General features: G+C 37.2%; 21 protein-coding genes, 1 long non-coding RNA gene and 1 other non-coding gene across 41 annotated transcripts; 13 read left to right on the forward strand and 10 right to left on the reverse strand.

Moving 5' to 3' along the window:
- Window positions 1-1,171: 1,171 nt before the first annotated feature.
- On the forward strand, window positions 1,172-18,175 carry LOC131429541 (homogentisate 1,2-dioxygenase). The gene is made up of 4 exons (XM_058593730.1): window positions 1,172-1,328; window positions 8,725-9,181; window positions 9,245-9,778; window positions 17,383-18,175. Exons 1-4 carry the CDS (start codon window positions 1,314-1,316, stop codon window positions 17,685-17,687), a joined length of 1,311 nt encoding a protein of 436 aa, XP_058449713.1. The 5' UTR covers window positions 1,172-1,313; the 3' UTR covers window positions 17,688-18,175.
- Window positions 17,752-40,775, reverse strand: LOC131429540 (zinc finger-containing ubiquitin peptidase 1-like). 4 transcript variants are annotated; one of them, XM_058593725.1, is made up of 6 exons: window positions 40,261-40,775; window positions 39,970-40,043; window positions 25,927-27,639; window positions 25,510-25,858; window positions 25,176-25,387; window positions 17,752-19,861 (listed from the first exon to the last, which is right to left on the reverse strand). In XM_058593725.1, exons 2-6 carry the CDS (start codon window positions 40,033-40,035, stop codon window positions 19,817-19,819), a joined length of 2,385 nt encoding a protein of 794 aa, XP_058449708.1. In that variant the 5' UTR covers window positions 40,036-40,043; window positions 40,261-40,775; the 3' UTR covers window positions 17,752-19,816. The 4 variants fall into 4 exon arrangements, with proteins under 4 accessions (XP_058449708.1, XP_058449710.1, XP_058449709.1 ...); XM_058593727.1 differs by lacking the exon at window positions 39,970-40,043 and having other exon boundaries at window positions 40,261-40,774; XM_058593726.1 differs by lacking the exons at window positions 39,970-40,043; window positions 40,261-40,775 and adding an exon at window positions 36,707-36,736.
- Window positions 40,776-44,499: 3,724 nt separating this feature from the next.
- Window positions 44,500-46,504, forward strand: LOC131429542 (glutaryl-CoA dehydrogenase, mitochondrial). 2 transcript variants are annotated; one of them, XM_058593732.1, is made up of 7 exons: window positions 44,559-44,675; window positions 44,743-44,766; window positions 44,881-44,959; window positions 45,030-45,164; window positions 45,225-46,041; window positions 46,109-46,269; window positions 46,332-46,504. In XM_058593732.1, the coding sequence occupies exons 5-7, from the start codon at window positions 45,242-45,244 to the stop codon at window positions 46,394-46,396; spliced, it is 1,026 nt and encodes a 341-aa protein (XP_058449715.1). In that variant the 5' UTR covers window positions 44,559-44,675; window positions 44,743-44,766; window positions 44,881-44,959; window positions 45,030-45,164; window positions 45,225-45,241; the 3' UTR covers window positions 46,397-46,504. The 2 variants fall into 2 exon arrangements, with proteins under 2 accessions (XP_058449714.1, XP_058449715.1); XM_058593731.1 differs by lacking the exon at window positions 44,881-44,959 and having other exon boundaries at window positions 44,500-44,675.
- A 104-nt stretch (window positions 46,505-46,608) lies between these two features.
- Window positions 46,609-50,069, reverse strand: LOC131429543 (ribosome-releasing factor 2, mitochondrial). The gene is made up of 4 exons (XM_058593733.1): window positions 48,892-50,069; window positions 48,372-48,827; window positions 47,951-48,317; window positions 46,609-47,897 (listed from the first exon to the last, which is right to left on the reverse strand). Exons 1-4 carry the CDS (start codon window positions 49,025-49,027, stop codon window positions 46,646-46,648), a joined length of 2,211 nt encoding a protein of 736 aa, XP_058449716.1. The 5' UTR covers window positions 49,028-50,069; the 3' UTR covers window positions 46,609-46,645.
- Window positions 50,070-57,844: 7,775 nt separating this feature from the next.
- Window positions 57,845-60,734, forward strand: LOC131429546 (FUN14 domain-containing protein 2). Of its 4 annotated transcripts, none has more exons than XM_058593736.1 (4): window positions 57,845-58,047; window positions 58,543-58,690; window positions 58,766-58,961; window positions 59,787-60,734. In XM_058593736.1, exons 2-4 carry the CDS (start codon window positions 58,545-58,547, stop codon window positions 59,967-59,969), a joined length of 525 nt encoding a protein of 174 aa, XP_058449719.1. In that variant the 5' UTR covers window positions 57,845-58,047; window positions 58,543-58,544; the 3' UTR covers window positions 59,970-60,734. The 4 variants fall into 4 exon arrangements, with proteins under 4 accessions (XP_058449719.1, XP_058449723.1, XP_058449721.1 ...); XM_058593740.1 differs by lacking the exon at window positions 59,787-60,734 and adding an exon at window positions 59,147-59,560; XM_058593738.1 differs by lacking the exon at window positions 57,845-58,047 and adding an exon at window positions 58,108-58,187.
- On the reverse strand, window positions 60,725-62,932 carry LOC131429545 (L-xylulose reductase). The gene is made up of 4 exons (XM_058593735.1): window positions 61,746-62,932; window positions 61,560-61,671; window positions 61,251-61,503; window positions 60,725-61,185 (listed from the first exon to the last, which is right to left on the reverse strand). Exons 2-4 carry the CDS (start codon window positions 61,609-61,611, stop codon window positions 60,762-60,764), a joined length of 729 nt encoding a protein of 242 aa, XP_058449718.1. The 5' UTR covers window positions 61,612-61,671; window positions 61,746-62,932; the 3' UTR covers window positions 60,725-60,761.
- Window positions 62,933-68,505: 5,573 nt separating this feature from the next.
- LOC131429547 (uncharacterized) lies at window positions 68,506-69,717 on the forward strand. Its single transcript, XM_058593741.1, has 3 exons — window positions 68,506-68,775; window positions 68,835-69,488; window positions 69,545-69,717. Exons 1-2 carry the CDS (start codon window positions 68,625-68,627, stop codon window positions 69,458-69,460), a joined length of 777 nt encoding a protein of 258 aa, XP_058449724.1. The 5' UTR covers window positions 68,506-68,624; the 3' UTR covers window positions 69,461-69,488; window positions 69,545-69,717.
- Window positions 69,718-69,843: 126 nt separating this feature from the next.
- Window positions 69,844-71,253, reverse strand: LOC131429548 (transcription factor A, mitochondrial). Its single transcript, XM_058593742.1, has 2 exons — window positions 71,074-71,253; window positions 69,844-71,012 (listed from the first exon to the last, which is right to left on the reverse strand). The coding sequence occupies exons 1-2, from the start codon at window positions 71,121-71,123 to the stop codon at window positions 70,307-70,309; spliced, it is 756 nt and encodes a 251-aa protein (XP_058449725.1). The 5' UTR covers window positions 71,124-71,253; the 3' UTR covers window positions 69,844-70,306.
- Window positions 71,254-81,039: 9,786 nt separating this feature from the next.
- On the forward strand, window positions 81,040-233,444 carry LOC131429549 (histone demethylase UTY). Of its 2 annotated transcripts, XM_058593743.1 has the most exons (13): window positions 81,040-81,251; window positions 81,487-81,553; window positions 81,609-82,023; window positions 82,085-82,193; window positions 202,716-202,891; window positions 218,519-218,873; window positions 218,935-219,529; window positions 226,040-226,574; window positions 226,834-227,645; window positions 227,842-228,398; window positions 228,481-228,690; window positions 228,880-229,006; window positions 229,293-233,444. In XM_058593743.1, the coding sequence occupies exons 1-13, from the start codon at window positions 81,190-81,192 to the stop codon at window positions 229,719-229,721; spliced, it is 4,449 nt and encodes a 1,482-aa protein (XP_058449726.1). In that variant the 5' UTR covers window positions 81,040-81,189; the 3' UTR covers window positions 229,722-233,444. The 2 variants fall into 2 exon arrangements, with proteins under 2 accessions (XP_058449726.1, XP_058449727.1); XM_058593744.1 differs by lacking the exons at window positions 81,040-81,251; window positions 81,487-81,553; window positions 81,609-82,023; window positions 82,085-82,193 and adding an exon at window positions 132,892-134,076.
- A 20,292-nt stretch (window positions 233,445-253,736) lies between these two features.
- Window positions 253,737-254,799, reverse strand: LOC131432953 (astacin-like). Its single transcript, XM_058599608.1, has 3 exons — window positions 254,682-254,799; window positions 254,438-254,617; window positions 253,737-254,376 (listed from the first exon to the last, which is right to left on the reverse strand). The coding sequence occupies exons 1-3, from the start codon at window positions 254,776-254,778 to the stop codon at window positions 253,820-253,822; spliced, it is 834 nt and encodes a 277-aa protein (XP_058455591.1). The 5' UTR covers window positions 254,779-254,799; the 3' UTR covers window positions 253,737-253,819.
- An 8,082-nt stretch (window positions 254,800-262,881) lies between these two features.
- LOC131429188 (ionotropic receptor 21a) lies at window positions 262,882-272,544 on the forward strand. Its single transcript, XM_058593237.1, has 5 exons — window positions 262,882-263,960; window positions 264,023-264,184; window positions 264,242-264,483; window positions 264,543-264,876; window positions 271,557-272,544. Exons 1-5 carry the CDS (start codon window positions 262,882-262,884, stop codon window positions 272,542-272,544), a joined length of 2,805 nt encoding a protein of 934 aa, XP_058449220.1.
- Window positions 272,545-277,092: 4,548 nt separating this feature from the next.
- On the reverse strand, window positions 277,093-769,142 carry LOC131429552 (mucin-2). Its single transcript, XM_058593748.1, has 14 exons — window positions 768,031-769,142; window positions 305,221-305,774; window positions 304,952-305,157; window positions 302,448-304,811; window positions 301,930-302,099; window positions 295,117-295,325; window positions 295,007-295,053; window positions 294,594-294,791; window positions 290,084-293,704; window positions 280,280-280,402; window positions 279,804-280,223; window positions 279,440-279,732; window positions 279,037-279,380; window positions 277,093-278,963 (listed from the first exon to the last, which is right to left on the reverse strand). Exons 1-14 carry the CDS (start codon window positions 768,089-768,091, stop codon window positions 278,793-278,795), a joined length of 8,781 nt encoding a protein of 2,926 aa, XP_058449731.1. The 5' UTR covers window positions 768,092-769,142; the 3' UTR covers window positions 277,093-278,792.
- On the forward strand, window positions 591,337-592,554 carry LOC131429551 (lipase 3-like). The gene is made up of 2 exons (XM_058593747.1): window positions 591,337-591,420; window positions 591,478-592,554. Exons 1-2 carry the CDS (start codon window positions 591,337-591,339, stop codon window positions 592,552-592,554), a joined length of 1,161 nt encoding a protein of 386 aa, XP_058449730.1.
- A 105,341-nt stretch (window positions 769,143-874,483) lies between the features above and the next one.
- On the reverse strand, window positions 874,484-875,099 carry LOC131432957 (uncharacterized). The gene is made up of 3 exons (XR_009230000.1): window positions 875,050-875,099; window positions 874,667-874,986; window positions 874,484-874,605 (listed from the first exon to the last, which is right to left on the reverse strand). It is a non-coding gene; the product is annotated as an uncharacterized LOC131432957 (long non-coding RNA).
- A 47,251-nt stretch (window positions 875,100-922,350) lies between these two features.
- On the forward strand, window positions 922,351-930,240 carry LOC131429558 (zinc finger protein 574-like). Of its 2 annotated transcripts, XM_058593762.1 has the most exons (5): window positions 922,351-922,647; window positions 922,703-922,853; window positions 928,160-929,035; window positions 929,092-929,931; window positions 929,985-930,240. In XM_058593762.1, exons 2-5 carry the CDS (start codon window positions 922,719-922,721, stop codon window positions 930,165-930,167), a joined length of 2,034 nt encoding a protein of 677 aa, XP_058449745.1. In that variant the 5' UTR covers window positions 922,351-922,647; window positions 922,703-922,718; the 3' UTR covers window positions 930,168-930,240. The 2 variants fall into 2 exon arrangements, with proteins under 2 accessions (XP_058449745.1, XP_058449744.1); XM_058593761.1 differs by having other exon boundaries at window positions 922,351-922,853.
- Window positions 930,241-933,636: 3,396 nt separating this feature from the next.
- LOC131429559 (nicotinate phosphoribosyltransferase) lies at window positions 933,637-971,131 on the forward strand. Of its 5 annotated transcripts, none has more exons than XM_058593763.1 (11): window positions 933,637-934,150; window positions 946,737-946,907; window positions 946,971-947,097; window positions 947,178-947,261; window positions 947,333-947,460; window positions 958,084-958,224; window positions 958,297-958,468; window positions 962,605-963,168; window positions 968,741-969,006; window positions 969,068-969,477; window positions 969,544-971,131. In XM_058593763.1, exons 1-11 carry the CDS (start codon window positions 934,042-934,044, stop codon window positions 969,619-969,621), a joined length of 2,250 nt encoding a protein of 749 aa, XP_058449746.1. In that variant the 5' UTR covers window positions 933,637-934,041; the 3' UTR covers window positions 969,622-971,131. The 5 variants fall into 5 exon arrangements, with proteins under 5 accessions (XP_058449746.1, XP_058449748.1, XP_058449747.1 ...); XM_058593765.1 differs by having other exon boundaries at window positions 962,848-963,168; XM_058593764.1 differs by having other exon boundaries at window positions 958,297-958,453.
- A 2,163-nt stretch (window positions 971,132-973,294) lies between these two features.
- Window positions 973,295-1,044,495, forward strand: LOC131429560 (actin-binding protein WASF3). 6 transcript variants are annotated; one of them, XM_058593769.1, is made up of 6 exons: window positions 973,295-973,472; window positions 974,226-974,999; window positions 1,029,622-1,030,243; window positions 1,030,310-1,031,383; window positions 1,043,542-1,043,782; window positions 1,043,846-1,044,495. In XM_058593769.1, the coding sequence occupies exons 3-6, from the start codon at window positions 1,029,863-1,029,865 to the stop codon at window positions 1,044,025-1,044,027; spliced, it is 1,878 nt and encodes a 625-aa protein (XP_058449752.1). In that variant the 5' UTR covers window positions 973,295-973,472; window positions 974,226-974,999; window positions 1,029,622-1,029,862; the 3' UTR covers window positions 1,044,028-1,044,495. The 6 variants fall into 6 exon arrangements, with proteins under 6 accessions (XP_058449752.1, XP_058449754.1, XP_058449753.1 ...); XM_058593771.1 differs by having other exon boundaries at window positions 974,303-974,999; XM_058593770.1 differs by having other exon boundaries at window positions 974,338-974,999.
- A 9,291-nt stretch (window positions 1,044,496-1,053,786) lies between these two features.
- Trnai-aau (transfer RNA isoleucine (anticodon AAU)) lies at window positions 1,053,787-1,053,860 on the forward strand. Its single transcript has one exon. It is a non-coding gene; the product is annotated as a tRNA-Ile (tRNA).
- Window positions 1,053,861-1,063,709: 9,849 nt separating this feature from the next.
- Window positions 1,063,710-1,082,873, forward strand: LOC131429561 (low density lipoprotein receptor adapter protein 1-A-like). The gene is made up of 4 exons (XM_058593775.1): window positions 1,063,710-1,064,553; window positions 1,081,762-1,081,950; window positions 1,082,019-1,082,572; window positions 1,082,642-1,082,873. Exons 1-4 carry the CDS (start codon window positions 1,064,508-1,064,510, stop codon window positions 1,082,729-1,082,731), a joined length of 879 nt encoding a protein of 292 aa, XP_058449758.1. The 5' UTR covers window positions 1,063,710-1,064,507; the 3' UTR covers window positions 1,082,732-1,082,873.
- A 5,376-nt stretch (window positions 1,082,874-1,088,249) lies between these two features.
- On the reverse strand, window positions 1,088,250-1,089,449 carry LOC131432962 (YEATS domain-containing protein 4). The gene is made up of 3 exons (XM_058599618.1): window positions 1,089,269-1,089,449; window positions 1,088,700-1,089,180; window positions 1,088,250-1,088,634 (listed from the first exon to the last, which is right to left on the reverse strand). The coding sequence occupies exons 1-3, from the start codon at window positions 1,089,314-1,089,316 to the stop codon at window positions 1,088,471-1,088,473; spliced, it is 693 nt and encodes a 230-aa protein (XP_058455601.1). The 5' UTR covers window positions 1,089,317-1,089,449; the 3' UTR covers window positions 1,088,250-1,088,470.
- Window positions 1,089,450-1,097,611: 8,162 nt separating this feature from the next.
- LOC131429563 (5-methylcytosine rRNA methyltransferase NSUN4) lies at window positions 1,097,612-1,099,532 on the forward strand. The gene is made up of 3 exons (XM_058593776.1): window positions 1,097,612-1,097,930; window positions 1,097,994-1,099,261; window positions 1,099,322-1,099,532. Exons 1-3 carry the CDS (start codon window positions 1,097,868-1,097,870, stop codon window positions 1,099,464-1,099,466), a joined length of 1,476 nt encoding a protein of 491 aa, XP_058449759.1. The 5' UTR covers window positions 1,097,612-1,097,867; the 3' UTR covers window positions 1,099,467-1,099,532.
- On the reverse strand, window positions 1,099,467-1,100,757 carry LOC131429564 (general transcription factor IIH subunit 3). The gene is made up of 6 exons (XM_058593777.1): window positions 1,100,680-1,100,757; window positions 1,100,438-1,100,618; window positions 1,100,183-1,100,378; window positions 1,099,883-1,100,128; window positions 1,099,655-1,099,827; window positions 1,099,467-1,099,591 (listed from the first exon to the last, which is right to left on the reverse strand). Exons 1-6 carry the CDS (start codon window positions 1,100,684-1,100,686, stop codon window positions 1,099,528-1,099,530), a joined length of 867 nt encoding a protein of 288 aa, XP_058449760.1. The 5' UTR covers window positions 1,100,687-1,100,757; the 3' UTR covers window positions 1,099,467-1,099,527.
- A 4,370-nt stretch (window positions 1,100,758-1,105,127) lies between these two features.
- LOC131429565 (sialin) lies at window positions 1,105,128-1,134,846 on the reverse strand. Its single transcript, XM_058593778.1, has 4 exons — window positions 1,134,533-1,134,846; window positions 1,112,291-1,112,496; window positions 1,106,246-1,107,319; window positions 1,105,128-1,106,184 (listed from the first exon to the last, which is right to left on the reverse strand). The coding sequence occupies exons 1-4, from the start codon at window positions 1,134,573-1,134,575 to the stop codon at window positions 1,105,972-1,105,974; spliced, it is 1,536 nt and encodes a 511-aa protein (XP_058449761.1). The 5' UTR covers window positions 1,134,576-1,134,846; the 3' UTR covers window positions 1,105,128-1,105,971.
- Window positions 1,134,847-1,153,433: the final 18,587 nt, after the last annotated feature.

Below are 1,153,433 nucleotides of genomic sequence, written 5' to 3' on the forward strand. Positions count from 1 at the left end.
AACAGATGCAGGTTCTTGGAGCCTAAATGACACCGAAACATTATTGTTGAATATACCAAACCCAGTAGCCTCTTCAATTCGTGATCCGTCCGTGTAAAATATTCTCTCAGAGTCAATATGCCTGAACTTACTTGTAAATATTTTTGGGATTTTCAACGAGCGTAGTTGTTCCGGGATTCCGCGCACTTCGCGCTTCATGGATTTGTCGAAAAATAAGGTTGAGTCAGGGACATTTAGGAGGCTGACACGGATAGGAATATATCTTGAAGGGTTGATTTCCTTTGACATATGGTTAAAATATACTGTCATGAATCTTGTTTGAGATTTAAACTCAACTAGCCTTTTGAAGTTATTAATAACCAGGGGATTCAGTTGAAGAATTCTTAATACAGTAGCAAAATACAGTTCTGTACTATTTGCTAAAAGAGCTACAAATTACATCGGTCTGGAATTCAAACTTCCGATAGTCGCAATTTGTTGATCCTCGTTGAATTGATACCTATATATCGGTATAATATTTTGAATGACTGAAAATTTATTAAGATTTCCCCAAGCTCTGGAGGGATGGCTAATTCTGCACCTTGTTTTTGTACTAACTTTTTCATCAAGCTCAAAATTAGGTTTGAAGTGTGAATAATTTCAACATTGCCAAATAACACACCCTAGAATCACAGAGACAAACATTGATCTTAGCTCGAAAACAACGTTATTTATCAATTCAGTATTTACATATGATAATAATTCGAGTTTTATGACTACCTTGTTTGTGTACTTGTAAATACTTCGAAACATGTTTGCTGAGAGACCGGCCCCTCTTGTCTAGATTTATATACGCATATAGATGAGTCCCCGACATCGAACACCTGTTCGTGTGTCTGAAGTCAGTCTCGTTACTAGTTTGGACTGTTATCCAAAGCATACCCTTATCATATGCCGGCTATTTGAGTTCTCGGAATCTCACATCTGTCACAGTGCCATCGTACATCGATTCCAGTATTCCTCCCACATGGGACGACCATGCGATTTTAATGCACATATGCGTTCTCCCTTAGTAACGGACACCAGACTCTGTTGTTCTGATCAACAACAACAGGAATCCGGTTTGATCACTTTTTTGGCGGCCACAGCGATGATGACGATGACAGTCCTACCGGATTAGCACCGGCCTGCATTCGGTTGATTAGTGTTGCGCCTGTCCAAGACAAGATCAGTAACGTTCTAGCGATCAAACTGAGAACAGTTCGGAATTCGGAAAGATTGTGACTAATTCTTCGGTAATCAATTGTCTGTGGCTATCACAGTGATAAGAAAGGATGCCGGAGTATAAGGTGAGTAACTATGAGAAGTGCCATTTTTTAACACTTTGAGCGTGAAGCTCAAAGTTGCCGGAATGCCGAACGAACAGTTTTATAATTGAAGTATTAGAAGTGGATAAAAATTTATATTTTTCTGGTGCTTAGCACTGTTGAAAATTTAGTCAATGTTACATTCAATATGAGATTTTCTTAATAAATTGCCAAAAGTTTCCAGAACCAGGATCGCATATTTAAGAAAGTTTTGTCTGATGTGACAAAAGACGCATCATTTTGTGTGCAAGGAACAATGGTGCAAGTTATTTCCCAAGAATATTGTGGTAAAGTCCGATATTCTCTTTGTTTGATTCTTCGTAGCTTAAGACGGAATATTCCAATACAGTGGTGACCAGGTAACTTTATTTTGTGAGAAATTGTGTTCAAAATTCTTAGTTTGTGTATGCTATGAAACACAATATAACTTGGGTCATATTAACGATAAGGTCAAGGAACATGGTCAGCACATTAATCAGTAAACCAGTAAAACATCCGAGCCAGCATGACTTTAATTCCGTCATAATTTAGAGTTATTAGCTCTAATCTGCACATTCTCCGTTTGGTGAATTTTCAATGGTGCTGCCATTCCACTCAGCCAAAACAATGCGCATCGCCTCTTGTCAGTTACATACACATAAAGAAATATATTTCTTCAAATTTAGAATTGCAATCTGTAGTGTAGACTAGTAACATGAAAATCAAAGAAACTTATGCGCTTTTAGTCGCAGCTTGACACTTTATATTGAAGCCGGAAAATTAATTGAGAAATTATTTCATATCTGAATTGTTCTCGGAACCAGATTTAAGCCAACCTGGAAATACAAATGCGAAGAAAAAGCCTAAGGAAAAGCCAATTTCATAAATTCATAAAACATCGAAATCTAGTGCCATCACGGAAAACATACTTTTTCTTATTTTCTAAGCCGCAGAGAGTCGTCTTAAATTTTTTTTCCAGATAACACTATATTTTGACGTTTTGTGCATTTCTAAGACGAAAAAAGCAAACCGGATAACTTTGAAAATTCGAATTATAAAATTCACGTTATTAAAAATTCACCTAAAAACAACCGCATAACTTTGAAAATTATATGACACTCGAATAAAATAAATACGATTTCACGGATTCATAAATAAGATCTCATGGATAGTTTTTACTAATGGTATTAAACTGAGTTGGCATTTGCGAAAAATTGAAAACTGAATACATTCCCTGTCATGTTTTTCTTCGATTGTATTTTTAAAATGTGGATGAGGTTCAAACTGGACGAACAAAATCTTACTACTGATGTACCCTATTTTTTTATTACTCGGGATATACGTGCCGGGCAAGACAAGTTTCTGTTTTTTTTAATCCGAGTAATTTCGAGGAATAATGCAAAAAATTCGTTTGGAATCGGATTTCTTTTATTTTGCATGATTTCGTATAATAACAGATTTCTTACGCGGTTTTCTCTTTCATTAGTTATTGTTTTTTCCAATCCGAGGAATTTAGAGGAATCCTGAAAATAAATTCGTTTGAAATCGGATTTGTTTTATTTTGCACGATTTCTTAAAATAACAGATTTCTTATGCGGTTTATTCCTTCACTGTTTGATTACCAATGCTTGATATCATGAAGTATCAAAGTAATAAATTTTGTTGCAGTGACTTGAATGTAACAAAAACTGTGGATGATTTATCTGCAATAAGAATAAGCTGAGGCAACGACATATGTCAAAATGTGTGTCTAAGGATTCCATTCAATTGGGTTGTTTTCACTGCACTAGCAGTTCTGCTAACTAAAGGACGAACACGACATTATTACCATACGTCGAAGAAGACCTCCAATAAATGTCAGGACAGAAATTTTACACCGGGAAAGATAAGTTCAGAGTGGATGATCGTTTCGAGAGAATTAAAATTGTTGTAATTCGCAGCGAAACAGCTAACATAACAGGTTACGTATATCTGCACCTGTGGAAAGAGAAATGAAATTATCGTCCCAATCTGTGGCGAAATTTTCAATACATGCATCTTACCTCGTCTTTGGCCGTTACTTTTTTGTGCTGCATAGTGGGAAACCTACAATTGGTCGAATTCGGCTTCATGCCACAATTCTGAAAGTGTGCTGGAATGTTATGAGACTGATGTTCCCAAGGCCATAAATCAATGGTACATTTTTTAATTACGACTAACGGGAACCTATTGGGCCATGATGAAACGTGAACTCAAGAAGATTACGAAGAAAAGAACGAATGCAAGTGAACGGCAAATAATTCATTCTAACTGAGTTTATTACATATATAAAATGGCCCTGCAAATCCCTGAGTTTTATCCGATAAGTTTACTGTAAAGAAATTCAAAGAATTGGGGTTTCATGTTTTCATAGTTTTTGAGCGGACAAATTAATCCAAATTGACGCTTGGTAACTGAACGCAATATAAGCAATAATGTATAAAACAAATCGATCCTCGGCAAAGTTTTCCAAATATTTTTTATTTATAAAAAAGGTAATAACCCAACTAATTAAAAGTTCGGACAAAAAGGATTTATTTGACTTAAGCAGCTTACGGAGTTCATGATTAGTATTCTAAACAGCCCGTTTGTTAAATATTTATCCACATTTTGAAGTTCGCACGACGCAACCGAACAAACTTCTAATCAACTTCTAGAATACATCGCTTAGCTTCTATACTGCGAGAAAGTTCATACCGAACACGTTTTGTACTTTCAAATTGCCAAAAGTACAACGTGTACACTCTTAGAAAAAATGAAACTTACATTTGACATAAATTAAAGCATGCCGTAATTTCTTGGGTGATGACAAAGTATTACATCTTTTAATATGTGAAAAGAAATATTGTTAATGATATATTTAATTTTTAGTTGCTTTGAGATGTAAATTGAAGTAAATTGCGACGCTTCTTTAATGTGCATCTATTGAGACCTAAATTTACACGATTGTTTCTAAGTGTGTATTCTTAAGCTCACGCGTAGCGAGCTCTGTACATCTCAGCTGTCAAAAAATAACCACGGGTTTTCTTAAGCAGCTAGAAACTTCCGCGCGTACTTTCAAGTAACAAGAAGTGCATGTTTTCAGTTAATATAGAACTTTGGTTTGTTTTGTTTAAAATATACTATAGCTATACAGCAAAAAATATTAAACTCACATGTGACGCAGATCAACATAAGTTGCAAACTATAAACACGTAATTCGTACATAACTGGATGTTAAAGGAATGATTCAAATATGATACAAAAAAAAATTACAAGATTCAACACATGGAAACAGATACCAGAATGTAAGAACAATGTCAATAGAATCAACTGTAAAAATTAGTTATTTTTGGCGTGAATACGTCTTACTTTACTATGGAGCGCCTTTCCAAAATTCACCCTGTGGAAGAATATTTCGAAATGTTCTAAACGTTACAACATAATTCTTTCTTCATGCCATCAGAAATATGATCAGCAATTTATGATTTAATTTTCAGTGGTGTGAGATAGTCAGAAATAACTCAAAAACTTAGTTTTCTCAAACATTTTAGAACAATAAGGAAACATCACGCTTGCCCACCTTTTTCGCACTTGGACGATGGTTTTGAGGCAGTCTCAGTTGCTCTCAATCAGCAGCAGAAAATACAGACCTGCGTGGTGTAAAGCCTCATTCGGAGTGGATTCTGGAACTGAATAATTAAACTAAATTTTTAGACTTAAATCAGAACCTGGAATTCCAAACTTTAAATTAAGTTAGGAATTCCAGGTTCTCATTTCAGTCTGAAAAATGCTTAGAATTTAGTTTCAGAAATCAGTTCCATAGTTTAGTTTCAGATTACAGATTCAAAAGTTTCTAGATTCTGGAACAAATTTTTCCAACAAAATTTCAGATCTGAACTCCGAGTCAGTGTTTTGGAACACACTCAAAATAATAATCATATTATAGTTACGTGAAAAGTTATGTGAATATTTTCCACCCTACTTTTCACGTAGGTTTTAATGGACTGGCATTTAAAAGCTGTTTAATGCATAATCCAGTAAAAGTTACGTGTTTCATAGGTAAAATGTAATGTATTGTTCATATCACATTTACCTATCAGTTCATATCAAATTTGGATACCAGGGAATTACTATTTTATATATTGGTTGAAGTCATAAGGGAGATTTCAGATTTTTATACAAATCTATGAAATGAAAATGCCATGAAATATAAAACATTTATTTCAGAAAATTATCATATAATTCCAATGGCTTATAAAGCAACTAATAACGTCGTGGTATCTCAAATCGACAAGCCTTCAGAAATCGTTTTTGTTGTCACTGCCATCCAACCGAAGCCGAAGTCGAGATCCAAGAACTGACACAACACTATATCGATGCAGGTTGAAGTCGCATTACATGGTTCCAGTGTCTCTAGCTTCATACCGACGGCCTGTTTGAAGCATTCGGCAGGAGCGGGTAAACTTCCGGACTCACGCAGGCACTCGGTCCAGTTGAACACATGGAAACTTTCAAACTGAATAGTCCGGTCGATGGAGTAAAAAATTATAATTAAATAACTTTTCTGGCAAATATTTACACTACTTACACTTCGAGGGCCACTGCTCGCAATTTTCAAATCGATTTTTTCACACTGGAAATTCACGTAGATTGTTTGACGTTTGGTCAATTCACGTAAACCTTATGTGATGACTCTATACGTTTTAGGGGATGTTCATATAACATTCATTTTCGTCACGTAAAATATTCAATTTGACATTTGAAACCATTTTACGTGATATTTCAAGTGAATCGAACGTGAATTTTTATTTGAGTGCAGGCTTCTGAATCATAATTTATTTTTTGAACTCATAGAATTAAGTTTCATTTCCAAAGTGCATGTTCAGAATTCATATCCTGCATCCTGGAACTGAATCCCTAATTTGGATTCTGAAAGGAGATTGAATTTAGGATCTGAGTTCAGATCCTAAATTCAGTTCGGAATTCAAGCTCAGAATTCAGTTCAAGAATTAAATTTGGACCTGGATACTATCATTTTATTTATTTATTTATTTACTTGGAGCAGGGAAAATCCCGATGGAGATGAAATTTAGCAATCTCTCTCTCCAGCAGGCATATCATTTGTATCATTTGATACATTTAGGCCTAACACTACAATTAAAACTAACAGTTAAAACTAAATTTTTAACACTATAACTAGTTGACACCAAGCATAACAGTATTAGTACTCTTACTTAGAAGGTGAGAGAGAGGAGAAAATTGATTAGGTAAATTGGAAATAAGGGTTGGTGGAGGGGGTGCTAAACGAGCGAAAACGAACGACGGGGTTGGAATCAGCATGTAGATCTAATTAGTTAACAAAATGATGGTGGAAGACAGAAAAAAACGACGAGGTTAGAATCGGCATGTAGATCTAATTAGTGATAAAAATGGATGGTGGAAGACAGAAAAAAGAGGAAATAACGACCAGGTTAATTTAGGCGAGCGAATCTAGTTAGTTTCAAATGAAGATGTAGGAGAGACGGAATGGGGGTTGAATGAAAATAAAATATTAACGGTTCCAGACAAATCCTAATCTGACAGGTGACTATGAAACAATCGTTTAATCATGTTTCGAGATAAATGAAAGTCGAAGACATTGGAACAGTTGTTGAAAAGTATACTATAGAGTAGATACTGAAACTGAGTTAAGATCATGAAATTCTACAAACAAAAAATCATGGAAACAATTCTTGATCTGGATTTCGAACCTGAACTTTGCAACTGAATTTGAAACCAGTCCCAGGTTTCGAATTAAGTTCTTGAATTCAGTTTCAGTTTCTGCATGTTTAAAATTTAGGCCCTGATATAAGATAATTAAAAGGCGAATCACTATTTTTACCTGGAGCTGTTAGCGGAATATATTCAATAGTTGCACTATTTATGTACCATTTAATTCCACTATTTCAACCGATACACTGAAGGAGGATGTGAATAACATTCCGAAATACGCGTATTTCGTATTGTAACGTTTGTTATGCTTCATTAAAGTATAGTGACTTTGTGAAAGTGTAATAACGTGACAGTGAAATAGTGGAATTAAATGGTACAGAAATGGTGAATACTAGTAGCACTCAAATATTCTCAAGATAGTTTCTAGAAGGAACTATTCGAACACTAAATAAGTCGTACTTTAGTATAGATGCAATTATAATTGTGGGAGCATGCAATTATAATTGTGGGAGTATATTATTATTCGGAAACGTGTAGAAGCATGTCTATTTTATTAGTATTCACGTCCTCCAGTTATGTCTCTGACATAACCCACCTGCCTTTTTAACGCAGGAATATGTCGGTATCAGATAACGTAAATTCATACGATTAACCCAGTTTCCACCCTAAAGACTGTCAAACCGTTTGTTTAAAATCAGTTTCAAACCTAGTTTCAACGTCATTGAATTGAAATTCAAGTCAGTAAGAATCATGTTTGCTCACATCCCCGTTTGCAAAGTGCGAACCTAACTCGGTCGCTCAAAGAGAGTTTGTCTACACGGAGCAAAAAAGTTCTCTTTTTGCACAAACATACCAACTATCAAAAGAGCGAACGAACGGCTCTGGAGAATTAGTTCTTTCAACAGAACTCTGCAGTACTGAACGGTTCTTCAAAATGAACTGTTTTGCTCATCTCTAATCTGAATACCAATGCACACGCCAAGTGCCGGCAAGTGCGAATAGACCTTAAGGCCCAGTTTCGTGACAGGTGTTTGTTTGATGAAACAATTTTGGATCAGTTTTAGTTTCATCTAGCGAAAATGACATAAGTGTGTAGGTAAATATGAGTTATGAAAACCTATATGGATGGAAGCCTTGACGTGTGAACAAATAAGAATGTATGTTTATCATATCCCATGTTTACATTACAAAATTCGCATTCAGAATAAATCCTATTCCAAGCAAACGGAGTTGTTTGGTAAACTTTAAGAAATTTATTGCCTAGTACCCAGTGCTGTCAACTGTTTTTTCCAAAAATCAGGATTTGGCGGAAAAATATATCTGTACAATATCTTTCTCGAAAAATCAAACATCGATTTTGTGCGGAAACTGATTTTGCTACAAAAAAAAAAGAAAAAAAAAGGTCGCTCGACCTGGTTTACCCCTATGGAATCCAACACAAAAACTGAAAATCGGTATTTATTTGTATGAAAAATGAAATATCGGTATTTTGAGAGAGCATATCTGTATTCCTGTTTCGAGTCCAAAAATCGGTACCGAGAAATCGATTCTCCATCCATCACCTTCAAATCTTGTAACCATACAGAAAAAGAGAGATTGATAATGACGAGAATGAGTCACTTGATTAGCTTGATTATTGTCACTTGATTAGCTAGATAGTTCATATTTTCCTCATTCCTTGCAACAGTACCTTTCCGGATTCGGTTCCCACTTTTCTTCGGAGGACCCTCGCTGCCCCAACTCTCTTCCCGAAGGCCAAAATTCACCCCAAAAATGTGCCTATGGGCTCTACGCTGAACAACTTTCCGGCAGTGCATTTACTGCTCCCCGAATCGAGAACACTCGCAGTTGGCTGTACAGGATTCGTCCATCGGTCATCCATCAACCTTTCGAAAGCTACAATGTGGCTCCATTTCTCACTGGAAACTGGGATGAACAGCATCCTAACCCAAATCAAATGCGTTGGAATCCGTTTGATGTTCCTGCAGACACCAACGAGAAAGTGGATTTCGTAGCGGGACTGCATACCGTTTGTGGTGCTGGAGATGTTCGTAGTCGACACGGTCTGGCGATCCACATGTTTTTATGCAACACGTCAATGCAGGACTCAGCATTCTACAACAGTGATGGAGACATGTTGATTGGTAATTATTTGGCAAAGTCATACATTGTTGCCATGTTCAAGAACAAAATGTTTTTTTTTTCAGTTCCTCAGAAAGGACCACTAGACATAACCACTGAGTTTGGAAAGCTATTCATTCAACCGAACGAAATTTGTGTCATTCCACAAGGAATTCGATTTAACGTATCTGTGGAAGGCCCAACGCGGGGCTACATCTTGGAAGTTTACGATGGACACTTCAAGTTGCCTGATCTGGGTCCAATTGGAGCAAACGGACTTGCCAATCAGCGAGACTTCCTCTCACCGACAGCTTGGTATGAAGATCGTGCCGTCAGTGGATTCAAGATAGTATCCAAATACCAAGGAGCTTTGTTTGTGGCCACTCAAAACCATTCGCCGTTTGATGTAGTAGCGTGGCATGGCAATTACGTACCGTACAAATATGATCTAGCCAAGTTTATGGTCATCAACTCGGTTAGTTTTGATCACTGCGATCCGAGCATTTTCACTGTGCTGACTTGTCCCAGTACTCGTTACGGAACAGCGATTGCCGATTTTGTCATTTTTCCACCCAGATGGTCCGTCCAGGAACATACATTCAGACCACCGTACTATCATCGTGAGTATGCTTGTCAATATGATACAATCAGTGTTGGAAAAATATCAAGTAATCAAATGTCATCGCTCAAAGAAAAAGTAAGATTTTCAACATCGATCATCACTATCCATAAATTCAACGACAATTATAGTCACTCGAAGAGAGTATGGGCAAAATCTCTTTCCTATCAAATTCACTATAGAGATGTTCCATAAACGCACACGTGATTACTTTACTACTATGGGGCGCCTTTCCAAAATGTGCCCTCAACAAAAATGGGTAGAACTCAATCGCGAATATCTCTGTTTAACGCAGCAACATAATGTTTTCTCTATATTATCGGAATAATATGGTCAGCAATTTTTGATAAAATTTTTAGTAGTTTGAGATATACACAACTAACTCAAAATTGAAGTTTTGTAAAATGTTTGTATGAACGAACATTAAGGTGAAATTCAGTGCCAAAATAAGGCGCGCAAAGTTCCAACTACATGAATTGAACAAACCGGAATATTTTTAGTGGTTGAGGTACAATGGGCTTACAACATGTTTTGTTTTCGCTAGTAGAACAAACACTAACTACGTACGCTTGTAAACGTTTAATTAAGGCGACCAATTGAGACATTCAATTTAAATAAAAATGCTCTTAGAATTAATTTTCTCTTCTATTGCGAAATTGTTCGTTCTTTGTTACACATTAAAATCTTTGGTATTATGACAGTACATGACCATTATTGTTCTATTGTATCATTTTATAAAAGAACTGAATAATATTCAACCAAGATCTTTTTTATATGGAATTACAACTGGCTTGTAAGATGTCCACTGAAAATGTAGTTTGTGAAGTGCATATCATATCAATATATAAGTGAATAACACTTTACCATTTCCCATAAAGTTTTGAAGAAATTATAGAGACTTTTTGCCCACGCTTGGCGAGTACTTACCTTACCTAACACAGACCCTGTCAGCTTGGAGCGAAGTCAATCTTCAGTTCAGCAACGCCATCGCACGGCATCACATTCAACATATCATGTCAATTGTATGGGTGCGCAACCCTGCTATTTTGGCGCGCACGAATTTGACATTTTTCTCCCCTACTTCTATGTATAAGATTCGATGCGGGCTCACCTGGGGGCGACATGCTCGCAAAAAAGGATGTTGCCAATGATTTGTTCGGGAAATGTGAGAGCTGGATATCTTGTTAATATGATGTCTTTGCCTAACAGCTATAGGCCTGGGGTGTCCTTTGCTGTATCAAGCATACGTCTCCACATAACTCGGTCCATGGCTGCTCGTCGCCAGCCACTCAAGGCACGGAAGCTTCTGAGATCACCCTCCACTTGATCGATCCACCTTGCTCGCTGCGCTCCTCTTCTTCTTGTGTCAGTCGGATTAATTTCAAGAACCATTTTCACTGGGCTGTCGTCCGACATCCTTATGACATGCCCAGCCCATCGTAAACGTCCGATTTTAGCTGTCCGTACGATAGGTGGTTCTCCTAGCAGCTGTTGCAATTCGTGATTCATATGCCGTCTCCACGTTCCGTCTTCCATCTGCACTCCGCCATAGATGGTCCTCAGTACCTTCCTTTCGAAAACACTGAGGGCGCGTTGGTCCTCTGCCAACATAGTCCAGGTCTCGTGGCCATAGAGAACAACCGGTCTAATGAGCGTTTTGTAGATGGTCAATTTCGTGCGGTGGCGTACTTTTCTCGATCGGAGGGTTTTTCTGAGTCCAAAGTACGCACGATTCCCTGCCAAAATACGTCTATGAATTTCTCTGCTGGTGTCATTATCGGCGGTCACCAGTGAGCCCAAATACACGAACTCGTCAACCACCTCGATATCGTCACAGTCTATCAATATTCGTGGTGGAAGGCGTAGTGTTTCTTCTCTAGAGCCTCTTCCTCTCATGTATTTTGTTTTCGACGTATTTATGGCCAGTCCGATACGCCTAGCTTCAACTTTCAGTCCGATGTAGGTTTCCGTCATCTTTTCAAGGTTACGTGTCACAATATCAATATCATCAGCGAAGCCAAAAAGTTGTACGAACTTTCGGAAGATCGTGCCACTCGTGTCGATCCTCGATCTTCGAATCACACCTTCCAGGGCAATATTGAACAAGATACAAGAAAGTCCATCACCTTGACGTAGCCCTCTCCGAGATTCGAAGGGACTCGAGAGCGTCCCAGATACTCGAACGTAGCACATCACTCTATCCATCGTTACTTTAACCAATCGCGTCAGTTTATCCGGGAAACCGTATACGCTTGGCGAGTGGATATCAATAATTCTTAAGTTCGGTTATTCTTTCAAATCGATATACAAGTTGTATTTTTTAGACGGGCTTGAAAAGTAAGTTATTGAAATTAATGTTATAGTAATTCTCAGCTTAAATCTAGAAATCCTAGTTCACTAAAACGTTGCAAGTGACACATTGAAAGTTTTCAAAATTCAGATAACCAATCAACTAGTACGTGCAATCATCGATATTCGGATGTCAGTTTTATTCGTATTAACGTCATTCAGTTATATTTCTAAGATTACCCTCTCGCCTTCTTAGCTTGTCACATCTGTCATTGATATTCTATCAAATTTTAAGCTTAAAATCTGGACATTTGTAAAAGTTATGTCTGCAATTTTGAGTTTGTGAATGATGATGAGAGAAGCGGTAGGCCATCGACATCGAAAACCGACGAAAACATCAACAAAATCAAAGAATGGATGACCGTAGACCGCAAATTGACTTTTAGAGATACGTCAGAGTATCGTGTATCTTGCACCATGATAACGCACCGTCACACAGTAGTGCCATCGTTATCCGTGAACATTTGACTAAAAACGAACCGAATACCATTCAGAAACCAACGAATTCACCTGATTTGGCTCCCTGCGACTGTTTCCTATTCGGTCCACTCAAAAAACCGTTTAACATACGTTTCATCCAAAGGCTCAAAGAATATTTACATCATTTGAAATATCTCTGATTAGTCTGAGTTAAAACAAACCTTAAATGCGCAAAGAGCACAATCTAGGTTATTTCTATACAATCATGGGGAATTGGAGAGTTTATATCGGGAAAAGAGTGATTAATTTTTGTTTTGAAACTTTTCATCAATTTAATGTTTCATCTTGGGTACTACAATTTGCTCTTCGTTCCTCATAAAGAAAGATTTTAGAATCACTATGACTTTTGAACGGAGATACCGTTCGAATCAGTTCGTCGAGATCGCAGAATTTCTGTGTGATTAACAGTTTTGGGTGCTCGCTATTCTCGGAGATGGCACAACAAATTTTTACAATGAAAATGATTCAAATGCAAGGTCTGACATGCGTGAATTAAAAAAAAATATGTACCAGCTTTTCTAGGAACTGGCCAAGCCAATTTTCACAAACTCAGATTCAAACAAAAGGTCTTAAAATCCCATAGAAAATTGAAGAGTTTTTTATTAGATTTTCTTCCGGTTCCGGAATTGCAGGGTAATTAGTGCAAAAATTCCAAATGCAAGTTTCTTTTCTTAAGTGACCATGCAAAGATGAGCGAATGCTTTGAAATTTGTTGGAAAGGTCTCTAGTTTACTGATGCAATTAGTTGAAGATCAAATGATCTCATTTATGTTCTGCCGGTCATCAATTCCCAATTCAGGAAGCCGACTTTTGGTTCCGTGTTTAAAAATTCAAACCTCCTTTTATGCCCCGTTTACACTTCTGCTGGCTGCCAGCATGCTGGTGTCAGTGTACTGCCCTCTTAGGAAAAAAACGTTCAACGGTGGTCCTTCGTTGATCTAATACTTTGGATCATTGGACCACAGTTGAACGTTTTTTCCTAAAAGGGCAGTACACTGACACCAGCATGCTGGCAGCCAGCAGAAGTGTAAACGGGGCATTAAAGTGACGAATCAAAAGACATAAAAGCCATTCTACAAGGTCTAAAATTCTAAATTTTGTTAGTTTATGGCCAATCGTATAGATTTTGGGCATATCGGGGTCCAGTTTCCGACTCCGGAAGTACCGAAAATAGTGATCATATGTTCCAATACGAAACTCACTTCGACATTTCATGAATGACTAAACCGATTTTCATAAACTTAGATTTAGATGAAAGGTCTTAAAGTTCTGTAGGTGGCTGCTAAATTGTATCCGGTTCCGGTATTTTGTTAAAGTGTTAAAATTCAAACCATCGTTTAAAGTGAGGATGCAATTGCATTTCATTGATTTTTCATATTAACAATAACGAGAAACACATCATTACATTACTAAGTGTAATAAAACAGGTTTTCAGCTAAACTTAACTTACAGGGTAAAGTAAATCTTTTTGCTAGTAAGATCCAGTGTCAAAGCTCTGGGAGTTTTACACGATGAACAGTAGACATTCAAATAACACATCCACTACATTTTTTGTTAAGTTCTTAAATATAAGAGATTCCTAATGTACGGCTCTGAAATATTGTTCTGTGGCTCGGAATCCTCGATGTGAATCTTTGTGATCGTTTTGTTTTTCAACGATTATCTTGGATCATCAATCTCTAACTACCGAACTACTAAAGTCGCGAGATATTAATTGTTCTTATCATATTCACAAAATATTAGAAATTATCACTAACACAATGTCTCTAATGAATGCCATGAACCAAACGAAAGCTACTTAATTTGGTCTGGTTTTTAATAAATAATAAAATATTAAATAGTGGATTGAAAAAAAAGGCGGCTGGTTAATGTCAGAGACATAACTGGAGGACGTGAAAACCAATAAAACTGACATGCTTCTTACACATTTCCGAATATCAATGTGAATTTTGCAACTTTTACTGCTTCGCTTCCAGAATTATAATTGCATCTATACGAAGTATGACTTACTGACGGCAAACACATTCTACCCCACAGATAACACAGAACAAATGAGTGGAAAACAATACAACAAACAATGGTATAATTAGAGTTAAAATAGTTCCATGGGAATATTTGAGTACTACTAATATTCGTCATTCGTTTATCTACACCAGAACCTGAATTCTGGACATTCAGGACCTGGAACTGAATTCGGAATTTTGGACTGGCTTCGAGTTTAGTTGTAGGTTCAGGTTCGAAATCCAGATCAAGAATTCATTCAATTTTTTTTTGTGGAATCCAAATTTAATTCTTCAAAATAATATTATTGTTCAGGAACCAGTTCCAAAATACTGGCTCGGAGTTCGGATCTGAAATTTTGTTCCAGAATCTAGATCTAAAATTCATATCTTCAATATTGTTCAAGAACACTAAAATCCAACAATATCTTCAATATTGTTGAATTCAACTGAAGTTTAATTACTAAATCACAACTTTTTAAACGAATTACGATATTCCGAATAATGTCAAGAAACCAGTTCCAAAAATCTAGAATTAAAATACAATTCCAGAGTTTTAGTTTAATCTTTTGAATCTGTATTCTGCAACTAATTTCTAAACCTTATATTAAGTTCGGAATTCCAGGTTCTGATTTCAGTCAAAAATGCAGTTCCAAAATCCAATCCAAATGAGGTTTTACACCAAGGAGGTCTGTTTTTGCTACTTGGTTTCGCTGATGATATTGATGTTATAGCACGCAACTTTGAGAAGATGGAAGATACGTACATCGGACTAAAAGCTGAGGCCAAGCGGATCGGACTAGACATCAATATGTCAAAGACAAAGTACATGAAAGGCAGGGGCTCGAGAGAAGATAATGGCAGCCACCCATCACGAGTTCTGATTGGTGGTGATGAAATCGAAATGGTCGCCGACTTCGTGTACTTAGGCTCACTGGTGACTGCCGATAATGACACTAGCAGAGAAATTCAGAGACGTATATTGTCAGGAAATCGTGCTTACTTTGGACTGCGCAGGACGCTTCGATCGAGCAAAATTCGCCGCCGTACGAAGTTAACTATATACAAAACGCTGATTAGGCCGGTTATCCTCTACGGGCACGAGTCCTGGACAATGCTTGCGGAGGATCAACGCGCAATAGGTGTTTTTGAACGGAAGGTGTTGCGAACCATCTTCGGCGGAGTGCGGATGGAAGACGGTACGTGGAGAAGGCGAATGAACCATGAACTGCACCAGTTGCTGGGAGGACCAACCCTCGTCCAAACGGCCAAGGTCGGGCGGTTACGGTGGGCCGGGCATGTTGTTAGAATGTCGGAGAACAACCCGGTTAAAATGATCCTCGACAATGATCCGACCGGTATAAGAAGAAGAGGCGCACAGCGGGCAAGATGGATCGATCAAATTCAGGACGACCTGCGGACCCTTCGCAGCTACCGAGGCTGGCGGCGAACAGCAATGAACCGAGTTGAATGGAGACGCCTCCTGTATACAGCAGAGACCCGCGTGGTCTACGACTGAAAGAGTAAGAGTAAGGTCTGTTTTTGCTGCTGCTCGTTGAAGGCGATCGAGACTACACTGAGGTCTCTTTTTACGCGAAGGATACGTACCGTGTAAAAAATTCTTTCAAATAGTACCGGGAGAGGTACTATCGGTGATGAAGGCACAATATAAATAGAAATATTTGGTGCATTTCGTCCAAAATATACCTTCGTTTCAGTTTTTAGAGGATTGTTATTGATCATATAATTATTTGTATATATTGTATTGTAAGCTGCAATAAACAGCTTCATTTGTCGATGGCTTTCTTTCAGCCTACCTGTATTCGATTCCCAACCCCGCACACAAGGTCAAAAGGTTTTTCTGGCCCGAAGTGGTGAAGGACTTTAAGATTTAAAATCTGTTTAACTTTAAGATTTAAAATCGAAGATAAAAAGATAACTTCATTTGTTTCCATTCCTCCATCGTTTTTAAGATAATGGATGACCTGTTGGTATTTGTATGATATTTGAGATATTTGTACGATTTGTTGAGAGTATCATAAGCGTATTTGATAGTGTTTCCAATGTTTAATAAGTTTTGGAGGTATTCATACTTACTTTTCTAAATTAGCGTTCTACTCCATATTCACGTGTTCGTCGAATCTTAAAGATCACTAATTTTTGTTGGCATGTTTTTAATATTTCACATTTCGAAGATATAACAAAATGGATTTGATTTGCTGATGGCAAGAGATTTTCGAAAGACTCCAACTAATAATAAAATTTTGATGCTCGAGTTTATCGATTAACGATATGCTTTGGAAAAAATACTACTGTATTATCCCACCGTATGATATATCATACGTTCAAATGTTAACATTTTTTTTATTGTTCAACATATATTTTTGGAATTTCATTTCTGAAATAACTAATTTGAATCTTTGGCAATGGTTTGTCAAAAGATGGAAGTACCTATTATCAAAAGATGGAAAGTAAACATGCATTAAAATATAGGAAGTTTTGCGTATGATATATCATACGCTAGGACATAATGGATTAAGAAAACTAAATTTCTGAGTTGTTTCTGGTTATTTAACACTGTTGAAAATTCAATCATAAATTTCTGATCATATATCTGATGGCATGGAGAAAGAGTTATGTTGTAGCGTTTAGTGCAACTCGAGATATTCAGGATTAAGTTCTACCCATTCTTCCACAAAAAAGGCGCCCCATAGTAAAGTAAGACCTTCCAATAAGGGCATGTGAGTAATAAGAATTTTTCACGTATTCCCCACAGGCAACTGCATGAGCGAATTCATGGGTCTAATCTTGGGTCGGTACGAGGCGAAGGAGGGCGGCTTTCTACCGGGCGGGGCCTCGCTACATTCCATGATGACCCCACACGGACCGGATCGGCAGTGTTTCGAAGGAGCATCGAGTGCCGTTCTGAAACCGGAACGTATTGCGGATGGAACCCAGGCGTTCATGTTTGAATCGTCCCTCAGTATGGCCGTTACCAAGTGGGGCGAAGAAACGTGCCAAAAGCTGGACGCGAAGTACTACGAGTGCTGGCAATCGCTCGAAAAAAAGTTCAAGATCTAATCGGATGGGGCATTTCGGACGAAACTAAGAATACATCAGGGCCATGAATTCATAAGGACATAAATGGAATGAAATTGTTTGTCTCACTTTTATTCGTTTCTTTTGAAGCAATTTTATAAAATTTATTTTCACGGTATATCTTCTCTAGATTCGCTTTAATACTTAAAGAACTTAATTTTGTTGCATTTTACTCCTGCTTTTTTAACTTTATATTTTACGTTAAGAATACACATTCGCGGTTCGCATGCTTTTTTCGTATGTTAAGTATTCATTCAACATATCAAGAACGGTTTATTTATAATAATCCATAGTATTTTCTAATCATTTTGTTTGTTTTTTTTTCTAGTTAAGTTTAATGTCGTCATCAATATGGTGTTTATAATCACACTTTCTTAAGGTTCTGATTCTTCGTTATTATATTATACTATATCAACCATATTACACCTAGAAGTAATTTGTGAGAAAATAAAGCCTTTGTTCCGTGCTTAGTCACTTGTTTACTTTGGTTATTGAGTATGTGTCGTGTTCTAAAAACTCAAAGCGCTCGTTCTTGGGAAGGATAAGTTAACATTCGATTTGCTTGCAGTTTAGTGTATTGTGAGGTGTATGCGCGTTTTTTTGCGTGTGCACTTTGCAGTGTCCAAATTCGTCTATGTAATATACAAATTACTGCCGTAGTTCATTTAGCTATGCAATTCACATACTGTCCCGTATGCATCGTTATTTTTTTTTTACTTTTGTAAGGTATCACGTATTTTTCTCGTTTCTGGTTCCTTCTGCCAGAGTATATGAATCCGTTTCAAATGTTTATAGAAAAATAAAGAGACTCCATCTTCCTGTCAAATATACACGTACTATCAGTACGTTCACTAATTTGTAGCTATGTTTGTTAGATGTGCTTGGCTGAGTGTCACGTAGTAAGCGAACATTTAAAGTAATTCACTCAAATATAAAGACTTCCATTACAATCCTGTACAATGCTATCTAGAATGGACGATCTAGTTATCAAAGCATCGCTTATGTTTTTATTTGTGAATATTTTCCCAGATATTAGAAAATAGTCCTAAAATATTCGAAACAAAATCTGACAATTGAATTAGATTCTAAAATGGTTTCAATTCTGAACATGAACCATGAAAGGCATTTAAAGTTTTCCATAGATTATGATACAGTTAGAGCATCACAAATCCACAATAAAATAATCAGCTATCATTTTCATATCAAGCAAATATGATGCGATGACTTCCTAATTAATGGTTGAGAAATTACATTACGCGCCTATAAAATTCAGTATACCTAATAATCCTCAATTCTTTTTTAGATTTCGCAGTGCTTAGGGAAAAAACCATTAACAGATCCACGAATCTTTGCACAATATTTCAATAACAAATTTGAAGCTTCCGTCTAACAAATACGATTGCTTGCCGAAACTAAAACAACACTGTTATATGAGCAATCATGAAAACGAGTATTCAAAAAAAATGTGTACTTTAGTTTTGTGCCTACGTCTAGTAATTAAAGCTATGAAATCTTGTACTAATCATTCGACTCGAACGACCAGCTAAAGCGAGATTCTAAAACTAGAAAACACATGGAGATTGTTTCCGATAACATTCAATATCTCATAGAATTATTGGCAATAATACCTATAACGAAGGCAAGCATGTTGTCTTTTAGTTTGTATTTTTCTTTTTTTGATTCAACATTGATTTGCAATCGACGTTCAGTGCTGAGCAAGGTATGTTAGTGAGCGGGAACTCAATCGTCTAGAATGTCCGAAATCTATGGAATTGACTGACGGTTTGTAGCGAGCAGCAACAGAACAGCCAACGATCTAGGGATGTTCGTTCAAGACCTCGACTGCTTTACCATTTATTTACTGTAGGGTGGATTATTGCAATATTTGTTTAGAATTAGACTAATTGAGTTCGGTGTTTGAGTGTTCTTTGGGTGATAGTGGCAATTAAAAGTTTACTTATGTGTGTTTCACGCACTGGCTTCCAAAACTTCTATTTTTTACTGTCGGTCTTCTAAGTTGGGAAAATTTTGTCTAGACTAGATAAAATTAAACACATTATTATTTATACTTGCAAAACACGTACGAATAACAGTTCGACGGTTACAGCATGTCAACGGTCTGGTGGTATTCTATGTGATCTCAAAACTTTACTCGCCTGTAAATATATGAATGAAGAATGCAATTATTATTTTTTATTAGATAGATACACATCTTTCTATCCTTCCATCAAGCTGATATCAGATTAAGACACCATTACAATTACATTTAACTCTTTTCAACTCTCTTGTGTTTACGTCACATGAATTTAAAACAACAAAACAATCAATCGGCTTCAAACAAAATGTCAAGTTCCGCATCGGAATGTAGGAGTCTGCCAGTGTTGAGAAAAATTAAAATTTCTTAAATCGTAACTGAAATTTTTTACAAATGATCTCCAGGCAAAAATTTAACGATCAGTAAACTCACTACAGAAAAGTTTAGTACTGTTTTTTTTTTTTGGCAAACACGATTCTCACTGAAACTAATCTCACATGACAAAAAATCAGTTTTGAAAAGTTCACTAGCAAACATTCTCCTAGATGATATTTTAGAAAAAAGCTCACATATTGAATATATCTGATATTATTCTCGAACAGAATATTTTTGGGAAATGAATTTTCATAGCCGTTATTATCTTATATCGCCCTTTGCAGAATACATGATGAATAAATTTGTCAATGAACAAAAACTAAACCACAGATAACAGATATACAGGTTCACATATTAACTGTGTGTAAAATTTGCTCAATCAGCGTGGCGAACACTTGCAGATGTCACCACGATCGCCACAAGGGGCCACCACGATTTGGGACCCGCTTTCGCATCAGCCACGATTGTGGGAACAACATTCACTTTAAAAAAATGGTTAAAATGACAAGTTTGTTTTGGTTTTATTCGTTTTTTCGAATTTTCGTGTGATTTATTAATAAAAAACAATCTCAAAGCATGTTGTGCAACTGATTAAAAAATATTAACAAATTTAGCTTGAATGTCATAAGCAAAAGTAACAGGAGTGCAAGATATCGCTAAACCCATTCAAACGCTGCGCATGCTGTGTGTTCGAGACATACACAATGCTGCACTCCTGTTATTTCTGTAACCCAAATTCATGCTAAATAGCATTTTATTGAGTTTAATCTAAATAGTGCAATGTAATCAACCAGTGGAAATTAAAACAGCATTTTGACGCTATAATCACTATTTGGAATATTGTTGTTCATATTGACCACCCTTCGTACATCGAAAATATCGCAGTCATTATATCTCAGTTACGGTTCAGTTCCGATTTTGTTCAGTCGATTTTTTTTTGATGAAAATATTATAATTAAATCTTGCACGAATCACTTCGGTGTCGTACTGAAGCGTAGTGGAAATTCAGCATCATAATATCATCGGAGACTCTTCTCCTTTTCGGTTATCTTTTTAGCGATATTTCTGTGAGTGAAAAATCAAATTTCGCTGATACAAAAAATCACTTGTGAACTTCGAGGTTCAGAGTTTTTTGTATGCTTGTTTCATGAATGGAAATCTTTGATGTGATTTTTTCAGTCACTGAGTTTTGAAAATCTCTTGAACTGATTTTGTCACAACGTTGTATTAGGTTTTCAAACCCTTTCCGAAACTCGAAAGAATAATTATGTTACGAAAATCTTATCTATGAATATGACGAATTTCGCGCCATCTCTCAGAAATGTTGGCAGCACCCTCTCTGATTTGAATGAAAATTTCTGGACATGTGGACATTGTGTCAAAAAGTCACTTTGCACGCATCATTTTTCAAAAATTTATCCAGTTATTTGAAAAATGCTAAACAATTTTAACCAATTTTTTTTCGAACAGCTTTTATCCAAAATTTTAATATCACAAACTATGTCTTGTCCAAACTGAGTTTTTTTTATAGTGTCTTTTTATTAAAATCTAAATTCAACTGGAAGTTATAACGATCCAAGATTCCAATGAATCTCAATTTGAGAGAAAAGTACCCTGTTGCTAGATGCACGATAGTTGCAGAAAGTATCAGTATTGACTTCAAATTTTTAAAATCGATTTTTTTCCATGTAAATTATTCGATTGGTAATTTATTTAGTATTTTCATTCGAAAATTAGACTTATTTTAAGGCCATCACCAGCACAACATTTTTTTGCAGGATTTGTCATTTTTGTACTCGAATTATTTGCAAAAAAAGGTAGAAATGTCTACACACTTAAAACCATTTCTTGAGCTCGGCATAATAAAATGCCGAAACTGATCAGCAACACGTAAATTTGCTGATTGCTCAGTAATCAATACGCATGTTTCTGAGCTTCGTTAAATGCATTCACTGATATTTCGGTAAAATGCTTCACTTTGCTGAAATTTGGCATAATTGCTTGCTGAATTTATCAGTAAACTACAGATATGCCGACATCAGCAGAGACGTTTGCCGAGATTTCGGAATATGCGCTAGCTGTTTCCGAGATTCAGCACGACAGCTGTCATTTATTGCCGCGTTACATTTTCGCTTCGCATTGTGCGATTATTTTCTAAGAAAATTCTCGAGTGAAAAAATGGATAATCTTCGAAGAAGCGTAGAACCACTTGCAAGTAAAAATATTGAATAAATATAGTGACATGTTTCGCTTTATAAAAAGCGACTTTATCAGAGCACTCGCGATTATAAGGGAAAAACACCCAACACGGGGCTCAAAGCGTTCTCGAGACAAAACTTTGAAGGGTATGCGAAAAAATAACCCAATGCATGGAATAATTCAATAGATCAAAGTAAGTTTATTTTTTGAACAATACCGTATATGCATCATTAAATATTGAACATTTTTGTAAGCCAAAAATCAATATATATTTTTATTTTCATATTTCCAGCTCGACTCGAGGTGGCCGCATCTGGAAACGCCGCTTTTTATTTATGCTACATGTTTTCAGGTAGGCTTTAAGCACTACTGGCAACAAATTTGTAAGCCTCCTTTAAGTTGTAATAAAATGAATTTTTTATCCTGAATGGCGTGTTTATAATGTTGAGAAAATACAAACAAAATTAATTGACTAGATTTTTAATTACTGATGATTCGGTAATTTATTTTTTTCATTTTTTCGTTTTATTGGATTGCCGAATATTCAGTGAACGTTTCACTGAGCAAACAGTAAATCTTATGCTGACGATTTCGGCAATATTTGACGTTTGTCAAATTTTAGGATGCCGAGACGCTCAGTAATTTTATTTTTGCCGAGATGATTGCTGATTACTCGGCTGTGCGAATCTCGGCATTTTTTTGCCGAGACTCAGCTAAAAAATTTAAGTGTGTAGTCATTTTCAAAAGATAGTCTAAAAAAAATTTGAGAAATAAAGCGAAGTGGCTTTTTGTGATAAAGTTTATATGCTGTCAACTCCTAATGATATTTTGCGCGAAACTCGTCTATTCGAATATTACACTGAAAAACAAATCGGTTTTCAAAATTTAAACTCAATTTAGGTAAGTTATTATTTTCCTTAGGAAAAAAGTTGATGATAATGACTTTCAGTTAAGTATAGTTTCCAATGTAAAAGACTGTAAAAAAATGTTTTTTTTTTTTAATTTTAAAAGTCAATTTTTTTCAGTGTAAGAATCGATATGGACGTTTTTTGTATTTTGCAAAATTTGATTTTATGAAAATCAATAGTATAATACTTTTTTGTAGGATTTGTTATTATTCGTCAACTATTTGAATAAAAATTATAAAAGTTTAACCCTACTCTAAAAGACAGTCTACATCAATTTTGAAAAAAAAAAAACAAAGTATGCAATGTGACATTTTGAGACAAAATCTACATGTCCATAAAGTTTCATTCATATGATTTAGCGCGAAATTCGTCATATTTAAATCTATTGCAAAATTAAAAAATTTCAACATAGCTGCTATAATCCACGTTACTAAGGCATCAACTTATTCCATGAATTTGTTTCTTTTAAATTACTGTCATTGAAGTGTTATAACGTGTTCTCCTCGAGATACTCGAAAGTAATCCCGAGAAAATTGTTAGCAAGAGTTTTCAGAGTTTCGACTGATATCTGAAAATAAAATTTTCTAATTTTCCTTGATTTGGCTGATCGTTCTGAAAAACATTATTTTTGAGAGAAAAAATCTCAAAATTTCCTAAGTGTCAGTGAGTTGATCTGAAAAACAAAAATCGGAATAAAGGACTATTCACACATATCCGGTCCGGTTCAGTGACGGCACGACACCGTGCACGGATACTGATATTATTCCATTCGTTTTCTATGCGCGCATTCACACCTATCCGACACCGTGCCGTTTCAGTGCAGCTCGCCGTCAGTGTAGCGTCCGTCCGACAAACTCAAATTCGTCGTCACCGATATTTTTTTATTTTCACTGAAGTCGATATGTAACTGCATTTGCTGTGCCGGAACGGAAACAGCACGGAAACAGAACGGAAGGGTTCCGACAAAAAAAGAACACTGACGGCTCACTGATGGTACTTTCAATGAACCGTCACGGAACTGAAATGTGTGAATAGTCCTTAAAAAGACAATCACAATTCGACCGTCCCACGACAAAAGGGCCTAACTGAAAATGACAATTTCTCTTTGTTTACTTTTTCTTTCACGATTTACCGAACTGATTTTATATTTGACACTTTACTTTACGCAAAACTTTTAAGGTAAAGCTACAAGCTTTCGATTTATATTAAAAACTTTAGAGAATTTGCAACAATGGCGCCGTAATAATCAAAAGAGAAAGTAAATAAGGAGAGGCTCTCATTTGCAGTTAGGCCCTTTTGTCGTGGGACTATCGAATTTCTTTACTTGACATTTGACAGGTTTTAATGTAAATTTGTATTGAATGCGAAATGTCGATACGACTATCTAACTGCTATAGCTTCATTGAACCCAAACTATGACGAGGTTAGTAAGGAAAAAATAACTGGAATGTCACGCTGACATATCCTCCAACACTTTCTTTTATTTACGTTCCAGCCCTTCTGACTCACTCCCTCGTTGTCTTTTAATTGACACAAGATTTCTTCAGTCGCTCTCGACCTTTCATGAGTAATATTCGAGCATCTCCAGTTCGTTCGTTGTAGAAGAACAATAGGCATTACTAAAATATCCATTGGCATTTCCACATATCATTCTTTGCACTGTAAGCAACTTAGTGTACTTATTTGATAGCTAGTTTATCCACAAGTAATCTTATCATATCATACAAGAAGCAAAAAACGTAAAAAATTCTTTTGTTTATTAATTGATCGTTAATAAATAAATAAATAAAACCAAAAGAAGACATATATCGGTGATTTTTCGTAATGCTCTCAACACACATTTGGCACATTGTCAAATCATCAATACCGTAAATTGAAACTAGAACTGATTCAAAACGAAGACGGAAACTTTTTTCATTGTCTAAATAATTCAATGCCAATCATAGAACCTACCTGGTATTGCTCTTCCGTTTCGATTAGTCCTTTAACTGCTACCACTTGGTATTGAGGAGCTCTCATGGAAGCAGAATTTTTCCGTATTAATCGGAGCGAATCCTGGGAGGATCCAAGGGCAGCGACCTGTCGCGGCCCATGGCTGGGATCTAATACAAGCAACGAAAGCCCAGATGTACGTTGCTCAATTCCTATGATTGTTCTCGAATGTCCTAAAAGATACGTTAGCAAAGCATTAACATACAAAAAAAATATTTGTGAATATAGTATTTGGGAATGAGGAATAGTATCCCGTTTCCGACGTTCCCTCCGAAACAAATTCAAAATCAATCACCTTGATGCTGCAGATACAGTGGAGGGGTGTGTATTCTTGGCTCTTCGAAGTAACGTAATACCCAATTGAACAGCTCCGGGTGGCGACCATCGGACGACGTTGGACGGTGAAAGTCCACCAGTTCACACCGGATTCTCAGCCACGACAGAACTGTCACAATTTCCGTAGCACCAATCCATTTTCGCGTGTTATGCAATTTGCAACCAAGCTGTTCCGAACCTTGAACGTCGAATCCTTGAGCCCAAGCTGCTTCCACCATTCGCTGCAGTCGTGATATACTTGGCATAGCTGTGCGTGCTGGACCATGAGATCCCCAAGCGGAATATAACGCTTCATTATATGCGGTATTCTATTGAGGCGAAACAAAAACATCACATTTAACATCAACTAAATGTTCACTAGCGTGAGGACAAATACCTGCAGTAATGACGAAAGCATCATCTGAAGATTTCGGTATCCACAGCCCCAGCCTTTGTCACCATAACTGGATGCATAATGGTCAACACTTGAACAGACGAACGTTTTGAGCACATTTGGCGACGAAGATGATAGTGCAAGAACTCTCGGTGAGACAGTCTTTGTGCAAGATGAACCATCATCGACACCGTGCGATTCTGCAGCCCGCAATCCAACCTGCCGTTCATAGTAATCCGCTACGCTCATCTCACCGGCATATACAGCACGTTGCATTGCTGCTGCCGATTGCTCCCGGAAGTTGCCTTGGTCATCCATGCCGTACTGTGCGCGGAGCATTTCGAATTCACGTTGCTCTCTCAATTTCTGAGCTTGCTTTTCCAAATCTGGTTCTTTTGTGATTGGATTCTGAGGACTCTTACTAAAGTGCTTCTCAATGTGTAACTCCATCTCGGCTGTTTTCATATTATCGAAAGAAATACCACATACAGGACAAAGACTCCCAGTGAGACTACCATTAACAGTTGCGGCCGCAGGCGTACCTCCGTTTTGGCGATCAGCTTTTGCAGGACTCAATATATCACGATGTTCTATGTTGACGTGCAGTTCCAGATCCGAACCAGACTCAAACGTTCTCGCACAAATTGGACACTGTAGTGCACTAAGAGTATCTACATGGGAATGACCACTGGCTCCATTGTTTATGCTGGGACTTAGTGGATCAAAGTGCGATCGATTAATATGCTCTTCAAGAATATTTGGATTATCTGTTGTGTACGGACATAATAAACACTGCAGCGGGCTTGGTTTTATGTTAACGGTTGCAACTGGTTTGTGAGATTTGAGCTTCAGTCCCAGCTGAGATCGTAGAGGCGATCCTTGACCACCAGCCCCAGTGCCATTGCTGCTAGTAGTAGCACTACCACTGGTACAACCTGCTCCACCTCCATTAATTATCACTTCCTTACTTCCATTCAAAATATCACAGCTTTTGTTGTTGCTTGTACTGGTTACAGTTACCTCTGGATGTTGATTATTCAGCAAAGACTGCTGCGGCTGTTGATTCATCTTATTTGCATTGTTGGACATTTGGTTGATGCTGCTACTACTAGCACTCATGCTACCATTGCAGATTCCATTTAGTTGGCTACCGATACTTGATTTACTACTGATGCTCGTGGCCGAAGTGCTCATCGAAGAACTAATTTTGCTATTGCTAACGTTGATTCCATTGATACCGTTGTGTTGAAGCACTGTTGAATTTATTATCGACGTACCACTGGTGATTAGGGAGCCGTTGCTGATACCGGGTTTGATACTGGAACTGGACACTGGTGTAAGAAGTTCAGATGTTATTGAAGGAGATAAACCACGGCAGTCGGAAATAGAATCGGAGTCACCATCGATACTAGGAGTTTGATCATCGATGAAACTCATCAGTTCATTCTCGGGCGTTAGATAATCCAAATGAGCTTGATTTACATGCAGCAAAAGTTCGGCAGCCGGCACTCCACACAGTCCACAAAACGGGCATTGGGCACTGCCCTCCACATGGCATTGACGTGTATGTTCTCGCATTGCATCATCGGACAAACTGGACATACCACAGATCTCACAAGAATGCTCCTGTGACAGAATTCCATTTGCCGCAGCCGACGAAGTGGTTGCCGATGGATCTTTGTCACTATCCTTGCCGATTCCATGGTGTGACATTTTCTACAAAGAACAAATAAATCGAAAATTATTTAATTATTAGTGGAACTGTCTGTCAAGGATCAGCATTACAGGGACATACTTTTTGGGTTAATCAATAAAATCAAATGCATATCACTCTCATACAACCAGTACGTGTGCACCTTATTATTGGTAGGCTCTTCGAAAGGCATGCTGTGAAGGAATAGCGCGAGAGAGAGAGAGAGAGAGAGAGAGAGAGAGTGAATATGAACCACGAAACGTGCTCTCATCCCGCTACAAAACAAATTGCAAGAGTGACTCAGGTACTATTAAAGGAAAGTAAAGAAAGAAGATATTTTAAATTTTTCTTTTTCATTGCTAAATCTTGGAACTTTTTCTTGAGAGTGCAAAGCAACGTTGTCAGGTCGTTTTTCCAAAAACCTGTATCCGGCGCAAAAAATTATCGGTATCATATCGGTATCCGAATCTCTGCTACATAAGTACCAGGAAAATTTTACTGGAGCTCAGTTCAGTGAGCAAAAAAAGGTCCTACGACAACCTTTTCTCATGCCTATTCCAACTAAAACAAAAAATCGGTATTTATCTGTATGATCAGCGAATTATCAGTATTTTTGGAGAACACATCTGTATTGCGGTATAGAGGTCAAAATCGGTATAAATACCGAGGAATCGGTATACCTGGTAACGTTGGTGCAAAGGTTGTATTTCCATACAACAAGGATTGCGGTGCGCTAGGTTCGTAATTCCATTACTTCATAGTCAGTATTATTGTCAAAAGTGTCGTTGGGAGGGATTTTCGTCTTCTTTTTTATACACACTTAAAACCATTTCTTGAGCTCGGCATAATAAAATGCCGAAACTGATCAGCAACACGTAAATTTGCTGATTGCTCAGTAATCAATACGTATATTTCTGAACTTCGTTAAATGCATTCACTGATATTTTGGTAAAATGCTTCAATTTTCCGAAATTTGGCATAATTGCTTTCTGAATTTATCAGTAAACAACAGATATGCCGACATCAGCAGAGACGTTTGCCGAGATTTCGGAATATGCGCTAGCTGTTGCCGAGATTTCGGAATATGCGCTAGCTGTTGCCGAGATTCAGCACGACAGCTGTTATTTATTGCCGCGTTACATTTTCGCTTCGCATTGCGCGATTATTTTCTAATGAAATTCTCTAGTGAAAAAATGGATAATCTTCGAAGAAGCGTGGAACCACATGCAAGTAAAAATATTGAATAAATATAGTGACATGTTCCGCTTTACAAAAAGCGACTTTATCAGAGCACTCGCGATTATAAGGGAAAACACCCAACACGGGGCTCAAAGCGTCCTCGAAACAAAACTTTGGGGGATATGCGAAAAAATAACGCAATGCATGGAATAATTCAATAGATCAAAGTAAGTTTATTTGAACAATATCGTATATGCATCATTAAATATTGAAAATTTTTGTAAGCCGAAAATCAATATATATATATATATATATATATATATATATATATATATATATATATATATATATATATATATATATATATATATATATATATATATATATATATATATTTATTTATTTTTATTTTCATATTTCCAGCTCGACTCAAGGTGGTCGCATCCGGAAACGCCGATGTTGGTAGTGATGTCTGAGGAATTTGGCGAAGGAGACTGCTCATTAGTTTGGAGAGATGTAATAATTCCCGCATAGGACCGGAAATACTGTCAGCATTTAAAACTCTTTGCACGGTTTTTACAGTATTCGGTATCAAATGCGAGCCTTCCGACAAACTTCTTAATTTATTTTTTATGCTACATGTTTTCAGGTAGAGGCTTTAAGCACTACTAGCAACAAATTTGTAAGCCTCGTTTAAGTGTTAATAAAATGAATTTTTGATCCTGAACGGTGTGTTTATAATGTTGAGAAATTACAAACAAAATTAATTGACTAGATTTTTAATTACTGATGATTCGATAATTTATTTTTTCATTTTTTCGTTTTATTGGATTGCCGAATATTCAGTAAACGTTTCACGGAGCAAACAGAAAATCTTATGCTGACGATTTCGCAATATTTGACGTTTGTCAAATTTGAGGGTACCGAGATGCTCAGTAATTTTATTTTTGCCGAGATGATTGCTGATTACTCGGCTGTGCGAATCTCGGCATTTCTTTGCCGAGACTCAGCTAAAAAACTTAAGTGTGTAGTCGAAGTATTTCAGACCACCTAACAAACTTTATGGATTCAATCGATGTTAAGTAATGCATGTTGCATCAATTTGAAGCTAATCACAATCAATTACCTATTGCGGAAGGGTTTTTCAAACATATTACAACAGCCAAATTAACAGCCAAATTAAAATCAACCCTAAAGTGGGCCAAAATACCTCTTTTACCCTATACTATAGTGTTTTATAGTATTAAAGTCGATTGTTTCACTGGAGTTAAGGATCGGTGTATAAGAGGCAGTGGCGTATCTAGAGGGGGGCGAAGGGGGGAGCTCGCCCCGGGCGCAACGTTTGTGTGGGGGCGGCAAATTAATCCTTGGGACCTATTTTTTTTGCTCACCCAAGTAATCTTTCCGGAGATGGAATTCAGTTTTGTTTTTTTTTTGCTCACTAAACTCATGTAAATCTCTTATTTGCCCCGGGTGTCAAATTTCCTCAGTACGCTACTGATAAGAGGTTATAGTTTAAGATTAGTAAATACCCTTGGCATCTTAGAGCTTAAGCAGTGTGCCTTAATATTATATTATATTATTGAATAAAAAAAAAAGAGGTTATAGTGTTCTTATGTCGTTTTCGTTTTTAAATTGCACTACACCGGTGCTAAGACAAGACCTGACAACTGGGGGGGTTGCTTTTGTTCCAAAATGGACCAGTTTCTGATTGGCTGATTTTGATGTTGCTACCCGCACATTATGAAAAGAAACAATTTTTGTACTCTGAGCAAAATACCATAGTAACCGCAGCCTGTTTTCCATTGTCATTTCAACTATACGCTTAAATAGTAGCAACAATCATGATATATGACTTTTCACCATATGTATTGTATAAATTACTAGACAACAAAGACTACGACTTGACTAAACTATTTGTATTTATGACTTTTCTGGCATGGTCATCCTGACAATGGTAGTCATCTCAAATATAAGAACAAATAGTTAAAATCACAATTTATAGTAAGGTGAAATTGCTCTCGAGCCTTGATATATATGAGGAGCTAAATAGTTATTGCTACCATGTAAATATGTTCACAGTATAATAATGTTACCATAAATAGATACATGGTTTAAAAGAAATTATGAAGTTTGAAAACACTTTTCATATAGTCCATATCAACAGAATGTATGTAGTAAGCACATTATCGTATAGTGTTTTTTAACCGACTATGTTTTTCATTTGTGCTGGCAAATTGTCAATAAACGAATGTACTTTGTTATTGTCACATAAAGTTACAATACAGCAGACAATTTCGTAACACATCAGTGGTTGATTTGAAAAAAATGTATATTGTGACATATATTGTGCAATTTGGAAGGTCTTGCAGGTGAGTAAATTTTGTAGCCTTACTAGTTTCCGTCGTTGAAATTAAATTTTTCAACAATTTTACCGGTAACGGCTGTTTTCTAGTGAAATCGACGTCCTGTATAATTTTTATTATTCGTTATCGGTCGCTGTAGAAACAACATCAAGCGATTGATGAAAACGACGAACATCATCCAATTCCCGGATTCAAATCGCTCGAATCCGACGAAAAAAATAACAATATATGGCAGGTGGGTATCGAGGTTTGCATCTGGACTTGGCTATTAATTTCTTCCATGCTGCCAATTCCTGCTTCAGGAAAAACTCCACCGGACAGAGCCTTGGATCCACTGCTGCTATCAAGCAATGCTAATCAATATTTCACCAAGTATATTATCATTTGATTTGAAGCGAAAATAAAATTGAGTTTAATGAAATTATTTTGTTGTTCTTGTTCTAGAATTCAAATTCATAAAACTTTTTAACATTAGCTCATGTTTTGCTGATCTTCAGCATTGTTGAATCAACCACTGCCTTTAGTTTCGAAATAACTAGAAGTGAAATGTCAAAAATACCATGACTCTGGTTATAGCGAAAACTACAATGTAAATAAAGATTCGGTCATGGTTAGCCTAACCATCTCAATTGTATTAGTTATTCGTACAATATACTGTTCAATATTACTATTCTAGAGCCGATACCATTTATAGTAAACATGAACTTGACTATTGTTGAAATCATCTGATTTAATAGTCGGCTGAAAACCACTATACTCGCATGGTCACGTTGGCCCTCTATATAGGGTAAGGGCTCCCTATTTCATCTCATTTGTAAGGACGTCGCCTTCAAACCCCGATTTAGCCACTAAAATCACTATAACTATTTCATATTACTGCTTCATTCGCCTTGCTCCACATTGAGATTTGATTCACATTTCTTGGAAATTAAAATAATGTTCATAAAACAGCAAAAAACTCTTATGAAATGTTCATTACTCTGCTCCTAATTCCATCTCAATGGATTTTTATCCATCCTATCGTTGATCCTTTATTCATCCTATAAATTAGCAATGGCGACAGCAATCAAAACATAATATTCCACTATTACACTCTCAGGTTCAAAATGTCAGAATTCTTCTTAAAAACGGCCTAATGCAAACTATGAGACACAACACACAATATTTTCAAAACCAGATTGAAATCATTTCAAAATTTTCGGTTGTTTCCGTTACCTTTCGCTTTGAATTTAAAACTTTACTGTAAAGTTAATTTGGTGAACCAAACCAAAATGTAATTGTTACTATTTATTCATTAGCCCTTCTTAAAACAAAGTGTAGAGCCAGAGATGCCATTTATACAGATTTATTTGTATTGTATAGATTTTTGTGTTCGCATACTGATTTAAATCAAAGTGCTGATTTTATACAGATTTCCTAAATTTAATACAGATTTGTACAGGGAAGTGAGAAGTAAAAAATTAGACTTTTCTCTCTAAGTATCTATTAGTATTTGATTGCAGTGATTCTTTAAAAGCTTATTAATCAACAGACAAATCACATGTTAAAGTGGAAATCTTTTATGTAGGTAATTGATTATGAACACTGACAAACATTTATATTAAAATTTTGAACCAATTTGAATTGATATATATATATATATATATATATATATATATATATATATATATATATATATATATATATATATATATATATATATATATATATATATATATATATATTGTTATTGTATATATCAACTCGTTGAATATTCTCGTGAGCGGGGCAATGACTTACGGAAATATAAAGAACTATCTGTTAACATCATTTCATTAGTGAAAACAGATAGAGCAGATATCGACCTTCTATTCAACGGAATACATATTTTCTATGAAAATATCTGGCATCTCTGTGCACAGCCGATGAAACACACACACTTTACAGCGTTATGTTGACGTATAGCGGAATGAAACCAGTGCTACTATATTTGCCACAATGGTTATTTCATTAGTATTTAACACGCTCTTTCTGGTAATATTCGAAGCAAAAACAGTTTTATTGAAGTATTAATATCAATAATATAATTAAACTAATGTCACGGATACCAAAAACATACTTTTTGATAATAATTTGAAGAAGATAGACAATTTATTTTTTGTAACATTTTGAGATAACTTGGCAACTTTGCGAAACAAAATGAGATGAAAACAAAGTGCAATCAAGTGAACTCAGTGAAAAACTTTCATCTCATATTTTTAAAGACTTTTATTGTTTGTCGGGTAGTTTTTGAAGTTTTAAATCGTTAATTAAACAAGTGGCAAGTGAACATTACTAATTATGAAGTCATCCAGCATTCAATGGTAGTGTAATTGTGCGAAAAAGTGATCATGTTTTGAGACGAATCGATTAGTAGATAATCAGAAACATGACGAACTGTAAATCTTGAGACGAAAATGTGTCCTAAATTGAAAAGTGAGTTTATTTTCAATGAAAAAAAACCATAAACGAAGAACTTAAAACCAATTCTTTCAATAGAAAAGTGTGACAATAGCTTTTATAATCATTTTAAAACATTTCACAGTTTGGTTCAGGTAGGTTGTAAAATATTATTCATGTTCAAAGTAATGAGGTGAAGGTATGAGATGGAAATAGGAGCTCAGATGAAATAGGGAGCCGTTACCCTAGTAACTGTTACCATTATATTTTTCTGAGTGTAGGGTACGCGAGCAATGATGCCAAATATAAAGAAAATCAGAAAACAAGTTTATTGAAATGTATAATTTTAGCTCATCAATGTAAATGAAAATTTTCAAAGAATGAACTTTTTTTCAATCTCATTTGTAATAAATGTTAATTAAAATCTGCATCAAGCCGCTTTTTTTTTCGGTGAATTAAAGTGTAACAAAAAAAGATTTTTTTAAATTAGTGTAAACTCGAAAGTGTGTTTAGTTTTACGAGAAGAATGAACTGTTGTGTTGCACACTGTGGTCGCACTAAGCATTTTTATCCAATCTTGACTTTTTCCGGTTTCCAAAAGATCCGGTAATACGTCAACAATGGATTCGATTTTGCGTCCAACGTGAGATATTGCTTGTTTTGTCATCAAAGCTCAATTAATTGTTTTTAAGGATTCATATATAATAAAAAAATGCATTCACCAAAATATTTTTCATGTTTATTTCAAATCCAAAAGCGAGTCTAAAAATTTAAATTTAATTAATATTTTTTTCTTAGCATATAAAGGGTGATTTTTTAAGAGCTTGAGAACTTTTTTAAACAATAAAACGCATAAAATTTGCAAAATCTCATCGGTTCTTTATTTTAAACGTTAGATTGGTACATGACATTTACTTTTTGAAGATAATTTCATTTAAATGTTGACCGCGGCTGCGTCTTAGGTGGTCCATTCGGAAAATCCGCTTTTTTATCGACAAATTTTGTTCAGCGATGAGGCTCATTTCTGGTTGAATGGCTACGTAAATAAGCAAAATTGCCGCATTTGGAGTGAAGAGCAACCAGAAGCCGTTCAAGAACTGCCCATGCATCCCGAAAAATGCACTGTTTGGTGTGGTTTGTACGCTGGTGGAATCATTGGACCGTATTTTTTCAAAGATGCTGTTGGACGCAACGTTACAGTGAATGGCGATCGCTATCGTTCGATGCTAACAAACTTTTTGTTGCCAAAAATGGAAGAACTGAACTTGGTTGACATGTGGTTTCAACAAGATGGCGCTACATGCCACACAGCTCGCGATTCTATGGCCATTTTGAGGGAAAACTTCGGAGAACAATTCATCTCAAGAAATGGACCGGTAAGTTGGCCACCAAGATCATGCGATTTGACGCCTTTAGACTATTTTTTGTGGGGCTACGTCAAGTCTAAAGTCTACAGAAATAAGCCAGTAACTATTCCAGCTTTGGAAGACAACATTTCCGAAGAAATTCGGGCTATTCCGGCCGAAATGCTCGAAAAAGTTGCCCAAATTTGGACTTTCCGAATGGACCACCTAAGACGCAGCCGCGGTCAACATTTAAATGAAATTATCTTCAAAAAGTAAATGTCATGTACCAATCTAACGTTTAAAATAAAGAACCGATGAGATTTTGCAAATTTTATGCGTTTTATTGTTTAGAAAAGTTCTCAAGCTCTTAAAAAATCACCCTTTAGTTATTGAAAAATCTGTAAATATGGCTACACTGTAGCCGATACGTTGGTGTTTATTCCACAGGGCGAAAATGACGAGAAGGATGGTTTGGAAGGAAGAATAAGAAGCCAGTTGTCAGGTCTTGTCTTAGCACCGGTGTAGGTAAGGTTGCCCTGAAACCGTTCGTTTTTGCCAATTGCACTACACCAGTGCTACACTTTTTCTGCACCGATACCACTGGTGTAGCACTCATCAAAAGTTTGGTATAGCTCTGTGCAATGGAATCATTTATTGTAGTCAATGGTATCTGTTTATGTTTTCGTCATTTTTGTTCGTTTATTCATGCCTACGTGCAGAACCCATCGTTGTTTTTATATAGGATTTTTGTACCAACTGTTTCATTAGTAGATATTATTTTGCGAATTACTCGATTTCCAACCAACAAAGTGATGAAATCGATTACTAGATTTTCGCTTCGGTTTCAAAAAGCCGTAGAAAAAAATTAAAGGGTTGTATGCAAGACACGACCGAGCACAATTACATTAAAAATGAAATAAAGCTAAGGTTCCCATAGTCAATACAACAATAAAACTGACAGTAGAATTCTTTCAGGACAATTGATTCTATTCTATTTTGAGCCTTCCACAATTTTTTTACATTGTGAGGAATTTGAAAAATTTCCTTTAAATAAAAGTTACTTATGATGATTTCAAAGTTACTTAAAAGATCAATTTTGGATACGAACAACCTCAAGATATAAACCCGAACAAATGAAACGATTTTATATCATAATAACAATTTTCAAGAATAAGAATGTACAAGCTGATCAATTTTATAAACAGCGATTCAAGAGAAGATTTTATATATTTTGACCGAAAAATATTGAATCAGTTACCGTGAACCAATAAACTTAGTAATAGTGTAATTTTATTGATCATACGTTAAAAAGCATCGATAATCTTCGGAAAGAGCAAGATTAGACCAAAATATTATGTATTATAAGACTAAATCAATTTCTAGCTATTCAATTATTGTTTGGTTGAATAATAGGGTATGAGGACTTATACTGAGAGAAAGTTTCAATATTGTATGCTTGAAATTGCCACATTTAATGAAAAAGAAGTATCTATGATTATCATCATAACATAACTTTATACTTAATCCATTTGCGCGCCACCGTTTTGTTCGTATGTAACCGGAGATTTTAGTTTGCACACGGCCCGTTTACGTTTATTAAAAAAATTTCAAGCATACAATATTGAAACTTTCAAATCAATTAATACAAGCACCTCAAATTAGGTCCGCCGATAATTCTAAATTGGCCTGCTAGTTACCGGAAAATCAAAATAAATAGCTAACTGGTATTTGGCAATTTTCTTAAACAATAACGATAACGATAAAAGAAATGGTTTACTTACAATCCATTTTAGCATTATTCTCGCTCAGTTAACCATCCCAACAGTTTCAATATTACAGTATATGTACTTTACGTTGAATACACTCTGATTCACAAATGCAGTCGAACCATTTGTAGTAATATTCTGTTACCATTTGTAGCAAAATGCTGCTCAAAAATATTTGAGCCTGCTCATCTAACCGTTTTATCGACAGTGTCAAAAGGGATAGAAAGGGTTTGCGTTGCCCTTGTTTTATTCACTCAACGTTGATTTCAACTTTACACACTAAGATTTTATTCCTTTGTTCGGTAATATTTTGACGAAAACTTCCGTTAATCAATTGAACTAACAGATATTTTGATATATGAATTTTATGGATCTATAACATTTCCCCGAAAACCATTCTCCAGAACATAAAAAACCGAAGCATTTTCCCCAAATTTATTGCCCAGAAAGTACTAATCTCCAGAAATACAAACTCTAGAAAGTAAGAAAATCCAGAAAAAAAATCCCAGAATGTACAAAAGTCCAGAAAACCATACACTCGAAGGCATTAGTCGCTAAAATAGTATTATTGGTATAATATCGTTTGGCATGATGGTTATTTAGCATAACAGATCAACATGCTGCTTAATAGAATTTGTTCTAATTTACTGCGATTTTGAAAGGTCTAATATGGCTACGCCTCATCGTTTTTAATGACCTGCTGTCTGACCTCGCTGCCGCTCGTTCGGACTTAACTGAGGGATAGCCCCTAGCTTTAGGTAATCCGGGCAAACGCACGCAACTACACAGAGGTGATTTCTGCGGGGGCGCTGCCCCCCGCAGTAGCCGGCGCTTCCGACGGCGCACTCGCGGCCTTCGGCCGTCTTGACCTGAATCATCTATGACGAACAAAATTTTGTGTAAGCTTTAAATAAAATAATTATATAAAATGGTAGTGTGCTATTTACTACCCTTTATCACTAGACCGAATTAACGACGAAAGGTTAGCAGCATGCTACTATAAACTATATGCAGAAACAAATACCCAATTTAAAAAAGCTATGTTTGAATTGAAATAAATATAGCTAAATGATTTCATACCCGTTATATAATTTGATTATTTTTTATCAAACTCGTTATTTTAAGAACCCTCTTTTTCAGACTAACGAAGTTTGAAATAAGCATAGTTGCCTTGGAAATTACAGTTAATGAGTATTCACGAATTTTCGCGAAAATTATATTCGTCGGACTGGTTCATTCTAGTCAGGCGCGTACCCAGAAAAAAATTTCGGGGTGTGTTTTCATAATATTGGGGAGACCGGGGCTAAATCGGACACTTTTTAGAAATTGAAAAAAAAACATCCATTAAAACTGGGTTTTTATCGAAATCATTTCTACCGCGTTATCTCCAAGCGCGTTTACAAAGTCAATCTATGAATTGAAATATTAGCAGGTTGATAAGATATTTAAGCTGTCCAGTTTAACAACGTGTCCGGTCTAACCCCTGTATCCCCTAATAATTTCTTAAGTTTCGGAAAGGGGGTTTAAACTCTTCCCCCATGCATACGCGCCTGATTTTAGTATATGCTTTTCTGGTAAAAGAACTGTTCCTATGTTGTTTCTGTATTATTTTCCATTATGGGGAAACAGTTTCTAGGTATTTGCTTCGTCAGGGAGATGGTATTCTGGGGAATGGTACATTCTGTTGTATGTCTTTCTACTAATTGATACCTTCGTGACTATGATTTTCTGGAGAATGGTACATTCTGGGGAAAATACTTCGTTGCTTACTTTTCTGGAAAATGGTTTTCGAGAGATTGTCGTACAGCCAATTTTATTTTACAAAAAATTATGCAAATTTTCACCGGACGATTCTCAGTAAGTGTCTTTTTATTAACCAAAGGAAAAAAAATTGAAGGGCTGGTCGAATGAATTGAGGTGCAGGTTCACAAGTTCTTAAAACATTAGAACTAGCTTTTTGTTTACCTATAGGCAAGAACAATATTCGTATCACTTGTCAACTTGCTACCAACACATTTCGTTCCAGGATAATTTCTAGTGAACTCAACGGATTGTACAGAAGGCACTCAAAGCCCTATGATAGATCACAATGTATTGCTGCTATATTTAATAGTATGATATGTTCCATAGAAGATAGAGCTAATCTAAATGTGGATAAAAATAATCTAGATGGGCTGACACGAAATGAAACTTTTGAATTCGCTCATTTATTACAGTTGGTGGTTGGAGCATTATTTAATAAAGCCATATAAAACTATACTACAACAATAATAGCTGTAGAGAAATTCATGACAGATGGTTCAGCAGAAGTTCTTCATAATGTTTTTAATCACCTGCAATTTTTTGTTACTACAGCATATTATAAAACCATACACTATGGCCCTTATTACCGGTGTCACTACACGGTGAAAACCAAGTGAAGTGACTGTGACCCTTATTATGAGTATCACTTCACGGTGGAAATCAAGTAAAGTGAATGTAGGTCCTTATTACGGAAGTCGCTTTAAAGGCAAAAGTATTTACTTGGATGAACTTGATGCCATTATGAACATCACGCCACCAACATTTTGTTGAAAAAAATATTTTTTTCCACCATACTGATCACTTCACGATGCGTGATACTGGTAATAGGTAAATTCAAGTGAAATGACATGTAAGTGAAGTAAATGTAAAAGTGGACGTGAGAACGGTAATAAGGGCCTATATTGCAATAACGAATCATATCATCTGCTTACAATACTTGGTAGATGAACAAGTTGTTTATCGATGAATCAAACACGTACCATAACAAATGAGATAACATATGAAGACAAACACGAGAAAAGGTCCTAAGTGCAAATGACAGTTTCTCCTTGTTTACTTTCTCTTTTGAGTATTACGGTCCGATCAGCAATCTTTCCATTTAACACTTCACATAGGATAATAGCAAAAACTATCAACTTTCGTTATGCACTGTAGAATTTGTTGGAAATTACTGGAATTTGACGTCATAATTGAAACAGCAAGTAAACCAAGAGAAATTGTCATTTGCCCTTTGGACCTTTTCTAATGTTCATCGAGATATATCTGCAGTCGTTCGAACACGTCAGACAAATATGCCATCAAGTAGCAAAGCAACCTCTCTACATAAACGAACGTACATGTGCGCGAGAGTGAAAGGAAAATCATCACTAAATATCACTTTGCTGAGAAACTTCAAAATCATATTGATTTATGCTGGTTTAACTGCGGAGATTTAGAAATCACAGTCCGATAGAAAAGTACACTAATATAATTACGACGGTGCACATTAAAGTTGCTCTATTATTCAGAAATAGTATGATCCACTTGGTGTCATGATTCATCTGTCATCCTACAAAAAAATTCCAGTTAAGATACTCCATTTACAATTTAAAAGAACTTGGAGTAAAATTTTGGCAGCAAAATCATTTTAGTCGCGCGAGATAAATAATGTTTGAATAGTCAATCTATTATAAATGCACAAACCAATTGATTGAAAGACTAATTAGGGGTACGACGAAAATGTTTCGTGCGAGTTTTACGAAAATTGAAAAGTCAATAATTCTTACCAGTAGGTTGCAAGATATTATATTGAAATAAACAGTACTTCAGCTCCACCAATCACGAATAATCCAGTTCATCAAGTAACTGTATTATGTTAGAATATTAAGCCGCTAGGAACCTTTATTATTACTATTGCTACTTTTTCCTACTGCCAATTTTTAATCACTAGTATCCTCGAAGGACCAGTTCAAGGAACTCTTCTTATGACACAACACACATGCTCAACTCTATAGATTGATCTCTTCACAGTATCACTGTCATATATCTCTCTTCCTCAATACTTTTATATTTGGATTGCCAAACGAACCATTGCCAAATAAATCCGTGCATTATTTTCGTGTATTCTAATTGTGTACATTGTTCACACTATACAATTTTATTGGTAATGCACCATCATGCCAAATATAGCCAATTTGAAGGTGCAGATAGGATACCCTTTTTCCTTATATTCACTTTGCTTTTCGAACCGCGGAGCGAAAATAACAAACAAGTATCTCTTCTCTTGCAACACGCGAACCTATTTAACAGCTATTCTAGTGAAGGGAAAAAAAGCCGCGATGGGAAGTATGATTAGACCTCGCTATGTTCCTCTCGACAGAAATGCTCGTACCCATACCTATACCATTACGTTTATGCTCACCCGTATTGGTAAACTTTGCAACGTCCTACTCGAAACACAAATTATTATGAATGAATGGATCCGGACAGCTGCTGTTAACAAGTGTTATGCTAAGAGAAACGTCAAATCTTATGTAATTTTACGGTTCTCACGAGTTGCGTGAGTACCATGCGGCACAATCGCAACAGTAGTTCACTGTTTGCGTGCCCTATCGGTGTATTTTGTTTGATGGCATGATTTTAAAGTTTGATAAAAAAATAGACTAAATTTTATTTTTCCTACATATTCTATCCTATTATATTCTGAGAGACGAACAACTATGTTAAAAATTGATACAATTAAATAATAGTTAATGATATTACCTATATTACTAGAATAAAAATAAGAAAGTTTTGGCATTGAATTCCTTTTGGGGAATTTGGCCTTTCTGATTCAACAGACTTCGCAGCCGATTCTTAGGTTATAGGTAAGATCAGCGTCCTATGCTTAGAACTGTCAACCCGGGACATCAACTAACCTACAAATTAAAATAGATTAGGGATCAGTTTCGAAGATTTCTTACATTTTTGCCTTCTTTTTGATTCCAACTGCTCTAATTAATCAACTTTTGATAAAAGAACACAAATTTTCCCTTTTTCTGGGATCTATATAAGTGCAATAAAACGAGCTAACGAAGTAATCTTAACTCTTTTGGTTCAGCTTGAAGATAAACATGCGCTGAAGATTCGGTGGAAATTTGAGCAGGAACAATCAAATAGTTTTCGAAATATCACGGTAGAGGTTTAAAAACACTAAAACTACAAGAACTACACAACTACAAAATCATCACCAATTTTTGTTTTGAAAATTTGTGAAATTGTGGTTGTATGAAAAGACTTTATTAACCCTTAACGTACATTTCTCAAAAAACTCCGGTAGCGTACAATTGGGGTTAGATTAAATCCACACGACTTTGATCGCGTATGACTTTGTTTTTCTGATCCGATTTTTGAATCCTTTCACCCATCTATTTTTTACTTGTTTTAGACATGATTCACAGAGAAATAAAAAAAAAAATTGTAATATGACACACCAGAGAACCGCTTCAAATGGTGGTAGAAAAATAAAAACTCAATTCCCCCACGCCCAAACTTTTTCAGAGGACCTAAAAATTCTAGGATTTAAAGTGTTTCTTATTCTTCATACTCAAATCATCCCTTGGGAATTCTCTCGGCGGCTTTCATCCGGATCTGACTTCCGATTCAGGAACTACAAAATCAGGGGCGACAAGTTCCGAAAATATTGGGAGCAGGAAAGAGATTTTTTATTTATGGGAACGCAGTGAAAACATTAAGCTGCATGATTCATAAACAGGAATTTTATGTAGAAAAAAGTACATGCGGTACATTTAGCATTTCTCCGACCATATTTCTCATTCTAACGTGCGTCTACCTGTTCAAATGTATGAGAAACAGGCGAGTCAATTCGTATTAATAAAACTCGAAAATTTTAGTAAATTAGTTAGAAAATATAAAAGATTAAGGAGCTGGGATTACAGAAAAAAGTGTTATATCTTGCAATATCTCTACCAATTTTCCAATAGGTGAGGGTGGTCCTAGCATACCACTGTGGGCTAAATCGCCACTCTTGCGTTTCTCAGAGATGGCGTGGGTTACAGGTGAAACCTGTTTTAATCTACCTAGTGGTGTAATGATGCCTTTCTCATGTATAATATTGTGGTATTCTATTCAAAATTTTTCTCTTCGATTTTTGAAAGAAACCAAGAGATTGTTTGTGCATAACATACTGAATAAAACAGTGCTTTGATTGCGTAGGTCATTCTTAAGAAAACGAAGTGGATTCACTATTATATGCACTTCCGGCACCGGAACCCGAGAACCGGTATAATAAAAGTCGGTTCGTGCGGCCACCAACTAACATAACATACAAACTCTACCATTATGCACTCTAAATTACGATTTAAATGTTTGTTGCATCCGAAAATATGCAATACATTTTGATAGGACCATAAGACCTTTCAATTGGCCCTAAGATTGGGAATAACGGTTTAGAGTCCAGTTTAGACATTTTTTTACGTTTTTTGTTTCGCCGGTTTAAGTGACGGTGTACAATATTGATCACACTTTACCCTAAAACTCCGGACCCGGATGTCGGATCCGGATGAAATTCAGGAATTTCGTATATGACCGGAAGACTTCATTTAAATCTAAGTTTGTGGAAATCGGTCAAACCATCGCTGAGAAAAGTGAGTGAAATCCATTTTGGTATAATGACCACTATTTCCGGTACTTCTGGAACCGGATACCGGGAACCAGGATAGCCGGAATCGGTTTGTTTAGTTGCCTACTGATAATGACTATCGATTTGTGTAGTTTTGAGACCAGTTTAGACATTTTGTTTACGTTTTTTGTTTCGCCGGTTTAAGCGACGGTGTACAATATTGAACATACTTTACCCTATAACTCCGGAACCGGAAGTCCGGTCTAATTTTCACTAGTCGATTTTCAAGTGATTGCTTAACCTTTCTATATGAGAAAGGCAAAAACATTCGAAATTCTGTAACCAAATAAAATATAATTACCAATAATTTCCATCCCGTTGAACGACCACAATTAGGTTAAAGTCCGGGTTAAAAAAATAAATATAGAAAAAAGATTGCGTGGGTGTTAGCTCTACAATTTTGTACAAGATGGGTTGGTAGCCATGAACGTAACCTAATCGAACAATTATCATAAGGGTTTCTGTTTGTAAATATTTCGGATACTCTATAACACTAGGTGCGCTTGTTTTTGCAGATTTCTGGTATATACGATTTCTAATTCAGACTTGTGTAACAGCATGAAAAGTGTAAATAATCGTAGTGGTCCTAAGTCGCCATTTTACGGGTGGTACTTAATCGTCTCCTTTTTTTCTCTTTCAAATGTGACACCTTCAGAAAAGTGCCTAACGACCGACAGTATGAGCAAAACACTATACATAGAAAATAAAGAAACAAACTGCTACCTACCTAAACTAACAAGGTATTAAATCTTTGTTCAGTAAAGAATACATGCCCTCCTATAATCAGCTTGTACGTATACACGAGAAATAAGCAGTGTACTACCTTCCGACGTGGAACTTGACTTTCTGTTTGGACCAAGCCAATTCGTAGTGTATAGAATAATTGCACAGCGAGTACTACGATCGTATTGATTCTAAGAATCCTTTCCGATCCGGAACATAGTGACTTTTAAGAGCCTTACCTCCTGAACCATCGACAGGTGCTAACTTGTATACACACACAATTTGCTCAATTTTCCATTAAAATACATCCTAAAGTAAGAGAGAGTATGAAAATCCAAGAGAGCATCTCAGCAAAGACATCATATTAACAAGATATCCAGCTCTCAGATTTCCCGAACAAATCATTGGCAACATCCTTTTTTGCGAGCATGTCGCCCTCAGGTGAGTCCGCATCGAATCTCATACATAGAAGTAGGGGAGAGAAATGTCAAATTCGTGCGCGCCAAAGTAGCAGGGCTGTGCACCCATACAATTGACATAACATGTTGAATGAGACGCCGTGCGATGGCGTTGCTGAACTGAAGATTGAGATCGCTCCAAGCTGACAGGGTCTGATCTCAGCTAACCGGCTCAGTGTGTAACGGAGAGTGAAACAGTAAAGTTGTTTTACTGTGATGTGATTAATTAATAGATTAGATACGCAAATTAAGTAACTCTCCAAAACAATGGCTCTAAGAATCATAGCAAATAAACTCACTAGTCTTAAAGGATTTGGGAAACTAGTCAATGTTCAACGCGGTAAGTTTAACTACACTTTTATCAAATTCAATGATGATGGTTAACGTTGTTTTAATACCACCCACAGGCTTAGCTTCTGCCAATCAGAACCGTAAGTAAATTATGAATTAATACGTGCGAGCCCCCTAGCAAACCGCGCATGATCGTATCCCAACGACTCTACATCTAGCCGTAACTTATCTCTTGCTCTCATGATGATTTTCAGCACAACAACCTTAGCTCATGATAAGATAGTGTCCTTCAGTTGACGACTAGCAAAAAGAATGCTCAAATAGCGAAATAAGGTGTTCCTATTGGCTGTTACGGGAGCATGGTGAAATGTTGAACATGAAATTTTGTTTCTTGTTATTTTAGCTACTTTCAACTGGGAAGACCCATTAAACTTGGAATCCCAACTCCAAGACGATGAGATTGCCATCAGGGATTCGTTCAGGCTGTACTGCGAAGATACACTTCTATCGCGTGTGATCGAGGCTAATCGAGACGAAGGTTGGTTAGATTTTTTTCCTATTTTTCGTACGCTACTATACAAAATATGAATTATTTCAGTGTTCCACAAAGAGATTATGAAAGAACTGGGTTCGTTTGGAGTTCTTGGCTGTACAATCAAGGGATACGGGTGTGCTGGCGTGAATAATGTGGCCTATGGTCTACTAACTCGCGAGGTAGAACGTGTGGACTCCGGTTATCGATCAGCTTTCAGCGTGCAAAGTTCGCTCTGCATGGGTGCTATTTACGACTACGGAAGTGACGCACAGAAACAAAAATACCTTCCCAAAATGGCCAAAGGGGAATTGATCGGATGCTTTGGATTGACGGAACCGAATCACGGCAGTGATCCATCATCTATGGAAACTAAGGCCGTACATGATTCGAAGACTAAAACCTACGTGCTGTCAGGCAGTAAAACGTGGATAACAAACTCTCCAATTGCGGATGTGCTTATCGTTTGGGGCAAAACCGAGGACGGAAAAGTTCGAGGATTTATTATCGATCGTTCGGAAAGTTCTCACGGACTAGACACGCCAAAAATTCAGGGTAAATTTTCATTGCGGGCATCCGACACTGGAATGATCCTGATGGATGAGGTTCGCATTCCGGAGGAGAACATCTTGCCGAATGTGTCCGGCATGCGGGGGCCATTCGGTTGTCTGAACAATGCTCGCTACGGGATTGCTTGGGGTGCACTTGGTGCAGCAGAATCGTGCTTGAAAGTGGCCAGATCCTACACACTGGATAGAAAACAGTTCAAGCGCCCACTGGCCGCCAATCAGCTGATGCAGAAAAAAATGGCAGATATGTTAACGGAGATTTCGCTAGGCTTGGCCTCGTGTCTCCACTTGGGACGCCTGAAAGATCGGAAGTTGTAAGTACATATTGCATAACTAAGCGAAGAGATGCAAAATTCGAAAAGGGGACACATTTTTTCGCAGACACACGACCGAGATGATTTCGATGCTCAAAAGGAACAACGCCGGAAAAGCGCTCGAGATAGCTCGTGTTGCCAGGGACATGCTTGGTGGAAATGGCATTTCCGATGAGTACCACATTATCAGACACGTTATGAACTTGGAAGCGGTGAACACGTATGAAGGTATCGAAAAGTTAATAGGAAACATCATTCTTATTTAATTTCATCATTGTCATTTCTTTCAGGAACACACGATATTCACGCTTTGATTCTGGGTCGTGCTATTACTGGCATCCAAGCATTTTCGTAAAATCTGTAACTAGATCATTTTAACCAGTTGCATTTATAAAACTGAAATGAACGAATCCATTCGAATGGAACGACCTATTTTGAATAGAAATAACTAATTATTGTAAAAGCTGTGAGCGTTTTCCAATAGCATGCACCGTAATATTTTGAAACCATCCCATGAAAAAATACCACAATGGCCTTCTCTATGTTTCTATTTTTTTCACACATCAATTTAACATTACTCCAACAACTACTTCAACAGCACCGTTTATTCTAAGCCATGCGCTCGCCGCACGGCACTTGCTTCGTCCATTTCGTTAAGTAACACATATCCGTTGGGTTCCATAGCCACACTGGCGGTACCGGAGCTGATGCACCTCACCTCACTCGAATAATCTTCCAATTCAGCTAATGGGGCATTCGCCCGCAGCACCTTGTGAAAGTGTCCTCGTGAGGTTACGTCCAGTATCGTGCAACGTCTTCGGTTCAAATCCGTTTGAATAGCACTCAGATGTTCGGATGGCATTGCAATCTCCAGCAACATAATTGGTTCCATCAAGCGACATTTCGCCGTTGCAAGAACATGTCGTACACACTGCGCAGAGGCAGCCATTATGAACGTATCCGCGGTTCCTTTCCCAATAGTCAAATGGTGCAAGGTGATGGCAACATCCATCAGTTGTCCTCCCAATTTGGGACCGCGTTCTAGGGCGGCAAGAGCACCTTTTTTTACGAAAGCTATTTGTTTTGGACGTATCATTTTCAGGTTTTCTTGTGCCTCTGAAGAGTTATCTAGCCGAAATCTTTCGCTGTATTTGTCGCCGTGAATCGTTAATTCCATTCGAACCAACTGACGATGTCCTGCGATTTCCTTCTCGGCCGTCCAAGTTCCGCAACATGGTTCTTCCAATGCTTCTTTGTAAGCTATCTGCAATGGTCCCAAATCAACATCGATTTTATACTCTGAAAAAATTCTTGACTTGATAATGTCCAAATGAAGTTTGCCCATGCCACCCAAGACGGTCTGCATGGTCGTTTCATCATAGGAAACACGCAAACTGGGATCTTCACGTTGGATTTCCTTCAAAGCATGATCCAAAGCGACTTGATAGGCAGACGACGGAGGTTCGATAGAACAAAAGTATACCGCATCCGGAACGACAGTTTGAAGAGACAGTTTGTTAACGAGGATCTCATCGTCACTTTCGTCTGAGCTAGCATTGTTAATACTAAGTTTCTTCAGTGCATTTCTCAAAACAGAAACATTCGATACTACTAGATCTCCGGTTACTGTGGACTTTAGACCCGCACATAAGCCTATATTGCCTGCGGCAATCGACGATATTTCTCTGTATTCGTCAGCCCAAGGGGAGTACATTCTTTGAACGGTTTCGGCCGTTCCTTTTGCAGTAACAATTTTCGATCCCTTTTTAAGAGTTCCTCTAAAAACCCGTATCAAACTCAACGCGCCACGTTGTTTATCGTGAGTTACCTTAAAAACTTTTCCCACGAAATCTGTCCTGAAATTTTGTTAATCTAAAATATTCCTCCAAAGACAACATAATATACTAACCCAAAACAGTTATAAATATCATTCCGTTCATTTGGAGCTGGCAGATATTTGAGAACAGCATCCATAAGAAGCTGTATACCAATGTTTTTGTAAGCAGATCCTACAAGAACAGGTACCACCTGCTGTTTCAGAGTGCATCTCCGAATTGCTTGCAGTACCAATTCCGTTTTGATATTCTCCATGCTTTCTGCGTCTATGATCGCTTGCGCCAAATCATCATCTTTGCCGGATAGAACATCAATCACTTCGAATAAGTTTTTGCGGACGTCCAGTGTTTGCGTTTCAGACAGAGGAACTCTTGTATATTTTCGTCCATTAGATGGTTTATCCCAAACTACTTGGGTTCCAGATAAGATGTCAATCACTCCTGAAAACAAACAACATTAGAAGCGACAATATCTAAGGACTATTTTTATTTTACCAGAAAGTTTCCCATGTTCGAAAACAGGTAACTGCAACAGAACAGGTACTATCCCAAGTTTCTTCTGTAAATCCTGTAAACAGTTATCCAGGTCCGCGTTGTCCTTGTCCATCTTATTGATGAAAACTATCCGAGGAAGTTTGTGTCGGTCGGCTTGACTCCAAACGGTAACAGTTTGCGCTTCCACTCCTGCGGATCCATCCAGGATGACTACAGTACCATCGACGGCTGCTAATGATTGTTCAACTTCCATCGTAAAATCTATATGACCAGGTGTATCTAGCAGATTGATACGATAATCGCGCCAGTCGAAACTAACTGCCGCACTACAAATCGTTATACCACGCTCGCGTTCTTGTACTAGAAAGTCCGTCACAGTATTGCCATGATGTACTTCTCCAAGGATGTTGGTTTTGCCGGAATAAAACAGCATCCGTTCGGTGGTGGTTGTTTTGCCTGATGTAAATGAAAAATAAAATTTAGATTATCACAAGCTGTGAGCTGTAACTCGTACACTTACCACCATCGATGTGAGCCAATATGCCAATGTTTCGAATGTGAGTTTCCAGCAGGGCACTGTTATGATTCCATCGAACTTGAGACACATACCGAAGAATTCGTTTTATTCCGACTGTTGCTGACCTATTGCACAACATTATTGGTATAATTTAAACTAATATAAGATATTTTTTTTTTGTACGTTTCATTGTGGACTAAGACCATGGTTGGTCCATCTCGTCCTTCTTGTGTTTTGATTTTGTCTTGTTATTCGGGTGTTTATTTTTGTTTGGTCGTCTAGATTTCTACTTTCGTTTCAATCAGAAATCTTGCGATGCTTTTTATTTCAGTTTCGTTTTCGCTTTTGAATATTTCTTTTAGAGGTTTTTGTATTTCGAGTGCCTTGTATTTTGATCTTATTGTGGTCCATTTGGCGCACCAATATAGGATGTGTTCTAGGTTTTCCTCTTTTTGACATGTGTCGCAGGAGGTGTCTGTTATCCATCCCCAGCTGCCTTGTCTATCCTTTGTCATACAGTGGTTCGAGCGTACTCTGTTTAAAATTATCTTCTCTTGGGTAGTGAGTTTCATGTTTTTGCTCCAGATTTTCTCTCCCGGTTCTTTCATGAATTCGAAGTGTTGTTTTCCTTTGGTTGCTGAGATTTCTTTATATTTATTTTTCCATTTTTCGCGGTTTACTCGTTTTGCCAAGATTATTGTATCTTCTATTGTTAGTGTTTCAAAATTATGCTGTAACTCTTTTGTTGCTTCCACCGCTAATTTATCAACTGCTTCGTTCCATTTTAAACCCATGTGACTTGGCACCCATTGGATTCTTATTTTGTTGTTCCTTTCTACCGCTTGATTAATTTGTTTATTTATTTCCGTTATAATGTGGTTTGTTTTTATGTGTTCTTTATTCTTCAGCATTTGACATGCGCTTCTTGAGTCCGTTACTATGACTGTTTCTGCGTAGTCATTCATTTGACTGATTTCCATTGCTGTTCTAATTGCTATAAGTTCCGCGTTTGAAATGCTTATGTTTGGGTTAATTTTCATTGCAACGTGTTTTCCGGTATTTGTATCTAGGGCGGCTATTGCTGTGCCTACTTTGTTTTTTGCTGCGTCTGTGTATATCTTTTTGCTGTTTGCGTATCGTGTGTTCATTACCTCTGCTACTGCTTGTCGCCACGTTGGTGCGTTGACGTTAGTCTTTTTGCTGTTTATTTCTGGTATCGTGTCCAATATTATGTTGTTTTTCCATGCTCTGATTATTTCTGTTTGCCCATCCGTTCGGTTTTCTAGTTGCTTTAAAATGTCTTCATGCTCTATCGCAAGTTGTGTGATGTATGTGCCGTTATCTTTCTTATTACTTATGGCGTGTTCCAGGAATTTCCTGTTTGGGTTTTTGCTGTGTTGTAATTTGATGATTTCTTTTAGGGTGAGCCATTCAGCTCTTTCGGCCATTGGTGTGAGTCCGCTGTCCGCTAACATGACGTTCACTGGGGTGCTTTTGATGTATCTCATGGCAATTCTTGTGTATGCGTTTAGTGCAGTTTCTAGTTTTCTTTTGTGGGATTGCGCTGCTGTTCCGTAGATTTGTGCTCCATATTCGAGTTTGGATCTGACCATAGCGTTCCCAATTTTTATCAATGTTTCGGGGTCGGAGGGGCTTGTTTTGCATGCTATCAGTTTTAGCATGTTTATGTTTTTTTCTGCGTTAGTTCTGATCCTTTCAATGTGCCTTCTGTGGGATAGATTTCTGTCGATTGTGTAACCTAGGTGTTTATGTATATTCTGTAGTTCAATTTTTTCCCCTTTTATTTTCAGCTCTATTCTTTCATCTGGGAGACGGCTAAAGTTTATCGCGGCACATTTTGCTGGGTTGATATGCAGGCCTTTGTTGTTCATTTTGTTAGTAAGTTTTTCCAGGAATCGGTTCGCTCTTCCTATAACCTCGAATCCTTCTCCGGTAACCAACACCGTGAAATCGTCTGCGTATTGCATCAGTATCACTCCTGCTTCTTTTATGTGGTGTAGGTCTGCCGTGAACAGATTGAAAAGGAGTGGCGATAGCGGGCATCCTTGAGGAATTCCTTTGTTTGTTACCACTTGCACTGGTGTTTCTGATGCCTTTATCACTATTTTCCTTTCTTTTAAGTACTCGAATATCCACCTTCTCGTGTCTTCTGGGATTTTCATGTCTTGGAGTGCGTCTATTAGCTTTTGGCCGTCTACCTCGTCGAATGCTTTGTTTATGTCCAGGAAAATGGCTACGCACGATTGCTTGTTTGCTTTAGCTTCCTTAACAGTATTTACAATATAATTGACGTTGCTTATTGCTGAATAGTGCTTTCTAAATCCGAACGATAGTTCCGGCTAGAGGTTTTGTTCTTCGGCATAATTGTACAAACGCTCCTTCACCCATGTGTTGATTATTTTTAGAAATGCATTCATTAGTACGATACCTCTCTTCGAGTCTATGTCGTCCGGGTTTTTGTTTGGTTTTTGTATTAGAATCAGTTTACTTGTTCTCCACTTTTTTGGTATTTGTTTGGTTATCCATACTTTGTTCAGTTGGCTGCATACCACAGACTAACAGACATGACAGTATGAGTAAATTCTTATAAAAATAATTTTTCGTGATGCACTAGTTCCACCTATATTGTACTGCGCGAACTATTTACTATCAGTACACCCCTGGTGTTATGTAAAAGTTTTTTTACTAGTTGGTTTCCCCTCGTTTGTCAACACCGATCAGCTGCTTGCAGGGATGCCAGATTTCATCAAAATATTTGAAAATAAATCGTCACAATAAATTATTGGATTACGCTGATAATATATTTAACTTTTTCGCGATGTTGGAAGGTAACCATTTATTTGACTCAACGTTGTTCATCTAGACTATTTTTTATTGTGTTGGTAGTTTTCACCCGAAATTAAGTGGCGGCAGATCAGAAGCAAGTAAATATTGTAGCAAAACGGGTTCGATTTTGTATTGCGTTGGAGGATGAGAAGTAGGCACAATTATGTATATAGTTTTGGCAATATGTAATAAATCTGTATCCTGCATGAAATTCGCATGGACATATACAAATCAATACATTACATATAATTCTGTATGAATGGCAACTCTGTTGGTAAATGAAAAAATAAACACAGTCTAGATGACAAACAGGATATTTTTGATAGGGTAACGTGGCGCCATCATGACACATGTGAGTACTGTCCCAAATAAAGGAATATTCGAAATGACCGTTAAAATGGTTGAAGAATCTAATTTGAGTGTCCTGTCTGTTAGTCTGTGTGCATACTTCGCCTAAAATGTCCAGTCTCAAGTTTTTTAGGATTTTGTACGAAATGTTATCTATTCCGGGGGACGAATGATCTTTTTTATTTTTCAATATTTTCCAGAATTCTTCGAAATTTATTATATCCTGTTCGCCGTCGTTGGCTGACTGGGTTTTAGATGGGTTGAAATACAATTCTTTTGATTTTTTTTGGTAATATTTTTCGATGAACTTTTCTGCTACGTTTTGAATCGGGTGGTGGTCCGCTCCACGTTGTTTTCCATCTAAAGCTGCGTTTACTCCTCGTATAATACTCCATAATTGCGTGGGAGGTGTTTGTTCATTTATTTTTTCCTTAAGATCTCTTTCGTAGTTTCGTTTTTCTCTTCTTACTGTCCTTTTAAATAATGCTCTGGTTTTCTGTAGCTCTATCTGTGCTTTAAGTGATTTGTGTTTGTTGAAGTATTTTAGTTTTTCTCGTTTCGCATTGTATAGTTGTTGTATCTCATCGTTCCACCATTTTTTTAAGAAATTTGTTTTTTTATTCGCAATTATATAACTAGCTTCTTTAATTTTTTCTTCGAATACTTCCTGCATTTCTTCTGGGTTATATAGGAATTGTGGCTGTATGCTGTTTAGTCCGTCGATCGCTTTTTTAGTATTCACCTTTTCCGTTTTCCTTTCGAGAATTGTTGTTTTTGTTTCAATTTCCATTACGATGCACATGTGCACGCTACCGAATTCTTCTTCCTTTACCTTCCATTCAATTTTCGAGGCGAGTCTCCTGGTCGCGAAGGATAAATCGATTGCTGTAGGTGCACTGTTTATTCGCGGGATTGTTGTCGGGTGACCATCGTTCAGTAGGATTAATTTTGAGTTTTCTAGTTCATTTGCTATCGTTTTTCCTCTTTCACAGGAACGCGAGAACTCGTCCCACAAGGGGTGCCTGGCGTTAAAGTCACCTGTGAGTATGATTTCTCCTCTTGTGTTTTCCATTTCCTTGAATAACGTTTTAATTTTTTCCACCGTTTGCTTTGTGTGTCTGCTGTCTGGGGGCACATATACTGACAGGATAGTGAAATTGTGTTCTAAGTTTTTTGTTTTTATAGCTATCGTTTCCAGTGGGTTTAAATTATCTATCTTGACTTCTTCATAAGTTATGTTTTCTTCGATAAGTAGGCCTACTCCTCCAAAGCCCTCTTCTCTGCATTTCATCAAGAATTTGTATCCTTTTATTGTGTATTTTTCTTTTGGTTTGATCCATGTTTCTTGAATGCTGGCTACTGTGATTTTTTCTCTATGTAGAAACAGGAGGAGCTCTTCCCTCGTTTCTACTGGTCTTATTGACTGAATATTGTGCTGTAGAATTCTAATTTTCTGGTTCGTCATTATAATTGTTGTTCTCTTCTTCTGTTATAAAAATTTTTTCTTCGTTTGTAGCCATATAGTTTATCATTTCTGTGATTATATCTCCAAGCGCAGTACTGGTTTTAATTATTATTTCTTCATAGCTAATTTCTGTTTGATTGTTGTATATTTCTTCTTTGATAGCTTCTTGCAATTGCTTAAGTTTTCCGATTAAACTTACATTTTTCCAAAAAGTCCTTATTTCTCTCCTCATGTTTTCAATATCGTTATATTTGTGATTTTCTGTTGCTGTCGTCTTATTTGTTTTGTGTTCGTTCTTTCCTTGTTCTCCTTCATTAAAATCTTTTCCATCTCTTTTTTCTCTTCTATACGTTCTTCGTTGTTCTTGTTTGTGTTTCCCATGGTTTCTCGTTTCGGTGTATCTGGACCCAGCTTCTGATCTTACCTCATCGTCCAGTTTGGGAAATTCTTCCTCGTAATTTTCGAGTAATTGAAATCTGTTTTGACGGAAGCAATTTTTGGCCTCGTAGTATGTGAGTTTGTCTTGCTGCATTTTATTTGTTATCTGTATTTGTTTTCGTTTTTCTGGGCACTCTGTACTATTAGCTGTGTGATTCCCTTGACAATTAATGCATTTTATGTGACATTGTTTCTGTTCGTTTGTATCGTGGCTCTCTCCACATGAGTTGCATTTTTTCGTTCGTTTGCAATTGCTTGTTTTGTGTCCGTAGCCCCAGCAGTTTTGACATTGCTTGATCGGGAATAAATAGAGTTCTACTCGGAATCTGCAACCATACATCGCTACGTTCTCTGCCATCTTTTTACCGTTGAACGTCAGTTTTACATTTTTTGTTTTTGTTAATTTCTGTTCTTTATCCATTTTTTGCAATCTTTCTACTTTTGTGATTTGTATTTCCGATTTCAGGTGTTCCATTATCTCCGCGTCTTCATATTTCAGTGGAACGCCTTTGATTATGCCGATGGTTTGTTTTAAATTTATTGGTACGAAGCATTTCAGGTTGTATTCCTGCAGAGGTGTTGTTATTAACTTGCACGCTTCTTGCACCGTCTCAAACTTAACTTTATAACGAAATTTCCCAATCCGTTGTATTTCTAGGAATTTTATATTTTTTGTGTTGAGGCATTTTCCAACATCTATAGGATGTTGCTGCGTTGGTTGTTCTAAATTGACGGGCTCTAGATAGACGGTATCATCCGTCCAGCTTAGCGGAGTTTCTTTAGCAGTATTTTTCTTCGTTGTTGCCGTACTGTCTCCTGTTTGATTAGTTTGCATGATTTTTTTCTTAGTATTTAGGTTTGCTACCGTTTTTTGGTATTGTTTCCTTGTCTGGATTTGTGATGTCTTGTTCATTGTTTTATTTTCCATTTGATCGCGTATTTTAAGCCTATATTTTCGTTCTACAAAAACATGCACCGTAGCTCCTGCTCGGTTTACTTTTTGCCAGCTTGTTTTAATGGAATTCCTTGTTTTGCTTACAAAAGCCTTACACGCATATGGAGAATCGCTTTTACACGTGGAAAATGCGATGTTCAGATTTTTGTCCGGACAATTTCTATTTTGCGCTGCAGTAATCTCCGCGACTAATCACTTATATATGAAAATCAGAAAAACTAATATTTATCGACACTTTTCTATTCGGAAAATTTTACGCAGGTCCTAAAACTTTTTGCATGAATTTAATTTTCCGTAGATCCGCAAGCGCTTCAACGTCATTCGTGTGATATAACTTTTTGCCTCCTGCTAACTTTGCTTATTCAACAGAACACAATGTAGTTATTTATTTTCTATTTCAGGCTAATAATATAGAATCATTCATCTAATGAAATTAATAATGATATAAGATATTTTCGGTAATACGAGAGAAACTAGCTGATACGATCATACCGATGTCGGTAAACACTTCAATGTGCAGAATCCATCATATATACATACGAACAGAGATACCAGGTCATTTTTTCAAAAATCTGTGGTCAAATCCAAAACCAGTCTGTGAAAATCTGTGACCGTTTTCCGCACCCCGATAGCAGTTCAAAATCAAGTTTGGTGAGCAACACAAAAAACCCATTTTCCGTCCCCATTTCTGCTGATCGAATTCAATTTAGTGAGCAAAAAAAAAAAAAAAAGGTCTCACAACCAACACGCTGTAACTGTTTGGTGCTCAACTGTACTCGATTGCCAAAATCTGTGAAAATCAGTGATTTATTCAAGAATCTGTGAAACACAGATTAATCTGTGAACCTGACTGACATCCCTGGCATACGAATAATGCAGAAAAGGCACACGTTACACGGTGAAAATAAAGTATCCATTTGCGTGTTTTATTAAACCCATTAAGCTCATTTGATGAGTACATTTTTTTTCTCAATAATGGAAGAAAAAATTGGTGGTCTGTTATCCAATTGTAAATGGGGGAACGAACTGGAAAAGGCAAAAAACTACCCAATATTATTACATTTTACTATGGATTTAACAGCAAGTGGGGTTGGAACTGGATTAGTTTTGGCTTTAAACGAAAACGGCATTAAAAAGATTCTTGAGTAAAACGTAATGCACTTGCACACTTATCACCGACTCTCGAGCTCGGTATAACGAAATGCATTTATGTTTGGATGCTTTGCTTAGTCATCAATTTCTGCAATTACTTACAGTGATCAAATTTAGCGTTGCCGAGATTCTCAGTAATTATTCATTCTAACCGATTACCGAGCAGCCAGCGGTCGGATTTTTCTTTGAACAGCATCCATATCAAGATTTTAAACATCTCAAATTGAGAAAATTTTCGGTGAGCATTAGAAAAAGGTTCAAGTGCAAATGACACTTTCTTTTTTTCTATCTCTTTCAATTATTACGACAAATTCCAGTTATTTCTAATACATTTTACAATGTATATCAATGTCGCGGGCACCGGATGGTCAGAATCGTCTCAGTGATATCTGTGCCGAAATGAGATGAAAAATTAAGTAAACAAAGAGAAGCTGTCATTTGCACTTAGGTCGTTTGGAAAATTCTATACTAAAATGTTGAAACTCGTGTTGAAGTATTGTACTTTCTGACAGCGACAAAATGCCGCAAAGATAGCAAAACTGTCATTCGTATCGTTTCAACCTCTGAGACCACAAGCCAGAAACATATATGTGGATCCTTTAATGAACAACTCTTATGCCAGAGAAAACTACCTGTTAAAAGTATAATTGACCTAATTCCACCAGACAATTTATTTTTCTACTCGCTCTAATGCTAAAAATGTTATGAATTCCAACACACCAGAGCAAAGGGGTTAAAACTAACTCTCTGGTATGAATGGAGGTTCCGGAAGCAAACGCTTTTTGTTGTGGTGGCGTCAACAATATGTTAAGCTACGTTCATACCATTTCGATGCGCACAGTATATGACTATGAAAACGAATGTATGTCTGAAATTGAAAATCCTAAATTTTCCAATCCGAAACAGAGGAATCAAAACTCACATAATATTTTTGTATTTATGCATGAAAACAACGAAATATTTATGATAGGCAAAAAAAAAATTATGATCAAATGAAGACAAAGTTTACGTTCTTTGTACTTTTTTTTACATTTTCGGCTCCTAAACAAAGTTGTTACAGAAAATGATCTCTTGTTTTGCTGAGTTTGAGCTTAAAATATTTTTGTATCTAGAAAATGACCGCTCGACATTTGTCGACGTCAGCGGTGCAAATTTGAATGCGTCTACTTCATTTGATAAAAGACTTTTACCTAATTCATCTTGCTCTGTTATTTTCCCCGTGCTCGAAATGTTTAAAATTTTTTTGATTTTTGATACCTTATTACGAGCTACAACTGAATCTAATTTTCGTTTGAATTCTGGCCGTTCATGCAATGATTCAATCGTTTCACCTACAGTTTCATAATGTATGAAATGATCAATTCTCGGTTAATTTTTCGAAAAGGCGTATAAGCAAGTGACAGTTTCTCTTTGTTTACTTTCTCTTCTATTAATTACCAAGTGGTTTTCAGGTTTATCACTTAACAGCTCTTTGCATGAAATGATACCCGAAACTTTCGACTTTCAAACAGAATAGTGATATTAAAGAAAATCTTTTTAATCACGGATAAAGTGGCGGAATATTTATTTTCCGCCAAAAACTGCCAAAACATTCAAATATTTCCATTTTTAATAAATATTTTGGGTTGCCTTGATTTTAGTTATTTTCATAAAGCATAAAAATGTTTAATTTCATGTTTCCGTGCATAATGAGAGAAAAAATGAGAATAACTTTATGCTGGTGTGCGACATTAGAAAAAAAAGAGAGAGCCCGAGAAGAAACATCGTTGGATTGGAGCAAATTATCTGTCATCGCGTAGAAAGAAAATCTGAATCACTGAAAAGCATAATTTTCGAACGAAGTCCAAATTCTTACGTAGCATTGTGGCAATCGATTTAGAAAACTTTAAATTCTGGAAGTGCAAACGCAGCTCTACTAGAGGCAGGCGTTTTAAAATTCCCGGTTTGAAAACAGGTAAGTAAATTGCGTCTTTATACACGAGTTAAGCTGACATTTTGTTGCGCTTCCCTCATGATTTAGATGTGAAAATTCATCGATCATGTGAATCTGTGCAGGTAGGATGTAGCTTCGATTCACAGAACGTTCATTCGATGGTAATTTTTTTTTTGTAATAGCTTTCTGGTATTTCACAATAGTTCGATACGGAAAAATATCATTCCGGAAAACTAGTTATGTAATTTATGTATCCAATAATTGCATTTGAGTAAAGGAAAACAAAATGCAACATTTTAGAAGTTTTTTTTAAGTATGAAAATAATCATGAGTTCAGAAGCTTTTTCATATTGTGGCTGATAAATTTAAAGATGACTAAAGCTATACTGAATTTCTTTCATGACCTTGAACTTTTAGAACATACACAATTGGCAATATCACTCGACAATTGTCTTTATCACTTATCCCATTGAAGTTGCGAGTGTCAGTCATAAAACTTTCCCTTTGCTACTTTAGGTATGAGCGATAGGAAAATCAAGAAGAACGAAACAAATAAAGAAATCATTAACATGGGAGATGCAGCTGGAATTTTGGACCGCTTCGTTGGTGACGTTAGCAAGGGGTCGGCCACTAAACAAATTCTTATCGGTGCTGGAAGCGGATGGTAAAGTTGAACAATATCCTGTTTTACCTAGCTACTGGAGACTAGCAACAAGGAATTTTTTCTATCATTTTACAGGGCAACCGGATATATCACGATGAAAGTGGGCAAAGTAGCTGCGGTGGCAGTTGGAGGTGGAATCATTCTTCTGCAAATAGCTAACCAGCAAGGGTACATTCAAATCGATTGGAACAAAATCCACAAAAAGGTAGACAAAGTCACAGATAAGGTTGAGGAAGCTGTTACTGGCCAAGGACCGAGTTGGGCTGACAAGGTAAGCGCCACCGTTCATCCTGTAGTTGTGAAATGATAGGAAAACAACCATTCAATCGATCCATGGTTTCACAACTGCTTCTGAACCGTAATGTTCGGAACATCGTAGCTTGCGCTTACGTATCTGAAGCATTCCTTGCACAAAGCACTCTCCTCCAATGCTTAGCGTGTGTTTCCTTCTTACAGGTGATACAAGTCGCTAAAGAAAATACCTATCTAGCCACCGGTTTTCTTGGTGGTTTCCTGATTGGTATGGCTTCTTCCTAAATCTCAAGAACAATCCCGACAACACGAACATGAAGAGGGCGAGCGAAGTAATCAACTCCAAGATAGTTATAACAAACGTTTCAAGATTGTATATAGCCACTAATTAAAAATAATGTGAAATATTGACAACTATTCACAATGCCAATGATACAATTTGTTTAGCCCAGAGAAATTCATGGAAGTGTTTTGATGCACTTGCATTGATAGTCATGTCTCAAAATTTGTGAATTATACTACAATTTGACCTTGATCAAATTGCATATTATTTTAGTTCATTGCATTCTAACTAACTCTGAATAAAAGCGAATCATATATGCTATAAGTAACATATAATTGCGTATTTTTTATAATTTTGTTTCACTTCCATTCCCCGATTAATTGAAGAGCTTCCGTAGAAGAGTGCCTTGTAGAAATTCTCCTGGAGTCAACGTTTCCAGAATAATTTTATTAACTCAGAAAGCAGTCTATATTACATTATCGATAGGCTGGACTATTGTAACGATCCTCTAATTTACAGTACAACTGAGCGAATTAATTTCAATCGATATCATTTTTACAGGCCGAGCGCTTCGTTGACCGGAAAATAAATCAAGCAGAGGATGTGCTGAAGAAAAAGGGCAAAAAGGCACATAAATGGTACACCAATCTAATCGGCGATGATACCGGGTGCAAACTGAATGATCTGCATATATTTTTGTGTGCCTTTGCGGCGGGGGTAGCCATTGGCGTAGGAACGGCCTAGATTTTTTTTAAGACCGTGCAGATAAGATGTTGGCAGTAGAACTTCGGAAAGGCTACCATCTGAACCATAAAATCGAACGAACAATATATTGCCAGCGAAAATCCACCAACTAATAGTAACACTGCTTTTCGTCAACCTAACGAAAATCTGGTAGTCTACGAATGTTCATGTTTTACCATATGAAGTTATCTTATACAAGCCTATGCCTGCTGTGAACGATCAAGTAGGGAACATTAAAAGATGTGAGTTCATTTAAAATTTGCATTGAACTTCCGTTAGCTTTGAATGCCCAACATAAACTATTCGCTGTGATTGTATGAACAGGATTTGAGTTTGCAATAAGTTTCTCCGTTGTGTAAGAAATACTTTACTGAATCTGAAATCGCCTAAGTCATGCATACTCAATTGTATTTATATTATTGTTAAGTAGGAACCACACGATCGTCAAAAGCACAATCATTAAACCAGCAACATTTTCAGACCCCTTGTTTTGAATCGCCGGTACGACACTGGTCTTCATTTATATGTACTTATCAAACCAAATAAGAATTTCATGAAAATTCACATAAATATGCAAAAGTTTTCCCTACATTATTAGGAGAACAGTTAACAAATACAGTCACCATAAGAATTTATGTTTCATCTTTCGAAAACTACGTTGTAATGCTACTTTTAAGACGAATTCAACTTCTAAGTTTCTTGTCTCGTAATCGATTTGTAATAGTTTGAACATCATGAAATATAAAATCAACGGATTTAATAAAACATGTTTTTATTATCAACATCTGAACATCAGTTACCCGCAAGATATCCGCCTTCCACGGGCAAACAGTGCCCATTGATATATCGAGATTTATCACTCAGCAAGTATACGATTGGTTCAACTACATCTTGAACTTCACCGAAACGAGCGAGAGGTATTTTTGCGATCAGCGGGTCGGCTTTGGCTGGATCACTCCAGTTCTCGCGTCCCATCCTGTTCAGGATAACGGTAGGATTGACACTGTTGACTCGAATTTTCTTCGGCCCTAGCTCGCAAGCTAAGCTTTTAGTCATTGCATCCATTGCTGCCTTGGTCATGGAATAAACCGAATGTCCTTGGAATGCCTTGATGCTAGCCAGTGACGATAGATTTACGATGCTGGCACCCGATGGCATCTTTGGGATGAGCAGTTGACACACGTGGAAGGCCGCTTTTATATTGATGTTGAATGTTCTGGAATGGTAACCAAAAACATGTAATCCAGTACCGTATTCAAAGTAACGTTGTTTTCAACCTACGTGTCAAATTCCTGCTCAGTTAGCTCCTCGTATGGTTTAATAATAGCTATACCTGCATTGTTAACCAGCCCATCAACTCTATCAATTGCTTTCAAAGCCTCAGTAGTTGCATTCCAATCGCTTAGATCGACTTGAATAATTTCAATCGAAGGACATTCCGATTTTAGTGCTTCTAATGGACCGAGTGATCGTGAAACTGCTATCACCTGGGCATTCATGTTCACTAGTGTTTTACATAGTTCATTACCAATTCCTGTAACATATGATAGAAGCACAAATCAACAAAACATGTCCGGAAAAATTAATTACCTTGTCCAGCGCCGGTCACTACTATTTTCTTGTCCCTCAATGATAAATCCATTTTAGGTTCAACGAAATTTAATTCTACTAGATTTTTTAAAGTTTGTATTGACGGACTTAGCTGACGAAAAGAAGTAGAGAAAAAAATTGTATTCAAATTGTTTCTGGCAATCTTATCAGTAGCTATAAACAAACCTCTACAAAAATACATTAATCCACCACAAACGCAATAAAGTAAATTGCATATTAGTGAGAGATGAATTCATAATCGCATATAAGACCTACATCCAAATAAATGTGTATTTTCTTATCATGAGCTATTGAGACCTTTCAGATACGGTTCCAGAGCCAGAACAAAAAAGTAATTTACATTCTTAGGAAAACAGTTATTGCTGCAATGCGAAACACAAAAGCAGCTTTCTCCTGTGTCGTTCTGAATCTGCGTTTCTGTTTTCATATTGTAAAAGGCCTGAATTGCAGGAGTTTCTCTTTTCCTATTTTCAGTTACAAGAACTTTTTTTTTACTAAACTATCATTTGGTTCACCAAAGTGTTTTCAAGTATTTTTAATTTTTCAAGGCAATGTGTTCGCTTATTCTGATGACTAGAGATGGGCAATTCGCTCCTGAGCTGTTCCAGTGAATCGAATCATTGAAGTGAGCTGACAGCTCACAGCTCTTTTCAAAAGAACCGCAGCTCACTAGCTCACTCATTAGGTTTTGCACGATGACCACTTTAATTAGGTTTTGCACGAACATGACATAACCTCACAAAAATGAACAGAATGAACTTTTTTTGACAGTCGACGTGTACTTGTTTACAGTTTAAAAGTTCATCAGAAGTTCATCGTTCGAATGTAAAAATTGCAAGTCGCCTCACACTCAACAGATTTATACATATATCGCTCCTTGATGCTGGAATCACATACAGGGCAATCTTTTTAGTTATTTTCACTGTGGAATACGTTTTTAACAGGCACTTTTTCGTCATTTTTTCAATTTTTAACTTGCAGTCGCAAAACAAAACAAGTACACGGCAACTGTCAAAGATGAACTTGATTCATCGGCAGTTCATTTGTGTCGTCATCGTGCAAAACCTAATTAGGTTTTGCACGAACATGACATAACCTCACAAAAATGAACAGAATGAACTTTTTTTTGACAGTCGACGTGTACTTGTTTACAGTTTAAAAGTTCATCAGAAGTTCTTCGTTCAAATGTAAAAATTGCAAGTCGCCTCACACTCAACAGATTCATACATATATCGCTCCTTGATGCTGGAAACACATACAGGGCAATCTTTTTAGTTATTTTCACTGTGGAATACGTTTTTAACAGGCACTTTTTCGTCATTTTTTCAATGTTTGCAGTCGCAAAACAAAACAAGTACACGGCAACTGTCAAAGATGAACTTGATTCATCGGCAGTTCATTTGTGTCGTCATCGTGCAAAACCTAATAAACTACCAATGAACTGCCGATGAATCAAGTTCACCTTTTGACAGCTATCAGTGGTTTGTTTACATATTTATTAACACGAATTAACAACAAATTAGAATGAACGCAATGAACACATAAACAAACCACTGATAGCTGTCAAAATTGATTCATTTTGTTAACTTTTGTGAGGTTATGCCATGTTCGTGCAAAACCTAATGATTCAATTTCGATCATACATATGAAAGAAAACCGGTGCATGAAAAAAAAACGGTGCACAAAATGAACCTTAAGTTCAAACTACACACTTAATTTTTTTAGCTGAGTCTCGGCAAAAAAATGCCGAGATTCGCACAGCCGAGTAATCAGCAATCATCTCGGCAAAACTAAAATTACTGAGCGTCTCGGCACCCTCAAATTTGACAAACGTCAAATATTGCCGAAATCGTCAGCATACGATTTACTGCTTGCTCCGTGAAACGTTCACTGAATATTCGGCAATCCAATAAAACGAAAAAATGAAAAAAAATAAATTACCGAATCATCAGTAATTAAAAATCTAGTGAATTAATTTTGTTTGAAATTTCTCAACATTATAAACACGCCATTCAGGATCAAAAATTCATTTTATTGACACTTAAAGGAGGCTCACAAATTTGTTGCCAGTAGTGCTTGAAGCCTCTACCTGAAAACATGTAGCATTAAAAAAACGGCGTTTCCGGATGCGGCCACCTTGAGTCGAACTGGAAATATGAAAATAAAAATAAATTTATATATATATATATATATATATATATATATATATATATATATATATATATATATATATATTGATTTTTGGCTTACAAAAATGTTCAATATTTAATGATGCATATACGGTATTGTTCAAAAAATAAACTTACTTTGATCCATTGAATTATTCCATGCATTGGGATATTTTATCGCATATCCCCCAAAGTTTTGTCTCGAGGACGCTTTGAGCCCCGTGTTGGGTGTTTTCCCTTATAATCGCGAGTACTCTGATAAAGTCGCTTTTTATAAAGCGAAACATGTCACTATATTTATTCAATATTTTTACTTGCAAGTGGTTCCACGCTTCTTCGAAGATTATCCATTTTTTCACTCGAGAATTTCATCAGAAAATAATCGCGCAATGCGAAGCGAAAATGTAACGCGGCAATAAATGACAGCTGTCGTGCTGAATCTCGGCCACAGCTAGCGCATATTCCGAAATCTCGGCAAATGTCTCTGCTGATGTCGGTATATCTGTTGTTTACTGATAAATTCAGCAAGCAATTATGCCAAATTTCGGCAAAGTGAAGCATTTTACCGAAATATCAGTGAATGCATTTAACGAAGTTCAGAAAACTGCGTATTGATTACTGAGCAATCAGCAAATTTACATGTTGCTGATCAGTTTCGGCATTTTATTATGCCGAGCTCAAGAAATGGTTTTAAGTGTGTAAAAGAGCTGATGAGCTGATACATCGAATCGATTCACTTTGGTGAGCTGATCGGTTCGGAGCTGTTCACCAAAATGAGCTGTTTTGCACGCCTCTACTGATGACTAGGGATGTCGGAAATTTCGAATTACTCCATTATTTAATAATCGAGTATATTTTTTAAACTAATCGATTGAAATTTATTCGATTATCTGGGATATTAGTCGATTACTCGATTATTTATTCGATTATCACTATGGGATTTTTTTGATTATTCGATTAGCTCAATAATCGAATATTAGTTTTAAGTTAATCGATTAAATATTACTCGATTATCTGGGTTATTAATCGATTACTCGATTAATCGATCGATATTACGACATCCCTACTCATGACGTAATTCGTTGGCGGTGCTTTCATTGAATGTGTTTTGCTGAGTTATTGTTTGTAGTTTTCATTATTTCATACGTCTCTTTCACTAATTTAAATTAAATTATGAATTTAGTTTGCTAATGCATAATGTAAGCCGACTAGAATAGCACATATATCTGTTTAAATGCTTTGTTTACCGCTTGTGCGACCAATTAGGGATCACTACACTGCACAACCTGTCAAATGAAAGGAATTAACTTCACTCGTATTCAATTATCTATTAGATTATCAATTTATTCGATGAAATGGTACCGAATATAAAATAATGCTCAAATTAACTCAAAGCTGTTTGCGCTAGCCGGTCAATGACAGCCAAACAATCTTTTCATATCGCATTACCGTAGCCAGTACGTGGTGATCTGCACTCGAGCACTTTGCTTGGGCACCGAAATAACGTGTATTTGCACACATCTCATATACATACACAGATTCAAGAAGATAAGGAATCACTTCGCTCTGCTCTGAGATCTGTTGTTCTCTGTCACGTTTGGCTCTGAGAGAACTTGTATGCCAACCTTGAAAAATTGAAAAAGGCCTATGCTCATGGCAATTGAAAACAAATTTATGTCTCAGCTTCAACGTCGAAGCGATTTTATTGATGAACGACGAACTCTTCGATGATACGAAATAAGTATAACAAAAAATTTCCTTCCAAAAGTATATCGATATTTCATTGTATTGAAAAACACATACGAATATCCGTTTTTCATTCATTAGTTTTCATTCACAACGAACTGTTACATCTGATTTCATACAACATAAGCAGGGCATAACCTGAAAATTTCGTCATGAGTTGCCACTAGATATTTTTAAGTTAGTTTTAGTGGTTGGGTGTTCACTGTGATTGGTAGGTATGGGCATAAATCAAATAAACATAGATTTCCCAGTGTAATAGTAATGTAGGTGAGCAACCCGTGACACCAAAAGAGCCGTCTGGTGGAGAATGGGTGGATAAATGCTCCTAAAATGCATGCATAAAGTTGCCTGCGCATTTAACACAACCACAGTAGCTAATGGAAAAAAGTACACCCGTTTCTCACTAGAGGTGCTGTTAGTGTCACCGTACAGTGGTAAATCTATGTTTGTTTGATTTATGGTATGGGGGAGATGATCAGGACAATATACGCTCAAAATTTACATCGGAACCGCTATGAAGAGAGTAACTACAGAACATTTCATTGTGAAACAAATCAAGGATTACTAAACTGAAGCGATAATTATTTGTAAGAATCAGTTCATTCGAAAATAAAGCTTCAAAGAAGCTAACTATCGTCTTCATTTATCATTATCATAGCACGTGAGATTAGGCCCAATTGGCCGTCAATTAAAATTACTCCATATAACATATCTCTCTCGGTAACCGGTTGTTTAGAGGTTGAGGAAAAACTATAAGTATAAAAACCAACATTTTGCTAGAAATTTTTCGAAGCATTTCGACTATTTTAAATCAGAATAAATTGTCATTTCCATTTTTGTAGATTGTTCCTCATAAAATAATTGTCCTTCACTCAAAAAAAAAATCACAAAATTACGCGAAAAGTCTTGCATTTAATGGTCCCCGAATGCCAGTATTTGTTAAAAAAATTCGACATTATAATGATTGTTTATTGTCACTCTCAAAGTGACGTTCATAAATGAGTGCGTTCAATACCATTATCCGTGTTGCTAGTTGCGATTTTTGACAACTCGACATGATATAGTACATGATATCCCGGATATCATACCAAAATGGCGATACGCGTTGACATCAAATTGTATGGGATATCATGTGATATCGCACATGATATCATCGGATATCAAGTATATCCGTATATCACTTGATATCAGCTGAGAAAAGTGAGTTCGTTCCATTTTAGACTACTATTTCCGGTGCCGGGGACTGGTATAGTCGGAATGGATTCGTTTGGCCATCAACTGGTAAGTACAATCAATTGGAACTGATTTGAGCACAGATTTGAACCGACGACACGACCAGGCACTCTGAAGGAAATTCGGCTTGAAACATGTTCGTAAACGATTTGCTATCAGTTACCATAAATTGAGGGATCCCTCGCTATTGACAAAAACAATCTTTTCGAGCAACACTGTTTAGTTGCTACGAACAAGTTTCCAAGGAGTCCCAATATAAATAAACAAAGAGTTTATCTCCAGAAGTTTGCTACAGGTGGGACAAAGGTCGGGTTCAGGTTTCCCGTATCTAGTGCAGCAATCAATCTAAAAAATTCAAATTGACTCGGTCGGTTAAGGGACGATACGGTTAGATTTCGCGTGAAGAATATATCGCTGTTTTGCCTGAACCATCGATCCATTCTGGTTCCGGGAACAAAAATCGATCACTCTTGAGGAACGAAAACATACTCCGTTGCACTGCTGATATCGAGGGAACCGGAACCTGAACGATTATCACGAGCAAACTAGAGTGCCTATAACCAGAGTGACGACGTCTCATCCGTAATGTTGGCAACAAATCAAAACATTTTATCCGAAATGTTGGCAGTTTTGTTAGATGTCCATTGTATTTGACAGGTCGTTTGCTCGTTTGGAACAAAGCTGTCATTCCAAACGAACAGCTGTCGTCACCCTGGTTATAGGCACTCTAGAGCAAACTATATCACTATCCTCTGCTTTGGTACTCCATACGGAGATATTTGATACGCCTAACAAAACAGCGCTCATAGACATCCAAAGTAAAAACATCGATGCTAATTTGTCAGCAAAATGTGGTCTATGCACTACAAGAGAATACATAGCTCCAATTTTCATTTTATATTTCAAACTAATGCATTCAAAAGCAATCGTTTATGTATATATGAAATAAAATGTGGAGCTGAATCGATTACGGACACTTTATTTAATATGAACGTATTATGGAATGAATGGGGTAAAATTACAAAATTTTTACAATTACAAATTACAATACAAAATTAGGTTACAAAAATCAAGTAGCTTTCAGGTATTCTGGGATAATATCAATAGTTTGTGGTTTTACACCCCAGGCTATTCTCCAGTCGCCAGGTTCTCTCCATTCAACGTAGAGAAGATCTGAGTTTTTTAAGTTTCAGTTTGCAGCACAACTTGGTAGATTGTACTTGTTGTTCAGCTTTCGAACGGGTAACCTGAAAATAAATTACTATTCTAAAAAGCTGTCATTAATGCATATTTTATAAATACCTTACCTAGAAATGATAGTCATTTTTTCGGCTAGCACAAAAACATGTCAGTACCGTTTTAGATTTGTTTTTTATTTTTCAACCAGAACAACATTGGTAACTATGGTTCTGTTATTCGAAATAAACAATTTTTGTCCCTTGTTGCTAGTTTCAATATTTTTTCAAGCGATTTAGTTTTGACATTACCAGTTACTGAGGGGTAGTTAAATTTTCGATACAGTTTTAATAGACGAGTGGCAGGTCGTGTCGTCGTTTGAACCATATTCCATGTTTTGCATCAATGTTTGAAATTTTCATTTTGTTTTACTCAATGCTTCAAATTATAAACACGAACTATTTCGCGAACGATTTTAATTTTTGGTTAGAATTTGACATTTCGGTAGTTATTTTTTTATCGTATTTATTTTTAAATTGAGTTCATTACTTAAAACGAGTTATAGCGAATCAGCGTGTAGGGCTGAATTGTGTTGTCAAAAGGTTAAAAATAGTCCGACGAGATTGACTTGCAAATAATTTTTCAGAAAATAAAAACATTAATCGTTATCTAATTGCATATAAATTCAAATTGACAAAGCTTTCTCTGAATTATTGTCTAAATGGACGCTGTCGTTTTGGACCCTGAGAGGTCATCTCCCCCGATAGAGACACTTGCTGCACGACGGGAAGCTAGGAGGAAACGAATTTTGGAAAATTCGAACAATCGTCTGTCCAAAATCACAGGAAGGGAACACAACGAACCAGTCACTGGCAAGCCTAATATTTCAGGAAAGTGAACAGATTTTTTCATCATTTATTCTTGCTTCCAGATGATCGTACAGTGAAACCACCGGAGGTGATTTATCCCGATCCAGAAGATGAACGAGATGTGTATCAGCGACCACATTTTCCACCAGACGCTGGTTTACCATTAGCCAATGGTGATATATTTTCGCTCCTGAGTACTTTACAACAAGCACAATCGAATGGAGGAATATCCGGTGTCGACACGGCTTATTCCGGTGGACCAACGAATGATGTACCAGCAGTTCCAGAAAGTAGATTCTTGACGTTTTTGCGTACAAAAATTCATATAGCTTTAATGGGAATTGCTGTTTATTTAATGTTTGCTACTGATCAACGATATCTGATTGGAGGGAACGTTTTCATTTTGCTGTTGAGCTGGGAACTGGTGGAAGTGTTCCTGTTGAAATCGCACGAACCAAAATCATCCTTCTTGGATATAGTGCTGCTCCTTGGAGGAATATCAAATAAATATTCCCGAATTATGATGAAAATCGCACAAACCGTAAACAAAGTACTAAAAGATGTTGCGTTTTTCATATTTTTCTTTGTGCTAACACATCTGGTGTGGAGTAGAATGGTGCTAGGGATCGAGTTTAACTATGTTTTAGGATATGATCGATTAGAATCGGACCGGGAACTGGCATCGTAGGGAGCTCTTTCGCAAAAATTGCGATAAGGTGAGTTAAACATGATTTCCGGTTTAGTCTTTTATTCTAATAATTTCAAATACAAGACCACAACTTGGTAAGTGTTCTCGGATCCTGTTCAAGGGCGCCTTTTGGACCCAATGTGCATGCTGTAACACTTACGAGCGAAACCAACCAACAAGATTAGATATAATTTGTTGCGTAAAAAATAAGTTGTGTCTATTAGCGATAAATAAGTATGCATTTTTAAAAGCCATAATTGTAGCTTTAACTCTACTCAAATGTGAAATCCGAATCATCCAAACAAATCAATCCAAAAATTTCCGGATTCTGTTGTACCTACCAGATTATGCTTTTCGAAAATATGTTCTTATTGCGTTTCAAATTACATTAAGATTTATTTTATATTTATTCGAAATTGATCTTTAAATGGATACAAAATCATTACACCAGACATTTGCAAATTACGGTTGATTTCTCGGACATGAAATGCAAATAACTATCTGGGGTTTCTAAAAATATAACCATGAAACAAGCCAAATCAAAACCATGTCCTTGCGCTGAGACCAGCGTCAGAACTTAAAAATCGACTTTAACTTGTGAACAATGCCTTTCTTTGTTTGCTTTTCAATTGTATGACTCGTAAGGTGTGATTCCTTTACCGTTTCTTGACTATTCTTTGTGTTGTGGTTTTCTATCACTATTGTCGGTTCGCACGTGCCCCTATCCAGTGGTTCCTTAGAGAGGCTCTTGTTGCCTTCTATCGGGTTTAGTGTAGTGGTTTGTCGTGAATATGGCATCGGTGAGGACACACTGTCGATTACATCTGGATTGGGACACCCGAGTTCCTATTTGCTGTTATTCGATTTATTGGTTCCTTTCTTTGGTGGTATTATAATACTTTTGCGACGGACCACATCCATGTTGTCTTGTGACATCATCTTCTCCTCCCATTTCGACAAATCGTCATGGAATTTTACAAGTGCATCAGCAGCGCGCTGATTGTAGGGCTGTTTTTCCGCTTCACTTAGTTTACCCCAAACTTCTGCCATTTTTTTAATGTGTGTTTTATTTTCCTCCCTACTCATACTGGTCGTTTTATGTTCGGCACAATATAACAGGTAACCATTAAGAGGACGTTTTGGTCTTCCAAGTTCCTTCACTCGCTTGCGATGTTCACGTTTATCTTTATCTTCTTGTTTCTGCAACCGCGCTTGTCGAATTTCGTCCTTTTGTTGATCTGTAAGTTGATTCAAATATTTGGCATTTTTCATAAGCCAAACTTCCTGTTCTTTCTTATATGCCTCCGTGAGCTTAGATTTGGAAGCAGCGTCCAGCACCTGCCACTGGGCGGCTGCCATTTTAGAAATTTCTGCTGGAGTGGCATTGGGATGTTTGGCCAATAAAGAAGGACGAACACTCTGGGCGAATCTTATGAAAGTATTCAACGGACGTTTCGGTTTTTCCGTTTGGGTTGATGCAGCTCCAGCTGGATCATAAAAATGATGTGAAGTTTTGAATCCGCAGTTCAGTTGGTAAGCTGTAAAAATTGGTCTATAATATGCACATCGTTAATCAAAAGTTATGTTTCTCAATTATAGATGCATCGATTTACCTATGACCGACAATATTAAAAGACCGTACCAAATTGATAATTTGCATCATTAAAACGATCTATATTTGTAACAAACACGCGAAATAGGTTCAGATGTTTACGAAAAAAGGCTGGCGTTTGAATGTTCAATAATTCAACATTTTGTCGATGTCGACTTCTGCACGTTCAGTATGAGATACACAAAGATTTGAGTAAAAGATTGTAGGGTACACTGAAACAATACCCCACATTATCAGATCCGAATGAATTCCGAATCGATGAGAAATTTTTATCCGAAATTCCATGTGGAAATCATTAGGTTTTTTACCGTCACTGCTAACCTCAATCGGATGAACACATTTTGACAGTTCAGCTGTACTGTTTGTAAACAGAAATTTCTTTTGTTTGTTTATTGACAAATTGGATCAGACCATTTACGGTCCGTATCGCCTAAATAAAGTTTTAAAACATTTGTTCACGATTGAATACGGTTCGTTTTTGATATTTATTAAATAAAAGTGACTAGTTGCAAAGTGTAAAGATGATTTTTTTTCGATGTGCTCTTCGATTTTTGTTTAAGCCTGTTTGTAAACAGTACCGCTGAACTGTCAAGGATGAATACTTGTTCATTTGTGTTGTCACGATAAAAAACCTAATTATGAATTCCGAATTAATTCCATCTCCAGTGCAATAACCGATTTCGAGTGAATTTCGCCTCAAACCGGTTGGTTCGGAAATCAATCGGAATTGAGTGAGAAGATGCGGATTGAATTCTCAATTCGATTCTTCCCCGATTGTGCACGTTTTCGTGCTAGTTTTCAGTTTATCCCTAAATAAATAATGTATATAACTGAATATATAAATTTTAATCTTCAATTTTTTTGGATATACAGAACTACTAAATAACCAGTCGTTCTTAGAATTTCAGCATAAACTGTTGAAATTCACTGAAAATTAACAAAAAGGTCCACCTTAGTCAGTATCATCTATTCTTTCAGCTGGAGTGTAATGAAATGGCGTAAGTTGCCTAACTTTTACACTAACACATTCATAACATGAGCACAATATCAATGACATTTATAGTTTTTTTGACGACAAGTTGTTCATTTAGGGGTTTTGGTGCCGCATGGGCAAAGATAAACACAAGGTGGAATAGTCTATGATTTTTCATATACCATTTCTATAGGACCCCTCGATGAAATCGGTTCACCGACGACACGACCTGCCACTCGTCTATCGAAACTGTATCGCAAATTGAACTACCCCTCAGTAACTGGTAATGTAAAAATGAAATCGCTGGAAAAACTATTGAAACTGGCAACACAAGATTATGATTTATTGATTTTGAATAACAGTTATATCACCTTGGTTACTGCATATTGAAGACTTGAGAAATGTAAACAAATACTAACTACCTCGAAGAGATTAGTTGCAAGTTCTCCAGTTTCATCACCTGTTAGAGCCGTAGATCGATCAGTTTAATCAGATAGAGGCTTTCTTGAGCGCTGGTTGAGGCTCGAACATGCGAAAAATGTCTTTTGAACCCAGCGCAATCAGATTGCCGTATGTGGCCAAGATTTATTGTATTGGATAGTTTCAATGTACTGTCGGTATCAGGTTACGTTTTAACGACTTAGATTTATCAAGACTATCTGCTTTGTGAATAAGTTTTTAAAATGTGGTGAAGTTTGAAGTCGTCTGTCCAATAATCATAATTTAGTACACATAAATTATAAAGCGAAGTAAAATCGGTATATCAATACTATTCTACGAAATGCTAAGAAAATCGAATCAAAATCACGTTAAGGTTTGGCTTTATTTTTTAATTCTTTCCAGAGAAGCACGTCATCGGTACAAATACAGAATTTATATTTGTTCTTTTCTAATGACTAATGACTGAAGTAAAACGATTTCAATTGTTCGCCAAATCATTATTCATTCACCACTTCTTTATTTGTTCCAAATCGTTCATACTATTTTCTTTTTTCAGTTAAAATATTTTTTCTACCGCCAATAGCATTCTTCGTCGATTTATTGCCCTTAAATTGTGTATTTCTTCAGAATAATTAATGAGTTTTTATTAAATTTTGCGCTGATGAAACAAAATTTAAATTTATAGAACTTCTTCAAATGGTTTGTTTATTTATTGTGGGACTCCTAGGTAACTACCCAAGTAACCATATGCATTATATCACTGCACATTTACAACTCTATTTTTACATTGTTAATGTATAATTACACTAATCCTACATACTTTAAAGCAATGTGCATTAAATTTGTATTCAAAACGTAACTGAGCATTATTTATTATATTACCTTCCGTCGTGCTATATATCGACATTCAAAGCTATATTTTGGAGCAACGAAACTTTAATAATAACTATAAGAGAAATAATCTTATAAGAGTCTAATAATCGCCCTTTCCAGCTTTATAACAGCATTGTAAAAACATTTGTAACTCCGTTACATTTAATCAAATTTTACGCGAATTTTTAAAGTTGAATTAATGTGAAGTTATAATGCGTCGTGGTTACTTGGGTAGTTAGTAGCAACTTAAACAGTGTTGCTCAAGAACATTATTTTTATCATTATCAAGGGGTCGCAATATTTCTGGTAACTGACGGTAAATCCGACGACACGACCTGCCACTCGCCTATCAAAACTGTATCGCAAATTTAACTACCCCTCAGTAACTCGAAATGTCAAAACTAAATTGTACGAAAAATTATTCAAACTGGCAACAAAGGCAAAAATTGTTGATTTAGAATAACAGTTACCTTAGTTACTGTGTGGGTGCAAACGAGTTTATAATAACTAATGTATAGTATGCCATGACAAATTGCGGTAGACATCATTGCACCAGGTCAAGCGAGCTGTAACAGAATTGCTTTGGACATTTCACCACGAACAACCTTACAGGTAAGAAGTGTACCGCTCTGGGTGATTCCGTTTCCGATTAATAGTTATAAAATGCACAATGGCGATCCTGCCAGGAGTTGCAATTCAAATAGCATAGTTATTCAAAACGGAAACGGAATCACCTAAAGCAACAGAAAATTATTCAAATATTTGGCACAAAGGTTTTCATTTTCAAATGAAAAAAAAAGAAGCGTCGGTGGAGATTACGTAACGTTGAAAATAACTGGAACAAGCGGATCATTATGGTCGCGCATCATAAGCGGACCAGGAAGGTCGCGCATCATAAGCGGACCAGGAAGGTCGCGCATCATAATCGGACCAAGAAGGTCGCGCATCAAAGCGGACCAGGAAGGTCGCGCATCATAAGCGGACCAGGAAGGTCGCGCATCATAAGCGGACCAAGAAGGTCGCGCATCATAAGCGGACCAGGAAGGTCGCGCATCATAAACGGACCAAGAAGGTCGCGCATCAAAGCGGACCAGGAAGGTCGCGCATCAAAGCGGACCAAGAAGGTCGCGCATTAAAATACATTTAAAAAAATGTTGACGATTTTTTTTAATTGAAAAAGGTGGATTCATAAAATCGCGCATCACATAGCGGATCTGGAAGGTCGCGCAAATATTTAAATATAAACGAGCGAACCGAAAACGTCGCGCATAAACGGAGCAAGCAACGTGGCCGTGCAAATGAAAAAAAAAAGAAAATTAATGAGCGGATTTTCAATAATCGCGCATCGTAAAGCGGATCGTTAGATCGCGTACATTTCAGTTATAAGTTATCTCACGCATATATTTTTGTGTATAATTCCAGACCACAAAAAGGCGTTAAACTAAAGTAATATGGCAAACGACGGAAAATATGTCCGATTGGGCAACTCAAAATACATACCAATATTCGGCTACAATCGTACTATCTGGTACGCAGATTTTCTCGTTCAATTGTGAAACGAAAATGGCCGAAGAGAAAATGAAATGAATGAAAAAGCGGATCACTATGGTCGCGCATTATAAGCGGACCAGGAAGGTCGCGCAATTTTAATAAAAATGGCGGATTCTCGAAATCGCGCATCACAGAGCGGACCAGGAAGGTCGCGCAAATATTTAAATTTAAATAAGCGGACCGGAAACGTCGCGCACAAAAGGAAGCAGGCAACGTGGCCGTGCAAATAAAAAAAAGCGGATTTGAATAATCGTGCATTGCAAAGCGGATTTTGAGATCGCGCACATTTGCTTCGTAAGTAATCTTACGCGCATATTTTTGCGTGCAATTCCAGACCACAAAAAAAAGTGTTAAAAGCAAGATATATGGAGAATAACGGAAAATATGTCCGATGGGTCAGCGGTACGAGCAATGCAGAGAATCAGACGACATTTGACGCATCTGTTGATCAGACTGACGAGGAGTCAACGATTTCAGTAACGCCGTGCAATTTGAGCATGTTATGCTTCAGGTAGTGAAATCGAACTCGAAAACATGTTGACAATGATTTAGAAAATGTACAAACAAATAATGTAGGAGTTTCGCTTCGCCATCATGATACACCACACACAAAAAAAAATTGTATTTTACAGGTGTACTCATAAAGACCTGGAAAATTTCATTTGTAATGGCTTAATTTTTTTTTCCATAAGTACGTTTATTTAATAGGCAATATGCTTAAGTTTTTCTTCGCCGTGGCATCCACAATATATAGTACTTTAAACGTAATACATTTCGAATATCATATTAGTATGTTTTTATCAAGCGATTTACTATTACTGGGACATTGGATAGTCTACCTTGGGTACGCAAGAAATTTATTAGTTGAGATCTGACATCACGATACTCCACGCATGTCCAAACGACATGATCAATATCGCGATAACCTTCGCCATAAGCACAATGATTAGTCTAGGAAAGTCCAATTCGAAGGAGATGTGTAGTGATTGGACATGAGTCTGGATATCACACGAATGAAGTCCCTACTCACATTCAGTCCCCTGAACCATGCCTTTGTCGATATTTTAGGAATAATTGAGTGCATCCACCGACCCAGATAATCTATATCCCAAGAAGCTTGCTGGCAAGTGTTCTTTGGCGGGACGCGCTATATAATTCGTTGAAAGCAATTGGTCTCTCATGAGTTTCACCCTCAAAAGCACCACGTTTGGACAAACTCTTTCATTGCCTAGAATGAAACAATAAACCGGGAGCCAAAACTAAAGTAATTTGATAATTATTATTCAATATGTCGTTCAGACACTGTTTTATTTTGCCCAAGAAAAATGATTCATTTTTGCCAGCAGCGTTTGAGCGAATGGCTTCAATTGCACTCAGACTATCTGTGAAAAGAAAATAATGGTTTGGAGATAATGTGACGATTACACTCAAACTATAATGAACTGCTGCTAACTCTGCTATATAAACAGATGCAGGTTCTTGAAGCCTAAATGAGGCCGAAACATTATTGTTGAACATACCAAACCCTGTCGCTTTTTCAATTCGCGATCCGTCCGTGTAAAACATTTTCTCAGAGTCAATAGGACTGAACTTACTTGAACATATTTTTGGGATTTCCATCGAGCGTAAGTGTTCCGGAATTCCACGCTGCATGGATGTGTCGAAAAATTAAGTTGAGTCAGTGACATTTAGGAGGCTGTGACGGATAGGAATATATCTTGAAGAGTCGATTTCCTGTAACATATGGATAAAATATACTGTCATGAATCTTGTTTGAGATTGAAACTCAACTAGCCTTTCGAAGTTATTAATAACTAAGGGATTCAGTACCTCACATGCTATTAGCAGTCGCGATGAAAGCTCCTAAAAACGATCTTTCAATGGAAGAACTCCTGCCAGAACTTCAAGACTCATTGTATGTGTCGAATGCATCCAGCCTAAGGCAATTCGCAAACAACGGTACTGAATTCGCTCAAGTTTGATAATATGAGAGTTTGCAGGGGAACGAAAACAAACGCATCCATATTCCATCACTGAAAGTATCGTTGTTTGATACAATTTTATTAGATCTTGCGGATGAGCACCCCACCAAAATCCTGTTTTTTTTTTCGAAGAAAATTTACTTTTTGTTGGCATTTTGTTATCAGATACCTAATGTGTCCTCCCAACGTGCATTTGGAATCAAACCACACTCCGAGGTATTTGAAAGTCAAAACCTGTTGGATCATTCTTCCCATCATATGAAGCTGAAGCTGCGCGGGATCATGCTTTTTTGAAAATACGACCAGCTCCGTTTTTTCCGCAGAGAATTCGATACCCAGATGAACAGCCCAAACGGACAAGTGATCTAAGGTATCTTGCAATGGTTTTTGCAGTTGTCTTAGTGTACATGGGGTTAGCTGTCAATGTCATTTACGTAACAATTATAGAGGAGCGGACAGAAGCAAAATCAAATATCCATCTGTTCGAGTATTCCTCACTCTCATGTCCTACGTAACGATTCCTCATTCGACTGGTCGTATTGACAAACCTTCGACAAAATGTCTCCAATAGCTGCATTTCTTGGCTCGAAGTATGTTCTTGTACTTGGTTTCTAAAACAAGAATTTTTCAAAGTTCTGAAGAGTTCCTCATCCTCGTTTTAAAAACGTTTTGAAAGCATTTTTTTTCGCGTGTTTAGCACCTGAGCACTCTTTGTCCCACCAAGGGCTTGGAGGCCTTCTGTTAGACGATGGACCAAGAAATCGTTTGGTTTGGGCTTGTTCTGCGGCCTCCAAATAATGGCTTAATATTTTACTAGTTTGATTGTAGTGCATGAATTTTACTAGTTTGATTGTAGTGTGCATTCGGCTAGCGGGTTAGACTGTATGAATACAGATGTGTTCTTCTGTTGCTCAGTCGATCAATGGACGTACTTTGTAATCCGATTATTCTCAGTTCAAGTCACAGCGGTCGCAATCATAACCTTCTTTTTATTTCAATGAATTTCATGTCATGGAATTTTAGCTATAATATTGAATGTTCTTGCACGTAAAATTGCTCCATTTATGTGCATTTGATAAAATATAAAATCACAGGATTTTTTCGAAGTGTGCAGTGTTAATTCTACATCGTGGATCCGAGCGATATACCACTCGATACACCCAGGGATGCCAAAGGTTAAAAAAAAATCTGTGCATTGCGAAAAATCTGAAAACTTGAGTGAAACTGTATGATTACACTGAAACGTTATTCCTTCTCTGACATAAGTTCTCGTATATCGACCTATAAGATTATTTTATTTGTTTTTATTTTGATTTATTAGAAGTAAAGCTAAGAGAACTAGTATTACATTTTTTTTTGAGAAGAGGGTGGATGTGTGGGTGCAAACGAGTTTATAATAACTAATGTATAGTATGCCATGACAAATTGCGGTAGACATCATTGCACCAGGTCAAGCGAGCTGTAACAGAATTGCTTTGGACATTTCACCACGAACAACCTTACAGGTAAGAAGTGTACCGCTCTGGGTGATTCCGTTTCCGATTAATAGTTATAAAATGCACAGTTACCACTGTTATTTTGTTGGTAAATAAAAATAGTCAAATCAAAGCGTGACTGTGTTTACTAGAAAAATGACTTCGTCAGAAAAGTTTCAGGTAAGGTATTTCTAAAATATACGCATACGAGAGATTTTTCAAATCCTTTATTTTGCAGGATGCTCGTTGCAAAGCCGAGCAACAAGTATCTGCCAAGCTGAGCTGCAAGTTCCTAGTATTATTACAAGAAATTGAGCTTTGTTTACGATGTGGAACTATTAACTTATGGGGTAGTTCATGAGCGCAGTTTGGAAACAGGACCATACGACAGCTTGCGGTCAGAAAGCAGGTAATTTTCTAGTATATTGTTTCAATAATACGAGATTGATACAGAACCGAATAATTTGGTGTGTTTTGCCTAGCATTCAAAATTTATATACATGCAATTATATTTCAGGAAATAGTGATCAGGATCGCATCCAGATGGAGCAGAATTAGGACTGTTTGATAGATAGTAAAATTATGTAGATAGTAAGGTAGTAAAATGTTCCAGAAAGCGAACTGGAAATGCCATCACCAATTCAGCAGCATTCAAGAACTAATAATGATTTTAGGCAAATGACATCGAGTCGGATTCGGATCTCGTCGGAGCGGTAGGAAATTATTCATGTGATCAATGTTGTATAAAAAAAAGCATCCCTAATGAAATCAGTTCAACATTTTATTTCTTGTAGTAATTAAAATCCGAGTTAAAATCATTAGGTTATCATTAACTTTTCAGTGCATTAGTCAAAAGATATGACGCGAACGTTGGTTTGTCAGGTGTATCGAAAATGAGTGTGATAATCCAGAGGACAGTGATAGACAAAACGTCCTTAGCATATCGATAGTAAAATGTGATTAGGGCATATCACACGATAGGCCCTTGCGAATGTTACAAAACATAATGCTCATTGCTCGGCTCTACAACCTCGGACGTCGATAGAAGTTCAATCTAATTGTGCGCAATATGCTTGAATTTCATGTTTAAAACTTGAGTAATGAGCATTATTTTTCGTAACTTTCGAAAGGGCATATCGCATACATAACTATTTTTATTTTCAACGTTTTATCCCTTCAGCTCATCAGTTGAAGTTTATGTTGAACTGGAAACGATTTCGGTAATAACTGACGCTTGTCAACGACCAACAAAATATAATCACTTGCTGTGTGGGGTGTAATTGATTTTCACACTACCCTCTTAGAAAAAAAAAGTTCAACGGTGGTCCTACGTTGTTCCAATACGTTGGATCGTTGGTCCAATGATCGTCCAATCAATCGTTCAACAGGAGGCCAAAACGGGACCTTCGTGTACCGATTTTGAAACAGACCGTTTTACTTGCCGTTTAACCGAATGCCAATTTTTCGTTCAACAAATCCGGCAGACAGAGTTCCATTGTTGAGCCATTTTTAATATGAGGAGTTGGAGCCCCGTTGGATTAGTTTTACTGGAGAATTTCCGAAGTTTTTTCCACTTTTTTTTTCAAACTAACACTACATACCTGTACAATACTCGGGTAATTTTTCAAAAGGCGTATAAGCAAGTGACAGTTTCTCTTTAATCACTATCTCTTTCGATTATTGTGATGTGATTAAAAAGATTTTCTTTGATATCACTATTCTATTTGAAAGTTGAAAGTTTCGGGTATCATTTTATGCAAAGAGTTGAGTGATAAACGTGGAAACCGCTTGGTAATTAATAGAAGAGAAAGTAAACCAAGAGAAACTGTCACTTGCTTATACGCCCTTTGAAAAATTATCTGAGAATATTTCTACTTCACGTGAAATAACAACACACTTTCTTTATATAAGAAGGTGACATATAATTTTCACTAGAGATGGGCAAAACAGTTCTTTTCAAAGAACCGTTCAGTCATGCAGAGTTCTATTAAAAGAACTAGTTCTCCAGAGCCGTTCGTTCATTCTTTTCATAGCTGGATTGTTTCTTGAGCAGAAAAAGGTCCTTCAAATTAGAACTGAGGTTTCGTGATGAAGCTTCCTTATTAGAGAACTACCGTTCTCTAAAAAGGTTGAGCGAGCAAAAAAAGGTCCTACAACTTAAAACTGAAGAACTACCATTCTCGAAAAATGAACTATTGCTCATTCATTCTTTAAAAAGAACTAGTTCTTTTGAACCGTTCGCGAACGAATTGCCCATCTCTAATTTTCACACTATTTTTGCAACAACAGAAAAAACAACAACAAACTGTTCCAGCTGAACGATTATTTCGTGCAGTATGTCGTTCAACAATCGCACAACGACCAACAAAATATAATCGCTTGCTGAGTGGGTAACATGCATAAAGAGAGACAGGGGGAACCCCGATATTGGTGCATTTTACTCAAAATCAGTTAATGTTTTGGCTCCGTGTGTTATAGAACCCACTAATGAGTAAGTTAAATTTACGGTAACAACCGATAGCAGCTCGGAATCGGTTATCAACTTTCAATACAATTTCTATTAGAAACCAGATAGAGTTCGCAGTAGAATTTCGGGTGGCTTGATTGGATTCTCGCGTCAGGGAATGGTATGATCGGTGCATGTGTTTGTATTGTAGTGTGACAGTTATTCACTTCAGTTTATCGAGTGTTTTCTTATAACACGTATTGGGATTTATTCGTGATTATTTGGGAAAATCTGTCTCAAATAGTTATTTTCGCGTTCGGTCGAACGAATAATGTTTTAACTTTGGACTCGAAGTGCGTGAATTTTTCGGAAAGTCATGATTCTGGATGAGATAAATATTTCTACTCAAGAATTACAAGCGCTGGCACTGCTTGACAGGTTCGTTCGGCCATTATTTTTGTCCATTCATTTGTTTGCTCCTACGCTCTTGGTGTCGGCATCGTATCAAATATACAGCAAACAAGCCGGATACGAAATAAGTTGTGTTGATGTTTTAAAAATACCAGGCTTTAGTTTCGGCTGTTTTATGTTTTACATTGACAATTTTTCTTATATTGAGTTCTAAAATATTCGATAAACTATAGTAAAAAGTCAAAATAATATATAATTTCAGTCGTCAATATGGATTTTTGCGACTATCGGCTCCGGAAAACGAGAAAAAGAAGGTTTTGGTCTTGAAGGTAACCGATAGTTTCGTATATTTATTCAGTTTCTAATAGATTCTTTATGTTCCAGGCGGTCAAATATCTGGAGCGTATGCTAATTCAGGCTCAGAACCAGAAAGAACAAAGTTCAAGCGTGGATACCAATGGTAACGATGCCGAGCAGCCAATAAATTCATCTCAGTTAGATCCCTCCGGAGAGGTCACTATTAAATCCGAGGGGAATATATCTACTGACGACGTAAAAGTGGATGAAAACCTACCGACGGACATAATGTCTGATGTCGAAATGAAAGATTTACCGGGTCAGGTTAAAACCGAGTGCAGTGCAGAGACGGCGAATAACCACGTCACTAATCCGGGCGATTCGGCGAAAGCTGCCAGAAAGAATCTTCCGGAAGATGCACCGGTTAAAGCTATCAATATTGATCCGAAAACATACTGTAAATTGGGACATTTTCACCTGTTGCTGGAAGACTATGAAAAAGGTAGAACGAGATGTTTCAGTTGCGTTGATGTTGATCAAAAATATTTTAAAATTTATTTCAGCGCTCTCTGCCTATCAGAAGTTTTATTCGTTGAAAAGTGATAACTGGAGGGATCCGGCCTTTCTGTACGGGTTGGGACTGGTATACTTTCACTACAACGCATTCCGATGGTGAGTGAATTGGTTATAATTTCTTTTCAGTTGGTTTACGAAATGTCATTTGAAAACCATCAAATTCAGTATTCGCATTTGTATGGTTGCTCTCAAATCTGCCTTCTCAATAGTTTTCCGGTCAATATTATAATATGCAATTCAAAGTTAGGGTTCTGAATTTCGGTATAGTGTTTGCCGGTTAAATTTTTCTAAACAGTTTCATAGTTCACACTTTTCTTTATTTGTGTATCTGATCTGATAAGTTAATTTGTAGTCAGTAATAAAGGAAGTTGTTAATAGCTTCCTATGAGAAACTGGACGCAATCAGGAGAATTAAGATTATGAGTGCTTAACACAAGATAGTAGTCATTCAGCGGTTTTGGTACCTTGTGGGTGTCCAGTTTGTTGAAATGTGTAAATGACAAAGTTCAAATTTTTACGTTACTGTTTAGCAGTTTATGATTAACCGCGACTAAAACTGACAATGCACTGAAGAACCAAATTGACAATGCACTGAAGAGCCTGAAACGAAACGAAATGAAAATGGATATTTTACAATAAAAAAAATGTTATTGTTAGACTATGCATTGAGCCGCCAACCCGGGAATTTGATTGTAAATCGTTGCAATTTTTGCGAATCGATTGCGGAATGTTATGTTTGCTAGAGCACATCATTGTTTATCAGAATAAATATTTACTGCATTTCTACAAAATCCGTTTCGCGGAACTTCACACAAATCTTTACTTTTGTTGCGGTGTGTCCACACGGTAAATTTTTCTTACACCAAGCCTAAAATAAAGCTGTAGGTAAACCGGGCAAAACAAGTCATTTATTTATTTATTTATTTACAATCAATCAACAGACACAATTTGGTCCTAATGATAATTCCTAATAATATTCAGAAAATTTGTACGTATTCTGCTTCGTGACACATTAAAATCATACCCAGATGAAACGCGTATAGGAAGTCGAAGAAAAGCACTGTTGCGGAGAGCTCTGGGTCGCACATTTATATTAATTTCGTTGAGCAAAACGGGACAGTCAATCCTACCGTTGAATATATCTGCTATTATCAAAGCGCGTGATAATTCTCGTCGCACTTGTAATGTGTCGAGACCCATTAATAACCCGCGACTTTCATAACTAGGTAGTTGATGAGGATCGGTCCACGGCAATCGGCGAAGAGCGAAGCGAACAAATCTGCGCTGTATTCCCTCAATTCTATGAGCACCGTTTAGGTAGCATGGGTTCCAAACTGCCGAGCAATATTCGAGAGTTGAACGAACAAGCGAGCAGTAAAGCGATTTTAGACAGTGTATGTCTGTAAAGTGCTTAGTTATTCTCATTAAGAATCCTAAGCTACGGGAAGCTTTAGCTACAATGTAACTGATGTGATGCTTGAATGTAAGTTGTTCATCGAGATGGACGCCAAGATCCTTAACGCTAGTAGATCTTCCAATCAAGGATCCATCCAGAAAGTATTCGACATGCAATGGCATTTTTCTCCTCGTGAACGTAATGGCCGAGCACTTGTCTGGATTTACAATCATACGGTTAACTTTACACCAATCTGCGAAGATTAACAATTACCGCTGGAGAAAGGCTGCGTCTTCTAAGTTGCGGATGATGTGATAGATCTTGACATCATAGCAAACGATAAGCGAGGACCTTCCAAGGCAAAATTGACATCATTGAAGTACAGTAAAAATATTAACGGTCCTAGATGACTTCCCTGTGGTATTCCGGATGATGCGAGGAACTCTCCGGAAGTATGATCGTCAATTTTAACTGCTAAACGACGATTCCTAAGATACGACTGCAACCAACGAAGAATGTTTGAACTGAATCCAAGTCTGTCCAACTTAGCAACCGTGATGTCGTGGTTGATTATATCGAAAGCGGAGGAAAGATCTGTGTAGATAACGTCCGTTTGTAAACCGTTAGACATTGCATCAAACACATAAGACAAAAACGATAGTAAGTTTGTGGTTGTTGAGCGGTTAGGCATGAAACCGTGTTGAGTATCGACGATATATTGCTTGCAGTGATTAAAAATTGGTGTCAGTATAACCTTTTCGAACAGCTTCGGTATAGCGCTAAGGGAAGTGATACCGCGGTAGTTGTTTATATCCTTTTTATTGCCTTTCTTGTGGACTGGGAACATGAAGGAAGCTTTCCATAAATTGGAGAAAACTTCTGTAGCGAGAGACATTCGAAACAATTTGCAGAGGGGAGCGATTACTCCACGCAAGCACTTTTTAAGAATAACTGCCGGTATTCCATCAGGGCCTGGATAATTTGAGGCTTTCATTCCTACAATTGCCGTCCGTATTGAGTCTTCGTCAATATTGATGCAGTTCAATGAGTTATTAGACAGGGGAACGTTAAGTGCTGCGGCAGCAATTTGCTGCTGAGTCAGGATTTCATTTGAAAAAACCCTAGAAAACTTTTCCGCAAACATCTGGCAGATTTCCTGTGTGCACGAACCAGTACGATCTCCAAAGCTCATTGACGAGGGTAACCCGAATTCTTTCATTTGCTCTTTCACATGTTTCCAGAAATACCTTGGATTTGACTTCAGTTTTCGTTGTACGTTGTTCAAGTAGTTGGCATGGCAGCGCTTAACGGTTTTCTTGTACAACTGATTTATCTGCACGTAGTGATTACGCAGGGAAAATCCTCCATGTTTAGAATACCTCTTTAGAGCGGCTCTTTTGGTCGTTTTCAGATGTCTCACTTCCGCAGTCAGCCATGGTGGATGCCGGGTCTGCCGTCTCGATCGTTTCGGTACATAGTAGTCGATTGCGTAGCTCATGACATTAGAAAACGTCTGCAGAGCAGCATTGACATCATCGTTGTCGAGAACTTCATCCCAGTCGATTTGCGTAAAGAAGTCGGTCATATTGGTGTAGTCGGTTCTACTAAAATTACAGCAGATGATGTCCGTTGGAATGCAGGCGTTTTGTAAGTGATTCGAATCGAGCACGATATGTAATGGAGGATGATGACGAACAGAATTCACCAGAGGGAACGGTGAAGCACTAATCTTTGGTGCAACATCTTCTCTACTTGAAAAGCAAAGATCCAACATCCGGTTATTTTCATTAACGACAGGATTCGACTGTCGAAGAAGGTTGAGGTTGTAGTCGTCGAGCATGGTTGTAATGCCAATGTGGAAAGTGGAGAGCGCCGGATCAGGAAAGAAGAAGCCACCGGAACTTGTCTGCCATTTTATGCTGGAAAAGTTGAAGTCTCCCACAACCAAGATTTCATCTACGGGTAGTACATGAGTGGAAGTAATTTCTTGCAATGACTGTATGTGTGCATCGATTAGCGGTAGATCGCGGCATCGGTCCGGAGGAAGATATATCACACAAAGGTAGAGGGAAAAATTGACCAGTTTCAAACGCACCCAAACCTGCTCGACGCATTTACCAGATGCGGTTTCGATCATTTGCGCCTTCAAACGACGATGCACTGCGATAAGCACCCCGCCTCCAATAGTTTTTGAGTTATTTAAGGGGCTGCGATCGGTACGGAAGACTTCGTAGTTGGATCCAAAACCTTGAACGGATAGCGTACAATCACTGAGCCACGTCTCCGCAAGAGCGATGATGTCGAAACAATCATCCGAGCAAGCCAGCAAATAGTCGTTGATGTACATGTTCATGCCTCCGAAGTTCTGGTAGTACAAGTGCAGCGGTTGATTAGATTGATCGTGCGATGGATAACTGCAAACGACGGGAAGTGAATCAACGCCTGAATCGTGTGAGGCTGAATTGTACTTGCCGTCTAGGATGGTTTGGAAGACCCCTTCCGCGTTCCCACTCACAGGGCCGGGACGACTGATGACCGCTGGCTGCAATAGCTCGACTGTGGGGAACGTATCAGGGGCTTCCATGGTGCGAACATCTGTGCATCCCGGTATCCGATTCAGAGCGAGAGGAGGACATCTATAAGTGCGAGAGAGATCAGCACTTGGAAAGGACGGAATATGCATATACTTGCCGAGATGAGACGTTTCGAAGACTCTTTCACCACACCCACGCACAGGACCAGGACGACTGGAGAACGCTGGCTGCTGTGGCACGACTGTGGCGGGGGGTTCGAGAGCTTCCAAAATATCAACTTCAGTGCGTCCCGGTGTGGTTCCATTGTACTCTCATAACGTTTGTCAGGGCGGTGTTCTCATCAAACGGAGCGGGCTGGGTGTTACTTCGTCTACATTCATAACGGTGCTGCATTCATTTTCGTCGGGAATCGGTGGAGAAATATCGATTGGAGGATACCAGATGTTCTGCTTTTTGTTGTCCCCTAGACGTATGTGATTTCTGCAGGAGGGGATTCTACCTCCCAGCATTGGCCTGTGCTCTTGAAATTAGATTGTAAACGACGTACGCAGCTTTAAGCCGTTTCTCTGGTCACAGGTCTTCGGTAACATTCAACCGTCTCACACAGAATCATCTATTGTTATCTAGAAAAAATGGTTCTTTCGGCAAAATAACTAACTCCAATTGTAATTTTGCTTTATCACAAGGGAACATGTTTTACTCGGAAAAACTGTAAGAATTTGATTTGTAGATTTTTCCACTCATTGGTCGACACCCTGGAAAACCTTATGCCTGTTACTTTGCGACAGACACAACAAGCATTAGCCGGAGAAGGAGACGTTGCTTGAGAAGATTTCTTAGTTTGATAACTAATTGAGAAAATTAAAGGTCGTTGAAATACTGACGATGACGATGTATCAGTCTACAGAATCTAATAATATTAGCTTAGAAATTCACACTTGAACTTAGAAGAGCACTTTTGAAATTTTGCGGACAGGGGACAAAGAAATCGAGGAATTTTATGATAATATAATTTCCTTCAACCTTTGTTGCTTGTATAGAATTTCAATTATAGAGTAATTCCAGAAAAGAAAAGGCGATAATCTAAGGATCGACTAACTTTGATTTAGATGAAAATTTGCTCTTTTTTTTAGTATGACAAATCATTTGTTTTGCACGGATGAAAAAAAAACAATTTGACCCAAGAAAATTTAAAAAAGGGGGTATCTCGTGTTACAACGATTGGTAATGGTTTCGAAGAAGTTATAAAAAATCGATTGAGACTCAGTGAATTGTTCTTTCAAGAACCTTCAAATAATTCCCAAAGAACATAATTTAGCAGTAATCCAAACCCAATAGCCCAAGTAACAATTTTTGCTACTCTAGCTTAATTATGACTAGATTGCAACCAGAAATTTCAGTGACTGTTACTAACATCTAACCACTTGCGTGACTCAAAAAGTGCAGTTTCTACTAGTTTCTAAGTCGGCTAAGAATAAGTTGTCGTTACGTTGTAATGTCGTACTGAAATAACCTATCTTTCCATAACATGAAAAAACTTGTTTTCAAGTAAAATAGTTGAAACATTGAATGAATCCAGAATGCTATCAACAATAAAAAGGCAGTATTTAAATTATAAACTTGATACAAGGTACAAATTTCACAACGATTTGAAACTGTCGAGCGGAATTCAATTTTAATAAACTGTTTTGTATGCACCTTTAATCAAAATCTGTTTATGAAGATATGGAAAATAAACAATGGTATAACTCTATGTTCAGAATATTCAAAATTTATCCAAGTAGAGTTATTATTATATATTATTTTTATCGTGTTTATGACAGTGCATAGAACAAAAATGACTATTCTGCCTTTCATTATTTTTGCCAAAAAGTAGTTTTGAAAAAAGTAATATCATGGTTTTATTTCGCCATATACAAGCCAACAAAAGTCTTTTAGCTCGCATTTTTGTCATCATTACGTTGGAAAAACCTAGCGGTAGCTATCTGAAATGAATTCAGAAATTGTATGTTATAATCTTGTAATATTAATGTTACTGCTATATCAATTCACAGTAACGTTTTACATATACGCTTACGTGTTTATAAAGGTTCTAGTAGCTAAAAGCATAGTTGTGATTAAAGATATGTTAGAATCAAGTAACGATAACTTACAAATGATAGTTAGCTCAATGTTTATGTTATAAAGAAACACTGCTGTCACCTTATTTCAACCAGTATAACATAAAAAAATAAAATCGTGCGCTTGTTCCAACATAGTTTGGACTTAGTCGTATCAGAACTAGTTGCGCAAGTAGCAATCCAAGTAGCTTCCGCTGTTCCTGCCGCTCTAGCACATCCTTCGTGTAGTGACATGATTCCAAATCTGGCAAGAATATCATCGGACTGTCGTGAACCTTCGGGAGAGAGAGAAGCCGCTTTTTGAGACACTCTTCCAAATACACCTGTCCATTCATGGTACTCGCGGTTACGAAAGGTGTTTCTGCAAGTACAAATTGCTTGCTAAACTAAAAACTTTTTGGCGAGCTTCGACATCTTTTATGTCGGGAACATCGTCCCTTATCCTTGGCAGTCACAAACAGGTTTTCTGAAGCGGCGTGGTTTCGTTAACTTCTGGTCCTACAACTTCCGGGTAATATATTGAATTGGTCACTGAGAAGTTTAGAATGGTTCTGTAACAACAATTCATATTGCTTTTTTTTCAAAGATATTTTTTTTTTATTCAGGCCTATTTGCGTACAAGCTTTACGTGGCCGATTGAACCGATTTTTTAAATAATTTTTTTTTGAGTTGGATCTCGTTGTCACTTTTTTTCTAGGGGGAGAGGAGCTTCCATTTCCCTCCTGCGAGGATTGAGGGGCACTTCGTTCGTGGTTTGTCTCGTCATTCATTTCCGTCTTCTTTTCGTTGCTAGTTGCTGTAGATGCACCTTGTTGTACATTGGTTGCAATTGCTGGTTGGTTGGAGGGTAAGTTGTTAACTGCAGCTGGTGTACTTTGTTCTATAGAGGATACTGATGGTTTTGTTGAAGGGGATGCTTCATTGCCCAAGTAACAATTTTTGTTATGGTAGCTTATTTATGACTAGTTTGCAACCAGAAGTTTGAGTTATCGTTACTAACATCTAACCACTTGCGTGACTCGAAAAGCGCAGTTTCTACTAGTTTCTATGTTGGTTAAAAATAAGTTGTCGTTACGTTATAATACCATACTGAAATAACTTATTTTCAAGTAAACTAGTTGAAACTTTGTTGCCATCGACATTATAAACATTGATTGAATCCATAATGTTTTCCTATCAACAATAAAAAGACAGTATAGTACTTGAAATTACAAATTTGATACAAGGTACAAATTTCACAACGATTTTAAAACTGTCGTGCGGAATTAAATTTTAAATCACTGTTTTTTATTCGCCTTCAATCAACATCTGTTTATGAACATATGACAATAAACAACGAGAAATACTTATATTCAGAATGCTCAAAACTTATCCAAGTAGAGTGAATTTTCATTATTTTGAATTCATATATCATGATAATTGTAATATCATAATCGATGTTTAATCCCTATATCGTTTTCTTCGAGTTTATAATAGTGCATAGAACAAAAAGGACTGTTCTGCCTTTCATTATTTTCGTCAAAAAGTAGTTTTGAAAAAAGTAGCATCGTGGGTTTATTTATGTTTTATACACTTCTTGCGACTCCATAGTGTGATCGCCATATTCAAGCCAACAAAAGTTTTTTTGTTTGCATTTTCGTTATCATAACGTTAGGAAAACCTACCGATAACTATCTAAATCAATGCAGAAATTGTATGTTATAATCTTGTAATATCTATGTTATTGCTACATCAATCCACCGTTACAATTTACATATACGCTTACATATTTATAAAGGTTTCTCAACCGTTTTTCAACTAGTAGCTAAAACCAAAGCTGTGATGAAAGATATGTTAGAATCAAGTAACAATAACTTACAAATGATAGCTAGTTCAGTGTTTATGTTATAAGGAAACACTGCTGTCGCCTTGTTTTAACCAGTATAACATAAAAACATGTTCGTGCTCTTGTTGCAACACAGTTGGGTTAAGTGGTATCAAAACTAGTTACGAGTTGCTACTATTGAAGTCAAATAAACTTATTTTCAACTAGTAGCTAGAAGCGTAGTTGTTATTAAAGATATGTTTGGATTAAGTAACGATAGCTTATAATTTATAATTAATTCAATATGACAAAAAGATGTGATGATTTGAAACCTAAATAACTGTTTCGCAACCAGTTATGTTATGAAGAAATATTATTGTCACCTTGTTTTTACCAGTATAACATAAATAAACATATTTGTGCTCTTGTTGCAACATAGTTTGGACTTAGTCGCATCAAAACTAGTTGCGGATTGCTACTTGGGTGTTGTTGGCGGCTGTCACAGGTGTACTGGGGTTGCTCGGGGTTGGTGTGAAGGAAGCCCCGTTGTCCTTTGGTGTAGTTGTCTCCTTGTCCAGTTTATCACATGGCTTACCGTAGTGAATAGTTTTATGGCAATATTGACATGTGGCCATCTGATTGTCATAGGTAACAAGTGATTTGCACGGAATTCTTGTATCTTGACCGAAAATCACATAAGAAGGTATAGGCCTCCTCAAGTGTATGCGTAATAAACGTACACCATTTAGAATACCGGGGAAAAAAATCTTCCACTTTTCTTTTTCGATAGAGAGAATCTCTCCGTATTGGGACATAGTTTTGCGAATATAAGAATCGGTGACGCTTGAGTGATGATCAGTGAAGACTTTTATAGCACTATCATCCATATATACTGGAATGTTGTACTTAATGTTTTCGTGCTCCACATAGTGCACATTGTTATTGTCTTTTGCGAATTGAATTGCATCCAACTCTTTATAGAACTGGATATAAACAACATTATCGGTCTTATTGCATTGAAGTAAATGCACACGTTTAATGTCAAGATGCATTTGCCTCTTAAGCAAACCTTCAAGTTCTCGTATCGAAGGTCGAATTTTGCACTGCCTGAAGTCAACAACAATTGTATTCTTCCGTGTCGGCGGTAGCTTTCGTTCGTTTGGTTCACTCATTTCGAGGTCGTTCTATTGTTCACTACACAATATTGTACTTGGTTTCTTCTGTCCCGAACGTAAGCGGTTTTGTTTTATCGACTGACTTGGATGAGATGTAAAACCGAACTGTGTTCATATTGTTTGTTGATGGTTCAGAAATCCGAAGACGTTTGTGACACTCAGATCTAAGACGATAATGGAAACATGCACTGGACTGAAGCTCACAGCACGGCTTATCGGTCAGACCGAAAACAAAATATATGAAATGAGGCGATTCTAAATAAGAAACATTACGCGTCCTGCCATCAGTATTGATGGTTGACGAGGATACGAGGGTATTTAGGAGGTAAAAAGTTCAACGAATAGTCCTGACTAATAAGGCCTACTCTTTATCTGCATCATGCTCCAGGTTTGGTTTCTTTCGATCGGTTTACTATTCTTTTACCGGGAAAAAGTTTTAATTCAGTTGAATTTACTCTTCGACATAAATACGGGTGAAATTTTTATTCGGAATTTATAAATTGCCACATAATATGTGTATGAATAGGTTTGTGTCATTTCGTAACAGTTACGCCATCTTGATTTTTATTCCAGTGTTTTGCCTTTCTCATATAGAAAGGCTATGCAATCACTGTGAAAATCGACTTTTTAACCGAGGCCCGGAGGGCCGAATGTCATATATCATTCGACTCAGCTCGACGAACTGAGCAAATGTCTGTGTGTGTGTGTGTGTGTGTCCGTCCGTCCGTGTGTGTGTGTGTATGTAACAAAAATATGCACTCACTTTTCTCAGAGATGGCCAAACCGATTTTCACAAACAAAGATTCAAATGAAAGGTCTCATAGTCCCATAGCCTGCTATTGAATTTCATTCCGATCCGACTTCCGGTTCCGGAGATTTAGGATGATATGTACCAAAAAAGTGAAAAAAATATGCACTCACTTTTGTCAGAGATGGCTGAACCGATTTTCACAAACTAAGATTCAAATAAACGGTATTATGGTCCCATAGATTGCTATTGAATTTCGTTTAAATGTGACTTCCGGTTCCGGAGTTATATGGTAATATGTAAAAATTTGAGAAAAAGTTTACACTCAATTATCTCTGGAACAACTCAACCGATTTTCGCAAACTTAGATTCAAATGAAAGGTCTTATAATATCCTAAAAATTTGTGGAACATTTTATCTGGATCCGACTTCCGGTTCCGGAACTAAAGCGTGATAAGTGGAAAATTACCAATTTTATTAGTATTTTTCCACGAACGTTGGTTAAAAACAGGTTCAAATCCCATAAAACTGTCTGATAAATTCTTCTAGTTTGCAGAGCTTGTTAGTTTGTGGGCATAAAAACTTAATTCGGCACTACTGGTCCCCTCTTTTCCTGTTCCGAGAGCACCGACAGTGGAGAAGAAAAACTCCTAAAACTAAATTCACTTCGATTTCTCTGCGATGCTTGAACCGATTTTCACAAATCTTGATTTGAATTAAAGTTCATACTGTCTTTAAACCTACTGTGAAATTTCATCTGGATCCGACTTCCGGTTCCGCAGTTACAGGGCGATGAGTGTCAAAGTTTTCAAATCGCCATATAGAGTGACAATATGTACAACACCAAAAGAAGAAGAAAACACAAAACGAACAAGGCGTGCTTGTTCTATTTCGTACACGTTGTGTAGTGATGTCAATAATAATAATAACAATCCTACTACATGTTTCATGCTGCTGATTCATGCTGTTTAGCACGCAGTAGTAACAGAAACGCAGGTTCGTTTCGTTAGATTTAGTTTAATTGGTTTAAACGAAATAGAGCTATATTTGTTGGTAGCAAACGAACCAACTTCGGCTATTCCGTTCATCTGAATCCGGTTTCGAGAGAATTGGAAATAGTGATTAGAAACTGCAAAAAGGATCTCACTCACTTTTCTTGGAGATGGCCGAATAGATTTTCACAAACTTATAGGTTCAAAAGAAAAGTCTTACAGTTTCATACGGAATTCCTTAATTTGTTGTGGATACTACTTTCGGTTCCGGAACTACAGGTTAAACAGGATTTATAGAGTTTGTGAGATTAGATCCGAACAAATTATCCTATTCCTATTCAATAAACAGTTGTTTTTGCGAATTTCACGGTTATATTTATGATGTAATGAGTAATATGAGAAAGGCATCATTACACCACTAGGTGGATTAAAATAGGTTTTTTTTCTAAATATGTGTTGAAAAACTAAAGTTTGCATTAAAAAAAATGGACTTTTTTCGGATGGTGATGAAAAAAAGTCTCTTCGTTTTATTTATCAATTCCTCCTCAGTTTTCGCGACAAAATTGTTGGAGTTGATCTTGCCTTTCAGATTGGGTCAGAAATTTTTGACGTTACTTTCATACAGTTTCAGAATCAGAATGTGTCATTTTGCTGAAAAATAATGTTTTTCTACTAAAATGTTGAAAAATAATGTTTTTCTTCGAAAATGTTGAATTTTGTGGCGAATCAAGTGTTTACGCGGGGAGTTCTCATCATTTCAATATGAAGAAAATAGCTGTCGAAAGTCATCGTATTTTAGTGAAAGAGTATGGTGAGCATGCTTTTAGCTGAGCGAACCATTCGGAAGTGGTTTGCCCGAATTAAAAGTGACAATTTTGATTTGGAATCCGAAGAACGAACCGGTGCGCCACCAAAAATTGAAGATGAATTGAAGGAATCACTTGTACAAGACCGGTCACCAACGCAAGAAGAACATGCAAAATCTCACGGAGTTACTCGGCAGCCGTTTGCCAACGTTAAAAAGACCTGAGATTGATACGATTGGTAGGCAATTGGGTGCCGTATGAATTAAACCCAAGGGACGTTGTACTCCGTTTAATAACTGCTTTAACGGTACAATAGAAAAGGTTTTTTCAAACGAATTGTTACTGGTAATGAATAGTAGATCCGTTATGACATTCCAAAATGTCGGATAATGTGTGGATGCTCGTGGTACATGCATCATAATCGCTCAAACTTTAGAAAATTTTTCCGAGGCCCGGAGGGCCGAATGACATATACCAATCGATTCAGCTCGACGAACTGAGCAAATGTCCGTGTGTGTGTATGTGTGTGTGTCTGTATGTGTGTTGTCAACTAAGAGGTCGAGATCTCAGAGATGGCTGGACCGATTTCGATCAAACTAGTCGCAAATGAAAGGTCTCCCCGTCACCCAAAACGCTATTGAATAGTTTTGAGATCGGATGTTTACTTTTTGAGTTATACGAAGTTTTATGTCAAAATTTTCAGTTTTTTGACAGTATCTGTCACAATTGACCTTGAAAACAGAATATGTTTTCAGACTTAGATTCCGCACGGTAATACCTATCCAACAAGCCATAGATTGTTAAAATCCGTCCATTTTTAACGAAGATATCGAAATTTTTGTGTAAACGACTTTTCCCCATATTCCAGCAGTAGGAGTTTTGACCGCTGTATGACAAAGAAATGCTTGGGAGCAACGGAAAACACGATTTTTTATACTGTTACATACAATTGTTTCAAAGTACTAAAAAGACTGTGTACAGCATCCTTTTTCATGACATTTAGCTTCGGACCGATTTTAGCACGGCTCGTTTTTGGCAACATAATCGTTCGAATATGACATATATAAACCAGATGATGGCAGAATTTTTTTTTCAATTATATTGTTTTAAACTGCTTACAGCAATAAATGCTGGAAGAACATAACATCCATATACCATTCGAATCAGTTCGTCGAGACCAGCAAATGCGTGTGAGACAAATAATTTCACTCAATTTTCTCGGAAAATTTCTTTTCTACAAATTCATATTCATACGAAAAGTCGTATGCTCCCAAACAAAGTTCCTGAATTATGTTTGGTTCTGACCTCTGGTTCCGGAACTACAGGATGATATGTGAAACGAAATCAAAATTGTGCAACTCATTCTTCTCGTAGATGGCTGAACCGATGTAAGATTTAAATGAAAAGTTTCAAGATTCTATAAAACATTTGCTCTTCAGTCAGATCCAACTTCCGGTTTCGCAGATACAAGGAGATTGGTATAAAAATGTCTATTCCACATAAATTAATCAGGTTTATCGTGTTAGCAGATTTGGATAGTCGATAAAAAATTAACTTTTTTCGGTTTTAGTGGTTCAATTTTCGATTCAGAAGGCACCTAAAAATTTAATTCGTGCAATGATTTCTCAAAGATGTCTTCACTGATTTTCAAATATTTTGAAACAAATGTAAACTATACAGCTACTCAGGTGAATTTATCTGACTTCGGCCATATCGATTTTAGAATTCCGGTTCCAGTATAAAATCGTTTCCCAAAGCTCAATCGTTTTCTCAAAAAAGCCTAATCGAATTTCAGAAACAAAAATTCAAATTAAAATAAACTTATATACAAAATTAATTAATTTTATACATACATACAAAAAATGATTAATTTTATCCAGTTATGACTTCCGGTTCTCGAATTACATGATGATAAATTTTTTAAATTCAAACCGATATAGAAGATGACAATCCCGAAAAGCTTCAAAGTTGGACTCAAAAATATTGCAATTTATTCGTCATATGGCCATACGAATCGGTTTGGGTTATGCTGGTTCCTGAACACCGGCTCTGGAAGTACCTTAAATTACCGTAAACTCTAAAGAGGAACTTACATATCATGGCATGTTTAATCGATTATCACACTTTTAGATTCAAATTCGATCCGATTTGCAGTTCCGACATTACAGAGTAATGAGTGATTAAAATCTCAAACTGTCGCTTAAAACGACGGTCATTAAAATAATGTCATGAAAACTTAAACACCAAAGAATATTCATGCAAAAAGCACATGTGGATTGATAAAAAAAACCTATTTTAATCCACCTAGTGGTGTAATGATGCCTTTCTCATATTACTTATTACATCATGAATATAACCGTGAAATTCGCAAGAACAACTGTTTATTGAATAGGAATAGGATAATTTGTTCGGATCTAATCTCACAAACTCTATAAATCCTGTTTTACCTGTAGTTCCTGAACCGAAAGTAGTATCCACAACAAATTAAGGAATTCCATATGAAACTGTAAGACCTTTTGAACCTATAAGTTTGTGAAAATCTTTAGAGGATGTCGGAGCGTCTGTACTCCATGTTAGGAGCGGCTTCAAACAGCGTCTGTTCTGGTATCCAGCGGCTGAGTATGAAATGCTGTATCCCGTCCAGCTAAATCCAAGGTGACAACCCCACCAACGGGATCGTTCTAGTGCTAGTTGGGACGTTAAACAGAGCAAGCACGATGATCCTCCGGCGAGACAGGGGGTTGGCGCAGGTCTAATAAGCCGCCCGTAAAACACATATTACGAATGATACAGGAGAGAATATGACCCGGAACAATCGGCATAGACCCAAGCAACGAAAAAAGGACTACGATTGGAAACTTGGAACATGGAACTGCAAGTCGCCAGGTTTCGCAGGCTGCGACAGGATAATATACGACGAACTAAATCCTCGCAGCTTCGACGTCGTAGCGCTGCAGGAGCTTTGTTGGATGGGACAGAAGGTGTGGAAAAGCGGACATCGAGCGGCTACCTTCTACCAAAGCTGTGGCACAACGAACGAGCTGGGAACTGGCTTTATAGTGCTGGGCAAGATGCGTCAGCGAGTGATTGGGTGGCAGCCGATCAACGCTAGGATGTGTAAGTTGAGAATTAAAGGCCGTTTTTTCAATTACAGCATCATCAACGTGCACTGCCCACATGAAGGGAGACCCGAGGACGAGAAAGAAGCGTTCTACGTGCAGCTGGAACAAGCCTATGACGGCTGCCCACGCAGAGACGTAAACATTGTCATCGGGGACATGAATGCCCAGGTAGGAAGGGAGGCAATGTACCGACCGGTAATCGGGCCGAACAGCCTGCATGCCGCATCGAATAACAACGGCCAACGGTGTGTCAACTTTGCGGCCTCCCGAGGAATGGTAGTCAGAAGCACCTTCTTTCCCCGCAAGGATATCCACAAAGCCACCTGGAGATCACCTGACCAACAGACCGAAAACCAAATCGACCACGTTTTGATCGACGGAAAATTTTTCTCGGACATCAACAATGTTCGCACCTACCGCAGTGCGAATATAGATTCGGACCACTACTTGGTTGCTGTATGCATGCGCTCAAAACTTTCGACGGTGGCTACCCAACGTCGAAACCGAACGTCGCGGTTTAACATCGCGCGGCTCCGGGATACTGGAGTAGCCCAAGATTACGCGCAGCAGTTGGCAGTGGCACTACCAACGGAAGAGCAGCTTGGTGCAGCTACTCTTGAAGATGGCTGGAGAGACATCCGTTCTGCCATAGGTAGCACTGCATCAGCAATGCTAGGTACGGCGGCTCCGAACGTGAGGAACGACTGGTTCGACGACGAATGTGAACAGTTAGTGGCCGAGAAGAATGCAGCTTGGGCGAGCAAGCTGCAACACCGTACGAGAGCAAACGAGGAGCGATACAGACAGGCGCGGAACAGACTAAACTCGGTATCCCGTAGTAAAAAGCGCCAGCAGGAAGACCGAGATCGCGAAGCGATGGAACAGCTGTTCCGTGCTAATGACACAAGGAAGTTCTACGAGAAGGTGAACCGTTCGCGCAGAGGCCATGTGCCACAGGCCGATATGTGCAAGGACACCAACGGGGATCTTCTCACGAACGACTGTGAGGTGATCGAGAGGTGGCGGCAGTATTTCGACGAGCACCTCAATGGCGATGTGGCGGAATACGAAAGTAGCGGCGCGGTAACGAACTTGGGAACGCGTGCGGAGGACGATAGACTGCCGGCCCCAGACCTCCAAGAAGTGGAGGAGGTGGTAAGCTGGTTGAAAAATAATAAGGCCGCTGGCGTTGACCAACTACCAAGCGAGCTACTAAAACACGGTGGTAATGCACTAGTGAAAGCACTGCACTGGGTCGTTACCAAGATCTGGGAGGACGAGATTTTACCGGAGGAATGGATGGAAGGAATCGTGTGTCCCATCTACAAAAAGGGCGATAAGCTGGATTGCTGCAATTACCGCGCGATAACTCTGCTGAACGCCGCCTACAAGGTACTCTCCCAAATCTTATGCCGTCGACTTTCACCGATTGCAAACGAATTCGTGGGACAATATCAGGCAGGATTTATGGGCGAACGCGCTACCACGGACCAAGTGTTCGCCATCCGCCAGGTGTTGCAAAAGTGCCGCGAATACAATGTGCCCACACATCACTTATTCATCGATTTCAAATCAGCCTACGACACAATCGATCGAGAACAGCTATGGAAAATCATGCACGACTACGGATTCCCGGACAAACTGATACGATTGGTCAAGGCTACGATGGATCGAGTGATGTGCGTTGTTCGAGTATCGGGGATAAACTCGAGTCCCTTCGAAACTCACAGAGGGCTACGGCAAGGTGATGGCCTTTCGTGTCTGCTATTCAACATTGCTTTGGAGGGTGTGATAAGAAGAGCGAGGATAGACACGAGTGGCACGATTTTCAGAAAGTCCGTCAGCTACTTGGTTTCGCTGATGATATTGATATTATAGCACGCAACTTTGAGAAGATGGAAGATACGTACATCGGACTAAAAGCTGAGGCCAAGCGGATCAGACTAGACATCAATGTGTCAAAGACAAAGTACATGAAAGGCAGGGGCTCGAGAGAAGATAACGTCAGCCACCCATTACGAGTTCTGATTGGTGGTGATGAAATCGAAATGGTCGACCAGTTCGTGTACTTGGGCTCACTGGTGACTGCCGATAATGACACCAGCAGAGAAATTCAGAGACGCATATTGTCAGGAAATCGTGCTTACTTTGGACTGCGCAGGACGCTTCGATCGAGCAAAATTCGCCGTCGTACGAAGTTAACTATCTACAAAACGCTGATTAGACCGGTTATCCTCTACGGGCACGAGTCCTGGACAATGCTTGCGGAGGATCAACGCGCACTAGGTGTTTTTGAACGGAAGGTGTTGCGAACCATCTTCGGCGGAGTGCGGATGGAAGACGGTACGTGGAGAAGGCGAATGAACCATGAACTGCACCAGTTGCTGGGAGGACCAACCCTCGTCCAAACGGCCAAGGTCGGGCGGTTACGGTGGGCCGGGCATATTGTTAGAATGTCGGAGAACAACCCGGTTAAAATGATCCTCGACAATGATCCGACCGGTATAAGAAGAAGAGGCGCACAGCGAGTAAGATGGATCGATCAAATTGAGGACGACCTGCGGACCCTTCGCAGCTACCGAGGCTGGCGGCGAACAGCAATGAACCGAGTTGAATGGAGACGCCTCCTGTATACAGCAGAGACCCGCGTGGTCTACGACTGAAAGAGTAAGTGAGTAAGAGTTGTGAAAATCTATTCGACCATCTCCAAGAAAAGTGAGTGAGACCCTTTTTGCAGTTTCTAATCACTATTTCCAATTCTCCCGAAACCGGATTCAGATGAACGGAATAGCCGAAGTTGGTTCGTTTGCTACCAACAAATATGACCTACAAATTGGAACAGTTTTGAACGTAGTTAAACTTATACTTACTATCTCATGCTCTATTTCGTTTAAACCAATTAAACTAAATCTAACGAAACGAACCTGCGTTTCTGTTACTACTGCGTGCTAAACAGCATGAATCAGCAGCATGAAACATGTAGTAGGATTGTTATTATTATTATTGACATCACTACACAACGTGTACGAAATAGAACAAAGCACGCCTTGTTCGTTTTGTGTTTTCTTCTTCTTTCGGTGTTGTACATATTGTCACTCTATATGGCGATTTGAAAACTTTGACACTCATCGCCCTGTAGCTGCGGAACCGGAAGTCGGATCCGAATGAAATTTCACAGTAGGTTTAAAGACAGTATGAACTTTAATTCAAGATTTGTGAAAATCGGTTCAAGCATCGCAGAGAAATCGAAGTGAATTTAGTTTTAGGAGTTTTTCTTCTCCACTTTCGGTGCTCTCGGAACAGGAAAAGAGGGGACCAGTAGTGCCGAATTAAGTTTTCATGCCCACAAACTAACAAGCTCTGCAAACCAGAAGAATTTATCAGACAGTTTTATGGGATTTGTACCTGTTTTTAACCATCGTTCGTGGAAAAATACTAATAAAATTGGTAATTTTCCACTTATCACGCTTTAGTTCCGGAACCGGAAGTCGGATCTAGATAAAATGTTCCACAAATTTTTAGGGACCTTTCATTTGAATCTAAGTTTGCGAAAATCGGTTGAGTTGTTCCAGAGATAATTGAGTGTAAACTTTTTCTCAAATTTTCACATATTACCATATAACTCCGGAACCGTAAGTCACATTCAAACGAAATTCAATAGCAAGCTATGGGATCATAATACCTTTTATTTGAATCTTAGTTTGTGAAAATCGGTTCAGCCATCTCTGAAAAAAGTGAGTGCATATTTTTTTCACTTTTTGGTACACATCATCCTATATCTCCGGAACCGGAAGTCGGATCGGAATGAAATTCAATAGCAGGCTATGGGACTATGAGACCTTTCATTTGAATCTTTGTTTGTGAAAATCGGTTTGGCCATCTCTGAGAAAAGGGAGTGCATATTTTTGTTACATACACACACATACACACACACACACACGGACGGCCACACACACACACAGACATTTGCTCAGTTCGTCGAGCTGAGTCGAAAGGTATATGACATTCGGCCGTCCGGGCCTCGGTTAAAAAGTCGATTTTCACAGTGATTGCATAGCCTTTCTATATGAGAAAGGCAAAAAGGTATCATCTCACTGCTAGGTGGATTAAACACGTTTTTTATATTAATTTAGCAAACTAAACTTATAATTCCGTTAAATGTTTCTTAGTTAGACGCACATGAAAAATGTTCCGATGATCCATACAAAAGATCCATTTATCAGAGTAGCTTTCCGTCACAGAGTTAACCCCTCTCGAAATAATTAACGACAGAAAAAACTGTCGTGAGTGATGTGCGATGATATTTAAATAAACTGAAGTTTACACAAAAGTGGACAAAGAAACTCCATTACACGTTGTCAAAGCGGACACGAAAGCTAATCGAAAGTGATGCCCACTGTTCGGGTTATTGCTTTCTTGGGCGCTCACCAAGTGCATTGGCATTGTGAGCAAAGGCGGTGGACCCACAATTTGTCGGCATCCACCTGCACACTTACGTTATGTCTGATGTCGGCGTTGGCTATTTTGTTTGTTTTTATATCTCCGAGTGATTCACCACGCATTAACCCTCGTAGCATAGTGGAACGGATGTATACAAAATCGAACTAAACATGCTGATTTTATTTTTGATTGTGTTACTATAATTGTGTTCAATAATTTTTAGTACATGTTTTTGGTATCTGAATATACCAAAACTCAATTTTTGACTTTGTACAATGAAGTAAAACATTTACCGCATGAAGAATATATCAAATTGGGGAATAAGAAATCTATTATGTTAACGTGAACTTCAAAACATTAATTTATACCAACATCCCCTGGACAATCCATCAAGCCCAGTCCACAGGATCACTGGATGCCCCATTCGACAACGTAACAAATAAAATTGTCCTAGTTTTAAGTAACTAGATGACCTCGGCATCAGGGTGTGCTTTATATACGAATAAATAAAAAAAAAGACTTCAATTAAAATGTTTCGTATCGTCTGGTTTGAGTCAAATCTGCACATTTTTGTTCTATAATTTGTTGCCATTTTGAAGGTAGCTCCATAAAGCCTGTTCGATTTTATATCGGTCTCTAGTGCTTAGTAGATGAAAACTCGATGCATAATGTTTAATAATGTCCAAATATCAAGCATATATTTATTCAGATTGATGCAAATGATTTGGAATTTATTTGAGGGGTGTTAGTTCCGTAAACCGTTAGGTGGCGTTAGCAGTTGAATATAAACGGCTAGTGTACTAACGAGTCGAAGACAAAACGGTAAAAATATATATAAAACAGCTTTGTAATATGTTTAATGTGACAATGTCGGGAGAAAGTAAACGAAGAACGATGCAGACAGACGCGGAGTAGACTTAATTCGATATCTCGTGAAAGAGCGTCAGCAAGATCATCTTGATGCTCGACCAAAATGGTTAAAGCCGGGGTAAAATAAATTAAATCATCTTGATGCAACAGATGATGTATCTGCTGTATCGCGTTAGAAATACAAATTTTTGTAGGTTGCCGAAAGTCACTTTGCTGAAAGCTATTTCACTGATTGTTCCGACCGAAATAGAAAACTTTTTTATAGCAGACGTGGTAACGCACAGCTCAAAACTGCAATATATTTGTCGTTAATTATTGCTTTATGATAATGAATTTACCTGGTTTACATTTAGTAATCTTCTCCGATTTTTAATTCTCGATTCCTTCATCTACTATCCTTTCATAAATGTTATAATTAGTTCAATTTCACAATTCTTGCAATGCTTACTTACAAATTGAATAATTTTATGTTTCCAAACTCAAATCTTATAATTTCATCAACTTATTTCCGAAATCTATAAACCACGTTATTAGCTCATAAATTACTTTCTTCTTCCTTCTCTTACGTTCACACCGATAAGTAGCGAGCAGCGTTGCCATTCAGTTCCTGTCAACTCGATTTTCGCCAGGGATTGCGGACGTTTCCAGTGGTGTTGACACTGATAAACGGTTCGCTGAAAAGCTCATCACCAAAAGCCACTTTGTCGAAAGGATAATTTTATCGAATCATACAATCATTATCACATGACTACTATTCAGCATGCTGAGTATTATTCGTGTGAGTTGTATGAATGCGAAAACGGTACTTCGTATCATCTGTTATGTAACTGTCCCGCATTGACACATTTACGTATCCTAGTTTTTGGTTCTCCATACTTGGTTGAATCAGTGTTTGGGGAGCTGAAATTGAAGGATATTCTATCGTCTTTCAAACAACGTGGTAAGGAGCTATAGACAGAGGGATTCATCGTTATTCCTGGAGTGAAGGAATACTTTATGGATTGACCTTTAGCAGATTGCTTGGCATCCCTTATAGAGTACCGAATTTACTTTAGCTCATAAATATTGCGATTCTTTCGACATTCTACCGGGATTGCAAAATACTGTCGCTTTTGTAAAATCTCACAATCTTTCGGGGTTTGATGTTGTTATCAAATTTCCATTTTGGCACATGCATATCGATCACAATACTTTCGGGGTGCAGAGCGATTTGTTTCTGTTTGTTTTGTGCTGTTTTCCCATATCATACACTATGCAATTTCTTAACATCTTACTTTTATCATTCCCTTTTCATCAGGAAAATTATAAAAAGATGTGACAATGCACGAATTTCCAAATAACCGTGGGAACTTGCCAATTGAGCCAAATTGTTCTGATTCCTGATGATGCGGTCAGATTCCCCATATTTCCCATATTTAGCCCCTAGTGACTATTTCTGTTCTACGATTTAAAAATGAAGCTTGCTGGAAGGAAATTTGCCACGAACAATGAGGTCATGGCAGAGACTGAAGCGTTTTTAGAGGCTGCGAAGAACTCGTGGTATAAAGGTGAAATGGAAATGTTGATCACTGTTGGAACAATTGTACTGCTCTTCAAAGAGAATACATTGATTGGTACATATACATAACTGAATGCCTACAAAAGTGTCTATTCTAAGGTCACACAATGGACATACGCATTTCTGGCTGGTTGAAGCCTCGTGCCATTACTCTAGAGATATGTTTGGGTGGTACAAGGCTATTGGAACTGTAAGACCTAAGCAATTACCGCGCAATCACATTGCTCAACGCCGCCTACAAGGTACTCTCCCAAATCCTTTGCCGTCGTCTATCACCAATAGCTAAGGAATTCGTAGGGCCTACTGGGATTTACTGGAGCCCGCGCCACTACGGATCACATATTCGCGATAAGACAAGTACTCCAGAAGTGTCGTGAATACAACGTACCCACGCATCACCTATTCATTGACTTCAAAGCGGCATACGACACAATCGATCGAAAACAGCTATGGCAGATAATGCACGAATACGGTTTCCCGGATTAACTGACGCGATTGGTCAAAGCAACGATGGATAGAGTGATGTGCTATGTCCGAGTATCTGGGACGCTCTCGAGTCCCTTCGAATCTCGGAGAGGGCTACGTCAAGGTGATGGACTTTCTTGTATCTTGTTCAATATTGCCCTGAAAGCAGTGATTCGAAGAGCGAGGATCGACACGAGTGGCACGATCTTCCGAAAGTCCGTACAACTTTTTGGCTTCGCTGACGATATTGATATTGTGACACGTAAGCTTGAGAAGAGGACGGAAACCTACATCGGACTGAAAGCTGAAGCTAGGCGTATCGGACTGCCCATAAATGCGTCGAAAACAAAATACATGAGAGGAAGCGGCTCTAGAGAAGAAACACTACGCCTCCCACCACGAATATTGATAGACGGTGACGATATCGAGGTGGTTGACGAGTTCGTGTATTTGGGCTCACTGGTGACCGCCGATAATGAAACCAACAGAGAAATTCATAGACGTATTTTGGTAGGAAATCGTGCGTACTTTGGACTCAGAAAAACCCTCCGATCGAGAAAAGTACGCAACCGCACGAAATTGACCATCTACAAAACGCTCATTAGACCGGTTGTTCTCTATGGCCACGAGACCTGGACTATGCTGGCAGAGGACCAACGCGCTCTCAGTGTTTTCGAAAGAAAGGTACTGAGGACCATCTATGGCGAAGTGCATATGGAAGACGGAACGTGGAGACGGCGTATGAATCACGAATTGCAACAGCTACTAGGAGAACCACCCATCGTACGGACAGCTAAAATCGGACGTCTACGATGGGCTGGGCATGTCATAAGGATGTCGGACGACAGCCCAGCGAAAATGGTTCTTGAATCTAATCCGACTGGTACAAGAAGAAGAGGAGCGCAGCGAGCAAGGTGGATCGATCAACTGGAGGGTGATCTCAGAAGCATCCGTGCCTTGAGTGGCTGGCGACGAGCAGCCATGGACCGAGTTTTGTGGAGACGTATGCTTGATACAGCAAAGGACACCCCAGGCCTATAGCTGTTAGGTGTGTGTGTAAGACCTTTCATTTGAACGTTGAAGCTGGCGAAAATCGAATAAGCGGTCCCTTAGAAAAGTGAGTTCACTTTTTAAGTTCATTTTGCACATTTTACTCCATAAGTCCGGAACCGAAGTCGGATCTATATGAAATTCAATAGCAAGCTATAAAGACTATAAGGTTTTTTATTTGAATCTGAATGGAAAAAAAATCGGATAATCGATTTCTGAGAAAATCGAGTGCACTTTTTTCATTTTTTGTTGCATATTTTTCCTCGTTACTCTCGAATCAGAAGTTCGATCCGGGTAAAATTGAATAGTAATCTATGGGCCAAGAGACCTTTCATTGAAATCTAAGTTTATAAAAATCGGTCCAGTCATCTTCGAGAAAATCGAGTGCATATTTTTGTTACATACCCACAACTATACACACACACATTTTACATACTTGACAAACTGAGTCGAATGGTATATGACACTCGATCCTCCAAGCCTTGGTTCAAAAATCGGTTTTCGTAGTGATTGCATAGCCTTTCTATATAAGGAAGGCAAAAAATGGATTTTAACGCAAAAAATGTAGGGTAACGGCTCCATTAGTCATCTCAGCATCTCAGCTAACGTTAAGATAAAAATAGGTGCACTCGCTTCCGGTTTTCTGATGGAGCTGATGCAAAGTTATTGTACCCGTTTGAACACAATTCGTTGATTCAATGTCGTGTAATCGGCGGCTCTACTAATGAGATGACTATTGGTAGATCTCATGAGTACAGTTAAGAGGAAAGTTTGTGTATTGTGGTATTGGTATGGTATTGAAATTCAATAAAATGAATATGGAAAAAGTGAAATAAAAACGTGCTTAATCCACCCAGCAGTGAAATGATACCTTTTTTTTATCAATCCGCATGTGTTTTTTTGCATGAATATTCTTCGGTGTTTCAGTTTTCATAACATTATTTTAATGACCGTCGTTTTAAGCGGCAATTTGAGATTTTAATCACTCATTACTCGAAACTGCAAATGGGATCGAATTTGAATCTAAAAGTGTGACAATCGATTTAACATTCCATAATATGTCGAAGTAAGTTCCACTTTAGAGTTTACGGTAATTTAAGGTACTCCCAGAGCCGGTATTCAGGTACCAGCATAATCCAAACCGATTCGTATGGCCATATGACGAATAAATTGCAATAGTTTTGAGTCCAACCTTAAAAGTTTTTCGGGATTGTCATCTTCTATATCGGTTTGAATTTTAAAAATTCATCATCCTGTAATTCCAGAATCGGAAGTCAAAATTAATGATTTAATTAATTTTGTATGGGACTATAAGTTTATTTTAATTTGAATTTTTGTTTCTGAAATTAGATTTGGCCTTTTTAAGAAAACGATTGAGCTTTGAGAAACGATTCGAAGTCAGTTAAATCCACCTCAGGAGCTGTATAGTTTACATTTGATTCAAACTGTTTGAAAATCAGTGTGGACATCTTTGAGAAATTGTAGTGCGAATTAAAATTTTGGGTATCCGAATACTGAATACTGCTAAAAGTGAAATAAGTTTATTTGGTTATCGACCATTCAAATCTATGAACCCGATAAACCTGATAAATTTTTGTGAAATGGACATTTTTATACTAATCACCCTGTATCCCCTAAAGCGGGAGTTGGATCTGACTGAAAAGCAATATGTTTTATAGGATCTTTTCATTTGAATCTTAGATCGGTTCAGCCATCTACGAGAAAAAAGAATTGCATTATTTTAATTTCGTTTCACATATCATCCTGTAGTTCCGGAACGAGAAGTCGGATTCAAACGTAATTCAGGAACCTTGTTTGGGAGCATACGAATTTTCATATGAATCTGAGTATATGAAAAACGGTTGAGTCACCTCCGAGTAAATTGAGTGAAATTATTTGTCACACACGCATTTGCTGATCTCGCTCGACGAACTGATTCGAATGGTATATGGGTGTTATGTTCTCCCAGCATTTATTGCTGTAAGTAGTTTAAATCAATATAATTATCGAAATGCTTCCAACTCGAAAATGCTGCCATCATCTGATTTACATATGCCATATTCGAATGATTATGTTGCCAAAAACGAACCGTGCTAAAATCGGTCCGAGGCAAAATTTCATGAAAAAAGATGCTGTGCACAGTCTTTTTGGTACTTAGAAACTTAGAATTGTATAAAAAATCGTGTTCCACGTTGCTCCGAAACATAACTTTGTCATTCAGCGCTCAAAACTCTTACTACTGGAATAAGACGAAAAATCGCTTACACAAAAATATCGATATCTTCGTTAAAAAAAGACGGATTTTAACAATCTATGGCTTGTTGGATAGCTATTACCGTGCAGAATCTAAGATTGGAAACATATTCTGTTTTTAAGGTCAAATGTGACAGATAGTGAGCTGAGCTGAGCTGAGCTGAAGTAGATCGCCCGCAGTTGCACTTCGTGATTGACCGAATGAGTGGAAATGTACAATGAACCAAAACAATGAAGCTTGGGAGAAGCAAATCATTTTCACTGTACATACCCACTCACTCCTAACTTTTATTAAATGATCAATAACGACGCTGGCTACGACCAAAGGCAGTGCTACTGAGGGAAAGGAAGGAATGTTAGTCCGATACTCGTTGTTTCTAGAGACCGCGGGTACCACTGTATCTCCACGAGTATCACGGGATAGGAGATTTGTTAGTAGGGAGGTAAAGAGATCCGGATATGTTTTGGTAAACAATATGATCTCAACAAAATCTGATTTTCGCTACTCAGGAGAAATATAATAAATAAGAAAAATATAAAATATCTCCAAGGAACGATCTCACCAGTATCCCTTTTCTCCTGCTCACTCTGCTGTCAGCAACGCGAGATGAAACACGACCACTGAAAGAATACAATAAAAACACTCGCGAATGGGTCAGCTGCAGACCAACTCTAGACCTTCAATCTGAATGACACGATCGACTTGTAAACTTTCACATATTTCATAGAAATCCGACAACACCGACAATGACATGCAGACGGCGCTTCGATCGGTTAACAGGTTAACATCGTTGAGTTTTCGGGCGGTAAATTCTCAGTTTCCGCCGCTTGAGCAAATTTAGTTTCGCGGATCAATATTATTCAATAAATATCACTCTCACTACTAAACACATACTTGTAACACCTTGCACTACTATTGAAATTGAAATTATACTTTTTTGAGAGCAGCACCAGGACACCGCATCGCACTCCCAGTGATGCCAACTCTCCTCTCAAGGTCAAGTGTGACAGATACTATTAAAAACTGAAAATTTCTACATAAAACTTCGTATAACTCCAAAAGTAAACGTCCGATCTCAAAACCATTCAAAAGCGTTCTGGGTGACGGGGAGACCTTTCATTTGCTACTAGTTTGATCAAAATCGGTTCAGCCATCTCTGAGATTTCGACCTCTTTGTTGACAACACACATACAGACACACACACATACACACACGGACATTTGCTTAGTTCGTCGAGCTGAAACGATTGGTATATGACATTCGGCCCTCCGGGCCTCGGAAAATTTTTCTAAAGTTTGAGCGAATTCTATACCTATTTTTTTAATATATAGAAAAGGTAAAAAATAAAGCTTGCTTCAGATAGAATTGGAACAAAGACAATTGCCTGTATTTCAGTTATTTATTATTGAATTTAAGATCAGTATGTAGCGTTTTTTTCATACTTTTAAGAAAAAATACTGATGAAAACTTTCCTTGTGATGCAATTTTATTCCGTATACCCTCTACCAGAGAAAAGGGTGTAATCGTGAGTGGGTTTTTTTCCGGACTGGATCTAAGTAAAGAATTACGTATCTTCAAAAACACCTTGGAGAGCGGTTTTTGCTGTGACGTCATAATAATCCATTTCCAGTCATAAAACAAGATGGTTTATGGTGCACTGCTGATCTCCGAAGTATCTTTCCTGCCCAGATGAGAGAGGCATCCAACACTCGAACGTTGGCCCGAAAAGCAAGACAGAGAAAAAAATAAGCACTTCAGGCAGACAGATATTACATTGACCCCGTCGCATCCAAGGGTGGGTACGCGATTGTTTGAGGTCGACCGGTAACCGGTAATGTGGTGACGTTGTCGTCATCAATGCATTCTTTCTGTTTTCGCCATAGTCAGATGTGAGCAATTGAGTGACGGATTAAGGGAAAAGTTTCCTCACATTTTATCGTATCGTACAAAATCAAAACCCAGAACAAATCTCGTATGTTTATAAACAGTCTGTGTTTATGGGAGGATCACCCCAGCGTGGCTCGGCTTCCGGATGATTGGTCAACTGCAAGCCGACCTCATTAGGCTCGCCCCTCACACTGACGAATCGACTTCGTCGTGTGCTGACTCCACCGTGGCAGTAGTTGACTGGAACAGTTTGTCGTTTGCTCGCAGTGCACTGTTGGTCACTCCACGAGGATGTTTATATAACCCAAACAAAAAGCTTACATCGATAGAAAAGGAAAAAAAAAACAAAAACAAAAAAGAACGAGGTAGTATAATGGGAAGAATGAACTAAACCTGGTGGTTTTCTGAAGACCGCTGCATGTCGATGCATGAGTTTCGTATGGCCGAGTGTGAGCGTCTGGTTAGCTTCTAAATAGCAGCTCAGCTGTGGCATGTAGTTGAACGGAAAAGGTGCCTACGTGCAGACGTCTAACTTTAGAATGGCTGCTGAAGTACTGACGAATCGCTAAGTAGACCGTTTTACCTTTTTTCCAGTTGCGGTTCTGTAGTAGAATAGTTGGCATATTGTCAAATGAACTCACTTAGCAATCCGAAGGAAATATGATTGATTGATCAATGTATGTGTTTCTTAATTTTGCATACATCCATTCGACTTTATCACATAGATTTTAGTTTCATCCAACTCACTTTGAAACTCTCCGGCGCTCTCCAGCCACAACCGTTTCGCTGTGTCACGTTTTCCAAAATTGCATTTCACCAACCGACGAATATTCGATTCCCTCCGCACACCGAGATTGGTGGGGTGGTGCATTGACTTCTAACGGAAAGAGAAAGATCCACTTCCTGTCTGGTGATGATGACGGTGCTCAAATCGCTTCCAGCGCAGTGCTCTTCGGTTCATCCCAGTATAGTCTAGTCTAGTTTGGCTGCCTTGAGCTTATGCATGGCAGCCAGGCAGTTCGTCGGACGTTGCGTTCAATAGTAGCAATGGCGAAATCCAATTTCGCCAACCTTTCGCTGGCCGGCTCAATCCAATCAAGCCATTCGTAAAGGACATTGACTTTACTAGTTTGGTGAAGTGTGACTTTTCGGGAGGAGTGAGAATGTTCTATCGGAAATTGTTTCCATATATTCTCGGGCCAAACGAACCAGTAATAACATCGGCGGTTTGTTGGGTTTCGATTTTTTGTTGCGTCGATTACAATGCGAACATGTTCTGTTTTGCTAACAGTGCGTTTTCATTTTTGCTTCTATCACTGTCAATTGTCTGACCATTTTGACAACGCACTGTGACCGTAGTGAGCATTCAGGATGGAAGTAAGGGTAGCAATCCTGGCGTTTATTTTTATGCGACAATCAGTCAGTCAGCTCTGTGCTAGTTCCAAACACTGTGGCACGTTATGGGGAAAATTGTGTTTTAATAAGATCACCTCCCCGATGATTACACCTTAAAAAGCTGGATTAGAGCTATATCTTTTACCTTTGGTACGACTCACCGTTCAGGAATGTAATATTTTAATGCAGCTGCGTCCCAATGGTACCAACGCAAGAAAACTGGGCTAAACGGGTTTTATTGCTACGAATTGTTGTGTCGGATCTTTGCTCAAATTCCAAACAAAACATAACAGTTTAATGGTTTCATGTCGCCCGATTCCATCTAATAGTGGGCAACGTTGTTGTAGGTTTTTCATTTCCAAAGTGCGTACAATTCATTACACAATTAAAGAGCTTGAAAACATATGTAATTTAATGTTCGTACTTCAAACAAATGCCGTGTTGATTTACTATTGTTAATGGTATATGTTAAAGCGAAACCACATTATTGTCATATGAGCTGAACTGAAGTAGACCGCACGTAGTTGCACTTCGTGATTGAAGACTCGATTTTCTCTGAAATACCTTGATCGATTTTCACAAACTGAGATTCAAACGAAAGGGCTTAAAATTATTTAAAATTCTCTAGAACATTTCATCCGGATCCGACTTTTGGTTTCGGAACTAGACTACGATAAACAACTGTGAAAACTGACTTTTGAACAGAGGGCCGAGTGTCATATTCCATTCAACTCTGTTCGTCGAGACCCTTGCTATTTGTAGTATTTTTCAACGATGTTGCATTACTCTTAGGATCTGGTTGTAAATTAATCTACGCAGATGATTTGAAACTGTATCTCGCCGTTCGTAGTGTTGAGGATTGCCAACGACTGCAAGGTTCGCAAATTGGTGCAGGGAAAATAAACTCATTATAAATGTAACCAAATGCCAAATTATCACATTTCATCGGATTCTACGTCCCATTATATTCGACTATAACATTGATGGAACAATTTTATCTAGAGTGACTCAGGTGTGTGATCTTGGTGTACAACTGGATGCCAAATTGACGTTCGATGTCCAACGGTCGCTAGTTATTTCGAAAGCTTTCCGTCAGCTGGGATTCATCTCTAAAATTGCCAAAGACTTCAAAGATCCGCTTTGCTTGAAGGCTTTATATTGCTCACTCGTCCGCCCGATTCTGAAAAAAAGCTTCAGTAATCTTGTGTCCGTATCAAATATCGTGGAGCCTTAGACTTGAACGTGTTCAAAAACGATTTGTTCGCATGGCATTACGACATTTGCCTTGGAGAGATCCTGTAAACTTGCCACCATACCCGGAAAGATGCCAATTATTGGGAATCGATACTTTACAGCGCCGATGAAAAATTCTACAAGCATTGAACCATTGCGAAATTAATAAACGGGGAGATCGATGCTCCTGAATTGCGTAGCAAAATTAGTTTTCGAGTACCAAGCAGATCATTGCGATATACGACTCTACTTCAAAACGGATTCCACAGGACTTTATTTGGAAGTAACGAACCTATAACTGCGTGCACACGAGGTTTTACTTCTGTTGAAACAATTTTTGAGTTTGATGAGCCTTGACGCATTGTAATTACTTTTTGTTTGTTGTTTTAAAGATAGTGGTTTTTGCGCCTTTCTGAGAATGGCATGAAATTTGTTCAACTCATATAGGCGTTTTCCCACTTTGTCGGTTCATTTAGACATATGTCCGATGAACCCAATAAGAAATAAATAAATAAATTAAATTGCAATTATTATAATGAAAGTTTGTAATTTGTTTGTAATGTAATCTGAATCCGGTATAAAATGTGTATGTATGTTAAAGATCGGTAAAAGTGAATGATAAAGTTAAAACTCCAATTAATATTTTTAATTATAATGCATAAAAAATGCTCGAAATTTACAGCCGAAGCCTCATGGAGTCAATCGAGAATATGTTTTATCAGATAACCGAAATTGGGATTATAAAGAAAACAATGACATAATCCCAAGCATCAAATCCACAACTATCGTGTATGAAAGAGAAAAAAATATCATCGCATTTTTGAATTAAGATAACATTATTGAAAACCAGTACACTGAAGCCTTTTTTATGCGAATTTACGTACCGCATAAAAAAACCGCATAACTCTGAAAATTCGCATAAAAAAACCGCATAACTCTGAAACTTCGTATAAAAAAAACCACATAACTCTGAAACTTCGCATAAAAAAAACCCGCAGAAGGGAAACCGAATAACTCTGAAAATTCGCATAAAAAAACCGCATAACTCTGAAACTTCGCATAAAAAAAACCGCATAACTCTGAAAATTCGCATAAAAAAGTCGCGTAAAAAAACCGTATAAAAAAAGACCTCAGTGTATATGAACGTGGAAGTAACGTTGTTATTGGAAGAGAGACGAATAGAAATTGTGTTCCAGTGGATCACGTTGTTGCTGGATGAGTAAAATCGAAATGGAGGAGTATATTATGAGATAGCAATAACTAATGTCGTTTTAGTTTTTAAATTGCACTACACCGGTGTAGCGAAAGCTGCACTGAAACCGTTCGTTTTTGCCAACTGCACTACACCAGTACTACACTTTTTTTGCACCGATACCACTGGTGTAGCACTCATCAAAAGTTTGGTGTAGCTCTGTGCAATGGAATCGTTTATTGTAGTCAATGGTTACTGTTTATGCTTTCGTCATTTTTGTTCGTTTATTCATGCCTCAGTGTGGCACTGCACCGGTGTAGTGCAAATTAAAAACGAAAACGCCATAAGTAACATATCTAAAATAAAAAAAAATGGAAATCTACTTATTTTCACGTTCCTTCTTCGACATAACAAACGCTAGTTGATCTACTTATTTGACAACTTTTCCAATTGTCATGTCGTACTGATCGCATGGGTACCGATTTGTGCCAAGTGCAATAACCTTTTTCTTATTTCTATTGGAAATCGGCTATTTGTTAGGGAATAAGTAATATTGATTTTGAATATCACGGCTTCGTAGTTCTATATTTGAAGGGGAAGCTAGTTTCGGGACGCATAACAAAATTTAAAATTGATGGGTTTTTGTTTCTTAGCGTTCCGGTGATAGATTATGAACTCGTCAACGCAGCACCAGAACTGATTGGCGTTACTGAGCTGTTAATAAGTGCTATTTAGCAGCTTTCACAAACATTTGCGTGCGTCAGATTGCATGTGGCGATTGGGTTGGTCATTTACCTATATTATGACACCTCACCGAAAGAATGGGTTTGAATACAAAAACGCTGTTATGAGTCGGTGCAACCTGTAGCACTTCGGTGCATTATGGTTATTTCGTAAACGTTGCTAGCGAGGGGTAGCGCGTAGTCTTTCGAGAGCACCCGGTTATTTATTGTGTTTTAATTAGCAGTTTTTTTCGAACACTAAAATTCCATGAGTGACTAATAAGTTATTTCGGATATCTACAGTTCACACAGAAACGTGATCCTGGAGTTAAACCACCAGATGATAGAAGAGTCGTGTTTTATAACACCACGTTTTTCTGTCAATAAAAAAAATGTTTTATTTTCGATGCTGCTTGCGATGATGCTTTCAGCCACGTGATTTTGATTGCCATTTCCGAACTCATTTTTTCTGATATTTTTAGATTGATGTTACATGTGTAACAGTGTCACGCATTTCCACGATTACCTTATTTTACAATCTTGGAGCATGGAGCACTGGTCTATGATTTTTTAGAATGACAAATAACAGGCGGGTATGAACTTACTACTGACATCTGTCTTAGTACATGAGCTCGACAGGTTTGGAATGATTTTTACCAATAATTTTGCACCTTAAAAATCTTCACTCAGCAAAAACTAATTTATTCGAGCTCTATAAACTCAAATATTGATCGACCTAAAACTTGTAATAACCTTACCCTTAACGTTGATAAAAAAAACTAGCACTCGTTGCTTGAGCACATGAGGGTTTTTCCCAACTCAATAGAAGGAAATGTAAAAGTATCGTCTGTCCGGGGCAGAAGTCTGAACATTTTCCCGATCCTTCAACCAGCATTGAAGCTCCAATTCTTCCGCCTAGTCGGCACATTACGCGCATTGCGGTGGAACCTGCGAAGGAAACGCCCAGGACAACTATTTTTTCCTCAACAGAATTTGTTGGCATCCTGGAAGGAGGTTTTCACTGTTTCTCTTGCACCGCAAAATTAGGAGGGAACGGAAAAATGTTTCGCTTATCTTGGGAAAAATATCGACAGTGTCGGTGAAAAAACCGGGAGAGCTTCCGCTCCAACACACAGTCAGTGCACCGGGGTGTGTATGTTTGCTTTCGGTAGACAAGGTGCCTGCTAAGGAACTTGACGATACATAAATGGGAATGAAAGTTACTTCCTTATGTACTTGGGTCCATGGCTGAGAGGCCCTCAACACAGTCCCTCCAAGAGTGCGCAGAACGGGAGAAAAAGGAAAAACATGTACCGGGGGTGTTGGAATGTTTACCTGAGGCAGTATGGAAGCTTTTCATTCAAGATTTATTTTCCTTCTGTTCTGTTATGTTTGGTTTGGTTTGGTTTGTTCGGGGGAATGACATTCAAGTGCTTACTTTAAAAAGTTTGGTCGAGTGCAACTTGAACGTGACGCGTTTAGGTAATTGATTCTTTTTCTCAATTTGAATCATGTTGTATTTAATTTCAACTGAACACCAGTAAATAATGTGAATAACTTAACCATTTTAGTTCGACAGGAATGAGAGACCAGCATGAGTCCCTAGTTTTTTTTTATCACGACAACGTTCGGTCACAATTGGTGATTTAGGTCAAAAACTGTTTGGATTGATGGCAAATTTGACGAACGAAGCCTAAATTGGCGACGTAAACTAGCATGTATACCTATAGTATGGAGTTTGAAATTTTTCAGGAAGATTGAAAAAATATTGGGAATACCAATTAGTCCGGTCTGTTTTCAAAATATGGATCTGATTGTTTTGAATTGAATGATTTGAATGATTCAAAAGCATAGCAATTGGGTGCCTAATGAACTGCAACCGAGAGAAATTGAAAGCCGATTTTGCAGTTGCGAGTCGCAAAAAATAGTGGGAAATTTTGCCGCACCCACCGTATTCTCCTGACATTGCTCCTTCTGATTGCTGATTGTTCCGATAGATGCAGCACGATCTGGCAATTCAATTTTTTCGAGATGGAATTCAAAAATTGTCTGAGAGGAGAGAAAAAGTAGTAATCAGCGATGAACAATACTAAATCTTTAAATTCTTTTTATTTTAAAATAAATGCATTTTTGATCTTGAAAAACGTACCGAATGAATTTGTACTCCAAAAGTAGTTCCCAATTGACCGTATATTGTGCTTCATCTTTGCAAACGCAACGCAAACCATGAGCTATTTTTTCAATCGAATCCTTCCTTACAAACAGAACATGTAGCATGCGAACTGGTTCACAACCTCTCATTTTGCGCTTAACGCAAAAGGTGATAGCATCCATTCAATGTTGTGGTCTTTACCAAACACCTTCACAGATTCATTGAAAGGCATGATATAAGAGCTTGTGAACACTTAGTTTTCATAGCTACAAAGAAAAAAAATAGCACACAAAATAACTTAGTTACACAGAAAAAAGAAAAAAAACATTATTGGAACTGAAAATTAAATTGAAAATAAGCGATGTGCAATTGAATTCCGATGTATCGGTTTAGAATTATATTATGTTTTTTTTTTGCTTTTTAATGTTTCTCCTTCGCCTCATAAGACTGCATTAGTTCAAATTAAACCATTCGAACCACACATTTGAATGACCCAATTTTTGTGCTTGCGTTGAAAACTGTACAAATGAGCGCTGAGAGCTAATTGTCTTCAATTTTTTTTTCGTCTCACTCAACAGAAGAGACCATGCACTGTTTGCATCGAGTCGAAGACGAAAATTTAAAATATATTAGCGCCTTAGAGTTAAATGGATCTAATGATCAAAATCTGGGAACGGTGAATAGACCGCCTTCTGTGTTCGACTGACACATAAAAATGGACATTTGTGTTAATTATATGGAGTTGAACTTCAGTTGAGACCACGAAGTAGAAATTATTCCCGTAGTTAAGTCTAATTTTCGATCACTTGTTCAATAATTTGAGGGCGTGTTTCAGCAATGACATATCTTGAAGGCTTGGCAACAAAAATTATTGACCATGGTTCTGTGTCGATTTCCATTCACGGTAACGCGTCGGCCTTCTTCATTGTTAAAGAAATAAGGACCTATGATTTCACCAGCCCGTAGACCGCTCTCAGCAATACATTTATCGGGATGCATCGGCAATTCTTGAACGACGTATGGATTATCTTTGCTCCAAAGGGGAAATTTTGCTTTTTGACATATCGATTCATCCAAAACTGCGCCGTATCACTGAAGAGAATTTTCCGCCATAAACAGTTTCATTGATTTTGAAAATAAATTTCCACGATTTGGAAGCGTTGTTCTGGAGTTATCATATTCATGATGATTTGGCAAACAACACTGAGTCGAAACGCTACTTTACACTATCAAAACAACCTTCAGATAATAGAGTAATTTCTATTGAAAAAACAAACCTCCTAAAAACACCCGTTATAACTAATTTATCTTTTTCTGTTTCAGGTAAGCCACACATATTTTCACCATTTTTAGAATTCACGAAGGTAAGTTGAAAAAAATCCTTTGAAGATTCTTATTCTCTTTCCGTTTCGCCTTCGACTTGTCTGTGCAAGGCAGTTCAAATTGAATTTCTAGTGCAGTATAGCAATTCAACTCAAATCGGCAGAGCAAACAAAATTTAACTTGAGCAGAATCTCAATTAGAACACTTTAATTTAAAATGTTGAATACATCCATAAAATTGGAACGATACACTGAGGTTTTTTTTTACGCGGGGGATACGTACAGCGTAAAAAACCGTTTAACTTCGAAAATCTGCGTAAATAAACCGTATAACTTCAGAAATCCGCGAAAGAAAACGGCGTAACTTCGGAAACCCTCGTAAAAAACGCGTAACTTCGGAATCCGAGGTAAAAAGAACCCGCACAACAAGATATTTTTTTAATGCCAAATATCTTAGAAATGCATGAAACGTCCAGATCTAAAAAAAAACGAGCAAACGAGGCAGTTAGAGGTTTATATGCAAGAGGCCGCCACTTCCAAAATGGCCCATTCGGCGAAATGACCCCTTCGGCGAAATGATATTTTCGGCGAAATGACATTCAGCGAAACGACTTTCGGTGGAATGACCCGCTTTCCAATGGGAGCATCTGTAGTATTCTGTATCTAATTTTTTTAGTTAGAAAGTATTTCAATGTTCAAGTTGGTGACTTTCAGCATATCGATATCACTGAGTAACTTGCAATATTGATACTTTCCAACGGATATGACCAGTAAGTGTCTAATGGTATTGGTAATAGTATTTTTTAAATTGAGCTAGAATCGCAAAAAGCGTACTTCAGTTCAGTATCACAAAATGTCTGTGTGTATGTATGTATGTATGTATGTGACAAATAATGTCACTCGATTTTCTCAGAGATGGCTGAACCGATTTTCACAAACTCAGATTCAAATAAAAGGATTCGACTTCCGGTTCCAGAATTACAGGGTGATATGTGTAAATATATGAGAAAATGAGCACTCAATTTCCTCGGAAATTTCTTAACCGATTTCTACAAACAAAGTTGCAAATATTGAAATATTTGTATTTAAATTCATTAAAACATCGTCGAAAAATTGATCCAGATCCGACTTCCGGTTCCTGTATTAGCGCGCGATAAGTGACAAATTTTCAGTATTTTTTCGCAAATGATGGCGAAACGAGGTGCGAATTTTTATAAAACTTATTGATAATTTCATCTAGTTGGCAGACCTTGTTAGTAAGTCGATATATAAATCTACATTGGGACTATTAGTCCCCTGTTTCCGTTTCCGAAAGCACCGGTAATAGTGAAGAAAAGCTCCAAAAACGGAACTCACTTGGATTTCTCAGCAACGGTTAAACCGATTTTCACAAATCATGATTCAAATTACAGCTCTCATTGTCTTGAAAGATACTGTGCAATTCCATCCAGATCTGACCGGTTCCGAGATTAGATGGCGATGAGTGTCAAAACTTTCAAACTGATATACAAAATGATGCAAAACCGGTACGCAACGGAACGTGCTGATACGGAAGAAGAAAATACCTCCGCCTAGCAGGGTGCGTGCAGGTTTGCCACATTTAAATCTATATTAACTTGGAATAACTGTTTACAAATTGCAAAGAATATGGTAGTTTATACCCAAAAAAAGTTTTTGATTTTATTCAAGTTTGAAGGAATAGATCTTGAATCTTCTAGTGATATTTTCGAAAATATAAGTAATATGAGAAAGGTATCATTACACGACTAGGTGAATTAAAAAAAGGTTTTTTAGTTTAACTTTCAACATGAAAAGAATTACGGTTATCCGATATAGATCAAATATTTCACATAACACTAATAGCATCGGCGTTTTGTGACTGACTTGATAGGTGTTTAACATTTCACTGTTTGCCGGTGTACCGATATTCTTAAAATATAAAAACCTCTTTTAATCCACCTAGTGGTGTAATGATGCCTTTCTCATATCAATCATACCATCATATATAATACTGTGGTATTCTTCAAAATAATTTTCTTCGATTCCTAAAAAGAATAACCGAAATCGGTTTGTTTGACCGTCTACTGATAAAAACTATTAATTGGAGAAGATTTGAGGTCGATTTAGAAAACTTTTTACGATTTTTCGCCCTTTTCAGTGATGGTATACAATTTTTAACACATTTTACCTTATATTTCCGGATCCGGAAGTCGGATAGGGATGAAATTCAGGAATTTCGTATGGGACCACAGGACCTTTCATTTGAAACTAAGTTTATGAAAATCGGTCGCGCTAGAAAACATATTTTCATTTTTTTGCACATTTTACCCCATAACTCCGGAACCGGAGGACGGATTCAAACAATATTCAGGAATTTTGTATGGGATTACAAGACCTTTCATTTGAACGCAAGTTTGAGATAATCGGTTCAGCCATCTCTGAGAAAAGTTAGTGCACTTATTTTCACATTTTTTTTGCACATTCCACCCCATAATTCCGGAACCGGAAGTCGGATTCAAATAATATTCAGGAAATTTGTATGGGACCACAAGACCTTTCATTTGAATCTAAGTTTGTGAAAATCGGTTCAGCCATCTCCGAGAAAAGTTAGTGCAAAAAAACGTTACATACACACATACGCACATACACACACAGACATTTTGCGTACTCGACGAACTAAGTCGAATAATATATGACACTCGGCCCTTCGGGCCTCGGTTCACAAGTCGGTTTTCACAGTGATTGCATATGAGAAAGGCAAAAACTAAGAGCAACTTACTCCATATTCGTCAAACGAACAAAATCAGTAAACTGATAGTCATCAACTTGAGTTATCTAACAACTTAAAACACTGTTTCTGGCGTCTAAGGCTTCTAAGCGTCATTCGTATCGAAAATAGTGCAAAAGGATCGGTTTACTATCCGACTGCATCAACTGCACCCTTCAATAAACTAAACCATTTAAGATAACTTTGATTCCGTTCTGGTCACACCAAAGTAATATAGCGATAAGTTTCCAAAAAAAAAAACATTTGGTTGCACACCGTTGTGGTTGCGCAAGCCAAAGCTTCATCACAACCAGAACGGTAAACCGGTAATATACCGTGAATTTCTGGCCTGATTTGGCATCTTGTCACTGGGCCAAAGATGTTTTGAAATGGTATAAAGCGAACGGAGTCCATGTTGTATCGAAAGAGGTGAATCCACCTAACTGTCCGGAGTTGTAACCTATCGAGCGGTATTGGGTTCTTGTGAAGAGAGAACTCTCTCAATATAAACAATGAACTACAACTATAGAAGCAAGTCGAAAATCTTGGACAAAAGCAGCTAAATCGATTTAACAGACCCTAATGGCTGGAGAAAACTCAAAAGTTGGTAGTTTCTTCATGCAATCTAATTGAGTATTAGTTTAAGATGACTAATAATGCAGAATTAAATGAATAAAGAATGCATCTTGGATTGAAATAGCAGCTTCAAAATTTCTTTTAAATTTAATCTGTCCAAATTGTTTCACGAAAAAGCCTTATTTCGTAGTCCTATACAAATTATTGTTCGTACAGTTAACTTGTGGGGAACGTGGTTTGAATACAATGATTTGTTAAAGTTCAATCTAAGGCATCATTTTTCTATAAATTATATTAAGTACATAAGACTTTAACTAATTTTTATTTTTTATATTACGAACAATGTCAAAGTTACATTCTGCATTCGGTAGTTATTTCTTCATCCCATTCACTAAAAAAAGGTTCTATCATAACTTAATAATGCATCCATTTTAAATCAAGCCATTTGGACATTTATCGGTGACCGTGATCTCCAACTATTATTTTTTTTGCCGCACTGCACTAATTTTCGCTCTAATCCCGCCGAGTTTGTTTTGATGTCCGCAAATGTTATTTTTTTGTGTGTTCGCTTTCGTCGAACTTGTTGCTTTGCTTTGCTACGTTTTGCATTATTATTACTGCAGCATATACCGTATTATAAATGCTGTTTTAATGATCGCTACCCAAATCGAACGAAACACCAGGATTTTTTGCTGTCTGGGGCCGTTTTCAGACTGCTCCTTATTTGGTCAAATTTGGACCGCCGACTAACCGAGGGAACAAGCAAACCTGCATGCGAGGTAGAATGCATGTGTTGTGCATCGATCGGAAACATTGACCTTGTGAGTTACATTGACCTTGGTGTTAGGTTGCTGTTTTTATGTGTGCTGCTCCGTTCGTATTTCATCCACGCGGCTTTTGATAGATCTAATTTTTAAGTTTCAGTTCGGTGTAGACAGGGCTTGTCTTCCATTCGCAGGATTCATCGTACCGCGAACCGCCGTGTGCTGCCTCATGACCCGAAGCAGGCCTGTTGTTGCCGTTTCGCATTATGCTTGGATAATTGCCGATATAACATAACGAGTAATCGGGTACACGCGGAGGACTCCCGCACCCGAGCGCAACTAATTTGGGATCGGGTGTCTGATCAATTTGATTGTACAAGAAAGAAATCATTATCTTGTCAAATATTCGTGAAGAGATTAGGTTATTGCTAATAAGCTTGTTGTGATGGTAGCCGGTTCTAACGGTTAAAATAAGCATAATAAACCGGTTCTGGCGGTTGCATTCTTCCAAGTACGATGAATTTACTAGTCTAAACATCGTACTATAATGAAATAAAAACTGCATATAAGGGAGTATTCCTATGGGATGGATTTATGTGCCGTTAAAGTATTGTTTATATAAATTCAATTTAAAAAAATGGTCACGTTCAATCGGGGCTGCTTTGGATCGCGATTTAATGCTAGTTTTATTATTCTGCTAAATTATTATGACATAACGCCAGCTACTGTTTATTGATCAACGTGGATGCAGCATGTGGCAACAGGTGGCATATGACAAAACAAAACAAAAAAACACGACTCATAAATTGCATTATGGGCTGCAGATGCGATTGCAACTGTTTTTTTTCCGTTGCTTTGCACATATATACTGTCGTAATACCGAGTAAACTCTTCTCAGATGATCAATGATCAGAACCGATCAATGATGATCGGTTGACGTCCAATCTACCTTGATAAAATTGTGAGTATGCAAGAAATTTGGTAGCTTTTATTACTATTTATCAGGACTAGTTTCCCTGCAGATTTTTGTTTATATTTTCTTCTGTACTTCGTGATTCACAATACCAATTTGAAAATTATCACATTAATAGACTTGTTACTCGGAAACCGAAACTTGGGTGTGAAAATTAAGTAAAAGTAGTCGATATCTTTAATCTAACGAAAGTCGGTTTAACATTCTATCAAATATTAAAAATTAAAGTAAACTTACATCAAAGCATCTTTGTTTTTTGTCGTGAATACGACTTACTTTACTATGGGGTGCCTTTTCAAAATTTATCCTCTGAGAGAGTGATAAGTTTTTGATCGTGAATATCTCTTGTTGTATCTAACGCATCAACATAATTTTTGCTACATGCCATCGGAAATATGAGCACAATTTTATGATAAAATATTCAGTTGTGTGACATAATCTCAAATAATTCAAAATTAAACTTTTCTGAAATGTTTGGTATAAACGAGTATCAAAGAGGATAATTCATAAGGCGCGTTTGCCTTTCTCGTATTTTTAAAGCTCATAGCTCAGTGATCTGTGAAAGGATTGATATAATCTAACTACCAATAGAATCGAAATTTTTCAACTTAAGCGTGTATAGAAAAAGCATTGAAGTATTTCAATAGTACACTATTGAAAAACGTGTCTCATTTGACCCATGTCAACACCAGCCAATCAGAACGCGTTCTGAGGAAAAGAACTAAATATCTGCTGCTGTACAACAAATTGTTCGAGAAAATGTTCCGAACAGTGCTTAATATTTGGTCCTTCTGAAAGGCAGGAATGAATCCCGTACAGCATCCGAATAATTTCTTTTAATGAAATGCAAATCCGAAATGAAATATCGAAATTAAAATTTTATATGCTGCTATTTTTATAGTTGTTAGGACCGCCCATTAGTGAAAAAGCTACAAACGAAATCAGGTAAAAACAAACCTCTCAACAAAAATTGGATCAGATTGGTTTCTATCGCCACTGCGAGCAGATGTATTTTGTGTCGTTTGCAAAGCTGGTTTCGCTTCCGACAAGAGCGATTACGTCACAGCTGCCAGTCATTTGCATTGGTGAAAAAGCAACGGTGGAGAGCATTACACAAAATCAGCCGTTCTAATGGCTCTAAAAATTTTCTAAAGAACTATTAGGATTTGTTGTTCGCAAATCGTAAGGAAATATCCTCAGTTTACTGCAAATCTAGAACAGTTTGGTTAGATTTGTGCACTTTTCGCTGTGTGAAATTCACAGCAATCGAGATCAAGTGAAGCCTTCTTTGTTTTTGCGAAAAATGTGGAAAAGGGGAATGCTTGTATAATTCATACAATTGATCAACTAATTGATATTCGGAAGTGTTAAAGAACATGTTAGTTGTTTTCGTATTCACGACATCCAGTTATGTCTCTGACATTACCCACCTGCCTTTTTTGTTTTGTTTATTTTCCTGTTTTTGTCGTCTTTGATGTTTTTTCCAGGCGTTGGGATTGTTGGTTGATGGAGCCGACTTACCTTGCTGTACATTGAATGTAATTGAAAGTTCATTTGATGAGAGTGTTTAGCTTCTGCATCCGAAGTACTGGGGTTCAAAACGATTTGCGGTTATTGTCTTTGGGCCTACATTTCTTCTTATTCATTCTTTCTCAAAGTTAGCCATACTGAATTGGCACGTGGGTTGCTGGTTTTTGTAGTCGATCAGTGATCTACGTGTCCACCGTCCGTCGTAATAGAAAGTTACATAAGAAGAAATTGGTTTTGTTGAACGCGTGCGTAAGACGCACACTATTCATAGAGAATCTCTTCACATAGAAACAAATCTTTTAGAATAAATTTCTGTTCAGTTTTCGAAGGAAAATATGCACGCGCACTTTTTTGCAGAATTTTCTACGTACACCGGTATGTTGAACTTTATGTTTTCATGCTCGACATAGCATAAGTTGTCGTTGTCAGCAGCGAATTTAAGGGGCGAATTGAGTGTATTTTTCACTATTACTTTTGTTCAGTTAAATCTCAATTACCTACTTTAGATCAATGAGCATTCTCCTCTTAAGCAAAATTTCAATTTTTGTAAAGAAAGTTGAATGCTACACAGTGTTAAGTTTGCTCATTTCGAAATCGTCTGATTGTTCACAACAAGTTATTTTGTTTTGTGTCGTTTCGGCAATGCCGAATTTCTCGGATGAAAGTGAACCGAGTAAGTGACATTGATGTTTTCTTAAATGAAAGACCTATTGAATTCCTGTGAAGGTATCTGAATGTCTTAAAATTCATCCCAATGGATACCAAATTGATATAATAGTCTGGTTTATATCACGAACTATAGAGACTTTTCTAGTGTACTTGCAACACTATATTGGATTCTAGATTAGTAACAGTGTTCAAACACCGTTCATTGGAGTTGAGCTCAGATTTACTAACATATAACGCATCATATTCGAAAAAGGTACAGAAAATTTGCATTACTTTTCAAATTTATACACGCATTTGACACTGTTCAAGTCCAAACCGACTCATTGTTTCGTATTGAGAAATTCCAGAAATTCACTGCAGAAAAGTGACAAAATCGGAATCGACCTTTTTTAATTTGATGGCACACGTTTTTAGAATGGCTTTGATTTGCACGGATGGAGAGACTGGGCCAATTCAAGACTGATTTTTAAATAGGGCGTATATATTTTTGCATGCACTTTCTTCGATTCGTGATAACTCGGAAATTGTGAATTTTACAAAAATAGTGTTCAAGTAGGAGTTGTAGGAAATCGATTGGGCACTCTAAAAAATATACACTGTTAGAAAAAGTTAAACACTTTTTCAAGATAAAACCAGCCGAAAAAATAAAATTTAGAAAAAAATGTAATATATTTTTAAATAATTTTATTTGAACCTTAACCTAAAACCCACATAAGTGGGTGCAAAGTTGATAATGTGAATTGAAGAATGACCAAGTTACAGCTAAAACAATTCACCAACATTTGCAAAACTTCAAGTTTCTGATGAAAAATAGACACCGAAATAAAATTCTGCAAATTAAAAGAAGCAGCTAAAAAAAAGGTCGTCATGAGCAAATTTATATTCTTTAAACTCTAGATTTATATTCTGATTTTAAAATGATTATTTTTTTTTTGTCAAAACTTGAAGTTTTCCAAATATTAGTAAAATTTTCTTTAAATGTAAATGCGATCAGGTTCTATATCTTTTTTTTCAAATAAAATTTTATTAGGCTCATTTGTGGTTCTATATCTTTGATCTTAGTCATAGTTTCGAAAGTCTTGTGTGTTCGGCGCATTGCATTGAAAAAAAAAATTTGTTTTATTCGCTTTGCTTCGCAACGATTTTTGCTTCCATATTGCGCAATAAAACTCACTGTTGACGATTTTTCCTTTTTAAAGGTAGTCGACCGCTCCGGATCACTCGTGTCGTACATTACCAGGCGTGTTGTAATGTTCTCTGGCGTGTTCCAGTAAACCCAGGTCCCATCAACAGTTTCTAATCGATACTTATAGACTTGCACGATCCCGTATTAACATAACCAAACACGCATCCGAAGTGTGCTCGCGTTTGCGTCTTCAATCCAGAATCATCATGCGCGACAACCAGGGGCAGGAAAATTGTGTTTGCGCTCAGCTCCAATCCTTGTGGTAATCAGCTTTCCTGCACATCACAACTTTCTGAGTCAGCCAACACCATTCATGTAGTTTTTGACATTGCTTTGGTTTCCATTCGCCGTATAGTTTTGATTTATGAGAGGACGAAAATCGTATTTTTCCATCCTTCCCATGAAAAAGGATTCAAAATCTGTAAAAGCCTAGTTTAGTTATTCAAGTGTTTTGAGCTATGCGCTAATAAGTTACACTACATTTAGGGGGTTTTTGATTAGAAAGTAACTGGTTTGTATGAAATGTTCACTCGTCGACACTCGTATAAGTCCGTGACACCAGAAACGATATTGCATCTCGGTGTAACATCCTTAAAATGTTACAAAAATAGTGTATGCTTTACGTGTGCATAGTGGTTCAAATTGGACATCTAGGAGATGGCAACGTGAAGAAAACAGAAGTTGAACTATTTTTTATCATTATTGAAACTTCGCATCATCAGCTGATCAGTAATGAACTACTCGATACTAAATTTGAAATACTTGGCATTAAATGATATGTTTTTATTCTACTCTTTAGTTACCATGTCTGAAAGATCTGCGATGAATTTGAATCCAATTACCCTATTTGTTGCTTTGTCCGAAAATTGTACTTGTGTTGACACTGAACTGTTTCAGAACATTATTTATGTTCTGATGCAGTCAAAGAAAGCAGTAATATTGTTCTAGTGTCTGAATAATAAAATCTACATTTTCTTATGTATTCAGGAACCAAAAACCGTTTCGCATTTTTTTTGTGAAACTTCTCATGATGCGAGAATCCTTTGTGAAGAGCATTTCCAGCAAATGGTACGCCAAAATATGTACACAATATTTCTCTCTTCCCGATTGTTTATTTACATCGAACGACGGGTAGGCACCATGTCTCGCTGTGAAGTTTCCGAGACTTCTCCATCATTTCGAAGTTTGTTGCCTACGTTTGGTACTCCGTTCGGCCAGGTTTACATGGGTCTACACTCATACACACGTGAACCATACTTTGCCAAAGAGTACGCCAAATTGTCCCAGCCGAAGTCGATAGTCAAACAACGAACTTTCCAACAATGTGAAAAACGGTTCCACTGTATTGTATCAGGAAACGTTCGTTGTTGAACGATGGGTGGTGGGTTACATGAAGCGACTCTGGATGATGTAGGTATAAATATATGCACGAGGTTGTTTCCCTGTGCGTCCACATTTTCACATGGCAAATCAGTTTTTCATCCCATGTTGGGAGGTCACTGTCGCCATTAACTTTTTTTGCGATTCCAAATCCCTTTCTTTGGCGCCTTTTTTCAGTCTATGGTAGGATACTTGAATCTACAGATAGACTTATATAGTTCATTTACATTGACTGTGTAGTCGACAGCTGTATTAAAATTCGATTGCAGTGTTTCTGCACAAAAAAGTATCAGAGTCCTCTTGGAGGATAATTAATGTATCGTACGATTCGTTGCTTCATGATATTTGCATCGTCACTGATTCATCCGTGAGGCAAACTAGGCGGTTAAAATCACACCCGCAGCTAGCCGATGAACCGAACTGCCCGTGGCTACAGCAATTCGCGGTTACACCAGACAACATCAAGCGGGGTTAGTAACCTCTCACAGTACAGTTGGTTTACCGTTTCCTCTTGGTTTGGTCCTGGATCACCGTGTCGACGCGGTACTGAATACAACGCGAGGAAGGTAATAATCCGTGAACCGTCAACACGCGCCCCGCTCGCGACTCGGTTCCATATCTTGATCGAGCTTTCGACCGGCACCGAAGGATATTATCACTTTCCTTTCGACGTGTGTGTCCTTTTCGCGCCGAGTCGTTCTACGGGTTGATGGTAGAGGGGAGTCAAATGAGATCTATGTATTCAAAATATGGGCTCTCCACTATTTCTCTGTGCTGGTTGTAACGACTAGTATTTCCGTGCTTTTCCGGAAGATGTTTGCTTACTGATTGGCAGTGTTGCTAGTGATTTGGTCGTCCTAATTAGAATATGTATGATTTTGCCACACGGATTAGTCCATTGCTTAGAAATCGAGTTCCATTTCGTAGACTTTGCGTCACTACTTTGTACACGAATCAATTAAAATACCTTTGAATCGAAACCACATGAGGCATTTTTTAATTAATTTGGGCATAGAACATAATTAGGGGATGTCACAGGGATGCTGTGACTTTTTTTTTATTTCTCAGACACAAAAGGGACATGAAAGGAAAACGTTTTTAGATTTTAGAAAAGGTAGAACAAAAATCTATGGAGCATAACAAAAAGTGAATTTTAAAACTGTTTTAAAGACTGGAAGAAACGATTGAACAAGTGTATTACCGCCATAGAGGATTACTTTAAAGGTGATTCAAATTTGGTGTTGAAAACTCAATAATAAAATATTATAACACAATTTCCGTTACTTTTGGGTCTCCCTTCGTATACATCGTATGGATAAGGTCATAGTGATTGTTGGACTAGCAAAAACACACCCAACCATGAGCCATTCAAATTAAAATGTGTCCCTACTCCCCTTTCAAAACTTTTTTAGATTCAATTGCATGAATATTGATAGAAACGCCCTAGTTTTCGAGATTTCAAGAAATTTCGCTATCTGTCTTAAAACATTAGGATGGACTCATAATTAATCAAAAGTCACATGACATTTCGATTGTTTTTACTAAACGAACAATAAGACCATAGATCTACTGATGAAACTGAAAGTAAGAATAAAATGCGGGTGGGTAATGACAGAGACATAACCAGAATGACATTAATACGAATAATTTCATTGCATTTTTCTAGAACGCAAAGCAGCTGAATGTTGGTTTTATTTGCACTCGTTTGGCGCGAAGCTCGCACTGCGGCTCACCAAACTGATTCTGTTTACTTTCAATTTGCATATTTTAACAGCTGAACAATAACCTTTGTAAACATTTGTAGCCCTCGGAAAAACTGATTTGTAGTATATTCTCCGTGGAATTTTCAAATATAGTATATACGATTATAGCGTTATATATAGCGATTTCGAAAATCTTCTTACTCGAGCTTAATTTTTTAAATCCATAAGCAATCTTTCGAGGTTGAGGGATTTCCATGATCTTTGTATGCAAACGCTTTTTCCTGATTAGATCTCTCGGAAGGCTTACCGTGAGTTACAGCTAGAATGTACAGTTGGCCAGTTTATTTACATAGGTTACCAGCGATGTACATGGAAAATTTGTGCTATAAATGAAGACTGCTCGAGAAGGAATAGGTTTCATTATGTGTTTACACAACATTCATTTGGGTATCAGTAAATATATTTATCCATATTTTTTTCGGTGAAAAAATCTTTCAGCATTGCGACATGGTTCTTTTCAACATAATCCCCGTTAACGATCGAAAGAAAGATCGTGCACTCGTACTTCTCCTATGCATTGTCCTACTATACTTGGATTTTGTATGTGTTCTTTTAGGTTGTTATTATTGAGTGAATTTTCTCTTTTCCCTGAGGGGCATTGAAATCTTCGAACGAAAATCTTATTGGGTTCTTAATTTTACTTCAACCGTATTTTTTTTCTAAATCATAGGTTTAATTGTAAAAATAGAATACATGACTGGAACCCACATGATCATATTTGCGGAGCCGGATAAAATTTCGCAGTAGCCTTACATTTAAATCAAAGTTTGCAAGAATCGGTTCAGCGGTGTCCGACATAATCGAGTGCACTTTTTCAATTTTTTTTCATATTCACTGCGTTAGTCCAGAAGTCCGGATAAAATTCAATTGCAGGCTATGAAACCATAAGTCCTTTAATTTGAATCTTTGTATGTGAAAAATGTTACAGTTGTTTCCCGTGAAAATCTAGAGCACTTTTATCTATTTTTTTTACAAATTTACCCTTGTTACTCCGGAACCAAAAGTCGAATACAGATAAAACTGCATAGCAAATTATGTGACGATACGATACTTTGCACACGTTTTCAGTATGACGAAACATTTATTTTACACGGATGCGGAGACCAATCCAACTCAAGACTAATTTTTAAAAAGGGTTTATTTGTGCATGCATGTTCGTCAAATCGTAACTAACTCAGAATATGTAAATTGTACAAAAATGGTGTCCAAGAAAAAGTTGTAGGAAATCGATTGAGCACTCTTAAATAAATATACACCGAGAAAAAACAATTGAATACTTTTTACAAATTAAAAAAAAACTACCAAAAAAACTATAATTAAGAAAACATTTATTTAAATCTGGTGTAAATTGGTGTTCATGTGAATTGAAAATTGACGAAGTTACAGCTAAAACAGTTTGCAACACTTCAAGCTTTTGATAAAACATAGTCATTCAAAACCAAGTTATTATTTTAATTTTAGTTTTTTCGGTTGGTTTGCTAGTTTTTGAAAGAAAATTTTTTTTTTTACTGTGTATATTCATTTTAAGATTTCCCAATTGATTTCCTAGCACTTCTTTTTGGACACTATTTTTGTACAATTTACGGTATCCGAGTTAACGCGATTTAAAGAAAGTAAAAAAAAACTAGATTAAAAAAAAAATTAAGAAAATACATACGCCCTTTTTTAAACCAGTTTTTAGTTGAATCGATATCTCCATATATTGATACTGATGGTTTGCTATTGTAGAACGTGTGCCAAGCTTCGATCAAATTGAAAAAAGTCGATTTTGATTTTGCCACTTTTTTGCTGTTAATTTCTGGAATCGGAACTAGATTTCGGTTCTGGATAACATTCGAGCCGGAAGTCGGATCCATATAACTGGATTTTTAAGAAAACCAAGTTCACTTTTTATGCACATTTTATATCGTTTCTCCAGAATCGGAAGTCGAATCCGTATAGAATCTCGCTATTGGGTCTATTGGATCTTTATTTTGAATATAAGTTTATAGCTACGTTCATAAATTTTTCTGTGAAGCGGTTTATGAGAAAATCGAGTGGTAAAATTTATTTGCACATTTTGGATCGGTACTCCGGAACTGGAATTCGAATCCGGATAAAATTCAATAACCGACTATTGGATAATGAGTCTTATTTTAGCCTATTGTACTCCGTTACTCCGAAATTGGATGTCATATCCAAATAAAATTCAGCAGCTACGAAACCTTTCATTTGAATCTGAGTTTATGGAAATCTGCTTGAATATTTTTGAGAAAATTAAGTGCATCGTGTTTTAGAACATTTTACCTCGATACTCCGGAATCAGAACTCGGATACGGATAAAATTCAATAAAATGCTTTAAGACTGCGAGACCTTTCGTCGTCTCTGAGAAAATCGAGTGCACGATACATACATACACACAAACATTTGCTGATCTCAACGAACTGGATCGATTGGTATATGATTATGACTCTCGTAGTTTGCTATTGAATTTTCTCCGAATCTGACTTCCAGTTCCGAAATAACGGAATATAATATCCTTATAAATAGAAAACTAAAAGCATTCGATTCTCTCAGAGACCAAACCGATTGGTTGCCAAATCGATTCTTACAGTAATCGACGTTTACCTTTGTAAAGGGTGATTTTTTTGTTGGTATTTTTTCGCAACACTGTTTTTGACAGATCACGCGTGAATCGTGTCATGTGCCATTGTGTAATTTGTTCAGTTTGGTCTCTAATTTAATCATAAATCGTCGTTTTGTCTATAATTTAATCATGGATGGGCGCTGGCAAAGTGGGAAGAAGATCTGCTTTTTTTTATCGAAAAATTGCGTTCAGCGGCGATGCTCATTTTTGGTTGAATGTTTACATCAATAAGCAAAATTGTCACATCTGGAGTGACGACCAGCCAGAAGCATTGCAATAGCTACCAATGCATCTAAAAAAAGTCGCTTTTTGCTGTGGATTATGGACCGGTGGCATTATTCGTGAAATACCAGCCGATATGTTGGAGTGTGTGTGCCAAAATTGGACCTTGCGTCATCTAAATAGGGATTTCATTAATTCCAATAATGATTTCATCAATTTTATCAAATTTTTTTTTAAAATCAAATTATATACCTTTTAAAAAATCACCCTTTATATAAGAAAGGTAGTGTTCTTTTATATCGTTTACTGCCCTTTCAAGCGTAATTAATCATTTTCTATAAATTTATGATTGATTAAGATTCTTTTTTCCGGGTGTTAACGGTGCTCAAATTTTCGTACATACAATAAACAAGTACTCTTTCAAATTAAGTACATACAATAAACAAGTACACTTTCTACGATAAATTGCACGTGCTCAACTGGCAGCACTTCTTCGCGAAGCTTTGCCACACGATTACTCTTCAGTTCCCATCATCAGTTCAACCCGAAGCAACATAGATAGATATATCACGATACAGCCAGCAGCAGCAGCAGCAACACAGCAGCAGATGAATGTGTACATAAAAACAACCATCTCAGCTAGGCGAGCGAGCTCCCTCTTGTGGTGTGTGGTGTTGTGCACGGGACGGTATCCGCTGGAAACACGAGACTTTGCTTTGCTCGGCTGTGCTCCTGCTGTGCCGTGCTATACGTAGGCAACGTACGTACGTACGTACGTTCCATTTTGGGTGGGTGTCGCATGAGGCGTAAGGTGATCGTTGGTTCAGCTGGGACGCGGGCGGTGGTTCCCTAACCCACACGCTTTGCTGTGTATGTGTGCGCTCGTCTGTGTACTAGTTGTGCATTGATGCCGTAATGAGCCATAATCGTCACAAGTTCTCCGGCTGCACCAGCAAATATGTTGACCGATTTGATTTGGCTCTCTGTGTGCATGTGTGCGTGCTGCTTTGTATAGTATGCTGTAAGCTCTATGTTGTACCAATTCGACTGCTGCTCGGTATCAAAAACCATCCGTAGTCGGTTTCAGTTTTCGACGGTCGGCCAACGCGGACGGACGGACGGTGTGCGTTTTCTGCCCCATTCGTTCGAGAGATTCAGATCAGCGGCTCTCTGCAGTAGCGATTCTAGGATTGGATTGTTTGCTGTGTGTTTGAAGGTTTCTTTTTTTCCCCGTGCAATGGTGAAACGAGAAAGAGAAAAACGGTGAATAAATACCAGCTTTTCCTCATGGTTGTTTATTTCAATCTAAACCCGCAACCGTCAGTGTAGTTCGTCGGAAGAATCTGATAGTTTTTTTTCCTTACTGCTGTGGTTCTCGCAAGTGAAAAGAAGGGTGCGCCGGAGCGAGAAGAAAATAGAAGGGGGAATCGAAGCATTAGTGGAAATCGTGAGAAGCCAAGAAGAGCATAGAGCATAGCGTATAGTGAATATAAAATGTGTTCACATGATGAGGAGAAAAAAAATAGGAAAGCAGTGAAATCGTAGTGCTTTTCGATTTGTTATATGTTTGTTAATGTGCTAGGTAAAGCTTTTTTCGGCAATCCGACACTGCCAGTGTGAACAATTATCATAGTTAAGGGCAAGCATCCTGTGTTCAATTTCAATTGTATTACGAATAACGAGAAACTAGATTTAATGTGAGTTTATTATTCTGGGCAAAAAAAAAAATCGAAAAGTGAAGAAAGTTCTCTTAGTAAAATAAAGTAGAATTTCTCGTATATTATTGATTGCAAATGTTGTTCAACTACACTGCCATTATCAATCATCGTGTGCGTATTGCTCGTATCTTCCGAAAGTGAATTCGTGTTCGTTCTACACGGCCATCCACTTCGGTACAGCTACAGCCATTGATAGAAGCAGCAGACTCTCGTCTGCCCACCCCACCGAAGCATTGGAGAATGGAATAAAAGTACATGTGCTTGAGTGAGAAAGAGAGTGATTCAAGCGCAGGGTTGTACCGGAAGTTGTTGAGAATTTTATTGAAGAATTCGGATGAAAGACCGCTACTGCTCCGGGTTATCTATAGTCAAACAAAAATCGCTGCCATTAATACAGAATTGTTCAATTATACCGTCTAAGTGTGTACTTCCAAACTAGTGTGAGATAACTTGAAACTGCCATTTAGTATAGTGTATTGTGAGTGTTTATACTGATATGCGAGAGAAATTTTAGTAGTAAAACTCACTAGTGTCAAGAACAATTTTACTCCAACGAACTTTGAAAAGGTATGTTGATATAACTGGATATGCGTGTGCTAAAATTTAGAATTAATGTTGTGCTGCGATTTCATATATACCTAACAGTTAATTTGAAGGTATCCTGTTTCTCGTGATTGTAACTGTTTGTAAACATTGGGCAGTTTCGTAATCCACTGAAGGTGTACCATTTGCACCTGTTCGGAATAACACCCTGGTGTGCAGTAAATTGCAACACAGCTCGCCTAAAAGTGCAGTTTTACAGTTTTTCGCTCGACCTGCTTCTGTCTCGTTGTCTGTGTGGTTGTTTTTACGTTCTCACTCAAATGTTTCATTCTTCGTGTTCCTCTGTAGATTTTCATTAGTGAGTTGGGACTTTATTTTTTTTGCTAAGCCGCATGTTTCTGTTTCTAAGCCTAAGACGGCGTTAGATCCAGACCGTAACCGCACCAAAAAAAAGGCTCACCTGGGTGGCGATTAATTTCGGGGAAGTAGTTCAACACGTAAAAGTGAAACTCGTACCCGCGAACTAGGCGCATGGAGAATGATAATCCCTAGCGAGGCGCGAATATTCGTTCGTCCATTATTATCGCTAGCGTGTGACAGTTGGCCTCGGCAATCACCCTTCCTCGTCCGTCGACAGGCATGTGTCATAATAACAGAAGAAAAAAAAGTCATACTAATACGAGTGCTGAGCTACTGCCGAAGGCCTACCCTAACGATGTGACGTCGCCCACTTTTGCTCGGGATGGGATGCGTAATAAATGTTACGCTCGGAGCCAACGGCCTAGTGTTGATGACGTGTGACTCGATTAGAGTAGAAATGAGCGACGGATATATCCAACGAAATGGAAATTGCCATTTAGTTTTCTACCCCTTTTTTTCGGCAGTTGAACCCGGCCCGGTGGTATTAGTTCTGATGAATGTCTGCAACATTTGGCGCTGTTTTTTGTGCCATTCTCTTTGTTGGGAAGTGAAATTTTGAATCTCCAACAGATGCTACATCTAGACTGTTATCTGTTGTTTAAAGACATTTAATGCTGATTTATCTGGTGTCTGGTACGAGAAGATGTGCGTAATTAAATGGTTCAAATTGTCAGTTCAAGTCACGAGTTGTTTTGATTAATATATTTACATTTTTTGAATGCATTCATGCTTGATGGTGCTCTTCAGTTGAGTCCCGGCATCTTGTCTTCTTGGACGAGTATTTCAACTGCTTTTCTAAATCGTTGGTCATGGATTCTGACAGGTATGTTAAATGTCAGTGGGATCTTCACTCTAAAAGTCGGTCGCAAAATCTATTATAAGATGTACCGAAGCAAACCCGATCAGATGTGATTGTCAAAATTGTATCAAATTTTGGTATTATAAATAATACAAAACGTAGCTGAATTTGATATAAATTCACTATGGATAGTTGTTAAAATATCTATGAATTCTAAGATTATTTTCATGTAAAATATTATGGCTGTATTTTAATTGGTTTAAATTCGTATATCGTCAATAGTATTTTATTGTATTTGTTCACGGAGAAAAAATAATTATATTTTCATTACAGTGTTCAAAATTTCTTGACCATAATTTGATATATGAATAAATTTCACTATTTACAATTCAAATTCTGATGTAATTTTAATGGAACTACCTATCGGATTGAAAGGTGTATATCTTAATTATATTTCTTTTAATGTATACATATCAAAACGAGCTACAATTGTATTATAATTGTGATATGGTTTTCTGATCGGGATCGGGAAGTTTATATGACTCTCCTAGAAACGTTCTGGGTTATTTGAAAAATTCTTGGTGTCCGTAGGATAGCATCGACTTACCCATCACTGATGAAAAGCATCGACTTACCCCTCACGCTCTTCCCGTCCCTCCAACTCTATATTAAATGTTTGACCTAGATACTTTAACGAATTTTGTGTCGGATTTGCAGTAGTTCCATACTATGTATCGAATAAAAACTCTACGACTAGTGCAACTACTCATTTATACTATAATCACTAGTCGTGAAATGAGTGTTCCTCGAACAACTCACTTGGGATGATTGATATTTGCTTCATCCACGGATGAATATTGCTTTCATATAAAATCAAAAAATTTTGTTAGTTAAAATTTTCTTTGCTATTCGATCTCGTTGTCACCCTTTTTCTAGGGGGACATGAGTTTCAATTTCCATCCATCGAGGATCGGGGGTCACTTCGTCCGCGGCTTATCTCATCATCCATTGCTTCATCGTCGGTGTTGTGTGTGATTTCCGTTTTATTTTCGTTGTCCTTGTTGATCGTAGTCTTGGGCTCGTTGAGGGTTGCTGTAGATGCGCCTTGTTGTACATTGGTTGCAGTTGCTGGTTGGTTGGAGGGTAAATTGTTAACTGCAGCTGGTGTACTTTGTTCTATAGGGGATACTGAATCGTTGAAGGGGATGCTTGGAATAGTAAGGATGATAGGCGGTCAGAAGCATACGATAACCCAGCCGTCGGCAGTGAGTGAACGAATGATAGAATGGAGTGATTGAATATTGTAAAAGTTTTGTTGAATGCGTCCGACGATGGCTGAAGAGTAGTAGGGCGAAACGTTATGCTGAACAAAAAACGTTAAGAACAGTGTTTCAATTCTCACCGAAAAAAATCAACAAACAACCATAATTGAATATGCTTCATTGTTGTTGGTGGCTGTCACAGGTGTACTGGGGTTGCTTGGGGTTGGTGTGAAGGAAGCACCGTTGTCCTTTGGTGTAGTTGTCTCCTTGTCCAGTTTATCACATGACTTACCGTAGTGAACAGCTTTTTGGCAACATTGACATGTGGCCATCATATGTATATGCAGAGATGGCATTTCACCAGAGATATACACGCTAGAATCAGAGTTTTGTCACACCGAGGATGAAAAAAACGAAGCACCGCACAAAGAGGAAAGCGCACTTCTTCTCAGTGTCTAATAGACAGCATTTGAGTGTGTGCTTGTGGTTAAAGCAGCTGGCGCGAGTGAAACACATTCTCTTCGCATGAATCGCTCACACGCGCTCTCGTCTAAATACACCCAAGTGACCACTGGCGCGTGATAGTGAGCGAACACTTCTGTGAACTTCAATTAATAGAGAGTAGATCTGGCCTTGTTATGAAAAATTTGCAAGGAAAACCGAAAATTTTACGATAAATTGTTTTATTTTGCTGATTTTGCGTATCCACGCTTCATCTACGAAAACCATACAGCAGAGTGCTCACCGGCGGGTACACCTCTGTGAAAGTATCTGCATCCACCTCAGAGAATTTATTAGCTAATGCTCTAGCACTTTGGTGCGATTCAGTGGAAGAGGTAAAAGGAAATAAACAAACGCACTCGTGATGTGTGCACACTCTAATACAACAGTGGTGTATAAATGTGAAAGAGAAGAGCTCTCGTTGAAGTTGTCAGTGCGAGGGGAGAAATTTTGCTTGCTCTTCGTCACACAGAGGAGATAGACATCTCTGTGTATATGTAACAAGTGATTTGCACGGAATTCTTGTATCTTGACCGGAAATCACATAAGAAGGTATAGCCTTCTTCAAGTGTATGCGTAATAAACGTACGCCATTTAGAATACCGGGAAAAAATTCTCCAATTTTCTTTTTCGATAGAGAGAATCTCACCGTATTGGAACATAGTTTTGCGAATATATGAATCGGGGCTTGAGGGAAGATCATGCACACGCACTTCTATAGCACTATCTTCCATATATACTGGAATGTTGTACTTAATGTTTTCGTGCTCCTCATAGTGCACATTGTTATTGTCTTTTGCGAATTGAATTGCATCCAACTCAAGATGCATCTGTTCCTTAAGTAAACCTTCAAGTTCACGTATCGAAGGTCGAATTTTGCACTCTCTGAAGTCAACAACAATTGTATTCTTCCGTGTCGGCGCTAGCTTTTGTTTGGTTCACTCATTTCGAGGTCGTTCTATTGTTCACTACACAATACTGTACTTGGATTCTTCCGTCCCGAACGTAAGCGGTTTTGTTATATCGACTGACTTGGATGCGATGTAAATGCGAACTGCTAGGTGACATTGTTAGTAGTATTAGAAAACATTGAAAAAGTTTACAACTAATCGTCGAAACGTTGGGAAGTAAAACAACTGCTGGTCTTGTTTTGGTAAACCGAGCAAATTTGCTTTTCTTTACGTTTCGTCTCGTCAGAGTATAACACACACAAAAAAATTGAATTTTACAGGTGACTACTTAATCCCTCATACGATGTAATTCATAAAGACCTAATTTGTCAAATGAAGGAAAATCTCATTTGTAATGACTTAATGTGAGATGAGCTTGAATTTTACTAGTTTCGACTGTAACTTGCGTTCTACTAGCAGGTGGGACCGTATGAATTTAAAGTCACCTTTTACCAGCCAAGCAGATGTACGCTTCTGTGGCTCGGTCGAATAACAGACGTACTTGCGATCCAATGATTCGTGGTTCAAGTTGCGACGGTTGCTCTCAGTATTTTTTTTTATTTCAATGAATTTCATGTATAGAGTTTTAGACACAATATTAAATGTTCTTCCACGTAAATTTGCGTGAGCTGCGACGCTCCATCTATGTGCACCTAATAAGATGTAAAATCACAGGGTTTTTTTTAAGTGTGCAGTTTATGTAGTTATGTTATGTCAACATTTGTCAGCATTTCAACATGAACCGCTAAGCAGATATGAATCTCCAACGTGAGTTGCGAGTTTTTTCAAATACACCGAAGTACATCGTCCTTTCTGACCTGACTTATAATTTTGGTTATGTATTCTTAGCACAAATTCGATTAGTATTTGTGCTAACCAAATTTGTGCTAAAAATACATACCCAGGGTGACAAGACCGATTAAATTGAATAATCTCGAAATATGTTTGAAATTTTCGAGTTATTTCAAAATTTTAATTGATTAAAAAAAATTCTCAATGACAATTTGTCGTGACTTGTTTTTAAGTTAGGTCAGAAGTTTTTTTTCACAGCAAACACCTAATCTCATTAGGTTGAAAGACAAGCATAACATAGCATTAGCGCCCGTGTGTTACTGCTCCGTTATTGATCAGAACCAATTAAGCTTGCAGAATGTTTTTCTGAAACAACTTGCTTAGGAATTGCACGTAGTTTCACATTGTGTAAACTGCATTGATCACTGCATGTTGATCAATACCGACGCCGGCCACGTCCGAGGAATCTTCTGCATTTCCACATGCATCACAAGAAAGGGTTGTTTGTTAGTAAATTTTCGAAATCATATGTGCTTGTAAAACTCCAGACAGCCGGCTGTCGAGAGGTTTGCTATCAATTCATAGATTTCATTCATTGTGTTCTATTTTCTTTCCAATAAACATTCGTAATACTGGCATCATCATCAATAGAACAACAACGCCTTACGCGATACGAAATAATGTCGAAATCTACATCCTAACCAGAATAATAAAATACCAAATGGGTCCTCCTCGCAGTCTAAACTACATTTACATACATCCCAGTTATAAACTTCACGCGCATCTTAAACTTAGCATTTAATCCGAAAAAAAATAGATCCTCTGATCAAACGGTCCCCGAGTAATCGACGGAGTTTAGTCTATCCCGATTTTTAGTAAGGCAGAAAATAATAAGACATTATAAATAAGTAAAATGTTAAATGTTAAAAATGACTTGTAATTTTTCACGCATTCCATATAAATCTAATAATACCGACAAAGATATGCAGATGGTGCTTCGATCGGTTGACATAGTTTAATTTTGAGCGGTAAATTCGCAGTATCCGTGGCTTGAACCTTCTTTAGTTTCGTGAATTAACATTATTCTATAAATAACACTTTTCACTAATCAACACACACTTGCCACAGCTGCATTATCACTCAACATAACTGTTCAGATTAATTACTTTTCTATAAATTGTTTGATACACATTGAAATTAGACTGTTTTGAGAGCAACACTTAGGCACTGCATCGTACTCTCAGTGATGCCAACTCTCAGATATAGTTTTTTAATCTCATTAGATTGAAAGACAACAACAGAAAGTGATTTCAAATAACAAACCTCACTTCAACGGGGTCGTTAAACTTTCTAACCGAAACATCCCGCTCGCTGTATGAAACATCAAGCAGCGGGAAGCAGCCTCGCTTAAGATCAACAAAGAACATTGATTGACCTTTCGGGTGTCACCTTACATTCACTGTCATCGTAACCTAAGATGATGCTCTGTCGGTTGGTCAAAGAATAGCCGCTTTTCAAAATTATTCCGTGTTTTAAATTCGTTTTCGAAATCAAACTCAGCTCAGCTCCATTCGATAGTGGTGGAATGCAAGATTCTCAGAATCGACTCCAACCGATAGGCTAACCCTTATTTACGGCTCATGTGTCAACTGAGACAGGTCTCATGCAGCTGATAAGCGTAGGCTTATCTACGGTCAGTATAGAAGAATGGGACGAGGTAGTCGTGTTTGGAGTTACTCTTCACCCTTCTATTTCGGAAATTTGTGTACGTCCCAAGTCACAGCCTTACTTACACTATAAGTCAGCCATGTTTGTGACTTAACAGTGCTGACTCGAACCTTTCAACCGGGCAGCGAATTGTCGGTAAGATCGTGCACGATCATTAATGAACCTATTGGTGAAATCCCTATTCAATCTTTGCAAACCCTCTTCATATCTAACCTTTTTTTTCCTTTTCCTAGCAAAGCTTCAGCAGTTCTACCTTGGTTTGCATTGTGTAACAAACACTTAATCAGTACCATTACCAGCTCTGTTCCAATTCACAATCGCCTCGACCTAAATCGCACTCTACGACAGCTTTGCTAGCTTCGCTACTAACAAAAACAGCCTCGTGGGTGCATTGTTCGCTGCACAAAGTGCAACCATCATGCATAGTCTGCAACTAGTTTAGATCCAACACATCATTAGTAGTTTCTATTTCTACTGGCTGTCCTTAGCGTACACAAAAGCAGCTTTCTGTCATGGCCGGTTTGCTTCAACCGATGGAGTAGCAGCTTACAGCAATTACAGCTTTGTCTGTCGGTCGGTATGTGTTTGTACTACACATTGCATTCGGTATGCAGTTGTGTGAGTCAAAGTACTTCGTCACCGTCGGCTATCTAATGCCACGACCAACAACTGTAAATATCTCCTCGGAAATTGCATTGCTGCAGCAGCAGCAGCAGCAGAAGCGAGAGCTAATACAAAGTGCAATTTAAATGTGTCGAAGACTTGTACAGTCACGAATGAGTTCCACTGCGACACTGAGGATCGATTGGGCACACTTAGCACGACAGCGAACACGGGTTCAGCGGGGAGGAGGTTGAAACAACAAAAATAAACAGCCACGCTTGTAATACATATTTGACCTATATTTCTGACGCTGAAAGCGTTTGTTTTTGTAGCGCAACTGAGCTCTACGCCATGGTTGTATGATGATGTGTGGAAAGAGTACGAGTTTTGCACTGTGTTGTAGTATGTGCATCCATGCAGGGGTGAAAGGAAGAACAAAAACAAAAAGAATGAAACCATACATTACACAAAGGCGCACTAACAGACTCCATAAGATCGTCATCATTAGTGTGCTACAATGTGTATTTGCACTAAGCCGCTTGTGTTCAACCGGCTGTTCCATCTCCTGTGATTCCCTGGAATGAAGGCGACCGAGCGAATTGTTCATCTATCGTTGCAACAAAACAGAGCAGTACCCTTGTAGGTATGTAAAACCAGCAACCGTGAAGAAACAAATCACGGATTGCACTTAAATGCTGTTAGGGATGAGGAAAGAGCGGAAACCTTCTATCGCGTCTAGTTGAAATTAGTTCCGCGAATACACTATCTTGAAGTAGGCACATTTTCAGCTCTTGGAAATTTTAGTCGTGTTCGGTATTATTCGAGGGTTTTTCATATCTACAGTAAAATGAAATCATCACTGGATTCTCCTCATTTTCAGATGACTCTTCTGTTCCGGAGTTACTAGTCGATGAGTACCACACAAACCGTTCCTCCAGGATACAAAAAAAAAACATTTAAAGAATTTGCCAAAGTCAAAGTGATAAATTCTCGTATATTTTGTTTGGTATATTATTACCGCACCTTCCTTTGAAGATTTTTCGTAATCTAGATATACGCAAGAAAGGTCTCATTATTACGATAGGTGGTTTTTTTCTTAACTCACGCGAACTCAAGCTGGAGCGTGTTAGTTTAAGACTACGCAGGAAGGCGCACACATGAAAAAGAGGTGATGAAAAATAAATAATCACACATATATTTGTTAAAAGGCTTAATTGTACTTCTAAGTTAGTCTTCTGATAATGCAGCCTTGATGGGTGTGTCGGTAACGCTATAAATTGAGCTAGCTCTTGAAACTTATCATTATCACCATGAATATTTTTAATGTTTTTGCTGCTGCTATTCCGTAAATCAGTGAATGCCGTCTTGTACTCTCGAAGCTCAGCTACTTGATGTTTGTTACTTCCTCATATAATGTATAACGTGTTATTGTGAAACAAGTTTCATATTAATCGAGTATGATTATTTTTATTGTGAAACTGATTGAAGCTAGAAACAACATGGGACAGCGTTTTTATTACAAGTTTTAGAGATAGCAACATAGCGCTTGATGTACAATCGACTCGAGTGAATAAGATCAGATTTATTCAACACAAATCCCAAATTTCTCTGATAATACTAGGAAATGTAAAACCTCAGTTTTTAAACCTGCGTTCGGCTTATACCATCATGATAACGTTGCTAAAACGTATTTAAAGTGTTTTGTACATTCATCCATAGTAACATTTAAACGTAAGTGGCAAACACAGTGAAATCTAAAAATTTCAAATGTGTCTATTCCGCGAATGACAGAGTGATACAAGGCCTCCCCTGCAGGCAAAAAACAATCAGACCGTACACAGCGTGCATGAGCCGGTGCCTTGCTTTTCTCGAATTACTTCTATCAGAAATCAGAGCTTATTTAATGCGGGTGCGACTAATTAATGTTGTTTTAAAATCAAAAGATGGTTTTTTGGTCAATTGGTTTCTCGTCAAAACGTTTATTTTTCGTTAACGGCCTTCGAAGTCGATGTGCGTAGGAAGAGCTTGTTGTAGAGTAGCCGTTTTTCAACCAACTAATTTAAATGTTACACCATACATGACGAAAAGTATTTGTAGTCGTTTTACCCTGAAGACGAAGGTATAACCTTCGAAACGTTGGCCGTTAACGAAAATTAATGTGTTGATGAGAAGCCAATTGGCCAAAAAACTATCTTTTGCTTTGAAAGAAATCAGAACAAATTGGCTCAAGTGGCACGCCTAGTGTGACGGTCATTTTCTAATGAGGGACGGGTATAGCGTGACGAGTTAGTCGATGCCTTTCATGCAGCCCACCTGGATTCGATCCCCAACCCCGCATATAGGGTCAGAAAGCTTTTCTGGTCCGAAGAGGTGAATGACCTTAAGGTTGAAGCCTCTATGACTGAACAACAACAGAGTTTTCTTAGGATATTTTAGGAATATTAAAATATTAAAAAAGAATAGTGAACAATATATTCGTCGAACATATGGAATATTTTAATATTTCATATCTAATTCGAATACATTTAAAAAAGCTTTGTAAATTTTGCAAATTTATTACACATAATGTTTTCGGAGGCTCACCGATCAACAGAACCAGGTATAAAAGAAGAGATATTCCAGTGCAGCCATGATTCCGGTTAACTGAAATCAACCTTTTCGCGAGACTTGGGACTCTAATTAAAAACTAAAATTAAGAAAAATATTCAATGGGTTATTTTTTTTTGTAAAATTCAGAGAAAATACATTTTTCCTACAATTCTATTATATCGTTTTCACTTTAAGCTAAGCTCAACCGAGCTTCAATCCCAATTGCTGTCAAATATATGGTTTTATAGTTAGTGTTGGAGCTAGGTTAGTTTTAGCTGCAAATGAAAACGACATTAATCGAACTTGAAAATGTACATACGGTAAAACTTTTGTATATGCTGTAATATTGCTTCTTAGAAATGAAACGCTTATATTGGCACCGATCTCATTCCCCTTCTTGATTTTTGGCCGAGTCATCCGTCAGACAATTTGGTGGGACGACTAATGAGATGATTGTTGATACAATCATTCTAAGGCATATCTAAATTTTAGCTTCGGGCAGAACAGATTATAGGAGTAACCCTATGCAGGTGTGGTCTGTTACGGTAGATAATATTAATGCAGTCTTTGAACAATATTTTTACTGATTTCGAGATTCACATTAATTCGGCAAAATGGCTGAATTAGGACAAATGATTTTCAGCATTTTGGTTTTTGACAAAAAGTCACCTAAGACGCATCTACGTCATTGCATCTAGTAAAAGCTATTTGCGAAGCAACAGTTTTATCTCGTAACGGTCTACGTGGTATTCCGAATTAGAGAGTACTTCGATTTGACTAGCGTTAAGAGTAACTCGGTTAGTACTTCGATTACCTTACTTTCGAAACAATCGAATATTGTTTGTCATTATATAAAAGATAAACTTCAAAATTTTTAAATTGCATTAGATATCTGATAAAATAAGCAAAAAATCAATTGCATCTATTATAGTTGTTAAATCGATGTAAAGCTCAATACACGCTGAATGCGCTACATTTTTACCTTTCTTATCTAGAAAGGCTATGCTAACACTGTAAAAACTGACTTATAAATCGACCGCTCATCCAATTTTCATAAGCGAATTTCGTCCAGATTCGACTTCCGATTCCGGAATTACAGGTTGATAAGTATGAAAATTTCATTTTAGGGAGCGTGTTTTATGCATCACATGGAAAAATCAAGCCAAATACATTACAACAGTCGTATAATTATTTCAATTAGGCAGGTATGGTTAGTGGATGATCAAATACGTTGATTTTAGGTGTACTGGATCAACGTTACTGGTTCCGGAAGTACCGGGAAAGTCCTCGTGTTCTCCAAACCGGAAATTACTTCAATTTCTCTGAAACGGTCCAGAGGATCTTCGCAAACTCAGATTTAAATGAAAAGTACTATGTTTCCATAAGTAGATGAATAAAATGTCCAGAGTGTTAATGCTAAAAACGTCAAAATCCGTCTAAATTTGCTTCGAAACTGTTTTAATTTATAGGTTATGCTAGTTACTGGTCAAACAGATCTGGTTCCGGAAGTACCGGAAATAGTAGTCGGAAACTCACTCTTATTATTTTCTCAGAAACAACAGATTTTCACGAGCTTAGTCCCAAATAAAATGGTCAACGTAAATAAAAATAGACTGCCTTTGACATTTGTTCGGATCTCGCTTCCGGTTCCGGGACAGCAGGGTGAGATGTAACTAAAATTTTGTAATAGTATACATTGGAAGGTATTGAGGACAACTAGAACAAACCCGGGAATCTCGAATGACAACAGTGTCAAAAAACAGGTTTCAGAAAAATGGGGAAGAGAAAAATTCGCACGAGTTACTTTGGATGCATACTGATGGATGAAGAAACGTAAATGAAGATAGACATTTGGCAGCTTCCCAGGTAAAAAAATCATGTTACCACGACGAGAGGAGATGCTCTTATATTACGGAACGAAGTGATGCTCACATAGATTTGATTTTGCTGATAAGATTATTAGAAAAGGTTCATATCCGACAAGCAATCTGAAGCTATAGACGAAAAAATCGTTTTCGTTACAAATAAGTCTAAACTATACAAAAAAGAGTGCCTACAAAAATGCGTTCGATCATTCATCTAAGCACACAAAGGCCTTGTAAGCATTTAAAAGATTTGTCTAGATATCACTACGATCGAGAAATAGTGGATTTCATCGAAAAGAATTTCAACACACCCAATTGCCATCAATTTCGTACAACCAGGAAATATTGTCAAATGGTCGCTGAAGTTGACGAACGAAGTGTCTGAAAGTTGATGCGAGATATCTCTCTTAAAATTAACCATTTTGTCGAATGAATAATAATGAATTTTAATATCTATTGCTTAACTGTGATGCTTCCGTGATAGAGTTGATTTCTTACCTATTTTAACTATGTTTTTACGTTCGTGTTTAAGATCAACTATGACAAAATTTCATCGTAACAACAAACCTTCGAAAATTTCAAAACTCAATGTCTAATCCAACCATTTCTGCTTTTAGTTTAGCTTGGCTTACACTTGTGATTAGAATAATGATTTGATAATTCCCAGCGAAGGGCGTGGTTTTTATTGCTTAGTTGTATTTGTATGTCATTTTCCAATCTTCTCGTTAGATACGAATCAAATTCAAAAGTAGCTCTACGTCTTAACAAAAATAAAACAAATCATTGAACATCTGGAAGTTAAAATTAGATTTGTTATTGTACAACATTCAACAAGAGCTTCCCAAGTTCGAAATCAGATTCGGAACGCATCTGATCTTTACGATTTTATTTACAACAAAAAAACAACGCAGTTCATAAGTATGTTAATCGGTGAATAATCGTCAATTATTCACTACAAGCAACCCACCGAAGAAATTCAATGTCTTAATAAATTTTTAACGCATAAAATGGAAACAACACAGCTCACATAATCGTTTTCAAAAGCCATCATTTCCGGTCGGCACACAAGTTGATACTTAGCATTCGTTGCAGGCGGTCAAATCAAACGGAGTAAGAACCCTCCGTCGGAACAATAAGGGTAGACCCTGTAACCGGTATTCGAATGTCGTCGGGCGGCGTAAAAGAGCATAAATTTGGCACGTGCTCCTCAGCAATCCGCGCGTTCCTGCTGGCTGCATCGACTGTCGACCAGCCGATGCATGTTCGCTGGCTTATGCAAATCATGCAAAACACCCCGGACAAAACATTGCAAAGTTGATGCAATCTGGGTAACTGGCGGTCTAGTGCCTGCCGGTGCTTGCCGAATGCTAGAGGAAGGATGCAATCGGTTCACAAGTTTACATTGCGACATGTGTTCCATCGCCGACCATTCAACCGAAAGAACCCCTAATTAAAATTTTTACCGTGTCCCTCATTCTACGCGCGATGACCAATCCGACTTGTTTGAAGAGGATGGTAATATTGCGTTGGAGCAGCAGTGTCGTCGTAGATTGAAGTACAGTTAGTGGCTCACACACAAGTGCACAAGTAGCTAGAAACTGCGGGTTTCACATAGGCAAACACAACACAAGCTAAGGAAGACGGGCTTCGGTGGAGGTTGGTGCGTTTATTATTCCGTTGAACCCTATCAAAACAATGATCAGCGATGTTGTGCACCATGACGGTCACCGTGGCGCATTCTAGCTCTCGCTGTTAACTGTACTTGCGCCATGCACACACCACGAGACATGCATGTCAGTTTGGTTAGCATGCCTACCCGCATTTTCAGTTCCGATGGACAAGAGGCAAGGAAACGCGGTTGCATCAAACGACCGCTAAAAAGGTAAATAGTAAGAAGCGGTGTTGCATCTTCCCAGTACATTTATATTCCTTTGCTTTCCTTTCGTTTTCTACGTTTGGAACGTCCACCATTTTCCACCAACTGCTCGATCCTTACACCTTAGTCTAGTTCATCGTTCCCACAGCGGAGGTCAATGATTTTTCTAGAGTTTACTTTACTTACCTACACGTTTTCAAGTCTCGAAGAATCCAGTGCACAATCTATTTCGATACGCTCCAGTGGTGATCGAGGTACCCTACGTTCCTACCATGATAATGCCCATGGAATTATAGTTTCGCCTCTTTGTGTCGATAGAAGAGAGGTACAGGTATTTTTAGATGACCTAACTGACTGTAATAATCAGTAATGTATCCGCGACTACCCACAAAGTTTATCACAATCATTGGATCATCGTCAATAGGTTCGCTACCTTTCTTGAATTGGAACTCACCTTCACGTCTTACAAATCTGGCATCCGGTCATTTACGGCATTCGATTGCGTTGAAAATTTACGTAATGCTAAAACGTGTTTTCCATTGCGGTCAGTGATGTGTTCACTCCTGTACAAGTACACATCATGCGATCCTCTCTTTCCGTATAACGCTCATGAACTTCCCGGATACGTCACTAGCGGTACGTCAATGAGCCCGGGACTACAACTATTTTACGCTACAATTAATACTACCGAACGCTTATTCACTACCATTCTCGGGAATTGCTATAGCGTTTCCAGGGAAACATCGATTAGATGCTATAAATCATCATGTAGGGGTAAATACTCTGTAGTGTGGAGTTCCGACGATCGTTCGCGTAGTAATGAGTCAGAACGAAACGAAATGAAATATAGAGGATGTAGCAACCATGTGCTTAGACAACATCTGTGTCACATTTGTGTACCGGATGACGACACTTGCACGTGGGCGATGACTCGTACAAGTTTTGGTTAAGTACCTATCTACCTACCTACCTACACTTACACTTATTTTCCTGTTATGTCTCTTCCACTTTACGGGTCTCACGAATATTCTCGTTCTGTTCATATATTCTTTTTGTCAATCGCTGAAAAATGCCGTTAAACATCCAACAACTGAAATGTGTTTATTTAGCGCTTAACATGTTCTGGTGGATTGTTTGTGTTTATTGTTCTGCTGAAAGAAGCCTTTGACAGAACAGTGCGCGGTTTGTGGACTATTTTGTTATTTTTTCTTTTTCTTCCATGCGAGTTTCTCTGCCTGGTAATTTGCATGATGAGTGTGCCATTTACTTCCTGGCGTTCTAATTAGCGCGAAATGGTTGGTTGGCACACTAAGTGAGGTGGAAAGTAATTCTCTGAGCAGCTGAGCGTCATATGGTTTTGGCTTGTCCATGCTATGAGAAATTCATTCACCAAATCGGTTTCGTTTGTTTGAATTTTGGAAAATAGTGGAACATTAGAAGGAAGTTACCCAAATTTTAGGAATAGTTTTGAAGTAATGTGGTGGTTTTGCAACAAATACTATTTTGATATATCTTAACTTAAAATTATACCACATCGTATTTGGTACTTTCTACACTTGCGGGCCTTGCCCGGGTTGGCGGTTCAATGCATAGGGCGCTGGTCTTACAAGCCAGTGGTCGTAGGTTCAAGTCCCGACCTGGAAGGATTCTTAGTATCAGTAGGATCGTGGTACTAACCATGCAATGATCCTGTACGGCATAAATCGGCTGCGAAGTCTGTTGAAACAGAAAATGCCAAATTCCACAAAAGAAATGTAATGCCAAGACTTTGCTTTACACTTGTGGGAAATCTTGACTGATTTTTAGGATAGCTTTTTTGTGCACTATTGAACAAGGAAAAAAATTGTAGCTGTTTAAAGAAAAATTTATCTGGTAGAAAGAAACTTACGGTTACCAGTTGTCGTTCGAGCTGAACTGCTAGGTTGTATTTGACACTCATTCTCAACTATCACGCACTGGTGGGTCGAAGACGAAATCTAGTATATCTGACACGGAATTTACTGCGATTGGTGGAAATCGTAGGTTTGTTGTTCGAAACTGTGGCACTTTGACATGAGGTATAGACTCAAGTTGATTTAATGTCAAATCACATCACCGTAATTTTAGTTTTTAACAAACGTGGGTAATAATGGGAAAATGTTTTTGAAAATAGCTTCGATTGACCCGTACTTAGGATTTCGTTTCGGGAGGGGCCAGTTGACTTCACCAGTTCCAGAAGCATGAGAAAAAGCGATCAAAAACGTCGAAATCGCACTCACATCAATTTTTCTGATATTTACTTGTCTATAATATTTTTATTCAAATGACAGGTGTTCTTATCCTGTAGGGCATTTAATTTAATCGAGATCCAACTTCCAGGTCCGTGATGGGTGTTGAAAATTTTAAATAGTCATCAGAAGTAACGATGCAACAAAAACATGAAAATCTTTTCCACTTGGTTCAAAACTGTTCCAACTTCAAGGTCTTGTTAGTTGGTTTTTATACAAACTTGGCGCTACCATTTTCGGTTCCGAAAGTAGCGCCAAAACTTTCAAAACAGAACTCACATAGGTTAATTTCAGATGACTAGGCCGATTTCCACAAATGATAGAATGGATTTAAATAAAATTCCAAAGTAATCCGAATCCGACTTCTGGTTTCATAAATACAAAATTTTGAGTGCTTAAAATCTCAAATAGTAATAAACGTTTCTTCAATAACTTCTGTTAGAATTGAAAGAGTAGTCCGTCTTTGAAGTCTTTCGAAAATACTGCTAGTTTTCACAATCGAGAATGATGCTCACGTTTTAACAGACAGAACTTTTCCATCTGAAAGTTTCATTATTAAGTATTGAAATAAAATTGATGACTGTGCCCGAGATCAGGTTAATGCATTACATTTTGTACGTACGTTTATAGAGCACAATAATCCACAAGACTTGATGATGATTCGATAGATTTTGAGTGGTGGTTTCATATACCCTTACCCTGATTCGAGGAGAATGGAAAACCTATTTTGTATCCTATTTGTAGGTCATTATATACTTTGGCCATACTGTGGTTTCGGTTTCAAGTTTCAAAAAAAGTGATCTAAAATTCCAAAAGGAAACTCACATCAATTTCTCAGAGATTATTTGAGGTATGGAAACAAATAATAATTTGAAGAATCCAAATTAGGTGAATAAGGTGGATTTTTCTGACCCATTGAGCCTCCTCTAAAGCATTCGTGCCGACTTCAATCCTCGGTCGGGTAATAATTTTTTCCTGGTGTATGATAATGGATCTAGCCAAACATGTATTCGAAGTGCGCTTACGTTCGTCTTTTTAGTTCTAAATGAGCATGTGCGGGATACAGCAGCAGGATTTCTTTCTCATCTGCAAAATCTTTCCTTTTTACCTTTTTTTATATATATAAAAAATAGGTATAGAATTCGCTCAAACTTTCGAAAATTTTTCCGAGGCTCGGAGGGCCGAATGACATATACCAATCGATTCAGCTCGACGAACTGAGCAAATGTCTGTGTGTGTGTGTGTGTGTGTGTGTGTGTGTGTGTGTGTGTGTGTGTGTGTATGTGTGTCTGTATGTGTGTTGTAAACTAAGAGGTCGAGATCTCAGAGATGGCTGGACCGATTTTGATCAAACTAGTCGCAAATGAAAGGTCTCCCCGTCACCCAGAACGCTATTGAATGGTTTTGAGATAGGATGTTTACTTTTTGAGTTATTCGAAGTTTTATGTCAAAATTTTCAGTTTTTTGTCAGTATCTGTCACAATTGACCTTGAAAACAGAATATGTTTTCAGACTTAGATTCCGCACGAAAATACCTATCCAACAAGCCATAGATTGTTAAAATCCGTCCATTTTTAACGGAGATATCGAAATTTTTGTGTAAACGACTTTTCCCCCTATTCCAGCAGTAGGAGTTTTGAGCGCTGTATGACAAAGCAATGCTTGGGAGCAACGGAAAACACGATTTTTATTCTGTTCCATACAATTGTTTCTAAGTACCAAAAAGACTGTGTACAGCATCCTTTTTCATGACAATTTGCCTCGGACCGATTTTAGCACGGCTCGTTTTTGGCAACATAATCGTTCGAATATGACATATATAAACCAGATGATGGCAGATTTTTTTTTAATTATATTGTTTTAAATTACTTACAGCAATAAAGGCTGGAAGAACATAACATCCATATACCATTCGAATCAGTTCGTCGAGATCAGCAAATGTGTGTGTGACAAATAATTTCACTCAATTTTCTCTGAAAATTTCTTTTCTACAAATTCAGATTCATACGAAAATTCGTATGCTCCCAAACAAAGTTCCTGAATTATGTTTGGTTCCGACCTCTGGTTCCGGAACTACAGGATGATATATGAAACGAAATCAAAATTGTGTAACTCATTCTTCTCGTAGATGGCTGAACCGATCTAAGATTCAAATGAAATCTAAGAATCATCTAAGATGCAAATGAAAAGTTTCAAGATTCTTTAAAACATCTTGCTCTTCAGTCAGATCCAACTTCCGGTTTCGGGGATACAGGGTAATTAGTATAAAAATGTCTATTCCACATAAATTAATCAGGTTTATCGGGTTAGCAGATTTGGATAGTCGATAAAAAAATTAACTTTTTTCAGTTTTAGTGGTATTCAGTTGTCGATTCAGAAGGCACCTAAAAATTTAATTCGTGCTATGATTTCTCAAAGATGTCTTCACTGATTTTCAAATATTTTGAAACAAATGTAAACTATACAGCTACTCAGGTGAATTTATATGACTTCGGCCATACCGATTTTAGAATTCCGGTTCCAGTATAAAATCGTTTCTCAAAGCTCAATCGTTTTCTCAAAAAAGGCTAATCAAATTTCAGAAACAAAAATTCAAATTGAATTAAACTTATATTCAAAATTAATTATTTTATACATACATACAAAAATTAATGAATTTTATCCAATTAAGCTTCAAAGTTGTACTCAAAACTGTAATTTATTCGTCATATGGCCATACGAATCGGTTTGGGTTATGCTGGTTCCTGAATACCGGCTCTGGAAGTACCTTAAATTACCGTAAACTCTAAAGTGGAACTTACATATCATGGCATGTTTAATCGATTATCACACTTCTAGATTTAAATTCGATTGTATTTGCAGTTTCGACATTACAGAGTAATGAGTGATTACAATCTCAAATTGTAGCTTAAAACGACGGTCATTAAAAAATGTAATGAAAACTTAAACACCGAAGAATATTCATGCAAAAAACACATGCGGATTGATAAAAAAAGGTATCATCTCACTGCTAGGTGGATTAATCACGTTTTTAACCTAGATTTCATGTAGTTTTGATACTGTAAGTGGTAGTGGAGTTTCTAAAATCACTAAACTCTTAAAACCACTATCACGGTGTAATCTGCAGGATCATAAGCCATGTTATTCATCACACTTTTTTTGTTTCCATTTCTGATTTCGGAAGGGGCCACCGGTCACAGGCCCCCCTCTAAGTACGTGCCTGCTTCCAAGATTTTTTTTAAAAACGAATAATCTTTTGATTTAACTACCCGGAGTAGTTGACGATTTCAAAAGGAAAATTTCATGAAAGCAATTTCATTAGTAACAAATAATGCAAAACTTGACGACATGAAATCTACCTTTGGGTTATCCGAACAAAATGAGTAAGTCTAGACAGATGTGATTACTTGCCACGAATGGTCGCCGGTGACAATTACCTGCCATGCAGACTTAGTCCATTGGGCTATGATTTTTGTTTCAAATTGCGCAATATTTGTGCTGTTCGTAATGTTTCCAAAAATGCAAAATGAAGGTACTACATTCCGAAGCGAAACCTAAACTTCTGTTTCTACGGACTTTACCACCGATTCACCAGTGTACGGAACAATTTCTTGGCTAGAGTTGCGATTTTACTGATTTTAGAATCCTTTCAGATCGAGGTTTATACGCTGAGTCACCGATCTGACAATAGGTAATATTTTCAGCAAAATAATGAATTCGGTGAAATTGTTCATTCAGTGAATCGACTTTTGACGAAACGGCTTTAGACAACAAAATGACTATCAGCAAATTGGCGTTCGAAGAAATGGTATTTTCATGGATTTTAGTTTTTCTGTTAGTTTGCACAGCAGTTTATGTTGAATTGTTATACCACCTAGCAGTTCAACAGAAACCGCTAAACAGACGAACTTGTACTTGAGTAGTAATTGTTTTTTAAATGCGTCGTAGTGCATCGTCCGTTCAAACGACTTACTGGTCCATTCAGGCTGCAATCATTTAGCCTATTTTTGTGCTTGGGGCTCATAACCGTATTTGTTTTTTTCTTTACGATTTTAGTTGTAATGTTTACATTAAAATAAGCAGAACAATATTGATGTATAAATTTACTTGTTTTAACAGTTTTGGTTTTACCAAAATGACATGAGGAGTTTGATTGTTTGTTAGAAACTTGGGAATCGTATGTTGTGAAATTCATAATCTTATTAAATTAATGAATGAATTAATTATGAGTTTGTTTTATTGCGTCAGTGTAGTTATTCAGAAACAGGAGGTGGTGAGTTCACTTCGTCCGTGTCCCTTGTCGATATTTTTTTTCAAATCGATTCGTCAGCAATGCTATCATTTTTTTTTTCATCAGCTCATATATCATTTCAAACTTAAATTGTGTTGTAATTTGATCATCAGTTGCATATTTTATGTCGTATGTATGTGAATGTGAGCGAGAGCACCTTGGTTTCTACTGAAAATTTGACACGAGTTTCATCCATGCACTAGATATTATGGTGGGAAGAGCATCTTTTATTCCCACGGAATGCGAGTAAGTGACTCCGCTTATATATCCGCCCAACACTTTTGTTATAGTTTTTTTGAGTTATAATTAAAATCAAAATCTTATCAGTAAAACTTTTTTGTTCATATTTTTAACACCAGTACGACGAAAACCAGATTCGCTGACGTGTAATATTTTCTTGAAGCTGGCCTCTCATCACACGTCAATCACACAATTCACTGATTGATTTTTCAGTCGGACAATCGGCCTTCCGTCTGTCTTTTAGAATTACTTCAGCTGCAACATCACTCACCAGTTTGGGTATGAACACCCACGTAACAATTCGAATGCCTTATGGTGTTGATTATAATTTATAGGAGTTTTGTAATTGATTGTTCAATCACTACTTGTTTTATAACAACTATAATAAGTGTCGCTTTTGACAAGTAATATCATAGTTTTTAAAGCTTCTATAAAACCTTTTACCTAGACTAACAACTGGACTAAAAATAAATCAATTTGTACTAGAATAAAACCATGCAAACGCTCTTAATATTGCTTTAAAAAATGTTCTTTAAAACATTATTGTCAGTAAAATTCTTTCATAAAACTAGATTTGTGTGTGTGCGTGTTCATTGAATGACAGTTTCACTCAGAGCAAACTTGAGGGTTCTAAAGTACATTTATGACACTCCTGTTGTGGGCTATTTGATTTATTGCTTCTTAGATTAAGTGTAATTTGCATTGAAGAAAATTTCATGGCCGCCATTATGATGTTCTTTGCCGTAGCCTTTATTGACATCAAATAAACTTCGAAATGCAAAAACGAGGAAGTATGATGGACTTTTATGATTCATTTTCAAAACGTATGCACAAGTTTTATCGCCACGAAATAGTTTTATACAGAAAAGACGATAAATCACAGAAAATAATTTTCATAAATCATGGAGACTTTTGCAAAAACCGTATTTATTTCAAAGCGATTAGTTATAATTCTTATTTTTATCCATACATTCACGATAAAAATAAAAGCGCATGAAGTTTTTACGTTCCGTAAAAGCCTCAAACTTGTAAATAAAATCCAATAAATTGTTACTGATTGCATTCAAAGCAGATATGACACACATATAATCAAGAAAAGTATTACCAAAACGACAGTTTATTCATAGTGGAATTTATTCCATCGAAATAAATTTAATGTTGATCGTAAATCTGGTTTCAAAATTTTCTTGAATTTGTAGTTTTAACGCAGCTTTATGATGATTCTTCACTTTGCTTTATAAACCTTATGAAGAATGGTCCACTTGGCAGGAACATGCTCTTATAGAGGTTTTCAGTAGGCTTTCGTGGAGTTTAAAGTTTTAATGCAAGATTTATTATGTAGCATTGAAGATAGCTACAAGTATTTATCAATATTAAAAATGTTACTTGGGCATGGATCCTCTGCTTTCAATAATACTCTAGGTTATTGATACGTTAATTATAACTGTAGTTGTATGATTAGTGGATTTCCGATCTGGAGCTAAAATGATCAATTCTCGTTCTCCAGTTGGCATGAAACCTCTTCTTTTATACCAAAAGATTCACAGGCAGTAGATTAACTAATCAGATGGATCTCACAATATTTTTATAAAAAGAAACATCGAAACTACAATTTTTTCCCTACAAAGTTTTCAATCAATCACAGATTTGCCGTACATAAAGACTAATTATCTGATCTGAGCGATGCATTCTAATTCCTGGAAATAATCTGATAAAAGTTTTTCACAAGACAACGTGCATCAAAAACTGCACACGGTGAAACAGATCATAGCAGAACAACAAACAGGATCCGGTTCTTTGTGAAATCCCTTGCCACCGCTTCCTTCGGAGTCTGTTCCAGTTTTCTCTTCTTCCGAAACCGTACATGTTTTCCTCCCGCATTCACCTGGCTTTTCGGTAGAAAGGGAAGCAGAGAGAGAGAGGGAGACGGAGCAATTGTTTGTATGTGTACACTTCCAGGAAGATCATCATCCTTACAGTTTAGCTTCCTTTCCCTGCAGGGGCGAATAGTGTATATGGAAAACAACAAACTGGTCCCTCTGCTGCGTAGAAACTTGGAAGCTGCGATATCGGTGCAAGTGTGCAAGGAAGCTTCAAGCTTTGTTTCGGTAGTGAGCAGTTTGCCGTCGAGACTGGGAGCAGCCATGGTTGCGAAAGAAATCACGTTTCAAAGCTACTCGACACGACTGTAAACAAAAAAGACAGTTTTTTGCCTTCTAATGATGTGCCAAGTTCCTTCGGCGCACGTGAGATAGCGTTCGGTCTGGTCTGAATATTGGCGAACCGATTCAGGGGCGCGGTCCGTGGTGGGAGCACGACTCCAAACAGGTTTAGTCCACTGTAGAGATTTATGTTTTGCAAAATTCGTATCGCTTCGTCCGAGCAGTAATATTTTCTGTAAGCCGTATGACGGTACAGTGCGATGATCTCTGAGACTGAGTCTGCCCATGAATAAGCATTTAACGGATACTGCTTCTGATTCGGGTGGTTGTGTGTTGTTTTGTTTTATTTATATGTAATGAACATAAACAAACGATGAAAATATTCATTATTTTCAGAAATGGTCGAAAAGCAAATTATTTGTAATTTGTTCTGAACAGTTTGAAAGAAATATTTCCAGGAGGGGTTTATTTATGTGCGGAGCAAAGTCTAATCCGCTTATCGACTGTACATTGGAAAAGTGCTAGCGAAAGTCGGTTCACGGAATATCTTCGTTTGACATTGTTGATTGTAAGTTATTTATAAAATTCCGGTGCTCTTTGTGTTTGTCGTAACGATGGTCAACCAAAATAGATCAAGTGAATGACTCTTCAAGGTTAACATGAGAGTAGTACGGTTGTCAACTCAACGAATACGGCAGTCATCTTTTGCCTTCGTAGCGACGTCGCGCAATTTTACAAAGAAAGATGATTGTAAACATATTTTCGTGTTGGTTTAGTTTTCGTAACAAGTTGAGTTGTCATTTGTCTCTGCTTATATAAATGACGCTGCGACAATCACCTTTCACTTCTTTCTGACTTTAAGTTATCGTCTAAGCTTACACAAAATATTCATGTCGAGTTATCTATCATACTCATCAAAATAAATGTTTTATGGAATGTCACTTTTTCGTCACTTATTCGAATGGATTTTGGGAACGGATCGAATCCTGCCAATCTAGGAATCAGCTGTTCGGAAAAAATGCATGAGGTATGCCCCTGCAACCTTGAACCACGTTACAAAGTTGTAAGCAAAAGAGATATGCACAAAAACAACGAGTCATGGATCCGGTTTGTTGCCCCGACAACTCTTTTTCGTCGCAACACCGAAAAACCCAATTTACGTATCGTTTATGAGCTGCCTTGTTATTTCGAGCCACTAATACCATCGCGAATATTGGTTGCACATGGCGGTAACGTCGCGAACTAAAGTAGACCAATTCATCACGCACCTAAGAGACGTAAAAACCTCATTTCGAAGGTGGGTCTTTACAAGTGTCCTGAGCAATGCCAGGCGCGAAGTGTGCGCAGTGGGTCACGAAAGTTGTTTCGGTGTTTAGTGCCAAGCGTAGCAGAGTTCACTCAACTCGCGAACACTACCATCCACATCCACTTTGGGGCACACTTTAGCCATTGGATCTTTCGATCAGTTGTTGTGGTGCCGCGCAGTGGGAATCGAGTTTTCAAGTGGATGTAGCTTTCCAGAGACGTCCACCTTTACCCCACTGCCTCCCCTCCTTCACCACTACGATCATCAATATAATACTGTATTATGCACAAAGTAAGGTGGCATCGAACTGTCCCAGTCCAACACGAACGAACTGGCCGAACCAGGTATCGCAAACTGCCAAAACCACGTACACTTCAACAGACGTATTTCGCGAATGTCTCGCCGTGCGGTGTATTAATCACCGAAAACATTTTTGGCCGATGTCGTGACGCAGCTTTGCTTTGTTCGATCGTCAATGGCACTTTACTAGTTTGGAAACGTCCATCGTTTAATGGCACACATTCTTCGACCGTTGGAATTTCGGTTATTTGTGTTTCTACCTGGTGGGATAGCGAATAGTTGATAGAAGAAAAAAAACCTGTATTTGCATATGAAGTTAAAGAGAAACTGGTTTACGAAGTGTAAAAAATAGGCAAAACCGTTGAATCGCGTTCGTCATTCATTCTTCCCGGAATCGTACGTTTTTCTATGGGTTGGTGTGTGACGTTTCGATAGCTAATTAATTGAATTTAAATTTATGAGGGTTGCGACGGTAGTAACGGTTGCGTCAAAATTTTATGTTTGCGTTACTTTCCATACTAACAAGCTGGTCGAATAAATGATTGAACAGTTATATTCTTGGCTTTCTTATTTTATATAGTGAGTCTTCTTCTTCTCAATTTATACTTTTCTAAAGTGTACAATCGATTTCTTACAACTTCTTCTTAAACGTTGCAGAAAGAAGTGCATGCAAAAATACATGATTCTTCTTTATTAGTCTTGAGTCGAATTAGTCTCTTCATCCGTGCAGAACAAATGGTTTGTCATACTGTAAACGTATGCCAAGTTTCATTCAAATCTAAGTATACGAAGTTTGATGAATTACTACTCATAAAAAATCAATTTTAAAATTATATCGATTTTACACGATTTGTCCTAGGTGTGTATTCTTCGATAAATCATACTGTCTTTTCTTTAGGGCGGTCTTTGGCCTGAGTCGTAAATGAAAATTTTGTTCTAATTGTTTTGCGTTTCGCCTTCGGCTCATCAGTGCATTAGCATTCTATGTTGGAATAATGCTACGTCGTGGATCAACATAATCCGCTAAGCAGACCTAAAGTAAATGCTATTTGTATTTCACTTATTTTACACCAAAGTGCAATATATATCCTGATGTCTCAGACGAAAACACAACTGTATGATGAACCGAAGGCGTAACGTAAAACATATAAAAGCGTGTACTTTAGCACAAACCGGTACCCCAATGTTTTGATCTTAAGCATCCCTTCTACACAACGAAAAAACTCACACACACGCACACAAATAACTTATGAATACAGGGTGCGGCAGGAAAAAATGCGAATACAGATATCTTTCAAATTCCATTTTCAACTTACTTAAGCAATAATATCAAAACTTTCGAGTTATTTTATTTACATTAGGCCCTTTCGTCATTTTTATTAAATCTATCAATAAGCAATAACATCAAAACGTTCGGATTTTTTTATTTCCATTAGGCCCTATCGGCGTTCTTATCAATTGTACCATCTAACGAATCTGAATCTAATAATCCAACGGGTTCATGTTTGGTCTGGTTCAACCAAGGTAGCACTCCAAAAATTGCACTTTGGTATTGATTTCAGTGTGAGTGTCAATAAAATACTAAGCATTTTCAAACCATTTTTGGTCGACACCAAACCATACCTCATGCATTGGCAGGTTCAACGTTATCTGCTAAGTAGACGTAAAGTCAATGCTAGTTAGATTTAATGCTACGACCGGAAAGCCATCTAAAAAGCTCGTTTCTTTCGGCACTTCAACAAAGACATTGGTTTACGTTGAACTGTTAGGTGGCGTTAGCATTTTAACACAAATTTCAAAATTTTGCAACCTATTCATAATAATTTAATTTATAATAATCCCGCTATTTTATTTTTTTTTTGGTAGATACCATAAATTTAAAATGTCTTTACGAATGATAGGATAGGAATTAGAGTATGGACTTCAAAGCCGGTTGCTAGAAACACCGAACGAAGTTTCATTGTTGCTTGTTTCGATATACTGACAAAATTTGTACCGAAATCTTTAGGCAACGCTTCAATTTTATTAACAACTTTATTTCAATTCTGATCATAGTTAGCATAACAGGGCACAGATTAATATTTCAGTCTCATATATAAAAATTCAATATAAGTAACAAAAATAAAGATAAATAATAAATAATGATGATAAAAGCAACATTGTAGTAGCATCGTACCTTACTCAAAATCACTGTTTTAACAAATGAACATTTAATATCTCTACACTCTAAATAAAAAATAAGCAAAAAATATTCCAATTCGGTTTTAATTAAATCGGTCAAACTTTTCCTTCCAATATCCCTCATCATACTTTAGGAACTCTGTTAGACAAATGATTTGTGTCGAAATGCTCAGCAATGAAAGAGGAAACATTTCCTTTGTTGCTCTGTTACTTGAGTGATACTTTTTTTTTGCATACTTGGAAAGGATCTAAGCGTTTTTTTAATTATTTTTTGATAAATTCATCTCCTGACGGGGTTAAAAAAGTACTTTTTTGCACACTGTTACTAAATCCTCAGTGGGTTTAAAGACACCTTATAGCAGAAATAGGTCATTCGAACATGTCTAAATCCAGGATGAGCTGAAGGAAAGTGATATCGCTAAGTTATTAGAACTAGAAATTAATCCAGAAAATTGAAAGATGTCCTTCGATACTTCTCGGAAAAAATAGTGTTAAGTTGTGGTTGACGGATTCTAGGTTGGTCAAGAGAGTCTAATCAAATTGGTAAACATTGTTTCAGGTCTTACAATTGTTCTCTGCGCCATGACTCAAATGAACTTTTTACTGCTCTGTGTCCAGTAACTCAAGTAACTCTGGAACCGGGATTCGGATCCGGTAAAAATCAGTACGGCGACATGACAACCATTTGGAAACTCGGTTCAGCACATTGAGCATATCGTTTGTTAAAACTTAGGAAGACAAACTATCAACATGGGATCGTGATCATGTAAAATGCGACCACATTCAATCTAGTATGATCATAAAGAAAACAAAACAATGAACGACATTTTTCTACAGTTCAAACTCAACTCTAGGGGCCCAACTGTCTAATTCCAATGTTGTTCTAATCCAAAACTGGTTCACGATCGTAATTACCTACCAATCAATTCAGTCTGTGTCCTCCTGTCTGGATTCATTCGCTCGGACTCTTTATGGTACGATAATGACCGTTGTCCCGCATCCTACCCCGTATAGTAGTCTCATTAATTGCCTGGTAAATCCTGTCCGATATGTCGTCCAAACCCCGCTAGTAAGAGAATTGAGAGAGAGCGAGCAAGGTTATTTATTAGCCGGTTTTGAGGACGATCACGATGATTCCTTCCCTTCGCGTCGCGTCCGGCAATCGATTGGAAGAGGGACCGACCAGTTCTGTTCCGTCGGAATGTTAAATGCCACATTGAGTGCAACGTTTTATGTTTCAGCTAACGACTCGTGCTGAATTCTAAGTAGCTGTTGTTATTGATTACGATTTGTGTGGCTGTTTTTTTGTCGATGTTGTTACAAACCAGTCGGCGGCAGCTAAACGTATAGTGAACGGATTGCACGTAGTCACTCTACTTAACTTAACATGCACATCATGTATAACTTAGGTTAGCGAAATTTCAATCAATGTTCACCGACGCGTCGCATTTCCAAAGAAACCGCATTCATCATTTGATGGAGCATTGGCTCGCTGTCGAACGCTCTTTGATTTCGATCGAATTATGATTGAAAATTTTCTGAAAGGATTAAAACGGATAAATTTTAAATTAATATCGAGTTCGTGAAAGTTACATATATTGACTTAAATTTAAACAAAAATTTATGACACCTGAAATAATTTTTTGTTTAAGAGATATCACAAACACCCATTGTTTTACTTTGTAGTAAACTCTGAAACATCTGAAATTAGAACTCATTTGTAGTTTACCAACTAAAAAAATCTTCGGCTATGTAAAAGTACTAGGTTCCCTCTCATCCATACGATCAACAAACTGGAAACGCTATTACCTTCCCGGAGAGTTCGTCTTTTCCCGACATGTTTCCAACGTCGTCCCCTACCAAAACAACGTTTTCCTATCTCATAGCGGTCTTATAGTTCACGTTATTTTTTTTATTGTATCGTTACTCTCTTTCTACTGCTTTTTGGATATCTTTCCTGATTCGACTGATGGTCGGCGACCGGGGCCACTGAATAGGTATGCATGTCTGCTGTGGGGCTGTGCCGTAAGTTGTCGGCCATTCGTCCGTCCGTACCCTAACTGGTGGGCTACGGTTGTGTGAGTGTGGTGCCTTTCGGGGGGAGTTGATTCGGGCATTGGCCTCTCTACGACTCGTCGGTCGCCTGGATGTGTTTCTATGATTCTCGTGCGTCTCCAGCAGCAGACTGGATCAGCTCCCCCCCCACTTACCTTCTTCCTGCTTCTTCTCACCACTTCTTCGCTTTCCCTATTTCCCCGAACATTTTCTATACATTATTTAGCTGGCAGCGACCTGCCTTTCCAGTCATTATTACTGTGGTTGCTGCTGCTGTTGGTTGCGTTGTTATTGTTGCTACATACATATATGTTGACTATGCTGGCTATGCTGGCGCGATACGATGATATCTGAACGCGGTGGTCTACGTGTCGTGAGTTTTTTTTTGTTCTAGGCAGGAAGATAACCAGCACTGCGGGAATGAACGATGACCGTGCGGGAATGGGTGGAACGGTAATGGAAGGTGGAAATTGTTTTCTTTAGGACCGTATTATTCGACGCGACACTGTCAGTGTTCTATTGCAAGATGGGGTACCTACTTGCGGTGTTTTCTCGTAGTGGAATTTAAAGAACAGTTTCCGTTCGTTTCATTTTCCAGGAAACAATATTCTTAATATTACATCACATTTAGTTCTTCGAAGATTTATTTCTCAGCTGTTTCAAGAAACAGTTCTGAGGAGACTTGAATATAGAACAAGTCGAAACCGACTTCAGTCAACTTCCTAGGCAGGTATATTTGCTGCCGAATCTAAGTTCATCGAAGAATCTCTAGTCATTCATAGAAAAACTCAAAGGCACAGCACAGTCTTATCACTGATGTCTTAGACGTAAACAAGTAATAACTAGCAGAGAACGCGTAGGAAGTTATTCTACAATATAAATAATTTATAAACTACCACGCCAATTAAATTTTGTTCTGAAAGAAAATACAACAGTTAAAAGCACGATCATTTGTTAGGTTCATCTCTTTAGTCTCACTTTCTATTAATTGTCTTTTTGTATTGTTTCTTCGGTTCATTGCAATAATTAAAATTAATGTGAATAATGTACCTTTCAAGCCTTTAAACCTAGGTTCGATTCCCAGCCCCACATATAGGGCCAGAAAGCTTTTCTTGTCCGAAGAGGCGAATGGCCTTTGGGTAAAACTCGTATAGTCGAAATAACTAAAGACTTATAAGAAACGGCGGTTTAGTTGTAACTGTTTTTGTTTAATTATTATACGTTAAGTATTAAGTTGTATCGTACCTTATCTCGCATCCATAAGATGATATGATCTAATTTACTATTATCTTTATTCTCTTTCCAGGTAAGCTACTTCATTCCTAAAAATCATGAGATAAAACTGAGATTCTTCATGTTTGGTATGTTCAATGTAATGTTTTTAAACTGTTATTGATTTTTCAATTTTTTTTTTCAATCATATATTCAATAAGGCAACATTAGCATTAGCTCTAAGATACCGAAAGAATTTTCCCAATATATCGATTATCATTGGAAACTTTCTGATGCAACAAAATGAATTTTCTACAAATTCAATCGTTAAGACGCTAACTTTTCATATTAAATGCAGTCTTCTGCTGATTTTTGGGCACCTTACACGGCGGTCATTCAGTCCCAGTCTCATAGACAGTTTGCGTCATTAAATAAAAAAAATAGTTCAAGAAAATTCCAAGAATTGAAATTCGAATTGCTACTGCATCCTCCATATTCACCAGATTTAATAACTTGTATGTTCTCAGTTGTAAAAAAAAAGCTTGCTGGAAAGAGAATTGCTTCGATGATGTCGAAATCGCTGGTACCGAAGCGTTTTATCTTTTTATTTATTAAAAAATAGGTATAGAATTCACTTTAGAAAATTTTTCCAATGTTCGGAGGGCCGAGTGTCATATACCAATCGACTCAACTCTACAAATGCCTGTATGTGTATGAATGTGTGTGCAAAACAAAGAGGCATGGATCTCTGGATGGCTAGACCTATTTTGACCTATTGTTACAAATGAAAGGTCTCCCTGGAAGTATGAACCTATGGTTTTTGTTTTCAGATCCGATTATTACTTTTCGAGTTATACCAACTTTTAGTCAAAATGTGACCTTTTTGGACAATATCTCTCACAATTGATCTTGAACACTAGATATGTTTTCACATTTAGATACTTTATGTTAATATCAATCAAACTAGCAGAAGATTGTTAGAATTTATCGACTATCAACGGAGATATCTATATTTTTATGTAGTCGATTTTTTCGTCATAACCTATAACAGTAGGATTTTGAACGAAGCACGTTGAAATGACATTTGGAATAAAAATTAGAAAAAACTTTAAATAGAATCGTTTCCGAATACTGAAAAGATTGAATACGGCACTCTTTAGCATAGTATTTTGTTTCGATTTTTTTAGCACGGCTCCTTTTTGGCAACATAATTGTTCGACTGTAACGTGGTAGTTTGGAGATTCAGGAAATTCAGGAATTAAAATAATAACCCATACATTTTTAGAACTGAATCGATTGAAACTGTCTTCAACGGTAACCACCGAGAAATATACTAATATTTAATAAAATTTTCTATATCCAAAATTTGATCACCATTTTTTTTTTCGAATCACAATTATTGAGAGACAAACAAATATTGATGCAGATAATATGCGAATCGATTAAAAAGAGAACATCTTACTAACATGTGAATAAAGCACGTTTTTTTTAAAACTAAAGAGCAATCATGTAGAAACTTTGGAACGCCGTTAGGAAAATTGTATTGCTCGTCAAGAAAAATACATTGATGAATGAAATCGAAATTTGGAAAAAAAATTCTTGTTTTTTTGTTACGAAAAAATGGACCCAGGTGACACTTTTTTCTTGCTGTCTTGCGTTTGCAAATCATTAAATGAACTAATGAAATATGGTACTGTTACTTAAAGGAGAAGGATACTCTGACTTCTGTGGAATTGTGATCCTTTTGTTGATTTGTCAAAAAGTAGTAAATTTTACATCTTCAGAATGTACAAAACGATCATCAAAACCTTTTTACATATTTTTATAATAGAGATGGTCGGGTATGCAAGGTCTTGAACCCTAGCCTGACCCATACCCAATTGAAAATAAAACATCTTCACCCGTACCAGACCCGAATTCGAGATCAATTTTTTGGTAAACCCGAGCAACATTTTTTGTGATCCCCACGGAGAACCCGCAGATCACAAAATTACAATATTGCAATTGTTGTTTCACGCCCTGGTTGTTTCAACTAAAATGTTGTTGATTTAACTAACATATCTGTTGATTTTGACATAACCATTCAGGTAACCGAAATTGTTGTATTCAAATGCTGTCACTTGGCGGAGAACGAAGACAGCAAAAGGCAGAACAAAAAACCTCTTCATTTCACTAGAAGCGTTTCATATTGAAAATTTTCAATGGTAAATGAACGTCATTTATGTTAGTTACGTAGTGGTCGTTTTATGTAAGTGAAAGTATGCAGAAGAATATAACAGTAAATTGTAAAACAAGTTTTCCATGTGTTAAATAGATATTCCTACAGTATAAATGTTTTTATTTCATCTGAGAGTAATGTATTCTAGGACAGTTCATGTCAATGTTATTAAAACCGCTTAACGCTTAAAAATTTGCTGCTAAAGTGAAGTGGTACTATTTGTATTTTCTTGAAAGTGTATCTGTAGCATTAGGTTTACCAGCGAGCCATTCTGCAAGTGAAGGAAAAATTTCCTAATTCCCTGTGACCATTTTTCTGGTGAGTTCCCTTTTGAGAATTGTAAACTTTTGGTTCATTTCCATATCCTTTGTGAGTTTAGTGATAAAGATATAAGCAGTTAATTAGGTAAAATTTCGTTGTTCAAGCAGTTAACGATTAGCTGCCCCCGAAGAGGCTAACAGTAAAAAATATTTATTGCAATTGGCGTTCAAATAACTGAATAATTGGTTGAAACAACTGAGACATTTTTTCGCTTTCATGCATACAAGTAACTTTGTTGGGATTGTGTCTTTGCTCAATTGCACGAGTGACATCTCATTAAAACGTTTCATTGTTCGCTCAGGGTGTTTGGCATTGCTCAACTGAAACGTTTCATTACTTGTTGGGTGTCGTTGCTAAGCTGCCAGCACGATAAATAAAAAAATGACAGATTAGTTAAAACAACAGTCGATTAGTTGTACCAAATTTTAACCAATCAAAATCAGAAAAACAACTAATATTTTAGTTGTTTTGCGATCGCTGGCTTTTCCGTGCACTTGTTAACTTCGGTGGAGAAAAAAAACGTCTCAGGAACATGCCCGAACAAATTGTATATTTTCCGGAATACATTTAATTTGTTGACATCGAATCAGCTGTTTCTATTTCTTTTTAATGTCAGTTTTGCACTATTTGCCTTTTCTGTTTGAAGTTTCTGGGACAGCAAATAAGTGATTCCTTTTTGATATCTCATGCAGTTTTTTTACCGCCGTTCTTCCTATCGGCAAAAGATAGAAAGAACTGTGTCGATGATTAGATATTGTTTGTGTTGTGAGCTCACACAGTAGGCTTGATAACATATAAATTTCAGAGCGCGTACACAGTGTACATGTGCGGTGTACTATTTCATTGTGCTGGTATCTTGAATGAGGTTTCCCACAATATCTCGATATTCGGTATTTCATATATAATATTTCTTTCCCAATTGTTTTTTGTTGAATATCAACCGAAAAGCATTACAACCATAGTATAGATGAACTTGAACTTCTTTTGACCAAGACTGATTCTTCAGTTATCACAGTTGGCAATTAAAGCTTGCTTCAGATAGAATTGGAATAAAGACAACTGCCTGTATTTCAATTATTTATTATTGAATTCAAGATCTTTTTTATGTAGCGTTTTCTTCATACTTTTAAGAAAAAATACGGATAAAATTATTCGTCACGGTTTCGAAGGAATTCTCGAGTTTTTCCTGTAACACGGCTCATTAGCCGGCGCACACCTTCTTCGTCCATCGTTTTAGCTATCTTATTCCACCAGATCGTCATCTGATTGATGTCTTTGACAACCTTTCCCTTTGCCTTGAGTTTCCTCTTCATGATTGCCCAGTATTTCTCAATAGGGCGTAACTGGGAGCAGTTGGGTGGTTTAAGGTTTTTCGGAACAAACTGGACCCCTTTCTCTGCATACCATTCTTGAACGACTTTGCTGTAATGACAGCTTGCCAAATCTGGCCAAAACATTACGGGATGGTCGTGGGATCGAATAAGCGGCAAAATTCGTTCTTGGAGACACTCTTTTTGGTATAGTTCCGATGTCATTGTCTTATTTGTAATGAAACTTTCGTTTTTTTGCCACAGCTGCAAATGCCCTGCCAAATCATAAATTGACCACACTATTCTGTTTTATGGTTCGATTTGGCTGTTTGCTAGCTCGATACGACTTGATTCCTTCCCGGAGTCGAGTTCTCCTCACGGTACTATGGGCAGCACCGAATTTTCTGGCCAAATCACGGTCCGACAGATTAGGATTCCTCGTCTTCAAAATCTTACCACGCAGTTTTCGGTCGACAGTTCCACTACGACGATTGGCCGGAGGCTTCCGAATCGTTGTCAATGTTTCCTTATACTGTTTGATAACGCGCCATACGGTATTTCTGGGCAATTTCAGCTATTTAGCTAGCCTAGATGCAGACCACAATGGATTTTCCAAATAACAGTGCACAATTTTTTCCCTTCTTTCGGCTTCCATGTTGATTGTTTACAAAGTACATTCGATTTGCGGAATGTCAAAAATCATACGTGAAGCTGACAAAATTCCCGACACGTGGGCGCCAAGAACTTCCAAATCCGTCCACCAGGAGCGCCACAATATGAGCAAAAGTTTGTTCCAATTCTGAATGAAGCAAGCTTTAAACATACGGTGATTGGTACGATAAACTTACTCCCCTGGTCTCAATTAACTTGCATCCAACTAAGCTGAAGATCAAATAAAGCCTCATTACAATTTTCGTTGTAATTTCGTTCTTCATATTGGGATGTTAGGGTTCAATTCATACTAATTAAATTGAGGCCACAATTTGCTTAAATGACCAATAACATAATTGTATATTTTATGAACTTGGCAGCATTCTCAAACTCCTAATGTGGGTGAATCAGGACAAGATAATTAAATAACAAATGAGTGATAATTTGTGGAAAATGAACCGTTGAACTTGTTTTTAGCTGTTCCTATACCGACAATTTTGATTCATTATGATTCGAAACTCTAAATTAAAAATCCATTTCAATACAACCGACCAAATAACAACCCTTTTGAGCAGTTCGCTTTTTTGCCGACAATTGAATTCCAACGATTTTCAACTGTTGCTTGCTTACCCTTCGAAAGCTGATATTCTTCAAGTGTGCTCACTCGGTACCCTTTTTCTTCAACGTCCTGCCGAGCAACACAACCGCCTGTACCCACGTATCCTAAAACCTGGATCTTTTTAAAATTTAAAACCGAAATCTCGAACCCTTCACGTCCTATCAAATATTTACCATCACTCGTCTGGCTCCAGACTGCGCACGGAAAGACTTTTTATTCTTTAAATGCAGTAGCCTCTCACCCCAAGCATTGCCCGCTTTCCTACGGTCTAAGCGTAACGGAAGGAACTTCCACCTGGCATCGCAGGGAACAGTTTGTTACGTTGGCAAATGTATCGATAAGCAAACGTAAATAGTAACCCAATAGCGCAACGGTCGGTTTTCGCGTCTGACTGGAGCGCGAAAGCTTACAATAGCCTGCCAACGAAGGAAAAATAGATCCAAACAAGAAATTAATGACGAATTTCGATAATTTATTATTCTGCGGTTTTCAACGGGTGGATCAAGAGCGCTCGCTGGAACTACTCTGGTGCCACAGTAGCTACCAGCTAATAAATTATCGAATACGGTAGTCGCATTGTGTGGGCTGTCGTTGGGTTTTGCGGTTGATTGCAGTGTTTAAGTTGTGAAGTGGTCACGTCAATCGCATGACGCGGACGATGAAATTCTAGTACCCGCAGGATATTCTGATCAGGAAAGAATAGTAAATGCATACATGTCAGAATTGCATTGATAGACAATCCGAACGTTTCGGGAAAGTGGAGATAGTTTATATTTAAATTCATACTAACAGAGCTCGAAAATGTTAGGAGAAAGTGTGGAATAAGGGGGAGCTTCTCTTATAAACGGGGGTTTTCGTTCCTTCATTTCGTGGATTAAAAAAAATGGGTTGCCTAATGGTTTAATTTTTATGTAACTGTTATTCTTCATTAGAGACTGCTACTGTGTAAATTTTATGTGAATATATCAAGTTGTTCCTGAGATATGCTTGCCAATGTGGGACATGTTATGTTCACAGAGCAAAATAGAGTGCATTGTAGAGGCTCTGGAGTTAATTATGGAACAATCCACATTATACGTTTTTTGTTTGTTTAGAAAAAACTGTTTTTTTTAAACTTCGACAAAATTTGCAAAACTCCGTTTACCGACTTGATTTTTACAATACCATGTTGAAAAAAAAAAAAACTAAAAAGAAGAGGAGTTTGCGAGCCCTGCAGGTATAAATTTTTGTTAGACCAGATCAATGCAAAATAAAATCGATGTTGATATTTTCTAATGAAATGCAATTGTCCAGAGACCTGAATTTCCGAAAAAAAAGTCTTCGTTTGGCAAAAAAAACTGTATTTGCGACTAATTATTATTGGTGCCATGAAACAGTAAATTTATTATGCGAAGTGCATTCAGCAGGGCTTTCCAAGAAAGTTTAAGTTCGATGGATTTTGATCGTCCCACTCCGAAAATGATTCTTATTCTAATATTTTCTAACGAGATACGATTACGCGATGAAACTTGAAAGAGTTTCGATAAAGTTACTCGTTTGGTAAACAATTTGTAGCTGTCGTTAAAAAAGTGGCACTGCTTATTATAAGTTTTATAGACAAAAGGCAATGTATACTTGGGCCGGTCTCACTTGGGAAATCGTCCCTATAAAAATATTTTCTAATGAGATACGATTGCGTAATAAAGTCTAGGTTTCCGAGAAAGTACCTCGTTTGGTAAGGAACCTGTAGCAGCGGATACCAAAGCAGCGTAAGTTCGATTGCATTTGCTGGCACCGCTACAGAAATTATCCTTACTAAATATCATCTAACAATTTGCATTTGATTTTGCAATGTAACCTAAGTTTCCGAAATCAAAGACAGAGCTTATCGCCTTTTCCAAACTAGCGTTAGGACAATTGCTTTTGTAGGCCCCTCTTTCAAAATTGTCCTTATTATAATGTTTTCGAACAAGACACGATTGCGTAATGAAGCCGCAGGAAATTCCTCATTTGGTGAAAAATCTGTATGCTAGCTGCGGATTCTAAACTAGACGAATCTCTAGCTAACTCGAACAATTGTTGACAGCACTCTCTCAGATTTGAATGAAACTTTCTGGACATGTAGACTTTGTCACAAAAAGCTCCTTTGCATACTTTATTTTACGGAAATTGATCTAGGCCGAGTGTTAAAAAGTGCCTAATTATTTTGAACAAATTTTTCAAATAATCATAGTGGAAAAACGACAAACCCTACCAAAAAGTATTGTACTAATGATTTTCGCAAAATTATTCAAATTTTTGAGTGACACTACTGAAAAAATCCTTATTGAGTCCTACACTGAAAAAAAACTTAAAATCGATTCACAAAAAAAACATTTTGATTTTGATCAAAATTATCCTTCCATATGTTGCCAGGGCATTTTGAAGGAAAAAAAGACAAAAACTTTTGCTTATCCAGCACTGATACTTTCTGCTTATATCGGGCAACTTGCAATAGAGTATTTGGTGTAATTTTCTCACAAATTGAGTTTCATTGAAATCTTGGATGACTTTCAGTTTGGGTTTAGTTTTCGATAAAAAGACACTAGATAAAAAGTTCAGTTTGGACAGGAAATAGTTTTTTGTTAGAAAACCTTTTTTCATAAATATGCTATCTTGCAATGTATGAACAGTTGATAGAGAATTTAATCACCTTTCTTGGAACAGTATTGTATCAAAATCAAAAATGGAGGGAGAAGATTGATAGTATTTATTAGCTCTCTCCGGACAGTACCAGCCTAGATGCCGTGTGGAATCCGGCGGAACAAAATGAACCAAGAATAGATCCACTGGGTTCCTGCTTCCATGCCGTAAAAGGCGACAATTGCAGGAGTTTCTTTTTCCTTTCACTTCTGATTACTCTATTTTACTAAATTTTATTTTTCATTCAACCTATCAATTTCCGTCTAGCTTCGGAGAAATGTTTTATTTGGAATGTTTTCTTCTTCCGTGTTATTGATTGTCTTTCAGGATTATAAATTGAATGATAAAAATCAACTATTGCGCAAATCCATCGATATTACAAAGTTAATAACAGAGATAACATATATCGGTATATTGAATACATAGTAAAAACACTTGATATTAATATTTCAAACAATAAAATAATGTTTTTCTCGGTAGCCGGCTACCCAGATCAACCAATATAACCAATTAATAATTGAATTAAATAATTAAAATAATAAAGCGGAAATAATAAAGAATCAAGACGCGCGTGAAATCTGTTGACCTTTATTTGGTAATTTAATTTAATGATTTTATAACAACTGTTTAGAATATGTCAAAGCAATGAATCAACTATTTTGGCTAAATCCTCTTCACTCGTTTATTTTGTATCACGTAATAGGGAAGTTTTTATTGTTTACGCGGTAATATTGCAAATTTTTCTTCAGTTTCCTCGAATAAGAGCTGTGAATCAAGACTTCTCGGGACTTCAATATAGGATATTGTTGAAACGTTCACTCGGAAAGTCAGTGAGCTTAGTGGTGCATCCGAGCATCTTGAAACCGGAACATACTGAGTCGCGCGCGAATAATATCAATACTGAAATTTTTACTAACAAATATCCTTCTCCCGTGACACTTGTGGAGTGCGCAGTAGTATATACGGCCTTTTAGTAACAACAAGTGTTGGACTAACATCCCTTCCCATTCCTTAGACGATCTACGTTCGGGCCTGGCCGGCGCCGGTACTGATCGATGAATTCTGGGATTACCAGAAGATGTACGTTGAAGGATGATTTACCAGTCCCAGGTCGGATCATCTAGAAACTCCCTGTACAATTTCAGCTTATCCCGATCAGTAACGGAGTAGCAACCAGGGATGGTCGTTCAAGCTTGCTCAAGCTCGCTCAAGCTCAAGCTCAAGCTCAAGCTCAAGCAAAATCAAGTTTTTAGTATAGGTTTCGATAAGGATTTTTTTAAAAAGAATATTTGTTTAAAAATCTGACTGATATCGTGAAAATCGTTTGTAGGATTTGGCATTTTTCGACAATAACTATTTGAAGAAAAACCGTTTAAAAGAGATTGGCCCTTTTTAAAAGACAGTCTGGAATAACTTTGGAAAATCAAAGTATGCAAAGTGGCTTCTGTGTGACGAAGTCTACATGTTCAAACAGTTTCATTCGAATCTGATAGAGCGTTGCCAACTGCGAATACGATTTGGTGTGAAATTCGTCACAAGTGTTAGGTGGATTGCTTTTGCTGTTCCTAGAAAAAAAATGTGCTTAATCAGATAGCTCCCAATCAGAGACGATTGTGCAATGTATCCTAGATTGCCGAGAAAGTTCCTCGTTTGGCAAGAAATCCGTAGCAGCGTATTAAAAACTGAGGCTGATTATTGCTGGTGTTTTAAACCAGGAAATTTACTAAACGAAATGCGTTAACCAGAGCTTACTGTCTGTTTCAAAGTATGCAAGGTAAGATCGGTTGCTTTTGCTGATTTCTCATAAAAAGTCGATTTTTCGTGTGATCCGGAGATCTTGTTGCCGACCACTGCACAACCACCTTGGGGTAGCTGGCAGCTGGCCAAAACGTGCCAAAATGTAATTTTGTGTCTATGAATTGCCGGATGAACGATAATACATGCTTTTTCAGGCATTCTTCGGTGTAAATTTGGAATGTCATCGTGACGAATTGTTCCCATCTAAGGCCTCAGTTGCTTGCCAAATCACGTTCTTTTTCGCGACCTTGTTAGCGAACACGAACTCGAATTTTCCTGGCATATCCCCTCGTCCTGTCGCGATGTACAAGAGCCTCGCACGCCTTTTGGCCACGGGATTCTGCTTCATGGGCCGGTTCGGAAATTCATTGACTTCGCACGACTTGTCCCGTGTTGGAGATTCAATGCATAGGGTACAGGTCTTACAAGCCAGATGTTGTATATTCGAACCCGGACCTGGAAGACACTGACTCCGCAGCCGATTCATAGCGTACTTGACACTAAGTGGAGTGTCGGAGTACGCTATGAATCGGCTGCGGAGTCAGTTTAAAAAGCAAAGCCTTGATATCACATTCCTGTAGTGGAATTTGACCTTCTGTTTCAACAGACTTCGTAGCCGATACAGAGTGTACAGAACCATTGCATGGCTACGATTCTACTGACACTACGAATCCTTCCAGGTCGGGGCTCGAACATACGACAGTGCCCTATGCAATGAACCGCCAACCCGGGAGTCAGTTTAAATTGAAGGTCAAATTTCACAAAACAAATGTAATATCAAGGCTTAGCTTACGACTTGTATCCTTCCGTGACATGGATGTTCCACACCGTTTGAAAGTTGGTTTTGTACCCATTTTCAAAACGCAGAGCTTCCTTGAAAAACTCTTGTTTCCGGCATCTACAGCATCTTAGCCAGCTTGGATCCGGACCACTGCGGATTTTCAGGTATTTGTGCAAAATAGTTATTCTTCTTTCGAGTTTTATATGGCGTTCTTGCGGAACGTGATCGACTCCTTTGATCATTTCACATCGCTCGGAAATGAAACACTCCACGTGTCATTCAGGGGTTTTGGTACTTCGCGGGTATCCAGTTTGTGCAAAGTGCATCATCTCTTAGCTGTCAGTATGCCGTCAAATTTGTTTGGTTTTTTCGGCACGTCAGGATAGACATCGCGGTTTGGTGTTAAAAAAAAACGGTGTTTTGCAAAAAAGCATTAACTTTACGTCTGCTCAGCGGATTATGTTGATTCGTGGGTTTGCCTCAACAGTTCAACATAATCTGCTGATTGCACTGATGAGTCGATAACGAAACGTAAAAATATGAGAAAAAAAACTCCATGAATGTTTTTAAAGTTCACAGAAATAAGATGCCATCAGTGGTATTGTTTGGAGAATCCATTTATGTGATGATTACCGTGTATTCTGAGGGTTTTCTCGAAGTACTGAGTATGCCTTCTCTTGTTAAATAGATTTCAGACAGGTAATAGAAAACAAGTAATGCTTTCAACAAATTCAAGCTTGTTTCTTCGCTAATTCACTCGGAAACTCATGATTTGGCAGAGAACTTGCAGCTGTGCCGAAAGAATGGTGTTTTTTGTCAATAAGTACAGCAAGAGCTCGATGTTGAAAATATGGCCGCTGAAAAAATTAACAAGTCTCTTCCACGAATTGGGACATGTTTTGCTCAGTTTCTGTAACAAAAGTCGTTTGTGCTGAATTAACAATGTTTTTGAAATTACAGTCCGATGTTGATTGTATTAGCCGAATAGTTCAAACAGGTGCCATAAAACATTCAGAGCTGTCGAAGCGGGAAACCTGTGTCCATTCCGTTTTGTCAGTTTTGCAACAGTATCATGTATCCAATTTGTCACACAAAATAAAAACAAAACCCCCTTTGCCGCCTCCTGCTACAACCGACAGCAACACCAACGGAAGGCACTTCTGCATGCGAACGGAAAGGAAGCCAATCAGCAAAAACTAGGGCACCGTTATTTATTTACATGCTAAATAATAACATCACCACTGAACGCGAGCACCGAAAGTCCCATGCGAGAAAAGCCCCACCGACCGAGCGTATTTTTATTGCCTTCTTGTTGTATGATACTCTAACATCTAAGGCGGTCTATCCAAGATGTGGGGGACTTTGAAGAGACTGAAAGCTATGCCGACTACAAACTCTTCTTTTTTCTGCTTACTAATCCACGGCTAGCAGCTCCTATGTATTATGCAGCACCCCGTGGAAAGTAGGGCAAATCAACTGCATTTCTCTTCTAACACAAGAATGGATTTCCGTGACTGGTTTGCAACTAAGAAAGCTCTCCCTTGCCCTTAACGTGTTCTGAAAGATTATTTTTTTCTAAGGATCAAATTGAACATATCTTTTCCTCTGCTTGCACCATTTTACAAACTACACAGAAAATCTAGAAAAAAACACCGCTCAGTGGAAAGCAAAATGCTGAAAATAAATCTGCAAACGAGAGCAGGCGAAGGCCGGGACAGTAGAAAACTATTTTTATCGAAAACTTTCAGTCATAAATTTTTCGCACTCTCATTCCGCGCCTTACTCTCCCTGCACTGTATGTCTGTATTGTGATGTCGAATGTCCGATGATGGGTGGATGAGAAGGACGGACTAACACATAGTCACGTGCCAGCATACACAAGTCGGACTAGTGAGGAAGTTTCCCTGTTTCCTTACCTTGCAGAGAATGGTTACCGTTTCTGTGAACGTGTTCCGACTCATACAGCTAGCTATCACCACTAGCTGTGGTTACCTGGTGGAATAGTATTGGTGAATGATTTCCGCGAGAATCAACCAACACAGGGACCGGAAACAGTCGGTATCAGTGTGCAGTAGCCATTGAGACGACTCGTGACCGCACGTAGACAAAGTCTTCCTCACGGGTGGGTTTGTGTGGATGTAATGCTTTCACGACCCCTTCTTCACGTGCCTAATGTTGTTATTTAATACCCTCTCCGGTCCGTGTAAGCATTTCATGCGAAGAGACGTACGATGAAAATGAACACAAATGGACCGACACCGACTGACGACGGATTGTGTGTGTGTATATACATCGGTGGACCTCTACAATACGACAATGCTGTGCTGCTGCGGCTGTTACAACCGACCAGGAATGAAGATGTATAGCGGTGGGGGAGTTTGACGAATAATCGAACCGAAAAAAAAGTATGAACATCAGCATACGGAACAAACGGTATAGGGAGCGAGTGGAAGCAATAGAATCGAATCATTTATCAACGAAAAACCAGCCGGGTGAATTAGCAGTAAGTTGCCCTTAGGGGGTGAGTGAAAGGGGTTTTGTGTGCTCCCGGGGCAAGGGATTATCAGCTCCTGGTTGCTCGGAAAGAGCAACCAAGTACTAATAAGTAAAATAATTGGTTAAATAGAATCTTAGTCATGAATCGTCGAAGTTTCTCATTGTTGAATATCCGTCAATTAATTTGATAGACTCTTTGAACAAGCTGAACAGATATCAATCAATTCAGTATCATATATTTAAAGGTTCTAATATCATAAGCTCTTCATTCTACTGGTTGATTGGAAAGGAAAAATTGGAAGAATTCATCTCATTTGTCACAAATTTGACATTGTTTTTTATTACCACTTTAAAATGACACGTGCATAGTGGCAGGGTGCCAAATCAAGCCATATTTTGTCTTTTGGTTTTTTTTTGCTGAATAACAGAATTCGTTCCCGAAGTCATATTTTCCGGTATGTTTTTGCTTTTACATTCGCGTACATCGTGTAAAAAGGTTAAGTCATCACTTGCAAAATCTTATTTTTCCAGTTTCAACTTCTCCGAATTTGGAATATCCGTCCCTCATTTGACTGTGTCCCCGGAAGTGTCTCATAGTTCGATTTGACGAACGTTTCGTCGGGATCCGTCTAAATTCGACTGGGTTTCGAACTTTTTTTTGTATTCTGTAGGTCATCAGGGAATTACGCTCCTTAGTGCATTGTACGAATTCAATGCATATTCCATACGTTCTCGCTCAATCTCCGATTGATACCAAGCAGTTTCATATCCGACTTTCACTTGACTTTATACATCATACAAGCAAAGTGTTTTTTGGACATTCGGACCGCTCTAACACTAACTTTTTTTAATTTAATTTTTGTAGCGATAACACTCTTTCAATGCCGTACTTGGTCACAACTGATTTTTCATATTTCACTTGGTTTCACTTGAGGTAAAGCTTTACCTTTTTTCTGACTGCGCAACAAAAACCAATTAATTTGAATATTTCTATCCAGTTCGATTTCGTGTCTCGTGCGATACAGTCAAAAACTATTAACAAGGCGGCAGAGCTGAAAAATACAGTATTGTTTATTATCAATTAGTTCTAATTAGAGCGGTTCTACCGGGAATTCCAATTTTTGCCTGGCATTTCATATTCGTATTTTTCGATTTGGCTCAAATTTTGCACAAGTGTGAGGTATATTTATTTTTAATGTTGTTGTTGACAACTGGTGAAGTTTATTGCGTTATAGCTTAAGATGGAGAAATGATAAACCAAAATTTTATAGTCTTTTGAATGTAACTAAATTTTTGAAAATTATTCGAATATATTTTTCAGATGTTTGCCGACTCGATTTTGTAAAAGAACGCAAAGTTGGTCGAAATGATGTCAAATTTTTTTTTGTATAAATGCTGCCGTTCTCGAGATAAAGCGAATTTAAAATAACGTTTACTAAAAATCTACAACTTTCGATCGTGTTTGATTTCTCTAATGGATTTCTGCTCATCGAACACGAAGAAAACAGCTTTTGTAAACATGGCTGTTTTCCTAAGATTGTAAATTGCCCCTTAACATAGGAGTAATTTTATTTAAGGAAAGGGTATACTTGTAGTAATTCTTTGGTATGGTGAAAAATACGAAAATGGTGATAAATTTCGTCCGTTTTTTAAATTTTTCGAAAAGAAACTTAGTTGAAAATATTTTTTGCATGATGGAGTTGATGTTATGGATTTGATGAAGCGCTACAAAATGCGCGTAACAAGTATCTTTTGTTGCACACTGAGACTGCATGAGAAAATAAAAGACGAAAAAGTTAGTTTGCAAAGCGATAAAATCACAATTCAATAGCAATAAAAAAGTTGATTTCGTAGCAAGTCTGGTCTCTGTAGTAAAGAATTTAAAAAAACTGTCTAGTATCAAAAATAGAAATAGTTTAGGTTCGATATATTGATCGGGTAGAGTGCGATAACTTGCTCTCCCATTCAGTCCATCTTGTCCCATTATGAAACGAATATCTAAACAAATTACTGTAATTTTTTTCAAATTCAATTACTAGAGACTAGTGAATTCAAAGAAGATGAGAGTTATTACATTGAAACGTAATAACCATCTACAAAAAAGTTATCAAATTCTCAACTAGCGGGGCATCAAGATACCGATAACTAGCATTCATAGATTTGCTGAATATTGCGTGACACTCACTGTTGAACTGAACAGTTTCATTTAATTTAAAATTCGGTTCAAATTTTTTGTTCAGTGTTGGTTTTTAATAAAAATTAAGAAAGAAATTGAGATGCATTTTTCAACTTTCCTTTTTGGGCACTTCTCTAGTTCTTGGTAAAGCATTCAACTGTTTTCTAGTGTATATTTATTGTAGAGAATCGGTTTCCTACAACTTTTTTCAGTTTTAGTGTTACAAAAATTTGGAAAATTAATTACCGCCCTTTTATAAATCATACTTGAATAGAATTGGTCCTTTCTTCTGCGTAAAACAAATTGTTTGTCATACAGAACACATATGTAAAGCTTCATCCAAATCGAAGCATGGCGATCCTATTTTACCACCTTTTCTGTTAGTAATTTATGGAATTGATCTATTGGTTTGAATGCATTTAACATTGTATGAGGCAACACATGATGACTATAATGAGCCTACTTTGGTTGTCACTCATTGAAATGAAAATCATAAACTTATTGAAATATTGTGACCAGTATCAATCTTTTTGTTTTGCTTTTGATGGCTGTATTTGAATTTTCGTTTCTGTTTCTGTTGATACTATTTAAACTTTTATTGACGAACAAATAGCGTTCGTTTTATCGCTACAATAAAACAGGGCTATACAAGCACTGTGATAACCTACTTTTGATCCGAGTCCCGGAAGTCTGAGCGTCATGTACCATTCGACTAATTTCGGCGAAATTACAAAATGTCTGTATCTATATGTAACTAGAATTTGCACTCGATTTTCTCGGAGATGGCAAGACCGATTTTCACGAACTGAATCAAAGGTGGTCTCATAGCTTGCTATTGAATTTCATCCGGATCGAACTTCCGGTTTCAAATGAGTCAAAAAATCAAATGAAAACATGTGCACATGATTATCCCAAAGATCACTTTTTTTGATTTTCATCAACTTAGATTCAAATGATAGGCCCTACCGTCCCATAACCTACTATTTATTAAATTTTGTTTGAAACCAGATGCCGGTTTCTGAGTAACGGGGTAAAACGTGTAAAAAAAAGGAAAATATTGCACTTGATTTTCTCAAGAAGCGCTGAACCGATTACCACAACCCTTGGTTCAAATAAAAGGTCTTACAATACCATAGAATGCCAATTCGTTCAGATACGACTTTCGGCTTCGGAGTTACAGGCTGATGAGTATAACAAGCTAAATTTCAAGAGCTTATTTTGATACATGCCGCTGAAAAAACGACTCACAAACTTAGATTCAAATGATAGGTCTCTTGGTCCCACAGCCTGCTATTGAATTTTATTCGGATCGAACTTCTGGCTCAGAAGTAACGGGGTAAAATGTGCGACATAAATTAAAAAAGATCACTCGATTTTTTCAGAGACCGTTCATCCAATTTTCACAAGCTCAGATTCGAATTAATGGTCTCACAATCCCATATGATCCGTTGGAATTTCATGCAGATACAACTTCCGGCTCTGGAATTACAAACTGATAAGTATAAAAATAGCATTTTCAGGACACGGAAAAATAAAGTCAAATACATTCAAATAGCCGTATAATTCTTCAATTAGGCAGGTATGGTTAGTTGATGATCCAATATGTTGATTTTGGGTATACAGGATCATCGATCCTGGTTCCGGAAGTACCGGAAAAGTGATCGTGTGCTCCTAATTGGATATCTTCGATCGGTTTTCACAATTGTAGATTTAAATGAAAAGTATTATGCCGGAAGCAAGTAGATAAATAGATGTAAGATTTTATCCTGATCCGCCTTCCGGTTCCGGAAATACAGGGTAGTGTGTATAAAATTGCAACCAGTCATATAAAGCGATAATGCAGAAAACATAAAAATTCTTCTAAATTTCGCCCAAAATGGTTTCTGTTTATATGTTGTGCTAGTTGTTGGCCAAACGAACCGATTTCTGTTATACCGGTTCCCGGAGTTACCGGAAATTGTGGTCAAAACCTCAAAAACGGGAATCTCTTCATTGTCTCAGACATCTGAGTCGATTTTCACGTACTTAGACTCAAATAAAATGGTCGCGTCTATAAAAATATACTACTTTTGACTTTTGTTCGGATCTGACTCCAGGTTCCGGATCAACAGGGTGAAATACGTTGAAAATTTTCAACCGGTAATCGTTTTTATTCTTATTCTAGATTCAAAAAAAAGTTTTTGAAGAATCCCTTAGTAATATTAATGAAAAAATTAGTTATATGAGAAAGGCATCATTACACCAACATTAAAACAGGTTTTTTTTTACATTTGGCTCAAAATTGTTTTAGCTTGCCGGAATTTTCCCAGAGATGGTTGGGCCGATTTTTACAAATTTTGGTCTTATTGAATTGCTATTAAAGTTTATTTGAATCAAGTTTCCAGTTTTGGATTTATCGAATACAGTGCGTTGAATCGTAATTATATATTTTATATGTGAATATATTCAAAAACATGGGTTTCGTGGGATTCAAAACGGTTTGGAACTGCTGATTTGAATCGTATTTCTGATTTTCAATTTCAAGCATTAATCGAGAAGTCGTCACCTGGCAATCTGATTTTCATAAGTATGTAGAGTTTTCTGAAGGTGTGAAGTGCCCTTGATACGAGTAACCAAAGATGACTATTTGGTTTTACACGACTAATCGCAAAAGTTTTGGGAATACAATTGCACTGATCAGCTTTTGAAAGCGAATGCCACGGAAATATACAATCGGGTTTCGAAATGTTTGACAGAGAATAGGTAGGGTAGAGTCGGCAACAAATGAAATAGTATTCAAACCCAAAACTGATCTATTTGCTCTTAAGCAATATAAATAATAATCCAACCAAAATTCGGCATTATCCAAGGTTCGCAAATATCACATTCATCTTGTCATCTGGAGCACGAATGTGGGAAGAAATTGCCTATCGAATAACTGTTCTAATCACCCTTCGTTCCCATCTGGTACGTATTCAACCTGACCATTGCGGTGAGAGCAAATTTTGAGAAATTACCTTCTACCTTCGGATCCGTTTTGGTTTTCGTGACTTTAACTCTAACTGACGTGCAACATGATGTGGCAATTAGTTTGCAATTCAATCAATCACTCAACTGACTTACCGCAACAATCATGTGAACCCGTTTCTTGGAATCACGTGAGTTCGTTTGTTCAGTTGCAACATGAGTCTGGAATGTATACTTGAAATAAAACTGCATTGCATTTTTGCGTTTTGTAGGGCACACGACCGATTCTTATCTGAATCTTGCAACGGCAAATTTATGATCCGTATCCTGGACTCGGTGAGAGCTACCCACCACAGGCAACGGTGCTAACAAGGAAACCGTCTTTAAATGGTACTAATTCACGCGTACTTAATTAAATGATGGTCTCCGGTGGTCGTAATTGAATTTCCGTCATATGACGTGACGGGTGATGGAAAATGGAAAAAAGGGGTGTATTTTTAAACTATCACCGTGCGTTTTTTCATTACGCTCCTGCAAAATTTATGTGCGTGCAGTAACTATATGGTTCGGTGGGAAACCAACACAGGTATGTGATTAACGAGACGATTTGACCCTTCGCCTGACAGCGGGGTTAGCCGATGCCTCCTGGCGAAGGGAATCGGGAAGACCCGCATATTTCATTGATTGCATAATGTATTGACTGGAACCGGACAGGCCTTTATTGCCAGGGCGCTATCACACAAGTACCAACAAGTGAACGAAAGCGAAGGGAAACACTGTGTTTACATCAACCTGAATTCACTTTCCATGTGTGTTGTTTGTTTATGGTCATTGCAACCGAGAACAATCTGGTTGACGTTGAAGCAGCGCACGGTACGGCAGGAAGAAGCAGACCAATACGCTCACGTGCAAGCAAACACACGTGCATCGCGGAAGCTCTTGGTAACGGTGCTCGGCTTGGAGTCACACCACTCCCATCGCCCTCAGTCCGTCTGGATGGATAGCACAAATGAAAGAAAAAAAAAACGGCACCATTCAACATACTATTTCAACACCGATCGAAGGGATGCCGCAGGGTCTGCAGTGAAGCGCGACCGAAACGCAACCCGTTCCGGCCAATCGATACGTGGTGGAATATTGACATTACGAAAGACCCGTCGTTTCGCCACCATCGGTTCGGAAGCCTTTGGTTGCGAAAGCGGAAGTTCTTTGTATTGCAACGGTCGGCACTTGGAACTGTCGTCTGCAGGTGATGCCGCATGGGAACCCTCTCTTTGATTTGTATGTAAACAATTATACAGTAATCATATATAATTACTTCTTCGAAATAGAGAATTAAATGTATATTTGTAGAATTTACATTTTGCAAGTGTTTCAATTATGATTCATTTTTATGTGCTGCTCTCACCATCTAATCTACTACGAGTATGAATCCTCAAGATATGATTTTATCATTTAATATTTAGTGTTTAGATAAGCGCCACTGTTTACGTAACGATAATTATGACGCAAAATTGCAATTTCAAATTCTGACCGGAATTTTATCCTACGTAGCGGTAGTAGATAAGTGTCTGTGATTTCATCGTAAAGATAAAGTATGGAACAGTTCTTCGTACTTGTATTACCATCATTAGATAACATTTCCTAGAAATGTGTGAAACACCGTATACCGTGTGAAAGTGTTCCAGCTAATATAGGAAGGTTCATTTTTTTTTTTTCGTTTCGTCTTAGATTCGTCAGTACATAACAGTTTATGTTGAATTGTTACGCCACCTAGCAGCTCAACATTTCGTTCGGGACGTCAGACTAAAGTAGCAACTCAAGTAGAGTTTACGCCTGCTTAGTAATTTATATTAAACTGCTTGGTGGCATAACAGTTATACAGTTACTCTGTTTCTCACTGTCGAATCTAAGACGAAACGTAAAAAAAATCTTCCATTATTTGTCTGCCCGTCGAATTCCCAAATTTTGCTTCACAATGGCTCAATATCTTTCTAATGGACAAACTACTGGTGTGTCCGAAGGATTGCAGTACTTTTGTACAACATAGATCTTGATTCTATGATACTACTCCTGATTCTAGCTATTACACATTTAGAAAAATGGTAGTAGCAGACAATCGTTGACGTAAACTTGTTGGTTAATCTTACCTGTGGTTATGAAGATTTTTCTCTTCAAACCACAGTTGGAAATAAGCAAAATTTTTCATAACAGTAAAAAATGTCAGTTATTTTTTCACATGACACTTTTTTATTGATTACATTTCAATGATTTTTCATTAGATGAATCTGTTTTTCATTCAGAATTTGAAAATGCCTTCAACGTGGTCAGTACCACTGTCTGATTCAGAATCCACAGTTAGTCTGAAATGAAACTGATGAACTGGATAACACGTTCGTTGTAGTCACGTCACACTCGAAACGATTTTTAGTCTCTACAAAATCAACGACACTTTCATCAGAAATCGCAAAAATCATTTTTTTAATTCTCTTCACGTTTCGTTTTCTACATATCGATGCATAACAGTTAATGTTGAACTGTTATGTTACCTAGCAGTTCAACATAAACCGCTAAGCAGACGTAAAGTTTTTGCTATTTGATAGTGTTTTTACAATTTCGTGTAAAATACCATTTTGTACAATTGAGTGAGAGTGTGCTTTTACGTAACGACATTAATAAAGGACCTTACAGGTTATAATGACAAAATTTCCATACAACGTTGGATTACCATTACCTTGCTGATCATTAAAAATGCCATCACTGGTTCTCGTGTAAGGTCCCCTAATGGAAACCCCGTGTCTGCTACACAGTTTCCAAAATTGTAAAAATAATTGTTGTTGTAGTTTTACTACTCATTTTTTTAATTCATTTCGATTTTTTGATTGACAATCCAAAATCCATTTCCATTTCCATGTGCAAAATGAGCTTATTTCGAACTTTACTTCAAACCACAACTAAAAATAGCCTGCCAAACTAAGTACTTTTCAGAGAACTTAGACAACTTTTTGTCATTGGAAAGTTCGTTAACCTTTGTTCGCTATTTGAACGAAAGAAAACGACGTTTTGGCCTTTTTACCAAATCTCGGATATGAACATTCGGATTTCGCTTAATCAGCCTAAACACACTGCATTTTGTTGGGATTTTAAGTTGTTATTCCGCTCGCCGAAAGATCCTGTTTTTTTTCAATGCTCTTGTTCTTTTTTTATATTTTCTATTTAGCTTTTTTGTTCGTTTTTTATATCTTAGTCGTTCACCGGGAGTTGTTATTCTTTCTTTTATCAAAAATACTCTTGTGTTGGCAAACCGTATGTTAAAACGTTCATGCACACATACATATACGTACACAATGACACTGTGCAAACGATGTTGATATTACATCAATATCGATAAGTAGAAAACGATGTGGCTAGATTTTTTGTGCGCTTTTTTATAAGCTGTTACAAGATAAGAGTAAGAGTCAAAATTGATGATTATCATGACAAACAGCAATTCCAGAAATGATTAGCAAGTCGTCAGACTTCCCATACTCTGATTCGGATGAAACTTTGCACACTTTTTCAGTATGAAAAAGCATTTGTTCTGCACGGTTAGAGGGACCAATTCAACTCAATTTTTGAAAATGGCGGATGTATTTTTTTCATACTCCTTCAAATCGTGATAACTCGGAAATTGTAAATTGACCAAAAATATGTTCAAAAAGAAGTTGTCGGAAATCGATTAGGCACTCCATAAAACATTGAAAAAAAATTAATACTTTGTCAAGAATTTGACAATCTACCAAAATAATAAAATTGAAAAAAAAAACGTCTCTTCAATATTGTTTTTGAATATCATTCGATGAGAATTTGATTAGTGTGAATTGAAAAACTAAGAAGAGGTTACAGCTAAAGTAAAATTAAAGTTATAAACATATTGTATGAAATTTTAGGATTTTTTTCTATTTAAATTATAGCGGTTTTTTTGCCTCTCGCGATAGAAACACTTTCTAATCCTATGGGCGGGATTGGGAATAGAACCCCTGTAAGCAGCGTGAAAAGCGAAGATCTTATCCACCACGATATCCCCGCTGCAATAAAACTTCATTCTTTTACGTTTCAAGAGAAAAAAAAAATCAATTCATTCCAATTAAATTTTAAAATTTTCTTCTAACTTCACATTTATATCTAACTATTTATTTGAAAATTACTTCCTTAATTTTTAGATTTTTCAAAACTGTAATTTCAAAAAGGTTTCCATTTGGGCTCGAAATCAGCTTTCCAGGATTCGCATAAACAAAAACTGATTCAAGAGGTCGATGCAATCTAAAAATAGATCTCATTATATTAACTCAAGTTGGAAATTTTCAATATATTGTGCAAGTTGTTTATACTCATGGTATTTCAACCTTAATATTTACTGAATTTTTGTCTATTTATTTTGTTCAATTTTGATTAGAAACTGATGTCAATCTTACTCACAAAGTTCTAAAATTGGTTAGTAGTCGGAATCAAAATGAATTCGAATCAACTAGATATGATTGAAAAATGATTTGTCTCTGGGGATCATTGAAGAGCCATCTTCATTGTTGTTGATTATTTTCACCACCTTTTTTTCTATTTGCTGCGTAATTTCCCATCCCAGCTGTCCCTTCGAATCTAATTTTCAAAACTAGTTTCGGCACACTCCTGGGTTCCGTTTCGTCAACACCAAGTTGAATGACCCTTCCCCGGTATCTCCCCGTTTACTAATCCACTCAGATACCGATCTCTATCGCCAGCGTCGGCGTGGCAATCCGTTGTTTTTCAACACGTGTGACTTTTTTTCCCACAATCATCATCACCCTCCCGAACGTTGTATGCACATCGGCAGTGGAAATCAATAGAGCATATGACTTTATTCGGCACGGGGACGCATCTCACGGTTTTTTTTTCTCTCCTTCCCTATCAACGCTAAATTAATCCCCTTATCCGAGTCTAATTCTTGCAGCACGCCTAGAATGCTGTTTGATAGTGCGCCTGTAGTCCTGGTTGGTTGAGCTGTGACGACCGGAAGCGTGAGGTTTAGCGACGTTGCGCGTTGGATTTCACGTATGTTCGAAGTTTCGGCAACGTTCTAATTTCAAATTCAGTAGTAATCGAAAGGGAATTATATAAGAAACCTTGAACCTGCGGAACAAGAACGTTTATTTACGAATGTAGGAAACAGGCAAAGCCTCTAAGAAGAAGCAACGGACGAAGGGCCTGTTCTATTGAATTCAGGTTTCTATTCATCCGAAGGTTTTTTTTTGTTACTTCTGGCAGAAACGGAAGTTGACGCACCGATCCTCTTTACACTAAACCAAGTGTCAAAACATGGCCGGGAGGCCGTCTGTTGATGCAAAGTAGAAATATTTCGTGTTTCATTTGACTCACTGAATTTCCATTTCATTTAATTAATTCAGTTTTTTGTTTTCTTTTCCTTTTCAGGTAAGTTTACACATCGTAGCATACTTCCCACGTTTGTTGAGGCTGCTTGCGTAGGCACACGGTTGGTCAATGAATGACAAGCGAAGGAAGATCACCCCACACGCATTAATTGGCAGAACTCAAGCGTAATATATTCTGAACACTGCCAGGCAAGCCGATCAGGGTGGCTGTCGATTATAATTACATAGTGGGCGATGGTAACCGGTTCGAATCTGGTCACTTAGCACTAGATACCAGAAACAACAATGAAATCTCAAATGTTTATTTGAATACGTGCCCAGCGTTTCAATTGAATTTCCAATTGGACTTGTGGCTAAGTTTAATTGTTTTATCGTATACTTCATGAATCGCATATTTTGCATGTATGGAAAACTTGTTACGTATATGTGCTTGCGTATAACATAGTGACAGCAGATGTTTTTCACAAGTTCTTATCCATATGTGTATTATTTTCATACACGACAGGATCATATGACAATCTATACTAAGGATAAAAAGTGTTAAAAGTGTTATTTAACTTTATCCTAATGTTTCCATGAATTTTCAAGATTCACAGCCAATGTGACCGCCGAGGTTAAAACACGACTACTTCAGAGGACATTGGTGGATTACGGGCACTTTCCTGACGAAAAAGGAAAAGTCTGATGAGTCGAAGTCTTGCTGTTAAGTAGATTAAGTATAACCCTTTCTTTCGCTTTATTTATCCGATACTGAATACGATGGATATATAATAAGGCTATTGAAATTTAATTCGTAATTGTAATGATATTTGCCCTTATTCTGAATAACGACGTATTGGTTTTGCGATCGAATATGGTTCGGTCGAATCCTAGCTACCTTTGATATTGCTAGCGTTATTAGGAGTGCGAATGAAATGCGATAAAAATTCAGAATAAGGGCGATTATTTTCCAATTATCTTTTCTTGGAAAACTCTTCATACTTTGGATTACGTTTCGTCTTCGACTCTTCAAGGCGTTAGCATTTCAAATCGAGCAGCTAGTGATAGCTTATTAGTTCGATTTGAACCGATAATAAAACTTACAAGTTTAACTATAATCGAGATCAAATTGCCAGGAAATGTATCCTGATACATTCGATGGCGGGACAGATTTATTGCTAGTGTTACGATCCCAATGACTCTAGGAATTCTTTCAAGTGTGGTCTTTCGCACTTTCGTAACGATATATTTACATGTCATTCGTTTTGATTTCGATGAAATGGCGAAAATCTCTTGAACATACTGTTCGTAAGTCTATTCGACGGAGCCCTTCCTGTTATCATGACACCATTTAAGGTGAAATGTAGCGGAATGCGAAAATCGCGTTTTTGATCAATTATTCAAAAACTAGACCGATTTTCGAAAAACCAAAAACACTTAAGTTTTCGAAATCAAATTTATCATAACGAAGTATTCTTAGAATTTTGAAATTTTGCTTTGCCGAGCCGTAATTGGTTTTTGAAATGTATAAACGGTCACTGTTCCGTCCCACGGGGATGATTTTTGAACTGAAAAGTAGTATTTGTAGCAGAATTTCACAAAGAATCTGAAAATGCAACTCAAAATTATAAAATTTTAGCGAAAACAACCGAAAATTGAAAAAGTTTTCATAAACTTTTCTGCATTTCTTTTATTGCTTGCGCGCTGCTGTTTCGTATTGAGGTGGTGTGAGAAATGCACGGTGGGCACGGTGGCATTATATCGTGAGCAAAAAATAGATATAAAATAATGACGCAAATTTATGCAGCATTGGGTTTTGTGTTGAAATAAAAACGACTTGAATACAATAAAATGAGTATTGTAAGAAATCGTTTATTTTCTAAGTAGCTGTCATTTATACAAACAACGTGATAAACATTGAGGGCCAGCTTCGAGCCAGTCAGCATGGAAAACTTATTGGAATTCATTGGTTTTTCAATTATTATGAATACAATGAATCAACGCTTGATTTTGCTTTCAAAATCGATTGAATAATAAGGAACTACGAAATAACTTTATATTCAATTTCGTGCCCCAAATATGTGCTTGAGAAAAGATTCACTAAATAATTTTAACTGCATGGTATGATGAACTATTAGTTATAATTGGAATGTATTAAAAATGTAATCTATGAAATTATTATTTGATGATTTCTGGCACCGGAGGCTGTTTGGTCTTCGGTTCGTTATCGTTGAAACAGACATTTCTAGACTCATCATGCTATACAATTCCGAAAGTCGCTTCCGAAAAAAGTTAATGGTGAATACTTTTACGTAAATTCTATCTCATCGGCGGGAAGGGCCTGGTGAACGACTGGCAAAGATATCGAAAATACTTGAATGTTCTCTTGTCATCAACCGTTCTTTTGAAGGAGAATCGATGCTTGCTACTAAAATCAGGCATATACATGGTTAGCAAGTTAGTCAATACATATACATTTAACATCATGTTAATCATTCATAATTACTCATGATATATAGCTCTAGTGTAAGAGTAATCACTAACAATGATGATTGAATCACCATATTAGGTTTTGCACGAACATGACATAACCTCACAAAAATTAACAGAATGAACTTTTTTTGACAGTCGACGTGTACTTGTTTACAGTTTAAAAGTTCATCAGAAGTTCATCGTTCGAATATAAAAATTGCAAGTCGCCTCACACTCAACAGATTCATAAATAAATCGCTCCTTGATGCTGGAAACACATACAGGGCAATCTTTTTAGTTATTTTCACTGTGGAATACGTTTTAACCAGGCACCTTTTCGTCATTTTTTCAATTTTTAATTTGCAGTCGCAAAACAAAACAAGTACACGGCAACTGTCAAAGATGAACTTGATTCATCGGCAGTTCATTTGTGTCGTCATCGTGCAAAACCTAATATTCAAAGTGTGAAGAATTCTAAAATCCATTACGTCCCGTCTTTTTTACAAGCCAATATAACGAGAGGTAAACCCACTGCGCTCAATCATTGAAAAAAGTTCTAATTTCTATGTGGCCGTTTTTCTTGGTACGCTTTGTGCGACGGTTCGTTCAACTGAAGCGGATAAAATTTTGCGCGCATTTTATGACGCTACATTTCACCTTAAGGGTCACTCGGCTAAAGTAGCAACTAGCCAAATCTTGCAAAGTTTTTCTGGACCTTTGTATTTTTCAATTAAAAATAGAATGCGTTTTTTCGGACACGCTTTCTTGCCTATCGCGTATAAGCTTTACGTGTCCCAATGAGCCATTCATTTGTTAATAATATTTTGTTATTGGATCTCGTTAGCACCCTTTTTTGGGGGGGGGGGGGAGGGGGTTTCTTTCCATTTCTACCCAGATAGGTCCATTGCTTCATCGTCATCGTCGGTGTTGTTGTCAAACGTATTGTTGTGAGTAGTTTCTGTTTTGTTTTCGTTTTCATTGTTGTTCGCAGTCTTGGGATCATCGCTAGATCCACAGTTTGTGCCTTGTTGTGCATTGATGGTAGTTGCTAGTTGATTCGTTGATGAAAGTATTTTCGAAACAGGAGTACTGGGTTCCCTAGCTACTGCTTCTGAACGGATTTCCTTGTCTTTGGTTGAAGTTGTCTTTTTCGTAGTCTCAGTGCAAAGTTTACCGTAGTAAGCAGGTTGTTTACAGAACTCACATCAGTTGATTCTCGTAAGTTACCAGCGATTCACAAGGATGTCTTCCGCCCTGTCAAAAATCACGTAAGATGAGATCGCCTTATATAGTCACATACGTAACACTCGCACGCCATACCGGATATCGGAGAAAAATTTCGCCACACTTACCTTTCGATGGAAAGAATTTCTCTGTACTGCAAATTTTTTTTCTTGAACGTAATGTTCCCTGATCTGCTAGAGAACTCGTACAAGTACATGTACACGCATTTCTATAGCACTGTCTACCACCTTCACTGGAATTTTGTATTGCACGTTATCGAACTCAACACTGCTGTTTACCGAAGCGAATGCAATCTCGTTCACGGCTAAACATAATATACATTGAGTTACAAGCCTTGTTGAATTGTATTTTATAAACATTTTTACGTCTAGATGCATTCGTTCTTTTAGTAAGATTTCTATTTCATTTGCTGCTGGTCTAATTTTGCAGCGCATGAAATCAATACAAATTGGATTTGATCGCGAAGGCCAAGCTTCAGGTTTTCGTATATCGTTTCTACTCATTTTGAATACACTATGGTTCACTACACTGTATTGTCTTTGTTTTTGTCGTCTCTACCGTAAACGATTTTCGACTGTGTTGGATAAAGTAGGAATTCGAGCGGAAAAATAGGTACATTTTGTTTTTCATTGAAAAATACAAGGTCCGGTCAAATATTGTTAAGATTTGGCTAGTAACCACTAAAATCGAAAGACATCATGACAACTAGGTGGAATTCATCAAATAGGAAGTTGACGAGCAGAACGTCGAAAAGATGATACAAAGTATTTCAAAATGTTCATCATTCCTTCGAAATCATAACGAATGAAATGTTGATGTTTTTCCGTGAAAGTGCACCTCACCTGTTCAATATTATCTCAACAATCTTTAGATAGAGTTAGTTTCTTATGCCAAGATATCAAGTTATCCGAGCTTTTTGAGACCAATGTTCTCCCTCCTTAACGGTCGCCCTTAATCCCGCTCACTAACTTTTCAACACTTCTCGATAAGAAAGTATAGTTTGAAGCAAAGACGCACTAAAATGCAAACAAATCAAATTAAAACTAATCTCTGTGCAATTACCACTTGAACTATCGGATGGTTATTTGTTCAACGATCAACCTGACATTTCGTTACATTGTATCCAAACATCGAAAACCTATCTCAGTACAGTCGGAGTGCTATCAGACTGCATCAACTATTGCAACTAGCCTGAACTAGACTGAAGGTTGCTACCGCTTGATTCGGAACAGTCATGGCATAAATTATACTATAACTAGATAGGCACCGCTCAAACCTGTTCTACTCCGGACTATCACGGTCAGATACGTCATAGTTTAAAGTGAGATTTTCAACCAGTTTCCGTCGATTGATTGTGCAATTAAATACGAAACAAGGGGTGAGTTTACGATTGTAGCGACGGCAACGGGGCAAGAAAAAAATGCATTATCGTGGGGGTACTGCTGCTGCTGCCTATCGTTCGGCTGAATGGATGACCCTGGCATACTCCAAAGGTCCCTCGCGTGCAATTCTGATGATTTCATGGTGCACGAATAAAACTTTGAGTACGAGAGGAACGGTGGTTGTGTCTATGGAACAAGCAAGTGCCGTGTTTCGTTCAATCGATAAAATTAACACTCGTTACCAAGGGACAACATTTGCCAGTTTGACGCTGAAAAACGGACCTAAACTATTGGCAGTTGGAGGCCAAGTGAATGACTACATAGTGGGCACCATGTAATATCTGTAGCTATATCTGACAGTGAAAACCTTCGTGCCAAACGAGAGCTTTTCCGCCATCCGGCCGAGAATAGGCATGCTGGATGGAGGGTGTATATTTCTCACTCTCGCTTTTTCTATATCCTCGAGCTTTCAATGTATCGGTGAAATCCTGTGGCGAAACGGTACCAACAATAAAAATAGCAACCGGAGAAAATCCCGGAAAATCGATACTGTCCCGAATGTGGTGGGCTCGTTGAAATGTACGCATGCTGAGTGGAGAGATCTGAGGTGGGATAGGCAGTTTACTAACACATTGAACGAAAGATGATATCAGGACACCAACGTTCCAGAAAAATAACGAACCCGTTTGCTGGTGGTTGTTGTCTCTTCGAGGGGGCTCTGAACTATCCCGGAAGAGACGTTGACGTTGACTTTCCACCTGTCCCATCATGTCGCGATCGGAGAATCGCTTGTGAACTATATGGCTTTTTACATTAGAATGGTAAGATTTGTCAGTTGAAGTTTAACCACACTCATACGGGTACGATTGTCTGTGGGATTACTGCTGCGGTATGGTATGGTCCTGAACGGCACCCGAGCTGCTGCAGGTGTGTCCTTTGGGTTGACGTCCGCAGATCCAATTACTTTTTACCTCGTACGCTTCGGCTAATTTCGTGTGTAATAATGTTTACTTTTTTCGTGTAAAACTTCTAACTTTAGAATGTATTGGTGGCAGCTGCGAAACGGAGGCATGACATGCTAGGCTTTTCGTTGGGTCAAGATTGAGGCGTCAAAAAATAACCAAATCCGTTACTAGGATACTCACGTAATATTGATAATTGTTAATTTTTAGTGACAACGATCAAATAATATATCTGTTTGTTTCGTTAATGTTTAGGTTATTTGCAATGTTCCTTTCGGACTGCAAACATCATGTTCTGTTTTTTTATCACTGACTGTTGACCACTCCATCTAGATGAAAACGAAAGTTTTCCGGGTTGGGTAAAGGTTCCTGAAATGGAAAGTAATCGCTGTAACAAGTGGAGTACCCGCCCGATGTGCAACAGCAAACATTACAGTCTGTGGGATTTGTTGATTTTGTTGGTCAAGGGAACGTAATATTGCCATTCGGTTGACTTGGTTTGTGCGTTGCCTCTGTGCAAGAGGGGTAATTGCGTTATTTTAGTGCAACGTTTTCTGTTCTTTCCTCTTGCATTTGCGTTCGCAATGGTGAAATTTTGCTGCCAACCATCTGGTCAGGCGGAAGAAAGTGAAATTTTTAATTAACTTTTGTGTGAAAACGATGGCATGTGGACAATACAAAGGAACCGGTAGAAAATGAACAGTTAGCAGTAGTTGATTTTCTGTGAATAAATCGTATTCCTGATGATGACCTGAACTATTACTTAAATAGTTTTTTTTACGAACGATTAGACTCGCATCTGTTTTGGTGTATTATTTCTGTTTGGTTCTCCCAAATTTTATACAAGATTTCAGACATGTTTTATTATACAAAACATTATATTGATTGAGTTAAAATATTAAATCAACACAACTTAAGTTGTAAAAGTGATGCTACGGCGAAGAAAAACTTATGTAAATTGCCTTAAGAAATAAACGTATTTATGAAAAAAAAAAACAACTTAAGTCTATAAGATTTTCGAAAACTTTGCCAAATCGCAGAATGATCTAAGTCGACGATTCAATTTCGTTACTGGTGCTTTCGTGTGTAATTCGTGTCTGCGTGTACAGGCTGCGTTCAAGAATGTGATTTCGAATTTTGAATAACTCTTGATATGTTCACGGTTTTTAACTTTCGATCAATTATAATTCCATTCGACCATCATTTTTTTCTTCGTATTTCATTTTTTGACTCATCAGCACATTAGCAATTCAAATTGAACTGTCATTGCTTCTTAGCAGTTCAACCGACGACACGACGTGCCACTCGCTTTTAAAACTGTATCGCAAATCGAGCTACCCCTCAGTAACTGGTAATGTCAAAATGATATCTTATGAAAAACGTGTTTAATCCACCTAGCAGTGAGATGATACCTATTTTTATCAATCCGCATGTGTTTTTTGCATGAATATTCTTCGGTGTTTAAGTTTTCATGACATTATTTTAATGACCGTCGTTTTAAGCGACAATTTGAGATTTTAATCACTCATTACTCTGTAATGTCGAAACTGCAAATCGGTTCGAATTTGAATCTAGAAGTGTGATAATCGATTAAACATGCCATGATATGTAAGTTCCACTCTAGAGTTTACGGTAATTTAAGGTACTTCCAGAGCCGGTATTCAGGAACCAGCATAACCCAAACCGATTCGTATGGCCATATGACGAAAATATTACAACAGTTTTGAGTCCAACTTTGAAGCTTTTCGGGATTGTCATCTTCTATATCGGTTTGAATTTTAAAAATTCATCATCATGTAATTCGAGAACCGGATATCATAATTGGATAAAATTAATTAATTTTTGTATATAAGTTTGTTTTAATTTGAATTTTTGTTTCTGAAATTCGATTAGGCTTTTTTTGAGAAAACGATTGAGCTTTGAGAAACGATTTTATACTGGAACCGGAATTCTAAAAGCGGTATGGCCGAAGTCAGATAAATTCACCTGAGTAGCTGTACAGTTCACATTTGTTTCAAAATATTTGAAAATCAGTTAAGACATCTTTGAGAGATCATAGCACGAATTAAATTTTTAGGTGCCTTCTGATCGACAACTGAATACCACTAAAACTGAAAAAAGTTAATTTTTTTATCGACTATCCAAATCTGCTAACCCGATAAACCAGATTAATTTATGTGGAATAGACATTTGTATACTATCACCGAAACCGGAAGTTGGATCTGACTGAAGAGCAAGATGTTTTATAGAACCTTGAAACTTTTCATTTGAATCTTAGATCGTTTCAGCCATCTACGAGAAAAATGAGTTACACAATTTTGATTTCGTTTCACATATCACCCTGTAGTTCCAGAACCAGAGGTCGGAACCAAACATAATGCAGGAACTTTGTTTTGGAGCATACGACTTTTCGTATGAATCTGAATTTGTAGAAAAGAAATTTTCCGAGAAAATTAAGTGAAATTATTTGTCACACACGCATTTGCTGATCTCGACGAACTGATTCGAATGGTATATGGATGTTATGTTGTTCCTGCATTTATTGCTGTAAGTAGTTTAAAACAAAATAATTAAAAAAAATTCTGCCATCATCTGGTTTATATATGTCATATTCGAACGATTATGTTGCCAAAAACGAGCCGTGCCAAAATCGGTCCGAGGCTAAATGTCATGAAAAAGGATGCTGTACACAATCCTTTTGGTACTTAGAAACAATTGTATGTAACAGTATAAAAAATCGTGTTTTCCGTTGCTCCCAAACATTTCTTTGTCATACAGCGCTCAAAACTCCTACTGCTGGAATAGGGGGAAAAGTCGCTTACAGAAAAATTTCGATATCTCCGTTAAAAATGGACGGATTTTAACAATCTATGGCTTGTTGGATAGGTATTACCGTGCGGAATCTAAGTCTGAAAACATATTCTGTTTTCAAGGTCAATTGTGACAGATACTGTCAAAAAACTGAAAATTTTGACATAAAACTTTGTATAACTCAAAAAGTAAACATCCGATCTCAAAACCATTCAATAGCGTTTTGGGTGACGGGGAGATCTTTCATTTGCGACTAGTTTGATCAAAATCGGTTCAGCCATCTCTGAGATCTCGACCTCTTAGTTGACAACACACATACAGACACACACATACAGACACACACACATACACACACACACAGACATTTGCTCAGTTCGTCGAGCTGAATCGATTGGTATATGTCATTCGGCCCTCCGGGCCTCGGAAAAATTTTCTAAAGTTTGAGCGAATTCTATACCTATTTTTTATATATATAAAAATAGGTAAAAAGTTTAAAATTGGGAACGCGGTCAGAGAAATTGTTATTTTCGAAATAACAGTTACAGTAACCCTAGTTACCATTGTTTATCTTTTCAAGGTAATCGTTCTCGGTTTCATTATTGCACATGCTCAATCTAGAGCATCTCAAAAGTTCTCATCGTCGACTGCAGATCTAAATCGGAATTAAGAGTTTTTATGGCTTGCTAATTTTGTATTTAATTATATATTCTGTTCACTAATAATATGTATTCTTGTAGCCTCTCTTCAAAGTGCGTAAAAACCCGAAACTAACCGCTTTTGCGTTTATCTACGGCGTGATGCTTAGAGGGTGAAGAAAATCTCACCGTGAGACCAGAATGATCTTCAAACCATTGCATTGTAGTACTCAGATGAACAGTATGACCGCTAATGTTGGTGTTATGCTGCAATTTTGATGATGTTGCTACTTGTTAGATCATTTCGATCGTGATTGCAATTATTTATATACCTTCAAATGTACTAATCAGCATTCACAAATTTTATATGACTTTTTCACCAATATTTCAATTATATAAAAGTCCTACACAAAATAAATGTTTAGTTACCGGTGAAATATGCTGCGACAACAATTTCATTCAACTGTGATCTGCGCTTCGCTGACATGGATTGCATTTAATGATATATGTACGTAGCTACATGCCGTTGTGTGAAAGAACCAAAAGAAGTGGACGAAACCGTAGGTCGAGTGGCCTACGCTAAAATGCGGAAACGGAGTGTCCCTTTTTAATTCTTCGAATTCATATAATGAGGCCCTTATTACCGGTATCACTTCACGGTGAAAATCAAGTGAAGTGAATGTAGGTATTTATCACGAAAGTCGCTTCAGAGGAAAAAGTAATTACTTTTATGAGCTTGTGGTTATTACGAACATCACATCATTTTTTTTGGAAAAATGAGTTTTTTCACTACGTGACTACTTCAGTGTGCGTGATACTGGTAACAAGGAAAATCAAGTGAAGTGATATAAGTGTGAAGTGAAAGTGAAAGTGGAAGTGAGAACGGTTATTAGGACCTGAAATTCTTTTTAAACACCAGTAGAAGACGAGACAATCCGTGGGAACGATTTGACAGGGTATTTTGATTATTAGAATGAAATGCAAAATCGCGATTCTGAACATTAAGCAAAAAATCAAAATCCCGAAACGACATTATCATTCCTGTTGTCATTCAAATATTTTTGATAGATACATAGATTGCAAACGAAAAATTCAGTGGCAAATATATACGGATATGATCCATTTTGCTCAATCCTCATTACATCGCTTTATTGTTAGCGCCATGAAAACTGGTTTATTCCTGCAATCAATATAATTAGCCTAACTTGAAATAAACTGTTTTACTTATAATACATCTTTTAAAGTATTACCTGTTTGTTTATTATGCTGTGCATGGTGACTATTTCGTAGCAACCACAGCAGTGATGCTTGTAAATTATATTTTTATTATTACCTAGGGGTCTTTCAATACTTCGGTAACTGATAGTGATCACGCATGAACACTTTTTATTGCGATTTTTCTTCGAAGTACCTGGTCGTGTCGTCGGTTCAACATTAACATTAATAGAGTTTTAATGAAAATTTTTGCATCCAAACGCCGAGCATAAACGGTATACGATTTACGCATCGCAAACATATTTATCTGGATTTTGACCTGGAAATTTCCAGCTTAATATGGGATGATCTTAGTTAGAAGATGTGTTTAAAAGGCTTTCGCGCTGGGTAATCCAAGCTTGCTTATCAGAAATTATCAGATTGTAGGTAGAACCTTAAGTTTGCACTAAATAATTCGATTTGAACTGCTCCGCACTGACGAGTTGATTACGAAACGTAAATAGTGGTGAGAATTTTATCGGTTTTTCAAAAACTTTCAGAAAAACAAACAAATATTTTTAAATTTTTGTCTTTAGCATAAAGAAAGAATATGTAATCAGAAATGCATTAGATTTTCTCGGATATAGCTGGACCACTTCTCACAAACTCATATTTGTATGTAACATCTCGTGATCTCATATCCTGCTACTGATTTTTGATCGGATCCGATTTCTGCTTGCGGGACTACAGGACAATAAATGAAAAAAAATTATAAATTACCATTTATTTTTTTCAGGGATGGCTAGACCGAGTTTCACAAGCTCAGAGTCCTAGCTCTCTTGTTTCCATGGGTTGCTATTAAATTTTATCTGAATCCGACTTTTGGTTCCAGAAGTCGAGAGTGATGAGTGTCTAAAATTTAGATTTTAGTATTGCATGATGTAAAGAGGAGCAGATTTTTAAAAACTAATCAGTTTATTTTTCTAGTTTGCAAAAGGTTGTTTGCCAAACAAACGAATACCGTTTTGTCGGTTTTTGGTCAAACACTTCCAAATTATAAGGGAGAGTGTTCGGTTACCGACACCCTTTTATTTTAAGCTCATAACATCTGACTTAGTGCACATTAAGCGGACATCTATACATCAATGGGAGACTAAAGTCCCTAGCTAACAACTGATTAAGAAACTAAGTTGATTCATTTAATTGAAAAAACTATATTATCAATTGTGTAAAGTGGTAAATTTTGGCCACTTCAAAAAAGGTGTTCGGTTACCGGCACCCCAAAAAATTTCGCTTAAAACGAAAAAACATAAGCAAAAACTGCAACTATTAAAAAAAAAAAATCAATTTTTTTCGGAGGCGTTTTGGACAAAAGTCTTCATTATCTGATGGTGACTTCGCCTAGGCTCTCTTGGCCGATGATTTGGATGGAGGCGCCTTTGGTGTTGATTTGGCCGGTCTTCCACGTTTTTTCTTAGCCGGAGCATCTTTGGCTTACTTTGCCTCGACAGCAACCTGCATATCACTGACAATTTTTCACGATTTGTCGAAAAAAATGGAGTCCCGGTAACCAAACACCTTGGGGTGCCGGTAACCGAAATCGGTAGACATTTTGAAAATGACAAAAAAAATCTTTGGGTGCGAAAATTTTGATAGCATCCGGGATAAAATCACGAAATAGATCGATTTCACCACATAAATATTCAATCCACTCACCTTTCCGATTGATGCTCTTCAATTTATGATACTATAAAAAAAGTCCAAAAAAACTTTGGGTTGATTTTCACTCAATTAAAATTTGTTTTAAAAACAGCAAAAAATACAAGTGTCTGTTTACTTCGGTATTCGGCACAAAAAGAACGTGCTGCTATTACACACACATGACATTTGTCGGAATGACGCTATCTGCTTTCTGTCAAAAGTTACGGTGGGGTGCCGGCAACCGAACATCTTCCCCTACTAGTATCGATTTCTCTGAAATGGTAATACTTATTGCATTTTGAAATCTTTTAATTCTTTATTTGAGCAATTTGCGTTCCTCCCGTATGAAATGCCTGCTAACTTGGGTTAAAATAGTAGCCGGAAATGAGTTCTTTATGCTGTTACGCTTCATATACTCACATCCTGGATATAGTAGTGACATCATGGATCGACATATTAAATTTAGACAGGAGAAGCACACCAACATTTGCAATTCAGAATTCAAACGATTATTACGAACATGCAGATTACAAATTTCTTGCCAAAAAAGTTGTTTTATGAGAATATGACATCATCCTGCGCAGACAAAACAATGCGTATCTGCGTACATTTGTACATTTGATCCGACGTGTTTTTTTGTCCTTGAGATCAGCTCCCACCCTTGTTAATGTAGATTCAATCGTGGATGCTCGAGAAATTTTGTCAGAGCTGTAAAAAAACGTCCTTTGTAAATTTGCATACAAATGCTTCAAAAAGAAGCTTACTTGACATGGAATCAACGGAAAGTACCTTTATAAGATTAAAGCCGGAGTAAAATGCACGATATTCAAAATAAACATCAATTCGCGAAGAATTTGTTAATTCAAGTAGGGGTCACATTCTTTGTACTGAAATGTTTTCGAGCATTTATTAGGATTTTGTAAAATAAACGAGGTCATCAAAAGGTCCTGAAATGTTCAGGAATTGTTTGTAGCCCCCATGAAAACCAATCCCTTTCTTTTTTACTCAATGTCCAACGAGAAATAATTTGAAAACGTATTGCGAATGAAATAGCAGAAATTAAATTTACACAATAGTATTCTCCGGAGGCAGGATTTGAATTTTCAAGTCTTCCCCAACTTGCGGAACTACTGTCCTGAAGATATGTGAAACAGATATCTAAAGGTAACATTTTGAAAGAAGTTCACCGTACATGTACACTGCCTACAATCAGCGAGGTTCTTTTTTTAGCTTATCAAATTTACACTTCATCTACACTGAAAGAAATCTGTTACCTTTGTCATGACTCATACGAAACATACTATTTTATATTTTCAGGAAGTCATGACAATTATTCATGATTTTATGATCAAAATGATCCAAATCACGAACAGTATGTCTTATCTCAAGAAAATTTATTATGGTCGTAAAATGCGCTATTTGCAGAGTGTATTTCTTACGAAACACGGAACTCCAATTTACTTCCCGGATATCACTTTGAACCTTCTGAATCAAGTGATAATGTGAACCATTTTTCTGTCTTCATCTAGATAATGTAGTTCAAATTAGAAATTTCAATCGACAGTCAGCTGAGTGGACTGCACGCGATGAACCGAACCCAAAGCGTGGAAAGACTCAACAATCGGCCGGTAAGGTTATAGCGTCTGTATTTTGGGATTCGCATGGTATAATTTTCATCAACAGTGACTATTGTATAGCGTTTTAGAGCGTTTGAAGGACGAAATTTAAAAAAAAGTCACAAGTCGATGAAAACCATGCTGAAATTGAACGAATTGGGCTTCGAATTGCTCCCTCATCCACCGTATTCTCCAGATTTGGCCCCCAGTGACTTTTTCCTGTTCTCAGACCTCAAGAGAATGCTCGCTGGTAAAAAATTTAGAAGCAATGAAGAGGTAATCGCTGAAACTGAGGTCTATTTTGAGGCAAAGGACAAATCGTACTACAAAAATGGTATCGAAAAGTTGGAAGATCGCTATAATCGCTGTATCGCCTCTGATGGCAATTATGTTGAATAATAAAAACGAATTTTGGCAAAAAAATGTGTGTTTCTATTAAACGATACGAACTTTTCAGCCGAACTGTTATACATAACCTGAACGGTATCACGTTTTAAATCGTCTGAAATAGTTAGTTTATATCCGCAAGAGCGACTTTAAAGAGGTTGAATGTGTCAATTTTACTACCATCAAATTTATAGGATGTCTCATCGAATTAAAAATACTAAACTGAAGTTATAGATAGACTGAAAGATATTTGTGTTCCGTGGATACCCAGTCGCATTGCAGTAGCACTATACGTTATACCCACGTCATAGGTCATCAAAGACTAACTGTTTTCAAATAGAATTAAATGCGATTCAATGTACTTAAATTATTTGTCTCCGCAAATTTCTAATTTCAATTCAAGTTCACGGTAATTACGTTCTGAATTTGATCCACGAGTATTCTCTTCCTCGTCACCCGCAAAAATGTTCCCCTACCTGATTGCAAGCATGAACGGTATGACACCGGTTCCAATTTATTGCCGTCGTTTGTCATCCTCAAGTCATTCAGTTCTCGAGCGACGGACTACAATCGGGAGCGAAATGTCTGTGCGCTGGTTCCTTCGCCCTTCGAAGCAGGTGAACAATGAACGCGATCTCACCCGGAACCTCTAGTGTACATGCAAGCAAGGATTCGAAAAAGGGCATTATTGTCCATGTGCTATGCTGTTGTACTGCACCCTGTCATAGGCAAGTGACGTGCATCTCGAAACTTTTTCAATGGCGGTGGTAAGTTGGAAGGGGTCTGATGCCCTAGCGCGATTCGAACCGACAGATGGTCCGCTTAGGGATCACAAAGCAGCAGGTTGTCGGGATTAAATGAGGGCAGTGAAGAAGAAGCGAGCCGTTTCGCAGCGGGATCCATCCACAATGTCCTTTTTGAAATTGAAGGAAAACAAAAAACAAGTATAATTTACTTGAGTTTTATGCAAATCGAGTATCATTGCATCAGAGTTACCTTCAAGGCGAAAGGAAATTATAATAATTTCGAAGATTATCTGTTTTGATGAATGAAAGCCCATTTGCAGGTAATCAATTACATCTCGATGCCTGTAAGTGCAATTGCGGTTCATTGAAATATTATATGTCCTGAAGCAAACTGATGATGAATATTCGGCGATGGAGACATCAGTCTCCCTTCGTATGAACTCATTCGTTGATGCTCTTGGTACAAATGATAATACAGTCACGAGTGAGAAACCAAACCCCGTCATCCTCTACACAACCTCATTTAACGGGGAAAAAATCAGCTGACAAAATGAGCCTCGTGCCCATCAAGACTCGATATCTCGAGAGTCCAAAAAAAGCACCGGGTGCAGCCTGTCGGTCATATCCATCCGGGCGCGAGGCACTTTCTTCTGCCGTCGTGTCCATTTGTTTTAAACTCAATTTACACGATCTTACAACGTTTGTTTCAACCGATATTCTCTATCTTCATTTTTCGTTTCTTTCCCTTTCTAGGTCGATAAAATCGTTCCAGCAATTGCTGTACGTCTGTCCGGACTTTACGCGTGCCAATGAAGTTCACCTGCGTCTCGGGCTTATGCTCAAAGTGAATGGAGACTACGAGCGATCGCTGAAGCACCTGCAACTCGCCCATTCCGACTCGTCGCCGTGCACCTTTGGCAAACTTGAGAGTGAGTATCTTCCCGGCCACCAACCGGACAGCAGCAGCAGTCGTAGCACCCCTTCCGGTGTGGTGTGGTACCTTCGATGAGGAACGTTGTACATGCCATATATCGGAACATTTTTTTTCGAGTGAACGTACTGCAGGCTATTGACCAGTTTGGAATTTACATAGATAATGTTGAGTCGGGAATCATACTACGGGTGGTTTGTTCTGATGTATGGCTGAGATTCGGACTTCGATTGCTATGGGGTAAAATTATACCGTAGTAATGATCAGTTATACATTTTATTAACTATGATAGTTGGCAGGGAGAGTTTTAGCTGGTGCCCAGTGAGAGAATCCTCTAATTAACATCATTTTTAATTATAGAGTGTTCAGTTGATATATCGGAAATAGGGAACCTTATGTAAAGGAATCATAAAAGTGATGATTATTTTACTATGTTTAGTCTCAACCGGTGGGTGTCTATTTTGGAGGAATGTTATATGTTTTCATCCATTTTTATTTTTGAATTCTGTTAACAATGATTTTTTACTAGACGATTTATCTGGATCTGCATAGTTGCACTAGTAGCTCAATTTGAACTGCTAATGCATTGATGAGTCAAAAATGCAATGTAAAAAGAAATCAAAAAACCTTTGTTTTTTTTTTAATACACATTTAGTGATTATCCTGATTCTGATTCTATTTTGTTTTGCATCATTTTTCACTAAATACTATACCTCAATAATGACTTTTGAAGCTTTTGTTCAGTACTGTTGAGGTAGACTTTTTCCTTAACTCTTCCTGATGATCCTTTTGTTTTTATTTTTTAATTTAGATGTTTTTCACGTGTTTCCTTGGTTTTCATTTAATCGAAAGGTAAAATTTTAATACGGAGATCTTTTAATGGTTAAATATCAGTTAGTATCCCAAGACGTTTAAACTGTTCTTTTTGTGTAAAATTGTCTGATGTAACTTTTTGGGGACTTATACTTTTTTACTCCATACTTTAACTTGTACGATAAGATAAACAGTTAAAAAACAAAGAGTTGCTATCAAAAATAACTGTTGCTTTTCAATATATACCTCATGATGATTAATATACTTTTGTATGTCACTGAACCAATTTCTGTAGTACATTCTCCACTATCTGCTAAATCTCATGATGAATCTTTCGAAATCAAGTTACGCAAAGCTTCAATGTTTTTTTGGAGAACAGCTGATTTTGGACGTCCCTCGTGAAGTTCGCTCTGGAGAATTCGGAAACCCTCGGTGGCTCGCGATTGTGCTTCAACACTAGAAGTGAATTAAGCTAAATCATAAGTGGACACGAATGGCAAAGTGTTTTGAGTAAACAATGCAAAGCCATTTCTTTTATGAAATTTAACCTTCTGTTTTAGCAGATTTCGCAGTCGATTTATAGTGTACAGAGCCATTGCATGGCTGGTACTAACCCTACACGGGTAGATGTAAATAACTAACAAAGATCAAAATAATCAATTTCACCATCATATCTTGTTTTCATGTTTCTATGCTGTCTTAGAGATACTTGATATTTGCTTAATATTTCATCGAAAGAATTAAAAACTGTTTAATATCTATTTAGCATCAAAATTAGTTATTATATCTTACTTCTTACCGATGAGTTATGCCAATTTCATTAAGTTCAATTGATCCAGTTGTTCTATCTTAAAATAACTATTGAATAAACTGCATCAGAATCAGATAAGATAAATGCGATAAACCGAAAATTTGACATCTACAAATATTGCTTTGATATTACAATGACAGAATTTGATATGTTGTTGCAGATTTTGTTATGAATTTTGATATTTTAGCTCTTATTTCAAAATAAATAATGTCAATGTCTACACACACAAAAACAATAAATCTTACAGGCGACTTAATAATCCCTCATACGAAGTAATTCATAAAGACCTAAGACGACGGAGAATTTGTTTTGTAAGGAGTTTGAATTTTACAGCTTTCGACTGTAACTTGCATTTTGCTAGCAGGTCCGACTGAATTTAAATACACCTTTTACCAGCCAAGCAGATGTGTTTCTGTGGCTCAGTTGGTTAACAGATATACTTTGCGATGATTCTCGGTTCAAGTCGCGGTGGCGTATAATTTTTTTTTTATTTCGATGAATTTCATGTCATGGAATTTTAGATATAATATTAAATGTTCTTTCACGTAAATTTGCGTGAACTGCGACGGTCTATTCATGTGCATTTAATAAGATGTAAAATCACAATCTTGGTATTTTCTAAAAAACTTATCTCGAATGTTACTTGTGAAAAAAAAAATCGAATGCTGAAATTCTACTAATAACTATCCCGCATCAAACATTTCCAATAGAAGTTTTTTTTCTATTGGTAAACTCAATAATGCGTTTCAATTCATGTTTTGGTCAGAAACAAAATGTTGATAAGAAGTTCTCGTCTCATATACAATAGATTCCTGATAAAACTACTTCAGGTCGTATCATTCGACATTTAAATAGTTAAATTTATTTTCAAATAAGGGAAGAATCATTCGAGGATATTTTTTTTTAACTTTTATCTTTTGATCCGAAAAAATAATGCATACTTGAGTATCAAATTCGTTATACGTACGGATTGTTTGAATGGTAGTAAATTTGAATTACTTCGGGTATTTAAACTGATAAGAGTGGTGTGCCATTGAATGAATATGTATTGTCTATAAATTCAACTGTTGAAATTGACTGTCCAATGGAATAAAAGGTCGTACACCATTAGAGTTTAGTTTCGGTTAGAGCACATCGAGAATGTATCACTTTCAACATGATTGAGACTAAGGAGTTGATAACAGAACAAGTTTTATTTGAATGAGAGCATAGAAATGGGATCGTTCGAAAAAATGTATTTCAGAAAATGTGCAAATTGAAACAAAAAACTGATTTGTATTTGTAAAGCATTGAATTTTCAAAGCGTTGAATTTTCAAACACAAAAATAATTTTGTTTTACCTTTTCTTACGTTTCGTCTTAGACACTGCATAACAGTTTATGCTCAACATAAACCGCTAAGCAAACGTAAAGTTAATGCTATGTTCAAAACACTTTTTGTTTTGCACCGACTTTGCCATCGAGGGAGGTCCAAGAGTCATATATCATTCGATTTAGTTCGCCGAGATAAGAAAACGTCTGTGTGTATGTGTGTATTGGTAACAAAAATATGCACTTGATTTTATAAAGCAAAGCCTTGGTATTACATTCCTGTAGTGGAATTTGACCTTCTGTTTCAACAGACTTCGCAGCCGATTTAGAGTGTACAGAACCATTGCATGGCTGGTGCTACGATTCTACTGACACTACGAATCCTTCCAGGTCGGGGCTCGAACAAACGACAACTGGTTTGTAAGTTTGTCTTGTGTCCTATGTATTAAACCGCCAATCCGGGACAAGAAAAATTGATGTTATAAGAGATTGTTGAATCTTAGATTCATATCCGTCTTCCGCTTTCTGAATCACGGTTTTTCCTCGGTTGCCGGTAAACGAAAATATGCTCTGTTCAAAAACAATGAAAAATGCTCTTCTTCTTCGAAAAGCCTGAACAGATTTTCCCAAAATTATATACATGGTCTCTTAGTTGGCTATTCAATTTTGTACGTTATATTGGTTGATGGCCAAACAAATTTACTTCGGCAATCTCCGGTTAAGGAAATACCAGACATCAAGGTCCTAAACTACAAAATTGAACTCTCATCGTTTTCTTTGAAGATGACTCAATAATAGTTAAAACTTTTTGTTCTAAGAGTGAAAACAGATATTTTGAAGAATTGTACTGTAATATATCTATATGAAAATATGGGAAAGGCATCATTACACCAGCAGGGTGATAAATACGTTTTTCCCATATTTTAACATTTCGTCTTCGACTCATCATTGCATTAGCAGTTTATGTTGAACTGCTTGAACCTAATGTAAAAATATGAAAAAAAAACTGCTAAAACCTCCTCGCGGCGAAACAAGGATTCTTAGTGTCAGTAGGACCCAAGTCATGCAATAATTCTGTAAGCTATGAATCGGCTGTGAAGTTTGTTGAAACAGAAAGGCCGAGTCCCACAAAAGAAATGTTATGTCAAGACTTTGCTTTGTTTTGATGAAACTTCCTTTCCTAAGTGCAAAGGCATCATATTATCAAGATATTAGGGTCTCAGATTCCACGAACGAATTACAAGCGACACAGTTTTTTAGGAACATGGCTCGCCTATCGAGTCCTTATCGAAACTCGTGCACGCAAGTATGTCTGGTAATAGCCTATCCACAGAAATGGATGGTCGGTACAGGGTGGCAAGTGACCGGGAAAATCGGGAAAACCGGAAAAAAGTCGGGAATTTTTAGTTGGTAATTTTAGTGAAAAACCGAGAAAAATATTACTAGCTCACCTATGAGTAACAGTTGTTAGCACAATGATTTTTCAATAATTGAAAAGTAGGAGACAATACCAAAATTTGCGTTTGAGCGAAATGTTCAGTACAAGTGTTGAAACAACTTATTGTCAATTGGAAATTGGGCCAACATTCCATGTCTCGTCCAACGGAAAAACATCAAACAGGAAGCATCAGAGTTTTTTTTTTAGTTGTTATCAATAACAGCATAATGAAAGCTCATTTTGAAAAATAAGCATAATTTGGATGCTTCTGTTGGATTTTTAATAAATTTTTGAATAAGTATTCAACACACCTGCAAAATTTATGGTAAAATCTCAAGGTAACATAGGAAAAATTTTTAATAAAATTATTGAAACTGGTTTCTGAGGACCATTATAGATTCTTAGAAAGATTTAGAAAATGGATTGATTTGTTCAGTGAATCTATGTTTAATTTTCTTCAAAAGGTCCTCAAATATTCCATAGTAGGATCACAAGAACGTTGATATTGATGTAGATGAAGGTGAATTGAATTTAGTTTGAGCTTTTGGAACTTCAATAAAGTAATGGTTTAAGTTATATACGGCTATATCTATATGTCCCAAAACAATTTCAGGGTTTACATTCGATAGTATTCTAGTCGATTAGTTCTAAGCTGGTAGAATACGAGGTCTGTTCAAAAAGTTCCCGGAATTTTTTAATTGCGCGCGTCTGGAGAGTCCGGTGGTCGAATTTTTTTTTATTGCGTTGGTACATATGTCCCTAATGTATGGTGAAATTTTCAGCTGTATTCATTGTTTACATTCTGTCTTGTAGCGGCTGGTGTAGACGTGTTTGTTTGAGCTCGGCGATTTTTGTCTTGGTGACGTTGGGTGCTTCCACGTGGACGATTGTGCTTTTGTTTCGACATCATAACCGTATACCCATGTTTCATCACCAGTTATGACCCTTTCAAGTAAATTTGGATCGTCGTTGACGTCGTTTAACAGCTCCTGAGCGATGGTAATGCGTTTGTTTTTTTGATCAAAATTCAGCAGTTTTGGAACGAATTTTGCTGCCACTCGTTTCATGCCCAAAACATTTGAAAAAATATGATGGCATGAGCCAACTGATATGCCAACTTCATCAGCAACTTCTCTAATAGTGATTCGGCGATCATCCATAATCATTTTTTCCACTTTTCCCACATTTTCATCGATTATTGACGTGCTGGGTCGACCGGAGCGTTCGTCGTCTTCAACGTCTTCGCGGCCATCTTGGAAACGCTTATACCACTCGTAAACACTTGTTTTTTTCATAGCAGACTCACCGTAGGCTCTCTGTAACATTTCGCATACTTGGTTACACTTTATTTCATTTTTCACGCAAAATTTAATACAAATTCTTCAATTCTTCCATTGTTTAAACTAACAAAAATCGCCGAGCTCAAAAAAACACGTCTACACCAGCCGCTACAAGACAGAATGTAAACAATGAATACAGCTGAAAATTTTACCATACATTAGGGATATATGTACCAACACAATAAAAAAAATTCTTGACCACCGGACTCTCCAGACGCGCGCAATTAAAAAATTCCGGGAACTTTTTGAACAGACCTCGTATATAACTAATTGAACTAATCATTGCTTAATTTGAAACCCTGAATGTTATTGATTGATCTGCTAGAATCAGATCAATTGTAGAAAGATTTCTCATAAAAGATAAGATAAGCTATTGGACATAAAAATGGTTTAAAACCAGCGAAGAGTTTATCATAAAGAACTCGTACTTTCTGATTATTTTTCTGATTACTTTACGACCATTAAGAATCCTAATAGGAAAAAAACAGATCGATATATTATGCATTTTAAAAGCTATCGTTTGATTTATTTACCCACACACTTAGAAAAATTTACATTTCTATAGATGCACATAAAAGGAGCGCCGTGATCCACTCACATTCACAATTGAAATCATGTAAAGATAAGTCATACCATTAACTTCACAGTTAATTTAACAGAAGCTTACATTGATACAGACTCAAAATTTATTTTTACATGCTAGAAGATGTAATATTGTGTCATCGCCGAAGAAATTACGGGATGCTTGAATTTACGTAAAGCGTAAATTTAATATTTTCTAAGAGTGCATCAACGCATTGAAATCGTAAACATTGTTTATTGACTAACAGATACATTAGCAAAAAATTGGTGTTTTAAAAGAGCAAGTCGTGGCAGCCGAACGGCTTTGCGAAATCTTAGGTATACGTACATCTAATGATTTTAAATTCAATTCTATTACATGAAAATTTCAAATTTTTGGTCTGACAGGACTTTATTAATAATGGGTTTTATGGTTTTCATCACAATCACAGCATGATAATTCATCTGAGGATATCGTTCATTGAACAGATGTGCTTGCAAGCGACATAATTTAAACAGTATATGTCCATATATCCATACAACATTTTCAATCTGGTAGAATTGATAATTATCGCAGATAATTCGACTTGATGATTCTCATCCTAGGTTACAATATACAATATTTCAAAACCCTGGTCTGGAGCATTCACAGCTATTTTCATAGACACAACTTATAAAGGGTGATTTTTTAAGAGCTTGAGAACTTTTTTAAACAATAAAACGCATAAAATTTGCAAAATCTCATCGGTTCTTTATTTTAAACGTTAGATTGGTACATGACATTTACTTTTTGAAGATAATTTCATTTAAATGTTGACCGCGGCTGCGTCTTAGGTGGTCCATTCGGAAAGTCCAATTTTGGGCAACTTTTTCGAGCATTTCGGCCGGAATAGCCCGAATTTCTTCGGAAATGTTGTCTTCCAAAGCTGGAATAGTTACTGGCTTATTTCTGTAGACTTTAGACTTGACGTAGCCCCACAAAAAATAGTCTAAAGGCGTCAAATCGCATGATCTTGGTGGCCAACTTACCGGTCCATTTCTTGAGATGAATTGTTCTCCGAAGTTTTCCCTCAAAATGGCCATAGAATCGCGAGCTGTGTGGCATGTAGCGCCATCTTGTTGAAACCACATGTCAACCAAGTTCAGTTCTTCCATTTTTGGCAACAAAAAGTTTGTTAGCATCGAACGATAGCGATCGCCATTCACTGTAACGTTGCGTCCAACAGCATCTTTGAAAAAATACGGTCCAATGATTCCACCAGCGTACAAACCACACCAAACAGTGCATTTTTCGGGATGCATGGGCAGTTCTTGAACGGCTTCTGGTTGCTCTTCACTCCAAATGCGGCAATTTTGCTTATTTACGTAGCCATTCAACCAGAAATGAGCCTCATCGCTGAACAAAATTTGTCGATAAAAAAGCGGACTTTCCGAATGGACCACCTAAGACGCAGCCGCTGTCAACATTTAAATGAAATTATCTTCAAAAAGTAAATGTCATGTACCAATCTAACGTTTAAAATAAAGAACCGATGAGATTTTGCAAATTTTATGCATTTTATTGTTTAAAAAAGTTCTCAAGCTCTTAAAAAATCACCCTGTACAAAGGTTATATGCACATAGTTAGAATAAGCGGCAATAGTAAAATGATTATATCGAAATTATTCACTGTACGTATAGAATCGGATCACAAAACGAGAATAAGCGACCGTTTGTTGCTTCAAAGAGAATCCCCATAGCAGCGTGCTAACCCGTGATGCTCAGACAGGTCATCGAGAGAAATTCGCTTTCGCACTGGTGTCCATTCTATGTTATATGAACCATGACGGTGTTTTGTTGCTGAGATGATATCCGTCTCTCTTTGATGGTACTGATTGAATCGTGTGAACAGTTGGTAGAGAGCGTTCTTTGATACGATAAAAGCCATCCTTGACCATCATGCCGTTTATAATTTTCCCGCCGAACTGAGATTTCCACTTTCACTTCCGGAAGTAGCGAAGAAAGCTCTGTGCAAAATGATTTGAAGTTGCAAGCATAGATTGTTGTTGTTTTTCCGAGTGGCAAGCGTTCGTTTTTGGGATTGTTGTTCCTTATTGATTTATTTTCAAGCATATGTATACCAAAAAAATAATAAAAACAGTCATGTGCACTTGGATGAAAAATGTGTAACCGTGTTACGTGTAACCAAAACCCATGAATGACTTGAAAAAGGCTTTAAGCTTTTCTTATGTGCACATGTTATAATGAGTATTTTCAATTAACAGGCCTATTACAATGATCCTATTTGGACATGGGATATCTGTTTAAAGTTTGAATTAAAAAAATTTCAAAAAAACTAAACTGGGGCGATTTGAGCCTATTCCAAAAAACCAGGAATTTTTATCTCAAAAAAAAAAAACGTCGGTTGCGTTCTCAGCTGGTCCATCTGCTCCGATTACATGAGCTCCATCCATCGTCCCCCCTTAAAGGAACCTGGTCTAAAATGTCTTATCTGTACTCAACTTGACTGTCGAAAAATCATAACACAAGCGATCTAGCAAATCGTGATGAAGATGATGCATCATATTTTTTTCCCGTGTTCGCTCAATGTTTAGAAAATTACACACAAGTATCAAAAGTTTTGCCTGAAACCAATAACATTTGCATTAGTGGCCCAACTATCCTCAAAAGTACTGTTTGAGATGTATAGTAATGAGTATAATTAGCAGCCGCCCAATTTACCGAACAAAACGGTACTAACCATCAGCTGTTGCTTGTTTGCCACTTGTTTTCTTTTCCGATTCGACGCTTGCTATGTTCATTTTCGGAAAGTCATCTGTCATAAGTCCGCATGTTTCTGCTGTACACACCGAAGCCGCAAAGCGGCATCACCGTCAAACCGGATGGAAATTGGATATAAACGTTCGGTTCGAGCAAGTGGAAGCGGCCATGTTTGTGGTAGCACTGTTCTACACCAAACCAATATTCCGGAGGGAAAAGTGTTTCCCGAGATGGACAGCTGTTACTTCACATAACAGCACGTCATTTCTGCTGTTGGACAGTCAATGTTTCTTTGCTCTATTCACTGCGGTGAGAACGGGCTATCGGCGGTGTGGTTTGATAGGATATTTTACTGCACGCCCGACCGGTGATAGTGATTAATTAACTCGCAGTCCTCGAGGTCGAGGAGTCTGTGGGTATCTCCCGTCACGACAGGTGGTAAGTCAAGCTAGATTAATTTATAAATAGTGGAACTATGAGAGATATCCTTTTGTACATACTTAATCAATGTTCGATAGTGCAGTTCGAAAATTGAATTAAACATTTGAGTCACGTTGTAGCTCGTAACCGATAAAATTTTCTACCTGACAAGGTTTAATTGCTTTATGCACGTACCCACGTTCGAAAGAGGGAGGGAAGGTCACAAAGTTCTTTTCGGCATACGAGTTCCCTAGGGATTATTATTACTGCAATCCGGGAATTGGCCGTCAATCAAGCGAATCCTACCTGGGATCACAATTTCGACAAAGTTTAAGGCGTATTCATACTGCAGCACGTCGGTCCATGTTTTCTAATCATAGCTCGGCTGTTTCCGTTCATCAGCAGCAAAGTCGCATTGCGTTTTCGTCTACTTGTATGTGGGTACAAATTTGATTGATGTCGAAAATTGTTTCTGCCCTTAAGACGAAATTCAACTGCTCTAGCTTTACTATGTCGATTGATGGAACAAGATTTGGGTATTTTTATTCCTTATTCGTACGGAAAGGAAAAAAATCACAAGGGCTATGATTTGGATGGTTTGTGGTTGCTTCGGAGAGAAAAGGTTCAGAAGAAGAAGAAGGAAAGAAGGAACATTTTTTTCCTTGAAATAAATGCTACCTTCTTCTGCTTAACCAAATCTGCTGCTGCTCTTTGGTCCTAGCATTGAGAACAGTTTTTCGTCCCGATGCATTATCCTGGCAGTGTCGTTCAGGAAGCGTGACAGGTAGGGTCTAGGATCACTGTTTATCGGGGATTAGATGTGTTTTCTATGCTTGTTCAGTTCTTACTTGAAATCAGTTCAAATGTGAGTGTATGATTGAGGTGAACGATTTGAAACAGTGAATACTTTCTAAGTCTGTTGTTGTCTATAAGTGTTCTTAAGGGCGAGGTACGTTTCCAGACTAGTGTTGAAGTTGTAAATCCCAAATTTCAGATCACATTATTTTTGCATTGAAATCATAACATAAGTTTTAAATTCTGCAACCAAACTGCATTTTAAATTTTTGTTATTTGTTCACTAGAATTGATAATTTTGACAATTTGCCTTTACCAATTCTGGTAAATGTAATCTTCTGGTTGTTTCAAGGCATGAAAAAGGTATTAATATGTAGACAGTTTCGGTTTCGTGATGAGTGATATATATTTACTTTTTACACCAACTCAAAGTGGATAAGATTTACGAGAGGAATTTAGATAAACATACAACAAGAATGTAAATACGACTATACTAGAGTGCAGTGTTTCAAAAAGCTAATGTTCCAATACGTGAATTCCATAGTATAAAGTATTGGTAACTAGTCAGGTGATATTTCCAGCTGTATCTATCCCGTAGTTTCATTTTTGATGTCGATTGACGTGAGCAACTTTCATTCGATTATAACAGTGGGCGAAAGTGAACTTCGAAAGATAATCAAACGCTTGTATCAAAAGTGGTTAAACACGAAAGGAATAGAAGCTAAGTTAGATAATGTTGTAATTGTTTACAATTGGGTCAATGAGTTTAAACATGGCCGCACATCCACAAAAGATTAATATGATTGGCAAAATGCGTGATATGGTTTTAAGTGATGAACGAATCAAAGTGCACGAAATAGTTGATGCCACAGGCATATCGCAAGGCATTGCATGTAAAATTTGGTGTGAAAAAAAATCTCGCCAAGACGGGTGCCGTGATTGTTCACGGTGAGGAATAAACGCTATCGTGTGGTCGAGTCTGGGGCTTTTTAATGCTCTTCCGTCGCTGTTCTGGACATTTTCTGCGTCGATACAAAACTGTTGATGAAACATGGATACATTAGTACATTCCGGAGACAATAAAGCATAAAAACAGTAGATTTGAAGACGAACGAGCTCTGGAGAAAGCGAAGACGAAGTCGGCCTGCCAGGTTATGGTCACAGTTTTGCGGAAGACTACGGAATCCTCTACATCGATTACTTGGAAATGAAAAAGTAAAAAAAAACTAAAACCGGACTGTATTATGCGTTATAATTTGACTGTCAGAATAGAGAAATCATAGGAAAACGTTCTGATTTGATACGGAAAATGATCCTCTATCATCAAGACAACGCACGGGTGCACACCTGCGCGATGGCGACGGCCAAATTTATGGAATTAAAGTTCCAATTATTACAACATCCATCGTATTTACCAGATTTGGCCCCGAGTGACTTTTTCTCAGTTACAAACTTGAATGGTTTGGCGGAGAAAATTTTGCGAAAACCTACCTTTTGGATGGCTTGAAAAATTTGGAAAACACGTATAGAAAAAAAAGAAAAAGGGAAATTGTGTTGAAAAATTAAATAACTCACACTGTTTTTTATTTTATAAGAACTTTTTGAACAACCCTCGCTATTTCGTGTCAAACCATTTTATGCGACAGTTAGTCTGTATCAAAACAGTCGCTCGAGCACGGGAAAGACAAACAAGCGTCATGAGTTTTTCTCTTTAATACTCTTTGATGCCAAACATTTTAGAAAACTATGATTTTGATTTTTTATGGTTATTTCATACTACTGCAAATTTTATCATAAATTACTGATCATTTTTCTGATGGCATGAAGAAGGAAAATGAGTAGGGGTTTTACATAATTAGTTGCTAGAAGAAGTAACTGTATTGTTATCTGTCATTCAGTCGGGCTGTAGGTAATATTCTGGTGCCTAGTTAGTGACAACTGTGCCAAAAAACTTTGGGTTACATTCCTTTTGTGGAATTTGATCTTCTGTTTTAACAGACTTCGCAGCCGATTCATAGCATACATGGTGCTACGCTAAGCATTCTTCCAGGTTGGAGCTCGAACATACGACAACTGGCTTGTAAGACCAGTGCTCTATGCATTGAACTGTCAATCCGGGACAAGCGATTGTATCAAGCGTCGAATCAGTGGCTCGCGTTAGTCACGCCTTTTTGTATGTGAATGCGTAGGGATGCAAATATTTAATCAGAACTATGACATCAGCTAACAATAGTAATGAATTCATCAACACTAAGTGCGATTCGTTGGGTCTACACTTTGTTTGGTTTTGAGAGCGAACATAAAACCAAAAAAAGAATTATTTTGTTTATTTTCTCAATGTCAATCCAGTTATGTCTCTTCCATTACCCACCTGCTTCTTATTTCGAAACATAGAGACGATTTAATAAGTTATCTTTTGCGAGGTGCGAAATCTTTTCACATACAATACATTTGCTTCTACATTCTCTAAAGAAAAGATGCAAAATTGATGTAAAATCCAACGAAACCCCGGAGACCTCTAATGTTATATATCATTCGACTAAACTAAACCAGATGGGAGTATGTCAGTTTGAGTGCATTTAAAATGTGTGTGCTCCTTTACATGTTTTATCTATACGCTGATTTTTTCCAGAGCTGACTAAACCAATTTCAACAAGCTTAGATTTTATTTAAATGCTACTATCGTGTCATTGATTAAGTTCAAATTTCAAATGAATGTCACTTCTGGGAGCGGGTCATATCGCCGAAAGCCATTTCGCCGAAAGTCGTTTCGCCGAATGCCATTTCGCCGAAAGTCATTTCGCCGAATAGGTCATTTCGCCGAAAGTCGTTTCGCCGAAAGGGTCATTTCGCCGAAAGGGTCATTTCGCCGAAAGGGTCATTTTGCCGAATGGGTAATTTCGCCGTAAGGGTCATATCTCCTGCATCGGTAGCGAGGTCGGAGAGCACATGAACCAAAACGATGTGGCGTAGCCGCATTAGATATTTTTTCATTTTCACTTAATAAACGGAAAATGCCACCTACATTTGCCTGGTAGATACACCTATGCAATTGCTTTAGTGCTTACTAGCTAATAGTCAACAAGTTTCCTTGGGAACTACTATCTGAGGTTAATGAATCAATCTTTATTCAAGAGAACAACAATCAATCATTATTCAAGAAGTACAATGGTAGGTCAACAAAACGGGCGTTAACGCTATCATCTTTCGTTTGTCTTTAATTTAAATTAATTCTAATTACGATTTCAAGACGATTTCAGGATTCGGCGAAATGACCCTTTCGGCGAAATGGCATTCGGCGAAGTGACCCATTCGGCGAAATGACATTCGGCGAAATAACCCTTTCGGCGAAATGACTTTCGGCGAAACGGCTTTCGGCGAAATGGCTTTCGGCAAAATGACCCTGATCCGTCACTTCTGGTTTCGAAGATATGAAGGTTTAAGTGACAATCGACAAATTACGCTTTTTTATCGCTAAAGTTTCTCGGAGTTGGTTTAAACGATTCCAATAAGCCTAGGCTTTTATGAAAACTACTATTGAGTTATTGATCAAGTTCGACGAACACAAGGATATTACTTTCTTTTATGAAGATAAAATGGTATAAGTGACCTAACCGACAAAACGTCCGTTTTCTCTTCGCCTTAATTTTCTCGGTGATGGCTAAACCAATTTCAACAAGTTTAAACTCTATTGAAAAGTACTATTAGTATATGAAAAAACTAAAACTCAAATATCGAAGATTGATAGTCGTTATTAGATCATTGATCAAGTGTGGAGAGGAAATGGCTGTCACTACATGTTCATGTTCCGGAAATATAGTAAGTGACGCAACCGACCAAAATCACATTTTTCTATTAGTCCGATTTTCTAGGAGATAGTTGAGCTGACTTCAACAAGCTACTATTGAGTTATTAATTCAGTTCGAAAATCAATTTGCTGTCACTTAGGGTTCCGGAGATATGTTGGTATAAGCAACGAACAGGCATGGTATAAAGACAGCGACTATTTTGATTTTGTAAATGGAATCCGCCTTATTATCTTGGAAACATTTTGGCACTTCCCTTTTGTGGAGACAGATTGTCAAACCCGTTCAAACTTTAATAGAGCCTTATTAGCTCTGATTAAAATTAGTTTCTCAAGGCACTCTTGTCTGTACAACATTATGTACGCCACTGCAAATTCCTTGCCAGATCATTAGTTCTTGGGTGAAATTATCAGCTAGAACAAATTGAATTGGATAAGTGCATCACCCCGTGCTTTAACCGCATAAAACGTTAATCCGAGGAGCTGTTCATCTATTCTAACACTCGTACAACTTCTCGGAGCGTATCCTGGCCACTCATTTTTTAATAATATTCCAAACGGATATCACCAGGATTTTCTTGACCAGTGACCTTAATTCCAGTTCAGTGACCTACTCACAGAAACGGAGCTACTTGATAACATTCCTCACAATAGATTTTACCTCAATGTTTCCAAATTCCTACCTGAAATTTTCAACTTGCGTATGACGAATCAATTTTCAATCCCTTTTTTAAACTGTGTTCAGATTCTAAATGGATCAGACTTCGTTGTGGTGTCATGATTAATGAGATTCGTATCAGTACAATTACCCCATCTTTTGGCTCCTGATGTTGAATATCGTCATCATATTTCTTCATAATTTTCGTTCAAAAATTGGTTACAGTTGTTTGTCCAATCAAGGTAGAAGAAACAATCCAGTCCTCGATACTATATTTGGTTAATGGTGTGATTGGGTACGCAAAAACCAGACTTCGCACATAAAAGCAACACAACTTACAACCATAAACCGTCGAAACACTAATTTAAGTCAGGCTTTTGAATCAATTCCGTTTGTTGCTGTGTTTGTTTTGTGGTACCAAACAGGGTTAAATTTCTGATGCGCTTAGATATTCGGCGAAAGAAGGAAGGAATGGAGCCAAAGTGACGAATGAAAGAAATAATGAGTAAATGAAGCGAAACAAAACCGTCCAACCAGACATTTCGGAAAAGGAGACGTTAACGACAAAGGTCTCGGCGATTATGGCGCATCTTTAACACAGCCGTACGTTGCGTCTCAAATTGCAATGCGGCCACCGGTGCTATTACCTGAACAAGGCATCGCCGCGGTGGCATGCATTTAGCAGAAAAAGGTTGGCCTCCGAGTGATGGCTACCGGTGTCAATAACTCCATTCGTTTTTCTTTGTCACTGTTTTTTTGGGGGGCAGTTCTTTTATCGTCCTTTGTGTGGTTCGTCTGGTATATGTGAACTTCCTAATTCGAGCACGTTCTTAGTTTATGACGATTCATTTAATTGTTCAATTCATTATCGCTAAAATATCGACTTAATGACATTTTCCCTTTTCTTATTGCAGTTCGCTTCCACATCGCGCATCTGTATGAAGTACAGAACAAATTTAAAGCAGCAAAGGAAGCATACGAACAGCTACTCGGAGACAAACAGCTGACACTAGCGCTGAAGGCCGACATCTGCCGCCAGCTAGGATGGTTGTATCACAGTTTTGAAACGCTCGGTGAGAAGGCACAACGGGAACGTTTTGCTATTCATTTTCTGCAAAAATCAATCGACGCTGAACCAAAATCAGGCCAGACGTTGTACTTGCTAGGAAGGTGCTTTGCTGGAATCAACAAGGTGCATGACGCCTTCATAGCCTATCGCAATTCGGTCGAAAAAAGCGAAGGCAATGCCGATACTTGGTGCTCCATCGGGTAAGTATAAGCAGGAATAGAGTGAGTGTGGATTCTATGCTACACTGTTTACGTATTTTAGTGTACTTTACCAGCAGCAAAATCAGCCTATGGATGCGTTGCAAGCCTATATCTGTGCTGTGCAACTAGATAAATCTCACTCGGCTGCCTGGACCAATTTGGGTATTTTGTACGAAAGCTGTAATCAACCGCGAGACGCCTATGCCTGCTATCTAAATGCTACAAAGAATACGGACGGACAGCAATCGACAGTAGTGTCAGCCTTATCCACTGCCAGCAGTGCCAATGCTTCTAATACATCAGGAACAGTAACAACAGGAAACACCTCTACCAGTAACACCACCTCAACAGGCTCCAACGCGGCAGGTACACCGGTAACCGCTGCCACGCCAGGACGTAGTGGAACGAGTCTTTCGGAGTCGACAATTGCCACGAACAGTTCGGCTAAGCCTCAGAACCTAGCGCAAAGGATTAAATTTCTTCAACAGCATTTGGCACACGCACCTATGCCTAGTATTACCTCTAAACGGCGGCAGCTACCGTCGATCGAGGAAGCGTGGAATTTACCAATCTCGAACGAAATGAGCTCCCGTCAGCAGCAGCAAACCGCCGCAGCCCAAGCGCAGCAGAGACAGTATCAGAAGGGTTATGCACAGGTGAGCAAACGTTCAGTTTTCCTTATAGTTGTAGAAAGATTGATAATCTGTGATTGTTTTATTGAAAAAAAAATTAAACTATTTCTGAACTTTTAACTTCACTGAACATGACATTTTGGTCTCAAATTACATGAACTCGGATTCATTGACACTCACTCTCTTGCTCTAAGTTTCATTCTGAAATGAATGTGGAACATTAAGCAGTGAAGCCAGATGTTTTCTAAAGATCGATTGTTACATCTTTTTGAAATCACAAATTCGTGCATTCAGGTTTTTAAAAACCGAAAGTACTAGTGATTGCAATTTATTTCAACCCACATTTATACGACAACCAGTTTATCACTTCCATTTCCATCGAATATACACGATTTCAACGATAAGGGTGCCCCTTTTCAGAAAGTTCACTCATGCTCTTTCTCTCTTGTTTGGAGTTTCCCTTTGGCCAAGCTTTCATATCTCTAGCTTTTGCCTCAACACTTGCTGGCTTTTTATTCCGTTCGAATCGCCGACGCGAGCAGGCGGGATCCAATATTTTAATCTCTTAGAAATAAGAAATTTATTGTTTAATTTATAATATTATTTGTGCTAAGGAAGAATGTGTAAATAGTGTGAGATTTATTAATATTGAAGCAGATTTCTACGTTAGGTAAGTTAATACGCTTGTGTTATTTGCAAACATCAGTGATGTCTGGCCGTCTGATAGCGGCAGACCATGAATGACTCTATGGCCCCCATTCTGAAGGTCAAAGCCCTCTGTGAGCAAAGAGCTGGAGAAGAAAGAAATGACGAGAGCGTCATACTCGCCAATTTTTTTTTGGCAATTCATGTGGTTGTTGAACCCGTGAGTTTCAATGCTGTATTTTCTTCACCACACCCGGGTCCTCGTGCTACCTGGCCTGTATCCGTGATCATGGTAAAATGTGCTGTATTGATTCAATCGTGGAAGCCGTGAAATTGAAAAAAGCTTTATATAAAGTTGTCAGTATCTTCTGTTTCAATCAGCAATGTGAAATTTATTGTTGAAATTCAGGTCAGGGACACAAATAGATTTCGTATTTATTTTAATAATTTACCCAGGATTTTCCGGTGCGATGTTAGTAAAGAAAATTTGAATACTTGGTTTGATTCTAAATAGGTTTGCAATCGTTGCATTATATTCCTCATGGGCCAACATTGATTTATTACATCGATCCTACTAGAGTTTTACCTTACTGTAAACTGACGTACAAGAATTAGTTGTTGTTCACAGTCATCGTCAGATAGTTTCAATACAGATAATATCTTCATTTTCTGTAATTGTATGTAATAATTAGGCTATACCTATAGTTTTGATTTAACGAATTTTAACTATTAGCGAGCAGTCTTATTATGCTTGTTAGAATTATTACGAAAATTGAATTGTGTACGTCAGTGCATTAGCAGTTTATGTTGAACAGCAAATGCTACCTCTCGGTTCAAGAGGTACCAAAATCTCTAAATGGCTACTATATGTTAACGGCCATAATTGTAAATATGTTTTCGTATGAGACGTCAGTATAGAAATTTTAGTTCGTTACGCAAATGATAATCCTTCACGTCTGCTTAACGGTTTATGTTGAACCGCGAGTTGGCATTAGCAATTCAGCATAATTATAAGAGACGTAACCAGCAAAATACATTATTTTCTCCGCTCAATTTCCTCCGCGATGGTTAAACCGTTTGCCATTAGCTTAGGCTTATTTCAATGCTATTCTAGGGTTGTGAATCAAGTTCGAATATCAAATGGCTGTCACTGAGGGTCCTGGATATATAATGGTATAAGCTACGTAATCAACAAAATTATTATATCAGCAAAGTTAACAGCTTGTAACTGAATCTTCATATTAGTGTATTTAGTACGGGTGTCAGAAAATTCGCTCGGCGCGTAATTGCCCGATAGAGCAAACCACTCCTTCCATCCATTGCTGCTTCAAAATCTCAGCCTTCTGTTATAATGCCTCTCCTCCATGTTTGAGCAGCTCGCCTGGCAATAATATTTTTCTTCCTAAACTTCAGTTATTTGCAATTCAACTATTTTTGAATTTTTCAACAATTTTTTTTGTACATTTTTGCAAGGAAACAGCATCGATATATCATTTGGATTAGAGATGGGCAAGACCGTTCATTTTACAGACCGCTCAGAGCTTAATTGTTCTACCGAAAGAACTAGTTCTTCTAAACCGTTCTTTTGTTCTTTAACAATTTCATATGTTTATACGAAAATTAAAATTAAAAACATTTTGTTGTAAGCAATAGCAGTAATAGTTATTACAGTGACTTTTTTACGTGTATTTGAAAATGAAACAATGTTCGAGTAGACTGTCGGTTGGTTTCAACCTATCGTGCAACATAATCCTGTTCGCCGAAAATATAGGTACTGTTTCGATACTTGATGTACCAATGATTCATGCAGAAACTGATCTTAGAGTGTTTTTTGAGTGTAGAGTGTTTTTTGGCTACTTGACTGTTTCGCTACATTCAATGAACGTTCTGCATAAATTTAAAGAAAATTAGAATTTAATAAGTGATATGAACTAGAAGAATAAAAATGTAGATATAAATATTTATGTATGTTTTCAAATTGGTATTATACAAAACGATACTCGATTCCCCTAAAGTGAGTCTTTCGAATCTATAATAATTTAAATATAGCTTTTTGGTCAATTAGTTTTTTTTTCTTTCATCAAATATTAATTTTGCGCTGCTGATCAACGTTTCGGCATTTGATAAACTCTAGCTAAAAAATATTTGAATTATAGAATATGAAGAATGTAATGTAATTGACCAGATATTTTTTGGAATTCGCTCAACACTGATATTGTTGTTTGCACTTGAAACATGAAATTAATGTGCAATCCAAGAATTACTTTCGCGAGACGTAAAACAATAATAGAGAAAACCTCGCTAACTGACTGACGTTTGCCTGTCACATGGGGAGTCTAAAGACTAAGACAAGACCTGACAACTGGCTTCTTATTCTTCCTTCCGAATCATCCTTTTCGTCATTTTCGCCCTGTGGAATAAATACCAACGTACCGGCTACAGTGTAGCCATATTTACAGATTTTTTCATTAACTATGATAGGAAAAATATTACATTTAAATTTTTAGACTTTAGGTTTTTGATTTGAAATGAATATGAAAAATGTTTTGGTGAATGCATTTCTTTATTATATATTAATGCTTTAAAACAATTTAGTTTTGATGACAAAACACGAAATATCTCATGTTGAACGCAAAATCGAATCCATTGTTGGCGTATTACCGGATCTTTTGGAAACCGGAAAAAGTCAGGTTTGGATAGAAATGCTTAGTGCGACCACAGTGTGGAACACAACAGTTCATTCTTCTCGTAAAACTGAACACACTTTCGAGTTTACACTAATTTAACAAATCTTTTTGGTTACACTTTAATTCACTAAAAAGAAAAACGGCTTGATGTCTATTTTAATTACACTGTGCTGCCACTATAAACATTTATTACCAATGAGATTGAAAATTCTCATTGGTGAGCTAACATTATACATTTTAATAAACTTGTTTTCTGATTTTCTTCATACTTGGCATCATTGCTCACGTACCCTGCAAAAGTTTTTTCTTTTCTCAATGTGCAGGTAGCAACATCAAAATCAGCCAATCAGAAACTGGTCCATTTTGGAACAAAAGCAGCCCCCCCCCAGATGTCAGGTCTTGTCTTAGTTATATACCACATAAAGCCGAAATTTCTGAAAGCCGAAGCATAACAGGCCGAAATATATATAATGGCGAGTAAGTGAGTTACAATAATTTTCTCACGAAAAAGTTACATTTTTAGCGGTAATCCACTTGTCTAAAATTAAACTACATATTAGTTATAAAAAATTGATTTCTTTTACTTGAGTAGAAAAGATATTTATTTAAATCTGGCATCCTTTTTTTCTATACCTACAGAGTAGATCAACATAAAAAGAGCTTAGCTCTTTTTCGATTAGTTTACTTTTATGCTTCCTGTGTGAATTATGAAGTTACGCCCTTGCGCATTTTCCGTGAAATTGGTTGGTTTTTGCGACTAAGATAAATCTGCGGGTAATTTTATCGTCTCATTTACTATTTCCAGTAGTAAAAGGTTCGTAAACCATCTAAAATAAAGAAAATAAATAGTTTCGCCTTCCTTACTAGCAATTAATGTATCGCCCTGTTTGTTGGCATGGAACACGGAGGGCGAAACTAACATAACCAAATGAAATGACAGTTTCGCCCTTTATAGTTCTTTGTATTACTAAAATTGAGATTTTTGTAGAAACCGTATTTTTAGGCAAAATTGTAGGATTTTGAAGCATTTATTGGTAGGAGAAAGTAACTCGATTTGTTTACTTTGGTAAGATTCGCCCTACTTTGAAAAAAAAAAACAGCTGATTTTTTCATTATGCCTCTACCAACAACTGTCTTCCGTGATCACCTTTGTTCGTTCTTTTTCGCTGATCTAATTTTTTACCAGTTTTTAGAGTTGTGTGTTATTATTGTGGTACAAAGTATTTGGTAAGAATTCTAACGTTTAGTATATTTAGAAAATAATTCAGAAAGCCGAAACGATTCTTTCAACGGGCAGGCCGGGCAAATGGTTTGCCCGTTGAAAGAATCGTTTCGACTTTCTGAGTTTCGGTCCTCTGAGTTTCGGCCTTTTGAGGTTCGGCTTTCTATGACGTACGGCTTTTTGTGTTTTCGGCTTTTTGTATTTCGGCTTTTCGTTTTTCCGCCTTTCGTGTTTCGGCCTTTTGTAGTACTCCCCAAAAATCAGATACAAACAAACAAATGAATGATTTCGAAAACTATATGAATTTTTGTCGTTCAATCGCATTTCACTAATCAATGGAAGCGGAGACCGGAGCTAACCGAACAGCTTAAATCCCTTGTAAACCAGCAATATTAGTTCGATCCATAATTGTACACTGAAGTCTTTTTTTATGCGAATTTACGTACCGCATAAAAAAAACCGCATAAAAAAAACCGCATAACTCTGAAAATTCGCATAAAAAAAACCGCATAACTCTAAAAATTCGCATAAAAAAAACCGCATAACTCTGAAACTTCGCATAAAAAAAAGACCGCAGAAGGGCAAACCGCATAACTCTGAAAATTCGCATAAAAAAAAAACCGCATAACTCTGAAACTTCGCATAAAAAAAACCGCTTAACTCTGAAAATTCGCATAAAAAAAGTCGCGTAAAAAAACCGCATTAAAAAAGACCGCATAAAAAAAGACCTCAGTGTACTTTGTAGACACGCTATCAGTGAGTTGACATAACACCAATGCATTGACAAACAAATATAGAACAGATTTCAAATCTTCGTGTTGAGATCATCAAGCTCGAGTTTTATTTTTGACAGTTTTAAATTATGTGACACTTTGTCATTTTTTAGAACTGATATCCACCACAGCGTTGCGAATGCCTCAGTCTATATTTATTTTATAATAACAATATTGCAACTCTTGTAACCCGCTTTCAGATTATCGTGATAGCGTGCTATAAAAATGAAAACTAATCCAAGATGGATCGTTTCTATCACATAATTATGGAACGTTCACTGTGCACTCATTTAAGTAGCTCACATGAACTCACTTTACTCAATTTCTCTCTGAGTACTCTGTTACCGGCAACCGGTTTTCTGTCAACCGCCGGTATCTGTTCGCTGGGAGCTCGCCTCTCTCATTTTCGTTTCGATCGTTAGCAGCAGTGGATGTTCTAAAGTTCTGCATTTAATTAGTGCTATTAGAATAGTATTTCATTTAAATAAGTTTGTTTCTTGAAATATATTTTAAGTGCAAGTAGTAATATAATTTAACTACTGGAAGTATACCAAGTGTCCTAATTTAAAAGGACAACGACCGAAGCTATGTAAGTCCTAATATTAATATGCTGTCAAAATGTAATTGTTCATGGTCACAAAACTAAATTTAAGTATTGGTATTTTGTAATGCCATAAATGTTAATTTTCAACGTATTAAATTCATATTTTAGCAAGTAAAAATGTGTACGCCATGTGCTGGTTATATCGTTCCTTGTGAGATAGACGAATTGAGGTTATGCTTGTACCGCGTGTTCGTAGCCTTTTGAAGGTCAAAGCCCTCTATGTGTGTCGTGTGACTGTGATGGCGAATGCGAGCGATTCTGGCATGAATCGAGAACGCGCACATGCTGGTATATATTTTTGACAAGCTATTTTGTGTGGTCATTGAACTCGCGTTTTAATTTCTTATTCTCTGTTGACCGTTTTGCATCCGAATTTCTAAAAAGGTCCCATCGAGGAAATCGATTTGATGGAATCTGTTTCAAACAGGATGCTAGAGTAATCCACCGGTATCGGTGGAAGGGTAGTTTTCGCTAACACCACCTTCAGTATTAATATGGTGGAGCTAGATAGTAGCTGCCTCTACAGATTATTAAAAAAAACTAATTTCGTTGTACATGAGTGCCACTCAATAATATGCAAACACCTTTCCATTTCATTTTCAGGGTAATCAGATTGCCCAGTTTCAGAGCAATAATACCGTTGCGGTTGGCAAACGCTTTAAACAGGAAGATGGGCAGGTGGTACGACCCGGCCAGGTGCCGAACTATCTTAATCAACAGCAACTACAAATGCTACAGTATCTGCAGCAAAATCAAGCCAGTTTAAATGCCCAACAGCAGAATTTGCTGCAACAGTATGCCCACCAGTATCGACTGATGCAGCAGCATCAACAGCAGCTTCGCCTGCAGCAACAGCAGCGAAATCAGCTCGTTCAACAACAGCAGCAGCAGCAACAACAACCTGGAGCTGCAACATTCCAAGGTCAAGGGTCACTTACAGTTGTATCTAGTGGTTATGGACAACCACAACCAGGTCAGCCACAACTAATGGGAGGTAACGGTGGTTTCTCTTCCGTACCCAATGCGGGGCAATCCTTTAAAACAACCACCGGAACGTATGCCGGCGTTGGAAGTTTTCAAAATCATTCCAATACTGCAGCGTTTACGCAGCTTGCTAGCACCAACCAGGCGGATCTTGGTAAGTACAGCTTATTTTGCACATCGTCATAACCAATGTTCTCGTTGTGAACTGTTCGACCCCTATCGGGTTATGAAATTTTCACTCCAAAAAATCATTGGAAAACTAATGAGATATTTTGAAATAAATCAAGATTCGGGTGAAAAAATCCTTCACAACTTGTGGGATATGATTACGCGAATCCGACAGTCAAAGTTCAAAAAGTTCCTTAAATTTCAAACTGACATTGAATTTATGGTTTTTCTTTTTTCTTTTGCAGATCAAGAACTGCAAGCCCTGCTTTCGTCCAAGGACGACACTGCTACTTTTGCAGAAACGCTTCTGAAGCAATTTGGTTCGGACGATCTAGATATCAAAGATATAAAACCGATGGACCAGCAATCGATTAATGCAGCTGCGGTTGATTCCACTAGATCGGATAGCGTAAAATCACCTGCCATTAAAACAGAATCTGCTTCGTCCACCGGAGGAGGATCGGCAGCAACGGCGGCAGCCGCAGCCAAGCGGCATCTGCTTGCGAAACATGACATTAAACTTGAGCCGGTCATAAAAATCGAGAAACTGTCTGAGCCCAATCTGAAACCGGGCTTTAGCATTGACATGACGGCCAAGGAGCTTCTGCAGGCGGTTAAAAAGTCTGACCTAAAGGATGTTCCCGCAATCAGCTCTACAATGCAACAGGACGCTCCGCCTCCCTCTCCGCCCGAAGTACCACCGCAGCGGTTGACCCGCGAACAATTGCAACCTCCCACACCATCCGTTTTCCTAGAAAATAAAAAGCACGCCTACAGTCCACAGCTGCAGGAGTTCTGTCTTAAACATCCGATCGCCGTTGTACGACAGCTCGGGGCAGCCCTCAAGCTAGATTTGGGATTATTCTCCACCAAGACGCTGGTCGAAGCCAATCCCGATCACAGCATCGAGGTGCGAACGCAGGTTCACCAGTCTGCCGACGAAAACTGGGATCAATCGATGAAGTCGAAAGTTTGGGCATGCATCTCCCATCGGTCCCATACGACCATAGCCAAGTACGCGCAGTACCAGGCATCCAGTTTTTCGGATAAGATCAAGGTGAGTTTTTAGCGGTCGTTTTTATACTTGTAATCTCAGAATTTTTCAAATGATGCTTGCTTATAACTTTCGTTCTACTGAGTAAATATAGTGAGGAAGCTTTTCAATTTAGCTCTGATGTTTTGCTGAAAATTTGTTTCGAGCAAATCGATTCGAATACTGTACAACTAACTGGTGGATCTAATTTTAATTCCAGGAGGAACGCGACAAATTGGCGGGCATCCCACTAACAAACTCGGATTCCGACTCGAAGGATTCATTGACGAACAGTACCGGGCCCGGGTCGGGTAATGGCAAACGGAAGAAGTGCAAAAACAGTAATAAAATGCTTCGTTTCGGTACCAACGTGGACCTCTCGGACGAGCGGAAGTGGAAAACACAGTTGACCGAACTGCAAAAGCTGCCTCCCTTTGCGAGAGTTGTGTCCGCTGCAAACATGTTATCCCACGTGGGTCATATGATTCTCGGCATGAATACGGTCCAGCTGTATATGAAAGTGCCGGGAAGTAGGACGCCCGGTCACCAGGAAAATAATAATTTCTGTTCGATCAATATTAACATTGGCCCTGGTGATTGTGAGTGGTTCGCAACACCCGATTCGTACTGGGGTGGGATTCAGGCACTCTGCGAGAAGAATAATATTAACTACCTGCACGGATCCTGGTGGCCAGCACTGGAGGATCTTTACGCAGAGAATATTCCGGTTTATCGGTTTACCCAACGACCGGGAGATTTAGTTTGGGTTAACGCTGGGTAAGTTTTCTGTCACATTCGAATAGGAAAGAAGGTCCGTTATAATGATTTGTGTGTTTCAAACAAAAAAAAATATTTACAGATGTGTTCATTGGGTGCAAGCGATCGGTTGGTGCAACAATATCGCATGGAATGTTGGACCACTCACCGCCCGGCAGTACCAACTGGCGGTCGAACGGTACGAGTGGAACAAGCTGGAAAATTACAAGAGCATCGTACCGATGGTGCATCTTAGTTGGAATCTTGCCCGCAATATCAAGGTTGCCGATCAGAAGATGTTTGATCTCATCAAGTAAGTTTGCCTTTTTGTTTTCGACTACTGCAGTTTGATCAAAATGATGATTAAAACCATTCAATTACTAACTTTCGTTCTACCGAACAAACCGTGTAGATTTTGGATTCACTGATTAGCGTCTTGGTTTCACTGCGAATCGTCTTTGGGGATGAAATATTTCTCACGTATGCAAATGTTTACTTTCAGAACCTGTCTGATGCAAACGATGAAACATTGTATGCAAGTACTCGAGTATGTTAAAACTAAAGGCATTGAAGTTCGGTTTCATGGACGTGGAAAGAACGAGGCGTCTCACTACTGCGGACAGTGTGAAGTAAGTAGATAGGGCAGAAGCATATTTTTGGGTATCATTTCGCATGCATCATTCCGTCATCTCGTTGATGCCTTTCAAAGTGGTGGCACCTTCGGTTTGACATATTTTTCAACGAAAAACATGATGCTAGAAAAAAACTGGTTTTCGAGGCGTTCTAAGTTCTGTCGCTTCTGGCTTAGCTTGGGTGCATGAATTTCAGACAGTTTCAGTATCTCGGACCATCCTTCATTTCGCCGGTCAATTCAATGCACAATGCTAATTCTATTTTTTCCTATTCTGACTACAGGTCGAAGTGTTCAACATCCTGTTCATCCGCGAACAGGAGAAGCGGCACGTGGTCCACTGTATGGGCTGTGCACGGAAGCAAGCTCCTTCGTTGCAGGGTTTCGTTTGCCTGGAGGAGTACAAGCTGGCCGAGCTGATGCAAGTTTACGATGCATTCGTACTGCACTCGGCACCGCCACCACCAATTCAGCCACCGATGGCCCCGTCGCAATCGCCCCAATTGCAACAATCGTCGGTCTCCTCGTCGTCTGCTACTCAGTTGGTCGCATCGTCGTCATCCGCAGTCACCATCAGTTCGTCTTCGTCCAGCTCGTCGATCGGTGCCATGGCCATCACCAGTTTACCGTCGGGCAGTGCTAGCAGCAGCAGTAGTAGTGGCGGCAGCGGATTAGGACAAACTGCGACGGCGATACCGCTCCAGCTGTCGTGAAAGGACACGAATTGTGAAGGGTCCTGGGTTGATGATGGCTTTGTTCGTTTGTAACTTTCAAGAGTTTATTTGAGATCAAAATCTATATTCGGTTTAGTTCAATTCTATGACTTTTTTGTTCTATATTTCATTGCCTCTTTTGGACACAGAAGAACACGAAAGAGAAGCTCAACTGAAAGACTTAATCGAACCCTTCCAAGAAAATGAAAATAAGTCGAAGTTTTGTGAATATGGATCTACTTTATTGTACATATCTAAGTATCGAAAGTTTTATTCTAGGATTACAACAGTTGTTTGAGGTCCTCAACTCGAACGAAACACGTAATTATTTATGCAACCGATCACTGCTTTACTAGTTGTACGACTGGCTAACGATAGGAATCGAATTTCCGGCGCGAATCAGAATTATACAGAATAATGATTCTACAGGAAACCACAGAATTTGTCATAACTCTAAGTAGTTTAATTTATTTCTTAGCTGAGCTAGGGCAGACAAAGGAAAGGGGTGTGAGATTTCAGGATCTTCGAGTTTTTTTTAATAACTTCCTACAACAGTTAGAAAATAGAAAACAGCCTCCGTTGGCGTGGCCGACCGGTCGTCAAAAAAAAAAAAAAAACGTAACAAACCGCAGAGAACAAGCTCGAATACGCGAATAAACCAGAGTGAACAGATGCAACTGCAGTAGCTTTTCATATTTTCGAACCGTATTGTGACACACAGCTAGAAACAACAAAAACAAAAACAGACGAACATTTCGAAAAGTAATAGATTTTTATACAGGAATGAAAACACGCGAAACAAAAAAAAAAACAATCCTCAGGAAATTTAAGAAAGCCGTTTAAATCAAAGGGAAATAGTAGTCGAAGAAATAAGTTAACATTTTGAAACAGAAACTCACACATTTTCTCTTAGAAAACAGACACAGTGAAGTAAAAAAGTAATAATAAAAACATCCAAAAAAGAGAAAGTATATTTTTCTAACCATCAGCTAACGAAAGTTGTACTCGTACTTCACGCAGAACCTTTTGCTCTAGGAGTGAGAAGCGCGCTAGTTGCGACAAAACGGAGTCTTTAGGCGTGTAAGAATGATGTTATTGGTTTAGCTCTCCGCGGTAGAATCGCTCAGAGTTGAGTTGAAAGAATGGTACCACCGGTTAAGTTAGGATAAAAAATTACTAAGTTTGCAAATTCAAGGTCATTTAATATTTTTTTGAGTTGCAAAAAAAATTCATATTTAATTTTTGGTCGGTACAGTTTTGGGTTACAGAAAAAAAAACCGATCCGAACACAATTTGATCAAAAAACAAGAATGTAACACAAGGTAATGATCTCATATACGTTGGATAATTTTGAGGAAAATAATCAAAGGAAATCTTCAGCGCAGGGAGAGCAAACCGTTTTGGTTACACGTTCAAAACGAGTGATCGACGATGAGTTTTTTAGTTAGAACAATTCAGCGATTCGTTACGGTAAATTAAATTGGTGGTGTCGTCTAAACAAAATGGCAGGTCACACGAATGGAACCCCGTTGCAGCAACGCCGTTGGCGAGCGGAAGTTATTCGATGATAATCCCTAAGGTGCTTTAGTTTGGACTAAGATTTAGTTTAACGCGCATGGGTGTGTGTGTATGTACAGTGAACGGGAAATGGTTACTTGTACTGAAGTACTAGATTGGATGCTTAATACTATGTCATAGCCAGTTAGGAATGGTCTATGTGAACTAGACGCTATACTAGAGCTAAGCAGATAGTGTTGGTAGGCAAATGAATGGTTTGCCGAGAAATTTCATTTTTTGAAATACCAACACGCGTAGTAAGATTTTGAAAAAAAAAAAAGGTTAGACCAATTGTGTTTCATAGTGAAAAGAGTACTCCGCAAGTCGAAGTTCTCAATATGGGAAAGGTTAGCTCCTAGATGTGTTAGTCTATTAGTGTAGTTAAGTTTAGTATGACGAGAGAAAGTAAAGTAATCCGTAGCGCCAGCAGGTTTAGGCAAAAGAATGATCATCACTCCCCTGCACAGAATCAGCATTACACATATTCTCACGTACATGTCATTTCTACCATACCCGAACGAAACACACAACAAGCAGCGGGAGATTCCGGAAAGTCATGTTTTTTTCTTAGAAATTCAACCAAAAAAAATTCGCTTTTCAAAATTTATATCTTTTCAAAATTGCACACAAACGTTGAAACTACGAAGCAAAAGTGAATGGAGAAAGCTTTTCCTCTCGAAGTAAGTTGTATAAAGCATGTTTGAGAGAACAAACACTATCGTAAATAAGGAATGACCAGTATATCACTGCCAATTAAAACTGAGTTGATTTCTGCATTTCGTGCCGTATCGATGGTGGAAGGAAGTGTGAAATCGTTTCGCTCTCCGAATGGGTGAATGAAGACACTAGAACGAACGAGAGAGAATGAGCTGGGAGGCGTAGCAAAAGAAGATGATGAAAACTGTACAGCAAAGGAATGAGTAGCAACACTTGTAAAAAAAATTGATTATTACCCAATTTATTCTTATTATTAATTATCACGAATACTAATTGGAACAAATCTTAATCGACAGTCGCTTTTAAGGAACCTATACTAAAATCTATTTAAATGAGAACCAAGATTGACCTAAAAAGCTATAAATAAATTGAATAAAGAAAAACATGTCTTTCAACATAATTATTAAGGGGAACATTGCAGGATTTTCATAATCACACAAACCCACAATCACACTAGAACACACGACGAGCGCGCGAGCGTAATGAGAAAACATGGTAGCCTCTCGCAAGCAGTAAGGCTACTGGATCCATTCAGTTTTGACCCTTGAGATACAAACAGAACCTCCAGAAAGCGAAACAAAACAAAAAAAACTCATTCATCAACCTCATTAAACGTTGCTTTCCCTGCTGTAGAAAATTGATCCCCACCCACACACCGTCTCACACACGCTGGCAAGTCGTGCGCTGATAAAAATCCTTCTTTAGCCAAGATCTTTTTGTTTGTTCTCGGTGTTTTTGCTGTTGTGACAATGGGTTAGTTTTTCTTGTATACTGTAAATATAGGACAAATTACCTTTCGTGAAAGAATAAAAAATAACCAATTGAAAACAATACCTCAGAAAACAAAAAGAAGCAAGAGAAATCAATCCTGTAAATATATTGAAAACGTCATGAAACAGAATAAAAAAAAATGAAAAGCATCAATTGAAAATAGTTTTGAACGTTTGACCGACGGTGTAACGAGAGAGAAAGGCAAAATTTACGAGAAAAACTTCACAGCGTTGCATTAACGGTTGGTTTACTAACCAATCGGAGCAGTTTTAGAATATCAGCACACAAGAAGTGACAGAGTTGTAATAATCTTTTATTTAATAATGCAATTATTTATGGAAGGCAGCAAGCAAAATCTGCGTTACTGTCGATAGCACACTTACAGTAGTAGTAGACGTTGCGAAACAGAGTCCAATGGAGAATTCAAAGACGCCTCTACACGTTGGCGAGTTGTGTAATAAAACGACACCATTTTGGGTAAGAACAATGTATGCGGAAGAAATCCGCAGTCGTACGATAATATAAATATTATTAAATGCTAAGCTGGTATATTATAAACTACTGTATTTTTGCAAGAATACACATACTAGAAACGACGAATCGCAGAGACGAATGTACACTTTTTGTTTCGTGAATCAAATCGGCAATATATTATTGTAGTAAGAATGATAAATTAAACCCGGTGGTTGTTTTTCTTCCTTGTGGAATGCGAAAGAACTTTCTCCTTGTTCGATTCATGGCATAACCGCAGACTGTTGAGTCTGCTCGGATTATTTCTGTGCCATTGTAAAAGTCCAGCTGACATAGTCAAGTGAACTTCAATATTTAAAACATTTACACCCCGATTCTGTATTTCGTTCGAATCGGATTATTGCGATCGAGATCGAGTTTTCCGTCAATCCTTCTTAAAGATATTCGAAATTTTTTTTTTCTCGACAGAATCGTGGTGAATGACAGATTCTTTGTTTACTTTCTCTTTCGATTATATCTGCGTTGACTATTTAGTACTGAAGGCAGAAGAGAAAGCAAACAAAGAGAATCTGCTGTTGGCTTTTAGGGTTGCTTTAATGCGTGTGCTGCCCAAATCCTGCTTCCATTGCTTTCTAACTACACTCAGGAAAATATTATGGTAACAGTTACTATATAGAGGGCCAACCTGACCATGCGAGTATAGTGGTTTTCAACCGACTGTTAAATCTGATGATTTCAACAATAGTCAAGTTCATGTTTACTATAAATGGTACCGGCTCTAGAATAGTAATATTGAACAGTATATTGTATGACTAACTAATACGATTGAGATGGTTAACCTAACCATGATCGAATCTTTATTTACATTGTAGTTTTTGCTATAACCAGAGTCATGGTATTTTTTACATTTCACTTCTAGTTATTTCGAAACTAAAGGCAATGGTTGATTCAACAATGCTGAAGATCAGCAAAACATAAGCTAATGTTGAAAAGTGTTATGAATTTGAGTTCTAAACAAGAACAACAAAATAGTTTCCTTGCATTCTATTTCATTTTTGCATCCAATCAAATGATTATGTGCCTGATGAAATATTGATTAGCAACGTAGACACGGAGCAGCATTACATGGTTACAACTGTTGATCCCAGGCTCTGACCGGTGGCGTTTTTCCTAAAGCAGGAATGGGCAGCATGAAATAAATTAATAGCCAAGTCCAGATGCAAACTTCAATACCCACCTGAGATATATTGTTATTTTTTCCGTCGGATTCAAGCGATTTGAATCCGGGAATCGGATGATATTCGTCGTTTTCATCAATCGCTTGATGTTGTTTCTACACCGATCGATAACGAATAATAAAAAGTATACGAGACGTCGATTTCACTAGAAAACAGCCGTTGCCGTAAAATTGTTGAAAAATTTAATTTCATCGACGGAAACTAGTAAGGCTACAAAATTTACTCACCTGCAAGACCTTCCAAATTGTACAATATAAGTCACAATATAATTTTTTTTTCAAATCAATCACTGATGTGTTACCCACGTACGAAATAGTCTGCTATATTGTAATTTTATGGGATAATAACAAAGTACATCCGTTTATTGACGATTTGTATAGTCAGCACATGAAACACATAATAGGTTAAAATCACTGTACGATAATGTGCTTACTACATAAATTCTGTTGATAATGACTACATGAATAGTGTTTTCAAACTTCATAATCGTCTTTTAAACTATGTATCTATTTATGGTAACATTATTGTACTGTGAACATATTTACATGGTAGCAATAACTATTTCGCTTCTCATAAATATGAAGGTTGGAGAGCAATTTCACCTTACTATAAATTGTGATTTTAACTATTTGTTCTTATATTTGAGATGACTATTATTGTCAGGATGACCATGCCAGAAAAGTCATAAATACAAATAGTTTAGTCAAGTCGTAGTCTTTGTTGTCTAGTAATTTATACAATACAGATGGTGAATAGTCATATATTAACGAGTCGTGGCTCGTGGGTTTCAAAAAAATATATTTTTATTCACATTAACTCTTAACTAATTACAAACGTCTTACTTCTACGCGTACACGAACTGTACCGCTCAACTAAAATCAATTAACTGACTCTCCTAAGCCCGATCATGGCTTTACCTGCGCTAACCTATTCTGCTGATGCACGCGTCTCATCGATATCCTGCTGATGTGGCGGTGGACTTCCGTTCTTCTTCCAGGGATCGTCGCTCGTCGTTGCTATGGTCGATCTGTCTAGTCAGCGTTTCTTGCTGTAGGCACCCGTGTGTTTCTGGTGTTGTTACTAATGAAGTTCTGTTGGGTCAGCAGTTATTATGGACGGGATCATTGTAACTCCTCCGGGGGGTGAAAAAGCATGTCCTCATGCGTCCTGATTTTGTTGATTTGCCTGTGATGAGCTTTTGGTTCGTCTTTTCTTCACGAGTTTAATAATAATTTTGTATAATAGTTTTCGGTGATAGAGGAAAGCATATACAGAAATCGTAATGGTGAATATCATTGAGATGGAGATTCCACCGAGCAGACTCCAATTCCATAATTGACTTTTGAATTGCATCAGGTAGACGTGTTCCAATTTCTTCCTGTTGGTTATTGTCATGTTGTTTATCAATTCTAGGACGTTTTCCTCCGATTGTTGATCTATCAAAAGGTTGTGCGTTGCTCCTTGTAGAATTTCCGACGTTATTGCTTTTGAATATGATGAGAAAGTTTGATTTTTATAATTAATGGAGCAATTTGTAAAAGATATTAAAATATTTCCGGTTATGTTCCGATCATCTGGACCGCAGTTTGACTGCAACAGATCATTTTTAGCATTGCTTATGAGTAGCAGATCGTCTGTTAAAAATTGTGTCTTAGTTTGAGGTGATTCTTTCGTTATGCATTTACCGCGTCGTCCTTCTATTAGGGGTTGTATACAACTGTCGGAGAACTGGTTAATGAATGTTTTTTGTTGGATGTATTCATCTGGTTTTGTCGTCAAGTATAAGGTTTTTCTCGTTTTTATCAGATAATTTGGGTACTGAGTAATTATCTGTTGTTTCGTGGGTAATGGAATTATACGTACTATTGATGCTTCTTCTTGACTAACTTGTGGGATTCGTACGATGTACAATAGTGTTTCATCGTTGACGGCTATTATTGGTTTTACCAAACTGAGCGCCTCATCTGGAAGCTCTGTTCTTATGCCTTGATCATCAAGGATAGATTTAACAATTGATATTTCATTCCGTGAAAGAATTTTGTTGCTGGTTAACGAGATTTTGGATAGTATGACGGCGTCTGAAATGTCTTACTAAAAGTTTATTGATGATGTCTATTTTCATTATCGTGACGATGGTGTCTATCTCATTTAATACGAGTTTGTTTGCTGCTTTGTTCTCCGTCACCTCTTTAATGGCTTTTGTAACTGCTTTGAGGCGGTTTCCGAGTTGCTCATTCACTTTATACTGTTGGTTGTTACTGCTTATCAGCTCGTTCATGGTTTGGTTGATAATTCTTAGGTCCGTTGCGTCTGGACTTCCACCTATCCACTTCCATATTGTTCCGATCGATTCGAGACTTCTAACTCTGCGATTCCTAGGCATAATTTCTAAGAAATTTGAATGAAGTTCTCTAATTTTGTGTTTTGCTATTTGGCTTAAGTAATTATCAGACTTTGAATAAATTAGATTAGACAAGAGATTTATGGTACTTTCCAAATCTGTTATATTGATTGGATGTATTATATTTATAGTATCTGTTTGTATTATGCACTTTCCTGTAATAAGTGTCAAGATTGGTTGGTCGTTTAAATTTGAAATTTCTAGGTTCTGACAATATACAATCGTGCTGATTAAGAAACAAAATGTTAATTTTCTGTCTATCATTTTTCTTATTCTGTCTCAGTTCGTGTTTTTGGTTTTCGTTTGTTATTAATTATTGATACTAGTAGCTGGTTATTTTTCGCTTCCTGGTCTTGTCTTGTGGCTAGAATTAGAAGAGCAAATGAAATGATTATAAGTTGGGTTTATTTGACTTAGAGGGTATCCTTTCTTGTTTTTTTTTTTTTTTTTTGATAACATCCATAATATTGGATTCCTGAAAAGATAAAAAGATAATCAATTAATTTGGGTTCCTTAGTCTTTTCAGTTTATTTTTGTTTCTCTTCACGTTTCTTGTTATCATTATGGTTCTGTCGTTGTTTTTAAGGCATTTTGTTGTTGAAAATCTTGGGTCTAGTTTTTTTCTGGTGTTCTTTTTCAAGTGAACGCTGCTTTCTTCGTTTACTACTGGTGGTTCTTCTTTAAGCTGGTTATGTTTTTTCATTTTATTGGCTGCTTTATTAAGATGTTTTGAAACATTTTCGAAAATTTGGTTAGCCCTTTCTGTTATTTCGCTACGATCTGTTGAGTTTCGTTGATTAAAGATGATTTCGTTGGGTGTGTAGGTCGTAGCGGAGTGGATTGTGTCGTTATACAATGATGTAACTATTTGAACTATTGCTGGTGAACCAGTTTCTTTAAATTTATGTTTGTTTGTGTTGTAGAGTTCGATTATTGTGCTGTGTGTTTTCTCTATTTGACCGTTCGATTCTGACGATGAAGCAAATTCAATGTGGGTTCCGAAGTTTGCCAAAAAAATTTGAAACTGAACGCTTGTAAATGAAGCTTCGTGGTCGCAAATTATTTTTTGAGGAGGTTGAAACGTTCTAAAGTATTGGGATAATGCATTTTTAATGTCGGTGAGGTTGCGTGAGTTGATCTGGATTAATTGTAAATGTTTTGAAAAAGCGCAAATTAAGGAAAGATAGTAAAACTTATCCATGCTGAAAATGTCCATGTGGACTCGGTTAAACGGTCTGTTTCCTATTGGGCGAGGTGAAATTTTAATATTATACGGTTTACGCTCGTATTTATGTTGAGCGCAAATTGGACAGGAGTTGATGAACTGGCGAATCTTCTTCGTCATTCGAGGGAAAAAGTATGAACGTTTGATTTGATTTTCTACCTCCGTTACTCCACGGTGAGCACGTTCGTGTTCTTTTATTACGATAAGGTCCTGTCTGGTTTCGAGAGCTACATCTTCGACGATGTTTTGCGTGATTACGAAATGAATGTTAGAGTTAGAAAAGTTTGTTCTATAAACATTTTGTATTAGTTGTAGCATGTTCTCCGGAGCGAGGACTGCTGTTTGTCTTCCGTTAGTATATGTTTTAAAGTTTTGTGTTATGGATTCTAGGTTATGATTGGGTGAGCAAATTGTTATCCTTTTGAAATTCGGAAATGGGTGCTCTGTTAGTATGCTGTGGAAATTGGTTTGTTTGAATATGATTTGGTTCATGTAGTTGTTAATTGGTCTCTCTGTGGAGTGAATGAAATAGTCTTCTGATGACTCCGCGGAGTGAACTGTTTCGTCATCGGATTGGTTGGAGCTGTTGTTACTGGATGTGTTAACGTGTACTTCTAAGTTGCTATTGTCGTTTTCGATTTTTCGGCTTAAAGCGTCCGCTACGACGTTCGCTTTTCCGGGTTTGTAAGAGATGTCGAAATCGTAAGTGGCGAGCTCGAGGCGCCAACGGAGTACTTTTGAATTTTTGGTAGCTGTCTGGATGAATGTTAGCGGTTTATGGTCTGTTACCAGTTTGAATTTATTTCCGTGTAGGTAAGGTTTAAATTTATCGACTGCCCACATTATTGCAAGTGCTTCCTTTTCGGTTGTTGAATAATTAATTTCAGTTTTATTCAATGTCCTGCTAGCGAAAGCAATTGGTTTTTCTACTTTGTCTTGTATTTGTGATAATACAGCACCAAGCGCATAGTTACTTGCGTCCGTGGTCAGGATAAATGGTAATTTGAAATCGGGATATGTTAAAATTTGGTCTGAAGTGATAATTTCTTTTAAGTTTTTGAATGCTTCTTGATATTCCGTGTTTTCGATGTCAACTATGCTTTCTGTTTTTAGACACTTAGAAAGTGGTTTCGTTATTTTAGAGTAGTCTTTGATAAATCTCCTATAGTATCCAGTCAGTCCAAGGAATTGTTTTATTTCCTTTTGATTCCTTGGGATTTGCCATTCTTGAATTTTTTTTACTTTTTCTGGGTTAGGTTTGATTCCTTCGGGTGTGATGATATGCCCAAGAAATTCTGTTTCTCTTTTAAGAAATTCGCACTTATCTAACTGAATCTTCAGGTTAAATTCAGAAAGGCGAGTTAATACTTTAGATACATTTTCAAGGTGATTCTGAAGGTTGTATCCTATGACAATAATATCGTCAAGGTATACGTAACAAATAACTCCAATATACCCAGATAGTACATTGTTCATCACCCGTTGAAAGGTAGCGGGGGCATTCTTAAGTCCAAACGGCATTCGGGTAAATTCAAAGTGACCCTGTGCTGTTGAGAATGCCGTTTTTTCCATATGATCAGGATCCATTTCGATTTGGTGGAAGCACGATTTCAAATCGAGCGTTGTGAAGTATGTCGATTTGCCGAGATTGTCCAATATTTCTTCGATTTGCGGGATCGGAAATTTGTCGTCTATCGTTTTCTCATTGAGTTTGCGATAGTCGATTACAACTCTAATTTTTCGCTTTCCTGATGCGTCCATTTTCTTTGGGACGACCCAAACGGGAGAGGAGTATGGGCTGATACTATGTTGGATTATGCCGTGGTCTAATAATTCTTTAATCTGTTCTTCTACATCGTTTTTGAGAGCATGTGGATACCTGTATGATTTGGTGTACACTGGTTGATTATTATGAGTTAGAATTCTGTGTTTGATTGCGGTTGTGGATGTTAGTTTTTCATTAAATTTCAACAAGGTTCGTTGGTGTCTTAGGATCAGTTGAGTGAGTTGTTCTCTCTCGAATTTGGATAGATGATTTGTTCTGATGAGACCATCGATTGTGTCGATGGTGAGCTCTTCGTGTTCGGTTGTAGGAATTGAGCTTAATGTTTCGAAATTATTCACAAGGAGTTTCAACTTTTCGGCTCCGAAATCAGGGGTTGTTTTGCTGTTCGTTGTTATTAGAACAGTTGTTTTGTGGTTTCTAGCTTTATAAAGGCCTGGGCATATAGTTATGCTGTCAGATAATTTGGAAAAATTTGGTACGAACCAATCTCCGTTGTTGTCGGTAAGTAGGGTAATGATGTGGTTGTGGTTTTGAATTTTGTTTGGGTAGAATTTCTTGAATAATGTTTCAATGCCTGAAATCGTTATAGTACCTTTATGGTAATTAATTTGCGATTTCGTTTTGGCAAGGAACTCGGATCCTAGTAATCCGTCAAAGAAATCGTGGAATTTTAATTCGTAGTACGTTTGGGCGGGGAAACCTAGTCCAAGAAAATTGTATTTACCTTTCTTATTGACGCGATGGTGACCTGTAATGTTTTTAATTTTTGTTTCAGAAGTTTCTCTACAGTTTTTGAGAAGGCCTGGTTTGATGAGGTTTTTATTTGCTCCCGTGTCAATGAGCAACCTAATTTTTTCTTTATTTTCTTTATTGAAGCATTCTAAATAAGGTAGAAAATTCAAGTCGTTTGTGGTTCTAGCGTAACTAGTTGAAAATTTGTGTCGATTTCAGGATCTGAGTCGGATTCTGATTCTAATGAGGTGTCTTCTGCATCTGGGTCTGTACAAATTTCGTTATTGTGGATAGTGCGCTTGTTCAAAGTCAGCCTCGAGTTCGTTGATTTTGTGTCCATTGGTTCGACCGCGTTTTCTAATTTAGGCTTTTGGCTTTGGTTGGGTTGCTTTGAATAATAAGGTTTTGGTTGTGTTTGTTCGTTTTCTTGCCTGGGTTTTCGTGAGAAATGAGATTCTGATTTGTATGTAGACTGTGAAGACGGATTCTGGGTCAAATTTCTGTTGGACTCATTAGATGAAAATTTGCACAGGAAAGCGTATGCGTTTTCGATGTTTTTTGGTTCTGCTGCCTGAACGTATCCGAAATAGGGTTTCTGAAGTCCGCTAACGTATGCTGCTAGACTATATTCGTCTATGAATTCATTAATGGCATCCCAATGATCATTGTATTTAACTTTCTGCTTAGCTAGTGATTTTATATTTTGAACTAGTTGTTTTGTTCGATGGTAGTGTTTGGTTATACTACCATCCATTTTGTTGTGCCAAAGTTGGCAATTATAGGTAGACAAGTCTTGTTTGTCTCCTAGCGCTGAAATAACTAATTCTTTTATGCCTTGAAATGTGTTCGGGTTGCCATTGGTACATAGTACGTCTTTGGCGTGTCCTTCAATTTTGTTATTAACCGCAGTTAGATAAATTTGGAAAATTTCTGGAGAAACCAGAAGTTCGTAATTGTTAAGTGTTTTTTCAGCAGTTTCCAACCACCAATTCAACTGCTTTTTGTTGCCGTTGAATGTTGGCAGCATTTTGATAGGGTCAGGTATTCTAAACGGATCACCTGACGCTATTCTCGTATTACTGGCGACGGTGCCTTGGCTGGTCGATGCGCTGTTATTTAAGTGTATATCGTACATGTTTTGTTTCGCGGTGAGGTCGTTTATTGCCTGCATTATGCTTTGCATTTGCTGGGCAAAAACTTCTAAATGGTTTATTTGGGTTTGATTTTGCTCGTTCATGCTGAGACTTTCGACTGTCAGTGATAAATTATCAACTGGTACGTGGGAGTATTCGTTGGATTTTTCACTGTTGTCCGAATCGGAGCTGGATGCGTCTTCCAACAGTCCGAGTAGTTTTCGTGTCTTACTTAAAGCTTTGACTTTTGGCATGAAGTTTACCAAATTTGCCTTGTCACGTTAGTTTGTGTAATAAATGGAAAAACGAACTCTATCTTGTAGTGGTTCGAATTAATTTTACCGAGAACCGTCTATCTTGTAGTGCGGTATTCGGTTGCTGTATGACACCTCTTGAGTTATCACAAAGCGTTTGTTCGCGAATAAACGGGAGGAAGTTTTCTCGTGAACACTTCTTGAGAGATCTATCTTGTAGTGTCTCTTAAGGGCGTGGGTAAAAAATGTTACTATAATACGATTTTAGTACTCACGATTTGGTTCCTTTGCTCAGTTGCTCCAGTGGGTCGGCGGCGGTACTCACAAGTCGACCAGACGTTGACTTCTTGTCTGATGATGATGTTATTTTATTTCTTCTGTTGAAAAATAAATATCGGGGTACACTTTAAGAAGATTTTCTCTTTTCTTCTTTAGCACTGTTGTCCACTTTCGCTTTTCACTAAACTGCGGACGGCTGCGCCATTAACGAGACGTGGCTCGTGGGTTTCAAAAAAATATATTTTTATTCACATTAACTCTTAACTAATTACAAACGTCTTACTTCTACGCGTACACGAACTGTACCGCTCAACTGAAATCAATTAACTGACTCTCCTAAGCCCGATCATGGCTTTACCTGCGCTAACCTATTCTGCTGATGCACGCGTCTCATCGATATCCTGCTGATGTGGCGGTGGACTTCCGTTCTTCTTCCAGGGATCGTCGCTCGTCGTTGCTATGGTCGATCTGTCTAGTCAGCGTTTCTTGCTGTAGGCACCCGTGTGTTTCTGGTGTTGTTACTAATGAAGTTCTGTTGGGTCAGCAGTTATTATGGACGGGATCATTGTAACTATATATCATGATTGTTGCTACTATTTAAGCGCATAGTTGAAATGACAATGAAAAACAGGCTACGGTTACTATGGTATTTTTCTCAGTGTATTATTAGAGTGCATAGTTGAAATGACCATGAGGAACAGGTTGCGGTTACTGTAATGTTTTTCTGAGTGTACATTTACAATGGAGTAAACGGAGGTATTTTCGTCACTCTAACATATTTTGGCCAGCGCTCATATTTTTGGTTGTAATCCAAATGAAGTACGAATTCATACTTAATAAGTTAAACAATGGAATAATCTGAAAACCTCTGCGACAAAGTGTTTCATTTTGATTACATCCAGAAATATGTACGCCGGATCAATATATATTAGAGTGGCCAACATACTTTCGTTATCCTACACTGAGAAAAATACCATAGTAACCGTAGCCTGTTTTTCATTGTCATTTCAATTATGCGCTTAAATAGTAGCAACAATCATGATATATGACTATTCACCATCTGTATTGTATAAATTACTAGACAACAAAGACTACGACTTGACTAAACTATTTGTATTTATGACTTTTCTGGCATGGTCATCCTGACAATAATAGTCATCTCAAATATAAGAACAAATAGTTAAAATCACAATTTATAGTAAGGTGAAATTGTTCTCCAACCTTCATATTTATGAGAAGCGAAATAGTTATTGCTACCATGTAAATATGTTCACAGTACAATAATGTTACCATAAATAGATACATAGTTTAAAAGACGATTATGAAGTTTGAAAACACTATTCATGTAGTCAATATCAACAGAATTTATGTAGTAAGCACATTATCGTACAGTGATTTTAACCTATTATGTGTTTCATGTGCTGACTATACAAATCGTCAATAAACGGATGTACTTTGTTATTATCCCATAAAATTACAATATAGCAGACTATTTCGTACGTGGGTAACACATCAGTGATTGATTTGAAAAAAAAAAATTATATTGTGACTTATATTGTACAATTTGGAAGGTCTTGCAGGTGAGTAAATTTTGTAGCCTTACTAGTTTCCGTCGATGAAATTAAATTTTTCAACAATTTTACGGCAACGGCTGTTTTCTAGTGAAATCGACGTCTCGTATACTTTTTATTATTCGTTATCGATCGGTGTAGAAACTAGAGATGGGCAATTCGCTCCTGAGCTGTTCCAGTGAATCGAATCATTGAAGTGAGCTGACAGCTCACAGCTCTTTTCAAAAGAACCGCAGCTCACCAGCTCACTCATTTGCTACCCAGTTCACTGCATTATGACGCAGGGAACACGCTACGAGCTGATCGGATCTTCGGCTCTTTAGGAGATTCAATTTAGTCGACATCAATTAAAGATAAATTATTTCGCATTGCATTCATTGCATCATTGCAAATCAATTTCGATCATGCATTTGAAAGAAAACCGGTGATAAGAAAAACGGACCACAAAATGAACCTTAAGTTCAAAATAAAAGAGCTGATGAGCTGATACATCGAATCGATTCACTTTGGTGAGCTGATCGGTTCGGAGCTGTTCACCAAAATGAGCTGTTTTGCACGCCTCTAGTAGAAACAACATCAAGCGATTGATGAAAACGACGAATATCATCCGATTCCCGGATTCAAATCGCTTGAATCCGACGGAAAAAATAACAATATATCTCAGGTGGGTATTGAAGTTTGCATCTGGACTTGGCTATTAATTTATTTCATGCTGCCCATTCCTGCTTTAGGAAAAACGCCACCGGTCAGAGCCTGGGATCAACAGTTGTAACCATGTAATGCTTCTCCGTGTCTACGTTGCTAATCAATATTTCATCAGGCACATAATCATTTGATTGGATGCAAAAATAAAATAGAATGCAAGGAAACTATTTTGTTGTTCTTGTTTAGAACTCAAATTCATAACACTTTTCAACATTAGCTTATGTTTTGCTGATCTTCAGCATTGTTGAATCAACCATTGCCTTTAGTTTCGAAATAACTAGAAGTGAAATGTAAAAAATACCATGACTCTGGTTATAGCAAAAACTACAATGTAAATAAAGATTCGATCATGGTTAGGTTAACCATCTCAATCGTATTAGTTAGTCATACAATATACTGTTCAATATTACTATTCTAGAGCCGGTACCATTTATAGTAAACATGAACTTGACTATTGTTGAAATCATCAGATTTAATAGTCGGTTGAAAACCACTATACTCGCATGGTCAGGTTGGCCCTCTATATAGTAACTGTTACCATAATATTTTCCTGAGTGTAGTAACGACTATGATATCAGATTATTTTTCCATCTGTATTGCAATTAGAACTAGAACAAAAATTCAGCAACTTGACTACACTATTTGTCTGAATGACTTTTCTGGAGTGGCACTGCTGACAATCATTAAAATAAGAACAAAAAAGTTCCAATGATAATTGAAATTGAACTTTCGGTCACCATAAAGTCAGGCCCGTAACCAGGATTTCATTTGGGGAGGGGCCCAAAGATTAAAAAATAATGTTATTGAATCTCGGTGTGCCTTTTACGGCTGTTTTTAACATACACTTTAAACTTTTCCACTGTAACTGATATTGTATTACATTTCGTTACGTTTACTGTCTCGTTATTTCTGTAACACATGTCTGAGACATTTAAAATAATTATATGTTTTTGATTTCGGGAGGGGCCAGGGCCCCTCGGGCCCCCCCTCTGGGTACGTGACTGCATAAAGTTGAAAGTGATATACACCCCGATTCTGCAATCTAACGGATTTGTGATACGAACGAATCTACAATTTCGTTCGAATTTCGCATTCTTTATTCCGTACGACTTGTATGATTCGATCGACTCTCGTTCGGGAACACTTGAATTTTCGAACACTAACTATCAAAGCTGTCAACACTACTTACACGTTCTATATTATTTATATTATTCATTTCTTAGTAAACGAAACCGTCACACTTGTATAAACAAATTAGAACGATTCTAAACCAAACAGAAGTAATACGTACGCAAGTCGATCGAGTAATGTTCGAAAATTTAACAACTCGAACGAATGATATTCGATTTCATACCCAACTCGAATGGAATGCAGAATGGAAATTGCACATTCGATCGGAATATTTCGAATCGATCGACGTACAGAATAGGGGTGATTGTTCATATCAACATAATTTATGTAGAAAGAAAATCGTTTTTCAACCGACTATGTATTTTCTCAGTGCGACTATACAAATTGTCAAATAACGCGTTTCCTTGTTTTAGTGTCACATAAAACTTAATTACAGCAACAGATTTCATATTCCGACGACGGAATTGCGATATCTTTAAAAAGTGTTAAATTTTGTAATAGTGTGCAATTTTGCTTCTGCATTGGTATTGCAAATTAATAAGTTTCATAAGATTTTTGTGTATAAGTACTGGAAATATTAATGTTTCGACAGTGTTTAAATTCAAGTTTTTAAAAGAAAAAAATGAGGCTGAAATAATCATTGACGATTATCTTGCGGATCTTCAATATTTGAACGGTAAAGACTTTCTCTGTTCTACAATTTAATATTGTAAGTCCTTATATATATATATATATATATATATATATATATATATATATATATATATATATATATATATATATATATATATATATATATATATATATATATATATATATATATATATATATATATATAGGTTATTTGAAAATACTTGATGATGATGACATTGGCGGATAAATTCACGGTTGCCAAATGGACAGCACATAAACATGCTCTGCGAAAAAATTAGTTTCCAGAGATAAAGCATTACTTGCGCATTCATAATTAATCAGAGCAAGATATCAAAGCAACATTACGAGCTTCACAGAAAGAAATAATGAAATTTACACGAGATGTAAATCAATAGTAACATGGAATAAACATGGGTTGAATCGAAATTTTGATTGAAAACCTTCATCGATGCAAAACTAAATTGAATTGCATTGAATTTTCAATGAATATAACTGTATCTTTCAATTAACGCTTATTTTGCGATTAAATTGTATAAAAACGTACAGAATTGTGAAGTAATTTTATGTTTAATTACCTGCTCCAAATATGTGCATGAAAATAGATGTAAATTCACAAAATATTTTTATCTGTGTTGATTCGAAGCATCTTAAACATTTGGTACATGTCGTAGTCGGTCGATATATCTCCAATAATGAATATTTTTCACTAGCGGCTATGAAAATTTTTTCGGAAATAATATCCATAAAAATTTCCTGAGTTTTCCGCTAAGTTTCTGTGTAAATACTTCTATTAGTAATTTTTGAATAACGTTTTTTCTACGCTTGTAGAAATTGTATAATTCTCAAAGAAATAAAGACGCCGGTAGAAAATCCTTCTGATCTATTATACGATCGATTTTATAACAGAAACAAAAAGGAAACATTAAAACATAAGAGAGAGCAACGAGTTGGTGATTTTGATACCCTATAGGGATAAAAAAACAAGCTCTTGCACTAACAAGTGAAGATAAATTTGGTGCTAGAAATTTCAAAAATTGTCTCAGAATCAGGCTTTTCATCAGGCTTAAGAACTACTATAGAATTTTTTTTTTCAAAATTGATAGATATTTTTTCATATATTTTGAAATCAGTGTAAAAATGGATTAGGAAAATAAAGCAGGTTCAAATGTTTTCTGTGTTATTCTTGTACCGAAATTTTAATTAATATAACTTTTGAACATTCTGCATGTTTGAATGATCTTCACTATTGTCAAAATAACCATAGTTCCGTGTTTCGAAAGAACCAGAAGTGAAATGTCAACAATACTATGGCACTTGTTTAAACTATGAGTAACAGATCGGCTGAAAAGTTCGTATCGTTTCTATGAGAGGGCGCCACTAGAATTAAATCCATACCATTTTCAGTTAGTACCAACCTTCAAAATATACGTGTATAAATTTGACAGCTGTCTGATTATTAGTTTGTGAGATATTGCATTTTGAGTGAAGCTACTTTTGTTATTGTCAAAAAAATGGAAAAAAAGGAATTTCGTGTGTTGATGAAACACTACTTTTTGATGAAAAAAAGTGCCGCCGATACCAAAAAATGGCTTGATGAGTGTTATCCAGACTCAGCACCGGGCGAAGCAACAATTCGTAAGTGGTTTGCAAAATTTCGTACTGGTCATATGAGCACCGAAGACGATAAACGCAGTGGACGTCCAAAAGAGGCTGTTACCGATGAAAACTTGAAAAAAATCCACAAAATGATTTTCAATGACCGTAAAGTGAAGTTGATCGAGATAGCTGACACCCTAAAGTTATCAAAGGAACGTGTTGGACATATTATTCACGAATATTTGGATATGAGAAAGCTTTGTGCAAAATGGGTGCCGCGTGAGCTCACAATCGATTAAAAACAACAACGAATTGATGATTCTGAGCAGTGTTTGGAGCTGTTATATCGAAATAAAACCGATTTTTTTCGTCGATATATAACAATGGACGAAACATGGCTCCATCACTTCACTCCGGAGTCCAATCGACAGTCAGCTGAGTGGACTGCATGCGATGAACCGAACCTAAAGCATGGAAAGACTCAACAATCGGCCGATAAGGTTATGGCGTCTGTATTTTGGGATTCGCATGGTATAATTTTCATCGACTACCTTGAAAAGGGAAAAACCATCAACAGTGACTATTATATAGCGTTATTAGAGCGTTTGAAGGACGAAATTTCAAAAAACGGCCTCATTTGAAGAAGAAAAAAGTTTTGTTTCATCAAGACAATGCACCATGTCACAAGTCGATGAAAACCATGCTGAAATTGAACGAATTGGGCTTCGAATTGCTCCCTTATCCACCGTATTCTCCAGATTTGGCCCCCAGTGACTTTTTCCTGTTCTCAGACCTCAAGAGAATGCTCGCTGGTAAAAAATTTAGAAGCAATGAAGAGGTAATCGCTGAAACTGAGGCCTATTTTGAGGCAAAGGACAAATCGTACTACAAAAATGGTATCGAAAAGTTGGAAGATCGCTATAATCGCTGTATCGCCTCTGATGGCAATTATGTTGAATAATAAAAACGAATTTTGGCAAAAAAATGTGTGTTTCTTTTAAACGATACGAACTTTTCAGCCGAACTGTTATAATGTGAAAATAAGATGTTATCATGATTATGCTAAACATTCCAATTGTAGTATTTATTCATCCAATATGGAGTTCATAGTAAAAGTGAGCTTGCATATTGTTAACATCATCTGATTTTATTGTGTGCTGAAAACCACTATATTCGTATTGTTAATCTAACCTCCCTTATGGTAACTGGTACCATCATATTTTTCTGAGTGTACCTTTACCTTATTATAGTGAATGTACCTAACTAAGGCAAGTCGGTAAAAGGTTTGTAAAACGTGTCCGCCCGTATAACGGAAAAGTACACAGTATATATAATATATAGTTCGTAAAGGGAGGGTCGGGTGTAAAACAAATTTGAAATCTTGCCATTCGTTTATTGACAGCACGCCAAACTGTTTTAGATTGCATATCTGGTAGGCGTATTAAGCATTGTGTTTTCTTATAACTTTACACTAAAAAGAAAAAAGTTTAGCTAAATTTTGTAAGTGACCTAGTGCGAAACAAAATTTACAGTTCACTACAGCACAACTCGCCATTGGAAAAGAGAGATACGATTAGTACTGAAAAACTTGAGAACTGGCCAACTTAGACAGAACCATGCGCATTTTTCACCTCGTAGATCTTCCGATAATCAGATCTCTAGTTAGATACATAGCCTTTTAACAAAATGAGAATACTATGATGTAATCGGTGCTCAAACACGTTTTCAGCCGCCTGTGTTACACCACAATTATTTTAGTTTAAAGTTTCAAAAGCAACTCTTTTCAATTACCGTATCTTGTTCCCCAAATAAAAGTATTGCCGGACGATGGATGTAACCCTAGGGGTGGTAACCTTACCCCAAACGAACATTTACAAATACTCCAAAAAGAATTTTCCTCCTGTTTTTCTGTTTCAGTACAATAAAGTTTAGAAAATGGACTAATCATGAAGTGCCTCCCTCAAATGAGACTGTTTGAATGACAGGAGAAAGGCATTATCACAGCTCAAGGTGATTCAAGAAGCGGTTTGGTTTACATCACTAAATAATGAATTCGAGTTTTCATGAAGTGCATTCAAAATATCGAATTCTTGTGTACTCCGTAGAGAGCAGTTCGTGCATTATATGAATATACGTGCTATTCGTTTTTACCTTTCCCTATAAAAAAGGTATAAGAATTGCGAAAAAACCGACTTTCGAACGGAGCCTCTGAGACTTTTCTAAAAAAAAATTACCACTCAATTTTCTCGGAGATTACTGAACCGATTTTAAAAAACTTAGGCTCATTTGAAAGGTACTATTGGACCATTGATCAAATTCGAAGATCAAATGGCTGTTACTTTTGGTTCAGAAGATATAATGATATAAGTGACGTAGCATTGCTTTTTACCGTTCAATTTTCTCAGAAATGGCTGAGCTGGTTTCTACAAGTCTAGGTTTGAATTGTGGATCCAGTTCGAAGATCACATGGCTGGCTTTTCCGGTTCCGGAGATATAATGGTATAAGTAACGAATGCGACAAAATGCGTTGTTTTTACCGCTCAATATCATATATCAGAGATGACTAAGCCGATTCTTATAAATCTAGTCTTATTTGAAAGCTACTGATGTATTGTAAATCAAGTTCGAAGATCATTTGGCTGGCACTTCCAATTTCGGAGACTAACCGAACATTTTTCATCGATTGAATTTTCTCGAAGATGACTCAACAAATTTCAATATACTTAGGCTTATTTGAAAACAAGCAATGTCAATCAAATTTGGAAGGGCTATAGCGAACATTTCCGTTCCGAGAGATGTGATGTTATAGGCAACGTAACCGACAAATCCCAGTGTTTTTCAAGGTAACAAAATTTCTCGGAGATAAAAGAGTCGATTTTGAAAGATTTAGACTCTTTTGAAAGCTGATATTAGGATATTTGATAATTTCGCAGTACTAATGTGTTAATGATACTATTTAAATTGTAAGAGAAAGGCATTATCACACCACTAGGTGAATTAAGAAAGGTTTTTTTTTCAAATATTTGGAAAACGATATTCGAAATCGTTTCAAAATCCAAGATGGTGACTTTTGGTTCTACACGCAGAGAAAAAAATTGTTACAATAATTAGAATAGGGTTCCACGCAACAAATTTTTTTATTGAAATAGTGACAAAAGAAAATCTGTTTTGATATAGCAAATATTGCAGCTGGATTAGTTTGTTTCTAGCGATTTTTTGAATAAAATAACGAATATTTTACTTATGCCTTCGTAGCCTGGGGGTGTTTCCCGCGGACCCACAGAAGGATGCGACAACTTTTGAAACGTTTCCACGTCATATTTCAACACCACCGCAACGAAGAACCACTACCATCGATGAGGGCAACCCGCCGGATCGAAGACTCAAGAGTGTTTCCTGAGGACCCACATAGACAAGCCCTTGGCATCGTAAACCTTAATGGATTATGCCTTAATAAATATATCTTTGAAAAAAAAAATATTTTACTTGTGGGTTTCTGCAAATTTCTTGACGCACAATTTCGCAGTATATTCAATTTGGAAAATCAGTTTCAAATGAATGAATTTCAGATAAAGTTTATAATTGTAACGTTTTAAATACACAAACTTTTTAGCTGAAATAATTGAACTTAAATGCAGTTATTTCAACTAACGCTGTTGGTTCGCAATCGTACATTTTTGTTTGTTTTTAAGATAAATAAAATTATTTCTTTCAATCTTTTTTGTAAGGTAATTTTTGATACTACTTCTACTTCGATTTATATTGGCTTAAAAATCAAGTTTTTGAATGAATTTTGATTTTTTTTTAGACAATTGGCCCTTTTATCGCGAGACGAGTGAACTATTCACATACCATAATCAAGCTGTGATATTTAAATTTTTGTAGCATCCAACAATTCGATGCTGCATCTGTCCGGTCCAGATAGGGATCCTGCATCAAATATTCTTATGTAAAGAAAATGGGTTATGTAATGTATTGCAATTTTAAAAAATATTCTCAATTATCAATACATACGCTTGAATTGTTGAAAACCCTCTAGGAAATGAAAGAAATTTTACTCATGAAACGCGCACAAACTTTTTCTTTTTCTTGACATAAACATATAGCAGAACAGAATCAACATAGACATTGTCGATAACATCAACTCAACTTTGTTTGAAATGTAAGAAATAGTAAGTTTATTTCAGCAATAAACTCAGTCGGAACAAATATATTTTTCGTTTGGTTAGACCAAAATTCTGATTCAAGTCAAACAGAGATCATTGTTGATGTTGAAGGGAGACATTGGTTCAAAACAATCATATTCTTGCTTGAAACGAACATAAATCAAATTAAAAAATCTACTTACTGTTATTTTAAACATACTCCATTTCTCTGCGTGTAGATATTCTTTGAAAACCATTACAATATAAGTATTTTCGGAACAAATTGTCAACGAAACAAAATATACACATTGTCATAGAATCACACTTCAAACATCGCTTTCGGTTTCTGATGTTCAGAAAATAATCACATCATTCATGTTTAACAAAGAATATTGTTAAACATAAATGATGTGATTATTATCAGAACAATCATGTTTTTGTTTAAATTCTAGAGGTTTGAATCTTGTGGTCATTCCCATCAACCCATTAAGGGGGTAATTTGTAATTTTTTCGTGGAAAAATATTGAGAAATAAGTCGTTGAAGAGATATTTTTGAGAACGCTTCTTAAAAATCATGATTTGCGGTGTCCACTGTATCTCAGCGCAGACTGATAAGAACACAGATAAAAATATTTTGTGAATTTACATCTATTTTCATGCACATATTTGGAGCAGGTAATTAAACATAAAATTACTTCACATTTCTATACGTTTCAATACAATTTAATCGCAAAATAAGCGTTAATTGAAAGATACAGTTATATTCATTGAAAATTCAATGCAATTCAATTTAGTTTTGCATCGATGAAGGTTTTCAATCAAAATTTCGATTCAACCCATGTTTATTCCATGTTACTATTGATTTACATCTCGTGTAAATTTCATTATTTTAATTTTTGGTGGTTGTTCAAAGTGAAAAATACGATTTTTTACGAAAAAATTCGCCATTTTGTAGCTGTAAAACCTCCCCAAAGTAACAAACAAGAAAAAGGAAAACGTTGGGTTCTGGTTTTTTATATGTAAAAAGTGAGTGCAAAATTTTAAAAAAAGTTGGTTCAGTAATTTTTGAATGACGATGGACACGGAAATTCACAAAATCATATTTTTTTGTATTCTTTTAGAATGAAACATTTCAAGAATGTTTTGTCAAGTTTAGTCGATCGAAGCAGAAATCTTGGACCTGTGTGCCGAGCTCTTACTTCTTCGCAGTATGAGATAATCAAAGATAAAGGTCCATAACTTGTCGAATTTTTCTCCGATAGGCTAGAAAATTTCACAGAATATTCTTGAAATGTTTTACTATGAAAAAGTACAAAGAAAATAAAAAGTGATTTTTCCAAAGTGTTAGACTCTACCCGCCCCTTAAGCTATACCCGTTCCAAATACACAAAACTCTTGTTCTACGAAGTAAATTAAAAAAAAACGTAAACTTTTTTTTAAAGACTAATTCGATTACGAACCATTGCTTCAGTTCGTAAATGAAGGTTTTTGTGTAACAGGGCAAATAATACCAGATTGGTGTAAGATACATTTTCTGAAACCCATTACTATTTTAGAATGGTTATATATGATATGGTTAATATGACAAACCGGAATTGAATTTGTCAGACTATGAAATATGGTGCAGTTTGTTACAAAACTTGACAGTATATTTTTAATTTTCATTGAATACACAATTTATTTGCTAACAAGTTAGCATACATTTACAATAATCACCGTGCGTAAGATCCAACTACTTCGAACTTTTACAGTACATATCCAGTACCATTTCGATGTCAGACTGCTTCAATCCTGCATTGCTGCCGAAATCTCCGAACCAAGCCTTCTTATTCATCATAACCGGATAGTCCAGACTGGCGGCTCCGGCCCATTTAGAGTAGTGCATCACCGAGCCGTAATTGTACTTGATGTTGTACATTTCTACATTTGCGGCCGATAAAATGCCAAAGTTTGTATTGAAAAATTCATCTGTCTGATACTCGGGCAATAAAGCACTCCTGTTGATGTTCAGCCAATCATCGCGATCCGGTCGGGTGAACTCGTGGAACGCTCCTAGCGCATGTAACATCTCGTGAACCGGCGTCCCAACGTACTCCGTACAGTACGGGGTTTGCAGGTTGATTTGATGATAGTTGTTGTCGGCGTGGTAACCAACGTAGGAATAGCATCCGGTGTCGCTGTTCCCGATCGATACGTAGTACTGCTGATTTGTAAACGGAACAAAACGAACGCAGGTTTTCGTGTGATATTGGTTCATGGCCGACATTATTAGTGCTCGTTGTTGGATGGCTGGAGGGAAGGAGTAGTTATTAGTTCTAGATTTCATTTTTATTGTAACGAGTTTCATTACTGAAATTTCCAACTATTTTATATGGAACAATGCCCTTCGGCCATCTGTCCGCTGTATTACGGATAACCACTTTACTGGTTTGAGGTTTCAGTATGATATCTCCTTGGTAGTAGTGCCCAAGACCAAACTCGAACGGGTAACGTCGGTCGAATTTACTGTACTCTTTGGCTAGTCGTACGCCTATAGATGGAATCACAACTTGTAAAAACTTTGCATCTGAACTAACATACCTGATGGGATTTACCAACGGCTTTGCTTGGTTTGTAGTAACATTCGGATAGGTTGGGTATCGTTGCGAAAGCAAGGAAGCAGAACCAAACGCCAACTAGTAAACGAAACATACTGAACCGACAGACTGAATGATGCCCAGACGAAGCGGTTAGTATTCGTTTTATACCCAAAAATCGACACTGCATTTCCGTCCGGCAACAGGTTTCGATCAACTAATTTATTATCAGTGAACAATTATAGTGATTTATAGTGTCAAGTTAAACCAGATATTATAATTTTTTGGAAATCGAGGCAACGAATGCACTTACTTATAGAAGGGTATTGGCCGACTTTTGAGCTTTAAAATACACCACGTACTTCCAATGAAAATGTCTTTAAAAATTTATTCTAGTCTGGTGCGATGATGAGGAAATTAGAACATACCTTTACATCGTATTTTTAAGGGTGCTCAAATCGAGTCCGTAAACTAAGCCAAACTGAGGCAAACCAATTCGATTTACTCATATAGTTTTTACTTTTTCTTCGACTGATTTATCTGAAATGACACCCTTCTCCACCTCCGTTGACGTACACCTTTTCTACGTTACCTCCTTTTACGTCACTCTTTTTACGTACCAAATTTCAAATAACGTAAAATTTTTTACGAACCTACTCCGATAAAAGAGGTTTTTGCATAAAATGAAAACGGTTTCCGGCTCATTGATATTCCAATGAAACCATACAATATGTTTTTTTTAAACAGTTTTGAAGAGTAGATTCCAGAAAAATTATGTTTGAGGTCGATTTATTAATTTTAGTTGTTTGACGTAAAGCCGCCATAACTAAGTTCAGTTTTTGCAATGACTGAGCGGAAACATATATTGGAGAAGCCAAATGAAAGAAAACGAACAGAAAAGATGAATTTTTGGAAAAAGATACGCTCAGAGACAGGACTCGAACCTGCGTTTTTATGCATTCCGTAACCGTCACCCGACCGATACCTTCTATCCAAACATCTTCTCTGTCCATCAAACACTAGTTCTCTCACTTTATACCTATTTCTCCGATCAAGCATTGAGTAGGAGAGTGTATTTATAATCGCTTGTCACCTTTTTTAATGGTGTTTGAGGTATTTTTGAAATCCAAGATAGTGACTTCTGGTTTATTGATATTCGTTGAAAACCCTTACAATATGGGTATGCTCGGAACGAATTTGATGAGTAGATGCCAGAAGAAGATGTTAGAGGTGGTTCTGAAATCCAAGATAGCGACTTTGGGTATTTTTGTATTCCTTAAACATTCTTACATTATTGATATTTTCGGAACAGATTTGATGAGCAGATGCAAAATTTTCAAAACGCTACGCACTGATGAGTTTAAGATGGAACGTAAAATCAAGTGAAATTGGTTATGTGCACCTAGCATAAATTAGGGGGTAATAATAATATGATTTAATAATATTTCAGTTTTCTTTGTCGTAAAGCCGCCATAACTAAGTTCCGTTTTTTGCAATGACTGAGTGGAAACATATATTGGAGAAGCCAAATGAATGAAAAACTAACAGAAAAGATGATTTATTGGAAAAAGATACGCTCAGAGACAGTTTGTGTTCACACTTCATCCGACATAGTCGAAAATTGCTTACAGCCGAGACGACAGAAACAAAGACAATACAGTGTAGTGAACAATAGAGTATACGAAACAGGCAAATACAATTTATAAAAACCTGAAACAACAACCTGGCCTACAAGAAACAATTCAATTTGTATTGATTTTAAACGATGCAAAGTTAGACTAGCAGCAAACGAAATTGAAATCTTACGTAAAGAACGAACGCATCTAGACGGTAATGATGTAAGTGAGATTCAATTCAACAAGGCGTCTAACTCTGTGTATATTATTTTTAAATGCGAAAGAGATGCATTTCGCATTCGCTTCGGTTAACAACCAGGTCTACAGTGTTGAGTATGACAACCTGGAACACAAAATCCCTGTGTTTTATATATGCGACTGCATAAAGCGAAAGACATCCTTGTAAATCGCTGGTTACCTATGAGAATCAGCTGATTATATGTTACTTGTGTGAACAACCTGCTCACTGCGGTCAACCCTGCACTGAAACTGAGAAAAAAAAACATATTCAACCAAAGACAAGGTCAACCGCTCAACAACGGTAACTAAAGAATGCAGTTTCAAAATCACTTTCATCATCAAACCAGCTATCTACTGCAAGCAATGTACAAGGCAACTAGTAATGCAAATCCGACGATGAAGCAATAGATGAGCCACAGACAAAGTTACCTTCAATCTTTTGCTAGATGGAGATGTAAGCTCCTTTCCCCCTAGAAAAAGAATGACAACGAGATCCTACGAGAAAAAACCACAAGGATCAGCCTCATGGGGTTGTTCGAGCCATTGATGTGGAACAAGGCAACAAAAATTTCTATTGTTCGACATTTTCAATCAAACAGTTCAATCAATCGTCACACTTTTGAATCCGCAACTGCACGAGAGTCTGCTTAGATTCATCTTTATTAGGAACCAACACCAAACACGCGAACCCAAAATATAGACTCTATTTGTCTTGATTTGTATTTGTTTTGTGTTTACATCAATATCCCAAATGTATGCAATTATATTTTTGTACATATTTGCGATACGGATTTCGATATTTCTGTATAAAATGTTCAAAACGACGAATGTAACAATGAGAGATTCTCTTTGTTTACTTTCTCTTTCGATTATTACGCAATCCTTCTCTCCAATTATTTACCGATAATAATAACTAAAGCTATCATCTTTCAATCTGCACTGAAGCATTTACCGAATTAAGCAGGCATATTTCGTAATAATCGAAAGAGAAAGTAAACAAAGAGAATCTCTCATTGTTACATTCGTCGTTTTGAACATTTTATACAGATTTATGCTTCTCTTCGCTAAGCTTGTGTTCAAGTTTTGTATGCAAGCAGTTGTTATGAAACATTTGGTCAGTGTGAGAGGACATTAGTCTCTCAGCCCAAAGCCATAATAACCCACCAATCAACAATAATGACGGTTCATTTAAAAGAGAGGTAATAACAAAGAAAAAGCAGTGCACTCACCATTTGGGTTGTCGTCACGTTGCCAAAAATCACGTCTTTCTCGGCGGTCTCGCCGTCCGTTCTGTTTCCCATGAAGTTCAGATTTGCCGCAGCAGCGAAATTCCTCAGGCAGCTTTCCCGGGTGATCCTCGTGCGAAGTGGGAGTCGTTTCCGTCCTGTTTCTTCTTCTGGTTCTGCCTGTCGACTCCAGCGCCAAACCTCGGAATCGGCTCTCCGGATACCCTCGTGCTGTCCACGATAATGCGACGATTGCACTTCCAGGGGAAACGCTGACCCCTCACTGATTCTTCACCACTTCGGATTTTACCGCCTCCGCACAGGAATCCGATTCACAACGGCCCTGCGAAAACTGCTTGCTACACCGCTGCAGTGCGATCACACAGCGACGCCGGAACCACTCGGGGAACGCTTGACACGGGAACTCTGGATGTTGGCGTGGTGATTACTCCCAATTTTTGCTGTGAACGGGTCAACATCCAAGTCCGTTGATTTTTATCGAAACCACCGATAAGGATCGCTGACCAGGACGTCATTCACTCGGGACTCCCGGGACACGCGGTCACGGTTTTTTCAGTCGCTTGCTTCACACTTTCCCGGCCTTCTTTTTTTCACGTCCTCTCGCTCGCGTGTTCACCCAAAAACTGATTTGTCATTTTTCCCCTCCGTCCGGCCGGCGTATTCAAAATAATAATCTATACCGTTTCGCTCTTCAAGCGAGTAATTTACTATTGTCTCTGTTTTAATGCAGCGTGTTTCGTGCACGCTTAACACAAACCCCTCATGAACCTTAAGTTACTAACTTAACTGTAACACAGTTATTTTTAAAGCGTTAAGTTTCTCTACCATTCTGCGATTTCGGTTGAAGCGATAAACTTTTTCTCATTATCGATCGAGTTCACCTTATATAAATTAGAAATTAATCTTGAGCATTAAAAATTTGCCCTGGGGTAGTTGTCAATTTCTTAGGCGAAACGATATAACGAGCTTGCATGACCCAATAAAAGAGCTTACCAATTAAAGCTTCAAATCGTTTTATGGCACTTTTTGTCTTGCTGTCTAGCAACAACCTACCTCTAGCATGCTACCCATAGGACTGAAACGTTAGCTATAATTTTGCTTATATTTATAGCTTCGCGTGCTTCCAACAGTTTCGCTTTTGCATCGATTGACCAATCAGAGCGATGCTTTCCTTTTGATATATTCGTTTACTCCTTCACAACCGTCGACTATGGCAGGGAAATCCGGTATGCCGGAGATTTATTGCAGACAAAATAGGACACTGCTCGCTACTAATCAAAATGTCAATCATTTATAATTGAAAATACGTGGCTTGATATATTCAAATCGAAACTTAGAAATATTTCCAATCAAATAATGAAATAATATTAATAATTGATGCAAAATATACTGAGCTGTAAGTGTTTAAACCACATTTCTACGTGTATTTTTCCTTGAGTTTCTGATTTGCACCCCTATATAGCAAATAAAGACGTGTTCCACATCAAAAATGTTTTTATCTAACAAAACTATGGCTCTATCGGTCTCGTAAAGCTTGTACACGAATCGTTCTGATTAAACTTTTTTTTTTATAAAAACAAAAATAGGACACAAACTTTTCCCTCCATTGTTTTGATAGTTTTCTTTCACATATGTTTTGTTGATTATTTGATGAAGCATTTTTAATGGCATTAGTTACAATAGTTTTTTCGTCATTGATTTGTGAAAAAGAAAGATTACAATTACTTAGACCAGTTTGTACGTCTATAATAACTTGTTCCAGTTTTACTTTAGAAGAGATCGTATAATTATTGTTTCGGCTTTAGCGGTCTGTTAAATAAGAACGGCTGTTATATACCCCCCGTTTCGACCACTGGTTATGGTCTTTTTCAAGCTTCTTCTGTCACTGTTGTTGCAATAATTTATTTATTCATTTATTTATTTATTTATTTATTTATATATTTATTTATTTAATCAACAGACAAATTTAATTCCTAATGATTGTTTCTAAGAATATTTAAAAAAATTTTCTCTTATTCGGCTGCGGGAAAAATGAAAATCGAATCCCGTAGAAACTCCGTTGAAGGTTCGTTGCAATCCAATGACGGCACCGTTGATTCCATAGTTAGTACGACGTAGAGGCAATCTGAGGAGGTTGTTGTTGCGGAGAGCTCTGGAACGAACATTGATGTTGATTTGACTAAGAAGTGCTGGGCAATCGATATTGTTCGTCAAGACATTGGCAATCAGCATTGCACGGAACAGGTCACGACGCACTTGCAAAGTATCGAGCCCGATAAGCATCCCACGGCTTTCGTAGCTCGGCAGCTGATGAGGGTTTGCCCAGGGCAATTTGCGAACAGCGAAACGAACGAAACGTCGTTGGATTGACTCAATTCTGAGAACACCGTTAACATAGTGAGGGTTCCATATCACCGAGCAGTATTCGAGTGTTGAGCGAACAAATGAGCAGTAGAGCGACTTCAAATAGTATATATCTGTGAAGCGCTTAGCAGTTCTCATAACAAATTCCAAGCAACGAGAAGCCTTCGTAACTATGCAACAAATATGCTGCTTATAATTCCTTTGTTCGTCTAGATAAACTCCAAGATCCGTGACACAAGTGACTCTTTCAATCGCTGCATCATGGAGGCAATAATCAAACCGCAAATGGTCTTTCTTACGAGTGAATGTGATAATAGAGCATTTGCTAATGTTTAAAGTCATTCGGTTGATCTCGCACCACCTTGAAAAAATGGTCAGTTGACGCTGAAGGTATGAAGTATCCTCTGCACTCTTGATTATTTGGTATAACTTTAAGTCATCAGCAAAAGATAGTCGTGGGCCTTCCAGTAAGTAATTTACATCGTTGAAATAAAGAAGGAAAATCAGTGGACCAAGATGGCTTCCTTGAGGTATTCCGGAAAAAGCAAAGAACTCCTGCGATAGACTGTCATTGATTTTAACCGCCAGTCGTCGATTGCAGAGATACGATTGATTCCATCGAAGACTACTGGAACCGAAACCCAGCCTATCCAGTTTGGCGATCGTGATAGCGTGATTGATTTTATCAAAAGCTGCGGATTGATCCGTGTAAATAGCATCCGTTTGGAAGCCATTAGACATCCCAAGTAGCAAACATTGTTCTAGTACTGAATTTATAAACTCTTCTTGCAACGATTATGCGATTGAAAAAGCGCACTTTTCTTGTATGATGTGCAACAAGCTTCTTGTTTCATATGTTTCACAACAGTAATGTTTGCGAAGAGGAAACCGGAATTTAAACTGCTCAAATGATCTTGTCGTACAGTCAGTTGAAAAACCGGATGTGGAACTTAATCCATTCAGGTTTTTGAGTTGGTTTCACAAGCAGTAATATGAATGAATTTTACATTCCTTACAAAACGTGTTGAATCAATTGTCTAACTTATCTAACAAAAATAACCGATATGGAGCAATTGTGAAACCTGCCAATTATAACAAGTTTCAATTGTTACTTGGGATAGCATCCATTATGTACGTCGTAAAAGATAAGAGATTAGTAGCAGTGGAGCGTTTCGGCACAAACCGTGTTGAGTTTCTGCGATGTATTGTTTACAGTGGTCGAAAATTGGCTTAAGAACTACTAATTCGAGCCGGGATACCGTCGGGTTCAGCAGAGTGTGAAGGTTTAAGTAATAACGTTTGTTTTAAACATTAGCCTGTTTTACCACTATGCACTACCTACGGTCACTTTCAAAGACGGCTTTGAGTATGCAAACAACCGTTCGTGGGTATACGATTTTTAGACGAGGAACGATAAGATATTTCCCTTGAAAAAGACCATAACCAGTGGTCGAAACGTCGGGCAGTATATAACAGCCGCTCTTATTTAACAGACCGCTAAAGCCAAAACCATAATTATTGTTTTGCTAATTTTAAGTGAAGGATATAGCATTTTAAATATGGAATAATTTTTTAGTATTCTCTTTCAAATTCTAGCGCTGAATTTTATTTGGAATAATTTTAGGAAAATGTTTTTTCTCCCTTTACCTTACACCATGTGGAAATTAGTCCAAATCTATTGCATTAATTTAAGAACGCAATGTCTTTGGATATTCCCACAATTTTCTTCCTTAACTGAATAAACCTATTAGGCTCACTAGCATTTAGTAGAATTATTTGAACACTGTTTTTGATTCTACTATATTAATTTTATTTAACGTTTCATATGAAAGGAACAGCATTGTATTGCAGCATTTTACTTTCAAAAGACTTATAAAACTGATGATACAATGATGAAAGATGTAAAACAAACATTCCAAAATACGTATCTATTTTATAACGTTAATTATGTTTCTGTGAAAGTTTGGCGACTTTAATTAAGATGTAGTGACTCTAGTACAAAAATGGTACAAAAAAGTAAGTGTTAAAATAATAATTACTCTAGCTATATTTAGTGTTTTTCAACTGTTTTTTGATCAATCACGGGAAACTCACGGATTGCTCAAAGTGAACATTTCTCCAGGGGTAAACTGTTTGCATTGTAGAGCCTCATGAGTTGATTTTGGAACAAAAAATATTATGTTTTAATCCACACTTGAAATGGTGGAACGAAACAACGCCGTTTGCGGTAGAATCTCTCCTTGAATGAGTTATTGAGTTTAGTTGAATTTGTTGCTATTATTTGTACTGCAAAAATTTCTAGCGAGTGCTTGAACCTATATCTTTGAAATAATGCCATTGATTACTAACATGAAAATGCGAGAAAATTGTGGTCGTGGCCATCACAAGAAGTAGTTCAACCAGTTCAAGAATCAGATCACCGGATTCAACGGTGGAAGAAAATCGATGGCGTTAAAAATAGCGTGTATCATATTTCTCCCTACTGAACCGGAATGCTTTCAAAGAAATCATAACCGCCAAAGGGAAGAATCGTTCGAAGGATCAAAAGGTGATGGATTTTCATTAATTTCCAATAGGGCTGGTACAAACATTTCTACTCGGTGTGCACGTGGGCGCGCTTTCGGCTATAAAAGAGAAAGTTCCATATCTTTCGCGGTCAAAAGATCCTTTTGCGTTCGACTGTAATTTTATGCGTGTGTTCCCGAGTACCAGTGCTCTTGGTTCCGGTGATTAGTTTTCCGTGGCTGCAGAATGAGAGTTATTTTGATAAGCAGTGTATTGTGCTTTTTATGGTTGGAATTGTTACTGGCTTGGCAGACCACTAATCGAAACGGAGACAGGATTCAAGACGCGTTAATTGCCTACCAGGGACTCCAGGGCTCGGTTTCGGGAAAGGATAAATACTATGAGTTGTCCAGTGAACAATATATCTTTGGAGGTTATGAACCCGAGAACGGAACTTGTGATCAATGTGATGAAGTGGGTAGAAGTAAGCGATTTAGTGACCCGACTTTTCGTGGTAATCCGAAAACTCGGGAACAGATTTGGAATAATAATTTTGGGCATGTGATCAGTAATGAAGCTCAAATTAAATCTTTAGTGCGACTGCTGATTCGAGTTATCACTCAGTACCTACAAGCCTGTATTCCGATTATTCTTTTCGATGGTTTCGTGGAACAAACCGAGAGTAGTTTTATCGAATCGTTTCTCCAAGAGTTTCCTATGTCTTACACTTGTGGCAAGATTGGACCCAACTATACGTTGGAAAATCCAGAGTTGCTACTTGCATCGGCTTCCAAATGTAGAAGCTATATTCTTTTTCTGTCGGATGTGATGATGACCCGGAAGGTGATTGGAGCTCAGCTAACGAATTACGTTATCGTTATTCCTCGCTCCAGTCAGTGGAAATTGCAAGATTTTTTATCTTCGAAACAGTCACGTGACATACTGAACCTCTTGGTCATTGGAGAGTCCTACTCGGTATCGAAGACCGTCAACAATGAGTCCCCCTATGTGCTGTACACTCACGAACTGTACATCGATGGGCTGGGATCGAATCGACCGACGGTACTTACGACGTGGATGAATGGTAAATTTTCTCGTCCAAATGTGGACCTGTTTCCGAAAAAGATTCAGAAGGGGTTCTCCGGACATCGTTTTACGATCGCGGCAGCTCATCAACCTCCGTATGTGTTCAAAATTCTGTCCACCGATGGGGTCGGTAACATTGCAATTCGCTGGGAAGGAGTGGAAATGCGAGTGCTCAAAACGTTGGGGAATTATTTGAATTTCACTTTTGATGTTAAGGAACCATCCAAACTGTCACTGGGGTATTATAGTGGGTAGTTGAAGTTGAGGTCCGGAGTGTGCTGATGGTCGTGTGTCGTTGCAGCTCGGGTGATGCGGTGACTGATGAGGTTCAACGGCGACAGGCGGATATTGGTGCCGGTGGAACATACGTAACCATAGAACGGAATCTGGCTACCGAGATGAGTGTGGCACATTCAATGGATTGTGCCGCTTTTGTTACCTTGATGTCGTCATCTTTGCCGAGGTTTGTTTGAGTATCTTAAAAAATAAAAAAAATTACCTGTTCGACTGAATTTCTCAGATACCGAGCTATCCTGGGTCCATTCCAGTGGCCAGTGTGGCTGGCACTGACCTTCGTTTATTTGGGAGCCATTTTTCCGTTGGCGTTTTCGGATAAATTGAGTCTTAGGCATTTGATCGGAAACTGGAGTGAGATCGAGAACATGTTTTGGTATGTCTTCGGAACCTTCACGAACAGTTTAACATTCACCGGCGAAAATTCCTGGTCCAACACTAAGAAGACTTCGACCAGACTTCTGATTGGTATCAATCGCTCTCGTTCGGAATATGACGAAATTCAATAAGCTTTTGAATTGTTCCAGGAATATATTGGGTGTTCACAATCATCATAACATCATGCTACACGGGATCCATTATTGCTTTCGTGACCATGCCAGTACTTCCGGAAACGGTCGATTCGGTCAACCAACTGCGGGAAGGTTTCTATCGCGTCGGAACGTTGAACCGTGGAGGCTGGGAACGGTGGTTCCTGAATTCAAGCGACACGAGCACGGCAAAGTTGCTGCGAAAACTGGAATTCGTTTCCAGCATCGAGGAAGGGATTCGAAATGTGACGGAGGCGTTCTTCATATCGTACGCCTTCATAGGATCGAAAGCTGAACTGGAGTATCTGGTACAGTCCAACTTCTCCGATGAGTAAGTTCTATTGTTATTAAATATTGTTATTTATACACTGAGGTCTCTTTTCACCGTGAGATACGTTTCGCGTAAAAAAAAACGCACAAAAAAAATTCGCGCAGCTTCGGAAATTCGTGTAACAAAACTAGACTCTTTTTTGATGCCAAATGTCTTAAAAATGCATGAAACGTGCAGATCTGGTGAAGCCTTAACAAAAGCCTTAAAAATATGATGCATAGTTGGAATCAGCTAGATGAAGTATGATCATCATGCCAAAGATTTTGATTTGTAACAAAAAATGAAAAATTTCGCAACAGGCGCCTAAATTGGCCATCTTAAACGACATGCACAAATGTGTTTCCCTAATATTATTCAATTAAAAACATTCAATTTTTAGCATACACAGTTAATGTCTGTTTTACTAGCGATTAAAACATGTCGTAAGCCCACTGCACTCAACCACTGAAAATTTTTCGTTTTACTATGTGTCGGTTTTACATGAAACGCTTTGTGAGATGATTCGTTCAATTCATGCGGTTGAAATTTTACGCGTCTTATTTTGTACCTGAATTTCTCCTTAATTGAAATCAAACATTTTTTCAGAGATCTTGAAGCTGAAATAGTTTTGAGCACATTTTTTTTTAAATTTTTGTACGTTTTTTGCATTGTTACTTTAAATTACGTTTTGCAATTTTGAGCTCTCATCGCCCTATAACTCCGTAACCGTCAGATCCGTATAAAATTCTATCAGAACTTATACCATTATAAGTCCTTTCATTTGAGTCTGAGTCAGTGGAAATCAGTCAAGATAAAACCGAACTCTGCGTATCAACTGACAAGATCTGTAAATTAGTCGGATTTAGATGAAATTTAAAACTTTTTATAGACAAGCTTTGAGATTTGATGACAAATAGTAAAGTGCTATGTCCATTTTTTGGAATAAAAGGATATATAAAATAAAAATTCAGTTTTACACTGAAAAGAAACGTTTTTGAAAATTTAAGGATCTACCAAAAAATAACATTTTTTAGTAGGATAAAGCATTGTACTAAGAAAGGTAATAATTTTTCACACCAAACGTCATTGCCGGATGAGCACTTTTAAGAAACGAAAATGTTTTTTTAACAAAAACTTTTCTGTGCGAACTGGAAATATTTGTTTAGTGTTTTTTAACAGAAACTAATCCAGTGAAAATCGTAATCATCTCAAAATTCAATGAAACTCAATTTGCGAAAAAATTTCAGCTAATTCAGAGACCAAGTATATTTTTATTGATTTTGAAAAGAGTTTATTTTTGACGAATTTAGCGTTGGCAACTTCTTCTCAGATTTCAATCAAACTTTTTGAACATGTGGATCTTGTTGAAAAATCTCCTTTGCATACTTTGAATGCTTCAAAAATGATCAAGCCAATCAATGACTTCTACACTATATTTGTTCCTCACGCATAGACATTATGCAATTTCGACGAACTGATTCGAATGGTATATAACATTCAGCGTTCCGGGCCTCAGTTGAAAAGTATGTTTCCATAGCGATATCTCAGCCTCTCCTTATGAGAAAGGCAAAATTTAATTGTAACTGACAAAGCGTAACTGGAAATACAATTTAGTTTTGTCGTTTTGTTACATGCCATTATGGACTTAGTTTAATTTGCATCAGACCTAACGAAACGACTGAAAAAAATACTAATGAATGAGATAGCTGAAACGAAAATATGCCAAAAAATTACCTTGGAGATGAGAACTGAACCCTTAACTTTCTATTCTCAATCGAAATTATTCTACCAATTGAACTACTCTGGATGTGATAAAATATAACCCGGAACAATTAGATTGTCACTTATTTATAAGGGTATTCAATGAAACGGCTTCGAAAAATATTTTTTAAGTGTTTTTTTTAATAGATACATCAGCTGGGAACATAATTGCAAAGTTTCAAAGCTCAATTTTGTATACATAGTTCTTTAAATTTACCCACGATCAGCAGAACCTTTGTAGTGCCTTTTCTCGAAACCTCGTTTCAGAACCTGTTCATACGATAAAAAATCTATTGAACGGATCGACAAGAATTTTTAATCGTTTTGTAATCTGCTTAACACAGAGTTGTATGAACATTAAAACATATATAAGAGAAAAAAAAAAACAAATATACAAATTGAATCAGTTTTGAGCACAAATCAAAAGAAATAATACATTTTTTTTCGTCGCTTTAAATTTTAAGCACACTTTATTCTGTATTTCTGTAACCGGAAGCCAATGGCAGTCTACGATACTTGAAAACTATTCTTTTGAACCGAAGTTTGTGAAAATAGATAAAGCCAATAAAGCCAAACCGATACCTCACAATCTCTATGGATAGTAAAAAGTAATTGGAATTGATAGAAAAAAACAAATAAAAAATGATTATGTTTACTCCCGTTTTGTTGACCAACAATCGCACTTCTGAAATGATCCAGAGACATGAATCATTTTTGTAGGTTTATTCATTATCCTCAGAACGGAATTCCCAAAACTACTTGTTGACTTTATTAGATAGACTTAATGTTAATGCTATTTGCCAAACACTGTTTGCTATTACACTGAAGTGTAATGTCTAAACTGACGCACAGTGGTCCAAAACTTGAAAAAAAACGGTCAAAAATCTGTACTGACTTTCACTGATTTTTAAGAGCTAACGTGTCTTCGAAGAAGTTTTACAAGATTATATTACGCTTCTTTTGAAAGTGGCACCTTAATTTTTGTTAAGGGGGTAGCACCAATTTCGAATAAAAATAATTTTTTTTCCACAAAAAAATTTTTTTCTATCTCATTTTGAAGAAAAAAATACCAAAATCACCATTTTGGAATGATATACGGGATATCATGTACGATATCATGTCGATTTGTCAAAAATCGCAACTAGCAACACGGATAATGGCATTGAACGCACTTATTTATGAACGTCACTTTGAGAGTGACAATAAACAATCATTATAATTTCGAATTTTTCAACGAATACTGGCGTTCGGAGACCATTAAATGCAAGACTTAAATTATTGATTGAATTGTAGGAGAGAAAAGCAATATTATTGATCTTACTCCTAATGGGAACATTCAATATGACAACTTGATTGTCAAACGATATTATTATTATTATTATATCGTTTATTTATACCCGGTTTTAACATAGTTACGGTCGTTCACCGGGTTTGTATCGAGTTTTGGGGGGGGGGGGGGGGCTTAGGTTTAAGGGTGGGAGGGGGGATGGTGCAAAGGCTGGTTATGTTGGGGGGAGTAGGGTGTTTACAGTGGGCAAACGATATCATTTCGATCATATGTGAACACTTCCACGTGATATGCGTATCATCTCGGTATATCAAGTGATATAAGCGCTAATGTGAACATGGTATAAGTATCTACTACAAAGTGCGCGTAAACACGCGTAAACAAGCTCATGCTTGCACGCGCAACTTAAGCAAATTATTGGGATTTTTATTTTGTTTACTTTTTGACAATTAACAATATTATAAAAAATCTTAGTGGAATACGATGTAATTTTTTTAGGCCTTTTCAAAGTGGGTTTTAAATATTGAAAATCCGAAAAATTATCGAAAGTCAACACATGGTACAAAAAATGGAAAAATATTTTCCAATCAAAATATGAAAAAGTATTGCAAAAGTACAAACCTTTACGAAGAGTTTTCATTTCTAAACGTGTAAATAAATTGAGTTATCGCGAAGCAACATGATATTTAAGATGAGATATATTGATCGTGCGACGCTCACTTAGAGATGTGCGAAGCAGCTAATATCGGTGAGCAGCTCCGATCCGATCAGCTTACTAAAAGGAATCGATTCAATATATCAGCTCATTTAAATTAAACTGAAGGTTTGTTTTGAGCGCCGTTTTTTTGCGCCGTTTTTCTTTCATATGCATGATCGAAATCATTGATGCACTAAGAACAATGCTATGCGAACTAATTTGTTTGCGAATTATTATTATGTCATATTTGAGAATATCTGCAAAAGTGGCATCCCTGAATGTACCTTAGCCTACTGAGTGAGAGGTAAGATTTCTTATTGACAACGGCTCATTTAATCTGTTAAAGAAGGATAAATACACATTTGGAAGAACGAACAAAAGCTCATGCACACATTTCTTCTAGTTTATAACTCGCTCTTCAAGAGCCGAAAATCCGTTCAGCTTGTAGCTTGTTTCCACCTTACCAGCAGGGATGCGAGGTCATTTTTCAAAAAATCTGTGATCAAGCCAAAAACCTGTCTGTGCAAAATCTGTGCACGTTTCCCCGTTTCCATAATAACTAATCGAAATCATTTTGGTAAGCAAAAAAAAGGTCTCACTTTTTCCTACCGCTCTGTAATTTTTGGTGCTAAACTGTGATCAATTTCAAAAATCTGTGATCGATTTCAGAATCTGTGATCATTTTCAGAAATCTGTGAAAATCTGTGCCATTTATTAAATCTGTGCAAAAGGTTAAAAATCTGTGGACCTGGCATCCCTGCTTACCAGTGCGGTGAACTGGTGAGCTGCGTTCTTTTAAAAAGAGCTGTGAGCTATCAGCTCTTTTTAAAGATTCGATTCACTGGAATAGCTCAGGAACGAATTGCCCATCTCTACGCTCACTGCAAAAGTGAGTTACAGAAATAGCAGAAGCGTGACACCCTTCGTTTCTTAATCATGCATGGTTTCAGCACGGCCATAGTGAAAATGAGTCACACGAATAGTACTCAGGATATTCTTATTATAAAATAAATTAGATTGGGAATATAATTTCCAAAAAGTATTGTAAAAGTTTGCTGCATTAAGTTGCATATTTCGCTTCGGTATAAGGTTTCCTAGGTAAAAATAGGTAAAATGATGTATAAATTTTTAAGAAAAGAATAAACCTATGCATTACCTTCTACAAAATTATGGAATTTTTTATTTTCTACAATTATTCCAAACAACATATGTAAAAAAAATAACTTGAAACAAGTTCCACTTAGATTTTTTTATAGTATTGGGCATATCTTTTCCTATAAATTTTGTAAAAATCAGCTGCAAAAAGTTGCATATTTCGCTTCGGTGTAAGGTTTTATCATAGGTAAAGAAAGGTAAAATGATGTATAACTTTGCCAGGAAACAACAAACCTATGCACTACTTTCAACAAAACATATGGGATTTTTTATTTTCTTCAATTATTCCAAAAAATGTGTGCATAAAAAAAAACTTGAAACAAGTTATGAATAAAAAATTGATTTTAAGGGGGTTGCCACAAAAACGCTTTGTATATCCGAAACGGTGCGGCCTACACTTTTGGTATATTTGACAAAGTAAATTATTTTCAATAGTTCTAAAAGTTTGTTGAAGAAAAAATTTTTCTATCTCTTCGAAAAAAATTTTTTTAAAATATTTTTTGTCAAATTAGGCCACGAACAATTAGGGATAGAATCAAATTACGCGGTATATATTTGTAAATAATTTCTTAAAAGCAATTATATGCATTAAAAGAACGGTTTGGCAGCTACTGATTTATGCCCATGTTTTTATAGATTCGAATCACTGTGTGACGTCCCGGACGAAACAAGTTTCGTCTTGCTAGCCGTACAGATTGTGGTAACTTTGCCCTGTAATTCCGGAACTGGAAGTTGGATCTAGATAAAATCCAATGGCATTCATTGAAAAAGTATAGTCTATATTTTGAATTTGAGTTAGTAAAAATCGGTTCAGCCAACTTCGAGAAAATCAAGTGCTAATTGCACATATACAGGCATATACCCATGGCATCTCCACGAACTGGTATCGAATGGTATATTACACTAAGCCCTTTAAAATATAATTTCTTCCAATGATTTAATTACTCGTTCTTGCGTCCTAAGTCGCAATAACCTTAGTTGACCTTTGTCAATATCAAATCAAAAGCTGACACTAATGAACGAAAAAGCAGAAGTGGAAATTCGCGTTAAAATTTCCTCAGGGCTTTCTCCTTTTCGAAAAAATCGTACAATTTTTAACAAACACTACACATGAAGCAATCGAATTATACAAAAGTTCGTTTTAATTTTAAATTTCAAACATTACATTAGTGGAATTGATGAATTCTTTAGTATATAAACAAAACGGTGTGAAAAGTTGACTGATTTGAGGATCAGGCGCACCACTTTCGACCAGAGAAGTATTTCATATCATTAATCAATACATTTCGATTAATTATCGGCTGGTTACTAGTCAGATTTAATTAAAATAACTAGTCAAATTCGCATGTTTTCCAGGTCCTGATCTACCGTCTTTGGTGAAATTTAGACATTTTAGAAACGTGACGCAATTTTGATAGAGTACAGATTCTATATCAAGAACGAAAATTAAGGACCAAACTTACTATCAAATTTAAAGATGGAACTGTATACGCAAAAAGTAAATTAGTTATAATGAATAACTGAATGTGTTTTTAAATTATATTCTTGAGATTTAAGCTATGCTTAACTTTGTCTGAAAGACTTACAGACTTTGGAAAAGTTTAGGTAAGATTGTACGGAATTAGGTGGGATTATTTCGGACTAGATCAGTTCATTTCTCTGAATGAACTCAAAGTTCAGAGTGATTGCACGCTGGAAATAGAGTAACTTTTTCAATATTAATCATAATCACTGATTTTTTTCTAATTACCTTTTACCTAAAACAATATAATGCTACTTCTTCTCACAATTTTCTGTTAGGTCCCACAATAAACGCTACTCGTTACACGTCAGCAAGGAGTGTTTTTCCTTGTTCGGAGTATCGCTCGTATATCCGCCCAACTCAATCTACCGGGATAAGTTCAACAATGCCCTTCTGTACATGCAGGAAGCCGGAATAATCGGGAAGTTATCGCGGGATGTCTCGTGGGAAATGCAGAAAACTAAAGATGGCGCGTACCGGCAGGCTTCGGTGGGACAGACCCTGCGTGTTCCGACGGCCGGTGAAAAGGGATTGACACTTGGCGACACCGAAGGTATGTTCCTGTTGATGGGCATTGGTTACCTCATCGGACTGGGAGTGCTAATCTCCGAGTGGGTTGGTGGATGTACGAACAAGTGTCGAGAAATAATTCAGGCACGGAAAGACCGTCTTGGAAGTTCTAGAAGCTCCAGAAGTTCGGTTCCTCAATCGAACTCTTCTTCGGCAAATCCAAACTCCCCGAGACGAAGACGAAGGCCTTCGGGAAAAGAGTACGGTCTAATGGAGAACATTGACAGCACATCATCGGCACCTGCGGTAACTCCCAGAGACGGTGACGAAGACACGGGATCTTATGTTAGCATCGGAGGACTACATAAGCGAAGTCTTTCTGGTAGCGTACATGAATTCAGCCATGGTACTCTTCATGACCTGTACGAGGGACCGGATCGTAAACACTCTACCATTGTTTGTATCGACGGAAAAATGATGAGCGACGATGAAGCACGCCAATATGCAACCGGTGTGAAAAAGTCCAAGCCGCATTCCACTCTTGGTTCGGTGGTTGAACACGAAGTGACAAAGTTGTTCAAATTTCTTGACGATCACAAATTGACTCATGACGACTCGAGTGAGCATTCGGGTAAGCACTCGAAGAAAAAGTTGTTCGAGGTCGTAGCAGAAGTTAACCGATTGAAAGACGATGGTGGCAAGCCAGAAACAGCAAGCGAACTGGAGACTCCTTTTGGTGAGGAAGTGATCTATTAGTGGCAAACATCGAAAACCCAACCCCGGAAGATTGATTCCTGAAAAGAATTGATTGTACCTTTTTGAATAACTACAAGAACAGAAATAAATACAGAATTCGACGTCGCGCATCCCTTTTGAAATGTTTACGTCGAAATATTTAAGTCAGATCTGATTACTAGAGCACTAGAAAGCTCCACAATTGCCATCTTCTCTAAAAATCGACTGCGAAGTCATTCGAATCAGAATGTTGAGCTTTGATAGGGATGTACAAAGTAGAAGTAGAAGGAACTACACTTAAAATTTAAAAAGAAAAATTATTTCCATTCAATTCCACTATATTTAAAAGTCTTTACTATTTCGCCCCTAATGTCACGAGATAGTAACAGATACTAGTATTTTGGTGTGCTATTTGCAACTTTTCTAAGCCTTTTGGAAGAAAAGTGCGCAGCAGCAAAAAAATTATTGCATTTTTTTTTATTTTTACCGGAATCAAAATAATTTACATGTATTTAGTATGCAAACAAATCCTCAGTTACTCAGATGATCCTCAGGTGCTTGAATAAAAACGCAATAAACATTCGACCATCTTAAAATGATCTGCAAATTAGGCGAGTGGGTGTTAAGGATTGAATGTTATAATCAAGAGAAGTTCCTCACATTGAATAAAAAAGTAAATCAATGTTTCCGTATTAAAGATGTCAACACTTTTGATCAAACAGATAGTGTATTACTGCGATTATTGCCCTTGGTTTTGGTTGTTCTCTTCTGATAATTTTTCAGTGCAGAACAGGGATTGTTTTGTTTTCCGGAAAAGGCTTTGATTAAATAAACTGTGAAACAAGTTGACTATAAACTAGAATAATCATATTTTAATGCTGAATAGAGGTAGTTGAATACTTTGATGCATGAGAACGATCCATCAAGTTACGAAGAAAATAGCGAAGAAGACGACAGTGGAAAGGCATACATATGGATCTATTAAAATTAATCGGATTAATACTACTATTAACAAATAATCAACTACAAGATAGAAATAAGCTCGGAATAAGACAAAACTGAATTAAATTAGAGAAAACTAATCCAAATTTTACACGAAACATGAGGATCCTAATCATCGACTATACATAACCAGTAGATGTTGTACATTATCTGTTAAACCTACAAAAATTTAATATTAATAAGTTTGATGCTATTGATTGACATAAAAATAAATTTAAACTCGATTCACTTAATACCAGAACACAATAAAACAGTTCTAAGCTGTACGGACAGGAAATCTCAATGTATTATAATATTTCTATTAATTTCTATATCCGAAAGAAAAATCGTAACAAAGGACTAATTGGTAACTCATTTACATCAAAATAGTGTTATTTGGACTTGCAATACTGTTGAATTGTGTATCAAGTTGGAAGATCAAATAGTGACGCAAGAAACAATCCGCGTTGGTTTTTACTGCTCAATTTTCTCGGAGATGGCATAATCGATTTCGGTAAGCTTAGGCTCGTTTGAAAATTACTATTGAATTTTGGGTAAAGTTTGAAAACCAAATGGGTGTCACTTCCGGTTCTGAAGATATAATGGTAGAATTTCGATAAACTAACGATGCCAATCAAATTTGGAAGAATTCCATCCAAAGTATCCCCTATAGAACAAATTACACCAGCTGCAGTAAACAACTTACCATCCAACCAACCAACAATGTTCAACAAGACGCATCTACAGCAACTAGCAACGAAATCAACAACAATATCACCGATGCGACGATGAATGACGAAACAGCCGCGAACAAACTGCCTCTCAATCCTCACAGGAGGAAAATGGAAGCTCCTCTCCCCCTAGAAAAAGGGTGACAACTAGATCCAATACAAAAAAAAATATTATGGAAAAACTCAGCTAAATTGGCCACGTAAAGCTTGTACGCAAATAGGCCTGAATAAAATATCGACAAAGCCCAGTGTTTTTCAATACAACAGTGCTTTTCTCGGATATGAAAGAATCGATTTCGAATGGCTTAAACTCGTTTGAGAGTTACTATTACATTATTTGATAAGCTCACAATACTAATGGCTGAGAATAGAATCTTACAAATGTTTTAATAACACAATTTTAATAGCAAGAGTTAAAACCAATTGATTTCGCCAACAAAAGCATTGTACTCTTTGAAGAAAAATTTTTTGGCTTTTTTTACGAATCCACAATTGATGTATATTGAAAGTACTTCGAAATTTCAAATCATCTGCGATCAAATGTCTGTGAACAGTTCCGTACGATTGGTCAATTGATCAATTTTAAAGCACCTTCGCCTAAATTTAATGTCGGATTCTTCAAAAACAGGTCACAAATCACTTTTTTGTCCTTTTTCGACAATACTTCGACAGAGCCGCGATTTGGAAAGTCGTCGACATTTTTTACCTCTATAAAACGATTCACCCACTTACTCACAAACTGTTTCGACTTTTGCATGTATTTCACCGCGGCAGCTTGGGTCATTTAGGGATCTTTCGGGTGCGAGCACAAAAAAATGCTTCGAAGCACATAGCGTACGCGGTACTCATTTCGGAAAAATGCTGAAATCGAATTGTAAACAATAGTCGGCTGATTTATTCTCGCATTGCATCAAGGACACAACTGCCCTCTGTATCAAAAAAATATCACACCATTCAACTTTATCGATCGCGAGTAATCGGGACCACGCTCTGATGTAACAGACTGTATTGCATGAGCATTTGACTATGCGAAAGCTCTGTTCAAAGTGGGTGCCTCGTTTTCTCACTGTTGACCAAAAACGAGAATGTGTTGATGATTCTTTGCAGTGTTTGGCCATGTTTAAACGTAACAAACCGGGATGTTTGCGTCGATATGTGACAATGGATGAAACTTGGAATCATAACTTCACTCCGGAATCGAAACGAAAATGATAGTTGTCATACTGTTCTCTTGAGTCGTACTTGCAAATTTGAATGACTGCATCACAAAAAAACCGTTTTTATCCACCTAGTGGTGTAACGATGCCTTTCTCATATCAATCATACCATCATATAAAATACAGTGGTATTTTTCAAAACATTTTTCTTCGATTCCTAAAAAGAATAACCGAAATCGGTTTGTTTGACCGTCTACTGATAAAAACTATTAATCTATATATAAAAAATATTATTACTATATATTAATTATCGGTCGCGCCATCTATGAGAAAAGCTAGAAAACATATTTTCATTTTTTGCACATTTTACCCCATAACTCCGGAACCGAAAGTCGGATTCAAATAATATTCAGGAACTTCGTATGGGACCACAAGACCTTTCATTTGAATCTAAGTTTGTGAAAATCGGTTCAGCCATCTCTGAGAAAAGTTAGTGCAAAAAAACGTCACATACACACATACACACACATACACACATACACACACATATACACACACATACACATATACAGATATTTTGCGTACTCGACGAACTGAGTCGAATGGTATATGACACTCGGCCCTCCGGGCCTCGGTTCAAAAGTCGGTTTTCACAGTGATTGCATATCCTTTCTATATGAGAGCAAAAACTCATGATATCGGATTTATTGACCGAAAATGTACCCTAAATTGCATATGTTCACATTAGAGATGGGCAAAACAGTTCATTTCAAAGAACCGTTCAGGGATGCAGAGTTCAATTAAAAGAACTAGTTCTCGAGAGCCGTTCATTCGTATTTTTCGTAGTTAATTTGCATGTTGAATGACTAACCGAGATCTCAATTAGAACTGAGGTTTCGTAGATTCAAAAAGGATTGCGCGAGCAAAAAAAGGTCCACGACTTTGAACTGAAGAACTACCGTTCTCAAAAAAAGAACTATTGATCATTTATTCTTTCAAAAGAACTAGTTTTTTATAACCGTTCGCGAACGAATTGCCCATCTCTAGTTCACATAAAATACCAGTGTATATGGAGAAGGGTACCATAGAAGTGCGAGTGCATAATTTGCTTATCTCCACTAGTGATGCTTTTAGTTAGAGTACTATGCTACAGTACGGATATACCTTCTTATGTGACTGTCTGTCAGGACAGAAGACTCCCATGTAAATCACCGGTCATTTACGACAATAAGTTGGCTACTTGTAAACATTACCGTAAAACTGTTTACTATGGTAAGCCCTTCGAAAAACTCTACTATAAGATATCTATACCCTAGAAAAACCAAGCTACTTCTTTATCGGTCTCAAACAACCCCAGCACTTTTGAGAGAGAACTTAGTAACAGTAAGACACTCTCGCGGAAATAACAGCAATCAAGCAGCGAAACCTCACGATAATATGAAAATTAGTGCAATCGGTTCGAATATTCGTTTTTCTATGACATAAAGGTCTCACATTTTTCAAATCTATTTTCTGTAATATTACAGAATTCATCGCAATTCATTGATTGTAGGTCAAGTAATGAGTAATATAATGTAGTGATCCGACTTATTAGACAACTCTTTGTACAATTGTCCTAGTTTAAAACCTATTGAAGTTTGTTCAATTTATATCTATCCTAGAATGGCATCATGTCGTTGAGAGATTCAGTAAACAAAATGTTATTTTTATTAAAAATTGTCAAGTTTTATTTATTCACTTCCAATACACTCACTTTTAATTCGAATGATCTCCGGTACACAAGTTTTATTTACATCTCTTCCAAGTTTCTTCTTCTTTCGTTCAAACGGCAGTGAAGTACCATTCGGAATTCATTTTGTGGATTATCTTCTCATTTCACTTCTCCCCTATATGTTAGAACAGTAATACATCGAAAATCACAAACAGTGTCATTTCGCCGCGTGTTCCACCACGCTGTATCACCAATATACATTTGTTGATCTACAAATTATGTTTCCTAGACTATAGCAAATGATCTCTCTTTTAAAGCATACAGCAATGAGTATGTAAAATGGAATATGCGCTGAACTTTGAAATAAGAACCAAGACAAAACAAAAAAAAAATAGAAAACTAAATACATTCAAAATGCGAACTTCGGAAGCAACAAGTATTTGTGCATGGTTTGTGGGTGCTGATCTAGCAAACCTTCGAAAGGAGGGGAACTATGATGTAAATTCTGTTTATGTACAATAGATTGCTTCTTATGCCTTAAAGATTCATCCTAGCAGCAGTTTATAATTTATTTTCTAACTAGCTATAAATATATCACTATTAATTTTAGTGTCATTCATCGATTGTTTTCTAGTTTTTTCCTCGTCAATGCATTCGAGTCGGCCCACAAAATTATATCGAAAATAGTGTCACAAAGTTAGCTAGGTATGCATTCCATCACCTTTGAGGCGTACGTTATGGGTTTTAAATTTTTTTTATGTTTTCTCAAAAAAATGAATTCAAAATGAGTTTGAACCTATTAATTTCTTCTGTTCGCGATGGATTTGGACACCTAACCAACGTACTGTTTTTTTTAGAATTTCAGCAATTAGTTACATTATTTTCCAATGAAATAGCAGAATAATTTTAGTGCAGCTCGTGTGTTACAGAAAGGCAAAACTTCTTGTTTACAATATGGCAGTGCTACCTTTCTCCAGTTTTTGATTCGGTCCGATATCTCTGTCAAAACGTCTTAAAATTATTCGATTGCCTTCCGCTTTTTTTACACTAGAAAGTGAGTATTTGTCGTGTTCGCTATGTTTTTCGTTGAACCTCCGTGTTCTCTTAAACTCGATGTTGAATGTCACAACAGTTGTGTTGTATTTACAGGAAAATAGCTCTACGTGGTAAAATCTTACAGGTCTAACAGTTATAATGATATCAAAAGTTCTTCATCCAACTTTCCGGCGATGGAGAATGAAGACAACTAAGCTCCGATGATATGTTTAATTGTAATAAATTACCAAGTATGCGTTGGTGAAAAAGTGAGTGCGAAGCTTTCTTTACTCGTAGTTAATTGGTATGGTAAACCTAAGGTTTTCGTGAATAGTATCTTCATCGACAACGTTTGGAATTTTAACCGCACGAGAGTCCCGAATTTATATAATGTTTTGTTTGTTTTTTTTTTTAATTTGTAGAAAAGCAAAGCCCAAGAAGATCATAGATGCATTACTCTGCTTTTAACCTAAAGCCGGAGAAAAAAAGAGAATCATCTAGTCTTGCGACGTTTTTTTTTCTTTCCTACTGTGGAACCTCAACTTCTATCTTGGGCGACTAATTACCATGACTGATTTCGTTAACAAAAACTTTTCTCTTACACACAAAAATATCTGCTTCGTAGTCCGTGTTGTCGTCGTTGGCTGTCCTGACTTAGTTCGTATCGGCAATCTCGATGTCGTTGTCGATCCGTGATGAGCGGATTCCAGTCTTTCCGGTCCATGGGTAAATCTCTGGGCAGGGTTGGCACGTACGCATGTATCGAACACCAGATTTGTGCCACAGATTGCATACCTTCGGGTTGTTGCATCGTTTTGGACGGTCCTGGGATGAAACAATAGAAGCAAATAGGATTAATCGGTCAACTTGGTGCGGCCTCCAAACGAACTGTACTTACGGAGTAGTTACACTGGAACGGCTGGAACGAGTTTATGCGGGACATCGGTGTCGGATCGCGGACCCACTGCAGTGCCTGCCAGTTGGTGACGATGAACACATCCTTCATCGAGTTGATCGCATCTAGGAACTGTATGAAGCCTTCCTTATGGTGCGGCTGTGTGAACCAGGCTGCGTGATAGTAAAGTCCGAATGGTGCTCGGTTGGTGGTGTAATGCCGCTCGAAGTTTTTCATGATCATCTTGTACACGCCATCGGCATCCGGTGGGTTCGAGCAGGCGTCGCCCATCGAACAACGACCACCGTTCAAATCCTGCCACATCACCATAGGGACTTCCCAAACTCCTGTGAAATAGTTCAGAGTTAATCCGCCACTGGCCTTTGCGTGGATTCATTCAACTAACCTGGATAGCTCTTGGTAGGACAAGGTGGAATCATACAGTCGTGGAAGATTTTGTAGTCCAGGGTGTACGGCCAGCTCGGTGGACGATTTTCATAGACCGGCATCGACGAATCATAGGTAAAGTTGAAGTCATACAACATCTTGAACATCTTGTTACCTCCAATGGACAGGAACGGGGCTCGCATTCCACGTACATCTTCTAGTTTGACTCCACCGTATGCAGACAGGATCTCCCGTTGGCCGGCTACTTCACGTGCCCACTTTTTGGGAGAGAACGCCTCGCCGAAACTGTGGCTGTTCAATCGAAGAGAACTCAATTACCATAAAGCCCAATACGGAACAAACAAAAACATCAGTCAACTTACGAAACGGTATGCGACGCCATTTCGTGTCCATCAGAATACAAGTTCTGCACTTGGCTGTAGTCGGTCCACTCGTGGGATACGTAGAATGTAGCGGAGATTGTACAACCGTTTGGATTTACCCGTCCTCGTTCGAACAGATCCTGATACAGCTGTTTATTGAGGTCATTGACCGAATCGTCAAAGGTCAGTAGAACAATCTGTGGCACTTGCTCGACGTGCAAATCTCCGGGGACATCTTTACCGCCGCAGTAGCAATCCGGCAGCTGGCACACATCCTTGCGACACTTCGCGGCAGTTTTATCCGGATTCGGTTGCGGGTAAAGCGGTTCCGGGCGCGTTGCCGGATGACGGTAGATATCGATGAACTCCTGCGCCTTCGAAACGATGGTCTGCGCTGGCTTCAAAGTAGGACGGGCGCGTCTAGAAATGAAAAAATAGATAACCGTCGAGGATTGGTGAATGGTGCGTTAACTCACGGCGGATGGGTTCCTCGATTAGCGGATACCGTCGACTGAATATCGGTAACGTATTGTGGTTGTTGTTGTTGCTGCTGCTGTCCACGGTTACGGTTGTTGTTGTTGTTGTTGTTGCTGCTACCTCTAGGATAAGGTTAATTGACAATTGAAACGGGGAAGAGAAGATGAACAACAATCAGTACGGTTCAAAGTAAGCGTCAGTGATTCCAAGCGTCATTATTATTTTTTTATTATTATGAGTAGAAAGCTCATGTCTTAGAAATGAGATTAGTTAGCTTGCCCGGTTGTGGGTTAGACCCGACTGCGACTACGGCTAGCTAGAAACACTAATCAACTATACTGCGACTAGCGGAAAAGTTGGTGTTAACGCTGCTAGAGTGGTAGTAAATATGATTAGCTCCGTCCAGACAGAAGCACACTAGACAAAGGTGATGTAGATGAACCTGTAAAGCGAAGCAGACGCTGCCCGATGCTGTCGATCCCGCAATGGTACGAATCGATGATCTACGGTTGGTAGTTTGGCTTGGATTAGGAGATTTGTTAGCAGCAGATCGGTTAAAATTGAAGTTGGAAAATGATTAGAGACGATCAATTACACTACCGTGCAGTTTCTGAGAGCAGGACCAGGAGAGGAGATTGAGTAAACCAGAAGATGGGACAGATTTGAGGAGTATGGATAACGTGGAGGAAGTGTTTTGATGTGTATTGATGAGTTGGTTGGATTTAGTTTGTTGACTGTAGACTGAAGGAATGATGAAATCTGGGAAATTTAGTATAAAGGAAACAGTGTAGGAAGGGGGGGCGAGGGTAGGCATAACGATAAAGAGTGTTGATTACAGCCGCACATTTAGAAGGAACATTAAATTGGGATGTCATTTGCTGGTGCTGTTGTACGAGAGCCTAAGTCTATGCGATTTTACATTTGATTCTAACGGTTCTTTTTTTTTGTTTGTTAAAAGCTATTATGCTGCTTACCACGGTAACTTGAATAATAGATCTGTGGTATAAAAAACTGACCTGTTATTTTAGGTAGCATTGCATGGCTTCGTGTAATATATTTATCTTACTTCTAGTGCACAACATTAAAGTATTGCATTCTTCGTAATATTTGTGTTATTTTCCATCTCTTTTTAATGATAATTTTTGTTTAGTATGTATCGGCCGCAGTATTCCCTATAAATATTTCCAATATGAGCTGCAATATGATTTCTACAGTACTATGCCATAATGTATTTTTTTAATAAACTTTACTGCAAGATAATGAATTATTTATAAGATTGTGTTTTCATAATCCCTTTATATCTAGAATCTAGTGGATGTGACAAAAGTATCAAAAACTGTTCTAAATTTTCATCCATTATAAAAATCGCCACACGAAAATTTTTCAACTTTTTTGTATAGACGCCAAACACAAACTAACCGTACGATATGCGTCCAAATTTGACAGAATGTGTATAAAAGTGTTGCCAACGTTGAGAGAATAAAAGTTTACCGATTGGACAAGCATGGGAATTTTAAAATGAAAATTCCGGTTCTTTTTTTATCATAAGGTATCTGTTTTTAATTTCGGTAGGGGCCAGGGCCCTTCGGGCCTCCCCTCTGGGTACGTGACTACTACAGAGGTAGGACTTTTCATCGAACTGCGTTTCGCCCGAACATAGGTTTCTTCTGTTCAATTAAAATGATAGTGAAGTTTATGTTGGCAAAACGAATTACCCAGATAGTAAAATTGCATGTGTGTCTGCGGCAATTTTTTTGCAAAAAAATATTTCGCATTTGTCAGTCTTTGTCTAATTTATTTTTTTCATTAGATACAGATGAAAAATTATATTAAGTATGTGGAACCTTGTGATCAAATACATATCGAAACGATGCATTATCAGTTTTTTTGTATTTTTCTTAAATTTTGATAAAATGATGTTGGCACCTTTACTTTGTCGAGGTTTAGAGGTGCTTACAAGATCATTTAATCACTCGAACGAGCATGCAGTAGCGCTAGAATCGTAATGAAATATTTCCAAAAAATCGATTCTGCTTAACTTGTCGAATGTCGGGCAAAATTTTTGACAACATCCTTAAATATTTTCTAAAACAATAGTGACAACATATGTCACTAAAATATTTTTCACGGGTCTGTAATTTGAATCTTTTATATTATATATTAGAGATGTTCTAATACAAATACCAGAAACCCGACCTGAACCCAACGGGTATTGGTCGGGCAGCGATACAGAAAAAGATATGTTTATCGGGTTCTGGTGCCGATCAGGGTTGCCACATTTAAATCTGCATTTTTCAAAAGAAGAAAAATATTATATCGGGGGATCAAAAGCCTGTATTAAAAACCTGGACATGGAAGTAATAAAAAAAGGAAGTACAACGGAATGAAAAAGCCTTTTGAACTCAAATTTAGAGAAACCATAATATTTTTTGTTCTGAATTTTATGGTGTAGTTGAAAAACGCTGGAAGTTATTTTTGCTTTTGAGAGGACGATTTTATGAAAAACTTTTGAAATCCAATCTGAAATCTGATAACTAAGTCTGATTATTTTCATTTTTGTTTATGAGGGATAAAGTAATTGGCATTTTTTTCACTACCTTACGTTATGACCGAGGCCATCATCTTTCCATCTTATCAGAAGAAATTTTTGAAAGCATAAATAATTCCGTACACATGTTGCAAGAAAAAGAGAGCATAGAAAAATCTTTATTAGCAGATGGGACATCTGTGTTTACTGTGCTTGATATTCTGTTTTACGTAAGTTTTATCCTCTTTTTAGAATTAACATAAAATCAGGATAATGATTTCACTTCGAGATAAAAAAAAACAATTGCATTATTTAATATTTTTTGGTTCGATCATTATTAAATTTTTAATCTACGCTATCAAAAATATGTATTTCTTACCAAAAATCTGTATCACGTAAATCACGATATTTTTGGCGATATTCACGATAGATTAACACAACTGACCGATTATGTTTGATATGAATCGACACTATTTCGGTTTGGTTTTAACCAAGTGGTGAAAGCTGTACTGGATCAATTTTATTTAACCTTATTACAGCATGTAAACTATAAGAATCATGCTGAGCTATCAGCAATGATTAGAAAAATGTCTTGTGACAAAAAAAGTAAACGTAAACTTATGAAAGGGGGGAGGGGAAGGATATGGTATTTGGAAACTCTACGTGGTTTATTAACGGTCCCTGAGTAGATCCTTCTGGTCGGAGAGGCATCGTAACTCGAAAGCCATAATATTTACGTTGGCCAACAAATTTGTAAGCATTTTTTTTCCATCAGTATCGAGAGAAATAGGTTGGAAAAAGACTCGCGAATGTAAAAGGTAAATGGTAAATTAATGAAAAAGTTATCCCAGAGACGAAACTCGATCACGTAATTTCTCATATCTAGGATAATCGTTTTGACAATCAAAGGAGCTTTTCATGAAGAATTTACATGAAGTTGACCCTGGTTGCAAAATTTTTAGAGTGGCGGTAAAAACCAATCTTTGTTTTTTGCTCGTCCAAGTCATGGGACGGCAAATCTTATTTTGCTCCGGGTGCCAAATTTTCTTTTTACGCCACCGGCCAACAGCATGTTGTACAGCACGCCATTATGACAAATGGATCAATAAGTCCCGAGACTAAAGCAGAGATGGCGCTCGTAGTAAACCAGTAACCACGTCTTTCTAGAGTACTAACCTTTGCTTGGAACGGGTCAAAATTTTAAGTCGATCCGACCAGAAACAGCTGAGTTATCGAGGTTGAAGTAAAGTCGTTTTGTAGTTTGTTTAAAAAATGGAAAAAACCGAGTTTCGTGTTTTGATAAAACATTGTTTTTTAATGGGTAAAAACACCGTGCAAGCGAAACAATGGATTGAAAAATGTCATCCGGACTCTTGTCCATCAAAAGCAACGATTTGTCGGTGGTTCGCTGAGTTTAAACGTGGTCGTACCGACACAAATGACGCGGAACGCTCGTGTAGACCTGTGGAAGCCGTTACACCGGAAAATGTGAGTGAAGTGACAAAAATTATAATGAAAGATTGTAAAGTGAAGCTCCGTGAGATTGCTGAGATGACACAGATATCATATGGAAGTGTATTCACTATCCTTCATGAAAAATTGAGCATAAAAAAGGTTTTTTCCAAGTGGGTGCCGCGATTGCTTTCGATGGAACAAAAACAGCAACGAGTCGATGATTCAGAAAGCAGTTTATCGCTATTTACTCGCAACAAAAAAGATTTCTTGCGTCGTTACGTGACCATGGACGAAACATGGATACATCACTACACTCCAGAGTCGAAGCGGCAGTCATCTGAGTGGCGCACAAATGGCGAAAGCCGTCCGAAGCGTCCGAAAACGCAGCAGTCAGCTGGCAAAGTCATGGCGTCAGTTTTTTGGGATACGCATGGCGTGATTTTCATTGACTACCTCGAAAAAGGTAAATCGATCAACAGTGATTATTATATTGACTTACTGGTGCGTTTGAAAGAGGAAGTCGCAAAAAAACGACCGCACATGCAGAGAAAAAAATCCTTTCTCATCAAGACAATGCACCCTGCCACAAGTCGATGAAAACAATGGCGAAATTGAACGAATTGGCCTTTGATCTGCTTCCCCACCCCCTATACTCTCCAGATTTAGCCCCCAGTGACTACTGGCTCTTTGCTGATATTAAAAAAGTGCTCCAGGGAAAAAGATTTGGCTCAAATGAGGAGGTCATCGCTGAAACTGAAGCTTATTTTGAAGCGAAAGATAATTTTTTTTTATAATCATGGTATTGAAAAATTGGATAAACGTTGGAACCATAGTATCACCCTAAAAGGTGATTAAGTTGATGAATAAAAAAAATTTTTGCAAAAAAAATGTTGTTTCCATTGTTAGTCTCGGGACTTATTGATCCATGTGTTAGTAAACCCCATCGAACTTCACACATCCGTGCCCTAGTTTCTCTTTTCTACCTATGCGGTTGACCGGTTCATCGCACTTTATAGAGACAATTTTATAGCATTTCAATATTATTTTCCACAACTAAAAGTTAGATGAAGTATTTTTTCGCACAGAAGAGATTTTAGTTATTTATGTTTTTCAACTGACCGAAAACATAACCAAGGTTACTGGTAATCAGGGATGTTACTTTTAAATCTACATGTCTCAGAAGAAAAATCTGTAAATCTGTATCGGGGATCAAAAACCTGTATGGAAAATCTGTATATGAAAGTGAGAAAAACATGGAAGTACAACGAAGTGACAAAGTCTTTAGAAACCAAATTAAAAGAAGCTAAAACTTTTCTTGGTCTGAATTTAATGATGTTGTAGTTGGGAAAACGCTACCAGTGATTTTTGTACTAATTTGATGAAAAACTTTTAGAATCCAATCTGAAAGTGAGAGCTTGTTCTAATTATTTTCACTTTCGTTGCAATTTGCAATTCATCTGTTTTATTACCTTTCGTTATGACCGAAGCTATCATCTTTCCATCTCATCAGAAGAATTGTTTGGAAAGCATATGGAACTACGCTATACTAGTTAAAAAAAAAGTGATCATAGAAAAATTTTTACCAAATTTAGTGTTACCGTCCATAATATTCTTTTATATGTAAGTTTTATCCAATATTTAGAATTAACACAAAATCAGAATAATAGTTTTACTTCGAGAAAATAACAGTACCATTATTATTTATATTTTAACTCGATCATTACTCAATTTTTGATCCACGCTATCAAAAATCTGTACAAATCTGCATTTCTGGTCAAAAATCTGAAATCTGCATATACAGAATCTTGATCACAAATTTATCTGAAAAACCTGTAAAATACAGATTAATCTTAATATGTGGCAACGCTGCTGGTAACTGTAGTTCGAAGACCAACAATCTACCAATCTGTGTTGCCAGTTTCAATTTTTTTTCAAGTGATTTCGTTTTGACATTACCAGTTACTGAGGGGTAGTTAAATTTGCGATACAGTTTTGATATTTTGATAATTTTGGAGTACGACTAGGGTTTGGAAGAAAAATTTATTTCGGGTTCGGGTTACAGTTTTTTATTTTCGATCGGGAACGTGTCGGGTTCGGGTCCGAATAATCGCACAATCCCACATAGGGACCGTTCATAAACCACGTAGACCAACTTTTAAGCCTTCCTCCTAGACTTTTCCTTTTCAATTATGGAAATTTTGTTACATTTATTTTCGGTGACATCATTCACTGAGTTTTCTAGTTTCGCTGAGAAATTACCCAAGTCTTTGAAAAAGTTTCGAAATAGTGTTACTGATAAACATAATCGGTCAGTTGTGTTAACGTTTCGTAAAAATCATCAAAAATATCGTGACAGCACTGAACCCACACGCTTAAAAATAGTTACTCAAAAATGAGTAAGAACTCACTCATCTACAGAAAAAGTGGAACAACTCTAATTTAGAGTAAATCCGAAGTTACTCAAATTTGAGTTCTTCCACTGGAAACGATATTTGGGTAAAATCTACTCATTTACTGAGTAATACTTTATTTGTACATGTACCAAAAATAGAGTAACTATCACTCAAATTTTGAGTCATTGATGATAACTACTAAATTTTTGACGTTTCCATGTATCATTTGAAAATGAGTAACTAGTACTCAAACTCTGAGTAACTTTTTCTAAGCGTGCAACAATAAGACAATATGTTGTTTTGCCTCTTTTGAACACTAGTCACACCGAGAACAGACATCCAAGTAGAGATTTCAATGTGTGTACGAAATTTAACGGTTGTTTTAAAAAGCAATCACCAAGTAGCAATTCTCCTGTAGAGACGTTTCGAGCAGCCCTGCAGTCGCTTATGATTTTTTGCGTTCGAGCATCCATACAATGGTAATTAAAGCGTGCAAAGTCGTTATTTAAATGTAATGTTTTGATTGGTGTTTTACCGTTAAATCTTCATACCGAGAGAGACAATCAAAAATTGATCGATAAAGTTGGATGTTGGTGTGCTTAAAGTTACTAGAAATATTTCAAAAATGATCTGCACATTTTTTTTTGTTGTTCAACAAGATACACATGCCATACAACGAGTGCAACAATAGGCCACTTGTGTTAGAAGTAAGTTATATCATTTATTTTACCGCGTTCTTAGCTTTAAAAGTCGGTCACCGGGTAGTGCCATGAATTCTTTGTTATTACAGATACACAAGTGGTAATGAGGTACAATGATTCTCAAACGATGGGAAAGAAAATGGAGTTACTTCGAAAAGTAGATTAAATGAACAACTTAATGTGAAAGAGATAATTTGCGTGCTCACGTTCAGCCTCTGATTTGTATTTTTCGCAACTTTGTATTTCCGCATTTTTCGAATCTATTTTTCCTTAAGTAAAACTAAGCTGATGACAAATTTTTCTGAGTGAGTTGAATAAATTTCGCACTAGATGGATTCTAATAAGTTTTTTGAACTCTCTCTCGAGGATTCTGAAGAGTTCAAACACAGAAAAAATCGTGTAAATTTACGTCTTCTGAGACCGACATATATGAGCGTCAAAAATGACTCAATTTTATAGAAAATATTAGGTGTACAACTTTGCTTCCGCCGTTTTTTCTGAAATTTAAAGCTTTATTGCGATAAAGTGCTTACAGATGTCCCGGTTTGAAAAATGGAGTCCTGTTTTGACGCTATCCATGAAGCAATCCATTTTTCCAACTTTTCGAAGGATTGAAAATGTTGAACTGCCAGGCCGTGTGCCATCGAACGGAACAGATGGAAGTCAGAAGGGGAGACATCTGGGGAATACGCCGGGTGGGGCAAGACTTCCCATTTCAGCGTTTCCAGGTACTTTTTGACCACTTTTGCGACGTGAGGCCGAGCATTGTCGTGTTGGAGAATGACTTTGTCATGTCGCTCTTGATACTGTGGCCGATTTTCTTTTAGCGCGCGACTAAGGCGCATCAGTTGCGTTCGGTAGCGATCTTCTGTGATGGTTTCACCCGGTTTTAAGAGCTCGTAGTAAATTGTTATTTATCTTTGAAGGTTTGCTCTCTTCCACCATCATGTTTGTCTTCGACATCGAAATCACCAAACGTTGATTAAAACGTTGAAACCACTCCCGACACGTTCTTTTACTCAGAGCAGCATCACCGTAAGTTTCTGAAAGCATTCGATGCGCTTCAGTTGCATTTTTTTTTCGAATTGTAACAGAAAAGTAAAACTTCCCGCAAATGGCGAGAATTGACATTTTCGAGCGTGAATAATACGAAAGCAAGAACAACTGTCACTGAAACGGCAATGACAATTCGTTAGGCACTGTACACACTCACTTTAAAGGCATTATCATCTATGTATTTTAACCAGCCTCAACCGGTACAGCCACCTATCGGAAAACGGCGGAAGCAAAGTTGTACACCTGATATATTGTATATTTAATGCATTTTGACATATTTTTAGGCGCTAAAACAAGTAAATTTACACGTTTGCTTTAAAGGCGGTGTATGTTTGACGTATATTTATATCGTTCTTGTAAAATTCAGTCGTTTCACGGACTACGTTCTTATGAACTGTGTCATATGTGGATTTGCGTCAACTGTAAATTTCATAATTTTTTGCTGTTTTGTTAAAATGGGATAAATTTTAGAAGTATACTCAAGAGTTAATTTGCTAGTACGTACGTGAACCTAAATCCGAAATTGTGCCAAATCTGTTAGTCATTTTGTGAAACTTATTCAATTGCATATTATAAATTGATTTCCTATTGAAATTTATTCAGAGATTTATTCAGAAATATATTTGTATAAACTTTTAACGTTCCTAGGTTTTCTTGATAATATAAGCTCAACACAGTTGTTCATATAATTCCTGCGGCTAATCCATCACAATCGGGTTTATTTTCACTTAACCTAGCATGATTTTGGACAAAATTTTCTATACCAAATCCTGTGCTGTCACCCCTTCGATGACGCTATGATTTATGGACGCATTTTACCACAACCCCTACAGAATAACTACAAGCACCGCAGTGGGCAGCAAGAAGCATAAAGCAGAGCCCAGAAACATCCGATGGAGACTTTCGCAAAACTCCTTCACGTATGTATTTGCTACACTGTCTTGTGATGGTAACTTATCTAGAAATCTTAGCAATACCATAAAAAACAACATAAACAAGCTGATCAAATGTTCGGGTTGTCCGCATTATCCCTGATCGATGTCACCCGGACAGGTTTGTCCTGATAAACGCTATCGATCAAGACTAATCGCACCGAACATCGAACAGCTCTTGGAATACACGAATGGTTCTACTGCACTACAGTTAACAAACACTACAGTCTCCCGGAAGCAAACCCAAGAAACTCCTCGTCTACGGGAGAGTTGGAGGGACAGTTACACCAGACCACTACGATTGCTCCTCGTTTCTTTCTCCCAGTCATATCATTGGATGGTTGTTAACAGAAAACTCTACACAGCGACAGTTCGCTCAGAGAGGTACACAGAATGCGAGAGAAAGAAGGTGTTAGAAACTGAATTGCTAGTGGTCGTGCCGCGGGAACGACTGCACGGTTGTAGCAGCTTATAGTAGACTACGTTAAAATGGTGAATAGTAATAGTGAAGAAGGTGGTGGTGGTGGTGGTGGTAGCGGTGGTGGTTGTGTTGAGTAGCTTTGGCAGCTGGTGGGTGATTTGCGGTGGTATTTGCGCTAAACAGATATTAAAACAATACTAATTAGATAACAAAAAAACTAGGACAGTTGCCGTAAGTTTGCGAGTAACTGTTTCATGTGGCCTTGCTTGCATTGGCGTTGTTGGTTATAGAATAGATGGTAGACTTTGGTTCAAGTACCTCGACGGGATTTCGTTGCACTTGGCAGAAAGTGAATTTTCTGTACATTGTATACTTTTCCCGGTTGATGGTTTGCTATATCGGCGTGGCAGCTGTGCGGCCGCAATCGTGGTCTTTATGGCATTATTGACCCTGGATGCGCGCGGTGGGAGCTTGTTCATGGAGTATGTTGTGGGTAAGCGAGGAGTGGTGTTGGTGGTGATGGTGGTTGTGGTAGTGGTGCTAGTGGAATTGGATTGTTGTGAATTGGTTCCGTCCAGCTCATCTTGATCCGATAAACCGGGCGTCAAGGAACTGCTCCAGATTGTGTCAGAGAGTGATGTGCTTTGTATTGGTAGTGTCGGAATGGTTTGGTTGAGTCGTTGCATATCCGTAACTTGCACGTTTGGTGGTAATGTGTCAGGGGTAGTGTATTCAGTTGTAGTAGAAGTTGAAGTAGTGTAACGTTTCGATGATCGATAGAGTGGTTTGTATGAACCAGCAATTCTACTACTGGCAGTAGTAGTCGTAGACGATACGGTTGAAGTCGGAACAGCACTGGTCGTTTCGAGATAAGAGTAGTCCACCAGGTCCTCCTCCGGTATGTCTTCGTCTTCTTCGTCATGTACATCTTCGTCATCTTCCTCTTCTTCTTCGTTACTGGCACTGTCGTCCTGCTGGTACGACAGCAACTCCTTTTCGGTAGGAATGTTCATTTCGGGCATCTCAACAGTCGCACGGAATTTCTTCGTTGTCGTTTCTGTCTTGCTGTTGGAGGAAGGTCCAAAAGAGTTCATTTCAGTCGAGGTCAAATGGTAACTGGTGAAGTAGACGGGTTTGTCGGTGATTGCGACCACTTTAACGGGTTCGCTGTTGGTTCGAAGTGTTACGTTCTCCGATGGAACCGTAACTTTTTTGAACACTTCCACACTGTCGTCACTAAAACGGGACTTGTAATGTGAAGATTTGGCCGGCGATTCTTCGCTATCGTAGCGAGATCGTTCGGTGGTACTAATTCTGTTCAAATGTGAACTAGGCGACGAGGAAATCGACGGTGTCGATGGCGACGGGGTTACGTGTCGATCAACATATTCTGTAGATATTGAAAGTAGTGTACTTTCAGTGTTGGTTAAAGGATACTTTGCTTTGTCATGGTTTCTGCTTGACGCAGGAAACGCCGATGGTCTCAGGCGAGTGTACGAGCGCCGTGTAGGAATACGATTACGAAGGCGATAACGAGGGGTTGTAGCTTCTTCCGATGTATCGGAAGATTTGACCAAGTTGAAGACTGGACGGTATCGACCCCGGTATACTTCGGTTGACTTTGGCACAGTGGTAGAGGTGGTGTCTTCCGTAGACGAGTAGTAGGGTGTGGATGAATATGTGGTGCTTGTGGCTGTTGAAGTAGTACTTGGGATGGTGGACGATGTTGTGGATGCAGTAGTTGTTGGCAGTTCTGTTGTTGTGGTAGAAGTGGTAGTCGATATTGATGTAGGTATAGATGTCGACAGACTAGAAAACCGGTCAACATTCGCCAGCTTTGGAGGAGCTGTTATGAGGAAGTAGCTTCTGAAAGCTTCCCTAGGCGCATCTGTTGTAGTTCGGTAGACGTTGGAAATTACACGGGAAGTGGAATACGAGAATGGTTTGTCTGATGGAGTGGTGTGCCGTTGTACTTCGAGACTTTTGAATGGTGACACAAGCAGACGTGGATTACTGGTTGGTTCTAGGGTTTTGTTTAGTGCTTCTTTGAAGATCAACCCTCGAGTAGTGAAACTCTGTATTGACTCGGCGATTTTACGACTATCGTCGGCCGCTGTGGGCGGTAGAGTTGACCGGGGTGGAAATCGTGTGGGAAGCAGTGGTTTGATATCCAAAGGATTGTGGTAGGGTTTTCTATTATTGGATGGGATTAACGAATCATCAAGCTCCTGTTCTTCATTCTCTTGAAGTGTGTTCGTTTGAGGGCTGGATAATACCTTATCCGGATAAGAAGGAACCCATTCGCTGGAGGAAGTTGGATCAGTATCTTGAAAACTGGTTTTCGTTGGTTTTACATTGGGTTTGGTAATGTGCGTCACCTCATCTCTATCTTGATAGTAGCGATTACGCGTAGGAGTCGGTAGGGAGCTCGGAGATAACCGTAATATTTTGACCGTTGTCGAAGTACTCGGCTCCGGAGTTGTTGTAGTTATCGCATCAGATTGAGTAAACTGAATATATCTGGGATTAGCTGATGTGATTTCTACAGTTTCAACGGTTCCTTTCGACACGGATGGCCTACCACCAATACCAGCATTTAGCGTCAGCCGAATCGATTTATTGTTTTCAAATTGTTCCGGTCGGATTTCGTAGCGAGGAGACTGAGTCACCGGCCGATCTGTTGTCGTTAAGCGTTCTTCCAGCTTAGAATGACCTGGAGTAGACCGAGTGGTTTCCTCGTAGTTTACATACCGAGGGGACGAAGGAGAGAAGGGAGTTCGAGTCGTCGTTGAGCTCTGCCCGATGGCGGTACCCAGCGTTAATCTAATCGTATTGTTTGTTTCGGATTTTTCTGGTCTGAAAATGTAGCGTGGAGGGTGAGTTGAGCTTGGTCTTACCACGGTCAAAACAGGCTCTTCTGGGCGAGTGCTACCGAATTTCGAATTAAAAGTAAGCCGATAAATCTTATCCGAGTTTAACTGCTCGGTTGGTTTCGCCAGGATTGGTGCAACAGATGAATAGGCTGAAACAGGTGCAACATTGGTGGATGTAGCAATGGTGGACTGTTGGGTGGCGGACAGTGTTGTGCCTAGGGCTTTGAGGAATGTGTTTTGACCACGCGTGCGAACGCCGCTGTTTAGGGAGCTATCGTAGTCTGGTACGGCAGATGGTTTGGGGGATGAAAAAGTTTTGTGTGATTGAAAACTCTCCGGTTGGTTTTCGGAGACAACGAAACTTTGGATTTTCTGACGTTGCACTATCGGGTCCGGGGTGGTTGTTGTAGTTGTAGTAGTTGGACTACGAGTGGTGGTAGTACTAGGAGTCGTAGTTGTTGGTCTGTGGGTGGTAGTGGTAGTCGGTGTAGGCGAGGACGGAGATTTATTGTAATTGAATGAAAAATAATTCGTTGGTTCGTCGTATGAGAAAGGGCTTTCTTCGCGTGTCCCGGATGAACCGTAATTGGAGGAGGGCTGGTTAACAGGAAGTAATTTTTGGGTTATGTACTTCTTACTCGATTGATCATTGCTGCTATCGTTGTCCTGAACATCGTATTCATATCGAGTCTTACTGAGAGGGTATTCTTCGTCGTCGTAGTAGCTATCCTCTGGGATGGGATGGAATTTGATTTCCGGTGGGACTTGGTTGGATTGGTTTTCATTGGTGTCACTGATCGAGAATTGGTACAGAGAAGGATAGGGAGCTGGAGTTGTGGTTGTGGTGCTAGTCGTTGTAGTTGTTTTTGTGCTGTTAGTTTTCGATACCGGTCGGAATATGTTGGATATGGCACTGGCGGATCTGCCGGATGTGTAGGAGAATGGGGAAAAGGATACAAGGAGGGGACTTTCGGTTGATGTGGACGAGGAGCCCGCGCGTGCTGCGAGTGTTAATATGATTGATTTAGGAGTCGATTTATTGCTTTTTTCATCCAATTGTGATGATCTGTTGGAATAAATAGCATCGATTGGAATTTTAGAATTTGTTTTTGAAGTGTATCATGTTGGGTTATGGGGGATAGCTAGCGTAGACGATTATGAGGGGTTTTCTTAGAGCAGCACGTTGAATTTAAAACCTGAACCAAAACGAATTACTGTTTTGCCCTGAAAAACCCTTCATGAAACGATAGTCGTCGATTTACCTTTGGTTAGGAATCCCAATTAGTATTGATTATCACGAATGAATGGCAGGGGCTACATTAGTTATTATTATCGCGACTATTTGTTGAACTGGAGGTGTCTTGGAAATCTTAGCATTCGTTAGTCGAGCATGCTTGAGCGATTGAGAAGTTATTACGATTTGTTTCAGGCACAAATGGGGGAAACAATTGACACACGCGAAACTTGGAATCTGTAGTGTTGTGTGGGCTTATGTGATGTTGATGTTCTGCTTTCGGCGGTTGACAGCGTGTGTAATGGTATGATTATGAGATAAGCAGTTGCCTATGAGTATTTTACTGGATTGTTTCCAATCAAAACGATAGAAAATAGTTTAATAAGAGATGGAGAGATCATATGCTCGAAGCGCTAACAATATGTGGAGCAACAGGCTATCAATATCCCCTCGGAATAAAGGAGAGGAAGAAGCATCTAAGATAATGGACAAACACGCATGCAAAATGGAGGAACAAACAATAAAAAAAACAATGACACGAGAAGCACTACTACAGCACCCATCTATCCGGCATTCACAACAATTGAGCACTATCCCACTACAACTATCGATGGAAAACATAATTGACTTAGAGGATTTCAAGCGATGAATTTTGGATTGAATCTAATTGGGCATGGCGTGCCGAACGGGGTCCAGTCGGCCATGTTGTAATTTTTTGTACCTTGTGGTATAATACTGTAGCGGAGCTGGTGTTGTAGTGATGGTTGTGGTGGTTGTAGTGGTTCTTGTACTGGTTGTTGATGGAAGTGAGAACGGTTCGGGTGATGTTACGAAGGCTGTCTGATATTTGGGACTGTTATAGGTACGAATCGTTGACGATACCAGAATCGGACGATCAGAGATCGAATTCAAATCGTTTCTGTTCACGTTTCGATAGTCCGCGAAGAGAATTTTTGTAGTTTTTTTTTAATTCCGAATTTTGTTGTTGGGGGTATTGGTTCATTTTTGAATCATTTTGAAGGGAGGAAATAGCATAAATAACAGGTTAGAAATTACGTTCGTTTTATGTTCTTAACACTAATAAACCGTTGATGAAATCTTATGATGAACTAAAAGAAATACTGAAGGAAATACCTGAGTTGTGTGTGCGTTTGTTTCTGATTATAACGATCATCTTCAAGCTGGATTGGTGGGAAGAGAATTGAATTATTGCTGTTGAAGACAAGTCGCTGTAATTATACAACCTGTGACACAAGGGCATCATCATAATCGGCCTGGTAGGATGGTCTCTGTTGGTAGGTGGTACGGGGAGAAGTGACGTACAGTGACTGATCTCGTTGAGAAGTTGGAGCGACGGTAGTGACCACGGTTGGGCGATAGGTCGAGGACACGATTGGCTTCGGTGGTTGGGATGACGATTGCTGATTATTCTGGTTGTACTGCGGTTGGTATTCTGTGGATAGAAGAAACGATCGAACAATTCTTATTTTCTCTATTATTCGATACAAGAAACATAAATGTTACTTCAATCCATCTTACATTCTTTCGTGAAAACGTCTCAATTTTTGTATGAAGAACCTGTTCGAAATAAGCAATCTTGGAAAAAGATATGTCTTTGAACGTTCCCCTGCTTTACACTGTAAACAAAATTTTTTCTAGACAATGATTTTCCGAAACTGGTCAAAGTAAGTTTGTATAGATACATGTAGTTAAAGTCGGTGTTAAATAAACACACATTATAATAAAAAGTTCGTAGAACCACCAGCTAATATGACATATAAATTGGAATAGTTGCACGATAAGAAGACTTCTTCTGTTCTTTACTAGCCGAAACAAAGGAGGTACCTCGGACAACTCCTTCTTATGCTATTCGTGAATGATCTTTGCAGTGAATTGTGACAATTTTCCTATCTGTTTTTTTCGTTAGATAATGATTATATTTAAAACTAGCTCAAGATGGCTCTACGACTTAACAAAGAGTCGAGTGAATTTTCATTTGAAATAGTGTATGTATTGGATGATTTTGATGCTCTACAATGTTCTTAAACATATCTGATCGAAAAGGAATCCAGTTTGGTTTTGTTAAAGCGAAAGTCTAAGCAATTTTTGGAATCTAACTCAAGACTTTAACCATGTATATTGTCTCTATAATGTGTACATAGCACTAGTACGCAATATCCTTGAATACTAAGTTGCAACCGCTCTCATCAATCAACACATTCTGCAAAATTGAAGTAAGGAGTGTATCGATAAGTAGTTAGCAACATTTAAACAGTTATTACTCTGAAATGGCTTAACTTTTTGCAGCGTGTTTTGCGTGTTTACATGTCAATAACAGCTGCACAATCGATTGGTTCCGGTACAGTTTATCGTTTCAATGATGAGTCGAATTGATCCGAAGCACACTTGGTACAACGAAATTCCAAAACGGGTGAAAGTGCACCACACCAGTGTCAAAAATATTATCAAGAAGTTCGGTGAGATACTTTCCATGAAGGATTTGCCCCGATCCGGTAGGAAAACGGGTCCCAGCCAGCACGGCCGGGACTTAAAAGTGGTTGAGTACATCAGGAAAAACCCATCGGCGTCGACGCGGGATTTGGCTCAGCAGTTCAACACCAGCATCGGGATGATTCAACGGATCAAAGTTCGGAACTCCTTGAAAGCGTAAAAGAAACAGAAGGTGCCGAAAAAGTCCCTGGTACAGTAAGTTCAGGCCAAAACAAGAGCGCGAAAACTGTATAACCGGATTCTACAGAATAAAGACGGATGCATCCTGATCGACGATGAAACCTACGCCAAGGAAGACTCTCGAGCGCTGCCCGGACCGCAATATTATACGAAATCGGTGTACCAGGACCTGGACGACGCTGACACTACGGTGGCGATGGAAAAGTTTGGGGAGAAGGTGTTGGTCTGGCAAGCAATTTGTACCTGTCGTTTGCGGTCGTCGATTTTATTCACGAAGGGCACAATTAACGCCAAGGTGTACGAGGAACAATGTTTGAAGAAGAGAATGCTGCCACTGTACAGAAAGCATAAGGCTCCTCCTCTCCCCTCTGGCCGGATTTGACTTCAGCCCACTACGCCAACTTCGTTCTACAGTGGTTGTCAAAAAATAATGTACAATTCGTGGAAAAGGACATCAACCCACCGAACAGCCCGGATCTTCGGCCAATGGGAAGGTATTGGGCAATTGTCAAGCGGCACTTTCGGAAGGAAGGTACAGTGTCCCAAACATGCAGGAGTTAAAAAAAACTGGACAGCTGCCATCAGGAAAGTCACAAAAGTAACTGTGCAGAATTTAATGAAAAATGTCAAGTCCAAAGTGCGAGCGTTTCACAAAAAATAGGATTTTCTTCAATATAATCAGTGAAATGCATAAAAATGTAATTTTTCTACAATACATCGAAAACTGATGTCAAAATATGTTTTTTTTCGCTTTTTTATTCAATAATCAATGTTGCTAACTACTTTTCGATACACTCCTTATTTCTTCAGCGGATCTTTGCTTTTGATGCACTGACTAATAACCATTCGGTGAAATCACTCTTTCGGCGAAATAACCCTTTTGGAGATGCAACTTTCGACGAAGTGATCCATTCGGCGAAAAGGTGTAGGGTAATTTTGAATTATAAGACACTTTATTATAATGTAAGTTTGTTGAAATCGGTCCAGTCATCTCTGAAGGAATTTTTTGAGTTCTGTTTCGAATTTTTCGATCACTTCCGGAAAGGCTAAATTTAAATTAGTTTGTCGAACAATGAATAATCATCAAAATTTCCAAACTAGAAGCGTTTACTGAATAGTTTCAAAGTGTTAACTACTTTTTATATTGTTACTTATTTCAATACACTCGTAAAATTGAAGGTTTTAGTATTCATCAGTCTGTAATTACGGAATCGGAGCTTGAATCCGGACTATAGGACTATTTTACGAGAGAAAGGTAAAAATCAATCTCTTCCATGTTTTTGCTTCAAATCCTATAATATGAGACTGAATTTATTACTTTCTATGCGGCTTGGGATATTTGTTATTAATTGATTTTAACTTTTGAGTGTGAACTCACGCTTTCAAGAAATATTTTTATATTTTATTTAACACCGGCTTTAGCCTAATTGAAGTCGTTCGCCGGAACTAGAACTAGATACATAAAGAATCATCAGATAGATTTCATCTGAGGGCCCCTCCCGAAACGAAATCCTCGATACGGGCCTGACTCTGAACATTGTATTTCGGTACTTCTTCATTGTAACCGTTCTAAAAATACCCAAGTTGTATTGGTTTTCATGGAATATCAATTACCCGGGAATCGTTTTCAAGTTATGCAAAACCCTCTTTTTATGACGTAGGTTCGTAAAAAAAGTTTACATAAGGAGGGATTTGGTTTGTAAAAAGAGTTACGATTTTTTTCTCTGGTTGTACGATCACTAGTAATGTAAAAATATTGCATTTGATGATAGTTGTAAAATCTTCTTCGAAATGCGGTCGATTCAAATCGTTACAAACCAATATTTAGGATAAATGGACGCCAAAATAGTATGGGAGCGTACCCGGATATGAGACGGGTTAATTTTTTAGCCAAAAATTTCCACTAACCAAATAGCGTTGTTATAAATATCTTTGGAAATGTAATGAAAAGGTAAATAAGTAAAGTATACCGATATGTTGAAATTGAAAACAAAGATGAGGTGTTCTTTGGAACTAGAAAAATTAACTTAAAATTGAAAAATATCAGTAAAATTCCTATATCGATATTTTTCCATTTTTTCATAGAACTCAGTGTGGTTCTTCCATGACATTTAATTGGTTATTTTAGAATGTCTAACGAATATGACTTGGTGTAATATTATTATTTTTTTATAGAAACCCGACATTTTACAAACAGCCTTTGTTTAGTACGGCTAGTATTCCGAAACTTGTTTTGTAGGAGACGTCAGTTTAGACATTACACTACGGTGTAATAGTAAAAAGTATTTTGCAAATAGCGGTAACTTTACGTCTGCCTAGCGGTTTATGTTGAACCTTCGGGTCGCGCTAGCAGTTCAACATAAACTGCTACGCACTGATGAGTCAAAGACGAAACGTAAACTAAAGAGGCTCTGTTTAGTTTTTCAGTGGTACAAAGCCACATCCTTACTTTTATTGAAAAGTGACACTGTTTAAACTTTTCAACAAAAGTAAGGATGTGGCTTTGTACCACTGAAAATATCATATCCGGTAAAAGAAGTAGTTCTTAAAATGATCTCCCAATTTCTTTTCAGTCATATTTTGATGGAATCGAATGAGGAATTGAAAATATAAAAAAAAAATAGTCAATACAATTGCACGTTGAAAAAAATAAGAAATGATTTCAGTGTCGATTTTCACACTCGATTTTCAAACTGCGAGGTGTCTAATCCACCTAACAGTGAGATGATACCTTTTTTTTATTAATCTGCATGTGTTTTTTGCGTGACTATTCTTCAATGTTTTTAGTTTTCATGAAATTATTTTAACGACCGTCTTTTTCAATGACTGTTAGAAATTTACATCACTTATAACCTTATAATTTTGGAACTGCGAGACGAATCCAAGATAGAAATTATATGAAATCTTAAAATTATTCCTTTTATTCTAGACGTATGACAGTCGATTAAGCAGAAGAAGTTAACTTCTTCGTAAAGTTTTTGTCATTATTTGTAGTATTTCCAGGAACGGTATTTAGAGATCATCATAACCAAAAATAGTTCGTATGTCCTTGAAGTAGTATGACGAATAAATTGAAAATGGTTCTAAGCCCACCTTTGAAGAATTTTTGGTATCGTCATCTTCTATGGCGGTTTAAATTTTATAAACTCATCACCCTGTAATTTAAAATTGGAGGTCGAAATCGAATAAAATTCACCAATTTTGTATGGAATAATAAGTTGATTTTATTTTCAATTTTTGTTTATTAAATTTGTTTTGGCCTTTTTTTAGCTTCTCTATTCCCAACACTTTTGGACAAGGAATTCGGAAATCGATGTAGCCGAAGTCAGTCAAATTCGCCTAATGGATTGTTAACCATTTCATTAGATTCTGCTGCAAGCAGTATCAATCAAATTAAATATGAAATTATATTGAGTATAAAAACACAAGCAGCAGTATTTCTAATACACATATCATGTTTGAACGATTATGTTGCCAGAAACGAACTGTACCAACATCGAAACGTCATGAAAAAGAATGCTGTGCACAGTCTTTTAGGAGCTAAGAAACAATTGCATAAAACACTATTGGAAATCGTGTTTCACTTTGCTCGGAAACATCGCTTTACCTACTACGGGCATAAGGGAAAAAATATCGATATCTTCGTTAAGAATGGACGGATTTTAACAATCCATGGCTTGTTAGATACGTAAGCGTTAGATACCGTGCGGAATCTAACTCTAAAATTATGTTTTGTTTTCAAGGTCAATTGTGACAGATATAGTCAAAAACCAGAAAATTTTGACAAAGAACTTCGTGTAATTCAAAAAGTGAACATCCGATCTCAAAAACATTCAATAGCGTTCAGGGCGGCGGGAGACCTTTCATTTGCGACTAGCTTGATTAAAATCGGTTCGATCATCCCCGAGATCTCGACCTCTTTGTTGACAATACACATACAGACACACACGGACATTTACTAAGTTCGTCGAGCTGAATCGATAGGTATATGATACGCAGTCCTTCGGTCCTCGAAAAAAATTTCAAAAGTTTGAGCGAGTTTTATACCTATTTTTTATATTTGTAAAAAGGTAAACAACTATCTCATATCCGACGATTTTTCTGGGTATTCTCTCCTATGATTTTCGATTATTTTTAATTTATTAACTGCAGTGTTTTTGTTTTCGAATTTATTTCAACAGGTGAAATATTTTTTCAAAATCCACTGAAATATTAGCAAAATATTTCCTTGCTATTTGACTTTCAGCGTGTGATGTAACAAAAAAATTGGTTTCCAACAAAAAACAAGCTGGAAAATGAGTGATGAATGAAAAGACAGAAATGAAAGTATGCGACATAATTAACTTAGAGACTGGAATCCACCTGCAGCTTCATTTTATATTTTGTTTTTGCTTATTTATATTTGGGAACTTGATTTTGCTTATTCAACTATTTTTCTTATTCATCATCAGACTCTTGACGGTTCATTTTTATTTGTTTCGATTATAGAAGTTTTAACCTTATGGTCAATCTCATCTTCAGGCCCGAAACACTTTCTAACCCTATGTTCGGGGTTGGGAATTGAACCCAGGTAGGCTGCATGAAAGACATCGACTAGTCTATCATACTATACCCGTTCCCCAATATTTTTCAGATAAGAATATTAACTATTTTGTAAAAGTTTGTACTAGCCATGATGTCTGTTCTCTGCGGTTGAGCTAATATCGTTTTCGCTTGAGAAAACTAAAACTGACCCTGGGTAGTTTCATGAAACAAACACTTTTCCCGAAACTGTGTTGGTTTCGCACTTAACAACGGGGGTTTTAGCAAACCTGATATAAAAACCAGGTTCGAAACTGACTCGATTTTCAGTTCAACAACGATGAAACTAGGCTCGAAACTAGCTTCAAACAAAAGGTTCGACTGCAGTTAGGGTGGAAACTGGGTTACGTTTGGCATCAAGCGAAAACGACCTAAGTTCATGATGGTTTTGAACGTCATAACAAATAAAGAAAAAATCCGGTTCCTAGTGAATTTTGTGGGTGTTTGTTGTTATTATATGTTTTGTTCATTTTCCATATAGAAATGAATATTTTTTGAGTTTAGGAAGTGTTTTATTATCACAGCAATTCTAAACTCCTTAGCAAGGTAACTTTAATTTTCACGTTTATTCATTAACGAGTTTGACAATTGTCAAATCTTGCTAGAGGTATTCTTACTCGAACACTTTTTCACACGCGAATGTTTCAGTTTTCTTAAATTACTGGTCTGTATGGGAATAAATAATGTATGAAAATTGTTGAATACTGAATGTCTGTAAAATAAAGTTTTTATCTGACGTTTCCTTTGACAGTGTTAGTAGCTTAAAAAACGGAAAAACAACTCACCAACATCTCTGTACAGCTCTACATCCTCGTCATAGACAGCATAGTAGGAATCGTACGCCGACGGATCGTAGTTGCTGGTGTTGTAGTAGTTTTTGTTGCTCTGGCTGAGAACAGTCTTCTGTGACTGGTCGGAATTGTATCTGCTCGGGGCCGGTGATGATGTTTCAACTCTGTCAGGAGACACGATGGAACCGGTTAGTACCAGGTAGCACTTAAATCGAGCGCTGTACAATTGAGGATGCAGAAGGCATGAATAGAGTCATAGAAAAAATAAACAACAACAACACAATAGTCGTTGGTGGAATCTATTTACAAGAGAACAGAACAAACGTGAACTGCAGAAGGCAGCGGATGCATCAAAGTCGTTCGGAATCAACACAAGGAGTTAGTAGTACCCATAGTAGAGGAAGAAAAAACACACGTCTGATGGTGATCACCTGAACCGGTTCTGGGGCGTACAGAACACACGTTACAACAAAAATCCCACAACACTAGGTGAAAAGGTGTAATACTCGTACCTGTTTGGTAGCCGTTCATCGAGTTCCAAACGATCGTTACGGAGTGGGTTTTTGTTCGGTCTGGTGCTAACGGTATGCTGTTCTGGGGTCTCGGTTGTGCGCCAGCGTTGCTGGCCACGGTTCGGTCGAACGGTGTACCGTTTTCGAGACGTCGTTTCGTAGGTCGACGCGACAGTCGATGTCGTAGTGGTTCGCGTTCGCGGTGGTGGTGGTGGTGGTGGAGTACTCGTCGTTGTCGTAGTTGTTGTTGTGGTTGTTGTCGTTGGTTTCGATGTTGTTGTCGATATCGTCTTGGCTACGCTTTTAGAGGTATACGATTTAGCAGTCGTTCGAAGTAGTTCCTTGGAAGTGATTTCGTCAATGAGATTTGCATTCGGAATTGCAGTTGGTCGGACTCGCTGCCGTACGGTGTATGGTCGAGAAGTTGATTTGTTCAGATAACGAGGGATATCCGCCAAGGGTCTGATACCTTGGAATACATCTTCTGGAAATTTTATGATTGGGGGAATATCACTCGTTGTTGAAGAATGAGCTGTTACGGTGCTTGGACGCCAAGTCGTTGTTTCGTACTTATGGTTCGGATAGTACACGTGACCGGATACGGACGCCGCCGGTCTTGGAGTAGTCAGGTTTCCGATTGGTCTTGGTGCCATGGTTTCCGTCATTGGAGTATACTTGGACTTATTCACCGGATATCTGTACTCGTAGTCATCTTCGTCATCTTCTTCGTAATACTCTTCGTCGTCGTCTTCAACGGGACGTTTCGGATAAGTTGGTTTACGATCACCACTAAGAGTGTTTTTTACATATTTGTGACCACGAACTTCATCTTCTTGTTCATAGTAATACTCATTAGATTCGCTTACAGGTTTGACAGTTGATGGTCCGTAATGAGGTAGTTTGTTTTGATGTTGCACTGAAGGCACCGGGTGGAGATTCGTGGTAACATTCTTTGGGAATTGTGAGCCGATGTTCTTCAATTCGTCGACTATTTTTACGTTCGTTTGCTGAACGTGGCTGCTTTTGATACTTTCGTAAAATCTTGTGTAATCCGGATTATTCTGGCTACCTTGATGGTAGTATCTTGGAGTAGTGGATACCGAGATAGGTTGAAAGCCGTTTGTGGATTTGGTTACGAAATAACCGGCCGGCCTCAGTGTGGACGTTTCGTATACTGGTATTAATTTTTCGTTGTAGTTGTTGAATGTGCCCTGTGACGGTACACTATTCGTGTATAAATTACCATTGCTTAGAAACAAATTCTGTGGGTAGAACTCTAGGGTCACTGGAGACTTTGAAGTCGTTGCCGGAAACCGTTGCAGCTGTGTCACGGAGTTTCCAACGTTTTCATAGACCGGTGCTGGAGTACTTGGTCCAGCGAGGATTTTAGAATTTGCCTGCTGCGCAGGGTACTTGGATACTCCTACGAAGGATTCTTTGATCGGATTGGAAGTCTGTTGATTGTTGAAGAACCCTCCGACGGAGCTAAATGCAATAAATGGGCTTCGGTTGCTAGGTTGAGCCACCTTCGGCGATTGCTGTGGATTAGCTTTTGCTGCATTCTTAGCATGATTGTTGACGGATATGGGGGTGGACGAGTAATGATTACCAAAATGGAAATATGCAAAGTTATCCGGAATGGTGTCATCGTCTATGTCCGGAACCGGTGTTGTGTACTTTTTACCGTTATGATTATTTACAAAAGCGGCAGCGGTAAATGCAGTTTGATACTGTTGCGGCCTCGGCGATTGATTTGAGATCAGGAGAGGGATCAATGCATCCTGAGGTGTTATTTTGGTGACAGTTTTGTAGTTTTGAAGACCCGGTGCCTTGTGATGAGATACTTCTACTGGCCTTAAGTATTGGCTACCACCCTGTTTGGCTTTCACGTATGCTTCGAGGTAATCGTTGTAGTTGTTGGTTATTTCTTTTTTACTGTAAGTCTGCGGCTGGTAGTACCGCGCTCCAGACTTGAGGTAGCTCGGTGATGTTGGTCCAGCCGAGAATGCGTACGGATCATAGCTACTTGGCGAGAAGCTGTTCTGACGGGAGAGTGATGTATCCAACGATCTATACTGCCAGTTTCCCAGTGGCCTAAGTTGTCGGGCACTTCGTGCACTCTCCTCGCCATACACTGCTTCCTCCAATTGGCTGAGATCCGTCAGTTCCGTTTCGTCTGGATCGGAACGTCTATTCTGTTGATTCTCAGCAATATTCAGTGAACTGTTTTGCATATCTCGAGTGCTAGTAACAGTGATTGTTCCTTTGTCAACGTCGGAGATCACGTCACGTTTCTTGCGATCATGAGCGTTGGTGCGAGTAATTTGCGCTTCTAGGTCTAGGTCTTGCAATACGTCTTCGTCACTGTGTGCGAGTTTGAAATAGGGAAGTTGAGTTTAAAGAATTTAGGAATATATAGCAGTAAAATTTCACTGGTGGTGAATACGAGATTCCATTGGCTAGAGTTAGTGCTCCTAGTGCGGGAAAGTACATTAACAACTTACCTGAATGGCTGTGGCTGGGCACTGTACGCAAAGGAACCTATTTTTGCCTGTGTAGGAATAGCATTGACGCTTGGCTGCTGGAGGATACCGTCTCGATCACGCTGCACTTGCGTGACCGTACTTGGCTGGCCACGGTAAACACGTTGTTGTCGATCGGATTCGTCTTCCTCGACTGGCGGCAGTGTATCGTGGGCTTCGGCATAGAGCTATTGGTGAACAAATATACGATTTACGGATCGTACGAGCAGTCAATGTGTGTGAAAACTAACCTTGGCAATATCTTCTTGAGGAGAGTTTTTCGGTTGACCTCGTGTTGTGATCACAGGATTCGGATTTGCTGGCGGCGGTGGTGGCGGTAGTGATTGAATTTGTTGAATGCGTGCAGGTCCGGACGGTCCAGGACCCGACGGGCCCGATGGAGCACTGGGTCCGGATGGACCGGACGGTGCCGATGGTGCTGATGCACCACTTGAAGAAAATCGAATACGGGATAGAACCTGTGGAACGCGTGGTGTCACGGTAGTTCGTAGTTGCGCCGCTTGAGCGTTTTGCGACTGAACGTCACAGCCCACATTCCGTGGCCAATCACAGGTTTGCAGCTCATGGCTGTACATCAACCCTCCGGTACAACTTTCCAGCAGAGCTCCCCCGAACACGCAAACATAATACTGGGAGCAGTCTGTCGGGTGGGAATAGTATCCGAATTCTTCCGGGCAGTTGAAATCCACGGAGGATGAATGACTGGTTCTTGGATTCGAGCCGAGGGCTCGGGGTTGTGCGACTCCCGTGCGAAACACACGTCTGGTTTGTGCCAGTACGTTTTCTGGAAGAGAGAAAAAATGAATTTTCTATTAGTACAGCAATTTGTGTAGTTGAAGTATATACTTATTTGATTCTTGTACCATCAGACGGACTTTATATAATAAATATCAAATAATTGTAAAACCCCTTGCATGCATCATTGAATTATGAATTAAAGCGAACAGAGTTTGGATACATATCCACAAAACATCGTTTTGTGTACCAAAAGATTTGTATTAAATAACATTGGAAACAAACAGAAATCGCAAAGTCATTTTGCGAAAGTCATTCAGCCGAATCGACCATTGACAGATTCACACAATTGTCTTAATATCGTATTGAAATTGCTTTAATATACACGGAACGACCGAAATTAGCTCTCCGCTAATTCGTATTACTGTTTTTGAATTAGTTGATTTTAACAACAAAATTTTAAAAATAACTATAAAAATAGTTAAAATTGAGAATTTACTTAGCTGAAAAAATCTCTAATTTTTAGAGAATGTGTTTAGTTGGCGAATATTCTGGACACAAACCAGCAATATTTCAATCCAACACGAAATTCTCATTGACAACTAATTTCGTTATTAAAATCAGAAAATTTGTTTCTATTTATCTATCACCGTCATTACTGAACTGAAGCCAAAAACTCACGAGAAGTGTCAAAGCAAAACAATCCATTAAAAAGCTAAAATGGACAGTCTTGTTGAAACTGCTTGCAAATTGTTTAGATGTTTTTCGCATGTGTTACGATATATCCATATAAAAATTTCTAAACCGATATGTAAAAAAGACGTAAACTGTTAGTGGAAAGTGTATTTATTCAGAATTTGTGCGCATTTGAAGCGATTGTGGGTAATAATGTTTTTACGCGGGACAGTGAAGTGAGTTTCGAATGTTGCACTCTAATTGTATATGTCAAATAAAGTATTTTGTAACTTTCAATCTTCCGATTATGCCGTCCGGTGTTCTACTTGTATTCGGTTTTTGTTTTCCGTGTGCTCAAAGTTTTCAGTGAGTGAGTCGATTTCGCGAAGTCGAATGAAGAAAACAGTGATTTATAAGTAAAATTTTCAAAAAGAAGTTTATGTTTCGTTTATGTCTTTTTCTCCAATACAACATTGTATTTATACCTGCCAATATAGAAAAGATAACCGCGACTGAAATTTTTAGTAGTGTGCCATCTAGTGGCTAGTAGTCATTACGGTGTTAACGTTTTTTCGGTGACAGAGCACCATATAGCTGCGAATTGCAGAAACCAATTCAACCATTTATGTTGGTTGAAAACAACGTTTTATTTCTCTAATTCAACTAAAAAATTAGTTGAATGGATATGAAGTGTGCCTTAGCTAAGAAATGACAGCACGTTTAATTGGTGAATTCAACTAAAAAAATAGCCATTTCAACAAATATTTTATTATTATTAAGGGAACTAGAATTAGAAAATCTATATTAGCAAAAGTAAGATTTTTTTAGTTGTCTCAAAAAATAACTAACTAAAATCAGAAAATCAACTAATTTTTTCGCCAAAATGCTGATTTCGGTCTTTCCGTGTAATGAAAAATGAATGACGTTAGTGTTCACGCTCGTTATGTTTTACCAAAATACTACCTGAATGAACTTTCCTGATTGATTTATGATTTTCGGAATGAAATTTTCATGGAAACTGAATGACTTTCTTAACTACAAAGCGTCAAAGTATTTACATTAACCTATCTACCAGGCACATTTTTGCGGTACTTCGCAGCCCGGATTATTTATTATTAAAACTAAATATCTGAGTGGTACAAAAATCATTATTTATACATTATAAGAGTTAGAACAACATAAATCATTACAATGTCTGCACGAAAGACATTGCTACAAAATATAAAATTCTGTCATTGTGACATCAAACCAAGAACAAAATATTTGTAGAAGACGAAACTTTCAGTTATTTGATATTCTATCATTCAGAACAGAATATCAGCCTGATGGAAAAAGAGACTAAAAAATAGTCTTGGATACTCGTTACGTTAAGTAATTGTTCATAACGATAAAAACAAATGTCCATCCCGCTTTGTCACATGCCGTTTACACTAATAAATACTTATGAGTATTTATAAAATAAATATTTCGTCAAAAATTTATGATTACAACATTATTTCTTTTATATTTACAAAACAATTTCGAGTAGAAATCGTGCAGAAATAAAATTTGGCGTACAATTCAGTCGAAAAAATAAATAAATGAAAATCTTTTTTAATCCACCATATTACTTATATTTTCAAAAATATAACACTAGACAATTCTGCTAAGAAAATTTGTTTTCAAGCTTGAATAAAATTAAAAACTGTCTTTTCATAACCTTTTCAACTTGTTAACAGTTTTGTCGAGTTAATAAGAGTTTTTCTTTATTTTGCATCGTCGCACTAAATGACAGTTTGAAATTGTAAACACACTTTACTCTACAATTCCGGAACTCAAATGCAATCTATGAGACAATTGGACCTTTCATTTGAGCTTAGGTTTGTGAAAATCGATCATATCACCTGTGAGAAAATTGAGTGAGTTTCGTTTTGGAGTTTTATAGCTATAGCTTTATAATATAGCCTACAACTTAATTCAGTTTTGAGCAAAATCTAGAAGAATTTTACCCTTTTTTGCATTGTTACTTAATTCAATAGAAATATATGGGAGCGCTCTGAGGAAAATGAGCGACATTAGCGGGTGGCAACTATAATTTTGGAATTTCTTTCTCAAGCTGTCAAAAAAGACAAATATACTTGGAGAAGATCTGATTTATTGAAATTAAAGATACTTTGTTCATTGTTGAAAAAAAATTGTGAACATTTGAAAACGGTCCGTAATCGGATGTTCGACGAAGCTTCCGTTTGATGTCGGAACAGGAGCGTTGTACGGCCTTCATGTCAACTCTGCGAACGCATCTCTTGATTCTACCAATCAACTGTTAGCAATTCGTGGCTCTCCAGTTATTTTAGTACACCAAGGAGCTCAAAACCCCGAAGAAATCTTCGATTAGGCGACACTGAGGTAGATTTATCGGGTTGTAATTTTTGGGTACAAATGGGACCGAATGGGTATTCTGGAACGATTGTGTATTTTGGCGCAATGCGATGACGCTTTATCCGTCCAAAACACGTATTGTCCATCAGCATGATGTTTTTGAAAAAACGGGATCAAAACTTTCTACAAACATTCGTTCTGGTACACATCTTGATTGATTTCCAACCCAGATGACTTGAACCATGGCTTAGAAATGTCTTTCTCGGAAATGACAATGTACATCATCACTTTCTGTTCAAACTTATGCTTAAACTAATATTTTATGTTCGTGCGTCAGTATATCCCGGGGCTCGTGTCTTCTTTCGGTACTTTATTCCGAGTCTTCTCAATGTTTTGCAGATGTACTGGTGAGAACAGTTGAACTTTTGTGCGGCATCCCTTTGACTCAGTGAATCCTTGTTGTTGATGGCACGAGAAAGAGAACGAAGTCCTTTTGCGTCCATAATTTTGGCTGGTCTTCCACTACCTTCCTTACGAGCAGTTGTTGGGTATCTTAGGATATTGTAAACTGTCGAAGCCGCAACATTTTTGCGTATACTATTTGTCGAGATTTCTGTGCAGTTCGTAGAACTGTACAATGCGCTCGCGAAATACTTCTTGTTTCGACGGCATTTTGAACAAAACTGAGCAAGCATGAACAAAACAGAAAATACTAGCAGAAAGAGGAGAAAGAGAGCTAACACATACACACTCTTAGTTCTTTCTGAGCTCGTTTGTTGTTGAGCATACAGGCCTCGAAAAAATTCCAAAATTTTAGTTGCCACCCGTTATTTGATACATACTTGCACACCTACATACATACATACATACATACTCACACAGACATTGCTAAGCTCGATGAATTGTGTCGAATTGTATAGAACATTTAGACCTCCGGGTCAATTTTCAGTAGCTAATTTTTCAAGTGATTGCATATACCTTTTATATGAGAAAGGCAATAAGTATATTTTTATTGAATAAAATCGTTATCATGATTTTGTGATAATACTTACAAGTGGGTACCAATTGAATAAAAGAGAATATCAAGGATGGTAAACACTACAAATAGTTCCATCTGCTAATGACGTTTTATTTATATTAACTTTTATTACAATTATTTTAGTGTAATTATTTACGTTTTCTAAAAGCCTTGGTAGCCTTGGTCATAATGTAAATAGAAAAAAAAATTGATTGCCAATCCATTATAATATGCTTCCTCTAAACACAAAATAATCCGTCAATTTCAGATTCGATTCAATAACTTTTTCATTACGTTGCGCTTTAATTTCTGATCATTTTCATATACAGATTTTCAATACAGAATTTTGATCCCTCGATTACAGATTTTTTTTCCTAAAAAATACAGATTGAAATCTGGTAACCCTGCACGTTATACCGAATTGAACTAGACACGTTGCGTGCTTCGTTCGAAAAGCGGTGGTGTTTTATTCTTCCTTATCAACACGTAGCGGTTTTGCATCGTCATTTCGTATGACGGTTTAAAAGTTTTGACACACATCGCCATATAATTTTGGAACCGGAAGTCGAATCTTGATAAAATTTCACAGTATCATCCAAGACAATGAGAGCTTTAATTTGAATCATAAATTGTGAAAATTGGTTTAACCGTTGCTGAGAAATCGAAGTGAGTTCCGTTTTTGGAGCTTTTCTTCACTATCATCGGTGCTTTCTAAAGCGGAAACCGTGAACTAGTAGCCTCAAAGAAGGTTTATAAAAGGTGATTTTTTTGAGGTTAGGATTTTCATACATTAGTATTTGCTCAGATTTTTTGAGGTTATGATTTTCATGCATTATTATTTGCTCAGTATGCTCTGACATTTCATCATGAATAGACTTACTAACGAGCAACGCTTGCAAATCAGTGAATGGGCCCTAGAAAAGTTGGCAGAAAATCCGCTTTTTTATCGACAAATTTTGTTCAGCGATGAGGCTCATTTCTGGTTGAATGGCTACGTAAATAAGCAAAATTGCCGCATTTGGAGTGAAGAGCAACCAGAAGCCGTTCAAGAACTGCCCATGCATCCCGAAAAATGCACTGTTTGGTGTGGTTTGTACGCTGGTGGAATCATTGGACCGTATTTTTTCAAAGATGCTGTTGGACGCAACGTTACAGTGAATGGCGATCGCTATCGTTCGATGCTAACAAACTTTTTGTTGCCAAAAATGGAAGAACTGAACTTGGTTGACATGTGGTTTCAACAAGATGGCGCTACATGCCACACAGCTCGCGATTCTATGGCCATTTTGAGGGAAAACTTCGGAGAACAATTCATCTCAAGAAATGGACCGGTAAGTTGGCCACCAAGATCATGCGATTTGACGCCTTTAGACTATTTTTTGTGGGGCTACGTCAAGTCTAAAGTCTACAGAAATAAGCCAGTAACTATTCCAGCTTTGGAAGACAACATTTCCGAAGAAATTCGGGCTATTCCGGCCGAAATGCTCGAAAAAGTTGCCCAAAATTGGACTTTCCGAATGGACCACCTAAGACGCAGCCGCGGTCAACATTTAAATGAAATTATCTTCAAAAAGTAAATGTCATGTACCAATCTAACGTTTAAAATAAAGAACCAATGAGATTTTGCAAATTTTATGCGTTTTATTGTTCAAAAAAGTTCTCAAGCTCTTAAAAAATCACCCTGTATATCCATTAGCTAAAAGGATCTGCCAACTGGATGAATTTAGCAGTGAGCTTTATAAAAATGTGCACCTCGTTTCGCCACTATTTGTGAAAAAATATTCATCAAAGGGTGCAGTATATGAAACTCTGCCTTCCGGGTCCCGGTTCAAAAGTTGGTTTTCAAAGAAAATTAAATCGCTCCCGGAGTAGCATACTATTATATGAATTACTTATTTGAAAATAATAATAAAATACACTGTTGCATGGTTTTGCAGTTTAAGCACACGGAACAGGGTCATTTCGCTGAAAGTCGTTTCGCCGAAAACCATATCGCCAAATGCGCCATTTCGTTGGCCGTTTCACTGAAAGCCATTTCACCGAAAGGGTAAATTCGTCGAATCGCACTAAAGTCTTTATATTGTGTTGGAATTGAGTTGAAAGAGAAACAGAATGATAATTAGCTCGGTTTGTTGACCAAAATCATACTTATGAACTATTTCCTGTATCTCCCTTTAAAAATAACGGACACTTGCCCGTGTTTGATTTCGAAAGAATACTCTCTTGATTAAATTTTTCATATCGATTTATTTAACTACTAAGCATCAAAGTATTTGCTTTGGTGTATCTACCAGGCAAACTTTTGCGGTACTTTCCGGTAACTGAGTGCAAATGAAAAAATATCTAATGCGGCTTCACCACGTCGTATTTGTTCGAATGCTGTCCGTCCTCGCTGCCACTCGTTCGGTCTTCACTAGCTTCGAGTGAACCGAGCAAACAGGATTGTATGCAAGAGGACGGGGACGGCGGTCACCCCAGCCGGCATCGCCTTAGCGCCTTCATGCCACCGATCCATCCTGGCTCCGGAAACATAAAAACAAATAAATATTTTTGATAAATGGCCAGAATTAGATTTTATTCACATTGTCCCCAGTTGTCGATTCAATGCATAGGACGCTGGTCTTATAAGACAGTTGTCGTTTATTCGAGCCCCGACCTGGAAGGATTCTTAGTGTCAATAGGATCCATAGTACTAGCCATGCAATGATTCTGTACACCAAGAATCGGCTGAGAAGTCTGTTGAAACAGAAAGGCCAAATTCCACAAAAGGAATGTAATGCCAAGACTTTGCTTTGCTTCACATTGATAATTTGATGCATTCGTCTCTAGTAGTCACGTAGTGGCAGTGCTCTACTGTAGAATTTTACAGTACAGTTGAAAAATACTCTTTTGGCGAAATGTTCCATTCAGCGAAATGTCCCATTCGGCGAGATAACCCTTTCGACGAAATGTCCCATTCCCTAACTCATATGAAAAATTTGGTTTTCACACACATTTTGGCCCGAAACCACTTAAGTTTTTATGTACGGTTTATCAAAACAGCCCGGATTCTTTTGGAATGGTTTATTTTGCGCGGTTTTGTTTGGCATAGTACGTATTTCCAGGCTGAAAACAGAATTGCATGTTATTTTTGTCGTGAATACGACTTACTTTACTTAGAGAATGATAAGTTTTTGATTGTGAATATCACTTGTTGTATCTAACATATCAACATAATTTTTACTGCATCTCACCGGAAATATGATCATCGATTTATGATAACATTTTCAATTGTATGACATAATCACAAATAATTCAAAATTATGTATAAAAGGTTAACACTTGATATATTTCGTTCATTCTAGCCTGCGCAGTTAACTAAGCAGAAAGTAAAGCAAGTGTATAATTCCGGTTAGTTCAGGTCCTGAGCTCAGTTCCAGTTCCAGTATCAAGAATTCAGTTCAGTATTGAGTCAATTGCGAGACGTTCACTGAGCCAGCTTTTCTTTAAAGAAGATCGATTGCGTTATCCTGCTGCTGGTTGTTTGCATTGGAGCAAAATACAACGAAAAGTGGATAACGATGGGGAACATTATACAAAATCAACCCTTCCAAAGGCTCGAAATGTTATTTTAAGAACTATAAAGATTACTGCTGTACAAATCTGAGATAAAAATAATCAGTTTAGTGCAAATCTAGAATAATTTGATTAGTTTTGTGCACGTTTCGTGCACTTTTCGCAGTTTGTATGTATAGTAGCTCGACCCATTCTGAGTTAGTCTGTTTGGAAAAGTAATACGTGTAATCACAGAGTGCTTTTAGCTAACATAAATCAGAATGTGACCCTTTACATAGAACACTTTTATACTGATAGAAGTAGAAAACTGCTTAGTGGACGACAGAAAATCTATTCTCGCAATAAACGCAGATAAGATATTTCCTTTGTGATGTATTATACCCAAATATTCATCAGTGTTAAGAATCTAGAAAATGGATCTGGTTTCACTACATGATACAAAATGTAACTTGAGACAATACTCCCTTAAATATACAAAATATTGGAAAAGTCTAGGAAAAGTTTAGCTTTCATTAGTGATAAATATTGAGTTTATTTTCATGTGCAATTTCGAACGAATCATACCGCAATTCAGTACAAGCTGTACGTTTCTTTCAAATATCAGACTAGTGACTTGCTATTCAGAATTTGCAATTGAGAATCCGTTACTCCTATCAAGAACGATTTAATTTCGATCGATTTCACGTTCATCAAAAAAGGTAAAAACCACTAATCGTGCTATTGACATTCGAGCACTCCAATCTTTATTTGGCAGGACTTGGAAGTATTAAACTCGATAGTCGCGGCAATCCCACGTTTTGGCACAGTTTCTTGATGATGTTTATCATTGGGAGTTTAGCGTTCAGTAATATAAAGTAACTACGGTCCCCTCGTGAGTGGGCTTTAAATCCGCAACTGTTGGTTGATTGCGCTTCCAGAGATCATTGACATTGTCGAACGAAGTCGCTTCTACATTGAGCAGATCGCAAATCCTGTTATTCTTGCAAAATAAGAATAAAAGCGCGGGTGGCTCCTGTTGACTCATGCGATTGACCTTATAATATAAATGCGAGGCCGGATTGAATGAGAACTTTTGGATTTTAATTGCAACGTAATTCTGTCAGAGTCGACGAGTAGGATCGAGGGTGTCATTTGTTAAATGCTTTCATTTAATGTAATATTTTTGTGACAAGCTGTTTGATATTATCTGCAGTACGAGCCTACTTAGTTTTTTGAATGTTTAATTCGTTCAAGACATCAGGTTTTACGAAACATTCTAGAAAACATTATGATAAGTAGGAAATCGTGTCTATATTTCCGGTATCGGAATAGCAAAGCAAATTTGTATGGCCATATACTAATAAACAAAACTAATATATTGGAACAGTTTCATGCACTGTTTCACAGAGTTTTCACATTTTGCGTCGTTCCCTTAATGGCAGTTTAAAATTCAAACTCTCAAACCGGAAGTCTACATTCCGATAAAGATTCATAGCAATCTGATAGACAACTTACTTGAGCCAAAGTTTGTGGAAATCGGTTCAAATTTCCTGAGAAATCAACATTAGTTCCGATTTCATGGGATGATCATTACTTCCGGTACTTCCGGAACCGGCATCTGGTGACCGGTGTAGCCAAAACCGTTTCCTGCATCCATCCACTAACAAGCCTTTACATATTGTAATGGTTTGTCTCATCGCCGTCACCTAAATGGCGACTTTTAACATTCTTTACCTTATACTTCCGGAACCGTAAGTCGGATCTGGATGAAATTTCAGCGCAATCGATTTTATCATAATTTCTTTTATTTGAATCTAAGTTGTTCAGTTCGATTTTGGAGCTTTGAGTTCGTTTAACCATGATTTGCTAATTATAATATTTGCTAATCTATTTTGAAGAATCTGTTTTTTTTTGCATGGCCTCTTATAGAAAATACTTTCAAAATTGAAATTTTCGCATTTCTCATCCTGTAGTTTTGGAGACGAGAATTAGATCCAGGAATCAGACTTAATTGGCTCAAGTGGTACGTTCCCTTAGTTATTTGGAGATTTGTTCCTTGCCGTGGCTTCTCACCATTTTCCTGATGAGAAGGGAAGAATAAAAGGAGCATGGAAGGGAAATGAAAAGTGAGTAAGATGGAAAAATAGCAAAAAAACAAAAAGAAATAAATCGTTCTGCATCCACCAAAGGATGCTGAACAATCTCCAGGTGCCAAAATGCTGAACAATCTCCAGGTGCCAAAATGACTACAAACAACTAAGTATTGTATGAGAGCAAATAAACAGAAATGAATTTACTCTTGATGGCTTTAGCTCCACTGGAATTCATATAATATGCAGTATATGAAGTCATCTCTCGGCGAAGACCGGTTATACGGCAAATATGCCGAAAAATAGACATATTTAATTAGTCAGTCTAACTGTGACACACAGTTTTGAGCTCCGCACGGGCAAAGTCCACAAATGTTCCGTTTATGACTGCCTTTTTAGGCTGCAGCAGTCATTCAGTCCACGGCACGAAAATACGCCTTGACTTGCGATCTTCCGTTTTAGTGGCCTATTACGGTATGGAACAGGAAACCAGTGAATCAATTCTTGGTGGATGTCCCACGGTATACCTGTTTGGTGGACCTGTTTGGTTATGCCGCAAGGTGGGACAGGTGGACTGTAGTGTTATTTTTAGCCAGTCGAGAATCGCTACCGACACTATACAGCTATCTAGGTTGCTCAGAAAGAGAAGTTGACATTGAAGATCCATTTCCATTGGTGTAAATATTTCGGAACCGTTTTGATGTTGTAGTTCCGGAACCTAAAGTTAGATCTAAATAGAACTCAGCAATTTTCTATTGAATCCTAGGTCTTTTCATTTGAAACTAAATTTATCCAATTGGCTCATTTCTGAAGAAGGTTGCTACACATATATCCTTTTTTTACACTAAACAGTACATTAAAAAGATTTGTATGGCAATACAATTCTTTTCATTTGAATCTAATACGTTTCGGTTTTTCGAAGCAGCCCCGGGCGCAATGTTTTTTGTTGTTGCAAAGCAATCTTGGGTGGAACCTTTTTTGTTCATAAAACCGATACGGTGGGACCGATAATCAAATTATCATCAGAAGGAGATACGTGGTATTTAGTCCTAAAAAAACATCATATGCCTTTAGAACTAAAAACCATGCGTCTCCATCTACAACTTGAGTTCAGGACTTGAGTATTGACGGAGTTTGCCCTAAAACTGATAGCTGAAGAGTTTTTTTTTATTTCGCTTGGTTCTGGATTTTTGTTGACTTCGGGCATGGTCATACTTTGAATACTTTTTTCTGCAAAATAACTATATTTTTAATATTTCTCAGAGCTTTTGCTGAATATAGCACAATTGGCTACATGTTCACTAATGCATGCTCTACATTAATACTAGGTAATTCGTGTCAGGTGTGCGAACGTATTTAAATGACATAAAGGATGAAATTCTTTTACCATTATTAATTACTTCAATACCCAAGACCTGAACTCAAGTTGTAGAAGAGGAGAACGCATGGTATTTAGTTCTGAAGGCGAGTAGTGTATGATTTCCGAACTAAATACCATGTGTCTCCATGTAATGATAATTTGATGGAGACGCATGGTTTTTTCGAGGTCTGATATTATACCCGTCCACATTTTCGAAAAATCTGAAAATAATACAGTGTATTATGAATGTTTATTTTATGTACAATCTAGAGTGGTACCATAATTGTAAGAGAGAATAAAAAAAAATAAAAAAAATTTGAACATTTTATCTTACTTAAAATACTCAAATACAAAATTCTGAAAAAATCAGAAAGGTTTCCCTTAAAGCCTAAAATATTACTGATTTTGTTATATATATTTTTGCTAAAGATGTTTATGAAAAATTTAAATAAAATAAAAATCATACGAACTACCCTAACTCGACAAAAATGGCAGTAAAAGGTTTAAGAGGAGAGAGTTGGCATCACTGGGAGTATGATGCGGTTTCTAAGTGCAGCGTACAAAAAAGTCTAATTTCAATGTGTTGTTTGATACGTATAGTTAAAAAATTGGTCAAAACAGTTATAGTTAGTGATAGTACAGATGTGGCAAGTGTGTATTTAGTAGTGAGAGTGCTATTTATTGAATAATGTTGATTCGCAAAACTAAACAAACTCAAGTGGCGGAAACTGAGAATTTACCGCCCAAAAATAAACGATATTAACCGCCATCTGCATATCATTGTCGGTGTTATCAGATTTCGTGTGTAAATGCGTGTAAACCTACAAGTCAATCTTGTTATTCAAGCTGAAAATCTAAAATTGGTCTGCAGCAGGCGCGTATACAGGGGGGGGGGTTTTAGGGGTTCAAACCCCCCCCCCCCCCGAAACAAAAAATTATAACCCATGGGAAACATTGTGATATAAATTGTACATGTGTTGATTTATCACCATGTTCTAAAACCCCCCCCCGAAAATTTTCTCTGGCTACGCGCCTGGTCTGCAGTAAACCCATTCGCGAGTGTTTATGTTATTTTTTCAGTAGTCGTGTTTCACCTCGCGTTGTTAACAGCAATGTGAATAGAAGAAAAAGGATACTGGTGAGATCGTTCCTTAGTGATATTGTATATTTTTCTTACTTATAATGCCTTATTACATTTTTCCTGAGTATCGAAAATCAGCTTTTGTTGAGATCATATTGTTTACCTAAACATATCCGGATCTCTTTCCCTCCCCACTAACACAGCTCCTACCCCGTGATGCTCGTGGCGATACAGTGGTACCCGCGGTCTCTAGAAACAACGAGTATCGGACTAACATTACTTCCTTTCCTCAGTAGCACAGCCTTTGATCGTAGCCGGCGTCGTTATTGATCATTTAATGAAAAGTTAATAGTGAGTGGGTATGTACTGTGAAAATGGTTTGCTTCTCCCAAGCTTCTATTTCTTGGTTCATTGAACATTTCCACTCATTCGGTCAATCACGAAGTGCAACTACGGGCGATCTACTTCAGCTCAGCTCAGCTTAGCTTACCCGGCAACACCCTTTGAGAAAAGTTGATGGAAAACAATGTTTAAGCTCGATGTAGATTCCAGGAAGACAACTTCCGATTAAACGATATTTCTAGAAAAAAAATATTTCGGAGCGTATTTGATGATTAGATGCCGGAGAACGACGTTTGAAGTGGTTCAAAAATCCAAAGTGGCGACATTCAGGTTTAACAGTGTATCCCAGAGTGTATGGACGCAACCAAAAACCGCTGCCATTTCGCAATGGTTCAGAATCTGTCAATTTTTATGCCTGCGTCCTATTGTTTACACTCTTCTCTTACCACTTGTGCAGTTGTTTATTCGTTTTCATTAGTTCGTTTCGAAATGCGTAGACTTTCAACAGAACAACGTCGAAAAATTGTGTACAAATGGTGCACAGAACGCGGACTGTCACTGAGAAAGATAGGAACGTTCGCAAGAAGGTGCATCAGCTAGTCTACAATGGGTATGTAGCAAATGTTGAGAATAATATTCTGTTGTTGTAGTCTAATATTATCAGTATATCGAATAAAATTTGAATATCTAACACTTGTGAATTATTTACAGCGAAAACAAAGTGTGTCCATACTTTCTGGGACAGTCTTTATTTTCGGAACGGATTTAATGAGTAGATAGCGAGAAACGATATTTGAAATCGTTTTAAAATCCAAATCCAAATCCTGCTTCTGATCTATTGTTATGCTTTAAAAGCCCTTTCAGTTACATTGATGGTTCGGGATACGATGGTGGTACGGGTTACATTGGTCAGGTATTGGGTTATAATACTTGAAACTGTACCGGACCCGAACTCGATGGAAAATAAGAAAAAAAATTTATTCGTACCCGACCTGAACCTGAGAACAACTTTTCTTTCAAACTCTAAGCCGGATCCGTACCTGAAAAAGAAAATAAAAATCTTTACCCGTACCCGTTCAAAATCCGAATTTGTTTTTCTTGACCTGAAGCTCACTCGAGCCTATCGGGTTTATTTCTTGGGTTAGGTATCGGATTCGATTATCTGAAATCCGACCAAATTTTTCAACCTGACCCGCTTAAAATTAGAAAACCATCATCCGTAACCGACCTGTCCTCGATAAACATTTTTTTTTCTGGAATAAAAGGATAGGTGAATGTTGGTTTAATGTACTTTTTGTTAAAAATTCTACATTATACACACACAAAAAAAAATTAAATTTTACAGGTAACTTAATCCCTCATGCGATGTAATTTCTATAGACCTAATTTGTCAAATGATGGGAAATTTCATTTGTAATGACTTAATGTTCGATTAGCATGAATTTTACTGGTTTCGATTGTAATGTGCATACGGCTAGCCTGTGAGACTATACAGAAAGAAAAAATGAAACTTACGCGACATGTAAACCAATAGGACATCAGTTGAAACGAAAATCTGATCTAAAACCATAATTGATGTAAAATTACATTGAAAGGCATTTACTTTTTCATTGAACAAGGCTGTATATTTACAAATAGCTTAGTTTTGTAATGTAACTTTCCATTAAGTTACCTGCTCCAAATATGTGCATGAAAATAAATGTAAATTCACAAAAAAAATTTATCTGTGTATATGAATTTAAATGCAGCTTTTACCAGCAAAGCAGATGTGTGCTTCTGTGGCTCAGTCGATCAACGAGCGTACTTTGTGATCCGATGATTCTCGGTTCAAGTCACAGCCGTCGCTATAATTACTTTTTTTATTTCAATGAATTTCATGTCATTTTAAAGTCAATATTGAATGTTCTGGCACGTAAATTTACATGAACTGCAACACTCCATTTATGTGCATCTATTAAAATGTAAAATCACAGATATTTTTTTTTGAAGTGTGTAGTTGATCATTAAAACTGTTCGGAATTTATCGAACACAACTGTTTCATTTTCCAATAAACATGAGTAATCCAACTTATGTTACAATAATATGCCGACAGTGTCAATAATTGTCAACTTAATAAATCGAACCGATCAGTGTGAATAGCAAAGTGCCTAGTCTGCTAAGAAACAATCTTTTTGTTCTAGACTAGATGCCGGCCAAGTTTTATGTTATGCAAATTGACTGCCTCTCTTTTTGCTATACTCACAAACAAGGATCATCCGAACAAGTCTCCCGCCAACGGATTGAAGCATCCAGCGTTGGTACCGCAATTCACAATTGACCGGTGCCTGATGTCACCCGAGGCCAAAAGAATGGCCATTGAATCATGGTGTCGAAGATTCATGTATAGACAGAGGGAAACCATTTTTGCATCAGAATGTTTTTTACGCCATTGCATTCTCGCCGATGCATTGTCAGTCAATCTTGATTTATGGGGTAGCCGTTGTTAGTTTACAACTTAATTGAACCCATTTGTTTACACCAACTATCGGTTCAGTGCATGGCCGCCACTATTCTTCCAATCATACGGCAAATGGTGCGGTATCGTGTGGGCCCAGCTGGACTTGTGTAACCGAACGGGAACTCTGGTGGGTAGTGCGATAGATCTACGCCTAAGATGGGAGTTGAAACTTGCCACTAGACACATTAGAAATTTATTGAAACATATCCAACTCGTATGTCCGGCTGGCATAGGATACAGTGCAAAAATAAACTACATTGAGTCGTAATGGTGAGGTCATAAAATTGGGATGTCTAGACGTGCAGAAACAGGGTGTGTGGTATCAAGCTGATCTATTTTTAATACTCAACAGCTGTTTCAAACATATTCAAAATGACTAATGAAAATTATTGGACTAAAATCGGTAAATCTATATCTTCCTGTTGTGAAGCTATTATTAAATTTCTTCCGGGTCATAAATCGAAAAAAAAAATGCATACAAAATACCACCCTACAGCTCATCCGTTACCGACCAGTACCGTGGGATAGGTCCACCGGGAAGTTCAAGTTCAAAGACACTTTAGCTGCGTCTTTCTTTTTCACATCTAGGGGCTATTTCATCCGCCACCACCAGCAGCAGCAGCAGCCGGGTCCGAGCCTAGAGTCACAATTGCGTGTGCCAGCCTACCAGCCAACCAGCCAGTATCACAAGCTCGGCCGAGCAACAACGGTCAGTGACGTTGCGCACGTCCTGAACTTGAACCGAAACCGGTGCTCTTGAATCCAGCGGGCATGCATGCGTGGGTCCTCTCGTATATCGCCGAGTCGTGCTGAAGAGTTATGTTTATATCGTCCAAGATGTCATCAATTTGTACCGCTGTTCGGACTGTCGTTAGCAGCCAGCCTGATGGGTGTGGGCTTCGATTGGCTCTGACTGGCCTGGCTGGGGGTTCATAAATTCATATCCATATAGGAAAAACGGTTAGCCCCTGCCATCAGTTATAATGCGGTTGCCTTTGGAACAAAGTGTAATTGTAATGTCATGTCAATTGAGAGGCAACCGATCGGATCAGGGAATAGCTGCTTTCGGCACTGACTAATAATGGGATACCGGGAACAATCCTGTCGATGTCATTGAAGAAGGAAATAGAAACCAACGCTAGTTAATCGTAAACTGGCAAAAGGACAGTTGTAAAATGTACATTCCTGGCATTGACTCACCGACACTAGAATGGTTGACCAGAAGGTTTTGCTATCTGTAGGAAACGATTTTTACTCGTTGAGCCGTTCTTGGTTCTTGTAGCTCAATTTATCGTGATGTGGCAGACAAGATTGACCATCTATTGGATTTATTGCAATTAAGGGATCGGCCAATAACTCTTGGGACTTCTTACACGAGACAGAAGACTGTACAATGATGAAATAACGATATTGCAGTTACCTATCGTGGTTCTAATTTATGTTGAGTTATGTACTGTTAAAGGAATGGAACGATACCGTTTAGGTTAATAACAACATCTTTTTAAAATATATTGACTAGACTAGTAGACTTTGGACTTGATCACTTCAAGAGTCGTGTAGTTCCGATTTATATCTGAATCAGTCAGGTTATTTCCTATTTCAATAACACAAATCGATAGTAAAAGTTTCGTCTGAAAAGTCGCTTTCGGAGCCATCTGATTTCAAAGTTTCAATGGCGTATAAATAGGCTCATGCCGTTTTATTTTAAACTTGAAACTATCTTGACAAAAATGGTTTAAAATTGAATATTCAAAGTACGACTGTGGGCAAAAAGTAGTATGACTTTTGACTTATATTTCGCGCGGAAACCTAATTTGTCGAAATTTTTCTAGGTTGGTATGACTGTCAGTGATATCTGTGCCAAGTATCATGTCGAAAAATTCATTCGTGTTTAGTACACGTATGTCTTTCTGAAGCATTAAAAGTGCAATCGGCGACTTTTACAATGAATAAAATTATTCAATCAAGAAGTTCCATTAAATTTTGTGTGCGGAACCAAATTTCTGATGCCGAAACATTCAGAATGTTGCAAAAGGCCTTCGGTGATAATTGTATGTCACGAGTAAGAGTTTTTTATATTGGTACAAGTTATTCAAAAAGGGTCAAGAACGCGTTTATGACGAACCACTTCAACCCAGTGAAATTTGTAGACCCGCATAAGTCCGATCATCGGTCCGATTATCGGACCGATTGAGCACGATATAGGGCCGATCGTAGCGCTTCGATCGGCCCGTCATCGGACAATTCTGCACCATTTGCATCAACCGCGCTGACCTAAAAAAGCTTTATGTTTACATTATGTATCGCTAGAGAAACAGAGCGAAGGAATATCAAACAAGACATTTTCGAGCCGACGTTTTCCCGATAGGGTGAGAAAGATTGTTAAACATTTGATCGATCATAGAGGCTTTAACCTTAAGGTAATTCGCCTGTTAGGCCCAGAAAAAGTCTGGCCCTAAATTCGGGGTTTGAAATCCAACCCCGATATATTCCATCCCCCGAGTATCAGACATCCGCTCTCTGCTTTGGTATATCTTCATTCTTTTGTTCTACCGATGCACTATGTAAGCTCGAAACGCAATCAAAAGCTGGGGACGCAATAGATTTGGAAGAATTAATAAAGAGTTTTGTCAAGTCGGTGTTGAACAGTCGTTCGCACCGCACGCGTATAGCTCTTGGCTCCTGGAATTTTTTTCTGGCTACCTAGAGTTTCATTGATTCAAGGCTTCAGTCTTTTTCAAGGCTACCTGAATCACTAACTAAGTGACTAAGTGATACAAAGAGTGATATTAGAGTGACTAAGTGATACAAAGAGTGATATTAGAGTGTCTAAGAAATTAATTAGCCTTTTTTGAGGCTAGCTAGGAGTCTAATCGAAGACTAATTTAGCCTAGTTAATTTAATTTAAAATTTCATTAATTTCAAAAATGCCTGCGTCCAACCGGAAAGGCAACAAGCCTAAGGCTAAAAATAATTCAATACGGAATAAATCACAATCCGTTATTCAACATTTTTCTAATAACATTCACGATCTTATAGAATCTGAATGTAAAAATAAAAGACAACGGACGGATTTCCCTTCCGTTGATCCTATGCCGTCTAACAATATTTACGAGATTCTTCCTGAATCCGATTGTAGCGACATAGAAGAAAATTCTTCAAAAATTCCCAAAATGGACGCTTGTCGTTCTGGGAAGAAACATCAATCTATGCCACCAGTGACGGTGATGATTTCCGACTTCAAAGCATTCCGTACTGAGCTTTCTACTTTTCTCCCGGAAGTAAAAGTCTCATTTCAAATCGGACGAAGAGGAGAATGTCGAGTCTTGGTGGATGGATTGGAAGATTACGAACGTCTTATTCGATATTTGTCCGAAAAACTTCATAAATTTTATTCATATGATATAAAATCAGACAGACCCTTCAAGGCTGTCTTGAAAGGATTATCAAATGATCAAAGTATTGATGAAATTAAAAATGAAATAAAAGAATTGCTTGGTTTTGCCCCTTCCCAAGTAATACTTATGAAAAAAAGAGCGAATGGTACTTCTAAACCACGCTCTGGAATTTCCCATGAACTTTACCTAATACACTTCAATCGAAGTGATGTAAACAATTTGAAAACTTTAGAAAAAGTACGTTTCATTTCCCACATTAAAATTCATTGGGAACATTATAAACGGCATAATCGTATTGCAAACTTAACGCAATGTCGTCGTTGCCAAGGCTTCGGCCATGGAACCAAAAATTGTCATATGGATATACGGTGTTTGAATTGTGGTAAATCGCATTCGAAAGACGTTTGTCCAATGAATGAAACCACTGATAAATTTTCATGTTCAAATTGCAATGGAAATCATAAATCCAATTATTTGAAATGTCCTGTCAGGGAAAAAATTTTAAACGCTCGTTCGCTTAGACAACAAGTCAAATCAACGACCTTAAATTTACAGAACATACCTGAAAATTCTTCTAAGGCACCTGCCAATTCGTCTTCTAACGAAAACAATTTATTGACAGGTAGATCGACCTCGTCATCATCTTCTTCTAATGTCAGTTATGCTGGTATATTAGGTAGAAATCTATCTCCTATTTCTTCTAATGTAAATAATCAAAACACAGGACCGCCTTGCAGTTCTTCTTCTAACGAAAACAATTTATTAATAGGTAGACCGGCCAAATCATCTTCTTCTAATGGCAGTCTACCTACAAATATTCCTTCAATGCCATTCGCTTCTTTAAATGAAGTCGATTTAGGCGATATAACTGAAAATAAAATGATCTACCTACAAGATCAACTTTTTCAAATGATCATCCAAATGAATTCGACTTCATCACTTTTTGAAGCATTTCAAATCGGATGGAAATTTGCAAATAATATTATAATGAATTTAAAATTTAACAGTGATGTTAAATAATTATTTGAATATTTTAAATTGGAATGCTCGATCTTTGAAATCGAGTGAAGATGAATTTTATAATTTTCTCAAAGTTCACAAAATTCATATTGCCATTGTGACAGAAACTTTTCTTAAACCAAATGTAAAATTGAAAAGTATTCCACATTATGTGGTTCATCGATTTGACAGGTTTACTGGAATTGGTGGTGGAGTTGCCATTTTTGTTCAACGGCAAATTAAACATCGAATTTTACCTTCTTTCAATACTAAAGTTATTGAAAGCTTGGGAATCGAAGTTGAAACCATTCATGGAATTTATTTCATCGCTGGAGCATATTTGCCATTCCAATGCACCGGCGAACAATTAAATTTCTTTAAAGGCGATTTGCAAAAACTTACAAATCGATCGAAATTTTTCGTAATAGGGGACTTAAATGCTAAGCATGTCCAGTGGAATTGTAGGCAAAATAACAGTAATGGTAAAATACTTCATAATCAACTCTCAGCTGGTTACTTTACAGTTCTTCATCCCAGTAATCCTACTTGTTTCTCTTCCGTGAAAAACCCGTCTACAATTGATCTGGTTCTAACAGATCAAAGTCACATTTGTAGTGAACCGATTACTCATGCTGATTTTGACTCAGATCATCTTCCTGTAACATTCAGACTTTCTAACGAAGCTATAATTAATCCAATTAGTTCTATTTTCAACTATCATAGAGCTAATTGGTTGGATTACAGATCTCACATTGAAAATCATGTGGATCATGAAACTATTTTAGAAAATTCTGCGGACATCGACACAGCAATTGATAATTTGAATCATTATATTATCGAAGCTAGAAATCTTTCAGTTCCCAAAGCTCAAACTAAATTAAATTCTCCTATCATCGATGACAATCTTCAACTGCTCATTCGGTTGAAGAATGTTCGTCGACGACAATATCAACGTTCTCGTGATCCTGCTATGAAAAACATAGTTAAGGATTTACAAAAAGAAATTAAACATAGATTTACTCTTTTGCGAAATGAAAATTTCGCTAAAGAAGTTGAACAAATTAAACCATATTCTAAACCTTTCTGGAAACTTTCTAAGGTTCTTAAGAAACCTCAGAAACCAATTCCTGCTCTCAAGGAAGGAAATCAAATACTTCTTACAAATGGTGAAAAAGCTCAAAAGCTAGCTCAGCAGTTCGAGAGTGTCCACAATTTTAATTTAAACGTTGTGAGTCCTATTGAAAATGAAGTCTCACTGAAGTATGATCATATTTCAACCCAAGTGTTATCACACGATGACATTATTGAGACGAATTTTGATGAAATTAAATCAATTATTAGGAAACTCAAAAACATGAAGGCTCCTGGTAATGATGGAATTTTTAATATTCTTATTAAAAATCTTCCCGATGTTGCCTTGAGACTCCTGGTTAAAATTTTCAACAAGTGTTTTTCATTAGCTTACTTCCCAAAAAGATGGAAAAACGCTAAAGTAATTCCTATCCTAAAACCTGATAAAAACCCAGCAGAAACATCAAGTTATCGCCCAATTAGCTTACTTTCTTCTATCAGTAAACTTTTTGAAAAAATTATCTTGTTAAGAATGATGACTCATATAAATGAGAATTCAATTTTTTTACCAGAGCAGTTTGGATTTCGTCATGAACATTCAACTACTCATCAACTTGTCAGAGTAACGAACATGATAAAATCAAATAAATCTTCTGGGTTATCCACTGGAGTTGCTCTTCTAGACATAGAAAAAGCATTCGACAGTGTTTGGCACAAAGGTTTAATAGCAAAAATGTCTGATTTCCAGTTTCCTATTTATTTGATCAAAATGATTCAAAATTATTTAACTGATCGTACTCTTCAGGTTAGCTATCAGAATTGTAAATCTGAATTGCTACCCGTACGAGCCGGTGTTCCGCAGGGTTCGAGTGTAGCTCGAACTTGTATAATATTTTCACTTCTGATCTTCCAAATCTACCCGTTGGTTGTCAGAAATCGCTATTCTGTGACGACACAAGTCTGTTAGCCACAGGTAGAAATCTAAGAGTGATCTGCAGTCGCCTACAAAGAAGTTTAAATATTTTCAGTGATTATCTGTCAAAATGGAAAATTAAACCAAATGCAGCAAAAACGCAATTAATTATCTTTCCTCACAAGCCAAGAGCTTCTTTTCTTAAACCAAACAATAATCACATTCTCAAATTGAATGGCTTGGAATTGACATGGTCTGATCAAGCTAAATACTTAGGTTTAACGTATGACAAAAAACTCACTTTCAAGGATCACATTGAAGGAATCCAGGCAAAGTGTAATAAATATATTAAATGTTTATATCCTCTTATAAACAGAAATTCTAAGCTCTGTCTAAAAAACAAATTGTTAATTTATAAACAAATTTTCAGACCAGCCATGCTTTATGCGGTACCAATTTGGTCAAGCTGTTGTTCCACCAGGAAGAAAACGCTTCAAAGGATTCAGAATAAAATTCTGAAAATGATTCTGAAGCGTCCTCCCTGGTTTAGTACAAATGAGTTACACAGACTCACAAATATAGAACCAGTAGATGTAATGTCACATAATGTTATAAGCAAATTCCGACAAAAATCGATGCAATCTTCAATTGAATCGATTCGCTCTCTGTATTAGTTAGTAAGTTAGTATATAAGTTCCTTTTCCCCATTACACAATACAAGTAGGTTTAGAATTTTCCCTACACAAAAATCTCAGAATTGCGGAAGCAAATGATGTCTTCATGGTAATAACCAAATCATATATATATAACAGGGCTGAAAAGTCACCACTTGTGGCTGAACACCCAATTTAAATCTTAATAATTTAATTTTAACTCATATTCCAATAAATAGTTATTTTAAAAAAAAAAAAAAATAAAGAGTTTTGAAATTATGAGCATAGTCTTACTATATTTTGCCCACAGTATTATTGTCCATCGTTAGCTTCTACATTTACCAAAATTTCTACCATTTCACGGATCCCTTTTTCGAAATATTCGACAGCAAATGAAGAAGTGCTGATTACCCATACCATGCTGCATCTATCGGAGCAAATTGTTATAGAAATGAGCAATGTCTGGGTTCTACGGCGGGTGGGTGGCGTTTCTATTTTTAGTATTCCTGCAGGCAATATTTAGTATTTTTAGTGTTTTTACTGGTAATATGTGGGCGAGCATTGTCTTGTTGCAAGTTTATTTAGTTGTGTTCATCGGTGCATTGTGGTCATTTTTCATAGTACACCACATCTTACTGGTTCCATCATATACAGAGCATAACCTTCAGGTCATGATAATTCTGAACGGCCATCGATGATGATGCAATCGATAGAAGAGAGCACTAACAGAATGACGACTGAGGATGATGGACAAGCTGTGGACCCACCTACGATAGAAGACACTTTTAAAATGAAAAGCCCGCTGGGAAGGACGGGATCTCGGATTGAAGCAGGGCGACGAGCTCTAAAATTTGTTATTCAATATAACGCTCGAAGGTTCTATAAGAAGAGAAACGAAAACATCATTAGTAAGTCCCATATACTCTTTGGTTTTGCGGACGACATTGATATTATTGATGTGGATTGTAGAGCTGTGGAAGATGCTTTTGCACCCTTCTCTAAAGAAGCTGCGAGAATAGAGGTGACGGCAAACTCTACTTAGACATAGTACATGGTGGCTGGTGGATAACGGTACATCCCAAGCGGTGTAGGATCCGAGGTGGAGATTGATGAGGTACGATACGATGTTTTTGACGAGTTCTTGTAACACTAGTGACATGCGATAATAATGTTATCCGCATGGTAAAAAGGCGAGTTGCAGCTGCCAGAAATAAACAACTATTGGCGTGGATTTAAAAAAGCTATATTCTACGTATCTGTTCTACATTGACGCAACTACGTATCCGCGTTTTTGGTTTTCCATACATGGTTGAATCTGTGTATGGGGTGGTAAAATAAAAAGGTATTCTGCCGTTTCTCACCCAATGTTGCACTCACTTAAAACTTAAATTCTCGAGTTCGGCATAATGATCTGCCGAATTGAACGGGTAACACAATTTTTTACTAATTGTTCAGGCATCTAGGCGCTGTATAGTATAGAGATTCTTTAAAATAATATTTTGATATTGTCAGTAAATAATAAAAATACCGAAATCAGTAAATCAGTGAATACCGAAATCAGTAGTCCGATATTGCTATTGAAATTCGGCGGGACACTTGTCATCAAATATCACTTGTCGGTTTTGCATCGCACCACGTCGTTATTTATCGTGGAACGGGAAAAACACAAATTGTGTGAGAGAAAAAAATATTTCGATATTTCTCGAAAAGATAGGCGAATGATATTCAGTGACCTATCGAGTAAGGGAAATTAAAATCTGAAAATCCACATTTTATGCATACTTTTAGATACCTGTACATTTACAGGTAGAGGAACTGCGGAATACTAGAAACAAACGTTTTCTGCCGTGTTATTTCTGCACAAGTTTTTTTTAAAATTTCCATATTTTAAATTAAATTGAAGATTATTAATAAACATTCCTTCATCAGCCCTTGGTCTTGTGTTTATTATTTTATACAATAGTGAAGCGAAATTTATTTATGGTTAATTACTAATGACTTGGCAATTTATGATTTATTGCTAGGAGCATTTGTCTAACAATTTTTTGCTGACAATGTCAGCAATAATAACTGACATATACAAACTTTATAATTATTGAGCACACGGCAGTGAAAATCTCGGTATTTTTTCGCCGAGATTCAGCAATAAAATAAAGGTGTGTTAGAAGCTATAGTCAAAAAGATTCATCTTTCTAACTGAACGCTGAATGAATCTTTGCTGTATTGAACTTAAAAAGTTTTTGCAGATTGTTTGGCATCTCTCATGGGGTGCCGAATTTACTTCTGTTCATAAATATTGCAAATCGTTTTTGATTGTTACGGGAATGCAGAATTTTGTCGCTTTTGTAAAATATCTGCAGATCGTTCACCATCCTTTTGGGGATGCAGAACGGTTTGTTTGTTTTTGTTTTGTGTTGTCTTCTCACCTCACCCACTACACAATTTCTTTCTATGCTCCTTTCATTCTTCTCCACCCATCAGATAATCAGGTGATAATGCTCCAACTGGACACAGGCCTCGCTCTGGACAACCCAAAAAATTCATAGACAAACAGTTGGAGGCATTACTCGATGAAGATCCTAGTCAAACGCAAGATAAGTTTGCAGAATCATGACTCAACAAGCAGTTTCTGTACAAATAAAATCCATAGGAATGATTTAATAATAAGGCAGTTGGATGTCTTATGAACTGAAACCAAGAGACGTTGAAAGGCAATTTTTTACTTGTGAGGCAACAAAAATGGTTTTTTTACATCGAATTGTTACTGGGGAGAAAAATAGATATTCTATGATAACTCCAAAAAGAAAAAATACTACGCTATGCCCGGTCAATTTTTGTCATCGATCACAACATAAACACCAAAGCCGAATATTCATGGTTCGAAAGCCAAGCAAAGACATGACAAAGTTATTCTCTTTCACGACAACGATCAGCCTCATGTCGCTAAAATCGAGAAAAAATATTTAAAAATGCTCAAGTGGGATATTTTGCCGCTCCCGTCGTATTCTCCTGACATTACTCTTTCTGATTACTGGATGCAGCATGATCTGGTAGGTCATCGATCTACTCCTTTCCTTGAAAACGAAAATTGGCTTCAAAGCTGGATCACTGGATCATCTCAAGAGGCAAGACCTTTTTTTCGAGGTGGAATTCTCAAATTGCCTGAGAGGTGGGATAAAGTAGTTACTGGCGATTGATGATACTTTGATTAATTTTTTTTAAATTGGAAATAAAGTAATTCTTTTTAGTTTGTATTCTTGATATATTGCAAAATTGTTCGTTCTTCGTTCAATTTTTCATGAAAGTATGAAAAAGTATTACTAGATTTTTACATCACTGACTATTGAAGCAATACGCGGAAACAATAGAAAACAATCAAGAAAATAAACTTGTCGAAAAAAAACTTGGCTCGTATATCTCAAGTTTATGAACCTGTTAAGAGCTTTTTTGTTAGTGTAGTGAACTTAGTGCTTCTTGCTATTGATAATTGTTCACGGAACCTGAAAGTAACCTATTGTTAAGTGCTTTTCATCCATTCTCGAGGTTTATTTAAAAATCCTATATTTAGGTAAAGTGACTGTACGAAGTTCCATGCAAAAATATACTGAAGGTACGTTATAAATATTCAATAGTAAATTATATTTACTCAACTGTTGAATTTCAATTTTAAGTTGACTGCAGTTTACTTCATTTCAGTCAATTGAAGCTCTCGCTGTTGAGTGACTTTACTCTTTTGTGATTTGTAGTCTACCCGGGTAGGTGTAAATAGCATAACAAATTTTACCATCATATCTTGGCTTGATGTTTCTGTGTTTTCATAGCGATACTTGATATTTTCGTGATATTTCATCAAGGGATCAAGACATTGTACAATATCTGTTCAACATCAAAATTAGTTATAATATCTTATTTTGTTATTGATGAGCTATTTTAATTTCATTAAGTAAATTGATCCAGTAGTTTTATCTTCAAATAAAATATCATTGAATAAACTGCATCAGAATCAGATAGGAGAAATACTTAAGATATTACCCTATTCTAAATGCTAGAATATAAAATAAATAACAAATTCATCTTCTATAAATATTTTGTTCTTGGTTTGATATTACAATGACAGAATTCTTTATTTTGTTGCTATTTTCTCATGCAGGATTTGTTATAATTTTTTATATTTTAACGCTTATTTCAAACTAAATAATGTTAATTTCTACCATTGAGATGTTTGATTTTAATAACAGAATTTGGTATTGGTTTGCAAATCACTTCTACCCGGGTACTAACAGTTACTTTTTTATCATTACGCAACAAACTTGTGCAGAATATGACACAATTAATGACTGTAATTGTTATTGTTCAATCACCAACCTGTGAAACGGATCCAGAAAACTATTTAACCAGACTCATGCAAAATTACTGAATGATATAATGATTCAAAATATTTTGAAGATAAACAATAAGATTTATTGTTGCAAAACTATTCAAAACTTTGCAGTCACAATAGGAACATAATTCAATATATTTTCAATAGATTTTTACGTACATTTTATAATTGGTTTATTTTTATTTACTCAATACTAAGTTGTATTTACTCAACTGTAAAGTTTTATTTATTGAAATTAAGTTAAACCTCAAATTATATTATTTTAGTTATTTAGGGTTTTGATTAAAAGCCGTTAGCATAAGCCTATAACCATTTTTACTATTCTATAGGTTTCATCTTCGACTCGTCAGTGCAGAGCAGCTCAAATTGTACTGCTTAATGCAAACTTAAACAGTTCAATTTGATCCGCTGAACAGATGTAAAGGTAACGCTACTTGCTAAACACTTTTATATTGTACCGAAGCACAATGTCTTTCCTAACGTCCCGGAAGAAACGAATAGACGACTGAACCCAGTTCAGTCGCCTATTCGTTTCCTTCGGGACGTCATGAAAGACGTTTTGCTTCGGCGCTATATAAGTGTTTCGCAAATAGCGTTAACTTTACGTCTGCTTAGCGTTTGAGTTTGCACTAACCAGTTCAATTTGAGCTGCTATGCACTGACGAGTCGAAGACGAAACGAAAAGAATAGTATATTATGGAAGAAACTTTTCAAATTTCTTCAAATTAGATAAGAAGTAGTCTATCAATGGGTCTATTTTGCACACTTAGGAAAATTTACATTTCTAAAGATGCACATAAATTGAGCGTCTTGATTCATTTACATTCACAATTAAAGGCACGTAAAGATAAGTCATATCATTAACTTCACAGTTAATTTAGCTGAATCTTACATCGATACAGACGGATTTCTTTTTTCATTTACATGTTAGAAGATGTAGTATTGTGTCATCGACGAAGAAATTACGGCATGCTTGAATTTTCGTCAAGCGTAAATTTAATTTTTTTTAAGAGTGTGAAATGGTGGTTACTCGTAAAGTACCGTACCGTACCGAACTTTCGGTCAGATTCATTAAAAACACATAACTTTGGATAGTTAAAAAAATAATATCTCTTTCAAAAGCATTCTATATGTATTTGAAAGTTTGAAAGGTGCAAAAAATTTAACATTTTTTTCATGCGCTTTCTACTGTAAACAATTTATAAATTTCGGATGTTTTGCTGCTTGATCGACCACTTCGTATGAATAATAAACTTCAGTAATCTCGTTTCGGTGGCATTCACATTCGCCACTGTTCACAGATTAAACCGATTAAAATTCATACACTGTCAGTAATAAATCGATCAACTAAATTCAGTTGCGCCACCGATCTGCTAACCTGCTACGAAAGTGATCTAAATTGTTGTTGAGACTGGTTTTCGACAGTTTGTCAGGCCCGTTCCACCTGTAATCCATAATAAATCATCTAAAATCATATGACTTTTTATTTACCGGTTTTTATTTTAAATTCAAACTACCCAAGCTTTTACGGTGTGTCGCCTGGTAGAACCACATCGGATCTGCTGTAACTGTCCCGGACAGCTATCGGAGCTGTCCTCTGGTGCCGCGGTGGTACGAAATTCTATCCATTGCAGTCATTTTTTCGAACGTTCCTCTGTCCACGATTCACCAGCTGATGTTTCCCGGGAGCTGGAGTGGTGGAGGGCTCAAGGGTGAATAAATTACCATCGGCTCTGGTAACCGCGTCACTTTGGCATCCAACAACCTGCTGGTGCTGGAAAGCCCTGGCTACGGACGGTAGCTTTTAAGTCGAAAACCGTGGAATAACTTCACGCCATCCTATCCGTTTCAACAAAGTGAATCGGCGTAATTTTGCTGGCAATTAAATAAAACCGGCTGTCTTCAGGTTGACAAAGTCTGAAGCATTTTTTTTATAGATTCAACTAGACTAAGGTCTTACGGGCCCTTGCTGGAAATGTATCATATCAATAGATATTTGTTGGAGTCTCCGGCTGTTTTTCTCACGGATTTCAATCGTGATTTGTCTGCTCTATGTAATTAGTAATGACAGTTTGTTTAGTAGTTGTATACATCTGATAGTGTTTCTTGCATTCTTGTGTAATTGATAGTTTAGGAGTTGATCCGAACTGCTATCGATCAATTCAAGTTGCTCAAGCTGTTTTGGAAGGCCTTTCATTAAGGCGTAAGGTTTTCACCATCAACCTCCTCTTAATGACTGGTATTACAGTCAGTGAATTTGAGTTATTTTTGTGCTGTCCATACGCATTTTCAGTATTAATTTTTTTTAGTATTAATTTTCAATATTCGTAAGTAAGGTTGTAAAGATTATTTTCGATATGACTTTGACAGTAGCAATGTAGGTATTGAATGAAAACTTGCGATGACAGGAGCATTCACGACAACTCCTACTGCTGCTCTAGAGGCGCTACTGTACATTAAACCAATACATATGTTGCTAAAACAAAAAGCATTATCTTGTGCATACCGTCTTATGGTTACAGGGCTTTGGAATAGTAACCCTATGGACTATGCTACTAACCACACTCGCTTGTGGTCTCAAATGGTTACTTGGGATGAATATTCCCTCGCTCCTACTAACCTTACCCTCAAATGCAGTTTTCATTTCATAGCATTCAATGTTAGATATCCTCTTCGTGTGGAATAGTTGTCTGTTTATTTGAAATGATAACCCGACGAATACATAGTTTGTTATATGAACGGTTCTCTGTTGAATGGTCGTGCTGGTGCTGGTGTCTACTGTCGTGAAATGAGGCTAGAGCTGTCTTATTTACTTGGTACATACTGTGCTGTATTTCAAGCAGAAATTTACGTGATTCTGTGTGGAATACAATCGGAACTTCGGCAGAAAATCTGTGGTAAAGGAATTTATTTTTGTTCCGACAGTCAGGCAGCTTTAAAAGCACTCAATGATTTCGAATGATTTCGTTGCTCCTGAACAAGCTTTGCCTCTGTCAATGAGTTGGTTAAAGCACAAGAATCATTGTTGGGCTGCATCTAAACATACCAGCTACTGGCGCAGCTTGCAAACTTGCACTAAGACATAAGCATTCTTACCAGATTTGAATCTGAAAATGTCAACATCTCTACTGCATTTTTCCAAGCATCATTGCAGTATTCTGATCAGAGCTCTGACTTGACATTGCAAACTTAACTATCACATGGCTACTATTCAGCGTGCTGAGTATTATTCGTGTGATTTGTGTGAATGCGATTACGGTACTTCAAATCATCTGATATGTAACTGTACGGCATTGACGCAACTACTGACGTATCCGGGTTTTTGGTTCTCCATACATTGCTGAGTCTGTGTTTGCGGAGCTAAAATTTAAGGATATTCAAAAGTTTCTCAACCAATCGTTAATCGTTCTTCCTGGAGTGAGCGAATCCTTTCTGTATTAACTTTAACAGGTTTTAGAAGGTTGTTTGGCTTCCTTTATAGGGTGCGGAATTTACTTCTGCTCATGCATACTGCGAATCGTTCTGCATTCTTCTGGGAATGCAGAATGGTGTCGCTTGTGTAAAATACCTAAATCCTCTCGAGGGTCGGAGGTTTTATTAAATGTGCGCTTGGCATTGGCTCCTGAAGATCATTGAGCATCCTTTCGGGGATGTAGAATGATTTGTTTCTTTATGTTTTGTGCTGTTTTCCCACCTCACCCACTTCAAAATTTCCTTTCCATCAGGAAAATGATGAGTGCAAATGCACAAATCTCCAAATAATTAGAGGAACGTGCCACTTAAGCCAATTAGTTCTGAGTCGTGATTCCTGATAGAAAGGTAATAGAATTGCTGGAAAACCAAAATTTCGATTAGAGCCTCGGAGATGTTTAGTATTATATACCATTTGACTCAGCTCGACGAGATCGGAAAAACTTTGTGTGTGTGCAGCTCGCTCAATTTTCTCGGAGACGGCTGAACCGATTTCAACAAACTTAGGCTCATTTGAAGCTACTATTGGATTGTGGATCAAATTCGGAGATGAAGTGACTGACAAGTTCGAAAATCAAGTGGCTGACTCTTTCGGAGATATGATCGTAGAAGTGACGTAACCGTCAAACCGCACTATTTTTCAATACGCCCAATTTTCTTGGAGATGCCTTAATCGAGTTCAACAAGCTTAAACTCATTTGCAAGCTACTATCGACTTGTGAATCAAGATCGAAGATTAAACAGCTGACACATCCGGTTCCGGAGATATGCTCGTGGAAGTAACGTATCCGTCAAAGCGCACTTTTTCAAACGCTTGCTTTTCTCGATGATTGCTTAACCGATTTCAACCTAGCTACTATTGGAGTGTGGATCAAGTTCGAAGATCAAGTGGATGACGCTTTCGGTTCCGGAGATATGATCGTGGGAGTGACGTAACCGTCAAACTGCACTTTTTATATGCACTCACTTTTCTCGAAGATGACTCAACCGATTTCAACAAGCTTAGACTCATTGGAAAGCTACTATCAGATTATTGATCATGTTCAAGTAATTTTTTATATCATTTATTTTTACTCAGGCTTTAGAAATTTTCTCTATCCACACAATTATATCAGATTTGATCAATAATGGAGTTCAAATGTATTATTTTTTGTATTTTTGGTTTGAGCAGTGTTACCGAATATATGTCGTAAGCGCTGAAGCATAGCATGAATACATTTGTACCCGCTATACCGAATGTTTCTGTATTTTCTCAACTCGACATTTAACTGCATAAAATCATCCTCTACTGTATTACTGTTCTGTAATATCTTCAGTCTATAACAATTGTACAATATCTTAAAAATTCAACTACTTACATTTGGTGCTTTAGAAGCGACTTCGTTCCGTCATATTCCATTAAAGAACGAAGGCTAAAAAAAATATTCCCGAGGAAAGTAGTATAAAGCGTAGGCTTCCACACTCTACTTCCTTTTAAGGAAGTTAATTTTTTTAAATTTTTTTTAAAACAAAAAAAAATTTGATGATATATTTAAAAATTTAGAGCTCTAAGATGCCGAGGGCAGAATCAAAAATTGTATCACTGAAATCAGTGTTAGTGATTCCCGATAATTTGACAGAAGCTGCTCGTTATTTATCTATATTGTATACAACATTTTCAAACCGGTAGAAGATGCTACAAGAACTCGTATCTATCAATGCATGAACCGTGAGAGAATTTTACTACATTTCTTCTCTTCACTTCATACTCTGAGTATTTCACGGCCCATAAAAAAATTACAGTCTGGTAATGAACGGTGTTGCGTGGAATTCACCAAGAGAGAGTCGCAAGTTGACAATTATCGCAGAAAATGATTTGACTTGATGATTCTCATACTAGGTTGCATTATTTCAAAACCCTTGTGTGGAGCATTCACATACATTTTCATAGACACAAATTATACAAAGGTTCTATGCACATAGTTAGATTAAGCGGCAATAGTAAAATGATTCTATTGCAATTATCAACTGCACGTATAGAATCGGATCGTGAAACGAGAATAAGCGACCGTTTGTTGCTTCAGAGAGAATCCCCACAGCAGCGTACTAACCTTTAATTCTCAGACAGGCCATCGAGAGAAATTCGCTCTCGCACTGGTGTCCATTCTATGTTAAATGAACCATGCCGTTTTTTTGTTGCTGCGATGATATCTGTCTCTCTTTGATGCACTGATTGAATCGTTCTTTGATACGATAAAAGCAATCCTTGACTGAAACTATCTTTTCGTAGGATCTTTATGCTGCGTTTTAGAATATTATTTCATAGATTTATAATTTTAGAATCATTAATAATTTTGTTTCTCAGCCGTATTGCCCTGAAATACCCGCCTTCTCCAAGGAAGTATACTATCACATTTAGAAATATCAGAAGATTTTCATAAGTAGGGTGTTTTATAATTCTTTACCCTGCATGCACATGGATGGAGCATCACAGTTTATTCCACCCAGCACAGTTTTTAAACATTATTTCTTCTTTAGGACATTTGTTTTGATTAAAAACAAGAAAACTTAAGCTACCTATTTATTACTACTTCTGGTCGTGAAGAGAAAATATTACAAATATTGCAATAGATAATAGTTAAACCGTACACTTGATAGAAAACCATCACTGAATTTACTGATTTTTCAATCACGGGGGGGGTTCAAACTAAAAATCTAAAAATTGATCCTTTATTGTTCGAGGTTTGATTTGAGCACAATAAAACCAGATGGAATTTAGGTTATTCCTTCACGAATTTTCGATCTTTTGATCGAACGCTCTTCATCAAGTTCCTGACAAGTGTTGCATCGCATTTTTTGGACGCTTGAGTCTAAATTTGTTTGAACTCCTGCATGGTCGCAGCTGCATTATCAGTCTTCTTGAAGACCCTCTTCACAATTGCCCAGTAACGTTCTATGGGTCGAAGCTGAGGGCAATTTGGTGGATTGATATTTTTCTCAACGAAATTTATATCCTTTTCCGCAAGCCAATTGATAGTGGTTTTGGTATAGTGAGCCGACGCTAAATCCGGCCAAAACAGTGGAGGTGTACTATGCTTCTTATATAAAGGCAGCAATCTCTTCTGGATACACTCAGATCGACAGATTTCTGCATTTATAGCTCCAGTAGTGTAAGAAATGGTTGATTTCAAACCACAGGAACATATTGCTTGCCATACCAGTATGTTTCGACCGAATTTCTCCACTTGAATCGACCTATCCGCATCGCTCACATCCTCCCCAATGACGATAGTAAAGTATTGTGGTATTGAGTCCTTCTTTACATAAGTCTCATCGTCCTTCAAAACGCATGCATCCGGACACTGCAAAAGACGCAAATACAATTTCCGGGCCCTTGTTGCTGCTCGCTTCTTCTGTTCTACACTTTGTTTCGAGATTTTCTGCTTCTTGTAGGTCTTCAGGTGATTTCGCCTCTTGATACGCTGGATCATCCCGACACCCGTTTCTGCTTTTTTGGCCAAATCACGATTGACATTGGTTTGTTCTTCATTATTAGAGATATCTGGTCCAGTTTCGGGTTGGAAGAACCGGATTTTCTGCCTCTTCCTGGTAACTCATCCAAAGTGTTCCCCAAACTTATTAATGATAGTTTGAACCCTGGCATGATGAATTCCAAACCGCTTCGCCAATTTTCGCATAGTAATACCCTTCTCACTTAGCCATGTGTCTAGAACCTTAATTTTCACTTCCGTTTCAATACGCGACATTTTGAAAACACAGAATTTCAACCGCACAAACAAGTAAACAAACGAAAGCTGACAAGCAAACGCACAGTATGCTGTGATCTGAGCATAAAAAATCATCACAAATATATGTCACTTGTCCTCGTCACTGTTTCCACCGACTACAGCCTTTAGATTTCAGTGTCCCCGGTTCCTTTAAAACCGCACTGAAAAAACGATTTTATTCATTTATGTGCATGAATATTATATCAAATTAGGCTTTAGAGTGACGGAAATTCGGTCAATGGATTCCGATATCTTCCACGACATCGACTTTTAGCTGAGCTCCACAACGGATCGACTGAATCCAGAAGACCTTTTCAGCGCTACGATGGAATTTGGAATCGCAATGGATTGTTCAAATCAGTTTGCCACTTCATTCATGCCATTTCTAAATACTATCTTAAACATTTGTCATCATTTCCGAATGCGCCACCGCGTACATCGACAGGCAGACGACGAGGCTGGAAACCAGGACGAACAACAATTTTAACTTCTGATGCCGAGTTCGATCAGGCCCTGTTAGCTTGGAGAGAAATCAATCTTCGGTTCAGCAACGCCATCGCACGGCATTACAATCAACATATCATGTCAATTGTTTGGGTGCGTAGTGCTGCTAGTTTTGGCGCGCACGAATTTGACATTTCTCTCCCCTACTGCTATGTACAAAATTCGATGCGGCCTCGCCTGAGGGCGCCATACTTGTAAGACAGGATGTTGAAAATGATTTGTTCGGAAAATATGGGAGCTGGATATCTTGTTATGATGCTGGATATTGTCTCCCACGTTGGAGTATAGCAATCGAACACGGTTTATGGCTTATGATGAGGGAAAATTTCCGATCATTACTTTAATGGATTGTCATGTTTTTCCCTCGTGAAATTGCCATGATTGGTTTACGCTGTTTAACCAGGTTGCATTTCCACAACACGATCGGGTATGATCGACTTCGAGTCCAGGGTGTTGTGCCCTTCGTTTGAATGGCTATTTAGCAGAATAATGTTGGATATTATTCCACTAAACTGATTATTTTTGTGAAACGAAACGAAATTTTAAACGAACGCATGATGCATAACAGTTCGGCTGAAAAGTTCGTATCGTTTAATAGAAACACACATTTTTTTTCCCAAAATTCGTTTTTATTATTCAACATAATTGTCATCAGAGCTGGATATCTTGTTATGATGCCTTTGATTTGACATAGTTACACTCTTACCAGCCGCTTATAGAAGAGCTCGACAATGAGCGATTTCTCCTCAAAAAATAGGTAAAATTGATTTTCAGTGTAGATGTCAGCTAACAGTGCTGCCATCGAAAACAGTAGAAAAAAATCGGTTGATAATAATAACCTGCGCAGTATGAATTTTAACGATTCTGGGTATTTTTCGGACAGAGTAGTGTTTTTAAATTACGTTTAGTTTTGTTTTTAAAGTATATTGGAAAATAAGGAACTGTAACTTTAAATTCAATTTCTTGCTCCAACTATGTGCATGGAAAAAAGATGTGAATTTACAAAAAAATTTTAACTGTACATAATTGTGAAACAAGTTTTAGGTTCAATGTGGATTAATGTAAATCCTATCCTAGGATTCTATCTACACACTTAATCTCGAAAATGACACATATTTACAGTTGATTTAACTCAAGATGTTGTTGTATTTTTTCGTGTTGCGAGGAAGGTTGATTATGTTTGCCACAGATTTAAGTCTTTCTTGTAAAATCCAGCCATTTATCGAAATACGTTTTTATGATTTGAGTCATGTCTGCAAATTTTATGATTGTTTGATATGTAACAGATCGGCTGAAAAGTTCGTATCGTTTCTATGAGAGGGCGCCACTAGAATTAAATCCATACCATTTTCAGTTAGTACCAACCTTCAAAAGATACGTGTATAAATTTGACAGCTGTCTGATTATTAGTTTGTGAGATATTGCATTTTGAGTGAAGCTACTTTTGTTATTGTGAAAAAAATGGAAAAAAAGGAATTTCGTGTGTTGATGAAACACTACTTTTTGATGAAAAAAGTGCCGCCGATACCAAAAAATGGCTTGATGAGTGTTATCCAGACTCTGCACCGGGCGAAGCAACAATTCGTAAGTGGTTTGCAAAATTTCGTACTGGTCATATGAGCACCGAAGACGATAAACGCAGTGGACGTCCAAAAGAGGCTGTTACCGATGAAAACTTGAAAAAAATCAACAAAATGATTTTCAATGACCGTAAAGTGAAGTTGATCGAGATAGCTGACACCCTAAAGTTATCAAAGGAACGTGTTGGACATATTATTCACGAATATTTGGATATGAGAAAGCTTTGTGCAAAATGGGTGCCGCGTGAGCTCACAATCGATTAAAAACAACAACGAATTGATGATTCTGAGCAGTGTTTGGAGCTGTTATATCGAAATAAAACCTATTTTTTCCGTCGATATATAACAATGGACGAAACATGGCTCCATCATTTCACTCCGGAGTCCAATCGACAGTCAGCTGAGTGGACTGCACGCGATGATGAAGAGGGAATCGCTGAAGCTGAGGCCTATTTTGAGGCAAAGGACAAATCGTACTACAAAAATGGTATCGAAAAGTTGGAAGATCGCTATAATCGCTGTATCGCCTCTGATGACAATTATGTTGAATAATAAAAACGAATTTTGGGAAAAAAATGTGTGTTTCTATTAAACGATACGAACTTTTCAGCCGAACTGTTATGCATCATGCGTTCGTTTAAAATTTCGTTTCGTTTCACAAAAATAATCAGTTTAGTGGAATAATATCCAACATTATTCTGCTAAATAGCCATTCAAACGAAGGGCACAACACCCTGGACTCGAAGTCGATCATACCCGATCGTGTTGTGGAAATGCAACCTGGTTAAACAGCGTAAACCAATCATGGCAATTTCACGAGGGAAAAACATGACAATCCATTAAAGTAATGATCGGAAATTTTTCCTCATCATAAGCCATAAACCGTGTTCGATTGCTATACTCCAACTTGGGAGACAATAACGGAACCTTGAACTGTTTGTGTGTTCGTGTCGGTTTTGATAAAGTCGCGACCTTGGACTGCTGAGTTGTTGGGATCTATTCAACTGACCGACTTTCAATTTGCTTCACGTGTACCAGTGGTATGTTGTGGGAGTCTGGTAAACCCAGCCGTTCGATGGATTCGTGCTTAATTTTCCAATAACCGACCACGACATCGCAGCAACCAGATCAGTGTCTGCCCTCCTTACTCGGCAAGGACCGGTCACAGTAAATCCATTGCGCAATGCAACAAACCAGCGAGGCCTAATTAAAAAAGTTTAATTTAAATTTCTGAATCACCCCTCTTCGGTTCCCATTGGCTCCAACTGACCAACGTGTTCAAAATTCTCGAATCCTCCCAGGAGACCACTTATGTTGCACGATCCAGCAACTGGGCGAACAAGCAACCAAGCAACAACGGTGCAATATCGATCACCTTTAGTGGTCTCGCGTACGACCCGCAATTCAATTGCCCATTTACATAACGAGTCGTTGCAGTTTCTTTTCTGTAGCTCGAGGGACACCACAAAGAACATAATCCTCAAGGCAGTAAGGTAAATTGTAACATTTCTGTCTTGGCACCAAATTGGAACTCAACTGCGAAAACAAAGGAACAATCGGCCAAGGGGACCTGGTGGAAAGGTGATGACGATAGGTGGAACGAAGGAAGAAACACACCCTCTGTGGGTCGCTTTCGGGGTCGGCATGAGATTTAATTTAACCTGTGCCCAATAACCATCGACCACGGCATGAATGCCAAGCCTTCGAGCAGCAGCGCAAATTCAGAACTGTTGCAACCACCGCTGTCCAATTGAACTACATTCTCGATTTCTATCCATTAAGGGGCCTTACTAAGGAATGTGAGGTTTGTTTTTATGTCCAGACAACTGATTGAATATAATGGTTCTAAAAACTGATAAATTGGCTGCCCCCAAACATAATTAAAAAATTCCTACCTTGCATACCAGGTTCAAAGAAACAAATCTGGCACAAATTCAAACAAACTTGCTGACATCCTCTTCGTAGGGGGCCACAGAAGGTAGTAATGAGGACGAAAGAAAACCAATAATTTCAAGGGTGTCCCAAACAGTCCGAGCTCGATTTTGATGCGCCCTTGTTGTTTTCAGATGACGTTTGAACAGCTGATGATTAGTGAGTATTATTGCTTTAATTTAAATTTGAATTTTACTCACATATATTTTTTTTTAATTGGGCAATTATGTAAGTCCGGTTCAGTTTCCACCAAAACGCGAAGCGTTTCTTTGAAAAAGCTAAAGCACTACTCGCAACCTTTGACTGAGTCAGTTGGCGAAAATGGAAGGTGCAGTTCGTAACGCAAATTGGAACAATGATGAGAAGTTTACCTGTCCTGAAGTTTTCATCAACAGGGTAAAATCTGGACGTAAACCTGGTCCTGTAAACCAAATTCTGGTATGAGAGCTTTCATTCATACCTTATGATAAAAAAAGAACCGGAATTTTATCAAAAAACGCAAAATTTCAATTTTTAATAAATTTCTTCATTATCGCCTTCAAAGTACTCTCCTCCTGCGCAATACATGCATGCCAACGCTTGATCCAATTTTCCATACAAGATTTATAGGCCGCCGAAGGTATGGCCTTTAGTTCACGTAGCGAATTCTCTTTTATGGTCTCTATGATCTCAAAACGTGTTCCCCGCAATGGCAATTTGAGTCTGGGGAAGAGGAAAAAGTCACACGGGGCCATATCTGGAGAGTACGGTGCTTGGTTGATGATATTGGTTGAGTTTTTGGCCAAAAACTGCGACACAACCAACGCTGTGTTTTCGAATGAAATTCAGTTTTTTTGGCACCAGCCGAGAAGCGACGCGTTTCAAACCCAAAACATCAGTTAAAATGTGTTCGGCTGATCCATAAGAGATGCCGAACAACACAGCAATCTCTTCAATCGGTACAGAACGATTTTGCAACACGATTTGCTTCGCCGATTCAATGTTTTCTTCAGTAACAGATGTTGTTGGGCGACCAGGGATCTCATCATGATCCAAGCTTGTACGACCACCTTTGAAGCGTTTATACCGTATGCCTGTGTTTTACCTAGACACAATTCACCAAAGGCCTTTTCTAACATTTTCAACGTTTCGGAACACGTGAATCCGTTTACAACACAAAATTTGATGCACGCAGGTTGTTCTAAATTTTCATCCATTCTAAAAATCGCCACACGAAAATTTTTCAACTTCTTTGTATAGACGCCAAACAAAAACTAATCGTACGATACGCGTCAAAATTTGACAGAATGTGTATAAAAGTGTTGCCAACGTTGAGAGAATAATAGTTTACCGATTGGACAAGCGCGGGAATTTTAAAATGAAAATTCCGGTACTTTTTTGATCCTAAGGTAAATAGTATTCTTCCGTACGAGATGTGGCCAAAAAGCTGGGAACCTCCAATAGTACCGTCGACTGAGTAAAACCACGAATTGGACTGAGGACTTTAAAGAAATATTGTAGAAAAAGCCAAAAATCAAGAAAAAATTCTTCTGTTAATGCATGTTATAAAGCAAACAAAAGTATTGCAATCACCGAACAGTATTCTCCTACTAAAGAACCAACTGCAGCGATTTCGAAACTACTACGGATGAGTAAGAAACATTCCAAAATAACGACTCCGAAATCACCAAACACAACTACAACGACGAGGTCGGAAAAATGGATGAAGATGCGTTTTGTGAAGCAACGGTCCCCCAACCTATGTTGCATTGGAACGAGAATGATTCTTCCTCCAAAAATTGGTTACAGAAAGATCAAATAAAAAGTTTATTTCATGATTTTAATTACACACAATTTAAAACGGCTTTGTTTAGCTTTTGGGATCATGTGCCGCATTAAATAAACTCATGAATATAATATAAATATTTCGGGTGTAACCTACAAATCGAAATAGTTTTGAACCACCATTAAATCGATTCTCCGTTTTTTGCAGCGTCGATTTAAATCACGGGTGAAAATTTTACTCGCTCTGTTACCCTGTAGTTCCGGAATAACTTTTATTCGGGCATTATCTCTCTGTAATTTTGGAACCAGAATCCGAATTCGAAAAATATTTAAGAACTGCGCATAGGAAAGTAAGACCTTTAATTTGAATCTAGGTTTGAAAAACTCAGTTAGGCCATTTTGGATAAAAGTTAAAAAGGATACAATAGCTCCGTTTAGAGATTTTCACCGGTTTCCGGTACTTGCGGAATCAGATTCAGAGGACCGGTATATCCGATATGAATTTGTTGGGTCATCAATTCACAAGACCTATGAGTTCGCAGATTTGCTCACTCCTCACTAACATAATTGCTGGAAACCCCAACTTTCGATCGGAGACTCCTAGTATTATATACCATTCGACTCAGCTCGATGAGATCGCAAAAAGTCTGTGTGTATTTGTGTGCACCTTTCGAAGATTCATTCGATACGCTCAATTTTCTCGGAAACGGTTCAACCGATTTAAACGAGATTGGCCTTGTTTGAAAGTTACCATTGCACAGTGGTTCAAAAGCGCAATTTCACGCTCTTAAATGATAACTCATAGGATCGTTGTTTTTGAGGTACAGTATCTTCAGCAAAGTTGCTCAGAATGATAGACGCCATCTTTTGGCAAATTTCATTTATGTGATTAATCACCCTAAAAGTGAGATAAACATTTTATTTTAGCTCAGGGCCAACATAGGGGCTAAGTTACTTCGACAAAGTTGTGCAAAAAGTTATTTCAAACAACTTTGCTGAAGGTACTATTCCCGTAACTTGAGTGTAATTCAAGATATAATGTATTTTCTGAAAAGGGTGTCCAAAAACCAGTTTTTGTAAGAAAACATATATATTTTCAATTTATATGAGTTTTTCATGTTATACAAAGTTTTTCATATTTAAAAACTACACAACTTTCTCGAACATACTATGCTGCTATCATTTCGGTTTAATGAAATAGAGCATTTTTTATGTTTTTTTAAACAAAATTTCAACTTGTTTATTATCCAAAGGCGCAGGAAGGTGCAGATGAGACTACTTAAATATTCAAGTACTTCAAAAGAGCTTTCATACCATGGTTGAATTACTCGTCTGCGATCGTCTGCAGGCTAGATATGTTCTTTTCAAATATCCTTGTCCTTGACATTTTCAATGATAAGGTTCATTGTATTTCAGCTCAGATTTCAGTATATAGTCGTTACCATGGAAACTCTTAGAATAAAAAGTTTTTATGGACATCGAAGTTCACAAATAGAAAAGTTTAGTAATAATTACAGACGGTTTTTTGAAAGTAACTGTCCGACGTTTTTTAAAAGTGAGATAAGAAGCCACGGCTTTGAAAAAAGTCAATTATCATGTCGAATTACGTTATGTCATTTTTTGGTAAGTTTTTTTTTATATAGAAAAGCTCTGTGGATAAATATCTTCTATTCATCAATTAAAGTGGAGATCGATAAACGATTGCTATATTGTACTGTTCATAATGATTAAGAAGTTTCTTTTATACAGATGTCGGGAGTATTATACACGCGAGCAATCCAGATCACTTACGAATCGGGATCCCATGAATTGGCAATTAGTTTTATTGGATCCTTTGGTTACAAATATTCGTGAATGGCCAAAACAGTAGAAGAAGAATCTGTCGAACGATGCTAAGAGTTTTTTGCCTGGTTAAGAACATTGTCAGCTATCATAAAATAATTACAAATAATTGAAAAATTAGTTTTAATCATACTTTTCTCTACCAGAAGATGACATAACTCAATTCGATTTGATGATGACTTTTTTAAAAGTCGTGACAACACAATTACTAAACTATTCAATTTATAGACTTCAATGTGCACAAAAATATAATATTCTGTGGCAAGTACCATAGTAATGAATATATACTGAAATCTGATCTGAAATACAATGAACCTTTTCATTGCAAATGTCAAGGACAAGGATATTTGAAAAGAACATATCTCGGCTGCAGACGATCGCAAACGAGTAATTCAACCACGGTATGAAAGCTCTTTTGAAGTACTTGAATATGTAAGTAGTCTCATCTGCACCTTCCTGCGCCTTTGGATAATAAACAAGTTGAAATTTTATTTAAAAAAAAACATGAAAAATTGCTCTATGTCATTGAACTGAAATGATAGCAGCATAGTATGTTCGAGAAAGTTGTGTAGTTTTTAAATATGAAAAACTTTGTATAACATGAAAAACTCATATAAATTGAAAATATATATGTTTTCTTACAAAAACTGGTTTTTGGACACCCTTTTCAGAAAATACATTATATCTTGAATTACACTCAAGTTACGGGAATAATACCTTCAGCAAACTTGTTTGAAATAACTTTCTGCACAACTTTGTCGAAGTAACTTAGCCCCTATGTTGGCCCAGAGCTAAAATAAAATGTTTATCTCACTTTTAGGGGGATTAATCACATAAATAAAATTTGCCAAAAGATGGCGTCTATCATTCTGAGCAACTTTGCTGAAGATACTGTACCTCAAAAACCACGATCCTATGAGTTATCAATTAAGAGCGTGAAATTGCGCTTTTGAACCACTGTGCATTGGGTTGTAAACCAAGTTCGAAGATCAACTGGTTGTAGCTGCCGGTGACGGAGATATTATGGTATAAGAGACGTAAACGTCAAAACGCATCTCTTTCTATACTACCGATTTCTACCATCTAGGACTCGTTTGAAATGTACTATTGGGTTGTGAATCAAATTTGAGGATTAAGTGGATGTCACTTCCGGTTTCGGGAATGTAATGGTATAAGTGACGCAACCGACAAAACGTCTTTTTTGTTATCCGCATTTATTTTCCAAAAGTTATCAATGATAAAGTTACATTTGGTTTGAAAAATGTAGTCGAATATGCAACGTGAGCGTGAAGTCATGCTTTTTTTTAACTAACCGAAACAATCTGAATGAATTTGAGATAAAAATCAGCCCAAATTCGTATAAGAAATTATCCTATCGAAAAAAATATGTTTTGATGAGACTGTTTGATTGACATGAGAATTATTGAGAAGAGGTTTTTTATTGCAATTATCACCCTGTTATTCCGGAACCAGAAGTTGGATCCGGATAAAATTCTGATACTTTGTATGGGATCGTAAAACTTTTCATTTGAATCTAATTTCGATAAAATCGGCATAGCCATCTCTGAGAAAATCGGTGCCCAAAAATGACTTTGGATACAAACAGACCTTTTTTGATCTCATCAAAATGATAAAGGTAGTGGTGAGTTAATTTCGTTCGCGTCGCAATATTTTTCAAGTAGCGATTCATTAGCAATGCTATCATTTTCCATCAGTTCATATCTCATCGTATGTACGCGAAAGTGATAGTATTGTAAGGACACATGTATCCACTGGGTGACGTCTTTCGATCCAACACATTTTCTTACTAAACAGGCTGTTTTGACTCTTGGTTTAGTGTTTATATGACCAACTAGGGATCTTTCCAATGGAATGCAAATGTGAAAGGGCAGAACGAATTAGTTTGAGCAAGTTATGTATGAGAATGAAACTAAATGAAACTGAAATAAAAATAAAATCTCATTCATTCCCTTTTCACCCTGTTTCCACAATATTTACTTCTTTTTTTTCATTCTCTTCCGTAACATCACCATCACCGCCCACGGAAGACCGCTCCAGTCGATGACCAGCAAGCAGGCCATCTGTCGGGCCTCCGTGGCCTGGTGGTGTTTCCCGCGGACCCACACGAACCGAAGGAAGCGGCCATGGATATTTAACAACGCTATCTGGAAGACTCATGCAATATTCATTTCACCGACCACTGCTGATCGCCAGCTGAAAGCTGGATTTTCGAAAATCCGAGACGACATAATCTAATGATACTACTCTAGTTTTAAGTTAGTCGTTAATTAGGATTAGAAAATACTCTTGGCATCTTAGAGCTTAAACAGAGTGCCTAAAAATATATTATATAATTGAAAAAAAAAATCTCATTCATTTTTCAATTATTGAAAGATGATTTCGTTTGAACGAACTTGTTTAGATTTAGACAAAAATGAAAATAAGTTAAAGCAGTTTCTTACTTCGTACTGTCCCAATGGGAGTTTTTCTTTTCCCAATTTCGATTACTAATTTTTTTTTAGTGTTTCAACATTAGTTGATTTTTATTTTCGTTAAACTATCCCTTCGTTCAACTAACATATATTTATTCTTTATTTTTTTTTAGAAAACTCTTTCTTATCAATTTAGCCTCTAAAAATAGTTCTATCTGACTAAGTTCGTTTCCTTTTTTCATATAATTTCTAATCTTCAGAGCTACAATTTGATTGATAAAAATAATCGCTCGCGAAAATCCATTAGAATTCCTATATTAATTACTATATGGATAATGTAAATAAGTCTGCTTCACTCCATTTGTGATAAGTTGAATAAACAAAAGGGAAAAATTTTATATGATTAATTATCTCACTCTTGATAACCGATAGTAGATTTTTAGTTAGATTACACATCACACTTCAAACTATCACAAAAACATTCATTTTGCCCGGTAGCCCGCTTCCCAGATAAACTTATTTAAATATATTGGTTTGAATGGTATATGAAACTCGGTTCAAAAATAGGTTTTTCCAATGCTTTTTAGAATTTCTGAGAAAAACGATCACGGATCAGGAAAAATGGCACATACCTAGACATGATAGGATCACCGATTGGAAATTCGGAACATGGGACTGCCAATCATGACGTTTCGATGGGTTCCAGGATACTGTAGCAAACGAACTTTTATATGTTCTTGTTGTGAATTAGGAGGTAGTCAACGTACGAATATGTAGACTAAGAATGTGAAAACTTACTCGGAAATGGCTTAACCGATTTTCACAAATTGAAATTCAGTTCGGTTTCACATCTCATCCAAGTCAGTCGATAAAACAAAACCGCTTACGTTCGGGACAGAAGAAACCAAGTACAGTATTGTGTAGTGATCAATAGAACGACCTCGAAATGAGTGAACCAACCGAACAAACGCTACCGCCGACACGAAAGAACACAATTGTTGTTGACTTCAGGCAGTGCAAAATTCGACCTTCGATACGAGAACTTGAAGGTTTGTTTAAGGATAAATGCATCTTGATATTAAACGTGTGCATCTACTTCAATGCAATAAGACAAATAATGTTGTTTACATCCAGTTTTATAAAGAGTTGGATGGAATTCAATTCGCAAAAGACGATAACAATGTGCGCTATGTGGAGCACGAGAACATTAAGTACAACATTCCAGTATATATAGAAGATAGTGCTATAGAAGTGCGTGTGTATGATCTTCCCTCAAGCGTCACCGATTCATATATTCGCAAAACTATTCTCTCTATCGAAAAAGAAAAATGGAAGAATTTTTTCCCCGGTATTCTAAATGGCGTACGTTTGTTACGCATGCGCTTGAAGAGGCCTACACACTCTTATGTGACTTTCGGTCAAGATACAAGAATTCCGTGCAAATCACTTGTTACCTATAACAGTCCGATGGCCACATGTCAATATTGCCAAAAAGCTGTTCACTACGGTAAGCCATGTGATAAACTGGACAAAGAGACAACTACACCAAAGGACAACGGTGCTTCCTTCACACCAACCCCAAGCAACCCCAGTACACCTGTGACAGTCACCAACAACAGTGAAGCATCCCCTTCAACGAAACCATCCAACGTATCCCCTATAGAACAAAGTACACCAGCTGCAATTAACCACCTAACCAACCAGCAACTGCAAACAATGTACAACAAGGCGCATCTACAACTACATCAACTAACAACGAAATCAACAACAATATCACGGTAATGGATGACGAGACGAACAACGAACAAACTGCTCCTCAATCCTCGCAGGAGGAAAATGGAAGCTTCTCTCCCCCTAGAAAAAGGGTGACAACGAGATCCAATACAAAAAAAATTTATCTGAAAACTCAGCTAAATCGGCCACGTAAAGCTTGTACGCAAATAGGCCTGAATAAAATATCTTTAAAAAAAATAGAAATTCAAACGAGATGTCTTGAAGTTATTTTAAACTTTCTAGAATATTTCATTTACATCCGACTTTCGGTTCCGGAACTAGAGCGCAATAAGTGTATAATTTTTATTTTCATATTTTTTTCTCAAACAATAGCAAAAACAGGTACAAATCGCATAAAACTGACTGATAATTTCTTCTAGTTGCAGAACTTGTTACTTTATGGGCATACAAACTTAACTCCACACTACTGGTCCTTCATTTACTGTTGCGGAGGCACCGAAGTAGTGAAGAACAACTTTAAAAGTAGAGCTCACTTCGATTTCTCAGCGATGCTGGAACCGATTTTCGCAAATCTTGATTTAAATTAAAGCTTATATTATCTCAAAAGCTACTGAGAAATTTCATCCGGATTGGACTTCCGGTTCCGTAATTACATGGTGATGAGTGTCAAAGCTTCCGAACCGCAATATAAAATAACGATACAAAACCGGTACGCATCGGTACGTGCTGGCACGGAAGAAGAAAAAACAACTGATTACCTTTACAAACGATGCACACAGCGTGCTTTGTTCAATTTCGTACACGCGATAAAAAACGAGAACCAACACCGAAGTTGATTACTTACTCACTTTCCTCAGATGAAACGTGACCGATTTTCACAAACTTAGGTTCAAATTAAAGGTCTTATGATCTCATATAAAGCTTTAGAATTTCTGCCGGATACAACTTACGGTTCCTGAATAACAGGATGGAATATGTTAAAAATTTTAAATCATCACTTTAAGTACCGAAACAAAATACGTAAAAAGATTTCTAAATGGACTCGAAACTATTCCAAACGTTAGTCGTTGTTAGTAGGCGGCCTTTTAAATAAATTCCGGCTATCCTGGTTTCCGATTCCGGTAGCACCGAAAATAGTGATAAAATACTCCAAATTGAAACTCAGACTATTTTCTCAGAGATGGTTTGGTCAATTTTCGCTAACTTAGATTCAAGTTGATCCTTCCGGTTCCGGAACTACTGTCTACCGCCGCCACCTCAAGCGAGGAAGTGAAATGGGTAAAACATTCTGTTTAAATAGGTTCAAAACTGTTCCAATTTGTAGATCATATTTGTTTCTGGCCGTACGAACCAACTTCGGCTATTCCGGTCCTGGAAGCTAGCATTTCAAAATGGTCTTCACACTTGCGGACCCCCTTTTTGATAAAAAAAACTTTGAAAGTATGTTCTGGTGCCCTATCAGTTAATTAAATTGAACGTATTTCGAGCGGGAGGGGCTCTAAGAGTGACACTTAACACGGTCACAGCAATGATCAATAAAGTGTACGATAAGTGCATGACTTCTACTGATTTTACGGCTCATTCCAGCTGACTCCCCGCTGCCAGTATGCTGCAGTGCAGTGCAGTGCAGTGAGAATGGAAAAAGGGCGCCGCCAAATGTGTAACACAAACTGCTGCTGTGTTTAGTCAGCTGCTGCGGTGTCAACCACTAAGCTTCCATCTACGACCTCCTGGGTTCGTAGAGGCAGCAGCAATCTATGCTGTATCAGCGCTGGGCGTGAGCGGTAAACACATGTGATACAGCATCGCAAGGCCGGTTCACCTTGAGAACTCACTTTTTTATAGCATGTACACACGGAGGTGTTGTGATTCTGTTCACTTTTAATCGGAACATTTACCAGGGTTGTACCAGGTAGCATAATAAAGCTTTACTTTTAATGTACTAAAAAAAAAGTTCGTCGTTTACTTGAATTGAAGTCGTTCGAGACTTTTAAGGGAAAAAAATGAGCAACATGTGACCCAACCAGAAATCTAAAGCAGTCACATAATTCGCTTAGTGTTTATCTCATCACGCATTTATCGCTCCTAATCACGCGAGTCGCTAATCGTTTTGCTCAACAAAGTCGTACACAATTCTACCTTTCACAATTCCGCTAACACGGCGTGGTAATCGCCTAGCCTTTGCCATCGATTAGATCTACCTTTTGGCCTAAGAACAGAACAACAAAAGTACGATCCTACCTTCGACGAAATGGCCTTTAGCAGTGAACATTAGGCACCGTTTTTGTACCGTACCTTGGGGGTACCTTTTCCTTGGTGGCTGACTCTGGTGATCTTTAGCCGTTTGAAGTTACGTGTGTAAGTAAGTACCTGCAAGAGATCAGAAAAAAAAACTTGGTTAGTGCGGGAGGGACCACATTTCACGAGTACTTATGAGTGAGGGAAACAATCTCTTCAGATTTGATGTTTCGCGGAAAATCAGACAGACAGACAGAACCATTGTTTATGACTTTTCGATTGATTAAACCAGATACTGAGCCGGTTCGTTGGTCGCACCGCATCGTTTGCGGTTACTCTCTATGAACGAGACCGATTTATAACGTGTGCATGTATGAATCCAGGCGGTTACGTAACGCATGCACAAAGTGGCGGGACAAATAAACGTTTCTTGCCAGTCTGTGATTTGTAGATTAGAGCAGTGTAGTAAGACGTCATGAATCGGCAAAGCAATCGCCGTACGTTATAATTACTTCATCAACGGGTCGTGCCGTGTAGTGGCCCAGTAGGCAAGCTACCGAAATAGGAAAAAAATACTGCGACAATTGTATCACGAGTCCAAGACAGAAATAGTTCATAACCGACAGCCCATTAAATGTATCATTCTTCTCACGCAGCAGTGTGCGAGCTACGCGCTCGCAATGTTCAGGTGATGGGAATTTTCACTCTATGTTACAAACGTCGTATGTTAAAATGTATGATTTTTTCACCAAGATAGGAAAAATCCTCCCAACCGAAGGGGTACAATTCCTTTCAAATGACACCGGCCACCGCCATCGACCACACTCACAGACTAGCATCCATTGAAGTGTCTTTGCAGCACAGAAATTATCTAATCGCATCACATCCTCAATGTAGGATAAAAACGCATATCGCCTGGATCACGTCCGCTGGGGTCGTTTTTTTTATCTGTCACTTTCGATTTCTTTTGGCTTTCCACCCAGCCAAACGTGCGGTCGTGATTGCGTCTACTACGGCAGTGCAACAATAGAAAAAACTCCAGCCGTTGGACAGTCAGTTGTGGAAAAACTGCATCCACATGATCGAATGGGCAGTCTCGAGAGCCGTGGAGTGTGACGTCTAAATTTCGCCCCGGTCAGTCAGTGTGACAATGACAAACGATCGTGTTTGGAGCTGATTCGTAGTAATTTTCTGTCCTTTGAGTAATAAGTCTTACGATATCCCTTGGTACGGCATTCGAAAACCTTGTAACGATTAATGGGGATAGCAAATGAGTATCACTGAGCGATTGTCATCAGGCTTCGGGGGATAGCAGCTAGCGCGAATGGCGATACGTGCCGTGATGATTTTATCGAGAATTTAGTGATTGATGAATGTTTTATTGATTCGAACATTGCATTATTTCTATCAAATACAAATTGTAGTAAGGAATGGTCTGATGAATTTTTAGAGACACGTCTTACTCTATCTTAACAGTGTACTGCGCATATTACCATACGTGAACTGTGTTTTGATACTTAATATCATTAGAAACCCGTGAATTATTACACTTCGCTTATCACCCTACCGATCCGAGGAATTTTTTTTGATTCATGTAAGAAATCCTAAAGGATTCTGAAAATTTCTGATTCAATATTCTTGAAATACTCTGAAATTTGTTAACGTATCGCATATCTTCAGAAAGTCGTTTTATAAAACTGCATAACCTCGGAAAACAAAAAAAAACATATAACTGTAGAAACCCATATGAAAAATATTATGACTGGCAATTCGCTTGAAAAAGACTTAAGTAAAGATTAAGTCGTTTCGTATACGGACGTAAACAATTGAATACATCTCTTGATTTTGTATCTTTTCACGTTAAAAAAACGGGTTCCTTTGCGTACAAGCCAGTTGAATCATTTTTTAAATCAAAAACGATTTAATTATTTGATCTCGTTACCTCTCTTTTTCTTAGGAAGAGGAGCTTTTATTTCTATTTAGCGAGACACTTTTATTTATTTTAATACATTTTTTTATTAAGGCTCAATTTGCATACAATCTTTATGAGACCGAATAAGCCATTTTTTGTTTGTCAAACATATTTTTATTAAATCTCTACTATTTTGGGGGGAGAGGTGTGTCCATTTCCATCCAGCGAGGATTGAGGAGCACTTTGTTCGCGGTTCGTGTTATCATCCATTGCTTCATCATCGGCGTTGTTGTTGTTGTTTTAAATGTTATTGTTGGTTGCCGTTTTCATTGTTGTATTGCAGTCTAGTGTTTGTTGCCAGTTGATATAGATGTGCCGTGCTGTCATTTAATGCAGTCACTTGTTGGTTTGAAGGGGAATGTGCTTTAGAAACAATACTACTAGGTACAATATTTATAGTTCTGAATGGTCGTCCTTGCCTTTGGTTAAAGATTTCTTTATCGCAGTTTCAGAGTAGGGTTTACCATAGAGAGCAGGTTGTTCACAAAATTGACTTCAAATCAGTTGATTCTCGAAGTTTACTAGCGACGTACAAGGTTGCTTCTCACCCTGACCAAATATCGCATAAGATGGAGTTTCTCTATGTAGTCATAAACATAACATTCGCATGCAATTCCGAATACCGGGAAAGAAATTCCGTCATAGTTCCCTTTCAATGGAAAGAATTTTTACGCTCTATGACATATTTTCTGAAATGTCATGTTCACTGGTTCACCTGAGTTGAAAGTCGTGTATCCGTACTTCTATGGCTATCACGCACACAGCGATTTTGTATTTAATGTTGTTATACTCGACACTTTGCACCTTGTTATTAACTGAATTGAATGCAATTGCACCTCGTTCATGCCTAAGCATGATATAAACAGAGCTACAAGCTTTATTTAACTGTATTTTGTATACAATGCCTAGATGAATTCGTTACTTTTTAAATTTTAAATTCGCTTGCTGCTGGTCAAACTTCGCCGCGCTTGAAATAAATACAGATTGAATTTGGTCACGAATACCTAGTTTCTGGTCAAGTTTTAGTATATCGTATTTGCTCAGTTTGAACACACTATAGTTCACTACGCTGTTCTCTAGTCTTAAATTCTGTTCTCTAGACCTAAGCGATTGTCGACTGTCTCACAGCTCATCTTTACATCCATGGCATCATCATCGTTGTTGTTTTTGGCAACTACTACCGTTACTAGTTACTAGTTGCTGTAGACTCGTCTCGTTGTATATTGGTTACTATAGCTAAATGGTACGACGATGCAAGCATTTTTGGATCAGAAATACTGGGATCGCTTATTACCGGTGCTGAACGGTTATCCCTGTAATTGGTGCAGGATTTGTCATAGTCAGTAGGTTGTTCATATAAATAACATATACTGAGCTGAATTTCGTAGTTTTCCAGTGATTTATATGGATACCCCGTACCAGGATTGAAAAGGCGGGTGCGTAATGCCAGAGACATAACCGGATTGACGTGAATACGATTAACTATGAAATAGTTGATCAATCAAAATAAAAGCTTTTATGTGTTCCATTTTTCATTTCGAAGGAATGAATTTTCGGGAAATACGTAGTGTCATATGGACATTCTGTTCGTCATCAGAAGCGGTTATATTGTTGTACAATTTTTCGTTCCTGAATCATTTCGAATCACTTTTGCAAATCTATTCCAACTGTTTAACTGTTTGACAATTGCTCAATATTCGGGCAATTGCGAGCAACGAGGGTTTTGATGAAGTTCACCCAGTAAACACGGCTACACCAAAGTCTGTCGTCACTGTAGTGGTAGCTAGCCAAATCTTCCCAAATATGAACTGTGGAGTTTAGAGTTCAGATTAGACTCACTCTATACGGAAACCTGAATGTTTTGTCCGCGGCAGTAATTTGGTTGTCGAATCAGTAAAAATTCTAACGAATTTATCGAAAATTGATTCTAACATCTTTTGAGGTCCCGCGTTGGCGATTCAAGGCCTAGTGTCTAGTAGCCTGAACAAACAATCTCTTTCTATACATACGTTTCATCAAACATTGTTTATTTTACGTTTCAGCTGCGGCTCTTCGGTTCATAGTAGTTCATGTTGAGCTGCCACGTCACTTGTAACCTACACACAGATGTTGATAAAACCGCATTGTCTCACTATTGATGACGAGACGTATGTGAATGTAGACTGCCGGAAGCTTCCAGGACCCCCGTTATTCACGGCTCATTGTAAGTTTGATGTCTCAGAAGACGTTAGAAAGTTAGACGTTAAAGTTTGCCAAAAATACATGATTTGGTAATTGTTCATGTGGGAAGTGGAGCACTCTATTGGTGACAACCGGTACGATCAATAGGCACGTATATAAAGGGTGATTTTTTAAGAGATATGGGATTTGATTTAAAAACAAAACGTGCCTAATCCACCTAGCAGTGAGATGATACCTTTTTTATCATCCGCATGAGTTTTTGCATGAACATTCTTCGGTGTTTTAGTTCTCATGACATTATTTTAATGACCGTCGTTTCAAGTGGCAATTTAAAGTTCTGTTCACTCATTACTCTGTAATGTAAAAATCTAAACGTGTAATATAATAATCGATTGAACATTCCATGAATGTCGAAATAAGTTCTACTTAAGAGTTTACGGTTATTTACGGTACTACCAGAACCGGTATTCAGAAACCAGCATAACCGAAAACGATTCGTATGGCCATAAATTAATATGACGAATAAATTGCAATAGTTTTGAGTCCAACTTTGAAACTTTTTTGGATTGTCATCTTCTATATCGGTATGAATTTAAAAAGCTCATCACCCTGTATTTCCAGAATTGCATAAAATTTTTGGTTTTGAAATTCAATTTGAACTTTTTTGAGAAAAAGATTGAGCTTTGAGAAACGATTCGATACTGGAACCGGAATTCTGAAATCGGTGTAGCCGAAGTCATTAAGTCCACCTCAGGAGCTGTATAGTTTACATTTGATTCAAACTGTTTGAAAATCAGTGGAGACACCATTGAGAAATCGCAGTGCGAATTAATTTTCTGGGTGCCTTCCGAATCGAAAACTGAAATAAGTTCCAAATCTGCAAACCCGATAAACCTGACTAATGTATGTGAAATGGACATTTTATACTAACCACCCTGTATCATCTAAACCGGAAGTTGGATCGGACTAAAAAGCGATATGTTTTATAGGATCTCAAGATCTTTCATTTCAATCTTTTATGGTTCCTGAATTTCATTTGAATCTTAGATCGTTTTAGCCATCTACGAGAAAAATGGGTAGCACTTTTTTAATTTCGTTTCACATATCATCCTGTAGTTCCGGAATCAGAAGTCGGATCCAAACGTAATTCAGGAACCTTGTTTGGGAGCATACGACTTTTCATGTGAATCTGAGTTTGTAGAACACGGTTGAGTCATTTCCGATAAAATTGAGTGAAATTATTTATCACACACGCATTTGCGACGAACTGATTCGAATGGTATATGGGTATTATGTTCTTCTAGCATTTATTGCTGTAAGTAGTTTTAATCAATATAATTATGGAAATGCTTACAACTCGAAAATGCTGCCATCATTTGGTTTACATGTGCCATATTCGAACAATTATGTTGCCAAAAACGAACCGTGCTAAAATTGATCCGAGGCAAAATTTCATGAAAAAGTATGCTGTACACAGCCTTTTTGATGCTTAGAAACAATTGTATAAAAACCGTGTTCCACGTTGCTCCCAAACATTACTTTGTCATTTAGCGCTCGAAACTTTTACTACTGGAAAAAGGCGAAAATAATAAATAATATCGATATCTCCGTTAAAAATGGACGGATTTTAACAATCTATGGCTTGTTGGGTAGCTATTACCGTGCGGAATCTAAGTCAAAAAAAATTCTGTTCTCAAGGTCAATTGTGGCAGATACTGTCAAAAACATTTTGACATAAAACTTTGTATAACTTAAGAAGTAAACATTTGATCTTAAAACCATTCAATGGCGTTCAGGGTGACGGGGAGACCTTTCATTTGCGACTGGTTTGATCAAAATCGGTCCAGTCATCTCTGAGATCTCGACCTCTTTGTTGACAACCCACACACAGACACACACACATACACACACACGGACATTTGTTCAGTTCGCCGAGCTGAATGGATTGGTATATATAACACTGGGCCCTCCGGTCCTCGGAAAATTGTTCTAAAGTTTGAGCGATTTCTATACCTTCTTATATATACATATATATATATATATATATATATATATATATATATATATATATATATATATATATATATATATATATATATATATATATATATATATATATATATATATATATATATATATATATATATATATATATATATATATATATATATATATATATAAAGCTAAAAGGATACCAGCAAAAAATCACCCTGAGTTTATACAGATCACACAATGGTTCTGGCTGGATTTAGCCTCGTGCCATTATTCGAAAGATGTTGTGGAGGGATACATGGCTAATGAGGTTAACTTTGTGCCGGAGGACGTCAATCTCCCTAACGCATCGGAACTGCGAACAATTGAAAAGTACTGGGTCCTCACGAAGCAGGCGCTAAGGAAACAGTCTGGGGAAGTAGAATCGGAGAAAGATGTGAAGAAAAAAGGGATTTCTACGCAAGAAAATGTTAGTTCAAACTTTATACAAGACCTTATGAGTTAAGAGGAAGGCTCGTGCATTTCGAAATGGTAGGGAAGAGTCGTCAGCCTTGGACCACTTGTGTTTTTATCGAAAAGTATTGAAGGAATTTGTTTGAATTTTTTATAGTAACTAAAGTGAGTAACTTTTGAGATATGCATCAAAATTTCATCAAAGATATTTGATTATTTCAGAGAAAAAAGATTGTAAAAATGTAAATTTCTTGTGTTGAGATTTTTGCTTTCTCATATAGAAAGGTTATGCAATCACTGTGAAAACCGACTCCCGGAGGGACGAGGGTCATACACCATTCGATTCAGTTTGTCGAGTACGCAAAATGTGTGTGTGTGTGTGTGTGTGTGTGTGTGTGTGTGTGTGTGTGTGTGTGTGTGTGTGTGTGTGTGTGTGTGTGTGTGTGTGTGTGTGTGTGTGTGTGTGTGTGTGTGTGTGTGTGTGTGTGTGTGTGTGTGTGTGTGTGTGTGTGTGTGTGTGTGTGTGTGTGTGTGTGTGTGTGTGTGTGTGTGTGTGTGTGTGTGTGTGTGTGTGTGTGTGTGTGTGTGTGTGTCTGTGTGTGTGTATGTAACGTTTTTTTGCACTAACTTTTCTCGGAGATGGCTGAACCGATTTTCACAAACTTAGATTCAAATGAAAGGTCTTATGGTCCCATATATAATTCCTGAATATTATTTGGATCCGACTTTCGGAGTTATGGGGTAAAATGTGCAAAAAAATGAAAATATGTGTTCTTACTTTTCTCATAGATGACTCGACCGATTTTCACAAACTTGGGTTCAAATGAAAGGTCCTGTAGTCCCGTACGGAATTACTGAATTTCATCCGGATCCGGAAATATAGAGTAAAGTGTGTTAAAAATTTTATACCATCATTGAAAAGGGCGAAAAACCATAAAAAGATTTGAGGTCGTCTCCAATTGAAAGGTCGTCTCCAATTGATAGGTTTTATCAGTAGACGGTCAAACAAACCGATTTCTGTTATTGTTTTAATAATCGAAGAAAATTATTTTGAAGAATACCACAGTATTATATAGGATAGTATGATTGATATGAGAAAGGCATCATTACACCACTAGGTGGATTAAAACAGGTTTTTTATCATTAAATTGACAGAATGTAAGTTTTGTCCTTTAGTTTTGGAGAAAATAATTAAATTGAGTATCAGAGAATATGATTTTGTAGATTTCATTTCATTTCGAGCGTTACAGAAAATGTTTAATAAAGTTTAATATACAGGGTGATTTTTTAAGAGCTTGAGAACTTTTTTAAACAATAAAACGCATAAAATTTGCAAAATCTCATCGGTTCTTTATTTTAAACGTTAGATTGGTACATGACATTTACTTTTTGAAGATAATTTCATTTAAATGTTGACCGCGGCTGCGTCTTAGGTGGTCCATTCGGAAAGTCCAATTTTGGGCAACTTTTTCGAGCATTTCGGCCGGAATAGCCCGAATTTCTTTGGAAATGTTGTCTTCCAAAGCTGGAATAGTTACTGGCTTATTTCTGTAGACTTTAGACTTGACGTAGCCCCACAAAAAATAGTCTAAAGGCGTCAAATCGCATGATCTTGGTGGCCAACTTACCGGTCCATTTCTTGAGATGAATTGTTCTCCGAAGTTTTCCCTCAAAATGGCCATAGAATCGCGAGCTGTGTGGCATGTAGCGCCATCTTGTTGAAACCACATGTCAACCAAGTTCAGTTCTTCCATTTTTGGCAACAAAAAGTTTGTTAGCATCGAACGATAGCGATCGCCATTCACTGTAACGTTGCGTCCAACAGCATCTTTGAAAAAATACGGTCCAATGATTCCACCAGCGTACAAACCACACCAAACAGTGCATTTTTCGGGATGCATGGGCAGTTCTTGAACGGCTTCTGGTTGCTCTTCACTCCAAATGCGGCAATTTTGCTTATTTACGTAGCCATTCAACCAGAAATGAGCCTCATCGCTGAACAAAATTTGTCGATAAAAAAGCGGACTTTCCGAATGGACCACCTAAGACGCAGCCGCGGTCAACATTTAAATGAAATTATCTTCAAAAAGTAAATGTCATGTACCAATCCAACGTTTAAAATAAAGAACCGATGAGATTTTGCAAATTTTATGCGTTTTATTGTTTAAAAAAGTTCTCAAGCTCTTAAAAAATCACCCTGTAGTTCTTAGAATGCACAATTGAGTACCTCGGGCCATAGCGCAGTAGGCAAACTTGAACCACAGCTCATGAATAGAGAGAAAAAAACAGAAAGAATAAGCAAATGCTTTGAAATGGGCCGTTTTGGAGAAAAAAAGCAAATAAGTCCTCTACACGTAGGAAATCAGTAAAGGAAAAAACACTAAGTGAATGTACTGTATCAAGAATAAAAACCAATTTCGCATCAAATAAATATTTTTACTTTCATGATATTATACTTCATAATTAACGATATTTTTTATTTTTGTTTCAATTATATACAAACAAGACAATTAATTATTTAACGGAAAAGCTTCAGTATATGATAGAATTCAGAATGAAGTAATGAAATACACGAGTGTTGGAGTAATAGTTGAGTTTTCGCTACAAATGGAAAAGGTTCAGTGGAAAGAGGCTCTATAAATCTTTATACCCAAGAAAAAATAATCAGGATGGATGAATAAAATATGGAGGAATAACATTGTATATAACATTTACGAAACGGTTATTTTTATTAGAATAATTATTTCACGTTTTTTAAACAAACGTGAAAAAATGTACATTATATGTAATTTGTATTACAATTTCTGAAATTTATGCAAGAATTTGTATGTGTTACGTTTCAAACCGGATTTTCTAGCTTACTGTGCAATTAACAGTTTTATATTCAATTTTCACTTAACAAACATTACTGCTGTGAAACATTATGATCTTGCATATCACCCAAGAAATGTGCCCGCTAATTTTTTTTTAATTCAAACAATGAGTAATTAAAGGAAGCCAATCTAATGGTTCCTGGGTAGATTTGAATAGCAAACAAAGATCAAAATAATATCAAATTTTACCATCATACCTTGTTTTGATGTTTATGTGCTGTCAAGAAATAGTACAATAGCTGTTTAGAATTAAAATTAGTTATATCTCATTTCGTTATTGATGAGATGATAGAATTTCATTGACGCTTGCGGGCGTCTTACCGTTGAAAAATCGATTCTGGGATCTCTCATATCGATTGCTAATCCGATGCGATATCTTAAATCCGATGGTGATTGAAAACTTCGAAAGGCTTGTCGAGCTCAATTCTCAGACCCGTTTTATGTCCTTGTATTTTGATTACATGGCTCAGAATATTAATCCTTCTTCGTTTGTTTCCAACCGTGCTCATTTCTTGGATACTTCTGATTCTACTGTGTTTTTCGACACATCCATGAGAGAAGAGATTCGTGGAATTCCGGAACACGTGCGCCCTCAAGTGGCCCCAAATATTTTTTATAATAAATTTAGAACAGTCAACTGTGAAAAGATGTTTTACACTGACGGATCAAACATCAACGAGTCCACAGGCTTCGGCATCTTCAATCAGAACATCACCGCTTCGTACAAACTCAGTGATCCGGCTTCAGTCTACGTCGCAGAATTAGCTGCTATTCAGTACACCCTTGAGATCATTGAAACCTTGCCCAAAGACCATTACTTCATTGTCACGGACAGTCTAAGTTCAATAGAAGCTCTCCGCGGAGTGAAGCCAGGAAAGTATCCCCCATATTTCCTGGGGAAAATACGGGAACACTTGCGAACTTTATCTGAACGGTCTTATTCAATATCGTTAGTCTGGGTCCCTTCACATTGTTCCATTCCGGGAAATGAAAAGGCAGACTCATTGGCTAAAGTGGGCGCATTAGAAGGTGATATTTATGAAAGACCAATCTGCTTCAATGAATTTTTCAGTATTTCTCGTCGAAGAGCACTTGAAAGTTGGCAAACTACATGGAGTAATGACGAACTGGGACGATGGCTACATTCCATTATCCCTAGGGTATCGACGAAACCTTGGTTCAGGAGGATGAACGTGAGTCGCGATTTCATTCGTGTTATGTCTCGGCTCATGTCTAATCACTACACATTCAACGCACATCTTCGGCGTATTGGGGTCATGGAGAGCGGTCTCTGCACCTGTGGCAACGGTTATCAGGACATCGAGCATGTCGTATGGTCATGTGTGGGGTATTGTGACGCCAGGTCTGTTTTAAAGGACTCCCTCAGGGCCCGAGGTAGACCACCTGATGTTCCGGTTCGAGATGTGTTGGCGAGTCGGGATATTTCATATATGTTGCTCATATATAAATTCCTTAAACACATTAATATACAAGTGTAATCTGCGTTAGTTACCCCTGTTCCTCGACTGATGCTAAGAAGAAACTCCACCCACAGGTTCGACACTAACATCCGCCCGAATCTCCCCATCCCTCGTCTGTCCACCATCTTCATTGGAACTAACAAGATCTTCCTGCTGTCACTAAATTTTCTGCTTCCCCCTCCCACGTTTTTTCACCATCTCGATGTCAACTAATTAGATCTTTGTCGTTCTTAGTCATTTTGTTCCCATATCCCCTTTTTACTCTGTTCTCCGTAATATTTACTTCTCTGAATATATTTCTTTTTTTTCATTTTCCTCCGTAACATCATCATCATTGCCCACGGACGGCCGCTGTAGTCTATGAGATGAATATGGGCCACCCGCCTGGTATTCGTAGCCTGGGGGTGTTCCCCGCGAACCCACACGGACAGAAAAAAGCGGCTAATACCAAGATACTTACCAACGTGTTACATTCAGTACGCCGGCCGGTGCCGATTGCCAGCTGAAGGCGGGATCTGCCAAAGTCATTACATTATCTTAATATACTATCCTAGTTTTAAGTTATTTGTTAATTAAAATTAGAAAAAGCCCTTGGCATCTTAGAGCTTAAGCAGTGTGCCTTAATAAATTATATAATTGAAAAAAAAAAAAAAAAAGAATTTCATTGATCTCGTAGTTCTATCTTCAAATAAAATACAATTGAATGAATTAGATCAGAATTAGATAAGAGGAACGCTCATGATATTATTCTGTTCTGAGTGATAGAATATCAAATAACTGGGAAATTTTATATTTGGTTGCTATTTTCTCATGCAGACTTTATTATGAGTTTTGATATTTCAACTCGAACGAAATAATGTTAATTTTTACAATTGATATGTTTGGTTTTTAAGATGAAATTTGCTATTGATTTGTCAATCAATTCTACCCGCGTTGTGATGAGTGTCGTATGTTTTAAGAATTGAAACTACTCCAATATTCTAGAACGGGTTGACCAATCAATTACACCTAACTAATCATGCAAACAGCTAATTTGCCTAGTGTATGTCACGAAGAAATGAATTACTAGCAATCAACAAGACATATACCACCCGTGACTCAATGTCAAAGCTGCAGCATCATCATCATCATCAACATCGTCTGCATCACCTTCACTTGTGTGCTCCTCGACATCACTTAGGCCGAACGTGTCCAACCGTCGTCTTACTGTCAACAGATCATACGAGAAAAAAAACATTCGTTGTCACCTCGGTGACGTTCACAAAACATAAACATAAAACATGGAACATGAAACCGAGTAGCTCAACTGCACGGATCTGCAGGCAGCTTACTTCGAGTCACTTGAGTTTAATCAACTTTGGAAGGAGTTATTTTGATTTGGATGTAGGCGGCATACTTTTGATACGGAGCCTCCGGATATTCAAGGTATTCGAGGGAGCGATGCCGTGGAATTTAATTGGTTATAAAAGTTGGAATGCACGTTCAGGAAAACTTTACCGGTAATTTTGGGTAATTCATTTCCTCGCGACAAAGGCATAAAACCGAGCACGCGGAACTGCGTGTCAAATGACAAATGATGGCTAATAAGGGAAACAAAACTACAATTCATATTCAAGCTCTTTCCAAACACCACAGGAGAAACTTGCTTTTGTAAGTTTTGTATGGAAAGTCTCGGTGACATACTGTGTGGTTCGCCGCACATGCATTACATCAGGGATCGGAGCGGCAAACAATCGCGACCGACTGCAGACCGTAGACGACAATGAATGGTTCAGGGAAGTAAATCAGATTAATTCGAACGCAGTAGGACCGAACAATGATGGTAGCCACCCGGAATACTCATTTGGCTGACATAACACCGTAATGACGGTGGATCGCGTCGACAGTTTTGACATCATAATCAACGACTGCAACGAAACGATCGCTATCGATGGAAATCAAGTCATATCTGTTCGAATAATAATAATAATCATAATACGTAACGTTCAGTCAGATTTGTTCCGCGGCTAAAAAAATGCTGATTTCAGTAGATTTATATTCTGAAGAAAATATATGGAAATTTCCATTTTTGTATCATCGGCTTCTTTTCTGAAGCTAACGACATCCAAACAAAGCAACAGCACGTGCTCCACCGAAGGAACTACCATGAAATGCTTTCACGCCGATTTGGGACTATTCCGTTGTCGCCATTTACGAGTTTATTTACGAAACACAATTGTCCAATCAAAACCAAACGATTCGTAACCGGACCGTACGAAAGGACGACTTCTACCGGATCGAGGGCCAATGTCGACCCGGTAGTAAGATTCATGTAATATTCAAATGAAAGTAAAATTTTTACATCACAAAGCCCGATGAAATCGAAACCATTGGACACACAGCGAAAATCATGATCCCAAATCTGGACGATCGGGGGGAAAAACGAACAAAATGACCAGCCATCCAAATGAGTACTGAATGACGGCGGCAGTGACAGCTAGTTAGCTCGTGCCAAATCGGAGCGATAATGAGCTGTTTTGCGGTAGGAAGGAATGCATTAAAATGAGGCAGGTCATCGGAACACCAGCAGTTGCTGGTGAAGTAATAATGCCGAACTGTAAGTCGGTTATTAAATATTTTCAGCTTTTCTGTTAGGTGCGTCAGGTGCGCTTAGAAAATAATTTTCGTTGCAGTTTGATTACATAACTATGGGGAGTCGTTAGAGTCGCGAAATTGGTGATTATTGTTCTTTTTCTCTTCTAATTCATAGTAAATGGTACGTTTCATAACATAAGATATTGATAGCAAATTTTACCGGCTCTTGATAGACTTTTTCATAGGACCTTTTTTTATAATTGATAGGAAAAAGAAAATGAAATTTACTTTGTAGTTAGATTATTCTAGAAATTTTGTCAGCCTTTTAGATTACATAAAAAATTGTTGGCGGCCTATAAATGTTCTAATAATCCTAATTAATGAGTACAATTCCTATTTTTTCTAGTTCAAATTTATCTTTTTTAAATTGATTGTAAGTCGAATGTTGCGTTCTCAGCGCTGTAGTTTCGCAACGATGTCAAAATGAAAATACTTGTTATCATTTTCAGATTTTCCGATATGAACTTCTTGAAAACGAAAGATATTTTCAGCGACTTTTGATGATGATGCTTCCATAAAATGCCGAAACCTCAAACTCGACCGTCAAAAGTTAACGCTTTGACAGCATAATTTTTCAAAAACAGCCGGAAATTTTTTTTCGATGGTTTAAGTGGTCCAGAACACGGGAAAAATACTAAAAAATAATCTCCTGACAAAACTACCTCTTCAGGGGAGAAAAAATAGCCTGTTCCATATATTCACGAAAATTTTAAATTGTTAATATGGTAAGTTACAAAAGAACCAAAAAAAATTTCAACTTATTTCATAAGTATAGAGCGCTCCTGGATTTTTTTTTGAAAATAGCAGAAATCAGCTGTGCACGAAATTCTCGTTTTGTGTCAGGTAGATGCCGCTAAATTCTCTCGATATAAAGGGAATTCTATGAATTTTTTTGTGAGTTGAGAATGCGTCCCAAATATGGAACATCATGCAATCGGTGAAAAAATATACATTACAACGTTTTGTAGAATTTTTTGAAATGTGTGTCCCATATTTGGGACTCAATGCAATTAAAAATTTCGTTAAATTCGATTAATGAGTTTATTGAAGTTCAGTTCGTTTCGTAGTTTTCTATGTGCTTACTGCTCTGATAAGCCATGAGCCGTATATTGGAATAAATGGAAATCGGATGGAGTAGTTTCCGGTGAATATAGAGGGTGAGCAGTAAGTTCCCATTTCAGCGTTTCCAAAAAAGGTTTAACGATTTTCCCATGGCTATTGGTTGTTTCCCGAGTTCTTCATCTTTCTACTTTTTTTGTCCGGGAAGTTATTTGTCTTCCAGGTCAAAATATTCACTTTTGATCCGCAAAACTCACTTTCTGCATGTTTGCTTAGCGGGAGCATGTTTACCAGAAATGCTGAACAAAAATATGTACGATAACTTTTCACAACACTTTTTCGTGTATTAAAATAGTGGTTTAACAGTTGCCGCTAAATCGATACAAAATAACAAAATGCCATATTTTGGTTAAAATGCGCTATATCAGTAGCCTTTAGAAGAATATTTACCTTTTTGTCTTTCTCCATGGAAAGGTATTAAATTGACTGAAAAAAACGACTTTCGAACGGAGCCTCCTAGACCGATAGTATGTCTGTGTGTGTATGTGTGTGCACTTTTAATATATTAAGATGTTTTTATCGCTCAATTGGGATGAATCGATTTCAACAATCTTAGGCTCGTTGGAAGACTACTATTGGGCTTTTGATCAAGTTCGAAGATCAAATAGCTATCACTTCCGGTTCCGGAGATATAATGGTATAAGTGACGTAACCGAAAAAACATGTTTTTCTTAAGGCTCAATTTTTTCAGAGAACTTTTAACAATTTTAGGATCGTTTGAAAGTTACTATTGAGCTGTTGACTAGATCAAATGGCCGAATATATGATAATATAAGTGACGTAACCGACAAAGCAAGTTGTTTTTTGTACCGCTCAATTTTCTCAGAGCGGCTTCTCTCTCATTTAGTTATCTCACCTCTTGAGTGTATCGAAAATACGCTATCCACATACATTTGTGTTGTACGCGTGTATTTTTGATGTTTTTTATGCTCAGATCACAGCATGCTGTGCAAGCTGTCGTTTGTTTACTTGTTTGTGCAGTTGAAATTCTGCGTTTTCAAAATGTCGGGAAATAAAAATTAAGGTTCTGGACACATGGCTAAGTGAAGAGGTACTACTATGCGAAAATTGGCGAATCAGTTTGGAATTCATCATGCCAGTGCTAAAACCATTATTAATAAGTTTGGGGAACTCTATTCTTTGGATGAACTACCAGGAAGAGGCAGAAAACCCGGTTCTTCCAACCCGAAACTGGACCAGAAAGTGGTATCTCTAAGCATGTGTCGAGTGTCGGAATGATCCAGCATATCAAGAGGCGAAATCACCTGAAGATATACAAGAAGCAGAAAATCTCGAAACAAAGTGTAGAACAGAAGAAGCGAGCAGCAACAAGGGTCCGGAAATTGTATTCGCTTTTTTCCAGTGTCCGAATGCATGCGTTTTGATGGACGATGAGACTTATGTAAAGGAGGACTCAAAAACCCTTCCAGGTCCACGATACTGTCGTCGTTGGGGAAGATGTGAGCGATGCGGACAGGTCAATTCAAGTGGAGAAATTCGGTCGAAAGGTACTGGTATGGCAAGCAATATGTTACTGTGGTTTGAAGTCAACCATTTCTTACACTACCAGAACTATAAATGCAGAAATTTATCGATCTGAGTGTCTCCAGAAGAGATTGCTGCCTTAATATAAGAAGCATAGTACACCTCCACTGTTTTGGCCGGATTTAGCGTCGACTCACTATGCCAAAACCACTCTCAATTGGCTTGCGGAAAAAGGATATAAATTTCGATGAGAAAAATACCAATCCACAAAATTGCCCTCAGGTTCGACCCATCGAACGTTACTGGGCAATCGTGAAAAGTGTCTTCAAGAGGACTGGTAAGGCAGATGGGAACATGCAGGAGTTCAAAAAAATTTGGGCTCAAGCGCCCAAAAAATCGAAGAGCTTTCGATCAAAAGTTTGAAAATTCATGAAGGATTAAAAAATTAAATTAAATTTCATCCGGTGTTCATTATGCTCAAGTTTAACCTCGTACTATAACGGATCTATTTTAGTTTGAATAAAATATCGTTTTTTGTCAAATTTGAAAGAAAAATTTGTGGATAGCTTATTTTCGATACACTCCTTATCCCTATCGAAAGATGTGACACTAGAAAAAAAACTTCTTTTATATCCAAAATTTAAGATTCAATCGCGAAGACGAAATAAACAGTCGGAAGTGAAATATCGAACCAAAGAATAAAAATCAAAGCGTATATGATTTGAAATTGGAAGTAAACGTTTAACAGTAAAAATTCGAAAATAGAGGAACTTAAGTACAAATCGTAAGCAACGAATTAAAATCGAAATGCCGAAAATTAAACGAAAAGTAAAGAAAAATATCGGTCGAAATTACAAAGTGGGAAGTAGAAATATTAAGCGATGAGCTATTGAATACTTGGAAAGAGTCTTAGTATCAATAAGGTCGATTCACTAGCCATAGCACGCTAAGAATAGACTGAAAGCAAACAAAGTCTTAGCATTACATTCCTTCTGTGGAATTTGGCCTTTCTGTTTCAACAGTACTATGGATCCTACTGACACTAAGAATCTTTCCATGTCGGAGCTCGAACATACGACAACTGGCTTGTAAGACCAGCGTCTTATGTATTGAAACGCTAACCCGGGAGAATAGATTGCAAAATCTTTTTAAATCGGATGGCCAAATTTCACAGAAGCAATGTAATATCAAGACAAAAAATCATAAGAAACAAGCCGATAGTGGAAATCAAAGAATCAAAAATGGAATCGACGGAAAATAATTACCAACGTATATGTTCTTTTGGTAGCGGAACATTTTGCATCATAATAAAAATACTAGATATAAAATAATAGTATAATAGTTTAAAAAGTTTAAAATCGAAAGTAAAGTTAAGGGCGGAAGGACAGTAGTCGAACAAATCACAGGTTTTCTTTTGTTTCGATTGTAGAAGTTTTAACACGGAGGTGACTCACCTATTTGGTTCAGAAAAACTCCCTTGACCCTGGAAATCGAAACCAGTTAGGCTGCGTGGAAGGCTCCCATTTATCCATCAAGCTGTATCCGTACCCCCAAATCAAAGATTTAGTTAAAAGATTTGAATTTAAGTGAAGAAGGTATAAATCCCAAAACGAATTTGAAATGCAGAAAAAAAAAGAGACTACTTAATTCCATTCTTATTATTAGTGTTTTATGCAGGAGCGTCTATGAAAGAAAAAATATTCAAAAGTGTGTAAGATCATACTATGTTCCAAGGGCTGTGATTGGCTGGCTCAGAAGACTGAAGGTTTGAAAGGTATCGATACGGTAGAAAATGAAACATTGAATGCAAACTTGAGTAGTGGTAAGATTAGAACATGTTAATTATTCATACAAAACTGAAGAACAAACTAAACACGCGTCGATGACCTATCAATTGCAAGGGATCGAAAGTCTTTCTGTAATATTTGAACCCATTTGATGAAAACACACTTTTGAAAAAGAGAAATATTTCCAGAGCTGTATTTATAGGGAAACTATTGATGGGACAAATTGACGCTCCTAATACCCTTTCTCAAGTAAATATCAAAGTACCACCTAGAACTTTAAGATCGCGGAACTTTTTAAGACTTGACTATCAACGTACTGACTATGGACAAAACGAACTTATTAGGGAAATGTGTGATAGTTTTAACAGTGCCAATGAATGATTAGATTTTTTCCATTTCATGTGATGTTTTTAAATATAGACTAAGAAGAATTATGTAATTTATAAGTGTAAGCCCACAATGTAATATGAAAATGTATGTATAATTGTATTATTATCAACCGTCAGAAAAGATGAAGGGGTTTTTACGCCCTCATCCTCAGTTGGGCTTTTCCCTTTCTATTGCTTCATGGAGACTATAACAGGTCAGATGAAGGAATAAGAAATAAATAAATAAAAAATAAATGAACAAATAGCCTAAAAAAATGAAAATAAAACATTTCGTTTGGGTGGAGCTGGTCGATGAAACGGTGACCTCAAAACACGATTTGCTTTGTATACGAAGTGGGTCATCGGAATTCGATTGAGTCAACAACTCCCTTCAGTCCTAGACTGAAGTTATTTGTATGTATAAACAAAACACATAGAAACATCTTTTCTCTGTAAACCGCTGGGCTTGGGATAGATTAAACACACACAATCTCTGAAAGTGATATAAGGAATTTAATTGAGGTTTATTTCCATAATTTTGGGGTGTTCTGTTCACTTCTCAATTTTTTTCGAGAATCTAGATCTGGAAACCACTTCTAAAAATCTAACTCCAGAATCTAGAATTAGGACTAAGTTCCAAAGTCGTAGTTTTAACGTTATTATAGAACTAAAGACTGAAACTGAATTCTGAAACTAAATTTCAACCGTTAAATCAAGTCTAGAACTTAGGCGGACCCGAATTCAGGCTCCAAATCAGTGTTGAGAAAAAATTAAAATTTTGAAAATTGCGACTGAAAATTTTCAAAAGTGATTTTTAGACAAAAAAAATCATCGATCAGAAAACTCTCTGCAGAAAAGTTCAGTACTGATTTTTTGACTCACTGAAACTGATTTCAAACTGACAAAAAAATCAGTTGTGAAAAGTTCTCAAGCGAACATTCTGCTCGATGACATTTAAGAAAAAAGTTTGCACATTGAATATATCTGATATTGTTCTCGAACCAAAAATTTTCGAGAAATGAATTTTCATTGCAAATTTTGTCTCTCAACGCTTTGCAGAATACATGATGAATAAATTCGCCGATGAACAAAGACTGAACCTTTCTGAAAATATTTAGTATGCGTAAAATGGTTGATAAGGGGATCAATTGTGGTGATGTATTTGAAATTTATTCGGCACTACATCATTAATAAAAGCAGCAGGTGCTGTGATTAATAATAGTTGTAATGATAATAAAAACAAACACAAAGCATGCTATGCAGCTGATTAAAAAATATTGGCCATACCATGCCAAGCAAAGCAAAGCAAAGTCTAGGCATTACGTTCCTTTTGTGGAATCTGGCCTTTCTGTTTCAACAGACTTCGCAGCTGATTATTAGGATATAGAATCATTGCATGGCTAGTACTATGGACCCTACTGACATTTAGAATCTTTCCAGATCGGGGCTCGAACATACGACAACTGGCTTGTAAGGCCAGCGTCCTATGCATTAAATCGCCAACCCGAGACCCATGCCATGCCATTTAGCTTGAATAACGTACGCAGAAGTTACAGGAGCGCAGACTACCGCCAATTCAAACGCGCTTTTCAAACACTGCGCCTACTGTGTGCGAGACTTGCTGACAATGCTGCGCTCCTGTTACTTCTATGAATTAAATTCATACTAAATAACATTTTATTGGGTTTAACCCAGCCTCCTGCTATGACGTCATGAAACTGTGACCAGCATCATTCTACAAAAACCAAAACAATGAAAAAGAATGGCTAACAAAAAATTGGATATAACAAACTACTTGTTCATTCAGTACCCTTTCAAGCACTTCCCCGCAAATTATCGATCAGAATATCATCACTACGATAAGGAAATTAAGATTTTACTCGAATTGAAATGCTCGAATGTTTGTTTACCATACTCTGAGCGCTCTGATTGTCCACCAAATGCCCCAGATGTTGGCTACGATAGTACTTGCTGGAGCGTCCTATCCTTGCCACCGGGCTGGTTTAACCTAAATAGTGCAGTGTAATCAGCCAGCTGGAATGGAAGCAGCCTTTTGTCGCTATAATCACTATTTGGAATGTGGCAAGAATATGTTTGTTCATATTAATCACCCTACGTGCATCGAAAATATTGCAGTCACCATTTCTCAGTTGCGAATTTACTCAGCAGCGATTTTTTTTATTTAAGAAAATATAATAATTAAATCTTGCACGAATCACTTCGGTGGCGAACTGAAGCGTAGAGGAAATTTAGCATCGAAGTATCATCGGAGACTCTTCTCATATTAGATTGTCCCTTTAGCGATATTCATTTTGGTCAAAATTCGTCATCAAGTCATTCAAAATCACTTGTGAGGTTCAGAGTTTTGTGGATGCTGGTTTTATGAAAGAAAATATCGGAAGTGATTATTTCAGTAACTGAGTTGTTTCAGAAAATCTCTTGAATTAATTTTTTCACGAGTCACAGTGAAATGAACTTTTTCTGATCATGATTTTCCCAACACTGCTTCAAATTCAATTCAAAAACTCAGTTCCAGAATCCAATCCAAATGAGGTTTTATACCACGCAGAAGGTCTGTTGTTTTTGCTGTAGGTGGAAGGTTCTTACCACAACGTTCAGTTTCGCACAAGAAGAAAGTTTCAACCAGGGTTTAGCTTTGATACTCGTCTAATTGTCCAATCGGGGTTGAGTTTGCCTCAAAACCGTCGTCCAGGTGTGAAAAGGGCAAACGAGCGTGATGAGTTTTCCTCATTGTTTTCAGAAGTTTGAGAAAATAAATTTTTTGCGTTATTTATGGTTATCTCACACTGTTGAAAATTTAATCATAAATTGCTGATCATATTTCTGATAGGAGTGAAGAAATAATAATGTTGTTGCGTTTAGTACAACTCGAGTTCTCCCCATTCTACTACAGAGCGAATTTAGAAAAGGGACCTCATAGTAAAGTAAGACGTATTCACGTAAAAAAAAATAAAAGTGTTTTTTTTCAATCATCCGAAAATTCCTCGTTGTTCAAATATCAGTCGTATTGTTTTCGGCAATATTATTTATAACACAAACTTTGATGCGATCAAAATCACGATACCTCAAATGTCTATACCAATAACATCGAAATCGCAACGCAAGCGCAGCCTAGATCAGTCAATCAATTACCTCTTCAAAACAAACCATTTACATAACCACATACTTGAACGTTTCGCACCTGGAATCGCCAATGATCAGTGCGCATAATTACAATGGCTATCGTTGTTCGTGAATCTCACGTTACCGGAGGAGGGCGTTGCAGACATAACCAACCCGTTTAGATTCCCAAATCACGTGCCACCCGTTGCTAGAGCTAAAATCCCCGGATGATGACTGAAGAGAACGAATGAAAAAAAAATACTAATCAACAAATGCGATTTAGCAGATTCGAATTAATCACCGCATGCGATGAATGACAGCCGCACAGATCACGGCGACGTTAGCTGCGGAATATGTTGCGGCTAATTAGACGCATGAAGCTAATTGCCACCGGCACCGGTGCTAAACGCCGCAGCTATGCCGCGTTCGGCGTGGTATTCGCACTGGCCAAAGTACCTCCGCGCTTATCACGATATCCCTGATCTTGCCGGAGACTGTTGATACTTGTCCGACCGAACTTTGAAATAATGTGGAAAACGTGGTTTGGGAAGCACATTCAACGCAAATAACGGAAACGCGATCATCCATTCATGCGTGCCGCGTGCATGTTTCTGCATATCCCCGGAACATTTGCTTCGTGATGCCGGGAGGTGTTTTGCTTATCGGATTCGGTGATGTTCATTCAAAAGCAGGAGGAAAATACTTGAATGGAATGAATTCTGTTCGGCGGACATTGTACTTTGAATGCCTCCGATTTTGATCATTGTCGGATAATGGTTTGGATGATTTTTTTCGAATTAGTAATTATACCATTAAATATAAAATCATATTTTGTACCAGAAAAATAGATTCTCGGCCCCGGTCAAAACGACCTTGGCGGTAAAACGCACCTAGGGGAAACGAAGAAAGAGTGTTTACGTATTCACGAACCTTCGGTCCCGAAACGTTGGTCTGTGGATGGAATATAGCGAATATAAATTTAATATGCACCGGTGGCTGTGTCGTTGAAACACTTAGCGTTGACGCAAAACTTGAACACGCCATCACTGGCACTCACTCTGTATACCGTTCGTATGATACGTTTGCAGTCATGCATGTTCGATCAAGTAAAAGTGATTTGTTGAATTATGAGCTTTCGTCATCCGCATGATGGACTGTGACTGTCCAATGAAATGTGTCTGACAGTGGGTTACTACATTGAGTTGAAGTGTTAAAATTTTTGTTTTGGACTTTGTCAAAGAAAAATGGTTGGCTTATTAAAAAGATAGAAATATTAACTTTTGTGGGCCCGAGTTTTTGTACTCGCCGATATATCAAGAGTTAATTTGATACCTCTCAATCAATAATACTACCAAAAATACTGAGTATTCAAAAGAGAAAGGAAAATAAATATGTATTTACTTTTCTGAAAGTTTATTCCACCGATTTTCACCAACCAGTGATTCCCAAACTTCTTTTTCCCGGAACCTTTTGAAATCATAATAATTCTCCTTCTACCGACTGAAAAAAATTTTTGTTTATAAAAAAGCATCAAAAACTTCTCCGGCCTCCTTGGGTCCACAGACCACTGGATGGTAACAGCTGACATAGACTGCTATTGCAAATTTCGTCATACTGCTTAGTAACTCCTTCTGATGTGCAAATCTGGTTATTTGGTAGTCAAACAAATTTTTTATGGCTTCAGCAGTCAACGATTTCTGGTGCCGGAAGCACTGGAAGTGGTTTTCAGAAGTGGGATTCCCATCGATTTTTTTGAAAATATTGAGAGTACAAATTAGTTCGGTCTGTTTTCAGAAGATGCCTCTGGCTGTTATGAATATGGAACAATAACAGCTGATGTCGATAGTTTCGATACATTAGAAATCTGTCATTAATATTCAGTTCATATTGTTTCGAATACGTTTTTCAAACTTGTTTTTCACTATGTTAATTATTAGCCATTTTGTGTTAACTAAGCCGCATTTGCGGGAACTTTTAGTTATCTGATTTAATTGGAAGAAGAGTGCAGCTGAAGCTTATCAAATGCTTGTGGATGTTTATCGTGATAATGCTCCAACTGATAAATCATGTAGGGAATGGTTTCGACCTTTCAAGAATGGAGATTTTCAGTATTGAAGGCAGGCTTTGCTCTGGACAACCAAAAAAAAAATCGAAGGTAAACAGTTTGAGGTAATACTTGATGAAGATCCGAGTTAAACGCAAGAGTAGCTTGCAGAATCGTTGGAAGATTCTGTACGATTAAAATCCATGGGAATGATGGTTCGAAGGTCATGTTGTGCATCTGGTGGGCCCAAAAGGGTGCTATGAGTTGTTACAACCAGGCGATAACGGACGATCGGTATAGACTGAAATTGATGCGTTTGAGCCGTCCTATATGAGAAGAATGGCCGGAATACAAGCAAAGACATGATAAAGTTATTCTCCAGCATGACAACGCTCGGCCTCATGTCGCAAAAGCCGTGAAAAAAATATTTGGAAACACTCAAGTGGGACACTTTTCCGCACCCGCCGTATTCTTCTGACATTGCTCCTTCTGATTACTGGTTGTTCCGAAGGATGCAGCACGATCTGGCAGGTCATCGGTTTACCTCTGTCGCAGAAATACAGAATTGGCTTCTAACTTTAATCACAAAAACGTGATTAATCCACCTAGCAGTGAGATGATACCTTTTTTTTATCAATACGCATGTGTTTTTGCATGGATATTCTTAGGTGTTTTAGTTCTCATGACATTATTTTAATTATCGTCGTTTTAAACGGCAAATTGAGATTTTAATCACTCATTACCCTGTAATGCCGAAACTGCAAAACATATCGAATTTCAATCTTAGCGTGCGACAATCGATTGAACATTCTATGAGATGTCGAAGTAAGTTCCACTTTAGAGTTTTTCGTCATTATTTATGGTACTTCCAGAGCCGGTATTCAGGAATTAGCATAGCCCAAAATGATTCGAATGGCCATAAATTATTACGCCAATCAATTTACATGAAATTTATAAACTCATCATCTGTAATTCCAGAATCGGATAAAATTCACCAATTTTGTATGGGACCTCAAGTCCTGTAATATTTGTTTTTGAAGTTCGATTTGGTCTTTTTTGAGAAAATGATTGAGCTTTGAGAATCGATTCGATACTGGAACCGGAATTCTAAATCGGTGTAGCCGAAATCAGTTAAATTCACCTGAGCAGTGTGTAGACATCTTTGAGAAATTGTAGTGCGAATTAAAATTTGGGGGTACATTCCGAATCCAAAAACGAATACCGCTCAAACTGAAATAAATTTATTTGGTAATCGACTATCCAAATCTACAAACCCGATAAACCTGATTAATTTATGTGAAATGGACATTTTTATACTAATCACCCTGCATTTTCTAAACCAGAAGTCGGATCTGACTAAAAAGTAAGAGGTTTTATAGGATTTTAAGACCTCTCATTTGAATCATAGATGATTCTTAGATTTCATTTGAATTTTAGATCGGTTCAGCCATCTACGAGAAAAATAATTGCATTATTTTAATTTCGTTTCACATATCATCCTGTGGTTCCGCAATCAGAAGTCGGATCCAAACGTAATTCAGGAACCTTGTTTGGGAGTATACGACTTTTCATATGAATCTGAGTTTGTAGAAAACGGTTTAACCATCTCCGAGAAAATTGAGTGAAATTATTTGTCACACACGCATTTGCTGATCTCGACGAACTGAGTCGTATGGTATATGGAAGTCATGTTCTTCCAGCATTTATTGCTGTAAATAGTTTAAATCAATATAATTATGAAATTACTTCCAACTCGATAATGCTGGTATCATCTGGTTTACATATGCCATATTCGAAAGATTATGTTGCCAAAAATGAACCGTGCTAAAATTGGTCCGAGGCAAATTGTCATAAAAAAGGATGCTGTACACAGTCTTTTTGGTACTTAGAAACAATTATATGTAACAGTATAAAAAATCGTGTTTCATGTTGCTCCCAAGCATTGCTTTTTCATACAGCGCTCAAAATTCCTTCTACTGGAATAAGGCTTACACAAAAATATCGATATCTCCGTTAAAAATGGACGGATTTTAACAATCTATGGCTTGTTGGATAGGTATTACCGAGCGAAATCTAAGTCCGGAAACATATTCTGTTTTCAAGGTCAAATGTGACAGATATTGTCAAAAAACTGAAAATTTTGACATAAAACTTCGTATAACTAAAAAAGTAAACATCCGATCTCAAAACCATTCAATAGCGTTCTGGGTGACGGGGAGACCTTTCATTTGCGACTAGTTTGATCAAAATCGGTCCAGCCATCTCTGAGATCTCGACCTCTTAGTTGACAACACACATACAGACACACACACACATACACACACACACACACACACACACACACACACAGACATTTGCTCAGTTCGTCGAGCTGAATCGATTGGTATATGTTTTTCGGCCCTCCGGGCCTCGGAAAAATTTTCGAAAGTTTGAGCGAATTCTATACCTATTTTTTATATATATAAAAAAAGGTAAAAAAGGTAAAAACGAGACATTTTTCCTGAGAGGTGGGAAATAGTAGTGACTAGCGATGATTCTTTAAATTCTTCATATTTTGAATTAAACGTATTGTTGACCCCAATAAAACGGACCGAATTAAAAATCGGATCCGTCTTCGGGTTCTGCAATTACAGGGTGAAGATTTTTAAAAATTTTAAACTCTCATATACATTATGTCATCAAAGAGTATTTTAGAGTATATTAGAGTTCATTTGAGTTGTGACTACTAGTTTTTTTAATAGTTTTTTTTATCATACTGTCAAACGTTGTCAATTATTTTCACATACTCTACATTTTCGAAATAGTGACACTTGAATAAGCTGCATTATTTTGAGAATTTGTTCATAAACTTTTTTGTTTTTGAACTTAAAAAATATACAACCTTCGACATATTCACGTATTCTGACAATTGAAATGAGTTTGTTAAAAATTTAAAAAAATCATTCAAAATCCTAGTTTAATTCTACTAGTAGAATAAAAATAACGTCCTTCTCATATTGCTCATACTTTCAAAAATAAAAAAAATACTAGCGGATCCTTCAAAAAAACTTTTCATAGAATCTTGAATGGAAACAAGATAGTTCATTCGGGCATAAAGCAGCAATTCGTGAACAGTGTGGAGCCAAATTTAGAAGATTTTTTCCTCTAACTTATCAGCGTTTGAATATTTGAACAGAATAATTTCACTAACAGAATTAAATGGTAATATAAAATTTCACCATTTAATTCTGTATTAGAGTTTTTTATATGACTCTAATACCTTTCATTTTTTAAGCTTCAGAAGATCGGTTCTGTGAGAAATCGTATTGAGCTCCGTATGGGAATAGTAGACCATTTATTCCGGTAGTTACAAAACCGCAAACTGGGGACCAGTACAGTCGAAGTAGATTCGTTTAGCCATAAATCAACCAGGCTTGCACACTGTAAAAGTTTTTAGTACTGTCCTGAAGAGTTTTTAGGTTCTCCGTCACTTTGAATGACGATAAGTTTGTAATTTTTAAGGTAACTGCAATTTTTTACGGATCAGGGTAATTTCGCCGAGAGGGTTATTTCGCCGAATGTCGTTTCGCCGAATGTCATTTTGCCGAACGCCATTTCGCCGAATTCTTCAATAGTCTTTATATCGTGATTGGAATTGATTTGAAATGAAGACTAATGGAAAATGATAATGTTTACTTCCGTTTTGTTGAACTACCATCGTACTTCAGAAATAATCCAGAATGGCTTAATCGATTTATTTATTTTATTTTTTCCATAATCTTCAGAACGAAATTTCCAAGAAAACTTGTTGACTTTATTAAAGTATCTATCAAGTAATTGTTTGTGGTATTTCCGCTTTAACTGAGTGAAAATGAAAAAAATCAAATACGGCCCGTTTTGCTCATGTGCTTATCCGACCTCGTTATCGCTCGTCCGGATCTAACTAAAGAAACCTAGCTTTGAATAGACCGGACAAACGAGGCGGTTACAGGTTTGTATGCAAGAGGCCGCCGCTTCCGACGGCGGGTCGGCGGCCAACTCAGTTGGCGTCTGGTCATCTTGACATCGGTTATGTGGTTGCGCCACATTCAACTATCCAGGAGACATAAAAACAAATTGAACATTTTGAAGAATAGCCAGAATTGGCAGTTTTCTAGTTCATTATGTGAAACGAAATAATTCTTTCGGTGGAATGACCCATTCGGCGAAATGACCCATTTGGCGAAATGACTTTCGGCGAAATGACTTTCGGCGGAATGGCATTCGGCGAAACGACTTTCGGCGAAATGGCTTTCGACGAAATGATCCACTCCCGTTTTTTGCATGATCATCTTTGAAAAATATCATTTTCACATTAATTATCCTATGTTTCCGGAACCAGATAAAATTCTGGAACTTTATTCGCAATTTGAAGACCTTTCTTTTGAAATAAAGTTGGTGAAAATAGATTCAGTCATCTCTGAGAAAAGTTAGCATACATATTTTCTTGTTTTTGCGCCTATCACCATGTAATTCCGGAATCGGAAGTCGGATTGGAATAAAATTCAGAAACTTTTTATGGAACCACATTGGCTTTCCCCCTAGAAAAAGGGTGACAACGAGATCGAATTCAAAAAAAAATTTATTTAAAAAATCGGCTCAATCGGCCACGTAAAGCTTGTACGCAAATAGGCCTGAATAAAAATGTCTTTTAAATATACATTACCTTTCGTTTCAATCTAAGTTTATTTATGGAAATCGGTTGAGCCATCTCCGTGAAAATTGAGTGCACAGATTATCAGTAATCGCATTTAGATTTTGAATACTGGATCTGGATTCGTGAACTGAATTTTTTATTGGATTCTGGAACTGAATTCAAGGGAAACGTGCCATTTGAGCCAATTTGTTCTGATTCCTGATACGTGTGGATTAAAAAACTCGATTTTCGGAATTCGATTTGATTCTGGAATTGAGTTTAGCTCCGAAAATTTACGTTCGGAACTCGAATGCAGAATTCTGATTCAGAAATTTAATTTCTGGAAAAAAATCCAAATTTCTGAAATCAAACTGAGTCCAGTTTTTTAATTCACGTGCGGAATTCAAGTTCTAGAATTAAATTCGGAAATCGGTTCAGTTCCGTAGTTATCGAACTAAATTCATATACTGAATTGTTGATCTGTTGCATTTCATTAATCCTGGCTCTGAATATAGGTCCTGGAGCAGACGAATAAATGATAACAAAAAGTACTCAACAGTTGTAAACATCGAATAAATTCCACAAATCGGTTCTACTAAAGAACTACTAAAATTTTCCAGAAAAACTTTCCTCTAGGTTTACAAAAATAAAACATTGTTATATTTGTTTTCTCATTTGTTTCGTGTAGTAGAAAAATGTAAGTCGTCAATAAGTCAAACTTTAACTATGGAAACTACTACTTCGCAAGCGAAGTAGTAATTGTGGCAACATTCAAACAAACATACAATTAATACGAACGATTATAAATTTTCGGAAGTGTTAAAGATTCATGTAAATTTTATTCGTATTCCCGTCCTCCAGTTATGTCAGTGACATTACCTACCTGGCTTTTTTTTTCGAGATTAGCTCTTCTTTTCGCCTTCTTCTATAAAAGTAAACTATCGAATTTGTCCTCCGAGCTGTAAATTTTATTCATAATAGCTCGACAATGTAAATTAAGTTACATACTCCTGCGAAGTAGCAAAGTTCCGGACATTGAACGGCAATGACCAACCGCTATAAAATTTCCATACCCCAGTTCGGTTGACAACGTCGGCCAGTTATGCAACTTCCTGCCAATCAGAACAGCCCGGCAAGGCATTCCATTCGGTTTCACAACTTCTGAAAAGTAACCAAGGCAACGAAAAGTTGGTTTTCGCCGAGGTGGTGTTCTTGATATTGAAACCATGTGCCGTGACAATCCGCTATCCGCTTTCTGACAACTTGGTACCTTGAACGTGGGGATACCGGAGTACCGTCCTACGCGGCCCTCGGTGCGATCAGGCATGAATTGTTACGAAATTTGCATATAATGCACTCCGATACATCGTTGGCAGACGGCTCCACTCGTTAGCTGAGCCGTGCTGGCGAAGTACACGGTGACCTTGGCAAAACTGCGTCAAATAAATCTGGCCTATCGTTAGTGCCGTCCGGAGTGCGGAAACCAGCGTTGAATTTTAAGCATAAATAGGTACCGCCAGTGAACCCACACAACGCGGCGTCCGAATGGGGTCCAATTAACGTTGAGTAATAATGTTGTTTTTTGATGAATATTCCTATCACTGCGTCAAGAGCTGATCGTGTTATTCCTCACATAGGTTATTGCTTTAGATAAGTGCAACGGAAACTACAACGCAAAATCAAAATAGTATTATGAGCCTGTTGTAAAAATAGCTTGAAAGAGAAGGTGCGAAACCGTCGGCGACTTGAGGGCAATTTAAATTCGATTTTAGACGAAACGAAGTTCCGCTTGCATTTGCGGTAGTTTTGTTTGTACACGTTTTATAGAGATGTTGATGGATGTTACTGTTATGGTTAACATTTTTGCTCTTTCCTGTTGTTCAACTGTAGCCTTGGGTTTAGAGGTGCAAAAAAATAAAAAGACGGAAAAACGATTAAGGTAAATGAAGTACGCCCACTTCAGACTTGAAGTTGCTTTGAGCTTTGTTGAGAGAATCGTTATTAGCTAATTTGTTTAAAGGTATGATTGATTTTTGCATTTGCTGAAAGTTTTTTTTTATTTGAAACATTGGCCATAAGTCAATAAACGTTCAGGTTAAATTTATGCAATCTATCCAAATTTCACTAAGTATTAGCTAATTTGCATAATTTTGTTTTCACTGTAGATTTTATCCAGCTCAAATTTAGAAATGGCGTTCGTTTTATTTTTCTATTTGTATTTATATTGGATATTATTAAAGCAATTTCAGTATACAGCTCGGATTGTATTGTAAGATATTATTATAAAAAAGACGGGTGGGTATTGTCAGAGACAAAACTGGATGTCGTGAATACGAATAAAATTGGCACGCTTCCTTTACACTTCCGAATATCAGATAGTTGATCGATTGTCTGAATTGTGCAAGCTTTCCCCTTCTTCAGTACTAGAATTTGAAACGTTGCATCACATCAAACATTCTGACACAGAATTAAATATAACGTAGTAATTTTTATTGTACTTTATTATAAAATAATGGTGGTTCTAAAAAGAACCTTTGATGAAGGCGCTCGTGTTGGACAGTGACGAGTTGAATTCGAATTCCGATGGATGCCGCTGACTTTCGTCATCTATTTATAAACTGACCTGTTGTCTCTGGATGAGATGGTTGGCGTTGGTATAGCGTTCACAAACGATTATAATCTTCCAATGAAGAAAACATTAATGCGCTGGGTGGATCAATGATGCAATGGGCCAATGATATGAAAAGTATGAAATATATCTACGACTTTTTACATTGTCTCCAAGCGTAGTAGCTTGTGACGGAGCATATTTCAGATCCAACTTACAAAAAAATACAGTTTAATCTGTACATGTGGTAACCCTGTTTCGCACGGCATATTTCGGAACGACACCTATACTATTATAAAGATGTGTTCTACATCAATACTTTTATTTTCGCATTGCAGTCGTAATGGAATGTGTTAGTGCAGGCACATTTTTTAGCAGAATCAGTAGGTGTATTTGGAACTCACAATGAATTCCAACTCAAATTCTGGACAACTTAACTGAGCAGTGCTCCCATAACGATTGACGATTTCCACTTGCAGACTTTTGGTGTGTGCCCGGCTGCGACTGCGACTTCGGCAGAATTCTGCTGTTCGGCGATCGCTTCACTTCAAAAGCGTTATGTCTTTTATGCTGCTTTCTCGTATGTCTCGCTTCGACATGTGTTGCTCAGAAAATGATGGGGAAAAGTGGAATTCTCATCTTTTATACCGATGCAGTTGTACAGCAGTAGATATTATGTTCTCGTCCTCAGAACGCGTTCTGATTGACTGGTGCTGGCATGGATCAAACACTTTAGTGTTGTTGCTATACACGTTCAAATTTCAAATTTCAAATCTATTGTTAGTTAGATTATGTAAATCCTTCTACAGATCACTGAGCTATGAGCATTCAAAATATGAGCAAAGTAAACAAGAGTTTAATAACAAACATTTCAGAAAAGTTCAGATTATGTCATACAAGTGAAAATTTTATCATAAAACTATGATCATATTTCCGATAGCATGTAGCAAAAATTATGTTGGTACGTTAGATACAACAAGAGATATTCTCGATCAAAAACTTATCACTCTCTCAACGAGTGAATTTTGAAAAGACGCTCCATAGAACAGTAAATCGCATTCACGACAAAAACACGTTTTTTTTCAATTCGATAGTTGTAGTTGGATTAATAATTAATTAATATTTGAATTCTCTTTCTGTACATATTCTTCAACAGTTCAATCGATTATCTAGAACTCCTTCTTGAATGCCTTTTTATGCAATGTCGGATTTTGAGCTACAGCGATTTGAAGAAAATGCATGCAAAAATACATTCACTTTTTTGAAAATCAGCATTGTATAAATTTGTGGAAAACAAATGGTTTGCCATACTGAAGACGTGTGCGAAGTTTGATCCTAATCGGAGTATGTGAAATCTGATGACTTTACACTTAGAAAAAATCGTGTAAATGACAAATACTCAAAATGACACGTTTTTACAGTTGATTTGGTAATTACAGCGTATGTGTGCTTCTGTGGTTCAGTCGATTAACGGACGTATTTTGTGATCCAATGATTCTCGGTTATAGTTTCGATGATCGCTGTCAGTATTTTTTATCGTTTGAATGAATTTCATGTCAAGGTATTTTCCAATTACACACAATATTATATGTTTCTGCTTGTAAAACTGCGACGCTTCATTTATGTGCGTCCATTTTATGTGATGTAAAATCACAGGGTTTTTTTTCGAAGTGCGGACGACATTTAATTTAATTGAGATCTAACTTCTAGATCCGAAAATACAGAGTTAACAGATCGGCTGAAAAGTTCGTATCGTTTCTATGAGAGGGCGCCACTAGAATTGAATCCATACCATTTTCAGTTAGTACCAACCTTCAAAAGATACGTGTATAAATTTGACAGCTGTCTGATTATTAGTTTGTGAAATATTGCATTTTGAGTGAAGCTACTTTTGTTATTGTGAAAAAAAATGGAATAAAAGGAATTTCGTGTGTTGATAAAACACTACTTTTTTGTGAAAAAAAAGTGCCGCCGATACCAAAAAATGGCTTGATGAGTGTTATCCAGACTCTGCACCGGGCGAAGCAACAATTCGTAAGTGGTTTGCACAAATTTCGTACTGGTCATATGAGCACCGAAGACGATGAACGCAGTGGACGTCCAAAAGGGGCTGTTGAAAACGTGAAAAAAATCCACAAAATGATTTTCAATGACCGTAAAGTGAAGTTGATCGAGATAGCTGACACCCTAAAGATATCAAAGGAACATGTTGGACATATTATTCACGAATATTTGGATATGAGAAAGCTTTGTGCAAAATGGGTGCCGCGTGAGCTCACAATCGATCAAAAACAACAACGAATTGATGATTCTGAGCAGTGTTTGGAGCTGTTGAATTGCTCCCTCATCCACCGTATTCTCCAGATTTGGCCCCCAGTGACTTTTTCCTGTTCTCAGACCTCAAGAGAATGCTCGCTGGTAAAAAATTTAGAAGCAATGAAGAGGTAATCGCTGAAACTGAGGCCTATTTTGAGGCAAAGGACAAATCGTACTACAAAAATGGTATCGAAAAGTTGGAAGATCGCTATAATCGCTGTATCGCTTCTGATGGCAATTATGTTGAATAATAAAAAAGAATTTTGGCAAAAAAATGTGTGTTTCTATTAAACGATACGAACTTTTCAGCCGAACTGTTATGTGTGTTGAAATTCAAGTCGTCATTAGAAGTAACGAAGCAACAAAAATAGAAAAATCTTCTCCACTTATTTCAAAACTGTTTCAATATCAAGGACTTGTTAGCTGGTTATTAAACAAACTTGGCTTTATCGGTTTCCGGTTTTCGGTTCCGGAAGTAGCGGCCGAAAATTCCATAACAGAATGCACATAGATTTGACTGAGATGCATAGGCCGATTTACGCAAATGATAGAATGGATTCAAAAGAAAAGTTTCATCCGAATCCATCTTCTGGTTCCAGAAAAACTGAATTTTTAGTCCTAAAAATCTTAAAATGTAATACACGTTTATGTTCCTTCATTAATTTCTATTAGAGTTGAAGAAGTACTCGTTTTTTTGCAGATTCGGTAGGTTGATGAGGGCACAGTAATTTTTGTAACGTGGCAATTGAAAATGATTTAGCCAAGGCCGATGTAAACATGAGCCCAAATTGTAGTTTCATATTCCAGAATACATCGTACTAGTGCAATGTAATGTTTCTCGAGGCAGTAAACATCGTAAAAACTTGCGCAGACGAATGCAACTGTCCCATTTGAAAGTGTCATTATTGAACAATAAAATAAAATTGGTGACTGTGCCCGTGATCAGATTACTATATTATGTTTCTTAATGTCCATTTACAGAGCAGAGCAATCCACTTGATGATGATACGATAGATTTTCCGAGATGGTCCGAGATAGCACCCTTACTCCGATTCGTGGAGAACGGAAGACATTGGCTATACAGGTTCCGGAAGTAGTGGTTTATAATTCCAAACCGAAACTCACATCAATATAACAGAGATGATTTGAGGTTGGGGAACAGATAATATTTCGAGGAAGCCAAATCAGGTGAACAAGGTGGATCTTATCGATCGATAGTAAAGTCAAGCAAAGTCTTGGCATTACGTTCCTTTTGTAGAATTTGGCCTTTCTGTTTCAACAGACTTCGTAGCCGATTTTTAGTGTACAGAATCATTGCATGGCTAGTACTATAGATCCTACTGACACTAAGAATCCTTCCAGGTCGATCGTGCCAACTTCAGTCCATTGTCGGGTAATCATTCTTTTTTTTCGTGTATACCAATGGATCCAGCCAAACATGTATTTGAAGTGCGCTTGCGATCGTTTTTTTTATTTTTTAGCAAATATGTGCGGAATCCACCGGCAGAGTCTTTTCGGTCATCCATAACAATTTTATGTATGATCATTATTGTCGTCTTTGCCTCGTTTTTAACCTCCATTTTATATAGTTTTGACACTGTCAGTGGTGTTTTCACCATCACGAATCTCTTAAAACATTATACAATACAAGTAGGTTTAGAATTTTCCCTACACAAAAATCTCAGAATTGCGAAAGCAAATGATGTCCTCATGGTAACAACCAAATCATACCCCAACACCCTGAACAGAACACCCAATTTAAATCTTAATAATTGAATTTTAACTCATATTCCAATAAATAGTTATTTAAAAAAAATCTCTTGAAACCACTAAGTCACGGTTTAATCTGCAGGATAAATAGCCATATAACATTCGTTTAATTTTTTTTTCATTTTTGATTTCCCTCGGGATCTTCTCGCGATCCCTGTGTGAGGAAGGACTGTTACATTAACACAGTTGTAGTGCTTCAATAGTACGATATTATCATTAGTCATCATTCGTCATACAATCTAGAATATTTAATTTCGTGTCAGCTAAATTCTCATATGCCACGCAATAGTTTAATGTTTCGATATTTATCATAATTTACTGATAATTTCATCTGTCTAGAGATTTATAAAAATGATCGATAAATAAGCATAGTTGTAAATATCGCTTGCGATGTGGTATCGATGGTAGGGCGATTTTATAAAGGGTCTTCTCAGTAGTGCAGTTAGCATACAATGAACCGATTGAGACACAATCGAAACAGAACGCTTTGCTTATATTGAGAATACTGCTGTCCGATGCATAACTTGACCTGCTGTTTCAATAGACTTTAAATCCAATGCAAAAAATCGTTTTAGTTAACAAAGCCACCCCAAATAATGCTTTCAATATATGAGTACTATTCATACTGAACTGAGAGCTGAGCTGATCGGCTGACTGAACCCAGAGCGACGATCTATTTATTGGTTTACTTCTGAGATTGTTTAATTGGCAGATCTGTTCCAAGCATAGATTAACAGACGCGAGTCTTGGACCCAGGTGATAAACTTCCTATCATTTTCATCTCTAGTTTTGTTTCAAATTGTTTTTCGTTTGGCACTGATGGAACGTTAAATGTTTTGTGATATGCTATCGTTTTTCGTCTAGTCTTTACTGGGTAATGATATTTGAGATTTTATTAGGTCGAGAAAGTCATTATTTCCAAACTTTTTTTAGTTTTTATTGTTTCTACATCGAGTCAAGAAACTCAGTAACTTCAATGCCGGTTCACATTGTATAGTTTAATAATTCTTCTCTATCTTAAATGGTACATAAAACCTTCGCATATCCATTGCATTCACGGATAGAAGCAAAGGACCAGCAAAATAATTGTCATTTTTACTTGCTCGCGACCGTTTAGCAATTTTATGACTGTTGGATAGAAATGCTGTCCATTTTGGTTTGGAATTCGTGACCAATTGCAATGCATGGAAACGTTGGAAAGACCCCGGCTAATTAGATACACAAACAAATTCAATTAAAAGCAATAGATTCGTCCTAGACGGTAGACGATCTGGTAAAAGGAAAATGAAAACTAAAACCCGTTTTTTCGCCAGTACTTGAACGCTGCGTTAGTAGCACAATCAAGATGGAAAATACACAGCTAGAGAAGCGGTTTGAATTTTATCTCCGATAGTGCCGTGATTGTACTCTTGACGATGACTTGAGCTAGCGAATCAAAGAACACCAGATGTCTCACTTGCTGTTCAAGTTTGGAAAGCTTCTCGTTTTTGTTCGTGCGAGTAGTGAATTACTGTCGGTGCCAAGAGAGCCAACTTGCGATCGATGAGGATCAGATCGTAGAGTACGGGGGGTGGACGGGTGTTGCTGTTGGGAGTTGTCATTCTGGTTTGAGACAGCTGTCACTCGGTCAATATATTTGCAGTTTTGCAACCATTTCGAGCAGATAAAAAACCAATTAAAAGACCTTGCCCAGATACATTTTCATCAGTGAAGTTGTTAGATTAGTATCCATTGCGCCGACTATTGACCCGTAGGTCGTGCAGATAATCATACTTTTTTGGATCTGGAAAAGCATTTGATATACTACAGCTCGCAAATCTGGACAAGATGTTTAAGCTGGGCAAGACTTAGATCAGGTGGGGTTAGTTGTGTTTAGCATTCGTGACTCATTAGTTCAGATCCTGTCATGATGTTTTTCCATTCTGAAGTGAAACTCTTCAACCCACGGTCCATATTAGTTTGAAATTGTTCCGCTTTTGTCGCAAGCATTTGTTGATATATTAGGAAATGTTCAAAGATGTCAATAAAAAGAAAACAATTTTCGTCACCAGATTATCCAAGCATATTTCAAATTCATCTGTTCTGAACAGAAATTTCGATGCGTTGGTTTCAAAAAAGAAAAAACTACCATAAGTGTGATTAATAGGGTACTCACAACTATTTTAATGGTTTACCGTGACGCTAGGAATACTTAGAGGTTGTGGCTTGAACATATGACCACTGATTCGTAAGTCCAACTCAGGCCTAAACGGACCCGTTCTAGAAATCTGGTTGCTTCTATGAACAAGCAAAATATCTCATGGCTTCGGAAACATGATGCGTACATGAGAGTTACATGGCTAGTACTCTAATCCTACCTACGTCGACTCAATGGACACCGAAGCAAAATTTACATTTTGATAAGGTAATGTTCTGATTGTCGTATGCTGAAAACTGTTGTCGAGTGGCCAAACCGTCAAAGCGTTGAAAAAAACACTACCAGAATATGATACTAAACACGAGTTCGCAATTATTCATAATGGCAACGAACGGCCACACGTTGTGGTTTTATCTAAAATTGTTTGATTAATTTGTAGTTGAACATTTTTTTCTTTCCCGCTATATAGTTCTTACCTGGCATCAATTGACCACAATAAGTTTTGATTTTCGAAGAACATTTCTACCGAAATATTTTTCACTTCAGTCGTGGGATGATTAGTTTTTAACCTGAGAAACGATGAGATTTTGATGTGAACAAGTCTCACTTTAGTATGGTTTACAATGCATTTTTAATATTGGTCCTGTAGAATAATGGGTAGTACTTGATCGTGAGTACTTCATGCTGTAATAAAGATAAAAACATTATTACGTTCAAAAATTTTTTTTGATGCTTGTGTTCAAAATTTGAGTAGTAGGTACCCACAATTAACTGAAAATTCAGTTTTCTCGAACTGTTGAAATCTGCGAGTATTAATGAAGAAAACTTTCACCACGAGTTTATCGTTCTCCATCTCTGACGATGAGTTCGAAATACTAAGCGAAATGTCAGCCTCTAGATTCAAGTTTTACTTCGTTCAAATTCGACAGCTTCTTCTTGTACGTTCGACAGAATAGGACATTGAACCAGCAGTTTAACACGATCGAAAGCTGACTAGAAGTAAATTTCAGCGCATAGAAAAACCTGAAATTCGTGAATTTTTCATGTTTTGAAAGTCCATTGATGATTGCTTTACAGTACTGTTATGAATAATTCAAAGTTACAGCAAAACACAGTTACATTTCTTCAGATAAATTGCCCAAAAGGTCAAATTTATCCATCTGGTTTATCTGGCTATGAAGCGGGATAAAATTCATCGTAATGGACCATGAGATTTCGTCGGTTAGTCCCGCCTGAATGTTCCGGAAGAAGAAACACTTGGTATGGCAGGCGATCTGTGAGTGCGGTAAATTCAGCAAACTGTACATAACGACAGGTGCAATAAAGTGGAGTGGAACGAAACCAACGATATTGTCTTTGTGTTCAGAACTTCGCCCAATAGAAATATTTTAAGTGATTATGAGGAGAAATATTTCAAGTAATTAAAACAGGGAAGGTCTTAAAAACGACAAGAATTTGAAGTGGATGAATGAAAGTTTGTGAGAAAGAGCCCAATGTGCGGGTATTATTAAGAGCAGAATAAATATTTTTTTCGTGAATACTATGGGGAGCATTTTCAAAATTTGCCCTCTGAGAGAGTGACAAGTTTTTGATCGTGAATATCTCTTGTTTCCTATCATTTTCATCTCTAGTTTTGTTTCAAATTGTTTTTCGTTTGGCACTGATGGAACGTTAAATGTTTTGTGATATGCTATCGTTTTTCGTCTAGTCTTTACTGGGTAATGATATTTGAGATTTTATTAGGTCGAGAAAGTCATTATTTCCAAACTTTTTTTAGTTTTTATTGTTTCTACATCGAGTCAAGAAACTCAGTAACTTCAATGCCGGTTCACATTGTATAGTTTAATAATTCTTCTCTATCTTAAATGGTACATAAAACCTTCGCATATCCATTGCATTCACGGATAGAAGCAAAGGACCAGCAAAATAATTGTCATTTTTACTTGCTCGCGACCGTTTAGCAATTTTATGACTGTTGGATAGAAATGCTGTCCATTTTGGTTTGGAATTCGTGACCAATTGCAATGCATGGAAACGTTGGAAAGACCCCGGCTAATTAGATACACAAACAAATTCAATTAAAAGCAATAGATTCGTCCTAGACGGTAGACGATCTGGTAAAAGGAAAATGAAAACTAAAACCCGTTTTTTCGCCAGTACTTGAACGCTGCGTTAGTAGCACAATCAAGATGGAAAATACACAGCTAGAGAAGCGGTTTGAATTTTATCTCCGATAGTGCCGTGATTGTACTCTTGACGATGACTTGAGCTAGCGAATCAAAGAACACCAGATGTCTCACTTGCTGTTCAAGTTTGGAAAGCTTCTCGTTTTTGTTCGTGCGAGTAGTGAATTACTGTCGGTGCCAAGAGAGCCAACTTGCGATCGATGAGGATCAGATCGTAGAGTACGGGGGGTGGACGGGTGTTGCTGTTGGGAGTTGTCATTCTGGTTTGAGACAGCTGTCACTCGGTCAATATATTTGCAGTTTTGCAACCATTTCGAGCAGATAAAAAACCAATTAAAAGACCTTGCCCAGATACATTTTCATCAGTGAAGTTGTTAGATTAGTATCCATTGCGCCGACTATTGACCCGTAGGTCGTGCAGATAATCATACTTTTTTGGATCTGGAAAAGCATTTGATATACTACAGCTCGCAAATCTGGACAAGATGTTTAAGCTGGGCAAGACTTAGATCAGGTGGGGTTAGTTGTGTTTAGCATTCGTGACTCATTAGTTCAGATCCTGTCATGATGTTTTTCCATTCTGAAGTGAAACTCTTCAACCCACGGTCCATATTAGTTTGAAATTGTTCCGCTTTTGTCGCAAGCATTTGTTGATATATTAGGAAATGTTCAAAGATGTCAATAAAAAGAAAACAATTTTCGTCACCAGATTATCCAAGCATATTTCAAATTCATCTGTTCTGAACAGAAATTTCGATGCGTTGGTTTCAAAAAAGAAAAAACTACCATAAGTGTGATTAATAGGGTACTCACAACTATTTTAATGGTTTACCGTGACGCTAGGAATACTTAGAGGTTGTGGCTTGAACATATGACCACTGATTCGTAAGTCCAACTCAGGCCTAAACGGACCCGTTCTAGAAATCTGGTTGCTTCTATGAACAAGCAAAATATCTCATGGCTTCGGAAACATGATGCGTACATGAGAGTTACATGGCTAGTACTCTAATCCTACCTACGTCGACTCAATGGACACCGAAGCAAAATTTACATTTTGATAAGGTAATGTTCTGATTGTCGTATGCTGAAAACTGTTGTCGAGTGGCCAAACCGTCAAAGCGTTGAAAAAAACACTACCAGAATATGATACTAAACACGAGTTCGCAATTATTCATAATGGCAACGAACGGCCACACGTTGTGTTTTTATCTAAAATTGTTTGATTAATTTGTAGTTGAACATTTTTTTCTTTCCCGCTATATAGTTCTTACCTGGCATCAATTGACCACAATAAGTTTTGATTTTCGAAGAACATTTCTACCGAAATATTTTTCACTTCAGTCGTGGGATGATTAGTTTTTAACCTGAGAAACGATGAGATTTTGATGTGAACAAGTCTCACTTTAGTATGGTTTACAATGCATTTTTAATATTGGTCCTGTAGAATAATGGGTAGTACTTGATCGTGAGTACTTCATGCTGTAATAAAGATAAAAACATTATTACGTTCAAAAATTTTTTTTGATGCTTGTGTTCAAAATTTGAGTAGTAGGTACCCACAATTAACTGAAAATTCAGTTTTCTCGAACTGTTGAAATCTGCGAGTATTAATGAAGAAAACTTTCACCACGAGTTTATCGTTCTCCATCTCTGACGATGAGTTCGAAATACTAAGCGAAATGTCAGCCTCTAGATTCAAGTTTTACTTCGTTCAAATTCGACAGCTTCTTCTTGTACGTTCGACAGAATAGGACATTGAACCAGCAGTTTAACACGATCGAAAGCTGACTAGAAGTAAATTTCAGCGCATAGAAAAACCTGAAATTCGTGAATTTTTCATGTTTTGAAAGTCCATTGATGATTGCTTTACAGTACTGTTATGAATAATTCAAAGTTACAGCAAAACACAGTTACATTTCTTCAGATAAATTGCCCAAAAGGTCAAATTTATCCATCTGGTTTATCTGGCTATGAAGCGGGATAAAATTCATCGTAATGGACCATGAGATTTCGTCGGTTAGTCCCGCCTGAATGTTCCGGAAGAAGAAACACTTGGTATGGCAGGCGATCTGTGAGTGCGGTAAATTCAGCAAACTGTACATAACGACAGGTGCAATAAAGTGGAGTGGAACGAAACCAACGATATTGTCTTTGTGTTCAGAACTTCGCCCAATAGAAATATTTTAAGTGATTATGAGGAGAAATATTTCAAGTAATTAAAACAGGGAAGGTCTTAAAAACGACAAGAATTTGAAGTGGATGAATGAAAGTTTGTGAGAAAGAGCCCAATGTGCGGGTATTATTAAGAGCAGAATAAATATTTTTTTCGTGAATACTATGGGGAGCATTTTCAAAATTTTGCCCTCTGAGAGAGTGACAAGTTTTTGATCGTGAATATCTCTTGTTTTATCTAATTTATCAACATATTTTTTGTTACATGCCATCGGAAATATGACTATCAATTTATGATAACATTTTCAGTAGTATGATATAATCACAAATAACTCAAAATTAAAGTTTCCTGAAATGCTTAGTATGAACGAGTATCGAAGAAGAAAACTCATGACACCTCTCTCGTACCGGGGTAGATATAAAAGGTTAACACTTGATATATTTCATTCACTCTAACCTACGCAGTTGACTGAGCAGGAAGTAAAGCAAGTGCATCATTCCGGTTGGTTCAGGTCCAGAGCTCAGTTACAGTTCCACTATCAGGCAAAATACAACGAAAAGTAAGTGGACAATGATGGGGAACATTATGCAAAATCAGCCCTTCTAATGGCTCCAAACGTTATCTAAAGCACAATATATCTAAACATCTAGAATAATTTGATTAGCTTTGTGCAGTGCGAAATTCGCACCAAACGAGTGCAAATAAAGCCAGCATTTGATTGATTTACGTTAGTAAAATTGCTTTAAACAGTGTTTAATATTGTAGAGAATTCCACAATTTAGTCCTTCTGAATTCCGGAAATGAAACTCGTACAGTATTTTGATAGTTTCTTACACTGATGCAAATCCGAAATGTGATATTCGGCATCTGAATTCTGTATGATGCTACTTTTGTGGTTGTTGGGATTTGTTGAAAAGCTTAGTATTGATTCAGATCGCACAGAAAGCAGCTCTGCTGCGGGACGCTCGCAGAGTTAGTTTCGCTTCAAACAAGAGCTATTGCACCATCCTGCTGTTGGTCGTTTGCATTGGGGGAAAATAAATCGAAAAGTGGACAACGATGGAGAACATTTTGCAAAATCAGCCCTTCTAATGGTTACAAATGTTATCTGAAGAACTATAAGAATTACTTATCTGTTGAAATATGAAAATTGGAACTGAGTTTAATCAGTTTAGTGAAGGTTAACAGTCTTACTGATTCTAATTAGAAAATTTTCGCATATTTTTCTTTGAGATGACATAACCGATATTCCCAATCTTAAGTTCAATCGATAGATATTATGCTCCTACCAAAAATTAAGCATAGATTCAACAAAAATTTACACCGTCGTTTAGAGTACGATGTCAAAATCGTATAAAATCTTCAGTACTTGAATAAAAACTAGTAGAGTTTGCACGTCATTCTAGTTGATGGCTACTCGATCATACTTCAATTATACCGGTTCTTGGGTTCTGGTGCCGGAACTACCTATAATTGTGGAATTCACTTCGTTTTCTCGTTCTGTAAGTTATGCTATTTAATGCACAAACAATCTTTTTGGTTTTTTAGAAGTGAAGAGAAATATTTTGAATAGAATTCCACATTTTTATATATGAGAATATGATTGATATGAGAAAGACATCATTACACCATTAGGTGGATTAAAACAGGATTTTATTGAACGGAACCATACAAATGATTTCGTAATTTTCAATTGTATGTTGTAATCCGTACTTTAGTGCACAAAAGCACACAATCGATTAACTAAGTGATATTCGAAAGTGTGCCAGTTTTATGCGTATTCATATTCAGTGCTGTAAAACTTCGCTTAATTCAATTGAAATCGACAAATTCGGCATCACTCTACTGCAGTTAACGTCACATTATATCGCACAACCTTCGCTGTCACACCGAATGGACATCATCCCGTATTTGATTCGTTTCTTTTTCTACCGTAGCTCAGTTTAACCACCGTCAGTTTATCTCTTGAAGTAACAGAATAGCTCTTACAATTGAATGAGAGAGTGGCCTTCAAGTGAGGTTCATGAAACATTCACAGAAAAAAATATGAATTTTACAGGTGACAGAATTCTACAAACGATACATCTCACAACTGCTTAGTTTTTCAAATGACGCAATATTCCACTCGCACAAAATTTTAGAGGCTCCGAGTAATTTGCACTCGGCTACCAAATGCTGCTGTATGGATTTATATTTATCAATTATTCAAAGAACAGATATGAGCTCTGCGGCTCAGTCGAGTAACCGATGTGCTTGTGATCTAATATTTTTCGGTTCAAATCGCACTGCTGCTATCGATTTTTTGTTTTTTAATTCATTCGAATTGAACACATGTAATTTTAAAATCACACAATTTTACATGTTCTTGAAGATAAATTTGTATGAAATTCGACGTTCCTTTTATGTGCATCATATAAGATGTAAATGAGTTCGAATTGATTCGAGATAATAGATGAAAGGTAAACCAGTCATAATAACTGAAATTACAAAATAAACATAAATTATTTGCTCCCTCTCTCAGTTTTCATTTTTAATACTTCGAAATTACCGATTGTAACTTGCTGGTGATAATTGAAATCTTAAATGAGAACCGCCACCATCTATTTATCATTATGGTCGGAGAGAGTTTTCGTTATCGAGTTGATGTTTATGCCTATTCATTCGCACTTGCTCACTACCCTCAGTGAAGGCAATGAAACAGGTAGTCTACTTGGCACTACAAACTGAGTAAGCAAAAGTTCAAGTGACTAGGTACTCGGTTCGTGCTCGCATCTCACCCAACACAGTCGAAAATCGTTTGCAGTCGAAGCAAAAGAAACAAAGACAATACAGCCTAGTGAACAATAGAGTGTACGGAATGGTCAAATATGATTTAACAAGGCCTGAAACTTGACCAACAAGACCAAATTCAATTTGTATAGATTTCAAGCGTAGCAAAGTTAGACCAGCAGCAAATGAAATTGAAATCTTACTTAAAGAACGAATGCATCTAGACGCTAATAATTTAAGTGAGATTCTATTCAACAAGGCGTCTAACTGTGTGTACATTATGTTTAAACGTGAAAGCGATGCAATTGCATTCGCTTCGGTTAACAACGTGGTGCACAGCGTTGAGTGTGACAACATTAAATACAAAATTCCTGTGCACATGGTGGACAATGCCATAAAAGTAAGCGTGCATGACCTTCCCCCGCAGAGCAGCGATCAGTCCGTTCGGAAATTCATGTTGCAGTACGGTGAAGTTCTTTCTATCGAAAGAGAAGTATGGCGGATTTTTTTCCCCGGCATCCGGAATGGCGGGCGAGTGGTACGTATGCAACTACGTAAGGCAATTCCATCTTACAGCATTTGTGGTCAAAGTGGGACACATCCGTGTAAAACGCTGATTACCTATGAAAATCAGCTGGTTACATGTCAGTTTTGTGAACAACCTACACACTACGGTAAACCTTGCACTGAAACTGCGAAAAGAACATCTTCAACCAAAGACAACCGTTCAACAACGAAAACTAGTGAGCGTAGTACTCCTGTTTTACCATCAAACCAACCAACAACTGCAACCAATGTTCAACAAGGCGCTTCTATAGCAACTATCAACGAGCTCAAGACTGCGAACAACATGGAAAACGAAAAGAAGAGGTTATGTGCCCAATGCACAAAATAGGATAACCCCTAAATGACCATCATCTGAATCGGCCAGTTTAAGTCGAAACTCGTTTACGTTCGGCACGACAGTAAAGACGTTGCACTTCGGTGCAAATAAAAAAAAGTGTTCTGTAAGTAGCAGAAACTTTATGTCTGCTTAGCGGTTTATGTTGAGCTGCTAGGTTACATAACAGTTCAACATAAACTGTTATGTATTGACGAGTCGAAGACGAAACATAAAGTATAGAAATCGGTTATGTGCCCAATGCACAAAATAGGATAACCCCTAAATGACCATCACCTGAATCGGCCAGTTTAAGTCGAAACTCGTTTACGTTCGGCACGACAGTAAAGACGTTGCACTTCGGTGCAAATAAAAAAAAGTGTTCTGTAAGTAGCAGAAACTTTATGTCTGCCTAGCGGTTTATGTTGAGCTGCTAGGTTACATAACAGTTCAACATAAACTGTTATGTATTGACGAGTCGAAGACGAAACATAAAGTATAGAAATCGGTTATGTGCCCAATGCACAAAATAGGATAACCCCTAAATGACCATCACCTGAATCGGCCAGTTTAAGTCGAAACTCGTTTACGTTCGGCACGACAGTAAAGACGTTGCACTTCGGTGCAAATAAAAAAAAGTGTTCTGTAAGTAGCAGAAACTTTATGTCTGCCTAGCGGTTTATGTTGAGCTGCTAGGTTACATAACAGTTCAACATAAACTGTTATGTATTGACGAGTCGAAGACGAAACATAAAGTATAGAAATCGGTTATGTGCCCAATGCACAAAATAGGATAACCCCTAAATGACCATCACCTGAATCGGCCAGTTTAAGTCGAAACTCGTTTACGTTCGGCACGACAGTAAAGACGTTGCACTTCGGTGCAAATAAAAAAAGTGTTCTGTAAGTAGCAGAAACTTTATGTCTGCCTAGCGGTTTATGTTGAGCTGCTAGGTTACATAACAGTTCAACATAAACTGTTATGTACTGACGAGTCGAAGACGAAACATAAAGTATAGAAAAGAAGACGGAAATCAACAACAAAACCACCGATGCGGCAATGGAGGACTAGACGAGCCACAAACAAATAAAAAATAAATAAAAAAAAGTGACTAGGTACGGTTATTCAATTGACGATGAATCCTGGGAGCTTCGGCAATAAGAGTAAAATGAATGAGAAGGGTTATGCTGACAGTCAAATGCCATAAATTTCATTTTTATCTAATAATATTCGATTAAAATTAGGTTCCAGTCATTCAGTTATGTCTCTGACATTACCCACCCGCTTTTTTTGTTCAAACAGTTAGGCAGAAAAATAACAATTGAAATATGGTAGTTTTGCAATTCACGAGATTTCTAATATTGTGATACATAACTATCAAAACAGTTAAGGATACGACTGACAGTAGTCCTGCTGATGGTTCGGCGATGATAGAAAGCTTCCAACGAGTGTATGCTTCGAGTTCAAGTGATCTAATCCATTTGAACATTTTTAAACCAATTTTAATTATCGTTATCCTCTGAATCTACCTGCGATACATATAGATATTAAGCAGTTCAATAAATTTCCATTTTGTTTGTACTGTCTGCTTAATTAACCAATTAAAATCACTGGTTTCATTTAAACCAAAACAGCGCAGTGCAACGTTTGGTAAATTCCGTCGAACTGCTGGCATGCTGCTCATGACGATTCGATCTCCGTACATGTCGTTCGGATCAAGTTTCCTTCTTGTAACCACCACCAAAAAATCAATCCGGTATTGCAAATGTAAAGCGCATACCTTTGCCCCCGCGTGCGCCGAACAGATGATCAGTGGGTATCAAGGACCATTCGTCACTTGAACGGCGCGCGTGTTGTGGTTTAACCTGTTGGTTCTGCCAGCGAATGAAAGAGCGCCTCCCTCACTGCACTGCCCCGGCCATTCCGCGTTGAATTTTTTAAGCTTTCCTTTTAAGGGGATATATCACTGCGTACCCACCGAATGACTGCGAACAATTCGGATTCGAACAACAACCGTTGCACCGGCAAGTGATGAAATAGTTGCGATAAGCCACGGTAACTCCAGAGTGAATAATTGTAGTTTGTCGGAATGATATATGAATGGTTGCGATCAGCATCGAGTGAGAGGTACACGGCATGGTCGATTTGCTGTATTGAAATTCGGTATCCACAATCTAAAAGAACCGCTCCATTCAAGGTTTTGGATGTTGGTGCTGAAACTGATACCGGTCTGATAAACTATTGATACCATTCATGGACGAATTGTGGGGTTAGTTTTCAACGTAGGTATGTTACGATAAAAACAACATTACCAATGACGCAACGAATAAACTTTTCCAATTCGAAATTCAACAATGGCATCCATTATCTTCCCGATGATAACAGATTGGTAGCTTCGCGTACAACAATAAAAGTGTAACTTGCATACTAACATATTCATGTCACGTTAAGCTCAACTTACTTAGAAATGAGAAGAAAAAAAATACACGCTGTGAATAAACATTTCGCTCACATACCGAAACGCCAAACAATTATTATGTAAACTTGCATTAGTTCGTTAAACTTCATTACAACCATTAGTCGCTGGTTTCACCGGCTTACCCCCTGATCGATTCGTTATTTTTTTCGTTTCTAGACGTACCTGACGGTAGTAAACCGCAACCGGTACTAAATCCAGACGGGGCAATGCTTTTTTGGGCTGGTGTTAAAACAGTGCAGTCAGTGCTGTGACGCCGCATGACTGCTGTACGGATTTTTTATTTTCCTTCGTTTTGGCTCACTCACTCTTTCGTGAGCCTAAAACATTCACCTGTGTCAACGACGGACACAAAAAGGAAAAGTGTCTGCGCACAGATACCACAAACCGGAGCAGGTTCTAGCACAGTACGGTGCACATTTTTTCGCACTACTGTCAACTTACCCACCGAAACTGACACCTGTAGCCTCGGCGGGCGCGTTTGGTTTGACGTACGCCCAGGAATGGTGTGTTCGGTGCTGGGCACAGAAGAAAAAAGTCGATCGTTGAGCCATTGGCCATTTTTTACTTCAGCAAAGTGCTGAGTTAGTTTCAGTTGACGGTTTGTGGCGTATTAATTTGGTCCAAAAGTCGAATGGCTCTATCGAAATGTCGTTTTAAATGTTTATTTATGTACAAAAGTCCATTTTGATATAATTTTAATTGGTGGTGGTTGGTATGTTTGAAATGTGCAGCACCATTCGGCGGCATAATGATTCCAATCATAAGGTTTATATGTTTTCCGAAATGGTTCGCTCATAGTGACACCAGATTTTCTAAATTTGTTATTAATTTCATTATTTGTCACGGTTGCCATTGGCTCTATCGGTGGTTCGAACTTTTTATTCGAATGTAGGATTGTTTTCATGGCGTTTAGTCAGGTTCTGTTTTTTTATTTTACTACAGAATACATTTACGTATAAATGTAATTTTTGGAGAAGCATTCTGACCAATATAAAATATTCAATCTAGTATGAATTGAACTTCTGTCAGCGGTCTACGTGGCATTTAATATGTATTTTGGGGAGTATATTTTCCTTCTAATTCATTAATATTTTAAGTAAGCCTTAGATTAGCTTGAACTTGAGTGACCAACCCGGAAACAGCTGATACAGATTATGCAGAGAATTTCTAGATGATCAGTCCTGGGATCGCCAAATCATTCTTCGATGCACATTTCCACATAACTCCAGAACTTAATGATCAGTATCGGCGCCGGCCAGGTCCGAATGTAGACTGGCTAAGGAATAGGAAGGGTTGTTAGTCTAACATTTGCACACTTGACAAGTGTCACGAAAGGAGAATATTTGATAGTACAAATTTCAGTGATGGTTCCGGACTCAAGGTGCTTAAATTCATTGGCGTTTTGAGTGGATATCCGAGTATTTCTGATTCGGTTATTATCATTTCCGAAAAATCAAAAATCAGCTATCATCATCGATAATAATCGTCGGTGAATATCATTCTCATAAGCGTCAACGAAAATGATGACGAAAATCGATTGAATTTCGGCGAATGGGATAGCATTATTACTTCTGATCGGTGTTGCCAGAATATCAAATGATAAAATATCACCGATGATAAAATTCATGCGCGATTTTCGGCATCGATTATCACTATCCGAGAAATCAATGATACTTATGATCATGGTTGAAATCTTATTCGGTTATAATGATGTTCCGTGATAATGAAATGATACTCAACTAACCGAAAGTTCGGGTAAAATGGACTGATTTGGCTTTAGCAGCTTACGAAGCTCATGAATAGAATTCTAAGCAGCCAGTTTCGCCTTTCTCATAAAGAAAGGCTATGCAATAACTGTGATGTCTGTGTGTGCATGTAACAAAATTTAATATTGAATTTTATCCGAATCAAACTACCGGCTTGGAAGTAACGGGTAAAATGTGCAAAAAAAAGGTCCCCAGGATTTTCTTAGAAATCGCTTAACAAATTTTATTCAACTTAGATTCAAATAAAAGGCTTTGTAGTCCGATAACGTGCTATAAAATTTCATCAGTATCCGACTTTCGGTTCGGGAGTTACGGGATAAAATGTGCAAAATGAACTAAAAAAGTGCACTCGATTTTTTCAGTGATCGCTCATCAAATTTTCACAAGTTTAGATTCAAATGAAAGGTCTTACAACTTCATATAACTGTTCCAAATTTTATCCAGACACCCGGTTTTTATACATGGCACAGAAAAATCAAGCTAAATATTCAAATAGCCGTATAATTCTTCAGTTAAGCAGGTATGGTTAGTTGATGACCAAATATGTTAACTTTGAGTATACCGGATCATCGTTCCTGGTTCCGGAAGTACCGAAAAACTACTCACTCAGATTCAAATGAAAAGTATTATGTTTCCATAAATTAATGTAAAATTTTATCCAGATCCGGCTTCCACTTCCAGAAATACAAGGTAGTGTTTTTGAAATTTTAACCTGTCATATACAGAGATATAATGCAAAAAAGCGTAAATATCCTTTTAAATTTGGTTAGAAACTGTTTCAATCTAAAGATTATGCTAGTTGTTGGCCAAACGAACCGTTTTCAGCTCCGGCTCCGGAACAACAGATGTGTTTAAAATTTTAAACGATCATTATGAGCGGAAAGAGTAAATACGAAGAATTGCTCTCAACTTGGGTTAAAACTGTTTAAAATTGAAAAGGTTATGCTAAAGTATGCCCAAACTTTTTTGTGGGGACGGGTATAGCGTGAAGGGTAAGTCGATGCATATCACGCAGTCCGGCTGGGTTCGATTCCCAGCCCCCCCAACCTAGGTTTTCGCACCCCGTCAGAAAGTTTTTCTGGCCCGAAGAGGCAAAGGACCTTGAGGTTAAGACCTCTATAATTGAAAACAATATATACATACAACTTTTTTGTTGTTATTCGATAATCAAAGAAAAGTTTTTTAAAGAATCCCTTAGTAATAGTAATGAAAACATGAGCTATATGAGAAAGGCAATATAGCACCCCTAGGTGAATTAAAATAGGTTTTTTTAATGTAATTATCCACACTTGAAAGCTCATGCGTTGTCGAATCAAAGATAAACTCAAGATGGAGTAGTCTGCGATTTCTTATGTATCATTTGAATAGGACCCCTCGATGAGCTCGGTTCACTGTCAGTTTCAGTCTTTTGAAGCAAAACAACAAGCGTCTGATCGCTGGAAGCGTCGTAACTATGACAATAATTGTTTATGTTTGAGAAAATATCAAGTTACAGTATGAACGATATTAAACAATTTTGCATCATATCCTGTGATTCTTACAATAAGAAAGTAAAAACTACTTATAACCATTGCCTAGAATTTATTTAGTTTGTTATTTCCTCATCCCATAAAGCATTAAACTCAATTGAGGCAAAAAATCATTATGTGCTGAATGTAAACATACGTTTGCTTCTTTCCTAACTTGTATTGTTTCCATGGCATTATGTCGGAACTAGTCGACGCTTATTAACGGAGGGTCAATAAAATTACATTATTACCTAACCAACTGGTTCACGATTACTGACCCAACATTTTTCAATTAATCGTATGGGACATTGTAATCTTGAGTTTATCTTTGGTCGAATGTTGATATCTGAAGTCATTTTGAAATCCAAAATTGCGGCGTTTGATATATTTTTTTAAATTCATACTCTTTCGTATGAGTACAAAAACGTTCGAAGATAGTTTTCATTTCATTGTTTTCTTTATTTGTTCCACTAAACAATAAGAAACGATTGTACGGTTGTTGTCAATATCACGTTTATTGCTTACCCGAATAAAAAGCGATATCAAAGTAATAATTAATTTTGCTATACACTGAAGTCTTTTTTTATGCGAATTTACGTACCGCATAAAAAAAACCGCATAAAAAAAACCGCATAACTCTGAAAATTCGCATAAAAAAAAACCGCATAACTCTGAAACTTCGCATAAAAAAACCGCATAACTCTGAAACTTCGCATAAAAAAAGACCGCAGAAGGGTAAACCCCATAACTCTGAAAATTCGCATAAAAAAACCGCATAACTCTGAAACTTCACATAAAAAAAAACCGCATAACTCTGAAAATTCGCATGAAAAAAGTCGCGTAGAAAAAACCGCATAAAAAAAAACCGCATAAAAAAAGACCGCATAAAAAAAGACCTCAGTGCAATTGCTTATTAAGGCAATATTTTATTATTGCAAGAAAGTAATAGAGTAAGAGAGTAAGAGAGTAAGAGAGTAAGAGAATAAGAGAGTAAGAGAGTAAGAGAGTAAGAGAGTAAGAGAGTAAGAGAGTAAGAGAGTAAGAGAGTAAGAGAGTAAGAGAGTAAGAGAGTAAGAGAGTAAGAGAGTAAGAGAGTAAGAGAGTAAGAGAGTAAGAGAGTAAGAGAGTAAGAGAGTAAGAGAGTAAGAGAGTAAGAGAGTAAGAGAGTAAGAGAGTAAGAGAGTAAGAGAGTAAGAGGGTAAGAGAGTAAGAGAGTAAGAGAGTAAGAGAGTAAGAGAGTAAGAGAGTAAGAGAGTAAGAGAGTAAGAGAGTAAGAGAGTAAGAGAGTAAGAGAGTAAGAGAGTAAGAGAGTAAGAGAGTAAGAGAGTAAGAGAGTAAGAGAGTAAGAGAGTAAGAGAGTAAGAGAGTAAGAGAGTAAGAGAGTAAGAGAGTAAGAGAGTAAGAGAGTAAGAGAGTAAGAGAGTAAGAGAGTAAGAGAGTAAGAGAGTAAGAGAGTAAGAGAGTAAGAGAGTAAGAGAGTAAGAGAATAAGATAACATAAGTATACTCATGGGTTCTGTATTCATGCTTAGTGACTATACCAAAACAGTTTCTATAGCGTTTGAAAAATAAAATATTTAAAGATGATTTTTTTGTATTTTTTACACAGTACTCATGCGGAAATGAAAGATTCCATGAGAGTTTCTTGGCATCGTTACACATATGGCGGAATATTTGATAATGCTGGAAAAATGGTGTTTACTTGGGACTTCGGAAAACTAAACACCTATCAAAAGAAGCCCATCTCCACACGAAAAAAATCCAATAAAGCTACCGCTTGTTTGGCAGCATTGCTAAGCCGATTTTATTTCTCTCTCATGTTTCGTTACATTACCACGATACAAGAGCAGAAAAATGGTGCCGCCATAGAAATCAACTTACCTTCACAAAAATAACGTTCGCTTCATTTTTATCGCGACAACATATATGTTTTTATGCACTAATCGCATTTAAACAAAATTATCTAGACATTGTCAGCATAAATTTTTGATCCATGCTTTAGAAGGCGAGATATTCAATGAACAAGTTGAAAGACGCTATAGCTATGCAATTCTTCCTTCAGAAAAAAGACTTTCCCGACCGCTAAAGTCAATGAATCATTCTGAAATTTTCAAAGAATAATCTAAACTAATTTTCTAACAGATTGTCGGTTGTTTCTTTTTATATTCGTCATTGTTTCGGAGAAAATCAGATTTGAAGCGTGAAAACAGCCCTCTAAAGCGCTTTAAAACACACTGGCCTCAGCCCTTAAGAGCAAATTCATCTGCTGCAAGATTCCTATGGGTGGTCTATAATATAACTGAAACTGAAACTGAAACAACGCAGCAAGCTGTTTTAGTTATATTTATTCGAACAGTTCTACTATCTACTGTATACCAGCTGCCGTTCTATTTTTTATATATTTGAAACACAAATAAAACGCCGCTAGGGCTGCCAGTTTATTTTGTTATAATTTCCAGATTTAAATTTTAAAACTGACATAAATTATGCATTTAGAACTAGAACACTCCTGAATATGCCCTAAGAGATATCTGAGTGCCGTGAGTATCTAATGACGAATCACTTGATCTGAGCTTTTTAGGAACGCGTGATTTATACTGGATACAGTAAAACTTCCACCAAAGTCGTTTATTGGCAAAATGACTGCAAATCGATTATAGCAGGTTATGAATATGAAACAATTATCCTAGAATTGCATGCATTTTAGTCACAATAATAGAGTCGTGATTTGATGCTTCCTTTCTCAGTTTACACACGAAGTTATCTCTAGCTGAGGAAGATCAAGTGCAAGCAAATTAACGGATGCCGGTATAATATTTCCAAAACGTCACGTTTAAAGGCTTAATATTAAAACCGAACAAAAGGTTTGGGATGGAATCGAACTATGATTCAATTAAGTTTTCAGACATTCCAGATTACGATAATCGAGTTACATATATTCTGAAATACAGATATGGGTATTAGAAACTTGATTTTCGAGCGGCTTCATTCTGAACTATAAGTGGTATCTCTCGAGATTCAAACATTTAACGATAAAGTATCTAATGAAAGTAATGGTAATTGCATGTTTCGTGTGAAATACTCTAATGTTGAAATATTTCAGTTTGATTCATTAATCCATCATTTTTTGAAAATTCACATGCTACGATTTTAATTTGATTATTATAATAACATAATGAAAAGTGCAGCAGAAAATCACTTATTTCGTCCGTGTTTTGGTTTCTGTTATTTTTCTAGTTGATAATTTTCTCCAGTGCTCGAGTATGAGTCAATCAACTGGAAATGGCTGAATGCTTAAGGCATCCACGCGGTAGGTCATGTTGTAGTTGAATATTGGTTATCGATCGATCGATATAAATTAACCATCGGGGTACGAACCAAGGTTGGGATTGATTACCCATTTTAAATTTGTTGGAGAGCGATAAAAAAAACGAAGCAGTAACATACTGCTCATTACTGAAAGGTTCCCATAAACTCAATCATTAAAAACGTATTTTACTCACGCAGCCGCCCGGAGCGTGTTCTCACATGCGGGTACGGCTTGGTGAGAATCTCACGGACAACCCACATGACACGGTCGTTTAATTATACAGATCATGTTTGGTGATATTTGGCCTGTGATGTTGAGCTGATGACTGCCCTGTATTTTTTTCGTGTGCGTGATTTGTATGCGCCTCCATCGTAGATTTTCGCTTCCAGCAGGAACGGTTTATTTTTATCGCCAGGTCATGTTTCACTCTTGTGAGACGGACTTAGTGCGATACAGAGCGCTCATGATATGAGAAAGGAAGTTTATGTTCATAAAACCACTCATCAATGTTAGTATGAATCCCAGTAGATCTTCAATTGTAGAAGTGATTTGGATATACTAACCTTAAATATTTTAATCAAAAAATAGGCGATGATCAAAATTTTATTATTTGGTCTGGGGAGCTTTAAGTGGTTTAATAAACTTGGTTTACCTGCGAAATAAAGAAATAAAATGAGAAATTAGAGTTTTGAATAAGCAGCATTTGCGTGTTAAAAAGAAAACGCTACAAAAAAATGAATCAATAAGTCTGCTGCGTATCATTCATTAAAATAAGTTTAGTGTAATGCGATTCTTGATTGCAGGTTGCGATGTTCGAATGACTTTGCTGTGTGGCAAAATTGTAGTATTTTGAAAATAAGTTACTAAGAATAATGTGTCGTTTTGTGTATAATGAATTTGTAAAATGTGTAGGAAGTGATGCATGCACGTTAACCTGATATTTTTTATTAAACAAATAGATACATTTACCATTCGAATGAAAAAATTTGTTTTGTTTTGTATGCGGTCTTTACGAATGAGAGAGTAAATAACGAGTATGAGACTGTTAGATTGGATTCTTTTATTGAGAATCCGTGACAATTTTAAGCTCTGCAATCAATACTATTTTCAGCACTTACTATCTCCCGCGTTGCAGTGAATTGTTTCACTCCGAACCAAATATTCGGGTTCTTAATAGATTAGTGGATGTATTTTCTACGGATTTGAGGAATATAGTCTTTAGATTTTCGGATCTCAAAAGTAAACAAAAATTGCGTCAGAAAAGCCCGGGAAAAATAAACGATACTCTGCCTTTCCTTTTTTTTTTGGGATGTGGGCACTTCGAAGTCAAATGTTCTTCATGCTCAAGAACGTTTGAATCTTCAAACCTACAAGAAGCAGAAACAATAAAAACGTAGTCCGAAACAAGAAGCATCGATCAGGCCGAGGGTTCGAAAGCTGTATCATGGACGACGAAACCTACGTGAAACTCGATTACATATCTCTGCCGGGACCACAATATTATACGGTGCGAGAAGGGCAAGTGTTAAACCACTCCGAGTCATCGATTGAAGTCGAAAAATTTGGTAAGAAAATAAGGGTCTGGCAAGCAGTTTGTAGCTGCGGTAAGATTTCGAAACCCCTTCATCAACACTGCTTCAATGAACAGCGAAATATACATCAAGGAATGTTTACAAAAACGACTTCTGCCCTTGATTCGAAGCCACAAGGATCCCGTTGTCTTCTGGCCAGATCTTGCTTCTTGCCACTACTCGAAATCAACGGTAGAATGGTATACTACCAAAAACTAACTAAGGCACATCTTAGGAAACATGTCTCGGCAGTCGAAACCATTCAACAGTTCGAAAAAGATTGGAAAAAAGTGTCAAAACTTGTCGCCAAGAAGTCTGTACGGAATTTAATGAGGAACGTTCGCAAGAAGGTGCGCCAGCTAGTCTACAATGGCTAAGTAGCAAATGTTGAGAATAATATTCTGTTGTTGTAGTCTAATATTATCAGTATATCGAATAAAATTTTACAGCGAAATCAAAGTGCGTCCATACTTTCTGGGACAGTCTTTATTAGTCAATTATAAATACTCATTGTTTATAACCATACAAAGTTAGTGTCTGTTCTACTAGCGAACATAACATATCGTAAACCTATTGCACTGATAACTGCTGATTATATTTCTGATGATATGGAGAAAAAATTATGTTTCTGATTTTTGTACGACAAGAAATATTTACAATTAAGTTCTACCCATTATTGTACAGGATGAATTTTGAGAAAAAACGCCCCAAAGTAAAGTAAGTCATATTCAAGACATAATAAAATATCGAAATAATCAGAAAAAAGTTTGTGTGTAACTCCCAATACTTGTTGAATAGTAAATTAGATATGGTTCGCAAGCGAACACATATTTATAGTTTATCACCTGTCCAACCTCTGGTATGAATAAGATTTAGTTCTGCAAACTGTGATTTAAAAGAAACCAAGGCTTTCTTTGCAGATAGCTCGATCCACTACCGGTACAGGGTTGTTGATGGCCGTGTTTAACAAGATTTTACGGTGGTATCCTAGTACCATGTGGTATCATTAAGATGCGAGGAAACACCGATATAGTAGTTTTGATTCATAGTGATTGCAAAATTAATGGCCGAATAATTATTGTGGCAGCATCGATTCGATGCTGCAAGTTGTTGAAATACGTGTTTGATGGTGCTCTGGGATCATTTATCGTTTATTGCTTAGAAGCTCATAACTGTACTTATGGGGTGTATGTTACAATTTTTATAGATGCGTTGAAGATATAAACAACTGCTTCGTAATAATATATAATAACTGAACGAAACTGAATTTTCTGTTCGCGAAGTCGGATGCAATACCGAGCTTTCTGGGTGGGCTAACCAGCCGGTCAAACGTACGAACACGCACTGATGGAAAAGCACATGATAAGTGTCTTGACATTTTTGAACATTATTCAATCATTTTACGAAGCCCCTTCCTGCCATGGAAGGCACAATTATGTGAATGTGTAGCTAAAATATGATTTATCTTCATAGCTCTAAATGTTGATTCGAATTTATGCATCATGTTACAACTGATGTACTACGGTTAGTTTGCAAGTCGTTTCACGCAACCAGAACGCGTAGTAAATTCGCTTACAAAGAGGTTTGAACTTACTATCTAATGTCGTGGTCGGTAATTAAAATTGATCTATGATGCTAGTGTATGCCCAATCGATGCAATAATTTTGATTTATCGTTCCCTTCGTGTGTAGCTGTAGCTGAAGTTATTACTACCCGTAGGTAACAGAGGGAAAATATATGTTCTTGTACGCATAACTGAACTGAAATTTGTTCGGCTACGATCAGTTAATGACTGATGGTTGTCGGGAAAATCTACAGATTGATCATGTTGCAGAAACCAAGAGTCTTGAGATTTCAGTTCCGATGCTGTGTGGGGTCAATAATTTCTCCTACAGCTTAGGTCATTCGGATTCTCAAACATCGTCCGATATTTGCACAACCTTACTTGAGATCATGAACCTCAAACTACGAAGCTATTTATTACAAGGTGAAATACTTTGGGTTGGAGAGCTATTTTGAATGACTGATCGAACGTCAACCGTCCGGTAATTAATTATTTTACTTACAGTCAGAGACTGAAGCCGCTGTGTTCTCTACCTGCTGATACCTGTTCCACACGAATAAAGCCAACCACTCTAAAGACCCGGGACTTAATCCGTGGGGGATCGTTCGACGGAATCTATTTTCAATAGCCAATATAGATCTGATTTATTTCATTCAGTGTCTATTGGAAACCTGCCGGCATTCAATCATGATCATAAACTGTGACCTCAGCAGTGAACGTGCGTCAAGTTAATAGTTGGTAGTCAGTCCGGTAGGACCAATCGGGACAGGTAAATCGGAGGGGCATTCTATTAATGATGAGTCGAATAATTTGATCCGATGGAAAACTAAAACAGAGCCTGAATGGCGGGATTCCTATGGCGCTCGATTGATTGATTCTATCTGCGATGCGATCGGATCGGTAATTGCTGAGTGGTAGGCAGCAGCTGTGATTTGTCCAAGCGGTTGCTACTTTCGAGTTTTATAAAGATTAACTAAATTTCGATTTGAAACTGGAGATAATATGTTGGAAGAAATGTATGGTAACGTAAAACAATCGCGTGCAATAAATGGAATTCCGGGAGGAAGTTAGTACAGTTAGATGGCAGGTTTAATTTCCGTTTCGTAGATCTAATGCTCAATTTTTTTCAATAGACTAAAACCGGGTTATATTAATTGGATTAATTGAACATTGAAGTATTAATCATCGGGAGTTACACTCTATAATATGATTATTTATTGGGTGCAGATAAATTCTAGAATGTTGTAGTATTATTTACAACCCTTACATAAAGCATGAACATAATTTTGACTCTCGTCAAACAGATATTTAACAATTATTCAAAGAAAAAATGGTTTCCAAATATATCTGTCAAAATTCCCGAAAATACTTTGTATGGCAGGACATTCGCAGCTGTGGTAGAAAAACCAAAGTTTTTTTTTGTGCGATCGATATTATATATGGAGTTGATTCTTGTTATTCCAATTCTTAGGCACCGAATTTATTTTTAAATGCTATCAATATTCGATTTTATTAGCAAAAATTGTTCTTATTTTACACAGCTTTTAATCTAATTGACTTATTGCGTTAAGCAAATGTAGGCTACATATACCTAATTTACAATTTTAGACTTATATACTAAGCATCAGTTCTTGGACAAAGTTGCGATTTATTTTGATTTTTTGACATAATTAGGTGAAGTTGTTCGCTGTATTGACGATTATAATGACGTATTACTAGGTTGGCTGAACTATTTTTGAAAAATAAGTGCTGTTGTGTTATTCTAAAAATAGATTTCGAGTTCGTGATTGACTGCGGGTACAAAAAAAATTATTGCAATAATAGTGAAAGATTGAACATGTTGAGGAACAATCATTAAAGCATTGTTGAATTGCGTAGTTCTTTAAGTGTTTGTATACTGATAAGCATGCAGCGTGCTTCATATGATGTAAGAGGGAATGCGGTCCAGTTTAATTTACGAATTTGATTTTGGATCCATTCCATATATTTCTCGTGAGTACTAACAATACATAGGTTACTTAGAGGTAAATACATTATTATACGGAATCTGCATTTGTTTTTTCAAACTTGGACAATGATCTAACAGTAGTTTTCAAACGGATCTAAGATCCTTGAAATCGGATAAGCCATCTCCGAGAAATTGATCGAATGGATAAAGCGTAGAACGGAACTCATACATACATACATACATACATACATTAGCACCCCTTAATTTTTTCGATGTCGATTAAGCTGAATCGAAGGGCACAAGCTTCGGGGTTCCGATCGGAAGGCAGCTCTCCAGTAATTTTTCATATTATACGTAAAGAAAGGGCAAAAGGAAAGAAAGTGAAAATGAATGACACAGAAAAGCAAGTACGCAAGCGAATGAAAACAACAAAGAAGAAAAGTGGAATGAATTAACAGATTAGGCGGTTCTAGAAGAAATAATGGCATATTTAAAAAAAAGATTTTTATTTGAAATAAGAGAAGAAAAAGAGAAATCACCGGATAGCAAGAACGTATGAAAAAAGAGAACGAGGAACGGGTGCAACAAAGACACTGGAGGAAAAAAGAGTACTACATCGGGAAATTGAATACAGTCATGAGATAAAAAAGAAGATAAATATTATTGGAGAGCCAGAACGGATAAAAAGATCAGAAGAAGAGTGATTGAAAGGAGAGTACTTTTTTGGAAAGAAGAACATTGGAACACACATCGTTTGTGAATAAGAGTAAGATAAAAAGGGATAGTTATAACACAGAAAATCGAGAACATTTTACGGATGTATATAATTGTGAAATAAGAGAGAAAAGAAATGTATGAAGAAAGAAGGTAATTTTGAAAAATTAAATAGAGTTGTACTATTCATAAATACGTTTATTTCTTAAGGCAGTTTACATAAGTTTTTCTTCGCCGTAGCATCACTTTTACATAATATTCTTATCCTAATTTAATTCTAACATAGTCACAACGTTTTGAATTTATTAAAACATATTCTCTTATTACTTAAATATCATCTTAGGTAACTCGTCATTAATTATGAAATCTACTCGGAAATATTATTTGAACCAAACGATTAACTTCTATAAATTATAAAATAAGCTGTTATTTTCAGACATTTTGTTAATAATTTCATAAACTGTTTCGAGTTTGTTTGTATCATTACATTATTTTTATTCTAATTTAGCTATTGGTTGAACTCATGGACGCAGCTGGGATCAGAACTAAGTCTTGAAAGGGGCCTTTATTAAATTGAAACTCCAGTTTTCTTTATGAAATGATAAGTAAGTTTCATGTATGAAAGGTCACGACAAGCAAGAATGTCTCGAACTGGGATATTGGATAGTCTACCTTGGGTACGCAAAGAATTTATTAGTTGAGATCTGACATCACGATACTCCACGCATGTCCAAACGACATGATCAATATCCCGATAACCTTCTCCGCAAGCACAATGATTAGTCTCGGAGAGCCCAATTCGAAGGAGATGTGCATCTAACGTGTAGTGATTGGACATGAGTCTGGACATCACACGAATGAAATCTCTACTCACATCCAGTCCCCTGAACCATGCCTTTGTCGATATTTTCGGAATAATTGAGTGCATCCACCGACCCAGATCATCTTTATCCCAAGAAGCTTGCCAGCTGGCAAGTGTTCTTTGGCGAGACGAGCTATAGAATTCGTTGAAAGCAATTGGTCTCTCATAAATTTCACCCTCAATAGCACCACGTTTGGCTAAAATATCGGCTCTTTCATTGCCAGGAATGGAGCAATGAGCCGGGACCCAGACTATAGTGAAAAGATAATTATTGTTCAATATGTCGTTCAGGCACTGTTTTATTTTGCCCAGGAAAAACGGTTCAGTCTTGCCAGTCATGTTTGAGCGAATGGCTTCAAGTGCACTCAGACTATCTGTGAAGAGGAAATAATGGTTTGGAATTAATGTGACGATTACACTCAAACTAAAGGGTGATTTTTTAAGAGCTTGAGAACTTTTTTAAACAATAAAACGCATAAAATTTGCAAAATCTCATCGGTTCTTTATTTTAAACGTTAGATTGGTACATGACATTTACTTTTTGAAGATAATTTCATCTGCCACAACGTCGAATTTTCAGTGAATGGGCCCTAGAAAAGTTGGCAGAAAATCCGCTTTTTTATCGACAAATTTTGTTCAGCGATGAGGCTCATTTCTGGTTGAATGGCTACGTAAATAAGCAAAATTGCCGCATTTGGAGTGAAGAGCAACCAGAAGCCGTTCAAGAACTGCCCATGCATCCCGAAAAATGCACTGTTTGGTGTGGTTTGTACGCTGGTGGAATCATTGGACCGTATTTTTTCAAAGATGCTGTTGGACGCAACGTTACAGTGAATGGCGATCGCTATCGTTCGATGCTAACAAACTTTTTGTTGCCAAAAATGGAAGAACTGAACTTGGTTGACATGTGGTTTCAACAAGATGGCGCTACATGCCACACAGCTCGCGATTCTATGGCCATTTTGAGGGAAAACTTCGGAGAACAATTCATCTCAAGAAATGGACCGGTAAGTTGGCCACCAAGATCATGCGATTTGACGCCTTTAGACTATTTTTTGTGGGGCTACGTCAAGTCTAAAGTCTACAGAAATAAGCCAGTAACTATTCCAGCTTTGGAAGACAACATTTCCGAAGAAATTCGGGCTATTCCGGCCGAAATGCTCGAAAAAGTTGCCCAAAATTGGACTTTCCGAATGAACCACCTAAGACGCAGCCGCGGTCAACATTTAAATGAAATTATCTTCAAAAAGTAAATGTCATGTACCAATCTAACGTTTAAAATAAAGAACCGATGAGATTTTGCAAATTTTAGTTCTCAAGCTCTTAAAAAATCACCCTTTATAATGAACTGCTGCTAGCTCTGCTATATAAACAGATGCAGGTTCTTGAAGCCTAAATGAGGCCGAAACATTATTGTTGAACATACATTCAATTCGCGATCCGTCCGTGTAAAACATTTTCTCAGAGTCAATATGCCTGAACTTACTTGAAAATATTTTTGGGATTTCCGTCGAACGTAGATGATCCGGGATTCCACGCACTTCGCGCTGCATGGATGTATCGAAAAATAAAGTTGAGTCAGGGACATTTAGGAGGCTGACACGGATAGGAATATATCTTGAAGGGTTGATTTTCTGTGACATATGGTTAAAATATACTGTCATGAATTTTGTTTGAGATCGAAGCTCGACTAGTCGTTCGAAATTATTAATTACCATGGGATTCAGCACCTCACATCTTATTAGCAGGCGTGATGAAAGCTCCCAAAATCGATCTTTTAATGGAAGAACTCCCGCCAGAACTTCAAGACTCATTGTATGTGTCGAATGCATGCAGCCTAAGGCAAATCGCAAACAACGGTACTGAATTCGCTCAAGTTTGATAATATGAGAGTTTGCAGCGGAACGAAAACAAACGCATCCATATTCCATCACTGAAAGTATCGTTGTTTGATACAATTTTATTAGATCTTGCGGATGAGCACCCCACCAAGATCCTGTTATTGTTCGAAGAAAATTTACTCTTTGTTGGCATTTCGTTATCAGATACCTAATGTGTCCTCCCCACGTGCATTTGGAATCGAACCACACCCCGAGGTATTTAAAAGTTAAAACCTGTTGGATCATTCTTCCCATCATATGGAGCTGAAGCTGCGCGGGATCATGCTTTCTTGAAAAGACGACTAACTCTGTTTTCTCCGCAGAGAATTCGATACCAAGATGAACAGCCCAATCGGACAAGTTATCTAAGGTATCTTGCAATGGTTTATGCAGATCAATAGCTTTGGGTCCAGTAACTGAAACCACGCCATCATCTGCCAATTGTCTTAGTGTACATGGGGTTACTAGACAGCTGTCAATGTCATTTACGTAAAAATTATAGAGGAGCGGACTGAGGCATGAGCCTTGTGGGAGACCCATGTAACTAATTCTGAGTGTTGCCAAATCGCCATGTGAAAAATGCATGCGTTTCTCTGACAAAAGGTTGTGCAAATAATTATTTATAACCGCTGGGAGTCCATTTTGGTGGAGCTTGTCTGAAAGAACATCAATGGAAACTGAATCAAATGCTCCTTTAATGTCTAAAAATACAGATGCCATTTGTTGCTTTTGAGCGAAGGCAATTTGGATGTCAGACGAAAGTAATGCAAGGCAATCATTCGTCCCTTTATTTCTACGGAAGCCAAACTGAGTATCTGACAACAAACCGTTCGTCTCGACCCAAGTGTCGAGACGTCGTAGAATAATTTTTTCGAACAATTTTCTGATGCAGGACAACATCGCAATGGGTCTATATGAGTTGTGATTGGAAGCTGGTTTCCCCGGTTTTTGAATGGCGATAACTTTCACTTGTCTCCAGTCAGGTGGAACAATATTTTGCTCAAGAAACTTGTTGAACAATTTCAACAAACGTCTTTTTGCGAGGTTGGGCAGATTCTTCACCAAGTTGAATTTAATTCTGTCCAACCCTGGAGCGTTATTGTTACAAGACAAGAGTGCTATAGAAAATTCCATCATTGAAAATGGGTTATTAATAAAACCATTATTTGGAGGGGATACCCGTATAATGCTCTGCGTAGGAACAGAATCTGGGCAAACTTTCCTAGCAAAGTCAAATATCCATCGGTTCGAGTATTCATCACTCTCATTGCCCACGTTACGATTCCTCATTCGTCTGGCCGTGTTCCAAAGAGTGCTCATTGAGGTATCTCTTGACAAACCTTCGACAAAATGTCTCCAATAGGTACATTTTTTGGCTCGAAGTATGCTCTTGTACTTGGTTTCTAAAACCATAAGTTTTTCAAAATTCTGAGGAGTTCCTCCTCCCCGTTTTAGAAACGTCTTGCAAGCATTTTGTTTTGCGAGTTTAGCCTCTGAGCACTCTTTGTCCCACCAGGAGTTGGGAGGCCTTCTGTTAGTCGTTGGCCCAGGAAAGCGTTTAGTTTGGGATTGTTCTGCTGCCTCCAGAATCGAACAAATGAGGAAGTCATATTCTTCAAGTGGAGGGAGCTCTTCCATTGAATTCAAAATACTAGAGATACTACTTTGGTATTTAATCCAGTCGATATTTTTTGTCAAATCATATGGAATACTAGCTGAATTAGCAATACATTTGTTACAGCTAATTGAGATGATGATTGGTAAATGATCGCTACCGTGTAAATCAGGCAGTATTTTCCAGGTGCAATCTAGTCGAATTGATGTTGAGCAAAGAGATAGATCTAATGCACTTGGGCGTGCCGGAGGTCTTGGGATCCGTGTCATGCTACCCATATTTAATACCGTCATGCTAAAATTGTCACAAATGTTTTGTATTAAAGATGATCTGCTATCATTGTAAACGGAACCCCACATAATACCGTGCGAATTTAAATCCCCCAGAATCAATCGTGGAGCAGGAAGGGCTTCAACCATTTCATTAAGCTGTTGCTGTCCAACTTGTGCTTTTGGAGGAATATAAACCGAAGCTATGCAAATATCTTTGCCTTTAATGTTTATTTGGCACGCAACAACTTCTATACTAGAAGTTGAAGGGATGTTTAATCTATAAAAGGAATAGCATTTCTTAATTCCCAAAAGCACTCCACCATACGGAGAGTCTCTATCGAGACGTATAATGTTAAAATCATTAAAATTTAAAGCTATGTTTGAAGTAAGCCATGTTTCGCATAAAGCAAATACATCACATTTTTGACTATGCAATAATATTTTAAATGAATCAAGTTTTGGCATGATGCTTCGGCAATTCCACTGCAGGACAGTGATTGTATCATTTGCGACGGGTGATAAATTATCCATCAAAAGATACAAAACCTGAGACAATTGGCCATTGAGCTGATAACTGCTTCAAAAAGGTTCTAGCTATTGGAAGGAATGCCATTATGAGGGTCTTTAAGGGTTCAGATATATTGAATGCTGAGAAAATCCATTCAACAATTTCCGAAAACTTCAGTAATCCTGTTGGTGGCTGTGAAATGGAGCCCACTGGATTATTATCTTTTTCTGTAATAGAACCTGGATTGGTTTGTGAATTTGACAAACCAGGAGGCACAGTCTTTGGTTTTGACTTTTTTTGTTTAACACGGGGATCTTTTTTTGAAGATGAAATTTTAGGTGTCTTTTTTGGTAATTTGGAGGAAGACTTCTTTCTCTTAACTGACCCTTGGGTAGTGATAAACGAATTACCTTCACTATTTTCGTCAGAGTCAGAGTCCTCTGGTTAGAGTTGTACTATTCGGAAGGAAAGAAAGAGCACAGGAAAGCTGATGCGGACTACAGGGCAATTGGAAAAAAGAAAGAACAAATGCATGGTAGCCACAATGTTAAAACGAAGAATGGAGTAAAAAAGGTACATATTATGGAGAATAATGACACTTGTGGCATAGTAATGAAGAGATGAGTAAATCAGATAGTACACAAAAAAGGAACGTAGGGATAGAAGAATAAAGAATAAAAAACTACAGACTAATGGTCTTCCGGTGAAAAAAAGAACGGAGAAACGAAAGAACAGGAAAACGAAGAAACAGAGAAACGAAATAATGAAGAAAAAAAAGTAGACAGGAGAAAGAAAAAAATATTGAAATTATTTTTAAATACTGAAAATGAAACAAAAATAAAGTAAAAAACGTGCTTAGTCCACCTATCAGTGAGATGATACCTTTTTTTATCAATCCGCATGTGTTTTACCTTTTTTTCATGAATATTCTTCGGTTTTCATGACATTATTTTAATGACCGTCGTTTTAAGCTGCAATTTGACATTTTAATCACTCATTACTCTATCTAAAAAGGTTACAATCGATTAAACTTTTCATGATATGTCGAAGTGAGTTCCACTTTAGAATTTACGGTAATTTAAGGTACTTCCAGAGCCGGTATTCAGGAACCAGCATAAACCAAACCGATTCGTATGGCCATATGACGAATAAATTGCAATAGTTTTGAGTCCAACTTTCAAGCTTTTCGGCATTATCATCTTCTATATCGGTTTAAATTTTAAAAATTCATCCTCCTGTAATTCCAGAATCGGAAGTCAGCATTGAATAAAATTAATTAATTTTGTGTGGGACTATAAGTTTATTTTAATTTGAATTTTTTTTCTGAAATTCGATTTGGCTTTATTTGAGAAAACGATTGAGCTTTGAGAAACGATTCGATACTGGAGCCGGAATTCGAAGATCGGTGTAGCCGAAGTCAGACAAATTCACCTGATTAGTTTACATTTGTTTCAATATGTTTAAAAATCAGTATAGACATCTTTGAGAAATCGTAGTACGAGTTAAATTGTTGGGTGCCTTCCGAATCGAAAACTGAATACCACTAAAACTGAAATAAGTTTATTTGGTTGTCGACTATTCAAATCAGCAAATCTTAGATGATTCTTAGATATCATTTGAATCTTAGATCGGTTCAGCCATCTACGAGGAAAATAAGTTACACAATTTTAATTTCGTTTCACATATCATCCTGTAGTTCCGGAACCAGAAGTCGGATCCAAACATAATTCAGGAACCTTGTTTAGGAGCATACGAATTTTCATATGAATCTGAGTTTGTAGAAAACGGTTGAGTCATCTTCGAAAATAAGGTAAAAAATTGAGTGAAATTATTTGTCACATACGCATTTGCTGATCTCGACGAACTGATTCAAATGGTATATGGGTGTTTTGTTCTTCCAGCATTTATTGCTGTAAGCAGTTTAAATCAATATAATAATGAAATTGTTCAGAATTCGGAAGTACTGCCATCTTTCCAATATGTCATATTCGAACGATTATGTTGCCAAAAACGAACCGTGCTAAAATTGGTCCGAGGTAAAATGTCATGAAAAATAATGCTGTTCACAGTCTTTTTGGTACTTAGAAACTATTGTATGTAACAGTATAAAAAATCGTGTTTTACGTTGCTCCCAAGCCTTTCTTTGCCATACAGCGCTCAGAACTTCTACTGCTGTAATATGGGGGAAAAGTCGCTTACACAAAAAAATCGATATCTCCGTTTAAAATGGACGGATTTTAACAATCTATGGCTTGTTGGATAGCTATTACCGTGCGGAATCTAAGTCTAAAAACATATTCTGTTTTCAAGGTCAATTGTGACAGATACTGTCAAAAAACTGAAAATTTTGACATAAAACTTCGTATAACTCAAAAAGTAAACATCCGATCTCAAAACCATTCAATAGCGTTCTGGGTGACGGGGAGACCTTTCATTTGCGACTAGTTTGATCAAAATCGGTCCAGCCATCTCTGAGATCTCGACCTCTTAGTTGACAACACACATACAGACACACACACACACACACACACACACACACACACACACACACACACACACACGCACACACACAGACATTTGCTCAGTTCGTCGAGCTGAATCGATTGGTATATGACATTCGGCCCTCCGGGCCTCGGAAAATTTTTCGAAAGTTTGAGCGAATTCTATACCTATTTTTTATATATATAAAAAAAGGTAAAAAAGAGGAAAAAGAAAAAAAGAGAGAAGTAAAGAAAAAAATGAAACTAGGCATATAAGAGAACAAATAAAAGATGGAAAAAAGAAAACAAATATGGACTAAATAACAATATAAAATATGAAAGAAAGAAAGGAAGAAAGAAAGAAAGGAAGAAAGGAAAAAAGGAAGAAAGGAAGAAAGGAAGAAAGGAAGAAAGGAAGAAAGGAAGAAAGGAAGAAAGGAAGAAAGGAAGAAAGAAAGAAAGGAAGAAAGGAAGAAAGGAAGAAAGGAAGAAAGGAAGAAAGGAAGAAAGGAAGAAAGGAAGAAAGGAAGAAAGGAAGAAAGGAAGAAAGGAAGAAAGGAAGAAAGGAAGAAAGGAAGAAAGGAAGAAAGGAAGAAAGGAAGAAAGGAAGAAAGGAAGAAAGGAAGAAAGGAAGAAAGGAAGAAAGGAAGAAAGGAAGAAAGGAAGAAAGGAAGAAAGGAAGAAAGGAAGAAAGGAAGAAAGGAAGAAAGGAAGAAAGGAAGAAAGGAAGAAAGGAAGAAAGGAAGAAAGGAAGAAAGGAAGAAAGGAAGAAAGGAAGAAAGGAAGAAAGGAAGAAAGGAAGAAAGGAAGAAAGGAAGAAAGGAAGAAAGGAAGAAAGGAAGAAAGGAAGAAAGGAAGAAAGGAAGAAAGGAAGAAAGGAAGAAAGGAAGAAAGGAAGAAAGGAAGAAAGGAAGAAAGGAAGAAAGGAAGAAAGGAAGAAAGGAAGAAAAGAAGAAAGGAAGAAAGGAAGAAAGGAAGAAAGGAAGAAAGGAAGAAAGGAAGAAAGGAAGAAAGGAAGAAAGGAAGAAAGGAAGAAAGGAAGAAAGGAAGAAAGGAAGAAAGGAAGAAAGGAAGAAAGGAAGAAAGGAAGAAAGGAAGAAAGGAAGAAGGGAAGAAAGGAAGAAAGGAAGAAAGGAAGAAAGGAAGTAAGAAAAGGTGAAAGGAAGAAAGGAAGTCAAGAAGGAAGATTGCACATAAAATGCTTCGTAGGGCGAATTTTCGTGGGGATCCCTTTGTCATCAGAGTAAAAAAGACTACCAATAATAATTTGCCGTGAAGTTGAAATATATTTGATTAAAACATCGATCACTTACGCAAAAGAAATGCTTTGTAAAGCGACAATTTACTAAAAAGTCATCATTCAATAAATCACAACATTACATCTCTTTTATGAAACCATTCGAATATCGATTATTCCAACAATTTATTACGGATGTGATTGTATAGCCACTTGCTTCAGACATTTACTAAATATTGTATTCGCTACAATCTTCCGAGATACATTTTTTTTATATCGTTTATTTCGGCTTTAATCTAGTTACGGCAGCTCGCCGGGCGGAGATACCTTTAGAAAATCCAGATGATTCTTTATATTTGTCTGTAAGCTATGGAAATAGACATGGTATAGTCAAATTAATGGTTTTTAAAATCTGCGATACAATTTTTACGGTTTAAATTGAACTGCTCGGTGGAGATGGCAGTTAGGAACTTTTACGAGGGATGAAACATGTTCTAAGTTGAGCTACTATTCGTTGATAGCATCCTTATGACAAATGACAAAGATTGACTGTATCAGCCATTACCAAAAAAAAGATTGGAAAAAAACTAACAAATGCAGTAAATTTTCTATGTGGCATTCGTCAGTCATTTTCTAATTCGTTTTTCTCGTTGGATGCTGATGGAATCCTGAAACAAATCCAAGATGGCTCTGCTTTTTAACAAGATTGAACTCAAATCGTTGAATAAACGACTCGATAAAGCATAGGCATAGATTTGATTGAAAATATCGGTATTAAAAAATGGTTTGGCAAGCGATTTGTTCACGGGTAAATGATCAATAAATAATGAATAGGCCTATGAATACTGGTAAAATATGCAGTCACAATTGTGGAAACTCTAGCAAAACAACTATCATATAGATGTTGATTTAACTATTGACAGGTTGACTAGATTTCCATTGAACTTCCTGATATGAGAAAAAACGTGATTTATACCATCAAAAGGCATGATACTAATGAACTTTCCCAAACCAGAAACAGAAACAGAGTTTTGGAAATACCTTATGATAAAAAAAGAACCGGAATTTTCATTTTAAAATTCCCGCGCTTGTCCAATCGGTAAACTTTTATTCTCTCAACGTTGGCAACACTTTTATACACATTCTGTCAAATTTTGACGCATATCGTACGATTAGTTTTTGTTTGGCGTCTATACAAAGTAGTTGAAAAATTTTCGTGTGGCGATTTTTATAATGGATGAAAATTTAGAACAACGTGCGTGCATCAAATTTTGTGTTGCAAACGGATTTAAGTGTTCCGAAACGTTGAAAATATTGAAAAGGGCTTTGGTGAATCGTGTCTAGGAAAAACACAGGTATACGAGTGGTATAAACGCTTCAAAGGTGGTCGTACAAGCTTGGATCATGATGAGATCCCTGGCCGCCCAACAACATCTGTTACTGAAGAAAACATTGAATCGGCGAAGCAAATCGTGTTGCAAAATCATTCTGTACCGATTAGAGAGATTGTTGTGTTGTTGGGCATCTCTTATGGATCAGCCGAACACATTTGAACTGATGTTTTGGGTTTGAAACGCGTCGCTTCTCGGCTGGTGCCAAAAAGCTGAATTTCATTCAAAAGCAGAGTCGTGTTGATGTGGCCAAAGAGATGATTTCCAACGCAGATAGTGACCGCACATTCATCGAATGCATCATAACTGGTGATGAGGTGTGGATCTATGAATATGACGTCGAAACCGCACAACAATCGACCGAATGGCCCTTCGAAGGCGAGCCGTTGTTCTAAATTTTCATCCATTATAAATATCGCCACATGAAAATTTTTCAACTTCTTTGTATAGACGCCAAACGAAAACTAATCGTACGATATGCGTCAAAATTTGACAGAATGTATATAAAAGTGTTGCCAACGTCGAGAGAATAAAAGTTTACCGATTGGACAAGCGCGGGAATTTTAAAATTAAAATTCCGGTTCTTTTTTGATAATAAGGTATGCTGTATGAGTTGAAAATTAAAACGCAAAAATTTGAACAATGTTAGGAACGAGTCTGTGTAAAATCCTAAGACATGATTTGGAAAATAAGCGAATGATTGGGAATTCAAAGTGTTGGAGCTGTATTCCTTTAGGAGACTTGACTTTTTAGCCCACAGAACAACGACTAGCACATTTTACGATCATGCTGACATTAAAACAGATTTAGGTAAGAGCCCGAACCACTAGCTGAGCCGCTCAGGCAATTAACGCGCATGGACTTTTAAATTGGTAATAAATAAGGTCGAGGAGCTTAAAATGAGAATCAATTTAATTGAAAAAAAAAACATTTTCATAAACTCATCAGTGAGCTGTTTTTTTTTTGCTGGGACAAACTTTATTGTTGCTGATCGCTTTTAAGATTTCCGGTAGATTGAAGTCTCGCTTAATCAAAAGTAAGTGGCGGTAAGAAAATGGATGTTTCTTATTCTTCACCAAACATGAACAAACAAAATAATAAAATAAAAAATATCTCATGCCTACAGACTGGTAATAACGAACAAGCGTGCCACTCTGGTACTTTCAACTGTTGCTTCATCGTCACGGTGATTATAATGGTCATGTCTTCCGTCGGATTTAGAATTTATTGAGAGAAGTGGTTGTCCACAGAACTGTCGGTGCATTTGTACCGAAATATTTGACTAAGCGAAACGAAAAGAATTTGTATATAAGCTTACAGAATCGACATGACAGTGTTTCGAGTGGCGTTTTGCTTTCAGTTCCATTATTCATTACAGATGCAATCACTTTAAACGTTGAGTGCATATCGAAGAAACCTATTAATCAATATCTCACTACTACCGACCCTATTTCGTTCACCGATCGGTTTTGAACCATTTCCTGCACCATTTCTTCAGTCTCAACGCCCATCAATTTTAGCCTTCCATCAGGGAAACCTTCCGCACTTTGATAGATACTGACACATGTCCACGTAGGACTCCGTTTGAGTAGTAATTCGAATGCTACGTAGCTGCCAAGTAGTCTCCAGCTCCAGTTACATTTTCACTCTAGTGTACCATACTGACACCCGCTCATATCGGTGCAGTTCCGGGGCTGCCAGCCGGTTGCCGTAAGGTAACGAGATCGTCAAGGTGCATAGCTAAAGGTAAGTATCTACTCCTACTTTTTCACTTTCAAATGCGATCATTAATTTGTTATTAGCATTATTGCATGCACCGAACCCGCTGACCAAGTCGGCCATATGCCACATCTGGACAATGACAAAAGGAGCTCTCCACCGACTCGCACTTATTGAGGATAAGGTAATGAACTATTTCGAGCACGTCGTCACCTGCGTACCCCATGAATGCATAATGAGCTGCTTAGTGCAATCAATTTATAACTGCTGCTGGGATTAAATATATTTTATTCCGAGTAACGAGTTGAGAAATTATGAGATACATGTTCATACGAACAATTCGGTAAATGACCGAACCATTAAACAGTGACCGTTTGTTGGATTTATTAATTTTTACTGCAGTGTTATTTTCTCCATCCCCATCAACCATACATCTGAAAAATATGTAGCAAGAAAACTGACAGCTCGGGCAGTATTGCCATTGATAGAGTCCTTATAGCGAGTTTAATGAGTTTTTACCGACCGTCGACAGTCCGATCCGTAATGCTATGCAGATCACGACGCTGTGTGAGATCTCGACAGGTCTATGATGGCTATTTTTCTTATTTCAAGATTAATGGCTGGGCGAGATGGCAATGGGTGCATTTCCTGATTGCACACGCCACTCCAGCTGGCCACGGTGAATTTTAGTGGCTCAAGACTGGGACACTGCTGTACGGTGACCGTTTCTTCGGCACTGGATCCATCGCCAACGCACCACTTAGGATTCGTTCCCTAGCGTCGCCAAATGTCACCGCGGTTGGGTAATATGTTTGAAAATTAACTGCAGCCCGGTTGCAGCCTGTCAAGTTGAGAGCATATGAGTCAAGTGGTATACTTTAACAGAGAACGGTAGATTGATGCAGTGTGAATAGCAGAAATTGAGAAATTCGAATGTTTTTCAGAAGTTTATCCTTTATAGCATGTAAACCATGGCTTCCTGGTCAAGAATATTGCGTTTCCAAGTCCAATTATAAATAATAAATCATCGAAATTTGCGAAGAAGTTCATGATCTGACAGAAGATTTGCGGAACTGGAATAAGCACTCTCTTCATCACTTCCCATGGAAGGAGTGCTTTGAAAATCATATTTTGCCATTCATAAGGAAGCACAAAGGTTCTACTCTGTTTTGGGTTGATTTAGTACCCAAGTAGCATGTTAAGTTGCTGTCCTGTATATTTCTACTGATTGTGCAATTTATCAAGTTAGTTTATATCACTATTCTAGTAACTGTTGTGTTATGGAAAAAGCGCAATTTTTCTGTGTTGTGCAACATACTTTCAAGTTCATCCGTTATTACGAACATTTATTCACAACGATTGTGCAACTGACACAAAAACTCATGCATCAATCCCATCAAAAAGGCAGTAATAAAATCAGCGAAAAAACAATTGTGAAACTCGTGCAATCTACTACGTAATGTAAACAAGAAATGGAATGACGTTTACAAAAACATACCAAACATAATTTCGAATAAATAAGTTTCACAATTTATTTTCAATACAACTGCTCTCAACACAAACATGGATCCTGTAAAATAATCTGCACATGAAAAATGATAATGCACATATTGTAGAATTAATCTTTTGTGTTTTTGTAAATGAAAAATCGACAACGAACTGCATTTTTATGGTGAAACATGTATTCGTACGCCCGAAATTTTCAAGCGCTTTTAAATGAACGTGTTTTGATGATTGTATCCAAATATTCTTCAAAATTCTCAGACGATTTTGATCAAACTAATGTGTAATTGAACCTGAAAAATCTCGAAATGATTTTTTCTTGAATATTTTCCAATATGGCATCGATTGTAACAGTGAGTTGAATAGAAAATGTTTCACCCAACGTAATGACATATATTATCTAAATAACAGGAAGCATTAACATGTTAATATTTCGGAAAGAAATTCTCTACGTTTTGTTTATAATCAGTTTTAATCTTCTAGTTGAATTAAACAACAATATGGTGTAGTCATTTATCTTAGAGGGCCCGACTTTTGTGATACGCACTGTAGGTATTATTTTGGCAAGTCCGTGTGCTGGAGTTGCAAAAACAAGTTGCACAAGCGGTAATATATAACTATGGGAGTAACTATGATGAAATTAACTTTTCGTTCAATATCTTTGAAAAGTGATGTGAGGTCTGCTTATTTTTTTTTTCGCGAGATAAAAACCGAATACAAATTATCTAATTGATTTTTGTTTTCATTGTGTATATAACGCTGTATTCCTGCAACTTTTAGGATAATAATCTCATGTCTGCAAGTTTTACGTTCAATTCAAACATCATGCACAACTTTTTTGCAAGTTTTGAATTTTATATCAATGTTTTTCTAAAACTGAAGAAAACTGCGCACATTGATCTAAAATTTCATGAGGCAGCCAAAACAATGCGGACTCTGCAGAAATATATTTTTTACAGCAAGGTTATCAATTTGGCTTAGCATTTTTTGCCTTGCGAAGAGCATCAATCATTTCACTAATTTTTCTTCCACAAGAGATTTATAGTAATTTCGACGTATATTGTGCCCGGTACAATTATGACAGCCGTTTGGAAAGTTTTTGATAAGTTGCACAATTGTTATAGTTACTTCCGTTTTACATGATGTGAAATTTTTTGTAGAGCTTCTAGTGAAACATTAACAAGTTGGTGATTTACTGCACAATTGTTTTAGATGTACTTAAAGTTGTTCTACAGTGATTTTTTCGGTAGTACTGTGAAACTTAACAGTGATACGTTGCACAAACAATTTTAATTTAAATTTCTAAACATATCTAACATAAATAACATTTCTAAATCAATTGTAAAACATCTTCAAAGTTCAATAAGTTACATTTGCTACTTGGGTATTCTATCACTACGCTCGAAACGTTTTTAAACCCATAATATTCACTGAAACTTCGCCCAATGGACAAATTCTGGGCAATACTGAAAACAAAACATTGCAAGCATCCCAAAAATATTAAACCTGTATAGACGACTAGGATTGACACAACAAACACGCTGGGGAAACCGTTTGCCAAAATGAGAATGTACGAGAATTTGAAACAGATAACACAATTTGATAATCAAAACTCATTATAGTTGTTGCTCGTATATTGATTAAGAATATATTATATTGGGAGTACAAATTAGTTCGGTCCATTTTCAAAAGATGGCTCTGGCTGTTATGTTAACAGCTGATATCGATAGCTTCAAGAAGTTAGACATATGTCATTAATATTCTGTTCATATTGCTTGGAGTTTTTTTAAACTTGTTTTTACTGTGTTAATTATTAACAATTTTGTGTTAACTAGGCAGCATTTGCGGGAAGTTTTAGTTTTCTGTTTCAATTGGAAAAAAGTGAGCTGATCCGCATCAAATGCTTGTGGATATTATGGTGATAATGCTTCAACTGATAACTAGCCCTCCGGCGATGGCCTCTTACTACAAACTTGTAATTGTCTCGTTTGCCCGGTCTATTTAAAGCTAGGTTTCTTTACTTCAGTTAGCACACGAGCAAAACGATGTGGCGAATCGATGTTTTTTTTCATTTGCGCTCAATTATTGGGAAATACTGCAAACAATCTCCTCGTTGATACTCTAATAAAGTCGACAAGTTTTCTTGGGAATTCCGTACTGAAGATTATGGAATAAAAATAAAATAAAAAAGAAAATAAATAAATATTTGAAGTCCTTTTGGATTATTCCAGTAGTACGATTGTAGTTCAACAAAACAGGAGTAAACATTATCATTTTTAATTTCTATACTTTATGTTTCGTCTTCGACTCGTCAGTACATAACAGTTTATGTTGAACTGTTATGTAACTTGTTTACGTTCGGCACGACAGTAAAGACGTTGCAAATAAAAAAAAGTGTTCTGTAAGTAGCAGAAACTTTATGTCTGCCTAGCGGTTTATGTTGAGCTGCTAGGTTACATAACAGTTCAACATAAACTGTTATGTACTGACGAGTCGAAGACGAAACATAAAGTATAGAAATAGGTTATGTGCCCAATGCACAAAAAAGGATAACCCCTAAATGACCATTTTTAATTTGTTTTTATTTAAAATCAACTCCAATCACGATATGAAGACTATTGAAGAATTCGCCAAAATGACACTTTCGGCGAAATGACATTCGGCGAAATAACCCTTTCGTGAAATTACCCTGATCTATGATAGTTGGATGCATTACTCGATGAAGATCCGAGTCAAATGCTAGAGGAGCTTGCAGAATCATTGAAAACGACTCAACAAGCAGTTGCTGTACAATTAAAATCCACGGGAATTACTCAAAAGCAAGTTAGTTGAGTGCCTTATGAACTGAAACCGAGAGACATCGGAAAGTCGATTTTTCACTTGCGAGCAACTGATTCAAAGGCAACAAAGAAGGTTTTTTTCACATCGATTTGTTACTGGGGATTGAAAATGGATTGTGGCCATCGACCTCACCGTCAATACCAAAGGTCAAGTTGTGCATCGGCTTGGGCCAAAAGGGTGTTGTGTACTATGAACTGCTACCACCAGGCGTTACTATAACGGGTGATCGGTATAGGATGCAATTGATGCGTTTTTGATTTTTTCTCCTGAATGACAACGCTTGGGCACATGTCGCAAAAGTAGTGAAAAAATATTTTGAAACGCTCAAGTGGGACATTTTACCGCACCCGTCGTACTCTCCTAACATTGCTCCTTCTAATTACTGGTTGTTCCGAAGGATGCAGCGCGATCTGGTAGGTCATCGGTTTACTTCTTTCACAGAAATCGAAAATTGGCTTAAAACTTGGACAACTTCAAAAGACGATACATTTTTTCGAAATAGAATTCGGAAATTGCCTGATAGGTGTGAAAATGTAGTAACTATCGATGGACTTTTTATTTTGAAATTAATACATTTTCAACCCTCAAAAACAAGCCGAATCAATCTGTACTCCCAATATTATATAATTCATATTACCCCGGCGGTAACCACTTAAAATTCCCAAAGTCACGGGTCGCTTCAACGTCAATATGTTGGTTTTCAATAATTTGATTTTTTCGATAATTTTTTCATTCTTGAAAATGTGTTTTCAGTGCAGTGTTGGTGATAGCCGATAATTTGACTGAGAGTGGCTCAATACTACATTTTCATTCTGGTAGCTGATGCTACAAGAGCTCGCTGCCTCTCAATGCATGAACCGTGAGAGAATCTTTCTACAATTCTTCACTTCACCTCATACTCCGAGTATTTCACGGCCCTTACCAAAATAGATACAGTTTTGCTATGATCGGCGCTGTATGGAATTTATAAAGAAAGAATCGCAAGTTGACAATTATCGCAGAAAATAGAATCGATGAAACCTTGTGTGGAGCATTCAGAGACATACAACGGTTTTATACACATAGTTAGAAAAAGTGGCAATAGTAAAATGATTCTATCACATATATTAGAAAAAAAAATGTATTAAGATAACCAGCACAATCGTTATGTCTAAGTTCAGACTATATTGGCATGATTTTCATCTACTTAGTTTTAAACCTGGGGTATGTTTTTTATTTTCGACCTCTGGAATCAGGAATCGAAACTAATTGGTTCAAGTGGCACTTTTTCCTAGTTATTTAGAGATTTATACCTTGCCGTGACTTCTCATTATTCTCTTGATGGGAAGGGAAAGATAAAAGGAACATGATGAGGTTGGAAAACAGCACAAAACAAAAAGAAATACTGTGGGGTCGGGTATAGTGTGATGGGTAAGTCCATGCCTTTCACGCAGCCCACCTGGGTTCGATTCCCAACCCCGCACATAGGGTCAGAAAATTTTTCTGATCCGAAGAGGCGAATGACTTTAAGGTTAAAACCTCTATAATCGAAACAAAAAAAAAGAAACAAATCGTTCTGCATCCACGAAAGGATGTTGAATAATCTGCAGGTGCCAAAATGAACATTTAATAAAACCTCTAACCCCCGAGACGATTTAGAGATTTTACAAAAGCGACACCATTCTGCTTTATTGGAAGAATGCAGAACGATTCGCAATAAATTTGGCCATAAAAAATCTTTTAATTTTAGCTAACCATACACAGATTCAAATCATGAGAACCAAAAACCCGGATGCGTAGTTTCGTAGTTGCAAGCAAAGCAAGACCAGCGTCCTATGCGTTGAATCGCCAACCCGGGACAGTTTCGTCAACGCGGGACAGTTATATCTCAGATGATGTGAAGTACGCGATCGCAAATACACAAATCACAAAAATAATACTCATCACCTTGAATAGTATCCATGTGATGGTTGAATTTGCAATGTCCAGTCAGATCCTGCAATAATGCTGGGAAAAATGCAATAGATATTTTAACATTTTCAGATTCAAATCTGGTAAAAATGCTATTGTCTGAGCGCAAGTTTGCAAGCTGTGCCAGTAGCTTGCATGTGTGGATGCAACCCTAGAATGAATCCTAACTAGTTGACGGTAATAAAGGTGGATCGTGGTACCAATTCTAGGTATTTATTTTCGACATCATGAACTTCATGAACAGTTATAGCCGTTCCCTACCCATTTGAAATCTTGAAATGTCTCACAGTACTCTAGCTTTAAAAAAATCAGGAGAGATTATTTCTTGTTAAAAAATTTCCAAATTTCTTGTAAAATATAATAGCATTATGGTTTCATACGATTTATAAACCATTTTTTGGGTTTTTGGTATGTATCAATATGTGCTGGTCTTTGAAGCAATTTGTAATACTTGAAGCCCATACCACTATGTACTCTAAGTAGCTTTGCTTACCAGAATAGAAAATCATCTGCATTTTGATTAATTGAACGCATTGCAAAAAATGCTTTCAACGCCATGTAAACGATTCAGATTAGTGTTATGTTACCACCATGAACCTGATATTCATGACACAGAATGCACACTTCGTGTAAAATAAAGCTCACAAATTCATTAACATAATAAGTAACATAATGCTCACTGGAATGCCAAGATTGTTTACCTAGTAGATATAGCTCACTTCAACACAGCGCTTGAGGGGGCCGAGTAATCACTTCGGATATCTTTTCATTCTGCAATACGGAAGAGTATTTAATAACCAACCAAGCGAACTTTTTTTGTAGCAGGTGAGGCACGTGGGGATTGCAAAAGGAAATGTAGTATGCTTTCTTAAACCAGTCTAGATATTTTATCGTTTCAGGGGATGATGGCTGTAACTGCCATTGCCAGTTCGGATGTTGGAGTTGTTCCGTTTTTAGAGTAAAACTTTGTATTTCGAGCTACGGGAACCGATTCAAGAACGTTTGATAAAAAAATGAATTTGTTGTTGGATTGCCGATGGCAAAAATTTAAAAGGTATGAGTGTTATTGCCTGATATAAATTAGTTCATTTGGGGCGAAACTAATCAACAAACTATTCGGCGCCCTAAATGGTGTAGGGCTATCCAATAAGTAAACGACAAGATATTAGATAATCTCTCGCGATGCCTTTCTGATCGAAAGGGCAGCCAACTCTATCCTAATATCGCCGTTGATGTTGACAACCTTATAATTTCATTTATTTTATTTTCAACACCTTTCTTCGTGGCTTTGTCGGTTACTTCCGTAAAAGTCCTTAACAATCTCCAGTCAACTAATCGCTTTGCCTATCAACGCCCGAACCCAAATGAGGGGTTAATTTGTGGGAATGTCAGCTTTTTAATTGATGTTGAATTTGGGTTTTGTTTGAGACCTTTCACAGATTGCAAGTCTCGTTGCTCTGTGTTTTACTGCGAAGACTATGTGATAAACGATTTCATAATCAAATTATGTACAAACCCTCTCTCGGTCCCCTCGATGGAAATGCCTTTTCGAAGGAAGATTATAATTATATAGATGATTGAAGAATGAACTGGGAAATATAATTGCTGTACGAGTCAGATTGGAATTGGATTGTCACTATTTCATAAAGTTTATTTTTACTTTCATTTTTTTATACTGACTCCAAGGATGGCTTTTATCGTATCAAAGAACGCTCTCTAGCAACTCTTCACACGATTCAATCAATACCATCAAAGCAGACCCGTACCCAGGATTTCGTTTCGGGAGGGGCTCAAAGATAAAAAATAATGTTACTGAAGATTGCTAATGTACCTAATTTTCGGTGTGCCTTTTACGGGTGTTTTTAACAGACACTCTCAACTTTTACAGTGGAACTGTTATTGTATTACATTTCTCTACGTTTACTGTCTTGTTATTTCTGTAGCACATGTCTGAGATCTTCTAAATAATTATATATCTGTTTTTGATTTCGGGAGGGGCCAGGGCCCCCCCTCTGGGTGCGTGACTGCATCAAAGAGAGACGGATATCATCTCAGCAACAGAAAACCGACATGGTTCATTTAACGTAGAATGGACACCAGTGCGAGAGCGAATTTCTCTTGATGACCCTTCTGAGCATCAAGGGTTAGGACGCTGCAGTGAGATTTCGCTCTGAAGCAACAAACGGTCGCTCATTCTCGTTTTGCGATCCGATTCTGTACGGGCAGTGGATAACTGTGATAGAATCTTTTTACTATTGCCGCTTATTCTAACTATATGCATATAACCTTTGTATAAGTTGTGTCTATGACAATGTCTGTGAATGCTCCACACAAGGTTTCATCGATTCTATTTTCTGCGCTAATTGTCAACTTGCGATTCTTTCTTTATAAATTCCACATAGCGCCGATCATAGCAAAACTGTATCAATTTTGGTAAGGACCGTGAAATACTCAGAGTATGAGGTGACGCGAAGAAATGTAGAAAAATTCTCTCACGGTTCATGCATTGAGAGGCAGTGAGTTCTTGTAGCATCGTCTACCAGAATGAAAATGTTGTATACAATGTAGAGAAATATCGAGCCGCTTTCTGCCAAATTATCGGCAATCACCAACAATGACTGTCTCATTTGTAAATGATCGCCTTAAAACAAAAGAACGAAGACAAAGAATTTTCGTTGAGTTGTCTGTAACTCCCGTATATCACTGCGCCATCTACCATAGATAGTAAGAAGTTTGTTGAAAAAGTGGCGTTATTTGATTTTACACGTTGCAGCACATTTTGATAACGGATTGCACCGAAGCGTCCATTTACGAACTAAAGCGGCTCGTAATAAGAGGTTTCCGTTGTTTAGGATTTGGTTCGTAAAAAAAGTTTACGTTATTTGGAATTTGGAATGTCTTAAATCATAAAAAAAACGGGGAGATTCAAAGATTTTTTTTTATATTACAAATTTTGTAATTTAACGTACCCAAGCTTGTAACCTAACCTAAACCGGACCGAAACAGGCCAACACGTAACGCTCTATTGGTTGACAAAGGAGATTAAGAGTGGTCGACCTTCATAAGTAAGGAATTATAACGCTCGTCACATCTGATTCAGACGTAAAAAAATAGTTCAATAATTTTTTTATCCTAATGTATCCTTGCATTCATGAGAAACTTTGGCAGGCAACAATAGATTACTTTTAATCCCGATTTCGCCCTGCTCTTGAGGCAAAACGGAGAGATATGATTATTTTTGTTTAGGGGAAACCGGGGTTAGTCCGGACACGGGGCTTAACCGGACAGCTTAAATGTCTTCTAAACCAGCACTGAGTCAATTCAGTTTGGCATGAATCGTGTTCGTGTCAAAAGGTACCTAAGTGTTCGTGTAAAACCTAATTGTTTTCTGTCATGATCGATTTTCGACGCTTTGGTAGAATATCGATACTGCATACTCAGTTTACTCCCTGGTTGGTGGTTGAATACATAGACTTACAAGACAGTCTTCGTATGTTCGAGCCCCGAACTGGAAGGATTATTAGTATCAGTAGGATCATAGCACCAGCCAATGATTTTGTAAGAAATCGTAAGGTCAAATTCAACAAAACTTGATGACTGAAAAAAAATCTCGCACTCACAATTCGTGGAGCTGAAAGAGACATTTTTACCTTATTTTTGCCTGTGTTGAGTAAATTTTTATTCCGTTCAATTAATTCCAGCAAACAAACAAAGAGAACAGCTAAAATTTCAATTTCTTTAGTGTTTCATCTTCGACTCAGCAGTGCTGTAGCAGTTTTAAGTAAACTGTTATCCCCACCCAGCAGTTTAATTTAAACCGCTAAGCAGACGCAATGTTCACTATATTTGAGTGACGACTTTTAGACTGTTGTGCTAAAGCGCAGTGTCTTTTCTGATGTTTTGAACGTGAACGAGTGGCGACTTGCTGGACGCCAAAAGATTGTGGACATATTGTTGTTTTAGTTACGCATGTAATTGGTTTGTGCGAAATTAGTTGTACATGTACATAATTAGTTTCAATTTCTTTCGTGTTCCGTCTTCGACTCATCAATTTATTGTTTAAAATATATTTTAAATACATTTTTACACAAATAAGGTAACACATATTTTTTTCTGTATGGCGGCTCAACTAAAACTCTTCTGATTTGATGATGGGTATCTTCATTTCTATGGAACGGATCATCTGAAAGCAAACGCCACATTGTTTGAATAAATTTCATTTAACTGGCTGTTGTCTGTACTACAACGTAATATTTGGCAGGCTTTTTTTAGTTTTTGAAAACATATATTGAATAAGCCAAATAAATGAGATACTCACAGAAAGGACGATTTTTTGGAAAACAGACTAGTGCTTGTTATCTGATGAACAGAGAAGATGTTTGAATATAGTGAGGTGGCTAGGATTTAGATCATTGTTCAATGTACGCTTACCAACTCGGTGCTGTTGTAGAACTGTATCTACCACAGCTCAGGATGGCGGATTGCATTAGAACACAGGTTCGAGCCCTCACTCTAAAAAATTTTGAAATTTACAGGTGACTTAATTCCTCATACGATGTAATTTATAAAGACCTAATTTGTCAAATGACGGAAAATTTTATTTGTAATGACTTAATGTTAGAATAGCTTGAATTTTACTGGTTTCGACTGTAACTTGCATTCTGCTAGCAGGTGTGACTGTATGAATTTAAATGCTCCTTTTACCAGCCAAGCAGATGCATGCTTCTGTGGCTCAGTCGATTAACAGACGTACTTGCGGTCTAATGATTCTTAGTTCAAGTCGCGGCGGTTGCTATCAGCATTCTTTATTTATTTCAACGAATTTCATGCATGGAGTTCAACGTAAATTTGCGTGAACTGCGACGCTCCATTTAAGTGCATATAATAAGATGTAAAATCACAGGCTTTTTTTAAGTGTGCTGCCTCTGAGCGTATGTTTTTCCAAAAATCATATTTTCTGTGAATTTCTCTGCTTCAATGCATCTCTCCACTCAGTCATTGCAAAACTGAACTTGGTTATCACGACTTTACATCAAACCAACTAAAAAATAAATAAATCACAGACTTGTTCAATTTTCGATCCTTATTTTAGTCTTTTAATTATTTATAACTTTATAAAATAGCAATGAATATTTTCGTTTGTAATGCGGACCACAGGGAAACATCAAAACAGTAAAAGAGTAAGTTTGGTTATTAGTTTTTGGAATACTAGTGACACTCTAGTATTTTCTAGAAATTGATGGCAAAATTTTATCCCGAGTAGGAAAATTGCTTGGACGAACCTGATCATAAATACAACATCGGTAATCAATCTGATTATGATTTAATATTTTTATAGATGAATCACCGTAAGAATACAACATCGACACATAACATACAGGCAAGGATGGCTTTTATCGTATCAAAGAACGTTCACTGGCAACTCCTCACACAATTGAATCAGTGCCATCAAAGAGAAACGGAAATCATCACAACAACAAAAACCGACATGTCTCATTTAACATAGAATCGACACCAGTGCGACAGCGAATTTCTCTCGATGACATTTCTGAGAATCAAAGGTTATCACGCTGCTGTGGGGATCCTCGATTTCTGCGATAACTGTCAACTTGCGATTCTCTCTTGGGAAATTCCTCACAGCAACGATCATTATCAGATTGTAATTTTTTTTAAAGGCGTGAAATACTCAGAGTATGAAATGGAGCGAAGAAATGTAGCAAAATTCTCTCACAGTTCATGCATTGATAGACTCGAGTTCTTGTAGCATCTTCTACCGGATTGAAAATGTTGTATACAATATAGATAGCAATATAGCAGCTTCTGTCAAATTTTCGGCAATCACCAACACTGCTTACAGGTAATCACGCAATTGCCGAGTGTATCGGAATAAGAGTTTAAAACAATTGGATATTAAGCAATTATCTGATAGCGTGCACTTCAGGAGCAGTGCAAATTGTGACCACTGCACCTGTTCGCGAATAATATCGCCCGGTTGGCGAACGTTATTTTGTTGTTTTCGCAGATTTGAGCCACCCAGCATTGTCCTCAGCATCAGCCTGTCGCGTGATCCTTCCGACACGCCCGGCTGGCCCGTGGGATTGAACGCCTGCGGGTTGTACCGTAACCGACCTTTCACTTTCCGGTATCTTCGAGAGGTTTGTTTTTCCTTTCTCTTCAACCGTGCTGGTATTTTCTGATAAACTGCATTGTTCTTCCTTTTTGCATCCATCAATTTGACCATTACACTGTTTCGTCCGGTAAGTTTATTCAGGTGATTATTCGTTTTGCTACGATTCATTTTTAATCGAACATTTTGGGCAGGACTTGTTTCTGTTTCATTGCATAGCAAGAATGAGCTTCGGTTTGAGAAACCGCTTTTCTGGATAATGTTTTATTTTTCAAGGTTGCTCTTGGGCGGCTACTGGTTATCGTGGAAACGAAGTTAAAATTACCTGAAATCAACCAAAACGAGACCTGACCCAGGTAAAAGTGAAAGGTTTTAGAGTGAACAACGATACCGTGACAAGGATCTTGGACCCGTGGGATTTTGTTTCATATGATTAAACGGCTGAACGCGAAAGGTGTTATGCAAGTTTTATAATTTACTTGAACTTCTTCCTCGTGTCAAACCGAACTGCGTTGTAAATTACATGTCACTCTAAATGGGACTAGACCTTTTCCGCGATGCGTTGATTCCCTCATTGCAATACGACAGAGATGATTTAAAGTTCATACGAATAGACAACCTGGAGGCAAAAGCAGCAAAATCTACTGAATCAATTCTTTTCAAACTTGGAAGATACTTTCTTGGTATAAAATGCCTTTCCTCAACATTTTTGAAATTTTTCCATTTTCATATTCATGGTAGTTTTTCACCTCAAATGGGGGGAAAATTCAGAGTGAGATCGAGTTTCATGCTTAACTATGCCACGAACTGATAAAAAATCAAAATAATAACTTGTGTACGACGGAGAGGGGAGAAATTCAATTGCAGATAATTCTACGCCGAGTTATCGTGTTCACTGCGCAAAGTGACTATCAACAGAAGTTTTGGGGAATTCTCTGTTACCGCCTTATGTTTCAATATCAGTAGACGGAAATTTAACTAAATACTCTTAAAATTATGCTTTATAATGTGGAAAAAGTTTGAATAAATTTACTTAAGCTGTTTCTATGTAAAAATTACAAAAACAAGTGTTTTTTATTTAAATTATTTCTTACTCCCCCCTTAAAACTCATCGCTGATCTTCATCATCGTACCGTGGTGATAGGATAACTGTTTGGTGCTGAATAGTTTTTTTATATAAAAAAATTTTTATTCAGGCCAATTTGCGTACAAGCTTTACGTGGCCGAATGAGCCATGTTTTTTTTAGATAAAATAATTTTTTTACCGTTGGATCTCGCTGTCACCCTTTTTCTAGGGGGAGAGGAGCTTCCATTTTTATCTTGCGATGAGTGAGGGGCACTTTGTTCGTGGCTCGTCTCGTCCTCCATTGCCGCATCGGTGGTATCGTTGTTGGTTTCCGTTTTTTCTTCGTTTTCCTTGTAATTCGCATTCTTGGGTTGGTTGTTAGTTGCTGTAGACGCGCCTTGTTGTGCATTAATTGCAGTTGTTGGTGGATTTGATGGTACAACAGAAGTACTGCGCTCACTAGTTTCCGTTGTTGGGCGGTTGTCCTTATTTTTGTTTAAAGATGTCCTTTTTGCAGTTTCAGTGCAAGGTTTGCCGTAGTGTGCAGGTTGTTCACAAAACTGACATGTAACCAGTTGATTTTCATACGTAATCAGCGTTTTACACGGATGTATCCCGTCTTGATCACAAATGATGTAAGATGGAATTGCTTTACGTAGTTGCATACGTACTACTCGCACGCCATTCCGGATACCCGGAAAAAAATTCCGCCATACTTCCCTTTCGATGGAAAGAACTTCACCGTACTGCGACATACATTCCCGAACATACGCCTCGCTGGTCTGCGGGGGAAGGTCATGCACGCGTACTTCTATGGCATTGTCCACCATGTACACAGGGATTTTATATTTAACATTGTCATGATCAATACTGTGCACCCCGTTATTAACCGAAGCAAATGCAATTGCATCTTTTTCACGTTTGAACATAATGAACACACAGTTTGTTGTTGAATTGAATCTCACTTACATCAGTAACGTTTAGATGCATTCGTTCCTTAAGCAAGATTTCAATTTCGGTTGCTGCTGGCCTAACTTTGCAGCGCTTGAAATCAATACAAATTGAATTTGGCCTTGTAGGCCAAGTTTCAGGCTTTGTTAAATCGTATTTGCCCATTTCGTACACTCTATTGTTCACTACACTGTATTGTCTTTGTTTCTATCGTCTCGACCGTAAGCAATTGTCGACTGTGTCTGATGAGATGTCAGCACGAACTGGGCGCTGAATAGTTAGAAACAAGTCTATGAATCGGTAATCTTTCCTACTATCAATACTTTCGCGATTAGTTTTACCGATATGAAGAATTGAAAAGAAGAGAACCTTTTTTGGGGTGTTTAACCTCGCGCATTTTGCCCCATCGTTTTGATTTATTTGACCCGTTGCTGAAAATCATTCTGCCTCTATGTTTCGATACACATGATTTCAATGGATTTTTTTAAGGGCCTATTAGAAATTTTACGTTATTTTTTTTTCAATCAATGCTGCGAGAATTTATTTGAAATTCTTAGATCGAATATCGATTAAGCATGCATGGAACCACAATATTTTTCCTTGGTTAATTTACGGAAACATTTCATTAGGTGATGCGCTGTACTCCCGTTCCCCTACATGCTCTTAAGGCAATGTTTCACATGCACAAGAAAAAAGTATTTAATAATGAAATTTTATCGCAATCATCATACTCTCCAGATCTCGCTCCTTCAGACTATCATAGTTTTGCGTCACTGGCAGAGCCGTGCTTTAGCATTTTCAAAAAAGTCGCTAAATGGCTCATCATAGGGTATGCCTCAAAGGAAAAGAATTTTTTTTTGGGAAGGTTCTTTTCGTTCCTTGAATAATAAGCAGAACGTGTATAATCCAAAGATCAGCACTTCGAATGAAAAACAGCTACTTCCCTTGAAAATTCAGAGTTGAAAAAAAACGTCAAATTATAACTAATGGCTCTGGTGTTACCTCTTAGAACGATAATTTTTTTTTATCATTTTTAGGAATGCCTGCCCAGAACAATATACTCGAGAGAATATTACAAATTTCCCGGTGTCGACGGTGCGAAAAACTCGGCGAGGAATATCGGTGGCACCCAAAGGGATTTTATGCCGGATCCGGTACTCCAATACATGCCCACACAGGAGGCTCAGTCAACACCGATGAGGAAAAAAACGTCACGGATAGTCCCGGATCGGCCGTCTCGGCATAGTGCAAATAAACTTTTAAACGATTCCAAAAATGAGCTTTTTATCGGTAGAGTCAAATTTTTATGTTTACACCCAAATCTACATTTCCGAGCTTTAAATATGTATGAATGTATGTAGTCATTTACCAGTCACGTACCTATAGGGGGGGGGGGGGGGGTCGATGGGCCCTGGCCCCTCCCGAAATCAAAAAACAGATATATAATTATGTAGAAGATCTCAGATATGTGTTACAGAAATAACAAGATATTAAACGTAAAGATATGTAATACAATAACTGTTCCAGTGGAAAAGTTTAAAGTGTCATACATACATACATTCAGTCCATAAAAGGATGTTTGGGTGTAAATACCTACTTTCAAACACAAACATGCTAAAATTTGCTATTAATGCTTATAAATTCTTTTACCTGTAACTTATTTATTTTTAAAAAGACACTAATCGTTTTAATATTGAGTTTTGGTGTTAAATTTAAGTTTGAAATAAAATTATTGAAAAAAAAGAATTAAAGATACGTTTTTGCCATGCTCTATAGAAAATATATGGAATGGCTGGAAAAGCCGACTTTTGATCAGAGATCCTTAGTATTAACACATGGATCAATAAGTCCCGAGACTAACAATGGAAGCAACATTTTTTTTGCAAAATTTTTTTTAATTCATCAACATAATCACCTTTTAGGGTGATACAATGGTTCCAACATTTTTCAAATTTTTCAATACCATGTTTATAAAAAAATTTATCTTTCGCTTCAAAATAAGCTTCAGTTTCAGCGATGACCTCCTCATTTGAGCCAAATCTTTTTCCCTGTTGCATTTTTTTAAGATCAGCAAAGAGCCAGTAGTCACTGGGGGCTAAATCTGGCGAGTATGGGGGGTGGTGAAACAGATCAAAGCCCAATTCGTTCAATTTCGCCATTGTTTTCATCGATTTGTGGCAGGGTGTTTTTGTTCCATCGAAAGCAATCGCTGCACCCACTTGGAAAAAACCTTTTTCATGCTCAATTTTTCATGAAGGATAGTAAATACACTTCAATATGATATCTGTGTCATCTCAGCAATCTCACGGAGCTTCACTTTACGATCTTTCATTATAATTTTTGTCACTTCACTCACATTTTCCGGTGTAACGGCTTCCACAGGTCTACCCGAGCGTTCCGCGTCATTTGTGTCGGTACGACCACGTTTAAACTCGGCGAACCACCGACAAATCGTTGCTTTTGATGGACAAGAGTCCGGATAACATTTTTCAATCCATTGTTTCGCTTGCACGGTGTTTTTACCCATTAAAAAACAATGTTTTATCAAAACACGAAACTCGGTTTTTTCCATTTTTTAAACAAACTACAAAACGACTTTACTCCAACCTCGATAATTCAGCTGTTTCTGGTCGGATCGACTTAAAATTTTGACCCGTTTCAAGCAAATGTTAGTACTCTAGAAAGACGTGGTTACTGGTTTACTACGAGCGCCATCTCTGCTTTAGTCTCGGGACTTATTGATCAATGTGTTATATACCAATCGACTCAGTTCGACGAGATCGGAAACTGTCTGTGTGTTCGTATGTGTTCGTATGTACACCTTCCAAAGATATTTCTTTCCGCTCAATTTTCTCGTAGATGGTCAAACCGATTTCAACAAGTTTTGGATCGTTTGAAAGCTACTAGCTATTCGAAGATCAAATTACGAAACCGCTGCCAATTCCGGAGATATAATGGTATAAGTGACGTAACCCGCAAGACGCACATCTTTTTCTCTCCGCCCGTGTCAAAACCATCTCAATGTAATTTATTTTGACAAAAGGAAACAGTAACAGACCGCTAGGTGGATTAAGAAGAGATATTTTTACCATTCGTTTATCGGATAATTCTTCAATTTTTAGAGTAAAACATTCATTTTTATTTCAGTGTGTACATTTTATAATTGCCATATAGACTTCCTATAACTGTTTTTGGCATCATTATTGTACAATCTGGTATAGTTTTCGAGGTAAAATGATTTGAAGAAAACCGACACAGTTAATAAAAAATGCGTTTTGTTTTAATTTCGGGATTCATTATCTCAAGAACGGTTACATCTAGAAAAGAGATCATTATGAGTTGAAACTGTCAATATTACAAGTTTGCATCCAGAACTTGAAGTTTTGTAAAAACTTTGAAAATTAATGTCGAATTTAATTATGTTACGTTTTGCCTTCGGCTCATCAATGCATTTGGAGATTAAGATGAATCCACATAATCTGCTAACCAGATGTAAAGTCATAGTGCGTTGCAAAAAGCAATGACTTTTCGTCTGTTTAGCGGATTATGTTGATCTGCGAGTTGGCATTAGCAGTCTAACAAAATCTACTAATGCACTGATGAGCCGAAGGTGAAAGGTAAAAGAATTAAAATTAGCCATGTGCACCTCTGCACCAACCAGAACCCATAAGATACCAAAACCAAAATGACCAATATTTAAATAAAAAACCTTTTTTATTCCACCTAGTGGTGTAATGATGTCTTTCTCATATTACGTATGTTTACAAAAATATTACTAAATGATTCTGTCAAGAAATTTTATTTTCAATCTTGAATAAAATATGAAACTTTCTTTGGGTATGAGCTAACATAACCTTTCCAATTTGTAAACAGTTATGTCAAGTTAATAAGAATTTTTGTTTATTTTGCATCGTCGCATTAAATGATTGAACACACTTTATCGTATAGTTCTGGAACCGGATGTCGGACCCGGAAGAAATTAAACAGCAATCTATGAGATTATAGAAACTTTCATTTGAGCCTACATTTGTGGAAAATATAGCCAAAATCGGTTCGATAAGTAAGTAACTAATATGGTCTACAAATTGAATCAGTTTTGAGGGAAATCTAGAAGAATTTTACTCTTTTTTGTATCGTTACTTTAAATGACACACTTTACCCTATGAAAGCATGATGAAATTTAATAGTAACCTATGGGACTATGAGATTTTTTATTTTATGAGTGTTATTATTAGGGTTACATGTTTACAAGGTGCAAAAACGTGCTTAATCCACCTATCAGTGAGATGATACCTTTTTTATCAATCCGCATGTGTTTTTTCATGAATATTCTTCGGTTTTTATGATATTATTTTAATGACCGTGAAGCTGCAATTTGACATTTTAATCACTCATTACTCTATCTAAAAAGGTTACAATCGATTAAACTTTTCATGATATGTCGAAGCGAGTTCCACTTTAGAATTTACGGTAATTTAAGGTACTTCCAGAGCCGGTATTCAGGAACCAGCACAAACCAAACCGATTCGTATGGCCATATGACGAATAAATTGCAATAGTTTTGAGTCCAACTTTCAAGCTTTTCGGGATTATCATCTTCTATATCGGTTTGAATTTTAAAAATTCATCCTCCTGTAATTCCAGAATCGGAAGTCAGCATTGAATAAAATTAATTAATTTTGTGTGGGACTATAAGTTTATTTTAATTTGAATTTTTTTCTGAAATTCGATTTGGCTTTATTTGAGAAAACGATTGAGCTTTGAGAAACGATTCGATACTGGAGCCGGAATTCGAAAATCGGTGTAGCCGAAGTCAGACAAATTCATCTGATTAGTTTACATTTGTTTCAATGAGTTTAAAAATCAGTATAGAAATCTTTGAGAAATCGTAGTACGAGTTAAATTGTTGGGTGCCTTCCGAATCGAAAACTGAATACCACTAAAACTGAAATAAGTTTATTTGGTTGTCGACTATTCAAATCAGCAAATCTTAGATGATTCTTAGATATCATTTGAATCTTAGATCGGTTCAGCCATCTACGAGGAAAATAAGTTACACAATTTTAATTTCGTTTCACATATCATCCTGTAGTTCCGGAACCAGAAGTCGGATCCAAACATAATTCAGGAACCTTGTTTAGGAGCATACGAATTTTCATATGAATCTGAGTTTGTAGAAAACGGTTGAGTCATCCTCGAAAATAAGGTAAAAAATTGAGTGAAATTATTTGTCACATACGCATTTGCTGATCTCGACGAACTGATTCAAATGGTATATGGGTGTTTTGTTCTTCCAGCATTTATTGCTGTAAGCAGTTTAAATCAATATAATAATGAAATTGTTCAGAATTCGGAAGTACTGCCATCTTTCCAATATGTCATATTCGAACGATTATGTTGCCAAAAACGAACCGTGCTAAAATTGGTCCGAGGTAAAATGTCATGAAAAATAATGCTGTTCACAGTCTTTTTGGTACTTAGAAACTATTGTATGTAACAGTATAAAAAATCGTGTTTTACGTTGCTCCCAAGCCTTTCTTTGCCATACAGCGCTCAGAACTTCTACTGCTGGAATATGGGGGAAAAGTCGCTTACACAAAAAATTCGATATCTCCGTTAAAAATGGACGGATTTTAACAATCTATGGCTTGTTGACTTGTTGTATTACCGTGCGGAATCTAAGTTTGAAAACATATTCTGTTTTCAAGGTCAATTGTGACAGATACTGTCAAAAAACTGAAAATTTTGACATAAAACTTCGTATAACTCAAAAAGTAAACATCCGATCTCAAAACCATTCAATAGCGTTCTGGGTGACGGGGAGACCTTTCATTTGCGACTAGTTTGATCAAAATCGGTCCAGCCATCTCTGAGATCTCGACCTCTTAGTTGACAACACACATACAGACACACACACACACATACACACACACATACACACACACAGACAGACATTTGCTCAGTTCGTCGAGCTGAATCGATTGGTATATGACATTCGGCCCTCCGGGCCTCGGAAAATTTTTCGAAAGTTTGAGCGAATTCTATACCTATTTTTTATATATATAAAAAAAGGTAGAAAAGCCCCAAACTGGAATTAAATAGAAAACGTCACCATTCTCGCGTCTGAAAACTACACCCAACGTTGCGTCGTATTGCATCCTGCTGTAGGATGAATTTTGCTTCAAGGCCGACTCTCGTGAACTTCCTGGGCAAATATATTTTGTTACCAAGTCCAATTACAATGAACCGGAGTTTTTGTGAAAGAAGAAATTATCGAGATTTGCAAAGCACTCCCCTCATCATTTCCGGAACAATCACGGGAGAGTACCTTAACAAGCGTTTCTTGCCATTCAAAACAAAACACAAGGGATCTGGCCTCTGTTTTGGCCTGATCTAGCATTTTGCCACAACGCTCGATGCGTTTCGGGGTGGTACCTATGTTAGCCAACGGAGTTAATTTTGTTCCAAAACCCTTCAAATTCAAACGAAATTTCACTCAATTGATTAATTTTGGGAAATTATAAGGACAGAACTTCATCAATATCCCAAACTATTGAAACAGAGCTGGAGTTGAAAATATTTTGGGTAAAAACAACAAAATCTCGAATTTTGTAAACCATAGTTGCTAGGTATTTTTTTTATTTCTTGAAAATATCAAGAAAATCGAATAAAATAATTTTGATAAGAAAAAAGTGTGTGCCATTTTTATCGCATACATCCTTTAGTAAAAATCATTATTTTGAGTCGGAAGTCTGTAAGTAATGCATTTTCTACCGGAATTTTTGATTAGAAATGATCTATTCGCGAGTTGTTGTAATAGAATTGAATTATTTCATGCTAAGAACTATCAATCACGCCAAGCCTAAGTTTTGTTTTTAATCTAGATGTGTGTTGTCAAAGTGTTTTATTTATATAGCAATACAAGTTTGAAGAATTATTAAACCACGATTCTGATGTCAGATGACTGTATTTGTGTACATTTATTTTCCAATCCCGCTGATTATTTATTGTAGCCGATTTACTCACACGCACACACAGGGGTTCACTGTCACAAATTTTTTTGCACGATCCGACCTGCTCAACTCACCATCGTATAGTACAAAATGTTGACACATACCTGCAATATAAAAGATAAAGAAACAGAAAAACGTTATTTGTAGTTCACAAGACAAGACGGGGGAGTAAATTTAACAGAGCATTAATTAGACAATGCGATTTCGCGTACTAAACTGCATCTACAGCCGTACACCGAAAGTAGGTTAGTTATGAAAAGTGCATCTAATTAGAGTTGATGCTTCGCTTCGCGTCTGACAGTCACGTAACAAAGCAAGTACAACCTCTCCTCAATAAATCTGAGGATAGCGTTAGAAGTTTACCGGGCGAAGGTTTGTCGCTTCTTGAGCAAGTCTTTTGCTGTATGCAAAAAAAACGAACAGACGTGGGTAGATTGGCAGTGGAAGCACGTGCGTTTAGAATTGCGGGACTATACTAGAAAAGCAGCAAATTTTAGCTAAGGAATTTTGAAAACCTATTCAGGATCAACTTTAAAGTGTTCAACTGTGCTTCCGCCATTCGCTGTGATGTTTAGGTAACATAAGGATTTCGAACAGATTCTCTGTTTTGGAAAAACCAGTATATGATTCGCATAGTTCATAAAACTGTGTTGCACGGCAACTGATAAATAAAAACTGTCTAACTATGGATAGAGAAAGATATTTGGATGCGTTTATGCATAATTTATGCGGTAAAAATATGCCTATGCAAATTTGTCGGCAGGTGCCGGGTTTACCGCAAACAAAGTAGAACAACCTGCCGGGAAGACCATGTTTTCGATCATATTACCGATACGTACATGCAGTAATTACAGTATTTTTCTCCCCGGAAAAGTGCTTTCACTTTTACTCCAACATTGCGTCAACTGTGGACGCCGCTGCAGCCGTGCCGTTGTGTATCCATTGTAAAACGTGTGCCCCAGTCGACATCTAACCGATTGACGTTGTTTCTCTTGCTGTGCCGTTATTTATTTTTTTCGTTTGTCCTGGTTTGCTCGTTGCATACTGCATGTGGTTTGCGGCGGTGATCTAGTTGCAATTACCTCCACCAACCTACAATTGCGACCTCTATGACGCGACTAAAGCATTTCGATGACGAGCTGTGCCGGGGCACAATTGCAGGCTACTGCCGAACCAACAACGGCCCGCATTATGCCATATAATGCAGTTGAATGGGTTTTGCTTTTTTTGCTTCCTATCCAAAGACACTGGCGGGCAGATTTTTTATGTTCAGAAAACAGAAATAATTTTCTTCTCGACAAAAAGCAACTATTATATCATACGAGAGCTCGACGTCACGACCTACGACACACGACGAGCAGAAGTATATCAAAGCCGCGGTCGGTCGCTTTCCAGTTTTTCCAGCTTGCGATTCAAATTTGGACCCTAGGATGTAGTTCAGCAGGGTAGCGCGAACTGACCTCGACTGGAAAACCAGCTGAGGAATTGCGCAAACATAAACGGCCTCAATCCGCATGTTTTCTAGTTGGGTATGCTTTTGAGTGTGCTACAGCCAAAAATGGAAAGTGGAGCCTTCTGATCCTGGAAGTTTATTTTCTGCCGACCAACAAGCGAAAATAGTTACGGGTGTTATGAAAAAACACGAGTCAAAGCAACGATTCGAGAGAGATCTTGGGGCTCGGAACGCTTAAAGTAAAACCAAAGAAAAACATGTTTGCAACCGGAATGTCATTGTTACGATTCTGAATGAACTCGGGGGAATTATTGTGATTACCTTCAGAGGTAGACCTGGTAGTCAGCTCCATTTTGAATATTCCTACTGAACGCTTGGTGGAATCGACCGACTTGCAGGTTTTTTAAATAACCGATTGCAGGTATTTTGAATATCGGGTCAGGCATTTCTCTGAAGATATCAGAATTTGGACTTAGTCGTTTCCATTTCAAGAAATGTAATTAGATATCAAACATGTGGAGATAGAGCGAGTTTGTCCTGCGTCCGCCTATTGGTTTTGAGACAAACATGATAAAAGGGTTATCTTTCCCGAGAATCAATGTGCATTATGGCGACTTTTGTTTGTACGAAGCGTGAAAAATCTGTCTTAGAATCAACTTGTGTCCACTCTCGGAACGGACGACTGTTTAGAATTGGGTAACCGTCGCTCCAAATTATTCATATATTTCAATCTCGGCAATTGGCTGTCCAGAAATGCGAAGGTTTATCACTGTATTAGATGGCGTGGCCTACTATGTTATTGTTCATTTTTATCTCAAAGTCAATGTACTGCTGATGTACTATTGATAAGTGTCGTGCTTTGGTTTAATGTGATATTTGAGCAGTTTTGAATCCATCTCTCAAGATACAATTGAGCTAAGCTAATGCGCGATCAGGTTGAAAGTTTTATCTTAATGTATACTATGTATACTAGAATCGTATCGGCAATGACAATCCGGCAACATAGTTAACATTTTTTATCCACCTTGTCTCATCAACGTTCATATGAAGAATCAATGTAATGTCCATATCGGTGCTTTCGGCAAAATCTAGAAAAATTAGGAAAATCTGGGAAAATGGAAAGTCTGGCATAATATCTGGTTAGTTTGAGTGTCTGGCGAAACGAGAAAAATCTGGCATTTGCAAACAAATCTAGTTAGAACTCGAATTAATATAAATAATTAATTGGAATTGGCGGAGAAATCGACCACACAAAAATATCTCCTTGTGTAGTTGACGGATTCAACTTCAACTTACAACTAGTTTGATCAAAATCGGACAAGCCTTCTCTGAGAATCACGCCTCTCTATTTTGCATACACATACAGACACACACAGACATTCGCTCAGCTCGTGTTTCAAGTGAGTTCGAAACCTATATTTATTATTAATTATAATTATATCAATAGAAGGGGACAATTCCAATCAAAAAAATTTCTGAAAGCGTATAAGCTCCAAAATCGAACTCTGAAGCGCAAACAAAAAAAGGCGTTTTATTGTAATTTTGACCACTGTGCACTGGAATAAAGAGAAAAGTCACTTACACAAATATAATTACACAAATATCGATATCTGGACAGGTTTTTAAAATCTATGACTTGTTGGGTAGCTATTACTGTGTTTAGTTTTAGTCCCAAAACATATTCATTTTACAAGGCCAATTGTGACACTTGTTGCCAAAAAACTGCATTTTTTATATGAAAGTTTGATAATTCGGAAAGTAATTAGAAAATTAAAATAAAACAATAGCGTAAATACTTCTTGGAAAACCTTTGGTTTGCAACCTGTTTGGTCAAAATCCAGCCATCTCTGAGCAACACGTCTCCTAATTTTGAACACACACACACAAACATTTGCTCAGTTCGTCAAGTTGAATCAATTGGTATACGATACTCGGCCCTTCGGGTTTCAGAAAAGTTTTTCAATGTTTGAGCGAATGCTATACCTATTATTGCTTTTCTCATATAGAAATGTCATGCAATTACTGTGAAAGCCGACTTTTGAACTGAGACCTGGAGGACCCAGTGTCATATACCATTCGACTCAGTTCATTGAGTAAGCAAAATGTCTGTATGTCTGAGTGTATGTAAGGTTTATTTTGCACTAACTTATCTCGGATATGGCTGAACTGGTTTTCACAAACTTAGAATGAAAGGTCTTGTGGTTCCATAAAAGATTCTTGAATATTATTTTTAACCGACTTCCGGTTGAGGAATACGAGCTAAAATGTGCAAAAAAATTGTAAGTGCACCGACTTCTATCGGAAATAGGAGAACCGATTTTCACAATCATAGATCCAAATTAAAGATCTCATATAAAATTCCTGAATCCTGAAAGATCCATAAAAATTCCTGAATTTGGTGTCGATAGGACTTACGGTACGGAGTTATGGAGTAATATGTGCAAAAAAATGAAAATATGTGTTCTAATTTTCCTCAGAGATGTCAAATTTTACAAACTTAGATTCAAATGAATGACCTTTTCTTTTTTTGAATTTTCCGGTTCCGGAATTATAGGGTGATTATAGTAAAAACGAGCTTAATGCAGCAGTGAGGTGATACCTTTTTTTTTATAAATATGAATGTGTTTTTTACATGAATATTCTTCAGTGAGTTTAGGTTAAATGAAATTATTTTGATGATGATCGTCGTTTCATATGACAGTTTGAAATTTCAATCTCTCATTACCTTGTAATTTTGGTATTGCAAGTCGGATCGAAAAGAAAAATTGAATGAAACCATGAAATTAATTCTGTGAATTTTGTTTGGTGAGGGTTTTAGGTCATTATTTACGGTACTTCCTGAACCAAAATTCAGGGACTAAAAAGCAAAGCCAATGCATTACATTACATTTGTAGAAATTGGCCTTTATGTTTCAACAGACTTCGCAGACGATTCTTATCGATATCTCCGTTAAAAATGAAAGTATTTTGACAATCTTTGGTTTGTTGAACAGCTATTATCGAGTGAAATATAAGATATATTTTGATTATATAAGACTATTATGATTATGAAATATAAGATATATTTTGATTATATAAGACTATTATGACTATGAGACTATTTGTTAAGAGTTTACTTACAGTACACACTGATACTGATTGGAATGATATATACTTTATCTCGTTGACATTTTCTTTCTTGGATGAGATGTGTTTTCATTGGTATCCGGCGGATGAAGGGAAGGTAATGGATCGATATTCACGCTCCCGTCCATTGCTTCGGTGTCACGTTTGGTGGAATCATCGTTATTGCTTATGTTTGTCCAGGCGTTGGGTGCATTGCTAGCTGTATTTGGTGTACCTTATCCTACAGATGGTTTTGAGGATGTTCTATCGTTATTGATGGCTGTCACAGATGTACTGGGGTTGTTTGGGGTTGGGGTGGAGGAAGCGCCAAAGGACACTTTGGTGTAGATGTCTTTATTTTTTTTACACGACATGTAATTCCATGATACTTTGAAATAGGCATTAATTGAATCAAAAATTCGATTGAAATTGATCATCGATGTAAAAGTAGATTAGGATGCCTTGATTTTTCAATGAATTATACACATAAGGAGTGTATCGAAAATAAGCTATCCATAAGGAGTGTATCGAAAATAAGCTAAGCTATTTGTGTTGTACGTATGTATTTGTGATGGTTTTTTATGCTCAGATAATAGCATGCTGTGCGTTTGGCTGTCAGTTTTCGTTTGTTTACTTGTTTGTGCGGTTGAAATTCCGCGTTTTAAAAATGTCGCGTCGCGTATTAAAAAGGAAGTGAAAATTAAGGTTCTGGACACATGGCTAAGTGAGAAGGCTATTACTATGCGAAAATTAGCGAAGCGGTTTGGAATTCATCATGCCAGTGTTAAAACCATCATTAATAAGTTTGGGGAACACTATTCTTTGGATGAGCTACCAGGAAGAGGCAGAAAATCTCGTTCTTCCAACCCGAAATTGGACCAGAAAGAGGTATCTCTAATCATGAAGAACAAATCAATGTCAATACGTGATTTGGCCAGAAAAAGCAGGAACGAGTGTCGGAATAATCCAGCGTATCAAGAGGCGAAATCACCTAAAGACCTACAAGAAGCAGAAAATCTCGAAACAAAGTGTAGAACAGAAAAAGAGAGCAGCATCGAGGGCCCGGACATTGTATTCGCGTCTTTTGCAGTGTCCCGAGGCATGCGTTTTGATGGACGATGAGACTTATGTAAAGGAGGACTCAAAAACCCTTCCAGGTCCACAATACTTCACCGTCGTCGTTGGGAAGGATGTGAGCGATGCGGACAGGTCGATTCAAGTGGAGAAATTCGGTCGAAAGGTACTGGTATGGCAAGCAATATGTTCCTGAGGTTTGAAATCAACCATTTTTTACACCACCGGAACTATAAATGCAGAAATCTATCGATCTGAGTGTCTCCAGAAAAGATTGCTGCGATTATATAAGAAGCATAGTACACCTCCACTGTTTTGGCCGGATTTAGCGTCGGCTCACTATGCCAAAACCACTCTCAATTGGCTTGCGGAAAAGGGTATAAATTTCTTTGAGAAAAATATCAATCCATTCAATTGCCCTCAGCTTCGACCCATCGAACGTTACTGGGCAATCGTGAAGAGGGTCTTCAAGAAGACTGGTAAGGCAGCTGGGAACATGCAGAAGTTCAAAAAAATTTTGGCTCAAGCGTTCAAAAAATGCGATGCAACCCTTTTTTTTTATTTAAAAGATATTTTATGCCGTGGTATTGTTGTTGATTTCGTTGCTAGTTGCTGTAGATGCGCCTTGTTGTACATTGTTTGCAGTTGCTGGTTGGTTGGATGGTAAGCTGTTAACTGCAGCTGGTGTACTTTGTTCTATAGGGGTTACGTTGGATGGTTTTTTTTGTATGATTAGTTTATTTATAAAATATGGTGTTATTTACAAATCATTTTCTAAAATGAACTTTAATTCGTTTTTAATAACTGTGGTACATTGATTTATGTAATTTATGTATCGAATGAAAACCTTAAGGATGTTTGCCTTCGTTGTTTTTGGTATTCCATCTAGGGAAGGTCGAATAAGATCCGCAAAATTCAGACTTCGCCATCCGTGCAGTAGTAACAGAAGTTTTCGTTGCAATAGAAACCATGCGTCTCGTACCCTAGGACACTCACAAAATTTATGTTCTAATGTTTCGACCGCGTTGTTACAATGTTCACAGTTTTCTCCGTCTGCCCGGTGTTGAATGAACAATAACCGTCTGTGATCTATTTGCCTGTTGACTATCAAAAACAGGTCGCTTTTTTGAGAAGATGATAGTTTTTTAGCTCGGTGTACGTTCGACCAAATTTGACTCCACTTTGCGTTCGGATTGTCGCGTTCAACTTTTGGTTCATCAGTGTTATCTATGTAGGTCTGTTGGTGACTGTCACAGGTGTACTGGGGTTGCTTGGGGTTGGTGTAAAGGAAGCACCGTTGTCCTTTGGTATAGTTGTCTTTTATTAATTTCAGTTGGTTTGACGTAAAGCCGCCATAACTAAGTTCAGTTTTGCTATGTATGTAGCAGTAGAAACATACATTGGAGAAGCCAAACGAATGAACAACTAACAGAAAAGATGAGTTATTGAAAAAAGATAAACTCAGAGACATGACTCGAACCTGCGTTCTTATGCATTCCGTGCATACGCGCTACCATTTCGCCACTCTGAACCTTGTTATTAGACACTCTAATACGCAGTCAGACATGCTAGAATGTACATCGAACATGGTCTACATCCTGGCCGTCATCAGACCGATACCATATATCCAAACATCGGAAAATAGGTATAAAGCGAGAAGACTAATGTTTGATGGTCTGGTAGCGGGTATGCACGGAATGCATAAGAACGCAAGTTCGAGTTCTGTCTCTGAGCGTATCTTTTTCCAAAATATCATCTTTTCTATTAGTTGCTCATTCATTTGGCTTCTCCAATGCATGTTTCCACTCAGTCATTGCAAAACTGAAAATACCACAGTATTATATATGAACGGCTGAAGGCAAAAATCGGATAAGTGCAACTTAGTTTAGAAAACCCGTCTAAGTATTTTTGAATGCAAAAATCTGATAAAAACATTGATAGCAAAAACCGTACACTTATTTTGCATTGCAAGAATCTTTTAAAAACATCTTTTTCGCAAGAACCGGGGACAGAAAAACTTCGAATGCAAAAACCGGATAACCGGTTCTTCCAAATCCAATGTATTTATCCGGTTTTTGCATTCAAAGTTTTTACCAACTGCCGCTGTGGGAACGCAGCATAGATCAGATTGTCCGTAACAAACAAGCAAACCATGCCTCGACCACAACGGCAGTCGGTAAGAACTTTGTATGCTAAAACCGGATAAATACATTTGTTTCGGAAGAACCGGTTAAGTTTTTGTTCGGTTTTTGCATTCAAAGTTTTTCTGTCCGATTCTTGCAAAAAAATTTTTTAAGCGATTCTTGCATTGCAAAACCCATGTCCGGTTTTGGGTCTCAATGTTCTTATCCGGTTTTTGCATTCAAAAATACTTAAACGGGTTTTCCAAACAAAGCTGCATTTATCCAACTTTTGCATTCATTAGTTCGAATGAGAATATGATTACTATGAGAAAGTCCAAATCTGGTGAATATGTGGGATGCGGAAGCAATTTTAATTTTGTTTCATCAGTTATTTTCTAATCAGCTTTTCCATTGGAAGCATACAAAAGTTCAATTTAGTTCAAGGTGGCTTGTTTTGATTTTATTAAAACCAAAAATAGTGTACTTGTTAACTGAGCAGAACATTTCGCCAAAGAATACTTTTGTGCAAAGGCTAAAAATAAGGTGACATAATATTTTTAGAAGATGAGATTTATCATTTGCTTCTAACACAATAAAATAAAACAAGTGCAACGACAACCCGGATGACGTTTGCATAACTAAAGCATTTTCCCAGACAAAATTTATTACGTGTGCATCGGCACAACTATGTATGTAGCATCATTTCGCCCATTCGTTCTCCCCGTCCCTGAGAGAAAGAGAGATGATCATCCCAACATACGACGCTTCAGCCTCAGCGTTTGCGTTGAAAGTTTGCACACTCGGCGATGCTGGGTGCGCTCGTCGAACCGAATTCTGCACTTTTCCAACGCAACTTCCCGTACCTATTGCTTGAAGTCACTTTATTGGTGTGAGCTGATGAAGGCTACCTGTTTTATTTGCCTACTGGTTCGGAGCTAGACGTGTGTACTTAAAAACGCTGATCATCATCATAAAAAACCCTCCAGCTAAGAAGGGGCTTGTTACTCCAATTTCGATTCACTTGCTCGAGCCGTCACCATCCTCGTGGTTATTATTTGCGTTTCGCCAGCATTCGGTACATCCAGCAGTAATCTAACTCGCACGAAGCTGCATGCTTTCTAGCTTTCGGGTGGAAAGCTTCTCACAGCCCGTGTGCGTCTTTCACTCTTATGGTGCTGCACGAAATGGTCGAATCGAAGCCATGAAATGATTTGAACGTTTTTGCCTTTTTTATTTTTTCATTTGATGCTGCCTAACCACCATGACTTCGACTACGGGTTAGTTGGTTGGTGAAGATTCTGCAGAAAGATTTTTTTGCCCTCGCCGGCAGCAACCGAGCCATTTATTTTGTCCCATTTCGAGCAGCCGCTCTGATTTCCCTACGAAACTACCTAAAATGTGGGCTGCCGTTCGGGTCGGTTTTGCATTTCACCTGATTTTCGCAGTGGTGCAACCGAGGGGAATTATATGTGACATGCTCGAGCCGATATGTCAGCGGTAATTGAGAGACGATTTATTTCGAGTGCCTTTTTAGGCTGCGCGACGTGATTAGCAACAGGTCGCTGGAAATGCCTCCCGCTTACGGATTTCACGATAGACACACGCTCGATTTGCATTAAGGGTAATATGATCAATTTTTGTGGTTGCGCAATCGTTCGAGTACTGAAATTGTTGGCTCGGTTCGGTGATTCTTGGCGTTTGAACTATACTGCACCCAGGAGTGCCGCTGTTGAGAATTAGTGACAAGTAATATAGCTACTTCATGAGGATTTTAAACAATTCGACAATTCGTGTCATTGAGTTTTGGCAAAACGACTACTTCTTTTTCCAGCTTTTTCAATCTCTTCAAGCGAAATGAATGCCTTTCAAGTTTCAAATTTACGAGTGATACTACGGCGTAGCTAAACTTATATTAAATTCCTTAAGAAATAAACGTATTTATGAAAAATAGGTTTCAAATTTATCATATTAAGACAATAAATTTCGCCAAGTGTTAAATTACCACCATACATTAATGAGTATAGCCTAATGCGTATTTATCTTATAATGGACTTCTATGTAATACAAATTCAGGCGTTATGTGTTTCGAACATATTGCTTTACCTACAATTCCTATACATTTAGATAATTATTGACTTTAAAAAAAGCTAAGCCTTCGGATAGTGAAATAGTAAAATGTTTGAAAGATGAGTTTGAATCATTCCATACATATTTATTTTCTTTTTTGAAGAATGACATTGAAAAACAGTTTCTCGTTGATTGCTCTGGGCACAGCTTCGTACAATTTTTACACAAAAATTTGGAAATCCACTCATAACAGGAAAAAGCGTGTTAATCGAACTTCATAAGAACATATTTTGGCAAATAAAAATGCCTTACTCTTCACTATACGGGACCGGGTATCAGTCAGAAAATACCAATCTAGTGGCGTAACCTTTTGCTGTCCCAATTTTGAACGCTTATGACTCTCAGTCATTTGTTGATGGATTTATACAATTCAACTACCAATTGATTCTTCAACATTTGAGGCTACGTATTTTAAGTATTTCAATAGTATACCATTGAAAAGTCGGTTTGAATTGACCTATGCTTTCACGAGTCAATCAGAGCTTGGCATAATGATGTCTTTCTCTCGATCGTACGAATCTATAAATATATGACCCGACCGTCTTCGGACTGTGAGCGAAGCTAGTTGTTTGATTAGCGAGTGGATGACAAAATTAAAAATTAAATTCACTCGATCGTAGGATTGTGTGGAGGCCATTTTCTGTCTGCTCCACACCGTGTTTGCTTGAGTACATCGAGTATCAATTAGGAAAAAGTATTCTAAAGCGCCCCTGCTGGTCAAAACGCTCCCTCCTTTTATAAGCATTCCAGACTTTTCTAAACAAAAGATTTATCACGAATACTATCTTTTCTTCCTGCTATACATGTTTTGCAGCTACCGTTTGCTAAAAGAGGTTAAAAAACTGAAAATATTATTTGGCAGTATTTCGATGTAAGGTTTTGTTTCGACAAAATTACGGATTTTATCCGTATAAAACATTGAATGGTCGGTTTCTATTCAGTAACTAACTTTTATTAGAGCTTATATAGTATCTCTATTTACGGTATTAGTTGATTACGCAAATAATTTCTGATGCAAAAAATAATCTGTTTTTTTTTCTATTTTGACATTTTAGGGGACATAGGACATCATTGTTGTGGGGCATAATGATTCTTGTTCTGGGGCATACCACTGATTTGTTGTGAGGTATATTATACAGCTACAGAGGCATTACGTCTTTGGCAAGCGCAAAAATATGAGAATGTGGTCATTTTGGAAAATATGGTTATATTAATCAATTTTCGTCACTTCTACCTGAATTATGTTCCTCACCCGTATTGCAATGAAACACCCACTTTCTGGAAGAAAACCCGAGTTGGTGGTTCAATGCATACGGCGCTGATCTTACAAGCCAGTTGTCATATGTTCGAGACCGGACCTGGTGTCAGTAGGATCGTAGTACTAGCCATACAATGATTCTGAACGCTAAGAATCTGCGGCAAAATCTGTTGAAACAGAGAGGCCAAATCCCACAAAAGGAATGTAATGCCAATACTATGCTTTGGGAGAAAATATATTAATACATTTACAAATATATCAACACTTTAACCTTGCTGTTGATTTTGAGTCTCCGGTAACTAGCAGACAATTTAGAACGTTTGGCGATACAGTTTTGGGACCTAACTCGAAGCGCTTGTATCTCAGTGATTTAATTTGCCACAAATAACTTTATTAAAAGGCATTATATCAATGTTGTACGCTTAAATGTGGATTGATTTGTCAACGGGGTCACGTACATACTGGAATTTTCATTTAGGAGCGAAACGGTGACTTGCAAGTGGAACTATCATTCAGCATAAGTCCTTAGATATCATTATTGAACCAAACAACAGTCATGTAACCTAATTGAATGGTTAGAAATTGATATAGTCTTGTGCAGCATAATATTGGCATTAAAAATGGTTGAAATTCGTCTCGCCATCCGCTTGACGAGTAGTCATTTGTTCTCATGCGGGTGTGCCAAAAATGTCAAGCGTGTTCTCGTTTGTGTGGGTGTGCACAAAACTGCAATTCGCTATTAATTTTGGTTAACCGGTGAATGATGGAGTTTCAGACAACACTGTGCTTACCTAGTAGAATTGCCGTAATTTCAAATGCTTCTAACTTCTAACTTCAAGATGGATTTATATTATTTCTTGATGAGCATTACATTAGGTTCTAAGTATTATCATTTGCACTTAGAACCTATTCTGCTCATCGTGAAATTCTCTTTGTTTATTTTCTCTGTCGATTATAAAGGTAATCTTAGAAATCTATCTCTCAAACTATTTGCAGACTATAACTATCATCTTTTCATCTGCATTGAAGAAATTATCGAAAAATACAGGAATATTTCATAATAATTGAAAGAGAAAGTAAACAAAGAAAAACTGTCATTTGCATTTAGGACCTAATCTAATGATCATCGAGATTTAACAATCAGTAGGTTCGAACACAATTCACTCAAGCATAGCAAAAGTAGTACTTATAATAAATTGGATTGAATTGAGGGATGTTCGAACGTGTAAATCAAAACATGTTAACCAGGTTGTTGAGTGGATGCTGTGGATTATTGTTGTCGACAAGGATGGCTTTTATCGTATCAAAGAACGCTCTTTGGCAACTCTTCACACGATTGAATTAGTGCCATCAGAGAGAGACGGATATCATTGCAGCAATAAAAGTCCGATATGGCTCATTTAACATAGAATCGACACCAGTGCGAATTTCTCTCGATGACATTTCTGAGAATCAAAGGTTAGCACGCTGCTGTGGGGATCCTTTCTGAAGCAACAAACGGTCGCTTATTCTCGTTTCGCGGTCCGATTCTATACAGACAGTTGATAATTGCGATAGAATCATTTTACTATTGCCGCTTATTCTAACTATGTGCATATAACATTTATATAAGTTGTATCTATGAAAATGTCTGTGAATGCTCCATACAAGGGTTTTGAAATATTGCAACCTAGTATGAGAATCATCAAGTTGAATCATCGATTCGATTATCTGCGATAATTGTCAACTTGCGATTCTCTCTTGGGAAATTCCACACAGCAACGATCATTATCAGACTGTAATTTTTTTAAGGGCGTGAAATACTCAGAGTATGAAGTGGAGCGAAGGAATGTAGAAAAATTCTCTCACGGTTAATGCATTAAGAGACTCGAGTTCTTGTAGCATCTTCTACCGGATTGAAAATGTTGTATACAATATAGATAGCAATATAGCAGCTTCTGTCAAATTTTCGGCAATCACCAACACTGGTTGTCGATACTGTTTCAAATTTCTACATATGGGGATTTTGAAATGGGTTCGACGCGAAGGTTTCAAACAAATCACTATTATACCCAAATTGCCACACTATTATCGGTGTTTGAGTAAATTCTTACAATATTGTTATTTTTGGAACGGGTATGGCGAATTGATGTCACAAAGTAATGTTTTGTGCTATTTTCAAATCTAAGATGGCGACTGGGTTGTCAAGTAGGATTTGGAAATTGATGTTCTAAGGTACTTTAAAAATCAAGATGGCGATGTCAATCAATTATTCAATCTGTATTGAACTGAAATATACCCGAAAAATAGAACATAAGAAAATGGTTCGTCATGTACTACTTATTTCTAAAGGATAAATGCAGTTAATCAAAAAGTAAATATTGGTGTCAATTAGATTGTAGATTTATGATAAGGAAAACCGGGTAGGAATAGTTTTCTTTATTATGGTATTTAAAAATTATATGATTATAATTGAATAATGTTCAATTAAAATTTTCTGTAATTTTTATGAAGAAACTAACCATTTACATAAGACCTAATGAGTAGATTCTAAGAGAAAGCAGAAACTCGTAGATATGCGTCAGCGTTAGAAATTTTTATATAGGTTTATCGGAAACACCAATCTGTTGTGGATTTTACGTACGTTCATTATGCAACGTTACCCAATAACATGCATCACACACAACAAACAAATCACCGGTGTCAAGTTTGCAAATAAACGTTTGTTCTGAATATTATAAGGAAATACTTCTTGAATGCACTTGACGAAGAAGTATTAGTAACTGAAGGATCTAACTTTCTAAAATCATAGCATGAGTTTCAGAATCCTAGATAGTGTTTCACAATTATTTGCCTATTTTTCAAACTTAAATCTGTTGATGAGAGTTTTTTAAAATTGTATTTTTAGTGTCATCATGATCGGTCGTGTCTCGAATTTTTGTTGGATTTTTTCCAAGATCAGAGGAAAAGTTTTCTGAAGAATCTTGTACAAATATCTATGAAAATGTGGGTGATATGAGGAAGGCATCATTACTCCACTAAGAGTATGAGTATGTATTAATGCATTAATACAGTTTGCTATGTACGACGTTATGTCACCAACATTATTTTCCAATTGTTTTACAGACGATTAAAAATGTGCATTTGAATCAAAATCAAAAATATTATTCAAGTCAGCAGAAGTTGCGTATAAAATCTGTATTTTTACACACATTTGCTTATCGAAAATTTTTAAATGATAGTACAACTGACGCAAATTACGATAAGGGAGGTGAACGAATTCAGTTCACCACCACCTGTTACGTAAGCAGCGTGAAAAGTGTACAAATACTTGAAAATGGAAATTAACATCGATTTCTCTAAATTTACCACACCTAGTTTGCACAAACATAAACGTGAAGGTCTCATTGATTGTTACCCCGTTTCTACGTATTAGAACTTCTTGTACTGAAATGACTACGCTATTGAGCATTGGATATGAAAAAGGAAATTAAAGCAAGATGAACTCTCAATTATTCCAATTCCTGGTTAGTAGATGTTTAAAGTTTTTTCATTCGAACTTCTAAAGTTAAATGTTTCTCCATTTCTTGTTTTTTCAATGTTAGCTGTGGGTCGGAAATGAAACATTATTGTGGATTGGTATTTGGTATCGATAATTACTTATTACATTAGGTGTGATGCTTCGCTTGGTGGGATCCCTATTTATTTTCTTAGGTAATCTGTAATCATGATACGGATTATGAGTTTCTGTTCAAACAAGACCAATTGCATCAGCATTCAGCTCCTGGTCGTTTGCACTTGGGAAAAAAAAACACACAGAAAAGTGAACAACTACTGATAAAATTCTACACATCAGCACTTCTAAGGGCTCTACAAAAGAGTTATAATAACTATTCAGCTGTTGAAATATGTCATCTATATTCTAGGATTTGAAATTTTTTCATTAAATCTACTGCGTGCTTGATCGAAAGAGGACATGATTGGTTAGAAAATTATTTTTTGTTGTAATAAAAATAATGGTAATTTTTCAAACTCGAAAAATTGCGAAAGTTTTTCATGCACTAATTACGATGAATAAAAATACGATTATCCCACATCGATTTTTTGTGTTGATCAGTCAAACGCAGCTGTTGGTTGACATTCTCCTCAGTAATTTCTCAACGATTTTTTTTCTCTGTGCTCAGTTAACGATGGTGACTGTGGAAGACAATTTCCACATCTTCCATTAGAGCGTCTTCGTTTGCGTCACGTCTTCGGAGAGTGGTAAATGATCCCAAAACGTATCGGTCTCCAATTTCCGCTTGTTTCGCTCTTCGGAACAAAGTCAACATTCACAGCCATTGCATGTGATGGGAATTCAATGCCGTGATATGCAATCAAGTCGCATCATCAGGAAATCATCCGGTCGATCTAAATCGGAATTCGCTCTTCCTAAGGTCGGTGTTGGTGGCGTGACGGAAGATAGCGACGAAAGTTCCGGCGGGTCTGCGAAAATTAGTCACATTATGTAAAGAAAGACGAGCTATTGTGTTTGAATTTTGCCTTCGGTATCGACCAACCGCTAAAGCACTCACGTGTTTTACAGACACCAAGTAACTATCCACGGCTCCAAAGCCGGTACGGATGAGACCGACCCTGGCGGATTAGATTGGTGTTACAATTGCTGATTTTTTTCCCTCTATTTTGGGAAAGGAATGTTTTCGCAAACTTTCCCTCTTTTGTTTTGCGTTTTTGTGTTGTGATGCACGATAGACTCATCCACCGTTAAGATTGTATTTTCAATAATGAATTTTTATTACCTAAAAATGATTAAAGCTGTGTGGAGAATGTATACCCTGAAGAAATAATCGTTTTGTTATATTTCTAAAATATCAATTCATTATCAATTTTCTCTCTCTCTCTGACTTTTTATTTTAAATTTTTTGATATTTTGAAACTTACAACAGATGAAGTTTATGGCACTATGAGTAAAGATGGGAGAATGATAGACGAAAAAGTTTTTTTTTGAAAAATGTTCAATATACATTTTTTAAGGAGAGTTGGCATCACTGATAGTAGGATGCGGTGTCTAAGTGTTACTCTTAAAAAGTCTAATTTCAATTGTATGATTCAATGTGGATCAAACAACGTATAGTGAAGTAATACGTCGAAACAGTTTTTTTTACGAAAGTGTAGCTGTGGCAAGTGTTTGTTGATTAGTGAAAAGTGTTATTTATTGAACATTGCTGATTCGCAAAACTAAAAATGTTCAAGCGACGAAAACTGCGAATTTACCGCCCAAAATTAAACGACATCAACCAATCAACGCGCCATCTGCATATCATTGTTGGTGTTATCAGATTTATAGCTGACCCGTGAACGTGGAGACGGCGTATGAATCACGAATTGCAACAGCTGCTAGGAGAACCACCCATCGTACGGACAGCTAAAATCGGACGTCTACGATGGGTTGGGCATGTCATAAGGATGTCGGACGACAGTTCAGTGAAAATGGTGCTTGAATCTAATCCGACTGGTACAAGAAGAAGAGGAGCGCAGCGAGCAAGGTGGATCGATCAAGTTGAGGGTGATCTCAGAAGCATTCGTGCCTTGAGTGGGTGGTGACGAGCAGCCATGGACCGAGTAATGTGGAGACGTATGCTTGATACAACAAAGGACACCTCAGGATTATAGCTGTTAGGTAAGGTAAGTAAGCTGACCCGTCGAACTTCGTCTCGCATAAAAAATATTTATTCGAATTTAAGTTTTCGGAGAGCAGAATTGTCACCAAAGATTTATGTGAAAATTTGAAATACTGTTAAGTAAAAATAGAGCAAATTAATAGATTGTCATCTTATCCTTTGAGTCTAAGCACTGAACAGAGAGCCCTCTCCAATGGCTTCGACATAATAGACATTTTCTTTTCCAGATGTGATTCTTGCTTCTGGTAATCGATAAAAAAGCTCCTTACCCAGCATTTTGTGTTGATAAACTTTGTACAATGTTGAAGTGTTTCTTTTCTAGAGTTTTTCATTCGGTAAAGTAGGACGTATTTACAATTTGTATTTAGCCCAACCCAAGTAGCCAACATTTTTCTAGTTCTGAGTTTAATAACTCTTCTCGCAACGATTATACGATTGGAAAAGCGCACTTTTCTTGTATGATGTTTCATAACAGTAATATTTGCTAAGTGGAAACCGGAATTGAAACTGCTCAAATGATCTTGTCATACAGTCAGTTGAAAAACCGGATGTGTTTTACAAGCAGTAATATGAATGAATTTTACATCCTTTACAAAAACGTGTTGAATCAGTTGTGTAACATATCTAACAAAAATAACCGATATGAAACAATTGTGAAACATGCCAATTATAACAAGTTTGAATTGCTACTCGGGAAGTAACCAAAAACTAGTAAAAAAGATTTGGTTTACGCTGCATACATTGCATTATGAATAGTCCGTTTTTAAGAAATTATCCCTACTTGAATGTTCACGCGACGCAACAGAACAAACTTTGAAGCAGTTCCTTGTAAAGCTTTTAAGCATCGAGAAAGTTTCCGCAAAACTTGTTCTGTACGTTCTAGTCGCCAAAAAGTGCCACGCGTACTTTAATGCCCCGAAAATACTGAACGGATTGCTATCACACTTGGCATAGCTGCTTTCTGCTTCTCAGAGATAGTTGCAAGGGTATTTTTATAGGAGATGGGAGCGAAGCAAGTATCCTTAACAGGGGGCATAAGAAAATTTATTTAATTTTACGAGAATCGATACTTTTTAAAGAACATAGGTACTTTTTGCGTAACTTAGATATGATTATAAGGGTGTGGTGGATGTAGTACGTCCCTCTAAAAAGGGGATGTGCCGTTACAAACATCACAACTACGGAACTACTGAACGGATTGCTATCAAATTTGGCACAGATACTTCTTGCTCTTTAGAGATGATCATTAGGACATTTTCAGGGGGGAAAGTGTGTAGCAAGTGTCCTTAACATGGGAGGAGAGGGTCAATGACGAAATTTATATAATTTGAAGAGAATCGGCAATTAGATTAGAAGGAGGGATTTTTGAAAAAAAATTTCATCTCCCATTTTTTGTAAAACAAGATAGTGGCAAGAATTTCAAGATCGTAGTAGATAGTATTGCTGTTGTTAATTCGATAGCAACACAATTTTCTTTAAATAATTTCAAAGGATCTGGTTCCATTTTGCGGGAAATTCAAAGAACTAAGGTAAAATAATCTTTATCTGTCTATGAACGTGAGTGTATTTAAGTCTCAGCGTAACAACAAAACAACTAAACGGATCGCCACCAAGTTTGACACATGTATCGAAGGTGGAAATCGATATCTTTTTAAAAGCACAGATACTTTCTACACTACTCAGGGTAATCATGAAGGAGATCTGTAGTAAGTTCACTGACAAAAAGGAAGTTATATCAAAATAGATTATAAGGTTATTTTGAGGGTGAGAGTGGACTAAGTGCGCCGAACATGAAAAGTGTAAGGAAAAATTGATTGGGTTTCACGAAAAATTGGTACTTCTTTACGAGTAAAGCATATTTATAGCAATTAAGTGAGGCTCACAAAAATATTAACAAGAGGGAGGGGAAATAAGTATTCTCAACATTGATCTGAATTGACGAAATCATACAATCAAGGTGCATTTTTTATGAAAATGGAGAAAACTGTCGACTTGAGGTGATGGAAATAAGATTACAAAAACATTTGTATTAACTGAATCATTATTCTATAGGTTTTCCTCCCCGGAAAATAACCAAAATGGTTAAAGCTTTGGTAAAATAAATTATATAAAAACGTTATTTTATAGTATCTAGTTATGATGTTAAACAGCCTTTCGTTATAAAATAATCATTATCAGATGGAAAATGTTTAGCAATTACGTGGAAATAATGATGTCATAAAAATTTTTATGAAGAGAAGGGAGTAGCAAGATCGAATGTGACGAGGAAGTACGAAAGTACGTTACAAGCACATATACATATGTAACTCGGAGATTACTAAGAAGGTATTTATAGAGATAAAGGTGTTTTAAATGTTTCCAACAAAAGGGTTCAAATATAAAACTGACCAATTTGACGAGAATACCATGAAAATTATGAATATTGTGAGATCTGAGATGGGAAATCTGAAAATGAACGGAGTATTGTTCAATCGGGTTGCCGTCTAAGTTATGTTTCACTACAATCAGAGTATTTCACTAAGCAGGACCTAGTCGCTTGGTCTGCTCACATTGACTTCAGGATTGAAAGAGCTTGTATGGCGTTCGGCCAATGCGGACGAGCTTTTGGAAAATCATGGGGACTTAAACCCAGATACATTCATTGGATCTACACAACTATTGTTAGACCAATTCTAGCATATGGATGTCTTGTATGGTGGCAGAAAGGAGAAGTCGCGACAGTTCAGTCAAAGCTAAATCATCTCCAAAGGATGGTCCTAATTGCGATGAGCATTCACGACAACTCCTACTGCTGCTCTAGAGGCGCTACTGTGCATTAAACCACTACATGTGTTCCTAAAACAAGAAGCATTATCTTGTGCATACCGTCTTAAGGTTACAGGGCTTTGGAACAGTAACCCATTAGATTATGCTACCAGCCACACTCGCTTGTGGTCTCAAATGGTTACGTGGGATGAGTATTTAATTGCTCCTAGTGACCTAACTCTCACATGCAGTTTTCCTTTCAAAACATTCAATGTGAGCTATCCTCTTCGTGAAGAATGGTTGTCTGGTTGTCTGGAACGACAACTTGATGAACACATAGTTTGTTATACGAACGGTTCTCTGTTGAATGGTCGTGCTGGTGCTGGTGTCTACTGTGTTGAAATGAGGCTGGAGCAGTCTCATTCACTTGGTAGATACTGTACTGTGTTTCAAGCAGAAATCTACGCGATTCTGTGTGGAGTACAATTGGCACTTCAGCAGAGGATCTGTGGTAAGCGAATTTATTTTTGTTCCAACAGTCAGGCCGCCTTAAAAGCACTCAGTTCGAATGACTCACAGTAGAATCTAGTGATCGCATGTCGAACTCAAATTGAGGACCTCAGCATTTCAAATGCTGTTTACTTCTTATGGGTACCCGGCCATTCTGGTATTACTGGAAATGAATGGGCTGATGAGTTGGCTAGAGCTGGTGCAACGAATGATTTCGTTGGTCCTGAACCAGCTTTACCACTTTCAACTATTTGGATAAAGCACAAGATTCGTTCTTGGGCTGAATCCAAACATGCCAGCTACTGGCGCAGCTTGCAAACTTGCGCTCAGACAAAAGCATTTCTACCAGATTTAAATCTGAAAATGTCAAAGTGTCTACTGCATTTTTCCAAGCATCATTGCAGTATTCTGGTCAGAGCTCTGACTGGACATTGCAAACTCAATTATCACATGGCTACTATTCAACGTGCTGAGTATTATTCGTGTGATTTGTGTGAATGCGATTACGGTACTTCATATCATCTGATATGTAACTGTCCCGCATTGACTCAACTACGTATCTGGGTTTTTGGTTCTCCATACTTGGTTGAGTCTGTGTATGCGGAGCTAAAATTAAAGGATATTCTCTCGTTTCTCACCCAATGTGGTAAGGAGCTATAGTCAAAAGGGTTCATCGTTCTTCCTGGAGTGAATGAATCCTTTCTGTATTGACCTTAAAAAGGTTTTAGCAGATTGTTTGGCATCCTTTGGGGGGTACCGAATTTACTTCTGCTCGTACATAATGCGAATCGTTCTGCATTCTTCCGGGAGTGCAGAATGGTGTCGCTTTTGTAAGATCTCTAAATCGTTGAGGTTCAGAATTTACGTCTGCTTCCACTAAATGTGATCCCCAGCAGATTGTTCAGCATCCCTTAGGGGTGCAGAATTTACTTCTGCATTTATGTGTTTTTGTGTCGTAAATTTTTCCCATCCTCCTAGTCCAACTCTTACCATCTCCTTTCAATCCTTCCCTCTTACATATCGGGAAAATAATGCTAAAAACAAATTGATGGCAAGGCACAAATCTCCGAATATCAAGAGGAACGTGCCATTTGAGCCAATTTTTTCTGATTCCTGATTCCTGAAGCAGGACAACTTCGAGAATTTTGTTCGACCTTCCCTTCACGGAACATTTCCGAGCATCGCCGGGTAATTCAGCTAGTATTTTCATAAATATTTGTTAAAGATTCTTCAAACAAAGCGTTTTATGAATCTTGAATGAAAACCTTTGCAAGTTTTTTATTTGATACTGAACTATTTTTTTACGTTAAATTGGGATCTAGTAGAACAGCAACAAACTTGTAGATGTTTTTTACAGGTAATTACATTTCTTCACAGTGCACCTATTCTGTAAGTTGTAAGTTAGCAACCGTAGCACATTCTTTTGTTAGGCGCCTGGTACTCTGTTCAAACCACGACCAAATTCCTTTCTTAACGGCACTCGTCGAACATTCCAATCGGTTTGTTACCGAGGGCCAACAAGGAGTTGTTTCGTCGTTACTATTGTCGACTGTCACCAGTATCATACCGCAACAGGTTCGAACAAAGCGCTTCTAATTAACTGTTACAATCTGCTTCAACAGCGTCGTGGCATGGCTGCAGGCTGCCGGCAAGCAATGGTTAACCGTTTCTGGTCTCCTACCGTCTACAATCCAACAAAAGTTAGCTGACACGTTACAAAAATATAGTTGCTTTGCGGTGAAGTGACCGTTGATCACACGCCGAGCTGCGATTCAGCGGCTCAACAGAAGCACGCTCGGTTTTAGACGAAGCCAACACCAATCATTAAAATGGATTTTAAGCTCATAAAAATGTCATTACTGGGACGAATCCGAATGAGTCGGTGGAGTTGTTTTTGTTTTGCCGTTGTTGATGTTTGCGGTTATTTTGTCACAAAGCTGACATGAGTTGGTTTTCAGGTTTCCAGAGCATGAGAAGTGCTGAAGCGTTTGCCGTTTGCTTGGAAATCCATCCAGCTGCGGCGATCGTTTGTTTTGCCGCGCTATGTACGCAAGTGAGTTACGTAAACTGATTAGTGTTTTCGGGTGAACTGCATTTTTGAGATTTTTCTGCATTTTTCCTTCTAACGATTGCACCATATAATCACATTGGTTTTCGTTCAATACTGTTCATTTGCATATTCGGTTGGCTGCACACATACGCTAATCCTATAGACGGAATTAGCACCGAAAGGAAACCGTCAAACAAACGTGTGACTTTTATCAAACTTGTCCCTAGCCTGCTTCATTAAAAACTGCCACCAATCAACGGGTTTCTCTGACAAGTTGTCAATTTTGACGCAATTCAGACAAGTGCACCGTTTGTAATCGTGATGTTTGGCTCATTTCCATTCACTCGACAGTGGCTTTTACCTTCGGTTGGACACTTTTCCTATCTATATGTAAATCATTTCCACTTGCTTGGTCTGCGACGTGTCGCTGGCAGGCAAACAGCTGCGTTCCATACCGAACTGTTAGTGCCAGTGCTAGTCGAAGCGGTGAATGAATTTTGCCTTTAGGAAAATGATTTTGCATCGGTTGATTGTTGATTTATCTATGATCGTATGATTCGATTTTTTCGATTGTGATAGTTAAACATAGTACTTATTTGCCTATCGGGTCTTTCTGGCAATAAGTCCGAAGTTGGGATTCAAACTCAGGTTAAACTGCGTGAGTTTATGTGGTCGTTTTACTGCTATTCCCGTTCTCAATGGCTCGATTATTAGAAATATTTAGTAGAAAGATCAATCGACGAAATGATGATCGATGCTTGAACCGCTTGAAACTATTCCACAGTGTAACAATGATTTTATACTTTGAACGTGGCATAGTAGAGATTGTTTATCTTGTCGAACAAAACACAATACTGTGTTCGGAATTTTTGTAACACCATAAAACTTTTTATTTATTGTTTGAAACGTTAAAGAAGACTAAAATTTTCCGTGAAAATCTGAAATGTTTACCTTGTTTTCATTGTTTTTCGATTTTGCTGCCATTTTCTTGGAACATGTTACTGAACTTACTTGATATAGGACACATATCATCTAAAAATAATGAAAATAGTTTAAACTACGACGTTTTTCTAAGAAATAAAATTCAATGTTGAGGGCTCTCCAGAGCAACAGCATGCATCGGAAAGGAATAGGCACAATACAAGAGCAATTCAGAGTTCAAACCAAAAATTGATTTTCCGGATTATGCATTTCTTGATTTTACAGCTCTTTATACACTATATCTCTTACTTTTTTTCCTTTCTTACATAGCAAGGCTATGCAATCGCTGTAAAAACTGATTTTACAACAGAGGCCCGAAGGGCCGAGTCTCATACCATTCGACTTTGTTCGTCGAGATCACAAAATTTCTGAGCATGGGTATGTGTGTGTGCATGTATAACGGAGTGTATGTGACAAATAATGTCACTCAATTGTCTCAGAGAAGGCTGAACCGATTTTCACAAACTCAGATTCAAATTAAAGGTCTTACGGTTCCATAGACTGCTATTGAATTTTAATCCCGATTCGAATTCCGATTCCGGAATTACAAGGTAATTTGTGCAAATCCTTCAGAAAATGTGCACTCAATTTTCTCGAAAATTTCTCAACCGATTTGCACAAACTAAGATGAAAATAAAATGTCTTGAGATTGTTTAGAAAGTCTTCGAAAAGTTAAGGGAAACACACAACAAAAACAGTTTCGGAAAATCGTTTTTTTTACACTTTCTTGTAGTTTAACATGGACTTGGACATTGGCTCGCATTGGGCCGGGTCGGGTGTATGATGGTTTTGTGTGTGCCAAAATTTCCTATTTGACTGTTTGAGAAAAAAAAATTTCCCCGTGTTTTTCTGAAAACCAATTTTTCAAAGTCCGTAAACACGATCCTGCAAAATCTACTGAACCGATTCTTTTCAAACTTGAAACATACCTTCTTGATATAAAATGCCTCCCCCTACGGTATTGAAATTTTTCAATTTTCATATGATGGTAGTTTTTCACTTCAAAATTGGCGGAAATTTTGCGTAAGATTGCGTGTTTTGCTTAAATATGACACGAACTGTTAAAAAATCAAAGTCAATCAAATCAGGTTATCGTTTCTCCGTGAAAAATTACAAAAAAGTGTTTTTTGATTCAAATTATCCTTTATTCCCCCCTAAACTGATTTTTACAAATCTTGTTTCAAATTATAGCCCTCATTGTTTTAAAAGATACTGTGAAATTTCATCCAGTTTTGACTTCCGCTTCTAAAGTTATAAGGCGATGAGTGTCAAAACTATCAAACCGTAATACAAAATGGCAATGCAAAACCGGTACGCATCGGAACGTGCTGGTACGGAAGAAGAAAACACCACCGCCTTTGCGAACGAAGCACACAGCGTGCTTTGTTAAATTTCGTATGGCATGTATGGGGAATCCAAAAGAGAATGAAACCTTAAAAAATACAGTCGAATTCATTGGCTATGCTTACAAGTGATTGTACTGATAAAAATAACAGAAATAAAAATCCAATCACAATTAATGTTTTATGATGCTATTTGAAAAATATCACTCTCCATTTTGCTTGAATTTCACTCACAGTAGTAACAGGAGAACAGGAGCACAGGTGTTCGTTTTCGTTTAGTTGGCTCAATCGAAAAAGTGCATGAAAGGTAAATCAGCCAGTTTTGATTCAAACAAAGTCTTTGTTTTTTAACTATCTCAGTGTTTTCATTACATAATTGCATTCGCATGTCATATTTGAAACTAGCTCAGGACGTCTCTACGTCTTAACAAATACTAAAACTCAAATCGTTAAATGAAAAAAAGTTTTTCATTGTACTTATTATATGTTAGTCAGAGTGTCTAATCGTCATAAAATTGAAGCCACAGTTAAGTATGAAATTTTAAAGCAGTTTTTATAACTATTTGAACTTACAGACCTGGCTATTTGATAGTCGCAATCCTGCCGGTTTCCGGGTTTCTGCTCTGGAAATACATTATCAAATATTCCATTGGGATTTGCATCGATTTCAAATGAAATGTTAATGAGAAAGGCATCATTACAGCACAAGGTGGATTAAAACTGATTTTTTACGTCTCATCTCTTCAAAATTTACACAGTGATAATTTGGATTTCAACGGAAAATTTTGAATAAAGTTGTTTAAAATAGATATCAGCAAAAAATATTTGTTTGATCTTTTGTGTTTATAAGACGGGACATTCTTTTACAAACCTTACACCAAAAATAAAATCGCATTTTTCAACCGGATATTTTTTTAGCCTTCTATATAATAATTTAGTATAAAAGAGAGTGTTCGGTTTCCGGCACCCTTTTCTTTTAAGACTATAACCTCTGACTAAGTGCTCATTATGCAGAAATTTATACATCAATGGAAAGCTAAAGTCAGTAGCAAACAACTGAACAAGAAACTAAATTGATTCAATCGATTGAAAAAACTTTATTATAAATTTAGTAAAGTGATAAATTTTCGCCATTTCAAAAAAGGTGTTCGGTTACCGGTACCCCAAGAAATTTCGCTAAAAATGGAGAAATATAAGTAAAAAACTGCAATTATTCAAAGAAAGAACGAAATTTATTCTTTTCGGAGGCATTTTGGTCTTCATTGTCTGATGGTGACTTCGCCTTAGCTCTCTTGGCCAATGATTTGGATGGTGGCGCTTTCGGTGTTGATTAGGCCGGTCTTCCACCGGCTTCGCGGCATTGAATACGTTACTGGAGTCGAATTTATTGGCTTCTTATCCACTAAGCAACATTTAATGACATAAATCAGTTCATTAAAGTTCATTTTCCTTAACTTGGACGATTTGTTTGAAGTCACCATGGCTAACAGAACCAGAGAACCGAAATTTTTACTTATATGACGGATGTATTGAAGCCGTCAAGTTCCCCTACATCTTCCCCTACATTTTCTATAAAAAAAAAACAATTTTATTCGTAGTTATAAGGTTTTGATGAATTGTGATTAAATGCGAAAATATCTTGTCTTTGGAATTTATTATATCCTCTATTATTCTACAAATCGGATCATTTGCATTTTTTACACAATCCTGCTTGTTACATTGAGCTTCGGTCTTCAACCGTCATTTCCCAGTCGCTCTGTACTCTCGCTATGCGCATCTCCTTTGATCGCGCACAGTTGTACTCCGCAGTCGACGACATCTCCCAAGTTCTATACTGAGCATCACGTAGGCAGAGATGGCATTTCACTAGAGTGATACACCAGGACGTAGGTTTCAATTATACACTGCGGATACATTTGCTCCGCTCCACACAAAGCGGAAAGCGTACTTCTTCTCAGTGTCCAGACAGACAGACTTTGAGTGCGTGCTTGTGTTGAAAGCTGCTGGTGCGAGAGAATAACATTCTCTTCGCACGAATCGCTCTCACGTACTCTCGCCTAAAACACCCAAGTGATCACTGGCGCGTAATGGTGAGCAAACACTTCTGTGAACTTCAATTAATAGAGAGTAGATCTGGCCTTGCTCTGAAAAATTTGCAATGAAAACCGAAAATTTAATGACAAATTGTTTCATTTTGCTGATTTTGCGTGCCCACGCTTCTTCTTCGCAAACCATACACCAGAGTACTCATCGGCGTGTACATTTCTGTGAAAGTATCTGCATCCACCTCAGAGAATTTATTAGCTAATGCTCTAGCACTTTGGTGCGATTCAGTGAAGGAGGTAAAAGGAAATAAACAAACGCACTCATGATGCGTGCACACTTTATACAACAGTGGTGTATATATGTGAAAGAGAAGAGCTCTCGTTGAAGTTGTCAGTGCACGTAGGCATTCTCTCTTCCGGCTTTCTTGCTACATGTTCAGCCTACTGTAGTCTGCTGTATTTTATAGGCCTTCCAATGTCCGCATATTTGTATACTGGGCGCAGCTCGTGATTCATGCGTCTGCACTTGTATACAGTAAGTTTTGTGCGCGCTTGCAAGCTCCGGGAGGTTACGTGTCCATAGAAAGCCCTATCAGCAGCTGCAACACGCCTTTTTACCTCTAATAGCATTATCGCATGTTACTAGTATTTCAAGATATATGAACTCGTCAAAAACCTCGTATCGTACCCCAATTATCTCCATCTCGAATCCTACACCGTTTGGGATACCACGTTATCTATCTGCCACACTGTACTTTGTCTTGGTAGAATTTATCATCAACCCTATTCTCGCAGCTTCTTTCTAGAAGGGTACAGAAGCCTTTTCTATAGTTCTACGATCCAAACCAATAATACCAATGTCGTCCGTATAACCAAGGAGCATGTGAGACTTGTTGATGATGGTTTCGTTTCTCTGCACGCCGGATCTTCGTGACGCACCTTCGAGTGCTATATTGAACAACAAATTTGAGAGCGCGTCGCTCTGCTTCAATCCATCTAACGTCACGAGAGCATTGGATGTCGTACCAGCCATCGCTTTTTTTCAATAATATAATTTTTAAGGCACACTGCTTAAGCTCTAAGATGCCAAGGGCTTTTTCTAATTTTAATTAACGACTCACCTTGACGCTTGATTTCGATCCATCGAGCGTCGCCCGAATCAGACTAATTAGCTTTGCCGGAAGGCCATGTTCTAATATGATCTGCCATAATGTTTCACTGAGTGTATTGAAATCTACAAACAGATGATCATTCCTTTAGTTATACTTCCGAAAATTATCGATAATTTGTCCGTCGTTCTAGAAAACCGTATTGGTATTCGTCTACAAATGCTGAACAAAACTGGAGAATGTCTCTTGTAGGCGGTATTGAGGAATGTTATGCCTCGATAGTTTTTACAATCAAATCGGTGACCCTTTTTTGAAGATTAGGAATGTGCGTACAAGGGTTTTGTACGACCGTGTTTTGATGAAACACAAGGGCTACACTTTGATTGATGACGAAATATACATCAAACACGACTTTGAGCAGCTTCCCGGTTAAACGTTGTACATCACGACTGTGCCGAGAAGATGTTCGTGTTTGTCGGATATGTGGCGAAGAAGGTCACAATTCGGTAAGCGGTTTGCAGTTGTTGCCTGAAAACAGAACCATTCGTCACATGAAATCCCAAGTTTACACTGGAAAATGCATGAAAAAGCGTGTGTTGCTGTTCATTCACAAGCGTAGTCATCTTTTGGTAGGATTTGGTCAGTTATCACTACTTCAAGTGATTCAGGGGTCATAAGCTGTCAAAAAGACCGATTTTATCCCCAAGTCAATGAATCTTCCGAATTGTACGGAATTTTGACCAATCGAAAAATACTAATCAGTTTCAAAGCTGCGACTTCGTGCACTTATTTATTTATTTACATGTAAATACTGTCCCAGAAAGTATGGACGCACTTTGATTTCGCTGTAAATAATTCACAAGTGTTAGATATTCAAATGTTATTTGATATACTGATAACATTATACTACAACAACAGAATATTATTCTCAACATTTGCTACTTCGCCATTGTAGACTAGCTGGCGCACCTTCTTGCGAACGTTCCTCATTGAATTCCGTACAGACTTCTTGGCGACAAGTTTTGACACTTTTTTCCAATCTTTTTCGAGCTGTTGAATGGTTTCGACTGTCGCGATATGTTTCCTAAGATGTGCCTTCGTTAATGCGAAAAATTCCTCAATTGGTCGAAGTTGTGGGCAATTTGGTGGATTCATGTCTTTTTGGACGAAAGTGACATTTTTGGTAGTATACTTTTCTACCGTTGATGATCGATGCTTCATGTTTCGGACTACATTTTGGTTGTTTCTGCTTCTTATAGGTTCGAAGATTCAAACGTTCTTTAGCACGAAGAACATTTGACTTCAAAGTGCCCACTTTTTGGTCACATCCCGAACTGAAACCTCCTTCTTTTGCTCGAACGCCTTCAGTGTACGTTTATCCAACTAAGGGTTAGAAGGACCTTTTTTCGACCCGTTTTCGGTTTATCCTCAAAGGTGTTATCCTCACCGAACTTCCTGATTGCATTTCACACGGCTTTTTCACTTACTCTTTCCATTTTTGCTATCTTTCTCAGTGACAGTCCGCGTTCTGTGTACCATTTGTACACAATTTTTCGACGTTGTTCTGCTGAAAGTCCACGCATTTCGAAACAAACCAATGAAAACGAATAAACAACTACACAAGTGGCTAGAGAAGAGTGTAAACAACAGGACCCTGCCAAAAAAAAATGACAGATTCTGATCCATTACGAAATGGCAGCAGTTTTTGGTTGCGTCCATACTTTCTGGAACAGTCTTTATTAAACAGACAATGTGTAGTCCCAATGATTAAAAATTATTTCTATTTCTAACTATGCTTATAAAATTCGTTTGATTCAAGCGAAAGGTTCGAGACTTGGTTCGAACTGGGGAAATATGAATGCAACTTTAATGTTTTTTTAAATAAAAGTACTGTGAATCAACCATTAATAGACTTTTTAAAATTATAGAATCACGAAATACTGGTCCTTTATAGCGTATCAGTTTACTTTTATCCAGCTTTTATATATTTATTTTGAAGGATAATGGTTTTGATGCATGTTTGGGTATGACATGAGTATGAGTAAATGTATTTCACGGTTCGTTTAATTTAATGTTGTTAACTCTTATGTTGTATATAAAATTTTTTCTGTTTCTTGCCCTGGGTGGTCCATGAGTTTTAAATTATTTATCTGATTGTTTCAATATGAATTGATGAAAAAAAAACTATTCTATTGATTGTGTTCCTCGAACATTTGAGAAATAGTTTAGTAATTTTACTGCACTGCATATGATGGTGTCTCAATGGTTTCCGAAATAAATTATGTTATTCAATGACACTGTGTTCGAGTTTTCAAAGGTTTCGAAATCCTAACCAAAACTATGGACGCTGCAACACGCATAGCCGTTTACTTTCCCCGTCCTCGTGACTTGTTGAAATCGGGCTGGTTGCCATACCGTCGCACGAAACCTGCTCACCTTTCCCTGATTCTCGGCCAGATCTAGCGGGGTCGATCATTTGTATGCAGAAGCGGGTTCCTCGTGGCTGCTGAATAAACCAAACCCACACCGCCGGTTAGTGCTCTTATTTCCAAACTAGCCTCTACCAACAAACCAACCTGGCATGTGATCTTGCTCTCACTGTTCCGTTTATAATAATTTATTCCTAGCATAAAAGCACACATTCATCTCGAGTCGAGTTCGCGGGCGCTTGCAGGCTGGTAGTGACGGACGACGGTTGCAGCAGCAATTGCAGTCTGCAAACGCGTTGCATAATCTCGCTCGGCTGCGGGGCCAGACGGTTGCTCGAGATTTTTTTTTTCGAAGTAGTTTACTGCGCACTTCTACCAACATTACTTATCGGGGGTCTTTCTTTATCTTGTGCTGCGCGGCCACTCGGGAGAAATGGAAGACGGGTGCAGGTTTCGCATTCGTGGGGAGGTGAGGTGTGGTGGCACGATCAATGAATTTATAACTGGAGCATGGCAATCGTGGTCAGAGTGCTATAAAGCAGGAGTAAACAGATTCTGTCCTCCAAGAAGCCGCAATGGTAGCAACGAAAATGAAACTGCCGATCGTCAACCAGGATACGACGGCAACATTTTTCCTCGATGCATTTTGCATGTATGCATCTGATTGTGGTGTGTACATAGTAATTGAATGCTGATGGTTTGCAGGGTGAAAAAGGGGTGATGGTTATCAAGCTTTGGCTTTTTTTGTCGTTTGCCTGCACACTTAAAATATCCTAGAAGGCGCTTAAATGCAAAAAAAAAACGACTGCCGTTCGTTTTGACTTCGTAATTACTGGGTCGATTATTCAATTTGATTGAGGTGACACTCTTTACTGGGTTCGTGTAATTACGGATCGATGCAGTCGCAGATCAGCTGATCGCTCGCGTGTAGACCTGTGCTGGTAGAAGCGCGTCTGCAGTGTGTTATTTATTCCACTCAGGAGAGCTCGAATCGAATTCGAAGTCATGTGGGTTTCCGGCGGTTTCGACAATGTAGTGTGCTGTCTGATTTTTTTGTTCAGCGATTCGATTGATTTGAGGAAGCAGTCACTGTTATTTGCAGCTAAACATTTGATGGCCAGTCTGGCGTGGGTTCAGGAAATAACTAATTAACGGTGCTATATTGGAACGGCAATAATTAGAGGGTAACCAGTCCGCAGCCGTAGCAAACCAGTTCAAGGTTGATAGACACTTTTGAGCATATGGGTCCAATTTGGATGTGATTAAAGTGCGTCAGCCATTCTTCAAATCATCAAACTGAATGATCAATGAATATCGTATCGAATATCACAATCCAATAAAGAACATTGGCTCAAATTTTATATTTGTTTTTTTTTTGATTTACCATTATCAACCATTATATTATCATTGGTTTGAACAGGCCCGTACCCCGGATTTCGTTTCGGGAGGGGCCCTCAGATAAAAAAAATAATGCCACTGAAGATTACTTATGTACCCAATTCTCGGTGTGCCTTTTATCGGCGTTTTTAACAGACACTTTCCACTGGAACTGTCCCGAGAGAAGATAATTGTATGACATTTCGTAACGTTTACTGTCATGTTGTTTCTGAAACACATGTCTAAGACCTTCTAAATATTTATATAGAACAACAATTCACAAGATTTGTGATGATGCCATATATTCTGTGATTATTCAGGTTCCGGAAGTAGTGAACTGAAATTCCAAAACGAAACTCATATAAATTTCTTTAAATTTCTAATAGATAAATTAACGTTTGAGCACAGATAATAGTACGAGGAAGCCGAATCAGGCAAACGAGGGTGATGCCCAAGTAATTCTAACCTAAACTGTTGATTTTAACCATGATAGCGATGCTCATGTGCCTCATGAAAGGCCATTTCTCAGCGATTTCGGTCTTCAATCGCTTCATTAATGCACGCTAATACTGTTTTTCTGATTTGAGGTAGTCTCCCAAAGATATACGATGCCCATCCCAGAAAACCAACATTGGCGGGCAATCATTCTGTTCTCTGGCGTAAAATAATGAATTCAGCCAAACATGTACTCGAAGTGCGCTTGCGTTCGTCTCTCTATCCCTAAATAAGTATGTTCGGGATCCAGCGGCGGTATATCTTTCTCATCTACAGAATCTTGCTTAACTAAGGCACGCTTGTGCACTTTTTCCGGTGGTCCAGTACAATTTTATGTATTATTATTATTGTCATTTATTTTACCCCGGTTTCATCCTTCATTTTTAATGATTTTGACTATGTCCTGCTTCTTAGAACCTGTCGCTGCGAGCTTTATCACCAGTGCAGTTTTGATCACCACGTAACTCTCAAATCCTCTATCTCACGGTGTAATCTATAGGATAAACAGCCTCAAAATATTTTTGATTTCTGGAGAGGATCATTTGTAGGATCATTTCTAATAACTTCCTAATTTTGACATTTTCAATACATTTTGCAAATAAGTTACTCTTCAATATGTTAAAATTTGGATGCCAAAACTATTGTAATGCTTTTATATACATATAACTTACAAAAAGTACCACATATAACGCTTCTTAACATACAAATCTTACATTAGAGTAATGGAAATAATACCTCGTAATGCTTGTATCTTTTGAAAATGTAATACATGTAACGTTTTGTAACACCTAAAATTTACAAAGAAGCTACACAGCTAACGCTTCGTAACGCCTATAACTTACAAAAACAGTAACGCATATAACACTTCATAACGTCTATAACTTACCCGAATGGAACGCATGTAACGATTTGTAACGCCTATAGCTTACAAAAGAGTAGCGCATGTAATGCTTAGTGTCAGTAGGATCCATAGTACTAGCCATGCAATGATTCTGTACACTATGAATCGGCTGCGAAGTCTGTTGAAACAGAAAGGCCAAATTTCACAAAAGGAATGTAATGCCAGGACTTTGCTTTGCTATGTAATGCTTAATATCGTCTACAACTTATTCAAAGTAACGAATTTATCGTTTCGTAACGCCTCTAACTTACAAAAAAGTGACACATGTAACACCTCTTAGTCCCTTTAATTAATAAAAGAGTAACGCACAAAAAACTAACGCATGTAACGCTTCGTAACGCTGAAAACATATACAGAGCAACACATGTCACGTTTCGTAACGCCTGTAGTTTACAAAAACTAAGGCTTCGTAACGCCTGTAACTTACAAAAGGTAATGCTTCGTAACGCTTTCAACTTACTAAAAAGTAACTTACAAATGCTTCTTAGTGTCTATACCTCATAAAAAGTAACACATGTAACACTTCGTAACGCCTATAGCTCACAAAAAAGTAACACATGTAACGTCCAAAACTTATAAATATTAACGCATGTAACGCTTGTAACTTACAAATGAGTAACGCTTGTAGCGCTTCATAACATCAGTAACAAAAAGTAACTCATCGTAACGCCTATAACTTAAAAAAGTAACGCTTGTAACGCTCCGTAACACCTATAATTTACTGAAAAGTAACGTATGTCATGCTTCTTAACGTCCAAAACTTATAAATAGTTACGCATGTAACGCTTGTATCTTTCAAATGAGTAAAGCTTGTAACGCTTCGTAACGTCATAACTCACAAAAAAGGAACGTATGTAACGCTTCGTAAAGCCTATAATTCACAACAAAGTATCGCATGTAACGCTTCGAAATGCCTATAACTTACTAAAAAGTAACGCATTCAACGCTTCGTAACTCCTATAACTTACAAAACAGTAGCGCTTCGTAACGAATGTAACGCTTCATATCGCCTATGCCTCACAAAAAAGTAATGCATGTAACGCCTATAACTTACGAAAAATTTGCGTATGTAACACTTTGTAAGGCCTATAACTTAAAAAAGTATCGCATTTAACGCTTCGTAACGCCTGTAACTGACAAAAAGTAACGTTAGCAACGCTTAGTAACGCCTGTAACTTACTAAAAAGTAATACATGTAACACTTCGTAACGCCTCTAACTTACAAAACAGTAACGCATGTAATGCTTCGTAACGCCTCTAACCTACAAAAAATAACGCATGTTAGGCTTCGTAACGTTTACACTTGCAAAAAAGTAACGCCTATAACTTACAAAAAAGTAACGCATGTAACGCTTCGTTACTTCTACAACCTACAAAATAGCGATATATGTAACACTTCATAACACCTATAACTTTCGTAAAAGTAACGCATCGTAACGTTTTTTAACGTTCATAGTTTTCATAAAATAACTCATATGATTTTTAACTCTCAATTTAAGAAAATTATCATCTGCAAGGCTTTCTAGCTCCTGTAACTTAAAGTAACAATTCCATTTTCACGATAATTTCGAGTGGGAATGCTTCGACATATGGAACATATTTCCATATTGGGGACGGTTATAGCGTGATGGGTAAGTCGATGCCTTTCACGCAACCCGCCTGGGATCAATTCCCTTCTCCGCAGTTTCTAGCCCGAAGAGGCGCATGACCTTATGGTTAAAACCTCTATGATTGGAACAAGAAATTGTTTTTTCGCAGTACCTTCGTTCATGCGTCAACTCAGGTAGGCTTCAAACAACTTCGTAACGTATATAGCTTCAAAAACTAAACTACTATTTTATGGATTTTATGTATTGGTATTATTATGTTCATTTCATTTACCCCGGTTTCATCCTCCATTTTATGTGGTTTTGACCTTGTAGGGCCTGCCGCTGCAAGCATGCATTATCGACGCGGTAATCTACAGCATCAACAGCGCCACTATATTTCTCAAACATTTTTTCCGCTTCTGTTTCTAATTTCGGGAGGGGCCCTTCGTCACGACTAAGAATTTTTCGCCACAATGAATAGCATAGAATTGGACCCCAATAATTCGAATACGCATTTGCAGTACCGTTGAACAGTTCCATTTCAAGTGATTTGGTCGAAATGGAGCTCCTTAATCGGATTCCCAAATGTCGCACGAATAATATCAATTATGTGACAACTAGGTTTACAATGTGCAGTCAATACCAAGATTGGAGTTTGAAACTTTGTTTGAACGAATGTAATAGATTTATAGTTATGTTAGGATTCATATCTGAATAAAATGACTTTTTTTGTGCACTCAATATTTTCACAGCTCATTGACATTCAGATTTCAGTGTTAAATGATGTGATATCAAGTCATCACTTTATAAAATATAGCATATTAGTGTCATATGGAGAAAAAAGCGATAACAATTTTTAGTTCCGATTTATTTCTTGTGCTACAAAACGCTAAATTTTGGTATTACTGCCACAGCTGCAAATTGTCAGTCATGTCAAATGACCTTGACAAACTGACTAAAATCATCGTCAACTGTAACCGGTACGGTCAAAGTGTCTGTCAAATGAGATACTCGATAGTTTTAGCATTTTGTTCTCTCTCTCATTCTCCTATTCCCTGTTGAAGTAAAAAAATTCCATTAGAGTACTAACATAAACATAGATTGATAAAGTTCATTGTTCTTTGTAAAAAATCATTGGATATCGGAGTTTATTGGTTTAAATGAATTTAATTCAATGTTTATGCTGCTTGATTAATATTTAGTCACATCGTAATCAAGCAGTGACAGGAGAAATGAAGATAATATCAATCGCATCGGCAATCAATGATGTCAGTAAGAATACTCGCAAAAAGTTTGGTTTTCTTGCAAGCACTGCCTATACCGTTCTCAAATCTTTCGATACACGTTGCCCTCAACTTTTGCGCAGACTGCCAAGCACCGGCAACGTATGCAATCGTTCATGGTGCGATTTGTACCGAAACCCAATGATAAACAGAATGTAACGGCTAACGCTGGAATATTGAAATGTATTTATATACTACCATACAACGGGACGGCATAGAGGAGCCTTTCAGGACGATGAAAAAGGCCAAGGATCTGAAACAATATTTGGTTTGGCAAACAACATGCAGACGGAACGGTAAACAAGAAAATTCTGGTTAGGGTTCGAACATGCGACAAGAGGCTGGTAAGACCAGTGCCATATGCAACCGCCAACCCGCGCATATGAAGATGTTACTAGTGAACTGATCACCCTTAAGGACTGAGGCCAGTAGGTACCGTATAACCACGAGGCTCGCTCTGCATATTACATTTCTTTCCATGCTCTCTCGCATATGTGCAAAATGACTCTCGATGGGCCGGGTGGCCAAGAAAGTTTTAATATTTTCGGTTACAAGTTTGACCACATCACATAAAATCCAATAAAGCTACCGCTTGTTTGGCAGCCTTTCTGAGCCGATTCTATTTCTCTCTTATGTTTCGTTGCGTTACCAGGAAACTGGAGCAGAAAAAATGACGCTGCCATAAAAATCGTCCTTCACCTTCACAAAAATAACATTCACTTCATTTTTATCGCGACAACATATATTTTTTATGCACTAATCGCATCTAAATTGAATTGTCTAGACATTGCCAGGATAGATATTTGATCCATGCTTTTGAAGGCGAGATATTCAATGAATAAGTTGAAAGTTGCCGTTTTCAGCTATGCAATTCTTCCTTCAGAAAAAAGACTTTCCCGACCGCAAGAGTCAATGAATCATTCTGAAATTTTCACAGAATAATCTAAGTTAATTTTCTAAGATATTGTCAGTTGGGTTTTTTTATATTCCTCACCGTTTCTGAGAGAATCAGATTTGAAGCGTGAAAACAGCCCTTTAAAACACCCTAAAACACACTGGTCTCAGACCGTAAGGCCATCGTCCAAGTACCATGCGCACCCGGTGTTAGGAAATTTTCAATGGAAAATTTGAAAAATTTGCCAAAACCAAAAACCTACAGACCTTTGAAAAACTTTTATCTCTCTGGAGAGTGAAAAAATCTTTCACAATTATTTGGAAAATTAATGCGAGGATATGATTTTTTTTCAAATAAACCTCATGGCTACAAGAATTACATTCAGACACATTTTTGGAAAAGCTTTCCACGCTTTCGTTGTAAAATCAACGAATTTCATATAACTGATTTAGTTGTATTTTGATGATTTGGAAGTACTAAATGAAATACATATTCTTTTACAACAATGCTAATTCAATTTATAAACGGAATAATTTTGTTGTTGGTTTTGTTTTGCAAAGTTTTCTTAGTTTTCCACGGAATAAGATAAATTTTTTAGTACTTACTAATCGTGAAAATACAACAAAATCAGCTGGATGAAATTCATTTATTTTCCATGAAAGCGTGTAAAGCTTTTCCAAAAATGTGTATGAATGTTATCCTTGTAGCCAGCATAAGGCTTATTTAAAAAAAATCATGTGATCGCATTTTTTTTTCAAATAATTGTGAAAGATCACAAAAACACTCAATTTTCAGAGCTATTTTTGATAACACTCGGTAAATCCTTCGAATTTTCCAATCATTTTCATCCTGCAGATAGATAAAAGTTTTTCAAAGGTCTGTATGTTTTTGGTTTTTGGCAAATTTTTCAAATTTTTCATCGAAAATTTCCTAAAACGATGACCTTAGATCGATATTAGAAAGTAGAGAGAGCCTTGAAAAAATAGCCATAGAGAGATCTTGTGAAAAAGTCGTGTCAATAGAATAAATGGGTAGGAAATCACAAAATCCCGTTGATATTATTATGATTAATGAATTTTATGATATTTGCAAATAAATCTAGTCTGAAAATGTTTTATACTCTTAACTTGTCAGATGAATGCTATATTTCAATCATAAATACTTTCACAGGTTATTACCTACCGACCATCTGCTCTGAATACCTTCCAGTCTCTTCATTTCAAAAGCCTATCATGCATAACACTATTCCAAGTTTTCGAAATATCAAGTGCCACTCTACAATGGCATAACAACGTGTGACTTTCGAGACAGAAAAAAAAATAACTATAAATTCTGAAACAGCGTTTCAAATTCAACACCCCAATTTAATGGTCACTTATGCAAATTGGACCCGTACTGATCTTCGTTTTTCTGGGGGGTCGTGGGAGAGTGGGGGTCTACCACAAATCGTCACCGCACAGCGGCAGCCCGGCAGTATTTTTTCCCGCAAATACCATCCCATAGTATCCATTCATCTTTCGCACACTGGCTACTGGTAAAGCATGTGAAAAATTCATTCAACAAATCGCGGATAGGACCCCGGACTCCTCCCGTCACCCACACGCAGCTCCGTGGCAGAGCCCTTGTTTTGCACGGTTCAACCATCCAAAAGGGGGCAACTGCTGAGAACAAAGCCCATTTTAGTCACGAGCACCGGTTAAAGTGGTTTCATGATGGAATCGATAAAGATCATCAAAGAAGAAGATGAATACCCAGGTGAGTGCGGGCCCATAATGAGCTGAGGCGAATGAAGTTGTGAGGAGGATTTAGTCTCCCCCGTTTTGGCGGTGGATAACTGTACGGTGTGTATGTAGATATGTTTACATTGTAGTAGGATACAGCGTGTCTGACGGAGAGTGGCTTCTTCAGACTGCTCCAAAAACGGGCAGTGCCGCCACCGACGCCGGTCGCCTATGTTCACACAATTATTATGTTGATGTTGTTTTTGCCTCTTTTCGTTCGTTCTGCTGCTATTCGTTGTTATTTTGTGAACACTATCGAGGGTTTCCTGTTGTTGATGTTGTTGTTGCTGCTGTTGAAGATGTTGTTCACGGTGCGTGGTATTCAAATTTGTTCACACTTCGCGCCGCATTAATCGGTAAGTGGCCAGGAAAGTGAAGGTTGTGTCACTTGCTCATTGTTGCGTTTTAAATGGACATTTCAATATGGTTCCCTGCTACCGTGAGTGAAAAAGTTCGTCATCTGGGAGCATTGAAGTTTTTTTTTGATTGTTTTTTTTTCAGTAATTGGAAGTATTTCGAAATAGCTTTTAACAAACATAAATTTTTATTTCATTTCGGTCACTTAAGAATGATGCTAAAATCAGTTAGTAAAGTCAAATTTACTGCTTTATGAGCTAATATTGCCTCGAAAAATAAATATCTCACGGGCTATACGTCAATCATTTTTAGCACCCCCCGATGCCTAGATGACACTAAATAATCGCGGGCGTAATTCATGACCCCGTTTTTTTCCGCACAGTGACCAGACTGTTATGTGCAGCAGGTTGATTTTTTTTTCTAAGCCGGCCGAAATCCCTAATTTCGCACCTTTCACTGTCGCATGTGCGCTGTGTTTTTTCTGAGTGATTCGAATTTAACGATGGATTAGGTATTTTTTCTTTCTACGATCAGGTCCGATAGATTTGTTATATAATGTCGTATTTGAATAGACAATTTTTGAAGCAAGAAAAAAATGAAAAATGAAACTACAGATTTTGTTTTGGCAGTCGACGGGAGCGTGCGGGACTAATTGTGAGCACGCTTCTGAACAACATACAAACTTTTGAATCTTGGTCGGTAATCACTCAGCTCCAGCAATCGAGCTTAATTTTGGAATCCAACCGGTTCGGATCTCTAAGATGCTGGTCCTGATGACAAATTGTTATTACAGCAGCTAAAAAAACGGCTGGTTTGAGCTTAGACTTTCGGTGGTTTCATGTCTTTTCTCTAGTTTTCAGTACAAGCTTTCAACCCGTGGATTTCCATTCTCTCTTTTTACAAATTAATCGATTATGGTTATTGAGATTAATTACTTCGATGGACTACCAGGTCAGCGATGACAGTTTTTCATTTATTAATGGTGCACGTTCCAACTCACCTGAAAACAGAATAGAAAGGTAAAAAGTTGTTAGATTTTTGATGTTAAAATTTATGAGTTTAGGATTAATTTCAGTTTCTATCTGATTAAAGTTTTTCTGAACCCTAAAATTTTTTTCTAATTGCACAGTTTGTGTGAAATTATTTTAGATCAGCCAATTCGGTATTATGAAAAAAAAGAAAAAGAAAGGGGTACAACCATGTTTCTATCGTTTTATCGCCAAGAGTAATTAATTTTGGAAACTAAGCAGCAATCAAAATAAAACGATATCTCGAATTACTGTACCCTACAAAGTATGGAGGATGAAATTGAATAGATAACTTGATTGTAATTCATTAAATATGGAGAGATAACTTCCATAGAAAAAGAAAGTGGTGTAAAGATGACACTATTGACATGTGGTCAGATGATGGTCGTAGGCAACAAGTGGTTCGCATGAAACTTCTGTGTTCTAACCGCAAATTACATTGGAAGGTTTAGGCGAGTTTCGCACCACTCATTCAGACTGAAGGTCTGGCGTTGGTCTGCAGCGGGCCCACTCGCGAGTGTTTTTATTTTATTTTTTCAGTGCTCGTGTTTCATTTATATTTTTCTTACCTATTATATTTCTCCTGAGTATCGAAAATCAGGTTTGGTTGAGACCATATTGTTTACCAAAACATATCCGGATCTCTTTCCCTCCCTATTAACAAATCCCTATGCCGTGATGCTCGGGGAGATACAGTGGTACCCGCGGTCTCTAGAAACAACGAGTATCGGACTAACATTCCTTCCTTTCTCTCAGTATCACAGCCTTTGGTCGTAGCCAGCGTCGTTATTGATCATTTAATAAAAAGTTAGGAGTGAGTGGGTATGTACAGTGAAAAGGATTTGCTTCTCCCAAGCATTATTTTCCTGGTTCATTGTACATTTCCACTCATTCGGTCAATCACGAAGTTCAACTACGGGTGATCTACTTCAGCTCAGCTCATTCCAAAGGGCAGTCTTGATCAATTTTGGAAAACGAAGTGTACAAAGTTGCTTTTTGTGACAAAATCTACATGTACAGATAGTTTCATTAAAATCTGGGAGAGTGCTGTAAATTTTTTTTGTCTTTACGTTCCAATGTTACTTGCGGTCAGGACACCCAAGTTCCATGCAGAACACTAGTTACCTATGACCATCAGCTGGCCATATGTCAATATTGTCATCTTCACTCAATGAAATTGGTATTTCCCCTACACCAGCTCCAAACAAACCCAGTACTTCTGGAACAGTCATTAACGAAATCATCAACTTCAGCCGATTGCTCTGATTTTTTATTCGTTAGGTATAATTTATTGAAAATAAGGATCTGTCTCATCACGCTATCGGAAAAAAAGATGAGAACTAAGAATTATACGGTGTGTGGTATCATAAAACGGATGGAAGAACGTCTGACTGTCGATCGAAAGCAAATACTGTTGATCGGAGAACGGTTACAAAGGCGTCGTTTAGAAAAAACTTTTCAAAAAACTTGAGCTGTATTACGACAATTCAGATTTAGAAGTCTTCCAACAGTGACGACAAACGGTCGCAAAAAGTCATGTCCGGAAGTTGTACGACCTGATGTTAACGAGACCATACTGTTGAGCAATGGATGACGAAAATTGTGGGAAGCTGGACTTTACCAGAACCCTGGAAAACTGTATGCGATGGTTCAATAATCTTCCCGCTGGATTTGGTAAGCGTACATAGAACAATGGTCTAAATGGCGGTTTTGTGGTAGAACTGTGTCTGTGTTAGGGAATCAAACGATGGGTGATAAGGAATATTATAGGAGCATGTAAATCAACGAAGTTTGTCAATTCATATTCTAGAGTCCTCAAACTGGTGAAAATCTACAATTATTTAAAATTAGAATATGCGAGATTAAGGTAAATTAAAAGAATCAGCTTGGATCGTAAAAACATTAATGTTAATTGTACAGTTGTGTAAAAAATCCACTACAAATAGTGATTATAACGACAAAAGACTGTTTCAACTCCAGCTGGTTGTTTTACATTCTTGCACTATTTAGATAAAAACCAACAAAACGGTATTTAGCATGAATTTGATTTATATATAAAACAGGAGCGCAGGATTTGGCATGTCTCGAACATACTGCAGGCGCCAACAACCAACCACCGTATGCGCACTGAACATGTTCTAAATAGCTCAGTTTTTGTTCATTGGCAAATTTATCTATCATGTATTCTGCAAAGAAAGAACGGCTATGTAATTTCATTTTCCGAAAATCCATATCAGATATATTCAACGCGCGAACTTTTTTCTTCAATATCATCGAGGAGAGTGTTCGCTACTAAACTTTCCAAACTTATTTTTTTCCATGTGAGATCATTTTCAGCGGGAATCGTGTTTGTAAAAAATCAGTAGTGAATTTTTTTCAGTGATTTTTCTGATGAATGATTTTATTGTCTAAAAATCACTTGATTTTTTCCTAACACTGCGTACGGTACTAAAACCACAATATAGCTAACGTTTTAACAATTAATCTTATGTCAGGCATATCAGACGCATTTTTGTTTATTAATTTTGCACCTTATTCATTTATTTATTTATCTGCCTTCAGGTCTATCCGACAGATGTCTAAATAGAACGACAGAGTGGGGGAAAACCCATTTGAATTGAACAATTTACATGTCATTCTCTAACAGACACAAAACCCTTATCTTTTGAATAACAAACACAAAACAAATAATAAATACGTCTTAAGTCTAGTCAAACATATTAATACATAGAAAAATGTCGTTATAATGTGGTTCGTTTCATTTTTTTCTGCGAAGCGATGGGAAGGCTCACCAAACTCAAAAGTCTCTTCAACTGAAGTAAAAGCTTATATGCACGCAGTTATGGATTCGTCACTGTGAAATCCGTTTTGAAGTTGAGTCGTATTTTGCTATAGTCTGTTTGGTACTCGAAAATTAGTTATGGAGCATCAATCTTACCGCTGATTAATTTCGCAAAGTCTAACGATTTACCAGAATTAGTACAAAAGAGACAGCTCCGTACTTTTCTTCCAACAGACTTAGAACTGATATACTGAAAAAGGTTGCAAATAGCACACCGGAATACTGGTATCTATGTCTGTTACTAACATCTGGTGACATTAAAAGTGAAATAGGAACGATTTATTTCTAATAAAGTAGAACTAAATACAATATTTTTTTTTATGAGTCGTTTTAGTTCATTCCACTTATCGCTCACAAACATAGCTTTTCAAGGGTCTTATGTTATTACCCTGCGAAGCATTTGATTTATTCGAGACTACGAAAGACGTAACGTTTTTAATTTTTCACGTAGTTATATAACGTGTTTTACGAGTGAACTATTGTAATAATTGTTTAAAGGTTTAAACAAGTTTTATATGGAGCAGACAGTCAATCACCTTCAGGAAGAAGATGAGCGCCTAATTAAAATTATCAGTTTGTTATTATTCAAGATTAAAATTACAGTTTTGTTCAGAGAAAATGATTTAGTGCTAGGAACATATTCGTGATTCGTGGTAAGGCATCTTTGACGCACAAATACGAGGAGTGATATTTAAGTAATGAAACTGATTTCATAAAAATCATATATTTAAAAAAAAATTCCCAACTCTACCATACTTTTCGAAGCTGTCTCTTTGGGACACTATACAACGATTCCAGCACGTTTTTCATGCTTAGTAACATTTCTGGAACGCTTCGACTGGGATGTCAGCGAGTACTTTCGTCACGGTCGCCTGGATGTCTGTAATCGACTCAAAATGGGTTCCTTCGACCACCGATTTTGTTCAAGGGAACACCTTCGAACGACCAGAAGCACTCTATCTTCATCTACTTTTACAACTTTAGCGTTCGTTTCCGAAGTTGTTTCGCCTAATCTTTCGCAAAATTTTGTCGCGATGCGTTACTCTAGAGAAGTAACGCTCAATTTTTTTGACAAGAACCATCAACACACGTCTACTCAACACGACACAGCAGGCGAGCTAAACATGCTAGAGCCACGGAAAATATATCAATGGTGAGAAGAAGGATGCCGAAGAAGGAGAAAAAATTTTGAGCTGGCAATTTTACCACAAACGCGATTGTTCTCAAAAAATCCAAAAACTCATTGAACCGAAACTCATTCTTCTCAAAAATCCAAAAACTCACGAAAACCGACATTGTGATCTTTCTGTCCCATTGAGATGCCTTTCGAGGCAATCGCGCCACTTCCAAACATTCTTGCTGACTTCATTCTATTGTCGGGTAGTCATTCTGGTCTCTGGCGTATAATAATGGATTCAGCCAAACATGTACTCGAAGTGCGCTGGCGTTCGTCTTTCTAGCCCTAAATAAGTATGTGCGGAATCCAGTAGCAGAATATCTTTCTCATCTGCAGAATCTTGCTTAACTAAGGCATGCTCGCGAACTTTCTCTTTCCGGTCGTATAGTACAATTTGTAGTATTGTTATTATTGTCATTATTTTACGTTTTTTTTATTTGTTGATTCCTTCATGGATAGAATAGAACAATTAATTCAATTGAATAATAGGGGAGAGTGTTCGGTTACCGGCACCTTTTGCTTAAAAGCTTATAAATTCTGACTAAGTACACATTATGCGGACACTTAAACATCGATGGAAAGCTAAAATCCCCAGCTAACAACTGCATAAGAAACTAAGTTGATTCAATCTATTGAAAAAACTTTGTTATCAATTTAATAAAGTGATACATTTTGGCCATTTCAAAGAAGGTGTTCGGTTACCGGCACCCCAAGAAATTTCGCTAAAAACGGAAAAATATATTCGAAGAAAACACGGAATTTATTCTTTTCGTTTGGACTAAAGTCTTCATTGTCTTTCTTAGCCGGAGCATCTGCTGTATGAGCAGCTAGATGTTTGGAAAAAACTTTGGCTTGCTTTGTCTCGACAGCAGCCTACATATGACTGACAACTTTTCACGATTTGTCGAAAAAAAATGGGGTACCGGTTACCGAAATCGGTAGATATTTCAAAAATTGCGAAAAAAAACTTTGATTGCGAAAATTTTAATTGCATCCACATAAATATTCAATCCACTCACTTTTTCGATTGATGCTCTTCAATTTATGATACCAGAAAAAAAAACTATAAAAATTTTCTTTTGTGGATTTTCACACAATTTCAGCAAAAAATACGAGCGTCTGTTTGCCTCGGTATTCGGCACAAAAAGAACGTGCTGCTATTACACACACACACATGACATTTGTCGGAATGACGCTATCTGCTTTCTGTCAAAAGTTACAATTGGGTGCCGGCAATCGAACATCTTCCCCTCTATATATATGTACTCAGATTCCTTCAAAATTCGATACAAGTTCTCGTTTAGATAAGATATGTCATATGTAGTGATAGTTTCTAATCATTTCATAGTTGGTCCATTTCCAGTACATTTCGCAAATATTTGACCCTTCAATATGTTAAAATTAGTATACCAAAGCTATCGTAACGCTTCTTAATACCTATAACTTACAAAAAATAATACATATAACGCTTCGTAACACACAAAACTTATAAAATAGTTAAGAATGTAACGCCTCATAACGCTTGTACCTATTAAAAATGTCACACAGGTAACGTTTTGTAACATCTAAAACTTACAAAAACGATACGCATGTAATGATTTGTAACGCCTATAACTGACAAAAGAGCAACGCATGTAATGCTTCGTAACGCCTCTAATTTCCAAAAAAGTAACGCGTGTAACGCTTCGTAACGCTTGCAACTTACAAACGAGTAACACACGTAACGCCTACAACTCACAAAAAAATAACGCATGTCACGTTTCGTAACACCTAACAAAAGGTAACGCTCGTAATGCCTAAAACTTAATGAAAAGTAACGCATGTAACGCTTCGTAATGCTTGCAACTTGCAAACGAGTAACGCTTGTAACGCTTCGTAACGTCCATAACTCATAAAAAGTAACGCATGTAACGCTTTATAACGTCTATGATTCACAAAAAAATAACGCATGTAATGTTTCTTAACACCTGTAACATACAAAAAAGTAATGCTTCGTAACGCTCTGTAACGCCGATAACTTTCAAAAAAGTAACACAAGTAAGGCTCCTTAATGCCTATAACTTACAAAAAGTAACGCATATGACGCTTCGTAACACCTATAACTTACAAAAGAGCGACATATAAAACATTTCGTGATACCTGTAACTTCCTTAAAAGTAACGCGTCGTTACTCGTTTACCGCAAGAATCTAACCTTTATAACAGTTTTTTAAAATTCATAATTTCCACAGAATAACGCAACGCATCGCTTTCTAGCTTCTTAAGCTTAACGTTACGCTTCTCATCTCACGATAATATCTATTGAAACGTTTCGTCAAATGGAACATTTTTCCCTATAGGGGACTGGTATAGCGTGATGGGTAAGTCGATGCCTTTCACGCAACCCGCTTAGGTTCGATTTCCAACCCCCCATAGGGTGAGAAAGTTCTTCTAGCCCGAAGATATGAATGACCTTAAGGTTAAAACTTCTATAATCGGAATAAAAACATTCCTTAGTATTCAGACGTTGACTCAGATAGGCTTCAGAAAACTTCGTAACCTATTTAACTTCAAAAACTAAACTCCTTTTTCATGTATTTTATGTATTATTCTTATTATTATTATCATTTATTCTACCCCGGTTTCATCCTCCATTTTATATGATTTTGATTTTGTTCTGCATAGGACCTGCCGCTGCATGTTTTATCGGCAGTGGAGTTTTGACCATCACGTAACTCTCAAAACCTCCATCTCGCGGTGTAATCTACAGGATCAACGGTCCCATAATATTTCTCAAACTTTTTTTTCGTTTCCGTTTCTGATTTCGGGAGGGGTCAGGGCCAGGGCCAGAGGTGGGTAGAATTGGTTTCTGGAATGACTGATATCGAACGGCCAATGGCAGAGTTTTTTGAATATTTATTCCTGACACACCACAGGACTTCGTAGGACAAGATTGCAAGGTGAGATCGGTTAAAAATTCACCGAGTTGTGAACCAGTAGCTTAACATAGATCTTGTCATTATGAACGGGATTATGTTCCCAAGCCACGCATCGTCTGCAGGGGTCCATGTTCCGAAAGCCCAACTCAAAGTTATTATTCAAGTGGATTGGATACTAATAACTATTAATTATGTGCGCTACCATATATTTACCGGGAGCAAAAACCCACAGTATGCGTTATCCTCCTTCTGTTTACTGTCTGTTCCTACGCATCACGTCAGGTTTTATTTATTTTGCTTCCAATACATTTTTATTACTCTTGTTGTTACCGTTCCAGCCACCCCGGGGGAACGCTCGAACTATTGAGAGCTTCGCCGTTACAAGAGATGCTGTTAAGTGTGATAATTTACGGTAAGCCGTCCATTCATGAATATATAGATGATGGGCACGCACGTTTTGGCATCGTTAAACATCGTTTGTCAAAGGTTATCACGAAGACGGTCTATGGCAGTAAACAAGTCCTTGACGCACATTCGATGCAAACAAGTATGTTTGTATCCTACTCTCATTATGCAGAAGAGAAGAGATTATGGAAAATTCTCTGCAGTTCCTACTCATCATCTAGCTATCACCTTGTATTTCACCTAATGAACCCCGAAAAAATGCTGACACAGCAGGCAATCAACACGACAACTGTTTAGCTGACTGTATTTTTTTCTCCAAATTTATTTTGTTGTTGACTGGTGTGGCTACTGTCGGATTTCACTCCAATCCCCGTTCGACGCCCCATCGAGATAGGAAGCCCATTTTCAGTATGCCCCATTTGCGCATAATTGCCGAGGTGTCAAAAAATCACAACTCACTACTATTTTGTTCTGGTACTCGCGAAGTGAGAAGGGGTCCCACTCGTAAATCTCTTCCAACGGAAACTCCTTTTACGGCCTTTTAGATTCAATCGAATTTCTTCATCACACAGGGGAGTCCTTGCTATCTGCTTACCACAAAAGGCATTCAATTTCACTATATCAGTCGCACTTTAATTAACATTAATTCGTGGCTATGCTCGATCGCTAAGTTTCACTTATAGATCCGTGATCGTCGACAGAAACGAGTCGAGTGATAGGCGGCGGTTTCTTTATTCCATTTAATATTCCATTTAAATTACCGTAATGGGTTTTGCATACCGTGCTTTTACCGTGGTAATTGAATTAAAACTGGTTATGATTAACCGAAAATTTATTGGATTATGTGTTAGTAATAATGTTCAGGTATCTTATGTCACGTAGTACCCGGTTCGGTGTTTTTCGATTACGAATGAAAAATGCATTCACTTTGCTTCTCTACAACTATTCAAAGTATCCGTTATTATTAAAACAAACGAATTGCAAAACGTTAAAAGTATTTAAAGAAAAAATCATTCTACCATAGGTAAGTCAAATTAATCTGTAAATCAATCATTAGCTCAACTTGTTTTATTACCTCGAACATATCAGCTTTCAATTCAGCCACATTTTTATTACATTTTCTTGCTAGTCTCAATCCCTCTCATTCTCAGGCTGATTGGTGCAACAACTAACTGCGAAACTAAATGCAACCGATTAAGATAGAAAATCCAACCGAAGACAACATAGCAAAAATGAATCGGATATTGTTTCCAGTGTTAGTTCGGTTAGAATCGACTATCGATTGGGTTGGAACATTGAGAAGCGATCAGAAACGTGCCCCGTTCGAATGGCGTACCTTGGTGGTAAAATTCTTCGCTAAATGCCAACCAGGGTGTGGTTCGTAGCAAGGTTTTCTGGTGGCCTGTTGGTTGTGCCATACTGTACTCTCGAGAATTAAATGAATTTAGGGATTGATTTGTATAGGTTGAACAAACAAGACAAACCTTCACGAGCCGGTCACGATCTGAACCGACTTGTAAAGTGCTGGTAGGTGAACTCGAAGGTATACTAGTTTAAATGACGTCTTTGCGGCTGAGATAAAGAATTCCGTTTTCGTAATAGTGAATTCCTAAAACCAACCATGTCAAGCAAAAGGGGTTCTACGTTGACAGTTTATTCGCATCTTCAATTGTTCCTAAAGCCTGAATTCGGATAAAAAGTAACACTTTCTTTAGTGTCTATCATTTTTCATGACACCCAAGAAATATTTCGACAGAAAATTGTGGATACGTTCGTGAAAGTCTTTTGGGATGAATTAGAAACTGTCAAGTGAATTGAGTTCAATATTTTTTTCAATTTCGATTAGTTTTCTTGTTTTAAAAATGAAATCAACAAACGGGCAAGAATGAATTTTACCATCATATAGTCATTTTGTGTTTTCCCAAGACAGGAAATACATGGAAGAAATTAAAAAAAAAACAGTTTAAACTTTTCTAAGTAACACCATATTAAATTGAAGACCTCTAAAATGCGATCTTTTAGACTTAGAATAGCTTAGGGTTCCTTTGTTAAAAACCGTTTGGTTGAAAGCCATATCGTCGAAGAAGTTGTTTCACCTTCGTTAAGTTAACGTTTTTTACAAACTGATTGCCCGTTGAGAGTGGCGAATGATGCAGGCTTTCAAGTCCTTTCAGTTGATGAGAGTCTTACTTCATTTATTTATTTATATACGGAGCTGGGGAAAGCCCACTGAAGGTGAAACTCATTTGATTTATATATCCAACATTCAACAGGCATTCTATCGGATTGTTTACTCAATGGTACCATTGATATCTTAGATACTTACTCTCTTAGAAAAATTTAAATTCAAATATGCCGTATTTTTTTCGGTGGTGACACAATATTACATCTACTAACATGTAAACATAAATTTTGCATCTGTATCGATGTAAGCTTCAGCTAAATTAACTGTGAATTTAAATGTATGACTTATTCTTACATGCTTTCAACTGTAAGTTTGCATGTGATTTAATTTTACACTATTTTTTTCTAAGTGTGTAGATCATGTAGATGTAGATACATGAATTAAATATTACAAAGTCAAATGGTTATGAGACAACTTTTTGATAATTTTTCACATTCACATAAAAGTCGACGACGTTTTAGCAATCGAAATACGACGAATGCACCCACATGGACGACGAAACGAACGTGAACATGGATAATGGGTAACCGGACAAAAGTTTTATAAAGTCATTGGTCGAGGTTATAACTCTAGCAAGTTATAATTAGTTTATGTCGAACGCTTCCGAAAGAAGTTTATCATCTGGCAGCGGATGAAAAAAAAACTGTGATAAACAAGACTATTGCTTCCCAAATGTACAAGCAGGAGTGCTTGAGAAGATGTATTCTTTGGTACATTAAAGCTCACAATGGGCCTGTAAAGTTTTGATCTGATTTGGCAAGCTGTCTCTACAGTGGACTTCGACTCCAGGTTTTCATCATTGTGTGTAATTATCAATTATCACTTTTTATAGATATCTTGGTAGTTACATGTCATTCCACGAATCATTTCAATGTTTTAAATTTTTTAAAGAAGAGAAACTATGTCATGCAAAGTCATGCGTCGGTTGTCGGAACAGATATAGATCCAAAGGTCCTTTATCTGGACAACATGTGCTTGAGGTACAACACTTGAAGATAAGTTTTGACAACGCATGCAATGTTCGGTCAGCATATTCTGCCTTTATGACTAAACATACCAAATGCATGGAAAAGTTTAGTCCTTGTCAGAATACGTAGCAACCCCTTCCAATTCGGCCCTTCCGAGAGCAATTTACAAGCAAGGATAGCTTTTATCGTATCAAAGAACGCTCTCTACCAACTCATCACACGATTTAATCAGTGCCATCAAAGAGAGACGGATATCATCTCAGCAACAAAAATCGGCATGGTTCATTTAACATAGAATGGACACCAGTGCGAGAGCAAATTTTATCTCGATGACCCGTCTGAGTATCACGAGCTAGCAAGCGGCTGTGAGGATTCTTTCTGAAGTAACAAACGGTTGCTTATTCTCATTTTGCGATACGATTCTATATGGGCAGTGGATAATTGCGATAGAATCATTTTACTATTGCACAATAGTATGAGAATCATCAAGTCGAACCATCGATCGGATTTTCTGCGATAATTGTCAACTTGGTAAATTCCACACAGCGCCGATCATTACCAGCCTGTATATTTTTTTAAGGGCCGTGAAATGCTCAGAATATGAAGTGGAGCGAAGAAATGTAGAAAAATTCTCTCACGGTTCATGCATTGAGAGATACGAGTTCTTGTAGCATCTTCTACCGGATTGAAAATATATACAATGTAGAGAAATATCAGCTTCTGTCAAATTATCGCAATCACCAACACTGTTTACAAGTAAAGAAGTACGTTATTCAATATCTCTCTTAATTTACAGGAAACCCATTGTCAATAACCATTTCCATGGATTGATGGCGTATGGAAATAGCTTGATGTGTCTCTCACAATTCTTTTATAAGAAATTATGTTGATCTTCCTCCACGTTTATCATCTTCCATTTCAAAATCGTTACTTTGGGGTTTTCAAACTTTTGAAACGGATTTCATGTGTAAGTACCGAAAAACGATGTATGATGTCGATTCAAAATCCAAGACTAGATGTCGATTCAAAATCCAAGACATTCCTTTGGAATCCTTACAAAAAAGGGTATTTCGGAGCAAGCTTGAAGAGCAGATTCTGAAAAGCTATGTTCGATATCGTTTCGAAATCTAAGGCGGCAAATTCCGGTCTATTGATGTTTCTTGAAAACCCTTACAACAGGAGTAAGGGTTTTCAAGAAACATCGATACACCGGAAGTCACCATAATACCCTTATTGTACGAATTTCCAAGAAATATGGATAAGCCGAAGTTCGCTATCTTGAAATTCGAAACGACATCAAATATAGTTTTCCGGCATCTGTTCAATAAACCCCTTCTTCGAATTCTTGGAAATCGAAACAATTTCGAACATTGTTTTCTTGTATATTATCATGAAGTTTGTTCCAAAAGTATTCCTGATATAAGAATTTTTTAAGTATATCTGTAAACCGGAAGTCGCCATTCTTGTCTCGAACATCAATCCTTGGTACCCAAACATAAAATTCGTTTCGAAAATAACCATATTGTAAGGGTTTCAAAGGAATATCAATAAACCGGAAGTAGCCATCTTGGATTACGGAATGATCTCAAACATAGTTTTTTTTTGGTATCCTACACATCAATTGCGTAAATAATTCACATATTCACAAGAATTTTCAAGGAACATAAAAAACCAGAAGTTGCCATCTTGTATTTCGGAACGATACCAAACAACGTTTTCCGGAATCTACTTTTCAAACCTGTTTCAAAAATACTCATATTGTAACATAGGGGTTTCCATGGAATATTAATGACCCGGAAATCGTTTTCGTTTTATGTTAAAACCTCTTTTTACGAAGTACACGCTAAGAAACAATGAAATTTACACTTGACGTAAATTCCAGTATGCCGTAATTTCTCCAATGATGCCACAATATTACATCTATTAACATGTAAACATAATGTTTGTGTCTGTATCGATGTAAACTTCAGCTAAGTTTACTGTGAAGTTAAAGATATGTCTTATCTTTACTTGCTTTGAGATGTAAATTTAAGTGAATTACGACTCTCTTTTTATGTGCATCTAAAAAGACGTACACAATTTGTTCTAAGTATGTACACAGAAAGAAATTATGAATTTTACAGGTGACATACTTCTACAAACGATACAATTCATAAATACTTAACTTCTCAAATGACGCAATATTAAATTCGTACAGAAATTTACTGGTTCCGAGTGTAATTTGCACTCGGCTAGCAAGTGTGACTATATGAATTTATATGCACGATTTACCAACCAAGCAGATATGTGCTTCTGTGGCTCAGTCGACTAGCTGGTGTGCTTTGTGATCTAATGTTTTTCGGTTCAGGTCGCGTTGTTGCTGTCGATCTTTTGATTTTTATTCCACTCATTTTAAAGTCTTGTAATTTTCAAATCACACAATTTTTCATCTTCTTGAATATAAATTTGTGCAAAATATGACGCTCCATTTATGTGCATCTGATAAGATGTAAAATCACAAGAATTTTTCGAACTGTGTAGGTTCATAAAATGAGTTACGTAAGAAGAAGTAATGTAAAAAGAAGTGTACGTAAACGGAGGTTTGGGGTTGTATTATAAAAATATCCATCACCAAAATTTTTTATACTAGTTTGTGAATAAAATATTATAGAAACAGATCACGATATATGCTTTCCAATAGAGACCCATTTTGTTCGTATTATTATGTAAAAAAACTGTAAAAGGGCAGTTTTGATCCGATCAGTCACGTTAATTTGTTTCCACGATTAGTGTTAAATGATAGATTTAAGCGGCAAAGTTTTTTGCAATCGTCTCCTTGTAAGAGTCAGTCCAAGTTTTTGTAGTAATGAGTATAATAAAACCAGAGACATAGAGAAGCTTATTACATTTCTTAACGTTTACTATCACGCCATTTCTAGAGCACAAAAATCCACAAGACTTGTGAAAGATTTTGAGAAGTGGTCCGAGATTGCTCCCCTACTTCGATTCGTGGAGAACGGAATACATCTTCTAAATTTGTAGATCATATTAGTTGATGGCCATAATAATGGATGCGTATAATAATGGATCAAGCCAAACATGTACTCGAAATGTACTTGCGTTCGCTATTTTCGTCCTAAATAAGCATGAGCGGGATTCAACGGCAGGATAACTTTCTCATCGGCAGAATCTTACCTAAATATGGTAAGCTCGCGCACTTTCTCTTTTCGGTCATCCAGTACAATTTAGTGTATTTTCATTATTGTCGTTTATTTTGCAACAGATTTAACTCCCAAACACTTTTTTAGTTACTGTTTCTGATTTCGGGAAGGGACAGGGTTCAACTTAGCCGAGAAAATTCGCTGCGTCGTAAGAATCAAAACCACAAACGTCAAAAGTGCGCAGACAAATTCATTATACTTCTGTTCCTCAGCTAGATGTGTAATGTGTATTAGGCCTCTTTTTGTTGTTTGAGTACACCAGCGTATTTCAGTCCAGATAAGCTTCTTATGACACATCTAAAATATACGTCGGTAGAGCCACGGAAACCAAAATGAACAGCAACGTTTTGTAACTATGACCTACAAAAGTTGCGAAGATGGACGATTGTTCACTTGTTACCAAATCTATAATAATCATAATAATCAATGAGCCAGCATAAACTTCCTTTACTGAACCAATTATTGAAGTATCCGCTCAATCCAATTCAAAACTAGCTTTCCGTAACCGTAACGCTGGTGGATCGAAATACCATTGAAATCAATTTCAAATGAATCAACAGGGTCTTTGGTATTATTTAATTGGTTTGGTGTCTCACCATGTGTAAAACTCATGGGGATTCGATCGCATTATTGAACAATATCATCTCTGTTTTTTCACAATGATATTTCCACAGTTCGTGCTGTTTCGACAACACACGATTGCAAAAACTCATCAATTGGCTCCTCAAATACCACATCGTTCATCGATCTAGCAAACAGATTGTGCATGTTTTTACATTTCAAGAATGGATGTTAAGTAGCGGTTTAAGATTCTAGATATTGTCGACAGTACACACTTTGTTTGCAGTAGTCAATTGGGAAGAACAATGCTTATCTGGAGCCCATTCAATCATAATCTCAGCTCCCGATGGCTACTAATAGCGTAGCTATTTTGAAACGTCTCATCACTGATTCTTTCCGCACCTATCATGAATTGAGTTCTTGTACATCATCTTCTGAGGAAAAGAATACCAAAGCCATAAGAACTCTCATTCTGTGGTAGCATTTCGATTCGCAAAACATGCAATTCGAGTTTCATGGAATGTGGATGCAGTTGCATTTTCATTTGGTTGCTAAAAACAATATAGTATCTTGTTCGTGGATTCTCATTCAGTTTGTAAATCAGTAAACCAAACAGTTAGATCGCAGATTACAAGCTATCAAATCCGTGGATGGAGTGAAACGAAGCGTTATGACTGAAGAAGAGACAGGTGTTCGTGCAGGTAGCATGTAATTCGCAGTATGATGAAAAATGAAGTCGAACGTTTGATTAAATTGTTGCCCGAGGAGATCCCGCAATTTAATGTCTGTGTCGATTCATGAGATTCGTTTTTTTTAGAAACGTTTTTTGGGCATTCGCAACGTTTTAAACCACACCAGTCTAACCGATCGTCACATTACATCTTCAATACCATTCTAGGTCAACTAGCTCATCAATTATTCACACTTATTCAATGCAAATAATTCACTGATCTCATTTCGACAACAGTCAATCATAAAAAAAACCACCAGCGCCTTTTGAACTCGGAACCCATCAATCATAATTTTTCCACCCGAAGAAATTTCATCGCTTCGAAGTGTTTAAATCGTTCGTACGAATTCAATCGAACATCCACCCACATCGACAAATCGACCGCGGTACAACGTGCGGACGAACGAAGCCAGCTTCGCGACGACGGAGCAGCTGATTTTGACTATCGATCATCATTTCCACCTTAATTCACATTACTCAACCAGATACATATGCCCGTGGCAGTTGGATGGAGATGCCGGATATGTGTCTCGGCCGATAGGCAGTTCACCTCCGACAAATCGCTCATTATCTAATCAAGAGTGAATGTGATAATTGATACCTTTTTTTCTCGATCGAAGTTCGATTCGGTAGGAGGGTAACGATCTCGTTCGATTGCGTCGACTGAGGGCGGATGAGGCTTTAATTGGATGATGTTTTCTCAGTGGTGGGTGGGTTGCTTTTTAAATTTCGCTCTCTTATTATTGCAGCTGAAAGTGCTTTCTTTGTTTTTTTTTGAATTGGAAGATAATCATGTTTGTCAGTTTGAGAATGGCTAGTATTAGCTTCGAGCACTACGTTTCATATGGTTTGAGGTTTATTTTTTTATTTTAAAATGAATTCGCTTAAGCATACATCTTTCATTTTCGAAATTCATTTTCGTAGAAATCCGTTTGCTTGCATCATTGATGACTCATTCGCTATAGAAAAAGTAGGCATAACCTTGTCGAATTCACTAACGTGTTTCGTACGATGTTAGAACATTTATTGAAAAGCACAAGGCAAATATTTTTAATAAATTAAATTGATGTGTTAAGCTAACAGCTGTTGTAGCAACATCTGTGCATATATTTGAACCAAGTTACGGTATACAAGTACAACTAAGATAAATTAGTTGGGTTATCATTTTTTCAGAGTTATACGTTCAGTTTATAAGGCGGAGATCTAACAAGCCAGATGAGCAATTCCATACGAAATCGATTTTTTTTTTAAATTGGCTCAAATTTTGCATCTGCATTGTTTATAATTAAAAGAGACAATTTGAATAATAAGTTAGCCATTTTTACGCTAGCCTTACTTTTGAGAAAGGACTAAGCAAAAATCCCTTGAAATTTTTTCAATAATATATATCTCAGAAAAAGTGGGTCTGATCGATTTGGTATATTTTGCAATGTTTTAGGTAATTTTTAGGGCTACTTAATAACAACATAGTACTGTTCTCTTTTGTTTTTTTAATAACACTTAAGACTCAAAAATTTCAAAACATCTATTATTCATTTTTTATATGTTGCAGTTAAAGTCCAAAACAAAATACTGTCAAATTTTAGAATGGAGAAATAATATTTGAAATAGTGACATATTTTAAAAAAATGTAAATTTTTGAAAACCATCAACATTGTTTTTGTCTTTCTGGTCGTCAAATGGTGAGATAACTGAGTCCTCACAAGTTCCTATCTCATGCCTCCCCAAGCGTCTATGATGACAGTTGGTCAATAGAACGGCGTCGACTGGGTGCTATCGCCTTCTGCGTTAGTAGCAGAATGAGAGAGTGCGAAATGGATTGTAGTTTAAAGCCCGCCCTAAAGTTCTTTATCATAGTATATTGCAACATGTTGATTGTTGCATTATTTGTTATATATTGAATTGAATTATATTACATTGTATTATATATTGTTGTTATAATTATTATTATTATTATTATTATTATTATTATTATTATTATTATTATTATTATTATTATTATTATTATTATTATTATAATTAATGTAATTATTATAATTATAATTATTATTAGTATTATTAGTATTAGTATTATTATTATTATTATTATTAAAAAAGAAATATTATATTTCCTGCAGTACAGCGACGAAAGAAGAGCATAACTTACACTGCGAAATCAACTGTTATAGATTGTATTGTAGCATATTATTTCATATATTATCTTATTACATTATATTTTGTTATGTTGTATGGTATTATACTGCATTGCATTATATCTTATTTAATTGTATTATATTATATTGTATTATGTTATGTTATATTGTACTAAATTATATTATATTATGCTGTGTTATATCATCTTATATTATATTATATTATATTAATTTTTATTATGTTATATCACAGAGAACAGATATCCAACAGACATTCATACGTGCAAAGTCGTTTGCAACGGTGATTTTTACTGGATTTTCACTTGTATGCTTTACACAGCTTTTATAAAAAGTTTGTACTAGCTTGGATGTGATATATTATATTGTTATTTATTTTATTATATTTTAATTTTTATATTATTTTATATTATATTATATTATATTATATTATATTATATTATATTATATTATATTATATTATATTATATTATATTATATTATATTATATTATATTATATTATATTGTATTATGCTCAAGTATATCGACAACGGGGAGGGGCAGGGAGTTCATCAGGGTATCTTACAAGTGAATGACTGGATGATGGAGTGGATTGCCAACCTGAGTCACGCGGGGGAAGTTTTGTGTTTCTCCCTAAAGGTCTGAAATGAGTAAGACGCACCCTTCTAACAAACAAACCATCAGGCGGGTTTAAGCTGGTATAGCGAAATTCTTTATTATATGACTAGATGTTATTGCTGGAAGACACCGGGTCCTCAAAACCCATTTTGGCCTTCTTAACAGCTCTTATATGAAAGCTATCTGATAATCAAATTCGGATCTACTGTAAGTCTACCCGCGTACATTGGTAATGCCTTGAACTGATGGTGGCTTCACACGTACATACATACATACATACATACATACCATCAACATTGTTTTTGCCTTTCTCATACAGAAAGCCTATACAATAACTGCGAAAACCGACTTTGGATCCTAGGTCCGGAGGGCCGAATGTCATATATCATTCGACTCAGCTCGACGAAACTGAGCAAATGTCTGTGTGTGGGACAAATATTGTCACTCACTTTTCTCGGAGATGGCTGAACCGATTTGCACCATCTTAGATTTAACTGAAAGGTCTTATGCCATAAGAATATTTCAATTTTTATTTGGAGAGTTCCTGAGATAGGGTGCTTAGTGTAAAAATGTCGATTTCAAGAATAAATTTTTCATAAGCTCTCTCTTTATATTGGCGAATGAATTTCCCTACTTGGCAGACCATGAGAGCTCGTAATCAAATAAACAATTGATAATCCCATAAATTATTTGCTGAATATTATCCAAGTCCGACTACTGGTACATTCTTTTGCCAAATTTAAATCGCCATACAGTATCTTAAAATTTTTAGTAGGTCTTATTAGTGTATGGTTGAATGAACCGAATGCCACTATACCGATATCCAGCTTTCGGTTCCGCAAAGACCGACAATAGTAATCGAATGTGATAAAATGAAGCTCACTTCACTTTCACTCACATATGATTGAATAGATTTTCAATAGCCTAAACTCAAATGTAGTAGTATTATGAAACCAAAATCTTAATAACTCTTTTCTAAACTTTTTTAGTTTGTCGTATTTCGTGGGATCTCAGTTGTAATATATAGCAGAAAATGAATAATATGAGAGAGGCATCATTACACCACTTTGATTGGTTGATTAAAACAGGGTTTTCATATTTTTCAACAAAATTTTATGAAACAACGCTAAATTTCCAATAAAAAAATCCCGGAAAAATCTTATTTTTGTAACGATTTTTAATGGTAATTTGAGTTTATTAAAAAACAGCTTTTTCGCCTGAACTTGTGAAAAAAATTGGAAACGAACTCTTCCTTCTGTTTTATTTACGTTTCTATATTGCATCTGTCAGTTCTAACCGATTGTCCAAAAATAATTTCTTCAATACATTTTTCATCCATTCCTTCTAATAAACTTTTTTCCCATGAAACTGAATCTATGCGATTTTCGCATTGATGACGTAAAGAACATTCTAATGTTTCACAAGTCTTTTTGCTTCCGTTGCCTTATATATCGCTGTATTAAACGTTTTTTTTTATTTCCTCGGCTATCCATGACTTAGGCAGTACACTTAAATGAGTTCAGTTCCTTTATTCTGGAACTAAATTCTTAATTCTTGGTCTGGATTCCAAACATGAATTTTGCTACTAAATTCTGAGCCCATCCCAGATTTCGAATTTAGTTCTTGAATCCAGTTCCAAAATTCTTGTTCTTAGTTCTATTTTTTTCCATCAATACGTTTATTTCATAGCAATATACTCGTACATAAATTTTTCTTCGCCGTGGCATCCACAATACATAGTACTTTAAACCTAATACATTTCGAATATCATATTAGTATGTTGGTATTCATTGATTAATCTGAACACTGTTTTTATCAATCGATTTTTTATTATAAATTACATTAAATAAAATATATTTATTTTGTTCATGAACTTATAACTATTTCAGGTTTGTTTGTTGGTCTATTGGTTGAACTTATGGAAAAGAAAACAGTCTAACATAAAATAAAATTCTAATTGGAACTCCAATGGAAATGAAATGATAAAGAAGTTTCATGTAAGGAAGGTCACGACAAGCAAGAATGTCGCGAGCTGGGACATTGAATAGTCTTCCTTGGGTATGTTCTTAGTTCTAGTTTAGATAAACAAATAATGGAAAAAAATCTCATTAGATATAAACATCGGATAAATTCCGCTAATTGGTTCTACCTTGAACTATTTAAATATTTCCAAAGGATTACGCGTAGTTTGCCTCTACCGAGTATATAAGTATACAAAAACCTGTATTTGTTTCGTGTTAATTATTTGTATGGTAGAATATGTTTGTCGTCGATAAGTTGTACTTTAGTATAGATCAGTAGTTCCCAAACTTATTTTGTCAAATGCTTATCCTGGATATACTTGTGTCGCCGGCGAATTGAACCGATTTATAGATGATGATTTTTATTTTCAATTCACTTCACTAACAAATTGTATGGTTTTTTTTTTTTCATAAATACGTTTATTTCATAGGCAGTATACATAAGTTTTTCTTCGCCGTGGCATCCACAATACATAGTAGTTTAAACCTAATACATTTCGAATATCATATTAGTATGTTGGTACTCATTAGTTAATCTAAACACTGTTTTTATCAAGCGAGTTGCTATTTTAAATTACTATAAATAAAATACATTTATTTTGTACATGATCTTATAACTATTTCAGGATTGTTTGTATCAGTTCACCACTTATATTCAATATCCTATAGTTGGCTATTGGTTGAACTCATGGAAGAGAAAACAGTCTAACATAAAATAAAATTTAAATTGGAACTCCAATGGATTTAATGAAATGATAAAGAAGTTTCATGTATGGAAGGTCACGACAAGCAAGAATGTCGCGAACTGGGACATTGGATAGTCTACCTTGGGTACGCAAGGAATTTATTAGTTGAGATCTGACATCACGATACTCCACGCATGTCCAAACAACATGGTCAATATCGCGGTAACCTTCGCCGCAAGCACAATGATTAGTCTCGGAAAGTCCAATTCGAAGGAGATGTGCATCTAACGTGTAGTGATTGGACATGAGTCTGGACATCACACGAATGAAATCTCTACTCACATCCAGTCCCCTGAACCATGCCTTTGTCGATATTTTAGGAATAATTGAGTGCATCCACCGACCCAGATCATCTTTATCCCAAGAAGCTTGCCAGCTGGCAAGTGTTCTTTGGCGAGACGCGCTATAGAATTCGTTGAAAGCAATCGGTCTCTCACAAATTTCACCCTCAATAGCACCACGTTTGGCTAAAATATCGGCTCTTTCATTGCCTGGAATGGAGCAATGAGCCGGAACCCAAACTATTGTGATTTGATAATTATTATTCAATATGACGTTCAGGCACTGTTTTATTTTGGCCAAGAAAAAAGGTTCATTTTTGCAAGCGGCGTTTGAGCGAATAGCTTCAATTGCACTTAGACTATCTGTGAAAAGAAAATAATGGTGTGGAGATAATGTGACGATTACACTCAAGCTATAATGAACTGCTGCTAACTCTGCTATATAAACAGATGCAGGTTCTTGAAGCCTAAATGAGACCGAAACATTATTGTTGAATATACCGAACCCAGTAGCCTCTTCAATTCGTGATCCGTCCGTGTAAAATATTTTCTCAGAGTCAATATGCCTGAACTTACTTGTAAATATTTTTGGGATTTCCATTGAGCGTAGGTGTTCCGGGATTCCACGCACTTCACGCTGCATGGATGTGTCGAAAAATAAAGTTGAGTCAGGGACATTTAGGAGGCTGACACGGATAGGAATATATCTTGAAGGGTTGATTTCCTGTGACATATGGTTAAAATATACTGTCATGAATCTTGTTTGAGATTGAAGCTCAACTAGCCTTTCGAAGTTATTAATAACCAGGGGATTCAGTACCTCACATCTTATTAGCAGTCGCGATTAAAGCTCCCAAAAACGATCTTTCAATGGAAGAACTCCCGCCAGAACTTCAAGACTCATTGTATGTGTCGAATGCATGCACCCTAAAGCAATTCGCAAACAACGATACTGAATTCGCTCCAGTTTGATAATATGAGAGTTTGCAGCGGAACGAAAGCAAACGCATCCATATTCCATCACTGAAAGTATCGTTGTCTGATACAATTTTATTAGATCTTCCGGATGAGCACGCCACCAAGATCCTGTTATTGTTCGAAGAAAATTTACTCTTTGTTGGCATTTTGTTATCAGAAACCTAATGTGTCCTCCCCACGTGCATTTGGAATCAAACCACACCCCAAAGTATTTGAAAGTCAAAACCTGTTGGATCATTCTTCCCATCATATGAATCTGAAGCTGCGCGGGATCATGCTTTCTTGAAAAGACGACCAGCTCTGTTTTCTCCGCAGAGAATTCGATATCCAGATGAACAGCCCAAACGGACAAGTTATCTAAGGTATCTTGCAATGGTTTATGCAGATCAATAGCTTTGGGTCCAGTAACTGAAACTACGCCATCATCTGCCAATTGTCTTAGTGTACATGGGGTTACTAGACAGCTGTCAATGTCATTTACGTAAAAATTATAAAGGAGCGGACTGAGGCATGAGCCTTGCGGTAGACCCATGTAGCTAATTCTGAATGTTGCCAAATCGCCATGTGAAAAATGCATGCGTTTCTCTGACAAAAGGTTGTGCAAATAATTATTTATAACCGGTGGAAGTCCATGTTGGTGGAGCTTGTCTGAAAGAACATCAATGGAAACTGAATCAAATGCTCCTTCAATGTCTAAAAATACAGATGCCATTTGTTGCTTTTGAGCGAAGGCAATTTGGATGTCAGACGAAAGTAATGCAAGGCAATCATTCGTCCCTTTATTTCTACGGAAGCCAAACTGAGTATCTGACAACAAACCGTTCGTCTCGACCCAAGTGTCGAGACGTCGTAGAATAATTTTTTCGAACAATTTTCTGATGCAGGACAACATCGCAATGGGTCTATATGAGTTGTGATTGGAAGCTGGTTTCCCCGGCTTTTGAATGGCGATAACTTTCACTTGCCTCCAGTCAGGTGGAACAATATTTTGCTCAAGAAACTTGTTAAACAATTCCAACAAACGTCTTTTTGCGAGGTCGGGCAGATTCTTCACCAAGTTGAATTTAATTCTGTCCAACCCAGGAGCGTTATTGTTACAAGACATGAGTGCTATGGAAAAATCCATCATTGAAAAGGGGCTATCAATGGAACCATTATTTGGAAAAGATTCCCTTATAATGCTATGCGTAGGAACAGAATCTGGACAAACTTTCCTCGCAAAATCAAATATCCATCGGTTCGAGTATTCCTCACTCTCATTTCCTACGTTACGATTCCTCATTCGTCTGGCCGTATTCCAAAGAGTGCTCATTGAGGTTTCTCTTGACAAACCTTCGACAAAATGTCTCCAATAGCTACATTTCTTGGCCCGAAGTATGCTCTTGTACTTGGTTTCTAAAGTCAAGAAATTTTCAAAATTCTGAGGAGTTCCTCCTCCTCGTTTTAAAAACGTCTTGAAAGCATTTTGTTTCGCGTGCTTAGCATCTGAACACTCTTTGTCCCACCAAGGGTTTGGAGGCCTTCTGTTAGACGATGGACCAAGAAATCGTTTGGTTTGGGCTTGTTCTGCGGCCTCCAGAATCGAACAATCAGGAATCAGAACAAATTGGCTCAAATGGCACGTTCCCCTTGATATTTGGAGATTTGTGCCTGAGAGGAAGTCATATTCTTCAAGTGGGGGGAGCTCTTCCATTGAAGTTAAGACACTTTAAATATTACTTTGGTATTTAATCCAGTCAATATTTTTTGTCAAATCATATGGAATATTAACTGAATTAGCAATGCCTTTGTTACTGCTAATTGAGATGATGATTGGTAAATGATCGCTACCATGTAAATCAGGAAATACTTTCCAGGTGCAATCTAGTCGAATTGAAGTCGAGCACAGAGATAAATCTAATGCACTTGGACGTGCAGGAGGTCTTGGGATCCGTGTCATGCTACCCATATTTAGTACCGTCATGCTAAAATTGTCGCAAATATTATATATTAGAGATGATCTGCTATCATTGTAAACGGAACCCCACATCATTCCGTGCGAATTGAAATCTCCTAAAATCAAACGTGGAGCAGGAAGGGCTTCGACAATTTCATTAAGCTGTCGTTGTCCAACTTGAGCTCTTGGAGGAATATATACCGAAGCAATGCAAATGTCCTTTCCTTTAATGTTTATTTGACAAGCAACAACTTCTATACTAGAAGTCGAAGGAATGTTTAATCTATAAAAGGAATAACATTTCTTGATTCCTAAAAGCACTCCACCATACGGGGAGTCTCTATCGAGACGTATAATGTTAAAGTCATTAAAATTTAAGGTTATGTTTGATGTAAGCCATGTTTCGCACAAAGCAAATACATCACATTTTTGACTATGCAACAAAACTTTAAATGAATAAAGGTTTGGCATGATGCTTCGACAATTCCACTGCAGGACAGTGATTGAATCATTTGCGGCGGATGATAAATTATCCATCAAATGATACAAAACCTGAAAGAGCTGGCCATTGAGCTGATAACTGTTTCAAAAAAGTTCTAGCTATTGGAAGGAATGCTGTTATGATGGTCTTTAGAGGTTCAGAAATATTGAATGCAGCGAAAATCCATTCTACAATTTCCGAAAATTTCAGTAATCCTGTTGGTGAATGTGAAATAGAGCCCACTGTATTATTGTCTTTTCTTGAGCTAGTTCCTGGATTGGCTTGTGAATTTGACAAACCAGGAGGCACAGTTTTTGGTTTCAAATTTGGCTTTTTAGCTTTAACACGGGGATCTTTTTTTGAAGGTGTAATTTTAGGTGTCTTTTTTGGTATTTTATGGTTTGGTAATCTCCTCTTAACAGACCCTTGAGGAGTGACAAACGAGGTATCTTCACTATTTCCGTCAGAGTCAGATTCCTCTGGCTCCGCAAGATTTGAAAAACCGTTTTCGGTTTCCAAAGGGGAGACATGTATGACCGTTTTGAGCATTTCTGCATATGTGCGCTTAGACCGTGCTTTTAAAGAAAGCTTCATTTTGTCTTTACGCAGCTTAAATGCAGCGCACACTGAAAGATCATCATGAGGACTTTCCCCACAATAAACACATTTTTCAACATCTTTATCGCAAAGATTATCCTTATGAGGCCCTTGACATTTGATACATTTGGACTTATTACTACAGTAAGTAGCTGTATGTCCGAATTTTTTACAGTTCGTGCAATTCATAACATGCGGTACGAAAAGCCGAACAGGAAGACGAATTTTATCGATATAGACATGGCTAGGCAATGCAGATCCGGCAAATGTTACGCGAAACGAATCTGAGGGACGATAAGACTTTTTTCCATCGACAATAGATGCTGAGTACAATTGTTTGCACTCGAGTATCTTAACTCCCTCAAGCATGGAGTTTTTAAAACGGCCAACTCCATTTTTAAGTAAATCATCTGCTGTCAGACTTGCTTCAGTCACAACACCGTCAATTTCTACCTCCTTCGATGGAATGTAAACTCGATATTCAATAGCAAATAATTTACAGGTTACAATATCGTTTGCCTGTTTCAAGTCGTTAACAACAACTCGAATTTTATCTCTATTAACCTTACAGATTTCTTTAACTTCAGAGAAATGTGATGTCAAATCCTTTGTAATTTGCATCAAGTTTAAAATCTTTTCTTTTTTTCGAAGATAGACTATCCATGGCCCAGTGGTACCCTGTGGATAATGTTTAGCCCTCGGAGTATTTAAACTCTTACTAGTATCCGGAATCGGATTCGGATGATCTTCCATGAGATCATCAATTACATTAAATTTTTTTGTAAATTAATAATACCAAAATAAAAACTTATGTTTAGTAAAATTTCAGATATAAGAAATAAAAAATAAATTAAATTAAATCTACCTTGTAGCTGATGTCTCTGTTCCTTTATCGTGAAGAACGACGTGAAGCTCTTCCAACGATTTCCAATTGGCAGTCTTCAGCTGTTTCCAATTGGCAGTCTTCTGTCGTTTACTGCTATCTCAGTTGCTCTGCCGTCGTTGTGAACACCACTGCACTTGCTGTGCTGCCTGTACCTGACCCCAGGTACAGTGCTTTTGCTCTTGGTGGCGATCAAATGCGATGCTTGCAGTGTAGCACCTCGCGATATATGCCGTCTCTTTTGATCCTACGCAGCGTACAAATTCTGGTACCTGGTAGATCAGCACTGGGTTGCTTTAGCACCTTTGTGCCTTTGCACCCCTTCGTCTTCGCACCTTTATGCGATGGCACCTCTGTGACTCGTCACTTCTATGCTCTCGCACCTCTGTGTTTCTACACCTCTGTGCGTATGAACGGGATGGCCTTCGTTGCTAGCTTTCCAGTCGGGAAACGCCCCGAATATTGCGTTTGCTATGGGCAGTTTAACTACCTGAAGCTTAGAATTGTCTCGGTAGCAGCCGTTAACTCACGAGCCAGTACAATCGAAACACAACCTCTTCGCTTGAATGGTTTTTACTGAATGATGATTGTATGGTGTTTGCTTGAATAAATAATAACTGAAGGGAAATCCGTCCGTTGTCTTTTATTTTTACATTCAGATTCTATAAGATCGTGAATTTTATTAGAAAAATGATAATATAACGGATTGTGATTTATTCCGTATTGAATTATTTTTAGCCTTAGGCTTGTTGCCGTTCTGGTTGGACGCAGGCATTTTTGAAATGAATGAAATTTTAAATTAAATTAACTAGGCTAAATTAGTCTTCGATTAGACTCCTAGTTTGGAAAAGTCTTGATAAAGACTGATTTTGTGGTAGTCTTAATAAAGACTGATTAGTTCGAAGAATAGTTCTTTGAATAGCTAGCCTTTAAAAAGGTTGATTAATTTCTTAGTCACTCTAATATCACTCTTTGTATCACTTAGTCACTCTAATATCACTCTTTGTATAGCCTTGAGAAAGGCTGACTAATTGTTAGTCTTTAAAAAGACTGTTAGTGATTCAGGTAGCCTCGAAAAAGACTGAAGCCTTGAATCAATGAAACTCTAGGTAGCCAGAAAAAAATTCCAGGAGCCAAGAGCTATACGCGTGCGGTGCGAACGACTGTTCAACACCGACTTATTATGTGTAGTTTGGTAACCGAAACTACAATGAATCTGAGAGGATATGAAATAGTAGTTTTTTGAAACAATAGACAATAAAAAAATTGACAATGAACTTCTGGGTCCAATTGGAAATATCGTTAAATCTTGAAATAAATTTCTTCAGATTGAATTCTAAATGAGCGTAGTAATCGTAGTAATAGCCATGCATTGATTCTGTACACTAAGAATCGGCTGCGAAGTCTGTTGGAACAGAAAGGTCAAATTCCACTTGAAAGGTTCTCGGTTGTGGAAATGGCATGTAAGCGAGAATAACAACCCGTCAAAATTTTGCTTAAGCATCGCGAAAATCCATACTACACGCTCGCAAAGCCGTCGAAATTGATGAATGCGGCAGAATTAACGGTTTCTAATGTAATAAACGTATTCAGAGATCGTTTGTCTACAACTAGTACCCGTCTGGTACAAGCGGAATCTCAACTTCAACATCCAAGAAATGTCATCTAGAACAAAAAATCTAGCAGGTTTACGACTTACACGAAAGTGTAGACTTTGGATAGTGCGATAAGCAAATCCAGTCGGTTGTTCTCACAAGAAACTGATAAAGTTTGATTACGGTGTACAAAGTGATGAAATCCGCTTCGAAATTTTCAGATTTTAATCAGGAATATTCTATGGTTATTGAAAGAGAGATGTGAGCTGTCGAATTTCACAGTACACAGTGTTTTAAAGCATGAACCCTCCCAAAACGCCATAGTATTTCCAAATAGGGACATTGTCAAGCGCAAAATTAAGAAGAAACAACGGACTGTTGTCAGTGAGATGCAGTTCAAGGCAAACTGACATTCTCCGAAGAGGAGAGTAAATATTTTTTCTGTATTCTGTAATACTTGAATATAATACCCTAAGTTTTTATCTGTTCATTTTTATTTTCTTTCTTATTAACCAAGAATTTAATGATTCCTAATTCATATTAGTGGGATACGTGCCGCTTAAAAACCGCAAAACTTGGAAATAATCCCATAAACCGCAAAACTAGAGAAAATTGTTTTGCCAGATGTTTTAAAAAAATTGAAACATCGAAATCTTTTGTTACCTGTTAGAAAAAAAATAAAAAAACATCGACTTTAGGACTTTGTAAATCTTTGAGATTTCCGAAATCTATATTTTTACTACAAATGTTTTAAAAATGTATGAAACATCAAAATCTGGCGTTATTTAAAAAAACTCCAGACTAGATTTTTTTGAGATAACACAAGAACTCAACTTTTGAGCATTTCTAAGACGAAACAAGAAAACAAGAATAACTTTGAAAATTTGCATAAAGAACCGCATAACTTTGAAAACTCACATGAAGCCGCATAAAAAGATTTGATTGTTTTTTTTTTTCAATTATTAGATTGGTTTGATTCTGGGTTGGATTTAGCAATGATCTATTGAAAAAATTCTCATATGTCATATAAACTTTTCATGAATAAATTTGCCAATAGCCTTTCTTAAAAAGATAAAAATTTGAGGTGATATAGACTACTATTTAAAACTCATTGCCACCTTTGGACAATTTAGAGTTCACTGCCCACTTAAAATGAGCTACTGCCCACTGATGGGTTATATTAACTAGGATTTTAAATCGGACAAAGTTTTATTCGATTTTTCATTTGTTACGATTTTCATTTGTTACTTCTATCAACATCAACTAAAGTGCACTTTTCTGAAATAAATGTTAACTACAACCGACTTGTCGAAAGTATCGAATAATCGAGTCCACCGCGGCATGTCAGCTGAAATAATCTTTCTCAAGGTCTGTCCCCTGGCTACGTTATGCAAACTATATTTAATCCCCATCGAAACGTCGGTGCACATTTTCGCTGCTATTGGCCCCTTGAACTAACCACCGCTCGCAAGTTCAATGTGAAAGCCTTTTTATCTACTTCGGGCTACAAACTGAAACGGCTCGTAAAATGCGGGACAATAAACCTGCTGCCTCTGCTGCTGACCAGTGGGTACTTGGATCGAGCCTTCCAGACACGCTTCAGACCGAGTTACATAAATAATAAAGACCAAAAACAAACAAATCCGATATCAACAGGCAGCCTTCGCCGCCGCCGTTGCCGCCGGTCAACCCCGTGGGCAAAAGAAATGCGTGCCGAACACCTGACCTTGCGCCTGGTACGGATTGGGTAGCCGTGATGGATGTTGGTGGGTCGATACGAGACCGACACCGTTGTAGACTTCCCGCCGGGATTGCCCTACACTGACTGACTGACTGGTAGTGCGTTTTTTCCTCCATCTTTCCAAAGTAGCGCAAGTGTCTCGCGGCGTTCGATGATCGGGTGTCGAGTTTGGGTTTAGGCGTGCTCCCGCCGCACCATTTGAACGCATAGTGCAACAAATATGGGCGAAAGTTGGACATTCACTCACATGTGAATACGCACAAATCAATGTTTAGCCGCCTTTTGGGTCATTCGTGGGCACGAAATGTTTGACCAGCACCAGTTGCAGTCTCCAAGGCAGTCAGAAGTGGCCTGCGGCGTTCACGAAATTGTATCAAGTGCGACGACGGCTGGCAGCAAATTGGAGCAATGTACAGTTCCAACGCCGCCGATCCGGAGAGTTGCGCAATGTACGAAGGATTGCGTGATTATGGTGACCGCTGACGTAGATCGTTTATTAAAATCGATTAGTGATATTTTATGTGGCTTGATTTGCGTTACTGAGTGAGCGAGGGCTCTGTTTGTCCAATAGTTTATAGTCAAGTGGACACCACTCGATACTTGGTCAAACATTCTCGCGGATGGAGTTTTCTGCAAACGACATCACCGCCAGCAATCTTTCATCGATTCCAATGGAATATTTGACACAGTTAATAATTTCTCAAAGTGTTTTGATTTGGGCTTTTGCAATGTGGGTAACGTAAGCAAATCGAAACGAAGGTTTCTGGGAAATTTTGACTTTCTGTTTTGCCAATCTCGTCTCAGCTATCCAGCTTTATACATTACAATTTTGAGACTGGCACTGATATCCCATGAAAAGTCGTAGAAAATTTTACCAAATTATGAGTTCGAATTACATTAGTAAATTATTCAAACACGTAACTAAGTTCAATCTATTATTTCCGTTCATTTACAATCGTATGTGTAAAGGTGTATGAAATAGGTTTCGGATTACGCCAACCAAACAGGTTCCAAGGTTTCCATATAAGGATCACTACACTCGTGCACTGGTTTTCATCCGATCAATCTCGCCATGAAGTAGTCCATTTTCTTTACTTAGCCCGTTCCTAACAACTAACCTCCAAACCTGCGGGGCTCCTGCTCGATTTTGTTATTTGGCGTTGAAAGCGAGAGCCACCGCGGTACCGCGAGATTGTGATAGGGATCGTTGAAAGGTGACCCACCTAAAGAAAAAAAAACGAGGTGAGAAAAAAACGAGGTGAGAAAACCTTCGTGCAAACGCTTAACACCTAAATTATTAGGTTTTTTACCGTCACTGCTAACCTCAATCGGATGAACACTTTTTGACAGTCCAGCAGTACTGTTTGTAAACAGAAATTTCTTTTGTTTGTTTATTGACAAATTGGATCAGACCATTTACGGTCTGTATCGCCTAAATGAAGTTTTAAAACAGTTGTTCACGATTGAATACGGTTCGTTTTTGATATTTATTAAATAAATGTGACTAGTTGCAAAGTGTAAAGATGATTGTTTTAGATGTGCTCTTCGATTTTTGTTTAAGCTTGTTTGTAAACAGTACCGCTGAACTGTCAAGGATGAATACTTGTTCATTTGTGTCGTCACGATAAAAAACCTAATACTGTTTCATCTCTTCGAATTGCTGTCTGTGTATTTTTCCTACTACTACTACTACCACTCGCACCGCAGCAGACGCGAGAAACCGAATGAGAAGATAATTTAAATTAATTACGGTACGTTGGTGGGTGGATTTTACTGCACTTGGTTCTTTGACTCTGATTTCAGCTCGGGAGGAAAATCAAGCAGTTGTGGTGTTGTTGAATGCTGTTGAGTGGGCATGAAATTAAAGCACCCAGTAAAGGGCGTCGTAATCTGAGAGCACCGAACATAATAATCCATCTTAGGAACAATACGGTAATTTGTTTATTGTTTTGTTATTCCGCTGGCACGAGAGGGTGGGGGGCTGCTGATGAATTGCTGGTTACCTGTGCCCTTTTACGCAGCTGGGGAATGGAATATAATAATATTTAAGTAAGCAACTCGTATAATGCTAACAAAGCCGAATGGAATGTAGGTTGAAATTATTTTTATGATTTTAGGTTTGGTAAGATCACTCTAGCTCTTCAAAGTGCACTGAATATAATTGACGTTGGCTCTTCCCTTATTAGCTATGATTGTGGTTTGAATATTCACATAAAATAATATTTGCATTTTCTGTGAATGCCGTAACATAACATCGGTTTAAGTCTTTAAAATATTTAAGTCTATAAAATATTTTACATATCTCCGATAAGAGCTTTGAGTTATGAATTACTGGATTTGAAGGATTTCTTTTAATTTTATGTTTTACTTTCATAGGTAACAGAAGATTGCATATCTCGTTTTCAAATAGCAAATCATAGTCGTTAATTTCAAAATAAAAAAATAATGGGTAATGTGAGAAGATTGGACAATTAGGACTATTTTTGGGAAACATTTCTCCAATAGACTTTTAGATAAAATTTAAAAAAATAGTCAATTTCTGCTTTTAGATTGGAATTGGATCTTAGCAATGGAACTAGTCTTTCAATTGATCAACTTTAGATGTGTGGAGAAAACTCAGATCTTGATGCGATCGATTGAACTAGGCGATTTTTATTTATTTATTTATTTTATGAAGCAAATGCAGACTACACATAAACAATTAACAATGTTTATTTACAGTACGCGTTATTTCAATTTTTTGAGATAGTAAGGTCAAGATTTTTACAAATTGTGATGCATTATTCAATTGACTGGACTATTTTTGGTATAATTTGTTCTATTGTGTCTTTCTAAAAATTATTTTCGGGTTCGTAATTGCCGGACAGGTACATAAAAGCTTTACAGCGAAAGTAGTGAATTTTTTTTTGAAAAATCGACTTTCTGGGAATGAAAAATTTTAATATTTCTAAAATCGCAAAAAAAATTGTTGATGCAAAAAGTCTTAGAATTGCATGAAACATCGAGATTTAGTGCAATCTCAAAATTTTTTTTTTTAAATGATTTAATGGGACTGAGATTTCCGAAATCGAAAATTTGTTTCAATGCCAAATGTTTTAGAATTGCATGAAAAGTGGATATTTGGTTTAATCTCGAAAAAATGACATGCAATTTTAAAACAAAATCTAATAGTCTAAGTCTCAGAGTCGAAATTTCGAAATGTTATTTTCGAAATAATACAAAATGCTGATGTTTCATGTAATGCTAAGATAATCGGCATCAAAAATAATTTTTGAGTTCGATTTGGTCGAAAGCTTTGTTAAAGTATATATATAAAGTATATATATAGTATATAGAGTTTCTACGTGATTGCCGGAATCCATTGCAATTAGTGTGAAAATTATAAATAATAGAAGATTTGTTGTGGTTGAGTGAACTTTAAAATCCATACTATTTGTTTGTTATTATATTTTGCAGTTGTTCAAATAATTTACGGATGCTTGAGGTGATGGCTCTTCCACGGTAGTTTCGATTATCAGGATTGAGCCTTATTTCGAAATTGGTATAAGAAACGATGACTTCTTAGTTTCAGAGAAAAAATTTTTCCATTGCTAAATTGGAAAGCTGTTTTGGTGGTTGTAAGAGTTGTTCTGCAAAATTTTTGAGGAATACAATTGGTACCCCGTCAGTTGCATGTTTTTTTTTGAGGCGTCTACACGATACTGATATTTTTATTCTTGGATGATTGTCTATCTTTTGATACATGAACGGTATATAGAAAATGACCGGATTACCAAAATTCAATTAATTAGTCGATCATTCCAAGTAACAATCCGCCACTAGTTCGGATATCACTAAGTCCAAACTATGTTGCAACAAAATCACTTGGTACAACAAGTTTACATTAAGTAAAATGGCCGTCGAATAACGTGGAAAAGCGCCAACGTGTTTTGTACGAACGGCAGGAAAATTCGAATTTAGCGGTATTCGATCGTGCCAATAAATTAAAACTACCGAAAAGTACCGTGTTCTGTGTTTGCAAAACATTTCAACAGCGCTTGGCTGTGAATCGGAAGATTGAAAGTGGAACAAAACTAAAAGAGTTGAGAAATAACACTGTAGTCGAGCTTTACCAGATAGAGTAGGTGTCCAAATTTCCGAAGAAGTATTTGTAAAAATTTCGTTTCTACCAATACCATCGAGAAGAATGTGTACGAGAAAGAATATGTGCGAAAACGATTGATACCATTTATTAGAAGTCATGACTCTTCAGCTCTGTTTTGGAAGAAATTGGCCTTTTTGCCACTATGCGAAATCCGTCCTGGAAAAGTATTAGATGGAAGAGATCAAATACGAGCCAAATCAACCAATGCACCAAACTGCCAAATAGAGACGTACTGGACGTAGTTAAGCGAAAATTCTTTGAAACTAAGAAGAAAGCAAATGGGACCGATGATTGCAAGAAGTTGTTACCAAAAGGCGGATATTCTACTGAAAACTCTGATAACTGATAATTTTTCTGATAGAAGGATTAACACCCTAATCAACTGTTTCTAATGTGGATGTAACTCTATTATTCGGAAATATAACCGGTTTTGTTATTATTTTGGTGTCCGAAATTAAACGTGGAAATTAAATTTGGAACTTGGACTACAGAACGACTTCAAATATTTTTTTTTATGTTATCTGTTCATCAAACCTATTCCGAAAATACTGTACAGTAATGGTTTCCAAATAATATAGATTAACCGGAACTTGCCACATTGGATTTTCAAATTACCTCAAACATCATTTTTCACCAAATACTAGTCAAACATATTTCAAAAGTACCCGTGTTGTAATGGTTTCAAGGAATACTAATATACTGGAAGTAGCCATCTTCGATATTAAAACGACCTCAACAACGGGTTTTACAATATTCATTACACTTTTTTACGAATTTATTCGATCTACGAACTCCCGCTTTAGTTCGTAAATGAGGTTTGGGTGTATAATAGTTGTACACAGTGCACTTTGATCAATCGTGTTGCTGTTGTGATCTTCGAATTTGTGTTCTCAAATGGAGGATATCAATTCTAAAATACAGTTATCTTTTAGGTTCGGTGATACATTGTTCATAGGTTCAGAACCCATCCTTCGATCAGATCCCATTTATAAAGTTTCCCAAGAAACTGAAGCATTCTTATGCAGAATTTAGTACTTTTTCGGTCGCTCTTGAAAATATAATTGATTAGCTTAGGATCAAGCTTTACTTTTCGAATTTACCATATCCTTAAACAGCAACATTGTACCGATGATGCGTACCTGAAATGAAAAGAGATAAACAACCGAGTTAGTAAGATCATTCACCCTATAGAAGTGTGCAAAGCTTGTATATGTGAATAATGACAGAATAGTTTTTGAAAATCCTAGATCTCTGTTATCATGAAAAGGTTACTTGAGCATAGGAGCGTAAAAAAAAACAAAACAAGAAGATTGCATTTTATATGTTTCGCCTTCTGCTTATCAGTGCATTACCAGATTATGTTGGACAGAACATGTCAGCTCGCGGATTTATATAGTCCCCTAACCAGCCGTAAGGTATTTGCTAATTGCGAGATCCTTTCTGACGTGCAGAAATATCGTGCATCAGCAGATTACTTTAGACTGCATTTGTGCAACCTCGACACATTCGACTGCCATAGAAATAACGAAGTGATAATTTATGCTTTACCGTTTGTTCACAGAATTAGTTTCGTACTTTAAAATTTTACTCGGAATTTAACAATGTCATTTGATATTCTCTAAAATGACTGAATGCATTTTAACAAAATTAGATTCCAATGATAGCTTCCATGGCGCCATTAAAATTTTAACTTCAGTTCTAGAATTAACGGGTGATGTATGTTAAAATTCTAATTTCAAGGGTGTATTTTTGTAAGTAATGATGTAAATAGGAATGATTATCTTAATACATCTAGTTTGCCGAATTTTTTGGTTGATGATCCTGTAATTTCACTTTCTCTATAACGTTGTTTGATATCCGGTGCTGGAAGCTCCGAAATATGGATCAGGGTCATTTCGCCGAAAGCCGTTTCGCCGAAAGTCATTTCGCCGAATGGGTCATTTCGCCGAATCCTGAAATCGTCTTGAAATCGTAATTAGAATTGATTTAAATTAAAGACAAACGAAAGATGATAGCGTTAACGCCTGTTTTGTTAACTTACCATTTTACTTCTTGAATAATGATTGATTGTTGTACTCTTGAATAAAGATTGATTCATGAATCTCAGAAAGTAGTTCCCAAGAAAACTTGTTGACTATTAGCTAGTAAGCATCAAAGCAATTGCATAGGTGTATCTACCAGGCAAATGTAGGTGGTATTTTCCGTTTATTAGGTGAACATGAAAAAATACTAATGCGGCTACGCCACATCGTTTTAGTTCATGTACTGTCCGACCTCGCTACCGCTCGTTCGGACCTAACTAAAGCAAAGAAACCTAGCTTTGAGTAGACCGGGCAAACGAGGCGGTTACAGTTTTGTATGCAAGAGGCCGCCGCTTCCGACGGCGGGTCGGCGGCCGACTCAGCTGGCCTCGGTTATGTGGCTGCGCCACATCAGTTATACAGGAGACATAAAATGCAGGAGATATGACCCTTACGGCGAAATTAACCTTTCGGAAAAATGACCCTTTCGGCGAGATGACCCTTTCGGCGAAATGACCTATTCGGCGAAACTACTTTCGGCGAAATGGCATTCGGCGAAACGACTTTCGGCGAAATGGCAGGACGAGCAAAATGTCATAATGAAGCTTTTCTTGTACTTTCATGAAGACATTTCTGAAATTACTCCGACAGAGCTTGGATGATCTAGTTTCTGTACTACACTAGAAGAGTTAAGCTTAGCGACCAACATCGAGTCATTTGAGTCGTTTATTTAGTTTTCGTTAACTTATGCTATATAATTACAAAATATTTTTCGATTGGGCTGCATTATGATCAGTAGTAAATCCGGACTGTTCAGGAAGTTTGTCGAAAACGTGGCAAAGACTTCATTGAAGTTGAAGTGCGTTTTTATGAAAGCATTTAGCTAGGCACTCTCGTTAATATACTTTTGTTGATAATAGAAGCCTTAATTTTTAAGCCGCTACAGCGAATTCTCTGCCAAACTAACAGTTTGCAGGCAAATTTACTGGCGAACGAACTAAAATTGATTGGAAACATAACTCTTCGCTCTGAATAAATTCAATTGACAAAATTTAAAGTAAAACTTAATTCAAACCAATTGAAACCGAATGTGGCGCACACTGACGATCACTCTACTGCAGTAAACTTCACACTCTAACACACAACCTTCGCTGATGTACCGAACGGGCAGCATTCAGTTCTTCATTCGTTTCTCTTTCAGTCGAAGCTTAGTTCAACCACCGTCAGTTGATCTCTTCAAAATAACAAAACATCTCTTTCAATTGTTTGAGAGGTTCATGCAAACATTCGAATTGGTTCAAGATAATACCAGTCATGATAGGGGAAATATTAACAACAGAGTTAACATGAATCGATTGTTTCCTCTTTCTTTTTCATTTTTAATACTCTCATTACATTTTAAACAGTCGAAAATTATCTATTCAAACTTGCTGGTGATATTCAAAAACACAAATGAGAACCACTACCCTCAATTCATAATCCTGGCCGGAGAGAATTTGGTTATCGAGTTGATGTTCATACCTATTCATTCGAACTTGCTCACCACCACCAGCGAAGCAGGTAGACTACTTGGTACTTGATACTGAGCATGCACAGCTTCAAATGGCTTGGTACGATTATTCAGTTGACGATAAATTCTAGGAGCTTCATTTAAGTATGAGAGAGATGTTCATTTTAGCAACCTGGGGTCGCTCTAGATCGGACTCCAATCGCGTAGTTTCACTCTGAAATTTTTCTCGGGTCGCACCACGACAGCCATTTTTTATGAGTTATTGTTTAGGGCGCGTACCACGTGTTCGTTTTATTCGGAGTCAGAGTCGCCCGCATGTAGGTTCAAAATCGAAAACGGTATAAGTATGGTTATTCAATTGACGATGCATCCAGTGGATCTCATTTGATTATGACCACAAAAGTTAATTGAATGATTTGGAATACACTGACATTGAAAGGCCAGAAATTTTATTTTCATCAAAATAATTTCATTCGAAAATGAAATTTCACCGCACTGATCATTACACATCGACCGACTTGCTGCGATTTCTACCTTTCCTTCGGTCTCACGAAGGTGAAACTATGTTTTGGCTGGATCTTGCATCGTGCCATTATGCGGAACCGGTGATTTTGGACGATCAAGAAAAGCTTGTTCCGGGAAAGATCTTCAAAAACGATAAGGATTTGAAGTAAAAATTAATGAAAGTATGTAACAAAGAAGGCGCAAGCGTTGAGCCGGATTTGATGGGTAGCGCGCATTTAATCTAAAAGAGGGAGTTGAGTAATTCAACTGTCTTCATACTAGAACAATTTTATTTTTGGTACTTACATGAATATAAATGTTCATATAAATAAGAAAGTTTGAATCAAATGACATTACAGTGCAATCATTGCCATTCATCAAATAAATTCATTTGTTTGTGACGTCCGCAGTAATTGGCATAAGCACCGGCCAATAAAATCTCTCCGCGTAAGGTCTGATAGTTTTATATCTTCATTACCAGCAAAGCCTGCCGACTTGAGTCCGGTAACAAATCACACCTCCGCGGCAGTTCAAAATAAAACATACTAATAAATGAACGGACGGAGAGAAGAAAAAAAAACGATCATCCCAGCTTAATTCGACAGCTTTCGTGCTGCTCTTTTCCAATGTATAGTCTTCTTCAGGCTCAATGTCATCACCGTTCATTTATCAAACCATGATGAAGACATTTACGTTTGACCTCCCCGAGGACGGTGTCTCTCAAACTGCACTAGTCCCAGGTGTCAGCTTTAGTGATTTAAACGACGTTGGTTGGCGGTCAAAGGCTAGCAGGAGCGGAATGAAAAAAGGAAACAAGTTTGTTTAAAGCCCTTGAGCAAGCAGCTTCGTTGTTGATGGGTGAAAATCAACCGGCGAGAGAAAGAAAGTAATTTAACAATAAGTGAGGGTAATGTGATACAGTGCGGAGATGATTTGATGGGATGTTCGCCGGTACGATATAGTGTTTAATGTTTATAGCAGGTGCTGTGTCTGAGGAATTGCATCTATATCAACATTAATATAAGGCGGTACTAGACCACTGCAATTGAAGTTAACATCGGCCCATAAGGAACACTAGCATAGAAAAATTGTTTAATTTTCAACTGCTACGCACAAATGAGTTTATGTCGGAACATGATCATGTTCATTTGGCACCAAACGATTACATTGTAATCATAACCCCTACATGATCAAGCGTTAAAATAAGGAATAGGTTTATGTTTTATCAAAGGAAGAATTTGAACTCGTATAAATATTGGGAGGCACATCAGCCACGACATTGAAGTTATTTTCTAAAAGGAATCGAAATATTTCAAGTTAAATGTATTACTACTGTTTTTAGCTATCGCAATCATGCTATTTAACTCCAGTTTCGGTGGTATCATTACCATTCATAAAATAGATTTATTACTTTGCACAAGGATTTTCGTTCCATCCAATTAATTGCTTAGATAAAACTAATCTAGCTTAAATTGTTCCGATCTGATGAGTGGAAAAGCAAAGATAATCTTGAGTTCGACTACCATAGCAAAGTATGACGGCGTAGAAAGTTCAAGTCAAGGCTTGATGGTGCGTGGCACATGATTTAAAACCGAGGAAAGGGTCATGTATGTTTTATTGCGTTGTTCCGGAACTGAACCTTTGGAATAACATCCATTAGCAATAATTTGACCAGTTGGTAGATGATTTTGGTGTTGGTATCGCTTTGAAAACTTGTATACATTTTATGAGGAAAGCAGCTTTATTACGCTCCGATAAACAATAAATTTTGGAACTCGTTTCTGAATTGAGTTTTCTCAATTTGATTGAATGTTAGTTTTTTTTAAGAAATCACAAGCAATCAATATTGCTTTATTTTGTTAGTTAAAACGTAAAGTCACATTGTTTTCAGCGTTGTGTTTCACACGCAGAGTAGTTTAATTCGCAAAACTATTTTCTCCGAAGAGAAAGAGCTACGAGTTCGAGCTCCGTCTCTGTGTGTGTTACCATTGAAAATGCGGAATGTATATTAAGTCATAGCCGGTGTTGAAAAGTTGTTCGCACCGCACATGAATAGCTCCTGGAAATATTCCCAATCCAATTTTTGACTTCATCATAATTGTAGAAGTGCTGGTCACTTAGGGTATACTGCATTGACCGGAACAAATAGCAAACGGAAGGAACAACGTCTGGGCTATATAACGGGTCGAGTAGGACTTCTAATATGTGTGTTTCTAAGTATGTTTTCACCATCTGAGCAACATGTGTTTATCGGTGTATTGTGGCCGCTTTACTTCCAATACTTTTAATACTTGTGGCCGCTTTTCTTCCAAAACTCAAACGCATCTATTGTTATCGGAAGACCTCCACTGTGATCCTTCCGTTCGGTTGCAGTAGCACCACACTCAGCAGGTTCCACCATATACAGAGAATAACCTAAACGGTTGTGGATGATGATGCATGGCCAGGACATCCATACGTTGCCTGATGGTTTGGATTATCGTTATGGACCCTCTTTTGATTGTCAGTAACAATTCGATGGATTATTGTTTTACTTTTGTACCGTTGTACAAGTTGTATGCACGTGATGAAACGGAGTTCGACGTCCCTTGGCTTCAATTCATAGGGCACCTGATTGCCTACCTTTTGGATCATTCCCATTACTTTCGAATGTTGGCAAATAGTTAACTGAGTAATTCCGAGTGAATTTACAAGTTCTTCTTCCATTTGCGATGGGTCATGATCGGAGGAGTTGTCCTCAAATTCTTCATCTTCAAACTTAGTTGACGCTCCAGCTCGTTCTTTGTTTTCCAAATTCAAATTGCCACTTTTAAACCGTGCAAACCATTTCCAATATATTCACTTCCATTGAAATACGATGACGTTTTTCGCCACCACCAAATATAAAAAAAAACTGTTTTAATTCACCTAGTGGTGTAATAATGCCTTTCTTATATTACTATTAGTATAAAAAAACTGTTCATTGAATAGAAACAGGAAAGTTTACTCGAACGTAATCTAGCAAAACCAACAAATGCTGTTTATTCTGTAGTTACAGAACCACAACAAATTCAGGAATTTCGTATGAAACTGTAAGATTTATCCTTTGAATCTATAAGTTGGTGAATATAGATTTGACCATCTTGAAGTAAAGTAAGTGAGATCTTTTCTCCAGTTTATCCGAAGTTCGTATACGGAATAGTCAAAGTTGGCTTGTATGGCAGTAACAGATATAGCCTACACATTGGAACGGGGTAGGGCAATTTTGCCAAAAGCCATTCGGCAAAAGTCGCTTCGCCGAAAGCCATTTCGTCGAAAAAGTCATTTCGCCGAATCCTAAAAAATATCTAAAATAAAAACAATATAAAAGATGATAGCGTTAATGCCCGTTTTGTTGATCTACAATTGTACTTCTTGAATAAAGATTGATTCATGAACTTGTTGATTTTTTTAGTTACTAAGCATCAAAGCATTTGAATAGGTGTATTAACAAGGCAAATGTTTGTGATATTTTCCGCTTACTGAAGTACAATGAAAAGAATCTAATGCGACATCGTTTTGGTTCGTGTGCCTCCCTACCGCTCATTCGTACCTAATCGGGCAGGAGACCGGGCAAACGAGGCAGTTACAGGTTTGTATGCGAGAGGCCGTCGCTTCCGACAGCTGGCGTCGCCTCGGCGGTTTGTGCCACCGAGAAATCTTGGATTCGGATGTGAATGAGCCAAATCAATTATCCAGGAGGCAATAACACAAAAAATAATGATATGATGTATTCGAAACTACCCTTTCGGCGAAACGACTTTCGGCGGAATGGCATTCAGCGAATCGACTTTCGGCGAAATAAACTTCTCTCCATTGAAACAGTTAAAAAGTAAAGTTATTAAAAATATTTTTTCCCTCTTTAGATTCGTCGCTTTAGACGGTGATACAAAATTTTTAACGTTTCACCCTGCAGTTCCGGAACCGGGAGTCAGATCCAGATGAAATTTAGGAATTTTATATAGACCTTAAGACATTCTACATGAGAGTGTTGAAACATTATTTTCGATGCTTCCGAGATCGGATATCGGGGATCAGGATAACCGAAATTAATCTGATAGGCCGTCTACTAACAATGACTAACGATTGGAATAGTATCGAGCCCAGTTTCTTGCTAAGTACTTGAAGTGACGATATACATTTTTTAAACTCTCTTTACCCTGTAGTTCCGGTACCGACAGTCGTATCCGAATGAAATTCTAACGTTATATATGGAACCATAAGACCTAAATTTATGAAAATCGGTCAGTAAAAAATCAGAAATTAAATTTTTCACACCAGTCACCCTGCAATTCTGGAACCGGAATTCGGATGAATTTGAAATTCTGAAATTTTCTATGGTACCTTAAGATCTTTAATTTGAATCCAAAGCTAAAAAAATCAGTTTATCTATCTCTGAGAAAAGTGAGTGAACAAAAATGTTACATACACACATAAATTTGGCAACCTCAACAAACAGATTCAAATGGTATACTACACTTGGCCCTCCGGGCCTCGGTGCAAAGATCAATTCATTGACATCCTGTTATTCTTTCGGTTACATTTATCGTAAAATAGCTAAGATTTTTCTCAACCGCAGTACCGTGTTTTACCAAAATCACACACCAGTAGCAGAGATTCGTAGCCGCACCGTGATTCTGGTTTATTCAACGCGATTGAAAACCCAGGCTTCGGTGTTGGTTTTCGTTTTCTAACAAAGCACACTGTGTGCATCGTTCGAAAAGGCGTATTGTGTTTTCTTGTCCCATACCAGCACGCACCGGTGCGTACCGGTTTTGTATCATCATTTTATATGGCGGTTTGAAAGCTTCGATACTCATCGCCCTGTAATTGCGGAACAGGAAGACGCATCCAGAAGAAATTTTACAGTAGCTTTGGCGATAATGTGCTTTAATTTGAATCAAGATTTGTGAAAATCGGTTTAAGTATCGCTGAGAAATCAAATCGAGTTCTGCTTTCGAAGTTTTTCTTCACTATTTTCGCTTTTTTCAAAACAGGAAACAAAAAACCAGTAATGCCGGTTTAAGTTTGTATATTTTTATTCTTACAAGTTTTATAAATTAGGAGAATTTGTCAGTCAGTTTGACGGGATTTGTACCTATTTTTGACCACCGTTAATAAAAAATACTCATGAAATTGAAAAATTTTCACCTATCGCGCTTTAGTTCCGGACTCGGCACTTTCTAGAAATATTTAAAGAACAAGAAGACCTTTCATTTGAATCATAGTTTGTGAAAATAGATTAAGCCGAAAAATTGAGTGCACCTATTTTCCTATTTATGTTTTCTATTTATTTTTTAAGTTAAGCGACATTATGCGAGATAACGATCTTCTGTTGGAAAAGAAATGTCAACTTCAGATACAGATCAATCCCAAAAGTTGGTAATAAGTCATTAGATATCACAGATACCTATTTGGCTGTTACTTTGCACACGTTTTCTGTATAGCGAACCATTTGTTTTGCACGGGTAGAAAGAGTTATAAGCTTTGGTTTTGCGTACTTTGAAAAAAAAAAAAAGAAAACGATCGAGCTACTCTATTCCCAATATTTTCGGAGTATTTTTTTAAATCATTGTAGTCTATGAGAAGTCGTAGTGCGCTTAAAATAAAACTTTTGGTCACCTTCCGGGATCGAAACCCGAATACCGGTGAAACTAAAATAAGTTTATTTAATTGACTATCAAAATCTGCAGACCCGATAAAAACGATAAATTTTTGTGAAATTGAATTTTTTACACTAATCGGGAAGATTTTATGGGATCTTAAGACCTTTCATTTGAATCTTAGATGTAGCAAATCGGTTAAGCTATCTACGAGAAAAATGAATGACATTATTCTCATTTCGTTACACATATCATTCTGTAGTTCCGGAGCCAGCAGTCTGATCCAAATGAAATCCAGGAATCTTGTATGGGAGCATAGAACCTTGCATATGAATCTCAGTCTGTAGATATTGGTTAAGCCATCTCCGTGAAAATTGAGTGAAATTATATGTTACAAACACATTTGCTGATCTCGACGAACTGATTCGAATTGTTTCTGGATGTAAGAAATTATATTCTTCCAGCAATGATTGCTGTAACCAGGTTAAATCAATATAAATATGACCTCTATAGTACTTATGCCATATTCGAACAATTATGTTGCCAAAAACGAACCGTACTAAAATTGAAACGAGGTAAAATGTCATGAAAAACAATACTGTACACAGTCTTTTTGGTGCTTAGAAGCAATTTCAAACGACACTATAAAAAATCGTGTTTCACTTTACTCCCAAACATTGCTTTGCGGAAAATTATTCGGAAGTTTGAACGAAATCTATACTTTTTTTCGTTTTTTTTATTTTAGTTGGTTTGACGTAAAGTCGCCATGACTGAGCTCAGTTTTTGTAATGACTGAGTGGAAACATATATCGGAGAAGCAAAATTAATGAAAAACCTAACGATTTTTTATGTTTTTAAAAATAGTAAAAAATCTGTTTTTATTTATTTATTTGTCGTCGATCAATAGTAGGCCATAGGATTCATTACAATAATCTTCTTAAATTAGTAAACTATTTGAAATAGATCACTAAAATGTATAATTTAGTATAAAGTCGATGATAATAATGGATATTTTGCCAAACAAGTAATAAAATGTCTCCAACGAGAGGAAATAAAATACTATCATTTTCAGCGTCTGGAATAAAGTCGATATTGCGCCGATTAAAGTCTCCATAAAATTAAATTTCCATATATCAGATGAATGGAACTCGCGTTTTCTCCAGTTTTTTTGCTAGAATATATTTTTATGGATTTCACTCCATTCAGTCTTCCATACCTTTTTGATACCTAATAAACGCCATCCAGAACAGTCATGTTTTTGCCTTTCTCATATAGAAAGGCTATGCAATCACTATGAAAATCGACTTCTTAGCCGAGACCCGGAGGGCCGAATGTCATATACCATTCGACTCAGCTCGACGAACTGAGCAAATGTCTCTGTGTGTGTGTATGTCAATGTTTCCAAACAATGAAATGTTAGTCCCATAGCCTGCTATTGAATTTCATACCGATCCGACTTCCGGTTCCGGAGATATAGGATGATATGTACCAAAAAAATGAAAAAAATATGCACTCACTTTTTTCAGAGATGGCTGAACCAATTTTCACAAACTAAGATTCAAATAAAAGGTATTATAGTTCCATAGCTTGCTATTGAATTTCATTTGAATGTGACTTCCGGTTCCGGAGTTATATGGTAATATGTAAAAATTTGAGAAAAAGTTTACACTCAATTATCTCTGGAACAACTCAACCGATTTTCGCAAACTAAGATTCAAATGAAAGGTCTTATAATATCCTAAAAAAATACAGAACATTTTATCTGGATCCGATTTCCGGTTCCGGAACTAAAGCGTGATAAGTGGAAACAGGTACAAATCCCATAAAACTGTCTGATAAATTCTTATAGTTTGCAGAGCTTGTTAGTTTGTAGGCATGAAAACTTAATTCGGCACTACTGGACCCCTCTTTTCCTGTTCCGAGAGTTCCGAAAGTCAAGAAGAAAAACTCCTAAAACTAAATTCACTTCGAATTCTCTGCGATGCTAGAACCGATTTTCACAAATCTTGATTTTAATTAAAGTTCATACTGTCTTTAAAGTTACTGTGAAATTTCATCCGGATCCGACATCCGGTTCCGCAGTTACAGGGCGATGAGCGTCAAAGTTTTCAAATCGCCATATAGAGTGACAATATGTACAATACCGAAAAAAGAAGAAAACACAAAACGAACAAGGTGTTCGTACGCATTGTGTAGTAATGTCAATAATAATAATAATAATAATAATAATAATAATAATAATAATAATAATAATAAAAATAAAAATAATAATAATAATAATAATAATAATAATAATAATAATAATAATAATAATAATAATAATAATAATAATAATAATAATAATAATAATAATAATAATAATAGTAATAATAATCCTATTACATGTTTTATGCTGCTGATTCATGCTGTTTAGCTTGACTTACATATACAGAAGTAACAGAAACGCAGGTTCGTTTCGTTTGTTAGATTTCGTTTAATTGGTTTAATCGAAATAGAGCAAGAGATAGTAAGTATAGGTTTAACTACGTTCAAAACTGTTTCAATTTGCAGGTCATATTTGTTGGTAGCAAACGAACCCACTTCGGCTATTCCGTTCATCTGAATCCGGTTTCGAAAGGATTGGAAATAGTGATTAAATACCAGAGATGGCCAAATCGATTCTCACAAACTTATAGGTTCAAAAGAAAAGTCTTACAGTTTCATACGGAATTCCTTAAAATTGTTGTGGATACTACTTTCGGTTCCGGAACTACAGGGTAAACAGGATTTATAGAGTTTGTGAGATTAGGTCCGAACAAATTTTACTATTTCTATCCAATAAACAGTTGTTTTAACGAATTTCACGGTTATATTTATGATGTAATGAGTAAAATGAGAAAGGCATCATTACACCACTAGGTGGATTAAAATAAATTTTACTGTTCAATTCGTCTTCCAAACTAGGGCATGAGTCAGGCGTCGATGATGATGATGATACAGCAATTTGAATTTCAGCTTGTCGCGAGCCATAAAATGTTGGTGTTAGCATTTTATTCAAAACAAGTATATTGCAAATGAAAAATATTTTAAAGAAAGTGCGTGCAAACGCCGGGTTGGCGGTTCAATGCATAGGACGCTGGTCTTACAAGCCAGTTGTCGTATGTTTGAGTCCCGACCTGAAAGGATTCTTAGTGTCAGTAGGATCCATAGTACTAGCCATGCAATGATTCTGTACACTAAGAATCGGTTGCGAAATCTGTTGAAACAGAAAGGCCAAATTTCACAAAAGGAATGTAATGTCAAGACTTTGCTTTGCGTGCAAAAAATACATTCACCTTTTCCGAAAACTTAAGCCTTGAATCGATCTGACCTTTCTATTCATGCAAAACTAATGGTTTGCAATACCCAGGACGTGCGCCAAGATTCATTTAAATCGATTCTGATGATCCTTCTTAATTGCTGTTAGTTTATGGAATTGCTTAATAATCTGATAACAAAGCGAATTGTATGGATTTTGAATCGGTCTGAGGATTTGAAACATTCCTAAAAACAAATATTGTGTTTGTTTTGATTTTGCTCTCCAAGGATCCTTAACTTACAATTCAAACATGCGACGTCAGATTTGGGGAAAATTGGAAACATTATAACACAGTGAAGCTGTCCGCCAATATCTTTCCACAACCACAAGTTAATTGAACAATGATTGAGCTGGAGTTAAATGGGCCTAATTCTGACAACGAACAACAACGGTTTGTTTCGATTGTAATGCTGAAACTATTATCTAAAATTGCGGCAACATTCAACGGCAACCAAACCCTCGATATAAACGATTGTCGATATTAGGCACTTTAATTGCTGTAAATTAACGACCTCGCAAAAGCAACTAACCAATAAAGCAATTACTTTTCGGTTGCCTTCGGTTTCGTGGTGTACCGTGATGTGTTACTACTTACAAGCGTGCTGTTGTGTGTGCTACAAGCCAAAACGTCCGCACAAGGAATATGCCACACTCCGTTGAAACATTTAACCGGACAGCGCGCAGTCCTTCGTTTTGGAAGACTGATGGCCGAAAGGATGATCGAAACATTTCAATTACAAAATGAGTTCATTACAGACTGGTACGGCGGAAGATCGTGCTTTGGAACACACGGCACAGTACCTGTGATCCGCCCTCCGCTTCCACCGAAACCAGATTATTGCCCGCAAATGGAGCAGTTTAACGCACCGAGTCAGTCCGCGCTCCAAAAGCCTCTCGTCTCGGGTGTCAGTATCTTGATCGATGCTAATTTGCTCGCCTCCAAACCAGCAAAGTCATCGTAGAACTCCACCGAACCCTGCGGTTGAGTGAGGTACTTGAAAGCTCTTGGTTTGCTTGTATTGTACATGTTCGGCGGTTAGACGAATATGTTCATAAATGTGAACCGCACGAACTCTCCAAGGTACAACATATCTGCATAATAACAGAAATAAATTATCAATGTGTCAGAGAAAGAGATACCTACCTACAGTTTGAGGTTTGCACTGAACTGAGTCAAGGTGGGTTTGGCTTAAGAAAAAAAATATTTCAAGTATTTCATGATGTTGTAACACCGGAGTGTCGCTTACAAAGTGCCGTGCCATGCTACTTAGTGTTAGTTTAGTTCTACTGCGTTTATACGACTAATAGGTGTAAAGTTTTTCAGTGACCTTCTGTGAATAAATCACATCAACCCCAAATGACTTACAAACTATCAGTGAAACATTAATCATAATTCAACCTCTCCTCGTTCGGGTAATGCGAAGAGTATTGTTCTCCTAACCCCGTGATGTGATGAATTACAAGGGCGTAAAATCGTGCGATTCGAGCGCTTCGCATTTGTCAAAGTGACGCCTCGCTGCGATAAATGAGGTACGTTCCAGTGACCACCCACCAGGATCACGCACAGCGGGCCGCTAATCCGAAACGAGCATCTTCCATCAGTCTTCAGTCATCGGATCGAGCGTAGAACCGCGCTATTCGATCAATGGGCAGATGGTTATCGAAAGGAAAAAGAAGGTGTAGATATAAATCGATTCACTTCGAAACGGACCCGACAGGCATCGATTTGAATAATGTTTTGATTCGTCGCGCGGATGAACAAAGCGAACGCAAACTATAATTTTCAGCGAAACCCGCTGAGGCGTTGGAAATTCAAATAGAAAATAGTTTAGATCAAGCGATGCGACGATGCCTTTCTCGTGTTAATGGTTTAATACGCGTATATATTATCCTCGAGCGTCCACCGTCCAACCGGTCATCGTTTTCACTCTGTATGCTTTTCGTGGGACTTAGAGGTACCTTATGACTTCAGTAAAAAAATGAAGAAAAAAAAATCGGTAATCCCAATTGATACAATTTGAGCTCCAAGGGACTGTTTTCACCCAACAAACTTTTGAATACTACTCAAATAGCTGAGCAATTCCAAAAATTACCAGCAGAATAGGTGGTATAACCAGGATCGACTTGCACCCATTTGCATGAAAATTTGCATTCATCACGAGTATGAAAAACCATTAGTTTTGCATAAAAGAACTTTTTTTTATAAAGAGTGTATGTAAATATATTTGGCATGTATTTCCTCGAAACACTTTTCTTCGAATCTTGCATAAAAAAACAACAATAATTTTGTTGGTCATTTATTTATTTATGTATTGAGCCAAATTTAGTGGAATTCCTCGCTTTTTTCCATTGTCGCAAGGTTAAAAGTTTTAAACACACCAGGGCCGCTTTTACATAGGGGTAGTAGGGACAAGTGCCCCGGGCCCACGGTCTTAGGGGGCCCCGGACAGCAAAAAAAAATCAGTTAGCTAGGCACCCGAAAAATCTTGCCCCGGGCAATACATAATACGTAGAAGCGGCGCTGAAACACACTTAACCAGGAACCGGAAGTCGGATCCGAACAAAATTCAAAAGCAGTCTATGAGATCGTAAAACTTTTCATTTGAGTCTAAGTTCGTAAAAATTGACTCAGCCGTCTCTGAGAAAATGTAAAGAGTTTTGCCGTTTTTGCCTTTCTCTATAGAAAGGTAATATCGGCTCAGCTCGACGAGATCGGAAAATGTCTGTGTGTGAATATGCGTGCACTTTTAAAGTTTCTTTTTGGCCTAGGACTACGTCTTTCTTTACTATGTTCATCTGGGTGAATTTTCAAAATTTCATAACATAAAGGGGTAACAAAATTACTCCAGATTTGATTTCTAATTAATTTTCCTCTTTTAGAGTATTGTCTCTAATTCTTTCCCGAAACAATTGGAAGAAGTTGTAAGATTGTTGGTAATACCACGTTTGTTACGTAAACATTGTTTAAATAGTGAAAAAATAGGTTCTAATACGAAACATCAAAATCAACCGAATCTATAAATAGACCCTTTTGCACGTTCGCTAGCTTCAGTCTATGATAATCCATGAGCTTCAGCCAATGGTGAATATGAGGTTCCGTTCCTTAAGCCTTAACGCAGAAAAACAACAATTAGTTCTTCTGTGAGCATATCTGCTCTAGGACGTTCGCAGTGTGAGTATCGCTTCAAACAAGAGTGATTGCGTCATCCAGCTACTGGTCGTTTGCATTGGAGATAAAGAAAATTTAATGTGGACTCTAAATGTTATCTAAAGATTACTTTTTTTGCAAACCGTTTCATGTTTGCAGTTTAGGGCAAACCTAGAATAATTTGATTAACTTTGTTCACTTTTCGCTGAGCGAAATTCGCACCAAACGAGCACAAATATAGCTAGCATTTGACTGCATCGCGTTTGAGAGAAATGTTCCGAACAGTGTTCATTATCGTAGAGAATTCCACAATTTGACCTATCTGAATGCGAGGAATAATTCCCGAACAGCATTTTGATAGTTTCCTTTAATGAAATATGTGAATCCGAAATGAAATAATCGACATCGAAATTCTGTATGTTTTTTTTTGTAGCCGATAGGACCGCCCACGAAATCACGTTAAAAGAAAGCTTCTAGCCAAAATTGGTTTATGAAATCAATTAGCATTGTGAGCAGAGTTGCCACATACACAGATTAATCCGTACTTTTCAGATATTTCAGATAAATTTTAGACCAAGATTCTGTATAAACAGATAAAAGATTTATAGCCAGGAATACTGATTTTACAGATATTTGATTGTGTAATTGAAAATTCAATAATGATCGAGTTAAAATATATTAAATATATGTGCTGTTTTTGAACGTAGTAAAATAGTATATTGATTGAGTAGTAGTAGTACTGAAAAGAGAATAAAAATTAAATAGAAGAGAATACAAAGAATGGTAAATACTATCACAAATCCCATCTGTTTTCTTGCAATTATTACAGCGTAGTTCTTTATGTTTTCTTAAATTTCGTTTGATAAGAGATAGATAATAATGTAAGGTAGTCAGCATAGTGTAAGGTAGTTAAAAAGAAAAGATTGACAATCACTGACTAATATACGACAGTGAAAATATACGAAAAGACTGAATTTTTCATCAGATAATTATTCCGGAACGCTCCAATGCAAAAATCACTTCCAACCCACATTCAACTACAACGTTATAGAAGTTAATCGAAACAAAGTTCTGTTTTTTTTGTTATATTCCGGTCCTGATAGCTTTTTTCTTAGGTTATGTTTCATTATCTTATCATTATTTTCACCCAACGATTTCTCGATACAGATTTACAGATTTTTCTCCTAGAAAATACAGATTTAAATGTGGCAACTCTGATTGTGAGCAGTTCGATCGATTTCTTCATCCAGCTGCTGGTCGTTTTCATTGGAGAAAAAGAAAAACGAAAAGTGGACAAATATGGAGCATTATACAATATCAAAAGTTGTTCTAATAATGGCTCTAAATGTGAAGCTGCAAATCGAAGGTAAAAATCATGAGCTTAGTTCAAATCTAAAATAATTTAATAAGCTTTGTGCTATTTTCGCAAAACGCAGCAAACGGGAGCAAATATAGCTTGACTGCTTCGCGTTTGAGGAAAATGTTCGATGTGTTTAATATTATAAAGAATTCCACTATTTGGCCCTTTTGAAAGTCGGAAATAAATCCCGTACAGCATTTTGATAGTTTCGTTTACTCAAATATTGAGATGTTTGAAATATTGAAATACAAGAGCGATTGTACGACTTGTGTTACGATTGTATTTATGTAATGATTTCTTCTAGGTGAACGGCTCAAACTTACAAATGAATTTGACTGGTGTCCTTCTTACTGGAATACAAACGTAATCATCCGTAAGAAAATAGTCCTTTCCAGGACTCCAAAGCCACAAACATCCTTTTCAGGACTGCAAAAGTCACGTAAAGAATTTATTTAGAAAATAGTCTTAAACTACCGCTCTAATTCCTAATATACAAACGCAATCTTCCGAAACCTTCAAAAATCCCAAACGCTATCAAATCAGTTAATATCGATACACATCTCGAATGCAGTCCTATGTCAATCTAACGGCTGTGTCTCTGACATTACCTACTCCAAGTTTTACCGTTCATTTTGCTCAGAGATGGTTGAGCCGATTTTAACAAGACTAGTCTCGTTTCAGAGCTACTATTGAATTGTGGATTAAGGTTCTACTTATAATGTCAGGAAAACAGTCATTGTTGAAAAACGTACAGGCAGTGTCCAACGCTTTCTCTAGATAAATCTTCGGGAAAAACAGGGAAAGATGTTTTCGGTTGCCGGCAGTGTTCAGATGCCGGCACCCCGCCGTAACTTCTGATAGAAAGCAGATAGCGTCAATCCGACAAATGTCATGTGTGTGTAATAACAGCAAGTTCTTTTAGTGCCGAATTGCGAAGCAAAAAGTCACTTGTACTTTTTGCTGCGTTCAAAATAACTTTTGTTTACGTGAATATCAACACAAAAGTTTTTTCTGACTTTTTTCAGAGTATGATGAATTGAAGAGCATCAATCGGAAAGGTGAGTGGATTGAATATTTATGAGGTGAAATAGATCTATTTCGAGATTTAATTCCGGATGCTATCAACATTTTCGCAACCAAAGATTTTTTTGTCATTTTCAAAATGTCTACCAATTTCGGTTACCGGCACCCCAAGGTGTTCGGTTACCGCCATCCCATTTTTTGTGACAGATCGTGAAAAATTGTCAGTGATATGCAGGCTGCTGTCGAGACAAACATCTAGCTGCTCATACAGCAGATGCTCCGGCTAAGAAAAAATGTCGAAGACCGGCCAAATTAATACCAAAGGCGCGGTCAATCCAAACATTCGACCAAGAGAGCCAAGGCGAAGTTACAATCAGACAATGAAGAATTTTGTGAAAAACGCTTCCAAAAAGAATAATTCGCACTATACCGGGACGGGACCGTCCGGGACTATCCGGGACGTTTTTTTCCTCATCGGCGATGACTGAGCTACCGGCGTGTGTATGTATTGGAATCCCGGATCCGGGATAAAATCCATTTGGTTGTCGCCGATATTCTCAGCTCAGTCATCGCCGATGAGGAAAAAAAACGTCCCGGATAGTCCCGGACGGTCCCGTCCCGGTCGTTCCGGTATAGTGCGAACAGGATCTGAAGAGAGCATTTGAAACAATTTCAAGACCTTTATTGTTGCAGATATTGCGGTGTTTTGGCATGGGGGAATGGCACATGAATGGTTTGAAAACTATTTATGTGGTAGATCTAAAAAGACTGTTTTTAACGATGTAGTGTCTATTTCCCTCGGTAATTCCCTTGGTGTGCCTCAGGGAAGTGTGTTAGGTCCTATTCTATTTATATGAATCTGCTTTGGCAGTTATAGAAACCAGAAAGTTAGACGTCTTTTCGTTAGGTATATGTTTGTTTACTTTTGATGTGTTTTAGAAGCTTTCCAACATTATTATTGTTTACCTCTTAAGTGGGGCTTCTCCTGTGAACGTTCTTCCATTTCAAGCGTGGATTAAAAAAGCAATGGGTTGCCCAATCTTCAGTTTTATGTACTTCATTTTCTTTATTAGAGACTTCAACTGTGTAAATTTTAGGTACAAAATTCGAGTTGTTCCGGAGATATGGTTGCTCAAAGTGTGACAAACTGTCAAAGCTTGACTGATTTAAAATAAATTTCTATCGGATTGAAACCATTTGAAAACCTTTTGGAAAAACAAGATCGGTGTTTCATAGAGAACTCGACAACAAACAAAACACATATAACAATCGATTTATTAACGTTTCACCTTCGGCCCATCAGTGCTTAAAGCAGTTCAAATTGAACTGCCATCTCCGTTTAGCAGTTCAATGTAAACCGCTAAGTAGACGCAAAGCTTACACTAAATATGCAACATGTAACACGTGCAATAACCTATCTCACGTATTTTTATCGTATTTTTGGATTTTTAGGGGAAGTTGGAAGTGTCAAAACATATGAGAAAAATTGTTGTATTTGAAACATATAGCAATGTATAAGTCAAAAATTAAATATAAGAGGAACTTTTCTTAGAATTCTTTCAGTTTTGTTTCATAAAGTTGTAGTGTATTTTTATGAATAGCCAAATTTTCACAACTCGTATTGTCCATGGAATCTACCATGTATTTAAGTATTGATGAGTTTTAAGGAATTACATGGATATATAGGTGATTAGTCGACCACAACGAGTATCACACTCAGCATTCACATCTCTCGCTTATGAACCAAATGAGCAGTACACAGCTCATGCCAAAAATTTTGATCTGCAACAAAATATTAACAATTTCGCTGCAGATTTAATTTGATTTTCTCAATAACAAGAGCGTTTTGCTTATAAATTGAATAACTAAATTTACCATCTTGAACAACATGCACAAATATATCTCCCTCATATTAGTCAATTAAAAATCCTTATGGCTTACAACCATCCATAGTTAGTGTCTGCTTCACTAGCGAACAAAATGTGTCGTAAGCCCACAGCACTCAATCACTGAAAATATTCCGTATTTCTATGTGTCGGTTTTGCACGATACGCTTTGTGTGATGATTCGTTCATTTCATGTGTTTGGAATTTTGCGCGCCTTAGTTTGGCCCTGAATTTCCCCTTACTGCTCGTTCATACTACACATTTTGGAAAACTTCAGTTGAACTCAAACTGAAAATTTTCTCAAAAATTACTGATCATATTTTCGATAGCATGGAGAAAAAATTATGTTGTTGGGTTAAGTACGGCAAGAGATATTCACGATTAAGTTCTACGCATTCTTGTACAGGGTAAATTTTGAAAAGGTGTCCCATAGTAAAGTAAAGTCGTATTCACGACAAAAAACCCGTTTTCAGAAAAAGCATTCCTTAAATCGGAACATAATACCCGTGATTCGTCATTGGCTGATTCTGCGGAAAAATTTAAGTATAGTAACACATGGATAAATAAGTCCCGAGACTAGAGCAGAGATGGCGCTCGTAGTAAACCAGTAATCACGTCTTTCTAGAGTACTAACCTTTGCTTGAAACGGGTCAAAATTTTAAGTCGATCCGACCAGAAATAGCTGAGTTATCGAAGTTGGAGTAAAGTCGTTTTGTAGTTTGTTTAAAAAATGGAAAAAAACCGAGTTTCGTGTTTTGATAAAACATTGTTTCTTAATGGGTAAAAACACAGTGCAAGCGAAACAATGGATTGAAAAATGTTATCCGGACTCTTGTCCATCAAAAGCAACGATTTGTCGGTGGTTCGCCGAGTTTGAACGTGGTCGTACCGACACAAATGACGCGGAACGCTCGGGTAGACCTGTAGAGCCGTTACACCGGAAAATGTGAGTGAATGACAAAGATTATAATGAAAGATCGTAAAGTGAAGCTCCGTGAGATTGCTGAGATGACACAGATATCATATGGAAGTGTATTTACTATCCTTCATGAAAAATTGAGCATGAAAAAGATTTTTTCCAAGTGGGTGCCGCGATTGCTTTCGATGGAACAAAAACAGCCTGCCACAAGTCGATGAAAACAATGGCGAAATTGAACGAATTGGGCTTTGATCTGCTTCCCCACACCCCATACTTGCCAGATTTAGCCCCCAGTGACTACTGGCTCTTTGCTGATCTTAAAAAAATGCTTCAGGGAAAAAGATTTGGCTCAAATGAGGAGGTCATCGCTGAAACTGAAGCTTATTTTGAAGCGAAAGATTAATTTTTTTTATAAACATGGTATTGAAAAAACGTTGGAACCATTGTATCACCCTAAAAGGTGATTATGTTGATGAATAAAAAAAATTTTTGCAAAAAAAATGTTGTTTCCATTGTTAGTCTCGGGACTTATTGATCCATGTGTTATACTAGCCAACTGATGCAGCATAGCACAGTTCCGTATTTACTGAAATGCCTGGTTGGAGGAAGTAGCACAAATTGATGCAGTATTCACTGATCCGAAAGCCAAATTGACCACCGAATTCTTTCGCGCGAGATGACGGAATTGACTGGTTTTGCAATTTTTTACGTGGTATCGTCCTACGAATGATGCTCGAGTTATGCGTGTGATATTCGTTTACGAGTATATCACAAGGCAGCAATATAAGCACACTTCTGTTTTTACTGTTTTTTAATGATGCTGCTCTACTGTAAATTATGGAATTATGCCTAGTTGATATTTATGGTATTCTAACAAATGTATTAATGTTAAATCTATTTTCTTATAGATGACAACGCTCAAAGCAACATCTGCTGTAATATTTTATTGAAAAACAGCTGTTGACTTTTATATTTGATTAAACTGAAGGTTTGGTGAACACACAGAAAAACACTACCCCACGACGATGTAAAGTTATTCAACCTATCGCACGCCACAGGTCGTAGCACTATATAGTAACGATATAATTTTCAGTTTCAACTTTACGTTGTCAGATTCGTAGCAATTCGGTCTTAGAATCGTTTAATAAATATAATTCATGCCTGCGACTTGTTTACCGTTCGAATTCAATGATTCGTTCTTCATTCGTATGATCCAGATTGCACAGATTGTCGTGAATTTGAAATGATTGATTAGAAGCCGATTCGATCCGCCTTTGTTCGAAATATGCTGATTATATTAAATCCCGGTTAGGCTCTGCTTGATCGGGCCAATTTACTATTGTTTTGAGCCAGTTCCTAAATCATTTCTGCCCGAACCATATTTCTCCCATAATTTTCGATTATCAATCGCTTTGCGGCACTTACCTCCCCCAACGCAAAGCACTCTGCAGTCTTCCACCGGATTTGGGTCAGATCGAACCGATTTCCAAAGCGTACCGTACCGTTGTTGGTTGGCAAATTAAGTAACGACAGTTAAAGTGCCACAAACAACGCAAAATATGACCAAGTCATGAAATGGCCATTAGCGCGCTCCGAGCCAGCATTCGTGGACGAAAAATTGGCGAGTCAGGCTGGCGCATACCTTTTGTGCCCGGCGGATTAACGGTACGGTTGTCAGTTGGATCTGGTTCGCCCCCGAAAGAATGTCATGAATGGAAAAATAAATATTTAAATTTCTCGCTCGCGCAATAATCAGTTTAGGCATGGTAGCCACCAGGCCGGCAGGGGCACGATTCCTCCGATGACTCATGGCTGTGTTGACTGTGAACGGGGCGTGCGAGAAGCCGGTGCATCGCGGGCCGAGATGGTCGCTAGATTGTGGAGAGTCCGCAATTGTATAATACTTTATTTCAAATTGGGTTTTAATTGATGGTGGAAATTGTTTTTGTTTAATATGTGAGTTATTTGACTATTGAATCCATCCACAGAAGAAAACCATTTGTTATGGGATTGTTCGAAGGTAGTCAATGGCTTTCGCAGGTTCAATGGTTTTTTTTCAGCTGCTGGCAAAAATTACCCAATCTCATTCAGTCGCGTGGTCGATCGCCTCCAGGCAGGTAATTTAATATAACCGCATTTATATGGAAGCTGCACTTCTCGGTCGAGCTGTCTCGATTCGAGCCTCATTTGTCGTGGAGGATTCATTAAAATAAATAGCTTTGATACTAATTAAACCTACGTAAATCATGTACATGGGCTACCAACCGAAGGAAACGTGTAGGTCGCAAGATCTACAGCTTCGATAATGCAGCCGTGCGCTTTTTTGTTTCATTTTTTTTTTGATAATTGCGGAATGCGAACATAAATGATCCAATGGTGAGAGGAAACTTTCGTCGAGGTGTCGCCCGGTAGCTGGTATGGTTTATCCTGGCCGAATGTGGTTTAGAGTGTTGTTTATATCATGTGTCCGACACAATTTTAATTGCTACTGATGTGGCACAAGTTGTCTCATTGTACCATGAATTATAATTATAAAATTGTCATTATAGTATTTGTCCGCTTTCAGTCACATGCCAAATATTTTGTTACTTTTCTATATATAAATCTCACTAAACGAAAAAGGGTTTGGTCTGAGACAAGTTAATGTAGTTCTTTAGTTATCACTGAAATTGAGTGCATTATTTGAATAAAATTCTGCGGTAGGGTCTTGGGACTTGAACCGCATGGTAAAGTAAAGGAATTAATGTCTCGGTACTACATTTCCGTGCGGAAGTTGACCGCGCCTAAAAAATGCAATTTTATTTGCTGACGTTTTCAGGAAACTGCTGAAGTCTAATGCGCTTTAAGGAATGTATCGAAAATAAGCTGTCCACATACATTTGTGTTGTACGTATGTATTTGTGATGGTTTTTTATGCTCAGATCATAGCATACTGTGCGTTTGGCTGTCAGTTTTCGATTGTTTACTTGATTGTGCGGTTGAAATTCTGTGTTTTCAAAATGTCGCGTTTTGAAAAGGGAATGAAAATTAAGGTTCTGGACTCATAGCTAAGTGAGAAGGCTATTACTATGCGAAAATTAGCGAAGCGGTTTGGAATTCATCATGTCAGTGTTAAAACCATCATTAATAAGTTTGAGGAACACTATTCTTTGGATGAGCTACCAGGAAGAGACAGAAAACCTCGTTCTTCCAACCCGAAATTGGACCAGAAAGTGGTATCTCTCATCATGAAGAACAAATCAATGTCAATACGTGATTTGGTCAGAAAAAGCAGGATCGACTGTCGGAATGTACGGACATTGTATTCGCGTCTTTTGCAGTGTCCGGATGCATGCGTTTTGATGGACGATGAAACTTATGTAAAGGAGGACTCAAAAACCCTTCCAGGTCCACAATACTTCACTGTAGTCTTTGGGGGAGGATGTGAGCGATGCGGACAGGTCGATTCAAGTGGAGAAATTCGGTCGAAAGATACTGGTATGGCAAGCAATATGTTCCTGTGGTTTGAAGTCAACCATTTTTTACACTACCGGAACTATAAATGCAGAAGTCTATCGATCTGAGTGTCTCCAGAAGAGATGGCTGCCTTTATATAAGAAGCATAGTACACCTCCACTATTTTGGCCGGATTTAGCGTCGTCTCACTATGCCAAAACCACTCTCAATTTTCTTGCGGAAAAGGGTATAAATTTCTTTGAGAAAAATATCAATACATTAAATTGCCCTCAGCTTCGACCCATCGAACGTTACTGTTACTGGGCAACCGTGAAGAGGGTCTTCAAGAAGACTAGTAAGTCAGCTGGGAACATGCAGAAGTTCAAAAAAATGTAAGCTCAAACGTCCAAAAAATGCGATGCAACATTTGTCCGGAACTTGATGAAAAGCGTTCGATCAAAGGTTCGAACATTCGTGAAGGAATAACTTAATGTCGTTTTCGCTTGATACCAAACCTAACCCAGTTTCCACCCTAACTGCTGTCAAACCGTTTGTTTGAAGCTAGTTTCGAACCTAGTTTTAACGTTGTTGAACTGAAAATCGAGTCAGTTTCGAACCTGGTTGTTATATCAGGTTTGCTCAAACCGCCGTTGCTAAGCGCGAAAACAACACAGTTTCGTGAAAAGTGTTTGTTTGAAGAAACTACCCTGGGTCAGTTTCAGTGTTCTCAAGCGAAAACGACATAAGTTTCATCCGGTTTTCATTATGCTCAAGTTTAACCTCGTACGATAAAGGATCCATTGTTAGTTTGAATAAAGTTTCTTTTTATATCATAATTTGAATGGAAAATTTGTGGAAAGCTTATTTTCGATACACTCATTAATCTAGAGAAACTGTCGAGCAGGTGCAAGCAATTAAAGTGTAATTTTTCACCCATGCGTTCAATATTATGTCAGAATGGGGAATCCTTTTATTCGTAAACTGCGTGTAAATGTTTTTGCTTACTGACCCGCCCAAACCCACAATGTTTCTCGAAATTGGTACTTTCGAAATAATGATGCAACTAAAAATCACCATCCCTGCCATGTTACTAAAAACTGGTTTTATTCCATCTGAAGAAAATGCACTCGAATTTGTTTAATAGCAATTATGGCTTTTTGGCGGACCTGCCTTAATCTTCTTCGATTTTTCGCCTTCAAATAAAATGTCCTCGAATTTGTGTAAGGGGCCATTTGTAAACCAGAGGGCATGGATTTCATAAAAGTCTACGTTTGTCTAATAGTGGGGAAGGGGGGTTTTGTTAAAAGTCTAAGTAGTCTCATTTTTTTTAAGTTAACTGCGACATTCAGTTAACCCAGTCAGTAAAAAATTATGACACAAATCTCCAAATTACTAGGGAAACGTTCCACTTGAGCTGATTTTTGATAGCTTCACCTATGGCATAACAGATTCGAAAAAATACATGTCTAGCATTGCGGGAGAAAAAAATTTGCGAAAATACACCTCTAATGATAAACACATTTTCTTTCCGATCGTTCATCGGGTAAAGACGTTTTAGAATCATTGTATCCCATTACCGCTTGTGCATTTGTAATAACTGAGAATTCATTACACCTGTCGGTGACCAACTTTCAAAGTTAAGCACGGAGCTAAATAAAGGATATAACTATCTAACTTTCAACACAAATAGTATATTGTGACGCTTGCTGAGTGCCAAAAAAAATGATGAAAAAAATCATCATTTTTGCGAATTAACAAATTGAAGCAGCATAGTTAGAGTAGAAGTTTTTCTAGACCTCAACGTTTCTGTTTGATTTTTTAAAAATATTTTTAATTTTTGGTGGTTGTTCAAAGTGAAAACTACAATTTTTCACGAAAAAATCCAACATTTTCTACCTGTTAAGCCTCTCAAAGTAACAAACAACGAAAAGGTAAACGTTATGGTCTGGTTTTTTATATGTAGAAAGTCTGTGCAAAACTTGGAAAAAATTGGTGCAGTAGTTTTTGAATGTCGATGGACACGGACTTTCAAAATCTGCTTTCGAGAAAAACGCGTTTAAAGTTTTATGTCTATAAAATCAATGGAAACCATTTATTCCTCCAGGGAGCCCGTAGAATCTAACATTTTCAAAAAATCATATTTTTTATAATTTATTATAATGAAACATTTCAAGAATGTTTTGTCAAGTTTTGAAGTCAATCGAAGCAGAAATCTTGAGCCTGTGCTCCGAGCTGTTGCTTCTTCGTCGAATGAGATAGCCATAGATAAAGGTCCATTACTTCCAGAGTTTCATTGAAATAGTCTTGAAAATTTCACCGGAACCGGACACTTCTTGGTAATTGCAAAAAAAAACACCCATTTTACCTAGGTTTTTACCCAATTTTTCTTTATAGTAGTGTAGATTCAACTTTCAGCCACAATTCCCAATTTGTGGCTTGGAAAAACATGCATTAGATTTTGTACTAAATCACGATGAAGTGATCAACCAAATACTCAATACCCGTCTACTGATAATAACTACCGATTGGAGCAGTTTTGATGTTGATTTAGAATTTTTGCCTTTCTCATATAGAAAGGCTATGCAACACTGTGAAAATCGACTCTTTAATCGAGACCCGGAGGGCCGAATGTCATATACCATTCTACTCAGCTCGACGAACTGAGCAAATGTCTGTGTGTGTGTATGTAAAAAAATATGCACTCACTTTTCTAAGAGATTGCTAAACCGATTTTCACAAACCATAGTCATAGTCCCATAGCCTGCTATTGAGTTTCATTCCGATCCGACTTCCGGTTCCGGAGATATAGGATGATATGTACCAAAAAAATTGAAAAAAATATGCACTCACTTTTTTTCAGAGACGGCTGAACCGATTTTCACAAACTAAGATTCAAATAGAAGGTATTATAGTCCCATAGTTTGCTATTGAATTTTATTTGAATGTGACTTCCGGTTCCGGAGTTATATGGTAATATGTGAAAATTTGAGAAAAAGTTTACACTCAATTATCTCTGGAACAACTCGCAAACTAAGATTTATATGAAAGGTCATATAATATCCTAAAAATTTGTGGAACATTTCATCTAGATCTGACTTCCGGTTCCAGAACTAAAGCGTGATAAGTGAAAAATGATCAATTTTATTAGTATTTTTCCACGAACGATGGTTAAAAACTGGTACAAATCGCGTGAAACTGTCTGATAAATTTTTCTAGTTTGCAGAGCTTGTTAATTTGTGGGCATGAAAACTTACTTCGGCACTACTGGTCCCCTCTTTTCCTGTTCCGAGAGCACCGAAAGTGGAGAAGAAAAACTCCTAAAACTAAATTCACTTCGATTTCTCTGCGATGCTAGAACCGATTTTCACATAAGAAAGGCATCATTACACCACTAGGTGGATTAAAATAGGTTTTTTACGTTTTTTTGTTTCGCCCCTTTACTCGATCATCAAGCAGTAACAAGTTTATAACAAAAAGCTATTTTCGTAACAAGTGCTGATATAAGCCTGGTCTCGTTAGTAGTTAAAATATCAAAATAGTATAACAAGTATCAAAAAGAGACATAGTTCAGATACGATATGTTGATCGGGTAAGTGATGGTCCAAAATCTTAAACACACTTCATCCTATAATTCCAGAGCCGAAAGTCGGATCCGAATAAAATTCAGGTATTCCGTATGGGACCACAGGACCTTTCATTTGAATCTAAGTGTGTGAAAATCGCTGAGAAAAGTGTGTGAGATCCATTTGGGAAAATATGACCACTATTTCCGGTGCCTCCGAAGTCGGAAACCGGGAACCATGATAGGCGAAATCAATTTTTTTGGTCGTCTACTGATAATAACTATCGAATGGAATAGTTTTGAGACCAGTTTAAAACATTTTTCAACTATAAAATTTCAACACACTTTACCCTATAACTCTGAAACCGGTAGTCGGATCCAGATGAAATTCAGAAGTTTGGTATATAATCATATGGCCTTTTATTTAAATCTAAGTAAAAACGTAAAAATCGGTCACGCCAACTTTGAGACAAATTAGTAGACATATTCTCATTTTTTTGCACATTTTACCCCATAACTCCGGAACCGGAAGTCCTATCCAAACAAAATTCAAAAATTTCATATGAGATCATAATACCTTCAATTTGGAAAAATCTTGTGAAAATCTTTTCAGCCATCTCCGAGAAAAGTCGAATAGTATGAAGGGACGTTATGTACAACAAGAGATATTCACGATCGAATATTTAACACTCTCTCAGAGGGTAAATCTTGAAAAGGCGCCCCATGGTAAATTTAATAGCAACTTATGGGACTATAAGGCCTTTAATTTAAATCTTAGTTGAAGGTAATCGGTTGAGCGGTCTCTGAGAAAATCGAGTGCACTTTTTCTTCATATTTTTGCACATTTTACCTCGTTACTCCCGACCAGAAATTCCCATCCAGGTAAAATTCAATAGCACCCTATGGGACCAAGAGACCTCTCATTTGAATCTAAGTTTGTGAAAATCGGTCCAGCCATCTCCGAAAAAATCGAGTATCATAGGTTGCTATTGAATTTTACCCGGATCGGATTTCCGGTGCGGGAGTAAAGGGGAAAAATGTGCAAAAAGGGGAAAAGAGTACACTGGATTTTCTCCGAGACCGCTCAACCGATTCTCTTCAACAAAGATTCAAATTAAAGGTCGTTGTAGTCCCATAGGTTGTTATTGAGTTTCAGATGAAAGGTATTGTAGTTCCATACCAAATTCCTGAATATTATTTGGATCCGACATACGGTTCCGGAAATATGGGGTAAAATGTGCAAAAAATGTTTACATATATAAGAAAATAAAAATTTTGCGAAAATGATGAAAATTAATGGCACTGATGGCTTCGCTAGCAGATTGTGAGATCGAGATCCATGACCATCGATAATGACAGAAAACGATTTAAAATGATTTTAACCTGTCAAGCATTCAGACGACATTTCGGTTTTGCCTTGACGTAATGAAACAAGTGACGTTAGCATTGATACTCTATTTTCGCTGAAGCGAAAGACGGAAATGCTTGGTCTGACTGTTGGGTTGGATACTTTCATTGAAAAAGCGTAACAATTTTTGGCTCTGATAGGATTTACAATTTTCAGCACTTTAGCTTAGATTTTATACCGTAACAATTTTCAATTGTGCCTTTGAAAACCTTTTGAGCAACTCCGTTCCTCTACCTTTCTTGGCAAACCGTTCAATCAATCAATCGCGACAGAATGAAAATTATTGGAGAATTTCACCTAATTACTATGATTGTAATCGGTGCAAGGACAGGTGGTAACCGTGCAACCATCGATCGCCACTTCTTTGAAACAGTACACACTTCCAATCGGCTCGCGGGTCATGTTGTAATATTCGAAGGGCTACTTTGATCTAGAAAAAAATCAAAACTAAAATGCCCGTCCCTTATAGGAGCACTTGACGCTGTCCGACATTGGAATCAGATCGATCGATCATCGCATGGTTTCCCTTTCAATGTCGACAATGGAAGCAAATTTGAAAAGGGTATATTTTGGAAATTCATTGATTTCCATTCCACTATTCGGCGTGTGAACCACTGTCCGGATCGTGACCAACGATTTGAATTATTCTATTCGGTTGTGATTGTTTGACTTTCCATATTCAAAGTTGTGACATCAAGCGTACGTTTCAAAGTGATTGTTAAATCGGGAGTAACACTATTGTTTTGTTCAGAATTTCAACATTGACAGATTTTGAAGGCAGATAAATCTCAGCATTCTTCACTTTGCAGAGGCACCGTTCACTTGAGTAAGTCTGCTCCCGGCTTTGATTACGGAATAAGCGGCTCGAGCTATGCAAAACGATCAACTTGACTCGTTGATCGTAGCAGCTATGACGGGTTGTCGTCGGAAATGAAAACGGTGCAGAGTATCGCACATCTATTGAAATCCCACCACCAGCCAATGGGCATTGTGTGAGAAGAAACCGACAATTACCGGTCGGAGTGTGTTCATGTTCGGACCTGGTGACGGTCGATATTGCGACGTTGAAACATAGTCAAGTTTCTTTGTCGCATGCCAATACCGTTTGAAATTAGAAACCTTTCAGGTCAGGTTGTCATTTGAGTTTGTGTATGTGTGTGTACATAGCAAGTGAATGGAGGCTTCATTGTTCCGTAATTTATGGGTTGTCAACAATGGTAGCGAAACCTTCAATGATTGTGCCGCGCTGTCCTAGGCTCCGATCAGTACAGTTTTGATATGACATAATGTGACACGGAAAGTAAGGTGACTGATGCCTTGAGATATCGCTTTACTTCCTCTTTTTTCGTCGGGTTTTCATCTGATCAGAAGTCTAAATTGCATTTTTTTTTATATAAATTTTTTTTTCAGGCCAATTCGCGTACAAGCTTTACGTGGCCGATTGACCCATGTTTTTATTAGATAAAACAATTTGTTTACCATTGGATCTCGTTGTCACCCTTTTTCTAGGGGGAGAAGAGCTTCCATTCTTATCTTGCGATGATTGAGGGGCACTTTGTTCGTGGCTTGTCTCGTAATCCATTGCCGCAACGGTGGTAGCGTTGTTGGTTTCCGTTTTTTCTTCGTTTTCCTTGTACTTCGCAGTCTTGGTCTCGCTGTTAGTTGCTGTAGACGCACTTTGTTGTGCATTAATTGCAGTTGATGGTTGGTTTGATGGTGAAACAGGACAACTGCGCTCACTAGCTTCCGTTGTTGGGCGGTTGTCCTTGTTTTTGTTTGAAGATGTCCTTTTCGCAGTTTCAGTGCAAGGTGCAGGTTGTTCACAAAACAGACATGTAACCAGTTGATTTTCATACGAAATCAGCGTTTTACACGGATGTATCCCGTCTTGATCACAAATGATATAAGATGGAATTGCTTTACGTAGTTGCATACGTACCACTCGCACACCTTTCCGGATACCCGGAAAAAAATTTCGCCATACTTCCCTTTCGATGGAAAGAACTTCACCGTACTGCAACATACTTTCCCGAACGAACTAATCGCTGGTCTGCGGGGGAAGGTCATGCACGCGTACTTCTATGGCATTGTCCACCATGTACACAGGGATTTTATATTTAACATTGTCATGATCAACACTGTGCACCCCGTTATTAACCGAAGCAAAGGCAATTACATCTCTTTCACGTTTGAATTTAATGTGCACACAGTTAGACGTCTTGTTGAATTGAATCTCACTTACATCATTAACGTTTAGATGCAATCGTTCCCTAAGCAAGATTTCAATTTCGGTTTATTTCATAGGTAATATACATAAGTTTTTCTTTGCCGTGGTATCCACAATATATAGTACTTTAAACCTAATACATTTCGAATATCATATTAGTATGTTGGTATTCATTAGGTAATCTAAATACTGTTTTTATCAAGCGAGTTGCTATTTTAAATTACATTAAATAAAATACATTTATTTTGTACATGATCTTATAACTATTTCAGGTTTGTTTGTATCAGTTCATCACTTTTATTCAATATCATTTAGTTGGGTATTGGTTGAACTCATGGAAGAGAAAACAGTCTAACATAAAATAAAATTTAAATTGGAACTCCAATGGCTTTAATGAAATGATAAAGAAGTTTCATGTATGTAAGGTCACGACAAACAAGAATGTCGTGAACTGGGACATTGGATAGTCTACCTTGAGTACGCAAGGAATTTATTAGTTGAGATCTGACATCACGATACTCCAAACGACATGATCAATATCACGATAACTTTCGCCACAAGCACAATGATTAGTTTCGGAAAACCAATTTGAAGGAGATGTGCATCTAACGTGTAGTGATTGGACATGAGTCTGGACATCACACGAATGAAGTCCCTACTCACATCCAGTCCCCTGAACCATGCCTTAGTCGATATTTTAGGAATAATTGAGTGCATCCACCGACCCAGATCATCTTTATCCCAATCAATTTCGGTTGCTGCTGGTCTCACTTTGCAGCGCTTGAAATCAATACAAATTGAATTTGGTCTTGTAGGCCAAGTTTCAGGCTTTGTTAAATCGTATTTGCCCATTTCGTACACTCTATTGTTCACTACACTTGTCTTTGTTTCTATCGTCTCGACCGTAAGCAATTTTCGACTGTGTTGGATGAGATGCCAGCGCGAACTGTCTAAATTGCTTGTATGGTAAAGTGTAGTGGTGTGATAATTTATTGAATATTTGAATATGTACAGGGTCCGGCACTCGAAGTGTAACCAATTAAAAAGGCCATAAATTCAGTTTGGAAAATTACTTTTACTTAATTCAAAGTACAAAATGTGTAAAAATAATACAAAATCCAGAATCAATTCACTTTTGCTCGATATGACCACCTTTTGCCTTGACTATGGCCTTGAGACGGTCAAAAAACGAATCGCAAGCTGCCCGAATGTGACTTGCAGGTGTATTTTGGCCCACTCGCGGACAATAACTTTTTTCAGCGCCTCGAGACTGGTGTATGTTTTAGTTCGGACTTTGCTTTCCAAAATGGCCCAAATAATCCATTGGATTCGCATCTGGTGAATTCGAGAGCCATTGTGTGGACGTGATGAAGTTCGGAACGTTGTTTTTCAGCCATTCTTGGTTCACTCGAGCTTTGTGAGACGGTGCCGAGTCCTGCTGAAACGTCCATGGTCTGCCACCGAAATGTTTGTCTGCCCACGGCTTCAAAGCAACCTCCAGAATACTTTCCCGATAATATGTCGCATTTACCTTGACGCCAGGCTCGAAGGTCTGAAGTTGGTTACACTTCGAGTGCCGGACCCTGTACATCATGTTGGCTTTTAACAAGATTGTCTTATTAAAATGTCAATGAATACCATCAAGTGTAAATTCTTTGCTTTTTATCTGTAGCATCAATCTACATTTTTTAGCCATTTAAAATCATTATGATTATTATTATCAGGATATTAAAACTGGGAAAATGTCTAGACATTATTTCAGCTGTTACATCATTTTTGATTATTTGACACCAATCAAATTAACTTTAAATGTTCAAGTTCAAGTTTAAAATGAAATCATTAGAAACAGAAGGGAACGGTATTTTTTTAATTGATTTTTTCAGTAAATTTTTAATACTTCAATATTTTAATTTCAGTTCAAAAGAACATCAAGAGGGATACGTTGTCGTTCTGTAATTCAACTTAGAACTTCAAAATACTAAAAGCTAGTCACATCACATTTATTCGCGAATTTAACGGCTCGTGATTCCTATGTCTAGGAAATACTAGTTAGATTTCCGGATCAATCAATTTAAAATTGGTTTATTTATGGTTTATGGTTCCCCGAAAAATTCTCTCCAAAATAAATTTCAACAGTTGGTTTTATGGATCTAGTAACAAAATTCGGGAGCTTGTTTCATTTATTAATGTTTTCGGATCCGAAATTTTTCATTCCTAGCTCCACTTTTTTCATGATGAAATTATATCACAAAATTATGACATTTTCACATTATAGACTGTTGATGAAATACAAAAATTACTAATTACTATAACACTCATAGATAATAATTAGGAAAATCATAAGACTGTTTGTGACAATCTCTACCTCTTAATGGAACTAATTTCATAATTTTGTAAGTCTTATGAAAATCTCAGTTACTTTCTCCTCAGTGACCGGTTCTCTCACACTTCTTCTTCAATACCATTTTTGTACAATTAGTAGTTTCCGAGTTACGGCGATATGAAAAAAGTGCATAGAAAAAATCATTCGTTTTAAAAATTAGTTTTGAGCCGAATTCGTCTCTTCATTTGTGAAAAAATAAATGGTTTGTCATATTGAAGTCTGATGACCTGCTACACATTTCGGGAATTGCTTAAATGCTTTCGTACCTAAACCAAACTGTTTGTTTTTTAAACAATATCTAAAGTAGGTGGAATTACATGAGTTTGGGGAGTAAGGAATCTGTTTTTGTTCCACTAGATGGCTATGGTGAATAGAATTTGTGAAGTATTTTTACTCGTTGTCATAGTGGATCAAGTTCTCGGAGGTGGCTGGAAAACTTAGGTAACATTTTTTGCACTTCTTTTTCTTGGATATTGCTGAACCGAACCGAAATTATGGGATAAAATGTGCGAAAAATGAAAATAAGTGTATTAACTTTTTGTGGAGATGGTTGAACCGATTTCCACAAACGCAGATTCAAAAGAAAGGTCTAATGGTCATTTAGAAAATTCCTGATTTTTATCCGAATTCCGGTTCCGGAATTACAGGGTGATAAGTGTAAAAATGTCAATTTCCAATTGGTTCAATGAGTCTGATATTTCTATACAAAATGAGTCTGATATTTCTATACAAATCTTCTTAATTGCATCTGGACCCGTCTTCGATTCCAGAATTACAGGTTAAAGAGTGTTGAACATTTCAAGCAGTTATACAGAGCAGTGATACAAAACATTGAAAAATGGGATTGTTGGGTGCCCAAATCAGTTCCCATCGATAGGTCTCATCAGTTGACGGCCAAATGTATCCGTTCCAGCTATAGCAGGCCCCGGCTTCGGTTCCGGAAACACCGGAAATAGTGATCACCAACTCTAACATAGAACGAATTCACTTTTCTCTGAGATGGCTTGAGCGATATTAGCAAACTTAGAATCAAATGAAAGGTTTGGTTATGATTCCATACATAACTACTGAATTTTATCTGGATTTGACTTCCGGTTCCGAAATTACAAGGTGATGAGTGTACAAAATTTTAAACCGCCCTAGAATGTGCACCGGTGTGCACAATACCGTCTCTACGAACAAAACAGACTGTGTGTGGTGTTCGATTTCATACATGCGATAATGAGAATGAAAACCAATACCAAAGCTCGATTTTGAAAACACAAGCGAGTCCATCGGCGCCGAGCACACATGAGCCCGAGATTTCATACGTTTTGAAGAAAACAAATACACAACGCAGATCACCAACGTGCGATTTTTGTTAAATACGGTGCTAAGGTAGAGACAAATCATAGCTACCTTAAGAGAAACAAAAAAAAATTTCAATAGATTGAAGTATATTTGAAAATATATTTGCATCAAAACTGCATGCTTCGCGATGCATATAAAATTTTTACAGCTGGTAGTACAGTTATATCAAACCGGCGGTGTTGTGACATCAACGAATATTGTAAATAATATTTACATACATGTTGGGACCAAAACTGATTGAAAAATAATACCCTGTTTAGCTTGAATTTCATATACAAAAGTAACGGAAGTGCAGAATTTCATTTGGTTCGTTTATTTTCGAATAATCTGTTTAATCGAAGTAGAGTAAGCCAATCAACTGGAATAAAAACGAAGACTTTGTATCTATGATCAATATTTAGAACGAAAAAAAATGTATTGAAATTATTGGTGGTGACAGATATAAATGTTTAACTTTCGTATAATTGACGACACAAAAAAGCACGAAGTTTTCGAAGCAGATGGTAAAAAACTATTCGAACTTGTTGATCAGGCTATTTGATGACATTAAACACTTACTGCAACAGTGACAGTCTCTCGACTCCGGTTCCGGAAACAGCTATTCAAAATGTCTAATATAAAACTTGCATCGATTTCTCGCGAAATTTTTAATAAAAGGTGCACCATTACACCACTAGGTGGATTAAAACAGGTTTTCCTGAAAGCTATCAATGATAACCATAAAATAAGAGATGGTCGGGTGACCAATTTCTTAAACTCGAACCCAACCCGTTCCCGATCGAAAGTAAAAAACTTTTACCCGTACCCGACCCGAGCCCGAGAATAATTTTTGTTCCAAACTCGAACCCGACCCGTATTCGATAGAAATTAAAATCTTTACCTGTACTCGTCTCGAAACCGAAAAAATGGGCTCGAATATCCGAAACCCGAGCAAAGTTTCGAACCCGAATCCGACCCGTATTCGTTAAAAATGAAAAAAGTGTCACCCGTACCCGACCAATGCCCGTCGGGTATTCGAACCCGTTTTTTTGGGTTCGGGTCGGTTACGGATACGGATTCTAATTTTGTATCGATTACGGGTTGGTTAGGGTTTGGAAGAAAAACAATTCTCGGGCTCGGGTCGGGTACGGGTAAGGTCTAATGCACAGAGGTCTGCTTTTGTGATCTAGTCGAGTGCATCTTATACCGTTTTCGTTTTTGAACCTACACGCGGGCGACTTTGACTCCGAGTAAAACGAACACGTGGTACGCACCCTGAACAACAACTCATAAAAAAGAAAAAATAAACAAACTCGCATGGATGCGTAGTGCGACCGAGAAAATTTTCATAGGGAAACTACGCGATTGGAGTCCGATATAGAGGGACGCCAGGTTGCTAAGACAAACGTATCAAAAGTTGTTTGGGCGGCTCTGGGTCAGCTCTCGGGCTGCTCTGATCAATAAACGAAAACGGTATTCATGAATTTGTATTGGAAATTATCAACCCGAATTCAAGTCCGAAATATCCTCGAAGAAAAAAAATAATGAGTCTGTTTGATTGACAAAAGCAGTGCTGGGAAACTCATGATCAGAAAAAGCTCATTACATTATCACTCGTGAAAAATTATATTATATTTTCATCAAATGACTGCGATATTTTCGATGTACGTAGGGTGGTCAATATGAACAATATATATTCCAACTAGGGACTATAGTGACGAGAGACAGTTTTAATTCCAGCTGGTTGATGTACACTGCACTGTTTAGATTAAACCCAATAAAACCAAAGATAAATTCAAGACTATAATGTCCCATACGATTCATTGAAAAATATTGGGTAAGCAATTGTGAACCAGTAGGCTCAGTGATAATGTAATTTTATGAACCCTTCGTTAAAATAAATTATAATGGCTAGCTCTTGCAAAATGTCATGGAAGCAATACAAGTTAGAAAGAACACAAGCATATGTTTATATTCAGCACATAATGATTTCTTGCTTAAAATGACTTTAATGCTTCGTGAAATGAGACAATAATCAACTGAATAAAATTTAGCTATAATTCTAAGAAATTTTTACTTTCGAATTTTAAGAATTACTGGGTATGCAACAGAATAGCTCAATGTCACTCATACTGTAACTTGATATTTTTTCAAACATAAACAAATATTGTCATTGTTACGACGTATGTAGCGATCAGACGCTTGATGTTTTGCTTCAAACGACTGAAACTGACAGTGAACCAAGCTCGTCCTATAAAAATGATGCCTGAGAAATCGCAGATCACTTCATCTTTGATAAAATGCTATTCAGCTTGAGTTTAATTTATGGAAGTAACAGGAGTACAGCATTTTGCAAGTCTCAAACACACAGCAGGCGCAGCGTTTGGATGGTGCATATAAATTGGCGTAGCAACAACCTGCGCTCCTCCACATGATATGCGAGCTAAATCGGAGAATATTCTTTAATCAGTTGCATTACACTTGCACCATCTTTCTTTCATACTTCCAACTATTCTCTCTTAAAATCCTTGTCATTTCGGAATACTTTCCCTGTTTTTCCAAGTTTGCCTTTCAAAATTGCCAAGAATATTTCTATTCAAGGAGTTTGAATATATGCTTCATTACACGATGCCATTAAAACACAGAGCGATCACAATTTTGTAAACTTAATTTATATTGGGAATTATTGTGACATATATGTTTGTAAAACCCAAATTGTACGTAATATTTCTCTACTAATAGATGAAACCTGATTGTATTAAATAAAGCAAACAATTTCAAGAACCTAATAGCTTTCGATGATGAACAAATCGCTGCCGGAAAATTTACAAGCCATGGCTTACAACAAACCCAGCTGCAATAATCTCGTTAGCTACTAGCCGGTATCTGTTTTTTTCTGTTCATCCGTTGATAGCTACAGCAGCGAATCAATCGATCAACTTGTTCGGAAAAATAGCAAAACACGAAATGACCAGTCCGAACTACGGTCGGTATCGCGTTCGAAAACACATCGATGCAGTAATAATCTAATTGCAATTTAACGCACAATTTCATAAATCATACAGTTTGCACTAGGCAAGCTCCGATTTGGGCAGCAACTGGCAACCGATCGAACAGAAACCGAACTTCAATGCAACGGCGGAATGCAACAACGTCTGCGCTAAATCATTCGGTTCTTCGATTCCAATACGAGTCGATTACGACTTTACATGGAAATCCGTCCTCCGTACGTCCGTTGTTTCGTTGGCCCTTCTGCCATTGAAGGCGGAGAATTGGAAAATCTAGACCACCAAACGAGCCAAGCCTTTGGCTCGGAAGCCCTGCACTGGTAATCAAAATATTTTACTGCACTTTAATCGAATTCGTTTCCCGTTCGCCGCTTCGAATTCTTTGCTCCGAAGCGCAAACGATCGAACAGTAATGGCTCAGCCGAGTGTTAAGTTTCCGACATTTTAGTCGAACCGACTTCTAAGTAATTACTAGCGCCACGGTTCCGAGTGCCGTTGCAGAAGCAAATGTTCCGTGTCATAAATTTGCTAGGATAGAATGCCGGTCCGACGGAGACATTTATTTATTTTTCCAATGCCAATCGCTATTATTGCAGCAGAGTGCAAACATTAAACAGATCGTTTATTTTAAATGAACATTTTCCTCTGCAGTAGACCGCCCAATAATTTCCGTTAGATTTGTCTTTGGACTTCTTACAGCTTACCGCGGCTGGCCCGGTGCGTTAAATTCGATTTGACCGTTGTTGAAGGATCACAGCTGCCGGTTCGGTGGAGTTAGTGGTTGAAGGTTGATCGGTTTTGATTACCTGAAAGTATGAACGAAAATGGAAGAATTAACGTCATGTCGTTTGATGATTAATGAAAAAAGATATTGAAAAGTAGCAAAATCACGTCAAACCACCGTCAACACTTGAAGTACCATTCGTTGGTTGTGTTAGTAGTTTTAAATGGTAGCTTCGATGGCTGTCATGCTTGAGGAATGACAATTGAAATGTAATGAATATTGCTTCGTTGATGTTAGCAGCTATCCCGCAGAAACCACATCTGTCTAGGTTTATTCGTTCGACCTGGTTTAACCCAAAACAAAGTTATAGGTCATTTAGGGGTTCTGTACTTCGCGTAGTTTATGATGAACCGCGACAACATAATCTGCTACTGCATAGATAAGGTGAAGACGAAACGTAAAATATGTCGATTAAATGTGATTTGAAGCAAAAATATCACTTGTTATGTAGATGGGCAAAGCTTATGTCGTTTTCGTTTTTAAATTGCACTACACTGGTGTAGCGAAAGCTGCACTGAAACCGTTCGTTTTTGCCAATTGCACTACACCAGTGCTACACTTTTTCTGCACCGATACCACTGGTGTAGCACTCATCAAAAGTTTGGTGTAGCTCTGTGCAATGGAATCGTCTATTGTAGCCAATGGTTACTGTTTATGTTTTCGTCATTTTTGTTCGTTTATTCATGCCTCAGTGTAGCACTGCACCGGTGTAGTGCAAATTAAAAACGAAAACGCCATTAGTTGTAACAGCGGTATAAGAGATTGCGAAAATCGCAGCAACCGTTCTGTCCGAAGGAGGGCGATACATGAAACCGAATGAATTTTAATCGATTTTCCGAAGCTTAATAAAAAGAGAAGGAGCAAAGGTTTCGTTATGTAGCTAAGCATGATTCTTCATTATGCTTTCAAATACAACAATCATATTTTTGTTTTGAGTTTTTTTAATTCAAAATGGTGGTCGCTTGAGACCTCCGTGGTGAAAACTGTCAAGTGACAGGATTTTTTTGCTTCCGCTACAGTAATCTGTTTTCAAACATGTTTGTTTGATTGTGTTCATGAAACATGTGTCTTTTAGTTGAACCTCGAAAACACAAAATAGTCACTAAATAGAAAATTATCTATACAAAATCGATTTTTTACCTTTTTTATGTTGTAATTGTGAATTTCTCTGTTTTTCAGATTTAACTAGTTCAACTAGGTACCAATTTTCATAAGGATTATTGAAGAGTTTTTTGAATTATCACGCCCACCAATATAAAAACGAAATAGTTTTGAGAAAAACACGTTTAAAGTTTTGACCAATAGAAATTTCAAGATTACCTAGACTAATCATCTAGTCTGTAATTTCAAGGCCATACAAAACCCTTTCGGTGCGTTCATATAGCTCGATTTTTCTTATATTATCTTGATTACAAAAAAAGGTTTCTTTTTCTTGAAAACGAGGAAAGCTTTCTACATTTTCTTGGAAATGTTCTCGAGATTCTTTTATGTGGTTTTTTTATGCGGTTTTTCTCATGCTTCTTTTTATGCGAGATTCCGAAGATACGCGGTTTTGTTACGCAGATTTCAGAAGCGGTTTCTTATATGCAGTACGTATCTCCCGCGTAAAATAGACTTCAGTGTAGTGAAGTCAAGTGAAGGCGGAGTACTGAAAATAGTTTTTAAGGGGAGCTTCTCTTGCAAACCGGGCTTTCCGTTTCATTCGTTTCAAGCGTGGGCTACCTAATTTTTTGTTTATATGTACTTATTATGTAAAAATATCGAGTTGTTCTTGATATATGGTTACTGAAACTGGGGCATGTTATTTCGGCAGAGGTAAACGGTGTGCATTGTAGAGCCTCAGGAGTTGATTTTGGGACAAACAGTATGATATGTCTTTATGTCAGGTTATTAGGAATTTTCCTTATTTTGCTTCGTCGCATTAAACGACGACTATGATTTGGAAGAGAAAAAATCATCCCTCGTGGAAATCCACTAAAAATACAGTGTTCATTCGTTTGCGATATGTTAAATAAATAAGAGGAAATACTAGATATAAGTAAGAATTTATTGATTCAGAATAGGTTTCATCGGTTGATATATTACGAATAATATACTAAGACGAATGTGGAAAAATTAACTAATGAATGGTGTGACAGATCTCTTCACGGCCGGCTTTCTGGAGTTTTACGAATTCCGGAAGTTTATTTTGTGATTCGATATGTTGAAATCGCAGTGACCCAAACATATCCCAGATCTTCTCCCATCCCTACTAATACATCTCCTATCCTGTAATACTCGTGGATAGCAAGTGGTACATGTGATCTCTGGAAACAACGAGTATTGGACTAACATTCTTTCCCTTCCTCAGTAATAGTTATAGCCTTTGGTCGTAGCCGGCATGAGTTGATATGCAAAGTGAGTTAGTTACCCCCCAAGTAGCAAATGAAACTTATTAAAATTTTAAGAGGTTCAACAATTGTTTTAGAATTGTTTTTTCATTTTAGATGAGTTCAGAAAGATTTTCAAATAAATTAAAATCGGTTGTGCAACTTATCACTGTTAAGTTTTACAATACTACCCAAAAAATCACTATAGAACAATTTAAGGTACATCTGAAACAATTGTGCATCAAATCACCAACTTGTCCAAGTTGCACTAGCAGTTATAGAAGCTCAGCTAAAATTTTCACATCGTCATGTAAAAATGAAGTAACTAAAACAATTGTTCAACTTATCAAAAATTTTCCAAATGGCTGTCATAATTGTATCGGACTCAATATTTTCCGAAATGGCTGTTTATCTCTTGTGATGAAAAATAGTGAAATTATGCTCTCCGCAAGGCAAAAAATGGTAAGCCGAATTGAAAACCTCGCAGTAATTTTTTTTGCAGCCGAGTCCGCATAGTCTTGGTTGCCTCATTAAATAATAGGTCAGTGTGTACAGATTTCTTCATTTTTAGAAACACATTTCGAAACTTGCAAATAAGTTGTACCAGATTTATCTGCTTGAAATGAACTCAAAACTTGCCGACATGAGAATACTACCATAAAAGTTTCAGAAATACAGCATTACATATGCAATGAAAACAAAAAACAATGAGATAATTTGAATCCGGTTGTTATCTTGCGAAAAAAATGAACAGACCTGACATCACTTTTTAAAGATATTGAAAGAAAAGTTAAGTTCATCATAGTTACTCTCCTAGTTATATATTACCGCTTGAGCAACTTGTTTTTGCAACTAAAGCATACCTACAGTGCGTATCACAAAAGTCGGGTTCACTAAGATGAATGATTAAATTGTATTGTTGTTTAAGTCAACTAGTTTATATAAAAAGAACTATTTTGATAAAAATAAAAACAAAAATTTCTCTTTTCAATATTTACATGTTTATATTTTCATTTATTTAGGTGAAATAAATCATTACGTTGGGTGAACCATTTTCTTTTCAACACACTGTTATCCTCGCTGCCATATTGAAAAATATTGAAGAAAAATTCATTTCAAGATTTTTCAGATTAATTGAACATTCAATATGATTAAAATCGTTTGAAAAGGTGTATGAATGTTTGATAGTTTTCTTATACATATTTTGAACCCTATTCCGATCATATTCATTGAAAAGAATAGATTATTATTTTCATAGAAACTGATGTGCAATCATCAACACACGTACATTCAAGGGCGCTTGAAAATTTCAGGCGTACGAAGACATGTTTCACCATAAAAATGAAGTTCGTTGTCGATTTACTATTTACTAAAATATAAAAGATCAATTCTACAATATGTAGTATTACCATTTATGTGCAGAATATTTTTAAAGTTCCATGTTTGTGTTACGAGCAGTTGTTTTGAAAATCAAATGTGAAACTTATTCATTAGAGATTATGTTTGCTATTTTTTGTAAACATCAATTCAATTCTTGTTTACATTATGTAGTAGTTTCCATGAGTTCCACAATAGTTTTTTCGCTGATTTATTGCAGCATTTGTAATGAGATCGAAGCATGAGTTTTTGTATCAGTTACACAATAATTGTGAATAAATGTTCGTAACAACGGAAGAACTTAAAGATATGTTGCATAAAAATTGCGCTTTTTCCATAACACAACAGTTACTACAATATAAACTAATTTGATAAGTTGCACAATCAGTAGAAAAATACAGGACAGCAACTTAACGTGCTACTTGGGCCTCAAACTACATTTTCTTGATTCATTGTGCATATTCACTCACTCGGTTAGTTGCGAAGTGAGGGTCTACGGGCGGTCTACATAAAAATATGGAATTCTTGTAAATCTGTAAATTTCTCAGGATTTGCAGAAGCTTCATTTTTATATTTTAAGCTTATACAACACACAATTAGAGTGGATTAAAAAATTCATCTGATTCTATAGTATCACAGCAAATAAATACTAATTTGATAAATGACATGATTTCTCATGTAGTGTAAGTGATTTTAACGTTATTTATGATAAGAGATCAGCTCAATGACAAATTGATTTTTTTTCAGCCTCCCACAAATGCTAGCTGAGTTATCTGGCCTTGCTCGGAAATGTTTCGTGAAGGCAAGGCCGCAAAAAAATTCTAGAAACTTTCCGGCCCATTGAAATACTCAGATTGTAAGGAAAAACTTAGACTTAGACGGCAACCCGGTTGAACAATACTCCATACATGTTAGGATTGTGCACCGCCAGTGTCCCATCTTAGATCTCACAATAATTATAATTTTCACGGTATTCTCGTTAAAATCAGGTCAGTTTTTTGTTTGATTCCTTTTGCTAGGAACATTTAAAACATATTTCTTTCTAGAAATAGCTTCATAATAACGTCTGAGTTCCAAAAAGTATATGTGCTTGTATCGTACTTGCCTTAACGTTCCTCATCACATGCGATCTACATTACCTTATGCTTTCATGGTAATAAATACTAGCTACTCCCTCCTCGTTATAAAAACTCTTATGACATAATTATTTCCACGTAATCGCTAATGATTGTGATAATGATTATTTGATAACGAAACTGCTTATCATCATAACTAAATTCGTACTATAGAATAACGACTCAGTTAATACAAATGTTGTCAAAAACTTATTTCCATCACCTTGGGTCGACAGTTTTCTCAATTTGCATCAAAAAATGCACATTGATTGTATGATTTCATTGTCAATTCAGATCCAGAATGGTATCTCCCTTTGTTAAGAATACTTATTGTGAATATTTGTTTGATCCTCAGTTAATTGCTAGAAAAATGGAGTACTCGTCAAGAAGTATCATTTTCTCTTAAAATCCGATCATTTTTTTATACTTCTAATCAGTGTTGGTGATTGCCGAGACTTTGACAGAAGCTGCTATATATTAAGGTCTCTTTTTACACGTTTTTTTTCGCACGGTTTTTTATACACGGCTTTTTTACACGGATTCCGGAATTAACATGGTTTTTATTTACACGGTTTTCGCAATTAACACGGTTTCTGATGAGAGTTTAAAAAGAACTGTCATTTGTTTTTATGAGAAAAATTTAAAAAAAGGGAACAGGTTGTCTGTAAGAAAACGATTATGAGAGTTAATTTAAAGTTCAAAAGTGAACTAATATCATTCATTCACCAATTCACGGGAGTATTGACTGTCGTTCCATAAAATGATTAATCAGTCTTCAGATCTTGAACCTCTTTCGTAAATTACACGACAACGTCTCTTCCGCTCAGTTGTGGTGTATGATGTCAGCATCGTCATTGATATCATCGAGAATTTCGGAGCGTTGAAGAACTAGTCAAATTTACTTCAACTCTTCATCATATCGAGCAGTAGAGTATTTCATGCCCATTTGAATGACATAGCTCTAGTAGTATTATGATTTACGCCGATGAAATGAGTTGCTTCAGCATGACACATAGTTAACGCTCGTATCCGTACTGTATTTTACAGTATTGTACTGTATTTTCGACTCAAATACTGTGTACTGTTTTTTACCCGAAAATCTACTGTATTTTAATTTGTACTGTATTTTTACACTGAAATGTACTGTATTTTTCACACTAAAATTTAATACAGAATTTGAATCTTCAGCGCTTCGAATTTCGATCTGTGGCAGTACAAGAACAGTAACAACACGTAACGAATGTGAATAAGAACACAACAACAACACACACAAATTTTTTCATCAATAATTCTTGTTCAGAGCGCGTCACAGCAATTAAGCGAAACTTTGATAATTAAAAGAAAAGAAAAATACTCTAAATCAAAATCATTATCAAAAACATCCGCTTTTCAGTTTTTGACGAATTTTAAAATGCCCTAAAAAAGAAATAAAAAATAATTGAGTTTATGAACTTGCTTTGAACGATTTGTTTAATCTTGTTAAGACGTAGAGCCGTATTGATTAAGTTTTACATGATATGCGAATACAACTGTGGGATGAAACCCGCGAAAAAACTATCGCAGAGACGGTACTCGAACCCGAAAATAGTTCCTATCCTCCTGAATCGTTTTGACAATTAAGCTATCCTGCATGTGAAACATCCAAAAAAACGGACTAATTGAGGGCTGAAACACCTTGCGGAGGGATTGTTATTGAGAAATGACTACAAATGAACGCCGTAGGGGCCGAGTACAGCTGAACATGCTCGGTTCTTATGTTCAGTTAGGCTGTTTGTATGTGTGTCTCACATGTAGGATAGTTTAATAGGCAAAACGATTTACCCGTATTTGGCTTGCTACGGGTTCGAGTCCCATCTCTGTGGTGGCATTTTCGCGGTTTTCATTACATAGTTGTATTCGCATGTCATTTTTTCAATCTGTTTTCCTCGTAAGATGCTGATCAAATTCATTTGCTTTTGTTTTTTATTCACTATTTTTAGAAAAAAGCGTACTGTAAAATGTACTGTATTTTCAAAGTCGATGTACTGTATTTCCTTGATTTTTACGCCAAATGTACTATTTTTCGTAAAAAGAATATACGAGCGTTACACATAGTAATACCTGTTCTAATTTGATTTATATTCATCTCTATGAATTCTTCCCCTTTAATTCTGTCTCTGCGTGCATAGATCTTCATCCAATACCCATGTCTTCCCACTCAGTTTAGTTGAAAATGACTGTTGAGATCGTTAGTGTTTACTACACATCGCACCTTCGGAATTGAAAAGAACTGATTCTCAAGCTTGATTTGTAGTGAAAGTGTTTATTGGTGGTATTACTAGCTCTTCTTTAGTCGAACGTTCTAATTTGAAAGTATTAGGGGAAAGTCTTATAAAGCGCCTCTGCTAGCCAAAATGCCCCCTTTTCTTTCTTAAGCATTGAAGACTTTTCTGAACCAAAGTTTTATCACTAACACTATCTTTTCGTAGGATCTTTCTGCTATGCAAGTTTGGTGGTTGTCGTTTGCATGAAAGTATGAAAAAACTAAAAATTTCATTTGGCAGCTTTTCGATGTAAAGTTTTGCTTCGATTAAATAGATGTTTTATCTGCCATTTCTTTGACATACTGATTATCTCAAAACAGTAACTCTATGTACATTTCAAGAAGCATAATGCATCATAGTTGTGGGATAAAATGTCTTTTGTTGTGTGTCATGCCAATGATTTGTTGTGAGACATATTTTACGGCTGCTGGGGCATTATGTCTGAGGCGAGCGAAAAAAACTAGGAATGCGGCCGCTTTGGAAAATGTGTTTATATCAATCAGTTCTCATCTTTTCAATTGGAGTCATTGAAAATTATGTTCCCCATCAGTATTGCAATGAAATACTTACATTCTCGAGGAAAATATATCAATACACTTGGAAAAATCTCAATGTTTGCTTAAGGGGGGCATATTATAACACTTTACCCTATCAGTTTTTTGAAAACTGAATCCATTATACAGAAGGCATGAGCCATTTAGATTAATTTGCTTGTCGTACAACGCGTTTTCTAAGTGTTCTAATTTTAATTTATCACCCAATGTGTTTTATCAAGTATGCCTGGAACCTTTTCGTAACCTCTGGCTGTTTTTTAGATTTCCGTTTTTTATTGTGAAACAATAGTTACATTTTCACAGTTTAGCTTTTTCCCCTTCAAATTATCAAAAGTCACATTTTATCCAAAACAAAACAAACAAATAATCAAATCTACGGTTTTTGGAATTATTACGTTAAATTTTCCACGCGGTTTTTTTGCACGGTTTCCGCAATTAACACGGTTTTCTTTTACACGGATTTTTTTAATACGGTACGTAACCCCCGTGTAAAAAGAGACCTTAGTGTATTGCTATTTATATTGTATATAACATTTTCAATCCGGTAGAAGATGCTACAAGAACTCGAGTCTCTCAATGCATGAACCGTGAGAGAATTTTGCTACATTTCTTTTCTCCACTTCATGCTCTGAGTATTTCACGTCCTTAAAAATTTACAGTCTGATAATGATCGTTGCTGTGTGAAATTTCCCAAAAGAGAATCGCAAGTTGACAATTATCGCAGAAAATCGAATCGATGATTTAACTTGATGATTCTCGTACTAGGTTGCAATATTTCAAAACCCTTGTGTGGAGCATTCGCAGACATTTTCATAGACACAACTTATACAAAGGTTATATGCACATAGTTAGAATAAGCGGCAATAGTAAAAAGATTTTATCGCAATTATCAACTGCCTGTATAGAATCGGATCGCGAGACGAGAATAAGCGACCGTTTGTTGCTTCAGAGAGGATCCCCACAGCAGCGTGCTAACCTTTGATTCTCAGAAATGTCATCGAGAGAAATTCGCTCTCGCACTGGTGTCGATTCTATGTAAAATGAGCCATGCCGAGTTCTTGTTGTTGTGATGATATCCGTCTCTCTTTGATGGCACTGATTCAATCGTGTGAAGAGTTGCCAGTGAGCGTTCTTTGATACGATAAAATCTATCCTTGCTTCTAATGTTTGGGGCACTTGTTACACACCCTCTCCCTCAGAATAAAATTATAATCTATTTTGATGTGAAAGTAGTATCTGTATTAGTCAAGAAGTATCGTTTCTCGTTGTATAAATTTTACATTGAACTCTCCTTTTGATAGCGAACTTATTACAGCTCTCTGCCTCTGAGTAGATCAGAAAGTTGTCGACGAATGAGATAAATTTTATAATAAACATTTCTCTTTAGAAGCTTCTGCTACAAACTCCACTCTTTTGTTCAGCTATGCAATGAATATTTGATCTCGCCAAGAAAAATAAAAAATACCCTTATTATCACCTTCGAACTGCAAAAAGTATCTATGCCACATTTGGTGATAATTTACTGAGTTGTTATGGAACTATTCCGATATTTACGAACAATTAGACTGAGAGCTTCTTGAATTGAGACACTTGCTATCTCTCCACGCGTATAAATGTCCTTACGATCATCTTTCAGTTGTAATAAATATCTGTCTCTGTCGAAACATGTCGATTAGTTCTTGCTTCGGTGTAACTTCATATGATACACGTAAATACGAGGTTTGAGACGTTTACTGAACCGTCAATTTCGAGCTGAGTAAAAAATTACTTATTATTTCTCGTTCAGGGCTCATATTTACGTAGCTTTGTAATTATTTCATACATTTATTATTTATCATACAATATTTCGGATGAACACCGTCGAAAGTATCAATACAGGTAGTAATCTATTTTGTTTCGTCTCGTATTAAACTTTCCTAACCTGGCCGAAGATTTCCTTGCTGCAATTATTGTTTTCATTAACAGCAAATAATGCGCATCCTATAGTTGCGTACAATGAGTTTGATCAATAATGAACCCCATACTGGAATTCAATGCCCAAGTGGAGAAAATGCAATATGAACAATACTGACAATGGAAATGGACAGTGTATCATTGTTACTGTATCATGCATAGGAAAGCGAAGATTCAATTATGAAAACGAGAGTTATGCAAACACAACATTGACGATTACCATTATTGAATTGATCCTACTAACATTTACCCGTTCAGCTTTACTTGTAAAGCAAATAGCCATCAAAAGAAAGATGCGCAAAAAGAAATCACAACAACATATCAATTTAAATTCGGTGAATCGAACATTTATTGATCTTGTTATTGTGTTGTATAACAAATTGCGTTCGACTAAACAATTGAGTTTAAAATCACGTAATTGCAGTAAATGTGCTACTCGTGTAAATCTGCTTAAGAACCACGCCATCGCTTAGTCCTTCAATATCAGCTATCACAGTTCATATTTCCACCTGTTTGTGGAAGATTAGTGTCAGAAAAATCGAGGCAGAACATTACACGCTTCTATGGAATGGTTCTCACAACTAGCAGTTGATAATCACGCTAGATCCTAGACCAGACAGTTGACGCACATAACTGTCAATTCAACCGAGCGTGCCGTAAACTCTAGCCGGTCAAGATCGCGGACTAATTTCAGCTGTTTGTTTCCATTCGTGATAAACTGAGGCTCGTTACCGAGTGCAGTCGATAGTCGCACCGTCAATCATGTAGATTAAGTGATCCTGTGGATGAAATTAGTACTAAAATTTATACCGATCATGTCAAGCTGTGTCGCTTGACTCCAGTAAAGAATTGGAATTGATGGTGATGCTGGTGATTAATAAAGGTGTTATTAGAATTAAATACCGTACGGACGTTCGTTTTTGAATATAATTACGCTGCTTTGAAATGGATAACTTTCAAGGACACTACGATTATTATAAAAAAATCCGAACTTAGAATCTTTCTGATGGAGCTTGCGCAGATCATCAAGAGCTGTATACGAGGTAAACTTTTCTTTTTTTTGGGATTGATTTGATGTTAGGAAATAAACATATAGCACCCTAAATGAACGGATACCATATTGGCATTCGGCATTTAGAAGTTATATAACGCTTGATCCCGTAAAAGTTACGTGTTTCGTAGATAAAATGTAGTGGATGTGCATATCACATTTACCTACTAGATAAAGAATTGTTATTTAATAGTCAGTAGAAGTCAGGTCCGTACCCAGGATTTCGTTTCGGGAGGGGCCCAAAGGTAAAAAATTATGTTACTGAGGATAGCTTATGTGCATAATTTTTGGTGCGCCTTCTACCGGTGTTTTCAACAGATACTGGAACTAACATTAATAAGTATTTTAATAAAATTTGTAACTGAGACCGAGAGAATGCTATTGTGTTACATTTCTTTCTAATCCTCCGTACTTCGAAGTACGACTCCAGTCCATTGTCGAGTAATCATTTTGTTCTCTAGAGTATAATAATGAATACAACCAAACATGTACTCGAAGTGCACTTGCGTTCGTCCTTTTAGTTATAAATAAGTATATGCGAGATCCAGCGGCAGGATAACTTCCTCATCTGCAGAATCTTGCCCAACTATGGTAAGTTTGCGCACTTTCTCTTTCACTTTCTGTCATCCAGTACAATTTATTGTCTTTTTTAATTATTGTCGTTTATTGTGCCCTGGATTTAATCTTCATTTCATTTGGTTTGGCACTGTTCGCTTCGTATCATTCATTATTATTTATTATTGTTCTGATTTCGGGAGGGGCCAGCCCCACCCCCCCCCCCGCCCTTCTGTGTTCGCCATGAAAAAAATTCCAGCAAACTAAAAAAATAATACAAAAAAAAATAACTTTTCCATTTCGTTGCGCTTTAATTATCATTTCCATATACAGATTCTCAATACAGAATTTGGATCTCCCGATACAGACTTATAGATTTTTCTTCTGAAAAAATAGATTTAAATTTGGCAATTCTGCACATTGCACGATATTGAACAAAGCACGTTGTGTGCTTCGTTCGCAAAGGCAGATTTGTTTTCTTCTTGCGCGTCAGTACGTAGCGGTTTTGCATCGTCAATTTGTTTGACAGTTTGAAAGTTTTGACACTCATCGTCATATAATTTCGTAACCGGATGTCGGATCTGGATGAAATTGCACAGTATCTTTTCAGACAATGAGAGCTATAATTTGAATCATGTTTGTTAAAATCGATCCAACCGTTGCTGAGAAATCGAAGTGAGTTCCGTTTTTGTAGCTTTTCTTTACTATTATCGGTGCTTTCAGAAGCGATTTATATATCAACTTGTTAGTTAGTTAGATCTACCAACTAGATGAATTTACCAGTAAGTTTTATAAAAATTTGCACCTCGTCATCACTTGTGAATAAATGTTCATGAAATTGAAAAATTTTCACCTATAGCGCTGTAATGCCGGAACCGGAAGTCGGATCTGGTTCAACTTTTCGGGGTCATTGTAAATAATTTCAAGACCTTTCATACGAAGCGTAGTTTATGAAATTTCCGAGAAAATTGAATGCGTATTTTCTCATAGTTTTGTACATATTTCCTTGTAATTCCGGAACCGGAAGTCTGATGAAGAAAACAATCAACATAAAGCTATGGGACCATAACCCATTCCATTTTATGCTGAGTTTGTGAAAATTGGTTCAGCCATTTCTGAGAAAAGTGAGTGACTTTTTTTTCATTTTTTGGTGCATATTACTCTGTAATTCCGAAACCGCAAGTTGGATCAGGATAAAACTCAATAGCGATCTATGGGACCATAAGTCCTTTCATTCGAATTTGAGTTTGTAGAAATCGGTTCAACCATCTCTGAGAAAATTGAGTGACATTATTTGTCACATATACACAGGCATACCCATTGGGTAATATCGGCCCTTCGAGCCTCCGTTCAAATGTCGGTTTTAACAGTTATTGCGTAGCCTTTCTATATGTGAATGGCAGAAAAAATGAAAATAAGAGCTTTCTTCGTATAATGAAAAGTATTTTGGATTTGCTCGGTGATTCAGAGGTGAACGATATTTTCCATAAGGTTCAGATCATCATCGAGTTCGGTCTTTTAAAACCAGCACGCTTCAATTTAGAGGAGCAGTTTCTATTTGTCCAGTTTGAAATTCTTACAGAATTCAAAGAATGTTTCCGTCAAATCATAGGAGATTTCGAATACTGCTTCAAGGTGTTGGGTGAATGTTACAAAGTGGTGAAAGTCGATTACCACTCTACAAACATTTTTTTGTCTCGAATAATGTTTTAACACCATTTAAATCTACTCTTGTGACAAATTAGTGATTTATTTTGTGTTTATGCCTTATGATAAAAAAAGAACCGGAATTTTCATTTTAAAATTCCCGCGCTTGTCCAATCGGTAAACTTTTATTCTCGCAACGTTGGCAACACTTTTATACACTCTCTGTCAAATTTTGACGCATATCGTACGATTAGTTTTTCTTTGGCGCCAATACAAAGAAGTTGAAAAATTTTCGTGTGGCGATTTTTATAATGGATGGTTTCGGCTCGCCTTCGAAGCGCCATTCGGTCGATTGTTGTGCGGTTTCGACGTCATATTCATAGATCCACACCTCATCACCAGTTATGATGCATTCGATGAATGTGGGATCACTATCTGCGTTGGAAATCATCTCTTCGGCCACATCAACACGACGCTGTTTTTGAATGAAATTCAGCGTTTTTGGAACCAGCCGAGAAGCGACGCGTTTCAAACCCAAAACATCAGTTAAAATGTGTTCGGCTGATCCATAAGAGATGCCCAACAACACAGCAATCTCTCTAATCGGTACAGAATGATTTTGCAACACGATTTGCTTCGCCGATTCAATGTTTTCTTCAGTAACAGATGTTGTTGGGCGGCCAGGGATCTCATCATGATCCAAGCTTGTACGACCACCTTTGAAGCGTTTATACCACTCGTATGCCTGTGTTTTTCCTAGACACGATTCACCAAAGGCCTTTTCTAACATTTTCAACGTTTCGGAACACTTAAATCTATTTGCAACACAAAATTTGATGCACGCACGTTGTTCTAAATTTTCATCCATCATAAAAATCGCCACACGAAAATTTTTCAACTTCTTTGTATAGACGACAAAGAAAAACTAATCGTACGATATGCGTCAAAATTTGACAGAATGTGTATAAAAGTGTTGCCAACGTTGAGAGAATAAAAGTTTACCGATTGGACAAGCGCGGGAATTTTAAAATGAAAATTCCGGTTCATTTTTGATCATAAGGTATATTAGCTCATAGGTATTGCAACGAGAACAACGAAGGGTGAAAAACTTTAAACTCGTCTTCAAATAATTCAATACAGTTGTACCTTACATATAAATGGTTCAAATAAATCTAAACTATAATTAGAAAAATCTGAATATTGTTTTCTCTCTTACTCGTTTCAATTATATTATTGATATAAACAGGACTTTTTTTAATATTCAAGAATTAGAAAATTTGTATCTTCAAGGTTTCTTTGCAAACTTTACAAATCTTCAGTATTAAGTGATGAACAACTTAGTACATTTTACTGACTGCTCAGCTAAATTTTGAAATTCAGTAAATTTTTTACCGGCTGCAGTAAAAAAAATGATAGTCTGTAAAACTGTAACACGCAATAACAAATACCGAATCCTGATAAAATTCAACAGCAGCTGAAAAGATCATGGAACTGAGTTTTTAAGGCTCTCAACTGACAAAACCTACATCTGAAAAATTTTGTTAAAACAACATATCATTTCTTTTGCTTTCAAACCCTCAAACGGATTATGTTATTCTTATAGCTTTTCTGCAAATTGTCAAACTATTTACACTTCAAAGACTCCTATCTTGAAATTTTTAATATCGATTTTTTCGCTCTGAAAAACATTTTTAAATATTTTCAATATCGATTTTTTCACGTAGTTTGTTTGACGATTGGTAGATTCACGTAAATTGTTTGTGATGATTCTATTCCTTTTAGGAGATGTTCGCATATCATTTATATTCATCACCTAAAATATTCACTTCTACACACTTAAAAAAACCCTGTGATTTTACAATTTATTAGATGCACATAAATGGAGCGTCGCAGTTCACGCAAATTTACGTGGAAGAACATTTAATATTGTGCCTAAAACTCCATAACATGAAATTTATTGAAATAAAAAAAAGAGTACTGATAGGCCACGACTTGAACCTAGAATCATCGGATCGCAAGTACGTCTGTTAATCGACTGAGCCACAGATGCATGCATCTTCTTGGCTGGTAAAAGGTGCATTTAAATTCATACAGTCGCACCCGCTAGCAGAACGCAAGTTACAGTCGAAACCAGTGAAATTCAAGCTCATCAAACATTAAGTCATTACAAATGAAATTTTCCGTCGTTTGACAAATTAAGTCTTTGAGAATTACATCGTATGAGCTTGAGCTTGAGCGACCACCCCTGGTTGCTACTCCGTTACTGATCGGAATTAGCTGAAATTGTACAGGGAGTTTCTAGATGATCCGACCTGGGACTGGTAAATCATCCATCAACGTACATCTTCTGGTATTCCAAGAATTCATTGATCAGTACCGGCGCCGGCCAGGCCCGAACGTAGATCGTCTAAGGAATGGGAAGAGATGTTAGTCCAACACTTGTTGTTACTAGAGGCCGTATATACTACTGCGCACTCCACAAGTGTCACGGGAGAAAGATATTTGTTAGTAAAAATTTCAGTATTGGTATTATTCGCGCGCGACTCAGTATATTCCGGTTTCAAGATGCTCGTATGCACCACTAAACTCACTGACTTCCCGAGTGAACGTTCAACAATATCCTATATTGAGGTCCCGGGAAGTCTTGATTCACAGCTCTTATTCGAGGAAACTGGAGAAAAATTTGCAATACTATCGCGTAAAGAATGTAAACTTCCCTATTTTTTATAAATGAAATTACGTGATACAAAATAAACTAGGGAATAGGATTAAGACAAAATAGTTGATTCATTGCATTGACATATTCTAGACAGTTGTTATAAATTCATTTTAAAAGATCAAATGATGGTCAACAGATTTCACGCGCGCCTTGATTCTTTATTATTTCCGCTTTATTATTTTTATTATTTATTAAAATTACTAATTGATTATATTGGTTCATCTGGGCAGCCGGCTACCGAGAAAAATATTAGCAGGAACCCAGTGGATCCATTCTTGGTTCATTTTTTTCCGCCGGATTCCACACGGTATCTAGGCTGGTACTGTCCGGAGAGAGCTAATAGGTACTATCAATCTTCCCAACCCCTTGTGTGTGAGGAATTTTACGGTTGTACGACAAAGTGGTCACCAAGTAGCAGGGCTGTAAAACTTCATTCAATTCAATTGAAATCGAACGTGTGCACACACTGACGAGCACTCTACTGCAGTAAACTTCACATTCTAACAAAAGTAAAATAAATGAGAGGAATATGCTGATAGTCAACGGCCATAAATTTCATTTTCACCAAAAAATATTCGATTGAAATGAAGTTTTACCGCACTGCCAAGTAGTCCACTCGACAGTAATTTAAAATTTCATTACGAATCCAAATTCTATATACCGGAATCTAAATTCAAAGGGGAAAAATGAATTGACGAAATTTACGACATAGACATAGATTCAGGCCGGAATACTGAATAAATATATGTTATATATAAATGCACAAGAAAAAGAAAATACTCATCCGTAAATGCGTTCATAATCCGAGAATCCAGAAATTGAAAATGCTGCGCTAATGCTCCTCCTTGATAGATTGAGGGATTACTTCGTAGTCTCTTGTACTTTTGACTTATTTTGATTGTTCATTTTCAATCTTGACTAATTTAATTTCTCTAATTTATTTCACTTTCACTTCCTACAAACTTCATACCGGTTTTACTCCATAAAATGATTTAATTTTCCAAATTTCGGGAATAAAATCTGACGGGAGCGAAATATTTTGCTTCCGATATTTTTGGCACCGCCTACTCTTCTCCTCTTTAAGAATTACATCGTATGAGGGATTAAGTCATTTGTAAAATTCAATTTTTTTTGGAGTGTACGTTGTTTGAAACCATTCCACGTGATTTTTCAAGTAATTAGAACATGAATATTTATTTCAATGTCACACACATTGGATGGTTTTGAAGCAGAACTACTGGGTTCACTAGTTACCGGTGTTGAACGGTTGACCTTGTCTTTGGTGGAAGATTTACTTTTCGCAGTTTTAGTGCAAGGTTTACCGTAGTATGCAGGTTGTTCACAACATGGCAGATGATTCTCATAGGTAATCAGCGTTGGAATGGAATTGTCTTATGCAGTCGCATACATGCACAGCATTCCGGATACCGGGGAAAAAATCCGCCATACTTCCCTTTCGACGGGAAGATTTTCTCCGTACTACGACATATTTTCTCGAGGGAAATGATCACTGGCCTGTGGGGGAAGGCCATGTACACGTACTTCTATGGCATCGTCTTTAATGTACAGAGGGATTTTGTATTTAACGTTGTCATACTTGACACTGTGCACCTCGTTGTTAACCGAAGTGAATGCAATTTCATCTCGTTCACGTTTGAACATAATGCACACAAAGTCAAACACCTTATTGAATTGAATGTCACTTACATCATTAACGTTAAGAAGTATTTGTTTTTTTTTCAGTAGGATTTGCTGCTGGCTTGACTTTGCAGTGCTTGAAATCAATACAAATTGAATTTAATCTTGAAGGCCAAATTTCAAGCTTGTTTGTTTCTGGCGTCTCGACCGTAAGAAATTTTTGATGCGAACACAAACTGAATTTTATTTTGTATTCAAAACTCAAAACTGGACATTTCAGTGTCGACTGTCGAATTATTGTCAAACATTACAAATTTAACCGATTTTTTCCCTAGGCTCTGTATGATGAGCTATAGGGCGGATGTGGGTGGGAGTCAATTTATACTTTGCGTATTGACAAAGTCGGACCATACCGAGATCGATCGTTCGCTTATAAATGTAAAAAGATGAAAATTATTATGTTATCTGGATCGATCACAGAGTGGACAGGACTAATACTTGAAATTGACAATAGGTCATTAGGTGGTTTCGAGCATTCATATGCCTGGAATTGGTCACCAATTTGAATTATCTTGATCCAGTTGGGATTAATGTTACTATATAACATTCGTCCTGAACTGGTGAATTTAATTAAAAAAAGAGGACTATTGTTATCAGGAATAAGAGTAAATTGACCTCTTATGAACCGTCGAGGAGCTTTCAAACCTTTCCGATCCGGTTCGGTATCGGTACTAATGTTTACAAATTGCAATGACGGCAAAACTGATTGATCAGGTGTAGATACACTTTCAAATCAGGAAAGGTTTGAATGTACCTAAATTTCTCTAACTTTGACACAGCAGTCAAAATAATTAGATTCTCTCTTAAAAAAAAAAACTGACAGAATAACTAAAAGCAGTGTGCTTTAGTGCATATATCGTTGAATAAAGAATAAAAAAGATCACAGAATTTTAAGCAATTTTAAGCAACCCTTTCATGGGCAATTTAGTGTTAAATGCGTATCTTTGCATTATATAATTTAACAAGCTCACCAACACCTGATTTTATTTTATTTTATTTTCTTGACGAAAAACGAGCCTGTTGAAATAAAGGATTATCATCGAAGATTTAAGACCAAGAAAAAGACCTTAGAATGTCCAAAGAAAATGAAGAAAAATAGGTATTTCATGTAATTACCTAACTTTTGATAAGTTACGTTAGGTTAAAAGAAAAAAGGTAAATGCTTTACTTTTTTTACGATCTATTAGCTTGAGTTATTAAAAGGTTTCTCCGGCATAATAAAAAAAACAATACAATGGGGAGAAAGGAAACGTAACGTAACGTCGACAAATATAGAAACAATTAGAGTAGATTAGAATGGATAGTGTTAGTAGACCAAACTTATCTACACCCATTTAGGAACTTTAAAGTAATAATCGTAAGTACCGTTTCAGACATAAAAGACTATATAGGGAAGCAGGGCCAAAACCGAAGCGGATACAATGCGAAGTTTTCCAAAGTTTCATCGGCGAGGACATTTAAGACACAGAAGCAGTTGGTAGGATGACCAATACCAATACGATACAGACGCACGACTCAATGATTGACTGGTTACAGGGTGAAGCACACACTTCCTGCCCAAGTGACAAGCTCTCTGGCGAACTTGCAATAGAAGATATTCGTATCTTTCAATGCAAATTGATAACCGTAAAGGAATCTGTCGCTTGGGTTACATGCTGGAGGGAACCTATCAATAATAGGTCGGTTTCCTCCTTCGTTACTAGTGTTCATTTGGGCACCATAGCCTAGTTCGCAACTACAAGCTTAAGCAAAATATTTCACTTTCTTCTGCGTAGGTTACGGTAGCGGGCAGCTTTCCAAATTTTCGAGAAACAAAGCAAAACCTGGGATACGTGCTATGTCACGTGTTAAGGGACACAAACCAGTGTACCGGATAGTGGAAAGAGCGACGCCGTAGCTTCGGTGACTGCAATCACCGAAAATTCCAACGAATTGATGATCACGTTTCGTAAGTTCAAACCAATCGACACGCATCACGAACACGACGCACCGCTAACGACGAAACCCTAAACCCGGGGCGAACAATTTCCGCTTACATATTCGGAAGACGAATTTTTCGCTGTTGTTCCGCTATTATGCTCCACGTAAATAGTTTCACATTCGCTTCAGTTTGTAGAGCACAAACATGCTATCAAGCTGCTCTTGTGTAAACATACCCGAACCACCCAGCATGATGAGACAGTGGCGATAGAGCGAAGCGACGGTGCGGCACGATCGATGTTTCGGTATGATGTTTATTTTCATAAAGCTGTTAGCAGCTACAATCAGCTGTGGCAAGCCGCTTCATGCTCATACAACAGAAGATTATCGCTAGTCATTTACCGGCGATTTGTTCGATTTGCCGTGATATCGAAAGCACACATGGATCGAATGGAGGGGAAATCAGCATCAGCTGAGCGTCCACGATAATTGCATAGCCGGCGAAGAAAAGTGCAACAAACTCGCAAACGACGGATTTTTCCCGGAGGTTCCAAGCGAAGGGAATTTCAGCAGCGGAGATCTCTTGGCGAAAGGTATCATCGGTGGTAGTCATTTTGCGGTGACTGCTCGTAAGAAGACCCCCTCCGGTCATGCAATCCGCTTATAGACTATAATCAGAGCCGCCCGCGGTCGTCTGGTGCGTTCCTACGAGCAAGCCGTTGCAAGCCCAGTGCGTCCGATGAAAATCGATAATCGATCAAACAAGTGTGCCGCGACGTTACGTAAGAATTTAATGGAGATCTAATAATCCATTACGGCTCATGTCTCGTGTTAGTTAGATGTTTTCGGAGTGGTGGTTCGGGAATGAGTTCTAAATGTAAAGATCCAGCTCCACATGGTGCAAACGTAAATCTAAATCGAATGTTTTGACTAGGGATGATGTGTCCGGCAACGGTTTCCTGGCAATTATTTCTTATGTGCTGGTAATCGGCGGGACGCTTGTTAATTTGCATCACAGCAGCTCATGACGTGAGTGTAATGAAGAGTACAAAATAATTTCACACCTTCGGTAGATTATGGCAGTTTAATGATCGCATATCTGCCTGATTGATGGGTATGTTCGATTTAAAATTTAGAGCTTGAGAGTTTAGGTAACGAAGCACATCAATGGCGAATCGTGACTGGAGTCTGTCGAAACCGAACATGTTATGTGGTTTATGTCGTGGGATTTTTTCTAGGTGAAGTCTTTTTGCATCAAATGTACGCACAGAGACAACAGATATCTTTTCTAACTAATAGTTTTTGCATATGAGAATACAAAATGCAACGAACGTCAACAATCATCATTCACTTTCCTTTGCCATTGTTTGATAATCGCTCTGGTATTCGGACTTGTTCGTATATTCGGGAGCAAACGAAGCCGATGCTGCATCGCTGCTGGCATGAAGGTCTATTCCTTACAGTTATTTTTCGCATAGAACAAACCCCCGAATGACTTAAGGCGAATAAGGAACCAGTGTTGGTAACTGCCGAAAATTTGACAGAAGCTGCTTTATTGCTATCTATATTGTATACAACATTTTCAATCCGCTAGAAGATGCTACAAGAACTCGAGTCTCTCAATGCATGAACCGTGAGAGAATTTTGCTACATTTCTTCGCTCCACTTCATACTCTGAGTATTTCACGCCCTTAAAAAAAATTTACAGTCTGATCGTTGCTGTGTGGAATTTCCCAAGAGAGAATCGCAAGTAGACAATTATCGCAGAATATCGAATCGATGATTCAACTTGATGATTCTCATACTAGGTTGCAATATTTCAAAACCCTTGTGTGGAGCATTCACAGACATTTTCATAGACACAACTTATATAAATGTTATATGCACATAGTTAGAATAAGCGGCAATAGTAAAATGATTCTATCGCAATTGTCAACTGCCTGTATAGAATCGGATCGCGAAACGAGAATAAGCGACCGTTTGTTGCTTCAGAGAGGATCCCCACAGCAGCGTGCTAACCTTTGATTCTCAGAAATGTCATCGAGAGAAATTCGCTCTCGCACTGGTGTCGATTCTATGTTAAATGAGCCATGCCAGGTTCTTGTTGTTGCGATGATTTTCGTTTCTCTTTGATGGCACTGATTCAATCGTTGAAGAGTTGCCAGTGAACGTTGATACGATAAAAGATATCCTTGTAAGGAACAAATATTCATGCAGCGATAATCGTCGAAACTCAATTTGCGATGATCGTTCGTGTTGTCATTGAAAAAAGCAAATTAACACGTTTTCCTCTGTATTAGCACCAGAACTCCTATTACTGCTACCCAACGAGATATAATGAATTTCTTAGATGAATAATGCTTCACGAAGAATGGAATCCAACGATCATCGCATCTAACGCTATTCGAACCAATTCGAGGAGTAAAGTAACTGAACGAATGACAAACGAATGTATAAAAGGAACCTGCACGATGTATACCAGCAACGAAGAATGTATTAGTAGATTCGGGCTCTCCACGATTATTGCTTATTCAATTTTACCCTTCACTCTTTTGTGCGGTGAATAGCTCAACGTTATTCGAGACGGATGTGAGTAATATATAGAAGTTCGCGGTGAAGATGGATAAACAGTAACACGAAGAATAAATTAGTAACACGAGGAATATATGCAACATTGACTGAGATGACTTCCAACATGAAACAATTTTGGCTCAATGAGAAGGATTTGTGTTTTGCGTCTTGTATTCTTAATTCTCAATCAATTGGCAGCATTCGAAAACAGCAGTTTTGTTTATCTACATGGTTTTAAGAAAATCAACAGACATATTTGTAAAATCAATAATATATAAGTTGAAATAATCAGGGTATGAAGCCACAATAGCATTAATGCTATTCTGTGAACTGGGAATTCATAGTGTGGCTGAGTCATGACATGGATCAATAAGTCCCGAGACTAAAGCAGAGATGGCGCTCGTAGTAAACCAGTAACCACGTCTTTCTAGAGTACTAACCTTTGCTTGAAACGGGTCAAAATTTTGAGTCGATCCGACCAGAAACAGTTGAGTTATCGAGGTTGGAGTAAAGTCGTTTTGTAGTTTGTTTAAAAAATGGAAAAAACGAGTTTCGTTTTTTGATAAAACATTGTTTTTAATGGGTAAAAACACCGTGCAAGCAAAACAATGGATTGAAAAATGTTATCCGGACTCTCGTCCATCAAAAGCAACGATTTGTCGATTTCGCCGAGTTTAAACGTGGTCGTACCAACACAAATGAAGCGGAACGCTCGGGTAGACCTGTGGAAGCCATTACACCGGAAAATCTGAGTGAAGTGACAAAAATTATAATGAAAGATCGTAAAGTGAAGCTCCGTGAGATTGCTGAGATAACACAGATATATGGAAGTGTATTTACTATCCTTCATGAAAAATTGAGCATGAAAAAGGTTTTTTCCAAATGGGTGCCGCGATTGCTTTCGATATAACAAAAACAGCAACGAGTCGATGATTCAGAAATTGAACGAATTGGGCTTTGATCTGCTTTCCTACCCCCCATACTCGCCAGATTTAGCCCCCAGTGACTACTGGCTCTTTGCTGAAAAGAGCTAAAAGAAAATTTGCAAAAGAAATGTTGTTTCCGTTGTTAGTCTCGGGACTTATTGATCCATGTGTTAGAAGGGAATAAACAGTTTGTTCAGCATATTCCAGATATTCCAAAATTGAGTAACAAGTCATCAGACTTCATATATTCCGATTTGTATAAAACTTTACACACGTCTTCAGTATAACAAACCATTTGTTTTGGACAGACTGAGGGATCAATTTGGCTTAAGACAGTGCAAAAATCAGAGTTTATTTTTGAAATTCACGTCCAAATATCTCAGGAACTACTACGCCTAGGATAAAAGTCACAATTATCAAATTTATTGCATTTAATTCTTAGAATTATATTGTAGTGGTAACTGACTATTTTCATCAAGAACTCGTTTTAGTTGAAACTTCTTAGTTTTCGAAAAGGCATTAAGTCAAAGGCATCGATTTCCTTATGCAAAGTTTCAATTGCTTCTTTATTGACGTGTAGATTTAACGTAAATGATAATAATGAGTACACGAACATGATTTCTTTATTTGTTTACGTCCCAGAAAACAGATCAAAGCTTCGGCGTGTTTATTCGATTATGATACTCTGATTGATTACTTCATGTATGAATTATTGACTACTTAATGTATGAATTATTTTTATCTGTTGCGATCCACCAATACAGCAATATGGACAGCTAACGCACACTTCAGTCGAAGACAAAACGTGAAAAAGTTTACATAATGGCTCCTTAGTACTCGATTTAGATCTTACGAAGGATCGGCGATAGAAGTCGTGAGTGGAGCAGTTCCAATATGGTCTCGTAGCTTGTTAACAGCATCAGCATTGATCACAATCTGATTAAAGAAATATTGTCAAAACGATACCCAGGTAACCAGTAAGCACTAATAATGGCAGTAAAATAGCCGTTTAATAGCACCGAAAATTCTTATAGCTTTATATCTGCAATCTGAACCCTCATCTGTTGTAAATTAATCAGAATTTAGCTAACCCAATGCACACCTCTCATAAATAAGGCATCCATGAATAGCAGTATATTTTGCCAAAATCGGTCCTAATTCAGTCTCAGGCGCGATTGAAGTGCCAATTAGCGATTATTAGCTGTCATAGTGCGGCATTAATATGTGCCTATTGGTTACATGGGTATGTTCGATCCTTATTATATGAATAAAACATTCATATAATAAGGATCGAACATACCCATACAGCGAATATTTATGACATCACAATCGGAACCCTCATATTTTGAGAAAAAAAATCATTTCCACTTGTTCGAATGTCATAAACGAATGAAGGTAGAAAACTGGACGGAACCATTTGATAGTTTTTCATGTATCGAATCATGCCACAGAATCAATGGCAGTGGACTTGTCAGCAAAAACGCACCCAGCCACACTAGCGTGGAAACGATATGTGTTCAACACGGAATGACTCTGAATTACCATGTACTTTGTAGATATGATCAAGTTGCACTATTTCCGCTTATTTGAGCTATAATTACTACTAGTTTCAGTCAGTTGAGGCCGAAAAATGATCCGGCATGGCGTGCTTTTGCTTTGGCTTTCGCTTATTACTGCAGTGCAATTGAGTTTTTGTTTGAAACCCGATAACCAATTGGTAAAATTACATTTCAATTTTGTGTGTTGGCATCAGTATTTAATGTTTCATCTACTGACAGAAGAAATCCATTACGAAACATGGATACCCCGTGGAACTACACAAAGTTGTCACCGACGATGGATACATTCTAACAATGTCTCGAATTCCCGCCCCGGGAAAACCTCCGCTGTTGATCGTGCATGGGCTCTTTGGATGCTCAGTGGATTCCGTTATTCAAGGACCAAACAAATCACTCGCACTAATGGCTTCTGATCTTGGGTTCGATGTTTGGATGGGGAACAATCGCGGTACAACGTTCTCCAAAGTTCATCAATCATTGGATATAAACTCTAAAGAATTTTGGCAATTCAGCTTCCACGAACTTGGTCTTTTCGATCTACCAGCTATGGTGGATTATATTCTAAACCGAACCCAAAGAAACCAACTTCAATTTATAGGTCATTCTCAGGGTGCGACTCAATTTCTAGTACTGAACAGCCTTCGTCCGGAATACAACGACAAATTTACCAGCGTCCATCTTTCTGCTCCGGTTGCGTTCATGCATCACTCGACCACTCCGGCCATATTTTTAGCGAATCGCTTGGATGAGCTAGAAGCGGCTGTCAATATGCTGGAAATCTTTGAAATTGCTGGCCGCGGTAAAAGTTCTTACATGGACATCATTGCATTTGGAGTCAAAACTGGATTCATTCCGACAGATTTAGTACTGCTCAATATGTGGTATTTCATTGGCTATCACAATTCCGTTAACAGAAGCATGGTTCCCGATCTAATGCAGTACAGTCCTGCCGGAGGTTCAGTGTTTTCGATACTTCACTACGCCCAGTTATACAACGCCAAAGCCTTCCAACAGTATGACTACAAACCGAAGGAAAACCAGCATCGGTACGGATGTCGAAATCCTCCAATTTATCCACTGCACAAGATTACCGCACCCGTGTCGCTATACTACAGTGCTGACGATAGTCTGAATCAACCGAAGGATGTGGATGAACTCGCTCGTCGGCTGCCGAATGTGGCTTTAAAATTTAGGATTCCGATTCCGAAGTGGAATCACTTGGACTTTTTGTACGATTTCGAAGCGTACCGCATCTATAGGATCGTGCTGTCAGGTTTGAAGAAAGATTGAGACCCCGCTGAAGAAAGAATAATTTATGCAGGTTTGAATAGTATTCAGACGGTCTTTCACCGTCACCGTCAAAACTAGTTGAATGCATTCTTATGGAGACATTCACATACAACTTTACCGTCCCGGCACGTGAGAACGTTCCGATAAAGAAAGTATTAAACTAATTTTGACGGAAACTCTGGTAACGGTGAAGGATACAGATGCAGTGTATGAATGGTACTTCGAATGAATTATATTACACAAAGTTGATGAACGAAAAATCGGGTTCAATAAAATGACACATATTGGGGTTTAATTTTAAATTATGAAGAAATTTTCCGATTAAAAATATATCTGGTTCTAGGAAAGTGTTATATCAGAAGCTTATTGGGCTATGTTATCATGCGAGTGCAACCGTGATTATCGTCACCTGGTTCATCCCCTTACTGCAATATGTATAATTTTTACACTATTGAATTAATAAGTTCCATCACAGATAACAGATATAGGCTCGAACAATATTTTTCAACATCTTGTATAAATTTTATATTTTCTATACGTTGGAAACGCTACTGCCACCTACTCGACTATATGCCGGAACGATAAAAAAAAATCTTCCGCTTGTTATAAAAATATTCCAACTACCAGAATTTGAATACTTCTAACACGCATTCCCGACAACTTTATTTCCATGTCATAATAAATCACACATAAATCACGCAAAAATTCGATCTGAATAAAGAAAACATAAAGCGCAAAACAAAAATCTAGCATGAAGTGAATGTAGCACCCAAAATAGTGTCTCGTGTGAAAGCAGTACCCAAATCGTCGTGGCACCCCATGTCGATCATGATGACATTTGCAAGTGTTTGCCACGCTGAATGAGTATCTTTTTCACACAGTTCATAAGTGAGTCTGTACATCTGTTTTCTGAATGATGACTGTTAACGAGAAAACTTAATAAAAACCTCAGATGACAATAAATGAATCAATATAAATTTGAAAAGACTGACAGAAAATATCAGAAAAAATATTTATAAAAACAAAAGAAAATTATGAACATAGAAAGAACATTTTTAGAAAATACATATAATAAGAAGCCAAAGCAACGCGAAAGAGAAATTACAGAGCAGTTAGAAAACTGAAAAGAAGACAAAAGAGGACGAAAACAAAAAAATCGGTAACAGAAAATACGATAAACAGACTACGTAAATGATAGAAAATAATGACATAACAACAGAAAAGGACGAAATAGTTGACAGTAGAGCGAAATCGGATTAATAAAAAAACGAAATTGGGGCCAGTCATAAAAAACAAAAATTAAATCGGAAAAGTATAAGATAGAAAATAGGACATCGAAATAAAATAGAAACAAGAAACTACGGCAAACGGAACAGGAAGAAGGCAAAGGAACAGACTCGAAACTGGAAATACAGAAGACATGACAGAAGGAAGGCAAAATGGAAAAAAGACAGAAAATGAAGAACACGAATAACAGATCGAATTGAATACGGAAAATATTTATGAAAAAGAAGGTAGAAAGATTAGTACATAGAAATAAAAGAAAGTAGAAAAGAGAAGAAACAAAAACTAGAAAAAATAGACTACGAGAAGTAGAATAATGTGCAACTAGCAGATCAATAAGAAAAAATTAAGTGAAGATAGACATGACAGCAGAAAAGAGAAAAGAAACTTCAAGAAAGTGGATTTAATAATTTAGAGACAGACAAGAAAAAAGCAGAAAATATAGAAGTACAGAAACAGGAAACGAAAAATACCGGGAATGTAAATAGAAAAATATAGAAGGCTGAAGGCGAAAAACAGATTAGATAGAAGACGAAAATAACGAAACACAGAAAAAATAAAAATTCGAATTGAAAAAGTTCGTAAATGCATCAGGTAGTATAAAGAGTGAATAGTTCAATCGAAAATATACGAAAATATTTTTTTAGTTTTACGTCTACTTGTGATCGTGGTTCTATACACGGAGTGGCTCGTAGTAGAAGTAATACACTCTATATCAGAATCACTTATAATACTACAACAGAAATTGACAGAGACCAAAAAAGAAAGTTACAGAAAAGACAGATAACCGAGATTAGAAAAAAATCAGAATTTAGAAAACACTGAATACATGAAAAATTAGAACAAGAAGGGAGAAAAGAAGAAAATACAGTCCAACGAGAAAACAAAACAAAAGAACAAGTGAGAGACATAGGGAAAAAACAGAAATCGAAATTAGATATTCAACAACAAAACATTCAAGACAGAAGGCAAAGACAAAACTGACGAGATAAAATATAAAACAACAGATATGAGTAGTAGATAGAAAGAGACAGAATAATGAAAATGGATAGTAAAACTGCAATAACAAAATGAATATGTAAAATAAAACTGAAAACTGTTGTTATATTGATGCGACAGAAATTAGAAGATCAAACCAAATGATAGAAGGCTAAAAGACAAACAGTATCAAAAACCAAATAATTGAAAGCAATAGAAGTCATCAAAAATTAAAACAGTTTATTCAAAGGGCAGAAACAACTGTCGATAGAAAGAACAGCAAATATAAAAACAAACAAAATGTACTAAAAAAATCAGAAATAAATGCGATAAGACGAAATCGAACAGACAAAATATGAGAATAGATACATGGATGAAAATGGAAAATCAAACAGAAATAACAGTAAATCTGAATTGCTACCCGTACGAGCCGGTGTTCCGCAGGGTTCGAGTGTAGCTCCAATCTTGTATAATATTTTCACTTCTGATCTTCCAAATCTACCCGTTGGTTGTCAGAAATCGCTATTCTGTGACGACACAAGTCTGTTGGCCACAGGTAGAAATCTAAGAGTGATCTGCAGTCGCCTACAAAGAAGCTTAAATATTTTCAGTGATTATCTGTCAAAATGGAAAATTAAACCAAATGCAGCAAAAACGCAATTAATTATCTTTCCTCACAAGCCAAGAGCTTCTTTTCTTAAACCAAACAATAATCACATTCTCAAATTGAATGGCTTGGAATTGACATGGTCTGATCAAGCTAAATACTTAGGTTTAACGTATGACAAAAAACTCACTTTCTAGGATCACATTGAAGGAATCCAGGCAAAGTGTAATAAATATATTAAATGTTTATATCCTCTTATAAACAGAAATTCTAAGCTCTGTCTAAAAAACAAATTGTTAATTTATAAACACATTTTCAGACCAGCCATGCTTTATGCGGTACCAATTTGGTCAAGCTGTTGTTCCACCAGGAAGAAAACGCTTCAAAGGATTCAGAATAAAATTCTGAAAATGATTTTGAAGCGTCCTCCCTGGTTTAGTACAAATGAGTTACACAGACTCACAAATATAGAACCATTAGATGTAATGTCACATAATATTATAAGCAAATTCCGACAAAAATCGATGCAATCTTCAATTGAATCGATTCGCTCTCTGTATTAGTTAGTAAGTTAGTATATAAGTTCCTTTTCCCCATTACACAATACAAGTAGGTTTAGAATTTTCCCTACACAAAAATCTCAGAATTGCGGAAGCAAATGATGTCTTCATGGTAATAACCAAATCATATATATATATATAACAGGGCTGAAAAGTCACCACTTGTGGCTGAACACCCAATTTAAATCTTAATAATTTAGTTTTAACTCATATTCCAATAAATAGTTATTTAAAAAAAAAAAAAAAAAACAGAAATAACAGATCGGCTGAAAAGTTCGTATCGTTTCTATGCGAGGGCGCCACTAGAATTAAATCCATACCATTTTCAGTTAGTACCAACCTTCAAAAGATACGTGTTGACAGACAGCTGTCTGATTATTAGTTTGTGAGATATTGCATTTTGAGTGAAGCTACTTTTGTTATTGTGAAAAAAATGGAAAAAAGGAATTTCGTGTGTTGATGAAACACTACTTTTTGATGAAAAAAAGTGCCGCCGATACCAAAAAATGGCTTGATGAGTGTTATCCAGACTCTGCACCGGGCGAAGCAACAATTCGAAAGTGGTTTGCAAAATTTCGTACTGGTCATATGAGCACCGAAGACGATGAACGCAGTGGACGTCCAAAAGAGGCTGTTACCGATGAAAACGTGAAAAAATCCACAAAATGATTTTCAATTACCGTAAAGTGAAGTTGATCGAGATAGCTGACACCCTAAAGATAATAAAGGAACGTGTTGGACATATTATTCACGAATATTTGGATATGAGAAAGCTTTGTGCAAAATGGGTGCCGCGTGAGCTCACAATCGATCAAAAACAACAACGAAAAACCATGCTGAAATTGAACGAATTGGGCTTCGATTTGCTCCCTGATCCACCGTATTCTCCAGATTTGGCCCCCAGTGACTTTTTCCTGTTCTCAGACCTCAAGAGAATGCTCGCTGGTGAAAAATTTAGAAGCAATGAAGAGGTAATCGCTGAAACTAAGGCCTATTTTGAGGCAAAGGACAAATCGTACTACAAAAATGGTATCGAAAAGTTGGTAGATCGCTATAATCTCTGTATCGCCGAATTTTGGCAAAAAATTGTGTGTTTCTTTTAAACGATACGAACTTTTCAGCCGAACTGTTAACAACTAGGGAATATAAAAGACAGAACAAATACTAACAAGCTGGAAGTAAGAAACGACTGAAATTAGTAGATTATAAGGATAGCAGGAAAAATTTCCAGAGAGAAAAGACAGGCGAAAATGACAAAAATAAGATAAAAACAAAAGATTAAAAGCAATGGCCGACGAAAAAGAATACAGTTATTAGAATAGGAAAAAACAAGGGAATAAGATACAAAAGAAGAACAGAAACAGGATAAATCTACAATCGAAAATATACAGGAATGAGTAATAGATACGAAAGATTGAAAAATGAAAATGACAAAACAGAAACAGTAAAAATGAAAATGGAAAATAAGTGAAATAAAATAATAAAAAATGGAATGTTGGAAAGATTGAGAATAGAAACGACAGAAATGAACAAAAACTAAAAGACAGGTAATAAAAATGGTAAAAAATAACTGTCGATGGAATGGGTGGATAACATAAAAAAGAAAAACAAACAAAGAAAAAACAGAATACACAAATAGGTATAAACAACAGAAAAAATCCGAATAGACAGAGTATGAGTAATAGATTAAAAAAGACAGAATGATGAAAATGGTTAGTAAAATTACAGTAACAAAATGAATATGTGAAAAAAGAAAGAGAAGTTGAATACGGAAAAGATGGAAAAAGAAACAACAGATATTAGATGATAGAAGGCAAAATAACAAAAAGTACCACAAAACAAAATATTGAAAGCAATAGAAGACATCAAACAAGAAAATAATTCATTCAAAGCGCAGAAACAACTGTTGATAGAAAGAACAGAAAATATAAAAACATATATAAATTTAAAAAAATAAGACGAAAAGCAAATAGAAAAAATATGAGAACAGAAAAATAGATACAAGAATGAAAATAGAAAATTAAACAGAAATAACAAACAGGGAATAGCAAAGACAGAACAAATACTGAAAAGATAGAAGAAGGAAAGGACTGAAATTAGAGTTCAAGAGAAAAAAGACAAAGGCAAAAAATGACAAAAAGAAGATAAAAACAAAAGATCAAAAGCAACGACAGACAAAAAAGAAGAAATACAATAGACAGAGACAACCGGCGAAAGAAAAGATATACAGGAAAAAAACAGAGCAGGGTAAAACTGCAGTCGAAAGGCGAACATACAAAAATGAGTAACAAATACAAAAGATCGAAAAAAGAAAATGGAAAATAAAAAAGGAACGTCGAAAGGTGTAATATTGCAAAAATTGAGAATTGGAACGTCAGAAATGAGAAAAAAAAATGAAAAGACAGTTAATACAAATGGTAAAAAACAACTGTCGATGGAAAGGGCGAATAGCAAAAAAAGAAGAAAAACAAAAAAACCAGATGCAGAAATTGGTATTAACAACAGAAAAATCCAAATAGATTAATAATGAGTAATAGATGAAAAACAGAAAAATGAAAATGTACAGTAAAACAACAATAACAAAATGAAAATGTCAAATAAATCTAACAAGGAAGAGAGGTTGAATACGGAAAAGAAGGAAAATGGAAACGACAGAAATTAGAAGATCAAAATGATAGAGGGCATAAATGATAAAAAGTAGCAAAAATCAAATAATTGAAACAATATAAGCGATCAAAAACAGAAAGCAGCTCAGTCAAAGGGAAGAAACAAATGTCGATAGAAATAACGGAAAATATAAAAATATATAAAAAATACGAAAAACAGAGCTCAGAAATAGATAAAAATGGAGAAGAAAGCCGAATAGACAAAATATGAGTAACAGAAAACTAGATACAAGAAAGAAAACGAAAAATATAACAGAAATGTCAAATACGGGACAGAACAAATACGGGAAAAAAGTAAACAGTCTCAATTTAGAAGATCAAAAAGGTAGAAAGCCTATGACACAGTAGAAAAAATTCAAATGAAAAAATAAAAAACACAACCAATAAAAGCTCTCATCTCACAAATTGATAATTTCATGTTTATAAACACATAAATATTAAAGCCATACTATTCGGATCTAGCAAATTGTGTTTTCAACAGGAAACTGCTGTCGCGCTAACTAACCGAACCAAACAAATGGAGCCAATAAAACAAATGTGTCCATACCATATCAACTAACCAAATCAAATTCCTATCAGTGTAACTAGGCGTAACTTCATCGTGATACTATAAAACTATGCCTGAACGGGTTCCGCTTGCATAGCCAATCAAACATGGTTAATAAACTAAGCTCAATTTTGGTTCTCGCATACGTTCTAGCGGTCAGAGCGGAAATCGCGGATATGAATAAGTTTCTGGTAATGTTAAGCAAAATCTGACAAGCATTTCCAAAATAATTAATTGTTTCATTGTAGAAGAGTACTGTTGAGCAGCACCATTATCCGGCAGAATTGCATCCGGTTGAAACCAGCGATGGTTACCGACTGACCATGGTTCGAATTCCTGCTCCTGGAAAACCTGTTCTCTTCCTGATGCATTCATTTCTCAGTTCGTCCGCAGAATATACCGTGTTGGGAACGAATGTTTCTCTTGCTTTCCAAGCATTCGATGAAGGATTCGATGTTTGGCTCGCCAATTCGCGAGGAAATATGTTTTCGCGGGCTCATCGTACCCTAGATCCGTCGGAACAAGACTTTTGGCGTTTTAGCTTCCACGAAGTGGGGATCTACGATCTACCAGCTATGATTGATTACGCATTGAATGCTACCGGAAAGAATAAGCTCCACTTCGTGGGACACTCGCAGGGTGCAGTGAGTTTTTTGGTGATGGCTTCGACAGTTCCTAAATATAATGCAAAAATCGCCAGTGCTCATTTAAATGCGCCGGTTGCATTTTGGTCAAGAAATGCGATCCCGTACAACGTTCTAGATTCGGAAGTAATCCCTGCAATTGAACTGATGGAGGAGGTTGGCTTCCTAGAGGTGGGCGGTCGGACTCAAACCAATGTGGTGGATTATGTGCGAGGTGCTCTTAGGAAAGGTTACATTGGAGAAGAACTTCTGCTGATGGGAGTTTGGATGCTATTCGGGGAGGATCAAGATGGTTTGGACCGCTCCAAAATGGATGCAATTTTGGAAATTTTTCCAGCTGGTGGCTCAATCCGACAAGTGATTCACTTCACGCAGACGTACAGAGCGAAACGATTCTGTCAGTATGATTTCGGTGAGAAGCAGAATCTGGCCCAATATGGAAGTCCAAACCCACCGGATTATGCACTGGAGAACATCGGAGCACCCGTGGCTTTGTATTACGGACTGAATGACCCGATGGTGGTGGAAGAGGATCTGAACGAATTGGTGGCCAAATTGCCGAACATGATTTTGAAATACCTTCACCCGAATCCAAAATGGAACCATATCGATTTCAGTTTTGGACAAAATGGGTATGGCGTTCATCAAAAGGTTTTAAGTTTGGCTAAAAAGTACGAGTAATAAGACGTAAAAACTAAAGTAGAAGTAGAAAGCTTAATAAACTTACTTGTACTAAGATGTATGCAAGAAAATCATAGTTGGAGTTTTGAAATGTTTACCTGTAAAGATGAGAAGAGAAAATCAATTGTTAGTGAGAATTTTTAAAACTCAGTTTTTGGTTTAATATTCTAATTGTTTTCTAAAATGGTATGATAATGTGAAATGTTGGGAGTAGTTTTTAAATCGAAATTTCATTAAACTATTTAAAGTAACTTGCCGAATCCACTTTCCAAATACTTCACCAAGTTTCGTCTAAGCTATCCCGCCCACCTCACTGTTGCATTCACAACTGACTTCAATCAACACCTACTTAAATAGTGCAATTAGAGCCGCTCTGCAAATTATCCAATCAAACGTACACCACCTAGTTTCTCGTGGGCCATGCGGCGAAGAACCCAAACCGCGGGGTCGGCAAGTAACGGAAAATAGGAACAATTACCGCTATAGCACATTTGGCGGTCGTCTCCGGCCGGTCGTACAATTTCCAGTTAGCAGCTCTCTGAAGTTCGTTTTCTAATGGCGAATGCCACGCGGAGATGGGGGTTCGTGTAATGGCCGGCTGATCCAACACGAACTCGATCTCCTTAGAGCAACTGTAGCGGAATGGATGGGAAACCTTGGTCGGTATGGTCACTGCCAACATCAAGAACAACCGCGCCGGTATTTTAAAAGGGAACAGAGAAGCGCTGCAGCCTCAACCGTGAAGATCAAGTGGCAATCTCCGGCGGCCGAGCGCCGCCTGCGGGGAAGTGTATCATTTATCTGGTCAGCAGTTGAGGTCTCCCGTAAAAGGCCTCTCGTAGAAATGCATGCTTCGGTGTGACTCTCAAATGTCAAATACCTTGAAAACCCCCGTTGGGCTGCCCTTTCAATACCTAGCCTAAACCCTTTTCGGAATAACCTTGTCAACGAAAGAAGAAAAAAAAAACGAGCAAACAACATCGTTATGAGGTGATGTGCACGCCATTTCGTCATCTCAACAATTGCAACAGAACGGTAAAGGCTTATTCCCTATCGACATCGCTGGTGATCGACAGGTAAACGATTTTTTGCGACTTCGGTAAAACAAGTGCGCTCCCGTTCTGCATTGCTTCCTTCCTCGCGCAAGCACGGATTAACAACCTTGACATTTCCTGCCGGATTCGCTGCTTATTATGCTGCCTGGCATTACCAGTCGAGCGCAACTACATTGTGTCAAGTTTCACACTCTTCGCGCGACCAGGCGCTTTGTGTTGGAGTGGATTTTCGGTAGTGGAGCTCACGGGGCTTTAAAAATGATCATAAATAAATCCTTTTAAAAGTAAATTACATCATTCTTCAATGTTCATTATTGTTGCGACAGGCATGACGACAGGATTTTTTCGAGATAAAAATACCAATATTGATTTTTAAATACTAGTATAAATCAGTACCATATAGTACGTTGCAAGATTCATATGAATGCAAAAATCGGATAAGAGTTTGAAAAACCAGTTTAGGTTTTTTCGATTGAAAAAATCGAAAAAAACTTGTGTGCAAAAAAACAGACGCATATTTAGCAATAATGTAAGAACTAGGGCGGTGAAACATGTTAAGCTCAAGTGGGTTATTTTTCGTACAGGGGGAACAACCCACTATTTTGAAGTTTTCGAAACTTCTAATGGATATGATATTTATCTTTTGAAAGTGTTAGGTCGATTTTTTATAATATTTCGGTATTTTGTTTTGAAACAAGATTGCGCATTTGGAGGTTAAATACGACATACAACTACTGTGGGATTGTTCGATCTGCTGACGTAGGACTACCCAGTTAGTTCCAAATCATTTCATTGAATACGAAAAAGAATCAATTTTCGATAGCAACGTGTCTCGCACAAAACGAACGGCGCATAAAACAAATGCATGAACAGTCCAGCCACATATGTGCAGAACACGTCGTTCAAAAAGTCCCGGAGCTGACCAGAGATGACGTTTGTAATGTCAAACTAACCTCCTTTTCCGAAAGTACCAACCTTCAGATGATATGTGTCAATTTTCACGTCAATCGGTGCGACATCAACTGTTGCTACCGACATATGAATGACGTTACTTGTTCTTTGATGAAACAATGAAAATAACGAATTCCGTGTATTGATAATACATTGTTTTTTAACACTCCTAATACCAAGCCTAAAAAAGTTACGCGAAGCACCAAGCCTCAAAAAAAGTTGGAACGGTAACTTAGAGCTATCATAGCTCAGTTGTTACTTGACCAATTTCGATAAATTTTTCACCCTCGAATTTTGTGAAGTTTGTAGATTATTTTAAGTATATCGTTATTGGCAATCTTTTAGGAAAAACTAATGAAAATCGGATTTTTCCCGTTCCAAGTTTTTTTTTCGAGCTCAAAACGTGCCCTATCTGCATTCATGCGGCACCTGCATCGCGAATCGGATATTGAGAACTTCAACTTTACCGAGTCATAATTTTGTTGTTAGTCAACCGATCTTCAAAATTTGTTCACCATTGGAAAGGTAATACTTCCAGAAATAAAATGCACTGAAAAAATCAAAAAATAGGGTTATCTACCCAAAGTTATAATGAAAAATGTAGATAGATGACCTAAGAAAAGATGAGACTTTTTACTATGATCGTAAATATCTCGAAATTCAAAGCGATGACCTATATATTTTTATACATCATTCGATTGCTAGTGATACCAGCTACAATTTTTGCTCAATTACCATTCCTACACAATCAAAAGAAAACATTGAGAAATCGATGAATTTATAAATATATATGAATTTTTCATTTTTTTTCACATGTTTGTATATAACTCGAAAATTAAAGCGATGACATGTACATTTTTTTGATTCAAAATATTGAAATCATTACCAGAAACAATGTATTGATGATCAAAATTATATATCCGTTCAAAGAATCTCAAGAAATTTGGTACAAATACAGAGAATTTGTGTTATTGGGAAAATTTTGCCAAACAACATGAAATCAAAACTTTTAAATTTTATGACATATATTTTTTTATTATTTTAGTTGGAAATTTATTAGAAACCAAATTTACAAAAGAAAACTGAAACTTGGATTTCACTGAAAATTTTAAAATTTTTAGGAAATAACCTAAAACTCTTAAAATATTTTTGTATTGGACAAACGATCTAAACAATTTTTATGCACAACACAAACGCATTTGATAACTACTAAAATTCTGGTTTTGTTGTAGGTTTGCCGTAGAATCTCAAAAAATAGATGAAAGATCGGAAATTTTAAAATTTCCGAGTTTAATTGCATTGCACAGTGGTCCGGATCCACAATTTAGGGGGACAAAAACATTTGTGGCTTAACCTTATACTTTAGAGCTATGATGTCTTCAAAACAAATGATCAGTGAAGATAAACCATATGTCGATGTACATGGTATTAGGGTGGCTCTTATTATTAAGGTGATCCAAAACTTATTTTCCGGATATATTGAGATAGAGGACTGCATTTTTCGGCAAAACTGTAGATAAACTTATATCGAGCAGCTTTGCTGAGGACATCATAGTAGTATCTGCAACGTTTTTAGTGTTACAGCTATTTTTGAAGAGCAACTTAGGGTGTTCCTCACAAAATCAGATATTTTGCTCTAGCATTCATATTTTTCGCTTTTCGTATAAGTATCTTCGAACATCTTTTAGAGTTTGTTAAAACCAATTGTTTAATGACTGGCGTGTTCAGGTAGCGTTTTCTGAACCGAAGTTATGAGCAAAACTAGTTCAAAAACAGGTTATTTTTAAACTGCTATATCTAACATTGAGGAAAACGAAAAAAATCCGTTTCTTGTATTTGACAAAAAATATTTTCGAGCATGTTTACAAAAAATGGCGGAGGAGATATTTTTTAAATTTTTTTTAAATTATGTTCATACATTGGATTTTTTCATTGAAAAATATTCGTATCAGTCATTTATTAGCTTATAAGGTATTTTTGGCTTCTAAAGTGTCAAATTAATTCAAGTGCATATTCGGGAAGAAATCGTTCTGCATTCTTCGGGGAATGCAGAATGGTGTCGCTTTTGTAAAATCTCTAACGCTTCTCGGCGGTTGGAGGTTCTATCAACCGTGCATTTTGGCTCCTGCAGAACTTTCAGCATCCTTTCGGGGATGCAGGACGACTTATTTCTTTATGTTTTGTGCTGTTTTCCCACCTCACCCAATACTCAATTCCCTTCCATGTTCCTTTCATCCTTCCCTTCCCATCAGGAAGTTGATGAGAAGCTACGCAAGGCACGAATCTTCAAATAACTAGGGGAACATGCCACTTGAGCCAATTAATTCTGATAACATAGGTGCAGGGTTTCATTCAGTAAAAAGCTTTCAAACGAAGAGGTTGTTTTTCGAGACGAAGACAACTTTAAGCTGCGAATAGATTGGTTGGTAGGTGCTAATCGCAAAGGCTGCTGCAAAGCCAATATTCGGGGCGATTCCAGTTTCACAAGTACCTGAAATAGTGGAACTCACTTCACTGAGAAAGATGGCCTAACCGATTTGAGAACTGTTTCAATTTGTAGGTTACACTAGTTCATGCACTAGCTTTCATGTTTTTCAAAAATCAAACAAAACTGTTTGAAGAATACATTTTTATATGAGAATAAGAGAGATATGAGAAAGGCATCATTACACAACTAGGTGGAAAAAAAACAAGTTTTTCTTAATTTCGTATGATTTTTGTGCTAAATTCAGAATTCTACTTTTTCTAAATTGTTTACTAATAGAAAATTCAAATAATTTTCGAATTCTATACATTCCAAAATAATTCTAAGTTTGTGATATTTAAATTCTAATATTCTATCGATTATAATTGATGTCGTTTAGGATAGCGGAAAATTGAAGATATATTTTTTAGTTCTTAATTGCTAGTAAAACAAAAATCAAGCAATATTTTTTTTAAATTTTAGTTGGTTTTTTTGACCATGGGTTAGTATATGGAATTCGTATAAATTTACGTTCTATTTCTTTTTGTACAAAGCCATTAAAATAATTTAAAATTTTCGTGTTGTCACAAAATTTATTTTATTAATAGAAACAAATTCTACGTCTCTTTGAAACAGATGAAATCAAAACGGATTCCAATATTTTCACTTTGATTTGCAGAAACGTTGGAACGCAATATATATCAGAAATTTTGAAATTTCCGATCTTCTACCGATTTTCTGAGATTTTACGGAAAACCTAAAACAGAAAAACCTAATTTTAGTAGTTAACAATTCCGTTTGGGTTGTGCATAAAAATTGTTTAGATCTTTTGTCCAATACAAAAACATTATTATTTTTAGAGTTTAGGTATATTTACCAAATTTTTAAGATTTTCAGTGAAATCCAAGTTTCAGTTTTTTGTAAATTTTGTTCATAATAAATTTCCAACTAAAATAATAAAAAAATATATGTCATAAAATTTCAAAGTTTTGATTTGTTTTTTTTTTGGCAAAATTTTCCCAATAGTAGAAATTCTCTGTATTTGTACCAAATTTCTTGAGATTCTTTGAACGGATATATAATTTTGATCATCAATACATTGTTTCTGGTAATGATTCCAATATTCTGAATCAAAAAAATGTACATGTCATCGCTTTAATTTTTGAGTTATATACAAACATGTGAAAAAAATTGAAAAATTCATATATATTTATAAATTCATCGATTGTTTAATGTTTTCTTTTGATTGTGCAGGAAAGGTAGTTGAGCGAAAATTGTAGCTGGTATCACTAGCAATCGAATGATGTATAAAAATATATAGGTCATCGCTTTGAATTTCGAGATATTTACGATCATAGTAAAAAGTCTCATCTTTTCTTAGGTCATCAATCTACAGTTTTCATTATAACTTTGGGTAGACAACCCTATTTTTAGTTTTTTTCAGTGCATTGTATTTGTGGAAGTAGTACCTTTCCAATGGTGAACAAATTTTGAAGATCGGTTAACTAACAACAAAGTTATGACTCGGTAAAGTTGAAGTATTCAATATTTTCTATGCGACGTTTATGCCAAAGGAAAGAAAATTGGAAAGCAGATAGGGCATATTAGGCGCGTGAAAAAAACCTGGAACGGGAAAAATCAAATTTTCATTGGTTTTCCTTTGCCAATCGTCAGCTACAAAGTTTTGGAATCAATCTACGAACTTCACAAAATTCGAGGGTGTAAAATTTATTGAGATTCGTTGAAAAACAGCTGAGCTATGACAGCTCAAAGTTACCGTTCCAACTTTTTTTGAGGCTTGGTATTTGGAGTGTTAAAAAGAAAATACCGCGTAAGCTCAGCAATGGTTTGATAAGTGTAACCCGCAATCGGACCCATAAAAAATGATTTCTTGCGTTGGTATGAAACAGTTGTCGAAACATGGATCCGCCAATTTTCTTCGGAGTCAGACAAGGAAAGCCGCCCGAAAATGTATCAGGTAGCTGAAACAATCATGACGTTAGTTTTTAGATGCTCGAGGTATAATTAACATCGATTATCTTGAGAAGAAAAGTACAATAAAATTATTATTTCATTATTGATGCGGCCTCACGTGAAGCAGAAAAAAAGTCATCATTAACCAAGACAATGCACCGTGCTACAAAATAATGAAAACAACGGCCAAATTGAACGAATCAGGTTCCGATCTGTTTACTCTTCCATCATATTATCAATAACCTTGCCCCCAGCGACTACTTGTCCTTTTCTGATCTCAAAAAGATACTTCTGGGAAAAATTTTTGATTCGATAAGAGAGTTTTCGTGTAGTGTATTTGGAGGTTATAGACGAATCATTCTATAGAAATGGTATTGAAAAGATAAAAAAGTGCTAAAACAATTGTACTGCATTTGATCGTAGGACACGGAACGACCGAAATTAGCTCTGCGCCTAATTCGTATTACTGTTTTTGAATTAGTTGATTTTAGCAACAACATTTCCAAAATAACTATGAAAATAGGTAAAATTGAGAATTTACTTTGCTGAAAAAAACTCTTACTTTTAGAGAAAGCGTTTAGTTGGTGAATATCATGGACCCAAACCAGCAATATTTCAATCCAACACGAAATTCTCATTGACAACTATTTTTTTTATTAAAATCAGAAAATTTGTTTCTATTTATCTATCATCATTATTGCCGAAGGCCAGTACAAAGAAAACAAAATTGAAATTGGTTATATAAACATGTTTATTAGCCAAAAACTCATGAGAAGTGTCAAACCAAAAAATCCATAAAAAAGCTAAAAAGGACAGTCTTGTTGAAACTGCTTGCAAATTGTTTTGATGTTTTTCGCATGTGTTACGATATATCCATACATAAATTTCGAAACCGATATGTAAAATGACGTAAACTCTTAGTGGAAAGTGTATTTATTCAGAATTAGTGCGCATTTGAAGCGATTGTGCGTAATAATGTTTTTACGCGGAACAGTGAAGTGAGTTTAGAACGTTGCACTCTAATTGTATATGTCAAATGATGTTTTTTGTATCTTCCAACCTTCCGGGCTGCGCCATCCGATGTACTTCTTGTATTCGGTTTTTATTTTCCGAGTGCTCAAAGTTTTCAGTGAGAGAGTCGATTTCGCGAAGTCGAATAAAGAAAACCGCGATTTAGAAGAAAAATGTTCAAAAATAAGTTTATGTTTCGTTTATGTCTTATTCTCCAATACAACATCCTATTTATACCTGCCAATACAGAAAAGACAACCGCGACTGAAATTTTTTTTTCGGTATTAGTGTGCCATCTAGTGGCTAGTAGTCATTACGGTGTTAACGTTCTTTCGGTGACAGTGCGCCATATAGCTGCAGATTGCAGAAGCCAATTCAACCATTTAGGTTGGTTGTAAACAACGTTTTGTTTCTCAAATTCAACTAAAAAATTAGTTGAATGGAAATGAAGTGTGCCTTAGCTAAGAAATGACAGCACGTTTAATTGGTGAATTCAACTAAAAAAATAGCCATTTCAACAAATATTTCATTATTATTAAGGAAATGAGAATTAAAAAATCTAAATTAACAAAAGTAAGATTTTTTTAGTTGTCTCAAAAAATAACTAACTAAAGTCAGAAAATTAACTAATTTTTTCGCCAAAATGCTGATTTCGATCTGTCCGTGGATGAATGAAAAAAACCTTTATCTATGGCTATCTCATTCTACGAAGAAGCAAGAGCTCGGCACACAGGCCCAAGATTTCTACTTCGATTGATTTTAAAACATAACATTTTCGAAATGTTTCATTACAATAAATTATAAAAGAAAAAATATGATTTTTTGAAATTGTTAGACCCTACGGGCTCCCTGAGTAATTATTAGTTTATATTGATTTTATAGACAAAAAACTTTAGACGTATTTTCCTCGAATGAAGGTTTTGAAAGTCCCTGTCCATCGTCATTCAAAAACTACTGCACCGATTTCTTTTTTCAAATTTTGCACACACTTTCTACATATAAAAAAACATACCTCAACGTTTTCGTTTTCGTTTGTTATTTTGGGGAGGCCTAACAGCTACAAAATGGCGAATTTTTTCGTGAAAAATCGTAGTTTTCACTTTGAACAACCACCAAAAATTAAAAAAAAATTACAAAAAATCAAACAGAAAAGTTGGGGTCTAGAAAAACTTCTACTCTAACTATGTTGCGTTCATTTGTTCACTTCTGATAAGTCTGCGCTGAGATACAGTGGACACCGCAAATCATGATTTTTAAGAAGCGTTCTCGAAAATACCTCTTCGCGAACTTATTTCTTAATATTTTTCTACGAAAAAATTAAAAAATGTTGTTCGAATGATGCGTTTTATCATGCAAAACATTTGAAGCAACAGAAAAGCTAGCATATGTTGTTACTTTCTACTTGCGACTGCATTCTCGTACACAATGAGTTCTTCACAATCTCTAATAGTTAATATAACAGTCTATATTGACTATTAGACTTAGTCGTTTAAAAAAATTCCGACTTCTTGGCGACAAGTTTGATTTTTTTCCAATCTTTTTCGAACTGTTGAATGGTTTTGGCTGCCGAGACATGTTTCCTAAGATGTGCCTTCGTTAATACCCAAAATTCCTCAATTGGTCGAAGTTGTGGGCTGTCTAAAAGATTCATGTCTTTTGGGACGAAAGTGACATTTTTGGTAGTATTCCATTCTACCGTTGATTTCGAGTAGTGGCAAGAAGCAAGATCTGGCCAGAAGACAACAGGATCCTTGTGGCTTCGAATCATGGGTAGTTATGTAAACATTTCGCTGTTCATTGAAGCAGTGGTGATGAAGGGTTTGAAAATCTTACCGCAGCTACAAATTGCTTGCCAGACCATAGCTTTCTTACCAAATTTTTCGACTTCAATCGATGTCTCGGACTGGTTAAACACTTGCCCTTCTCGCACCGTATAATATAGTGGTCCCGGCAAGGATTTGTAATCGAGTTTCACGTAGGTTTCGTCGTCCATGATTATGGAGTTGAAATTTCCAGCAAGAATCGTATTGCACAGCTTTCGAACCCTCGGCCTGATCGATGCTTCTTGTTTCGGACTACGTTTTGGTTGTTTCTGCTTCTTATAGGTTCGAAGATTCAAACGTTCTGTAGCACGAAGAACATTTGACTTCGAAGTGCCCACTTTTTTAGCCACATTCCGAACTGAAACCTCCTTCTTTTGTTCGAATGCCTTCAGTATACGTTTATCCAACTGAGGGATAGCAGGACCTTTTTTTCGACCCGTTTTCGGTTTATCCTCAAAGGTGTTATCCTCACAGAAGTTCCTGATTGCATTTCGAACGGCTTTTTCACTTACTCCTTCCATTTTTGCTATCTTTCTCAGTGACAGTCCGCGTTCTGTACACCATTTGTACACAATTTTTCGACGTTGTTCTGCTGAAAGTTCACGCATTTTGAAATAAACTTATGAAAACGAATAAACAGCTGCCCAAGTGGTTAGAGAAGAGTGTAAACAACAGGACGCAGCCATAAAAATTGACAGATTCTGAACCATTGCGAAATTGCAGAGGTTTTTGGTTGCGTCCATACTTTCCGGGACAGTCTTTAAGCAATAGTTCGAACAAATTTTTCATTCCGATGTTCAACTAGCTATATAAAAAATGAGAAAAACATCCACACATTTTTTTTCCTTTTCTTTACGTTTCGTCTTAGGAGGGTTAGTGCAGAGCAGTTCAAATTGAACTACTTAGTGCAAACTTAAACAGTTCATCTTGAATCGCTAAGCAGACGTAAACCGTGGCATCGAAGTGTCTTTACTGACTCCCCTAAATGATTCAAACAGTGTTGTTTTTGTTATAAATTATACTAATATTACCATAGTTTTTCGTTATACTAATATTACCATAGTTTTTCCTCACAACTTCTTTTGAAAATCACGTTTCGCGGTGAACACGATAACGAACACGATTCAATAAATTACACGATTCAATAAATTATCTGAAATCAAAAATGTTCTTAAATTTACTTGAAGTACGAGTTATTTCTCTTCCCATCCGTCGTTCTCAAGTTACTATTTTCGTTTTTTAACTGCTCGCGACATATTTAAGCAAAAAAAGCAATCTCGCACTAAATTTTCCAATTTGGAGGTGAAAAAATACCATAATATGAAATTTGAAAAACGTAAGGGGGGAGGTATTTTGTACCGAGAAAGTAGTGTTCCAAGTTTAAAAGAATCGGTTCAGTAGATTTTGCAGGATCGTGTTCACGGACTTCAAGAAATAAGTTTTCAGAAAAACGCGTTTAAATTTTTTTTCTCAAAAAGTAAGCAAAAAAATTTTTTTGGTGACTCACATTGAATATTTTTACAATAATTTTGAAGTTATAAACTACAATAAAATGTAAAAAAAACGATTTTCCGAAACTGTTTATATCTGAATTTTGATCGGATGCGATTTGCAGTTCTGCAGTTATAGAAAATACTCTCAATGCAAGAACAGATTCAGAAAAAGGTGTTCACAAAAATCATCTGACTGCAGATTTGCATGATTGATGACCAATCCGAAGTCCCGCTGACTACTTGGTTCTGCGATACTCGGTTATGGAAGGAACCTAAAGGAAGGCTAAATGGTCCAAAACGGAACTTAAATCTACTTGTCTTAAAATTATAAACCGATTTAAACAGAATGGAGTGCTGTGTGGGAAAGGTTTTAAGTTTTTTCGCCACTTATCAAGTCGACTTAAATTAAATATCATCTAAAATTAATTCATTTTTATCTGAATTTTTGCGGCTCAACAAATTGCTATAGCCAACGCTTCCTTAATTAGGTTCTTGTTTACCATTTCTTGAAACTACCCGAAGTGTCGCGAACAGAAGCGAACCAGATCATAGTAAGATAACAGTTCATTGTAATCGTCCAAAATTAGTCAAATTTTGAAACCAAACTGCTGAATAAAATAATCGTTCATCGGTGTCTATGGTAGCATAAAACTGGAAGAATTTGAATCGAATGATTTTTGGCATGTCTGTTCAGAACAATTGTGGAGTCTTCTTAAGAATGTCACCGACCTCCGATGTGACTCGCCAAAACATTTCTGCCAGAAGACGAAAAAATCTGTTGATGTAATAACAAGCATAGATGCTAAAACGTCTTTGTTCCCATGATTTACCATGCAGCAAAATCTTACGTGCTTTTCCTTATGATGCTTTTCCTAGCAATTTTTTGATTGAAAATGAAGAACATTTGAATACAATCGTTTAGGTGAGACTGTCGTTAGTCACTGCGGGAATATTTATTTATAGAATAACCTCACCTTAAGCCTTAATTTATTTCAGTGGATCCCAAAATTTCCTAAATGATTTTTATTGCAGCATAAAATTTTGGATACGATCAGTATGTTAAATTCAACGTTTCTGTAGCGTTAACTACTTAAACAATCTTAAATGTCAATGCCTGATCACAAGGTTTTCTGTTAAAAGCTTTCCGCAGTTAACTGTCAAATTATTCATTTTAATTTCATTTAAACTATATTGGCATTACAAATCACGAACACACACAAAAAAAAAACAAACAACGTTTCATTAAAACTCTTGCGTAATTCCACGAAATGGTTTCTAATTGAATTAAACTGCGCAATACCTGATTGTTCGTGCGGAGTTGCACTTTCTTCTATGACACGATTCCAACCGTTGCTAATGCTACCATTAAAATCGGCAACAGAGAATTAACGAGCAGTGACTGCAAGAAGCGACGAACCTAATCGACGACGGTTCAACGCAGTTCAGAGGCACGTGCCCCGCATGATACTCGGTGTCAGTCAGTCGGTTCGTCAGTTTGTCAGTTTGTCAGTTAGTCAACCAGCGCGAAGTACAGTTTTAAAGGTGGGTTAGCATGTTACATCGAAAATTGACAGATAGATCCAACACTCAGCCAAAGATTCGTTGGTCCGTTTCTCACGTGACGTCGATCCGCCTTCGAGTCCTGATGGGGGGTTGTGACGTTGCTGCTGCTGCTGCTACTACTGCACTTTCTCGCTGTCTAATTAGGTGTTGTTGAGCGCCACTCTAGCTCTCTATGGTAGAATCGCGTAATTTTATTCGATGAATCGAAAATTGTCCCAAGTATGTGGGTGTTTCACTTTTTCTTGGTTCCAGGAGAATCGAAATTAGAAAGTGCTCTGCTTCAAGCCAAGGTGAGCAAGCTTCCAACCGCCACCATCGGTTAATTGAATGCTTCATATTTTTAGTGACCACCGAATGCTCATTCGCTGGCTAGTCCATGATTTTCATAACATTGAAGAAATGTTATGACCAAAGCTGTTTGGCGACTAATCGAACGAGGTCACACCGGACTCCAGCAAACGGTGATTGATTTTTTTTTTGTCGAGTTCCAATTTGTGAATCGAATTAGTTCACCTCACTGAGAGCGGTTAAGTGTGGTTATGAAAGAATTACGAATGATGATGCAACTAATAAATCGATCGTTGATGCAGGTTTAATTTAGATCGACTGTTATTGTTTCCATTTGAAATTGTCGGAACATCGAAATTTGCTAACTGTCAGAACGTACAAGATTACTTCGGGGTTCTGTTGACACAAAATGTATATTTTTTTTCGAGAACAAGTATACGTTTTCCCATTGGTTCTGATTCGATATAAGCATTTTTCATTTGATATGGTGTCTTGTTTTTGTGTTCGAAAAGTTGAAATGGTACCTAAAATGATCAAAATTATTTCAGCGCAAACACTGCGGTCTTTTTTTACGTGGTCTATCTTTTATGCGGGTTTTCATACACGGATTTCCGAAATTATGCGGTTTTTGTAGGTGAATTTTGAAATTTATTCGGTTTTCTTGTTTTGTCTTAGAAATGCATGAAACGTCGAGATCTGGTAATATCCTGATTTTTTTAAGTCTCTCTGACACGTAGAAAATTGCCAAATTTGTTCAAAAAAATTATCTAAAGCATTCGGCATCAAAAAAAAATTCTTTTGTTTGCGGTTTTCTTTTACGCCGATCTCCGAAGTTACGCATGTAGCAGGCAACTAGCAGTTGGGAAAATGGATTATGACTTTCATTGGTTTGGATTTCGATAAAATTACACTGAAAAACAATTACAATGCTTACAATTTTGGTACCACTCTAGATTTTACATCAAAAATAAATCATTTATGGGTACATTACGCTGTATTTTTTTCAGATTTTTAAAAAATGTGGACGGGTATAATACCAGATTTTGAAAAAATAAATCATTCGGAAAGCCATGCGTCTCCATCAACTTGTCATCATCCGATGGAGACGCATGGTATTTAGTTCTAAGATCATATATCACATGCCCTTAGAACTAAATACCATGCGTTTCCATCTACAACTTGAGTTCAGGGCTTAACACTTCTAATACCAAGCCTCAAAAAGTTACGCGAAGCACCAAGCCTCAAAAAAAGTTGGAACGGTAACTTTGAGCTGTCATAGCTCAGCTGTTTTTCAACGGATCTCAATAAATTTTACACCCTCGAATTTTGTACAGTTCACAGATTATTTTAAGTATGTCATTATTGACAATCGGTTAGGAAAAATCAATGGAAATTTGATTTTTCCCGTTCCAAGTTTTTCTTCAAGCACAAAATACGCCCTATCTGCATTTATGCGGCACCAGCATTGTGAATAGAATTTTGAGAACTTCAGCTTTCTCGCGTCATTACTTTGTTGTTAGTCAACCGATCTTCGAAATTTGTTCACCATTGGAATGGTACTAGTTTCAGAAACAAAATGCATTAAAACATACCTAAAATAAAGTTGTCTACCTAAAGTTATAGGGAAAACTGTAAACAGAAGACCACAAAAAAGATGGGATTTTTAGCAATGGTCGGAAATATCTCTGAATTCAAAGCGATGACCTATATGTTGTTATACATTATTCGATTGCTAATCAACTCAGCTACAATTTATGCTAAGCTGACGTTTTTGCACCATCAAAAACAACCTGAAAATATACAGTGTAAATGTAAATATTGACAAATATAACAGAAAAACAATATTCAACATATAAATCAAAAATGAAAGCGATGAATTATACATTTTTTGCTCTAAATTGTTAGAATCATTATCATAAAGATTGTTTTGATGAATAAAATTATATATTTTCTCAAAACAACTAAAAAAATTGGTAGAAATACATTCAATTTCTATCAGTAGAAATATATTGTTTAAAAATTTCAAGCCAGAACAGTTACGTTATTGATTAATATAATTTTTAATTTTTTATATATTGAAATCAATTTATTTACAATTTCGATTTTAGTGGTGTACAGAATGAACACATAGATCTAAATAATTTTTATGTACATATAAAACAAACTCAATTGATATCTACTACAATTTTGAATTTGACATTTCCGTAGAATCTAAAAAATCGGTGCAGGATCGGAAATTTTAAAATTTCTGTTATGCCTTCAACGTTTCAGTATACACTCTAACCTCAATTTACGCGCAAAGTCGTGGGTGCGTAAATGAAATTTCGCGTAAATTGAGATTTTATTGTATCAAAATATGTTTTCATACTCCTATCGTTTGCAATCAATAGAAACTATAATTCTTAGAGACTCATAATTTGAATTTCACCAATAGATTTTTAGTTTTTAGATAAAACGGAAATTCTTAATTTTGTCGATAGCTTTGTACAATAAGAAAGTAGAACTTGAACTCGTTGTGTAATGATGCCTTTCTCATCATCAACTAGTATAACCTACAGAGTAAAGCAGTTCTCAGATCGATAAGACCATTTCTGAGAAAACGAAGTGAGTTCCACTATTGCAGGTACTTCCGAAACAGGAGTCCGGGAACCGGTACAATCGAAGTCAGTTCGAGAAAAGTGACTGGGATCCATTTCCGAGTCTATAGTCACGATATCCGGTCGTTTATCGAAAACCGGGAATCAGAAAAGCCGACATCAATTTGTTTGGCCGTCTACTGACAATGTCTATCGATTGGACTAGTTTTGAGGTAAGTTTAGAAATTAGTTGACGTGTTTTACTTAGCGCTTTTAGTAACGGTATAAATATTTTAATAATCTTCACCCTGTAATTCCGCAACTGGTTGTCGGGAATTGGTGTCGTCTGAAATTCAGGAATTCAATATGGGACCACGAGACTTTTCATTTGAACTTATATTCATTTGTGAAAATTTGTCAATCCATAGCTGAGGAAAGTGAGTGAAATCCATTTTGGAATAAATGAACACTTTTTCCGGTGCTTTCGTAATCGGAAACCGGGAATTAGGATAGCCAGAACCGGTTTATTTTATTTGTCCACTGATAATTACTACCGATTGGAATAGTCACGTGGTTAGTCTAGAATTTTATTTGTTTCGCCACTTTAAGTGACTGTATTAATTTTCAATAGACTTCACCCTATAATTCCGGAACCAGAAGTCGCATGCTGATGGAACTTTGGAGGTTTAAATAGGACTATGAGACCTTTCATTTGAACCTAATTTTGGTTATATCTGCCACGCCATCTCTGAGCAAAGTGATGAAATAATTTGAAATTGTAATTTTTTACTAATCACCTTGTAATTCCGGAACCGGAAGTTGAATCGAAATGAAATTCAGGAACTTTGTATAAGACATTTAAACCTTTCATTTGAATCTAAGTTTGTGAGAATCGGTTCAGCTATCTCTGAGAAAAGTTAGTGCACTTATTTTCATTTTTTTGCACACATCATCCTGTAATTCTAAGTTTTTGAAAATCGGTTCAGCCATCTCTGAGAAAAGTGAGTACAAAAAAATGTTACATACATACATACATACACACACACATACACACACATACAGACATTTTGCGTACTCGAGGAACTAAGTCGAATGGAATATGACACTCGGCCCTCGGGTCTTGGTTCAAAAGTCGGTTTTAACAGTGATTGCATAACCTTTCCATATGAGAAAGGCAAAAAGTTTTGAAAATTTCTGTTTTTATGCCGTTTGTTTTTAGATTCTCCGTAAGTACATTGAGTTTAATTTGTTGTAAATAATCGTGAGTATTAATAACAATAATTAAGTGTATAAAAAGTGTATGTTACCGCTTGAATTTCTAAGCATTTTGTAAAAATAACTAAAATTTGAATTTTTTTAGTGTTTGTCATTTATTTTAAGATGTTTTTGAATATAAAAAAACTGCTAGTTTAGCCCTATTTGTAACTGGTTTTATTAGCAATCCAATGATGTATAAAAACATATAGGTCATCACTTTGAATTCAGAGATATTTACGAAGTATAACATCCCATCTTTTTTGTGGTTTTCTCTATAACTTTAGGTAGACAACTTTATTTTACGTATGTTTTAGTGCATTTTATTTCTGAAACTAGTACCATTCCAATGGAGAAAAAATTTTGAAAATCGGTTGACTATCAACAAAGTTATGACTCGATAAAGTTGGAGCTCTCAATATTCAGTCGCGACGTTGATGCCAAAGGAAACAAAATTAGATAGCAGATAGGGCATTTTTGCGCCTGAAAAAAACCTGGAACGGGAAAAATCACATTTTCATTGATTTTTTCTAACCGATTGTCAATAATAATATACTTAAAATAATCTACGAACTGTACAAAATTCGAGGGTGTAAAATTTATTGATCCGTTGAAAAACATCTGAGCTATGACAGCTCAAAGTTACCGTTCCAACTTTTTTTCGGGCTTGGTATTTGGAGTGTTAAGAAAGAATTTTCATAAGAAAGGATCGGTGAGAGAAACATGAATCAAAACTAATGAATTGACTTATATTTAGGTTTTAATATACGGTTTAAAGTTTTTATTCACGACCTGATAAGTCATTTTACATTTATTGTACTCAAATCACATAATTACTATATTTAGTAAAAATTCTAAAAGATAATTAAATTATAGTTATTTTGCAAAAAAAAAGTATTCCTAGATACCAGGCGCAAAATTAAGGAAAATTAGAAACCAAGCGAAATCTAAAAAACTATCAGTTTTAAGGTAAAATGATCGTCGACGTTCTGTACATGAATTGTATGAATAGAAAAGTTGCCTGAAACTGCTTAACAAGACAGCAGAAGTCAAACGTCTTAAGCTCATAAAGACGGATTAATCAAACTGAGATCGGACTGACAGTAAATCCGTCGAAACAAAATGTATGAGAGGGAAAGGCTTTAAAATTTAACACCTTCCTACTCGAATAATAGTGCGTGGCGACGATATCTTGGTGGTTCATGAATTCGTGTATTAATTCATTCCTATCATACGTCCAGCTGAAATTGGACAGCTACGATCGTCAGGGCATGTCAGCAAACCGTGTGACGGCAAACATTTGAAAATGGATTCGGAAGGCTCAAGAAAAAGAGAAGCATAGCGAGCAAGGTGGGTCGATCAAATGGAGGCAAAGAGTGGTCATAGTCTGAGCTGTATGGAGACGACTTCAAGGTACATAATAAACGGGCTTGAGCTAATACGTGAGAAAAGCACTCCACGAAACACCAGAAAAAAACACTGCAAGTAAATTCGATGAACTACATTTGCGAAAGCGTTTGAAATTCAATTTTTATACATAGCTCAGTTTCTCATTCATTCTTAGTTAATACATATTTCGATTAAAGCAATGAAACAATACGATTTTCCGAAACTGTTTTATAAAGGGGTCCTCTTTATGAAACAGCAAACATCTGAAAATATTGAGTTTAAAAGAACATGTTGTTTGTATAGAAAATCGACGATGCGAATTAATACGTTTTTTTTTGGGTCTTTGGGACTTGCTGCCAGCGCTTCGACTTGATTTCTATCTGGTTTATAGTATTTCTTAGGACTCCTAATAGCTAACCTCGGAACCTACAGACTATCCCGCAAGATGTTGAAATTAGAAATGAATTACAACCGTGCACTGGCACACATGTTCTCTAATGTAATGTGTGTAAATAACATAAGGAATAGAATTCTTCTATTACTATTAATTACTCAAGCAGAGCTCAAGTTGTAGATGGAAACGCATGGTATTTAGTTCTAAGGGCATGTGTTATATGATTTTAGCACTAAATACCACATCGGATGATGACAATTTGATTTGATCCACATTTTTTAAAAATCTGGAAAAAAACAGCGTAATATTTTTTCATTAATGATTTATTTTTGATGTAAAATCTAGAGTGGTAACAAAATTGTAAGCGCGATTAAAAAAAATTCGGAAATTTTGAACATTTTTTTCAATTGAAATATATTTTGACAAATTCTGAAAAAATATCCGAAAGATTTCCCATAATTCCTGAAATATTCCTGATTTTTTTAAATTTTTTTGCTAAAGAGGTTTTTGAAAAAATTAAATAAAATGAAAATCAGAAGAACCACTCTAACTCCACCAATATGGCAGTTAAAGGGTTAAAATTTTGGGAAAATCATCTCCAATATAAACCCTTTAAAACAGCGTATATCAATTTTTCTTCTGTTTGGGGGCAGTTTTTATATGAAAACCCGGCTACACCATTTGATTCAAATCATAAGAGATTTTGTTTTGCAAATCAGCTTTAAATTTCTAAAACCAAGTTTTTTAGTGTAGGAGTCGGGCAGAACGTTGTTACTTAGTTCCGTTTCTTTCGGCACGTTAGTAAAGACATAGCACTTCGGTGTAATAAGTGTATTTGTAAATAGCATTAACTTTACGTCTGATCAGCGGTTTTTGTTTGAGCTGTTAGGCGGCGTTAGCATGTCAACATTAACTGCTGACGCACTGATGAGCTGAAAGCGAAACGTGAAAAATGACACCTATTTATGTTATAACGTCTTTCTTTTTCGTCGACACAGTCTCATTAGAACATTTTTTGATTTTTTATTAAAATAAATCTGACACTAATTTGGGCTCATTTTTGACAGCAATTTATTCAGATTGATTCGGGTAGTTCACTAAAGTATGCTTCATCGTATATGTCACATACATACTCGGCAACTTTTCTCAGCCCTAGCGTATCAGTATGTGTATACAGCCTTAGATTGTTGAAATCGGTTCAGCCGTCTCCGAGAAAAATGGGAGGCAAAATTTTTTTCGTCAGGTGCACGCACATACACACACGGACATTTCCCGTTCTCATCGAGCTGAGTCGAATGGTATACTACACTATGGATCTTCGAGGCTCCGTTCGAAAGTCGGTTTTCTAGCAATTCTATTACCTTTCCCTTCCATGAGCCGTTTTCCACTTTTATTATGCTTCCGCTTCATTATTGTTCAAAATCTCTGTATGGGCCGGAACTGCCCAGTCGGGTGGATTTATGTTTTTATGACATTTCGGCTGAAATGGCAACTCGCTAAATCTGAACCAAAACTTCACGGAACCTTAATGGGTTTTAATGGAAGGTATGTACGCGGTTTTTGAGGCATTCTTCCTTATACAGCTTCGAGTTCATCGTCATAGGATATGCAGCTTCAGCCCGGGTTGGTGGTTCAATGCATAGGGCACTGGTCTTTCAAACCAGTTGTCGTATGTTCGAGCGCCGACCTGGAAGGATTCGTAGTGTCAGTAGAATCGTAGCACCAGCCATGCAATGGTTCTGTACACTCTGAATCGGCTGCGAAGTCTGTTGAAACAGAAGGTCAAATTCCACTACAGGAATGTAATACCAGGGCTTTTATATGCAGCTTCATATACCTTGCCAAATCATCATTTTTTTGGCAAATTTGTCCATAAAAGTAATCTTAAACTTCGCAGGAACATCTGCTCGTACCGTCACCATGTATAATTTCTGGCTAAATTCCATTTAGACATCGGTTTTATCGTCAATGAACAGGCATCCTTGGTACTTCGTGAAAATCTTCTGGTAAAATTTCCGAGCTCGAGTACTGTACAAGCAGCAGCGTATTTTTGTACAAATTCATTACTTGATAGTCTAAGGTGTGATCTGACAGTTCTCAACACCTTCTGCTTCAGCTTGCGGTCCTATGTCCACTACGACGCTTGCCTCGAGGCACTCGATCCACGCTCCCTGAAACGTTTAAGCACATCATACACGGTTGAGTTGGCGATTTTCAACATTTTTGCGATTCTAACTGGACAGAACATTATAATACTATGAGATATAAGATCTAATGATTCTGTATACGTGGGTCTAGGCAACTCATTTATAATAAAACTGGGAGATCACTTTAGGATAACTTTAACAATTTTATTCTGACTTTTTCAAAGCGTTTTATTCCTGGTAGTATGAAGGATCTATCACAGATAGTTCCGAATCATCCAACTAGTCACCGGAGAATCAAAATCAAATGCTAGTTGGTATTTAATATACTCAAACGAACACGGTGAGCAGCAGACAGGAAATAGCATCCACAAACCGCACACAGTGCAAAACCAACTATTCAGCAAGTTAATGGATGTATTTTTCAATTTCGTCATCTCCTCGCTAAACCAGGTACCTGTTTCATTCGCAAGCAGCCACCTACTGAACTAGAAATCATAAGAAATAAACCCTTTTGTGCGACGCACAGTGGTTCGCATCAATAAAAACGTGGACATAAATCAGTAGCTGCTAAACCGTTCTTTTAATGCATCATCGCAATTCACGAACAATTCAGGAGTTCCACAAGGTAGTAATTTGGGACCCTTGCTGTTTACTTTATTTTTCAACGATGTTTCATTTGCTCTTGGAGATGGTTTGAAACTAGTTTATGCGGACGACTTGAAATTGTAGTTAGTTGTTCGAACTGTGGAGGATTGTCGTCGACTGCAACATCAACTTCAGCTTTTCGTTGACTGGTATCGCAAAAACAAACTATTCATTAATGTTTCAAAATGTCTGGTAATAACGTTTCATCGACCAATGAGTCCTGTAACATTCGACTACAATATCGATGGCTCAGTTCTGACTTGAGTTAATCAGGTGAACGACTTAGGAGTACAGCTAAACTATCGTTTGATTCGCATCGATCACTTATAATCACTAAGACATTACGTCAATTAGGTTTCTTTTCAAAAATTGCTAAGGATTTCAAGGATCCTCATTTTCTGAAGGCGTTGTACTGTTCACTACTCCGGCCAATTCTTGAAAATGCATCAGTGGTTTGGTTGCCTTATCAAATTTCGTGGAATTTACGAATTGAAAGAGTTCAAAAACGCTTTGTTCGTTTGGCGCTGCGACACTTACCATGGCGAGACCCTGAAAATCTACCACCGGATTGATACGTTGCTACGCCGACGAAAAATTCAACAGGCATTGATCATTGCAAAATTGATAAACGGAGAAATTGATGCTCCCGAGCTACGTTCCAAAGTCAATGTTCGGATTCCAAGCAGAACGCTGCGAAATTCAACTCTGCTTCAGAACAGTTTTCACAGAACTCTATTTGGATATAATGAGTCGATAGCTGCATGTATTCGAACGTTTACTTCTGTGGAAAATCATTTCGAGTTTGGAGAATCATCTAGTAGCTTTGTAAGGAAAATTAAAAGATCTGTTGAACTTTGACTATAAATTTTACAATCTTTGTTTTGATGTTATTTGTCATATCTATGTTAATTTGTGATTATTTTTATTCTCGTATTGTAATTATTGTTATTTACATTTTTTTTCAAAAGATGATGGTTTTTGCGCCCATTTGATTGGCTACTCAAATGGGCTTTTTCCCATCCTCGTCCATTTAGATTTTTATATCCGATGGACATAACAATGATAATAAATAAATGAATAAAAAAATAGTTGCTTTTTTTGGATAATTGCAAAAAATATAAAATCCCATAATTTTGTAGAAGGTAATGCATAGGTTTATTCTTTTCTAGAAAAGTTATACATCATTTTACCTTTTTTACTTACGAAACCTTGTGCCGAAGCTAAATATGCAACTTAATGCAGCAACCTTTTACATTACTTATAGGAAAATATAATTCTAATCCAATTTATTCTCCAATAGGAATATCTTGAGTACTATTCGTGTGACTCATTTTCACTATGTGCATGCTGAAACCGTGAATGGTTAATAAACGGAGGGTGTCACGCGTCTGCAATTTCTGTAACTCACTTTTGCAGTGAGTTACACGATCAGCATCTCGTCTTAAAAATCGTGTTGCATCGCGAACTCCATTTATTTACACATTTAAACATGGAATTTCTTCGTAAAGGTTTGTACTTTTACAATAGTTTATCATATTTTGCTTAGAAAACATTTTTCCATTTTTAAAACCAACTTTGAAAAGGCCTAAAAAATTGCGTCGAGTTCCACTTAGATTTTTTCTTATATTGTTAATAGTCAAAAAGTAAACAAAATAAAAATCGCAGCAATTTGCTTAAGTTGCGCGTGCAAGCATGAGCTTGTTTATGCGTGTTTACGCGCGTCCAGACTGGTAGTCGCTGGATTCACTCCTCCTCCGAAATCGTATAGAAATATCTGTCATATATTTGCATGTATTCATAGCATGTATAAAAATAATCAATATACATTATTATATTGTTATACACTATATTAATTTGAAAGCTGGAAAGGAATTGTCACTGTAAGCAATTGATATGCTAGAACTTACAACAGAACAAGAAAATAAAGCGCGAGAAATTAGCGACACAGAAAGTGACATATTGTAATGATTTATTAGGTAAAATTGATTATGTAATTGATTGATTAGGTTATGAAAAGTATTGTGAAATGTTACTCATTTAAATGCTATCTAAAACTTTGTAGTAGTCACTAGTGTAATAGAGGTAGATTCTACGTAGACAAATCCAAAAAAACTGTTTTTAAAATGAAGCGAATATATCTAAAAAAAACTTTTTTTCACATTAATAATAACTTCAGCAAAAATACTTCACATGTTTTTTTTCTCCAAAACGAGATAGAAAAAAAATTTGTGAAAAAAAATTTTTTTTTTCGAAATCGGTACTACCCCCTTAACAAAAATTAAGGAGCCACTTTCAAAAGAAGCGTTATATAATCTTGTAAAACTTCTTCGAAGACACGTTAGCTCTTAAAAATCAATGTAAGTCAGTAGACTTTTGACCGTCTTTTTCCAGTTTTGGACCACTGTGCGACGGTTCATACTGTGCAGAATGGAGCGATAATTCTTCATCCATGACGCAAATGTTTCATACACTGTTCTGCTGCAACTGAATGAAATTCGAGGTGTGCAGTGACGATTGAACCCATCGAAAGTAAAGATTCATACCAATTTTTTAATAGTATGCCATTGAAATACTGAAACAACGTGATCATACACGAGTCGGTGTTAAACAGTCGTTCGCACCGCACGCGTATAACTGTTGGCTCCTGGAAATATTTTCTGGCTACCTAGAGTTTCATTGATTCAAGGTTTCAGTCTTTTTCAAGACTACCTGAATCACTAACAGACTTAAACTTTAAAGACTAATAATTAGTCAACATTTCTCAAGGCTATACAAAGAGTGATATTAGAGTGACTAAGAAATTAATCAGCCTTTTTTAAGGCTAGCTATTCAAAGAACTATTCTTCGAACTAATCAGTCTCATTGGGTTTGCACAGAAAAGCACATATTTTATTTCAGCTTTCTTCACGTTTCGCCTTCGGCTCATCAGTGCATCTCGGTGCAATATCCGAAAAGTCGTTACATAAATAGTGTAAACTTTGCGTCTGCTTAGCGGTTCAAATTGAACTGTTAGGCGGAGATGGCAGTTCAATTTGAACTGCTTTAAGCACTGATGAGCCGAAGGCGAAACGTGAAGAAATCTAATTTAGCCTAGTTAATTTAATTTAAAATTTCATTCATTTCAAAAATGCCTGCGTCCAACCAGAAAGGCAACAAGCCTAAGGCTAAAAATAATTCAATACGAAATAAATCACAATCCGTTATTCAACATTTTTCTAATAACATTCACGATCTTATAGAATCTGAATGTAAAAATAAAAGACAACGGACGGATTTCCCTTCCGTTGATTCTATGCCGTCTAACAATATTTACGAGATTCTTCCTGAATCCGATTGTAGCGACATAGAAGAAAATTCTTCAAAAATTCCCAAAATGGACGCTTGTCGATCTGGGAAGAAACATCAATCTATGCCACCAGTGACGGTGATGATTTCCGACTTCAAAGCATTCCGTACTGAGCTTTCTACTTTTCTCCCGGAAGTAAAAGTCTCATTTCAAATCGGACGAAGAGGAGAATGTCGAGTCTTGGTTGATGGATTGGAAGATTATGAACGTCATATCCTATATTTGTCCGAGAAACTTCATAAATTTTATTCATATGATATAAAATCAGACAGACCCTTCAAGGCTGTCTTGAAAGGCTTATCAAATGATCAAAGTATTGATTAAAAATATTGATGAAATTAAAAATGAACTAAAAGAATTGTTTGGTTTTGCACCTTCCCAAGTAATACTTATGAAAAAAAGAGCGAATGGTACTTCTAAACCACGCTCTTGAATTTCCCATGAACTTTACCTAATACACTTCAATCGAAGTGACGTAAACAATTTGAGAACTTTAGAAAAAGTACGTTTCATTTCCCACATTAAAATTCATTGGGAACATCATAATCGGCATAATCGTATTGCGAACTTAACGCAATGTCGTCGTTGCCAAGGCTTCGGCCATGGAACCAAAAATTGCCATATGGATATACGGTGCTTGAATTGTGGTAAATCGCATTCGAAAGACGTTTGTCCAATGAATGAAACCACTGATAAATTTTCATGTTCAAATTGCAATGGAAATCATAAATCCAATTATTTGAAATGTCCTGTCAGGGAAAAAATGTAAACGCTCGTTCGTTTAGACAACAAGTCAAATCAACGACCTTAAATTTACAGAAAATACCTGAAAATCAAAAATCCGTTACAAATGCCACGCCTAATTCTTCTAAGGCACTTATTTCTTCGAATTTAAAACAAAAAACAGGTACGCCTTTCAATTCGTCTTTTAACGAAAACAATTTATTGACAGGTAGATCGACCTCATCATCAACTTCTTCTAATGTCAGTTATGCTAGTAAAACAGGTAGAAATATACCACTTAATTCTTCTAATGTAAATAATCAAAACACAGGACCGCCTTGCAGTTCATCTTCTAACGAAAACAATTTATTAATAGGTAGATCGGCCATATCATCTTATTCTTATGGCAGTCTACCTACAAATATTCCTTCAATGCCATTCGCCTCTTTAAATGAAGTTGATTTAGGCGATATAACTGAAAATAAATTCATCTACCTACAAGATCAACTTTTTCAAATGATCATCCGAATGAATTCGACTTCATCACTTTTTGAAGCATTTCAAATCGGATGGCAATTTGCAAATAATATTATAATGAATTTAAAATTTTACAGTGATGTTGAATAATTATTTGAATATTTTAAATTGGAATGCTCGATCTTTAAAATCGAGTGAAGATGAATTTTATAATTTTCTCAAAGTTCACAAAATTCATATTGCCATTGTGACAGAAACTTTTCTTAAACCAAATGTCAAATTGAAAAGTAATCCACATTATGTGGTTCATCGATTTGACAGGTTTACTGGAATGGGTGGTGGAGTTGCCATTTTTGTCCAACGGCAAATTAAACATCGAATTTTACCTTCTTTCAATACTAAAGTTATTGAAAGCTTGGGAATCGAAGTTGAAACCATTCATGGAATTTACTTCATCGCTGGAGCATATTTGCCATTCCAATGCACCGGCGAACAATTAAATTTCTTTAAAGGCGATTTGCAAAAACTCACAAGATATCGACCAAAATTTTTCGTAATAGGGGACTTAAATGCTAAGCATGTCCAGGGGAATTGTAGAAAAAATAACAGTAATGGTAAAATACTTCATAATCAACTTTTAGCTGGTTACTTCACAGTTCTTCATCCCAGTAATCCTACTTGTTTCTCTTCCGTGAAAAACCCGTATACAATTGATCTGGTTCTAACAGATCAAAGTCACATTTGTAGTGAACCGATTACACATGCTGACTTTGACTCAGATCATTTTCCTGTAACATTCAGACTTTCCAACGAAGCTTTAATTGATCCAATTAGTTCTATATTCAACGATCATAGAGCTAATTGGTTGGATTACAGATCTCACATTGAAAATCAAAGCTCAAACTAAATTAAATTCTCCTATTATCGATGACAATCTTCAACTGCTCATTCGGTTGAAGAATGTTCGTCGACGACAATATCAACGTTCTCGTGATCCTGCTATGAAAAACATAGTTAAGGATTTACAAAAAGAAATTAAACATAGATTTACTCTTTTGCGAAATGAAAATTTCGCTAAAGAAGTTGAACATATTAAACCATATTCTAAACCTTTCTGGAAACTTTCTAAGATTCTTAAGAAACCTCAGAAACCAATTCCTGCTCTCAAGGAAGGAAATCAAATACTTCTTACAAACTTGCTCAGCAGTTCGAGAGTGCCCACAATTTTAATTTGAACGTTGTGAGTCCTATTGAAAATGAAGTCTCACTGAAATATGATCATATTTCAACCCAAGTGTTATCACAAGATGACATTATTGAGACGAATTTTGATGAAATTAAATCAATTATTAGGAAACCTAAAAACATGAAGGCTCCTGGTAATGCTGGAATTTTTAACAATTCAAGGTAAACAGTCAGCGTTGTTGTTTTTGTCAAAATATTTACTTCTGAGGTGAGCTGCTTTATTCATATCTTATGTGAAACGCTCTTAATTTAATTGATGATCAAATCAACATATTAGTTCGTTATTTGATCTCCCCATGAGCATGCTCACACCTCTCTCAATTAGACCTAGTCATTCATCATTGGTAAACTAGTTTACCTATTGCTTCTGTAGGGCGACTCCACAGACTACTGTCAAACAATTAAACCAGTCTTCGCCAAAATGATTAATTGTTCCGGAGGTCAGTGTAAGTTTTGATCCAGTAATTTAATACTAACTGATCGCAGAACACCAAATTGCGATCATTGTAAATGTGGTGAAATGTTGTCCGCTTCATTCCACCGAGTCACGGCCATTCTCTGGCGGCTGACCGCGCCGCTAATTAATGTCCGCGTTGTTTGCGAACAGTGTTCGATTCAACCCGTTTATTTTTTTTTTGCGCTGTAGTTGTGTGGTCGAATATCCTCCGATGCGAATGGATTTCCTCCATTCCAAACATGATTGGTTACTTTGGTACGGTTGTGAATCGGTTCACGGTGCCGCCCGGATAAATTGTTTTACGGCAGAATACGGAATTATCATGCGATCATGCGATCACCTCGTCCGAGGTGACCTTCATGGTACGTTCGAAGTAGGTTTAAAGGACGATTACTTTTATTTCCGATCAGCGTCGTGAAACAACTAGTTCTCGTTTTATTTATATTTTTTTGCTGCTGAACACCAGTATGTAAGTTGTTTTACAGCCCGTGGTGAAGGGTGTGGACGTTCGAAAGAGCTCTGACATTAGCAGACAATCGCTGGAGCTGCCAATTTCGCAAGCGATTTCCAAAAGCGCGCGCCGTTCAATAAAATGGTAGTAACCATTACCATTTCTGGTAAATGCGAATGGGCACTGCGGACAGACGGGTTAATGATCTATACGTGTACGAATACGTGATGTCACGTCAGCCTATTTCGCAGCCGGTTCTGGAAGGCACTCTGCTACGACCTTTCGAATTAATCATCAATTAGCGTCCGCTTGAGTTCGTGTGAAAAAATCAACAGGTGGTTAGTGTATTTCACGCCTTTTTCTAGAGAAAATGATGCGCACACTCTAATCGAAAATGAGAAACGAAAAAAGATTTCATACAATTTTCACTAATCTCCGTCGTTCCTACATTTTCCCAATTCGGAAAAAGAATTTCAGAAGTACCTGACCCTGTTCTGATTTGAGCATAAAACGCAACAGAAAATTTGTTGACAGTTGTGACTGTAATGGCGAAACCAGAACGAAAGTGATGTTAAATTTGACAGATCGGGTTACGGATATCTGTTCTTTGATTCCAATAGGAAAATGACATATATGTCAGAGTGAACACGATTCTAGCGAAACCAGAACGAAAGTGATGTTAAGTGACATTTGACAGATCGGGTTACGGAGATCTGTTCTTTGATTCCAATAGGAAAATGACATCTATGTCAGAGTGAACACGATTCTGGCGAAACCAGAACGAAAGTGATGTAAATTTGACAGATCGGGTTACGGAGATCTGTTCTTTGATTCCAATAGGAAAATGACATCTATGTCAGAGTGAACACGATGCGTTGCGAAGCGACTATATTATGACTGATCGTAGTATGCTTACTCTGGCTTACATGTTACATGTGAGCAGCTGCTGTGAATTTTCATTTAAATTTCTTGGAGATTAGAATTCGATATAAATTTTATAATGGTATGTGTTTCACGTAACCAAAATACAGGAAACGTATATCAAAATTGAATATGAGATAGAATCTTGACAGTCAATAAGTTTTTAGATCATTTTCAAAGTTTGCGCTAAAGTCCGTGTATAAAAGCATTGAATTCGAAAATCACATCAATGACATTTACTGGAGCTTGGGTCTGATGCACGGAAAGACCGAAATCAGCATTTTGGCGAAAAAATTAGTTGATTTTCTGATTTTAGTTAGTTATTTTTTTAGACAACTAAAAAAATCTTACTTTTGCTAATTTAGATTTTTAATTCTAATGCCCTTAATAATAATAAAATATTTGTTGAAATGGCTATTTTTTTTAGTTGAATTCACCAATTAAACGTGCTGTCATTTCTTAGCTAAGGCACGCTTCATATCCATTCAACTAATTTTTTAGTTGAATTAGAGAAATAAAACGTTGTTTTGAACCAACATGAATGGTTGAATTGGTTTTGTGCCATTTGCAGCTATATGGCGCTCTGTCACCGAAAAAACGTTAACACCGTAATGACTACTAGCCACTAGATGGCACACGACTACCGAAAAAAATTTCAGTCACGATAAGACATAAGCGAAACATAAACTTTTTTTTTGAAAATTTGTCTTCTCAATTGCTGTTTTCTTCATTCGACTTCGCGATATTGACTATCTCACTGAAAACTTTGAGCACTCGGAAAACAAAAACCGAATACAAGTAGTACACCGGACGGCGTAGCCCAGAAGGTTGGAAGATACAAAAAACATCATTTGACATATACAATTAGAGTGCAATATTCGAAACTCACTTCACTGTTCCCCGTAAAAACATTATTACGCACAATCGCTTTAAATGCGCACAAATTCTGAATAAATACACTTTCCACTAGCAGTTTACGTTAATTTTTCATATCGGTTTAGAAATTTATATATGGATATCGTAACACATGCGAAAAACATCTAAACAATTTGCAAGCAGTTTCAACAAGACTGTCCCTTTTAGCTTTTTAATGGATTGTTTTGCTTTGACACTTCTCATGAGTTTTTAGCTAATAAACTTGTTAATAAAACCAATTTCATTTTTGTTTTCTTTGTCCTGTCCTTCAGTAATGACGGTGATAGATAAATAGAAACAAATTTTCTGATTTTAATAACGAAATTAGTTGTCAATGAGAATTTCGTGTTGGATTGAAATATTGCTGGTTTGTGTCCAGAATATTCGCCAATTAAACACATTCTCTAAAAATAAGAGTTTTTTTCAGCAAAGTAAATTCTCAATTTTAACTAATTTTATGGTTATTTTGGAAATTCTGTTGTTAAAATCAACTACTTCAAAAACAGTAATACGAATTAGGTGCAGAGCTAATTTCGGTCGTTCCGTGTGCTAAAAATTATGGTAATAATCTGGTTTGAAGCCAATTTTATGATTTAGATCTGAACGAACGAATGAATTTAGAAGAAATAATCTATACACCTAGAATCCGGATACATAAAAGCAGTTGTTTTTCGGGATTAGGTTGAAATATGGAAAATCTAGTATAGTAAAAACGAAGGCATTTTATTGTAATTGCATGATTTCTCAGATTGGATTCTAGAATCGTCTTTATTCCAATATCTTTCCAATGGGTAGAATTGCGAGCGGTTACGAATCCTTATCGACGGGATCTTGCATGTTATCACGTTATTTCCTACTATAGTGACTACTGCTTGCTGAATCCGACCAGAATTTCACATTCTGCACGAACGACGCTCTCAAGAAACGTTACTATACATTTCTGCTGGTATCTATCAATAGTCTGATTTTGAGTCCGCAGCAGCAAATTCTTTGCCAGGTCACCATTTTCCGGAAGAATTTAACGACGTTGTACATAAAAATTCGCTATATTCAATGAGCAATCCAGGCTTGCAACTTACGGATGTTAGCTACTCGAATGTGATTTTTCTTCCTGTTTGAATATTATGAACACAGAATACTTGCGAATAGATCTTGTAACTGGTAACGTATTTTCAGTGATTTAATACGCATTTTAGTTCAGCTGGCGATTCAATATCCCAGTACGACGGTTGCTTCGAAATTACCAACCCATAATGCAGTGCCTTGATGCTGCACACTTAGAAAAAGTAACATCCTTTCAGTTGCACATAGAAGGAGCATCGCGATTCACTTACATTCACAATACAAAGCATGTAAAGCTAAGTTATATCATCAACTTCACAGTTAATTTAGCTGAAGCTTACATCAATACAGTCGCAAAATTTATGTTTACATGTTAGTAGATGTAATATTGTGTCATCACAGCAGCGTCCCCGCAGAAATCACCTGTCTAGTTGCGGGCGTTTGCCCGGATTACCCAAAGCTAGGAGTTATGCCTCAGTTAGGTCCGAACGAGCGGTAGCGAGGTCGGACAGCAGGTCATTAAAAACGATGAGGCGTAGCCGCATTAGACCTTACAAAGTTTTAGTAAATAAAAACAATTTCCATTAAGCAGCATGTTCATCTGTTATGCCAAATGACTTTTATGCCAAATGACAATTATGCTAAATGACCATTATGCCAAATAACCATTATACCAAATAACAATTATCCCAAACGGCGTTATGCCAAACGGTGTTATGCCAAACGACTTTATGCCAAACGTGGTAGCCCCATCAATTGGGCCCAAAAAATACGATATCCGTTGGAATCAATAAAGGGCGAGTACCACCTTTGAAAAATCATTTATCTTTTCTATGTATGTTCATCTAGTAAACTCTGTTCTACGTGAACGTATTCTTTTTTATTTTTTGTAACTTTGGGGAAGTGTTACAGCTGCAAAATAGCGGAATTTTTTTATGAAAAATCGTGGGTTTCGCTTTGACAACCATCAAAAGTGAATTCAAAATTTAAAAAATCAAACAAAAACGTTGATAAGTCTGCGGTGAGGTACAGTAGACACCGCAAATCGTGATTTCTAAGAAGCGTTTTCTAAAATACTGCTTCACCGGTCTATTTCTCAAAATTATTCCACGGGAAATAATCATATTCTAAACATTTCAATTTAGTTTTTTGAACGATAGCTTTAAAAAAGTTTGAAAAATTTTTTTTGTTACCTTTCTCATATAGATAGGCTAGACAATCATTGTTAAAATCTTATGATTCTTATAATTCTTCTTGAAGTTCATTTGGACTCGACTTCCGGTTCGAATTTACAGGGTGATATGCACCAAAAATGTGAAAATAATGTCACTCACTTTTCTCAGAGATCGCTGAACCGACTATCTTTGATTCAACTGATAGGTATTAGGATGCCATAAGAATATCCTAATTTTCATTCTGATCAAATCCCTGGTTCCAGAGGTACGATGCTTAGTGTGAAAATGTCAATTTCAAGAGTATAAGGTTTATTTTCAAGAGTAGTACAAGAGTAGGTACATTTTTTTTTCTAAAATTCAAATCACCATGGAGTATCATAAATTTGTTTTGGTCTTATTAGTGTATGGTTGAATGAACCGAATGTCACTAAGCCGATATCCACACGGAACGACCGAAATTAGCTCTGTGCCTAATTCGTTTTTACTGTTTTTGAATTAGTTCTTATTAACAACAAAATTGCCAAAATAGCTAATAAATTAGTTAAAATTCAAAATTTACTTTGCTGGAAACAGTTTACGTTTTTAGAGAATGTGATTAGTTGGCAAATATTCTGGACACAAACCACCAAACTTTTAATCCAACACGAAATTTTCATTACCAACTAATTTTGTGTTCAAAATGTCTGAAAATTACAGCTTATTTTATAATTTATATAAGTTAATCGTTTGGTTCAAATAATATTTCCTAGTAGAGGATACGACCGAATGCTGCATGATGAGAATCAAATCCGCGGCTTCGATGTCGTAGCATTGCAGGAACTTTGTTGGACGGGACAGAAGGTGTGGAAAAGTTGGCATCGAGCGGCTACCTTCTACCAGAGCTGTGGGACAACCAGCGTTCTACACGGAGAACCCGCAGATCACAAAATTACAATATTGCAATTATTGTTTCACGCCCTGGTTGTTTCAACTAAAATGTTGTTGATTTAACTAACATATCTGTTGATTTTGACATAACCATTCTGGTAACCGAAATTGTTGTATTCAAATGCTGTCACTTGGCGGAGAACGAAGACATCAAAACGCAGAACAAAAAACCTCTTCATTTCACCAGAAGCGTTTCATATTGAAAATTTTCAATGGTAAATGAACTTTATTTATGTTAGTTACGTAGTGGTCGTTTTATGTAAGTGAAAGTATGCAGAAGAATACATCAGTTAATTGTAAAACTGGTTTTCCATGTGTTAAAAAGATATTCCTACAGTATAAATATGATTTTATTTCATCTGAGAGTAATGTATTCTAGGACAGTTCATGTCAATGTTATTAAAACCGCTTAACACTTACAAATGTGCTGCTAAAGTGAAGTGTATTTCTATTTTCTTGAAAGTGTATCTGTAGCATTAGGTTTACCAGCGAGCCATTATGCAAGTGATGTAAAAATTTCCTAATTCCCTGGTTCATTTCCATATCCTTTGTGAGTTTAGTGATAAAGATATAAGCAGTTAATTAGGTAAAATTTCGTTGTTCAAGCAGTGAACGATTATCTGCCCCCGAAGAGGCTAACAGTAAAAAATATTTATTGCAATTGGCGTTTTATGTTAAAATAACTGAATAGTTAGTTGAAACAACTGAGATATTTTTTTGCTTTCATGCATACAAGTGACTTTGCTGGGATTGTGTCATTGCTCAATTGCACGAGTGACATCTCATTGAAACGTTTCATTGTTCGCTCAGGGTGTTTGGCATTGCTCAACTGAAACGTTTCATTACTTGTTGGTTGTCGTTGCTAAGCTGCCAGCACGATAAATAAAAAATGACAGATTAGTTAAAACAACAGTCGATTAGTTGTACCCAATTTTAACCAATCAAAATCAGAAAAACAACTAATAATTTAGTTGTTTTGCAATCGCTGGCTTTTCCGTGTAGGAACGGGATTTGTAGTGTTGGGCAAGATGCGCCAGCGCGTGATTGGGTGACAGGAAGAAGGAAGAAGGAAGAAGGAAGAAGGAAGAAGGAAGAAGGAAGAAGGAAGAAGGAAGAAGGAAGAAGGAAGAAGGAAGAAGGAAGAAGGAAGAAGGAAGAAGGAAGAAAGAAGAAGGAAGAAGGAAGAAGGAAGAAGGAAGAAGGAAGAAGGAAGAAGGAAGAAGGAAGAAGGAAGAAGGAAGAAGGAAGAAGGAAGAAGGAAGAAGGAAGAAGGAAGAAGGAAGAAGGAAGAAGGAAGAAGGAAGAAGGAAGAAGGAAGAAGGAAGAAGGAAGAAGAAAGAAGGAAGAAGGAAGAAGGAAGAAGGAAGAAGGAAGAAGGAAGAAGGAAGAAGGAAGAAGGAAGAAGGAAGAAGGAAGAAGCAAGAAGGAAGAAGGAAGAAGGAAGAAGGAAGAAGAAAGAAGGAAGAAAGAAGTAGAAAAATTTAGACTGTCTTATAGCTTATAACACTCTATTTTGTTGTACCAATCCGTCTTGAAAGCAGTAGGATTAAAGGAGAGTGTTCGGTTACCGGCACCCCAAGAAATTTCGCTAAAAACGAAAAAATTTAAGTAAAGACTGAAGCCATTCAAAGAAAAAACAGAATTTATTCTTTTTGAAAGCGTTTTTGACAAAAGTCTTCATTGTCTGATTGTGTCTTCGCCTTGGCTCTCTTGATTGAATATTTGGATGTTGGGGCCTTTGGTATTAGTTTGGCCGGTCTTCAACTTTTTTTCTTAGCCGGAGCATCTGCTGTATGAGCAGCTAGATGTTTGTCTCGACAACAGCCTGCATATCACTGACAATTTTTCACGATTTGTCGAAAAAAATGGGGTGGCAGTAACCGAACATCTTGGGGTGCCGGTTACCGAAATTGGTAGACATTTTGAAAATGACAAAAAGCATCCGGTATTAAATCACGAAATAGATCTATTTCACCTCATAAATTTTCAATCCACTCACCTTTTCGATTGATGATCTTCAATTCATGATACTCTAAAAAAAGTCAGCAAAAACTTTGGTGTTGATATTAAATATATTTTAAACGCAGCAAAAAGTACAAGTACATGACATTTGTCGGATTGACACTATCTGCTTTCTGTCAAAAGTTACGGTGGGGTGCCGGCAACCGAACACTGCTGGCAACCGAACACCTTCCCCTACTATTTTCCCAAACGAGCAGTAGACCAAAATAAGCAATCAAATGTATCTGGAACGTGAAGCAAAATAAAACTGAATTTAAATGCGGTAAAATGCTAGACCCTTGAGAGTCTTACATATGCAGTAATTATAGTTCAAATATTGAGCTCCCTAAGCGGTGTCTGATGACGAAACACAAACAGGTACTAATTTACTCATATTCACAACGTACTTTTATTGTGCTCATAGTTGATGTTTCAGCAGCCCTTTCGGACCAATTGGATTGTTGTGCATTCGACGATAAACCTTTTGGAATAACACGCAATACTATTTCGATTGCAAGACCAGTTTATTCATTTTAAATAACGAACCGTGCAACCTTAGGTCAATCAGATTATGATTTGCGTTGCTCTGTTCAATCACACGCAGCGTTAAAGCGCGTTAACTGAACCACGTTCCCTCGTTAGGGTGGTTCACAAGTACTACATCATTGCCGTTTCAACCTTCCGAGTGAACGGACGTGCTTTGTGTTTACTGCGAAAGCGTTGAAAACCAGTGCCGTGTGTGATAAAGTGACCGGACGATCAAAACTAGATCGCTATTGTGTAATAGACAATAGTGCTTTTTCCTGTGAGAGGTTTTATGCACATTATATACTGAAGCAGTGTATTGTTGTGAGCGGACGATCGAAACAGTACCGTTAGCCGGTGATTGTTCGATCGATCAAAACAGGCCCAGCGGTGTACGTGATATCACTGTGCGGATTAAAAAAGAGTGTGCTTTTTCCTCTCGGAGGTTTTTTGCACACCATCGCAGCGGCGATACGCCGATCGACGAGGGCTAGGCCTTGGTGGCCCACGTTGGATTTAAGTTAAGTATCATTATTTAGTTTTTTTTCCTTCCTGCATTCGACTGTTCTATTTCTCCCCGATTCACTTAATTCTGTGCGGAGGTAGCTCCGCAACATGTCTAGTCTAAATTCTGACCCCCCCGTTCCCGATGATCAAATGGAGACTTCCCTTGACTATAAAAAGTCTCGCATAAAGAGCTATCCGGATGGGCTCGCACTACCGGCCGGTCCTTATGCGGTTTATTTCCGGACCAAATCGAAAGAAAAAAAATTGAATATTTTAAAAATATCGCGGGACCTGTCCTCGCGATACAATACTATAAAAAGTTTTGATAAGATACGTCCAGACAAGCTCAGGGTCCTGTTTACCAGTTCAAAACAGGCTAATGAGCTCGTTCAAAATGATCCTTTTACGCGGGAGTACCGCGTCTACGTGCCAGCTCGCGAAGTAGAAATCGACGGTGTGGTCACCGATTCGAGTTTGACTTGCGAGGACGTTCTTAAGTACGGGGCGGGTTGTTTTAAAGACCCCTCACTTAAGAATGTCAAGATACTGGATTGCAAGCGATTGCATTCAGTATCGATCGCCGGGGATGGAACAAAGTCCTATCCCCAATCAGACTCTTATCGTGTGACCTTCGCCGGTTCTGCTTTGCCCAACTACATCCTCTTGGACCGGGTTCGTTTGCCTGTTCGCCTATTCGTACCCCGAGTAATGAACTGTACTAATTGCAAAAAACTGGGGCATACAGCTACCCATTGCAGCAATAAGCCACGTTGTGCTAACTGTGGGGAAGCTCATGCGGACGGCTCTTGCGGTAAGGATGCTGAAAAGTGTCTCTACTGTAAGGAGGGTCCGCATGACCTCTCTGATTGCCCCGCTTACAAACTGCGAGGTGATCGAATGAAGCGTTCCCTAAAGGAGCACTCCAAGCGTTCCTTCGCAGAGATGCTTAAAAGTGCCACCCCTCCTAAACAGACAACGAACCCATATGCCTGCTTGTCAACTGACGAGAGCGATTCTGACGACCCTTTGGAAGGTCCATCTTCGGCGGTCCCTCATAGCTGTAGGAAAAGAATAAATAAATCCTCTCATAAGCTACCTAGTAAGGGTTCGAAGGTGTCTTCCGAAGGGCTTCGAAAAGTTACAGCTAACGGGAATCGGGACACAACACCGAAGCAAAAAGCTCCTGGTCTCGGAAAACTCAATTCCGAGATGGAATTCCCACGACTTCCCGGGACTACAAAATCCCCAAGCGTCCCAGAAAATCTACCAGAGAACCAACTAGGTGCTGGACTTATCAAGTTCTCTGATGTTGTGGACTGGATTTTTACAACTTTCAATATTTCAGACCCTCTTAGAAGCATTTTAATTGCTTTCATGCCAACAGTAAAAACATATTTGAAGCAGTTGACTGCAAATTGGCCCCTTCTCTCAGCGATTGTATCCTTCGATGGCTAAATCATCCACCGAGGTCACGGATCTAATCACTGTTTTACAGTGGAATTGCAGAAGTATCATCCCAAAAATAGATTCTTTTAAATTTCTAGTAAATAATCTGAAATGTGACGCATTTGCATTGTGCGAAACTTGGCTAACTTCTGAAATATCCTTAAACTTCCACGATTTTAACATTATTCGCCTGGATCGAGATGATCCCTATGGAGGAGTACTTTTAGGGATCAAAAAGTGCTATTCTTTTTATCGAATTAACCTCCTCTCGATACCAGGTATTGAAGTTGTCGCATGTCATGTTACAATCAAAGGTAAGGACCTTTGTATTGCTTCCATCTACATTCCCCCTAGAGCCTTGGTTGGGCATCGGTGGCTCAGTAATATCATAGAGCTCCTTCCCGCACCGACGTTGGTTTTAGGAGACTTTAACTCACACGGTACGGGATGGGGCTGTCTTCACGACGATAACAGATCAGCTATGATCCATGATATTTGCGACAACTTCAATATGACAATCTTGAATACGGGAGAAATGACACGGATTCCTGCACCACCAGCAAGACCAAGTGCGCTGGATTTATCCCTTTGCTCGACATCGCTACGGTTGGATTGCACGTGGGAGGTAATTCCTGATCCCCACGGTAGTGATCATCTACCGATCGTAATATCAATCACCAGCGGCTCAAAACCATCGAAGACAATCAATGTTTCGTATGACCTCACACGAAATATTGATTGGAATAGCTATGCGACCTCGATATCTGAGAAACTTGAAAGAACTCAACAACTTCCTCCGGAGGAAGAGTATACGTTTTTGGCTGGCTTGATTCTCGATACTGCGATTCAAGCTCAGACGAAACGTGTACCCGGCGCAAAAACTAACATCCGTCCTCCCAACCCGTGGTGGGACAAAGAGTGCACAAATTTAAACGCGGAGAGAGCCTCCGCGTATAAAAAATTCAGAAAAAATGGAACACCTGATAATTACCGGAATTACGCGGCGTTAGACGTTAAAACTAAGAACTTGATTAGAGCCAAGAAACGCGGTTACTGGCGTCGGTTTATAGACGGCTTAACGAAAGAAACATCTATGAGCACTCTTTGGAACACAGCCCGACGAATGCGCAATCATAACACCACGAATGAAAGCGAGGAATACTCCAACCGCTGGATATTCGATTTCGCTAAAAAAGTATGCCCAGACTCTGTTCCGGAACAGAAGATCACCCGCGCCGCGACACCAAATACAAACGAATCACCGTTTTCGATGGTAGAGCTCTCACTTGCACTTTTGTCATGTAACAATAAAGCCCCGGGATTAGACAGAATAAAATTCAACTTGTTGAAAAATCTGCCTGACCCCGCCAAAAGGCGCTTGCTGAATTTATTCAACAAGTTCCTCACGGGTAATATTGTCCCACACGACTGGAGACAAGTCAGAGTTATCGCCATTCAAAAACCAGGGAAACCAGCCTCCGATCACAATTCGTATCGGCCGATTGCTATGCTTTCCTGTATCCGGAAATTGTTCGAAAAAATGATTCTGTTTCGTCTAGACAATTGGGTCGAAACTAATGGTTTACTTTCAGATACACAATTTGGTTTCCGCAGGGGCAAAGGAACGAACGATTGTCTTGCGTTGCTCTCAACAGAAATTCAAATGGCATTTGCTCGTAAAGAACAAATGGCATCAGTTTTCCTAGACATTAAGGGGGCTTTTGACTCAGTTTCTATAAATATCCTATCTGAGAAGTTGCATCAGCATGGTCTTTCGCCAGTTTTGAACAACTTTTTACATAATCTATTGTCTGAGAAACACATGTACTTTGCGCATGGTGATTTGTCGACAATACGATTCAGCTGCATGGGTCTTCCTCAGGGCTCATGCTTAAGCCCCCTTTTATACAATTTTTACGTAAGTAATATCGATGAATGTATCAACACATCTTGCACGCTAAGACAACTTGCCGACGACAGCGTTGTGTCTATTATAGGACCCAAAGCTGCCGATCTCCAAGGACCATTACAAGATACTCTCGACAACTTATCATCATGGGCTCTTCAAATGGGTATCGAGTTCTCTACGGAGAAAACTGAGCTGGTTGTATTTTCGAGGAAGCGAGAACCAGCACAATTACAGCTTCAACTAGGGGGTGAAACCATAGCTCAGGCCTTCACATTTAAATATCTCGGGGTCTGGTTCGACTCCAAAGGCACCTGGGGATGTCACATTAGGTATCTGAAACAAAAATGCCAGCAGAGAATCAACTTTCTTCGAACAATAACCGGAACTTGGTGGGGTGCTCACCCAGGAGACCTGATCAGGTTGTACCAAACAACGATATTGTCCGTTATGGAATATGGATGCTTCTGCTTCCGATCAGTGGCGAACACTCATTTCATCAAGCTGGAAAGAATTCAGTATCGTTGTTTGCGTATTGCCTTGGGTTGCATGCAATCGACTCATACGATGAGCCTCGAAGTGCTGGCGGGCGTTCTTCCACTGAAAAACCGGTTCTGGGATCTCTCATATCGTTTGCTCATTCGATGCGACATTTTGAATCCTCTGGTGATTGAAAACTTCGAAAGGTTAGTTGAGCTTAACTCTCAAACCCGTTTTATGTCCTTGTATTTTGATTACATGGCTCAGAATATTAATCCTTCTTCGTTTGTTTCCAACCGTGCTCATTTCTTGGATACTTCTGATTCTACTGTGTTTTTCGACACATCCATGAGAGAAGAAATTCGTGGAATTCCGGATCACGTGCGCCCTCAAGTGGCCCCAAATATTTTTTATAATAAATTTAGAACAGTCAACTGTGAAAAGGTGTTTTACACTGACGGATCAAACATCAACGAGTCCACAGGCTTCGGCATCTTCAATCAACACATCACCGCTTCTTACAAACTCAGTGATCCGGCTTCAGTTTACGTCGCAGAATTAGCTGCTATTCAGTACACCCTCGAGATCATTGAAACCTTGCCCAAAGACCATTACTTCATTGTCACGGACAGTCTAAGCTCAATAGAAGCTCTCCGGGCAATGAAGCCAGGAAAGTATCCCCCATATTTCCTGGGGAAAATACGGGAACATTTGAGAACTTTATCTGAACGGTCTTATTTAATATCGTTAGTCTGGGTCCCTTCGCATTGTTCCATTCCGGGAAATGAAAAGGCAGACTCATTGGCTAAAGTGGGCGCATTAGAAGGTGAAATTTATGAAAGACCAATTTGCTTCAACGAATTTTTCAGTGTATCTCGTCAAAGGACGCTCGAAAGTTGGCAAACTTCATGGAGTAATGGGGAACTGGGACGATGGTTACACTCCATTATCCCAAAGGTATCGACGAAACCTTGGTTCAGAGGGATGAATGTGGGTCGGGATTTCATTCGCGTTATGTCACGGCTCATGTCAAATCACTATACATTCAACGCACATCTCCGGCGTATCGGGATCGTGGAGAACGGGCTCTGCACCTGTGGCGACGGTTATCAGGACATCGAGCATGTCGTGTGGTCGTGCGTAGAGTATCGTGACGCCAGGTCGAAGCTACTGGAATCCCTCAGGGCCCGAGGTAGACCGCCTGAGGTGCCGGTTCGGGATGTGTTGGCGAGTCGGGATAGTTCATATATGCTTCTCATATACCAGTACCTTAAACACATTGATATACAAGTGTAATGTGTTATTCCTCGCTCAGAAAATATAATCTCCACCTACAGGTTCGACACTAACATCCGCCCGATTCTCTCGATCCCCGTCCCTGTCCACCATCTTCATTGGAATTAACAAGATCTTTTTTTTTTTGTCACTAACTTTTTCGTTCCCCTTTCCCTGTTTTTTCACCATCTCGATGGCAACTAATTAGATCTCTGTCGTTTTCAAACATTTTGTTCCCACACCCCTTTTTTACCCCGTTTCCCACAATATTTACTTCTTTTTTTCATTCTCTTCCGTAACATCACCATCACCGGAAGACCGCTCCAGTCAATGACCAGCATGCGGGCCACCCGCCGGGCCTTCGTAGCCTGGGGGTGTTTCCCGCGGACCCTCACGGACCGAAGAATGCGGCCAACATAGAAAATTACCATCGCCATCTGGAATCATCTCATCCTAAATTCAATTCACCGGCCACTACCGATCGCCAGATACTATATTACATAATGATACTACTCTAGTTTTAAGTTAGACGATAATTAAGATTAGTAAATACCCTTGGCATCTTAGAGCTTAAGCAGTGTGCCTTAATATTATATTATATTATTGAATAAAAAAAAAAAAAAGTACTACATATCGAATAATAAATGTGAAATAAACACTGTTACTTGGCCACAATACTGTAAATTATTTACGCTGTTATCCATCCTAATACGAATTGGTGACGCTCGACTACAGTAGGAATCGAACGAAATAGTTGGTTTGACCTTGCCATATCCTGCCGAGATCATATTTTCTGTTCATTCCCATTGATTACGGTTCGCATTTTTCATTCCAATGGGTCCATAACAATTGCTCCCATCATCGACTCCATCGCAAGTCTGGTAGCTACGGCGGTGGCAGGTCCGCGAAGTAGATGAACATCGACGGAAAGGTTGAAAAGGTGACCATTCAGACCATTATGGTCGGGAACTAAATTTACAACCGCTGGCAATGTGGGTCAAATCAGACTCCATCCTCGATGCCTTCTGCTTTGCAATCTTAGACATTCAACTGAGTTAGCCGGAGCATTTTTGGCACTCACCTGGAAAACGAGAAAAGACTTTAATTAGAACGTTTCGAAATCATTTGAGGTGCTACGGAAAACAATAAATTAAATTTAGCATGACAATTAATTGGCACAAATTGCACATCATCAAACATTGCCCGTCGCGAATAGCATCACTGGCAAATTCGGCAACCGCAATTTCACATCACAACCTTGTCCTCAGATGTCACCGGTCAGTGTCACTGTCGCCAAGTCTCGTCATGCAAAACGTCAAATGGGTTTCCGAGCTTGAAATCGCGCACCACTCAACACCTGTCCGGTCGGTACCTTTCACCGCTCGCTTCAGTCTCTCCTTCATTAAACAAAGACCTTCCAGAACAGGACTGGTCGATCGACGTAAACTGATTGCCACGACTAGTTGCAATACTACGTCGGACTTTTGTTTTCCAAACCGACAGGTTAATTATGATAAGCATCGTTTTACTCGTTAAGTACTTCCAAAATAAGATAAGTGGTCAATTCAGTATGGTATGGCTAGTGATTTCGGTGCGTTTTGGGAACTCATCGGGCACCACACAGGCTGCAATTGGATCAAGTTCGTCTCACACTGACAGGGTGCAAGAGTTAACTTCATGGTGGCACTTGGTAAAAGAAACAATTAACATCCAGCTCGGGGTTCAACTGACCTTCGACAACTGGAGATGTTGTGGCAAGTTATGATGATTACACATTGATGAGCTGCCACTACAGTATTTATCATTTCTTGCGAAATGAACGAATTCAAAATTAAATAATACAAAAAACATCGTTGCAGTACGGCGTCATAATGGATTTCGATGTAGTATAACAAATTAGGAGGTTCAAACAGTCCTTCATATTATGTTGGTCTGAAATATGACTGCTCAAGGATTAAAATGGTTATACGAATTGCCTCAGACATATAGAAGACAGAAGACAGAAAAGCCAAAAAACCAGAAAAGCCAGAAGAACCAGAAGAGCCAGAAAAAACAAAAAGAGACAGAAGAACCAGAAGAGCAAGAAGAAAAAGAAGAGCCAGAAGAGCCAGAAAAACAAAAAAAGAGACAGAAGAACCAGAAGAGCAAGAAGAACCAGAAGAGCCAGAAGAGCCAGACAAACAAAAAGAGACAGAAGAAACAGAAGAGTGAGAAGAACCAGAAAAACCAGAGAGCCATAAGAGCCAGCAGGAGTCAGAAGAGTCAGAAGAGTCAGAAGAGTCAGAAGAGTCAGAAGAGTCAGAAGAGTCAGAAGAGTCAGAAGAGTCAGAAGAGTCAGAAGAGTCAGAAGAGTCAGAAGAGTCAGAAGAGTCAGAAGAGTCAGAAGAGTCAGAAGAGTGAGAAGAGTGAGAAGAGTCAGAAGAGTCAGAAGAGTCAGAAGAGTCAGAAGAGTCAGAAGAGTGAGAAGAGTGAGAAGAGTCAGAAGAGTCAGAAGAGTCAGAAGAGCCAGAAGAGCCAGCAGGGTTCAGAAGAAGAACCAAAAGAATCAGAAGAACCAGAAGAACCAGAAGAACCAGAAGAATCAGAAGAATCAGAAGATCCAGAAAACTAGAGAGCCATAAGAGCCAGCAGGAGTCAGAAGAGTCAGAAGAGCAAGAAGAACCAGAAGAATCAGAAGAACTAGAAGATCCAAAATAGTCAGAAGAGCCAGAGGAGCCAGAAAATCCAGAACATTCGGAAGATTCAGAAGAGCCAGCAGAACCAGTAAAGCCAGAATAACCAGAATATTCAGAAGAACAAGAAGAGCCAGAAGAACCAGAAAAACCAGACAGCCATAAAAGCCAGCATGAGCCAGAAGAGTCAGAAGAGCCAGAAGAGTCATGAAAGCCAACAGGAGTCAGAAGAGACAGAAATAATTTGTTTTATCTGTAGTTTTTTCAATTTTGAAAAAACGCTCATAACATTAATAATGAATATTACTTTAACGATTCGATTTAAAACAAAAACTTGTTTTAATACACCTAATGATGCCTTTCTCATATCAATCATACTATCGTATATAATACTATGATATTCTTCAAAATACTTTTCTTAGATTCTTAAAAGAATAACCGAAATCGGTTTGTTTGATAAAAACTATCAATTCTGTGATGGTATAAAATTTTTAACACACTTTACCCTATATTCCCGCATCCGGAAGCCGGATCCGGATTAAATTCAGGAATTACGTATGGGACCACAGGACCTTTCATTTGAATCTAAGTTCAGTGAAACAGAAAATCGGTCGCGCAATCTATGAGAAAAGTTAGAACACATATTTTCGTTCTTTTCACATTTAATCTCATAACTCCGGAACCGGAAGTCGGATCAAAATAATATTCATGAATTTTGTATGGAACCACAAGACCTTTCATTTGAATCTAAGTTTGTGAAAATCGGTTCAGTCATCTCCGAGAACAGTTAGTGCGAATAAACATTACATACACACATACGTACACACACATAGATACATAGAGACATTTTGCGTACTCGACGGATTGGGTCGAATGGTATAAGATAATTCTTCTAAAAGTCGGTTTTCACAGCGATTGCATAACCTTTCTATATGAGAAAGGCAAAAAGATGCAATTCTGTTTTGATTTTGAATTTTCATATAATTTTGTAATCCTTAAAAATCGTTGAATCTTTGCTTTCAAGTGCAATGTTTCATCAGAAGCTTGAATTTTTGCTTTTTTGTGCAAAGTTTCATCAGAAACTTGAAGTTTTGAAAATGCTATTTATAAATAAACGATATAAAAAAAAATAAAAAAAAAAAAGCTATTTGATTGTTTTGCCTTCCTCGAGCAACCAATACGAGAACCTACGTTTGATACAGTTTTCACAGCTTATATACCATTCGATTTAAAAAAATGGTCAAAATCACAAAATGTCTGCGTCTTCGTGTCTGTGCATGTGTGTATGTAACAAAAATATATACTCGATATATTTCGATTCAAATGAAAGGTCTCTTGGTCGCATAGGCTACTATTGAAATTTACCCGGATCGAACTTCCGGTTCGGGAGTGACGGTGTAAAATGGGCAAAAACACGAAGAAAAAGTGCACTCGATTTGCTCAGAGACTGCCATACCGATTTTCTTCAACTTAAATTCAAGTTGAAGGCCCTATATTTAGTCCCTAGCTTGTATTGAATTTCATCTGTATCCGATTTCCGGTGCCGGAGTTACGGGGAGAAATGTACAAAATGATTTCTCAGAGACCGCTCTTCCAATTTTCACAAACTTAGGAAAGCAAATGAAAGGTCTTACAAGTTGTTTTTGAAATTGTGATCCGTCATTTAGAGCGAAAATCGAAACTGGTTCTGGAATATCAGTTTAAACTAATTTCTAATTTTATTAATTTAAACCCGTCATTTACAGCGACAACGCAAACATCGTCGTATATCAATTTAGAATGATTCAACACAAATTTTAATTTGTAGTTAATTGTTGTTGATTGCAAAACGAATCGACTTCGATTATAACTGTACTTAGTTCTTGGTACCGGAAGTACCGGAAATAATAATCAATAACTCAAAAAAGAAACTCACCTAATTTTCTTAACGATGGCTAAGCCGTTTTTCATAAATTCAAGCTCAAATGAAGAGTACTTTGGTCTCATAGGTTTCCATTGAGTTTTGTTCGGATCCAACTCCGTTCCGGAACTCCGGAATTACAGGGTGAAGTGTACTTATAGTTTCATACTGTCATTTAGAGCGATGATGCAAAAAACGTATTTTTCTGAATTTCGCTCAGAACTGTTTCAATGTGAAGGTTATGTCCGTTGTAGGCCATACGAACCTACTTCGACTATAGAGGTGGATTAGTCTTATGGTTTCATTGGTTAATATTAAGTATCCGATCCGTTTTCAAGTTCCGGATATCTGAAGTATGTTAAAAGCTTCAATCCCCTAGTTAGAGGGATAAGCAAAAAAAAAACATTAAAACTATTCCAAATTTGAATCAATCACACAGTTATGAGATTAAAAGTGGTTTTGACTTGAATTTATTAGATGTTTAAAAAAGTTGCCAATCAAGTTAACGTCAAACTATTACAAGCGAATGGAAATATAATATGGAATATATATATATATATGGAAATATAAGATAAAAAGCAATGCGTTCTTTTAAATTTACTTCGGTTATTATCCTAGTTAAAACGATAAGAAGGAAGTACATACACAAAATGCACTCCCCTTTTTTTAACATCAGATTTGAGTCGAAACGACCTTTCTTCTCGTGCAATGGTTAGCCATTGTGCTTACGTGTACAACGTTTCATCCAAATAGGAACAAATTGGTTCTCATTTTGTCACTTTTTAGGATATTGTTCTCTGGTAGAGTACAGAAAACTGAAAACAACGGACAAAAAATTCAATAATTGAAACATGACAAAAGTTAAATGAAATTTAACGAATTTTGTCTACGGTCAAAAGAGCAAAGAAAAAACCAACCGACTTTGTAATCAACCTGGTCTGACCTACTCATCGCCTGATTGACTCTTCTTCACCCGTCACACTCGGAGTCAACCTCCGACGATGATGGATCTTGTAAATTAGTCCTTAATACACTAGTTTAAATGAAAACTTTCAGTCGACAAGTACCGCACCTTAAGTACCAAACAGTGTGTGATGTTTGCCTCCGTCTGTCGTTCACCTTCAATCAAACTTCACAAAGTGGTATCCGTAAATTAAAAGGATTGCTGATCATCCGATTGTCTACCGTGTGTAACGATCGCCATGCATCTACACACGGACATCGGGGGCAAAAGTGCGCGGCAGGTAGCTCTTTAACACTCTGTGCGTGAAAGGAAAGATCATGTTCAAGGTCGTTCAATCAATTTGTATTTTTGGCTTCGTTTTGGGGTGCTGCCGGCCATCGAGGAATTTGGCACCGCCCCTCGGGCCGGAACGTCGGTGTACGGTTTTTATAAATAATTTTGGTCTTGCTCTTGAATTCATCATCTCCGGCGGCACGAGCGGGCACGCGGTGTAAAGTGAGATCTCAACCTGTGTGAGTTTGTGTGTGTGTGTGTGTGTGCTATCCTATTCACTTGACGTTGAACGGTTCTTCAATCAGCCGCAAGTAGCCGGATGGGGTGTCGGTGGCAACGGCAACGGTGGCTTCCTAATTGGATTTACAATGCGCTAGTGACCATTTGATTGAGATCTTGAGATACCATGATGAAGTGACGTGTTGTGGATGTCTAATCGGGTTTTGTAAGGCTGATGCGAATTAGTTTACACTGAACGTAAACTAATCAATCAAAACAATTTCGTGTGTTAATTTATCATTGCTTCTTGATGAAAAAAATTCTGTACAAGCTCTTCAATGGCTTCACAAAAATCTTACAGACACCGATGATGGTGAACGTTCCGGTCGTCCAATTGAGGCGGTTACTTCAGAAAACATTAAGAAAGTTAACAAATTGATTATATCTAATTGTAAATTGAAATTCCATTAAATGGCTGAGACCGTAAAATCGATCAAAAATAACACCGTGTCGATGTTTCGGAGCAAGTTTGGTAATGTTTACAAGTAGTAAATAAAACTTTTTCGTCGATATATGACAATGGATGAAACGTGGATCCATCACTTCACTACGGAATAAAAACCATCGTCATCTGAGTGGATTTCAGCTGGTAAACCACCTCCAAAGCATCTAAAGAAACAACAGTCAGCTGGGAAGGTTATGGCTTCAGTATTTTGTAAATATTCAGTAAAATTGATGAAAAGGACAAAAAATTAATGTCAAATTATGATAACGAGATCCATGGTCCAGTCAACAACATACGACGTTTCGTAACTTATTATCTCTTCCAGTTATTTTCAGTTTTCAGTGAAAACCGATGAATGTGCAGTACCGATATTTTACCGAAGCTTCGAAAATTGATAATGACAGAAAACGATACACAACGTACATTTAGGAGTTTTTCTGTTTGTATAATAACGTTTCGCCTTGGGCTCACCAGTGCTTAAAGCAGTTCAAATTGAGGTACCATCTCCACCACCACACCAGTTCAATGTGAACCACTTAGCAGACGGATAGTGTACTTCGGTTCAATACTCATAAAGCGTTACGTACATCAGAACTAATTGGCTTAAGTGGCACGTTCCCCGAGCAAAGTCAAACATCAAAACGAGAGCAAATCGAAATCTTATTATGATAGCAACATCACATTGAAATCTAAATTTGATCTCAGCTCATCAATTTTTCAATTGATATTACATTATGTTATCATTTTGCTGTTACTTTCAGAAAAAAAAAACTTGGGAGGCAAATATTTTCGGAAACTCCAAAAACGATTATTCAAAAACTTAATAACTGCATCAAATAGGACTAATTCTATTAGGCGATACAAAAATGCAAAAATAAATTTTAATGGAACAATTATTCCTTTAATTCTACGTTGCGTTTTTCAAAAAAGCTTCCTGTGGCAGTTGTCCGGAACTTAACCATGATCAAGGAAAAGATTTTTGTCAACACTTTTGCAGCCTTTACACCAATAATCCTCTATATTTTTACTTTCGAGATTATTGTTTTAGCACCACATATCTGGAGGACATTGGATAGGTTGACGATCATTGGTGCCACGTCTATCTAAAGCTAGTTCATCTCCTTTAGCAATCTGCTGGCATACTGGGCATTCACCAGATCCGGCCAAAAGGCTTCATTCTCTTTCGAGAACGAATAGTGGCTTGGGCAGTCTCATCTCGCTGATCGTCAGCCACAGGAAATAGGAGATATGAAAAATACATTTGACGTCAATGATTTCCTTCTGGTGGGGTACGTTAAATATCAGATTCTCTAACAGTTTTCGCGTTTAGCTAAAAAAAGATGTTAAATGTTCTGACTATTATTTTCGGTTGATGTTTTGACCGTTATTGTCTGTGGTTCAGAATTCGAGTATCGGTATTGCCAAAGTGATTGTTTTTTGTGCATCAACTAACAAGTTGTTTGAATAATACGCTCTTCTTTATATCATACTAGCTGAATTACCCGGCGTTGCTCGGAAATGTTTCGTAAATACAAGGCCGCAAAAACAATTTTAGAAATTGTTCTGACCATTGAAATACTCAGAGCGTAGTGAAACACAACCTATTTCCACGTAATCACTTAGTTGCTAGAAATATGCAGTACTAGTCAAGAAGTATCATTTTTTTTATAAAATACGATCAATTCACTTTATACTTCCCATGTTTGGGGCACTTGCTACACTCCTTCCTTGAAATAACCCTTCAATCTATTTTGATGTGAAGGTAGTATCTGTATTAATCAAGAAGTATCGTTTCTCGTCCAATGAATTTTACATTAAACTCCTCTTTTGTTAGTGAACTTGCAACAGCTCTCTGCCCTCTGAGTAGTGTAAAAAGTATCTGTGCTCGTCAAAAAAAAGAGAGGGGGGGATGAAAATTGATTTTCCAGACTCTTTTCGCCTAGTCTATATCCTCCGGCTTCCCTCGTTTGTCGTCAAATAAGATAAATTTAACAATAAACCTCTTTTTAGAGGCACTTGCTACAAACTTCAACCTTTTGTTCACCTGTGCAATGAATATCTTGGATCTCGACAAGAAAAAATAATTTTATTACCACCTCTGAATTGCAAAAAGTACATCTGCCAAGTTTGGTGATAATTTACTGAGTTGTTATGGAATTATTCCGATATTTACAAACAATTGAGCTGAGAGCTTCTTCAATAGACACTTGTTATCTTTTCACGCATATAAATATCCTTACGATCATCTCTTAGTTGTAATAAATATCTGTGTCTGTCGAGAAATTTCGATTTCGTAAAATTCGAAACATTTTGACTCAAATTCCCCTGTTAGCAAACACTTACTGCAACCACCACCTCTTTCGCCCCCCTCCTAATTAAAATATCTCTCATAAGAACCTATGAAGAGCAAGAATTAGATGTGCCAAGAAAGTTAATAATCTATTGAGTTGTTTTGGAGTTATGTTCGATCATATATACAATTTATCCTTTGCATGTTTGAGTTTAATCTCCTGTTAAAGACCCTAGCTAGGCCTCCTTCCCCATAAAAATACACTTATGACCATCTCTGAATAACAAGAAGTATCTGTGCTAAATTTGATAGCAATCCGTTCAGTAGTTTCGGAGTTATAACATTAAAAACATTACATCCCCCTTTTCGAAGGCACTTGCTACATTCACCCCTCGTCAATTCTATGGTATACAAAATGTTTCTATGATCTTCAAAACGTGTCGATTCTCGTCAAGTTATGTGAATTTTTTCATAACCACACAGACCCCCCCCCCCCCCCCCCCCCCAAATCACTTCTTTTTGTCCCAACCCTTTAAAAATATCTCAAGGACACAGTTTGAATATTTGATTGCATTTTAGCGCCACCAAATCAAAGAATTTTATTAACTCCAATCAACGACGTTATAAATCATCATGTTTCAGAGATATAGCGTAATATGTCTTCTATCAGAAACTTTCGAGCGCTTGGCGAATAAATTCCTAACTAACATATTTTTCATAATATAGACCTTGACATCCCGCAAAACTTTTCTCAGAAAAAAAAGCTTTGAAGATTTCAGGTTCTGAGCTAGATCATATTTTAGCACACTAGCTCCATATAGTACAGCGATTTTGCATTAATATTTGAAAAACTTAGAAAACTAGTTTGAAAACCCTATTTTCTAAATAATCAGATTTCCATGAATTGTCTATGATTAATACATTTTATCTAAAGCATGCAAATGAATTGCTTAATGTTCGCTCCGAAATTAATCTTCATCGAATGATCCCGAATTTAAGTCTACACAAGAATCAAAAATTTGCTAAATCAGTGTGATGCTGTCTGTGAGCAGAAGTGAGATACTAGTTCATTGTCCCAATTAGTCGAAATAAGTAAGATATTTTTTTCGGAATCAAAATAACATATGATCTGGGATTGCTTATTGTCAGATTCCTAATTCACGTTTCCAGTAAGCCATTGCTGTAAAAGACTTCACTCTAAAGCGCTCGCTCTTCTGAGCCTAGAAATTCGTATTTCAAAGTGATTACATACTCGAGTAGAGTGAGATCAAATAAATAACTCAATTTGATATTATGATGTTCACATGCTACAGTTTCTGGATACGAGAAAGACAAAGAGCACATTTTCATACCTATCAAATAGCCGCACTTCCATTCACGATGGTTGCGGGACGGATGCGACGAAACGAGTGTGCATTGGCTAAAACTACCTGTATACAGCTTTGTGAATCAACACTGCTTGTCATATGATCGAAAATTCTCCATCTATTCACAGCTTAACGTCACAGTCCATAGCATTCGCAGAGAGTTCGGAATCCAAATCCACCTAGGTTCGAAATCCAAGTCTCTCCCTGTGGAGGTGTTGGTGCTTTTTTAACGCTTTTTTCATTGTTGCAAGTAATATCGCCTAAAGATATACTATCCCGGGTCTTTTACCCAGTCTATTTTTAGCTTATGCTCGCGACTTGTTTGTTTTCAGTAATGTCTTTTTAAAGCAAATCAATAACTGTTTATGCATTCAAGTTTTGTTTTCGTTGTTTGATAATAACTTCAAATTGAAAACTAGTTTTGCTATCAACAAGAAAAAATCTATATCTTATTTAGATTTCAGTTTGCTTTCGCTGTTAGCAAAAATAGTTTTCTTTTTGCTATCATCGGGATATCTTTTTGCTTTCGATTTTGATGTTTTGCCACTTAAAACGACCAAAACAACAGCAAATTGAGTAATCGATAAATGCGAACATCACAACATCAAAATGAGTTTTCTATTTGATCTCACACTCTGCTCGGGTCCCCTAACTATTTGGAGATCTGTGCCTTCAAGTTGGTGATGGATGAAGAAGAAAATCTCACATTCAGCTTCTAACACCTTTGTAAAAGATTAATAAATATCGCCTATTCTACCACATTTATCAGATGCACTCTCAATTAATTTTAGTTTCATTTTCGATAGATAGTATTCTACGGTTTTGTGTTGCTATAAATAAAACATAGGTGTGATTTTAATTCGTTGCAAAAATATTCGTGGACTCGCGCGTCTAAGATGTCGACTCACGTGTCCGTGCACATGAGGAAGTTTATGACAATCGTGATCCTACACATCGAATATTTGAAGTTTGGATCCGCATAAACTGTCCGGGAGATAAATGAAGAACCGAAACGTGACGTGTGAAAGGTTGCAACTACCGTACAAAAGAAAGCAAATTTGAGCAAATTCATTGCTTTTGACTTAGAAAATTTCCAATGTTTGATTGGTTATTTTACATTAAAGGGCTTCTTGAAAATAAGTAAAAATAGTTTCAGCTGTAATTACTTATTTTTTCTTAGTCGAAATCTATTATGACACGAATCACATTAGTATCACTTATTTGAACAAAATCGAAAGAGTTTATTCGGAAGCGATTTTTTCATAGTCGTATTTTGTCGGTCAATTTTGAGTTCTTGACATAGCGTTTTACTTATTTTACAATGTGTGATTTTTTAGATTGCCAATACCCTATCATGTTGATCTGTCAATAACAGCTTCCAAATTAAAACGAATTGAAAATAATGTCCTTTAAAAATCAGTCTTGAATCCAATTTATCTCCACATCCGTGCAAAACCAATGGCTTATCATATTGACGATATGTGCAAAGTTTTATTTGAATTGAAGTAAGTTAGTCCTGATTTTAACACCATTTCTGCTGAAACACAATCATGCCCAAATTTACATGAGAGACCGGGGAAAATCCGGAAAGCTTAAATATCTTAGGAACCAACAATTATTTCAATCTGTGGTTTGACTTTGTAAACGCTTTTTCATGTGGCAGGCAAACGTCAGTTAGCTGCATATCGCTGAAACAATTCAGTTTGGCCTCAATCATATTCATGTAAAAACGTGCACATTTTAAACTGTAGTTTTTTTTTCAATTTTATGATTTTCTGGGTATATTTCTGTCCGAAAGTCCGGTTAGTGCTTTTAAAAACTTTTTGTGTATTTTCGATTACGTAGTAATTGCTATCTATAGTTCGATTCTATTTCTTATCACTTATTGCAACTATTTATTTACTTATTGATGCATTCGGCCTTTAACCACTAGGGTCGTTCAGCCCTGAGGAAAGGAAAAACGATAGGTACATTTCGAATGCCTAAAGAATAAACAAAAAAAAAGTTTAGCTTTTCGGGTGAGTGTTAATTCGGTCCATGGTTACGGGTTTCGATGAGTTGTCTCGTTTTTCGTTGTTTGGTTCAGTGGTTTACAGGTTTTCACTGTTCTAGAGGGCGTCAAGTATCTTGGCGACTCGCAAGAAACATAAGAGCACCTCCTCTCGTACAAGGTCATTTGAGAAGATGTCCCGAATAGAAGTGGGAAAGTTGTACTGATGGCGGAGTGCTTCAAATTCCTGACAATTGACTAAGAGGTGTTCTACATTGAGTCTGGTGTTGCAGCTGGCACATGTTTTATGAAAACTAGATTTACTATAAATTTAAGCAAAATATTCACTATATGTAGCGAAACAATCAAACATTCTTCAATAATAACTCTAAAGTCAGTTTCAGCATGAATTATTTGCTACAGCAGGGTGTCAAATCTCGAGATATTACCTATATTCCATTAGCATTAGCATTAGAGACCGCCAGTGTGTTGCTACTCTGTTATTGATCAGAACCAATTAAGCTTGCAAAATGTTTCTCTGATTCAACTTGCTTGGGAATAGCACGTAGTTTAACATTGTGTAAACTGCATTATCCTTGCATGCTGATCAATACTATCGCTGGCCACGTCCAAATACAGATCTACTTTGGAAGGAAGGATTGTTAGTTCAATGCATGTTGCTACTAGACACCGAGGAGTCCTCCGCATTTCTACATGCATCACAGGAAGGGGTTGTTTTTTAAGTAAATTACAAATAATATTATCATATGTCTATTGCTCTGGGTAGCCGGCTACCGAGAATACGTAGCAATCGTGTTTTGTATTAATATGTGCTTCATACTAAAATACGAAATATTTTCCGAAACTCCTAAAACTGTCGTCAGGTTTACTATCAATTCATACATTTAATTCGTTGTGTTCTATTTTTTTCCAATAGATAGCCGTAATACTGGCAAGATATCACTCGATCATCATCAATCGACCAACAACGCCTTACGCGATACGAAGTAATATCGATATCTACTCCCTAACCGAAATAAAATTCCAAATTTATCCTCTTCGCAGTCTAAGCTATGTTTACATACGTCCTAGTTAAGCATGGTCGCAAGAAAAATCGTCACGATTATAAACTTCACGCGCGCGCGTCTTAAGCTTAGCGTTTAACCCGAATAAAAATAGATCCATTGATCAAAAGCAAAGCCTTGGTATTACATTCCTGTAGCGGAATTTGACCTTCTGTTTCAACAGACTTCGCAGCCGATTCAGAGTGTACATAAACATTGCATGGCTGGTGCTACGATTCTACTGACACTACGAATCCTTCCAGCTCGAACATACGACAACTGGTTTGTAAGACCAGTGTCCTAAGCATTGAACCGCCAACAATAACTGACGGAGTTTAGTGTAGCCCGATTTTTAATAAGGAGAAATATAATAAAACATTGTTAATAAGAAAATTGTGAAATATCTCTAAGGAACGATCTTAAGCAGGATATGGTTCTCCGATTTGCATTGCTGTAAACATTGCAAGATGACACATCACTATAGAAAAAATGTAATTAAATAAACACTCGCGGATGGGTTTCCTGCAAACCAATTATACCAATTCAATTTTCAGCTTGAATCACACGATAGACTTTTAAATTTTCACACATTTTATATCTTTCTGATAACACTGACAATAATATGCAGATGGCGCTTCGATCAGTTGACATAGTTTAATTTTGGACGGTTAATTCGCAATATGCGTCGTTTGAAAATTTTTTCGTTTTGCGAATCAGTTTTGAAATTAAACCTAAAATCTGGGCATGGATTCTAGAACAGAATTGCCTAGGCCCCGATTTTGGAGTTGACTTCTAAACCTGAATTTAGAAACCATAAATATTGAACTGAATTCAGAACGTGTATTCAGGAACAGAATTTTGAACGTGAATTCTTCAACTGAATTCAAGGACTGAATGTTGGAACTTACAGAATTCAGTTTATCTAAGTTTAGAACTGACGTTGAGAAATCAGTTTCAAAATTCAGGTTATATACAAGGTTAGAATTTAGTTCCGAATTCAGTTGCAGGAACCGTAACTCAGTTCTAGAGTTCAAAAACTTTGTGGAAAACATCTATGTGAATGGGCAACTAATAGACTACACAAAATTTATATTTATATTTATCGATTACTAAATTGACAGAGAATCTAATCCCTATTACCAGTACTTCTATCATTTATGTTAGTGGCTCAAGAATGACGTCTTCAACATTTTTTCTTTAAATTTAAGATTTTATAGTAGAAAAATTTAAATAAGGTTTAATAATTTTTATTCAAAATACAATCCATCGGAAACTTTAACATTTTCGATAACTTACGCATTCCGGGACGGAAAGAATCTCACCGTCTCTAAAGTCAGAACCAGATTTCTGGAACTAAACTTTGGATCCGTATTCTGCAATTGAGTTTTGGAATATTTTATATCTGAACTTGAATTAGACCTAGATATTCATTTCAAAACCACAGGGTTTTTTACCTTTTTCTATGGAATGGTAGTAGAATTGCTGGAAAATCAGACTTTTGATCGAGTCTCCGGAAACCCATAGTGTTATATACCGAGATCGAAAAATGACTGTGTGTTCGTGTACATCTTTCGAAGACTTTTCTCTCCGTTCAATATTCTCGGAGATGGCTGATCCGATTTCAACAATCTTAGGCTGGTTTGAAAGTTACTACTAAGACATTGATCGCTTTCACATCTGGTTCTGAAGTAATGACAGTATAAGTGACGTAAGCGACAAAACGCATATTTATTCTCTCAGTTCAATTTTCCCGGAGTTCAATGAACCGAATTCAATAATTTTAGGCTCATTCGAGACTGATATTGTGTTGTGTATTAAGTTCGAAGATAATATGGCTAAAACTTTAGGTCTCGGAGATATAATCGCACAAGTGACGTAACCGACAAATCGATTTTTCTTTCTATCCGCACCATTATTTCTGAAAGTGACCTATAACCGAGTTCAAATGTATTGTTGCTGATAGTTCTGGTCAGACGAATGTGGCCGAATATGTGACGTAAACCATGAAGCATGCTTTAGTAGACAATTCAAATCAATCTTAATGAATTTGTATCAAAAATGAGCCCGTTGCCGAGTAGCGTGGCAGCTCAATATGAACTGCTATGCACTGATGAGTTGAAATCGAAACGTAAAAAGAATGCTGTCTAGCGACTAATACAAACCGGTTACTAGTAACCAAACATCTAGATTACATTCTGGAATCACTTCTTTTTTCTTGAAAAACGCTTAATTGTAGAATCAAGAGTAGCTGACAATATTTCACGTTTGTAGTTCTATCATTTTCGTGAGAAAAGTTGATGACGATTTTGTGTATGTTGTGAGACATGAAAATATATCAAAAAACTCCGCTAAACAAAAAAACAAACGAACGATAGATTTTGATGGCCTTATGATTGTTATTGTCCATATTATGTTATCAATCATTTTATACGGACAACAAGACAGGTGAATTGATTAATTAATGCTGGAAGTATTAAACATATTATGCGTTCTTGTAAATTATCAGTAACCGGCTAATTCAATTTCTCATGATGTTTTGTGTATATTCATTAACTAATGTCATGCTACTAATGACCAATCAGTTAACAGTAAACCCTTCGTTTCTACCGAAGGGCCTACTCGGTATAATTATCTGTGTTCTTTACCGCTTCGACCAACGACCGTAAAATGAGGTCCTCGTCTGTCATGTACTACAAATCGCAACATTTTACAAAATAACCTTTAGCACATAACCTTTGCGATCTGTTACATTCAGATTAATAAAGGAACACACACGAATTATCGGAACCTCAAACGATTACAGTTACTCGCAACGCCTTAACCTTGTTGTCACCTCCCCCGAAGCCGTGCCTCGTACAATTAGCGTAATTGGATTCAGAGCACACGAGACGACGCACTTCAAGTCCGAGACATGCGGCAGCAATAGAAGTTTCTCATCGAGGTGTGAACTTTATGAGCCCCCGCAATAAACATACGGGCCAGTCTGCCAGTCAGTTTGGATGCTGGAAAGTGTATTTTTTTTGCTACACGCAGCAATTGCGGGTGGAATCAGATCGTTTTCGCGAACATGACTAGCCTTGGGGTTGGAATTCTAGGGTTGTCACTGGCGGCGAGTGACTGCAGCACCAGCACCAGCACCATCAAGGTGTTCGCGTGCACAAATTGGCCTGTTTGGTGAGCCTAACCGTCCATTGACAATTAGTCCCAAGCACAGTTATTAACTGGTTGGCAATGATGTTTGCCGACTGGAGTACTTAGAAGTGCATTTTAGGCGTATTGGCTGTGCACTTGGGCTTGACTGTTGGTATCGTTTTTTGTTTTGGTTTCTACTGCTCAGATCTTGGTTTGCCAAGATTCTAACAACTAGGAGATAATAAGCACTTAGGAAATGAAAGGTAATTCGGGCCGAAAATGATTGCTGTTCGGTGATTGCGACAAATTTCTGGTTGTCATATAATTAAAAGATCCTCAGCTCAGTCATAACCAACTTTTCAACTATTCATTGTAGATTTTATCGCTGGGTCAGATGACCACGGCAGTAAATTATTATTTTTTGTGTGTCGTTTGTTCGTGTCGACGAGCTAACGATCGCCCCAAGTAGCCCATCTCCGTCCGGATCGTCACTGATTAGCGCTCCGCTGGCTGCTGTTTCCCCGGTCGGGCGGGCGGGCGATCGGTCTGCTCCAATCGACCATTCATGGCAGCGAGAGGCTCATTTTCTGCGTTTGTATCTTGCTGTGAAAATCAACAGGTAATTTCTGACAGCTACCATACCGTAATGGGGGTTCGAATTGGGTGGAGCACTGCCGCACAGTGGCCCGCAGTAGATGATGACCTTACGGGCACCGGTACTGATTGACCAAAGTTGATGGTAGATTTACGCTTGGGACCAAAATTATGAACCAACGTGCAATTGAATAGAACGGCTGTTATCGTGAATGCGACCGGTCGGCTCGATTGAGGATGCGAACGGGTTGCGAGAGGTTGCTTTGAGCAGAAATAATGACGGTAATTGCACGGTTTCCGCAAAGTTAATATCAACTGTGTTTGTTGATTTTTTGTTTGTTTCTAATGTTTGGATTGTTTCTCATTTGATCCGAATGATTTGCCGGCAGTTGCTTTTTTTTAGTACGTGCGAAAAGTGATCAATTTCAGACAATCGCTTGCCATCCAAGGGAACTACAATCAACAAGCATCATGCGGCTAGACAGACGTAAATGGACAACAAATCAAAAATGAAGTGAAACCTCCGGATCGGAAGGTTGCGAACTGATGACTTGTCATGTTGCGTGTTCAGAAAATGCAAATAAAAACAGTGCCATAAAACTGTGACATTACAATCGAAAAGTCGTCTTGCGCAAGATGAGCAGAAAACTGATGCTTAAATCAGCTTCGAAAGTATTAGCGTTTTACTTAAGTAGAGATTGTTACGATGACAAACCTTGAGAAAGAATAAGTAAATGTAATTAATTAGCTCGAATTTTTGTTTTGAGTGACAGTGGACGTAACTGGCGAAAGAAAATAATTGCAAATTTTCATTTAGATGTAGTGACTTTCTATTGCTTTTCCGCGTTTATTGTTACTTTTGAATTGTAGGAAAAAACTAGGGGTAAGTTAGGTTAAGTGGGAAATGGAATAAAATACAAAATATTACTTTCCAGGCAAAGTATCAAGGTACAGTTGTCATGCGCTACAGAAGTCTAAATGACTTACGATCGGAGCAATTCTTTATGATTTACCGACACGAGCAGAGAAATTTTTGTGTGCTCTGGGATTTATAAAGGCTTGTAAGTTAATATTTCATTTTAGATATTATTTCAAATCGAATTTTTAACTGGTTTTCGTAATAAACCGATTGTAAGTATTCTAAAAATATTACGATCGAAGTGGTAATTTCCATACCACAAAAGGATTCTTTGTGATTTATTCATTGTCAAAAACTGACGCTCACGTTTTTCAAAATGTAGTGTCCAGGAAAAGTGAAAAATTTTCTATAGGGTAAAGTGAGAAATGTCAAAAACTTCCATAGTCATCATAGTTTACACAAATTTAAGGAAAAATAATGTAAAACGCACCCCCAAGGTAGAACGAATCTCATGAAAAAGCTTATTTTTTTACTCACAGTAGATCAGAAACAAAAATATGGTGATGATTCTGAGCAGTGTTTACTAGTAATAAATCATATTTTCTGCGTCGACATGTGATAATGGATGAAACATGGATCCATCGCTTTACTCTGGAATCAAAACGTTCATCATCTGAGTAGACTGCAGCTGGTGAATCACGCCCGAAGCGTCCAATGGCACAACAGTTAGCTAGGAAAGTTATGGCAGCAGTATTTTAAGATGCACATGATATAATCTTCATCGACTACATTGAGAACGGAAAACCAATCTATAGTGAATACTACATAGTTAAAAAACGACCACATATGCCAAAGAAAAAGCCACTATTTCACCAAGACAATGCACCGATTCAGAAATCGATGGCAATGATGTTTAGCGAATGTTTGTTTCCTCATCCACCGTATAGCCCGGATCTGACTCCCAGTGACTACAGGCTATACGTTGATCTGAAAAAAGCTCAGCAGGTAGAAACTCAACTCAAATGAAGAAGCAATTGCGTAATATGAGGCGAAAAACAACTCTTTCAACAAACACGGCATCAAGTAATTAGTGTTGGAATGATTGGTATGTTTTGATGTGGAACACATCTTTATTTTCTATATAGGGGTGCAAATCAGAAACTCAAGGAAAAATACACGTAGAAATGTGGTCAGGTTTTAAACACTTACAGCTCAGTCTATTTTGTATCGATTATTAATGTTATTTCATCATTTGATTGGGAATATTTCTATATTTCGATTTGAATGTATCAAGCCACGTATTTTCAGACGGTTTGAAGGAGTAAGCGATATATCAAAGGGAAAGCATCGCTCTGATTGGTCAATCGATGCAAAAGCGAAGCTGTTGGAAGCACGCGAATCTATAAATAGAAGCGAAATTATAGCTAACGTTTCAGTCGTACGCGTAGCATGATGGAGGTAGGTTGTTGCTAGACAGCAAGACAAAAAGTGCCATAAATCGATTTGAAGCTTTAATTGGTATGCAATGATCTTGTGTCATGCAAGCTCGGATGAAATTCCATGTTATGTCGTTTCGTCTGAGAAATTGACAACTACCCCAGGCAGTAGCGTACCTAGGGAGGGCGAAGGGGGCATTCGACCCGGGCGCAACATTTGAAGGGGGCAGCAAAGTCAGCTTTGAGGACCTTTTTTTTGCTCGTCGAAGATCTTTGCGGATTTCCGGATTTTTTTTGCACACTAATCCAACGATGGGGGCGGCTAAACTCTTATTTTACCCCGGGCGCCAAATTTCCTCGGTAAGCCGCTGACCCCAGGGTAAATTTGAGTGTTTAAGATTAATTTCTTGAGATTTAAGATTTCTATTTTATATAAGATGAACTCGATTGATAATGAGAAAAAATTTATCGCTGCAACCGGAATCGCAGAGTGATAGAGAAACTTAACGCTATAAAGTAACTACTTGCATACAAAACTTGAACACAAGCTTGTCTAAGAGAAGCTCAACTATCGAAATTCGTATCGCAAGTATGTACAAAGACATAATTGCATACATTTGGGATATTGGTGTAATTTCGTCGGCAATAAAGCAAATACACATCAAGACAAACAATGTTCGGTGTTGGTTTCTAATCCAGATCAATCTAAGCAGACTCTCGTGCATTTGCGGATTCAAAAGCGTGACGATTGATTGAACTGTTTGATTGTAGATCATTAGAAATTTTGGTTGCCATGTTCCACATCAATGGCTGTAGTTTTTGTAGAAGATTACATTGATGAATAAAATCGATTTTTGACGAAAAAAGAAATTTAATCATAAGTAATGTGATTTCCAATGCTTCCAGAATTGGAAGCCGGGAACCGGGATAATTGCTTTGCTTGGTTGTCTAATGATGATTGCTATCAATTGGAGTAGTTTCGAGACCAGTTTAGTTCAGAAACGGAAGTCGCATCCGGATCAATTATTAGGAGTTTTGTATAGAGGAATTTTTACACTAATCACACTGTAAATCCGGAACCAGAGGTCGGATCGAAATAAAATTCAGGAACTTTTCATGAGACAATTATACCTTTCATTTGAATCTAAGTTTATGAGAATCGGGTCAGCCGTCTTTGAGAAAAAGTAGTAATAGCTTTGTATGGGGCTACAAGACCTTGCATTTGAATCTAAGCTCATGAAAATTGGTTTAGCCATCTTCGTTTCTCGATTGAGTGAAAAAAAAAGTTACACACACAGACATTTTACTCGACGAAGTGAGTTGAATGGGTTCCGTTGTTAAGAAAATGAATATTTAAGTGTTCGGAATTGAACCAAAGGCCCAACCCAAGTAACCAATAACTACATACTAATGCCACATTACGACTGCAAATAATCGTTAATTGGCATTTCAATCGCTCTGGAGACTGGATTTGCGCCAACTTTGGTAAAATATACGGCTCTTCATAGATAATGCTTCTTTATGACTAGTGTGCATTCTGAAAGCTGAATTCTGATTGATTTAAGACAGATGAGCTTTCAGTTTGCAGATATAGAGCTATAAGAATTTTTGGGTTTTTAAAAAATGCTATTTTACTGCCATTATTAGTGCTTACCTGGAAAAATTTTTTTAGTGTGAAGCATCTTAAGAAAAGTGTAGCAGGTACTCAAACTTCATAAAATCCAAGACACTTGGTTGACGTCTTTCTTTTTCACGAATGGAGTGAATAGGAATGTATCGATCGATTAATCGATTAATAATCCAGATAATCTCCAGAAATTCAAATTCAATATGTTTGAATGCAATACTAAATTAATAAACTAAGCGAATAATTCGAAAAATTCAATGTTAATAATCGAACTTTTTATCGAGTAGTCGATTATTAACTTTGATAATCGAATAAAATTTAATCGGTAAGAATGAAAATCATGTTCGCCTAGTAAATAAACGAGTAATTTGAAAAAAACTTGAACTCCACTAGAACTGACCAATATGACTAAAGACTATCTTTCAAAAACTTTTTTCATACCACCGTCGCTCGTAAAGTGTTACAATAATGGTGTTGTAAAAGAAGCTCTAGGTAGTCGATCGATCACACTGAAAACGATTTCCGATGAAAATAAGTGAAACACTTTCTCAAAAAATAAAATTTAACCGAAAAAAGCAAACTTATAACAATCGACACTTCAATTTGTTTCTAATAATTTTGTTTTAAGTTTGTACCTTAAATCGTTCTTTTTTTCATTCAGGGGTTAGCCAAAATTTTGTGCTAGGTCACTTAACCGATTTTGATATGTTTACGTTTCGTCTTTGACTCATCAGTGCATAGCAGTTCAAATTGAACTGCTTTATGCAAAACTCGGCAGTTCAATTTGAACCGCTAAGCAGATGTAAAATTTTTGCTATTTACAGAACACTTGTTTTTTTGCATCGAAATACAATGTCTATACTGACGTGCCGAACGAAAATGTGTTTTCGACTTTTTCTGGCCGATGCAGGTTTGGTCATTCAGGGGTTAGCCAAAATTTTGTGCAAGGGCACATAACCGATTTTGATATGTTTACGTTTCGATGCAAAGAAAACAAGTGTTCTGTAAATAGCAGAAACTTTTCGTCTGCTTAGCGGTTCAATTGAACTGCCGAGCAATTCAATTTGAACTGCTATGCACTGATGAGTCAAAGACGAAACGTAAACATATCAAATTCTTTTTTTGTTAAATTAATTTGTGCCACGAATACAACACTGAAATAATTTTTAGGTGTCCTTTCAGCTTTCGATTCTTGACAAAAAAAAAATTCAAACAATTGAATAGAAAGATTGTAAACATAAAATGTTATAAATTTACTAATAGTGATCTCACTCCTAGAGGTGGCCTCTATCGACATATTTAGACATGAGTCTTCAAGAACTCAGATTTTTAATGGATTACTTAATTCGATTTTATTTTTTAAGTCAATTTTTTAATTCCTAAATTCTTATTTTAGGCCGACTTTTTCCCTGAAAAAACGTTATGGTAAAGTGGTGCTAAAGGGTTGCAAGAGTAAGTATTCCTACAATCATTAAATTTCGCACCAATATGACCGAATCGTTAAGTTTGATAGTGTTGGTAATGAAAGGTGCTGATTTCGATCATCGTGCACTTCTTGATCGTTTTGCGTTTTCTTCGAATGCGAATAAACAGCAAAACTTCAATGGAAAAGAGTCTTGTGCGAGACAAACGACACATAAAACAAATCCACAAATGGTCCAATAATTGAAGTGCATTCTTGTTTTGTGAGATTGAATGTGAATGCACTGTTATTGATGAACGAAATTCATATGAAGACAATGAGCTTATGTCGTAGCAGTCGTCTCTGGGAAGCCACGACAATGGCTTGGAAAACAGTGTTTGTTATTAACTGAATTTTCAACCCGTCAATTATATAAAAACAAATTTAGATACTCAAATCATTGCTTAGAATTATTTCCAAGCAGTAGGTGTATCAGTTTATAAAATTACTAGAGTCAGTATCTACAATCTTTTTAAAATTGGTATAGAAAAATATATGTTCAATAGCTGATCACGGTTTTTAAAGTTTTATTTTTCATATTATGAATTTGCTCCCCTATTTAAAAAACAAAAAACGTGTTTAATCCACCTAGCAGTGAGATGATACCTTTTTTACCAATCTGCATGTGTTTTTTGCATGAATAGTCTTCGGTGTTTAAGTTTTCATGACATTATTTTAATGACCGTCGTTTTAAGCGACAATTTGAGATTTTAATCACTCATTACTCTGTAATGTCGAAACTGCAAATCGGATCGAATTTATATCTAGAAGTGTGATAATCGATTAAAGATGCCATGATATGTAAGTTCCACTTTAGAGTTTACGGTAATTTAAGGTACTTCCAGAGCCGGTATTCAGGAACCAGCATAACCCAAACCGATTCGTATGGCCATATGACGAATAAATTACAACAGTTTTGAGTCCAACTTTGAAGCTCAATCCCATCTTCTATATCGGTTTGAATTTTAAAAATTCATCATCATATAATTCGAGAACCGGAAGTCATAATTGGATAAAATTAATTAATTTTTGTATGTATGTATAAAATTAATTAATTTTGTATATAAGTTTATTTTAATTTGAATTTTTGTTTCTGATATTTGATTAGGCTTTTTTTGAGAAAACGATTGAGCTTTGAGAAACGATTTTATACTGGAACCGGAATTCTAAAATCGGTATGGCCGAAGTCAGATAAATTCACCTGAATAGCTCTATAGTTTACATTTCTTTCAAAATATTTGAAAATCAGTGAAGACATCTTTGAGAAATCATAGCACGAATTAAATTTTTAGGTGCATTTGAATCGACAGAAAGTTAATTTTTTTTATCGGCTATCCAAATCTGCTAACCCGATAAACCTGATTAATTTATGTGGAATAGACATTTTTATACCAATCACCCTGTATCCCCGAAACCGGATGTTGGATCTGGCTGAAGAGCAAAATGTTTTATAAAATCTTGAAACTTTTCATTTGAATCTTAGATGATTCTTAGAATTCATTTGAATCTTAGATCGGTTCAGCCATCTACGAGTAGAATGAGTTACACAATTTTGATTTCGTTTCATATATCATCCTGTAGTTCCGGAACATGAGGTCGGAACCAAACATAATTCAGGAACTTTGTTTGGGAGCACTTTCGTATGAGTCTGAATTTGTAGAAAAGAAATTTTCCGAGAAAATTGAGTGAAATTATTTGTCACACACGCATTTGTTGATCTCGACGAACTGATTCGAATGGTATATGGATGTTATGTTCTTCCAGTATTTATTGCTGTAAGTAGTTTAAAACAATATAATTAAAAAAAAAACCTGCCATCATCTGGTTTATATATGTCATATTCGAACGATTATGTTGCCAAAAACGAGCCGTGCTAAAATCGGTCCGAGGCTAAATGTCATGGAAAAGGATGCTGTACACAGTCTTTTTGGTACTTAGAAACAATTGTATGTAACAGAATAAAAAATCGTGTTTTCCGTTGCTCCCAAGCATTGCTTTGTCATACAGCGCTCAGAACTCCTACTGCTGGAGTAGGGAGAAAAGTCGTTTACACAAAAATTTCGATATCTCCGTTAAAATAGGACGGATTTTAACAATCTATGGCTTGTTGGATAGGTATTATCGTGCGGAATCTAAATCTGAAAACATATTCTGTTTTCAAGGTCAATTGTGACAGATACTGTCAAAAAACTGAAAATTTTGATATTAAAATTTTATTTGGTGTGTGAGGTCTTGTTGCTTTTGTCTTGTTGCTTTTGTAACGTTCTCGATTTTTAATCAGTGTTTTTCTGTATTTTCATACCCGTTTTACTACTTTCAACGATTTTATACTATACAACGATTCCTGCTTCATTCGGTATAATTGGAGTACACCCGTTTCTAGCGTCTGTAACTTTGATCCGGAGAAGTATCTGAAACTTAATATCCATTTGCAATCAAACAATGGATTCCGTCTCAGTTTGTTGTGCCTGTGCTTGTGAGCTGAACAAAGCCGAAGAAATTGTTTGCAGCGGATTTTGTAGATCGTCATTCCATCACAAGTGCGTGAATCAATCCTGCGAGACCCGCGATCTAATTGCAAATTGTTCGAATCTTTTTTGGATGTGCAACGCCTGTACAAAAATGATGGCAAATGCTACTTTTCGGCAAACAATCTCATCAACAAACAATGCGATAACCGCCATAAGTGAGGAGTATAACAGAGCGCTGCTGGAACTAAGACAAGAAATGGAGCGAAACAGTCAGAAAATAAACAAAATTCTACAGCATATTCCAGCCGCACTTCAGGAGTCCGGTAGTAAAGGTGAAACATCAAAACATTCCCGTAAACGCCCCCGGACAGATGATGATGCAGATAATTCAACTTCGAATTTATCAGAAGGCACGAAAGATGTCGATCCTAACGCTTTGCTCCCATTAGCATCACGTAAGTCAACTGAAGATATATTTTGGCTATACTTGTCCGGCTTCGACCCTAAAGCCACCGATGAGAATATACGGGAATTAGTACAGCATAACCTGAATACTGATGAGACTGTTGAAGTACACAAGTTAGTTCCTAAAGGTAAAAATCTTGATGAACTATCCTTTGTGTCTTTCAAAGTCGGAGTTGGTCTGCAGTTTAAATCTATTTCATTATTGCAGTCTACATGGCAAAAAGGAATCATTTTTCGGGAATTTAATTTCCAACCACGACCGACATTTCAATTTCAATCACAACAAGCTCAATATCAATAATGTAACGGCAGGTGTCAAGTCTACTCTTATCCCTACAACGTCACCCATTGTTTGCTCAAATTCCACCGTACATTCTGCATCGATATCCAATAACTCAACTTTAACCAAACCTAATCGTCACTCGAACCGATCAATAACAATTTATTACCAAAACGTCCGTGGTTTACGCACGAAAACCAACGCACTTTTTTCGTCCCTTTCTGCCTCTGATTACGACGTGGTAGTGCTCACAGAAACCTGGCTTAATGACAACATACTCGACGCAGAGCTTACCGACCAGTATAATATATATCGGTGTGATCGTAACATTCAGAATAGCCAGTATCTCCGTGGTGGCGGTGTCTTGATTGGAATCAAAAAAGTTATCCAGAGCAATACTGTTTACGTTCATGCAGCGGACCGTCTTGAGCAGATAGCAGTCCGTGTCGCATGCGATAGCACTTCTTTCGTTATTTGTGTTATCTATTTACCGCCGAGCTCCGATCTTTCTCTATATGAGCAACATGCCTTTTGTGTGAATGAGCTTTACAATAAATTTGGTGATCGTGGTAGGATTGTAGTTTTAGGCGACTACAATCTACCGTTATTACGCTGGAACCTGGATGAGGATATAGGGTGTCTACTGCCAAACAATGCGTCATCAGAACATGAACTTCTATTAGTTGAAACCATGATTGCCTCTGGTTTACAACAAATAAACTTCTTGACGAACCAATATGGAAACCTACTCGATTTAGCATTCGTTAGTTATGCCAATGATTGCGAAATATTCGCACCACCCTCGCCTCTGATGAAGCTCGACCACCATCACTACCCTTTCGTTTTAAAATTTGAAGTTTCACACTCGTTGCCTTCGAATGACGATGCGGACATGTTCTTCGATTTCAATCAATGCAATTATCAAGAATTAAATGATCAAATTTCACGTGTAAATTGGGTTGAATTACTCACGCAGGGCAATTTGGATGAAGCAACAGAAAAGTTTTATTGTGAATTAGATTCGATTTTTCAACATTTCGTTCCTCGAAGAAGGCGCAAGCGAAATTTTAACAACAGACGACCTTGGTGGAATGAAGAACTGCGCAATCTGCGGAATCGCCTTAGGAAGGCTCGCAAACGATTTTTTCGGACAAAAAATGCAGACGATAAACTACTCGTACGGAGTTTGGAACTGCAATTTGAATCATTGAACGCATCGTGTTTTCGGTTGTACGTTTCTCGGATGGAGACCTATTTGAAGGACGACCCGAAGCAATTTTGGTCTTATTTGCGGACTAAAACGTCCTCCCGTGGAATTCCAGTTAATGTCCACTATCGCGACCAATCTTCATCGACAGTTCCAGGTTCTGCTAACCTATTCTCGTCATTCTTTCAAAGTGTGCTAAGTAATAACTCACCGCCTTTGTCAGAATCGTACCTGAGTAGTCTACCGATGTATTTACTGAACTTACCTGCTACGGCTTTCACTGAACGCGAAGTACACAATAATCTACGACAAGTCGATGGATCCAAAGGGCCAGGATCGGACGGGCTACCACCGTCTTTCGTGATGGAGTGCTCTTCTGCTTTGGCTTTACCTGTATCTCTGCTTTTCAACCGCTCTCTTGCTGAACAATATTTCCCAGCGAAGTGGAAAAAAGCTTTGATAGTTCCAGTTCACAAAACCGGCAACGTACACGACGTCACAAACTACAGAGGCATCTCAATTCTGAGCTGCTTACCTAAAGTATTCGAGCGTATGCTGTTAGATCTTATTTACCCCTCAGTAAAACATATCATATCCACTGAACAGCACGGGTTTGTCAGAAAGCGGTCTACTACTACAAACCTAATGAGCTACGTTTCAATATTGATCGACAAACTTGAAAAACGGCAACAAGTCGACGCGATTTACTTTGATTTTTCAAAAGCTTTCGATCGTGTTCCTCATCAGCTCGCAGTGGAAAAATTGAGACGAAACGGATTTCCTGATTGGATAACTAATTGGTTTATGTCGTATCTCACTGATCGAAGTGCTACCGTACGAGTCGGAACCGTACTCTCTGAATCCTTCAATGTTACATCGGGTGTTCCACAAGGGAGTCATCTCGGCCCACTCCTCTTCGTTCTATTCGTTAACGATCTTTGCTGTGTATTGTCGTCATTCAGAATTATGTATGCTGATGATCTCAAACTCTATCGCATCATCACAAGTCTTTTAGATTGCTGTGCTCTACAAATGGACATTAAGAGGGTTTTAGGCTGGTGTGATAGAAACGGCATGACAGTGAACATCAAGAAATGTAATTCAATAACCTTCTCACGAGCACATTCACCGATTTTATTCGATTACTCCATAATGGCGGCTACAATTAGGCGAGTTTCATCTGTTGAAGACTTAGGCATCATTCTCGATCGCAAGCTCCGCTTCATCGAACAGTTTGCCTTTGTTACTGCGAAAGCCTTTGCAGTTTTGGGACTCATTAAACGCAACACGCAAGATTTCAACGATGTGTATTGTCTAAAAACAATTTACATCGCCTTAGTACGAAGTATTTTGGAATATGGAGTTATAATTTGGGCTCCGCATCATAATGTTCACATCGACCGGATCGAAAGGGTCCAAAAGTGTTTCGTCCGATTTGCTCTTCGACGACTACCTTGGCAGAATCATCTTCAATTGCCACGTTACGAGAATCGCTGTGCTCTCATGAACCTACCGACTCTGCAAAATAGACGAGTACATCTACAAAGGATCTTCGTTTTTGATCTACTGACTGATAACATCGATTGCCCCGTGCTACTCGAAAGAATTCACTTTAACGTTCCAGGAAGATCATTGCGAAGAACGGATTTTCTTAGACGCTCATTTCATCGCACACAGTATGGTCAGAATAATCCAATGGATGTTTGTTGCCATCGTTTCAACAGCGTGTATCATCTGTTTGATTTTAATATTAGCAAAGACATGTTTAAATCAAAAATATTATTAAGTTACCATTAGTGTTAAGTTATACAGCCAAAGTCTGTGCGAAAGGTTAACTCTAATCGAAGACAATAAAGACAATATACAACTTCGTATAACTCAAAAAGTAAACATCCGATCTCAAAACCATTCAATAGCGTTCTGGGTGACGGGGAGATCTTTCATTTGCGACTAGTTTGATCAAAATCGGTCCAGCCATCTCTGAGATCTCGACCTCTTAGTTGACAACACACATACAGACACACACACATACACACACACACACACAGACATTTGCTCAGTTCGTCGAGCTGAATCGATTGGTATATGTCATTCGGCCCTCCGGGCCTCGGAAAATTTTTCGAAAGTTTGAGCGAATTCTATACTTATTTTTTATATATATAAAAAAAGGTAAAAAAAACAAGAAAGTGGTTCTACGTCAAAGTTGCAATGGAAAATGTGCAATACTTCAGTTATAGCGAGGTGGAAAATCAAACCGCATAAGCCAATTATTTAGATTATCAAATTGAACAGAGGTAGCCGATTTCACTGCAAAAGAAGCACCGTTACAATGCATATTTTGCACATTGTGTTACCATCATAAATAATTGAATATTCCTAAATCGACTACATTTTGGAGGAACGTCACTCTAAGAAATTATATTGCTTATATATGGAGAATCGTATTCTATTGTTTCAATAACTTATCAGGAACCTTAAACAGAAAAATTGCCTACAACATTTCAGCCTTAACTTTTTAACATAAAATGTGGTTTTCGATTGAAGGTTAAAATGAAATAATCAAAAAAAATTAAAAGGCATTTGTTTTTAGTATGATTTTTTCGAAAACATCGCAATTCTTCAAAAAGTATTCGACTTTTGTTCAATGTATTTTGTTTTAAGATTGCTGTCTTTTTCGAAAATTTTTGCTACGCGGACTGTTTTTGAAAACTTTTTCTACGATACCATTTTTTGTGCAATAAACAATTTCCAGTACATCCAAACCTCCATTTACGTAATAATCGGGATCTGGTAAATCGAGTTATGACGTAAAAAAAGTTTACGTTATTTTCAATTTTCAACGTAAAAAAAGTTTACGTTATTTGGAATTTCCAACGTAAAAAAAGTTTTCCCTATGTATGTATATTATTGGATATGTATAATATACTGGATAACTATGGAGCAAACATTATTAGTATTTGCAGGAAAAGGATGTTCTAGATCGCATCAATTTCCAAGATGGCGACTTCCGGTTCATCGATATTCGTTACAAACTATCAGAATATGGGTATTTTGGAGCGGGTTTTATGAGTAAATGTTGGAAAACAATGTTTGTGGTGGTTCTGAATTCCAAGATGGCGACTTCCGGTTTATTGATATTCCTTGAAAACCCTTGCAATATGTATCGATATTACTTGAACTGCTCGAATACCTTCATAATATGCATATTTTCGGAACGGTTTTCATGAGTAGGCATTTACATTTTTGAATCAGTAATATCTGCGGCAGATCTACATCATAGCCGGATTTAGTAAAAAAATGCTAGAATACCAGTCAAATCAGATTATCAAGACTGGTGAAATTGTTGAACAAGTGCCCCTAATAATGCGAAATTCTACATACAGTTACTCACAAAATTGATCGTACACACGTATGATGCTACATTTCATTGCAGTTTCCTACTGTTGCTTGCTCGTTTTTAATTTATTTTGAAGTGATTTTACAATGAAAATTGTTTTGAAACATAATTGAACGAAAACTTGGATTAAAATTATTTTGTTGTTAGAAGTAATCGATTTATAAGGAAATGTATGCCTTTTTTAATCTCACAAAATTGATCGTCCACCAATATCGACACAATTTACTATGAACTCGTTTTGTGTGTAAACTGTCACTGTTAGAGTAAACAACAATAATAGTTCGTTTTTGCTTTAGTTTGAGAGTTATAAATTTAAATACAGAGAAAACCGTTATCTCTTTTGTAATGGAAGGCAAAAGATAGTAAAAAGACATTTCTACAAGAAAATTGATCATAATAATTGATCGAATGAAGAGCTCAAATATAAAAATTTGAGACCAACAGTGAAACATGGTGGTGGCTGTGTTATGTTGTGGGGTTGTATGGCAGCTTTCAGGCACAGAAACACTTGAGTTTATCGACCGGAATATGGACAAAATGCTATATATGGATATCCTAAAACGTAACCTAAAACCAAGTGCACAAAAATTAGGACTATCATCAGGATATTGCTTCCACCAGGACAATGATCCAAAACACACCTCACAAGTTGTTCGGGAATGGCTGTTACATAACGTTCCTAAGCAATTAGAAGCACCACCACTGTCATCAGACATGAATCCCATCGAAAACCCATAAGATAAAATCAATCGGCGGTTCAAGGATACTAACACATCAAACAAAAAACACGCTGAAACCGAAAATAAAATAAGTATGGGAAAACATCCGAGCATCTTGCGCAAAGAACTAGTGGACCCAATGCCCCGTCGTTTGTAAGCCGTAATCGACGCTAAGGGACGCCACACTAAGTACTAAATTTGATATTCCAATCCGCGTTCCCCAGCTACACTTAATAATGCAGATTTCCATAATGAGTGCGCGATCAATTTTGTGAGATAGGACTAAGGCGTTTTTTATTGTAATCGAACCACCAAATGGGAAGAATCTTAATATTTAAATAAAATATATATTGATCCAATTCATGAAATATATAACATTGAAATTACAAATATTTTTTTACTTGTAACTTACTAATTGAACAACAAAATGTGAATATGTGATATTTTTTCATGTGTACGATCAATTTTGTGAGTAACTGTATTAGGAACTAACGCAGAACTCAGAACCACCTCAAACATCGCTCCCGATATCTCATCATCAAACCCGTTATTGTAGGAGTTTTGAGGAATACTGTAAGGGGTTTCGAGGGATGCCAATATACTGGAAGTCGCCATCTTGGAATTCAGAATCACCTCAAACATCGTTTTCCAACATGTACTCATCATATCCGTTCCGAAAATACTCATATTATAAGGGTTTTCAAGGAATATCAATAAACCGGAAGTCGCCATCTTGGATTTCAGAACCACCCCAAACATCATTTTCCAACATCTACTCATCTAACCCGTTCCGAAAATACCCGTATTATAGTAATTTCACAGAATATAAATGAGCTGGAAACGATTTTCATTGTATGGAAAAACCTCTTTTTACGAAGTAGGTTCATAAAAAAAGTATACGTTATTTGGGATTTTGTTCGTAAAAAGAGTTACGTGAAAAGAGATAACGTAAAAAAAGGTAACGTAAACGGAGGTTTGGGTGTACAACGATTAGATAGATTCAACTAGCAACTGAGTTATAGCTGAGAAATATTTTGAGATCGTCTACTTCTAGAAGGAAGGAAACTTTGAGTAAATTCATTCCTTTTGGACTGTTAAATCATCTTTGCCTTTCCCATATAGAAAGTCATATTCCATTCGACTCAGTTCGTCGAGTACGCAAAATGTCTGAGTGTGTATGTATGTAACAAAATATTCGCTTGATTCTCGGAGGTGCCTGCACCGATTTTCACAAGCTGAGATTCAAATGAAAGGTTTCCTGGTTCCATATGTTAATATTGAATTTTATTTGGATTGAGCTTCTGGTTCGGGAGTAACGGCACTCGATTTTTTTCACAGACCGCTTAACCGATTTTTTTCAACTCAGATTTGAACTAAAAGCCATAACCTGCAATTGAATTTCATCTGGATTCGACTTTCGGTTCCGGAGTTACGGGAAAAACTATGCAAAAAAATGTTAAAATTGCACTCGATTTTCTCAAAGAGCGCTCGTTCAATTTTCACAAATTTAGGTTCAAATGAAAGGTCTTATAAACCCATATTTTTTACCGAATTTCATTCGGATACGACTTTCTGTTCCAGAATTACTGGTTGATAAGTATAAAAAATTTCATATTCAGGAGTGTGTTTTTGACAAAGAAAAATCAATCCAAATACAATCAATTAGCCGTAATATTCATTGTCTAGGCAGGTATGGTTAGTTGATGACCGAATACGTTGCTTTTGAGTATATCGGATCACCTCTCCTGGTTCCAGAAGTACCGGGGAAGTGCTCGTGTGCTGCAAACCGGAAATCATTCCAAATTCTCAGAGTCGGCCAGACCATTCTCGACAAACTCAAATTTAAATGAAAAGCATTATGTTTCTACAAGTTGATGTAGAATTTTATTTAGATCCAGAAATACAGGGTAGTGTGTTTGACATTGTAACCTGTCATATAGAGCGATAATGCAAAAATGTAAAAATTCTTTTAAATTTGGTTTAAAACTGTTTCAATTTATATTTATCAAATTTATTAAATTCAATTTTATTATTTATGCTAGCTGCTGGCCAAACGAAGCAATTTCATCTATACCGGTTCCTAGCTCCCGGTTCCGGAACTACCGATATCGTTTTCTCAAAAACAACTGAGATGATTTTCACTAACGAAGAATTCCTATTAACTTGGGTCAAAACTGTTAAAAATTTAAAAGGTTATGCTAATGTATACCCAAATAAATGTTTTCGCTCTAATTCAATATTCAAAAACTTGTTTTAATCCACCTAGTGGTGTAATGATGGCTTTCTCATATCAATCATACTATCATATATAATACTGTGATATTCTTCAAAATAATTTTCTTCGATTCTTAAAAGAATAACCGAAATCGGTTTGTTTGACCGTCTACTGATGAAAACTATCAATTGGAGAAGATTTGAGGCCGATTTAGAACACTTTTCACGAGTTTTCGACCTGTTCAGTGATAGTATAAAATTTTTAACACACACCCTATATTTCCGGATCCGGAAGTCGGATTCGGATGAAACTCAGGAATTACGTATGGGATCACAGGACCTTTCATTTGAATATGAAAGGTCCTGTGAAAATCGGTAGCGCCATCTATGAGAAAAGTTAGAATACATATTTTATTTTTTTTGCACATTTTACCCCATAACTCCCGAACCGGAAGTCGGGTTCAAATAATATTTAGGAATTTTGTATGAGACTACAAGACTTTTCATTTGAATCTAAGTTTGTGAAAATCGGTTCAGCTATCTCCTAGAAAAGTTGGTGCAAAAAAACGTTACATACACATGTACGCACATACACACACATACACACACAGACATTTTGCGTACTCGACCAACTGAGTTGAATGGTATATGACACTCGGCACTCCGGGTCTCGGTTCAAAAGTCGGGTTTCACAGTGATTGCATAACCTTTCTATATGAGAAAGGCAAAAAAAAAGTTTTCTGAAGAACCTCAATAATATTAATGAAAAAATGAGTTAAATGAGAAAGGCATCATTACACCACTAGATGGATTTAAACAGGATTTTAGGGTTTAATTGGCTATGCCTTAACAAATTTTCATGTAGAATTATCGACCAAGTCCAATTTTCATTTTCCGAAATACTTTCGAAGAATTTTAGAACTAGGTAGCGCGTATTCCCACAAAAATGCTGTATTATTTCATATTATTTGAAGAACATACAAAATTTCCAAAGAATAAATATAAATCTACACATCTTCAGAAAGAAAAATGAATGCTGGTTAAATCTACAAAAGTACGTCCCGTTTCGAATCTGTAGACAAGATAAACTCTTAGTAACGGTTTAATGTGTAGAGCGTTGGACTCTCGAGCCAATTGTCTTATGTTTGAGCCTCAACCTGGAATTATTTTTAAAGCCAATAAGATCGTATCACTAGCCAAGAAATTGTTATGTACTCTAAGATTCTGCGGTGGTGGCTTTGATTATTATTTCCAACGATCAGAAATTTACAAAAGGTTTTCGACATACTTACAAAATATGAGAAAAAATGTGTATTACCTGTAAAAAAAGGAAAAAAGAAAAAAAACATTAGGTTACATGGTAAAACTTCCATTCAAGTGTATCATCATACTCAAAATGATCATCTAAACTATAAAACTGCCTATTTAACCTTCCTTGTTCAGCTCTACCTTGTCCTGTTCGTGACAGGTGGTACATTTTACCAGTTCATGTTTTGATCTTCTCCCGTCCGTCCCCCTTCAAAAGCCGAATCACACCAAACAATGGTGACATCTTCGTTCCCCAGCAAGTGTTCGGTTTCACTTTCGATAGTTTCAGCGGACATTAGACCTTCGCCAGAACAGAAGAAGCTAAAGATGGCGCGTGATTTCAGTTTTGTTGTCGCGAATAACCCCGCAGTCTCTCGAAGGTTGATCAGATAGTGGATCTATTCTATTCGTTACCCACTTGAGCACGAAAATTTGCCTCAATCAACCGTGCCCCGGCTGATCGAAGCAAACCTACCAGTTTTGCGGTGCTGGTTGGAGGTTCTGTAGTTCACACATCTTCTGCCGTTGTACGAAGTCTCAATGAACGACCGACGACGACGACGGAAACCTTTCGGTCGCCCCTTCTGAGCAGGCCAAAGATGCTCAGAGCGATAAAATCATGCTCGATTTCAATAAATATTGTAATTTTTACTGTTGCCCCTGTGATCACAATACGATTAAACGTGTAATTAAAAGGCTGCATCAGGTGATCATGCAGAATGCGGGGAGAGTTGTCGTTGTGTGAGATCGCGTCGCGCTTACCTCGATCGTGATCAATTGTGTCGTAAGGATCAAGAGTGAAGCGGTGAGAAACGTTGCGAGGACTATGAATAACAATTCCAGGATTTATTGGTGAAAAATATACATTTCGATTGAATTTGAAACGCCGTAATAATTAGACACAGAACTGCACAGACACAGTGACATTTAATACAATAGACCTCATAACGGACCTACAAGTCCCATATAATTCATCTCATTCATTTTTTGGCGCATTCCGTCGGTTTTTTGTTTCAACCTTGACTTTTCAAAAATAAAAAAAGACCCTGTTTATTGAGCACATGAAATATGCTATTAACAATGCTAACAGATTGAAGTCAATTATTCATGAAGGTGTGCTGTATGTACTCAGCTGGTCGTTTGAAACAAGTATTTAATTTATGAACGATCTCGTTAGTACGTGGGAAGAGTATCAAGGCACTCCGTTAGAAATGGGTGCGATTGATCAAAATAGTACCCGAGACCGAGATATTTTTCTGCACTCGGTCGTTATTCGAGAAGGTACACACTTCAAGCGATTGCTTGCGTTTAGCATTTCTAGAATTATCCCACTGGCTCAAAGGAGACTTGACTCGATCACTCGATTTCGATTCTCCAATCAAGCATTGAGCACCTGCGCATATTGCCTCTTCCAGCAAATTGTCACGATTTGTAGCGCGTTCGATATGATGGAAGAGAAATCAACCGCTCTTCAGCACATTTAAGTGGTTGTTCAACAAAACGGTTTTTGCATACCTATGCCATGTATGCCAATTCCATCGGTGGCTTCTACCGTGCATGGGACCCTAATTTTTTTTAATGCTATTTTGTGTTTTCAATTGGTTTATGCTACTCTCAGTTGATGATACCGATTGGCCAACACCAGTAGTGGTATTTCTATCGCACGTGCAGCTCTTCAACAGGTTCAAGTCGTTGTTTGCGGAGATCTGCTTCGCACCCTGTCTCGTGATCGAGTCAAATTTTGCAACAATTTACCCAGCGGCAGTCGGATAGCGAGCACTAACCTTTAGTGCAGTTGATCGGGATGTTTCTATAGTTTTTTTCCCATCGCATTGCAATGATTATATAAAGTTCAAGGCACAACAATGGATCTGCGAAATGCTGTCTTTAAATAGCCTGTGATACTGCAAGGTTGGGTGGGGACAGATCTAGACAGTAATCGAGCGAACTTCGAGTGCGTTGGTACCTCCGAGTATCGCAGCGAAGAAGTGGGTGGATGGGAGATTTTTCTTCGTTCGCATAAGTTGCCTCCGAAACCAAAGCTGCTGACGACCGTTACCATGCCTGGTTGGTAACTTGCGGTTGGTGTAAATGGTGTTAAATAGCTGGCTCTAATCATCCATCTAACTGCGTGTCGGTGAGTTTCCCATGAAGTGACCTCAAATGGTTAACCGGCAAAAGCGACCAAAAGGGGCCAGCTGCAGTTGATTTAATAACAGAATTATGCTAATTTCCATTGCTAGTGTCATTTAATCTAGTATCCTACTGTCTCTATGCTTTTTAGAAAATACAAACCGCTACTAATAGCAAACGGTTGTGGTTATTCAGTATCGGATTTTAATTATCAGAATTCGAGAAAAAATCATGTTTTGCCTTTCTCATAAAGATTACCTGGTAAAACAAGGTAAATTTAACTTGTACTTGATGACGTTTTATCAATAGTACTTAGCCGATACTTAGCATACATAATCATTGCACTTAGTACTAGTCATGCAATGATGCTGCACACCAAGAATCGGCTGCGAAGTCTGTAGAAAGGTCAAATTCCACAAAAGAAATGTAATGCCAAGACTTTGCTTTACGAACCGACTTCAGCTATTCCGGCTCCCAAATACTAGTTCTGGAAGTATTAGAAAGAGTAATAAAAAAATCCAAAATGTACCTAAAATACCTTCCCTCGACTTCTTGTCGGGAATAACAGACTGATGAATGTTTAAAATTTCAAATCGTCATAGAAAGCGACGAAGCAAAAACGTTAAATCTCTTGATGTTGTGGTCGCTTTTCTTTTAGCGCGCGTCTAAGGCACATCAGTTGCGTTCGGTAGCGATCTCCTGTGGTGGTTTCACCCGGTTTTAAGAGCTCGTAGTAAATCATACCGAGCTGATCCCACCAAATACAAATCATAACCTTGGCGCCGTGAATATTCGGTTTTGCCTTTCACGAAGTTGCATGCCCGGGCTTTCCCCATGATTTTCTGCGTTTAGGATTATCGTATCGGACCCACTTTTTATCACCGGTTACGATTCGATGTAAAACCCCTTACGATTTTGTCTTTAAAGCAGTTGCTCACATACAAATAGACGGCGCTCGATGTTCCTCGGTTTCAACTCGTACGGCACCCAGGGCCTTGAGACGTTTTGAAATGGCCTGCTCCTCACTCCCAACGATTCGGCAAGCTCTTCTTGGGTTTGGCACGAATCTTCATCAAGCAATGGTTCTAGTTGTTCATTTTTGAAGGTTTTTTTTCTTCCACCACCATGTTTGTCTTCGACATCGAAATCACCATTTTTAAAACGTTGAAACTACTCTATAACTACTATAACTCAAAAAGTAAACATTCGATCTCAAAACCATTCAATAGCGTTTAGGGTGACGGGGAGACCTTTCATTTGCGACTAGTTTGATCAAAATCGGTCCAGCCATTTCTGGGATCTCGACCTCTTAGTTGACAACACACATACATACACACACGGACATTTTCTCAGTTCGTCGAGCTTAATCGATTGGTATATGACACTCGGCCCTCCGGGCCTCGGAAAAATTTTCTAAAGTTGGAGCGAATTCTATACCTATTTTTTATATATATAAAAAAAGGTAAAACAGGTACGACTTCCAATTCGTCTTCTAACGAAAACAATTTATTGACAGGTAGATCGACCTCGTCATCATCTTCTTCTAATTTCAGTTATGCTAGTATAACAGGTAAAAATCTACCACATAATTCTTCTAATGTAAATAATCAAAACACAGGACCGCCTTGCAGTTCATCTTCTAACGAAAACAATTTATTAATAGGTAGATCGGCCATATCATCTTCTTCTAATGGCAGTCTACCTACAAATATTCCTTCAATGCCATTCGCTTCTTTAAATGAAGTTGATTTAGGCGATATAACTGAAAATAAAATGATCTACCTACAAGATCAACTTTTTCAAATGATCATCCGAATGAATTCGACTTCATCACTTTTTGAAGCATTTCAAATCGGATGGCAATTTGCAAATAATATTATAATGAATTTCAAATTTAACAGTGATGTTAAATAATTATTTGAATATATTATATTAGAATGCTCGATCTTTGAAATCGAGTGAAGATGAATATTATAATTTTCTCAAAGTTCACAAAATTCATATTGCCATTGTGACAGAAACTTTTCTTAAACCAAATGTCAAATTGAAAAGTAATCCACATTATGTGGTTCATCGATTTGACAGGTTTACTGGAATGGGTGGTGGAGTTGCCATTTTTGTCCAACGGCAAATTAAACATTGAATATTACCTTCTTTCAATACTGAATTTTTTGAAAGCTTGGGAATTGAAGTTGAAGCCATTCATGGAATTTATTTCATCGCTGGAGCATATTTGCCATTCCAATGCACCGGCGAACAATTAAATTTCTTTAAAGGCGATTTGCAAAAACTCACAAGATATCGACCGAAATTTTTAGTAATAGGGGACTTAAATGCTAAGCATGTCCAGTGGAATTGTAGGCAAAATAACAGTAATGGTAAAATACTTCATAATCAACTCTCAGCTGGTTACTTCACAGTTCTTCATCCCAGTAATCCTACTTGTTTCTCTTCCGTGAAAAACCCGTCTACAATTGATCTGGTTCTAACGGATCAAAGTCACATTTGTAGTTAACCGATTACACATGCTGACTTTGACTCAGATCATCTTCCTGTAACATTCAGACTTTCCAACGAAGCTATAATGAATCCAATTCGTTCTATATTTAACTATCATAGAGCTAATTGGTTGGATTACAGATCTCACATTGAAAATCATGTGGATCATGAAACTGTTTTAGAAAATTGTGCGGACATCGACACAGCAATTGATAATTTGAATCATTATATTATCGAAGCTAGAAATCTTTCAGTTCCCAAAGCTCAAATTAAATTAAATTCTCCTATCATCGATGACAATCTTCAACTGCTCATTCGGTTGAAAAATGTTCGTCGACGACAATATCGACGTTCTCGTGATCCTGCTATGAAAAACATAGTTAAGGATTTACAAAAAGAAATTAAACATAGATTTACACTTTTGCGAAATGAAAATTTCGCTAAAGAAGTTGAACAAATTAAACCATATTCTAAACCTTTCTGGAAACTTTCTAAGGTTCTTAAGAAACCTCAGAAACCAATTCCTGCTCTCAAGGAAGGAAATCAAATACTTCTTACAAATGGCGAAAAAGCTCAAAAACTTGCTCAGCAGTTCGAGAGAGTACACAATTTTAATTTGAACGTTGTGAGTTCTATTGAAAATGAAGTCTCACTGAAATATGATCATATTTCAACCCAAGTGTTATCACACGATGACATTATTGAGACGAATTTTGATGAAATTAAATCAATTATTAGGAAACTTAAAAACATGAAGGCTCCTGGTAATGATGGAATTTTTAATATTCTTATAAAAAATCTTCCCGATGTTGCCTTGAGACTCTTGGTTAAAATTTTCAACAAGTGTTTTTCATTAGCTTACTTCCCAAAAAGATGGAAAAACGCTAAAGTAATTCCTATCCTCAAACCTGATAAAAACCCAGCAGAAACATCAAGTTATCGACCAATTAGCTTACTTTCTTCTATTAGTAAACATTTTGAAAAAAATATCTTGTTGAGAATTATGTCTCATATAAATGAGAATTCAATTTTTTTACCAGAGCAGTTTGGATTTCGTCATGAACATTCAACTACTCATCAACTTGTCAGAGTAACGAACATGATAAAATCAAATCAATCTTCTGGGTTATCCACTGGAGTTGCTCTTCTAGACATAGAAAAAGCATTCGACAGTGTTTGGTACAAAGGTTTAATAGCAAAAATGTCTGATTTCCAGTTTCCTATTTATTTGATCAAAATGATTCAAAATTATTTAACTGATCGTACTCTTCAGGTTAGCTATCAGAATTGTAAATCTGAATTGCTACCCGTACGAGCCGGTGTTCCGCAGGGTTCGAGCATAGCTCCAATCTTGTATAATATTTTCACTTCTGATCTTCCAAATCTACCCGTTGGTTGTCAGAAATCGCTATTCTGTGACGACACAAGTCTGTTAGCCACAGGTAGAAATCTAAGAGTGATCTGCAGTCGCCTACAAAGGACTTTCAATATTTTCAGTGATTATCTGTCAAAATGGAAAATTAAACCAAATGCAGCAAAAACGCAATTAATTATCTTTCCTCATAAGCCAAGAGCTTCTTTTTTTAAACCAAACAATAATCACATTCTCAAATTGAATGGCTTGGAATTGACATGGTCTGATCAAGCTGAATACTTAGGTTTAACGTATGACAAAAAACTCACTTTCAAGGATCACATTGAAGGAATCCAGGCAAAGTGTAATAAATATATTAAATGTTTATATCCTCTTATAAACAGAAATTCTAAGCTCTGTCTAAAAAACAAGTTGTTAATTTATAAACAAATTTTCAGACCAGCCATGCTTTATGCAGTACCAATTTGGTCAAGTTGTTGTTCCACCAGGAAGAAAACGCTTCAGAGGATTCAGAATAATATTCTGAAAATGATTTTGAAGCGTCCTCCCTGGTTTAGTACAAATGAGTTACACCGTCTCACAAATATAGAACCATTGGATGTAATGTCACATAATATTATAAGCAAATTCCGACAACAATCGATGCAATCTTCAATTGAATCGATTCGCTCTCTGTATTAGTTAGTAAGTTAGTATATAAGTTCCTTTTCTTCATTACACAATACAAGTAGGTTTAGAATTTTCCCTACACAAAAATCTCAGAATTGCGGAAGCAAATGATGTCCTCATGGTAATAATCAAATCATATATATAATAGGGCTGAAAAGTCACCACTTGTGGCTGAACACCCAATTTAAATCTTAATAATTTAATTTCACCCCATATTCCAATAAATAGTTATTTAAAAAAAATCATACGATTTTCATTTCCGGAGTTACAGGGTGATATGTGAAAAAAAATCCCCTACGAGCGCGTTTCTATACTAGGCTTTGTAAAAACAAATTAAATCCTTTGAGTTTTTGTTAATTGAATGGATTTTTCAAACACACATTGAAGAACGAGATTCCTATAAAAAACGTGAGCATAAGCTTACGGAACTATCGTCTCTATTAGGGAAAACCATGATTACGGTTTGTAGAGTAATCTTGTAATTCGATACTCAGCATCGTATTATAAAATTGTTTTTCTATTGACTCAGATTTGCGGCCCACTCAAAATATACGTAATATCGAACAATGCCACACGCATCGTAAACTTCCAAAACAGGAACTATGAAACCATTAATCAAAAGCACAACGGAATAAAATTAAAGTTGGCAAAATTTCAAAATCAGCCTGAATCGTGCATCACATAAAATATCCCCGGACGACAACGAACTTCCTGTACGGCGCATGATGAGATGGCGACAATAATGACTGCTACCCACTTAACCCGACCTATCGTAACAATCTGTTAAAACATCGCGGTCGATTGGGATGACGTGTTGAACCCTCCGCTAACCTCGGTGATAAATCGAACGGTACCCAAAGGTTGCACGGTATTTTTTTTTCGAATCCCGAACGATCGCGGTGACGATAGACCACCTCGTCTACCACATCTTCCTCGGTTGTAGCACACTAATTGGAAAATGGCGGTGATCGATCGTTCATCCTATTAATGCAAAACAGATGTCGGACCGGCATGAAATAGTTGAAGTTGGCTTCCTCACAACGCCGAGCCCTGCCAGGCCAGGCCAGACCAGACCAAACCAGCAGCGACCATCCTAGACACGAGCTGGGCGATAGTATAATGATGTCGATTATGGATTCTGCCTCCACCTCTGACTCCTTCACTGGTTACCTGCCGAAGATGGCAGGTGATAAAATTTTAATGTCTTTATTCGGACCCAATCGCACGGTTCGATGTTCGCTACTGGACGTGTGCGACCGGTGGGCGGAGATAAATCGTGATTGTGAGGTGTCTTCTCCGGAGGTTTGGTTTTTTTTTCTAAATATAGTACCGCTTGATAAAAGTTGTACGCGATGAAACGAGCATTCGGTCAAAGGTGACTGGGCGTAAGCTTACGGCTCCCGTTGAATTTCTATCAATTTTCAATGATGAGTAATATAGTTTCATGTACATAAAATTTGTATCAAGATTGTCTACACAGAAAAGACAAAAAAATAGCTGCTAAAGAAGGAGATCGGTCGAATGAATTGATTTTTTATTTTATTAATTAGACAGCTTAAATGTATAGAATGACCTTTTATGAAAGCGTGCCATTTTTTTGCCAGCCCCTGGGTAATGCTAACCATTTCATGTCAGATTAGAGAATTGAGATGCGAGGAACCATGTCAGTGTCACTCGACTAAATGGCCGAAAGCAGCCTCGCTTCGAAAATGCCTTATACATTTGTCTGTTCGCAATCGCAGCACGTGGTAGTCAACTTATCTCACTTAATGGCAAGGTAAACTGGAACCTTTTAATGCCCCCTAGTTGGTGTAGTATCGAACCTCGCCGCAAACTGATCAAGTTTTTTTTTCGCCTTGTTGCAGCTACTAGTGCTGTTATTGCCGCCATAAGTAGTGTCTCCACGAGATTTGCAAAACTCGAGCAGCACAACACTTGAATGGCTTGCTTGAGCAGGTAAGAAAAAAAAGCGTTTCAAGAGAATTGATTTATGCATAAAACCATACGACCGACGAGTGGAGAAAAAAAATCGACTCATTTATACAAATCGAAGCTTGGGCTGGATAGAGTTCAACAAAGAACCAAGGGTGTGGCGAGGTACCCCTTCCCGAAAGACCTCGTACCGCTGCAGTCCTGCTACTAAAAGCCACCTTCACTTGGCACTGACAAAGTGGCAACACAGAGACCTGATTGTTATACATGTGGGCAACTGTTATAGTTGTTTCGTATCACGTCGATACAATCTGGTAACCTTTAAAAGCCTCACGCGTCCGACCTATGCAAAATGCCCAGACTCGACCAAACCCGAGCACCGTTCTAATCAGGTTTTTCATTTTAGACTAGTACAACAACTCGGACCTCGGATCACAGGGAAGCCAAATCGAATCGCCAATGATCGACGGGGACGGCGGCTTAACCGGCGGGAGAGATAGCGAGTTTAATTACTAAAACTGGCTGAATTTCCTGCTCGCACTGTGGCCGACGACGGTGCCTTGGGGGCAGCGTTCTTTTATTGATCCGAGCTGTCCGTGTCCGGCATGTAGGTGATAAGTCTTAGGCGATTGAATTGAAATTGGATTCCTATGTGCGATCTAGATTTCGTAGTGGCATTTAGCAAACGGCGAGAATAATTCGCCACATCCGTGTAAGTCTTTGTTTACGAGAGTTTTCAAGCGCAGATTCGGCGTAGGGTGAGGTTCGATCAAATGGATTCTTTGACCGCATAGCAGCCGCAACAGGATCTAAATTGGATACTAGGGTTTGTTCAAGGAGATTTAGTTCAAATCCACTGACAATGAGATTTGTATCATTGGATGTTTAACGTCAAATTTGATGATGCTAGAATGCTAAGGGAAGAAGAATAATAAACTTGAAAGGTTAGCCATTCGTTGACTTGTATGCTTTTAACATGGACTGTCGAACAGAAAAAAAAATGTGTGAGATTAAAATCTAATGGAGTCAATCGATACATGGTCCAGAATGTATTTCTATTTCTAGGAGCGTGTTTCCAAAATGTATGCTAAGAATTTTACCGAAATGTATCTATATATTAATAATATACTAGCTGACCCATCGAACTTCGTCTCACCCAAAAATTATTTGTTCGAATTTATGTTTTCAGCCAGCAGAATTGTCAAACGACTGAGTGGTTAACGTTTGTCTACATTATTTTTCTGATTACTCAACTTACAATCAACGGACACTCGACGCAGATTCGCTTTAGCTAAAAAAGAAGTGCCACCAAAAATTAATGTGAAGATGTGAAATACTTCTGTTAAGCAAAAATTGAGCAAATGCACAGATTGTCATGTCATCACACTCAAATTGGATTACCGATCTCAGCTGATCAAACCTCAGTAGCTGACATTTCCAGTAAAAATTTCATTTCATCATAGCGGTACCTTCGGGCAGTCGAATGAGAACGGTAGTTCCCCTATTCTAAACTCATCGAAAGATAAAAAAATACCGAATGAAGTTTAGTGCGATCCTTTCAGTCAACGCACTGAACAAAGACCCCTTTCTAATGGCTGCGACATAATGAACGTTTTCTCTTCCAGATGTAATTCTTGCTTCCGGTAATCGATAAAAATACTCACTGACCAGAATTTTGTATTGATGAACTTAACACAATTTTAAGATATATTCCTATCCGTGACACCCTCCTAAATGTCCCGGACTCAATTCTATTTTTCGACACATCCATGCAGCGCGAAGTGCGTGGAATCCCGGAACACCTACGCTCGATGGAAATCCCAAAAATATTTTCAAGTAAGTTCAAGCATATTGACTCTGAGAAAATGGACGGATCACGAATTGAAGAGGCTACTGGGTTTGGTATTTTCAACAAAAATGTTCATTTAGGCTTCGAGAACCTGCATCTGTTTATATAGCAGAGTTAGCAGCAGTTCATTATAGTTTGAGTGTAATCGTCACATTATCTCCAAACCTTTATTTTTCTTCACAGATAGTCTGAGTGCAATTGAAGCCATTCGTTCAAACGCTGCTGGCAAAAATGAACCATTTTTCTTGGGCAAAATAAAACAGTGCAATGAAATTACAGACAATGAAATAGCCGATATTTTAGCCAAACCTGGTGCTATTGAGGGTGAAATTTCTGAGAGACCGATTGCTTCCAACGAATTCTATAGCGCGTCTCGCCAAAAAACACTTGCCAGCTGGCAAGCTTCTTGGGATAAAGATGATCTGGGTCGGTGGATGCACTCAATTATTCCTAAAATATTGACAAAAACATGGTTCAGGGGACTGGATGTGAGTAGGGATTTCATTCGTGTGATGTCCAGACTCATGTCCAATCACTACACGTTAGATGCACATCTCCTTCGAATTGGACTTTCCGAGACTAATCATTGTGCTTGTGACGAAGGTTACCGCGATATTGACCATGTAGTTTGGACATGCATAGTATCGTGATGTCATATCTCAACTAATAATTTCCTTGCGTACCCTTGCGTAGACTATCCAATGTCCCAGTTCGCGACATTCTTGCTTGTCATGACCTTCCTTTCATGAAACTTCTTTATCATTTCATTAAGCCCATTGTAGTTCTAATTTAAATTTTATTTTATGTTAGACTGTTTTCTCTTCCATGCGTTCAACCAATAGCCAACTATATGGTATTGAATACAAACAAACCTGAAATAGTTATAAGATCATGTACAAAATAAATGTATTTTATTTAATGTAATTTAAAATAGCAACTCGCTTGATAAAAACAGTGTTTAGATTAACTAATGAATACCAACATACTAATATGATATTCGAAATGTATTAGGTTTAAACTACTATGTATTGTGGATGCCACGGCGAAGAAAAACTTATGTCTATTGCCTATGCAATAAACGTATATACGAGAAAAAAACACAATGTTGAAGAGTTTCTCTTCTACAGTTGTTCATTCAGTATAGTAGGAAATATTGACAATTTGTATTTAGCCCAAGTTATCAAAAGTTCATAAAAAATATTTGACAATTTGTATTTAGCCCAAGTTATCAAAAGTTCATAAAAAAATATTTGACTTAAGCAGCATACAACGCATTCTGAACAGTCCGTTTTTAAGGAATTACTCACACTTGAATGTTTACCAGACACAACAGAACAAACTTTGAGGCATTTCCTTGTACAGCTTTTAAGCAGAACTTTTTCTGTACGTTCAAGTTGCCAAAAAGTACCACGCGTACTTTAGAGCTCTAATGAAGTGGACATTTTTCAGGTACTGTGGTACTTTAGGTTGCTTGGAGAGACATTCTTCACAGAATATTTAATAGAAAATGGTAGTCTCATTCCATTATGGTAATCATCTTGAACATTGATCTAATTGTTTCGTATTATGTGCGCTTAGTGTAATCTAAAACATTCGAAAGCAAAATGCAGGGAAAATCTCGTAGTTTGACCTTAGCGCTTCTACAGCACAATCTTTACATTGATTCATTGAAATATTTACGTACACAATGATCAATATTATTTATCTGACTCCATTACACACAATTTATCAACTGGTGAACGATAACATAGTTTTTTTTCTTGCCAGCAATAATTTTGATACCCAATTAAGCACGAGGTTCGAAATGAAGAATCACGTGAATCAAGCATGCATGTGAAATCTCCACACAAAACAACTCGTTCCCGGGTAGATGTAAATAATAAACAACGATCAAAATAACAACAAATGTTACAAACATATCTTGTATTGATGTTTATGTGCTGTTATAGCGATACTTGATATTTTTTTGATATTTCATCGAAGGAATCTAGAAAATATACAATACCAGCTTAACGTCAAAATTAGTTTTTATAACTTATTTGGTTACCGGTGAGTTATTTCATTAAGTACAATTGAATCACAAGCTCCACCTTTAAATGAAACTCTATTTGAATAAACTACATCAGCATCCGATTAGGTAAATGCTTATGATATTATTTTATTCTGAATGCTAGAATGCCAATGAACTGAAAAACTCGTCTTCTATAAATATTTTGTTCTTGCTTTGATATTACAATGACAGAATTTTATATTTTGTTGCTATTTTCTCATGCAGATTTCGTTATGATTTTTGATATTTCAACTCTTATTTATTTACGTCTGCTTAGCGGTTCAAATTGAACTGCCGAGTTTAGCACTAAGCAGTACAATTTGAACTGCTCTGCACTGATGAGTCAAAGACGAAACGTAAAAATAATAACAGTAATTTTTGATTACTTTGATGACGACAATCCATTTTAAAGGTTTTATATGTACCTGGCATCTTAGAGCTTAAGCAGTGTGCCATACTTTTTTTCATTTAGATTCTTTGTAGATTGATGACAACTTTGATTATACCAAAAGAAGCGTACTGTTCCAATCTTCTGAAGACTTAAAACATCCAAAATCAATTCCTGAAACACCAACAGAAAAGCGTGTGTTTGATATGAACAACCACTGGGCTATGACGCAATTTTAAGTCCACTGCAATTGCTAGAAGTCGCGAATCGTTAATTAATTTGATACTTGGGATACTAAATTCGAAAATCCTACAAAAATCGCAAAGTCGTTTAAATTGGGTAAATTCACCGTGCACAGCAAAAAGAGTAAGAAATTTCCAGGTGACACAAATCCACATATGACCCAATTCATAAGAATGTAGTTCGAAAAAATGAATTTTTCAAGGATCACTTATACATGTATCAAATATAACCCAATTTTCAAGCAGACGTGTATATTATTCAGCACTTAAAAATGTGTCAGAATGTATTGAATACATTTAAAACCTACTGTGAACGTTAATTATTCTTGATGCACGAATATGTCTTAGAACACGCAAATTTAGACGATTTTTTCTAGATGTGTGTGGTACATTCTAAAACATTTCTGTAAACAGCATATTATCGATCAACATGATAACAGCAAGCGCCTTACTGTAACCATCAAGAACCGGAAGTTGTACTGGAAGGTGTTGAGAACGATTAGGGCAAATTATGGTGAGGCTAAGAAATTCAATGAGAACAAAAATACTGTCAGAAGGATTCATCTGCAAGAAGGATTTCGCTCTTTACAAGCAGCCAAACACAACACAGAAACAGTATTTGGTGACCAAAAGACTGGAATTGTACGATTAAGTTCTTAGGAGGCATCCTTATGGACAACATAACGTACGAGACGATTGATTATGGGCAGTTTCTAGGACAAAAGTAATTTAATACCATGGGTAAAAATGATGGTCCTGTCAAGTTCGAAATTGTTTTACAAGAAAGTTCAAGATATGGCCAGGTATTTGTAGCTGCCGTAAATAAAACTCAGGTTTTTGGTGACAAACAAAGCTACATGTTTCCCAATGGGCAAGCACGAGCAAAACTTAAAATTGTCACGTATTTTTAATGAAAGAATTCAATCCAACAGCCTGATATTCGTCTTTTACTGTCTCATTCGTGAATATTTGCACCTAAACCAAACGAAGAAAGATAAAGCATTTTAGCTTCTCCCTGCAACAAAAGAGAGTGTCAATGCCAAAGTCACTCGTTCCCCTGCGACAAGACGAAACAAAAATAACGCCTGCAAGGAGAATCAGTCTCAATTCTCATTATTTCTTCGATATAATCTGTATAGTTTGACTTTGAGAAATGTCTACAATATGATAAATCAAAGTAATTTCACCGCAGAATCCCTTTGTGAAGCAAAAATACCGTAAATACTGTATATTACCAAATACTGTATACTGTATATTACCAAAAGGTTAAAGTCATTGTGAATTATTTCCGGTCATTTTCAATTCTTTAAGCTTCGGTTGAATATCGATACTGCACAGTATAAGATTCTCACTGAAAACCGAAAATGACTGAAAGGGTATAGGAAAGAAAGAACACAACTACCTCGCCACCAAATCCAAAGAAATACCAACCTCTGCGTTCGAAATGTTGCAAGCAAGCTGAAAGGTCCGGTTATTCATATTCGCTTAAAAATATGTATGTGTGATTATTTATTTTCCTTTTCTCTGTATGTTGAGTTTTGATTTTTAACCAAATATTCTTGTTTGACCAATTTGTGATTTGGCCGTTACCTGTTTAAAAGATAAGGTTCGTTTTCAAATGAGCACATAAGAGCCAAATTCAAATTCCACCACAGGAATGTAATGCCAAGACATAAGAGCTGAACCCTCGAACCGTATACTTATTCTAAGTGATTTTTTATTCCAAATGAATACTGAAAGTGTTCACCTGTAGTTAGGCAACAATCTTGAATTGTAAACAGATGCTCCTAGTAAACAATTTGAATTTAAAAAGAAGACAATATCTTTTAGCGACTGAGTGAAATATGTATCAATAGTTATTCAAATCGTGCTCAATTGAAATATTCAGTTACTTGGTCATTTTTACATTCAAGAAAGAAATTGTGAATAACAAAGCTCCACTCAAAACCTCAAGTCTCACTATTTCGTGTTTCAATACACCGTGCTCGCTACTGTCGACCATCAACAGCTATCGTGTCCTCTGGCAAACATGCTCTAATTATACCAACTTGACATTAACCTCGAGCATTCCACCCCGCACTTGAACACAGACCAAAAATGTTCTCATCATTGAACACAGACCAAAAATGTTCTCATCACTTTTTTCAATATCATCGCCAATCAGATTATCAAACGAAGTTTGTAGCTGGGAAGTTGACGCCACTTAAAATGACCAACAATTAAGTATCTGTATTATTACCTATCTTTAGTTAGTGGTGATCAATGAAACCGCACCGACCCGGTATCAAGTGATCGTCGTTAAGCATCCTCCAACGCCACCGTGGCGAGAAAATGCAAGGCACCCAAAGCAGAGCAAGCCACACTCGAACTGACCAAAACTGAAGGCCACTTCGCCCTAGCCACGCCGCCGTACGGCTCGTGTCGAAAGCCCAAAGCCCTATGGCATAAAACTAGGGCACGAAGGGCGCGCATTGCCTCCTGGTGATCATTTTGGGGGTCGGGCGGAAAGCAACCGGCAATAAAAGATAGATACAATTAATAATTGTTACTATTATGATTTAGTACCATCGTTCAGTGTTTGCCTTCGCAGTTAGGCTTCTGATCGAGGTGCTACATATTTCATAGAATTGCTGCTGAGGCTGAAGCTGGAGGGAACGAAATTAAGGCTGAAAAGCTTTTGTCCAGTAATTGTTGTTGACAGTTTTGGGTTTGGTTTCGCCAATGAATCGCTGCCCGAACGAGAGGGGCTTTGTGTGTTGCCATGGATGATCGAGAAACTATCCATTATTCGTTTGAACTCGTTTCGCAATTGAAAGACTGAACCTGGTGGCTGCGGTGAAGTCAGAAATTTAACATTTTAATTGAAAAGACATACATGAATTTATTGGAATCCTTCAAGTAATTGAAAGGTTTTTCAAGATATATGGCGTTGCCTTAACTAGTGCATTACTTGCTAGACAAGTTTTAAACTATTCGAATGAAAATTATTAGTAAGCACAACGAATTCATTTCATTTTTCAGCTTTCCATTATAGTCTATCACTAATAAAGCTTCAACAATATAAGTAGTTCTTTCAGATATTAAGTTAATAAGTTTTATCTCCAACCGGTGCGTACTAAGTGTCATGCACGTGTTCAGCTCTTTTCAATCGAGTTGCTTTCTGAAATGTCTTAACACACATACCACATCCCCAGGGTAAGGAGAAGCTTGTAAGCTTGAGTCTTTCTTCTGTGCGAATCTTTTTTGAATTTTTTTTGTTGCTCTGGTCATCTATCTATTGTTGAAAGATAAGTTCAAAATGGCTTTAGTGCAAACCCAAAACAAATTGTAAGTGAAGCAAGCTTTATTAAAATGCTATCCGAGGAGATTTTTGAACACCGGACACTTGATACGAACATATTGGATTTAGTGCATGAAATAATCTCACGGATAGATATAAATCATTTTATTATTCCTTTTCAAGCTACAATCCACTTTTTGTGGAAATCTGTCCTGACGCTACATTGTTAGCCTACAAATGTTAGCCTACAAAACCCCTGCATGACCATTACTGTGGCCCTACTGACACTAAAAATCGTACCAGCTCGAGGCTCGAACATACGACAATTGGATTGTAAATCCAGTGCCCTATGTATTGAACCGCAACCGAAGTGAGAAAAGGAGGTACTGAATACTTCTCAATAGTTCCAAGTTTTAAAGTGACTTTTTACGCGGATCTCCGAAGTTATGCTTTTTTCTAATGCGGTTTTCCGAAGTTAAGCGGATTTCCGAAGTTATGCGGTTTTTTTAATGCGGATTGCCGAAATTACGCGGAAACTTCTGCGGAATTTTTTTGGGCGAATTTTCGAAGTTATTCGGTTTTTATGCGGACATTTTGAATGTACATGTTCCGATGTTTTGCGAATTTTTAAAATGCGGATATTTCGAAGTTTTGCACATTTCCGAATTTATGTGGTTTTCATATTCAGATTTTCGAAGTTATGCAAATTGTGAAACGTAAATTTCCGAAGTTAAAAGCAAAGCCTTGGTATTACATTCCTGTAGAGGAATTCGACCTTCTGTTTCAACAGACTTCGCAGCCGATTCAGAGTGTACAGAACCATTGCATGGCTGGTACTACGATTCTACTGACACTACGAATCCTTCCAGGTCGGGGTTCGAACATACGACAACTGGGTTGTAAGACCAGCGCCTTATGCATTGAACCGCCAACCCGGGAAGCTACGCGGTTTTTTAATGCAGATTTCCGGAATTATGCGGAAATTTATGCGAATTGCCAAAATCATGAAGTTTTCTTTGGTGTGGATTGAGTTATACAAATTTTAAATACGGATTTCCGAAGTTATGCGGATTTTTTGAATGCGATTGTTCAAAACTATGCGGATATCTTTAATGTGGATTTGCGATGTTTTGCGGATTTTTTTATCCGGATTTCCGAAAATATATGGATTTCTTTAATTCGGATTGCCAAAATTATGCGGATTTTTTTCATGCAAATCTCTGAAGTTATACGGATTTTCAAAATTATGCGTGTTTTTCATGTATATTTCCGAAGATATGCGAGTTTAAGAAACTATGTTGATTTCGGCTTTTTAAATGTGAATTTCCGAAGTTATGCAAGCTTTTTTATTGCGGATTTCAGAAATTATTAGGATTTTTTTAATACGGATTTCCGAAGTTTTTCGGATTTTCGAAGTTATGTGGTTGTTTATATACGGATTTCCGAAGTTGTTCGATTTTTATGGGGATTTTATGAAATAAATGCAAATTTCCGAAATTATGCGGATTTCCAAAGTTATGCTATTTTTTTTATTGCAGATTTCCGGAATTATGCGGAAATTTCTACGGATTTCTTAAGTTATTTGGTTTTTGATGCGGATATTTTTAAATGCGGATCCGAAATTATGTGGATTTTTCAAAATGTGATCTCTGAAATTATGAAATTTTCTGTAATGCGGCTCCCGAAATTTGGCGGATTTCCGAAGTTATACAAATTTTAAATGTGTATTTCCGAAGTTAAGCGGGTTTTTTAATGCAGATTTCCGAAATTATGTGGATTTCTGAAGTTATGTATTTGTATACAGATATCAGTTATTGTATTGTATACAGATATCAGAAGTTGTTCGGTTTTTATGCTGATGTTATGCAATGAATATGGATTACCGAGGTTATGCGAGTTTTTGAATGCGGATTTTCAAAATTATTCGGATATCTTTAATGCGGATTTTCTAAGTTATATGGTTCTTTCCAATGCGAATTTTTATGCGGACTTTACAAATGCGGATTTCCAAAGTTATGCGGACTTTTTGAATGCGAATTTCCGAAGTTGCTCGATTTTTTTCTTCTAATGCGGATTCCAGAAATTGCGCGGAATTTCCGATTTCCGATGTTATGCTCTACATGCGGACTACGGAAGTTATGCAGATTTCCGAAATTATGCGGGATTTTATGCGGCTTTCCGAAGTTATGCTGATTTTTTAAATGTGAATTTCCGAAATTATTATGATTTCTGTAAAACGCATTGTTATGCGTATTCCGGAAATTGAGCGGAAATTTATGGGGATTTCTTTAATGCGGATTTCCGAAGTTATGCTCTCCATGCGGATGTTATGCAGATTTCCGAAATTATGCGGGAATTTATGCGGCTTTCCGAAATTATGCGTATTTTAGAAGTTGCTCACTTTTCAGGCGGATTTTATGAGATAAATTCAGATTTTCGAAATTGTGCGGATTTTTTGAATGCGGATTTTCAATACTATGCGGATATTTTTAATGGGGATTTCCTAAGTTATATGGTTTTTTATAAGAGTATTTCCGAGAATATACCGATTTTTTTAATTCGGATTGTAAAGATCATGCGGATTTTCGAGTTTTAGAAATAATGCGAAGTTTTAGAAATAATGCGAAAAGTTAGGCGGATTTTTTAAATGTGGATTTCCGAAGTTATGCGAGCTTTTTTAATGCGAATTTTCGAAATAATTAAGATTTATGTAAAACGGATTTCCGAAGTTTTTCGGATTTCCGAAGTGCTTCAGATTATTATGCGAATTTTCAAATGCGGATTTCAGTTCTTTCGATTTTTTCAAACAGATTCCAGAAATTACGCGGATTTTTTTTATGCTGCTTTCCGAAAATATGCTTTACATGCAGGTTACGGAAGTTATGGAGATTTCCGAAATTATGCGGATTTTTATGATAATTTTCGAAGTTACACGTTTTTTACGCGGATTTCCGAAATTTTGCGGGAATTTATGCGGCTTTCCGAAGTTATGCGGATTTCAGAAGAAGATAAATACAGATATCCGATATTATGTGGATTTTTTGAATGCGGATTTTCAAAACTATGCGAATATCTTTAATGCGGATTTCCTAAGTTATATGGTTTTTTATATGAAGATTTCCGAAAACATACGGATTTCTTTAATTCTGATTGTAAAGATCATGCGAATTTCCGAAGTTAGGAGGATTTATTAAATGTGGATCTCCGAAGTTATGCGAGCTGTTTTAATGCGGATTACCGAAATTATTAAGATTTATGTAACACGGATTTCCGAAGTTATGCGGATTTCCGAAATTACGCGGAGATTTTCAGAGTGCTTCAGATTTTTATGCGAATTTTCAAATGCGGATTACCTAAGTTCTTTGGGTTTTTTTAATGCGGATTCCAGAAATTACGCGGTAATTTATACTAATTTTTATCATGCTGCTTTCCAAAGTTATGCTTTACATGCGGATTACGGAAGTTGAGGTCGAAAACCCTCATAGTTACACATTTTAAGCGGATTTCTGAAGTTATGCATTTTTTATACAGATTTTTTATCTTAATGCCGATTTCCGGAGATTTGTGGATTTTTATGTGAATTTCTGATGTTATGCGTTTTTATGCGTACGTAGAGTATTGATTTTAAAAACCTTTTGGTTTGGTTTGGTAGGCTTGTCTGGATTTTTAATTGTAAAATTATTTCTGTTATCACCCTTTAAAAGGACTGATTTGCTCAAGTAGTAGAGTGGGCTGGGCAAATAAGTTTCGAAAGATACAATTTCCGTATTAAAGCTAAAACAAGTCGGTAAGTTGTGAACCAAGGAAGTAAGGAAGTATACCTCGGAGAGTGTTTGAAGAAGCGTCTTTTGTCGTTTCACGCTTCACTACCTTCATTACTGTTTTGATAAGTTTAATGTACAAATATTGTATTTCATTTTACAAATCGTTAAATGAGACTACGAAATCATCAAATCGATTTGCTGGAATTGACGACGAACAACTAACTGAAGTCCAATTGGTCCCACTATCATAAAATTATCAGGTAGATTAGAGCAATTGTTCCCTCGCATGCCAATCATTCTTTTTATTTTGTTTCCAAAACAAGAATGTAGTTTCTAATTAGATAAGTAGCTATCAGCTTGAAATCTCAATTGAAAATGAATTTCTACCGTCGACTTCAAATCCTTAATCAGAAGTTCCGCAAAAGTCGTTACTAAACAGAAGGTTATTCATACAATGAAATAACTCAATATCTCAAATATCAGAAAATGAACATCTAAATTGCTGACATAATTGCTTTTCACCTTACGTTTTAGTGATTTTCCTCATCCAACATACCTGCAAAGATAGAGAAAAAGCAATTTAAAGTACTTATACAATAAAGAAATGTAAAATGAAGTATTGACTTAGACATAATCGCTGGCCTTATTGAACTCGACACGGACGCTGGTCATCCTCTAATCCAATAAGTATTTTCCATCACACTTCTGTACTGTTACGCAGTTTGAAAGGTTTTATTATGAACCAAAACAAAAGATGATCTAAGTATACTGAACAAAACCCGTGCTTTCCTGTCAGAAGCTTAACAAACGTGATGCTGTCAAACTAGAAGCAATAATAATTTACAAACCTATTCGAATCACGCACACACACACAATGACCAGCACGATACAGTGGCGTGAAGAAACAAGCGATTTTCACTTTCCTTTGGCCAGCGTCCCAATGTACATACATACTGGGTTGGCAGGCTTAATTTTTCACGTACACTCTTCGTTTGGGGCGAGGGGTTTCCTCGCTGAAGATCCGCGTGTGACTTGCATTCAAGCAATCGCCATACCGTCTGCCATGTGCTGGTGCTGCGCCACAGTGAATGGCGTAATTTGATGGAAATCAATTTTGTGCGTCGCTCCCGAAAGCGATTGAAGTTCGATCAATGGAATGGCCACCAGTTACTTAGTTTGTTTTGCACTCACGTGGATGACGGAGCCAATTCACCGTTGGGTGAGTTTTTAGCTCATTTCAATTTAATTAACATTACATCGACAGTGCGGACAGCCGACGCATCATTGTGAGAAATGTTTTATCTATCCGAACGGACGGACCGTGTCGATTGGAGTATACTTCGTGTTCGGTGTGTTCGTCGGGGGTGTAGGAGCCACATCTGCCACCATCAAAAAGGCCCAACCAATGAACGAACGAGAAGATATACGTCAAATGAAACGAACGGGCAGAGTTCGTTGGCCTTTTCTTTGGAGCAGCGACTGGTCAGCGAAGCATCAACCGCAATCGTATGAATGGGATAAATTTATTAGCATCCATATAGTTATATGAATAGCAGCTACCGGACCGAGTCTCACGACGGGCAGGTGTTTTTCACAACCTTGCACAAGGTGATTGCGGACATGGAGATGAGACTGACACATTCGAATACATCAGTTGCACTTGATTGACATCGACGAAGTGTCTGCATTGACAAGTTGGTCTTGATGAGAGAAACGAACGTTCATCAGTTGCGAAAGGATCGCCAAGGGGGGATTGATTTATTCCGGAATCGAATACTCATCTGAATAGTTACATTAATTGTTGTCATATCGGAACCACGCACAAGCCAACCTCTCGGCTATGGTCTTTTCATACCTACAGAATTGTTCGAGTAAAACTGGGCTCTTGCGAATCATCCTTATTTACCAATGGTTCAGCTGTACCACAGGGTAGTAATCTGGGTTCGTTGCTTTATATACTATTTTTCAATGATAAAGCTACGGTTTTGGGTACTGGACCTCAATCTATATTATCGATTGAAATCGATTGAAGTAGTGAAATCGACCGATTACAAACACTGTTGAATTAAATGCACCGTTATCACATTTAACAGGAAGTGTGATTCGACCAATTACAGCATGGATGTTATAGTCTTACATGGAGTTAATGAAATCTATGATCACGATATTATTTTGGACCATGAACTAAATTTCATCTTTCATATGGTTAAAATATCTAAAAAGGTAAATCGGGAGCTGGGATTCACATCAAAGATAACCTGCGACTTCACTGACCCACATTTTTTCTTAAATCTATTTATCACTAATTAATCAGATCAACTCTTGAATTTGCATCGCCAGTTTGGATTCAAATTTGGGGCTCGAAGCTGGAAAGAGCTAAGAAAAGATTCATACGACTAACTCTCAGGAATCATAACATTGGCGTGATCCACAGAACCTAGCACCACATCAAGATCGTTGTCAGTTACTAAATCTTGAATCCCGTTCCAGGTCGTATTTAACCAGCCTTAACCGCAGAGAAAATTTTGATGCTTCCCTCTTGGATCTCCAAGTCACGAAAAGACCTCATGACGTATCGTTACTATCAACGATGTTTCATGGGAGAGGTTTTGGATATCGCAAGCCATTTTCTTCTACAATACGTACTTTTTCAAGAGAAGAGATTGTCTGCGAGTTTAGCGAGACATCCAAAGGCGGATAGGTAATGACACAGATATAACTAGAGGACGAGAATACGAATAAAATTGACATTCTTCTGTCACACTTCAGAATATAGATAAGGATTCGTATGAGTTGATTGTGTGAATTTTGCAACTTTTACTGCTTTGCTTTTTGAATTTCAACGAACGAAGTTTTTCAAGACATTTTTTCGCGTTGAAATTCGAAAATTGCATGAGAGGTGGGAAAAAGTAGTAGCTAGCGATTGACGATACTTTGATTAATCGTTAAATTGTTTTTATTTTAAAATAAATCGTTTTACATCCTCAGTAGAGACAAACTTTGCCTAATCCTTTGGAAATATTTTAATGGTTCTAAAAAGACCTGATTTGCGGAGTTCATCTGACGTTACAACTGTTGAGTAATTCTATCATCATTTATTTATCTACACCAGTACCAAAATTCTGGGCTAGGATTCAGAAATTGAAACTGAATTCATGAGCTCAATTCGAAATATGAAACAGGCTAAGAATGCAGTTACTTCTGGTTCGAAATCCAGAACAGGAACTCGGTTCTAGAATTATGAAACTTAACTCACTACCATAGTCCAGAAGCTCTATAACTAGACTCCGAACTTGAATAAAGGAACCAACTTCCAAAATCTAGTTCGAGAATCTAAGTTCCGGTTTTAGTTGCAGCATGCAGGCTTCATACCACGCAGAAGGTCTGTTTTTGAAGCTGTTGGAGGAGGGTCATCACCAGGAACTCCAATTCCATGTAAAACACAAGTAGAAATGATCGATTCTCAACAATAGTTTTTCTTTTATTCTCATTCAGTTGAACATCGGAATAGGGCTACCACGTTTGGCATAAAGCCGTTTGGCATAATACCGTTTGGCATAATGTCGTTTGGCATAATGGTTATTTGGCATAATAGTCAATTGGCATAACAGATCAACATGCTGCTTAATAGAATTTGTTCTAATTTATTGCGATTTTGAAAGGTCTAATGCGGTTTAACGAACATTCAGGCAAGGCAAGCTACTCAGTTCGATAAGAGAGTTAAGAGAGTTCAGTTGTGAAAATGTAACGTGAATTGAAATGTTTTTTTTTAAACACTTGAATAAGTACATAAGTATATACCCTTATGTATTTTTAAAGCGGCTTTTCATGTGAATTTTAATTCTATTATATATTCGAAACTGGAACTGACAACCATTTAATTTTCGAACTTCATCTAAAGTTAAATAAACGAAAAAACTTGCAAAAAAACTTGTTAAAGTCAATTAGGCCATCTCTGAGGACATAAAAAAAACGCGTTTTTTCATTTGCTAATCGAGCTTGATCAATGGTCTAATAGTAGCTTTCAAACGAGCCTACTACTGAGAATGAGATGTCCCAGACCTAACAAAGAAAATATCGATTTTGTACTGTGATAATTTGTTTATTCTTTAGTATAATGTCCATCTACAACGATACACTTGATGGGTCACATTGATGCCCTTTGAATGAAAGAAAAAAAAAGATTTGTCAAGGTCTTCAAAATAGGCTTCTGTTTCTGCAACTACCTCAGCATTCGACGAAATTTTTTTGTCCCTGGAGAAACCTTTTCAGGCTTGGAAATAGATAATAGTCGCTGGGGGTCAGGGCTGGAGAATACGGGGGATGGGGGACCAATGCGTACCGCAAATCATTCAATTTCACCGTTGCTTTTTGATGCATGAATTCGCTAGTGTATCTTTTTCCGGGGCTTGGTGAAAACTAGAACCCGTCTGATACGATCAGCTGTTACACTAATGGATAGATTATCATGAAATTTGGTATTCGTTTCGTCATGACGCTTAGAGTAAGATAAAAATAGGTACGTTCGATTCTAGTTTTTGCTTTACCATAACAGCAGTATTGCACTATTTTCGTACTATTTTTTTCACGGGGCGCTGCTTCTTAGAGTCGAAGCAAAGATTCTGTATCCGATTTTATCACAATTCGTTGATTGAAAGTTGAATAATCGGCAAAATTACATGACGACTCTACTAATGAGATGACTATCGAAACACAGGCAGGGAACAAAACCAAGTTTGGTGATGTTTTGAAATTTTTGGCCGCTGCCTCCGGAACCGGAAATAATTGTATAAAAACCAACTAATAATACCTTGAAACAGAAAGAGGTTTGAACCAAGTGGAAAAGTTTAATTGTTGTATCGTTACTTTAACGACGATCTGAAATTTTCAACACTCATCACCCTGTATTTTCGGACCTAGAAGTTGGATCTCGATTAAATTAAATGTCATGCGGAATAAAAACAATCTTCAATTGAAATCAAGTTCATGACATATATCTGAGAAATCGCTGTGAGTTCCATTTCGATGATTTTGGCCGCTTTTTTCGGTGCTTTCGGAACTGGTGAAGTCAACTGGCCCCTCCCATGTTGATACAAAAACCCTATCTTATTCTGAGTAGACATATTCCAAATCGTCGATACAACTTCCACCATGTAACTACAAAAATGTTCCTGTATCGATTTAATATTAAGTAGACAAAAATTCCAAAGGATCCGAATTAGACTTGGAAAAGCACACGTCATATATCAGGTTTATACAAAGCAAAATTTACCCATGGTTTATCGATCAAATTTTGTCAATATAAAGGTATAACTTACACCGCTAACACAATGTCATTAATATGTGAGTAAATGTTTAGACATACGGTTTACCTACATCAATGCCTTGTTTTGAAAATGGAACCGAAAGAGTAACAAGTGCTTGAAAAATGTTACACAAAAGTGTTCAAAATCACTCGATGTCCCTCGTTCGACAGTAACAACACAATTCGAAAACAATTTATTAATAGGTAGACCGACCAAATCATCTTCTTCTAATGGCAGTCTACCTACAAATATTCCTTCAATGCCATTCGCTTCTTTAAATGAAGTCGATTTAGGCGATATAACTGAAAATAAAATGATCTACCTACAAGATCAACTTTTTCAAATGATCATCCAAATGAATTCGACTTCATCACTTTTTGAAGCATTTCAAATCGGATGGAAATTTGCAAATAATATTATAATGAATTTAAAATTTAACAGTGATGTTAAATAATTATTTGAATATTTTAAATTGGAATGCTCGATCTTTGAAATCGAGTGAAGATGAATTTTATAATTTTCTCAAAGTTCACAAAATTCATATTGCCATTGTGACAGAAACTTTTCTTAAACCAAATGTAAAATTGAAAAGTAATCCACATTATGTGGTTCATCGATTTGACAGGTTTACTGGAATTGGTGGTGGAGTTGCCATTTTTGTCCAACGGCAAATTAAACATCGAATTTTACCTTCTTTCAATACTAAAGTTATTGAAAGCTTGGGAATCGAAGTTGAAACCATTCATGGAATTTATTTCATCGCTGGAGCATATTTGCCATTCCAATGCACCGGCGAACAATTAAATTTCTTTAAAGGCGATTTGCAAAAACTTACAAGATATCGATCGAAATTTTTCGTAATAGGGGACTTAAATGCTAAGCATGTCCAGTGGAATTGTAGGCAAAATAACAGTAATGGTAAAATACTTCATAATCAACTCTCAGCTGGTTACTTTACAGTTCTTCATCCCAGTAATCCTACTTGTTTCTCTTCCGTGAAAAACCCGTCTACAATTGATCTGGTTCTAACAGATCAAAGTCACATTTGTAGTGAACCGATTACTCATGCTGATTTTGACTCAGATCATCTTCCTGTAACATTCAGACTTTCCAACGAAGCTATAATTAATCCAATTAGTTCTATTTTCAACTATCATAGAGCAAATTGGTTGGATTACAGATCTCACATTGAAAATCATGTGGATCATGAAACTATTTTAGAAAATTCTGCGGATATCGACACAGCAATTGATAATTTGAATCATTATATTATCGAAGCTAGAAATCTTTCAGTTCCCAAAGCTCAAACTAAATTAAATTCTCCTATCATCGATGACAATCTTCAACTGCTCATTCGGTTGAAGAATGTTCGTCGACGACAATATCAACGTTCTCGTGATCCTGCTATGAAAAACATAGTTAAGGATTTACAAAAAGAAATTAAACATAGATTTACTCTTTTGCGAAATGAAAATTTCGCTAAAGAAGTTGAACAAATTAAACCATATTCTAAACCTTTCTGGAAACTTTCTAAGGTTCTTAAGAAACCTCAGAAACCTATTCCTGCTCTCAAGGAAGGAAATCAAATACTTCTTACAAATGGCGAAAAAGCTCAAAAACTTGCTCAGCAGTTCGAGAGTGTCCACAATTTTAATTTGAACGTTGTGAGTCCTATTGAAAATGAAGTGTCACTGAAATATGATCATATTTCAACCCAAGTGTTATCACACGATGACATTATTGAGACGAATTTTGATGAAATTAAATCAATTATTAGAAAACTTAAAAACATGAAGGCTCCTGGTAATGATGGAATTTTTAATATTCTTATTAAAAATCTTCCCGATGTTGCCTTGAGACTCCTGGTTAAAATTTTCAACAAGTGTTTTTCATTAGCTTACTTCCCAAAAAGATGGAAAAACGCTAAAGTAATTCCTATCCTAAAACCTGATAAAAACCCAGCAGAAACATCAAGTTATCGCCCAATTAGCTTACTTTCTTCTATCAGTAAACTTTTTGAAAAAATTATCTTGTTAAGAATGATGACTCATATAAATGAGAATTCAATTTTTTTACCAGAGCAGTTTGGATTTCGTCATGAACATTCAACTACTCATCAACTTGTCAGAGTAACGAACATGATAAAATCAAATAAATCTTCTGGGTTATCCACTGGAGTTGCTCTTCTAGACATAGAAAAAGCATTCGACAGTGTTTGGCACAAAGGTTTAATAGCAAAAATGTCTGATTTCCAGTTTCCTATTTATTTGATCAAAATGATTCAAAATTATTTAACTGATCGTACTCTTCAGGTTAGCTATCAGAATTGTAAATCTGAATTGCTACCCGTACGAGCCGGTGTTCCGCAGGGTTCGAGTGTAGCTCCAATCTTGTATAATATTTTCACTTCTGATCTTCCAAATCTACCCGTTGGTTGTCAGAAATCGCTATTCTGTGACGACACAAGTCTGTTAGCCACAGGTAGAAATCTAAGAGTGATCTGCAGTCGCCTACAAAGAAGTTTAAATATTTTCAGTGATTATCTGTCAAAATGGAAAATTAAACCAAATGCAGCAAAAACGCAATTAATTATCTTTCCTCACAAGCCAAGAGCTTCTTTTCTTAAACCAAACAATAATCACATTCTCAAATTGAATGGCTTGGAATTGACATGGTCTGATCAAGCTAAATACTTAGGTTTAACGTATGACAAAAAACTCACTTTCAAGGATCACATTGAAGGAATCCAGGCAAAGTGTAATAAATATATTAAATGTTTATATCCTCTTATAAACAGAAATTCTAAGCTCTGTCTAAAAAACAAATTGTTAATTTATAAACAAATTTTCAGACCAGCCATGCTTTATGCGGTACCAATTTGGTCAAGCTGTTGTTCCACCAGGAAGAAAACGCTTCAAAGGATTCAGAATAAAATTCTGAAAATGATTCTGAAGCGTCCTCCCTGGTTTAGTACAAATGTGTTACACAGACTCACAAATATAGAACCATTAGATGTAATGTCACATAATATTATAAGCAAATTCCGACAAAAATCGATGCAATCTTCAATTGAATCGATTCGCTCTCTGTATTAGTTAGTAAGTTAGTATATAAGTTCCTTTTCCCCATTACACAATACAAGTAGGTTTAGAATTTTCCCTACACAAAAATCTCAGAATTGCGGAAGCAAATGATGTCTTCATGGTAATAACCAAATCATATTTATAATAGGGCTGAAAAGTCACCACTTGTGGCTGAACACCCAATTTAAATCTTAATAATTTAATTTTAACTCATATTCCAATAAATAGTTATTAAAAAAAAAAAAAAAAAAAAAAACACAATTCGAAAAAACTCTGTGATTTTACATCTTATTGATGGTGTGATTTAACCATTTTTTTTTGTATTTTCTTATAGTAAAACGCTTCAAAAATATTCTGTTAAATTTTCAAGGCTATTGGAACAAAACTCAGCAAGTTATGGGCCTTTATCATTGCTTATCTCATACTGCGAAGAATTAAGAGCTTTGCGCACAGACCCAAAATTTCTGCTTCGATTGACTTAAAAACTTGACTAAGCATGCTTGAAATGTTTCATTATAATAAAATTCAAAAGAAAAATTATGGTTTTTTCAGAATGTTAGAGACTACGGGATCCCTAGAGTAATAAATTGTTTCCTTCGATTTTATAGATAAAAAACTTTAAACGCGTTTTTTTATTAGCTTTTTTTTACTTAGGGGAGGTTTTACAGCCAGAGCTGCAAATTGTCAGTCATGTCAAATGACCTTGACAGACTGACTAAAGTCATCGTCAACTGTAATCGGTACGGTCAAAGTATCTGTCAAATGAGATACTCGATAGTTCTACCAAGTAAAAGTAGGGGAGACCGGGGCAGGTTGGCAGAACTGCAGACCAGCTTTTCTGAAAAGGCTATTGTGCGCAGTGGCGACATCTAAAATGATTTTGGTGGAGCATTATGTCACACATGTACCGACGTTGTTTTAGGTGTTTCTGTGTTGTCGTTTGTGCAGGAGAGTTTAAAATTGTCACGCACTCTCAATGAAAGAAATGACCGACACCAGAACAAACGAAGAGAGATGAAACATTTTCGTTTCTCATCGAAAAAATGAGAGAGTATAATTGCCAACGTCACTCTTTCCTCTGTGGCAAGACGAAACCAAACTAATGTCTTCAGGTAGCAACAACCGAATTTCAATGCTCATTCTTTCATCGATGTATTGAAAATATGTGACGCTTGGCTATAAAAGTGACTAAAATATGGCAAATCGAAGTAATTACATCCCAGAATTTCTTTGGAAACCAAAACTACTACAAATTCAAGCACCAAGAGTTAAAACTTATTGTGAAACCCTTTTCTGTCGTTTCCAATTCTCACAGCTTTGGTTGAATATCGACACTGCATGCTATGGGATTTTCACTGAAAACCGCAAATGACTGAAAGGGCAAATGAGCTTGAGCTTGAGCTTAAGCGACCACCCCTGGTTGCTACTCCGTTACTGATCGGGATTAGCTGAAATTGTATAGGGAGTTTCTAGATGATCCATCCTGGGACTGGTAAATCATACTTCAATGTACATCTTCTGGTAATCCCAGAATTCATTGATCAGTACCGGCGCCGGCCAGGCCCGAACGTAGATCGTCTAAGGAATGGGAAGGGATGTTAGTCCAACACTTGTTGTTACTAGAGGCCGTATATACTACTGCGCACTCCACAAGTGTCACGGGAGAATGATATTTGTTAGTAAAAATTTCAGTATTGGTATTATTCGCGGGCGACTTAGTATGTTCCGGTTTCAAGATGCTCGGATGTAACACTAAACTCATTGACTTCCCGAGTGAACGTTTCAACAATATCCTAAATTGAAGTCCCGGCATGTCTTGATTCACAGCTCTTATTCGATAAAACTGAAGAAAAATTTGAAATACTATCGCGTAAAGAATGAAAACTTCCCTATTTTTATATAAGAAATTACCCGATACAAAATAAACGAGTGAATAGGATTTAGACAAAATAGTTGATTCATTGCATTGACATATTCTAAACAGTTGTTATAAAATCATTTTAAATCACCAAATAAAGGTCAACAGATTTCACGCGCGTCTTTATTTATTATCTATTGTTCTTTATTAATTTTTTATATTGGTTGATCTGGGCAGCCGGCTACCAAGAAAAATATTAATTTATTTTTTGAAATATTAATATCAAGTGTTTTTTACTACGTGTTCAATATTGTCTCTGTTATTAACTTTGTAATATCAACGGATTTGCGCAATAGTTATAGATTATTTATTTATTTATCATTCAATTTATAATCCTGACAGACAATCAATAACATGGAAGAAGAAAACATTCCAAATTCCAAACTTTTTTTCAAAGTTAGACGGAAATTGATAGGTTGAATGAAGAGATAATTTAGTAAAATTGAGTAATCATAAGTAAAACATTGAAAATATCTGATAACTGAAAGGAAAAAGAAACTCCTGCAATTATCGCCTTTTACGACATGGAAGCAGGAACCCAGTGGATCTATTCTTGGTTCAGTTTTTTTCCGCCGGATTCCACACGGCATCTAGGCTGATACTGTCCGGAGAGAGCTAATAGGTACTATCAATCTCCTAGTGGACCCCAGCCCCTACAAATGACTGAAAGGGCAAATGAAAGAAAAAACACAATTTTGAAACAACTGTCCGCTTATTTCATTTACTGGACATGGATTTCGTTCTCATAGTTTTCAAGCGAAGCTGAAAGTTTCTTGTCATTTTCGTCTATTTTTCAGTCAATGAAAATGACTTTTATTAGCTCTGGTTTTCAGTATAACCTTATTTTTATTTTTTGTTAATCGTGATTGTTCTCGAAAACATTCATTGGGGCAGGTTGGCCGAGTTTTGTGCGGGGTTGGTTGACCGAGTTGTAATTTTGGCTTAGAGTAAAGTGCACTTGGATTTTCCTAAAATGTTATCCTTTTATTGAACGGAATTGGATTCTATGTTTATATTGATGATCATAAGGATAAATATACATGAGAAATAAGTAATGGAAATAAATTAAAATCATTGACAAATAGAAATAAGAGATTAGAATCATTAAAAGTTGGAAAATGTCGATAGGAAATATGATTCCAATATTTAATGCATCAAATGCCATGAAATCTTTTAGCCTTTTAGAGTTCCTGACAGGATTTATCGCAAATTGACCCAACCCCGAACAAAACTCCTCCATCAGTATAGAATCTGCTGCAGATGTAAGTCATCCTGAAAATAACAGACCTCTCCCCAAGGCTGATTCGGAGGAGCGTCAAGGTTGTAAATCCCGAATTAATTCAAAATTTTAACAATTCTCTAATAACAGCAGCATTGAAGGAGTAAAAAATTAAACTAAGCGTAAGCGCGAACGCTGATGAAGAAAAAGGCAGAAAGGGAAACTAATTCCAGAATAGTTGAAAAGACTTAAAAACCAAAAAGGAGAGTTTTTTCACGTACTTACGAGGTCTGTTCAAAAAGTTCCCGGAATTTTTAATTTGCGCGCGTCTGGAGAGTCCGGTGGTCAAATTTTTTTTTATTGTGTTGGTACATATGTCCCTAATGTATGGTGAAATTTTCAGCTGTATTCATTGTTTACATTCTGTCTTGTAGCGGCTGGTGTAGACGTGTTTTTTTGATCTCGGCGATTTTTGTCTTGGTGACGTTGGGTGCTTCCACGTGGACGATTGTGCTTTTGTTTCGACATCATAACCGTACACCCATGTTTCATCACCAGTTATGACCCTTTCAAGTAAATTTGGATCGTCGTTGACGTCGTTTAACAGCTCCTGAGCGATGGTAATGCGTTTGTTTTTTTGATCAAAATTCAGCAGTTTTGGAACGAATTTTGCTGCCACTCGTTTCATGCCCAAAACATTTGAAAAAATATGATGGCATGAGCCAACTGATATGCCAACTTCATCAGCAACTTCTCTAATAGTGATTCGTCGATCATCCATAATCATTTTTTCCACTTTTCCCACATTTTCATCAATTATAGACGTGCTGGGTCGACCGGAGCGTTCGTCGTCTTCAACGTCTTCGCGGCCATCTTGGAAACGCTTATACCACTCATAAACACTCGTTTTTTCATAGCAGACTCACCGTAGGCTCTCTGTAACATTTCGCACACTTGGTTACACTTTATTTCATTTTTCACGCAAAATTTAATACAAATTCTTTGATTCTTCCATTGTTTAAACTAACAAAAATCGCTGAGCTAAAAAAAACACGTCTACACCAGCCGCTACAAGACAGAATGTAAACAATGAATACAGCTGAAAATTTCACCATACATTAGGGACATATGTACCAACATAATAAAAAAAAATTTCGACCACCGGACTCTCCAGACGCGCGCAATTAAAAAATTCCGGGAACTTTTTGAACAGACCTCGTACATAATAAAAATGATGCATACAGACATTTTTAGCTAATTAATGTTAATGAAAACGTTGATTGATGCAAATGATGTGTTTCACATATTTTTTAAAACTCGGCCAACCTATTCCGGCTCTGGGGTTAGTTGGCCGATTTTTTCCTCCGCATTTGGTTGTTAATAACTATTTTCCTGGTTTTCATGCACGAATGAAAAAAAATCGTACATGTACTCACAAGGTGTACCTTCATGACAGAGCAAAGCGTTTATCAAAATGTATAACCATAAAGGGTACAGAAATTCCGAAAGCGAAACTCGGCCAACTAGCCCCGGTCTCCCCTATACTCATTCAAAGACAGACGACTTTTTTGTTTTCTTTCTCATTCTCCTATTCCCGGTTGAATTAAAAAAAAATCCATGAGAGTACTAACATAAACATAAATTCTGTATGAAATGTTCAAAACGACGAATGTAACAATGAGAGATTCTCTTTGTTTACTTTCTTTTTCGATTATTACGGTACTCTTAGCAATCCTTCATTAGAATTATTTACCGATAATAATAATTAAAGTTATCACATTTGAATCTGCACTGAAGAAATTACCGAAAAAAGCAGGAATATTCCGCAATAATCGAAAGAGAAAATAAACAAAGAGAATCTCTCATTGTCACATTCGTCGTTTTGAACATTTTATACAGAATTGATAAAGTTCATTGTTCTTTGCGAAAAGTTATCGGACTTCGGAGTTTATTGGAGTAAATGAGTTTAATTCAATGTTTATACTGCTTGATTAATATTTAGTCGCATCGTTATCGAGCAGTGACTGGAGAAATGAAGATTATATCAATCGCATCGGCAATCAATGACCGTCCTCGTGTAATATCAAGAGAATTTAAGTTATGACAGATCGGCTCTCAGACACTCAATATATGATGATTAGCAGAGCCTGGTTGGCAGTGACATAAGCTTTCCAATCTTCGTCGTGCAAAGTTGCTAGTTGATAGTGACATTTACTAGCTCTGTTTACAGCTACGAAAGGGTGGGTTTTTCGTGAAAAACGTACTTTTGACGTTAAACAACCACCAAAAACATAAAAAAAATAAATTAAATCAAACAAACGTTGGGGCCTAGAAAAACATATACTCTATCTATACTGCATCGATTTGTTGACTTCTGATTAGTCTGCATTGAGATACAGTGGACACCGCAAATCATGATTTTTAAGAAACGTTCCCAAAAATACCTCTTCAACGACTAATTTCTTAATATTTTTTAACGAAAAATAAAAAAAAATGTTGTTAAAATGATGCTTTGTATTATGCAAAACGTTTAAGTTTATTTTGTTAAATGATAGCTCTGAAAAAAAATCGCCAAAATGATGTTATTTTTTTATCAGGGCCCTTTGCGCCCCTAAAAATTCCATGACATAAAATTCATTAAAGTACTCATAGCAATCTCCGCGACTTGAACCAAGAGTTATTGAATCACAAAGTACGCCCATTAATCGATTGAACCACAGAAGCACTTGGCTGGTAGTTGGAGGATATAAATTTATACAGTCGCACTTGCTAATCGATACGAGCAAAGTTCATGCTAAACCAACATTAAGTCATTACAAATGTAATTTTCATATTAGGTATTTATTAATATCGTCATATTTATCATATTTATTTGGTAAGTAGTGTTTTGATTCGCTTCTGGGACCAGTAGACTCTTGATCGGAAACCAGGATCTGATGGAAAGTGGAACACACGACTTCAAATCCCAGTGGAATGCAGTGTTTAGAGGATGATCAAATAAAACCCGAAGCTTTCCATCCGATAGGTGGTAAAAAATTATCAAAACGTCGAACAGTGGTGGGATGTCGAGCCAAACCTCGAAAACTAATGTTAGTTATTCAGTATTTATGTATTTTTTCTAGCTTTCTCATACATTAGAGTTTAAACTAGGCGGGATATTATTTCCAATCGGCTTTTGTTTTTAGGTGGCAGCACTGTTTTCAGACATCGACGGAAACAAGACCGAAATAAATTCATGAACATTTTATGTAACTTGTTAGCAAAGCGTGTGAAATTCAATTCCTTTTTTTTGCGATATGCTTATTGCATACATATGCCTAACCTACCAATATCCGATGCCGTTGGTAAATCAACGGTTGTTAAAGTTGTCTTGTCTTGAAGAAACTTTAGTGGTGCTAATTAACACAGTTGCGAACCCGAGTACAACTGAAACGCAAACACTTTCAAAACATAAGAACTGTTGTTCTCTTGTACACGAGTTCCCATTGTCAGGGTTTACAAATGAGATCCAACATTCGTTTGATTGATTTCATGGGACCAGCCCTTCGTCGAAACTTATGACCAATAAGGTAATCTATTTCATTTTTCTTCTTTTTTTTCGAAAGTATTGTTATATTTCTCACGCTAGAATCAATGTTGCAAACTGCAACAAATCGCTGCAACGAAAAGCCGGCCTCGGTTGGCAGCTGCAACCGTCAAACGGTTTACCATCGCTCGTACAGTGCATGGCCGGATCGCAAATTGCTTTTGCTATTCATTGAGAAACTGGCTTGAATTTCTAATCTATATATGAGCAACCGGCTACCGGCCACAGCCATAGAGTTACCTCCATCATCGAACCCTCACAGGCTTGTTGTGATGACGGCGTCAACGACGACGACGTCGACGACGACAATGACGAGTAAATGCACTAATAATTGCAAGAGATGAGTTTGCTAGGCTGCTAACAGCTGCTTTTGCCGAGCCACGCTCATCAACACACTCGTATCAGCCAACTACCAGCTTAGGATGCAGTTTTCTAGCACTGGAACGAGTTTACTGCCGAAGCGGCACGCAGCGAGAGAAGGCCAGAGGGGTCCGCTGGTAACTGTTATGTGATGCGCGCAAAAATTTCAAAACGGCTTCGGTTTTCATCTGCAACAAACTGCGCGCCGACGCTATGCGAAGGGAATGGTCGAGGAAAACCGCGAGAAAATGATCGAATGGAGAAAGATTTTACCCCCCCCAAACGTAATCACATATCGTCACAGTGGAGCGAGCGAAATGCTATTACAAGTGGAAGCACGATGAAGAGAAGAAATGAGCTTTCTGCGGTTTGCCTCGACGACGACGATCGAACGAACGGAGCAGTTTTCCACGGCAGTGGTGGGTGTTGAAATTACACTCATTCTCCCAGATAGCTTATCAATATGCCTCGGTAAATTGCGAGACGGTGGGCGAAGAAGAAGAAGAGGAAAGGAATATGAGATGCGCATGCGTAACCAGTTTAATTGAGCACTGATATAAGAATGTGTAATCAAAATTTTGATATTTCTCTGGCCTGGGCCGAACTTTTTGGCACCATCTGTCTGCTGGATTGATGTGCGTGAAATTGGGCTTATGAATTGTTAGTCCGATTCGAATCGGTCGGAAATGTTTGGGCAATGGAAATTTGTGGGCAATCGTAGAAATTAGATCATTTCATATTTTTGGGCTGCGTTGCGTGAATCAAAACTTGTGAATCGTTGACATAATGGACTGTAATTTTCGATGGATCGATGAAATGGTGTCGATTTTGTTGCCCCAAGAAGATATCAGATGTACAACTTTGCTTCCGCCGTTTTTTATCAAAATTAAAAGTTTTATTGCGAAAAAGTGCTTACAGATGTACTATTTAAAGTATTGTCCGTCGCTAGCAACTTTCTCCCATCTTTCCGGCAATTTTCGGATCCCGGCTCGAAAAAAGGGGTCATCTTTTGACGCTACCCATGAAGCAATCCATTTGTCCAACTCTTCGAAGGATTGAAAATGTTGATCTGCCAGGCCGTGTGCCATCGAACGGAATAGGTGGAAGTCAGAAGGTGCGACATCTGGGGAATAAGGCGGGTGGGGCAAGACTTTCCATTTCAGCATTTCCAGGTACTTTTTGAACACTTTTACGACGTCAGGCCGAGCATTGTCGTGTTGGAGGATGACTTTGTCATGTCGCTCTTGATATTGTGGCCGCTTTTCTTTTAGCGCGCGACTAAGGCGCATCAGTTGCGTTCGGTAGCGATCTCCTGTGATGGTTCCACCCGGTTTTAAGAGTTGCATGCCCGGGCTTTCCCCATGATTTTCTGCGTTTAGGATTATCGTATCGAACCCAATTTTCATCACCGGTTACGAATCGATGTAAAAACCCCTTACTATTTTGTCTTTGAAGCAGTTGCTCACATACAAATAGACGGCGCTCGATGTCCCTCGGTTCCAACCCGTACGGCACCCAGTTTCCTTCTTTCTGAATCAAGCCCAGGGCCTTGAGACGCTTGCTGTCTCACTCCCAACGATACGGCAAGCTCTTCTTGGGTTTGGCACGAATCTTCATCAAGCAATGGTTCTAGTTGTTCATCTTTGAAGGTTTTTTCTCTTCCACCACCATGTTTGTCTTCGACATCGAAATCACCATTTTTAAAACGTTGAAACCACTCCCGACACATTCTTTTACTCAGAGCAGCATCACCGTAAGTTTCTGAGAGCGTTCGATGCGCTTCAGCTGCATTTTTTTCGAATTGTAACAGAAAAGTAAAACTTCCCGCAAATGACGAGAATTGGGCACATAAACAGACATTTTCGAGCGTGAATAATACGAAAACAAGAACAACTGCCACAGAAACGGCGATGACAATTCGTTAGGCACTGTATACACTCACTTTAAAGGCATCATCATCTATGTATTTTGACCAGCCTCAGCCGGTACAGCCACCTATCGGAAAACGGCGGAAGCAAAGTTGTACACCTTATAGAATTCATTAGGAAAAAGTATAAATGGTACATCATCTAACAATCAATACTTGAAAGCATATATTAAGGTCGATGTTGGAGGATTTAGACTTCATATTCTATTTAATCGATTTTGTTTTACATTCAGCAAGAAATATATTATCAAGTAATCTGAATCTGATGGTCATTTACTCCCTGAATCAAAAAAGCACTCTGGTTCTATGTGAGAGGTTGGGAATTGAACCCAAGTAGGCATGATCCCTGCATACTGACCTCAATACCGATGCCGCCCACATCCGAATACACATTTACTTAGGAAGGGAAGGATTGTTAGTTCCATACATGTAACTATTAAAGACCCAGGAAACTTCTGCATTCAAGAATGCATCACAAAAAGGTCATCATAGACACATGGTCATCATTCAATGCGTATTTTTTTGCACTCACTTCAATCATTTGCTTACTGAGTCAACTTTTTCTAGAAATTGGTACGATACTTTGAGTAATGATTTTTTGTTGACTAATAATTTTCATCATTTTTTACACTCAATTAAGGGGCGGGCAGGGTCTAACACTTTTGAAAAATCATTTATGTTTTTCATTATATTTTCTTATTGTAAAACATTTCAAGAACTTTCTGTGAAATTATCAAGCCTATTGGAACGAGACTCTGGAAGTACTGGACCTTTATCTATGGTTATCTCATTCTACGAAGAAGCAAGAGCTCGGCGCACAGGCCCAAGATTTCTACTTCGATTGATTTTAAAACTTGTCATAACATTTTCGAAATGTTTCATTATAATAAATTATAAAAGAAAAAATATGATTTTTTGATAATGTTAGACCCTACGGGCTCCCTGGAGTAATTATTAGTTTCCATTGATTTTATAGACAAAAAACTTTAAACGTGTTTTCCTCGAAAGCAGGTTCTGAAAGTCCGTGTCCATCGTCATTCATAAACTATTGCACCATTTTTTTCAAATTTTTAACACGCTCCGAAAGGAGGAGGAGGTTTCAGTTCGAGATGTGGCCAAAAAAGTGGGCACTTCGAAGTCAAATGTTCTTCGTGCTAAAGAACGTTTGAATCTTCGAACCTATAAGAAGCAGAAACAACCAAAACGTAGTCCGAAACAAGAAGCATCGATCAGGCCGAGCGTTCGAAAGCTGTACAATACGATTCTTGCTGGAAATTTGATCTGCATAATCATGGACGACGAATTCTACGTGAAACTCGATTACAAATCCTTGCCGGGACCACAATTTTATACGGTGCGAGAAGGGCAAGTGTTAAACCAGTCCGAGACATCTATTGAAGTCGAAAAATTTTGTAAGAAAGCTATGGTCTGGCAAGCAATTTGTAGCTGCGGTAAGATTTCGAAACCCTTCATCACCACTGCTTCAATGGACAGCGAAATATACATCAAGGAATGTTTACAAAAACGACTTCTACCCATGATTCGAAGCCACAAGGATCCTGTTGTCATCTGGGCAGAACTTGCTTCTTGCCACTACTCTAAATCAACGGTAGAATGGTATACTACCATAAATGTCACTTTCGTCCCAAAAGACATGAATCTACCAAATTGCCCACAACTTCGACCAGTTGAGGAATTTTGGGCACTAACGAAGGCACATCTTAGGAAACATGTCTCGGCAGCCGAAACCATTCAAAGTTCGAAAAAGATTGGAAAAAATGTCAAAACTTGTCGCCAAGAATGTTGTACGGAATTTAATGAGGAACGTTCGCAAGAAGGACGGTTAACTAAGCTTAGTTAAATTTCTTGTAAAATTAAAAAAAAAATTATGAGACTACGTAGACTTTAGGACCCCCTCCCCCCTCGTAGACAAACGTAGACCCGTATCGAACGTAACGAATTCCCGATCTTTTTCCTTCAAATAAAATTACTCCCGGGCGAAAGATGCATCCGAGATGGTAACCCTAAGGATGACAGCAAAATTAAAAGAACTAGTATTCAATGAAACGGTTCACTGAAAGCTCAAAAACGTTTTGCTGGCGCTGTGGACGCACGACAACTCTAAGTTGTTATACATATTGCGATTCGATATAATTAATTGCATTGCAGTAATGATATAACTGCAATTCTAGTGATCGAACCAAATGAATAGTTGAAGTCGCATGTGTTTGGTACCGAAGACAGTTATTATGAAGAGTTGAAATGAATACTATGAACATGTATAATGGACAGAACTTGTTATAATGTAGGCTTAACGTTATGAATCCGGTTGTTAAATAGAGTGCATTGGGCCTTATCGTCAAATGAATAAGGATTATTATCGTATTTATTAAAAATCTGCTGAATAGTTTCTAACCTACAGAGCTTTACAGAAGGCTAAAGACAACTGCACTGACGGTGTGTGGAACCAAATAGTTAACGAATGAGTCAGATTCTGAGGACTCGACATCGCAAGTATTTTTGTTTCCTTGTAACTCGTAAACAGCCATAATCAACTAGCTCGAACTCTCTGGCTCGATTAGAATGCCTAGCAGATCCATTTTCATGAAATTCACTGGGGCCAAAGAGACATACAACAACAACAACAACAGCGGCCGTTAGTATTTTCCACATCGGGAGCTGCTAAATGACTTACAACCGGCACCCACGGCGTAGGCTTTTTCCTCCACAACCGGTAGTCCTTCAGAACTGGTTTGACGGCTTGGTTGGATTCCATTCGCGGCACCCTGCTCTCGAAAGTGAAACAGAATTCGATGCGGTCGGTAGCGATGGTGCTAATGGTCGGTCGCATCATGGTTAGAAGTTTTAAAAGCCCACATCCACGACAATCACTGGGCCCCGGCAGGAAAATCTGCCGCTACTCGTCTGAAGGTGTGAAGGAACAGCAGCTACATAGTCGCAATCAAGTCCGACAACTGTGACTGGTTGACTAAAAACTAGCAGCATAACGAATGCCTACGGCCAGGCCGGTTTGCTTGGAAATGTTACTCGGAACGGTTTGGAAACGAGCTACTGCGAGAGTACAGTTTAACGTCCGCAGCTGTGGTAATGAAGTCTTGCTCATCTTTTTCATCATTTGTGTACCAATTTATTTAGAATTTGTTCTCTAATTGAACATTTTATGTGCGATTGCAAAACAACAGACATTTTTGTTTTCAAACCATCAGAACTAGTGGTCAAAACAACAATCAATCAATCCAATTGAATTGTCCATGCTAGCAGTACAGTGAAGATACACATCAATCAAATCAATAATCAGCTGACTTGTAACAACTAATGTCAATGATTTTACATGAGTTAAATGTTATGAGCGTTTCAGTTGTTTCAACTACTATCTTTATTGACTAAGCTCAAACGCTAAACGGGACTCCAGCGCAAGTTTTAAAATATTATTATTTTCTGAATTTACCTAACCGTTATAATACTGCAGCAGGAAATGAAATTATAACGCTTATCGATCAGATGTGATTGTCAAAATTGTATCAAAGTTAGATATTATAAATAGCACAAAATCTCAACACTAAAAACAACAGCAACGACGACGACGGTAAAATGGAAGAAGATGCAACTCGCGATCCAATGGCCCCTCAATCTATGGTGGATAGGAACGAGAGCAACTCTCTCCCGAGAAAAAGAGTTACAACAAGATCCAGTAAAAAAAATTATCTTGATTTTATTTAAAACCAATGTTATATGGCAAACTGGCTCTGTTTAGTTTTGGAATCTTGAGCCGCATAAAATAAATGCATGAATAAAAAAAAGCACAAAATCTATTTGAATTGAATATGGATGGATATGGATAATTGTTACAATATCAAAAATTTGTATCAAACGTTTGTATCGACTGTATCTGATTATACAGGGTTGCGCAAAGGAACCTGTCGCATTTTGTTCTCCGGTTTTTACACTGGAATCAAACAAGGGAAGGGGGAAACCAAACACGGTATTGGAAAGTAGAAGAATGAAGGTTTATTTTTGTCTAGTAGTTTTCCATGTAAAAGCACTGGACTATTACTCACCTCGTTTTTATTTCTAACTAATTTTTTAAAAATCAGTCGTACATTTCAACTATTCGTGAGTTCAAAATTTAAGCCGAAAATGCAGGTGACGTTCGCGAACAAGATGCTCAAAATGCTAGACAGTGGTGAGATTTCTCTAAGCGACATAATGATGAGCAACGAAGCCCTTTTCCACCTGGACGGCGCAATAAACAAGCAAAATTGTCATTATTATGCCGAAACGAATCCGTTACAAGTTGTAGAGAAGCCTATAAAATAATTGAACATGTTTTTTTAAACTCACGAATAGTTGCAAGATGCGACTGATTCTTCTAAAACGAGTTATAAATAAATACGCGGTGAGCGACACTCCAGCGCTCCAGGATGGAAAACTACTAGACGTTTCATTCATTCTTCTAGTTTCTGATGTCGTGATCGATTTCTCCCTCTCTTGTTTGTAAGTGTAACCAAAAAACAAAATGTGTCAGGTTCCTTTGCGAAATTTTTAGATCTATGTATTTATATATGCAGTTCAACTAGTTTATCAAAGTGATTTGAACGATTGAGTTTGAAACAATCTTTTTTAGCAATAATTTATTCTCAAACGAGTGTTAAACCTGACTTTTTGGATGAAATATCAGTTATGATCAAGTTTTCACCAAAGGAGGATATGCTTACGTTTCATGAATGTAGATTTTAATTAAGGAGCAAATGTATCTTGACATTAAACGTGTGCATTTACTTCAATTCAATAAGACAAATAATGTGATAGTGCTATAGAGATGCGTGTGCATGATCTTCCCTCAAGCGTCATCCATCCTTATATTCGCATAACTATGTCCCAGTACGGAGAGATTCTCTCTATCGAAAAAGAAAAGTGGAAGAACTTTTTCCCCGGTATTCTAAATGGCGTACGTTTATTACGCTTGCGCTATACCTATACCTTCTTATGTGACTTTTGGTCAGGATACAAGATTCCCGGCAATGAAAACGCATTTCCTCCTAGGAAAAAGATGACAACTGGATCCAGCCATAAGAAAAAATATTTATTTTATTAATGTTAAACGGCCAAGTCAAGCTTAAGTGCATATGAGCCGAAAAAAATATCTTTATGAAAAAAATAATTTTCTATTTAAAAACAGTTTTCTGAAAAAATAAATAGTTTTACGACAATCTTCCATATCCATTGCCATTTGCGTGTTAATTTAAAGGTTCCTGTTTTGCGGGATTACTTAAAGAAGGTACGTAAATCTTAATTTCGCAATAATTTCTGCAAGAGAAAATCCATATAGGAATGTGTTCGTTGCTCATCAAATGTGTTAGTGGAAGTAAACTGAAACTGAAATAATTTTTTTCGAGCAGTTCTCAGAAAAACGGAAGAGTTTTAGACTAAGATTTTCGCTTTTCTTGAATTGCAGAATGAACTGATTTATTTATTTTTCAATCATATGGAAGATTTACTAATTCAAATCAGAAAAAAACGCTTGCGCTGCTTCTTTTATTTGCATTATTTTTTTTAAATTACTATATATATTTTTACTTGAAACCTCTTGCATTTGAATTTTTCGTTGAGACCTATTAAATGGAACATTATGAAATCAATCAATGCCTCATAGGACCATGATGAAATCCAATGAAATTTGGATTAAATTTTTATGCAACTTTTATAAATATTGGAATTTTATTTTGGCATTTAACATGTGAATAAAACATGGTTATCTTCTTCCTTGGAGGATAAGGGTCTTCATTACTTTCAATAGTTTGGTGTCATTCCAATGGTTTGGTGTCGCCGTTGTAGGTAGAAACATCGTTATTACTCTAAATTACATATCTGTAGGCATTTAGCCATCTGATTGTCGATGGAATATTTCTGACTTGACCATAAGGAGCCTTTTTGAAGCACATGCATATCAAGCGGTTCTTGAATCTAATCCGACTGGTACAAGAAGAAGAGGAGCGCAGCGAGCAAGGTGGATCGATCAAGAGGAGGGTGATCTCAGAAGCATCCGTGCCTTGAGTGGCTGGCGACGAGCAGCCATGCACCGAGTTATGTGGAGACGTATGCTTGATACAGCAAAGGACACCCCAGGCCTATAGCTGTTAGGTAAGGTAAGTAAGCATATCAAGCGTACACCATTAAGAATATAGGGCAAAAAGTTTTTCAACTTTTCGATGGAAAGAATCCCTTCGTACTGAGGAAAGATCATGCTCACGCATTTCTTAAGATTTACCTTGTATATAAACTGTTATGTTAATTATGATGTTTCCATGCTCTACGTAGTGCACGTTGTTATTGTCAATAGCTAATTCAATTTCTTCTAACTCCTGATAGATCTGGATGCATACAACATCAATCGTCTTATTCGATTGAAGCAGATGCAAATGTTTAAAATCAAGATGCATTGGCCCCTCAAGCAAATCTTCGAATTCTCATATCGAAAAGGCAAATTTTGCACTGCCTAAAGTCAACAACATTTGTATGCTTTCGTGGTGAAGTGATGAATACTATCTACTACACTATTCTGTACACTGCAGTCATTTTCACGCGAGCGCGTAACTTCAGGGATTTACCCTTAAACAAACGTACGGTTGTATAAATGACCTAACCAACTATTCGCACATTTTTCATCGGCTGAATTTATTCGAAGAATTTAGAAAAACTTATTTGGAAGCAAAAAATGTCAATTAAATTTAGAAGAGTTGGGCGAAAATTTACGATTCGAGAGATGTAATATGTGACGTAACAGACGATTCCCAATGTTTTTGAATGCACTAAAATTTCTCGGAGATGACAGAATCGATTTCGAAAAGCTTAGACTCGTTTAAAGCTACTATTAGGTTATTTGACATGCTTACAATACTCTATTAGCCAAGGATATAATTTTACAAATGTTTTAATGATACCATTTAAATGGCAAGAGAAAGGCACTATCACATTAAGAAGAGTTTTATCGCATGGAAATGTAGAAAGTATTCGAAGTTCCCAAAAACGTGAAACGAGTATTCACATATTAGCTCATAGTTGACAAGTGGATCGGCCGAAAGTCTGAAAATTTTGCTTTTCAAAAACATTTTTGACTTTCTCATAAAGAAAGGCTATACAATCACTGTTAAAACCAAATTTAAACGACAGCTGGTTCACATCATCAGTGAGCTCCCGTCTTTGAACTACCACCGAAATAAGCAGAGCTAAACCCGACGAGCTCAAGTTGACGTCGTAAAGACAAATTCCTAAATAAAAGAAAAAAAAACCTGCTCTAGATACGTCACTTTCGTTACAACTCCTCCAATTCGAAATGTTCGCAAATTGTGAGCATCGTGGTAATTAAAATCAATGAAAACCAAGAGTTGTTTATGTTTTTGCAAAGTTTTCGCTTTCCCAACAGATACGACCGGCAGCCACGATTGCGCCGGCACGCGATTCTGCTGTTCCCCCCTGTCGACGCAAACCCAAGCTACGAAACCGGTAATTAACTAGCACCGAATTGGGTCAGACTTGTTGAGAGCGAAAAGCATCATCCTCAAACACACACGTACCGAACCGAACCGAACGATCAAGAGATCGAACCAAACGAAACGGTGCAAGTTGTGCGATAGTGAGGTTAGTTTTTTTTCTTCTCTCGTTCCAATAGATGCCACCTAGTTTCACTTTCCGCCAAGGAATGTAGCGGAAATCGGGAAGATGTAGGAAATACTGGCAGTAAAGAAAGGAGCCTTTGGGAGAGTGGGTAAATTCGCTCCCTGAAAAAAGCTCTTGGATTCATAGCAAATAACATAGTGCTTTTAGCTGGATTGATGGCTAAATGAACTCACTTTTACTTTACTAGTCTTGGATTTCGGGTTATGAATGCTACGAAAGTAGTGTGTTTTTTGGGCATGCACGGAAAGACCGAAATCAGCATTTTGGCGAAAAAATTAGATAATTTTCTGATTTTAGTTAGTTTTCTTTTTGAGACAACTAAAAAAATCTTACTTTTGCTAATTTAGATTTTTTAATTCTCATTCCCTTAATAATAACAAAATATTTGTTAAAGTGGCGATATTGTCGTGAATACGACTTACTTTACTATGGGGCGCCTTTTCAAAATTTAACCCATACAAGAATGGGCAGAATTTTATCGCGAATATCTCTTGATATACTTAACCCAACAACATAATTTTTTCTATAAGCTATCAGAAATATGATCAGGAATTTGTGAATAAATTTTCAACAGCGTGAGATAACCATAAATAACTGAAAAACAAAGTTTTCTGAAACTTTTGCAAATAATGAGGAAAATTCATCACGCTTGCTTGCCTTTTTCGCACCCGGACGACGGTTTTGAGGTAGTCAGACACATATCAGTTCCGATTATCTACTGGTCGAGTATGAAAGGTAGACTTTGATTTAAAACGTTCATTTCTTCTAGTGCTTCAGACGGAACTGGATGTAGAGATGAGGTTTTCACCAACATCAGTAAGAACAAAACAAATGTGAAGCATGAAACGCTCAGGTCGTGCTCACATTTGGACTTCGGTCGTCGGGGGGTGAATTTACTTTCAAAATTATGATTCAGGAACTTAGTTCCGGAATACAGGTTTTGAATTCAGAGCCTGCATGTTGGAACTAAATTCTGTTCTAAGTTCTGAATTTTTACTCAGGTCCAGTCCCTTATTCCTGAATTCTTCGAATCGGTTCTTTTTAGAACCATTAACATATTCCCAAAGAACTATGCGAAATTTTACTTTACAATATACAGCCCTTTTTTCAACCAGTTGTAGTTCGTAGTTGTTGTAGGAACTTTTTGCTGATTTGCTATATAAAATGCATAGCATCGATTCAGTTTAGGTGCATCGTTTCAAATTCTAGTAGTAAAGAAGAGGAAAGTAAAGCTGGAACAATTCACATAATCGATCAATTAATTGATATTCGAAAGAAAAAGAAAGCGTTCCAATTTTTTTTTCTTATTCACGACATCCAGTTATGTCTCTGGCATCACACACCTGTACTTTTTTTAGTTGATTTCACCAATTAAACGTGCTGTCATTTCTTAGCTAAGAAACACTTCATTTCCATTCAACTAATTTTTTAGTTGAATTTGAGAAATAGAACGTTGTTTTCAACCAACATAAATGGTTGAATTGGCTTCTGTAATTGCAGCTATATGGCGCACTACCACCGAAAAAGCGTTAACACCGTAATGACTACTAGCCACTAGATGGCACACTACTACCGAAAAAAATTTCAATCGCTTCCTCTCTTTTCTATATTGACAGGTATAAATACGATGTTGTATTGGAGAAAAAGACATAAACGAAACATAAACTTCTTTTTGAAAATTTTTCAACAGCGGTTTATTCTTCATTCGACTTCGCGAAATCAACTCCCTCACTGAAAACTTTGAGCACTCGGAAAACAAAAACCGAATACAAGTAGTACACCGGACGGCGTAGCCCGGAAGGTTGGAAGATACAAGAAATATCATTTGACATATACAATTTGAGTGCAGCAATCGAAACTCACTTCACTGTTCCGCGTAAAAACATTATTACGCACAATCGCTTCAAATTCTGTATTTATTCACTAAGAGTTTACGTTATCCACTAAGAGTTTACGTCATTTTTACATATCGGTTTAGAAATTTATATATGGATATATCGTAACACATGCGAAAAAAATAAAAACAATTTGCAAGCAGTTTCAACAAGGCTGTCCTTTTTCAGATTTTTAATGGATTGTTTTGCTTTGACACTTATCATGAGTTTTTGGCTAATAAACTTGTTAATAAAACCAATTTCATTTTTGTTTTCTTTGTACTGTCCTTCAGTAATGATGGTGATAGAAAAATAGAAACAAATTTTCTGATTTTAATAAAAAAATTACTTGTCAATGAGAATTTCGTGTAGGATTGAAATATTGCTGGTTTGTGCCCAGGATATTCGCCAACTAAACACATTCTCTAAAAATAAGAGCAATATGAACTGAATATTAGTGACAGATGTCTAACCTCTTGAAAATATCAGATTTCTTTGCGTTTCGCCTTCAGCTCATCAGTGCTTAAAACAATTCATTGAACCGCCATCTCCGCCTAACAGTTCAATTTGAACCGCAAAGCAGACGCTAAATCCACGTAATTTATGTTATCCTTTAAGGATATGACACTAGGTGCTAGGTGGTGTTTTCGTCGAGTGACCCCCTAAATATTCAAATTCTGCGGCGGTCGGTCGTCACTCGTTTTCGTCCGAGACGTCAGAAAAAGCTTGCTTCATTTAGAATTGGAAAAAACTTTTGCTCATATTGTGGCGCTCCTGGTGGTCGGATTTGGAAGTTCTTGGCGCCCACGTGTCGGGAATTTTGTCAGCTTCACGTATCGACTGTACTTTGTAAACAATCAACATGGAAGCCGAAAGAAGGAAAGAAAAGGTATAAGGTATAAGGAAACATTGACGACGATTTGGAAGCCTCAAGCCAATCGTCGGAGCGGAACTGTCGACCGGAAACTGCGTGGTAAAATTTTGAAGACGATTAAGAGGAATCCTAATCTGTCGGACCGTGATTTGACCAGAAAATTCGGTGCTGCCCATAGTACCGTGAGGAGAACTCGACTCCGGGAAGGAATCAAGTCATATCGAGGTAGCAAACAGCAAAATCGGACCATAAAACAGAATAGTGTGGTCAAAATTCGTGCTCGCAAACTATATGACCAGGTGCTGACCAAGTTCGACGGGTGTCTCCTGATGGACGATGAAACCTATGTCAAGGCTGACTTCGGGGAAATCCCAGGTCAAAAATTTTACTTGGCAACGGCTCGGGGGGATGTTCCAGCCAAATTTAAATTTGTTTTTGCCGATAACTTTGCAAGAAATTTTATGATTTGGCAGGGCATTTGCAGCTGTGGCAAAAAAACGAAAGTTTTCGTTACAAATAAGACAATGACATCGGAACTATACCAAAAAGAGTGTCTCCAAAAACGAATTTTGCACTTCATTCGATCCCACGACCATCCCGTAATGTTTTGGCCAGATTTGGCAAGCTGTCATTACAGCAAAGTCGTTCAAGAATGGTATGCAGAGAAAGGGGTCCTGTTTGTTCCGAAAAACCTTAACCCACCCAACTGCCCCCAGTTCCGCCCTATTGAGAAATACTGGGCAATTATGAAAAGAAGGCTCAAGGCAAAGGGAAAGGTTGTCAAAGACATCAATCGACCTGGTGGAATAGGATAGCTAAAACGATGGACGAAGAAGGTGTGCGTCGCCTAACGAGCCGTGTTACAGGAAAAATCCGAGAATTCTTTCGAAACTTTGTATAAAAAAAGATCTTGAATTCAATAATAAATAACTGAAATACAGGCAATTGTCTTTGTTCCAATTCTATTCTAAGCGAAGAAATCGAAACTAAATATGTACTTTTTGAACAAACAAAAAAAACCCTAAATGTACAATCTGTCATTCTTCGTACAATTTCACTGCAGATACATTTACAATTTTTACATTTTTTCATTGATCGAGATTTATACCACCAGATGTGTGCTTCAATAGCTCAATGGATACAATTTGTGAACTAAGAACTCTTGGTTCAAATCCTAGTCGTTACTAATCATTTTTGTTGTTTTTATTTAATTGATTTTCTAGTCATGTAATTTTCAAAACGTACGTGATATTATGGATGCCTTTTATTACATCTGATTCAATGGAGGCTACAGGTTTATTTTACAGGTTTCTTTCTAACAGTGCAGTTCGTCCCCGAAAATGCATTTTACACTTTTTACCACCAAATGATTAATGGCATTCGAAAATTTCATTTCATTTTATATGAAACTAAAAAGGATCAAATTCTGTGCATTGTGGTACGAAAATCAAGCTAATTCAATTTAAACGGCATTTTTGACATTAAAAGCGGAATAAAAGTGATTTCTGCTGACAAAATTTTCGAAATCAATTCAAGAACCACCGTTACTAAAAGTCAAATAATTACATTCCTTTTGTGGAATTTAGCCTTTCTGTTTCAACTTCGTAACTGATTCATAGCGTACAGAATCATTGCATGGCTAGGCCTTATGATCCTGCTGACACTAAGAATCCTTCCAGACTGGGGCTCAAAAACATACGACAACTGACTAACAAGACCAGCGCCTTATGCGCCAACCCAGTTGTTCATGAACGCTATTTCTGCTTAAAGCACAATTTTTTTTTCAAATGCTGTAAAACAAAAAGTTTGAACTTCAACTCAACACTATTTGAATGAAATTCGAGTTGATTTTAAAATTGACATTAATATCGCACTCACAGAAAAAGAAACATTCCTGGATTATTTTCATGGTCATCCAGTGAAAACGACATACTTTATACTTCTCGTGTACTTTTAACAAACTAATAAAGTATTCAATTAAAGGACGATAACGAAAACATGACTGAAATGATGAACACGCTTAAGCCTTTCTTAACAAACATTTAATTAAGGAATCCAAAACGATAAATGGAATGAATGCACCTAGTTTAACTAACAAACCGTTTGACCAACAGGCCAGAAGGTACCCAAATAGGTTATATTTCACAACGTTGGAAACCGAGCTATCCACCGTCCTGTTACCGGTGTTTACTGTGAAACTAGGGCCCATAAAATCCCTGGCCGGCGATCGTGTGCCAACCGGTGCCTACCAATTTCCCCACGGGCTAATTCGCTAGATGGTGTGTTTTGGTTTTTAAATGCGAGCATTTAACATTAATTGCCATGTACGGAGGATCCGTTCGGTGGCTTCCTGGCGAGTTTTGCTAAGCATACTTTCGTCATGCATCCACTCTAGTCTGTCCCATTTCATCTCGCCCAAATAGCACTCCCATACCAGACTGACCGGCATCTGGCAGCAGTCGTGAAAGAAAGTGAGACTGTGAGCCAGCCCAGTTCAGTGGGTCATTTGCCGGTGGTAACTGCAACCCGTTCGTAAACTGGCAGCAGACACGTGACACTCTTCCTGCCGACAAACCGCCGGGAATGTGCGCTGGTACCGTACCTGAAAGAAACACAAGAAAGAAAGAAAAACTGTTAGCTTGGGTAGTTTTTTTTGTCGAACATGTTCGACGGGTCTTAACGATGTGCCGTGCCGGAGGTTACTTTTAATGTGGCTGCTTAAGAAGCCGAGCAATGCGAATGGGTGCGAATCACAACTTGGGGACTCTAAAGGTGGGTAACCATTAAAATAAAAACAGAGCAAAACCATGCTTGCATCACCTCGACGACAGCCGCACAGGTGATAATCGAGAGGTGCTAAGGAATGACACTGAACTGAACAAAACGAGGCAGTTTACATTACTTTAGAGGTAGTCAACGAGAACGAATGAGGCACTGAAGATATTCGGAATGCAATACTGGATGTTTCGGAGTGACTAATGATCATACCATTAATGACTAAATTATTACAGGCCCGTTAACAGTTGTGAAATCGTATCAGTTATGGCGATGATTGTAATTTTTGCAGATTAATCAATGCATTAACTACTGGTGTAACAATTCCAACATATTTGAAGAATTGTTTAAAAACTTGTGTAAAGTTTAAATGACTAAATTTAAATTAAAGGATCATTTGTATCCTTTAACACTAAGAAATTCTCAAGTGCGTCCTTTAGGAGCGGAGAAAAACCTCCTTGGGAAGAAATAAATGTTTCTTAAATAATTGTTTGCTCACTTCTCCTAGATTTTCATACACTTATAAAAAGCTTAATTTCATCAGTGTTGTTTTAAAATGAAAATGTGAAGAGGAGCAAATTTTATAACACTGATTGGTAAATTCGTCCAGTGCATATATCTTGTTGGAAAGTGGCAATATAAACTTACTTTACTTATACCGATTACCGGTTCCAGGATCCGAAAGCAACGGAAGTAGTGGTCAAAATCACCAAAACGGAACTAACTACGATTTCTCAGAGATAGCTAAACCTATTTTAAAAGGCTATCGTTCAATTTTATTCAGATCCGACTTCCGGATCGAAAAATCAGCTAATTAACTGGTTGAACTGTAACAGTTTGTTAATACCGGAACAGTTTCCAGAGAAGTTCACTTGGTGAACCACAGGGTAGTGTTTTGGGACCGATTTGGTTTATTATGTACATAAATGACATGAAGCAAGTTTTACGGTTTTGTGAAATAAATTTGTTTGCTGACGATACTTTTCTGTTCATTACAGCTGAGGATTTGGATGAAGCAATTTCACATTTAAACGAAGACGTACATTTTCTGGTTCATTGGTTAAAATTCAAACAATTAAAACTGAATGTTGCAAAAACTGTATATATGGTTATTTCTTGCTTCAAGAACTGGACATGAAACCAATATTGAAATTGATGGAGAGATTATTAATCGCGTTAGAGAGTTGAAGTATCTTGGAGTCATAACTGATGAAAAACTAACATTCAAATCTCACGTTAACAATAGCATCAAGAAGTTTGCCAAAAAGTACGGTGTATTATGGCACCTAAAAAACAATTTAACATCCTTCTCGTCAACCACTTTGTTGACCCTGAAAGAGTCTTACTTTTGAGGAAAAAAACCTTAAATTGAACATTTTTCTATAGACACCCTAAGATTTACTTTGAAATTCGAAAACAGGTTTCCGTATGGGGAAACTCAAATTCACTTGTTGCCCTAGGGCCCCGAATGGCTTTCAGTGAAACAAAGAGTATATTATTTTATCATGGAGGTCATTTTTTTAATCTTAAATGGCATGCTACCTCGATATTTGTATGATCGGATTGAAAGAGAAAGTGACTTGCATAGGTACAATTCTGGAAATGCGTCTGATGCGAGAACACCAAGCATGTTATCAGCCAGATTGCAAAACGCGTTATTGTACAAAGGAATTAGTTTTTTCTATTCGATGCCAGGAAGAATCAAGTGAGCTGTCATATTAAGCGAGTTCAAAAAATTATGTATTTCACATGTAAAATCTATTCTGTAATTAGATCTTAAATAAATTAGTGCAATTTGATATTTTCGAAAATTGTGTAAAATAACAAAGATTGTATTCATTTTAGTTTTTTTTTTAAGTAAGACGCAGTAAGTAAGAGTTTGAAAAATGAGTTGCCTACAAAAGTTTGAGCCTTAGGTAGAGGCAATCTGGAAATTGAATATGACTGGAACTGGATATGTTCTCTTATTTTTTGTGAGCATTAATGATTAATTGATTATATTTCGGAAACTAATCGGGATCGGAAGTTGTTGATGGAATTGGGCTTGGCTCTGCTCACCCGCAGTCTCGTTCCTCCATCGTAGCTGATGTTTGTTTCGATAAACTGATCGGGTTCGATTCCTGATCTGTTCAAGGATCTTCTAGGGTAGGAAGTTTTCTTGAACAATCCTAAATAGTAAACCGGAAATATTTGAATATTTTCTTGTTCTCAATCTTTCTTTAGGAGGAGAATCTATACCTGCTGTATTAATGCTGGGTCGTTTTATATTTCGTTCCCTGGTTAAAATATCTGATGCAATATTTATTACCATTTAGATAAATCGTCCAGCCGTCATATAAAGTGCCGATTTAAGAACGTGGAGAATCTTTGAAATAGCACCGAATCTCTAAATATAGTTAATTGATGACCAAAGGAACCGATTTCAGCTATACCGATTGCTTGTTTCCGATTCGGAAAATAGTGCCAACATTGATTCCGGAGTGAAGTGATGGATCCATGTTTCATTCATTGTCACGTATCGATGCAAAAAATCTATTTTTGCCTTTCTCATATGGAAAGGTTATACAATCACTGTAAAAACCAACTTTTGAACCGAGGCCCGGAGGGCCGACTGTCATATACCATTCGACATAGTTCGACGAACTGAACAAATGTCTGAGTGTGTGTATGTGACAAATAATATCACTCGATTTTCTCAGAAACGACTGAATCTATTTTCACAAACTCAGATTCAAATGAAAGGTCTTATGGTCCCATAAGACTCAATTTTCTCGGAAATTTCTGACCTGATTTTTTCAAACTAAGATGCAAATGAAAGGTCTTGAAATTCTTAAAAAGAAAGTTGATGCAGATCCAACTTTTGGTTCCGGTATTACAGTGTGATAAGTGAAAAATTTTCAATTTTTTGAGGATTTTTCCAAAAGTGATGGCGAAACTAGATGCCTTTTTTGTAAAATTTACTGGTAAATTCATCTAGTCAGTAGACCTTGTTAGTTAGTGGATATATAAATCTACTTTGGGACTACTAGTCCCCGGTTTCCGCTTTCGAACGCACCGGTAATAATAGAGAAAAGCTTCAAAATCGGAACTCACTTCGATTTCTCTGCAACAGGTAAACCGATTTTTACAAATAATCATTCAAATTAAAGCTCTCAGTGTCTTAAAAGATACTGTACAATTTCAAATCCGACTTCCTGTTCCGAAATTATAGGGCAATGAGTATCAAAACATTCAAACTGTCATACAAAATGATGCAAAATCGGAACGCATCGATACGTGCTGGTAGGGGAAAAGAAAACGCCACCACCTAGCACACAGCATGCTTTGTTCAATTTTGTATAGCGTGCAGAGTTGCCACATTTAAATCTATATTAACGTGACCTAATTGTTTACTAATTGAAAAGGTTATAGTACCAAAGAATTTTTTTTTATAAATTTTTTTTATTCAGGCCATTTTGCGCACAAGCTTTACGTGGCCGTATGAGTCATGTTTTTATTAGATAATTTTTTTTACCGTTGGATCTCGTTGTCACCCTTTTTCTAGGGGGAGAGGTGCTTCCATTTTTATCTTGCGATGAGTGAGGGGCACTTTGTTCGTGGCTCGTCTCGTCCTCCATTGCCGCATCGGTGGTATCGTTGTTGGTTTCCGTTTTTTCTTCGTTTTCTTTGTAATTCGCATTCTTGGGTTGGTTGTTAGTTGCTGTAGACGCGCCTTGTTGTGCATTATTTGCAGTTGCTGGTTGGTTTGATGGTACAACAGGAGTACTGCGCTCACTAGTTTCCGTTGTTGGGCGGTTGTCCTTGTTTTTGTTTAAAGATGTCCTTTTCGCAGTTTCAGTGCAAGGTTTGCCGTAGTGTGCAGGCAAAGAATGTTTTTGATTTTAAAGTTTAAAAAAGAAGTTCTTAACAGAAACTTCTAGTGATGTTTTTGAGAATATAAATAATATGAGAAAGGCATCATTTCACCACAAGGTGGATTAAAAAAGGTACACTGAGGTCTCTTTTTACGCGGGGGATACGTACCACATAAAAAAACCGCGTAACTTGGGAAATCCGCATAAAAAACCGCAAAACTTAAGGAAAATTTTTTTTATGCAAAGATCTTAGAATGCATGAACGTCCAGATCTGGTGTAATCTCGAAAAAATTTTTTTTGAAAAAATCGACTTTGGGATTTGAGACTTTAAGACCGTGTAACTTCGGAAATCCGCGTAAAAAAAACCGCAAAATGGAAAAAAATAATTTTTGATGCCAAATGTCTTACAAATGCATGAAACGTTCAGATTTGGTGTAATCCGGAAAAAAAATTTTGACCTAGAGAATTTGAGACCGCGTAACTTCGGAAATCCGCTTAAAAAAGCCGCCAGTGTAGTTGTTACTTGTGAACACAGTCAAACACTACTCGGAATCATAAACACATTGTTATTTTTATCGACTTTGGGTAAACGCGGACCCCGCATTGAAAAGGGCACTGTCACACACTGTCTTCTGATATCTTAACGGCTTTAGCTATCTCACAAAATTTCAATTTACAATAAGATATAATCAATTTGAGAACTTTTTTATATTTTCTACGACTCAATTGGACGACCGGAACGTTCACCATCATCGGTGTCTGTACGACAACGTTTAAATTCAGTAAACTAATAACAAATGGTTCTTTTCGATGGTATTTTTTCATCAAGAAGTAATGATAAATTAACACACGAAATTGTTTTGAATACATTGTTTTGAAAATAAAAACAAGTAGCGACACTTCAATGGACGTCACTTTTTTCTGACTAATCGAAATTGTATGAATTTCCCATAGTCTTTTGAAAGTTGGCACTTCATAAACGTCAATGGATGGATTTGGCAATGATAGCGCCATCTATGTGTCAGTTACACGACTTATTGAGTGATGTGTTAAAACCACCCCGGTGGCACGATTGTCATCTGCATACAATTGGTTTGAAGCCGAAAATTTTTATTCTTTGGTTCTAGTTCGATGTCAAATGCTGTGTTTAAGCAGTGTTCACACGTTCACATTTTTCTTCATCCAGTTGCACCAACATGAGGAAACGATTTCGGTGGAATATAGTCAAACTATAATAAACCAATTTCTTTTTCTTATTCAAAATGAGGTCAAATTACTTGTTTTATAGAGAATACTAGACTAGAGTTATATTTATATTGGGTTTGAAGAAATTAACTTTTGACACCAGTGTGGTTTGATTGTATGGTATGAACGTAGCTTAACATATTGTTGACAACAACGCCACCAAAACAAAATGTGTCGGTTTCAGGAACCAGCTTCCATAGCAGGGGGGTGGTTAAAACACCTTTATGAAAAATGAAATAGTATCTTCAAGTCGTTTTGATACCGGATATGAATTTGAAAAAAAAAGTTTCAACCAGAAAATTTAGCAGCCGCGAGGCATTTCCAATATAACTACTTCCATAAAATACATCTAAGCTCTAAATTATACAAAAAAGCGATGTAAACAAAATTGATAAACACCCAAACGTTAAAGTTTGATGTAATCTAACCAAACCGCTGGATTGATATAGCAGATCAGCGCAACAAATCCATCCAAATCGCGCGTTGACTACAAGTTTTACACAATTTTCTTGTAAAAACCTGTTCGTGGTTCCCACCGAGCACAAATTCAGCCCCACCCCCACCGGTAGCCTCCACCGCCCGGTACTCCTACGCATCGTTCCGAGTTGGCTTGAGAACGTAAATCTCGTTACACACGTTTGCTACACTTTCATTGCTTTGTTTGTTGTGCCGCCATTGCCACCGACTGGTACCGTGCACCTAGAGAATAACAACCCACGGTGCGGCGTAAAACGTTGGCGGGCGGTTTCTGTTTTATTTCTCTTCTCAAAAGACCTACAAACAAAAAAAACAACAACAAAATAACCTCTCATTTTGCAACTGCATGAAACTGCACCAGATTGCGGTACGGTAAAGGTACAACATATCGGCGCTTAGACCCACAAACACCGACTCCTAACCACTTCATTAACCGTCTGGTATTGGGAAACTGCTGGCGAACCATTCGACAATAGACAACCTCGGCTCCCAGTCGACCCTTCTTGCCACGATCACGGTTAACTCCATCGGGTATAGAACGATCACACTGCGTTGCCTAAATTCGGTTCGCAACTGCCACCGAACCGCCCGATCGCCACCCTGTCAGTCGATCTGCGGTTTTCATTTTTCATGCTCGAATGGGTCGGTGTTCGAATGCATTTTTTTTCTTACTCTTTCTATCCATACTCTGTAACCTTCATCCATTCATCCGGCCATCGGTACGAGCCGCTACATGGGACCGTAGATGGTTTCCGGTGGATTTTTATGAGCTGTAAGCTCGGACAGATCCGGTAGCCAACGGCTAGTTAGGCGGTAAAATGCGTCGTTTTCGTTACTACGACGGAAGGATGTTGGTTAGTGAGTTTGCTCCATTGCTTGGATGCCCGCCGGAATGCCGTCGATCGGGGAGGTTTCCGAAATTGTTAAAAGCTGGTGATCAAGTTAAGTGGTCATTAGCATATGTTTTGTTTTCGGGTGTTCACACGAGTGATTTTTTTTTTGTTTTGTGTGTGATCTACCAGCTTGGGAGCTATTAATATGTAAATTAATAAGATTTTTAGTGATATTAATCGGTGCTTATTCCACTGTTTGACTGTTTGTGAAGGTACCGTTGAGGGGTTCGTGGGAAAATCGACACCATAAATTATGTTTCGGTCATTCATTTATTCATGCAATGCTGGAAGCACACTGCTCGAAAGAAACCTGTAACATTCCATTGAATAAGCTGTAACGAAAGGCATTTGTCATATGTAACTGAAATTTAAGAGCGATTTGATAATTGCATGGCTGGAAAATATTTAATTTAAAAAAAAGATTGCGATAAAGACTTGAACCGTGAATCATTCAATAACAGAGTACGCCCGTTTATTGGCTGAGCCAAAGAAGCATATATTTCTTTGGTTGGAAGATTGTACGTTTAGGTTTGAATATTTACTTTACTGCTTGGCAGAAAAATATTAGTAGAAAAACATGCCAAACTTAAACCATCATGACGTAAAATAAAATTATTAACCCAAAAAAGTGTTTTATTCATTTTAAAGTAAACACTGTATCGAAAAATAATATTGATTTGAAACAATTCCATAAACCTTCCCTTATCCTCCTAGTGGTGTGATAATGATTTTCTCTTACCATTTGAATAGTCTCACCAAAACATTTATAAAATTCTATACTCAACCATTAGTATTGTGAGCTTATCAAATAACCTAATAGTAGCTTTCAAACGAGTCTAAGTCTCCATGAAGCTTTAGTGCAATAAATAAAAACACTGGGGTTTTTTGGTAACGTTACATCTCCTGAGACGGAAATGTTCGCCATAGCCATGATTAATGGCCACATTGTAGCTTTTAAATAAGTCTAAGTTTAACGAAATTCGTTGAATCATCTTGGAGAAAATTTAGCCAATGAATAACATATGCAGTTAGTCGGTTGCGTCACTTATATCTCAAGAAGCGAAAGTGACTGCCATTTGATTTTCGAACTTGATTAATGAAAAATTAATCCAAAAACCATTCGATAGTAGCTTTGAAAAGAGTTTAGGATTGTTACAATTGGTTTTGCCATCTTCAAGGAAATATAGTGATAAAAAAATCTTTGAAAGTTGCGTATATGTGTGCATGTTTTAAAGATTTTCCGATCTGGTCGTCAAATGGTGATATAACTAAGTCCTCACAAGTACCTATCTCATGCCTCCCCGAGCGTCTATGATGACATTTGATCAATAGAACGGCGTCGACTGGATGCTATCGCCTTCTGCGTTAGTAGCAGAATGAGAGGGTGCGAAATGACTTGTAGGTTGAAGCCCATCCAAAAGTGTAATATTTATCATAGTATATTGCAACTTGTGGTTCTATTGTTTGTTGCATTATTTGTTATATATTGTACTATATAATATCATAAGTATATTATTAGAATATATTGTATTACAGTACATTATGTTATATTATACTATATTATATTATATTATATTATATTATATTACATTATATTATATTATATTATATTATATTATATTATATTATATTATATTATATTATATTATATTATATTATATTATATTATATTATATTATATTATATTATATTATATTATATTATATTATATTATATTATATTATATTATATTATATTATATTATATTATATTTTATTATATTATATTGTATTATTCTCAATTATATCGACCACGAGGAGGGGCAGGGAGTGCATCAGGCTATCTTACAAGTGAATGACTGGATGATGGAGTGGATTGCCAACCGGGTCTCTGTTCGAAAGTTACTTTTTTAACATTCTATAAAGAAATTGAAAAAAAAGACAAAATCTTCAATATCATTTGTTTTACACGGATAGAGAGACCACTTTGAAACAATAGAGATTTTTAAAGAGGGGGAATGTATTTTCGCATGAAATTTTTTTTCATATCGTAGCTCGGAAAGGGCGCTCTGAAAAATCTATACGCTGAAGGAAAATTAAACCTTTTCTCAAGATTTCACAAATTATTAAAGTAAACACGCATCCAAAATATCGTTTTCGATATATTTTTTAAGCCTGTTAATAAAACCAACTCATTGACATTACTGCGATGCCTTTTGAAAAATTTGGTAAAGCTGAAACAATTTGTTTTTATTTTCAATAATTCAAGTTCTTGATGAAAATTTGGCAATTGAACACTAAGGAATGATTTTACAGGTTAAAAGCAACAACTTCACTCATAGTAATTTTTTTCTATATGATGATACTGAATTTTATTAGGATCCGACTTCCGGTTCCGAAATCACAAAGTGATATGCACCAAAAAAGTGAAAATAATTTCACTCAAATTTCTCGAAGATGTGTGAATTGATTTCTTCAAACATGGATTCAAATGAAAGGACTTATGGTCCCATACAAAGTTCCTGAATTTCATTGAGATCCGACTTTCGGTTACGGAATTACAGGGTGATATGCACTAAAAAAGTGAAAATAATGTCAATCACTTTTCTCGAAGATGTCTCAACCTGTTTTTACCACCTTTGATTCAAATGAGAGGTTTTCTGGTGCAATAAATATATCCAAACTTTTATGCAGATTCAACTTCCGGTTCCGAATATACTTTGACTAAAAATGTAAATATCAAGGGGTTTTTTTTCAAAAGTAACTATGTAATGAGTAGCGAATTCTTTAAATTTGATAAATGACGGACAATTTTTGTTGTAAATGACGGAAAATTTTTGTTGTAATGTCTCAATGTTGGATTAGCATGAACTTTACTGGTTTTGACTGTAGTTTTCATTTAGCTAGCAAGTGCGGCTAAATGAATTTATATGCACAATTTACCAGCCAAGCAGACGTGTGCGTTAATCAACTAAACGCACGAACTTTATGAAACAATGATTCTCGGTTCAAGTCGCGGCTCTCGCTATCAGCATTTTTTTTAATTCTATGAATTTTATGTCATGAAATTTCCAATCACTCTTACTTCAGACTTCGCAGCCGATTCAGAGTGTACAGAACCATTGCATGGCTAGTCCTACGATTCTACTGATACTACGAATTCTTCCAGGTCGGGGCTCGAACATACGACAACTGGTTTGTAAGACCAACGCCCTATGCATTGAACCGCCAACCCAACACTATTATTTTCATTAAAGTGAAATTATTTTTGAGTTAAGACCAAAGTTAAAATGATGAAAAAAACATGCTTAATCCACCTAGCAGTGAGATGATAACTTTTTTTATCGATCCACATATCTGTATCATGTGTAAGGGTTATCACTTTGAATTCAATGATAATGCAAAATTTACAACATAAGGTTTAACACGTCACCGTCGAACAATTATTTTCTATTCATTTCGAAATGATTGTATTGAAAATTGTGTCTAATTTTGATTCAAAGCATTATTTCATTGTCCCCTTCGTTCAAAACCTTAACTATTGGGATATGACGAAAAAATCGACTACACAAAAATATCGATATCTCCTTGAATAGTTGACAGATTTTTACAATCTTCGACTCGTTTGGTTTGTATTATTATAAGGTATCAACAAATTTTCAGTTTTCAAGCTCAATTGTGACCGATATTATAACCCGACTGCAAATTTTGGAATAAATGTTCGTATAACTCGGAAAGTAATCATCAGATCCAACAACAATCACAATGGCGTTTATAATTCCTAGAAGACCCTTCATTTGCAACTAGTTTGGTCAAAATCGTGTCAGCCTTCTCTAAGATTCACGCATCTTTATTTTTCACACATATGCAGACACATACATACATACACAGAGACATTTGCTCAGTTCGTTTTCCATAATTCGAGCGAATCCGAAACCTAATTTAAATTAATAAAAAAGGTAAAAATGTGGAAAAGGTAAAACTACATTTTGGAGCCTTCGATAAACAATACTTCAAAACTTGACACCAATCCATTTTAAAAAGTTCATGTGCTCGGCGTGTTTTTTTTTGTAATAATATGGTCTTGAACTTATCCGAAAAATAATTTCTCTATGAGGCAATATAGGAAACTTATAACTTTAACCTCTCTTCTAGTTGGATTACTGACAATTTGAATTATATTAAGAAAAGGGGAGAATTCCAATCGGAAATTCTTTTGAAGGCATTTAGCCTCCAAAATAAATCTTTGAAGCACAGACAAAAAACGCGTTTTGGTGTAATTGGGACCACTTTTCACCGGGTTGGCGGTTCAATGCATAGGGAACTGGTCTTACAAACCAGTTGTCGTATGTTCTCGAGCCCCGACCTGGAAGGATTCGTAGTGTCAGTAGAATCGTAGCACCAGCCATGCAATGGTTCTGTACATTGTGAGTCGGCAGCGAAGCCTGTTGAAACAGAAGGTCAAATTCCACTACAGGACTGTAATACCAAGGCTTTGCTTTGCACCGTAATTAGGCGGAAAGTCACTAATAAAAAATATCGATATCTCCGTTAAAAGTGAACGGATTTCAACAATCTATGGCTTGTTGGATAGCTATTGCCGTGCGGTATCTAAGTCTGAAAACATATTTTGTTTTCATGGTCAACTGTGACAGACATTGTCAAAAAACTGAAAATTGATGAAAATGACGCTTGTGCTCTCCAAACTTGGGTGACCTATGCGGCAACATCTAATGAAAACTTTGTAGCGCTGATTGTTGAGTAATTTGTGCCAACGAAGCGTCGAAAGAATAGCTAATTCCAACTTTTCTTTCTTGAGTTGTATTTTTTGCGTTTATAAAGGCGAGCCATTTTACTGAAAACTACATGATTTCAAATTTACGTCGAAAGTACTTTAGAAACGTCTGTAAGTCGTTGATAATATTGTATATGTAATTATCGATTATGCACGCAATCAGGAGATTTGCGGAAAATAGCTGTACGACTCAGATCGAATATAATGGCCATTTTAGCTCCACCGAAACATTGCCATATTCGTCCTACTTTGTCGTTTCGATTTTGCGAATTCATAACACAAACAAAAATTATTTTATCATGAAAAACACTAGTAGAATTCTTAATCGCATCTTATTTAGCTAAAATCACTCACCGAATATAATTTGTTTTCGGGAATATAATCTTCAACCCAAAAATTTTCGAAAGAGAAAAATTAATTTTTAACGAAATAAACGACACTTTCGCACTCACCGACGACTGATGCTCATCGGAGTGAACGACATGTCAAATGAACATATGACAATTGGCATAACAACGAACGATTTTAGTTTTGTACATTCAGTTTCCCTATATAGAAGCATTTCGGAAGTCGTCTGTAATGCATGTTAAACAAGAAAGACAAACTAAACTGAATCCAGAATTGAACTGCTCAGAAAACTTTTATTTTGTTTAATAGAAAGTAACAAGAAATCCGAATATGTATGTATGTATTCTAGTACGACGATAAATGTAGGAAATTTAGTCGAAAAATAATTCAAGCATGTTTAACATCTTGTACCATGGCACAATAAAATGACCATATAACTCAACTTCTTAATCTCTCCATCTACTGCACTATGCTTTCCGCTAACTCGCAGCAAACCTCGCACTAATCTTCACCAGAAAAGAAAGTTTTCCCTTGCATCGGAGAGAAAAACTAAAAACCACTCGCTCAAATCGCGTTTACACTTGTTATTACCATTTTCAAACGTTTCTTGTTTTTCCTTCATTCAAAATGCATTCATTTCTCCGCAAACAAGCGAGCTGCTCGTCTTCCCAAAAAATCTCACCTTGCATGAGCTGGCATGCGGCAGTACGGGTTTTGTCGGCTGCACCGTGTGCTGTAAAGTGGCGTCTCCTTGCCACGCGCGACCAGGGATCATCTCTCTTTCCGCCTCTGTCAGCACCTCCCATCGCCGATCCCCTCCCTTCCAACCATCTTCTATGACGATTAGTACCATGCGGATGATATGCTTTTCGCCGGTTTACCAAGCTCGAACATTACCTGCTATAGATCCGGCGCTCCGAAAGCAACAAGTTTTTGTTTTCGTTTTTCCAAGCTCGAAGCGGCTGCTATTTACCGACCAACAACCGATGAGTAGTCGGTTGATTTCTGTTTTCACGTTTACCACGTTTCTTCGTTCGATGGCACTGCGGGTAGAGGCTGAGATGGTGCTATCACCTCTTCGCGGTACGCGGCTTACTTTACTCCAGTGGAGAAATGAGCTCTAATCATACTCATATTGTTATTTATGAGACCAAGTAAAGGACCGACTATGCTTTATACTCAACTGTTGTCGTGTGAACTTCCTTAATATCGTCACCGCGAAATTTTTTGAAACCTATCGAAGTATCACGAAGAAAATTCCAATTTGAGTCACTATGTGGATTCAAATTAGTTTTTTATTGCTTATTATCATCGCACTCTTCCTTTCAGTCATCTTCGGCTCTATCGACGAGCATCCTAAGCTGTACCAGCTTGATACCGATTTTACAATATTGGCTTAAGCTTAAAACACTTTGCATTGGATACCGCTAAATATAATAACAATAAAAAAAATCAACAACCGCTCTATCACACCGGAGAAAGACGGAGGCAAAGAAGAGGCTCGCCCTGTTCAACCCAGTCAGCCTGATCAGTCGAAAGTTGCCGAGCAGGTTGCGAGGTGCTTCCCAAAACAAGACGAGCTGCTCTGCTGCCGCGCACCGGGTTTGTGTTTGTTGATGATCTTTAGCTGAAGATGTTGTCTGTATCCACCCCGTCCGCAGGTCGACTCGTTGTGGTTCGTGACATTGACCTTGCGTCAATGTCCGAACGATGGGATTTCAGTTCACATCATCACTCAATTTACAATTGGAGTAGTTGGTTAAACTGTTTTGCAGAACGAAACAAATCTAGAGCTAGCATACTCGTTCAATTGTTTTGATATTTAAACAGATTTTGGTTAAAAAAAAGAGAAAGCGGACCGTTGGAATTCAGAAACTGCCTGCCTACCTAAGCTACTCGGAAATAACTAAATTATACAAATTCGGAATGTTTGAATATGCGCAAGTCAGATTTAATAAATAAACTTATTACTTTTCTTTGCGTTTCTACTCGTCAGTGCATAACAGTTAATGTTGAACTGTTATGTCACCTAGCAGTCCCATATTTGTCGCTAAAGCAGACATAAAGTTAATGCTTTTTACAAACCACTTTGTGATTTACAAAAATTATTATTTATTTTTTTCGATTATGGAGGCGTAACCTAGTCAAAAAAAACTATCTGACCCACCTTATGTGCGACGTTGGGAATTGAACCCAGGTACGCTATGTCTGTCCCCGTTTCTGGTAATAATTTGAACGAGAGCAATCTTCTCGAGAATTCCAGTTTGCGAAGCACTACGGGGGGTTTGAGAACTGATATCAAAAATTAGTTTGTTATGTAAATTCGGATTCTTAGCACTGTGAAAATTCGGTTAAGATGCATTATTGTTGCTGAAAACAAATCGGATAATATATAAAACGGAAGCGACGAACGAAAAATGGAATACAAAACATTTCATTTCAAGCATTTTCATTCGTATAGAAACATTATATCAGAACATTAACATATGGGCTGAAAAGTTCCGGGCCTAACACATAACTAGCGCCAGTTTTATTGGAGTCGCCTTTTTGCCTTTCTCATAGAGAAAATTTCTTGTGATTTTACATCTTATCAGATGCACATAAATGGAGCGTCATATTTCACACAAATGTATAATCAAGAACATGTAAAATTGTGTGATTTGAAAATTACATGGCTTTAAAACGAAAGGAATAAAAATCGAAAGATCGACATCAACAACGCGACTTGAACCGAAAAACATTGGATCACAAAGCACACCAGTTAGTTGACTGAGCCACAGAAGCACATATCTGCTTGGCTGGTAAATCGTGTGCATATAAACTCATACAGTCTCACTTGCTAGCCTAGTGCAAATTACATTCGGAGCCAGTAAATTTCTGTACGAATGGAATATTGTGTCATTTGAGAAGCTCAGTAGTTATGAATTGTATCGTTTGAATAATTATGTCACTTGTAAAATTCATAATTTTATTCTGTGTATGCAATCGCTGTGAAAACCGACTATACAACCGAAGGCCGAGTATCCTATACAATTCGACTCAGTTCGTCGAGATCAAAAAATGTCTGTCTGTGTGTATGTGTGTATGTATGTATGTATGTATGCATGTGCGTATGTGACAAATAATGTCACTCAATTTTCTCAGAGATAGCTGAACCGATTTTCACAAACTTAGATTCAAATGAATGGTCTTACGACCTCATACAATTTTCTTGAATTTCATTTGGACCCAACTTCCGGTTCAGGAATTAAAAGGAAATATGTGCAAACTTATTAAAAAAATGTGCACTCAATTTCTCGGAATCGGAAATTTCTCAACCGATTTTCACAAACTAATAAGCGAGTAAAAGGTTATGAAATTCTTTAAAAAGTCCCCGAGAAAATGATCTAGATCCAACTTCCGGTTCTGGTGTTACAATGCGATTAGTGAAAATTTTCAATTTCATGAGTATTTTCCCACAAGCGATGGCGAAACGAGGTGCACATTTTTTATAAAATTTATTGCTAAATTCGTCTAGTTGGTAGATCTTGTTAGTTAGTAAATATATAAAATAACTTTGGGACCACCAATCCTCGGTTTCTGCTTCCGAACGTACCGATAATAGTGAAGAAAATCTCCAAAAACGGAACTAACTTCGATTTCTCAGCAACGGTTAGGCCGATTTTCACGAAACATGATTCAAATTAAAGCTCTCATTGTTTTGTCTGTGAAAATTCATCCTGATCCGACTTCCGGTTCCGAAATTATAGGGCAATGAGTGTCAAAACATTCAAATCGTCATTCAAAATGACGATGCACAACTAGTACGCGATGGTACATGTGGTTTTGCTCTGTTCGCAGCGTGCTTTGTTCAATTTCGTATAGCATGCAGGGTTGCCACATTAAAACTTATATTTTTCAGGTGAAAAATATGTAAATTTCTAATTCTTTTATTCAATTTGTACCTACTTGTTAGTGTTATTAAAGATCATGACAATAACGCTTTTCTATAAAAGTACACTTTTTGCCTTTTTCATGTAGAATGTTTATACAGTCACTTGAAAAATTTACTAGTGGAAATTGGCCCAGATGGCTAACCGTTCTACATCATTCGACACAGTTCATCGAGCTAAGCAATGTATGTGTCTGTGTGTATATGTGTGTGAGTATGTGTCAAATAATGTCACTAATAAAATAAAAAATCTCGTAGTCCCATAGGTTGCTATTGAATTTCACACCATCATTTCGAGCGACGATGCAAAAAAGGGTAAAATTCTTCAAGATTTGACTTAAAACTGATTCAATTTGTAGGCTATATTAGTTACTTACTAAATGAACCGACTTCGGCTATACTGGTTCCAAGTTCCCAGTCTCAAAAATACCGGAAATAGTAGTCAAAAAGTTTAAAATGAGACTCACTCAATTTTCTCAGATATGATTTGATCGATTTCCACAAACATGCTCAAATAAAAGTTCCTATAGTCTCATCGGTTGCTGTTTAATTTTATCCGAATCCGACTTCCAGTTCCCGACTTCCGGTTCTACTACAGGGTGAAGTGTGTTTAATCATTTAGTGCGACGATGCAAAATAAAGAAATATTCTTATAAACTTGACACAACTGTTACCAAATTGCAAAGGTTATGTTAGTTTATACCCAAAGAAAGTTTCTTATTTTATTCAAGGTTAAAAAAATTTCTTCGCAAAATCTTCTAGTGACATTTTTGAAAATATAAGTAATATAAGAAAGGCATCAGATGGATTAAAACAGGGTTTTTTCAGTTAATACTAACCCTCAAAAGACAGCTGTTCAAATTTCATGATATTCATTAGTTTGTGAGTTATTGTGCTAAGAGTGACGCTACTTTTGTTATTTTCAGAACAATAGATCAAAAACAATTTCGTGTTTTAATTTCGCACTGCTTTTCAATGAGAAAAATACCGTTCAAGCAAAGCAATGGCCTGATAGGTGTTAAGGAGGCTCCTCTCCATCAGAAACAACAATAAAACGTTGGTTTGCTGACATCAAACGTGTTCGTAGAGACACCGATGATGCAGAACGCAGTGGATGTCCAAATGAGGCGGTAACATCAGAAAAAAATCCACCAAATCGTTTTGAATGATCGAAAAGTGAATTTGCGTGAGTTGGCTGACATCGTAATAATATCAAAAGAAGGTGTTGGCTTTATATTACAAGAGCATTTGACTATGAGAAAGCTGTGTTCAATGTGGGTGCCGTGTTTGCTCACTGTTGATATGTGACAATGGATGAAACATTGATTCATGACTACACTCCGGAATCAAAACGATCGTCATCTGAGTAGACAGCAACTGATAAACCTCGTCCAAAGCACCCGAAAGCACAACAATCGGCTGGAAAGGTTATGGCCTCGGTATTTTGGGATGTGCGTGGTGTAATATTCATCTACTATCTTGAGAAAGGAAATGCAATTAACAGGACATATTATATAGTGTTATTGGAGCGTTGGAAGGCTGAAATTTCAAACAAACGACCGCATATGACAAAAATAAAGATATTGTTTCATCAAGACACCGCACCGTGTCATAAGTCACTCAAAACAATGGCAAAACTACTTGAATTGAACTTCGAATTGTTCCAACATTCACCGTATTCACTAGATTTCGCTCCCAGTGACTACTGGTAAGAAATTTCGCACGAATGAAGAGGTTATTGCTGGAACTGAGGCAAAAGATAAATCGTTCTACAAAAGTTGTATTGAAATGGCGCTGAAATGATTGCGTTGCTCTTGATGGAGATTACGTTGATGAATAAAGTTGATTTTGAATCAAAAAAAATCGTTTTCTCTTTGTTAGATCCAGGACTTTTCAGTCCATTATGTTATTATACTGACATTTAACTGGATCGTTGCGTTTATTTGTACGCTCAATTCAGTTAAAAATTTCGTATATTTTATAAATTCGCAGAAATTTGTTGTGAGAAATAAGACTCTACTAGCTATTACAGAAATGTACAAAACAATTTCATGAAAAAAATTAGTAGAAGTCTTATCTTTTTGATTACTTATTGAAAGGAATATTTAGAAATATAAAATGTATCAAACAGCTTTTGTCACTGTATCATAGCCACAATTTTGAAAAAAAAAAACAGTTTCATCTTAATACTGATTTTGTTCAAGTTTGTCTTCTCCTAATTAAATATGACTGCTTTTAACAATATTCCTATTGCGATCTTTACCAAGAAAACGAATGTAGAAGACTTGCTCCGAAACATCATTTTTTTCGTTCGGTCCAAATAAATGAAAAATAGTGCAATTGTTTTAAAAGCTCAACTGCACGAAAAGTGATCCAGACGACATGAGTAAGTTTCATCTTCTTTGATAACGATAGAAATGAGCACAAAATTGGTTTCTTATTGAATTTAGTTAATAATTTCTCCGAATTCACACACTAAACAGAATCAAACTTTTAGAGTCGACTCTGGGACAAAATGGCTCGGATTGTTATGCTAATGCTACATTTCGCATTCGCCATAAATTCCGACGATAATTTATGCAAGACGAAAAGAAAAATCCCCTTTAATTACATTAGCTTTGCTGATTAGGAGAAATTTTATTCTTTATTATTGTGTGTCACGTTCATTTAAACGTTCAAAAGTCCGAATTAATCAACTGAATGGTGCTTCCATGAACCTCCAATTACGCGTAATTTCATCGGTGAGTCCAATCGACGATTATCAATTATCTTAACTCAGCACCGCCAAAGGAGGAGTGCGACTTTCGCACGTTGCTGATTGCAGCGCTGTGAAACCGAACCCGGGAAAGGATCTCCGACGTTGACTTTCCCTAAAACAAAACACCGTAAATGTGGCCAATTACCGCCGGGCTGACACCCGTAGTCATAATGATCCATGTGGGATTTTTAAACTGCACATTATTAGAGTCGCTCAATTGTCCCGACCAACCAACCGACCGACCCGAGAAAGCGGGGCAACTTTCGCGACACTCACAGTGTCTGTGACAAATTTTGATCCCAGACTCGGGGCGATCCCAACCTGAGGCGGGCAGATGTGAAAGCTTCGACCCGGGGTGCTCTTCACTTATTTTACGAGTTTTGTTTTTATTTTGCTTAATGTTTGTGAACAGCGACAGCCAGTGTCATATAACTTTTCGTTTTAACACATATTGTTCATAATTGAACTTGATTTTCAGGTTCACTTTCGCCGGTTATTTCCCTCTTCGTTGGACGGGCGAGGGAATAGCTGCTTCCATATCCGCCTGCGTTTGTTGGCATTGCGACTGTGGTGGCCGCTGGTGGTAATTTAGCGTATAAAATCGATGCTTTTGTGTGCAGCCGGAGCCTCGGCGGACCGCAATCATTCAGGGGAGGTCGGATTTCCAAGGGGCAATTTTATTTAGACGAACAGTTGGGCAGAATACAGACTTACTAAAGCGTGTTTACCCGATCGAAGGGTCAATATTCTCCTAGCCGGCCCACTATCAGTTCAGTTCGGTGAAGGCAACTAAGTAGGCGGTGTTGGTTGTTCAATACATAGTTGTAAACATGGAAAAACTCAGCGATTTGCTTTCAAGGAAAATCGATGGAAATGTCCGAAAATTGTAAACTTCGCGGAACGATGTGCGATGGGCTTTGAGGTAGCTTTTTTGTTTTTGGTTTTCCAGTTATGCAATATGAATCGATGGAATTTTTGCCTACGCGGATACGTCCGGGAGTGATATGAAAGGTAGCAGATATCAATTTACAAATAAATTGGAACAAAGAAAAACAAATGCTAAATGACATTCGCATGATTAGAGTCGTAGCACTTATCATGTAATTGCGTTGTAAATAGATAAGGGATCAGCGGCGAAGTTTCGAAACAAAAAATTTATTACCTCAGAATGCAGTTCTTAGTATTTGCTTTGTTTCATACAAATGATTACTGAGGACGTCTTATTCTTATTTCCGTGATAATTTCAAGTCAAACAAAAAAAGCTCAATAATCAACAATAGTGTAGTAAGCTCCTTACGGTCGCTGCATTCCTAAAAGGATATCAACGCAATATAAGAGACGAACTCGTAGAGCGTGAAAACGTTTATCAACATAAAGTCCTAAATAAAAGGTTGATAAAACAAAACTAGTGCTCGGCAAAATGGGATACTGATGCAAGAACTGCAATTTTTATTTTGAGAAAAAGTCTTGCTTTGCAATTTCACTTGCTACTGTGCTTCCTATCCGGGATTTTTGAATAAACTGCAATGAATTCATGTCTGAAAATAATGTTATTTTTTGAAAGAATTTCAGACGATTTCACCTGATTTTTTGACATTTCCGCAAGACAAAATTGTCAAAAATTTACCACTTATATTTCTATTATATAGTGGTTGGTTATTGGAATGAATTAAGAAGACATCAATCGTCCTAACGTCAATTTATAATTGTTATTAAATTAAGGAGAGACATTTTCAAGATTCAATTTATCCGTTGATTCAATCATTCATAAAAAATGTTTCACTTTTTTATTGTTAAACTGTTCATGAGTTTTCATTCGATTTTGTCCTAATTATTGCACTCTTTTTTTATATTAATGGTTTTCGAGTTCAAAAAATTTGAAGAAAGTGCATACAAAAAATCAATCATGAATCAAATTAATTTCTCCATCTGTGGAAAATAAATGTTTTTCTGTAAGTCATGTGCAAAGTTTCATCCAAATCGGTGCAAGTCGATTCAGATTTTTTCTGTTGTTCAATTCTGTAAGTGCTCATAATCTACGAAATCTGCTATTGTATTTATTCGGAACTCAAAGGTTTTTGAGAACAAAAACTCTGATCCATATTCCCAGACGTTTCTGTCAAACGATGTCACATAGTCTAAAAATGGCTTCAGAAAACTTTTAGTAATTTGAAACAGCATTATTTCTTTTCAAAACAGCAGAGTGGAGAGCGTTTATTTCAAAATGTTGAAATTTTTGTTTGAAGGAATTTTGGATTTATTCGATTAAAGAATGCAGAACTCAGTGACGTTTGTTCAATTCATCAACATGCGATCTTAAGTCATGCAGTTTATCAAAAGGCAACCGTTATTTCAATTTTTTTTATCGATTATAAAGGATTTTCCCGTATTCAGGTTATTCATCTCTCAATTCGTAAAACTTAACTCGAACCTAGATAGACTGTCTGAAATGCGACTGTCTTACCCGTCACGATATGCCAGCATATGAGTAATTGAACTTTTTGCCTTTTTCATATCGAAAAGACTATGCAATAGGGTGGGACAAAATATTGATTTCAGCTCCACTAAACTTTTCGTGTTCCTTTTGGGTCCCATAAGCACCATGCAAAGTTTTAGCTCGATAGGAGGAACTATATTTTCGCGCCCGCGGTTCAAAGTTTGTATGGGATTTAGTATGGGAAAACTAACTTTTAACAAAAAAATCATCTGGGGGTCACCCTATATACTCAAAAAATCAGCGGGCATGTAATTTTTGTAGGAAATTTAATGAGGAAGAAAACCTTCGAAGACTGTAACATAATCCGAAATCTGTAAAAAATGTTATTAAAGAACAACCGACACAAGGTCCGAACGATGGCTCATTCCTTAATGTATCTAGCACCACTGCTGCTAATGGTGGTAATATAATTTTACTTTCTTTTATTATGCTACAACGATTGATATGAGTTGTTTGATGTCTTCACAATAGTTGCTCGGTGTAGTTTGAAGATTTTTTTAAACTTAAAAACCATGTTCCAAAACTCACTGTAAAGATACACAAAAACCTAACTTTTTTATTTGAAGAAATACAACTTTGAAATCTTCCACAATATTGTTGATAAACTCAAATACTATAACTTTGTCGAAGACATAAACTATCTGCCTCATATGGTTTAGAAGATATGGATGATTTCATTTAATACTATGAAAAAAACATTGATTCCAAGTTTTTCTTTTTCTTATTTTTCTATCGTCCATATCTTCTAAACCATATGAGGCAGATAGTTTATGTCTTCGACAAAGTTATAGTATTTGAGTTTATCAACAATATTGTGGAAGATTTCAAAGTTGTATTTCTTCAAATAAAAAAGTTAGTTTTTTGTGTATCTTTACAGTGAGTTTTGGAACATGGTTTTTAAGTTTAAAAAAATCTTCAAACTTCACCGAGCAACTATTGTGAAGACATCAAACAACTCAGATCAATCGTTGTAGCATAATAAAAGAAAGTAAAATTATATTACCACCATTAACAGCAGTGGTGCTAGATACATTAAGGAATGAGCCATCGTTCGGACCTTGTGTCGGTTTTTCTTTAATAACATTTTTTACAGATGTCGGATTATGTTACAGTCTTCGAAGGTTTTCTTCCTCGTTAAATTTCCTACAAAAATTACATGCCCGCTGATTTTTTGAGTATATAGGGTGACCCCCAGATGATTTTTTTATCAAAATTTAGTTTTCCCATACTAAATCCCATACAAACTTTGAAACGCGGGCGCGAAAATATAGTTTCTCCTATCGAGCTAAAATTTTGCATAATTTCTATGGGACCCAAAAGGAACACGAAAAGTTTGGTGGAGCGAGAAAATATTTTTTCCCATACAACCTTGTCCCACCCTACTATGCAATCACCTTAAAAACCGACTTTTGAACCGAGGTCCGGATAGCCGAGTGTCACATACCATTCGACTTAGTTCGTCGATATCACAAAATGTCTGTGGCCCTTAATACCGGTAATAATATCACTTCACGGTGAAAATCAAGTGAAAGTCATTATCACGAAATTCGATTCTGAGAAAATAGTAATTACTTAGATGAGCTTGTGGTTATTACAAACATCACATGACCAACATTTTGTTGTAAAAATGGTTTTTTTTTCACTACAGTGATTACTTTACTGTGCGTGATACTGGTAATAAGGAAAATCAAGTAAAATGACATGTAAGTGAAGTGAATGTGAAAGTGGAAATGAGAACGGTTATAAGGGCCTGTGCCTATGTATTTATGTATGTCTGTTTGTATGTGAGTAATATATCTTTCGATTTTCTCAGAGATGGGTAAACCGATTTTCACAAACTTAGATTTAAACGAAAAATCTTATGGTTCCATTGCTTGCTGTTGACTTTCAACTTTATCTGACTTCAGGTTCCGGAAATTCAACAAATCTAGGAGAAAATGCCCACTCAATTTTCTCTGAAATTTCTTAACCGATTTTCACAAACTAAGATGCAAAACTTAAGATTTTTATCAAAAGCCCCCGAAAGGTCTATCCGGATCCTACTTCCGGTTCTGAAATTACAGCGCAATAAATAAAAAATCCATTTCATGAGTATTTTGCAACTAGTACTGGCGAAACGAAGTGCAAATTTGTATCAAGCTTACTAGTAAAATCATCTAGTCGGCAGATCTTTTTAGTTGGTGGGTATATAAGCCTACTTTGGGACCAGTCCCCGGTTTACAGTTCCGGAAGCGCCGACAGTAGAGAAGAAAGTTTGAAAAGCGGTACTCACTTTGATTTTCAAGCAGTGGTTGAACAAATTTTCACAAATCTTGATTTGAAATAAAGCTCTTGTTGTCTTAAAAGATACTGTGAAGTTTCATCCAGATCCGACTTCGGATTCCGAAGTTAACAGTTCGGCTGAAAAGTTCGTATCGTTTAATAGAAACACACATTTTTGCCAAAATTCGTTTTTATTATTCAACATAATTGCCATCAGAGGCGATACAGCGATTATATCGATCTTCGAACTTTTCGATACCATTTTTGTAGTACGATTTGTCCTTTGCCTCAAAATAGGCCTCAGTTTCAGCGATTACCTCTTCATTGCTTCTAAATTTTTTACCAGCGAGCATTCTCTTGAGGTCTGAGAACAGGAATTAGTCACTGGGGGCCAAATCTGGAGAATACGGTGGATGAAGGAGCAATTCGAAGCCCAATTCGTTCAATTTCAGCATGGTTTTCATCGACTTGTGACACGGTGCATTGTCCTGATGAAACAAAACTTTTTTCTTCTTCAAATGAAGCCGTTTTTTTTTTTTGAAATTTCGTCCTTCAAACGCTCTAATAACGCTATATAATAGTCACTGTTGATGGTTTTTCCCTTTTCAAGGTAGTCGATGAGAATTATACCATGCGAATCCCAAAATACAGACGCCATAACCTTACCGGCCGATTGTTGAGTCTTTCCACGCTTTGGGTTCGGTTCATCGCGTGCAGTCCACTCAGCTGACTGTCGATTGGACTCCGGAGTGAAGTGATGGAGCCATGTTTCGTCCATTGTTATATATCGACGAAAAAAATCGGTTTTATTTCGATATAACAGCTCCAAACACTGCTCAGAATCATCAATTCGTTGTTGTTTTTGATCGATTGTGAGCTCACGCGGCACCCATTTTGCACAAAGCTTTCTCATATCCAAAGATTCGTGAATAATATGTCCAACACGTTCCTTTGATATCTTTAGGGTGTCAGCTATCTCGATCAACTTCACTTTACGGTCATTGAAAATCATTTTGTGGATTTTTTTCACGTTTTCATCGGTAACAGCCTCTTTTGGACGTCCACTGCGTTCATCGTCTTCGGTGCTCATATGACCAGTACGAAATTTTGCAAACCACTTACGAATTGTTGCTTCGCCCGGTGCAGAGTTTGGATAACACTCATCAAGCCATTTTTTGGTATCGGCGGCACTTTTTTTCATCAAAAAGTAGTGTTTCATCAACACACGAAATTCCTTTTTTTCCATTTTTTTCACAATAACAAAAGTAGCTTCATTCAAAATGCAATATCTCACAAACTAATAATCAGACAGCTGTCAAATTTATACACGTATCTTTTGAAGGTTGGTACTAACTGAAAATGGTATGGATTTAACTCTAGTGGCGCCCTATCATAGAAACGATACGAACTTTTCAGCCGATCTGTTATATGGCGATGAGTGTCAAAACTTCCGAATCGTCATACAAATTGACGATGCAAAACCAGTACGTATCGGTACGGAAGAAGAAATCACATTTGCCACATTTTAACCTTTTTTTTTAAGTTGAAAAATCTGTAAATCTCTATCGGATGATCAAAATCCTGTACATGAAAATGATAATAAATTATAGTGCAACGAAGTTAAAAAGTTAATAAATCAAATCTGAAAATGACAGCTACTTTTTGTTTAGAGGTAGCGATTATTGTAATGTAATTGGCAATCTTTATTGTAATGTAATTGGCAATCATTTCTGTTTACTATTTTACATTATGACCAAGGCCACCATCGTTCCATTTTATCAGAGAAATTTTAGAAAACATAGAGAACTACGCTAAAATAATTGCAAGAAAAGTTAATACAGTTAAACCGGCAATATGGAACCATTTGAAGTGTTTACCCTGCTATTCTATTTTATTCAATTTGTTCACTTGTTAGTATTTTCACAAAATCATGAGAACGATTCTATTCTATAAAAGTATACTTTTTGCCTTTCTAAAATAGAAAGGTTATGCAATCGATTGAAAAATTGACTAGTGAAAATGTGTCCGATACAATTCGAAACAATTCATCAAACTGAGCAATGTCTGTGCGTGCATGTGTATGTGAGTAAGTGTCAAATAATGTCACTTATTTTTCTCGGAAGTGGATAGAACGATTTTCACAAACTTAAGCTCAAATAAAAGGTCTCGTAGTCCCATATGTTGCTATTGAATTTCATCCGGATCCAACTTCCGGTTCCGGAATTATAGGGTAAAGTGCGTTTGAAATTTCGTTAATTGCGATGCAAAATAAAGAAAAATTATAAATGACTTGACACAAAGAAAGTTTCTAATTTTATTCAAGTTTGAAGGAAAATTTTTGACAGAATCTTTGAGTGATTTTATTGAAAATATGAGAAAAGCATAACCACTAGGTGGATCACAAAGGTTTTTTTTATAAATAGAGACCAATTTCATGCGATCACAAGTGATTAGATTTCACGAACTCCGATTTTAATTAGTAAATAAAAATAATAATATAAAATTAACTCCAAATACTGCTTCTACATAGTAAAATATTCATAGTGATATTCACAGGTGCCACGAATCCACATATGACACAATTCAGAAGAACGTAATACATGAAATGGTTGAATTCTACAAGCATGATTTAAATATATGCCAAACATACCTCACCGAGTTAATTTACATACTTCAGCAATCAAAACCAGAATGCACTAAATGTGTTTTCGATCAACTGTAAAAATGAGTAATTTTTTACGCTCGAATATGTCGGTCTTAGAAGACGTAACGATACGATTCTTTCTAAGGTTGATGTCAGAGTGAGCGCGGGACGCGGACCGAAGCAAAGCGATTCAATGCGATGTATTTTTTTCGCATCGCATTCACTCTGACAGGCTTGCTTTGATCAAATCTAACTAGCTCACACGCGCGTCCAGATGCTTCGCTTGACGTTTTCACTCTGACAGCAACCTAAGTGTGTCATGTTTAAAATAAAAGAAAATATAGATAAGTTTTTCATTTCATATTTTTTCGTTTTTTAGATTTGAATTCTATTTTTGTATATTTGTATTTCTCTCCAATTTTGCATAAGTATTCTTCCTGGCCAAAATAAACAATTTGCATTATCAATGTGCCATTTCAACTCTAGTGCTACTTTTGAGAACGGCCTATGCAAAAATTCTTTGCAAATTATCAAAAAGCAAATCTCATCAACGATTTCCACAGTTCGTCAAGCTGAGTCGAATGGTATATGACATTCGGTCCTCCAGATCTCGGTTGGTTAGATACGAGTAACAATAAAAAATACGTTCGAGTTAGGTACTCATATCTTTTCAGACAACTGATGCGACTTGATTTAAATTGTGTACAAATAATTGCTGTTGTCTATACTTGCTTGATGTGTTTTACACGACATGTGGATGGATGAAGATCGTGTTCATGACGCTTTAACCGATTACAATGGAAAAATTTTATCAGATGGATTATCCAAGACTAGGACAACGGACCTGAATGACAAAGTTTAAAAGGTCCTTAAACAAATAAAAAAAAAAAAAAAAAAAAAAAAAAAGACTAGGACAGTTCAAGCGCATCGAAATGCCGTACACGTTGTGATCTTTCATTTGTTTGTTAAAATAGGTACTCCAAAGTCATTGAGAATCTGTTTTCTAATTAATTTACATGAGTTATATTATTTTGGGATATCAAAGCGATGATACATAGATTCTATTAGCGCATGAAAAGGGATAAATTGTTAGATTTTAGAACAATCAATTTGAGCAGGATTGCACAACACCGTTTCATTGATCAAACTTTAGTGCAAAGCACAGGCACTGGAAACAATGAAAAACGACATAAAAGGCAGTAACCTAAGAAAAGCTTCTCTAACTAACCCGATACCGGTTTGCAAAATGTGAAGCCAACTCTCGAGCAAGAGGTTTGGCAACCGGTCACCCAAAACAACAATCCCTTATTTAATTAGCTATATTATTACAATATCGCTCAAGGGTGTAACAGGCCAGCCAACAAACCAGCCATTGTCGATCAATTTTTGGTTCGTTTTCATTTTTTTTATGCAACAAATCGTGACCGAAAGGTGCCACTAACCTCAAAACCTGATGGAACCATGGTAGTTGGTGGGTGTTCACAGCTCGATTGAAATTCCATTGACGTGTCATTCGTGTACCGAATCGCGAGTCAAAACAAAACATTCAAACGCCAAAATCGATACATGTAAAAGCAAAAAGTGCGGTACGACGTAGGAAGCCTGTCTTTGCCGGGGTGGAACGCCTACTTGGCCACAATTTCGATTGTACGTACGTCAGTGCCTCATTGAAAGCGGAATTGAACCATTTTGCGAAGGACTTTACGTGGTGAAACGGTTCATACGCATTAGAAAATCTCGTGCAGAAGGCAACAGTGGTTTCCTTGCTGACCTCCGCGATGTCTGTCCGGATATCGTCGTGGCCGGTGGTGTTCTTGAACAACCATGAGCTTTGCCGAATGTGTTTTTTTTTTTCATTCTTTTCTGTTGTTTATTGCAACCCGGTAAAGCGACCTTGATCCAAATATAAAGAAGGCGGTCCTATAACGGTAGAAAGTGAAAAGAAGCCATTGAAGTGAAGTGGAGCCTTGCAAGTTTTTTGCGTATTACGATCCCGTTTACTGAGCTCTCTCGGTCGCAGCATAGTGCCGCAAATCTTCCGGTTATCGATGTTTTCGTGAAGTTTCTCTTGTTTCTACTGGTCATCGTCGTCAACCAGCTGTCACATTGTACGAGACGACAACACAAAAGTTTGGACTTTTTTTTATTTATCGGCTTTTATGGAATTTCAACTTTTACTTTACATGTGTACTGCTTTTCGATTGACCACCAAGGTTGTCGCGTGCAGTGAATACGATATTCGGTGGTTCGATACAGAAGCAAGGCGTAGTGGAGGTGACCAGATCTGAAGTAACAACCCGAAAATTGTACCGATTTTGTATTCCGATTACGTTCACAAATGCACTGAATTGTTTATGACTTTCATTGTTTTCGAAATTTTCACTGCAGTGCAATGTTCGACACAGTTTCTTACATTAATGTGACAATTACATTCGACAGTGTTGTTCTTAAATTGTGGTCAAGTAATAATTCTCAAAAAGATTATGTAAATGGTTATTAGTTAGGTTGATTAGTAAACTTTACCCAGGATACCAGTGTCTATTGATGATGATCTTCCCCTGTACTTTTAAGATTACCCTATTCAAGAACGAATGACGAAATACGATGAGGTTTATTTTTCATCGAGAGGAAAGTGATGAGGATTTTATCTCTAACGTTCGGAATAGTATTCCTATTCCTTCCTACTTGGTTTTCGGAGGTGAAAGAATACTTTTCAAATCCCTAACCACATACGTGAATCAACTGGCCACGTGCCCATACTTTCCAAAATTTACCAATTTTGGTAAGCTCTAGGAGAAATCGGTAAAATGAAAACCGGCACCCAAGGACATCGAAAACGCATCTATACCGGCTCCAAACCATACCAGCAGTTCTGAAACAAAAATTGATAGTAATACAATGCTACCTCAAGATACATATGCCACAACAAATAACGACACAGACCATGCGAAAAAAATTTAAGACAAAAATAGTAATTCCATTGGAATTCGAATGTCGTTTTACTTTTGAATGTTTTAATTTCAGACTAGTATTGCATAACCACTGTATAGTGCATAGTTAGTTCACAATATTGACTCAAGCCTTACTTTTGAAACGGGCCCCCAACAAGCATTTCTTGGAAATATATAAAAACATATATAATAAAAAGTGCTGGAGAGCAATGTTTCAGACAAGCATACACTGCAAAAAATCGTTGTATTTTATTGTTTCAGCAGCAGGCATATCACTGACAATTTTTCACGATTTGTTGAAAAAACTACAAGGATCAGCCTCATGGGGTTATTCGAGCCATTGATGTGGAACAAGGCAACCAAAATTTCTAATAATGTACAATCAAACAGTTCAATCAATCGTCACACTTTTGATTCCGCAATTGCACGAGAGTCTGCTTAGATTGATCTTGATTAGGAATCAACACCGAACATTGTTTGTTTTATAGCCGACGAAATTACTCCAATATCCCAAATGTATGCAATTATATCTTTGTACATACTTGCGATACGATTTTGATATTTAAGCTTCTCTTCGCCAAGCTTGAGTTCAAGTTTTGTATGCAAGCAGTTATTTTTATAGCGTTAAGTTTCTCTACCATTCGGCGATTAACTTTTCCTAGTTATCAATCGAGTTCATCTTATATAAATTAGTAATTAATCTTAAGCACTCAAAATTTACCCTGGGAAGTTGTCAATTTCTCAGGCGAAACGGCATAACATGGAATTTCATCCGAGCTTGCATGACACAAGATCAGAGCATACCAATTAAAGCTTCAAACCGTTTTATGGCACTTTTTGTCTTGCTGTCTACCAAAAACCTACCTCTAGCATGCTACGCGTAGGACTGAAACGTTAGCTTCTATTTATAGATTCGCGTACTTCCAACAGCTTCGCTTTTGCATCGATTGACCAATCAGAGCGATGCTTTCCCTTTGATATATCGTTTACTCCTTCAAAACCGTTGTCTACGACAGGGAAATCCGATATGCCGAAAATTTTTAGCAGTCAAAATAGGACACTGCTCGCTATCAATAAAAATTTGAATCATTTATTATTGAAAATACGTGGCTTGATACATTCAAATCGAATCTTAGAAATATTTCCAATCAAATAATGAAATGAAATAATATTAATAATTGTTACAAAATATACTGAGCTGTAAGTGTTTAAAATCTGACCACATTTCTACGAGTATTTTTCCTTGAGTTTCTGATTTGCACCCCTATATAGTAAATAAAGATGTGTTCCACATCAAAAATGGGGTGGCGGTAAAATGGTAGACATTTTGAAAAAGATAACAAAAATCTTTGGTTGCGAAAATGTTGATAGCATCCGGTATTAAATCACGAAATAGATCTATTTCACCTCATAAATATTCAATCCACTTACCTTTCCGATTGATGCTCTTCAATTCATGATATTCTAAAAAAACGTCAGAACAAACTTTTGTGTTGATATTCACGTAATTAAAAGTTATTTTGAACGCATCAAAAAGTACAAGTGACTGTTTGCTTCGCAATTCGGCACAAAAAGAACGTGCTGCTATTACACACAAATGACATTTGTCGGATTGACGCTATCTGCTTTCTGTCAAAAGTTACGGTGGGGTGCCGGCAACCGAACACCTTCCCCTATTGAATAGAGGATCAGAACATAATTTATTAGACACAATCTCCATATAATTGTATTAGATGATAAAAAATACTCGAATAAACATCGTCAATAAATTAGAATGTAATATATTGGCAATAATTCCAGTCCAATAAATTATTTTAACAGTGTTTTATTCGATAAGGAAATTCGACCGCGCTCTATCATGCGTGTCAAGTGAATACTTTTCCATAAATTTCTTCTTATCGGCGTGAAGGGTCTAGCTCACCAGACACCAGACTGTCAAAGATACCGAAAATATTTGAATGTTTTCTTGTCTTCAATCGTCCTTTTGAAGGAGAATCCATGCTTGCTACTAAACTCAAGTTAGTCAACACATATGTATATAACCTCATGCTAGTAAATAATAATTACTCATGATTCATAGTTCTAGTGTAGTAGTAATCACTAACAATAACGATTGAATTAGGATATATTCAAAGTGTGAAGGATTTAAAAATCCATTGCGAATCTATTAGTCTTTTTTACAAGCCAACAAAACGAGTGATAAGCCCACTGCGCTCATTCACTGAAAGTATTCCTGGTATTTATTTGTCGGTTTTTCTTGTTATGCTTTGTGTGACTCAAGCGCGCCTGTTTTGAGACCACATTTCACCTTAAGGCATTACATTCAGTTCCAAAATCTAGTCAAGAAACCAGTTCTGAAAGTCTAGTTCCAGAATCTAGAACTAGGATTGAATTCCAGAGTCTCCTGAATCCAATCCAAACGAGGCTTTACGAGCGAATAAGAGCGCAACGTAAGCGTTTGAGGCTTTGTACCACATAGAAGGTCTGTTTTTGTTGCTACTGGTTGACTACTCGCCTCGACTACTGCTACTGGTTGACTACCCGCCTCGACTAATTAATTGAGTTATGTACAGTTGCCAAAATCTCAGCTATCGCGGCTTTTCCCTTGCTCCTAAATAAATAAATAAATAAAAGTATAGTTGCCTAACACTGTTGAAAATTAAATCATAAATTGCTGATCATATTTCTGGTGGTATGGAGAAAGAATTATTTTGTTGAGTTTAATACAACTCGAGATGTTATGCACGATTAAGTCCTACCCATTCTTCCACAGGACGAATTTTAAAAATGAGCCCTTAGTAAAGTAAGACGTATTCACGTCAAAAGTGAACTCAATCTACAATCTCCACAGTAGAAATAAATGTATAAATGTAGAGTTTGAATGATGATTGGTGAGTCAGTGAAGCATTAGTATGGAACTGAGTGAAAGTACTAAGCATTCTACAGCGCAATCTTAGAGAGACCTACATTTCACATGCAACCAAACTACTAGGTAGGCAGATTTTTGACGATGTTGTTCACAACGTTTGCGGCTCTCAAAGGTAGCAAAGAGGGCATGATTCAGTTATATACGGTCCAATTACTGCAAAATAGATAAGATTTGATTAATAGATAGCTTATTTTTCACAGTTCAAAGCGTAGTCTTTGTTCTAGCACGAAAAAGTTTGGCACATTCAGAATAAGGAAAATATTCATATGATTGTTTCCTTTCTGTGTAGTGATTTAACACTTTTAGTACCATTCCTTCTCCATTGAGTAAGGATACATACAAGCCCATGGACCGCGAAAGCATCATTTGATCTATCTCAAGGTTGTACTAGTGTGTCAAATAAATAACTGATAGCCAAACTAATATCTGGGTTATCAAACAAACTTAAATTTACGCGAATAAACTTAAATTTACGCGAACAATCTGTTACTTCAAATTTCCAAATTTTTCTAAATTATTCTTCTTAGTATTCTGTGAAATTACACAGCAAAACAAAAAAAAGGCAAGTCAAAAAACAAGCGAAACTAACAACCTAATTTTCTTTTTCTTTTAACCAAAATATTTTACCAAAAAATTCCAATGCCATATTGAAGAGTGTGTCATTCTTCAAGTTATTTCCACAGTTTTGAAAATTCACCATCTAAACTGTGCCTTAGAAAAGGCTACAGCGCAGAAAAAGAATAGATATGATTCAAATTATTGTGAACGACGCTAAAAACCAAAAAAAATAACATTTAGCTCTGAATTATCTCCTTGATCATATTAGCTGAATGCTTGCTAATATTAGCAGAATGATCATCAGGCTAGATGAACAGTTTCACGACAGCGAACAAGAAAGATGATTATTTCACGAGACATTCATGAGCTAGTCATGCTGCACTGGAATTATTTCAGTTGGAAAAAATTTGGAGCACAATCAGTTGAAAACCTTCCAATGCAACGAAGTTGCATAATTGCAAAAATATCGTTCAGCAGCACACAGTTCGGTACTCTAGTTTTGTAATGAAGATGAAAATGACCGAAAATTATCATCGCCCCTTTGCCACCCGATCGATTCAGTGGAGTGCAAGCTCAGGCAGAAACTTCCGCACTATCACCACCACCACCATCTCTATCGTGAGCATTGACTGACCGATATCGTTCAATTTCTTACGAAATCATCCAAAATTCCATAATCAATTAGTGTTCGCTATTGATCGAATTCAACCAACCCAAACCAAACCCTCACCCAACGCAGCAAAACCGAAAAAAATAACGTAACGGTGCCGTTATTTTTGTTGTTTCATGATGCGCTGCAATCCGCCTGCCGAGGAGGCAGTTTTATTGAAATCGAAAGCAAAACAACCTGTGCCTCATAAATAATCACTCTTCCCAGACGAGAAAGCTAACTGACTGAGACTCCACTCCGTAAAACCATAGCGATCGCGGCGTGGAGAGGGAAAGTGCCAAATCGATGCAGCTAATTTTTTCGATCGTTTCACACCGATAGCAAACGTTCGCATCAACACACGTGCGTCCGGGTAATAAGTTCCCTTTTCATTTTGATGAACACTTTTGAAAACTGTATTATGGAAATTAAGCTGTTGTCGATGACGATTCCATTGGCCGAACGAGACGGTCGAAGTGTTTATTTTTATCGTAGCCAGTGTTAGGGTTTTTTGGCAAATCAGAAAACGTCACGAAAAGTTCAGACATTAGAGATGATTTGGCGTTTCGTTAACGTGTTCGTGTGCGACGCAAAACACGAGCTCTTGATTAAACTCATTAGATATTGACGACATGGCGTCGTCATCTCGTAACACAAATATTTCGCTTTTCAGCTGTGATTGGCACCTGGTCACCAGGCAACGGTGGACTGGTTCCTCAAACCCTGCGGCAAAGTCGTCAACACCAACTCCTCCACCACCACCACCACCACCGCCATTGTCTGCGCGTAAACGGTAGACGATTTTCGGGTGGCACGAGAAGAAAGACACCACCAATTGCATGGCTTCGATGGTTTTTGAGTTTGTATCAAGCCACAACATAACACAGTTTGGCAGGTCCCTGTCATATTTTGGGTCGTTCGCTTGCGCTCGGGTGACTTTCAGCAGTTGGTGGTCGGCGCTTAGATCGGTTCGGTTCGATAGGAACCTGGCTACATGTATCTTGCTGTGTTGTTGGTGTGCACTAATGGTACAATTATGGCAAATTCAGGGTTATTTTGGATTAAATTCGTCGCCTGTCCGGTTTGCGATCTGATAGTTGAATGCCAGCGTTGTGCGGTTGTCGCAAAGATTATCCATTTTGAAATATGGCAGCATTTGTTTTCTTGAATGTTGGATTTTTATTCTGAATTTTGGATGAAGGATGTGACCTGTTAGTGATACCAGGAAATGTTGGGACATGTCATAGTAATTGCCATTTTGATTAATTTAGATGTCGTACAAGATCTACACTGCCAGTAGGATCGTAACACTACCCAAGTAACCATTTGTTTTTTTGCCAGTGAAGTTATTACCTATTTTTAACTTGATTGGTTTAAGGAATTTATCATTATGTAAATGAAATCATTTGGTTCAGAAAAATAGACGTTATTAAAATTAGTACGTCTACGAGACCTTCTACTAGTACCAATTGTTTCTCGTTTTCTAGTTGAAGATTTCAAACGAATCATTATGTATCAAGTTTATATCAGGGATCAACCTACCTAGCCCTGTATCTAGCAAATTTCTGCATGTATTTTAGTAATTCGATCCATGTGCCAATCGGATCACATTCAAGAACCATTTTCTCTAGGTTGTCGTCCTTTACAGAAATGGGAAGTTTATATTTAAGTCATTTAGTCAGTTTTGTACCTCAAGTGTATGGGTTTGTGATAAGCGCACATAACTATTTTCATTTTGTTTTACATTTCGCCTTCGACTCATCGGTGCAATAGTAGTTCATATTGATTTACTAATGCCACCTCGGACATAAAGCCATTTTCATCTAAGACGTCAATATATTTGTTGCACTTAGGTGCAAACAAGTGATTCGAAAAAGGCATTTATTTTACGTCTGCTTAGCGGTTTATGTTGAACCACGAGGTAACATTAGCAGTTCAACATACACTGCTAGTGCACAGATGAGTCGAAGACGAGACGTAAAACAACATAAATTTTATATTGTTATTACTTATTACTATATACAAGATAAGCAAAGTTTGAGATGAATGAAGAGATGAATCTGAAATAGAGGAATGCGTACCGGGATTCAAATTTCTTTCTTAACATGTTGTACATGGTTGATAAAACAACCGTGGCTAAAAACGGGGCGTGTAATCATGATTGAATTTATAAAATTATATGTTGACCAATATCGACATCTGGAATGTGTTTTGGTTCAATTGAGGTTATTTTGAACGCTAGAGAAATAAATCAAAAGGTGGTTTTCATAAAAATATCGCATATTTGATTAAGTTTGCGTATCTATACGTTCCTTCAAGTGACATTTCATAATGTACGCAAACATTTGAAAGTGATCAGCATAACATTTTCTCATATGTTGAAATTGGAACTGAAAATTTTATTTGTTTGAAACGAGTCTTGTGTGTTTCTAAAATAATAGAGATAGAAGATGATTTTTCTAACACGGAAATCAACTTTTCGCATGAACATATGATGTAAATAATTACATTTCGTTGCATTTTGACAGATAAACTCTCAATCATCATCCTCGCACACGTACGCCTCTAGTTGTGAAAAACAACGTTAGATCGCTCATAGAAAAGTAAAAGAATTGGTGAAAAACTACTTTTGATCGGAGCTACGGGGGTTCCTAGTGATACATATCATTCGACTCAGCTTGACGAGGAATATATCCCAATTGAGTTTTACACAATGACAACAAATTAACGGTAAATCAAGTTCATCTTTGACGTTTCTTGGTGGTTTGTGTACCATTGAATACTGTGGAATGAGATGGAATATTGTTGAATAGAATAAAATAATATAGACTGAGCATATGAGCAATCCACTGATAGCTGCCAAACGATGTTCATCCACTTTATTTTGTGAGGTTGTGTCGTTTTCGGGTGGGATCTGATGAGATGAGCTGTGAGTGAAGTGTAAGAGGAAGTGCATTCGAGAACGGTAATAAGGGACAATAATGAGATTATAATCAATAGTTGCACTATTTATGCACCGTTTAATTCCACTATTTCACTGTCACGTTATTACACTTTCACAAAGTCACTATACTTTAATGAAGCATAACAAACGTTACAATACAGATACGCGTATTTCGGAATGTTATTTACATCCTTCTTCAGTGTATCGGTTGCATAAGTTTGTTAAACAAACTTATAACAAACTTATAAAACCGATACACTGAAGAAGGATGTAAATAACATTCCGAAATACGCGTATCTATATTGTAACGTTTGTTATGCTTCATTGAAGTATAGTGACTTTGTGAAAGTGTAATAACGTGACAGTGAAATAGTGGAGTTAAACGGTTTATAAATAGTGCAACTATTGAATATATTCCTCTAACAGCTCCAGGTAAAAATAGAGATTAATAATGTTTTCGTTCTATCTGACAAATGAATGCGGTGAAATGGTGAGTGGATTTGGAGAGTGACGTAATTTACAATTTACAGATCACTTTAAAGAAAGTGTTAGCATATAGTAATTTAGCATATATAGTTTTAGCATCAAAATAAGACTTTATAATTATCAATTAATACAAAATTTTTATCTTTAGTCAGACACTATAAGTTGCAATTACATTTTGACTCTTCCGTTGTATTCAAATATCGATCTTGAACCTTATCCTTAAACTATTCAATGAATAGAAAACGTTATTTGGGTGAATCAAAGCAGGGTTTTCAGTGAAACTAACAAAGAAAATAAAAAAGTATCTACATCTTTTCTTCAGCAAGGATAAAAATCACCAGACTGAATTCCCGATTTTGTTTCCAAATCCGACTTCCGGCTCTGCAGTTACAGGGTAATGAATGCTTAAAATTGTATACCGTAGTTTTAAGCGAGGATGCAAAATACGTATTAAATGTTACAAATTAAGCGCAAAACTACTTCAATCTGTAGGACATGTTAGACAAGTTCAGGTCATACAAACCTATTTAGGCAATACCGGTACCCGGATTCAGGTTCGGGAAGTACCTTAAATAGTGGTCAAAAACTCACCTTGTAGTTCCAGAGACGGTATCGCCGTATTCCACAAACAAAAAACCAAATGAAATGACTTAGGATTCAGTAAGAAATTCTATAGTTTTGTCTGGGTCTAGCTTCCGGAATTACAAAATAAGCTTAGCAGTGGTTAAGATTTCAAATCGTCACTTAGAACTATGAAACCAAAACTCAAACGTAGCTCACTTCGTTTTTTTAAGATCGCCTTACCTATTTCCCAAACTTAAATCCAAATGAAAGGTTGAATGGTTCAATGAAAAGTATCTGAATTTGACTCGAATCCCACTTCGATTCCGGAATCACGGGATATTCAAACCGCCATTTAGAGCGACGATGCAAAAACCGTAGAAATTCTTCAAAATTCGACCCAAAATTGTACTCATTTGTAGATTATGCTAGGTGATGAGTAAACGTACTTTTTTTTTAGAATTCTGAAATAGATCACACCCGGATGAAAATCCATTGCCGGTAGGATGATTAAGAAGTTATTAAAATCATGAAACTTATCTTCTCATGAGATCATACCTATTATAAGTGATATTATGAGCAAAAATCATAAGAATTTTCATGGGAGATAAGTTATTGCTCATGATATGAATCATTTTTCTTATAAAATAGTACACCAGTAATAGGAACGATCTCATGAAAAGACATGTTTCAGGATTTTCATAATTTTTTAATCATTAATGTTTTTTCAGAATTCTTCGAAAGTAAGTTACTGGCAAAAGATTTGTATACGTGCAGTATTATTTATGAGAATATGAGTGATATAAGAGAGGCATCAGAGAAGATGAATTAAAACAGGTAATTATTGCAATTGAAATAAGTTAACCACACAAGTAATTTGCTGTGGGAATAATAATTTTTCGTTGGATTTTGATTAATTTTGAAATATTAATCGGCATTCTATACTTTAGTTGGAGCGTTATCTCTGCAGTAAATGGAGAAAAAATTGAAAATTGAAACGTTTTACAAAATACTATAAACTATCCTCAATCGTCCAGTCTATTTAAAAATAAATAAGTTTCTCAATATTAATAAAACCTACTAAAGTTGTGTCCAGTTAAAATCCGGAATCACTCATTGTGTTGCAGCAGCACGAAAAGTGACCGGAGATGTTCCTGCGAAGTTTAACTTTTCTCTTATGGACAAATTTGCCAAAAAAAACAGATGATTTGGCAAGGGATATGCAGCTGTGGAGCATCCCGGGTAGAAGATAGCAAATTTTATTACTAAAACCAAACATCTTAAAGGTAGAAATTAACATTATTTAGTTTGAAATTAGAGTTAAAATATCAAAGTTTTCAAAGTCTACATGAGAAAATAGCAATGGAATATCAAATTCTATCGTTGTAATATCAAAACAAGAACAAAATATTTATATAAGACGAATTTTCCGCTGTTGTATATTCCAGCACCCCGAAAAGAATAATATCATAAGCATTTCCCTTATCTGATTCTGATCCAGTTCATTCAATTGTATTTTATTTGAAGATAGAGTTACGGGATCAATTATACTTAATTAACTTGGAATATGACATCAAAAGCAATATAAGATATAATAACTAATTTTGATGCTTTACAGTGTACTATTTCTTGATTCCTTTAATGAAATATCACCTTGATAGCACAGAAACATAGACATGATATGATGGAAAAATTTGTTATTATTTTGTTCTTTGTTTGCTATTCGCATCTACCCGGGAAAGGCCAAAGTGTTCGTGAAGAATTAGACGATGGACTCCAGGTTGTACAATAAAGAATGTATCAAAAACTGCGTTTTACCTTTCATTAAAGACCGTAGAGGTTCCGTGAAGTTTTGGCCGGATTCGGCGAGTTGCCACTACTGCCGGGAAGTCATCCAGTGGTACCGCGATAATAACGTAGATTTCATCGATAAAAACATAAATCTACCCAACTGTCCGCAGTTTCGGCCCATGAAAGCAATAACTAGACAGAAGTTTCAGAAAATCGGGAAAACGGCTCGGGACGCGACTCAGATAACCAATATGTGGAACAAATGTGCCAAGGAAGTTGACTCCGGCGGTTTACAACGTTTGATGTGAGGAATCAAGAAGAAAGTGCGAATTTCATTAGAAACGAAAAGAAATGATTTGTATTGATATTTTTTCCTTGAAGTACAGTAAATTACCTGTATTTTGATGATTTGTACGTCAATTCGGTACCGATATACAGATGATTTTCTTATGCCGAATTCTAAATGGACATAACTTTATACTCATTTTCGAAAAAAATATTTCAATTTCAGAATTTAAAAAAATATGTTTTTGGAAATCTAATTAAATGATGTTGTCAAATAGAAAAACTAAATTCTCTTATATGTAATACATATAATGCGATATGTGATCCCGAGCTTGGGAAGTATTTTGGATTCAGATTTTAATTCTAGTATAGCTTGGTGAGTGATTCTGACACAATGTTCCGCACAAATACAAATGTAGATTATTATCACTTAAATCAACAACTGAGCAAGATATCAAGTTTCAAACGGACAAAAACCACTAGTAGTAAACAAGGGAAACAACATAAGTTCATCCCCGAGCTGCTCCAACCGTCCAGCAGGGGAAGCGTCAGGAGGGCGTTCTTGGCCGAGTCTCCACGAACTCAGCCGATCGTGCCTAACAAATTTCTGCCGCAATAGCCACGATCAAGCTGTCAGTGCTGACGGTATTATAAATCAGTCAAACATCAGCTGATACCGTCCGCCACATTTGCCGATTCCACTCGGCCAACACAACACAGAGGCCGGTTGATCCGGTTTTCGGAACAATCTCCAACAAACAATGTAAACGAGGGAGTACTTGCGGATCCAACAAAGCAGCACAAGACAAACGATTGCAGTGAGGGTCATCCGTCGCTATTTCTAAACAGCGAGACTCCTCTGAGATCGCTACTTGACTTCCACCCGCCGACGACGATAGCAGAAGTGACGGTGGTTGAATTGTTTGAACTGCATTTTTTTTGCGCGAGGGTGGATCCGGCGCTTATTTGTTTGTTGATTCGGCAAACTAGGACTGTGTGTTACCACCTTCGCGAAAAACAACAAAAAAAAAACACGAGTTTGTTCTAATAGAAACGGAATGGTTTTCCTGTCACTCGGATGGCATTGTTTTGGTTTGAAGGTTTTACGATTTGTTTGCCCCTTGATTGATTTCTATTGTCCCGAGCGAGGCTTGACCGTCATCTTAATGTTGGATTGGTACTCAGCAGCCACGTTGTAAATCTTTGCGTTGGCGTTGGTGTAATTAAAAGTTCGCAGTGAACAATGATGAATCCTTTCTGCAGAACGACGAATCACATTCAAATTCGCTTCACAGTTGTTACGAATGGATTTGTTTTGAACATGAATTGCTTGGTAATTTGGGCTCTTCATAACCAAGCTTACTTCAGCTATCTCGGAGTAACATAACCTAATTGATCCACTCTGAATGATCGCACCGCCAAAATTCGTTCCAAAAATGAATAATAAACGGAAGCAGCTTCGCCAAAATCTGTTACGAGGTTTGCACAACTTAATTTGAATTATTAACACCAACTAGCAGAGCAGAGGCGAGCGCACAATCTTTCCCATCGCACCTTTCGGCGAGATACACTTCAATTATGATTTATGGTTCAATCTGCACGGTAAAATGGATGAGCTCGGAATGACCGCAATAATCATCTTTTCCCATCAACGTGTAAATCAACCGTGTAACTGGTCGGTCGGTCGGTCGATTGGAGTCAGTGGAAAACTTTTACACCGGACGAAGAAGCCTGGGAACACGGATATAGTTTGCTTGAATGTCTAAAACTAATAAAGTGGGTCCTTATTATGTTAGCATCTGTGCTACAGTTTCCCTTCGATTCATGCCGTCAATGTTTACTTGTCCAAACTAGGATCGATCAAATCAAATCGATTTTTCTCTCACCTACACGGTTTCCGGCCTTGAGCAAACTTCGCTCGGAGACGAGTTTTTTTTGTGCATTGTATCCGATGATCCATAATGTATGTAACAAGTTGAGCAAAATTAATCAGGTGAGAATCTGACGTTCTGTTCGAAGAGTTGTACCTAAACAGCACATGGCATTCGTAAGCGTGGGTTCGCGATGATTCAGAACGAATCAAGGCAAAAATCTGTTCTTCGCAACGGTAATGGCTTGTGGGTGAGAAGAGGGAATCAATTGACGTATTGCACTAAACACTGTCAATAACATACTAATAACGAAATTGCAAACAAATGAAAGCAAATCGATTGAAGCAAAGTTATTACCTAAATAAGCTGGTGATATCCTTTTATTTCAACAGTAATACAACCACTATATCGAAATTGACACGCTTTTTCATTAATTAATTCACTGTTTGTTAAAATTTTAGCGAATTTATATCTTCTGAGACCGACATATTCGAAGACAAAAATGACACATTTTTTCAATTGATTTAATTCAAGATTCATGCATTCTGATTAATTTGTACGTGTTGCAATATGTAATTTTACGTGCCTGGCCGTGGTTGAGTATATTTGACTCAGAGTTAAGTCATTCTTATAAAATACAGTGTTTCAACGAACAAACTTAATTGTGTGGACTTACGTCACATCGAAATTTCATAAAATTTTGCTGTATCTGATTCTTCTTCTCCATTTAATTTAGCAGTATTTTTTTAGTGCTTAATGTAAGGTTTCGCATAAGATTTCGATCAGGTGTAATCAGTGTTGGGACAGTCATCTTCAGAAAAAATTCATTTCATTATCACTCGTGAAAAAATGAGTTCTGAAAATTTAAAAAAAAACTTGTTGACTAAAAAAACCCCTTCCGAGACTTACATTCATGAAGCAAGCATCCACAAAACTCTGAAGTCAGCGAAACATAATGACGAATTCTCACCCACACAGTCTTGACATGTCCCGACGTCTATTTATTCTTAAGATTGGAAATCGGAAGCCGTGCGCGATGGAAGATTTTGAACGAAAATAAAACTGCATAAAACCACATTTTTGCATCGAAAGGTGAGTTGGTTATACAGGTCCTAGATGCAAAAAAAAAATCAGCCTAATGAGCAATAGAAATCTTTAGTAACGTGAACTATTCACATGGAAACATATAATGGTATATAGTGTCGTTTACTTCGAATTTCTTCCCAATTATCAAACTGTCAAAAGACCATTGTATGCAATTCAATACGGCTAATACGGTGAAAGAGGTAACATTAAGCTAACTGGCCGTACCATGGAACCAGAAGTGAGTTCGCTAGTTGAGATTACGACAACTCTCTGCCTCGTGTGCTGGGTTCTTTAAAAAACTATTAGTTATATAATGAGTTCATTTGTTTGACCCTCTTTATAGCCCCCAATTAGCTCAATCTTACTACCACATGTTACGATCGTAACGGAACGCTCTTACTTGAAGACAAATAATACTTCAAGTGAAGAATTAAAAAATGACTCATTTTACGGCTCAAAAGCAGTGTTAGGAAAATCATGATGAGAAAAAGTTTGTTTCATTATCACTCGTGAAAAAAAATTTTATAAAAAAATTCTGTGACTGAAAAAATCACCTCCGAAATTCTCATTCATGAAACAAGCATCCGCAAAACTCAGAACCTCGAAATTGACAATTGAACTTAATGATGAATTTTCACCCACAAAATATCGCTAAACAGATAATCGAAAGGGAGAAGAGTTTCCAATGACATTTCGATGCTGGATTTTCTTTACGCTTCAGTTCGTCACCAAAGTGATTCGTGCTAGATTTATTTACTATATTTTCAGCAATAATAAAATCTCAACTGAATAAATTCGCAACTGAATTGCAACTGAGAAATAATGACTGCAGTATTTTCGATGCACAAGGGGTGGCAAATATGATGAATAATATTTCATTAAACATTCCGAACAGTGATAATAGCGACGGAAGGCTGTTAATTCCAGCTGACTGATTACAATGCACTTTTTAAACTAAGCCCTGGACGCTATTTAGCATGAATTTAATTAATACAAGTAACAGGAGCGCAGCATTGTCAGCATGACTGAAACACTCAAATGCGTTTGAATTGGTGAAGCGATAACCTGCGCTCCTGTTACTTCTGCGTACGATATTCATTGGGTAACATTTTTAATCCGCAGCATAACATGCTCTGTGGTTGTTTTTACTATCATTATGACTGTTATTAATCATAGTACTTGCTGCTTTTTTGATGATGTTACTCCAGCACTACGGTGTTGCTGAATAAATTTTGAATACATCACAACTATTGATATACTTATCAACCACCCTACGCGCACTGAACATTCTCAGAAAGGTTCAGTTTTTGTTCATCGGTGAATTTATTAATCATGTATTCTGCAAAGGGTTGAGAAATAACAGCTGAACTCTTCTGTTCGTGAATTATGTCAGATATATTCAATGTTTTTTCTTAAATATCATCGAGGAGAATGTTCCATAGTGAACAGCTTTCCACAACTGATTTTTTTCCTTGTGGAATCAGTTTCAGTGAGAATCGCGTTTGCAAAAAATATTAGCACTGAACTTTTTCGCAGTGAGTTTTATGATCGATGATTTTTTGATCATTTGTGAAAAATTTCATGTCGCGATTCTCGAAATTTTGATTTTTTACCAACACTGGATGTAATGCACCATATTGAAAGTTTGAACTTCAATAATCAACATGACAAGCTGCGAACAAAATAACCGTTATTTGCGGGAACGGCATCTTCTAATCTTTAATATGAATAAAAACGAGGAATTTTTCGGTAATTCGATATGTAGCGAGTGGCTTTCAACTTTTTTGTGTTGAAGATAAAAAGCTCTACGAAAATTGAAAAAAAAAATCGAAAGTATTGAGTTCATGTCATGTGAGTCTTGACATGTCCCGACGACATCTATTTATTCTTAAGGCCTGAGGACAGTGGGTCGCGTATAGATTTTGAATCTTCCTCCCTGACTCCCTAAATTCCCTTTGCGTCTGTGTGTTTAGGAATCTTGTTGAGAGACTTGATTTCTCTCATTTTCTCTTCTTTTTCCGGACACCACCAGGAAACTAAAGCGAAAAAAAATGGCGGATGCATTGAAACTGACTTTGTTTCACAGAAAAACACAAGACTTTATTTTTACCGCGATAACATAACATATATGCTTTTATGCACTAATCGCATCTAAACTAAATAATCTACACGAGCGGTAAACTCAATGAATCATTCCGAAAATTTCACAAAATATTCTCAACTAAATTTCGAAGAGATTTTCAGGTGGGTTTTTCGATATTCATCACCGTGTCCAAGAAAATTTTATTTGAAACGCGAAAATAACAAAAAAAACCTACGTCTTTCGCGTATTGTTTTCTGCCCTTAAGGTTGGAAATGCCGTGCGCGTTGGAGGATTTTGAACGAAAATCTTGCATATTCGAAGTAAAACTGAAGCTGCATGAAACAAGTTTTTGCATCGTAGCATCACTGAACACGAAAGGTGAATTGGTTTTGACAATCCTAAAAGCTAAAACAGCCAAATTAGGCATCACAATCTTCAATAATTTAAAATATTTACGAGAAAAAGGTCTTGCCTTTCAGATAATGGAATAAAGTGACGTTCACTTTCAACTTCTTCTTAATTATCAAATTGTCAAAGTACCATTGTAGTGAGTTCGCTAGTTGAGATCACGACAACTCTTTGTCTCATATGGCGACTTCTTTTAAAAACTGTTAGCTTATGATTGAGTTCATCTGATCGACCCTCTTTATTGCCCATAGTAAGCTCAATCTGACTACCACCTGTTATGATCGAAACAGAACGCTCTTACTTAAAGACAAGTGACACTTCAAGTGAAGGATTCAAAAATTACTCGATACATTTTACGGCTCAAAAGATAATTGTGGCAGTTTTGATGGCCAATATGTAACACATTCTTCGCAATGAAATCAATTTTTTGGCAAAACACTGGAATAAAAATTAATAGGCTATACAGAAATAAGTTAGTTCTCTTTGTTAGGGAGACTTGAGGCTGCATTTTGATTCACCTCTAATACAAAAAAAAGTTTGAGTCCTCTTCTTGGAATATATATTTGATGAAATTATAGGCTTTCATCAAATATTTATTCAAAGAAGAGGATTCAAACTCATTTTTGTATTGTCTATTAGTTTTTATTGTAACCTGTTTTTGATTACAAGCCCTATGTCAACGAATAAGAGGAACATCGTTAACTGACACACAGGTGCTAAAAATTTTCTACCAAACGCTGTACAAGACTTAAAGAGTAATGTAAAGAAGAAGGTACGTGCATTTGGATATGGTATTGAAAATGAATAAGACGAACAGGAAAAAAGTGAAACTATATCATTGATTTGATTTCCTGAAAGATTGGAAATAACCGTCTGAATAAATGAGTTTTACTAAATATTTTCCTTCGATGCAATTCGAGTCCGTACTCCCTTTAAGTTACAAGAAGTGAGCGAATAGAAAGACAATGAAAATGAAAGAATTTTCCTAGTTTCTATGTTAAGATCAAGATGTGAAATTGTTTCAAGGCTTGTAGAAAAATTAATTATTCATGAATTGAGTTATTCCATAAATGGGTAACAAGTCATAATACTTAACATTTTCCTAGTTGAATAGTGTTTTGCACACGTCTACTGAATTACAAACCAATTGTTTTGTACGAATGGTGAGATTAATTCGACACATAAAAGATTCTTAAAATGAGCGATCGTATCTTTGCACTTTCCTCAAATCGTAGTAACATGTAAAAAGTTTTTTCTGTGTGTTTTTAAATTAAAATTTTAAAATAACCCGAAAAAATTAAATTATCAAAAAACGAATGTTAAATTTTCTCGCAATATTTTTGTTCTAAACTTGTTAAAACCTATAGTTCACATAATTTTCTTATCTGCCTTGTTCGAAAAAGAATAAGCTACAAGTTGAAGGCATTTGCCAAACCTTGAAGTTTTTGGTAAGCAATAAAACTACGATATAATGCGACAGATCAAAAACAACAAATTTCTTCCCGTACGAGAATATTTTTAGAATACGCCTATAAATAAGTTTGGCTGTAGTTTCTGTAGTAGAAATGACTGAAAAATCGTCTATCGAATCAACGTCATATGTTGGTTTTTATAACAGATTACAATAGAAACATTACAAAAAAGGGCGTTTTCCTTTTTTTTTCAGCTTATACATTTTCAGAGTTTCCAATCGTTTTTTTTCAACGTAGTTTTGATTTGAAGTTTTGCACTTAGAGTCTATTCAATGGGACATTATTACCAAGAATTAAATCGCTTTAGAAGAAAATAAATTGCAGGCAACTCATTATACTGGATTACTTATAGGTAGTAACTTGGAATGTCAATGCATTTCCTGTGTTTGTTTGCTATACAAATTTAAGTGATAGCTTAAAAGGCCAGAAGAATTCTTTTCCTTGATCATGGTCTAATGAAGAGTACGAATTATTTTTCTATACTTCTAAACTTCCAGCTACGTCTAGTGGGTTTCAAATTTGTCTTAATATTATTATATCATTTGTCGTAAGTTCATGATAGGTTCAATAGAGGTAGGTGGAACTATCAATTAAAAACTGTACCAGGATCTTCAAAAGACCACACAGATAATTTGAAAAGATCCGGAATCTATAAAATCTCGTGTTCCCGCTACGAAAAAAATACAATGGACAAAAGGAAAGGAGGCTAGACATCCGTTTCCATTAGCACATGGCAGAAATTTCAAAAGCTTTCAAAGATTTAGAAAAATTATTTCAAATAGCTAAACATGCGAAACAGTGTTTTTTTTGTTTGGCAAAATCGTGGCAGCGACCACGATATCTCTACTGATTTTCGTGATTTTGTTTTCAATTTGTCGTACTCGTGCACTTGAACAATTTTTCGTTCATTTAAAAATTTTTGATTGTTTGCAATAAATTTTTGTTGAATATTTTGAACACCTGAAAATCGATGTTTTCAATGGAAATACTGTTTTCTTTTACCTTTTATTTTTTCAATAATCTTTTAACTGTTTTGAATTCAGATAAGAGGTTCTCCTTGAAGAGTGTTCACCACAAAGCATTACAAAAAATTAGCTTCGGGAAGCCCTTTTTTGTATAGTTTGATATTACCAACAAACTGTCCTTTTCGTTTTCAAACAACAAATCCCAAAACCCTTAAAAATCACCAAACTTGGATCACATTTTCCCCTCAATTTTTTTTTGTATATCATTAATTATTTGTTTGGACTTGACATTTCAAAGTTCTAATGAATAACGGTTGTCTTGGAATCTAGAAAAATGAAAGGACTTCTATGGAGGATTACCAAAACACCATCCGAAGGCGAAATGTAAAAAAAAGTTATGTGCGCTTAGCACTAAACTGGTACCCATGCGAGACCAGAACCCCTGAAATAACACTATCTCTTTCTTTCGTCATAAGCCAATAACTTTTTTTCTTAAACCAAACAATAATCACATTATCAAATTAAAAGGCTTGGAATTGCCATGGTTTGATCAAGCAAAATAATTAGGTTTAATGTATGACAAAAAAACTCACTTTCAAGGATCACATGGAAGGAATCCAGGCAAAGTGTAATAAATGTATCAAATGTTTATATCCTCTTATAAACAGAAATTTTAAGCTCTGCCTAAAGAACAAATTATTAATTCAGAATAAAGTTCTGCAAATGATTTTTAAGCGTCCTCCCTGGTTTAGTACAAATGATTCACACAGACTCACTAGTATAGAACCATTTGATATAATGTCACATAATATTATAAGCAAATTACGCTCTCTGTATTAATTAGTAAGTTAGTATATAAGTTCCTTTTCCCCATTACATAACACAAGTAGGTTTACAATTTTTTCTACACAAAAATCACAGAATTGCGGAAGAAAATGATGTCTTAATGGTAATAAATAAATTATGAATATAATTGGGCTGAAAAGTCACCACTTTTGGCTGAACACCCAATTTAAGTCTAACTTATATTTAAGTTTAACTTATATTTCAATGAATATATATATATACAACCACTATCTCTTGACAGCCAGCACGCTGTCAGTAAGTGTCGTTCTCTCGGTACTTCAGTATAAACAAGCGTAAAACGGTTTATGTTGAACTGTTAGGGGGCGCTGAACTTAAACTGATATTTAAACAAAAAGAAAAATAATGAATTTTACAATTGAGTTATTTTGTTGTGATAAAAAAAACCGTTTATTCAATTAACATTTTCAAAACGAAATTAAAGTTATTAAATTTTTCGTAAAAGAGAAACAAATGAAAACCTGTCCAAAATAATTTAATTATGTTAAGGCAATCATCCAAGTATTACGCGCACGGGTGGTTTTAGGAAATTTTAGATGGAAATTTTGTAAAATTTGCTAAAACCAAAAACATACAGAACTTTTATCCACCTGCAGGGCAAACATGGTTGAAAATTATGAAGGATTTTCCGAGTGTTATCAAAAATAGCTCTGAAAAAAATGATTGTTTTTGTGATCTTTCACAATTATTTGGATAAATGATGCGATGATATGATGTTTCTTTTTCGAATAAACCTTATTTAAACAGCAAGGATTACATTCAGAGACATTTTTGGAAAGGCTTTTAACGCCTTTCATAGAAAATCAACGAATTTCATATAACCGATTTCGTTGTATTTTGACGATTTGGAAGTACTAATTTAATATTATTTAATTATTTCGCAACGATGCTAATTCAATCTATAAACGGAATAATGTTCGTTTTGTAAAGTTTTCTTAGTTTTCCACAGAATAAGATCAATTTTGCAATGAATTGAAGAAAATCCGCTTCAGTTTGAATGTGTGTAATAATTGTGAAAGATCACAAAAACATTAATTTTTCAGAGCTACACTCGGAAAATCCTTAAAATTTTTCATTAATTTTTGCCCTGCAGATACATGAAAGTTTATTCAAAGGTCTGTATGTTTTTTCTTTTCTCAAATTTTTCAAAATTTCCATCGAAAATTTCCTAAAACCACCCACGCGCATGGTACTTGGACAACGGCCTTAAGCTCGTTGGTTTTCTGTTCAACTATTTATGAATAAATAAATCTTTGAAGTGTAAAAGATACTCAAATTCTGTTTTTTTTCTAATTTCCTAGGAAAACATACCACTGAAGTAAAAATGATAAATTTAAAATGATTATAAATCATAGTTGAGTTATGAACCCGCCAATGTAAAAACCAATAAGCTGAAGTTCAAGTATAAGGAAACAAAAATTCTTGAATACACATCGAACTTCTCAAACGAAAATATTTAGTCTGGGATTAAGTTTTTTTTAATTTATAGGAATAAACCACGATCTGTGATCCAGAAGGGAATGGGCTCTGGCATCGTAAAATAATGCTGGAAGGAATCCGTATTTTATCAATTTTCAGTTTAGGTTATAAAAACTCAATTGAAACAAGTTTTGTGGGGATTTCTTAAACACTAAACTCATAAGTAGCTATGTATTCTTTTTGAGAAGTTATCACATATATTTCAAACACGTTCCGCTCAAAGACCACATCACAAAAGATTCCACCAACAAGCGACGAACTCCCTTTCATCGGAACCACACGACAATCGAGCACCCGCGCAACAGCAGTAACACCTGGTTTCAGCCTACCTTGATTGAACAGCAGAACCAGGCACGAAAGCCACAGTACTCCAGCTTTGAACTCGATCATGGTGACGATGATGTTCTAGTGGTGGCTGCTATTTCACCCAGAGGAGATTCCAGAAAGTGCAGATAGACAAAAAAACAACGACCGCCTCCTCTCCGTCTGGGGCCACAATTGACACAATTTGTTCCACTTCCTGTTTTCTATCACTTCACTGCACAAATTCCACCAGCTAGTTAGCTATTGTGGCAGCGGCTATCTCAGCAAAAATTCACTGTGAAATTTTTTTTTTCTATTCCACCGAAGAAAATCTCCCCTTTCACAATACTTCTTCGCTAGCCATAAACTTTTCCGCACAATGTGCTACGCTACAATGCGTAAAAAAATAGAAACAATCAATCACACTCTGGCAAAAGAAGCACCCACTCTGCAGCCACTATCTTTTTTTTGCCGCTGAACGATGATCCAGATTATTCAAATTTTTCCATTCGCATCGTTTGGAAAAAGACTTCCTTTTCCGGGCACTGAGCACAGACCGAACAAACTGCAGATTTTCTCCACTTTTGGGCACTCGGATCGTTGTTGTATTGCGGACGAGAAAATCTGGTTGGTCCTGCAATATCCTCCTCATGTACGAAATTTTTATTTATATCTCCGCCACGGACTACGGGATCGTAATTGAAAAGCACGGACTACTATTATTACTAATTCACATCATTTCCAAACCGACATCAGTAATCTGCGCGCGTCCTGTTTCTGTATCTGTTCCTGTCACATTCCAATCCTTTGCAGATGTTTTCTTGCCTGCTCTTCTATCTTTTACGAAACCGAGCGAAAACCAAACAATCCTCCAGCTAGGAAACTTCAGAACTTCTAATTGAACCGAAATAAAACTCACTCACAAGCTGAAACCGTGGTTAAAGACTTGAACTACTGAATCGATTCCAAAACGGCTGATTGGTCGTGCAAGAAATGCCTAGGAACGGTTTATTGGGCAAAGGGAAACAAAACCCGCTCCAGTGCTTCTCATGCGAGCACTTCTCTTAAACTAATTTCATTACGGCCAGTAATTTGCGGAGTTGCTGTTTGGCTTGGTTGAAACTGCTGTGCGCACTACCCTCGGTCCGCGGTAGTCACACTTGAAACGAAAGGAAAATCTTGGAGCGAACACGACACGACGCTCTCTCAGCTGACAGAAACCGAAAGCTGTACGACGCCACCGACAACGACGACGACGATGACGACGCAAGGTAACAAATCAAAAAGGAAAAGGAACATTGAAAATAATGAAGCAAATAAAACCACCGCAACGCAGCAGAGTATAACCACCCGGTTAGCTACTACCGATCCGAAAGCTTGCTCTAGTTGAGAGAATGACTTTTCCGCCACCTGAACAAAACCTCCCCCAACACGGGTGAACACGAGAGACTCGAGAGGTCTCCGCAAAGTTTCTGCTCTTACGAGTAAGACCCCAAACTCATTCTGTTGTTTGCTCTCCCGAAAAAGCTTCCAACCATTCGGTTCGGCAGCGAGAGGTCTGTCAAACTCACCACCGCATAGAAGGAATGCGCAAAGCTTACCGCATCAGCTGACGAAAGAAAAAAAATAGAAACGAAACCGAAACCTTACCGTGGTGAGTTTTTTCCCCTCCGGAACTGGACCGAAGGTATGCTAGGCGTGGTGGGGATCACACGATACAGTGTGGAAGTATGGAACTTTACCTTGCACCGGTTGTTTTACTTTCGCAGCGTTGGCGGTGTTTGCTCTACCGGTGAGTATGTGTGTGACTGAAACAAAAAATACTCCACTATCGTTTGACGTAATGAAATTAAAATGTAACCGCTGGATTACTGTGCTTTGCTTTAGAGACCCGCGAGATGAACCTCTGCGGGACTGGTGTTTGGATTTTTGGAAATAGTAAGATAGCTATTCTATTTCATCTTGTATTAGCTTGTCGTCCAGAAGTACCCACGAGTGATCCCTAAATTTGTTCGTGAGCACAAAACTTGCTCATTCAGAGGTTTTGATTACTGCTGACCGTTTTATGCTAAGGTAATAAAAAGTACTCAGATTATTTTTTGAAATGCGACAAATTAACGAAAACCTATATTGCTCGAATTTCATGTTTAATTATCTTAAGAACAATTACAACATAGAGAACTAAGAGGAAATGTATTGTATTTGAGCTAGAAAATCAAACTCTTGTGTTGAATATCTATTTAACACAAAACATTTGAAGTTTTATGAATACTTTTTTATTGATTTTGCTGTTACTTCTTTAATTTGAATAAGGATTCTTAAATTTTAAGAAATGTTACTTTTAATATTATACTTATCAAGTTAGTTGATATTACTGCTCTGGTAACTGTTGTGTTATTGAAAAAGCTCAAGCGCGTGTTATATTGTGACACTTCTCGTATGGTCGACAATCAGTGATATAAGCTAGAGAGAAATTGAATATGTGACCCGTTTAGATATATATGTTCTTACGAACGTTTATATGAATTTGAAAAATCAATTGTGTAACTCAATTAGTTGCACTGACGAGTCTAAGACGAAACGTAAAGAACAGTAAAACCGGTTATATGCCCTAAGCACAAACATAGGCTAACCCCTAAACGAAGTTTTGAATTGATGTTTAGAAAATCATAACACACATAATTGCTAACGAATAAGTTTTATATTTGATTTACAACAACCTCTCATGTCTCGAAAATGAGTTACAAAAAATTTTGTATGTATGAATAAATGATAATTCTAAATATTGTAATGATCGCTCGTCTATTTGTGAATGAAAATACGACAGCGAAATACATTTTTATGGTGAAACATGTAGTTGTACGCATCAGTTCGCTTTCTCATCTCATCCAAGTCAGTCGATAGAACAAAACTGTGGGATATGATATATCAAAGAAGGCGTTGGAATAAACGCGTAGAAGAATCAACAGTGAGTTGCCTCACTTTTGGAATCAGACAGTCTTCAAGGTAAGTCCAATCATATATTTACTGGTCCCGTATGTTGGGTGATTCTCTGGAGATATTAGCAATTCACATTGGCGACCATGGCAGCAATTCTGTCTTAAAACCTGCGATAAAAAGAAACATTTACATAAAATAAATGCTTTGTAAATGAGGATCACCCAACATCAAATGAGAAAAATTAATAAGAAACAAAAGTTTCCGTGCCACGAATGCTCCAGAATGGGCACACGTATCGAGCGTGGTTAGATACAAAAGAACTTGCTTTTGTATAGCTTTCGCAACGTTTACCACGTGCATATAGTAAATTATTTGGATTGGGACAACCAATTTTCAATTTACTATACAAAAAAACTGGAGCCATCAAAATGCGTAGTTCGAGACGACCGCTAGCGTGCACCTGTGGTGATGATCGGGATGACCACCGTTGTTGGAAAAAAGTCGCATGGTTCGGGACGGCCATGAAATATCAACAGTATGCAGTAACCTTAACAACGTAAACAGTTAATGGTTACCATAGTAACGAATTGGTGTAATACTAGAATTTCTACAATTCTTATGTGCAAAGCTTTGTCGGGACGACTAACAAGATACAAAATTACAAGCGAAGTTCGAGACGACCGTATAGTGGCAAATGTGGCGTTGTTCGGGATGACCGCAAAGCGACAAGAGTGGCGTTGTTCGAGACGACCGCCAATAATGAAAATGTGCCATATGATTCGGGACGATCACGTGCTATCAATAATTCACAGTTTCCATAGAAACGCGAAGTTTGTTGTTACCATAACAACGACATAGTCCATCGTTGTTATTTTTTTTTTCTTCGCAACGAAAAATTATAGTCAGAATGAATGATTTAAAAACATCTGTTTCATTGTGTTGCAGAATTTGCACGGTGACTTCAAACATTTTACGTTTAAATCATGTCAGGATCGGATTGGGTTTCTCCTCGCGAGAGTGATTATGAAAACGACACCGATATGGAGAGCGATATCCTTTCCTCGTCCATCGAATCGTAAGTGTAAATGAATCTATTTATTTTCCTCTCTTCGTTCATTGGTTCATTCTAACTCATAGTGGTTCAGCGGAAGTTTGTGAGTCCGAACAGAGTGACACTGATGGATCAGAAGACGTCAGAATGCCTGCGACAATCGAGAAGTCGGGACAAACAGAGATTCAGAACAGCAATAGTTCTGTTCCATTGCAAACTAGTTCTACAGAATCGGATGCACGCAATGCTGATGTATCCTATAACATCGATAAAGAAGTCACAAATGAACGACTCAATCGTATGGAAAGAATATTAACCCAGTTAGTGGAATCATTACACCCAAAAAACCAACGGCCTCTGTTAAACAACGATGCTGATAAAAGTTGGAGTTGCGCTCGTAATGCAGCAAACTCAGCCATTTCAACCGAGACAGGTAGTATTCATTGGGAACACATAAAGCCTTTTCCCCCCAACGTACCGGCAAACAAAATGTGGGAAACGTGGAGTCGCTATATCGAAAATTTCGAAATAGCATCCTCACTGAGCAATGCACGAGATCCCGTCCGTCGTACACAACTGTTGTATATCTCCATGGGTGAACAATTACAGAATATTGTACAAGCTGCAAAACTAAGACCCAGTCTCGAGGATCCAAACTGCTATTCGATTCTGGTAGGAAATATAGAAAGTTACTTGCGGTCAATGATCGATACAGCAGCAGAGCACGAAGCTTTTTCCGGGATGCACCAAGAAAAGAATGAAACCGTGGTTTCATTTCATGCACGGTTAATGGGAAAGGTGAGACTGTGCGGCTACAGTGAATCGGATCAAGAGCGATTCGTTCGAGCGCAAATGTTAAAAGGAATGACTAATCGTGATCTCGCTAAGGCGGCAAGAACATATGGACATGACATAAACTTTTTGGTTCAATCTGCTACGCGAGAAGAGGCCTATAAAGCCGAAACTGTAATGCAGGATAGCTTGAATGTTGCAGCGGTGAGTAGAAATGGGAAAAAAATAATCAACTCGAATCGAAAGCGGCAAATAAGTGAAGAAGGTTCGAGGGCACTTATAAAACGCAGTTATAGTAGCGACAATCTAGGCGAAGGAAGAAGGAAACGCTGTTCCAGGTGCAACCGTCATGCTCACAAGAATTCACCTTGCCCCGCAATTAATCGTACATGTAATACATGTGGATTGAGAGGTCATTTTTCCGTGACTTGTCGAAAAAAGCGAGTAGACCAAATTCAGGCCAGGATCGATCAGACTGAGTCTAATGACGAAGAAGATAAAACGCAGGTATGAATATTTAACTATAATAAAATAAAGAATATCAAGTAGTTAGTAACTTGTTTCTCATTTTTTGTTGGCTGCTCTCACCCCAATTCTTGTAGCAAGTAAATAGTCTCTCGATCAATGACGTAATAGTTGATTGCCGTGTAGGTGAAGCTTGCACTATTAAGTTTTTAATCGACTCTGGATCAGATGTAAATGTCATTGGCGGGAACGACTGGATTCAGTTAAAAGAGAAATATGAACTAGGAATTGTAAAATTAGAACCAATTAAAATTACAGAGCATCAAAATTTACGAGCCTACGCCTCATCGCAACCAATGAAAGTTGCTGTCGTATTCAGAGCTAAAATAGAACCAGTTACAGTAGGAAAACCACCAGTGCTTGCCGAATTCGTAGTCATCAATGAGGGACGTCGTTCACTTCTTGGTAGATCAACTGCAAGTGACATGCGTTTGTTACTAGTTGGAGCTTCCGTGAACAATTGCGAGAAATCATGTCCAAGCGAGTTATTTCCAAAAATGCCAAATGTAAAAGTAAAGTTCAGCATTGATAAATCAATCCCTCCAGTAAGAAATGCGTATTACAATGTTCCGGCAGCTTATCGAGAGGGAGCAAGGAAACGTTTGCAATGCATGGAATCGCAAGGCATAATTGAAAAAGTCAAACATGCACCAGAGTGGATCAGTGGAATGTCAGCTGTTGCAAAAGGAAAGGGGGATTTCCGCTTAGTAGTAAACATGCGCGCCCCAAATAAGGCAATCAAACGAGAATACTTTCGACTTCCACTAATTGATGAGATGAAAGTAAAACTGCATGGAGCTAAATATTTTTCCAAATTGGATTTAACTAGTGCCTTTTATCATCTGGAATTGTCAAAAGAATCTCGAGAACTGACAACATTCATTTCTGAAAGCGGAATGTATCGATTCACCAGGCTCATGTTTGGTGTCAATTGCGCTCCTGAAATCTTCCAAAGAGAAATGACCAGAATTTTGAAGGAGGTGAAAAATATCATAATTTACATCGATGATTTTCTCGTATATGCAGAAAATTTAATCGAACTTCGTAACACCGTTGCGCAAGTATTACAAATACTTCGAGCAAACAATTTAACACTAAATATGGCAAAATGTGAACTGGATAAGACGAGTATCGATTTTTTGGGTCATGTGTTAGATCAAAATGGCTTCCATATTAATGAAAGCAAAATAAGAGACATACAGAAGTTTCGACAACCTGCTACTGCATCCGAATTACGAAGCTTTCTCGGCCTTGCGTCATTCATAAGTCCTTATATTAAGCATGTTTCTGACATTACTAGTCCATTATGGGCTGTCGCTACAACGAATACCTGGAAATGGGGATTGGAGCAAAAGAAAGCGTTCGAGTGCACTAAAGAAAAGATCATCCATTGTACCAACACACTGGGTTATTTTTCAGAAAATGACAAAACTGTGCTATACATAGATGCTTCTCCTGTTGCGCTTGGAGCTGTACTGGTTCAGGAAAATAAATATAAAACACCTCGCATAATCAGTTTTGCATCCAAAGCTTTAACAACAACAGAAAAAAAATATGCACAAAACCAACGAGAAGCACTGGGCGCTGTGTGGGGTGTTGAACGGTTTTCGTACTTTCTTCTCGGAAGAGATTTTGTGCTACGCACCGATGCAAAAGGAATAACGTTTATCTTGGAACGGCAGCGCGAAGATTCAAAAAGAGCTTTGACCAGAGCAGACGGATGGGCACTAAGATTGAGTCCATATAGCTACACAGTGGAATACGTACGGGGCAGAGATAATATAGCTGATCCATCATCACGGTTATATGATGGTATTGATGGACCATTTGAAGAAGATAATAGCCCCTGGGAAGTAGCAACACTAGAAGCTAACTCTGTAAAATTTCTTACTGAACAAGAACTGAAAGAAGCAACTGCAGGCGATGAGCAGTTACAACAAGTAGCCATTGCACTAGAATCCGGTAAATGGCCAAAACACCTTCGAAGATTTCAATTAGTATCGACTGATCTTTCAATTCATGATGGTATCATCACTAAAAATAGCTGTGCAGTAATACCTCTAAAACTCCGGGAAAAAACGTTAGAGGTATCCCATACAGGGCACCCACTAGCGGCCAAGCTGAAGAGTATATTGCGAGAGCGTGTATGGTGGCCAGGTATGCCAACTGATGCAGAAAAATGGGTATCGTCTTGCGAAGTATGTGCAGCTAACGGCAGACCAGAAAAACCGACTCCGATGAACAGAATTTTGGCCCCGAAAACAGTATGGGAAACTATAGCGCTGGATTTTAACGGACCGTATCAAAGATTCGGGGGGATTTCTGTTTTAGTTATAGTGGACTATCGCTCTCGATATTTAATCGCTCGAGCAGTAAAGTCTACTTGTTTCGAAATCACTAAGCGCATCCTTGAAGAAATTTTTCAAAGAGAAGGGTTTCCAAAAAGCATTAAAACAGATAACGGTCCTCCGTTCAGTGGAGAAGACTATAGAAACTATTGCACAGAGAGAGGAATTAACACCATATATTCAACACCATTGTTTCCTCAACAAAATGGTCTTGTTGAAAACTATATGAAAATTATTAACAAAGCAATGGCTATAGCATCTGCTAATGGAACCAACTTCCAGACAGAACTACAAGACGCGATCAATGCTCACAACGCAGCATCCCATGCAATTACCAAAATTCCACCGGAAGAAGTAATGCTTGGTCGTAAGATCAAGCGTGGTCTTCCTCTTCTTTGTCACACTAGGACTAATCACAATGAAAAATTATTAGACGCATTGGATAAAAAAGCCAAATTACAGGCAAAATATCGCGAAGACACAAAACGCTGCGCAAGGAAGTGTAAAATTCTGCCAGGGGATAACGTAATTATCGAACGAATTACACGCGCTAAAGGAGATTCAAGATTTAGTACAAAACGTTACACGGTGTTAAAAGAAACAAACGGTAATCTGCTCTTAAGCGATAAGGAAGGTCAAATATTAAGACGACACGTTTCCCAGACAAAAAAAGTTGGCTTATGGCGGGGAAAAGAAAAACAAAAACAGAATGTATTGGAAAAACAAATTCGACCGAGTAGAGAACATAAAGTTCCGGATTACTTACGGAATTATGTTTTAGTAATTGAAAAAGAAATGGCTTATCATAAGGTTCAAAAGATGAACGGCTAAAAAAAAAGTAAAATAAGGAAAAATACATACGTTTCTGGTGTACGAAAAAAAACATTTTTGTATTCCATTTCTTTTTTTCTCAGATTGCATATTTCCTTCGTTATTTGTATATACAAATATATTGTGATTCCCACTATCAGAATACTACTCGAAGAAACCTAGTAACGAAAAAAAAATATATACTAAATAATAAATAAATAAACTAACCTTTATTGAAAAATAAGCAGCAGACGCGAAACTGTTTATTAACCGTTAACATTTTACATTGAATAAACGACAGTTGTCATTAACTGTCATTTTCGGTCGCATTCAGAGATAACGTTGCCAGGTATACCGATTTATCGGTATTTATACAAATATTTGACCTCTATACCGCAATACAGATATGTACTCCCAAAATACCGATAATTCACAGATCGTACAGATAGATACCGATTTTCGTTGATAGCATAAATAGACAGGAGAAAAGGTTGCTACGAGTCCTTTCTGAGATTCTGATACCGATATGATACAGATAGATTTTTGTGCCGAATACTGATTTTTAGAAAAATGACCTGGCAACGCTGTTCAGAGAATTATTTTCAGGATATGTATGTGTATGCCCTGCAAAACTTTCGAACATCACAGTGACGTTAATAAGCAAGGGTGTAAAAACATAATACAAATAAAAAAGGGCAATATTTGAGTCTCACATTATTTGCACATGATTCAATTCCCATTTGCATCAATTTCATGTTTTTTTTTAAATAATAATAATAAATAAAAAATTATGACATATTAAAATATGTTAATTTTTTTTCCGGGAGGAGAAGGGAAATGTGGGATATGATATATCAAAGAAGGCGTTGGAATAAACGCGTAGAAGAATCAACAGTGAGTTGCCTCACTTTTGGAATCAGACAGTCTTCAAGGTAAGTCCAATCATATATTTACTGGTCCCGTATGTTGGGTGATTCTCTGGAGATATTAGCAATTCACAAAAACCGCTTACGTTCGGGACAGAAACCAAGTACAGTATTGTGTAGTGAACAATAGAAAGACCTCGAAATGAGTGAACCAAACGAACAAAAGCTACCACCGACACGAAAGAATACAATTGTTGTTGACTTCAGACAGTGTAAAATTTGACCTTCGATACGAGAACTTGAAGGTTTACTTAAGGAGCAAATGCATCTTGACATTAGACGTGTGCATTTACTTCAATGCAATAAGACCAATAATGTTGTTTACATCCAGTTCTATAAAGAGTTGGATGCAATTCAATTCGCAAAAGACAATAATAATGTGCACTATGTGGAGCATGAAAATATCAAGTACAACATTCCAGTATATATGGAAGATAGTGCTATAGAAGTGCGTCTATCAAAAAAGGCGGGTGGGTAATGTCAGAGACATAACTGGATGTCGTGAATACGAAAACAACTGACATGTTCCTTAACACTTCCGAATATCAATTAGTTGATCAATTGTATGAATTATGCAAGCATTCCCCTTTGCACATTTTCCGCAAAAACAAAGAAGGCTTCACTTTTTATTGAGAGGCTTGTTTCTACCTGATTTCGTTTGTAGCTTTTTCACTAATGGGCGGTCCTAACGGCTATAAAAATATCCGCATTCAGAATTTTAATGTTGATTATTTCATTTCGGATTTGCATAATTTATTGAAAGAAACTATCAATATGCTGAAGGGACTCGTTTCTAGCATTCAGAAAGGTCAAATTGCGTAATTCTCTACGACATTAAACTCTGGAACATTTTTCGCAAAAACAAAGAAGGCTTCACTTGATCTCGTTTACTGTGAGTTTCACACAGCGAAATGTGCACAAATCTAAACAAACTGTTCTAGATTTGCAGTAAACTGAGGATATTTCCCTACGATTTGCGAACAACAAATCCTAATAGTTCTTTAGAAAACTTTTAGAGCCATTAAAACGGCTGATTTTGTGCAATGCTCTCCACCGTTGTTTTTTCACCAATGCTAATGACTGGCAGCTGTGACGTAATCGCTCTTGTCGAAAGCGAAACTAATTGTGCAGACGACACAAAACACATCTGCTCGCAGTGGCGATAGAATCCAAACTGATTCAAGTTTTGTTGAGAGGCTTGTTTCTACCTGTTTTCGTTTGTAGCCTTTTCACTAATGGGCGGTCCTAACGGCTATAAAAATAGCCGCATATAGAATTTTAATGTCGATTATTTCATTTCGGATTTGCATAATTTATTGAAAGAAACTATCAATATGTTGTAGGGATTCGTTTCTAGCATTCACAAGGACCAAATTGAGGAACTCACTGCGATATTCACCACTTCTCGGAACATTTTTCCCGGACGATTTGTTGTACAGCAGCAGATATTTCGTTCTCTTCCTTAGAACGCGTTCTGATTGGCTGGTGTTGACATGGATCAAATGAGACAAGTTTTTCAATAGTGTACTATTGAAATACTTCAATGCTTTTGCTATACACGTTTAAATTGAAAAATTCCGATTCTATTGGTAGTTAGATTATATAAATCCTTCCACAGATCACTGAGCTATGAGCTTTCAAAATACGAGAAAGGCAAACGCGCCATATGAATTATCCTCTTCGATACTCGTTTATACCAAACATTTCAGAAAAGTTTAATTTTGAATTATTTGAGACTATGTCACAAAACTGAAAATTTTATCATAAAATTGTGATCATATTTCCGATGGCATGTCGCAAGAATTATGTTGATTCATTATATACAACAATAGATATTCACGATCAAAAACTTATCACTCTCTCAGAGGGTAAATTTTGAAAAGGCACCCCATAGTAAAGTAAGTCGTATTCACGACAAAAGAAAAGTGGAAGAATTTTTTCCCCGGTATTCTAAATGGCGTACGTTTGTTACGCATGCGCTTGAGGAGGCCTATACTATCTTATGTGACATTCGGTCAGGGTACAAGAATCCCGTGCACATCACTTGTTACCTATGACAATCAGATGGCCACATGTCAATATTGCAAAAAAGCTGTTCACTACGGTAAGCCATGTGATAAACTGGACAAGGAGAAAACTACACCAAAGGACAACGGTGCTTCCTTCACACCAACCCCAAGCAACCCCAGTACACCTGTTACAGTCACCAACAACAGTGAAGCATCCCCTTTAACGAAACCATCCAACGTATCCCCTATAGAACAAAGTACACCAGCTGCAGTTAACAACTTACCATCCAACCAACCAGCAACTGCAAACAATGTACAACAAGACGCATCTACAGCAACTAGTAACGAAATCAACAACAATACCACCGATGCGGCAATGAATGACGAGACGAACCGCGAACAAACTGCCCCTCAATCCTCGCAGGAGGAAAATGGAAGCTCCTCTCCCCCTAGAAAAAGGGTGACAACGAGACCCAAAAAACAAAAATTATCTAAAAACGCAGCTAAATTGGCCACGTAAAGCTTGTACGCAATTTGTAAAAATAAAAAGCGATTCTTCTTCAGTGAGAATCATCGGAATGGCGTTTAAAATATGCATATACACCCAAACCTCCATTTACGAACCTTATATATGTATGTATGTATGCTTACACACTCACTCGTTTGCGTATATGTGTATATATTTATACATATAAATGATCGCTTTTACTTCACCAATATTTATATGTATTAGGAAATACAAATATTTGCACACATGCGTACGCATAATAATACATATATACATATATAAGTTACGTAAATTTTCAGATAATTTTGATCAAATTTATTTTAATCAACCTGATGAATCCAGAAAAGATTTCTTTTTATATTTTCCACTATGGTATTGATCGTAACAGTGTGTTGCTTAAAAATGGGTTCATACAACGCAATGTTTTATTCTACCTAAATAACAGTAAACATGAATATCTGAATATTTCAGGAAAAACACGTTCTATATAAAAAATACTGTACGTTTCATAATTTATATGAGAATAGGTCTGCTCATTATTTCAGCCAAGAGCGAATCATATACACCCAAACCTCTGTTTACGTAAACTTTTTTTACGTTACCTCTTTTTACGTAACTCTTTTCACGACAAAAATCCCAAATAACGTAACGAGCTTACTTCGTAAAAAGAGGTTTTTTAATACAATAAAAATCGTTTCCGGCTCATTTATATTCCATGGATATTATTAGAATATGGTTATTTTCGGAACGGGTTTGATGAGTAGATGTCGGAAAACGATGTTTGAGGTGGTTCTGAATTCCAAGATGGCGACTTCCGGTTTATTGATATTCCTTGAAAACCCTTACAATATCGGTTTTTTCGGAATAGTATTTTTGGAACGGGTTTGATGAGTACATGTTGGAAAACGATGTTTGAGTGTAACGATATGAAGACGAACTGTTAGTTGCTGATTCAGGTCTGTGAAAAAGTCACCAGAATCATTTTAAAATCTAATTGTTTGACTCATTAGTTTTTTTGTGATTTACCGGAATGAAAATATGGGAAAAGTAATCAACAGTTCAGGGATTGGAATCAGCCAACGAAAACGAAAATAACAGTTTCAACAGCAGTTCAAAACTTGAATCTTTTCAAATAAATCATATTTACTACAATACTGAAAATTAAATATTAACATTTCTTTCACCAAAAAATGAACCTTAAAATATTTACATTGAAGCATTATCATCAATTTATGTATTCATTTGACAATTTGATTGTAAGTGCCAAGCTAATATCATGTTGAATTTGGAATAAAGTTCCTGAAGTTTATTTGAAACAACTTTCTTCCTAATATTGATGCGTAAAATCCATTCCGAAGGTAACAGTATTATAAAGTATTCGACAGTAAGTCATAATTACTCAAACAACGTTTACTAAGAACTGTTCTTTAAACCCGTTCCGAAAACATTCGTTTTGCTACGGGTTTTGAGAAACACCATCTTGGATTTTAAAATGACTTTAAACATCATTTTCCGACATCTACTCATCAGATCCGTTCCGAAAATACCCATATTGTAAGGGCTTGCAAGGAATATCAATAAACCGAAAGTCGCCATTTGATATTCGGAGCCACCTTAAACATCGTTTTCCGACATCTACTCATCAAACCCGTTCCAAAAATATCCATATTATTGGGGTTTTCAAGGAATATCAATAAACCAGAAGTCGCCGTCTTGGAATTCAGAACCACCTCAAACATCATTTTCCGACATCTACTCATCAGATCCGTTCCGAAAATACCCATATTGTAAGGGCTTGCAAGGAATATCAATAAACCGAAAGTCGCCATCTTGATATTCGGAGCCACCTTAAACATCGTTTTCCGACATCTACTCATCAAACCCGTTCCAAAAATATCCATATTATTGGGGTTTTCAAGGAATATCAATAAACCAGAAGTCGCCGTCTTGGAATTCAGAACCACCTCAAACATCATTTTCCGACATCTACTCATCAAACCCGTACCGAAAATACCCATATTGTAAGGGTTTTCAAGGAATATCAATAAACCGGAAGTCGCCATCTTGAAAATTGATGCTGCTTAGAACATCCTTTTCCTGTAAATACTCATAATTTTCGTTCCATAACTATCCAATATATTATACATATCTAATAATACATATACATAAGAAAAACTTTACGTTGAAAATTCCAAATAACGTAAACTTTTTTTTTTGTTCAAAATTCCAAATAAAGTAAACTTTTTTTACATCATAATTCAATTTACGTAGTCCCGATTATTACGTAAATGGAGGTCTGGGTGTACAAGTTTTCTGATTAAGCTTGTTTTCATTGCGTGTGTAATGTTGTATTTCTGATACTTTTATGATATTGTTCTCTTGCCTGTAAATTTTGAGCTCATTTCAAACAGATCCTGCACACATATTCACATTCATAGCGTACAGAGTCATTGCATGGCTAGTGCAACGATCCTACTGACAACTAAGAATCCTTTTACATGACGATGTAAAATTCTTTACAGAACTTCTATAACTGCTAATGCCACATGGAAAAGTTGGTGATTTGCTGCCCAATTGTTTTAGATGTACTCAAAGTGGTTCTACAATGATTTTTTTCGGTAAGTTACACAACCGATTTTAATACGTTTAAAACATATCTAACATAAATAACAATGCTAAAACAATTGTAGATCATCTTGAGATTTCGATAAGTTACGTTTGGGTCCGATACCAATGTTATCTATTTAGCCTAGCCTATTTTTCTGTTTCGTGGTAAGTGGAATATGGAAAAAAAGAAATCAGTTGGCAACTATACGACATCAAAGTACACTAATAATTAAGAAAACTTTTAATAGTTAGCAAAAAATTACTTTTATCAGTTGTAAGTCGTATATCATGAGAATTTCTGATTTTAGCATTATCTAAACAATTTTCAGAAGTTTCAGAATGAGGCCCACATATACGAAAAATTATGACTTGAGGAACAAAGAGGTAGAGAAGCATGAAGCGAACCGAATCATACCCGGTCTAAGGGTGACAAATCATGACAAAGGATCAAACTAATTTAAATGAAACTTCGACTGGAATACCAGCAAGCAAACATTTAATAGAAAAGATCGTGGATAGAGGGTCCTCACTACAACTTTGTTTAATTCCTTAAACATTTAGGATCAATCAGTTAGCTCAAATAACATCCTTTAAAGAGAAATTCACATCATGAAAATACAGTGCAAACTGAAATATAAAACTTTTTGGCCAATATTATTTCTGACAAATAATTGCACGCTTTTAAACAAAGTGTTGTGAATCGTAGACGAAGAATCAGAAATCATGACTTCTGGAGTATGCCTATTAGGACAAGGTTGTATGAGAAAAAGATGAAAAGATTTATTTTCTCGCTCCACCAAACTTTTCGTTTTTCTTTTGGATCCCATAATGACCATGCAAAAATTTAGCTCGTTCGGAAAAACTATATTTTCGCGCTCGAGGTTTAAAGTTTGTATGAGATTTAATATGGAGAAATACACTTTCAACAAAAAAATCGGCAGGAGATTAACCTATGAACTCTAAAACTCAGTGCATGTAATATTTTCGTAGGAAAATTAACAAGGAAGGAAGCTTTAAAAGACCGCAAAACAATCTGACGTTTGTAGAAAAAGTTATTAAAGGAAAACCGGCACATGGTCCGAAAACTGGCTCATTCCTTAATACAGTAAAATAATATGATGTGGCTTCCTTTTAATGTACTATAACGGTTGATCCGAGTTGTTTGATGTCTTCACGATAGTTACTCAGCAAAGTATAAAGATTATTTTCAAAAGACAAACCATGTTCCAAACCGTAAAGACACAAAAAAGTCATGTAAATTATTTTTTTGTCTGCATAAAATAGTACCATCTATATCTTCTAAACTATAAAAGATATAGAGTTTATATCTTCGGCAAAATTGTTGGGTTTGAATTTTTCTACAATATTGCAATATTGTAGAAAATTCCAAAATCCTGATTCTTCAAATTAAAATGTTAGACTTTTTTGTGTCTTTACAGTAAGTTTTGGAACATGGCTTTTCACTTGAAAAAAATTTCATAACAAGCTGAGAAACTTTTCTGAAGACATCAAATAACTCAGATCAACCGTTATAGCATAATAAAAGAAAACCAAATCATATTACAAGCACCAGCAGCAGTGGTTCTAGATATATTAAAGAATGAGCCATGGTTCGGACCTTGTGTTGGTTTTCCTTTGATAACTTTTTCTACAAATGTCGAAATGTTTTGCCGTCTTCGAAATTTTTCCTTCTAGAAAAATTTCCTATGAAAATAACACATGCACTGATTTTTAAAGTTCATTGGTTTTGTTAAAATTGAATTTCTCCATACTAAATTCCATACAAACTTTAAATCTCGGGCGCGAAAATATAGTTTCTCCAATCGAGCTAAAATTTTGCATGGTGCTTATGGGACCCAAAACGAACACGAAAAGTTTGGTGGAGTTGAAATCAATATTCTAACCCACCCTAATGCCTATTATGTTTTATGAAAGATTGTTTCGGGTCAATGAGTATAGGATCGTTCAAAAGTAAAATTCACGTAGGGTAAAGTGTTATAATATGCCCCCCTTAAGAAAACATTGAGATATTTCCAAGTGTATTGATATATTTTCCTCGAGAATGTAAGTATTTCATTGCAATACGGATGAGGAACATAATTTTCAATGACTCCAATAGAAAAGATGAGAATTGATTGATATAAACACATTTTCCGAAGCGGCCTCATTCTTAGTTTTTTTCGCTCGCCTCAGACATAATGCCCCAGCAGCCGTAAAATATGTCTAACAACAAATCAGTGGCATGACACACAACAAAAGACATTTTATCCCACAACAATTATGCATTATGCTTCTTGAAATGTCCATAAAGTTACTGTTTTGAGATAATCAGTATGTCAAAGAAATGGCGGATAAAACATCTATTTAGTCGAAGCAAAACCTTACATCGAAAAGCTGCCAAATGAAAATTTTAGTTTTTTCATACTTTCCTGCAAACGACAACCACCAAACTTGCATAGCAGAAAGATCCTACGAAAAGATAGTGTTAGTGATAAAACTTTGGTTCAGAAAAGTCTCCAATGCTTAAGAAAGGAAAGGGGGCATTTTGGCTAGCAGGGGCGCTTTATGAGACTTTCCCCTATTTCGTATTTTTAGTTATTTCCCATCCAGTTGATTGTTCTTGGAACTGTTGGAAAAAGATCATGATTGGTAATAATAATAACCATGTTTTTTGCGATATTCTCGTTAGGAAAAATTTACTCGGGTTTACGTTTAAATATAACTATGCATTTGCGTTTCGTAAATAATATGCACAAATTGTTTAATTAATCTGAACTGCGGTCTCATGGTTATAGCCTGTTATTGAATTTTATTTTTATCCGACTTCCGATTCCGGAATTAGAAGATAATGTGTGAAAATCTTAACAAAATGCGCACTCGATTTTCTGGGGAATTTTTAAACCGATTTTCACAATCTAAGATGCAAATAAAACAAAAGGGGGGGAGGCTAATTGATGAACAGTTTTAGAAAATAGTTTTATTTTAAATTTTCTTGTAGTTTAACATTTTAAAAATATTGTGTCAAAACTACAAACCAATCGGAACAAAACTGTTAAAATACTGCGCCCCAGAGTGGTTCCTGCTTTATTTTCGAAACGATGGTAGTGGCAAAGTCCGAACCGATTCTTTTCCAACTTGGAACATACTTTCTTGGTATAAAATGCCTCTCCCTACGTTTTTGAAATTCTTTCATGTTCATATTATGGTAGTTTTTCACCACAAAATTGGCGGAAAATTTAGCCGTTGGCGGAAAATGTAACCGTTGAAAAATCAAAATAATAACTTGAGAATGACGGAGGAGGGAGAAATAACTCGTACTTTAAGTAAATTTACGAACATTTTTGTTTTCAGATAATTCTACGTCGAGTTATCGTGTTCACCGCGCAACGTGATTCTCAAAAGAGGTTCTGAAAAATGGTCTATTATCGCCTTATTTTTCAATATTAATATACGGAAATTTAACTAAATATTCTTTAAATGATGCTTTAAAATGTAAAAAACAGTTTGAAGAAATTTGATTAAGCTGAGTCTCCATAAAATATTTAAATAAAATGTTTTTTGATTTAAATTATCCCTTACTCTCCTCTTAAAAAGCCTCCTTTCATCTAGATCCGACTTCCTATTCCGATTCTATGAGTGTCAAAACTTTCAAACCGTCATACAAAATGACGATGTAAAACCGGTACGCATCGATACGTGCTGATAAGGAAGAAAAAAACACCACCGCCTTTACTCCGTTTGCAAAGAAATAAAAGTAATTAAAATAATTACAAGAAAAATAAATAAACCATCATTAGCAGATGGGACATTGATCGATTTTCACAAAAATATAAACTCAAAAGAAATGTTATATAGTCTAATAGGAATTTCATCCAAATCCGACTTCCGGCTCCGGAATTATAGGGTGGAGTGTGTTTTAAATTCCAAACCGGCTAAATAAAGTAAAAATCTCATTAACTTGACATAACTGTATACAAATTGAAAAGATTATGTTAGTTAATACGCAATGAAAATTTCTAATTTTATTCCGGCTTGAAAAAAAAATTCTTGACAGAATCTTCTGGCGATATTTTTGATAATTTAAATAACATGAGAAAGGCATCAATACACCACTAGAAGGATTAGAAATGGTTTCTGTTCATGAATAATATATAGTATCTATGATAATAATAGGTTTCTACTAGCCGCGCTATCAGTTGTCCTCGAAAACTTTGCAGATTATTTCGTATTATAATTTGTATTTTCTTATAGGGCTCATTTGAAACTATCATTTTGCTGAAGGTGATAAGCTTCTACATCTTGGCGTTTGAGAGTTAACAGATCTGCTGAAAAGTTCGTATCGTTTCTATGAGAGGGCGCCACTAGAATTAAATCCATACCATTTTCAGTTAGTACCAACCTTCAAAAGATACGTGTATAAATTTGACAGCTGTCTGATTATTAGTTTGTGAGATATTGCATTTTGAGTGAAGCTACTTTTGTTATTGTGAAAAAAATGGAAAAAAAGGAATTTCGTGTGTTGATGAAACACTACTTTTTGATGAAAAAAAGTGCCGCCGATACCAAAAAATGGCTTGATAAGCGTTATCCAGACTCTGCACCGGGCGAAGCAACAATTCGTAAGTGGTTTGCAAAATTTCGTACTGGTCATATGAGCACCGAAGACGAAGAACGCAGTGGACGTCCAAAAGAGGCTGTTACCAATGAAAACGTGAAAACAATCCACAAAATGATTTTCAATGACCGTAAAGTGAAGTTGATCGAGATAGCTGACTCCCTAAAGATATCAAAGGTATAAAAACCCTAAAGATATCAAAGGGAAAAACCATCAACAGTGACTATTATATAGCGTTATTAGAGCATTTGAAGGACGAAATTTCAAAAAACGGCCTCATTTGAAGAAGAAAAAAGTTTTGTTTCATCAAGACAATGTACCGTGTCACAAGTCGATGAAAACCATGCTGAAATTGAACGAATTGGGCTTCGAATTGCTCCCTCATCCACCCTATTCTCCAGATTTGGCCCCCAGTGACTTTTTCCTGTTCTCAGACCTCAAGAGAATGCTCGCTGGTAAAAAATTTAGAAGCAATGAAGAGGTAATGGCTGAAACTGAGGCCTATTTTGAGGCAAAGGACAAATCGTACTACAAAAATGGTATCGAAAAGTTGGAAGATCGCTATAATCGCTGTATCGCCTCTGATGACAATTATGTTGAATAATAAAAACGAATTTTGGCAAAAAATGTGTGTTTCTATTAAACGACACGAACTTTTCAGCCGAACTGTTATATGACTTTTTCGATTTTTTGAAAGGTAATTCAAACACTAATTAAAACGATTTCACTTCAAACGTTTCCTATGTTACAACCTTTCAGAAATCGTATTAGCTTCATTTTTATCGATCTGGCATCCGTTAATTATTGATATGGTTGACTAGTTTTTTTTTTATGAAAAAGCAATAATAATTTTTTAATGATACTAAAAACTAAGTTAAGCAAAATTGTGCGCAAGAGTTCACTTGATATCTCTTTTCAAGACGATTTCCTCGTAAAACAACTCACAAAAAAGTGATTTTTTAGGAGCCACCCTACTTCACAAAATCGATGTAACTTGATCAAATGAAGAGCTAGGAAAGGCAAAGTTGATCAAAACAAAATTTCCTACAACTTCGCGGAAAATTATAATCTATTAAAAATTCAATCAAGAAAGTTAGATTTTAGATTTCAATCCAATAATGAACCACCCTAATGACCCCCTCCCCTATCAAAGGATGCACCAGTTGATTGCAAACAACTTTTGCGAAAACATCAACTATAAAAAAAGAATACTTGTTAACAAAAAATATATTTGTCACGCTAATATCCCGTTGCGGACCAATGTGTTCAAAGTAGTCGATTGCGTTCAAAACTAACGTCAAATGGAACGAAAAAAGAAGAAAAAATAATGAGCACAAACAACTGGAAAATCCGGAACATCCTTGCCATGGAAGGATACAAGTCGTACCAAGCCAGTAAACATCCGATCCGTTGCATGAATGTGAATTCCGAGACTAAAAACGTGTTTAATCCACCTAGCAGTGAGATGATACCTATTTTTATCAATCCGCATGTGTTTTTTACATGAATATTCTTCGGTGTTTAAGTTTTCATGACATTATTTTAATGACCCTCGTTTTAAGCGACAATTTGAGATTTTAATCACTCATTACTCTGTAATGTCGAAACTGCAAATCGGATCGAATTTGAATCTAGAAGTGTGATAATCGATTAAACATGCCATGATATGTAAGTTCCACTCTAGAGTTTACGGTAATTTAAGGTACTTCCAGAGCCGGTATTCAGGAACCAGCATAACCCAAACCGATTCGTATGGCCATATGACGAATAAATTACAACAGTTTTGAGTTCAACTTTGAAGCTTTTCGGGATTGTCATCTTCTATATCGGTTTGAATTTTAAAAATTCATCATCATGTAATTCGAGAACCGGAAGTCATAATTGGATAAAATAATTATTTTTGTATATCAGTTAAGACATCTTTGAGAGATCATAGCACGAATTAAATTTTTAGGTGCCTTCTGATCGACAACTGAATACCACTAAAACTGAAAAAAGTTATTTTTTTTATCGACTATCCAAATCTGCTAACCCGATAAACCTGATTAAATTATGTGGAATAGACATTTTTATACAATCCCCGAAACCGGAAGTTGGATCTGACTGAAAAGCAAGATGTTTTATAGAACTTTGAAACTTTTCATTTGAATCTTAGATGATTCTTAGATTTCATTTGCATCTTAGATCGGTTCAGCCATCTTCAAGAAAAATGAGTTACACAATTTTGATTTCGTTTCACATATCATCCTGTAGTTCCGAAACCAGAGGTCGGAACCAAACATAATGCAGGAACTTTGTTTGGGAGCATACGACTTTTCGTATGAATCTGAATTTGTAGAAAAGAAATTTTCCGAGAAAATTAATTGAAGTTATTTGTCACACACGCATTTGCTGATCTCGACGAACTGATTCGAATGGTATATGGATGTTATGTTGTTCCAGCATTTATTGCTGTAAGTAGTTTAAAACAAAATAATTAAAAAAAATTCTGCCATCATCTGGTTTATATATGTCATATTCGAACGATTATGTTGCCAAAAACGAGCCGTGCCAAAATCGGTCCGAGGCTAAATGTCATGAAAAAGAATGCTGTACACAATCCTTTTGGTTCTTAGAAACAATTGTATGTAACAGTATAAAAAATCGTGTTTTCCGTTGCTCCCAAGCATTTCTTTGTCATACAGCGCTCAAAACTCCTACTGCTGGAATAGGGGGAAAAGTCGCTTACAGAAAAATTTCGATATCTCCGTTAAAAATGGACGGATTTTAACAATCTATGGCTTGTTGGATAGGTATTACCGTGCGGAATCTAAGTCTGAAAACATATTCTGTTTTCAAGGTCAATTGTGACAGATACTGTCAAAAAACTGAAAATTTTGACATAAAACTTTGTATAACTCAAAAAGTAAACATCCGATCTCAAAACCATTCAATAGCGTTTTGGGTGACGGGGAGACCTTTCATTTGCGACTAGTTTGATGAAAATCGGTCCAGCCATCTCTGAGATCTCGACCTCTTAGTTGACAACACACATACGGACACACACACACACACACACACACACACACACACACACACACACACACACACACACACAGACATTTGCTCAGTTCGTCGAGCTGAATCGATTGGTATATGCCTCGGAAAAATTTTCGAAAGTTTGAGCGAATTCTATACCTATTTTTTATATATATAAAAATAGGTAAAACACAGATTTTATGTACGATAAGATAGTACTCAGATTTAAGTTTGAACAATGATTTTTATTACTCTAGATCGTATCAGTCAAATTTTTCTCACCACCAATTGACTCCCGAACATAAATGAATAAATATTTCAGATCAAAGATAACTTTAAATGCATAATGCCGCCCGGATATAATCCGTTCATTTTCACATCTGTTTTGGCTACCATCTTCTGACGGGGCCCAAAATAAGAAACGCTCCAGTATCTGATTGATGGTTACCAGATTAGGTCGCAAGAGAATGTATTTCCGCTCCTGTCGATGACCTTGTATCGATTTGGAACATACTCACGCAAACCATAGTTTGACGCATGCCACAGCCTTATGGCGCGAAAAATTAAATCATCAGCTTGTACAACAAAACGGAAACCAAACTTCTACTCTTCGGCTAAATAACACTCCATCTCCGAATATGTTCACCAAGAACACTATGGAAAACAATGAGGCCCCTCTGAATGTAGCCATAGTTTACCATTTGCTGAAGTGCCAATTCATCAACCCAGCCCACATAAATCTGTCACTTCAAAGCCCGATTGTGTTGTTTCCGTGAATTGTGCAAACAAATCTCACCTCGCGATCAATGACTGACAGAGACCGTTCAATTTAGAGCAAGTCCAGTCCACGCCTCATTTAGATCATCCGGCTTGGGCAGCTACCCCAAACTTGACCTTAGAGCTTAGACCGATCGGCTGTCTTGCGAGTAGGATTTATCTTCCAATCAACACGCGGCTGACCCTGTTCGCCCATCCCTGCTCGGTGCTCTCTAAGTTCTATTGTTTAAATGATCGACATTTATGTTGCAGATTCTTCAGAAGTTGTTCAACATGCTCATTTATCCACTTGAGTGGCTGTATTATTTCTGAGTAACAACACAGTAGTATTGTAACACTGTTCTTCAACCGGTCAGTTTTTGAAATTGAAAGCACAGCCTTAAACTTTCCCATATTCCATAGCTTTGATTACTCAACAACGGAATCGATTCACATTGGTGCGAATGCAAATGTGTACTTGAAAGTGATTGCTCTTAAGCCGAACAGTTTGTTCAACTAGAACGGAACAAGGTGGAGTACGATTTTGCCCTTTTACTGGTTGAAAGGTTGCAAGGATGCAAAATGTTTGACATTTTACCAGCGAACAGTGATGTTCTTCAATTGAGTGATTACAGCACAGAACATAAATGTTAAATAATGCGATTACCAGTGTCATTTGAGTAATAACTAGAAAGCTCCTCCGTCGGTGTTGAACAGTCGTTCGCACCGCACGCGTATAGCTCTTGGCTCCTGGAATTTTTTTTTCTGGCTACCTAGAGTTTCATTGATTCAAGGCTTCAGTCTTTTTCAAGGCTACCTGAATCACTAACTAAGTGACTAAGTGATACAAAGAGTGATATTAGAGTGACTAAGTGATACAAAGAGTGATATTAGAGTGACTAAGAAATTAATCAGCCTTTTTTAAGGCTAGCTAGGAGTCTAATCGAAGACTAATTTAGCCTAGTTAATTTAATTTAAAATTTCATTAATTTCAAAAATGCCTGCGTCCAACCGGAAAGGCAACAAGCCTAAGGCTAAAAATAATTCAATACGGAATAAATCACAATCCGTTATTCAACATTTTTCTAATAACATTCACGATCTTATAGAATCTGAATGTAAAAATAAAAGACAACGGACGGATTTCCCTACCGTTGATCCTATGCCGTCTAACAATATTTACGAGATTCTTCCTGAATCCGATTGTAGCGACATAGAAGAAAATTCTTCAAAAATTCCCAAAATGGACGCTTGTCGTTCTGGGAAGAAACATCAATCTATGCCACCAGTGACGGTGATGATTTCCGACTTCAAAGCATTCCGTACTGAGCTTTCTACTTTTCTCCCGGAAGTAAAAGTCTCATTTCAAATCGGACGAAGAGGAGAATGTCGAGTCTTGGTGGATGGATTGGAAGATTACGAACGTCTTATTCGATATTTGTCCGAAAAACTTCATAAATTTTATTCATATGATATAAAATCAGACAGACCCTTCAAGGCTGTCTTGAAAGGATTATCAAATGATCAAAGTATTGATGAAATTAAAAATGAACTAAAAGAATTGCTTGGTTTTGCCCCTTCCCAAGTAATACTTATGAAAAAAAGAGCGAATGGTACTTCTAAACCACGCTCTGGAATTTCCCATGAACTTTACCTAATACACTTCAATCGAAGTGATGTAAACAATTTGAAAACTTTAGAAAAAGTACGTTTCATTTCCCACATTAAAATTCATTGGGAACATTATAAACGGCATAATCGTATTGCAAACTTAACGCAATGTCGTCGTTGCCAAGGCTTCGGTCATGGAACCAAAAATTGTCATATGGATATACGGTGTTTGAATTGTGGTAAATCGCATTCGAAAGACGCTTGTCCAATGAATGAAACCACTGATAAATTTTCATGTTCAAATTGCAATGGAAATCATAAATCCAATTATTTGAAATGTCCTGTCAGGGAAAAAATTTTAAACGCTCGTTCGCTTAGACAACAAGTCAAATCAACGACCTTAAATTTACAGAACATACCTGAAAATTCTTCTAAGGCACCTGCCAATTCGTCTTCTAACGAAAACAATTTATTGACAGGTAGATCGACCTCGTCATCATCTTCTTCTAATTTCACTTATGCTGGTATATTAGGTAGAAATCTATCTCCTATTTCTTCTAATGTAAATAATCAAAACACAGGACCGCCTTGCAGTTCTTCTTCTAACGAAAACAATTTATTAATAGGTAGACCGGCCAAATCATCTTCTTCTAATGGCAGTCTACCTACAAATATTCCTTCAATGCCATTCGCTTCTTTAAATGAAGTCGATTTAGGCGATATAACTGAAAATAAAATGATCTACCTACAAGATCAACTTTTTCAAATGATCATCCAAATGAATTCGACTTCATCACTTTTTGAAGCATTTCAAATCGGATGGAAATTTGCAAATAATATTATAATGAATTTAAAATTTAACAGTGATGTTAAATAATTATTTGAATATTTTAAATTGGAATGCTCGATCTTTGAAATCGAGTGAAGATGAATTTTATAATTTTCTCAAAGTTCACAAAATTCATATTGCCATTGTGACAGAAACTTTTCTTAAACCAAATGTAAAATTGAAAAGTAATCCACATTATGTGGTTCATCGATTTGACAGGTTTACTGGAATTGGTGGTGGAGTTGCCATTTTTGTCCAACGGCAAATTAAACATCGAATTTTACCTTCTTTCAATACTAAAGTTATTGAAAGCTTGGGAATCGAAGTTGAAACCATTCATGGAATTTATTTCATCGCTGGAGCATATTTGCCATTCCAATGCACCGGCGAACAATTAAATTTCTTTAAAGGCGATTTGCAAAAACTTACAAGATATCGATCGAAATTTTTCGTAATAGGGGACTTAAATGCTAAGCATGTCCAGTGGAATTGTAGGCAAAATAACAGTAATGGTAAAATACTTCATAATCAACTCTCAGCTGGTTACTTTACAGTTCTTCATCCCAGTAATCCTACTTGTTTCTCTTCCGTGAAAAACCCGTCTACAATTGATCTGGTTCTAACAGATCAAAGTCACATTTGTAGTGAACCGATTACTCATGCTGATTTTGACTCAGATCATCTTCCTGTAACATTCAGACTTTCCAACGAAGCTATAATTAATCCAATTAGTTCTATTTTCAACTATCATAGAGCAAATTGGTTGGATTACAGATCTCACATTGAAAATCATGTGGATCATGAAACTATTTTAGAAAATTCTGCGGATATCGACACAGCAATTGATAATTTGAATCATTATATTATCGAAGCTAGAAATCTTTCAGTTCCCAAAGCTCAAACTAAATTAAATTCTCCTATCATCGATGACAATCTTCAACTGCTCATTCGGTTGAAGAATGTTCGTCGACGACAATATCAACGTTCTCGTGATCCTGCTATGAAAAACATAGTTAAGGATTTACAAAAAGAAATTAAACATAGATTTACTCTTTTGCGAAATGAAAATTTCGCTAAAGAAGTTGAACAAATTAAACCATATTCTAAACCTTTCTGGAAACTTTCTAAGGTTCTTAAGAAACCTCAGAAACCTATTCCTGCTCTCAAGGAAGGAAATCAAATACTTCTTACAAATGGCGAAAAAGCTCAAAAACTTGCTCAGCAGTTCGAGAGTGTCCACAATTTTAATTTGAACGTTGTGAGTCCTATTGAAAATGAAGTCTCACTGAAATATGATCATATTTCAACTCAAGTGTTATCACACGATGACATTATTGAGACGAATTTTGATGAAATTAAATCAATTATTAGAAAACTTAAAAACATGAAGGCTCCTGGTAATGATGGAATTTTTAATATTCTTATTAAAAATCTTCCCGATGTTGCCTTGAGACTCCTGGTTAAAATTTTCAACAAGTGTTTTTCATTAGCTTACTTCCCAAAAAGATGGAAAAACGCTAAAGTAATTCCTATCCTAAAACCTGATAAAAACCCAGCAGAAACATCAAGTTATCGCCCAATTAGCTTACTTTCTTCTATCAGTAAACTTTTTGAAAAAATTATCTTGTTAAGAATGATGACTCATATAAATGAGAATTCAATTTTTTTACCAGAGCAGTTTGGATTTCGTCATGAACATTCAACTACTCATCAACTTGTAAGAGTTACGAACATGATAAAAACAAATAAATCTTCTGGGTTATCCACTGGAGTTGCTCTTCTAGACATAGAAAAAGCATTCGACAGTGTTTGGCACAAAGGTTTAATAGCAAAAATGTCTGATTTCCAGTTTCCTATTTATTTGATCAAAATGATTCAAAATTATTTAACTGATCGTACTCTTCAGGTTAGCTATCAGAATTGTAAATCTGAATTGCTACCCGTACGAGCCGGTGTTCCGCAGGGTTCGAGTGTAGCTCCAATCTTGTATAATATTTTCACTTCTGATCTTCCAAATCTACCCGTTGGTTGTCAGAAATCGCTATTCTGTGACGACACAAGTCTGTTAGCCACAGGTAGAAATCTAAGAGTGATCTGCAGTCGCCTACAAAGAAGTTTAAATATTTTCAGTGATTATCTGTCAAAATGGAAAATTAAACCAAATGCAGCAAAAACGCAATTAATTATCTTTCCTCACAAGCCAAGAGCTTCTTTTCTTAAACCAAACAATAATCACATTCTCAAATTGAATGGCTTGGAATTGACATGGTCTGATCAAGCTAAATACTTAGGTTTAACGTATGACAAAAAACTCACTTTCAAGGATCACATTGAAGGAATCCAGGCAAAGTGTAATAAATATATTAAATGTTTATATCCTCTTATAAACAGAAATTCTAAGCTCTGTCTAAAAAACAAATTGTTAATTTATAAACAAATTTTCAGACCAGCCATGCTTTATGCGGTACCAATTTGGTCAAGCTGTTGTTCCACCAGGAAGAAAACGCTTCAAAGGATTCAGAATAAAATTCTGAAAATGATTTTGAAGCGTCCTCCCTGGTTTAGTACAAATGAGTTACACAGACTCACAAATATAGAACCATTAGATGTAATGTCACATAATATTATAAGCAAATTCCGACAAAAATCGATGCAATCTTCAATTGAATCGATTCGCTCTCTGTATTAGTTAGTAAGTTAGTATATAAGTTCCTTTTCCCCATTACACAATACAAGTAGGTTTAGAATTTTCCCTACACAAAAATCTCAGAATTGCGGAAGCAAATGATGTCTTCATGGTAATAACCAAATCATATATATATATATATATAACAGGGCTGAAAAGTCACCACTTGTGGCTGAACACCCAATTTAAATCTTAATAATTTAATTTTAACTCATATTCCAATAAATAGTTATTTAAAAAAAAAAAAAAAAAAAAAAAAAAACTAGAAAGCTCCTCTGCTTTACTTACCAATATACGTCCAAACCATTTCACAATGGAAATAACGTAGATTGATTCATCAATTCATTGAATTCATCCAGCGATTTAAACCGAATTTGTTTGATATACTACAATAGAGCAATTCTACGCCAAATTGTACAGGAATGGTAAAATTCTGACACGACCCCCTTCGATTTACATGAAACTGTGAAGTCATGTGTAATCAGAATAGCAAATAGCAAATAAAGAATATTTCACTAGTCTACAGATTTTTTTCACTCAAGACTAATTTTTAAAAAGGGCGTATATGTTTTAGGCCACAATATTTTTGAACAATTAAAACGTGAAATCTACAGCCTCTACCAATATTGTGTGTAAGACAAAGTTGTAAATAATCAATTAAAGTTTACAAAAACCATGTACACAAAAAAATATCTTCCGATTTTTCAAAACATCGAAAATAAAATTCGTTTTGAATGTTGTAATATCACACGAAAAGGTGCATAATTTCATATCAGAATTATAGACAGTATTCAGTTAAGGTGATGTAACGTACTCAATGCGTGGTTTCGATGTAATAACGTTAAATAATTATTGAATTTGATGTAAGTTTCCCGAAAAAAAAATTTTTAACGATTTTCGATAAACGATGTTTACATAGTTTCTACTTCCTAAATACAGTCATTTTTGAGATATATGAGAAATCAAATCGAGAAAAACGATATTTCATGAGAATACGCCTTTTTTAAAAATTAGTCTGGTTTCTTCATCGCCCAGTTTATTATTTTTGTGGTTCTCATCAAATTTTGAATAAATTATATTTTGACACCAAGACGATGCGAACAGTTGTTTCCGAGATATTTTGAATTAAAACTTGTTTCAATCCACCTAGTGGTGTAATGATGCCTTTCTCATATTACTCATAACATCATATATATTGTTGTGGAACTCGCAAAAACAACTGTTAAATGAATAGAAATAGGAAAGTTTGTTCGGACTTAATCTAATAAAAAAAATTCTTGGCGAAGACTCAGCATCCACTGCCCGGACCACCCGGACCACCGCTGCCGCACACCCAGCCGAGAAACTACACTGCTCCGTGGGCCATCCGTGGGGGGGGCGAACCCCCCCGGGATGTCGACCACGGTCCCCTTCTCTTTCAATCACTACACGGACCCCACCTAGATCCAACCTCTACCACCGCCGACCACCAGAGCACTGTTTCACTACTACCCGAGGCACGACTTCGGCACCGCGAGAGGCTGGCCTCCCGGAACGCCGATCACTGGACCCCACTCCCAACGGACCTCAACCTGCAACCATCACCCAAATACAGGACCGAGACCAGGAGCCTGGCCCGACCTCCAGAACGCAATCCGCCACAGACCCAGCACCTAAGCGGCCATCCGCCGGGGGCGCTGCCCTCGGGGATGTTACCCGCGGCCCGAAGCTGTAACATCAAACCCAGACCAGCGCAGAAAAATAGTCTTTAACGTAGCTTATCCCTATCTTCTCTCTTTCTCTATCTCTATCCCCTCACAATCTATGACATATAAACCGATACCATGAAATGTAACCATTATTACTGACTCTATGTAAAAACTCTCCCCCTTTACCCTAAATGCCCCACCTTATATCTCCCAGCCACCCCCAAATCCCTATCCCAATCAGATAAAAACCCGGTGAACGACCATTATTAGGGTTAAACCCGGGGGTAAATAAACGATATATAAAAAAATATAATAAATAATAAATCTACAAATCCTGTTTACATTGTATCTAATAAAATCTACAAATCCTGTTTACATTGTATTGCCGTAAACGGAAGTAGTATCCACAACAAATTTGAACCTCAAAGTTTGTGAAAATCGATTTGGCCATCTTGAAGAAAAGTGAGTGACATAATTTCTGCAGTTTTTGATCACTATTTCCAATACTTCCGAAACCGGATTCAGATGACCGGAATAGCTGAAGCTGGTTCGTTTGCAGCAACAAATATGACTTACAAATTGTTACAGTTTTGAACCTAGTTAAACCTAGACTTCCCAAGTAGCAAACATTGTCCTACCATTGTATTTCTTCACTCTTCTCGCAACGATTGTGCGATTGAAAAAGCGCAGTTTGCTTGTATGATGTGCAACAAGTTTCTTGTTTGATATGTTTCATAGCAGTCATATTGGTTAACTAGAAACCGAAAATGAAACAGATGAAATGAACTTATTGTAGAATCTGTTAAATAAACCGATGTGGAACTTAATCCTTTTAGGTTTTTGATTTGGTTTCACAAGCAGTAATATGAGTGATTTTCACATTTGTTACAAAAACATGTAAAATCATTTGTCAAACATATCTGACATGAAAAACCGTTCTTTGGCAGTTGTGAAACATGTCAATTTTAACAAGTTTTAATTGCTACTTGGGTTACTATCTCATGCTCTATTTCGATTAAACCAATTAAACGAAATCTAACAAACGAAGCGAACCTACGTTTCTGTTACTATTGCATAAGTCGTAGTCAAGCTAAACAGCATGAATCAGCAGCATAAAACATGTATTAGGATTATTATTATTATTGACATCACTACACCACCGGTACTACTTCACTACCGGCTGTGAAAATTGCATTTACATCACGAAGGTTTAAATTCCGATGTATGTTTATTTTCTCAAATGAATTTTAATTCATTGACATTCTTTCATTCTTTCGGTCACACTTATCATAGAATAACAAAAAATTTTATCAACCGCAGCACCGTCTTTCACCAATATCACACACCAGTAGCAGACATGCGTAACGGCTTCGTTTTTTTATAAGGTGTATGAAATAGAACAAAGCGCGCATCGTTCGTGTTGAGTTTTCTTTTTCCAAGTTGCACGTACCGGTGTTGTACATATGATCATTCTATATGGCGGTTTGAAAGCTGTGTCACTCATCGTCCTGTAACTGCAGAACCGGAAGAAGCTTCCGGAACAGAAAAAGGAAGATTAATTAATTAATTAATTAATTAATTAATTAACAGCTTCTGCAAACTAGAATAATGTGATGGGATGTACCAGTTTTTGATCATCGTTCGTGAAAAGATACTCATGAAATTGGTAATTTTCCACTTGTCATGCTTTAGTTCTGGAACCGGAAGTAAGATCCGGATAAAATATTCTAGTAACTATAACTATAGGAAACTATAAGGCCTTCCATTTAAACCTTAGTTTGTGAAAATCGGTGAAGCCGTTTCCGATCAAATTTCGAGTGTGATTAATTACTCGTAAGCTCTTTTTCTTTTACTTTAAGTAATTAATTAATTACTCGTAAGCTTTTTTCTTTTACTTGCATGATATGATACATCATAATTTACGATTTTTCTTGAGGTAAAAATATGAATTTGTGGGAAAACACCATCTTAATAATATTTTGCTTTACAAGAAACAGTATTATTCAAAATTTTATCAATTGAAACAATTATAAATTCTATTATGATAGTTGATGATAATTGAGACCCAAGGCACCCGCTAGGGAAGTTGCCTTTAAGGCACTGCCTTGGGCCTTGTCGTCAGCTCGACTTGTTTTTAGACCATGCGCGGTTTCTGAACACATTCCCAACTTGGTTGCAACAACTAGAACTGAGAAGTTTGGGGGTTTCCTTTAAACAGCTGGCTCCGTTTTTGCTACCTCCGGATTGCGATCTTCCTCTCGATCTAATATTCCATGCTATCGAACACCGTTCTACGAACACTTTTATTACGCTAGTGACAGTGGGTTTGGCATCATTCACCAATAGCGAGTCAAGAGTTTGTATTTTTACGATGCACGAGCAAAACCCCTATTTCGTAATCTCTCTTTCACACTTTTAAAGCACGGATAAGTGTAATTTATGTTCAAATAATTGAGTTTGACGGTAGAATGAAAAAGTAATAACGATTCTGTCTCTAATATCAGGGATGCAAACAGTAGCCTGCTAAAACGGCTTGATGGTACATTTACCGCAGAGAGAGAGTACCAGCGACGATCAGAACGGTACAGGTAAAACTAAATTTTGTTCTACTTCATTCTACCTTTTCTTGATGGTACGGCCTTGTACTGCTGCTTGAAACTCCCGTAGCTTTCAAAAATGTACTGTAGCTTCCTGCCGCCAACAAAAAAATGTATTCTACTGCGGACGAAAAAGTACTTTACAGCTGCGGATGAAAATGTATTCTACCGCTGTACTTTACGGTGTTTGCTCAGAAGGTGTGTAGTGAAAGGTTGATTAAATTGATCATTCACATGCATAAGTATTATTTTTGCGTATAGACGAATTATTTATCTATTTGAACAACTGATTATATTTTATTGAACTAGGAATTCGTTCATATTATTGATAATCTTTTTGAACGATGCAATTCGTTATCTGGTATCAAGACCTGTTTTTACATGAAGAATTGCATTTGCATGAGCCTATCTTGTAAAATTTTTGTGTTGACTATATTTTATGTTTAGAGTAATCCATACTAAAAAAAGATTAAAATTTATGGCTATAGAAATGCTTTCATCTTATATAGGGTTATTGTACTAATAGTCATTTCATTTGTTGAGCTACCATGTTATTTTGAGGATTACGCGACTACCATTTTTCTACAACGGCAAAGTACATTTTTCTACCGTAGCGAGCTACATTTTTTGTGCTACAGTAGCGCGAACAAGGAGACAGTAAAATTTAGAAAGATACAATTTCTACCTACTTCAAGCGGCGGTGATTTCGACAGTAGTTTTTAACGCGATACTGCTTCGCATGCCTACTGTAATAGAATTTTAGTTTGAATGCAGCAGCGTGGTACAGTACGAATGATAGAAAATGTAAATGTGGGTTAACAGACTACAGTAATAAAAAAGGGGAGGTAGTTTGGTTTTATTTCATTCTAAATTAGTTTAAATTTCTTGTAATCGGAAAATTCAATTTCTGATGAGTCTCAGGTTCGTCATGGTCCAACGTTGGCTGTGAGCCGCTTAGAATTAACGTGACAGTTCGAATTATTTTCAATGAGCATCCTGGTCCCAACTGCAACAGAGATAACACAAGCTTCGTTTGAATGTATAACAAGTTTTATTTGACATTTCCCAATAAGTCGCAAATTTAGTATTTTCTCTGTGTGAATGCAATTGTTCTCCAACTTTCCTAAGCCCAGTAACTTAAGAGTAACAAAACAATTAAAAAAATATATAAATAATTTAATGAGCGTGAAAATAGATGCATTTGAATGCCGACATACTAAACTCAGGAAATCAGATATGTAAATAAATTCATCATGATTTGACTATATTTCATTGCTTATTAGTGCATTAACTTGGTTCTTTTTTTTTTCGCTTTTCTGGGTCATCATTGATTGTTTGAGCGGTTGAGTGGTCAAATAGAGCTTAAAAGCCCTGAATTCCTTCCAACAGCTATGCCAATTTCATACTCGACGGTATTCCGCGCAATAAAATCAGTCGCTTTATACGCGGTCGGGCAGAGGTGCTGGTGGCGTGCCAAACTCGCGACCTTTCGAGGATGCTTATTAGTTTTCTAATGTGAGCACGGAAAACTGAACGAAACAGTGTCCGCTGGTGTGTACGAACCTGTGGAACCGCTACCTAGTTGGACAATCCGTTCGGCGTGATCGATTTGAGTGGTCTCAATAGGAATCGTGGGCTCGAAAATCACTCGACATGCATGCTTATAAAAGGTGCAACGGTGCAACAGGGGACCAATCAAGAAATTACAATCGATGGCAGCGGCGATACGATTTCTTTCGTTCAATTCGCATAATTATTTTTTTTCTCTTTTGCCCATCGCTGTCTGGCTGCCACTACCGTGGGCGGAGGGCAACAAATCAGCCACTTTTGATAGCCGTTAGTTCGATTCGAGTAGAAAAGTGCTGCCGAGAGCTTGTCGTTGAATGTACCAAAATAAGCAATTCCGTTTTATTGCGCTCATTCATAATAATGATGACGTTGTTGCACAATGCAAGATGCTGAACTTTGGCAAGTTTAGGTTCTCCCTAACATATCGAAGAATGTTTAGTTTATGTGGCATTAGAATTTCCTTCTATGACAATTTTATCTTGGTTTTAGATCGGCCCACGCATGATCAAAAATTCAATCGACAAAAAGCGAATGGCTTTCAACTCGTGTTGTACATTCATTTGTCATTAGACATTAGATCGTAGTCCAGTTGGAAAAGGTCAAGCCTCGCCCAATCCTCAGAAAGCACCCAAGCAACTTTTGTACAGGACACTACACTACAGCAACATAACCACCACCAGTCGGTTTCGAAATGCCAAATCATGATTCAAATTGTATCGGCGGAACGATTTGATTCCTGATTTGCAAATGGAGACTGTGATTTAGTCACAGCTCATTCAGGCATGTAGGATTTTGAAAAATATGCCAGGGTACAGCTTTTTTTCTACAGTATCGCAACTGAACCATATTGCTTGATTTGAGACGGGGCCACAAGTGGAACGCAGCAGGTGGTTTAGTAATGAAAAATAGTCCACCAGCAAGACTCAAGGTTGCACACATTGTCCACTGTATGTGAATTGCCTGACTTAATCGACGGAGAGACTGTGGTTTGTGGTTTATCGAGTGATTTCGTAAGTAACCTCCCGAACACGGTACGGTACTTTTTTACTGTATCCAGCAACGGGCATACTGTAACACCTGCAAGATCCCGGAACAGCAGCTCTCTGTAGTTGATGTCTTGCAACGCAACAGTACAAGAATTGTAGCGGTTAGATGAAACATGTTGGCGCATGTAAATGACGGAAGTGTCGTTTCATTCATCTATTTGGCAAAGTCCCGCTCTGGAAGAATTCGTAGTGACAATGTGATCGTAGCACTAACCATGTATTTGTCCTGCACACTTACCAATCATCTGCTACAACCGACGGTCAAGTTCCGCATCGGAACGCCGTATCCTAGCCGCACTTTTTACATAACGATGAAATTCGCTCACACAACATTCATTCTCCAAATTTGAGATTTCATCCGACTTACGCCAAATTTTCCGAGGGTAAAATGAAACAATTAGGCATTTAGGCATCACTCTTTTAATTTATAACGCCTTTATATGCGAATGCGCGAACCTTGGCCATAGCCCCAGTCTGTACTACACTGGAACCTCAATTTACGCTCGAAGTCGGAGAGGCGTAAATTAAATTTGGCGTAAATCGAATTATTTCATATTTTTCGAGTAAAATTTTTTTTTCAATTCCATTCGATTTTATTATAAATAACATAAAAAACTACGTTCATACGCAAAAGCATCTAGAACTATCGGAGTATATTCTGAGACTACGGAAAACGGTGAGAGATATTCCAAGATTCCTAGAGATTAGAAACTACACTGTACCACAGCAAGAACTACAACGGCTAATGCCAATTTATTGTTTGCTCTTCATATTTCTAGAGCTACACTTTGCATAGTCCAACAACTTTAGTGGAAATAGATATTAAAATCTACAAGAGCAATCCGCAGCTTATATATAATTTTTAATGCTGCTCATAGTCTTGGAGCTGCTTATTTGTCAATTCTGTTTCAGGAATATTTTCAGTTATTGATTGAGTTCTTTAGTGCACTTTGTGATGCTGGTGAATCTTAGAACCAAGTAGTTTTTAAACGAACAAGCACTTTCTCATAACTCATCACAATGATCCCATTAGATGAATGTGATAATCGAGTATGGATCACGAAAAATACACTAATATCATCGGTTGCGTTGGTAGACCCTTAGTACTGTAACAGATCGACTGAAAAGTTCGTATCGTTTCTATGAGAGGGCGCCACTAGAATTAAATCCATACCATTTTCAGTTAGTACCAACCTTCAAAAAATACGTGTATAAATTTGACAGCTGTCTGATTATTAGTTTGTGAGATATTGCATTTTGAGTGAAGCTACTTTTGTTATTGTGAAAAAAATGGAAAAAAAGGAATTTCGTGTGTTGATGAAACACTAATTTTGATGAAAAAAAGTGCCGCCGATACCAAAAAAATGGCTTGATGAGTGTTATCCAGACTCTGCACCGGGCGAAGCAACAATTTGTAAGTGGTTTGCAAAATTTCGTACTGGTCGTATGAGCACCGAAGACGATGAACACAGTGGACGTCCAAAAGAGGCTGTTACCGATCAAAACGTGAAAAAAATCCACAAAATGATTTTCAATGACCGTAAAATGAAGTTGATCGAGATAACTGACACCCTAAAGATATCAAAGGAACGTGTTGGACATATTATTCATGAATATTTGGATATGAGAAAGCTTTGTGCAAAATGGGTGCCGCGTGAGCACAATCGATCAAAAACAACAACGAATTGATGATTCTGAGCAGTGTTTGGAGCTGTTATATCGAAATAAAACCGATCCCTCATCCACCGTATTCTCCAGATTTGGCCCCCAGTGACTTTTTCCTGTTCTCAGACCTCAAGAGAATGCTCGCTGGTAAAAAATTTAGAAGCAATGAAGAGGTAATCGCTGAAACTGAAGCCTATTTTGAGGAAAAGGACAAATCGTACTACAAAAATGGTATCGAAAAGTTGGAAGATCGCTATAATCGCTGTATCGCTTCTGATGGCAATTATGTTGAATAATAAAAACGAATTTTGGCAAAAAAATGTGTGTTTCTATTAAACGATACGAACTTTTCAGCCGAACTGTTATTCCAGGGAGGTTTTGGATGGACAAGAGCTACTGATTTCCATGGATCTTGACTAGATTCTATGAAATCAAACATTTCCGTAATGTACGTTTCATAATATCCAATTTACTGAAACATGCTGTATTGTTACGCAAACATTTAAATACAAGTTTCATTAACGTGATAGACTCGTGACGCGGTGTGTGTTTGTTTTCTGTTGACTGTGTTTCCATAGAAATAGGACTATAATTGAATGCTGTGATGGCCAAGTAAAGCGAAGTACGCTTGGTTCGTCTAGTTAATTGGGCTTTCTCTTCATCTGTTTTCATATGCAGCGTAGTTTGATTAGCAAAACACTTTCCCCGGTTAGGAGCTACCTACGGGTTCGAGTCCCGCCTCTGAGGCAAAATTTTCGCGATTTTCATTACATAGTTGCATTCACATGTCATTCACTTTACTATGGGACGCCTTTTCAAAATTTACCCTCTGAGAGAGTGATAAGTTTTTCATCGTGAATATCTCTTGTTGTATCTAACGAATCGACATAATTTTTGCTACATGCCATCGAAAATATGATCACAATTTTATGATAAAATTTTCAGTTGTGTGTCATAATCTCAAAAAATTCAAAATTAAACTTTTCTGAAACTTTTTGGTATAAACGAGTATCAAAGAGGATAATCCATAAGGCGCGTTTGCCTTGCTCGTATTTTTAAAGCTCATAGCTCAGTGATCTGTGGAAGGATTTATATAATCTAACTACCAATAGAATCGAAATTTTTCAACTTAAACGTGTATATCAACAGCATTGAAGTATTTCAATAGTACACTATTGAAAAACCTGTCCCATTTGACCCATGTCAACACCAGCCAATCAGAACGCGTTCTGAGGAAGAGAACAAAATATCTACTGCTGTACAACAAATCTTTCGGGAAAAATGCTCCGAAGAGTGCTTAATATTGTAGAGAATTACGCAATTTGACTCTTCTGAATGCTAGAAACGAATCCCTACAGCATTTTAATACGCGGCTATTTTTATTGCCGTTAGGACCGCCCATTAGTGAAAAAACTACAAACAAAATCACGTTAAAAGAAACCTCTTAACAAAAATTGGATCAGTTTGGATTCTATCGCCAATGCGAGCAGATGTATTGTATCGTTTGCAAAGCTAGTTTCGACAAGAGCGGTTATGTCACAGCCGCCAGTTCTTTGCATTGGTGAAAAAACATCGGAAAGAGGACAACGGTGGAGAGCAACAAATAAAATCAGCCGTTCTAATGGCTCTAAAAGTTTTCTAAAGAACTATTAGGATTTCTTCTTCGCAAATCGAAGGTAAAAAACCTCAGCTTAGTGCAAATCTAGAACTGTTTGAAGATTTGTGCACTTTTCGCTGTTTGAAATTCACAGTAATCGAGATCAAGTTAAGCCTTCTTTGTTTTTGCGAAAAATGTGGAAAAGGGGAATGCTTGCATAATTCATACGATTGATCAACTAATTGATACTTGGAAGTGTTAAGGAACATGTCAGTTGTTTTCGTATTCACGACATCCAGTATGTCTCTGACATTACCCACCCGCCTTTTTCAATCTGTTTTCCCCTGACTGATATTGATCGAATTTAAAACTAGCTCAAGTTGGGAGAAACCACCCTTATAGTCTTACTAAGACTAAAACAAATCGTTGAAAATTAAGTCGTAAATCGTGTGATTTCGAATAAAAGGCGTAAAAAAAGCACCCAAATTAAATTCGCGTAAATGGAGAGTTAGAGCAAATACGGAATGCTTCGAAAAATTTTCGAGGACGCATTTTTCGTTATACGGACTTTTGCAACTTTCTATACTGGTGATGCTGAAAGCTGAAAACAAGATTACCATAGATACTATTTATTATTCTAATAAACAGCGGCTTATCAGAATTATTTGTATTTGGTTAGAGTACCTCAGAATCTGTTTTTTTCATATTGACCCCTGTTTCCTTCATTTTTTCTGCGTTCTTCACTGCTCTAGGTTGTTTTCGAATGTACTGCTTCATAATGACCCAGTATTTTACTATTTTTCATAGGACTGGGATGTTTAGGGTATTCAGACCGTTCGGCACGAAATCAATATCATTCGCCTCAAGCACGTCCTTGGTGTAGTGGCATGATGCCACAACCAACCAGAACTCGGACTGTTGCGAGTCTTCAGGAGAGGGAAAAGCCACCTTTATAGGCACTCTTCAAAATAAACCTGTCAATTTTTGGAGCTTGCGGTAACGAAAGGTGTATTCCGCATTCCGCAAGTACTAATCGCTTGACAAGTTGAATAATTCCTGGCTAACTTCAACATCTTCTGTGTTTGGAGGTTTACGAGAATACCAAACTTATCTTTGGCCGTCACATACAGGTTTCCCAGAATCGGGTTGAAGACCACCTACACAAATGTCTCGTCATCTATTGCGAAGCTGTGCGGTTTCTTTCACTTCTTACAACTTAGAACACACTTACAAATAGTTTAAGTACATTTTATTAGAGCTTTTTGTATGAGAAAATCCGCGCAGCATTCGGAGCTCAAAGGAAGCTGAGAGAGTTTGGAGGTAAGCCGAAACCGGATTCCTAGGATCCGTATACCCTTTGTGATTTTGTGTGGTTGTCAACTTGTCAGACCTGTGAACAAGATGAATTTATTCACCACTCTTTGAAATTAGCTCACCTTTTCACATTCTGCTAGAACAAACTATTGAATTTGCGGTTTTTACACTTGCCACCCTGAAATTCCGGAACTAAAAGTCTGATTATAATGAAACACAAAAAATTTTAGGCCATAAAAGTTACCTTAATTTGAGTCTAAACTTGTTAAAAAAAAATTTACCGATCTCGGAGAAAAGTGTGTCCTTTTTTTGTGCAATTTTTGCACATTTTTCATTATAATTCCGGAACCAGAAGTCAGATCGTTACGCAATTAAAAATAAAGTCTATAAGACAGTAGTACCTTTTATTTGGGACTAAGTTTGTGGAAAAATGTTCAGTCATAGCTGGACCGATTTTCACAATAAATGAAAATGAAATGAAAGCCTGCTATTAATTTTTTTTCGATCGAAATGTGATAAAAAAATTAAAAAAGATTCCGGTTCTGCAAGCACGAGCTGATAAGTTTTCAATTTAAACAGGATGTTTTCATAAGTGACGCAAAAGAACGAGCAAAATCCAATAGCGCTACAATGTAACACTCTATTAGGTGTACAGATCTTGTCAGTTGATGGCACAGAAATTCGAATGTAGCGGTTCCCAATTCTCGATTCCGGAAGTACCGGAAATAGTGATCACAACATCAAAACGTATTTTACATTCTCAGAGATGATTGAACCCATTATCACAAAATTAGACTTAAATGAAAGGTCTTTAGGTCCAATAGACTGCAATTTATTCGGATCAAAGCTCCTGTTCTAGAATCACAGGGTAAAGTGCGTTTGAAATATAAAACCGTCGTTAAGGGTGACGATGCATAAAAATGTTAAAACCCTTCTAAATTTAGTTTAATTCGTTATGATAACGTTTGAAATATGGCAAACTTTTTGTTAGCTATCAAGCACGCCAGGTTGAGTTACCTGTCAGAAAAAGAATTACTTGAGGTAGATGGAATGAGGTGATATTTGTACATTAATTAAACACTGTAGCAATTTCCTTTAAAGAATCATTACAACATAAAGGTTGAAAATTAAATAATTCATAGTTTAAACCACACTCGAATTTTAAGAGCGAAAAGTTCTGTTTACAGGAGAAGTACTCCTTAATACCCTAAGTACCTCAGTACCTCATTGAAGCCGTTCTACATATACAACTGAGAAGTTGAAACGAGCTACAACAAAGCTGGTAGACGAGTAGCAAGAAATTTGTAAAGCAATGATTTATTTATTCTATTGCACACTGGTCTCGGAAATTATGTTATTGATAATGATCCACGAAAGATGTTTCAAAATCTTAGATCATACTCTGAAAAGATTAGTTTTCTGAACATAAGCTGATACAGGAAATCAGTTTAAATACTTTAGTAAACTAGTGCAGCGCGATATCAATGCCTTTTACAAAGTCTGCCTGAATATGATTCTTAACCCCACACATAGGATCAGAATGTTTCCCTGACCCAAAAAGACGGTCATTCGCCAGTAAGCTTTAAAACTCTATAATCGAAAACAAAAGTAGTAAATTACTGGTGTGTAAAGTATTGAATATGATTTCTTTTTTTTTTTTTTGTTATGTCTACGACGAGATTTCTATCCCATAAAGATTTAAGAATGTAATAAAAAATCAAAATACTTAAATTGATTTTAGTTGTAGGTTCGGATAGATTTAATTTTTTCGTGAATTGAATATAGCATCTAGATAAAAACAAAATTTAACTGTAGTACCTACAGTTTAGTTGGCTTGAAGCTGTGTTATTTTTCAAAGCTCAACAGAAACATAAACTAGATAAGGTACGATAAAAGTTAGTTTTGTACATTTCCATGTTAATTAAATCAATCAAATAACATGCAATCAAAGAATTAATTTGTTAAATACGGGGCAACTGGCGTGACTATTTTCCTCAAATCACCAGCTATTCGCGTACCCTAATGATACTGCCGGTAACCCATATCTACGTTTATAGACATTCATTATTTCTAATTTCTCCTAAGATTTGAATTGTTTGAGAATCTTAATCGGCTTGCTAACCTCCGTAAATGTAAATCAGTCCAGCTGCAAACCAGTTAATGAGCAGCAATCGAATGATAACTAACAGTTACGGGCACGATCCGGCTTGTCACCCATATTGGCACGGTTTATCCTGCCCGCTCTCGTTTCACCATCGCGAAAATGGTTCGAATTATCGAAGGCAAACCGGCGATCGACTTGGGCGCGCACCGGTTTTCGTAATAGTTACAGTTTTCATCTGGCAAATCAACTCGAAAGCATGCAGGGGGTAAAAAAGGCAAATTGATTTTACAATCAAATTATTCTGCATGACTCTGGGGACCGTTGATGGTCTAAGAAGTGAGTTTTCGTCAGCCACCGCCGAAATTTGCCTCTCAAACCGCAATGCGATCGAACGAATTGCGGGCGAAAGTGTTACACCACATCCGAAAACATTCGACTGCGGGTTGCGGATAATTGTTTAGTTGCAGCCAGTTGCGGAGCTCCGTTCAGTTCAATTTTGATAACTTTCCTTTGTTGATATTTTCCTTTCTTTTGAGGAGTTATTGTTTGCTGATGGATTGCGCAAACTGCCGGCACAGGTTCAGTATTTCACTAGAGTAGGATAATAAACCATAACAAGCTTTGTTTTGATATTTTCATATGCAATTGCTGTCATAATATGATTTAAATCAGTCTTCGCAGCACCCTCCAGGGTGTCTGAGTGAAATGTTATTGCTGAAGTTGATGTCTCATTGCGATGCAGCTGAATGTGCTTACTTGCAATGCACTTTTACTCTGACTATTGCACCGATGATCCATGCGGATTTTATCTCCGTGCGCCGAATAATAATTTCTGCAGAACAGTAAGCTACTTCGAGGCGAATAGATATCATTATCAGACAAATATTTGCCTACCAGCAATGTAAATGGTGATGAAATCGAGATCGACTCGCTCCGATATGCATGAAACTTTGTTTTGCAGGAATGGAGAGACCAATTCGACTCATGACTAATTTTTGATAAAAAAGCAAATGCATTTCTGATGTTATTTTCTTCCAATCATTGTAACGCGGAAACTGTTCCTTGTACAAAAATGGTATCCGAGAAAAAAATTCAGAAACCACTGAAAGGTTGAGCGGTTTCCGTTTTCTATCAGTAAAAAACTTGACAAAAAATCAAATCAAAAAACCTGTTTAAATCCACCTAGTGGTGTAATGGTGCCTTTCTCATTCAGATTTCACGACAATTCGATGCAAATTTCATATTGGACATTTTGAATAACTGTTTCCGGAACCGGAATCGGAGCACTGTCGCAGTTTCATAAAGTTTTTAGAGCCATTAAATAGCCAGGTCTACGAATTCGAATAGTTTTACAATCTGCTTCGAAAATTTTGTTCTTTTTTGTATCGTCACCTATATGAAGGTTAGACATTTTTATCTTTCATTATCCTGGAAGTCGGATCCGGATAAAATACAAGCTCATTCAATAAGACAGTCACTATTTCGATTAAACCAATTATTCGAAAATAAACGAACCAACCAGTTCGCTTTCGTATCTTATCCAAGTCAGTTGATAAATCAAAACCACCCCCGCTCGAGATAGAGGAAACCAAGTACAGTATTGTGTAGTGAACAATAGAACCATCTCGAAATGAGTGAACAAAACGAACAAAAGCTACCGCCGCCAATACGAATTATTCTTGACTTCAGGCAGTGCAAAATTCGACCTTCGATACGAGAACTTGACGGCTTGCTTAAGGAACATCTTGATATCAAACGTGTGCATTTACTTCCATGGAATAAGACGAATAATGCTAATAACATCCATTTTTATAAAGAGTTGGATGCGATTCAATTCGCTAAAAATAATAACAATGCGCATACCAGTTTATATGAAAGATAGTAGGGATGGTACTCGGAAGGCAAAGTATCGATACCTAGGGTATCGGGATACCGAAATTTTGGTAATCGATACAAGGTATCAAAAGGTAATATAGTATCGATACTTGTAAGTATCAGTCGATACTTGCACAGCAATCATTTCATAATAAAATAAATGAATGAATTCGCGACTTTTTGTCTATGTCAAAGAATATCCGCACGCCACTTTGTGGAGGACGGACTGAACGGAAGCACCAGACTCGCGCATGTATTGGTATGACGTGGACTAGCCGTGGTTGAAATTCGTTCTCGACAATCTCGCGTCGTCCCACAGGCGCATGAAAACAAATAAAATGAATTCTGGACCTAAATTCTGAAACTTAATTTGATACTAGACTCTGGAACTGAATTCTGAAACTGAGTCCAAGAATTGAATTCTGAATCTAGATTGTTGAACTGATCACTGAAACTGAGATCTGTAACTGAATTCGAGACCAGGATTCTCCAATAGTCCGATCCAGGATTCAGTTTTCAAAATCGGATCCAGAATTTAGCTTCGAAACTGAGTTGTATAATCCAGACCCGGAATATAGTTCAGAAATCCTCAGAATCTAGTCTCTGAATTCAGTTACACTTCTAGAATTGTAAAAGTGAGTTTTGGATCCTAATTCTAGACCAACATTCTCTAACTGAAACCTGATTCTGGAAAGCATTTTAGAAAAGAATTCTGGAGATAAATCTGAGTTTTAGATATAAATTTGATCCAGATTTTCGGGCTGCAATTAAATTCTAATCTGAACCTCAATTTCAACTCCAGAATTCTACTTCAAAACTCATATTCAAGTCCAAACATTTCTATTCCAAAGTTTAGCTCCAGAGTCTAGATCCATGTTCCTGATCTATGTTCCAGATTGCGGGTCTATAAACCAGGCTTAGAATAAAATTCTTAAATTTGGTCTAAGTTCCAGAATTCTAAATTTCAATTCTGGCCCTGGATTCCAGACGAGGAACTGAATATTAGATCTGGATTATGAAAACGAAAAATAAAATCTGGTCTTGGATTTTGAAACCGAATTTCAGAACTGAACTTTAGAACTGGATTCTTGACCTGGATTACGATCTGAAGTGAATGAAACAACTACGCAGGCTAGAATCAAATTTTTACCTTTTTCACTTTTTACCAAATATGAAATTTTAATTTCGAGTTATTTGTGGTTATATTACTGAAAATTCTATCACAAATTGCTGATCATATCTCCGATGACGTTCAAAAAAATTATGATGATACGTTGAATAAAACAAGAATTTTTCACGAGAAAAAACCACTCTTCCAGAGGCGGCGCCCCATAGTAAAGTAAGACGTATTCACATCAAAAATGTTCCATCAGTGACGGGAATAGCTTGATGGGTTAGTCGATGCCATTCACTCAGCCCACCTGGGTTCGATTCTCATCCCCGCACATAGGGTTAGAAAGTTTTTCTGACCCGAAATGTTAAATGATCTTAAGGTTAAAGCCTCTATGATTAAAACAAAAAAAAATATTCCGTAGTAATGGGAATTAATTTCAATCTGTTGCGATACTGTAAGTATCGAGACCAAAAGTATCGATACTAACAGTATCGCTCTGATGTAATATCGATACCAAAAACACCTTGTTCTCGAAGGAAAGTATCGATACTTCAAAGTATCGACTCGGTATCGGACATCCCTAGAAGATAGTGCTACAGAAGTGCGTGTGCATGATCTTCCCGCAAGCATCATCGATCCTTATATTCGCAAAACTATGTCCCAGAACGGAAAGATTCTTTCCATCGAAAAAAAAACATGGAAGAACTTTATACCAGGTATTCTAAATGGTGTACGTTTGTTACGCGTGCACTTGAAGAAGACTATACCTTCTTATGTAAATTTTGGCCAAGATACAAGAATTCCGTGCAAATCACTTGTTACCTATGATAATTAGATGGTCACATGTCAATATTGCAAAAAACCTGTTCATTATGGCAAGTCAGGTGAAAAACTAAACAAGAATACATCTGCAACTACGCATGTATGTACATATTATTTACAGTTTACATTGACATCATTACACCACCGGTACGATATTACTGTACAACCAGCGGTAGAAATTTCATATGAATCGCGATGGATGCCATTCCGATGCAAATATCTTTTAAAATAAATTTAAATCCATCGAAATTTTTTTCATCTATTGGGCGCACATCTCGTAAGGTAGCTATGATTTCAACATTCATCAAAAATTCCATTCGTGCCTGTGCCGTAATTCTATTTTATTCAAAACGGTTTAAATCTCGGTGCCGCTTGTGTCTTAGAAATCGAATTTCGGCGTTGGTTTTCGTTTCCTTTACCAAGTGTACTAAATCGACCACTACACACAACGTGCTTCGTTCGTAGAGGCGGTGTTGTATTTTCTTCTTCCGTACATGTACGTACCAGTGCGCTTTATAAGAAGGTTTAAAATTTTGGACACTCATCAACTCATAGTTCCGGAATCGGAAGTCGGATTCAAACAGTATTTAAGAATTTTGTTAGGGCCACAAGACCCTTCATTTAAATCAAAGTTTGTGAAAATCCTAGTTCAAAAGTCGGTTTTCACAGTGATTGCATAACCTTTCAATATGAGAAAGACAACGTGAGATTATACCTTTTTGCCTCTCTCATATAGAAAGGCTATGTAATCACTGTGAAAACCGACTTAACCACTCGAGGCCCGAATGTTCGAGTGTCATATACCATTCGACTCAGTTTGTCGAGATCAAAAAATGTCTGTGTGCGTGTATGTGTGTGTTTGTATGTTTGTATGTGGCAAATAATGTCACAAAATTTTCTCAGAGATGGCTGAACCGATCCAAATGAAAGGTCTTAGAGCCCCACAGAAAGATCCTGAATATCATTTGGATCCGATTTCCGGTCCCGGAATAACATGAAAAAAGGTGAAAATTTTTGAAAAAAATTTCTGAACCGATGTTCACAATCGAAAAAGCAAATAAAAGGTCTTGAAATTCTTTAAAAAGCCCTCGAAAAGTTTATCCGCATCCGGATACCGGTTCCGGTATTACAATGCAATTAGCGAAAATGAACAAAAGCTCCAAAACCGGAACTAACTTCGATTTCTCATCAACGGTTAAACCGATTTTCACGAATCATGATTCAAATTGAAGCTCTTATTGCCTTGAAAGATACTGTGCAATTTCATCTAGATCCGACTTCCGGTTCCGAAATTATAGGGCGATGAGTGTCAATTTATTTATTTCGTCATTCAAAATGACGATGAAAAACTGGTACGCGTCGGTTCGTGCGGTAAGGAAGAAGCGTTCGAACACAGTTCATCGAGCTGAGCAATGGCTGTGTGTATGTATCTTAATGACGCATTTCACCCTATGAAAGCATGATGAAATACAATAGTAACCTATGGGACTATGAGGTTTTTATTTTATGAGTGACATTATTTGTCACATACTCACATACATACATACATACATACATACATACAGCAATTGCTCAGCTAGGCTATGGGTAAAATTCGTCTAGATTTGACTCAAAACTGATTTAATTTGTTGGTTTTTTATTCAATAATATAATATATTTTTAGGCACACTGCCCAAGCTCTAAGATGCCAAGGGTATTTTCTAATCTTAATTAACGACTAACATAAAACTAGAATAGTATCATTAGACTATGTCATCTCGGATTCTCGAAAATCCAGCTTTCAGCTGGCGATCGGTAGTGGTCGATGGTTTGAATATTTGACGCATTCTTCGGTCCGTGTGGGTCCGCAGGAAACACCCCCAGGCTACTACGGCCCGGTGGTTGGCCCGCATACTGGTTTTCGACAGGAGCGGTCTTCCGTGGGTGGTGATGGTGATGTTACGGAAGAGAATGAAAAATATTTTGGAAACGAGGTAAAAAGGGGATGTGGGAATAAAATGTATGAAAACGACCGAGATCTAATTAGTTGCAATCGAGATGGTAAAGAGACAGGGAAGGGGGAACGAAAAAGTTAGTGACAAAAAAAAGATCTTGTTAATTCCAATGAAGATGGTGGACAGGGACGGTAACCGAGAGAATCGGACGGATGTTAGTGTCGAACCTGTAAGTGGAGATTATGCTTTCTGAGCGAGATATAACAGATTACACTTGTATATTAATGTGTTTGAGGTAATGGTATATAAGAAGCATATATAAACTATCCCGAACCGGACCCTCAGGCGGTCTACCTCGGGCCCTAAGGGATTCCAGTATCTTCGACCTGGCGTCGCGATACTCTACGCACGACCACACGACATGCTCGATATCCTGATAACCGTTGCCACAGGTGCAGAGACCGCTCTCCGCCATTCCGATACGCTGGAGATGTGCGTTGAATGTGTAGTGATTCTAATTTGTTGGTTATATTAGTTGCTTACTAAACGACTTCGGCTATACTGGTTCCAAGTTCTTGGTTCCAGAAGTACCGGAAATAGTGGTCAAAATTTCTAAAACGAGACTCTCAATTTTATCATAGATGATTTGATCGATTTCCACAAACTTAGGCTCAAATAAAAGTTCCTATAGTCTCATAGGTTGCTGTTTAATTTCATCCGAGACTTCCGATTCCAGAACTAAGTGTATTTAATTATGTAAAATAAAGAAAAAATCTCTTCAACTCGACATAACTTTTCACAAATTGGAAAGATTATGTTAGTTCATACCCAAAGAATATTTCTTATTTTATTCACGATTGAAAAAAAAATTCTTGACAGAATCTTCTTGTGAAATTTTTGAAAATACAAGTAATATGAGAAAGGCATCATCACACCACCAGGTGGATTAAAAAAGGTTTTTTATCGATCCACATGTTTTCTGCATCAATAATCGTTTTTCTCTCAAAATTGTGACTAGAAAGAATAGTAATTGATTGCTTTAGGGAAAAAATAAGATATAATATTTATTAAAATGAACAACTTTAATAAATGTACATATTTTCTTGAATATATTTGAGTGATATGAAAATTTCGTTTTATCAGTGGTTGTGAAGACAGTTACAATCTTAAGTAGAACTGCCATCTCCACCTAGCAGTCCAACTTAAACCGCTAAGCAGACGCAAAGCTTACACAACTTATGTAACACTTATTGGATATTACACAGGGTGCAATATCCTTTCTGACGTCTCGGGCGTAAACGAATGACGACTGGCTACTGGTCGCCGCAGAGTTTGAACATTCAGGCGTTTTTTGTTTTGTGCAAAAAAAGCACATATTTTGTTTCAACTTTCTTTGTGTTTCGCCTTCGGCTCGTCAGTGCTCTGCGGCGACCAGTTGCCAGTCGTCATTCGTTTACGCCCGAGACATCAGAAAGGATATTGCACCCTGTGTAAGATCCAATAAGTGTTACATAAGTTGTGTAAGCTTTGCGTTTGCTTAGCGGTTTAAGTTGGACTGCTAGGCGGAGATGGCAGTTCTACTTAAACTGCTTTAAGCACTGACGAGCCGAAGGCGAAACGCAAAGAAAGCAGTTACAATCTGTTTAGTTATACAATATATTGTCTATTTTTTTAGAATTCGAACATAATGCAGAATTTTCAATATAAGGATTAACATGTCACAGCCGAACAATTATTTTACCAAAAAGGAACCGTACTAAAAACAAATCGATCCGAAATACTATGCTGAGAGTATTCAATTCTTTCTGTGTCTAATTTTGATTACAACCATTATTTCATCGTTTGGTACAAATCGGTCCAGTCATATCTGAGACGCCCGCCTCTTTATTTTGCAAGCACATTCAGACACACATACATACACTCATAGACACTCAGTTCATCGAGCTGAATCGATTGATATATGACTCTTGGCCCTCCGGGCATCAAAAAAGTTTTCCAAAGTTTTTGCGAATTCCAGACCTATTTTTTTTGTATTAACAAAAAAGGTACAAACATAAAATAATATACCAATATGCACAAATGGAAGCGAAAAAAATTATAACCCGTTAGCGATCGATTTGAAAAAGTTTGTGCATTGAAGCAAAGAGCCGGTTACTAGGTTTGTTCGAAGAAGAACAACCCTGTAGAAACGACGTAAGACTACACAACAATTGGGGTAATCGAAGTGTTCTGGAATCGGAACAAATTGGCTCAAACGGCACGCTTCTCTGCTTATTTGAAGATGTGTGACTTTCCATGGGTTTTCATCATTTTCCTGATGGATGGGAAAGGATAAATGGAAAATACAAAATGAATTGTGTAGTGGATGAGGTGAGGAGACAGCGCAAAACAGAAAGGAACAAATCCTTCTGCATCCCTGAAAGGATGCTCCTACATTTTTTCTCTGAACATCATTTTTTAATAAATATCAAAAAGCTCGACGAAAGTGCATGAAAAATAAATTCTTAGAAGAGTCAGTCATAAGGCGAATTAGTCTCTTCGACCGTGAAAAACAAATGATTTGCTATGCTGAAGACGTGTACCAAGCTTCATCCATAATTTTTCTGGAATTGCTCTATCGTAAAACAAAACGCTCAAGTCGGAAGATGAGAAAGGATGGATGGATACTACGTGAAAAGACTGTTGAAAGTTTCAATGGAGAAGTAAGAATAATTTTCTGTAAAGAATGTCTCATCCAAAGTGGAATGAAAATTTCAATGGAATGATAAAATATTTAATCAACGAATAAAGATGCTGATCCGATGTTGGCTGATATGAAATCAGAAAAAAACTCCTTTCTACTGAACAGTCATATTTTGTTTCACATGCTTGATCATTTTAGAGGTTAACATTGTTTAGATTTATTTACCGTCCTTGGGCGTCGACCGGCGAACTGATAAAAAGTGCTCGACTCGATGGTCAAAAAGTAAAGTGCGGACAATTACTTTCACCTCTGTTCTGCCAGCCAAAGTCAACGCACAGACATCTCATGCGGCTGCTATATAGTTGCTACCGTGTGAATCGGAGTTTCTCATTCGGAATCGAAACCAGCCGAAGTATAATTGTACCGCGCTGTACGATACAATTGCATTCAGTTCTGGCTGCATAATTGAATTGCTGTTGAGTAATGTTGACTGACGTTAAACGATCGCGGGATTTTTCGCGTTATCATTTCTACAGTTCTTAATTAAGGTTGTGACAATTATGACTGGTTTACAGAACCACATCGTTCGTTGATAGTCTTTTTTTTCCAGGTGGGAAAACATTTATTTGCGTGAAATTGAACGATAACATTGAATGCTGCTGTACTTATAGTAGGTATTTCATTTAGCGTAATTTGTAAACGACCATAAAAATGCGCTGAGGTTTTAAAAAGGAATTCGAAAGGTCGATTTTATCATGCACATCAGATAACATTTTCATTCCACTTTTAGTACCCTAAAACCCAGTGCTTCTTGCGGTTTTTCAACAAATCATTCAGGGAGTCCGTTTAGTATTGTTATTAAGACATTAACAGTTTTTTTAATACCAATGATTCTTCTACATGATAAAGAGCATATGCATAATCGTTCATGTAATACTGTTTTTGTTTTGGTTTTTAGTATGATGTCATTCGTTCACCAAATTGGAAAATTGTGACCATTTACGTACCCTCTCATCCCCCGCAACTTTCGGTATCCAGTTTCTTCAGCTGCTCAGTATTAAGCATAATTATATCGTTTCAGTCATAACCGCCCCGCTTCAGTGGCGAATCCTTTGAATGGTGCATCGAACTAATACGATCGGTTCATGTATCGAACACATCGACGAGGTAATTCGAGAAATAAATTTAAATAATTTCCGCTGCCCATTGCAGCAGCAAATGCGGCTGGTGGTCATCAAAGGTGACGACAAGCCCATTCACTTTAATTAAAATTACACCATCGCAATTTCCAACCGTGTAGCGCCGATCGTATTTCCCTCAAAGCCGACGATGTCTGTGTTGTTGTACTCAGGAGGTATAGCTATGAGTGAGTGCATCATGAATTTGTAAGTGGAAAACGCGTGCCAGACGATGGCCCGATGACTCCGCGACTCGATGCCCGAATCGATTATAATTACCAATCGATTCCGCCTTCCTCCGTCGACAAATTTACTACCTCCTTGGAATCATTCATTTCTTACCGAGTTTGTAAATCAACTCATATAACAGCGGCAAGCTGGGAGCAGGCAGAAGAAGAAGAAGAAACGAGCGCGGGAAGCTTCAGTTTGGATGGTGAATGAAATCTCAGATCAACCGAATGAATGAAATAACTTCCGACGGGCTGCTATGAAGCGAGCAGAAGATCTCCGTTGGCTTTAGGTAGCTTGATGGATGAAAATGCTCCCCAGCTGCATCCGTATTGCACCGAACGTCTTCAGTGATCGTTCATTTGCGCACAACGCTTTGATCCCACGGAACTTTTTGCGCACAGAAAAAAAACCGACACACGAGATATCACCGGTCGGAAATGCAACTGTTGCGTGATTCAAGCTTAATGGAAATCAACGTCACTGATACTGAGGGCAATGTATTCCCAATTTTGTAGCAGTGCTTGGTTTTATTATCATTAGATGAAAATTCTTAACTACTAGTGTTGCAGCAATTTTTGAAAATTAGATGAAATCAGTGTCTCTCGGAACGATGAATTTTGATTGCACTGATGATTTGAATGTTTCAAGATTGTCAGCTAAGTTTTCTTCGCCATTCAAATTTTGATGTCAATACTGCGTGTATGTGTGTGCACTTTTAAAAGATATTTTTACCGCTCCATTTTCTCAGAGTTCGCTCAGCCGATTTTAACAAACCTAGGCTCGTTTGAAAGCTGCGATTGGGCTATTGATTAAGCTCGAAGATCAAATGGCTGTGACTGCTGGTTCCGAAGATATGATTAGGCCCGTACCTAGGATTTCGTTTCGGCAAAGGCCCTCAGATAAAAAAAATGTTACTGGAGATTGCTTAAGTAAATAATTTTCGATAAGCCTTTTACCGGCTCTTTTAACAAACACTTTAATCTTTTCCACTGGAACTATCTTGATTAAGTATTTCAATAAAATTTGTTACTGTAACCGAGAGAAGGTTATTGTATTTATTGCACCTTCTAAATGTCCATTTCTAGAGTACAAAAATCCACAAGACTTGTGATAGATTTTGAGAAGTGGTTCGAGATAGCTCCTTACTTCGATTCGTAGAGAACAAAAAACATCTTCTAAATTTGTAAGTCATAGGGGAGAGTGGGGTTAGTTGAACCACGGGGATACATGAACCATTAGGGATATTTCTTCACTGACTAAAAACTTTTCTACGATCATAAGGTGTACCGGTAACCCTATCGGTAACCTAACCTCACACATATTTGTACACGCCTCTGATGTTTGTTGTTACTGTTATTAATTATAAAAGTTATTCTCTGCATGAAACTGCACGAATCGCGACCTCACTTTATTCTGGAAAATGTTTATTGTGTTCCACCTGTGGTACATAACTGCATAACATCAATTGTTATCGTCAATACGTACAAATTCATTCATTTTCACAAAAAGTTTGAAAAGATAAAAAAATTCTTGCCGTCTTGAAGATACTTTCAATCTGTTAATGATTTGTGGGGATACATGAACCACTTTTTATGGGGTTACATGAACCATTTCGTCAATGCTGCTGGAGGTTTTCTACCATATGCGATGGTATTTCCACGGGATAACTTCATTCCTAAAATGTTGAAAAACAGTGTGCCGAATACATTCGGCCTTGTAAATAAAACAGGATGCATGAATGCAGAATAGTTTTTAGAGGTGTTGAAGCATTTTATTAAATTTTCGTACGCGTTGAAATCTGAAATTATTAAATTTCGAAAACCACGAAGGCCACCTGTACATTGGGATTTTTGGATTTAGCAAAAAAAAATGGCATTACAATTTTAACTTTACCACCACACAATAAGATACAACCATTAGACAGAACTTGATTTACAGTTAATTTAAAACAGCTAACCAGATGCAGATCTTTGCAGCAACCATTTACAATTTACGAGGTTGCAGAATGCGTGAATACTGCGCATGACACTGCAATTACCCCAACGAATATAAAATCTGGATTTCAAAAGACAGGAATTTTTCCTTTTAATCCACAAACATTTTCTGTATCAGACTTTCTAGGAAGTAAATATACCAACAGAAGCTTTAGCACCGAGAACATCGTCGAAAATTCTAACATTGATTCAATTCAGTCTGACATGCTCTCTAACATTGACAATATTCCGTTGGCATCCATAGTGCCAAAAAAGGCAATAGAATGCTAAAAAAATGTGGATTTCTACAAGGACAATCTCCAGAAAACATACGAAGGTCCCCAAAGGCTAAACCAAGAAAGTATAAAACTCGAGGAAAAAGTATTACCGCTACAGATTCTCAAACAAAGGCAGACAAAGTCATTTCATACGTTATACTAAATAAATCTGATATGAATAATAATCTAATATGAAAAATATAACAAAAATTTTTATTCATATAGTTCTATATATTTTTATTCTTTCCTTGAAAGTGGTTCAATTATCCCCATGGGGTGGTTCAAGTATCCCCATGCATGGGGATACTTGAACCATCTGACATAATATCGTAAAAAGCTGCTATTTATGTCAAAAAGCGAATTTACATTTATTGATTACATTGAATATCGAAAAGAAAGGTTTGTTTTGATTAACCGTAGGTGAAACATATTTTACCCCAAATAGTTTAAAAGATATATCAATTAACAAAAAAAGTGGTTCAAGTAGCCCCACTCTCCCCTATTGCATGCGTTTCCCTCATATTAATTGAAAATACTCATAGTTGATACAATATATAGTGAGTGCTTGAAAATTTTCCGTATGTCGATGTGTTGATTTTTATGCGACGATTCGTTCAGTTCATGCCGTTGAAATTTTGAGCGCCTTATTTTGGCACTGAAATTTAGATCGATGCTCGTTCATACCAAACATTTTGGAAAACAATTTTGAGCTATTCACATACTACTGAAAATTTTATCATAAATTGTTGAACATATTTCCGATGGCATGGAAAAAAATTATCTTGCTGCTTGAAATACAACAAGAGATATTCATGATTAAGTTCTACTCATTATTGTACAGAGTGAATTTTGAAAAGGTATCCCATAGTAAAGTAAGTCGTATTCACGACAAAATTAAATTGATGCCACTGATTTTACTCAAAGATGGTGCAACCGATTACAACAAAGCTAGATTCAAATGAAAGGTCATATAATCCAATGAAAGATTTTTGAATTTCATCCGGACGTGTCTCTCGGTTCCGAAATTACAGAATTGAAAAAAAAACTTGACTTCAATGAAATACCTGTTCGCGGTTTCTGGAAATAGATATCAAAAGCTCCAAATTGGAACTTGCATCTATTTCTTGTATAATCTTTTAATGAGAAAAGTATCATTACTTTACATCATCATTTCGGTAACAGAGGTATCATGTTTTATAGTTGTTTGTCTCTCCAGCCAATAAAACTTTTTGAAGCCAGGTAAAAACTGTACTCGAAGAAAATGCAACAGACAAACAGGCACACTCACAGATCGCCTGTCACACCAAATAATCTTTGGCAAATTTTTCGATTCTATGTTCCGCGATTCACCTGTGCCAGTAGCCTTGATTTTCGACAACCGGGCTCATAATTGTAATTGTCGAGACACTACATGGAAGCCATCTTGATAACCACTGTACAGATTATGACGAAATTGTGCACATGTGAACATTACACTTTAAACCAGTTTTATCCAAGTGGAGCCTTTGCCAATCCCGCTATGTTATTCAATAAAACTTGTCTACACAAATTAATAACTATGCTAAGAACATTTCCAACTGACAGACGATTAAATGAATTTGAAGTTTAAAAAAATCTATCTGGAGTTTCACGTGCAATTATGCCCCCGAAATCAATAAGTTCCATGTGCTTAATCTTGATACACTGAATAAATTTAAAATTAGTAACTTAAAAGCAGTAACTTAAACCGACTGTGATAGGGATCGGTACCACAAATCATTCAACGGATGCAATCCATGCTGTCACTAACAGATCGAGTGAAAATCGATTGCGACGGTTAGGCGGACAGAGTGCGGTACTCTGCGCTGTAAACCGACTCATAATTCATATTTTGTAAGGTATTGATCATGTTTGCTATCAAGTGGCGATCATGTTGATAGCCAACTATTCCGGAGCATGCATTCGAAGTAATAGTCGTGCATGCAAAACAAAAATAATAAGATTAAACAGAAGCAGGAGCAGTTCGACACGGCCAGTTCACGACCACGTACCAGTCGAGAGCAGTGTCAATTTTTAATGAAACATAAAAGTCGGGAAAGGTGTCGCTCTGACGGTGATACGAAATTAGACTACGCCCAACTAGCTTTTTGAATGGCTTGGCGCACACTGCGGGAAATTATTTCTACAATTAGTTTTCAAAATATGTCTCTGGTTCCAATCGTTACGTTACGTTTGACAGCTCATTCCCTGAGCTGGACCATAATAGATATATATTGAAATGAAGCCCATAAAAAATAAACATTCCAACACCATGTTCCCGCTCAAAATCTCCTTACAGTTATTATAACATGTGTCGGGAAAAGCTACCATGGCCCCAAATAAATCCGATTCCTTTCACTGGTGGTTGGCCCCGAGTATGGACCTGCGGTGGCAGCTTTTTAATTGCGATTTTTTTTTCGTCAAAATGGAAAAAGAAAAAATAATACAGACCAGATTTTTCTTGTCGATTTCTGGTTTATTCGACGCCGATATGGGGCTAGTTAGTCTGCATTGATACATAGATTTTGCTGCTGGCTGCCGGCGGATTATTTCTAGCCGAACATCAGGGTCCGCGTGTGTTCGTTCAAGGTGTATTTGAGGTAATGGGCTTTGTACGGTGGCATATACACAATAATATATAAAATATGGTTTCGTTTCGAAGGGGGACTACTTTCAATCGACAGGCAGTGGTGTTACACTGTCACTGGCAGTTACTGGCAGTTGTCGCATGAACAAACAGTTTACTTCCACTTGATCGGCTCGACGGATAGAATCGGCTATTAATTTTGCAACTTCAAAGGCACACGGAAGTTTATGGTCCCAGCTCCAGGTTGACTTGTGGCCGGTTTGTACTATTTCAAGCCACTAGAACTCATACCAGGGGTAGGCAGGTTTGCGTTGTTCATTGCAATTATACTGGCTATTAGTATTCAATTATACCAATAATAAATGCTCAAATTATTTTCAACCATGGTTTACATGAACATGTAATTGGCGTAAAAATGCATCTGGTTTTCGATGCTCTAAGCCTTAATCATTCTGACAATTTACAACAATACATGATGAAATTGTTAGAGTATACTTTTACAGATTGTAACGTTAGGCTTACGATACCGTTTTGTATCATAGGTGCTAAAATTTTGACGCGAAATTAGATCCGTTGGTGATTCAGAATGTAGCGACGACTTTTTCACATAGATTGACTGTCTTTTAGATCAGTAGCTATGAAACATTAGTATAGAATAGGCACGGCATGCGTCAAACGATATTCCTTCCTTTTCTTGAAGATTATTTGTGGATTATTTCACTAACGATTCGCATAAGCATTAAAAGCTTTCAGAGGTCGATTTGTTGGTTCTAAAATTTCGTTTAATTTCCATGATTAGAAATACTAATCTCATCAGCCACGAGCGCGAAGAAGCAGTTCAATAATGCTGGACACTGTTATCATTCTCTAAACGTGAATGACGACCTCTTGGAATGAAATTTATTCGTTTTCATTAGTTTGTTTCGAAATGCGTGGACTTTCAGCAGAACAACGTCAAAAAATGGTGTACAAATGGTGGACAGAACGCGGACTGTCATTGAGAAAGATAGCAAAAATGAAGGAGTAAGTGAAAAAGCCGTGCGAAATGCAATCAGGAAGCTCGGTGAGGATAACACCTTTGAGGATAAACCGAAAACGGGTAAAAAAAGGTCCTGCTAACCCTCAGTTGGATAAACGTATCCTGAGGGTGTTCGAGCAAAAGAAGGAGGTTCCAGTTCAGGATGTGACCAAAAAGATGGGCACTTCGAAGTCAAATGTTCTTCGTGCTAAAGAACGTTTGAATCGAACCTATAAGAAGCAGAAACAACCAAAACGTAGTCCGAAACAAGAAGCATCGATCAGGCCGAGGGTTCGAAAGCTGTACAATACGATTCTTGCTGGAAATTTGAACTGCATAATCATGGAATCGGAACCTACGTGAAACTCGATTACAAATACTTGCCAGGACCACAATATTATACGGTGCGAGAAGGGCAAGTGTTAAACCAGTCCGAGACATCGAAATTTGGTAAGAAAGCTATGGTCTGGCAAGCAATTTGTAACTGCGGTAAGATTTCGAAACCCTTCATCTCCACTGCTTCAATGAACAACGAAATATACATCAAGGACTGTTTACAAAAACGACTTCTACCCATGATTCAAAGTCACAAGGATCCTGTTGTCTTCTGGTCAGATCTTGCCTCTTGTCACTACTCGAAATCAACGGTAGAATGGTATACTACCAAAAATGTCACTTTCGTCCCAAAAGACATGAATCCACCAAATTGCCCACAACTTCGACCAATTGAGGAATTTTGGGCATTAACGAAGGCACATCATAGGAAACATGTCTCGGCAGCCGAAACCATTCAACAGTTCGAAAAAGATTGGAAAAAAGTGTCAAAACTTGTCGCCAAGAAGTCTGTACGGAATTTAATGAGGAACGTTCGCAAGAAGGTGCGCCAGCTAGTCTACAATGGGTAAGTAGCAAATGTTGAGAATAATATTCTGTTGTTGTAGTCTAATATTATCAGTATATCGAATAAAATTTGAATATCTTACACTTGTGAATTATTTACAGCGAAATCAAAGTGCGTCCCTACTTTATGGGACAGTCTTTACTACGCAAAAGGTCTGCTCTCATTGCTGACCACTGTTCCTGCTGACAACCGAAGGCCAAATGACGACTATTCTTCCTACACGCTTGAAAATAGTTACTCATACATAAGAAAGATCTCACTCATTTACAAAAAAGTAGAACAACTCTAATTTAGTGTAACTCCTTAGTTACTCAAATTTGAGTTCTTCCACTGGAAACGATGTTTGTTTATTGTATTAAAATATTAAGTAATTGACATTCAATACTTAAAATAACTCTACTGTGTTTATTTATTATTCCGTTTTAAATTGATTTCTAACTTTAAGATATCATATCAAGTGGCGATCGCTCGGAGTAGTGCGTCAATCGTACAATAACGTACATGTTGGTAATGCTCAGGCACCAATCAGACGCTTATTCCTCATGAATGACATTTGAGCATATTCGTTTCCATTCTGAAGCACAATACGGAGTACTCCTGGACGCAATATCTTCGTCGATTGCACAACCAAAAGTACAGTTTATCATTCCGGTTTTTGCCGACGCAACACCGTTTGTGTTAAGCGACTCACCCTTGAAATACGCGATCTCACTAACTAAAATAGAGCCTGTTGCTACAAATGGTTATTACAACTTTTAGACTGATCTTGCGAATAGTAACATAAAAACGACATCTTGCGTTAAACTCAAATTTAGAGTAAAAGTTACTCATTATCATTGATGGTAACTACTCATTTTTTGACGTTTCCACGTATCATTTGAAAATGAGTAACTAGTACTGTTACGTGTTACGACCGAAGTCTAAATGAGACCACAACCTGAGCGTTTCACGCTTTATACCTCTACCTGCAGCCGAATTCCGGTTGCAGAACATATTTATCACAATTTTCTTTAAGAGAATACAATCTTATAATGTGTTTCTCTTCACAAAGTTGTTCTTTTCTTCTCAACTTACATTGAACGTTAAAATTCTGGACACTCTCGAACTGCTAAGCAAGTTTTTGAGCTTTTTCGCCATTTGTAAGAAGTATTTGATTTCCTTCCTTGAGAGCAGGAATTGGTTTCTACGGTTTCAATTGTAGAGGGGTTTTTCACGGAAAAGAAACAAGTCGGATTACTGAGATAAAGAACTGTAAAGTAACCAGCTGAGAGTTGATTATGAAGTATTTTACTATTACTGTTTTTTGTTTTGTTTACATTTCCACTGGTCGTGCCTTGCATTTAAGTCTCCTATTACGAACAATTTCTGTCGATATCTTGTAAGTTTTAGTAAATCGCCGTTAATGAAATTTAATTGTTCACCGGTGCATTGGAATGGTAAATATGCTCCAGCGATAAAATAAGTTCCATGAATGGTTTCAATTTCGATTCCTAAGCTTCCATTAACAGATAGCAGATTTCGCTCTAACTAATGGTTTTCCTATATGAGATGATTACAAACAAAGTAAAAAATGGTAAATGCCAAACATCTAGGCATTCGTAATAGCTTCTTAAAGTTGTCATCCGGTATACTGAATATACCTAAAAAATCGATGGTGGCGAAGCAGCCTAATTTTCTCTTGCCGGCACAACCACTTTTTTTTAGATTTATACTGCACAAATAATTGCTCTATTGCTCCTACGTAATGGCTATTCAATTTTATCATTATAAGGAACTGTTCTTCAGAATTTATTTCGAAAAACGTCGAAGAGAAAATTATTTTCGTTTTCTTTCTCAAGTGTCAAAAATTTTCTTTCTGAATTTTTTTTCATTTACAAGTGTCAAAAAGTGTACTCCATGTTAGAAGCGGCTTCAAACAGCGTCTGTTCTGGTATCCAGCGGCTGAATATGAAATGCTGCATCCCGTCCAGCTAAATCAAATTCATCGTCGTACGAAGTTAGCTATCTACAAAACGCTGATTAGACCGGTTATCGTCTACGGGCACGAGTCCTGGACAATGCTTGCGGAGGATCAACGCGCACTAGGTTTTGAACGGAAGGTGTTGCGAACCATTTTCGGCGGAGTGCGGATGGAAGACAGTACGTGGAGAAGGCGAATGAACCATGAACTGCACCAGTTGCTGGGAGGTCCAACCCTCGTCCAAACGGCCAAGATCGGGCGGTTACGGTGGGCCGAGCATGTTGTAAGAATGTCGGAGAACAACCCGGTTAAAATAATCCTCGATAATGATCCGACCGATATAAGAAGAAGAGGCGCGCAGTGGGCAAGATGGATCGATCAATTTGAGGACGACCTACGGACCCTTCGCAGCTACCGAGGCTGGCAGCGAACCGAGTTGAATGGAGACGTCTCCTGTATACAGCAGAGACCCGCGTGGTCTACGACGGAAAGAGTAGAAGTAGAGTAAGTAAGTTTTTCCATAATATAATGATAGAGGAGAGTGATCAATCAATTGGCCAATCGGGCCGATTCTGGCCGACAAACTCAGTAGAACCAATTAACTCTTGAAACTTCCAGAACTAAATAAACTCTTGAACTTCCAGAATGCACCCAAAGTTTGTAGTACATGTCATAATTTTGAACGATAATAACTCAATCATTTGTTTCGAGATTGATATAATTTAACAACCATTCAGTAAAAACCATTCAAGCGAAGAGGTTGTGTTTCGATTGTACTGGCTCGTGAGTTAACGGCTGCTACCGAGACAATTCTAAGCTTCAGGTAGTTAAACTGCCCATAGCAAACGCAATATTCGGGGCGTTTCCCGACTGGAAAGCTAGCAACGAAGGCCATCCCGTTCATACGCACAGAGGTGTAGAGACACAGAGGTGCGAGAGCATAGAAGTGACGAGTCACAGAGGTGCCATCGCATAAAGGTGCGAAGACGAAGGGGTGCAAAGGCACAGAGGTGCTAAAGCAACCCAGTGCTGATCTACCAGGTACCAGAATTTGTACGCTGCGTAGGATCAAAAGAGACGGCATATATCGCGAGGTGCTACACTGCAAGCATCGCATTTGATCGCCACCAAGAGCAAAAGCACTGTACCTGGGGTCAGGTACAGCAAGTGCAGTGGTGTTCACAACGACGGCAGAGCAACTGAGATAGCAGTAAACGACAGAAGACTGCCAATTGGAAACAGCAAAAGACTGCCAATTGGAAATCGTTGGAAGAGCTTCACGTCGTTCTTCACGATAAAGGAACAGAGACATCAGCTACAAGGTAGATTTAATTTAATTTATTTTTTATTTCTTATATCTGAAATTTTACTAAACATAAGTTTTTATTTTGGTATTATTAATTTACAAAAAAAATTTAATGTAATGGATGATCTCATGGAAGATCATCCGAATCCGATTCCGGATACTAGTAAAAGTTTAAATACTCCGAGGGCTAAACATTATCCACAGGGTACCACTGGGCCATGGATAGTCTATCTTCGAAAAAAAGAAAAGATTTTAAACTTGATGCAAATTACAAAGGATTTGACATCACATTTCTCTGAAGTTAAAGAAATCTGTAAGGTTAATAGAGATAAAATTCGAGTTGTAGTTAACGACTTGAAACAGGCAAACGATATTGTAACCTGTAAATTATTTGCTATTGAATATCGAGTTTACATTCCATCGAAGGAGGTAGAAATTGACGGTGTTGTGACTGAAGCAAGTCTGACAGCAGATGATTTACTTAAAAATGGAGTTGGCCGTTTTAAAAACTCCATGCTTGAGGGAGTTAAGATACTCGAGTGCAAACAATTGTACTCAGCATCTATTGTCGATGGAAAAAAGTCTTATCGTCCCTCAGATTCGTTTCGCGTAACATTTGCCGGATCTGCATTGCCTAGCCATGTCTATATCGATAAAATTCGTCTTCCTGTTCGGCTTTTCGTACCGCATGTTATGAATTGCACGAACTGTAAAAAATTCGGACATACAGCTACTTACTGTAGTAATAAGTCCAAATGTATCAAATGTCAAGGGCCTCATAAGGATAATCTTTGCGATAAAGATGTTGAAAAATGTGTTTATTGTGGGGAAAGCCCTCATGATGATCTTTCAGTGTGCGCTGCATTTAAGCTGCGTAAAGACAAAATGAAGCTTTCTTTAAAAGCACGGTCTAAGCGCACATATGCAGAAATGCTCAAAACGGTCATACATGTCTCCCCTTTGGAAACCGAAAACGGTTTTTCAAATCTTGCGGAGCCAGAGGAATCTGACTCTGACGGAAATAGTGAAGATACCTCGTTTGTCACTCCTCAAGGGTCTGTTAAGAGGAGATTAACAAACCACAAAATACCAAAAAAGACACCTAAAATTATACCTTCAAAAAAAGATCCCCGTGTTAAAGCTAAAAAGCCAAATTTAAAACCAAAAACTGTGCCTCCTGGTTTGTCAAATTCACAAACCAATCCAGGAACTAGCTCAAGAAAAGACAATAATCCAGTGGGCTCCATTTCACATTCACCAACAGGATTACTGAAATTTTCGGAAATTGTAGAATGGATTTTCGCTGCATTCAATATTTCTGAACCTCTAAAGACCATCATAACAGCATTCCTTCCAATAGCTAGAACTTTTTTGAAACAGTTATCAGCTCAATGGCCAGCTCTTTCAGGTTTTGTATCATTTGATGGATAATTTATCATCCGCCGCAAATGATTCAATCACTGTCCTGCAGTGGAATTGTCGAAGCATCATGCCAAAACTTGATTCATTTAAAGTTTTGTTGCATAGTCAAAAATGTGATGTATTTGCTTTGTGCGAAACATGGCTTACATCAAACATAGCCTTAAATTTTAATGACTTTAACATTATACGTCTCGACAGAGACTCCCCGTATGGTGGAGTGCTTTTAGGAATTAAGAAATGTTATTCCTTTTATAGATTAAACATTCCTTCGACTTCTAGTATAGAAGTTGTTGCTTGTCAAATAAACATTAAAGGAAAGGACATTTGCATTGCTTCGGTATATATTCCTCCAAGAGCTCAAGTTGGACAACGACAGCTTAATGAAATTGTCGAAGCCCTTCCTGCTCCACGTTTGATTTTAGGAGATTTCAATTCGCACGGAATGATGTGGGGTTCCGTTTACAATGATAGCAGATCATCTCTAATATATAATATTTGCGACAATTTTAGCATGACGGTACTAAATATGGGTAGCATGACACGGATCCCAAGATTTATCTCTTTGTTCGACTTCAATTCGACTAGATTGCACCTGGAAAGTATTTCCTGATTTACATGGTAGCGATCATTTACCAATCATCATCTCAATTAGCAGTAACAAAGGCATTGCTAATTCAGTTAATATTCCATATGATTTGACAAAAAATATTGACTGGATTAAATACCAAAGTAATATTTCAAGTGTCTTAACTTCAATGGAAGAGCTTCCCCCACTTGAAGAATATGACTTCCTCGTTTGTTCGATTCTGGAGGCCGCAGAACAAGCCCAAACCAAACGATTTCTTGGTCCATCGTCTAACAGAAGACCTCCAAATCCTTGGTGGGACAAAGAGTGCTCAGATGCTAAACACGCGAAACAAAATGCTTTCAAGACGTTTTTAAAACGAGGAGGAGGAACTCCTCAGAATTTTGAAAAATTCTTGGTTTTAGAAACCAAGTACAAGAACATACTTCGGGTTAAGAAATGCAGCTATTGGAGACATTTTGTGGAAGGTTTGTCAAGAGAAACCTTAATGAGCACTCTTTGGAATACGGCCAGACGAATGAGGAATCGTAACGTAGGAAATGAGAGTGAGGAGTACTCGAATCGATGGATATTTGATTTTGCGAGGAAAGTTTGTCCAGATTCCGTTCCTACGCATAGCATTGTTAGGGAGTCTTCTTCAAATGATGATTCCATTGATAGCCCCTTTTCAATGATGGAATTTTCCATAGCACTCATGTCTTGTAACAATAACGCTCCTGGATTGGACAGAATTAAATTCAACTTGGTGAAGAATCTGCCCGACCTCGCAAAAAGACGTTTGTTGGAATTGTTCAACAAGTTTCTTGAGCAAAATATTGTTCCACCTGACTGGAGACAAGTGAAAGTTATCGCCATTCAAAAGCCGGGGAAACCAGCTTCCAATCACAACTCATATAGACCCATTGCGATGTTGTCCTGCATCAGAAAATTGTTCGAAAAAATTATTCTACGACGTCTCGACACTTGGGTCGAGACGAACGGTTTGTTGTCAGATACTCAGTTTGGCTTCCGTAGAAATAAAGGGACGAATGATTGCCTTGCATTACTTTCGTCTGACATCCAAATTGCCTTCGCTCAAAAGCAACAAATGGCATCTGTATTTTTAGACATTAAAGGAGCATTTGATTCAGTTTCCATTGATGTTCTTTCAGACAAGCTCCACCAACATGGACTCCCAGCAGTTATAAATAATTATTTGCACAACCTTTTGTCAGAGAAACGCATGCATTTTTCACATGGCGATTTGGCAACAATCAGAATTAGCTACATGGGTCTCCCGCAAGGCTCATGCCTCAGTCCGCTCCTCTATAATTTTTACGTGAATGACATTGACAGCTGTCTAGTAACCCCATGTACACTAAGACAATTGGCAGATGATGGCGTGGTTTCAGTTACTGGATCCAAAGCTATTGATCTGCAAAAACCATTGCAAGATACCTTAGATAAATTGTCCGTTTGGGCTGTTCATCTTGGTATCGAATTCTCTGCGGAGAAAACAGAGCTGGTCGTCTTTTCAAAAAAGCATGATCCCGCGCAACTTCAGCTTCATATGATGGGAAGAATAATCGAACAGGTTTTGACTTTCAAATACCTCGGGGTGTGGTTTGATTCCAAATGCACGTGGGGAGGACACATTAGGTATCTGATAACGAAATGCCAACAAAGAGTAAATTTTCTTCGAACAATAACAGGGTCTTGGTGGGGTGCTCATCCGCAAGATCTAATAAAATTGTATCAGACAACGATACTTTCAGTGATGGAATATGGATGCGTTTGTTTTCGTTCCGCTGCAAATTCCCATACTATCAAACTTGAGCGAATTCAGTACCGTTGTTTGCGAATTGCTTTAGGCTGCATGCATTCGACACATACAATGAGTCTTGAAGTTCTGGCGGGAGTTCTTCCATTAAAAGATCGATTTTGGGAGCTTTCATCACGCCTGCTAATAAGATGTGATGTGCTGAATCCCATGGTAATTAATAATTTCGAACGACTAGTCGAGCTTCGATCTCAAACAAAATTCATGACAGTATATTTTAACCATATGTCACAGGAAATCAACCCTTCAAGATATATTCCTATCCGTGTCAGCCTCCTAAATGTACCTGACTCAACTTTATTTTTCGACACATCCATGCAGCGCGAAGTGCGTGGAATCCCGGACCACCTACGCTCTATGGAAATCCCAAAAATATTTTCAAGTAAGTTCAGGCATATTAACTCTGAGAAAATGTTTTACACGGACGGATCGCGAATGGAAGAAGCGACAGGGTTTGGTATGTTCAACAATAATGTTTCGGCCTCATTCAAGCTTCAAGAACCTGCATCTGTTTATATAGCAGAGTTAGCAGCAGTTCATTATAGCTTGAATGTAATCGTCACATTATCTCCAAACCATTATTTCCTCTTCACAGATAGTCTGAGTGCAATTGAAGCCATTCGCTCAAACGCTGCTGGCAAAAATGAACCGTTTTTCTTGGGTAAAATAAAACAGTGTCTGAACGACATATTGAATAATAATTATCTAATCACAATAGTTTGGGTTCCGGCTCATTGCTCCATTCCAGGCAATGAAAGAGCCGATATTTTAGCCAAACGTGGTGCTATTGAGGGTGAAATTTATGAGAGACCGATTGCTTTCAACGAATTCTATAGCGCGTCTCGCCAAAGAACACTTGCCAGCTGGCAAGCTTCTTGGGATAAAGATGATCTGGGTCGGTGGATGCACTCAATTATTCCTAAAATATCGACAAAGGCATGGTTCAGGGGACTGGATGTGAGTAGAGATTTCATTCGTGTGATGTCCAGACTCATGTCCAATCACTACACGTTAGATGCACATCTCCTTCGAATTGGACTTTCCGAGACTAATCATTGTGCTTGCGGCGAAGGTTACCGCGATATTGACCATGTTGTTTGGACATGCGTGGAGTTTCGTGATGTCAGATCTCAACTAATAAATTCCTTGCGTACCCAAGGTAGACTATCCAATGTCCCAGTTCGCGACATTCTTGCTTGTCGTGACCTTCCATACATGAAACTTCTTTATCATTTCATTAAATCCATTGGAGTTCCAATTTAAATTTTATTTTATGTTAAACTGTTTTCTCTTCCATGAGTTCAACCAATAGCCAACTATAGGATATTGAATATAAGTGGTGAACTGATACAAACAATCCTGAAATAGTTATAAGATCATGTACAAAATAAATGTATTTTATTTAATGTAATTAAAATAGCAACTCGCTTGATAAAAACAGTGTTTAGATTAACTAATGAGTACCAACATACTAATATGATATTCGAAATGTATTAGGTTTAAACTACTATGTATTGTGGATGCCACGGCGAAGAAAAACTTATGTATATTGCCTATGAAATAAACGTATTTATGAAAAAAAAAATAATTTAACAACAAATCGATACGAAAACATTTAACTTGGCAACGTCGAAAACATGAATGGCAACGTCGCTTCAGTATTTCAGTTGCGTACTATTGAAAAGTTGGTTTGAATTGGTTTGTCATTTTAGTCGCTTTTGTCACTGGCTGCCTGCGAACGAAACATGTAGCTTGTCTAGTCAATGAGTGACAAAACAGAGTTACATTCATTCGCTCGCTGGGTAGTCACTTTTACGCGGTGTATGGATGCCATTTTGCGTCTGCTGCATAGCGTGTTCGCTTGAGTATATTGAATACCGATCAGCTGTTGATTCTACAGTAACTAGTAGGCTAATTTAGAACTATCGGCGATAGATTTTTCGGTGATTTGTATCTCGGTGATTTGCTGATGGATTTGCACATTTAACTTGATTCAAAAGCATTATTTGAATATTGTACCTTAAAAATAATTATATCTACACTCCAAAAAAAATTGAATAATACGGGTGACTTAATTCGTCATACGATGTAATTCATAAAGACCTAATTTGTCAAATGACGGAAAATTTCATTAATAATGACTTAATGTTAGAATAGCTTGAATTTTACTGGTTTCGATTGTAACTTGCATTCTGCTAGCAGGTGCGACTGTATGAATTTAAATGCACCTTTTACCAACCGAGCAGATGTATGCTTCTGTGGCTCAGTCGATTAACGGACGTACTTGTGATCCAATGATTCTCGGTTCAAGTCGCGGCGGTTGCTATCAGTATTCTTTTTTTTTATTTCAACGAATTTATGTCATGGAGTTTTAGACACAATATTAAATGTTCTTCCACGTAAATATGCGTGAACTACGACGCTCCATTTATGTGCATCTAATAAGATGTGAAATCACAGGGATTTTTTTAAGTGTGTAGGAAACAATTAAAGAAAAATTGAGATCAAATCGTAGATATAATGAATAGTAGATAAGAGACCTTTGTTACTTTTTTTTGTAAATTTGTAATAATGCTTTAACTGGTTGCTGCCACATGCCTATTTTTCAAATTTATATCTGTGAATGGAAGAGTTGGGAATTTGCATTTTAATGTCATCATGATCGGTCCTGTATCGTACACAACCCTGTAATTTTTTCATATTAAATAAAAATTTGTTCAAAAACCAAAAAAAACGCCCTTAAATAAATTACGCAACAATTGATCTAAAATAGATATAATAGATGTAAAATAAGTTATACGGATTTACACAGACTTTTTCTCCTCTGAAACCACTTCGACACAAGATGGAATACGGAAATTCAGTGCGCACGATCTGGCATCGCTGAACCTCATCTCGACATCCAGTTCCGCGTGAAACACTAGAAGAAATGAGCGATTATTGATCGTCCAGTAAAAAATTGGACCTGATATGCGCCTGACTACCTCAAAGCCGTCGTCCGGGTGCGGAAAAGGCAAGCAAACGTGATGAGTTTTCCTTATAATTTCCAAAAGTTTTAGCAAAATTTGGTTTTGAGTTATTTAAGGTTGTCTGTTGTAAATTTGACCACAAATTCCTGATCATATTTCCGATAGCTTGGAGAAAAATTTATGTTGTTGGTTTAAGTACAACATAAGATTTTCATGATAGAGTTCTAACCCATTCTTGTACAAGGTAAATTTTGGAAAGACGCCCCATCGTAAAGTTTATTGACGACAAAAAAATACTATATTGAAAATATTTGAATGTCAAGAAAAATGCATTATCATACCAGTAAGTGAATGAAAAAGCGATTCTATATTTTTCAGATATGGCAAATTCAGAATCAACCATATAATTATCAAGGGCTTTCGTGATATCATCTATGAATAAAAAAAACTCAACACTGATTATCTAGAGTTCTGAAATCTTCCTGTACTAATCATTATACAAGTTATTTAAATAGTCTAAATAAAAATCACCATTTTCAAGAACACTTCAAATCTGCTACGAACGAGGCGAAAACGAAAACTAAGTAAAAAATTATTTTGAATATCCTTTAATCCCCAAATGAAATGATCAATCATCGATAACCACTGTAAACATGTAGCTGACCTTTTTTTCCACCCGATATGATTTTTATTCGCCTTAAATCCGTTTCTCTATAATCGATTGTTGCTGGTCATAGTTATTCAAAGGCGTCGTTCAAGATCAATCCACCAAAATCAACGCACGCTAAAGAAAAGTTTGAAATGCGATCAAATCAATTGGATTCGTCTTGGGCTTAACTATGGAGCCGAGGTTTTTAGTGGATGATAATTTGGTTCCATGAAAATGATGGTTTTCTAACTCCGCGCTTCGGTTGACGGCTGTTTGATTAAGACATTCAAATGGTGTAATTACCGAAGGGTTTTTCGGTTTAACCTTTGCAGCTCAATCGATTGCGCGTTTGGAAGGTGATTAGACCTGTAACAGGTTGAAGACGGAACGAATGCGCTTAACAGTTTTGGTTTTCGAAATGAATTTATCGGTTTAATAACGATCACCTGTTATGGGAGATGAGGTAACTAACTCTTAGTTATTTATAAAAAAAAATGCGTTTGTATATGAAAAACTAATGGCAATGCTTTTAATACTAGAAATGTTAAAGTTGACTGCAGTCATAGATGTCAACAGACCGACAAATATCAGAACTTACAGTTCAAGGCCTGAGTGCGGTCAAATCTTTAAACCGACATCACTCAGAACCAACAATTCATCGGTTTGATTGAAAGGTAGTGATCTTACGCCCGGTTCTGTACACGTACTTCATAATCACATCGCAACCAGTTCCCTTTCACATTCCCAAGCAGGACCCCGGTTAGCATCAGACGATATGCAGCACACCAGCGGCAATGGTTCGCAGCTCGAGAAGCTATGAATGTGCTCCACTTATTACTTTCATAAATATTTATTGAAATGTACGTCCGAGTACGTATGGAAAAAAAACTATCGAGTTCTAAATGAACCAGCACAATTTTATAACTCAATTGTTCCCACCAATAAACTCACGTTCTCTTGCGATATGTGAACACGGGGAAGTCCGAATCGAATCCACGCCCGAGCACGATCCGCTAGGGGTGAATGTTTGTGTGCACCGTTAGCTGCATGTTTTTTTTTTTCGAGCAGAGGTGGCAGGGGTGCGATATAAGCTCTAACAAGTTACTATCCTGACTGAGAATGGAGCAGAACTGGATCACCTACACCCAGCGTTAACAGTGATGTGACCCCGGGGGTTTCGAGCGGTCCCGACTGCAAGCTGAAAATTATTAATGTCTTATATAAGTGGCGGTCGATTTGATATTCATTCACGTTCACATGACCATTCACATCGGCGTAGTCAGGACAGGCAAATGGGGCACCGGTTCGATTGTGTCTCCTTGCTCAAACCATGTCAACTCGCAGTGGGCATGTTCCACTGTTCGACCGATTTGAGTCCGTGATTGCCTATTAGGAAATGGTGCTATATGGCTCGGGCATGGTTCGCTAGGTTTTCCGAGATCAGTTCCATGAATGACAGCCCGGTGCCAAAGTATGGAGCCTTGAAACAAATAGCTAGACCATACCTTTCATAATAGCGCACTATCTTGGAGTTCTTGTTTTGTTGCACTTCGATTCCCATAGATAATGTTAGCCATTATTCAACTGACTTTTTCGAACAATAAATGTCGGTGGCTGAATATTAGAGGTAGACACTTTCGATCTAGAAAAGGGCTGCCGCTATTTGTGATTTTATTTTGCATTAACTGCTATTTCCCTTATATGTTGTTTTCTATACATTCATTATTTGATTCTTTAGGATATCGATAATTTTTAATGTACTGTTTTTTACGCTATTGAGTCGTCTTCCATTCATAAAGTACTATTTCATTAATAAATCAATCAGTCATTATTTTCAATTACGGAAACAAAGAAATCAGCTTTTTGAGTTAAAAAATAATTAATGTACCAAGTTTAGTTTTTTACATTATTGAAATTGTTGATCTGGATTAATAATTCACAGTCAACCTGAAAATGCGGAATGTTACCGTATTAGTCGTCAGGGGAGAGATTCAGCCGGTGAGAAATCGGGTTCTTCATACACTGAACGACAGACAGCAGTAAAAGCGAAAAACGGTGCTTCATTGGTATGAACGAAATAGTTTTCTGCATCCCAGGAAATGCACCGCATCGTTTTTGTCTTTCTATTTAAAAAGGTAATGGAATAGCTGGAAAAAACAGACTTTCGAAAGGAGCCTCGGAGACTCATAGTGTTGTATACCATTCCACTCAGCTCAACGAGACAGACAAATGAGTGTGTAAGTATGTATGAGCACGAGAACTAGGCTTAACCCGATTTTGACAAACTTAAACTCGTTTGAAAGCTACTATTGAACCATTGATCAACTTCGTAGAACGAATGGTTGTGACTTCTAGTTCTGGAGATATAATGATATAAGTAAGTTAACCGACAAAACGCGTTGTTTCTTTGCGCTAAATTTTTTCAAAGATGACTGAACCGATTTTAACCAATTGGAGCTCATTTGAAAGCTACTATTAGGCCCCTGTTCAAAATCCAAGATCAAACGGCTATGACTTCTGTTTCCGGAGACTCTGATCATATAAGTGACGTTACCGACAAAACACGTTGCTTTCTTCATGCTCAATTTTCTAGAAGGTGGCAAAACCGATCCCAACAAACCTAGGCTCGTTTGAGAGCTGCTATAGAGCCATTGATCAAGTTCGAAGATCAAATGAGTGTGACTTCTCGTTCCGGAGATATAGTGGTATAAATGACGTAAGCGGCAAAACACGTTGTATTTGTAACGCTCCATATCTCCGATTTCAACAAGTGTAGGCATTGATACCTAAGATTGAATTTTGGATGATGTTCGAAAATTAAATGGTTGTCACTTCCAGTTCTGACTATTAGAGTACAATTAGAGCTTGAATTTGGCATGCATTGTCAATGAAAGAATCCAATCCAACAGCCTCATATTCGTTGTTTTACTGTCTCATTCGTGAATGACCGCATCCAAAACAAACGAAGAGAGACGAATGATTTTCGTCTCTTATCGAAACAAAAAAGAGAGTATAATTGCCAACGTCACTCGTTCCTCTATGATAGGACGAATCTCAATTCGCATTCTTTCATCGACATATTGAAAATCTGTGACGTTTGGCTATAAAGAGTGACTAAAATATAACAAATCAAAGTAATTACAAACCAGAACCACTTTGGAAACCAAAACTGCTACAGATTCGAGCACCAATAGGTAAGATCATTGAGAATCGTATTCTGTCATTATCGATTCCCGAAACTTCGGTTGAATATCGACACTGCACAGGAAACTGAAAACCGAAAATGACTGAAAGAGCAAATGAACGAAAGAACACAATTTTGAAACTATTGTTTCGCTTTTGTCGTTGACTGGACATGAATCCTGTTCTCATAATTTGCAAGCGGAGCTGAGAGTGACATTTGTTTTTCGTCAATTTTGTCTATTTTGAGTCAATGAAAATGACTATTGTTAGCTCTGAATACAATAGTATTTAACTGACGTACCCGACTAAGCGCACATTTTTCTTCGGCTGTACTTTCTTGAAGATGATTTAACGAATTGCGATTAACTTATTTGAAAGCTAACAATGTCAATCAAATTTTAAAGGGCTATGGCGAATCTTTCAACAAAAACAAAGTTTCTCGGAGATGGAAGAATCGATTTCGAACAATTTAGACTCGTTTGAAAGCTACCATTGGGTTATTTGATGAAATTAAAATACTAATGGCCGATAATAGAATCTTACAAACATTTTAAAGGAACTATTTGATTGGCAAGAGAAAGGCATTATCACACCACTAGGTGGATAAGGAAGGGATTTATTTAATTGAATGTTATATCCAATAATTTTCAAATCACTCGAAAAAAAATTCCATTTGATTCAACGGAATTTTAAAGGTTTCTATCGAGTTCTGTAGTAGTAATTGGTAAAACAATTTAGAAGTTGGCTACGAGTTCGAGTACCATCTCTGCGGTAACATTTTCACGGTTTTCATTACATAATTGCGTTCGTATGTCAATTTTCCAATCTGTTTTCCAAGTTAGATATTGATCATATTTAAATAAACACATTTTGTAGATTTAGATGTAGTTTAAGGGGAAATACATGTATTTGGGGCATGAAATTGAATGTAAAACTATTACTAAGTATTTCAGTACGATTTCAAATTTGAATCTCTATGAATAAAAAATCAATGCATTCTTATTCAACAATCGTTATATTTCATTTAACTACTATATCACACAAATATTAGCTTTTTTCATAACCTTTATAATGTTACTAAGTTAGTTTTAAAAAATGTAAATAAAATACGTGAATTGAAAACACTAATGGAACGATTAAATAGAATTTTTAATACAAAAATTGTTTTCCAAAATCATGGCCCTGGTTAAATGAAATTGAAGTTCAGAAAGCTCAACAGTTTCCAAAAGCAAATTAACTCTGAGGACTACACATGAGCAACAAAAACTTCTTTTACATTATTATTATTAATGATATTTTATTTCACACCGGTTTTAACCATTAATTGTCATTCGCTAGGGCGGTTTCTTCATTGATCTTTTGTTTTTCTCCTTCCAGCCGGAAATCAAACAACTTTCACATTTGACATACTTTTCTGGTTATTTGGGGGCTTCGGGGGTATAAATACAATTTTTCTTGAATATCATATTAATATTTCGGTTAACATACTCAAATCACTGTTTCAAACAATGATAATCTAATAACTACACAGAAAAAAAGATATGAAATTTACAGATGGTACCTAGTAAAATATCCCTAAAGGGTCACATAAACTATGCGAGCTTTGCATAGTCTTAGCGGTGTAAAGCTCTGTTTTTTTAGAAAAACGAAAAAACAATATCTAGAACGAATAAAACAGCACATTTTGTGGCGTTGTAAAGTAAACTTTAATGGAACTAGTAGAGGTGAAAGTTTAGATATAAAAAAACAATTAGTAAAAAGCAAATCCTATTGATGAATAATGTTGCTAATGGTAAAACTGTACATTTAAAGAAAACAAGAGCAAAAGAACTAGTTCAACAGGAAACCATTATTACTTATACTTAGACTTTACGAGTGTGGGAGAAGTCGGAAGTACCGAAAAATCTTGATCTTGAAGGCTCTGTTTATTTTTTCAAATTTTCTGCGTGTACGCTGTCGCTGGGTACATGGTTGAAATGTGGAAACAAATGCGTAAAAAAGTTTTTTCAGAGAGTCTTGAGCAGTGACCGAATTGTAGGTAAGTTGTGTACCTTACACTAGCAGCAAAAGTTGTAACAGAACATAAAATTAATTGACGTCAAATAGATAAATTCCAACAAACAAAAAATACAACTGTTAATTAATGATGAAAATATAAATTGATTAAAAAGAAACGACAACACAATGGAGGGTCTGTAATCAAAGCGAAAAAAGAAATCATTGAAGTAGTAAAGTATCACAAAGCGATTCGTCGTCTTTGGGTATGTGATGCGGAATTGGTGCTGAATGATTGGGTTTGTATCCTCTAGACGTATAGACTGCCTTGATTTTATTCTATGTTGCAAATTGTAGTAAAATTGTATCATGTTTTGAACATCAATTTCAGTGTGCATGCCCGAGGCATTTCACGTTGTGTTGAAAACTTTCACTTCACTTGATTTTATCTATTACCAGTATCATACACAGTGTAGTGATAACTGCAGTGAAAAAAACGTGCGTTATCCACCCAGCAGTGAGATGATACATTTTTTATCAGTCCTCATGTGTTTTTAACATGACTATGATTAATAAAGACTGTCTCAGAAAGTATGGACGCAACTAAAAACCGCTACCATTTCGCAATGCTTCAGAATCTGTCAATTTTTATGGCTGCGTCCTGTTGTTTGCATTCTTCTCTAACCACTTGTGCAGCTGTTTATTCATTTTCATTAGTTTGTTTCGAAATGCGTGGACTTTCAGCAGAACAACGTCGAAAAAATGTGTACAAATGGTGCACAGAACGCGGACTGTTACTGAGAAAGAGAGCAAAAATGGAAGGAGTAAGTGAAAAAGCCGTGCGAAATACAATCAGGAAGTTCGGTGAGGATAACACCTTTGAGGATAAACCGAAAACGGGTCGAAAAAAAGGTCCTGCAAACCCTCAGTTGGATAAACGTATACTGAAGGCGTTCGAGCAAAAGAAAGAGGTTTCAGTTTGGGATGTGGCCAAAAAAGTGGACACTTCGAAGTCAAATGAAGTGCTAAAGAACGTTTGAATCTTCGAACCTATAAGAAGCAGAAACAACCAAAACGTAGTCCGAAACAAGAAGCATCGATCAGGCCGAGGGTTCGAAAGCTGTATAATACGATTCTTGCTGGAAATTTAAACTGCATAATCATGGACGACGAAACCTATGTGAAACTCGATTACAAATCCTTGCCGGAACCACAATATTAAACGGCGCGAGATGGGCAAGTGTTTAACCAGTCCGAGACATCGATTGAAGTCGAAAAATTTTATAAGAAAGCTATGGTCTGGCAAGCAATCTGTAGCTGCAGTAAGATTTCGAAACCCTTCCTTGCTTCAATGAACAGCGAAATATACATCAAGGAATGTTTACAAAAAACGACTTCTACCCATGATTCGAAGCCACAAGGATCCTGTTGTCTTCTGCCCAGATCTTGTTTCTTGTCACTACTCGAAATCAACAGTAGAATGGTATACTACCAAAAATGTCACTTTCGTGCCAAAAGACATGAATCCACCAAATTGCCCATAATTTCGACCAATTGAGGAATTTTGGGCATTAACGAAGGCAGATCTTAGGAAACATGTCTCGGCAGCCAAAACCAGTATATCGAATAAAATTTGAATATCTAACACTTGTGAATTATTTACAGCGAAATCAAAGTGCGTCCATATAACGGGTGGCAACTAAAATTTTGGAATTTTTTCGAGGCCTGTATGCTCAACAACAAACGAGCTCAGAAAGAACTAAGAGTGTGTATGTGTTAACTCTCTTTCTCCTCTTTCTGCTAGTATTTTCTGTTTTGTTCATGTTTGCTCAGTTTTGCTCAAAATGCCGTCGAAACAAGAAGTATTTCGCGAGCGCATTGTACAGTTCTACAAACTGCACAGAAATCTCGACAAATAGTATACGGTACAACATTTTAAAAGCAAAAATGTTGCGGCTTCGTCAGTTTACAATATCCTAAGATGCCCAACAACTGCTCGTAAGGAAGGTAGTGGTAGACCAGCCAAAATTATGGACGTAAAAGGACTTCGGTCTCTTTCTCGTGCCTTCAACAACAAGGATTCACTGAGTCAAAGAGATGCCGCAAGAAAGTTCAACTGTTCTCACCAGTACATCTGCAAAACATTGAAAAGACTCGGAATAAAGTACCGAAAGAAGACACGAGCCCCGGGATATACTGACGCACAGATTTCAACGCCGAAATCCCAATGCCGCTGGTTGATTAAAAAAATTTCCGGAAAAGTTTTGTTTTGGATGACGAAAGTTACTTCCCTCTTTCGAAGACGCAGATTCCCGTAAACGATCGATATTCTTTCAACGGATAGTTCTACTGTACATCCGAATATAAAATATTAGTTTAAACATAAGTTTGAACAGAAAGTGATGCTGTACATTGTCATTTCCGAGAAAGACATGGTTCAAGTGTGTACCAGAACGAGTGTTTGTAGAAAGTTTTGATCCCGTTTTTTCAAAAACATCATGCTGATGAACAATACGTGTTTTGGCCGGATAAAGCGTCATCGCATTGCTCCATAAAACACAATCGTTCCTGAATACCCATTCGATCCCATTTGTACCCGAAAACCACAACCCGATAAATCTACCTCAGTGTCACCTAATCGAAGATTTCTTCGGAGTTTTGAGCTCCTTGGTGTGCAAAAATAACTGGAGAGCCACGAATTGCAAACACATGATTGGTAGAATCAAGAGATGCAGTCGCAAAGTTGACATGAAGGCCGTACAACGCTCCTGTTCCGACATCAAACGGAAGCTTCGCCGAACATCCGATTACGGACCGTTTTCAAATGTTCATTATTTTTTTTCAACAATGAACAATGTATCTTTAATTTTAATAAATCAGATCTTCTCCAAGTATGTTTGTCTTTTTTTGACAGCTTGAGAAAGAAATTCCAAAATTTTAGTTGCCACCCGTTATTCTGGAACAGGCTTTACTGAGCGTCGTTTTAAATGATAGTTTGAAATTTCAATCACTCATTACCCTGTAATTTCGGAACAGCAAGACGGGTCTAAAAGAGAAATTGTATGAAAGCATCAAATTATACTTTTGAATCTTAACGTGCGGCAATCGACTAATCATTCCATGACATGTTTTTGGTCATGATTTACGGTACTTCCAGAACCGATATTCAGAAACCAGCATAACTCAAAACGGTTCGTATGTCCAAGAGGATGTCCTAGAGGATGTCCAAGAGGATGTCCAAAAGGATGTCCAAGAGGATGTCCAAGAGGATGTCCAACTTTGATTTTTTTGTATTTTGTATTTTTTGTGGTTTGAATTTTCAAGACAACGGAGTTAGAAGTCTGAATCAATTTGGTTTTGGTTAAGTTTTTTAATTTGAATTTTTGTTCATGAAATATGGTTTTGACCATTTCATTTGTTACGAAATTATTGAAAATCAGTGTAACCTTCTTTGAGAAATCGGAGGAAAAAGAGATTTAAATCTAAGTGATAATTTGTCCAGTCAACTACGAGGAAAGTGGCTACATTTGCTAATCTCGAAGAACTAATTCGAATGGTAAATGACGATTAATTCGAAGGTATATTTTCTCTGTCGTTGCATAACCTTTATATATAAGAAACGCAAAAAGGTTCCACCTCACTGCACAAAATCATGAAAAAGGATACTGTACACAGTTTTTCAAGTGTTGTACATACTTTTTCAAGTGCGTATAAAAATCGTGTTTCACTTTGCTTCAAAACATCGCTTTATCGCGAAGCGCTCAAAACTCATTTTACAGGGTTTGAGAGAAAAATTCGCTTTCATGAAAATGTCAATATTTCCTTTAGAAATGGATGAATTTCAACAAAGTATGGCTTGTATGATAGGTATTACAACGAGGCATCCAAATTTTGGAATCCATTAATTTTTTAAGAATAATTGAGACAGATAAAGTGAAAAAACTGCAATTTTTGACATAAAACTTTACACGAATTAAATCATTGAAAAACTTTATGATAAATAAACAACACTTTGGGCCCTCACTAACTTTAGCTAAAGCAGTTGATAAATTTTTTTAAACGCTTTAACTTTTTTGTACAATTTAATTCTACACACACTCTTAGAAAAAATGAAATTTACGCTTGACGTGAATCCAAATATGCCGTAATTTCTTTGGTGATGCCATAATATTACATCTACTAACATGTAAAAATTAATTTAGCGTCTGTATTGATGTAAGCTTCAGCTAAATTAACTGTGAAGTTAAAGATATGACCCATCTTTACATGCTTTGAATTGTGAATTTCAGAGAATTGCGACGCTCCTTTTATGTGCATCTATAGAGATGTAAATTTTTCTAAGTGTGCACCTAGAAGAAATCGTGTAAATTTACGTCTTCTGTGACCAACATATTCGAGCGTCAAAAATAAATTATTTACACAGCTGATATAATACATATATAATACATTCTGACATATTTCGAAGTGATGAAACATGTAAATTTACACATCTGCTAGAAAAGCTGGGTGTGTTTGACACATATGTGAATCATTCTTGTAAAATTCAGTTACTTTACGAATTACGATCTTATGAATTGAGTCGTATGTGGATTTGTGTCAGCTGTAAATTTCATAATTTTTTGCTGTGTACTATATTAACTTAACGTCACTTCACACGAGTCACTAAACTTTGACAGAAGTGTTGCTAACGTTATAATGCAGAGACGTATTTAGGAATTCCTTGTACATTCGCTTTCAGTGTATCGGTATTATAAGTTTAAGCTATAAGTTATACTGTTAAAACCGAAACAATGAAGAAGGATGTACATGATGTGATTATGTTATGTCGTTTTCGTTTTTAAATTTCACTACACTGGTGTAGCGAAAGCTGCACTGAAACCGTTCGTTTTTACCAATTGCACTACACCAGTGCTACACTTTTTCTGCGCCGATACCACTGGTGTAGCACTCATCAAAAGTTTGGTGTAGCTCTGTGCAATGGAATCGTTTATTGTAGTCAATGGTTACTGTTTATGTTTTCGTCATTTTTGTTCGTTTATTCATGCCTCAGTGTAGCACTGCACCGGTGTAGTGCAAATTAAAAACAAAAATGCCATTAGTTTAGTTTCAATCACCTACCTACTAGTTTTAAATATTTATACGTATTGATTTGAATGTTTGATGCCACATATAATTATATATCATTGAAATTTTGATTAATAGCTAGCAGTGTCCTATTTTACCTGCTAAAAATCTAAAACACTATGTTGGTTTACTGGATTTCCCTAACGAAGACGACGATTTTGATGGAGTAAGCGATATATCAATGGAAAAGCATTGCTCTGATTGGTCAATCGATGCAAAAGCGAAGCTGTAGGAAACACGCGAATCTATAAATATAAGCGAAATCAAAGCTAACGTTTCAGCCTCACATGAAACATGTCAGAAGAAGGTTGCTTCTAGACAGCAAGCATCACACAAAGCACCATAGAACGATATGAAGTTCTACCAGGTCTGCTTTGATCAATTTTAATTAACTCGCTTGCATGTTTATGATTAATTTCTCATTTAAATAAGGTAAACTCGGTTGAGAATGTGCACCTAGTGGAATATCCTTAAAGGGTCACACAAGTTGTGTGAACTTTACGTCTGCTTAGCGGTTAAAATTGTACTGTTAGGCGGAGATGGCGGTTCAACTTGAATTGATTTAAGCATTGCTGAACCAAAGGCGAAATATGTACTTTTTTTGTACAAACCAAACACCCCTAAATGAGTAAATATATGAAATTAGTCATGTGCACCTTGCACAAACTGGTCACCCGCGTGGTACCAACACAAGGTTTTGAACTTTACGTCTTCTTAATGATCAAGAGTAAACCAAGTTAACTTGTGTTGGTAATTTGTGTATTACGTACAATTCATTTGGTACGTATGCCATAGATCTGTGTATTCATATATGCAGTGCACCGAGTTTTTTTTTTTTTTTTGTTTCAATTATAGAGGTTTTAACATCTTAGGGTCATTCGCCTCTTCGGACCAGAAAATCTTTCTGGCCCTATGTGCGGGGTTGGGAATCGAACCCAGGCGGGCTGCGTGATAGGCATCGACTATCCCATCAAGCTATACCCGTCCCCCAGTGCACCGAGTTCATCAAAGTGGATTGCACGATTTAGTTGCAAACAATTTTTTTTTTCAAAATAATACATTCTCAAATGAATGTTAAGCCTGACATCTTGGATGAAATATCAGTTTCGATCAATTTTTCACCAACGTTTGATGGAAAATTGCTTACATTTTACGAATGTAGATTTTAATTCCCTAATAAAAAAGTTAGCAACACTGTTTTCTGTTACAAAAGCAGTTTGCCGGAAAAATAAATAGTTTTACGACAACATTCCAGGTCCATTCGATTTCGCGTGTTAAATTAAAGGTTCCTAGTTTGCGAGTTTACTTATAGAAGGTACGCAAATCTTTATATCGCAATAATTTCTGCAAGAGGAAATCCGTATAGGAATGGGTTTGTTGCTAATCAAATGTGTTAGTGGAAGTAAGCTGAAACTGAAATATTTTTTCTCAAGCAGTTTTAAGGAAACCGGAAGAGTTTTAGACTTAGATTTTCGCTTTTCTTGAATTGCAATTTTAAGCAGTAGATCTATTGAGTAAAATCAGGAAAAGAAGCGCCGGAATTTGTTTTTACGCACACATTGTTGGCATTACTCATACGCTTGCAAAGAGTCTTGCTCCCTAATGGTTTATGTTAAACCACGAAATGACATTAGCAATTCTACGTAAACTGCTAATACACTGATGAGTCGAATACGAAACGTAAAAATACGTAATCTTCTCTAGTTTACCCATCACATATATTAAATTGAAGTTTTAAACTGGCGGATTTTATCCATTATGGATGGTATATACTTCACTTCGTTCACATTTGTGCACATCGTTTGTCGGATCCGCTGACTCTACCTGTTTCTTCGTCGCTCGATCATACTGCAAACAATCGTTCAGATTTGATTATACCTAAATTACCTACTACGGCAATAGATCAAAATTGCCCTCAATTAGAATGTAGGAGAAAAGCAACACACGCCACATTTTCACATCGCCTGTAGCTGTAGGGTAGTATCGTCAGCGCCAACCAGCAGATAAGGGCACTTGCAGAATTCCTCCGAACACTGTGAAGGCGGTAGTGGCTCGACTACCGGCAGTAACAAGCCAAACACACAATGTTTCCATTTTTTAAGGCAAACAGGAAATCAGATGAAAATAAGAGTTTTCGTCGTTCGTGTTTAGCTAATACCTTTAAAGTTAGTATTCGCAAAAAAAATGGCTCAGAAGTGCACGGGAATGGAAAGTACGTATAATGTACCGATATTAAACCGACTAATTATTATAGTTACCAGGGCTGGGCCACACCGATTGTTCAGGTGAAAGACCAACATTAGACAGATCTGAGTCTGTATATTGCAAGCGGCGACCACCTCGACGGTAGTCTACTAATGGTAGAGAATGGATCGGAAAGTAATGATCCCTTGCTAGTAGGAGTAAATTTCTAATTGCAAATACGGCGAATGATCGAATGCCCGCTTCTGTACGTTTAGATGAATTTAGATCAATGTGGCATGCTGTGCGTCATACCATTCGGAACGATCGCCGTTTCAAAACCTTGACTGAGAAACTCAACTAGAGTCTCCGCCCTAACCCCTTGTAATTTAACCCCAAATTGAAAATAGATACTTTTCAACACTTTTACTGCGTTTCACACCTTTTGCATGCGTTTCGTACATCAAAACGAACAATACCAGAAACAGTGCTCGGATGCCAGTGGTTTACCTTCCTTTCTCGTCCTTTGAAACAATGTGCAACTAAACGAATGGTAAAACGGTACTACACAAGATTGAAATTTTTCTAAGCAACAAGATCTCTTTCTAAAAGCGCACACCGAGTGCACTCCCTCCTGCTCAGTCGGAATACAAAAGCGGTAGCTAAAAATATGTGTCAATGAAATTAGTTTACTGGTTGTAACTGCGATCACTATCGACACTCCCAATTGCCTGAAAATTATGAGTTGTATGTAGCAGAGCGAGCGGCACGTAAAAATATCCGACGTTTTCCGCCCAGAGCTCCCAACATAATTTAGTACTGTCTCTCGTCAACGACAAACCAGGACAGCGTCTTATGAATCGGTCGAACAAACGAATATAGGGCATCTTATGAATCGGTCGAACAAACGAATATAGTCATTTCGGATTTGCATTTCATTGAAAGAAACTATCAGGATACTGTACGGAACATTCCTGCCTTTCAGAAGGAACAAATTGTGGAACTCACGACGATATTCAACACTTTTCGGAACATTTTTCTCGAACGATTTGTTGTACAGCAACAGATATTTTGTTGTCTTCCTCAGAACGCGTTCTGATTGGCTGGTGTTGACATGGGTCAAATGAGACAGGTTTTTCAATAGTGTACTATTGAAATACTTCCATGCTTTTGCTATACACGTTTAAGTTGAAAAATTTCGATTCTATTGGTAGTTAGATTATATAAATCCTTTCACAGATCACTGAGCTATGAGCTTTAAAAATACGATCAAGGCAAACGCGCCTTATGGATTATCCCCTTTGATACTCGTTTATACCAAACATTTCAGAAAAGTTTAATTTTGAATTATTTGAGATTATGTCACACAACTGAATATTTTATCATAAAATTGTGATCATATTTCCGATGGCATGTAGCAAAAATTATGTTGATTCGTTAGTTACAACAAGAGATATTCACGATCAAAAACTTATCACTCTCTCAGAGGGTAAATTTTGAAAAGGCACCCCATAGTAAAGTAAGTCGTATTCACGACAAAAAATACTGCAACTGAAAGCCCCTATCCAGTCACCAAACGAGGACAGAAAGTGTCTATAATTCCTTCAAAAATTCATGAAAAATGGTAATGTATCATTCACTTATATCAACAAGGTTTTAACACATAATTAATACCGTTTTCGTTTTTGAACCTAGACGCGTGCGACTCCGACTCCGAGTAAAACGAACATGCGTGGTGCGACCCGAGAAAATTTCAGAGCGAAACTACGCGATTGGAGTCCGATCTAGAGCGACCACCGGTTGCTAAAACAAACATATCAAACGTTGTTTGGGTGACTCTGGGTCAGCTTTCGGGCTGCTCTGATCAATAAACGAAAACGGTATTAAATGACATAAATACAAATGAATAATATATTCTACCCCAGATTTTCTCAATTATGAACCTAATCTACTCCAATCATTCCTTTTGCGGAAACCTGCGAATACCGGTTGAAACTAAGTAGTACAAGCAGATGAAGTTATTAAAAAATCAATAAATTAAGGGTAACTCCAAGGATTTTTGCCTTTCTCATATAAAAAAGCTGTACATTCACTGTGAAACCGACTTTTTAACCAAGGCCCGGAGGGCCGAATGTCATATCCCATTCGACTCAGTTCGACAAACTGAGCAAATGTATGTGTGTATGTGACAAAAAGTGTAACTCGATTTTCTCAGAGATTGCGTGACCGATTTTCACAAACTCGAATTCAAACGAAAGGTCTCATAGTCACATAGCTTGCTATTAAATTTTATCCCGATCCGACTTCCGGTTCCGGAATTACAAGGCAATATGTGCAAATTTATGAGAACTTCTTCTCAGAAATATCCTAACCGATTTTTACAAACTAAGATTCAAATGAAAGTTTTTGAAAATCTTTAAAAAGTCCCCGAAAAGTTGATTCAGATCCGACTTTTGGTTCCGGCATTACAGCGCGATAAGTGAAAATTTTTCAATTTTATGAGGATTTTTTCAAAAGTGATGGTGAAACGAAGTCCAGTTTTTTTAATTTACTTTTAAATTCATCTAGTTAGCAGACCTTGTTAATTAGTGGACATGTAAATATAGTTTGGGACTACTAGTCCCCGGTTTCCGCTCCCGAAACTCATTCCGATTTCTCAGCAACCGTAGCAATTATTACAAATCATGATTCAAAATAAATCTCTTATTGTCTGAGAGGATACTGTGCAATTTCATCCAGAGCCGGCGTCCGGTTCCGGAATTTTAGGCGGATGATGATGCAAAACGGGTACGCATCGCTACGTGCTGGTACGGAAGAAGAAAAAAAAACCACCTCCTAGAACACAGCTTGCTTTGTTGTTTTGCGCGACATGCTTTATGAAATGATTCGTTCAATTCATACGATTGAAATTTTGCGCGCCTTATTTTGACACTGAATTTCTCCTAAATGTTCGTTCATACCAAACATATTATAAATTATGTTGCTGCGTTCAGCACAACAAGAGATGTTAACGATTAAGTTCTGCCTATTCTTGCACATAGTGAATTTCGAAAAGATGCCCCATAGTATTCACGTCAAAATTAGTCCGAAAATATATTTTTAGATCCCGTTTTTGTGAAAGTTCGTACTGTAAGGTGTTTTTTCGCATAGACTCCCTAGACCGATCGAAACAGAACTGCTACTGAATAAAATACTAGGTGTGAAGTAACGATTAAAACCGTATTGTAAAGGAATGAAGAGGATGACATCATTACGGCATGCCGTGATTGGCTCGTGAAAACATGAGTCAATTCGAACAGATTTTTCAATTGTATTCTCCACTGTGGTCTTTTATTACGTGCTGTTTTATACGGTTATTAAGCAGTTTTTATTTTATCGGATGTTCGAAGTTGGCCTTTTTTACGCGATTTTGAAAGTTATTTTCTTGTTTTGTCCTCGAAATGCATTTAACGTCGAGATCTGGTGTTATCCCGATTGTGTTTTAGGTCAGTTCTCTGACACTAAGAAAATGCTCGATCTATTTTCGAAAACCAAATTTTTTTTAGATTACCCCAGATCTCAACGTTTCTTGCATTTTTAAGAAATATGGCATACAAAAATTTCTTCAATGATGTGGTTTTTGGCATTAAAAATGCCTTACTCTTCGCTATACGGGGCCGGGTGTCAATTAAAGGTTTCAAAAATAGCCGCGTGACCTTTTTGTGTCATAATTTTGAACGTTAATAGCTCAGTCATTTGTTGACGGATTGATATAATTTAACAACCAATCGATTCGGATACTTTTAACTTAAATATGTATGACAACGTCGTTTCAGTATTTCAATAGCATACTATTAAAAAAATGGTTGAAGTGGACCTATGTTTTCATCCACCAATCCCAGTTGTACAAAATGACGTCAACTTCTTGTTCGGCGTAGGAGGCTTTGTGTCATGCATAAAAAACACCGCATCGTTCTGCGTAGTATGAAGAGAAATCTATAAATATATGCTGTACAATATTTCTTTGCCTAGTTGATGTTTGACTGTGAATGACACAAGTAGCTCGTCCAGTAAGCTGGTGACTGGATTGTATATGCGTTCACTTGCTGGATTGTCGCTTTTGCATTATGTGTTGATGGAATTTCCTGCTGTCTGCGCAACATCGTCTTCGCTTGAGCATCTTATTTATCATCTAGCTTTTGAAGAACCGAATCAGCGTGTTTACCGATTCTTTTGAAATATCCCATGTATTTAGCAAATTTTTGGTCGATTAAGCCATTAAAAATGCCTTACTCTTCGCTACACGAGGCTGGGTGTCAATTTAAAACATGCAAAACTAATCGCGTAACATTTTTCTGTCATAATTTTGAACGCTTATAACTCAGTCATTTGTTGATGGATTTATATAATTCAACAACCAATCGATTCGGAAACATTTAACATAAACTTATGAGCTAACTTCATTTGAATATTTCAATTGCATCCCATTGAAAAATTGGTTTGAATTGAGTATTTTATTTTGGTTCTCTGGTAACTATCAGGCCAATTTATAATTATCGGCGATTGATTTTTCGGATCTAATTTGTAGCGCTTGTTCCTCGAGGATTTGTTAATGGATTTTCCTAATTTAAATGATTCCAAAGCTTCAATATTGTAAACTTAAAAATGTTTTAATTTGCCAACGGATCGGTTTGCATACTTAAATATCCATTCCCATACAAACAAAACGTGACAATATGACTGAACAAGTTGTTATCCCACCAGGAATGAAACGCTTCAAAAGATTCAAAATTAAATTCTGAAACTTATCTAAAAGCGGCCTCCTCGGTTTAGTAGAATAAATGAGTTCCACAGGCTTACATATACAGTACAATTAGATGCAATATCGTATAGTTTCAAAGATAAGTTTACCTGCGATTTTACATGTATCGTTTGAATAGGAACCCTCGTAGAATTGGGTTAACCGCCAGTTTGCTTCAAAACAATAAGCGTCTGATGGCTACACGCGTTGTAACTATGACAATGTTCATTCATGTGTTAATAACATCAAGTTACAATATGAACAAAATTTCGGAATTTTGTTGCGTATCCATTCCGTATATTCCAAATATGCCAAAGCGAAAATCAATGTAAGTAACTAAATATTTTATGCGGAATGTTTCACATATTTTCTTCCTCGGATTGATTAACTGTTTATAAAATTAATAAGTTTGTAAGTTTTTCGAAAATTATCATCATAAAATAGAATCGTTTCATTTGTCCAGGTCTAAATTTTTAGGTTATTTGTATCTAAAATTGTGCTTACTTGAAACTTTAAATTCATCATAATTGACTTCTAGTTAAAGGACGTTATTCAAAAACTTAGCAATGTAAAAATTTGTGGAAAAGGATCAAAATTGAATAGAATCAATTATCAAGAAAGAATCTAATTGTCAATTTTATCATTCGCTAACAATCTAAGCGCTTAAACTAGAGCAAGTTTGTAATTAGTCAATTGAATAAGTTCTTAGTTTAGTGTATCATCATCATTATCATCTTTATTTTTGTATTTATTATGGAGACCCTAGAAACGTTTCATTTTTAATGTTATTGTGCTCGGTCGTGTCTTGCATACAACCCTCTAATATTTTTTTCTACGCGGATTTCCGAAGTGACGTGTTTTTGTTGCATGGACTTTACAATATGTGTTTAAGTTAAATATTTTCGAATTGATCGGTAGTTAATCTAAAAAAATCCATCAACAAATAACTGAAGCGTACGCGCTCAAGATTATGACAGAAAAAAGTATACAACATGGTTTTCTAATACCACTGAAAATTTTAAATGAAAATGCTGATCATTATCCGATGATATAAAGCAAAAAACACATTAGATACACCAAGAGATTCACGATCAAAGACTTATGACTCTCTCAGAGGGGAAATTTGAAAAGGCGCCTCATACTAAAGTAAGACGTTTTCACGTCAAAAATATCTATGATTATTTTCATAAAACAGCTTTAAAACCTTTCTCTCGTAAATGGAAATTTCAGTATGCACACAACCTCGTCGAATCAGTCAATTTTTAAACGTACAATTTTGATGTAATGCTTTGAAGTGAAATGTGGCAAAATCACCAACAAATCAATCACCATGACACAAGTGCTTCAAAGAAAGTCCGAAAATTGACTTGCTAGTCACCAGAGCATCAGAATCAACAGCTAATTGGTATTCAATATACTCAAGTGAATACGGTGTGCAGCAGACGGAAAATGGTATTCAAACACCATAAAAGTGAGCTGACAGCTCACAGCTCTTTTTAGTAGAACCGCAGATCAGTCATTTACTACACATTTACTACACAGTAATATCACTAGGGTTAGGTTAGAGATCATCCCGATCAACAGAGCATAACAGGATTCCACCAAAATTATATGTGATCTTAATATTTACGAGGTCTGTTCAAAAAGTTCCCGGAATTTTTTAATTGCGCGCGTCTGGAGAGTCCGGTGGTCAAATTTTTTTTTATTGTGTTGGTACATATGTCCCTAATGTATGGTGAAATTTTCAGCTGTATTCATTGTTTACATTCTGTCTTGTAGCGGCTGGTGTAGACGTGTTTTTTTTAGCTTTTTTGTGTAAAGTTTTTATTCAAATATTAATTTTTAATTGAAAATAAATATTTTTCAAGATGATTTTGCGCAAATAAATATTGGAAATAGTGATACAGCATTCGACTCAGTTAATTGAATCCGCAATGTTTCCTAAGAGATGATTTTCACAAGCTTGAAGTAAAATGAATGCTTAAATTCTTCAATTTTATCGGTGGCCGATTTTTGTTTCCGAAAACACAGAGTGATAAGTGTTAAAAATTTCAAATCGTCTTCAAAAGTGACGCTGCAATAAACGGAAAATAAAATCTAAACTGGGCACAAAAACAAAATCTAAACTCAGCTCAATACTTTCTCGATTTATAGGTCTTTTAGTTGCAGATTGAAAATAGGGACTTTAGTTTAACGGACCCCGAATGTACTGAAAATAGAAAAAAACATTTTTTTTTAAATTCGTATCGATTTATGTTTAGCTCTTGCTGTACTTTATACTATGTTGATCTGATGATTTTTTACGTAGTTCTAAATAAAAAACCTTGTTAATATTACATTGAAAAATGTTCACTAGTGGCGCTGATGATATCATCATGGCCTAACGCAAACTAAAGTAATATCGAATCACTTTCATAATTTTTGGATCAAAAATCAGCAAAATCGAAATGAGTTGGTTAGGTCATCAATTAATAAGATCTACGAATTGCAGATATCGTATTTTGCCCGTTGTCATCTATATCAATGCATGAACATTCATGAATCAGACAAAAACGATTTATTGCACCATAATACCTTCGATTTGAAAAGTTCAATCTATCCATATCTGATAAATTTATGATAGTCGCATTTCGTAGTATTTTGATTACTTCCAATCCGGAACCATCAGCTGGAATTCGAAATTTGCAATGTAGAGTTTAAAGCGACCGACCCGCATTATGAGACTTTTCATTTGAATCATTTTTCTGTGAGTTAATCTAGGTAGATATCAAACAATCAAACCGGAATGAAAGTTCAATTTTGATGGATTTTGAACAATACTTGAGGGGCTTCTGGCTGCGAATATCGCAAACTAATGTGACTAATAGGTAAATGGTTGATCATCAATCATAAAAACTTGCTATTTAAATCGATATTATATACACTTCTTCTGATTTTTCACTGTCTTTCAAACGAATTTTTATTCTAATCTAAATTTACGAAAATCGATTCAGTCATCTCCGAGAAAATTAAGTGCACATTTTAATCAAATATACCCGCCAATCGACATACATACACATACAGACAATTCACTACTTAAATTGAACGAGTGAACTGAATCCAATTGAAAGTCGGCCCTGAAAAACTATCATTCATTAGTTAATTTCCTCAGATTTGATAAGGTAGTTTTGTTTCACTGAATTTAATCATTTCCGTTCACTTACAACTATTCTTCAGTACCAAAAAAAAGCTTGCTCATAGTGCTAAAATAGCCCCTTTGTCATTCCTATGCCGGTTGGAAGGAAACGACGAAAGAGGTAGATTATTTTTGTAGCAACATGGACTTACACTAGTTATTATATGATGCCAACATATCGTCCCAACCTCAGTTGGTTCTCATGCCCCGATACAATCGTAGCGTATGTTAGCAACCCAAAACTTCCCGGTTCGAAACCAGTCGCTTTAACTGTTCATGTTTTTTTTATCGCTAATCAAATCGCCTAAAGGTATGCAATTTCATCTTACTTCGCGAAATCTATTTTTAGATTTGCACGATAAAGCCTTTCCCTCAAAAAAATGGGTAATAACAGCTGAAAAGTCTAAATTTGTAACAAATTTAAATATAATATTGATATTTACATATCAAGGTTTGTAACAGTTTTGTTATCACCTAGGTTAAATTGAGTTTTAATTTTTGTTATTTTAACTATTAACGAGGCCAAGATTATGACTAATTTAGTTAGAAAAAACGAAACAACCCCAGATACAATTTTGTTATTCCTTGTTGATCGGGATGCTATGAGCTGAACGGATCTTTGGCTCTTGAGGAGCGAATTCTACACAAGAAGAAATGTGTGCACGAACTTTCGTTCGTTCTTCCAACCGTGCATCTATTATTCTTCAACGGATTGAATGAGACATGGTCAGAAAGAAATTTTACCTTTTCACTCAGTAGACTAAGGTACAGCCAGGGATGCCACTTTTGCAGATAGTCTACGCATGTAGCATAATAATGATTCGGCGATTTTTGCTAGTTTGAAAATTCTAATAAATTTATAATACAATGTAGTCGATTATTATCACATCAAGTAAAGACGAATTGGTTCGCTTTGCATTGTACTCTGTGCAAATCAAGGATTCATCAGCGCATCGATGTATCAGCTCATTTAGATTTAACTAAAAGGCTAATTTTGTCTTCAGCTCAATTCGAATGAGCTGATACATCGAATCGATTCACTTTGTTGAGCTGATCAGCTCGGAGCTGTTCATTAATATGAGCTGTTACGCTCAATTCGCGCAAAATCTTTCAGTGTAACTTCCAGTTTTGTCATAAACTCGGTAGTCAAACTACCTGCCTTGCTCACAGCAAGACGTTGACTGAGTGAAAAATGTGACGGAGCATATATTTATAGGTTCCGTTTTGGGCGATAGTTCGTACTGTGTAAAACGGTCGAGAAGATGACATCATTATGGCAAACTCTGATTGTCTCGTGAAAACATAGTGAAAGAATAGTTATCGACACATCTGTATCTTAATGCTCACTTCATACCGGTATACCTGGTATTTTCAGACAAGGAACATTAAGATATTTCCCTTTATGAAGAACAAATTCAGCAGTCAAAACACCGGGCAGTCAAACACCCGTTCTTATTTAGCAGACCGCTTGGTTATGAGAGAATTCAGCATCTTCACTAAATCAAATACCCTCTCTATACCTAACCATGACGTCCTCGAGAAGAAACGTATTTCGAGCAAATTCAAAACAACTCATCAGCATTGTTTAGAATCAATAAAGCGACTTGCATAGCAGCCCTTCCCTTTCGTTTGGTTTTTAGCAAGTTAGAAATCCAATCTCTTAATTTGTTGCAATTGGGTTTCAATACAGAACCAGTTGATATGTGTAGCACAGCTGCGTCTCCAGTAAATCGTGAGTATCAATTTCATGTCGATAGCCGGCTGACGGACCTACTTGAACCAGTTCTGCCCGGTCGCAAACATTAGCGTGCCATAATGTGACACGAATCTGGGGTGACACAGCACATACCTATTTTTAATCTCACCCGAGAAGCCGATGTTTGCTTTTCATTCAGCTGCAGCTTCATACACATAGGATAGAATCGGACACAAAAGAGTAAATGTAAGCGCGCGATATGTTCAATGGTGAAGCCTTGCTCTAAACAAAATAGATCCCTGTTTAGCCGCAGGCCAAACATCGGACTTGGCATCAACTGAACATAACAAAGCCTAATCTTGTCAGCACAATCATATTGTCCGACGGTGCGATTCTTGCAGGGGGAACTCGATCGACTCGACAGCATAAAAGATCGCGCTCTATCTCGGGCAGTAACGGACTTTGCAATAGCATTTACCAGCTCGAATCGACATTTGGAGACTGAAAGCCTAATGTGCAATGCCCAAACAGCAACAAATAAACAAACAAAAAAAAACTTCCAAACCCGTTTCGCATAGCTGAAAAATGTTCTTTTCTTGTGCCGAATGATCCAAACATGCTCACTCGGCAGGGCAAAGGTGAACTATTCCGGGCTGTGATACAAGCGGTATGCTTTAGTCAGAATGTTTCTTCTATTTTCATATTATTGTAAACATCAGATAGCATAAAACTGTTCATGGACCATACGAGTTAATGCAACCAGATTAAGGGCAAGAGAACATTCACCAAACTTGTCTTACAAAGTCTCCGTAATCATTGCTGTGGGCATTACAGAATTGAAGTGAACTTTAAGAAATTACGTTAATCTATAGCTAGAAAGGTGTTTTTTGTATAGCCACAAATTTGCTCGCTGGAAAAGGTCAGTGCTGAAAGTTGATTGGGAAATAAAATTTACTAGAATTCGTAGTTACTTTGTCAAGCTGTATGCTTTCGAGTTGCATTGTTGGTTCCTTTCCTTTTAATCAGGCATGTGAAACACACAATAAGATCAGATCTGAATTCCGAAAACATTCATAATCAGTTGGTTATGGATAGCGATCAACTGAAACTATTTTTTTTTCTTCAGAGAACGGCAGATGTTTTAGATGCAATTAGATAAAAAAAAGTAGCATCCAGCGTGTCATCCGATTACCTTCGGTAGTAAACAACCTTGCTTGTTTGTTTATTACCCCCCTTTTTAAGTTGTCCATTCGGACAACGATATTTTAACACGACCGAATCCACTCCACTGTCTGGAGCGCAAATCAGTTCATAATTGCTACTTTAAAGAGAGGCTAAATCGCTATGAGCCGTAAACTGATCTCCGTGATAAAGCTCATGAAGCGCACAGTTAAAAACAGTCTCAGATGACCGTACTACATTGAATGGGAAACATAATTTTTTTCTCATAATTTGTTGAAAAATTTGTTTAACGAAAATATGTTCTATTGACTAATAGATTTCCATGGTTCAACCTAATAAACGGAATTCGGACGATGAACGGTTTAGTTTCTCAGTTTTAGTTAACAATACAACAATTGATCGCGCATGGGATACAAGTTCATTCCGTTGATTCAGTCGTCTGCGTGTAGACGTCAGTTTGACCGTTATTTAGGTGACATTTCGTCGCGTGCTTTATTGTTTCTTCGCGAAAAGTAATATTCAGCCTTCTGTACAGGTTGATTATATCACAGGAAAATAGTTAAACAAAGATTTGATTACAATTGCGTAGCAATGTTCAACGTCAGCTTATGTCTTATCATCAGCTCCAATATTTTCACTTTGTACAAGTTTTCTGTATGACGAACCATATATTTTGCACGAATGTGCGTCAATTGAGAATATCGAAATCGGCGGCGCTGGATCATTTTTTACCTGCGGCGGCGGCGTATCGGCGTAGCTTATTATTGCTAACTGTTGTAATTTTTAAGAAAATGTAGCTATTTGTCTTATGATAGAACGGAATTTTGAGCAAATAGTAATCGAAAGAATCAATGTCTAGGATATACCGCGGATTGTATTGGACTTTCCATGTGTGTGTTTCTAAGTATTTTTTGACGGGTTGTGCAACATGCCCAAGTAGCATGTTAAGTTGCAGTCCTGTATTTTTATACTGATTGTGCAATTTCTCAAGTTAGTTTATATTTCTAGTCTTGTAACTGTTGTTGTCCCGGGTTGACGGTTCAATACATTGGGCACTGGTCTTACAAACCAGTTGTCGTATGTTCGATCCCCGACAAGGAAGGATTCTTAGTGTCAGTAAAATCGTAGCACTAGCCATGCAATAGTTCTGTACACTCTGAATCGGCTGCTAAGTCTGTTGAAACAGAAGGTCAAATTCCACTGCAGGAATGTTGTAATACCAAGGCTATGCTTTTTTAGTAACTGTTGTGTTATGGAAAAAGCGCAATTTTGCTGTGTTGTGCAACATATCTTTAAGTTCATCCGTTATTATGAATATTTATTCACAACGATTGTGCAACTGATACAAAAACTCATGGGTCGATCTCACCACAAAGGCAATAATAAAATCAGCGAAAAAACAATTGTGAAACTCGTGAAAAAAGAAATGGAATGACGTTTACAAAAACATGCAAACTTAATTTCTAATAAATAAGTTTTACATTTGATTTTCAATACAACTGCTCTCAACATAAACATGGATCTTGTTAAATAATACGCACATAAAAAATAATAATAATACATATTGTAGAATTGATGTTTTGTGTTTTTGTACATGAAAAATCGACAACGAATTGCATTTTTATGGTGAAACATTTTCAAGCGCCTTTGAATTAACGTGCTTTAATTATTGTACACCAATTTCTGTGAAAATAACAGTCTATTATTCTTAATGAGAATCATCGGAATGGTGTTTAAAGTTCCTGTATTCAAACATTCTTCAAATTTTCAGACGATTTCGATCAAACTAATGTGTTATTGAATCTGAAAAATTCCGAAATGAATTTTCCTTTAACGTTTTCTAATATGGCATCAATGGTAATAGTGAGTTGAATAGATAATGGTTCACGCACCTTAATGACTTGACTTATAGTATCTAAATAACAGGAAACATTAACATGTTAATATTTCGTAAAGAAAAGCTCTACGTTTTGTTTTTTATTAGTTTAAATCTTCTAGTTGACTTAAACAACAAAACAGTATAGTCATTCATCTTAGCGGGCCCGACATTTGTGATACGCACTGTAAGTATTATTTTGGAAAGCCCATGTGCTAGTGTTGCAAAAACAAGTTGCTCAAGCGATGATATAAAACTTTGAGAGTAGCAATGATGAACGTTTACTATCTTTCTTTTTCGCGAGATGAAAACCGAATATAAATTAACTGATTGATTTTTTTCTCATTGTATACATATGTAATACTGTATTTCTGAAACTTTTATGATATTATTCTCATTTTTTGCGTTTATTTCAAACAGATAAATCTGGCATCATCTTGTTATAGTTACTCCCGTTTTACATGATTTTTGCAGAATTTCTATAAATGCTAGTGAAACAAAAGCAAGTGGGTGATTTGCTGTACAATTGTTTTAGATGTACTTAAAGTTGTTCTACAGTGATTTTTTCTGTTGTATTGTGAAACTTAACAGTGATACATTGCACAATCAATTTTAATATATTCAAAAGCCTTTCTGAACATATCTAACTTAAATAACAATCCTAAAACAATTTATTTACTTTAGTTGGTTTGACGTAAAGCCGCCATAACTTAGTTCAGTTTTTGCAATGACTGAACGGAAACATATATTGGAGAAGCCAAATGAATGAAAAACTAACAGAAAAGATGATTTATTGGAAAAAGATACGCTCAGAGACAGGACTCGAACCTGCGTTCTTATTCATTCCGTGTATACACGCTACCATTTCGCCACTCTGAATCTTGTTATAGTCACTTTGTACTTGTGTACTTTGTTCTATAGGGGATACGTTGGATGGTTTCGTTGAAGAGGATGCTTCACTGTTATTGGTGACTGTCACAGGTGTACTGGGTTTGCTTGGGGTTGGTGTGAAGGAAGTACCGTTGTCCTTTGGTGTGGTTGTCTCCTTGTCCAGTTTATCACATGGCTTACCGTAGTGAACAGCTTTTTGACAATATTGACATGTCAATCTGTCCATCTAATTGTCATAGGTAACAAGTGATTTGCACGGGATTCTTGTATCCTGACCGAATGTCACATAAGAAGGTCTAGGCCTCCTCAAGCGCATGCGTACCAAACGTACGCCATTCAGAATACGGGGGAAAAAATCTTTCACTTTTCTTTTTCGGTAGAAAGAATCTCTCCGTATTGGGGCATAGTTCTGCGAATATAAGGATCGATGACGCTTGAGGGAAGATCATTTTGCTGGAAGTCAACAATAATTGTATTCTTTCGTGTCGGCGGTAGCTTTTGTTCGTTTGGTTCACTCATTCCGAGGTTGTTCTATTGATCACTATACAATACTGTACTTGGTTTCCTCTGTCCCCAACGTAAGCGATTTTGTTTTATCGACTGACTTGGATGAGATGTGAAAGCGAACTGAACAAATCTTGGTTCTACTGTTTATATCAAAGGATATTCTCTAAGATTTTCTACAACTTTTTTTGGACATTATGTGTAATGAATAGTTTTCGAGTTACAACGATTTAAGGACAAGCGGCGCAAGTCAAAGAAAAAATCTGGACTCATTCGATTTCACGTTTTTGTTTCTCGAAAATGGCTACGTCTAGTAAAAAAATCACTAGGGACAGATGTATTCCTTTTAATTGACTATTTTTGATCATGAACTCTAAGTTTTGCTAATGCCTATAAATTAGTTGAACTGCAGTGCTGAGTTCAAATTACTGTTTTCTTCTTTTACCTTTCGTTTTCGATTCATCAATGCATTAGCAGTTTATGTTGAGCTGATAACGCTATTGAACAGTGATGAGTCGAAGATGAAACCTATGAAATAAAATATAAAACCAGTTATGTGCGCTTAGTAATAACAGGTTCATTGTAACTAAACTTAGATGACTTTCTAACTCAAAATGATCAATGCAATAGAAAGTTACCGTTTTTCTATAATCAAAAACAGCTGCAAGGAACTGTAAAGTGCGATCGAAGACTTTGAATGCGAATAATTTGCTAACTTTAGCTCAAATAACTTTAAAAATTTCAGGCTTCCCTCGTTACAAAAATAAGGGAGGGTAATGTCGGAGACATAACATGCGAAATCGGCTGACTGTTGGCATGACCCACTTCGATTCCATAAAACTTTGCATGTGTGTTCGTTTTAGCAAATTAAGTATTTTCCACTGGTCTAGAGATTTTTTTCACTCAAGATTAATTTTTGAAAGGGCGTAATTATAACTACAGCTTCTACGAAAAGTATGCCTAAGAAGAAGTTGTAGGTAACCAATTGAACTTCCTAAAGAAAATGTACACTAAAAAAAATCTTCCGAATTTTCGTGAAATCGAAAATAAAATTTATTTCCTAACATTCTCAGTTATTTTACTGTACAATTATTTCAAATTTTATATCACAAAAAACTCAAATTACAAGAAAACTAATGAATGTTTTAGAAAGTTGGAGAGATGATAAATAAAAATCTTTCCAAAGGAAGAACTTTTAAACAGTTTTCGAGAAACGATGTTTTCACAGAAATAAATGTATCTGAGTAATGAAATATTATTCTCCAAGCTACGTTCAATGAAAAAGCTCATATGAAGCTACTTTCTAAATGCAGTAATTTTAGAGATATATGAGCAACTAAATCGAAAAAGTTGAAATTTAATGAGATTACGCCCTTTTTTAAAGTATTCTGGGCTCTCCATCGAAAAATTTACTATTTTTGTAATTCTCATGAAACTTTAAATAAATTATTCTTTGACATCACGACGATGCGAGCAGTTGTTTTCGAGATATTTTGAAAACTAAATCGAAGAAAAATCGCTGGTTTATAAAAAAAACACAGGTTCAACAAGGGAGTAACCGCCATATTGAAAAAAAAAAATACTCAGGTATAAAAGTTGACCTATACCCAACTATAAAAGCATATTTTTGAAATACACTGCGTCAGTGTAAAACCTACCCACAAAAAACTATCGTAGTATTCAGTGAGTGTGATTTAATTATGAGAAAATATAATTGTTGTAGACCTTTTCGTGATAACGAAAAACCTCGTTCGTCTAAGTATCGTAAAGTAACAGATAGTATAATTGAACACTTTTCTTTCACGCAGTGCACAATTACTGTGAATACTACACTGCATATTTGCGACTCATGTCGATTATATTCATATCGACCAGTGTCTTTTAAAAGTGCACAGCAACTAGCTTCCAGCGACAACGAGATGCCAGCTTATACGATAGCTTCGTCAGCAACATCGGGAAATAATTCAGAAGAAATACCGCTAGATACATCGAGATATGATTTAGAAGAAATACCATCAGCAGCTGCACTCGTCTCAGCACCCTCCAAGCAATAGGCTTACGTTCGGGACGGAAGAAACCAAGTACAGTATTGTGTAGTGAACAACAGAACGACCTCGAAATGAGTGAACCAAACGAACAAAAGCTACCGCCGACACGAAAGAAAAGAATTATTGTTGATTTCAGGCAGTGCAAAATTCGACCTTCGATACGAGAACTTGAAGGTTTGCTTAAGGAGCAAATGCATCTTGACATTGAACGTGTGCATTTACTTCAATGCAATAAGACGAATAATGTTGTTTACATCCAGTTTTTTATAAAGAGTTGGATGCAATTCAATTCGCAAAAGACAATAAGAATGTGCACTATGTGGAGCACGAAAACATTAAGTACAACATTGCAGTATATATGGAAGAAAGTGCGTGTGCATGATCTTCCCTCAAGCTTCATCGATCCTTATATTCACAAAACTATGTCCCAATACGAAGAGATTCTCTCTATCGAAAAAGAAAAGTGAAAGAACTTTTTTCCCCGGTATTCTAAATAGCGTACGTTTGTTACGCATGCACTTGAAGAGACCTATACCTTCTTATGTGACTTTCGGTCAGGATACAAGAATCCCGGGCAAATCACTTGTTACCTATGACAATCAGATGGCCACATGTCAATATTGCCAAAAAACTGTTTACTACGGAAAGCCAACTGAACTGAACAAGGAGACAACTACACCAAAGGACAACGGTGCTTCCTTCACACCAACCCCAAGCAACCCCAGTACACCTGTGACAGCCACCAACAACAATGAAGCATCCCGTTCAACGAAACCATCAGTATCCCCCATAGAACAAAGTACACCAGCTGCAGTTAACAACTTACCCTTCAACCAACCAGCAAATGCAACCAATGTACAACAAGGCGCATCTACAGCAACTAGCAACGAACTCAAGACTGCGAACAATATCATCGAGGCAATGGATGACGAGACGAACCACGAACAAAGTGCCCCTCAATCCTCGCAGGAAAGAAATGCAAGCTCCTCTTCCCCTAAAAAAAGGGTGACAACGAGATTAAACACAAAAAAAATCTTTTATTTAAAAAATCGGCTCAATCGGCCACGCAAAGCTTGTACGCATATAGGCCTGAATAAAACTATCTTTTAAATAAAAAAATATTAATTATAAGAGCAAATTGATGGACACTACATCTTACTTTGACACTGAACTTCACCTTAATGCTTCATCATACCAAAAATTTGAGAAAATTTCAATTTTGAGTTATTTGTAGTTATCTCATACTACTGAAAATTTTATCATTAATTGCTGATTATATTTCTTGTACAGAGTAAATTACCTGAATTCTCAGTTTTTAACAGGAATTGACAACCTGGGATAAAAACTTGGGAGTACCAACATCTCATCCACTAATTGAAAGATAGTTTTTTCTTTGTACTTAAAAAATTTTTCGCTGGGATATAATGTTACCTGTGATCATCGTCTTCAGGCTTTGCTAATACAACACTTGAAGTTTGTCGAAGTTTGGATAGAACATGTTAACCTTCATTGGAGCTGCGCAAAAAATAAAAACAATTGTAACTTTTGTATGTGCTTTTAGCTAGAAACGTGAAGCGATCCTGTATATAAAATTCGAATATTAAGAAAACTTATCAACCTCCATCTCATTTACTAATTTCATTCAACTCGTTGTATGACTTGCAACGATTTAGGTTGTGAATATGGGCAGTTCCATAACGTAGCCTTAATAAAAGTCGAAACAAGGTCAACAAAACGAACAAATTGTTTCAATTATGTAGAATGGAATGTTCAGCAACCAATCTAGAGTGTGTTGAGTGCTTTTTTTATTTCTATTTACGTCACCAAAGACAACGTAGGCCCATTTATGCAATTAAATAAGCTACCAATTATCAACCATTCAACAATTTGTCAGCATTTGTTCGCACAATTAATAATTTTGTTCGATTTTTGCCGTTTGAGGCAAACGAAACAAATGCAACTAATTTGTTACACCGTCTGACAAAACGGTGGTGACAATGTTCCCAAACTAACTAGCGGCTGGTGTGGTCAGGTTTTATGAGGTGCCGAAATGTCCCCAGCCCTAGAAATACTTTAATATTTTGGTCGTTTCAGAACAACAACGTCATGCCCCTGCTGCTTTAGACCCTAACCAAAGTCCAAGTGACGAAATGACAATCATGCAGTTGTCGGAAAAAGGTATCTTTCCAAGTTGAACCGAACGGATGGGGGTGGTTATAGAGTTGTTCGGCGCAGTTACCTTGGATTGTTGGGTTTGGCCATTCAAGTGTGACCGACCACCCTGCCGGTGCCGTAGAACTGAAAATAGCGACTTTAATCCCTTCGAGTTGTAAATGTACCCAGACAAAACATAATAAATGTCTATCAATATGGAGCAAATCCGCGAGCGGTGCTGACTGTGCTGTAGGTACTGGCCGGGTTCTAGTTGCCGTTGTTCGGTGGGCCGCTATAATGGGCGCGGTTCGTGACTGTGCGAAAGGTTGCACAGCATGGTAGTGATTTGAAGTGACCGAGCGGCACTTCAACTTTGCTTGCCTACACCTTTTTGTTACCGTCGGTTTACTTTGGTTCACCTGAAGGAGGAAAAAACCTTCACTAATGTCTGGTCAATTCAGCTCTAATGATGATGTTTTGTAAGTTTTATTTCCCCATCCTGAATTAGCGCCGATCTGCAGATGGTCCAAATTAAACTCCGATGAACTTACATTATTGGAATTGGATCATTCCGAGGGTAGAAGTAAAGTGAGCTTATAATGAAAAATATTTAATAGGTGTATTTTTAAATCTAGAACTAACTCTAGTAGAAATTATCCTATTCTTTCTAGCGACGAACGGTACACGAAACTGCGCCCAACCCAGTTCTGAGTCAAGCCATACGGTTACCGAAGGAAAATCGAAAGTCTCGCTAACAGAATTATTCTCATTTCGTGACAAGAAATTTCAGTGTTTCAAAATGTGACGCCGTTGTACCATTCATTATCGGCTGTTGAAAAATAGAAACCATTAGAAGCGCCACTACTCCAATGTATATCCGAAAGCAGGGTTTAGAACGCCAGGCAGTTTATAGACTGTTGTAAATAAAACATTGCCCATGTCCCGTATACCAAGGGTGTGTTTGTCGATGTATTACTACGCAGTTATCCGTTGGAGCTTGAATTATGCGGTGTGCCCCCCAACGTCCCCAGCTGATGTTCCTAACACAGATCAATAAATTTGTTTCACCTTATTGGAGCAAATATTCTGCAATGTAAAATTATAATTTACACTATTTTTGGCTTTCTCATATAGAAAGGTTATGCAATAACTATGAAAACCAACTTTTTAACCAAGACCCGGAGGACCGAATGTCATATACCATTCGATTCAGCTCGGCGAACTGAGCAAATGTCTGTATGTGTATGTAACCAAAATGTGCACTCGATTTTCTCGGAGATGGCTGGATCGATTCTCACAAACTTAAATTCAAATGAAAGGTCTCTTGGTCCCATAGGGTGCTATTGAATTTTACCCAGATAGGACTTCCGGTTCTGGAGTAACGGGGTAAAGATTGCAAAAAAAAATAATAAAAAGTTCACTCGAGTTCAAGTTTTATACATTACACGGAAAATTCAAACAAATACATTCAAATAGCTTCAAAGTTCTTGGAGTTTGACAGATTTGATCAGTTGATGACTAAATACATTAATTTTGGGTATACCGGATCTTCGTTCCAGATTCCGGATGTATCGAAAAACAAGTGATCAAGTACTCTAAACCGGAAATCACTAAAATTTCTTAGAAACGGCTGAACCGGTTTTCATAATCTTACATTCGAATAAAAAGTCTCTTGGTTTCATAGCCTGTTATAGAATATTACCCAGAGCAAACTTTCGATTTGGGAGTAACAGAGTAAAATGTGCAAAAATATGGAGTGCAACAGCACTCGAATTTCTAAGAAACCGGTCAACAGATTTTGTCATGAATTACCATAGGGCGCCTTTTCAAGATTTACTCTCTGAGAGAGTGCTATATATTCGATCGTGAATATCTCTTGTTGTTCTGTTTTAGCTGATCCTTTGTGCACTATATTGAATAAATCATTTGAGCAAGGAATTTTTCCGGTGACTTGGAAGCAGTCTTTTATGTTTCCTGTATACAAGAGCGGTGATCGTATTGACGTAAGGAATTACACAGGCATAATGAATTTATCTGCTGCATCTAAGCTATTTGCAATAATTGTGAGCACCGAGGTACTTTTTCGTACAAAAAATTACATCTCCTCTGATCAGCATGGATTTATGCCAGGTCGTTTGGTCAGCACGAATCTCTTAGATTTCACTTCCACTTGTATCTCGAGTTTGGAGGAGAGAGTACAAGTTGATGCAGTATACATTAACCTGAAAGCAGCTTTCGACCGAATTGAACACCAAATACTTTTATGCATGAGTTCGCGGCTGTGTGCAACACAAAAGTTTATTGAATGGCTTTGCTCTTACTTATGTGGTAGAGTTTTGCGAATGCTTTAGGCTCCTGTGTATCATCTCCGTTTTCAAATCTATCTGCAGTTCCTCAAGGCAGTAATATGGGTCCACTTTTGTTTTTACTGTTCTTCAATGATGCTGTTTCGCTGCTCGGTGTTGGTTGCAGATTAGTATATGCCGATGATTTGAAATTGTATCTTGAAGTTCGTTCTATCGACGACTGCATCCGGCTTCTAAATCTTCTTGATACATTCATCGCCTGGTGTCATAGAAACTGGCTTATTGTCAGCATTGCAAAATGCCAGGTCATAACGTTCCACCGAATACTGAATCCAATTCGATTCGACTATGAAATCGATGGACAAAGACTCCAGAGAGTTGATCATGTTAATGATCTTGGTGTTTTGTTAGATGCTAAGCTTACCTTCAATCTACATCATTAATCTATAATTTCAAAGGCAACACGGCAATTAGGTTTCATTGCAAAGATCGGGCGGGACTTCAAAGATCCGCATTGCTTGAAAGCGTTGTATTGCTCCTTGGTTCGTCATATACCGGAAAATGCTAGCCTAAATTGGAATCCGTATCAGCTGGTTTGGAACTTACGGATTGAACGCGTACAGAAAAGATTTGTTCGTCTTGCTCTAAGAAACCTTCCTTGGAGAAATCCGCTTGTGCTCCCACCGTATCCCGATCGCTGTCGACTGATCGGACTCGATTCATTGGAACGACGAAGAAAAATTCAGCTAGCTGTTTTCGTGGCAAAACTGATTAATGGTGATATCGACTCTTCGGAAAATTCTGTCTGTACTTGATTTCCGTGCTTCACAACGATCGCTGCGCTCCACCAGTTTACTGCAGCCGAGATTTCATCGAACGACGTTCGGGTATTACGAACCGATAACATCTTGTTTGAGGACGTTTGGCACTGTTGAACATCTTTTCAATTTTGGTGAACCAATTCACAAATTTTCGCAGAAAGTACTATGTTCTACAATTTTATGACTTGACTGATACATATTCGTTAAGACCATTTTATTGTCAGATGAATTTCATAATTATAAATAAATAAAAAAAATAAATAAATAAACAAATAAATAAATAAATAAATAAATAAATAGATAAATAAATAAATGAACAAATATGCATCATTTCTGCCTTCCTCATATAAAAACCTATCCTCATATAAAATATAAATATAAAATGATTTTTGACATTCCGCAAATCGAACTTTGTAAACAATCAACATGGAAGCCGAAAGAAGGGAAAAAAATGTGCACAGTTATTTGGAAAATCCATTGTGGCCTTCATCTAGGCTAGCTGAACAGTTGAAATTGCCCAGAAATACCGTATGGCGCGTTATCAAACGGTATAAGGAAACATTGACGACGATTCGGAAGCCTCAAGCCAATCGTCGGAGTGGATCTGTCGACCGGAAACTGCGTGGTAAGATTTTTAAGACGGTTAAGAGGAGTCCTAATCTGTCGAACCGTGATTTGGCCAGAAAATTCAGTGCGTGAGGAGAACTCGACTCCGGGAAGGAATCAAGTCGTATCGAGCTAACAAACAGCCAAATCGGACCGTAAAACAGAATAGTGTGGTCCAAATTCGTGCTCGGAAACTATATGACCAGGTGCTGACCAAGTTCGACGGGTGTCTTCTGATGGACGATGAAACCTATGTCAAGGCTGACTTCGGGCAAATCCCAGGTCAAAAATTTTACTTGGCAACGGCTCGGGGGGATGTTCCAGCCAAAATTAAATTTGTTTTTGCCGACAAATTTGCAAGAAAATCTATGATTTGGCAGGGCATTTGCAGATGTGGCAAAAGAACGAAAGTTTTCGTTACAAATAAGACAATGACATCGGAACTATACCAAAAAGAGTGTCTCAAAAAACGAATTTTGCCGTTCATTCGATCCCACGACCATCCCGTAATGTTTTGGCCAGATTTGGCAAGCTGTCATTACAGCAAAGTCGTTCAAGAGTGGTATGCAGAGAAAGGGATCCAGTTTGTTCCGAAAAACCTTAACCCACACAACTTCCCCCGGTTCCGCCCTATTGAGAAATACTGGGCAATCGTGAAGAGGAGACTCAAGGCAAGGGGAAAGGTTGTCAAAGACATCAATCAGATGACGACCTGGTGGAATAAGATAGCTAAAACGATGGACGAAGAAGGTGTGCGCCGCCTAATGAGCCGTGTTACAGGAAAAATTCGGGAATTCCTTCGAAACCGTAACGAATAATTTTATCCGTATTTTTTCTTAAAAGTATGAAGAAAACGCTACATTTGTATAAAAAAAGATCTTGAATTAAAGTTTTGATACTCATTACCCTATAATTTCGGGACCGGAAGTCGGATCTGGATGAAATTGTACAGTATCTTTTAAGAGAGCTTTAATTTGAAACATGGTTTGTGAAAATCTGTTTAACCGTTGCTGAGAAATCAAGGTGAGTTCCGTTTTTGGAGGTGTTTTTCACTATTGCAGGTGCATTCGAAAGCGGAACCGGGCACTAGTAGTCCCAAAGTAGATTTATATATCCACCAAATAACATGGTCTGTCATCTAGATGAATTTACCAGTAAATTTTATAAAAATGTGCACATCGTTTCGCCATCGCTTGTGAAAAAGTTCTCATGAAATTGAAAATTTTTACTAATCTCACTGTAATACCGAAACCGGAAGTCGGATCTGGATCAACTTCTCGAGGACTTATTGAAGAATCTCAAGACCTTTCATTTGCATCTTAATTTGTGAAAATCGGTTGAGAAATTTCCGAGAAAATTTAATGCACATTTCCTTATAGATTTGCACATATTGCCTTGTTATTCCGGAACTGGAAGTCGGATAAAGATAAAATTCAATGCCGATTTATGCGACTATAAGACCTTTTAAACTGAAACCCGTAGGACCGAGTGTAATATGCTATTCGACCCAGTTCGTGTAGCAAAATGTCAGTGTATGTAACCGATTTTTACCACCTTAAATCCAAACGAAAGGTCTTAAGTTTTGTTTGGATAGGACTTGCGGTTCCGGAGTTATAGGCATAAAATGTGCGCAACAAGCACTTGAAAAATGTTCCAAACTTGCCTCATAACTCATTATCGATAGTCATTATCAGTAGACGGCAAAAAAAACTGATTCCGGCTATCATGCCTCCCGGTTTCCGATTCCGGAAGCACCGGAAATAGTGGTCATATTTTTCAAATGGATCTCCCTCACTTTTCTCAGCGATGGTTTGACCGATTTTATCCGGATCCGACTTCCAGTTACGGTATTATAGCGACGACACGACCTGCCACTCGCTATTAAAAACTGTATCGCAAATTTAACTACCCCTCAGTAACTCGTAATGTCAAAACGAAATTGTTCGAAAAATGTATGAAACTGGCAACTCAGCCTAAAAAACTGATGTTTTTCAAATAACACCTACCGTTACCGTAGTTACATTTATTTACCTTAATCTTTTCACAGCAGTTGAAAGAGAAAAATTAAATCTAAATATTTTCAACAGCGAAAGTTGTTCTGCTACCGAGCAGCTCTCCCATCTCTACAGAATACCATTCGTTTGATGATCATGCAGTTTTTTTGCACCGGTTCTCGAAGCCACACTGTTATGTTTTTCAAGATCAACATGGGTTTAAATTTGAATAAGGAACCAATCAGAGTTCACGACGGCCTTTATTAAGAGAATATTCGTAGTATTTATGTTTACTAGAGGAGTTGGGCATAATTTATCAGATCTACTTATACCATACCGAGGTTCGCAACTTTCGAATATCAGAAACTTTTCTAAACAAAAATATTCGCTCTTATTCTAAAATCTATTCCTAATAACGTTAGCAAAATCCATCAAAAAGTCAATATGCCTTATTCAAAATCAGGGTGTATAATCGATTTATTATTAATGCTGCTCTGACTTACTCTCTGGACATATTTGAACAGATACTGAATTGTGCGAGGATCTTTGCGGTATCTTCAAGTGAAAATTTCGATCTAATTCGTAGATTCAAATCAAACAAAATAATCATATGAAACCAGTTTTGAATCGCTAAAAATTACGAAAAAAAATCATGTGGCATATAGTTGATTTAATCTTGCTCTTTCAAAAACAGGGTTACGGGAATGTTTTTGGTTGATATGTATCTAATGGCCCTTGTTACCGGTATCACTTCACGGTGAAAATCGAATGAAGTGAATGTAAATCTTTATTACGGAAGTCGCTTCAGAGACAAAAGTAATTACTTGGATGCACTTGATGTCATTATGAACATCACGCCACCAACATTTTGTTGAAAAAATAAGTTTTTTCCATTACAATGATCACTTCACTATGCGTGATACTGGTAATAAGGAAAATCAAGTAAAGTGACATGTAAGTGAAGTGAATGTGAAAGTAAAAGTGAGAAAGGTAATAAGGGCCAATATGTTTATGAATGAAGAAGTCTTTCCGGGAATCGATGTACTTCAATTTTATAACACAGAGCTTTTATTAGTGGCCAAAATATCTCCGTTAATCTACATAATCATTTGTTGAACTTGGATCTGGTGCCCCGACTTGGAAGGATCATTCTGTAATTCGGAATAAAAAAAATTCAATACGATCGAAAAAGGTTACTTTCAAACTACTTACTGTGTGATGAAACTCTAAAATCTTCCGGAAACGATAGATCAAACCATCATTTCTAAATAAATAAGTCCGAGCAATTTGCAATTATTGCAATTGCTCGAACCGTATCGCATTTGTAGCCAATTCTTCATCACTTTCTCGGTCAATTGCAGTCCTCAATGAGCCATATTGCTTCCCGACATGTTTTCCCGGGTAGAAGATTCGAGGGTATGGTTCTCGTGAATTGTCTCACGAGATATCGAGGATCAATTGAGCTTCCTGCGTTTGTAATTTGCATTATGTCATGACACTTATTATCCTGACCAGGTTTCATATATGATGTCCTAAAATGATTCGTCATAATGCAACATTAAGACTTTTGATCCTTGACTTAATCTGATCAATACCTTTTCACAAATATTTCACGCAAAGTATTCCAGCAATAACTAATTTAAACTCGGAAATAACTAGTTCTAACTCAGAAAAAGTTTGGCTAGAGAAAATCGTTCTGATTTTTTTTGACATTGTGGTTTATTTATTTACTATGGGACTCCTTGGTAACTAGTTCGTAGCAACTTAAACAGTGTTGCGCAAGAAGATTTTTTTAATCATTTTCAAGGGGTCGCTATATTTGTGGTAACTGGCGGTAAATCACTCACGAACACATTTTTTCCAGGTTTTTGTTTGGAGTGCCTGGTCGTGTCGTCGATTATAGGGCGAAGTGTGTTTAAAATTTCTGCCATCACTTAAAAGGGAGAAACTAAAAACGTTAAAAAGTCATTATCAGTAGACTTAACAATATTTCATTTGCTATAACGAACACACATACAAAGTTTCATGCAAACCGAAGGGGGTCGTGCCATCAGTCAGTCAGCCGATTCAGCATGGAATTGCTCTTTTTCAAACTATATTCACTAAAAATTTTCCACTGGAAAAGTATTACATTGTTTATCTATTGAATTAGATGCATGATATATGCTCAACCCGAAAGATTTCATTTGTCTATCCAAAAGAATGTACGTGAATGGATTAAATTCGTGTATGTTTTTAGGTAAAAGTAACATGAGTTTTTGAGTGTAGCTCATGGTGAAGAGACGTTGTGGGGGTGTGAAAAGTGACCAAGGAGGCTGTGCAAATGTTGATGGAAGAAGAAATTCGAAAGACCCGGAAACTTGCATTTGCACAAAAGGAAGCTAACGTGAATTTTTTTTTCATTGCTCTGCAAGAATTGAACATGAGAACGAAACATGAACAGATTTTTAATGAAAAGTTTTACCGATTTATACACATTAGTGTAATTGTCAATTTTATTCAAAAAAGGCTATGTGCTTCAGGGGTAGTCATATGTTATTTATTAACTTTCTGAAGCACAAAAGTGTCAAATGTAGGAGTATCGATTGTTTAGGTAGGTATTCATTATACCGTTAACTAGTTGCGATAAAATGAGAAAACCATAATTATTCCCTCAAGTGTACATGAAACAGGCTTTTGTAAACTCCTTCCTGCCGTTATGAACCCACCTTTGAAATAATAACTGCTCGCTAAAGTTAATTTTGCTTCGACAACCGCTGGCCATCAGAGGTTACTTATGGCTTAGTATACTTTACGATCATCATGCGTCGATCTCGAGAAATATTATTACCACCATTAAAACCAATTTAGTTCAAACCGAGGAACACATTCAAACCAATTCGATTTCACCCTTCACCGTGCAAAGTGTGATTTCAGTTCGATGGAATGCCGCACGCCCCAAATAGTTTCGAATGGAATGTGATTTATGAAAATTTGACACAGCAGCAATCAATCGCTATTCTAACCGGTTACCAGATTCGGTTCGAATAGACAATAGACCGAGCTTTGTTCTGCCCTAAAATTAAACACAAATTTATGTGCTAACTGTCCGAGTGGACAACTCAATGCTACGGCTGCAATAAATCTCACTCTTTAATTTGATCGGAGCGCACCCGTCGATGGTAAACTGTGATCCAAAAACCGTCAAACTGCGAATCACTATTGTTGTTATTTATATTTCCCATCGGAGTGTGCAAAGTTAGTTCATTTTATTTTGGTGCCACTTCACCGCTGCCGACTAACCAATGACTATCGCGACTCGTGCGTGCGCAATCAACTCGAAGACCCCATTAGTCAGTTAGGTGGTAAGTTTCTACATACTAAGCGGGACCTTTCCAATCCTCACCGTTTCGATGGTTACCGCAACGTTTGTTTCAGAAATTCTTAAAATTGTGATGATGAATCGGAACAAGGAAACCGAACGTTTTCGTGCCGTACCCCACCAATAAAGCGCCACCGCGCCGGTTTCAAATTTTTATTGGTATCGGAAATCGCTACCAACTTCGCACGCTAGACCTTCGGTAGGCATCACTGCTTCGAGGATTGCGGCATCGGTGGCAAACGGTTTCGCAGTTGGCGTGAAGCTATTTTAATAAAGTCGCGATCCTTCATCGCGGTTGCATGTACCGGGCTATTTCAGACCAATTAACTAAGCTCAGGGTGATTTGTTTGTCGCACTCGAAGGCACAAGGAAAAATTGAGGTTTTCAGCAACACGATTTTCGCTTAAGTTTGATGGTTCAATTACTGCAGGTGGTTGAATTAGTACAGTTTGAGGGTAGCACCAAAAATGGTATAATGTTGGCCGGAATTCAGCGAAAAGGTTAACTTTTTAAATGAAAATGTTGTAGCTTTTCATCAGCTAAATGATGCGAATAATGAAGTTAGTCTTCAAACAAGGTTGCCTCGAAATGCGAAGAAAACTCGGGTTATTCCAATTTTGGACTGAACGGTAGAATAATTCCCGGTCAAACACCAAATCAAATATTTGAAACTGCCAAAACAACGACAGTTTTGATGCGAGAGTACAGAATTCATCGATTCAATATTTTTGCCTCTCTCATATAGAAAGCATTTGTCGATTTTAGAAAACTAAGATTCAAATAAACGTCTTCAGGAATCAGAACTAATTGGCTCAAGTGGCACGTTCTCCTAGTTATTTGATTATTTGTGCCTTGCCGTAGCTTTTCATCAATTTCCTGATGAGAAGGGAAAGATAAAAGGAACATGGAAGGGAATTGTGCAATGGGTGAGGTGGGAAATCAGCACAAAACATAAAGAAACAAATCGTTCTGCATTCCCGAAAGGATGCTGAACGATCTGCAGGTACCAAAATGCACAGTCAATAAAACCTCCAACCCCCGAGAGGATTTAGAGATTTTACAAAAGCGACACCATTCTGCATTCCCGGAATAATGCAGAACGATTCGCAGTAAGTATGAGCAGAAGTAAATTCGGCACCCCATAAAGGATGCCAAACAATCTGCTAAAAAACCTATTCAAGGTGAATACAGAAAGGATTCATTCACTCTCTTCTGACTATAGCTCCTTACTACATTGGGTGAAAAACGATAGAATATCCTTTAATTTTAAATCTGCATACACAGACTCAACCATGTATGGAGAGCCAAAAACCCGAATACGTAGTTGCGTCAATGCGGGACAGTTGCATATCAGATGGTATGAATATAGGTTTACTGTTCCAAAGCTCTGTAACCTTAAGACGGTATGCACAAGATAATGCTTCTTGTTTTAGGAACGCATGTAGTGGTTTAATGCACAGTAGCGCCTCTAGAGCAGCAGTAGGAGTTGTCGTGAATATCGTGAATGCTTCTGCCACCATACAAGGCATCCGTATGCTAAAATTGGTCTAACGATGTAGATTGTGTTGTGTAGATCCAATGAATGTATCTGGGTTTGAGTCCCCATTATTTTCCAAAAGCTCGTCTGCATTGGCCGAAAGTCATGCAAGCTCTTTTAATCCTGAAGTCATTGTGAGCAGACCAATTCAATTTTGAATCAAGAATAACCCCGAAGTTTGCTTTTGTGAGAAAGCTTTTTCAATGTTGTACACAACAACATGTAACAGGGTTGTAGTGGACTTTCCACGCTGGTAAGCATGTTGCATTCCATGTGCTGGATTCACGCCCAAACTAACATTGCTGATATACTGATCGACTATGCGTTCCACTGTTTTAAGAAGAATTGAGCTAAGACTGATAGACCTGAAACTCTTCGCTTCCTCATAAGTGTTGAGACCGCTTTTGGGAATAAATTTGATAATTATTTCCTGCCAAGCTCTTGGAATATATCCTGTCGCAAGACTAAAAGTAAGTATTTTTTTCAAAACATGTTTGAAATGTTCATACCCTTTCTGCAGTAAAACTGGAGACTTGTACGGAGCAAAACACCCAACAGCCCATTTGACCGAATGAATCGTCACAACGCTTCGAGCAAGGGCCCAAGAATCGTGCCCTGAAAAAGTCTCGGGAAGAGCTGTCGGTGATGGATCCATACATCCTGGAAAGTGAGTGTTAAAAAGATAGTGAAGTACATTCCCTTCATCAGACAAGTGCTCACCATCTGAAGTTCTTAAGAAACTGACATTAAAGACTTCGAAAGTAACTTATTTAATCTGCTATCCTCGTTGAGACTAGAGACATTTGTGCAATGGCTATTCCAACCACTTCGCTCAGACGATCGAAGATCATTTTTGTAAGCCCTTCGAGCCAACACGAATGCCTCCGACCCAACTCTGTGTCGGTGGTTCCAAGCTTTTCTGCATAGTTTCTTTAGTCTAGCAAGTTCAGCATTCCACCAAGGGCACAATCCGAAGTGGACAAGCCTCTTCATATGCTACAACTATGAGTGACTTTGTCTCGTCGACTACATTTTCCAAATCAATTGGGGTTTCAATTGTTGGTTGATACCCGTAAAATCTAGTCGCCAAGCCCTCTTCATAGAGGTCCCAGCTTGTAGATTTGGGATTACGATATGTGATCATATCAAATTTAACATTTTGGAAATATAATTCTTGAACCAAAGCTATAGAAGCTTTACCTTCTTGCAGAAGTCTGGATAAATCCAAAGTTGCTGTACGTTTATGCTGGATATTGATTTGTGCTTCTCTAACCATCATCAATTAAAGTAATGAACACTCCATCTTCAGCACTTACCGTACAATAACTAGAAAATATTTCCGTTGGATGCCACACGGCTTACCTGTTTAGTGGACTTATACCACCGGCACAGGTGGACCGTAGCGTTATTCTTAGCCAGCTTGGAAACCGCTACCGACACTACACGGCTATCTAGGCTGCTCAGAAATGGAAGTTGACATTGATGATCAACTTCTATGGGTGACCGAACAGCCGCGATTCAACATTTTTGCCTCTCTCATATAGAAAGCATTTGTCGATTTTAGCAAACTAAGATTCAAATAAAGGTGTTACTATCACATAAAACACTCATTCAGTAATAGCCGTTCAACCGAGAAGGTTGTGTATAGAAGCGTACAGTTTAATAACGCTGGTTGGTTTACACGCGTTAAATACGACAACGGTTGAACTACAGGTAGAGACCTGTTGGCAGCAGCCGTTAAAACGTATAGTCGTGCTGCATAAGAGAGCCCTAGTGCTGGGCCAAGCTGGTGAAGGAAACAACAAAGGGCGTTTCCCAAACTCTACCCAGGCCGCAATATACAGCCACAAGTGCTGAGCAGGAGAGTGCAAAGGCACATCGAAGAGGAAGAGTGCAAAGGCACATAGAAGCAGGAGAGTGCAAAGGCACACCGGTGCGAAGGCACTTCGGTGCAGAAGCATATCGGTGCGGAGCACAAGGAAGAAGGAGACAAGACAACTCGGTCTTTCCACTGCCATACAACACGCAGGTATACACCGGTGACCTGCGCTGGTTACAGCTGGCGAAGACGAAAGCAAATCGGAATTCGAGTGGTGCTGGATGTCAGGTAGCAGTAGCATCACATCATATTCTATCGCTACAGTGAGCTTCAGCATTGTATCAACGTCCAGATACATCCAACAAGAACATCTAGAGCAACGAGGATCTACACGGCAGTGCAACGGAGATAGACAACAATTTCAAGGTAGAAGTTTTTTCTTTTCCTTTTGATTGAGTACTGTGTAGTGTTGGTTTCAAATTTTATTTTAAAGTTTAGTTAAAAATTTTAATGTAATGGATGAATCCATGGACGTAAATCCTAGCATGAATCCGATACCCCCACGAACGAAAAAATATCAGGAGAGCTCTTCTGGGCCTTGGATAGTCTTTTTTAGACGTATATCAAAGCCATTAAACATTTTTCAAATTAATAAAGGTTTGACATCACGATACTCTTCAATCAAAGAGATCATAAAAGTAAATAACGATAAAATTCGTGTTGTGGTAAATAATTTGAAACACGCGAATGATATTGTCTCTTCGGAACATTTCAATAAAGAGTATAAAGTTTACATACCCTCCAAAGATGTCGAAATTGACGGTGTTGTTACCGAAGCGAGTCTTTCGGTAGATGATTTACTCAAGCATGGTGTTGGTCGTTTCAAGAACTCTATGCTTGAGGGTGTGAAAATACTGGAGTGCAAACAACTGTACTCAGTAGTTCATGAAGAGGAAAAAAAAGTTTATCGCCCATCAGACTCGTTTCGAGTGACATTTGCAGGGTTTGCGTTGCCGTCCCATGTCTATGTCGATAAAATTCGCCTCCCTGTTCGGCTTTTTGTTCCAAATGTAATGAATTGTACGAACTGCAAAAAATTCGGCCACACAGCTACTTACTGTAGTAATAAACCAAAATGTATTATGTGTGAAGGGCCTCATAAAGATAATGATTGCAACAAGGAAATTGAAAAATGTATTTATTGTGGGAATAGTCCTCATGATGATATTTCAGTATGCACTGCATTTAAAGTGCACAAAGACAAAATTAAGCTTTCTTTAAAAGCACGGTCTAAGCGCACATATGCAGAAATGCTTAAAACGGTCATTGATGTCCCCCCTTTGGAAACCGAAAACGGGTTTTCAAATCTAGAGGAACCAGAGGACTCTGACTCTGACGAAAATAGTGAAGGTAATTCGTTTATCACTACCCAAGGGTCAGTTAAGAGAAAGAAGTCTTCCTCCAAATTACCAAAAAAGACACCTAAAATTTCATCTTCAAAAAAAGATCCCCGTGTTAAACAAAAAAAGTCAAAACCAAAGACTGTGCCTCCTGGTTTGTCAAATTCACAAACCAATCCAGGATCTAGTACAGAAAAAGATAATAATCCAGTGGGCTCCATTTCACAGCCACCAACAGGATTACTGAAGTTTTCGGAAATTGTTGAATGGATTTTCTCAGCATTCAATATATCTGAACCCTTAAAGACCCTCATAATGGCATTCCTTCCAATAGCTAGAACCTTTTTGAAGCAGTTATCAGCTCAATGGCCAATTGTCTCAGGTTTTGTATCTTTTGATGTATAATTTATCACCCGTCGCAAATGATACAATCACTGTCCTGCAGTGGAATTGTCGAAGCATCATGCCAAAACTTGATTCATTTAAAATATTATTGCATAGTCAAAAATGTGATGTATTTGCTTTATGCGAAACATGGCTTACTTCAAACATAGCTTTAAATTTTAATGATTTTAACATTATACGTCTCGATAGAGACTCTCCGTATGGTGGAGTGCTTTTGGGAATTAAGAAATGCTATTCCTTTTATAGATTAAACATCCCTTCAACTTCTAGTATAGAAGTTGTTGCTTGCCAAATAAACATTAAAGGCAAAGATATTTGCATAGCTTCGGTTTATATTCCTCCAAAAGCACAAGTTAGACAGCAACAGCTTGATGAAATGGTTGAAGCGCTTCCTGCACCACGATTGATTCTGGGGGATTTAAATTCGCACGGTATTATGTGGGGTTCCGTTTACAATGATAGCAGATCATCTTTAATACAAAACATTTGTGACAATTTTAGCATGACGGTATTAAATATGGGTAGCATGACACGGATCCCAAGACCTCCGGCACGCCCAAGTGCATTAGATCTATCTCTTTGCTCAACATCAATTCGACTAGATTGCACCTGGAAAATACTGCCTGATTTACACGGTAGCGATCATTTACCAATCATCATCTCAATTAGCAGTAGCAATTGCATTGCTACTTCCGCTAGTATTCCATATGATTTGACAAAAAATATCGACTGGATTAAATACCAAAGTAGTATCTCTAGTATTTTGAATTCAATGGAAGAGCTCCCTCCACTTGAAGAATATGACTTCTTCATTTGTTCGATTCTGGAGGCAGCAGAACAATCCCAAACTAAACGCTTTCCTGGGCCATCGACTAACAGAAGGCCTCCCAACCCCTGGTGGGACAAAGAGTGCTCAGAGGCTAAACTCGCAAAACAAAATGCTTGCAAGACGTTTCTAAAACGGGGAGGAGGAACTCCTCAGAATTTTGAAAAACTTATGGTTTTAGAAACCAAGTACAAGAGCATACTTCGAGCCAAAAAATGTAGCTATTGGAGACATTTTGTCGAAGGTTTGTCAAGAGATACCTCAATGAGCACTCTTTGGAACACGGCTAGACGAATGAGGAATCGTAACGTGGGCAATGAGAGTGATGAATACTCGAACCGATGGATATTTGACTTTGCTAGGAAAGTTTGCCCGTATTCGCAGAGCATTATACGGGAATCTCCTCCAAATAATGGTTTTATTAATAACCCATTTTCAATGATGGAATTTTCTATAGCACTCTTGTCTTGTAACAATAACGCTCCAGGGTTGGACAGAATTAAATTCAACTTGGTGAAGAATCTGCCCAACCTCGCAAAAAGACGTTTGTTGGAATTGTTCAACAAGTTTCTTGAGCAAAATATTGTTCCACCTGACTGGAGACAAGTGAAAGTTATCGCCATTCAAAAACCGGGGAAACCAGCTTCCAATCACAACTTATATAGACCCATTGCGATGTTGTCCTGCATCAGAAAATTGTTCGAAAAAATTATTCTACGACGTCTCGACACTTGGGTCGAGACGAACGGTTTGTTGTCAGATACTCAGTTTGGCTTCCGTAGAAATAAAGGGACGAATGATTGCCTTGCATTACTTTCGTCTGACATCCAAATTGCCTTCGCTCAAAAGCAACAAATGGCATCTGTATTTTTAGACATTAAAGGAGCATTTGATTCAGTTTCCATTGATGTTCTTTCAGACAAGTTTCACCAAAATGGACTCCCAGCGGTTATAAATAATTATTTGCACAACCTTTTGTCAGAGAAACACATGCATTTTTCACATGGCGATTTGGCAACACTCAGAAATAGTTACATGGGTCTCCCGCAAGGCTCATGCCTCAGTCCGCTCCTCTATAATTTTTACGTGAATGACATTGACAGCTGTCTAGTAACCCCATGTACACTAAGACAATTGGCAGATGATGGCGTGGTTTCAGTTACTGGGCCCAAAGCTATTGATCTGCATAAACCATTGCAAGATACCTTAGATAACTTGTCCGTTTGGGCTGTTCATCTTGGTATCGAATTCTCTGCGGAGAAAACAGAGTTAGTCGTCTTTTCAAGAAAGCATGATCCCGCGCAGCTTCAGCTCCATATGATGGGAAGAATGATCCAACAGGTTTTAACTTTTAAATACCTCGGGGTGTGGTTCGATTCCAAATGCACGTGGGGAGGACACATTAGGTTTCTGATAACAAAATGCCAGCAAAGAGTAAATTTTCTTCGAACAATAACAGGATCTTGGTGGGGTGCTCATCCGGAAGATCTAATAAAATTGTACAGACAACGATACTTTCAGTGATGGAATATGGATGCGTTTGCTTTCGTTCCGCTGCAAACTCTCATATTATCAAACTGGAGCGAATTCAGTATCGTTGTTTGCGAATTGCTTTAGGGTGCATGCATTCGACACATACAATGAGTCTTGAAGTTCTGGCGGGAGTTCTTCCATTAAAAGATCGATTTTGGGAGCTTTCATCACGCCTGCTAATAAGATGTGAGGTGCTGAATCCCATGGTAATTAATAATTTCGAACGACTAGTCGAGCTTCGATCTCAAACAAAATTCATGACAGTATATTTTAACCATATGTCACAGGAAATCAACCCTTCAAGATATATTCCTATCCGTGTCAGCCTCCTAAATGTCCCTGACTCAACTTTATTTTTCGATACATCCATGCAGCGCGAAGTGCGTGGAATCCCGGATCATCTACGTTCGACGGAAATCCCAAAAATATTTTCAAGTAAGTTCAGGCATATTGACTCTGAGAAAATGTTTTACACGGACGGATCGCGAATTGAAGAAGCGACAGGGTTTGGTATGTTCAACAATAATGTTTCGGCCTCATTTAGGCTTCAAGAACCTGCATCTGTTTATATAGCAGAGCTAGCAGCAGTTCATTATAGTTTGAGTGTAATCGTCACATTAATTCCAAACCATTATTTCCTCTTCACAGATAGTCTGAGTGCAATTGAAGCCATTCGCTCAAACATGACTGGCAAGACTGAACCGTTTTTCCTGGGCAAAATAAAACAGTGCCTGAACGACATATTGAACAATAATTATCTAATCACTATAGTCTGGGTCCCGGCTCATTGCTCCATTCCTGGCAATGAAAGAGCCGATATTTTAGCCAAACGTGGTGCTATTGAGGGTGAAATTTATGAGAGACCAATTGCTTTCAACGAATTCTATAGCTCGTCTCGCCAAAGAACACTTGCCAGCTGGCAAGCTTCTTGGGATAAAGATGATCTGGGTCGGTGGATGCACTCAATTATTCCGAAAATATCGACAAAGGCATGGTTCAGGGGACTGGATGTGAGTAGAGATTTCATTCGTGTGATGTCCAGACTCATGTCCAATCACTACACGTTAGATGCACATCTCCTTCGAATTGGGCTCTCCGAGACTAATCATTGTGCTTGTGGCGAAGGTTATCGAGATATTGATCATGTCGTTTGGACATGCGTGGAGTATCGTGATGTCAGATCTCAACTAATAAATTCTTTGCGTACCCAAGGTAGACTATCCAATATCCCAGTTCGAGACATTCTTGCTTGTCGTGACCTTTCATACATGAAACTTATTTATCATTTCATAAAGAAAACTGGAGTTTCAATTTAATAAAGGCCCCTTTCAAGACTTAGTTCTGATCCCAGCTGCGTCCATGAGTTCAACCAATAGCTAAATTAGAATAAAAATAATGTAATGATACAAACAAACTCGAAACAGTTTATGAAATTATTAACAAAATGTCTGAAAATAACAGCTTATTTTATAATTTATAGAAGTTAATCGTTTGGTTCAAATAATATTTCCGAGTAGATTTCATAATTAATGACGAGTTACCTAAGATGATATTTAAGTAATAAGAGAATATGTTTTAATAAATGCAAAACGTTGTGACTATGTTAGAATTAAATTAGGATAAGAATATTATGTAAAAGTGATGCTACGGCGAAGAAAAACTTATGTAAACTGCCTTAAGAAATAAACGTATTTATGATCACATAAAACACTACCTAACCTTATTTGGATACGATTTTTGGTTGTTGAACTACATAGCTTTTGAATATATCGGTTCTCAGTTGCCGGATCCGGAAGTATCAGATATAGTGGTCAAAATTTCCAAAACAGAGCCTACTTCATATTCTAAGATTACTAAATCCGGTTTTCATAAACTTAGGTTCAAATGAAAGATCTTATACCGTTTTCGTTTTTGAACCTAGAGGCAGGCGACTCTGACTCCGAGTAAAATGAACACGTGGTACGCGCCCTAAACAACAACTCATGAAAAAAAGCAAAAATAAACAAACTCGCATGGATGCGTGGTGCGACCCGAGAAAACTTTCAGAGCGAAACTACGCGATTGATTTCCGATCTAGAGCGACCTCAGGTTGCTAAAACAAACATATCAAACGTTGTTTGGGTGACTCTGGGTCAGCTTTCGGGCTGCTCTGATCAATATACGAAAACGGTATTATAGACCATTATTGAATTTCATCCGGATCCGGCATAACAGGGTGATGTATGTTTGAAATGTCAAAACGTTTTCTGACTCAAGACTGTTTCAATGCGAAGATTTCATTAGTGGCTGGCCAAACCAACTGATTTCGGCTATACCGGTTCTCAGTTTCCGATTTCGGAAATGGAGGTTAAAACTTCTAAACGGAACTCACTTCATTCCCGCAGAAATGGCTTAATCGGTTTTCACAATTTTAGACTCAAATGAAACGGTCCCATAGACTGCTATTGACTTTCATTCTGATTCGACTTCCAGTTCCGAAAATAGAGGGTGAAGTGCGCCTAAAATTTCACATCGTCATTTAGATCGGCGAAGAATCTACTAAATTTAGTCACAAACTATTTCGGTTTGTAGGTTATATTAGCCTACCCCAGAAGGAACTATTGCTCAAGATTCAATGAAATGTTTTGTTTTTAGAATATTACAGTAATAGTTATGAGAATAGCGGACCCCTGCATACCTCGTAGGGCAATAATATCATATTCAATTCAAATAAATAGTCTTTTCATGTTCACAGAAAGTACTGTAGTTATTCCTTAAATGCATAAAAATGAAACATAAATATAATTTGTTCACCCACAAACCTTAAAATCTTCGCATAAACGTCACCTTTCGAAAAATAACAAAATGACTTATGAATCGGTTCACGCATACCAGGGAACCTTCGTAACATACACGCTTACCAACATAGCTCACGAGAGCGCTTGGGAATACCACACACCAGTCTTCAAGAAATCATGCATCGCGTTGAGCTTCTGTACAACGAGCTTATTTTAAACTTGCATACGGGCTTGCACCCAACACTGAACATCGTGCACAAAGAATTGTACACAAGGGTTAGGCTTGACCGTTTTACACATACTTAGATTGAAGTGAATGGTTTTCTGGTCGCATACAAAACTGCTGAACTTTAACTATCGGTTCAAGCGACGATTCAAGTAACGTAATAGAAATTGATCACACAAACCAACTTCGGCTATATCGGTAACTAGATTCCGGTTAGAAATGTACCGGAAATAAAGGGTCAAAATAATCTTCAAGTCGGAATTTCAGAATAACCGGGGTGATGGTTGAAAAGTTCGAACAGTTATATCAATGAAGACACAAATTTCAATCTTAGAACCCTTTGAAGCTGATTTCTAAATTATTTAAATTTTTTGGTCTTGTGTGTTTTTTTTATCTGAAGAATCAAGGAAAGGTATTTGGGAGAATATCATTGTAATATATGTAAGAGTATGAGTAACATCAGAAAGGCACACACCAAAAAAATTTGAATAATACAGGTGACTTAATTCCTCATACGATGTAATTCATAAAGACCTAATTTGTCAAACGACGGAAAATTTCATTTGTAATGACTTAATGTTAGATAAGCTTGAATTTTACTGGTTTCGACTGTAACTTGCATTCTGCTAGCAGGTGCGACTGTATGAAATTAAATGCACTACTTACCAGCCAAACAGATGTATACTTCTGCGGCTCAGTCGATTAACAGACGTACTTGCGATCCAATGATTCTCGGTTCAAGTCGCGGTGGTTGCTATAGTATTATTTTTTTATTTCAACGAATTTTATGTCATGGAGTTTTAGACACAATATTAAATGTTCTTCCACGTGAATTTGCGTGAACTGCGACGCTCCATTTATGTGCATCTATTTTTATAGATTTATGTTTCTTCTATATGTTTCTAATTTCACAAAATATCAAATAAAGATCAAAAGAATAACAAATTTCACCTTCATATTTTGTTTTGATGTTTCTGTGCTGTCATAATGATACTTGATATTTTTTTGAAATTTCATCAAAGGAATCAAGAAATTGTACAATACCTGTTAAGCATCAAAATTAGTTACTATATCTTATTTCGTTTATAATGAGGAATTCCAATTTCGTCAGCTAAAGACTGTCCCAGAAAGTATGAACGCAACCAAAAACCGCTGCCATTTCGCAATGGTTCAGAATCTGTCAATTTTCATGGCTGCGTTCTGTTGTTTACACTCCTCTCTAACCACTTGTGCAGTTGTTTATTCGTTTTCATTAGTTTGTTTCTAAATGCGTGGACTGTCAGCAGAACAACGTCGAAAAATTGTGTACAAATGGTGCACAGAACGAGGACTGTCACCGAGACAGATAGCAAAAATGGAAGGAGTAAGAGGAAAAGCGAGAAGGGCAAGTGTTAAACCAGTCCGAGACATCGATTTGAAGTCGAAAAATTTGGTAAGAAAGCTATGGTCTGGCAAGCAATTTGCAGCTGCGGTAAGATTTCGAAACCCTTCATCACCACTGCTTCAATGAACAGCGAAATATACATCAAGGAATGTTTACAAAAACGACTTCTACCCTTGATTCGAAGCCACAAGGATCCTGTTGTCTTCTGGTCAGATCTTGCTTCTTGCCTCTTCTCGAAATCAACGGTAGAATGATATACTACCAAAAATGTCACTTTCGTCCTAAAAGACAAGAATCCACCAAATTGCCCACAATTTCGACCAATTGAGGAATTTTGGGCATTCACGAAGGCACATCTTAGGAAATATGTCTCGGCAGCCGAAACCATTCAACAGTTCGAAAAAGATTGGAAAAAAGTGTCAAAACTTGTCGCCAAGAAGTCTGTACGAAATTTAATGAGGAACGTTCGCAAGAAGGTGCGCCAGCTAGTCTACAATGGCTAAGTAGCAAATGTTGAGAATAATATTTTGTTGTTGTAGTCTAATATTATCAGTATATCGAATAAAATTTGAATATCTAACACTTGTGAATTATTTACATCGAAATCAAAGTGCGTTCATACTTTCTGGGACAGTCTTTAGAATTGATCTAAAAGCTCTTCAAATAGAATACAATTGAACAAATTGCAGAATCAGAGAGAGAGAGAGAGAGAGAGAGAGAGAGAGAGAGAAATGCTTTTGATATTATTCTATTCTGAATACTAGAATATCAAATAACTGAAAATTTCCTCTGCAATAAATATGTTGTTCTAGCTTCGATATTACAATGGCAGAATTTAATATTTTTTCTCATGCAAAATTTGTTATGATTTTTGATATTTTAACTCTTATTTCAAACTTAATAATGTTAATTTCTATCATTGAGATGTTTGGTTTAAAAAATTGAATTTGTTGTTGGTTTGCAAAACACTTCGGATCATTGTACACAGTGAGCCTGGGTTGGCGGTTCAATGCATACGGCGCTGGTCTTACAAGCCAGTTGTCATATGTTCGAGCCCCGACCTGAAAGGGTTCATAGTGTCAGTAGGTTCGTAGTACTAGCCATGCAATGATTCTGTACGCTAAGAATCGGCTGCGAAGTCTGTTGAAACGGAAAGGCCAAATTCCACAAAAGGAATGTAATGCCAAGACTTTGCTTTGACTTTGAGATACAAAAGTGATCTTTTCCCAGGTTTGTGAACGAGTTTGAAACACGATGTTCAAACGTGTACACTTCGCTTGTGTACAAACTTGAGTACAATTCAGCGTGTAAAATGGAAAAATGAGAAAAAATGGGCCTTAAATTATAGCAATTAGCATGTTTTGACGATTGTCGATTGTTTTTTTTTTACAGCTGATTATATACAAGATTCATGCATTTTGTTGGATTTTTACATGTTGAAACTTTTTGTTTTACGTGCTCTGGGTCTGTTTGACATGTGTAATTAAGTAACTTGTGAATTTCATTTTTTTACTGTGTGGATTTGACTTCCGGCTAAGATATTGAGTGCGGAAAAATCGGAGTAAAACTGTGCATCAGTTTGCATAGAATTTGTCGGTTTCGACAGTTGACTACTGACCAAAGTGATTACGTAAGTTTCCGAGTGCCGCTACCAATGAAAGCTATGTTCTTGAATACTGTTCCTTATTTTGTAAAATTCTTCTGTTTTTTTTTCAATATTTAGATTAAAATTTAGTACAATAAAAAGAGTTCTAATTAAACTAATTCTAGTTAAACTCTAATTTTTTGCCACTTTGCTAAATTCCATACAATTACGACATTTTTAGTCTGATTTTTTATTTAACCTCAATTCAACTGTCATAATAATAGCTATTTATTCTATTACAAATACACCTGACTGACCACACGGTGGGCCAGCAAATTTCTCGCTTCTCCTTAAATGGTACTAACTTGTAAATTCAAATTACTCCTGGGCACCATACAGTCCCCATCCAGCTTCGTCGTCGGATTTGTGGTAATTTGGATCTTTGATCGGCACCCGGTGCACTACCAGCTACCAGAGACACTGATTTGCCAATTTTAATTTCAATTTACAACTCTTATTTGGCGTTGCAACAACCATGCCAACGAGCGGTGGTAAACGTAGCTAAACATAAATATATACAAACTGCATCGAAATGAAATAATATCAACATCAGCAATATTTCATGCATCAATCAGATCAAATAACAACTTGCCAGGGCTCTACGGGTCCCTACCGCCAGCTGCCATCAGGTTGCATTGGCGAGCTCAGGTTCTTTCGAACCAATTGACATCAATCTGTTTCGGGGCCGATTGCAGGCTGCCTTGCGAGGTGCTACAATGTGTCATTTGGAGTTAGGCCAGAGAGACTGCATTTATCATAGATCGGGTTGCATCTGTTATCCGAATCGGAATCGGATTTCGGAATGCACGATTCGGTTCAATCGAAGCGAAAATTTAAGCCGACTTCAAACAAATCAAATCAATTCGGTGCATTACGAGTTCACTTATGCAATTGCACAAGCAGCAGCCGTCACCCACCGAACGGTTCAAGCTCGTATCAACTTCCATCAGGTTGAATTCGATGCAATCCGGATGGGTAAGCAGAGCCAGTGCACACACATTTTACCAGCGCTTTACTCAATCGACAACCGGCAGATAATGTATCATATTTCGATGACTTCAGCGGCAATTATCGAACCATTACCTTTGCTCCGGTGTCAATTTTCCGACGCACGCACCTCGATAATCGGGGCAGTTTTCAACCGAAATGATCTCATATTATGGATGCATTGGAGGAGGAAAATGTGTATTACGGAAACATAAGTGCCGGTGGCTCCGTTATCGAACAGAGTGGGTGTATAACGTAGCATTACTGGAAAAAATGGAGACAGCTTATTGTTTGAACTGAATGATTTTTGGTGCTTCAAAGTGAAACAATTGAATTCGTTCATTTTCCATCGAGTAGAAAGATAACCAGAAAAACGAATAATGCTCGTTGAATGACAGCACCCAAAATACCGTTTTAACATTACAAGTCTTGTTGAAACGTAGAGCTGTTTTGAGCAAATTTCTCGCGGTTTCCATTACATAGTTGCATTCGCATTAGAGATGGTCGGGTATAGAAATTCTTATACCCGAACCCGACCCATACCCGAGTGGTCAGCAAAAAAATTTACCCGTACCCGACCCGTACCCGATTGAAAATTAAAAAAATTACCCGTACCCGACCCGTACCCGATCAATAATAAATAAAAATTACCCGTACCCGACCCGTACCCGAAAAAAAATAAAAAAATTTACCCGTACCCGACCCGTACCCGATTAAAAATTACCTGTACCCGTACCAGACCCGAATGAGTAGAGAAAATTTTACCGAAATTCAGTATGGAAAAAATAAAGTGTTTTAGATATCGAGCCGTATCAGGCTCTAGTTGGTAAGAAAAATACATTAAAATGATTGTTTACTTTTAAACATATAAATACACTGTGAAGCATGAATAATGTAATGAAACTTTTTTTAAACATGCATAAAAAAACAAACGGTTCATCCGAATTCAAAATTTATTTTTTCATATTAAAGTACAGTCCTTCCGGGTAATTGTGGAATATAATTTCATTCAAATGGCTGCCTCGGCTGGCCTTGCAGTACGCCATACGGTCGGTCCAGCTTTTTAATACATTTTCGATTGTATGCAGCTTTATTTCAGCTATGGATGCACGAATGTTATCCTTCAAGGCTTGAATTGTCTATGGCTTGTCCACATAACACTTATCTTTGACAGCCGCTCAAAGATAATAGTCTAACGGTGTCAAATCACAGCTCCGAGGCGGCCAAACGACATCCGAATTTCGACTGATAATTCGATCTCCGAAGACTGTGCACAGATGATCGATCGTAGCGTTGGCTGTGTGGCACGGAGCGCCGTCTTGTTGGAATCAAAAGGTGTCCAAGTCTTCCTCTTCAAGTAACGGGAAGAACCAATCGCTAATGATGACGCGGTACCGCTCGCCATTGACCGTGGCGGCGGCTCCTGCCTCATTTTCTTAGAAAAAAGGCCCAATGATACCGCCAGACAAAAATCCGCACCAAACCGTCACTCTCTGAGATCGGCTTCTCCATGATGACGTGCGGATTTTCCGTCCCCAGATGCGACAATTTTGCTTATTAACATACCCGCCGAGATGAAAATGTGCCTCATCCGAGAAGATGATTTTTTTGCACACATTTCGCAACATTACCATGATTTTGAAAGTAAAACTGCACTATTTTCACGCGGTCCTCAAGCGTATACACAACCATTTTCGTTCAGCGGAAGGATACAACTAAGTTTCTGTCAAATCAGAAGTGACATTTAAGGAATCAGGAATCAGAACAAATTGGCTCAAATGGCACGTTCCCCTTGATATTTGGAGATTTGTGCCTTGCCATCAATTTGTTTTTAGCATCATTTTCCCGATATATAAGAGGGAAGGATTGAAAGGAAATGGTAAGGGTTGGACTAGGAGGATGGGAAAAATTGACGACACAAAAACACATAAAAGCAGAAGTAAATTCTGCACCCCTAAGGGATGCTGAACAATCTGCTGAGGATCACATTTAGTGGAAGCAGAAGGAAATTCTGAACCTCTACGAGGTCCCGAACAGTCTGCTGTTAATAAAACCTCCAACCCCCGAGAGGATTTAGAGATCTTACAAAAGCGACACCATTCTGCACTCCCGGAAGAATGCAGAACGACTCGCAGTATGTACGAGCAGAAGTAAATGCGCTACCCCCCAGAGGATGCCAAACAATCTGCCAAACCCTATTTAAGGTGAATACAGAAGGGATTCATTCACTCCAAGAATAACGATGAACCCTTCTGACTATAGCTCCTTACCACATTGGGTGAGAAACGAGAGAATATCCTTCAATTTTAGCTCCGCATACACAGACTCAACCATGTATGGAGAACCAAAAACCCGGATACGTAGCTGCGTCAATGCGGGACAGTTACATATCAGATGATATGAAGTACCATAATCGTATTCACACAAATCACACGAATAATACTCAGCACGTTGAATAGTAGCCATGTGATAATTGAGTTTGCAATGTCCAGTCAGAGCTCTGACCAGAATACTGCAATGATGCTTGGAGAAATGCAGTAGACACTTCGACATTTTCAGATTTAAATCTGGTAGAAATGCTTTTGTCTGAGCGCAAGTTTGCAAGCTGCGCCAGTAGCTGGCATGTTTGGATGCAGCCCAAGAACGTATCTTGTGCTTTATCCAACTAGTTGAAAGTGGTAAAGCTGGTTCAGGACCAACGAAATCATTCGTTGCACCAGCTCTAGCCAACTCATCAGCCCATTCATTTCCAGTAATACCAGAATGGCCGGGTACCCATATGAAGTAAACAGCATTTGAAATGCTGAGGTCTTCAATTTGAGTTCGACATGCGATCACTAGATTCGACCGTGAGTCATTCGAACTGAGTGCTTTTAAGGCTGCCTGACTGTCGGAACAAAAATAAATACGTTTACCACAGATCCTCTGCTGAGGTGCCGATTGTACTCCACACAGAATTGCGTAGATTTCTGCTTGGAACACAGTACAGTATCTACCAAGTGAATGAGACTGCTCCAGCCTATTTCACGACAGTAGATACCAGCACCAGCACGACCATTCAACAGAGAACCGTCCGTAAAACAAACTATGTGTTCATCAAGTTGTCGTTCCAGACAACCAGACAATCATTCCTAACGAAGAGGATAGCTCACATTGAATGTTTTAAAAGGAAAACTGCATGTGAGAGTTAGGTCACTAGGAGCGAGTAAATACTCATCCCACGGAACCATTTGAGACCACAAGCGAGTGTGACTGGTAGCATATTCTAATGGGTTACTGTTCCAAAGCCCTGTAACCCTAAGACGGTATGCACAAGATAATGCTTCTTGTTTTAGGAACACATGTAGTGGTTTAATGCACAGTAGCGCCTCTAGAGCAGCAGTAGGAGTTGTCGTGAATGCTCCTGTCATCGCCATTAGGACCATCCTTTGGAGATGATTTAGCTTTGACTGAACTGTCGCGACTTCTCCTTTCTGCCACCATACAAGACATCCATATGCTAAAATTGGTCTAACGATAGTTGTGTAGATCCAATGAATATATCTGGGTTTGAGTCCCCATGATTTTCCAAAAGCTCGTCTGCATTGGCCGAAAGCCATGCAAGCTCTTTTAATCCTGAAATCAATGTAAGCAGACCAATTCAGTTTTGAGTCAAGAATAACCCCGACGTATTTAACTTGATCGACCACAGTGACCCCTGAACCAAAGAACTGCAACGGACGAGCTCCTGTAATTATCCTACGATGAGTGAAAAGCACCATTGATGTTTTGCCCGGATTTACAGATAATCCAAACCTGACAACACCATTGTTCAACAGATCGCAGGGCTTGCTGCATTAAATCAAAGAGAGTGTTAATGCTTATACCGGTCATCAATATATGATAATCGTCGGCAAAACCATAAGTCGGAAATCCAAGGTTATTAAGTTTCCTTAACAAACTATCAGCGACTAGGTTCCATAAAAGTGGGGATAGTACACCACCTTGAGGACACCCACAGACACTCAGCTTTCTAATCTCTGGCCTGCCGAAGCGATGATCAAAGAAGTTGATTGCTAAGCATTGCGTGTATCCAGTAAGGGAAAAACCCAAGATATTCCGTTCACGACTGCAATGTTTAACCTCCTGCAGCCATTCAGCCATCGGCACGGAAATACACCTTGACTTAGGAGTTCCTATTTTTGTGGCCTTTTACGACATGGAATAGGAAACCAGTGGATCAATTCTTGGTAAAAAATAATTCCGCCGGATGCCACACGGCTTACCTGTTTGGTGGACTTATACCACCGGTACAGGTGGACCGTAGCGTTATTCTTAGCAGTTGGGAAACCGCTACCGACACTACACGGCTATCTAGGCTGCTCAGAGAGGGAAGTTAACATTGATGGTCAACTTCCATGGATGGCCGAGCAGCCGGTAAACATACCCGCCGAGATGAAAATGTGCCTCATCCGAGAAGATGATTTTTTTGCACACATTTCGCAACATTACCATGATTTTGAAAGTAAAACTGCACTATTTTCACGCGGTCCTCAAGCGTATACACAACCATTTTCGTTCAGCGGAAGGATACAACTAAGTTTCTGTCAAATCAGAAGTGACATTTAGGTTACCAATGTCGAAATAACCGCTAGCTCAAAAATAAATGTTAGATGGCGGACCCTGTAGATTTCCAATGTCTTTGGTACTTTACACTCATTTACAAATGTCAACAAAAGCGAGTAATATCTACTCAAATTTTTCAAAAAGCATATTTACCCAATATGTCGTAATACCCGTTGTACTCAATTTTGGGTAGGTATGGTTTTTACGAAACAGTGCGACTTTTGATCCAATTCTTTAGAACTATAAGTAAGCGTGCTCGTTATCTTGACACACATAAAAATTCACATTCGAATCACTTGAAAAATCACGTAAAATAGTTCAAAATGTCAAATTGAATATTATTCGTGACGAAAATGAATGTTATGTGAACATCCCCTAAAATGAAAGTGTGTTATCAGTTCGACCAAAGAATCAAACAATGTACGTGTATTCCCGGTGTGAAAAATTCAATTTTGAACATGGTGAACGGTGAGTCCTTCGAGTGTAAGTAGTTTGAACATTCGTAGGAAATTTTTTTGGTTACAATTTTTTACTACAAAGCAAAATTAATTATGATTTTGATTTAAATTAATCTGTCAACTATGCCCGTTTTGTAAACCTCACAAACCCACACCCACGATGTTATCGGTAGCTGGTGGTTTTTACAGCCATTGAACCGGTGGAACCCTCAACGAGTGAACACGGTGAAAATTTGAGTATTTCACGAGAAAAGATTTTCACCCTTACTTTTGCGACCACGTTGTCACGCATCGAGATTTTCACTTGTAATCCAGTGAAATGAAACGAAAATTAACTAGCAATATAGCCCAACTTGCTGTGCCATCAATCGGTGTCATTTAAAGTGAGGTGACACCACCCAGAAGTGCAGAATAATAAGAACTTCTATGTAGATTTTCTGAAATAAATGTTCATGTTTTTATGGTAAGAATCCCAATGATTTTTATGAAAATTTTGAAAATCTCTAACCAATATTTAAAATAACAGTTTTCTGGTATCTGAATGTGATATGAGTACTACACTACATTTTATATACTGCCCATACTTGCATATCAGTCCCATATGGGAAATCGGCATGCTGAGAAAAAGACGATCAAAAGTTTATTTCCGAATTTTTTTATTTATTGTGCTCCCTAATGCTGGTCCCGGGTTGGCGCTTCAATGCAAGTCTTACAAGCCAGCTGTCGTATGTTCGAGCCCCGACCTGGAAGGATTCTTAGTGTCAGTAGGATTCATAGTACTAGCCATGCAATGATTCTGTACGCTAAGAATCGGCTGCGAAGTCTGTTGAAACAGAAAGGCCAAATTCCACGAAAGGAATGTAATGCCAAGACTTTGCTTTGCTCCCTAATGCAAAATCTTGGTATTATTACATGAAATATCGGTAATACACCTTTGCTGTTCCAATATTGCAACAAATGAAATTATTGAAATTTTGCACTGAATGGGACTGATATGCTGATATTTAGCATATGGGACACAGAAATGAGTTGATATTTTTTATATTTTACTGAACAAACCCTCAATTTTCATTGCAATTTCTGAGAGTATATTGAGGAATGACTCCATTCCTCAAGCTAACTCAAAATTGGCGAAAATCGATATGAGACTGATATGCGAGTATGGGCAGTATATGAATTAAATAATTTTCACTGGATTGTGCATTAAACAGCTTTAAAATGGCAGTCCATTAAAACCTACGTGAAAAGTAGATTCCGACCGCAACATCATAGAGCTAAGGCAGTGTGTCTTATTAAATATGTTATAAACAAAGTAGGGCGGGAAATATTCACATAACTTTTCATGAAGAAAAAAATGTTTTTTTCTGGAAAAAGATGCCGTTTGACAGGTCTGGTCCTAGGCGGGAATGTCAAAACCCCTTGAATCAAATTGATTATTAAACTGTTTGCAATGAAAAAATCTCGTCAACGTGTAAACATATTTATGTGAAGTACAAATGGTCGGGTAATCGATCCGAAAAAAAAATTTACCCGTACCCGACCCGTACCCGAGTGAGCGATAAATTTTTTTACCCGTACCCGACCCGTACCCGAGTGAGCAGTAAAATTTTTTACCCGTACCCGACCCGTACCCGATTGAAAATAAAATTTTTTACCCGTACCCGACCAAAAACCCGTCGGGTACGGGTACGGGTCGGATTTCGGGTAAAATACCCGATACCCGACCATCTCTAATTCGCATGTCATTGTTTACAATCTGTTTTCCCCGTTAGATTCTGATCAAATTCAACCGTTACATATTTTTATGTGTTTTATATCACATTCACTGGATTTGTGTGAGTCCCAAAATTTAATGGAATCATGTAGTATTATATGTGAAACCTTCTTCCCAGTCTGAAATGTAGTCAGTGACTCAAACTGTAAGCACGGTGAATAAACTGAGTAACAATCAAAAATTGGTCAACTTCAACTTGATGCAATTGTTTTTATTTTGTTTAAAATAGCAAAACACTACCCGTACGCTAACTATTTGATTCGCAATCCACTATTTAGTTGTGAAAAAACAGTATCAAAACAAAAGGAGCAACGTATCAAAATCTTGTCCACGCAACACGAAAATCCGAACTACTCACCCGTCAGACGAGTGGATGAAATTATTGAATGCACAATTAAACAGTAGCCAACGTTATAAAATGGTCTGGAGAACTTTCATCGACAACCAGAAAGACTAAACCGGGGGCAAAATCGAAAGCCATAGATTCCAAAAAATCGAACAAAGTGGCAAACAAACTATTCATGGAAACTGTATATGAAGATGGATTTCGATATTCGATCAGCTTTTTAGATTGAAGCTGGCGTAGAAAGAAAAGCAATTGCGAAAAGCTATCGTGTATGGTCGCAATGATCTCAGTCGGATATATCAATAATGAAATTTGCAAAGAAGCTTGATTTTTCTGCAAGTACTATCCATAACATTCATATATCGTTCAATACATGAATACAAGTGAGTGGACTTGAATTTTGGACCAGAATTCTGAATTCTGGACTTGAATTCTAGATCTTAAAAATAAATCTGGATCTGGTTTCGGTACCTGAATTCTGGACATGAATTCTAATCTGTTCTGGAATTGGATTTTGTATATAAATTTCAGACCTGGATTCTGAAACCCTTATTCTGAATAACGACGTACTGATTTTTCGATCGAATGTGGTTCGATCGAATCCTAGCTACCTTTGATTTTGCTAGCGTTATTTGGAATACAAATGAAATACGATCGTAAAATCGTTATTCAGAATAAGGGCGTGAATTGAGAACCGGATTTTGAACTTGGATTTTGGTTCTAGAGTCCGAAGTTCTGGACTTGACTCCTGAACGTTATTTCAGAACCTGGACTCTGTATCTGGTTTCTGGACTTGGATTCTAGAATCTGGAACAGCATTCGGGACCTGGGTTGTGGATCTGAATAATACAACTATATTGTGGACATAAACTCTAAACTTTCGTACAATACTAGGATTCTGGAAATGAATTTTGGACGTGGATTATGAACCTGAATTCTTCATCTTGAATCTGTACCTAGATTCTATACCCAAATTCTGAAACTGAATTCTGAACCTGAGTTCCAGAGCTGAAATCTGAACCAGGATCAAAAGGCTCATTTTGAAAAGGCGAACCAAAGTAAAATAACACTTCTTCCAAAAAAAATCGCTCCCGCTGTCGAGAAATGAAAGTCATGCGATGTTGATAAGGACTAAAACATTGCAAGTTCGACGAAACACTTCGATTGTTTATTTTTTTGGTGTAAAGTCCCAGTCCCGGAGTGCGGTTTGATTGCTTCCTCGACTGTTCACCAATTTTTTTACGAATTTAACGGTTTGAGGAAAGGTTGGCAGAATCGAGTTCATTTATTAGGAAACGCTCTTTCGAAAATTTACATTTACATTCGATTAACCTTTTCAATTATGTTTCTCGTGTCGTGCTGTAAGTACCCCAAAATCATAATCATTTTACCTTATTCACCGTTCATGCTTCCCGAAGCATGCTATGGTTCTGGATAAAACGTTGCGTTATCTTAGAACGGTATGGTATTTTTTATGCCAAATGTCTTAGAATTTAAATCTTCGGGAACTAAAAATGCACCAAAAATTTTTTCCCGGAATCGAGATCTAAAATTTCAAAATTGACTCTAAAACTCAGGAAAATGTTGAGGTTGAAGTAGTTAGTTAGTTTTCTTTATAAAAGAGACTATCAGCCGGTGGCTGGTTGAGGTTGAAGTAATTATTTTCATGTCAAATTTAATACAATTGCATGAAACTAGTGTCATCTCGAAAATAATTTGAAGAAATTGACAATGGAAAACATTGACAATGGAAGTTTTGAGATTTCAGAAATATAAATATTTTTTTATAGCAAATGTCTTTGAATTGCATGAAACATCGAGATCTAGTGTCATCTAAAACAAAATTATTTTTAAAATCGATTTTCTGGAACTTTGAATTTTGAGATTTCCAAAATCGAAAATTCTCTTTTTTGATGCCAATGTCTATAAAATATTCTAAACTTTGAGAACTAGTATAACCTCAAAAAATTTTGTTGGAAAAAATCGACTCTGGAACTCCGGAATCAAATTTTTTGTCGAATATCTTATAATTGCATAAAATGTCGAGATCTGGAATTTTTTATTCAGGCCTATTTGCGTACAAGCTTTACGTGGCCGATTGAGCCGATTTTTTAAATAAAATAAAAATAATTTTTTTTGAGCTGGATCTCGTTGTCACCCTTTTTCTAGGGGTAGAGGAGCTTCCATTTCTCTCCTGTGAGGATTGAGGGGCACTTCGTTCGTGGTTCGTCTCGTCATCCATTGCCGCATCGATGGTATTGTTGTCGATTCCCGTCTTCTTTTCGTTGCTAGTTGCTGTAGATGCACCTTGTTGTATATTGGTTGCAATTTCTGGTTGGTTGGAGGGTAAGTTGTTAACTGCAGCTGGTGTACTTTGTTCTATAGGGGATACTGATGGATTCGTTGAAGGGGATGCTTCACTGCTGTTGGTGACTGTCACAGGTGTACTGGGGTTGCTTGGGGTTTGTGTGAAGGAAGCACCGTTGTCCTTTGGTGTAGTTGTCTCCTTATCCAGTTTATCACTTGGCTTACCGTAGTGAACAGCTTTTTGGCAATATTGACATGTCACCATCTGATTTTCAAAGGTAACAAGTGATTTGCACGGAATTCTTGTATCTTGACCGAAAATCACATAAGAAGGTATAGGCCTCTTTAAGTGTATGTGTAATAAACGTACGCCATTTAGAATACCACTTTTCTTTTTCGATAGAGAGAATCTCTCCGTATTGGGACATAGTTTTGCGAATATAAGAATCGGTGACGCTTGAGTGAAGATCATGCACACGCACTTCTATAGCACTATCTTCCATATATACTGGAATTTTGTACTTAATGTTCTCGTGCTCCACATAGTGCACATTGTTACTGTCTTTTGCGAATAGAATTTGCTCCTTAAGCAAACCTTCAAGTTCTCGTATCGAAGGTCGAATTTTGCACTACCTGAAGTCAACAACAATTGTATTCTTTCGTGTCGACGGTAGTTTTTGTTCGTTTGGTTCACCCATTTCGAGGTCGTTCTATTGTTCACTACACAATACTGTACTTGGTTTCTTCTGTCTCGAACGTAAGCGGTTTTGTTTTATCGACTGACTTGGGTGAGATGTAAAACCGAACTGAATTCAATACTAATTTCAATTGTGGGAAGAGGCTCAGTTTAAATGATCGCGTCCATTCTACCCGAACTGCAAAGAGATTTAATGCATACGAAATTGTCGTCTTATTAAGAGGAAGCTATGACTACGGCTTGGTAAATATGAAAAACTATACATTGTTCGTTATTTATTACAGTTTCGATAACCAATTATCTCAAATATATAGTTTTATCTCTTCGATTCGATGCGACCTGATCACTGTTTCGCATTTCTCTATAAAATTCAAAGAGTAGTCCTACGTCAAAACGTGCGATATCAGTTCAGTGAACAGTCGTATAGATATCTACGCACTTGCACATTTGATTAATAATCAATTTTCGGGAATGATAATCCCTTTCAAGGAACACTTCAGAAAATCTAATTTTTGCTTTTTAAGTGGTCCGCAGGTTTGCTTTCTGAGAATTAGATCTTTGGTAGGTCCAAACTCACAACCACAATCAAGTAGAGAGCGTCTCTTGCTCTTGAAAAATAATAGTTGCGGTCGTCGCTGAATGGCGGTCCTGTATTCTAAATGACTGTAAAATTGAATTTTCATGTTTATGAATGATAATGATTATGGCGGCATCTCATCGGATTTTTCGCAATTTCATCATGATTTAGCTGTTGGCGCCCGAAGCAGTCGCCTCGCTCGCCTCACCCTCACTACGGTACTGAACTTTACGTCTGCTGTCTTTTTGAAATTTCGTTCCGAAAATACCCATACTGTAGTCGTTTACATGGAATATCAAAGAACTGAGAGTCGTTTTCATTTTGTATGCATGAATGTGTGAAGCCACCATCAGTTCAAGGCTTTACCAGTGTATGCGGGTAGACTTACAGTAGATCCGATAGATTGATTATCAGATAACTTTCATATAAGTGCTGTTAAGAAGGCCTAAATGGGTTTTGAGGACCCGGTGTCTTCCAGCAATAACATCCGGCCATATAATAAAGAATTTCGCTATACCACCTTCCAGTCATTCACTTGTGAGAGACCCTGATGCACTCCCTGCCCCTCCCCATTGTCGATATAATCGAGCACAATACAATATAATATAACATAATTTAATACAGTATAACATAATATAATATATTATGGTACAGAATAACAAAATGAAATATAATAAAATATAAGACGATAATATATGAAATAATATGCTATGAAACAATATATAACAGTTAAATACTCAGTGCAAGTTATGCTCTAGTACTGCAGGAAATATAATTTAATGTAATGTAATTCAATTCAATATATATTAAATATTGTAATAAACAACAGAATTATATGTTGCAATATACTATGACAAATATTGCACTCTAGGATGGGCTTCAACTTATAAACCATTTCGCACCCTCTCATTTTGCTACTAACGCTAAAGGCGATAGCATCCAGTCGACGCCGTTCTATTGACCAAAGGTTATCGTAAACACACGAGGAGGCATGAGATAGGAACTTTTGAGAACTTAGTTATCTCATCATCTGACGACCTCAAAGAACTGAGAGTTGTTTTCATTTTATGGAAAACCCTCTTTTTACGAAATAGGTGAGCAAAACAAATTTTACGTTATTTGAGATTTGTTCGTAAAAAGAATTACATAAAAAGAATTACGTAAAAAAAGGGTGGCGTAGAAAAATGTACGGAGGTTTGGGTGTACCTAAATAAGCGGTTAATACCGTTTTTGTGCAGTCCCCCTCGCTATTCTGGTTTGGTTTGGCATCTTGTCACTACGCCAAAGATGTTTTGGAATTATATAAAGCGAATGGAGTCTATGTTGTATCAAAAGAAGCGAATCCAACTAACTGCCCGGAGTGGCGACCTATCGAGCGGTATTGGGCTCGCGTGAGCTCTCTCAATATAAACAACAAGCTACAACTATACACGGGCAAAACTTCGATTCTAGAAATGAGCAAAACGAGTCGTGATTTGGGGAAAATAGTGTATTTTCATATTATTATAATACACCATTATTAAAAGCTCTCGGATCATGATCCATTTGGACTGATTTCGCTGAAATTAAAGTGTAACGCACCTGACGTTGACGGGTATAACTTAGGGATGTCCGATACCGAGTCAATATTGTGAGGTATCGATACTTTGTTTCAAGAATCAGATATTTTTGGTATCGATATCACATCAAAGCGATACTTTTAGTCTCTATAAATACAGTATCGCAACGGATTAAAGCCAATTCCTATTACGACGGAACATTTTTTTTGTTTCGATTATGGAGGATTTAACCTTAAGGTCGGGTCAGAAAAACTTGCTAAAGCTATGTGGGGAGTTGGAAATCGAACCCAGTTAAACTCTGTCGATTTGTTAAATCGGTTGTAGAGATGTCAGCTCCGATCCTAATGACTTGAATGAACTCAAAAGTTCTTAGCTTCGTCACACAGCTTATTTGAGTAACTGTAATTATTTTAAAGATGACTAATAATGAGAAATGCATCTTGAATTGAACTAACAACAAATTGTTTTTATTCTAAATTTTATCTGTCCAAGTTTTGTCGCGAGCAAGCCTTATGCAGCTCAGCAAAGAGCATGTCGATTGGCACCGTTCCTACTGTCAAAGGTCATGAGCATAATGCTGCATATTCGTAGTTATTGCTGTTAGTATCCAGTGGAGTACATTTATCGTCTGTTAATCGTATAAGTCCAAGGTTTGGCTTTTGTTAGGTTGGCCACAAACCCTTGCAATTTAGTATCGTACAAAGTAAGCTAGTTTTCGCTTGAGGCGCCTAAAGATTGGGTGGGAGCGTGGCAGTTATGTTTTGTAAAATATGTTAAATCAGAGTCCAGAACATGACTAACGTAATGAAATTCCAACGTGTCTTTCGGTTGGGTATGACTAATGCTGTTAGTGACTAATTTTTGTCCCCAGCATTACTGAGGAGAACCGAGAGAAACAACGGCAATGTGTTGAAACTGCATAATTACAGCAAACCGAAAGGTGAATGGAATTCATCTTAAAAATGCTCTGCAAACGGTAGCTCGCGTATGTAATTTGATAGCACGAATCAATCAACGTCCGGAGCGCACCCTCGACACAACACTTCATTATAATGTTTTTCTTAATGTTTTCCCAAATGCAACTGAAAGGCCGCTCGACACAATCGATCAGCCGGCTCGGAGAACCGTACGGTTTCTGCTGCTGTTAATTGATAAGCGCAAAAAGCATCTAATCATAGACCGCGTGGAACGTAACATGATTTGAAAAGGCTGAAGCACAAACCGAGGCTCATTAGCCACCGATCGGAGGTTGCAATCTGCATGATCTTATGCTCTGCATGAAAGAGATATAAGCATTCGCCCACCCCTAATTACCGCTGTGTGCTACCAGCAGGGCGTTATGAGGTATTCACTATCAATGATACACTTTGCGCACGGTTAGTATGGAAAAAGATATCAATTTGTACTGATGTGAATTATGATACCCATTCGAAACAGCAGTTGCGTATTTGTAGCAAACACGAGAAATCGTTAATAGAGAAAAATTATTACATCAGAAACTTTGTAAAGCCATTTCCTACTTGCAACTGCCTGTGTGGGAGATAATTGTGAGGTGCCCTAATGTTCAGTAAGTTTAATGATCATTGGACGAACGGGTGTAACCATCGGGCAATTACTTCGAATTGGTTTGTGTCTTTGGAAGTGTACAGAAACAATTTTTAAAATACGATATCACCCAAATGTAGATTCAACTTGTCATGAGATTATGCAAAACATTCAATTGTTTGCAATGCGAGTTCGACTAGGACAGGTCCATCGAATGGTTTGCAACTATGCTGAGATAAATGTGATTCTTTTTATGACGTGGTGACGAGCGGTTCACCCATCGATCATATCTGTTCCCGTGGTTTATGGTCATATCCAGTGTTGGTGATTGCCGAAAATTTCACAGAAGCTGCTATATTGCTATCTATATTGTATACAACATTTTCAATCCGGTAGAAGATGCTACAAGAACTCGAGTCTCTCAAAGCATGAACCGCGAGAGAATTTTTCTACATTCCTTCGCTCCACTTCATACTCTGAGTATTTCTCGGCCCTTAAAAAAAATTGCAGTCTGATAATGATCGCCGCTGTGTGGAATTTACCAAGAGAGAATCGCAAGTTGACAATTATCGCAGAAAATCGAATCGATGATTCGACTTGATGATTCTCATACTAGGTTGCAATATTTCAAAACCCTTGTGTGGAGCATTCACAGCCATTTTCATAGACACAACTTATACAAAGGTTATATGCACATAGTTAGAATAAGCGGCAATAGTAAAATGATTCTATCGCAATTATCAACTGCCTGTATAGAATCGGATCGCGAAACGAGAATAAGCGACCGTTTGTTGCTTCAGAGAAGATCCCCACAGCGGCGTGCCAACCTTTGATTCTCAGAAATATCATCGAGAGAAATTCGCTCTCGCACTGGTGTCGATTCTATGTTAAATGAGCCATGCCGGATTTTTTGTTGTTGCGATGATTTCCAACTCTCTTTGATGGCACTGATTCAATCGGTGAAGAGTTGCCAGCGAACGTTCTTTGATACGATAAAAGCCATCCTTGGTCATATCTACATTTTTTCCTTGAAAGGTCTGGTGTCGCACAACTGTTAACTTTCAATTTTTTGCTTATTTATTAGTGCCCTGTTATTAATATTGCTTCACCGTTTGGCGGCACTTCACTTGACTACAGTCATGATCTAGATCAATTGTTGGGCATTCTTTGTGACTCTAGTGTAAACCTTTCAAAACTCGTTAGCAGCAAATAGTAGTAGAAACCTGGGATTAATTATACGATTGTGCGTCGTCCCAACTGCCCATTATACTTTATGCCGAAATTCGATTGGCTCCAACAACTCCAACGACAGCGGTCCACTGCTGTTTTCCTCAGTTTCTACCCTTCGGTATTGGACACACCTTTGTACAGATCTCTGGTCTGATCTCATTTTTTGGCACCCGCCCATAGCAAGGAGGTCACACTGTGCCACCCCGTTGGTCGCGACATGTCGTGCATATTTCAGCGCAGTGGAGACCCTCAAATCTTATAATCTCCTGTGAACCGTCCGCAATGTCGGTGTGTTAAATCAAGGCCATCGTGAGTGTTATTTGTTTCAAATGTAAATCAACTACCGAGGTACCGAGATCGAACTGACCGCAAAATCTGGGCGGGTAATTGTCGGTACCGTCGTTCAAGAAACACGCCTCAAACACGCGAGCTGGTGCGGTGGCACAAGTTTGACCTTAGATTTGCCGTTCCTCATCCGCTTGGCAGTGATGGTAACATGATCTTATTTAGAGCATTTTGAGTACTTTGGTACTTTGGTGTAGACATTGGTTAGAGAAATACAACAAGTAGCAGTCACAACTGCAGGGCCCAATACAAATGGTGTAACTTGTTTTTTGGTTCTCTAATTACCGTCTACTGCTAGCGTTTTCATTACTTATCCGAAAAAGATTTTGTTGCAACATTTCCTCAACAAATTCTTAAAATTTTAAAAGCTGAAGTGAAACAGTGTTTATATACTTTTTAAGAGACATAGTAGAGATTTTTAATCTGGTCGAACATAACACAACACCGTATTAGAAATGTTTTTAATACCCTACAAATCTTTATTTATTACAAAAAAGTACCGCTTCCGGTACTTTTCTTTGATTGAAAATTCCTACACGGGTTTTTCTCAACCGATTTCAAAACTTCCTGCGATTTTATGGCTTTATGGTGTTTTACCTATTTTGGCGCCATTTTTTAGAAACTTACAAAAGTTTCTTGATTTATTACACATATTTGTGTGTATGTGTGTGTGTATGTAACATTTTTTGCACTCACTTTTCTTGGAGATAGCTGAACCGATTTTCATTAACTTAGATTTAAGTGCAAGGTCTTGTAACCCCATACAAAGTTCCTAAATTCTATTCGAATCCGACTTTCGGTTCCGGAATTACAGGGTGATATGTGTCAAAAAACTGAAACTAAATGCACTAACTTTTATCACAGATGTCTGAACCGATTCTCACATTTGGATCCGATTATCGACTTGCTCATGTTGTGGCGCTCCTGGTGGACGGATTTGGAAGTTCTTGGCACCCACGTGTCGGGAATTTTGTCAGCTTCACGTATGATTTTTGACATTCCGCAAATCGACTATACTTTGTAAACAATCAACATGGAAGTCGAAAGAAGTGAAAAAATTGTGCACAGTTAATTAAAAAATCCATTGTGGTCTGCATCTAAGCTAGCTAAACAGCTGAGATTGCCCAGAAATACCGTATGGCGCGATATCAAATGGTATAAGGAATCATTGACGACGATTTGGAAGCCTCAAGCCAATCGTCGGGGTGCAACTGTCGATCGAAAACTGCGTGGTAAGATTTTGAAGACGATAAGAGGAATCCTAATCTGTCGGACCGTGATTTGGCCAGAAAATTCGGTGCTGCCCATAGTACCGTGAGGAGAACTCGACTTCGGGAAGGAATCAAGTCGTATCGAGCTAGCAAACTGCCAAATCGGACCATAAAACAGAATAGTGTGGTCAACATTCGTGCTCGGAAACTATATGACCAGGTGCTGACCATGTTCGACGGGTGTCTTCTGATGGACGATGAAACCTATGTCAAGGCTGACTGCGGGCACATCCCTGGTCAAAATTTTAAAAGAATTTTACTTGGCAACTTCTCGGGGTGATGTTCCAGTCAAATTTAAATTTGGTTTTGCCGACAAATTTGCAAGAAAATTTATGATTTGGCAGGGCATTTTCAGCTGTTGCAAAAAAACGAAAGTTTTCGTTACAATTAAGACAATGACATCGGAACTATACCGAAAAGAGTGTCTCCAAAAACGAATTTTGCCGTTCATTCGATCCCGCGACCATCCTGTAATGTTTTGGCCAGATTTGGCAAGCTGTCATTACAGCAATTCAAGAATGGTATGCAGAGAAAGGGTTCAAGTTTGTTCAGAAAAGCCTTAACCCACCCAACTGCGCCCAGTACCGCCCTATTGAGAAATACTGGGCAATCATGAAGAGGAAACTCAAGGCAAAGGGAAAGGTTGTCAAAGACATCAATCAGATGACGACCTGGTGGAATAAGATAGCTAAAACGATGGACGTAGAAGGTGTGCGCCGCCTAATGAGCCGTGTCACAGGAAAAAATCGAGAATTCCTTCGAAACCGTGACGAATAATTTTATCTGTATTTTTTCTAAAAAGTTTGAAGAAAATGCTACATTTGTATAAAAAAAGATCTTGAATTCAATAATAAATAACTGAAATACAGGCAATTGTTTTTGTTCCAATTCTATCTGAAGCAAGTTTTAGTGATGTAATGATGTCCTTCTCATATCAATCATTCTGTCGTGTATAATACTGTGGTATTCTTAAAAATAATTTTCTTCGATTCTTGAAGAAATAACCGAAATCGCATTGTTTGACCGTCTACTGATAATGACTACCGATTGGAGCAGTTTTGTTGTCGGTTAAGAATTTTTTTAAGTGTTTTGTTTCTCCTCTTTAAGTGATGGTATAAAATTTACTAACTTTACCCTATATTTCCGAAACCGGAAATCGGAGTTTGTATAGAATCATAAGACCATTCATTTAAATTTTAGTTTGTAAAACTCGATCACGCCATCTTTACGAAAAATTAGTACGCTTATTTCCATTTTTTGCACATTTTACCCCAAAACTCCGGAATCGGAATTCCCATCGAAACAAGATTTTGTATGGGATCACAAGACTCTAAGCTTGTGAAAATCGGTTCAGCCATCTCTGAGTAAAGTTTGTGCACGTATTTTAACATTTTTTTTTCACACTTTTCCTCATATTTCCGGATCCAAATAATATTCAGGAATTTGGTATGGGATTACAAGACCTTTCATTTTAATCTGAGTTTGTGAAAATCGGTTCATCCGCTTCTAAGAAATTGGAGTGATTTTCGGTTTGGAGTACACGATCACTTTTTTTTTCGATATTTCCGAAATCTGAAACGAAGATCCGATATACCCAAAATCAATGTATTTCGTCATCAACTAATCAAATATGTCCAATTCGAGAATATTACGGCCATTTGAATGTATTGATTGAATTTTTCCGTGTCATTTATAAAAATAAGCCAATGAAAATGAAATTTTTATACCTATCAGTTTGTATTTCCGGAACCGGAAGTCGTACCTGTATAAAATTCGGTAGGATTATATGGGGTTGTAAGACCTTTCATTTGAACCTACGCTTGTAAAACATTGGACGAGCGGTCTCTGAGGAAATCGATTGCACGTTTTCAGTTCATTTTGCACATTTTACCCTGTAACTCCCGAACCGGAAGTCGGACCCAGATGAAATTCAATAGCAACCTATGAGACCATAACCATTTTGTTGAACAATTTACCCCGTTACTCCCGAACCGGATCCAGGTAAAATTCATTAGAAATCTATGGTGCCAAGAGATCTTTCATTTGAATCCGAGTTTGTGAAAATCGGTTCAGCCATCTCCGAGAAAATCGAGTACACATGCAGACACACATGCACCAACATTTGCTGAGTCGGATGGTGCATGACATTCGGCCCTCCGGGCCTTGATTAAAAAGTCGATTTGCACAGTGATTACATAGTTTTTCTATATAAGAAAGGCGAAACTCAAAACTATTCCAATCGGTAGTCATTGTCAGCAGACGGCAAAACAAATTAATTGCGGTCTTCCTGGTCTTCGATTAACGACCGAAATTTGTAGCCATAGACTCAAAAATGGATGCCTGTCCCTTTTCTTGAACTGACTTTGATTATACCGGCTCCCGAATTCCGGTTTCGTAAGTACCTGCAATAGTGGAACTCACTTCGTTTTCTCAGAGATGGCCTAACCGATCTGAGTGCTGATTCACTCTGTAGGTTATACTAGAAAGAAAGCAGTGGAATATCTGTACAAAACAGCGACTTGAAAGTAACACCTGTTCGAGATATAAACCTAACCTCGTTTGAACTAATTTTTGAAGCTGATGACACCGATAACAACCGTGATGTGGATAGATTGTTTGCTGCACTCGATCACAAGCACTGACCACAAGATTAACAATTATTGAAAAACTCTACTACGACTTTTTAAAAGTACTTTACTAAATCCCCTTTTCACTTTTGTTACACAGTGTAATATGGAATGGATATAGAAATACTGGAAATCCCGACTCTCGATAATTATTCAAAATCTGATAACAATTTCTCCAAATTTTAATACTGAGATCGAATTCACTAAAAAGATAAAAAATGCGAACATGTTCCGGTATGTACAAGTGTCCTATACCATTCGATACAGTTCGTCAAGCTGAAGAATGTCTGTGTGTGTCTTGAAGCGGCAAAGCAAAAAACTCAATAAAAAAACTAAACTTTTCTCAAAACTACTCAAATTGGTAGCCATTGTCAGTGGACGGCCAAGTAAACTGTTTTCGGCTTTCCTAGTTCTCGGTTTTCGATGAAGGACAGGAAATAGTAGTCATATACTTAAAATCGAATCTCACTCACTTTTTTCTCGAACCGACTTCGACTTCCATTCTGAATATTGATTATAGAGATAAAGTCTTTGTTTTAATTCCAGTTATTTGGCTAACGGTTTATGCTCTTTTGCGATTTAACCAATTGAAAATTCGAAAACGAACGAATCAAGTGAAATCCTGCACTTCTGTTAGCTACTCAGTACCGCACGATTCGTTTGTGTTTTTTAAATTGAGCTTCGGTATTGGTTTTCGTTTCCTCTATCGCGTGTACGAAATCGAACACCGCACGCTGTGTGCTTCGTTCGTAGAGGCGGTGTTGGGTTTTCTCCTTCCGTACCACCGCATGTTGGTACCTGGTTGCGTTATAAGATGGTTTAACATTTTTGAAATTCATCATCTTGAAATTGAACCGGAAGTCAGGTCCGGATAAAATTCGTGAAAATCGGTCAAGCCATCGCTGAGAAAAGTGAGTTCGTTGCATTTTAGAGTTTGTGATCACAATTTCCGGTGCATCCCGAACCTGAAACCGGGAACTGCTATAGCCGGAGTTGATACGTTTGGCCGTCAACTGATAGTGCCTATCAATTCGAACTGTTTTGAGTTCAGTTTTGAAATATTTTTCCGTATTTTGCATCACTGCCATGTATAACCGCTCGAAATCTTCAATCCGGATGAAATTCACAAGTATTATGTAGGACCATGAAACCATTCACTTGAATCTAAGTATGTGAAAATTGGTCTCAGAGATTTCTGAGAAAAAAGAATAAGTAATTTGAAATTCAAATTTTTACACTAATGACCCGCAACTCCGGAACCGGAAGTCAGAACAAGATGAAAATCAAGAATTTTCTATGAGAATTTAAAACTTTTCATTTTGAATTAAAGTTTGTGAAAATCGACTCTGCCATCTCTGAGTAAAAACTAGCGCACTTATTTTCATATTTTTTAAACATTTTACCCCATAATTCCAGAACCGTAAGTCAGATCTAAACAAAATTCAGGAAATTTGCATGGAACCGCAAGACCTTTCATTTGAATCTTAGATTGTGAGAATCGATTCAGCCATCTCCGGGAAAAGTTAGTGCACGAAAATGTTACATACAAACACAGCCATTTTGCGTATTCGACGAATTGAGTCGAATGGTATATGACACTCGGCGCTCCATAACCTTTCTATATGAGAATGGCAAAAACTATCGACCATACAGTAACCAACTCAAGCAAACGACATGTGTCGGCGTTCTCGATGAATCTCCACTATCTAGGATTCATTCTAGCTCCAGTAGTCACCTTATGTACGAAAACCATTAGTAAGAGTGCGATCCCCTGTCTTTGTTAGACAGATTTACTTCAAGAGTAAGATGAAAATAGATGCATTCGCTTCGAGTTTACTCGTCGCTATAACGGCAGTATTGCACAGTTTTCGAACTATATTTTCTGAGGTATTGCTTCTTACAGCCGAAGCAAAGGTATTGTTTGCGATCTTATCACAATTTGTTGGTTGAAAGTCGAGTAATCGACAACCTAACATGGCGACTCTACTAATGAGATGACTATTAGTACAATAGCCCTATCTATCCATTATCTTGTGCGAAAGACCGCTCAACATAACATAGTCCAATTCCACTGTCGATTGAACGTTCGCCAATACGCTAAGTCAGTTAGGGAATACTACTTGTAATCTATTTCGAGAGCTTTAGTCCATTCACTGCTGTGGTAAGCCAACCCGAAATTAGCATTAAATTACGTTCCAATGCATTCGTCAGGCCAAGGCGTAAACATGTTGCTCCAGTTTGGCTCGGTTCGAGCATAACATTAAGATCTATTTGCTGCCTTGCCAATTGCTTGTGGCATACGCCTGCATTTGCATGATGCAAATAACGAGACTTGCGAACAAGGAAACTCAAATTATTTATGAGCTCATAACGAATGAGTCGTGCAGATTTTTTTTGCATCGGCTAAACTAATTTACGTTCTACTGCCTTGACAGAGCGGCATATTGTGGACGTGGGCAATGTCAAAGTTTCAATAATTAGGGCACTTTTCTTTGAAAAAGGGACGAAGCAGATTTTAGAAAGCGCAAACTGAGTATTAAGATCACGAAAACACGTGCGGAATAGCACTGATATGACAAGGAATTTCTGACTCAATTATGTTCGAACCCAAGGATTCTTAATGTAAGCAAATCATTTACGAAATCTCCAAATGAGTGGAGGACCAAGTCCACCACTAGAAATTATTTCATGTTCAGTTTCATTACTTCAAAACTGCACAAATTAAACTCAACCTGTCTCGGTATGTGCATTGCATAAAATGGTCACCGTTAATAACAAAATCGCCATTGCATTTAGTCCATTCACAAGAAATGATCATTGTTTTATTCGCGAAACAATTTACTAGCGATCAAGATAATCTATACCAAACACATACACATGGCAATACCCTAATGAGAGTTAGCTAATGATCAAAAGTGACAAAACAAACAGCGACTTTCGTTTGCATATAAACTGGAGTTAATCGGAACATTAACTTCTTTTTTTTTAAACCCTGTACCCACCTAATTACCGCCGCGGGAACGTATTCGACCACGATGCGACGATAAAAAAATGCCCTATTTTCGCCGATAAAATCGATTACCTATGCTTGGTACAGGGTCGTGTTTAAAGTAAGCCTTTTCATTCAACGTCACAATCTTTTCGTAACAAACGAAAAGACACAAAAGACAACATGTGGTACCTACTTGGCAACTGTACAGGGGGTTCCGATCATAATGTTGCTGGGTCCAAACATTGGAAAGGCACTGCAGTAGGTAGTGTAGATTTATGCTTAAATTGAGATAATTTCTTCGCTTGCAAAAGCCAGATTCGACTGGTCAGAGGAAAAAAAATGAAGCTCAATAGGCAGTGTAGGAAATCTCGGTACGTAACAGTTCCCAATCCGGCGGGACAGGGACAGATAGAACGGGAGGAAAGCCTGGCAGCAATTTCTGCGCCACCAGCAGAAAAATTTCAATTTTACTTGCTCTACATTCGCTTATGTAACATCAGACCAGTGCTCTAGCGGGTAACCTGCGAAAATCCACCAAATTCGATCTGCGTCGTACTGAACCGGAATGCAAAGGCAAAGCAGTGCCGGAGGTCGCCACGTTCTGTGCATAATTGTGTCCAGTGTTGGAGGTTCGTAATCGAATATTTGACGAGTGAAACTGCGTGATAGTAGGAAGTTGCAACTCCGCTGTGATGAGTGGGGAAGGGGAGCAGAGGTAAAAACGTGACTGCTTTATCTGGAGCATATATAGTATCATTCGAGTTCGAAGGGAGTATGTCTTACTTCATGGTAACCCATAACTAGGTATTTTTTTTTTGCTATAGACTTCTACAATTGCAAGCGATCTGGATAATTAGAACTACGGTATTTTAAGCATTATATCCAACTCTTTCACAACAGACTTGAAGGAAGCGGATAAGTGGCTGGGTCGAAGACACAAAGGACCGCAGCTATCTACCATGTTTGGGAAGAATTTCTGGTCAGGCAGAATTGTTGCACAAGCTATCAAGTCAATACCTGCATGTATCGAGAAAAAAAGTTAAGTTCTTCAATGTAATATACAGACTTTGCTGTCAAACCTATACCTTAAAAAAATAACAATAATTAGCAATTAAACAACGACAAAACATTTGAAATCCATATATTCAGGACTCATGACGCCAATTGAAATGCGACATGGCTTGGCTGCAGCATCACTTTTCTACATATACTCAATTCTCTGTTGCGTATACAAAAAGTCTTACAATGTCGCGTCACATTGTCGCATCGCTTCGCCTGAGTCGCACTTGAAAGATACATTTGTTTTCCGCTAGGCTACCAACGAAAACTCGACATCGAAGAGCATATCCACAGGCGTATAATTTCAACATTTCGATTTACATATGCAGTGATACCAGATAATTGGATTGTTAAGAGGGAAATGGAGAATCGTTTTTTATTTATTGTTTTAATCTATAGATTTGTTATCTGAGGAAATGATTTGAAAGTTTCAAATTTGTATTTTGACTATTTCCGGAGATTCTATGAATTTACTCGCGCCATGTCATTGCAGTCAGTATAAAACATTCATATAGTTTCTAGCACTTGAAGCTAGCCTTCTGACCAATTTGATACATTATTTGGATGTATAAGAGCTCTACCCCGGAAGATATCATGTAAACGGGAAGTCGACTATTTTTAAAACCAGTCTCGAGAGATGCTAGATATGTTAGCCATTTTGAATAGTTTTAATATGTAAAAAATTGTTTTCTCATTCTCAAACGATTGCTAAAAAACCTACAATGCTCTAAATCAGTAATTCCCAAACTGGTTCCTCCAGCCCACTATTGGACATTAGCTCATATCATGTCTATATTCCAAATAAAATTGTTTGCGTAGAAGAAGCGTGGGGCACGCAAAATCAGCAAAATAAAACAATTTATCGTAAAATTTTCAGTTTTCATTGCAAATTTTCCATAGCAAGACCAGATCTACTCTCTATTAATTGAAGTTCACAAAAGTGTTCGCTCACCATCACGCGCCATTGATCACTTGGGTGTATTTAGGCGAGAGCACGTGAGAGTGATTCGTGCGAAGAGAATGTTATTCTCTCGCACTAGCTTCTTTCAACACAAGCACTCACTCAAAGTCTGTCTGTCTGGACACTGAGAAGAAGTGCGCTTTCCTCTTTGTGTGGAGTGGAGCATATGTTTCCGCAGTGTATAATTGAAACCTACGCCCTGGTGTATCACTCTAGTGAAATGCCATCTCTGCCTGCCAGAATTCAGGTGAAGAGTCAAGGTTCAGGATCTAGTTTCAGGTTCAAAAATTCTGTCAAGCTGATCCGAGGTCGGAATTCTGGCTCAGAACAAAAGTCCAATTCCAGGTTGAAAATTAAATTCCAGAATCCAGATGCAGAATTCAAGTTCAGGTAAAAAATCTCTGTCAGTAATTTTGGTTCAAAATCTGAGTCCAATTCCAGAATTCACAATTCAGATCCAGACTAAGAATTCCAGTCCAGATCACAAATTCATGTTCATAGGTTAGGTCAAGTTACTCAATTCAGGTCCAGGCTTAGAATCTATGTATAGAATCCAGGTCTAGATTCCGAATTCAAATATAGAATTCTGTATCAGTTTCAGAATACAGAATCAGGATCTAAGGTCAGAATGTAGGCCCAGAACTCATATCCAGAAACCAGATCATTAATCATGCTTCAAAATTTTGGCCCAGAATCCAATTCCAGAGTTATGTTTCCAACTTCAGGTTCAAAATCCAACATCAGAATCAAGTTCCAGGTTCACGATTCTGGTGCATTCCCAGTATCTCTGTCAATTTTTTTGAGTAAAAATCTCGAAACCCGAAACCTTCATCGAGAGTTCAAGCCAAGAAATCAGATTCAGGTCTAGAATCCAAATCCATGCTCAGTATCCAAGTGTAGATTTCTGCCTCAGGCTCAGAATCTCTGCTAGAATTCTGGTTCAAAGCTCATGTTCAGATTCAGTATTCAGATCCAGAAACCTTTTCGGATATCCAACTCCAAGGTTCTGGTTCAGAATCCTGGTGTTGGTTTAGAATCTCTGTCAATAATTTAGATTCAAATTTAGAATTGAGGATTCCTAGAGAACTCAGGACCAGAATCCAATTCAGGCTCACAGTTCAAGTGCAAAATAGGTTCATAGTTTAGTTTCGAAAACTCTATCAGAAGTTCAGAAAACAGAATTCTGGCGCACAATCCAGGTTCAGAATCTAGGTTAAGGGCTAAGGCCAATAGGTCGCGTATAACCACGTAGCGCGCTCTGCGTATTACATTTCTCTCGCATATGTATGTGCAAAATGACTCTCGATGGGCCGGATGGCCAAGAAAGTTATGATAATTTCGGTTACAAGTTTGACTACATCACATAAAATCCAATAAAGCTACCGCTTGTTTGGCAGCCTTTTTGAGCCGATTTTATTACTCTCTCATGTTTCGTTACGTTACCAGGTAACTAAAATGGCGCCGCCATAGAAATCAACTTACATTCACAAAAATTCACTTCATTTTTATCGCGACAACATATATGTTTCTATGCACTAATCGCATCTAAATTAAGTTATCTGAACATTGTCAGGATAGATTTTTGCTCCATGCTTTTGAAGGCGAGATATTCAATGAACAAGTTGAAAGTTGCTGTTTTCAGCTATGCAATTCTTCCTTCAGAAAAAAGACTTTCCCGACCGCTAAAGTCAATGAATCATTCTTAAATTTTCACAGAATAATTTAAACTAATTTTCTAACAGATTGTCAGTTGGGTTTTTTGAGATTCGTCACCGTTTCTGAGAAACTCAGATTTGAAGCGTGAAAATAGCCCTCTAAAACGCCCTAGAACACACTGGCCTCAGTCCTTAGGGTATCTGTCAGGAGTTCAGATTCACAATCTAACTCCAGGTTAGAATCCAAATCCATGTTCCGAATATATGTACTGAATTTTGCTTCAAGTTCCGAATCCATATTCGGATAAAGAATCTCTTTCAAGAACCCAGGTTCAGATTCAGTATTCTGATCCAGACACCTTGTTCGATAGTTCAATCTTCTAATCCAGTGTTCAGGACCAGAATCCAGATCTAGATATCGCTTAGTTTTTACTGGGTGAGAGGACTTGGGAGTTTTCCTAACAATCATAGAACCATATACTAACAAATGTGATAAACACAGTCATGTACATCTATTTATTTTTTGTTGTAATTTCCCCTTTGGAAAGTCGTCGCTTGGGAGTTGCAAATAAACTGTTTGACCTCAAATAAACTGATTTAAAATGTTTTAACCTGAAAAATTCCTTTTGAGCGAGCTCTTAAAAAATCATATTGTTGTCCACATATGTCACAAGAAAACACGCCTAATGCAGAACTTTTCTCCATTAGCCAACGAAAAGACGGTCTGAAAAAATGACTGATAAAATTAAAATAATGATATCCAAAAACTGGCGTCATAAGCTCCGTCCGACACCTTCTCCAAACCGGAGAGATAGCTCTGCCAACTGAACTACTGTGGATGTTATGATAAACGACGCAGAGCATTTCCGGTTAGAAAAGAACTTGGTATTTGATCTGAATGTGCACAGTCAGTTAAGTTCACATTAGAGTTGATCCCCTGTGATCAAATTTCGCACTCAAAAACTTAATTCCTCAACCTGTCGATCTTACATTATTTCGCCGGTTGTGCAATGATATGTGAGGTTCTGTTGTTGTTTTGCTTACCCAATATTTGAACGATAGGGTCTTGAACTAACAATTAATTTCTACCACGTTAGGAAGTAAATTATTTTTTGTATTATTTCTATCTAACATATATTTCAATCTCGAGTTAACTGCAAAACTGTTGATTGTCGCAGAATTTTAATAATTTTTACTACTTGATGAACAGTAGAACGAATAATATATTTAAAATAGTATTTGACCAAAAAAGATTGTGAACCACTGCTCTAACTGTACAGTAAAATAAAGAAAATTGGTCATATTTTTTCTCATAGTGTTTCAGCCGTCACGATGGTGGTGAGCCCAATTGATCCGTATCCCTTGTGTCTAATTCGAATATGAAAATTCGTCCTCCATAAAATTGTTCCTAAAATAATGTGCATAATTTTATTGATCTTACACACATACCTTTTTACTAAATAAGCAGTTTTAATGCTCTGTTTGTTGTTTGTATAACCAACTAGGAATCTGCCCGGGAGAAATACGTTTTATACAGTCTGAGTAGGTCTCGGATCCTTCGAATAGCAAAGTTTGAATTCTTCTTGACTCTGACGTCTTGATTGTCTAAGATATTTTCAGTGGAAATAGTTGAAGTGGCTGGGGGTTTACTGTGATAGGACGTAGGTATGACGTAGGAGATCAGGACAAGACAAGCTTAAAATTTGTCTTGGAACTGTTAGGATGAAAGTAGCTACAGAGCAAAAAGTTTCATTATGGGATAAATCGAGGATCATCAAACTAGATCCATAGTTGTTCATAGAAATCGGTTCATTCGAAATATAAATTATATATAAATTCAAATAACTATCCCATTATTTCATTCTTATCACAGCATCTCAGTTGAAAACTGATCGTCGAATGAAATAACTCCTTATTTCTCTCTCAGTAACTTGTAGGTTCTGGTATTTGATTCGGTCCTGGATACTACAGCTGAGTCCTGGATAGAAATTGTTGAAGTGAATTTTGTCCCTGGAATCATCTCTAAGGCATCCCTTTAAATTCTTCTTACAAAATGTTATTTGTCTAGCTTGATAATAAATGATTTTCGTCCTTAGTGCGAATAATTATAGTACTTAAAAGAATACTTTCAGCCTGCACCCTGGAATCAATTATCTAAGCGCCCTTTTGAGATCCCCTTCCAAGATTTTAATATAATTCGAAAAAAAATATAGTTTATAGTATTTCCGCTCTGGAACTACTTTTGAGTACATCCTTTTAAAATTATAAATTGCTTGTGCACCTTTCATATTTACTTCAAACTGCCACTATCATAATTTCCGAAACTCAATTTTATCTCTTTCTGAGAAGTTACAGTTTCATGAACTGGTTAGCCACTGACTAACTGTGACTAACCGCATCTACCGCACTATCCATAAGATTATTTTATATAAGTTACTGTCATTGAAGTGTAAAAATGTGTGTTACTTGGGTTAGTACCTCTTATCAAACAAACTAAACGGTCATTTTGAAGGTATCAAATATTCCAAAAGAATAATTAAAAAAAGTATATTTCGCATAGACGACTGACTTATTCTTGACACTTGAGAATAAGAAGAAATCATTGAGGGCTGTACAACGAATGATCCATTATTACCATGTTTTAAAAGCTCAAATTTAAAGACTGTCCCAGAAAGTATGGATGCACTTTGATTTCGCTGTGAATAGTTCACAAGTGTTAGATATTCAAATTTTATTCGATATACTGATAATATTAGACTACAACAACATTTGCTACTTAGCCATTATAGACCAGCTGGCGCACCTTCTTGCGAACGTTCCTCATTAAATTCCGTACAGACTTCTTGACGACAAGTTTTAACACTTTTTTCCAATCTTTTTCGAACTGTTGAATGGTTTCGGTGACATTTTTGGTAGTATACCATTCTACCGTTGATTTAGAGTAGTGGCAAGAAGCAAGATCTGGCCAGAAGACAACAGGATCCTTGTGGTTTCGTATCATGGGTAGAAGTCGTTTTTGTAATCATTCCTTGATGTATATTTCGCTGTTCATTGAAGCAGTGGTGATGAAGGGTTTTGAAATCTTACCGCAGCTCCAAATTGCTTGCCAGACCATAGCTTTCTTACCAAATTTTTCGACTTCAATCGATGTCTCGGACTGGTTTGACACTTGCCCTTCTCGCACCGTATAATATTGTGGTCCTGGCAAGGATTTGTAATCGAGTTTCACGTAGATTTCGTCGTCCATGATTATGCAGTTCAAATTTCCAGCAAGAATCGTATTGTACAGCTTTCGAACCCTCGGCCTGATCGATGCTTCTTGTTTCGGACTACGTTTTGCTTCTTATAGGTTCGAAGATTCAAACGTTCTTTAGCACGAAGAACATTTGAATTCGAAGTGGCCACTTTTTTGGCCACATCCCGAACTGAAACCTCCTTCTTTTGCTCGAACGCCTTCAGTATACGTTTATCCAACTGAGGGTTAGCAGGACCTTTTTTCGACCCGTTTTCAGTTTATCCTCAAAGGAACGAACTTTCTGATTACATTTCGCATGGCTTTGTCACCTACTTCTTCCATTTTTGCTACCTTTCTCAGTGACAGTCCGCGTTCTGTGCACCATTTGTGCACATGCTGAAAGTCCACGCATTTCGAAACAAACTAATGAAAACGAATAAACAACTTCACAAGTGGTTAGAGAGGAGTGTAAACAACAGGACGCAGCCATAAAAATTGACTTCTTAATTCTTATTTTGATCTATACATTCACGATATGAATGATTAAAAGCGCATGAAGTTTTGACGTTCGGAAAAAAGGCCCAATGCTTCGTAATTAAGCAAGATATTCTTACTGATCGCATTCAAAACTGACATGACAAACAAATATTCAAGAAAAATATTATCAAAATGACAGTTTATTCATTGCGGAATTCATTCTATCAGAAAAAAATTAATGTTGATCGTAAAGCCGGTTTCAAATTCTTTTTTAATTTAAAGTTTAACGCAGGTTTAAGCTGATACTTCACTTTGCTATATAAACCTTAAGAAGAACGGTCCACTTGGCAGGAATATCCTCTTATAGAGGTTTACAGTAGGCTTTCGTGGAGTTTGAAGTTTTAATGCAAGGTTTATAAGTTAGCATTAAAGACAGCTACAAGTATTTATTAATATTAAAAATGTTACTTGGGATTATTTATTATTGCTGGCATAATAATTTTAGACGTCCTACACGTCCTTTTAATTTAATCGTTCTGTATCGCACAATTAAATAAAAAATTATCCAAATATGTTAGCCCTCACCACGGTGAAAGTCGTTATAAATCATGGTACGAAAATTTTCTCGAAGTCATTCGTCTTTTCACCGAATCGAATTTGTCAACTCACCATGAATAACACAATTAAACTCGTGTTACAAAGTGTTCTGAGCACGCATACCGCATAAAACTCTAAACTCTACGATGCTGATGTCAGATTTGACATATTGAAAAAAAGTGTTGTTGTTCAACATGCTGAATTTCAAATTTACTTTATCGTTTCACTACTGAATAGAAATGAGAGCACGCTAATTATGGAAGCGCATGGTAGACCAGCTTCCATTAGCATGATACAAAAACATGATTGCACACTCGGGCCATGTGCTTCACGAACACGATTTACAAAATACAACACCATGCACACTAGCGTCAGATGATACCTATGCTGGGAAATACCACAAATGCCACTTATGGACAACTAGTATACAGCGAAAAGGTGTCAGAATGTACATCCAATGTAATGTTGGTTCAATTCACTATAGTGAGAGCGAGAGCAAGGTGAAAATCGATGCTGTTCCTATCAGTGCACCGAAATCAGGTATTCACTATCCAGGATTGCAAGTATGCGTGAGCGATGCTGAGAGCAAGCGAGTGAGCGAGCGAGTGTAAATTACAGTGCATAAAGAGTATAATTTACTGTTACACAGCGAATTCCATTCATTCGCTGGTTCGCTCTCGACACCAGAGCTACGCGCCATTTACAGAGACAGTATTATAGTGATATTTTTTTAGTGCTTTCTTCGTGCAATTTAGTGAAAATTTTGAGCGCGAAAGTTGCATTGTGTTGCTAATTCGCTGAGCATACTATTTCGCTCGCACCAAAATCATCGGATCGATCACTTTCACTGGGTGTTAAAGTGGCATTTTAAAGAATTTATTATATCCTTGAACTATAAGTATCGTATGGTGAAGAACTCTCAACAATGACCAGTGAGCCAGATCTCGTACACTAATGATAATTATAGTGTTGTGATGTAAGACTACTTTGAGATCTTCCAGTGCTTTGTTGTGATTTTGATTTTCTTGAAGAAAAACAATAACAGCGATGAGTTTGGCGCTGAATTTCGAGCGAAAGTGTCGTACCTGTGGTACCGACATCTTGGAGCTGACTTGTGGGATACCGATCTTCGGAAGTGGTCTTCAGTTGGACCAGAAGATTCTACGCTACTTGGGATTGAATGTAAGTTAACTTTCAACATCGATAATGCCAGCATACACACATTATCAACTGCGTCATTGGGAAAGCGCACTGTTTGTTGTTGACTGTTGTGAATACATTCGCTATAGTGAGCTCGTCTCGTTCAGCACAGAGAGAAGAAGAGAGAGGGACAATAACCAACGAGACTCGGTTGCCATCCACCCAAGTGTTGGTATGGTTGGCCTTGGCGGACTCAAAATAGGCCATCGAGAGAAACCAACATCAGACGAGGACAACACGTTGTAGTATAGCAACTGTGATACTATTTAATTGTATTCATCTGATACCTATGCTTTGAGAGGAAAAAAGGATTATTGATTTGCATGCCTTGTACAAAAAAGGTTACGAATCGATAGTAGTATAAAGTCGATTTGATACTTCTCAAACGGGTGAAGGCGCGTACTTACACACCGAAAACCGATTTCGTGAGTCGATGCATGAGCGAGGCAACCAACCTTCACCATCATATTTTTAACATCCCATGAGCTGCGAAGTGAGTGTTCGTGTGCATATAATAACAAAAAAAAAGTTGCGCAGCAGTCAACATTCAACTTGAAGCGTGGTTTCATCTGTATGAAACGTTTTAGCCGCACCACGTGTACGTAGTAGGCGCTCTGTTTTCATATGTATGTTTTTGTTGCGATAATAAGACCTTCTAATGTACAGAAGCTTCATCTCAACGGGCTCAGAGGCAAAGCAGAAACTTATCAGCCACTGAATCAGTTTTCATTGCTAATTTCCAGTGATGGATGGCATTTTAATGAAATATTTTAATATTTGCAAAAGCGTTCTTCCTTCGTTATCCTTGTATCAGTTTAAATAGTCGATGTTCTTTAAATACTAGTCAAACTATCCATCGTTATACAGAAATGCTCGGGACCGTAATGACACACAAACGTGCAAAATTATTAATCACATTGATGCTAACAATATGGAAACAATACTAGCCTTTCGTGATAACTCACTTAAAATTGTTTTCTCGAAGAATGACCACAAAGGTTAAAACCAGATTGAAATAATTAAATAACTCAGTTGATATTCACCGTTTTGATATGTAACAAAATAGATTTTCTACTATTCGTGCACCTGTTCCGATCTACCGATTAAAGACATGTATCGCATTCATCAGAACGACTCATGTTCTCAAACTGGTAAAAATATGTGCAGACGTTTCAAAATCACACCTTAAAGGACCCTTTGTTCCATTATCCCAAGTCCCAGGTCAAATTCCGAAGTTAATCTAGCGATTCTAATTGAACCACTGGTATGATGCAGTAGCAATTCAATTTGAACTGCTAAGCATTGATTAATCGCAGACAAAGCGTAAAAAAATCATAATCGAATTATATACAGTTTAGATTTAAATTTTCCAAGAGACGAACTCTGATTTATTTCCGAAAATACACTATAATAAATTATTATAACTGGATTTTACTCCTTACAATCGCTTGAGTTTCAGTATTAAATCCTACATGTGGATCCCGTTCCTGTCAAAAAAAGTAACTACTAGCCAACAACTTTCGAACATACTACAAACTACGAACTGTTTACTACTGTTTTGTTCGATAGGTAGATTAGAGGTTACTACACGTAAGTCTGCTGATAGGGTGTTAAAACATTAAAACCTGTTTTAATCCACCTAGTGGTGTAATGATGCATTTCTCATATATCACATAATCTCATATACAAATGTGTGGTATTCTTCAAAATAATTTTCTTTGATTCTAAAAAACAAAAAGGTTCGTCCATAAACTAGTATAACCTACAGAGTGAAACAGTACTTAGGTCGGTTAGGCCATCTCTGAGGAACGAGAAGAGGTACTTCCGAAACCGGAAGCTGGGAATAAACCGGTATAATAGAAGTTGGTTCGAGAAAAGTGACTGGGATCCATTTTTGAGTGTATAGCTACAATCTTCGGTCATTCATCAAAACCCCAAGAACAAACAAGAAAGTCAAAATAATGTTCGGCCGTCTACTGACAATGGCTACCGATTGAAATAGTTTCGAGGCAAGTTAGGAATTTTTTTTACGTGTTTTGTTTCGCCGCTTCAAGCGACGATATCCAATTTTTAACACACAGAATTGTCTGTGCGGGGCTAATCCGGACAAATAATTGGGGCTCAATAGGACACATAATTTTCGACTTGAAGCGAAATTCTTAGCGGATTCTTGAAACATTCCTAAATATTGATATTTATATTTCCATTTTACTTCTTATCAGTTATTAAAACTAGATTCACTATAAATTCAATCAAAACGTGCATTATATGTAGCGAAACAATCAAATAGTCTTCAATAAAGACTCTAATGTCATTTCAACATCGATTAATTGGTACTGCAGGGTGTGAAATTTCGAGACAATACCTATATTCCCAGCGAGCAGGATTATGCCTCACGCAAGGTATTCTATTCATACTGCCCAACGTTTCGACGAAGGAAGCTAATCAGCGTATTTAAATACTAGGTGAGCAAAGAATAGCCACCTGGGGAATAGAAAAAAAATTATCCACCTAGTGGTGTAATGATGCCTTTTTCATATTACTTATATTTTCAAAAATATCACTAGAGGATGCTGTCAACAAATTATTTTTTTCAATCTTGAAAAAATAACTAACTATCTTTGGGTTTGATCGAACATAACCTTTCCAATTTGGATACAGTTATGTCAAGTTAATAAGAGTTTGTTCTTTATTTTGCATCGCCGAACTGAATGATTTAACACCCTTTACCCTATAGTTCTGGAACCGGAAGTCGGACCCAAATGAAATTAAACAGCAACCAATGAGACAATAGAAACTTTCATTTCAGCCTAAATTTGTGGAAATCGATCAAATCATCTCTGAGAAAATTGAGTGAGTCTCGTTTTAGAGTTTTTGACCACTATTTTCGGTACTTCTGGAACCGGGAACTGTGAACCGGTATAGCCGAAGTCGGTTTGTTTAGTAAGTAACTAATATAGGCTTAAATCAGTTTTGAGCCAAACCTAGAAAAATTTTACTCTTTTTTGCATCGCCGCTCTGAATGACGATCTTGAATTTTAAACCCTTCTTCACCCTATGAAAGTATGATGAAATTCAATAGCAACCTATACAACCGAAGTTTTTTTATTTTATGAGTGAAAATATTTGACAGATATTCACACACATCCATATATTTCTCAGTTCTATGAACTGTTTTGAATGATATATAACACTTAGCCCTCAGGGCCAATTTTCACTAATCAATTTTTCAAGTGATTGCATAAACTTTCTATATGAGAAAGGCAATAGGTGTACTTTTATAGAAAAGCATCGTATTATAGATAAACAAATTGAATAAAAAATTTATAGATTTACATATTTTTCACCTGAAAAATAAAGAATTAAATGTTGCAACCATGTACGCTATACGAAATTAAACAAAGCACGTAGGGAGACTGGTATAGCGTGATGGGTAAGTCGATGCCTTTCACGCAGCCCGCCTAGGTTTGATTCCCAACCCAGCACATAGGGTCAGAAAGTTTTTCTGGCCCGAAGAGGCAAATGACATTAATGTTAAAGCCTCTATAATTAAAACCAAAAAAAAACAGAGCACGCTTTGAACGGATCAAAGCCGGTGGTGTTTTCTTCTTCCATACCGCACGTACCGACGCGTACTCATTCAAAAAGACGATGCAATCATTTTGAATGACAATTTGATTGTTTTGACACTCATTACTCTATAATTTCGGAACCAGAAATCGAATCTGGATGAAATTGCACCATATATGTTAAGATAATAAGAGGTTCAATTTGAAACATGACTTGTGAAAATATATTGAACCGTTGCTGAGAAATCGAAGTGAGTTCCGTTTTGGAGCTTTTCTTCACAATTATCGGTGCTTTCGGATACGGAAACCCAGACTAGTGGTCCCAAAGTAGTTTCATGTATTCACTAACTAACAAGATCTGCCAACAAGATGAATTTAGCAGTAAGTTTTATGAAAATGTGCACCTCGTTTCGCCGTCGCTTGTGACAAAATACTCATAAATTTGAAAATTTTCACTTATCGCACTGTAATACCGGAACCGGAAGTCGGATCTGGATCAGTTTTCTGGGACTTTTTGAAGAAGACCTTTTATTTGCTTCTTAGTTTGTAAAAATCGGTTAAGAAATTTCCGAGAAAATTGAGTGCGCATTCTTTCATAAATTTGCACACATTTCCTTGTAATTCCGGAACCGAAAGTCGGATCCAAATGAAATTCAGGAACTCTGAATGATTCAAATTAAAGGTCGTATAGCCACCTTTAATTTGAATCTAAGTTTGTGAAAATCAGTTCAGCTCTGACTATGTTGTACCTTTTTTATGCATATCATCCTGTAATTCCGAAACCGGAACATACAGACGTTTTGTGATCTCGATGAACTGAGTCGAAAGGTTATGACACTCGGCCATCCGACTTCGGTTATAAAGTCGGGTTTCACAGCGATTACATAGCCTTTCTATATGAGAAAGGCAAAAATTTTTTTTTATTGTTTCGATGTTCTTGTGATCCAACAAAGCAGCAGATCTACACGCCAAAAACAATCGTACTAGAAGTGAAATTTCGATGTCATTGTTATCATGGCGCAACTGAAAACCATGTCAAGTGATTGAAAACTATATTCAGCATTTGGCAACTCGTTCTTGTCTTCAGAGAAAACGTGCTTGAATCAGTGGCAATTATTGTCAACAATATTCACCACCACGCTTTGAAATGCAGGAGATTGACTATTGACACATCCAATTAACTAGAGAAAACGAATTTCAATATTAGGAAATAAGCGTTTCAGTTTTATTTGTATTCACGTCATTCCGTTGTATCTCTAACATTATCCAACCGCATGTTTTTTTTATTACGCATCAAATTTAATTTTTCTTAGAGTCTTTTTCCGGCACTCCAATCAGTTAAGCTTTGGAAGACACACTTGTACACACTTTAACTTGATTAATCTTCAAAAACCTAGTAAGGATTTTATTCCTCAGTAAGAATATATACTGTAAAAAAGCGGCTGACTTTGTTTGTTTTCCCCAAGGGAGTTTTTTTGTTTAGGATCAAAAGGCAATTTCACTTGTTAAATTTTAAAACAGACGAAGGCTTCCCACACTAACCACGAGATTTTCATCAACCTCCTCATGGTCAAGCAAGAACGGTTTCGTTCCCTCCACATCCACCAAATCGTATCGATTATGAGCAAATGTTATCGAGTCATTTGTTTCCTTTATATACTATGAACAACTAACTAAAACAGTGTTTAATATTTCTAATTTTCATTTTTAAAATTCCAGGTATCCCTTCACGACGACTTGCCCAAGTGTTTGTGTGCAACCTGTTTCATCAAAGTCGAAAGCATCGACAAGTTCGCCATCCTGGCCAAAAAAACAGAGGAAGCATATCTGGGCTGGTTTAAATGCATTCGTGCAAACCTCGTCAAACAATATAGCCCTCTATCTACCATACATTCAACGACTACAAATTCAACGGCGCCTACTTCCGCTACTGCGAGCTGTTCGTCAAAGTTCGACTCCAGCATACACAGACCTACTGGCGACAATCAGATCTCGTTCGGTTGCAACAGTCCACCGACAATCGGAGAATTGCAAACATTGAAATTAATTAAACCAGAAGTTTCGATCATATCTTATAGCGATCTCAAGCTGGGCTTGTTGATTAAGGATCAAGAGCTGCTGAAGTTGATACTCAAGGCCCTTAGATGGGCAGAACACGACCGCAAAGCCACGTTCGATGTGCTGATTCAGCGACTAAAGAACACTACGTTTAGAGAAATCTTGTCCAACCGCAACTTATTGAGCGATAGTGATCTAACGCAGCTCCTGAAATCGTACATAGGACAGGAAGCATTCAACAAACTCACAGGAGCAACAAATACCGATATCAACAGTCTAATGAGTTCTAGAGCTGCAACGATTCAACCTGTGATCCAAGTCAGTTCGGAAAACTTATCGATCAGTACGGCGAGTACTACTTTCCAATTGGATGACGAACGAGTTACACGAATGGAAGTTGGTGTTGATCCCAGCCTATATCTGGATGACGAAGAGTCACAAAACAAACTCAAACTTGAGCAGCAACGGAAATCGGAAAGTGTAGTCACTATTCAGTTGGTTCCGGCCAATCTACCGAAAAAGAGCTGCAGCGAGAAGGTTAGTATATGACTTAGCCTGCACAGATATAGTACTAACATTTTAATTTTTCATAGATGATACCGGCAATTTTAAAGTATGACGTTCGCAACAACGGTAATTTCCCTTGTAAAAGTTGCCCGTCAACCTTCTCTTCCCATTCAGATTTACAACAACACGTTTTGACATCTCATTTAAATAACTCAAAAATGGTGCAACCTGACGATGTCAAAGAGAAAAAAGTAATCAAAATAAGAGTTAAGAAAAATAAGATTAAAGCTGAATGTCTAACTCCTAAGCCGCCTGATCAAAACATTCTAGCGTCAATTCCAATATCAATTCCACCAACAACGACCATTACCGTCATACCTGCCGTAACCAAGCCTGTTGAAAGTAAGCCCATAGAAGCAACATCCAGTGTAACGTGTAAGGAAATACTGCCAAAGCCTTGTGAAATTCCCATAGCAACGACGAAAGTTACGATTAAAGAAAAACCAGCGGGAAAATCACAGTCTAAGGCCAGGAAAAAATCAGAACGTAAAATTACCATCAAACTGGATCAGATTCTGTCCAAACGCACTCGAAGTCAGCGGGACTCTGGCAGAAGATCAAAGCTTATGGGCGCAATTTGCAAGAAACGCCTCAAAATGAAGGAGGACCTTAAGATCCAAATGAATGATCACAGCAAGCTCAAAGGAACGTACACCTGTGACAAGTGTGATCGGGTGTTCAAAACGTCGATAAACCTTTCGCGTCACCGACAGTTTCACGCAGGAGAAAGATTTTCCTGCGACCGCTGCCGACGGGTATATCCTACCAGCAGTACACTCCGAACCCACAAGATCACCCACAGTGATGCAAGACCGCACAGATGCACCGTTTGTGATAAAACGTTCAAACGAAATCAGGATCTGAAGGTGAGCCCACCAATAATGAACTTTTTAGTTGTGACGTAAAAATCTTATTTCAGTTCCATTTGAACCAACACACCGGAGCACGGCCATACAAGTGTCCACACTGTACAAAATCATTTGCCAGCTCAGGCAACTGTTTCTCTCACCGGAAACGAATGCACACTAGCGACACCAACACCGGTGTATTAGCAGTTCCGGGTAAACCAGAAACCCGATCAAGCAGAAGAATTTTAAATTGAGTTTCCCCCTGGTTCCCTGTGATAAATGCGAATCTTCATGATATATATTAAATAGTTTTTTTTTGTGGTAAAAGTTTTTATTTTTTATCGATACCCTGCTCATAAAATGAGTGCAACATTTTTGCTTTTTATAGAACGATTTTGTGACATTACATTAGATTACGCTTCAGAAACACTGGCATGCATGCAGCGCTCCTGGCGGTAACAATTTGAAACATACTTCACCACTTATTAAAGACTTGAACCAGACCCAACAAGTATTGCCCTCGATTCCCCTCGATACACTTTAAAAAAAATGTACTTCAGCAAAAGAAGATATCACGCATTTTTTGAGAACGGCCAATAAGCCTTTGGCTTACTTTGAAGAGTAATTTCGAATGACTCGGCACTCGCTGAGAGTAAGTCATAATAGTAAACGGCAGAGAAAAGTTTTCTCTTTCGTCTGGTGTTAAATTTAATACTCTATCTTTCATAGCTCGCTTGCAATTTCTTTCGAAAGTGGAAGTTGACAGGTGGCTTATTGGCCGTTCTCAAAAAAAAAACGCGTGATATTAGCCTTTCTTTCAAATCTGTCTTGCCTTACATTCAGACAAAAAATATGTGGAATATTATAATGATATCGCATGGTTTTTAACCACAAGAATATTGTATGCGAATCGGGTCGTCAAATGGTGAAATATCTAAATCCTCACAAGTTCCTATCTCATGCCTCCCCGAGCGTCTATGATGACATTTGGTCAATAGAATGGCGTCGACTGGGTGCTATCGCCTTTTGCGTTAGTAGCAGAATGATAGGGTGCGAAATGGCTTTTAGGTTGAATTTTATGTCAAACTTCAGTCGAAACGAAATTAATCTGGTAATAACTGTTTGTTCGAACTGAATGCAATAACGAAAAAATAACAAATAATTATTTCCGTATTCTGAAATATTCAATACAGCTTGCGAATCAGACTTAACAGTCAAGATACTACCAGATACCAGTAAGTTAGAGGTGCTTTAATTGGTTCCGGTTATGAGTTATTTTCGCGGTTATTTTAGGTTTTCTAAATAGACATTTATAAAATTCCCAAATGTTGGATAACTCAATACCATACAAAAAAACGACGAAAAATTTGTTAATATGACAAGCATTATTTTTTGAATAATGGAATGGAAATAACATGCATCTATATATAAAAATATTTCAAAGAAATTGGTCACATACAGTTAACTATCATTAATAATCCAGCAGGGCCTATGGAAAGCAAACAAAATAAAAGTAAGAAGCCAGCTGTCTCGTCTTGTCTTAGCCTTCAGACAGAGTGGGCGTGAGAATCTGTGCCGAGCTGGTGACTGACATTAGCAAATCAAGAACGGGAATGATACTAGCAGCAAATCAAAGGGACCCTGTCAGAGTACAAGCGAGAAATCTGCTCAGTTTTCACTCTGACAGGGTCCCTTTGATTTGCTGTAAGTACATTTTCCGCTTAGATCAGCATCAAGCTCGACTCAGCTTCCCGCGTTCAATCTGTTTGAGGTTTTAGAGGTAAAGCTGAGCTGATTAAAAATTGAAATTCTGGCTGGGTTGAATGAATTCCGCAGTTATTTTTTTAAAATAAAAAAAACCCTGTTTTAATTTATCTAGTGGTGTAATGATGCCTTCATTTTCTCCTATATATTACAACAGAAGTTCCACGAAATGAAACAATTCAAAAAGTTTAGAGAAGAGTTTTGAAGATTTCTGTTGCATAATACCACTACATTGATATTCTACATTTAAATTTAAGTTAGTGAAAATCTACTCGATCATATGTGAGAAAGTGAAGTGAGCTCCATTTTATCACATTTGATTATTATTTTCAGTACTTCCGGAACTGAAAGCTGAATATTCAGTACTTCCGGAACTGAAAGCTGAATGAATTCGGTTCATTCAACCATACTACAATTAAACCTACAATTTTTTTTCCAAAGATTCTCTATGATGAGTTGTAATTTGAAAAAAAAATTACCGGTATCGGACTTGAATAAAATTCAGCAAATCATTTATGGGACTATCAATGGTCAATTTGGTTACAGACTCTTATGGTCTGCAAACTAAAGAAATTCACTAATTCACTTCATAAGGTAGCTTATGAAAAAAATATTCTTGAGAATGACATTTTTACACTAAACACCCTACCTCCAGGACCAAGGGTTTGATCCGAATGAAAATTGGAAAATTCTAATGGCATCTTAAGACCTTTCAGTAGAATCTAAGAAGGTGAAAATCGGTTCAGCCATCTCCAAGTAAAGTGAGTGACATTATTTTCACTATTGTGGTGCATATCACCATAATTTCGAAGCCGGAAGTCGTATCCAAATGAAATTATGCGGAGCCATAAGAGCTGAGATTCAAAAATCGATTTTCACAGTGATTGTATAGCCTTTCTATATGAGAATGGAAAAACTCTTATTGTGTATATTGATTTATTCAATGGAAACCTAAGTAGAGCGAGAATTCATTAAATATACTGTAAAGTTCTAAAAAGGAATAAATATCAAATTCAATATATTCATCGAAATTTTCCTTCAATGGCTGTCAATATCAGTATCTCACTTCAGAAGCCATGAGTTTCGATGACATTAATCTGCTATCCGATTTACTTAGAATGAATCTGATGATTATTGCTTCATTAAACGAAATAATCCAATTGGTAGATTAACTGGACATTCTCGAAGGTTGATGATACTGCAACTATGCTATATTTGCAGTTAACAGTCGCTTGTAGTCCAATGAATTTTCTTTTTACTGGTCTACCAGTGATAACCTTACTGTGTCGTAACACCGAACCTTTCCTTTTTGGTGGAATACTCGAATTTTCATCGTATAACAGACGACCTGCTCACTCATTGAGAGCTTCATCAGAAGTGATTATTGTATTATTTTTGATGGATGCTGAATTTCATAGCAGTGAATATTTCGATAGGATATGTTTAGAAATAAGCAAGAACAGGCAGCACTGTTATTCGAAGCGCGAACGACCCTTACATAATTTAAAGCACTCGTGAATGTCAAAATACGCCTTCAGCTCAGGGGTGCTTCAGTTTTGCACTCAGCATTAAATCGAATGAGTGCCCAGAGGTATGACCTTCAAAATACCTTCACGATCAGGCCGTCCGTATTTGTAGCTTTGCAGAATGAATCGATGACCAGTGAAATTATGGTAAATTTGAGAAATCTCATTGAAACTAAAAAGTATCGTTTGATTGGATAATCAATCTTATGTAACATGATTTAATCAAAACAATTTACAAATAATTTGACCCCAAATTTCGAATCATTATATTTCAGCCCAGCCTACTGAGCCATCACGCATGCTTGTTGAGCACGTTCTACAGTCGTCCATCGAGTTCATGCATCACAGTGTACTCACACGGGGAAGCGTATTTACCGGTATTTGTAGTAAAATTGCTACAACCTACACGTAAACGACGAATGCAACTTTCATTGACATTCAGTTGTGCTTTCGATTTCGTTCGGTTCGGTTCGTAATAATAAATCATCTTAAAAACTGGTCAACATACATCACAAGTGTTAGAGCCTTGCACTGCTTTTATCTTCTGCTAGGTCTGTGTACTGAAATAAAGTTTGCAAATTGTACATCAGCATATTGAAACCTGTTTCATCTTTTTACGAATCTCTGGAACCAAATAGTGGTTGACAATTTTCGTCTGGTTGTAAATCACACCGATGACCGAAAAAGAGTGTTAGTGTTGCAATTTTAGTGACAGTATAGCATCTTTGTAGCAGTGTGTTACGAGCGCCAAAAAAGATAATAGTCGGAGTTGCTAGCCCTAGCTCCTAATTTGCAAAATTAACCTTTTAGTCGCAACCTGAATCCACTGTGAACTTATATGATGTCATCGAATGGCGATGATCTTCCGGAGGATGGAGCCTTTGCCGCCAGCAAAAACAGTTGGAATCGCTACTATCATAACAGCGTAGTACAGCCACTGCTCACGGGTAGGTTTCATGAACAAGTTACTATTTTCGCTGGTGTCACTGTCGCTATCAATCCATACTCACCGATGAACTTATCTATGATAGTGCACTCTCTCAATGGATACATAATAAACACCCTGACATGAAAGTTCCCAACGCCAACCATGTGTGTTTGGCGTCCTATCTCAGTGTGGGTCTTATCGCCAAAGTCGTCGCGACGGATTGTAAGATTGACAGGCGTCGCTGTCACTCTGACTGTTTGGAACTGGTCACGAAAAAATTATGTCTCATTCATAGGAACTTGATATTTCATGAATATTGCGATTAGTTACGTTTTTCGCGCAAAAATTATCTGTTACGGATGTCGGCATTTTTTTATAAAACATTCAATATCTAAAAAATCAGAAATTTGCTTGAGTTTTGTGGAAAAACTTTTAAACAATTGAACGAACGATGGGAAGTTAAACAAATTTCGGTTGATTTTTCAGATGGCCGTAAGAGCAAGTGACAGTTTCTTTTCTAATAATTACCAAGCGGTTACACGTTTATCACTTAACTCTTTTTAATCACATCACAATAATCGAAAGGGAGAGTGAACAAAGAGAAACTGTCACTTGCTCTCACGGCCTTCTGAAAAATTAACCGAGAAATGCTAAAAGTCGGTTATTTCTTGAGTTATAGAAAGCTAATCGACAAAATTGGTAATTGAATTTAAGATATTGGAATACGGTATGAAGTTTGGGATGTTTTCTCACCTCCAATAAACACATTTCAAATTACTTAATTACTTCTTTTATCAATAGAGCACACCTTTAAAATATTTTTTTTTATCGTTATTTTGCTCATTCCATCTACATATAATCTGGTTCATAACAGTTCTGCAAAAGTACTTTATCAGACTTTATTTATAGTACAGACTCATGAAACAATTTTCTTATCAAGTTGATTGTAGAGCTGTTGATTGTTTGTAAACAATGTCGGTACGCTTAGTGTTATACGTTAAAGTTTCATTTAGATGGTATTATTCTAAAAAAACATCTTAAAGTTTAAGTGCTTGAATTGATGTGTTGTACAGGGTGATTTTTTAAGAGCTTGAGAACTTTTTTAAACAATAAAACGCATAAAATTTGCAAAATCTCATCGGTTCTTTATTTTAAACGTTAGATTGGTACATGACATTTACTTTTTGAAGATAATTTCATTTAAATGTTGACCGCGGCTGCGTCTTAGGTGGTCCATTCGGAAAGTCCAATTTTGGGCAACTTTTTCGAGCATTTCGGCCGGAATAGCCCGAATTTCTTCGGAAATGTTGTCTTCCAAAGCTGGAATAGTTACTGGCTTATTTCTGTAGACTTTAGGCTTGACGTAGCCCCACAAAAAATAGTCTAAAGGCGTCAAATCGCATGATCTTGGTGGCCAACTTACCGGTCCATTTCTTGAGATGAATTGTTCTCCGAAGTTTTCCCTCAAAATGACCATAGAATCGCGAGCTGTGTGGCATGTAGCGCCATCTTGTTGAAACCACATGTCAACCAAGTTCAGTTCTTCCATTTTTGGCAACAAAAAGTTTGTTAGCATCGAACGATAGCGATCGCCATTCACTGTAACGTTGCGTCCAACAGCATCTTTGAAAAAATACGGTCCAATGATTCCACCAGCGTACAAACCACACCAAACAGTGCATTTTTCGGGATGCATGGGCAGTTCTTGAACGGCTTCTGGTTGCTCTTCACTCCAAATGCGGCAATTTTGCTTATTTACGTAGCCATTCAACCAGAAATGAGCCTCATCGCTGAACAAAATTTGTCGATAAAAAAGCGGACTTTCCGAATGGACCACCTAAGACGCAGCCGCGGTCAACATTTAAATGAAATTATCTTCAAAAAGTAAATGTCATGTACCAATCTAACGTTTAAAATAAAGAACCGATGAGATTTTGCAAATTTTATGCGTTTTATTGTTTAAAAAAGTTCTCAAGCTCTTAAAAAATCACCCTGTACTAGCAGTTTAATATGAACTGCTTAACATTGACGAGTCGAAGACAGAACGTAAAAATAAATCTGAGTTGTCTATTCTTCCATTGCGAAAATTGTTACGAAATGCATATACAAAGTTCGAAAATCAACTAGAACATTTTGCTAGTACAATACAAACATTCGGACATTGAACGTTGACTTACATGTCAGTTAAGTTTTTGGACAAGTTTGGGAGTTTGACGGCGGAGTTTTTACTGCTTAGGATTCCGTCATGTTACGAATGGCTCACTTCATTTGTCCCAAGCTCATGTGGTTTGCCAAATCAGGAAGCGAATTTCGACAGCTTCTTCCGTTTTTTAATTCACAGCAAACTTATTCGTAATCGTGATCAATTTTTGTCCCAAGAATTTCTTATACCCTTTTTTCGGCATTGTATTAACTATTTCGTGTAAAAATTTCAAGTGAGTTTTGGTCGCGCATTGCCGGCATTCGTTTAGATTTGGTAAGTCCTGCACATTGTATGTTTTCAGTACAGATCGTTTCTTAGCCCTCTAAACGACACTTGGCGAAACATCATGTTTTTTACTTACAAACCCCGCAATGACAGGTTTTTATGCGTTCTCGAATTTTTGTTCAGCACCTAATTTGTAGTCATCTGTCATCTGTTCCTGGAATCTTGGGAAGAAGGACACAGGATTAGGATACAAGTAGGTGAACAAAATCCTTTCCCGAACGGTTGCCGGTTCCATATCGACCGGAATCTTTCTGACAACTGCACAACATAAATGAGTAATGTACGGAAAAGAAAAACTGGGTCTAACATAAAAGTCTACGAGAGAAGTTTGGAGTGTTGTTCAAAGTCTACGAGTTCTGTGAATGTTTTTGTTTTTATTTTAGAAAAAAATAACAGCGACAGTCATTGAACCCACCCAGAACAATTTTTTATCAGTTTAGCTTTATCTTAGACATAGATGCAAGAATAAACTAGGATATCTGTCAGTGTCTTTTCGATTGATTTGTTTAATTTTATTGCTTGTTTGTAAATTGGATACAGTTTGTTTATTTACATAAATTTCTTACGTCAAGCCGCCACATTATTAAGACGATAAGATACCACTTGAGTGCTACTGGACATTGGACACTTGTAAAACAATGACTGGCACTTACTCCATCGGAAATATCATCTAATCTTATCTACTGATAGCAAATGAATTATTTTATATTGCTATATGAGATTTATTTTGGTTCACTATTTCGGTTACTTTGATTTCGAATAAAAGTACTTTGATTTCGAATAAAAATAGGAAGTTCAGAAAAAGGAAAATTGACAAACGAACCAACTAGTAAAACTAGTATATTTTTAGAAGAATTTACTCATAGTGTCATGTCTCTTTGTCCGTGCTGATAGAGTCTGTGTGAATCGTGCTGAAAAGAAGCGAGTGGATAATTTCAGAGAGACGAATTTACGTGAATACGAATGAAAATGGCACAGACTGACACATTTTATATTTCTCTATGAAAAGGTAATAGAATTGTTGAAAAAAACAACTTTTAATCGGAACCCCGGATCCGATCATCGGCCCGATTATCCGATCGATTGTACACGATATCGGTCCGATCGTAGCGCTTCAATCGGGCTGGCTATCATCGGACAATTTTGCACCATTTTCATTAACTGCGTCAACCTGAAAAAGTTTTACGCTTGCGTTATTTATCGTTAGAGAAAAAGAGCGAAGAGATACCAAACAAGGCAAGAAATTCACAAATTTTTAGAATTGATTTACAAGAACCGAATTGTTCTGTTATCACCCAAGAAAGTTCGGCATGCTTGAATTTACGCCATGAGTAATTGTCATTTTTTTCTAGAGTACAATTTCCTTGAGGAGATTTGCATCTGTGATTGTAAATTAGTTAGTACTAACAAAGGGTTCCAGCTAGCAGACTGCTGGATAAATAAATTCTGCGTTCAAATGGAAACAACGTTTTCCTGTATTGTAACTCTTTGGAACAATCACAACAGATTTCATGTAGACTTTAGGTTATCTGCAACGCACCGACTGTTATTTGTTTTTACTCTGTCAATTGCAGTAAATCCCTCAAACAACATTGACCTACTTCACCATGATTTATGATCATTTCTCTCAATGATAACAGCTTTATCACTACAAGAAACTTCCTTTGTAGAGCAGAACTGGTCGAAACATTTGATCTGCGAAACCGCAGAAAATGAATAATAATTTCAGTTTCAAAACAGTGAGTCACCGGCGAAACAATTTAAGGAAGAAAAAGGAAATTGTTGAACCAACATCATGTCAGAATGGATTCCACAATCATTCAGGTGTACCAGACGGAACGTAACGTACCCTCAGCCTGATAGGTACGAACTCTGAACAAATAAGGATGCTCTTCAGTCTTACTATATAAGTTGATTAGTGATTCACAACAGGCTGTTATCGGTTTGTGTTATTGTTATGATGTAAATGTGGCAAACTTCTATAAAATGTTAAGAATGCATGCAATATTTTCCTGATAACTAAGTGAAATTTTATTTCTTGGAATCGCAACAGAATTTTTTACTTTACTTCTTACTTTTGATGATTTAATTTAATAAGGAAAAACTCTATTTCAAACGTTCTGTATTCAAACCATCAGTAAATTTACAGCACAGATAGACAGACAGAATACTATGAGTAAAAACAGAACTGATGCACTGATGAAGGTTACAAATAGCGCATCGAAATACTAGTACCTGTGTTTGTTACTATTTCATGATATTTTAATATAAAAAAAAATCGAGTTTGTTTTCTTTTACAGCGATTTAGTTCATTCCACTAACCGCTCAATAAATATTTACCTAATTGATTATGAATGGTGTTTGAAGGCAACCTTCACTTAAAATTGTAAAATTCACATACACCTCTGCTTGAAGTGGCCAGAACAAATTCGGCGTTAACGAACCGCAAGTGCTTAATCGAAGTCGATGTGCGCGGGAAGTGCCTAAAGAGTAGCCGTTTTTCAAACAACTATTTTGAATGTTACACCATACTTGACGAAAAATATTCGTAATCGTTTTGCCCTGAAGATGAAGGTATAACCTGCAAAACGTTGGCCCTAAACGAAAAATAAATGTTTTGACGATAAATCAATTGACCAAAAAGTCATCTTTTGATTTGAAATTAAATCTGTAGAAATGTACAAATCATTACATTACATTACGGACTAAACTGTCTAAATGGAAACTCTGTTCATGAGTAAAAAGAATACACTCAGTATGGCATATGGACTGGGAATCTGATTAGTTTGTCCTGTCTGTTAGTCTGTGTTGGCAAGGCATGTTGAACTGTTAAGTACAATTCAGACGTCACAGTCAACCTCCGTCACCGTCACCGTCAAAATGATTTACATGCATTCTTATGGAGGCATTTACACATAACGTAACCACTGAACCGTTTTTCTCAAGTTTTGTAGCTAACTTGGAAGCTAATCTAAAGATGCCAATTTGGTTCGAAGATCAAATGGATGTTGCTTTTAGCAACGTTTGAGTAAATGTAAGTTACGGAGGAATGTGAGGAATCGAATATTCGGTAAAATTCACCCATTCCACTGATTATCTACAAACTTTCAGAGAATCAAACCAAAGATATTATTTCTCTTTTAACATGTCCGTTTTATTCAATGTCCATACCATATCCAAAAGAAATAACTTCTTTTAACACTACTAATAATATCTTGTACAACATTTGGGCATTTTTTTTGCGCGGAAATCAGTTTTTTCTTCATATTTTTCACCGTAAGTGCTTCCTTAGAATGTTTCCGAAGCGCCAGCTTCATGATGGCCCAGTACTTTTCAATTAGTCGCAGTTCCGGTGCGTTCGGGGAATTAAAGTCATTTGGCTCAAAGTTGACCTCATTAGTCCAGTAGCGCTAAAAAAACGAGACTAAAAAAGCTTGCCAAACCGTGTACTTTTAGGCAAACTTTGACATCTTCTGCTTTCTAATGTCTTCTGAAACATCAAACTTATGTTGAACAGTGAAAAACAGAAGTCTCGGAAGCTGCCGGTAGTATCGTCGTCCGTAACGAGACAATGCGGTTTTGTCAACATCTGGGTGTAGAAAACGTGATTTTCATTGCCTTTCAAAGTTTCATATTTGAAGTTCTTCACGCTATTCCTGCTTCCTGCTGGATTTTTAAGGCACGTACGCAAAATGAATTTACGTCGCGGCTGTTCTTCTGACTCCATCTTTGCAACGACTGGAATACTACTACTGTCTAGAGATGGGCAAATCGCTCCTGAGCAGTTCCACTGAATCGAATCATAAAACTGAGCTGACGGCTCACAGCTCTTTTTAAAAGAACCGCAGCTCACCTGCTCACTCTTTCTACCTAGCTCACGCAGCGATGTCAGATCTACGGAAATCTCCGTTGATCTACGGATTCACAGATTTACTACGGACCTACGGATCCGTAGACAAAATCTACGGAAAGTGGACTTTTTTCTACGGATATTTACGGAAATTAGAATTTATCAACAGAAAACTACGGGAACTAGTTTTATCTGGCGAGCAAAAAAAACTTTCCATCGCGTGAGCTCCCGAGAAAAATTCTAATCTTCGGAAATGACACTACTACTATCTGGCACCGCTGAGTTCACGGCATTGTAAAGAATGAAACATTCTACTATAGCTGAACGGATATTCGGCTCTTGAAGAGCGATCTCTAAACGAGAAGAAATACGTGCACGAATCTTACCTCTCGCTCAATAGACACAGCCTGGGATGCGACTTTTACAGATAGTAAACAAATGTGGCAAAATAACTATGTTTCGCAGATGTTTGCTAATAATTTTGAAAACTGTACAACACAATTATGACATCAAATAAAGATAAATAAGGTCAAATTGCTTTGTTTTCTGAACAAATTAATGATTCAGTTTCAAATATGCGTGCATATGGAAGAAAAACGGCGCATTGTACAAAAACCTTCAGCTCAATCTAAATGAGCTGATGAGCTGAATTATCGAATCGATTCACTTTGGTGAGCTGATCGGATTTGTGCTGTTCATCAATATGAGCTGTTTTGCACACCTGTACTACTGTCACACAATGTGAACATTACCCATTGAACTAGTTCTATCTAAAATTTAAATTGAATTTATTATTTTATTCCGTACACCCTTTAGATACTATTCATTTTCAGCATATTTTTGCATGTCCGTCATGGAAATTGCTTTGAGCTACCTTCCCTAAAGTTATGTTATTGAACCTCGAAATTGAATGGAATGATCCGATTGTGTTGAAGTGGCAGATATACAGGGTCCGGCACTCGAAGTGTAACCAATTAAAAAGGCCATAAATTCAGTTTGGAAAATTACTTTTACTTAATTCAAAGTACAAAATGTGTAAAAATAATACAAAATTTAGAATCAATTCACTTTTGCTCGATATGACCACCTTTTGCCTTGACTATGGCCTTGAGACGGTCAAAAAACGAATCGCAAGTTGCCGAATGTGACTTGCAGGTATTTAGGCCCACTCGCGGACAATAACTTTTTTCAGCGCCTCGAGACTGGTGTATCTTTTAGTTCGGACTTTGCTCTCCAAAATGGCCCAAAGAGAATAATCCATTGGATTCGCATCTGGTGAATTCGAGAGCCATTGTGTGGACGTGATGAAGTTCGGAACGTTGTTTTTCAGTCATTCTTGGTTCACTCGAGCTTTGTGAGACGGTGCCGAGTCCTGCTGAAACGTCCATGGTCTGCCACCAAAATGTTTGTCTGCCCACGGCTTCAAAGCAACCTCCAGAATACTTTCCCGATAATATGTCGCATTTACCTTGACGCCAGGCTCGATGAAAACGATTGGAGAGCGCCCATCTGCGGTTACAGCGGCCCAAACCAATATCTGTTGCGGGTGCTGCCTCCTGGTGGCCAATCGATGACTCAAATTCTCGTATGAACGGTCGGTCAAGTAAACACTATCGTTTTGAGAGTTTACGAATTGCTCAATTGGAAAAATTTTCTCGTCAGAAAATACAATGTTCGGAAATTGACCGCTTTCGGCCAAACGAAGCAACTCCTTCGCTCTCTCAAGTCAAGATTTTTTTTTCGCGTTCACTTTTGGCAAAATGTTTTTTTGCGCTTGTAAACAATACAACTCCGAACTGTCATTTAGCAAATTTCTAGAGAGCTGATGCCCGTGCGTCAGCTGCGCGAGCGGTCTGAAGTTGGTTACACTTCGAGTGCCGGACCCTGTACTAATTATACATATAAGAACTAATTTGCTGTGAATGATAGGTTCAAACGAATGAAATTGTCAAAATTCGCGAAGAATCTGATTTCCGCGTGATTCAAGGCACCATTGATGGTGAAATTTAGAAAAAAAAAAACACGTTAGAAAATTATCAAACAAAATAAGTGCAGCAGTGATGTGCGGCAAATCCCGTGGATTTTGCGACGAAAGATGTCGAAAGGACCCTTAGTGGGTCCTGAACTCCGCATGATAGAAATCTTTAGTTGGGTCAACATGTCGGATGCCAAATGAGAGGTCTACGACGAACCGGAAAAAGGTATCGAAAATGACTATGAAGGACGACAACCGCAAAGTGTCGCAACAGTTATCGACTCACGACTTTTATGTATTTCATCAGTTCGTTCGATTGTCGAATACCTGTACCCTGATGAATGTTAATGTGATAATAAATACAGGGTACTCCATCTTTTATGTCGGCATGTAAACATTGAATAACTTCGAGAAAAAACAACCAATTTCTTTAAGTAATGTATTTTTATTCAGTTTGATTCCTTACAATGTTTTTTGGACTAGTTTTTGAAAACAATATCATTTAAGAGGCCACTTTTATTAGCAATTACAAAATTATTTTTTGTGTTTGCCATTACCTTTTCGAGCATCTAGGGTCTTATAGCGTCGATTCAAGCACGAATGTTTGCCTTGAGCTCGTCAATAGTTTGAGGCTGATTGGCGTAAACCTTGCTATGCACTTTGAGTTAACACAATGCACAGTGGGGAAAAACGATCAAAAAACGCGACTTTGCTCAATAATTTTATAAAAACATGAGCAAATATTTTCAAAATTAGTATTTCTTATGCAAATTTTCCTATAGAATCGATTCATGATAGTTAGAAGATCCGCAAAATTCACTATCATGCCCGTTTTGTTCCAATTCCTCTTTTTTTCTGACTTTACTTTGAAAACTAACTGTTAAACTCAGGAAAAAATTCAATTCCACCAATCGGAAGGTATTCCTGACATGCTCATAAGTTAGATAAATGGATTGTTTTTAATAAGATTGACCGCAAACAACTGTATTCTATTTTACCCCCAGTCATCTTCTTCCGTGAATCTACAGAAAAAAAAGTTCTACTGATCGGTGTTTGGACCAATTTTGGTTAAACAAGACAGTTCTATGTTTCGCATATAACCTCAAAGAATAATTTACAGATAGTGTTCATGATCGCATGCTTCGTGCTACATCGTTTTATCCCAAATTTCCGACAAATATAATTTTATGTTGAATTCAGATTTACAATCCCGAAGCAGGTCCAATATGACCAACCAATATTGGTTCATATTACGAGCAAAACATCTGTGATCCAATTAAACACAATGAGAATGACTGTACTAGCCTGTTTAACCCGTTTTACCCCAATTTAATTCATAAGTCGTATTTCTGGTTAAACTTTCTTTCACATACCGAGGGCAGGCTGATTGCGGTTGATGAAAATCGATTGATATTACGAAGAAAGACCTGAAAATTGAATTACAAATGAATTCAATGTGGAGCAAATCTTAAGACTCAGTTAAAGGATAAATTGGGGTAAAACGGGTATAACAAGATTCGTGCGGTCATTGAATTTATTTGGAATCCTATTTTCAGGTCTTTCTTCGTAATATCAATCGATTTTCATCGACCGCAATCAGCCTGCCCTCGGTATGTGAAAGAAAGTTTAACCAGAAATACGACTTATGAATTTAATTGGGGTAAAACGGGTTAAACAGGCTAGTACTGTCATTCCCATTGTGTTTAATTGGATCACAGATGTTTTGCACGTATTATGAACCAATATTGATAGATCGCATTGGATCTGCTTTTGGATTGTGGATCATATTTCAACTGAATATTATAACTAGAAAAGAAATGGGGTAAAACGGTGCAACGAGTTTTTTGCTGTCAATAAAACTATATGGAATCGATTTGTTAGACTTTTTTACATCGGAAATACTCTATTCGCTCTACTGCAAGTTCTTCGGTTTCATGTTATATAGTTAAGCTTGAATACAATGCAGTAAAAAAAGGGATCTTGGGGTAAAATGAACACGATAGCGTTTCGGGCGGTCCTTCTAAATACATGGAATCGATTTTACTGACCATTTTACACCAAAAATGGGCTTTGTGGTCAGCTGTATCATCCCTCCAAAAAAATCGTCGCGTTTTTGGTTCATTTTCCCCCACTGTGCAATGGATGTAATTTCAGCGCGTTATTTCGGTGTGAAGCGATCCATGGCAAAAATTGTACAGAATCGACGTTTTCAAAACATATCTGATCGGTTGGTAAATGTGAAAGATAGAGCACCCTGTACGTATCTGAAGCATCATTTCCTTGTTAAAATGTTAAGTGTTATCAAATATCACCGCAGAAAAAAAATTGACAAAATCTCATCTCGTTCAGTATTGCTATAGTGATGTTCCATTAATTAATACGTGATCATGAAATTATAATCATTCCAAATGATTCTCACGATTATCAGTCATGCAGCGATTTTCACTGAAAATCGTAATATTGAATATGGTGGGTGATGTATTGGAAATCAATTTCAAACTAATCTTAATATGCCATGCTGTGATTAAAAACAATTAGGGTAACGGTACCCCCATTCATCTTAGCTCCATTGGTCATCTCATATACGAAAACCGTTAGTTAGAGTGACATCTGTTGTCTCTGTTCGATAGATGGACTTCAAGAGTAAGATGAAATTAGGAGCATTCGCGTCGAGATTTTGGGTCGCTATAACAGCAGTATTGAACAATGTTCAAACTACTTTATCTGCGGTATTGCTTCTTAGAGCCGAATCAAAGAAATTGTATTCGATTTTTTAAAGTTTTTAGTTGAATTTCATACCGAGAATTAACAGGAGCGCAGGATTTGACCAGAATGAATACAAACGAACGTTCATGTCAGCCCGGTGGAAGACCGCTCTACCAAGTGCTATCGTAGCCTACATAATTTCTCATCAGAGGGCTGGTCCAAACGTTGCGCAAAACTCTACACTTCTGTTATTTCTATAAATCAAATTCTTGCTAAATAGCGTTTAATTGGGTTTAATCTAATTAGACCATGAAAGTAAATCAGCCCTGGAATTAGAACAAAGTCAATATTCAGAATGTTGTTTTTTCGCTACATTTGCATTGCATATTGCTATTGCGTATTGAAATTCCGACATCTGAAAATAGTGAAAATCACTGCATGGCTGATCTGATAATTGTGCACTCAAAATAATAATCATGTTATAGTTACGTGAAAAGTAATGAGAATATTTTCCACCCTACTTTTCACGTAGGTATTAATGGACTGGCACTTAAAGGCTATTTAATGCATAATCCAGTAAAAGTTACGTGTTTTATAGGTAAAATGTAATGTACTGTTCATATCACATTTACCAATCAGTTCATATCAAATTTAGATACCAGAGAATTACTATTTTATATATTGGTTGAAGTCGTAAGGGAGATATTTCAGATTTTTATAAATCTATGAAATGAAAAATACTATGAAAAATAAAACATTTATTTCAGAAAATTAGCATAGCATGTCAATGGCTGAAAAGAAAAAGCAACTACTAACGACGTGGGATCTCGAATCGACAATCCTCCAGAAATCGTTTTTGTTGTCACTGCCATCCAACCGAAGCCGAAGTCGAGATCCGAGAACTCCCATAACACTACCAATGCAGGTTGAGGTCGCATTACATAGGTCCAGTGTCTCTAGCTTCATACCGATTTTGAACTCGTTTTTCGGTGGACCAACGGCCTGTTTGAAGCATTCGGCAGGAGCGGGTACACTTCCGGACTCACGCAGGCACTTGGTTCAACCGATCACATGGAAACTTTCATACTGGAATGTTCCGGTCGATGTAGCAAAAATTGTAATTAAATAACATTTCTCGCAAACATTTACACTACTTACACACACCGGAAATTCACGTAGATTGTTTGACGTTTGGTCAATTCACGTAAACCTTTTGTGATGACTCTATTCATTTTAGGGGATGTTCGTATAACTTTCATTTTCATCACGTAACATATTCAATTTGACATTTGAAATCATTTTGCGGGATTTTTCAAGTGAATCGAACGTGAATTTTTATTTGAGTGTGATCATTCATACTCATGTGCGAATTTAAAGAATATCACTGTAGTGATATTGAAAAGAATGAGATTATACAGATATTTGACTAGGTTATAATTGCACAACACTGATCACAAGTGATGATGCTCAGAAAATCAAACGATTTTCGTTATCATGCTCAAACGATAATCGCCGATCGACAAGTAAATTTTTTATTTTTTATAATGATACTGCCTAAAATTAATGCATTTTGATTACTTTTTCAGATCTTTACCAGATAACCATGGCGTACGCCTATTGGAAGTCAGGAAAGGTGGATGACCATGCCGTTTTCGATCTGTTCTTCCGGACCAATCCTTTCCAGGGAGAGTTTACAATTTTCGCCGGTTTGGAGGAGTGTCTCAAGTTTATAGAGAATTTTCACTACTCGGAGACAGGTAACTGTTATTCGCTTCTGTTGCCAACGATTTAATTTTTATCGTAAATCATATTTGGCCTAGATATGGAATATCTAAAACATGCCCTACCCCAAGGCATCGAGGAGGAGTTTTTCGAATATCTAAGCCAGCTAACAGCAAAAGACGTCACACTCCACGCCATCGCGGAAGGTTCCGTTGCTTTTCCTAGGTTCGCAAACAATCAGCTGCAATGAACAGCTGAATGGAATTTTCATAATCGCATTCTGCTCTTCTTTGTTTCTCCCACAGGATACCTCTCATCAAAGTGGCAGGTCCACTGATAATCGTGCAGTTGTTGGAAACAACTTTGCTGACCTTGGTGAACTATGCGAGGTAAGCTCGGTAGTCAAACAGTAAACTGTTTACGAGTAATAATCGTCCTTCGGTTTCGATTGTAATTGCAGCTTGATGGCTACGAATGCGGCCCGGTACCGCATGGTGGCAGGGCGGCACATCAATCTGCTCGAATTCGGTCTCCGTCGAGCTCAAGGACCCGATGGGGGCCTATCGGCTTCGAAGTATTCCTACATCGGTAAGTTCTATTTGATTGCCTTAAAAACACAAATTCATCAAAAGGCACGTACGGTCGAATAAATAAAGATGCAGGATAGGAATGGCAGTCGTCCCGGGAGCATTATCAAAGCAACTGCTGATTGTTTATGATGTTGTATTGTTTCCGACAATATCAGATATATAACATAGTACGGAACATCACGCGAATATCAGAACAGCTGAAGCCAGTATGCAAACACGCCATCCGATTAGTGCTCCGAATGACGGGTACCCCGGATGTACACTCACGCGAAAGTGTCCAAACTGGCAGTGACGACGTATAACCTTGGCAATAACTTCTACATCCCTGCTATATTCAAAACGGCGCAGTTCAATTTGATGCATGCCAACGTGAGCCATAGTAGCCATCATCCTGGAACCATGGCAATCCGTATGTAGTTGATGTTGTTTTTTGAGGAACTCAACATCGGATGTGTCATACCCGTGGCAACAAACACCTTGGCAGTGACTTTGTTTATTTAGTCGCTAGACAGGTGCTGCAAAACACGATAGCAAACGTATTGGAAAAGTGGTTGCACAATGTTTTGAAATTTTCGATGTTTCTAATTGTGTACCGCCTTCACAAGTCTGGATTATAAAATTGAACTGACGTGAGCTGGATTTTTACAGTCAGCTTTTTCTGTTGGTAATGATGATAGTTTCCCTCTATTTACGTAATATGTTACCACTGGAGACAGTCGAAACCGTTCCACTTCTAGGATTCTGGTCGAAGCCATTAATATCAGAATTTATTTGCAAATTAATTTCTGGTACCTCAGATTTTCATACTCTTATTGATTTTTTTTACTTTACAAAAATAGTGAGGCATCTTTTCAACATTTGCCCAATACAAGAATTAGTACACAGAAAAAATAATGAAATTTACACGACATGTAAATCAATAGAACTATGAAATAGACATCAGTTTTATTGAGAATCTGATTTAAATCCATGATTGACGTAAAATTAAATTGGAATGCATTGATTTATCTATAAACAAGACTGTATGTTTCAAACAACGCTTAGTTTTGCTTTCAAAGTACATGAAAAAATGAAGCATTGAAAAGTATTTTTGCATGAAAATTGATGAAAATTCACAAAATATTTTTATATGTGTACAACTTAATTGTGAATGTCTCTCTTTGTGCTTAACGTATCAACATAATATTTGCTCACTATCATTGGAAATATGGTCAGCATTTTTCAGTAATACGAATCAAAAATATCTCAAAATTGAAATTTTCGAAAATACTTGGTATCAACTAGTATGCAAGTGGAAAACTCATGACGTCTATTCGGCTTTCTCGAGCTCGGACCAGCACAAGTACCTAATTACGGTCGGTTACGGCCTAAAACTGATATCAAGAACTACAAATTCAGAATTCAGTTTCAGAATATAGATGAAGAATTCAAGTCCAGAATACAAGTTCCGAATCTGAATCTAATCCAGCATCCAAGAATCAACATTGTGAAACATCGAAGTGATTTTAATTGATCAATTCATTTAAGAATTAGGAAACTTACTCCAAAGAACTAACTGTGATATTTTCTTCCATTACAAAGGCGAACACCGAAGGCATTTTATCGAGGAAATTTTTCATCACTCTGCTGAACCTCCACATTTGAGGAAAATTCATTCAACATTATTCATTCCGTTGTTTTAAAGGTCACTCAATTGAAGATTGAGGAACTATTTCATTTTTCTTCTGTTGAAATGTCAGTGTGAATACCGCAGAACTGCTCTCGTTTGTTCCGCCTTATTGTTTGCTAATGTATTCTGACGCAGTATTTAATGTAAACCTTTCCACGAAGTTAACGTCAGTGTTATTATAATTCGCTCGTCGACTGGGCAATTTTATTACCTTGTGTTATCCAGATATCAGCGAGAGTTGGAAGATGTATTTTGAACGCCCTTTGCACCGAACCAAAAGCAATTATTTCTTACACAAAAGAAATTTAACAATTACTGTAAGAATTCAAACAAAGTCCAAACATCTAACATTATATTATCCTTCATTCAAAAGCTAGTGTGATTCTTTATTAAATTTGCACCAATTGTAATTCAGTGGCCGAGCATATTTTCACTTTCTCTTGTCCCGCCTGATTCAAGCAGGTGGTAGAATTTGTTTATCGTGTGTAAGTTGTATTTTAATATTGGTGCACCGGTGTCATTCTAGAAGCCAGTAAATAAAGGTTGCACAATTTACACAATCAACCAACTAATGAGAACGATTATCGATATTTGTTTGTCCAGTTATCTCGCTGATTTTACGCTCCTGGTAAATTTCTAGTATATTTTTGTTCGTCAAAATTTGAGTTTTTGGAAGTTTGGGAGCCTATTCTTGTTCTTGGAGTACAAATCCATTTTAGCTCATTTTCTCCACATTTCGCCTTCGGCTCATCAGTCAAATTACACTACTATTGCCACCTAGCTGTTCAAATTGAACCGCTATGCAGACGCAAATTTTATTCTTTTTTTATGTAACACTTTGAGCCTTTCGTATTCGACCCGTGTGGGCATTTCAGTTCACATTGAACCGTTATGCCACTTACAATTGAACATAGACAAGCAGATATAGTGCTCAAACTTTACATGAAATTTGTCGAAACACGGTTTCTCTACTGAAGTGCAAAACGAAAACATTTTATCGACTTACGTTGGTCTATTTAGTTTAGGATAGAAATTAGTGCATTAGATCTTCGGATTACTCGTTACCATAAAAGTACACTGAGACTTTTTTAGGCGGTTTTTTATGTGGTTTTTGACGAGGCTTTTTTTATGCGGATTTAAAAAAACATGAAACATCGAGACCTGGTGTAATCCCATTTTTTTAAATCAATTCTCTGACACATTATTTGTTATTACAAAAAAATTATTTTAGATACCACCAGATCTGGAAAAAAAATCGGTGAAAAAGCCTATAATCTGGAAATAAATTCTGAAACTGAAACTTGAAACTAAATTCGGAACCTAAAAATAAAAATTTGAACCTAAAAATAAGAATTTGAAAATGCGCCCAACAGTAAAATAAGATGTATTCACGTCAAAATGCCGAAAATAATAGCAAGGTGTTCAAAGCTGGTAATGTCGTCCAAAACCGCAAACCGAACTAAAACATGAGCCGGTCTGTCGACTTATAAAACGGTGGTGATTACAAATCGTGACGATAATCAAAACAAATTGGTCGTAGTACGATCAAATACAAATAATAATACCGACGACACGACCTGCCACTCGTCTATCTAAACTGTATCGAAAATTTAACTACCCCTCAGTAACTGGTAATGTCAAAACGAAGTTGCTTGAAAATCTATTGAAACTGGCAACAAAAGTCGAAAACTGTTGATTTTAGATAACAGTTACCAGAACCATGGCTACGAATGTTTTTTTTTTTCAATGGAACGTACTATATAAATAATCTCAAAACAAAAACAAATTGTTTCTGTGAACCAGAAGAAATGCGGATTTCTGTGAATCAAAAAAAAAAAATAGGACGAGCTTAGTATTGACACCCCGAAAAGGCAGACATATAGCAGATATTTGACTAGATGTGCGTAGCGCATGGTGAACTGGCGGTAGAAAATCGGGGCGCGGATTAATTAGAAAAAAGTTGCTAGCAGGGCATATTCGCTTGTACTAGCTATGAATCATCAATTTACCAAGGACATTAACTCTTTTTTTACCGTCCATTGCAGACCAAATACTTCGGTATACATTAATCCGTGGGTCTTATTTCGCTCGCCGAGAAAAGCGAAGAAATATGCGGAAAATCCCTATTCGAAACATCTGGTTATCATGACTGATCGCGAATCGCATCAGCTGATCATCGAGGCGCACGAGCTAATGAAATAGATTTTGTGCGTTAACGTATTCAAACCGGGAACTCAAGCGGAATTCCTGCTCCTGAAGGAAACCCTTAATTACGACTAAATAGTCGAAATGAATCACGCCGATCGATGCGTCTATCTCTTTTGAAGCCGTAGCAATCGTACACGTTCTACCCTGAATAACCGTCGTACCGGGACCTTCCCGAAATTTGAGCGCCATTCTACCGAACGAGAATTGTGACACCTATGTTTGAATCAGGGCGCGTGCTGGCCTCGATACATTCAAGAATTCAATCCAGACGATCGGGAACAAATTTTTTTTTTTTGTATCCGTATTCTACATCATTTTTTTAATTTTGTATTCCTATTCTACATCATTACCGTTAGAACATTAAAAAACGCTCGATCGATAAATTGTTTATATTTCTCGATCATGAATTTGATTTCTTACGACACCATTTGCAACTCCTGTCTGCGAATCCACCACCGCATGCAGCTAGAACATGTTGACTGGTTAGGTTTCACAGTAGAAGTTACTGAAATATTGAACAAAATCTGTAAAAATGTGTACCATTCGCGTATCTTTTGCGTTTTTTTAAATTGTTTGTTTATTTACTTTGGAGCTCCTTGGTAACTATTTCGTAGCAACCTAAACAGTGTTGCTCAAGAAGATTATTTTTATCATTATCAAGGGGTCGCTATATTTGCGGTAACTGGCGGTGAATCGTTAACAGACAATTTCATTGCCAATTTTTGTTCGGAGTGCCTGGTCGTGTCGTCGATAATACCCTTAAGTCCCATACAAACGAACCGCCAATGTTTGGTTCACAGCCTGAACAAGTAAGCCTAGCAAATTACTCCCTTCATTGCGATAGTTTGAAAATGTGGAAGGAGATCGTTTCTGGCAACGCTTTATGCTAGTTGCTACGGTGCCATACAAACTTGTTTGTTTATGTTTATCGTTGCTGTATTAAACTGCAACAATCAGTCTAAATATCACCGGCACTAGCACAAAAGATGAAAAATGACCACAAACACCCACGAATCTACAAATATCAATACAGCTAGTAGTAAATTCATGAGGGCTTAACCGACGACACGACCTGCCACTCGTCTATCAAAACTGTATCGTAAATTTAACTACCCCTCAGTAACTGGAAATGTCAAATCGAAAACGCTAGTGATTTTTTTTAAACTGGCAGCACAAGTTGATATATTTATTGATTTTAAATAACAGTCACCATAACCTTGGTTACTGCATATCGAAGGCAAGATGAATGTAAACAAAATAAATTTCAGATTGGTTATTATATTACGGAACATTTTAATGGATTTACCTGACTCGAGCGGAATGTAAAAATTGAGGAGTATGAGTTATGTCTTTTATAAAGCCAAGTTCAAAATTCAGGTCTTGACTTGAAACCGTTGTGTGAGAAGGAAAACATTGAAATGACCGACAACGAGCTGAGCGAGACTAGTGCTCTGCGGTACCTGCATAACGTACGGTAAAATGATTTCTTTGTGGAATTCCACTAGTAATCCTCGAATAGTGGCCAACAAGGTGAAATACTGTTTCAATGGCAATCAACCGACACAAAACAATTTTGACACCGACATATTACACCGAATCCTACTGCCCAGAAAAGCTAGACGTTGAAGTATACGGATGAATCGCTGGAAGCAGATCATTGTCCTCGTTCGTTGGTTTCATCCATAGTTCCGATTAAATTCCGAAAATCGAGTTCATTTAAATGCATTTCTGCTTAATTTGGACAAAGTTTAACACTAATAGAACTATTCCACCGCTTTCAAAACATGTTTATTTGTTTTGGGGTTCCTTGGTAACTAGTCCATAGCAACTTAAACAGTGTTGCTCGAGAAGATTATTTTTATCATTTACAAGGGGTCGCTAGATTTGTGGTAACTGGCGGTGAATCGTTAGCGAACAGTTTTAATGCTGATTTTTCTTCGGAGTGCCTGGTCGTGTCGTCGGCTTAACCATTCTAGATTATTATTTAACTTACATTTCGCTTGTGATCTTGATTATCAGATAAAAACTGTTTGTTTATATATTTTTCACTATAATAAACAGTAACTATGGTGAACTTGTTCTTACCCTTCAGTGTTGCTAGTTTCATAGAAAACTCGTTAAAGTACATTGTCACTCTGACAGTGTATCATGACAGTGTACCGCACGATGCAAAATGTGTCCTTGAAAATTTGTCGAAGTATTCCGTATTATAATTTGTATTTGGTACGATGGCGGAAGCTGTACATGAAGAAGCTGGCAATGTTTGATTGCATAGTGTAGGATGAAGAAACCTATGGAAGAACTGATTTCAAACTGATTGTTCCGTTCCGTTTTTGGTGGATTTGGTATCTAGCTGCTAAATTTATTTTCCCTACTTGTATGTACGAAATTCGATGCGGACTCGTCTGAGTATGTAGCTTACAACTTGTTCGTGAGATGTGAGAGATGGATATCTTGATAATATGATGTCTTTGGGATTGGTATAATAAGATGTACATGCAACATACATCAACCATTTCGCATTTCATAATAAGAAAGTATTTTTGAATGAAAGTAATGTCTAACTATTGATGTACGAAGGTCCTCAAATCGCACTTCTATTGCCCAGATTTTAACGTATCGATCCATTATGTAGCTTCTTGCATTGTATGCGCACCAAACTACTTCCTTTGTTTCATTGAAGTACTTGCACTTTCTTATTTTCGACAAGCATGTACTGTTTGAGTGAAACTGCAATCTGATTTATGTTAGAGCAATTGTAAGCCCATGAAATTTATCGCGGAAACCTCAGCTTCTTCTACTCATTGGATTTGCGTGTTTCAATATTGTATCCTTGTTCACAACACTATCATGCTCGAGGTAGCTATTTCATTTTGTTATTGTTGCCTCGACTGAAAGTGGTTATTGACTATATCGAACGAGAAACGTTTGTCGATAACATATTGAGGACAATGTAGTACTCTTTGTCTCTACTTTAAAACACGATTTGCTATACTTCCTTTATGTGCATAAGTGTGCCAAGTAGCCGGAAATTCATTATAAAACTGGATTCATATATACAGCTGTTTTATAAAAAAAAACAAAATGCGCTCAAAATTCAAACCATAAAAAAATTAAAGCACTTAACCTGTACTGTATAGTGTATCTTCAAAAAAAAATACTGCATCTGATAACTGAGTGCAGGACTGAAGCTCATCACCACTTAAATCCATTAAGCGAAATATCCATGCCCTGCCAGAACAGGTAGGCATTTTAAAACAATTTGAGCTATTTCCTATCCTTCTCGGGTAGCTGCTTCCAGTGGCAATACGTCTCTCCGTGCAGCAGAAGTTCTGTGCATTTTGTTCCACTTCATTGTAAGTTATATGCATCCAAGCTACGATGACATACTCGGAATAGTTTTTCAATTTCCTCACTTGCACAATACCTTCGTAGTCATCATATAGTCCCTTTGATTAATTACTGGGTAAGGCTTAATATATATTAGCTAAATCAACTAATAAAAACTATGTCTCCGAGAGGCAGAGTAAAGGTCCCAAGGGTATGGTTCACCATAGTTTGTTGAATTTTTGTTGTTAGAATTTACCTACTCAACAAATAAATATAAAAAATCAAATTCTAGGTCATCATATTGATTTGTTTATATAATAACAATAGAATCCCTTATTTAATTAAAAAATGTATTTTTTTAATTTGTTTTGAAACTGATTGCTCTGTTGTCTTAAATAATATAGTATCGATGTTCTCACTAATTTACGGAGTGTAAGTAAATTGACAAAATCCTTTTTAAATCCACCTAGTTGTGTAATGATACCTTTCTCATAATATTTATATTTTCAAAAACATCACTAGAAGATTCTGTCAAGATTTTTTCTTTCAAACTTGAATAAAATCAAAAACTTTATTTAGGTATAAACTACCATAACCTTTTCAATTTGTAAGCAGTTATGTCAAGTTAATAGAAATTCAAATGTGGCAACCCTGCACGCAATACAAAATTGAACAAAGCACGCTGTGTGCTGGGCGGTGGTGTTTTCTTCTTCCGTACCAGTACGTATCGATGCGTACCGATTTTGCATTATTTTGTATGTCACTTTGGAAGTTTTGATACCCATCACCCTATAATTTCGGAACCGTAAGTCGGATCTGGATGAAATTGCACAGCATCTTTAAGGACACTGAGAGCTTCAATTTGAATCATGATCGGTTTAACCGTTGCTGAGAAATCGAAGTGAGTTCCGTTTTTGGAGCTTTTCTTCATTATTACTGGTGCGTTCGGGAGCGGAAACTGGGGACTAGTAATCCCAAAGTAGATTCATTTATCCACTTACTAACAAGGTCTGCCAACTATATGAATTTACCAGTAAGTTTTATCAAAATTCGCAGCTCGTTTCACCATCACTTCTGAAAAAAATATATATGAAATTGCAAATTTTTCACCTTTTCACGCTGTAATATCAGAACCGGATGTCAGATCTGGAACAACTTTTCGGGGACTTTTTTAAGAATTTCAAGACGTTTTTCTTAATTTGTAAAATCGACATCTTAATTTGTAAAATCGGCTAAGAAATTTCCGAGAAAATTGAGTGTGCATTTTCTCGTAGATTAGTATATATTGCCTTGTAATTCCGGAACCGGAAGTCGGATGAAGATAAAAATCAATAGTGACATATGGACTATAAGATCTTTCGTTTGAATCTAGTTTTGTGAAACTCAGTCACGCCATCTTTGAGAAAAATGAGTGACATTTTTTTTCATTTTTTGGTGCATATCACCCTGTAATTCCGGAGCCGGATGTCAAATCGGGATAAAATTCCAAAGTGATCTATGGGATTCCATAAGACCTTTCATTTGAATCTGAGTTTGTGAAAATCGGTTCATCCATCTCTGAGCCTGGGAATAGATGGGGGAGGTCAGCGGCATCCATTGGAATTTGAATTCAACTCGTCATTTTCCAACACCAAGGCCTTCATAAAAGGTTCTTTTCAAAATCACGATTATTTTATTATGAAAAACTATACAAATTATTTCGTAATATTTGATTGTATGTCAGAATGTTTGATGTCACTAATTCGTACTTTAGGGTAGGTTCATCGTTTCAAATTCTTATAGTGAAGAAGGGGAAAGCTTGCACAATTCACACAATCGATTAACTAGCTAATATTCGGAAGTGTGAAAGCAGCGTGCCAGTTTTATTCGTATTCACGTCTTCCAGTTATGTCTCTGACATTACCCACCCACCTTTTTTCTAAGGAAATGGCAAACAATTAAATTTGTCCTAATTATGCGGGTCAAGCACCAAATTTTGTATGTATTTTCCCGTTTTGTTCGAAACGGACGAAAATTATCAAGTTGCTCAATGGTGCTTCCAAACTGTGAAAACAAAATTTATATTCGGGTGATTACACATTTGAGCAGCAGCTTCTTCCGATGGGAATAACTGTCATTCTGATCATCCACCTGCAAAGTCACATGAATGGAGTCCCATTACCGTGCATTGCTCTTCCGAAACATCGAAGACATCAATCTTAAAGAGTATTGGTTTTAAAAGACGGCGCATTTTCCCATACTTTTGGCGAACCGATTGATTTATTGAAGACTGCCTTCGGTGATCATGTCAACGAACGCTTTGGCCGCATAGATCGTGTGATATGACTCCTCCTGTGAGGTTATGTTAAGTCACTGGTCTATACCAACACTTTGGTTGCTTTGGAGGACAATATTGAGCGTATTATCAGTGAAATATATCCTGATTTGTGCGACAAAGTGGTCAAGAATTGGAACGACCGTATGGCGTTCGTGCAGAAGAGCCGAGGAGGCCATATGCTTGAAATCATATTCAAAAATAATTGTCATGAATCTATCTTTCAAATAAAACCAAATTAGATCCAAAATTTACATATTTGTGCGTTTTATTTAAAGAAAGTTGTGACATTCGAAAAGAAAATTCTTTATTACATATATGAAAGCTAGAACGAAAATTTAAACTTGACAAAACTCGTATACTACTTAACGGAAGGTAAACGACTCATTTGGCTGTCGATCCTTAGATATTTTTTTGAAAAAGTATCAATCGTACCAAATGGAAATAAATAGCTAAACTATAGTGGCAAGTCATTAAGCACAACACAACCCATCAACGGTTTCGCACTGCGGACGAATAATAATTGCTGAACCCGTTTCTTCCATACATAACCCCAGCCCAGTTTGCCCATTCACGACTGACTGCGGAACTTATTTTTTACCCACTATAAACAAAGATTGATCAATAATAGGTATCTGGTTCCTGCCCAACGAACGCGGTTGTTGTGGGTGATGCAACGCTTTCTGTATACCCTTTCTTTGTACGATCTAAATCAGCAAAAAAAAGTACGTATGGACGCTCCGTGGTTCATCAACAAAAGGGTGAAATGAAAAGTTATTTTTATTAATATGCCGTGCTGAAGTCGATGGTGTTTGGAATTGTTTCCATGCAGGCAAACTTTGGGTGATTTGAATGGGTGGTATGTTGCGAAACTGTACCATGACTCATGGCAGTCGGCACGTCAGGTTTTCACGTTGTACTTATTTATGCTCTGCTAACTAATGTTTCCGAAGAATACAAATCGTTACATTTCGCAAAGTAGTTTTTCAGGGTCAAACTTGAATTTCCATCAAAATCAAAACCAGTCAACTAACATCCTGGGACTCGTTTTAACAAGTTTCGAAATATTTTTCTTTTGTTTTTTTTTCCGCTGCTGCCAGGTGGTTTCGATGGCACATCCAATGTGTTGGCCGGTAAACTTTTCAATATTCCGGTGAAAGGTACCCACGCCCACGCTTACATCACGTCCTTCACCGGTACCCAGGAACTGAAGACACGTGTGCTGGCACACAAAGAAACGGGTAAGTTATTGACCAAAACAAAAATAAACAAGAAATAACACCAAAACACAAACAATTAATTTTCCACCGAAGGCGATAAACGCGATCTGCTGGATCTAGCAACCCATCACCGGACGCAGCTGGCCACGATCCTGGACACTTCGACGGATGAATCGAGCGAGGGAGAACTGGCCGCGATGGTTTCCTTCGCGATTGCCTTTCCCGAAGGTTTCATGGCACTAGTCGACACGTACGATGTTAAGAGGTATTCCGCTTTTAGGCTCACACTCTCTCGGATTACTCTGTTGGTGTGCATACAATATATTTTTTATAAATTATTTTAGTTTATTTTGTTTTACCCATTGGTTTCAGTTTCAAGATGTTAGTCTTAGGTTTCTCGTTAACTTTTCTGTACTCTTCCTTCTTTCCTTTATTTTCGCTGACCTTATTTTTGTTGTAATTCAGTTCGGTATTGGCATCCTTCGGTTATCCGTTTTGTATTTTATCTGTCTACTTCAGTTTTCCGTAGACTATGTAAAGACTTTTAACGCAAAGTAGATACGCATGGAGAAAGGTATGACGCAAGCAACGTTTTCTGACTTGTGGAGCGATGTAGATTCGATCGGTGGTCATAGGAAATTGAAAAAAAGTGACATTTTTTATACTCTTTTCTATTCTTGAGTTGTAATTTGGCATATTTCGAAGTTACTAATCAGTTACCAAAACAAAAATCTAGTACGAGTTTTCCAGTTCTTAAAAGGGAAGATTTAATCCACAAGATTAACGCTGTTTCCAACAACTAATGACTCAAAATTTAATAACTAAAAACGTTTGATTTTGATTCTCAACTTCTGTTGAAATGGATTTTATCTATTTTCGAGTTCCATTTTGCGTAGTTGTTAGTCATAAGCTATGTTTTAAAGCGAAATGAAAGCGGTCATTTTGCCGAATCATAATCATCATCAAACTTTGATTCGGTGATTTAACCGGAAACCATAGAATGTGGGTAAACCTGACCAAACGAATAAGCCTGAATAGATGTGCTATCTACAGTGTTCTTTGCTTCCGGGGCGCGTGACACTCGTAGCCTACAGCTGTTCTGCCCTGATCCCATCTATGACGAGCAGTAAATGAACTCCTTCAATGAAAAGCCCTAGTCGGTGCAAGATAGATTTTTTTTAATTTTTAAAAAGAAATGTTTACTGTGTATCATTTTTTGAATAAAATTTAAATTTCGGTGAGCTGACTTTCAACGGGTCTGTTAAATGGTTTTAGGTACTTTTAGTAGAGAACTAGAACCGATTCCGTTTTAAACATTGTTTATCATTTAAATAGCTCGTTTAGATCAAACTTCTCTAGAGGTTTGAGGTAGGATCATCTTCTTAATCAGTTAATACTCTGTACCTTGAGTTCATTATGTTCCAGAGTTTATGTAGTGTACAGCATTGCAACCTTTCCGAGAACATCGAAACACTACCACAGAAAACAGACATCCATGTAAAACTGAAATCCAACTGCCATTTTCAAAAATGATCATAAAGTAATATTTCGTCTATGGAGGCGCTTCGAGCGACCCAGCTCATAAGCACATGTGTTTCAAACTTGCATACAATTGTAAATCGTACGCAACGGTGATTTTTAACGAGTTTTCACTTGTATGTCTTACAGAGAACCCCTCGATCACAAAAATACAATATGGCAATTGTTGTTTTGAGCTATGGTTATTCCAACTCAAATGTTATTGATTTAACTAACATATGTGTTGATTTTGTCTTAACCTTAAAGCTCAACAAAGTTGTTCTTTACGAATGCTGTCAGTTAGCTGAAACGAAGACAGTAAAACGCTAGAATAAAAAATTACTGAGTTTTATGTAAGACACGACCGAGCACTATTAATTTTCAAATGAAACAATTCAAAGGTTCCCATAATAAATATAAAAATAAAGATAATGATGAATTTTACCTAATTTTTTTCCATAAATAAGTTTATTTCATAGGCAATATACATAAGTTTTTCTTCGTCGTGGCATCCACAATACATAGTACTTTAAACCTAATACATTTCGAATATCATATTAGTATTGGTATTCATTAGTTAATCTAAACACTGTTTTTATCAAGCGATTTGCTATTATAAATTATATTAAATAAAATACATTTATTTCGTACATGATCTTATAACTATTTCAGGTTTGTTTGTATCAGTTCATCACTTATATTTAATATCATATAGTTGGCTATTGGTTGAACTCATGGAAGAGAAAACAGTCTACCATAAAATAAAATTTAAATTAGAACTACAATGGATTTAATGAAATGATAAAGAAGTTTCAAGTAAGGAAGGTCACGACAAGCAAGAATGTCGCGAACTGGGACATTGGATAGTCTACCTTGGGTACACAAGGAATTTATTAGTTGAGATCTGACATCACGATATTCCACGCATGTCCAAACCACATGATCAATATCGCGATAACCTTTGCCACAAGCACAAAGATTAGTCTCGGAAAGTCCAATTCGAAGGAGATGTGCATCTAACGTGTAGTGATTGGGCATGAATCTGGACATCACACGAATGAAGTCCCTACTCACATCCAATTCCCTGAACTGGGAACGGGTCACTTCGCTGAAACCCATTTCGCCGAAAGTCGTTTCGCCGAACGCCATTTCGCCAAAAGTCGTTTCGCCGAAAGGTACATTTCACCGAAAGAGTAATTTCGAATACATATAATATAATATTATTTTTTGTGCTATTATGCCTACTGTATAACTGATGTGGCACAGCCTTAGTAAACGGAAAATATCCCATACATTTGCCTGGTAGATACGCCTATGCAATTGCTTTGATGCTTAGTGACTAATAGTCAACAAGTTTCCTTGGGAACTCCGCTCTGAAGTTCATGAATCAATCTTTATTCAAGAGTACAAGAATCAATATTTATTTAAGAAGTACAAGTACAAGTACAAAACGGGCGTTAACGTATTATCATTCATTTGTGTTTATTTTAAATCAATTCCAATTATAATATTAAGACAATTGCAGGAATCGGCGAAATGACATTCGGCGAAGTGGCCCATTCAACGAAATGTCATTCGGCGGAATGACCCTTTCGGCCAAATGACTTTCGGTGAACGGCTTTCGGCGAAATGACACTGATCCCCCTGAACCATGCCTTTGACGATATTTTAGGAATAATTGAGTACATCCACCGACCTAAATCATCTCTATCCCAGGAAACTTGACAGCTGTCAAGTGTTCTTTGACTAGATGCACTATAGAATTCGTTGAAAGCAACCCCCTGAACCATGCCTTTGTCGATATTTTAGGAATAATTGAGTACATTCATCGACCTAAATCATCTCTATCCCAGGAAACTTGACAGCTGTCAAGTGTTCTTTGACGAGATGCACTATAGAATTCGTTGAAAGCAATTGGTCGCTCATAAATTTCACTCTCAATGGCACCACGTTTGGCTAAAATATCGGCTCTTTCATTGTTTGGAATGGAGCAATGAGCCGGGATCCAGACTATAGTGATTTGATAACTATTATTCAATATGTTGTTCAGGCACTGTTTTATTTTGCCCAAGAAAAACGGTTCTTTCTTTCCAGTCATGCTTGAGCGATTGGCTTCAATTGCACTCAGACTATGTGTGAAGAGGTTTGGAGAAAATGTGACGATTACACTCAAGCTATAATGTACTGCTGCTGACTATGCTATATAAACATATGCAGGTTCTTGAAGCCTAAATGAAACCGAAACATTATTGTTGAACATACCAAACCCAGTATTCTCTTCAATCAGTTATCCGTCCGTGTAAAACATTTTCTCAGATTCAATATGCCTGAACTTACTTGAAAATATTTTTGGGATTTTCATCGAACGTAGGTGATCCGGTACTCCACGCACATCGCGCTGCATGGATGTGTGGAAAAATAATTTTTTTAGGTTGGAGTTAGAAATTTATTGGTAAATTATAATCAAAAATGATTTGGTTGGTCTATTTGCTAATGTTATTTCTTCTTCATTTGGAATTCGCATCAATTGGCCAATGTAATGTCTTTTGATTAAAGCAAAAATCAATTTATTTCGATGAATCAATAAGTATCCTATAGTCCACGCCTAACTTTCACAGCTATCGTCATGACAGTAAATTCTGGCCTATGTGGCACTTAAGCGACCCTTTTGAAAGCATTCTTAAAATTGATCAATGCTCGAGTTCTCTGAATTCTGAACTTTTTATGTAACAAACACTAACGTATCGAATAATGCATCCAAAGAAATTTTGCGAAACCGATCAAACACATCCACATCGCTCGATTAGTACCAAACGTTTTCGCCACTGTACCGACTTTCTCGAAATTGTCTGTCCCTGTCCTATTAACTAAACCCCCTCGTAGCGAACAGAATGACACAAAAAGTACGCTCCTTGGAGATTCCAGTTGTTTCCTGAATGCGTCCAATTGGGATTTGTTTGGGTCCATGACCGATGACCAAGACACATACCGACGGACTGATGACGTCCCGGACATCCCCGACGGTAACACCCTGGAAGTGAACGCAGAGCAAATCGAAGCGAAAGAGGGAGAGCAGAGAGACGGTAGTCGGATCGATGGTAGTAATTGTTATTATTGTTGTGGTAGCGTGACGCGTGCTGTCGATTCCCTTGAGAACGGAATTCCCCAGCAGGATGAAGAAAAAGCGAACAATTTCGATCCCGATCCAAAAGGGGGTGATGGTGGCGGTGAAAGCTCGCCCAGTGCACCCGAAACTGGTTGTGCCCCAGTCGATATTATTGTCAACGGAGGCGATGTCAACGAAAGTGGACCGGCTATCGAAAACGACGATGAAACTGGAGAAGATAATATGACGTTGCGGCCAAGATGTGCGAAGTGTGAGGCCAACGCGCGAGACATGAAATCCTGCGTCATCGGTCATCTAAAGGCTGTTGGGAAGTGCTTCAGGTAAAGCAAAACAATTCCAAGAGCCGTTAGTTGCTAGATTAACTCCTTCTTCTTGCGCTGAAAATAAAAGAACCGAATTGTTCCGTTTTTTGAGCCCCATCAACCCGTCCCGTGAAACCACGAATCTCAAAAGTGTACCGCAAAACTTTCGACAATGTTCCAACGTTTAGGTTTCGCGTGTCGGGTTTTCATTAAAACTCATCCTACTTACGTTTGTTGCAATTGATTAAACTAATCGTCTAAATATAGTTTTAACAACTTCAGGTTTTCAGTTTCATCATTGCCCGTCGGGTTTTTGTTCCATTTTGAGCAATGCGATGCATGTTTTTAGTCCCGGATACATGTGGTACACACTCACAGCAAAACACGAATCATGCCTGCATTATGTAGACCCTGTTTCACACTCCAGGTTCCTTCAACTCAGACAGCATTCAACACCTACAATTCCACCAGCTCTGATGGCTAGGAGCACTCTAGGTCAGACCAAGTATCTCACCACAGCATCGAAAATACTTCAAATGCGTAAATGCCATCCATTGGCCTCGACATGTATCACACACACACTGATCCATTTTTAGTCTAAGAATTATCACAATTTTTCAAACAATTCCCTTGTTTGGCTCATAAAGCTCGCATATCTACTTCATTGTTCTTAATCTCAACCAAATTTTTGATCACTAACCAATAATCTAACTAATAATAACCAACTATTTCTCAGTGAGATTCAATCGTTGAACATCTACGAATTGGCTGAAGGGTTTTTTTTCAAGCTCTGAATTTTTACCGGCTTCCCCCAATATCCAACAAACTAGATTCTCCCTGAGCGTACTTTTTGTGTGGATTCTAAAACGTGCCGAAATCTTTTCTGGTAAAATTTTGCGTTGGGTTACTCACTATCATTTCAAGTCGTTTCAGTTTAGTTTAATGTAGTTGCCTAACCATCCCGATAGTGTTGATAAAACGTATTCCTGGTAAAATTTGAAGTGTGGAAAACAAAGTTCAAATGTGCATCCGTAGCTTATCTGTACCAGGGAAACCCAGTAAATTCAGTTGATGGTACATTGATAACAGTAACAGTAACAGTAACTAAATCGTGGTATACTTTTTCCATTTAGTGACCTTCAAACACTGTGTCCGAGAGAGCACTGCATGGCTTGAGATGGTGTGGTTTTTTGTTAGCTGCTTACGTTTATTTTGTAAAATCATCTACACTCATGTTTATGTTATTATATTCGATTATCGTTCTAATAACTGTGATTTAACGAGGGACACACTAGCGTATTATCTCGTAAATCTTTTATATGACATAAAAATTAACCATAACCCGCTTGGTAAAAGCAATTTAACAGGTGCTTTTCTATAAATGCAAAATTTTCCAAATGTTTCAACAACTTCATTCATAATTAGAATGTCTGAGTAAAAGCAAATTGAAGAATGTGTGGTAAGTGAATTGCTGATATCCCGGGTTCGCGGTTGAATGCATAGAGCACTGGTCTTACAAACCAGTTGTCGTATGTTCGAGCCCCGACCTGGAAGGATTCGTCGTGTCAGTAGGATCGTAGCACCAGCCATGCAATGGCTCTGTGCACTCTTAATCGGCTGCGAAGTCTGTTGAAACAGATGGTCAAATTCCACTACAGGAATGTAATATCAAGGCTTTGTTTTTAATTGCTGATAAAAAATTGTCTTAAATCTGCGTACCGTTAGAACTAGAGTTGGGACAATTCGAAAAAACAAAAACTTATCCCAATCAACAGAAACAACCATTCAAAAACATTCTACTATAGGATAAAAAGTGGTGAGACGCCGCACTCTTCTATAAATTAAGATAAAGGGAACAGGCAATATCGAACCTTTATTAAATATTTTAAAAAATACTACAACATACAAGTTTGAAATTGAACTTCGTTCAAAGTAAAAAACCAAATTTTAAAATTAAACTTCGTTTAAAATTAAAGAAAAGCAGCCCAGTCAATAATATCTGCGAAAAATATGTTGCATTTTTCTTGCAATTTTGTCATGGTTTCGATAGTCTACATATTTATTACAGTGAAATCAATGTAATAAATATGAAGACTTGGTTGATTCGCAACATTAAATTGCGAATCTAAACCACTGAATTTCGTCTATTGGTCTTTAAAAGAGAATGGGATTTTTCGTTCGTACGAATGATGTTCGAATACACAATATTCGTCGTTCGTCGTTTGTCATATGGTCAATACAGCCGTAAACAAGAATGAAGGTGATTGTTTTGACATGAATTTAGAATAAAATAACATCTTTTGCGCAATGCAAAATGAATATTTCGATCACTGCTACGGTACTAACTATATATTATCGGTTTCAAATATCTACACGTAAAATGTAATTTGCTAATTTGTTGTCGTCTCACGAGGTGAATTCACACTGATACACAAAACTCTAGAGCTCTTCTTTATCTAAATACTCGAAAATGCGGCAACTTTCCGAAGCAGTTGATGGACTCTCTTCCATCTGAGATTTATGCCTGATCAGCAGTTTACTCTAAAATTCTATTAAACTGTGTCTCTAATGAATTTTGGTTTTATTTTTAGCTACCGAGACCAAACTCAGGTCAGATTCTATAACGAAAAATATGTCATCAAAAAAAGAAACGTGAAGTCCAACGAATTGTTATTAAAAATATCGATCTTCCGATTTTCTTATTTCACTGGAAGAAAATATCTTAAACAGTGATGTGGGATTGATATGTTGGTTTCTGAAGAATCGATCTATGAAATTTATTTGGTATTAAACAACATTTAAGGCATTTTCCTAGAATGCGAAAATCGACAGAATATTCATGAAAAATTTACCTCTCGTGAGACAAAACGCACGAATCAATTCCGCAAATTGTCCTCTCACTGAACTTATTTTTCTTACAACTGATTCTATTATAACCTACACAGCAAAAAATTATGGAATTTACAATTGACGTAAATCCACGTATGACTCGACTTATAAAAACAGCAAAGGACTGAAACTGGTTTCTAAAATATTTTAATTTGTATGTTTTGTAAGTTGATGCTTGAACAAACTTTCGTGTTTTCACTCAAGAATCGAGGAAAAGTATTTCGAAGAATGCTACAGTAACATATACGCTTATGAGAAAGGCTTCATTTCACCATTAAGTTGATTGAAGACGGTGTTCAATGAATCTTGTAATATTATACTTGTGATTAGTACGAATTTAGCAAATAAACGAACGACAGAAAATATTAGGTAATTAAATCTGGAGGAATTTCGTAACGCTCTGGTTGTGTGAAATTTGCGAAATGACACCCGGATGAGTATAGTAAAGAAAGACGTAGTCCTACGTCAAACAGAAAAAAAATCGAAAGCACTATGTCGGTATTATACTACCTTGATCAAAAAGTTCCCGGAATCATCACCATGTGGCGCTCTGGTTAATTTTTAATAGGTGTCCACATCTGTTATTGATAATTTTCAGTTTGTGTCCTAGATTTTGTACAATTTTCAGAATGGAATAAAATTTGCAACAACAAGTTTGCATTAAATTTTGCGTTAAAAACTGTTTCAATTGTGCGATGACAATGCAAATGTCAGAAAAGTGTTTCGGAAACGATATTCTGAAGAAAACAGTCGTTCATCAGTGGCACGAACGTTTCTGAAGTGGTCGTGAGTCCACGTCGTTTTCAGTTGAAAAAAGAAGGCGTTACTCACAGTTTTCATTGGCTACAAGGGTGTTGTGTATCATGAATCCCTTCCACAAGGGCAGACCGTCAACAAGGAGTATTATTTGAGTGTGATGAGACATTTGCGTGAAGTAATTCGCCGAAAAAGATCACACACTTATGTCGTTTTCGCTTAATGCCAAACCTATCCCAGTTTCCACTCTAACTGCTGTTAAACCATTTGTTTGATGCTAGTTTCGAGCCTAGTTTCAACGTTGTTGAACTGAAAATCGAGTCAGTTTCGAACCTGATTTTTATATTAGGTTTGCTCAAACCCCCGTTATTAAGTTCGAACCCAACACAGTTTCGTGAAGGTGTTTGTTTGATGAAACTACCCTGCACACTTAGAAAAATGTACATCTTAATAAATGCACATAATAGGAGCGTCGCGATTTATTTACATTCACAATTCAAAGCATGTAAAAATAAGTAATATCATTAACTCCACGATTAATTTTGTTGAAACTTACATCGATACGAACACTAAACTTATTTTAACATGTTAGTATATGTAATATTGTGTCATCCCCGAAGAAATTATGGCATGCTCAAACTTATGTCAAGCGTAAATTTAATTTTTTCTAAGAGTGTGGGTCAGTTTCAGTTTTCTCAAGCGAAAACGACTTTTGGGAAAGTTTACATATTAATAGATCCACATTAAAGGAGCGTCACGATTCACTCAATTTCGCAATTCATAACATGATAACATAACATAAAGATAAGTCATATCATTAACTTCACAGTTAATTAAGCTGAAGCTTACAGCGATACAGTCGCAAAATTTATATTTACGTGTTAGTAGATGTAATATTGTGTCATCACTGAAGAAATTACGGCATGCTAGAGTTTACGTCAAACGTTAATTTGATTTTTACTAAGAGTGCAGACTAGTAGGCAAACAACTCGTGGATCTTGCACCACGATAACACACAATGCCATCGTTATCCGTGAACATTTAGCTAAAAACGAGACTCAAGAAACCGCTCGCGTTTCAGCATCCGATATGAGATTATGGAAAAATCACAGAATGTTTCAAGGATTGGATCAAGCACTGGCTTAGTGTTATGGACAATATCGATTTTGATGAATAATCTTGTATTTTTAATTTTATGAATAAATTCCGGAAACTTTTCGTTTCCTCGACAAAGACTTTTAGAAGGGTCGAAATTGGAACTTACATCGACTTCTCAGAACTTAGTAGTCGACTCCGGTTTTAGTATAAGAGTATTAATTATGACCAAGTCGGAGGTCGCTTGTCCGAGTCCTGACCTGGAAAGGATTTTAGTGTTAGTAGAATCGTAGCACCTAGCCATGTGATTATCCTTTACTCGGCGAAATCTGTAGAAACAGAAGATCAAGCTCCGCTTCGAAATGTAGTTATTCCTGACTGAGCAGACTTCGCATAAAAGCTATGAAAATAATCTATTAGTAAGATTTTAGATTAGATCTATTAGTAAATTTCAGAGTTGAATTCCAGTAATGTATACATAAGACTTTTTTTCAAATCCACGCTGGTTTTTCGTCTTTCAAGCAATTTATTTGGCTTTCTGCATAAAGTTTTTGAACTAAACAGTTTTATAAGCACTTTGATTCATTTTCAAATGCAGTCAAATCGCTTCGCCAGTACCGCATGCGCAATCGATTCTTTCCACAGTCTCAAATTTGTAGTGTGGTCGTTCTAGAATAGTTCATAGAATTCATCCGGAATCATCACTGCCTGTTATTTTTCAATCTAACATGTGTTTGCAGCTGAGTGTTGAATATTTTGATCGCGCGACGTTTCCGAATCTACTTTATCGACATGCGAGCAAATATTTAATTTCAGTTTTATTTTCCCTGCACCTGTTCGTCTCTCACAGGAGTGGTCTGCTTAATTTTTGTGCTGTTGCATTGGCGCTCAATGACCAGGGATACCGGGCAATAGGAATCCGCATCGATTCTGGAGATCTAGCGTACCTCAGCTGTTTGTCACGCGAAACCTTCGAACGGATAGCCGAATGCTTCAAGCTGACCTGGTTCAGTAAGCTGACTATTGTAGCATCGAATGACATTAACGAGGAGACGATTCTCAGCTTGAACGAGCAAGGACACAAGATCGATTGTTTCGGTATCGGAACACATTTGGGTAGGTGCAGTATAGTAGGGTTCTCCCGCGCCATGAAAATCTTTTACCATGTCATTTACAGTAACCTGCCAGCGACAACCGGCTCTGGGGTGCGTGTATAAAATGGTCGAAATCAACAACCAGCCTCGAATCAAACTCAGCCAGGATGTGGCCAAAGTGACTATGCCGGGAAACAAGAATGCATTCCGTTTGTACGGCGCTGACGGTCATGCTCTCATTGACCTGCTCCAACGGGTGGACGAAAGTCCACCGGAGGTAGGCCAAAAAGTGCTTTGCCGGCATCCGTTCGAGGAATCTAAACGAGCTTACGTCAGTCCTGCTCGGGTAGAAACGCTATACCAGGTTTACTGGGCTGACGGTCGGGTGACCCAAGCAATGCCGTCGTTGGTCGAAGTTCGCGAAAGAGTCCAAAACTCACTCCGTACGCTCCGCCAGGATCACAAACGTACGTTGAACCCGACACCCTATAAGGTAATGATTAATTTGTTCATTACATAATATCTATAGTAGGAAATGATCAATTTTGTCGTTTTTTAGGTTGCAGTCAGCGATAACCTGTATAACTTTATTCACGATCTCTGGTTGCAGAATGCACCTATCGGTGAACTGGCATGATAAGTTTAATACATCTATCGTACTGTTTGTGTCGTTGGCTCAACCTGTTTTGAACCAACCAATTTGTTATGCATGGCACTCAAAGTGTTATGCATTTTGAAACTCTATACATCACTGAGAAAAAAAAGTGCTGAACAAAGATTGTGCAAAGTTGTTGGAAAATGTTAGTAATTGCATTCAAAAGTTTAGCGCAGAAACAAATAACTTATTTCCGGTTCAAGTAGAAAGAAATATACGAACATTTTGCGATGAAAATTTGTGGAAATAATGACATTTCAGTTTGCGTTGCCGAACCCAACTGTGTTTTATAACTTGAAATCTGCATGTAGAATAGTAGGTGCAAATTCGTAGAAAACCTAAGTCTAACTAGGAACCGAACATTTTGTTCTCCAAGCGGTATTTATTGATGAATTTTTAAACAAGTATCTCACATTGAAACATGTTCTTAGAGCTTTTACGATATTGTGGTAAGCCATTGAGAATTGGATTTTAGTGATTGAAAAGAGTTTTGCTATAATTTCATAAGTGGTTGAATGAACAGTAACAAGAAGTTGGTTGCAAATGGAAGCTTATTTTTAGAAAAAAAAATCAGACTTAGAGCATTCCAAAGTATGCTGAATACTGTTTTGTAGACATTTGATTGAATGTCGAACCTTAGTACAACTGTTTCAAATTGTAGGATCGTCCTAGAACACGTAGTTTTGTTACTCTTGATATTACTGTTTATGGTGTATTATAGGTTTTAAAACACATTTATTTCTGCATATATTTATTCAACAACGTAAAGGAAATAACACACATACAAACATAAATACGATGAACACTACTTTAATCTAAATGTAAATCTCAAAGTATCGTGCCTTCAAACTCCACACGAATTTCAAACCGAAACATAGCCATAGTAAATCAACGAAAATAATCTATTTACGTGCAAACCAATTTCCAGAATATTCCATTCTGGTTCTCAAAAATAAGCTTTCATTGGATACCAAATTTTTAAAATACATGAAAATAATTGGTTTCTATTGGGAACCTACAAAACTAAAACAATTTACTACCCAAACTAACCACAATCAGTCAGAAATGGAAGCGTCGCATATCTTATGGGATATATAAGAACCACTAATACCGAACAGTAGTAAATGCAATCCTTCTGAAGTGAAACATCTACCACAGTAGACCCTTTTAAAACACAGTTACCCAACAGTTAATAGACATACAAACTTATGAACATTTAGCACAAATATAAACCAGTAGCACGTAGCTCTTTTTGAAGGTCTTGGCTCTTGAAAAGACCCTTTTAATGCCGATACCGGTTTTTGAACAAAAATGGAAATACGGTTGTCTTATAGCAGGAATCGATATTATGAAATACCCATAGTCACTTATAATGAGTACAATAAAATACTACCCACTCAACACACAGAAGAAATCAAATTCAGATCAAAACTTTAAACATTGAAAACTCTATTTAATAGCTAAATGGAATTTATTCGTGAAATGCGTTAAATCAATGTCGTTTCAATTAATAAAATACGAAAAGAAATCTCCTTGAAGTCCACTATTATGACGTATGCGAATCAAGATTCAAACAATGAGAACTTTCTCTCCCCTACGATAGGTTGAAAACATTTTGCGAAGCTCAATTTCACATCGCATCAAACTGCGCACCGATACAATTGCCATGATATGTTCATTGTCATGCCGTGCGATGGCGTAGCTGAACCGAAGATTGATTTCTCTCTAAATTGACAGGATCTGCTTCAGTTCAGCTAAGCCGTCGCACGGCATTTCATTGAACATATTATGCCGATTGTATGTGTGCGCATGCTGCTATTTCTCTCACCATACAACGTACAACATTCGATGCGGACTCACCTGAGGGCGCAATCTGCGTAAAAAAGCATGTCGCTTGTGATTTTTTCATGAAGTGTGAGAGTTGGATATCTTGGTAATATGATGTATTTGATTGAAGATAAGGCTACAGAAGTGCGTGTGCGTGTGCATGATCTTCCTACTTCCGCTAGCGACCGATTTATTCGAAAAAATATGAGATTCTTTCCATCGATATGGAAGTGGTGTGTGGAAGATCTTTTTCTTCGGTATTCAGAATGGAATAAACATATCACACATGTGTTCCAGAACTGTCAGAAAGCATAATTGAAGAATTCAATCAGCGTGGTCATCACGAGACAGCGTATTCGTTATTCTTTTGACATACCCTATACATTTAGCAAATACATACAGATTTGATTTAGGTGGTAAAACATGAGCAAATAGACTACGAAAAATGATTGAGTCCATAATGATCAAGTTTTTTACATATTTTTTATGTTAAAAATTCGATTCATGAAAAAATATATTAAAAAAACCAGCAGTTTTTTCTTTCTAATCTTCAAGCAAAATCTGAAAATCCATTGTTTAGTTTAAAGTTCGCCATTTGAGCAGGACAGCAATGGCAGAAGAGTTGGCTGGATTCTTCAATATAAAACAATGACTAAAACCAAATACAAATTATAATACGGAAAAATCTTATGAATTTCCGAGGACACGTTTAAAGTTATGCGGTACACTGTCAAGGTACACTGTCAGTGTGCTTTCATGAATTTTCGATAAAACTGGCAACTTTGCATATGGAAATAATGAAAAGGCGTCGTTTTCATAAGCGGCCCTTCATTAAAATGGCATTACTTTTTAGTAATGATACTTTTAATGATCGTGTAAGGGCCGCTATAGATATTTTTTATTATTTAAAAATTCTGGCCAGATTTACAATAGGCAAGAAACCCGCATACGCATGGCTGCCAGATGGCTGACTAAACGCTGCCAGCTGGAAAAATATGACTGGCAGACATTATGGTGACCGACTGCCTCACCGCTGCCAGATATAAAACTCAAACGATACAACCGTATCCACCAGGATTTTTCCACATCGAAATCTTTGACATTTTCAGTGAAGGTGAAAAGATAAAAACGCTCGACTAACTTAGATACAGGCGACTTTGTTTTGTCAAATTGGATTTGACAACCGTCACTGAACCAATTTTGGTAGCCGTCCGGTGGCCATGGCTGCCCAGGTAGCCAAAACGCTATGCGGGAAGTAGCTGGTCATTTTTGATTTCATTTTTAATTGAGATAGATCACTGAAACTGGGTTTTTAATCATCAAGAATTGAAAACTACATTTATTGATATACACCATACTCACGGTATTTCTAATCCGGACCTTGCGTATCCAGAGATATGAATCGTGTATCGGTTTTGTCAAAACATTAGTTGTACGCTTTTTGTTTCAAATCAGTTTTATTTATATTTGCTTTCACCACCATATATCAATCTGTTATTGAAATATTATTGAAAATACATGAATATTTTGAGACAACCTAGAGGGGAGAAAAACGAAGAGAATTTGTCATATTCAGTTGGGACATCGTTTCTATCGTTTATCGAGATTTTGCTCGAGTGACCATAAAACCCAAAACTCCCTAATACGTCATTTAGTGAAACGTTTCATATCAGACGTTTGGAAGAGTTCATTTCTTCTACACTGTTTTGCACAATTTCTCTCTTTCACTCGCTCACACGATCAGTCTGCTTCTTTTGTCCACATTAGTGTGAGTGCCGTCTCGCGATGAATTTCGCCTCTTTGTTCAACAAGGCTGCTCAGGAAAGTCATCCCGCAGACAGCCGCCGTCGGACAAGTCACGCTCGACTCTCGAGTTGAAAAGTTGTACGTTCGAGTGGAGGTCCGTTGCCTCTGCAAGTGTTATTAATTTTTGTCTGGATTCATAGTTCAGTGCTGTTGAACCGAACTCGGTGCGAGTGGATTATTCAAATCACCGTATTTCATAGGTAATTGCAGTTAGTGAAAGGTTTTATCGTCGTGCGTACGGGGCAGTATATTGACAGGAAAATAGATTTGAGAATACCGCACCCCAACATGCAATAGCAGGCGAAAAGGGATCTCGCCGGATAATGGTACCGTGTCGCACAGTGGGCTGGAATGAGTTTTAGGATAATAAACTATAAAGATGCATGAATCTGGAAGAAATTTGCGATATTACTAAACAATAGATGTTCTTTGTGTACTGTATCTATATAAGTAGAATTTCACCGTGAACAACTTTATGTTTGAAACTAAGGCTCAATAAAAGCAGGTACTAATAATTACCACAATATCATTAATTTAGATAGTTCTACACAACAAATTGAACAGTTAAGAATAGGTCTGTATGTCAAATCGCAAAATTATTTCATAGATAAATTAGATCACTTGCTCTTAAATCCTAAGTAAAAAGTTATCGAATTAATGCTGATATTAATGCTCGTTTAACTTTTCGAATTGTCTGGATTACGTGAATTACGTCTCTCTTATATTATTTATTAAGTTTTTTAAGCAATTCGATGGCGATAAGAAAGCAACTTGCGGTTTAATTCGAAGACAATACTGTCATTTAGGCTCATAAATTAACATCATGTGATCTTATCAATATTGAATCCTTTCTCTTTTGATTTGCTGCCACTAATTACTCTGATCCGTTTTGATACAAAGCCAGTAAATTAGGCAGCATGTGCAGGCGATGTTATTCAATTATATTTTTCTAGCCCACTGTGTACACTGTTTTATAAATTCTCCGGAGGGTGTTGATTTGTCATCACGGTTTTGCTTCCGTATTGGTGAGGTGTATGTTTTCATGTTTTTCAAATCGGTCCGAAGCATCACGCTCACTTGCAGTCAGTACTAGGACCGTGTGGCAGTGTAGGTGTGTTTTATGCACGTACACACCGTCGAGAAGAAGACGTCCACGAAGCAAAAGTGACAGCTCCTCTGATCTTGTCGCACGTCCGATACACTCCAGGTGAGTTGTAAGCAGCATTTTTCTCGTGCTACAGAGGTGGAAATTGTGCGAAAAAAGTGGAGAAAGTCTAGTGAAAATCTGCATTAAAGTTTTCAGCAAGGATTTGATGTGTTTTCTCCGCTGAAGCGCACACAGTTCGGTAGTGGAGTACTGCACCAGCTATTTTGTATGTAGATTGATTCAATGGCTAGCGCGTTGATGGAGTGAAAGGGGTGCAGTGAGAATTGCTGAGCTAAGCAATCAAAATAAATTGTGTGTTTTCATTGCGGAAAAATGGTTGTTTAGGCAACCAAACGGCATAGGTAAAATTGTGGCAAATAATAAGTGATCTGTGCAATTTGGATATACTCGAGGAATCGCCCAGCTAGCAACGGAAGAAAAGTGTGAAACCCTAGCAGACGGTGTCTACCAAGTTGTAAGGCAAAGAAGCAAACCTTGGCTGATATCATTCTTCAAGGCAGGCGAGACTGTGTGATATTCCGTCATCCATAGCCAATCGACAAACGGGAATAACATTCAAGTGAGTAATAATAGCGAAGTAATACAACAGTAGGTCGAACAGTATGTTGTGTGGCGGTGACATATAATGTGTGAACGCAACATACGTTCGCCAAGAGGTTAATTTAGAATTCTGGAAGCAAACTTCACTCCTACGGTCGCACCGTAGTTCTGTGGAATGCGGTGTCGTTCTAGTACACAGTAGGAAGTTTGGGATAATAGGTACCAATGCTATGAATAGACGAGGCTTTACTCGTTTGAATCACGTATTCGTTACATACCAGTTTTTTGCTGGTATCGTAACCGTCATAAATTGTCTAAAATGTCAATGGAAAACCATAAAGAACAAGAGCTGTCACTTGATAAATGTTAAAAGTTTAAGTTTGTTTAAAATGTTTCAAGTTGTATATTACATAGTTGGTTCAATTCTTTCTCCAAATGTGCACGTTATTCAAATGGTTTCAAATGTGCTTTCCGTTTTCGACTCGTGGCATAGAAGCTTCAATTGTACTACTAGCAGTTCAATTTAAATCGCTAAGCAGACATGAACGTACATTTAATAAGTCACAGGAAAGAAAATTTATTAGTTGAAACATATTTGACCGGTTCCTGTGTGGTATTATGAAAACACTTGAAACCGAACGTTTTTAAGGAATTTTATCAACATATGCAAGATCGTCTGTTTGTTGCTAGTGCGCCACAGATATTTAATAGACTAGTATATATAAAAACTTCACTACGGACAAATTGGAATAGATATATGCTTGCAAGCTGCAAGATTTGCACAAACGTAGGTAAGACTCGAGCCTGCACACCTTCGACAGTCCAGGGATATGCCAACGAAACTGGTGATAAACTAGTAAAACAATATCTGAAAAGCAATCCGAATCAAGCAATTCGGTGTATTTCTAATAATAACCGATGCGGACATGTTTCGCAAGTTTGTATCAATATACCATACAAAACTGTTGATCTATTTGATAGGGAAAAACAACAGTGCTTTTGAACTCTAATTGAAAAGCACCTTTCAACAAAAAATAAATGTTCGATTCCTTCATACCTCTTAGGGAAAAATATACTACAAACAATGTTAATTTGAAAAGACTATTGTGATTCACAGTTATTTATTAGAAAACTTAACGGGCATGAAGTACTTGCTTAACGAAACGGCTTCGGCTCAATTATATCTCCATCAAACGCAAAGCCTTGGGTATTACACATTCCTTTTGTTGAATTTGACCTTCGTTTTCAACAAACTTCACAGTACAGAGAAATGGTGCTACGATCCTACTGTTACTAGGAATCGTTCCAGGTCTGGGCGCGAACATACGACAACTGGCTTGTAAGACCATCGTCCTATGCATTGAGCCATAAGGTACTCGTGTTTCTCCTTAAATAGAACTATTTCAGCAACGTGGTAACTCTTTTCTGGAATTGCTTCATTGAATAAAAAAAAAATGAATAGTTCATCATACTTCATATACTCCAATTTGGATGGAAGTTTGCACCAGCCTTCTGTGTGACAAACAATTTATTCTGCATAGACGAAAAGATCAATTTGATTTGAGATTGGGTTTCAAATAAATGGACCAAACCAATTGTTGTATGATTCACATGCATCCGAATTTGAAGCATCTGATGATCCCCCCGTTGAATGAAAATGCTGTGCAATCGGCCGTAATCTGTTGTTTGTTGAAACATACTTTATATGAAACCAATTCGGTTGATTTTTTGTGTTGCGTTTAGACCTAGTTTTTTTTTAAATATTTGACCACAATTCACTCAAAAAACGTTATATTGGCAACAAGAAGGAAAAAACTATTGGGAAATCAAACGTGGAATAATTTTTTAACGCTCTCGATGTTTGAAATGAGTGAGATCTCACCTAGGTTAGTATAATAAATAATGACGGAGTTCTACGTCAAAAGCAATGAGATCGTAATTTTTCATCACCACAACGTTTGGTCGTTCGTTGTGGCTACGATCGAAAACTATTTGGGTAATCCGGGACACCCATTTTATGGTCCAAACTTGGCACCACCCGACTACCACTTGTTTCAATCGCTGCCGAACGCTTATACCGAAGGGTCCAACATTAGGAAATATCTTATCTGCATATCACAGTCTCATCTTGTTTACGTTAGCTTTATATTATCACGGTAATATCGACAAGCTTTTCTTATAACTCGTTGCACAAAATGTTGAATGGAACCTTCGTTTTTTATGTGAATTAAAGGAATGTTCAAAATATCTTCTTTTCATAGGCATTCAGCAGTCGGAGTAAATTCAAGATCCAAAAGCAAAGTATCGACATAACTTTCCTTTTGTGGAATTTGACCATTCCTTTTCAACAGACTCCGCAGCCGATTCTTAGCGTGCGGATTCCTGGCATGGCTAGTACTACGAAACTATTGACACTAAGAATCCTTCCAAGTCGGGACTCGAACATACGATTCAAGATCCCGAGGAAACCTTTTACTGAAGTAACTACAATTTAGAAAAAGTCCAGATAACTGTTTCAATCCACCCAGTGGTGCAGTTATGCCCCACTTATCATAAACCAAATGTTAAATGGATGAAATTCCCATTTTAAAGTACTTTGCACACGTCCGGTACCGAAAACCGACTTAACCAAAGTGAGTTTGTTTGGTCTTCACCTAAAAAGATATATATTCTAGTATAGTTCTGAGACCAGCAACGAAGATTTCGAGTGAATAGCATGATGGGATAGTCGATACTTTCAGGCAACCCTGTATAACCTGGGTTCGATTCGATGCTTTTGTTCTAAGTTCATGATAGTCGGTTAATCAGAACTAATTGGCTCAAGCGGCAGGTTCCCCTGGTTATTTGAAGATTTGTGACATTTTCGGTTGGAGGAACTGAGTGAATTTATATATGATCCCAAAATCGAGTAACATTGTCACAGGAATGATCGAAATTAACGAACGAATACAAAAATTTTAATAGAACTTTTCTCATAACGAAAGGCTTTGAAATTACTGTGAAAGTCGACTTCTGAAATGCGGATCAAAGGGTCGAGTGTCATACCAGGTGTACCAGTTAATATTGCGGGGTGTTTTTCAAAAGATGTACATGCAAACAGGGATCGGTTCATCGTCGAAACTATTGCATTATTTTTATGCTGTAACATCAAGTTCAACGTCCATTGTTGTTTCATCAATTGCAAGTTAGTGTCATATACATTTAGTGAAGCAAACATGCCAAAATTCTTGCCAAGTGTAGTGCATTGGCGGGTTGATTAATGATTATGATGCCGGAAAGATTAAGTTTTAGTCACCAAGCTGTTTTCGATTATAGACACGTCATGAGAAGATTCAGAAGGTGGGAAAGTGGGTTGCTCATGAGCAGAATGATAGACGCCAGGAAAAGTAAAAAATGGTAAGCGAAATTTTTCGTTAGCGGAATTAAACAAACTGTTCAGATTGCTGGCACATTAAAAGCACCTCAACTGACATTTATGTTGCGTTGATTGTGATAGGAAAAATAAAACATGAAGCAATAGTACAATTTGGTGCAAAGTATAATTATATTCCAAAAATTAGTCTAGTTTTTTGAAGTTGGTTCCATTTCTGAAAGTCGATATATCTGTACATGAAAGGAAAAGGGATAAAGAATAGAAAAGATCACAAGAGGAAAGTTTATGAAAAGAAAGTAGTTTCGATAGAAATAGAATGCGTGCTGTATCGAAGCATGAAAAAATAAACTGTTGACAATCCGTTACCAGTAAACATTCAGAAGATAGTGGAAATTAGATCGAGTAAAGGCAATGGGGAGAAGAAAATTTAATCTAGGACCACTTTTTGACATTATTTCGTTTAATACAAAATAATAACATCTGCTAAAGAAACGGTTTTCTTCGAAACACAAAGGGTTTTCTGCACCGGATCGTGATGGAAGATGAGAAATGGATTTATTTTGACAATCCCAAGAGCCGAAAGTCATGGGTCGTCATAACCAACCATCGACGTCTACTATAAAACCTGCTGTCCATTTGGTGAGACCAAAAAGGTGTCTTCTAATAAGAGTTTTTCTAATCAGTGCAAACTATAAATAAATGACGAAATTGAATCAAGTATTGCTCGAAAAACGACCAGAATTCAAGAAACGACAAAGTCATTTTGCAGATCTACGGGGCGTTGTAGATAGCTAAATAGCTAAAGCTGTCAAATACATCATTTCTAAGTAGAGATGGAAATGTATGATGAAAAATGAAATGATCTCCAGACTCGGCCCTTTTACACTAACATTTGTTTTAATTATTGTCTCAAGCACATGCTGAATTACGAACGTGAATATGGAAAAATTTCTTCACGATTGGATCGCTTTAAAAGATGAACAGTTGTTTCGACGTGGTATTCGTGAGATGAAAAAAAATTGCTTAGCTTTCGAATGTAACTACGTTCAGAAAAGTATCTTGAACCTATTACTTGCAATCAACATGTATTTTCTTTCAAAAAATGCCACATTAATAATTAGCACCAGTGCTGTAAAAAAACTTCATTCAATTCAATTGAATCCGAATGTGACATTGACGATCACTCTACTGCAGTAAACTTCATATTCTAACACAAAACCTTCGCTGACGTACAGAACGGGTAGCATTCAGTTCTTCATTGGTTTCTCTTCTAATCGAAGCTCAGTTTAACCACCACCGTCAGTTGATCTCTTGAAATGAAATATCGCTTACAATTGAACAGTGGCGTCTCGTCCTCATGTGCACCTAGTGCACTGCACAACCGGTCAAATTGAAGGAATGAACTGCGTCCCCAACCCTATCCAAATTCAATTATTGTTTTGGAATCCTTATTTATTCGATGAAAGCGGGTTGGATCGCACCAAAATTGGGTGTATTTACACGCATCTCATATACATAAGACATAAAATTTCAAGTATCTGTTGTCGCTGTGTTAGTGTCTTGAGTTTGGGCACATGAGTTACTGCACAGATTCAAGAAGAAAGAATTACTCAGTTCGGCTCTGAGATTTGTTTACTTAATAAAAAATTCTATCCGAAAATATATCTCATTGTATTGAAAGTTATCTCAGTTATCTCATTGTATTGAAAAACACAAGCGAATCTCCATTCCTCAATTTTTAGTTTTCACTTACAACGAACTGTTATATCTGCTATCATACCATATAAGCAGTGCACAACTAGTCAATTTTGTCACGAGACGCCACTGCAATTGAATGAGAGAGCAGCCTTCAAATGACATTCATGTAAACATTCGAATTGGTTCAAGATAATGGATGGAGGGTAAACCAGTCATGATAACATATCAATTACAAAATAAACAAATTCATTGTTTCCTCTTTCAGTTCTCATTTTTAATATTTTGGAACACATCTCAATGCATTTCAAACAGTCGAAAAATATCGATTCAAACTAGATGGTGATAATAGAAAACTCAAATAAAAACCGCCACCCTCTATTTATAATTCTGGCCGGAGAGAGTTTTGGTTATCAAGTTGATGCCCATGCCTATTCATTCGAACTTGCTCACTACCAACAGTGAAGACAATGGGCCGTATGAATAAAACGTAGCATGCTTGAATTTCGGTAGTAAATGCTACGTGTGGATCACGTTCCTGTCAAAACATGCTACAAACTGTAGTATTTACTACAAGATTTCGGTAGGTAGCTCAAGAGGTTGCTACTCGTGTGTTTGCTGATAAAGTGAAGTACAGACATTTAAAAAAGTGGCATTTTTGCAGATGTAAATACGTTTCTTGCTTTGTGCATGCTTATGCCAGCTTTTCCGGCTCTGTGTCGATACGGTATGCAGTAAATGCTTAAATTCGGAAGTAGCATTAACTACATGTTCGAACTTGTGTTTTATTCATACCAAACCGCGTTATACTCTGTGGACTTTGTTTTTGAGAAGATACTGCAAACAACAGACTTTACTACATTTTATTCATACGGCCCAATGAAGCAGGTAGACTATTTGACACTTGAAACTGAGCAAGCAAAGCTTCAAGTGACTAGGTACGGTTATTTAATTGAAGATGAATTCTGGAAGCTTCATTGCAGTATGGCAACAAAATTCGAAGGGATATGCTGACAGTCAATGACCATTAATTTTATTTTCATCTAATCATATTCGATTGAAATGAAGTTTCACCGCACACCTGGTATACTATTCGAATTGAAGTTATGACAGATGCCGATATTCCTAAACATAGACTCAAATGAAAGGTCTTGAGATAGAAAGTTTCCGATTTTTATTCAGATCCGACTTTCGGTTTCAGGAATACGAGGTTTAGTAAAATAATTTCTTAAGACACCGTGTTAAAATCCTTAGAAGATTTCGGCTCATCACTGAGAGCAAGATGAAATGAGTTCCTTATTATAGATTTTGACCACTAGTGCCGCAACTGGAATCAAAGTTTTTCACGGTGTTTTGTGCAATGAGTCAAAAGTTATTCCAGATGGAAGCCGAGAGGAGAGAAAAAATTTTGTTCACCTACTTTGATAATCCAACGTGGTTCGCAATAAAAATAGCAAAAACGTTGAAAATCGCCAAAGCAACCGTGTATGATGTGTTCAAACGTTTCAGGGTGCGAAAGAGCTTGGATCGAGTGCCTCACGGTAAGCGTCGTATGACCGCAAGCTGAACTAGAAGGTGTTGAGAACCGTCAGAGCAAACCCTGGACTATCAGATAATAAAATCGCACAAAAATACGCTGCTCCTCGCATTTTTATTTATTTTATTTTTTATTTTTTAGGAGCAAGGGAAAAGCCCGCTGGAGCTGAGATTTTTGTTCTCCTTCTCCAGCAGGCATAAAACCTCATCTTTGTATCAACAGATAACATTTGTCCAAATGATATATAACGAAATCTTAAATTACTCTTATTTAAACTACAAAGCTAACTAACAACTATTGATATCGTCTAATTATCTAAATGAAACTAGGGGGAAAAGATTTGGAGATAACGGGTTTTAATGGTGTTACGAGATAAATTTAAATCAAATTCATCAGAGCAAGTATTGAATACGCGACACATACTCGAAAACAATTCATTAAAGCCATAGTTAGTGCTAGCACGAGGAATTCTGAGAAAGGGATTAAACCGCAAAAGGAGATAACGGAACATTTAGTGGCGTTCAGAACCATTCTGTTGACGTTGCACCAGTTGGAAAATACATCCAGCTGTGACTGCAAGAAATTTGAGTCTTTCAGATCTTTGATGAGATGAAACAGCTTGAAATCGTCGGCGAATGATAGCTTGATACATTGCAATGCGAAATTCAGATCATTTAGAAATGAAGAATGGTCCTAGATGGCTTCCCTGAGGAACGCCAGAGCTCACGATGAATGATGTAGTAACGTAGTCGGTCATACTACGACCAGTCAGATATGATTCCATCCAATTGAGAAAGGGGCCGCTAAATCCAAGCCTGTCGAGCTTTGCAATTGCAATTTGATGGTTAATCTTGTCGAATGCAGCAGTGAAATCTGTATAGATGGCATCAACTTGATGTTGCGCTTGCATAGATCGAATGATATATGATGTATATAGAACAAGATTTGTAGACGTAGACCGTTTAGGCATGAAACCGTGTTGAGTATCAGATATGTAACTGGAGCAGTTGTGAGTTGTGAAGTGCAGGATTATTATTTCAAATAGTTTTGAAACTGAACATAATGTAGCAATTCCTCGATAGTTTAAAATAAAGAATTTATCGCCTTTCTTATAAACGGGAAAACGTAAGAGTTTTTCCAAGAATCGGGAAAAAATCCAAGCTGTAGAGATAGGTTGAACAGTTTTGTCTAAGGTACAAGAAGACTTCTGCAGCATTTTTTCAACACTAATGACGGAATACCATCAGGGCCGGAACTTAATGATGATTTCAGTTTCAAAAATGCATTGTCAACATCAGCAGTCGTAATCTTAGGATGAGGACCAAACGATGAACGCAGTGAAACATTTTTGGTGGCTAAGAGAATATCCTGCGTAGACAAAGTTTCTTTGGAGAAAACACTGCTAAAGTAGCTGCGGAATAGGTCACAATCACCAGAAGGGGTCGAAGCATCCAGTTCACCAAAAAAACGTATGAGTTGGTAATCCCGATTCATTCCTCTGATCGTTGACATAGTTCCAAAACTGTTTGGGATTATCTTTAAGATTATTCTGGATGTTGCGTTGGTAGTTATAGTAAAATCGTTTATAACGGTTGTTAACAAACACATAATGTGATCTTAGTTGAAGAGAAGAATGCTTTGTAAGTTTTTTAAGGTAGACCTTTTTCACGTTTATAGCGTTTTAGAAGTGAGTTTGACCAGGGAGGATAAATTTGTTGACGACACGTTTTCTTTGGAACAAACTGGTAAATTGCATGAAGTACAATATTCGTCCAAACTGTGGCAGCGATGTTGCAGTCGTTGTCCGATAATAGCGAACACCAATCAAGTGAAAACAGAAACCTATTCATCGCCTCGAAGTTACCTTTATTGTAGTTGTAATAGGTTGATTCTGATGTATTGTTAAAGATTAGTGGCGAAGATTCCATTAAAGAAATATGGAGAGGTGGGTGATGACGACAGAGTTAAGTTTCCGTTCGAAGAATTCATTAGTGAGTAAGATATCTTTCTTATCGAGCCAGCAAGCAACCAAACAAAACGTAGAAGCAAAGTTTCGTCACCAAAACTCGAACTCGGAAATTGTACCAGCAAATTTTGACGAAGTACCAAGGACGGCCTGGTCATCGACGATGAAACTTATGTCAAAATGGATTTCGGGCAGCTTCCTGGCTAAAAATTCTACAATGTTTAGGTTTGCTTTTATGGACAAATTTTTCCAAAAAAAGTGATGATTTGGCAAGGGATATGCAGCTGCGCGGAGCAAAGACCAAAGTGTTCGTGACGAATAAAACGATGGACTCAAAGCTGTACAAGGAAGAATACCTCAAAAACTGCGTACTACCTTTCATTAAAGCCCATAAAGGGCCCGTGATGTTTTGGCTAGATTTGGCGAGTTGCCACTACCGCTGGGGAGTCATTCATTGGTTCCCCGCAGATCCGGCCCATCGAGAGATTTTGGGCAGTAATGAATCAGAATCTTAAACAAAGTGGAAAAACAGCTCGGGACTCCGATGACCGAAATGTTGATCAAATGTGCCGAAGAAGTTGACTTCGGAGGTGTGCAGCATTTGATGAGAGGAATCAAGTTAAAAAATCCGAACTTTCATTCGAAACGAAGATAAATGATTTGTATTGATATTGTTTCCTTAAAGTACAGTGAATTACTTTTGTTTTTATATATGAACCATACAATTCGTTACCGCGATACAGAAGATTATTTTATTCCGGATTCTAAATGGACATAGCTTTAGGAACAACATCATTCAGGAATCTCTGCTCAATTTCTGCGCCACTTGTTCCAGTTTTAGCTCTGAAAATTTTCGCTGTGACAACGAATTTTCGCAAAAAACCGGTGCACAATTCTGCCCGCAAGGTTCTACCGTGAACTGAATATGTCAGAATGTCGTACTATTCTCACAGTTTGCTATCCTTATCCTGTGTACCTCCAGAAGAGAGTAATGTCCTTTTATTGGGTCGATGGCAAACTCCAACTTCAATTTGCGCAGTTCAAAAATCTGTGAAATATTCAAATAATAAGCTGGTTTTTAACAAACTATGTTGTCAATCGAGAGCTGAACAACATATTCCTGTTTGACGGTGCTAGCAAAAGTTGGCCTAGAAACCGATGTGTGCACATCTTCCTCGAGTAGAAAATGGTTGCACAAGTCGCTCGTAAAAGGGCAGCCAGAAATCGATATTCTACTTCCGCCGGTGAAAGGTCTTCTACCGCTTCTTCGTCGGATGCGCATGAAAAAAAAACAAAACAAACACACGCCAGGAAAAGTTAACCTCTAAATGTCATCGACAAGTTTTGTCCCTCGGATAAACGCAAAACAAAACGGACGGAGGATTAGACCTCGGAAGTCGCCCTTGTGGCTAAACAGAATTGTTTTGAAAAGATAATAATTCCAATGCACAGAAGAAAGAAATCCCATCCATTGACTCGAAATTCGAGTGAGTGTGAGCGTCTTTTGCCGAGAAGGAATGGGTGTATAATTGTCTTCTGTGCCACCCACTACTGATCCCGTCAACCACCACTCATCTGCGCCGAACAAAAGTGGAAATTATACCCGGCATGCTATCACTATGTCGGTTTCTCTATCTAATAGGCTGTTTCTCTGCGCGCTTACACTAACAATGAGATGACGACATTAGGGGAAGCAACAGAAGTTTGAACTTATGCATGGACGATGAATGCAATCATTCGAAGTTACTCCCCGAAGGGATATGTGTTCCGCCTGGTTTCTGATCTCAGCGGATCATCATGTGGGGCTGGGAGGGGGATTGGGATGGAGGAGTTTTCGAGGGAAATAGAATTTTAAATTACGCTAATGCATTCGGAAACTCGATACCCGTACAATCTGACGTAAGACGGGCGGGCAAACGCGTTGAATCATGGCACGTTGGAGTTGCGAACCCCGATAATATTCGCCAATCTTATCGGGACCTAGAGATTGCTATCATTGATGCTAAAAATAAGCGAGGCCTCAATTTCATTGAGAGCGGAAACGTGGTTTGACACAGTAGGGACTACCAACATCGTTTGTGTTGCCTTCACTGCTGTTGACGCTCGAGAGGTGCGGCTTCTAATGATGATCCGTGTACACTTGTGTCATTATGTGTCATCACTGGACAGGGGTCCATGGTGGAAATTCAAGCGAAGCTAGTGTTCGGTAATAAAACTGTTTAGTACCGTAAGGTAATCGAAATGATCGGAACGGTGAATAATGTTTATAAATATGAATGAAAGTCATATGTCTGTGATTTTGTCTTCACCAGAAGTGATGAAGAATTGATGATTTGATGTGTTGGTGCCACTGGATTTATGCTAGCACAAGCAGCAATCGGAAGACGTTCAGAAGCAAGCAGAAGCAGGCGTCCAGAACTTATCAAATTCTCGTCAATAGTATGTACTTGGATAGCAATTGAAAACCAATAAATATTTTCTAATTCGAGAAATCTGCATTTGCATCTAATGTTTCAGTACGGTATCAAACTTGTATTGCATGACTGTTCCAACGAAAAGTGATACTTTCATTTGCAGCATACAGAGTAGGATAGGATAGAATATTTAATACATGGAGAAATAAGTCCCAAGAAAAATAATTGTTTTAGCAAAACTCAACTTTATACATTAACAATCCAATCAGTCAAGCGCCTTAGGGAAGCAATTCAATACCATTCTTGTAGAAGGATTTATCTTTTGCCTCGAAAACGAAGTTTGTTTCAAAGATGACATCCTCGTAGTAGTAGAATCTTCTTCCTTGGAGAATTTTTCGAAACCTGCAAACAGCTTGTAGTCGCTGGAGGCCATATCCGGTGAATATGGTGGATGCTGCAGTAATTCTAACCCCATTCATACAATTTCGTCATAGTTGTCGTTGGCGTTTTTTGGTGTGCCGTAAGCAAACTCGGCACCCACTTGTTTAGGAGGGATATTTCGTTAACTCATTTTTTAAATTTATTTTAAGTAGCTACTTGACTAAGTTCATATAAAGTTAATGAAGTACTTCTCCTAAATAAGCTTGACAACAAATCGAAACTCAGTAGATAGTTTGTTGTTAATAAGTTGATAATTTGTCACGGTATTTTTAAATTTGTTGCTTTTTTTCCTTTATAAGTACTTCGCTAAATTCATATGAAGCTAATGAAGTATTTCTCTTAAATAAGCTTGAAAACAAATCGAATCCCAATGGATAGTTTGTTGTTAATAAGTTGCTAATTTGATACGGTACTTTTGAATTCGTTGCTAAGTAGTTACGCTAATTTCGAATTTGTTGCTCAAATCGAAACCCAATGAATAGTTTGTTGCTAATAAGTTGCTAATTTGTTACGGTATTTTGAATGTGTTCATTTAAAAAAAAATTGTTTCTTGCTAGTTAGTTACGATAATTTTGAATTTGTTGCTCATTTTTAAATATTTTTTTAGTACTACGCCAAGTTCATATGAAGGTAATGAAGCACTTCTCTTAAATAAGCTTGACAACAAATCAAAACCCAGTGGATGATTTGTTGCTTATTAATTACGGTGGTTCGTGTACTTCGCTAAGATCATATAAAGTTAACGAAGCAATTGCTTTTTAAATAAGCTTGTGAACAACTCGAAACTCAGTGAATAATTTGTGGCTATTTTTTCATTAGTTACCCAAATTTTGAATTTTTCACTCATTTATTTATTTTTTTGAATACTTCGCTATGTTCATATAAAGTTATGAACTAAGTTCATATGAAGTTATGAGATAAGTTCATATGAAGTTATGAACTAAGTTACTATTAAGTTAATGAAGTATCCCTTCTAAGAAAAATTTGAAAACAAACCAGAGCTCAGTGTTTTATTTTGCTAATTAGTTAATGTAATTTTGAATTTTTTGTTTTTTTTTTCGCTCTTTCAAGTACTTAGCTAAGTTCATATGAAGTTAATGAAGTATTTATCCTAAATAAGCTTGAAATAAGGCGAAACCCAATGGATAGTTTGTTGTTAATAAGTTGCTAATTCGTTACGGTAATTTTGAATTTGTTGCTCATTTTTTATTATTTTTTTAGTACTTCGCCAAGTTCATAAGAAGTTAATGAAGCAATGCTCTTAAATAAGCTTGACAACAAATCAAAACCCAGTGGATAGTTTGTTGCTTATTAGTTACTTATTAGTTACGGTTGTTTTTAATTTGTAGTTCAATTATATTTTATTTTTTCGTGTACTTCGCTAAGTTCATATGAAGTTATGAGCTAAGTTGATATGAAGTTAAGAACTAAGTTTTTGTTAAATCAATGAAGTATCCCTTCTAAAAAAACTTGAAAACAAATCAGAGCTCAGTGGATTATTCTGCTAATTAGTTAATGTAGTTCTGATATTTGTTCTCATATTGCTAAAAAAATCGAAGCACAGTGGATAGTTTGTTGCTAGTTAGTAACGGAAATTTTGAATTTGTTTCTTTTTTTTCAAATTTATCGAGTACTTCGTTAAGTTCATATGAAGTTTACTAAGCACCTCTCCTAAATAAGCTCGTAAGCAAATCGAAACCCAGTAGATAATTTGTTGCTTATCAGTTGCTAATTAGCTACGGCAGTTTTTAATTTGTTGCTCATTTTTTCTTTCGAGTACTTCGTCACAAGCGAAGTACTCTAAGAAAATTGAAAAAAATGAGCTTCGTTAACTTAATGACGTGCTCAAAAAATGAGCAATAAATTCAAAATTACCGTAACTTATTATTAACTTATTAATAACAAATTATTCACCGATTTGCGTTATCATCGGCGAGAGGTGACTCACTAAAATCATCAGAGTCTCAATAAAAAAATCAATCAATCGGTAATCGGTTGAGAGATCATTATTAATATTTCTTTTACCTAATATAACCAATAATGTTCCCTGGAGGGAAGATAATAAATCATGCAACAATTACCAAAGTTTTGTTTTCGTTAAACATGCTTGGCATAAAGTTCGATTACGATCAACAATGGTTTTCATTTAGCTGTAACTGAACAAAAAAAACGCTTCATCACATTAATTACTGCTGCATAATTACACCAGGAAGTAAATAAACCTGGGTAAAACAAATCCTTTCTCGCACGGCAACTAACGAAATTAATTACCGCCCCAAACCCAAAGCCGGCATCTTTCCCGGGTGCCTACCGATCGTCCGGTGGGCAAATTCAATCCAGATTTGCTGACGGCGGCCTCCACCCACTCTGGTTTCCGGTTGACTGACGGTCGTCATTTCCCCGTCAAAGTGCTGCCGCATGCAAGAGCCCCACTTTGCCACAGTTGGTGTTGTTGCATTGTGTGACCTTGGTCGTTCTCCCTTTCCAGTGCAGAAATGCATGTCTGGCTGGCTGGTTGGCTGGCAGTGAAGGGAGGAAGAATGCACTATTCCGGAGCAACTGGGTCTACCTACCTGTGGGTAGTCAAGTGTATCGGCAAAAAAGCGTATGATTTGATGGAAGTGCACCTGTTGTTGATGGTGGTTTTGTGCTTCCTAGGCTACCATCAGGAATCACAATGCACTTCGTTCACAACGTTAATGGCCGTTGTCATCAGTCATGGATTTTCACTCGAAACATGTGAGGAGCATCCTGTTACGGAGTCAACAGTATCTGAATTGCATTAGAAACCGTCTCGGAATAGGCGAAGATCATTTCATTCCGCCACTTTCTCCGACCGTTTTGGGCCACTTGTCTGAACGACTCAGCAGATGCTCGAGAGATCGTTCCCCTTCATTTAGTTGAAGCAATCAACCTGCTACCAGTCGGTGCCGGCAAGTCCATTACGTTCAATTTCTTTCGCATATTTTCCCCTTAAGATTAAGTTTGATATATTCACATTGTTTGGTTCCGCGAGCTGAGATTCATCTTTTCATTGCGTAGTGAGATCTTCATCGTTTTGTTGAACGACCTACACTCATAACGGCCTGCGGTCAAGAGTTTCATCTACGAAGTCTTGTCGGACGACGACGTGACGACGCGCTCTTGGCACGATTCAAGTGATCTGTTTACCCATCGATCCCATCGCGATGGCATGTGGGGAAGTTCTAACGAAATGATAATTATAAACCAACAGATATTGAAACGGTGGCGACAACGACGAGGACATGCTGGCGCGGGGGAGTGTAACGATGTCGCAGTTAGATACGACACATTCACGCTAATTGCTGAAACATGCATACAAAAAAGTATCTGTTGTGGGGATCTCGGACACTGTGAGAAAGATTAACGAACAAATTATTCAAATATTATTTTAGAAATTTTTGCAAAGTTCCAATAAACTTCGCATTACTAAATGATTCGGTGAAATGACATGTTCGATGAAAGAAAAAGCATGTTTAAAATTTGTTCGAGTGAAGAACGCTTTTGTGGATGTTTTCATAAAGTTATCGGCAAGCGGTGGTTTTAAAAGGCTCAAATCGCTGAGTTAAAGTTTAAATATCTATGGTCTAAGATGGCTTCCTTGAGACTATCCAGAGGTAGCAGCGTATGGTGCTGTAGTGGAGTCGTTAAATATTCCTCCTATTTTGTTGGACATTAGATGTGAATTAAACCAATAGCCATCGAGTCACAGTCTAGTTATCCCAGAAACAAGGAATCTACTTGCACTCGTGCTAGTATGACATAGAAAGTTTGAAGAAATAGAAGTAGATTCGATTCGAAACACAATGTTGTTGTTCCGCTATAATTGAAAATAACAAAAACAATATATACTCTATGCTTCGTTTTCAATTCGTCCGTGCATAACAGTTTAACACATGGGCTAAAAAGTCCCGAGCCTAACAAACAGGGCTTGTATTGTGAATCCTCAAACGAACGAAGCAACAAAAAATATCTGCTGTGAACACTTTGCTTGACATAGCTGAATGAGAGACCTATATTAGAGAGAAACTGGATGCGTGAGAGTATATGCTACTGAGCAGACCAATTCCCCTTGCCAAGTAAACTGTCTGTGCTCTCAGTCTCAGTTAACACATGAACTGAGCAATCCATGACAATGTAATGAAATGAAGGGTTCGCTCTCGTTAGTATTGTACGAGAAAGAAGACCTTGCCTCACGGTGTGCTACAAGACGCGAAGCAAAGTCATATAGGCAATGTTTACGGTTTATTTTAAAAAAGTAGGTTTACAGAAATCATTTTTAACATAATGTTCGCATTCCAAGACCAAATTTGATCACATTTCAAACATATTTTAAACATTTTATAGCAGAAGTTTTGCATTTGAGCCCATTTTCAAAACGATCAATTTGTTTCTTGGCAGTTTACACTGTGTATATATCCGAGAAACACTAAAAGCAATGTTCTTTAAATTAATATTCATCGGAACTAAAAGTTATGAAACTAGTTTCCTCATAGGCATCTACAATGTTAGAACCATTCATCAAATGCTAACCTCATGAAGCATAGGTCTCAGCAAGCGGGCATATTCATGAACTAATGAACGAACGAAGCAGCTCTCCTGGCTTGGGTTGCGCTGTGAATTCTACCTGACATACGAATGTGTGTGAATAGCACAGATGGTGAAATCCTTTCGTTCATATTCGTTGCTTCAATTTGCAAGCCCTGCTAACAAAGAAAACAAGATTTTTTCGTGAATACGACTTACTTTACTATGGGGTGCCTTTTCAAAATTAGCCATATGGAAGAATGGGCAGAACTTAACCGTAAATATCTCGATATGTATTAATGGCAGCAACATAATTCTTTCACTATGTCATCAAAAATATGATCAGGAATTTATGATAATATTTTGAACAGTGTGACCACAAACAACTCAAAAATAAGGTTTTCTCAAAATTTGAAAACAACGCGGAAAACTCTTTACTTTTGCTTGGGTTTTTCGCGCAAGGACGACGATTTTGAGGTAGTCAGGCACATATCTTCAACTGAACGTTATAAAAGGGGAACCGTGGTCGAAAATCGATAATTTCTTCTTGTGCGTTGGATGGCAGCAGACGTCGGGGCGAGAAGACGCATTCAAACAGCGGCATCGGAGAGCGCACCTTCTGCGTGGTTAAAAACCTCAAACGCTCAGGTCGTAGTTCTCATTTGCTTTCTGGTCGTCAAGGCGAGAATACGTATTAAACCAGTTTCGCATCATTTGGCACTGCGAGCGGATGTCTTGCGGGTCGTACGCAAAGTTAGTTTCAACTCAAGAGCGATTGCATCGTGCAACAGAGCTTCTGGTCGTTTGCAATGGAGAGAAATAAATCGAAAAGTGGACAACATTATATAAAATCAGCCGTTCTAATGGCTTTAAATGTTATCTGAAAACTACTTTCTTACTTCCTTGCAAATCGAAGGTAAAAATCATCAGTTTAGTGAAAATTTAAAATAATTTGGTTTGCTTCGTGCACCTTTTGCTGTGCCAAGACCGTTCGTGAAAAATGTTCCGAACTGTGCTAAATATCGTAGAGAATTCCACAATTTGGTCCTTCTAGAAGGTAGAAATGAATCCTGTACAGCATCTTGATAGATTCTTTCAATTAAATATGCAAATCCGAAATAAGGTAATCGACGTCAAAAGTTTCATAATTCACACAATCGATCAGCTATCAATCCGAATTCGAAAGTATAATGAAATCGTGTCAGTTTTATTCGTATTCTCGACATCCAGTTATGTCTCTGACATTACACACCCGTCCTTTTTTTGGTTCAAAATTAACTTTATTCATCAACGTAATCTCCATCAAGAGCAACGCAATCATTCCAGCGCCGCATTAACATTGCCATACCTTTTTGTAGAACGATTTATCTTTTGCCTCAAAATAGATGACGATCGTTTTGATTCAGGAGTGAAGTGATGAATCCATGTTTCATGCATTGTCACATATCGACGCAAAAATTCCGGTTTGTTACGTTTGAATGTGGTGAAACGCTGCTTAGAATCATCAACACGTTCTCGTTTTTGGTAAACAGTGAACAAACGCGGCACCCACTTTGAACAGAGTCAAATGCTCATGCAATATAAAGCCAACACGTTCTTTTGACATCTTTATTATGTCAGCTAACTCAAGCAGCTTCATTTTTTGTTAATTCAAAACGATTTTGTGGATTTTTTTGTTTTCTGGTGTTACCGCCTCATTTGAACGTCCACTGCGTTCTGCATCATCGGTGTCTCTACGACCACGTTTGAAGTCAGCAAACCAACGTTTTATTGTTGTTTCTGATGGAGCGGAGTCTCCATCACACTTATCAAGCCATTGCTTTGCTTGAACGGTATTTTTCTCATCAAGAAACAGTGTAAAATTAAAACACGAAATTGTTTTTGATCCATTGTCCTGAAATTAACAAAAATAGCGTCACTCTTAGCACAATAACTCGCAAACTAATGAAAAGAATATCATGAAATTTTTACAGCTATCCTTTAGAAGTTAGTAATAACTGAAAAAAGTGACTGCAACAAAACTAGCGCCATCTATTTGTTTGGTCCGGGACTTTTCAACCCATGTGTTAGTATGATATAAAAAGTTTGAAGAAATAGAAGTGGATTCGATTCGGAACACAATGTTGTTATTCCGCTGCAATTGAAAATAATAAAAATGATATATATACTTCATGTTTCGTCTTCGACTCGTCCGTGCATAACAGTTCATGTTGAACTGTTATGTCAGTCAGTAGTTCAACATAAATCGCTTAAGTGTGTGCTACATTCAAAACTCTTTTCAGTAAAAATAAGTCTATATTTTCAATCTTAGAACTTACCATGCAATTTCTTCCATACTTTAGGACAAGCTATTCAATGCTGGAGCAATGAAGAAATCGTCTTGCTTTTGTCAATTGTCTGGAAAAATAATGGAAAACCTTTTTTAATCCACCTGGGATGTAATAATACCTTCTTCTATTACTGTGAGGTTCTTTGAAATACAGTTCAATCAATCTGGAATAAAAACAAGAATACTTATTTGGCCAGCAACTAATATAACCAACAGGTTTAAACAGTTTTGAGCCAAATTTTAGAAGGCGCTTTACGCCTTCGGTAACGTCACTCTAAATAAAGGTTAAACATAAACACGTTTCACCATATAATTCCGAAAACGGGGGTCGGATCCGGATAAAATTCAATAGTAGCCTATGGTACCATAAAACCTTTTTTATTTAAGCGAAATTTCGTGAAAATTGGTTCAGTCTTCTCTGAGATAATGAAGTATTTTACCCCTATTTCCGGTACAGGAAACTTTTGTAACCTTTGTCGAAGTCGGTTCGTTTGGCCAGCAAATGATACAATCTACAAATTAAAACAGTTTTGAACACGCTTTTTGCATCATCGCTCGATAAAACATATAGAAAATTCCAACAAATTCCTCCCTGTAACTCTGGAAGTAGGACCCGGATAAAATTCTACGGTCTGTAGTCAATTCCGTTTTGAAATATACTATCACTGTTTCCGATACTTCCGTAACCGGGAACTGGGATCTGGTACACACGAAATCAGTCAAGTAACTAAGAATAATCTGTCCTGTGCAATTGAAGAACTATACTGCTAGTTGAAAGTATTTTGATAGTTTTGTTAGCGAAACCATACCTTTCATTTGAATTTGAATTTGCGAAAATCGGTCGAACGATCTTCGAGGAAATCGAGCGCACCTTTTCATATTTGCACACATTTTATCCAGGTCCTCCGGAACCAGAAGTCCGATCCGGATAAACTTCAACAGCAGGCAATAGCGGACTACAGAGCCCATTTCCTTCGAATTTTTTTTTTGCTTAAAATCGGCTTTGATCGTCGGCTGTAGAGAAAATCGGTTAAAAATGATTAAACACTTTTAAGAAGCTCCTTTGTAAAATTTGAACTAAGTCGGATACAAGTGATACCCGGCGATCAGAGTTTGAAAATTTTCAAAGTCGAAGTTTAAAATTTCTCAAGGGAGGTTTGAGGTGCATGAAATTTGGAATCTGAAATTTTGTTTAGTCCGAATTCTATTTTACGAGACCGAGTTTGCATTTGAAAAAAAAAAATATTTATTTCTATCACCGGATCTCGTTGTTATCTGTTCCCTCGTGCACGCAGGAAAATTACGAACAAAACGGTTAATTTTTCATCAATCCAATAAATAGTTGTTTTAAACGGAGAAATCGCAGTTATAACAAGATTTGCTTACTTTAAATTAGAATATGTATGCTACAAACAAATGTTCCTTAGGCTTTGGATGATCAGCTACAGGGCGCGTATCGCCGCTTGGCGGATGGAGGTAGAAGTCATATTACTCTTCTTGAAAATTGTAATGCTTTCTGTATCGATCACGGATAGGACTAATAGTGCTTTAAATAGACAACAGGTCATTAGGTGGTTTCAAGCATGCTTATGCCTGAAATTGGTCACCAATTTGGATTAACTTGATGCAGTTGGGGTGAATATTTCACATTCGTCCTGAACCTTTCCGATCCGGTTCGGTGCTTACACTGATGTTATGCACATTGCGATGACGACGAAACTGATTCAGTTAGGTGTAAATACACTCTCGGATCGGGGATGGTTTGAATGTACTTAAATTTCTCCAATTTTGACACCTAACTGAAAGTGTGAGATGTGTGTTTCTGGAATAATATGGTTCACGTGGACCATTTCATCCAATAACACCTGGTTTCGTCTCTATGTCACATATGGGAGCCGCAAACAGCGTGAACAACATCTTCCAAAGTCTGCACACCTAGTAGTTTGATTGCATGTTAAATGTGGTTCTGTCTTAGATTGCGTCATTAGAATGCTTGGTTCTTTCTCTGACGTTCGTTGCTTTCACGCAGTTCCACACTATTGCTCCACTCACTCATCTATCATCATTCATATCCTGCTGTGTGGATACACAAAAATACGAAAGCAGCAGATTAGAAAAGTTAGTGTTAGTATACCAATCATTCCGATATCATTTCTAGATAAAGTAATAATCGTATGTATATAAGAAAGCAGAGCCAAGACCGAAGTGGTTACAATACGAAATTCTTCGAAGTCGCATTAACGAAGACATTGAAAACACGAAAACAGTTGGTAGGAATACAAAATACCGATACGATGCAGACGCACGGACCAATAATTGAATGGTTACCGGGTGAAGCACTTTTCTACCCAAGTGACAAATTCTCTGGTGGACTTGCAATAGAAAATACTCATATTTTTCGATGCAAATTGGTTACCGTGAAGGAATCTGACGCTTGAGCTACATGCTGTAGGGTTTCCTCTTTCGTTACTAGTGTTCATTTGGGCACCATAGCCTAGTTCGTCCGGTATGGACTTTGTAACCCCCACCCTCGGCCAGAGTAGCCCATAAAGGGATAAAAACAAAACCAGAACTAACTTCAACGGTTAAACCGATTTTCACAAATCATTATTCAAATTAAAGCTATCAGTTCCTTAAAAGATAGTGTGCAGTTTCATCCAGATTCGACATCCGGTTCCGAAATTATAGGGCAATGAGTATCAACACATTCAAACTGTCATACAAAATAATGCTAAAGCGGCACGTACCGGTACATGCTGGTACGGAAGAAGAAAACACCACCGCCTAGCACACAGCGTGATTTGTTCAATTTGCCGTTACCGTGCAGGGTTGCCACATTGAAATCTATATTAACTACTGTTTACAAACTGAAAAAGGTGATTGTGGTATACCAAAGAAAGTTTTTGATTTTATTCAAGTTTGAAAAAAAAAATCTTGACAGAATCTTCTAGTGATGTTTTTGAATATTTTAGTAATATGAGAAAGGCATCATTACAACACTAGGTGGATTAAAAAAGGTTTTTCCTTAGTTTTGCGGTTTTCAATATGATATTGTGATTTTTTTAAATTATGCTATTTTTTTATGCGCATAAACAAAAGAATTGAGTTTAGAATAATAAATGAAATTGAAAATTATTCGAAGGTATTTGGATACAACTAATCATTTTGTGTTAAACTCTATGACATAATTTGAAGCTATTCTCTTTGCGTTTCGTCTTCGACACTTATATGCATAGCAGCCCAAATAAAAGAGCTAGTGTAACGCAGTACTTCAATTTGAGCTTCCAACCTGAATTAACTGTTTCTGGTCCGGATGAAAAATCATGAAGTGCACCGTTCTCATGTGCAGCATTCTCAAACTTTTCCGTGAGTGGTTGACTATCGATCGGCAAGGCTACAGCAAGCATCGTAATGGATTTAAGAATCGGAAACTGTATATAAAAGGTGTTGGGAACGATTCGGAGGCGCCCAGGGTTTTCGAAATCTGATATCATCAAGAAATTCAATGCCACCCAGAGCAACGCCAGAAAACAATAATATGCACTCACTTTTTTCGGAGATGGCTGAACCGATTTTCACAAACTAAGGTTCAAATGAAAGGTTTCATGGTCCTATAGCCTGCTATTGAATTTTATCCCGATCGGACTTCCGGAGATATAGGATGATATGCACCAAAAAATGAAAAAAAATATGCACTCACTTTTTTCAGAAATGGCTGAACCGATTTTCACAAACCTAGATTCAAATGAAAGGTCTAATGGTGCCATAACCTGCTATTGAATCATTTAGATCCGACTTCCGGTCCTGGAGTTACATGGTAATATATGAAAATTAGAGAAAAACCGATTTTCACAAACTAAGATTTAAATGAAAGGTCTTATAGTTTCCTAGAAATGTCTAGACCATTTTATTCGGATCCGACTTCCGGTTCTGGAACTAACGCGTGATAAGTGAAACATTACTAATTTAATTTCTACTTTTCACGAGCGATGGTCAAAAACAGGTACAAATCCCATAAAACTGTCTGATAAATTCTTCTACAGGGTGATTTTTTAAGAGCTTGAGAACTTTTTTAAACAATAAAACGCATAAAATTTGCAAAATCTCATCGGTTCTTTATTTTAAACGTTAGATTGGTACATGACATTTACTTTTTGAAGATAATTTCATTTAAATGTTGACCGCGGCTGCGTCTTAGGTGGTCCATTCGGAAAGTCCAATTTTGGGCAACTTTTTCGAGCATTTCGGCCGGAATAGCCCGAATTCGGAAATGTTGTCTTCCAAAGCTGGAATAGTTACTGGCTTATTTCTGTAGACTTTAGACTTGACGTAGCCCCACAAAAAATAGTCTAAAGGCGTCAAATCGCATGATCTTGGTGGCCAACTTACCGGTCCATTTCTTGAGATGAATTGTTCTCCGAAGTTTTCCCTCAAAATGGCCATAGAATCGCGAGCTGTGTGGCATGTAGCGCCATCTTGTTGAAACCACATGTCAACCAAGTTCAGTTCTTCCATTTTTGGCAACAAAAAGTTTGTTAGCATCGAACGATAGCGATCGCCATTCACTGTAACGTTGCGTCCAACAGCATCTTTGAAAAAATACGGTCCAATGATTCCACCAGCGTACAAACCACACCAAACAGTGCATTTTTCGGGATGCATGGGCAGTTCTTGAACGGCTTCTGGTTGCTCTTCACTCCAAATGCGGCAATTTTGCTTATTTACGTAGCCATTCAACCAGAAATGAGCCTCATCGCTGAACAAAATTTGTCGATAAAAAAGCGGATTTTCCGAATGGACCACCTAAGACGCAGCCGCGGTCAACATTTAAATGAAATTATCTTCAAAAAGTAAATGTCATGTACCAATCTAACGTTTAAAATAAAGAACCGATGAGATTTTGCAAATTTTATGCGTTTTATTGTTTAAAAAAGTTCTCAAGCTCTTAAAAAATCACCCTGTAGTTTGCAGAGCTTATTAGCTTGTGGGCATAAAAACTTAATTCGGCACTACTGCCCCCCCCCCCCCCCCCCCTTTTTCTTGTTCCGAAAGCACCGAAACTGAGGGAAAAAAACTTCAAAAGAAAGAACTCACTTCGATTTCTCTGCGATGCTTGAACCGATTTTCAAAATCTTGATATGAATTGAAGCTCATATTATCTTCAAAGCTACTGTGAAAGTGAAAGTGTGAGTGTCAAAGTTTTCAAACAGCCATATAAATTGAAAATATGTACAACACCGAAAGAAGAAGAACACACAAAACGAACGATGCGTGCTTTGTTCTATTTCGTACACGCTATGAAGCAACGGTTGCGGATGTCTGCCACTGCTGTGTGATATTGGTAAAAAACGGTGCTGCGGCTGATAAAATTTTCAGCTATTCTATGATAAGTGCGACCGAAAGACTAAACGAATGTCAATGAATTCAAATTTATTTGAAAAAATATGCAATTTTCACAGCCGGTAGTACAGAAATACCGTGCCAGTTCTGGTTTCGGAAGAATTGGAAATGGTGATTCAAAACTGGCCAAATCGATTTTTACAAACTTATTAAGTTCAAAGAAAAAGTCCTACAGTTTCAAACGGAATTCCTAAATTTCTCATGGATACTACTTCCAGTTCCGGAGCTACAGGGTAAACAGGATTTGTAGAGTTTGTTAGATTAGGTCCGAATAAACTATTTTTTATTCAATGAATATTTCTCTTGGCGAATTTCACAGTAATATTTATGATGTTGTAAGTAATATGAGAAAGGCATCACTACACTACTAGGTGGATTAAAACAGGTTTTGTCGATAAATTCACAAGTAAGCTTGTGATCTGGCAAGTTATTAGCAGCTGCGGATGAAAAACCCCCTGTTTTCGTAAGAAATAAATCTGTGGATTTCCAATATACCAACCGAAGTGCCTGAAAAGCGTATTATTACGAACCATAAAACTCACAATAGACCTGGCTTGGCAAGTTGTTAATACTGTGAATGTTTTCTCGATTTTGCTTTCAAAGTGCAATAAATGACCCTAATTTTATGCATTCGGCTTTGTTAATTAAATAACATTGTTCCTAGAAAAATTGTTTTATTTTCCTTACGTTTTGATACTAATTGGCAACAAATAGAATAAATAAATGAAATTGTCACTAAGAATTTGAAATAAATGATTGTAATTTCCCTGAAGTGAAATCGCTGATATTTCAAACTGAGAGCGCTAAAAGCCATGCTGAATACAGTTAAACTTGAAACATCGAAATATTGCTTCCACTCTATCAATTCAAACCGAACACTAATTTGACGTTAAACTCTCATCCAGTTCGTTCCGTGTAACCGAATTGTTGTGCTCTCTCCGATCCATCACATGGCATCATATAATCATTGTTGTCAGGGAAGTGCCATCCTCGGCCAGATCCAAGACAAGTGATACAGTTATTTTTCGCTACATGCTTGTTAAGAACGAAACATATAATTCATTGTCGTCGCTTGTCGCTTCTACCATTGTGGTACGAAACTTCGACAGCATCACACACACAGTCGCGAGTACCCGCAGGGCTACTTAACTGTTGGCCCCGCATTAAGTCGGCTCATTTTTATCAAACGAACATGGCATTGACTTATCAGAGAACAACATTCTTCGATCCTGTTCGGCTAAATCGCTTGAGTCATTCTTTTTGTTTTCGTATTCTAAAAGTTCAAGATAGAACCTTTTGGCGAATATTTAATGAAGCAACATTCAGTTTTCTTTAGAATGTCCTAACCATGTCATGTCTTCTTAGTTTTGAACTCGATTTTAAATTTCGCCCTGTCGTAAATTTTGCGAACGTCGTCATACATGCGATGATATCAGAGTTATTTAGCTCGGATGTTTCGTTAGAGATAACGGTGGGCAAGCTGTAAAATCAATATTTACTGAAAATAGTACCGATATGTTGTAAAATAACACAGATAAGAGTGATCGTTTGTGTTCTGGGTGTGACCTTTTGTAAAATGGGGTATTGCGATTTAAACATCGATAAGACGCGTTGGATTATCGCAAATGGGTTCCAAACGAATCTGACAAGCACTGCGTTTCTTAGTAGAGCTGCCATGAATAAAAGGGATCAGCCATTGCTCGTGAACTTTCACCGTCCAGTACAGAAAAAAAAACATTAGCTAACCAATTAATGGCCAATGGCAAATCGGTCCAGAAAATGGCTGTAATTGCTCACATTGCACAACATCAATATTAATAATTGGCATCCACCTTGCCTCATCGGAACACTTTCTCGCCTTACTTCACACCATACGTAACGGCAATGGTAGTATGAGAGGGAGGTGGTAGTGGTGGTAGCAATAGTAGTAGTAGTAGGTGCGGAACAGTGGAGCAAAGGAGGTGAGTGGGCCGAACGCCGACCGATCGCGATCTGGTTTGTTGATCTGCTCGTGTGCGCCACTCCGTACCTGAGGCTGGGTCCTACTTAGTAGCGGTAATGCACAACACACCCTCAGGTAGGCGCAAATCTCCCCGTGCGTCGCTCCGCTGCGCTTTTGCCATTTCAACAACGCTTGGTTGGCTGAGGTCTTCTCCATATGGCGGGTGTGCCTTCTTCAGGTGTGTTTTAGACACTCTCGCAACAGCACGCAGCATGACTTGGTAAATTGTGGTCCATCGGCTGTGCGTTGGCTGGCTGGTTGCTGCTTGAGTAGAAAACAGATTTGCTTGGACGCGAACGAGAGCTAGGATTACGTGTTTATTGCGGTGCGTGCTTTAGCACGGTTTCTTTTTCGTTAGCAGTATGCGCTTTCGACGAAGATGACACCTCGGTAAGGGTTGCCATCGTGATTGGGACTAATTCAGAAAACAAAAAGCTGGTTTCTAAAAAAAAAATGAGACACTTGTATTAATTGATGATCTAAAAAGGACAATTTGCTGATGATCACAATGTTTACTTTAGTCTTACTTTTAAGAAGGGTCGAAATAAAATTTCCTCGAAATTTTTCAAATAACGTATCCAACAAAAATGCTTGGTCCGATTGATTTGGTGTCCGGCAATGTTTTACGTAACTCTTAGGAATAAATGGAAAAATTATATACTATAATAAAACAGTAGTACTTTGATTTTATATCGAAAATGTAAATTCTTGAAACATTCTTTTTTAATTGTTTTTGACCTGATTTCATGAAAGCACACACAATTTCAAATACAGATTCTAATGGAGATTTTTCCAAAATATTTGAAGTTTTGTCTATTTTATATTTTTATTCAGGCCTAATTGCGTACAACCTTTACGTCACATTTCACGATGGCAACCCTTACCGAGGTGTTGTTGCTGGTTGGAGGGTAAATTGTTAACTGCAGTTGGTGTACTTTGTTCTATAGAGGATACTGATGGTTTCGTTGAAGGGGATGCTTCATTGTTGTTGGTGGCTGTCACAGATGTACTGGGGTTGCTTGGGGTTGGTGTGAAGGAAGCACCGTTGTCTTTTGGTGTAGTTGTCTCTTTGTCCAGTTTATCACATGGCTTACCGTAGTAAACAGTTTTTTGGCAATATTGACATGTGGTCATCTGACTGTCATAGGTAACAAGTGATTTGCACGGGAATCTTGTATCCTGGCCGAAAGTCACATAAGAAGGTATAGGCCTCTTCAAGCACATGCGTAACAAACGTGCGCCATTTGAAATACCAGGGAAGAAGTTCTGTCACTTTCCTTTTTCAATAGAGAGAATCCCACCGTATTGAGACATATTTTTGCGAATATAAGCATCGATGACGCTTTTATAGCCCTATCTTCCATATATACGGGAATGTTGTGCTTAATGTTTTCGTGCTCCACATAGTGCACAATGTTATTGTTTTTTACGAATTGAATTGTATCCAACTCTTTATAAAACTAGATATAAACAACATTATTTGTCTTATTGCATTGAAGTAAACGCACACATTTAATGTCAAGATGCATTTGCTCTTTAAGCAAACCTTCAAGTTCTCGTATCGAAGGTCGTATTTTGCACTGCCTGAAATCAACAATAATCGTATACTTTCGTTCCGGCGGTAGCTTTTGTTCGTTTGGTTCACTTATTTCGAGATCGTTCTATTGTTCACTACACAATACTGCACTTGGTTTCTTCCGTCCCGAACGTAAGCGGTTTTGTTTTATCGACTGACTTGGATGAGATGTGAAAGCGAACTGATATTTGAAGTTTGTTCTAAAAAGAACTTTTTTTTAGTTTTTAAACAGTATAAAATCGCATTTGTTAATGGTTTATTATTATCACATAATACCTACCTTTTTTAAATGTTGCAGTTTGAAAATTCGCCTAACTTCTATTATATATACGAATATTATATTTACTGTTTCTTGAATTGTAATAGCTTAATGAACATTATTCACTCAGTTGTTGCTTGATACTTTCTCATCCTATCATAGGATAGTTATAATTTTATTTTAAAATCGCTGTACCTTGAGAGCGGTAGCATATAATAAAATTGTGAACAGTACATTTGTTTAATTTTCTGTACTTGGAGATGATTGGGTCGAAAATTCTTGTAAAAACCTATTCTTAATCCTTCTTACTTACCCTTACCTTACCTTACTTAACAGCTGTAGTCCTGGGGTGTCCTTTGCTGTATCAAGCATACGTCTCCACATAACTCGGTCCATGGCTGCTCGTCGCCAGCCACTCAAGTCACGGATGCTTCTGAGATCACCCTTCACTTGATCGATCCACCTTGCTCGTTGCGCTCCTCTTCTTCTTGTACCAATCGGATTGAATTCAAGAACCATTTTCACTGGGCTGTCGTCCGACATCCTTATCACATACCCAGCCCATCGTAGACATCCGGGGTGGAATCATGTAAGGTGATTATCACCAAGTGATTATCACTTTTGAAAATTTGGAATCATGTAAGGTGATAATCACCAAGTTCTGTCACCACTGCTGAGAGGCTAACATCACTATCAAACGTTGGCATTACGTAAGGTGATAGTCACCGCGATTTAATCACCTTCATGTCAAAATGGAGGTGATAGCAATTTAGTTATCACTTTCAGTAGTGATTTGATTTTTTGAGAAGTGGCTTTATAAATTATTGTCCGTTAGGTGAATTTCAAGCCACTGATATAAACAACCTACCAATATTGGTCGGAGAGGATAATTTTTTAATAAAATTCGTACTGATATTGTGTCAGAATTAAATACCAAAATGAAAAGTAACTTAGTTTATATAGTTTAAAGAATTCATAGAATGAACGGTAGTATTTATCAATTAAATCAATTAATTTATGTTATAATTATTATTTGAAGGAATATACTTGGGGTATTCGTAAAGTCAAAGATAAATTGCTTTCTGGAAAAGTGATAAGTTTATGAATGTAGACATCTCCTGTTGCACATAACGTAACATAAAAAAATCTATGCTAACATTTTCAGTAGAATTAGATGGCCGTGACTTAGTAAGCGACATATCAGTCTCGTTCAACTGAACGAGTAAAAAAGATTAAACTGCGTTCTTAATTTTCTTCTTGTGAGTTGAACTAAATAAGGCAATATTTTTGGACAATTAGTTGCTGCTAATCATAGTGGATATTCGTAGTACCGGTGGGTAAAATTTCCAAAATGGAGGTAGCATTTGAAAGCTCTGTGAAATGCCATAATCGTAAAGTGAATGAAAACTATACAAGAAATTATTTAACGGATCTTTCTCATTCGAGAGGAATGCCATCCGTTGTGAAACATCAAGAATATCTAACAATTCGTGTCATTTTAAAGCTAGCAAATTTATCCCAAAGAATTGACTGTGACATTGATTTCCATTGAAAAATAAAAATCGGCGCTAAATTAAACCAACAAGTGATTTTTTTTATTTGTTTGTGCGCAGGTAATTTTTTTCAACGTTACTCTTCGATCCATACAAATCATCATTGATAAACATGACTCGAATTAATGAAAAAAATTGAAAACTAAAGGAATAAAACTTTAGATTTTAAAATATTATATGGGTATACGCCACTTTCATATGTTACTCCTCCTAATATCAACGGTATACGCAACATTCATATTTTACTCATGAAAAATTGACGTTTCTTGACAGGTGATAAATGGAGTGAAGTTGGCTCAATCACCGGTGATGGTGATAGTAAAAGTGATCACCTTCGGTGATTCCAAACATTCTGGTGATCACCTCGTTATCACCAGGAGGTGATAGTCACTTATCACCTTACATGATTCCACCCCCGATTTTAGCTGTCCGTACGATGGGTGGTTCTCCTAGCAGCTGTTGCAATTCGTGATTCATACGCCGTCTCGACGTTCCGTCTTCCATCTGCACTCCGCCATAGATGGTTCTCAGCACCTTTCTTTCAAAAACACTGAGGGCGCGTTGGTCCTCTGCCAACATAGTCCAGGTCTCGTGACCACAGAGAACAACCGGTCTAATGAGCGTTTTGTAGATGATCGATTTCGTGCGGTTGCGTATTTTTCTCGATCGAAGTGGTTTTTCGGAGTCCAAAGTACGCACGATTTCCTGCCAAAATACGTCTTTGAACTTCTTTGCTGGTGTCATTATCAGCGGTCACCAGTGAGCCCAAATACACGAACTCGTTAATCACCTCGATATCGTCACCGTCTATCAATATTCGTGGTGGGAGGGGTAGTATTTCTTATCTAGAGCCTTTTCCTCTCATGTATTTTGTTTTTGACAAATTTATGGCCAGTCCGATACGCCTAGCTTCAGCTTTCAGTCCGATGTAGGTTTCCGTCATCTTCTCAAGGTTACGTGTCACAATATCAATACCGTCAACGAAGCCAAAAAGTTGTACGGACTTTAGGAAGATCGTGCCACTCGTGTCGATCATCGCTCTTCGAATCACACCTTCCAAGACAATATTGAACAAGATACAAGAGAGCCTTGCCGTAGCCCTCTCCGAGATTCGATGAGACTCGAGAGCGTCCCGGATGCTCGGACGTAGCACATCACTCTATGCATCGTTGCTTTGACCAATCGCGGCAGTTTATCCGGGAAACCGTATTCGTACATTATCTGCATAACTATTCTCGATCGATTGTGTCGTATGCCGCTTTGAAGTTAATGAAGAGGTGATGCTTTGTTACAGGGTGGCAAGTCGGGAAAATCGGAAAAATACCCTAGGCTTTGGATGGTGAGCTACAGGGTGCGTACCCCCGCTTGGTGGATGGGGGTGGGAGTCAATTTACACTTCGCGTATTTACAAAGTCTGACCATACCGAGATCGATCGTTAGCTTATAAATTTAAAAGATGAAAATTATTGTGTTGTCTGAATCGATCACGGAGTGGACAGGACTAATAATGCTTGAAATTGACAATAGGTCATTAGGTGGTTTCGAGCATTCTTATGCCTGGAATTGGTCACCAATTTGAATTATTTTAATCCAGTTGGGATGAATATTAATATATCATATTCGTCCTGAGCTTGGTGAATTTAATTCTAAAAGGAGGACTATTGTTATCAGGAATAGGAGTAAATTGATATCCTATGAACCGTTTAAGAACTTTCAAACCTTTCCGATCCGGCTCGGTATCGGTAATGTTTACAAATTGCAATGATGACGAAACTGATTAATCAAGTGTGAATACACTCTCATATCGGGAAAGGTTTGAATGTACTTAGATTTCTCAAACTTGGACACAGATGTCACCTTCTAACTAAGAGTGTGAGATGTGTGTTTCTGGAAGAGAGCGGTTCACGTGGACCATTTCATCCAATCACACCTAGTATTTCTTCACGAAATACATGTAGTTCTTGTTTCCTGGATGCGTGCTCAACACTAGAAGGCCCAACACTTAGTTTAGACCAAGACTGCTCAAAGGCAGTCAGAATGATGGAAAGAGAGAAAGTCAATAATATAAACTGTGACAGAATAAATAAAAGCTAGTGCAGTATTCCTAAGTGCATATATCGTTAAATAAAGAATTAAAAAAGTTCACAGAATTTCACGCGGTCCTTCCATTGTTTACATATTGTGACTTTCCTGGGCAATCTAGTGTTAAATGCGCATCCTTACATTATATAATTTAACAAGCTTACTAACACCTAATTTTCTTTTATTCTTATCACGAGAAAATATCAAAATAAAAGATTATAGACAAAAACGATATGGATATACTAGGATGCTACAGGAATACCAAAAGGAAATTGAAAACAAATCAAGAGCCCCAGTGAAACGACGAAACATTGGTATGTTATTGTAATAAATCTTTTGATGACATATTAACTTTTGGTAAGTCACAATATTTCTATTTTTATTATTACTTTTATTATTATCATTATTATTATTGTTGTTGTTATTGTAATATTATAAATATTTATTTCTTTATTCTTGATAAATTATCACATTGAGATATTAACAGGTTTCTCCGGCATAATAAAAAAGCGATGCAATGGGGAAAAGGAAATGTAACGTAACTTCGACAAAGATAGAATTAATCAGAGCAGATTAGAATGGATAGTGTTAGTAGATCAAACATATCTACATCTGTTTAGGAACTTTAAAGTAATAATCGTTTGTACCGCTTCAGACATATAAGACTATTTAGGAAAGCAGGGACAAGACCGAAGCGGATACAATGCGAAATTTGCAAAGTTTCATCGACGAGGACATTTAAGACACAGAAGCAGCTGGTAGGATGACAAAATACGAATACGACAGAGACGCACGACTCAATGATTGACTGGTTACAGGGTGAAGCACACACTTCCTGCTCAAGTGACAAATTCTCTGGCGAACTTGCAATAGAAGATACTCGTATCTTTCGTTGCAAATTGATAGCCGCAAAGGAATCTGTCGCTTGGGTTACATGCTGGAGGATTTCCTCCTTCGTTACTAGTGTTCATTTGGGCACCATAGCCTAGTTCGTCTGGTATGGAAAGTGTGGATCGTTGTAACCACCCCCCTCGGCCAGAGCAGCCCATAAAGGGAAAAAAAAAAAAAAAAAAAAAAACTATTCTCGATCGATTGTGTCGTATGCCGCTTTGAAGTTAATGAAGAGGTGATGCTTTGTTACAGGGTGGCAAGTCGGGAAAATCGGAAAAACCGAGAAAAGTTGGGAATTTTGTTTCATTGGGAAAAACTGGGAAAAAGTCGAGAATTTTCGTGAAATACAGGGAAAAATATTACTAGCTCACATTGAAGTAACAGTTGTTAGCGTAATGGTTTTTTTTTCAACAAGAGACAATACCCAATTTTACGTGTGAGCAATATGTTCAGTAAAAGTCTTGAAACAACTCATTGTCCTGTATAGGTTTTATGCTTACACCCTAATTATATGATAAAAAATTACACCCTAATTATATGATAAATAAACATTTGCAAAATTAATGCCAAAGTCTCAAGATAACATCGAGAAAATTTAAAAAAAATCTCAGGAGCCTTCATGTTTTTAAGTTTGCTAATGATTGCCCTTACTTCATCATAATTTGTCTCAGTAATGTCATCCTGTGTTATGCTTATATTACTAGGAGATGTCAATAGGACTCACAAAATTGGAATAGTTGTCGATTTCGATCTTATCCACCGTTTTCAGGGAGTATTTGAGTTCCTTTTTTGAGTGCTGAAAATGGTTTCTGATGACCAGTAAGAATCTTAGAATGATTTAGAATATGGATTGATTTGCTCGGTAAATCTATGTTTCATTTTCTTTTAAAGGTCCTCAATAATAAATAATAAAATTCGACGTATTGACGATAAAAAATTCTTTCATACAATACAATAACACAGAACAAATGAGCACAGAAAAAATATGAATATTACGGTTTTCTGTGGTTCAATCGATTACCTAGCGTGCTTTGTGATCGAATGTTTCTCGGTTCAAGTCGCCCTGCTGCTATCGATCTTTTGATGAAATTTTCAAATGACACAACTTTACATGTTCATGAATTCATAAATCTGTGTGAAATACGATGCTCAACTATTCCATTGTAGGATCACAAGAACGTTGATATTGATGTAGATGAAGGAGAATTGAATTCAGTTTAAACTTACTGATAGACTTCTAATTTTAATAATGTAATGATTTGAATTATGTATGGCTGTATCGATATTTCCCAAAAAAATTCAGGGTTTGCATTCCTTTCGATATGCGATCTGTATTCAGCCAATTAGTTCTGGCCCAAGTTTGAATTTGTTTTATTTGTTTATTTATTTTTAACTTTTTTCATTAAATTTCTTTTAAAGGTTGTTTTATGGAATCGCTAATTTGGAAGCTAAGGAAAAGACGCACATTTCATGTCTTGGTAGATTTTTTGTATCTTTATTAGATTTTACAGTATAGACTGTTGAAAAAAGGCTCATTTTTGTATACGCGAAACTTCAATAAATCATATCTCTAAAATTCCACGTACCACATTGAAATAAAAAAATACCTGTCGAACATTTTCGAGCCCTTTACCGAAAAAAAAGTTAGATGAAAAAAGAAATTTTGGTGGCTGATTTTGCCCCATATATTTTTAATGTCATCGCGATCGGTCACATCTCGTACACAATCTTGGTATTTTTTGCTCTCGTTTATTCCACGAACTTTATTTTACATCCTAAAGCAATCAAATTTGAATTTTTTACTACAGTTTTGTGTAGACAAACACATGCTGTTGGGGTAACAGCTTCGCCTCCAAACGTTTAATACCAAAAAAAAATTGTTGGATGAAATCCGTGAGAAATCAATTGATTGAGCACACTCATGTTAATAATTTGAAACATCGTGCAAAATTTTAAAACTGCGGTGCAATAATTGCAACATCATTATCCAGAATTTTCAAAGCCATTCCACTTTACCGATAAACTCACCAGATGATTCATGATCTCTTGAGTAACCAAAAACTTTCAATAAAATGTTATTTACTGGTATTGGATTTCAACACTGGCAACCCGGCGCACCCACAGCATTCATTAAACAATGTTACGATTGAATTGTTACTGTGGCACAAAAAAAACTGCGCGCAGGACAGTGTCGTCAAATCTTACCAAACCGATTCGGTTCTACTCCGCTAACAGCGTGTTACTTTTATTTTATTCCGAGCATATTTTTATCTTCGTGAAGGCAATAATAACAACACGAAATCCGAGACAAACTGAACAATAAACACCCAAAAGAAAGAACTCCCGCCGAGGTGGATTGACGCACTATTTACAAACTGTGTCTATACGTGGTCATTTTATTTTCCCAGGGGGAATCCGAGCGTTATGCGCGTGCCACACGCCCGAATGGAAACCGGCGCGAAGCGAAATATGGTTTATTATAGTGAAACATAACCGTGGAGCATTGAAAAAAGCAAGCATTCGAATTTATCTTTTGTTTGAATGAATAAAGCGAGCGGAATAGGGTTTGTTGCCCAGTCAGTCGGTCACCTGAAACACGAGAGATGCTGGCTGCGGTTGGCGCACCCCAATGCGCTAAAAGGGAAATTCATAAACAAACATCCACTTGAGACGAACCTAGCGGCACTGAAAATCAACGGGGCATTCACTCTGGATTCACTTACCGGCGTATTTGTAGCGCCGGATGTATCTGCATATCTATCCTTCATGTGCCGCAGAGTGAATGGACACATTCCTCATCGGGTCGGGTGCCTGTGAATGTGCAACGTGCATTGCGAGCAATGAATTTTGCTTATGCACAGTAGCGTTTTCGGCCGTACATGGCCAGGCCACTTACTGCCTATAGAACCCTGAACTGGGACTGGGGCTGTCCAAGCTGTGTGTATTTACATTCAAATGCAAGCTGGAAACTATTAGCACACGAATCAGATGCCGATCTTCTCGACAGTGTTCCAGCACAAGAGATTTGTTGATTTGTCTCTCCAGAGTTTCGTTTCACGTATGTAATCTTCAGATTCCTGTACGTGATTGGCATATCTCTGTGCCGTTGGATGATAGATGCCTTTCTTCTTTCAAGTACCATAAGGTGAAAAGTCACTTTAAACTAATTTAATTTGTCTGACTCATCGAAGAATGGGGCCACTGTGAGAACTATCGGCGGAACTCTCTTTCTCCTATTCGGAAGTTTTCCTTGGTTTCCATATCTATAGACGTTGAGTTCTGCTCCATTACAGTCTGCTGAATAGGCGTTTTGAAATCACGAGTAGTTGGTTATTTTCAAGCGGTTACTGGACTATGTCTAGTGGAAATGGTGTTGATTGAGCTATGTATGACTATTCTTCCGTGTAGATGAGTTGTTCGAGTTGTTCGAATCTGTGCCGACTGCGAATCTACTGTTTCTCCTGTATGCAGGTGAGGATAGATACTTTGGACGATCCCGATGAATTTATCATTTTTGGAATATGTTCTACTTTGTTCGGTATGACGTAAGTCGCTCAGTTCAGCGAATGAATCAGTAAGCAACGTAATCAGTTATTTAGTTATAACTAAAAATATCGAAAAACGTTTCAAAGACTCGAATATGCAATCTCCTCAAATCTAAGGAAATCGTGCTACTACTACTTCTTAGCGATCCTTACAATAAATAATGCTAGTATTTTTCCTAAATAACATTGTGATAATGTTTTTCTCTTGCCAAATGCAGAGTTGTTTAGGTTGCGCGGATTTCGCGCGAATTTCAAAAAAACATTGGGCCGTATGAATAAAATGTAGTAAAGTCTGTTGTTTGTAGTATCTTCTCAAAAACAAAGTCCACAGAGTATAACGCGGTTTGGTTCGTTACAAATTTTTGATGCTTACTTTGCTGAAGTGAGTTTTATGAAACCCCAAAAAATTAAAGATGGGCGAACGTTTCCGCAATTGGTCGAGCTGGCCGAATCGGTGAATTTTTACTTTGATAAAATCAAAGTTTACGAGGAGGCCGATCTAGTAATCTCGAGTTGTACAAATTGCTATTTATAAGGTGACGCATTTGCCTTGTGCGAAACTTGGCTAACTTCTGGAATATCCTTAAACTTCCACGTATTATTCGCCCGGATCGAGATGATCCCTACGGAGAAGTACTTTTGGTGATCAAAAAGTGCTATTCTTTTTATCGAATTAACCTCTCCTCGATACCAGGTATTGAAGTTGTCGCATGTCATGTTACAATCAAAGGTAAGGACCTTTGTATCGCTTCCATCTACATTCCCCCAAGAGCCTCGGTTGGGTATCAGCGGCTCAGTGATATCATTGAGCTCCATCCTGCACCGACGTTGGTTTTAGGAGACTTTTACTCACGGTACGGGATGAGGCTGTCTTCACGACGATAACAAATCAGCTATGATCCATGATATTTGCGACAACTTCAATATAACAATCTTGAATACGGGAGAAATGACACGGATTCCTGCACCACCAGTAAGACCAAGTGCGCTGGATTTATCCCTTTGCTCGACATCACTACGGTTGGATTGCACGGGGGAGGTAATTCCTGATCCCCACGGTAGCGATCATCTACCGATCGTAATATCAATCACCAGCGGCTCAAAACCATCGAAGACAATCCATGTTTCGTATGACCTCACACGAAATATTGATTGGAATAGCTATGCGACCTCGATATCTGAGAAACTTGAAAGAACTCAACAACTTCCTCCGGAGAGTACACGTTTTTGGCTGGCTTGATTCTCGATACTGCGATTCAAGTTCAGACGAAACGTGTACCCGGCGCAAAAACTAACATCCGTCCTCCCAACCCGTGATGGGACAAAGAGTGCACAAATTTAAACGCTGAGAGAGCCTCCGCGTATAAAATATTCAGAAGAAATGGAACACCTGAAAATTACCGAAATTACGCGGCGTTAGACGTTAAAACTAAGAACTTGATTAGAGCCAAGAAACGCGGTTACTGGCGTCGGTTTATAGACGGCTTAACGAAAGAAACATCTATGATCACTCTTTGGAACACAGCCCGACGAATGCGTAATCATAACACCACAAATGAAAGCGAGGAATATTCCAACCGCTGGATATTCGATTTCGCTATAAAAGTATGCCCAGACTCTGTTCCGGAACAGAAGATCACCCGCGCCGCGACACCAAATACAAACGAAACACCGTTTTCGATTGTAGAGCTCTCACTTGCACTCTTGTCATGTAAAAATAAAGCCCCGAGATTAGACAGAATAAAATTCAACTTGTTGAAAAATCTGCCTGACCCCGCCAAAAGGTGCTTGTTGAATTTATTCAACAAGTTCCTCACGGGTAATATTGTCCCACACGACTGGAGACAAGTGCAAGTGATCGCCATCCAAAAACTAGCCTTCGATCACAATTCGTATCGGCCGATTGCTATGCTTTCCTGTATCCGGAAATTGTTCGAGAAAATGATTCTGTTTCGTCTAGACAATTGGGCCGAGACTAATGGCTTACTTTCAGATACACAATTTGGTTTGCGCAGGGGCAAAGGAACGAACGATTGTCTTGCGTTGCTCTCAACAGAAATTTAAATGGCATTTGCTCGTAAAGAAATTTAAATGGCGTCAGATTTCTTAGACATTTAGGGTACTTTTGACTCAGTTTCTATAAATATCCTATCTGAGAAGCTGCACCAGCATGGCCTTTCGCCAGTTTTGAACAACTTTTTACATAATCTGTTGTCTGAGAAACACATGCACTTCGCGCATGGTGATTTGTCGACAATCAAATTCAACTACATGGGTCTTCCTCAGGGCTCATGCTTAAGCTCCCTTTTATACAATTTTTACTTAAACAATATTGATGAATGTATCAACACATCCTGCACGCTAAGACAACTTACCGACGACAGCGTTGTGTCTATTATAGGACCCAAAGCTGCCGATCTTCAAGGACCATTACAAGATACCCTCTAGAACTTGTCGACATGGGCTTTTCAAATGGGTATCGAGTTCTCTACGGAGAAAACTGAGCTGGTTGTATTTTCGAGGAAGCGAGAACCAGCACAATTACAGCTTCAACTAGGGGGTGAAACCATAGCTCAGGTCTTCACTTTTAGATATCTCGGAGTCTGGTTCGACCCCAAGGACACCTGGGGATGTCACATTAGGTATCTGAAACAAAAATGCCAGCAGAGAATCAACTTTCTTCGTACAATAACCGGATCATGGTGGGGTGCCAGGAGACCTGATCAGGTTGTATCAAATAACGATATTGTCCGTGATGGAATACGGATACTTCTGCTTCTGATCCGTGGCGAACACTCATTTCATCAAGCTGGAAAGAATTCAGTATCGTTGTTTGCGTATTGCCTTGGGTTGCATGCAATCGACTCATACGATGAGCCTCGAAGTGCTGGCGGGGGTTCTTCCATTGAAGAACCGGTTCTGGGTTTATCTCATATCGTTTGCTCATGCGATGCGACATTTTGAATCCTCGGGTGATTGAAAACTTCGGTAGGTTAGTTGTGCTTAACTTTAAAACCCATTTTATGTTTTTGTATTTTGATTACATGGCTCAGAATATTAATCCTTCTTCGTTTGTTTCCAACCGTGCTCATTTCTTGAATACTTCTGATTCTACTGTGTTTTTCGACACTTCCACGAAAGAAGAGGTTCGTGAAATTCCGGATCCCGTGCGCCCTCAAGTGGCCGCTAATATCTTTAATAACAAATTTAGAACAGTCAACTGTGAAAATATGTTTTATACTGACGGATCAAACATCAACTAGTCCACATGCTTCGGTATCTTCAATCAAAACATCACCGCTTCGTACAAACTCAGTGATCCGGCTTCAGTTTACGTCGCAGAATAAGCGGCTATTCAGTACACCCTCGAGATCATTGAAACCTTGCCCAAAGACCATTACTTCATTGTCATATTTCCATGTCATGTCAAATCACTATACATTCAACGCACATCTCCGGCGTATCGGGATCGTGGAGAACGGGCTCTGCACCTGTGGCGACGGTTATCAAGACATCGAGTATGTCGTGTGTTCGTGCGTAGAGTATCGCGACGCCAGGTCGAAGCTACTGGAATCCCTCAGGGCCCGAGGTAGACCGCCTGAGGTTCCGGTTCGGGATGTGTTGGCGAGTCGGGATAGTTCATATATGCATCTCATATATCATTACCTTAAACACATTAATATACAAGTGTAATCTGTTACATCTCGCTCAGAAAGTATAATCTCTACCTACAGGTTCGACACTAACATCCGCCCGATTCTCTCGATTCCCGTCCTGTCCACCATCTTCATTGGAGCTAACAAGATCTTTTTTGTCACTAACTTTTCCGTTCCCCCTTTCCTGTTTTCCACCATCTCGATGGCAACTAATTAGATCTCTGTCGTTTTCAAACATTTTGTTTTTGGGATCTTTTTACCCCGTTTCCCACAGTATTTACTTTTTTTCATTCTCTTCCGTAACATCACCATCACCGCCCACGGAAGACCGCTCCAGTCGATGACCAGCATGTGGGCCACCCGGTCTGGGGGTGTTTCCCGCGGACCCACACGGACCGAAGAATGCGGATAACATAGATAATTACCAACGCCATCTGGAAGACTCTCATGCTAACTTCAATTCACCGGCCACTACCGATCGCCACCTGAAAGCTGGATTCTCGAGAATCCGCGACCAAGATACTACATTACATAATGATACTATTCTAGTTTTAAGTTGGACGATAATTAAGATTAGAAAATACCCTTGGCATCTTAGAGCTTAAGCAGTGTGTCCTAATTATATTATATTATTGAATAAAAAAAATTGCTATTTCGCAGAGCTGTTACCAGGAATCACAAAAACTTTTGGATATATCTGCAAGCGTTTTCCCATCCTAATCCGGAAAACGAAAGAAGATTTTCGCACTCAAAGATGTCTAATGGAAGATATAGTCTCAGTGAAAACGCATTTAATAGTGCAAATAACATAATAAATGGAATGCTACTCTTCGATAATATTACCACAAATTTTGTTTGCGATGAAAATCTCATTCTAAAAGCAAGATTTGCACGACAGGCGATGCGAAGTTGGACAAGAAAAGAAACGGTAAAACGTTCATCTAGTGCTGGACCCGACAGGATTCTATGGTGGTGATAAGAAATTGTTCCCATAGTTTGGTGGTTGCACTATCCAACATTTTCAATTGTTCTTAGCGTTCTGGAGTTTCCCCTGAAATATGTAAGAAATCCTGTTGTGTTTCCGGTTTACAAAAGTGAGTGGGTAATGTCAGATTTCTTCACACTTCTGGATACCTAAAATATCTTAACAGGAATTACAAGAATTTCAATGGGAAAAATATCAAAAAGTTGTTTACTAATTAAATAAACAATTTTTCGATACTAAAAATGCTTCGTCAACGTGTAAATTTTTACGCTTTATACCTCGAACATTCAATGTCGTTCATTGCATAAAAACCGTCGTCCGAACATGAGAAAGACAAAAAAGCGTCATGAGTTTTTCTCTTTGATCCTCGTTGATACTAAACATTTTAGAAAACTGTGATTCTGAGTTATTTGTGGTCTAAATGCTGATCATATTTTCGATAGCATGAAGAACAAATTATATTTTTGTTTTTAGTACAACAAGAGATATGCATGATAAAGTTCTACCTATTTTTGATCAGTGTAAATTTAGAAAAGCTTCTCATAGTAAAGTAAGTCGTATTTACGACAAAAAAGGTAACGAGGGTATAGTATCCAACTATCGTGGAATTGCTGCTTTCTGGGCTGTATCGAAGTTGTTTGAAAATATAATTCTAAAGTTTATAACACATAGTTGCTCTGACTACATATCTGAGACTCAGCATGGATTCATGTCAAAGTGTTCAACAAATTTAGTAACCTACACTTCCTTCATCATACGTTCTTTACAAGCACGACTACAAGTAGATTCTATATACACTGATTTCGCTGCTGCTTTCGACAAAATCAATCATCACATAACGATCTCCAAATTAAGTAGACTGGGAATCATTTTTGAATTGGCTTCGATCATATTTAACTGGTCGTAAACTGATAGTGAAAATAGAAGACTGTACAACCTCACAATTTGCTGTTACCTCTGAAATTCCTCAAGGAAGTTTCCTTGGATCGTTTATATTTTTACTGTATCTCAACGATCTAAATTTTTCGATCCAGTGTATGAAACTATCGTTCGCCGATGACTTTAAAATGTTTCATATAGTTTAATCTGTCGCAGACTTAGAGTTCCTACAAGGACAGTTGGATAATTTAACTAATTGGTGTAACATCAACAAAATGGTTTTAAATGCCTCTAAATGCTTCGTCATCTTTTTCAGTCGCAAAAAGTCAGTATTCAAGTTCGACTATAATATTTCACAAACTGTTCTCGAACGCAGATCGTATGTTAAGGACCTTGGTGTTCTTCTTTATTCCAAGTTAAATTTCAAGGAGCACATAGAGTTTACTATCTTGAAAGCCTCTAAGCTATTAAGATTTATTGTCCGCCTTGCTAAAGAATTTCTCTGACGTACGTTGCTTGAAAGCTCTGTATTGTGTCCGCTCTAGAATATGCTGCTGTTATCTGGTCACTTTATTACCAAAACGGTATCTAACGCAGTGAAGCGATTCAACGCAAATTTGTTCGATCCGCTCTCCGACGTCTTTCATGGAGATGTCCTTTAAACCTACCGAGTTACCATGACCGCTGCAAACTGGTTGGTCTCGATTTATTATCTGTCCGTTGCGATGTTTGTAAGGCTATTTTTGTGGCAGACCTACTTCAGTCGCGAATCGATTGTTCCTAGCTACTGCAATTTGTTACAATTAGACATTTGACGTCGAAATTTTCGATCCTATGCTAGAACTAATTATGAATATAACGAGCCCATTGCTAGCATGTGCCGCCGCATATTGAACAAATGTTTCAATTCTTTCGACTTCTATTTATCACGTAATGTTATCAAGAAAACGTTCATCATTTAATAGTTTCATTATATTTAGTTGATATAGAAGCACTTGATTTAAGGAAATATATCATTTGGATGATTGTAACCTGTTGATGCAAAAGTTGAGAAGGTTTTACGCCTCCTGGAGAGCAAGTTTGACAGAAACTAACTCCAGTGGGCTTTTCCCTGCTCCAAATAAAAGAATAAAATATGAGAAGGAATAGGAAGACATTCGGAGTAAAATCCGACAACAGGAGAAGGCGCTGTCTCAGAAAACAAAAGCTAAACAGGAGGCGATAAACAATTGAAACTGAAATTAGAAAGGTTAAATCAGATTATCCTGATGTGGTCTACGTTAAAATTCTTCTTTCCGAGAAGAAAAAGCTTGCCGAGCAAGAAGATGTTGAAGCAAAAAAAAAAAATAGTTTCCTTCTTGAATCTGTTTAACTTCTTTCAAAATTGCAAAATTGTAAGCAATTTTATTTTCACTGTTACATTTTCCGTTAATCAGAGAGTATATATATATATATATATATATATATATATATATATATATATATATATATATATATATATATATATATATATATATATATATATATATATATATATATATATATATATATATATATATATATATATATATATATATATATATATATATATATATATATATATATATATATATATATACTATGGACATCGACAAAGATGGAGTATAATAATGAAATTGTTTTTATGGGGTTTCTGAAAGCGACATGTTGTATACGGACTTATTTATTGTGTTTATATGACAAACTTATGTAGATTTTCAAATTATATTTAAGTCGATTTTCAAGTTCTACTTTAAGTATATTTAAATAGTGCTGAGAACACTTCACCCGAATATCGTGTGTTTTAGTTTTAGACTTCGCGCGGATTTCACGCGTTTTGATTTTGAAATTTTTCGTAACAACCCTGCAAATGGAACAAAAAGGCGAATGGGTATTGTCAGAAACATAATCGTATTGACGTGAATATAAATAATGTCCTCTAATTTAATCCAGGTGCTTTTAAACAATATCTGACACCGTTTGCATATCCCGAAGTCACCAAAACGCATCCAAACCAATACACACCATGTATTTTTCTTGGACATCAATGCAGCTGAATGTTGGTTTTATTTGCACTCGTTTGGTGCGAAATTTGCATTGCAAACGGTTTATCAAACTGTTTATTTTCATCAGTTGAATAATTTGTATAGATTTGTATCGATTCGCGACTGAAGTAGGTCTGCCACAAAAATAGCCTTACAAACATCGCAACGGACAGATAATAAATCGAGACCAACCAGTTTGCAGCGGTCATGGTAACTCGGTAGGTTTAAAGGACATCTCCATGAAAGACGTCGGAGAGCGGATCGAACGAATTTGCGTTGAATCGCTTCACTGCGTTAGATACCGTTTTGGTAATAAAGTGACCAGATAACAGCAGCATATTCTAGAGCGGACACAATACAGAGCTTTCAAGCAACGTACGTCAGAGAAATTCTTTAGCAAGGCGGACAATAAATCTTAATAGCTTAGAGGCTTTCAAGATAGTAAACTCTATGTGCTCCTTGAAATTTAACTTGGAATAAAGAAGAACACCAAGGTCCTTAACATACGATCTGCGTTCGAGAACAGTTTGTGAAATATTATAGTCGAACTTGAATACTGACTTTTTGCGACTGAAAAAGATGACGAAGCATTTAGAGGCATTTAAAACCATTTTGTTGATGTTACACCAATTAGTTAAATTATCCAACTGTCCTTGTTTATTTTCATCAGTTGAATAATTTGTATAGATCTTTTGTGAACTTTCATAGTCCGTACCAGGGTTGATTTGAAGATATGTAAGATATAATAAGTGATATTAAAGATCAAAAACATGTCGCACTAGTAAAGTATGACATATTCACGTCAAAAGTATTCGTCGTAAATATTGTAAACATTTAAAATAACTCAAAAGATTACATTTCCTGAATCGGAAATAGTTGTCATAGTCCTTTCAAACTATATCGATGACATCATAGTACGAGAATTTTCGAGAAAATTGTGCCAAGAGAAAAAGGTTCGGTTAGCCGGCCACAACACTTATACCATTCACCCTTATTCTGAATTACGACGTATTGATTTTTCGATCGGATGTGGTTCGATCGAATCCTAGCTACCTTTGAGCGTTATCAGGAATACAAACAAAGGAGTTACGATCGGAAATTCAATACGCCATTATTCAGAAGAAGGGTGATTATCTACGTAACCGAAAGTGTTCACAATTTGATTTCGAACGCAAACAATGACTCAAATGTAGCTTTCAAATGAGCAATGACCCACAAACTTGTGGAAAATCCTTCTATGTCTTATAATAGAAAAAATACTCGGAGTCATATAAAAATTACTCGGAGTCCCTTTCGAGACGGTAGTAGTAGTTTGAAATGCTTCCGGGCCTCGGTTGACTCTTGATCGAAAACCATGCTTTGACGGCGTCTTCAATTTTCAGCGAAATGAAGTGCTTAGGCTGATTAGGCGCCTGATCTCTTTCCAAAAAAAAATGGTCGGATTAAAAAGAATACGGTTTGGCATTTGTAATTGTGGTTTGAGGAGTATAAATTTTATAACTGCAGGTGAAGGTCTGCTAAACCGAATACTAGCATTCATCCAAAAATATACGAATTCTGTGCTATTTTGGCGTAATTTGGTGTATTGCCATTGTGATAAAGCAGTTTGGAAGTGAATCTAAGTTTGTGGAAATCGGTCAAACGATTGCTGAGAAAAGTGAATGAGATCCATTTTGGAATATATGAACCAGGATGACCGAAATCGGTTTGTTTAGTTGCCTACTGATAATGGCTTTCGATTTGTGGAATTTTGAGTCCAGTTTAGAATTTTTTTACGGTTTTTGTTTCGCCGGTTCAAGTGGCGGTGTACAATATTGAACACACTTTACCCTATAACTCCGGAACCGGAAATCGGATCCGAATGAAATTCAGAAATTATGTATGGCACTGTGCGACCTTTCATTTGAATCTAAGGTAAAAAACTGGATGAGGGGTCTCTGAGAAAATCGATTGCCCGTTTTTAGTTCATTTTGCACATTTTACCCCATAACTCTCGAGCCGGGTGTCGGATCCAGATGAAATTCAATAGCAACTTATGAGACTACAAGGCCTTTAATTTGAATCTTAGTTGAAGAAAATCGGTTGAGTGGTCTCTAAGAAAATCGAATGCACTTTTTCTTCATTTTTTTGCACAATTTACCCCGTTACTCTCGAACCGGAACCCCGCTCCGGGTAAAATTCAATAGCACTCGATGGGACCAAGAGACCTTTCATTTGTTTGTGAAAATCGGTCCAGCCATCTCCAAAAAGATTTAACGCACATTTTTGTTACACACACACACACACACACACACACACACACACACACACACACACACACACACACACACACACACACACACACACACTTGCTCAGATCGTCGAGCTGAGTCGAATGGTATATGACTCGGCCCTTCGGGCCACGGATAAAAAGTCGGTTTGCACAGTGATTGCATAACCTTTCTATATGAGAAAGGCAAAAAACCTATTTTCATCCATCTAGTGGTGTAAAAATGCATTTCTAATATTATTCATTTTTTCCTATATACTACAGCAGAGATTCCCAGGAATGAAACAATTGAAAAAAGTTAAGAAAAGAGTTTTGAAGATTTCTGTTGCATATCACTACTACATTGATGAACTTTAAGTCAAAATCTATTCAATTATATGTGAGAAAGTGAAGTGAGCTTAATTTTATAATATTTGATTTCTATTGTCGGTACTTCCGGAACCGAAAGCTGGATATCGGCAAAGTGACATTCGGTTCATTCAAACATACACTAATATGACCTACAATTTTTTTAAAGATACTCTATGACGATTTGAATTTTGGAAAAAATGTACCGGTAGTCGGACTTGGATAAAATTCAGCAAATCATTTATGGGACTATCAATGGTTTATATGATTACAGACACTCATGGTCTTCAAACTAGAGAAACTCACTAGCCAATATAAAGAGGTAGCATGTAAAAAAATTCTTGAAATTGACATTTTTACGCTAGCACCCTACCTCCGGAACCAGGTGTTTGATCCGAATGAAAATTGGGATATTCTTATGACATCCTAAGACCTGTCAGTTGAATCTAAGGCGGTTAAGCCAAAAAAGTGAGTGACATTATTATATTTTTTTTGTGTTGCACATCACCCTGTAACTCCGGAACCGGAAGTCGGATCCAAATGATATTCATTAGCTTTGTATGGAACCATAATACCTTTCATTTGAATCTCAGTTTGTGAAAATCGGTTCAGCCATCTCCGAGAAGAGTGAATGACATTCAGTAATAGCCGTTCAACCGAGAAGGTTGTGTATAGAAGCGTACAGTTTAGTAACGCTGGTTGGTTTACACGCGTTAAATACGACAACGGTTGAACTACAGGTAGAGACCTGTTGGCAGCAGCCGTTAAAACGAATAGTCGTGCTGCATAAGAGAGCCCTAGTGCTGGGCCAAGCTGGTGAAGGAAACAACAAAGGGCGTTTCCCAAACTCTACCCAGGCCGCAATATACAGCCACAAGTGCTGAGCAGGAGAGTGCAAAGGCACATCGAAGAGGAAGAGTGCAAAGGCACATAGAAGCAGGAGAGTGCAAAGGCACACCGGTGCGAAGGCACTTCGGTGCAGAAGCATATCGGTGCGGAGCACTAGGAAGAAGGAGACAAGACAACTCGGTCTTTCCACTGCCATACAACACGCAGGTATACACCGGTGACCTGCGCTGGTTACAGCTGGCGAAGACGAAAGCAAATCGGAATTCGAGTGGTGCTGGATGTCAGGTAGCAGTAGCATCACATCATATTCTATCGCTACAGTGAGCTTCAGCATTGTATCAACGTCCAGATACATCCAACAAGAACATCTAGAGCAACGAGGATCTACACGGCAGTGCAACGGAGATAGACAACAATTTCAAGGTAGAAGTTTTTTCTTTTCCTTTTGATTGAGTACTGTGTAGTGTTGGTTTCAAATTTTATTTTAAAGTTTAGTTAAAAATTTTAATGTAATGGATGAATCCATGGACGTAAATCCTAGCATGAATCCGATACCCCCACGAACGAAAAAATATCAGGAGAGCTCTTCTGGGCCTTGGATAGTCTTTTTTAGACGTATATCAAAGCCATTAAACATTTTTCAAATTAATAAAGGTTTGACATCACGATACTCTTCAATCAAAGAGATCATAAAAGTAAATAACGATAAAATTCGTGTTGTGGTAAATAATTTGAAACACGCGAATGATATTGTCTCTTCGGAACATTTCAATAAAGAGTATAAAGTTTACATACCCTCCAAAGATGTCGAAATTGACGGTGTTGTTACCGAAGCGAGTCTTTCGGTAGATGATTTACTCAAGCATGGTGTTGGTCGTTTCAAGAACTCTATGCTTGAGGGTGTGAAAATACTGGAGTGCAAACAACTGTACTCAGTAGTTTATGAAGAGGGAAAAAAAGTTTATCGCCCATCAGACTCGTTTCGAGTGACATTTGCCGGATCTGCGTTGCCGTCCCATGTCTATGTCGATAAAATTCGCCTCCCTGTTCGGCTTTTTGTTCCAAATGTAATGAATTGTACGAACTGCAAAAAATTCGGACACACAGCTACTTACTGTAGCAATAAACCAAAATGTATTAAGTGTGAAGGACCTCATAAAGATAATGATTGCAACAAGGAAATTGAAAAATGTATTTATTGTGGGGAAAGTCCTCATGAGGATATTTCATTATGCACTGCATTTAAAGTGCACGAAGACAAAATTAAGCTTTCTTTAAAAGCACGGTCTAAGCGCACATATGCAGAAATGCTTAAAACGGTCATTGATGTCCCCCCTTTGGAAACCGAAAACGGGTTTTCAAATCTAGAGGAACCAGAGGACTCTGACTCTGACGAAAATAGTGAAGGTAATTCGTTTATCACTACCCAAGGGTCAGTTAAGAGAAAGAAGTCTTCCTCCAAATTACCAAAAAAGACACCTAAAATTTCATCATCAAAAAAAGATCCCCGTGTTAAACAAAAAAAGTCAAAACCAAAGACTGTGCCTCCTGGTTTGTCAAATTCACAAACCAATCCAGGATCTAGTACAGAAAAAGATAATAATCCAGTGGGCTCCATTTCACAGCCACCAACAGGATTACTGAAGTTTTCGGAAATTGTTGAATGGATTTTCTCAGCATTCAATATATCTGAACCCTTAAAGACCCTCATAATGGCATTCCTTCCAATAGCTAGAACCTTTTTGAAGCAGTTATCAGCTCAATGGCCAATTGTCTCAGGTTTTGTATCTTTTGATGGATAATTTATCACCAGTCGCAAATGATACAATCACTGTCCTGCAGTGGAATTGTCGAAGCATCATGCCAAAACTTGATTCATTTAAAATATTATTGCATAGTCAAAAATGTGATGTATTTGCTTTATGCGAAACATGGCTTACTTCAAACATAGCTTTAAATTTTAATGATTTTAACATTATACGTCTCGATAGAGACTCTCCGTATGGAGGAGTGCTTTTGGGAATTAAGAAATGCTATTCCTTTTATAGATTAAACATCCCTTCAACTTCTAGTATAGAAGTTGTTGCTTGCCAAATAAACATTAAAGGCAAAGATATTTGCATAGCTTCGGTTTATATTCCTCCAAAAGCACAAGTTGGACAGCAACAGCTTAATGAAATGGTTGAAGCCCTTCCTGCACCACGATTGATTCTGGGGGATTTAAATTCGCACGGTATTATGTGGGGTTCCGTTTACAATGATAGCAGATCATCTTTAATACAAAACATTTGTGACAATTTTAGCATGACGGTATTAAATATGGGTAGCATGACACGGATCCCAAGACCTCCGGCACGCCCAAGTGCATTAGATCTATCTCTTTGCTCAACATCAATTCGACTAGATTGCACCTGGAAAATACTGCCTGATTTACACGGTAGCGATCATTTACCAATCATCATCTCAATTAGCAGTAGCAATTGCATTGCTACTTCCGCTAGTATTCCATATGATTTGACAAAAAATATCGACTGTATTAAATACCAAAGTAGTATCTCTAGTATTTTGAATTCAATGGAAGAGCTCCCTCCACTTGAAGAATATGACTTCCTCATTTGTTCGATTCTGGAGGCAGCAGAACAATCCCAAACTAAACGCTTTCCTGGGCCAACGACTAACAGAAGGCCTCCCAACCCCTGGTGGGACAAAGAGTGCTCAGAGGCTAAACTCGCAAAACAAAATGCTTGCAAGACGTTTCTAAAACGGGGAGGAAGAACTCCTCAGAATTTTGAAAAACTTATGGTTTTAGAAACCAAGTACAAGAGCATACTTCGAGCCAAAAAATGTAGCTATTGGAGACATTTTGTCGAAGGTTTGTCAAGAGATACCTCAATGAGCACTCTTTGGAACACGGCCAGACGAATGAGGAATCGTAACGTGGGCAATGAGAGTGATGAATACTCGAACCGTTGGATATTTGACTTTGCTAGGAAAGTTTGCACAGATTCTGTTCCTACGCAGAGCATTATACGGGAATCTCCTCCAAATAATGGTTTTATTAATAACCCATTTTCAATGATGGAATTTTCTATAGCACTCTTGTCTTGTAACAATAACGCTCCAGGGTTGGACAGAATTAAATTCAACTTGGTGAAGAATCTGCCCAACCTCGCAAGAAGACGTTTGTTGGAATTGTTCAACAAGTTTCTTGAGCAAAATATTGTTCCACCTGACTGGAGACAAGTGAAAGTTATCGCCATTCAAAAACCGGGGAAACCAGCTTCCAATCACAACTTATATAGACCCATTGCGATGTTGTCCTGCATCAGAAAATTGTTCGAAAAAATTATTCTACGACGTCTCGACACTTGGGTCGAGACGAACGGTTTGTTGTCAGATACTCAGTTTGGCTTCCGTAGAAATAAAGGGACGAATGATTGCCTTGCATTACTTTCGTCTGACATCCAAATTGCCTTCGCTCAAAAGCAACAAATGGCATCTGTATTTTTAGACATTAAAGGAGCATTTGATTCAGTTTCCATTGATGTTCTTTCAGACAAGCTTCACCAAAATGGACTCCCAGCGGTTATAAATAATTATTTGCACAACCTTTTGTCAGAGAAACACATGCATTTTTCACATGGCGATTTGGCAACACTCAGAAATAGTTACATGGGTCTACCGCAAGGCTCATGCCTCAGTCCGCTCCTCTATAATTTTTACGTAAATGACATTGACAGCTGTCTAGTATCCCCATGTACACTAAGACAATTGGCAGATGATGGCGTGGTTTCAGTTACTGGACCCAAAGCTATTGATCTGCATAAACCATTGCAAGATACCTTAGATAACTTGTCCGATTGGGCTGTTCATCTTGGTATCGAATTCTCTGCGGAGAAAACAGAGCTGGTCGTCTTTTCAAGAAAGCATGATCCCGCGCAGCTTCAGCTTCATATGATGGGAAGAATGATCCAACAGGTTTTGACTTTCAAATACCTTGGGGTGTGGTTTGATTCCAAATGCACGTGGGGAGGACACATTAGGTTTCTGATAACAAAATGCCAACAATGAGTAAATTTTCTTCGAACAATAACAGGATCTTGGTGGGGTGCTCATCCGGAAGATCTAATAAAATTGTATCAGACAACGATACTTTCAGTGATGGAATATGGATGCGTTTGCTTTCGTTCCGCTGCAAACTCTCATATTATCAAACTGGAGCGAATTCAGTATCGTTGTTTGCGAATTGCTTTAGGGTGCATGCATTCGACACATACAATGAGTCTTGAAGTTCTGGCGGGAGTTCTTCCATTAAAAGATCGATTTTGGGAGCTTTCATCACGCCTGCTAATAAGATGTGAGGTGCTGAATCCCATGGTAATTAATAATTTCGAACGACTAGTCGAGCTTCGATCTCAAACAAAATTCATGACAGTATATTTTAACCATATGTCACAGGAAATCAACCCTTCAAGATATATTCCTATCCGTGTCAGCCTCCTAAATGTCCCTGACTCAACTTTATTTTTCGATACATCCATGCAGCGCGAAGTGCGTGGAATCCCGGATCATCTACGTTCGACGGAAATCCCAAAAATATTTTCAAGTAAGTTCAGGCATATTGACTCTGAGAAAATGTTTTACACGGACGGATCGCGAATTGAAGAAGCGACAGGGTTTGGTATGTTCAACAATAATGTTTCGGCCTCATTTAGGCTTCAAGAACCTGCATCTGTTTATATAGCAGAGCTAGCAGCAGTTCATTATAGTTTGAGTGTAATCGTCACATTAATTCCAAACCATTATTTCCTCTTCACAGATAGTCTGAGTGCAATTGAAGCCATTCGCTCAAACATGACTGGCAAGACTGAACCGTTTTTCCTGGGCAAAATAAAACAGTGCCTGAACGACATATTGAACAATAATTATCTAATCACTATAGTCTGGGTCCCGGCTCATTGCTCCATTCCTGGCAATGAAAGAGCCGATATTTTAGCCAAACGTGGTGCTATTGAGGGTGAAATTTATGAGAGACCAATTGCTTTCAACGAATTCTATAGCTCGTCTCGCCAAAGAACACTTGCCAGCTGGCAAGCTTCTTGGGATAAAGATGATCTGGGTCGGTGGATGCACTCAATTATTCAGAAAATATCGACAAAGGCATGGTTCAGGGGACTGGATGTGAGTAGAGATTTCATTCGTGTGATGTCCAGACTCATGTCCAATCACTACACGTTAGATGCACATCTCCTTCGAATTGGGCTCTCCGAGACTAATCATTGTGCTTGTGGCGAAGGTTATCGAGATATTGATCATGTCGTTTGGACATGCGTGGAGTATCGTGATGTCAGATCTCAACTAATAAATTCTTTGCGTACCCAAGGTAGACTATCCAATATCCCAGTTCGAGACATTCTTGCTTGTCGTGACCTTTCATACATGAAACTTATTTATCATTTCATAAAGAAAACTGGAGTTTCAATTTAATAAAGGCCCCTTTCAAGACTTAGTTCTGATCCCAGCTGCGTCCATGAGTTCAACCAATAGCTAAATTAGAATAAAAATAATGTAATGATACAAACAAACTCGAAACAGTTTATGAAATTATTAACAAAATGTCTGAAAATAACAGCTTATTTTATAATTTATAGAAGTTAATCGTTTGGTTCAAATAATATTTCCGAGTAGATTTCATAATTAATGACGAGTTACCTAAGATGATATTTAAGTAATAAGAGAATATGTTTTAATAAATGCAAAACGTTGTGACTATGTTAGAATTAAATTAGGATAAGAATATTATGTAAAAGTGATGCTACGGCGAAGAAAAACTTATGTAAACTGCCTTAAGAAATAAACGTATTTATGAAAAAAAAAAAAAAAAAGAGTGAATGACAAGAAAAACATGGTTTAATGTGACGTTTCTGAATAAAAAAAATAACGCGAAACGAACCTGTTATTTAGCTTACAACATGAAATCAGAGTTAAACCTCGTTTTAACTCATAGCGTGGAAATATTATATAACACTATGGGTTTGAAAGTCGGTTTTCCCAGCAACACTTTTGTATTATTTCTACGAAAAAACTAGGTTCGTCCATACTTTCTGAGGCAGTCTTTACTGCACTGATGAGTCAAAGATAAAACATACAATTGCTTAAAAAGAATTGTTCATCAATGAATAAGTTCTATACAATACTATCGGTATATCTGTTTTATTTTTGGTTTTCCAAATATGATTCATTCTCGGACAGTCTACCTAATAGTCTGATAAGTTCCAAAAAATTGGTTGTCTCTAGAGTCAACCTGGATGTAAAATAAACAAGCAAATATTGGCGCAACAGTTGTGGTGATGGCTGCAGTCGTCACCCAAGCAAACGATACTAATGTGGATGACATTTCTAGCTAATGGTATGGCTAATGGAAGGGTTTCAAAGTTCGCCAACCCGACCGAAAATATTAAACGAAAACAATCTCTATTTAAGAAAAATGTTCTTTCCATCGATTTGATTTATACTACGGCAATAACAGACACCGTCGCAAAAATCACTCAATTGATTCGACCTTTCGATAACACAGAGACAAACAGAAACTAAATCGCGATAAATATTGATACCGACCGCGCGTATTCTGAAGTGCGACAGAAACTTCGCCACTCATAAGATGTTTACGATCAATCGCTAAAAATTCTAATTTCCGCTGTTGGATGTGTCGCGCGGGGCTAGTATCTGATGGTTAGCTAGACAAACACAACAAACGGTCAAACTTTATTTTGCCGACGACTCATGTCCTACTTCAGTTCCATCTGTGACTGTGGACACATTCCTCCCAAGCAGAGAGATCGAGAAATAGTGCCAATCGTTCGATAATTTGCACAAATTATGCACGGAAAAAAATGTGACCGTACATTTTTTTGCTCGCTGAATGAATTAGTGAAATATTGATACTTCAATCGTCAACTAGTCTTATGAACTCAGCATCAATCAAATCGAACCAGTGTTGATACGTAATCCGTCCACGTTACCATCATTGGACGGTATCGATTCCGCAAGCTACCGTCCGTCGAATCAGTAGCAAGTTATCGATTGCCTTTTACTGTTTGTGAACAAATTTTTCACCTTTCCTCTTTGTGGAGCGATGAAATAACGATAAAAAAATCGTGTCTGTCGTAAGATTTATTTTATTTTCTTTATTTGTCTGCTCTGTATAGTGGTCATAAATTGTCGAACGAAATTAATTCGACTGTGAGGTACGATGCACTGGTTTGTTTTTTTCTTCTTCTTTGTAATATATGCAATCTATTCACAACTAAAATTTTTCGCTATGTTTCAACTACCCGCAACTGTTTATCGATGCAACCGATCGATATCGAGACAACATTCTCGCAGGATAAGTAGCTATGAATCCGGTTTATGATGCGTAGAATATCATCGAAACCTGTCGACGACTAATTTACAATCAACCGACTCTCACTCTTATGAATATCAACTGCGAAGCGGGCCCACTCTACTCTACTAAGGTTGAATAGATGCTAGCATCACTCTTGTAAATGATTTCGGTCTCGTTTGATAGCTCTAATGAACTCGTCGGTAGTCCACGAGGGAGATTTTCAATTACCCTAATCACCTACTTCCTTTGGCGGCAACAGTCAAATCCCGGTCAACTGGAGAGGGTGATATTGTACGCTTCAATTGCACCGTGTTACTGAACTCTGTGAACAAAAAAAATGAAAACATATGTAAACGAAGCTTTTATTTTTAGTAAGGAAAATGTTGTCTGTTCAAAACCAAAACGAAAGTCTTCTGTAGAATAAAATAAAAGCGAACAAACTGTTCAGTCTCCTCTACTGAATGTCATTCGATACACACCACCCCGACTCGTTCGAGCAACTCAAATTTGTCCGTGTTCCACTTCCCTAGGCAAAATAATTAAATTTCCTTTTTTTTCTCTTCTCTTCTCCTACTTTACGGTCAAAATCCACAGGTTTTGAAGATGTGCCTTCCTCACCGGTCGTACTGAAAGTTGCAGTCGGTAGGAGATTCACATGCGACACCGCTCACCAGTCACGGGGCGTAGCCGTCGTGATTAGAGTGAGTCGGACGGACCGAGGTAGACTGGTCCTGGACGGTAGGGACGAAGGAGTAACAGCAGCAGAAGCAGTAACAGTAGCAGTAGCAACAGCAGCAGCAGCCCCAATCACAGGTCTGCGAGCAGGAGTAGCAAAATGCCGTTACCGAAACGGCTCATCCAGCCGGTGTACGTGGCCCGGTCGGTCTACGTGCGAGAAGAACTTCCGGCCGAGCTCGAAACGGTAACCAACACAACCCTCACCAACATCGTCCGGCAGTTGTCGTCGCTGTCGAAACATGCAGAAGATCTGTTCGGCGAACTAACCCGGGACGCCGGTAATTTGGCAGAGCGAGCCAATTCGCTGCAGGCGCGAATCGATAGGCTGGCTATTAAAGTGACCCAGTTAGATAGCACGGTCGAGGAAGTATCGCTGCAGGATATTCAGCTGAAAAAGGCATTCAAAAGTGCCACTATGTTTGACCAGCAGATTTTCTCCAGACAGACTATGCCGACGGCAATGTTGGAGGTTTACCAGGTGAGTTAATTGTATTTCATTCAGAGGTTTGATGAACACTAACGAACTGCCGTTTTCGCTTTGCAGGCTTGTGATAAACCACCGCCACTGGATAAACTCAACTGCTACCGAGACGACGGAAAGGATGGACTGAAATTTTACACTGACCCGAACTACTTTTTCGAACTTTGGCGACAGGAAATGCTAAAGGACACCGAAAGGGTAATGCACGACCGCGGTAAGAAGGTTCACAAACCACGCGGCACCGATGGTGGTGTGGAAGGTGGTCGCCAGAAGAAACGGCCTCGGGCGCCGCACAACACACGCGAAAAGCAACGACAGCGAGCGATTGGCCACGGTGAAACCCTAATGCCTAACAATGTGATCTATCGGACGCCAAGTGCGATTGCAGCGGCCAACGAAGAAGCGATTTACAACAGCACAATGGGTGGCAATATAATCTACGATTCGCGATCAGCGGGACCAGCGAGACCAAATTCCATCGAATTAAGACGAAGTTACCAGCCGGAAACAGTGGACGGAGGAGGATACGCACCTTCTTCGCCGCACTATCAACAGCAAATGGCACAACAAAACAACTACCAGCCACCCTCGATGTACGATGAATTCCACAACCAATCGATGTACGGAAACAACATGAACCAAATGTCCCAGGAAAGTCTGTACGCACCGGGAACCCCGTCACGGTCCAAATCCCGACCGTCACAACCCCCGCCAGCACCACCGTCAACGGGAAGTGGCGGAGGAACACCGAATGTATCGAATGCCAACACTCCCACGCGCGGTCGAAGTATGTCAACCGGACGGGACAATCTTCCACCACCGCCACCCATTCCGGAGGGTCTCCAGTCGCCACCGAACATTCCCAACGGTGGAGCGAACGTTGCCGCTAAACTTCTGAACCGAGCCAACTCGAGAGCTGGCTCTCCCCAGCTCGGTGCTAATGGACAACCAATACAACCCCAGCAACCACCGGTCGGAATCCACGGAGGACCTCCGCAACCACAGGCGATAATCGACCAGAACCAGATTGCGTTGGCCCAGCTGAACCAGCAAATCAATAATCTGAACAATCTTAACATGCAACTTAATCAGCTGTCGATGAACGATCTACCACCGCCGCCACCGATTCCGGAACAGGTAAGTCTGTCGCATTCACTACATTCGCTGCTCTGGAAGCTACTACAACGGCCAGTAATCTTAGCGCTTTCGTATCTCTTCTGCTAGTCTAGTCAGGCTTCGTTTGCGTCAAACTAGAAGTTTGTTCACCGAATGGTAAGACCGCAAGCTTGCCCCCCGCAAACGGTTGGTGACTAACTTTTGCTTTCATGTGATGTGAATTGTTGTGTTTACATGTGCACTGGTTGGCGCACGATTCCCACCCACCTTGTGCCAAATGTTCCTGAACGTCGAAATGGCAGATAGTGATAGAAATTCCAAGTAAAAAATAATCGTTGTATTGTACTGAAACATTTTGCTACGTGTCTTAGGCCAACTCAATTCCAATAACTTTCTGAAACGGTACCAACAGCGGGTTTTTCTGTCCAAAAGGAATCGATTTTGTTGATGTTTGTTGCTATACATTTCTTCCATTGAGATGGAAAATCGAAACCCCAATTGTTCATAAAAGTTATTTTCTATTTCAGTTCTTAAATATCATTAAACAGATATTTCAAGAAAAGAATCTTTTTGTCTACTACATTTAACCAGTGGTGTCACGTCCTTATGTGCACCTCGTGCACTGCACAACCGATCAAATTGAAGGAATTAATTGCATCCCCACCCACATTCAATTATATTTTCAAATTTTCTATTTAATCGATGAAAGCAGGTCGGATGATACCGAATAATGTGCGATTTTATCCACAGCACAATATGCACAAATGCACCATAAGCTGCTTGCGCTTTGCTGGTCAATGACAGCCAAACGATCCTTTCATGTCGCATTACCGTAGCCAATGAACTCGAGCAGTTTGCCCAAAATTTCACATCTAATATACACCCAACTTAGAATTTAAAGTATCTCTTGTCGGTGTGTGTCTTTTCCGTGCACATGAGTTACTGAACAGATTCCAGAAGAGAAGGTATTACTCAACTAAACTCTGAGATTTGTTGTTCTCTCTATCACGTATGCGCAATAGAGATGGTCGGGTATCGGGTATTTTACCCGAAACCCGACCCGTACCCGTACCCGACGGGTTTTTGGTCGGGTACGGGTAAAAATTTTTATTTTCAATCGGGTACGGGTCGGGTACGGGTAAAAAAAATTTACTGCTTACTCGGGTACGGGTCGGGTCGGGTAAAAAAATGTACTACTCACTCGGGTACGGGTCGGGTACGGGTAAATTTTTTTTCCTGATCGATTACCCGACCATTTGTACTTCACATAAATATGTTTACACATTGACGAGAATTTTTTATTGCAAAACAGTTGTTCCGAAAAATAAACAATTTGATTCAAGGGGTTTTGACATTCGCGCCTAGAACCAGACCTAAAAACTGACATCTTTTTCAAGAGAAAAACATTTCTTTTCTTCATTTAAAAAAAAAACGATCAATCATAGTTACGCGAAAAGTTATGTGACTATTTTCCACCCTACTTTTTTATAGCATATTTAATAAGACACACTGCCTTAGCTCTAAGATGTTGCGGTCAGACCATACTTTTCACGTAGGTTTTAATGAACTGCCATTTTAAAGCTGTTTAATGCACAATCCAGTAAAAATTACTTGATTAATATATAAAATGTAGTGTAGTACTCATATCACATTCAGATACCAGAAAACTGCTATTTTAAATATTGGTTGGAGATTTTCAAAATTTACATATAAATCATTAGGATTCTAACCATAAAAACATGAACATTTATTTCAGAAAATCTGCATAGAAGCTCTTCTTATTCTTCACTTCTGGGTGGTGTCACCTCACTTGAAATGACACCGATTGATGGCACAGCAAGTTGAGCTATATTGCCAGTTCGATGTCAACATTTCATAAGGGCACATAAACCAATGATCTCCTTAATTTTCACGTGTACCTACAAAGTATTCGTGTAGAATGAAAGATAATATCTCCATGTTTCCAACATTACCAAATATGTAACGAACGTTTTTGTATAATAACGCAGATATAGTCGAAAGAGAAAGTAAACAAAGAAAATCTGTCAATTGTTTTTAGGCCCTTTTGAAATGTTGACGTCGAGTTAATTTACGTTTCTTTTCACTGAAAATCTCGATGCGTGACAGTCGCAAAAGTACGGGTGAAAATCTTTTCACGCGAAATGCTCAAATTTTCACCGTGTTCACTCGTTGAGGGTTCCAAGGGAGGTGGAACAGAAGTTCAATGGCTGTAAAAACCACCAGCTCCCGTTAACATCGTTGGTGTGGGTTTGTGAGGCTTACAAAACGGGCATATTTGACAGATTAATTTAAATCAAAATCATAATTCATTTTGCTTTGTAGTAAAAAAAATGTAACCAAAAAAAAATTTCTCACAAATGTTCAAACTACTTACACTTGAAGGACTCACAGTTCAACATTTTCAAAATTGAATTTTTCACACCGGGAATACACGTGAATTATTTGATGTTTGGTCAATTCACGTAAACGAACCGATGACACTCTATTAATTTTAGGGGATGTTCGTGATTTTTCAAGTGATTCTAATGTGAATTTTTATTTGTGTGTCAAGATAATGAGCACGCTTACTTGTGGTTCTAAAGAATTGGATCAAAAGTCGCACTGTTTCGTAAAAACCATACCTACCCAAAATTGAATACAACGGGTATTACGACATTTTGGATAAATATGCTTCTCGAAAAATTTGAGTAGATATTACTCCCTTTTGTTGACATTTGTAAATGAGTATAAAGTACCAAAGACATAGGAAATCTATTCATGCTTCACAGTGTATTTATATGTTTAAATGTAAACAAGCATTTTAATGTATTTTACTTACAAACTAGAGCCTGATACGCTCTATCTAGCTCGCTATATAAAACACTTTATTTTTTCCATCCTGAATTTTGGTAAACTTTTTACTACTCATTCGGGTCGGGTACGGGTACAGGTAATTTTTAATCGGGTACGGGTCGGGTACGGGTAAAATTTTTTATTTTTTATCGGGTACGGGTCGGGTACGGGTAATTTTTTTTTTATTATTGATCGGGTACGGGTCGGGTACGGGTAATTTTTTAAATTTTTAATCGGGTACGGGTCGGGTACGGGTAATTTTTTTTGCTGATCACTCGGGTACGGGTCGGGTTCGGGTATAAGAATTTCTATACCCGACCATCTCTAATGCGCAAGTCCAAAAGAAGCTTCAGTGGCTTATGCTTATGGCAGTTGAAAACAAATTGCTGTCTCAGTTGCAACATCGAAGCGGTTGCATTGACAAAGTTATTAACAGATTTACTCGATGTGCAGTATCGATGATACAAAATAAGTTTAATAAAAAATTACCATCCAAAAGTTTGCCGTTATTTCATTGTATTGAAAAACACAAGCGAATATTCATTCTTCAATCTTTAGTTTTCACTTACAACGAACTGTTACATCTGATATCGCCCAACCAGTGAAATTTGTTACGAGACGCCACTGCATTTAACCCCTTCTAGTTTGTGATTATTTGATGGAGGATAATAAAGAAATTGAAATCAATTCATGTCACCTTAGACGACACTTCTTTGCTTTAATATTACCAAGTGCGCAAGTTTAAAATATCGTTTTATTGTTAACAGATGGTACTTGAAATCTATAGTAAGATATATTTCGAATCTAACGCGCTATTTTGTTGGTTGGGCCCCTCACTTTAAAGCGTCATATTTGATTACTTGGTATCGAACTAGAATCATACTTTCATTTTTGTGTAAAACATGTCACTCTACAAGTCATTTCTGATCATCTGAGAGCCATGCGAAATATTCGAAAAGTTGAGAAATGGGTTCAATACAAAATAATCGTGCGATAGATGGAAAAGCGAAAAACTCGCTTTAGAATGTTTTTTTTTACGTTACGATTGAGTTTTTTTTTGCATTGAATTACCACTGACGACGAAAAATAGATATATTTTGAGAATCCGAAACGTCGATTTATCATTTTTGATAGAAAATTTGGGTCTCAGAAAGGTTTGTGCTCGATTTGTTCTGCACACTTTGAAACAACACGAAAAAACATTCATCATTTAAGAGGCCAAAAAGGATCCAAACTTTTTGTATTCGATTGTGACTGGTGACGAAACATAGTGCTTTGAATATGAGCCCGAAACCAAACGTCAAAGTACGAAGTGGCAGTCCTAATGTCACCGGAGGATACACAATTTACGGATAAAAATTTCAGACAGATGGCGACGCTAGGAACCGCACTGTTTAAAAAGTCCTGGAACATTTGAATTGTATTTTGTATTCTATATACTTATAGACGACAAACATATTCTACCATACAATTAAGTAACATGGAACAAATACAGTTTTTGCCTTTCTCATATAGAGGGTATACAATCTCTGTGAACCGATTTTCACAAGTTTACATTCAAAAGAGAGGTCTTATGATCCCATACAAAGTTCCTGAATTTCATTTGGATCCGACTTCCGGTTCCGGAACTATTACCCGAAAAAGTGAAACTAATGTGAGTTTTATTAGGATCCGACGTACGGTTCCGGAATGACAAGGTGATATGCATCACATAGGTGAAATTTCTTTCGAAGATGTCTCAACCGATTTTTATCCCGATCATTCTAGATATAATATATAAAGGATGATGAATAGTATCAGAAAGGCTTCATTACACTACTAGGTGGAATAAAACAAGTTTTTGTAGATTAAAATACTCAGTAGAGATAAACTTCGTATAATTGATTGGAATATTTATATGGTTCTAAAAAAACCGATTGGTGGAATTTGTCCGAAGATTACAACTGCTGAGTACCTTTGACGTCATTTATTTATCTGAATTCTGAACATGAATTCCGAACATTAGCAAAGGAACTGAATTCAGCTCTAAAATCTAATTCCAAAATCCTTGTTCTGATTTCCCGGGTTAGCGGTTCAATGCTGGTCTTACAAGTCAGTTGTCATATGTTCTAGCCCCGACCTGGAAGGATTCATAGTGCCAGTAGAGGATCATAGTGTACTAGTCTAGTCGTGCAATGATTCTGTACGCTAAGAATCGGCTGCGGAGTCTGTTGAAACAGAAAGGCCAAATTCCACAAAAGAAATGTAAGATTTTGCTGCGCTTGTTCCGAATTCAGTTCCAGCATCTAGGTTCTCTTAGTTCTAGAAATAAATTCTGGAACTGAATGTCGGTATTAAAGTCTGAAACTGAATTCGGGAATTAAATTCTGGTTGAGAAGTCAGTTCTAAAATTCAGGTTCGGAGTTCAGATCTAACATTTAGTTCCAGAATCTAGACCTAGAATTCATATTCTGAATTTTATTCATGAATTCTGAAGTTGAAGTCCTAAGTAAGAGTTCTGGATTCGAGTTCCAAACATAAATTAAGGAACTAAATTCAATCTAGAAATCAGTTCCAGAATCCAGAACTATGCAAGCAAGCATGAGTATTCCTCATTGTTCCTCAAAGTTTCGGAAAACTTAGTTTTTTACCTATTTACGGTTATCTCACACTGTTGAAAATTTTATAATAAATTACTGATCATATTTCTGGTAGCATGGAGAAAGAATTATGTTGTTGCTTCAGTATAACTCCAGATATTCACGTCTGAGTTTTACCCATCCTTCCACAGGGGGCATTTTTAAAAGGTGCCCCATAGTAATGTGAGACGTATTCAGGTCAAAAGACAATACTATGAGCGTAGTGAGATCAGAAAGGAGTAATGTATTACGAGCATCTCAAACCCGTCGAAACGGGCTCGAAAATACGGGAAGGTTATTCTGCAGCATGTCAACGCTCCTCCACATTCAGCCTAAGTGGTCTAAGAAACAATTTGTACGCTTCATTGGGAACTTCTACCGCATCCGCTATATTCATCAGATCTGGCACCTTCAAATTATCACTTTTTTCCATCGATGGTACAAGCACTGGCTGAGGAACACTTTCAAACTTTCGAGGATGTACGAAAATGGCTCGATAAATGGATGTCATTGAATTGAATTTAATGCTCCCTTTTCGATGCTAAATTATGAATTCTAACCGCAAAAGCATTGAAAGGGTCGAGTCGACAGACAGTTTCTCTTTTTTTACTTTTTCTTTCACGATTTACCGAATTGATTTTATATTTGACGCCTTAATCTTCGTACAACTTTCAAGTTAAAAGTACAAGTTTTCGATTTATATTGGAAACATTCAAGAAGTTGCAGTAATGGCTCCGTAATAATCAGAAGAGAATGTAAACAAAGAGAGGCTCTCATTTGCAGTTAGGTCTTTTTGTCATGGGACTGTCGAAATTAGTGTTCGATTATGGCAGAGGTTTACATTCTTGGCTTATTCAAAGAGGATCTACATTTACAGAATATTTTCAATTATATAGTGCACAAAGTCCAGACTAATGTGAATCTTATGTGAACTAGTTGTTTCTAAAAGTCTGCGAGATTTTCACAATTTCCTGATTGGAACGGGAAAACATAAACACTGTTTATACTCACATTTGAACAAAATCATTTCGAATTAGTTTATTAGAGAATCTATATGAATTGATTAACGAACAATCAAATCACAAGCGTTCAATAATATGGCACAAAATCAACTTGGATTAAGAACAAAATGCTTTTAAATTTTCAATAATTTGTTTATTACACCAGAAATTAGTTCACAATGAAAACAATCGTTTATTGTTCTAATTGACATTGATCTTTATAAAATCGATTGGATAAGAATATCGGAATATGAGGATATTTTTTTCTTGGTTTGATATAGTGGCCCGGGCCAGGAACTAGCAGATTTTCCCTTCACCGTAATTGTGTAGCACAAAGAGTGTACAGGCTCAAATTGCATCGCTTCAAAATGGTTGTGACTGCGTGTTCAAATTCAGGAAGATCTCAGTTTAGTTTTCAACTCTTAGTTTAGCATAACTTTATTTATAAAGATGTGAATCAATCTATCAAATCTGAAATCAAGTATACTGCCAAATCATACATGTTCTGAAATCATGATTATTATAATAATTCATCGTTGGAATAAGGCGCTAGAGTGTAGTTTACCATTTTGTTTGAAATAAATTTATCTTCTGAGCTGGTTCAGAAAACTGCTGTTGCAAGTTATCCAAATTTAGCATGAATACCCCAGGTAAACAGTAAGCATCAACATAAGCTGTAAAATAGCCACTGAAAATTATGCTAGCTCTGAATCAACATTATGAAAGCTTATCTGTAAAGTGGCCAGTGTTCAAAATACTGAATGCTCATTAGCCATTACAAAACTTGCTGTGTAATTTGCCAATGTCAATTGCATTTAATCAGTCTTAAAAGCGCCTAAAACGCCAATTATGTGCTGTTGTCATAATACATTAATCTGTGTTTATTGGTTACTTGGGTATGGACATCATATTTCTGGAAATGTCATATTTAACCTATCAATACTTTGTTTGACTGATCGGTTTTGTTGCAACTGGTAATGGTTGAATGCGAAAAAACAAAAAAGAATTACACCAATAGGTAGATTAAACAGGCTTTTACCTGATCGGACAGGAGCAAACTGCCCGCCCTTTGTCGCACTTTGTTTCATTCGTCTGATAAGGCATTTATTTATACTCTGTTTTCCTTCTTCTACTTTGATACATAGACTGCATTGATTGCGGTTCATTAAATACGTGTTATCTTTCTTTTTTTGCGATTGTTTGCAGAACGGTTTCATGATTGCATGTAGTTAATTGTACAGAATCCTGACTTCAGCGTTTTATATTTGTTAAATTTTACTGAAAGGCCATGTTTCTTGTGCGGTGAACGACCCAAAAGTGTCTAAATCCACTAATGGAAGACAACAACAGCAACAATCATGTTTCTGAGTGCTGTTTCGTTAAAATTTCTCTAGGTGTTCTTAACAAATATTGTCAGCTAAGTGACGATTCGGTAGGATAATACTTGTTCTGAACTGCAAATGTGCCATTTTAAATCCATTCAAAAATAGATTCGTCTATACTTCATTAATAAAGGCAAAAAATCGACTATACTATAGTATATTTCGCTCGGGTTGGCGGTTCTATGCAGAGGGTGCTTGTCTTACAAGCCAGTCGTCGTATGTTCGAGCCCGGACCTGGAAGGATTCTTAGTGTCAATAAAATCGTTAGTATACCAGCCGTGCAATGATCCTGTACGTTATGAATCGTCTGCGAAGTCTGTCGAAACAGAAAGGCCGAATTCCCTAAAAGGAATGTAATGCCAAGGCTTTGCTTAATTATTTGTTTATGTTTATAATTAGAAAAAAAGTCCTCCGCAGTTGACACTCACTAAGCCTTTTCTCCAGCAGGCGTAACACCTTCTCATCTTTTGAACCAAGCTGATTCTTTACATAAAAATAATACGTAAAACAACAATATGTAAATACACATATTTCTATCTGAGGAGGTGTTCTTTCCGATTTGGATTACATCGAAATTTGAGAGTTTTTTCGTACGATAATGAAATGACAGAACTTTCAGTTTGGATTGTCAACTGTTTTTATTATTGTTGAATACAATACTTTATGCATTATATCACAGCTAATACTATATGCATTATATCACAGCACATTTACAAGCTTATTTGACATTGTTAATGTATTATTACACTAATGCTACATACTTCGAAGCAATGTGCTTTAACTTTGCATTCACATGTAATGAAGCAGTATTTTACAACTTTTTGCCGTGCTATATATCGGCATTCAATGCTATACTTCAAAGCAACGAAACTTCAATAATAAAAGTGCAATGAAATCGAATTGCTACTTTAAATCAATACCTTAGTGTTGATCAAAAATAGGTTAGTTCCTCAATTCAAAGCTGGTCTAAAATCAACTTTGTTTATCAATATTTGTCGGTACTAGAATTCTTCGTGATTACTTGTATCAAGCCCAAATTCGATATAGCGGCTGTAGAATGACGGCTATCGTCGAACTCTGCACTTGAAACATCGTCTCCAACAGGCTCGTCCCCAGGATTTCGTCTCGGGAGGGGCCCTCAGATAAACAAATAATGTTATTGATGATTATTTATGTACCTAATTCTCGACGTGCCTTTTAACAGACAGTCTGAACTTTTCCACTGGAACTGTCATTGTGGAGCATTTTAATAAAATTTGTAATTGTGCCCCAGAAAAGGTTATTGTATTACATTTCTTAACGTTTACTGACATGTTATTTCTGTCGCACATGTCGCAGATCTTTTAAATATATATATAGCACAACAATCCACTAAACTTGTGATGATACCATATATTCTGAGATTATCTAAATTCCTACTTTAAATGATGACTATTGACTGAATAGAGAAACACAGCCGATTTGTGGAGAACTTCTAAATTTATTGGTCATATTAATAGATGATCATACAAATTTACTTTGGCTGTACTGGTTTCGGATTCAAGTTCCGGATGTAATGGTCTGACATTCCAAATATAGTATAGCATGATGGGTTAGTCGATGCCTTTCACGCAGCCCACCTGGGTTTGATTCCCAACCCCGCACATAGGGTCAGAAAGTTTTTATGGCACGGAAAGGTGAATGACATGATGGTTTAAAACCTCTATAATAAAAAAAGAGTGATGATCACCTTTGCTTGAAATTTATGAAATTCTTCGTAACTTATACTTAATCAGGAAAAAATTGGACAAAAAATTACCTAAATGGGTGAGAACTTTAAAATAAATCTTTTTTTTATGCCAAATGTCACGTGGAGATCTGGTGTTAACTCAAAAAAAATTCATGCAATTCCAAGAAATTCGGCATCAAAAAAAGTTCGATTTCGGAAATCTCAGAATTTTCCGAGTCCCAGTGCATTTAAAAAAACAAATTTCAAGATGACACTAGATCTCGACGTTTCAGACTATTCTAAGATATTTGGCATCAAAAAAAGTCCCAGAAGTAGATTGTTTTTAATTTTTTTTCCTAGGGATTTCGACGTTTCATACAATTCTAAGTTATTTGACATAAAAAAAATCGATTTCAGAATTTTTATAAACTTTAACCACCGGGCGGCGCACCCCTTATCCATACCCGATTTAGCTTAAATTTTGCATAGGGATAGGTGCTTAAACTTTTAAGCACCCTAATGTCCATGGCTCACAAGAGCGCAAATAGCGGAATGATAATGTGGTGGGAAATTGAAATACTTAATGTTGTCCGAATTTAAGCACCAACACCAGAACTTAATTTTTTGGAAAAAAATAGATACTTTCAACTTTAAATTTCAAGTATCTCTTGTCGCTGTGTTAGTGCCTTGCCCGTGCATATGACTTTCTGCACATATTCAAGAAGAAAAGCGATTACAATTGATCTGTTGTTCTCTCTGTCATACTTGGCTCTGTGAGAACTTGTATGTATACCTTCAGGAGAGACTTCAGTGGTTTATGCTTATGGCAGTTGAAAACAAATTGTTGTCTCAACTGCAAGTTCGAAGCAGTTTTAATGATGAATGATGATATTATTGCGTTATTTACACAAAATAATTTTAATGAATAAAATCCCATCCAAAAGTACCTTATGATAAAAAAAAGAACCGGAATTTTCATTTTAAAATTCCCGCTTGAAAAAGTTGTAAAATTTTCGTGTGGCAATTTTTATAATGGATGGTTTCGGCTCGCCTTCGAAGCGCCATTCGGTCGATTGTGGTGCGGTTTCGACGTCATATTCATAGATCCACACCTCATCACCAGTTATGATGCATTCGATGAATGTGGGGTCACTATCTGCGTTGGAAATCATTTCTTTGGTCACATCAACACGACGCTGTTTTTGAATGAAATTCAGCTTTTTTGGCACCAGCCGAGAAGCGACGCGTTTCAAACCCAAAACATCACTTAAAATGTGTTCGGTTGATCCATAAGAGATGCCCAACAACACAGCAATCTCTCTAATCGGTACAAAACGATTTTGCAACACGATTTGCTTCGCCGATTCAATGTTTTCTTCAGTAACAGATGTTGTTGGGCGGCCAGGGATCTCATCATGATCCAAGCTTGTACGACCACCTTTGAAGCGTTTATACCACTCGTATGCCTGTGTTTTTCCTAGACACGATTCACCAAAGGCCTTTTCTAACATTTTCAACGTTACGGAACACTTAAATCCATTTGCAACACAAAATTTGATGCACGCACGTTGTTCTAAATTTTCATCCATTATAAAAATCGCCACACGAAAATTTTTCAACTTCTTTGTATAGACGCCAAACAAAAACTAATCGTACGGTATGCTTCAATGACAGAATGTGTATAAAAGTGTTGCCAACGTTGAGAGAATAAAAGTTTGCCGATTGAACAAGCGCGAGAATTTTAAAATGAAAATTCCGGGTTTTTTTTTATCATAAGGTATATCGTTATTTCATTGCATTGAAAAACATAATCAAGTATCAATGCACAACCCGTAAATTTTGTCAGTGGCATTATGCCAAACAGGTTCCCCAAATAATGTATAACAAGTTCAACCAGATCAATTTATTTACACAGCTTGACTACGTTGCACCTCATCGTTATATTAAGGTGACCAATCAATTGCCGGAAACTCAAGTACAGAGCGAACCAGGGGGACTTCGTCAACCGGAAGATAAGCTCAAGTGGTTTAGAATGTTTAGAAACGATGTATGATATATGTTCGCAAAATTACTAATGGAATAAGACGCAAAAGCCTTTGATGCAACTCACTATATTTAACTCGACTTCAAGAAGCGAACCGAAATTCGCTTAGACGGCAGATGTTCGTGGACAGTATGAAATCGTCTGGAGATGAGAGTTTTATGTATCTTGAGAATAAATTATTTGTAATGTCTTTTATATAAATCACTAATAGAAGAGGTCCAAGGTGACTTCCTTGCGTTGTTGAATATCCATGTTTATCTTGCGCTGTTTTAAGTTGAAAGCCAAATAACACCATAAACAATATTACGCAGATTCTAACAGAATTTCGTTGAGGTTTTTGATTATTGAATCAAATATATTTGATTACAAATAAATTTCTCCTGGATCGCCACAGTTTTCCATACCGTGATAAAAATATTATGTTAATCGATTTTCCACTGCATTTTAACATTCACCTGAGGCAATCGTTGTTCTAACAAAATTTCGATAGGAAATCCAATTGTTTTTTCCACTAATCTCATTTTTATGCCTGCAAAACACTATTCTAATCGATTTGCGTTCCGCACCTTTCAGCTATCACCGAAACAATCACCACCGAATGTAGCGCCTCCTCCACCACCGCCGCCTCCGCCAGTACTGGACGGACCGTTGAGTCCTACGAAACCACCGATGACCAACGGCGATGTGATCGGTGGGCCCATGCCCAACGGCAATCTCATCATGGGACAAATGCACCAACTGAAGAAGATTCCTCCACAGGAAAAAATTGCCTACGAGGATCCGCGTTCCGATCTGATGAAAGCCATTCGGGATGGTAAGTTTGTATTAATCTGAGCAATAATATTGATACTAATTCCGGCAACAATCATTACAACAGGAATCAAACTGCGCAAGGTAGAACAACGGATCGACGCCAAGGAAAACGATCGCACCATCGAGCGGCTGCATGACGTGGCCTCGATTCTGGCGCGGCGCGTCGCAATCGAGCTGAGCGAGTCGTCCGACTCGGAAAGTGACGACGATAGCGAGGGCTGGATGGAGAACGAAACGTCCGCATGACAGCACGAGAACGCTGCCACGGCTGGCGCCGTCGCAGCCGGAGGAGGTAAAAAGAAGTAGACTAGAACGACGGAACACTGTGTGTGTGTGTGTGGATTGGGTGAGAGGGAGAAGGGAAGTAATGCGATAACGATCGATCGGGCAAAGTTCGGCTTATCGAAGCAATTGAGGCGATAGATTATTCGAACAGTTTGCATTTAATTGGCAAATGGTTTCGAAACAGAGTGAGGATTCAAAATCTGGAAATAAACTGTTCCCGACTTTTCGTTTCACGGTGCGAGCTAGACAATGTTCGATTGATTCCGATTAGTGTTAGTTGAGATTAAAAGAACACGAACGCCAATCTGTACGATGCGAAGGCATCCTGACAACGTCGAGAGAGAAACAGTGATATTGGAAAAGATGTATATTTTTATTGTAATTATACTAAGTTATTTATTAACGAAGGAAAGGAAAAAATAGGAAAGGTTGCTCTTTTGTTTTTTTTATTCATTTTCATGTTCACTCCGAACATTTATTGTCTGCGAATTATAGACCGATGGGAAAACTGATGTAATGAAGAATGAAGCTAAATAAACGAAAACGGAAAATAATATTCGACTCAAATTGATTACATTGAAGGGACTAGATCTTAGGATTTATAATCAAAAGTAGAATCGATGCTGAACCTTTGCAGCATATAAGTTTGGGACTCCTTATTTTTACGAGGAACCGAGAGATTAATAATAAATTTGTAACCGCAAAGTGAAAATCTAGGCATGCTTATTGCGAGAGTATCAGTGTTTCTGAGTGTTTTAGTCACGTTTAAGCTCGATTTGCCCATTACCTTTCACTAGTTTTGATATTTTGTTTTTTGTTCAACTTAAAATCAACTTTGGTGGTGATCCTAATGTGGAATATTACCCTCGAAACATAAACTGTCAAACACAAACCTTGTCTATTTCTTTCTGGTTCAACTAAGTTGAATTTTCAATAAATACAGAAATGTTGAATGCTGATGTGCAATCTTTAAAATGTCAACAATGGCCCTAGAGGTTTTTTGAAGGTCGATTATCTCAAATATGTTTAGCTCCGTTTGAACTTCAGTTCCCAGCATAAGCTGGCTGAGTCCTTTTTGATTGACACACTTGATTGATTTATTGCTGAACAAAATTTTTCAGCCAGAAATAATGCTGTCAGATATCCACTTTGCCGTTATCCAAATATAAACTTATCGAAATAACACAATTCCGTACTAACTTTTGAAAGTGGAAACAAAACACCATAACAGTTTTTTTTTCTGGATAAATAGCTGCAACCCATAACCCAGTTTAGCCAATAAAATTTAGAAAAATTAGGAAAACGTAAGATAACAGTCAAAGACTCAAATAAAAACGATATTTCGTCTGAACTGACACAACACAACTGACCCATTCGGAATGGATTTAAAGCTCAAATGTGGTAAAAAAATTTTTTTGTAAGTATTGTAGAGATCTCAAGAAATCTCTCTTGCCTTGCACTTATTCGGTAACTGACTTTCCCCACCAAGCTAACTATCTTTCGTCTAGATCTGTTTCCTACTTCTTTAACACGTACGGTATAACCATTTTTTCGCTGTGCAATCGCTTACGCTATCGAAAACTGCCTATCAAATTTGAAACAAAAAATACATTCGTTTGCTGCTTTGCTTTTTGACTTATGAAAATTTAATAAGAAAATTACTTCAAAAGAAAAAAAAAGAGTGTCACAAAATGCATTTGTTGCTTTAAAAAAATCTAATCAATACGCATCGTAATTTGCTAAAATGTCAAAAAAAAACTTTATTTGCAAAAAGATTCAAAACACTAGCTAACAGAAACCAGTTACAGAACCTACCGACGAACGAAAGCAACATGAGCAAATACAATAGCTAATTCAATACCAAAACTTTTTGAACGTAAAATAAAACTTTAAACCTGCTAAAATAAACACTAACTGTGCAGCGACCGACAGAAAGGAAACTATAATCAAAGGTCATACAGGCCTAGCGAAAAGTTTGTAGTATCAACACATAGATAGTCACTGAAAGTAACGCAAGAAAAAAAATCTTCCATAAAAACCGACAGACAGCAACAGCAACAACAACAACAACAGCATCAACAAGTGATTTTTCCATAATGAGGAATGTAGTAATGTCATGTAACGTTTATAGTGAAGCATACATTCTGAAACCATTTAATACATTCGACAGGAAGTAGCCGTATTGTAGGTACTATATAGAAGAAAAAAAAAACAAATGAAAACAAACAAATATTACAAACTATCTGAAGCTCGAACCACATTACGGGATGTCTAATCTGTGGCGCTTTTCGCGACATCTATTATATTACTAAGAAGAACACGACACAAACAACCACACAAATTGCATGTATGTGTAGCTTATCGAGCGGCGGACTCATCAGATATGTGCCCTGTTGTTGTGGTGGTGTAATAGGTAAACATAATTTCAATGGAAAGCTTAACAAAAATATTACGTTTGAAGCAGTAATCGTTTGTAGAAAGCATCATACCTATTTATAAGCTACTAGAATTCACTGTAATTAATCGGCAGAATCCGACACTGTATGAGAGTTATTTTCTTTGTGAAATATAGTTTCGTCAATTTATTATAGTAACTTCGGAAACATTATTCGAATAATTTTGTTCTGTAATCTACGGATAAGTAAGAGATGTTCATTTTGTTTATATAGTTTAGTGTATAATTTTTCTTCATTCTATTCCAGTCGATCATAATATTTGTGTTACATTGTTAAACGGTAAACCGGAAAGAAACCTTTATTTTTCTGTATTATAACGAAACAAAAAAAAAACTCTTCAACTACTTTCACTTGAATATAAAGCTTGATAAGCAAAAAGTAAACAATGAGTATAACAATAAAAGTTTAATAAAATAAAGTAAAACTCGTAGAAAATATATTTCTTTGTTCATGGAGAAATTTCCAATAAATTATTTACAAACAGACCCTTGGCTTATTGGATAGAACGCATTTTTTCAAAATGTTTGAATATTCAAAGTACTAACTTATATTCCAACTATTGACTATGCATTTCGTCATATTTAAGATTTTCGCCAATTTTCGATTTCTTCAAATTTAGAGAAGTGCTACTTTGCAGGTGAGTGTCCCACCGATGCAAAAAGACGACAGTAGGACGGGACTAGTTCTGAGAACTACGGCGAGTGCGATAATATTTCCCAATTGAGTTCATATGATTGATTAGCGGTATAAGTCGGTGCGTCATATCTTCTGGCCCATTTCGACCGATTTTTTTATCAACGGATATTCGGATGTTATTTTAGTGGTCGTTAGCGATCCTTATGAACTGTTTCGCCCATCTCTATAGAAAGGATATAGAACTACTGGAGAACCTAAAATTTGAGCTTAAGCTTGAGCGACCACCCCTGGTTGCTACTCCGTTACTGATCGGGATTAGCTGAAATTGTACAGGGAGTTTCTAGATGATCCATCCTAGGACTGGTAAATCATCCTTCAATGTACATTACAATTCTGGTAGCCCCAGAATTCATTGATCAGTACCGGCGCCGGCCAGGCTCGAACGTAGATCGTCTAAGGAATGGGAAGGGATGTTAGTCCAACACTTGTTGTTACTAGAGGCCGTATATACTACTGCGCACTCCACAAGTGTCACGGGAGAAGGATATTTGTTAGTAAAAATTTCAGTATTGGTATTATTCGCGCGCGACTCAGTATGTTCCGGTTTCAAGATTTCCCGAGTGAACGTTTCAACAATATCCTATATTGAAGTCCCGGCAAGTCTTGATTCACAGCTCTTGTTCGAGGAAACTGAAGAAAAATTTGCAATGCTATCGCGTAAAGAATAAAAACTTCCCTATTTTTACCTTTGTTTATATATATAAAACATAGGTAGAGAATTCGCTCAAACTTTCGAAAAATTTTCCGAGGCCCGGAGGGCCGAATGTCATATACCAATCGATTCAGCTCGACGAACTGAGCAAATGTGTGTGTGTGTGTGTGTGTGTGTGTGTGTGTGTGTGTGTGTGTGTGTGTGTGTGTGTGTGTGTGTGTGTGTGTGTGTGTGTGTGTGTGTGTGTGTGTGTGTGTGTGTGTGTGTGTGTGTGTGTGTGTGTGTGTGTGTGTGTGTGTGTGTCTGTGTGTGTCTGTGTGTGTATGTGTGTGTGTGTGTCTGTATGTGTGTTGTCAACTAAGAGGTCGAGATCTCAGAGATGGCTGGACCGATTTTGATCAAACTAGTCGCAAATGAAAGGTCTCCCCGTCACCCAGAACGCTATTGAATGGATTTAAGATCGGATGTTTACTTTTTGAGTTATACGAAGTTTTATGTCAAAATTTTCAGTTTTTTGACAGTATCTGTCACACTTGACCTTGAAAACAGAATATGTTTTTAGACTTAGATTCCGCACGGTAATACCTATCCAACAAGCCATAGATTGTTAAAATCCGTCAATTTTTAACGGAGATAACGACATTTTTGTGTGAGCGACTTTTCCCCCTATTTCAGCAATAGGAGTTTTGAGCGCTGTATGATGAAGCAATGCTTGGGAGCAACGTGAAACACGATTTTTTATACTGTTACATACAATTGTTTTTAAGTACCAAAAATACTATGTACAGCATCCTTTTTCATGACAGTATGCCTCGGACCGATTTTAGCACGGTTCATTTTTGGCAACATAATCGTTCGAATATGGCATATGTAAACCAGATGATGGTAGCATTTTCTAGTTGAAAGTGATTCCATAATTATATTGATGTAAACTACTTACAGCAATAAATGCTGGAAGAACCTAGCACCCATATACCATTCGAATCAGTTCGTCGATATCAGCAAACACGTGTGTGACAAATAATTTCAATTTCCTCGGTGATGACTCAACCGTTTTTTACTAACTCAGATTCATATGAAAAGTAGTATACTCCCAAACAAGGTTCCTGAATTACGTTTGGATCCGACTTCTGATTGCGGAACCACAGGATGATATGTGAAACGAAATTAAAATAATGCAACTCATTTTTCTCGTAGATGGCTGAATCGATCTAAGATTCAAATGAAATCTAAGGACCATCTATGATTCAAATGAGAGGTCTTATAATCCTATGAAACATCAGATACAACTTCCGGTTTAGGAGATACAGTGTGATTAGTATTAAAATGTCCATTTCACATAAATTAATCAGGTTCATCGGGTTGGCAGATTTGGATAATTGATTTCCAAAATAATTTAGTTCATTTAGGGGTTAGCCAAATTTTGTGCTAGGGCACATAACCGTTTTCATTATTTTTACGTTTCGTCTTTGACTCATCAGTGCAGAGCAGTTCAAATTGAACTGCTTAGTGCTAAACTCGGCAGTTCAATTTGAACCGCTAAGCAGACGTAAAGTTTCTGCTATTTACAGAACACTTTTTGTTTTGCAACGAAGTGCAATGTCTTTTCCGACGTGCCGAACTAAAACGTGTTTTCGACTATTTCTGGCCGATGCAGGTATGGTCATTTAGGGGTTAGCCAAATTTTGTGCTAGGGCACATAACCGTTTTCATTATTTTTACGTTTCGTCTTTGACTCATCAGTGCAGAGCAGTTCAAATTGAACTGCTTAGTGCTAAACTAGCACAAAATTTGGCTAACCCCTAAATGACCATACCTGCATCGGCCAGAAAAAGTCGAAAACACGTTTTCGTTCGGCACGTCGGAAAAGACATTGCACTTCGTTGCAAAACAAAAAGTGTTCTGTAAATAGCAGAAACTTTACGTCTGCTTAGCGGTTCAAATTGAACTGCCGAGTTTAGCACTAAGCAGTTCAATTTGAACTGCTCTGCACTGATGAGTCAAAGACGAAACGTAAAAATAATGAATTTAGTTCAGTTTAAGCGGTATTCAATTTTCGATTCGGATTTAATTCGCACTACGATTTCTCAAAGATCTACACTGATTTTCAAACATTTTGAAACAAATGTAAACTATACAACTACTCAGGTGAATTTATCTGACTTCGGCTACACCGATTTTCGGATTCCGGTTCCAGTATCGAATCGTTTCTCAAAAAGGCCATATTGAACTTCAAAAACAAAAATTCAATAAAAAGGTCCCATACAAAATTGATGAATTTAATCCGATTCTGGAATTACAGGATGGTGAGTTTTTAAAATTCATACCCATATAGAAGATGTAAATTGTTTGGCGTATTAATTTATGGCCATTCGAATCATTTTGGGTTATGCTAGTTCCTGAATATCGGCTCTAGAAGTACCATAAATAATGACGAAAAACTCTAACGTGAAACTTACTTCGACATCTCATGGAATGTTCAATCGATTTTCACACGTTAAGATGGAAATTCGATACGATTTGCAGTTTCGACATCACAGGGTAATAAGTGATAAGAATCTCAATTTGCCGTTTAAAACGACGATAATTAAAATAATGTCAAGAAAACCGAAACATCGAAGAATATCCATGCAAAAAACACATGAGGATTGATAAAAAAAAGGTTTCATCGCACTGCTAGGTGGATTAAACACGTTTTTATAAATGAAATTACGTGATACAAAATAAACGAGTGAATAGTATTTAGACAAAATAGTTGATTCATTGCATTGCTATATTCTAAACAGTTGTTATAAAATCATTTTAAATCACCAAATAAAGGTCAACAGATTTCTCGCGCGTCTTTATTTATTATTTATTAATCCTGTTCCTGTGTTCAATATATCGATATATGTTATCTCTGTTATTAACTTTGTAATATCAACGGATTTGCGCAATAGTTATAGACTATTTATTTATTTATCATTCAATTTTTAATCCTGACAGACAATCAATAACATGGAAGTAGAAAACATTCCAAATAAAACTTTTTTTCGAAGTTAGACGGAAATTGATAGGTTGAATGAAGAGACAATTTAGTAAAATAGGGTAATCAGAAGTGAAACATTGAAAATATCTGATAACTAAAAGGAACAAGAAACTCCTGCAATTGTCGCCTTTTACGACATGGAAGCAGGATCCCAGTGGATCTATTCTTGGTTCCACTTTTTCTTCAAGTCCATGGCTGCTCATCGCCAAGCACTCAAGGTACGGATACTTGGTAGGTTGTCCTCCACTTGATCGATCCACTAAGCTCGCTGCGCTCCTTTTCTTCTTTTCCCAGCCGGATCTGATTCAAGAACAGTTTTCACTGGGCTGTCGTCCGGCATCCTAATAACATTCACAGCCCCATAGTAGCCTTTTAACTGTCTGTTCGATAGGTGGTTCTCCAAGAAGATGTGGCAATTCGTGGTCCATGTGTTCCGTTTTCACTGGAACAAAAATCAAGTTACGCCATCTGTAAGAAAATGGCGTGCAATTATTTACACTGAAGTATTTTTTACCCGTAAGATACATTTCACACAAAAAAACAGTGCTAGAAAACCCGGTTTACTTCGGAAATTCGCGTGAAAAAAAACGTCAAATTAATGAAACATCGAGATCTGGTGTTATCTGGACATTTTGATTTTAGGACCATGAGTTTTTCGAAATCTTCATATTTTTGATGTGAAATATCTTAGAAATGTCTGAAACGTCGAGATCTAGTGTAATCTTGAAAAATATTTAGAAGTTCGTGCGCGCCCATACAGTTGACATAAAATGTTAAATGTGATGCCGTGCGATGGCGTTGCTGAACTGAATATTGATTTCGCTCCAAGCTGACAGGGTCTGATTCATGGCAAGTTAATAGAGGGTAAGAATTCTTAGTTATACTTAAATTGTGTAAATAGAAGTAGCAGGAGCGCAGGATTAGTGATTGCGATCTGAGCAAATACTGCGAACAAACAAGCGCTTCGTTTGCTGGCTGGTCGGCATGGAATATTTTTTCATTGAATTTTAATTGTACTATAGCTTGTTGAGCACCGTGCTAACGGTGGCAGTGCACACAAAATTAATTCTGTATAAACAAATGTGAAGCGCGTTCGGAACTCGGAGAAACATTCGACAGTTAAGAGCCAGCCATCAGTCAATTGTCGAAAACTGAATATTTAATCCTCAGCATTATCCAGTAAAGATATTTGCTAGCTATGAATTATAAGGTTAGGCATTCTCTCGTTCCGAGAGAAGGAGAAACAGTAGTATGTGTGAACATTTTTCATCTTCTTCCATTCTCGTGCATGGACAGCCATTCCAATGAAACGACAAGGCTTACACTTCCTTAACAGCGACATGGTATATTCACTGCTTCCACTGTCATCCAAACCTTGCTCTGTATACATCGGAATCGTAAGCTTTGCGTGTTAGAGATAGTCGGGTAAACAATTTTTTAAACCCGAACCCGAGAACATTTTTTTTTCGAAGCACGAACTCGAACCGTACCCGATAAAAATAAGAATCTTATCCCGTACCCGACCCGAACCCGACTAAAATGTTCGAACCTGAACCCGACCCAGAAATCTGGAATGAAAATATCACCCGTACCCCGTTGGGTTTTAGGTACAAATACAATGCTCCCGAGTGGTCAAACCAACAAATTCGTTTAAAGCAGGGGTTCCCAAACTATTTTGGGTCATGGACCCCTTTACTAAAACTAACTTCGGCCTCAGACCTCCATCAACAAATTCCCTTGAAAATTCAATTTCTTGATTTTTTACTATTGATGTAAAATACTTACCAATTTCTGCGGATGGTTAAACAAACACAACTTTGTTAGCGTAAATATTTCAAATATTAACTTATATCAAACAATAGGGGGTCGATTTCTATGGGCCGACCCCTTAGTCAGTTTTCGTTTACGTCGACCCCCGCAAAAAGGATATTGACCCCAAGGGGTCTATATCGACCACTTTAGGAATCCCTGGTTTTAAGCATACATCGAAGGAAATACCAAGCAAGAGTCCGTAATTTTTCATCACTACAACGCTCGGTCACTAGAAAATGCTTCGTCTAACATTTTGATTCGTTTTAATTTTGCACTCAAAAACGAAATTTTGTGCCCAAAAATTCATAAAATGTCAGAAAGTCTATGATGAAATATAAAATTATCTTAGCAGAGAGATCGAAGAGTGACCATTATTTAAAAAAAAAAAGTAAATCGTCTTGAAGCCGTATTCCTTTTCAATAATTCCAATCGGCATTGATAACGACACACACTGCAAAAGGGGGTACAAAAATGTCAATGAACACAACAAATAAGGTTGGATCAGACTCAAGCTTAACTGGCTATAAAATAACTATGATGACTGCTTCTTGTTTTGAAAATAAAACCTAACCGTCTAAATCGAGCCAAAAATCATAGTTTAAATGAAATTTAGTGATGTAAATTATGCCATAACAATTCTTTACTGAAGAGATTCTTTCATTCCAAGTCGTATTCAGGATTGTATGGGTTGAGTGTAGTTATTGACAGCCGCAGTGTTCAGTTCAGTCCAATGCAGTTCCCTTCAAAGGGAAATCAAAAATAATACCTGTTTGTTTACTTTCAACTATGCCACATCAAGCTGGTTGGATTGGCTATTGGTGCGGATTTCACTCAGGACACACGTGATTGGCTATTTATACTCTGCTACAAAACAGACAATGCCGTGGGGGTTCGTTTCGATCAGCTCGCTGATTTACTTGCTGATTATGATTAGAACGGGTTCTGTGCAATAAAGCGAATCATGTCAAAGATAATGGTCGCTTGCAACAACTTGTAATCGGTGTGAAATTGCATCAGCTTTGCTTTGTCGTCCTTTAAAAATTCAAATATCAATTTAGGAAACACAATTACCGGACGGCTCCATAGCTCAGTTGGTTAGAGCGTCGTGCTAATAACGCGAAGGTCGTGAGTTCGATCCTCTCTGGAGCCATTTTTTTTAAACCACACTGTTTTTTTATTTACGTTATATGCTGATGGTGAAAACAGAAAAAGAATGCTGCATTAACGTTTCACCGCATATAACCATGCTATTCCGAGAAATATAGGTTATCGGCGAGACCGACGCCTGCAACAACTGTTATCAGCTTAGACGAGGCTCATTAGAATTTATGAGTACAGGCTGCCGTCTAACACGTGATCACGTATAATGGCAACTTGGAAAGAGTTGCCGCGATAGAGTTGGTAAATATTTTTGTTCCTGATGCAAATGCGCAATAAAATTTTGCTATTCATTCGAATCATAATTGACCATGACATATGAATGGCACAGATGAGTTTGTTTTGAATAAATTCTTGAGTTTGTTTTGAATGAATTCTTGATTCTTGCTACATACTACGCATTTTATGTATGACGTGTTCAGTCTCAGGGGATTAATATTTGACTCCAATTCGGCATATTCTGGGAATTTTCAAGTTCCATATTTTTTTCATTCATCTAGTTAGGTACTTTCCTAGATTAATTTTCGGTCTAAGAGAATTTATAGTTTCTTTCCTCAGAAAGATAAATATTCTTTTCTCGAAATATTCTTCTGAGGCTCTAATTTCTTCTAATGTATCTGTAATATGACACGTCATCTTTTTCATCTGGTGTAACATATGCTAGTATTGTCGGTACTAACCTGTGCCTAAGACTAACGCATCTCAAATGTCATTCGCATCATTGAACGACGTTGACTTAGGCAAAATAACGGAAAGTAAAATGATATTTCTACTAGAGCAATTATTTCGAAAGATTAGTAAAACAAATACGAGTTCGTCTCTTCAAGTTGGTTTGTAATTCGACAACAAAATTATAAGGAGCCTAAAATTTAACAACGATTTCAAATAATCCTTAGAATCGAGCACAGATGAATTTCGGAAAGTTATTTAAAATCATATTGCTATTATAACTGAAACATTTCCAAATCGAAATGACAAACTGAAAAGCAACCCAACAAATGCGGTTCTTCTTTTTGACAGGTTTACTGGAATCGGTTGAGAAGTAGCCTTTTTTTCCAACGTCAAATGAAACATTGAGTTTTACGTGCTTTCAATACTAAAGCTATGGAATGTTTGGCAATCGAAAAAAGACTATTCGTGGAATTCGTTTCTTTGCTGTTACCTAATTAACATTTCAATGCACTGGTGAGCAAATAAGTTTTATTTCCAAATAACTCAACTTGTTGTTCTTTTGTGAAAACCCTTTCTACAATTGATCTGGTTCTAACAGTTCAAAACTACATTTGTAGTGAAATGAATACTCATGCAAACTTTGACTCAGATCATTTTCGAATAACATTCGGAATTTCTAATGAAACAATAATTTATTGAATTAGCACGATATTCAACTATCATAGAGCTAATTGATTAGAATACAGATCTCACATTGGAAACAATGTGAAATATGAAAATATTCTGGAATATAAATGGGTTAGATCACTTGAAGCATAAGTGAAGCTACCCAAGCTACCAGAAGTTCCACAATTACTTAAAACATCCACTTTCTTGCTGCTTAAAATTACGCGTGGTACTTTTGGCAACTTGAAAGTATAGAACTTTCTCGCTGCATAGAAGCTGAACAATGTAATTTAGAAGTAGCTTAGAAGTTCTTCTGGTTGCGTCGCACGAACCTTCGAGTATGGATAATTACACAAAAAAACGGGTTGCTTGGAATTCTATTCAGGAAGTTCGTAAGCTGCTTAATCCAAATTAGTCCCTTTTATTCCAACTTTTGGTTAGTTGGGTAGGAATCTATCAATCCCAAACGCTCAAACTAAATTCAATTCTCCTTTCATTGATGACAATCTTCAGCTACTCATTCGTTTGAACCATGTTAGAATTTACAAAAAAAAAATCAAATCACAGATATATTCTTTTACGAAATGAATCCTTTTGATAACAGTGTCTCACGTAAATATGAACTGCTGAAAGCCAAAGCGGATGAGCACAGCTTAGTTTGGAAAGCCCGCAAGAACCGGACAAAAAACTTTGAATGCCAAACTTTACTGGTTCTCCCAAAACAATGCTTTTCTTCAGTTTCTTGCATTCAAAGTTATTTTTACTGACTGCCGCTGTGGATGAAGCATGGTTTGCTTCTTTGTTACGGGTGGTCAGATCCACGCTGCGTTCCTCAGGAACAGTCGATAGAAGAACTTTGAATGCAAGAGCCAAATAAACATATTGGTTTCGGAAGAGCCGACTAAGTTTTCATCCGATTATTTGCTTTAAAGTTTTTCGTGCAAAAAATGTTTTTATACGATTTTGGCACTGCATAGTCCGGACTCAATGTTTTTATTCAGTTTATACTTAAACGGGTTTTTCAAACTAAGTTGAACTTATCCGATTTCCGTTTCCTGCTCTTTATATTGCGCCGAAGCGCAATGTCTTTCCTGACGTCCTGAATGAAACGAATAGGCGACTGAATTGGTCGACTACAGATTTTGGTTATTTTGGGTTCAAAGCACAAAAACGGCTTTTAGCCAAATCCCTAAATAACCAAAATCTGTAGTCGGCCAGCTCAGTCGCCTATTCGTTTCCTTCGGCGCAATACAAAAAAGTGTTCCGAAAATAGCGTTAACTTTACGTCTGCTTAGCAGTTCCATTTTGAACTGTCTAAGTTTTTGCATTAAGCAGTTCAAGTTGAATTGCTCTGCACTGACGAGTCGAAGACGAAACGTCAGAAAAGACATTATACTTGGGCGCAATACAAAAAAGTGTTCCGAAAATAGCGTTAACTTTACGTCTGCTTAGCAGTTCAAATTGAACTGTCTAAGATTTTGCATTAAGCAGTCCAATTAGAACTGCTCTGCACTGACGAATCGAAGACGACACGTAAAGAATAGAGAAGTATATTCCTACTATTTATCTGATATACTGATCTATGTTATATTTGTTATTAACATTGTAATGAAGAGTGATTTCTAAGATTTTAGAAAATTGATGAAATTCTTATTGGATTCGATAGAACGATCAATATATTTAAATGCTTGAAGATGATTTCATATAAATGTTGGCTGCGGCTCCGCTTTAGATGGCCCATGTACAATTTTGGCACTCTCCCGGTATTTCACAAATAATGCCACCGGCCTATAATCCATACCAAACAGTAACTTTTTTGGGATGGATTGGTAGCGCTTGTAATGCTTCTGTCTGGTCTTCACTCCAGATGTGGCAATTTTGTTTGTTGACGTATCCATTCAACCAGAAATAAGCTTCGTCACTGAACACAATGTTTCGATAAAAAAGTGGACCTTCCTCCAATTTCCTCAGCGCCCATTGATGGTTAAATTATAGACCAAACAGAACAAGTTTGACAATGACACAAGATTCACGCGTGAACTTCCAAAATCAGTGTTGCCAAAAGGGTACCAGCGAAAAAATCACCTTTTATTATCGGATTTTCGCGGTAGTTGATTTCTATCATTCAGTTTATAGTCTCGTAGGACAAGCAACAAAACTTTTTTCCGAAGGTAAATAAAAATAGATAAGAAATCATTTTGTCGTAAAATTATGAGAACATAATTTTGGAAAAAGAACTATTTGTTGAACGAAAGATCATTGAGCAAAATATAGCGACCAGGTGTGAAATGTTGAAAAAACTGATAACTGAAGGGAAAACGAAAAACTCCTGCAATTGTCAACTTTTACGACACATAATTAAGAACCCAATGGGTCTATACTTGGTTAGTTTTTCTCCTACTGGATTCCATACGGTCTCTAGGCTGGTTCTGTCTGGAGAAAGATATTTGGTCATATCAATCTGATAGTGGAGCCCAGCTCCTTCGTTAGAAAATTGGTTGGACTTAGTGACGAACTATTCCTGTTTTTATGTTTCACGATAACACTTTTGTTAGTGAGAAATTTTGTAGTAATCTTCGGAGAACTGGATTAATGTTCGGTCTAACTTTAGTTCCATGATAGACGCGCATGTTTTTCAGATGAAATATATTGACATGCGGGATTTAGTAACGGCATAAGACTTTCTATATTGAGAGTCAAAAGAGCAATTTAAGAAGTTTACGAAATCAGAATCGACTTGCTCTGAAAAATTATTTTCAAATATTAATAGGTGTGTTATTCAACATTTTTATGATTAATTTTATAGTTTTTGGAAAAGCATTCAACTTTTTCTCCATGTAATGTATACTGCAAGAGTGATCAACCGACTTCCAGCAATTTCTTCTTAACCACCATAATAATTCAATCAATAGTTTATCAATCAGTAACTACGATTTGAAGAAAGTGCGTACGAAATACAATCATCCTTTCCAAAAATTAGCCTTGAGTCGAATTGGTCTCTCCATCGGGCAAAATTAATAGTTTGCCATGCTGGAGACCTGGGCAAAGTTTCACTTAAATACTCCGATTTTGAAGTCTGATAATGAACGTGATTGTGTAATTATATGGTAACTAATCATGTTACCTATTAGGATACATTTTATACTGTCTGCAAACGAGCTCAAACTTTCTGACGCAACAATTCCTGCATGAAATGTCACGCAAGTGCCATACTCTTGCTTTTGGACTTCCCTCAATCTCGTGTACGTAGTTTACTGTATGACATGAACACTTGGCTGATAAGAAGAAAATACTCCTATGTTGCATAGAGTAATTATAACAAACCTAAACTAATTGATGATGCAATCGCTACCGGAGCAACTATCATCCCACAACACCGACCCGTTAAGTAGTTATGAGTACATGATGAACTGTTTCGTGAAATGAGTGCTTCCACGTCTAGTACTTTGTTGCCATTGCATTTTGTATCCCCAACCAGCAGCTTCACGTTACCCAGGTTGTAGACATTGGACACCTGATTTAAAGACTAGTTTCTCTTCGACACGCTGATCGTGGGTAATGACTATGTCGATGATGTTGATAGGGGGTTGTATCGACGGATGGATACCTAATATGTCAAAGATAAAGACGAAGACGACGACAACGACGACGAATGACGCGTAAGACGGTGGCGCCCGATGATTAATTTAAATGCATCGCGATCATTGACCGTCATCTGCATACCTTTCCTGCTGGCAGCAATAATGAATCGTAAGTCTCTGTTCGAGCCTCAGGATAGCGAGAAATGTTCACTATCAATTTTGCTCTGGAATTGCATCATGCATGAGAGGTGTAAAAGACCTTCAATTTAATTTTAATAATGATATGATCCTGTGGTAGTTTGGACCAAGCTGAAAAACATAATTTGTTTTAGTTTTGTTAAAACTTTGAACCGCCTAGTGCCAATCTGTTATTCTCGTTTGGTACTGATCAAATTTAAGGAAGTAGTTTATTTTCAGTGTGTGTTTAACACATCCCGCAAGTCCCATTGTCTGGAAGCAGTTTCTAGAGAATTTGTTTTTAAGATGTTTTATACCAATTTTCTAAAGGGTAAAACAACTCTAAAGTTCCTCACATTTACAGTCAATAAAAACGTCAACTTGGTTGGTTCACTAGAAAATAATTCGACTATTTTCTGTGAACAATTACTCTTGTAACTAGCCTCTCGCAGATGACTGCAAACCTTTCCCTTGCAGTTAAAGGCTATGAATAGCACTTGAAGCATTGTACAACTAAGACTGATCATCATCGCATTCGGATTTCAATTGTGATGGTGAATGGTGATGTGTCGTGCGTTCTAGAATCAAGTGAGTATCTCCATAGCACCCTCAATGTGAAAATTTGCCATGATTTTTATGTGCCGTTTGGCTTACTGGAATCGATTCATCCAAGAGATCGATTCCGTTGTATTTGTTACGTTCATATTTTATGTTGGTCAGTTTGATTATCAAATTTGTATAAATTATTCTTGAATAGTAAGCATAAGCCATCATTCATCACGTGTGAATAAATTATGGATTGGAAGAAAATATGTTTTGATTTAAAAAAATATGTACCTTTCTTTCACAGATCTTCAATAAAGTTTACCAATGAAGCAATAATACTTCGCAGATTTATACGTTTATATGTTAGATGATTATTTTGTAAATTTCGCTTAATGTTGGTATTGAGTGACAAACAAGCCAGTAGAATTGTGGCATTTAGCAAATGAAACTTTTACTGAACTGACTACTGTTTGAGTGTCAGTGAAACTTTACCGACATTCGTAAAAATAATTTTTTCGTATCATATCATACTCCGGCAGTGCGGTAAAATTTCATTTTCAATCCAATAATGTAAGAAGAAAATGAAATTTATGGCCACTGACCGTCAGCGTATCCCTACTAATTCATTTGACTTTTGCTGCAATTTTCAAGTGAAGTCATTTGAAGTTTTGCTTGCTCAGTTTCACGTGCCAAGTTGTCTAGCTGCTTCATTGTCTTCGCTCTTGGTAGTAAGCAGGTTCGAACGAATATAATTATAAATGAAGTAAAGTATTAAAAATGAAAACTGAAGGAGGAAACAATTAATTTATGCGTATTCTGTTATTGATGTTTCAGCTATCTGATTAGTATTTCATCTATTATCTTGAACCAATTCGAATGTTTACATGAACCTCATTTGAAGGCCGCTCTCACACTATTGAAAGAGATATTTTGTGATTATATAATAGTTGTTATAGAGGGTGCTAATAAATTTTATTGAATCTGGAAATTCCATTCGCTATATGAAAATCTTATGAAAAGAACTTTAAGAAGAGTTTTATGTTTTTATGATTATCTTATATCTTTGACATGATATTATTACACTATGTAACTTTCATTGGAATTTCCAATAGTGCAAATATATTAGAACATCATATAATGTGAAAATGAGAATTTAGCTAAGTGTATTTGGTCGTTCAGCGGGGAAAAATATTTTGATTTGTATAGTTACCTTCTTTATCGACGGCGCGGTATTATTTAAAACATGTTATGGGGTAAAGTGTTTTAATATGCCCCCAAAGATAACGTTGAGGTTTTTCTCAATGTATTAATATATTTTCTTCGAGAATGTGGGTATTTCTGTGCAAAACATAATTTTTAATTATTCTGGTAGAAGTGATGTAGATTGGATGATAAAAACGAGATTTTCAAAACAACCACATTCTCATTTATTTCATTTACCTTAGACATAATGCCTCAGCAGTCGTAAAAAATGTTCCACAACAAATCAGAGATATACCTCTCACCAAAAAACATTCTGTCCCATAGTGATGATTCATTATGCCCTTTAAAATGTCAATATAGTAGCAAAGTAGAGAAAGAAAATATTATTTGCTTCTGAAATTATTTGGGTAATCGAGAGTGGGGCATTACATAGTTATATGTTCCAAAATGGATCTCATTCACTATTCTGAGCGATGGCTTGATCGATTTTCATAAACTTAGTTTCAAATGAAAGCGGTGAAGTAAAAAACGTAAAGTAATTTCTAAACTTGCCTCAAAACTATTCCATTCGATAATCATGGTTAAAAGACGGCAAAACGAACCAATTTCGGTTTTCGATTAACGACAGAAGATTGTAGTCATAGTTCCTAAAATAGATCCCAGTTCTTTTTCTCGAATCGACATCAATTATATCGGTTCCCGGATTCCGGTATCGGAAATACCTGCAATAGTGAAACTCACTCTCTCCGAGTACTGTTTCACTGTGTAGTTTATACTGGTTTATGGACAAACCTTTTCGTTTTTCAAGAATCAAAGAAAATTATTTTGAAGGATACCGCTATGGATAAAACAGGTTTTTTCTTCGGTATTTGCTTCCCGAAGTCGAAGCGAATATATTGCATTCGCAGATTGGAAAATTGACATGCGAATGCAATTATGTAATGAAAACCGCGAGAATGTTACCGCAGGGGAAATTGCACTTGAAGAGATAGCCCAATTGATTAGAAGAACCAAGCATGCTTCGCCGTACTTGGTCACCACAGAATTCGCTTGCAAGTACAGTGAAGCATGCTTGGTTCTTCTTATCGATTGGGCTATCTCTTCATGTATTTTCATATGCTGGGTAGTTTAAGTGGTAAAATAATTTCCTATTAGGAGTTAGTTACGGATTCTCGAGTCCCGTCTCTGCGGTTTTGCCTTTCTCATATAGAAAGGTTATGCAATCACTATGAAAACCCCGACTTTTGAACCGAGGCCCGGATGGTCGAGTGGCATATACCATTCGACTCAGTTCGTCGAGTACGCAAAATGTCTGTATGTGTGTATGTGTGTGTATGTAGCATATTTTCGGATACAACAAAAATTTAAATCGTCGTTGCGGGCAAAGCACTGTTACATTATGTATGTTATACTAGTTAATGCACAAACAATCCCTTGGTTTCTTTCAAAAATCGAAGAGAAACATTTTGAATACCACAGTATTAAATATGAGAAAGGCATCATTACACCACTAGGTAATCCACAGGTTTTTATTATATAATTGATCATATTTACAACTATTTTGAGCTAGGCTCTACGTCTTAACGAAGACTAAAGCACAAATCGTAATATTGCCTTCGGTTTTAGCACGATTCCTTGACTGAAAGTCGAGTAATCTGCAAAATAACACAACGACTCAACTTATGAGATGACTATTGATTCAATGGGCCTAGTGGTGTAATAATACCTTTTTTCATTTTAATCATATTCTCATAAATATTTTTGTCAGGTTCTTCAAAACACTTTTCATTGAATCTACAAGAAATAAACAAGGAAGTTAGTTTAAGGATATACATAACTACATGCAGTACTAGTCAAGCAGTAATGAAGTAATGAAACATAACTTATGGCTATTTTATTATTCATAATACTTCGTCGGTGTAGTCTAGAGCCCCCGTCGGGAACTAGACGAATAGATCACCACGTAGCATTGGCTAAAATCGTCGGCAGTGAACCAGTGGAGCCATCCTCCAACCAAAATCACTGAGTCGACTCCGGCATCCTACCGGTCGATTCGAAAACGGATATCGGGATCGCTGGTCCCGGGAGAGCTTTATTCCATGGGAATTACTCTGTCAGTGTAGGCTAGATCTATCGTCAGGGACTAGTTGAGTACACACCACGACACAGGCTTAAAGTCGTCGAGGCGCCAGTGAACTGGAAGCCATACCCATAACAGAATCGCCGAACATGCCTCAGCACTCACCCGAATGTCCCGTGCGGTGCATAAAAAGTTTCGGTTTCGGAAGAACTTTCTTCGTCGGGGAATTCTAAATCAATGTAATGTAGAGCCTTCGTCGAGGACTAGACGAGAGGCATTGGCTCGATTCTGGAAAACTTCCATCGGCAAATCAAGGCTTGCCCAACTGGAATCGCCGGACTCAGCACAGCATGTACATTGAGCGGACTGAAGTGAAAGTTCATGAGCACGCAGCTTTCTCCGAAGTAAAGAACTTCTGCTATATCAGGGAGTTTGTAATAAAAAGTTCAAAGTTTTTAAGAAGTTGAGGCTGGAGTTAAACGAAGAAGTATATGGATAAATCAGTTACGATGGGCTCCTGCAACAGCAGGAAAATCATCAACAATTTATCTCTCAATATCGAATTTTTTGAAAGCTGAGCTCAGCGCCGCCGTTGTTACCGTGGTGACCCCGCGGTGAGTGCAAAAGTCGAGTCACCTTGCCTAAATCGACTAATGATCACTCCATTACTCGAACGTAAACGATCCATTTCCCAAATTAAATGTCTTTTCCCCTCGAAGAACAACCATCAGCGCAAGGTGATTGAAGAATGAAAGAGATGAGCAACAAACGAACGAACGCGCGGAAAAGCCACAACACAGTCACAACAAGGCACACGAGGGCGAGGGTCCCCCACAAAATCAAAACAAACCGACGAGCGGTTCGCGATCGCGATCACTACAAAGTGCTAAAGCTGAGAAGGCGGGGAAAATCGTTACATGCTCTCATTGTTGAATTGATCCTCGAGGAGGACGGACGCGTTTCTAACCTTCCCTGTAGGCTTTTATACTCAGTATGATGTGCTCCGGATGAAATCCATCTTTCCTATTCTGATCTAGCTTTAGTGCCAGTGTTTGTGCTTGATTTAATATTACACTTTTGTGACTGAAACGCACGCTATTGTTACGCCATAAACTCCATCGGGGTGATTCGAAGTAGGAAAACCGTGTGCAATTTTGTGTTTGTTTTCGCATTTTGGTGCATAAGGCTTGCCATTGTAGTGCGCGTAACAGCCGTGTGAAAAGTTTAGTAGTTCAATTGAAACGCTTGAACGCGGCGAGGAAGACGCCATCCAACTATCAATCATCTCTTGGAAAAGCTCCGTGTGCATGAACCTCTTCGTCGGTTGCTACTCAACCTTGCCGTGTCCATTTTTCCTGCCGCATTATTTGGTGCGATTAATTAAGTCAATAAATTGAAAGTGAAACTCTCGTTTGGCAGCGTCGTTCATTAGCGCGTAGCTTTGCGACGTTGAAGCACGGGCCGGCCCAAGCAGGGGTGGCTCGGTGGTCATTTATGATCGATAGTGCATAAAACGGTTTGCAATCGCACATTACTACACTGTAGGTAGCTGGGAAAAGTATGCACAATCGAATGCTGGTTGGAAAATTTATAATCAAACCATAATCGACGGCAGCGAAAACACGTCAAGAAGTGATAGCGTTGTAATCGACGAGCCTCACATCTAGGACAAGTTAATAACACCCGCACGAAGCTTTGCATCGAATCGTGGAAAATGGCATTTTTCAAGAGCATTTGGAAAAATAATTCAAAGCACAAAAGTGAGTAGCTACTTCGTCCATAAAATCGTTTAACGCTCAAAACGGTTTTCAATTTAGATTTTTTAAATTGAACACATTGGAAAGTATGGACCTTCTATCATGGCGTTTATGAATTCGAATAACAACACAAAAGATCGGCTTATGTCAAAGTTCTCATAAAGAGTGCAATGGTTTTTTTTCTCTGATTTGTCAAAATAATAGACAAACAGTACCTTGAAGCTTCAACGGTTAATGTGGCATTAAACCGTGAACACAACAGTCCTTTTTTCCATACTCAAGCACTTGACAAATTAGTTATTGTTTTCGAATGATTTCAAAATAAAACCAGCAAATAAAAATCTCTCCGATTGAGTGAAACGTCACTTTTTTAGTTAAAGGGTATATTCGAGTAAAATGACACACACATATTTACTAATCAAAATAAAAAACTTATCGTGTATTTCTTTTTCATCGGAATCTTCAGGGAATCGAAAAACTTCTAATGAGTTATGGCTTACATAATTTGTTTTATATTTCATCTCCCATTTCCAATGCCCGCAGCTTTTGTTTATACGATTTTCCAGAGTTTTTGCTGTATTTACATAAATTTTCATCAAATCCAGCTCTGCTTCAATAGTTTAGTGTTAATAGTTTGCAAAGTTTCGTCCTCATACTTGCCCCTAATTTTCCGAAGAATGTGATGAAATCTTTACACACAAAATTGAACTCTGCTTCTTGTGAATGGCAAGAGATGCTTCTTTAATGCCTTTTTTGTATAAATCCCACCGTTGATGGTTCCGGAAGTGATGAAGGGAGTACTTATTTCTTCAAATCCGCAAATCATCTGCCAGGTCAAAAACTTCTTTGCAAATTTTCATAATCACTATCATTCGTGTCTACGGTCGTATGCGATACGTTCGAAAGTATGTAAAATTCGTTTTACCGTTTACGTTCGAATCAATCACACTTTTAAACATCGTACATGCATAAGAACAACACCAATCCAACTTTAAACCATCAGTTCTGGGGCAGACTATATGCAAAACTTTTTTTTAATTTTTTCCAAAAGTTGTGTCTGCTAATCAAAATTAATAATATAAAAATTTTATATATACAGGGTCCGAAATGTAACTTTTTTTTTAACATGCAATAAAACACAAAAGGTTTATCCGATTTCAAAATTTATTTTTTCATATTAAAGTATAATCCTTCCGGTTAATTGTGGAAAATAATTCCATTCAAATGGCTGCCTCGGCTGGCATTGCAGTACGCCATACGGTCGGTCCAGTTTTTTTGTACATTTTCGATTGTATGCAGCTTTATTTCAGCTGTGGCTGCACGAATGTTGTCCTTCAAGGCTTGAATTGTCTCTGGCTTGTCCACATAACACTTATCTTTGACAGCCCCCCAAAGATAATAGTCTAACGGCGTCAAATCACAGCTCCGAGGCGGCCAAACGACATCCGAATTTCGACTGATAATTCGATCTTCGAAGACTGTGCGCAGAAGATCGATCGTAGCGTTGGCTGTGTGGCACGGAGCGCAGTCTTGTTGGAACCAAATGGTGTCCAAGTCTTCCTCTTCAAGTAATGAGAAGACCCAATCGCTAATTATGGCGCGGTAGCGCTCGCCATTAACCATGGCGGCGGCTCCTGCCTCATTTTTGAAGAAAAATGATGCCCAATGATGCCGCCAGACCAAAATCCGCACCAAACCGTCACTCTTTGAGGATGCATCGGCTTCTCCATGATAACGTGCGGGTTTTCCATCCCCCAGATGCGACAATTTTGCTTATTAACATACTCGTCGAGATGAAAATGTGCTTCATCCGAGAAGATGATTTTTGGGCAAAAATCGGCGTCTTCTTCAAGCTGATTTGCAAAGTAAAACTGCACTATTTTCACGCGTTCCTCAAGCGTATACACAACCATTTTCTTTCAGCGGAAGGATAAAACTAAGTTTCTGTCAAATCAGAAGTGACATTAGGGTTACCAATGTGGAAACAATCGCTAGTTAAAAAAATGTTAGATGGCGGACCCTGCATATTCGAATTCAGCCGACTGCATTACTTCGTGTTCTGTGCAATATGAAAGTACAGTGAAAAACTTTCAGTTTAATCTAAACGAATTGATGAGCCGATACATCGAATCGTTTCACTTTAGTGAACTGAACGGTTCTGAGCTGGTCACAATATGAGCTGTTTCGCACACCCGTACTTGTAGCCGGGCTATTTCGGATTTTCTAGGTATTTGTGCACAACATGTTTTCTTCTTTCGAATTCCATTTGAAAAACTTGAGTTACTTCATTTTTGTGTTAAGGAACGAAACTGTCAAAAGTTGTGTATTTTTTGCTCATAATAAGAGAAAAAATTTGAGTTCCTTGCATTCAAAATAACGGAATTCTTCTTAATTAATTTTTTATACAAAGTCATTCTTTTTCAAATGGGAAGTAGAGATTCTCTGTGCGATGAAGGTCAAGGTATAATTTCTCCTCTCGCACTGACAACATCAATAAGAGCTCTTCTTTTTCACACATATACACCACTGTTATATAAAGTATGTACGCATCTTGAGAGCCCGTGTTTATTTTCTTTCGCCTCTAGCACTGGATCACACTAAAGCGCTAGTGCAGAGCTCTCAAATTCTCTGAGGTGTTTCGCAGAGCACTCTGGTGTAAGATTCGCATAAGAGAAGCGTGGGTTACGTATATTCACCAATTTATCGTTAAAATTTCGCTTTTCTTAGCGGCGAAAAAGATTTTCATAGCAAGGCCAGTGCTATCTTCTAAAAATTAAAAACCTATTTTAATCCACCTAGTGGTGTAATGATGCCTTTCTCATATTACTCATTACATCATAAATATAACCGTGAAATTCGCAAAAACAACTGTTCATTGAATAGAAATAGGAAAATTTGCTCGGATCTAATCTCACATACTCTATAAATCCTGTTTAACCTGTAGTTCCGGAACCGAAAGTAGTATCCACAACAAATTAAGGAATTCCGTATGAACTGTAAGACTTTTCTTTTGAACCTATAAGTTTGTGAAAATCTATTCGGCAATCTCCAAGAAAAGTGAGTGAGGTCCTTTTTGCAGTTTTTAATCACTATTTCCAATTCTTCCGAAACCGGATTCAGATGAACGGAATAGCCGAAGTTGGTTCGTTTGCTACCAACAAATATGACCTACAAATTGGAACAGTTTTAAACGTAGTTAAACTTATATTTACTATCTCATGTTCTATTTCGTTTAAACCAATTAAACGAAATCTAACGAAACGAACCTGCGTTTCTGTTACTACTGCGTGCTAAACACCATGAATCAGCAGCATAAAACATGTAGTAGGATTGTTATTATTATTATTATTATTATTATTATTATTATTATTATTATTATTGACATCACTACACAACGTTACGAAATAGAACAAAGCACGCCTTGTTCGTTTTGTGTTTTCTTCATCTTTCGGTGTTGTACATATTGTCACTCTATATGGCGATTTGAAAACTTTGACACTCATCGCTCTGTAACTACGGAACCGGATGTCGGATCTGGATGAAATTTCACAGTAGATTTAAAGACAGTATGAACTTTAATTCAAATCAAGATTTGTGAAAATCGGTTCAAGCATCGCAGCGAAATCGAAGTGAATTTTGTTTTAGGAGTTTTTCTTCTCCACTTTCGGTGCTCTCGGAACAGGAAAAGAGGGGACCAGTAGTGCCGAATTAAGTTTTTATGCCCACAAACTAACAAGCTCTGCAAACTAGAAGAATTTATCAGACAGTTTTATGGGATTTGTACCTGTTTTTAACCATCGTTCGTGGAAAAATACTAATAAAATTGGTAATTTATCAATCCATTTATCACGCTTTAGTTCCGGAACCGGGAGTCGGATCCAGATGAAATGTTCCACAAATTTTTAGGATATTATAAGACCTTTCATTTGAATCTAAGTTTGTGAAAATCGGTTGAGTTGTTCCAGAGATAATTGAGTGTAAACTTTTTCTCAAATTTTCACATATTACCATATAACTCCGGAACCGGAAGTCACATTCAAACGAAATTCAATAGCAAGCTATGGGGCCATGATACCTTTTATTTGAATCTTAGTTTGTGAAAATCGATTCAGCCATCTCTGAAAAAAGTGAGTGCATATTTTTTTCACTTTTTTGGTACATATCATCCTATATCTCCGGAACCGGAAGTCGGATCGGAATAAAATTCAATAGCAGGCTATGGGACTATGAGACCTTTCATTTGAATCTTTGTTTGTGAAAATCGGTTCAGTCATCTCTGAGAAAAGTGAGTGCATATTTTTGTTACACACACACACACACACACACACGCACACACACACACACACACACACGCACACACACACACACACACACACACAGACACACACACACACACACACACAGACATTTGCTCAGTTCGTCGAGCTGAGTCGAATGGTATATGACATTCGGCCCTCCGAGCCTCGGTTAAAAAGTCGATTTTCACAGTGATTGCATAGCCTTTCTATATGAGAAAGGCAAAAACAAATCGCAGAAGTGTTCGCTCACTAGCACACACCAGTCATTTGGGTTTATTTAGGCGAGAGCGCGTGAGAGCGATTCATGCGAAGAGAATGTGGTTCACTCGCACCAGCTTCTTTAAACACAATCACATACTCAAAGTCTGTGTATTCGACACTGAGAAGAAGTGCGCTTTCCTTTTTCTGTAGTGTTCGCTTGTTGCATCCCCAGTGTAGACATAAATCTTACACCAGATTGTATCACTCTAGTGATTTTTAATTCAATTTTTACTCAAAACCGGTCAAAAGAAAACGGTTTTGAATTAATTTTTTGCGCTTCCCATCAGTGATGGCACAAAGAAGGATTTTAAACCCGTTTTGTTTTGACCGGCTTGGAGTAAAAATTGAACGATTTTTATATCATTACACTGGGCTTCTCATTTAGCATAATTGAAACCACAAACTTTCTATTGAAAATCTCTATGATTGATGATTCATGGTTTCAAAAACCAGATCTAGAAACGAACTGAACGCTTACTCTAAAATATAAATAAATTGCGAGAGATCTCATGGGCTGCGTAAATTTTACTCAAATGCATACTTAAATTTTGATATATTATTTCAGCTTATGAATTTGAGTTAAAAAAAATAAAAACTACCTATTATTTGACTTCTTTTCACTTAATTTTGAGTTCTTTTGAATCTTTTCATTTCCATTGTTGTCAAAATACATAGAGCAAAATCACCCAACAGCGAGAGTTTCGTTCAATAAGCTAAAATTAAGTAAACCGTATCAACCTGAAATTGAGTCAATAAAACTCAACTGTAGAGTAAATATAACATAGAGTAGATATAACTCATATTTAAGTTTGTATTGCACGTGCCTTACGGAAACTACCTAGCGCCACTTTACCTAAAATTAGGTTATTGAACGGAACCGCCAAATTGGGTGAAGTTGTACTTAAAATTAGGTTGTTTTGCGGTTCCGTGTATAGAAGTGTGAACAAATCACAAATCAGTTGTATTTTTTTTCAAAAAGGGCGAATCTAACATTGACAGCAAATGGAGAAAACCATCAATGAATGTTTCAACTCTAGTTTCAATTGCTATTTCGAAATTATCGTATATTATCAGATCAATTTTTGTTAAATCGATGAGCTGTTGGTGCAATTTTGTCCACTTTTTCTCCATAACCACTGAATAAATCAACATAGAAAGAGTGTCGCCCTCTTTCGACTTGTTTACTTTCATGTTCTCTGTGTCTCTCTGGTTTCAGCGACTAAGACAAATCTGCGGATAAGTTTATCGTCTCGTTTACTATTTCCAGTAGTAAAAAATTCGGAAACCATCTAAAATAACGAAAATAAACACTGTCGCCTTTTCAATCCATTGAAGTATCGCCCTGTTTGTTGGAATGGAACACGGAAGGCGAAACTTACGTAAACAAAAGGAATGAGAGTTTCGCCCTCTATAATTCTTTGTATTACTAAGATTGAGACTTTTGTAGAATGCGAGTTTTTATGCAAAATTGTAGCGTTTTGACGCGACTTGTTTACTTTTGTAAGATTCGCCAATTAAGTCATTGACTTTTCGGACAGCTCACTTACAATCACAACTGCACATTTGCCATTTTGAAATTAGTTTGTTTTCATCACGAAACACCTTTCATCAAACAGTTTTAAGTACGATTCAGACGATCATTCAATTTCCGTCAACGTTAACGGGACTTCGCCTTTAGTTTAGATTACTTTAAAGTCTTCATTATTTAAAACGAATATACATTCTGGGCGTAAAAACGTTCCGTGAGGTTGACATAGTGTTTGAATAAGTGTTACAAACAGCTCCTTTCCATTACCATTCCTTGCTTGTAACGGTCATCTGATATAACGTGTGCATCGTACTTTAGCCGAATAACATATGATACCAATGATTTGCCACAAGGTTATATAAACCTCTATTACCTCACCTCAGCTCTGTTGTATAAATAATTTAGGCGCTTCATTTCGTATTGAAACATGATAAATTTTGCTGCTGAGCTACGATCTCACCGACATTAAGAATCCCGCCAGGTCCTATTTCGAACTATGCATGACAAAATTCTTATAAGAACAGTCAGTGCTTTATGCTCTTAGCCACCACCCCTGATCAAATTCTATTCCGCCCCTGTAAACATTAAAGTTTTTCTAACATACATCAAGAGTTCTTCCATAGCTCATAAATAAGTTTGCCACAGATTGATCGTGAAACAAACCTTAATTGACGGCTTACAGAAGTGTTATGCTCCGTTAATTTTACAACCGAGATTGTAATGCCCTTTATTGTAGATAGGACATATAAGGTCATATGTAGCAAATTCTGATGAATTTCTTCCTTATGGCAATCAATCGGTTGGTGTAATCTTACAGTCGATTGTTGAGGAGGAAATGTTAAACTGTAAAATGAAAATTCGCCCTTAAATAATTTGGCCTTCGGTTCCACTAGACCATATGCAAGGAGTTTTTAAAAGCGGCATTATCTCGATTAACGCACCAATTCCGAGAAGCCAGTCAATAGTTTCTAGAAATTCGTTGCTAGTTCATTTTTCTTTGGTTAAAATAATTTTATGGAGATTAAAAGTAGTTACCATTTATGTAGCCAACTTCACTGCCCTGCACATAAACGTATGTATTTCAGCTAATCTACGAGTGGAGACACATCCGGTGAGAATTAAGGACAATTTAATGTTGACCAGTCTCATAATTAATTTTATGTAAATTATATCACGTTAACAATAGACATATACCAGCAACATTAAATTGTTATACTTTCTAATCGTTCTTTCACTGATCATTTAGTTACTGTACAGACTAGATCCAGATCAGTATGCAAATTATGTTGTCTGAACCGGAGGTTGATTAGACACGTTGCACCATTTTACAGACCTGTCGCAGCTGTTTTAACCGTTGATAATTGACCGGTAGATATTAACTTTAGTTACTCAACTGAACTTACTATACTCGCTTACTCTTGACTAGTAGTATGAAGCACGCTGATTATTTTGAACCGCAATTTCATAGTAAATAGTATTTAGTTTTGTTTCAAGCTACAAATAGTTGCTGGTTTTCAATTGAACTTTGTTGATCCATAACCTTATGGAATTTCACCTTTCGGCATATGTGAGAATCGATATAGTCAAAGTCGGTTTGTGTCAACTAAAAATAATTCCTCGAATTAGAATAGTTTCTTGTGCAGTTTCGAAGAGTTTTTACGTTCTTTGCTTCGTCGCAATAAACGACGCTTTGTAATTTTCAACGCTAATTGCCTTATAGTACCAGAACCGGGAGTCGGATCTGGATAAAAATTTATTTGGACATTTGTCACTTATTGGATTATAAGGTTTCATTTATTTGAATCTAATATTTTTAATAAAAATCGGTCATGACATCTATGAGAATTCGAGGTGAATTCCGTTTTGGAACTCTATTTCCGATACCACCGAAAACGGAAACTGATAATGCCAAAGTTATTTCGTTTGGTCATCAACCAACAAAACCAGCAATTTGGAACAGTCTTTAGCACAGATTCAAAGCATATGTATTGCTTGGTTTTGTCAAGCTTGGTTTTCACGGTACGACATATTTAATATTCATTATCCTGTAATACCGAAACCGGCAGTCAGATCCAGATGAGTTTGGTCCAGCAGAATTCTGAACTAATTTTAAGGGTTAGAATTTAGTTTCAGTGTTCAGTTTCAGAATTTAGTTCCAGATTACAGGTCCAGAAATTAGAACTATGACTCTGGAACTGAGTCCTAATTCTAGATTCTGAAACTGGTTTCTTGACTAGATATTGGAACTGAATTTAGTTGCTTAGCCTATGTATGAAATTTGAACCCAGAATTTCGATTTAAGAATTCAACTTCAAAATTCTGCAAAAAATGAAGGATATAAATTTTAGATCTGGATTTTGGAACAAAATGTTAGATATGAACTCCGAAATTGAATTTTGGATCTGGCTTCCGAATCAGAATGTAATTCCTGAATTCAGTTCCATAATTTAATTCCAGAATTCAGTTTCAGAAATTAATTCCTAAATTCAGTTTTTAAATTTATTCCCAGAATTAGGAACCAGCATGCAGTGGTGCTAAATTCAGAATAAGGATTCTTGAACTAGAAGGGGAAGGAAGGCTTTCGGTAAATTCGAAATGATTTCATCCAATGCTATCAATGTAGTTGGGGTTGCGAGGTAAAACGAAATTCATAAGCCGTCAAAATCCTTCATCCTTTCATAGTTAAATGGAGCGTGGTCAAGATTCATATTTATTAAATTATAACATATGGTAACATATCATAACAATTTGTAATGGAGAAATCAGTAAACGTTTACCCTAGATATGAATATAAATTACTAAACAAATGCATTTTCATGTTTAATTATTTGGGATAATTTAACATATTCAATCACGCTTAATGCGAAAACGACCTGCAATAAGCTGCTTTGTAATGGTAAATGCGACCGAAACGCTGATGTTTTTGCAATGCTACCATTGAATCCTATCATTAACGAAACCCATTCACAGGTTTTCACATTACATTCCATTTGCTCAACTCAGGCAAAATATGGTTCAGTAACATTTTTTGCCATTGTCACTTTTGTTGCCAAATATTGCTATAGCAACGATGGTTCTCAGCAGGCGGTCATTCATTCATTCATTCATTCTTTCGATCGCTTTGATCGTTTTGTTGACTTGCTTTTTCATCATTCATTTTGGCACTCAAATCAACGCGTCCGCCGCGCCATTGGCATGAGCTGTACTCTCGCCAACTTGAATTAATGCACGATACATAGGACGATAATGCTCGCAAGTAAAACAAAGGAAACGTCAATGTCGGTAACCGGTAATATGTAGCCTTCTCGGATGGTGATTCTTTATTTATTAACTAGATATCTATATGGATTCAACTCAAATTTTCTGAAATCACAAATCCCAGCGGTGCAACGCCGGTGTTGACCTTGCACCTTCGCGAGTATTTTGCTTCCAGTTCACTGAAATTGAAGTTGAATTTATTTTTCTAAAGAGGTAGGGTAACAGAGGTATTTTGGCCCACTTTAGGATTCATTTTATTTTGGCCCACTTTGTAAAAATATCCACCAAATGCTGTAATATCTTTGAAAACCCCTTCCCCAATAGATAATTTAATGTGATTAGCTTCAAATTGATGCAACATGGGTTACTTAACATCGATCAAATCCATAAAGTTTGGTCGATGAAGTTAGGTGGGCCAAAATATATGAAGTGGCTAAAATACCTCTGTTACCCTATGGCACTGATCTCGACCAGTCCTCGTATGTTCGACTCACAACCGGAATCATTACTTTGTGTCGTAGCACCAGCTTGGATATTGTTTTGTTAACTACGGCGACTAATACGCCGATTACGGACAAAAAATTTGATTTTGTTCGTAAAGCCAAAAAGCGCGAAGTAATGTAATCTTCTTTAAGAGCAATACCATCATTCCAACGCTTCTCGAAATTCTCGATGCCCTTCTTGTAGAAGGATTTGTCTTTTGCCTAAAAACAATTTTCGCATTCAGCATTCGTTTCTTCATTTGAGTTGAATGACTTACCAGCGAGCATTTTTTTTAGATCAGCAAATAGCCAGTACTCACTGGGGGTCAGATCTGGACAATACGGTGGATGACGAAGTAATTCGAAGTGTAATTCGTTCAATTTAACCAATCGTTGTCATCGACTTGTGAGTCGGTGCATTGTCTTGGTGAAACAGTAGTCTTTTCTTCGACATATGACATTCGTTTTCCTTAATTTTTGCATTCAACCGATCTAACAATGCTATGTATTATTTGCTGTTAATTGTTTTTCCTTTCTAAAGTTAGTCGGTGATGATTGTATCATGTGCTTCCCAAAATACTGGCCATAACCTTCCCAGCTGTCTGTTGTGTCTTTGGATTCTTCGGACGTGGTTCACTGGCTTAGTCCACTTAGATTATAATCGTTTGATTGCGGTGTAAAGTGACGGATCCATGTTTTATCGATTGTGACATATTGACGCAAAAAATCTGATATATTACTTGTAACCATGGTCAAACACTCTGCTCTGAATAATTAATAGGTTGTTGATTTTGATCGATTATTAGTAAATGCGACATACAGCTTTCTCATGGTCAACTGTTCATGCATAATTGCAATCACACTTTCTGATATCTTAATGGCCTTAGCTATCTTACTCAATTTAAATTACGATCAGATATTACCAATTTGTGGACGACCACCGTCGTCCGTCTGTACGACTACGTTTAAACTCAGCAAACCAATAACAAATGGTTCTTTTCGATGGAGCAGAATAAAATTAACACTTTTGAAGCCACTACTGAGCTTGTACAATATTTTGTCGTGAGTACGACTTACTTTACTATTGGGCGCCTTTTATTGTGTACAAGAATGGGTAGCACTTAATCTTGAATATCTCTTGTTGTGCTTAGCCCAAAAACATAATTTTTTCTCCAAGCTATCGGAAATATGAACAAATGTTCAGTAGTATAAAAAAAACCATAAATAACCCAGAGAGTGACATCGCATTCTTGCGTTACTAACTGGGTAGGTAAAAAAACACGTTTCATTCCTGCCTGCGCAGTTGACTTTTAATATCAGTAAATTAATTAGTTTAGAACTTTTAGATATTATCTTCCATTAAAATGTATTGTAATGACAATTTATTACTTTCTTTTGCCTTGTCTTATTAATTTGTGTGTTAGAATAAGTGTGTCTTTAGTATAGGTGCACCGTTACAATTCCGGGAGTAGAGAAATGATACCTTGTACAATTCACACAATATACTAATTTATGAGAACGATTTTAGTTATGTCTCTGACATTACCCACTCACTTTTTTCATCAAGAAGCAATGATAAATTGTTTTGAAAACGACAAAAGTAGCTTCTTTTAAATGGTTATCATTCTTTTCTGACGAATCGGACTAAATTGCTCAAATGATTTTACTGATTGTTCAGTAATCCACCGTTTTCCGAAATTCGTTAAAGTAATATTCTGCGTAAAGCGCGTTTTTACCCTTTTTTTATATATATATAAAATAATAGGTATAGAATTCACTCAAACTTTAGAAATATTTTGCGAGGCCCGGAGGGCCGAGTGTTATATACCAATCGATTCAGCTCGATGAACTGAGCAAATGTCCGTGTGTGTATGTGTGTGTCTGTATGTGTGTTGTCAACTAAGAGATCGAGATCTCAGAGATGGCTAGACCGATTTTGATCAAACTAGTCGCAAATGAAAGGTCTCCTCATCACCCTGAACGCTATTGAATGGTTTTGAGATCGGATGTTTACTTTTTGAGTTACACAAAATTTTATGTCAAAATTTTCAGTTTCTTGACAATATCTGTCACAATTGACCTTGACAATAAAAGATGTTTTCAGACTTGAATTTCGCACGGTAAAAGCTATCCAACAAGCCATAGATTATCAAAATCCGTTCATTTTTAACGGAAATATCGATATTTTTGTGTAAGCGACTTTTCGCCTTATTCCATCAGTAGCAATTTTGAGCGCTGACTGTGACTGTGTACAGCATCTTTTTTCATGACTTTTTGCCTCGGACCGATTTTAGCACGGTTCGTTTTTGGCAACATAACCGTTCCAATATGACATATGTAAACCAGATGATGGCAGCATTTTAAAGTTGAAAGCAATTCCATAATTATATTGTTTTAAACTATTACAGCAATAAATTCTGGAAGAACATAACACTCATATACCATTCGAATCAGTTCGTCGAGATCAGCAAATGCGTGTGATAAATAATTTCACTCAATTTTATCGGAGATGGTTCAACCGGTTTTTACAATCTCTGATTCATATGAAAAGTCGTATACTCCCAAACAAGGTTCCTGAATTACATTTGGACCCGACTGCTGGTTCCGGAACTACAGGGTGATATGCGAAACGAAATTGTAACTCATTTTTCTCGCAAATGGCTGAACCGATCTAAGAGTCAAGTGAAAGGTCTTAAGATCCTATAAAACATCTTGCGTTTTAGTCATATCCGACTTTCGGTTCAGGAGATACAGGGTGATTAGTATAAAAATGTCTATTTCACATAAAAGAATCAGGTTTATCGGGTTTGCAGATTTGGATAGCCGATAATCAAATAAATTTATTTCAGTTTTAGCGGTATTCAGTTTTCGATTCGGAAGGTTCCCAAAAATTTAATTCGCACTACCATTTCTCAAAGATGTCTACGCTGATTTTCAAACAGTTTGAATCAAATGTAAACTATTCAGCTCGTCCGGTGAATTTAACTGACTTCGGCTACGCCTATTTTCGAATTCCGGTTCCAGTATCGAATCGTTTCTCAAAGCTTAATCGTTTTCTCAAAAAAGGCTAAATCGAAGTTCAAAAACAAAAATTCAAATAAGGGATTTATGGTCCCATACAAAATTAATGAATTTTATCCTATTCTGGAATTACAGGGTGATGAGTTTTTAAAATTCATACCGATATAGAAGATGACAATCCAAAAAAGCATCAAAGTTGGCCTCTAAACTATTGCAATTTATTCATCATATTAATTTTTTGTCATAAGAATCGTTTTCGGTTATGCTGGTTCCTGAATACCAGTTCTGGTAGTATCGTAAATAACCGTAAACTCTAAAGTGGAACTTATTTCGACATCTCATGGAATGTTTAATCGATTATTACACTTTAGATTCAAATTCGATCCGATTTGCAGATTCGACATTAGGGCATATTCAGTAGTGTTTTAGTTCTAGATGGATAATTTATGCCAGTTACAAAATTTAAATCTGGATTTTATAACAAGACATACTGACAGTCCCAGCAGTGTTTTACTCGTGTTTCAAATATACAAAAATAGAACGGCATCGTAGACCAGTTTTAAATTTGACAGAAGAACTGGTGGAATAAATAAAACTAGAACGGCTTGCTGGGGATACATTTGTTCCAGTTTCTGCTCTATTATAGATCGTCCATATAGAACTTCTAGCTGCTGAATTTGCTCTTACAGAGTAATAAGTGAATAAAATTTTAAATTGCCACTTGAAACGACGGTCATTAAAATAATGTCATGAGAACTAAAACACCGAAGAAAATTCATGCAAAAAATAACATGCGGATGATAAAAAAAGGTATCATTTCACTGCTAGGTGGATTAAGCACGTTTTTTGCTTAAGTTTGGCATAACATCATGCTGAATTTGTTAATGAACAACAGACATACCGAAATCAGCAAATGCGTTTGCCCGACACTTCGAATAGTGAAGTAGCTTTTACTGAAACTCGGTGAGATATCTGTCATTTAATGTCTCTTGTCAGTTTTGCAAAGCACCACGTCGCCATTGCTCGTGGAACTGGAAAACGTATAAATTGTATGAAGTATAAAGGTTTCTATATTTCGTAAAAAGATATGTGAAATCAAAAACTATTTACTTTTCATATATATATTTAAAAATATCTGCTTATTTCCAGATAGATGTTAGGGAACAATAGAAATAACTGTTTTTAGCCGTGATGGTTTTTTTTAGGTTGGTTTTTCTTTTTTATATGCTGGATTAAAACCAACGTTAATAAACACCCCCTTTCCACAATTTTAGCTTTTGCGATATTAATTTCAAACAATAATAAAGAAAAATTTTCATATTCGATTACTGATGACTCGGCAGTTCATGACTCAATCCGGATCGCTTTTGCCGGACTAACAGCAAAATATCTACTGATAAGCTTGGCAATAATTGACAGTTAACAAATTTAGGGTTACTGAGACTCTCAGTAATTATACATTCTGCCTAGACGATGACCAAGAGCTCGGATGTGCAAATCTCGGTATTTTTTACAGAGATTCAGTAATAAAGTTTAAGTGTGTAACATACCATTCCAATTTAAATCAACCCTCTCAGCAGGCTGTTCTAACCGTTGAACGTTTTTGGCATTAAAAATGCCTTACTCTTCACTATATGGGGCCGGGTGTCAATTAAAAGTTTCAAAAATAGTCGCGTAACCTTTTTGTGTCATAATTTTGAACGTTAATAACTCGGTCATTTGTTGATGGATTGTTATAATTTAAAAACCAATCGATTCGGAAACTTTTAACTTAAACATGTATGACGACGTCGTTTTAGTATTTCAATAGCATACTATTGAAAAAATGGTTGGAATCGACCTATGTTTTCATCCACCAATCCCTGTTGTAGAAAATGACGTCAACTTCTTGTTCGGCATAGGAGGCTTTGCGTCATGCATAAAAAACACCGTATCGTTCTGCGTAGTATGAAGAGAAATCTATAAATATAGGCTGCACAATATTTCTTTGCCTAGTTGATGTTTGACTATGAATGAAACAAGTAGCTTGTCCAGTGATCTGATGACTGGATTGTATATGCGTTCACTTGCTGGATTGTCGCCTTTGCATTATGCGTTGGTGAAATTTTCTGTTGTCTGCAACACCGTGTTCGCTTGAGTATCTTATATATCATCTAGCTATTGAAGAACCGAATCAGCGTGGTTACCGATTCTTTTAAAATATCCCATGTATTTAGCAAATTTTTGGCCGATTTTGCCATTAAAAATGCTTTACACTTCGCTTCCCGAGGCTGGGTGTCAATTTAAAACATGCAAAACTAATCGCGTAACATTTTTCTGTCATACTTTTGAACGCTTATTAGTCAGTCATTTGTTGATGGATTTATATAATTCAACAACCCATCGATTCGGAAACATTTAATTAAACCTTATGAGATAACGTCATTTGAATATTTAAATTGCATACCATTGAAAAATTGGTTTGAATTGAGTATTTTATGTTGGTTCTCTGGTAACTATCAGGCCAATTTAGAATTATCGGCGATAGATTTTTCGGATCTAATTTGCAGCGCTTGTTCCTCGATGATTTGTTAATGGATTTTCCTAATTTAAATGATTCCAAAGCTTCAATACATGTTTTAATTTGTCAACGGATCGGTTTGCATACTTAAATCTCCATTCCCATACGAACAAAACGTGACAATGTGACTGAACAAGTTGTTGTCCCACCAGGAATTAAACGCTTCAAAAGATACAAATTTAAATTCTGAAACTTATCTAAAAGCGGTCTCCTCGGTTTAGTAGTATAAATGAGTTCCACAGGCTCATATATACAGTACAATTAGATGCAATATCATATAGTATCAAAGATAAACTCAAGGTAAGTTTACCTACGATTTTACATGTATAGTTTGAATAAGTACCCTCGTAAAATTTGGTTTGCCACCAGTTTCAGTTCAATTATTATTTGCTTCAAAACAATAAGCGTCTGATGGCTACACGCGTTGTTACCGTGACAATGTTCTTTCATGTGTTAATAACATCAAGTTACAATATGAACAAAATTTCGGAATTTCGTTGCGTATCCATTCCGTATATTCCTAATATGCCAAAGCGAAAATCAATGTAAGTAACTAAATATTTTATGCGGACTGTTTCACATGTTTTCTTCCTCGTATTGTTGCCATATTATTTACAGACACTTTCCGAAGATTATCGACGATTTTGAAGGATTAATAAAATTACACCATTACTGAGATTACTGGTACAACATTCTCTTGGATCGATTATCTGTTTATAAAATTAATAAGTCCACCCAGTGAACGACCATTATTAGGTTAAAACTGGGGGTAAATAAACGATATAAATCAAATCAAATTAATAAGTTTGTACGTTTCTCGAAAATTATCATCATAAAATAGAATAGTTTCATTTGTTCAGGTTTAAATCTTTAAGTTGTTTTTATCTAAAATTGAGCTTTAAAGTAACTGTGAAGTGTAGTGAAGTTTAGTGTATCATCATCATTATCATCTTTATTTTTGTATTTATTATGAAGACCCTAGAAACATTTCATTTTTAATGTTATTGTGCTCGGTCGTGTCTTGAATACAACCCTCTAATTTTTTCTAAGAGGGAAGCATTTAAAAGTCATGTTGGTTACATGAGGTTACGGGTTACATGCACATCAACAAAAAAGACAGCAAACTTAGGCAAAGCTTTCATAAAAATTTAATCAATATGCGAGAAATGTTCTCCCGATGTTCAAAAATTTTCACCCAACTATTATCTATTCATTAAGAGTACTTAATACTGTTCTATCGCATAAGACCGGTTTTTTTTAATCAGAGCTAGATTTAATACGAGGTGCGAGTACAATCTATTCGACTCTTGAATGCAGCAATAAATATTAAGCTCTTAAATAATCCGAAACCTGTTGTCTTACTTGGGCCGAATCCAGGGCACCTTTTTCCGCGCAATCTGTGCCATTCCATTATCAAAACCATTCTATATTCATAACCTTTCATAAGCATATCAACAGCGGGGCTGGGCTTTTGCACTGCGCTCTATCAAATTCAGTCTGATATCGTTGAATCGCATGTGCTATTGAAAAAAATAAGTAATAATTGTTACCTATCACTGGCGCCCACTGGTCAGCATGGCGACTCTGTAGCCGGGTGCATGCAGAGCAAAATCGTGAACAGCTTATCTATCTGAGACCAGGGCTCCACGGAGCACCGCAAACCGATCGCTTGGCAGCAATGAACATAAAAATCGCCACACCTCAATTGAGCGTGTTACGAAATCTCAAAATGTTGAAAACAACGATTGTTGGTTCGCGGGTTTAATTATAATTTGTTTCATTTCATTCTTATGCTAATTCTAGAACTATGCGAGGAACTAGCTCTGGCAAACAATATTCGGGATTTCTCGGATAATCACGACGAACTAGAGGATGGTTTCGACGATGCTATCTCATACAGCGTCAAGTATTTGGGGAATACTTCAATCCCTACCCCACGTTCGGAAAGCTCAACAGCGGACGCAGTGAAACGAATCATAACGTCCGCCAAAGGTATCACCGTGTCAATGATATCTCATTGAAATTTTAAAGTCGAACTGAACCTTTTACTTTTTGAACAGGTAACAAAAAACTGCAACGTGTGACGCTTTCCATCTCGCCGAAAGGAATCGAAATTCAGGATCCTACCACCGGTGAAAGCATTCTGCAGGTGTCCATCTACAATATCTCCTACTGCTCGGCCGATGCTGCCCATGATCACGTGTTCGCCTTCGTCGGGACTACCTCCAGTCCGGAATCAGAAGTCAAAGAAATGTGTTTCCGGAAGGAAGCCGAAGAGGTCGAGTTCGAAGGTCCTCTCGTGTGCTATGCCTATCTGTGTCAGAAACGCAAAATGGCTCAAACGGTTACGCTCACCGTGGCCCGAAGTTTCGAGAGGGCGTATCAGATTTGGCAAAACAAGCAGTTTCATGCAGAGCGGAAGAAAAAGGAACTGGAAAAGTTAAACGCGTGCAATCGAGCAGAAAGTAGTGGGACCAGCAGTCGTTACGGTCAGCGGAAAATAGCGGCATTGACGGATGAATCCGACAACCGAAGTTTGCTGATCGACTTCAATTCCGACTTAACTGCAGAAATTTGCTCTAAAGATCATCGCGATCTGTTGCAGAATACTTGGGTGCGCAGTGAAGCACGATGCGGGCTGGAGAGTACATGTTGAAAATAATTGGAATATTTTTCATTGCAGGTATCGTTTGACGATGACAAATCATCACAAGAATTCTTCGCAGTGCCAAGCTTAAATGGGTGGAACCGGAGAGCTATTTGCTCGAATTGAATTAGATTACATGGAATATGGTTTCTAGCTCCTAAATTCTCAATATTTTGATTATATTAAGCGATGATTTAGGATTCCCATTTTTAAAACAAATGTGACATGTGCGTAACTTAAAGTAATTGTGATAAATTAAACATTTTACTCTCCTTTTTCAAATAAATATGATGTTTGTGGTAAAATACATGAAAGATATTTCCGTGAGGATCGTTTCGCAGGACTACTACACTAAACGAGTGTAAGGCATGCTCGGCAATTCTTGTCATCGCAATGGAAGTAAATCAATGATCGAATTTGAAGCATAAAATTTTTGCGCATACCTCAAAGATTACGAGATGATCATTCATTAACATGGATTTAACGAAAATGATTAGGTATAGATGAATTCGATTGATGATATTTGATTATGACAAATCATTTTAATTTCAATATCTCTCAGGAGTACAAATGTGTGTGAACTGTTTGATTTTTGCAACACCAAATCAGTAAACATTTTATTATTTGTCACCAAATCTTTTTCATCTTAAACAAGGTTAACTTCATCACAACATCGCTGTTAGATAAACACTTGTTATGGAATCATAAATTTCTCAAATCGAATGAACACAATTTCACCAAACGCTTTAACCATCGATGTTGTTTTCATTGACATTTTGCAGCGACGCAATCAGATTTCAACTAAAAAAGTTGTTGATTTTGCTTGCAACTGTCTCCGGCATTTGACAGCATTCAAAACAACATATTCTTCACCTACTTGAATATATGCAAATCAAAAACCATATTGGTTGAATCAAAAAGAGATTAGTTAAATCAACTATCGCAAAAATCAAAAACTGCGATATCGCAATTTTATGATCGAAGGGTTCTCCATGTAGTAAACTTGGGATTTCATCAAAATTTCAGGCAACGGAGAAGAGTCCATAGATCAGCCTATTCATTACTATTTAAACTGGAATCATACAGTAAACAAAAAAAAACATCCTTGCTGTGTGTATAATAGGTGACTCTGCCAGTAGCTCTTGTAATTCGTGGTTCTTATAGATATCAACGTTTTGTCTGCCATCTTCTGCCATGGTAGAATGTTCACAGAATCTGCCTTTTAAAAACACAAAGAGTGCGTTGATAATCAGCCAACATAGTCCACGTCTCGTGGCCGGAGAGAACACCCGCTGCAATGAGCTTTTTGTAGATGTAGAATTTCGTACGATGGCAAACTTTTTTCTATTGATAGTTTTTTTATGAGCCCAAAGTATGCACGATTGCCTCCTAAAATATGTCTCGGTATTTTTCTGTTGTCGGCGGTAAGCAGCGAGTCCGAATACACGAATTCGTCATCAACCTCGATATCGTAGTCGTTTATTAATACGTTCCGAGTACGCTTGGTGTGATCGGTGCTCGTTTTCTCACTGATTCTGTCCTATCCAACAAAATTGCTACAGTGTTATGACAATTGAGGTTATGAGTTTCCCTGTTCAACACTTTGTCTATAGTCGAGAAATAAAAAAGCACGGGTGGGTAATGTCAGAGACATAACTGAAGTACGTGAATCAAATGCTTGCTTTACTCGTACTCGTTTGGTGCAAATTTTGCCCTGACCAAAGCCAATCAAATTATTCTAGATTTGCACTAAACTGATGTTTTTTGGCTTCGATTATAGAGGTTTTAACCTTAAGGTCATTCACCTCTTCGGAGCAGAAAAACTTTCTGGCCCTTTGTGTGGGGATAGGAATCGAATCCAGGCGGGCTGCGTGAAAGGCATCGACTTACCCATCACGCTATACCCGTCCCCAAAAAAAACTTATGGCTTTTATCTCCGATTTGCAAAGAAGCAATCTTTATAATTCTCTCGATAACATTTGGGATAACAGAAGGGTTGATTTTGTGTAATGTTCCCCACCGTTGATTAGCTTACGTTGTATTTTGCTCCAATGCAAACTACCAGCAGCAGGATAACACAATTTTTTGAAAGGAAACTGGCTCTGTGAACTGGAACTAACCTTGCTTTGCTTCCTGCTCAGTCAACTGGAAATATATGACTACCCAGTTACGAGAAAGCCGTCATGAGTCATAGGGGAAAATGTTCGGTTGCTGGCAGTGTTCGGTTACCGGTTACCCACCGCAACTTTTGACAGAAAGCAGATAACGTCATTTCGACAAATGTCATGTGTGTGTAATAGCAGCACGTTCTTTTTGTGTGAATACCGAAGCTGCGTTCAAAACAAATTTTAAATGCGCGAAAATCAACACAAAAGTTTTTTCTGATTTTTTTAATAGTATCATAAATTGAAGAGTATCAATCGGAAAGGTGAGTGGATTAAATATTTATGAGGTGAAATCGATCTATTTCATGATTTAATACCGGATGCTATCAAAATTTTCGCAACCAAAGATTTGTTTTGTCATTTTCAAAATGTCTACCGATTTCAGTAACCGACACCCCAAGGTGTTCGGTTACCGGCCCTCCATTTTTTCAACAAATCGTGAAAAATTGTAAGTGATATGCAGGCTACTGTCGAGACAAAGCAAGTCAAAGTTTTGGCGAAACTCCTAGCTGCTCATACAGCAGATAGACCGGCTAAGAAAAAGCGTGGAAGACCGGCCAAATCAACACCAAAGGCTCCACCTTACAAATCATCGACCAAGAGAGCCAAGGCGAAGTCACCATCGGACAATGGAGACTTTTGTCCAAAACGCTTCTAAAAAGAAAAAAATCTGTTTTTTTGTAGTAACTGTAGTCTTTACTCATATTTTTTCCATTTTTAGTGAAATTTCTTGGGGTGCCGGTAACCGAACACCTTTTTTGAAATGGTCAAAATTTATCGCTTTACTAAACTGATAATAATTTTTTTTCGATCAAATGAATCAACTTAGTTTCTTAATTAGTTGTTAGCTAGGGACTTTAGCTTTCCATTGATGTATAGATGTCCCCATAATGTGCACTAAGTCAGAAGTTATGAGCCTAAAATAAAAGGGTGCCGGTAACTGAGCACTCTGCCTTACTCGTTGATACCACACTTTTCAGAAAACTTTAATTTTTAATTATTTGTGATTATGTCATACAATTGAAAATATTATCATATATTGATGATCATATTTCCGATGACATGTAGCAATAATTATGTTGATACGTTAGATACAACAAGAGATATTTATAATCAAAAACTTATCACTCTCTCAGAGGGAAAATTTAGAAAATGCGCCCCATAGGCCCCCCATTGTCCTGGGTTGACGGTTCAATGCATAAGGAGCTGGTCTTACAAGCCAGTTGCCGTATGTTCGAGCCTCGACATGGAAGGATTCTTAGTGTCAGTAGGATCCATAGTTCTAGCCATGCAATGATTCTGTACACTTAGAATCGGCTGCGAAGTCTGTTGAAACAGAAAGGCCAAATTCCACAAAAGGAATGTAAAGCCAGGGCTTTGCTTTGCCCCATAGTAAAGTAAGTTGTATTCACGACAAAAAATACGAACATGAAAACAAAAGAGAAATACAAACAGAAAGCTCATCGCCACACAGCAAAAAAAAGAATTGTAACAATCTCGATGTGATTATCAATTGATGTGAAAAAAATGTAGATGTACTGAAAATCAAATGCAATAATTTTCTGTTTTCAAGAAATATTGCAGATAGTCACACGTTATTACATCGAAACAACGTATTGAGTACATATCATCATCTTAACTGGATAATGTGATATGAAATTATGCATCTTTTCGTGTAATATCACAACCTTTAAATTGGCACCGAAATTGTGATATTCATCCTCATTCTTGTTTACGTCCGTATCGACCATACGACGAACGGGTACTTTCGAACGAATACGAATAAGCCATTCTTGTTTTCAAATGTTTTTTTCTGTATTTCGGATTGTTTCGATCGAATACGAAATTTGGCATTCTGTAGCTCGATCGAGTTAGAGTTTTCCATACAAAAGCATCACTCGATCGAATCTTCAAAAAAATTTGCTGAGTTTACTGATATTCAAATATCAGTAAACATCTTCAAAGAAATGCTAAGCCTTGATGAAATTAGTCCAATTACGAACGAAAAGTCCTATTTTCGTCTACGAACGAATAGACGAAATGCCGTAGTTTCGATTCGAATTAATTAGGTTTTGCACGATTACCACTCGAATGAACTACCGATAAACTGTCGATGAATCAAGTTAATCTTTTGACAGCTAACAGTGGTTTGTTTACATATCTATTAACACATATTCAAATTAGAATGAACACACAAACAAACCACTGACAGCTGTCAAAATTGATTCATTTTGTTCGTTTTTGTGAGGTTATGTCACTTCCGGTGAAACTCTCAACGGGTGAGCATCGTGTTAGTCCGGAGAAAATTCGACTATTTCGCAAGAAAGAAAGGATTTTCAGCCGTACTTTGACGATTCGACGCAGCCACACAGCAAGGTTTTCGCTTGTAGTCAAGTGAAAATAAAGTCCATTGGACTATAAACGAAAATTAACTGGCAATGTAGCCTTAGTTGCTGTGCCATCAATTCGGCGTCATCTCAAGTGAGGTGACGCCAACCAGAAAAGAAGAAGAAGTGAGGTTATGTCATGTTCGTGCCAAATCTAATCGACAGAATTTGAACGTGTGCGTGTGGTTAAGGAAACTGGGCGAGTGAACCACATTCCCTTCGCATGAATCGCTCTCACGCGCTCTCGCCTAAATATACCCAAGTGACCACTGGCGCGTGCAGGTGAGCGAACATTTCTGTGATTTAATTTTTAAATTTATAGACGGTATCGCCGATTTTGCTATGAACATCTTTTTCACAGCAAAGAAAAACGAAATTTCAACGATAAATTGTATTTTTTCTGAATATGCATGTCCCAAGCTTCTCCCATGTGAACCGTACATCAGACTGCTCACTGGCAAGTACACTTCGGTGAAAATATTTGCGTCTTGCTCAGAGAATTTGAGAGCTCTGCTTTAGCACTTTGGCGTGATGCAGTGCTAGAGGTGAAAGAAAATAAACATGCGCCCTCATGATGGGGAGAAATTACACTTGCTCTACGTCACACAAATGGAGATTGAAGATGGATTTTTGCATATAAATGAAAATTCGTTAAAAAAAACCATGCAAGCTCGAGCAGAACCCATAAGCAATTGATGGGCTGCTTGAAGCACCTCTATAGGTGAGTTGCTACTTGGTGACCACTTTGCCAAACAACCGTTAAATTTCTTACCTACATTGAGATCTCTACTCGGATCTTCTCTGTGATTAAGCCATGATTAAACCATAAATGTCAAGAGTAATGTAAACTAGGGTAACCGTCTCCGCTCAACCATTTCAATTTCTTGGGAGAGAAGTAATCCCTTTACCGCCCAGCGAAGCTTGTGGGCGGTTATTGGTTCTCAAATCGCTGCTTTGAAGTGAAAATATCGATTTCAATTATGTCACAACACATACCGTTGCCTGTAGGCAAAATAATCAGAAAAAAATGTGGTGGCTCAACTAACGAGATGGTTATTACTTAGCAGAAAAAAAAATTTTAATACAGTTTATTTTTGTAAATTTACAAAGTTGTCATATAGAGTATTAACACACAGTCGCAGGTTTAGTCCATCGCCTCAAGTACACAATATAGGGTCAAACATCGAAATGCATGAGCCCACTACAAATGAAATTGTTGTTCAATTTTAGCGTTTTATACAAATATGCTTCTGGTGATTTTATGATCTAACAACTTATTTATTGAGAACAAACACGAATAGTATCCATCATTATCACGTATTCGGTTGTTGGCCTTGCACTTTTCCGATCTCTGTTTTGAACTTGGCAATGGTTTCTCGTGCTAGCTTTAGCTTTTCCTTTAATAGAGCAATCTCCGATTTTACTTTGCCTTTAGTTTCGATGATGTTTTCGAGTGACTGTACCTTTTTTTCCTCAACTGAAATAAAATAGCAAATTCAAGCAAGTTATAAATTAAACTATAAACACAAAACACAAACTCACAATCAGTATCATGCTTCCACGAACCACCGGTAAGTGGCTGTACGTTGGTTAAGAGCTGTTGCATCAGCTGTGTCGGTTCCTGAAACACAATTTCCTCATATTGCTCGGAGACTAATACCTTCTTTCCTTCCAGTTGATTCGAAGCTTCCCCGTCCAGAACTGGCGATTGGAAAAGTTTCAAAATGTGATACATTGTAACTGGCCGTTCGGTTGGATCATGAAAATGTATCTTTATCACGATTTCGAATTCTCCCCAGCCGGTTTCGGTTACCTCGAAGGGTGGTTTCGTGACAACCCTGTTTGGGTTAACATAACTTTCGTGCAGTTTGAAGTGAATCTTCTTGACGTATGTGGACATGTCCTCGTTACGGTACGGTTTTACGTAGACCGTCCACTGATGGGTATGGCCATCTTCTTCACGTTTTTTACCAAAAGATCGGGCAATGTTACCATATACCAGAGGTTTTACGATTGTAAGGCCCTGATAAATAGACAAAAAAATGAAACATAATTCATTGATCACATTGTGTAGTCCTCCAATCTACTGTATGGAATTATCCTATACTTACTTTAACGCGACCTCCGGAATCCGGCCCAAAATCAGTAGAAATATTCATGTTATTCGTCACTTTTGAACTACTAGAATAAACCGTACAATTGATAAACGACTAATTTTGCTTGTTTCCAGCGATAAATGCTGTATTTTATAATTATGATTATGATGGAAGCATAAGCTTTACCGGTGTTTGTTGTTTGTTTTGCTTGTAAATGCAGTGTTGCCAAAAGTTTGCAATTATCAACACGCATAAACTAGAGATGCTCGAATAGTTTTCTAAGTTTTTTTGTGATGATATTCTTCAATGCAAGTTTCCAAAAGAACAATCAACACCGAAACCCGCAACCAAGGGGCAAATCACTCTAAACTCTAGACAATCTCATACTAATAAACTCATGTCATTCCAAAATAATTTTCTCTAATCTCATTTAATCCCAACTAGTCTAGATAAGTTTGGGTAATTTAAAACTAATCCAACCTAATTTTGCCTAATCTTGTTTGAAGTGTATCTGTCATTCGAACTCCCACGCAGAGATGCCATTTATACAGATTTTTACATGCGCATACAGATTTTATACAGATTTTTCAAATTAAATACAGATTTATACAGATACCACAAAAAGTAAGAAAAAAATAATGAAACCTTTCCATCTGAGCGTGTTTGATTGCCCATATTAAAATGAAAATTTTTTCGTGCAGCTGTTTAATGATGAACGCTGAAATACATTTATATCATAATTTGAAACCAATTTGAATGATGTTCAAGGAAGTCATGGCGTCATGAAACTTTATTGTCAGACTGAAAAGTTGTATGACCTGACTTGACGTTGCGTATTGGGCGTTTGAATTCCAAGTCATCATTTTCAAACGAAAAAAGTATATGGATTTACAATTCAATTGTGGTTAATAACAAAAACAATTAAATTTCGTCGTTGAATGTTCTTGTCAGTGCGGCAAGGACTTACGATATAAAGGAATGCTCCTTGCATCTGCCATTCTATAACAATAATCTAATGGAATAACATCTTTAAACATAATTTTATTTCCGAAATTTCCATTCATTAGTGAATACAGATAAATACAGATTTTTATACAAAGCAATACAGATTTTCTATGAAAATATCTGGCATCTCTGCTCCCACGTTTACAGCTTCTTATGTCAAAATAATGCTTTTCCTGATCTCGGCTAAACTTCTCTAATCCCATTCTAATCCAGCGAGATCCCTGCTAAACTTTTTTACTCCTGGTAAAACTTGTTTGAGTTCAGACAAAGTTTAGAGTGATTTGCCCCTTGCCCGCAACAGACATTCACTAGGTATCAGAGATGCAAGATAATTCCAAAGAAAATCTGTGTCGCTTTGTATTAAAAATCTATATTTATCTGCATTCAATAATAAAATAAAATTTCGACAGAAAAATGATGTTTAAAGCAGTTATATAGAATGGCAGATTCATATCGTATGTCATTACAGCACTGACAAGAAAGTTCAACGACAAAATTTAATAGTTTTTGTTTTCAACCACAATTGAATTGTAATTCTATGTACTTTTTTCGTTTGAAAATGCGACTTTTTAAGTTGAGATAGAATTCAAACGCTCAATACGCAACGCCACGTCAGGTCATAAAACTTCTCATTCTGACAATAAAGTTTCATGATGCCATGACTTCCTTGATTATCAGTTCAAATTCGTTTCAAATTATATTATATATGTATTTCAGTGTTCATCATCACATATCTGCACGGAAGATTTCCATTTAATATGCGCAATCAAACACTAATAGACAGGTCAGATGAAAAAGTTTCATTATTTTATTCTTACATTTTGTGGTATCTGTTTGAATATGTATTAAATTGGGAAAATCCGTATTAAATTTGCGAAATCTGTATAAAACCTGGACTCTGTATTGAATCTGTATGCACATGTGAAAATCAGTATTGTACAGATAAATCTGTATAAATGGCATCTCTGCTAAGTATGCAGTATTAGATGCCAGATCTGCAGATTTGTCTGTAAATATGCAGATATCGCACATAGTGATGCAGACATTTTTTGTTGAGCAGACTTTTGCAGACTATTGGAAATCGATTTTTTCGCAAACTTTCGTCAAAATTCACAGACTTTTGAAATTGTCGCGACCTTTTTTTTGCTCGCCAAGTCATTTTAGCGTACCATACTTTATAGAGAAATTGCAGATTTTTTTACGGATATACAGACTTTTACCCTGTCTGCAGATATTTGAAATTTTTACCTGACATTTCTGCTTACTGGGTGCGATCTGTCTGATGTTCGAAATTTGCTGGGGAAATAGTTAAATAACGTTATTCGGGACACTCTAGCAAGAATATCAATAATCAAGTGTCATGATCAGCGTTTTTCCAAAAATCGGTATGCGGTGCAAAAATTTATCTGTACCAAGAGAATTGATTTCGTTTCAAGCTGACAGAATCTGTCATAAACTCTATCAAAATCGAGTGAATTGTAAGATTGTTTAAGATAAGCAATCTAAACGATTTCAACCTGAGATGACAATTGATATGAGTTTGTCGAAATGAAAAGACTTGCTGCGGCTGCTACTTCGGACTCCGTAGTGAGCTAAAATTCCGTAGTTTATAGTGATACTTCTTGTTACCTGTATGGTCATATGGCAGAATATTTTCGAGTACTCGACATGTTCGAGTTAATTATCTGTATTTCGACGATCAAGTGGAGAATGGCGCAAACGCATGAATAAAGAGCTGTTCCAATTATACAATACAATAGATTGTAGTGGATTGTAGTAGACCTCGCACTCGCTGAAAGCTGGATTTGTTTTGCTTAACAAGGATATATCTAACGATTTTAGTCCATATGCTATAAAAATTTATAAGAAAAATCAATGGAGATCAATGATATGGAATTCTGATGTATCAGATGTTATTCTTTTTAGCTTGTGATTAGGATTCATCCATAGTTAGATTTCATTACTGAATTTTAATACTGTAGTCGCAGATCTCACAAGCTATTTGTCAAATATTCGAGTCCCCCCCTGGAAGAACTCCTAGTATTCAAAGAATCAGCCAATTTTACAAATCGATTGCGGAACCATTAAGAACAGAATATCAAATTCGGCGTTAGAATATATAACCCGTACTTTACTTGATACATTCAAATATATATATATATATATATATATATATATATATATATATATATATATATATATATATATATATATATATATATATATATATATATATATATATATATATATATATATATATATATATATATATATATATATATGTGATTACTTACTATAAGCATAATTTTAATGAAACTCTCTCCATACAAATTTGCAATGTCATTACTTTAGTAATCATTAAAAATGATTTTTTTTTTTTTTTTTTTTTTTTTTTTTTTTTTAAATAACTATTTATTGGAATATGAGTTAAAATTAAATTATTAAGATTTAAATTGGGTGTTCAGCCACAAGTGGTGACTTTTCAGCCCTGTTATATATATATATATATATATATATATATATATATATATATATGATTTGGTTATTACCATGAAGACATCATTTGCTTCCGCAATTCTGAGATTTTTGTGTAGGGAAAATTCTAAACCTACTTGTATTGTGTAATGGGGAAAAGGAACTTATATACTAACTTACTAACTAATACAGAGAGCGAATCGATTCAATTGAAGATTGCATCGATTTTTGTCGGAATTTGCTTATAATATTATGTGACATTACATCTAATGGTTCTATATTTGTGAGTCTGTGTAACTCATTTGTACTAAACCAGGGAGGACGCTTCAGAATCATTTTCAGAATTTTATTCTGAATCCTTTGAAGCGTTTTCTTCCTGGTGGAACAACAGCTTGACCAAATTGGTACCGCATAAAGCATGGCTGGTCTGAAAATTTGTTTATAAATTAACAATTTGTTTTTTAGACAGAGCTTAGAATTTCTGTTTATAAGAGGATATAAACATTTAATATATTTATTACACTTTGCCTGGATTCCTTCAATGTGATCCTTGAAAGTGAGTTTTTTGTCATACGTTAAACCTAAGTATTTAGCTTGATCAGACCATGTCAATTCCAAGCCATTCAATTTGAGAATGTGATTATTGTTTGGTTTAAGAAAAGAAGCTCTTGGCTTGTGAGGAAAAATAATTAATTGCGTTTTTGCTGCATTTGGTTTAATTTTCCATTTTGACAGATAATCACTGAAAATATTTAAACTTCTTTGTAGGCGACTGCAGATCACTCTTAGATTTCTACCTGTGGCTAACAGACTTGTGTCGTCACAGAATAGCGATTTCTGACAACCAACGGGTAGATTTGGAAGATCAGAAGTGAAAATATTATACAAGATTGGAGCTACACTCGAACCCTGCGGAACACCGGCACGTACGGGTAGCAATTCAGATTTACAATTCTGATAGCTAACCTGAAGAGTACGATCAGTTAAATAATTTTGAATCATTTTGATCAAATAAATAGGAAACTGGAAATCAGACATTTTTGCTATTAAACCTTTGTGCCAAACACTGTCGAATGCTTTTTCTATGTCTAGAAGAGCAACTCCAGTGGATAACCCAGAAGATTTATTTGATTTTATCATGTTCGTTACTCTGACAAGTTGATGAGTAGTTGAATGTTCATGACGAAATCCAAACTGCTCTGGTAAAAAAATTGAATTCGCATTTATATGAGTCATCATTCTTAACAAGATAATTTTTTCAAAAAGTTTACTGATAGAAGAAAGTAAACTAATTGGGCGATAACTTGATGTTTCTGCTGGGTTTTTATCAGGTTTTAGGATAGGAATTACTTTAGCGTTTTTCCATCTTTTTGGGAAGTAAGCTAATGAAAAACACTTGTTGAAAATTTTAACCAGGAGTCTCAAGGCAACATCGGGAAGATTTTTAATAAGAATATTAAAAATTCCATCATTACCAGGAGCCTTCATGTTTTTAAGTTTTCTAATAATTGATTTAATTTCATCAAAATTCGTCTCAATAATGTCATCGTGTGATAACACTTGGGTTGAAATATGATCATATTTCAGTGAGACTTCATTTTCAATAGGACTCACAACGTTCAAATTAAAATTGTGGACACTCTCGAACTGCTGAGCAAGTTTTTGAGCTTTTTCGCCATTTGTAAGAAGTATTTGATTTCCTTCCTTGAGAGCAGGAATAGGTTTCTGAGGTTTCTTAAGAACCTTAGAAAGTTTCCAGAAAGGTTTAGAATATGGTTTAATTTGTTCAACTTCTTTAGCGAAATTTTCATTTCGCAAAAGAGTAAATCTATGTTTAATTTCTTTTTGTAAATCCTTAACTATGTTTTTCATAGCAGGATCACGAGAACGTTGATATTGTCGTCGACGAACATTCTTCAACCGAATGAGCAGTTGAAGATTGTCATCGATGATAGGAGAATTTAATTTAGTTTGAGCTTTGGGAACTGAAAGATTTCTAGCTTCGATAATATAATGATTCAAATTATCAATTGCTGTGTCGATATCCGCAGAATTTTCTAAAATAGTTTCATGATCCACATGATTTTCAATGTGAGATCTGTAATCCAACCAATTTGCTCTATGATAGTTGAAAATAGAACTAATTGGATTAATTATAGCTTCGTTGGAAAGTCTGAATGTTACAGGAAGATGATCTGAGTCAAAATCAGCATGAGTAATCGGTTCACTACAAATGTGACTTTGATCTGTTAGAACCAGATCAATTGTAGACGGGTTTTTCACGGAAGAGAAACAAGTAGGATTACTGGGATGAAGAACTGTAAAGTAACCAGCTGAGAGTTGATTATGAAGTATTTTACCATTACTGTTATTTTGCCTACAATTCCACTGGACATGCTTAGCATTTAAGTCCCCTATTACGAAAAATTTCGATCGATATCTTGTAAGTTTTTGCAAATCGCCTTTAAAGAAATTTAATTGTTCGCCGGTGCATTGGAATGGCAAATATGCTCCAGCGATGAAATAAATTCCATGAATGGTTTCAACTTCGATTCCCAAGCTTTCAATAACTTTAGTATTGAAAGAAGGTAAAATTCGATGTTTAATTTGCCGTTGGACAAAAATGGCAACTCCACCACCAATTCCAGTAAACCTGTCAAATCGATGAACCACATAATGTGGATTACTTTTCAATTTTACATTTGGTTTAAGAAAAGTTTCTGTCACAATGGCAATATGAATTTTGTGAACTTTGAGAAAATTATAAAATTCATCTTCACTCGATTTCAAAGATCGAGCATTCCAATTTAAAATATTCAAATAATTATTTAACATCACTGTTAAATTTTAAATTCATTATAATATTATTTGCAAATTTCCATCCAATTTGAAATGCTTCAAAAAGTGATGAAGTTGAATTCATTTGGATGATCATTTGAAAAAGTTGATCTTGTAGGTAGATCATTTTATTTTCAGTTATATCGCCTAAATCGACTTCATTTAAAGAAGCGAATGGCATTGAAGGAATATTTGTAGGTAGACTGCCATTAGAAGAAGATGATTTGGCCGGTCTACCTATTAATAAATTGTTTTCGTTCGAAGAAGAACTGCAAGGCGGTCCTGTGTTTTGATTATTTACATTAGAAGAAATAGGAGATAGATTTCTACCTAATATACCAGCATAACTGACATTAGAAGAAGATGATGACGAGGTCGATCTACCTGTCAATAAATTGTTTTCGTTAGAAGACGAATTGGCAGGTGCCTTAGAAGAATTTTCAGGTATGTTCTGTAAATTTAAGGTCGTTGATTTGACTTGTTGTCTAAGCGAACGAGCGTTTAAAATTTTTTCCCTGACAGGACATTTCAAATAATTGGATTTATGATTTCCATTGCAATTTGAACATGAAAATTTATCAGTGGTTTCATTCATTGGACAAGCGTCTTTCGAATGCGATTTACCACAATTCAAACACCGTATATCCATATGACAATTTTTGGTTCCATGACCGAAGCCTTGGCAACGACGACATTGCGTTAAGTTTGCAATACGATTATGCCGTTTATAATGTTCCCAATGAATTTTAATGTGGGAAATGAAACGTACTTTTTCTAAAGTTTTCAAATTGTTTACATCACTTCGATTGAAGTGTATTAGGTAAAGTTCATGGGAAATTCCAGAGCGTGGTTTAGAAGTACCATTCGCTCTTTTTTTCATAAGTATTACTTGGGAAGGGGCAAAACCAAGCAATTCTTTTAGTTCATTTTAATTTCATCAATACTTTGATCATTTGATAATCCTTTCAAGACAGCCTTGAAGGGTCTGTCTGATTTTATATCATATGAATAAAATTTATGAAGTTTCTCGGACAAATATCGAATAAGACGTTCATAATCTTCCAATCCATCCACCAAGACTCGACATTCTCCTCTTCGTCCGATTTGAAATGAGACTTTTACTTCCGGGAGAAAAGTAGAAAGCTCAGTACGGAATGCTTTGAAGTCGGAAATCATCACCGTCACTGGTGGCATAGATTGATGTTTCTTCCCAGAACGACAAGCGTCCATTTTGGGAATTTTTGAAGAATTTTCTTCTATGTCGCTACAATCGGATTCAGGAAGAATCTCGTAAATATTGTTAGACGGCATAGGATCAACGGAAGGGAAATCCGTCCGTTGTCTTTTATTTTTACATTCAGATTCTATAAGATCGTGAATGCTATTAGAAAAATGTTGAATAACGGATTGTGATTTATTCCGTATTGAATTATTTTTAGCCTTAGGCTTGTTGCCTTTCCGGTTGGACGCAGGCATTTTTGAAATTAATGAAATTTTAAATTAAATTAACTAGGCTAAATTAGTCTTCGATTAGACTCCTAGCTAGCCTTAAAAAAGGCTGATTAATTTCTTAGTCACTCTAATATCACTCTTTGTATCACTTAGTCACTCTAATATCACTCTTTGTATCACTTAGTCACTTAGTTAGTGATTCAGGTAGCCTTGAAAAAGACTGAAGCCTTGAATCAATGAAACTCTAGGTAGCCAGAAAAAAAATTCCAGGAGCCAAGAGCTATACGCGTGCGGTGCGAACGACTGTTCAACACCGACTGATATTAATAATTCTCGTGTAATCAGCCAGCCTATGACATATGACTTACAACTTTTTCCTCTATATCGTACTTCCTAATAGCAATGGAAAATAATTGACTTAAAATATTCTCTAAATAGTATTCCTGGCATCGCTTGACAAATTCACATTATTGGGTGGTGTGGGTGGTAAACAACGTACTGTTTGATTTTTATATTCACCACGAAAGCACGTGCGTTTTTGTGTTCTAGACATTTTATTCAAACTATCATGTGTGCATTCTATATTAAACTTTCTTGTGTAAAATTAACAAAATATTGAATTTTCTCACCACTTTTTGCACAATGTTTTACTCCAAATGATCCACTATTATCATTTTGAACGTTCGACGAATTAATAATACTTTAAAAAAGTAAACAAACTTTGTTTTTGCTTGCAGATATGATCATTTAAAATAAAGATCTAGATTATTACAACCTTTGAGACATCGAGGCTGGCTGATTGAAGAAACTAATATTAAATAATAATAAAATAACGTTCAGAAATATGCTTCGAACTAGATTAGTTCTGTTTACTTCAGTCAGAAATAAACACAGCAAAACACATTGGGTAATTATGCGAAGTAAATATTATCTTCCTTGAATTGAAAATATTTGGTTTTCATCTAAACAGTCGCAAGTCGGCAAAAAACAGCTAGCCACGGATCGGGCACTGGATAACTTTGATGATTTCTACGGCCAGGTATTCGGTAATCGATGGAAGAGCATCCGAGTGGCTCTTCTGACCGAACACAAATACATGGCGATGGTTAATCAATTTGGCGACACAGAAAAGACTATTGATGCTTTGGTAGCCGATGGTGCTATCAATGTGCGGGACATTTACATCGCAAAAAAGCAGTTCTTGACCGATGGAAATAAGGACATGTTTTCCGAGGATAAAGTTTTCAAATTACAACAAACGATTGAATCATTCGTTGAAAACCAACAGAGACAGGAAGTTGAACGATTGTACAATAACGATGCGCCAGAAACAATGACCAAAGATTTTGAACAGAACGAAGAGCAAGTTGCAGTAGATTTCAACAAGTCTCTGCATCAAGCACTGCAAGACAGTACCGATATGGACTTTCAACGTCTGATAGACCCTAATTTGGGAACATCTGCTCTGCACGAATTTGTACCAGCAACCAAATTGAAGGGTATGGAAGATTTTGTTCTCGAATCCGAACACTACAAGTATTACAGTAACAGTGCAGATTTTCCAATAAATATTGAAATGGAAACCAATTTTGAAATTCCTGAACATCTGAACATTTTTTCGTATGAACGAGGGAATGTTTCCGACTTTCGAACCCCGAGGAGCTGTTCCACGGGAGTTCTTTCTCATTTTCTTTTGGACGGGGCTTCTATTCTTCCGGCTTTGGCTTTAGATGTTCAGCCCGGCGATCGAGTTCTGGATGCATGTGCCGCCCCGGGAGGAAAGTCACTACTGCTACTGCAAACTCTTCGGCCTGGGACGCTGGTGTGCAATGACGTTCAGGAGAGCCGTGTTAATCGAATCAAAAAGCTAATGAATAGCTATTTTTATGATTTTGGGAAAAGTGGAAAAAAAGATCGATGCTTCATCACACAAGCGGATGCGCGTGATTTGCAGGAATACGGAATGTACGATCGGATTTTGGTAGATGTTCCTTGTACTACCGATAGGCACTCGATTATGGAGAACGACAACAACATTTTTAAACCCAGTAGAGTTAAGGAGCGTCTTCGATTGCCAGAACTGCAGGCGGGAATTTTAACAAATAGCATCAAACTTCTGAGGCCCGGTGGAACCTTGGTATATTCCACCTGTAGCCTCAGTCCGGTACAGAATGATGGTGTAGTACACATGGCACTTAGGAATGTTTTCAATGATACAGGAATGACGTTAACGGTTAAGTGAGTTATGCAAATAGTTTTCTTTTATAACCAGTTTAAAATTTCTGCACTGTTTTACAGAGACCTGAGCCTGGTGATGAAACCATTTTCGGATATCTATAAATTTGCTCAATCAAATACCCTGAAATATGGTCAGTTGGTGCTGCCGTTTCTCCCGGTTAATTTCGGACCAATGTACTTTTGTAAGTTAGTGCGTAATAGTTAATTTACTGTAGAAACGATGAATTTAACTGTATTTGTAAAATAGAAGATATGCGAAGCAACCATTATACTCTCATTTTTTTCTTTTTTGGCTTAGCTGCAATTGTCGCGGGTGCCTTGAATACGGTGCTACAAATCGGAAAAAATATGTTATTATTTGTGAAAACCTTTTTCAAGTCATTGTATGCTTACTGGCACGTTGTACAGATCGGGCTGAATTTGCAGAAAATCGATAAACATACTGAGCACACATAGCCAATATCGATAAGCTCTCGATGGCAGAAGCAAGCCGCACGGTAATCTACTTTTACTGGGGGTGGAAGCACCAATTTGCAACGCATTTGGGGTTCTGGCAGGAAAACCCACTGAAACAATTTTTTTTTAAATATTTACTTCAACGTAACTGAGATGAATATTTACCAGCAAGTATTGCAAGAATCCGTCCAACTGAGGCAATTTCAAATATTGTCCTCCCGTGATATCACAGCCTTGCTGGAGGAGAGTCAGTGGTTTGTCTAAGGCGCAGACGTCCAACGTTACGGCCTGTTTTTGAGCGGTGAAAAACACGTTCATGTATGTCATGTACTGTGAAGCGCACTCGTTGCTTCCGGTAACCACCAAAATGCGAGAGGTAATTTTTAGACCTGGCGGTTTGTTGCGATTTATCTAGAAAATAAATCGTAATTAAAAACAGTAAAACAAGATCAGACTGCTGCTTACTCTTGCGATATAACACAGAGCCATGGCCATGCTGCCGGCTAGAAGCGACTCGGCGGGTGCCGTCAATCGCGGGGCCTCGTTGATTACTTTGGCCAATTTCTGCTTGATAGTTTTTTCCACTAAGGTAAAGACTTCGAACTGCCCATCAACCTGACGGATTTCCAGAGGCTTCCCTGGTGTCGGATAAAGGAATTCACTAAAGAAATAAGTGTAGGAGTTAATATCAAACGAAGTGGAGCACAAACAGATACATACGTTGCATGATGATGGCAAGCAAGTACAGCCAATTTATTTTGAGCTTTTTGCATGAGATGTGCATTGGCGAACGCCACGATAGAATCGAGGCATTGTGTTAAGTGATGGGGGTTTGTGCGTATGATTTGCTGAGACGGGTTCGTATCCAATACAATGACCAGTAAGCTGGCGTCCTTATTTTCTGAAAGAGTCGTCGTTGTAATTAGAAACTGTAATATAAAACAATTTAGCATTGCGCTTACCATCCATCGTAACTTCGCATGCTTGTAAACATTTCGCCGATATACGTCAAAAATATGATCTTATATTCACCACACCAGGCACAGACTGTACTGGGGATTGAACAGTATACCAGCGTTGCCAGGTCATTATTCCAAAAATCAGTATTCGGCGCAAAAAATCTATCTGTACCATATCGGTATTAAAATCTCTTCTACATAATACCAGGAAAATGTCACGACGACAACCTTTTCTCTTTTCTATTCAAAATATTTATCGGTATGATCCGTGAATCATCGGCATACCTGGCAAAGTTGCAGTATACTGCCGGTGAATCAGAAATTGGAACATACACGGAGGCGCCGCAAAGCCGCAAAACAATCTAATTTTAAGTACATTCCAAATGGGGGGTTTCGTTGAATAATCTAATTTTAGGTAAAGTGGCTCTAGGTAGTTTAAGTAAGGCACGTGCAAAAAATAATTATGAGTTGTATCTACTCAATGGTAAGTTATGTTTAGTTGAATCGTATGACTCAGTTTCAGGTTGATACGGTTTACCTAATTTTAGCTTATTGAACGAAACTCTCGCTGTTGGGTGGTTTTGCACTTTGTATTTTTACAACAATGGAAAGAGCGAATGAAAGAAAAGATTTAAACGAACTCAAAATTAGGTATAAATCAGTCAAATAACAGATAGTTCTTATTTTCCGTGTATGGTCCGGATATGTAAGTTTTTTTCTTCAGTTTTGAGGAGCAAAATAAAATTAAGTTTCTCAGACTATGATTTTTTAGATTTCATTACAATTTGAATGTTGCAAAAATGTTTCATAAATAAGGATCTTAGAATGCATTATCGGGTGACTTGGGCCATACAACAGTAGGCAGCTTTGGCCCAATTTAAACAATTATAAATTCAATTCAGCTGTTGTTCAAAGAAGGGCGAATCTTACAAAAGTAAACAAATCTTAATTCACACAGGAAGCATAAAAGTAAACAAATCGAAAAAGGGTGAAATTTTATTTTATGTCGATTTATTCAGTAGATATAGAAACAAAGTGGTAAAATTTGCATGCCATTTAAAGATAAACCAACAGTTCATCGACCAATCAAAAATTGATCTGAGAATATACGATAATTTCTAAATAGGATTTGAAACCCAAGTCGAAACATTCAACGACGTTTTTCTCCATTTGTTGTCAATGTTAGATTCGCCCTTATTTGAATTATGATAATTCTGGGTTAATTTTTCAAAAGGGCGTATAAGCAAGTGACAGTTTCTCTTTGTTTACTTTCTCTTCTATTAATTACCAAGCGGTTTCCACGTTTATCACTCAACTCTGCAAGAAATGATACCCGAAACTTTCGACTATCAAACAGAATAGTTATATCAAAGAATATCTTTTTAACAACATCACAAAAATCGAAAGAGAGAGTGCTTAAAGAGAAACTGTCACTTGCCTATACGCCCTTTTGAAAAATCACCCGAGAATAGTGAACCAGGGATGTCAGGTTCACAGATTAATCTCTGTTTCACAGATTTTGAATTTTCATGCCCAGGTTTTAAAACCGACACAGATTTCTGAAAATGATCACAGATTTTCACAGATTCTTGAATAAATCACAGATTTTCACAGATTTTGGAAATCGAGCACAGTTTAGCACCAAAAACTACAGAGCTTGTTGGTAGTGAGACCTTTTTTTTTTTGCTCACCAAATTGATTTTGAACTGCTATTGGGGTACGGAAAACGGTCACAGATTTTCACAGACAGGTTTTGGGTTTGATCACAGATTTTTGACAAAATGACCTGGCATCCCTGCCCGTCAAATGCCAACAAAATTTTAAATTTTTATGTAGAAATTAAAAAAGCCTCTGTTTACAAAAAAAATCACAATGATTGTAAGGAGGTACACTAATACGCCAGAGTGTTGACTTTTTAAATACCTTTCATTTGCAGTTATAAAAAAAATTCAAGTGTAATATGGCCCAAGGCGCAGGCTTTCCCCTATTGTCAAAACCTCCGGAGCCGGGAACTGGGAACCGGTATAGTCGATGTCGGTTCATTTTGCCATCAACTGTTGGCTGATGATGGACTAGAGCTGGTGCATCCAATGATTTGACCACGATTGATTTCACACTGTAACTAGTTGGTAAAAGCACAAGGCAAGCATAGACAGAAACATTTTTACAAGATTTGAATTTGAAAATAGTTTTTTTTTCTATGCTGTATTTCCATCCTATCCACTACACAATCCTTTCCTTCCCATCACAAAAATGATGAGAAACCATGGCAAGGCATAAATCTCCAAACATACAGAGGAATGTACCACTTGATCCAATTTGTTCTGATTCTTGAACATAGCTTTTAAATTAAAACAGAGATGGAAATTTAAAAGAATTATTGTGTGTTTTAGCTTCGTCGGTCTGAATGGCGGATTGAAATTTTAAACAAACTTAGAGCAACACAGATAAAAATATTTTGTGAATTTACATCTATTTTCATGCACATATTTGGAGCAGGTAATTAAACATAAAAATACTTTACAATTCTGTACGTTTCAATATAATTTAATCGCAAAACAAGCGTTAATTGAAAGATACAGTTATATTCATTGAAAATTCAATGCAATTCAATTTAGTTTTGCATCGATGAAGGTTTTCAATCAAAATTTCGATTCAACTCATGTCTATTCCATGTTACTATTGATTTACATCTCGTGTAAATTTCATTATTTCTTTCTGTGAAATTCAGCAGCTAGAAGTTCTATATGGAAGATCTAAAATAGAACTGAAACTGGAACAAACGAATCTTCAGCAAGCCGTTCTAGTTTTATTTATTCGAACAGTTCTCCTGTCAAATTTAAAACTGACATACGACCCGGGTTGGCGGTTCAATGCATAGGGCACGGGTCTTATAAACCAGTTGTCATATGTTCGAGCCCCGACCTGGAAGGATTCGTAGTGTCAGTAGGATCGTAGCACTAGCCATGCAATGGTTCTGTACACTCTGAATCGGCTGCGAAGTCTGTTGAAACAGAAGGTCAAATTCCACTACAGGAATGTAATACCAAGGCTTTGCTTTTTTTATACGACGCCGTTCTATTATTTCTACACATGAAACACGAGTAAAACAATTCTTGGGCTACCAGTTTTTCTTTTTATAAAATCCAGATTTAAATTTTAAAACTGACATAAATTATGCATCTAGAACTACTGAATAAGCCCTTAACACTGTAGCTCTGGAACCGGGAGTCGGATCTGAATGAAATTCGTTAGTATAATCTATGGAATCGTAGGACCTTTCACCAACTTTTTTCTAAGTTTGTTAGAATCAGTTCAGGCCATCTCTAAGAAAATTAAATCAGTTTTTTAAAGCGGCCCTTACACGAGAATTATGCTATTTTTAATGATTACTTTAGTAATGGCATTCCTAATTTGTATGGTGAATGCATCAATACACGTTTATTGAAAATGACACTACTTTTTATTAATGATACTTTTAATGACAGTGTAAGGGCCGCCTAAGCAACCTAGTGCATATTTTTGTCACATACACACACAGACACTTTACTATGTCGACGAGCTGATCAGAATGGTGTATGTCAGAGATTCAATAGCTTTTCTTTATCAGATAGGTAAAAAAGAACAAAATCTTATTCTAATGCTAGTATAATGACGGTGTATCCTACATAGTTTAGTTCAGAAGACAGGATTCTGGCTAGAATATTTTACATCGAAACCAATTTAACAGTCGATTTTCAGTTTAATAGTAATATTATCTCGGGTCGGCGTATCAGAATGTAAGGCCCTGGTCTTGCAAGCCGCATGTTGTATTTTCGATTCTTATTTATTTATTATTATTGTATATCTTTTATTTAACCTCGGCTTGAACTTAAATGCGGTCGTTAGAAGGCGAGATACTTAATTTTTGTAGGATCGTAGCTCTATATTTGCTAGGCAAATGTGCTGTAGACTTGCGAATCGACAGCGAAGTCTGGCCAAGTAAGTTCGAATAAAAGGGAAGCATGCAGAATTTCCTCAGTATCTAAGCCGTAACTTCCATATCCAACGATCGCTTTGAGTAGTGGGCCGAGGCCAGATCCGCGTCTTTGTCCTTATGGTATTCCTTGGCGAACGACTCAATTTACGGTAAGCTTCTTACACTACAAATTTGCCCGTTCGCCGCCAGTCCGGAGCGATTTTAAAATTTCTCGCTGATTTTTAGCCGCGCCGGGAAATCGAGTTGACCATCTTATTCAGCCGCTGCCGCTGCGTCATTGCCTGCAGCTCCGAAACCAGTGGGCGGGACTTTCGTTTTCCAATATATATGTTCATGTTCACCAGGTACTTTTCACTGTTTGGCCGGTTGCACCGTCGCTCTGTCGCATAATAATTATGGTATGTGATATACGAAAAGCTGTTATAATCTCCATTATAACATTATGTGAATTTTTGTTAAAAAATTTTATCCGTTCCGGCTAGTAAAACTTCACTTTATTTCTGTTTTTGATAGGTATATCATAGATGAATGATTCATTGATATATAACAACATGGGGTCATACATTCATATGTTCATTTTCTCAGTTTTACAATTGGTTTGTTTATTTTGTTTTTCTATTTTGCATCTAAATAAAGTCATTCTTTACCATAGGATCCATTTCTCTGTTTCCAACTTTTAATTGTATTTTTCGTGTTCATGTTAATTCTAGTCATAATATCTAAACATCGTATTTAAAGCATTTTTGTGTGTTTTCATTCCAGTGACAATTCTAACACTATAGCTCCTGGTTTTAGACTAAATGCATGTAATTTACTTCGCATTACGGTTGCTATTTTAGGTTCAGTATCAAGCGTTCAATTCTAGATTTCCTTTAGTTTTTGGCGATCGAAACCCTTGGATTAAGTTTTGACGCTTATCGCCATGGTAGGTGTTTTTAGAGATTGCTTCTGAAGTAAAAAATAGTGCTTAGTTTTTGCTGTCCGTGTTTATGGGTTGCAACAGAAAATTTGTCTTTATTGTTAAAATTTGACTCAACGAATTAAGTATCCCGGATGATAATAAGTTTTGTCTAGTTTCTATAAATGTTGGTTTTTGTATTTGTAAACAAACCTTCATTATACATAGGTAAAATACATATAAGTACTAATTTTCGAAATTAAGTAACTCTAGTTTTTAAAATCGTAGTAACGGCTTGTAGTACGATAATATAAAATCTCATGTGAAAATAAGAGCACTGAAATCATTTTCTGTCGTTTTCTTGACATTGTGGCAAAACATATGAGAACTATTTGCTGAGATAATTCAGTTGTCGTGTTTATTCTCCTTGGTTTGAGTAAGTCTGTTTCGGGTTCTTGGTGTTCAGCGGAGTTGCTTCTGCTTCACCATTTTCCACCGCGCCATTGGTGGATTTGTCGCCCTTATTCCATGATTGTTCCTCACCCGAGCCCAAGAAACTGTATCCCAAAATCTCGAGAATATAGAGACCGATCGTCACGAAGAAAATAACACGCCACGCTTCGATAGTTTGCTAAAATAGTGAAAATTGTATTACACGGATTACTACACAAGTGTTCAAAAGCTCAACTTACATTTCCATGGGTAATCTGTCCGACAAAGATTGGTACGGTGATACCGGGCAGGGTGGCAGCCGTGTTTGTGATGGCCATTAGTGTACCGGCATAATTTGGTGCAATATCAATGTGGTTGGATAAGAAACCGCAGAACATACCACCAATCGAGGTAATACCTATGGTCATCAGAGCAACAGCAAGTCCGCGCTGACATCCGATATAGCACAATGCCAGTAGGCAGCACATTGGAATTACGGATGCAATCAAAGTGGCCGTTTTCCGGGCGATTGTAGTGTTGATCTTGCCGCGAGCTCGGAGTGCATCCAGAGTTTTACTTAAAGCCATACTGAAGAACCACATTGTCAGGAAGGGTAGAGCAGTGACGACTGCGTTTTCCTTAATATTGAATTGAAGTACTTGTTTCATGTAGAACGGAAGTTCGATCAGCAGCATGTACCAGCCCCAGTTGTTGCATACATGAGCAATTAGAATCCCATAGAACGGTCCGGATGTGAAGACTTTCTTCCACGGAACGGCTGCCTTCGGGCCACCGTGTCCTGATCCTTCCGATCCGAGAGAAGAGGTAATGAAACTTCTTTCTTCTTCACTTATCAGCGTCTGCTTGTTCGGAGTATCCTGAGCTAACCATACCCACAAAATCATCCAGATGCAGCTTAGTCCTCCCATTACGTAAAATACCGATTCCCAACCTATACTGCCAGCTAGCACTCCGGCCATCAACATAGAAATAACCGTACCCAGAGCTGTACCGGCGTACACGATTGCCGACATCACAGACCGTTCGTTGGGTGGAGCCCACGAGGCCAACATGACGTGCATAGCCGGGAAGGTTACTCCGCCTCCAATACCCTCTCCGATACGCATGGCCACCATGGCGCCCCAGTGCAGTTCAGCGGCGATTGGTGTCAGCAGAGTGCACACCACGTTGATGAACACCGAAAAGAACATTACCCATTTGGCGGAGAAGCTTTCTGCAATTCGTGCGCCGGGAATCTGTGACACGAAGTAGCCCCAGAAGTAACAGCTGAGAATGGTTCCTTGCAGCGGTTCACTCCAGGTGAAAGGTCCGTCCTGTAGAATAAAATGTAATGAAATTTTTATTAAATTTATTTCAAGATATAAATGATTTCACATTTCCCATAATATGACGATTGTTTTAATTTGGGCTCGAATAAATGACATGAGATATGAATTGACTGTTATTAATCTTTCATCAAAGTTCATCATAATGCATTCGAAAATAATTGTTTTTGAGAAAACTCGCGTAATGGGTGCAAAGAAATGCAACAAGCTTACAAAAAAGATTTGCTATCTATAGCGGCTTACACGAAAATTATTCATGTCATTTTTAATGATTACTAAGTAATGACATTCCAAATTGTTATGGAGAATTCATCATTACTACCCTTACACGTTCATTAAAAATGACATTACTTTTTAGTATTGACACTTCTGATAATCTTCTCACGAACGGACGTGAGGTGATAGACAGGTGGGAGCAGTACTATGACGAGCATCTGAATGGCGAAGTACAAGATACGGAGAACGGCACAGGAATCAATCTGGGTGCACGCTCAGCCGACGACAGATTCCCAGCACCTGATCTGTTGGAGATAAGTGAGGAGATCGGCAAGCTGAGGAACAACAAAGCCGCGGGAAATGATCAGTTACCAGACGAGCTGCTCAAACATGAAGGAGAGGCACTGGCTAGAGCGCTGCTCTGGATGATTTCTAGGATTTGGGAGGAGGAGTTTCCACCGCAGGAATGGATGGATGGAGTGGTATGTCCCGTTTACAAAAAGAGTGATAAGCTAGATTGTTGCAATTGCCGCGCAATCACATTGCTGAACGCCGCCTACAAGGTACTCTCCCAAATCCTTTGCCGTCGTCTATCACCAATAGCTAAGGAATTCGTAGGAATGTACCATGCGGGATTTACTGGAGCCCGCGCCACTACGGATCACATATTCGCGATGAGACATGTGCTCCAGAAGTGTCGTGAATACAACGCACCCACGCATCACCTATTCATTGACTTCAAAGCGGCATACTACACAATCGATCGAGAACAGCTATGGCAGATAATGCACGAATCCGGTTTCCCGGATAAGCTGACGCGATTGGTCAATGCAACGATGGATAGAGTGATATGCTACGTCCGAGTATGTGGGACGCTCTCGAGTCCCTTCGAATCTCGGAGAGGGCTACGGAAAGGTGATAGACTCTCTTGTATCTTGTTCAATATTGCCCTGGAAGATGTGATTCGAAGAGCGAGGATCGACACGAGTGGCACGATCTTCCGAAAACCCGTACAACTTTTTGGCTTCGCTGACGATATTGATATTGTGACACGTAACCTTGAGAAGATGACGTAAAACTTACCTCGGACTGGCCATAAATGCGTCAAAAATAAAATACATGAGAGGAAGAGGTTTTAGAGAAGAAACACTACGCATCCCACCACGAATATTGATAGACGGTGATGATATCGAGGTGGTTGACAAGTTCGTGTATTTGGGCTCACTGGTGACCGCCGATAATGACACCAGCAGAGAAATTCAGAGACGTATTTTGGCAGGGAATCGTGCGTACTTTGGACTCAGAAAAACCCTTCGATCGAGAAAAGTACGCCCATCTACAAAACGCTCATTTGACCGGTTGTTCTCTATGGCCACGAGACCTGGACTATGTTGGCAGAGGACCAACGCGCCCTCAGTGTTTTCGAAAGAAAGGTACTGAGGACCATCTATGCCGGAGTGCAAATGGAAGACGGAACGTGGAAACGGTGTATGAATCACGAATTGCAACAGCTGCTAGGAGAACCACCCATCGTACGGACAGCTAAAATCGGACGTCGTGAAAAACTCGAAAAAAATGTCTATTCGGATGTGTCGAAAGAGCAAAACAAAGGATAGACATGGCACTTCGGTGCAAATAAGTGATTTGTAAATAGCAAATACTTTACGTCGGCTCAGCGGCTTATGTTGAATCGTTAGGTAGCGTTAGCAGTTCAACATAAACTGCTGACGCACTGATGAGCTGAATGCGAAACGTAAAAATTGAAATTAGTCATGAGCACTTTAGCACAAAACGGTACACATGAGGTACCAAACCCCTGAATGAAAGATTTGCATCCAAAAGCGTAAAGCTTATTGAACTGAATTTAGCTGCGAGATGATCGCAAAATTTAAATGTACATATTAGTGGATGTAATATTCTGTTATCACTCAAGAAAATATGGCAAGCTTAAATTTACGTAACGCATGCTTTTCATTTTTTCTAAGCGTATATGATGAAATAATTGAAACGCGGTATCCCGCTTGTGGGAAATTCAAAGATTCGGGCAGCTGTCATAATGTTGCTGGCTAAATTGCGCCATTCTCTCGCCACGTCACGTCTTGCAAGATCGCTCTTCCTTTTTGCTGTTCGACTTCATTTGATATTCGTTAATCCTGCATGTACATCCAAAAACAAAATCCGAGTCTTGAGGCCAGATAAATGAAATGGAAATACTGGTATATTGAGAGAAGAAGTTTTGAATATCATGTTTGGTAATGCAAAAGTTTTGTTATTACCCTTTATTGAAATTTTAAATGAAAAAATAAAAATAAAATCAAAGGCGCTAAAAAAGAAGAGCCGATTCTAAACGGTCCTGCCAGCATTGTATGTCAAAAATCCGGCAGAAACAGAGCCGTTAATAACCGTTAGGCGACAGTTGATGCATAGTTGCCAGACACTTGCCGGAGTTCTGCCAGCGTCCCGGCATAAGCTTCTGGCAGACACTGCCAGACGTCTGGGAGGAAAGCTGCCAGGCACATGCAACCGGAATGGTGCTTCTACACACGCCGGGTATTGCTGAATAGTGAACAGTGAAAAGGAATACCTATTCTTATCCCCCTAGTGATGTGATAATGCCTTTCTTTTTCATCGACACAGTTTCATTAAAATATTTTGTGCCTTTCATTGAGATAATTTTTGACAATAATTTGGCCTCATTTTTTAAACCAATTTATTCAAATTGATTCGGGTAGTTCACAAAAGCATGCTTCAGAGTTTATGTCATATATTCGGCAACATTGCTCAGATCAAGCGTACTAGCAATAATACATTCGAACGTGATCATAGGTCACTATCCGGAATAATTATACGGATAAAAATAAAAGAGAAAAGAGCGTTTACGTCACTTATACCATTTTATCTCCGGAGAAATTACAGCTATTCAATCTTCGAAGTTGATCAATGACCTCAATAGTAGCTTTCAAACAAGCCTGAGTTCGTTGAAATCGGTTCAGCTTACTCCAAGAAAATTTAGTGCTAAGAAATAAAGTGAATTTTGTCGGTTACGACAGCTATATCATCTTTTGATCAATGACCCAAAAGTAGCTTTCAAATCAACCAATCAAGTTTGTTAAAATCTGTTCAGCCACCTCTGAGAAAATTTAGCGGAACGTCAAAATACATTTTTAACATTTCTTTGGGTAAGCCTTCTTAATGATCGAAAGGTACCAACTTTTCAATATTTAAACGAAAAATTAAAATAAGCATTTTTTTCTGTGCGATTTTACAAATTCTGACCCATGATCTTTCTATACGATAAGGACAAAAACTCTAAATCAAGTAAAAAGTAGTAAATTAATAAGTAATTAAATTGTGCAAGTGAAATTCAAGACTTGCAGATAGAATTTGTTTTGATTGGCTTGATTTACAAATGCATTCTCAGCTCTCGGTTGATTTAGATAGCGTCTTAATGGCTATCGTATGTTTTGGCGCGTGAGGATTGTAAAAGAAGTGAGATAAGTAAGATGAGCTTAGCTTTATCTCAATAGCTTATCAATCTCTTTTGAGTGAATAGCAGGAAGCTTATGCTATTATTTCAAAATTATGCAATGATACGTTTTCAAAAAAATATCTCAACTTATTTTTCGGTTGGTAATAAAAAAAACTCGATTGATCGGGCTTCGAACTTAACAAAGTTGTACTGAATATGTGATATGTGTGAATTTCCACAATAAAAGCGCGAAATTTGAAAAGACAACTCAAACAATCGGTTTTCCATTCGTGGTTCAATTGACACCAATATATAATCAAAACGATCAAGAGTTGAGGTTTGTCAAAATTGGTCAAACTAGTTGGAAACGAATTCTGTCCGTTAGGCTCAATTAAAAATAAATTCTTCGTCCAATAAACTGCCCGGTCCCGATGGAGCTCCAGTTCAGCATGGATTTTTCCTTTCGATCAAATGTGCGTGAGCTAGAATGTGGAATGTTTATCATTTGTTCTGGACTTTGCCGGAGAATCTCGTGTTGCCGAAGGGGCTTTAATACATATATGAATGTATCCGATGTACGGCGAGTGCCGAGTAAAAACCGGAGTTGATTGAACGACTTATTTTCATCAGGAGACCATCGTTGATTAAATCGAGTCTATATTTAGACGTAAACCAAACACATAAAATCGAAATGCAGTAAATTCTTGTACCAGATGTAAGTGTAGGATTTATATCCAGTTCAGTGTTGGTTGTTGATGATGCCGATGTATTTACAAGAGCTTCAATCTGTCATATTTCAATGTTTAGCACATGTTTAATTGCATGACATTGCAAATGAGGGCATGTTTGTGATTTTACGCACGTGAGATTTTTTATTTGAAATTAGTAGAGTTGCCGATCAACTGGGATGTTATGATATAACGATTTGAACACCTTACATAACTTTCTCTTTAAATTCGGACCAAGGTTGACAGTTGGTGGCACCTTTCAGGTTTGATGTAGGAATTAATTAGTTGTAAGTCTGCTAGAAATTAAGGTGCTAGAAATTAATTAGTTGTAAGTCTGAAATGTGCATCCGTTCAAATGAAGTTCGTTCCAAAAGACATCTGCGGGGTACCAGTTGGTCCCGTGTTTAATCTTACATAGTTGTACTTCTGCTGAGCCGGTTTATTGGCTTCTCATTTGCATCTGTCACATTTCTTCGGTTGAAGAAAAAAAAAACACTTCATTTGCGATTGCGCAATGGTGCAAAATTAAGTACCTATTCTGCTTACCTCCACTGCCTCGGATGAGTTGCTTCCCTGACAGACCGGTTCGGCGATGTGCGACTCGGACATGACGTGTACCGGTGCGCTGTGGGCCAGTGCCGAGTGGTTCAGCATGGCAACCATCGCGACACTCAGATTCACCTTCAACCCGTAGATGATGGCCATGGCGATGGACCCGAGTACGGCCAAAATGTACCGGGCCGGGACCAGTGCTGGAATGGGACAAAATGATCGGGAATGTTTATTAGATCAGTACGTGATGCAGTGTCAAAAATTAACGCCTCGTAGTATTTTGCATAAAGACTGGGTATTTTACATATAAGTTGAGTTCGAAGTGATGAGTTTTGCAAACGCTGTTTTTTTCTTCTTATTCACCAATAACATAGTTTATGGATAAGCTTGTGCCCGAGGTTTGGAATTGGCAACAAAACGGACTGAACAAGAGGCGCGAAAAATGCACCATTCAAATGGGTGTAATTAATTTTGTTCTTTGTTGTGTTTCAAATCGCAAATTGCGCGGGATGTACGAGTAGGTGAAGTTGGAGTTTGTGGAAATGATGGCTTTAAATAGAATACTATACGTAACCATGTTTACTGCTTACGCTGAGAGACAGAATATTTTCAATGAAATTGATTTTGTTCACTGGTTTATTATTTTGCATTTTCTAGTAAACTTGAACCGCATTATTGTTGTGTTGTTATTTCAAATGCGGGAAGAATTTCGTATCTTTTGCCCCGACTTTAACCATTTGTGATCGTTTACTGAGGGAGCCGTAACACGTCGGTTAATAAGCCCTCGGTCTGACAGAGAGACGGTATCACTAATGAAAAGTCCCTCTTGTGTTTAATAGAGAATCATTCAGATATCATCTGTCACAATCTGTCATGACATGTGCTACATTAGTGTGTTAGTTGTTGCCATTCAATGACACTACTTTTGAATAATTAGAAACAATGGAGAAGAACAATTTTTCTCAGTAAGCCAATCTGTGACACAAATTCAAAAAGATTCATTCGGGTCAATTCAGAATGATTCTAGCAATTCATAAAAGTGTACTTCAACACTTGCGTCGCTTATTCAGTGTACAGAACGTCTTTTGGTCCAGTTTATCACAAGGCTTACCGTAGTGAACAGTGTTTTGGTAATATTTACATGTAGCCATCTGATTGTCGTAGGTGACAAATGATTTACTCGTGATCCTTGTGTCCTGTTCGAAAGTCACATAAGAATGTATAACCTTCTATAAACGCATGCGTAACATACATACGCCATTCAGAAAGTTATTGCATACTTCCTTTTCGATAAAGATAATCTCTGGAATTCAATGCACACGCACTTCTATTGCATTATTATCCTGTATCCATATAAACTGTTATGTTGTTAGCGAATTGAATTGCTTCCACCTCTCTATAGATTGAATGTTAACAGCATGTTTTGTTGCACTGAAACAAATGCACTCGTTTGAGATCAAGATGCATTTGTTCCTTAAGCAAACCTTCAAGTTCTTGTATCGAAGGTCGAACTTTGCACTGCCTGAAGTCAACAACAATTGTATTCTGCCGCAGCGATTCCGGTAGGTTTTGTTCAATGTGTGTAAGAAATTTAACAGCGTCTTGGCAATGTGGCCACCAAGTAGCAGTTCGCCTGTTGATACGCTTTGAGCAGCACAGTAATTGCTTATGGGATCTTGCGTTAAAGCCTGCATGCAAAATGGTACGCAACGGATTTTTAGTGAATTGCTCACTTGTGTACTTTACACAGGTTCTTTTTTACAGCTGTGTACCATTTCGAGGTTAATTTTGACTTTTCGTTAAAATTGGAGATTTATGGCGATAGTTTTCAACGGTAAGTTAAATTTAATTACAACCACGGCCCAATTTAAAGTTCGACGGATGAAAAAATATTTGGGATTATTTTGCACTGAAAATAAACTAGTGACAAGTGGTGCAATAAATAGAACTTAAGAAGAGCTAAGAGAAAAATTTACTTCGTTTGACGATTTGTTAAAGCTTTTTATTGGAGTATTTTCTTTTTTTTTTTTTCATAAATACATTTATTTCTTAAGGCAGTTTACATAAGTTTTTCTTCGCCGTAGCATCACTTTTACATAATATTCTTATCCTAATTTAATTCTAACATAGTCACAACGTTTTGCATTTATTAAAACATATTCTCTTATTACTTAAATATCATCTTAGGTAACTCGTCATTAATTATGAAATCTACTCGGAAATATTATTTGAACCAAACGATTAACTTCTATAAATTATAAAATAAGCTGTTATTTTCAGACATTTTGTTAATAATTTCATAAACTGTTTCGAGTTTGTTTGTATCATTACATTATTTTTATTCTAATTTAGCTATTGGTTGAACTCATGGACGCAGCTGGGATCAGAACTAAGTCTTGAAAGGGGCCTTTATTAAATTGAAACTCCAGTTTTCTTTATGAAATGATAAATAAGTTTCATGTATGAAAGGTCACGACAAGCAAGAATGTCTCGAACTGGGATATTGGATAGTCTACCTTGGGTACGCAAAGAATTTATTAGTTGAGATCTGACATCACGATACTCCACGCATGTCCAAACGACATGATCAATATCTCGATAACCTTCGCCACAAGCACAATGATTAGTCTCGGAGAGCCCAATTCGAAGGAGATGTGCATCTAACGTGTAGTGATTGGACATGAGTCTGGACATCACACGAATGAAATCTCTACTCACATCCAGTCCCCTGAACCATGCCTTTGTCGATATTTTCGGAATAATTGAGTGCATTCACCGACCCAGATCATCTTTATCCCAAGAAGCTTGCCAGCTGGCAAGTGTTCTTTGGCGAGACGAGCTATAGAATTCGTTGAAAGCAATTCTCATAAATTTCACCCTCAATAGCACCACGTTTGGCTAAAATATCGGCTCTTTCATTGCCAGGATTGGAGCAATGAGCCGGGACCCAGACTATAGTGATTAGATAATTATTGTTCAATATGTCGTTCAGGCACTGTTTTATTTTGCCCAGGAAAAACGGTTCAGTCTTGCCAGTCATGTTTGAGCGAATGGCTTCAATTGCACTCAGACTATCTGTGAAGAGGAAATAATGGTTTGGAATTAATGTGACGATTACACTCAAACTATAATGAACTGCTGCTAGCTCTGCTATATAAACAGATGCAGGTTCTTGAAGCCTAAATGAGGCCGAAACATTATTGTTGAACATACCAAACCCTGTCGCTTCTTCAATTCGCGATCCGTCCGTGTAAAACATTTTCTCAGAGTCAATATGCCTGAACTTACTTGAAAATATTTTTGGGATTTCCGTCGAACGTAGATGATCCGGGATTCCACGCACTTCGCGCTGCATGGATGTATCGAAAAATAAAGTTGAGTCAGGGACATTTAGGAGGCTGACACGGATAGGAATATATCTTGAAGGGTTGATTTCCTGTGACATATGGTTAAAATATACTGTCATGAATTTTGTTTGAGATCGAAGCTCGACTAGTCGTTCGAAATTATTAATTACCATGGGATTCAGCACCTCACATCTTATTAGCAGGCGTGATGAAAGCTCCCAAAATCGATCTTTTAATGGAAGAACTCCCGCCAGAACTTCAAGACTCATTGTATGTGTCGAATGCATGCACCCTAAAGCAATTCGCAAACAACGATACTGAATTCGCTCCAGTTTGATAATATGAGAGTTTGCAGCGGAACGAAAGCAAACGCATCCATATTCCATCACTGAAAGTATCGTTGTCTGATACAATTTTATTAGATCTTCCGGATGAGCACCCCACCAAGATCCTGTTATTGTTCGAAGAAAATTTACTCTTTGTTGGCATTTTGTTATCAGAAACCTAATGTGTCCTCCCCACGTGCATTTGGAATCGAACCACACCCCGAGGTATTTAAAAGTTAAAACCTGTTGGATCATTCTTCCCATCATATGGAGCTGAGGCTGCGCGGGATCATGCTTTCTTGAAAAGACGACTAACTCTGTTTTCTCCGCAGAGAATTCGATACCAAGATGAACAGCCCAATCGGACAAGTTATCTAAGGTATCTTGCAATGGTTTATGCAGATCAATAGCTTTGGGTCCAGTAACTGAAACCACGCCATCATCTGCCAATTGTCTTAGTGTACATGGGGTTACTAGACAGCTGTCAATGTCATTCACGTAAAAATTATAGAGGAGCGGACTGAGGCATGAGCCTTGCGGGAGACCCATGTAACTATTTCTGAGTGTTGCCAAATCGCCATGTGAAAAATGCATGCGTTTCTCTGACAAAAGGTTGTGCAAATAATTATTTATAACCGCTGGGAGTCCATTTTGGTGAAGCTTGTCTGAAAGAACATCAATGGAAACTGAATCAAATGCTCCTTTAATGTCTAAAAATACAGATGCCATTTGTTGCTTTTGAGCGAAGGCAATTTGGATGTCAGACGAAAGTAATGCAAGGCAATCATTCGTCCCTTTATTTCTACGGAAGCCAAACTGAGTATCTGACAACAAACCGTTCGTCTCGACCCAAGTGTCGAGACGTCGTAGAATAATTTTTTCGAACAATTTTCTGATGCAGGACAACATCGCAATGGGTCTATATGAGTTGTGATTGGAAGCTGGTTTCCCCGGTTTTTGAATGGCGATAACTTTCACTTGTCTCCAGTCAGGTGGAACAATATTTTGCTCAAGAAACTTGTTGAACAATTCCAACAAACGTCTTTTTGCGAGGTTGGGCAGATTCTTCACCAAGTTGAATTTAATTCTGTCCAACCCTGGAGCGTTATTGTTACAAGACAAGAGTGCTATAGAAAATTCCATCATTGAAAATGGGTTATTAATAAAACCATTGTTTGGAGGAGATTCCCGTATAATGCTCTGCGTAGGAACAGAATCTGGGCAAACTTTCCTAGCAAAGTCAAATATCCATCGGTTCGAGTATTCATCACTCTCATTGCCCACGTTACGATTCCTCATTCGTCTGGCCGTGTTCCAAAGAGTGCTCATTGAGGTATCTCTTGACAAACCTTCGACAAAATGTCTCCAATAGCTACATTTTTTGGCTCGAAGTATGCTCTTGTACTTGGTTTCTAAAATCATAAGTTTTTCAAAATTCTGAGGAGTTCCTCCTCCCCGTTTTAGAAACGTCTTGCAAGCATTTTGTTTTGCGAGTTTAGCCTCTGAGCACTCTTTGTCCCACCAGGGGTTGGGAGGCCTTCTGTTAGTCGTTGGCCCAGGAAAGCGTTTAGTTTGGGATTGTTCTGCTGCCTCCAGAATCGAACAAATGAGGAAGTCATATTCTTCAAGTGGAGGGAGCTCTTCCATTGAATTCAAAATACTAGAGATCCTACTTTGGTATTTAATCCAGTCGATATTTTTTGTCAAATCATATGGAATACTAGCTGAAGTAGCAATGCAATTGCTACTGCTAATTGAGATGATGATTGGTAAATGATCGCTACCGTGTAAATCAGGCAGTATTTTCCAGGTGCAATCTAGTCGAATTGATGTTGAGCAAAGAGATAGATCTAATGCACTTGGGCGTGCCGGAGGTCTTGGGATCCGTGTCATGCTACCCATATTTAATACCGTCATGCTAAAATTGTCACAAATGTTTTGTATTAAAGATGATCTGCTATCATTGTAAACGGAACCCCACATAATACCGTGCGAATTTAAATCCCCCAGAATCAATCGTGGTGCAGGAAGGGCTTCAACCATTTCATTAAGCTGTTGCTGTCCAACTTGTGCTTTTGGAGGAATATAAACCGAAGCTATGCAAATATCTTTGCCTTTAATGTTTATTTGGCAAGCAACAACTTCTATACTAGAAGTTGAAGGGATGTTTAATCTATAAAAGGAATAGCATTTCTTAATTCCCAAAAGCACTCCACCATACGGAGAGTCTCTATCGAGACGTATAATGTTAAAATCATTAAAATTTAAAGCTATGTTTGAAGTAAGCCATGTTTCGCATAAAGCAAATACATCACATTTTTGACTATGCAATAATATTTTAAATGAATCAAGTTTTGGCATGATGCTTCGACAATTCCACTGCAGGACAGTGATTGTATCATTTGCGACGGGTGATAAATTATCCATCAAAAGATACAAAACCTGAGACAATTGGCCATTGAGCTGATAACTGCTTCAAAAAGGTTCTAGCTATTGGAAGGAATGCCATTATGAGGGTCTTTAAGGGTTCAGATATATTGAATGCTGAGAAAATCCATTCAACAATTTCCGAAAACTTCAGTAATCCTGTTGGTGGCTGTGAAATGGAGCCCACTGGATTATTATCTTTTTCTGTACTAGATCCTGGATTGGTTTGTGAATTTGACAAACCAGGAGGCACAGTCTTTGGTTTTGACTTTTTTTGTTTAACACGGGGATCTTTTTTTGAAGATGAAATTTTAGGTGTCTTTTTTGGTAATTTGGAGGAAGACTTCTTTCTCTTAACTGACCCTTGGGTAGTGATAAACGAATTACCTTCACTATTTTCGTCAGAGTCAGAGTCCTCTGGTTCCTCTAGATTTGAAAACCCGTTTTCGGTTTCCAAAGGGGGGACATCAATGACCGTTTTAAGCATTTCTGCATATGTGCGCTTAGACCGTGCTTTTAAAGAAAGCTTAATTTTGTCTTTGTGCACTTTAAATGCAGTGCATACTGAAATATCATCATGAGGACTATTCCCACAATAAATACATTTTTCAATTTCCTTGTTGCAATCATTATCTTTATGAGGCCCTTCACACTTAATACATTTTGGTTTATTACTACAGTAAGGAGCTGTGTGGCCGAATTTTTTGCAGTTCGTACAATTCATTACATTTGGAACAAAAAGCCGAACAGGGAGGCGAATTTTATCGACATAGACATGGGACGGCAACGCAGACCCGGCAAATGTCACTCGAAACGAGTCTGATGGGCGATAAACTTTTTTTTCCTCTTCATGAACTACTGAGTACAGTTGTTTGCACTCCAGTATTTTCACACCCTCAAGCATAGAGTTCTTGAAACGACCAACACCATGCATGAGTAAATCATCTACCGAAAGACTCGCTTCGGTAACAACACCGTCAATTTCGACATCTTTGGAGGGTATGTAAACTTTATACTCTTTATTGAAATGTTCCGAAGAGACAATATCATTCGCGTGTTTCAAATTATTTACCACAACACGAATTTTATCGTTATTTACTTTTATGATCTCTTTGATTGAAGAGTATCGTGATGTCAAACCTTTATTAATTTGAAAAATGTTTAATGGCTTTGATATACGTCTAAAAAAGACTATCCAAGGCCCAGAAGAGCTCTCCTGATATTTTTTCGTTCGTGGGGGTATCGGATTCATGCTAGGATTTACGTCCATGGATTCATCCATTACATTAAAATTTTTAACCAAACTTTAAAATAAAATTTGAAACCAACACTACACAGTACTCAATCAAAAGGAAAAGAAAAAACTTCTACCTTGAAATTGTTGTCTATCTCCGTTGCACTGCCGTGTAGATCCTCGTTGCTCTAGATGTTCTTGTTGGATGTATCTGGGCGTTGATACAATGCTGAAGCTCACTGTAGCGATAGAATATGATGTGATGCTACTGCTACCTGACATCCAGCACCACTCGAATTCCGATTTACTTTCGTCTTCGCCAGCTGTAACCAGCGCAGGTCACCGGTGTATACCTGCGTGTTGTATGGCAGTGGAAAGACCGAGTTGTCTTGTCTCCTTCTTCCTAGTGCTCCGCACCGATATGCTTCTGCACCGAAGTGCCTTCGCACCGGTGTGCCTTTGCACTCTCCTGCTTCTATGTGCCTTTGCACTCTTCCTCTTCGATGTGCCTTTGCACTCTCCTGCTCAGCACTTGTGGCTGTATATTGTGGCCTGGGTAGAGCTTGGGAAACGCCCTTTGTTGTTTCCTTCACCAGCTTGGCCCAGCACTAGGGCTCTCTTATGCAGCACGACTATACGTTTTAACGGCTGCTGCCAACAGGTCTCTACCTGTAGTTCAACCGTTGTCGTATTTAACGCGTGTAAACCAACCAGCGTTATTAAACTGTACGCTTCTATACACAACCTTCTCGGTTGAACGGCTATTACTGAATGAGTATTTTCTTCTTTTACTAAAAGTAATAATGTATTAGAAGACATTACTCAAAATTAGTTTTTACTAAAGATATGAAATTAGATTTTTTGCATAGATTTTTTCAGTGTTAGAAAAATAAATCGAGCTGTCAAAAATAACCATGCTCTCGAGCAGGATTCTTTTTGACATCGATTACAGTAACTACTTGCTTCGCACACGAGAGCGACAGCTCTGGTTTGACTGAATGCAATTTCCATTTGGGAGACAATTTAAGAAATCAAACAAATAATTCATTTCGCAGGAAAAAAAATTCTTCTCGATTCATACAAGAAAATATATTTTTCTTCATTTTTTTTTGTTTCGAATTCAGTGAGGCCTAGAAAAGCGTTCACCGCAAGCTTTCGCAATACAACGCGCTTTAGGAAAGGGAACAATAATCTGACAATATCTAATATATTTTTATTTTATAATTCATATGAATTTTTTTCTACTACTACCAACACGAGTTTATTTTAATTAAAATTGACCAAAACTCTTAAAATATATCATAACTTAGCTCACTTTATACACCCTACAAAGTAAATAACTTCCTAATTAATCATTAATTTCGTTGCGAAGAAAATTGTGTACCAAGATTTGAAACATTGAACATTTATTGATCTTACCAAAAGAGGAAATTATGGTTCCAATTATTTTATTGATATTAATTGTTAATTCTAATTAGAATCTTGTCATAGATTTCCAGCATCTCCTACGACTGATGGCTGAAGCGCGGCATGTAATTGGGGGTCGGTTTCATTGCAATTGGTTGGTATAATTTATCACAATAGAAGGTACTATACCGTTCGATGACCCGCGTTGGTAGCCGAATGGAAATGAAAGACAATAGCCGCGATGGGTTCCGGCGCGGCGCAACGATCCGTAACCAGCGATGACTGTGAGGAGATCCATTTCGCGACGAGATGCGCGGCTTTGTATCGATGTCACGCGTGGGTGTCTGATCGTTAGCAACACCATTGGTTTTGCGCTTCCCTTGGTGCATGTAGACCATGACCAACAGCAGCTTTCCGAATTGCCAGGTTGGTATAGTAGTACAGGTCCTCCAGTTAAGAACCATGTGAACCTTGAAATGAAACTCAAGGTAGACATTCTTAGATGCAGTACTACCAAGTATCACCATGAATTGTGATTGTTGCTGGTTGATCAATAATTTAAAAAAATCTATTCGGTGAAAATTGATTTTTGTTAAATGAGGAACATCGCACTTTTTGATATAGAAAAATCAATTGCATCGATGTCGTTGATGGTATCGTCCGATAATTTCGACGTAAAAATCATTGGCTCCGAAGATACACAGAAAAAAAGGTTGAAGTTGAGCCCCGAAAGGACCCCTTCTGTATACGCACCTGACTTTGAGCCTTTCTCTGAATGTGATGAATTATGGTGCCCCAATTTTCATCGTCAAAATTTAAATGTTAATTATAAATTTTGCCTGTTTGGTACAAATCAGCTCCGTTGCGCAAAAAATTGTGCAGGAGTTTTGAAAATGAAAAATCAAAGTCATTCATATTTTCGCTGTTTTGAAAAAAAAATCGCAACTCAAATTTTTCTTATGTCACAGACAAAAAATCATCGATCAGAAAACTTACTGAAGAGAAGTTCACCACTGATTTTTTGCAAACGCGATTCTCACTGAAACGGATCCACATGGCAAAAAATCAATTGTATAAACATTCTCTAGCTTCTCGATGATATTCAAGAAAAATGTTCGCACATTGAATCTATCTGATATGATTCTCGAGCAGAAGATTTTTGGGAAATGAATTTTCATAAACGGTAGAATACATGATTAATAAATTCGACGATGAACAAAAAATTGAACCGAAATGTTCATTGTATGCAGAGTGATTGAAATAAGAAAAAGCTAAGTTTTTTGCTCTTGCAATCTGATGCTCTGTTGAGAAGTTCATCAATAGTGGTGATGTATTCGAAATTTATTCAGTAATACCGTGGTGGTGGAGTAATATCATCAATGAAGCAGCAAATGCCGTGATTAGTAATAATTACAATGAGCCGCTGATCAAAAAATATTACCCAATTTAGCTTGAATAGCATACGCAGGTGTAACAGGATCGCAGGTTATCACTACGCCAACTCAAATGTACCATTCAAACGCTGAGCCTGCTGTGTGTTCGAGACAAATTCATTCTAAATAGCGTTTTCTTGGGTTTAATCTACACAGTGCAGTGTAATCAAGCAGCTGGAATTGAAACAGCCTTTCGTCGCTATAATCACTATTTGACCATCCTACGTGCATGCTTCCGAAAGAAAGAATCTGCGGACTATCTATGGCGGCTTGCAGATGGAAGACGGAACGTAGATACGACAAATGAACGATGAATTGCAACAGCAGCTTGGAGAGTCACCTATCGTACGGACAGCTAAAACTGGACGGTTACGATGGGCTGGACATGGATTTCAGGACGACGACCCAGCGAAAATGGTTCTTGAATCTGATCTGGTAGGTACAAGAAAAAGAGGAGCACATCGAACAAGGTGGGTCGATCAAGTGGAGGGGGATTTACGAAGTATCCGGGCCTTGAGTGGCTGGGGAAGAGCGGGCATGGATTGAGCTATAAAGATATGTTTGCTAGATACAGCAAAGAACACCACAGGACTAAGCTGATAGGTAAGCTAAGGTAAGTAGATGCATCGACAATATTGCAGTCATTATTCCTCAGCCACCAATCAGTCGCGAATTTATTCATTAAATATTGTTTAATTGATGAAAATATAATATAATAAGAACACCAAAATGGCAGTCTTGAAATTGTCCTTAATGCAAATAACCAAAGAAGTAATAAATCCGACACGCTCGTTCAATTTTCCTTTCAAGTACGTAACAGATCGGCTGAAAAGTTCGTATCGTTTCTATGAGAGGGCGCCAGTAGAATTAAATCCATACCATTTTCAGTTAGTACCAACCTTCAAAAGATACGTGTATAAATTTGACAGCTGTCTGATTATTAGTTTGTGAGATATTGCATTTTGAGTGAAGCTACTTTTGTTATTGAGAAAAAAATGAAAAAAAAGGAATTTCGTGTGTTGATGAAACACTACTTTTTGATGAAAAAAAGTGCCGCCGATACCAAAAAATGGCTTGATGAGTGTTATCCAGACTCTGCACCGGGCGAAGCAACAATTCGTAAGTGGTTTGCAAAATTTCGTACTGGTCATATGAGCACCGAAGACGATGAACGCAGTGGACGTCCAAAAGAGGCTGTTACCGATGAAAACGTGAAAAAAATCCACAAAATGATTTTCAATGACCGTAAAGTGAAGTTGATCGAGATAGCTGACACCCTAAAGATATCAAAGGAACGTTTTGGACATATTATTCACGAATATTTGGATATGAGAAAGCTTTGTGCAAAATGGGTGCCGCGTGAGCTCACAATCGATCAAAAACAACAACGAATTGATGATTCTGAGCAGTGTTCGGAGCTGTTATATCGAAATTAAACCGATTTTTTTCGTCAATATATAACAATGGACGAAACATGGCTCCATCACTTCACTCCGGAGTCCAATCGACAGTCAGCTGAGTGGACTGCACGCGATGAACCGAACCCAAAGCGTGGAAAGACTCAACAAACGGCCGGTAAGGTTATGGCGTCTGTATTTTGGGATTCGCATGGTATAATTTTCATCGACTACCTTGAAAAGGGAAAAACCATCAACAGTGACTATTATATAGCGTTATTAGAGCGTTTGAAGGACGAAATTTAAAAAAAAACGGCCTCATTTGAAGAAGAAAAAAGTTTTGTTTCATCAAGACAATGCACCGTGTCACAAGTCGATGAAAACCATGCTGAAATTGAACGAATTGGGCTTCGAATTGCTCCCTCATCCACCGTATTCTCCAGATTTGGCCCCCAGTGACTTTTTCCTGTTCTCAGACCTCAAGAGAATGCTCGCTGGTAAAAAATTAAGAAGCAATGAAGAGGTAATCGCTGAAACTGAGGCCTATTTTGAGGTAAAGGACAAATCGTACTACAAAAATGGTATCGAAAAGTTGGAAGATCGCTATAATCGCTGTATCGCCTCTGATGGCAATTATGTTGAATAATAAAAACGAATTTTGGCAAAAAATGTGTGTTTCTATTAAACGATACGAACTTTTCAGCCCAACTGTTACTCACTTCTGATTATTTAGTTCAAATGTCAAAAAGTGAGCAATATCGTTTTAGAAAAAAAACTGAGTAACCTCTACTCTGTTTCTAAACTGACAACAAATTTTATTCATCGTGCTTTGAAAACGTGGTGCGAGAAAGTTGTGCAAACTTGATCGTAGAAGAAATTACAGGGTTTCGACAATTATTAGAAGTGAGCAGTAAGTTTCGATTAAACTTCTTGTCAGTGTTGGACCAGGTTCCGGTTTTCTCATCGTAGTTGTAAGGGCAGAATTCAATTCCGTCAAGGATAAATTTGAAGTTCTTCCATGAAAACTGAAAAAAATGTTTGATCAGTCGAGCTAGCTTTTGCAGCACTGAGCAAATTCTACTCGGAATTTGACACATACCATTTTTACTTAAAAGTGAGTAAATCTAACTTTACTCACTATACAGTAGTTCTGATTTTAGTGAAAGTAAGGGAAATTGAACTTACTTTAGAGTAACATTGAACGAGCGTGTATGAATACTGAGCTAAAAACTACACTGCTAAAAATCGACATTCTTTTAAAATGTGTTTCTCTAAATACATTTCAAGTTCTAGACTCACTAACATATCAAGTACGCTTCATTTATGCTTCAAAATTCTAGCCCATAAAAGTAAAGTGTGTCGTCATATGGCTCAATCAAATGTCATCACATATTAATATTAAGTGCAGATTTGTTGATATAGAATGCCTTGTACATGCGACTAAAGCGTGTAACTTTTTGACAGAGATCAACAACATGTCAGTTTGAAGTGTCGCTGCATTGATGTATATATGTTTTCTTAATGATCCTTATATTCCCTGACAATTGCGGCAATACTAAGTGTCAAGCATATGATAAAACGGTTTTGACCAAAATGGCTCTAAGAATCTTCGTGAGATTGATTGGATCAGGTTTTCTATCACATATCCAAGGAATATTACACAGTAAGTATATCCATTACATTGTCGGTGACTTTTCAAAACATCGTATCAGCAAGTGAAAGCAAGTTTCTCTTTATTTTCACTTCTCAACTTCATCCATGAAAACAAACAAGAGACTAACAGTTGATATTTGAGAATAATGAAAAAATATATAATCGCATTGCAGCAAAGGGAAAATAACCAAACTGTCATTTGCTGATACGCCATTTAAAAATTCACCATTCAATATTGATTTATTTTTTGTATGCACAGTTCGTAAAAATCTTGTGATTTTCTATTTTATAAGATGCACATAAATGGAGCGTATTTCACACAAATTTATATTCAAGAACATGCGGAATGGTGTGATTTGAAAATTACATGGCTTCAATTCGAACGAAATAAAAAACAAAAGATCGATAATAACACCGCGACTTGAACAGTGAAACATTAGATCATAAGCTCACCGGTTACTCGACTGAACCACAGAAGCACTTATCTGTTTGTTGAATAATTGATACATATAAATCCATACAGCGGCCCTTGATACCGGAGTGCAAATTACACTCGTAGCATGTAAAATTCTGTGCGAGTGGAATATTGCATCATATGAAACATTAGGTAGTTGTGAATTGTATCGTTTGTCGAATTATGTCACCTGTAAAATTAATAATTTTATTTTGTGTGACTTAACGTTAATATTCCGAGCATTTTAAATAACAACATAACATTTAATGTACTTATATCAGTAGTCTTATCACTGGCTGAGTCACACTCTTATTTACCAGCTTGTGAATAAATGCATTGATTTGGCAACTCATAATTTGGATAAATCAATTTGAATTGAGATCGTGCGAGGCGAACGGCGCATAAATTGAATTAGCGAAAGGGTCACTTGCTGATGTGCACTGCCTTTTTCTCCAAGATGTTACTGACAAGAACCGCACAGAATGTAAATACTAATTTCGAACAATTCTTCGCTCTCCTAAAAATTAGTTGCTGAAAAAAACAACGTCAACGATTTGGTTGCATTCCCAACATTCATACTCTCTACTCAGTTATTCTGATGACAATAATTATATTGGATCGTAATTAATTATATTGGTAAGGTATCGGTCGGGTGACGACCAGGATGTAGACCATGTTCGATGTACGTTCTACTGTGTCTGACTGGCGTTTTAGAGTAACTAAAACAAAATTCAGAGTGGCGAAATGGTAGCGCGTATGCACGGAATGCATAAGAACGCAGGTTCGAGTCCTGTCTCTGGGCGTATCTTTTTCCAATAAATCATCTTTTCTGTTAGTTTTTCATTCATTTGGCTTCTCCAATATATGTTTCCGCTCAGTCATTGCAAAAACTGAACTTAGTTATGGCGGCTTTACGTCAAACCAACTAATAATAAATAAATCGTATATTGGATAATTGTAATGCCAGTAGAATACATCTTCAAGTTGTGTTCAACAACATAATCCATTTAAGTGCTGTTTGCATCCTTTGACTACTCCACTGCTATATTCAAACAAGAAATTTTCACGTAGTAGCGCTATTTGAATTGTGTTTCAGAGAAATTGTTCTGACCTCGATAGGACGTGACGAATTCGAACTTGTTGATTTGGCACTCTCAGTAAAAACATATTTGAAGTTATCATCAGAATTCTCTCATTCTCTCCGTCTGAAACGAAATATTTCGCTTCGCTCCAGAAGCTCCAGGTCAATAAATTTAATATTTACTTTCCCTTCCAGCCAAAAGCTTGGGGAATTTGACGAACTAACAAGTTGTAGTCTCATTATCAATAATGCTCAAGATTTTTTTTTATCTATACATGGGAGATAACAAATCATACCAAAATGATGTCAATGAAGTGGCTGCCTATATTCATATCGGTCGCACTGATTATAATCGTTAAGACTCGTTGTTTATTGACCACCATTTGTAAAACCGGCTGCGAACTAATGTTTCACAACCGAAAACTGCCAATCAAATAAACTCTGCACACATTGAAACGGTCCCCATTCCGTCGAATCGGGTGGGATCGGAAGTAAGTTGCTTCGGCAAACAGAGGAGTCGCTCGGTGCTTTATTCATGCCCCATTCGTGACCACCGGCTGATTCAACCAATTGACAATTTGAACACAATAATAGTCATAGTCAAGCCGCCGCAAAATTTGCAATCATATTTTCTGTTTTGGTAAATTATACCTATTCTGTGTTGATTCCCCACTTGTTTGACGCAATCCGAATCAGCTGGGCTCAGTGCAGACAGAAAGTTTGATTCGTCCTCCGAGTGACCTCTGTTTCGCCTGCCAGTATCTCGGGTACTATCAAGGAATGACGAGGGGTCAGAGAACCGCCACTTGCTACCGAATAGATTTTCCAATGCGGGTGAAACCGTGCAGCTTCTTTTCCTTCTTCTTCGATCGCTTTTGCTTCGCGTGGTTATGCGATCCCATGCCGGTGGGGGTGAGGGTGGAAAAAATTGACAGAGGTAAATGATGTCGGGAAGGTGTAGACTGCGGCGTCTGATTCCGACCGTAGTCGTAGTGACCGGATTTTTGGGGTGCGTGGGGTTAATGTAAAGGTTTTTGTGAAACAAAAATAAATCGATGCCGTTTTGTGTACATTCCAACGAGAGAACTCACAGGTCGAACACGCACATAAATGTGCTAGTTGGAAAACTGTCTTTTGACGGGTGAGCTATTTTCCTTCTGTCGATATAGTGCTGAATGCGAAAATGAAAATAACAAGTGATACATTGTATGAAATGCACTTTCCAACAAATTCACTAACAAAGTGGGGATCGTTTGTTGTCGTTAGTTCAATTTGAATTGAATATAATATAGAATTTGTTTCAAGAAAAGAAATAACAAACTAATAATACGTTATTTAGTTTAGTCGATATGATGAAATCATCTTCATCATTTGGGCACATCTTTTTCTTTTTCTGCTTCCACCTAACAATTGCCCCATTTTTTTAGATTGGACTAAATTCGGAAATCACTGTCTTCTTTTCGATAAATCCACCAAATCTGTCCCAAAATTGTATAGGGCTTTTGTGTACTTTGATTAAAGGTAGAATGCGTTTGTTGGCATTCTGCCTTGTAGAATTATGAGTTAATAAGCTCATTTGAAAAGGAATTTAAATTTTTTATCCGTAGTAGCTCGTATCAAATTAAGGCCAGATTTTCCAAACAATTTTCAAAAAATCGGAAAATTTATTTTTCCATCAATTGCTAGAAAATAATGCTAGAAATCTAGAAAATAATCTTATTTAGAATTATTCCCGAAGGTATGCGCGACCCGGAAGTTGGTAGAGAAAAAGTAGAATGGTACGCGCCCAGGCACGATTAGGCTTTTGATCGACTTTTCCTCGGAACCATATTTTTCCAACAACGTGTCACTCGTTTTCCAAAACTTTTGCACATTAAGCAGAACGATGTCGATTAGTAGTGCACAAATGGTGCACAGAACCCCACAGCAGTCAAAATGCAGTCCGAAACAAGAAGTGTGAATCAAACCCAGAATTCGGAAGTTGTACGAAGCTATCTCTGCAGTGATCTCGAACTGCATATTCAGAGATGATGAAACCTACGTGAAGTTCGGATACAAATCCTAGTGGGGGCTACAAAAGGGAAGTTCGAGTAACATCCATTCAAGTAGGAACAATTGGTAAGAAAGCTAAGGTCAGGCAAGCTATTTGTGGTTGCGGTAAGATTTCGCATCATTACATTACAATCATTAAAAAAACGGTTTTCACCCATGATTTGAAGGCACGAGGAACTCAGTCACTTTTCTCAGATATGGGAAGAATTTTCTGAATTCTTTCCGAAACCGACTTTCTGTTTTGGTATTACAGGGTGGAAAGATTTTAGCCTGTTTTAATTCACGTAATGGATTAATAATGCCTTTCTCATTAAAGTTTATATAAGAAATCGATTTAATTTCCATTTTCGAATTTCACTTTTCGGAACCGGATCAACTAACTGGAAAAAATATTATTAAGACCTGTTTTTAGAAGCATGTATATCTTCTGCCTAATAATTTATATGACAAATTTAAAGGTTTTTCATCCACCTGTCAATCCAGAACCGGATGACGCATCAGGATAAGTTCCAAAAACAATTGATAGAACTATAAGGTCTTTCGTTTGAATCCAGAACTAGGGAAATCGATTCTACCATCTATTAATCATCGATATTCTATTCCGGCTTTTCTAATCGCTAAAACCAGAGTGTTGAATAGTTTTAAGACCTAAGATTCTGTCAGATAGGAAATCTCTGTAGGTCGAAGGATTTAGATATGTTCTCCGGTTTTCTACAGATCCGTAGAAAACATATCAACGAAAATTTTAACTATTCTACTTGGCTTTGGAGATTATCAAACAAGTTTTGTAATCTTGAAAGATCTGTTCAGTTTGAAGTTTGGAAAACCAGTTTTAAGAAAAAAAAATCTCCATAAACTGTCACTAAAAATGATTTGAACTGCTGTTTTAAACACAAATTGACGGCACCGGAAACCGAATTCGGATGCAATATGACACCAAACTAAGGTACTACAAGACTATTCGTTTTAATCTAACTTTTGTTAGAATCGATATGGATGTTCAAACGCTGCTGACAAAAATGAACCGTTTTTCTTGGGCAAAATAAAACAGTGCCTGAACGACATATTGAACAATAATAATCAAATCACAATAGTTTGGGTCCCGGCTCATTGCTCCATTCCAGGCAATGAAAGAGCCGATATTTTAGCCAAACGTGCTGCTATTGAGGGTGAAATTTATGAAAGACCGATTGCTTTCAACGAATTCTATAGCGCGTCTCACCAAAGAACATTTGCCAGCTGACAAGTTTCTTGGGATAAAAATTATCTGGGTCGGTGTATGCACTCAATTATTCCTAAAATATCGACTAAGGCATGGTTCAGCGGACTGGATGTGAGTAGGGACTACATTCGTGTGATGTCCAGGGTCATGTCCAATCACTACACGTTAGATGAACATCTCCTTCGAATTGGACTTTCCGAAACTAATCATTGTGCTTGTGGCGAAGGTTATCGCGATATTGATCATGTCGTTTGGACATCCGTGGAGTATCGTGATGTCAGATCTCAACTAATAAATTCCTTGCATACTCAAGGTAGACTATCCAATGTCCCAGTTCGCGACATTCTTGCTTGTCGTGACCATGAAACTTCTTTATCATTTCATTAAATCCATTGGAGTTCCGATTTAAATTTTATTTTATGTTAGACTGTTTTCTCTTCCATGAGTTCAACCAATAGCCAACTATATGACATTGAATAAAAGTGATGAACTGATACAAACAAACCTGAAATAGTTATAAGATCATACACAAAATAAATGTATTTTGATTAATGTAATTTAAAATAGCAACTCGCTTGATAAAAACAGTGTTTAGATTAACTAATGAATACCAACATACTAATATGATATTCGAAATGTATTAGGTTTAAAGTACTATGTATTGTGGATGACACGGCGAAGAAAAACTTATGTATATTGCCTATGAATATGGCCATCTATGAAAAAATTGAGTACATTTTTTTTCTTTCTATGTACATTTGAACCTTCTAGTTCGGAACCGAAAGCCGGATTCGAATAAAATTCAACAGTAGACTATGGGATACCCTGTCCTTGTTTTTTACTTTACTAGTTAAAGAAAATCGGCACATCCATCTTCAAGAAAATCGAGAGCATAACATTGTTACATGCTTTAGTTCATAAGCGCACCGATAAACAAACATATATTTCTATATAAATAGTAATTTTAGATTTATCTCTCGATTTAAAACTGTAGCTAATAGAAAACGACACTCGTTCGCCAAATCGTGATTCAAAAGTCGGATTTAACAGTAATTGCTTAGGCTATCTACATGGGAAAGACCAAAGCCATGTTTTTAATTCGACTCAAAATTGTACCAATTTGTAGGTTATGTTATGTTATTTGCTGGCGATGCAACCCATCAGAAATAGGAATCAAAGTAACCAAAGTAGAATTTGGGTTGTAAATTGCATCGATTAAGATGCTTCTTTTATGTGCATCTATCGAGACGTAAGTTAACAAGATTTTTTCGTATTATGGCCCCATACAAAATTTCCTATGTTTTAAGGTGATGAATGTTCAAGATTTCAAGATTTTAAAGTTGCTGTGGTTTCAGGTTCCGGAGTTACAAGGTGAAGTATGTTTAAAATTACGAATTTCGCCAGAAACGTATTTTTTCAAAATTGAGCTTAAAACTGTTTCTATTTTTAGGTTACGCCAAAATAAACATTTTTCTATTCAAGCCTCAAAGAAAAGTGTTTTGAAGAATACCACAGTATTATGTATGAAAATATGAGTGATTTATGAATGGCATCATTACAATATTGATATATCGATGATAAAAAGGTTCTCCAGTATATTTCGAACGCACTTTTTCTGCATTTCATCGATTTCAACCAAATTTTTCCCAGGTCATCTTTATAGTGTATTGTTTACATCCTCTCAGCAGTGCCGTCGAATGAAAATCTGTGTTCGAAATTGCTCATTTATCTGTGATGGATGAAATATATAAAATTCTGTGAAAATCTCTGGAAACATCTAAAAAATAATCATAAATTCTGCAGAAATCTATAACAGTTTTTAATATGTTGAACAATCTGTGATCTGTGACACCGAATTTGTGTAGTATAAAGAATTAAACCCACGTAGCACACGTTATTACACTTCAATGACAGTAACTTATATGAAACAAATTCATGGAACAAGTTAAAGACATTGCAACGTACATTACAACTGCTGTGTAAGCTGAAAAGCGTAAGGGGCGGAGCTTGTGCGAGTTGCCGAACAAGTTCTCAGTAACGAATATTTGATTTGATCCAGCGTGCATATTAGTCACAATGAAACAGAAAATAGTTTGTGTCAAGTTACCACTTGTTGATGTTTTTCCCATTCAACATTTATGACCAAAGGTTGACATCCGATGATCAGAACTAAAATATAGAATTCAATCTTGTTTAAACTCACTATATCTACTGAAAATCTACGTGCTATTCGATATTTATGGTGAAGTTGATCTGTGTACTTATTGAAAACGTACGCACCTTCTATATTTTGTGTTTTAGAACATCGACATACAAAATAATATTCATGTTTTTATTCACGTCATATGAAATTTAGAGCTAAAAAGTCGAAATGGGTTCAGATAGAGTCTGATATGTCAAAGCTGAAACAGTTGACCAAACGCAATGAATAAAGATGCATTTTTTTTAAATTTAATGAACATTTCATACGCTGGTCAGCCATTTTCATAAGTTTTTTCAAGCATACACTGCCGTGACAAAGCGTACAACTATTCCCTCTGGTAGAGAGAATTTACTCCCAAAAACGAAACAAGTTTGCTTCGCACATATACCGGCAAAAATGCATATGAGCGCAGAATTAACTATGCCAATAATCTTTAAGCTGTATAATTGTTTTATTTATTCTACTTATTGATTGAATATTATTGTCCGGGAAAATGTATGGAAGCTTTTAACCGACACTATATTTATATTTCTTTGTTGCATCCCAACGAATACGGTAACCGATATGCAATCATTATTTAACTATGTCTTGTAGTGTGTCACTTTTTCATTGTCACATTTTGTTACGGTGACCAATTGGTGAACAAAAACTGTCAATGCGAACACGTTGTTAGAGTTGGATTACCGAAAAGTTACGTCGGAACTTATTGTAACTTAGTATGATGAAATGTGAATTCGTAACATTATTTTGACCTCATTATCACAATCATAGTACGACTTGTTTCGTCATGTATGCCATGTGACCATTATGCAGCATCTGTTTTATTTTATTTTTTTATGAACAAGTTACAGGTGCTACTTGGGTAAAAGTCTAATGTTTTCAATGTCAGCAATGTCGACTCAAATCTGTAGTAATAATATATTTCAAAAACATCATCCTTCGGTTACGCCGTCCACAACAGTCGCATAAATCATAACATACCGGCTAAGGTTCTGTGTTCGCACCCGTTTTCTCCTTGTTTACGTGTGTGAGTGGATATCTCTGGGAAATTCTCTACCTGAAACATCCTGTGCGAGGAATCGGGCTCAGAGAAAACTTTCACGTTGCTCGCAGACGCAGCTGCGCTCATCCTTGAACAGTGGGTTCCAAGCTTTCACTTTCAAATAATCTATCTCCTGCACACGGGTGGAGATTTATTTCATCCCACTCCGCACCATCATCGGATGGTTATTGCTTTTAATACAAAATATGATTCGATGTGATTATACAGATTACCAGCTACTGTTGTTTCTGTTGAGCAATTTCTCTATTTACAATTTACTGTAGCTGAAAAATGACATCACTTGAAACTATCCATTTTTTGGTTTAAACAATTTTCAAACGCTTGGAGAGGTTACGCTCATGTTCCAACAATTTTACGACACAGCGGTAGCAAGTATGTTTTTCGTGGAATGTGTACACAAAAGTGTTATTCAAATGAAATCTCCATAAAACCTGCCCCTCGCACCGATTTGTCTTGAGCTATGCCTCGGAATGACAACAACGGTTCTATATTTACCCACACACCCGTCCCGTGCCCATAAATTATCATCCTTTGGTTGATTCTCACTGCAGTGACGGTTTAATTTTAGACCGCCCTCAGACTTATCTGGTTGACCCCAAGATCGGCGTATGTGGAAAAAGTAACACTTCTCACATTGCAGCGTGAAAGTAGAACACTTTCTTGAGCAAAGTCGTTCGTATTTTGTTTGATTCATCGTATTTTGGGGGGACGAACGACACCGATATTGAATTTTCGCTCTTCTGTGAATGACCTTTGCCGTTGTTTGAATGTTAAACAGAGAAGACATGCCCTTCGGTTTTGGGGTCCAGTTCGTCTTCGATCTAGAAATTTGATCTTAACATATGGATACTGAATTTTTTTTAATAGTAGATACATTATTACAATTTTCCAGGGAACAAACAGATTTCATTTGAGTATCTTGTAGAATCGCACTTACATCCCAAGACATTTCCTTTGGCGGGTGCCGCTTGATCTACCATGGTTACACTATCACTGGATCTTTCCGCGGAAACTTATTCACTCCGTTTTTTTTCGTCACCTTACACTAAGAAATAAGCTTTCGATTAAGTTTTCTTCTTATCTCGTAACTCGTTCTAACTGATTTCTCGAATTCTCCACGGAAGACGATAAACTCCCTCGCACTAAGAAAAGGGATTTTTTATTACCAGGAGAAGAATTCACGCCACGCTGTTGCAACGTTCGGACCGGTTTCACGTCCGACTGACGACGCGACTGAGCAGAGAATGCTTTAAACAAGCGCGTGTCTTCACACGATGAAATTTATGCTGCTAACAAACATCGCGCTGTGCGTGTATGTGGTGAAAAGGGAGTTACAGTGAAGCATCCGTACACATTTATAAAACCCGGCTCTTCTCGCATGCTGTTGCTAGGAGTTTTCTCTCTCTATGATGTGTTGGTAGATGGAAAACTAGGGTGGCAACTTGAAATTGACATTTGAACATATGAGAAAAGTTTCACAAACAAAAATATAATTCTCGACACAACGTAACGATGGTTCTGATATATTTTTTAAAATAGTTGACTGTTGTATTGTGACATTTTAAAATTGAATTGCGTCCAAAAAATATGGAACTATTTGATCAACATTTCTCATATTCAACTTTATTTCAACATGTACAGCGAACGTTTTCGCTTAAAGATCGACTTAAACGCATTAACTGTGTTTATTAGCAGGCTTTAGGCATTGTTTGATCGGCTAGAAATAACTAATGGTAGATCTGATATGTTTTTAACAAATAAACAAAAGAATCCTTTGTGTCCTGAATGTTGAGCTCCAAATGATTTTTGTAGATCAGAGGTCCCATGTTAATCATGTTATTGTGGTTGATATAAAGAATTAAATCCGACAAACTTTTCATTTTAATGACTAGTTCCATCAAGGTTTGTCGATCATGTACCTCGTTAATAAATACCTGTAGAGTTTTCTTGACGATTCCCTTGCCAACGGACCAATATTCTTCCACTTGGCGGAGCTTTAGTGTGTTGTAAGAGTCCGTATCTCCATGGTATTTTCTCGCAATGGCAAGAAGCCAAATCAACCCAGAACGGAGAACGGAACAATTATGTTCTGTGTTGCGTGAGGCAACAACCCTTTTCATTGGCACTGCTGCACATAAATTACATGTTTGATCAGGTCGCAATGTAAAAGTCGCTTTTGGAATCACAAGAACAGATGGTTATTTATTTTCTAATTCCGACAGCTTAGTATGTTTGGAATTCTCTTCCACCTTTCCTCTTTTGTCCAGGAAGTAGTTTGAAGCCTGTCTAGATGGAGGTTTCATCATCTTGTACCACGCAATCAATTTCGGCATCCACAAGTTACTTCACACTTTTAATGGTGGGAGGGGGTTTAAAATATTGTGACAAATTACGACAAGCGTAATTTAAACTGATGTATCCGACTAAACATGTTTCGGCTTACTAGCCGTACAGATTGTGGTAATTTCGGAGGGGAAATAATTGTGATTTTTTACCCCCAAATTTGTGCTAGGTGAATATTTTCATTTTTAATGATGGATTTATCATTCGACATACGCACCCAGCATAAATTTGGGGGCAAAAAAATCACATTTTTCCCTCCAAATTACTTTTAGTTTTGTTTTTATGCAGAATGAAATGTTTCACAATCTTTTGAAGAAAATAATTATGAATTTGACGAATTTCGCACCAACTCGAACAAATGTTGGCAGCACCTTCTCAGATTTTAATGAAATTTACTGTACATTAAAAGTTTGCCACAGAAAACCACTTTGCACATTTCGTTTTTCCAAAAATGATCTAGGCTGTGTTTTGTAAAGGGAAAAACTTTTTTTTACCATTTTTTTAAATGGCTGTAATCGAAAAATTAGAAAACCTACAAAAAATGTTGTATGAATAATTTTTACAAAATTTTTTAAGTTTTTGAATAGAGACATGGAGAAAAATCCTAACCGACTTCTACACTAAGAAAAAAATCGATTTTTAAAATGACATGACATCTGTCAGAATGACGCTATCTGTTTTCTGTCAAAAGTTACGGTGGGGTGCCGGCAACCGAACTCCTTACCCTATTCTCTTAATTAATTTGAAGTGAAGACTTACTCGACTAAAACTGTATTCAACGATGCGAACTGATCTGCCAATCAGTCATCCCGATGGTCAAAGTCACCACGGCTTACGGTACCACGATGGAATGATTCCTCCAATTTAGTATAAATTCCTCTCATTTCGCTCACCAAGCTACTATCTGCTATGCTATGAGCATACCATACTTAATGTATGGTAAGCCTATGTTGCTGGACTGTGTATAACAGAAGTTTCCTGACCTGTGTGTGTGAATCTGGAGCGATTCTCTCCCTTCAAACCGACCTGAAGGCGATTTTGTGTGAGTTCGTAATCGCGGCGTCACAACAATAACGTGATTGGTATCATTTCGAGCATCGGCTGGTTTGGTTATTAGCTGAGACGCCGCGACGTTTGAAAGATGTCTGTGTGTGGGTGAATATGTGTGGATATCTTTCTTTGCTGGATCAAAACTGCACGAAACAAGGAAGATACTGAATCTAAAGGAGATGCTATGAGGAAGGAAGAAAACTGGTTTTTGCGGCTGGACGGTGTCAAATTGAAGCGGGAATTGATTTTTTTATTAACGCACTCATGTAAATTGAGAACTTGTGCGTTCGTGTGAATTGATATCTTGTTTGTGGAAGCAGGATTTGGCATGCGAGCTTTTTGGAAACTGACATCTGATGATCATTCGTAAAGGAGACCGATTAGATAGTAGTTATAGAAATTGTTTGTTAAGATTATGGGTTATTCTGGGCAATGACAAAATTAAAGTTTTTGTTTTTTTTTATTAGTTTTCTGTTCAATAGCCCTATGGTTGTTAAATTAGTTTGCGTGTATGATTTGGCATCTGCCTGAAACGCTAATCCACCAAAATATTACTCTACGACAAAAATTCCTCCGCGTGTTCCTACGCAATCGAGTCGACTTGATTTAGAGATTGTCATCTGCAAGAGTCGAATTTTTGCTACAGTTCCAGTCACGAACTGCTGGTTGCTCACAACCTGTTGCGTTTTTCGTCAGTCGTACCGGGACAAGGTGACCTTTTTGCCGCCTAGAAAGAGCCGGTCGATACACGTGCTCAGCGCGTCATCGTCTTTGGTCTATATGGAACTGATGATTAATATCCGACGTAGGGTGTTAAGCTTGTTACAATGAGTTACGTTTTGTTATTCTACCAATATAAGCCTGTTAGTTGGATTATGATGTTTGTTTAAAGTCGTAAACAAAGAACAAAAAAGTTGCATCGGGCTTGCCGATTTTTTGATTATTCTTCGTTTTCCGTGCAAAAGAGCTTTCGCTTTATGTTTTCATGGATGATCAGTTGTAGGTCAGTAGTTATAGTAGTTGAATTACCCTCTTCTGTAGGCTACAACGATGACGTCTTTCGTCTGTAGGCTAGACGATTTCATAATACTGATGTAGTTTTTAATCACTTGTATAGGTAGCCGGTAACTCTTTGGGGTGGTAATAGTAATGTTCTTCTACAGCAGGTGATGAAATTCAAACTGGATAATAGAAATATCCCCGGACAGAGGCAACCGATGCGAAAGTTTCACATCCAATTGTAGTTCCAAGGAATCGGTTTTACTTTTCACTCATACACCCGGACCTCTATTTACGAAGTCTTTTAACCTTTTTTATACATATAAAAATAGGTATAGAAATCGCTCAAACTTTGGAATTTTTTTTTCCGAGGCTCGAGAGCCGTATGACATACTACTTTGATAAAAAATTTCCCGGAATGTATTCAGTAAATTAAGAATACATAATCGAAATGGATATTGTCCCCTTCAAAGTGCTCTCCATCGACTGCAACATGCTTGAGCCAATCGTCGAAACTTTCTTTATATACATTTTTTTGGTATGGCGATTTGTCCATAATCTCATCTCGGTTGCTGAAACGCGTTCCGAAGTCGACCGAATAGAGAAAAGTCGCAGGGAGCCAAATCAGGTGAATTCGGTGGTTGCTGAATGGTATTCGTTTCGTTTTAAGACAAATGTTCAGGGATAACGATGGTATTGGCCACGAGTTGTTTGCCCACAAATCTAGTCTTTTCGGTAAATTACTTCAAGCAAACGTCTTATAATGCTCAAATAATACTCCTTGTTGACGGCCTGGCCTAATGGAAGGAATTCATGATACACAACACCCTTGTAATCAATGGAAACTGTTAGCTCGCTCAAATAATGTTTTTTGTGATGTCAACGCGGTCGTTTTTTTGCATGATATTCAGGTCTTTCGGCATCAGATTTGCAGCGACACGTCTGAGACCCAAGTCATTGACTAAAATGTCTTGTATGGATCCAAAAGCAATGTAATGATTTGATCGGTTTTCGATGTAGACGACCTACCGCTTCGCTCATCATCATTCACAGACTCACGCCCACTTCTGAAACGGTCGTGCCACTGATAAACGACTGTTTTCTTCAGAGTATCATTGCCGAAACACTCTTCGAAAATTTGCAATATTGTCGCATAATTGAAACCGATTTTACGCAAAATTTAATGAAAACTCATTGTTAAAAATTTAATTCCATTTTGAAAATTGTACAAAATTGAAGACACGCACAAAAGGTTGAAAATTTGATAGAATAATAATGACATATATGGCAACCTAAAAAAAAGTAATCGGGTGACTGAGAACGCCATACAGTGGTGATTCCGGGAACTTTTTTATCAAGGTAGTATATCAACCGATTCAGCTTAACGAACTGAGCAAATGTATGTGTGTGTACTGAACAAAGATGCGTAGATCTTAGAGATAACCAGGCCGATTTCGATCAACCTAGTCGAAATTGTCAGACAGAACGCTAATGTTTTTTGTTTTGATAAACTTATACTACTATGAGCAAATAGTAGTAAGACCTTTAAATTATATTTCGCGAGGAAACTTTATTCGTCGAAATATTTGTTTCCTAGGTTAGTAAAACAGTCAGTGACATTTGTGCCAAGTGTCACGTCAAAATATTCATTAGTGTTTTATATGCGTCTGTCTTTCTGAAATATTAAAAGTGCAATCGGTGATTTTTACAATAAGTGACATTATTCAACAAAGTTCCATTAAATCCATTGTGCGGAATCAAATTTCTGGTGCCAAAACGTTTAGAATGTTGAAAAAGGCCTTTGGTGATAATTGTATGTCGCGAGCAAGTGTTTTTTAGATTGGTACAAGTTGTTCAAAGAGGGTCGAGAACGCGTTGACGACGAACCACGTCCAGGACAGCAGTTTTGACAGTTTTCTTCGATTATCGAGGTGTGGTGCACTCCGAATTCCTTCTGACCGGCCAAACTATCAACAAGGAATACTATTTTAGTGTAATGCGTCATTTGCGCGAGGATATTCGTAAAAAGAGTTCGGAATTATGGACCAACAACTCTTAGTTTTTGTACAACGATGATGCACCGTCGCATACTGCATTGATTCTTCGTGATTTTGTCACCAAAAATTCAACCAATATCGTTCCGCAACCACCGTATTCGCCCGGTTCAGATCCGTGTGACTTTTGGCTATTCAGCAAACTCAAACGACTGCTCCGGGGAAACCGTTTTGAGTCAATTAAAGACATCAAACGTGAATCGCTACGCGGATTGAAGACTATTTTAAAAATTGACTTGAACTACTGTTTCGAAGATTGAAAAAAAAATGGCACAAGTGTATTGGGGCCGGGGGGATCACTTTGAGGGGGACGAAATAGATTTGGAAGAATAAATAAAGAATTTTGTAATTAAGAACAAAATCTTACTATTTAATGCCTACAGTAGTAATATCGTGAGGTATTTGGAACATATGGGATATCAACTACAACCACTGGACTCTCTTAAATCTTATTTTTACTCAAAAATTTTCATGAAAATACGTACATTCCGGAAAATTTCGATTCGATTTTCGAACCTTCGCTTTAGTTTTAAAATGAAGATATAGGGAGTACTGTTATGACAAGTTCTTCCGAGAAAATCATAGCTTATTATTTCTTAAAATATATCTCTCCACCATGGACAATATTTATTACACTACCGAGAAGCATGTCAAGGAATGATTTAAATTTAAGAACACTTTTAGGAGAACGTAAATTATTACTATGGGATTTGATTTGGTCCTAACCAGAAATAAGTCACGTTAAGAGCTCATGTTGAGTGAAGAACTTTTCAGTGCTGTCACACGGAAAGACCGACATCAGCATTTTGGCGAAAAAATTAGTTGATTTTCTGATTTTAGTTAGTTATTTTTTTAGACAACTAAAAAAATCTTACTTTTGCCAATTTAGATTTTTTAATTCTCATTCCCTTAATAATAAATTCGAAATCGATTCTCTCATCTAAAACTTTGAGCACTCGGAAAACAAAAACCGAATACAAGTAGTACACCGGAGGGCGTGGCCCGGAAGGTTGGAAGATACAAAAAAAAATCATTTGACATATACAATTAGAGTGCAACATTCGAATCTCACTTCACAATCGCTTCAAATGCGCACTAATTCTGAATAAATACACTTCCGCTAAGAGTTTACGTCATTTTTACATATCGGTTTAGAAATTTTTATATGGATATATCGTAACACATGCGAAAAACATCAAAACACTTTGCGAGCAGTTTCAACAAGACTGTCCTTTTAGCTTTTTAATGGATTGTTTTGCTTTGGCACTTCTCATGAGTTTTTGGCTAGTAAACTTGTTAATAAAACCAATTTCATTTTTGTTTACTTTATGCTGTCCTTCAGCAATGATGGTGATAGATAAGTATAAACAAATTTTCTGATTTTAATAACTAAATTAGTTGTCAATGAGAATTTCGTGTTGGATTGAAATATTGCTGGTTTGTGCCCAGGATATTCGCCAACTAAACACATTCTCTAATAATAAGAGTTTTTTCAGCAAATTAAATTCTCAATTTTAACTAATTTCATAGTTATTTAAAAAAAATTTTGTTGTTAAAATCAACTAATTCAAAAACAGTAATACGAATTAGGCGCAGAGCCAATTTCGGTCGTTCCGTGCAATAAATAATTATCAATACAATTAGATCCAGGTTCAATTAACACAGAGATAATTAATTGGGACGACAATATCACATGAAATTCTAAATATAAGCGATGCCATAATAGTTACCGGGCAATTGTTTGATCGAAGAACGCAAATAGAATTGGATTCAAGGACGAAAAAACTACATTACAGTTATCCAAAAATTATGTTCGAAGTTCTTTTATGTGTATACTTGTGTTTATCATGGTTTTCAGACGATTATTTCTGCGTATGACTAAGTATTACTTTGCATTTATGCATAAAACATTGTATCAGTCGGGTTTTTGATTTATAACGTTGTGACTTCAATGTAAAACATGATCGAATAAGGGAGACCGGAGCTCAAATATCTTATAAACCAACTATTTTTTCGATCCATGGATTGACTTTGTAAACGCGCTTACATGTGACAGGCAGACGTCAGTTAGCTGGATGACGCAAGAGTCAATTCAGTTGGGCGTCAATAGTGCTCGTGTTAAAACGTGCACTTTTTTGCTGTACTTATATATATATATTTTAATTCTCTGAGTTTTTGTGTGATTTTTAATGGCGTGAAATTCTTATCAGGTTGAGAACATTAGTACTCATGCCATTCATCGAAACAAGTGGTAGTCAAATGGTGCAACATCCTGATAATGCGGCGAGTGGAGTAAGATCTCATCCTATTTCTGCGTTATTAAGCTTTTGCGTGTCTCTATAAAAATGGCTATTGGATCGTTAAAAAACTAACTTTTTGTAATTTAATATAGTGTTGTTTACCATTCGACTCAATTCGACAAGATTTGAAAATCTTTTCGTGTGCACCTTATTCGGTTCGGTTTTCTCCGTGAGAAAACTAAATCGATTGCAACTTACATCCAGTTCAATGTGAAAATGGTGGAGTTCGTGCTCGCATCTCATCAGACTGAGTCGCAAAACGTTTACAATCGAGACAACAGAAACAAAGACAATACAGTGTAGTGAACAATAGAGTGTACGAAATGGGCAAATACGATTTAACAAAGCCTGAAACTTGGCCTACAAGACCAAATTCAATTTGTATAGATTTCAAGCGTTGCAAAGTTGGACCAGCAGCAAATGAAATTGAAATCTTACTTAAAGAACGAATGCATCTAGACGCTAATAATGTAAGTGAAATTCAATTCAACAAGGCGTCTAACTGTGTGTACATTATGTTTAAACGTGAAAGCGATGCAATTGCATTCGCTTCGGTTAACAACGAGGTGCACAGCGTTGAGTGTGACAACATTAAATACAAAATTCCTGTGCACATGGTGGACAATGCCATACAAGTACGCGTGCATGACCTTCCCCCGCAGTCCAGCGATGAGTATGTTCGGGAAACTATGTCGCAGTACGGTGAAGTTCTTTCCATCGAAAGGGAAGTATGGCGGAATTTTTTTCCGGGTATCCGGAATGGCGTGCGAGTGGTACGTATGCAACTACGTAAAGCAATTCCATCTTACATCATTTTTAATCAAAACGGGAAACATCCGCGTAAAACGCTGATTACGTATGAAAATCAACTGGTTACATGTCAGTTTTGTGAACAACCTGCACACTACGGCAAACCTTGCACTGAAACTGCGAAAACAAACAAAACAAACAAAAACAAGGACAACCGCTCAACAACGGAAACTAGTGAGTGTAGTGCTCCTGTTTCAAAATCACCTTCACCATCTAACCAAACAGCAACTGCAACCAATGTACAACAAGGCGCTTCTACAGTAACTAGCAACGAGATCAAGACTGCGAATAACAAGGAAAACGAAAAGAAGACGGAAATCAACAATGCCACCGATGCGTCAATGGACGACGAGACGAGCCACGAACAAAGTGCCCCTCAATCCTCGCAGGAGGGAAATGGAAGCTCCTCTCCCCCTAGAAAAAGGGTGACAACGAGATCGAATACAGAGAATTTTTTATTTAAAAAATCGACTCAATCGGCCACGTAAAGCTTGTACGCAAATAGGCCTGAATAAAGATGTCTTCTAAATAAAAAAAAATGTGAAAATGGTAGCTGCTTTCGGTTCCGGAGATATGATCGCAAGAGTGACGTCGTCATTTTCAAGCTCGTGTCTATGCTGATGTTGGATTTTGATCAATCTAGAATGATATATGGCGGACACGTGACGTATATAACAGATCACAAACTTTCTCATTCGATCAGTTTGCTCAGACATAAATCAACTGATTTAGTTAATATTGAGCTCGTTTAAAAATCATCAATCATGTTCGGAAAGCTCGTGACGTGTACTTCTGATTCCGGAAGTATAATCGTAACTCAAACCGGTAATTTCCTTATCCGAACAATTTTCTCATGGATAACTCAACCGATGTCTCCCTGTCGACAAAATTTTCTCGATGGTGGCTCAACCGATATAAACAATTCTAGACTTGTTCCGAAGCTACAATGTGACCAAGGATCACACTCACGAATAAGAGATGCGACCGATAAACGGCTCTCTTTTCAATCCGCACAAATTAGAAAACAACACTACTGTGATTTTTTCGATTCAATCTGGAAATTATAAACTCGATGAAAAAAATAGCAGTGAAAATAGTAGATTAAAAAGCCAGCTACGACGCTATGCTGAAATCACTCTCAAATTTGTCGTCGAAGCAGCTACACAAGTAATCGAAAGTTCCTCAGAATGTTATGGCATTTTCGTTTTTAACGGTGGCACTACATCGGTGTAGGAAAAAACAGGATGCCTTGATTTCACTCAAATTGGAGCGAATATAGTCACTGCTACATTACACCGGTGCAGCGCTAAAAACAAAAACTATATTAAATTCACGTCCGTGACGAGCTTTTGAATACTTGAATATCGAATTAGTGACGTACACCAAAATTTGTGTCAAAGCTTCGCGCAATAAAAAATTTGTTCGAATGAGAATGTTTGAGAGACAAGAGAAAGGCATTATTACATCACTAAGAATAGGTGAATATGTAAACAAATCACTAATAGTTGTCAAACGATCAGTTTTGAATGCCTTCAATCAACTTGTGGAGCCCAGTAGATGTTTTTTGACATGTTGCATTACTTGTCACAATTCAAGAGCAGTTTTCCGGATTCATCAGTAAACAACTTTGGGCGGTTTTGCGGTCTCAATACAGTTCCACATTGTAGTTTGTTTATTCATAATTTTTATTCCTGAACACATTTTTATATCTTTTCAAAAATGTCTTTTCGGGAGTTATGACTAATTCCAGTACCCTCGGGTAGGTTGGCCAAATGATTATTTTATTCATATTGAAGCGGTTTAGTAAATTTTTAAACATTTCAGATTATTTCATAACTGTTCCCATTTATATTTATAATTTTTAGATCGAATACCCCACATGGCAAAACCGACTTACCCCAACGCGATCGGGAATATTTTTGGACCATATCAACACCGATAAACACAGAATAAAATTAAAGAATACCTGTTCTTTTTTACACCAAACGCACCAAGATCGGTAATTTTTTTTTTATTTGTTTAAGGACCTTTTAAACTTTGTCATTCAGGTCCGTCGTAAATTTTTACAGAAGTCGAATATTAAAAAAATCGATGAAAATCTCAACCCGAGCGTTTGAGTGTTAATATTAAATCATAACAGTTATCAAAAATTTGCATTCAGTTGTGTTTATTTCGTCTAATGGTTTTTGTATATCTTATTTTCAAACGAATAAACTCACTTTTGCTATACTGATGTTCGATGACAACTTTGGAATGGAATTTTCATTGATTTCTCAAAATTGGTTAAATCGATTCCCACAAAATTATTATCAAATGAAAGGTGCCTGATTTTAATATTATTGCATTATTTTTTAATCTTAATGTTATAGCATTGAACGAAGGTTGTATAATTTTAACTGGATTGGTGGACTACCAAAATCATTCGTCATTCGATGTGCTTTCTACATAGATATATTGTATTTAATATAGTATTTAGCGAACTACGAACTTATTTTCAACTGATGTTATTTAAAGAATATTGGAGTCAAGAGACATGTATTGCAAATGCAAAGGAACAATCAAATTTTCAATCTGATAATTCATGTCGAATCATCGAGAAATCCACAACATTTCTTTTTACTTAATAAATCTATCGTAATGTTCCTTGGTCGATAATTTCAGGAATACTTTACTTTTTGAAGATTCTAATTGAAAAGCAATTGTTATTCTGGAAATTGCTTCGTCCTTTACTTCCTCGCTTTTACTTTTCTGACCAGCCGAAATAAATAATTGTTGCAATACTATCATTCCGCCCATGAACGGAAAGTAACTGTTTCCTTTTTTTATTTTCTACTAATATTATTTCAAAGGCAGATGTTTCTAAATTGAACCGGCAATTCAAAGAAGTCTTTAAAGTACCTGGAAAATTGTTTGCTTCAACTATTTCTTGCACTTAACCGCAAACGATCATTTCAAAGTTCTAAAATTCGTGTTGGTAAAGAAGAAAAGAAAGCTTTCGCACATTCGTTTCCGTCAGATGGCGCGTTCGATCCACAATCGAAATCTTGAGTGACAACCGTACAGAATGATTTTTCTTGTTCGGCTACTCTAAAGCGCCTGCTCGATCATTCTAGGGTGATAGAAATGTTCTAGCTTTCGTTTGGTTGTTTCTGTGAACCATCTTCAGTACGGACGAAACAATTCCGACAGACGGTAGGTAATGGCAAGAATGATACTTTTACAGCCTGTCTTTCAACATATGATTTACGAAACAAGACGTGTTTACACTGCCAGCGGTCAGCATCGTATAATAAAGTTCACCCGAAAACCCACCCACTGAAGGACTACCGCATCAGGCATCAGATCTGTTGGTAGTGTCTTCTGAGTAAACAAGAAACCATTTCACTCGGAAGAAATGATAAATATTAAACTGTATACAGACAAATATTTACATCTCAGGAGGATACGGTCTCCTAAGAAAGCAGCCCGCATACGGAGCTACTCAAGAGAGATCTATGAAGTCACGAAACAGACTACACATACTGTAGACCAGTTTCGGGGATAGATGACTTTACTGTCGACACACAGAATGATTCCCGGAGTGCAAACTTTCACGGTCCAACTCGACGCGCAAGGATGAACATAATCAATGTGCAATTTATTTTCAATTACCACAGTATAAATTGCCTGTCTATTTGAGAAAGTTATTCCATCCCAGCTGAGACAGAGGCTTGGTTAAAGCTGAGAAAGTTGCTAAGAAGGTCCTGCGAACCGCAATGCCATGCCGCTCAATCTAACCGGATGAAATTATTATGAATCTTTTCAAATTTCATTAATGGAAACGTTTCGAAGTCATTGATCGCAGTAATTAAAAATCTACAGAAATACATGAGAAGCTTTGGCATTACGATTGTTAAGTCATTTAATAATTCACCATATTGTTATTATTATTAATTAATTTCGACTTGTTAACTTAATTCTCCGAATTCTTATCTTTTTCTTTTACTGGACTAACTATTAATTGAATTTGAAACGAACAATGTTCTTCTTAACATTCGAAGCCAAGCTCCCTGTAAATGATTGCAATAGCAGGATCATGGCGGAAACAAAACGCTCCCGCTAAGTACAACTTGTTAACACTGTTGACACGATAGTCAAAATCCCAGATAAGCGTAGTGCAATTTGTTTTGATTAGTTTCGCATTGGAGCTGTAGTCTCTTGTATAAGTTTTCTAAAGTTTACCTGGTAAACTAACGGTGTGAATAAGCTTCGTGGTGCTTGGGGGGAGATTGCGTCGGATTACTTGAATAGCTCGTTTTGCCATTGTTTTCCGGTAGGTCTCCCTTGATTGTAATAATTTTTCTTATTCAACTTTAGAAGATTTCAGTTTCTTTGGTTTTGAATTTTTAGTTATTACAGCTAAAAATGATGTAAGAATAAATGTATCATAACCCAAGCAATAATTGTAAATCAACGTCGAATATTTATTCAAATTTATTGAATGAAACAATTATCTATTGATTTGCATTCTTCAAATAAGTACATGACAATATGTATAAAATAACAATATCTTATTTTGAATTGTCTACGAAACACGCATACCAGAATCAACATTATTATTAAGCTCTAGTGGATCTAAATGATTGTTACCAAGTTTTTCGATCAATGTTTGTGCATACATAGTTCAAAAAGACCGCCACGATATTGTAAGTACCCATTATCCTTCTCGGGAGAAATCCAACCTAGAGGTATCAACTTGGTTCTAACCGCCATGACGTGAAAGTATTTGAATTTACTAGTTTTTAAATTTACAACTGAATCGGTACTGAGAAATAATGACTGCGATATTTTCGATGCACGTAGGGTGGTCAATATGAACAACAATATTTTTTCCGCATTCCATATAGTGATTATAGTGACGAAAGGTTGTTTTAATTCCAGCTGGTTGATTACACTGCACCATTCAGATGAAATCCAACAGAACGCTATTTAGCATAAATTTGATTTATAGAAGTAACAGGAGCGCAGCATTGTCAGCATGTCTCGAGCACACAGCAGGCGCAGCGTTTGAATGGTGCGATTTAATTGGCGTAGCGATAGCCTGCGCTCCTGTTACTTCTGCGTATGATATTCAAGCCAAATTGGCTAATATTTTTTCATCAGTTGCACAACATGCTTTGTAATTGTTCTTTTTATTAATGTTGTTATTATCATTATAACTATCATTAAGCACAGCATATGCTTCTTCTATTGATGATATTACTCTACCACCACGGTATTACCGAATAAATCTCAATTACATCACCATTATTGATTAACTTATCAACCACTCTATGTACCAGTTCGGGCTCACGGTTTTAGGGGGTCCTTGACGGGACCAATCGAACAAAAAAAACACGCGCATTTTCAATTTTCAGAAAAATTCAGTTTTTGTTGATCGACGACTTTATTTATCCTGTATTCTGCAAAAGGTTGAGATATAACGGCTATGAAAGTTTATTTCCCAAAAATCTTTTGTTCGAGAATCATATCAGATATAATCAATGTACGAACCTTTTTCTTAAATATCATGGAGGAGAATATTTGCTAGTGGACTTTTCACAACTGCTTTTTTTGTCCTGTGAAATAAGATTCAGTGAAAATCGCGTTTGCAAAAAAAAAACAGTTCTGAACTTCTCTGCAGTGAGTTTTCTGATCAATGATTTTTTATCTGAAAATAACTTGTGAAAAATTTCAGTCGTGATTTTCGAAATTGTGATTTTTTCCTAACAATTTGGTTGAAACACTTGCGCCATATTTCTTCCCTTTTTTCTTAAACTTCTTGTCATTGTTGAAGATTTTCTCTGATTTCCGAAGCTTGTCCTTCACAATCGCCCAGAATTTTTCAATTGGGGGAAGTTCTGGCGAGTTTGAAGATTTGTTTCGTTGGCTTCGTGCCACTTCATCACCGGATTCGCGTGATGCCACGATGTTCAGCCCGGGTTGGTGGTTCAATGCATAGTACGCTGGTCTTACAAGCCAGTTGTCGTAAATGCACACGTTTAATATCAAGATGCATTTGCTCCTTAAGCAAACCTTCAAGTTTTCGTATCGAAGGTCGAATTTTGCACTGCCTGAAGTTAACAACAATTGTGTTCTTTCGTGTCGGCGGTAGCTTTTGTTCGTTTGGTTCACTCATTTCGAGGTCGTTCTATTGTTCACTACACAATACTGTACTTGGTTTCTTCTGTCTCGAACGTAAGCGGATTTGTTTTATAGACTGACTTGGATGAGTCGTCCCGGGTTGGCGGTTCAATGCATAGGACGCTAGTCTTACAAGCCAGTTGTCGTATATTCGAACCCCGACCTGGAAGGATTCTTAGTGTCAGTAGGATCCATAGTACTAGCCATGCAATGATTCTGTACGCTAAGAATCGGCTGCGAAGTTTGTTGAAACAGAAAGGCCAAATTCCACAAAAGGAATGTAATACCAAGACTTTCCTTACGATGTCAATTTGGGCTAAAACTGAGTGTCACCAGAGAAAGGAAAATAGGGGCTGGATACATTGGATGCGCTGAAGATATTGTTCTATATATTTGATCGTTGATGGTGTCGGTAGTTATGTACGGATCAGGGTCATTTCGCCGAAATCCGTTTCGCCGAAAGTCATTTCGACTAATGACATTTCGCCGAATGGGTCACTTAGCCGAATGTCATTTCGCCGAAAGAGTCATTTCGCCGAAAAGGTCATTTCGCCGATTCCGCAATTGTCTTAATATTATAGTTGGAATTGATTTAAAATAAACACAAATGAATGATAATACGTTAACACCCGTTTTGTTGACCTACAATACCTTGAATTCTTGATTCTTGTACTCTTGAATAAAGATTGATTCATGATCCTAAGATCAGAGTTCCCAAGGAAACTTGTTGACTATTAGCCACTAAGCATCAACGCAATTGCATAGGTGTATTTACCAAGCAAATGTATGTAGTATTTTTCGTTTACTAAGTGAAAAATTATGTAATGCGGCTTCACCACATCGATTTGATTCGTGTGTTGTCCGACCTCGCTACCGCTCGTTCGGACCTAACTTAAGCGAAGAAGCCTAGCTTTGAGTAGACCGGGCAAACGAGACGCTACAGGTTTGTATGAAAGAGGCCGCCGCTTCCGACGGCGGGTCGGCGTCCACCTCATCTTGGCTTGGTTATGTAGCTGCGCCACACAGGAGGCATCTAACACAAAAAAAATAATAATATGATGTATTCAAAATTTTTCTTTCGGCAAAATATCCCTTTCGGCGAAATTACCCTTTCAGCGAGACGACTTTCGGCATTCGGCGGAATGATCCGCTCCCGTTATGTACGGCTAGCTGAATTAGTCTCACCTACAGATCGCCTGCCACATCAGGTTCGATTCGTTAAATTAGTCAACTTTCTTCTTCCTAAACATCCAGCCGAGATTAGCCGACGAAAAACTTCAGGCTGAGGATCTGCTTGTAGTTCGCTTTAAAGTACGTCTCGTCTTCCATTAAGGAAAAACTTGGCAGTTTGTTTATCCTTACCTAGAAAATCTTTTCAAAAGACAGTCTAGATCAACTTTTGGGAAAACAAAGTATGCAAAGTGCTTTTTTGTACAGCAAGTTTCAATGAAATTTATAAGAATGCTGCCAACTCAGAATACGATTTAGCGCCAAATTCGTCTGCTGTGATGATGAAGATTGAAGACAAAAGACGACTGCAACATTATATCGCTTTCTGATTGGTGTCTTGATTTATATTTGTACCTTTTACACTTGTTTCTTTGTTACACATTATATGATGTATGAATTAATTTGAATCATAACTAAGATGTATAAAAATTGTTGATCGCAAAAAAATATTTTCGAATTATTAAATAATATATAAGTATATATTGAATATGTAAATAATTAAATAAATGAATAAATAAATAAAAAAAAAACAAAAAAATAAGTAAATAAATTAATAAATGAATAAAAAAATAAATAAATAGGATAAATATAATAAATAAATAAAACCCTACTTTTAACACCAGTCTTTGCTTAAGCAGAGCTTAAACGTGACCCAAACTTTTAAACACAGAGTAGAAACGCGATTGACGTTAAATCTTACTTAGGCATTTACTGACATTGAAAATAAACAAAAATATACAATATTCGAAAACTATATACAAGGTTTTTGGCTCAGTGATCAAAGGAACTACATTGTGACCAAAGAGTAACTGGTAACAAAACTAAATTTCGGAACTGTTCAGACCAGAATTCAGATCCGAAATTTCTGTCTGGAATTCAGTTTTAGAATTCTAAAACTGAGTTTTGAACCTGGAATTTTGGAACGTCAGATCCACGACTAGAATTCAGATCCTACATTTGTATTTCAGAATTCCAGGTTCAGATCTCAGTTCCAAAACGCAGGTGTAGAATTGAATTTAGGAACTAGGTTCTGAAGATGTTTTAACTAATTTTTTTATATGGAATTTATAACTGAATTTCGGAGCTGAGATCGTTGCAGTATAATTAACTGATTCCGTGTTAATGAACAGTTTGTAGAAAGGGCATGCATTCGCCCTGTCCAAAAATGATCGTTAAAATCAATTTAATCTTTTTATCCGTTCAGAACTAATGTCTCTCTTAACTCAAGACGTGTGCAAAGTTTCATGCTAATCGGAGCAAGACGGTTTTGATTTTAACTTCGTTTCTGATGTTAATTTCCGGAATTATTCTATAGTGGCATCCAATTGACAAAATCGAATTATTTAGAAAAGGAATTCAACCATTTCTGGAAAACGATGAGAAAGGACTATGTATATTTTCCATAATGTTTTAAGTGCTGTTTTTCCATCAAAAACTGTAATTGCTCATTTATTTCCAAGCATTTCCCGCTACAAAAATAATAACTCAACTAACTCCTCGAATGTTCGCAAACAGGAAACTTTTGATTAGGTGCTTTCCATTGCACGAGCCATTTATCCTTCCAGTAATTTCATCGCAGCTGCTTAATCGTTCTGCAGGGCAATTTTATGGCCCGTGTTATTCAATCAACTATCCAACCAAGAGTGGGAAATTCTTGGCACATCTGTCATGTTAACATCGTTCTTCTTTGCAATTACTGTTTCATATCATGGGCCAAGCTGCAAAAACATTTTGATTGTTTTGTTGATCTTGGAAAACTTTGCTTCGCTTGAAACTTTCTGTCGAAAGCACTCCTTCCGGAATAGAGAAACCGCAAAGAACATCCTTCCAAAATGTTGTTTCGATAATCGTTACAGGAAAGTTGGTTGATTTTTGTGTCTACTGCTATTGCGTAGTTTTCAGTAAAATGATACCGTTTATCATGGGAACGGAGCTCCGGAAATATTTGGTGTTAGATAACAAATATTGCAGTTGCCGGTTCAATATCTTTGAAACATTGCGATTGAGAAGCAACATAGCAAAGCTCTTGAATTTGTAGTATCTATCAGACGCTTATGATTATGCATGAAGTGTCCTCAAACTTCTTTAATTAAATTGTTCTGTGTCCGTGAACAGAATCGACGGAAACTCAATATTTTATGAGACACGACAGAACTTTGTTTTGTCCAACCATCAAACCCACAGTGAGGGTCGCTTCAATCTGGGAAATCTAAATCTCAAAATGTAAAGAAATCCCGCGAGAACGTGCAGTAGATAACGAGTTCGTTTTATTTCCGCCTGGTTCGGACCGGTTTCCGTCATGCAACCCTACTCTTAAATAGCCTTTCGTGCTGCCAGAATTCATTCAATGTCCCGCACCCACGTCACGAGATTTGTGAATGAAGAAAAAACATAGCACTCGAGAAGTGTTGTCTGCTGTTGTAAAACGATTTTTTTGTTTGCTTTTGGTGTCCTTCAGCAATGAATCTGGAATGATTGTATTCGGAATCTACAAGGCAGCGGAAACCTGGTACATATTATGCAGTAGAAGAGGACCAATCATGACACTCTCTCGAACTGTCTTCACAGGTTTTGTTCACATTCGCAGATCGTTTAGGTATGCTAATTTGTTGGAAAAATAATAGTTCCTGGTCCAGAAGACTGCTAATTCTTCATGAAAGTTTTGTGTAGGTTTCACTGCTTCGCACCTAAAGCGGAAATTTCATTGCCACAACTCCAAACAACGGTGTTTTGATAAAGTATTGATTTTCCTATAATAGGTAAAATAAATTGCTGTTAACTTGCCCGGAGGCTAACGTCAATCAAAGTTTGTCTCGTCTCGTTAACAGGCTGAGGAAGGGTACGAATGGCGGAGTTGACTGATTGAAATTAAAAGTAAACAGAGAGTAAA

This window comes from Malaya genurostris, chromosome 2 (genome assembly GCF_030247185.1).
Source record: "Malaya genurostris strain Urasoe2022 chromosome 2, Malgen_1.1, whole genome shotgun sequence".
Lineage (NCBI taxonomy): Eukaryota > Metazoa > Arthropoda > Insecta > Diptera > Culicidae > Malaya > Malaya genurostris.

Excerpts from the sequence above, each read along its gene's own strand:
- LOC131429541 (XM_058593730.1), top strand. Across the intron at positions 9,182-9,244 it reads TGATGGAGACATGTTGATTG|TTCCTCAGAAAGGACCACTA; the intron begins GTAATTATTTGG and ends TTTTTTTTTCAG. Across the intron at positions 9,779-17,382 it reads CAGACCACCGTACTATCATC|GCAACTGCATGAGCGAATTC; the intron begins GTGAGTATGCTT and ends TATTCCCCACAG.
- LOC131429540 (XM_058593725.1), bottom strand. The coding sequence starts at position 40,035 with ATGAATCATGACACCAAGTGGATCATACTATTTCTGAATAATAGAGCA. Across the intron at positions 27,640-39,969 it reads CAACTTTAATGTGCACCGTC|AAAATGTCACACCATGGAAT; the intron begins GTAATTATATTA and ends TGTTCTTTGTAG. Across the intron at positions 25,388-25,509 it reads ACTGTATCTGCAGCATCAAG|GACATTCGAGAACAATCATA; the intron begins GTGATTGATTTT and ends CGTATCTTTTAG.
- LOC131429542 (XM_058593731.1), top strand. The coding sequence starts at position 44,603 with ATGGCTCTAAGAATCATAGCAAATAAACTCACTAGTCTTAAAGGATTT. Across the intron at positions 46,042-46,108 it reads CGCCTGAAAGATCGGAAGTT|ACACACGACCGAGATGATTT; the intron begins GTAAGTACATAT and ends ATTTTTTCGCAG. Across the intron at positions 46,270-46,331 it reads AGCGGTGAACACGTATGAAG|GAACACACGATATTCACGCT; the intron begins GTATCGAAAAGT and ends CATTTCTTTCAG.
- LOC131429543 (XM_058593733.1), bottom strand. The coding sequence starts at position 49,027 with ATGTTGTGCAATAGGTCAGCAACAGTCGGAATAAAACGAATTCTTCGG. Across the intron at positions 48,828-48,891 it reads ATTGGCTCACATCGATGGTG|GCAAAACAACCACCACCGAA; the intron begins GTAAGTGTACGA and ends CATTTACATCAG. Across the intron at positions 48,318-48,371 it reads CGAACATGGGAAACTTTCTG|GAGTGATTGACATCTTATCT; the intron begins GTAAAATAAAAA and ends GTTTGTTTTCAG.
- LOC131429546 (XM_058593736.1), top strand. The coding sequence starts at position 58,545 with ATGAGCGATAGGAAAATCAAGAAGAACGAAACAAATAAAGAAATCATT. Across the intron at positions 58,691-58,765 it reads ATCGGTGCTGGAAGCGGATG|GGCAACCGGATATATCACGA; the intron begins GTAAAGTTGAAC and ends ATCATTTTACAG. Across the intron at positions 58,962-59,786 it reads GACCGAGTTGGGCTGACAAG|GCCGAGCGCTTCGTTGACCG; the intron begins GTAAGCGCCACC and ends TCATTTTTACAG.
- LOC131429545 (XM_058593735.1), bottom strand. The coding sequence starts at position 61,611 with ATGGATTTATCATTGAGGGACAAGAAAATAGTAGTGACCGGCGCTGGA. Across the intron at positions 61,504-61,559 it reads AGTGACCGGCGCTGGACAAG|GAATTGGTAATGAACTATGT; the intron begins GTAATTAATTTT and ends CATATGTTACAG. Across the intron at positions 61,186-61,250 it reads ACTGAGCAGGAATTTGACAC|AACATTCAACATCAATATAA; the intron begins GTAGGTTGAAAA and ends TTACCATTCCAG.
- LOC131429547 (XM_058593741.1), top strand. The coding sequence starts at position 68,625 with ATGGACGCTGTCGTTTTGGACCCTGAGAGGTCATCTCCCCCGATAGAG. Across the intron at positions 68,776-68,834 it reads ACACAACGAACCAGTCACTG|ATGATCGTACAGTGAAACCA; the intron begins GCAAGCCTAATA and ends TCTTGCTTCCAG.
- LOC131429548 (XM_058593742.1), bottom strand. The coding sequence starts at position 71,123 with ATGATGCAAATTATCAATTTGGTACGGTCTTTTAATATTGTCGGTCAT. Across the intron at positions 71,013-71,073 it reads TTTAATATTGTCGGTCATAG|ACCAATTTTTACAGCTTACC; the intron begins GTAAATCGATGC and ends TGCATATTATAG.
- LOC131429549 (XM_058593743.1), top strand. The coding sequence starts at position 81,190 with ATGATTCTGGATGAGATAAATATTTCTACTCAAGAATTACAAGCGCTG. Across the intron at positions 228,399-228,480 it reads TTAGTTTGGGTTAACGCTGG|ATGTGTTCATTGGGTGCAAG; the intron begins GTAAGTTTTCTG and ends AAATATTTACAG. Across the intron at positions 229,007-229,292 it reads ACTACTGCGGACAGTGTGAA|GTCGAAGTGTTCAACATCCT; the intron begins GTAAGTAGATAG and ends TTCTGACTACAG.
- LOC131432953 (XM_058599608.1), bottom strand. The coding sequence starts at position 254,778 with ATGTTTCGTTTACTAGTTGGCGTTTGGTTCTGCTTCCTTGCTTTCGCA. Across the intron at positions 254,618-254,681 it reads CAAACCAAGCAAAGCCGTTG|GCGTACGACTAGCCAAAGAG; the intron begins GTAAATCCCATC and ends TTCCATCTATAG. Across the intron at positions 254,377-254,437 it reads TAAAATAGTTGGAAATTTCA|CCATCCAACAACGAGCACTA; the intron begins GTAATGAAACTC and ends CCTTCCCTCCAG.
- LOC131429188 (XM_058593237.1), top strand. The coding sequence starts at position 262,882 with ATGAGAGTTATTTTGATAAGCAGTGTATTGTGCTTTTTATGGTTGGAA. Across the intron at positions 264,185-264,241 it reads ATGTCGTCATCTTTGCCGAG|ATACCGAGCTATCCTGGGTC; the intron begins GTTTGTTTGAGT and ends TGAATTTCTCAG. Across the intron at positions 264,877-271,556 it reads CAGTCCAACTTCTCCGATGA|GTCCCACAATAAACGCTACT; the intron begins GTAAGTTCTATT and ends ATTTTCTGTTAG.
- LOC131429551 (XM_058593747.1), top strand. The coding sequence starts at position 591,337 with ATGGTTAATAAACTAAGCTCAATTTTGGTTCTCGCATACGTTCTAGCG. Across the intron at positions 591,421-591,477 it reads CGGATATGAATAAGTTTCTG|AAGAGTACTGTTGAGCAGCA; the intron begins GTAATGTTAAGC and ends GTTTCATTGTAG.
- LOC131429552 (XM_058593748.1), bottom strand. The coding sequence starts at position 768,091 with ATGATCGAGTTCAAAGCTGGAGTACTGTGGCTTTCGTGCCTGGTTCTG. Across the intron at positions 295,326-301,929 it reads AGAGCTGTACAGAGATGTTG|AATACCAACCGCAGTACAAC; the intron begins GTGAGTTGTTTT and ends TTCTATCCACAG. Across the intron at positions 295,054-295,116 it reads ATGATGCCCTTGTGTCACAG|CTTGAAGATGATCGTTATAA; the intron begins GTTGTATAATTA and ends CCACCAATCCAG.
- LOC131429558 (XM_058593761.1), top strand. The coding sequence starts at position 922,719 with ATGAGTTTGGCGCTGAATTTCGAGCGAAAGTGTCGTACCTGTGGTACC. Across the intron at positions 929,036-929,091 it reads AAAAGAGCTGCAGCGAGAAG|ATGATACCGGCAATTTTAAA; the intron begins GTTAGTATATGA and ends AATTTTTCATAG. Across the intron at positions 929,932-929,984 it reads AACGAAATCAGGATCTGAAG|TTCCATTTGAACCAACACAC; the intron begins GTGAGCCCACCA and ends ATCTTATTTCAG.
- LOC131429559 (XM_058593763.1), top strand. The coding sequence starts at position 934,042 with ATGATGTCATCGAATGGCGATGATCTTCCGGAGGATGGAGCCTTTGCC. Across the intron at positions 947,098-947,177 it reads GGTTCCGTTGCTTTTCCTAG|GATACCTCTCATCAAAGTGG; the intron begins GTTCGCAAACAA and ends TTTCTCCCACAG. Across the intron at positions 969,478-969,543 it reads TGAACCCGACACCCTATAAG|GTTGCAGTCAGCGATAACCT; the intron begins GTAATGATTAAT and ends GTCGTTTTTTAG.
- LOC131429560 (XM_058593769.1), top strand. The coding sequence starts at position 1,029,863 with ATGCCGTTACCGAAACGGCTCATCCAGCCGGTGTACGTGGCCCGGTCG. Across the intron at positions 1,030,244-1,030,309 it reads CAATGTTGGAGGTTTACCAG|GCTTGTGATAAACCACCGCC; the intron begins GTGAGTTAATTG and ends TTCGCTTTGCAG. Across the intron at positions 1,031,384-1,043,541 it reads CGCCACCGATTCCGGAACAG|CTATCACCGAAACAATCACC; the intron begins GTAAGTCTGTCG and ends CGCACCTTTCAG.
- LOC131429561 (XM_058593775.1), top strand. The coding sequence starts at position 1,064,508 with ATGGCATTTTTCAAGAGCATTTGGAAAAATAATTCAAAGCACAAAA. Across the intron at positions 1,064,554-1,081,761 it reads AAATAATTCAAAGCACAAAA|AACTATGCGAGGAACTAGCT; the intron begins GTGAGTAGCTAC and ends TGCTAATTCTAG. Across the intron at positions 1,082,573-1,082,641 it reads ATCTGTTGCAGAATACTTGG|GTATCGTTTGACGATGACAA; the intron begins GTGCGCAGTGAA and ends TTTTCATTGCAG.
- LOC131432962 (XM_058599618.1), bottom strand. The coding sequence starts at position 1,089,316 with ATGAATATTTCTACTGATTTTGGGCCGGATTCCGGAGGTCGCGTTAAA. Across the intron at positions 1,089,181-1,089,268 it reads ATTCCGGAGGTCGCGTTAAA|GGCCTTACAATCGTAAAACC; the intron begins GTAAGTATAGGA and ends TCTATTTATCAG. Across the intron at positions 1,088,635-1,088,699 it reads GTGGAAGCATGATACTGATT|TTGAGGAAAAAAAGGTACAG; the intron begins GTGAGTTTGTGT and ends ATTTTATTTCAG.
- LOC131429563 (XM_058593776.1), top strand. The coding sequence starts at position 1,097,868 with ATGCTTCGAACTAGATTAGTTCTGTTTACTTCAGTCAGAAATAAACAC. Across the intron at positions 1,097,931-1,097,993 it reads AACACAGCAAAACACATTGG|TCGCAAGTCGGCAAAAAACA; the intron begins GTAATTATGCGA and ends TCATCTAAACAG. Across the intron at positions 1,099,262-1,099,321 it reads GGAATGACGTTAACGGTTAA|AGACCTGAGCCTGGTGATGA; the intron begins GTGAGTTATGCA and ends ACTGTTTTACAG.
- LOC131429564 (XM_058593777.1), bottom strand. Across the intron at positions 1,100,379-1,100,437 it reads GCTTGCCATCATCATGCAAC|TGAATTCCTTTATCCGACAC; the intron begins GTATGTATCTGT and ends TTATTTCTTTAG. Across the intron at positions 1,099,592-1,099,654 it reads CCGATCTGTACAACGTGCCA|CACCGTATTCAAGGCACCCG; the intron begins GTAAGCATACAA and ends TCCGATTTGTAG.
- LOC131429565 (XM_058593778.1), bottom strand. The coding sequence starts at position 1,134,575 with ATGGTAGATCAAGCGGCACCCGCCAAAGGAAATGTCTTGGGAT. Across the intron at positions 1,112,497-1,134,532 it reads CAAAGGAAATGTCTTGGGAT|CACTGGTCCCGGCCCGGTAC; the intron begins GTAAGTGCGATT and ends GTCCCATTCCAG. Across the intron at positions 1,106,185-1,106,245 it reads GACAGATTACCCATGGAAAT|CAAACTATCGAAGCGTGGCG; the intron begins GTAAGTTGAGCT and ends TCACTATTTTAG.